We start from the raw sequence: 1,153,433 nt of genomic DNA on the forward strand, positions 1-1,153,433 counted from the left end.
GGTCGCTCTTCTTTGAACCTTTTCTAGTGCCACTATATCATTCTTGAGATAAGGAGACCAGAATTGAAATGCAATACTCCAGATGAGGTTGCACCATGGAGCGATATAGGAGCATTATAACATTCTTAGTCTTGTTAACCATCCCTATTTTAATAATTCCTAGCATCTTGTTTGCTTTCTTGGCTACTGCTGCACATTGAATGGAAGGTTTCATCATATTGTCTACCATGACACTCAGATTCTTTTCTTGAGAGCTAACCCTCAAGGGCACCCTAGAATACAGTAACTGTGATTTGGATTATTCTTCCCAATTTTCATCACTTTGCATTTTTACACATTAAATTTCATCTGCCACTTGAATGCCCAGCCTTTCAATTTCCTAAGGTCTGCCTGCAATTTTTCACATTCTGCATTCGTTTTAACAACTTTGAACAGTTTGGAGTCATCTGCAAATTTAATCATCTCAGTCATCATTCCAATTTTGATATAATTTATAAATAAGTTAAATAACACTGGTCCCAGTACAGATCTTTGCGACATTCCACTGTTTACTCTCTTCCATTGAAAAAAATTACCATTTAACCCTACCCTCTGTTTTCTAGCCTACTAGCTGATGCCCCGGCATTGCACGGGTATTAAATTATAGCAATAACACTGTAAATGGATTCAAATAAAGATACTTTATAGTGGTGAATGAAATTATTTGTTTACAGCTTTATAAAAAGTACAATATTCAAATTATAATGTGAAATATTTGACAAAATGAATATAATACAACTAACACAAAACTTGATTATAAACAACATTTTTAGTTTCACCTCCAGGAGCAAGAACATATAAATTCTTGGGTGAAGAGATCCCCAGAACATATCACCCCAGGTAGTGAGGGATCTGCATACCAAGTTTCGTTCAAATCGGTCAAGCCGTTTTTGAATTACTGTGAGAATGGCAGCTTTTTACATTTTTTCCATTGACATGAATGGGTGAAATCTGATTTTATGTTTGTAGCTCCGCCCACGTGTGCAGGTGGGCTGCGAGACCCCCAGAACATATCATCCCAGGTAGTGAGGGATCTGCATACCAAGTTTCGTTCAAATCGGTCAAGCCGTTTTTGCGTGATCGCGGCACATACACACATACACACACACATACATACACACATACATACCTCCGATTTTATATATATAGATAACCAATTCCTAATCCACAACTGAACTTTGCCACCTATTTCATGCCTCTTTAATTTTCTCAGGAGCCTCTCATAAGGAACTTTGTCAATAGCTTTCTGAAAATCTAGATACACTACATCAACTGGTTCACCTTTATCCATATGTTTATTTATAAGAACATAAGAATTGCCGCTGTTGGGTCAGACCAGTGGTCCATCATGCCCAGCAATCCGCTCACGCGGCGGCCCTTGGTCAAAGACCAGTGCCCTAACTGAGACTAGCCCTTCCTGCGTACGTTCTGGTTCAGCAGGAACTTGTCTAACTTTGTCTTGAATGCCTGGAGGATGTTTTCCCCTACGACAGACTCCAGAAGAGGGTTCCAGTTTTCTACCACTCTCTGAGTGAAGAAGAACTTCCTTATGTTTATACGGAATCTATCCCATTTCAATTTTAGAGAGTGCCCTCTCGTTCTCCCTACCTTGGAGAGGGTGAACAACCTGTCCTTATCTACTAAGTCTACTCCATTCAGTACCTTGAATGTTTCGATCATGTCTCCTCTCAATCTCCTCTGTTCGAGAGAGAAAAGGCCCAGTTTTTCTAATCTTTCACTGTACAGCAACTCCTCTAGCCCCTTAACCATCTTAGTCGCTCTTCTCTGGACCCTTTTGAGTAGTACCTTGTCCTTCTTCATGTACGGTGACCAGTGCTGGACACAGTGCTCCAGGTGAGGGCGCACCATGGCCTAGTACAGCGGCATGATAACCTTCTCCGATCTGTTTGTGATCCCCTTCTTTATCATTCTTCTGTTTGCCCTTTTCGCCGCTGCCGCACATTGCGTGGACGGCTTCATCGATTTGTCGATCAGAACTCCCAAGTCTCTTTCCTGGGAGGTCTCTCCAAGTACCGTCCCGGACATCCTGTATTCGTGCATGAGATTTTTATTACCTACATGCTTCACTTTACACTTATCCATGTTGAACTTCATTTGCTATGTTGATGCCTATTTCTCGAGCCTGATTATGTCATGTTGCAGATCTTTGCAATCCCCCTGTGTCATCACAACTCTGAATAACTTTGTATCGTCCGCAAATTTGATCACCTCACTCGTTCTACCAATATCTAGATCATTTATAATGATGTTGAAGAGCACGGGTCCAAGCACCTAGCCCTGCGGCACCAAACTGGTGACGCTTTTCCAGTCTGAGTATTGTCCATTTACCCCATTCTCTGTTTCCTATGATCCAGCCATTTTTTAATCCATGTGAGTATTTCACCCTCGATTCCATGGCTCACAATTTTTCGAAGTAGTCATTCATGCGGAACCTTGTCAAACACCTTCTGAAAATCCAGATATACAATAATGACCAGGTTGCCATTGTCTATCTGTCTGTATACTCCCTCAAAGAAGTGCAGCAAGTTCAAACAAATTGGTGAGGCAAGATCTCCGGCTGAACCCATGCTGACTGTCTCATTAAATCATGTTTCTCTATGTGTTCCACAATTTTATTTTTTATAATGGTTTCCACCATGTTGCCTGGCACTGAAATCAGGCTTACCGGTCTGTACTTTCCCGGATCTCCCATGGAACTATTTTAAAAAATCGGCGTAACATTGGCTACCCTCCAATCTTCATGTACTACAGACAATTTTAGTGACAGGTTACAAATCACTAACAGAAGGTCAGAAATTTCATGTCTGAGTTTTTTTTAACACTCTGTGATATATGCCATCCGGTCCAGGTGATTTATCACTTTTTAATTTGTAGATTGCAATTTAATTGGCAGCTTATTCCACAAGTTAGGTTCAGCATAACAGAATGCTCTTTTCTGTGTTTCAGTCAATCTCACTTCATCCAATGATGGTAATTGAAGCAAATTCTTATTTATTTATTTATTTCATTTTCTATCCCATTGTCTCCAATGAGCTCAGAATGGCTACAGGTTAAACATACATATTATATAGTTGACAGGTTACAGTGTGACATAATTACAAAACAAGTTAACTATATAAAGTTGCATCCTAACTAGGGATATAGTACAAACAGCTAGAGTTTCCAGGTTACAATTTGTATAGTTATCCTTGCCAGTGCATGTTTTTTCAATACAAGTTTTTATCCTAATGTGTCCAATAAACATTTCTTTGGAATCCATTTGTCATGTGCAGGTAAAGACTGTTACTCCTTTGTGTAATCAGGAGCCCGCTAAAATGTGATAGCCTAAGAAACATGTACCTGGTGTAACTATCATTGGGCTAGATTCACTTACCTCGTTTCCATGCCCGATCCCAGCAGGCCCGACCAATTCACAACATCCATAAATTCAAATGAGGGCAGTTGGAGGAACACCCCCTTCCAACTGCACAGATCGCTAGTGTGCGATCCTGATGCATGCGCAGACCATCTGCTTTCCCTGCAGATGGCCTGCGCATACGTTTTGTGTCCGTTTTTTTGCTTTTTTTTAATGGGCCCCGACTCTCTTGCTTTCCCGATGGCAACTTTAATTTAAAAGGCTGGCTATTAGGCAAAGAGATGGGTCAAAGGGCTCATCGCCCTAATTTTTTGCCCCGCAGAGTAAAACCAGCTAGAGTGAAGAGAGGGAAGGTGGCAGAGCTGTTTGTTTGGCTTTTCTCAGCACCATATCCCCGGCGGCAGCAGCCTCTTAAAAGCAGGCAATTTTTGACTCTCCTGCTCTCTGCTGCCCTTCTCTGCAGTGCAGTCCCGCTTTAAAACCATGGGCTCGCACTGCGGGGAAGGGCGGCAGAGAGCAGGAGAGTTGGGGCGGCAAGAGCAGGGCTCGGCAGAGATGGGCTGCAGGGCTGGGATTTCAGGCCTGAGGACAGTCAGAAAGGATGTTTGCAACTAGTTCCCAGCAGTCGCTTCCTGTGTTGATCGGCCAGCCCAGTCGGTTTCAAAAATTTCTTTGGTGAATCGCGTCCCTGCCTACTTTGCATGACATTCCCCTCATTTCCATGCACAGAGCGGAATTGGATCAGCACAGAGATAAGTGACTCGGGCCAGAGTAAAATCGGGTCGAAAAGGGGTCGCAAATCGATTGGTGCACGATCGGTTTGCTTAGTGAAGCCAACCCATTGTCTTTAAACCAGGTTGTAGTAGATGAAGGCTGAATACATGTTGGAGCATATTTACTCAATTTATCTAACAAATATTCTGGGACATTCCACTTCAAAGCTTTAAACACCAAACATAAAATTTTAAGTAATTTGTCCTATAAATAGACAACCAATACAAATTAACTAATATAGGTGTAACATGATATGATTTCTCTCTTTTTTTTTTTTTTGCATTTATCAATTTAATAGCAGTATTTTGCACTAGTTGTAAACTTGCCAAACAATTCTTACTTAATCCATTGTACAAGGAATTGCAATAAACTAATTGATTAGTTATTAAAATGGTCTTAGTTATTTAATAAACTATAAATGAAAAAAGCAACCCTTGACCACCATACCTACTGCCTTTTGTGTGATTGCTCTTTTCTTTTTCATCAATACTTTAGAATCCCTTTCTAATTTTCAGTTGATTTTATTGTAAATCGCTATGATCTGTTCCCAGCAACTGGCAGAATATCAGAATTTTAATAAACATGAACATTAACAATAACATACAGTATATCGATTCATTTTAAAGGGTAAGTATATTCAAAGTCATTTATGATCTTGATTTTTTTTATCTTTGTAATCCATTCTGTACTTATTTTAAGATAAAAATAGCAAGCTATAAATACAGGTATTAAAAATAAAAATTATATGTTCCATTCCACTCAGAATTTTGTAGATTGCTATAATATCTTCCCTTAGCCATCCCTTCTCCAAGATGAAGAGTCCTGACATCTGTAGCCTCTCTTCATATGAAAAAGGTTTCATCCCCTTTATAATGTTGGTCACACTTCTCTGTACCTTTTCTAATTCAACTATAGGGCTTATTTTTAAAAGATAAAAACATTCAAAATAAGGCATAAAGTGGCATTTTGAATATTTGCTAAAACATCCAGATTGCAATTTTTGAAACACATTTTTTTAGACAATTTTCTATGCTGTTTGTATATAGTAAATCTAAATCTCAAACGGGCATGTCAGGGACATGGTTTGGGTGGGATTAGGACAAACATGATTTGGACATTTTCTTGCAATAATGGAATATTGCAGAAAATATCCAGGGTAAAACTTGGACATTATAAGCTAGACCTGTTTCAATAATGAATACGTGCCAAAAAGGTGGCCAAACTGACCAGATAGCCACTGGATGCATGGTGGCATGGCTTCCCTTGCTTCCCCTTTGGACACTGACCCTCTTCCATTCCCTAAATATGTAAATAAAACAGTATGCACTAGCCTGTATGACAACTTCAGATGGTATGGCCAGTCTTCTTACAGCACCAAACAGATCTCTGGAGTAGGCTAGTGGTTGGTGCACTGAACTGCAGAGAAGGGGACCCAGACCAATATCCCACTCTAAGTAGAATATTTGTGGGTGGAAAGTGTGAGTTCTCCAAAACCCTATTGTACTGACATATTGGTGACACCAGCAGGCATAAGGGCTATTGGACCGGTATATAGATGGGTACAATAGGTTGTGGGTAGGTTTTGGAGGGTTTACCATACAATGTAAGGGGGTTATGGCGAGATGTGTACCTGGGACCTTGTATGTGAAGTTTACTGCAGTGTCTCCTAGGGTGTCCCACTGCTCTGCTGGGAGGTCTATGTGGTCAGTCTACTAAGAATGCTGGCCCCTTCTACATCTCAATGGCTATTTTTTATGAGCTTTTAATTTGAACTTTTTTTTTTTTTTTTCCAAAAATGGTTCAGAAAGATAGATGCACTGAGAACAAACACATCTAGGAAATGGCCAATTTCAAAATAAAAAGTTGAACGTGTTTCTGATTTGAAAATGGTAAATTTTTCTACTGGATTTTGGACATTTTTTTTCCAAAACACCCAAACTCAGATTTAGACATCATATTGAAAATACCCCTCCACATCTTTTTTGAAATATGGCAACTAGAATTGCACAAAGTACTCAAGGTATGGTTGCACCATGGAGAGATACAGAGGCATTGTGATATATATATATATTTTTTTGTTTTATTCTCTATTCCTTTCTTAATAATTCCTAAGATGCTGTGCTCTTTTGGTTGCTTCTACATGTTGAGCAGATGATTTCAATGCTTTGTTGGTGCTGACTTTGTCCCAGGTAGCATAGAAGTTTAGCAGGTTTGATAATTCTTCAGTCTTTGAATTTGGACCAGAAGGAAGGAGCTTCAATATGACTTCTGGTTGTATAGATTTTTATTGGCTTGGGAGCACGTTGTTTGCCTTCCTGCCAAAGTAAGTTAAACCAGAATATGAAGTGGTCTGACCAAAGTGAGGGAGACAATCCCCGTCTTGCAGAGCTATATTGGGGTATATTGTGTCAACTTCGAGGGTAGTAACTAGGTCTAGATGGTGGCCTTTCTATTAAGTGGGTGAAGGTGAGGGAATGGAGTACCCAAGTTGAAGAGGTCCATGACAATCTGGATGTGAGTTCTAGGTGTAAATTAATGTCTCCTAGTAGAAGACAGTAGAGGGAGGAGAGTATGTTCTTAAGTACAAAGTCTAAGAAGTTTTGTTGGGCCTTAGTCTACTTACCGGGGGGAACATAGAAGAGAATGCATGTGATGGGGTCTTTCAGTGTGTTGTTGTTGATTTGGTATGATAGAATTTCCAGGTTGACCATTTGCTTGCAATTGAGGATTGTGAATTTAAAAGAGTCATTTATCACAATGGCCAGCCCTCTTCCTCTTTTGAGTTGCCTATATAAGGAGACCGTTCTGTATCCTGGGTGGCAAAATTCTCAGATTAGAGGGTCATCTGGGGATGAAGCCAAGTTTGTCAGGAATAGGATGATGTGAGCAGTCTTTCACCAAGTTTGATTTTTTTGCTTATGGATCAGATATTAATATAGGCACAGAGAACAGGGACAGTGTTGTGGTGTGTGTCTGCAGGAATAAGCGGAATTTGTCTGAGCAGCCTACTGTTTCTATGTGGTTTCATGAGTCTGATTGTTTTAGGGATGGAGCGAAGGTCTATATTATGGCAGTGAATCAGGTCTGGGTGGTGAGATGAGAGATGAGAATGGGTGGTGAATATACATGGTGTGCAACTTGCTGGGATAGGCCATATGTCATTGTTCTTAAAGAGGCCTGAAGATGGGTGAGAGGGTCCAAGAACAGCTGAGTGGCCAGCGGCTCCGGTGGGGAAAGGAGGGTAAGTTCAGCCCTTCCTCTTTTCCCTGCTGGGGTTTGGGAGCACTGGTGCCAAGGCCTTCCTCCCTACCTGCTGGAAGGGCTAACTGAAGAGGTCTGAAGATGGGTGGGAGGGTGACCAATGGTGTTTTTCTATTTTATAGAGACAATATATGCATACTGTATATGTGCTTTATAATATTATCTTCTTGAAGGTTATTGGAGAAATCTACACATGATCAGAGGCAGGAATAAGTTTCTGTGTATAAATACCAGAAAGAAACAACACTTATGGATATATTGTATAAGATATTTGTGTAAGTGTTGATTCAGCCCCATCCACTCTCAAGAAAACTTATGCAGACAGAGCATAAAAGTTTCATTTCTGATATTATACATGTTAAAGTGGCATATGAAATTATCCTTGTCATTAATGAAAATGTGTTCTCATATATAAAGATGGAATCCAGAGCAACCTGGCTCATTGTTAAAATAAGTCTGTAAAATCATTGATATGATTTTGCAGAATAAGTTAAACAATTTCTTGCAGAACTAATATCCATTGACCTGACTGGCGTCACTTCAGGTAGATAACCATCATTTTATATTATAACAATAATTCTATCTGCACTTGAAAAAACCTAGTGCAGGCCCAACTGTGAAACTAATTTTGAGAAAGTAATTGGCACAGACAGTAACACTGAGATATCTATATAGAATACAAGAAAAATATGGTCAGATTGAAAATGTACTTAAAAGCATTTATAGTAAGTTATCCAGGTTGTAGCACTTGCTACCCAAATAGGCAGTGATCACAGGGAACAGTCAGTGATTTTCAGTGGCATAAGAACATAAGTTTCCATACTAGGACAGACAAAGGTCCTTCAAGCCCAGTATCCTATTTCCAACAGTGGCCAATCCAGGTCCCAAGCACCCAGATAGATCCCAAGTAGCAAAACAGATTCTATGCTGCTTATCCTAGGAATAAGCAGTGGATTTCTCCAAGCCATCTCAATAATGGCCTATGGACTTCTCTTTTAAGAAATTATCCAAACCTTTTTTAAACCCTGCTAAGCTAACAGATTTAACCTTTAACTACTGAGCCACATCAGATGCCTTTTAGGGCAGGGGTTCCTGCTATGTAAGATGATTCCTTAGGAGATCATAGTCTGAGTGTAAAAATGAATTTCCCTCTGTACCCTGGAAATGACAGAGTGCAAATGTAAATGCCAAAGTCCTCTCTTATGAGACCAAAGAAAGTCTTTAAAGGTACGAGGGGGGGTTTGCTGTGGATTGGAACCCACTACCTTGGCAAGTTGGAAGTAGTGTCTTTAACCACTGAGTCATATCAGTTGCATTTTTAAGCAGGGTTTCTGCCATATGAGGAGATCATAGCCATCTGTGTAAAAATGAATTTCCCTCTGGACCCTGGAAATGACAGAGTGCAAATGTAAATGCCAAAGTCCTCTCTTATGAGACCAAAAAGAGTTTTGAAAGTACCAGGAGGGGTTCCAGTGGATTTTAAACCACCAAGGCTTTTAATGAACATTTATTTTTATTGTGGTTTTGGATGGCATATAGGTGGTGGGATAATGTAGCTTCAGACACATGTGCTACCTGGTCCCTGGATCAGGTTTTCAGGAGACTCACAGATATGTGTTGTTTGGTTTCCTAAGGAGTGCAGCATAACAAAAAAAAATGGGGAGACCCAATGATCCACAGTGAAAACAATCCTCCAATGAAAACAAAAAAAAAAAAAAACTGTGGATACAAATGTTCTGGAGATAATTTATTATATACTGACATATAAAAACATGAAAATTCAATGAAAAAAGTACAATGATAAAAAATACAGTGGTAAAAATCCAACCGGTTCCTACATGGTCCGTGTTTCTTCCTTAGGAGTCCAATTGTTTGCAAACTCACATATAAAGAACTGAACTGAAAACAGTCTATTGTCTTTAAACATGTGAGTAAAGAACACCGCAGACAAGCTGAAGTAGCAAAAATACACTATATAGCGTTTTTTTGCTACTTCAGCTTGTCTGCGGTGTTCTTTGCTATATAGCGTTTGCTATCTTTGCTATTTAGCGTTCTTTGCTATATAGCATTTTTGCTACTTCAGCTTGTCTGCGGTGTTCTTTGCTCACATGTTTAAAGACAATAGACTGTTTTCAGTCCAATTCTTTATATTTGAGTTTGCAAACATTTGGACTACTGAGGAAGGTATGTTTGCCGAAACACGGACCGTGTAGGGTCTGGTTGGATTTTTACCACTGTATTTTTTATCACTGTACATTTCTCCATTGAATTTTCATGTTTTTATATGTCAGTATATAATAAATTATCTCTAGAACACCTGTATCCACAGTTTTTTGTTTTTGGTCTCCTAAGGAATCATCTCACAAGACAGGAACTATAGGCCTGAAAAGCAGCTGATGTGGCTCCGTAGTTAAAGGTACTTCTTCCATCTTCCCAAGGTTGTGGGTTCAAAGCCTCAGGAAACTGATAGTCAGGTACCCCAACACATATTCCTATTTTTTTAGTGATAATCTGCCATATAGGTGCATATTGATGTCAGAATGAATGTCAGGAATATAAGGCATCAAACCCTATTATTGAAATGAGAAAAGAACAATAGCTGGAAATCTTTGTATACCAACGCCCTTAGTATGGGAAACAAAATTCCAGATCTAGTGGCTGTAATGATAGAAGCTGAATTTGATTTAGTGGCAATTATGGAGAACCATGATTGGGATGTAGTTATACCTGGCTATAATCTATTCTGGAGGGATAGAGTAGATAAAAAGGGTGGAGGATTAAGAAAAAGAGTAATGAAATGACAGAATGTTTTAATATAACTTCCTGATTTTACACGAGCACTTTTGTAAAAATGAAAAATTGTGAACTGCTGATCCTCATAGCACAACATCACCATGGAACATCTATGCTAAAGATAAGTAGCAATTTAAAGTCAGCGATCGGGGGTGTCGGGTAGGTGGCGTTCTGGCAGGAGGGGTTGGGCACCCTCCTGCTGGTGATTGGGGGGAGGACAGGCGGCCGCAGCCGCTATACTTATCGCAGCAGGGAGATCCCTTGCCTCAATAAATAAAGCGGCCATGTCTACTTACAATGTAGCTCAAAATATAAATAAATTGGAGAAATAAATAATAATAAACAATTCACCGATTAAATAATATATCAAATAAAGTAAATTGGATCTAGTAATATTTGACTAAATAAAATACAATAAAGTTTATATTGAGTGCTCAGTGTGATATCTCATTCAAAACCAGCAGGTTTATAGAATTAAGATGTATTGTAGCTGCATCATTGCACTCACCTGCCTACCAACCCTTCAAAAACTCATTAAATCTGAACTGATCAAGTTGACTTATATAGCATTGAAAAAAGTACTTAGCTTGATCCAGATGAAAATAATCAACAGATTGAGTCCATTATCTTAGGATACGTCTTCTCAAGATGAAAATAAAGGTATGTATTATCTTCAATTGTAAGCAGGAGCTGACATTCGTACAATGAGCTATTACATTTTCATATGGCTGGTCTTCAAACTAAAAGAAAGTAAGTCCCCAAAACAAGACAAAATAAACCAAAAAAACTGCTCGAACTCATTCAACAAAAATCACCATGTGATCAAAGTTCCTCATCGTGAAAGGATAAAATGTCCAACATTTCCTCAACACCGATCGTGTTTCACCAAAAATTGCGTCATCAGGAGGAAAGAAAGATAACTTCGGGTCTCCTAATGGAAGGAACACGTCGCCAAAGAATCTCAAAGTGTATTGTATTTTATTTAGTCAAATATTACTAGATCCAATTTACTTACAATGTAGGCCAGCATTTTTCTGGCCTACATTGTAAGCATCTCTCCCTCTATTAGGGAGACGCGTAGGGCCGCCTAGGTTCACCTTCAATATAAGCGGCCTGCTTGGGGAGCATTTTTTTAAAAAACATGTATCCCGATTGGCTGATTAGACAGCTGTAGAACGCCTACAGCTGCCTACAATAGGGATGCACTTTGCAGAATCAGGGCCAAAGTGACCAACTGGATTAAAAGCTAGTTAAGTGGAAAGAGACAAAGGGTAGTCATAAATTGAGTTTGCACGGAGGATAAGGATGTTGTTAGTGGAGTGATGCAGGGATCTGTCCTTGGGTTGGCTCTATTTAACATCTTTGTGAGTGATATTATGGAACGAGTGTCTCTCAAAGTTTTTCTTTTTGCAGATGATACCAAGCTGTGTAATAAGGTAGACACTCCAGAGGGTGTGGATAATATGAGGCAAGATCTGGCAAAGCCTGAAGATTAGTCTGGTAATTGACAAGTAAGATTTAATGTTAAAAAAATGCATGGTCATGCACTTGGACTGCTAAAATCCAGGAGAGCAGTATAGTACAGGAGGAAAGTACTTCTGGGTGTGGAAGAAGACCGGGACTTGGGAGTGATTGTGTCTGATGATCTCAGGGTGACAAAATAGGTAGAAAAGGTGATGGACAAAACCAGGAGGATGCTTGGGTGCATAAGGAGAGGAATGGCCAGTAGGAAAATGGAGGTGATAATGCCATTTGGAATATTATGTGCAATTTTGGATACCCCACTTTCAAAAAGATATAAATAGGATGGAATCAGTCCAGAGGGCTGCTACAAAATTGGTTAGTGGTCTTTGTCATAAATTATAAGGGGGACAGAGACCTTAATATGTATACTCTGGAGGAAAGACAGGAGACAGGGGATATGATAGAAACATTTAAATATCTCCATGGCATTAATGTACAGGAGGTGAGTCTTTTTCAAATGATGGAAAACTCCAGAAGGAGAGGTGATAGGCTCAGAAGTAATGTAAGAAAAAACTTCTTTATAGAAAGGGAGATAGATGCATGTAATAGTCTCCCGATGGAGGTGGTGGAAATGAAGACTGTAACTGAATTCAAGATAGCATGGAACAGGCATGTGGGATCTCTTAGGGGCATGAGGAGATAGCAGATGTTGTGGATGGACAGACTGGATGAGCCATTCAGCCTTTATCTGCTGTCATGTTTCTATGTTTCTAAATCTGTATTACTGTGAATGGATGATTCACTAAGGGCTTAACGTGAAAGATAAAAGGAGTTATATATATCTTCTCGATAAAGTGTTGTAGAACATAAATTAATTCTGTAAGAGTGTTCAGGAAGTGTCATGCAGTGAATAGATTGACATCAATTAGCAGAAGCTTTGTTATTAGAAGTGTCAGAAGTATTGAGAACAGGGGAAGGAATTAAAGTAGCACCTCATCAGAACTGTGAACAGACGTTGCTAAAGGTAACTATAATAAATCTTTAATGCAATGCTTTTGCACACTTCATTATTTTTAGACTGATATATATATATATTAGAGCTGCATATTGATTAATCGCTATTAAAATTTTTAATCACATAAAGTGTCTCCCCCCCCCATATTTCCTTCTATGCTCACACAGCATAATATAGAAAGAATATAGAAATATAGAAAGAATTAAAGCTAGAAAAGGACACCAGAAACTTGAAGAAAGGGATAAAAACTATTCTTTTTTTCAGACTACTTCAAATGAAACTGTGAGCAGATGGAGGGAAGAAGCAACATAGAGGAAAATAACAGGTTTCCCCCCTCCCACTGGAACACTATAGAGGACAGGAGATAAAATGGTGTACATAATAGATTTTGTTCCCAGAAACATTTAAGGTGTGAGGAATATAGTAAATGGATACTTAGTATAATTGTAAACTGTAATCCTGTGTAATAATAGTTTAATAATACATATGCATTACATGGCACCCCAGCCAAGCAGCTGGGAAGCCAACAACAATCACAGTGGAATCCATCTGAATCTATATTTAAAATCCATTGCAGATGCCTGTGAAAACCACTCTGAATTGACTCCCCCATTATTAGTAACAGTAAAGAAGCTTTCAATAAAGATAAAGTATTAGTAGAGGTTCTGAGAACCATGGATTTGTTTTCTTTTTTGGTTTAATGGTTGTTATTGGTGAGATACTGTTGAAGACAGTTGTGCTAGGTTTTTGCCGCGTGAGTATGGGCTTATCTGCATTTGTGTCAATGAGTGTCAGCTGGGCTAAGATCTGCTTCCAGAAGTTCTCTGGTGGAATCTTGCCTCTAAATTGTACAAGTGGAGTTAGAAACTGTACACCTCAACCAGGGATAGGTCAAATGAGTAAATATTTATTAAGATATTAATGTAACAGTGTTTATCATATATTCACTATGTATCAAGGACCTAACACGGTCCGTGTTTCGGCTTAGGAGCCTGCCTCAGGGAAATAATCAATATCCAGCAGATGACACTCGCGTGACATCAAAAATAACTGACAGTGAATAGGGTACCATTCAGAAACAAAAAAGTATATCCCACTGATTGAATAACCAGCAATATAAGCTCTGTCAATAAAGCTTCTCATCAGTTGGGTATTGATGTTGGTTTAATAGTGTTATTTTTAGGTAGGTTTAGCTGGAAGGTACGAAGGTAGTGATTGGACCAGATGGCAAGTTCCCACCTGAAGACTCCACACAACAAACCAATTTTCTGCATATTGTATATATTTATTAGTAATCAATAATAGTCAGCTTACAAAGGATAAGTCACAGCCAATTGAGTTAATGGATTGTATATAGAATGCCGGCCTTCCGTATACCTGGTGGCAGTTTTGCCTATACATTGGTAAACTGACCTTGTTTATACATTCTTAACAACCTAGGACCATGTTAGTACAATCTACATTCTTAATTTCTATTGGATATTCATAATTATCATTTCATTAATTGGTCAACACATATACTTTCTGAGTCATATTGAAGCATGATGTTCTATTGCTAAATCTGGCTTTCCTAATTTCCCTGACATATGCTCTTTTAACACCAAGGTCAATAATTTCCGAACATGGCCCTTCCTGAGCTTGATTGCACAGTTTTCAGTTCTTACACTTGTGGTTGATATAGTTTCTGGTAAGTTAGCTTGACTTGGAGTTATGTGTTAATTTCCTTCTTATAGTGTGTTAATTTCCTTTTTCACAAACTAAATGTTTGTCATTGTTAGCAGATGTTTACCAGTTTCTAGGTTGAAGTTGAACTTCTCATGGAAACTGCTTATGCTGACAGAGAGAAAGATATAGAGAAAAATATGATTTTCTAGTAGTTTGTTTAGGGTGTTTTGACTTAATGTATCATTATCATGTCATTGTCAATTTGAGGGTTCACAGGGATTTATCTTCACCTCCATTTTCATGGAGGTCTTAGGATCTTCACCTGTACACCTGCACAGGTCTTTTGTCCATCTTTTCCCTTCAGTTCTTCCTCACACCTTACTAAGCCTATCAGGGGGTATGATAAGACTCCTATGTTGAACGAGATAAAGTCTAGGCAGTGTCCTCCTACATGAGTCTTTTTGTAAGGAAAGGTTAATAAGTTCAGATGTAGTTGCAGATTGTGGAAGGAGCTGACCTTGGGGTCTGCATGGTTTTCTAGGTGCAGGTTTAAGTCTCTGAGCTGTATTAGATTGGTGAATGTAGTTGTGACATGTGTGATTAGGTTGGGCAATTTTCCTTCTGGTATGTTCCAGTTGTCCGGTTGTCTATAATACACCTAGATTCTTTCCACCTTCAGGGTTAGGTATGCTGCAAATTACTTTTGTTTTTCCCTCCCCCTTCATTTTTTATTTTATGATATGATATAACCATGCTGTCTTCCTTTTGTATCCTTTGTAGACTCCTTCATTATTTGAATGAAAAACAGTCTCCTACATTATTTTAACTGTTTATGTAAAGCCTCCCTGTTTTAAATTATGTTTTAGTTGCTTTATGTAAACTGCTTAGGATGTATTTTAAGAAGTATATGAAACCGAAATAAACTTGAAACTTGAATATATTCTAGACTCTGGTCTGTTTCATTATCAATAAGACTTAAAGAGAGGGGGACCTTTATAAAATGAGTAGTCCTCCTTTAATAAATGAAATTTTGATAGTGACAGCAGTGTATTTTGAAGCATCCTATAAAACACATGAGACACATAGATTGTGCAGAGACTTCCTGTGTAAACATATAAAAGGTATGGGAACTGGATCATACTGTGTTACAAATCCTTATAGTATCAAGGATTCATATCACCAGGAGGAATTACTGTAGGTTATAGAGAAAAACAGTTTGCTATCTCCACAAGGTAGAGCTCTTTAAATCAAAGTTCAATGACTCACCAGGACCTCCTAGCTCCAAAGGGAGATTCTTGGATGGGCACAGGAAGTATCAAAAAGAATGTCACCGAGTGGTTCGAAAAGCCAAAAGAGAGTATGAAGAGAGGCTAGCCAGGGAAGCACAAAATTTCAAACCGTTCTTTAGATATTTTAAAGGGAAGCAACCGGCTAGGGAGGAGGTGGGACTGCTGGACGACCAAGATAGGAAGGGAGTAGTGAAGGAGGAGAAAGAAGTGGCAGAAAGACTTAACATGTTCTTTTCGTCTGTATTTACAAACGAAGACACATCCAACATACCGGAACCTGAGCAATTCTTCAATGGAAATCAAGCAGAAAAATTAACATCCATGGAAGTGAGCCTTGAAGATGTATGCAGGCAGATAGAAAAACTAAAAACTGACAAATCCACGGGTCTGGACGGAATCCATCCAAGAGTTCTGAAGGAATTAAAGGAGGAGATAGCGGAACTACTGCAGCAAATTTGCAATCTGTTCCTGAAAACAGGTATGATCCTGGAGGACTGGAAGATAGCCAATGTTACGCCCATCTTTAAAAAGGGATCAAGAGGTGACCCAGGAAACTACAGACTGGTGAGTCTGACCTCAGTTCCGGGGAAAATGGCGGAAGCACTGATAAAAGAAAACATCGATGAACATTGTGAAAGAAACAAACTTCTGATAACCAGCCAAAATGGTTTCTGCAAGGGGAGATCATGCCTAACGAACTTATTGCACTTCTTCGAAGGAATTAACAAACAAATGGACAAAGGAGACCCCATAGACATCATATATCTAGATTTCCAAAAAGCCTTTGACAAGGTGCCCCATGAACGCCTACTCCGGAAACTGAAGAACCATGGGGTGGAAGGAGACGTACATAGATGGATCAGAAACTGGTTGGCGGGTAGGAAACAGAGGGTAGGAGTGAAGGGCCACTACTCGGACTGGAGGAGGGTCACGAGTGGGGTCCCGCAGGGCTCGGTGCTCGGGCCGCTGCTATTTAATATATTCATAAATGATCTAGAAACAGGGACAAAGTGTAAGATAATAAAATTTGCGGACGACACCAAACTATTTAGTGGAGCTCGGACTAAAGAGGACTGCGTAGAATTGCAAAGGGACTTGAACAAACTAGGGGAATGGGCGACATAGCAGATGAAGTTCAACATTGAGAAATGTAAAGTATTACATGTGGGAAACAGAAACCCGAGATACAACTATATGATGGGAGGGATGTTAATGAATGAGAGTATCCAAGAAAGGACTTGGGGTAATGGTGGACATGACAATGAAGCCGACGGCACAGTGCACAGCGGCCGCTAAGAAGGCAAACAGAATGCTAGGCATAATCAAGAAGGATATTACAACCAGAATGAAAGAAGTTATCCTGCTGTTGTATCGGGCGATGGTGCGTCCGCATCTGGAGTACTGCGTCCAATATTGGTCGCCGTACCTTAAGAAGGATATGGCGATACTTGAGAGGGTTCAGAGGAGAGCAACACGTCTGATAAAAGGTTTGGAAAACCTTTCATATGCTGAGAGATTGGGAAAACTGGGACTCTTTTCCCTGGAGAAGAGGAGACTTAGAGGGGATTTGATAGAGACTTACAAGATCATGAAGGGCATAGAGAGTAGAGAGGGACAGATTTTTCAAACTTTCAAAAAATAAAAGAGCAAGAGGGTATTCGGAAAAGTTGAAAGGGGACAGATTCAAACAAATGCTAGGAAGTTCTTCTTTACCCAACGTGTGGTGGACACCTAGAATGCACTCACAGAAGGCGTAATAGGGCAGAGTACAGTACTGGGGTTCAAGAAAGGATTGGACAATTTACTGCTGGAAAAGGGGATAGAGAGGTATAGATAGAGGATTACTGCACAGGTCCTGGACCTGTTGGGCCGCCGCGTGAGCAGACTGCTGGGCACGATGGACCTCAGGTCGGACCCAGCAGAGGCATTGCTTATGTTCTTATGTCAGTGAAACTTGCCCCTTTAAGCACTAACCCCCAAATTCTGTATATAGTGTCATAAGATGTGCGTGCAAATTGGCGCACACAACTGATTTGCATGCACAACTTAATTAATTATTAGCAAGGCCAAACGGCACCAATAATTAGCAAATAACACCTCATAATTGATGCTAACTGGCACTAATTAGAAGTTACGCTCAGAAACTGGTAGGCACGTTCTATAAAGTGCTGCATGTCAGTTCTAATGTGTAAATCTCAAAAGGGGATAGACCAGGTTAGGAGCATGGATGGATCTTGGGCTTTCTAAAAGTTATACACACTTATACAGGATACGCCCAATCCATGCAGAACTTAGGCACATATATTTAGGTCAGGTTTTCCTTGGTCTATATGGTTATGCCTAGAGGTTATGATATGCACTGACACTAAGGCCCATATTCTACAAATGCCGCCTTAGGTGCTGGTAGGTGCCCTACCGGTGCTTAAGTTAAGTATAAAATGATGTTTAAAACGGCTTTAAAATAATTAATTAAGGTGCCTACAAAAATGGCACCTGTATGTAGCCTACGGAGGTGCTTTACAACGCTTAATGCCACTGTAGGCATGGCTAACACTGTATGCCTGGAATAAATTGCCTGAGTTTGTCCGCCTCACTCCTTCCCTTACCTTGTTTAAAAGTAGACTGAAAACCCACCTTTTTGATATAGCCTTCAATCCATAACCCTACTCCCCACTGCCCACCATCCCAGCCAGCAGATTAACCATTCCCTAAACTATCGGGTCAAAGAGAGGTAAAGACTGGTGTTCCACAGGGGTTGGCACTTTCAGCGATACTGTTTAATATATATATATACATTCTCTGTTTCTTATTACAACATCTGGATGCCATCTACAGATTGAAGGCGGATGACATGCAACTGTTTTTTTCCGATTGAAGAAATGGTATCAAAATCTATTGGGAAGTCAGAATCAGTGATTCTTCAGGTGAAAAGATGGATGGATAGAAATAAGCTTATGTTAAATGTTTCTAAAGCAAAAGTGATGATATGGCCAGGTCCATGAATATAAATATTCCGTGGGAACAACTATCCACTTTTCAGCTGAGGTGAAATACTTAGGTGTCATATTAGATCCACATTTGTCCTTTCAATCTCACATTCTTGCTACAGTCAAGAAGATCTATTTTAAATTACAATTGCTGAATAATCTTAAATCTTATTTGACGGGTGCCAATTTTAAGCAAATTCTACATTCAGTAGTATCCAGTCTAGACCAGTGTTTTTCAACTTTTTTACACCTATGGATCGGTGGAAATAAAAGAATTATTTTGTGGACTGGCACTGGTCCGCTGACCGGCGGTTGAAGAACACCTGGCCAAGTCGTGGGCCAGACCCCGCCCCATAATAGTACTAATTATAACATAATTTTTCCATTTATTTTTCATATATACACACACAAAATAATCTTATTAACACATAATGGTTAACCACAAAATTAAACTACACAAAGCTATATTCCTAAATTTGCCATTGGTGATTATATTTGTTTTCTGCATCAATAAAAAAAAATTGTTTGATCATAAACTACACAAAGCACACTGTATGCTTCTCAACATTCATTCCTACCGGAAAACAGATAACCTCTTTGCAAATATGGAGCAAAAACTAAAAGTAGTAATATATACAAACAAAACCCTAAGATGCAAGACTCTGCATGCAGTACAACCCCAGAGAAAAAGAAAGTTTCAAGTTTCAAGTTTATTAGCATTTGATGAATCGCTTATAAAAACATATCTAAGCGATGTACAGTTTAAAAGCCACCAGGTGGTGGTTTCACGTACAATTTAGACGAATTGGACATAAGACAAACAATATAAAACAGTATAACAATTGGGAAAAATAAAAAAAATAATAAAAAAAAAACCCACAGCCAGTATAAATCCATTATCCTTAATACAATTAAGATAGAGACTAACATGAATGGGCAGGAAAGGAGGGAAAAGTTACAATATCTGTAATAAAAGGGAAAATATGATAAGGAACAAAGGGAATTGGTAAATTTGATGGTCATAATAAGACGTAAGAAGTATAAGAGTGTCATGTCACGTATCAAATGCGTCTTGAAATAGAAAAGTTTTTTAAATTTTCTTAAACGATAAGTCTTTTTCATTTCTTATATAGTTTGGTAGGGAATTCCATAATGTAGGGGCCATAACGGAAAATATGTCATTTCTTCTAGAAACATAGAAACATAGAAATAGACGGCAGATGTGTAGAGTTGTATGGAATAATCATTTTTGAGATAAATTGTGGTTCGTTGAAGATCAATGTTTTATATACCAGTAGTATAATTTTGAAAGTAATTCGGTGGGAAATGGGTAGCCAGTGTGATTTAATCAATAATGGAGTGCAAAATATAGACAGCATATGCACATGCTGGCCATGTGGACTGGCAGCAAATTTCTGTGGACCGGTGGTTGAAGAACACTGGTCTAGACTACTGCAATCTGGTGCTACTTAGTGTTCCCATGAATGCAATCCATGTCTTACATGTTAAACAAAATTTCATAATTCAGCTTTTGTTTGGGATTGGGAAATTTGACCATGTGTCCAATTTTTATGTGAAACTTTATTGGTTGAAGGATGATTTTAGGATACAGTATAAACTGCTGCTATTAACTTACCTTTGTCTTCAAGGAATGGCACCAAAATATTTAATCAACTGTATATCTGGTATATGCCACCATGCAGTTTACGTTCTGCTCAACCAGGGAGTTACACGTCCCTCCTTTAAGGCAGGCAAGGTTGCAAGTTACAAGAATGGGAGCTTTTTCTTGCGCTGATCCGGAAGCATGGAATTTGATTCCATTGTACATTAGAAAGCAAAAGGATGTGACTGTTTTTAAGAAGCTTTTGAAGAGACATCTGTTTTGCGACATGAAGTATTGGCGCTGAGCACTTTATTTGCTATATTTGTATGATATGTTGATGAAATTTATATATGTCTGTTTTATGTCTGTTTTGTAATATTTTATTGTGAATGTGGTATTGTTAAAGGGGGGGTTATAACCAAATAAACCATAAACCATATCCTTGACATCTTGTTTGTCTGTCTTGTCTGTTTAGTTTGTAAGCTCCTTCGAGCAGGGACCATCTTCTTTCTGCCTCTGTACAGTGCTGCTTACGTCTGGTAGTGCTATAGAAATAATTAATAGTAGTAGTAGTAGATTCATGTGAAAGGTAGGCACCGGAAATGTAGGCCTTGAAAACTCTGCCTGCATTTTGGGAGCCTACCTTTCCCCGTGGTATCCTTTCTATACTGCTCACTTTCCAGTTTACCCTTGCATTGGCAGCACTCGGCTCTCACATAAACAGTATTCTGAATGCTTTTCTGCATATCCTAACCTGTGGCGGTATCATATTAGACTCCAGAAGAAGGTTTTTTTGACTGAAACATGGACTATGTTGGGTTCATGCCACAATACCTTTACTGTTAATTGTCTGGATTTACCGACTGTACAGCGTTTTTAAACTGTGAAGACCTTTGGATCTGTCTATTGACCTGCATAAACTTTTGCATCAAGATCATTGACTCCACAGTTCTTGTTCTTTGCGATTCTATACATGGCACCATTGCGTGACTGACATGTGATCGACCATTTTAAGGTGGCCGATGATGATGATGCCATTTTTAGAATCCAGGCCTAAGCGTTATTCTATAAGGTGTGTGTACCTTTTATAGAATTGCATTAAACACCTTTCTAGTCGGCACCAATATTTTGACACTATATATACATAGGATCAGGCTCCAACTGATTCACATGACTTGTAGTGACATGCTGAAAAACAGTGTTGGTTAAAACAACAGTGAACTGCTTCAGAAAACAAACGTGAAAATATATCAAAATGTATTTTAAAAAGTAAAACGCATTTAAACAGTTGAGGAATCTCTAAAAAGTGAGTGACTTTTGTAGGGTTTTGCATTAAGTCATAATATGCCAGAATCAGACTTTTTTTATATGATGGATTCTACTAGGATAGTGTCCCGCAAACATTTTTGAGCCGCGACATACTAAACATAATGGCCAAGACTCAAGGCATCTGGACATGCATGGACATTGCGTGATGAGGTCACATGCATGCATGATGTCATCACATCAATGTCCGGGCATGTCCGGGATTGCCCCCTCGATGTCTGTGCATGCCCCAGATGGGCCCTGAGATGCCGGTGCGGGTGCCAGCAGGGAAGAGGGCTGGAGAGAAGGATAGGCATTGGCGCCGGCTAATTCCCTACAGGACGTGACTCTCGGACATCCCGTAGGCTGTCAGCCAGCACCAGTGCTTCTCCTCCTCCCCAGTGTTCCACAGCACACCTGAAATCTCAGGAGGCATACTAGTTTATGTTTATTTAAGATCTGATATACCGCTCCTGAATTTTACTGACCTAAGCAGTATCAAACTAAAATGAAATTAGGTACTTGAGAAAAATTACCCTATCTGTCCCGATGGCGGAAATGCTCTAGTTCTTCTCCATACTTATTAGTATGTGAGTAAGGCTTCTACGATTGCCAACTATATATTTTTGCTTTTAACACCATGACAGTGATGGGTTGGGGGTTATTATTTTATTTATAAGAGTTCCAGGCTAAGCAATTTAACTGAAACATTTTTTGTTCAGTAAAACCAACGTTGGCAAAGTTTTCATTTTTATTTCCTATTGCATAGCCTGCAATATTTTTGTTTGGTTTTGTTTTCTTTCTTTTTTTTTTTCCATGGGGGCAACCAAGTCTGACCAGTGTTTTAAATGGTTTGTTGAAGCATTCTCTGTCTTGCAGGCATTGTCAGCGGCTGCAATGAACTGTTTATTTGTGCTTTGCTACTCACAAATTCAGATTTTTTTTTAACATCTTGATCTCACTGAAGAATATTAATATGTATTGCTGTCTTCTGAAATGCATTATGTCAATCACAGTTATGGTTCAGCTCTGATTCCCTAAATGGATGTAGCAGGCAATTCCTGCTGTATCCTTCAACTCTCCATTTCATGTTTAAAATTAGTTTGAAAACAAAAAGAGGGGATTTTCAGCGCTAGATAAATAGCAGTTTACTAGGCTAAATTGACATGACTGAAAAGCGTCCTTTCTGCTTGACTAAATTTGCACATATGCTTACATAGCACATATGCTTTTAGCCAGAATGAGCGTATCATTTCCTGGAGATGGAAAGAAGGCAGAGTTTGGAAACAGTACACATATGAACTGATATTCAAAACCAATTAGGCATTTACTGGCAGCCGGCAAATGCATAATTGGCCTATCCATAGACTTTAGAAAAAATAAACAGATAATATCAAGGCCATTTAACTCTATAAACAGCCAAATATTATCTGAGTTAAAGGAGGCATGAGTCCAAAATAGCAAGCCTAAACTGAATGCATAATGTCAACATGGTGACTATACTATTGAGTACTGCTATCTTTACAGACACTGATTCTGAAGATATGTATTTTGCAATAAATTGAGTGCTAACGCCAGCTCTTAGCTTAGCACAATCACTACACTGTGCCAGTTGAATATAGATCATATAGATTTTTCATTTCAAATTCATGCACATTTTTTCCATTAAATTTTTGCATTGAAGTACAAACCTTCACTAACCACATTCAGCCATGAAATCTACAAAGGAGTGGATTCATTAAACTTCACGCTAAGATGTTTTAGGTATACAATTTCAAATATTTTAAGGCCTGATTTTATAACAAGAGAGTGAATAATTTATGAAGGTCACAAAAATTTCTAAAATACTCTTCACGTAATAGTTTTTAAAAAACCTGTTATTCACAAAAACACAAACAAAAAAAAAGCTTTATAATAATGATCATTTTTATTATGGCGGGCCATCAAAAGGGGCAGTGAACTAAAGCAGTAAATGAGAGTGCTGTGTTCAGCACTAAGAAATTTTTCTACTAAATTGTGGTACAAAGTAGCCGTAGCATGTCCTTATGCAATTCTTTCCTGTGCATCAAGACAATTTTTATTGCAGGCCATAAAATTGTCGATTTTCTACTTTTTTGCATTCATGACCAAGAACTGATTTTGTCATTAAAAATATTAGTGCATGAGCACTGACCAACATCCTAAAGGCCCTGTTACTAAAAGTATAGCATGGACTAAATGATGAGAAGTCCATAAGTATAAAAAGGACTTCTCAGCATTGTTGCCAGCCGTGGCCCACAAAGTCAACACTGGCAACACCCCACTAGGCAGTACTATACTGATCTTGGTGTGCTTCCCAAATGGAGGGCAACCCTACAGTGGGTGCTGGCACTAACAGAGGCGCTTCCCAGACAAACCCAGCACACAGTATAAAACACAGTCAATTGGCTTTGATTTATGCAAGGCTTTTTATTGCTCAAGCCTACAAAAGATAAGTAGCAGTTTCCAAAAACATAAAGTAAAAGCATGTGTAAAAAAACAAACAAACAAAAACCCCCCATACAATAAACAAGTATTCTAGCACACAAAAAGTATAATCAGGGTAGGTTTGGAAATCTAGTAGCAGTGTACTTGTTCTTAAATGGCTTCTATAGCTTTTCCTGAGGGAGGCAGATGCCATGCTTTAGCCCAAGCAACAGCCTCAGCTTTCCAGTAAACTCTTTCAAAAAGAGGAAAAACAAAAGTGCAGTCGAGCACAGTCCAAAAAAGGCAATAATTTCACACGGTTCTTTAGGTGTTGCTCTGTAATCCAATACAGTATTTTTCCCAGTTTCCAAAAATAAACCAAAAACAAGAAAACTCCTGAGTAAAAAACAAAATAAAACACTTGCAATCAGTCCTTTCAACCAAAGCCCTATGGTTCTTTCACCACTTGTATGAAAAGTTTACGAGCCAGCCTTTGTCTCAGAGGGAACAACAAAAAGGAAAATTCAAAAACAAACTTAGGCAAAAATTCTGTGTGACTTTTCAGTTTACAGCCGTACTGAAGCACAGTACCTTTCTTGTCTCATTCTTTCAATACAGGTAAGTCTTTTTTAGCATAAAGCAAAACTTCTGGCAAACACACAAAAAGCCTTTCTCCCATGAACAGGTTTCCATGAGTTCCAACAGCTCACCTGCAGTTGTCAGTTCCTCTGACACTTCCATGCATTCTCCTGGGCTTAAGAGTTCTGCATCTGGCCACTGAGCAGACTCCTCCAGGTCCAACATTTCAATGTCAGGCTTTGGCTCAGGCTGGATTTTCTTCCATGGCAAGCCTTCCTGCTCTGCTGGGCTCTTCTCAGCTGGATGATCTCTCTGCCTCCTCTTTCCTTGTTCTGTGTGAAACTCATCTTTATACAGTGGTACCTTGGATTACGAGCATAATCCGTTCCAGGAGCATGCTCGTAATCCAAAATGCTCGTTTATCAAAGTGAGTTTCCCCTTAGGAAATAATGGAAACTCGCTTTGATACGTTCCCCCCCCCCCAAGGCCAGGGCGCTGCTGACGTCATGACGTTTAAAAACGAGTCCTTGAGCAAAAATGGCAAAGGTAGCAAAATCCTTCCACTGCTCTAAATGTAAACTACTAAGATGTAGATGAGGGCTGAAAAAAACACAACTAAAAATGTGTGTAATGAATGTATGTTGAATGTATTGTACCTACAGAAAAGCTATCCACTCTATTTCATGATTAAGTCCATGAGGGCTCAGTGTATGTAGATTATAAATCCACTTCTGTTCTTTCCTCCACAATATTTTAGCGACATCACCCCCTCTTGTGACTGAGACTACATCCAAGATAGAGAATTGTAAATCTGACAATTTATGCTGTGAATCTATCCAATGAGATAATAAAGGGGCTTCTTTAACCCCTGATCTAATTCTGCTCAGATGTTCTCCTATTCTTACTTTGATGCTGCGGATAGTGCAGCCTACATAGTGGAGGTGATAGGGGCACTGTATAATATATACAACCTGTTCTGTGTTGCAATTGGTGGCTAAACAACGGGATCTAGGTTGAACCCTGAAAGTCATATCTGATAGTTTAACACTGTGCGCACACATTCTGCAGTGGCCACACGGGCTGTGTACGCCAGCCGCCTGCCTTTGGGGTGAGCTAAGCGTCATGACGTCATCACGTTTTTCAGCGTCTGCATGAGATTCAGTATTTAACATGCCAGGATAATCGGTTTTGGCCTGGCGGTTTGAAGATTTAGAAGTCACTACGTTTCAGCAGCGGTATGTACGCTTCTTTTGAGATTAATGCATCTTGTGTCCAGTGTATGCCTTAAAATGCATCACCCTCTTGTCGGTGTGGGTTTATTATAGGAATTCACTCACACGTGACATGTTTATATGTTTGTTTTAGAATCTTCAGCTGCATGTCACGACAGAAAACTTTTCCAGCATGAAATTGACTATAGGAACCTGTTTAGAGAATCTATAATCAGGTCCCCTGAAGCAGGGATCGAAACGGGGCCGTGTTGAGACCCCCTCAATCCTGCTTATAAGCTAAGTAAACCTTTTAGAATTTGCCACAGGTGCAGTGACATTTGCAATTTTAAAGGCAGTACCTTGTTTGGACAATATTTTTAAGCTTTTAGTAATGGTTTTTCGTATATACCTTTGAGGGAAGTGATCAAAGATTTTTCATAAAAGGACAATGACTGGAAGGTAAACTCTCTCTCCAAGGGAGGTCTCAGAACCTTCCCTTCAGAGTTTTGAATCTCTGAGCTTTTTTATAAACTTGTTTGATCACCCTTCATAGGTTAGCCATTTACACAGGCCAGTTCCTTTTTGGTGGACTAATAAAGAGCCAGGAACACAAAATATTTGAATGTACAGACTTATGACTTATTTACATTATATTTACAATAGCTGTAAATGATATCGGTAAATAATACAAAACTTTGCTAAAATAATTACGATTGGAACCAGCGTAACATAAAATTTATTATGATAGGAAAAGGTTAAACATAGCTTCCTCTTCATGTTATAGAGCAGGGGTGCCCAACGCGTCGATCGCGATCGACCAGTAGCTCAGGAAGGCAACTCGAGTCGATCGCACTCGTGTTGCCGTCCTGATCTACGGGCCGAACAGCCTGCCGCTGCTGAACATTAAAAAAAAAACCCAAAAAAACCGGCTTGGAGATTCAGCCCCTAGCAAACTTATGCTCCGGGCTCTAACGTGTGCGTGCAGGCTTCTCTTCTCTTCCCTCCGAAACCGGAAGTTATACCCTGGGAGGGGGAGGGGGGGGAGAAGGGAAGCCTGCACGCACATGTTGAGAGCCCTGAAGCAAGCGTTCGCTACGGGCTAAGGCGGGAGACAGGTTAGTGAAGGATTTCCTCTTCTTGCTGCCTGGTCCTGCCTACTTTCTGTTTCCGCGAAGGCAGGACCCGGCAGCATTTCCCCCAACAGTTCCTCGCGATGCTGGTCGGCCGAAGCAGGGAGAGGTTGGGGCGGCGGCGGCTTTTGGGCGTGTTATTGGCGTCGGCTTTCGGGCCTGTTATTGGTGGCGGTTTGGGTCCTGGTCCCCGATGGCAGTGTCTTGGGGGAGGGCAGGGAGAAAGAAAGAAAGAAAAAGGGCAGGCAGGGAGACAGAAGGAAAGAAGAGAAACAGAAAAAAAGGAAAGGGAGGCAGAGAGAAAGAAAGGGCAGGGAAGAGGAAGGAAAAGTTGGGGGAAGGAATGAGGTTTGGAGGAGAGGAAGCATACAGGTTGAAAGAAAGATTGGATGCACAGTCAGAAGAAGAAAGTGCAACCAGAGACTCATGAAATCACCAGTCAAGGTAGGAAAAATGATTTTATTTTAAATTTAGTGATCGAAATGTGTCTCAATTTATATCTGCTGTCTATATTTTACACTAAGGTCCCTTTTTACTAAACCGCAATAGAGTTTTTTAGCGCAGGGAGCCTATGAGCGTCGAGAGCAGCGCTGGGCATTCAGCGCAGCTCCCTGCGCTCTAAAAACTGCTATCGTGGTTTAGTAAAAAGGGAGGGGGGTATATTTTTGTCTATTTTTGTATGGTTGTTACTGAGGTGATAGTGCATAGAGTCATCTGCTTTGACCTCTTTGAAAAACCCTGGAATAGGAATGATGATTAACATTTTCTATGCGTACAGTGTGCGTTGTGTTTTTTTAAAATTTTATTGTTGATAGATCATTTTGACTTGGTCATTTTAAAAGTAGCTCGCAAGCCCAAAAAGTGTGGGCACCCCTGTTATAGAGTGATTGGTTCCAGATAGGCAGCCTCACCTGTTTGAGAGCTAGAGTCAAGTTCCTGGTGAGTTTTTCTTACTACTGAAATATATATTTTTTTCTCCTTTTAACTGGTGACAAGCCAGCAGCGGCACTGAAATTGTCACAACATTTAGGGTGCACTAAGCTTTAGTAAAAGAATCCCCTATTTTGTAGACAGTAAGGGCCTGATTCTATATAGGATGCTTGATTTCAGCAGCCGCCTTAGCGGCTTTTGAAAATCGCACACAGGCGCCCTATACAAAATTGTGTCTGTCCTAATGGACAGATGCCTAACCCTGCCTAACCACCCCAATTCTCTAACCGGCATCCATGTCACAGATGCTGTTTAGAGAATCATGTTGCCGCTGAGCTGATCACAGCGAGGAAATCTCCCTGCCACAATCAGCTGAGTTCTTTATAATGTCACTGGGGTACTAATAGTTAAATATTAGTGGAAGTCAGAAAAATATTAGAGTTCAAATAAAAGAACTGTCTTCTCATTCAAATTGGTAACCAAACTTCAGGATTGCAACCGTCACGTTTGAAAGTCACTCAGAGGTATAGAGTTCTTCAAGAAGAGAGTTGCGCCCTCTAGTGATGAACCAAAGTATATTTTTCAGTCGTTGCAACTTTATTAGTTCTGGTTACGCTCCAAGTTTGATTACAAAAGTAAATAAATAAATAAATGTCTTTACAGTCTTTCAAACACTTGTATGAAAATACTTTGTTTTTTCTTATCTTTACAAATCTTTTCATTGGAAGAAGATGCCTTTTACTGTACCCATGGTGTGGCGTGAACCAACAAATCATCACTCAGACTGTTATTTTTGCATGACAAAAATTGCTGGAGTCACAAAGAGGAATAATCAAAAAAAATGTGTACCCTGATTATCCGTCAGCAATTAAACCCATTCCTCATGGCTCAGAGAATCCAGTTCCAATTCCTCCTTCCACATCTGCAACACAATGGGTTCTTTTTATGAAGGTGCGTTAGGGCCTTAACATGCGGAATAGCATGCGCTAAAATGCCATGCACGCTAGCCACTACCGCCTCCTCTTGAGCAGGTAGTAGTTTTTTGGCTAGCGCACGTTAATCCGGTGCATGCACTAAAAACGTTAGCTGAATGTGCTGAAAGTTCAGATGAAGAATGTGCCTCTGCTGCTGTGGAGGAGTTGAATGAATCTGAAGTGGATGAAAAACAACCTCACCTGTTAACTCAAAAAGATCTTAATGATCTGGTTAGAGACTTGTCACTATCAAAGGAGAAAGCAGATTTGTTGGGTTCAAGGCTGAAGCAATAGAATCTTTTAAAGCAGGACACCAAAATATTTTTTTTTTCCATGATCGTCACACTATCTTGGCTTCCTTTTACCAAATTGAAGGAAACATTTATTTCTGTACTGATATTAATGGTCTTATAGAAACATAGAAACATAGAAGATGATGGCAGAAAAGGGCTACAGCCCATCAAGTCTGCCCACTCTGCTTACCCACCCCCTGCCTATGCCCTAATGACCCAATTTCCTTATCTTGACCCTCGTAGGGATCCCACATGGGTATCCCATTTATTCTTAAAGTCTGGCACGCTGTCTGCCTCGATCACCTGCACTGGAAGCTTGTTCCAATGATCAACCACTCTCTCTGTGAAGAAATACTTTTCTGGTGTCGCCATGAAATTTTCCGCCCCTGAGTTTGAGCGGGTGCCCTCTTATGGCCAAGGGTCCCTTGAGAAAGAAAATATCATCTTCCACTTCGACACGTCCCGTGAGGTACTTAAATGTTTCAATCATGTCTCTCTTCTCCCTATGTTCCTCGAGAGTGTAGAGCTGCAATTTGTTCAGTCTCTCTTCGTACGAGACCCGAGATCATCCTGGTGGCCATCCGCTGAACCAATTCAATTCTGCACACATCTTTACTGTAATGTGGCCTCCAGAATTGCACACAGTAATCCAGATGAGGTCTCACCATGGCCCTGTACAACGGCATTATGACTTCAGGCTTTCGGCTGACGAAACTTCTATTGTTACAACCCAATATCTGCCTTGCCTTAGATGAAGCTTTCTCCACTTGATTGGCAGTTTTCATGTCTGCACTGATGATTACTCCTAAATCTTGTTCTGCTGAAGTCCTAGTTAAACTTTTTCCATTTAAGAAGTACGTCCTGCATGGATTTCCGCTTCCGAAGTGCATGACCTTATATTTCTTAGCATTGAAGCCTAGCTGCCAGGTTGAGGACCAACTTTCCAATGTAAGCAGGTCCTGCGCAATATAATTCTATAAACTGCATCACTTACTATATTACATAGTTTGGCGTCATCGACGAATAGTGTTATTTTACCTTGAAGCCCTTGAGTCAGATCCCCTATGAATATGTTGAAAAAGAGTGGACCCAGGACCGAGCCCTGCGGCACTTCACTGGTCACCTCCGATGTTTTAGAGAGGGTACCATTAACCACCACCCTCTGAAGTCTGCCACTCAGCCAGCAGTTAGTGTCTCTCCTAACCCCATCGATTCCATCTTGCTTAGCAGCCTGCGGTGTGGGACACTGTCAAAAGCTTTACTGAAGTCCAGTTACACAACGTCCAAATACTCTCCCAAGTCCAACTTTCTTGTTACCCAGTCAAAGAAGCTGATGAGATTGGATTGGCAGGACCTACCCTTGGTGAATCCATGCTGACTGGGATCCCGAAGATTCCCTTCATTCAAGATCGTGTCCAATTTGCTTTTAATTAGTGTTTCCATGAGTTTGCACACTATTGTTGTGAGACTCACCGGTCTATAATTTGCAGCCTCTGCCCTGCAACCCTTTTTATGCAGAGGAACGACATTAGCTAATTTCCAGTCCAGGGGAACTTTCCACTTACTTAGGGAGAGATTGAATAGCTCAGCCAACGGTTTCGCCAGGGCATCGCTCAATTCTCTGAGCACTCTTGGGTGCAAATTGTCTGGTCCCATGGCTTTGTTCACCTTGAGTCTTGCCAGTTCACTGTAAACTTCACCTGTTGTGAACTCAAAATTCTGAAACGGGTCTTCTGTGCTTTGTGTTGCCTTCAACTGTGGACCGTGTCCCGGTGCCTCACAGGTGAAGACTGAGCAGAAGTATTCATTCAGTAGTTCGGCTTTATCGGAATCTGCTTCCACGTAACTTCCGTCTGGTCTTCTAAGGTGTACTATCCCGCCTGTGTTCCTTTTTCTGTCACTAATATACCTGAAGAAGGATTTGTCCCCCTTTTTAATGTTTTTTGCCAGAATTTCTTCCACTCAAAGTTTTGCCTCCCTAACTGCCATTTTGACCGCTTAGATGTGAACTGGGATATGAACATGTTTCTGATGAATGGAGATAATTTATTGATTCAAGCAAAGCAATTCTTAAAGCGGTACTTTTACACAATGGAAACTGGAAGCCATTTGTTCCTGTTGGTCATGCAATTGGGTTGTAAACATACGAGTCGGATGGAGACCCTTTTAAAACTCACAAGCTATGCAAATCACCAGTGGAACCTTTGTGGTGATCTCAAAATTGTGTCACTCCTTCTGGGTCTGCAACTGGGGTACACCAAATACATGTGCTTCTTGTGCCTTTGGAACAGTCGTGATGATGCCAACTAGAACAGGCGGAAACAATGGCCAAACTGAGATGAATCCGTACTTGGCAGATACAATGTGAAGCACCTGCCTTTAGTACATCATGAGAAAATCTATCTTCCAGCACTTCACATAAAACTGGGTCTGCTGAAAAATTTTGTCAAGGTAATGGACAGAAATGGTGATGTGTTTCCGTACCTAAGTATGTTTGTTTTCGAGAAAAGTGAATCAAAATCAAAGAAGGTGTTTTTGTTGGACCCAAAATCCGTGAACTGATCCTTGATAATGCATTCAAAGAGAAACTGAACCCAGCTGAATCAGCAGCATGATAAGCATTTATGCTGGTTGTTCAGAATTTTCTTGGTAATCACAGATCAGAGAATTATGCTGAGCTTGTGGAGAACATTCGGACAGCATATCAGCTAATGGGTGCCAGAATGTCACTTAAAATGCACTTCTTACATTCTTACCTCTTCTTCCCACCCAATCTTGGTGATGTCAGCGATGAGCATGGGGAAAGATTTCATCAAAATATCAAGGTGATGGAAAGCAGATATCAGGGAAAGTTCAATCTCAGTATGATGGGAGACCATTGTTGGTTCTTGCAAAGAGAGACAAATGTACAGCACAAGCATAAAAGCAAGTGTCTAAAACATTTCTGAAATGCTGACATCACTTTTGTGAGTTAAGAGAGGCATAAATATACGCTGTAACATGTCTCCTTATTGTCTTTGTGTTTGTTTTCAGGGTAAACTTCTTAACACAAGTTTGGTGGGACACAGTTCATACTCGCAATATTATGCCGATAAGGCAAACTGTCTAAAAAATCAGTAACATGTACCTCAGAAACCTGACGTGCTAGCTGAATTTCAATTACAGATCTGAAATCAGCATCCTTAAATTAACTAAGAACACTTTTTAAGTTCTCAGTAGCAAAGAAAAACATTTTTTTTTGTTGACCAGTGTTATAGAACAGAAATATTTCAACAATTGTCTCACCCTCATACTTTTGAGATACTTGATAATGATCCAACCAGAGCATTGCAACAATTAGAGACTGGACTGGCAGTAATGACAGCTAAGATTACAGGCCAATTATCTAAAACGGAAGCAAAATATTTGACACTTGAGCATCCTAATATACCTATTTCTTATACACTGCCTAAGGCACATAAATCTTTAAATTCCCCTCTAGGGTTATTCACCTGGAAACATGAAATAATGTATTCCTAATCAGTTGATAGCTTTGTACTAATTCCAGCTAGTAATGTTAGAGATCTTACATTTCTCAAGATTAATCACTGTATAACAAAAATTAGTCCCTGGGCTAATTCCTTTTGTTTGAAACTTAATATACTTTAGATAAAAGTAAGGTTCTCTGGTTTTTAGCCTGAATATTGACACTATTCTAGTTCATGATATTTGTCATGATACAACTCAAATTCTTATTGAAAGTTTTTCTATGGTACTTGGACTTATGTTAGGTTTGGCCTGATGATGAAATTTTAGGTTAAGAGGAGAATATATCAAGCAGTGTTAGGGCTTTAAGTCACAGTAAATTGCCCTTACCGTGACTTAAAGAGCCCTAAACTGCTGTTTCAAAAATAGTGCACCCAAAAGCCAAGACCAAAATAATAAATAATAGAAGAGGTTATAACAATAACTCCTAAAGAAAAACCTGCCCTATGTCTCCTGTGTTTACCGCTTCACTTGCATTATGTGAATAAAATCATTTTTCGGGGAATCTTGTGAAATAATCAATAAGAATCCACCAGGGTTTTTCACACAAATTATGTGCCCTATATAGATGCACAGTAGGTTTACCCCTCATATCATATATATCCACAATATATGTGCATATGTGTACCCTGATAAAATGACAATATTTTAAAACATGGAAACTTAAGTGATAATAATCATTGTTGAAATCACTATTTAAGTTGCAGTGTATTACATAGTAATGAGATGCAAAATATGCAAATGCATGTTTTCCATCTTATTATTATGGAAATCCCCTAGTATGACTTGTGATGATATACTGCAATTCACTTTAGAGCCCCAAAACCATGGTAAAGTAACCCCAGCCTTTTGCTGGGGTTATTTTATGGTCTAAGACAGGGCTGCCCAAGTCCGGTCCTCAAGATCTATTGGCAGGCCAGGTTTTTAGGATATCCGCAATGAATATGCATGAGAGAGATTTGCATACCAAGAAGGCAGTGCAGGCAGATCTCTCTCATGCATGTTCATTGTGGATATCCTGAAAACCTGGCCTGCTAGTAGATCTCGAGGAACGGACTGGGGCAGCCCTGGTCTAGGAGCATCGGGCTATGCAAAGCCGTGTACTGATGCTCAAGGGCTGCAGCAGTGAGTTCATCATCAGACTCAACCCCCCAACCTCCCTAGCAGCTACCTGCAAAATCATTACTGGTCGTCATCCAGTGGGGTTCACAGGGTGGGTGGGTGGGGGTCCAGTGGGGTACATGGGGGTTCTGGTGGGGGTGCATGAGGGTCTGACTGGAATGATGTCCTATTACTCTTGGCCATTCTGGTGCTGACATAAAAATGGTGCCCCTAGCAGCAGTCTTACATGACTACCGTTAGGGGTCATATTTTCTGTTTATGGAAATATGACCACCTTAGCAGTAGTCATGCAAGACTATCACCAGGGGGTGGGGGGTGCAACTGGGAGAAGCCACTACCTGGGATTAGTAGCATGGAATGTTGCTACTATTTATTTTTTGCCAGGTAATTGTGAACTGGATTAGCCACTTTGGAAACAGGATGCTCAAAAGTTGGAATACATTACCAGTGAATATTCAGATGTGTTGAAATTATTTTCAGTTTTGCAAGACATTGAAACATTATTTATTTGTTAACTTTTTATTATGAATCTTATATATGATAGATTGTTAAAAAAATTTTTATGATCTTTTGGTAAATGTTTAATATTGTTCAATTTCCTGATTACTGAATCAGTTTCTTGATAAGTTAACCCACCTCAAACCTTATTTGGAGATTTGGTGGGCTATAAATACTCATCATCCTATTGTACCTCATCCTACTTCAATTTTAGAAAACTGGTAAAAACGAGTTTGTTCAATCAATTTGTAAACTAAGAATCTATACAGCTCTGCTTATTCAACCAGTAACCCTAAGAACTATATAGCTTTCCAATTCTTTCATTATGTAAGATTGTATTGTTGACTTTGATTGTAACCTCTTCGCTGATTGTCCAGCGCTTCTTGCTGTAAACCGCCTCAAATTTCCATGGCTTTGGTGGTATATAAGGATAAAATTATTATTATTATTATTAAGAGTTACAATTCTGGAGACTTTATCCCAATTTTTGGATTTATTTTTACAACCACTGGTGGTTAGATCTAGATCTTATATAAAAGACATGTCTCACTCTTTGAAGAATTTATGAGATTGCAAAAGTGGCTCCAGAATTACAAGGGTCCTTCAAAAAGTTTCTGCACTTTATTATTTTCGCAGGAAATGGTTGGGGCTGGAGAAGTGGTAAGGGCATGTCGTAGAATGTTATGTGACTAGTCAGTCAGGCAAGCCGTCTCACCTTATGTGGAAAAGTGATATAATTTGGTTTAGAGATATTTAATAAATAATGTTAAAAAAAAATAAAAGTGCGGACACTTTTTGAAGGTCCCTCGTATTATTAGTGACCCTGGATGTGTAGTTTTTGGGACTCATTTTCAAAACAGAACGATGTACAAATAAGTAGCATAAAGTAGTACTTGGACATTCTAACCGGCAAAACATCCAAGTGCTAATTTTTGAAACTGACTTATTAAACATCTTTCAGGTTATTTTCCTTCCAGTAAATTTTAAGAGGGCATGTTAGAAGCATGTTTTAGATGGGTAGAACTTGGACATCTTGTATGGATAATGTGACATTTTTGAAGATGTCCAGGGATTAGACCTGTTTTAAAAGTGCATAAAGGCCCAAAAGGTACCCAAACTGACAGATGACCACTGAATGTATGATGGCATGACCCTATCCACACTTCCACAGTGTTCATTGATCCCTTCCCAACCCCCCCAAGATGTGAAAGAAACAGTATGTACCAGCCTCTATGACAGCTGCAGATATTATGGGAAATCCTAGTAGAGCAGTAAGCAGATGTCTGCAGTATTGTGGTGGGTGGTATATTGAACCACAGTCCCATATCCCACCCTACCCATTACATTTATGGTAGAAAATGTGAGCTCACCAAAAGTCATCCAAAAGCTAAGGTAATGCTATATAGGAGATACCTGCAGCCTTAAGGGCTATTGGGGTGGTAGATAGATGAGCCTAGTATGTTTTAGGGGAGTTTTGGAGGTATCGCAATACACTTTAAGGAGGTTATGGTGAAATGTGTACTTAGCACTCTTTATGTGAAGTTCATAGCAGTGCTTCCTAGGGTGCTCCACTGCTCTTTTGGCATGTCTGTGTGGCCAGTCCATTAAAATGCTGGCCTCTTCCAAATCCAAATGAGCTTGTTTTAGATGTTTTACGTTTGGACATTTTGATTTTTGAAAATGGCCAAAAAAAGGTAGACATCCTAAGGGCCAAAACATCTAGACAAGTCATTTTTGAAAAAAATACATCTTGTGGTTTTGAAAAAGGTCATTTTCCCAACCCAACTTTTAGACATCATAAGAACATAAGCATTGCATCTTCCGGGTCAGACCATGGGTCCATCATGCCCAGCAGTCCGCTCCCACGGCGCCCCCCCCCCCCCCCAGGTCCATGACCTGTAAGTGATCTTTTACTTAAAACATGTTATTCCCTAACCATTAAATATCCTGTAAAGTAACCCTCTAACTATACCCTTCAATCCCCTTTTCCTTCAGGAAATCATATAATCCCATTTTGAAACCCATAATCGTACTCTGCCCTACCACCTCCTCTGGAAGCGCATCATAAAAGAAATGCCCAAAGTCGGACTTAGATGTCCTACCAAAAATGTATCTCTTTGTATTAAAATATTCCTTCCAAAGAACACTGTTCAACAGTTGGAACAATTTTCACTATAGCTTAGTTTTATGTACTATAATTACCAGAGGATTTCTTTATTGGATACCATAGTGTATAAAGAGGGAGTAGTATTTAATACTATCATTTTTAGAAAACCTACTGGACAGAATAGCTTATTAAATCTTGATAGTCATCCTTACAAATTATAGAGTTCTTTACTGATTGATCACTTTCTCTGATTACATCACATATGTATTCTGACATAGAGTTTAAGAATCAATCAAAAAATGCTGACAGGGATATCCATACAGAATTGAACAAAGGTTTACAAGAGAGCTTGGTTTGCTCAGCATCAGCTATTGTTATTGGATAAATGTCTTGCGAATATGGATTGTTTTGTTAGTGCTTTGAATGATTCTATCTTGGCATCACAAATTACTCAAATAATATAACAACATTGGCATATTTTGTTGTTTTGTGCTGTTTATCAGCATTTGCCATGTATTGCTTATACCTGGGGTTATAATCTTCATGACAAGATAATCGATATGTTTGAAGATCTCCAGATGAGTGATTTATGTGATGCACCTGGCCATTGGGCATATGGTCATTGCAGTTTTTGTCAACAGACTATAGAGTGTACATTGTAGACAAATCCTTATACTAATATACCAGCAGCGTACATCCACTATTTGTAAATCTACATTTGTAGTATATGTTATACAGTCTCCATTTGACAAATGGTACATAGGTATGAGAACAACCAAACAAATAAAGGTTTGGTTGGTGGAACATAAGAGTAGACTACATACCTCTACAATGATTGCACCTTTAGTCCACCATTGTAAGGATATGAATCATAGGGACTGATATTCAGACCATAGCAAGCAGTCTGACTAACTCTCACGGTTGGCAGTGAGCCTGAATATTCAATGCTGGGCCATTTCTGGTTACTGGTACTGAATATCGGTGTGTGTGTGTGTGGGGGGGGGGGGGGGGGGAAGGGAATTGGCCGCTGACCTAACTGGCTTAGTAAGCGGGTATTCTGCACTGGCCAGTTAAGTTAATTCCAACCAAAGATAGGCCTGCTATTTACACGGCCTAATTTGACCACTTAACTTAGCCAATCAGCATATAAATATTCATGACTAGCCTACTAAGTTGCACAATATAGCCAGCTAGCTGTGAATATTCAGCAGAGATAGCTGACTATGTCCCACTGAATATTGACTTGGAGATTGAAATGTACAGCGTCAGCATCTATGAGACAAACATGGTTATTTTTGTTACATAGGATTATCTGGACCCCAGTTCGATTAAATAAAATAGATAATTCTAAGTCTAATAGATGCTGGCATTGTCATACTGGTATAGGGATTTTGGATCATCTGTTGATTTTTGTCCGTTTATATTAATATATTGGAAGTCAACTTGGGGACAAATAAATTTAGTACTAGATTCAAATGTTCCAATGTCATATGAGCCTATAATTTGGGGAACAATTTTACATGTGAAACCAACTCTAGATAAATATAAGAGTCATCTATTTATGATCCTAACAGGTATTGCCATTCAATTTATTACAAGTAATTGGAAAAACCATGATAGAATTAATTATACATTTTGGTGGGTGAATCTGTGTACTACATACAGATACAAATTAATTAATGCAGAGTGTAGAGGTTTTAGTGAGATATTTAATAAAATTTGGAGCCCATAGACTAAATTTGTAAAAACATAATAATGTATTTTCATCATATCTCTTCTTTTGTTTGGTTTATTTATCTTTACACATCCAGGGGGATGGGGGGGTTGGAGGGAGGGGAATAAATATTGATAGTGATATTTGGGTAACTTTATTCTTTATTTGTATTGTATATTAGGATATATTATGATATTATTATATGCAGAAAATGAAATTATTGAATGATATTTATGTTACCTGTATAGATAATTGTGTAATATGTGGAATATTTTTTGTTCTTTCATTTGTATGACACTGTTTTTGATTAAAAATCAATAAAGAATTAAAAAAAAACAAACGGTTAACCAGCCAAATGCTATTTAACTATCCAACTGTTCCTGGCCATTTAAATAGAACAGAATATCAGGGGGGATAGTTTTCAAGATCTTACTTGGTTCATCATAGATCAAGTAGTTCCAACAGTGTGGAGTGGAGATTTAGAGGGTGTTTTAACAAGATATGAGCAATACTGGATTTTTGAAATAGGCTAAATGAAATGATAGAATGGAACTTGATTTTATGATATCATTCATTCAATGTGTGTCTCCTGATCTATAATATATTCAACTTTAAGATATATAAGTATTGTATTGTGAACATCAAACAGTGGATGCGCGCAAATAAATTGATGCTAAATGTACAGAAAACAAAAATAATACACTTAGCTTGACTCAGTGATTCTGTGGTCCTCGGGATTTCAGTATTTGGGGATAATCTGTGATCCTCAGTTGTCTTTTAGGCAACATGTGTTGAACCTCATCAGGAAAGTGTATTTTAAGTTATATCTTTTGAATAGACTACATCGCTATTTGTCATGGAACAATTACAAGAATGTACTTCAAGCAATAGTATTGTCGACAATGGGCTACTGTAACATAGTATTGTTGGGTATGCCCCAGACTGTGCTAAGCTCTCTTCAGGTAGCCCACAATTTGATTATTAGAACTCTGTTTAGGCTGAAAAAAACATGATCCCGTGTCTGAGTTTTATTATAAGCTATACTGGCTGAAAACTGAGTTTTGGATTTGATATAAGCTCTTACTTTTGACCTATCTGTGCATATAGGGTCGTCCTTCTAGCTACCTGGTGCAGTGTGTAACCTCATATATCTCCCTACCACAGTTACACTCTTCAACACAATGTGATACTGGCAAGGAGAGAGGTCAGGGCGGGTTTTCTTCTGTGCTGCTCCTGAAGAGTGGAATAAACTTCCATCCTATATTAGGCAACATGGAAGAGTGAGGGGGATTTAGAAGAACACCAGATTCATCTGGTGTGATATAACATTAGCTGAGCTGATGTCACCGGCTGGTAATATTTATTGAATGATGGTGTGGGTAAAATGGGAGGGGGGACAGATAGTGAGGGGAATATATGAGGTGTTATCAAGGGTCTGTAGAATAAGGATTGACAATTTTATAAGAGGAGGTAAGAAAGGGTTAATAGATAGAGCTTGTAAGAAAGAAAAATGATTAGGGAGGTTGCTAAGGTGATGGGGTGGAGCAATCACGTGATTGGTTGGATGTTGTGGCACTCTGGAGTGAATTCTGTGAGGAAAGGGGAACAGTAGAGTAGTCTCTTCAGGAAAAGATTATTCTCTTCAGAGTATATTAATTCTTACTAAAAATATTCTTTTTCATTGTGATTTTAATGTTAGGAAGTTTGGTTTATTTTGAGTAAGATAATTTTTTGCCTTGTTAACCTTCTCTGTGTCTGTGTTTTAGTCAGGACAGGCTATTTGTCTGTCAGGTGCTGGATTTGTTGCCTGATTAAGCAGAGACTGCAATGGAGAGGAGCAGTTTGGGCTCTTCTGTGGAGGTTTAACAGCCTGGCAGCACAACAGTCCCCTGTGTGGAGCAGTAGTTAGCGCTGGGCTGCCATTTGGTGAGTTGTCTGCACGACCGTGGGCAGAGTGGGTTGGCTGTGAGGGAGATGGGATGTATAAGGTGTTTGCTCGCTAATGTACAGTGTGTCAGAGAGGGACTTACCTGTTGGGGTTATTTCGTGTGACACAGAGAGGTCTTTCTGTTGAGGTGTAATTTTGCCAGGTTGTTTCTTAGTAGGCTAGTTTGGAGGAACTGGCAGGTGGTTGGTCTTTAGTTCACGAGGGTAGTGACTGGCTGGTCTGTGTGCCACATGGTAGGGCACTTCTAGATAGGTTTGAGGCTTTGATTCTAAATTCTGGTGTTAGAAGGAGGGAGTTGGGAAGTGCCAATGCTGCATTCAGGTGTTTGTTTTTACAGCTAGGCAGAGTTGTGGATTTGCGGCCTTCGCGGATTTGGTGTTCCCGTGTCTGGGAGCTTAGGAGCACTGGCAGCTGCCATTGCAATAGTTATGTGCTCAGCGGCTGCATGACTGTATGGCATCAGCATTCACGGTATTGTGATTTAAAAATTTTGTTTGGAGTGTCAATAGGGGCCATCTTCCTAATTTTCCTTTTGTGCTATGGCCTTTCTGGGTCTCTTGGATCTTCCTGTGTCTGCCATTCTTTCTGTGGTGATTCAGCATGGTGTCAGCTGTCCTGATTTGTTAGCTCAGCTGGAGATGACCTGTTCTTGGTGTTTAAGGTACATTCATATTATGTACTTGTGGTGTTTTTCTGGGTGTGTGGTGTGTGTGTTAGGGGGAAATAGATTTCTTGGTGTCTGTCTCTGTGGAAAGGGAGAGGGTTCATTGTAGTAAAGTTGAGGGTTTGGTTTATTTGTGCTGGAGAAATTAAAGGGTAAAAGTTTTTATGGTGTTAGTGGGGAATCATCTAGGTAAGTGGTGAGCAAACCTAAACAAAGTTATTGTAAGGGTAACAACCTATTGTGTATGTCATGTATAGGAAACACTGAGTGGAGTGCAGTGAAAAGGGCTGATGTGAATCGCTGGTTCACTCTTTCCAAAAATACTAGGACTAGGGGGTGTGCAATGAATCTATTAAGTAGTAGATTTATAACAAACCAGATAAATATGTCTTCACACAACATGTGATTAATCAATGGAATTCATTGCTGGAGAATGAGGTGAAATCACTTAGCTTAGCGGGGTTTAAAAAAGGTTTGGGTACTTTTCTAACCGAGAAGGCCTTATTAAGATGGCTTGGGGAAATCCTCTGCTTATTCCTATGATAGGCAGCATAATTTCTGTTTTATTACTAGGGCATAGAATTTGGATTATAGGATCTCACTAGGTTCTTGGGTCCTGGGTTGGCCACTGTTGGAAACAGGATACTGTTCTTGATGGACTTTTGGTCTGTCCCAGTATCACAATTCTTCTGTTCTTCTGTTCTTATAAGGTGCAAGGCATCAGAAGCACTATTGGATAGAGTTAAGAGGGTTGGTCAAGTAGTCTGGAAAGTAAAGATGGAGATGGAAGGATAAATAGCTGCCACGATAATGATGGGGGACAAGACATTTTTGGATTTATTAGGGATAGGAAGACATGCAAAAGTGGCATTGTGGAACCCAAGGGTACAAGAGGCCAATAAGTAGCAGATGGTAAAGAGATAGATGACTTCTTCACTAATATTTTCTGTTCTGGGTTCACAGCTGAAGTGTTTGGGGGGGAGGGTATACAAACACCTCATGTGACTGGGGCAGGAGGTGTAAAAAACCCTGATTGATTTTCAGTGGCTTGGGTTTGTGAGGGTTCGTTAGAACTACGGGTGGATACCACGAGGGGAATGGCTGGTACATCCAAGGGTACTGCAAGAATTTGGGGGTAGTTCTGGTGACTCTGCTGACTACCTTCTCACTGCTTCTGTAGAGTAGGGAGTGGGTAATGCATGAATAGAGCAGGGAGAATATGGTTTCCCTCCACAACAAATGGAGAAAAGGCAGCACTAGGGATATACAGACCGGTAAGTTTGACTTATTGGTGAGTATCTCAATAGAAACACTTTTACAACAGAGCTTGGGGATTCACTAGAGACAGATTTGGATCGACAAATCTGTTTACTTTCTTTGGGTGATCTTGACATTAGATAAGGGGAGTGTGGTGAATATGGTGTATTTTGATTTTAGTCATTTTACCATTTTCATAGGCATATCGTATTCAGTGTTCTCGGTATGGAGGGCTCCACTGGTGGTCTGGGGCAGGAACTAGTTGGTCAGTAAGGTGTCAGTGGGTTGTGGTCCCAGGAGATGGTTATGCCAAGGGAGGATCTTATCGGTAGTGTGTTTGAAGGTTTGTTATTGGGCTTGTTCTTTTCACAATTATGTAAGTGGGATTGTTGTAGGAGGCCAAAGCACTAATGGACCAGACAGTCCTGATGGTGTGCCTAACGAGGATGGGCTTAAGTTGTAGAATGGCTTCATATTGTGCAGCTCAGATTTCATGTTTAGAAATGCCAGGTCATGCATTTGCATTGCTAAACCACAAGGGAATGGTGCGATTAAAGGGTGAAGACCTTGGTGTACGAATGAGGAGTGCGGGTTTGGTGTGATTGTATGTGATGAGCTTCAGGAGGCAACCAGGTTGTAACAGTGCTAGCAAAAGCTAGACAGATGTTTGGATGCATGGGAATCAGTATGGCCAGCAGGACAATGGAAGTTTGCTGCCCCTCAACAAATTTTGGTGAGACCTCCTTGTGAATTTTGTGTACATTTAAGTTCAGTTCAAAGGAAGGCTACTACAAGGATTGATGGTCTATGTCCTATAGGCATATGGGAACTGAGTTCATGATCTCCATCTGTATACTTTGAGGAGGAGCATGAGAAGGGAGATAATAGTGATGTTTAAATACCTATGTGGCCTAACTATACATGAGATGACTCCCCTTTTATTTGACAGCAAATCCAAAGTAAGAGGGCAGGGGATGCAGTGCAGCAGTGCTGGGCTCTGCAGTACGGTATGGCGCTACATTGTTACAGAAGGTGAGGTAGATGCATGAAATAGTTTTGGAATTCCAGTAGGTGTAGGAGTAGTAGATGCATGAAATAGTTTCTGAATTCAGGACGGCTTTGGATAGGCACATGGACTCTCTGGGAGAGAGGAGTTAATTGTTACTGTGGAGGGGTATACTGGCTGGGCATTTTGGTCTTTATCTGTCCTTATGTTTTTTCTAAGTGGCTTTGTTTGTGTCCTCAGACTGGAGGAACTGCAAGGCGCTGGATAGGTGCTGAGAGCCAAACTGCTTTGTTTGACTCATTTTCTGCAATTTTGGGTGCCAGAGGTGCATTGCTCCTTTCTCATATGGAGCAGCCGCATGTTCTATTAGTACTGTATTGTTTGTTTGTTGGATGATTTTAGAAGATGGTTCACTTGACATTTGCTGGTGTGGGGATTTTATGGAAGTTATGAAATTGGTTGTGGGTGCGTGTGATCTGGTGTCCATGTGCAGGGTTTACTTGTTTGTTTGTTTTTTGTATGAGGGTTTAGTGACATTTGTTTGCAGTATTGCCTAATGTGTGCACTTCATGATTTGTAGTGGTGCTCTGGCGATTAGCCTTTTTGCAGCACTAGGCAGATTATCGAGTGGGTAAACTGGCACCTTCTCGACCTGCTATTGTGTTCATGGAGTAGCTGTCTGGAGATGTTGGGTTGACTGCAGGTTAAATGCAATTGCCTATTCCCTGGTCACCTTCTTGGAAGGATCAGGAATTTGGATTCTTATATACGTGTGTGTGTGGAGTAACGGGAATGTGCAATATCTTGTTTACCATTCTATTGGGCTGGTGAGGATTTTCTTAGCTGTTTCTGAGTCCAGTGGGGCATGGACTATAGATTTTATGGTTAGGTATATGGAGCATTTGTTGGGAGTGACCCTTGCTAATCCTTTTCCAGCAAAGACAGTTTCCTAATCTTCTATTCTGCTTCCCTTATGATTCTTTTGATGGGTTGTGACATTTGTTCAGCAAAGGGAGAGGATTTCATACTGCCCCTGAGGCAGGATCTGTTGTCTGCTGTCTGTGTTTTCCCTAATGCCCCCACCCCTTTTTGTTTTGTTTGGTCCTCTATTGAGTGTGTAAGGAGGATTGGGACATGGTTGCTATTGAGTGGGTTTAATACTAAGCTTTTGGAGTTATGGATAGCATGTGGGGGTTTAGAGTGGTTTCTCATGAGTTTGTTGCAGCTATTTTCCATGGACATTATTGTCCTGATGCTGTCAACCTTTCAGGCATAGGTTTGGCCTACTTTATTGGAGACTTGTTTTAAAGCTGTTGGCCGCAGCTTATGTGGTGGGGGGAGCGGTGACAAGCTCGAGGCTGTCACCGCTTGTGGCGGAAAATGGGGTTTGGCCCAGTTGGATCTGGGAGATGAGCAGTTAATAAATAAATAAATGTGACACTCGTATGCGATACCGCTGCGAGGGGAAGCATGACCTTGCGTCACCGTGGATCATGTTTGGGGGGAGGGGAAGCATGACCTTGCGTCACCGTGGGTCATGTTTGGGGGGAGGGGAGGGGAAGCATGGCCTTGCGTCACCGTGGGCCGTTTGGGGGAATGTTATAAATTTAAAGACTTAACTGGAGCTAGTTTCGACACCGAATAGCTCCCTTGGGGTGTGTGAAATATGCATTGGGGGTTTGTTGGTTTTTGTACACAGATTGCATTGTAAGTGAAGATAATATTCAGATAGATAATAAAGCTGCGGCCAAATATTTATTCCAATAAAACTGAGTTGTGTGATTATTGATTGATGGTGATTAGCTTTCAGTTGCAGGTGACGGGAATGCGAATGCTAATGTTAAGAAGAACACCAGATTCATCTGGTGTGATATAACATTAGCTGAGCTGATGTCACCGGCTGGTAATATTTATTGAATGATGGTGTGGGTAAAATGGGAGGGGGGACAGATAGTGAGGGGAATATATGAGGTGTTATCAAGGGTCTGTAGAATAAGGATTGACAATTTTATAAGAGGAGGTAAGAAAGGGTTAATAGATAGAGCTTGTAAGAAAGAAAAATGATTAGGGAGGTTGCTAAGGTGATGGGGTGGAGCAATCACGTGATTGGTTGGATGTTGTGGCACTCTGGAGTGAATTCTGTGAGGAAAGGGGAACAGTAGAGTAGTCTCTTCAGGAAAAGATTATCCCTCCCTCCCTCCCATTTGTGCTGATGTTAAGTTTTGTGTCAGTGTTGTGGGGTGGGGTGGGGGGTTTACATGTTATATGTCGACTTGAGTGGGTTTGGTGGAGCTTATGGGGTTGGGGGGGAGGTGGTCGCAGCTTTGGGTGGGGCGGAAAATGGGGTTTGGCCCAGTTGGATCTGGGAGATGAGCAGTTAATAAATAAATAAATGTGACACTCGTATGCGATACCGCTGCGAGGGGAAGCATGACCTTGCGTCACCGTGGATCATGTTTGGGGGGAGGGGAAGCATGACCTTGCGTCACCGTGGGTCATGTTTGGGGGGAGGGGAGGGGAAGCATGGCCTTGCGTCACCGTGGGCCGTTTGGGGGAATGTTATAAATTTAAAGACTTAACTGGAGCTAGTTTCGACACCGAATAGCTCCCTTGGGGTGTGTGAAATATGCATTGGGGGTTTGTTGGTTTTTGTACACAGATTGCATTGTAAGTGAAGATAATATTCAGATAGATAATAAAGCTGCGGCCAAATATTTATTCCAATAAAACTGAGTTGTGTGATTATTGATTGATGGTGATTAGCTTTCAGTTGCAGGTGACGGGAATGCGAATGCTAATGTTATTAAAAATTGTTGAAACAATACTCGTTTTGCCTCATGAAGTATGCAATTTGAGCCTGTATTATTTTTTTAAAATCATGCTGTAGTTAGTTTAACGGTGCTTAGTGTGGAAAAGATGTGTAATAATCCAGTTCTGTGGATATCATGGATTTTGGTTTATGCATTGTAAAATTGTTAAGTTTTAAGATGCTTGTATGCAGCCTCGGTAGATCGAGTACAATATTCTGTTGCCTTTGAATTTCTGATGCAGCGGGAGTACATTTAGTTCAGGCTGCACATTTAGAGCATCGGCATGAGTAAATGAAACAGCAGCGGTGGTAAAAATTTTGGCAGCATTAAAAAAGAAAATAGAAAAGTGAAACGGCTAAAAGATAAGTATAGCCTATATCACTACAAAATGAAATTATTGTAAAAGAGTTTTGGAAATTGGTTCCGATTCTGTGCAAACCAGTTTGTGAGTTAATCACATCACCTGTGAATTTCCTGGCATATTGATTGGGGAGTCTTTTAAGCAAAGGAATAATTTATAAGAAAAATAATTTAAATAAATGAAATAAAAGCATTTTATAAGTCAAAATGAAGATATAATAGGTGGCAGGGTGGAGCTTGAGCCGATGAGGTGAACATGAGCATGTGAACGTTTGTTCAAAAAATAACCCGAAATGGATAAATTAGTTCTATATTCTGAGGCTCTTGTTCTGTAAAAGGAATCAAGTTGAGTTTAGAAAGATTTCATTGCTGTTTTGTGTTCAGTGGGATCTTTTTGGTCCTTATAATGTACTCATATGCACTTATATGTACTCATACGTTGGCAGCACCATTGAGCACTTTACGTTTGGTGTGGGGTAATTGGCAGCCCAATGAAAGAAAAAAATAAAGAAAAATCTATTTTTAGTATTCCTAGATGTTAACACTGAGGGTTTCCATTCACCTTTAAATATTGCATTTATGTTTATGTTTATTTATGCATTTTACTGACCTAGGCGGTTTACAATGTATCAAACTAAAATGAAATTAGGTACTTGAGAAAAACTACCCTATCTGTCCCGAAGGCTCACAATTTAGCTAAAGTACCTGATAAACTAAAAATATGTAATAGCAACATATAATACATTTCCAAGATCAAAAAAATCAAAGAAATTGAAACTAGAAATAATGAAAGAAGATAAAAAATAAAAAATAAAATAAAACAAATTTAAGAGATAGAAAAGTCTCGAAGCGTCCTGATAGCAAACAGTCATATTTTAGTGCAGGTCTTAATACAACTCCCGGCACAGCACACTTCACAGATCTGCCACTGGCAGAGCTTGAGAACATTGAAGAAATTAACATTTCTAAAGCATATCCACTAAAACTGTTATATGAAATAATTAAATCCAAATCAACATGAATCAGTACAAATTAATGCAGATTGTGGTCCCCATTCCATTATTCAATTCGGGAAAGCCATTTGAAAAAAAAAGTGTCTTTAGATGTCTCTTAAAATGTTGAAATGATTCTTCCTTCTTTAACTCTACTTGTAAATTGTTCCACAATATTAGAACTAAGTAGAAAAATCCACTATTTCTGCTTGAGGCAAGGTGAGCCTTTGAGATATGGGGAACAGCTGCTCTATTGTCATTTAAAGATCTCAACGAGCGACTAGGTGTGTAAAATAACACTAGATTAGAGAGATATAATGGTTGTAACTAAAATAATGCCCTATGTGCCAGCATCAGGATTTTAAATTTAATTCTAAATTCCATTTAGATATCATTTTTAGCATTAGTGTTTACACTGGTCTTTAATGTGTATGATATTTATTTAGTCCAGTAGTAACAGGATTTATTATAGATCAGCTTTTATAGAGGACATTCTGCATGCTTGGTTACTGGTTCCGCCCAGTACATGTCCATTTTTTGCTCCAAACATGTCTTCTTTCATGGCACTTACATGTACACAAAAAAATAATAACAAATATTCAGAATAGAACTGCTAATAGTGGAAGGTAACAGGATGAAAAGCAAGCATCTAACATGGAGAAAAAGATAGGTGTTTCAAGGTTGTTAGATGCTTGCTTTTCAACCTGTTACCTTCCACTATTAGCAGTTCTATTCTGAATATTTGTTATTATTTTATTGATTTTTTTTTTTGGATATTCAGCTTGTATACTTCATTGATAACTTACATGTACACAACATGCTGCACATGTGTGACCCTATTTTCATATTATGGACTACCTTTGAGTATGTTCCTGGCTTTTGGGTGGCCTGATGTTGATTTTGTGTACTCAAAGGGCACATAACACTTATAGAATTGGCATCCTACTGACTTAAATGGCCAAAGTTTTCAATATAACTGTCTCAGAGACAAAAAGTTTTCTTGCATTTGAAGGATAAAGCAAACCCCCAACGTATTATTCTGCCAGAAGAAGGTACAAGGAGAAAAGAAGTGAGGGAGAGAAAGAAGAACCCAACCGAACATCCAGAGTGAAAAAGTAGTCCTGAGAACAAAGGAAGCCAGTGTTCAAATCCCACATCTACTCATTACAGTTTTGGGGGAGGTAAAATAGAACCAATACACTAAAATGTGCAAAGCTTTATGCATAGGTTAGATCAGCTTTTATGCACAATCTTGAATGTACCTTATATAGAAATGAGTTTTGTACACAAGGTCTTGGATAGACATTAACGCACAGCACATTTAAATCCATGCTAACGAAGCCATTAGCTATTCTGCACAGAGCTAGAGATGTGGACAGAAGACACAATGATTGAGCGCAAGGATGGGGCATTAAGACAAGGTCTGAAAGAGTAAAAGATTAACTATATATTTTTTGGTTTACAGTAGAGTTAGTGAGCTCATATTTGTATCTTCCAAAGTTCCAGCAACTTTATTCTGTCTTCCGTGACGAGAATGAGATAAAAAGAAAGAGCGAGCTGAAGAGTTATGGATTGGGCAAAGAGTAAAATGCTGAACGGTTGACAAATGGATATTAGCACTCATGCGATTGTATATGCATACACATTGATATTTTTTGCATAAAATAGAATTCCAGTATATGTGTCGATGTAAGCACATGCAATTCAATAAATGCCAATACAGTTTTTTTAGTGCAAGACTGTTGCCACTAGTGTAAACCTGTGTGTAGTAGCGTAGTAAAGGGTGGGCGAGGGGGTGGTCCTCTCCGGGTGCATCTTTCTAAGGGCACGACCCCCCTCCTCCTCTCTGCTCCCCGCTCCTCTCCTTGCCACATGCCCCTTGCCTTCCCCCATACCTTTTTTTTACTTCCCTGGCACGAGGCTTGCTTCTGCGTCAGCATCAGCGCTCTCTCTGACGTCTCTTCCGGGACCTGCGCCTAGGGAGTGACATCAAAGGGCGAGCCAACACTGACGTGGGCATGCTGCTCATGCCGGAGAAGTTAAAAAGGAATGGGGAAAGGGAAGGTGCAGCGGGGGTGGGGTGGGGAAAAGGGCAGTGGAGGGGCACTACCGCCCCGGACGCCGCTTACCCTTACTACGACACTGTCTGTGTGTGCATGTATCCAGTGCCATGTCCCCTGTCAGTGCATAGTTTTTATGCTTAGCCTATTTGCTAACAGCATTTGGGATCAAAAAGCTGAGTCACTGTTCTTTAGCTCATGGTTCTAGTGCAGGGGTGGGCAACTCCGGTCCTCGAGGGCCGGAATCCTGTCAGGTTTTCAGGATTTCCCCAATGAATATGCACGAGATCTGTTTGCATGCACTGCTTTCAATGCATATTCATTGGGGAAATCCAAAAAACCCGACTGGATTCCGGCCCTCGAGGACCAGAGTTGCCCACCCTTGTTTAGTGCAAAGTAACAATATCGACTGCAAAGTTAGATTGTAAGCTCACTGGTGGTGATGTAGCGGGGTTGAGCGGCGCCAGGGGCGGTGGTGCCCCTCTCCCACCCACCCTCACCACGCGCACCTGCCCCCTTCCCTGTACCTTTTTTATCTTCTGTGCGAGCTGACACAAACTGGCTGCTCGCGTCAGCTTCGGTGCTCTCTCTGACATCACTTCCTAGGTGCGGGTCCCGGAAGTGATGCCAGAAAGAGCGCTGAAGCTGATGCAAGCAGCATGTCAGTGGCCGCTTGCGCAGAAGTTTTAAAAAAGTACCCAGGGAAGGGAAGGATCACAGGAGCAGCAGGGGGAGGAATGGGAAGCGGGGTCGGAGAGCAGGAGGGGAAGACCGAACCTGGGGTGGACCACCTCTCCCGCATCCCTCTTACTACGCCACTACTCACTGGGAACAGGAATATACAAGCTATACCAGGGGTAGGCAATTCCGGTCCTCGAGAGCCGGAGCCATGTCAGGTTTTCAGGATATCCACAATGAATGTGTATGAGATGGATTTGCATGCACTGCCTCCTTCAGATGCAAATCTATCTCATGCATATTTATTGTGGAGATCCTGAAAACCTGACCTGGCTCCAGCTCTCGAGGACCGGAATTGCCTACCCCTGGGCTATACCTACAGTATATATAGCAGGTGTCTCCAAAGTCCCTCCTCGAGGGCCGAATCCAGTCAGGTTTTCGGGATTTCCCCAATGAATATGCATTGAAAGCAATACATGCACATAGATCTCTTGCATATTCATTGGGGAAATCCAGAAAACCTGACTGGATTCGGCCCTCGAGGAGGGACTTTGGAGACCCCTGATATACAGGCTATACCTTCAGTAACTGTAACTCATCTTGAGCTACAGGAAAAGGCATGAGCTAAAGCTGAAATCATTTCCCATTCCTTATTCATAGAAGATAGAAATGAGCAGGCAAAACTTGAGAGAGCAATGCACATCTGCTTTCGTGCAAGGCAGTACTTTATCTACTGTTTTGTCCGACAAGGCACAGCATGTATTACTAGAACTTCTTTCAGGCTTCAAGGCTGTTTCAGAGAAGAAAATGGTCAGTCCACATCTGAAACATTAATAGTAACTTAAATTGTTGAGACTTCAGCCTTAGCTGAGGAATGATTCACTCATCTTCATAAAAATTCATAATTTTTCTGTTCATAAATTTTGTTCTTGTTATATGTTCCTATATCTCATTCACAGTACAAGAAAGAATTGGATCTCTGGAGAGCAATCAGAAAGTACAAGTTCTAGGCTATCAGAGGTACTAGCAGAATTGTAAAATTAAGGACCCCTCCCCCCAAGCAAAATATCAGAAATGACATCCAGCGCCTGGCGATCCATCTCAGAAGACACATAAAGAGCTATAAGTGGGTCCGCTTGTTCTATGGGACCCCTGCACTTTACATAGGTCTTGAGTGGAATTTACATTACTGATTGGAAGCAACATTTTAAGAAAAGGAGGTTGGAGGAGGAATTGATAGTTCTGGACATGCTGAAAAATATATATTGAAAAGAGAAGCATGATAAATTAAAAAAAAACATCTCCTTGCTAGTTAACGCTAGGGCCTTAACGTGCGCAGTCGCGTGTGTTAAATTCCCGAGCGCGTTATCCGCTACCGCCTCCTTTTCAGCAGGCAGTAGACTTTTGGCTACCGCACGCTATAGCGCGCAGTAATTTTGTGTGTGCGCTAAAAACCCTAGCGCACCTTCGTAAAAGGAGCCCTAGGTTTTATTAATGGGCACTAGAGGTTTTTAGCGTGGGCTGGCGAGGTAAATCCTCCGATACTCATACGAATTCAATGAGCATTGGAACATTTATCTCACTGGCCTGCGCTAAAAAACCTGTAGCACCATTTAGAAAAACGAGACCTAAGAGATAAAGACTGAGCTAGGATTTCAGTATGTATATTGAATTATATAGATTTATATTCAGACAGAAAAATCTAACAAGGCATCAGAGAATATGGCTGGAAAGCACAAAATGAAAGGATTCAAAGCTTTCATCTGAATATATTTTTCATCTGGAAAATGCTTTTTTTCAGAACATTTAACTGGAGTTTTCCTGAGCAACTCTAGGACATACTTGTACTATGAGAACAATTTTTGAAAGCTAATCTCCTATATAAATTGGTCTGGATGATAATTTGTTCTCTCAGGGTGACAATTGTCCTATTTTAACCAGCTAAAGTAATGCATGAGCTCTCACGACACATACTTTAACACATATTTTTAACTGGATTATAGAGTTTTTACAGGAGTGTGTTAAGCCAGGGAAAGAATTGCCTTGAAGCAACATTACCACTCGGGACTTTCAAAAATTTGGATGATATGTTGTTACTCTCCTTCTGCCACCCATGCAAGGAAACTTCTTAGTGCGGTCGGAAGAAAAGGCAAAAATCCAACAAACAGTCCACAGGTTAAAAACAGAATTGCATAGCATCCAAAACAACAGCATAATAATAATGTTCTTTATTGCAATAAAACACATTTGTTACATATAAGAATCACCAGTCTGGCGTTGCCACATGTCGGCTTGCACCTGCTTCAAGGGCAAATGGTGTTATTTCACAAACTCTGATTTACAAATTACAAACCATGCAGAATTGTGCAATTTGCCTATTTTGTCACGTAAGCAGGTTTACTTATTTCTCTGGAGACAGGCAGGGGATATGCAGCCCCACTTGATGGTGAAGTCTCTGACTGAGCCTAATGACGTCGGTACTCTCCCCTAGCTATATTAAGCTTTTGAACTTACTGAGCATGTGCAGGATTGCCCTGCTACTCGAGCCCCTCCCCTCTGCCTGTCATTTTTTTTTCTGACCCGTTCCTGTACACTCACGGCTCTCCCCTTTCTCAGATCCCCTTACAAGACCATTCCTCTCTTCTTTTTCAGCAGAACATCATTTCTTACATTCCAATCTCTGCATTCTGTTAAACATACTGACAAGTCCTCTCAGTTTACATGGGTACATTTATTCCATCTGGGTTCAAGTTCACCAATGGTTTTTCCTCTTCATTGTCCACTTGACTTCATTCTCTTATGCCTTCTGCATCTCTCAGATACTGGTCTCTAATCACACTCTCATTTTATGAACAGTCGTACCATCTTTGGTCTCCAATAAGAGACCCTCCTCCAGTGTGGGACCTACCGTTAGGGGTAGATCTCTTAGTCCAATTCCTGTCTGAACCATTGGAATCTGCTTCCATTATGTTCTTTTCTGGGACATTAGTTTTGTCTCACAGTTTTCGACTTCACTTGAGGATGTAGTGAACTTCAAGCATGCTTTACTTATCCTACTTATCTTATACATTTTTTTCTACTAGAGTGTTTTTTTCCGAACTCATCCCAGATTCTTTCCTACACTTTGTACGGATTTAATCTACACCAATCTATTACTTTACCATCATTGTTTCTTCCTTTGCTTTCCTCTCCAGCAGACCAAAGTCTCCATGCTGTCCACTGCAGAGGAACATTATGTTTTTACCTCTAGGCAACTACTCAGTTCCCCAACCAAATCAGGTCTTTGTTTCCTCTACATCTGCTACTGAGGAGCACAAGAAAACCAAAATAAACAATAAAATACAATATAATAGAACAGAGAAAGAACTCTCTCTCTTTTCTGATAGCACATTGTATTAATTCGTGCTACCCCGGAGCACACCTGATCCCTACTGTGTCAATTGTGGATCATAGAGAGCGACCTACAGCTTCTTCATGGCAAATTTTCATCTTAATTCCTATTCAGGATGTTTCTGAAGCTGCATTTTGGTCCGCAGTGCATCCATTTTTGCTGCGCAAGAGCTCATAGTCAACCCCCTGGCGGGGCATCAACTATGAGCTAGAGCGGCTCCAATAGCCAACTTGAAATCCGCCCCAATCTAGAGTATTTCCAAACCAGCAACCTAGTCTTCTGTGCATACTTTTACAATGCAGTGCTGCTTGGACTATGCTTTAGCTCTAGATATTCGCTTTTGACAATCAGTTTTATGTAATCTCTTTCAATTATAGACTGTTTTCCACCTCTCATATGCTTTTTCAGCTTGGGACTCACCATCAAGTGGGGCTGCATATCCCCTGCCTGTCTCTGGAGAAAGCAAAGTTGCTTACCTGTAACAGATTTCTCTGTAGTCAGCAGGGGAATGCAGCCACACTTGCTCGCTCTCCATCCCCTCATCTCCTCTTCTATTGCTAGGAACAAAACTGACAGACATAGGGGAGGGGCTCGAGTAGTAGGGCAATTCCTGCACATGCTCAGTAAGCTCAAAAGCTTATTATAGCTAGGGGAGAGTACCGACATCATTAGGCTCCGTCAGAGACTTCACCATCAAGTGTGGCTGCATTCCCCTGCTGTCTACGGAGAACACCTGTTACAGGTAAGCAATTTTGCTATCTCACCCCTTATGAAAGATTTCTATTGGCTCTTGATTGAATAACGAATCAAATTTAAAATCATTTTTCTAGCATTCAAAGCTTTTCATTATGGTTTACCCGAATATCTCCATTGGCTAACTATCCTATATACTCCTCTCCGTACGCTTCAGTCTATCAATGATCACCAGCTAGTTTTTATATCATCCCGATATGTACACTTGGATTCCACATGACAGTGCTTTCTTTTTCATAATCTTTGGCAACCTGTTGTGAGCCTTTCTTTGAAAAAGTAAAACATGGCTATTTGTGTATGTTTTTAGGGACAGATGGAGGGGCCTCTTGGGGTCTGACTACTGTGCTTTCTGGAATCTCTGTGTTAATTCCATTTTCCCTTTTTGGTTTGTATATGAAGGGCCGCTGAAAAGTTCTCAGCCAAACTAACAAAGCTGGAACAGTCTTCTTCGAAGGCTATACACTTAGTCGAGTGATTTGCCACTTTTTTCATTCCATTGGAAAAATGTGGAACAAAAAAAGTGGAAATTCGCTGGACTGAGTGTATAGCCCTTGATGGAGACTGCCCCAACTTTGTTGGTTGGGCTGAGAACTTTTCAGTGGCCCCTCATATTATGTTTGTATGTGTGTATCCTAAGTATGACTGATTCTATCCCATCCCTTTTCCCATCCCATCCCTTTTCCTAATGAATATGCATTGAAAGCAGTGCATGCAAATAGATCTCATGCATATTCATTGGGGAAATCCTGAAAACCCGACTGGATTCCAGCCCTTGAGGACTGGAGTTACCCAGCCCTGTTGTAGATTGTACACCGCCTTGATCTACTACCATAGTTAAAGGCGGCATAGTAAGTTTGAAATAAATAAATAATACAAATCAAACAGATGAATAACATTATTGAAATCATAATCAGATAAGGATTACCATACTACATAGGCAACATATTTTTTTAAAATTAATAAAAATTACCATACTTCATAGACAACATTATTTTGCAAATAAGTCAATTAAAAGCCTAACAAATGAAATATATTAGACCACTAAATGCAGGGCCAGATTAAAATTATATTGAGCCTCAGGCAAACATGCATTTTGGTTTCCTCTACTATAGAACCCAATTTTTTAAAATTTACTCACCCTTCCTCCAGTCATATTCCAGCATGTATGCAAACTTACCTCTATCTTGGAGCATCTATGTACTATCCCTGTTTAGATACTGTTATAAGATTATCCTCCCAGTTGAGTATGAAGCAAAGGTAGAAATAGAACATTGCAAGGTTTGGTTGGTAGCCATGGTTAAGACAAATATTTTCTGCTCTCTCTCTCCCCACACACACACACTCCCTCAAATATTCATTCATGGCCTTCTCCTTAACATTTCACCTCTCTAGAAGTAACAGAAAAATTCAGAGTTGTGGGTATATCAGTGCTAATAGTTTATTAATGAGCATTGGGACTAGGCAAGCTCTTTTTTCAATGGAGTGGCTTTATGATTAAAGCTGGAGTGCTGGTTTTTTTTATTTGAATATTAAATAAGGTATATAGGAATAGGGTTTATGGTAGGTTTTCTTGAATTTAAAGAATGTTATTGATTAGGGGGGGAGGAGGATAAATTCTGATATGGATTTTAGCAGAATATTAAGTGTTGTATTTGAGTTTAAAATGTTATAAATTATGTTGCACTTAATATAAATTTTTTAAAAATGAATAAAGAATTGGAAAAAAAAAAAAAGCTGGAGTGCTCCTGAGTTACCAATTCTTAGGATGGACATTTTAGGTCAGTTCTGTGCTTCTGTTAACTTTATCATGATAGGTAGCACTGATATCAATGGGTAAAATCAAAGACTACAAATAGCATACTGAATTAGCATGTAAATAGTACTGACCAAAAAGTCTCCCTCCTGAAGCTTAATAACTTGGCAGTTCTGGAACAGTGGGCTGAGAACTAGGTAAGTTGGTTAAGTCAGGCTTACCCTCCACTACTTCTATTGTCAAAGGTAGACTAAGATTTTCAAGCAATGGGACTGATATTCAATATTATTTAGTTGGTCAGGAATTGTCATGGCAGCCTCATAGTACTAATGAAAAACCATGAGGGGAATGGTAAAGAAGAAACTTAGGAACACTTCCAAAAAATGGCAATCGGTAGAACATGCCTGGTCTTTTTTCAAGGACACAGTGTGCGAGGCACAAAATCTGTATATCCCCAGTTTCAGAAAAGGGTGCAACAAGAGTCGAACAAAAGACCCGGCGTGGATAACTAAAATAGTGAAGGAAGCGATAGGCAATAAGAGAAATTCATTCAGAAAATGGAAAAAAGACAAAACTGAGGAAAACTGGAAAGTGCACAGGAGGTATCAAAAAGAATGTCACCTTGTGGTTCGAAAAGCCAAGAAAGAATATGAAGAGAGACTAGCCAGGGAAGCATGAAATTTCAAACCATTCTTTAGATATGTTAAAGGAAAGCAGCCGGCCAGGGAGGAGGTGGGGCCGCTAGACGACGGAGACAGGAAGGGAGTGGTGAAGGAGGAAAAAGAGGTCACAGAAAGACTTAACATGTTCTTTTCATCTGTATTTACAAACGAGGACACAACAAACATACCGGAACCAGAGCAAATCTTCAGTGGAAATCAAGCACAAAAGTTAACATCCATGGAAGTGTGCCTTGACGATGTGCGCAAGCAGATAGAAAAACTAAAAATTGACAAATCCCTGGGTCCGGATGGAATCCATCCAAGGGTTCTGAAGGAACTAAAGGAGGAAATAGCGGAACTACTGCAGCAAATTTGCAATCTATCCCTGAAAACAGGCGAGATCCCAGAGGATTGGAAGATAGCCAACGTTATGCCCATCTTTAAAAAGGGATCAAGAGGTGATCCGGGAAACTACAGACCGGTGAGTCTGACCTCGGTTCCAGGCAAAATGGCAGAAGCACTGATAAAAGAACAAATCGATGAACATTTTGAAAAAAATAAACTTCTGATAACCAGCCAACATGGATTCTGCAAGGGGAGATCATGCCTTACTAACTTATTGCACTTCTTCGAGGGAATTAACAAACAAATGGACAGAGGAGACCCCATAGACATCATATACCTAGATTTCCAGAAAGCCTTCGATAAGGTGCCTCATGAACGTCTACTCCGGAAACTGAAGAACCATGGGGTGGATGGAGACGTGTATAGATGGATCAGAAACTGGTTAGAGGGTAGGAAACAGAGGGTAGGGGTGAAGGGCCACTACTCGGACTGGAGGAAGATTACGAGTGGTGTTCCGCAGGGCTCGGTGCTCGGGCCGATGCTATTTAATATATTTATAAATGATCTAGAAACAGGGACAAAGTGTGAGATAATAAAATTTGCAGATGACACTAAACTATTTAATGGAGCTCGGACAAAGGAGGACTGTGAAGAATTGCAAAGGGACTTGGATAAACTAGGGGAATGGGCGACGAGATGGCAGATGAAGTTCAACGTTGAGAAGTGTAAAGTATTGCATGTAGGAAGTAGAAACCCGAGGTTCAATTACACGATGGGAGGGATGTTATTGAATGAGAGTACCCAAGAAAGGGACTTGGGGGTAATGGTGGACATGACAATGAAGGCGATGGCACAGTGCGCAGCGGCTGCTAAGAGGGCGAATAGAATGCTAGGTATAATCAAGAAGGGTATTACAACCAGGACGAAAGAAGTCATCCTGCCGTTGTATCGGGCGATGGTGCGTCCGCATTTGGAGTACTGCGTCCAATATTGGTCGCCGTACCTTAAGAAGGACATGGCGTTACTCGAGAGAGTTCAGAGGAGAGCGACACGTCTGATTAAAGGGATGGAAAACCTTTCATACCCTGAGAGATTGGAGAAACTGGGTCTCTTTTCCCTGGAGAAGAGGAGACTTAGAGGGGATATGATAGAGACTTACAAGATCATCAAGGGCATAGAGAGAGTAGAGAGGGACAGATTCTTCAAACTTTCAAATAATAAAAGTACAAGAGGGCATTCAGAAAAATTGAAAGGTGACAGATTCAAAACAAATGCTAGGAAGTTCTTCTTTACCCAACTTTGGACATCTGGAATGCGCTTCCAGAAGATGTAATAGGACAGAGTACGGTAGCGGGGTTTAAGAAAGGATTAGACAATTTCCTGCTGAAAAAGGGGATAGAGGATTACTACACAGGTCCTGGACCTGTTGGGCCACCGCGTGAGCGGGCTGCTGGGCACGATGGACCTCAGGTCTGACCCAGCGGAGGCATTGCTTATGTTCTTATGTTCTTAAGTAGTAGCAGCCATTTGAAGAGGCAGCCATGCCAAGCATGTGTGGATGGGCATCACTCCTGACATTGACCTAATACCGCCAGGAAGCTTTAAAGTAGGTCTGAGAGATCTACAGGGGTTGGTGGGTAGGGATTGGCTTGGGACTAGTGATTGCTTTGGGATAAAGAGAGGGGATATGAGGGTCTAAGGCATACCTCTTTCTAGTTAAGGTCCTAGCTGCTATTCAGCCAGGGCTCACATATCTGTCCTCCAAAATGATGGACTGGGACAGTAACTGGTTGAATGGAAGGCAATCAATGGAAATCTCTCTGAGGAAAACAATGTTAATAGTGGTGTGCCTCAAGTTTTAGTTCTTGGTTCAGCTCTTTTTAACATTTTTATGAGCGATATTGCTGAAGGGCTGTCAGATAAGATTTGCCTCTTTTTTATTGAAATTTATTAATGTATCCAAATAGGTATACAGGATATGGGAATTTACACAAAAAATATAGAAATATTATTTCTTAATACAACTTAAATCAGTCATAGAAAATCAGAAATCCCATCAAGCCCACATCATTGAGGAGAAAGAATTACATTATATAAAAACATAAAATTTAGTACTCAATAAGGGATAACACCCTTCATTTTATAGAGGCATTTAACTATTTAAATTCCTATTTTCATTGAAATTATCATAACCAAGAAAGGAAATAAGATTTGCCTCTTTAAGGATGATACCAAAATCTGCAATAGAGTAGACACCCTTGAAAGTGTGAATAACATAAGGAAGGACCTAGCAAAGCTTGAAGAATGGTAAAAAAAAATTGGCAGCTAAGATTTAATGCTAAGAAATGCAAGGCCATGCATTTGGATTGCAAAAACCCGAGGGAACGGTACAATTTATGGGGTGAAGAACTTTTGTGCATGAAAGAGAAGCAGGACTTGGGTGTAATAGTATTATGATGTAAAGGTAGCCAAACAGGTTAAAAAAGCAATGGTGAAAACTAGAAGGATGCTAGGGTACATAGTCAAGAATGACACAGTGAAGGATTCCTACAATGAAATGTGGCAACCCTCAGTTAGCTCGCAAAAATGGGAAACAATGTAGCCAATTTACAGCAGGAACAGGAACAAGCTCCTCCTTGATGTAACTTCTGGTTTCTCGAAACTGATAGTTTTATCAAGGAGGGACTCATCGGCTGAAGGAAAGCCTGGAGCAGGCCTCTGAAGATTTTTTAGCATGGTGACGATTTTACCTGAAGGAGGCATCACATTGATGATGAAAAATCATGAGAGGCCTATTCTGAGGCCTTCCTTCTGCTAACAAGTCCCTCCTTGATGTATCTTCCGGTTTCACAAACCAGAAGTTACTTCAAGGAAAGGCTCTTCGGCTTAAGGAAGGCCTCAGAGCAGGCTTCTCAAGATTTTTCAATGTGGCTTGGTTGGCTCATTTGAGGGGAGCTGGGGAGGAGATGCTGCCCCGTGGTGGATGATGTCGCCTACTGCTATCGAAAGGGGAGGGGGTGTTAGCTGTTTTCAGAGCTGGAGCTGAAGGATGGTGCTGGATTTGGGCTGGGGGGAAGAGGTGTTGGACCAATGGGGGGAGGGGGCTGGAGAGAAGGGAGAGAGGTACTGATGTGGAGGGGGACTGGAACTGAAGGGAAAACGGAAGTGCTAGGTCTAAAGCTGGGAGTTGGAAGGAAGAGAGAGATACTGGATTTGAGGCTCAGAGATGGAGCAAGAGGGAAGAGAGAGAGAGATGTTGGACCCATGGGAGGAGGGGCTAGAGGGAAGAGAGAGAGGTGCTGGATCCTTGGGAAGTGTTGAAAGACAGAAAACAGATAGTGGATTTAAATGGTCAATATTCTCAATGGAGAAGGGTAAATAGTGGGGTTCTATAAAAAAAATGCAAGGAGAGTAGGTTCCTTTCGATACAATTCCACAATATATACCTGCTCTTTTCTTTTATCACTATGTAATGACTCTCTCTGAACAGGGGGTAGTTGCCCTAGTTGTACTCCCCTAACACTATTCCTGCCATGTGTGACTGAAGTATTCTGTTAGCTTGATTTTTCTATGTAGCATTCTGTAGTACCAATTTGATTTCAGTTTTCTCAATAGTGGAGGGGATATTTGTGAGGGGGATGAGAGGGGAGACAGGGGTTTTGTTGAAACTTGTTCTATATTAATTGTGATTTACAAAATTACAATTGTACAGAAAATTTTCTTCTTATATTTTAATAAAATAAATTCAGTATAAAACCATAACTATTTGTGGCTTGTGCAGATGGGATCATATGGTTTGCAGAGATGGGGCGGGGATAGGGACTAAGCTTGTGGGCACAGGGACCGAGCTTGCGTAGACGGGGCAGGGATGGGGCCGAGCTTGCGGGACGGGGACAATTTTTTTCCCCCCGACATTCTCTAGTGCATAGGAAGAGGTATGGCCAGTAGGAAAAAGGAGGTATTAATGCCCCGGTATAAGACTCTGGTGAGACCTCATTTAGAATATTGTGTACTATTCTGGAGACCGCATCTTCAAAAAGATATAAATAGGATGGAATTGGTCCAGAGAATGGCTACTAAAATGGTCGGTTGTCTTCGTCATATGGGGACAGGCTTAAAGATCTCAATATATATATTTTGGAGGAAAGATGGGAGAGGGGAGATATGATAGAGACGTTTATAGTCCTACATGACATAAATGTGCATGAGGCAAATTTTCTTTCATTTGAAAGGAATCTCCATAATGAGAGGGCAAAGGATGGTTAAGAGGTGATAGGCTCAGGACTAATCTAAGGAAATACTTTTTTTTTACAGAAAGGGTGGTAGATGTGTGGAGACAAAGACTGTGTATGAGTTCAAGAAAGCATGGGACAGGCTTAGGGAGAGGAGGAGATAGTGGATGCTGAAGATGGGCAGTCTGGATGAGCCATTTGGTCTTTATCTGCCATCAGGTTTCTATGCAGGCTCCAGCTGAATATTTTCAGTGACCTCTATAAACTCCAGGGGCCAGTCCTGTTTCAATTAGCTCTAGTCTAGACGTTCAATGCTGGTGCCTTGATATGGCCAGGCATTGAATATCTAGGGCTGGTGTTGCCTGCAGCAATAAACATTTAAAAATTGCTAACAATCATTTATTTAATTTTCTATACCATTCTCCCAGGAGAGCTCAGAACAGCTTACATTGAATTTATTCAGGTACTCAAGCATTTTTCCCTGTCTGACTCATCAGGCTCACACTCTATCTAATGTACCTGGGGCAATAGGGGGGATTATGTGGCTTGCCCTGGGTTACAAGGAGCAGCCTGGGTTTGAACCCACAACCTCAGGATGCTGAGACAGTAGCTTTCATCACTGCACCACACTGTTGTCTGGAGCTGTTTTAAAAATTTTTTTACTGCTTATATGAATATGACAGTTCATACATGTACATCAGTTTTATAAATGATGTCTAACCTTTCTAAAATTATTTCCTAATACCTTACGTACCACAGATTTATAAATGCTGAGAAAACAGAACTACTGATGAGTTGAAATTAAAGTGTTTCATATTCTGAACACTCATCTGATTGACATATTTGGATGTATGTCTATGGTTTGAATGCATCAATGCACAGTCATGGGGATCAATTTAGGATTGATTATTTCTGGTTGACTAACATCTAATTTACTATTCTAAAAAGGTTATACATTCTAGATAAAACTTTGCTTTGATTGAAAATCTGCAGAAAAGTCTATTTTGTTACAAACTCATTAATTTAGATATACCAGAGTATGTTGTACAAATCAAGTATTCATCTGAGGTCAGCAGTTACTGAGTGAATGATATGTGTTTGTGTGTTGGGGGGAGGGAGGTAGTTATCAGGTTTCCAAATTTATTTATCATTTAAAATATCGCACCATTGGCAAGGCAGTGTACAAATCGTATAGCAATACATGTAGAAATGAAAACAGAAATTATAATATGTTGATAGAAAAAGATGTTTTTTCATTCATGCCCTACATTTCCTCTTGTCCTACCACCAGGGTAACTGTGTGTGGCTCAATCTCCAACAGATTTGTTGAAAAATATATTTTAGTGCACTTTTGAATCCATGATAGGATAGCTCGGCACATAAGCCGAGTGACAAGTTATTCCACAGGGAAATCCCTACCACAATAAATTTAGATGAGCAAATATTGTTAGAGCAGATTTGGCAGAAAAAAGGAATGACAATAATTGTTGGTGTAGAGATCTTACAGATTAGTTAATCACATATGGTATAAAAAAAAAGACAAGAACAATGACAGTTCCGAATTTTGTATTTTATGCACTAGAGCAGGGGGGTAGGCAATTCCGGTTCTCGAGAGCCGGAGCCAGGATTTGCATGGATTTGCATGCACTGATGGATTTGCATGCACTGTCTCCTTGAGATGCAAATCTATCTCATGTATATTTATTTTGGATATCCTAAAAACCCGACCTGGCTCCGGCTCTCAAGGACTAGAATTGCTTACCCCTGCACTAGAGTCAGAATCTTATAAGAAACCTTTGCTGAAGGTGGCAATGTTGTTGCTTGAGCAGGGAAGGGGCAATAATGTCCCACAGTCTAGCTTCCTTTCTCATCTTCACTTTGGTATTTTGGATGAACAGTAGATATATTATAACATCCACAACATGAAGGCGTAAGAAGAGGGCATTGCAGTAGTCTAACTGCTCTAGCACCAGGGAATATAATAATTTATGTAAACTGTCTCATCAAAGTAAGATTTGACTGAACAAATGCCAAAATTTATAGAATCATTTGAACCAGAGATGAAGTATGTTCCTGAAAGTATATTAATAGATTTTGCTTGCTAAGTTTCACTAAGATGTCTTCCTCTCCCCCTGAGATAGGCAAGATCTGTACTCAGCCGATTCTTGCTCTTGATCCATCCTTGCCATTTTCAGGGATCAGTCCATTAAAAAGTAAACATTTAGACCCTGATTCTGCAAAATGTGTCTAAAGTTAGGTGCCTAAGTTAGGCGTCCTTTGTAGAATCACGTTCAGCACAATTTCGACGTCTAACTTTTTAGGCCTCCTTTAGAGAATCAGGTTTTAGGTGAGATTTAGCCGTCCAAACAATGCCCCTAATGTTATAATATTTTATTATTATGTTACCAGAATGGCGATTTTATGCTGTTTTTCATTATAATTGTAATAGTAGGAGTTGGATCTGTTTAATGGTTTTATTTATTTTTCTTCCATCAGACAGAGTGACTGGGATTCGAACCAGCAACATTAGGATAGAAGGGTATAGGTTTAACCACTGTGCTATAGAGTGATTTAGCAAACTGCATAGCAATTGTAAAACTGAGTCATTGCCCAAACCATGCCCATTCCACGCCCATGCCTATTGAGTTAGGCACTAGTTTTAAACATGGGCATCCATAAAATTGTTGCTGCATCTATGGTGGTGTTTACGTCCTTTGGACGCCTAAAACCCTTAATTGGCTTATTAACTACTTAGATTGGACGCCTAAAGCACGCCTAACTTTAGGCAAGACAGAATCAGGGCCTTAATATCTTTACAAAATTCACTGCAATTTGTATAGCCTCAGTTTAGAAGGGTATCAGTATTCTTGAAAAGACTAAGGGCCTCTTCTATCAAACTGTGCTAGCAGTTTGTAGCACGGTGAGCCGTGCTGAATGGCCCGCACTGCTCCTGACGCTCATAGAGTTCCTATGAGTGTCAGGAGCAGCGCGAGCCATTCAGCGCGGCTCTCTGCGCTAAAAACTGCTAGCGCAGTTTGATAGAATAGGCCCTTAGATTTTTGTCTACAGTCATTACAAAATTTATTTACCTTTTAATGTGCATTAAACTGCAATTACATTCATTATTTTACTATAACATGTGTTACTTTAAGCTACCGTGGGATACATAATAAGATTTACTATGTAAATTTAAAAACAGGTTGTGGTTCACATCACAAGCTGCATTATTCCTGGTAAAATAACACCAGCAAAAAGCTGACATTATTTTTCTTACTGAGACTATTGGGCTGCTAAGCCTTGCATGCCTCTTGATCCTTCACCTAATGTAGCCCCACTGAACAATCTCCCCTCTTATGCTTCCCTGAACATTTACCACCAAAACAGCTCACCAGAGCAGACCCTCCCACAGAGCTTTCCCCAGAGAAACGATCCTCAAAAGACTCCCCCCTCCGTAACCCTTCACCTTTCTATAGGACCCCTAGGCCTACCTACAGGAATCCCTGGTAGTCTAAAGTTGGGTAGGAAGAACGAACCTCTGTGGCTCCTGTCCATGCCAGCTCTGGGTACAAAATGTCTGCTCACTAGTACTGCAAAGAGATAAGGTACAAAAATATATTATATCAGAATTTTTCCTCATTTAGCTGCTACATAGTATGCTTGCTTTCCATTACGTGTTGAGTTATACTGCTTTTTTAAGGAAGGCTTTTAAAACAATGAAAATATTGTTACAAGAATAGCAGGTAAACATATCAAAATCCAATCCATGTATCAATATAATAAGAGAAATGTGAGGGGCCTTAAACAACATGGGCCAATCAGAGCCCCAGGCCCTTCTCTGGTACATCCCAGGATGCACCGGGGAGGGGAAGGCTCATTTTGGAAGAGGCGGGCCAGCTGGCCTAAGGGAGTAGGCATTCCTCCGGTCAGCCATCTAATTAAAGGTACAGGGGATAGGGGTCAGAAGTGGAGGGTGGGGTGGGGTTTGTGATGCAGCAGAAGAGAATGTGCATCTCTTCCACTGCTGGGGGGGTTTTGCTTGTCAGCGGGAGAGTGTGGGCATCTCTCCCACTGCAAGGGGGAGGGGTCACTTGGCAGTGGGAGAGAGTTTCCCCTAGTCTTTGTAATTTTTGACGGAGCAAAAAATTGATCCACTTGTACCCGTTCTACTCTACTCAGGATTTTATAGACTTCAATCATATCTCCCCTCAGCAATCTCTTTTCTAAGCTGAAGAGCCCTAACCTTTTAGTCTGTCCTCATATGAGAGGAGTTCCATCCCCTTTATCATCTTGGTCACTCTTCTTTGAACCTGATGGTGATAATTGTATTGTGCATAATATAAGGGGGGGACCATAACTAATATGGCCCCTATAACCAATATATATATTAAATACACTTTTAGTTAGGGCTTTAAAATACACTAATATTACAGCTGAACTAGTATTTTAGCCAGTTACATTAACGGGTGCTAGAATATATGTCTGTCTTTATTTCCGTCTCTCTCTCTCTCTGTCCTGCTGTCTTTCTTTCTGTTTGTCTCTGTCCCTGGCCCCCTTTGTCTGTCTGTCTTTCTATGTCTCTCCCTGTCCCTGTGTCTTTCTTCTTTTCTTTCTGTCTCCCTTTCTCCCCCTGGTGGTAGAATATATGTCTGTCTTTCTTTCTGTTTCTCTCCATACCCCTGTCTTTTTCTTTCTGTCTCTCTTCCTCCCGCTGTCTTTCTTTCTGTCTCTCTCCCTCCCTGGCCCCCTTTGTCTGTCTGTCTTTCTGTCTCTCTCCCTGCCCTTGTCCCTGTGTCTTTCTTCCTATCTCCTTCCCTACTTCCCTGTCCAGCAGCCGCAGCATTCCCTCTCCCTCTATTTACCGCGAGAGGAGCCTGCATGGACCTAACAGCCCGAGCCTCCAGCAGTGTAACTTCCCAGCGGCTCCTCTCACGATCGCCGCCTTCTCCGACGCAGGAGTGGCTCGTGAGAGGAGCGTCTTTGAGAAGTTGAAAAAAACTTCGGCCCGTCTCCGTGCGGTAATTTTTTTTTTAGTTGAAAGACGCGGCGGTGGCTCCTCTCATGATCCCCCACCTGCGTCAAAAGTCCGATGCAGGCGGGGATCGTGAGAGTAGCCACCACTGCGTCTTTCAAAGAACCGTAAGCCGCGCATGCGCACTTCCTATGGGTTGCTACAGCTCACGGAAAATGGACCCACATGATGGGAGTGCGCATGCGCGGCCTAGTGTTTTATTATATTAGATAATAGAAATCCTTCAGTAACCTGTGACACACAGCAAAGTATAAACAGCAACTAGCAGAGTACATATTTAGTCCTTCATAGAGCAAAATATTATGGTTTAATGTCTGAAACAAGATGCTGGAGCCATAACATAGCAGGCCCCTGCAAATAAGCTAAAAGTCACACTGACATATTTGTTTCTCGAGTTAGGAGAAATCATGTGACTATACCATGTGGTTGCAGAAATGTATTGTTTAGCAAATGAAAGAGTTTCTGGAAAACATATTTTTCTTCCAGTAGTTGTTTAGATGGTTTAGAGAGAAAAACACATCTGTTTATAAGAACATAGTTTTCTTATACTTACATAGTTAGGGCAAATATTGATGAGCTGGTAGTTATAGAAAATCATGTGATTGTTTCTGTAAACGAGATATTTGCAATAGAGAGCAAGGGTCAGCGTGACCTCAGTCCACTTCCTTCTATGGCTGACAGAGATGAGACAATAGCATTTGATGAGTTAAGTCATTGTTGCTAAGGAACAAAGTAACCAATAGAATATTGCAATTTGTAAAAGGATTCTGATTGGACGATGCACCAACTATGTATGTTTATTAATGAATTAATTCCTGTCATTATCTACTATAATAAAATGCTAAGCGCGCATGTGCACTCCTACCTGTGTGTTCCGTGATCCGTATGTCCGTGGCAGGCAGGAGAGTGCATGCGCGCTTACAACGGGACCACACTCGAGCACTGTGGCCGACTCTTTTACACTGCACGCCCGAACTCTGCAGCTCTTCTCAAGAGCCTCACCAGCACTCGAGCACTGTAGCCGAAGAACTCATAGCCATACCTAAGCGGCAGCTCCTCTCAAGAGCCGCATGCAGACGGGGGTCGCGGTTTACACTGCACACCCGAACTCGGCCGAAATCACAGCCAGATCTAAGCGGCAGCTCCTCTCAAGAGCCGCATGCAGACGGGGGTCGTGGGAGGAGGCACCGTGGCAAGTGCTGCACAGGGACTGCAGGAGGAGGGAAATACCGCTTCTCCTGCACATACCAGCACACACAATGCAGAGAGCCTCTTGGCTGGGGAGAAATACTCTGTTCTGATAAGAGACAGGCAGACAGCTTTGTGATGTTCACAGAACAAATGTGGAAGCTGAACCCAACTTGAATCGAACTAAATAGGTATGTACATTCTTCTTTTGACCCGAACAAAGCGCCGGCAAGTTTTCAGATACACCTCCCGTCGGGCTAATAGCATGCGCATTCGACGGTTGTCAAAACAAATTTCCGTGTGCGCACGTTCACATACCAATGAGTGTTGAGTGCCGGTTTAACTTACACAAGTCACTCTGTGCCAATTTACTACTTTAAACAATTTACTCTGTTCGAATTTACTTCTTACTACTTTTTCTATGCCAATTTCGAGTTACTGTCTGCAAGTTTCCAGATAAGAAAAAAAAGGTAGGTGGGAGAATGGGCATATTCCCCCAACAGCCCCCTGACTTCTCCACACACACATAAGGACAGGGGGCTAGGGAGAGACAGTGCAAGAAAAAAAGAGGAGACATTGACAGACTGATAGAAATATGTCACACATACTGAAACAGAGTTAGGTGGCAGTGAAAGACACTCACAGAAGGACAGGGGACTAAAGATACAGATTGAAACCCCCCCCCCAAAAAAAACCAGTGGACAAGGAGAGAGAGACACACAGGAAAAAAAGACAAACAGACATACAGCAGCCAAGGAGACAGACAACAAAAAAAATACAAACATACTTATATATAGCGGCCAAGTAGACAAACAGAGAGGCCCAGACTAATTTATATACAGCGGCCAAGTAAACAGGCAGAGAGACAGTGGGCAAGGAGACAGCAAAAAAAAAAATAAAATACAAACAGCCAAACAACAGCCAAGGAGACAAACGGAAAAAAAAAAAAAAAATACAGTGCCCAAGGATAAATACAGGAAAAAAAGACATACAGACATACAGTGGCCAAGGAGTTAGACAGCAAAAAAGACATACAGATATACAGCAGCCGATGAGACAGACAGACAGACAGCCAGCGACCAAGTAGACAAACAGCAAAAAAACACAAACACAGCGACCAAGGAGATAGACAGACAGACAATGGCTAAGGAGACAGACAGCAAAAAAAAAGAGACAGACAGCGGGCACATCTATTCTAGCACCCGTTAATCTAACGAGCTTAAACACTAGTTTCCAATAAAATGACCTGTCACCTGTATTGGGTAAGTCTTTCTGACGTTCCATTATTTTAGGGATGCAGAAACGCTTCTCAAAGCTTTGACTATTTTTTAATCACTCTTTTGTGGATTTCTCTCTCTGATCTTCCCAGAAATAGAATAAAGAACTGTGGAATATATGGAAGTTTAGGAGGCAGGTAGATAGCCTGTCTATATGGTTATTCCAACCATAGGGCTGCTATATCTTTCTTGAGATAAGGAGACCATTATTGAATACAGTACCCCAGATGAGGTTGCACCATGGAGTGATATAGGTATTAGAACATTCTTAGACTTAACCATCCTTTTTAAAATAATTCCTAGTACAATACCGGCACCCCTGAACCAGTTGATGATTTTTGTCGCCAAAAGCTAATGACGCTCTTGGTGAATAGCTCAGTGATTTTAAAGAATCCACTGGCGTGCTCATTTTAATGTTGAAGAGCCCATTTGCATGTCAGTGTCAGAGACTGCTAGAAATCTTGCTAAAAACAGAGATAAGCCGTTTTGATAATCCACCGCTAAAATGCATGCAGGCCAAACCATCGGAAAACAGTTTAGCGATGGTGTTAAACTTTTGAGAATCTGGGCCTATGACTTTGAGACTTTTCCCTCACGTTCTATCATTCCCTACTTTCAATTAAAAATTGTAGTTCATTTGAGGTTCAGTCCATCAGGTTCCTCCGTACTCATACAGTAAATCCATTGTTCCTTTTTGTTTTCTATTGCCTCCTCTGGTCATTGGTGGCACATGATCTATGATGCAACATTTCAAGGTATTCAGAGGCACCCATTAAAAAAAAAAGTTTAAAAAATAGCATAAAGACAGATACTCTAAGCTTTCTAGCTATATTTTTGCAACAATACATACTCATATAACCTATGAATTCATAGGTGTACTCATACGAACATCCTATAGACTAGACAAATAGCTGAGCCTGTGATGTTACAGATTCTGACATTATTGGGTTTTTAAATTGAGGCTACGTAGCCTGCATGACCATCTTTGCCGCTGAATTGAGCACTAAAGTTTGTGCCGATCTTCAGTAAGTAATGTCCGTACCACAGTTTGCTTTAGAGTTTGGCAGTCACTTGGCTTATTAAAACTATATTATAGAAGAATATGTCCTACCACCCTGACACAGTCAATAGTGAAACGCTGGTTTACCAATGTCAGAGGAAGGCATTCAGGATGCCTTACACAGTTCTTGTACAGGCAGCTTGACTTCTGAACTAGAGAGAACTCCCGTGTTCAGCTTGAAAGATTAGTAGCTGCTGCCTAAGTTGTTCATTACAGGTGAATTACTAAATATAGAACTGTGTGTTATTTAAAGCTTGTGTCTAACCATCATCAGTATTGAGATTTAAAGCATATAATAAGCACAAGAAGGTTTTTTAGAAGCCGGTGAGGTATCTACCATTTCTAGTCCTTCAACAAGATTCACTCTGACTGAGGACGGGGATCTGAGGCTTTTTCCTCCTTGTTTAAACTTTAAATGTTAGGTATTGGACTTGAAATGATCAATTACATAGAGTGATCCATCAAAAGCGCGCAGGACATTGGCGTGCTGACAATCCTGCCGCTTTCAGGCCTTTGTGTTCTGATGGGATATGTGGGGGGAACCCCCCCACTACACTAACAATTCTTCATGCTTCTGCTGGGGGTGGTGTGTGTGTGTGTGTGTGAACTCCCCCCTCCCACTACACTGAAAACTCCCAAACAGCGAAAACAGGAAGGAGAATGGGAGTTTTCAGTGTACTGGAGGGGTCCCCCAATGGGAACGTGAGGAGTTGTAAGTGTAGTGGGAGGTTCCCCACATACTCCCTCAGAATGCTAATGGGAAGGCCAAAAACCAGCGGAAGCAGCACCGCACTTTTGTCCTATGCACAATTGTCGGAACGGGATTGTCGGCGTGCCAAGAGCAGGTATATATTGTGGAATTGTTTCGAAAGGAACCTGCTCTCCTTGCATTTTTTTTAATAGAACCCCACTATTTATCCTTCTCCATTGAGAATAGTGGCCATTTAAACCCACTCTCCGTTTTCTGTCTTTCATCCTGTTCTCAGTCCATTAAAGCAGTGTTCATCAACCACCGGTCCATGGACCAGTGCCGGTCCACAGAAATTTCCTGCCGGTCCACAAGGCTGGCATGTGCATCAGGCCCAAAACTGTGTTCTTCAACTTCCGGTCTGCGGTGCGATCGATGCATTATTAATAAGATTATATTGTGTGTATATATGAAAAATGAATGGAAAATATAGTGTTACAATTAGGACTATGGGGGCAGGGTCTGGGGTGGAGATTGGGTAGTGATGGGCAGGGTCTGGCCCATGACTTAGCCCAGTGTTCTTCAACCGCCAGTCTGCAGACCGATGCCGGTCCACAAAATAATTCTTTTATTTCTGCCGGTCCATAGGTGTAAAAAGGTTGAAGAACACTGCATTATAGGACATTACCTCCTATCCCATGACTTTCTAATTTCTTCACAACTGACTGACATAACTGACTGAGGCAGGGGGAATCCCCAATTAAGTATAGTGGCAGGACTCCCTGAAGCCACAGATCATCGACTTTGGGAAGTTCTGCCAGTCCAACTGATCGAGGATTCCCTTGCCCTGACCAGCTGAACCAGCTCTTTTTTAATGGGCTCTGCTAATGCACACAACAGCTACACCCATTAAAAAAAATAACCCCTCCCCCCACACCCAGTACTTTTTTTCAAGATGAACATGAGGGATGGAAACTCCCACTTGCCACTGATTGGGAACCCCCCCTGCTGATGCTCCTCCGACAACCTCCTGACCCCACTCTGTACCTTTATTTCAGAAGATCGACAGGAGGGATGCCCACTCCCTCTTATCTCTGAGTCTGTCTATACAAAATGGTGGCCCTGCCTCTCCTGGTGCATCAAGGGATGCTCCAGGAGTGGCCATAAGGTCCTGATTGGCTCAGGCACCTAAGGCCCTACCCAGAGAGAGGAGGGAGTAGACATTCCTCCTGCTGATGATCTTCCAAAAATAGTTACAAGATCAGGGGATGATCATGGGGGTGCCAACATGGGGGGGGGGGGTCCCACCTTAAGGCATGAGGGAGTGAGTATCCCTTCTGGTAATCTTGAAAAAAAGTATGGTGTGTGTGGGGGGGGCAGGGGTGGCAATTGGGGGGGCTTGGTAAGACGGCACAAACTTTTAAATTTTTTAAATGGGTGCAGCTGTTGTGCATGGGTAACATATGAATGACAGCTGTTGTGCCCATTTAAAAAAAAAAGCTGGTTCAGCTAATTGGGAATTCCCTTGCTCCTGATCAGCTGAATCACCAGGCAGGGAGAGCAGGGCCTACTTTTTTTTTTTTTTTTTGAAAGGCAAGCAGTCGGAGGAGCTGAGCTAGTGATTGCTCTTCTGCGCAAGCACCAGGCACAGTTATTCCACCTTTTACTGGTAATGTTCTGCACAAGTAGCATGCATATAATTTGCATGCTATTGTGCCGGGCATCGCTAGTAAAAGAAAAATCGCTCCCACCACTGTATTTTTTACCGTGGTATCAGAGCTTTGCGCATCTGGGCCTAGGGCCTAGATTCACTAACCTTACCATTTGTGTCTCGACCACATTGCGACCCCAATCCGATTCACTAACCTTCCTCCCGATCCGATCTGCGCATGCAAATGAGAGGAAATGGCATGCAAAAGTAGGAAGGCAGCGATTCACTAAAAAAAAATCAGGAACTCCGACTGGGCTGGCCGATCAAAAAAGAAGCGACTGCTGGGGGCCAGTCGCTCACATCCTTTCTGAGTGTCTTGCTCTCTGCCACCCTGTTTTCTGCCTCTCTGCCACTCTTCGAGCCCATATAATACATTCACTAATGACTATTCAATGGAGAATAGGTAAGAGAAAGATAACGAGAAATCTCTACCACCAACAACCCAAAGCAAGCAAAATCAGCCTGGAAAAAACGATAAGGAAAAGCCCTTCGAGCCCGTGGTTTTAACCCACGATTTTAACCCGTGGGTTAAAAGAGTATTAAGGGAAACATTTATATCCTTCATTTTACTTTCTTCACCTGTGAGGGCAACCAGAGGACAGATAATAAAAAGGTGTGTTTTCACGGGTGGGAACCAGGCACGGCTGATTGGGTCTCAGAAGGGGCTCACGCAGAGAAAGGGCATGAGACCAAGTCTGTTCCAAAGCCCCCTCCCTTCCTTCGTCGCTTGTGCAGCCTCTGGACATTGCAGAGAGCAAGCGCTTTCGCAGACCATCTACAGGAAAAGAAGATGGTCTGTGCATGCATCTGGATCACTCTGCGGTGATCCATGCAGTCGCTGTGAGGCGTGCCTCCGATTGCATTAATTTGCATGACGAGGCTTGGTGAATCGGTCACCCGGGAAGACTCGGCCATGGTTTGGCCACAGATCGGATCGCTAAGATAAGTTTAGTGAATTTAGGCCTAAGTCCTTTAAAGAATACTGCCTAGCAGCACCTATATCGTTCTCTGCCCCTAAACACACCTATGTTGGAGTTAGGTGCTTCAAGGTGCCATGCAATAGATGCCTATTGTTTTGTAGAATCATGACTAAGAAGATAGATACTTATCACCCAATTATTACTTTTTCAATTATAATCTAGTTAAAGCTGATAATTGAAGCCAGTTTACTAATAAGTTAGGTATCTAACTTTAGGTACTTCTTGTAGAATTTCCCCCTTGTTTAATTCCACCCTTAGTATATCCTTTATAGCAGGCATGTCCAACAGGTAGATTGTTCTGGAAAAAGTAGATCACGACCTGTTCGAACTTGGAAATGCCTGCTTTATAGAATAGCTCTTAGTGTTGATCTTTTCTGGCACACAATTTTGAGACACATTTGGGATTTTAAGAAACCACAAAACATCTTTAAAACAGCTCAGATAAGTGACTGGCATGCCCGCATAACTGGTGTCTGTCTGATCTCTGTGTTGCATTGGAAACATTAAGGGCTCCTTTTACTAAGGTGCACTAGCGTTTCTATCGTACGCAAAAAATTACCGCGCACTAAACCGCGCGGTACGCTTCTAGAATAACACCAGCTCAATGCTGGCGTTAAGGTCTAGCACACGTGGCAATTTAGCACGCGTTATTCCATGCGTTAAGGCCCTAGCGCACCTTTGTAAAAGGAGCCCTAAAAGTCAAATGTGAAGCTTTTTGCCCATGATAAGAATTTGGCAGCTATATCTTACTATATGTAAATCGCTGCAATTAATGCTTTTGAGGCTTTTTCTCCACTTTCACTACTGATTTCAAAACCCACAAGTAAGCAGGCTTGCCGTGTGATCAATTCCAACATTATTTAGTGTGACTGTGAAGTTTATCTCAATGCTTGGTTTTTTTTTTTGTGTATGTGCAACACATTTTTGAGCACCATTTATAGAATTCCTCCCTCCCTTCCATCTACGAAGACTGACTGAAAAGTAATGAGGCTGCCTCTGTTTTTCTTTCCAAGAAGTAGAAATGGTAATGCTGTGCTGGTTCTTGTGATGCTCATACATCGATGTTTCTGAACCTGCAGGTGGACTGCCATACTCTTCATCGTTGGGTCACAGCGAGAGGAAGAACTTTGCATGTTTCATCATTGCAGAAGAGGAAGATGTGTCTGTGAAAGTACACCAGAGGTGTGTTATTGAATTTTGGGTTAAACTTGGAAAGAGCAGTAATGAAACTCTTGAATTCTTTTTTTTTTTAAATTCTTTATTGATTTTTAATCAAAAACAGTGTCATACAAATGAAAAAACAAAAGATATTCCACATATTACAATATTATCTATACAGGTAACAAATATTATTCAATAATTTCATTTTCCTGCATATAATAATATCATAATATATCCTAATATACAATACAAATAAAGAATAAAGTTACCCAAATATCACTATCAATATTTATTCCCCTCCCTCTAATCCCCACCCCCCCTGGATGTGTAAAGATAAATAAACCAAAGAAAAGAAGAGATATAATGAAAATACATTATTATGTTTTTACAAATTTAGTCATTGGGCTCCAAATTTTATGAATTACCTCACTAAAACCCCTACATTCTGCGTTAATTCGTTCGTATCTATATGTAGTACACACATTCACCCACCAAAATGTATAATTAATTCTATCATGGTTTTCCAAATTACCTGTAATCAATTGAATGGCTATACCTGTTAGGATCATAAATAGACGACTCTTATATTTATCTAGAGTGGGTTTCACTCTTGAAATGTTATGGCGAGCATATGGCGGTGAAACAAACAGCCAATCTCTTCAGATGAAGTGAAAAACACCACAGTGACAGCGCTAAAAGTGAAGCTGCGAAACAGTCTTAGTGAACGTCTTTGAATTGTTTATGAAACACTGTAAAAATGTATTGAATGTGAAGGACACTACTTTGAAAATGAGAAATGTTCAGATCTTGTGCAGTCATTTGATTGTGAATTTAAAAAAAGACTAGTCTCATTACTTTTCAATCAACCCTCATACATATATTCAAGAAACAAAGAAGACAAAGTAAGGATCTGTAAGGGAGGCAAATGGCTTGCAGAATAAGAGGTTGGAGTGAACTGGCAGACTGGTTAGGTATTATATTTGCCCTCATTTTCTGTGTTTCACCTGTCATCATCAGTAATACTAGTTCATCATATGAGGAAATTGTTATAGTGATACTCACATCTGACAAGAGAACGAATGAGACTGAAATTGGTTTTCATTTGGAAGGATCTTACTATTCTAATGGTGCAACCTCAGTAGATCTCTGAATGTTTTGTTTCGGGGTTTTGTTGTTTTTTTTTTGGTCAGATTCTGATGTATTTGGTTCAAGTGGAATGAGGTTACTTTGAAACAGGCAGAGAAGTGCCAATAGAAAAGGTTACAACCATTTTCTTTTTCAGTCAGAATCATTGCAAGTGCTAGACCACATTATTTGTCATTAAAGCTTTGAAAACTCCTGTTGACATTTACAGAATTGCTAGAAATATTTTAGGGGAAACACATAATTGTTAAAAACCTTGAAAGACCCTGTTGACATTTAGAGAACTCAGAGAATTATTTTAAGGAAACACATGAGAATTAGAAACCTTGGCTTATAAAGGAATTCAAATTGACACGATTTATGTCGTAAATAATGCAAATTGCTAGAGTTACAAATCACCTGAAAGCACCATCACTACATATCTAAAAGAAAGTAGTCCACACCAATTATGTTTCATCAGAATATTGTTTGAAAAATAATATAAACACTGAATAATCCATTAATAAAAAAAATAACATATAAAATGGAAATCAGGAACCATGTGCTATCCATAAATCATCTGATTTATTTCATTGCCCAGTTTCTACAGGAAGCTGGGCTGTAATATTTGCTTGTTCTTTAAGTCTTTTTCAGTTATTGCTAGCATTTTTCTAGATCATGTTCTTTTCTCCTCGAGTCATACAATAAATAATTTAAAAAGAAAAGTTATGGTAACGGTATCAGCTTAGATAGCTGAAGCCGTGCCAGCAGCCAGTTTTCTTTGTTTCTCTGCTTTTATCTCTGTTGTAAATTTTGCATTTTAGTTTTGTATTGGTTATATTTGTATACTGCTTCCAGCAATCAACTGTCAGATGGGGCAATGATAAATAAATCTTTTAAATAATAAATAAATCTTTTTAAAAAAACAAGTTGAAAGGAAACAGCTAGCTACATTATTTTTTTTTAACTATTTAAGAAACAGTTGTGCTGTTTCTGTAGGATTCATTTGCTGTTAATTTCTTATTCTGATCTCCGCACAGAGCTCAGAACAGTTTACATGAATTTATTCAGCTACTTGAACATTTTCCCTGTCTGTCCTGGTGGGCTCACAATCTATCTAATGTACCTGGGGCAATGGGGGGGGATTAAGTGACTTTCCCAGGGTCACAAGGAACAGCATGGTTTTGAACCCACAAACTCAGGGTGCTGAGGCTGTAGCTTTAACCACTGTGCCACACACTCCCCCGGAGATACTGTCATAGTATTAAGGCAGGTGTCTTCCAAAACTTCAGAATCTATTCTGTGCAGTTAGTCCCAATATTCCATTTGTTCTGTCTACTGTGACTTGCCTGACCAATGCTGATTCAGATGGCAACATCAGGAAAGGTCCAAGGTGGCCATTTCTAATGCATAGTAACAAATGATGGCCGATAAAGACCTGAATTGGCCATCTAGTCTGCCCAACAGCCACACTCATTATTAATTCATGATTAAATTGTCTTTCTTTGGCGGTTTGGGGACATCGGCCCAGCACTGCCCTTAGGTTCCAACCACTAGAGTTGCCATCAAAGCCCACTCCAGCCCATCCTAAATTGAATTGCCATATACGGGATAAAGACTATACAAGTTTGCCTTAGTTCTTCATAGCTGGAATCACCATCTAAGCACCATTCGACACATCAAACATACATGTAACCATTTAATTTTTATTGTTTATACCGTTGATTTTCTAATGATATGCTAAAATATATGCATCATTAAAGATGGATGTTTGGGGCATTTGATGACAGTGATGTCTCCAGGGCAGTTGAGATAAGAAGTCACTTATGTCGGACAGACGCCAGAGGGTGGTGGTTAATGGAAGTCGCTCGTAGGAAGGAAAGGTGAGCAGTGGAGTCCCTAAGGGTTCTGTGCTGGGGCCAATCAATATATTTGTGAGTGACATTGCTGAAGGGTTAGAAGGAAAAGTGTGCCTTTTTGCAGATGATAACAAGATTTGTAACAGAGTAGACACTGAAGAGGGAGTGGAAAATATGAAAAAGGATCTGCAAAAGTTAGAGGAATGGTCTAATGCCTGGCAACTAAAATTCAATGCAAAGAAATGCAGAGTAATGCATTTGGGGATTCATAATCGGAAGGAACTGTATATGCTGGGAGGTGAGAAGCAGATATGCACGGACAGGGAGAAGGACTTTGGGGTGATAGTGTCTGAAGATCTAAAGGCGAAAAAACAGTGTGACAAGGTGGTGGCTGCTGCCAGAAGGATGCTGGGCTATATACAGAGAGGCGTTGCCAGTAGAAGAGAGAAGGTGTTGATGCCCCTGTACAGGTCATTGGTGAGGCCCCACTTGGAGTATTGTGTTCAGTTTTTGAAAACCGTATCTGGCGAAGGATGTAAGAAGATTTGAAGTGGTCCAGAGGAGGGCTACAAAAATGATAAGAGGCTTGCGTCAGAAGACATATGAGGAGAGGCTGGTAGCCCTGAATATGTATACCCTAGAGGAAAGGAGGGACAGGGGAGATATGATTCTGACGTTCAAATACTTGAAGGGTATTAACGTGGAACAAAATCTTTTCCAGAGAAAGGAAAATGGTAAAACCAGAGGACATAATTTGAGGTTGAGGGGTGGTAGATTCTACTTTACGGAGAGGGTGGTAGATGCCTGGAATGTGCTCCTGAGAGAGGTGGTGGAGAGGAAAATGGTGACTGAGTTCAAAGAAGTGTGGGATGAACACAGAGGATCTAGAATCAGCAAATAATATTAAATATTGAACTAAGGCCTGTACTGGGCAAACTTGCACGGTCTGTGTCTTTATATGACCGTTTGGGGGAGGATTGGCTGGAGAGGGCTTCAGTGGCTGGGAGGGTGTAGATGAGCTGGAGTAGGTTTTGACGGAGATTTCGGCAGTTGGAACCCAAGCACAGTATCGGGTAGAGCTTTGGATTCTTGCCCAGAAATAGCTACGAAGAAAAAATTAAAAAAATTAAAATTGAATCAGGTTGGGCAGACTGGATGGACCATTCGGGTCTTTATCTGCCGCCATCTACTATGTTACTATGCATAGTTGAAAGATTCAGGCTAGGGAAAAGAAGCCAGGGACGCCTGTCTCAGCCCAATACAGGGAAAGAAAGAAATCCAGCCAGTGCTCATAGGGCAGACAGGATGATGTATTTGGCTAGGGAGGCAACAGGGAGGATTCTAGCATCTGGGTAGGAGAGCTATGGGATTAATGAACAGTCACCTCTTAGATGTGCACTAGTCTCCCAATGCCAGATATGGTCTCCAGTATGGTTCTGAGATCCAATAAAATCAGGGTCTTTCACAGAAAACTACATGCATAAATCAATTCCCAACTGTTCCCTTCCTTGATTCCCAGTGGCATACCTAGCATATGTGACACCCAGGGCCCATCATTTTTTGGCACCCCCCCCCCCACATCTGTACGAAAAACATGATTTTTAGTAACAAGCCACACGTCACACATGAGTACCTAGGAAAAGACAGCATCTTACATATTGCATCAGTATACCCATTGTAAAACTAAACAAGCCAGACTAGTACAGATCAATCCTACACCGTCAATCCTAACAGAAAACCATGTCTTTCGAACACACAGAACACAGAAAACACCTTCGCCTAGTATGGAATATGTCATCATAAACTAACCCATCCCCCTTTTACAAAACTGTAATGTGGATTTTAGCCACGGTAGTAACAGCTCTGATGCTCATAGAATTCTGACCATCAGAGCTGCTACCACCACGGCTGGTGCTAAAAAATGCTCCACAGTTTTGTAAAAGGGGGGATAAAATAGAAATACATAGACAAAGGTTAAATTGAACCAGCAAGAAGCTGGACTCTGCATAAAATGCAACACCACAGAAACAGTGACACATGTCTCCTAAAGCAATAAATAAATAGAAAATTTTTGTTCTACTTTTGTCTTCTCTGGTTTCTGCTTTCCTCATCTTCTTGTTAATGTCTTCCTTCCATCCACTGTCTGCCATCTCTCTGTCCCTCACTACATGGCCTCTTTTCTCCTTCTATGCCCCTTCCAGAAACTGTATGCCTCCCCCTTCCATCTCTCCTTTCACCTCCATTAGTCTGGTATCTCTCTCCTCTCCTTCACTCTCCCACTCTTCTCTTCTGCAATCCCTTTCTTCCCTCATTTTCCTTTTCAATTTATTTTCTGCATCCATCTAGATTACGTTCTTACTACCCTCTTATCAAATTCCTTTTTTACTGTCTACCTACAGCTCGCCACCTCTTTCCCTCAACCCTCAAGTATTTCCCTAACTCAATCCTTTTCCCCCATCATCTGCCCTCTTCTCTCTCCCCACTTCCAACATCTGCCCCCTTCTCTTAATCTCTCCATCCACCACAGGCCCATCTTTCTCCCTTCTTCACCTTTCCATTCATTGCCCCGTCATCATCCCTGCAGCATCCATACAAGTCTCAGTACTGCAATATTTAGCTTATTCCTTCTGTATAAATCAAAGTTCTGGCTGCTGAACTGGAGAAAGAGATGTTCAGCTGGCAGGGCTTTGTTTATAAATTTTTATCAACACAACTAATATACTACTTTATCCTGAAGCAGAAAAAAAAAAAGAAATATAATTTTTTTTCTACCTTTGTTGCCTGGTTTCTGCTTTCCTCATGTTCTCATTCAATTCCTTCTATCCACTGTCTCTCTTCTCTCTGCATCTTCCATCTGCTCTGTTACTGTGCCTCTCCCTTTCTCCTTCCCCACCTTCCAAATTGTTCTTGCACCCATATTCTTCCCTCCGCTCCCCCCATAGTCTGGCATCTCTGTCTTCTTCCCTGCCAGCGTCTTCCCCCCACTCTCTCTTTCCCATTTCCCTTCAGCGTCTTCTCCCCACTCTCTCTTTCCCATTTCCCTTCAGCATTTTCTCCCCACTCTCTCTTCCCCATTTCCTTTCAGCGTCCTTCTCCCCCCTCTGTCTTCCCCATGTGCTTTCAGCGTCCTTCTCCCCTCTCTGTTTTACCCATTTCCCTTAAGCATCTTTTCCTCTCCACTCCACCTTTCTTCCCTTTCTCACTCCCCCCTGACCGACCGACAACAGGCCCGGTCCAACAAACCTCATTGCCCTGTGGCCGTGAGTCTAAATTACCTTCTTGCAGCAGCCGGAGCATTGTAGTTGCATATGGCTGCCGTAAAGGTCGTCTCTGATGCAACTTCCGGTTGCGTCAGAGATAACCTTTATGGCAGCCACACGCAGCTTCAATGTTTCAGCTGCTGTAAGAAGGTAATTTAGACTCGTGGCCACAGGGCAGGGAGGTTTGTCGGACCGGGCCTGTTTTCGGTTGGTCTGGCGGTCGGTCGGTCGGTCGGGCGGGGAGGGAAGCGCCACGAAGGTAAGAGGACCTGGCCGGCTGTTCATCCCCCCTAAGGCTGCACCCAACCCGGCCCATGTGCCTAAGGCCACGCCCACAGAAGGGGCCTAAGGCTCCCGGGCTTATTCTGATTGGCCCAGGTGCCTCAGGCCCCACCTGTGGGCGGGGTTTCTTCAGCTTGGGCCAATCTGGCCCCATTCTGGACCCGGCTGGCCTGCCAGACAGGCGGGCTTGGCAACGTTAAAGGTACGGGGAAGGGGTGGGGGTGAGGGTGGTGGGGTGGTGGGGTCGGCTGGGGGGCTCGCGGGTCAGCGGGGGGGTCCAATCGGGGTTCTGGGGGGGTGGTCGTTGGGGGGAGGAGGTTGTGTCGAGGGCAGGAGGGTCTGGGATCCCTCCTGCCCATATTGTAGTGGGGGGTGGGGATTAGGGGTTCAAAAGGGCGAGGAGGGCTTGGGCTCCCTCCTGGCCCAATCCAATCAGGTGGGGGTCGCCAGGGCCAGGAGAGCTTGGGCTCTCTCCTGGCCCGTTGTGTCAGAGGGGGGTTGCTGGGGCCAGGAGGGCTTGGGTTCCCTCCTGGCCATATCGAGTTGGGGGGGGTGATGTACCGCGGCAGGAGAGATTGGCCATCTCCCCTGCCGCGAGTCGCGGCAGTTTGGGTAGAGGGGGTGATCACATTGCGGTAGGGGAGATGAGGCATCTCTCCTGCCGTGATGGTTGCAGTGGGTAGGTTGCCAGGCCGCTGAACTGATCGCGCCAGCAGCCATCAGCTCAGCGGCCCCTTTTTCGGCACTTAGATCTGGTTTGACTTTGTCTAAGTCAAAAAGGTCTAAGTGCCGACTAGGCAACCTGTCAACTGTTTTGGTTATATGTGTTGTACGCTTAGGTGTAGGTCGGCCCACCTCCAGTCCACTGCCCTCCCTTTCCCCCTCCTCTAAACACGCCTCTTTTCTCTCTGTGCATCTAGAGGCAGGGGAAAGGCCTAAGCTGGTTTTAGATACGTCTAAAATCCAGCTTTGGTTATGGGTACTTGGACGATCAGGCTTTTTGATTGTCCAAGTAGCCATTTAGGACACATTTTAGATGGGTTTTTTTTTTTTATTATTATAAACTCCATAGTAAATGACAACAGTCTATCCAAACATACACTCTCTACAATTTAATGATTTAATTTAAATTGTTGTTTTTCTTAGATATTTATGGGCCAGAAACCCATAGCTCTGCCTGGTACTGTGAATTAAAGCTCACTCCAGCTCATCTAAACTATCCCAGCCCATCCGCAACTGAATGTCCATATAGGTGACACAGACCATGCAAGTCTGCCCAGTACTGGCCTTAGTTCTTCAATATATAGTATACCATTATTTTCTGATTAGAGATCCTCTGTGTTCATCCCACGCTTTTTTTAAAACTCTGTCACCGTTTTCCTCTCTACCACCTCCCTCAGAAGTGCATTCCAGGCATCAACCACCCTCTCCGTAAAGAAAAATTTTCTTACATTACTTTGAGTCTACCACCCCTCAACCTCATTTTATGCCATTTGGGTTTTACCATTTTCCTTTCACTGGAAAAGATTTTGTTCTATGTTAATACCTTTCAAATATTTGAACATCTGAATCATATCTCCCCTGTCCCTCATTTCCTCTAGGGCAGTGGTCTCAAACTCGTGGCCCGCCAGGTACTATTATGAGGTCCTCGGTATGTTTATAGTTTATAAATCTTTCCTTTTGGCTAAGACTTAATAATAATATTGTAATTTATAGCTAAAGAGACATATGATCAAGAAACTGTTTAATTTTACTTTTGTGATTATGATAAACAGTTTTACCTCATGCAAAATTGTCATTTCTGTAATAAGACATTAACTATTTTTTTCTGATGCCCTCCAAGTACCTTCAAATCCAAAATGTGGCCCTGCAAAGGGTTTGAGTTTGAGACCACTGCTCTAGGGTATACATATTTAGAACTTCCAGTCTGTCATCATATGTATTTTGGCACAGACCTCCTACCATTTTCGTCACCTTCCTCTGGACCGCTTCAGGTCTTCTTATATCTTTTGCCAGATACGGTCTCCAAAATTGAACATAATACTCCAAGTGGGGCCTCACCAATGACCTGTACAGGGGCATCAACACCTTTTTTCTTCTACTGACTACACCTCTTTCTATACAGTCCAGCATCCTTCTGGCAACAGCCACCACCCTGTCACACTGTCTCTTTGCCTTTAGAACTTCAGACACTATCACCCCAAGGTTCCTCTCTCCATCTGTGCATATCAGACTCTCACCTCCCAGCATATACTGTAACCAGACAGACTTCGTGCCTGCCCTGGTTCCGGATAGAGTTCCTATTGAGACTCCCAGTAAAACCCAGAAAGGAGTGCCCAAAGGTTGTCCTTGGAAGAATCGGGCTGATTCTCACCCTGACCTCCAGAGGGAGTTGGAATATCCTGAAAGTCCCCTAGACCAGCAATATTCAGGTCACCAAAGGAGGAGCTCTAGAGCTGCTTTGAGGACTGCTGAATCAGCCAGGTTAGGGTGTGGCCCAATCAGTATAAAACCAGCAGCTCAGTCCAAGGGAGGAAGCAGGTTAGGGAGAAGGTTGGGACCTTTGCTCCCTGCAAGTCTCCTTGGGCCAGGCAGAGGCGAACCTGTCTCACCCATGGAGGTACAAGAAGCTGGAGATATTTTGGAAGAAACTGTGCCTGAGCTGGAACTCCCAATGGAAACTGAACTCTTGCCAGAGGAAATAAGCTTGGCTGAGGAAGCCATGGAAGTTGGTTTGTCTACCAGCTGTACCTGCTAAAGGAAGCTAACAGTGAAGAATCAGTGAGTGCATTTTTTCCTTTTTCATGTTTGTTCAGCTTGCTGTGTGTAAAAGACTGGCTTGAATGAAGCTGAACCTTGAAGGACTTTGTGGTTTCTTTTCTGCTCTGTTTTTTTTTCTTTTTGTTAAGAAGCTGGTGGTGCCTGGATTGAGGGAGAGGTTTGCTATAATCTGGCAGGGAAATTTGAAGCTATTATAAGCTAAAAAGTAAAGCAAACCTGAGGCACTCTCCTTATCCTGACAGTGCAAGGCTTGGCTGTCAGAGGCTTCTTTTGAAACACTAGCAATAGGGCAGCCAGTGCCTTAAACCCTATTGTGTTATTCAGTGTTTGGAAAGAACTAAAATGCCCTGTTTAGGAGCATGGTTAATTGAGAGCTAAGGAAAACATAAAACCCAGTGGGGTGAAGAAAAAAAAAGAAAGTATTCTTTTTGTTTTGATTTATGTTTGGACTGTTCATTACTCTGCTTGATGAACTTGGACTGAAGATATTTCACTTACCTGTTTGGAGTAGGACTTCTAATAAGCCTGCCCTTATTACTTTGAAGATAATAAATCCTGAATTTTTTTTTTACTTCTCATTCTGAGGAATTGTGGTTTATTTTTGCTTTTGGTTCTTGGTGTCATTCTTTGACTGCAGGGTGACTCCAGTCTGGGTCACACGCAGGTGTCATTTTTGTGTATGTGCTGTGGAGTCTTACCCAGGCCCCAGACCCGGTTACAATACGGCTCCTTTTGATTTCTAACCCCCAAATGCATTACTCTTCACTTTTTTCCGTTGAATTTTAGTTGCCAGATATTAAACCATTCCTCTAACTTTTGCAAATCCTTTTTCATATTTTTCACTCCCTCCTCAGTGTCTGTTATAAATATTGGTATCATCTGCAAAGAGGCAAGCCTTTCCTTCTATGAATAACAATTTTTATTGAAAGAATCAAATAATCAGTACAATAGGATAATACAATAATATATTCAATACAAAAAGAAATACAATAATATTTCATACAAATTTAAACCATTCTTTCAAATTTAATTTCCATATGAATTCATTCAATCTTATCTACACCCCCCTTAATTCCATCCCCTACCCACTATCTTCCCCTAAATGAAATCCCTCACCCTGGATGAAAGTTGACAAAAATAAAGAATTAAAATAAATAACTGGAATGTAATTAGTAAACCTAATTTTCATAATAAATCATTGATAACCAAACTTTGTATTTTTGGTGAAAGATTCTGAATATAAGGATCCCAAACCTCCATAAAAAGATGAGTTTTTTTAAGCGAACCTCGAACCTCCCAACTCTCAAATAAAAATAAGCAATGTAATTGATTCCTCCAATGCCAAAAACTTGGAGATTCTTTCTGCAACCAAACTTGCTTAATACATTTATGCCCAATCATACAGGCTTTCTGAAATAAAAGACATTTTAGTTGGCCAAAAACCCCACAAGCTGATGCTTTACTAAAAATTATTCCCCTAGGACAACCCACTATCGAATTACCCCATAAAGAACCCAAAAATAATAGGATGGCAGACCAAAATGAGTTGATCAGAGTACACAACCAAAAAGCATGAGATAATGTGCCAGGATCTTTATTACATTTAATACAAATTGGGGTATCTATTATATTTGCACGAAAGCTTGAATTTGGGAAAAATAAGCCCTATGCAAAATTCTATAAGTACATTCTTGCCAAACATACCCTTTTATAATCTTTGGTAGTCTATTAATAGATTGAGTAAAATCAAGAAGAGAAATCTGAATTCCCAGCTCCTCATTCCAATTTTGTAGAATTTTATCATCCACCACTTGTGTAATAAAGAAACTGAAATAGGCACATCATCACATTGATTAAAAAAAGAAATAATTTTGGCATGAACTCCACAAGAAAAATTCAGTCTCTTCAATTTATTAATATAATTTAGCAGTTGCATATACGCATATAATGATCCAGGACCCCCTCCCACTACAATAGAAAGGTCAGAAAAACTCTTAATCTTCCCAGTTTCATCCAATACTTGTGATAAATAATAAATACCTTTAAACCCCCAAATTCTAAAAATCCTAGATGTCATACCAGGTTGAAAATCTCCATTACCCTGAATAGGTAGCAAATCTGTTATACATGGGTTATATCTCCATAATTTAATTAAATTTCCCCAAACTGACCTTTTCAACCTCTTCATAGCATCCCTAGGCACGACCCTAGACGCCCTAAACATTACATCCTTCAGCTACGCGGATGATATAACCATCCTCCTCCCCTTCGACATTCAAGACCCCACCTCCAACGGACGCCTGAAAACAACATTGGAAACTGTAGAAAAATGGATGACGAACCACAAGTTAAAACTGAATGCGGAGAAAACCAAATTCCTACTACTAGAGAAGGAACAAAAACCATCCCTAACAGAACTAGATGTAAACACAATCAAATATCCAATACAGAATACTCTCAAAATTCTGGGAACACACCTAGACAGAGGCTGCACAATGCAAACACAAATACACAAAACCATAAAAAAAGCATTCTTCACCATGCGAAACCTAAGAAAAATAAGAAAATTCTTTTCCAAAGAACACTTCAAGATCATTGTACAATCCCTTATACTCAGCTCCTTAGATTACTGCAACAGCCTCTACCTACCTTGCCCAAATACTATGATAAAACAACTACAGACCGTTCAGAACACAGCTATCAGACTCATCTACTCGCTCAGCAAATTCGACCACGTCACACCCGCCTATGTAGACTCTCACTGGCTTCCGATAAAAGCAAGAACTCAATTCAAACTCTACTGCTTACTTTTCAAAGTAACCCATGGTATGGCCCCCAATTACCTGAACAACCGTCTTTGCCGCTACCGACTACCCAGATCAAGAAGAACTCAGAATCTTTTCACCTTCCCCCCTCATAATGGTACCCGACGTAAGAAACTTTACGACAGCCTTCTAGCAACTCAGGCAGCGAAAATTGACCCCACCATCACCAAACTGATGATCAAAACAACAGACATCAAAGTGTTTCGGAAAGAAATCAAAACATTTCTTTTCAAAAAACACGTCCTTACTTAATATTCCCCTCCCCAATCACACATGCACTCTCCCCAGCAAATAACACACTAGTCATCCCCTTGAACCTCATTTACCAAAAATATCCAAACTCCTAAATAAGCATCTCCCTTAGGTATCCATTTAACCCTCTCCTAAATAAGCATCTCCCTTAGGTATCCACTTAACTGATTCCTTCAAAGTTAGGTATCTTTCTTCAGTTGCCTATATTGTTTTCCCCACTGAACCTTGTAACTACTTGAACCCTGTCAAGTTATTCTATCGATAAATCCAGATATCTTATACTTGTATTTCTATACCACAACATGTAATTTACTTAAATCTTTGTAATGTAATTCTCTCGGTAATGTCCTGATCTCTTTTAACTGTAATCCGCTTAGAACCACAAGGCACAGGCGGAATAGAAATCACAAATGTAATGTAAAATAGGATTACCTTTAAAATGGATCGGTAATTTAGATGGATGTATCTGAAAAAGATATAATAAATGAAAAGGGTAATAGAAGGCTTTTTCATATAATATAGGAGAAAATAAAACATCATCAAATACCCAATCTCTAATATGTCGTAGTAAGCAAGCCTTCCCATAAATCCGAAGATCAGGAAGACCCATGCCACCCCATGTTCCTGAACCTAGTAAAAAATCAAAAGATAATTTTGGCTTTTTCCCATCCCAACAAAATTTAGTAATAACTGTTCTTAATTTCCGCCAATCTTTATTTGTCAATTCTAGGGGAAGCATTTGTAATGTATATAACCATTTAGGAAAAATAACCATTTTAAAAAGAGTAATACGCCCACCTAAGGATAAAGGCAAAGACTGCCATTTTAATAACTTTTGTTTTGTGTAACTCATCAAATCGGGAATATTAGAACTATATAAAAATTTAGAATCTATAGGAATATAAATTCCTAAATATTTAAATTTATCTAAGAGGAAAATTAGGACCCCACTGTAATCTTAAACTATCATTAGTAGCCAAAGCTTCAGATTTATCCATATTTAATTTGAATCCTGAAAAATCACTATACTCAGCAAAACTTTCCAATAGAGATTGTAAGGAAATCTTAGGATTAATTAAATGTACTAAAATATCGTCTGCAAAAGCAGCTATTTTAAAAGTAGAAAATCTAATATCAACACCGCGAATATCTGGATTAGCCAGAATCTCACGAATCAACGGATCCAGGGTCAACACAAACAGTAACGGAGACAAAGGACATCCTTGTCTCGTGCCTTGTTCTACCTTAAAAAATTTTGAAAGGCATCCATTAACAAAAACTCTAGCCTGAATATCTGAATAAAGGGTTTTAATAGCATCTTGAAAATAACCCGTGATACCATATATAGTTAAAACAGCAAACAAAAACTCCCATCTAACGCTATCAAAGGCTTTCTCAGCATCAAAACTAATCAACAAAGATGGTATATTCTTATAACGTACCCACTCTAATGAATATAATATAGATCTAATATTTTTAACCGCTGTACGTCCTTTTACAAATCCAACTTGAGGCTCAGCAATCAAATTAGGCAACAGCTTTGCTAGTCTATTAGCCAAAATCTTAGCCAATAGTTTAGCTTCATAGCAAATCAAAGAAATCAGCCTATATGATTCTACCTTAGAAGGATCTTTACCCTGCTTTGGAAATACTATTATTTGAGCCTGACGAAGAGTTTTAGGTAAAATTTGTTTGTCAATCTGATTATTAAGCCTTTCCTTCTAACCCTTCAGCAATGTCACTCACAAACATATTGAAAAGGATCGGCCCCAGCACCGATTCCTGAGGGACTCCACTGCACACCTTTTCTTCCTCTGAGTGAATTTAATTAACTACTACCCTCTGGCGTCTGTCCGTCAACCAGTTTTAATCCAGTTCACCACTTTGGGTCCTAACTTAAGCCTATCAGGTTTGTTCAAGAGCCTCCTATGAGGAACTGTGTCAAAGGTTTTGCTGAAATCTAAATAAATTACATCTAGCATATGTCCTTGGTTCAATTCTCTGGTCACCCAATCAAAAAATTCAATCAGATTCATTTGGCACAATTTACCTTTAGTAAAGCCATGTTGCCTCGGATCCTGTAACCCATTAGATTCTAGAAATTTCACTATTCTTTTTTTCAGCAATGCTTCCATTATTTTTCCAATAACTGAAGTGAGGCTTACCGTTCTTTAGTTTCCCACTTCATCTCTGCAATTACTTTTGTGTAGGGGAAGTAGAGGTTTTGGGATGGCAGCATTCCTCTTGTTAACTGAACTCTTTAAGAATAAAAAAAGACAATCAAAGACAATTCAACAAATTTTCATACACTTAAGCACAAAAACTAAGACCCAACAGTGAATATGGTACAACCAAAAGCAAAAAGAGACTGTGAAAGTGATGTTCGTGGTGCAGGCATTTATTCAGTCAATAAAATGGTGTAGAATTATACTACTACAGCAGAAACCACATATGTTTTATAAGGTGAGGACTCAACATGGTCTATGTTTCAATTAAACCATATTCCTCAGGGTTGTAAAAATTACATGAACAAAAATGTGAAAATTGACAAATGATTGAACAAGAAATGGATGTGAGGATGCAAAAAGTGATGTGTTAAGATGAATGGGGAGTACTGAAAAACAATGAATATTCACTATATGCAAGAAAGTGTCAGTAAATCATGAATGAGTGTTGCCTATTAGAGAATGACACGGTGGCGGTTTACCCGCGGCCACCGCATTTTAGCCGCGGGTCACCCGCCGAAAACGAGGAAGAAAACTAGCAGTCGCTGCGGCGACGGGGACAAGGCCATTCACCGCCCACGGGGCGGTGAATGGTCTTGTCCCCCGCAGTGAGGCATGAAAGATCACGCGGTCCCCGCAGCTCACACCCGCCCGCCCAATCGATTCCAGTGTCCAGCCAGCTCTCTCCCCTCTCCTCACCCCAGTCCACAGATCCTCCTCCTCGGCGACCCGCACGCTACCAGAGAACCGCGCACACCCGCCGCTGCTCAGCCTCGATCTTCTGCTCTGACGCAACCGGAAACAGGAAGTTGCAGCAGAGCAGAAGATCGAACACTGAGCAGCCGCGCGTGTGCGGCTCCCTGGGAAAGCGCGCAGGTTGCCGAAAAAGAAAACCCACAAACCAAGGTGAGGAGAAGGGAGAGAGCCAGCCAAACACCAGGATCGACCGGGCAGGCAGGTAGTGGCCGCGGGGACCGTGCGATCGCTAGTGTTCCCGGCTCAAATTGGAAGGAGGGAGTGAAAGGAAAAAGGCTTATATGGATGCAGCGGGGACGGTGACGGGGCGGTGAATGGGATGGCAGTGGCGGTGACGGGGCGGTGAAAGGGATGGCGGTGACGGTGACGGGGCGGTGAAGGGATCGGCGGTGACGGGGCGGTGCAGAGGATGGTGGGCCGGTGACGGGGCGGTGACGGGGACAGATTTTTTCCCCGTGTCATTCTCTATTGCTTATATTGAAGATCAATCTACATGAGAAGTGAAAAAATGAACTTGCCTAGTGAAAATTCGAGAGCTAAAAGATGAACATGCTTGGTGCAAATGTATCTACGTACCGGTGGGAATGAAAGTGATCAAAAGCAAAAAGGTGATACATGGGAAATGGAACCATAGAAAATATGAATGAGATGTACTGTATATATGATGAAAACATTAATATGTACCTAGGTTTGGGAAAAGAACAAAAGCCAATGTGGAAACAACAAAGTCTACAGGAAAATCCTTAAGGATAAAAAATAAAAATAATTTTTATATCAATTAAAATCTGATTTGAAAGCTAAAGAAAGGAACAAATAAAGCAACAAATAAAAATGTGCTAATAAAAGAATATTAGGGTGCATCTGGATTATGACAAATGAATAATAAGCATAAAAATATATAAAAATGATGATGGAACACCATAGGAGAATTAGATAAAAGTCCTAGTAGACAGAAGAGGCATTAAGAGCAAATTATAAAAGTTAAGCAGATCTAAAAGTACAATCTAAATCTGAGAAAGAAATATCTTTAGAAAACCCATTCACGTACTGTACAGAATGTAAAAAATAAATAAAAGGTAAATGAGGTCGAGTACCTTACTTGACGAGTTAAGCTGCTAAATAGTGATCAGAATTAGAAGTTTGATTAAATGAGCATGTACTAAGAGGATGATAATGACAGCAGTGAGGACATAAAACTAATCAGAATTTCAGAATAGTAGTGACCTTTCAGAAAAGAATGTTAGCCAGAGGACAGTCTGCCATATCAAATAACCAACTCGTTTAAAACTATAAATTTAAAGGAAACCCACATAAAATACTGAGGTTAAAACGTTTAAACCATTTGAATGTATGTACAAATGATTCTGAGGACTGCTGTGCCGAAGAAGGCCACTGACAATACAATAATGGAAGTCTATTATAGTCAAACTACTAAAGTAAAGCTACAGTAAGGAAAATCCACAGTTATAAAATGAAAGAAATCTAACCCGTAAAAACTTACTTGGACCTATAGGTATAAAATCAAACAATCTCTGGAAGCTGCCATGGTGAAGGAGAAATGCCCTGAGCAATTCATTAGACATAATGAAAAGAAATGCCGTGGGAAACTTGAATAAAAAGACGCCAGAGGATGATGTCGTGTGAGCGACAAAACAGGAATTTCTAGTAAGGCTATTCTTATGTTCTTAAACTAGAACTGAATTTGATGGAAACCCCTTATTAACAGAACGCTCGAGAGCCCGTCTCAATGGGCGACTTTAACATGGAGCTGGGAGGTCTGCGAGGTCGCCTGTTTGGGGGAGGGGTTGGGGGGGTTGGTAGAGGTTAGGGTCAGAAGGGTAAGAGTGGGTTTTTCCCGCCATGAGAAAGACTTGGGATTGAGAGAAGCCATTGCCGAAGGGGCCGATGGGAGGGGATAAGAGTTGGAACTCGGAAGGCCCAAACGGTTACTGGGTTCTCCGAGGCAGCTTTCCCGCCTACCTGCCCGCGATAAAGCTCAGGGGGTTGGATAACTTGGGGGAGGGAGTGGTATCTCGAGCTACTGGATGCTGGGTTCATCAAAGGATGAATGGTGGGCTGGCGGGCAGGTGCCTTGTTGCCTAGTGGGTCAGATGATCCTGGACAATGGGGCATGTGGAGACATGTCACCCCTCGGACCCTTGCTAGCACGGCGGGGTTGGGGGTCATTTAATTGTTATAGTAGCTCGGGATCAAGATGTGTTTTGTTATACAATGATTGTTAAATAAGGTTAATAATATATTCAAGTTATATGTTTATTTCAATAAACAGGGCTGCGGCCAGGTTTCACCAACAACTAAGTTCAGTGTTTTATTGAGGTATGGGAAGGGGTACGGGTGAGAGGAAGTTTTGGGAGGAATAGTTCATTCCAGGTTCCACTGTTAAAGGGCCAAAACTTTTAAATGGTGAAATGTATAATGAGAGCAAAAATAAACAAACAATATGGGGCTTATAATCAAAACAAAAATACATCCAAAATCCGACCTAAGTCGGCACTTGGACAACTTAAAATACAGGTTATCCAAGTGCTGATAATCGAAACCAGTTTTTGGATGTATTCAGAGACTTTTTAGGCTTCTGAATCTTACTGTGCACCCAGAGTTCAAAGGGCCGGTTTTGGTGGAGTGGTTAGGGCGGGAGGAGGGCTGACCTAGGCTTAGTCATCTTGCAGCGATAATCAAAAATTATACCTATTATATATATTGCCTGGAGTGAACTTATACCTTGTGACTTAAACAAAGTCAAAACAGGTATAATTGCTGCATCGGGTTGCCGCTGAGCTGATTGTGGCAAGGGATCTCAAAATGCAATATAGTATAAAAAAATGCATAAAAACATAAATGATAATAAGAACAACAAAGCATCATGTGAGTAGCAAATAAAAGCAAGTTAAAAGGCAGGAAAACAAAAACAGGAAGCATGCTCAGAATTTTCTAACTCTACTGTACAACAAACGTATTCCCCATACCTCATTTGAACAACTCTTGGGATCATAAGAACATAATATTTGCCACTGCTGGGTCAGACCAGTGGTCCATCGTGCCCAGAAGTCCACTCTAACTGAGACTAGCCTTGCCTGCGTACATTCTGGTTCAGCAGGAACTTGTCTAACTTTGTCTATAACAGCCTCCAGAAGAGCATTCCAGTTTTCTACCACTCTCTGGGTGAAGACGAACTTCCTCACATTTGTATGGAATCTATCCCCTTTTAACTTTAGAGAGTGCCCTCTCGTTCTCTCTACCTTGAAGAAGGTGAACAACCTGTCTTTATCTATTAGGTCTATTCCCTTCATTATCTTGAATGTTTCAATCATGTCCCCTCTCAGTTTCTTCTTTTCAAGGGAGAAGAGGCCCAGTTTCTCTAATCTCTCACTGTACGGCAACTCCTCCAGCCCCTTAACCATTTTAGTCGCTCTTCTCTGGACCCTTTTCAGTAGTACTGTGTCCTTCTTCATGTACGGCGACCAGTGCTGGACGCAGTATTCCAGGTGAGGGTGTACCATGGTCCGGTACAGCGGCATGATAACCTTCTCCGATCTTATCGTGATCCCCTTCTTAATCATTCCTAGCATTCTGTTCACCCTTTTTGCCACCACCACACATTGCGCAGATGGCTTCATCGACTTGTCGATCAGTACTCCCAAGTCTCTTTCCTGGGAGGTCTCTCCGAGTACTGCACCGGACATCCTGTATTTGTGTATAAGATTTTTGTTACCGACATGCATCACCTTACACTTATCCACGTTAAATCTCATTTGCCATGTCGTGGCCCATTTCTTGAGCGTGTTTATGTCACGTTGCAGGTCTTCGCAATCCTCCTGTGTCTTCACTACTCTGAATAACTTCATATTGTCTGTAAATTTAGTCACATCACTCGTCGTACCAATTTCCAGGTCATTTATTAATATGCTGAAGAGCACGGGTCCAAGTACCGAACCCTGTGGCACTCCACTTGGGACATTTTTCCAGTCTGAGTATTGTCCATTTACCCCCACTCTCTGTTTCCTATCTGCCAACCAGTTTTAATTCACGTGAGTATATCACCCTCGATTCCATGGCTCGCAGTTTTTCAAAGTAGATGTTAATGCGGAACTTTGTCGAATGCCTTCTGAAAATCTAGATATACGATGTCGACCGGATTACCCTTGTCTATCTGCTCATTTACTTCTTCGAAGAAATGCAGTAAGTTTGTCAAGCAAGATCTTTCTTTGCTGAAGCTGTGCTGGCTGGTCTTCATCAGTTTGTATCCATCAAGGTGATCGATGATGCGGTCCTTTATCAGCGCTTCTATCATCTTTCCCGGTACCAAGGTCAGACTCACTGGTCTGTTTCCCGGATCTCCCTTCGAACCTTTCTTGAAGATCGGCGTAACATTTGCCACTTTCAAGTCTTCTGGAATCTTTCCTGATTTGCTTAGTTGGAGCAGTTCAGCTATAACCCCTTTCAGTTCCTTTATTACCCTAAGGTGGATTCATTCGGTCCGGGGATTTATCGTTTTTAAGCCTATCAATTTGTCTGTATACCTCCTCTAGACTGACGGTTGTCCCTGTCAGTTTCCCGTCTTCATTTTCTGTGTATAGCCTTTAGGCTTCAAGTATGTTGTGTATATCCTCTTCGGTAAATACAGATGCCAAAAATGTGTTCAGTTTGTCGCCAATGGCTTTGTCCTTCTTTACCACTCCCTTTATTCCATGGTCATCCAGTGGTCCTACCACTTCCTTCGTGGGTTGTTTCCCCTTAATATATCGAAAGAACGGCTGGAATTTTTTTGTCTCCTTGGCTATTTTTTCCTCGTAGTCTCTTTTGGCCCCTCTTACCACCTTATGGCACCTGCTTTGATGTTGTTTGTGCTTTTTCCAGTTTTCATCTGTTTTTGACCTTTTCCATTCCTTAAACAAAGTCTTCTTGTCTCTGACCACTTCCTTCACCACTACAGTGAGCCACGCCAGTTCCTTGTTCTTTTTCCTCTTGGTTCCCTTGTTGATACATGGTATATATAGATTTTGTGCCTCAGTGACTGTGTCCTGAAAAAGTGACCATGCTTGCTCTAGTGTTTTTACAGTGCTTATCCTCTTCTTAATCTTCTTCCCCACCATGAGTCTCATCCCTTCATAATTCCATTTTTGGAAGTTCAGTGCCGTAATCGTCGTTCTGGATCGATGTTTTGCTCCTTTGTCCAGGTTGAAGCAGATCATATTGTGATCACTGCTTCCCAGTGTCCCTTCTACTTCTACACCATGCGCCGGTCTTCTTAGTCCATTTAGAATTAAGCCCAGAATTGCATTTCCTCTCATATTTTCCTTGACAAGTTGTTCCAGGAAGCAATCACCTACAGCATCTAGGAACTTGGTCTCCCTACTACAGCTGGAGGAGCCTAGGTTCTAGCCTGTCCCCAGAGAATTGATGTCATCCATGATAACTGTGTTGCCTCCCTTGCAGTTGCGTTTAATCTCGTCTGTCATTTCTCCATCAATTTCTTCAGACGGCCCTGGTGATCAATGATGCAGCATTGATAGGGCACGTTTTCCAATGAAATTTGCCCAATCTCACTTACTCAAAATACATTAGTTTTACCAGTGTAATATTGTTTACTTCCCATTAGCTTAGCACAATGTAGACAAAATTTCTTTCCAACAAAATTTGTTTTGCTTACAATAGGCTACAAAAATTATCTCAACTAACATGAACTACTTTTATGATGGGTTACCACAGGATGGCATAAATGTACATGAGGCAAGTCTCTTTCATTTGAAAGGAAGCTCTGGAATGAGAGTACATTAAGTTAAGAGGTGAGAGGCTCAGGCATAATCTAAGGAAATACTTTTTTACAGAAAGGGTGGTAGATGTGTGGAATAGTCTTGTAATAGAGGTGGTGGAGACAAAGTCTGTATCTGAATTCAAGAAAGCATGGGACAGGCACATGGGATCTCTTAGGGAGAAGAAGAGATAGTGGATACTGCAAATGGACAAACTGGATGAGTCATTTGTTCCTTATCTCTCCTAACTGCTGCTCTTCCTAGGGATTCTATCAGCTGGTTCAACATAGCATCATGGAGGGGCCCCTTTAAGACCCACCCACTGGTGCAGAGTCACTTGTGACAAGGAGAAAAAGCATGTCAGGTTATGAAGGAATTGTTTTCTTTTATCTCTCCTAACTGCTGCTCTTCCTGGGGATTCTATCAGCTAGTTTAACACAGTAGCACGGAGGGACTCAGATATGTGATCTACAATCCAAAAAGTGGTCATCTAACAAACCATCTAAAATGAACTAGCATTTATGGCTGGTGCTGCAGCAGTGTTGCCCTAATGGCATGAAGAATGCCTTTTACACCCATCTTTCATCCCAGAGCCTCCGCTTGCATTCAGTTCCCAGCCCATACCGTCTTCTGGAGTCTCATGGGAAGTTGGTCCACCTCTCTTTGTTCTGCCATCTCAGAGTGGGCTGGCAAAGCTGCAGCGTTTGGTTCAAGCCTTTCAGGAGCAGGGAAATTGAAGCGGAGGTGGTTGTCATCTATCCAAGTTTTCACTCTTGTCATTGCAAGTTCTAAGTCAGATAGGTCTAAGGATAGGGGGCAAACCTTAGCCAAAATTAAAATATCATTAACATGACAGTAAGCAGTGTGTCATAAAGAGTATATGAGATGAATCAGAGGACTGATATAAATATTGAACAAGAGTAGAGAAAGTTCAGAGACTTGTGAGACCCCACAATTTAAAGGGAAAACACAGCTACTGTAGACACCTTCCCCCTTAACAATGAAACTTCTATTAGAAAAAAAAAAAGAAGAAGATAGCCAATTAGGTGCCATATTTCTGATGCCAATATCAAGTAACCTACTTAGAAGGACATTGTCGTTGACTAGGTCGAAGGCAGCAGTAAGATCCAGAGAGACTGCTAAACATATGGATCCAGAATCTAAAAATCTCCGTAAGTCACTTATCACAGCTGTCAAGATTGTTTCTGTACTATGCCCTCTTCAGAATCCTGATTGATTAGGATGGAGCACATTTGCTTCTTCTATGTAGTTTTCTAACTGCTTTAATATTACCCTTTCCATTAACTTTGTGGGGAGACTCAGGTTGGAAATAGGTTTATAATTTTCTGGTAAAAGTGGAGGGGCGTAATCAAAAGAAATATCTAAGTCCGTTTTGGGCCTATGTCACTAGTCACCCAAAGTCGCCAGTGCCTAAAGTTCATTCTCGAAAAATACGTCCAAAATATATTTTTTTTGAGAATTGTCTAACTGTACATCCAGCTGTTTGATCGCCCAGACTGCTAAGCCGCCTATCTTTATACCCCATTTTCAACCAAAAATTTGTCCAAGTCAGAAATGGCTAGAACGTGACCTTTTGGATGTGGGAGGGGCCAGTAAAGTGATGGACTGGACATCCAGACATGGCAACACAGTAATGGGGGACCTTACAGGGCACTGCTGCAAACTTCACAAAAAGGGTACCATATGCACATCTCACCACAACTCCCTTATAGGTCAAGGTAAGCCCCCCAAAACACCTCCAAAACCTACTTGACCCAACTGTCTACAATCCCAATAGTCCTCACGGCTGCAGGTGGCACCTATATGGCAGCACAATAGGGTTTGGGGAGGTTTTGGGTGGTGTATATGTTCCACCATAAAAGCAGTGGTTAGAGTGGCTTATGGGCCTGGGTCCTCCTCTCTCTGGTTCACTAGCCCACCCTTCACACTACTTAAGCTACCTCTGTGCTACTTTACTAGGCTTTGCTATGTCAGGTGCTGATGTTCTGGAGGCAGGTATGTATATTTTTTTATTCCAATTTTTATGGTGTTGGGGGGGCAGTATGTGGAAGTCTGTACCTTGTGTCTGCAGTGCTTATCTGGTCACTTTGGATAGCTTATTGCCCCTTAGACCTGGTTTTACATGGCCTAAGTCACAATGTTCAACTTTCGGTTATACTTGCAGTACGACTAAGTTTAGATCAGCCAATGTCCTGCCCAAATACCACCCTCACCACTCCTCCTAAAATGCCCCTTTTAGCTCTGCTCATTCAGCAGCACTGATAAGGCCTAAGTCGTTTTCAGGTACATCTAAAACCCGTTTCTATTATTGGCACTTGGACGACTTGTCTTTTAGATCGTCCAAGTAGCGATTTAGGCTGGTTTTTAGATGTATTTTTTTTTTATTATGAGCCCCTTAGAGTCTAGTTTAAGATTTTTTTAAGACAGGTGTTAAGCTAGCACATTTCCAGCTCTTAGAGACTAAGGGCTAGATTCACTAAGGACACCGATCGTGTCCCGACCAGTTTGCGACCCCGACCCGATTCACTAACCTTATCCAATCTGTGCCCGATCTGATCAACGCATGCAAATGAGGGGAAATGGCATGCAAATGTAGGAAGGCAGCGATTCACTAACTAAAATCAGGAACACTGACTGGGCTGGCCGATCAATAAAATAAAGTGACTGCTGGGGACCAGTCACTCACGTCCTTTCTGACTGCCCTGCTCTCTGTTGCCCTGCTCTCAGGCCCGACTCTCCTGTTTGCCGTCCTGCTACAGACAAAGAAGATAGTCTGCGCATGCATCAGGATCGCTCTCCAGCGATCCATGCGGTCAGTTGAGAGTGTGACTCTGATTGCCCCCATTTGTATGAGGACACGTCATGAATCAGAGGCCCAGCAACCTCACGGATCGGATCTCTAACAGATCGGATCGGATCCGTTAGGTTAGTGAATCTAGCCCTAAGCCTTCTAAAATACTATAATTCACCATAGAGAGGAATAGAGGAGAGATAGCTAAATGCTCAATTTAATTGTTTTGTAAACCACTTCAAATCCTTTGGGAGATTTAGCAGTATATAAGACACCACATTAAATTAAATGAAATCATTTTTCTAGGATCTCATTGCATAAAGTAGGACCTGTGCTAAAATATTACAACTTGCAATTAATAACCCATTTTAATAATAACCCACTTGATAACTTTCCCCCTTAAGGCCTCTTCTATCAAACTGTGCTAGCAGTTTTTAGTGCGTCGGGAGCAGTGTGGGCCATTCAGCGCAGCTCACCGCACTACAAACTGCTAGTGCAGTTTGATAGAAGAGACCCTTAGGGCTCCTTTTACTAAGGTGCCTTAGGGCCTTAACGCGCAGAATAATGCGCGCTAAATTGCCACGCATTGAGCTGGCGTTATTTTAGAAGCGTACCATGCGGTTTAGCGCATGATAATTTCGTGCGTGCGCTAAAAACGCTAGCGCACCTTAGTAAAAGGAGCCCTTAGTATATCTATCTTTTAAAAAACTGTTTGGGGAGAAATCTCATGGGAACCATTTCAAATAAAAGGAAGAAATAACATTTTGAGATGCTGTTAAAAGAAGAAAAATTATAGACATTTTTAAAGTGAACAGTACCTTTTTAAAGATTATCACACTGAAATATATAAAGTGCTAACATTTTTCAAAAAATCCTTAAGGAATTGTAATTCTAGATTATGTCAAAACTGGTTAAATATATTTCAAAGATTAGTTCAGAAAGGATGCTCACTTTAAAAGACTTAAAACGTAGTAGTCTGTGAATTATGCTTTTTAAGTTTATCAATAAATTATTCCTGAGAAATGTTTTATCCCTCAGGAATATCATATTCTTGAAAAAGTAGTACATTTATATTTGGCCTTTCAATTACTTCCAGAACATTTACAGCATAGCAGCAGCAGTCAGCAATTTCTCTTTTCCAGTAAACAATGCTTCCTACGGTATATTGTAACAGGTTTTTGGTATACTTTTGTTATAAATTGCTATTTTTCTAATGAGTTTTGGGATAAATTTTCATATAATTTCAATGATAGCTAAACAAAGAAACAATGAAAGTTATGACATACAAAGGCCATATATTGTAGACCATCATTTGGACTTGATAAGATGTATTAAGTTTGCCCATTCATACTGGCCATACTGTCCACTGCCCTCTCTCAGAGATCCTACATGTTTAGCACAGGTTTTCTTGATTTCAGACTCAAGAATAAATAATCAAAGGAAATACTTCATTACGGAAATGATGGTTTATTAGGACACTAGAGCCCAAATTCTGTATACGGCACTGTTATCGGTGTCCGCCTTAAAAATGACCACCGAAAGAATGTCAATCACACAACTGTGCCATTTACAGAATCATGGCTACGTAAAAGGTAGGTGCCGGAAATGTAGGCCAGGGTTTTTAAGACCTACATTTCCGGCACCTATCTTTCACAAGAAATTTCATCTACGAAGGCGCCACTGGGAGCTGTTCAATGCATCTACTGTACCATCATTTCCATAAAGAAGTATTTCCTTAGATTATTCTTCAGTCTAACCCCTTCACCTTCATCCTATGCCCCCTCATTCCAAAGCATCCTTTCAATTGAAAGAGGCTTACTTCTCGTACGTTTTTATCATGGAGGTATTTAAATGCCTCTATCATTTCTCCCCTCTCCACCTTTATCTCAAAGTATACACATTTTTCCAAGTAAAACTGGTGGCTGAAAAAAATGCACTACCCCTCATAAGGTAACACAATAACATAGTAAATGATAGCAGAAAAAGACCAAAAAGCCCATCTAATCTGCCCAATAAAGATGGTCATGATTATAAATGTTGCTGTGCACAGGTCATCTCCTTGTCTTTGTTTAAGGTTGTAATTGCCATTCTTTGCACGTCATGCTTTGTCTTCTTAGAAGTGCAAAACATTATTTCACTGCCAGGGCAGAATTAACTCTGGTTAGTCCTAGGTAAATATGCATATTTGTTCCTGTCATAATATAACTGCATTTTACAAATGTGTCCTTGTTGGTTCTGACTATAAGGGTAAACTGGCATAGAAAGAAGCAGCAGATAAACTCTGCTCACTGATAGAGAGTTGCACGGGGACAGAAATCCCACCCGTCCCTACCCGTCCCTGCCAAAATCCCACCTGTCCCCACCGGAATCTCCTCCGTCCCCACCCGTCCCCGTGAGGATTACCACCCATCCTTGCATAAAAGTTATCTGCCCCCATAAAAAGCACAAATTACTTCAGAAAGCTTTTTTTAAAAAAAAAAAAAAAAAAGTCTTAGTTTATTTAAACCAACAATAAAATACTATATAAACAAGTAATTGAATAGAAATAAGAGATTCATACATCACCGGAAAGACACTTTAAACTTTAAAGTAGAATGGTTGTATAAGAAAAATGTGCAGTAAGTTAAACTTTAAATGATTTTGAATATTGACCCATATTGCCTCAAAAAACAATAATGTTGACTGTACTAAAAACCTGGCTCTTCTCTAACATGTAATTTCTTTTTTCCCTTACTTTTCCACTCAACTTATAAACTTATGTAAACCTTTCCCTACCCTTTCTCATTTTTAAGTTCTTGTAAACCGTGCCGAGCTCTACTTCCGTGGAGATGATGCGGTATATAAACTTAAGGTTTAGTTTAGTTTACATATATTCTAATTGTAATAATATTTTGAAATTACATGTATACCTTTTAAAAAATTGGTAACACTTAAGCAAGTCAGGGATAATTATTTCTTAAGTGCATGCAGGAACAAAAGTCCATCAACAGTATGTGGTCCAAGCTGTGATCGTCTATCCTCCAGAACACGCCCAACCGATGAAAAAGACCGCTCAGATGATGTGCTGACTGCAGGCACTCCAAGGACTTGTCTGGCCACTTCAAAAAGTTTTCTCCACTTTGTAGATTTGGCCTTCCAATAATACAAGATATCATCTGTGATTTTGCCAGTAGACGTCAAGTATGCATCCACCTGAGAAAAGCAGATTACATAGTTTAACTTTAGAAGGTGTATCTAGCTTGTAATATTGTCATAAGTTAAAATATTGAACTATGTAAAGAAAATATATATATACCTCAGACATATTTGAAGAAGTTGAAGAATATAGGTCTTCAAAGAAACCTTCATCTAGTTTTATTTTCTTATTATGATGCTGCAAGACAGATGAATCATCTTGAGTGTCTGCTGCTGGCAGCCTATCTACCATCTCTTTCAAGCTGGACAGTGCCCGTGCATATTCTGCTGGTGCTAACGCTCCAAAATCACCTTTAAACCGTGGATCCAGCAAAGCAGCAATACAATGTAACTGATGAACTGGGAAGTATTTATCCAAAATGTTAAGCAGATAGGTTTTCAGCTGTATGATGATGCAACTGTCAGAAGGCTTTGCAGTGAAGTGCTTTTGCAGCTTTATTTTTGTAGGTAATGCAAGATGCAATGAGGGGCTCTTGTCAGTTGAGAGGCATTTTGTGGCCACATCAATAGGTTCCAAAACCTGAATGACATCAGCCAACAAGTCTTCATTGATATCAGCCAGCAGACGCAAAACATTTCTATTAAAATTTGGCTCTGTGCTCAGTGCATGAAGATCTAAAAAATTGGATGATACTGATTTCAATATCAACAGCACACTGTTCCATCGCGTTGATACACATTGCTTAAGTGTTGTTAGCAGCTGATTGTTAATTTTTGTGCATTTGGCCAATGTCACCAGTTCTTTCGAAGTGTCAATAAGTTTGGTGACTTCATGTGGCAAACCAGTGCCCTGCAAATTAGTTTGCTGCAGTCCATGTGACAAAACAAGATTCAGATTATAACATGAATATCCAATCCACGTGTATTCTTGAAAGGCAGCGTTCATATTACTGGCATTGTCTGTGGTGAACACATTGTCTTGACAATGCGCCCTAAACTCATCCAGAATTGACTTTACTGTCCATTTTATGTTTTCAGATGTATGATGCTCATCCAGTAATCGAGTAGCCAAGATACATGATTCAGTTAGCCAGTTATTAATATACTGTACAGTCACAGTTATGTAGCTGTGGTTGCTTTGCTTGTGTGTCCAGAGATCAGTTGTTACCCCAAACTGAGGCACTGAGGCTAACTTGTCAATGAGTGTGATCTTCTGTTTCTCCACAACACCATCAAGATGACGAGAGATAGTTGTCCCACAGGGCAGGAATTGGTCTAGGTCAACATTCATATATTTAGCACTAATGGAGACGAGCTTCGTTGCCAAGTTCCTAAATCCTTCCCCTTCAAGGAAAGAAAAAGGCCTGACATCTGTTGCACACATAGCAACCAAAACATCAGCTACCTCAGATTTTAGGTTAACAGGTACTTTATTGGTATTACTTGACAGAGAAAAACCTGGTAGTGCTGTAATCTTTGTTGCTGGCATCCAGTTTGCACAATAGTCCTTGTGAGCCCATAAGCCATTGGTTCCATCAAGTGATCTCCAAGAGAGAATTGTCTTGCATCTTGAACAAAGTACAAATGGCACTTCTTTGCCATCAACCATTACAACTTTAAAAAAGTTTCATACTTCACTCTTGCCCTTATTAGCTGCATATGAAATACGGTCGCTGTTTGAATCTACAAATTTCTGAACTCCAGTTTTCTTCTCCATCACAGCAAACAGAAATCAGTCTCTGTAACCAATATAAATGGAAAAATTAAAATTTAAAATGTATTTCAGAGTAAGACTGTACTGAGCAAAATGTGGTCTCTAGGCTCTGGATGGCATCTCCCTCCATTTAAAACAAAGGTAACCATATAAATGATTTTGAATATTGACTCATATTGCCTCAAAAATAATCATGTTTATTGTACTTATATTCTAATTGTAATGATTTTTGGAAATTGCTTGTATATCTTTAAAAAACAAAACCGTTACCCAATAAAACCTTTATGAAAGCTTTGAAATTATTTATACTCTGATCTGATTCACATAATAGTAACTTCCTGATAACAGATCACACAATCTTTATGATCACCTTTGAGAGAAATAGACCATCCCCTCAGTGCTAATACTTTAAGGGTTCCTTTTACTAAGCTGTGGTAGTGTTTTTAGCGAGCGCTAACCCCCGCGCTATGTGGAAAAATTAACGCCAGCTCATTGGAGGCATTAGTGTCTAGTGCATGCGGCATTGTACACAGCTTAGTAAAAGGAGCCCTGTCATTACAAACAGACCAGTATTTAGCCGCCCTGAGCCTCTGATATCACACTGGACAAACCCATTGCAGTGCAAACAAATGAAATGAGATTATTCTTGAAGATATGAAATTCACACCAATAAATTAATATTTGATTCTAATGATTACAATTTATAAAACTCTGTATAGAAATTGAGACATTTTCATTCACTTGGATTCCCAGGAGGAATTGGAAAACAGGCAGTAAAGTTCTGTTAACTACTGTTGTAAGTGATATTTGCTGGAAATTGGCCAAACAATATTGAACACCTACTGTAGAAGGGGATAATAAAAATGGGTTGCCATTATAAAACAGGCACATTTTAGACTTCTCATATAGGTGACCTGTTATGAAAGGAACTCTAATTCTAAATACCTGTTCATATAGAATAGATGCATAAGTAAATGCTGAGATTTTGGCAAGTAATTATGTTGTTAATCAGGCTTTTTATTCCACCTTTATCTATTCAGATCAAGGTCAGATGACATTACAAGAGGTTGGAACAGTTTAGTTACCCAGGAACTTACAATGGACAGTTCGACATGGACATTCAATCCAGTTTCTAGTACAGGTAGATCAGTACAGTTATTAATACAGTTAGGGACTGATTCTATAAAGGGCACCTAGTTAGGCACAACCACAACAGAGCAATCCTCACTCGACAGGACTAAGTATAGGATGGCAAATGGGCTTGCCTCAAAGTCATTTACATCAATACAGAAATCCAGTGTAGATGTTTTAACTTGGCTCCTATCATTGCCTCCTCTATGAAATGCAATGAGCCAAGTTAAAACATCTACACTGGATTTCTGTATTGATGTAAATGACTTTGAGGCAAGTCCATTTGCCATCCTATACTTAATCCTGTTGAGTGAGGATTGCTCCGTTGTGGTTGTTTCCATTTAGCCTCACTTTTTCATCTTCTATTTGTAGCTCCTAAAGTTAGGCACCTCACTGCCCCCTCCTTTACAAAGCCGTGCTAGCGTTTTTAGCACCAGTGGCCGCAGTAACAGTTCTGACACTCATGAGCTATTACCGTCATGGCCAGCACTAAAAACACCTAGCAAGGCTTTGTAAAAGAGACGCTATTATAATAATAATCACAGAAGGCTCCAGTTACAACATAAGTCCACACGTGCTCACACACAAAACATGAATATTGCCCCAAGTATGTATTTTTCTATTTATGTAATAGACTAGTATTTTATTATTAAAACATATTTTATTGAAACTGGCATGGATTAAATTTGCTCAATATAATTTAAAAGTATAATATCCTATTCAACTTTTGTTAATGACACATCTCTATGGTACTCATTGGCAGTAACCTCTTTCTTTTTATTAATATAAAAAGAAAGAGGTTACTGCCTATGAGTACCATAGTGGAAGGGTGATGTGATAATAAAAATAGACCATAAATAATCTAAAGAAACAAATAAATTTAAACCATCCCATCATATAAAAGTGAATAAAACGTATAATCAAATAAAGGACATCCAAGTATAAAAATATACAAACATATAAAAATATGTATAGTATATAAATGTAATGCAAACACTGAGACATAAAAATAATGAATAATAATATATAATAAAAACATTTAGGCAAATGTATTTCACGTGTTTTGATAAAAATAGCAAATAATAATTTCTTACCTAATCTCTCGGCCTCCTCTTCGACTCGTGGCTCTGGTCAGGTCAGATCAGGTCCTCCTGCTCTCGGTGCTCTATATGCTCCTCCGGTCCTCAAGCCTCTGTCGGGGCCTAAAGTTTAACTTTGGGCTCAGTCAGGTGACAGACGGTCCTCCTTCATCTTGGCTTAGGGGCAGGGCTCAGGTCGGCTCCTCCGGTCTGTTCTCTGTTGGTCTCCTCGTCGGGTGGATGACTGGGTCTCCATTTGGAGGGATCGGCTGCTCAGTCGGGTGGTCCTCTTCGGCTGGGGGCTCAGGTCAGGACCTGGAGGCTGGTCTGGCCTGGGGCTCTTCGGTCGGGTCCGCTTGGCTGGAGCACGTGCTCTTCGGGTCTGGTCCTCTTGGCCAGCACATGCTCTTCGGTCTGGTGGTCCTGGCCTGGGCTCTTCAGGTCTGGTCCTGGCCTGGGGCTCTGGTTACTGGTGAGGGCCTCCTCATCGGGTCACTCGGGACGGAGCCGGGCGGGACCTCCTCGGTCCTCCTCCTCGATCGGTTCGAGTCGGGTGGCTGGGTGGTTCTCCTCGGCTCAAGTCCAGTGGGTTCTTCTCGGCTTTGCTTGGGTCCAGTAGTGGGTCCTCCTCAGTCCGGTGTGGGTCTCTATTGGGCATTTGGTTGGAGATATCAGGTGACTCACCTCATTAAGTACTTGCATGTGAAATCTCTCAGCCAATCAGCAGTAAGCCTCCCTGCCTGTGGACATGTGCGTACGTGCTGAGCTCACTGATCTGCATGGCTCCAGTCCGCTGCAGCGCCAGTCTCTTATTTAGAAGATTTCAACATTTTAATCCATGGAGGTCACGGAGAATAAGGTAGGCTTTGAAATCCTGATTCCTCCCCTGTGGGAGTCCTGTGTGTTTGGGGGCCCCATGGGAGTCCCGTTGATTAGGGCGGGATCCCCGTGGGAGTCCCGTTGAACAGGGTGGGATCCCTGTGGGAGTCCCGTGTAGCAGGAGGGAAGCCCGTGGGATTCCCGCGATCCCTGTTCCCATGCAGACCTCTACTCACTGAACCCTCATGATGACTAGAGATCAATGGGTATTGAATTGGCAGACTAGATTGACCTCTGTAGTTGGCTCCACCCTTTCCTCCTCCACCCGTCCCCATTCTTCTTTCAGTCAGTCACTGACTTACTAAAAATCAGCCTTGGGAGTCACTAAGGCCCCTTTAATCAAGCCACATTAGAGTTTTTTAATCTCCAGCTGCTGTGATAAAAGCTCCGACGCTCTTAGGAATTCTAGGAGTGTCAGAGTTTTTACCTCAGCAGCCTGCGATTAAAAACCCTAACGTGGTTTGATAAAAAGGAGCCTAAATTAGCACATCTGAAAGAGCCTTTCCTAAATGTCTGGGCACTGATCATATGCCAACTTTGCCTGTACCTTAATCCTGTTCTTTTCATTGCTGGTTTTGAATTGAAACATTCTGTGTTAGTTTCCATTCTTTTTGTATTTCTATTTAAGAATATAAGAACATAATAATAGCCATACTGGGTCAAACCAATGATCCATCTAGCCCAGTATCCTGTTTCCACAGTGGCCAATCCAGGTCACAAACACCTGGCAGAAACCCAAGTAGTAGCAAAAATCCACACTGCCAATCCCAGGCCAAGCAGTGGCTTCCCCGTGCCTATCTTAATAGCAGACTGTGAACTTTTCCTCTAAGAACTTGTCCAAACCTTTTTTAAACCCAGTTACCCTAACTACTATTACCATATCTTACAGCAAAAAATATTTCTTCCTATTTGTTTTAAAGGTACTTTCATGTAACTTCATTGAATGCCACCTATTCTTCACAATTTTTGAAAGAGTAAACATTAATTCACTTTTACCTATTCTACACCACTCAGGATTTTGTAAACTTCAATCATATCTCCCCTCAGCCATCTCTTTCCCAAGCTAAAGAGCCCCAACCAGTTTAGCCTTTCCTCATACAAGAGGAGTCCCATCCCTTTTATCATTGTGGTCTCTCTTTGAACTTTTTCCAATTCCTCTATATCTTTTATGAGATATGGTGGCCAGAACTGAATGCAATACTCAAGGTGAGGTTACATCATGTAGCTATAAGATGTTATTTGGATTAGCTCTGTTATATCTCTTCTCTCATTTTGAATTGTACTGTTCGACTAGGTCTACTCGGCGTACTGGTTTATTCACTTTTCCTAATCCCAAAATTTGCCGTTATAAAAAGTATTTTGATCAATCTTTGGCTTATCAAGCAGGTAAAGTTCAAGTATGGTTAGATGATCTGATTCAACAATCTGCATCTTATTGCACCTTTAGAAAAATGGTTAAGACCTATTTGTTCAAAAAATGTGTTACTTGATTGATGACTATGTCATAGTTTCTTACTGTATGTTTCATTATTGAAATATTATACTGCCTTTCTGTGTGCTTTGTATCATCACTAGGATGTCCAGTCCTTTTTATTCTGTGGACCGCCTAGAACTTTTTTGGGTGTTGGTGGTATAGAAAAATAAAGTTATTATTAAACGGTAATATTCTTGGTTTTATTTTCCATCCCTTTCCTAATAATTTTTAGCATCCTGTTTCTTTTGTTGGCTGCCACTGCATATTGGGCAGATGGTTTCTGCGTATTGTCAATTATGACACCTACATTTTTGAATTCCATCACCTTTTCTGTCTTTACTACATTCACAAAAAAAATATAGAGCCTTACTCTAAACGAGAGGGGTCAAAGAAATCTTAAGACTACAAATAAAGACGTGCTCTCTTATTCTTCGAACGCCACATGAGTTATGGGTCTGTTTAGCTTATAGTAGCAAATAAAGCCCAGCTATAAAGGGTGTCAATCACTAGGTGGGAACTCGCTAAGTGTAACTTTTTAAGCAAGTTTACCCGGGTTCAATACCACCAGTAGCACAGAAGTGCCCGGCAGACGTTACCCACATACATCACTTTATACACCCAATGGGCCGATTTCCTATAGCTACTATAATTTAATATACTAAAAAATATTTTTCTTTTTATTTCTTTATAGTAAATATTATAACAAAGAACCTAACTAGCAGCCCAAATACCCTAGTGTCTTGTATAAATCAATCTGAAGAATTTAAGATCACAAATTGAAATCACATCTAATTTGGTATCGTTTGAACATAAGAACATAAGAACTGCTATCTCCGGATCAGACCCTCGGTCCATCAAGTCCGGCGATCTGCACAAGCGGAGGCCCAGCCAGGTGTACACCTGGCATAATTCTAGTCACCCATATCCCTCTATGCCTCTCGTAAGGAGATGTGCATCTAGTTTGCTTTTGAATCCCAGAACGGTGGATTCTGCAACAACCTCCTCCGGGAGAGCATTCCAGGTGTCCACCACCCACTGCATGAAGAAGAACTTCCTGATATTTATCCTGGACTTGTCCCCCCTTAGCTTCAGTCCATGTCCTCTTGTCCATATCACATTGGACATTGTAAATAATTTTTTTCCTGCTCTATTTTGTCGATTCCTGTGTAAATCAATCTTATCGGTTTTACTATAGGTCAAAAAAATACTCAAGGAACTTATCTTAATCTGCTGATCGCTGTAATTTTTACAGGGTGCTAGCTGATCGCCCTGCAGAGCCCCGTTTCATAGCCTTCGTCAGGGGCAACCTTGGGGCATCTCCCGGTACAGTGTGAATCCAAGTGCTGATTCTCCGCGGTGCAGTGCAATTTTCCCTGTCTTCTCAGCAGCCTTTCTTCAGGTCGGTTACTTCATTGAAAGCACCCAGTCACTTCTAGCAGTGTAAGCTACATTCACAACACTTCCCATGATGAAATATTTGCAACATCATACAAGTCTAGTTCTATAGCTTTCCCTGATTTGGAAAATATTTGTTTGTTCATTGAAAATGCACCTGCTTTGAAACAGTACAGATTATTTTACCTGTGCTGTGTGAGGACAGGCAGAAGGGGAGACTTGGCTATCAATTAACACACAGGGAAATAATTTTGAAAGCCCTGTGCTTGTAGTGCAGTACTAACTTTGTACTTGGAAAGACTCCGCAGCATTGGTTGGTTCCAGAATTTTCAAAATGGGCACATAGTGCAAGCACCATGAAATTTTAAGTTGTAACAAGGATTCAAAAAGTTTGAAGTAGAATTATTAGTGAATAAAATGTATGAGGAAAGATGCTGCAGTTTAAGGATTAGTATGTGATTTAATGTAAATTTATTTTTGGGGGGTGGGGGTGGGGTGGGAGGACATTCTATTCTACTTTTACAGATCTATGGCAAAACAAGATAGTTTGTAACACCTTTTAATAGGATATAAAATATTATACATTGTAATTAACATATAAGTATATGGGGAACAATTTTAGTGCCCTCATCTTTCTTGTACCTTGTGTGGCTGCATAGTTTGAGCCCTCAATTTGGCCCTGACTTTTGGAACTCACATAAGCATCTTATTTCAAAATCAAACATGAAATGGGATGGAATTTGATATACCACTTTTTTGTGGTTATAATAAAAAAAAATTACATATTATATACATGTACCTGGGGCAATGAAGGGTTAAGTGACTTCCCCAGAGTCACAAGGAACTGCGAAATGAATTGGCCTCACTGCCTCTGGTTCTCTTTGTTTGAACATAGACCTGATCCAGAATGTGTTCTGATACTCAGATGTCCATGCTGTGTAGATACATTACATGTTTCTAGAGGACCTTGTGGGACTGGGAGATTGGGTGTCAAAATGACAGACGACGTGTAATATGAGGAAATGCTAATTGATGCATGTGGGAAAGAGGACCCCGAACTATAAACAAGGCAAGATTAACCAGTAGGCCAAGTAGGCATGTGCCTAGGGCCCAAAATGATCAGGGGGGCCCGATGAAGGAGGGCATCAACAATGTTTTTTCCAAAGGGCAATGGCCCCCCCCAAATCGGCAACGCGGGCCCCACCCTAATCGACAACGCAGCCCCCCCCATCAACGGAAAGAAAGACAAGCAAGCAACGTGGGTAAGAAAGGCAACAGGAACTGTAATTGTGCAAGCGGTGCTGCTTGCCCAAAGCTTTCCTCTGACGCAGCTTCCTGTTTCTGCCTGGGTGCAAGGTGGGGTGGGGCGGGGCAGGAGGGCCCAGTGTAGGGGCCCTCAACTAATTAATCCTGCCCTGACTATAACTATGTGATACAGGGTTCCACGTTAAGAGTCACTGCCCAGGAAAAGGATCTAGGTGTCTTCATTGAGGACACGTTGAAATCTTCATCTCAATGTTTAGCAGGAGCTAAGAAAGCAAATAGAATGCTAGGAATTATCAGGAAAGGAATGGAAAATAAAGATGAACATCAGAACATAAGAATTACCACTGCTAGGTCAGACCAGTGGTCCATCATGCCCAGCAGTCCGCTCCCGCGGTGGCCCTTAGGTCAAAGACCAGTGCCCTAACTTAATCTAGCCTTACCTGCGTACATTAAGGAGGATACCTGAGTGATTAAGGAGGATAAAGAGGTAGCTGAGAGGTTGAACACGTTCTTCTCGTCGGTTTTCACGAGCGAAGACACATCTAATATACCGGACTCAGAGGAGCTCATGAGTGGGGAACAGGCCGAAAAATTGGAGCAAATAGAGGTAAGTAAGGAGGATGTCCTCAAACAGATAGACAGGTTAAAATGCGGTAAATCACCGGGCTCGGACGGGATCCACCCAAGGGTTCTGAAGGAACTAAGACAAGAAATAGCGGGCACAATCCAGCATGTTTGTAACCTATCCTTGAAAACTGGTGAGGTACCAGAGGACTGGAAATTGGCGAATGTCACACCTATCTTCAAGAAGGGATCGAGGGGTGACCCCGGGAACTACAGCCTGACTTCAATTATCAAGGACGGCAATTATCAAGGATCAAGGACGGCATTTGCGAGCACATCGAGAGGAATGGCCTACTGAGAACAAGCCAGCACGGATTCTGTAAGGGAAGGTCGTGCCTAACGAACCTTCTGTACTTCTTTGAGTGAATAAGCAGTTGGGTGGACAATGGGGAACCCATAGACATCATTTACCTCGATTTTCAAAAGGCTTTCGACAAGGTGCCACATGAAAGGCTGCTTAGGAAGCTGTGGAACCACGGGGTGGGAGGGGATGTGCACAGATGGATCAAGCACTGGTTGTCGGATAGACTGCAGAGGGTCGGAGTGAAGGGCCAATATTCTGACTGGCTTGGAGTCACGAGCGGTGTGCCACAGGGATCGGTGCTGGGGCCGTTACTCTTCAACATATTTATCAATGACCTGGAAAAGGAGGCAAAGTGCGAGGTTATAAAATTTGCAGACGATACCAAACTGTGCGGTAGAGTTAGGTCCAGGGAGGAGTGTGAGGATCTGCAAAGGGACCTGGACAAGCTGGAAGACTGGGCAAACAAATGGCAAATGCGCTTTAACGTGGAAAAATGCAAGGTCATGCATATAGGGAAAAAGAACCCGTTGTTCAACTACAAATTGGGGGGGGGCATTGTTGGGAGACAGCAGACTTGAGAGAGACTTGGGTGTGCTGGTGGATGCAACACTGAAGCCATCTGCACAGTGCGCAGCAGCCTCGAAAAAAGCCAACAGGATGCTGGGCATCATAAAGAGGGGCATAACAACCAGGACGCGGGAAGTCATCATGCCATTGTATCGAGCGATGGTGCGTCCACATCTGGAATACTGCGTTCAGTATTGGTCGCCACACCTCAAGAAGGACATGGTGGTACTTGAGAAAGTCCAAAGGAGAGCAACGAAACTGGTAAAAGGGCTGGAACACTGCCCATACGCCGAGAGGTTGGATAGGCTGGGGCTCTTCTCTCTGGAAAAAAGGAGGCTCAGGGGAGATATGATAGAGACCTTCAAGATCATGAGGGGCATAGAGAGGGTGGATAGGGACAGATTCTTCAGACTGAAGGGGACAACAAGTACGAGGGGGCATTCGGAGAAACTGAAGGGAGATAGGTTCAAAACAAATGCAAGGAAGTTTTTTTTCACCCAAAGGGTCGTGGACACTTGGAATGCGCTACCGGAGGAAGTGATCAGGCAGAGTACGGTACAGGGTTTAAACAGGGATTGGACGGATTCCTGAGGGATAAAGGGATCGTGGGATACTGAGGGAGGAGCTGGGATGTAACACAAGTATAGAAAGCTAACCAGGTAATAAGTATAGAAACCCAACAGGTCGTGCATGTGCAAGACCGGAGGGTTAGGACTACGATGGGAAGATAGGACTTCAATGAGAAACCAAGGTGGCAAGGGAGCCCCTTCTGGTGATTCAGACAGGTCGTGACCTGTTTGGGCCACCGCGGGAGCGGACTGCCGGGCAGGATGGACCTATGGTCTGACCCGGCGGAGGCACTGCTTATGTTCTTATGTTCTTATGTTCTCATTCTGGTTCAGCGGAATCTTGTCTAGCTTTGTCTTGAATCCATGGAGGGTGTTTTCCCTTATAATAGCCTCCGGAAGAGCGTTCCAGTTTTCTACCACTCTCTGGGTGAAGAAGAACTTCCTTCCATTTGTACGAAATCTATCCCCTTTTAACTTTAGAGAGTGCCCTCTTGTTCTCTCTACCTTGGAGAGGGTGAACAACTTGTCTTTATCTACGAAGTCTATTCCCTTCATTATCTTGAATGTTTCAATCATGACCCCTCTCAGTCTCCTCTTTTCAAGGGAGAAGAGGCCCAGTTTCTCTAATCTCTCACTGTACGGAAACTCCTCCAGCCCCTTAACCATTTTAGTCGCTCTTCTCTGGACCCTTTCGAATAGTATGTGTTCTTTTCATGATATAAAGCCCTTGTATCATTCTGTGGTTCTGCCACACCTTGAATACTGTACACATTTCTGGTCACCATATCTCAAATAAAATGTAGCAGAATTAGAAAAGGGACAGAGAAAGGGAGAGGCTAAAATGTCTAGGGCTCTTCAGCTTGGAGAAGAGATGGCTCAGGGGTGATATGATAGAGGACTATAAAATACTGAGTGGAATGGAAAGGGTAGATGTGAATCACTTGTTTACTCTTTCCAAAAATATTAGGACTAGGGGACATGTGTTGAAGCTACTAAGTAGTAGATTTAAAACAGACCAGAGAAAATATTTCGTCATACAATGTGTAATTAAACTCTGGAATTCATTGCTGGAGAATGTGGTGAAATCAGTTAACTTAGCAGGGTTTAAAAAAGGTTTGTATAATTTCCTTAAAGAGAAGTCCATAGGCCATTATTGAGATGATTTGGGTAAATCCACTGCTTATTCCTAGGATAAGCAGCATAAAATCTGTTTTACTACTTGGGATCTTGCTAGGTACTTGGTCAGTGTTGGAAACAGGATGCTGGACTTGATGGACCTTCAGTCTGCCCCAGTATGGTAATTCTTATGTTAAGATTCAGAGATATGCTTACTATACTATTTGAATTCCATTCATCTATGTTGCATCTTTATTGTAGAAAACTTGATAACCCAACTGGGCTGTGAACCTTGGTTGCTCACTGTTGGTCCCCTTACATAAACTGGGACCTGAAGCAAATAACAGATGTTAATGCCTGATTGTATAGTTATGCAGAAGGATCGATTAGTAAATCTAGTCCTCAATTTGGAAATAACTTTGGGTTTCTACCTTGAGTTTCAATATCAAAGACTGGCTATAATAATTTGTACAAGTTGAAAGCATACCTATCTAGTTCTAGATATAAAGGGGGGCTTTTAAAACAGCCTATAAAAAATGTGGCTCATGCTCTTGATGTGGAGGAGCAGCCTAGTGGGTAGAGAAGCTGCCTCAACGCACTGAGGTTCAATTCCCACTGCAGCTCCTTGTGACTCTGGGCAATTCACTTAACACTTCATTGCCTCAGCTATACAATAATTACCTATCTAAAATATGTAAACTGCTTTGATTGAAACCACAAAAAAAAGTCAGTATATCAAATCATTTATTCTTAAGATTATCTATCTATATAAACTTTCTATTTAACAATGATAAGGAGCAATGAGTTCATACTCTATGTAGCTCATAATAAAAACAAAAATATGTATAAAAACCCATCCAAGATGGCACTTGGATGATCTAAAAGACAGGTCGTCCAAGTGCCAATAATCGAAACAGGTTTTTAGATTGCAAGAAAAAATTACTATGGGGTTCAGATAATCAAAGTAATACCTTTTTTAAGCTCTGGCGCTCATTAATCTTAGTGAACACAAATTCAAAACAAAACTGTATTCCAACTGCAGAGGAGTTAGCAAAATTTTTTAATAGTAAAATTACACTCATTAGAGATACACTGACAACTTCCTTTTAAGCCCCAATAGGCCAACGGTAATTCCAGTGGATCGTTTCAAAATTATGTGAAAAGTTGAAAAAATGCAGTTGTAAATTGGACCCATTTCCTTCTTATCTTTTCGGGGATACTCCTTTTCAAGCTATTATATGGCTGACTTCATTATTAAATCATTTTCTTGAAAATGGTTATTTTTCATTGAGTATGGGGAACATAACTTTGACACCGTTATTGAAAAGCGCCGATCTGGACCCTACAGTTCCCTCTCATTATCGTCCGATCGCAAGTATACCCCTTTTGATGGAGTCAATTTTTTCTAGCCAACTTTCCAACTACTTGGAGAAATTTTCTATTTTGTTACCATTTCAACATGGGTTTAGTAGACCAAACTTTAGGACGGAGACTATCCTATTATTGTTAATCTCAAAGATTCATAATTGACGATACAAAATAAATGTGTGGTATTGTTGCAATTTGATCTGTCAGCTGCGTTTGATGTCGTTCATCATGACATCCTGATTCGTATGTTATCAGATATTGGTTTAAACCAAGATGTACTGAATTGGTTTAGTAAATTCCTCTCACTGAGATCTTATGAGGTATATTTGGAGGGTGAGACTTCCTCCACTTGGAAATCCAGCTGTGGGGTGCCACAGGGCTCTCCGCTGTCGCCAATCTTGTTTAATGTATATATGACTTCTTTGAAAAATTTTTGCCTTTCATCAGCAGAGACTATATATACCTATGCAGACAATATTTTTATTTTATTAGAAGTTGATCCTGATCTTAACAACCTGGTCCCTAATATAGACTGCTGCATTTCTAAACTTCAACTGTGGGCTTTGTCTATTTAAATGAAACTGAACGCTGTCAAAACCAAATTGCTTTGGATTGGGCCAAAACTAGAAAACCTCCCTTCCTCCGTTACATTAAAAACAGGTATTGCATTAGATTTTTTTCATCTAGAGACCTGGGTGTCATCTTGGACTCATCACTTACATTTCATGAACAGATAAATTCCTTGACACAAAAGTGTTTTTTTAGTCTGCGCATGTTGAGGAAGATCAGATCACACTATTCCATCAAGAACATTTCTCAGTATCGGTACAATCCGCTGTCCTTTCTCAGCTAGATTATTGTAACTCAGTTTATCTGGGCATTAAGCAGAGCAGTCTAAAATGACTTCAGTTAATACAGAATACTGCAGCTAAGCTCATTTTGGGGAAACAAAAGTATGATCATGTTTCCTCTTTGTTTATAAAGCTTCACTGGCTCCCAGTTCGCTTAAGGATCCAGTTTAAATGCACATGCATAATCTTCATGCTTCTCTATGGAATATTTGATCTTTTTGTCCCCTTATGTTGGAATACTCTTAGACTTTGTCATTTGAGAAACATACAAAGATATAAGTTAGCCTTCCCTTCCTTTAAGGGAACTAAATCTGCTGGGAAGCTCAGTCGATCTTTTGTTTTCAAGTTTATAGAGATCTGGAATGGACTTCCTGACTCCATTAGGCTTTTAGGCCAGCTGCAATTATGTCGTAAATTCCAAATAGTTTAACTACAGCCTCAACGAATTGATAATATTATAGTTATTTTTCTTATGCTTTTCTTATGTACTTCCGTTTTTAATTAGTTCTTCCTTCTCCTATGTTTTCTGCTATGTACTCTAGTCTTAATTATATGTGAACTGAGTCGAGCTCCACTGGGAGATGACCTTAGATTAGATTATCCAGAGACTTTTTAGACCTCTGAATCCCGCTGTCGCCCAGAGCTGAAAGGGACATTTTTGAAGGAGTGGTGAGGGTAGGATGTGGGTGCTCAACCCCTTCCTGCCGGCGATCGTGGGTTCTGTGGACAGGAGGGGTTGGGCACCCTCCTGCTGCAACGATCGCTGCTACCCACCCGATTCACTAAACGGCTCGCCGTGTATTTTCCGATCCTATCTGATTCAACCCATGCAAAATGATTAAAACCCCATGCAAAATAGCCAAGTGAATGATTCACTAACATTTGATTGGCTATTTTGCATCAGGTTTTCCGATCCTAGAACCCGACTGCTATAGACCTGTCAGTAACTGCCGAGGACCTTACCAGACTAGAACATGATTTGATGGCACCTAACTAACTAACTTTAAAATTAAACCACTCATCTGCATTATGCTTTTATGCATCTGAAAATATGTGAATTTAATTATGAAAATTATTTTGCCTTGTACAGCGTTTTGCATTTTTCAATCTCTAGAGAGGAGGCTAGCTTCCATTCCATGTGAAAAATATTTAAAATATTTAGTGAAAATAAATGCATCCAAAAAGAAACAACTGTTTGTTCTGCAGGTAAACATTTTGGGTCCCTTTTACAAAGCCGTGGTAGTGATTACCATTTGGCGAATGCAACATAGCCCATTCAATTCCTATGGGCTGCGTCACATTTGCCGAACTGGAACTTGCTACTGCAGCTTTGTAAAAGGGGCCCTTCTTTATGTAGTTTTAATGAAGTCACTTTTGGTTTACTTTGTAAGGCATTTCTGCATATGAGACAATCCCCCTCTTCTATTAAACTGTGCTAGCAGTTTTTGGCGCAGTGAGCCGCGCTGAATGGCCCACGCTGCTCCTGATGCTCATAGAGTTCCTATGAGCGTCGGGAGCAGCGCAGGCCATTCAGCGTGACCCTCCGCGCTACAAACTGCTAGCGCAGTTTAATAGAAGAGGGGAAATGTTTTACATGCTGACAGGGTGGATTATTAAATTGCATGTTGTTTATACTTCTAAATTTATATGTATGGGGATAGATCTTCAAAGGGATTCAAGCAAGTAGATAAGGCTTACATACCTAACTGGACAGATGGGCAAAAATAGGAATTTTTGTGTGATTCTATTTAGTTATGCAAGTACTGGCACAGAAAATTGGCGGGTATCTGCATAATTTCTGGATCTGCTGAGGACCTGGATATTTGATGCTGGTGCCCGGAAAGGGCCCAGCATTGAATATCTGAGTCTAATTCAGCCCATGGCCGTCAGCAACTGATGATTGCCCAGAATACGATTATCCACCTTTCATAGCAAATATCAAAGTGGAAGGCTTGAGGGATTTCTTTTGCAAATGCAGTCGTGACACATCATTAAACACAGGCTCACACAATCCTGTGATATTTGCTATGTACGGTGAAGGCACATAACCTCAGATTGGCTGGTGGCTTTCATTTTGTTGTAGTAAAACAATATTGCAGTTGATGATGTTCTGCAGTTCTTTTTTTTTTTTTTTTTTTGACACTCCTGAATTATATAAACCTGCCTGGAAATCCCATTAAAAATACGAGGGGCAGGGGTTGGAACCATTGTTATTCTGTTTCTGTACTCTTACAAAAAGAAAACAGTCAGCAGTAAATCACTAATGCATTTTTCATCACATAGTCCAATATTCAGATTTATTTTCTTGATGTCCTTTGGTCAAAGTAACAGTCTTCAGGTATTGTTTCTGAGGTTGATTAATCCTTTCAAACATGCAAAAAAACCCAAACAAACTCAATAACATCAAAAAGAAACACATTATTAGATTTTCTTTTGGGTTATAAAACATGAATGCTTCTTTATTCCCCAAACTGTCATTCCGTATGATTTAAAAAAAAAAAAATTGATATGGCATATACTTTAGAATTAACTGCAGGTAGATATATAATGAGGAATGGCTTAATGAAGAAAGCATAACCAGTTACTGCAGCATTTTCATACACCACTGTAAAATAACTGGTTTTCCAAGGGAGGAGTGGAGTGAAGAGCAAGTTGACATGAGGACTACAATTACTATTATTTATTCTTTTGATAGTGCAGAAAGGCGTACACATTTGACATAAAATAGACGGTCCCTGCTCTGAAGAGCTTACAATCTAATTTGGACAGGCAGACAGGACATACAGTATAGAGGTTGGGGAGTTTTTTTGCAGAGAGAATGGTAGGATGGACATAGGTAATTTTAGGGATCCTTTTACGAAGCTGCGTTAGCAGTTTAATGTGTGTAATAGTGTGCTGTAATTTGCCAGCTGCACTAGCCACTACTGCCTCCTCTTGAGCAGGCGATAGTTTTTCAGCTAGCGCGGGAGTTAGCACACACTAAAAAGTTGCGTGCGATGAAAGCCGCTAAAGCGGCTTCGTAAAAGGAGCCCTTACAGTGAGTGGGAGTTAGGAGTTGAAAGCAAAACAGTTTAAAAAGGGGCTGCTATTTTATGGTGCCAAGAAGTAATTTATCTTGATTCTATAAAAGAAATTAGGTTCCTATTTTTCTTTATAGAATACTAGTATAGCAGCACAAATATGGTCATATAATAGTTTAATAATAGTTGAATCATTTAAAATACTTGATATAACACCCATTGACTGTTGTCAGAGTGGTTTACATGTACTAATTACATAAAACATATTATAAATAAAGCATCATCATAATAATAAAAAAATTAGTCATCATAAATACAAAAACATTACCAAGCAAACAGATAATATAAAAAAAATTAATAAAGATCAGACAGACAAAACCGGCAGATGCCTCTCCCTTGATAATCTCTGACCCACTTACATCAATCGTACCCCAGAAATCATTTTCCTTTCCTAGTATATGGCTCCATTACACCTTCTTTTCTTGATACCTCACCCATTCTGCCCTTTCCATTGCTTTCTAGGAAGTTCACACAGAGACCTTTGGTCAGCGATTATTTCCAGAATATACAGGCTTTTGTTATGCATTTTTGTTTGTGGTTTAATTTGACACCTTACAAATTTGGGACCCCTGATGAAGGCATGTTGACCAAAACATGTCAGGTCCCCTGGTTTGTTTATAGGCGGTGACACTTACCGCAATCAATAATTGTTTTAATAAACATAGCCTGCATCTTGTACGTTTGTCTGCAGTCTCTTTTGTTTTCTTTTGTGCGGTCTTTACTTCACTGCAGATTGTGTTGGATTGTCTTTTTGTTCTTCGTTTGATCTTCCACCTCAAACCACTACAATTCTCAGGCCCACATTGCCCACTTTTTGAATTCACCACCTTGTCATGACTTCTATCACCCACCTTCTTCACAGCTTTAAGACTTCAACAGTTTCTCCTCCTCAATCAACCCTTCCCCATCCTGTCTAACCACATCTTGCCTGCATCACCATTGTCGTACCTCTCCTGTTCTGCTCCATACTCTTATACTCCTCCTTTTCCTCACTGTTGGGGACATCAACCCCAATCCTCCTAGTCAAATCTCACCCTACTCAGGCAGATCACACTGCAACTTCTCCATCTTTATTCCTGTCCCCTTCCTCTTCCCTTCTGCTCTACCTTTCTCATGCACCCTGTGGAATGCCCATTCTATCTCCAACAAGATCGCTTACAGCCATGACCTCTTCATCTCTCATTCTTTCTATCTGCTTGCACTAACTGAAACCTGGCTCTGACCTGAAGATTCTGTAGCAGTTGCTGCCCTATGTCACAGAGGTTACCATTTCTTCCATATTCCTCGCCTGGTAGGTTGCAGAGGAGGGGTTGGCCTATTACTCTCACCCTCCTGTAGATTTGTCTCACTGTTTATTCTCCTTCGAAGTCCACCCCATCTGTCTATTTGCTCCCTTTCCTCTCTGAATAGTGGTCATTTATTGACGGTCTGACAAATCCCTGCCTTCCTTTTTCACTGATCTTGACTCCACGCTCTCCATCTTTCTGAAACCTTCATCTCCTTCCCTTATCCTTGGTGATTTCAACATTCATGCCTAGGACATGTCTGACTCCTACATCTCAAATTTCTTGCTCTAATATCATCATTAAATCTTCAGCTGTGTTTATTACCCCCACATATTTGAACGACCATTGTCCTTTTCCCTAAACCCTCAATTGCACATAGCCACAACTTTGGACCACGCTGACCAAGGAGAATTACACTTTTAGGAGATCTCCATACTAAATGCTAACATTATCACTGAAGTTAGTTGTCAGTGTTTATTTAGGAAGTAATCCAAGAGAACTGTTCATACTCACAGAGACATGGTTCACAGATTGGCTTATGATCAATGGCCATTTCAAGGCTTTATAAAAAGCGCTGAAAGAGTCACAAACATTAAACCCTATCAAGCACTTCAAATACAAACTTGTTCCAAACATTGTCTTTAGTCCCACACAGTCTTTCTTAACCAAAAATGTCTAACATGCATCATCTTCTGTCTGTATTCAGCTATCTGACCATGGTATAGAAACAGTGGCAGTCTTTTTAGACTTCCACCAGTGTCATCTGTCTAATTAACAAAGGTTTCTGTTTTAGTAGTCTCTCTTTGATCAAGTACACTGCCATGATCTCATCTCACTGACAAATGCAAGTTGTTCCATGCCAGCAATTAACTGGCCACACATTTTCACCAGATCATCTATAAGGATTTTTTTCTCTGGTGTCACAAGGTCTTCATCATCACTACTATCCTCAGGCTTTTCATTGTTTAACACCATTTTAACAATCTCACTGAAGGAATCACTGAAGGAATGCATCTTTGTCAATATTCAGCACTTCATTAGCATCAGCTGCCTGTAACTTATTAACATTTTCAGATGATCGACTTCTGGCATAAGCAGCGAGGTTTGATATCATTACCGTTTCAACACTTACTTGGAAACCTTCAAAGTCTTTCTCGTCAGGTGCATTTTCAGCAAACATTGTTAATGGCCAAAGTTTATGCCAAGCATGTTTTTAATGCTGATCTAGTTGCATATCTCCAAGCATTGGCAAGTAAATAAATGGCATCCTTAAGACTGAACTCCTTGAGAAAGTCTTGAATTCTTTTGCCACTGTTAACTGCATCAAACATGCTATTTAGAAAACAGTCTTTATACTTGATCTTCATGGAATGAAAAAATTTCTTGGTCACAAGGCTTTAGTAAAGATGTCACATTGGGTGGGAGGTAAATGGCAGAAACCTTATTTTTCACAAGAATTTCTTATGGATGTGCACAGCAATTGTCTAGAACAGGGGTGTCAAAGTCCCTCCTCAATGTTCAGTTCTTGGTGGTATTTTTTTTTACTTACTTTATTACCATCAAACCAGTCAATGGCATGCATTCACACCTTCTTTGCTATATCTATCTATATCGGCACCTTTGAGCTGTAGTGCTGGAAAAGACTTCTACGAATTCCATGGACAGCTAAGACCACCAACAAAGATGTTCTTGATCATATAAACCCAGAGTTGTTCCTGGAAGGCAAGATTACCAGGCAGAAACTGACCTATTTTGAACATGTAATGAGGGCTAGATAAGGAGGTGCTACTCAGAATGGTCAGTGGTAAAAGGAAGCAGGTGAGACCAAAGGCTTGTTGGCTGGATACCATCAAGAATGACACAGGAATTAACATCAAACAATTGAAAGAAGCTGTGGAAACCAGGGAAGCATGGCATGGACTGACTTACAAAGTATCCGAGGGTTGGATACTACTGAATGGATAGTAGTAGTAGTATATGGTTGTTGTTCCCACACCATATTCTTTAGTCAGCCATCGTACAGACACACATTTCTCAAGCTTCTTCAATACTTCAACTTTCTGTGCTATTGACAAAGAAAAACACTTCCTTATCTGCTTCTCACTGGCACCCTGAGTGAAATCTGCATCTTTCTTTGCCATTTTCCAGCCCTCTGACCTTTTCTGCTTCTCACTGCCACCATGAATAGAATCTGCAGCTCTCTTTGCCACTTTCCAGGCCTCCAAACTTAACTGTGCAGAGATCAGAAGAAAAGTATGCACCTGTATTGGTTTCAGGGTGTGTCACATCAGGGAATTTGGTACAGAACACCGCGGCTAGTTTTGATAACAGGAACATCAAGATATGAGCACATTGCACCATATCTTCAACAACTTCACTGGTTTCCAGTTGTATTTAGAATCCAATACAAAGCAATTATGATCTGTCACCAGTTTTATATGGCTTGATTCCAGAATTCTTTAAGAATAAGAACTCTAGTTAACAACCAACAAGATCACTGTGTTCAGAAAATTCTGCATTGTTGAAAACAAATGTCAACCCAAGATATGTGGAAACCAATGCAATGACCTTTTCAAGTGCAGGGGTAAAACTATGAAATGCCCTTGTTAGCCAAATTCAGAAATGCAATGATAGGAGCTCATTTAGAAAACTGTTAAAACCACAATTATTTGTCGATGCATTTTTCTGAGTACTGATTTTTTGTTAAAATTAATGCTGTCTATTTCTACTTGTCCCGATTTGTTTTACCATTTTATGTATGTAATCATTTTGTAAACCATTTTGATATATAATGGTATAGAAATTTTTTAAATAAATAAATACTTCCAGTTCATGTCATATTTTGTTTTTCGGAGCTTTTCAGTTTTTAGAATTTTGGATAAAGGATCTTGTACCTGTACTATTAATAAGTGATTTTAATATGCCAGACATTGATTTGGGCATCCCTGCTCTGGGATCATCTAGAAGCAAGAAGGTCTTGCATTTGCTACAGGAATAATTGTTCCAGCAGATAGCAATAGAACCCACATGGGATAGAATTATTCTGGGTCTGGAGCTTACAAATGGAGGTGTTTCTGATGTTATGGTGAGCGATCATTTGGCATCTAGTGAGTGGATTTTTATCAATGAATTGGTCCTAAATATTGAGAAATCTTCTGTATGTGGATTTCAAGAAAATCTCATTTTCTTTTAATGGTTCCATCAATCAATGGCAAACCTTTAATGTTAGAGGATAGCGTTACTTCTCTGGATTTTCTTTTTGAAATTGAGAGAAATGGTGTGGCAGCGATATTAGTCTGATCTGAAAAAGAAGTTTTGAAAGCTAATCCAACCATGCTTTATTAGTTAGTCCATTATAAAAAGTATCACTTAGATTCTTTTTATTCTTTCTTGAATTGTGAAAACTTGGAACAAGTATGTTGGATATCTAAGGTAAAGTAGAGGATAGTAGATGGCATGGTTAGGCAGACTAGATAAGCCATATAGTCTTTATCTGCCTTCATTTTTCTATGCTGCTATGTTTCTGCCTGGTTGGGATGGGTCAAAAGGAAAGCTTCAGTCCAGGCTGTAGGCAGCATATGTGCAACACTGCTGCTCTCAAGTATCAATGAAAGATTATTTTTAGGGTAGACTGGCATGGGGGGTTGTTGAATCGTGTATGGGAGGAAAGATGTTGGATTGTGCCGAGGACAGAACTTGGAATGGAAGAGAGCAGAAGAGATATTTGGAGGAGACAGGATACACTGCAGTGTGATTAATTTTTTTAATTGTGATTAATAATTAATGCATTAATCGCAGTTAACTGTAATTAAAATGAAACGCTAGTTAATTTTAAAACAGTAGCCCACATTCATAACTTCCCTCCCTTATTTTCAGTGATTAAACAGTGTATTTTGGCATTTCATTGAGTGGTAATATTGTCTGAAGGTCAGAGATTTAGAGTTTCTCATAAGTGGAAGAGCAATTGCTCTTAAAGTTTTACGAGGCCAAAAAAGTCCAAAGCTGAAGTGAAAGAATTCTATTCTGTTTGCAAAAGGAAGGTTAGGAAACCAAACAGCAGTTTATACCAACATAAATTCACATAACAATCAATCAATAAAGAAATAAATATAGTGCAAACAATCCTCTCTGGGAAAGAAAATAAAATTACAGAATTTACTGACCCCATGTTTCCTTGGAGAATTTCAGATTTTCAGGAAGCTCCGTCTAAACAAGACAACAGGACAGAGCCCTGACATGGACTATTTACATAATTAATACTTCACTGATAATAGTTGATGGTGCTTATGTATATTAGATTCCTGGTATATCAGCTTTTGGCAACCAGTAAAGGAGTTTACAATGTAGTACAGATGAATAAGATACAATACAGTAGTTGAAATTATAAAATAAAATAATATTTTTGGAACATGCTAATGCATAGACATTGGAACGGTGGAGGCCACAAGGACTCCCCCAAAATTTTCAGTTGCTGGTTTTAGGCATCCCACCCACCCTTCTCCCAGTGTTATGCTTTAAATTTTCTGGCAGCCACCATACAGCATCAAACAGCAGGCCTGCCTCGGAACCCTTCATTCTACTTCCGGGCACAGGCCTGCTCGTGGATGCTGCATGGCGGCTGCTGAAGATTTAAAATTAAAGCACTGGGATGAGGTGGGTGGGAGATTTAGGAGCTGCTGAGAGATCATGCACTAGGTTGGAGCTCCTGGGCCCTCCAAACAAAGCAGCGCTCCACTGCCTATGTGCTAATGAATTGATTGCAGACCAAAAATTGGACATCCTTATAAGAAATCAGATGTTTGCTCTCTCCAAGATATTTCCTGAGAAGTGGTTCATATGATACTGGAATCTCCAAATGTTATATGGCCATTATTTTATAAATACGAGTACAGTGGAACCTTGGTTTGGGAACATAATTTGTTCCAAAAGCATGCTCGTAAACCAAAGTGCTCGTATATCAAAGCACATTTCCCCATAGAAAACAATGGAAATGCAGGCGATTTGTTCCATATCCCCAAAAAGACCCCCCACCCCCACCCCAAAGCCACTGGCGTGCTTCCACCCCACCCCCGGGAACAGGCTTTGCCTACCCCACCCCCAAGAACCAGCATCACCCCCCCTACACCCAAACCCTTACCGCAATCGGACACTGGCATGCAGCACCAACCCACAGGATGTGCCGGTGCCCAAAGAGCCTGCCTCTTGCCGCTGATTCTGCTGGGCCTTGAGCATCTACGCATGCTCAAGGCCTTCTGGCTTCTATTCTCTCTGAGATTCTAATGAGATTCTCGGTGTCTCCCGAGAGAGCGGGAGTGTCTCGGAGAGAGTGGGAGCCAGAAGGCCTTGAGCAAGTGTAGATGTTCAAGGCCCAGCAGAATCAGCGGCAAGCGGCAGGCTCTTTGAGCACCGGCACGTCCTGTGGGTTGGTGCTGCATGCCGGTTTGGGCGGGTGAGGGGAGGGACGTTGCCGGTTCACGGCATAGTTATCAATGTGGGTTACCATTAAAATGTTAGTTTACTGTTAACCTCAGTTATTAATAACTAGGTTTCATTGTATAAAATAGCATGTTAGAAGTAAAATAAAACACTTAACAGTAATCCACATTAATAACTACACCCCTTACATGGGGACACAGCTGAATATCAACCGGTACCTGATAAAGGAATTTCCAGCCCCGAGCACTGCTTCTACCTGACCCCACCAAAGGCACCTCTTAGTGCCCCCTCACCAATAGTGCCCCTCCTGAAGTATCTCCCTCCATTACCTATTGGCGGCTGCCTAGAAAATGGCCATCGATCGCATGTCAAGGAATTCCCCCTTAGGTCAACAGACTCATGCTTCCCACGTTAAGCATGAGTCTGTTGACCTAAGGGGGAATTCCTTGATAAAGCCCTTGCGGGCGAAACATAGTTCTATGTCAGAATGCCTACCCCCACCCGTGTAGATAAAGATGAGTATTTTTCTATTTAAAACTATTTAAAATATATATGCAATCTGCTGGGTTATCTCATAGCTACGTGGTCACTGTCTGTTATATTCTGTAACAAAAATATTAATAAAAATGATTGAACTAAAAATATTTAAAGTATTTATTGAGACTCTGGTGCCGGATATTTGTATGATAAGTTTGAATTCATACAGGTCTGTAAGACTCTTTCGGTTATATGATCTAAGTTGAAAAATTTGAGTCTTAAAATAACTATAAAAGTTTAGAGCCTGGTTCTGATTTGTACTTCCAGCATTAGCCATGCTGTGGCATTAGGTGTCATAAAACACCTCCATAGCTGCGATGCAGGTGCCTTATTTTTAGATGCCAGTAGGTGCCTGCATTTTCCTCTTAAACTCTATTTTTTTTTTTTTTTTTATTATAAATGGGATTTTTCACTTAAGTTAGGCACTGGTAGGGCTCCTTCTGATACCTAATTTAAGGCATCGTTTAAAGAATATAGGCTTCAGTGCCTGTACAACTGAGCTGTCAAATACAAAACGCTTGTAATAGATACAGTTTTATAAAACACAATTAATTTTAATAAAAAAGAAGCAATTTCTTAGTCAAATCTATAACTACATGTATATATTATGGAAATGTCATGGTTTATTTTATATGTATTTCTAGTGATTAAGCTACAGTATAGGATCAATATGCAGCAGGGATCTTGTTTGCTAACAAGTGTTAAATTTTAGACTAGTATTTTTAGCTACACATGCTGATTGTTATTTATTACAGAGGCAAAGTTTGTCAGAAGCTTTTAGAGCATGAAATATTAAATACCTTTGACAATGTGTAATTTATGAAGAATGAACAAATATAAAAGGGATCTTTAGAACAGCGGTAATGCTTTAGCTGTAAAAAGACAAATTTCAAAATTATTGGCTCTCTCTGCAATCATTTTGTCTAAGTTATGTGGACCTCATTTAAAATAGTAGGCCTAACTCCCACAGTAATTTTTGAAAAAGGTTATACTTGTGTAAATTTTTTCATACCATTAGATGAAAGCAAACCAAGGCCAACAGGTCCATTCAGTCTGCCCAGTTATTATTCACTGCTAAAGTGATATTCACTGCTAAAGTGAGACACCAAATCAAACCACACAAAATCAAACTGAAGGAAAAAAGAACAGACTACTACTCCAAACTCATTGGCACCGATAAACCGGACACAAAAAAACTTTTCAACCTTGTCAGAAATCTCACTGATACCAAACCCCACCTCGCCACCCTAGGAAACCAAACTCCACCAGCCTCCCAACTAGCGGACCATTTCAAACACAAAATCATCACAATCAGATCCACATTCAACAACTCTCGAAACATCTTAGAAGAGATACTAACAAAACCCACTTCAGCAGATAGGATCTGGACCGACTTCCCAACGACACAATGGTCAGACCTAGACCGGCTATACAAAAAATACAGCAAATCTTCATGTGATTTGAACAATTGTCCTCCTTATCTACTAGCTACAGCGTCCACTAAATTCATAGCTGGTCTCACGCTATGGCTGCAAACCACCCTAAGGGAAGGTCAGTTCCCCCCGGAACTTGGCGAAATCATAATTACTCCCATACTAAAAGACCCCAAAGGCCCAATAGACAGCCCAACAAATTATAGACCAATCGCTTCTATACCTCTATACGTCAAACTCATAGAGGGTCTAGTAGCACAATATCTCGCCAATTACCTAGAAGACCACCACATCCTACACCCTACTCAATCCGGATCCAGAACCAATCACAGTACTGAAACACTTCTGGTTTCCCTACTAGACATAGCCCGTCAGCACCTCAGCAAAGGAAATAAGTTACTAATCATCAAACTCGATCTTTCAGCAGCATTCGACTTAGTTGACCATTCCATACTACTCCAGATACTAGATGCCATAGGAATATCAGGTAATGTTCTCAACTGGTTCCAAGGATTCCTCAAAACAAGATCATACAGAGTCAAGTCAAATGATCTTCTATCCGACTCATGGTCAAATCCCTGCGGAGTTCCACAAGGATCCCCTCTATCGCCCATACTTTTCAACCTCTTCATAGCATCCCTAGGCACGGCCCTAGACGCCCTAAACATTACATCCTTCAGCTACGCGGATGATATAACCATCCTCCTCCCCTTCGACATTCAAGACCCCACCTCCAACGGACGCCTGAAAACAACATTGGAAACTGTAGAAAAATGGATGACGAACCACAAGTTAAAACTGAATGCGGAGAAAACCAAATTCCTACTACTAGAGAAGGAACAAAAACCATCCCTAACAGAACTAGATGTAAACACAATCAAATATCCAATACAGAATACTCTCAAAATTCTGGGAACACACCTAGACAGAGGCTACACAATGCAAACACAAATACACAAAACCATAAAAAAAAGCATTCTTCACCATGCGAAACCTAAGAAAAATAAGAAAATTATTTTCCAAAGAACACTTCAAGATCATTGTACAATTCCTCATACTCAGCTCCTTAGATTACTGCAACAGCCTCTACCTACCTTGCCCAAATACTATGATAAAACAACTACAGACCGTTCAGAACACAGCTATCAGACTCATCTACTCGCTCAGCAAATTCGACCACGTCACACCCGCCTATGTAGACTCTCACTGGCTTCCGATAAAAGCAAGAACTCAATTCAAACTCTACTGCTTACTTTTCAAAGTAACCCATGGTATGGCCCCCAATTACCTGAACAACCGTCTTTGCCGCTACCGACTACCCAGATCAAGAAGAACTCAGAATCTTTTCACCTTCCCCCCTCATAATGGTACCCGACGTAAGAAACTTTACGACAGCCTTCTAGCAACTCAGGCAGCGAAAATTGACCCCACCATCACCAAACTGATGATCAAAACAACAGACATCAAAGTGTTTCGGAAAGAAATCAAAACATTTCTTTTCAAAAAACACGTCCTTACTTAATATTCCCCTCCCCAATCACACATGCACTCTCCCCAGCAAATAACACACTAGTCATCCCCTTGAACCTCATTTACCAAAAATATCCAAACTCCTAAATAAGCATCTCCCTTAGGTATCCATTTAACCTTCTCCTAAATAAGCATCTCCCTTAGGTATCCACTCAACTGATTCCTTCAAAGTTAGGTATCTTTCTTCAGTTGCCTATATTGTTTTCCCCACTGAACCTTGTAACTACTTGAACCCTGTCAAGCTATTCTATCGATAAATCCAGATATCTTATACTTGTATTTCTATACCACAACATGTAATTTACTTAAATCATTGTAATGTAATTCTCTCGGTAATGTCCTGATCTCTTTTAACTGTAATCCGCTTAGAACCGCAAGGCACAGGCGGAATAGAAATCACAAATGTAATGTAATGTAATGTAATGTAATGATATTCTAGCAGCCTGCCATAGACCAACATGGGTAGGGACATGAATCAACAAAAGGTTTTTAAGTGAGTAAAAAGGTTTAAAGCGAGAAGAACAGGTATAACCGACAAAAGTTGTCTGGTCACCCATCAACATCATGCATACAAGAGCACATTGACAGGGTGGATGCCTTGATTAGAGAAGACCAACGGAAAACAGTGTCTCAATTGGCTGCAAATTTGGATATCGGTTATGGATCTGCATTTGCCATAATGCATGACGACTTGGGATGCAGGGAAGGCTGCACATGATGAGTTCCCAGTTTATTGATCTGCACAAGTAACTGTGTGGAGATTGTGACACAGTTCCTGAGACAGTTTGAAGAAGATCCAAGTATTATGGCGAGAACTGTCACTGGAAACGAATCATGAATGAATCATGATGACCCGAAGAATAAAAAACAAAGCATGGAGTGAAGTCATCTGCTTTTTTCAATGAAGAAGAAATTCAAATGGCAGCCCTCCTCCAATAAAATCATGTTAAACTTCTTTTGGGACATTAAGGAGCCTATTTTGGCACATTTCCAAGTACATAGGCAAACAGTGAAAATTACTGTGCATTGCTGTGAATTTAACTTAAACCTGTAATTCATGGGGGGCGCCAGAGAGCTCCGTAAGGTATGGCTGTGTTTTAGTGGAGCTCCGTTGCCCGAATTAATAAGAATTAGCTAATATTCTCCCTATAGCTTGGAAGTGGGTACCCTGGTAAGCGATCGTCTTCCTGAAGACATGGCCTCTAGCAAATCCGGTAAACGGAAGAATTCTGAGCCTATCTCGCCGCAGAAAACTTCTCCGACTAAAGCGGAAGGCGACCACGAGGCCCTGCAAGCTGTCATGGCTGAACTTCGCGCCATGCGTGAACTTTTACAAACCACGGTACAAAACACTGAGGATCTTAAATCCGACTTGCAATCGCTCACTACTGAGATGGCTGTTTTCAGATCCAGAATGGATATAAATGAACAGCGTGCTGAAACGAATGCACTAAATATTACTACCTTGCAAAGACAGATGAAAAAAATGGCGATCCTGGAGCGGGAACTTGAAGACTCGCAGAACCGCTCGCGACGGAATAACTTCCGTATACTGGGGATTCCTGAAGCAAAAGAAGGTAGAGCTATGATACCATTCATACAATCGTTGCTCCCTAGTCTTTTAGACATGACCTTTCAACGAGATCTGGAAATCGACAGAGCTCACCGAATACCATCTCATGCACCTATTCCTGGTGCGAAATACCCCAGACCCATTGTGATCCGTCTCCTTCGTTTTAGCCAAGTGATGGAGATTATGCAGCAAGCTAAAATGAAGAAACCGCTGAAATATGAGGGCCACTCTATTTTGATTGTGCCAGACCTGGCAAAGCAAACTGCAAAGCGCCGGAAGCTGCTCATGGATTATCGACCACGGCTTAAGTCCATTGGAGCAAAATTTGGTATGTTCTACCCGGCCACCCTGCGTGTCACCTACAATAACACTACTAAGAACTTTGAGAGCCCTACTGAACTTGCAGATTACCTGGAGGGCCTGGCTCCTAGCACTATTGATAACACCTGATTTCTATATACTGAGTGCTTGTGGCTCAATAGAGTTTTCATACTTCTAGGGCCACGATGCGGGGTTCCTGCTTATGCTACTTATGATTAATACTGCCAGAACTAATGTTCTCAATTGCTTTATGGTACAGGTCATTGATAATCATTCAGATTGTCTGTGACAAAGTGTTATTTCTCCTGAATGCCTACTGAGTTGTGTTAAGTTATATGCATTGTTGCTCATTCCACCAGTGACATTTGATACCTCTATACACTGATCGTATTATTCTGATAACACTGTGTGGCTTGTTTTTGTTCATGCATTTTGCTTTTATTGCTATGGGACATATCCTACTACTATGGGCGTGGATTCCTGGTCAACTCTCCACTAATGCAGCCCTTATGTTCTCTCTGACCCGACTGTTTTTCTTGATTTCGCCTGTGTCATTATTGTGCTTATACATTCTTTGGATTTCTTATGTATTCTTTGCTCTATTTGGGCTGTCAAACTTGATGCTGAAGTGCACTTGTCTCTTTATGCTATTGTTGATTGTTTATGCTATACTTGATCTTATACATGCTACAGGCAATTTACAGTGTGAATATGCTATGACTTTAATGCTAGTTATGTTATGAGCTTAAATTTTTGTTCTCTCAATGTGAAAGGGCTTAACAATCCCACTAAAAAACAAAAAATATGGAACTATATCCAAAATCTGCAACCGGACATTCTATTCCTACAAGAGACTCATTTGTCATCCTCAGACTCTGCAAAGTTTTCATTCCCATGGGCCATTCCTGGCTTATTTTCCCCCGCTATAGATAAACATAATGGGGTTATAACTATTATTAGAAATAGACCTGACATTAAGCTCACATCTCATATAACAGATTTGGATGGCAGATGGGTATGTGCTACAATTGATTTTAATGGAGTAATTATTGATTGTCTAAACATATATGGACCAAATATGGATGACCCTGGTTTTTTCGACTCTATATCAGAGCAGATGATGACTGCCTTAAATCGTCCAATAATAATAGGTGGAGATTTCAACCTGATATTAGACCCGAAAAAAGATAGGAAATCTAGTTCAGCTTATAAACCTACTAGAAATTGGCATAAATTACGGGATTTGCTGACCCAATTTGATCTGGTGGATCCTTGGAGATTGCAACATCAGAATGAGAGTGAATACACCTTCTTCTCTGCTCCTCATTCCTCTTATACCCGAATAGATTTCTTTTTGATGAGCGCCTCACTAACTAATTTTCTTCATTCTTCTACCATCAAAGGAATAGTGGTCTCTGACCATGCTGCGATTCTTCTCCATCTTAAAGGAATTGTTTCCACCCGACCTCAGAAGAATTGGAGACTTAATACTGCTTTATTGAATGAACCGGACTTTGTATCGTTCATTGAAAAAGAGATTTCGGATTTCTTCACGATAAATAAGACAAATGATGTTACTTGGACTACCATTTGGGACTCATTTAAAGCGTACCTCAGGGGTGCTATTATTTCATTTGCGTCTCATAAGAAATCCCAGCGACTATTGGAACTGCAAACTCTGGAGGCTTCCATCAAACAACTGGAACAAGAACATATTAGTTCTGCGAATGACTTCTCCATATTGACTAAACTCCGATCCTTACGTCTGAAGCATAATTTGTTGTCCAGTCAAGTTGCTCACAATCAAGTGCTGATGAAGAATGCCTCCTACTATATGGAAAACAATACATGTGGGCATCGTCTTGCCCAATATTTAAAGGGACGTTCCTCCAAAAAATATATTCCAGCCATCAAAAACGAATCTGATACCCTACTTACGACTGCTCCGGAAATTGTTACAGCCTTTCAACAATTTTATACTACCTTATATACTTCTGAGGTTGACAGCTCTATGTCTACTATGGACTTCTTACATGACTTACCGTGTACCTCCTTGACATCTGAGCAAGTAGTGAACTTGGAAGTAGATCTGAGTCCAGATGAGATTGTGAAGGCGGTACGATCTCTGGCCAAAGCTAAGGCCCCTGGGCCGGATGGCTTCCCTTCGGAGTTCTACCAAATCTTTCTTCCTCACATATTGCCTTACTTGCTTGAGTTCTTCCGGGCTCTCCTCGCAGATGGATATGGTCATGGGACATTTACAGAGGCAACTATTATTGTCCTCCCTAAAGACGGGAAAGATCTCACAGATGTTACCAACTATCGGCCTCTTTCGCTCATTAATACTGACGCGAAGATATTTGCTAAAATTATTGCAGAAAGATTACAACCTGTCTTAACCACTATTATTAACCCAGAACAAACGGGGTTCTTACCTGGAAGATTTTCTTCTGATAATTCTAGAATTTTTGCAAATATAATTCAGTATTTTTCTCAACTACAGTCACCTTTACTAGCGATTGCGCTTGACGCTGAAAAAGCGTTCGATCGTATCGAATGGGCTTTTATATTCCAAGTACTCCAATGGTACGGATTTCCACCTTATTTCTTGTCCCTCATACGTATCCTTTATACCAACCCTACAGCGAGACTCTACATAAATGATACTTTCTCATCTCCGTTCCAATTGACACGCGGCACAAGACAAGGATGTCCTTTGTCTCCCCTCCTGTTTAACATCGCATTAGAACCACTGTTGATCGCTATACGCATGCATAAGAATATTTCTGGAGTTAAACTGGGAGACTTTGAAATCAAGATGACTGCTTATGCAGATGATGTCCTTATCTATGCATCGCCCTCATCTCTGCCCTATATTAAAAATTTAATTCAACGTTATGCTTTGTTTTCTGGATATAAATTGAACTTATCTAAATCTGAAATAATGCCTATCAACTGTCCTGAAATTTATGAGGAGGTGAAGAATCTGGGATTTCATTGGTCTCCAAATAAGATCAAATACTTAGGTGTATACTTTGGACCAACATTGGATGAAACCCTGGACTATAATATGGATTACATTTTAAACAAAGTTAGGCGATCCCTGACTCTATGGACACCTCTTAATCTTTCGTGGTGGGGACGTCTCGACACCATTAAAATGATGATAGTCCCTGTGGTAAATTATATACTTTCCATGATTCCAGTTTTATTTCAGCGTTCCTTCTATAAGAAAGTAGAATCTTTGCTGGTTGATTTTCTATGGATCCATAAAGTTCCACGAATTAGTCTTCAAAAGCTTAAGAGCTCGAGACAGAATGGGGGGGTTTCCTTTCCTAGTTTTTTTGACTATCATGTCTCATTTATTCTCAAACAGAGCGCCCGCTGGTATTATACTGTAGATACTGCTGATATCACTCCATGCCATAAGTTGGAATTACACATTACCAATCTTCCGCTAAAATATGTCCCGGTTATGTCACTCACAACTGAGTCCTTGACTAATCCCATCCTGCGTTCTGCTTTGTTATCCTTTAATGAAGTGGAAAATCACTCGGACTCAAAGTGGAATGATTCATTGCAGACGACCATATGGTTGAATCCCAACATTAAGATTCAAAACAATCCAATCTCTTGGAAATCTTGGCAACAGAGTGGAATATGGACTGTTAATCAACTTTATGATGGAGTTCATTGGGTCACGTTTGCCTCCATATGTCGAACATATGACCTCCCACCGTCACAGTTTTTCAGGTGGCTACAATTAACTCATGCCATCAAAAAGGACTTTTTGCCGAACCATCCTTCTTCTGATCGCCCTTCGTTTCTTACTCTCTGCACCTTAATTGGTGCACAGGGTAAAGAGGCGTCGCGATGGTACAAGATTCTTCAAACATCTAAGTATCCTCTGGATCCTACCATAATACAAGCTTGGCATAATACACTGGAAATTAACCTAGATACTAAAGAATGGGGAGATGTTTGCCTTATGAATGGGAAATCTCTTCACTCGTCATCGATGAGACAAACTGCATTTTTTCTATTTCATAGGGCCTATTGGACCCCTCAGCGTTTGGCTAAGGTTAACACTCAAGGATCCAAATATTGCTGGTCCTGCCATACGACTGAGGGTTCCTTGCAACATATGATGCTTGATTGTCCTCTCTTAGCTGATTTTTGGTCATCAGTATGGAGGACAATCTCTTCTGCATTGAATATTACTCACCCTCTGTCTTATGCTATGATTGTTGTGGGTGACAGAGAGACTCTGATGCCTATCTCTGACCATAATCGCATTCTTATTAGAGCACTACTGCTAATAGCCATAAAAGAAATATTATCTAATTGGAAGAATTTATCCGCTGTGTCATACATGGCATGGTGGAATAATGTGATTGCTATTGTGAAATATGAACGCATTTATGCTGAGAAATTTGGTTCTTTATCTAAATTTTATGACATCTGGGACCCTATTTTGGTACTATGATTTAGCTTGCTCTTTCTTACATTGGGACATTATATTACTAGAATATTATTTGTTCTAACTGTGATAATTTGATTTTCTTGCCTGACATGACTTTTGTGCGACACTTCTGCATGGATATACGTTCTTGAAAGCTGACACAGGTGAATACTTGTACATATTAATTGTTATTTCTCTTTGTACTCTGACTTTCTTTTGTCATTGTTATTTGTGTTCTAAAACAATAAAAAACTATTGAACACTAAACCTGTAATTCATTACATTAGATTAGTGATTTCTATTCCGCCATTATCTTGCGTTTCAAGGCGGATTACAAATGAATTGTCAGGACATTAGAAATGTATAAGGTGTTGTTTGTACATTTTTTTAAGTTGCTAAGGATTACATCTGAATTGTCATGACATTAGAGGTACATAAGGAGTAGTTGCAGGTGATGCTTGGGACCGTTCTGACTGTGTTAGTTCGGTTTTATGTGTTTTTTGATTAGAAGGGTTTTTATTTCTTTTTTGAAGGTTTTGTAGTCTGTGGTCGAGGTCAATAGATTGTAGAGTTGGAGGTAGAATGTTGCAGCTCGAGTGGCTAGGAGGTTGTCGTACAGTTTTTTTCTTTTGACATTTTTGGTTGGAGGGTGTATGAATGGTACTGCACTATGATAATGGACATCCTCATACAGCAGCAGTGACAGAAGAGACAGTGCAATAGTTTGGGTTTGAATGCCTTCCACTCCCTTCTTGTAGCTTGGATTTGGTGTGTTTATCACATCTTTGATCCACTAAAGGAGATGTGAAGTTGCAGATTCACCTCTGATGATGAAGTAAAGGAAACAGGCTTTGGGCTCAGCCGAAAAACTTCTCTGCAGGAATACAGAAGTTAGTTGAACAATACAACAAATATGTTATCTTGCATGGTGATGATGTGGAAAAGTGATTTGTTCAATTGCTCACAGTTACTTCTATTAAAGCTGTTAAATATATTTTGCCTTTATATTTCTGAAAACATTATTTTTCAACAGGACGTGGCCTCAGCATATCAAGCTCACAAAGCAGTGAGTCAGCAGCTCAGTTGTATTGAAGAATCCATGAATGTGTCAAGGTTGAAGGAGGGTGCTTTGAACACAAATTATGAATTAATTAATAAAATAAAAACATTATACCAAAGTAATTTCAAAGGTCACATTAAATGCTTAAACTTATTGCACAATATTGTCCTCCCGATATTCAGTTGATGTTGGTCAGAGGGTTTTGTTTGTTTTTTTTAAACACTGATTGTTGTTGGCTAAATTATGCCCCAATATTTAACACTGGCCACCATGACCTCTCACAGCAGCTCATAGTATTTCCTGCAGTGCTGTCAGTTGCTGCAAGAGGCAGGAGAAGCAAAGAGGCTGCACTCCTGCCCCTACTCTCCCCACCAGGGACAAAGGGTAGGCCTGGGTGGTCTTACCTAGACAATTGGGGGGGTGTTCAGGGTGCTTTCCCAGCCTGGGAGGATCCAAAAAAAACAAACAGGCAACTGCAAAATCTGTAAGATCCAGTTTGAATAAAAACACAGAAGATCTCAGTGATAAAAATATAAACAATATAAAACACTCCTATTAGCCTGACATGGCCATGTTTCGCCCCTCTTAGGGCTGCATCAGGGGTTAAATCACACTATAAAATAATTAAATAAATAAATAATTCCTAACATTTATTTGCTTTCTTAGCCTCAGGGTGCCTTGCATAATGCATGTTTAAAATGTGGAAAGCCAATGTTTGTGCTTAATGCAGCTTGGTAAAAGGGCCACTATGCCCATAGCAAAGAAGACTAATCAATGCAATAGCCTCCCCCACTACTATCAAACACCTGAACAAACTCTTACAGGACTACAGGCTTGCAGTTTTTAAAAAGAGAGTTTAGAACAAACCTTCTTTCATTAAGGCTTGTTTTTCAGTCCTGTTCTTCAATGTCGTGAGCTGACACTTCCTATTTCTGGGAGCATCCATTAGATATTCAATGTCAAGCTGGAAATTCTCTTTGGACTTCTCTCCCTGCCCCAGATGCTGGGTAGCCTTCCTGAATTAGGCTGGCGTTGCTTCTTGCATATCGGACGAGTTACTCGAGTATGTTACTTCTTTCTCCTCCCCCTTGTCTCAAATATGAGGCACTGAGCCTCAATGCTTGGAAGAATGTAGAGTTGCTTTTTCTCTACAGCCTGTTTCAGGACTTTTTTTTCCTTTCTGTCAGGGGTATTGCCTGTCATTCCTCACAAAGGCCCCAATTCTGTAAACTGTGCCTAACTTTGTACGTGGTTTAGGTGTCGGATTTAAGTGGTTAATGTGCGATTTAAGGGTCTTAACAAGCATTAATTGGGATTTAGACGGAGATAGGTTTCACGTAGCTCTCGTCAGAATATAAATACTAGGTAAACGCTAGTTCTTGGAAAAGTCGCATCCAAGTATGTAGACGTAGATGTAATGAGGGCGTAATGTGGGTGTGGTTAAGGATAGGAACCAGATAGACGCTATTTCGACGACAGACTACGTCTAAACATCATGGAAATTGTAGGTGAATGAAAAGCTGGTCTAAGTGTGGTTTCTGCTTGGTTTCTGCTTGGGCTGAACTCGGGTTTCTATGGGCGTTCCGAAATGATATATTCTACATAGATTTCAGGAATCGTTTTTTCCTCTTTTTCCCCTCCTAATAGGTTTAATAAGCCACCATAGCAATAGAGTAAGCATAGCATAAACATATTGCATGAAAAACAGTACTTTTCTGCCCAAACAGTAATATGATTTACTCATTACACCACCTTTTGCTTTCCTGCTTAAAAAGAACCCCCTTTTTCTCACCAAACAGTGCTTCAATCAGCTCTTTCTTGAGAGCAAAGAAAGAACATGAAAAAGATATCAATATTGCACACATTACTTCCTTTCTCAGAGCTTAAAAATAGAAAAACCAAATACAGACCTTAACATGCATTTTCCCTCATTGCAAAATGGAGATATTCAGCTGCACAAAGCTGACTTCATTGTGAGATCATCAAGATGCACCTGCAAGGTAGAATGCCACAATTAAAAGATGTGCTGGGTGTTGAACTCATAACCTCTGAATGATCAGCACATGATTTTAACACATTGAGTTACATCAGCTTCTACTCAAGTGGATCTCACTGCCCTGTCATATCATAGTTGACTGACCTGCCTATGTATCATATGCTTAGGAATATCACAGTCACCACAAAGAAAGCATTTGTGGCTTACCAAGTTAATGCGCCTTGCCCATTTTCTCAAACTCACCGTTCAAATCTCACCTTCACTAATTTTAACAGCTTCCTATTAGCTGTCATAAGATGGTCTTCTAGATGGTGGACTTTGCTGTTTTTATCAGCACATTTCCCTTTTCAGGCAACTTATTTTCACCTTCCCATGGCATGGACATCCTAAGCTGTCAAGGGAGGAAACTTCTCCTTTGACAGAACAAAGCCATTTGTTGCTTACCAAGTTAATGCAACTTGTTGTACCTTATCCATCTTCTCAAGCTCACTGGCTCAAATCCCACACTCATCCTAACAGCTATCATAAGTGGTGAACTTTGCTGTTTTTCATCAGCATTCTGCAGTTTGCAGGCACAGGTGCATTAGATACATTCATCTGCTCTCAGCTACAAGCCATTGTGGTAATAATGTATTTCTTTTTATGCAATATCCGCACAGGGCAACAGGTATAAGAGTTTACTAAAACTTCAGAGGGCTTGGACAGGTATTGAAGGAAGGTACATGTTTTTTAGATGTATCCTGGTTGTGGTTTCATGCCTAAGGAGTGTGTCTTGGGGTGAGGGAGGTGATTCAGGATGAGAGAGAACAGGCTGCTGAGAATTGCAGCAGATAATTTTAAAGATCAACTCAAATATGTTTAAGCAAAAGAATGGCTAAAGAGTTTGCTAACCACACTCAAGACTTGAACCCCTGACGTATGGAAGATAAAAGCAGTGTCTTAAGGCATAGAGCTATAGAGGGAATTTTGTTTGGAATGTGGTAACAGAGCCTCTATAGACTAAGCAGATGACAAATGGCTTCTTGTCAAAGCTTTGAGAAGTGAAGGAAATGATTAAAAGTCAGTGCAGCTGTGTTTGGCCAAACCACACCCAAAGCACACCCAATCAGATTTAAAAGTTTTCTGGTGGGAAGTCCTAATGGTGCCTATGATGTCAGACGATACTTAGGTGTGCTTAGTATAAGAAGGTCCATCAGAGCAACGTTTTCTCTTTTAATAATAATAATAATAACTATTTTTTCTATACCGCCATAATCTTGTGACTTCTAGGCAGTTCACAGTGAAGAGAGCTGTGCATTCAGCGAATTACAGTGTACAAATAGAACAGATGTCACTGAGCAGTCAGTGATTATAGTGTACAATTTAACAAGAAAAAGATATTAATGGGTTACAGTATAATCTTAACATGTTACATTAAAAGGGGCTGGCTGGCCAGCGAATTACAGAATACAAATGGTGAAGAAGACACTGAATAGACAGTGAAAACAGAATACCTTTAGTGAAGATGCGCAGTATCAGCATGAAGAGTAATAGCTTTAAAAAAAGGGGGGAGTTTTCTGACTAGGAATTAAATCTATTGAACAGAGCGGTCTTGATTTCTTTCCAAAAGGACTCCTATTCTGTGTTATTGCTTATGCTGATTTCTGAGACCTTACTTTTCTTGATTATCTTTTAACCTTTTCTATTCTATATCTGCCACATTCTACAGGACTTATATCTGCCACATTCTATATTCTACAGGACCATTAGCAGCTATAGTAATTTGCAATTTTGATGTCTTTCTAACTTTTTTCATCTTTCCAGGTGACTATGCTGCACCTATGCAAGGAACTCCTTGCTAGCAGCTCAGATACCAAATCCAGGTGAGAATGATATATTGCTAGCTACTTAGGTGTCTTTATTAGATAAAAGCTCAGGCAGAACTGATTTCATCTATTGGACTCCCATTCTGTGTTATTGCTTATGGTGATTCTCCATTTACTTTTTGTCCCCCTGATATCTGCCACAACTCTCTCCATTACACAGGGCCATTAGCAGGTCTGAGGATCAGTGATGATAAAAATTGATTCCAGGAGTGTTGGCTGAAAAAAACCTATGCTGTTTGAAACTTTGGTGCCAGCAAAATGGATATGCAAGTTACATGAATATGTGGAACCTATAGCAGTGCTTTTCCTCATAGAGCTAAAGGTAAATCTTTTTTTCTGAGACTGTGCTGTGACATATTCTCCCAATAATTCTGATTTTTATTTTTGCCACAGATGTCTAACATTTTCCTCCTTTTCTCCTGATTTCAGGTTCCCAGAGTAGCTAATGACTCCCCTTGTGTTTCCCAGAGGCCAGAGCAGGTCTTTTCAAACTGGTTTCAGCATACCAGCTTGTAACTGACCAAAGCTCAAATACCAAAACAAAAATAATAGGTGAGAATGATGTACTGCAAACTTTGTTTGCCCTTGTGATGAATTATATACATTTTCACAATACTAACGTTTCACACTTTTTTTCTTCATACGGGTGTAGTTATTGATGATTTTCTGAGAGAACAGTAAATTGGTAAGTTTTAGGCTTTCTTTTACAAAGGTGCGCTAAATCAACACATGCGTTAACATTTACCACGCGCTTAAAACAGTGCTGTGTAGCACACCGTTAGCATGTGCTAAATGTTAACGCTTGCATATTGTCCTATGGATGCGTTAGCAGTTAGTGCATGCTTTGATTTAGTGCACCTTTGTAAAAGAGAGCCTAAAACTCACCAATAAACTCTTAATTTGTCTCAGTCCATCTTCCTTTTTCTACAGCTTGCCTTCTCCTACCAGGAGCAGATTATGGGACCTTAATAATTCTACCACAGTAACAACTTGGACCTAGGAGTGGCTTAATCTGCATACCTGTCATCCATCTCATCAAACTGCAGTTGCCTGATATTACACTTGCATGCTGCTTTCCTAGACTGTGCAATAAAAAATCTTAAAACATTTTTCATCTTGTGCTTATTTACATTGAGTAGCAGCCGGGCATTAGTTTTTCCTTAATAAGCACCACTTCAGCTACTTCGTCACATTGACCTTTGTCTTATCTAGGGTTCCATGAGACCCAGACTGCAAAGGGAGAGAAGTGTATCTGGCATCTCTCCTGTCTCACAGCCTGCAATCAGCATAATATTTGAGAAAATGAGATTATAGGAGAGTTGGAGAGGATGAAAAGGTGCGAGGTACCTTAACTTGGTGAGCCAGAAATGGCTTCTTTCAGTTAGGGGAGAGGTTTCCTACGCTGACAGCTTGAAATATGCTTAACTGCAGCCGATTGGGCGTGCTTCCAGTGCTCCGCTACGGAGCCGCAAGCACACCCTAGCTACTGCCGTAACGACGCCTAAACGGAACAATATAATCAAACCTAAATTGCTATACTTTTATGGCTTATTGTATAGTACAGTGGTTAGAATGAAGGTTGGAGTGTGAGTCTGGTTTGGGTTCGATTCCCTCATGCACTTCAGCTGATATAATAATCATTTTAATAAAAATTACAAGCTACAGACCAATCAAATCTCATTTTCATCTCCAACAGCACAACATTATCAATACTAGAAGCAATCTATTCCAAAAATGAAGTTTGTATTTGATAAAAGCAGCAATGTTTGACTCCATGTCACATTTATTGAACCATACTTGAGATTCTGGCTTTTGGGACAATGAAAGCAGTGCTTTTAGCCATTGAGCTACCAGTCTTTTGTTTCAGTTAACTGTGATATGATAGCTAAGCAGATGATACATAGGCAGGTCAGTAAGCTATGATATGACAGGGGAATCAGAGAACCAGGAATGGAAGGTGGTGTAGCTCAATGAGTAAAAGCTCTGTGCTTATCTTGCAGAGGTTGAGAGTTCAACTCCCAGCCTATCTTTTACTTGTGGCATTCTTCCTTTCAGGTGCACCTTGATGATCTCACAATGAGGTCGCCATTGTGCAGCTGCACACCTCCCTTTGCAATGAACTAGAAGCCACATTCAGGTCTGTTCTGTGTGTTATTCTGTTTTTAAGCTTGGCCAAATGAAGTTATGGGCTTTCTCTTTGCTTTGAAGAATGAGCTGATTATAGCAATGTTTAATGAGATAGAGAGTGTTATTTAGTGTAAGGAACCTAAAGCTGTAATTTTCATGTGCTGCAATTAGCTAATAACATTGCTTTTTTAGGCAATTTTAAATTCAATATGCTTGTATGGATGTGTCCTGTTTATGTGGTGCCTGAATAACAAAATAAAAATCCCTGAACTGTATTTAAAAGATCACTTTGGAAACGTCTAAAAACATCTCTCAAATAACATCTTTTGGATGCCCAGAGAAAGCTCATTAGATGACCTACGCTGCCTAAATAGCACGTATCCTGCTAAAGCCTTTCTGAAGCTTAAACCACATCTATCTAAAGCCTATATGATGCTCAAACTCTTATGCTTTACACTTCTTATAGGAGCTAATCTTACCATTGCTATACAAATTTCTGTGTAGCACAGGAGTGAAGTTCCCACCCTTCTACACTGATATTTCCAGCTCAACTCCCAATCAGTACTTCTCAGTCAAAAAGTAATCTTATACTTATCCTTTTAAACATGGCATATTTTGTTACTTTCTTTTGTTTTTATACTGTTAAAGTATACAATTCTGAAATAATGAAGAAAAAGGATATAACAGGTCAGTGAGATCTACCTTGTTCTGTCTCCTATCAGAATTAACTGTGGCAAGTGGTGGTGTTTTTTACAGCGTGATTCATGTGGATTTGTATTGAACATTGAATGCAAACTTTTGACCTTTATACAGATCTGTGAGACTCCTGATGCAGGCTTTTTTTGGCCGAAACATGCGCATGTCAAGTTGATATATGGTGTATTGAAGAAATAAAGGATTGTGTATGAAATCTTGAGTTCACCAGTCTTTTCTGGACCTTTCCACTACTCTGAGTCTTAATGTTACTGTCATACATATGTGCGGAGCTTCTTAGTGATGCTACTCTTTCTGCTCAAGTAGGTCTTTGGGATCAGTGCTGCTGCAATATGTGCTGGCAAACATGTATTTGCCAGCATTATTATAGGTATTTTACAAAAGGCTTCACATTCAGTAGAAGGGTTTTTTTTTTGTAGTTGTTACTACTCAGGTGCTATGAATATTCTGACCTGGATTTACCAATTCCTGCTTGAATGGCTCATTCAAAATGGGGCTTCTTATGTAGAATGGGTTATAATTGACATTCACAAAAAATTACAGGACAAAGGCATTCCTAGAAGAGACAGGAGAGTGAGAAAAGGAGAGAAAGGAGGGGGAGCATGAGAAGGCAAGGAATTGGAGGCGGGAAGGAGCAGGAGGAGGAGAGTAGGCATTGATAATTGGCACTGTTCAGGTGCCACACCTTCCATCCCAGAGAGCCACACCTTTCAATATCCATTTGGCAAAGTCCCTGACACCAGTGCTTCTCAACCCAGTGCTCAGGACATAACTCACCAAGTCAGGATTTCATGATATCCACAATGAATATGCATGAGATAGATTTTCATGCACTCTCTTCTTGGTATGCAAATCTCACACATATTGTGACCAGTCAGGCTCTGTGCCTGATGTGTTCCCAGCTAGAAACCCCAGGAGAGGCAGAGATAGGACTAGGAAAGCTGTCCCCAAGCCCCGTAGAGCCCAGCAGCCTAGATTCCCTGAGTACATTAGGGAGGACTCCACTGAAGATGAGCTTCTTTCTGACCATTCAGAAGCTGAGGAGATGGAAACTCAGCCCAGCTCTGCAAGGTTTGTCTCCAAATCTGTGAATATTAGGCTTTCTTTTCCGGCGACCCGCACGCTATCAAAGAGCCGCGGCTGCTCAGTGTTCAATCTTCTGCTCTGACGCAACCGGAAACAGGAAGTTGCAGCAGAGCAGAAGATTAAAAACTGAGCAGCCGCGCGTGCGCAGTTCTTTGGGAAAGCGTGCAGGTCGCTGAAAACGAAAGCCTGCAAACTAAGATGAGGAGAAGGGAGAGAGCTGGCTAAACACTAGGATCGATTGGACAGATGGGTGGGGGTGTTCCCGGCTCAAACTGGAAGGAGAGAGTGAAAGGGAAAAGGATTCTGGGCCAAGGGGATGAAGATGGAAAGAAAAACCCACAGCAGGAAAGAAAGGGAAGGACAGGCAGGTGAGCCAGATGCTAGAAGCAGGGTGGGGCGGGGGTGGGGAAGAAAGAGGGGAAAAAGCTAGATGGGGTTGAAAAGAAGAGACACACTGGTATGGAAGAGGAAGATAGGGGAAATCTGGACACAGAAAGGTAACAGAAAGAGGGGAAATTATGTGCATGGGGCATAGGGACAGAGACATAAAGGGGACATGCCATGGGGATGGTATATGGACACGGGGGGGGGGGGAAATGGCAGATACATAGGGGAGATATTAGAAATGGGGAAAATAGGAGCACAGAAGCGAGATGGTTTGTGGGGATGGGACAGGGACCGAGCTCGCAAGCTCCAGTGGCTTGAACAAATTACATTGTAACGTGCCACGAAAATAAGAGGGAGGAAGGTAGATAGATAGGCCACGCGAGAGGAGCTGAAGGGTGGTAGAAAAGAACAGATGGTAAAGGAGGAAGGCAAGGGTGGTGGTGGAAAGGAATAGAACAGACATTGAAGGAGGGTGGAGAGGAACAGACCCTGAAGGGAAATGTGGAAGACAGAGTGGGGAGAAGACAGATGCCAGACTATGGGGGAGCGGAGGGAAGAAGATGGGTGCTAGACCAATTGGGGGGGGGTAAAGGGAGAGGTACAGTAACAGCAAATGGAAGACGCAGAGAGAAGACACACAGTGGATGGAAGGAATTGAATGAGAAGATGTGGAAAGCAGAAACCAGACAACAAAGGTAGAAAAAAAATTATATTTATTTATTTATTTTTTTGCTTTAGGATAAAGTAGTATATTAGTTGTGTTGATAAAAATTTATAAACAAAGCCCTGCCAGCTGAACATCTCTTTCTCTAGTTCAGCAGCAGGAACTTTGATTTATAAGAAAGGAATAAGCTAAATATTACAGTACTAAGGCTTATATGGATGCAGCGGGGATGGTGACGGGGCGGTGAATGGGATGGCAGTGGCGGGGCGGTGAAGGGAACGGCGGTGGCGGGGTGGGGCGGTGCTGAGGATGGTGGGCCGGGGACGGGGCGGTGACGGGGACAGATTTTTTTCCCCGTGTCATTCTCTAATTTGAATATTGCATGATATTTGAAGACAAACTTGGCACTTCTCCTGCCCCAGCTCAGGAGCAGAGAGCTGAGGGCCTCATGAACCTTTCCTGTTTTGAATTTGTGTGCATGGTGGAAATTATTACACCGTGCTTGGTGAGCTTAACTCTCTCCAGGGTAAGGCCTAGGCCCAGGTGAGTTCTAACTGCAAGAAGCTGTGCTGCACTTGCTATAGCACAGGGACTTTGTATATCCTGATTTGTTGACCAGGATTTTTGATTTGAGTTTTTACTTTTTGTTTCTTGTTTGCCATTCTGATTTTGTTTTGGAGAAATAAAGAACCCTGGACAGGATTTTGAGTAATTACCTGGTTTCCACTTGACTGTTTTATTTCATATTTTGCCTGTGGGGCCTGGTGGCCACAATATTCACTGTAGATAGCCTAAAAATTTGAGTGGCTGGGTGTACCTCGAGAATTGGGTTGGGAAACAGTGCCTTAGAATCCTGAGAAAATGTAAAACTCATGAAATAGAATACAATGCTCTGGGAACTGATTAAATAGAGAATAGGACTAAATAGTCAATTTTTCCCAGTGGGTAAATGTAAATAATCAAGTGCTCCAGAGAGCTGCAGTGATGTGATTGCTTTTTAACATATTTACAAATAATCTGAAAAAAAGTAGCAGTGAAATAATTGATTACATTTAAAGATGACGCAAATTATTCAGAGTTAAATTATAAGCATTCTGTGAGGAATCACAGAGGGACTTGGTGAGACTGGGGAACTTGGCAGCTAAATGACAGATGAAATTTGATGTGCACAAGGGCAAAGCGATGCCTATAGGGAAAAAATAGCTCAAGTTCCCTGTAGACAACATATAGAAACTCTCAGCTCAGTGTGTGGAGACAGTCAAAAAAAGCAAATAGAAATGTTAGGAATTACATTACATTGGTGTCTTATTAGAAAGGGATGGAAAATAAAACAAATACTATTTTAATACCTCTCTTTAGATGCATTATCTGGCTGCAGTTTGACTATTGTATGCAGTTTTGGTCATCCCATCTTGAAAAAGGTAGCAGAACCAGAAAAGGTGCAAAAAGGGCAATCAAATCATTAACAAAAAAATGGAATGGCTTCCCTATCAACAATAGGTTTTTCTGGGGGAGGAGTCAAGATGGCGGCAGCATGAAGCTTGCGATTATACCAGTGGTCCGGGACAGCTTCTTTACTCACGCCATGATGTCTCATTCTAAACGGAAGGGTAGTGTCCGAGCCGAGCCCTCTGTGGCCTGGACGTCTACCCCCACTCAGCGTTCTATCCTGGACTTTGCTGCAGCTTCGTTTGGCCCCGTAACTCCAGGAGGTAGTCTCGGGCTCTCTCCGGCCGGAAGAGCGGCTGGGGACTTCGGGCAGGAGGTTTCTCTCTCCCCTCCGGAGCCTGCTCCGCCCCTGCACCCTGCTCAACTCGCGGCCCGAATGGAGGCTTCCTCTGCGGAAGTGAACGCTGGGGAGACCCCGTTTCAGGGGCTCGGAGTCGCAAGAGTAGGAGGAGAGCAGGGGGAAGTGAGAGCCAGCATTGTTACTGGCACTGGAACAGCAAAAGCGGAGGCGATTACTCTCGAGAAGATCTGGGATTCTCTCGAGAGACTAAACATCCAGGTAGCCAGATCTTCACGTGACCTGACAACTCTTGTAAGTACTGTGGACGCTTTGGGGAAATCCCTGAAGAAAACTAAAGATGAATTTTCAATGGAGATAAAAGAGGTTAAGGACAATGTGGTAAATATTCAAGCTATAACTAATAATTTGATAAAGGAAAGAATAAGTTTGAGTAAAAAAATTGAACAAATAGAAAATTACAACCGAAGACTGAATTTGCGTCTTTTGAACTTTCCAAAGGCTCTGGAGGTTACACCTATAGATATGTGGAAAAGGTATTTAATTGAAGTATTAAAGTTTTCCCCTGAACATATACCTCCACTTAACAGAATTTACTATTTGCCGAAAAAGAAAATTGAAGGAACCGATCCAGGTGTAGAGGAACGTTTGACAATAGACGCTATAAATGTTACTGAATTATTAGAAACTACACTTTCCGAAACTACAGAGAGAGCCACAATGTTCATATCTTTTGTTTTCGAACAAGATATGAATGCAATTATGCGTTTATATTTCCGAAATCCTCAACAAATGTTTCTAGGTATGGATTTTTCCAGACGTCACGAGAACAACGCAGGAGCGAAGAAAATTATTCTTAGCAATGAGAGTAGAGACTTTGACCCTTGGAGCGACATTCTTATTAGCATATCCATGCAAATGTTTAATTAAATACCAAGGTGTTAAATATGTCTACTATGCACCAGAACAGCTACGCACCTTTTTAGATTTAAAGAATCTTGCTGCCCGGAATGTTTAAGAGTAGGAAGAAAAGAGGGGGTTAAAGACTGTTAAGCCTTTCAAGAATACAATTATTACTTATGTTTGTTATCTCTTCAATATATTCATCTCCTCTCCCTTCAGTGGTCTAAGAAAGAATGAAATTTTCCTGATAGTAGAAATTGTGACCTTATTTAATTTGTTTCTTTTCTGTTTTACTTGTACAAGAGGAATATTCTTGTGAATTATGTAAAATTTCAATAAATAAATAATAATAAAAAAAAAAAGAAAATAAAACAAATACTATTTTAATACCTCTCTTTAGATGCATTATCTGGCTGCAGTTTGACTATTGTATGCAGTTTTGATCATCCCATCTTGAAAAAGGTAGCAGAACCAGAAAAGGTGCAAAAAGGGCAATCAAATCATTAACAAAAAAATGGAATGGCTTCCCTATCAACAATAGGTTTTTCTACTCGGAGGAAAAACAGCTGAGACAAGATATGATAAAGTCTATAAAATCATAAGTGGGATGGAATGGTTAAATAAGAAAATGTTATTCATTTTAGTATTTATATACCACTTATAGCGTAAGTGGTTTACATTCAGGTACTTAAGCATTTTTCTCTATCTGTCCTGGTGGGCTTACACTCTACCTAATGTACCTAGGAAAATGGGGGGATTAAGTGACTTGCCCAGGGTCACAAGAAGCAACATGGGAACAACCACTTGGTGTTGAGATCATGGCTCTAACCATTGTGCCACACACTCTCACATTGAAAATACATCAGAAACATTATGTTTTCACTCAACATATAATTAAGCTGTGGAATGTTTTGCCAGAAGTTGTGGTATATAAAGTTCCTGAGGTGTTCTGGAACATAAAAAGTATATTTTGTCCCTAAATATTTTATAAGACATTTACAGGGATAGCCAATTAGAAAATGGTTCCGAGATCTTTCGCTTCTTGTCTCTTTATTAACATCAGGATGAATCCAAATACGCTGTCCCATGAACGGAGCCTGAGTTTTCTGAAAATAGAGCTTCAATACCAATTTCAGGTCTTGTTGGAATACAAATTAAATGAGTAAGGTATCTCGTTCCTCAATTTTTGTTATAGAAGTTTCCAGAATCTCTGATATATTCCCCACTTCAGGTAATTGGGGTAAAACCACTTGATTTGCTCCTGGTATTTCGCTCCCTGACTTCTTTATAGCTGCTCTTTTCTCTGGAGAAGCAGAGACTTAGAGGGAACATGATAGAGACTTACAAGATCATGAAGGGCATGGAGAAAGTGGAGAGAGACAGATTCTTCAAACTTTCAAAAACTACAAGAACGAGAGGGCATTCAGAAAAATTAAGAGGGGACAGATTCAGAACCAATGCTAAGAAGTTCTTCTTCACCCAAAGGGTGGTGGACACCTAGAATGTGCTTCCAGAGGGTGTGATAGGACAGAGTACAGTTTTGGGGTTCAAGAAGGGATTAGATAATTTCCTGAAGGAAAAGGGGATAGAAGGGTATAGATAGAGGATTACTATACAGGCCCTGGACCTGATGGGCCTCCGCGTGAGCAGACTGCTGGGTGTGATGGACCTCTGGTCTAACCTAGCAGAGGGACTGCTTATGTTCTTATTTGTACCAAATAGGTCTTAAATAATTCAACAGATGAAATTTCTGACATTTATGGAAAGTTCAATAATCTCAGGTTTAAGCATCTATTGAAGTTCTCCAGTTATTCTATCTTCCTATGCACCACTAACTTATCTTTTATTAACCCGGCATTTACAGTTTTTAAGGCAGTAATTTTTTCATTTACAAGTCAGATTTTCGATTCATTTTGGGGTCTAAGAAGAAGATGTCTCTGTATTTAACACTTCTTTATGAAATTATATTATTATTGTATAATTTTCTTCATGTTTCCTAACCAAGAGGTCATTTTATCAAGCTGTGGTAGGGGTTTAACTTGCGTAATACCGTGCGTTAAACTGCCTGCTGCGTTAGTTTTTTAGCCGGCTGCAGGGGTTAGCTTGTGATGAAATGTCCGATGCGCTAAACCCGCTAGTGTGGCTTGATAAAAGGAGTCCCAAGTGTAAATTGCTTGATATTATTTTCAAAATGAATTAAAATAAAAAAATATATAAAAAAGAAGTTGTGGTATATTTTACCAGAAGATGTAGTTAAGATAGCTTGTACAACTAGTTATACAAATGATTTAGACTGGAAGAACATTAGAATAACCATACTGGGCCAGACCAATGGTTCATCTATGAACCCAGTAGCCCAGTACTAATATCATATTATTATTATTATTATTACTATGATTTGGATTATTCTTTCCAGTGTGCATCATTTTGCATTTTTTCACATTACATTTCATCTGTTGTTTGGGTACCTAAATTTTCAATTTCCTAAGGTCATGCTGAAATATTTCACAATCTGCATGTATTTTAACACCTTTTAATAATGTTTTGTCATCTGTAAAATTAATCACCTTACTTGTTCCAATTCTGAGATAATTTATAAATACAGTATATTAAATAACACCAGTCCAATCCAGTTCCTTGTGGCACTCCACTATCCACCCTCCTCCATTGAGAAAAAAATGGCAATTTAACCCTACCCACTATCCAACAGTCAATTCCTAGTCCACAACTGAATACTGCCTGCTCTCCTATGACTCGTTATTTTTTTCAGGAGTCCCTCATGAAGAACTATTCTTTATAATAGTCTCCATTACCTTGCCTGGTATTGAAGTCAGGCTTTCAAGTCTGTAATTTCCCAGATCTTCCCTGGAACCCTTTTTAAAAATTGGTGTTATATTGGCCACTCTCCAATCTTCAGGTACTATGAATGATTTTTAATGACAGGTTGCTAACAGCAAATCTGCAATTTAATGTTTGAGTTCTCTCAGTACTCTGGAGTATATACCATCCAGTCTAGGTGATTTATTACTCTTTAACTTGTTGATTTGGCTCAGTACATTTTCCATAAATCATTTAGCCATGTATGCTTGGGAAAGCTATTGCTTACCTCTTGATATGAGCTATAAGGAGTGGAATATCTTTCTGAAAAATCAATGGCACTTGTGATGTACATTGCTACTGTTGGAGAGAAGTTGCTGAGATTTTAAAACATCCATAAAAAGGTGGGCTTTTAGCTGGGATTTCATAAGACCAGAGACATACCATGATCAATAGGTATAAAAATGGGTTTCTTACCATTTAGCATGCACATTTTAGTAAAAGGACCTCTATATGTGTAAGAAGTTACAGGCACATCTCCCTGATCAAGAGGTGAGCATATGTATCACCTGTATAATTAGAAGTGCTTGTACATGGGGGTGCTAGAGGGCACGATAAGGAATGGCGGCGTAGTCAGTGAGCTCCGACAATATAGAATAAGAATCTATACATAATCGGTGATATCCTTAACGGATTTTCAAAATACTTAGCCCTCTGTTTTCGTTATACCTGATGGCTTCATCTAAGGTAGGCAAACACCACAAGCCAGAGCCCACTTCACCACAAAAAGCAGTGGTAGACAAATTCGAGCCGGAATCTAATCAGGCGCTCTTGGCCGAGCTGCGGGCTATAAGAGAGGTTGTCAACGAAACAAAAGAGGACACCTCGGAAATCAAACAGGACTTAACCGAGTTGAAACAAGATATTGCGCAGTTAACTTCCAGGTTAGATGGTGTTGAAGCCGCACAATCATCTGCACAAGCTACCATTAAAAGCATGCAGGGTCAGTTGAAAAAAGTACCGCAGCTGGAAAAAGATCTAGAGGATCATCAGCTTCGCTCACGTCGGAATAACCTACGCGTCCTTGGGATTCCGGAGGGTAAAGAGGGAGCTGACATACTATCCTTCATGGAAAAACTAATTCCTGACATCCTCGACTTACACTTTACGAGAGAGTTCGAGTTGGAGCGAGCCCACAGGGTGCCCTCATTTCGACCAGCGAATGCCAGATATCCCAGGGCCATCATTGTTCGTTTCCTGCGCTATACGCAGTTATCAGAGGTCATGCAACGTGCAAAGTTGAAGTCGCCGATCAAGCTGGATACTCATACTATCCTCTTCGTTCCGGATCTTACAAAAAACGCGGCGCAAAGGAGAAAGCAGCTGCTTACTTACCGACCGAGGCTCAGAGAGCTCAAAGCCCAATTCGGCATGCTTTTTCCTGCCACGATGCGGGTCACGATTAATAATCAAACTAAAAATTTCACTGACTCTCAGCTCTTGTCAGATTTCCTGGAGGAACTTCAACCGACTAACATTGACAGAGTTTAAAATCTCTCATCATTTCGGGTGGATCATCTGAGTCCTTTGAATATGCTGATTAATAATGCATGCGGCATGGCGGCCATATTCTTGCAGCCACGTGGAAGCTGGTTCTTTATTCTCTTAACATTACTTTGGCGGGATTTTCACTGATGCTTATTTGCACTTGCCCTTTCTTGCTAAAATGTTTGTGTTCTCAACTGTTGTCTCATTTAGTTATTTCCGTGATTCATCAATTACATATTTTCACAGTTCATACACTTAGAGTTATTAATTATTCTTTCCTTAACTGATTGGATCATTTTAATGTATCATATGTGTATATATTTATGAACTAATATTTTAAATTCCTCTATCCCTTAGCGCTCCGCTGCACTTTTATTGTCCTCTATGTTGCATTTATTTTTATCTCTTTAGTCATTATTACTCGCTATTTCAAATCATTCTTTGTTAATGTGGCTTTGTTCGTTCCATTGATTTAACGAGATTACCACAACATGATATATTCTCTTTGCTTCATATGAATTATTAACGTTTTTCTGTCTCTCACATTAATTCTCAGGGACTGTATAAATTTTCTTCTCATGTGAATCAATCATCTCTAAAGTTTTGTCGTTCTTAGTACTACGCATATTTCTTTATAATTGTTGCCTGTACACTGTATACTATGTCGTCCTGTTATCTCCTTCCCCTCTGGTGCATGTTTATGATTTTCTTCTCTCACTCCTTTTATGTTGTGTCGTTTCCACTGAACCTATTAACTTGTTTTGTTTCTTGTATATCAGTAGTTCTATGTTTTATGTTCAGCTTTATAATTTCTTCTTTGTTAGGCATGCTGCTAAGTATACCTTAACCCTCCTATGAACTCTGCTTTCTCTAAATTGCATGTAATGATTCTTTAATGATTAATTATATTGTTTCCCTACATGAGTTGATCACCTTATGCAATTTTTATTTATTTGCTATCATTAATTTGTTTCCATCGACATAATATGAGTACCACAACATGATGTATTCTCTTTGCTTCATATGAATTGTTAACGTTTTTCGGTTTGTCACATTAATTCCCAGGAGCTGTATAAATTTTCCTCTCACGTGATTCAATCAACTCTAAAGTTTTGTCGTTCGTAATATTATGCATATTTCCTTATAATTGTTGCCTGCACACTGTTTACTATGTCGCCCTGTTGTCTCCTTTCCCTATGGTGCATGTTTATGAATTTCTTCTCTCTCTCCTTTTATGTTGGGTCGTTTCCATCAATTCTATTGATTTGCTTTGTTTCCTGTATGTCAGTAGCTCTATGTTTTATGCTCATCTTTATAAATTTTTCTTTGTTCAACTTGCTGCTAGTATATCGTATCCCTTCTATGAACTTTGCTTCCTATGGTTTACATGAAATGCTTCGTTAATGATTAATTATGATGTTTCCCTACATGAGCTGATCACCTTATGCAATTTTTCTTTATTTACTATCATTAATTTGCTGTTTAATCCCGCATTGTCAGACTCTTGATTGTAGAATACCTAACTAATTATTATGCCTGCTTGCGCCACATTAAATGCACTATTGGCCTTGTATGTACATTACTTGCCTATAATTCACCTGCTCTTTATCTGAGCAGCCTTATTTGCAAGTAAAGGGCTATCTGCGTCTAGGTTAAGATATGTCTTCCTTAATATTAGATGTCCAAGTGTCAATCAATTGCTTAATATGTGCTGTCATGCTGGATTTGATTGTGTCATTATCATTTCAGTCATGCTTCTCATTGATATAATGAATTTGTGGGGTCTCTCTTATTCCTCTCATTCGGCTGGTTCTGTTGTTTGATACTATCTTGATATCATTCTATTATACCATGCAGGTAATTAAGTGTTGGCAATTAGTAAGTATGTGCTAGTTTACTGTTCTTAAAGCACAACATTTTTGATGTTTTTCAATTGTTATTATATGAAAGGTTGCTCAATCATCACTATAGTTATCCTTTTAAATATTAAGGATTATACCTTGTTTGCACTGGGCACCTTGGTTATGTTTTAAGAGGATATCATACTTATATTGTCGGTGCGCTGACTGTACTACCCTTATGCTCTCTCTTCCCATGGGGTCTTGCTGTATAATGTCCTTCTCAGGACATAGCAGCTTTTGTGTGCTTCTGTATATCACATTGTTGTCCATCCGATATGTCTGTTACTACATACCACATTACTTTCATGATGACATTTTCATCAGAATTGTCACTTCCTTTGCTAATCATTTCTATATTTCTGAATGGTAAAAATTATGTCATTAAATGTCAAGGGGTTTAATAATCCCATCAAACGGAAAAAGATCTTAGATTATGTCACTAAGAAATCACCAGATATTGTATGTTTTCAAGAAACTCACTTAACCATGCTAGAATCAGCTAAACTGAAGACCTCTCCTGCAGCTCCTGCAGCTCAAAAAAAGAATGGCACGGCCATGTTGGTTAGAAAGTGTGACCATATCAAACTCCTATCACACTCCACAGATACTGAAGGACGTTGGATATCTGCTAAACTTCTCATTCACCAGAAAGAGTTGTCATTGCTAAATATATACGCACCTAACCAGGACAAACCCAAATTTTTTGACAACCTCTTGGCTTCTGTGCTTGAAGATAAATCACAATCTCATATATTAACTGGTGACTTTAATTTAACTCTTGATCCAGTGGTTGACAGGAAGTCAGCGGTTACTCACAAACCAACCAGGTCTTGGCAAAGCCTTCATAATCTGATCACACAACTGAAACTTGTCGACTTATGGCGACTCATGAATGGAGATGATAGACAATACACCTTTTATTCTGCACCTCATAATTCATATTTGAGACTTGACTATTTTTTACTCAGTAACAACCTCTTGAACACCGTCTCTCATTCTACTATCCATGAGATATCAGTCTCGGATCATGCTGCCATTGAACTCTCTTTTGATGGTAATTCGCTTTTGAAAAAAGGGAAGATTTGGCGGTTCAACAATACTTTACTACTTGATACTGAATTCGTAGAACTTATTAGATCGGCGATTGCTGAGTATTTTTCATTTAACACTACGGAAGATGTTGGATGGCCAATCCTATGGGATGCACTCAAAGCCACCCTCAGAGGTTCCATAATATCTTATCAGGCCCGTCAATCTAAATTGTTATCCAAACAACTCTCTGCTCATGAAACAGCTATTAAAGATTTGGAAAAGCGTCATCAAGCTAACTCTGCAGATATGAAAACTCTGAAGCTACTACATCAAGAGAGACTGAGTTATAATTTGTTACTTAGCAAAAGGGCAGGGAATGCTATATTTATGCAAAAAGCAAACTATCACTGCAAACTATCACAGTGCTGGAAGCGCACTGGCACAATACTTGAAAATACAAGATGAACGCCTAAACATATCTGCCATCAATAAAGAGGACGGATCGCTTACTACTGATCCTTATATAATTTCGCAAACATTCAGTCAATTCTACGAAAAACTATACACATCGGAAATCTTCAATCCAGATTCTTCTAAGATATTGACGGACACTCCGCATCCTACCCTCACGCCTGAGGATAACATCATCTTATCATCAAATATTTCTGAATCAGACATCTGCTCTGTATTGCATCATATGGCAAAAAGGAAAGCCCCAGGTCCGGATGGCTTTACATCTGAATTTTATGCAGCATTTCAAAAGGAACTATCGCCATATCTAGTTAAACTTTTTGATTACTTTGTACGATCTGGCGATGTAAGAGGCACATTCACAGAAGCAAGTATAATTATTTTACCCAAACCGGGTAAGGATCATCTTCACGTGGCCAACTATCGTCCACTAGCTTTAATTAATGTTGATGCAAAAATTTACGCGAAAATACTGGCAACTCGTTTACAGAATTTGCTTCCTAAACTGATTGGAGCTGATCAAAATGGTTTCATGTTGAATAGACTCTCGAGTGATAACTCACGAATGTTTGCGAATGTTATCCTTCATGCTAATCTTCAAAAGTCTCCGCTGCTTGCCTTGGCACTGGACGCAGAAAAGGCGTTCGACAGGGTGGAATGGGATTATCTTTTTATGGCTCTACAGTGGTTCGGCTTTGATGACTCATCCATACAAATGATTAAAGTTCTTTACTCAGCTCCCACAACGAATGTACGTATCAATGGTCTTACATCTGCTCAATTTAAACCCACTAGAGGTACGAGGCAAGGGTGCCCACTTTCACCACTACTTTTCAACTTAGCACTAGAGCCCTTCCTACATTCCATAAGGGCCAATGACCATATTCGTGGAGTGCGATATGGTGAATCTGAAGTGAAGTTCTCTGCATATGCAGATGATGTTCTGCTGTATCTCTCTCCTGATTCCATTCCTAGCCTGCTCTCTCTTATAGATGAATACGCCGCTGTTTCAGGATATAAACTCAACAATAGCAAAACGGAACTTATGCCTTTGAATTCCCATGTGCTTCAACACTCACTTACTCAGTATGGCTTTCGTTGGACTGACTCCTCGTTGAAATATCTGGGCATCCCATTTGGCAAGACTCTAGACTCCACCCTTGAGAATTGCTCATCTCATTTACTGGAGACTATCAAGGTGCAAATTTCTAAATGGAATCCTCTGAATCTCTCGTGGTGGGGGAGATTAGAATCGATCAAGATGGTGCTGACACCTAAAATATTATACACCTTGAGCATGTTACCTGCATTCCTACCTTTGTCAGTTTATAAAAAACTGGAATCCTTATTAGCCAAATATTTATGGAATAATAGCACGCCCAGAATTGCCCTGTATAAACTGAAACAATGTAGAAAATGTGGGGGTGTGAACTTCCCTGATTTATTAGACTATCATCATGCTTTTTTGTCTCGTCAAGGTGTTCGATGGATGCTCTCCGATTTTACACCAACACAAAACAACCGCTGGCTGGCTTTCGAACAAGCTAGATACTCTCCGTACAGTTTACAACATCTCCCTTTTATGTCGCCACCTGCATCTCCTGTCATCCGTGATCACCTACTATTATCCATGATTCAGGTTTTTAAACAATTGGAATCATCGCTTGCTACTTCCTGGCTGGACACGACTTATACTCCCATTTGGCGTAACAATTCAATTCGAATACAAAACAATGTTGTTGATTGGAAAATGTGGCAAATTGCTGGAGTGCACCAGATCAATCAGTTGTATAACGGTTGTGAGTGGAAGACGTTTGACTAGTTGTGTGCTGCAAGTGGCTTACCGAATACTCAGTACTACCGCTGGTTACAACTTAAACACGCTTTGACATCACAGCTTAAGCACAAGCCGCTCCTCACAGTTGCTCCCGACTTATTGTCGCTTTGTGTTTCAATGTCTAGTCACAGAAAAGAAGCATCTAAATGGTATAAATATACTCGTTTACAAAAACTGCTGCGCCCTCTTGAAACTGAACATAAGTGGTCCCTTGAATTTCAAATGGACTTGGATGAGGAAAAATGGGAATATCTGTGGTCACGTACCCACATTATCTGCAAATCGGCGTCCTTCCTCCAAACTTCTTTATTTCTCACACACAGAGCTTATTGGACTCCTAGCCGTCTGGCTCGATTTCAGCATGGAGCGTCGGATAAATGTTGGTCTTGTGACTCCTCGCAGGGTACACTTAGACATATGCTATTTGAATGCCCGTTGCTCCAACCCTTCTGGTCTAAAGTCGTAGCAGACATTAATAACTTACTATAATCGTCCATATCGCTAACATATAGCTCCATCATTTTGGCTAGCGTTAACTCCTCTGAACTTTTCACCAAAGATGAAGATTGTCTTATTCATATACTTCTCCTCATAGCGGTCAAGATCATTCTCTCTAACTGGAAGAATCTCGAAGCTGTGAGTTATGATAACTGGTGGAATTCCATTTGCTTGACAGTTAAATATGAGAAAATTGCTGCGGAGAGATCAGGTGCATTACATAAATTTGATAGGCTTTGGGGGTCCTCTACTTCAGTATGCTGATTCACCATTTGCTAGTAGATCTGAGAACTCATAATTTGTGATGGTGATACAATAACACCCTTTTGACATTGTCATATAATGTTTATCGATAGGTTTTATCCATCATTGTTTTACTCTTTTGGTGGTTATGGTACATATCTGTGGTATGTTTTCCTCATTCGATTGTATACAGATGTCACATCATTATTTCTTTATAATGTATCATGATCTGTTTATTTCTCCCTTCTTCTTTTCTCCCTCTTCCCTTTTGATATGGAATTTTGAATTATCATTGTCCCGTCTTGGGGTGTTGTCTCATGCAATCACTATTCCCCTATACATGTATTATTGCAAAGATCACATGTTATTCATATGTATTCTTTTGTTCTGTAAAAAATTTTTCAATAAAACTTACTGAACTTAAAAAAAGAAGTGCTTGTACATATATCTGCTGATGCAGTATTCTACAAGGGAAAATGGATGCTTACTTTGTCCTATAGAATAGGTTCCAAATTAGTGTCTTTTTATGATTATCCTAAAGAAAAATTGAATTATTATGCACCATTTTTAAAATCATTTTTACTATTTGCAATATTATGTAGCTGAAATATAAAGTGTTAAAATGTCTGTATTAACTAATATTACAGGTCTACAGAGAAATATGAAAGAATAAAGTTCTATCACTTTCTGTTGCCATGACAATAACCTAGATTTTTCTCCACTGTTTGCTATTGAACTGATAGTAATCTGAGCAATCTTGCTTTCTCTTACTTTGGATAGCTAACATTAAGGTCAGATAAAAATATTAGATTTAATTCAGAGTTCAGCATAATTATAACATGAATCTAATTTATTTTTCAATGTATTACATAACAAATAGGAGAAAATCAGTGAAGAAACAGATATTTTTATTTTAGAAAAAAATGTATCTTTTTGTAACATATCAGTGACACCCCCTTTATTTTATAAACCTACGCCTCTTGTTTGTTTTATTTGTTTTTTATTTGAGGGGTCATTTTACATAGAATACAGAGATCAGATTAGAGACGTCCAAGTCAGAATGTGTTCAATTCTAGTGGTGTTTTAGAAAAATCTCTGTTGACATAGAACCGTTTCCAAAATACCTGCAGGAGTATATGAGTATTTGCTGGCATGCACACTGGTAGCAGCCATTTTAGAAATATGCACATAGGTAAAATAAATAGGGGGAAGGGAAAAGGGACTTGTATACTGCCTTTTGTGGCTTTGACAATCACAGAGGTGGGCACCAGAGGACTCAATGACTTGGCCAGGATTGCACTGCGATTTGATCTCACAACCTCTGGGTGCAGAGGCAGTAGCTTTACCAGTAAGCCACATCTTCCACCATATGTGAGATCTGGTACAGTTGCTGCCTCTCCACCAAGATGTTATGAGATCAAATCCAAGTGCTGCTACTTATGAACCTGGGCAAGTCACTCAATCCTCCAGTGCCCACCGCATTAAACCTAGTGACTTAGGATTGCAGTAATTCCACATAGAATTGACAACTGTGCATCTTCCATGTGTAAGTGGCTTTCTCACATGCATAGTTACTCCATTTTTCAAAACAATCTGGAGAAGAGGAGACTTAGAGGGGATATGATAGAGACTTACAAGATCATGATGGGCATAGAGAGAGAAGAGAGGGACAGATTCTTCAAACTTTCAAAAAATAAAAGAACAAGAGGGCATTCGGAAAAGTTGAAAGGGGACAGTTTCAAAACAAATGCTAGGAAGTTCTTTACCCATCGTGTGGTGGACACCTGGAATACGCTTCCAGAGTACGTAATAGGGCAGAGTACAGTACTGGGATTTAAGAAAGGATTGGACAATTTCCTGCTGGAAAAGAGGATAGAAGGGTATAGATAGAGGATTACTGCACAGGTCCTGGACCTGTTGGGCCGCCGCATGAGCGGACTGCTGGAAACGATGGACCTGAGGTCTGACCCAGCGGAGGCATTGCTTATGTTCTTATGTTCTTAACTAATTAAGTAGTGAGTCCACAATTATAAGGGCCATTTTACTAAAAGTTAGTATATGTGAATGGGATTCACATACACTAAATGCTAAGTCCATTTTATACCTATGGGCTTCTTTAAAAATATATATATTCAATTTTTATTAGAACTCTGCAATCAGAACATATCCCAGAAAAACAAATATTTCAAAGGTCAACCACCTTACATCAAAAGCAATTCTGTGCAAAGTACAATTTAACATATGGGGAGAATTCATCAGCAGGCACTGAGGGGCAGATTCTGAAAACGGTGCCATAATTGGTGGCTGTCTCTAAAAGGGCGTGTTCACGTGTCAATTACGCTATGGCACTGTCTGCAGAATCACTTATGCCTAACAGCACCTAAAGCCAATTCCAGCTCAAAATATGTCTACTTTGACCTTAGACGCCATTAGTTGTCGCTGTGGATAATAATAATAAAAACAGTTTATATACTGCAGGACCGTGAAGTTCTATGCGGTTTACAATGATTAAAAGATGCTACAAATTGAGTAGAACTAACAAAGTTGAAAACTAGTGACTAACAGCTCTAGAGATCAGTTATTGTGGGAAAGATTGTACAAATCAGCTACCTAAGTGGATGTGATTTGAGTGCCCTTTCTGTAGGCATCTATGGGTGCCTATATTTTTTTAAATGAGATTTTAATTGGTGCAGTCAATTAGTACACTGCTCAAACCAATTAAAACAATTAAGTTAGGCGGCAGTGGGGCCATATGTAGCATCTGCCCCTGAGTGATAAAGCATATATTAACCATGTTAGCGTGTGCTAGCAATTATTAATGTGTACTAAATGCCAAAACACCCGTAGGAATATAATGGACATCTTAGCATTTAGCCAGCACCAATTGTTAGCTTAGCACCTGTTGATCTCCTTCTCCATCCCCTCTTCCCTTCTTATCTTCCCTTTCCTAAGGAAGCAAGATCAAAATATACTAACACAACATTAAATGCATGCTAATCCCATGAATGATGTTAAGCATTAGTAAAAGGGCCCTATAAATAAATTTCATTTGGGAGGTAAAAATAAACAATGGAGGGTTAAGGAGTGATTCTCTTAAATCTTTGTGTAAAGCCCTGACCAAAATGATAACCTTTTTAAAAAAAAATTGTGTATGGCTATGAGCTGGTGGGAATCCCAATGGAGACATCATTTCCCAGGATGTGTATTTACTTTGAGCACATGAATTGGTGGCCCAATATTCCCAGACAGTGAAATAATCCCAACAAAAAGCTGGAATTATTTTTACTATGATTTTAAGGTCCTAATGGATCTTGCGATGTATCACCACAATTCATGTTAGGGTATTTGCACAGTAATGACATGCAAACCTTGCATTTGCATGTTTGCATCTTATTACAACTTAACCTAACTTAGCTTAAGCTATTACTCATCATGACAACGGTTGCTATACAACATGAGAAATTGAAAAATAAGATAGACTGAATTATAGCTTTTGGTCGAACTCCCTATGTCATATATTTAAATGGAAAGAGTAATTGCCATGCAACAGGGGAATTTTAGGAAATTTCAGGATATTTGGGAACCATTAACAAAATATTGTAATGAATGAATATCATTTTTCCCATTAAATATTCACATCCAAAGTGGGGGGGGAGAAGGGGGGAGGGGGTATTTTGGTTTTCTTATAAGTGTAAATAATGTGGAGAGGGGAGGGTTATTATATGTCTTCTTATGTTTGATGAAAGTCATTGTATATGGGGGAGGGAGGGTTATGGGATCTGAATTAAATTTTAATAGGATATTAAGTTATATATTTAAATATAAATTGATGTTATATGCTGTTGCACTTTATTGTAAGTTTTAAAAATGAATAAAGAATATTAAAAAAAACCAAACCCTTAACCTTTGGAGACATCACCATGGTAATTTTAGTCAGGCGGCATTAAGACTACCTAAATCGTGTTAAGGTCTAAATAATGGCTCCCTTTTATGAAGCAGCATTGGGGGGGAGGGGGTTATTGCTGACCACCATGGTAAAAGCTCAGACACTCGTAGGAATTCTATGAGCATCAGAGCTTTTACCACCGTGGCCAGAATTAGAAAACTCTACAGCTTCATAAAAGGGGGTCAGTGTGACTTAAAGCCCTAACACTTCTTGATAAATTCTCCCCTTATGGTCGCTTTATTTAGTGAGAGTACTTCGTGAGCCCTAGACTCTTCAAACTCTGTTTAGCTGATGGAACAATAAGCATATATCTTTCTACAATCAATCTTTGAATGCGTTTAGAGACATAAAACTGAGCAGTTGGTTCCATCAAAATTCAAATGGGATTTAGCTCTGCTTTGACTGACCTAAAGGAAATTATAGTGCATGTCAAGGCCAACAGTTTTATGTTCAGGGTTTGTGACCTAAAATTAATATCATGGAGCCTGTTTTCTATAAAATGCAAATAATTGTTCTTGAATTTATGCCTTTTCTCAGTGTTGACATCAGTGCCTGAGAAAAACAGGAACTCACAAATCCATAGAAAATAATGCCAACAAAACAGATATAAGCTCAAAATACATTTAAAAGAAAATTAGGTTATTGAAAGGTTGTAAAGACTGCTATCCCCAGGGTGGTTCATAGTGCATGCTCTATTCTTTACTTTGAATAGGCAGAAGGATACTAAGGGCTCCTTTTACAAAGGTGCGCTAGCGTCTTTAACGCACCAACGGATTAGCACGCGCTATAGTGTGCGCTAGCCAAAAATCTATCCCCTGCTCAAAAGGAGGCAGTAGCGGCTAGCACGCGTGGCAATTTAGCGCACGCTATTCTGTGTGTTAAGGCCCTAGCGTGGCTTTGTAAAAGGAGCCCTAAGTATATACACCTATGGTACCAAACCATACTGATAATATATTACATGAAATTTATTATATTATAGCATAAGCAGTGGATTGCTATTTGGTTGGTGGGGGGGTGGGGGGTTCCAGGAGCTCTGCCCTAGCCCCAGCGGAATCCTGCAGTACAACCTATCACCAGCTCCTGACTCCATTTCCTACCTCCTCCTGATGTTGTACTTTAAATCTTTGGGGCAGTTGCCATGCAGCGTCAATGAGCAGGTCTGCCCCCAGAAGTAGAATGATGGGTTCTGGGGCAGGCCTGCTCGTTGACGCTGCGTGGTGGCTGCCCCGAAGATAAAAAGTATACCACCAGAAAATGGGTGAGAAAGCGGGAATCAACCATCGACCACCAATTTTTGGGGAGACTATGGCCTCAGTGGCCTCCCCCGTTCTGACACCTTTACATTATAGAGCTCATTTTCAAAAAAAGAAAAACATCCAAAATAGGTTTTCTCACCAGACCTTTCCCATTCGCTATTTTTGAACCCTATTTTCTAGAAGGATTTCTATGCTGTTCATCTACAGTTCGTCTAAATCTGAAGGGGATGTTTTAGAGGCATTGTGTGAAACTCATCCTAGAATTACATAAACAAGTTTCTTATTTCTTTTTGTTTTTGTTCTATTATTACAACTTTAAAGATTTAAAGATTTAAAGATTATTACAACTAAAAGATTTATTTTAGGAAAATAGGTGAAAGTTTCCCTTAATGTGGGCTTGTTGGAGTTTCCTAGGATTAATATTAATCTGAATGTTGTTTTTTTCTGAAAATTTGTTATTGTCTCCATTTTTTTAAACTTTTAGTTTTTAATGCCAACAAAAAGTGCAATACAATTTATATACAAATAACGATAATCAACCAATGTTATTTTTTTTCTATGTTGTAATTCGCTTAGTAAAAATTAAATTAAGCGACTCATCAAATTTAAAAATTAAATTAAATTAAAAATTAAATTAAATTTAAAAACTATCTATACAATAGATAAAAATTCCCTCCCCCATCCATCATTACCATAAGGAATAATATCAAAATAAAAGATATACCCCCTACCACTCCCACCCCCCACCCCTGGATGTGTGGGTGAAAAAATAATGGAAAATAAAGATAAAAGTCAACTATAGCAAATCTACAAAAGACGTCAATGAACCCCAAACTAATTTGAATATCTTATTATGCCCCAGCATGTCAGCATTCATTTTCTCATATTTATAAGTTAAACATAAGCTTGACCACCAAAAAGGAAAACTAAGGCGAGCTCCATTTTCTTGTGATTCTGTAAATAAAAGGCTTATGACTTGGATTTTTTGCCATAACTGAACATTTAAGAATATGTTCAGGGCATAATTTGGATGTCTGGGGCTAGACCTGTTTTGACAACAAATAAGTGCCTAAAGATGCCCAAATTGACTAGATAACCACTGGAGGGATGCAATCATGACCCTCCCCCCCCCCCCACACACACACATACAGTACACACACATACTTCCCCAGCGATCACTGATCCAGTCCCCCCAAATTTGAATGAAACAATACATACTTGCCTGTATGATAGCTTCAGATGTTATGGACAGTCCTAGTAGAGCAGAAAGCAGGTTTCTAGAGCAGCCTGATGTGCGGTGTAGTCAACCATAGAGATGGAGACTCAGTGCCACATTCCACTCAAACCACTACACTTACATGTGAGCCTTCCAAACCCCATCTTAATCCCACTGTACCCACACATAGGTGTCACTGCAGGCATAAGGGCTATTGTGGTGGTGTATAGTTGGGTATAGTAGATTATGGAGAGCTCATCATACAATGTAAGGAAGCTATGGTGAGATGTGTTTCTGGGATGTTTTAGGTTGGGTTCACTGCAGTGCCCCCCAGGATTCCCCACTGCTCTGCTGGGATGTCAGTGTGGCCAGCCTACTAAGAATGCTGGAACTTCCTACTTACAAATGATTTGTTCTGTGTGGTTTTTGTTTTGCACATTTTTTCCCCCAAAATGGTTCATCAAGATAGATGCACTGAGCACAAACATCCATTTTTGAAAAAAAACAAACCAAAAAATCCAAAATAGATGTTTTGCAGTCTTGAAAATGGTGAAGCTTGAAGAATGGTATGAAATTTGGCAGCTAAAATTTAATGCTAAGAAATGCAAGGTCATGCATTTGGGCTACAAAAACCCAAGGGAACGGTACAGATTAGGGAGTGAACAGCTTATGTGCACGACAGACGAGCAAGACTTGGGTGTGATTGTATATGATGATCTTAAGGTGGCCAAACAGGTTGAAAAGGTGACGGCAAAAGCTAGTAGGATGCTAGATTGCATAGGGAGAGGTATGGCTAGTAAGAAAAAGTAGGTATTGATGCCCCTGTATAAGACTTTGGTGAGACCTCATTTAGAATATTGTGTACAAATATGGAGGCCACACCTTCAAAAAGATATAAAAAAGATGGAGTCGGTCCAGAGGAAGGCTACTAAAATGGTATGTGGTCTTCGTCATAAGGTGTATGGGGACAGACTTAAAGATCTCAATCTGTATATTTTGGAGGAAAGGCAGGAGAGGGGAGATATGATAGAGACGTTTAAATACCTACGTAGTATAAATGCGCATGAGTCGAGTCTCTTTAATTTGAAAGGAAACTCTGCAATGAGAGGGCATAGGATGAAGTTAAGAGGTTATATGCTCCGGAGTAATCTAAGGAAATACTTTTTTACAGAAAGGGTGGTAGATGCATGGAACAGTCTCCCAGAAGCGGTGGTGGAGACAGAGACTGTGTCTGAATTCAAAAGGGCCTGGGATAGGCACGTGGGATCTCTCGGAGAGAGCAAGAGATAATGGTTACTGCGGATGGGCAGACTAGATGGGCCATTTGGCCTTTAACTGCCATCATGTTTCTATTTTTCTATGTTAGGCAGTGGATGTTTATGCATGTACTGTAAAATATCTAAACGCAGATTTAGATGTCATATCAAAAATTGCCCTCCTCATGATTTTCAGTGATCTTTGTTTTCTGTGTTCATCGTAAAACTCTTCTTAACAAAGAACTTCCAAGATGCACAGTTTCTTGCCAGCATCTTTTAGAATGTATAATCAAAACTGTTCTATTGGTTATATAAAGCATAAGTTCAGGTGAATGAAGCCCAAAATTGGGAATAGTTCACTAAGAACATTTTTCTAAATAAGCAGAGGGCAATTTTAAAGTCCATTTGTATGAGTAAATTTACCAATATAAATTGACTAAAAATATACACCTTGCTCCACAAGAAACATTTTCAATTAAGTTAAATAATGCATGTAATCTCAACTCTATGTGTTATTTTCATTCACAAAATGCCATCAGAAAAAGCAAGTCCAAATATAAAGAACCTGCTGCAAGATTTGGAGTGAAGGCTTAACTGAGTATGCTTTCACTTTTTCATAGGATGGTGATCATTTTTGAACAGCCATCATAATAGGGTTTTGGTGAGTTTTGATGGCCTCACACTTTCCACCATAAATGTAATGGTCAGAATGTCTAATGGGCCTGGGTCCTCTTCTCTATGGTTCACTAGCCCACACACCAGGTTATTTAAGAAACATGTGTGCTGCTCCACTAGGCTTTCCCTTATCAGGTGCTGCTGCTCTAGAGATAGGTAGGAACTGTTTCATCTAAATCTTTGTGGGGTGGCCCCTGGGGAAGAGTGTGTGTGTGTGGGGTTCATTTCTTAAACACTTCAGTGATCATCTGTTTAGTTTGGGTTCCATTTTGGCATGTAGATGCTTTTAAAACAGGTGTAACTCTGGATGTCTAAGCTCCAACCTGGACGTCTTGAAAAAATGTTTATCTCTGCAAGATGTCCAAGTGCTAAACCTGCCCAAAGTCTGTCCATAACACACGTCCAACACCCCCACCCCCTCAAACTCTGGATGCACAGCAGCTAAAACAGCCTAGCAAAATGTCGAGAAAGTTGGCTTTGAAAACTGGCACTTAGGCATTTTGGTGAGAAAAACATGCAAATTCCAATTTATGATATTTTTTGGACATTGTAGTGTTTTGAAAATGCTCCTATTTGTGTTCTTTTTTAAACTATATTTAATACATTTCTTGAAGATCAGCGTAACATTCGCCACTTTCCAGTCTTCTGGAATCTTTCCTTATTTGATAGACAGATTTGCTATTAGTTGAAGCAGTTCAGCTATAACCCCTTTCAGTTCCTTGATTACTCTTGGGTGGATGCCGTCCAATCCCGGGGATTTATAATTTTTAAACCTATCAATCTATATGCATACCTTCTCTAGACTGACAATTGTCCCTGTTAGTTTCCCGTCTTCATTTCCTGTGTATAGCCTGTCAGCTTCTGGTATATTGGATATATCCTCTTCGGTAAATACAGACGCAAAAAACGTGTTCAGTTTATTGTCAATGGCTTTGTCCTTCTTTAGTACTCCCTTTATTCTCTGGTCATCTAATGGCCCCACCACTTCCTTTCCGGGTCATTTCCCGTTAATATATCGAAAGAACGGCTTAAAAATTTTGGCCTTCTTGGCAATTTTTTCTTTGTAGTCTCTTTTGGCCCCTCTTAAGGCCTTATGGCACTTGCTTTGATGTTGTTTGTACTTTTTCCAGTTTTCTTCTGTTTTTGTCCTTTTCCATTCCTTAAATTAAATCTTCTTGTCTCTGATCGCTTCCTTCACCGCTACAGTGAGCCATGCAGGTTCCTTGTTCTTCTTCCTCTTGGAACCCTTGTTGATACGCGGTATATATAAATTATGTGCCTCTGTGACTGTGTCCTTAAAAATGGACCATGTTTGCTTTAGCGTATTTACAGTGCTTATCCTCTTCTTAATGTTCCTCACCATGACTCTCATCCCTTCGTAGTTCCCTTTATGGAAATTCAGTGCCATGGCCGTCATTCTGGACCGATATTTTGTTCCTGTGTCTAGGTTGAAGTGCATAAATGTGCATGAGGCAAGTCTATTTAATTTGAAAGGAAGCTCTAGAAGGAGAGGGTATAAAATTAAGTTAAAAGGTAATAGGCTCAGGAATAATCTAAGGAAATATTTTTTTTCAGAAAGGGTAACAGATCCCTGTAATAGTCTCCAGGTAGAGGTGGTGGAGATAGACTGTCTGAATTCAAGAAAGTGTAGGACAGGCATGTGGGATCTCTTAGGGAGAGTAGGAAATAGTGGATGCTGTGGATGGGCAGACCGGATAGGCCATTTTGCCTTTATCTGCTGCTATGTGTCTGTGTTTCTAATAAAGTGATGAAGACCATCCTGTGCTAGGATACTTTCTGATATAGCATACATTCTAAACAAGGGCAAGGTAAATTATGAAGGTAGTCGCGAGATGTGCTCAGCAAAGTCAGTTTTACAAATAAAAAAATGATTCTATAGGTTTTATTACTTAATAGAATTGAAATAATTAAATGTTAATATTATGTTTATAAAATAATATAGTTTTATTTTTAATTGCTCTTAGAAAACAATTGATATGATATAATTCATATCTACTCAACATAGAGATGTTTTTACAAATCACCATTACAAAATGGAAGCATGATGTGGAAATAATGGTATTTACAAATCACCATACATTACCATTCACATTATGCAGATTATTTTTTTTTTCAATTCCTCCAATAATATCATACTGAAACCCAGAGAAGCATTCCTCTTTTACTAAATTTAAATAGCACAATATCAATTTCCTTAATAAATGTTTTACATATAAGAATTTGATATTTTGTCCCAAATGTTGTTAAGGGGCCTATGAATTTTCATCTTCAGCCAGCTTCGGTTCCTGTATTGGGAGCAGTGGAAGCTAATTTGCCAATGGATGTCTCTTCCCTGGAGGCCCTGCTCCACTTCCTCAGCCTGTTCATTTAACAGAGGGACTGATGACTACCAAAAAGATGATTCCGGAAACAAAATCTTGTTAAACTTAGTAAGTTTACTGCAGAGACAGTAACAAAACTCAAGGATCAGGACTTATGGTTAGCTCAGTTGGGTAAAGAAATGGAAAACATTTGAAGAGAAGGGGGTTAAGATTGCCTATTATATTTCCAGAAAAATGAGATCTCAGAAAACTGAAGGTGAATTTGATATATTAAGTTCTCCAGATAGTTTGGGTTTATCCAATTCTCTGGAATCTTCACAGAATAACATTGGGAAAAGAGTGACATTACTGGTTTCTTTTAATTTCCTCTGAAAAAAAAGTAACTTTTGAAGACTTTTTTTTTCTAAGAAAGTGATGTTTTTGTGGATATTATCTACTGTATATTCCCAGATCTTTCCAGACCTACTTAATTATAACATAAGGATTGCAATTTACCTGATTGATTCTCTATAATGTGGGCTAAAATGCTTATCCCCCTTTTATGTAGGCTAACGTTCTTACCCCCCCCCCCCTTTATTAAGCTGTGCTGCCAAGCAGTATGAGATAAATGCCAAACTGCCCATAGGATTAGAATGGGCAGCTTGGCATTTAGCTCATGCTGCTTGGCAATGGGGGGGAAGGGATTAATGTGTTAAGATAATTATTAATAATGGAAAAAGGTTCCTTGCAAATTGCTTTATATGTTATTTGGAAACATTATAAGAATTTCAAGAAAAAAAAAATAATTTCATATTTTGTGTTTGTTTTTCAGATGCACCAGACTTTAATATTCCTTGCTGGTAACCAGGTAATTATGTTTCTAAAATAAAAATGCAGCTGTACCTAAATAACCCCAAACTCAATTTTAAGATCTTAAAAGTAGGGCTACATATTAATTGAGTTAATGCTGAGAATAAAGTGTTATAATTCATATTAAAAAAAAATTGAGTCTAGTAAAATTAAACTGAGCTGCAGCACCGCTTCAATGAATTCTCTGTGTTCTCCCAGGATTAGGGCAGGATTAACCAATAGGCCAAGTAGGCACTTGCCTAGGGCTCGAAATGGTCAGGGGAGCCCGATGAAGAGAGTATCAACATTGTTTTTTCAAAACGGCGATGGGTCCTTCCAGCATTGATCGGCAATGCGCTCCCCCCCCCCATCAACAGAAAGTAAGACAAGCAAGCAACGCGGGTAAGAAAGGCAACAGGTACTGTAATTGTGCAAGCGGTGCTGCTTGCCCAAAGCTTCTCTCTGACGCAGCTTCCTGTTTCTGCCTGGGCGCATGGTGGGGTGGGGCGGGGTAGGGGGCCCAGTGTACTAGTGTGCCTAGGGGCCCTCAATGAATTAATCCTGCCCTGCCCAGGATCACTCCTCTTTTCCATTCTCATCCCCCTAACCCATCCCCAGTCCTTCCCACCAGTAATCTGCTATCTCTCCTTCCACTTCCCTCTATCTACTCATGTGATCCAGTGTTTTCCCCTCTTCTAAATCCTCCCCATCTACCTTAAACCTGGTTTCTAGTGGCAGCAGAAGCAGCAATACATATACGAGGGGCTGATGAAAAGTTCTCAGTCTAACCAACAAAGATGGGGCAGTCTCCATCGAGGGGCTGATTCTATAAATGGCACTTAAAGTTAGATGCCTCTTATGTTTATTTGTTTTTATAGACCACTCGTCAGTACAGCATCATAATAGTTTACTTAATATAAAACAGGAAGAAAGAAACTCCATCATCAAAAGAAGAGTAAAACAGTAAAAATTAAAATTAGAAAATAAGTAACAAATTTAAAATACAAACTAAAATAGATATCATAAAATTTTAATAATATAAAAATACAAAAGCTGCAACTGCAAATCTCTCCTTCAGTGTTCACACCAGTACCTAACTTAATTGGCAAAATGTCTTAATAGCCTCAATAGCTGGCAAAAAAACCCCTCTAATTTGGCGATAGGCGCCTATCTGGTACTATAAAAGATAGCTTAGAGGTGCCTAATGCCTAGTTGGACATTTCTATGGGCAGAGTGTGACTTAGGCACCACTGAGCGTGATTCTTCATAAATTTAGGCACCTGAAATGTAGGCCTTTAAAACCCTGGCTTGCATTTCAAGTGCCTAAGTTTTTGCATAGGTGCTGCTATCTGCGACTCTGGAAACTTAGGTCCATTAAGGCGTACTTCCACACTTCAGCCTTCAGAATTCTAGTACAATCCCTAATACTAAGCCACCTAGATTATTGCAACATCACCCATCTGACAATCCCCCAGAAGCAAATGCAAAGACTACAACTGATACAAAACGCAGCAGTCAGGATGATTCTCGGGTTGAAGAAGTCCGACCATATAACCCCTTCCTACAGACTCCTACACTGGCTGCCGATGAAGGCACGCACGAAGTTCAAGCTAGGATGTCTCTGCTTCAAGGTATTAAACGGTCTAGCCCCTAAATATATTACAGACCTCTTCTCATTCCCAACCAACAGACATAAAAGAAAAACACACCTGAAATAATATTAAATATTGAACTAGGCCAGTTACTGGGCAGACTTGCACAGTCTGTGTCTGTATATGGCCGTTTGGTGGAGGATGGGCTGGGGAGGGCTTCAATGGCTGGGAGGGTGTAGATGGGCTGGAGTAAGTCTTAACAGAGATTTTGGCAGTTGGAACTCAAGCACAGTACCGGGTAAAGCTTTGGATTCTCGCCCAGAAATAGCTAAGAAGAAAAAAAAAAAAAAAAAAAAATTTAAATTGAATCAGGTTGGGCAGACTGGATGGACCATTCGGGTCTTTATCTGCCGTCATCTACTATGTTACTATGTTACTATGTTACTATGTTACTATGTCTCCCCTCCGGCTAGAGGGTGTAAATATAAGAGATACCATCAACAACTGCTATCGTACCAGGCAGCCACATGGGGTAAAGACTTAGAAAAACTAATTGCACACACAAACAACTATGGCGAATTCAGGAAACACCTATAAACCTACCTGTTCTTGAAATACCTAGGTAACGAACCAGAACATCAGCCCCCCTCATAATACCACCACATACCCGACCCTGTAAATTGTAATCCCCAACCCTAATCACTAACCATGAACACACCATTCAATTCATGGAATATTTCTAAATTTTGTGTTAGCAGCATGGCACTTCCTGGTCTTGCAGCACACAAACTGTTGTTAATATTATTAATGTTGGAATTACCAGATGTACAATGCTATACCCTTTAATTCGCTGTATGTACAGTTTCTCTTTATTGTATTTACAGTTTCTCTTTATTGTAAACCACTTCTCTTTATTGTAAACCGCCTAGAAGTCGCAAGATTGTTGGCGGTATATAAGAATAAAGTTATTATTATTATTATTATTAAATGGTGCCTACGCGTGATTGACACACAGCTGGTGCCTTTTTTTAAGGCACCGACTGATTTAAGCACTGTTTATAGAATCATCCCTTTAGTCTAGCAATTTTCCACTTTTTGTTTCGTATTTTTCTAACTAAGACCTTCTTTTATCAAACTGCAATAACAGTTTTTAGTGCAGAGAGCCGTACTGAAGGGCCTATGCTGCTACTGACGCTTGAATGAACTCTATGAACACCAGGAGCTGCGTGGGCCATTCAGCACAGTTTGATACAAGAGGCCCTAAGGCCCGGATTCTGTATAGGACGGCCCAGGAGAAGCATCCTATACAGAATCGGGCCTACACTAAACCCCAATTGTGTAACCGGCGTCCATGTTACAGACACCGGTTACAGAATCGGGTTAGAGTAGACGCGACCACTACACTTATCGCGGCAAGGGATCTCCCTGCCGCGATAAGTATAGTGGCCGCCTGTCCGATTGCCGGCAGGAAGGTGCCCAAACCCTTCTGCTGGAAGATGCCCCCCCCCCAACACTACCGATCACCAGCAGGAGGGTGCCCAAACCCTCCTGCTGGAAGATGTCCCCCCCGACACTACCGATCAACGGCAGTGCCCAATTCCTCCTGCCGCCACCACCCCAAGACATCCCCTGACAGGAGGGATGCCCAGTACCTCCTGCTGGAACCCCCCACCCCCTGAGATATTAAAACAAAAACAGCCCTCAAGACATCCCCCAGCAGGAGGGATGCAAATCCCTCCTGCCGGAACTCCCAAGCCCACCTGGACCCCCCCCCCAAGTACTGTATTGAGTTGGCTGACTGGAGGGATGCTTATTCCCTCCGGTTGGCAAGCTTGCTTCCACTAAATGGCGGGCCTTCCCCTTTCTGGTGCATCATGGGATGCAATGGGGAGGAGCTTAATGCCTTGATTGGCCCAGGCGCTTAAATCCCCTCCCATAGGAGAGAAGGTCCGCCATTCAGAGGAGGCAGGCCTGCTGGCCAGAGTAAGCATCCCTTCAACTGGCCAACTCAATAAGGTACTGGGGGGGGTGTGGGTAGGCTGGAAGGGGGTTTCCAGCAGGAGGGGCTGGGCATCCCTCCTGCTGGGGGATGTGTTGGAGGAGGGGAGATTATAGTAGGAGGGACTGGGCATCCCTCCTGCTGGGGGATGTTTTGGGAAGTGGGGGGTTAGGGCAAGAGGGACTGGGCTTAGGCGACTTCTGTGACCAGGCATCCTATACAGAATCCGGCCCACAAAGTACCATAGATTACTATGGTAATTTTTGATAATGAACCTCAATATTGTATACATATAGCTAGGATGTAAAATGGTATCAAGCATAACTCTTTGGTGATGCTTAGCTAAAGTTTCTTACTGAATGATTTTGGGCTTGTTTCTTCAGGCCCATCTCCTCCAGTTTTCTTTTGTTCTTCTCTAATTGTACACCGTCTTCTTCTAACCTAATATAAAATAAATTAATAAGAAAATCTCTAACTTATTCTGATCCTTTGCCTTATCTTACATTTAATTGGGCTCTTTTATCTACACCTGATACAAAGCTAATCAAAAACAAAAGCATAATTAATTTCCCCGTCTAACAGAAATCTAGGTTTCATACAGTGAGTGTGGCGCAACCCTCTCATTCTCTCAGCAAGTTCAGTTCCCCGGTCTTAACCTCTATATATCACAGCTCTGAATCTCAAATTATATAAGTTTCAAATCTTGCTCTTTTTATTAGCTTACATTAGGGATAGAGGCAGCTTCTTATTAATTAGAAGCATCTATGACCAACATTGTTTCACAGCTCCTACCCAGTTCTTGCATGCCCCATGCCTAGACAGCCTCTCTCGACACTCTTCTTACCTTCCCAGGCCTCTTAACTCGTGTTTCTGAAAGAACATAAATGATGGTGTTTGACCCCTTTAAATTCATAGCCTAGTGCTGGCACAACATTGGGCCTCTCAGTACTGCTTTGCGGCTATGAGTGCCACAGTACCTCTCTTCCCACAGGCTGCAGCAGATTGTATCCTGCTGATTTGGGCTAGTTTTCTCCATTCTGAGTTAGCCCTGCATATGATGAACTGTAAAATTTATTTATTCATTCATTTATTCGGATTTATTTACTGCCATTAAAAACAAAAATCACCCAGGGCATTATACATCAAGAACAATCTGGACAAAGATAACAGAAAATGTCTGCAGAAAAAAATACTAAGCAACAGTACACATTATGGCATACCGTATTTTCGCGGATATAACGCGCACCATTGTAAAACGCGCACAGGGGTATAGCGCGCAGAAATCACGATGATATGTACAAAAACTTTTCTATACCGCGCTCAGGCATATAACGCGCATGCTGCCCGACTCTCCTCTGGCCACCCCGACTCTCCTTTCGCCCTCCCCGACTCTCATCTGGTTGCCCCGACTCACCCTGACTTTCGGTGCACTGCCCCGACTCTCCTCTGGTTGCCCCGACTCACCCTGACTTTCGGTGCACTGCCCCGACTCTCCTCTGGTTGCCCCGACTCACCGTTCACCCGCCCTGACTTTCGGTGCACTGCCCTGCCTCTCCGTGCCTGTCCCCCTTGAAGTCCTGTCCCCCCTTGAAGGTCTGCCTGTCCCCCCTTGAAGGTCTGCCTGTCCCCCCTTGAAGTCCTGTCCCCCTTGAAGGTCTGCCTGTCCCCCTTGAAGATCTGCCTGTCCCCCCTTGAAGTCCTGTCCCCATCCTGAAAGCCTGATGCCCCCCCTCGACGTCCGATTCTTCTCCCCCCTCGGCAGGACCACTCGCACCCCCACCCCGAAGGACCGCCGACTCCCCGACAATATTGGGCCAGGAGGGAGCCCAAATCCTCCTGGCCACGGCGACCCCCTAACCCCACCCCGCACTACATTACGGGCAGGAGGGATCCCAGGCCCTCCTGCCCTCGACGCAAACCCCCTCCCCCCAACGACCGCCCCCCCCAAGAACCTCCGCCCGTCCCCCAGCCGACCCGCGACCCCCCTGGCCGACCCCCACGACACCCCCACCCGCCTTCCCCGTACTTTGTGTAGTTGGGCCAGAAGGGAGCCCAAACCCTCCTGGCCACGGCGACCCCCTAACCCCACCCCGCACTACATTACGGGCAGGAGGGATCCCAGGCCCTCCTGCCCTCGACGCAAACCCCCCTCCCTCCAACGACCGCCCCCCCCAAGAACCTCCGACCGACCCGCGACCCCCCTGGCCGACCCCCCCACCCCCCTTCCCCGTACCTTTGGAAGTTGGCCGGACAGACGGGAGCCAAACCCGCCTGTCCGGCAGGCAGCCAACGAAGGAATGAGGCCGGATTGGCCCATCCGTCCTAAAGCTCCGCCTATTGGTGGGGCCTAAGGCGCGTGGGCCAATCAGAATAGGCCCTGGAGCCTTAGGTCCCACCTGGGGGCGCGGCCTGAGACACATGGTCGGGTTTGGCCCATGTGCCTCAGGCCGCGCCCCCAGGTGGGACCTAAGGCTCCAGGGCCTATTCTGATTGGCCCACGCGCCTTAGGCCCCACCAGTAGGCGGAGCTTTAGGACGGATGGGCCAATCCGGCCTCATTCCTTCGTTGGCTGCCTGCCGGACAGGCGGGTTTGGCTCCCGTCTGTCCGGCCAACTTCCAAAGGTACGGGGAAGGGGGGTGGGGGGGTCGGCCAGGGGGGTCGCGGGTCGGTCGGAGGTTCTTGGGGGGGGACGGTCGTTGGAGGGAGGGGGGTTTGCGTCGAGGGCAGGAGGGTTTGGGCTCCCTCCTGGCCCGATATTGTTGGGGAGTCGGCGGTCCTTCGGGGTGAGGGTGCGAGTGGTCCTGCCGGGGGGGGGATGTATCGGACGTCGGGGAGTCGGCCGGGCAAGAGGGCTTGGGCTCCCTCTTGCTCCGATCGTGGATGCGGGTGCGGGTGGGAGCGCGTGCGAGCGGTCGTTCGGGGTGGGGGTGCGAGCGGTCCTGCTGGGGGGGTGAATCGGGCGTCGGGCGGGGTGGGAACTATGTTTAAAAACTTTTGTATACCGCGCTCAGGCATATAACGCGCGAGGGGTATGCGCGGTACGTAAAATCACGTATAACGCGCGCGTTATATCCGCGAAAATACGGTAGTATGCCACTATTGAAACCAGGCTATTAAAATAACATTTGTTACAAAAGTTCTCAGTTTGAGCTATCTTTTATTCATAAGAATAATTGCCAGCAATGACAGTCTCGTATGCTAGACCTATGGTCAGTTCTCACTCATGAGCTACTTACTGGACTGGTAGGAAGGCACAAATTATATAGGCTGAAAACTGCTTACATTAGCAGGTTAGCTAAACAAGAAACAATCAGTCAAGTTTATACAAGATTAAAACATGTTTGTAAAAAGAACTTGATCTAAGCAAATATAGGAAGGAACCGAAAACTAATTTATTTATACATGCATTTAATTAATGTGGAATACTTTTCTAGATAAGATGTATATAATTAGATATTTTGATAGTAGAAGATAGACATGGCTGACATGTTGCTTTCTTTATTTTTTTTTATATATCATTTTTATTAAAGAGGCAACCAGAGAAACAGACATTATACAGGATACAATGTGCTTACAGAAAAAAACCCAGAAATAAATAATCAATCAAACATACGTTATAAGTAAGAGTTTACGTATGAGCTTTTTAATGTAATACACATGCATAATAAGAAAAAAAGTCTAAGTCCCTTTTTGGCCTAAGGCTTTAAGCGCCCAAAGTAGGCAGCAGGGAAATGTCCATTCTCGAAAAAAATGTCCAAAATATGGAGGAAAAAAATCTCAAAACTTATCTGTGGCTTTGTGCAGGCTATATGCCGTGAAGACTCTTCTGCATCTCTAAGCAGGCTTCAATTCCCACCCCGTCCGAGATTGGCCAAATAGAGTTTCGCCAGAAGGCTGCTTCAGGGTTTGGGAGGGACAATCTGTAAAATAAAGCCATCAATTCAGCACTCTGAAAATTAAAACAGCCACAAAACTAGAACAAAGAAAGCAACATTGCATAATATAGGCTTTTGATTCAACTTACTTTAAAGCGGCACCTATGATGCTCAGTGCCAACGCCACAAGAGGCTTGCTAGCATCAGACGTAATCATTTAAACTTGCCGAATGTTAACTATTGGTTTGTGAGAAAGATTAGAGTTAGCCAGCAAAAACTGAAAACAGACATGCGCGTGCACGAAAACTCAGATGGCACCTTCCCCAGTAAAAATCAAAGTAGGGACAGGAAGTGTGCACATGAAACCGCTTCATAATTTCACTTCAGTGGCCTAACATCCTTGTCATGTTGCCATTGTTTAAATCACCACAAAGATTTTGCCGCCACTTAAATACAGACAGGAGTGCACTTCCAAAATTTTGCACAGAAAACCGTGTTCCAATACATGCAGGCATAAACTGGTGACTAAGTAATCAGGTGGATACAAGTCGGACAGTGGCGATGGAAGGGCTGCGCTGAAGTGACTCTTAAAGGGCCACGATGAATTGTCCTAGACCCTGCGGTGAATGACTATTGTTCAATACAAAATCAAGCTCGGAAAAATTATTCTATTCCTATCAAACATTATTCATCAATAGAACTACTTGTTCATATGCCTTAGCTCTTCTCTCTTACATGTCCTAATTTTAAATCTTCTGGAATAATGACTTATTCAAATATTTACTTATGTTTGCCAGTGTACAATAAACCTGCTACGAGTATGATATGAAAATATACTGTCACTGTAGCCTTGAATGCTTGTTAGAGCTGTTATCACAATGCTATTTAATTCTGTTTTTCAGTTACTTACTGTCCCTGAATCAGAGAGAAAAATAAAGCAACCAATTCATACCTATGTGATTGATGTTTATCTTCCTATTAGCAGATTCAACCTTTTTGACACAGAAATCCACTCAGTGGGGAACTTTAGAGCAAACCAGATGTGAATCAGACACAGAAAAATACAAGCAAAATAGAGATATTTATAAACAATACCCAAATGCTTCATCTCAGGACTCCATAGAAAGTCACTAATAAAAGTAAAAAAGCAACACGGGTCAAGGTTTTTCAAGTGAGGGTCTCCAAAGTAGTTTGATTTTTTTGCAAGCACAAACATTATGACAGATACTATAAATACTGGGTTTTTATTAAGCATCAGAGAATGGCAAGAAGAAGCTGAATAACTGCTTAATTCCAGTTATCAGACAGAACATAGGATAAATTTGCTTTCACTCAACCTGGAGCAAAACTAGATTGTAAGTACAATGACAGCAGAATGAGGTTTGCCATTTGGGCCAAAGCCTAATATTTTGCACAACACAGCATCAGCAGCTAGAGAGTTTGGAGAAAGGCTAAAGATTGGTTTGTTTGGCCCTTTCAGATAATAGGTGTTCCTCTGCTCCTAGCAAGCCCTTCAGAGACAGGGAAAGGCTTACCATGCTTGAATGTGCAAACAGGTACAATCTAAATATGCATAACTGAATAAATATTATTTGGAGTTTAATGTTTACATGGCAAAACTAGACTGCAAATGAAACCATTAATGGAGAATATTGTCTCTGGGATAAAGACAAGTGCTTGGGGAATTATATGATGCCTAAAACCAAAGAGGTAATGCTATATTTATATAATAATTTTGTATAAAATAATTTAGAAACAGTACATGATTATTTTCCAGATTGTGGCACTCTCAATGTCTTAATTATTTATTCCCCAGTTAGAAACTGGGACAATAACTCACTATGGGATAATAATTCACTATGGAACACATTGATTAAAGGTCACTAATAGTTATCATCCATGCTCAACTAGATTAACATGCATGATAAATGGCATCCTATTCACTACGGGGCTTATAATCAAAACAAAAAAACATCTAAAAGGTGGCCTAAATGGATACTTAGACGATCAAAAAGCCTGATCGTCCAAGTACCCATAACCAAAGCTGGTTTTAGACGTATCTAAAACCAGCTTAGGCCTTTCCCCTGTCTCTAAACGCATAGAGCGAAAAGAGGCGTTTTTAGAGGAGGGGAAAGGGCGGGAGGTGGGCCGACCTAGACATAGGTGTACAGCAGGTATAACCAAAACTTTAGGCAGGTTGCCTAGTCGGCACTTATACGTTTTGACTTAGACCAAGTCAAAACAGGTATAAGTGCCGAAAAGGGGCCGCTGAGCTGATCGCAGCAGCTCAACGGCCCCAGCAACTTGCCTACCCCCTACTGCAATGATCACGGCAGAAGAGATGGCTCATCTATCCTGCTGCGATCCACCCCTTTCCCCCTGATCAAATCAGGCAGGAGGGAGCCCAAGATGGCCCAAGCTGGCCTGTAAACCTCTCTTTCCAATGACACTTCCCCTTAGTTAAGTTAATTCCTTAGCAATATGACCCCCAACTTCTACCACAGGTCCTTCCTAAAGAAGTGACTGGCCCAAGCCTGGAACACAGAGCTCCCACTCTAAGGGCTCCTTTTACTAAACTGCAGTAGCGTTTTTAGCGTGCGCTGCAGATTAGCGTGCGCTAACCCCTGCGCTAGGCGGAAAAACTAATGCCAGCTCAATGGAGGCATTAGCGTCTAGCGCGCATGGCATTGTAGTACATGCTAAAACCGTTAGTGCAGCATAGTAAAAGGAGCCCTAAGTTATTTACTCTCACTTTGTTATTGATTATTATAGTTACACATCAAATATTTCTAATTTTCTTTTTAAACCACTCAGAAGGCTTCTCAAAGGGATGGATAACAAATTCCAAATAAACTCGGAAACTAGATTGAAATGACTGATGATCTCATGGTAATGAAACAGAGAACAGGAGGGATGCTAGAATGCACAGGGCCAGGAAAGCAAAGGATTTCATTTCATTTATTAAAGTTTGCATGCCTTAATTTTCTACTGAAGTGTACTATATAAGTGTACATACGAGAAAGCCCTTCAGTTATATTGCTTTAAGTTCTGTTCACAGTTCACGTATTTAAGAACACAAATATAGAACTCATAATTTATATATCTCACCATACAGACATAAAACAAACATAAGTACAGCCAACTAAAATACGGTAAAATAAAAATAATGACAATGATCACATCAAAAAGAAATATAATAATAACCAGAGGGTTAAAATGACTATAGAAAACATTGGTGAGAATTCACCTAGAACAGGGGTAGGCAATTCCAGTCCTCAAGAGCCACAGGCAAGTCAGGTTTTTAGGATATCCACAAAAAATATGCATGAGATAGATTTGTATCTCAATGAGGCAGTGCATGCAAATCCATCTCATATATATTCATTATAGATATCCTGAAAACCTGCCCTGCCCGTGGCTCTCGAGCACCGGAATTGCCTACCCCTGACCTAGAATAGTGTGTTTGGCTCTGAAGTCCTGGTTACCAAAACAATAGAGGTAGACTAAAAGAGGCCCAGAAAAAGACTGCCTAAATGATGCAGCATCTAGATCAAACTACAACAGGGCCGCCATCAGGGCAGTACCACCAGTCCTGCATTCAGGGGCCCGGAGCTGACAGGGGGCCCGGGCTCCCCCAGGGTCCTAGGCCACAGTCTAGGGGGAGGGGCGGTCCGCCCCACGTGGACAGGAGAGAGCTGGACGGGGGACCCGCGGAGTTCAATACATCTCGAGCCGCGAGGCTCGTCTTCTGTTCCTGCCTGCCCTGCCGCTCACATATAGCAGATCGCAAGTGTTCCCTGATGTCAACGCTGACGTTGGAAGGAGGGCTTAAGCAAAGCCTGCCCTCCGACGTCAGCGCTGACATCGGAGAATACTTCCGGTCGGCTATTTGTGCGCGGCAGGGCAGGCAGGAACAGAAGACGAGCCTCGTGGCTCGAGATGTATTGAACTCCGTGGGTCCCCCATCCAGCTCTCTCCTGTCCAGGTGGGGCGGACCTCCCCTCCTCCTAGACTGTGGCCTAGGACCCTGGGGGAGCCCGGGCCCTCTGTCAGCTCCGGGCAGGAAACAGAAGACAAGCCTCGCGGCTTGAGCTTCGTTTTGCTGAGAAAGTTGCAAAGATGGGCTGGGAGGCAAACGCGGAACACAAAAGGGGGGAGGGAGTGCGTTTTGGACACAAGGCATGAACTTGGAAGAGAGGAAGGGAGGGAAAGAGATGCTGAGGTGGGGGAGAGAATGGGTTTTTGGACACAGAAGGCATGAACTTGGGAGAGAGGAAGGGAGGGAAAGAGATACTGAGGTGGGGGAGGGAATGAGTTTTTGGACACAGAAGGCATGGACTTGGGAGAGAGGAAGGGAGGGAAAGAGATGGTTGTGTACACGGGGAATAGAAGAAAGGAGAATTTTTGGTCATAGGGAGGGAGTGAGGTACAGAAAGTGGCATACCAGGGTGGGGGGGGGGCGGTCCACCCCGCCCCGGGTTTACGTCCCAAGGGGGTGCACAGCTGGCCACCCTCCAGTGTTCTCCCTAGGCTGGCAAACTGCGGCTCTTTAGTCACTTGAGTGCCACCACCGCCATCGGGAACAGGCCAGCGCCAAGTTCTCCCTGCTTTTCCCTGTGGGGCCGGCCAACTCTCGCCACTCGCGTCAATTCTGATGTCAAAGAGGATGTTCTGGGCCAGCCAATCGCTGCCTGGCTGGCCTAGAACGTCCTCTCCGACGTTAGAATTGACGTCGGGTGGCGAGAGTTGGTTGGCCCCGCGGGGAAGAGAAGCAGGGCGAACTCGGCACTGGCCTGTTCCCGATGGCGGCAGTGGCAGCCTATTCCCCAGTGACGGTGGCAGCATTTTCCCAATGGTGGTGGCATAGGGGAGGGCAGGGAGAAAGAAAGAAAGAAAGGGGGGACAGGAAGCCAGAAAGAAAGAAAGGGGGCAGGGTGAAACAAAGAAAAATGGGGCACGGAAAAAGAGAGAGAGAAAGACAGACATACAGAACGAAAGAGGGTTTGGAGAGAGAAAGAAGGGGGCAGGGTGAGAGAGAGAAAAACAGACATACAGAAAGAAAGGGGGTATGGAGAGAGAGAAAAAGAAAGAAGGGGCAGGGTGAAACAAAGAAAAAGTTTGGGGAGGGAATGAGGTCTGGAGGAGAGGAAGCATACAGGAGGCTGAAAGAAGGGAAGAAATATTGGATGCACAGTCAGAAGAATAAAGTGCAACCAGAGACTGATGAAATTACCAAAGATAGGAAAAATGGTTTTATTTTCAATTTAGTGATCAAAATGTGTCTGCTTTGAGAATTTATGTATGCTGTCTATATTTTGCATTATGGCCCACTTTTACTAAACCGCAATAGCGTTTTTTAGCGCAGGGAGCCTATGAGCGTTGAGAGCAGCGTGGGGCATTCAACGCAGCTCCCTACGCTAAAAAACGCTATCGCGTTTTAGTAAAAAGGGAGGGGGAATATTTGTCTATTTTTGTATAGTTGTTACTAAGGTGACATTGCATAAAGTCATCTGCCTTGACCTCTTTGAAAACCCGCGGAATATAAATGATAATTAACATTTTCTCTGCGTACAGCGTGCTTTGTGTTTTTAAAATTTTATTGTTGGTAGATCATTTTGACTTGGCCACAAAGGTAAGGGGGAGGGAGGGAGGGGAACTGCTGAAAGACATCTAATAATCCTTGAAGGCTTGACTGTGCAGGGAATTTAATCATGTTTTGTTATGTGACTGGCATTATTTAGACTTTAATTTCTATGAATGAATAGAATGAAAATGATATAAATTACTTGCTTGTTTTTATGTGCGTGTGCTGAAGGAAAGTGGAGAGAGAGTGGGCTGAGGACGCTGAAGGGAAATGGGGAAGAGAGAATGGGGAGAAGACGCTGATTTATAAATTGACAATTGTACAGAATATTGTTTCTTTTTTATATTCATCCATAGCTGCATGTTAATGATGTGCTCATATGCACTTATTTATCATCATAACATATACATCATCATTAACATGCAGCTGTGAATGTGTAAGGACAGGCTGAGGAGGATGGATGGGAAGGAAGGAAGGTGCACATATCAACATATCGTAAATTTTTAACATGCATGATGCAGCTATAGGCAAGCAGAGGAGGATGGGATCATACAGATGTGTATGTTCAGATATGCGCTCAGATGTATAGTTTTTTCTGATATATTTATTAAGCTTACAGTATTTATAAAAAAACATTTAATACTTGTTACAAAAAATATTGTGCAATTGTGATCTACTTCTGGCCTACAAAGGTCAAAAGAAATCCTTAACTGAGATTTTACATTCAAAAGTGAATTATAGCTACTAGCACTATTATTTATTAGTTATTTATTATGCAGATGTTTGTTAGTTTGTTATTAGTTCAGTATTAGACATATGTTAGTTTAGAATAGATAGGTATAGATTAGTTTAGTTTAGGTTAAGTTAGGGCCCTGCTTAAAGAGTCTACCTTGACGTGGTTGCAGGCTTACAAATCTTTTGGTCAAAGAGTGCGGCGACAGAGAAAAAAGTATGTGTGTATTCGGCCCATGGAAGAAGGGGGGGTCGGGGAGGAAGGGGTGCGTGGGGGGCCCAATAGGATTGCTCAGTAAGGGGCCCAGAAATTTCTGATGGCGGCCCTGAACTACAATATTGCAAAAGGTGAAGTGGGGAAATATAAATAAAGTAGTGCAAAAAAACTCCACTTAAAGGTAGCTGAGAGTCTGCTCAAATGGAAGAAAAAGCCTCAGATTTTATTGTCAGAGCTCAAGCTCAAACCACCACCTCCACATCATTGGCTAAAAAACTTCCATAGAGTGACAACTTGCTGTTGAGATTTTGAGCACAACACTGTCACTCTGTGAAGATTCAAGCAAGATCATATTAGCCCTGAAAAAACGGCTTAGTGCTGTGAAACGTTGGCATTTTAACAGACTGCTTTAAATACTCACAGTGGTTTCAGTTGCAAAATATCTCAGTCCTCAATTATTTTAAACCTCAACAGCGAGTTGTCACTCTATGGAACTTTTTTAGCCAATGATGTGGAGGTGGTGGTTTGAGCTTGAGCTCTGCCAATAAAACCTGAGACTTTTTCTTCCATTTGAGCAGACTCTCAGCTACCTTTAAGTGGAGTTTTTTTGCACTACTGCATCTAGATCAAAGCCATATGAGATTAGATTTACAATAAGAACCACAGAGGAGAGATAATGAGAAAAGGTAGAAACATTCATGTCACAAAGGCATAAATCAGGCACAAAAGCAAACCTTTTTAAGAAAAAAGAAATGTCTACAATATAGTTACAATGATGGAGGTTGTTATGGTTTTGTTAGAGGGGGAGGGGGAGGAATTAATTTCAAGAGAAACATCAGAAAGCATTTCCTTACTGAAAAAAATGTCAGATAGGTGAAATGAAGCTTCCAGTAGAAGTCATGCAGTAGAAACAAAAACAGTAAGGAAATTCAGAAAATGTGCAGACCAAATAGATCTGATAAACTTTTCTGCTGTTACCAAAAACTGGTAAATGTCAACAGATAAAGACTATGAGCCCCATTTTACACAGAATGTAGAGCTTAGAAAGCACATGTCCAGGTGGAGACAGGTTTAGGTCTGGTGGAATTTTGGAACAAGATCTGCTGATGCAGAGACTTTTAAATATACCTGTGGGTGTAGTGTGTGTGTGTCTTTTTGCTGGCACATGCAGCAGGAGCATCCATTCTATAAATATTTATTTGAAAATAATTAGGGCTGCATTTTGATTAAAATTTTAATCACAATTAATCACAAAATTAAAGGTGTGTTATTTATTTATTTTTATTCTCACTACAACTTCTTGTGACTCTGGGCAAAGGAGGGTTAAATGATATGCCCAGAACTGCATTGGGAACAAAAAATGTTAATTAATTAATTAATTAACTATAATTGCACAATTAATCACAATTAAAATTTGTAGTCAAAATGCAGCCCTAAAAGTTTAAGAATAAAGATAAAAAATACAAAATATAAACTGAAGATGTAAATTAACGTATCTAAAACTAGAGTTACCAGGTTACCAGGTGTCCAGACAGATTTTTTTTTTTAAAAAAACCCCTGCAGTTTGTCTGGGTTTTGGAAGACCCCCAGGTCTGACAGGTTCCCATGTAGATGCCCTCCAACATACACAGATATAATGCGATGACATCATGTGCATACGTGAATGTGTATGACATCATAGCATCACATCCATGCATGCTCAGAAGCCTTCTAGACGTAGCCCTGAGGTCAGGGAAGGAGAAGAGATGAGGTTTGTGTGGGGGCGGGGCTGGGATAGAAAGGGGTGGCACTGTGGGCTAGGTGGGGAGGGGCCACATGTCCTCTTTTTTGCTTCAATAAATCTGGTAACCCTATCTAAAAACAGCATGCAGAATAGCTACATATATACAGCTTTATAGTTTTAAACCCACTTTAGAAAAGCAAGCCTTGAAAAAAATGAAAGGCATAAAACAGGGGCATATACAAGGTGGACCTCTGGGGCCTGGGCTTCCCTCCCACTTCAGAATTAGGCCCCCAGATGCTTAACTGAAAGTAAAGCTCAAGCCCTACCACCCAAAGAGATTCTGTGCCCAAACTCCTGCCTTTGCTGCTTGAGCAGCAGGAAATCGGTGGGTGGCTCTAGCTTCCCTATGTTCCTTCAGTACCCTTGGTCGTACAGTAGATTTTAGTCCGATGTAAGTCATGCCTAAAGCACACCCTTCATATCTTTGTGTGCTATAGATCTCCATGTATAAATGGTGGCATTCTGAAATCAATTTACTCATGTAGATAGGCTCATGGGTTCGACCATAAGCACAATTAACTTGGCCGAGCACGCTTGAGAATTTGAGGGATAAGAGGATAGGAAGGAAAGGGTTAAAAGAGTTAGAGAGTTGGTGATGGGGAAAATTTTGTGGAAGGTGATTGGGTGGATGAAATGTGGGAGGAGAGTGGAAAGAATGTTGTGGAATGGTGAATTAGGGTGGGTTTTGTTTGCAAGGGAAGGTGTGGGAGGAAGGATGTTTGAAAAGGGGTTGAAAAGGCCCGCCCATGCCTCCTTGCAGGAATGGGTTGATGGCAAGGAAGGTAGCCTGGATGGTTCTGTCACATCTTTGGCGTAAAATAGGAGTAGTTTGTAGGTAGAGGGTAAGTCATTTTAATGATGAAAGAATACGGTTTGCTGGAGTGCGTCACTACCTCCAGTGATTTGGGTTTTGGGCTCGGAGGTACCGAGGGCCTGTGGGGAGTAGATGACCCTAACAGCTAGTATTTCACACCAATACAAATTGTCCCGGAGGGTAATAAGCAGTAGCAATAATAGATTTCCCTTTATTCTAATTAGGAATGGTGGGTTACAAGATTGTAAAAACTCTATAGGGCAAATAGCCAAATTTAAAACTTTTTAGAAATTTTTGATGCAACCACAGAGCATGAGGCTTATACGAATATGATAAGGGCTATTTCTCAAGCCACTTTAGCACAATCAAAGGCATACATCTAGTGCTTTTAAACGATAATAAATCCACTAATAAGTGTTTCATTGTTAAATATAAGACTGTGTAATGCAAAATTGAAATCCACCAAACCAAACAGGTGCTCAAACTAGCGAGGCATTCCTCAATTGCTTAACGGTTCTCCAGTTTGTAATTCTCCCTGTAATTGTTCCTAACACGAATTTGCTATCAGAATTCAAGACAAAGTTAGACAAGTTCCTGCTGAACCGAAACATATGCAGGTAGGGCTGGTCTCAGTTAGGGACTGGTCTTTGACCTAGGGGCTGCTGCGGGAGCGGACTGCTGGGCACGATGGACCACTGGTCTGACCCAGCAGCAGAAATTCTTATATTCTTAAGGCTCAACTGTGCCCAGTTTCAGGTGTATTCCCTTCTTCAGGAGCCAATTCTTCAGGGCCTATGAAAACAATGTCCATACATGACAAGAGAGGAAGAAATGCCTAAGAGAAAAAATCTCTGGCATCACTAGTCCATCGTTTGTTATTGAGAAAGACATGGGGGAAGCTACTGCTTGCCCTGGATCGGTAGCATGGAATATTGCTACTCCTTGGGTTTTGGCAAGGTACTGGTGACCTGGATTGGCCACCATGCGAACGGGCTACTGGTCTTGATGGACCATTGGTCTGACCCAGTAATGCTATTCTTATGTTCTTATGTTCTGAATATGGCTAAAAAAACATACATTGTACAATACTAGGCACAATTTTACAATAGGACCATCAAATTTAGATTTATTTGCAATAGTATTAAAATTTCTCTTTCTTGAATATTATATAAAAATTGCCATACTGGGACAGATCAAAGTTCCATTAAGCCCAATATTCTGTTTCCAACAGTGGCCAACCTAGGTCACAAGTACCTAGCAAGATACCAAGAAGTAAAACAGATCATATGCTGCTTATCTTTCGAATAAGCAGTAGATTTCCCCAAGCAATCTCAATAATGGCCTATGGATTTCTCGTTTAGGAAATTATCCAAACCATTTTAAAATCCTGCTAAGCTAACTGATTTCACCATTCTCCATTCACATTCTCCAATAATGAATTCCAGAGTCTAATTACACATTGTGCGGCTGATTCTACAAATGGTGTCCTAATTGTAGGAGGTAGGAGTTGTCCTACAGCCATTTCACCAGCCAATCGGGATACATGTTAAAAAAAGAAAATCCATGCGGTGAAGGATGCCTACGATATAGGTATCTGACTCACACCTACAGAGGCATCTAGGCACGCCTACTACTACTGACACCCTAGACTGATGTGGGAGTTGTTTCCACTGGAAGTGGCCGTGGTCATCCATAAGCATCCCTATACATCTCAAAAGTGCAAGATAGATGCCCTAAATGTAGACTTGTAAGGTGCTGGCTTACATTTAAGGCATCTGTTAGAAAAAATAAGCGATTCTTTAAAGGAAACTGATGCATGATTGACACTCTATCAGTGGCCACTCCTTAGGCAGCCACCGAGATTGGCGCCCTTTAGAAAATCAGGCCCTATGTGAAGAAATATTTTCTCAGGTTTGTTTTAAATCTACTATTTAGTAGTTTCATTGCATGACTCCTTGTCCTAGTATTTTTGGAAAAAGTAAACAAGCAATTCACATTTACCCTTTCCTCTCCACTTGGAATTTTATAGACCTCTATCATATCATCCCTAAGCTGTCTGTTCTCCAAGCTGAAAAGCCCCAGCCACTAGTTTTTCCTCATAGAGAAGTCATCACATCCCTTTTATCATTTTTGGCACCCTTTTCTGTCATATATTTTTTGAGATACGGTGACCAGAACTGTACACAGCATTTGAGATGTGGCTGTACCATAGAACGATACAAGGACATTATAATATTTTTGTCTTTGTTTCCCATTCCTTTCCTGATAACATTCTATTTGCTTTTTGGCCACTGCCGCACATTGAGCTGAGGATTTCAACTTATGCTCAACGATGACACCTAGATTCTTTTCCTGGGCAGTGACTCCTAATGTGAAACTCTATATTACATAGCTATAGTTCGGGTTCATCTCTCCCACATGCATCACTTTGCACATTAAACATCATCTGCTATTTTGATGACCAGTCTCACAAAGTCCTCTTGCAAGTTTTCACAACTTTGAACAACTTTGTGTCATCAGCAAATTTAATTATGTTGCTAGTTATTTCCATTTATAGATCATTAATAAATATGTTTAAAAAAACTGTTATCCCAGTACTGACCCCTGGGGAACCTCACTATTTACTCTTCTCCATTCAGAATATTTACCATTTAAACCTACTATGTTTTCTCTCTTTCAACCAGTTTTTAATCCATAATAGGACATTACCTTCTATCGCATGACTTTTTTATTTCCTCGTTAGAGATATACTCAATATCCAAATATTTTGTGGCCCTCAAAGGCCAGAGTTTGAGACTCTTCCTTTAGGGGGAGAACAATTTTCAGACAACTAGTTTATATGATTAAATCATTACTTGCCCATTTAAATGATTTCAAAAGCTGTCCTAATGTTCAGCACTACATGATTTTATAATGTTTAGCTCTATTTAAATGTTTCATTTCATTGTGTTTCCCATTTAGATCTAGTTATGCTTTTACTCATTCTGTGCACTTCAGTACTTCACAGAATCAGGGGATCGATTGTGTGGCACATAGGGTGCTTTATATTATGACACTAGCAGCTGTTGGAGAGACTGGGAGTGCAGAAATGTTGAGGATGGTTCCCATGGTAACCTCTGCAGACCCAGCAGTGCTGCTATCATTGTCAGCCCTAGGAAACAGAGGGACTGAGGATGGAGCACAAGACAAGGTATTTAAACACGTTTTATATAGTTGCTGGTTACCCTGATGAAAATTCCTATAGGAAACCGAAAAATGGGTCATTGCTTTGGCATATTGCAGCGTCTTTAACTACATTTTATTTATGAAACCTAATGTGCCTGGTCCTTCATGTGTAGTTATAAAGCTTCACTGTATCTCTGTCTGCAGTTTCCGGCATGGGAGCTGAATTCAGAAAAATCCAGAAGAAATCCTGTAAAAAGAAGGCAGCATGCGCATATGAGTGATATTAAGTGCCTCATAAAACAAGTGATACGGGAGAAAGAACAATATTATGAAGTCCAGCAACAACGTTATCGAAGTATTGTTGAAAACTATACACAGTTAGCAGAGAAAAATGTGAAGGTAAATTATGCCTTTAAAATAAAGGTGAGTGTCATTGATGCAAGGTAGAATAGATATGGATCAGGTGTGCTTGCTTGTGTCCCTTTATTGCAAGAGTTCTCAACCCAGACCCAAGGACACACAAAAAAAGTCTTGGTTTCAAGATATCCACAATGAAAATGCATGACACATTTGAATGTGTTGCCTCTATTGTATGCAAATCTATCTCATGGATATTCATTGTGGGTATCTTGAAAACCTGACTGATTTGATCAGCGGCATAGCGAGGGTAGGAGGTGCCCAGAACAGTGGCACCACCCATGGCCTCCTCTCTGCCCCTGCTCCTTGTTCCTTTCACACCAACCCCCCTGTGCCCTCCTCTCCTCCTCCCCGCTCCTTCTATGCCCCCAAGCCACACTCGCATCCTCCCTGCCCACCCGCATACTCCTTTAAATCTTCACCAATGTGAGCAGCTTCTCCAGCCTACTGCTTGCACTGGCTTGCCCTCTGATATCACTTCCTGGCCCCACGACCCACAAGTGATTTCAGAGGGAGCCAGGATGGCGTGAGCAGCAGGCTAGAATAGCTGCTTGCACTGGCAAAGATTTTAAAGAGGTACGGGGGCGGGTAAGGGAGGGCGCAAACATGACATCAGGGGCAGAGAGGTGACGGCACCCCCACCAAGATGGTACAAAAGGCAGTCCCCCCTCCCTGCCCTCCCCATTACTATGCTACTGTGTTTGATGTATCTTGAGGACTGGGATGAAAACCCCTGATTTACTGGGAAACCCTTGCAACCTTTAATTAGGAGAGAGGTTTTTCATCTACCATAGTGGTTCTCAACCCTGTCCCGGGGACCCCCCAGCCGGTCGGGTTTTCAAGATATCCCTAATGAATATGCATGAGAGAGATTTGCATATATGTCCCTTCCATTATATGCAAATCTCTCCCATGCATATTCATTAGGGATATCTTGGAAACCCAACTAGCTGGGGGTCCCCAGGACAGGGTTGAGAACCACTATGGTAGATGAAAAACCTCTCTCCTAATTAAAGGTTGCAAGGGTTTCCCAGTAAATCAGGGGTTCTCATCCCAGTCCTCAAGATACATCAAACACAGTAGCATAGTGCTTTAATGGGGGGTAATAGATTATTTAGTTCTGATGATTACCAAACTCATAATGAATTGGATTGGCAAGGGATAGATAAACTGAATAAATACCTAATTCGAACGGAATTGCATTCCTTGAGTACTGCCATCTTATGAGAGTCCCGCGGGGACTCAGAATTAATAAAGAACCCTGGTTTCTTGATGAAACTGATTATGTACAATGCTGGAATCAGGTGTTAACTCGGTGTTACTTAGATTTAATATTATTACAATAGATGTATTGGATAAAAAATTAATGAAGCACAGATTGAATTGAATGGGAAATAAGAACAAATGAAGAGTGCTGATGAATTAGATCAATTCACTAACCAATTAATTGAGTTCAATTCAAATATGGATAAATATAAAATGGATTAAAAAAGCAAAAAATTCAAAAATTTAAACGAGATGAATTTGACTACTCCGAAGGTTATGTGTATAGGTGGAACAAGAAAAATTATAAATCACGCAGATCTCCACGTGGTGGTAAAACAGTGTCATATATAAATTCATCTAGTGCTTCTTCAACAGAAGAATTACACACGAGTGAAAATGTTAGTAACAGCAAGGAAGAAGGTAGTACATTATCTGCAGATTTTTTAAGGGTACAATCAAAGCCAGGAAACAAGATAATACAAGGAGTGAAAACACATCGTTAATCCAAGACTTAATTAATGTTATTAATTTATCCTCTAGGAGTCTATCTGGGTCTGAATTATCTGTCCTTCAGTATGGTCAATCATTTGTGCCATATTCATCATATGATGCTTTTACCACTAGGGTTAATTTATATAGATTCTTTAGGAAATTGCGGTTGAAAGTATATTTCTCCCAGCATAATCAGGAACAAGTGGATGATAGTGATATCAATCAAGATGATCTTACTTTCATGCAGAAATATAAATCTAAATCCTATTGGATGCCCCCAGGACAGAATGATCCTATAATTGAAACATTTCAACAGTTAGTTCTACAGGGCTTAGATCAGATTGAGAATGAACAAATGGATGTTTATCATAATTTATCTAAGAAACAAATGGAAGTTCTTCGGAGTTTAAGGGAGGATAACTCCATTGTGATCATTAGAACTGATAAGAGTGGTGCGGTAGTTGTATTAGATATTAATCGGTACAACAATGAAGCTGCTAGACAGTTGAACACAGAATATTATAAAAATCTAGGCAATAACAACCCGACTACTGAATATCTTAATATAGCAAGTGAATGTTTGTACGAAGCTAAAGTGAAGCAAATCATTTCCATGAAAGAATCTCGTTACCTTTTAGTAAAATATCCCAAAGTACCGTCCATTTACTTTATACCCAAAATACATAAAAGTTTACATTCTCCTCCAGAAAGACCTATTGTGGCAAGCACAGGTTCTCTGTTCCAGCCCTTATCTCAATATTTGGATTTTCATCTAAATGATCTGGTTCGTAAGATTCCATCTTTTGTTGAGGATTCCAGGCATTTGATTGAAGATCTGGACAGTATGACTCTTACTGGACCTGTTATATTGGTAATGTTGGATGTAAATGCTTTATTCACTAATATTCCTCAACAACAAGCTATAACATTGTTGGATCATCTAATAGATTCCATGGGTTTATCTCAAGTACATAAAAATTTGTTGAAAAAATTTGCTAGACTGATTATACAGTGCAATTATTTCAGGTTTTCTTTTTTTTTTTAATTCTTTATTTGGTTATTTGTTACAATACATTAATAACAAATATTCATGAATGACCACAACAAACTCAATATAGAGAACATAAAAAATTTAGGCAATTATCAACCGTGTCTTAGTCCACATTATCATGGTCGCCAGTACCTTTTTTTTTAAAAAAAGGAAAGGAAAGAAAAAAGAATCAAATCCATCAATCTAGCATCTAAAGACAGGCAAAATGGCATTTATATTTATATACATCGTCCTCCAAAAATAAAATCAGTAATAGTAACTAAACTTTCAACAAAGGTTTCTGTTTAACAAAGTCTTCTAACTGGACTGGATCATAAAACACATATTTATCACTTCCATACGATATGAGGCATTTGCATGGAAATTTCAAAAAGAAAGTAGCTCCAACTGCCAAAACCTTAGGTTTTAGCTGAAGGAACTGCTTCCTTTTAAACTGAGTTTGTCTAGCGACGTCAGGAAAAATTATCACCCGTTGGCCACAAAACATTTCCTGTTTTTTCGCAAAATACAATTTTAAAATAGCATGTTTTTCCAACTCTGTCTTAAAAGTCACAAGAAGAGTTGCACGTTTATCTATTATATCTTTAGATGATTCTAGAAACTGCGAAACATTCAAACTATCAGGTGACACCATTTTATCCATTTCACCTTCATTTGCCATAACCTTGGAATCTCTCGAGATGTAGTACAAATTATCAACTTCAAAAGCTTCCACATTATTATATTGTAATATCTCTTTCAAATACATTCTCAAGAGTTCCATCGGAGACAGATAATGTGTGATTGGAAAATTTAAAATACGAAGATTTTTAACCTTGATAGAATTTTCCATTTTTTCTAATTTAGAATGCATCACCATACTATCCTTAATATTAGAAACAGCACTAGCTTGTAAAGTACTTACTACTTGATCCAATTTTTCAAACTTAACAGCTGTTTCACCAATTTTACCTTCTTGCTCTTTAATTTTCATTGTTATATCAGTTGAAAATTGACACAAATCCGAAACAGTTTTTTGCAATGATGTCTCTATTCTATTAATGCTAAGCCAAATATCATTTAGAGTGATCACTTTATCCTTAGGGATAACAACTGAGCCTAGCCCAGTACTCATCTGTACTGGAATTAGTTCTTTAGCTTGCCCCAAGGATTGTCCTGAAACCTCCAGTTCAGATAATAAAGATAATTGTGGGGAAGAAGTTACTCCCTCTTTAAAAGGGAGAGGAGATACTTCTAACCCTAAGGAATAAGATGGTTGAGGAGGTGGTGATGGTTCCCCTGAGGATAGGGAGACAGCTTGAGTATCTAATGTTACCTGCTCTTCAACATGTGACAAACCAGGAAGCATAAGATGACGATCCATCGGGCCCGTCATTGTAGCAGATTGATTTGCTTTAACCTTCCTCTTGCCCATATTAAGGAATTAGATACCTCTGCTCCCTGGTCCTCTGGACTCCGAAGGGGCTCAAAAGGGGCAAGCCCCTTTAGCCACGCCCCTTCGGCTCGCGACCCGAGGCTCGCGACCACGGGCCGCGTACCGCGGCTGAACCTACAATTAAGGCTCCTCCGAAGGACCCCCTCAGCTGGCTGGAGCGGACAGCAGCGGGACTGCCTGTCCCGATGTTGAAGGAGTGCTGGCTGCACTGACGACAGGCTCCCTCCCGGCTGAACCGGCAATTAAGGCTCCTCCGAAGGACCCCCTCAGCTGGCTGGAGCGGACAGCAGCGGGACTGCCTGTCCCGATGTTGAAGGAGTGCTGGCTGCACTGACGACAGGCTCCCTCCCGGCTGAACCGGCAATTAAGGCTCCTCCGAAGGACCCCCTCAGCTGGCTGGAGCGGACAGCAGCGGGACTGCCTGTCCCGATGTTGAAGGAGTGCTGGCTGCACTGACGACAGGCTCCCTCCCGGCTGAACTGGCAATTAAGGCTCCTCCGAAGGACCCCCTCAGCTGGCTGGAGCGGACAGCAGCGGGACTGCCTGTCCCGATGTTGAAGGAGTGCTGGCTGCACTGACGACAGGCTCCCTCCCGGCTGAACCGGCAATTAAGGCTCCTCCGAAGGACCCCCTCAGCTGGCTGGAGCGGACAGCAGCGGGACTGCCTGTCCCGATGTTGAAGGAGTGCTGGCTGCACTGACGACCTATTTCAGGTTTTCTGATCAATATTATTTACAGGTCAAAGGAGTGGCCATGGGGGCTTACGATAACGCTATCGGTTGCCTGTTTATATATGGCAAGATTTGAACAATTATTTGTATAAATGAGTCAGTATTGGGACAATGTTATAGCTTGAAGAAGGTTTATAGATGGCGTTTTGCTAGTGTGGTCAGCTGATATGGAATCATTAAATAAGTTTTTAGAATATCTGGATAGCTGTGATCCCAATATCACGTTTCAGGTTGGAAAGCCTGGCATATCTGTCCAGTTCCTCGATATTCAAATTACTCAGTCGGGCAATAAATTTATAACTTCTATGTTTAGAAAGCTGACCGACCGAAACATTGTCCTTCATTATGACAGTTTTCATCCTAAATCGCTGAGGGACAGTGTTCCGGTCGGTCAGTTTTTACGAGTAAAGCGGCTGTGCAGTGAACCTGTGAAGTTTCAAAATCAGGCATGGAGTATGATGGATCGGTTTGAACAGAGAGGGTACCCACAAAAAGTTATCAAACGGGCATATAAGAAAGCTAAATATTCTGATAGGAGATGGCTAATGTTAAAGAGAATGAAGGGTAATGAGAATGATAGAGTAACTTGCATTCTCCCTTACTCTGCGCAAGCGGGTCGTTTAAGACATTATATGACAACATTGGCATATTCTTGGTCTCCATGCAGTGCTGTGTGAAACCCCGAGGTTTGCTTACACCTGGGGCCGGAATCTTTCAGAACTGTTATTCAATCACAGTGGGAGACAAGAATCTTATCAGGGATTCCATGGGAGATGTCGGGGGGAGGGGAGGATGTTTATTGCCAGTATTCCCTGGAAACTGATTATATCAACATTCCAAATAGTGAGAGAACATTTTATATGAGAGATAAAACTGATTGTGATTCTCAACAAGTTGTTTATGGCATTACATGCCCTTGTGGATTATGGTATCTTGGGCAAACAAGGAGAAAGATTAAACAAAGAATAGCCCAGCATGTGAACAACTTGCGGTTGGAAAAATTAGATCTCCCATTAGTGGCCCATTGGGTACAGCAGAAACATGAGGTGAAGGATTTGAAATTAATAGTACTAATTGTATTGTATTTAAATCGGGGGAGGGGGTAATGTGTCTGATATCTTACTCAGGAAGAAACAAAAATCGATTTACTTATGGGATACTGTGGAACCCCATGGTTTAAACAAAGAAGTAGAATGGCATTTATTGTAATTAGTATCAGCTGTAATTAAGGGATAAAATGGGAATGAGGCTGAGAGATTTGGAATGCTGTCAGTTCCTGTTCAGCTTGTGAAGTGAGAGGTCCTGGTCTGAATTTTTTTCACTCGTGTGTGGCACACAAATATATTGCATAATGAATAACAAGGTAGGAATATTATGGGGCTCATAATCGAAAGAGAAAAATGTCCAAAAAACGGCCTAAGTCAGCACTTGGATGAACATTTTTCAAAAATGTCCAAGTGCCGATAATAAAAACGGGTTTTGGACGTATTTCTAAAGACCTAGGCCTTCATTGTGCCGCTCAATGTCCAAAGCTTAATGGGGCGTTTCGGGAGGCATGTCGAGGGTGGGAGTTGGGCGGGACGTGGGCCGGCTTAGACTTAGTCGTTGTGACAAATCTAGCTCTCTTCCTAGCTTTGACACAGAATTAGGGAAGAAGAGCAGGAAACCCCAATGCAGGAGAGCTGACCAGGTTGGCCCTGCGGATTTTGAAAGCGCTGACTTCACTTGGATTAACCCAGGAGTTAAGAAACTACAGCTCCCAGAAGGCCAGAGTCAGAATAGGAAGGTGTCACAGAGACAGGCTCAGCTGCAGAGAGATTTCTCTCTCTTCCCCCTCTTCAGAGCAGGGAGGGGCGAGTTGAAGGGAGTTAAAGCAGTGCAGCTGAGACACAGAGAGGAGGAGGAGCCGAGGAGGCTTCAGAGTGAGCTCGAGAGGCAGCACACTCCTTCTCAACTAAATCCTGAAGAATTAAGCCACGATTGGGACATGGTGGACATGTCAGAGGGGCTGGAGACTGAAGCTGAGAGACAGCTACAAAGCTGTGAACCAATGGATATTGGTGTATCTACTCTGCCTAGCGAGGGTTTTGAGGCAATGGACACAAACTGAGCAAAGGTGGGAAGTGTGTGGCTATTTTTGTTGCTTACCTTATTTTTTTTTTGCTTAATAGTTTTGAGTCTAAAGTTGCTTGTTTGCTTAAACTTGGTGGGCTTATCAGAGCTACTCTCTGAAGCACTGCCATACCCGAACTGTGACATTTGACTATATCACTGAGCGTTTGGCTTTTCCCTTTCAGCCCAGCTGGAGGCTAATGAGGGAAAGATAAGACTCTGATAGAACGGCAAACACAGGGAAGCTCCTTCTAAGAGGAGTTCCTTATCTTCAGGCACTCCATAGCAGAGCTACAGCATTAACAGTTTTTGTTTGCTGATTTTTTTTTTTTTTATAAAACTTTATCTTTGCCTTGACTGCAGGGGTGTAGCTTGTTTCTCCCTTCTGTTTTTTTCTGGGGAGGGAATGTTTTCTACGGCTATCCTTAACACACAAAAAGGCTGGTGAGGAGGAGTTTGATAAAAAAAAGTCTAGAGTCCAGCCTAAAGTGTTTATTTTGAGTTGGTATTTTGGATGTTTTTCTACAACTTGTATGGAAAATGCTGCAATGTGCTATGAATACCTGGACAAAGTAAACCAGGAGTATAAAAATAAAATATATCTTTATTTTTCTATCATTCCTGGAGGTGTGTGACTTTCCTTTTTCCTTGCCTGGGTTTTCTGAGGACATTGAACTTAATGGTTTTACCTTAGGCAGGTGCCTAAGAAGGCCTGAAGGATTCCCTTGTTAAAGGGTTCATGTTGGGAACAGTTAAAGTCACGTGGACCACAGCTCGCTGCAGTGATCAGGAGCTCATGGGTTGTGACATCGTACAACATGTAAAACCAAAAGTTTTACAACAGAGCTTTGACGGAACTTGGACGTTGTAACTTAGGCCATGTAAAACATGGTCTAAGTCTCAAAAACCCACCTAAACTCACCAGATAAGCACTTCAAACACATAACACAGACCCCCCTACACTACCCCAGTGATCACCAACCCCCCCACCCCCATAAAAATTTTATTCACAACTTTAAATTTCAGCCTCCAGACCATCATCACCTGGCCGCCTGGCATAGGAAAGCCTAGTCGTCCAGCCCAGAGGCAGCTTAAGTCATCTTGGGGGTGGGTTAGGGACCCATAGAGAGGAGGACCCATGCCCATAAGCCCCTGTAATCACTGCATTGACACTTAAACATGTGCACTCCCCTATATACCCCCAAAACCCTTTTTTACTGGCATATAAGTGGCTCCTGAAGCCATAAGGGCTATTGATGTGGTAGATAAGTGGGTCTAGGGGATTCAGGAGGTGGTTTGGGGAGCTCACTGTGACCTATAAGGGAGCTGTAGGGAGGAGAAGCCATGGCACTCTTTTTGTGAAGTTCACAGCAGTGCCCTGTAAGGTACCCCACTATTTAGGTGGCATGTCTGGGTGTTCAATCCATAACTTTGCAGACCCCTCCCACGTCCCACAGGGCTTGTTCTAGGCATTTTGGAATTGGACGGAAAGTTGGACGGAAATGTGGTATAAAGATGGATGATTTAGCGGCTTGGACGATCAGATCGGCAGGACGTATAATTAGACGATTTTTGAAAGTAAAAAAAAGTTGGACGTCTCTTTCGAAAATGTGTCTTAGGCTCTTTTTAACTTTGGACGACTTGTGAGATGGACGTAAACGGACTTAGATGTCCCTTTCGATTATGCCCCTCTATGTGGTTTTCATGAATGATTTTGATGTTTAATTATGAAGATTATAATTTAGTATGTTTTAAACAGGATTATAAGGAGTGTGTGTTATGTATTATAGAACTAAGATTCATTACTGAAGCTGAGATCAGCCTGTAGCCCCTGACAATGGCAACAGGCGAAACACAGATTTGTGTTGGGCAATTGTGCTCAGTTTATGGTGAACAGTGATACAAGGAATATGAAGAGAACATACTCATGAGGTGATAAGTTTGTACAATATCAAGAACTTTTTTGGCCAGTATATGGACAGTACTGCAATAGAGTAGTTTTGAAATGAACTTTTAGTGGGTTGGTTAGGTAGGTTGTGAAGGTTTTAGTAAGTTATTTATATGATATGAATTATTAACACGTGTGGGTTAAAAAAAATCATTTTTTAAAAAGTATAAAATAAATAGAAGTGATTCATGAATGTGTAGAATTTTAGTTTATAAATTTGTAACAAATATAGCTCTTTGTGTTTAGAAAATGCATATTCATTAGGGATATCTTGAAAACCCAACTGGCTGGGTCCCCAGAACAGGGTTAAGAACTACTGATCTACAAGAACTGATATTAGATAGTTAGATAGATAGTTTCCTGGTGTGATTTTTATTGGTTCGTTTGGGTATTCTCTAGTACACATATCACTGATGACACTACAAAAAAAAAAAAAAGATTCATTTTTCTCTATTATTTCTTTGTAATAACAGGAAATGTAGGATATATATTACTAGTCTCAACAAAAAGATCACCCAATAATTCACTTTCATACTTTTCTACCATGTAGCCATAATTGCTCAGAAGTATTATGGTAGAGAGACCACAACCAGGGACACACCTCAAAATGTGCCTCTCTTGATCAATCACAGCACTTAAAGGATTTATGTTATCTGCAAAATCATATATATTCTAAACTTTACTGTCCAATATGTTTTCAATAACTAGTGCACTTAACTGAGAAAATTTTTCAAATAACTTTCGGGTCCTGATGCATTTCGCCAGACCGGCTTCCTCAGAGAACCCACTTTTCTCTTCGACAACTGGAATGACTAAGTGGTCTGCTCTTTCACCTGTAGAGAGAACACCACAAATCTACTAAGTATTTCTCTTAATACACTCTCAAACTCTATTCTCAGCACTGCTGAAGGGTACCTCACATTCTTCTCATCTTATTTCATTTCCTGTTTATTGCTAAAAACCCTCTCTGTTTATCCCTACAATAACCGGATGTGATGTCATAATTCAATGGAGAAACGCCCACTACTTGACCTCACGATTGAGGCCGAATGGGGATGCCATATGCCAATAGTAACTCCAAGATTGCTCTCTTTTCCACAAATGTGCCTGCAGATTACCACCCCACAAAATAAAACCAGGCCTCTAACACAAGGAACTTTAAGTCATCCTTGGTATGCAACTTATTTTGCCAATGCTCTGTTAAAGGGGCCGTAATCTCACCCCGATGGATCTTGCTCAGATGTTCAGTGATCCTGATATGAATGCTTCTGCTGGTATGTTCTATATAAAATAACTGATATGGACATATGATCAAATACACTATCCCCACAGACTCACAACTGGTTTTGTACCGCAAAATGTGTGTTCGCTCCAACTGTGGGCATGTGACCATATCTGTAACAATAGCATGCTTACATATAGTACAATGTCCACATGGGTCATGCCCTCCTGTTTGAAATGATCTTAAAATTATGAGTGGTGAAGTGGGTGTGGGTCACAAACTCACACAAATGTTTCCCTCTAGAGTAGGCAAACCGAGGTAAGTTGTTAAATACCTCATCAAATTGCAATATAAACCAATATTTCTGAATGATTTTTTTTTTTTAAATTTAAAATGCCCTATATGAGAAGGGCAAAATACACACCAGGGCTGACTCACTGGTCGTATCATGCTTCTGCAGTAAATGTTCCATTTGCGCATACAGAACACGTTTATATGTCCTCTTTATAATACCCCTAGGTTATCCGTGCTCTGTGAACCTCTTCCACATATCTACCACTCGTATCTTGTATTCATCAACAGTGGAACATAGACGTCACAGTCTGAGAAACTGCCCAATTGGTAAATTACTGCTCAGATGCTTTGGATGGTAGCTGTCAAAACACAGAAAATTATTTCGATCGGTGTCCTTCCGATATGAAGTCATAATGAACACACCTTTTTCCAAGTTAAAAGATATGTCCAAGAAAGAAATATTGTGTGAATTTACTGTAGCTGTAAATGACAAATTGGGATCACACATATTCAGCCATTGGACAAACATGTGAAATTGCTTTTCCGTGTCAATCCATACCCAAAATATGTCTATAAAACGCTGCCAGACCCTGATGTTCTCATAAGACTGTGAATTATACACAAACTTCTCCTTAAAATCACTTACATACAAGCATGCCACTGTGGCTGCCATGGTAGCTCTCATAGCAGTCCCCTTTACCTGCATAGAGAAGATATCATCAAACATGAAACAGTTTTTTCCCAATGCTATATTCGTTATGGCAAGCAAAAAGTCAACCCTAGGTGCTGATAATGAAAGGGTAAGTAGATGTTTCCAGATAATTCTGACAGCAGCCTGCTGCTGGTGAATATTTGTGTATAATGCTGTTATATCAAGGGTAGCCATGAAAGCCCCTGCAGATACACTCTTCTGGGATTGCAATGAATTCGACATATCGGTAGTATCTTGAATGTAAGAGCTTGCTTTAGAAACCTCACTTTTAAGGTGAAAGTCCATGAAGTCAGACAGAGGCTCAAAAGTGAGCAAATGCCTGACACTAAGGGCTCCTATTACTAAGCTGCGATAGCGGTTTTAGCGCACGCTAAGCACGCTAAATTGCCACACGTGCTAGACGCTAATGCCAGCATTGAGCTGGCATTAGTTCTAGCTGCGTAGCGTGGGTTCAGCGCACGCTAAAAATGCTATTGCAGCTTAGTAAAAGGAGCCCTAAGGGTCACCCAGGAGGAGCTGTAAGACTTTTGTGAATCTTTGGCACAAAATATGACAGGAATTACAAGAAAATCCTGTCTCATGAATTTATATTCTTTTTCAGTGATTACAGCGCCTTCCAAAGCCTGAAGGAGAACATGGTGAATAATCTCAGATAACTCCCTGGTCGGATCAAATGCCAATTTCACATAATACTGAGAGCTCCTTTTACTAAGGTGCGCTAGGGCTTTAATGCACGGAATTGCGTGCGTTACATTGCTGTGTGCGCTAGACCTTAATGCCAGCATTGAGCTGGTGTTAGTTCTAGAAGCATAGCACGCGGTAATTTCCTGTGTGCGCTAAAAACACTAGCGCACCTTAGTAAAAGGAGCCCTGAGTGTCACTTAATTGGTGCATAGCCTCTGCAACATATACTTCTGTTTTCAAAATTACAATTCCCTCACCATTATCGGTGGAGCGAATAACAATTGAAGAGTCCCTAGCAAGAGTCTTAGTGACCTTCTGTTGTTCTGCATTCATGATGCGTTTAATCCTACTGGGACCCCCCTTGATCTTTGTAATTTCTTGCTCAACCAGATTTTGAAACACCTATAAATGGTAATCCATATTCCTGGGGGGGAGGGGGTTTCCAGGTAGATCATTTCTATAAACACTGTTGTTCCCAGGGTGCATCAGACTGATCTTTAAAAAACAAAATCAAATTGCATTTTCTGATAAATGTATACATGTTGATGCGTGTGTGTAATGAATTGTAATTAGAATAGGGAACAAAGGATAATCCTTTCGATAGTATCAAAATCTCAGTAGATGTTAGAACTCGACAAGACAAATGAAAAATGTTAGATGTACTTATGGCTGTTGCCTCAGGGGTCATTTATCTCGGCCGCATCCCTCTCCTCCTCCTCTTCCCAAGGCTAGTGCTGAAAAATTTCTCATTTTGACTCAAAGTATGGTGGGTTTATTTATTGAAACTATGGATCCACTAGATTTCCCTGAACTGTGCTGATCATCTCCAGAATAATGGAGGTTTGCGCATATGTAATTTTCTTTCTACAGTTATATGAACCCTTTGATATAATCATTCTCGTCCCTTCTGAATTTCCCAATCTTAACTGATCTTACTTCATTTTTTACGTCCTCCATATGTTTTTAAACTTTGCTAATTTGTCTAAAAATGAATCCAGAGTTTCCAATTGTTGAAACTTGCTCACTTTTGTCTGAAATTTGGGCCTATAAGAATTGAGCTCACCTTTAGTTGTTTCTATAATAAGTAACATCAGATCAAGTGAACACTTATTTAAAATTGCATTCCATTTTTCCAGGAACAAACTTGGTTCAGTTCTCATCAGTAACCCCCTCGATATTCATTTGGCTCGGCAGTATTCTGCTAGTGTAGCTGTGAGCAATTCAGCACAGATGATTCATTTCTCTAAAGATGTCAAATGGTCCTAGTCCACTGAAGATATTTGGTGAAAGAGCAGACCACTTGGTCATTCCAGTTGTCGAAGAGATGAGTGGCTTCTCTAAAGAAAGCTGGTCTGGTGAAATGCGTCAGGACTCACAAGTTATTTGAAAATTTAGAGTATATATGATTGTGCAGATAACATAACTCTTATGATTTACCTCCTCTCGGGGAGGCAGTCTTATGTATGCAGTCGATGACAGGAGCTGAAAAGCTTGAAGAAGGAAGTTAGTCGACTGAAGTACAGGATTCAGGAACTGGAAGGACTTTACGTCGCAGAAGACCCATTCAGGACAGCTGAAAGCCCTTTGAGAGAGAGGCACATCGAGGAACAAGTCAGGGAGCTCGAGGAGTTCATTGAGGAAGCCTACAGGAGGGTGGAAGAACAAGAACATGAACATCGTAGGAAGGACAAAGATACACCCACATGGAATGGAGGACAAGAGCAATCTGACTCCGAGGAAGAAGAAGCCTATAGAGCAGTGGTCTCAAACTCAAACCCTTTGCAGGGCCACATTTTGGATTTGTAGGTACTTGGAGGGCCGCAGAAAAAAATAGTTAATGTCTTATTAAAGAAATTACAATTTTGCATGAGGTAAAACTCTATATTTATAAATCTTTCCTTTTGACTAAGTCTTAATAATAATATTGTAATTTATAGCTAAAAAGACATATGATCAAGAAACTGTTTTATTTTACTTTTGTGATTATGATAAACATACTGAGGGACTCAAAATAGTACCTGGCGGGCCGCATGTGGCACCCAGGCCGCAAGTTTGAGACCACTGCTATAGAGAAATCCCACAGGAAGGGGAGGCAAGGTCTTGCCAGTGCCTAGAAGAGGGAGCAGTAAAGCACACCGAGGACACGGACCTGCGACCGGAGCGAAAACTGAAAAAGGGAAAGTCTGCAATCCTAGTGGGAGACTCAGTTCTAAGGCAAGTAGATAGCCACATAGCAGGAGGGAGAAACAATCGGCTAGTGACCTGCCTTCCAGGAGCAAGAACAAAAGACATTGTCAACAAAGTTGAAAGGATCCTAGAAGGAGCAGAGACGGAAGAGACTGCAGTGATGATCCACATTTGGACAAATTATGTCAGCAGGAGAGACTACAGCAGGAACGCACTGATCGAACAGTTCAAGATTCTGGGAAGGAAGTTGAAGATGAGGTCTCAGAAGATAGCGTTTTCAGAGATCCTACCAGTACCAAGGGCAGATGTGAAGAGGCAGACGGAACTACAATCAATAAATGCATGGATGAGGAGATGGTGTGTAGAAGAAGGGTTCCACTTCGTGAGAAACTGGACAATGTTTTAGGGCAAGAACAAACTCTTCAGGAGAGATGGACTACACCTGAGTGCGGCGGGAACTAGACTACTAGCAAACAATGTCAGGAGAGGAATAGAGCAGGCTTTAAACTAAGAAGAAGGGAAAAGCCGACACTTGACCAGGTGTTGATGATTCGGAAGAAGGTATCCCGAGAAGATACCGAGTGGGAAAATGCTGGGAAAACACAACGGGCAAGCAACAAGAGTTGACGGAACAAGAGGATGATAAGAAAAACATAGTACGGGGGAAGACAAAATGGGCATAAAAACAAGAGTTGATAGGACAAGAAGAGGATGATAAAAAGAAGGTAACACAGGAAAAGAAAATGAAGACAAGAAAATACCAGGACTTAAATTGCATGTATACTAATGCAAGGAGCCTAAGGAACAAAATGGGAGAATTAGAAGTCATGGCCAAAAAAGAGAACCTAGACATCATTGGGGTCTCTGAAATATGGTGGAATGAAGAAAATAAGTGGGACATAGTACTGCAGGGATATAAACTCTATCGCAAGGACAGGTCAGATCAGAAAGGAGGAGGAATAGCCCTATACATAAAGGATAACATTCACTCGACCAGAGTGGACATAGCGGTGACGACCGACAAATTGGAATCACTATGGGTTAAAATACCAGGAAGGAATGGGCCAGAGATAAAGATGGGACTGTACTATCATCCACCAGGGCAAACCGAAGTAAAAGATGAAGAAATGGAAGCCGAGATGAGGAAGGAATGCAAAAACGGTAACACCATTGTTATGGGAGACTTCAACTACCCCGGGATAGACTGGAGTCTTGGAAACTCAAAATGTGCTAGGGAAACCGGATTCCTGGAGGCTATAGAGGACTGCTTCATGGAGCAGCTTGTCAGAGAACCGACGAGAGGGAATGCCACTCTGGAGCTGCAAAGGAAGTGGAAGTAGTGGAACCATTAGGAAACAGCGATCAAAATAGGATCCAGTTCAAAGTCGAAGTAGGAATATCGAAGGGGAAGAGAACCACAGTGACAACTTTTAATTTCAAGAAAGGAAACTATGAAGTGATGAGAGTAATAGTAAGAAAGAAACTTAGGAACAGCTCAAAGAAATCGCAGACTGTGGAGCAAGCCTGGTCTTTATTCAAGGACACGGTGAACGAAGAACAAAACCTGTATATCCCCAGATTTAGAAAAGAATGCAAAAAGAACCGAACGTGGATAACTAAAGAAGTGGATAACTAAAGAAGTGAAGAAAGCGATAGGAGATAAGAAAAAATCATTCCGGATGTGGAAAAAGGACAAAACCGGGGAAAACTGGAAAGAGCACAGGAAGCATCAAAAAGAATGTCACCGCATGGTTAGAAGAGCGAAAAGAGAATACGAAGAGAGGCTAGCCAGGGAAGCACAAAATTTCAAACTGTTCTTCAGATATGTTAAAGGGAAGCAGCCGGCAAGAGAGGAGGTAGGACTGCTGGATGAAGGAGCTAGGAAGAGAATAGTGAAGAAGGAAAAAGAAGTGGCAGATAGACTAAACATGTTCTTTTCGTCAGTATTTACAAGAGAGGACACATCCAACGTGCCGGAACCTGAAAAAATCTTCAAAGGAGATCAAGCAGAAAAATTAACATCCATGGAGGTAAGCTTCGAAGATGTACTCAAGCAGATAGATAGATTAAAAACTGACAAATCTCCGGGCCCGGACGGAATCCACCCTAGGGTATTGAAAGAACTAAAAGAGGAAATAGCGGAATTACTACAGCAGGTTTGTAATCTATCCCTGAATACAGGGGTGATCCTGGAGGATTGGAAGATGGCAAATGTTACGCCAATCTTTAAAAAAGGATTGAGAGGTGACCCGGGGAACTACAGACCGGTAAGTCTGACTTCTGTTCCGGGGAAGATGGTGGAAGCGCTGATAAAAGACAGCATCGATGAGTATCTAGAAAGGAATAAACTGATGAAAACAAGCTAATATGGCTACTGCAAGGGAAGATAGTGCCTAAGAAACTTATTGCACTTCTTTGAAGGAATGAACAAACAAATGGACAAAGGGGACTCCATAGACATCGTATACTTGGATTTACAAAAAGCCTTCGACAAGGTACCCCATGAACGCCTACTATGGAAACTGAAGAACCATGGGGTGGAAGGAGATGTACATAGATGGATCAAAAGTTGGTTGGTGGGTAGGAAGCAAAGGGAAATTGGAACGAAGAGTGAGGTGGTTAAATTTGCAGATGACATTAAACTGTTCAAAGTTGTTAAAACGCATGCGGATTGTGAAACATTGCAGGCAGACCTTAGGAAATTGGAAGACTGGGCATCCAAGTGGTAGATGAAATTTAATGTGGACAAATGCAAAATGATGCATATTGGGAAGAATAACCCAAATCTGGGTGTCATTGTAGACAATATGATGAAACCTTCCACCCAATGTGCGACAGTTTCCAAAAAAGCAAACAAGATTGGAGGGTATCCAATGTTATGCCGATTTTTTTAAAAGGGTTCTGGGGGAGATCCGGGAAATTACAGACCGGTAAGCCTCACTTTAGTGCCAGGCAAAATGGTTGAAGCAATTATAAAAAAATAGAATTGTGGAACACGTAGACAAACATGATTTAATGAGACAGAGTCAGAATGGGTTCAGCCGAGGGAGATCTTGCCTCATAAATTTGCTTGACTTCTTTAAAGGTATGAATAAATGCGTGGATAAAGGTGAGCCGGTTGATATAGTGTATCTAGATTTTCAGAAATCTTTTGATAAAGTTCCTCATGAGAGGCTCCTGAGAAAATTAAAGTATCATGGGATAGGTGGCAAAGTTCATTTGTAGATTAGGAATTGGTTATTGGATAGAAAACAGTAGGGTTAAATGGTCATTTTTCTCAATAGAGGAGAGTAAACAGTGTTGTGCCGCAGGGGTCTGTACTAGGACCGGTGCTATTTAACTTATTTATAAATGATCTGGAAATTGGAACGACAAGTGAGGTGATTAAATTTGCAGATGATACTAAACTGTTCAAAGTTGTTAAAACGCATACTGATTGTGAAAAATTGCAGGCGAAACTTAGGAAATTGGAAGACTGGGCATCTAAATGGCAGATAAAATTGAATGTGGACAAATGCAAAGTGATGCACATTGGGAAGAATAACCTGTATCACAGTTACCGGAAGCCAGGGTCCACCTTGGGGATTAGTGCCCAAGAAAATGATCTGGGTATCATTGTAGACAATACGATGAAACCTTCCGCCCAATGTGCGGTGGCGGCCAAAAAAGCAAACAGGATGCTAGGAATTATTTAAAAAGGGATGGTTAACAAGACTAAGAATATTATAATGCCCCTGTATTGCTCCATGGTGCAACCTCATCTGGAGTATTGCGTTCAATTCTAGTTTCCTTATCTCAAGAAAGATATAGTGGAGCTAGAAAAGGTTCAAAGAAGAGCGACCAAGATGGTAAAGGGGATGGAACTCCTCACATGTGAGGAAAAACTAAAACAGTTAGATATGATTGAAGTCTACAAAATCCTGAATGGAGTAGAACGAGTACAAGTGGATCGATTTTTCACTCTGTCAAAAATTACAAAGACTAGGGGACACTCAATGAAGTTACAAGGAAATACTTTTAAAACCAATAGGATGAATTTTTTTTTTCACTCAGAGAATAGTTAAGCTCTGGAACGTGTTTCCAGAGGGTGTGGTAAGAGAGGATAGCATAGCTGGTTTTAAGAAAGGTTTGGACAAGTTCCTGGAGGAAAAGTCCATAGTCTGTTATTGAGAAAGACATGGGGGTAAGCTACTGCTTACCCTGTATCAGTAGCATGGAATATTGCTACTCCTTGGGTTTTGGCCAGATACTAGTGACCTGGATTGGCCACTGTGAAAATGAGCTACTGGGCTTGATGGACCATTGGTTCTTATGTTCTTATGCTAGGAATTATTTTAAAATGGATGATTAACAAGGCTAAAGATAATATAATGCCTCTATATCGCTTCATGGTGTGACCTCACCTGGAGTATTGTGTTAAGTTCTGGTCTCCTTTTCTCAAGAAAGATATAGCAGTACTGTACTAGAAAAGGTTCAAAGAAGAGTAACCAAGATGATAAAGGAACTTACCTTGCCTTCAGAAAACTACTATTCAGCAAACACGACCCTTAATATTCCATTCACCCCACATAACACTTGCCCCACCCCTGCCCCCTTCCTCCTTCACCAGACCCTCCCTTCCCCACTCTCTACTTCCCTTATATAGTTCGATCAAACCTGCAATTTCTGTTATATTGTTGTAAATCTTCCCCTCATTGCACCCTTTGCACTTGTACCCCTCAATGGGTACAAGTGGATCTATTTTTCACTCTGTCAGAAATTACAAAGACTAAGGGACACTCGATGGATGTCATTTACTATGTTACTATATGTGAATTTAATCATGTATATTGTTTATTGAAAGCTTCTATACTGCCACTAATGACTGGGAAGTCAATTCAGAGTGGTTTATATGAGCTTCTGTAATGGTGTTACAATACAGAGTTAGCATTTTTCTGAGATGGTTTTCAATGTAGATAAATTTATACCATAATCAAGCATTCTACATATATACAATACCCATATATTACTAGAACTGTGTACTATGTTCACACTAAATTCTACTTATTTACACACATAATCTCTGCATCGTGTTCTATGTTCATCTTAGATTTACATACATCCTGATAATTCTAGTTATCTATACTTTGTTTATCATAACCTCAGCAATTCTGCGTATTTCTACTGTGTTCACCCTATCGTGTTCCTAGAGGGGACTAGCCAGCTATCTCCTCTATACTGCATTATTAGTTAGTTTGTGAATAGGATGACCTTTGTCCCTTTCTAACAGGTAACCCAAGTGCTATTCTGCAAATACCAATATTATTTACAGAGTGCATATTTGCAAAAGGGAGGGGGCTATGTCCTGAAGTAGAACATGGGCAGGAGATTGGCAGGGCTCCCACTTACACATGCAACTTTCAGAATATTGTAAATTACATACGTCCCTGCTGCATTTAGGCATCCATACTTATGCCAGATCTATGGCTGGCATAACTGCGGGTATCTACATTTTTGTCACACTGAGTTACTCTAGTGTTCTGCAACTGAGTCTGGGCAGCCAGACACCCTTATTGAATATGCTTGAATTGTGTGGCCTTGGGGTACCTAAATGGAGGCACTTACTTATAGAAGTGCCTCCTTATTGCCTACTGAAGGCATGATAGTACACAGGAAAATAGCCAAAACCCTTATAATTATCTTGTTTTCTTGAGATATTTATTTATTTTCTACATTTCTATTCCACATTATCCACAGTTATAAGTGGATTACAACAAATATATACAGCATTAAATGAAACAATAGACAATGAACAGTTAATGATAATTAAAAATATTGAACCAAGACGGACAGTGAGTACACTCATGAAGACCCCATAGGCATGAAGTAAAAGAATAATCTTGAGCTTTTTCTTAAAAGATCCAATGTACAGATAGTTGAAGATTCAATGTACAGACAATGTACAGATAGTTGAAGGCATATTTCTATCTGGTCTTAATCTTTCATATTGCGTCATTGTTGTGCTTGAGCTATTTCAGGGAATGCAATATGCACCTATCATAATATTCATATCTATAGGCTGCAAATCTCTGTTCTGCCTGCCTGTGAAAATATTGTTATGTACTGGAAGGTATTATAAACATCCACCTACTTTAGTGAAATATAATGCTAAATCTTATTAATTCCTTTTCACTGATTCTTAAGACTCATGCAAAATATGACTCTTTATGGGATTTTTTCCAATTGTGGGATAAAATTGTGAATTAGAGCTCTTTTTGAAGTTTAAGTTGCGCTATTTTCTTGCTGTATCCTTTTTTATTTGTTTCTTGGCATTCTGTTAAAGATGACCTTCCTACAGTAGCACTTGAATCTCTGTGTGATAAAGCTGCCACCCAGGCCATGATTTCATATAGTTCTAGCATGTTTCGATTGATGAACTCCCACATCTTGAGGTCATTGCTTCCAGATGGTCTTTTTTTTATTTTTTATTCATGGTCTGGTGTCTTGGCACAGCTCTTTCAGCATCCAGTTTTATCATGGATATATTCAAGTGGCAAAATGGTTGTAATCTGATGTTTTGAAATTTTGTATATTATTTAGAAGTTAGAGAAAATGAAATGATGTGAGTAGTTTCAGGGGAAAGGTATTTTCAGTTTTACTGAGATGTAGACTACATGTATGATTCTACAGTTGTTTATTATTTTGTAAACCACATTTAGGATCCTTCCAGATTACAGGCAGTATATCAACTACATAAATAAATAATAATTGGCCACAATCCTTGTGTGATGAATGGTTCTTATGACTGCCACTAGAACTATATGAGCCTGGCTTGAGTTAGGTCACCTGGGGAGTAGAGTTCTTTTTTTTTTTTAATCTTTATTCATTTTCAAATCTTATAACAAGTGTACAATATTTAATCAGAGAATTCTTACAAATCACTTGATATTCTTATATTCTAAGCATAAAAAAGAAACCCTCCCTCACCATCCCTTCTATTAGGAATCAACCAATTAAAACATATATCATACATCCCAATCCCACACTAATCATATTCCTATATAATAAAAAGGTGTTTACAGTGTCTAGTCATTAGAATATGTCATCAATGGCCCCCAAATCTTTTTAAAAGTGTTATAATTTCCTTGCTGTATAAATATGACAGACTGAATTCCACCAAAAGGTATAATTAAGTTTAGTATAATCCTTCCAATTTCCAATAATATGTTGAATGGCAACCCCCGTCAGTATTAGCAAAAGTTGAGTAGAGGTCTTAATGGAAGATAGGTAAACACATAAAATTATGGCAACGAAACACCATATACCACGAAGAGTTCAGTTCTAGGCTCACAGCTCAAATCAGGGGTTGTGCAGCGTGGAGTTTTTTGCAAAAGAACTTGCACTTCCCATTCCTTTTTTTTTAAAGTTCCAAATTTTTATTAGAGTTTGAAATTTACATAAATAGTTCCAAACAGGAGAGAATACATGTTTAGAAAAATATATTCATAAATACAAACATCTCAATTGCTTAGGGTATGAAATTACACAAGAACCATACCTCTAAACATACTACTACCCCACCTACCCATCCCTAAGCCCCATTGCAGAGAATGAATCATATACCAACATCCATACCACATGAATTCCTTCAACATACACTCACAGAGTTTTATCCACATATTCTTGTATGGATGACCATATTCTTTGAAATTTGGCCTTCTGACCTCTCTTTTCCATAATTGCAGCCTCATTCTCATTCCTAATCAGGTACTCCTTTTTGAAAAGGACAATTACTTTTCATGAATTGGTAAAAATATTTTCTTAGGTTCTTTTTAGTTTGGTTTTCATCTACCAGGACTCTTAACTATTGATATGTGAGAGGGACAGCCATATATAGCATCATGCATTTGGGATGAAGAATGATTGAATATTAAGTACAAGTGTTTAAGCCTGTTACATTAATGGGTGCTAAGGTAGATGTGTCTGTCTGTCTTTCTTTCTCTCTCCCTCCTTTTCCGCTGTCTGTCTGTCTTTCTTTCTTTCTGTCTCTCTCCTTGACCACTTTCTACACTCAGGCCCAAATATTGTCCCTTTCTATTCCCTCCCTCCTTCCTTCCTATGTCCTTAGTGCCCCCAGTGCCTACTTCCTATGTCCTTAGTGCCCCCTCCCATGTCCTTAGTGCCCCCAGTGCTTCCTTCCCATGTCCTTAGTGAACCCAATGCCCTTTCTCATGTCCTTAGTGCCCCCTGTGCTCCTTCCTATGCCCCCTCACTGCCTTCCAACATTTGTCCCACCCCCCTCCCCCGAAGCTAGCCAGCCTACCCCCCTATCTGCCACGTTAAAGCCAGCCTGCCTGCCTACCTCCCTCCAGCGCTGAAGCCAAAGCCTGCCCCCCTGTGCCAGCCCCCACTGCTGCTACCTATTGTCTGGCCTACCGCTGCTTCAAACCCCCCCCCCCCCGGTCCACCACCGCTGCCACATGCCGTAACTAAAGCAAAGGGAAAAGGGTCTGCCGCACACAAACCGCCGCAGGCTCCAGCTGAATGCGTTGAATACTGTCACAGAGCTACAGATCATGGAGGCATCACAAAGTTGTAAATGCGCATGCGCGCTTAAGATTTTATTATGATAGATACTGTATATTGACAGCTGAAAAAAAATGCAATTTTCCTCCTACTGAATTGGTATGTGTAAGAGGGTGGGGGTGGGTTAGCAGCAGAGAATAGAGAAAGAGTGAAGAGGATTCAAATAAGAAAGGTGTGAGGAGAGAGACAAAGAGAGATTAATGTAAAGGGCCATTACTCGGATTGGAAATGGGTCACGAGCGGAATTCCGCAGGGGTCGGTGCTGGGACCGCTTCTGTTCAATATATTTATTAACGACCTGGAGGCGGGAACAAAATGTGAGGTTATTAAATTTGCGGATGACACTAAACTATACAGCAGGGTCAAAACCACGGAGGACTGCGAAGACCTCCAAAAAGATCTGACAACGCTGGAAGAGTGGGCCAAAAAGTGGCAAAAGAGCTTCGACATAGGGAAATGCAAGGTCATGCATGTTGGGAAGAAGAACCCGATGTTCACTTACAAGATGGGGGGATCACCGCTAGGGGTGAGCAACCTTGAAAGAGACCTGGGAGTGATGGTGGACACAACATTGAAGGCGTCAGCGCAGTGCGCTCAAGGAAAGCGAACAGAATGTTGGGTATCATTAAGAAAGGTATCACGACCAGGACGAAGGAAGTCATCCTGCCACTGTATCGTGCAATGGTGCGCCCGCACCTGGAGTACTGTGTCCAGTACTGGTCGCCGTACCTCAAGAAGGATATGGCGGTACTTGAGAAAGTCCAGAGAAGAGCAACTAAGCTAATAAAGGGTATGGGGGACCTCTCATATACTGACAGACTGAAAAAGCTGGGGCTTTTCTCGCTGGAAAAGCGACGACTTAGAGGAGACATGATAGAAACCTTAAAGATCATGAAGGGCATAGAAAAAGTGGACAGGGACATATTTTTCAAACTATGGGGAACCACAAGTACAAGGGGGCACTCGGAGAAATTGAGAGGGGAAAGGTTTAGAACAAATGCCAGGAAGTTCTTTTTCACCCAGAGGGTGGTGGATACATGGAACGCGCTACCGGAGGATGTGATAAGCAGAAGCACGCTACAGGGCTTCAAAGAAGGTCTGGACAGGTACCTGGAGGACAAAGGGATTGAGGGGTACAGATAAGAGTAGAGATAAGGTTATAGGGATAGGATTAGAGGTAATTTGTAAAATTAGTCAGAGACCACTGTTCAGACAGTGGGCCTAATGGGCCGCCGCGAGAGCAGACCGCAGGGCAAGATGGACCTCTGGTCTGACTCAGCGGAGGCAACTTCTTATGTTCTTATGACCCTTTTCTGTAAATACAACCAAATCTGGCACACACAAAAGAAAAAAAAGATTGCTAATTGTTATTCTAAAAATGGTACTTCAGGTTGGGTGTCGTTTATAGAATAGTGCTTAGCACCAGGATCCACACCCAATTTTAGGTGGGAGGATTTACACCAGGGGTGCTCAAAATGTCGATCGAGATCTACCAGTCGATCACAAAGGCAACACCGGTAGATCGCAGAGCCAGTGTTTTCCCTAACAACTTTTAGCTGGGGACCCTGCCCAGCTAATTTAGATGAGCACCCAGCTGTCTTGCTCAGATGACATACTTCCCCCTCAGGGTCCTCTGTTCTTCCCTCAGGGTCTAACCACCACAGTTGAAAGTTAATTACTCAGCCTGCAAAGCGAATGTAGCAGGCTGCCATCGGCCTCTGTAGCATGTTCACTCTGCCCCAGACGTCAGAGGAGGAGCGGGACCGTGGCAGAGGGAATGTGCTACAGAAGCAGATGGTAGCCTGCTATGTTCGCTCTGCAGGCTGAGTAATTAACTTTCAACTGTGGTAGTTAGGCCCAGAGGAAAGAACGGAGGCAAGGACAGTTGCAATCAAGATGTCTGAGGTCCTGATAGTCACTGTGTGCGGGAAGCAGCGGAGGTAAGGCCCCGCACGTCGGGGTAAGGCTGTGCCTGTCGCGAGGGCCCCAGCAGGATAGGGGTTACCATAAAGACATTGGAACAGGGGGGGAGACAAAAGGACCTTAAAGAGGGGTGGGAAACCAGATGAATTGAAAGGGAGGGGGAAGACAGGGCAGATCCTGGACTATTACAGGGGTTAGAGAGGGGAAACACCCTGCACCAAAGAGAGAGAGAGATGCCAGGCCCTGGGGAGGGGGAAGACAAAGAGAGTGAGAGAGATAAAGACCTGGACCAAAAGTGGGAGGACTCAAAATGTTAGCAGAAGGAAGACAGAGAGAGGGAGAAACCTGAAACAAAGGGGAGGCAGAAGAGAGGGGGGGCAGATGTTGGACTATGGGAGGTACAGACAGAAGAGACAGAGGGGGAGAGACCCTGAGGAAGAACAAAGAGATGTAAGATCATAATAGACGAGGGAGAGAGAATGAGACATGTTGCCAATGGGGATGGATGAGACAGGAAGAAAAGTTGGACTCCTGGAGGGACAGAGAGTGTTGGGGAATGGAACGAGAACAGAAGAGGTGCACTCAGTATATATATAAATAAATATGAAGGTCTTTTACTAAGGCGCGCTAGCCGATTTAGCACACACTAATGCATCCATAGAATATAATGGGCGCATTAGCACTTAGCGCGTGCTAAATCGGCTAGCTCACTGTAGTAAAAGAGGGGGTATAAGTTTAGTATTTTTAATGATCTTTCTCTTCTGACGGTGTGACCAAAATAAGACAGTGGTAACTTTATCATTTGGACTTCGAGTGACATAGCTGGTTTGATATCTTCCAAAATCAATTTGTTAGTTCTTCTGGCAGTCCATGGTACATTCACAAGCATTCAGCAGACCCTAAAAAGTAAATCAAAGCTTATTTCCAGAGATAAGCAATGACTTTTCCAAATCCATTCACTGAATCACTGTTAAACTTCTATACTGTATTCAGTGAAATGCTTTGATCATGTTACTCTTTGGCTGAGAAAGCAGCATTGGCTTCCACTATCTAACCAAATTACCTTCAGATTGCTGACTTTAGTCTATAAGTCCCTCAATCCCTCAGCACCTTCTTACTTGAGTAGACTTATCATTCCTTATCTGAATTGGCTTCTGTATTCTTCATACACCACCTTACTTACCCTCTTCTCGATCTTCAGAGTTTCAATACATTGGCCTCAAACTATGGAACAAGTTGCTCCATTGCTTTATAAATTCATCCACTCTATTGGAATTAAGAAGCTGCCTAAAACACACCTCTTTGAAAAAATCCTTTGGACCGTGACTTTCAAACTCCATAAATTTATCCTTTTCTACACTTCATACTGGCCCAGATTCTCAAAAATAAAACTGGCATTTAACGCAGTCGCTAATGTGGTTTCCGACAGTTTAGCATGCATTCCTTTTTAGCGGTGGATTATCAAAATGGCTTATGGCAGTCTTTTGTAAGCTTTCTGGCAGTCTTCGACAGTGCTATACAAATGGGCTCTTCAGTATTCAAATGAGCACTCCAGTGGATTCTTAAACACAGTTGAGCCATTCTCCAAGAGCGGCATCAGCTTTTGGCGACAAAAGTCTGCGACTAGTCCAGGAGTGCCGGTACAGTAACAGCATTGTGAAAAACACATCTCTGGTGTGTGGTTTTTTTTAAAAGTCCCAAATTGAAATTCAGCAGGAGAGATGTCTTTTCCCTCCTGCTGCATTGAAAATATAGGCCTCTGTGTTATTTTAGTGCTTTAAGGGACTCATAATCAAAACTTAAACATGTCTAAAAACCCACTCAAGTTGGCACTTGAATGACCTAAAAGACAGGTCGTCCAAGTGCTGATAATCAAACTGACTTTCTGGATGTATTGCAGGACATTTTATGCCTCTGAATGCCTCTGTGCACCTAGAGCTGAAAGGGGCGTATCTGGAGGAGTGGTTAGGGCAGTAGGCAGGTGGGATGGGGGCCGACCTAGACTTAGTTGTCCTGGAGGGATAATTGAATGTTTTACTAGATATCTTGGATGAAACTTAAACATTAGATCAGTGGTTCCCAACCCTGTCCTGGAGGAACACCAGGCCAATTGGGTTTTCAGGCTAGCCCTAATGAATATGCATGAAGCAAATTTGCATGCCTATCACTTCCATCATATGCAAATCTCTCTCATGCATATTCATTAGGGCTAGCCTGAAAACTCGATTGGCCTGGTGTTCCTCCAGGACAGGGTTGGGAATCACTGCATTAGATGATGTATAAACAGGTATAAGTGCCAAAAAGGTATCCAAAGTGACCAGATAACCACTGCAGAGACAAAGTAAAGACCACATACACACACACTCCCCCAGTGTTCACTGACCCCCTTCACACCCCACAAAGATCAGAATAGAAAAGTACATACCTGGGAATCCAAGATGGCCGAACTCACCTGACTCGTAGCTGGTGTTCTTTTGATTTTCCTCTGTCTGGTGTGGTCCTGGGGCTTCAGGAATCCATTCTTCAATGCTAAAAGTGGCGGGGAAGGAATGCTGCTGGTGCTTCACAGTGCCCCAAGCCTGTGGCTTCGGGTTTGCTGGAAAACCTTTTGAGAAGGCTACAAACCAAGATGATGTCAGAGGGAGGCATGCAGGAAAGCCAGAATGGAACAGAAGTATGGCAGATCTCCCTGGGCTGGATACAATGCTAAGCCCCCACTGTAGAGTTCCTCCCCATCAGCCGCAGAATGCCAGTCCCCTCAGGGGGTTCAGGGTACACTGATGTTGGTGGCGGTTCCTGACCTGGAGGCTTGTGTGGAAAAATCAGCGGGCTTGGATTTTTCTCAATTGCAGGAAGGATCATCAAAGGATTCTGCGAGTATACAAATTTATGAGCGGGAGTTGGATTCCAGCAAAGGTAATTGGGAGGAAATACAGACTGGTGAGCAGTCTAAAACTACAATTGCAAAAGTTTTATTTCATTAAACTTCCTGAAGTTACTCTTGATTCTTTATGGGACAGTTACTAATCTGGGGAAATCTTTATGTCAACTATTCAAGAAAACTCAGGAAAAGGACATATATAATCACAGTAACTCAAATCTATGCCCTATATGGAACAAACAAGGGTCCCTGAGACACTGCAAAGCCTCACCACCACACACATAAACACATGCTCCACTCACTCACTCAAAGACAAGAAAAAAGGAAAAGAAGTGAAGAAAAAGACTCAGGCCCTCTTTTACAAAGGCGTGCTAATCATTTTAGCATGGATTTAGTGCACGCTAAATCAACGCGTGCACTAACTGCTAACGCATCCATAGGATAATATGCATGCATTAGCGTTTAGCCAAAAACACTCATAGATCAATTGTGTGGGAAAATCTGCATCTGAACAAAAAAGTTGTCAATAATAGTCATATTGCTAAATGAGCAGAAAAAAGCAGAAAACTTAGCTGCCAATAAAGTCCAGGCTATCTCACATAGAAACATAGAAACATAGAAAGATGACGGCAGAAAAGGGCTATAGCCCATCAAGTCTGCCCACTCTACTGTCCCACCCCATTAAGTCAGAGTGCTGCTCGACCCACAGAGAGATCCCACGTGGATGTCCCATTTATTCTTAAAGTCGAGCACGTTAGTGGCCTTGATCACCTGCACCGGTAGTTTGTTCCAGTGATCCACCACCCTTTCTGTAAAGAAATACTTCCTGGTGTCACCACCAAATCTCCCTCCTCTGAGTTTGAGCGGGTGCCTCCTTGTGACTGAAGGTCCCTTAGGAAAGAATATATCGTTTTCCACCTCGACATGACCTGTGACGTACTTAAATGTCTCAATCATGTCACCCCTCTCCCTGCGCTCCTCTAGAGAGTAGAGCTGCAACTTGCCCAGTCTTTCCTCGTATGAGAGACCCTTGAGTCCGGAGACCATCCTAGTGGCCATTCGCTTGACTGACTCAACTCGAAGTACATCTTTACGGTAATGTGGTCTCCAGAATTGCACACAGTACTCCAGATGAGGTCTCACCATGGTTCTGTACAGTGGCATTATGACTTCAGGTTTACGGCTGACGAAGCTTCTATTGATACATCCCATCATCCGCCTTGCCTTAGATGAGACCTTCTCTACTTGTTTGGCAGCCTTCATGTCTGCACTGATGATTACTCCCAAGTCCCGTTCTTCTGAGGTCGTAGCTAGTGTTTCTCCATTCAAGGTGTATGTTCTGCATGGATTTATGCTGCCGAGATGCATCATCTTACACTTCTTTGCGTTGAAGCCCAGCTGCCATGTTGAGGACCAGTTTTCCAACTTGATCAGATCCTGCGCCATACCATCCATGAGATCGCTTTCACCTACTATATTACACAGTTTGGCGTCGTCGGCAAACAGCGCTACTTTTCCCTGAAGCCCTCGGGTCAAGTCCCTTATGGATATGTTAAAAAGGGATGGTCCCAGGACTGAGCCCTGCGGCACTCCACTAGTCACCTCCAATGTCTTGGAGAGGATGCCATTGACCACTACCCTCTGAAGTCTTCCACTCAGCCAATCATTGACCCATGCCGTTAGTTTCTCATCTAACCCCATCGATTTCATCTTGTTTAATAGTCTACGGTGTGGGACACTATCAAACGCTTTACTGAAATCCAAGTACACTATGTCCAGAGACTCTCCCGAGTCTAGCTTTCCTGTCACCCAGTCAAAGAAGCTGATAAGATTGGATTGGCATGATCTGCCCCTAGTGAATCCATGTTGACAGGGATCCCTCAGATTCCCCTCATCCAATATCGTGTCTAATTTCCCTTTGAGTAGAGTTTCCATGAGTTTACACACTATTGATGTGAGATTTACTGGTCTGTAATTCGCAGCCTAAGCTCTGCAACCCTTTTTGTGCAGAGGAACAACATTGGCAGTTTTCCAGTCCAGGGGGACTCTCCCCGTACTTAGGGAGAGATTGAAGAGCATGGCTAACGGTTCCGCCAAAACATCGCATAGCTCTCTGAGCACTCTTGGGTGCAGATTGGCTTTGTTCACCTTGAGTCTTGACAGTTCTTTGTAAACATCAGCTGGTGTGAACTCAAACTTCTGAAATGGGTCATCCATGCTTTGCTTTGCATCCAGCCGAGGCTCGTGCCCTGGTGCCTCGCAGGTAAAGACTGAACAGAAGTAATCATTCAGTAGTTTGGCTTTATCGGAGTCAGTTTCCACATAATTCCCGTCTGGCGTTCTAAGGCGTACTATCCCGTTTGTGTTCTTTTTCCTGTCGCTAATGTATCTGAAGAAGGATTTGTCCCCTTTCTTGATGTTCTTCGCTAGAGTTTCTTCCATACGAAGTTTGGCCTCCCTGACTGCTGTTTTGACCGCTGCAGACTTTGTCCTGTATTCAATGTTTGCTTCTTTTCCCCCCATGCGTTTGTATGATAGAAATGCTCTCTTCTTCTCCTTGACGAGGTATGATACCTCATCTGTGAACCATTGGGGTTTCCTTTTTCTTTGTTGTTTGGTTACCGATTTTATGTAGCGGATAGTTGCCTCATGAAGGATCGATTTCAAGGTTGTCCACATAGCTTCCACATTATCAGTTACTTCTTGAACCTGCAGCGTCTGGTAGACAAAATCTTCCATGCGTGCGAAGTCAGTGCCCCTGAAATTGAGTACCCTTGTTTTTGTTTGTGATCTAGGGAAGCCTTTCTTAAGGTTAAACCATACCATGTTATGGTCACTGGTGGCTAGCGTCTCTCCCACCGAGACGTCTGAGACTCTTTCCCCATTCGTAAGTACCAGGTCCAGGATGGCCTGGGCCCTAGTGGGCTCTAGTACCATTTGTTTGAGCCGCACTCCCTTCATGGACGTTAATATCCTCCTGCTATCACAAGTTGTCGCTGATGGTGTTCCAGTCTACATCAGGCATGTTGAAGTCTCCTAATAGAATAGCCTCCCCCCGTAAGGTGATATTCTCAATGTCTTCAATTAATTCTGCGTCCTTTTCCTCCGATTGTCTCGGAGGTCTGTATACCATACCAAGGTACAGGCATTTTTCTCCACCTCTGGCCAAGTTTACCCAGATGGATTCCCCAGTATACTTGACATCTGTGATCCTGGTTGTCTTAATGTTCTCTTTGATATAAAGTGCCACCCCACCACCTAACTTACCCTCTCTATCTTGTCTAATCAGGTTGTATCCTGGTATGGTTATATCCCACCCATGAGAGTCTGTGAACCATGTTTCGGATATTGATGCTATGTCTATGTCTGCATTAACTATTTCTGTTTCTAGTTCTAGAAATTTATTCCCTAGGCTGTGTGCGTTAACATACATAGCTCTCCACTCTTTCTGTTTGCTAAGCTCCTGTTGTGAGCCACCCATTTGAGTCAAATTGTCTCCTAGCGATTCGTTTGCAGTAAAGGTACTTACCTCAGAACTAGAAGCGTAATGTTGGTTCGCTACATCAGGATTGTTACTTACTGCTCCGGTGTAAAAGTGGATACCCACCCCCGACTTACCTAGTTTAAAGCCCTTTGAAGTAGGCGGGCTAGTCTGTGTCCGAAGACATTCTTACCTCTGTTGGTCAGGTGGAGTCCGTCTGGTCCCTGTAGTCTCTCCGTGATTCAGGAATCCGAAGTTCATCTCCTGGCACCATTGTTGTAGCCACTCATTAGTCTTCAGGATGCGTTCGTCCCTGTCTCTTCCTCTGCCCCTAACAGGAAGAATGGAAGAGAATACTACCTGTGCTCCTATCTGCTTCATCCTCTTTCCCAGAGCTCCGAAGTCTCTCGCTATGTCCTCCAGGGTGTTCTTGGCAGTGTCATTCGTTCCGACGTGGATGAGCAGCATGGGGAAGTGGTCCTGGGGCCTGAGAAGTCTATCGAGACAAGTGGTCACGTCTCTTATTCTGGCTCCGGGCAGACAGCAGACTTCCTTCGACTGCATATCCGGTCTGCATATTGGTCCCTCGGTGCCCCTCAACATGGAGTTCCCAATGGCTATTACTCTACGCTTCTTTTGGGGGTGTCGATCCATCGTCCCCGGAGATGGAGAAGTGTGTTAATCCTGGTCCACGTCGGTAGTCTCTTCCTGCAAGACATGGAATCTGTTTTTCAGGCTCAGCGGTGGAGTCGATGTGGAGCTGCCCTGGCGAGAGAGTGAGAAGGTGAGGAGATTGTAAATGGGGGGGGTCTCCTACGTTTACCTGTGGAGGAGGTCACTAACTGCCAGGAGTCAGTGTCTCCATCCATCTCCTGAACTGCAACAGTTGGTTTCTTTGTCGGCGGCCCTGGAGTCATCATGCGTGATCCGTCACGGGCCCGTTCTGTGATTTGGGATAGTTCCTGCACTATCCCATCGATGTAGGCCTCATCCTCTCTAATGCCTCTCAGACGTTTCACCTCCTCCCTAAGGCTTCTTAGTTCCTGCATGATGTCTTCATCCCGCTGACCGACCTCCTCTGTCTGTGTAGAGGCCGTGATGTACTGCTGTGGGATGGCCTCGGTCTGCGCGGAGACGTCCTTTCCCGGGGCTGTGTTCTCCTCCGTCTGTGTTTACGCCGAGTTCATCTCCCGGATCACCTCAGTGCAGGGGATGTCAACCTTGCTTGTAGTTTTCACACTCCTCGTCCGCCCTGCCATAACAAAAGGGAGAGAGTAAATGTAAGAGTATGAGAGATAGTATGAGAGTATAAGAGAAGAATGAGAAGAGGAGAAAAGTACTTTTTTTTTTTTTTTAAAGTTAGGTTTAAAAAAAAAAAAATTAGAAAATTAGGTTTGCTGCTGGGCTGCCTGGTCTCCTTCTCAAGGCTCCGAACGGCTGGGCGCCGTTGGCTCCCTTCCTCTTAAAGGGGAGCCTGGGCCGATGCGACCTGTGACGCGATGGGGGTGGGTGGAGCTAACTCTCGCCGCGACCCCGGTCTGCCTGCCTGCTTAGTCCTCCTCCCTTCTGTGCCCCCGGCTCACCTCTCCTCTGCCTCCCCGCCTGGGAACTAAAAGAAAAATAAAAGCAAAAAAAAAAGCAAGAAAGAAGCGCCGCTGCAGTATGCCTCGTGTCCCGGCTCCCTTCCTCTTAAAGGGGAGCCCGGGCCGATGCAACCTGTGACGCGGTGGGGGTGGGCGGAGCTAACTCTCGCCGCAACCCCGGTCTGCCTGCCTGCTTAGTCCTCCTCCCTTCTGTGCCCCCGGCTCACCTCTCCTCTGCCTCCCCGCCTGGGAACTAAAAGAAAAATAAAAGCAAAAAAAAGCAAGAAAGAAGCGCCGCTGCAGTTCACATGCACCCTCGATCAGTGCTTCTTCACCCAGACACCGCAATTAATCGCGGATAGCAGCAGACCCTGTTCACTTGAGCTGCAGTCAGCAGTATATGTTAGTTCACCAAGGAGAAGAATGTGTTGAACAGTCTGTGGATATTGTACGGTTTATTTACAAGAAGACTCCTGAGGCAGGCCCCTGTGGGCCGAAACATGATCGTATCAAGTCCATCATAATAAAAAAGAGACTGAACACCAATTGGTCACCTTTGTTGTTTTGTTTGCTGTGTATGGATGGCCAGTCCATTATAAGATTGGCCCCACCCACGCCCAAATGGTCTTCTTCTGGGCGTTTGGGACTTAGTCAAAATTTTGGTTGAAAATGTGGTATACAGATAGACATCCTGGCAGTCTGGACAAACAATAGTCTGGATATTTAGATAGATAATTTTTGAGAAAAAAAAAAATGCTAGACATATTTTTCAAAAATAGCCATTTTTCTACTGCTGACTTAGGTGTCTAGCACCTTACACTCAAATCGGACTTAGACATATGTTTTGATTATGCCCCTCCACATATTTAATTTAACTATGTATTTATTTTCTCCTTAACTGTATGTTATTTTTAATTGTAAACCACTCATTTTATTTTTTTTATTGAACACCCCCTTTTACAAAAAATGTAGTGTGGTTTTTAGCACCGGCCGTGGCGGTAATAGCTCCGATGCTCATAGAATTCCGTTGAGCATCGGAGCTGTTATCGCCATGGCTGGTGCTAAAAACCATACTATAGTTTTGTAAAAAATAGGCGGGGGTGTCGTAAGTTATTTATATACAATCTATCAATGGAAGTTGTCTATGCGGTTTACATTCAGCTACTCAAGCATTTTCCCTATCTGTCCCGCCTGGCTCACAATCTCTCTAGCATACCTGGGGCAATAATGGATTAAGTGACTTGCTCAGGCCACAAGGAGCAGTACAGGGCTTGAACCCACAACCTCAGGATGCTGAGGCTGTAGCTCTAACCGCTAGTGTACTTATTCCTTATAGGCTAATTTAACAATATATCAAATGCTAATAAATAATTTTTTTCCCCAGAACTCTGCTATATTATTAGTTGCCTTGACCATAGCTCCTGGTATGAAATTCTATACTTTAAAAATGTGTTGTGTGAAAAAAAATGCATGATTAGTTTTTAATCTGCTGGTGGTTAATTTCATGCAATATTCTCTTTTTTAAAAATGTTGTTTGAAAGGTTAAACAGCCATCACCTTACCCATTCCACTTTAATCATGATTTTTTAAAATTCTGTTCTAGCTCCTGCCAATTATCTCTTTTTCAAGCTGAAAAGCCTTAAGATGTTTAGCCATTCTTTATAAGGGAGGTTACATCCTCTTCATTTTTATTGCTTTTTTCTGAACCTTCTCTAGATCTGCTATATCCTTTCTGAGAAAGGTAGACCAGAATTGTACATAATAATCAAGGTGCGATTGCACAAGGATCCTCTATCCAGAGCCATAATGATATTCACAGTTTTGTTTTCCATCCTAATATTCTATTTGTATTTTAGCATCCCCGGGCACTCTGGGATGATATTTTTATTGTACTATTCTAAGTGATTCCAAAATCTTTTTCTTGGATAGTGACTCCTAACTCAGATTATTTTTCCAATGCGCATCATTTTGTCTTTCTTCATACCAAATTTCATCTGCCATTTAGGTGACATTTAGTTTGCAAAAGAACCTAAACTCACTAGGGCTCTGTAAGTGAGCCTTGATGATATTAATAAGGATTTTGCAGAGAAAGCCAAAAATATTCCCCAAAACAAATTGTAAAAATAAGGGTCAATCAAACCAGTACACAATGCTAACACTCTAAAGTGGGGGTGGGCAACTATAGTCCTCTAGGGCCACAACTTAGTTGAGTTTTCAAGATTGCCACAATGAATATGCATGAGATGGATTTGCATATACCGCTTCCAGTGTATGTAAATAGAGCTCATGTTGAAATCCTGAAAACCCAACTAGGTTGTAGCCCTCGAGAAGTATGAGAATGACACGGTGACAGAACTTGTCACCATTGCCGTGTCATTCTTTAAGGAGAGATGGAAGAATCACAGTATGAATGGGCACAACCACTGACCCTCAAGCCTTGCATTGATGAATGCTGGTGTAGAAGGACTGAGGTTGAGATAGACACTAAAGAACGATACGGGATAATTTCACTCAGTTATCTGTGGGGACGGCGACAAATGCTGTCACCATGTCATTCTCTTGTTGCCTAATTCTGCTCTAAAGGAAATTCAAGTTCTACCAACATAACTAAGAAATATGATCCTCACCTCACCCACCAAGCCTGCCCAGGTATGATCTTGAGTTGTCCACATTGGATACAGCATTACCACATTTATTGATTAGCTCTTTGAAGCAGACTGGTCATTTAGGATCAAATATTTTCTTTTAAATAATGACAGATAATGCTGTATCTTTTTTTAGAATAAACTGCAACTCTAGATATACTGTGCTGAGAGAGCTTGAAAATTGTTACTATCATTGTGAAGCAGATTTTATATAATAGGCTCAAGGCTCTGTTTCTATAAAAGATGCCTTCAATTAGGTGCCTAGAGTCAAAACTTGGAATGGCCTTACAGAAAGGACCAGAACTGAACCTTGTCACATCATCTTCCGGAGAAAACTGAAAACCCATCTGTTCGATACTTAATCTCCTTTACCCTTTCCTTTCTCCCTTTCCCCTTCCTCCCGTCCTCCTCTCTCCCCTCTTTTTCTCTCCCTCCTACCTATCCACCCTCTCTTTCTCCCTCCTCTTTCTCTCCCCTCTTACCTCTCTTTACATTCACCTTGAGCCTGTATAGGTATGAGCGACGCACAAATAGAAGATTAGATTAGATCGGCACACCAAGCCGATCTAGGCATCTAATTTACCCCCTCCCGTACAAAGCCACGCAAGCGTTTTTAGCACCAGCCACCATGGTAACAGCTCCAACGCTCATAGAATTCCTATGAATGTATGAGCTGTTACCGCCGTGGCTGGCACTAAAAACACTAGCATAGCTTTGTGAAGGAGGGGGGTTAATTTTTATAATTGGTTTAATCAGTGCTGATAGTTGACAGCGCCATTAAGAACCAATTAAAAAATAAAAAATAATAATTTGCTGGTAGGTGCCTACCACTTTGGATTTGGGGTAGGGTGTGTGCATAGATTGAGTTAGGTGCCGCTAGGTGCATACCTTAGGGGCATTCATTTAGGCCAAGAAAACCCTGGCCCAAATGAAGTGTGCCTACGGATTTTAATGCCTAAGGCACTGCTAGGTATGATTCTATAAACGATGCCTAGCAGCTGATTAACAGCACCGAACGTCACCTAGGAGATAGACACTATTTATAGACTCAGGCCCCAAATCCTTCCCTTTTAAGATTTTTTTTTATACAAATATGCTTTGAGACCTAGTGTGTGTAAATTGATCTAATGCAGTGTCTCGCAAACTTTGCGAGCCAAGGCACACTAAACCGGTGGCCGCGGATCAAGGTCACCCGGAAGTGTGCAGACGTCAATGTGATGTCATCATGTGCCTGTGTGATGTCATCACATCAATGTCGGCGCATGGACGGAGGCCCTCCAGATAAGGCCCTGAGCCACCAGTGGGGGGTGCTGCAAAGAAAGATAAGAGAAGAGGAGGAGATACACCAGGGAGGAGGAAAGGTGCTGGCAGCGGCTGACTGCCTACAGGATGTGCCTCTCGCCATGTGAGGCACATCCAGTAGGCAGTCAGCCAGCGCTGCCACCTCTGCTCTTCCCCAGTGGCACACTTGAAATCTCAAGCAGCACACTAGTGTGCCGTGGCACACATTTGTAGGAATTCTGAAAATGTGGCTGACTATGGATTATACTAGCTGGTACATCGGCCTCAATGATGCTTATAATATTGAAGTAGGATGACAATATATTATGGTTCTCAGAACAGGATAGTGTCTAAAAAACATAAGGAACTTTTGCAAGGCTTAACTTAAACCAGATGTAATCTGTAATGGAATGGAAGTTATCTAATTGAAATTAAATCCTAAATATGGATAAATCAGTTCTCATATATCTGTCTCCCAAATGGACCATTTACCTAGCCAATATTTTCTTGAAATGAAGCCAACAGACTTACATGGCTAACAGGGGAAGTACAAACCCTATTGAAGATGATACAGAAAACTCAGTGAATGCAGTTTAATAGCTTCCTGTAGTGGAAATTATTCCAGCTGTTCCATTTAGAAGAATATTACAGCTTAAAATAGAAGTTGGCTAAAACTTATTTTCCTCCCCTCATATGCATCTGTTACAGCAAGACCCAAATCAATAATTTAAAATAGTCAGAACAATTATGATAAATTAAAACTGGCAGGCAGCACTTTATTTCCATATTAATTTAAACTGGGCTTCATAGAACTAAGTTTTAAAAATAAATAAAGGCCAAACATTCTATTAAAGTTTACGATTAAAAAAAAAAAGAATGTTCTTTTACTACTTTTCCCAATAAAATAATATGCATGTATGCATATCAACACTGCCAGAAAAAAATATAACCTTCAATGTCTGAAATATGAAGTGGTCCAATTTTGAAAAAAGCCAAACCATCTGCTATAGTTTATTTATATCCCAGTCTTTTGTAACTGAAATAAAATTTTTTAAAAAAAACTATCAATCTTCAGAATTCTATTAACAAGAATCACACATTTATTTCATGCCTACTATTTTGATCATTTAGAGAAAAATTCACTCATAGTTTATTTCTCAAAGATTAGAAATGTCTCCATGCTTCAAAAATGGATAGTGGCCTTTGTCATAAACCATAAGGGGACAGACTTATAGACCTCGATAGGTATACTCTGGAAGAAAGGCATTTCCAGGTTTACAAGTTTATTTAGGGTTTCCAACCCACATAATGGACAAGTCCTTCTAAGTGGTATACAATCTAGGCAAAATAGGGGGTATTGATTACATTTATAGATAGATGTGAAAAGTGAAGTAAAGGAAGGATAGAATAGAGGGGGGAGGTGTGAGGTGTGTAAGGGTAACCTGAGTCCTTGCATGCTCATCTCTGAAGTTGTAATAAAAGAGACAAGAAAGGGGGGTGGGGTGGGGTTATGTATATTAATGTACAGGAGGTAAGCCTTTTCTAAATGAGAGGGTATAGGATGAAGTTAAAAGGTGATAGTCTCAGGAGGTTTTCACCACTTTGGATCCTGTTTGGTAACTTGTTCCCATGATTATGTATTTTGATTATTTGGGTCTGTTTAAATGACCTATTTTATTCATTACAATCGTAATGTGTTATTATAATGTTTTTATGTTCATTTTAAGATTCCACATTCTTAATGTAGTTTGGCATCATTAGTTTATTTATATTACCTTTATTCATTATAATTGTAATTTCTTATTATTATACTTTCTATGTTCATATCATTTTTATATTTTATATTTTTTTGTTCTTACATTGATGTTTTTTGATATTATTGCTTTTTTGATGGTATATTATTGATGTTTTTAAATTCTATCTTCAGTTTACTTATCTTTCTTTTTCTTTTGTGTATTTGATTACTGTACCATTTTAGGACCCCTGAGGAAGGCTAAATTTGCTGAAACATGGCTCGTGTTGGATCTAGGCTCCAGTGTTTGGTGGCATTTTAAAATTTGAAATAAAGCATTTGAACTTTATACTCCTGTGTCCAGGAACTGGGTCCACATGGTGTGCTTTGGGGCCAGTGTTTAAGAACATAAGAGAAGCCATAATGGGTGTAGTCCCATGGTCCATCTAGCCCAGTTTCCTGGCAGAAACCAAATAGTAGCAAGGAGTTAAGGGAGTAAGTCTGTCACTTATTTTCACTTGTTAAATGAAAAACTTAAAAAAGTGATGGTTTTTATATTTAATACTTGTAGCATGCAAAGGATATGTTGGCAAGTATTTATTTGTAAGTGTAATCTAGACTAGTAATAACATATGTCAACCGAAAAAATATATATATGTCTAGAATGTATTTCTATTAGAAAACCTGACGCCTCAGCCCCACCACTCCACCGCTAAAGTTCAATTCAAAAACAGCGGGAGATTTAGTGTGAGAACTTCATCATAGGCTGTCGGGTTTGTTGTAATTTTTTCGTTATTTATTTTTTATGTATATAAATATTTTTCCATTATATCTTAATTCTAAGAATAAATAATGTGCTAGTGTAAGACTCTTCAATCTCTAAGCGTCTTAATATGAAGCTCTAAAAGTAATTTTTATACTCATCTTCAGCAACCCGGCTTAAACCCAGGGAGTCAGACCCGACATGTTTCACAAAATGTGTTTTATCAAGGGTCTCCCTATAGAACATAAAAAGACAAGAAAAGATCGTCATGTACATTTGCATAACTACTCCCCTCGAATAATAATTAGTTTTCAGTTATGATATCGCTTAAACAATGAACTCACCAGGGGTGCCGCTGTCATCCGACTCCACATAATTCATGAGGAAAAAGATGGCGGCGGCGTCCCTGGCGCGAAATTTAAATCCCCCTGTGTTTGCGTCCAAGGCTCCACCCCCCACCACTCATTGGCTCGAACCTGATCATACCGTCCCCCATTCAATCTCCATGTTTAATCCTTGGGGTTGAACTGTATCCAAGGAAAAAATGAACCTCTGTTCTAATTCGTTAAGTTTTTTAGGGTCCCCCTCTCCATCCCACCCGATTACTTTTCTGATGACCCGCCAACGTAACTCTGCCACTGTGTGGTTCAATCTTGTCCAATGCTCCACCAAAGGAGCTTGCATGTTCCGATTTATGATTCGTGATTTGTGCTCCGTTAATCTAGTTTTTATTTTCCTACTCGTGCGACCTACATAAATGAGATCGCATGGACATGTTATCGCATAAATGACACCCTGGGAGTCACAATTTGTAATATCTCGAGTTTTTAAGATAATTTGGCGCCCCGGAACCTGCCAGGATTGACCCTGGATGGTTAAAGGGCACCACTGGCATTTCCCACATATACCATGGTATCCATCCCCTCCTCCCATTTGTTCTTGTGGGCGGATACCATATTTTTGGAAGTTACACTGTTGACCCAATGTGCTCCCTCGAGTGTATGCTATTCTAGGAAAAGCACTGAGTGTTACATGTGGTTGTACTATAAACCAATATTTTTTGAAAATTTTTTCAACCATTTGTACTATTCTAGAAAACGGAAGAACACAAGTCATCCTATCCTCCTCATCCTGAATAATGGGTTGTGTCTGCAACAGGAGTTCTCTCTGAGCATACTTTCCCCTATAAAAGGCCTGTTTAATGGAACGCGGTGGATATCCCCTATCAAGAAGGCGCTTTTTCAATTCGGTAGCTTGTTTTTTGTATTCTTCCATAGTGGAAGAGACCCTACGTAATCGTAGGAACTGTCCCACTGGCAAGTTAAACCGAAGTTTAAAAAGATGAAAGCTGGTAAAATGCAAGATTGTATTCCGGGTGACCGGTTTCCGATATAGGGACGTATAAATTTTGTCCCCACATATTTGAATTGTAATATCAAGGAAATCAATTTTTGTTTTGTGGTAGGCCATCGTGAATTTTATGTTTGGGTCAACTGAATTTAGAAATTCTAAAAATAGATGTAAATCTTGTATAGTGCTACGCCATATGAAAAAAATGTCATCTAGAAATCGACCCCAAGCCTCTATATATTGCATCCATGATGATGTATAGACCCAAGTCTCTTCAAATCGAGCCATATATAGGGCCGCCACCGAGGGGGCTAGGGTTGCCCCCATCGCCACCCCCTGTGTTTGTTGGTAAAACAGGTGTTGGTGTTGAAAATAGTTATTCCTGATAACCCACGTAGCTAGTTGCATCAAAAATTCATTTGAAATCCGGTGGGAGTCCCGTTTCTGGAGGGACTCATTTATAACAGTCAGAGCTTCCTCCTGGGGGATCTGTGTGTATAATGACACAACATCGAGAGTCACCAGCCATACATCAGATACTTTAATATTTTGAAGACTATCCAGATTCCTCAAAAAATGGGAAGAATCCTTTATATAGGACTTGATCTTGGGTACTTCATCCCTCAGGAAAAAGTCCACTATTTTTGAAAGAGGTTCTAAAATCGAGGACCGGGTATTTACAATGGGTCTCCCCGGTGGGTTTTCAAGAGTCTTATGAATTTTTGGTACAAATGAGATCATCGGAATCCTCGGTTTTCTTTCAAACAAAAAGGAATATTCTTTTCTAGTAATAGTACCTCGTTCCCGATGTATATTCAAAAATTCCAGTATTTGTTCCCCTAACAACGTAGTAGGATCGTTTTGTAGCAGTTTGTAAGCTCGTATATCTGCTAGTTGGCGTGCTGCTTCTTGTTCATAATTCGCCCTATCGAGGATAACAGTGGCTCCCCCTTTGTCAGCCTTTATAATGACAATGTCCCTATTGTTCAATAGTTCTTGAAAGCCCTCATTTTGGGCTTTTGTAGTATTATAAGGTCCCATATTTTGCCAGTTCTTTTGAAGATCTTTAAGTTCAGTGTTAACCAGCTCACGAAAGGTGTGAATCAAAGGATCCATAGGACCAGGGGGAACCCAATAAGATTTGGTTTTACAAATTGAAATAGAGTAATTGTCCGATATTATTTGATCTTCAATTGGTGCATCATCCAAAGGTTGATGTGTTTGTTCATGTCTTTCTCCAAAAAAGACCCTCAATTGCATCTTTCTAATAAATGCATGGAATGCCACGTGTAATCTAAAGAAATCTGGGGATTGGGTCCTAACAAATCCCAGTCCTTTCTCTAGGATTTCTCTTTGTGGATTTGTAAGATTTATAGATGAGAGGTTTATTACTGTCGAGAGGGCATTATCCGAACTTTCCCTCTCCCCCGTTGTCGTCTCGTCCGTCCTCGTGTTTGGGGGTCTATGTTGGTAGACTCCCCCACTTTTTCCACACTCGTCTCAACCGAGCTCTCGCTTGACATATCGGACTCCCCCGAGGTACTCTCAAATGTAACCTTCTTTTTATAGGTAGTTGTTGGAATTTTCCTTTGCCATGAGTAAACCCGGTCCTGTACGTAGTCCCTCTGGTCTCTCTTCCATTTTTTAATTTTGTTGGTCCTAATTTCGTCCCTGAAAATCTTCATAGAGGCTTTTATTTCTTTAAGTTTATTATCAAATTCACTAGTATCTAATGTTAGTTGTAATTCGCTTTCAATAGTACTCACTTTGTTGCATAATTCTTTTTCTGTAATCTCCGTGGTTTCCACCAGGAGAATCATAAGGTCCCGTGAGCATTTATTTAGAATTGCAGTCCAGCGCTCGGCAAATGACTTGTCGGTTGTAATCATTTTGGGTTCCTTTAAAATGCGCAAACCTCTCGGAATCATCGCATTTTTCAAATACTGGACTAGTGTGCTACCGTGCAATTCCGCTCTGATGGCTCTCTTCATGGTATTTTCTAGTTCGAACCACGAGGATTCTGCGGGGGGCGCCTCTTCATTGTCCAAAAGAGCAGGTCTTAAAAGTGTTCTTTTGAACTGCTCTTCATTGTATCCATCAAACTGTGTTTGTTCTAATGCCATATCGATTATAACTTGTAGCATGCAAAGGATATGTTGGCAAGTATTTATTTGTAAGTGTAATCTAGACTAGTAATAACATATGTCAACCGAAAAAATATATATATGTCTAGAATGTATTTCTATTAGAAAACCTGACGCCTCAGCCCCACCACTCCACCGCTAAAGTTCAATTCAAAAACAGCGGGAGATTTAGTGTGAGAACTTCATCATAGGCTGTCGGGTTTGTTGTAATTTTTTCGTTATTTATTTTTTATGTATATAAATATTTTTCCATTATATCTTAATTCTAAGAATAAATAATGTGCTAGTGTAAGACTCTTCAATCTCTAAGCGTCTTAATATGAAGCTCTAAAAGTAATTTTTATACTCATCTTCAGCAACCCGGCTTAAACCCAGGGAGTCAGACCCGACATGTTTCACAAAATGTGTTTTATCAAGGGTCTCCCTATAGAACATAAAAAGACAAGAAAAGATCGTCATGTACATTTGCATAACTACTCCCCTCGAATAATAATTAGTTTTCAGTTATGATATCGCTTAAACAATGAACTCACCAGGGGTGCCGCTGTCATCCGACTCCACATAATTCATGAGGAAAAAGATGGCGGCGGCGTCCCTTATAATACTACAAAAGCCCAAAATGAGGGCTTTCAAGAACTATTGAACAATAGGGACATTGTCATTATAAAGGCTGACAAAGGGGGAGCCACTGTTATCCTCGATAGGGCGAATTATGAACAAGAAGCAGCACGCCAACTAGCAGATATACGAGCTTACAAACTGCTACAAAACGATCCTACTACGTTGTTAGGGGAACAAATACTGGAATTTTTGAATATACATCGGGAACGAGGTACTATTACTAGAAAAGAATATTCCTTTTTGTTTGAAAGAAACCCGAGGATTCCGAGGATCTCATTTGTACCAAAAATTCATAAGACTCTTGAAAACCCACCGGGGAGACCCATTGTAAATACCTGGTCCTCGATTTTAGAACCTCTTTCAAAAATAGTGGACTTTTTCCTGAGGGATGAAGTACCCAAGATCAAGTCCTATATAAAGGATTCTTCCCATTTTTTGAGGAATCTGGATAGTCTTCAAAATATTAAAGTATCTGATGTATGGCTGGTGACTCTCGATGTTGTGTCATTATACACACAGATCCCCCAGGAGGAAGCTCTGACTGTTATAAATGAGTCCCTCCAGAAACGGGACTCCCACCGGATTTCAAATGAATTTTTGATGCAACTAGCTACGTGGGTTATCAGGAATAACTATTTTCAACACCAACACCTGTTTTACCAACAAACACAGGGGGTGGCGATGGGGGCAACCCTAGCCCCCTCGGTGGCGGCCCTATATATGGCTCGATTTGAAGAGACTTGGGTCTATACATCATCATGGATGCAATATATAGAGGCTTGGGGTCGATTTCTAGATGACATTTTTTTCATATGGCGTAGCACTATACAAGATTTACATCTATTTTTAGAATTTCTAAATTCAGTTGACCCAAACATAAAATTCACGATGGCCTACCACAAAACAAAAATTGATTTCCTTGATATTACAATTCAAATATGTGGGGACAAAATTTATACGTCCCTATATCGGAAACCGGTCACCCGGAATACAATCTTGCATTTTACCAGCTTTCATCCTTTTAAACTTCGGTTTAACTTGCCAGTGGGACAGTTCCTACGATTACGTAGGGTCTCTTCCACTATGGAAGAATACAAAAAACAAGCTACCGAATTGAAAAAGCGCCTTCTTGATAGGGGATATCCACCGTGTTCCATTAAACAGGCCTTTTATAGGGGAAAGTATGCTCAGAGAGAACTCCTGTTGCAGACACAACCCATTATTCAGGATGAGGAGGATAGGATGACTTGTGTTCTTCCGTTTTCTAGAATAGTACAAATGGTTGAAAAAATTTTCAAAAAATATTGGTTTATAGTACAACCACATGTAACACTCAGTGCTTTTCCTAGAATAGCATACACTCGAGGGAGCACATTGGGTCAACAGTGTAACTTCCAAAAATATGGTATCCGCCCACAAGAACAAATGGGAGGAGGGGATGGATACCATGGTATATGTGGGAAATGCCAGTGGTGCCCTTTAACCATCCAGGGTCAATCCTGGCAGGTTCCGGGGCGCCAAATTATCTTAAAAACTCGAGATATTACAAATTGTGACTCCCAGGGTGTCATTTATGCGATAACATGTCCATGCGATCTCATTTATGTAGGTCGCACGAGTAGGAAAATAAAAACTAGATTAACGGAGCACAAATCACGAATCATAAATCGGAACATGCAAGCTCCTTTGGTGGAGCATTGGACAAGATTGAACCACACAGTGGCAGAGTTACGTTGGCGGGTCATCAGAAAAGTAATCGGGTGGGATGGAGAGGGGGACCCTAAAAAACTTAACGAATTAGAACAGAGGTTCATTTTTTCCTTGGATACAGTTCAACCCCAAGGATTAAACATGGAGATTGAATGGGGGACGGTATGATCAGGTTCGAGCCAATGAGTGGTGGGGGGTGGAGCCTTGGACGCAAACACAGGGGGATTTAAATTTCGCGCCAGGGACGCCGCCGCCATCTTTTTCCTCATGAATTATGTGGAGTCGGATGACAGCGGCACCCCTGGTGAGTTCATTGTTTAAGCGATATCATAACTGAAAACTAATTATTATTCGAGGGGAGTAGTTATGCAAATGTACATGACGATCTTTTCTTGTCTTTTTATGTTCTATAGGGAGACCCTTGATAAAACACATTTTGTGAAACATGTCGGGTCTGACTCCCTGGGTTTAAGCCGGGTTGCTGAAGATGAGTATAAAAATTACTTTTAGAGCTTCATATTAAGACGCTTAGAGATTGAAGAGTCTTACACTAGCACATTATTTATTGGTTTTTATATTTAATAGGCATCATTTATATATGTATTTGTAAAATGGGCAGGTTTCTTGTAGAGGCTGTGACACTTACATGTGGAAGGATCAAAAGTGTTGCTTCATGTGGAAATCCCTGCACTTCAATGTGAAAGCTTCCAAGTTTACATATGCTGCTTATTTTTCAGCAGGTAGGTTTGTGAAATGGCTCCTACGTATCCTTAAAAAATCACAAACAACCACACTCTCAAAATATTTGCAGCACAGTAAACACACACACCACGTGAATGCTAAGGAGTAATCCACGAATAGTTTCTCAAGAGTCTGAATAAAAACAAAATAGGGATTGGCAAGCAATAACCAAACGGCTTAATATTGTGAAAATTATCACGAGGTTGAACATTTTTGAGAGAACAAAACAAAATCATAACCATCCCTTCCACACACACCCTCCACCCCCACCCTCAGAGAGACAGCTCAGAGACCCCCTCCCCTATACCTTACCCAACCACCTAGAAAACCAAGTAGAGCCCCCCCACTCCCTATATCCAAACCACAGCCCAACCACCCAGGGATCCAATCACCGCCCCCCCCATCAACCCTCAGTTTCAGCACAATCCATTCCCTCCACTGCGAGAAATCGACCCCACACATCCTCAAATTGCTGCCAGCGCCGAGTTAGTAAAGCAGATAGTCTATAACGCTCACAGACCCAGCCCAATTTCTCTTTCATCATCGGCAGGGTAGGCACCGTCAAACTCTTCCAATGGAGGGCTATCACCATCCGGGCAGTCGTGAAGGCCAAATGGGCCAACCTGTCCTGTGTGTCCTCCACCCCCCCCCCCCCCAGGCAGTACCCCCAGGGTCACATATTTAATATGATCCTTATAGTCCGCCAACTTCCATGTTTAGGCTCAAAGCCTATTACAAATTCAATTAAAAAAGGAACTGAAGAACAACTTAAAAAAAAAATCAAATATTACAAAAATGTTCTGTCAAATAAGTCTTCAGTGCTTTGTGAAATGACAAGCACATAGGTAATGTTCTAAGTCTGGGAAAGAGTACCAAAATTGAATGGCTTGATAAAGAAAAGATAATTACAGGGCTTTTTATATTCAATACCTGCAAAAGATGGAAAATAAATGAGGTGAGAGTTTCCAGCCCGAGACAGAGATGGTGATAAAAGAAAGGAAAATAATTTTACAAAGCACTCCGGGCTAGAGCGTTCATATATCTTATAAATCAAACAAGGAGTAGCATGATCGAATTTTCAATCCCTAAACACCATTTTAGCTGCAGTGTGCCACAGAACCTGCAATCTGGCAAGTGATTGCACTGTGAGATGACAATATAATTCATTGCAATAATCAAGGTATGATAAAATTATAGACTGAAATAAGATAGAAAAATGTTTTTCAGTTAGTAGTGCACACATATTTCTAAGTTGATGAAGTTAAAAAAAACAAACTGATTTAACCGCTGCATTTACCTGAGGAATTAATGATAAAATATCCAAAAAAACTCCAAATATCTTGGAAACTTTGTCTACTTTAAAAGTTAATCTGTCGGAGAATAATCATTCTGTAGGAACAGAGGATTCAATATGATTTAGCCAAAGAAGTTTAGTATTTTTTTTTGTTAAATCCATGAACAGAATGTAGTCTCTATCTTTTACATGTATGACAGAACACAAGGTAGAATGGAGAATAGACCATCTTGAATATAGAAATATATTGGCTCCATAGTGGAAACTCACACTAAACTTACTTGAACTTTTGAGGATTAGGATCTGGTATGCCTTCCTTTAAGGTTAACTTTTCTGTATGATATATGATAGTTGATGATTTTTGTTGAACTGAATGGTATTATCCGTTTTATTTCTTGGTTGTGAAGAAAAGTATGCATGTTTATGATTTCTATGATGGACACAATTGAATCATATAACATTTAGGTCAATATCTATTTAAATAGGTCCGATGGCTTGATTTGCCTTGCCCTTTAAAATCTAAGTGTATAGAACAGAGCGTTCCGCCTGAATATTGGCGAAACCGGATATGACGTCAGACGCATTCATATTTAAACTTAAACTTTCGGGCGGCCATTTAAGCCTACAATAAATCTGAGAGGCAGAAGCTTTCGGTACTTTCTGAGTTCCAAGTTATTCTTGGAAACTGTGCCTGTTTGATAGTACCAGCATTCAAGAGGTATGTTAAAAAGCGTAACCCGTTAGAAAAAAAGTGTAACCCGTTAGTAAAAAGTGTAACCCGTTAGTTAAAAGTGTAATCCGTTAGCATTAAGAGGTTTATTTCAGTATATGTTGGACCAGCGATTTTTTGATTAATAGGCTGAGTTTCAAGTTCTCTTCTTTATAGTACTTATAGAACAGCTATATATATATTTGTGCTGATTTGAGGTAGTTTTAATATGAGCAGTTACCAATTAATATGTGGTCTCTAAATATTGGGACCCGTAGTATCTCCATAGTGTTTTCATACTTGAGTGCAAGCAAGGTTAAATAAATATAGTTTTAAAAATATTTATTAGATTCTTAAAGTATGTTTTGTCTTCTTACAGTATGATTGCTGATAGTTTCCTGATGAAGCTCTTATAAATACACGAGCGAAACGGAGATCTTCCGTCGTATGAAGCTAAGTTGTGAAGCTAAGTACTCTGTATTTATGCAGCTAAAATCTTCAATGAGTTTATTCTCAAAAGGGAATACTGTTAAACAAATTAATGAAGACTAGGATAAAAGTTCTATAAAAAATATATATATAAATTATTTAAAAAAGATAAAAATTGAGTAAAAGAGAATACATAAGGTCAATGATAGCTCACTGTAGGGTTATTAGTTTGAAACATACATCAGACATCTAACCTGTGAGCACTTGAGATCGTTCGTAGTTCTCTTTTGAATAAATAACTTGTACTTTAGCCAAAAGTTCAAGTAAGTTTAGTATCCATAGTGGAAAAACAGACAAAATTTTCCACTGTAGGTGAAAAGAGTTTTATCTTATTTTATTGGATGCCAATCTGCAGAAACAAAATTCTATTTTTTGACATTGTTTAAAATCATTGATTGAACCATATCAACATCATTTTCCTCTTGGTTGGGCTGAGAACTTTTAAGCACCCCCTCATATATACAGTATATTAAATAATGCCAGAGATCCGTTGAAACTCAGTGTGAGTTACATAGAAACATAATGGCAGATAAAGACCAAATGGCCCATCCAATCTGCCCATCTATGGTAACCATTGTCTTATTCCTCTCTTTAAGAGATCTCATGTGCCTATCCCACGCTTTCTTGAATTTAGACATAGTCTTTGTCTCAACCACCTCTTCCAGGAGACAGTTTCATGCATCTACCACTCTATCTGTAAAAAAGTATTTCCTTAGATTATTCCTGAGCTTATCACCTCTTAACTTCATTTTATGCCCTCTCATTTCAGAGTTTCCTTTCAAATGAAAGAGACTCAACTCATGCACATTTACACCATGTAGGTATTTAAATGTCTATCATATCTCCCCTCTCCCGTCTTTCCTTAAATAACTTATCTCAAAGTTGATACACTGAATGGGGCTCCGACATGAATTCAGCATTTCACAGAGAAGCTGTTTCAAGGAGCGTCCCCTAAAGACATTAAACACATTTTCAGTGCACCCTGAAGCCTACACAGAAATATCCAACATAGAACATATACTACAACATATACTGAAACCACTCACTCATCATTTACAGACTATATACCATTATCGTTAGTGGATCACTGGTTAGAATATCAGCATAGTGTAGAGGCTCTGAGATGGCAAGTTATTGATAGTATTAAAGTTGTGTGATAGGGTGGTAACCTGGAGAGATTTCTTAACTTTAGAGAACAGAAATGGATTTTTGAATTAAATACCGTTATTCCCTTTGGGTTGAATGCAGAACTTGAGTGGATGACGTTGCTGTGAAAGTGGGTGGGCTTTGTGGATGAGACTCTGTGATTGGTAGAATGTGAGAGTGTGTATAAAGAGAGGGCTCTAAGACGCCATGGACATTTTAGACTTGCATGGAGATAATGATGGTGAGTGAGTGGTTTCAGTATATGTTGTAGCATATGTTCTATGTTAGATATTTCTGCGTAGGCTTCAGGGTGCACTGAAAATGTGTTTAATGTCTTTAGGGGACGCTCCTTGAAACAGATTCTCTGTGAAACGCTGAATTCACATCAGAGCCCCATTCAGTGTATCAATTTTGAGATAAGTTATTTAAAGTTTCTATACCATAAATTATTTAAATCAACTGAAGAATTTGAATGTAAGATAAGATAAAAGAGTGACCGATGAGGAGGCTGGCTATGGTACAGCTTGGGTTTTACTTAAATATGAAATCCAAGTGTAGCCGCTGAGGTCACATTAGAATCATATATCAAAATGATTAATTAATGATGGATTAATTGGGAGTTTCATGGAAGAATCTACAGAAAAATAAGAAGCAAGCAGTGAAAGAATATATAACATAATGAGAGTGTGATATTTGTTTTTGAATTGATGCTCTTTTTCTGTACTTATAAGTTTGTAAAATGAATCATCTAGCTGTACATGCTGGCAAATCCCCTGTAACACTTCCATATCCTTATATCAGTGTTTCTCAACCTTTCTTATGCTGTGACACACCTGATAGACAATGTTCACGTACAGTAGACTCCGCTTAATTGCACGGCCTTCGGCCCGGATCGCCTCGTGCGCTTAAACGGAGTGTGCACTTAATAGGAGTACGACTTGTCAGTCATGAAATTACAGTACATTGTAGTCAAATGCAATACAACTTTTATTCAACCAAAAACACACAAATGTGTGCGAGGGCGGGTGTGATTGGCTTGTCTGAACATGTGAATGCAATTAACCGGAGTGAATGTGACATGAGAGAATGGCGGTTGGACCTATAACATATGTGCGTGTAAGCGGATTATGTGCTTATCAGAAGTGCAATTATCCAGAGTTTATGTCCATTTACTTTATTGTAAAAAAAAAAACGGGACTGTGCAAGTCACGTGTGGATAACCGAAGCGTATGCTTAACTGATGTACACTTAGGTGGAGTCGACTGTATGTGACACACTGACACTAAAATTCACAGTTAAAGCATGCCTAAATATTCTATTATAAGTTTAGAATGAATTTGCCTATCCCACATTAACAAGCCATATGTAACACATCAATTCCAGATTTCTCATTTATCATGCAACAAAATAAATATATTCAAATTCTGATGCCACCTTAGCAACAGTGACACAAAATTCATCCACCATCATTTACTGTGAAGCAGCAGAAAAACCTGTACATATGCTACTCAGAAACTATATAGCAAACATCAGACCTACAACATGTTCAGTTAGGACTGGAAATAGCAGTTATTATTGGGTGTAGTGGGGAAGTTATGGGGATTTCAAAAACCAGACTCTCAAGATTACTGCTCTTCCCAGCTTGCAAGTACCGTATTTTTCGAACCATAGGATGCACCGGACCATAAGACGCACCAACCTGTAGAGGAGGAAAAACCAAGAAAAAAAAAATTTGGTTCAGAATTTTTTTCGTCTTGGTTTTTCCTCTTCTACACATAAGTGTGTCTGGTGGGCTGGTGCATCTGGTGCTGAGAAGCCCACAGCACAAAGCCACACAAAGCCTGCAGCCCAAAGCCCAAAGCTGCCCAAAGCCGCCCAAAGCCCGAAGCTGCCCAAAGCCACCTGCAGCTGCCCACAGCCCCCCAGTACCATTTTTAGAGGCGGTGATCCAGTGCGGTCTCCTGGATGGCTGCCTGTGTCTTAGAAGAGTGATGCACAATGCAGGAATGCAACCTTTGTGCTTCCTGCCTGGTTTCGCGCCCCTCTGTGATTGGCTGCAATCAGTAACTGACTGCAGCCAATCACAGAGCGGCGCGACAAGGCATGAAGCACAAAGATTTCGCTCCTGCATTGTGCATCGCTCTTCTAAGATATAAGCGGCCGTCCAGGAGACTGCGCTGGACCACCGTACTGTGTATTCGGTCCATAAGACCCTTTTTGGGGGTGGAAAAGGGAGTGCGTCTTATGGTCTGAAAAATATGGTAGTAATAGTTATAAAGGAAACACAGGTTTGCTGTCTACACCAACCCCCTTTTTTACTAAGGTGCGCTAATCAAATTAGTGCACACTAAACGCTAATGCATCCATAGCCTAACATGCATGTATTAGCGTTTAGCGCATGCTAAATCGATTAGCCTGCGCTAATCGGTTAGCGCACCTTAGTAAAAGAGGGCCCAAATTGTTTGTGACATATTTCCCTTGTCTTGAGAACACACCAGTGTGTCCCGACATATAGGTTGAGAATCATTGCCTTAAGCATGTTTTACAATAGGCTTTGAATGTGGCAGAGATTTTTTTTTTAAAATAAAATACTAGGACAAACATGAGTGTTCCAGACTGGATTGTCCATTTCTAACACCTTTATGTATGCTAAAAGTAAAAAATAGGATTATAAAATTCAACATATCCATTTTGCTTTGGAGATATTGCAAAATGTATCTGGCCAACACAGAAAGAGTTAAAACATTTTTTTTTCCAATTTTGTTATAATGTACTTGCAAAAATGCTATCTGAATATCTCCTTTGAGAAATCTAGATTCTTGATTTAATGTTAATTACTTAGAAATGAAGAAAAGAAGCAGATGTTTATTTGTTTGTACCATGTAATCATGCATCTTGATTGAAATGGGAGTTTGTAGGAAAAGGGATACTAATTTATGATCTGCTACAGCAAAAACATGTAATGTGAGATGAAGATTATGGCATACATTACATTTGAAAGTAACACTTCTTCAATTTTGAGCATCCTAAGTCTTAAGTGATATTTAATAAGCTTTCCTAAAACACAATTTCATTTTGGTAGTCTCTAACATCTTGAGACATTCATATCGTTTCTAACATTATTTTACTACAAGTCAAAAGCATGGATAATTCCCTGTACTACATCTGACTGTCTGCTCTGAAAGAGAGCAAGTTTTGGAGATGACTGTGAGATCACTCCTCTCTGTGCAACCATATGTCATCTCTGTACTTCAACAATATTCACAAAAACAATCAGATTTGCTGAATTTAAATACCACCAAGACATTTGTCAGCCATTCTATATCCTTTACCACCTAAATGTAAGTACCAAGGACCAGATTCAGTAAATGGCACCAAAAAGTAAGTGCTGGCTACTATAAGGAATCCCTAGTGGTCTAGGGGAGGACACGATAGAAGGATAAGATTTGTTGCAGGAATTAGGTTTAGATTTAGGGGAAGGGGGAGGTGCAGCTGCTGCTTTATTCATGCTCCTGCCCTTTTAAGATATGTTCCCAGGGAGCTGAATAAAGCAGCCAGAAAAGTTTGTTGCAGCACTGTACATTAAACATGTTTGTTTTTGTTTATGTTTTATTAAACAGGTCCAAGCGGTTTAGAAATGCAAAATATGTAAAAGAAAATAACTCCATTTTAAGATAGGTCAGACCTATATAAATTCAAAACAAAGAACCTCTTCTATCAAACTGTGCTAGCGTGGTGAGCCACACTGAATGGGGTCCGCACTGCTCCCGACACTCATAGAGTTCCTATGAGCATCGGGAGCAGCGTGTGCCATTCAGCGTGGCTCTCTGCACTAAAAACTGCTAGCGCAGTTTGATAGAAGGGGCTCAAAATATATACAAATTCATTCATATGGGCCAATAATTAACAATACTTCTTGTATCAATTTAATATCTAATCTAATCTAATCCTTAGGTTTGTATACCGCATCATCTCCACGTTCGTAGAGCTCAACGCGGTTTACAGTAGGAAAAATAGGAAGGAACTACAACAGAGGGTTAGAGGTAGAAGTCACAGAATACTGACTGAAAGACCCATTTCCACTAATATATATGAACTATTTCTGACAAAACAGAATCTTCCCCAAATGCTTTACAAAATTAGAAAGTTTTCAACATAGTTTTGAATGCCTTAATATTTACCTCAAGCCTCAGTTCCCATGGTAAATGATTCCACAATTGTGGAGCTATAAAATAAAATACTGTATTTCTCGCCTCCACAGCCCCAGGGAGCCAGCTCACCGCGGGACGACAGTCTATCCGAAGAGGTGAACTCTCTATTCGGGAGGCTATACTGAGCTTGGCCCCGGAAGAACTCAATCCTGGGGCAGAAACAGCGATAGAGCAGCCAGAAGAACAAGGCAAAAGAGAGAGAAGCCCTGTGACTGGGGGAACTCAATCAATACAACCAGGTACATTTGCTTCTTTAAAACCTACTAATGTTACCCTGGATTCAATTTGGGACCTAGTTGCAAACTTGGGACAGACATTATTCCCACAAATACTAGAACTGGAAAAAAAAGTTTTGGAACAAAAGGAAGAATTTAAAGTTGTTAAAGAAGATACCTCTTCACTGAAAACTAAAGTGGACACAATTGAAAAGGAATTATTAGAAGTAAAACAGGTACAGGGTACTTTTAGAGATAACACCATTTAAGAAGGAAAGTTGAAAGTTTAGAAAATATTTCTCGTTTAAATAATCTTAGAATTTTGAACTTTCTTAAAACTTCAACGATATCTGCAAAAGAAATGTTGAAAAAATACCTAATTGAAATATTAAATATTCCTGAAGATATGCTTCCTCCTTTCCTACAAGTATTCTATCTTCCGACTAAAATAAAAGAAGAATCTTCTCTGTTAGTACAAAACCAGAATTCTCAAATGGATGTGACAACAATTTTGGAAACATCCCTTAGAAATAGTAAAACCCGCTACTCTTTTACTCACGGTGGTATTAACACCTGATAAAAATTGGTTACTGAAATTGTTTTTAAAAAATAGAGACAAAGAATTCCTTGGACATAAGATACAGATGTTCCCAGATGTGACGAAGGAAACCCAAAAACGTAGACGTCAGTTTCTGTTCCTTAAACCAGGGATAGCAGCAGTGGGGGGAATTTTCTTTCTGCGATACCCATGTAAATGTATTGTAAAATATAGATCCAATACATATATATTTTTTGAACCATTTCAGCTAACAGGATTTCTCGCTATGAAACGCCTTGAAGAGGATCCAATAACATCAAGTTAATATTTAAAGATTTGCGAGATCCTGAGCGGTAGATCGATTAGTATTTGGGGTTGGTTTTTTAGCATATGGGGAGAGGGACCAGACAATGGAGTAGAGTGCTAAAGAATTACAGCCTGTGGCAATGTATTTGCCGTAGAATTGTTTCTTGGCTGTCTGTATTATATTTTTGCAATGGGTTGCTTAGTCTTTGTATTTACGCAGTATGGAGGTAGAACGCTCCATAGGCATTCGGTCTCCATAGGCATTCGGTGGAACGTAACTGAAGTCGGAGGAGGGATAATTCGGTAGTGTACCAGGGTTTCTTTTTTGGATTGTGAGTTTTAGTATGGGTCGTTAGGGAGGCCAGTTTGTCCATCAAGGTATGAGTTTTATTGGACCAGGTGTCGGATTGCTGTTCTAGAGCTAGTGCAGAAAATTGTTCAACTTGAAGGTTAAGGTTATTGATAATTGAGGTCGGAGTAATGTTGCTATAGTCACGAGTGTTGTAGGTGTGTGCAGTAGTTTGGGTATTATCGTTTGAATATGACAGAAATAGACTGATAAGAGAATGATCTGTCCAAGGCAGGGGGTGAATTTGCTGATTTGTAAACTTAGATGAATGTGATTCTTGATCAAAAACAATGTCAAATGTATGGCCCACTTGGTGAGTGGGGTTGGCGACAATTGGCACCAGCGAGATATCTGAAATTAGGGTTAAAGTTTCAGAGGCAAAATAATTGAGTGGATCATCAAAGTGGATGTTAAAGTCTCTCAGTATGACTGGGTTACTGTGAGATATGCAAAATTTGAGAATGGTAGATTTAAGAGTTAAGAATGTTTTGCTAGAGATGGGTAGGGACAGATAGTAAAGTTGAAAATGAAATGGGAGGGGGTGAGGTATGGAATATTGGAGAATCTCAGTGAAAGAGCAAGAGGAGCTAGAAGAATCAAAGCGGAGTGGGAAGGATGAATGATAGATAATAGTAACACCACCCCCTATCTTATTTGAGCGATAAACAGTTTTAAATGTGTAGTTGGTGGTGCAGGCTTGCGTCATGTATGCATCCTCCCCATCAGAGAGCCAAATTTTGGTCAGACAGAGAATGTGTATTCCATGCTATAAGATGAGGTCATGTACAAGGTGATGCTTATTTCTAATAGGAGGTCAAACTTAGTTTGGGATAGAGGTGGGGATGGTAGAGGTGGGGGTGGAGTGGCAGGCATTGAAGGTACAGGGCAAGAGAAATTGGAGATAGGCACCTAAGACGTGGAAAGGGAAATCGTGGTTGAGGTCGATGACCTAAGAGTACTGGAATCTGGATGGGTATGCTGTGGCTAGCAGAGAGAGTGTATGTAGAACAGGGGAGGCCACAAAGATGGGCAGGGAGTGGGTAGGAGAAGATGGAAGAATTGCAGCTATGGAAAAGGGCCGTGGAAGAATAAAAGGAAGGGCCACAGAGATGAGCAGAAGGTGAGTGGGAAGAAGTAGAAAGGGCTCTAATGTAAACAATGGGCATGGGAGTGGAGAAAGAAGGGCTGCAGAGGTAGGGAAAAAGGAGGAAAAGAAGAGTACAAAGTAGCATTTTAGTGGAGAGACTACCGATGACGTTTGTAGGGGCAGAGTCCTTGAGTTATTGAGCCCTTGAGTTACTGCTATAAGGCCTTCTCTAATTGGTATTAGAGCAGGTTAAATTGGATCTATTTTTGGTAACAGCAAGTATATTGTCTTATAACAATACACTCAAGATACAAATTCCTGAATTATTGTAATTAGCAGAGCAATGAAAATAGGAAATAGTACTGACGAAAGTGTAGAACCCTGTGGCACTCTACATAAAAATTGAAACATTTTCACTTTAACTGAATAAATTCTATTTTGCAAAAAAGATCTGAACCAATCTAATACTGTAGAGGATAATCCAATAGATCCCAGTCTATTTATCAGTAGTTCATGGCCTACTAAGTCAAATGTAGCTGTTAAATCAAGTGAAACTGCCAATGTCAAATAACCATTATCTAATGTTTCGTAAGGAAACAACATACCAAAGTCTCTATACTAGGACCAGAATGAAATCCCACCTGTCTTGGATGAAGCACATTTGCTTTTTCTATAAATTCTAAAACTTTGCAGAAGTGTTGGATCCAATTTTATTGACTTGCAATCTAATTATTCCTTTACAAGTGTTTAAGCCCATTACATTAATGGGTGCTAGAATAGATATGTTTGTCTGTCTTTCTTTCTTTCTCTCTCTTTCCTTTTCTGCTGTCTGTCTTTCTTTCTGTCTATCTCTCTCTCTCTCCTTGGTCCCTTTCTACACTCAGGCCTAACTATTATCCCTTTCTGTTCCCTCCCTCCTTCCTTCCTATGTCCTTAGTGCCCCCAGTGCCTCCTTCCCATGTCCTTAGTGCCCCTTCCCTTGTCTTTAGTGCCCCCAGTGCTCCTTCCTATGTCCCCCTCACTGCCTTCCAGCCTTTGTCCCCCCCCCGAAGCTAGACAGCCTACCTCCCTGCCTATCTGCCGTGCTAAAGCCAGCCTGCCTGTCTGCTTCCCTCCAATGCCGAAGCCTTCCCCCCCCGTACCAGCCCCCACTGCTGCTACCTACTGTCTGGCCAACCGCTGCTTCAAACACCCTCCCCCCGGTCCGCCGCCTCTGCCGCACGCCGCAACTAAAGCAAAGGGAAAAGGATCCACCGCACACAAACCGCCGCAGGCTCCAGCTGAATGTGTCGAACACTGCCACAGAGCTACAGATCACAGAGGTAGGGATCACGAAGTTGTAAGTGCACATGTGCGCTGTAATGAGATACTGCAGGTCAACAATTTTTACTGCACCTTATGAACTATCCCCCCCCTAAATTTCTGCAGTAAATATTATATGCCATACAAATCTAGGGGCTCTTTTAACCCATAGTAAAATGGTGTGCTTCTGTGTCTGTGTGAATTACATGCAAGTTAAATCTAATGTGGATTTGCTAAACTGTGGTATGTGAGTACAGGAATTTAATGAATCCTATGATGGCCCTTACAACATTTTTTGCACTAGCTGAAGAAATGGGATTACATAAACCCCTATTATCAAAAACTCCATTGGCTGCCCCTGGAGGCGCAAATTCTATTTAAGTTCTCTTGTTTGTATTATAAATCAATACTTGGTCTGGTCCCCACTTACCTAGTTTCCCAATTTAATCTGGCAAGCTCTATTAGGCCCACACGAAGAATACATCTGTTCACCTACCCAACCATAAAGGCCTGCCACTATAAAAGATTCCTGCCCAGAAACCTTGCCTTCCAGGCAAGCAAATGGAACGATTGGCTGAGTAACGTTATCATGCACTCCTCAACCTACCTCAATTTTAGAAAATTGATAAAAACGAGTTTGTTCAATCGATTTGTAAACTAAGAATTTTATAGCACTGCAAATTCAACCATTAACCTTAAGAACTATATAGCTTTCTACTTCTTCCATTATATAAGATTGTATAGATGTCGTTGACTTGTTGACCTCTTCGCTGATTGTCCAGCGCTTCTTGTTGTAAACTGCCTCGAACTTTTCATGGCTTTGGCGGTATATAAAAATAAAATTATTATTATTATTAGCTAGGAAGTTGTGTGCTCTTAACTGTGCCAATGTGCAATTATAACTTGAGGTAATGCATAATCATGGTATCTTGGCCTTAGGTTGACCAACTAGCATAGATTCACATGGCAGTGTTGATTGAGTACTTGTCTTACCCCATTTCATGCAGGGACTTGCAATTCTTATTTTCCAATTGTATTCTGTAAGCAAAACAGCCCTGCCAGATATATCCTTGTTATTATTGGCTGTTAGTTTGCCAGTGTCTTTTTAGTTTGTCGCCATTTTGAAACTTTAATTGGCAATCTGAAAGTTGTTTTCTTAAATATGTAAGCTTTTTTCTATAACTTGTACGAGTATGCTTTGTTTTGCTTGTGTTTTGTGTGCTACTAGAAAGGAAAATTTGTCTGAGTTCACTGACATTATTTTTGTTTTCACAGATGATTTTGCTGTAAATTGGAAACATGTTCTCAATTAAGTTTATATGAAATGAGATGAGCAGCTCTGTTACCATGAGATAAACTCCCTGCTTTTTTCAAATTGAGCATATTACAGTTGCGTAGGTGGAAATTATATATAAGGTGCAATACAGATCCACAAAATTATGTATGGAAGTGTTATAGAGGTTTTTTGACCAATGAACTTAATAAGAACATAAGAATTGCCACTGCTGGGTCAGACCAGTGGTTCATCATGCTCAGCAGTCTGCTCACTTGATGGCCCCCAGGTCAAAGACCAGTGCTCTAAAATGAGTCCAGCCTCACCTGTGTTTACCAGGTTACCCAGTTTACCAGGAACTTGTCTAGCTTAGTCTTGAAACCCTGGAGGGTGTTTTCCTCTACAACAGAATCTGGAAGAGCGTTTTGTGAATTTAAAATAGGGGTCTTCAAATTTTAAAACAGGGAGCCAGTTCACGGTCCCTCAGACTGTTGGGGACTGGACTATAGTTTGAAAAAAAAAAAAAGATCAAATTCCTATGCATGCTGCACATATCTTATTTGTAGTGCAAAAAAATAAACAAACCATGAACGAAAAATACAATATTTAAAATGAAGAACAATTTTAACCAACATAAACTTATCGGTACTGGAGCACCAACATGAGGCTTGAAATATACTGAGAAAAGCTATTGGAGTGCCAGAATGAGGTTTGGAATGAACCGAAACAGCATATTGAAGTTTGGAACATTCAGTGAAGTACTACCAAGCCCCTACAATAAAGTAGCCCAAATATCTGGCAGCTCAATGCCAAAAGTGTCCTGCCAGCCGTACCAAACTTCCAAGAAACCCTTCCAGCAGCAATAGGACTGTGCACCTCAGCCCACACGCTCAGCGGATAGGTCACGTGGTATAGAAGTGCGACATCGGTGCTGTGTGTCTGGCCATCCAGGTCATGTGAAGGGATTACTGGCAGCGTGCAGTGAGGGGCAGTGAGAACTGCAGAACGCCATAGTGAGAAAGCCATAATGGAACAGGCCAGCAAAGGTTAGGAACATGAGCAGTAAACTCTCGAGCGGGGGCCAGGTAAATGACCTTGGAGGGCCTTAGTTTGAGGATCCCTGATTTAAAATATTCAGGTAAATAACTGTTGGTGATCTCTGGCTGGAATCACGGCATTAAAATACAACTATAGCAACTACTAAAGGTCAGGTCAGACATAGGGTGTCCAGGATGGCACCGGATATTGCCAGAGAACATGGATCTGAAAATACCTCTCTGTCAACCTGTTCTGTACATTGAAGCTGGGGCTCATCAATAGGATTTAGCTTGGGCTCCCTGAAAATAGTTCCACTGAAATGATTCACACTTTTGTTGATCAGGGAATTGTGCTCAAAAAACTATTTGATGAACACATTACAGATCATTTAGAATAGAATACACTGGAAAGATCCATCACTAACATTATTAAAAATCTGCCAATACTTTCATTAGTTTGGGGTTGAAAATCAGTGTGCTCTCTTGAAAGGAAATACTAGGAAAATTGCTACCTTAGACCAACAGCCAGCATAAGAAAAGCAAATAAATAAATCTATATTCTGAACCCTAGAAGGGGAAACAGTTATGCAGTACATCTTGTTGCTGGGTATGATGTGCTGTTGTACAGGAACACATGGCAAGATAGCAATGCTGATTTACTGGAAATTAACAATATAATATCACTATACAAAAAAACAACAACAACAAACAAACCACAATGGGGAAAGAAACGATGATCACCTGAAAAATAACACATTTGCCCCTTAATTCTATAAAAAGTGCCAAAAATTGCCTGCAGAATTTTAATCATGCACCCAAATTGTATGCACAATTTAATTGCCTAAGCAGCCAATTACCATTGATATTTGGCATTTTAACAAGCAGTATTGGTGTTAATTAGAATCAATTAAGGATTACACCCATAATGGGGAGAGTGTGGCGCAGTGGTTAAAGCTACATAGAACCAGAAACATGACGGTAGATAAAGGCCAAATGGCCCATCTAGTCTGCCCATCCACAGTAACTCCTTTTGACCGTTCGCAAGTCACTTAATCCCTCCTTGCCCCAAGTACATAGATTGTGAGCCCGTTGGGACAGATTGGGGAAAATGCTCAAGTACCTAAATAAATTCATATAAACCATTCTGAGCTCCCTTGGGAGAACAGTCTAGAAAACTGAAAAAATAAAATAAATTTAGGTGTGAGATCCATAGCTAAAATGAATGCATTTCAAAAAAGGGAACATGGAGAATGGGTGGATCAGGTGCATTCATTTATATTATGCACATAATTACAGAATTATGTGCATAATATAAATGCACATAACCACGGCACATAACCACGGCCACCAGCCCCATTCCCATTTCTCCTATTACCCCTCTCCAACACCATGCCACATCTCTCCCTCCATCACTATGTCCAACATTCCTCCCCCTTGCATCCCCTTCAATCTGTCTCTCTGGTCCCTTTCTACCACCATATCCAACATTTCTCCCTGCCACACCTAAGTTTAGATACAGGCATTTGCACCATGTTTTCACTGGTGCAAATGGTCATGCCTAAATTTAGTTGCATTTCCTGAGCATAAACGGTATTCGATAAATCATGCCTAACTTAAAGCATGGTTTATACGTAGAATATTGCTTATTTTGGTGTCAAATTTTTGAGCACTATATAGAATTTAACCTTCGGAGGGCAATTCAGTGAACTAAATGCTAATGTTTACATGTTCATTACATGCACAAATGTTTAGAATATTTGCATATGCATGTATGTGCGTAGATGTATATGCTAGCATGCGACCTAATTTATCCAACCCCCTCTTTTACTAAGTCACGGTAGAGGGCTCTTAACACTCTGCCACTCATAGGGATTCTTTGAACATTGGAGCAACATCAGAGCATTTAGCATTTCGGGCCCCGGTAGGAGCCTCTGGGGGGGGGGGGGGCAGTTTTTATAAGTGGTATGCAGAGTTTTCAGAGAAGCACATGTCCCCATGCTGCACTCCTATGTATGCCCCTTTCAAATATGTTACAAAGATCCCTGAGATATTAGGCATTTACACTTGGACACCAACTCAATGATGACATATGTGCAAGCACCTAAATGTCAGCTGCATATATACTAGGCTATGCTAGTATTCTATAGTGGAGTCTAGGCACCTAGATTACATCATAGAATAGGCTCCTACTGCATTGCACACCCTTGGGTTGCCTCAATAGAAGATCCCAGTTATAGAATGGACTCCTTGATGCTAGAAAAACATTGCTAATAGAAGGGTCAGTAACAAGCAACTGTTCTGTACTATGTAAGGAGAGCTACAATTTCATCAAATACCAAGAGATGTAATCAGAGATCAGGAAAATGTAGCAGAAAGATCCAAAAATAGTTTCAATTGTTTTGGGAGCAACTGGCTTGACGAAAGATATTTTCCAAGTGTACCTTAATGTACTGCCAGCACATATTACACCTCATGTGCTCCAGACAAAAAGCTTTTTTTCCACATAATGTAAGTATTAAAAAGGAGCAGTAGCAGTAAATTTGAGAAACTGAGATCATACCAATTTTGACCTGGCTAACACTCCTGTCATGGTATTTGCAAAAACAAATCTATTATTTGGACCATTATTTAAGGTATATATTTTAAATATTCATAGAAAATGAATGACATTTGAAAATCAAACAAAATATTTCAACATTAGGTGTCTCAGTTTTCCAAGTTCTCTTACCATATTTTTTATTAAGGGGTCCTTTTATTAGGGTGCGCTAGCTGATTTAGGGCGTGCTAAAGATTAGTGCACGCTAAATGCTAAGGTGCCCATAGAACATAATGGATGCCTTAGCATTTAGCGCATGCTAAATCGGTTAGCGCACCTTAATAAAAGGACCCCTAAATGCCATCGGGTAGTTGTCAACTCATGGTGACTCTGTATATAGTTGCCCTGATAATCTTCAGTCAGGAAGTTAATTATTACTGTTAGAATGGCATCCATAGCTGCTATCATTGCATTGCTCATCTTCCACTTTTGCATTGACATAGTAACATACATAGTAACATAGTAGATGACAGCAGATAAGTACCCAAATGGTCCATCCAGTCTGCTCAACCTGATTCAATTTTAATTATTTTTAAATTTTTTCTTCTTAGCTATTTCTGGGCAAGAATCCAAAGCTCTACCCGGTACTGTGCTTGGGTTCCAACTGCTGAAATCTCTGTCAAAACCTACTCCAGCCCATCTACACCCTCCCAGCCATTGAAGCCCTCTCCAGCCCATCCTCCCCCAAACGGCCATATACAGACTCAAACCATGCATGTCTGCCCAGTACTGACCTTAGTTCAATATTTAATATTATTTTCTGATTCTAGATCCTCTGTGTTCATCCCACGCTTCTTTGAACTCAGTCACTGTTTTCCTCTCCGCCACCTCTCTCGGGAGCACATTTCAGGCATTGCTAAGCATGATGTCTTGTTCTATCAATCGTTCTCTTTGCTGCTTTCTGATATTATTGTTTCGAAAAAAATTAACAGCAAGGTTACATTTAAGTTTAATTATTTATTCTACCAAACATATATAGTATGTGCCTCTATGAATATTTGATTTGAATTTGCATGGCTTTTGAGATAAAAGCTATCAAAATTCACTTCAAAAGAGTTATTTACACATCACAGAGGCCATTGTTACCAGAACTGAAAAATGGCTGGATTTTTCATCTTCCTTATTAAAGGTCATATAGTAATGTTGCCATTTTTTTAAAAATAGCATGTAAGTACTTATGACACCTATTTTGTAGGTTTTAAGGGCTCATATGTTAACAATGCGCTAATCAGTTAGGCCCATAGTCTATAAACAGTGCTATTGTTTTATGCACCGGTGGGTGCCAGAATCATGCCTCTATTGGCGTAGCTAATGCCATAAATGGTCTTAGGTCCTATAAAGTGGCTATGGAGGTGTGATTCACATCAAAGGTAGGTGTCAGAAATGTAGGCCTTGAAAACCCTGGCCTATATTTTAGCACCATTGAAAAGAGGAATGTTGTTTTTTGTTTTTTTTCTTCTGGGAGCATAGGGCTTTATATCCAAAAACAAGCATTGAAATCCTTGATGTCTGGTGTTTGCACATATTTTACAATAAGCAAAATAATTATTGCCAAACAAAAGAAAGATGGGATGCCAATTTTTCTTTCTTGTTGTAAGTGAGTGGGATGAATCGACTCAGCAGAATAATAATGCCAGTCCATATGGAGCTGGATGCTAGTTATAAAGCCTTGATGTTGATGTGAATCAAGCAAGCTGTTTGATGAGACTGATCACCCTAAATATGATCCTAATTGTCTTATCTGTTTCTTTATATTTTATAGAATAAATATTTAACAATGCTATTGAGTGTACAGCATACTACAGTACAATGCCAACCAGTATTACTCCATTGTTTTGATGTCATAGCCTTTTCGCAATTGTAAAACACATTCATTACTTTAGCGATGGATCTGTTGCACAGTACAAGAATTTTAAGAACATAAGCCAGCGCTACCATAAAATGGATTATGGTCTCACCAATTTCTTTGGCACCAGCCAAGGAAAATCACTGTGTGATAGAATAGTTGGCACTACAGAACAATTGTCTCCACATGCCTGTCTTCAGTGATCTACAGAATATCAAATATATCCTTTTTGTGATCAGAATGTAGGTAAAATCAAATAATCCCTTGTCTCAAAGGGAGAAATGTAAAAAAACAAAACCAACTCAGGAAGAAAGATTCATTAGTGGGAAAACTAACTGGCACCAGAAAAATCCATTAGGTCAAGCAATTTGATAAAAACAGTTAGAAGGTTTTCAAATCATTTATGGTCAATGTTTTCCAACAAACAGCTGGGACATATATTCAAAAACACAGTTAACCAGTCTTCAGCTTGGGCAGTATGGTGCTTGCTTATATGAAAATCAATGATTGGAAATGTGTGTGAAATTTCCATAAGAGAATGTGATGCCTTTATCAGTTTTATGCATCCACAGGGTTTTGCACATTTCTTGTATGGACCAAGTTGGAAATATGTTGAGTTCCTGAACGGCACATTAGTGGAATTCTTCCTGATCATATATCAACTACACTTGGAAGATGATACAGTTAGGCAGAGACTGTTTTGTCTACTGTGAATGAAATAGTCAAGTCACTGTATCTGCAAAAAGACTATTGTTTTTGCCAAATTTGATGATATAGGGCTCCTTTTATGAAACCATAGTAGAGCTTTTTACTGTGGGCCGGGCTTTTTACTGTGGGAGGTAAATGCTCCAATGCTCATTCAATTCCTATGAGCATCAGAACATTTATCTTACCAGCTCACAGTATAAAGCTCTGCTATGGTTTGATAAAAGGAGTCCATATTTTGTCTCAAATACATTTTGTTGTGTCTCTTCAATGTTTCATTTATCATTTATTGTTTAGTAGGACTTTCTAGACTGCTCTATCTGATGCATAGGATTAGGAGGTGTACAAATTAAAAAAATATTTAAAAAAAATAAAAATAATTTTAGAAAAAGAAAGGAACACTATAAAATAGGAAAGATATTCACAAATATACAACAGTGCCAAGAAACAAATATCTATGCAAGAAAACAATTTACAAGCCCCCCTTAAACCAGTCAGGTTAGTCAGAATGGCTAAATTGACTAGATTGGCTGGGATTGCTTACAAGGTGGCAACTTTCAGTGCCTAACCCACAGAAAATTTGATTAAAAAGTATGACAAATAGGCCAGATTTTGAAGGAAGACAGCACCATGATGCCAGGGAAAGCAAAAAATCTACTATGATATTAGAGACTTACTGAGTGAAGGAAAGTTAGGAGTTAATGAGCACTCACAAATATCAAAGGGATCCTTTTATTAAGCTTCGGTACAGAGTTGCCTTAACACATCCTTAAATAGATTTTTACTCTGCTATGGCCATTTTACTGCAGCTGTAAAATGACCAATTATTTATTTTTTGTGTTAATGGACATATTGTAAAAATGTTGTATTCTAATTTATTTAGACAAATTATCTGGTGCTAGTCACCAATGAGTTGTCTGCCTGGGGTAAAAAATTGAAAAACAATGTTTAGTTTACCCATACTGAAGTCTTTATATCAACATTGGTTGGATATAGACACTGGTGTTTGTTCTGAGTGGGATTGAAATTTTGTAGCTAATTGTTTTGGGGTATTGTAATGTTGCTATTAATGCATGATATTAAAAAAAAAAAATTACTGGATGAATACTTACTACCATCCATTTTGTAGGCAGTAAGACCCTGATTCTATATAGTTAGGCACCGAGGCCCAGATTCTCAAAACTTTAATGTGGTCGCTAAACTGGTTTCTGTCAGTTTAGCCTCCATGCATTTTAGCGGTGGATTATCAAAATGGCTTATCTCTGTCTTTAGTGAGCTTTCTAGCAGTCACCGACACTGCCATGCAAATCGGCTCTTCAACATTAAAATGAGAACTCTGGTGGATTCTTTAAAATCACTGAGACAGGATGGCGTCAGGCTAGATGTGCTGAGGAGCCGTTCTGAAGTTTGTCTCTTCAATTACTCTTTTCTTTTTCTTGGCACAACCTACCTTCTTACTCGATGCCTAAACGGAGGGGCCGAAGCGCCGCTGGTGCCTCGCAGCACACCGTCACCCCCTTAGCTGGCAATATTGAGGAGCTTCTCAGACAGATGCAGGGAGCTTTTTCAGCGTCGGAAAGCCCGAAGAGGATTAGCGGAATGAGCGAGGCCGCGGTAACTCCTCTGGGACTGGAAACATCTCTGAGTCCCGACGTCAGGGCGCCGGCCCCACAGCCTCAGACAAGTAGCTCTCCAAGGGGCACGGAAACCCCAGAAGATGGTGTTTTACCTTCCCCTAAGGCAAACAGTCCAGCGCAGAGCCTGCTATTAGGAGCTCATATTGATATGAGCCCCGCTAAAGAAGCTGAGAGAAATACAACTAAAGAGAGGCGAGTAAGTCTCCAGGGACAGCGACAAGGAATCCAACTGGATAGTGAGCACTATGATACTACTTTTTCCTTAATTTCTTTAGAAAAACCCTCAGAAGTAACTCTGGACTCATTGTGGGATCTTATGGCCGGCCTAGTGAAGACCTTAAGCCCAAAACTTCAGTTAATTGAAGGGAAATTGTTTCAACATTCTACTGAACTTAAAGAATTGAAAAATGAAATTACTGCCTCTAGTTCCTCTGTTCAGAAGCTTGAACAAGAAATAAAATCATCTAGACAACTACAGGAAACTCTAATGAAAGATAACATTAATCTTAGGAGAAAGATGGAAAACTTGGAAAATAACTCTAGATATAATAATTTAAGGTTAATTAATTTTCCTAGGTTATCGTTGGTAACACCTAGAGAAAAGTTTAAAAGATATTTTCTTGAAGTTTTGGGGGCTTCAGAAGACTCGATACCTCCTTTATCACGAGCTTATTATTTACCTAACAAGAATCAATCGTTAAAGAGGTCTTTGGACCAAGGAACATTGGATGTATCGGAGTTACTGGAGAAATCTGATAAAGAGGCAGCAGAACCAAGTACTTTGATTATATCAGTGGCTCTCTCTATTGATAAAATTTGGTTATTGAAATTATTCTTTAAAAATAGGCAGAAAGAGTTTATGGGTTTTAAAGTGCAGATATTTCCTGATTTATCACAGGAGACTCAAAAGCGTCACCGTGAATTTCTAATGTTGAAGCCTGGTGTTACATCTTTAGGTGCTACTTTCTATCTACGACATCCTTGTAAATGTATAGTGCATCACCGCACAGTTAAATATATTTTCTTTGAGCCTAATCAGTTGACTTCATTTTTAACGCTCTCCCGTTTGGAGGCAGAAAAACCATAAGCCCTAGATTATTAATTAACCCTGCTCAGCCCTATAGCCAATTCTAAGTATAAGAATGTACTTTTGTTCAATTCTTTTTCTTTTGTTCTCGCTAAAGAATCTTGGATCCTATAATTTGAGGACTTGAGCATATTAGTCATTAATGATTTTATTGTTATAGAATTATTTTTTGCTTTATGTAGAATTACTAATCTTGCTTTCTGTATAAGTTATTCTTGATTGTATGATTTAAAAATCAATAAATATAATTCATAATAAAATCACTGAGACATTTTCTGAGAGTGGCGTCGGCTTTTGGTGGTGGAGATAGAGACTGTCTGAATTCAAAAGGGACTGGGATAGGCACATGGGATCTCTCAGAGAGAGAAAAAGAGATGATGGTTACTACAGCTAGGCAGACTAGATGGGCCATTTGGCCTTTATCTGCCATCATGTTTCTATATTACTTCTATAAATTGTACAGAATAGCCAGCATTTCCAGAAACTTCTTAGGGTATCATTTCCACATATGCTGCTTTTCTGGTATCTCTTGATTCTGAAATGGAAATGATTACTTTACGATGAAGTAAAAACTTTGTTGGGGGGTCAGAGGAAATATACCTTCTCAGATATGGCTAAAGTCACTCAGTTGAATAGGAAGACCTTTTTGCCTGTTGAATTTAGGCAACAGGGGCCTCTTTCTCCCTCAGAGTTCTTTCTAAATATTTGGTTCTAGTTATCCAATTTGGGCATAGGTATATTTGGCTGATCCTGTTCATTTGGAAAATTTGTTCCTTTGGTTGGGTAGGGTGGAATGAATGAAAGTTAATAGAAATTATAATTTGCAGGTTAAGCATTTTCCTCTCATGATATAAACTCGATGTAAAGGGTTTGATTTTTTTTTTTTTTTGCTTTCTTTCTGTTTTAATTGCCTTAATTGTCATTGGGTAGATATTCAGCTGACAGCACTCAGAATTGTCTGACCACTGCTGGCGTTATCACTGGAAGTTCAGTGCAGGGCCATGTCAAGGCTCTGGCTTTGAATCTCTGGGTTTATATATCTAGCAAAAACATAGCTGGTAAAGTGCAATAACCTGCTATTGTAAACTGCATAAAAATATTTACGAGCATGGTTCTATTTATGCAGTTACCTTGGCTAATTATATGCTAAAATATATCACTTAGCCAGCCAAATGCTGATTCCACCCCTGGAATGCCTCCAAAATAGCCAGTTTTGATTTGAGTGCTAATCAGTCATTTTCAGCAACATTAACTGGTTTACTGCTGCTGAAAAGGACCGGTTAGACCCAAGCAAGCAAATTTACTAGCCTTGAGCTGTTTATGGCTGGTTAAATCATTATATATTTATATTGTTTTGTAAATCAATTAAAAAAATACTTAAAATGACTAATACATTCATATAAATGCTTATCTATTAGCCACAAAAAACAAAACAAATAAGAGGAGTTAAAAATAGGTGTAAATAAAATAAGGATACTAATTGAAAAGTACTACTGATAAATATATAGAATGTGCTTGTCTCTCTTTTAGAAAGAGCCTGACCCAAAAAATTGGAGATAAAAATATGAGCAGATGGCTAGTAGGGAATTCTGAAGATCAATTTTCTTTTCCATCATTTTTTCCAATCTGCCCAGAAATATGTTTACTCTACAGGCAGCCAGAAAGCAATGGAGTGTTCAAACTTTGGAAACTGAAAACAGAATACTTCCATGGATTTTTTCCAGCCCTAAAGATAGAAAATCCTCATAAATTGAAAGGAAGAAGTTATTTGAAAGTTATCAAGGCACCCATTCATTTGAGCTCAAGAAATGATATAAGACAGACCAAGGAGCTCTTTTATTTAGAAGTGTGTGGTGCAGTGGGAGTGTGTGGTGTAGTGGTTAGAGCTACAGCCTTGGTACCCTGAGGTTGTGGGTTCAAATTCTGCACTGCTCCTTGTGACCCTGGGCAAGTCACTTAATCCCCATTGCCCCAGGTACATTAGATAGAGTAGGAGCCTGTTGAGACAGGTGGAGGAGCATAATAAAAAAAAAGTCTAAGTTCCCTTTTGGCCTAAGGCCTTAAACGTTGAAAGTAGAAGCAGGGAAAATGTCCAAAAGGAGGATTTTTTGATAATGGCCTGCCTCTATGTTCAGCTGTTTAAATGCCCAGACCATCACTACGTCTAAATTTAAACCATATATTCAACCCCCCAAAAGCCTAGGTCCCAAACGTCCAAAACAAGGGCTTTTAGGCAAAGGAGGAGCCAGTCCTTTGCCTAAAAACTGTAACCGGTATCTGTCAAAAACAACACCGGTTACAGAATCCACCCCCCCACACACACACCTACAACGATTGGGCCAGGAGAGAGCCCAAGCCCTCCTGGCCCCCACCAAGTATGATCAGGGCAAGAGGGAGCCCAAGCCCTCTTGCCCCGCAGCACCCCGACCTTCCCCGACTCGATGGGGCAAGAGGGAGCCCAAGCCCTCTTGTCTCGCGGCACCCCGACCTTCCCTGACTACGATCGGGGCAAGAGGGAACCCAAGCTGTCTTGCCCTGGCGATCCTGAAACCCTCCCCTGCCGATAATAATCGGGCCAGGAGGGAGCCCAAGCCCTCCTGGCCATGCGACCGCCCACTAGAAAATCAGGCAGGAGGGAACCCAACCCCTCCTGTCCAGGCGAACCCCCTACCCCCCACCCCCACTAAAATATGGACAGGAGGGATCTCAGGCCCTCCGGCCCTCGATGCAACCCTCCTACACTCGCCCCCCCGAACCCCTAATCGCCCCCCCCCCCGCCAACCCGCAAGACCCCTGCCGACCCCTCGATCTTTTAAGTGACCCCTCGTACAATACTTTGAGGCAGCTGAGCTCTTTCATGATTTTGGACACTAAAAATGTCAGATGCAAGACAATGTTGAATTTTAGATAAGCTCTTGGAAAATGGCTATTTCTTTTGATCATACTAAAGTCAAAATATACTAATTTTGCTTGTGCATTCCTTTGACTTCATTTTAACATGTAGAACAAAATTTTATAATATACTAGAAAACAAATCACTCCATTAGGTCAGTACACACCAATGCAAGCAGGAGTTTTACTCTGTGAATCGATAGTCTGGAGCATTGGTGTCACGGTCCTGAAGCAGTGGCTTAAAAGCCACAAAACAATCATCGGCCAGGTTCTTTTCTAACTAGCCTGTTTTTTCTACTTAGTTCTGACAATTTTCAGGCTCCCACCTGCCAGTAATAAGTTATATGCGAAAGTGTTTGTCAGTGATGCTTTGGTGCAAGAGACTGGGAACATCTCTCTGTGACTGAGCCTTTTCTTTTGCCTTAAAATATTTTTCTGGCATTGGTGTGTACTGACCTAATGGGGTGATTTGTTTTCTAGTATATTGTATATTTTCCCTCATTCCTCCTTTTTATTTGTGAACAAAATTTTATTGCATATTATGCTTTTTTCCCATATACAAAATAGTCTAAACTTTGTTGCTTAGGCCCTTTTATCAAGAGGAAAGGGGAAAATACTACATTATGATATTATAAAATTCAGTATTACATTCTTTGCTTTCCATGAAATACTTCAGAAAAAGAAAACGAAAATCTTTGAACATTTAGAACAAGAACATCATGGTACTGCTAGAAGGCTCTATTTAGCTGAAAATTATTCATGCTCAATAGATATGACATTTTAGTTTCAGGCTGCCAAAGTGAGCTTTATTAGTCTGTCATTAATCAGTGTCTTGGTGGTGACACCTGCTGAAAATGATTTAGTGACAATTAGAGCTCTTGAATAAAATAGAGAAAATATCAAATGTATTTCCTACATGACTCAATCAGGGCAATACATTCCAGCAGGGAAATTACATTTATGTACATTTAGATCTGCTTGTCAAGTTTGTCGTTCACAAACATCTTATTTGGTGATGTTTTGCCTTAGAATGTGTTTTGTCTAGTTCAATAAAATAAAATATGAAAATCCAGATTTCCAGTAGTACATTTAAAATCTGCATAAGTGAAAAGAAGAAGATGTGATCAATTTCAGATAAATATATTTCAAGGATTTGTTGACATTCTTGTTTCATGTACTGTTTGATTTGTATCTGCAAATGCACGCAGGGCTTGTCAACAGAGATTTTAATGTTATTCTTATACAGAATGGAATCACTGTTTGTAGATGTAAAATGTTATTAAAGGAGGAAGTCAAAATCAATTATATTTATTTGCGTTTGAACATTTTAGCCCAAATTGATGAAATTAAGAAAAAAAAAACCTCAAGTATAGTCCTTAAAAAAGTAGTGCATACCAACAGATTTAATCAATATACATATTGCTCTATTTCAGTGTTTCACAAACTTTGTCAAGCCATGGCCCACTAAACGTGGTGGCTGCGGCTTGAGGCATCTGGAAGTGTGTGGACATTGATGCGATGATGTCACGTGCTGGCGCCAACGCCTGATCCCTCTCGTGGCACACCTGAAATCTTGGGCGACACATTAGTGTGCTTCGGCACACAGTTTGCGATACACTGCTCTATTTAATGAGGACTCCATCATATCCTTAATAGGATTATAGGTCTAAACATTAAAAAAAAAAAAAAATGCACATGAGAATGGATGCTTGTGATGCTCAGTGTTATTAATTTTAAGCTACTGTTTGGATGCCACATTAATTTTTGGGGGAGACTGAGGATGCTATTGATACCTTGACAATTGTTAATATTGTTCACATATTGCAATTGGGTGTTAATTCAACTTTTTTTCTAATTTGCTACCTTTTGTATAGAATATACTCATTTTTGTGTGTGCGTGTGATTAGTTATGAAAATTTTACATTCTTATAGAGAATATACTCTTTATAGATCCAAAAAAATTGATCCTCTGAATGGCTTGTGATCATTGATTGGCAATGACAGTGCTGGGATTAATTGTAATTATATTAGACAATCCAAAATTCTAAATAGAATTAAGGGGTCCTTTTACTAAGGCGCGCTAACTGATTTAGTGCATGCTAATCGAGTTAGTGCATGCTAACGATTAGCACGCACTAAATGCTAATGTTCCCATAGAATATAATGGGCGCCTTAGCATTTAGCGCAAGCTAATCATTAGCACGCCAAATCGATTACCGTGTGCTAAATCAGTTAGAGCGCCTTAGTAAAAGGACCCCTTAACAAGCTTCGGAATTTATAAAGAGGAGGATTAGCAAAGTGGCAATTTTTAAAGTTCCTCCATCCTAAGGCAAAACTTCATTATGGTCTTAGATGCCTATACTATAACCAACTTGCAGACTAATTTATTTATAGAGGTATCTGATAAACCACCCTTCATTATGAAAACATCAAGGCAGTGTTACAAAACCAATCAATTGATGAAAATGACAACCAACAAGGGTAGTTAGGACAGCACATGGGGGAAAATTAGGGCTTTAAGTCACAATATTTAGATCATCATATGTTACATGATAATGAGGTACAAAACATGTAAATGCATATAAATCAGCTCATTGTTATTTTAAAGAACATATAGTTGACTTGCGGTGAACACCAGGTACACATTACGGACGTGATTGTCAATCAACTGCTAGGCACCATTTAAAGAATCAGACCTAGAGGCACCTAAGTAGCCTTAGTTGTCACTAGGCATCCATAAGGTAGTCGCTGCTACATTAGGCAAAGTTTTCACTGGCCTAATTTAATGGCACTCTCTCGGACATCTAGTGATGCCTTACTCAAACATACCTATTCTCTTCCCTTAATCATGCCTACTTTTCAGGTAGACATCAGAAGGTGCTTATGCTTAAGCATTGCTAGCTGAAACACAAAAATTTGTGCCTGTATTTTAATTTAATTTTTTAAAATGAATTATTCAATTAACTTAAATGATGTGATCAATTACCACACCACTTAAGCTAATTCATTAAATTTAGGTTGGGTGCAGATTTTAGTTAGGCGTTGCAATGCGGCCTCAATTACAACAACTAGCGGTGCCGGTGCTGTTTATAGAATCTGGCCCTACATGTCGTGCAATGACCATAAAAAGAAATCCCAGCTTAAAGGAACTGCAGTGCTGATTTCAGACCTCCTCCATCCAATTCCCAACCCTCCAACTCCCAACCCTTAATCCAACCTCAACCTCTCAACCCAACTCTCAACCCTCTGATCCAGACTCCCCTTAACACCCCAGTGTGAACCTGCTGGCCCTGTACCTGGTGGTAGAGTGGTCCAAAGCAGACGCAAACCCCAGTTGCTCCTCCCTAGCAGTATGTTTATGTTTATTCAACTTGATATACCACTAGGCTTGGACAGGTCATAGCACTATTACCTCTAGGGTCATGTTTATATGGGGATCTGGATCGAGGAGGTTGGGATTTGGATTAGGGAGGTGAGTATTTGATTTGGGGAGTTGGATTGGGAGGGCCAGAATCCGTACCCAGCACCTTTAATCTCTGGTCCAGAAGTATGGGTCAGGGGATTTGAGGCCTAATGCTCATGGGATGTTGAAATAACACTGCTTGTAAGCAGCTCACAAGTCAGATTATTTATTTACCATAGGAATTATCAAGCTACGGTGCTGAGAAATCAGTGATGATAGGTACAAGATATATATAGCTTTATCTGTGTAGAATGCTGAAAAAGTTAAAACAAGGACTTTAAATATGATCCTTGTCTAAACAGGCAACCAATCTAATTGCATGAATAACAGAGTAAAATGATCTGATCTCTTAGAGTTGAAGAGTAATTTGTACTAATTGCAAATGCTTGGACTGATATAGGGAGAGACTACATAATGAACTACTCATACAGTAATCTATCTGATTAAGGATCAAGAGGTGTACAAGGAAATGAATCATAATCTAACAAGTAATACCCTTCTATGGATTGCAAACTAACAAAAAGAAAGGAAACAGACAGTAGAATTATATGGTCAACATGGAAAAGGGTCTGTACTGGGACCAGTGCTGTTTAAGACGGATCTGGAGATAGGAGTGGCAAGTAAAGTGATCATATTTACAGGGGGCACAAAATTATCCCAAGCCATTAAAATGACAGAAATTCTGAAGGTTTGCAGCAGGATCTTGTGAAACTAGGAAACTGGCAAACTAAATGTCAGATGGAATGTAAAGCAGACAAGTGCAAAATAATGAACATAAAGAAAATCAATCCCATTTATAAGTAAAAAATGCTAGATTCTGAGCCATTAATCACCACCCATGAAAACATTCTTAGAGTCACTGTGCATAAAAAAACTTTCAAACTAGTATATCATATGGGGCTCATAATCGAAAGAGAAAAACGTCCAAAAACTGGCCTAAATCGGCACTTGGACGAACATTTCTCAAAAACGTCCAAATGCCGATAATAAAAACAGGTCTTGGATGTATTTCTAAACGACCTAGGCCTTCATAGTGCCGCTCAACATCCAAAGCTAAACGGGGCGTTTTGGGAGGCGGGTCGAGGGCTGGAGTTGGGCGGGACGTGGGCCGGCTTAGACTTAGTCGTACAGCATGTATAACCGAAAGTTTTACAACAGAGCCTAGATGGAACTTGGATGTTGTGACTTAGACCATGTAAAACATGGTCTAAGTCACAAAAACCCACCTAAAGTCACCAGATAAACACTGAAAACACATAAAACAGACCGCCACACACTACCCCAGTGATCATCGACCCCCCCACCCCCATAAAAATTTTATTCACAACTTTAAAAGTCAGCCTCCAGACCATCATCACCTGGCCGCCTGGCATAGGAAAGCTTAGTCGTCCAGCACAGAAGAAGCTTAAGTCATCTTGGGGGTGGGTTAGGGACCCATAGAGAGGAGGACCCATGCCCATAAGCCCCTGTAATCACTGCATTAATACTTAAACATGTGCACTGCCCTATACACGCCCAAAACCCTTTTTTACTGGAATATAAGTGGCTCCTGCAGCCATAAGGGCTATTGGGGTGGTAGATAAGTGGGTCTAGGGGATTCTGAAGGTGGTTTGGGGGGCTCACTGTAACCTATAAGAGAGCTGTAGGGAGGAGAAGACATGGCACCCTTTTTGTGAAGTTCATAGCAGTGCCCTGTAAGGTACCCCACTATTTAGGTGGCATGTCTGGGTGTGCAGTCCATCACTTTGTAGACCCCTCCCACATCCAAAAGGGCTTGTTCTAGGCGTTTTGGACTTGGACGGAAAGTTGGACGAAAATGTGGTATAAAGATGGACGATTTAGTGGCTTGGATGATCAGATCGGCAGGACGTATAATTAGACGATTTTTGAAACTAAAAAAAAGTTGGACGTATCTTTCGAAAATGTGTCTTAAGCTGTTTTTTTTATTTTCGGACGACTTGCGAGATGGACATAAACGGACTTAGATGTCCCTTTTGATTATGCCCCTCCACCTGTTTAAAAAGCAAATACCTCCTCTCCCATTTCACTAAGCCAGTGGTTCCCAACCCTGTCCTGGAGGAACACCAGGCCAATTGGGTTTTCAGGCTAGCCCTAATGAATATGCATGAAGCAAATTTGCATGCCTATCACTTCCATCATATGCAAATCTCTCTCATGCATATTCATTAGGGCTAGCCTGAAAACCTGATTGGCCTGGTGTTCCTCCAGGACAGGGTTGGGAATCACTGCACTAAGCTACAGTTGAAGTTTCTATTGTGGCCCAGAGAGCTAAATACTCAAACTCTGCTCCGACACTTATAGAATTCCTATGAGATTCAAAGCAGCATCAAAGCATTTAGTGATCCAGGCTGCAATAGAAACTTCTACTTTGGCTTAATAAAAGAGGAGGGCAATGTTAGGGATTCTTCAAAAAGGAATAGATAATAAAATAGAGAACTACATTATGCCACTCATTTTCAAAATGCCTAAAAAAAAAATCCATCTGTTATACATGTTGAGGTGTGGCATTGTCTAACGGGAACTTATGGCACTTGCATCATTTTATTTGGTTCAGCAATCACCTCACCTTTAAAATAATAACATTAAAAACACACTATTATTTAGAACAAATTGCTTGGCTGCAGCTTTATTTAACAACTCTCAAAATAACAATGCAACAAAGCTTCACAAACTTAAACCACTTTCCAGACTGGCCTTACAATCCATAATCATTTCCAGTTAGTCGGTAATGACATAGCTGCACTGTAAAAACCATGAATGCATTCAATATTCATATAACACAGAATTTCTCCCTCCTTCATGAGACCTGCGGTGTCACCCAGCCTCACCTATCTGCGGCGGTATCGCACACAAGTATTCTAAACTCCGCAGTTCCTTAAAACACCTTTATCCCAACTGCCGTCATTTTTTTTAAATTTCAGTTATTATTATATACATATCAAGTATGCATATACAAGAAAGGAAAAATAAATATGGTACAAAATCATTTTTAAAAAATGCAATAACCAAAACCAAAATTATTTCTAAAATTCACATCATGGAGAGATTCCGAGAGAACATCTAAAGAAATTAATTCTATTAGAAATTATCTGGTTAACCACCTAACGAACAAACCAGCCTTTTTACAAAGCTGCGCTAGTGGCTGCTGTGTAGCAACAGCCCCAAAGACCTTTAAATTCCTATGGGCTTCGGGGCACTTACCGCAGTGGTCCGCACTAAATAGCTTCATAACAGAGGCCTAAAATCATTAGAAAATAAAGATTTTTGAATGGAAGATGATGATCACCTTCTTTAAAAAGAAAAGCTAAACAGGCACTGATAGGGGCCACTTACTGTTCAACTCTTTGCATTGGCTTCAAGATCCTGGTTCCCTGCTCTCTGCCCTCTGTGGTCTGAGATCCCTCAACCTTATTTTCCCTGGGAGATCTGCATCTCCAAATGCCTGTTACTTGGCACTGTTGCTCTCGTTCAACATCAAGTTATGTAAAGCAACTGTTCACCATCTGCCAATTAAAGGGTTAAACAAACATAAATAAGGTACTGTCTTCTTGTCCCTTTAGCTTCTCCCTTTACACATCCTCCTCCAGCACTCAGTAACCATATCACTAGAGATTGATTAACTCCCACTCCATGTGTGATAAGCATTTTCTTTTACATTACCTAATTACCTCTCATAAACTTGATATCCATTGACAAACATAAACTTGGCTCTGATTCTGCTGCCTCCAACACAGTGGCGTACCTAGTATATGTGACACCCGGGGCCCATCATTTTTTGGCACCCTCCCCATCTGTATGAAAAACATGATTTTTAGTAACAAGTCACACGTCACACATGAGTACCTAGGAAAAGGCAGCCAGACTAGTACAGATCAATCCTAACAGAAAACCAAGTCTTTCGAACACACAGAACACAGAAAACACCTTCGCCTAGTATGAAATATGTCATCACAAACTAACCCCTCCCCCTTTTACAAAACTGTAGTGTGGATTTTAGCCACGGTGGTAACAGCTCTGATGCTCATAGAATTCTGAGCATCAGAGCTGCTACCACCACGGCTGGTGCTAAAATACGCTCCACAGTTTTGTAAAAGGGGGAATAAAACAGAAATACATAGACAAAGGTTAAATTGAACCAGCAAGAAGCTGGACTCTGCATAAAATGCAACACCACAGAAAAAGTGACACATGTCTCCTAAAGCAATAAATAAATAGAAAAATTTTGTTCTACCTTTGTCTTCTCTGGTTTCGGCTTTCCTTATCTTCTTATTACTGTCATCCTTCCATCCACTGTCTGCCATCTCTCTGTCCCTCCCTATATGGCATCTTCTCTCCTATGCCCCTTCCAGAAACTGTATGCCTCCCCCTTCCATCTCTCCTTTCACCCCCATTGGTCTGTAATCTCTCTTCTCTCCTTCTATCTCACACACCTCTTTTCTGCAATCCCTTTCTTCCCTCATTTTCCTTGTCAATTTATTTTCTGCATCCATCTAGATTCCGTTCTTACTACCCTCTCATCAATTTCCTTTTTTACTATCTACCTATAGCTCGCCACCTCTTTCCCTCACCCCCTCCAGTATTTCCCTAACTCAATCCTTTTCCCCATCATCTGCCCTCTTCTCTCTCCCCACTTCCATCATCTGCCCCTTCTCCCTACTTCCATCATCTGCCCTCTCTCTCCTTTCTCCCCACTTCCATCATCTGCCCCCTTCTCTCAATCTCTCCATCCACCACAGGCCCATCTTTCCGATTTTGGCAACAAGATCTTCAACCCCCCTCCCTGCCAGCGTCTTCTCCCCACTCTCTCTTCCCCATTTCCCTTCAGCGTCTTCTCCCCACTCTCTCTTCCCCATTTCCCTTCAGCATCTTTCTCCCCCTCTGTCTTCCCCATGTGCTTTCAGCGTCCTTCTCCCCCCTCTGTTTTACCCATTTCCTTTAAGCGTCTTTTCCTCTCCACTCCACCTTTCCTCCCTTTCTCTCTCCCTGCCCCTTACCTTCGTGGCACTTCCCTACCCCCCCCCCCCGCCCGACTGACAACAGACTCGATCTGACAAACCTCCCTGCCCTGTGGCCGTGAGTCTAAATTACCTTCTTACAGCAGCCGGAGCATTGTAGTTGCATATGGCTGCCGTAAATGTCGTCTCTGATGCAACTTCCGGTTGCATCAGAGATGACCTTTACGGCAGCTACACACATCTTCAATGCTCCAGCTGCTGTAAGAAGGTAATTTCGACTCGCGGCCACAGGGCAGGGAGATTTGTCGGACCGGGCCTGTTGTCGGTTGGTCGGACGGGTGGTGGGAGGGGGAAGCGCCACGAAGGTAAAGGGACCTGGCCGGCTGTGCACCCCCCCAAGGTTGTACCCAGGGAGGACCCCTCCTCCCGGCCCCCCCTTGGTATGCCACTGCTCCAACATCAATAAAGCAGTGCCCTCTGGCCTGAAATACTATGTTTGCAATTGAAACACTTGTTGGGGTGAAGGAGCCATCATAATTTTTTCTTCACCTATAAATCAAGTATTAGCTAGTCACTTTGAACACTCAAACTCACCGCTCAAACTCACCGCTCAAACTCAGAGGAGGGAAATTTAAGGGTGACACCAGGAAGTATTTCTTCACGGAAAAAGTGGTGGATCACTGGAACAAGCTCCCAGTGCAGGTGGCCAAGGCCACCAGCGTGCTTGACTTTAAGAATAAATGGGATATCTACGTGGGATCCCTACAAAGGTCTAGTTAAGGCACTCAGACTTAATGGGGTGGGTAAGTAGAGTGGGCAGACTTGATGGGCTATAGCCCTTTTCTGCCATCATCTTTCTATGTTTCTATGTTTCTAATTTCATCTGCTTCTTCAGCTATTGAAATCCTACTGTGCAACTCCCTATGCAACATTCACCATCTCTTACAGAGCTTAGTAAGACTATTAAATGTATGAAGTGGATGTCAGCTACACATGATCCAATTCCCTCTTGTCTTATCATACATCGTTTATACATAACATAACATAAAAGCCTTCTTCTATACCGCATAACAGTAAAGATCCATGCGGTTTACAAAAATAAGGAGACATTCAAGATGAATACATTCAGTTACCCCAAAAATTAGTTAACAAATAGGTTTATGCATGTTGATCCTTTATATTCATTCCATGATCTCCCTAAACCTCTCAGTGGGTATGTTCCTAACAACTGGAAAGTTGCTACTACTCAACCAAAAATTAAAGACATCACCCAACCCACTTGTGATCACAAACTTTACAAACCTTCCATTCTTTGCCAAAGTTACAGAATCTATTATTCATTCTCAGCTTCTGCATTTCATCAGAATCAATCAGACTTTCAGCAACATCACAAAGCTAAAACAACCCTACTATCACTACTTATATTTACTATCATTTTGATCAAATGAAATCTGTCCTCCTCCTGTCCCTGGATCTCTCAGCGGTATTTTATCTAATTTGTTATCCCATCTGTCTCCACCAGATGGAAACCAGATGGGATTCACAGATACTGTTCTTGATTGGTTCCTATCCTATTTAAAAGACCATAATTATATACTCCAGTTTCATAATTCCTCCTCTCACCCATTTTTACCTGTCTCTGGGGTCTTCCAGAGATCAATGTTAGCCCTGATGCTATTTAACATATTTCTTGCTCTTCATTTTACTGAAAGATGCAATAATTCACTAATCACACATATCCTTCTTTGCAACACTCCAATCCCATTTGTTCATGCTTCAAGAATTCTCAGGGTGATCTTTATGTTTGGACCACATGTCTCAGGTAGTATAGTGCCTTTTCTATAAGCTATGACTAATTTGTTCCAAACAATCCATACTCCACCCCTCAATGCAGAACTTTTTAACTCATTCTCCAGATCACATTTATTCTTCCAAGCTTTTGGAATGACACGATTTTGTGGTTGTTGTTGGTTATTCTGGGATTCAGAGGATTTCTTTTCTTCTATCTTTAACTTAGTTTGAATTGCAAACTACTCTGATAATCCTATTGATCCAAGGGTGATACATACATTTTTAAATGAATAAATACAGTTATAATAAATATTGGTAAGTAGTCTGATGTGCATTGTTGACTGAGAGGGGAGATGATAGAAATTATTGAAATTTATAATATCACAAGTAAGGTATAATGGTTAAATACAAGATGGCTGTTTGACTTCAAACACAAAATCAAGAGAACACGAAACTAATGACTAGCAGATTGAAAACAAATTGTCTAATTAGTTTTATCATGTAGCATATAATTTGTGAGAATCTTTTGCTGGAGGATGTCTTAAGGTGACTAATATAACAGGGTTCAGAAGAGGTTTGGACAAGTTCTTAGAAGGGAAAAGTCTGTAAAAAAAATAATTGTCGTGTAGATCTGGAAGAGCCATTATTCATCCCTGGAAATGAACAATGAGAAATAGATCTGCTTTAGAAGTAGGCTAATGTCTGAGACAGGATTCTGGGCTCAGTGAACTTGGCATGACTCAACATAGCTTTTCTTATATTCTTATGGTTCTTAACAGGGTTAATCCCCTGCTTTAGAAGATGCTAAGACAGTCTGTCAAGGCATGTGAAATAGGGAGTCTGCCAAAACAGATGATACAAGCCTAAAGCAGTTATGGTTCTGCAAGTTTATGGCAGAGTGCCACTTTTGAATACTGTGAGCTGAGAAATGTATTGAATAAAGCTGTGTGAATTGTCTCAGAGCACAAAGGTCAAGAACACTACTCTGAATGTGTCTGTGAGCGGAGCTTTGTTTATGACTATCAACCTGTAAATGAGCAGACTTTTTTGGAACCACTACTGACTCTTTTGGAACCACAACCACTGCCCTACTGTTTGAGTTCTTCTGAGTTTGGGTTTGCAAAGACAAGGAAGCAATATCACAACAATAAAATTTCAGTCTTACAGAAAGAGAAATCTTCACCATTCACAAAAAGGTCTAGACTGTTTGGTTGGTTGCACAAATACAACAGACTATAGGACTCTGAAAATTGTCCTCAACTTTAAGTCAGTCCTGCATAGAAACAGGCTTCCCTCTCTCCCCCCCCCCCCACCCCCCCTTATACGGTAGTGAATGAAGGATCATCTACCTAATGAGGCAATAATTTTTCTCAAGGACATTAGTATTAATCCTGCATGTAAAAGGATATCATTAATTCTGCAAGCGGAACAATACTATCATTATTCCTGCATGCAGAGCAATCTACTTAGCAAGGTAGTGATTTTAGTCTGAGAGATATTGGCTTCAAAATTATGATTCACACAATGTTATGAAAGCTACATTTTGCAAGACTTTTAAAATCAGATATAAACAGTAAAAAATTTCTGGTTTACTAAAGCATGTAACTAAAACTAATATTAAAGCAGGTTAACATGCATGTTATTTGTCACATATCCTATTACCTATGGTATATACCAGTGAATCCCAACCCTGTCCTGGAGGACCACCAGCCAGTTGGGTTTTTGGAATAGCCCTAATGAATATGCATGAAACAGATTTGCATGCCTGTTACCTCCATTATATGCAAATCTGACCATTGCAGATTCATTAGGGCTATTCCAAAAACCCAACTGGCTGGTGGTCCTCCAGTACAGGGTTGGGAACCACTGGTATATACTGAATTTACTATTCCACCTTTCCTAATGTGACAAACCCAAGTCCATTTCGGGTTTTGTCTGTAATAAACCCGAATCTGTCCCGGATTTTGCCTCAGAAATAAAGAGAAAACACATTGAGCCCAGATGCAAGAGAGCTGATCAGGTGGCATGCCAATTAACAGAGCTAACTGACTACTGCTCAGATAGTGAGATGGAGTCAGAGGAGACATGGCAGGAAAAGGATAGGCAGAAAGCTGTGCCCAGTTTAAACCTGTTCCTGCCACTGCTAGAAGTTTGCTACCTTTTGAGCAGCCTGTGCCTATGAGAACTAGGGACAGAAAGAATCCTGCCTGTAATCATAGGGAGCATGCTAGTATGTGGAAGGCCCTTCCCCCATCTAGTCTGAGGGGGAGTGGCTCTTCACAGGATAAAACATGGCTCATCAGAACAGGAAGAGGAAGGAGGCACACTGAAGAGAAGCAGCCAAGAGAGAGACAACCATCAGGGAAGGATAAGTTCCTCTCTACCCTACCAGCAGTGGATGGAGATACGGATTGGAAGATGAATGAAGCAGAGGAGCTTAGTTCTCCTGAGCTTTAGAAGCAGGATCTTGAGGAAGCCATGGACACTCAAGAAAGCCGGGTAGGAATTGAGACTTACCCCATAGCAATGGAAGTGCAGTGAAACACAGGAGTTTTGGTTTTGCCTACAGTTTTGAATCTTAGTGAATCTGTATTTTTGTTGTGAAAGAGTTTAGGGTCTCTCTTTAGCATGAACTTTGCATCTTACCTTAAAACCTTGGGGTTTGCTGTTTTAAAAGTGTGTATGTTTTTCCAGCTACTTGCCAAGCTAGGAAATTATGTTTCTCCTTCTCAGCTGTGTGTGGTTGCTACAGCAACTCTCTTGTCTGGTCTTATTCAGTAACAGACCAAGTTTAAGCAATGGTTTTTGTTTGGTATGAACTGTGAGTAAAACCTGCAAGGTTAAAATATAATTGCTCTGGTGAAGAGGACTGAGTTATTACCTTGATAAAGCCCAGAAGCAGGGGACTACACTTAGTCTAGCGCTGCCAAACTGAAACACCTGGATTGTGATGTTTTGAATCTTTTTATGATTTCATGAACTATATGTTTTCTTGCAACTACCAGGCTGAAGCCTGTATTTTGATTTATTGGGCCAGTGGCCAGAATAAAGTGTTTTGTTTTGCCATATCTGACTGGAACTCATTACAGTAAAGATCTATTAGGCAGTTACCTTGCCAGAATAAAGTCCTGAAGGATCCCTTAGTAGCAAGGGACACACTGGGTCAGAGGTTTTGTCACATTCCTATGGGCTCGCTGCACATTTCAGGAACGCGGGTGTGACACTAAGCAGCTGCACAATGTTGACCTCATTGTGAGATCATCAAGGTGCACCTGCAAGGTAGAATGCCACAATTAAAAGATATGCTGGGATTTGTACCCATGATCTCTGGAAGATGGAAACGGGGCTTTTACCCATTGAGCCACAGCAGCTTCCACTAATGTCTTTCTTCCTCACATCTGATATGATAGCTTAGGGATCTGGAAAGCTATGTTCTCCTCAGGTATTTTCACTTTCACATGGCTAGGATCACTAAGCTCTCATGGTAGGAGCCCCCATAACTAAAATGAAGCAGTTGTTACTCAGTGGGTAAAATCCCTATGATCTTCTTCCAGAGGTCATGGGTTCAAATCCTAGCACATATTTTAATTGTGGCATTCTACCTTGCAGGTAGACTTTGATGATCTTGCAATGAAGTCAGCATTGTGCAGCTGCACGCCTCCATTTGCAATGAAGTAGAAGCCATTGCTAAGGTCTGTATCTGTTTTTTTCAGTTTTTAAGCTTTTGCAAATAAAGTTATGTATGCAATCTATATTTTTTTTTCTTGTGCTTTCCTTGATTTCATTAAAGAGCTGATTGGAGCACTGTTTAGTCAGAAAAACGGGTAGTTGGGGGTTTTTTTTAGGAAGAAACTGAAAGCTGTGTTTTTCATGTGCTGTGCTTCAGTTAATGGATCTTTTCCTCTAATTAGCAAATAGCATTGCTGTTTGTCCACAAAAATAGAAGGTTTTGCATGCAATATATCTGTTTTGATGTGCCCTGTTTATGTGGTACTTTATTAAATGTATTTCAAGCTTAATAAAGCAAAAATAAAAACTCAGAGAGCTATTTAGCAGATCGCATTAAGGACATCCAAACTGTACCTAACTTCCGTCCATAGAACTCATGTCTATCTGAAGTCCAAACTATGCTCAAAAGTAGACCTCCTTTACAATGCCTATAGGACCTAGTTTTACAATTGCTATGCAACTTGCTAGCTCATTGTGTAGCACACTGGTTAAACCTACAGACTTCTATCCTAATGTTGCTGGCTCGAATCTCAGTCACTCTGTCTGATGGAAGAGAAATTAATAAAAGCATTAAACAGATCTAATTCCCAGTATCACAATTATAATGAAAAATACCATAAAATCACCATTCTAATAACATCATAATAATAAAATATTATAACATTAAGGACATTGTTTGGACGTCTAACTCTTACCTAAAACCCGATTCTCTAAAGGACGTCTCAAATTTTGGATGTCTAAAACAGTGCTGAGCATCACTGAGCGCGATTATACAAAGGACACCCAAACTGCACCTAACTTTATATGCGCTTTGCAGAATCAGGGACTTAGTGTTCCGGATCCTGGTAGAAACCTCTACCATGGCTTAGTAAAAGGGGGAGGGGATAAAATAGAGCAGAAAAGATTATGATGTATTTAACAAGAAAGAAGAAACTTGAAAAACGCAAGAAGGACCAATCATTCCATAAATCTGTTACAATACATCTAGATAACAAAAACAAAGGAAAGTGCAAATGGGAGCCACCATGCCATGGGAATCTAAAATGCTTCTAAATGGAATTAAAAGCCTCATAACTGCATTACATGGAATTGCATTCTATAGAAGAAAAATGCAAAGAATAGCCCCTCTCCCAAACTACCTTACAATCCCTTGCAGTCTAGCAGTGTAGTCAGGGCAGAAGTGATCTCCAGTTTATTTTTATTTATTTAAAATAAAAATTCCCATCTAACACCTAGGCGGGTTACAACTACACATACGAGGGAGTGCTGAAAATTTCTCAGCCCAACCAACCAACTTCCTAAATAGCTGAAAAGAGTGCTATTTCATTAAGTGCCAATTTGCAGAAACAAAATTCTGTGCTTTGATAGGTTCAGATCATTGATTGAACCATATCCACGTCATTCTGTTCATTTACAGGAAATACAACAATTACAACTACACACATTAGTACATAGTACCCTTTCTTTTTTTATGTTGAGATCAGTAACAAAACATCTTTCCCAAATGAGTCTTGAGCAGTTGTCTAAATTGCTCAACATTTTTACATAAATTCCACAGTCTGGCTCCTCCTATTGAGAAAAATGGATGACTTGTTGACATATATTGTACTGAATCCACCAACAATTACATTGCTGCTTCTGATCTTAATGATCTTTTGGCATATACACTGCTAATGCTTTTTTGTAGATACTGTGTTGTCTGACCTGGTGAATTATCATCAAGACCTTATACTGAAACCTATATCTCACTTGTAACCAATATAGTTGCTTCAAGATTGATGTTATATGCATTGAATGATTTCCACTTACTAAAACTCAAGCTGCTGCATTTTGACTTAACTGTAATACTTTGATTTTATATTTTGCTATTCCTAAATATAGTGCATTACAGTAATCCACTTTACAGAGTACAAGACTATAAAATTGTATAAAAATCCAATTGTGAAACCAAGTGTTTAAATCTCAACAAGTGTAATTTAAAATATGATGTCTTTACCACTTGTACTATTTGTGCACTCATAGTCAACTTGGAGTCTAACATAACTCCTAACAAATGTATTTCGCTCTTTATAGCTGCCACTGAATCTCCTATTTTCACCTATTCTTTTTCCCCTGCAAACATGACTTGACTTTTGGCCACGTTCAAAATTAACTTATTCTCACCCATCTATTCACTAACCATATTCATGTATTCATTTAACAAAATCTTCTTCCCAACCATATACAGGGAAGAAGAACTATATCTCATCAGCATAAAGTTGATATTAGAAATTTTACCTATAGACACCATTCGTACATTAAAAGAAGAACAGATAAGGTAAATCTTTGAGGAACACTTCACCCTACTTTCACCACTTCATAAATTTCACCTTCACACAGAACTTGCATTGTACAATCCATTAAGATGAAACCACTCAAGGACTGTCCCATTCACACCCATAGATTTAAATCAATAGAATCAAATGCCCATGAAGCATGGTCTTGCCCATGTCAGCTCTACTCTCAAATATAAAACAAAAGAAAGGGAGCAGAAACCCCATGTAAAGTCAAATAGGAAAAGAATAAGTGGGGATTGGGATATATCACATCAATTTTGGGATAGATAATCTTTATTTATATTCATAAACCTAAAACTATCAATGATTGATTGCAATACTCCAACACATGACCTTCTGTACATTGGACTTTTTCATATGGTTTTATATGTATTATGGTTTTAAGTTGATGTGATCTATCCCACTCCCCACTTGTTCTTTTCCAGCTCTACTCTCAAAACAGCTGCTGTGACTTCTTGCAGAAGTCTTACGAGATTGCCACTAGAGGTAATATCAGCCATGCTGAGAGCAGAGCCAGCATGAGCAAGATCTACAGGGAATCCCTACTGCCCTGACTACACCCCCAGACCACCAGGGATTGTAAAATAAGTCTGGATAGGGCACCTACTGGTGGGCAGGAATGAGAGGCAAAGCCTTTTCAAAGGGGTGGGGGGAGGAGGGATATGGGATAAAGCACACATTTTCAGCTTCCACTGAAAACACTTGGTATGTTTTGGCCAAAACCAAAATTATGACCATATCCTTTTGATCGATTAATATGGTTATATTAAAATGCCTTGAAGTATAACTTTCATGAATAATGAATGATCACAATCTTATCATTATGTTATGATTCTTTTACACTTTTCAAGGGCAGTTTACTAAACATTTATGAGGGGAGTTACATGTTTATAAAATTGTATAGAATTCTGAAGACTGCACCTTTAAAATATATAAATAGGATGGAGTTAGTCCAGAGGGCAGCTACTAATATGGTCAGTGTATACTTTGGAAGAAATGTGAGAGAGGGGAAATATGATACAGACATTTAGGGCTCCTTTTATCAAACATGGTAGGTAAATGTTCTGATGCTCAATTCCTATGAGCGTCGGAGCATTTACCTCACCCGCCCATGGTAAATAGCTCTGCTGCAGTTTGATAAAAGGAGCCCTTAAATACCTATGTGGCATAAGTGCACAGGAGGTGAGTCTCTTTCAATTGAAATGAAACTCTGAAATGAGGGGGCATAGGATGAAGGTGAAAGGGGACATACTCAGGAATAACTTGAGGGAATACATCTTCACAGAAAAGGTGGTGAATTCATGGAATGGCCTCCTGGTGGAGGTGGTGGAGACAAAAACTTAGTTGTTGGGTTTTTTTTTTTTTAGCCCGTGCTCCTCAGGAGCCCAGAATGGGTTACATAAGTACATCCACAGAAGGCATTGGACAATACATTCTACCATTAGCTAGAAGACGTTGGAAAATACAGAAGAACTAAACTGTATCTGAATCTAAGAAAGCTTGGGAAAAGTATATAGGATCTCTAAGGGAGAGTAGATGTCATGGATAGCCAAACTGGATAGGCCATATGGACTTTATCTGCCTCCTTTTTTAATGTTTCTATATTTTGAATGTATCTATGGATGAAGGCAGAATGATGGGCCCAGGAGTGAGATGGGCAGGGATTGCAACAATATGTGTAATATTCCATGCTTTCTTCTTTCCACTCCAAAAAATGCATGCAGTATAAACAGGAGATGCAAATATGTCTGTGATACTTTTTTTCATAAACAGTTTTCAAAAAGAGAAGTGCTTTCACTTTGAGAAAAGATGCAAACTGTCAGTAAAATGTACCTGAGGATTTTCCAGAAATATAGGCAATATGAAAATTGCCTTCATTTTGTATGTGAAGAGCACTTAGAAAACAAAAAAGACGCCATCAATGCACTAAAATGGTTTATGCACACAATAATTATTTTGTAGCATTAAGAAATTCTACATATATATCTAAGTGTTTGAGTTTCCCCTTGAAAAGTTATTGAAATTCAATTTATGAAGTACTGTATAATTTAGCATTCTGGGGGAAAAACATAAGATAATTTCTCATATGAAAACATTATTAGGATTAAATTATACCTTATTCAATCTACATAATATACTGGGTTACTCGTCTGAGATCCTAGCAGTGTAATGAAATGGAATGAAAGATATTCCAGCCCAGCATAGAAACTTTCTTCGTTTCTGAGGCAGCAGAGATAATCTATGACTATAATACTTCAGTGGTACTGCCACACATAATAAATGAAGTGATCTAGAAACACTGAAACTATATTTCTTGATAGCATCTTCTATCACCAGCTAAAATTTATTTTTTATGACAGGTATCTGGGGAAAAGATTTAGCAGCATTAGACAAAAAGAACAAAAAACGACAATTGCAATAAAGAAAAGAGTTTTTTTTCCCCTACCAATATTTTGTCTTTTGCATTGTAGAAAATAAGGGTGTGAAAGGGATTGCCTAAGAAAATCCATACTGTATATAGGAAGTTCTAGAAAATCCATACTGTATATAGGAAGTTCTGGAAATCAGGGATCCTTTTACTAAGCTGCTGTAAGCACTAATTTGTACTTACTGTAGCTAAAAGTGCCTTATTGTGGGGTGCATTCAGGCATTCTGCAAGAATTTTGGGATCAGCACATTACCCACATGCTAAAAAAATATTATTATTTTTTTTTGCACTGCGGAGCAGATCTGGGGGGTAGAAAGTGTGTATGCTCTGAGCTAATTGGTTAATACAGCTATTTTGCCATGTGGTAACCAATTAGCGCATGGTTAGTGTGTGAGCCCTTACTGCCTACAAGATAGGTGGTAGTAGGGACTCATGCAAATGAGAAAATTAGCATGTGGCCCACTGGAATGATTCATATAAGGATACTCTAAGGCCATGTTTTACCACTCTTTGAATAAAGGGTCCCTTAATTTAATTCAACCATATGATTCGCAGGAAGCTCACCATTTCATTAGGACACATTAGAAAAATTGAAATATTACAGCAGATAAGGGCCAACTTATCCAGTCTGCACATCAGTAGCATCCACTATCTCTGACTCTCCCCAAGAGATTTCATGTGCCTATCCCACTCTTTCTTGAATTCATACACAGTCTTTTGTCTCTACCACCTCTACCGGGAGACTATTCCATGCATCTACCACCCTTTCTGTATAAAAGTATTTCTTTAGATTACAGAAAGAATTAAAAGATTCCATTCGGAAGAGGCTAAGATGGCGTCAGGGATGGACGCACGGCAGGAGCTCTCTCCCTGCGACGAGTTTTTGGAATGATGTCGCTTACCTGAGCCGTTTTTGGAACGCCAGCAGCCACTAAAACCCGCTCTATGCATTCGTAAAAGAAGGGGTTAGTTCTTAGAACTTATTTCAGACATATAATTAACCAATTTATGGGTTCATCAATACATATTTTTCTTGATATAGATCCATGATTTACTAAAGCCTGCCTGCTAAGACAACTGTGTCCCATCAAGTCTTTTTACCTGTTACTATTGTACCCCAACACCTTAGTATCTAGCAGAATCCCTTCCTTTATTGTAAATTACAGCATCACCTCCAGTGAGTGCTGAACTTAATCTCCCATCCCCCTAACCCCCAGTGGATTCTGTTAACAGGAGCTACAATTCTTTACAAGCAACTAAACTGTAAGTTCTCCTTGTTTTGAGTTTTACATTAAAGAAGATTTTCTTAAGAATTGATAGTCTATTCTGGTGATGTTATATGCTACAGTACTGAGGTTTAAACTACAGGCCTGATGAGAGACTTACTGGAAACATTAGTAAGATATGTGCATATTTAAGAGACAGCATGCAATTTTGTTGTTTAAGTCTATGTCATTATTCTATATATGGAGCTTTGAGCTACACATGCAAATTTGGGTGCGCAACTTAATTGTATAATGAACCAATTAGCACTGATAATTGGCATTTTAAAAAGCAATTAGCACTAATTGGATCTGATTGAAATTTACACATGCAAATTTTACATGCCGTTCTAAAGAGGGGGTGCAGCCAGGGGAGGGTCATAGGCAGATCAGAGGCATTCCTAAAATTTACACATGCAGTTATAGATTAAGGGGGGGGGGGGATCCACACCTAATTTAAACATGAGACTTTACACCATGCTTCCGTTGATATAAACGGACATGCCTAAATTTAGACCTGTGCCCTGGACATAAGCGCAATTCTATAAACCACTCCTAAATTTAAAGTGCCATTTATAGAATAGTGCAAAGCATTTTCTTTTGTCTCTGAGGCTTGGATTCTGCAACCGGTGCTGGTATTGGTCATAATTTTCTTATCCCGTCTCTCAGATATACTATTTCAGGCTGCTTTCATTAAGAAGCTCAGGCATATGTTATTTATTTAGTTATTTATTTAAAAAATGTATATACCGACTGGAGTCTCAGCGGTTTCCAAAATAAACATACATAAAAATAACACATACATGACATTATACAATAATTCAAAGCAACTCAAGAAGTGGAACCTAAAATCTCCTTGGTTTCACTATCAATACAGTTAGATGAAGAACAGAATCCTAGGGAGCAATTCACAGATATGCAACGACAAAAAGCTTAGTTGCCACCCTCTTATTGTACGCTGCTATAATAACTGTAAATCATAAACTATACTGTTATAGATGTCATATGATTTAGCTTTGTGACTGGTTTGTGGTGCTAAAACACATTCCTCATCACCACAAAAAAACAGAAGTGAACAGATGATTCTTGCCCCAGGTTTGTTCATCCTTTGTTAACAAGACATTGTTAAATTGCTTTATTACAGCTCTTAAAGGCAGTCGAAAAAAAGTGTACAGCTCTAGACACGAAAGGTTATCGATTGACTTGATCTGAACAGTGAGCTGGCAAGTGACCCTGTGAATGAAATGCCGCAGTATATAGTTCACATGCATAGTACTCATATATATAAAACAGTCTCTCAAGTGTTTATAGTTTCTGAATTATCTGATGCCGGCTAGCTTTTCAATTTTTGTTATGCAAGCTGTCAAATTTTATTATTTTCCATTCAGAAGAAACTCTAACACTCCAGATCAGAAGTTTGCTCCCAAAGCTTCACATTGACTTCTGCATTTTGGGGCCTGGAACACACTCAAGAGTTGTTTTGAAGCTGTTTATTGTTAGAAGCAGGTGGACTAGGCATTGATAGAACACAATTCAAATTAATTAACTCAAAATGAATTACACGTCATTTCTGCAAACCACAATTGATCTTAAAGGGTTCTATTAAGCCAGCTGAACTTTGTCATTTGTCCAATCTGCCACAGCAGATGCGTTATTTCAATATGAACGTTCAAGGCATTTTGAAGGCAATCTACATAATTGTAAGAAATAGTCAAAAAAAGATGATATTTTAGAATGGGAGCATTTTCATTGCACAGTATAGAAATATTGAAAATTAGATTGTTTAGCTGCAAATGTAATTTACTGCAATGCCTTGATTAATCCCTTTGACAGACTGCTATTTTCAATTTTTAAGTCAACAGTGCTGTGCCTTACTCCTGTTTAGTTACAAGTGCCTTGTATTTCTTATTTTCTGGCTTTGCTCTGCACCTTCTAGTCATTCTGATAATTGCGAGGGCAAGTGTTGACGTGATTTCCATCAGCAAAATGTTTTTTATTCATGGAAATAGGTTGTCTGAAAAGTGCTGCCCTTCAGTACTGCAAGTAGTTCATGCATTGTTACACAGTAATGTATATATAGGAACCTGTGGAATTCTGCATAGAAAAATACCTCAGACTTCACCAATGGCATTATCTTTTGGGAAATGTCATGATGTCAATGCACAGGAGGTAATTCACTTTCAATTGAAAACAAGCTATGGAACGAGACAACAGAATGAAGGTGAAAGGGGACAAACTTAGGAATAACCCAAGAAAATACTGCATGGATAGGGTAGTGAATGCATAGAACAGCCTCTTGGTGGAGATGGTGGAGACGAAGACTGTATCCAAATTAAAGAAAGCTTGGGATAAGTGCATAGGATCTCTAAGAACATAAGAATTGCCGCTGCTGGGTCCGACCAGTGGTCCATCATGCCCAGCAGTTCGCTCACATGGCGGCCCTCTGATCAAAGACCAGCACCCTGACTGAGACTAGCCTTATCAGCATACGTCCCTGTTCAGCAGGAACTTGTCCAACTTTGTCTTGAATCCCTGGAGGGTGATTTCCTCTATGACAGACTCCGGAAGAGCGTTCCAGTTCTCTACCACTCTCTGGGTGAAATAGAACTTCCTTATGTTCATACGGAATCTATCCCCTTTTAACTTTAGAGAGTGCCCTCTCATTCTCTCTACCTTGGAGAGGGTGAACAACCTGTCTCTGCCAACTAAGTCTATTCCCTTCATTATCTTGAATGTTTCAATCAAGGGAGAAGAGGCCCAGTTTCTCTAATCTCTCACTGTACGGCAGCTCCTCCAGCTCTTTAAACATTTTAGTCGCTCGTCTCTGGACCCTTTCGAGTAGTACTGTGTCCTTCTTCATGTACGGTGACAGTGCTGGATGCAGTACTCCCGGTGAGGGCGCACTATGGCCCGGTACAGCAGCATGATAACCTTCTCCAATCTATTCATGATCGCCTTCTTTATCATTCCTAGCATTCTGTTCTAAGGGAGAGGAAGGGGTAGTAGTTGGCTTGGATGTCAAACTTCATAGACTATATGGTCTGTCTACCTTCATGTTTTTCTAGTTTTATCATTGGTAACTAAGGACAGAGTGAGACATCTGGATTTTCATTCTATTGCTTTTCAAAAATGCTAATTCACAACTCATATTCCACAAGCTCCTCCATGTTCACATTACTCCTCTCCTTAAGTCACTTCATTGGCTCCCCATCCATTTCCAAATATAGGTCAAACTAATCTTTACTGACTTACAAATACATTCACTCCATAGCCCCTCAATATCTCTCTTCACTTATCTACCCCATATGCTCACCCTATGAACTCCATTCATTGGGTAAGTCCCTCTTAGCTATACCGTTCTCCTTTATCACCAACTCCACACTCCAGCCTTTCTTTCTTGCCACACTGCATGCCTTGCATGCTCCACCTCTAGCAGAATTCAAATACAAGCTAAAAGCCCACTTTTGTGAAGATGCTTTCAACTCTTAATTCCCACTCACTGACAGATACCTATACACATTGTATCATTTCTCCTACCTGAAACTCCCCAACCCTGAGATGTCAAATCTGTCTGTCGAAATTAGATTGTAAGCTCTTCTGAGAAAGAACCATCTATTGAGTGTTAAATGTGCAGCGCTGCATAAGCCTTTCAGCTCATTTTTTGGGAAACAAAAGTATGATCATGTTTCCCCTTTGTTGAGAAAGCTTCACTGACTCCCAGTTCACTTTAGGATCCAGTTTAAATGTGCATGCATAATCTTCAAGCTTCTCTATAGAATATTTGATCCTTTTGTCTCCTTATGTTGAAATGACCATGGAGGGGCATAATCGAAAGGAACGTCTAAGTCCGTTTTCGTCTAAGTCGCAAGTCGTCCAAAGTAAAAATCAGTCTAGGACACATTTCGAAAAATATGATCAAAATTGTTTTTGATCATCGTTTTTGAAAATCGTCTAACTATATGTCCTGCCGATCTGATCTTCCAAGTCGCTAAATTGTCCATCTTTATACCACATTTTCATCCAACTTTTCATCCAAGACAAAAATGCCTAGAACAATCCCTGTTGGACGTGGGAGGGGTCTGAAAAGTGATAGACTGAACACCCAGACATGGCACCTAAATAGTGGGGTACATTACAGGGCACTGCTGTGAACTTCACAAAAAGGGTGCCATGTCTTCTCCTCACTACAGCTCCCTTATAGGTCATGGTGAGCCCCCCAAACCACCTCCAGAATCCCCTAGACCCACTTATCTACCACCCTAATAGCCCTTATGGCTGCAGGAGCCACTTATATGCCAGTAAAAAAGGTTTTGGGGGTGTATAGGGGAGTGCACATGTTTTTAGTGTCAATGCAGTGATTACAGGGGCTTATGGGCATGCGTCTTCCTCTCCATGAGTTCCTAAACCACCCTCAAGATAGCTTAAGCTGCCTCTGTGCTGGACGACTAGGCTTTCCTATGCCAGGCGGCCAGGTGATGATGGTCTGGAGGCTGAATTTTAAATGTGTGATTAATATTTTATTGGGGTGGGGGGTGATCACTGGGGAAGTGTGTGGGGGTCTGTTTTATGTGTTTGCAGTGCTTATCTGTTGACTTTAGGTGGGTTTTTGTGAATTAGACCATGTTTTATATGGTCTATGTCACAACTTCCAAGTTCCGTCGATCCTGGGCTGTATAACTTTCGGTTATACATGCTGTACGACTAAGTCTAAGCTGGCCCATGTCCCGTCAAACTCCCGCCCTCGACACTCCTCCTGAAACGCCCTGTTTAGCTTTGGTCATTCAGCGGCCCTATGAAGGCCTAGGTCGTTTAGAAATACGTCCAAAACCCATTTTTATTATCGGCACTTGGACGTATTTGGACAATGTTTGTCCAAGTGCCGACTTAGGCTGGTTTTTGGATGTTTTTCTCTTTCGATTATGAGCTCCTTAGGCTTTGCCATTTGAGAAACACACAAAAATACGTTAGCCTTCCCTTCCTATAAGGGAATTAAATCTGCTGGGAAGCTCAGTCGATCTTTTATTTTCAAGTTTGTAGAGATCTGGAATGAACTTCCTGACTCCATTAGGCTTTCAGCTGCAATTATTTCATAAATTCCTGAAAACTTTGCTGTTCTCGCAATTTTTAAATGGTTTAACTACAGCCTCAATGAAATGATAATATTATAGCATAACATAACATAACATGACACAGGACCAGTATCCCAGTCTCTTTTTCAAGCTCTGAGCAGCAGTATCTTTCTCTATGACCTGCCTTGGGGAAGCTTCAGTCAGTGCTGACAGCAGTGTAAGGGAGTGATGATGCAAGGATGCCTGCTCTGGAAGCTTTGCCAATCTCTTCAAAAATACCAACATTAAGCAGGCTTTAACTGTGAAGTTGTTGAGAGTGCAGTTGTCAGGACTTTGATCCAACAAGATACATAAATAGAACATTAAGATCCACTGAAATGCATTTATTAACGATTCCATCTCTTAAAATAATAAATACGCGTCGTCAATTTATTTTTTCAGTTACTGCACCCCAAACCTGGAATTCTTTACCTAGTCACTTAAGGGAAGAAATTAACATAGAAAAATTTAAAAGTAAACTAAAAACTTTCCTTTTTAACAATGCCTTCATTAACTAACTAGCTACAATGTAACCTTCTTAACAATCATGAGAATCTCTTAAACTCCTTCTTTTAAGTCTCACTTTCAATTTTTATCCTTCTTTTACATTTAATTATTATCATTTCCCTCTCCTCATGTGCCTTCCCTATACGTATGTTTCTTTAACTTAAAATGTAACTTTTTCCCTATACTTCCCTTTTGTTTCCGGTTCTGTCAAATTGGTCATTAACCTTGTTTGTTTTATCTACTATGATACTGTATTAATATTGTAATTTTATTTTTATGTACATCGCTTTGAATTTAGATAAAGCGATTAATCAAATTTGTATTCAACTTGAAACTTGAAACTTGATAAACTGTTTGTAATTTCTAAGCTTTATTTTAACACACAATTCAGTTTGTTTTTAACTATCTCAATAAATTTGAATTTATGTTTTAAGACATATAATCTCAGGTTGATGTGCACAGTCCCCCACATATTTCCGTCTTTGTTTGTTTATTGTGGGGTAGTGTTTCCTTGTTTGTGCTTTGGATTTGTTGTTGAGGATGATTCAGAATTTTCAATCAGCCGATGAAGCAGACCGACCTATTGAGGTTCCAAGATGTCCTGAAGCTGCCTCTACCTATTATGAGTTAACACTGATACGTCGAAATGTATTTTCTTCAGAAGCTAAATGGAAGGCAATGTGAGAACTAGGTTAGACCCTTGTGCCTCAAATTAAATTACTTTCTGCAACAATCTAGGAAGATGATTTGAAGTTTAAAAAAATAGAGGAGAGTAGTAGACAGATCTAATCTCTGTAAATTTTTGAAGTTAAAATTTGATCATCTCAGGACAAGAGTACAGCCTTTAGTAAGGATATGGTTAACATAGGAAGTAACATTGGGGCACTGGAAAATGTTACTAGGAACTGAATCTTCAGATAATGAATTTCCCTTGGGTGCCTATGACATCTGCTTGAGGAATGTTCAAAAACGTATTTGATAAAAGTACTCAGAGCCTGAGGCATTTTTTCTTCCAATCTCTAGAATCTATTATTTGCCTTCCAAAAAGTGTTTGATAAGACTCATCAAGATGTGGATCAGATTATGGACATATTAGATCAAACTGCATTAGAAAATTCTGGACTGGATTTCACTGTTCCAGCTACATTAAAAATGACATTAACCTCGAGTAACTGGCTATTAATTTTATTTTTCAAAACCTGTGATTCCTTTTAAGAATAATGTGGTTAGAATTTTTCCTGATGCAACCAGGGAAATTCAAGAGAAGGAGATAGTTTTTGTTGTTATGTCCTCGAGTGCTTCAACTAGATACATTTCTTTTCTTAAACACCCCTGCAAATGTATTGCTAAATATTGTTCAATGTAATATACATTTTTGGAGTGACTAAGGGCAGTGGCGTACCAATGGCGGGGCAAAGGGGTGCGGACTGCCCCAGGTGCCAGCCCTAGGGGGGTTGCATAGCCAGCTGGATCTGGAACCTCCCACACTGCTCTAAATGGCACCTGCACCTCAGCATGGCTGCCGTTCTTATTCCGAAGTAGAGTTGGAAGCCGCGCTTAAATGCAGGAAGGTCCCACGATGACTGCATCTGCTGCCTCTGCTCTGGAAGATATAAGTGATGTCGGAGGGGGTGGACCGGCATCTGCAGTCATCGCTGGACCTTGCCGCAACTACCTGCGTCTGCCAACTCACCCCCTACAACGCCACTTATATCTTCGAGAGCAGAGGCAGCAGAAGCAGTGATCATGGGAGGGAAAGAGGAGCATAGGAGGGTGGTGGAGGGAGTAAAGGGGGCAGGGTGGTGTGGAAGGGTGGTGGAAGGAGAGAAAGGGGGCAGATGCTGATAGAATTGGTGTGCAGGGAGAGGAGAGAGAGACATAAGGGTGAGGATACTGGATGGAATTGGGTTGGAGGGAAAGAAAGGAGGCAGATGCTAATGGAATTGATGTGCGGGGAAAGGATTCTGGATGGGATTGGGTTGGAGGGAAAGAAAGGGGGCAGATGCTGATGGAATTGGTGTGCAGGGAAAGGGGACAGAGACATAAGGGGGAAGGATATTGGATGGAATTGAGTTGGAGGAAAAGAAAGGAGGCAGATACTGATGGAATTGATGTGCGGGGAAAGGATACTGGATGGGATTGGGTTGGAGGGAAAGAAAGGGGGCAGATGCTGATGGAAGTGGGGGGGGGAAGGGAGAGGAGAGAGTGAAATGCCTGGTTGTAACAGCTCTGATGCTCAGAATTCTATGAGTCTGAAAGAGTGGTTGATCGCTGGAATAGTCTTCCACTACAGGTGATTGAGGCCAGCAGCGTGCCTGATTTTAAGGCCAAATGGGATCGGCACATGGGATCTATTCACAGGGCAAAGGTAGGGGAGGGACATTAAGGTGGGCAGACTAGATGGGCCGTGGGCCCTTATCTGCCGTCTATTTCTATGTTTCTATGTTACCTCCATGGCTAAAAACCACAATACAGTTTTGTAAAAGGGGGAAAGGTTAGTTTGTGATGACATATTCCTTACTAGGCGAAGGTGTTTTCTGTGTTCTGTGTGTTCGAAAGACATGGTTTTCTGTTAAGACTGACTGTGTAGGATTGATCTGTACTAGTCTGGCTTGTTTAGTTTTAAAATGGGTGTATTGATGTTGTACTGCTCACTGCAGTATGTAAGATGCTGCCTTTTCCTAGGTACTCATGTGCAAAATGTGGATTGTTACTAAAAATCATTTTTTTCATACAGATAGGGGGGTGAGGTCAAAAATTGATGGGCCCTGAGTGTCACATATGCTAGATACACCACTGACTAAGTGTCTCTTTTATCAAACTGCGCAGGCAATTTGTAGCATGGTGAGCCGCGCTTCTCCCGATGCTCATAGAGTTCCTATGAGCATCGGGAGCAGTGTGGGCCATTCAGCATGGCTCTCTGCGTTAAAAACTGCTAGTGCAGTTTGATAGAAGATGCCCTTAGGGGTCATTTTGCTAAGGCTCGCTAGCCGTTTTAGCGCACGCTAATATTTAATGTGCTAAAATGGATAGTGCACCTTAGTAAAAGGACCCCTTAGTTAGTGATCTTTATTACAGTAGTAATAAGAAGAACTTAGTCATTCTGGATACTGACCCCATTTAAGATCTTTGTAATTGTTGCTTTATCACATAACGATGCATGATGAAAAGTGAATCAAATGCTATTTAATGGATAGTCTCCATTGAGCTTAATTTCTTGCATGTAGTGGTTCTTCACATATCTTTGTAGTGGGCTTGATATGCATCAGATTTTTTTTTTCTTTAAAGTATATATTGTCATTCATTTTTGAATTATGTATCATAAGGGGCTCATTTAAAAAAAAAGATATCCAAAAGTTATTATGGGCTCCTTTTACTAAGATGTGCTAGCGCTTTAAGCGCACACAGGATATTACCACGCGCTATACCGCATGCTACACAGCTAGAACTAACGCCAGCTCAATGCTGACATTAGCGTCTAACGCATGTGGCATAAGCAGCGCATACTATTCCACACATTAATGCCTTAACACAGCTAAGTAAAAGGAGCCCTATAAACTGGCACTTGAACAGATTACTAGTCAAAATGTCCAAGTGGCCATTTTCAAAACTGACTTTCTAGATGTCTTTCTGGTCATTGTGTCTCCATCTTAAAGGGGCATATTAGAGGCACATGGGCAGACTTAGGACTTGGACGTTCTGCAAGGATAATCAAACATTTGACAAACTGTTCAGGGCACCGTTTAGATGTCTGGGGCTAGACCTGTTTTAAAAATTAATAAAGGTCAAAAAGGTGTCCAAACTGACCAGATGGCCACTGGAGGGATTAAAGCATGACCCAACCTTATTCCGCCAGTGGTCACTGATCCCCTCCCACCACCTACAGATGTAAAAACAAACAGTACAATCTAGCCTGTATTACAGCTTCAGATAGCCACACAGACAGCTGAGCACAGCAGAGCAGAAGGGCACTGTAGTGAATGTTACATAAAAAGTCCAAGTTACACATCATTATAACCTGCTTATATTGTATGGTGAGCTCTTCAAAACACACCCAAAACCTATTGTACCTACATACATATGATACCTGCAGGCATAAGGGCTACTGTACAAGTGAGTACAGTAAGTTTTGGGTGGGTTTTGGAGGACTTACCATACAATATAAGAGGATTTAGTGACATGTGTACCCTGGACTTTTTAAAGTGACATTCACTGTAGTATCCCCTAGAGTGCCCCTCTGCTCTGCTGTGCTCAGCTGTTTGTAGTCAGTTTGCTAAGATTGCTGGCTGCTTAGATGTCAAAATAGCTTGTTTTTGTGCATTTTTCATTTGAATGTCTTTGTATTCAAAAAATGGTCAAAAACGATATGATGTGCTAAGAGTCAAAATGTCTAGATAGGTCATTAAAAAAAAAAAAAAAAAAGAAAGATAGCAGTGACCCTGCCCCCCTCAGTAGTGGGAGAGATGTCCACTCTCTCCTGCTTCCAAACAACCTCCCCCCCCAAGCAGGGGAAGAGATGCCCATTCTCTCTTGCTGCCACACAACACCCCTCCTACCTCCGACCCCTATCACCCTTACCTCAAATTTACTGGCTGACCGGAGGGATGCCTACTCCCTGTGGCAAGCTAGCCCTCCTCTTCAAAATGGGCCTATGGCTTATAAGTAAAGCACATCCCTGGATAGAGAAAGGGATATAAAGTTGAGAAGCCAGACCTATTTGAAGCACTTGCTGAGGGGATTTGGAGGGGATAAGAACTAATTGGGAGGATTGTCTCCTGCACCCTGACCAGGGTCTAAAGTAGGTCAGAGATGCTATAGCCTAAAGAGGTCACAAGTGCTACTAGGAAATTATAGTGAGCAGTGCTCGCCCTCCTCATATCCAACTGGAAAACAGCAGGCTACCATACTTACTCCATCCCAATCATTACAACAGACCTCAGGCAAACTCCACCAGCCAGGAAACTCCACTCCTTCAGAACTCTGACACCATGTCCTAACTCCAGCCTAGAAAGCATCCCAACATTCTGGGGTAAACGACCCCCGCCAAAACCCAAGACAAACAGCCATAAACACTTGACACCCCCAAGAATCTTCCTCAACTCAATCAGTTCACAATTCTCCTTCACAAATTTCACACCAATAAAATGTGCTTACATGAACATAAGATCAATCAATCCAAAGGTGGAATTAATCAAAGATTGGCTAATCAAAGATCATCTAGGATGCCTATTCCTAGCTGAAACCTGGATCACTTCAGACTCCGACCCAAGCATAATAGATCTCTGCCCAAAAGGATATAAATTAGAGCTTGTCTGTCGAGAAAACAAACGAGGGGGAGGGTTAGCCATCATAGTAAAAAACAACTTTAACTTAAAAGTCCTAGCCAAGAACTCATCCCCTCACCTGGACCTTCTAGCCTGTCAACTCTCCGATAACACTCTCTCCGGAAACCTGACCTGCATTCTATGCTATGTCACACCAGGGAAATGGTCCACATCAAAACAAGAACTCGAAGAATTCATTCTCCAGAATTCACTAACTTCCACCCACAACTTACTCCTCGGAGACTTAAATCTCCATCTAGAAGACCACTCCTCCAAACAAGTAGAGGGAATACTCTCATATCTCGATACCCTATCCTATCAGATACTTAACCCCGAACCCACACACGAAAAAGGCCACCAACTGGACATTGCAGCATTCACGTCCCATAACCTTGACACTCAAAACATACACACATCCAACGGTATATGGCACCCCTCCCTCTGGTCAGACCACTACAAATACACTTTCACTATAAATTGGGCTCAAAACAACCACAAACCCGCACCCCAAAAAATCCACATCAACACACGACAGAAAATCAATCCTACTACATTTTGGGAGAAGGTAGATCCAGCATTCGACCACATCAACCCCAAAGAATTTGTAACTCACTGGCGTACCCTTAGCGAAGCTACTTTGAACGAGCTAGCACCAATAAAAACAAAAAACAAAATCTGTAGACCTTCAGACAAATGGTTCGACGCTGAACTTCTCCATTTAAAAAGACAATGCAGACACCTCGAAAGAATATGGAAAAAACAGAAACAAGACCAAACAAAAGTAGCATGGAGAATCCAAATCAAACAATATAACATCAAACTAAAGGAAAAAAGGAAAGCATACTACTCCAAACTAATAGGCACTGAAAACCCAGACTCAAAAATACTCTTCAATATTGTAAGAAAACTCACGGACACCAAACCTTTCCTAGCTACTCAAGGAAACCAATCTCCTTCAGCCCACCAATTAGCAGACTACTTCAAGCACAAAATCACCAATATCAGATCCACATTCAACAATTCATTAACCCTCCTCGATGAGATTATAACAACACCAACAATAGATGAAGCCTTAGTAGCTGACAGAACGTGGACTAACTTCCCCAAAGTACAATGGAACGACATGACTCGACTATACAACAAATATAGTAAAACTTCTTGTGACCTAAACAGCTGCCCATCGTACCTGCTAACAACCGCATCCATCAAGTTCAAAGCTAACCTCATGAACTGGCTACAAACCACGCTCACAGATGGTCACTTCCCACCAGAACTAGGCGAGATTATTATCACCCCCATACCGAAAGATCCCAAAGCTCCAAACAATAATCCAGCCAACCACAGACCCATCGCTTCAATCCCATTATATATCAAACTACAAGAAGGTCTTGTAGCACAATACCTCACCAACTACTTAGAAGACCACAACATACTACACCCATCACAATCAGGATTCAGAAAAAACCACAGCACAGAGACACTACTTGTATCTCTAATGGATATAGCCCACCAACACCTCAGCAAAGGGAACAGGATACTACTTATCCAACTAGATCTTTCAGCAGCTTTCGACCTAGTGGATCACAACATACTACTCCAGATACTAGACGCCATAGGGATCACAGGTTTGGTACTCAACTGGTTCCAAGGCTTCCTTAAAACTAGAACTTATAAAGTAAAGACAAAAGACCACATATCTGACCCTTGGTCAAACCCCTGTGGAGTACCACAAGGATCTCCATTATCACCCATACTTTTCAACCTCTACGTATCCTCACTGGGCACCACTCTAGACTCCCTAAATATAGTCTCATTCAGCTACGCAGACGACATAACAATCCTTCTCCCCTTCAATACCCAAGACCCCAACTCATCAGGACGACTGAATAAAACTCTGGAAACGGTAGAAACATGGATGACCAACCACAAACTGAAACTGAACACGGATAAAACCAAATTCCTGCTGCTAGAAAAAGACAAAGAACCTACCTTAACTGATCTGATGACAAATGCAATCACATACCCAATACAGCCAGCACTCAAAATCCTGGGAGTAACAATAGACAGGAGATGCACAATGCAGACTCATACTAACAAAACCATCCAAAAAGCCTTCTACACCATGCGCAACCTGCGAAAAATAAGAAAATTCTTTGACAAAATACAATACAGGATCTTAGTCCAATCACTTGTACTAGGACTTGTAGACTACTGCAACAGCCTTTATCTACCCTGCCCCGCTTACATGACCACACAATTACAGACAGTACAGAACACAGCACTCAGACTTATCTACTCGCTAGGAAAATACGATCACATCACTAATGCCTATCTCGACTCACACTGGCTACCGATACAAGCAAGAACTCAATTCAAACTATACTGTCTATTATTCAAAGCACTAAACGGAACAGCACCTCTCTACCTAAACAGCCGCCTAACCCGAAACCTCTCAACTAGAGTAAGGAGAACCCAGACCCCATTCACCTACCCCTCACTCAAAGGCACAAAACGCAAAAAGCTATATGACAACCTACTTGCTACACAGGCCGCGAAAATTGACCCCATCATATCCAAGCTGCTGACCACAACTACGGACTACAAAGCGTTTCGAAAAGATATAAAAACCATACTATTCAAAAAACACATCCCAATATTATAATCTACCATCATCTTCTCTCCCTTCATAACCTCCTGCAACTCACAACCAACTGCAATTTCGTCCCCATAGGCAACATCTAATCTAGCTGCATCGGGAGAAAAGCCAATTCATATCTAGAAACACAGTTTCCCCAAATACCGAAAAATCAGATATAACAACCTAGGAACAGACGATTTTTTGGTAACATAAGATTATGCTTTGTAATATTATGTAATGTAACATAAGGTTATGCGTTGTAATATAACTTAAGGTTATGCTTTGTAATATCATGTAATGTAAGTTATGCAATGTACTGGAATAATAAGGTAAAATAACATAAAATAACTCTACGTAAAGTCTTGTAAAGTTATGTAAGATAAATTATGTAAGATAAATTATGTAAACTTAATGCAAGTTATGCAAGCACGGTAAGGATAATGTAAAGTAACACAAAGTAACTCCACGTAAAGTTATGTAAAGTTATGTACGAAAAGTTATGTAAAGTTAGGTATGCAAAGTTTGTAAAGTTATACAAATAATTGTATTGTCATCGCCTGGAAATGACCAGCCATCTTCTAATGTAATCCGCTTAGAACCGCAAGGCACAAGCGGAATAGAAATCACTAATGTAATGTAATGTAATGTAATGTAAAAAAAGAAAAAAGGTTGAAAGTGACTCAAGTGTTGGGTGGCCCTGCAGCCAGCCCAGAAGTCAGGGCATGGAGCTCAGCAATGGTGCTGCCAGAACTGAGGTGATTGGGGCAGCCCCACCTTAGTTACAGGTCATGATGTCAAACGACTTAAGAACATAAGAACATAAGAAGTTGCCTCTGCTGAGGCAGACCATAGGTCCATCTTGCCCAGCGGTCCGCTCCCGCGGCGGCCCATCAGGCCCATTGCCTGAGTAATGGTCTATACCTATCTATACCCCTCAATCCCTTTTTCTTCTAGGAATCTATCCAAACCTTCTTTGAAACCATTTAATGTTTTTTTGTCTACAACAGCCTCTGGAAGTGCGTTCCATGTATCCACCTTAAATCATGTTATGACGTGCAAACATTCAACACAGCCGTGCTTTGGCAAAACATATTCCAGTGTCAGAGTCCTAATGAACACCAGTAATAAAATTCAGTTTAATTGTAATCCAACAATGCACCACACATATAAGAGGAATAAATATCTATTGGAGCTTTTAAACCTATGGTTGATAAGAAAATAAAGCTTGTGGCCAAGTTTTAGCCAAGCAGTACATTTGTGATGCCTGATATGAATGTACAGTATTGTTAAAATGTAGTGCTGTCATGTTTATGAATGGAAGCAATGCAAGTGCAAATGCTATGCCACTGAAAATCAGTTGGTGGTCCCAGTGAGCAGCGAGTGGTTAAGAGCCCCAATTTTGGCATGTTTACCCAACAATTGTTATTCAAAATGATTTTTGCAGCTGCTTCTAGCTAAAACATGCAATAATTTTGTTATATATTTTTATTATTTCACAATGAGTAAAATGGTGTGGTGGCCATGCTAGTCCACTCTTCAAGGTAATATGTAGAAATAAAACAAAAACAAAGTAAAAAAATACCTTTTTTATTTGACTAACAGGGGGTCTTTTACTAAGGCTCCTAGCCGATTTGGCGCGCGCTAAATGCTAACGCATCCATAGCCCCCGCCCCCTTCCATTGATAGAGATGCATCAACTTTTTATTCTTAATTTCTTTCCCGTGTGGATAGCAGAAGAGATCAGTCTTATGTGGCTTAAGTTGCATCATTATGTAGGGTTGCCAGATTCTACTATTGTAAAATCTGAACCCATGGCCACACCCCCAGGCCCGCCCTGTTCTACCCAGCCCCGCCCAAGTCATGCCCCATTCTGTCCCCCTCATCCCCAGCCTCACTCCCAGCCCCACCCCCTCAACCTGTTCTCGTACACAGAGCCGCATCGGGGAGGATATCTGTGCATGCGCAGGTGTGACACGATTTTGTCACATGTATGAGCACATGCAGGTGACATCACAGCATTACATCCGCGCATGCGCAGATGCACTCCCGATGTTGTTCCGAGCTGGAAGCTATTCAAAACCCAGACATTGGGCTCCTTTTACAAAGGTGCGCTAAGCGTTTTAGCGCATGCTAAATATTAGTGAGCGCTAACCATGCACATTTTAGTCTATGGATGCGTTAGCAGTTTGTGCACATTAGAGAATGACACGGTGACAAAATTCATCACCATTCCTGTCTCTGCGGATAACCGTGGGAAACCATCTTCATGTCATTCTTTAAGGAGAGAGGGAAGAATCAGAGTATGAATGGCCACAACCACTGACCCGCAAGCTTTGCTTTGAAGAATGCTGGTGTAGAAGGACTGAGGTTGAGATAGACACTAAAGAATGACAGTCTCTGGTATCCAGATATTGTGATGTCATAATGCCTCATTCCACCAATGCCTAAGAGCCAAACTCATCAGTAATGTCACAATTGCTTGATTATCCTATACTTGGCTCCCGTAAGAATCAGAGTATGAATGGCCACAACCACTGACCCACAAGCTTTGCTTTGAAGAATGCTGGTGTAGAAGGACTGAGGTTGAAATAGACACTAGAAAATGACATGGGATTATTTCCCGCGGTTATCCGCGGGGACGGGAACGGTGATGAATTTTGTCACCGTGTCATTCTCTAGTGCACATGTATATTTAGCGCACAGTAAAACACATAGCGCACTTTTGTAAAACAGGGGGAGAGTGCTAGGTTTTGAAAAGCCGTCCAGACGTCTGGACATGTCCGGGTAAATCCAGATGTCTGGTCACCCTATCATTGTGTATCGTAAGGTTTTGTGTCCTTTTGTTCTATTTGTGATTCTATTTGGAGTTTTGTTCTCAGTGAACGCGCTTGAGCAGAGGAGTTGTCTAATGGATATATCAGTAGGCTGTAAACCAAAGAAACTGCTGCTTATTGTGATCTTGGGTAAGTCACTTAAATTTTCATTGCTTCAGGGACCAGATTAGATTGTTAGCCCTCTGAGGCAGAAAAATATCTAATATAACTGAATAATTTGCCTTCAGTTACTACTGAAAAATGTATGAGCAAAATCTCTCTCTCTTATCTCTGTAACAGAAGACAGGCAATGGATCGGATGCTTATTCTGAAGTAAAACTATATTTTAATTGACAAAAGGTCAAGGAGTCTAATTTAACCCTTCATGAATTGTTTTGTTTTTCACTGAACAGATTATAGTAGTTCAACTTTTTCCGTTTATATTTCATGACATTGTGAAAGATCTTTTTGCAGGTCAATGTGCTGTTTTATTGTGCATATCATAGATCGGGTTTATTAAGCATTTTTTTTTTCTGTAGATGCAGAATTGTGGAAAACCGTTAATAAAATCAGCTATCACTGTTAATATGCTGAATGTGTAATAGTTGGGTTTGATTTTATTGGTTGGAACCTGCACATATAACATTAGCATTCGCATTCCCGTCACCTGCAACTGAAAGCTAATCACCATCAATCAATAATCACACAATTCAGTTTTATTGGAATAAATATTTGGCCGCAGCTTTATTATCTATCTGAATATTATCTTCACTTACAATACAATCTGTGTCCAAAAACCAACAAACCCCCAATGCATATTTCACACATCCCCAGGCAGGGCTGCCATCAGAAATTTCTGGGCCCCTTACTGAGCAATCCTATTGGGCCCCCCACGCACCCCTTCCCCCCCCCCCCCCCGATGCCCCCCCTTCTTCCATGGGCCGAATACACACATACTTTTCTGCTAATGCTCCATCTAAGCCAGTCCCGTAAAATCTTCTCACGTCCATTGGGTGATTTGGCATAGAGGAGATATTCATAAAAAGAACGTCCGTCAAGATCTTTACTCATAGACTGTGCCATTTGCTTTAAATCATCTTCCATCATTAATCCAAATTGCACAATTCTTTCTCTGTCTTTGTCCTGAATGGCATCTGGCCACATTGCTGGATCCTTCCAGTCAACAAATTTATGAGCAGGCGCGGAGAACGCATTTTTAAACAAATGTAGTTTATCCTTGTACTCCTTATGTAATTTTAATCATCTATGGATATGTTTGTATGTTTATTGTTCAAATGGTTTTATTTATTTCCCCAAAGTTATTTTTGTTATACGTATTGAAAATATTTGATATTGCGTTTAAATCAAAATCTCAATAAACTTGAAACTTGAAACGAGTGCCCGTGAGATTGTGGGAGGGTTAAATACTCAAAACTTAGAAGAATAACAATTTACTTAAAGTTTTTGCTTTGCCAGCTTTCTGGTATCTTTACATACAGTGGCGTACGTAGCATATGTAACACCCAGGGCCCATCATTTTTTGGCACCCCCCCCCCCCCATCTGTAAGAAAAACATGATTTTTAGTAACAAACCACACGTCACACATGAGTACCTAGGAAAAGGCAGCATCTTACATATTGCAGTGAGCAGTACATCAATACACCCATTGTAAAACTAAACAAGCCAGACCAATCAATCCTACACCGTCAATCCTAACAGAAAACCATGTCTTTCGAACACACAGAAAACACCTTCGCTTAGTATGGAATATGTCATCACAAACTAACCCCTCACTCTTTTACAAAACTGTAGTGTGGATTTTAGCCACAGTGGTAACAGCCCTGACGCTCATAGAATTCTGAGCATCAGAGCTGCTACCACCACGGCTGGCGCTAAAAAACGCTCCACAGTTTTGTAAAAGGGGGGATAAAATAGAAATACACAGTTTCAACGCTCTAGCTCAGAGGTGCCCAAACTTTTTGAGCTTGTGAGCTACTTTAAAATGACCAAGTCAAAATGATCTACCAACAATAAAATAAAAAAACACAAAGCACACTATACGCTGAGAAAATGTTAATTATCATTCCTATTCTGGGTTTTTTTCAAAGAGGTCAAGGCAGATGACTCTATGCACTGTCACCTCAGTAACAACCATACAAAAATAGACAAATATACCCTCCATCCTTTTTATTAAACCACAATAGCAGTTTTTAGCGCAGGGAGCTGCGCTGAATGCCCAGCGCTGCTCTTGACGCTCATAGGCTCCCTGCGCTAAAAAACACTATTGCGTTTTAGTAAAAGGGGACCATATTGTAAAATATAGACAGCAGATATAAATTCAGAACTGTGCATAGTAAGTGAAGGGAAGTTTTCATCTCTGGGAATTTACCCAGTTAACCATTAAGTTATTTGGGCAAATTCCTTTGAAAACTGTGGTAATACTGCCTCCACTTTGCTAAATTTAAAATAAAATCATTTTTCCTACCTAGTCTGGTGATTTCATGAGTCTCTGGTTGCACTTTCTTCTTCTGACTGTGCATCCAATCTTTCTTCCTTTCTATCAGCCTGTATGCTTTCTCTCCTCCACACCTCATTCCCTCCCCCAACTTTTTCTTCCTCTCTCCCTGACCTTTCTTTCTTTTTTTCTGTTTCTCTTCTTTCCTTCTGTTTCCCTGCCTGCCCCCTTTCTTTCTTTCTCCCTGCCATTCCCCAAGCCACTGCCACTGCCGCTGCCATCGGGGAACAGGACCCACCAATGGATAACAGGCCCCAAAGCCGACGCCGACGCCAACGCATGCTCTCACTGCTTCGGGCCGATCAGTCTTCCTCTCCCCGACGTCAATTCTGCCGTCGGAGAGGAAGTTACGCCCAGCCAGGCAGCGATTGGCTGGCCTGAACTTCGTCTCCGACTGCAGAATTGACGTCGGGGAGAGGAAGACTGATCGGCCTGATAGATTAAATCGCCAAGACATAGTGAGTCCTGGGTGATCGACTCACTTTGCCTTGGCGAGCTACTGGCGCCCCTGCCTTAGAACACTGCCTAGGACCCTGGGGGAGCACGGGCTCCCTGTCAGCTCCGGGCCCCTGAATGCAGGACTGGTAGTACTGCCCTGATGGTGGCCCTGTCCCCAGGGAGCTATTCGGTGTCGAAACTAGCTCCCGTTAAGTCTTTAAATTTATAACATTCCCCCAAACATGGCCCACGGTGACGCAAGGTCATGCTTCCCCTCACCCCAAACATGAGCCACGGTGACACAAGGCCATGCTTCCCCTCGCAGCGGTATCGCATATGAGTGTTACATTTATTTATTTATTAATTGCTCATCTCCCAGATCCAACTGGGCCAAACCCCATTCTCTGCCACAAGCGGTGACAGCCTCGAGCTTGTCACCGCTCCCCCACCCAAAAGCTTAGTATTAAACCCATTTATGCAACCACTCTATAGCAACCATGTCCCAGTATAATCTTTTCCTGAAGAGAATACTCTACTGTTCCCCTTTCCTCACAGAGTTCACTCCAGCCTGCCACAACATCCAACCAATCAAGTGACTGCTCCACCACATCACCCTAGAAACCTCCCTAATCATTTTTCTTTCTTACAAGCTCTATCTATTAACCCTTTCTTACTTCCTCTTATAAAATTGTCAATCCTTATTCTACAGACCCTTGATAACACCTCATATATTCCCCTTACCCTCTTTCCCCCCTCCCATTTTACCCACATCATCATTCAATAAATATTACCAGCTGGTGGCATCAGCTCAGCTAATGTTATATCACACCAGATGAATCTGGTGTTCTTCTTAATTAACACAACCTTTACATGGAGTGTACACAGCAAAATGGTAATATTGACAAATTGTACTAAGCTTTAGTACAATGGTACAGGCTAGATAGAAGGGTGACCCGGTTGACATTGTATATCTGGATTTTCAGAAGGTAATCAACAAGGTCCCGCATGAATGACTGCTTTAAAAAATTGCGAGCCATGGAATCGAGGGTGAAATACTCACGTGGATTAAAAACTGGTTGGTGGATAGGAAACAGAGAGTGGGATAAATGGACAATACTCAGACTGGAAAAGCATCATGAATGGAGTGCTGCAGGATTTGGTGCTTTGACCTGTGCTCTTCAACATATTTATAAACGACGAGCGAGGTGATTAAATTTGCAGACAATATAAAGTTATTCAGAGTAGTGAAGACACAGAAGGATTGCGAAGACCTGCAACGTGATATAAACACACTTGCGAAATGGGCCGCAACATGACAAATGAGGTTTAATGTGAATAAGTGTAAGGTGATGCATGTCGGTAACAAAAATCTTATATACGAATTCAGGATGTCTGGTGCAGTACTCTAAGAGACCCCCCCAGGAAAGAGACTTGAGAGTACTGGTTGACAAGTCGATGAAGCTGTCCACGCAATGTGTGGCGGTGGCAAAAAGGGCAAACAGAATGCTAGGAATGATTAAGAAGGGGATCATGAACAGATTGGAGAAGGTTATCATGCCGCTGTACTGGGCTATGGTACGCCCCCAGCTGAAATACTTCTTCTAGCACTGGTTGCTGTACTTAAAGAAGGACATGGTACTACTCGAAAGGGTCCAGAGAAGAGTGACTAAAATGGTTAAGGGACTGGAGGAGTTGCCGTACAGTGAGAGATTCGAGAAACTGGGCCTCTTCTCCCTTGAAAAGAGGAGACTGAGAGAGGACATGATCAAAACATTCAAGATAATGAAGGGAATAGACTTAGTTGACAGAGACAGGTTGTTCACTCTCTCCAAGATAGGGAGAACGAGAGGGCACTTTCTAAAGTTGAAATGGGATAGATTCTGTACAAATGAGAGTGGTGAACAACCGGAACACTCTTCTGGAGGCTGTTATAGGGGAAAACACCCTCCAGGGATTCAAGACAAAATTAGACAAGTTCCTGCTGAACCAGAAAGTACACAGATAAGGCTAGACTCAGCCAGGTTACTGGTCTTTGACCTATGGGCCACCGAGAAGGAACTATGGGCTGATCTACGGTTTCATTGGTACTCAAAGTTTTCACCACCCTAAACAACTCTCGTGGTTTATTCAACACCACTTTTAGTTGTTCCTTATAATATTGAGTTTGCAACTTTCCTACATAGATTTCTTTCAAGTTCTATCCTTGTGCCACCACCGTTCACTCTTTCTCAACTTCCTACACTTTAACAAGAGATCACTATTCATTCATTTCTTATTTTCCCCTCCTCATTTCACAATAACATCCTGATTTGGGGCAACATGATCTAATGTTGCACTTAATGACACTTGCCATCCTACAACTGCTGTCTCTACTTACCTAAAATCAATAGTTTCTAAATGCGGACCCCATTCTTTCCAGAGACTGGCTGGATCAACTTTTGGGTGCAACAATTTCAATTCCTTCCTCCTCTTAGTATGGATTCCACGTCCTCCCACCTTCATTTTCCTAACAACCAATGTATGATCGATCCATGGTTGCATTTCTACAACTTTCAAGGAACAATATAAAATAAAATTATATTCTTCTCACACCCATTATAAAATAACATTGAGTCTCAATTTTGGCGCCCAAATTTGGGCACCTGCTTAAACGAGATGTAACTCCTGGCAATAGAACAGTGGGGCACCTTAGATGGCATTGCTGTGAACTTCACATAAAGGATGTCAGAAGTATATCTTACCATAACCCCCTTCTAATGTATGATGAACACTCCAAAACATGACCAAAACCTATTATACCTACCTCTCTACCACCCTACTAGCCCTTATGACTGCAGTTGGCAGTATAGTAGGATTTTGATAGGTTTTGGTGGACTTGCAATCTCCATCATAAATATAGTGGTTAGCATGGGTTATGGCCCTGGGTCTTCCTCTCTATTGCTCACTATCCCACTCAACAAGCTACTTAAGACACAAACTAAGTACTTCTTCTTATATCCAACCATCTCTGACAACGTATCCTTGCACACTATGGACTTTGATACATTTAAACTTAATGAAGACAACTAAGAGAGTCTGTTGACATATTTTTGAAACTTTTTGAAACTATTTATTGAATCATTAGATACATTGTTCCATCAAGTCTCAGAGAGTGATCTAATATATATATAAATCGCAATGACTGGAAGGTGAACTCATTGCAAAGGTGGCTTCTCAGCCTTCTTTTTGAGTTTCATATCTCTGAGCGGAGTATACATGTATTGATCACTCTCTGTGGACATATATTTTTTCACTGAAGTCAGCCTGTTTGAATATATAGTACACATTTTTCTGACTTCCTTCTTATAATATTTGATCCCTGGGTTTCTAAGGAAACTTTAAATTAGATGTGGCTCAATCCAGTTCTATGTAGGACATCTTAGGAAAGGTTCAATTATACCGCAAAATGTCCAAGTCTAAGCCCAGCCATAACACACCTCCAATATGTTCCCTTTTAGTCTTAGATGCACAGTGCCTAGGAAGCCTTGCAAGAGGTCCAGAAAGATGGTTTCAAAAATCAACATTTGGACGTCCTGGCATTTAGGACATCCAAGTGCCGATTTTTGCCATTTTTGGACATTTTAATGTTTTGAAAATGCCCTTAATAGAGTTTTGTACATTCTGAAAACTCTCTTGAGTTGAATGAAGTTACACTAAACACCTCTTTTGGAATTCTATAATTGTCCAAATGTTGTTTTTTTTCAGGCAATATATGATGTATTTGAACCTCTACCTATCCAGGTGATCAGTTTCAAAGAAATTGTTTATGTAGTCTACTACTAAGACGTTGTGGGCCTAATAAGCACTGGGTAAGAGTGTAGGAGTGTCTGACTATATCTTAGCACTTTTCTTTCATATTTGCCTGTTTATAATATCTTTCTACTCCATGCTTTATCTCTTTTGGTGTCCCCCAGGTCTCAGTTCTGGCCCCATTACAAATTAACATTTTCCTGAGCCTACTTAATACGCTTATGCAGTATCATAGTATCAAAGCATTTTATTATGCGGATGATATTCTGTTAATTGATTATTTAAATCCTTTGCACATAGATCTTACTAGATTTCAACAGTTGGATGCAACAAAGAAATGCTTGCAGTTTACAATTTATTTATAACTTGATATACTGCTTCTTGGTATTCTGTCAAAGTGGTTTACAAAATATAAATTGCATTTGTTTAAACAAGAAGAGAAATTGCAACACTGTCTAAAGGAAAGGAAAACAGAAAAAGTGTTACTGCACATCACAGGTCATGCTTCATTTAAACTAACCATCAGTCCTCTTACTCATCAAAACAGGTAATTTTCAAATTACAACAAAGGCATCAAAGAAAAGATAAGTCTTGATGTTCTATTTTAAAATTTGACAAGACGGTTCTAATGTAAACATGTTCAGGAGCTTGTTTCAAATTGTAGGGCTAAGTACACTAAAGAAGCCATGCCTAATCTTATAAACTAAGTCAGAACGAAGAGACCACCAAGAGAATTTGCTGAGGATTTCAGAGTTCCCTTGCTGATGAATAAGGTATTGAGTTATGATAAAAATAGGGATAATCCTGCAAGCTGGATCCTGAAAACCACAATTAATAGTTTACTCATTTATAGCTTACTTTTAACAAAGTGGTCAGAAAATTACACACATAATACAAATAACAAACATATATATACAGACAATTTCATAACCTCCACCCTCTTGATTGCAATGTCCAGTGCTAAACCACAAAAATAGGTGTTCAAAACAAGGCATTGTTCAGATTTTAATAGTGGGGTCACATGATCTCAATTCTTTGCTCCTTTGATAAATCTCAAAACAGTGTTTTGAATGATTTGAAGATGATGGATATTTACCTGGGAAACTCCATATAGTAAAGTGTTGCAATAGTCGATGCTGTTGATATCTAATGAGAGCATAAAGTATTCTTATCAAACTTTCAGAAAACAATGATTTGATTAAGCAAATCATACATGACTCATAGTAGCATTTTTTTAGAGACATTGGATACTGTATTGGTGACTTGAAAGATATAAACATAGAAACATGATAGCAGATAAAGGCCAAATAACCCATCTAGTCTGCCCATCTGCAGTAACCATTATCTCTTCCTCTCTCTAAGAGATCCCATGTGCCTATCCCACACCTTCTTGAATTCAGACACAGTCAACCACTTCTTCTGGGAGACTGTTCCACGCATCTACCACCCTTTTTTGTAAAAAAGTATTTCCTTAGATTACTCCTGAGCCTATCACCTCTTAACGTCAACCTAGGCCCTCTCATTTCAAAGCTTCCTATCAAATGAAAGACTCGACTCGTTCATTTATGCCACATAAATAAACATTTCTATCATATCTCCCCTCTCCCGACTTTCCTCTAAAGTATGCATATTGAGATCTTTAAGTCTGTCCCCATACACCTTATAATGAAAATCACACACCATTTTAGTAGCCTTCCTCTGGACCAACTCCATCCTTTTTATATCTTTTTGAAGGTTTGGATCCAAAATTGTATACAATATTTTAAATGAGGTCTCACCAGAGTCTTATACAGGGGCATCAATACCTCCTTTTTACTACTGACCATACCTCTTCCTTTGCACCCTAGCATCCTAGCTTTTTCCATCACCTTTGGCCATCTTAAGATCATTACATAGAATCACACCCAAGTCCTGCTCTTCTGTTGTGCACATAAGTTCTTCACCTCCTAAACTGTACTGTTCCTTTGGGTTTTTGCAGCCCAAATGCATGATCTTGCATTTTTTAGCATTAAATTTTAGCTGCCAAATTTCAGACCATTCTTCAAGCTTTGTTATGTTTTTTTTAATGTTATTCACACCATCTGGAGTGTCTGCTCTATTGCAGATTTTGGTATCATCTGCAAAGAATCATATCTTATCTGACAGCTCTACAGCAATATTGCTTATAAAAATGTTAAAAAGAACAGGCCCAAGAACAGAATCTTGAGGCACACATTGGTAACATCCCTTTCTTCAGAGCGTTCTCCATTGACCACTACCCTCTGCTGTCTTTCTCTTAACTAGTTCCTGACCCAGCCTGTCACTTCGGGGCCCATTCCAAGAGCATTCAGAACACTCCCTCTACCCAATTCTCTGGTCATCCAGTCAAAGATATTGATCAGATTTGTCTGACAAGACCTACTTCTAGTGAATCCATGTTGCCTCTGGTCCAGTAATCCACCAGATTCCAGAAACTTCACCATTCTCTGTTTTAAAAGCGCTTCCATTAATTTGCTTACCACAGAAGTCAAACTTACTGGCCTGTAATTCCCTACTTCTTCCTTATTTCCACTTTTGTGGAGAGGGACCACATCTGCCCTTCTCTAGTCCTCCGGTACCACTCCTGACTAGAGAAGCATTGAAAAGGTCAGTCAGTGGAGCCACCAGAACTTCCCTAAGTTCCTTCAGCACCCTCGGATGTACACCATCAGGCCCCATCACTTTGTCTACCTTTAATTTAGCTAGCTCCTCACAAACACAACTCTCTGAAAATTGATTAGGGTCTACCACTCCACCATCCCTATTCACATTTGTCTTCTGGATCTTCAGCCGTGAACACAGAACAGAAATATTTGTTAAGCAATTCAGCTTTTTCTTTATCAGCTTCTACATATTCTTCCCCTTCACTTTTGAGTCTCACAGTGCCACTTTTGCACTTCTTCCTATCACTGATATAGCTAAAAAAAAATGTCTTGTCTCCCCGTTTCCCCATGTCAGCTATTTTTTCTTCCATTTGTATCTTTGCTTTCCTGACTACTCAAGCAGCTCTCTTAAGTTTTCCAGATATTTTTGTCTATCTTCCTCTTTCTGCAATCTTTTGTAGTTTATGAAGCTAACTTTGTATTCCTTACCTTCTCAGCTACTACTTTTGAGACCCAAAGCGGCCTTCTTTTCATCATACTGATACTTACTTGCCTCACAAAAAGATTTGTCCCCCCTTACAATAACTCCTTTCAGTTTTGCCCACTGCATTCTACTCCTTCCAGACATTCCCATCCAGACAACAATTCTTTTTTTAATTTTTAATTTATCAATTTTGCAAATTTTACAAGAAAATATGCATTCTTTCTAGAGAAATACAGCAAAAAAAAAAGGAAGCAACATCATATTCAATAACAATTTTCTACGCTTCCTTAGACCACAAAAAGAGTCATAAAGGGGAGTTTGCAAGCAACAAATAAGAAATTTAAACAAGTAGGCAAAAGAAAATACAATGAAAGGCTATAACATAGTCTGCATACATTTCCTTTTTAAACACCGTTAACCTATAGCAATTTTCTTTAGCTCCAAAAATGATCTTAGCTGCTCCAGCTGAAAAAAGACATATTTAACTTGAGCATACTTAACTATACATCTACAGGGGTACACTAATAAAAAGGATGCCCCCCAGAGCCCTGGTTTCCTATCTCAGACAAAAAAAGTTTCCTTTTTTCCTGAGTAACCTTAGTTACCTCTTGATAAACCCATATCTTTTTTCCATAAAACAATTCTTTTGACAAGCTGGAAAATGAAAGAGATCAGAGTGTCATTCTTATTGAAGAGTCCAAAATATACTCTTCCAAAATTACTGATATGTTATTTAGATCCAATTGCGGAGTTTGCATTTTTTTTTCTTTGGCCATTGTAACCTGTTTTTTAGTGGAAAGTATTAGATAATATATTTTATTAAAAGGAGGAATAAGTTCTGAAGAAGCTTTAACACTTCCACTAAATATTTCTTAAACATCTCATAAGCGGATATCCCAGGTACTTTGGGGAAGTTCAAAATCTGAAGATTAAGTCTGCGGTTGAAATTTTCTATATTTTCAATTTTTCAATGGAAGATTGTGGATTCCTTAATCGCTGCTGCTCTATAGTCCTGGAGTGATTTAATTTCTAACTGCATTTCTTTCATAGTATTGTTTACCTCGGTATTCGACTGTTCCAGGGCTTTGGAAATGTCGTCGATCTTATTAGCCAAAGATTTTATCTCCTCTGATGTCTTTGAAGCAGCCTTGTCCAGCTTTTGAAGCATACACCAAATTGCTGTTAGGGTCACCTCACTGGAGGGGGTTATCTCCCCATTGCTGGCCTCCATCGGCAGAAGCTCATCTGCCTGGGCGCTTCCTCCTTAAGAACTCCCGGTGCAACTTTGGCAACTCTGTCTGTTCCCACTCCCAAGGCAGATGTTCTGCCGGACAAGGAAGTGGTTCGGTGCTTGAAGGCGAGAGCGAGATTTCATGACCTTGTGAGGTGAGGCCTTCTTCACCCTCTCCCACTGCAGGGCTAGCTCCGCCAAGTTTGATGCAGATTCCAGGCAGTAACTGCTCAATCGTCTGCTGCCGTATTTAGGATGTAGGCATCGAGGAAAAAGGCACCTTAACACTCCCTTTCCTTTTATGTGGCATATTCTTTAGCGTCCAAACCTTAGCAGAGACCTCCAGACAATAATTCTTTGAGGTAATCCCCCATCCCAAAGTTAGTTTTTTTTAAGTCTAGAACCTTTACTTTTGAATGAGCCCTCTCTATACCAGCTCATCATCTACTGTAAGTAAACAGCTAGAATTTTTAAGGTAGAGACTTGATTCTTAACCAGAGCCAGATTAAAGCAAAGGCAAACTAAGCATGTGTCTCGGGTTCAAATGTTTAGGGGACCCTGTGAGATGTGCTCCATATTCAGATGGCTAGGATTGCCAACTCTTTGCATTTTGGGGGGATTCTAAAAAGTTGTTCATCACCTGTCTCAAAAACAGAAGGATGGCTAAGTGAATGGATATTTTGGGGAGATTAGCCCATTCCACCATGCTTCCCCCTTCTACTGCAGAGGCTATGGTAGGCTCCAACCAATGGGAAGGCTGTTCTATTCACAGAATGGAGGTGCTGAACTGCAAGGGCTGTGTGGGAAGCAGATCTCTACACAAGGTATTTGAAGAGAATCAGTGGAATTAGTGAGCTGGGGTGTTGGTGTTGAATAGGATTAGGACTAGAGAATGGGAAGAAATATGAAGGGTTTGCTGTCAGCTGAGGACAGGAACTGACAGCAAATGCCAGAATTTACATGATGGTGAGCAGATCTGATGGGAACGGGGGAAATGCCTGAAGGAGCATATGAGCACAAGGACAGCACCAGAAAGGAGAGCTAAAGAGTTTATGTTCTTGTGTATGTTTATGTGCCTCTGGAAAGGACAGTCTCATATAAATAAAATTTTTCTTTGAAAATCTGGGCTAGAATGGAGAGGTTGGTACTGGTGCACTACTAAGAGAAGGAAAGTTTTCAGCCCAAGAAATTAACCCTAACTAAATTACTTGGGCAAATGTCTTGAACACTGCCTCCACTCTGTCTATAGTCTTTCAGAAGCATTAAAATAATAATATTTTTTTAAAAATACACATTCATATTTTATTTTCCTTTTTTACATTTGTGAAACTTTTTTACTTGTAAAACTTTGTAAAGAAACATAAACATAAAATTCACTTTTATACCACAATTACTGCTAAGTTCTATGCAGTTCACAAAAAGTTATGAGTACAAAAGATGAGAAGAGAGGCAGAGCATGCCTAATTTTCAAGTAAGCTGTTTAATTGTGCTCTGTAATTCAGGAGTAGGATCCATTGAAAACTTTCTGTAAAAGAGAAACATCTGCCAGCAGTGGGTCTGGATATTTGTGTTGGACATTCTAATTATATTTGAAGACCCGAAGATTGTTTATTTATTTAAAACATTTACAGACTGCTTAATATCTAAGCAGTTTCCAAAAGCTCAGCTTATAGGGATTCCTCCTGCCAGGATCAGATGAACTGGCAGGAGCTTCCTTGCTCCCTCCCTCCCTCCCAGTCACAGATCCCCCAGCCCCCTCCACAAAGCCCCCACAATAAACCCTTCCCCATTAACATCTCCAACACTCCCTCGACATTCCCAAACACTCCTGACATCCCCCTACATACCCCTGTACTTTTGATACAAAAATTGACAGGAGGGATGTCAACTGGGCTCCATCGAACCTCAACATCCCACCTCAAATCCATGATAACTCCCAAACCTGTGGCACCCCACCCTAACACACCCCTTACATCCTCATACCTTCAAAGACAATCCGGCGGGAGGGATGCCCACTCCTTCCCATTGTCAGGCCTGTCTTTTCATAATGGCGAGCCTTCCCTTTCCCGGTGCATTCTGGGATGCACTGGGAGGGGCTTATGGCTATGATTGGCCCATATGGGCAAAGTGTGAGGGGCCTTAGGCTTTAACTTTTACCTCGATAGCAACTGGCAGACATTGTAAAGATGTATGGAGTGACTGGACAATAAGGTCTACTTCTAAGCTCAACTGTCCATCCAATCTACCATATCCAGTGAAGAGATCTGGAAACTGGTCACATTCTTCGCTGCTTATCCACTTTTAAGTGCTGATCATCGCTGTTTACATTATGCACTGATATTCAGTGATGGGCCATGACTGGGCACCTGCACTCAATAGCAGTGCATAGGGTCTGGCGATATTCTGTCAGGGTTGCATAGGAGTTATATGGCCCTGATTGAATATAAGACTGACCATGTAACTTTTTTTTAAAAAAAGCAAAAACAAAGCCCTGGAGCTCTGATCCCCCTCCCAACCCCTCACTCAACCTTCCCAAATCTGCCGGAAAATACATCCTTCCATCCTCCATAACCTGAAAGCCCACTCCCCTGAGCTCCTGATCCCCTCTCAACCCCATTAATCACACAATCTCTTTCATTCCCCCCTCCCACAGCCCATGGAAAAATCCCTCCCTCCATCCCTATCTCCCTCCCCTTATTGATGGCTTCCATCCCCCAGCTGTCCAAGTATGCTTAGACACCCCCCACCCCTTCAGCATCCCTAGTAGTCCAGCAGTTTCAATGGGGGCAGAAGCACAGCCCCCTCACTCCTGCTCTTTGTGCCACCTTTGGAAAATGACTGCTGTGAATTTTCACTGCGCTCCTGCCCCCATCAAAGTTACTGAACCACCATGAATAAAGGTAGTTTTGGGTGTTTGGGTCTACCTGCACAGCTGGAAGTTCTCAAGAGGGGGAGGGATGGAGGGATGGATGGACTGGCCTAGTGGTTAGAACTAGTGCTTCAGTACCCCTGAGCTTGCAAGTTCAATCCTACACCACTCCTAAGCCCTGGGCAAGTCTCTTAACCCTCCATTGCCTAGGTACCATAGTTAGACTGTGAGCCTGCCAGGACAGTTATGAAAAATACTTAGAATATCTGATTAAACCCTTGTGAATTGCTTAGATAGCTGTGTCAATGGGCAGTATATCAAAATTAATAATAATAATAAACAAACTTGGATGGATTTTTCCATGGGCTAGGGGATGAGGAGGGGGAAGAGAGTTTGTGATCGGGAGGGGGGGGATGTTGGGAGAGGGATTGGGAGTCCTGGGCATGGCTTTCCAGTCAGGGGATGGAAGGATGCATTTTACTGTGGATAGGTGAAAGAGACGCCATGATTGGAAGGTTTAGGAGGGGGGGATCATGGCTCCAGGCCTCTATTTTTTTTACTTTTAAAAAAGTTATGCAGCTGTCAGCTTGATATTCAGAGCCGGCAGCCACTTAGCTGAGCAGCCATCAAGCCACGCAACTATTTGAGTGCCGATGCCAAATACAGCCTAAATACTGCTGCACCTGCACAACCTGGGGCTCCGCTGCAATGCCGCATCCAGTGCTGCCTCTGACCTGCCTACTTTTTACTTAGGCAGTCTGAGGGGGTATTCAGCGGCACTCTTTGGTTAAGTGCCTCTGAATATCCCCACTTAGGTGGCAGCAAGCGATTTAAGTGTGCAGGAGAGCTTCCTGCCCTTTAAATGATTTCCTCTTCCGTAATCTCCCCAACCCTGAGATGTCCTGTCTGTCAAATTAGATTGTTAGCTCTTCTGAGCAGGGACTGCCTATTGTATGTTAAATGTACAGCGCTGCGTACGCCTTTCAGCACTATAAAAATGATAAATAGTAGTAGTAGTAGTAGTAAATCGCTCCGAACATCTGCCCCTTAATGTTTATTTCAGCAGTGCCAAGGACAAACATATGGTGGGTGTTTAGAGATAGAAGCTGTAATCGCTGACAGGGTTCAGCACCTAACAGGGGCCATCTGTGTTCACTTGTGATGTAGAAATTTACTTTGCAACTCTGATTGTCCCTGGGATTCATCATATTGGTTCAAGTCATCTTTGTGCTGTAGCTCCGTATTGCTAAACATGTAGAAATTAACTTCAGGAGACCAAGAAGCATGTCCTGATCCAAGTGGTTGTCTGACTGTCTCTTCCGGTCAGAAATTTCTCTTAGCTCCTTTATCCAACTGGAACTTGACTCGCTTGTGCCCAACTTGAAAATGTGTGCATGACTTTCACAGGGTTTAGTTTTTACCTCATCTTAAGGCTAAAAGGCTTTCTCTATCATCATTGTCATCGGCCAGGGAGTGTACCTTAATTTGGCTTCTGCATGCACTGGCAAAGCAATACTATTTATGCAGAGCTTACAGAGTTTCCCATATGCAGGGCATGCATCCTTTGATTTATGGTTGTCCTTACAATAGTAGCATATGTTCTTCTGGCTGGCTTCTAGCTGCCTGAAGTCCCAGTGCGCTTGTGGCCACCTGTGCTCTGACTTGGGCTGGGGTAGCTGCTGAGCTTTTTCCTCACTGATCATGTGTTTCATGTGCTTGGAGGCAAGGTTGTTCACACAGCATATTACAATGGAATCATTCAGGGTTAAGTTTTTTTTTTATTATCTGAAGAAACTTCTGCCATATAGCATCATTATTATGACTTTTTTTGGTTGGTTTTTAACTCATTTTTATAACTAATTGTAAATCGCTTTGGATTGGGATTTTGCGATCAAATCAAATATTTTAATAAACTTGAAACTTGATCATCCCTTTTATTCAGGACATATCTTTCGTAAGTCACGTTTGTTTATCTGACACAGTAATTTTCCAAAAGCATCTGGGATTTTGACAACAGCCTTTTTGTCTGCTTCACTCTTAAAGACCAGGGTCTCATACAGCTCATATGCTTACATGCCAATGCATGCCAGGAGAATGGCAAAACATTTTTCATTGGCTGTTCCTCCAGGTCAGTTGCTAATTATATAATTATGCCAATGGCTCTTGAAACACTTAAAATTTGTAGCACAATCACCTGCCAAACGCAATGGTAGTGGAAGCGGAATTGATTTGCAACTTTTCATGGCTGATTTACTTCTGACACCATGCAACATATTCAGACACTCTCATGCCAGATAAACAGTTTCAACTACATACCTTATTGTAACTCAAAGCAATAAGAATGGATGCATTATACTCAGGTGCACCCTCCACTTTCTAGAGCAGTGGTTCCCAAACCTGTCCTGGAGGACCCCCAGGCCAGTCGGGTTTTCAAGATAGCCCTAATGAATATGCATGGAGCAGATCTGCATTCCTGGTATCTCCATTATACGCAAATCTCTGTCATGCATATTCATTAGGGCTATCTTGAAAGCCCGACTGGCCTGGGGGTCCTCCAGGACAGGTTTGGGAACCACTGCTCTAGAGCGATATAGAGGCTTATACAACAACATCCAGCATGACTTTTCAAAGGCCATACGTATGTTTTCATTAGCTTCCTGTGCTATCAGTCTCTTTATTGTTAATTCTTTAATCATTATCCTTTCCTTTTACTAAGCCACGGTAGAGGTATCTACCCCGGCCCGGAGCGCTAAATTCTCCAGTGCTGCATCCATGCTCATAGAATTCCTATATGTGTTAGAGCAGCGTGGGAGCATTTAGCATTCCAGGCCGCAGTAGAAACCTCTACCGTGGCTTAGTAAAAAGGGTAGGGGGTATGTTAGGGTGATGGACCTGGAGGAACCTTCTTCTTTAGTGGCTATGGGATGTGATTTAGAACAGGGAGAATTGTGCCAGAGATGCTGCTAGATAGTAGGCAAGGGTGAGACTGTGGTTCCAATATTTCCTGGATCAATTTGTTTATTTGGAATCTACAACCTAATTGTACCCCTAATATAGCCTGAGGACCAAACATGACTGTCAGCCTTACATTGTTATATGCTAGCCGTCAGCATTTATGTTGGCCAAACCAGAGTGTCAGCAAAGGCCTATGGGAGATTATATTAAACAAATCTGATCCTGATCCTGTGATTGTCAGTGCAGATAGACTGAATGGTTCCTGACCATTCAGTCTAACAAAAGACATTAAAATGCTACTAAATGACTTCTAAAATACCTGTACTTGCAATTAACAAAGAACCCTTGGCATGGTACTGGAAGCATTCACCATAGCCTTGGAATTTCAACAGGTCTGATGCTTAAGTAAGTCAGACAGAGAATGGCTTCAGCTGCCTGTTCTTAAAGACAGGTACTTACTGTCAATTGAGAGCTATTGTTTCAAACAGATACCAAATTATGAACAGAAGAAAGATACTAGAATATATGTTAAGATCAGTACTTAACAACAATAGATACTATTTTTAGAACACGATTAAAATTTACAAAAACAAGTTGCAACACCTTGATCCCTCTCTTGCTTATCTCCCTCTCTGCTTCTCTTCTTCCCCCTTTCTGCCTCTTCACACACCCACTATTCAGAAAATACTTATACACTCACCTGCTACCTTGAAAGAAACTGTTTTCTGGTTGTTGTTTTTTAGGCTGTAGCAGTTTGCTTTTCTTTTGCTGGATTGTGGGTCCGTTGGGGAGGGACCACAATCAGCTATCGCTGTGGGAGGAGGTTCCTTTCTGCCCATGGCCAATCCAGTAAAATAGTTTTTGCCTTAAAGAAATGTTTGAAAGTAGAAGGTGCAGCTATAAGCTAAATTAATTCCCTGTTTTGGACAGACGTCTGTGGGAGCTGAGCTGCAGTGAAGACCTGCCTTGGGGTGGGCATAGGCCCTCAGAGAGGCCTCACTGAGAATTATTTTGGAAAATGTGGTGGGTTTTTTTTTTTTAACCTTTATTTTGATTGAAATCTCAAGTTAAGCACTGATGTACTATAGAAACTTAGTGATAAAGTGAGGCATGTGTTTATTGCCTTTGACTATGAGGAAATAAAACTGTTTAGATTTTTTAATTAAGCCACTACCAGGTGTATCTATCATTTGATCCACCACCAGAGGGAACTAATATTACATCTTAGTCAGCACCTTGTGCTCCAGGATCTCTCGGCTACACCCGTTTGGGCCTGGCCCGACCTGGCCTGGTGACGCACGGTGACATAACTCTGCTGGAAACACCTATACACCCACTATTCAAAAACACACACACATCATTCATTTAGACAGGACATAGAAATAAACACACAGAAGAAGCTCTAAATCTAACTGTATACTCTATATTTGTAATATTAACCTTATTCCTATAAAATATACTTTTTATGCAACCACTCCTGGCTATTATTTTCATTAATTTCACTTCCTGCTTCCTCTTTGAGGGTAAACCCAGGACCTAGAATAGAGAAGAATATACAGTACATAAAAACACAAAAGATTACATTTGACATCCTAGACTGATCTTTGGAAGCTCAACATCTGACAATGGCTACATTGGGTTTTTAATAAAGTGATTTGTTTGAATCTGTGATAATAAGTGACATTTTTTTTGCTTCTATTATGTTGCAGCCAGTCTCCTTAAATTTGCTGTGGCTGAAATAAGAAAAAGAAAATTTCCTTTACAACATACCAATGCAAACTGCCCCCCTTTCAGCTCTTGTCATCCTTACCTTGCTATTGATTGTTGACTTTCAGATTATGACATGTTATACAACTAATATCAGTCTAGACTGCTTCCAAAAGTATCAATTCTATTTTAGATGGAATAGTCGCTTGCAGTCATATGACTTCATAATAGTGGTTCAGTGCTTGATTTTATCAAGACTAGGGGCCTGTTTTATAAAGCCGCACTATCGGCTGCTGCGCGGTAATGGCTCCGAAGCCCATAGCGATTTAAAGGGCTACGGGGCTGTTGCCGTGCGGCTTTGTAAAACAGGCTCTAGATTACTGTAACTCTCTCTTCTTGGGATTAATTAAAGCCAAGTTGAAAGCTTTGCAGGTTCTTATGAACTCTGCGGCTAGATTGATATCAGATTATATATCAATCAGCTCCTTTCTGGTTTCAGTCTCTCTGGAAGGTCTACAGACCAGAGCTTTGCGATCAGAATGTGGCATGAGATTATTAGTGAATACTAAAGAAAGTGTGAGATATGTTGCTATGAAATCTAAGATGTTTTCATTGGCTGAAGTTGTTGGGACATCTAAGATTATGCATTGACCGCTTTAGTTTTAAGAAACTGTTGAAAACTAAGCTGTGTGTGAACGCTTATTTGTAGAGCCATACCAGCCTATACTGTAATATGCTTCATGGAGTAGGTAGTTTCTGCTATGGTTCTGGTCATTCAAGTCTTCAAGTAGACCATTTACTAGTTGCCTCTGCTATAAATGGATTGTTTGGGGGATATTCCAAACTGGGTATTGATTGTTTGCTGGGAGGGAGCTGTATTTTGTTATTTTAGATATGGATGAATAGAATTGTAAATTTCTGTTTTGTATTCTGTTTATTTTATGGAAACCGCTTTGTTTATAGGCGGTATATACATTTTTTAAAATAAATAAATAAATAAATTTATGGTTTATTTTGATATACTGCCTTTCCTTACAATAAAACAAAGCAGTTTACAATATTATCCAGAAGGAAATGGAAAAGAACATAATTTCAATATAGGACATAGAATAAATAAATAAATATACAAACAAGGAGGGGGCGGGGGGGGGGGCGCAGTATATATACCCATACCTGCAGCAAAGTGGTGGAACTCTCTTCCAATACAACTAAGAATCACCCCCTCCTATGACGGTTTCTATAAAGGCCTGAAGACCTATTTGCAAGATATCTCATTCACACTTACATGATTTTAAAACCTATTTGTCCGCAAGATATCCCTTTCTCCTTCACTCTAACAAATGAGCAGATCTAATATGTTTCTGTGTTTTGATCTTAATGTTAAATTTAATGTTGTAATTCTAAAGTATAATTATAATTTTGATTTGAATGTAAGAATTGTAATTCCTGGAGATGGCCAGCCTCTTACAAATTTGGAAATCACATTGAACTTCTATTGGGGTATATTAGTGATTCATAAATGCTTATCTAATATAATAAAGAGCTAGCCGCGCATGCGCACTCCTATTTGCGTGTTCCGTGCATGTAGGTCTGTGGCCGAAGGAGTGCGCATGCGCGAGTCCCCAGCCTTGACCGCGGTTGAGGCGTATGCGCCAGTTAGCTGCATCGGGCGATAGGAGCGGCTCTGGCAGCGGATGGCTGGAGGAGGGCTCATGGTCCTGCCGCCACTGCCGCTCCTGTTCACAGCGGCCTGCACGTCGCCGACTCCCCCCCTCCCGCAACAACCGCTACCGCTCCTGTTCTTCCCCTCCCTCCAGTCACTGCTGCCATTCCTATTTAAAACGGCCTGCTGAGGTTCGCGGCCGGCTGTAGGGAACCTCGCAGGCTGCTCTCAACATGGTATCACGTTCTATCTGACGCGATCGCGTCAGAGGGAACATGCTACTGAGGTGAACAGCGGCCTGAGAGGTTCCCTACAGCCAGCCGCGAACCTCAGCAGGCCATTTTAAATAGGAATGGCAGCAGTGATTGGAGGGAGGGGAAGAGGAAAAAGAAGGGCCATAGGGAGAGTTGGGCCAACCTCTCCTTCCTCACCAACGCCAAAGAAGCTGCAGGCCCCGCTCCCTGTCGCGCTCTGAGCACTCACGATTGGCTGAAGGGTGTCATGCCAGTGCTGCAGGTACAGAGGGATGCTTTTGTTGCAGAGGTGTGCTGGGGGGTAGACAGCTTTGCTCGGGGGGGGGAGGGGCAAGACACAAGGGGGTCAGGGAGAGGGAAAGGGGTATGCTGGGGGCAGACAGCTTTGCTCTGGGGGGGGGCGGGAGAATGACACAAGGACACAGACACAAAGAATGACACACAGGGGGCCAGTGAGACAGACAGAAAGGAAGACATTCAGGCAGCGTCCAAGGAGAGACAGCCAGCGTCTAAGGAGAGACAGCCAGTGTCCAAGGAGAAAAAAACAAATAAACAGACAGACAGACAGGGGCCAAGGGGAGAGAGAGAAAGAAAGAAAGAGAGAAAGAAAGAAAGACAGACACACACATCTATTCTAGCACCCGTTAATGTAACGGGCTTAAAGACTAGTGTAATATAATGTAATAATACGTTTAGCAGGGGTACACAATCATGTAGCAATGATAGTCTCATTACTTATTACTTTTTGCTTTCCGGTGAACTACTGTTGGCAACTAGTTTAAGGTACATAGTATACCTAGGTACTTTAACTTTACCTAGGTCCCCTTTTATGAAGCCAATTACCAAGCAGCCCACGTTAATCATGCCAAAGCCCATTGGGAATTGATGGGCTTTGATGCTGTTGTCACACGACGGTCACTAGCATGATTTTGTAAAAAGTGGGATCTAGTTTTAGTTTTATCATATAAAACTAGATAGAAATACATGGTAAAATTAGATTGGAAATTCAGAGAATGAACAAGAATTGGAGAGCTGTTTGCTGACGACTGCTGTGCATCTGTGAATACTTAGCATCTGCTCCTTTTTGCGATTTTTCTGCTTCAGCTGTCCAGCACTGCAAAAGACTATTTTACAGATAAGTTTGGTTTTTCACCATATACATATAAATTTTATATTGACTTTTGCATTGTTTTTGAGAATTATGCACTTGAAGTGGTGAATTAACAATAGTTTGATGGAGTTTTTCTGTCCAAGGATGTGTCTTCTTGTTTCAACGTGGTATGCCATACAGAATCTCTTCAGGGCACACCACTGTGCCATGGCACACAGTTTGAGAAACATCGGTATAGATTAATTTAGGCCATGCATTACCACATCAGCTGTGATGTCATGATTTATCAGTGAGTCAGGGTAGGCCTATTCCATAGCTATATATTTAGATTAGTCAGTACCAGTGGTGTAGCTAGCAGAGGCGTTGGGAGTCTGGGCCCACCCACTTTGGACAAAATGCTGGCCTACATTTCAAAAAGACACAGCCACAGAGTTGATCGTGGCAAGGGATTCCTCCTGACGCGATCAGCTGAGGGGCCATGGAGGGAACCTCCCTGCAACATCAGCTGGCAGGAGGGATGACCACTCCCTCCTGCCCCTGAAACCCCAAACTCCTCCCACAACAGTGGGGCAGGAAGGATGCCCACTCCCTCCTGCCACCACTCCTGTACCTTTTCCGAAGACCATACGGCTGGAATTATCTATGCATCCTCCAGCCAGCAGGCCCGCCACTCCAAAATGGCAGGCCTTCCCCTTCCTGGTTCATTTTAGGATGCATTGGGGAGAGGCCTAAGCCCTGATTGACTCTGATGACTAAGGCCCTTCCCATAAAGCTCTGACTCCAAAGAATCGAAGCAGAGAAAGAAGCATAATATAAAATGCATGTTTGCTAATTCCCCATGTTAACTGTAAGATGAAGTTTCTGCTGGTGGCCTTAGTCCTGACCTGGTGAGGGAATGCTCAAGGGTCAGTTTCAAAAATATTGCACTAGATAATAAGTAACAGGAAATCAACAAAAATGAAACCAATATATATTTTGATTCATACAATACCTTGGCAATGTAAGAATAGCTCCAGAGGAGAACAGATGGGAGAATAGTTAGCATGGAGTAAACCCCAGCAGCTAACTCTGTGCAAAGCCTTATGTTAGACATCAGCATACAGTATATTAAAATCAATGATAATAAGGCTGTTAGATATTCAATACATATGTAGAGAAGTTTGTAGAATATGTAAAAGGCTGAGCACGCTAGCAACATAGATGGATTGGGCTAGCTTGTTCTTCTTCTGACATACCCAAGTGGCTCTGACTTTGTCCCAGGGATTAGGGAGAGGAAAGCATGGTCCCTGGTCAGAAGAGCTGACCAAGTAAATAGTAAGAACATAAAAATTTCCACTGCTGGGTCAGACCATTGGTCCATCATGCCCAGCAGTCTGCTCACGCGGCGGCCCTTAGGTCAAAGACCAGTGCTCTGAGTCTATCCTTACCTGCATACGTTCTGGTTCAGCAGGAACTTTTCTAACTTTGTCTTGAATCCCTGGAGGGTGTTTTTCCCTATAACAGCCTCCGGAAGAGCGTTCCAGTTTTCTACCACTCTCTGGGTGAAGAAGAACTTCCTTACATTTGTACGGAATCTATCCCCTTTTAACTTTAGAGAGTGCCCTTTCTTTCTCTCTACCCTAGACAGGGTGAACTCCCTGTCTTTATCTACTAAGTCTATTCCCTTCATTATCTTGAATGTTTCAATCATAGTCTCCTCTTTTCAAGGGAGAAGAGGCCCAGTTTCTCTAATCTTTCACTGTACGGCAACTCCTCCAGTCCCTTAACCATTTTAGTCGCTCTTCTCTGGACCCTCTCGAATGGTACGGTGTCTTTCTTCATGTACAGTGAGCAGTGCTGGATGCAGTATTCCAGGTGGGGGTGTACCATGGCGCAGTACAGTGGCATGATAACCTTCTCCGATCTGTTTGAGATCACCTTCTTAATCATTCCTAGCATTCTGTTCACCCTTTTTGCCGCTGCTGTGCATTGTGCAGACGGCTTCATTGACTTGTCGACCAGTACTCCCAGGTCTCTTTCCTGGGGGGGTCTCTCAAAGTATTGCACTTGACATCCTGTATTCATGTATAAGATTTTTCTTACCGACATGCATCACCTTACACTTATCCAAGTTAAACCTCATTTGACAATTCGCGGCCCATTTCTTGAGCATGTTTATGTCACATTGCAGGTCTTCGCAATCCTTCTGCATCCTCACTACTCTGAATAACTTTGTATCATCTGCAAATTTAATTACCTCGCTCATCGTAACAATTTTCAGGTCATTTATAAATATGTTGACGAGCACGGGTCCAAGCACCGAACCCTGTAGTACTGCACTCGTGACGCTTTTCCAGTCTGAGTATTGCCATTTACCCCCACTCTCTGTTTCCTATCCATCATCCAGTTTTTAATCCACATGAGTATTTCACCCTTGATTTCATGGTTCGCAAATTTTTGAAGTAGTCATTCATATGGGACCTTGTCAAATGACTTCTGAAAACCCAGATATACAATGTTGACCAGGAGTTAGAGTGGGCTGACTATCCCTCAAATCCTGAATAAGCTAATGAAAGGCAGCAGTATAAGGTTTCTCAGCAGTTAAAAGAAGTAGAAAACCTGGTATGGTTCATGAGGGCAGGAAATGGAGACATGTTCCTTTAAGGAAAGCTCAGCCCTGGTTAACCATTAGGGGTAATCAGGCTCACTAGCTGGATGAGCTGGAGTCAAGCCTCTTTCCCAGGAGAGAAGGGTAGGGGTTAGCTCCATTTAAGTTCAGTGTTCTGAGAGCAAAGGGAGGGAGAACTGGCAACACAGACAGCAGGAGAACAGACCTGAGGAAAGGGCAGAAGCCAAGCCAGAGGTGGAAGGGAGGAGTCATTCCCCTCACACAGGCAGTAGCTATGATGTGGAAATGGCTGTGGAATTGCCAGATGTGAGCTCAGACCCTGTGCCTATTTCCATAGAAGAATTAATGGATACCTCTAACCCTTTGGGGGAAATGCATACTAGCCCATAAGGTATGGATACCAGTCTTTAATAGTGTCTGTAAGATGTCCAGGGAAGCATTGCCTTGCTACATTATGTGTGTTTTCTTGCACGAAGGGAAGTGTGTATAGCTGATGCTAATCAAGAAGCAATAGAGATAAAAGTTTCTCCGTTAGAACGGAGCTCCAGAAAAGTGCCTAGCTGAACCTTAAAGCTAATCTCCAGACTCCCTGCTGGGTTGTTTATTTAAAAATCTGAGATAAAGCCCTTGAACAAACACTGGGCTGAGTGTGTCATGGAGCTCTCAAGTTCTGAAGTTGGGGCTTAAGTTTTGTACTCTTTCCATGTTTCAAGTAAGAGCTGAGCTAATTTCTTTTGCCAGTGAACTTTTTCATATTGGAAGAAAGTTATGAAGTAATAACTTTCATAAAATACCGTATTTTTCACTCCATAAGATGCACCTGACCATAAGACGCACCCTAGATTTATAGTAGGAAAACAAGAAAAAAAATTCTGAACCAAATTGTGTACCTAGACCCCCTCACTCCCTGCCTAGCTCTGCTCCCAACCCCACACTCCCTGCCAGGCTCTGTACCCTGTTCTCCCCTTCCCTGCCAGGCTTTGTACCCTGTTTGAAGTTCAAGTTCAAGTTTATTAATATTTGATTAATCGCTTAATCGATTTGCTAAGCGATGTACAAAATCATAAATTAAAAATAGAAATACAAATAAGGAAAGATCAAATGACACATATTTAATAAAAAAATCAAATGATAAATATGTAACAACAAGACAAACTTGAGTTGGGAGGAGAGGGGGGGAAAGTTACAAGTTTTTCATATTGAAGAGAAAACAAAAAAGGAAAAAACAAAAGGGGACGGGGGAATTGTAAAAATCTAAGTATAAAAAACAATTCTAAAATTTAAATGTTAAAAGCGCCTTTAAAAAGATGGGTTTTTAGATATTTTTTAAAAGAGGTGGGGTCTTTTTCATTTTTAATATATTGTGGTAGGGAGTTCCACCATTGGGGGCCAATTACTGAAAACATATTGGATCTCCTTGTACCAATTATTTTTAGGGATGATATAGTTAAAAGATTCTGGGAGGAAGATCTAAGAGGTCGCGTGGAGATGTGAGGTGTTAACATACTGGCTATAAATTGAGGTTCGTTGCAAGTTAAAGTTTTGAATGTTAAGAACATGACCTTAAAGGAGATGCGGTGACTAATGGGAAGCCAGTGTGAGTCAATCAGGAGTGGTGTGACGTGATCATATTTTCTGGCGTTATGGATTAGTTTTATGGCTTTATTCTGAATAATTTGAAGTCTTCTTTTTTCTTTTACAGAGATGTTAAGAAGTAAAGAATTGCAATAATCCATTCTAGCTAAGATCCCCTTCCCTGCTAGGCTCTGTACCCTGTCCCCTCTTCCCTGCCAGGCTCTGTACCCTGTCCCACTGCCCTGACCTGTAAGCTGCCCCCTCCCCTCAACTCTGGTGGTCTAGTGGTAGGCTGGGACGGGAGCAATCCTTCCCAGCTCACTAACAATATTTTCTTCCTACCCTCCCCTCCTGGTACCTCTTTTAATCTCCCTGATTCCTTTTAAAATACCGAGAATGCTGATATAAAAGCATGGCTAATGCATCCATTAGCCTTGATTTTGGTGAAGGAGGGGGGAAGCTGCACATTCTCTTCCCCAACTCCCTACACAAACCCCTCAAGGAATGCTGGTCACCTGACCTAGATTCAGCTGTTAACAAAGCGGGATGATTTAATAGTCTGCCTTTGCTTTACATTGAGCATGGGGAAGGGCAGCCATATAAGAACATAAGAAATTGCCACTGCTGGGTCAGACCAGTGGTCCATCATGCCCAGCAGTCTGCTTCCACAGCGGCGGCCCCTAGGTCAAAGACCAATGCCCTGAGACCAGCCCTACCTGCATACATTCCGGTTCAGCAGTTACTTGCCTAACTTTGTCTTGAATCCCTGCAGGGTGTTTTCCCCTATAACAGCCTCCGGAAGAGAGTTCCAGTTTTCCACCACTCTCTGGGTGAAGAAGAACTTCCTTACGTTTGTATGGAATCTGTCCCCTTTTAACTTTAGAGAGTGCCCTCTCATTTTCCCTACCTTGGAGAGGGTGAACAACCTGTCTTTATCTATTAAGTCTATTCCCTTCAGTATCTTGAATGTTTCTATCATGTCCCCTTTCAGTCTTTTCAAGGGAGAAGAGGCCCAGTTTCTTTAATCTCTCACTGTACGGCAACTCCTCTTCTCTGGACCCTTTCGAGTAGAAACATAGAAAATGATGGCAGAAAAGGGCCACAGCCCACTTAGTCTGCCCACTCTGATGACCCACCCCCTAACTTCCTCCATGAAGAGATCCCACATGCCTATCCCATGTTTTCTTAAAATCTGGCATGCTGCTGGCCTCAATTACCTGTAGTGGAAGATTATTCCAGCGATCAACCACCCTATCGGTGAAGAAATATTTTCTGGTGTCACCATGAAATTTCCCCCCCCACCCTGATTTTCAATGGATGCCCTCTTGTTACCATGGGCCCTTTAAGAAAAAAGATATCTTCTTCCACCTCGATATGGCCCGTGACATATTTGAACGTCTCGATCATGTCTCCCCTCTCTCTGTGTTCCTCGAGTGAGTATAGCTGCAACTTACCCAACCGTTCCTCATATGAGAGATCCTTGAGTCCCGAGACCATCCTGGTGGCCATTCGCTGAACCAACTCAACTCTCAGCACATCTTTTTGGTAATGTGGCCTCCAGAATTGTACACAGTATTCTATGATGGGGGTCTTACCATGGATCTGTACAACGGCATTATGACCTCGGGTTTACGGCTGACGAAGCTTCTACGGATACAACCCATGATTTGTCTAGCCTTGGATAAAGCTTTCTCCACTTGGTTGGCAGTCTTCATGTCTTCACTAATGATCACTCCCAAGTCTCGTTCTGCTGCAGTCCTTGCTAGGGTCTTACCATTTAGGGTGTAAATCCTGCATGGATTTTTGCTGCCAAGGTGCATGACCTTACATTTCTTGGCATTGAAACTTAGTTGCCAAGTCTTTGACCAATTCTCCAGTAGGAGTTGGTCCTGCGTCATACTGTCGGGCACTGTGCTTTTGCCTACTATGTTGCATAGTTTGGCGTCATCAGTGAATAATGTAATTTTACCTCAAAGCCCCTCTGCCAAGTCTTGTACTGTGTCTTTCTTCATATATGGCAACCAGTTCTGGATGCAGTATTTTAGGTGAGGGCGTACCATGCCCTGATACAGCGGCATGATAACCTTCTCCAATGATCCCCTTCTTAATCATTCCTAGTATTCTGTTCACCCTTTTCACCGCCACCGCGCATTGCGTGAACGGCTTCATCGATATATCGACCAGTATTCCCATGTCTCTTTCCTGGGGGGTCTCTCCAAGTACCGCCCCGGACATCCTGTATTCGTGTATAAGATTTTTGTTACCGACATGCATTACCTTATACTTATTTGGACCAATGGGAAGGCGGAGAGGGTTACGAGTATGATTGGATACCTGGAGCTGGGAGGCGTGCCTGGGCTGAGATTGATGTTTGGCGCTGCAGATGCCGGGGAGAGCAAGAGGTAGGAGGCATGCACGTGGATCAGTCACTCTGCGCTGGGCTCGCACTCGCCCATGCTGGGGAGGAACTCCGGTGTCTCGCATCTCCCTCACGGCCGATGAGTACAATTGGATACTTGGAGCTGGGAGGCGTACCAGGGCTGAGACTGACGGTCAGCGCTGCGGAGGCCATGGAGGGCGAGAAGTAGGAGGTACGTGTGCATGTGTCAGTCACTCTGTGCTGGGCTTGCACACGCTCGTGCTGGGAGAGAACTCCGGTGCCTTTGCATCTCCTTCTCAGGGGGTGTTTTAGATGGAAGGAAGGGTAGAAGGTTGGAAGGCCAAAGTGTTTTAAAAGGGCAGGCGGTGTTTTAAAAAGGTACTGGGGGGGGGGGGTCATCTTTGTTGCATAAGATGCACTGACATTTCCATCCACTTTTGGGTGGAAAAAAGTGCATCTTATGGTGCGAAAAATACGGTATATTTTAAAAACCCAAAACAAACTGTTTCTTGAGGGGTTTATCAAATGAAGAAATCAAAGGCTGGACAAAAATATTAAGAAAAGAACCTGAAGAGTTTCAATAAGGTCAAATCTAGTCAAAGATCCCATGCACAGCCTGGAGCTCTAATGGCATGGGTTAAGGCATTTTGGAAAGTATCCTAGAAGGACTGAATGCAGTGCTTTTATCCCGTGCAACTGATTTTTTTTTTTTGTAATAAAGAAGCAAGTTAGGAACACATACATAATGTGATCTGCATTTTTAGAAGATAATAACAGGATAGAGTACATTGTTGCCCTGAGGATTTTACAATTTGTTCTTGTTTGACGCCTGTGATCCACTACACCAGCTGCATGACCAAATGTACTGTGAATTTACATAGTCCTTTTAAGTACTCAAAAAAAATGCACTTGTAAGTTTTTATACCAAGAGCTGAGAAGATTTGGAACTGCTTTCCATATTTCTAAACCCAATGCAGTGGCTCAGTAAGGGGGTACAGGGGGTGCGGACTACCCCGGACACCATCTTCGCAGGGGGTGGGATGTGGGGGGGGCTGGCACCTCTACTCCTCTCCACCCCACTATATACCTCTTTAAATGTCTAATAGTGTGAGCAGCATTTTCCATTTGCTGATCTCACCGACCTCAGCTCCCTTCTGACATCACTTCCTGGTCACGACACCAGGATGTGTTGTCAGAAGAATGCCGAGGTTGGTGTGTGCAACAGGTAGAAGATGATTCTCGTGCCACCAAACATTTCAAGAGGTAGTAAGGGGGTGGGGGTGCTCAAACAGCAGGGAAGAGTGTGGGGGGTACTCAAGCAGTGTGAAAGAGTAGAAGGGGCATACTTATTTATTTATTCAATTTTTTTTATACCATTCTCCCAGGGGAGCTCAGAATGGTTTACATTAATTTATTCATGTACTAAAGCATTTTTCCTTGTCTGTCCCAGTGGGCTCACAATCTATCTAATGCACCTGGACAATGGGTTACCAAGTGGCTTTTGTTTAGGGTCGCAGGGGATAATGTAGGCCTGAACCCACAATCACAAAGTGCTGAGGCTGTAGTTATAATCTCTGCATCACACTTTCAGATATTGTATAGTATAAAATAGCAAGGCAACTATTATCTGATAGAGATGACAACCATAGTTAACAAAGTATGGTGATAAATAAAATGACAAAACCTGGTATAGTAAGACATAGCATGGTGAGCGTAGAATGACAGAACATGGCATGGCAGGCACAGTATTACAAGCATGGCCGACAAAGTGAAACATGACATGGCAAAAATGGTAAGACAAGCGTGCATAGAAAGAAAGATATGGTATAGTAAACACTGAGTGGCAAACATGGTATGAGAGATTGTAGCATGGTAGATATAGGGCTAGATGCACAAAAGTCAGCAATCATTGCTAAACAGCTTTAGCAATGACCGCTGCTGGGTCAGACCAGTGGTCCATCATGCCCAGCAGTCCACTCACGCGGCGGCCCTCTGGTCAAAGACCAGTGCCCTAACTGACACCAGCCCTACCAGCACATGTTCATGTTCAGCAGGAACTTGTCTAACTTTGTCTTGAATCCCTGGAGGATGTTTTCTCCTATGACAGACTCCAGAAGATCGTTTCAATTTTCTACCACTCTCTGGGTGAAGAAGAACTTCCTTACATTTGTACGGAATCTATCCCCTTTCAACTTTAGAGAGTGCCCTCTCATTCTCCCTACCTTGGAGAGCGTGAACAACCTGTCCTTATTTACTAAGTCTATCCCCTTCAGTACCTTGAATGTTTCGATCATGTCCCCTCTCAATCTCCTCTGTTCGAGGGAGAAGAGGCCCAGTTTCTCTAATCTTTCGCTGTACGGCAGCTCCTCGAACCCCTTAACCATCTTAGTCGCTCTTCTCTGGACCCTTTCGAGTAGTACCATGTCCTTCGTCATGTACGGTGACCAGTGCTGTATGCAGTACTCCAGGTAAGGGCGCACCATGGCCTGGTACAGTGGCATGATAACTTTCTCCAATCTGTTCATGATCCCCTTCTTATCATTTCTAGCATTCTGTTCGCCATTTTCGCCGCCGCCACACATTTCAAGGATAGCTTCATTGACTTGTCAAATAGAACTTCCAAGGCCCTTGACCGCTGTCTGTATTTCTTTCTTTCTCTCTCTTTCCTCGGCTGTCAAGCAGTAGGCCTTCTCCCTTCTTTTTACTTCCCCACTTTCCAGCAGCACTTCTTACTTGATCCCCCTGTCCAGCAGTAGGCCTTCTCCTTTTCCTGCTCCCCCTGTCCAGCATCCGCTAGCCCGAGCAGCCTCAGGGCTTTTGCTAGGCCGGCTCACCTCGCATTATCGAAGTGGGCTGGCCTAGCAAATGCCCTGCGGCTGCTGCATTTGCTGGTCCGGGGGTGAGAAGAGGTATCCCTTCAGCGGCAGCACAGGAGTGAAACCGCCACCGCCGCTCAAGCCGCCTCACATGCTGCAAGCCGTCGCAAGCTGCCCCATGCACCGCAAGCCGCCCCACATGCCTCCAATCGAATTCGGCATGGAGGCAGACATCACAACGGCAGGGATCACAACCTCCTATGTGCGCATGCACGCTTAAGGTTTTATTATCGAGGATAGTGCAAACATTTTTAAAACATTCTGTTTAATACTGGTTTCCTTTGGTGTAATTAGTGTGACTTGCCGTATGAATGAGTAGGTGATGTTTTCATCCTATCACATCATGTTTGGAGAGGAAAATTCAGAAATAATGACATAAGAAAAGGATTCATTGCTCAACAAAGTTGGAATTACAGATGATAGTAAAAGTCAGTGATCCCTCTTCTAGCCGTATCATTTTGTAGTGATTTGCATCGGTGGTGTCAGTGGCACTGGCATTTGTACTCACCATCTCAGGAAGCAGAGTCAAGAGTTCAATTGCTGGACAAATTAATACTGTTGCTTAGGGAGAGAACACTTTAGATGGAGAACCATATTTCTGGAAATGATGCTTAAGTATGTTACAAGACTGACTGCCACTGGCAGTATGTTATCTCTCTCACTGCACAGCAGCAAACAGCTATTCATCAGTTTTAGTGAATCTGCTATAAATTCTCAAACCTGCTTATCGTCTAAATGCTGCTCTTGGTTGTGGAAAAGATGAGACAGGAATTGAAATTTTGTCCTCAAATTATTCTTCGATGCCATCTCTTGCATCTCAATGTGATGCTCTCATATCATTAGGAAATGGCTTTGATTTTTGATTATTCTGCTTGACATACTCCACACTTTCAGTTACTGTAATGTTTGGATTTCTGATCTACCTTTTCATTGCATGTCTATTCTAGACGCAGACTATGGAAAACACAGAGATACATTTTCAGCAGGATGATCAATGTTTAATGTTACATGAGCATTTTATTCATATAACTTCACGAGGACTTTCAGCCAAGTTATATATTCAAGTCCAAACATTGATAAAACCAGCATAACTTTATATCATCCATACAAAGTTATTCCTGCTCTTTCTGCATTCAGAGTTGAATACATAAGTTGCATGGAGAGTGGATGATTACTGGTTCAGTTCATGTGAAGAAGCATTTTAGAATGGATATTCAATCAGAACTTAAACATCCAGGTCAAGACATTTGAAGTTCTACTAGTGTCTAAAATGTCACAGGATAGGTGGACAAAGAGTCTGTTCTAAAATGCGTATGGGTGAAATGGACATTCATGTTCTGGGAAGGTACATCATGAGCAATCTATTCTAGAAAAATAGATGTCTAAAATTTCAAAGGGGCAACAAAGGAACCTAAACATAGCAACACAGTAAATGACAGCAGATAAAGACCTAAACAAATCCATATAGTCTGTCCAATAGTTAACCTTATTATAAATTCATGATTAAATTGAATCCTCTTTTCTCTTTGATATTTCTGGGTCAAAGAACGTAGAAGTCTATCCGGTACTGTCCTTAGCTTTCAACTACTGGAGTTGCTGCCTAAGCTCAGTACCTTAGGTTCCAGCTACTGACGTTGCTGTTGAAGCTCACTCCAACCTATCTTAACCTCTTGTCATTTGCTGAAGTTCCTTTCAAAGCCTTCCCCAGCCCATCCTAAACCAAATTGCCATATACGGGACACAGACCATGCAAGTTTGCCCAGTACTGGCCATCGTTCTTCAATTTATACCATTTATATTCTAATTAGAGATCCACTGTGTTCATCCCACAATTTTTTGAATTCTGTCACCATTTTCATCTCCTCCACCTCTTGGGAAGGCATTCCAGGCATCAACCACTCCCTCCGTGAAAAAATAATTTCCTAACATTGCTCCTAAGTCTACCAACCACAACTTCAATTTATTCCCTCTAGTTTTATCATTTTCCCTTCTCTGGAAAAGATTTGGTTCTATATTAATACCATTCAAGTATGTAAATATCTGTATCATATCTCCCATATCCTTCCTCTCCTTTAGAGTATATACTGTATATTCAGGTCTTCCAATTTCTTCTCATGTGTCTTTTGGTGCAAACCCCATACCATTTTCATTGTCTTCTTCTGGACTGCTTCAAATCTTTTTATATCCTTAGCCAGATATGGCTTCAAAACTGAGCACAGAAATCCAAGTGGGGCCTCACCAATGAACTTGTACAGGGGCATCAACACCTCCTTTCTTCTGCTGGTTATACCTCTCTATATACAACTTAATCCTTCTGGCTACAGCCACCAACTCATCACACTGTTTCGTCGCCTTCAGATCCTCATACACTATCACTCCAAAGTCCCTCTCCCCATGTGTGCATATCAGCCTCTCATCACCCAGCACATATGACTCCCTTGGATTTTTACTCTTCAAATGCAAGACTCTGTACTTCTTTGCACTGAATTTTAGTTGCAAAACATTAGACCATTTTTCCAACTTTTGTAGATCCTTTTTCATATTTTATACTCAGTCCAAGGTATCTGCTCTGTTTCAAATCTTGGTATCATCTTCAAAAAGGCAAACCTTACCTTCTAACCTTTCGGCAATATTGCTCACAAATATATTGAACAGAATCAGCCCCAGCTTCGAACCCTATGGCATTCCATTACTCACCTTTCATTCCTCTGAGTGAATTCCATTAACCACCACCCTCTGGCATCTGTTTCTCAACCAGCTTCTAATCCATTTCACCACTTTGGGTCCTAACTTTAGTCCATTAAATTTAATCAAGAGCCTCCTTTGAGGAACTGTGTCAAAGGCTTTGCTGAATCTAAGTAAATTACAAATAGCACATGTTCTCAATCCAATTCTCTGGTCATTCAGTCAAGGAATTCAATCAGTTTCATTGGACATGATTTTCTTTCAGTAAAACCAGGTTGCCTCAGATCTTGTAACCCATTAGATTCTAGGAAATTCATTATCTTTTCCTTTATTAATGCTTCCATTATTTTTCCAATAACCAGTGAGGCTTACGAGCCTGTAGTTTCTTGCTTCATCTCTGTGACCACTTTTGTGAATAGAAACCACATCTGATCTTCTCCAATCCCACAAAACCTCTCTCAACTCCAAGGAGTTATTGAACAAATCTTTAAAAGAACTGCCAGAACCTCTCTGAGCTACCCTCCATATCCATCTTCAATTTTTCAAGTTGCTCATAAACGCTTTCTTCTGTGAATGAAGCAGTACCAACTGCATTCTCATATGTAACTTTGCCAGCCAATAGTGGTCCTCTAAACTGTTCTACCATGAACATTCTAGCAGCATTTGAATGTCCACATTATGAAATAACAATATAATTCTTAAACATAACATAATTCTTTATTTATATACCGCAATATGCTTTTCGATTCAATGCGGTTACAGAAAAATAGGTACAACAAGGAAGAAGAAAATATTAACATTGAAAATTAACAGACCCATTTGTATGTAGGGATCACAATATAAGCTAAAGTGCCTGAGAAGCGAATGGTATGAACTATATATAAAAAAGAAGAAGATAAATGAAACAGGAAGGAAGCATTTCAGATCTCAGCCTGCACCAGAAAAGGCAGGAGAGAAAATACCTGAAAGAAAAAGTGTAATGTTATACAATATATAATGTAGTACACTGGACAATATAGATACAGTTATGAATCAAAATTTACACATGAAAAGAATAATACATGGTATAGCACAACTTAGCAAATTAGAATGAAATCAGAAAAAAATCAAAATATAACATAGTTCCAGTCAGTGAGGGGGGAAAAAACAACAACCTTTAGTCCAGAGCAAATAGGGCCAATTCCACTCCTTGCAAACATCTAGGGACAGGATCCTCACGATGAGGCAAGACCTCAGCATCAGCACTGAAACAGGCCACCAGGATGCCACCGAAGCAGACCCCGCCTAACATGCAAGGGCAGAGCCCAACGCCATGGCCAGTGTCAGGGAAGAGCATCAATCTCCCACTCCGAAGAAGCATCCAAAGGAAGCAGCAATCCCCTGCCATCGCACGTTTGGCCACAGAATGCAAACTAGGCACCAGCAGATAAGAGGCTTGGCGGGCCAAGGAAGACATTGCCCCAACAGCAAGGCAGAGGCCAGAAGGAGCTCCAGACACACCACACCTCCACATTGCCAGGTAGAGATGGAAGCACCAAAGAAGGCCAACACACAGCACAGCAGTTGAGCAAAGTCAAAGAATTTTGCCGTTAACGGTCAAACACGGTTCAGTTAGATAAAAAAGATGTGAATATAAAGTCGAACCAAATTAAAGGGAATGAAATAACCTAAAATAGTAAAAATAAAGTAAAAGAAAGCAAATAAAACAAATGAAAACAAAAAAGGTGGGAGACACTGCAATCGCAGCCTAACCAAGCGCCAACTACTGAAACATAAACATAAGCAGAAAAGTTCATAAAAGTCAGTTTATCTCTTGACTCAGGGCTTCATCAAAAAAGCAAAAAAAAAAGAAAAAAGCACACATCCTGGTTTAACCCCACTCTCACTGCTGTGGCGTGCAATAAAGTGCAAACAGTTTCTGCCTTTTCCCTCATTGGGTTATTCTGAAGCATTACTTCTATCTAGTATACGATTGAGAACAGTGTCATCAGCCCTACCTCCCTCACTCCAAGTACTTTCACTGACCTGAAAACCACCCACCAGGGTTCTGGCTGAATATCAGTCATGACCTGCATAAGTCAGTAGTCAATATTTGCCTGCTTAATCCTAGATATACAATGTTAGTTTTCAGACATGGCCTGTCATTGGATATTTGGGGCTAATGTAAATACAAATGTTCAGTGCTTTAAAAAAAAAAAAAAAACTGCTGACCATCACTGACCTAATATTGACAGGATAATGTTTTAGCTCGCCCTCACCCCACCCCAACACTATTCCCTGTCTCATTCAGATATTTAATCTATTACTACTATCTATATAAGTTCTGAAAATACACAAACAGTTAAGTCATGCATTCACAGACCACTGGTGAACTTAGCATTTCATTTCAACACTGGCTGAATAATTTGCATGCTCAGCAGCTGAAATAAATTAACTTTATTTTCAAACATCCGGGCTCTAGCTCCAACGACTATAGTGTGGGTTAAAACAGAAAAGATGGGTTGATTCCTGCCTAAGAGCTAATAGAATGGATATTTATACATCTTGTTCTTATATATATTTTTAAAGCACTTAAGCAGCTGGCACTGTTGCCAACTATATAAGGCCATTTAAATATGACTTTGAAAAAACACCTTAAAATTTTATTTAAAAAACAACATTTATTTAAAAGATTGGCATTTAATTTACAGGTTGAGGAGGAGTGAAAAGTATAATAGCATATCTGGGATTACAGAACAATTGAAATGTAAGAGGACTTTTTGGGCCTGATTCTATAAAAAGCGCCTAAATCTGTAGGTACCTACTGAAATGGAACCTACTGCATATCATTTAAATTTAGGCACCATTTATAGAATCATGCCTAGTGGCGTCTAAATTAAATTGGGCACCGGTAGGCATCATGATGTTAGGCACTAGTATTTTAATCCAGGGCTTTCTTGGCCTACTGGCATTTTATCTATGCCCAAACTCTGCCCCAACAAGCCTATTTTGGGGGTAGGCACCTTGGTGTAAATAACTATATGGCACCTACAGAGTTAGGACCTACACAAAAATTATTATTTTTTTAAATTGTCTTAATTGGCCTTCCCTGATAACCCCTGACAAACACACGCTCCCCCTTAAGCCAGGTACCCCCGAGCCACTTTCCTTCCCCCCCCTCAAATTAAAAACAAAAGACAGGAGGGATACCCATTCCCTCCTAACATCCTGATGACACCCCTGTGGCAAAACTGTAGGAGGGATGCCCACTCCCTCCTGCCATGAAGGACCACAGTGCCAATCACCCCATGCCAATCATCCCCTATCCTTCCACCCCCCAAAAAAGGCAGGAGGAATGCCTACTTCCTCCTGCCACTGGAGGCTCCCCTCAACCCCCCAACCCTCCTCCCCCATATATCTTTTAAGTTGGGAGCAGGAGGGGTGCTCAGTCCATCCTTTTCCGAGGCCCCCCAGGTCTACAATGCTGGCTCTTTCCCTACCCAGTGCATCTTGTGATGCATGGGGAGGGGTTTGAGCCAACAGAGACTTTCTTAGGCTCCTTCCTCTGTATCTGAAACTTGATCACTGCTGGAGAATCGTCCAGAGAATTGGCCAAAAGTGATGGAGTTGTTATCTTTAGTGCATCAAGCCCTATGTATTTTGAAGTACGATGAATATGGTTGGGAGGTCATCAGAGAATTCAAAATGATGGGATTCCTAAATGGGTCTCCAAGGTGGTTTTAGCAAGTTTGGGACAGCAGCGACACAAAGGTGCACTACCGAAGAAAGGACTCACCATAGTGGTCTGAGTTCTCTTTGGAGAGAAACATCAAATGGGAACCACTGGTGGATCCCCAGAAGGTGCCGATACTACCATTGTACATTAAATTTGGCCTAATTAAATAATTTCTCAGAGCTCTAGATAAGAAGTTGGCAGCTTTCAAGTACCTTCAAGACATGTTCCCTAATCTTTCTGAGGCAAAGGTCAAAGCTGGTGTCTTCGTTGGACCATAGATAAAGAAGATCCTGGAGTGCAAGAATTTTCCAAGAAGCTAATTAGGAAGGACAAAGCAGCTTGGAACAGCTTTGTTACAGTGGTTTGAGGCTTCCTAGGCAATCACAAGGCTGAAAACTATGGTTGAGAATTTGGTGAGGAATTACAGTAAAATGGGCTATAGGATGTCTCTCAAAGTCCATGTCCTTGATGTTTATCTTGAGACATTCAAGGAGAACATAGGAGCAAGGTGAGCACTTTCAACAGGATGGACTGGATTTTGAATGCTGCTACCAAGAACAATATAATTAGAACATGATGGGAGACTACATCTGGGGGCTGATTTGTGAAAGTGACTTACAATATAATCGCAAATCTCAAAAATCTACTCACTTCTAAATCGTCTGTGGTCATCTTTGTATAAATTCAATATAAATACATATTAATTGTAATTTCTATATTGCTTTTATGACTTTATAAGAATGAAAAGATGAAAATGTGGCATTTTCACATATTAAATAGGTAAATTACAAAATTTGACTATCCTAGTCACAAAAGCAAAGTTTTATGGAAATAACAGACATTGTTAGGCATGAGCAATTAGGTAATTACACTTACTGCCCAGGAACAAAAAATTTGTTATGAGTTATGGGGGTTCAGGAAAGTGATAAAAACTGTGTTGTTTTGTTAAGGTATTTTGCATACAATTATGAAGCAAATTCACTGAACAGATCAATCCTATTTATTGTAAACAATTAATACCAAGATCAATATCATCATTCTAATACATAGCACTACAATCTAATAATAAAGTGCACAAAGTCCTGAAGTTACCTCCCCAAAATCATAGGGAAATTTTAAAGTGCAGTAGAATCTTAAAAATCACAAAGCAGAAATCACAAATCTCTGTTACTTGTTCTTTAGAACCTCACAATCGATTCAATAAGAAGAAGGCTTTGCCACAGTTCTCTTAACTCATGGATTATTCACACGCAGCAGAAGTTCAAAGCGTTTACATGCAGTGATATGTCAAAGCAGCCTTGCTCTACACCTGACGGTGTTTCGCCAGTAGCGTCTTCAGGTGACACGACTTCAGAGGAGTGAACAACAGGACTATGCCCGAGTATGGTTTACTATTAATTATTTCTTTAGCGCTACCAGAGTAAGAAAACAGCCCTGCTCAAAAGAGCTTACAATCTAAACAGGCAAGACAGACAAACAAGATGTCATGGATACAGTTAAGGGGAATGGTTAATCAGCGGGCTGGGTTGGAGGGCAGAGGAGTAGGGTTAACGATTGAAAGCTATATCAAAAAAGTGGGTTTTCAGTCTGCTTTTAAACAAGGGAAGGGGCAACGAGATAAGGAACGAGATAAGGAAATCCATTCTTTTCTGACCTGCCACTTTCTTTGTGCGAAGTAAAATCAGTATCAGCATTATTTATATTGTTAATTTATTTTCTGTTTTTTATTACCATTGCCTGATTTATTTATCAATTATGTTTGTTTTATCATTTTATTTTGATTTATCTGTCAACCTGATTAGGTATACTTTGATGCAACCTACTCTGGGTTTTATTTGGAGAGCAGGCTAAATTAAAAAAAAAAAAAATCCCCTCCTTTATAAAGCTGCGCTAATGGCTGTCATACGGCAAAAGCCCCAAAGCCCTTTAAATCCCTATGAACATCCTTTTATAGCACCTTAGTAACTTCCCTCCTACATGGCCAAATTTTATCCATATAAATGCTAAAAGCACATGCTGTATATGAGTGAGTTATGCATTTGCTACCTGCTGGCAAATTCAGAACCCACTTTGAATATGAGGCTTTGTATTTATATAGTGGCCAGTGTAGAATCCATGGCAACATAGTCTTTAATATTGAATTTCTACAATACTTTCCAAAGAGAAAACTACCTTTGGCTTCAAAAACAGTGACATGTGCCAGGATTACTTTCAATTAAATTGGACAATCTAAAAGCATAAAGATAATTAAACAAGCTGTGAAATGTAAATAGAATGAGAACAGTAGCCAGTTTAGTGCCAACATAGATTCTTGCTGTATGTTTTTGTGATTTGACTTTCAGTTCCATGGAGAACATGCCGGCTACTTTAAAAAGAGTGCTTGGCTCCTCCCCTCCTTTCATCTGCTTCACCTTTCAATCAGGATCACCTATAAACCTGCTTTTCCTTTGGTGTTTAAATTTACCTTCCCCCCCTCAAAAATAAAACTTCCTTAATAATTTGCAGCTGGAATGTCAAGCCATTTCTCTCCTAAGCATGAGGTAAGTAAATATGAATTATGTTACAGAGAGAGAACATAAGAATAGCCTTACTGGGTCAGACCAATGGTCCATCAAGCCCAGTAGCTTGTTCTCTGGTGGCCAATACAGGTCACTAGTACCTGGCCAAAACCTAAGGAGTAGCAACAGTCCATGCTACCAGTGGCGTACCAAGGAGGGGCGGTCCGCCCTGGGTGGAAGCCCTGAGGGGGTGCTCCCGGCCTTGGTGTCCAGTTCCCCCCCACGTCCGGATTTTCCCCCCGCCCCCCCCCCTCCCGCACCGTTTGCGGTGAAGAAGCAGCCTGCAGCGGGATCGCGATGCCAGCGATCCCTGCACTGCTTCCTCCGCCGCGGTCCCGCCCCTCCTCTGACGTCAGAAGAGGGGCAGAACCACGGTGGAGGAAGCAGCGCCGAAGCAGCGCAGGGATTGCTGGTGTTGCGATCCCGCTGCAGGCTGCTTCTCTACCGTAGTGGTGCGGGGAGGCCAGGGGGGCGAGCGGTCCTCAGGGTGGGTCGGGTGTGCAGGCAGGCCTTCAAGGGGGGAGGTCAGGCAGGCAGGCAGCCTTCAAGGGGGGGGGGACAGGCAGGCAGGCCTTCAAGTGGGTGACAGGCAGGCAGGCCTTCAAGGAGGGGGACAGGCAGGCAGGCAGGCAGGCCAGGGGTACAGGCAGGCAGGCCTTCAAGCAGGTGACAGGCAGGCAGGCCTTCAAGGGGGGTGACAGGCAGGCAGGCAGGCCAGGGGTACAGGCAGGCAGGCCTTCAAGGGGGGGACAGGCAGGCAGGCCTCGGGGGGGGGGGGGACAGGCAGGCAAGCTTTCAAGGGAGGGACAGGCCTTCAAGGGTGGGGACAGGCCTTCAAGGGGGAGACAGGCAAGCCTTCAAGGGGGTACAGGCCTTCAAGGGGGGGGGACAGGCCTTCAAGGGGGCCAGGCAGGCCTTCAAGGGGAGGGGACAGGCCTTTGGGGGGGTGCAGGCCTTCAATGGGGGGGGGACAGGCCTTCAGGGGTGGGATGCAGACCTTTAAGGGGGGGACAGGCCTTCAGGGAGGGGGGGCCTTGGTGTAGAAGTACACGGAGGGAAGGGGGGGTTCAAAGAGACGCGCATATGCCGGACTTTGGGTGGAAAGAAATAATGGGTCTGAAAATAGAGGAGAGGGAGAGAGATGATGGACCATGGTTTTTAGGGAGGGAAGGAACAGAAAGGGATCGAAAGAAAAAAAACAGACCTTTGCACATTTTTGCACTATATGGTGGGTGTATGCGGAGATTCACATTTCCTGCACAGCTAAGTCCTTGTGAAGTTACCTTGTTCTTTCTGTATTTGACATCTAGCAAGGTCTCTGTTTGGAAGGAAAGATCTAAGCTTAAAAATGAAGTGGCCAGAAGTTATGGTAAAAGCAGATAGTGTTGCTGGTTTTAAGAAAGGTTTGGACAAATTCCTGGAGGAAAAGTCCATAGTCTGTTATTAAGACATGGGGGAAGTGTCTGCTTGCCCTGGATCGGTAGCATGGAATGTTGCTACTTTTTGGGTTTTGTCCAGGTACTAGTGACCTGGATTGGTTACAATGAGGATGGGCTACTGGGCATGATGGACCATTGGTCTGACCCAGTTAGGCTATTCTTATGTTATGTTCTCATCTGTAGGGGCCTTTGTTTTCACTTCTTATTTTGATGTATTTTTTTTTCTGGGAACTTATCAGTGTTTTTTATAATGGGAACAAAAATGGAAGAGAATTAATGTGTGTGGAATGGGGGGGGGGGGGGTTTACTAATTTCTTCAGCTAAATAATTAAATCCACTTCAACCAGACATAGGAGAACTCACGCACCATTCACACACCCTCCAAACAAAATTGTCAAAAAAAAAAAAAAAAACTGTTCGACAACCTCCTAACACTCGACCCCCAACTCTACAACCTATTGACCTCGACCACAGACTACAAACTTTCAAAAAAGAAATAAAAACCCTTCTATTCAAAAAACACATAAAACCGAACTAACACAATCAGAACTGTCCCAAGCATCACCTGCAACTACTCCATATGTACTTCTGATATCATGACCATTCAAATATAATTTATGTTATGTTTGGAATAATGGTTACATATATAAGGTTCAATAAAAGATAATTTTCACTGCCTGTTTCTATTATGACTATTTATTCTGTTTCATGGTTATTACAAAAAATATTTTTTTACATGGGGGGGTGTCAAAAAATGATGGGCCCCGGGTGCCACATAACCTAGGTACGCCACTGCATGCTATCAATCCAGATCTGCTTAAGAACAAGATATGTGGAGGTTAGTATTAAAACAAATCAAGTACATGTCTATTTCCAGCCTATTTTATAAGGACACATAAGTGGCAATCAATGGCGTGCACAGGGGATTCAGTAGATGAGCTAAACTAAGGGTGACCAACCTCAGCGCTCGACAAGTCAGGTTTTCAGGATTTCCACAATGATTATGCATAAATCTATTTGCATACAATGGAGGCAGTGCATGCAAATAATCTCATGTTTATTCATTGGAGAAATCCTGAGAACTGAACTACCGGTACATTGAGGACCGAGGTTGGACACTCCTGTGCTAAACATTAGTGCAATACGTACCCTTAACCAAGGCTAATGAGCTCACTGTTTGTTGTGAATGATGTCACGTCTTGGTCTCTTTCTGAGAGTCACCTATAACATTTCCTACATCTCCTTCTGATTTCTGTATTGATGTGAAGAAACTTAAGTTTTATATCACTACTATCCAGAATCTATCCTTCAAAGACATACACAGACTGACATTAAGTGGTGTAGAACTGTAGATTTTATTAACAAAAAACAAAAACCAAAAAAACTCATATTTGAGCAAAGCAGACTTTGTGATATTTTGAGGCTGAAGCTGCAAGTTATTGAGAACCCACAAGGGGAGAGTGTGGCACAGTGATTATAGCTACAGCCTCAGTACTCTGGGGTTGTGGGTTCAAGCCCTCACTGCTCCTTGTGACCCTAGGCAAATCACTTAATCCCCCCACCCCCCACCGTTGCCCCAGGTACCTTAGATGGATTGTGAGCCCACCAGGACAGACTGGAAAAAATGCTTGAGTACCTGAATAAACTCATATAAACCATTCTGAGCTCCCCTGGGAGAACAATATAGAAAATGGAATAATTAAAACAAGTGGCAAAAGCAGAGAGCAGCAGACTCATGACCTCTAGGGTGCATGCAACAAAATAAAATAAGCTTTGCCTTGTCACCCATTTCTTCTCCAGATCAATCTCAAGTAGGAGTGACAGCATACAATGCAAATCAGAAGATAAACAGGAGACACTCCCTTCACAACAGTGAAGGGCACGAACACAACAACGAAGGAGACCAGATGGTGCTCAAGCCTTTTATTATAAAACTGACTCAACAAATCGTGTTTTGGCCCAAGAGGGCCTGCCTCAGGAGTCTTGATATTAAATGATAAAACCATGGATGTGTAAATCCATATGTCCAAGAATTGCAATAAAAGCTCTGTAAAAACACCAAAATAATGGCTGGCAGTGAAACATCCATGGTTTTATCATTTAATATCAAGACTCCTGAGGCAGGCCCTCTTGAGCCAAAACACGATCGTGTTGAGTCAGTTTTATAATAAAAGGCTTGAGCACCATCTGGTCTCCTTCGTTGTTGTGTTCGTGCCAGTATACAATGCAAAGTCATGTCACTATGAGACAAACTGATGGTAAAGTTCCCTGAAACATCCATGAACACTTCCTTAACACGTGACAATAGAACCAGTTAACAAAATCTCAACATATAACACCCCCAAAGAAGCATAATATTCGGACTAAGGAAAAGTGACCACATTAGTCCATACTACAAATTGCTGCACTGGTTGCCAATCGAGGCACGGATTCTATTCAAGTTTTCCTGCTTTTGCTATAAACTGGTGTGGGGAATGGCCCCAATTTACCTATTACCTCACTTCGAATTTTACACCTCCATAAGGACAACCAGAAATCGCAACCTCTTTGCCTACCTGAAGGTCATAGGTTGCAAATACAGAACCTTCCTGGATAGAACTTTCAAGTTCCAAGCTGGCAGACAGCAAACCTGGTTAGGCAACTTCACTGACAAAGCCAGGCACACCTATGGCGCCTTTCGGAAAGAAATCAAGACCGCCCTATTCAATAGATTTATTTCCTAGCCAGACAAAGCCCCCCCCCCCATCCTAATACTTTTCTCTTTATGCTGATACTACGCTTCTTCACAAATGTATTCTGTTCTTCTCTTGACTATTCAGTGTCTTCCTCACCTTCTGTATTCTGTAATTCGCTGACCAGCCAGCCCCTTTGATGTAAAATGTTCAAGTTTATACTGTAACCTATTTGTAACCTGTGACTTCCTACCTGTTCTCACATTGTAATTCGCTGACTGTACAGCTCTCTTTCACTGTAAACCGCCTAGAAGTCGCAAGATTATGGCAGTATAGAAAAAATAAAGTTATTATTATTATTATTATTAAAAAGGGTTCAGTGGCCCCAAAGGGGAAGCTATTGTTTTTCACTGGGGGAGGGGAAGAAGGAAGGTGGGCAGGAGACATGTGGTCGCCATGTACCTTTTGAAAGTTGTTCACATACCATGTGTTGGGAACCTCTGTTCTGTAGCACAATCTAGCCACCCAGATGCCATTAAGGAATATGCTCTGATTGGACACCAGGGTGTCTAAATGGAGGTGTCCATTTATAGACATCCACAAAGAACTTTGTGCTTATCTGCTTGAGGTAGGGTCAAATATGAAGTCATGGAAAGGGGCGAGACGTTGTAGAATTCAGTCTTGGCAGGGCAGGGCTGTAATATTCAGTTTGAGGCAGGGCTGGGTAAAGAACTCTGTACTGATCTTCTTAAAGTAAGGCCAGGTATGTAGCCTGATGATGAAGTGAATTGGGGTAATACTCAGTGATGGGCTGCTTTTGAAGTGGGGGCAGGTATGGAAACCCAGGGGGTGAATGCCAGGCAGGGGTAGTACCCAGAGATGGGTTGCTTCAGAGCTGAGAATGAAGCTCCAGGTTAGAAGCAGTGCTAGCCTGCTTGAGAAAGGGCCAGGTATAGCCAAGAGGTGCTTGATACAGGAATGGATTTGAAACCCCAGTCATTACATTACATTAGTGACTTCTATTCCGCTTATACCTTGCAGTTCTAAACGGATCACAGAGAAAGATAACTGGACATTTCCAGGAAAAGTTACAAAAAGGGTCCTAATTACATGGATGAGACTTTGCTTGGAAAATTTCAAGATAGGGGATGGTTAAGGAGGTGAATTCATTTTCCTTGATAAATTTTCTGAATAGCAAGGTTTAATTTCCCTTCGGAATGTTTTGTAGTCTGTCGTAGTTGTCAGTATGTTTGAGAGGTGGTGGTCTAGTTTTGCTGCTTGCAGTGCTAGGAGGTTGTCGTACATCGTCTTGCATTCAGTGTTGGGCTGCTTGAGGCAGGACTAGAGTTGTTGTGTGTCAGGGTGAGGGGTGTAGCATTCCGTGCTGATGTGTATAGATCTGAGACTACATGGGGGGTCATACTTGATGGTGGGCTGCATGAGGTAGGGATGGGTAGAGAGTTTTGTGTTAGGATGAGGGGTGAAGTACTCTGTGCTGTTATGCTATAAGCATATTTGGGTATAGAACTCTGTGTGTACAGTATGTGGGAGGGAGAAGGTGTACTCTGTGCTGGACTGGGCTACAAAAGTAAAGGCTTGATATGTATTTATTTATTCTCTTATGCATCACTTCTCTTAAGCCAGAAAGTGTGACCATATGGCTCCAGAAAAAAGGGGACGGATTGAGACATCCGGGTTTTACTTCCATTGAAAGCAACCAAGATGTCTCAATCTGTTCTCCTTACTTCCATTGCTTTCAATGGAAGTAAAACCCGGATGTCTCAATCCGTCCCCTTTTTTCTGGAGCCATATGGTCACACTAGACTTACAGCACAAAATACCCTCCTTGCTCATTATATTCACCAAAAAAGAGGCATTTTAACTAATAATCGTACACTTTTAACTAGTCCAGGATAGCAATCCCAATCCGTCAGCTCACACCTGTTACAAATGAATTTCCCTTAACATCCCCCCCCCCAGTGACCCCAGGTTTTCAGGCCAATGCACTAACCACTAAACAATCCGTCAGCTCACACCTGTTACAAATGAATTTCCCTTAACATCCCCCCCCCCAGTGACCCCAGGTTTTCAGGGATATCCTTCACTCTCACCCATCCCTCATCTGCGATGCATTGAGCTGGCGCCGCCAGCAATTATACAGGTACGTTTTACCTAACACACCCTTATTTTTGCAGTTAATGCATTTTAGAGTGACAACACGTCCATCATAGTAAATAGAGCCTTCTAATAACACATTCGTAAATAGGCTCCTTATCCTTTGCACACATTTAATTGCCTAGGTAACTTACTAGAGCAGCTATGAAGTTCTTCTTCTATTTGTCTTCACTTTCTGATTATTCAATTGCTGCATGAGAATGTTTTCATTGAATAACTTCAACATTGGTCCAGTTCTCTGTGTACAGTAGGGGGGGGGGGGGGGCCCCATTATATGAAAAAAACCAAAAACCAAACCATGATATGTCAGTCAGTCCAACAGTTAATTGCCTCAGCTCCTCTGGTGCCTTAGAATAGGTTCAGCTGCAATTTTCTTCTTAATTTTAAAACCATGTCAGGCTATCTAAGCAGTGACACAAATAACAGCATCCAGAACACAATTAGTTCATTCATCATGTCATTCTGACATTTTAAATGAATCAAAATTGTGATTGAAATAGTACAACACAGGGTCACCTGACTGGTACATGATGTGTCAGCCAATAATTACTAATGAAAAATATCTACTATTTATTTATTGAAACACTGAGAATATTACAGTGGATATCATTTTCAAACTGACCACCTACTGTAGATGCAGAGACCACGGGCAATTTTTACCCATGGACATTGTGACTGGCATTAGTAGAAAATATTAGAGGGGAACATATTTGCTAAAATGCATTCTGTTAATTAGTTGCCTTAAAAATATGTGGTGGGGGGAATGGAGGTTATTAATGCACATTAAGTGAATAACAAAATTTTTGCCCTCTATTTGCCATTAAAGGGCAAAAGTGTAAATGTAAATCACCTCAGGCTGTATAATAATGAGATGGAAAGTAAGCAAATGTATGGATACCACCTCATTATTATGCAAAGCAATAACACAGCTTGTGTTGAATTCCACAAACAGTGTTCTTTATGGAAAAATAATGCCAGCTCAAAAATGCTGTTACAGTATTTTTCCTGCCCAGGAACATCAGACTGCTAACATGTAGCCTCATGTTCCGGGACACCACCTTAAAGGAGCTATGGTTATATAAAGCTGAACAGTACTCTTACCTTTCCATCAAAAATATCCCATCTGATATGACCCTTTGAACTCCTCAAAGGCCTTTCATTGGTTCCCCCTGGACCTGATGATCTAAGGAGCAGAAGCAATCCTCAGTCATTCTTCCTTTTGCTGGTACATGGTTCAAAATAACACCACCAATCCTTAGCAGTAGTCTTGTGGAACTTATATATTTACATACCACTTATAGCCTATAGGGCTCATAATCGAAAGAGAAAAACATCCAAAAACTGGCCTGTTGGCACTTGGACAAACATTGTCCAAATACGTCCAAGTGCCAATAATAAAAACGGGTTTTAGATGTATTTCTAAACGACCTAGGCCTTCATAGAGCCGCTAAACAGGGCATTTCAGGAGGAGTGTCGGCTTAGACTTAGTCGTACAGCATGTATAACCAAAAGTTATATAGCCCAGCATAGACGAAACTTAGACGTTGTGACTTAGACCATTTAAAACATGGTCTTAGTCGTACAGCATGTATAACCAAAAGTTATACAGCCCAGCAAAGACGAAACTTAGACGTTGTGACTTAGACCATTTAAATCATGGTCTAAGTCACAAAAACCTACTTAAAGTCACCAGATAAGCACTGCAAACACATAATACAGACCCCCACACACTATCCCAGTGATCACTGACCCTCCCCCGCCCCATAAAAATTGTAATCACACCTTTAAAATTCAGCCTCCAGACCATCATCACCTGGCAGCCTGGCATAGGAAAGCCTAGTCATCCAGCACAGAGACGGCTTAAGCCGTCTTGGGGGTGGGTTAGGAACCCATAGAGAGGAGGAACCATGCCCATAAGCCCCTGTAATCACTGCATTGATACTTAAACATGTGCACTCCCCTCCACACCCCCAAACCCTTTTGTACTGCCATATAAGTGGCTCCTGCAGGCATAAGGGCTATTGGGGTGGTAGATAAGTGGGTCTATGGGATTTTGGTGGTGGTTTGGGGGGCTCACCGTGACCTATAAGGGAGCTGTAGTGAGATGATGTCATGGCCCTATTTTTGTGAAGTTCACAGCAGTGCCCTGTAAGGTACCCCACTATTTAGGTACCATGTCTGGGTGTTCAGTCCATCACTTTGCAGACCCCTCCCACGTCCAACAGGGCTTGTTCTAGATGTTTTTGACTTGGACGAAAAGTTGGACGAAAATGTGGTATAAAGATGGACGATTTAGCTACTTGGACAATCAGATCGTCAGGACGTATAGTTAGATGATTTTCAAAATAAAAATAAATTTTGGACGTATTTTTCGAAAATATGTTCTAAGCTGTTTTTTACTTTGGATGACTTTTGACTTAGAAAATGGACTTAGAAAATGGAAAATGGACTTAGACATTCCTTTTGATTATGCCCCTCCACGTGGTTTACATGCAGGTACTCAAGTATGTTTCCCTTTTGATCCCGGTGGGTTCATACTCTATCTATCTGGGGCAATGGGGGATTAATTGACTTGTCTAGGGTCACAGGGTGTAGTGTGGGATTTGAACCCACAACTGCAGGGTGCTGAGGCTGTAGCTCTAACCACTGCACCACATATTCCCCAGCGTGATCCCTACTTGTAGTACCACAAAACTACTGCTGGGGATTGCTGGTGTTATTTTGAACCTGTTAAAACCATAAAAACTCTGTGGAGTGTTCCTAAATGGACTTTATTTGAAAGTATCAAAGTTCCAAAGGTACACTAAAATCATCCACATAAAATAATTCCATCCACATAAAAGTAAATCATCCACATAAGAGCCTTAAAGGACCTAGTCCGCTAGGGATACAGGACCCAACACGGTCCGCGTTTCGACAAAAAGTCTTCTTCAGGGGTCCCTGGGGGGTCCTATAAAGGTGAGTATGTGGGAAACAATTGTGTGGTGAGCCGGAAGTGAGACACTGCTTCTATTGCAAATGCAAGCAGTGTCTCACTTCCGGCTCACCACACAATTGTTTCCCATATACTCACCTTTATAGGACCCCCAGGGACCCCTGAAGAAGACTTTTTGTCGAAACGCGGACCGTGTTGGGTCCTGTATCCCTAGCGGACTAAGTCCTTTAAGGCTCTTATGTGGATGATTTACTTTTATGTGGATGATTTTAGTGTACCTTTGGAACTTTGATACTTTCAAATAAAGTCCATTTAGGAACATCGTCACTCCACAGAGTTTTTTTGGTTTTCTCTGGATTTTCTTCTTTGTGGATATTTTGGGGTCAATTCCTTTTGTTTTTATTTTGAACCTGTTGCCAGATGGGGAAAGAATGACTACAGATCGTTCCTGCTCTTTGGAGTGTATTTTCAAACAATCTCATTGGAAAGAGCAGATGGGAATCATTGTTCAGCTTTGTGTTCAAGTTCAATTTATTTGATATACCACAAATATAAAATAAAAGTTAATATCTAAGCGGTTTACAATATAATAAATATATAAAAAGGGGAGGAAAGACAGAACAAATCAATGAATCAATACCTATATTATATACAGATTCAAAATATAAGGAAAAGAAATAAAGGTTGATTACAATAAAAATTAAATTTCAAGGGCGGGAAAAGGATAAAACATAGGATTGGGGGGGGGGGGGGGAAGCTGTGTAGTTATGAGCCCAGTCTGTTCTATGAACAGAATGCCTGAGAAAAATGGTAGGTCTTTCATTGAACCTTAAATGTCTGAAATGAACTTTCTGAACAAAGGTAGAGAGGCAAAGAGTTCTAGAGGGGCCATGACTGAAAAAGAAGAATTCCTATGAACAGAACAAATCATTTCTATATCGCATAACCGGTAAGTTCGATGCAGTTTACAAAATTTAACAAATAACACAAACTAGAGAGAACTGATTAATTTGCGAACAAACGTGTCTTCAGTTGCTTTTGAAAATGATTGTAAGACATGGAACTCAATAACAAAGGTTCCAGTTCCTTGTTCCAGAAAGCCGCCTATGAACATCAAGAAACAATTGCCTAAATGAGGGAACTGTCAACAACTGTTGATGTAATGATTGAAGAGTTCTCTGAGGAGGATATGGAACCAAGGATCATTGGACCATGCATTAGCAGCCCCATGCTCCCAGAGAGCTGAATAAAACAGCTTGAGAGATTAATCGCAGGCTGCGTTATTCATTTTACCACAGAAATCACTAATCTGTGAAACAGAGTTACTGCAGTCTTCTGATTCCTGAGGTAAACATTGGAAAGATGACATATTTTCCTTCAGTTAACTAACGTTCCCCCTAAGTAAGCACTAAACTGGTATGAATTAAAGGGGAAAGATTCATGGATTTGATATACCACCTTTATGTGAAATAACAAAACAGTTTACATTCATTATATGCAAGTATTTTGTGTGGTTCTAGTGGGCTCACAATCTAACACCGCCCCCCCCCCCCCCTTTTACAAAACCTTAGCATGATTTTTAGCACCAGCCACGGCGGTAACAGTTCCGATGCTCACTACAGTTTTGTAAAAGGGGGGTAAGTTAATTAGCCATAGTTTTAAAGGTAATAAATAGAAATAAAACAAAACAAAGAAAATATGATAGCCCAATAAAAAAGGTCACAACATATTTTTTTCAATTAGTTTTCAAAGGAAATACCTTCTTCAGATCAGAAATGAGCAAATAATGACCTATTGACATAAAAGCATTCCGATGACAGTCCCATGGGGAAAAGTAGAAGTGGGTGGGGGAGGGAAGGTCATGAGAAAAGGGAGAGATGGATGAGTGATCAGAGGGTGACAAAGCAGTATAATATATGGTTTAAATGTGATGAGAAACACAGATCTTTGTTAAGTCCTGTCTGTTGGGAATCAAACTATTTCATTATTTTAATTTCATGGGTTTTACATAAAAGTGGACTAACAAGGCTACCATACTGCTCTATTCAACAGTTTTAAAAATGATAACATATATGTATTTTAAAACAAACCAAATGTATAAAACAATGCAATTGAAAGTCCAAAACACAGGACAAAGCGCAAACAATAAATGAACCAAAACCGTTTTCCGCAGCCATTTAATAATAATAATAATAATAACTTTATTTTGTATACCGCCATACCCAGAGAGTTCTAGGCGGTTCACAGCAATTAATAGTGTTACAAAAGAAGATACCATTGGGAATTAACATTTTTTGGAATGTACCCAAACATTTTTAAAACTGTTGAATTTAAAGTACCCAAACATTTCTGCATCTGCCCTTTGTTCAGGTAACACTTCTAGTGAAAATAACATGTATGGATTGAAATGACAAGCTCTAAATGTTATGTCCCAGTCCTGCTTGATACACACCCTAAAAGTGCATGCATTATAACACCCTGCATATTCCTTTGATCCAACTAAGTGGACAATTTTCACAGCATTAGTTCACCCACCAGGGCCAGATTCTCAACATGGTGCTTTAAGTTATCAGTAGCTGCTCTAACTAAATTGGATTTAAGTGGCATAATAATTGATCGCCCCCATTAAAACTCAATTAAAAACTCCTTAAAAAAATCCCTGCTATATGGCCTATCTGACCAGCCTTAGCGATGCCGAAGGCCTGCAGTGGGCATGGTTCGAGGTGGTGCTGGCCTTCAGTGTCACTAGGTGATGCTCAATGCGATTCATGAAAGATCCTAGGCACTGGAATTGTAGGCCTGTGAAACCATGGCTTATATTTCAGGCACTTCAGGTCTTTGCTAGGCACTGGTATGCCCAATTCTGTACACAGTGCCTGTCGGTGATTGGCACGTGGCAGGATCCCATTTGCTGGGCACCTGCTGTGTCAGGCGAAACATATACTGTAGAATCAGCCCCCAAAAGCCTTGAAAATTGATATCCTGTTGAATATGAAAAAATGGGCTAAATAGTGTTTAATCTAAAAATGCTCTCAGATTAAAGTCACCAGCACAAGAAGAGATGAATGCCCTACAGCAGTGTCTCACAAACTTTGCAAAGCCGCAATACACTAAACTGGTGGCTGCGGCTCGAGGGCACACAGAAGTGCGCAGATGTCAACGCGATAATGTTATGCACATGTGTGACATCATCATGTCGACATTCACGCATGCCTGAAGGCCCTCCAAATGGGGCCCAGAGCTGCCAGTGGGAGGCGCTAGAAGGGAAGAGGCGAGGAGAGACGCCGGGAAGGAGGAAAGGTGCTGGCACTGGCTGACTGCCTACAGGATGTGGCCCTCGCCGTGAGAGGCACATCCTGTAGGCAGTCAGGTGTCGCCATTGCCTCTCCTCCTCCCCAGCATCTTATGGCACACCTGGAATCTCAGGTGGCACACAGTTTGCGATACACTACCCTACAGCAAAGAAAATGTGCCCCTAAAATAGCAGTGGGTAGACCAGTAAACATTATTTATTGGGATTTATTAATCAGGTGCAGCCTGATAAAGCGAAATGATCAAATATAAGCATAAATACATTCAATGAGGTAAACTTGGAAATGACAAATTGAATCCTAGAAATAGGCGTAACATGATATAGTATCAGAAATATGTATATTACTAGTCTTATAGCCCGTTACATTAACGTGTGCTAGAATATATGTGTGTGTGTCTGTCTTTATTTCTTTCTCTCTCTCTCCTTAGCTGCTTTCTGTATTTCTGTCTTTCTTTTTCCTTGGCTGTCCACTACCATCCCGCACTGCTCCTGACGCGACTCCCGCTATCTTTCTTTCTGTCTGTCTCTGTCCCTGGCCCTCTTTGTCTGTTTGTCTTTCTGTATATCTCCCTAGCCCTGTGTCTTTCTTCTTGTCTTTCTGTCTCCCTTCCTCCCTCTGTCTGTGTGTCCAAAGCAGCATTCCCTCCCCCTCCATTTCCCTCCCCCCACACCAGTTCCCTGTGCACCTGCCCCTGTGTCTTTCTTCTTGTCTTTCTGTCTCCCTTCCTCCCTCTGTCTGTGTGTCCAAAGCAGCATTCCCTTCCCCTCCATTTCCCTCCCCCCACACCAGTTCCCTGTACAGCAGCATTAGCATTTCCTCTACCCTCTTTCCCTTCCCACAGTGGAGACTACAAACGCGGGTCCGAGTCATTTGCCGGCCCCCCCTTCCGTTCCCGCGGGCCCGACTGGCGATTTAAGCAGCGTGTGCATCAGTGTTCACACGCTGCTTCGGGTCCTTCTACTGCCCTGATTTACTCAGGCACGTCCGGAGCAAATCAGGGCAGTAGAAGGGCCCGAAGCAGCGTGTGAAGACTGATGCATACGCTGCTTAAATCGCCAGTCGTGCCCGCGGGGACGGAAGGGGGGGCGGTGGCAAATGACTCGGGTCCCGGGCAGCGGAAAGTTGCTGGTCTCCGCAGGCCTCCCCACCCCACCATCCTAACGTCAAACTGATACCTGACGGCCACCACCACCACCACCTCCGCAGCTCGCTCGCGCTTCGGCCGGTAGGTGGAGAGCAGGGAAGCTTTTGTGATGCGCGAACATGCAGGAGCAGGACGGACCAGAAGCCGCGCATGCGCACTTCCCATGTGTCACTACAGCTCACGGAAAAGCGGCACACACTTAAGAAGTGCGCATGCGCGGCCTAGCATTTTATTATATTAGATAACAGAGTCCTTAAATCTGCTAATCAGTGAGCAAAATGTTAGCAGCAAACCTCAGTGGTACCACCCAGGATTACCTAAATTAGCAGTCACTAGGAATTTATGTACCATGATCTCCACTGGTCACATAGAATATTTTTTGGGCTTATGACAAGTAATAGACCTCCCCTTTTACAAAACCGTAGTGTGTTTTTTAGCACCGGCCGCGATGAGCTTATGAGCATTGGAGCTGTTACTGCCACGGCCAGTGCTAAAAACTGCGCTACAGTTATTTGACATCTTTTACTCACATACACCATTACTTTCCACTACCTCATTTGATATGAAATACATACCAGAACTATTTCATGCTTCCAGCTTGCACAAGTTTAGCAAGACAAGATGGCAACGGCATTCATTAATCAAGTTTAAAGGGCTCGCTCTCATCTGACTCAAATGTGCTGACCAATCACCAACCTGAACTCAGATCAGAGACGCCCACTCAGGCTCATTGTTTAAACCCCTCGGCTCTACTGTGTTTAGCATATAAATATACCTTTGTTCCTTCCAATTCAATAGAATTTCAGAATTGCCATCCTCCCTGCCTTTTATCTGATCTATAACTTGCCAGCATAAGTCCTCTATTCAATGTTTGTTTTGCAACTAATGTTATAGCATAGGTGTCTGAAGAACTCCAGTAGAAATTCTCGATTTATGCTCATTTAACCGGAGCTTCACAGGATGATTTGTTCGCCCTATATATACTAAATTATAGGGGCATAATATTGCATAAACCACTGATTTGCTATTGCAGTCAGTGGTAATATGTGATTCTAATATGCGTCTTCTCCCTGGAGCTCTCCATTCCCGCTCCATTATACTGGCTGAGCACCACTGACACTTGTCACACGTATGTTCCCATTGATGAATATTTTTTTTCTTTAACTCCACATTTTTGGAAGTTTAACTTTTGGCTAATGGTTTTACCTCTAGCACAGGAGTAGGGAACTCCGGTCCTCGAGAGCTGTATTCCAGTCGGGTTTTCAGGATTTCCTCAATGAATATGCATTGAAAGCAGTGCATGCAAATAGATCTCATGCATATTCATTGGGGAAATCCTGAAAACCCGACTGGACTACGGCTCTCGAGGACCGGAATTCCCTACCCCTGCTCTAGCATATGCTATCGTCGGAAAATCACTTAGGGCTCCTTTTACTAAGGTGCGTTAAGGCATTAACGTGAGGAATAGCGCACTAGACCCTAACACCAGCATTGAGCTGGCGTTAGTTCTAGCCGCGTAGCGTGCAGTGTAGTCCACGGTAATATCCTGCGTGTGCTAAAAATGGTTGCGCACCTTAGTAAAAGGAGCCCTTAAATTTGGATGTAAATGTAATATTGGCCATTGAGTTCTCATACAATGTACCAACTGCTCAGCTGCCCTAGAAAATGGCAGCACACAAGTCATTAACTGTCTGTCTTTCTCTTTTGGTTTACATGTTAATACTAAATCCTGTTGGGCAAACCTGGCTCTCAAGTAAGCTTGTTTTATGGATTTTGGGGGGTACCCTCTTTCCAAAAAGTGGTGCTTTAGCAGGTGGGCTTGGAATTTATACTCCTCTACTATTGAACGTATTCTCACTTGCAGGAACTGTCTGATAGGGAGGTTAAAACATAGTTTGGATGGGTGAAAACTCCTAAAGTGTAAAATAGTGTTTCGAGTAACTTTCTACCTAAACAAAGTAGTAGCGATCTGGGAGTGTTCCTTCAAAATTTCAACATCAAGGAATTCAATTCATTTTTGATGGCATTGCATGGTAAACTGAAGATGTGGATCCAAGCTATTTATCCAATTCACAAAAACATCCAGTTCAGCTTTAGAATCTCTCCAAAAGAAAAAAAAATCTGAAATGCTTTTGAATTAGAAGGAACAAAGGTATATTTATATGGTAAACACAGTAGAGCCAGGGTTTTTACATTACATTAGTGATTTTTATTCTGCCATTACCTTGCGGTTCAAGGCGGATTACAGAAGAGGATTTCTGGACATGTCCAGAGGTGTTACAGAGTAGAGCAGTTTGCTTCAGAGGATTGAAATGTTTTATACGGTGTTAGTTAGTCTTCATGGATTTCTTGAATAGCAAGGTTTTTATTTCTTTTCTGAAAGTTTTGTAGTCTGGGGTCGCAATTAGTAGATTGGAGAGTTGGTGGTCTAGTTTTTTTGCCTGTGTGGCTAGAAGGTCATCGTACAGTTTTTTTTCAGTTTGATGTCTCTGATTGGAGGGTTTGTGAATGGTGTCTGGGTTCTCCTGTGTCTGGTTGTGGTAGTTTGGATTAGGCGGTTGTTCAAGTAAGGTGGGCTGTCACCATTTATGGATTTAAATAATAGACAGTAAAATTTAAATAGTATTCTTGTTTGAATTGGGAGCCAGTGTGAGTCGAGGCATGCCTCGGTGATTTGGTTGTGTTTTCATAGTGAATAGATTAGTCTCAGGGCTGTATTTTGTACTGTTTGTGGTTATTTTATCATTGTTGCGGGGCAGGGGAGATATAGGATGTTGCAGTAGTCAAGGAGACCTAGGACTAGGGACTGGACCATGAGCTGGAATTGTTTTCTTTTGAAGAATTTTTGAACTTGCATTAGGTTTCTCATGACCGCAAATGATTTCTGTATTATTTTGTTGATTTGTGGTTGCATGGTGCAGAATCTGTCTATCGTTATTCCCAGAAGTTTTAGAGTGGGTTGAATGGGGTATATGATTGAGTTTATTACTAGGTTTGTTATAGTTGGGGTTTTATTTTTTTTTTTGAGAAGTATGAATTTTGTTTTGTCTGGGTTCAGTTATAGTTTGTGGTCTTTTATCCATGTTGCCACTGTTTCTAGAGCTCTATGTAGTGTGTCTGTCATGGTGGACATTGGCTGATCAAAAGGAAGGAGAATGGTGATGTTGTCTGCATAGCTATAGGAGGTTAAACCTATTTTGTCTAGGCAGGTGCCGAGGGATGCAATGTAGAGATTGAAGAGTGTTGGGGATAATGGCAAACCTTGGGGTACGCCAAAGGGGTCGGACCATGGTTCTGATTTTTATTTGTTTGTCTTTACTCTGTAGGTCCTGGATTGTAGGAATCCTTGAAACCATGTGTGTACTTTGCCTGTGATTCCTATTGTATCTAGTATTTGTAGCAGGATGTCGTGGTCTATCAGGTCAAATGCTGCAATGAGATCTAGTTGAATAATCAGAATTTTTTTTGCATGTGCTGAGGTGTTGTCTAGCTGTGTCCAGAAGGGAGCCTAGTAGTCTCTCAGTGCTGAAGTTGGTTCTGAATCCAGACTATGTAGAGTGGAGTAAATTGTGGTTTTCTAGGTAGTTGGTGAGGAGTTTAGCTACGAGGCCTTCCATTAGCTTGACATATACACTTCTCCCTCGTCATTCGTGGGGGATACGGGCAGAGCCGAACCACGAATGGCGAAAAACCGTGATTATCTGGCTCTGACCCACCCCCACCTCTCTGCCCCCTTCCCGGCCTTACCTGGTGGTCTAGAGGGCTTTCGGGGCAGGAGCGATCTTCCTACGCTCCTGCCCCGTGCAGATCGCCATGAGGAAATGGCTGTAGGGAGTTCCCGACATAGTCTCGAGAGACTTCTAGATCACCAGGTAAGGCCGGGAAGGCGGCAGGGAGGAAAAAAATATGGGTTATTTTAAAATTAAGACTGCTTTTTTTAATTTCCCCCTCCCCAGAAAAAATCGCAATTATATGAAACCGCAAATGGAGAAACCGCGATTGGGGAGGGGGAAGTGTAGTGGAATTGAGGCTACGGGGTTCATAATAATTTAAAAAAAAAGTCTAAAAAGTGTCCTAAATGGCTTCTTGGACGATCAAAAAGCCTGATCGTCCAAGTACCCATAACCAAAGCTAGTTTTTAGACGTATCTAAAAACAGCTTAGGCCTTTCCCCTGCCTCTAAACGCCAGGCTCCCTCCTGGCCAGATAGAGTCGGAGGGGGGGTTGCCGGGGTCAGGAGGGCTTGGACTCCCTCCTGGCCAGATAGAGTCGGAGGGGGTTCGCTGGGGCCAGGATGGCTTGGGCTCCCTCCTGGCCAGATTGTACTCGGCGGGGGGGGGGGGGGGAACATGATTGCTGGGGCAAGAGAGCTTGGGCTTCCTCTTGCCCCGATATCGGTGGGAGTGCCATGGCTGCCATGGGGCAGGAGGGCTTGGACTCCCTCTTGCCCCGATGTCGTCGGGGGGTGCCGCGTGTGCCCAGGGCAGGGGGGCTTGGGTTCCCTCCTGCCCCGATGTTGTGTGTGTGTGTGGGGGGGGGGGTTGTGGGGGATTCTGTAACCTGTGTTGTTTTTGATAGACACCGGTTACAAAATCCAGCTTTTAGGCGAAGGACTGGCTCCTCCTTTGCCTAAAAGTCCTTGTGTTGGACGTTTTGGGCTTATGCGTTTTTTTGGTTCATTATGGGGTATAAGTGTAGACGTTGTGGGGGTGTACTTGTAGACGTAGTTGTTGGCTGGGCGTTTAAACAGCTGAAGGTAGAGGCAGGCCATAATCAAAACAAGGACGTTTGTTTTGGTTATGGACACTTTCCCTGCTTCTGCTTTCCACGTTTAAGGCCTTAGGCCAAAAAGGGACTTAGATGGATTTTTTGATTATGCCCCTCCACGGGTCTGGGGTTGGATGGTTGATCTGTTGCTTCTTTTGGGTCTTTTAAGATCAGGATGATGATGATTTCAGAGAGGTCTTGTGGGAAAAGGCCATCTGTGAGCATGGTTTGTATCCATTGCATGAAGCGAACGTGGAATTTTAGGCTGGAGGTTTTTAATAGTTATGGAGGGCAGTGGTTGAGGTCACAAGCTGCGTGGTTGTGATCTCTTCTAGGTGGGTTAGGGTTCCTGCAAAGTTTGTCCTGGCAGTTGTAATTTTGTTTTTAAAGTATTCAGTTAAAAGGGTGCTTGAGGGGGGAGGGTTGTCGTTTTTGACTAGGTAGGGTTTGGTGTCTGTGAGTTCTTTTAGTAAATGGAATAATTTTTTTGTGTCTTGGGCTTCTATGCCTATTTGGTTTGTGTAGTATGTCTTTCTTTTTCCTTTTAGTTTTAGTTTGTATTGTTGGTTTAGTTTTTTCCATGCTGCTCTTGTGTGTTCTTGGTTACTTTTTCTCCATTTTCTTTCTAGTCGTCTGCATTATCTTTTGAGTAGGAATAGTTCATTGTCGAACCATTTGTCTGATCGTCTGCTGATTTTGGTTTTTGTTTGTATTGGGGCTAGCTCGTCTAGGGTAGTTGTACTTATATTGCACCATTGTGAGATGAAGTCTTTGGGGTCACATTCATGGATTGTAGCGTCTGTTTTATTCCAGAATTTAGAGGGGTCGATATATGTATGAGCTTGAGTGGGCATCTCTGTTCTGAGTTCAGGTTGGTGATTGGTCAGCACATTTGAGTTAGCTGAGAGTGAGCTCTTTAAACTTGATTAATGAACAGCGTTGCCATCTTGTCTTGCTACACTTGTGCGAGCTAGAAGGCATGAAACGATTCTGGTATGTATTTCATATCAAATGGGCTAGTAGGGAGTAATGATGTATGTCAGTAAAAGTTGTTTTATCATTTAATATGAACAAATAATTATTGGGCTATTTTTTTCTAGGGAAGACCCTTGATACAGCTATGTCAGTGAAACATGTTGGGTTCAGCCTCCCCAGATCACACAACAGAACAGCTTTAAGATAAGTACAGCCGGTTCTTCAGAACTATGACAAAATTGTGTGGGAAAGTTAAAAATAGAGTTTATTAATGGAAGTATAAATAACATAATGTGAATATTATTAAAATCATTAAAATAATTCCATGACCAGTGAAGAAATATCCATGTAAATCTACCCGCTTTCAAAAACAATTAGACGGTGAGTGGTGGCACTGAGGTCCTGGTAATTAAATGCTGAAGACTTTATGAGCATATATTGTGAGCATATTTTTTTGCGCACTTGGGTGACAGAAGGATTGATTCTTTTCAAAGAGGGCACAATGGACCAGATTCAGTATAGTGCAACAAAAGGTGTGCATGCAAATCAGCATGCATTGCTGATTTGCACTCACAACTTAATTGTTTGATAAGCCAATCAGTGCTGATAACTGACAATTAAGAAGTAATCACTGCCACAAATCCACAATAAGTAGAATTTTTATGCACAACTTGCTAAGCATATTCTATACACGAATACAGGATGTCCGGTGCAGTACTTGGAGAGACACCCCATGAAAGAGACTTGGGAGTACTGGTCGACAACTCAATGAAGCCATCCGCGCAATGTGTGGCGGCGGCAAAAAGGGTAAACAGAATGCTAGGAATGATTAAGAAGGGGATTATGAACAGATTGGAGAAGGTTATCGTGCCGCTGTACCAGGCCACGGTACGCCTTCACCTGGATTACTGCATCCAGCACTGGTTGCCGTACATGAAGAAGGACACAGTACTACTCGAAAGGGTCCAGAGAAGAGCAACTAAAATGGTTAAGGGGCTGGAAGAGTTGTAGTACAGTGAGAGATTAGAGAAACTGGGCCTCTTCTCCCTTGAAAAGAGGAGACTGAGAGGGGACATGATCGAAACATTCAAGATACTGAAGGGAATAGACTTAGTAGATAAAGACAGGTTGTTCAGCCTCTCCAAGTTAGAGAGAACGAGAGAGCACTCTAAAGTTAAAAGGGGATAGATTCCGTACCAACGTAAGGAAGTTTTTCTTCACCCAGAGAGTGGTAGAAAACTGGAACGCTCTTCTGGAGTTTGTCATAGGGGAAAACACCCTCCAGGGATTCAAGACAAAAGTTAGACAAGTTCCTGCTGAACCAGAGCGTACGCAGGTAAGGCTAGTCTCAGTTAGGGCACTGGTCTTTGACCTAAGGGTTGCCACGTGAGCGGACTGCTGGGCACAATGGACCACTGGTCTGACCCAGCAGCGGCAATTCTTATGTTCTTATAAAGTTGTACACGTAAATTCTAGTGTGTGGATCTCAAAAGGGGGTATGGCCAGGGGAGGAGCATAGGCGCATTGTGGGCATTGTTAAAAGTTAGGTGCACTTTTAGCATATGTCTGATCTGTGCACAATTGAAGCACAGCTATTCATTCACAGTTTTCACTGGTATAAATGGTTGTGCCTACATGTTAATCAATTGGACTAGTGCTATGACTGATTCTATAAACCACACCTAACTTCAGAGGTGTTTTGTAGAATTGTGCTAAGCACTATCCTTTTCTCTGTCATTTTTTTTAAGATGTCATAGAGAATATGGCCCAAAATGTGCAAAGAGGGCACGATCTTTCTGAGAATGTACAATGTACATGCATGTGCAGTGGTTCACACGTGTGATATTTCATGCGTGCACAATGGGTATCCTCTTTGCAAATAGTACACACTCTTGAAAAACTGCAAACTAGTATCAACAAACATTAAAACCCAAATTTTCATGTTTTTACTGCTCTTTTTTCATTTGATATTCACATGCAACATGTATGATAGTAACATTTTCCTTATCATTGAAAACAAATGCTTATCCTTGATTAATAACTAACAGGCACCAATCAGCCTTCAATCTTTGAACCTTCAGGTTGTAAAACAGCTATCTTTCAGGAAGAAATGTTCTACCTTGAGAGTCTGTGATAGCCAAACCATGTCTGTATCTTATGCTTTTCTTCTTCTCTTGTTTCCTGATTGACTCTTTGCTTTCCTTAATCCTTGTGTACCTTTGTGTGCTTTGTGCACTTCTCAGAGATGCAATGATATTAAAACATACCTTGACCAATCTGAGTTGTCTTGTTCTAGCCAAGTATTCATGCTTCGGGAGTCACGGCTAGGGCCTCTGAGAGTGAACTAGGCAAAATAAAGGTACTGAAAGGCTGACTCAGTCATCTAGATAAAAAAAGCTGATAGAACTCAGCAAAATTTGAGTTGAACCTGGAAGGACAGGAATAAAAGTAAAATAAAATGTCAGATTTCTTTTCAGTACCATTAAATGATAGCACTTTTATCCATTATTGATTTCTATCATGTACAAGCAAGCCATGAACCTGTGACTTACGAATTGGAAGACAGCCATCGTCCATGAGCTATTCTGTCTCTCAGGAGTTCACCGTAGCCAGCTTATTCCAAACAATTTCTTGTGTTTTTTATGAACTTTATGCCTGTTTTCTAATTGACACAGAAGAAACTATCCTAGGGCAGACTTCAGTATTTCTGTTCTACCTCTGGTCTTGTTTCCCTTGGCTTCAGTTTTGTTCCTATCCCATTGTGCCCTTAAAAGCAATAAAAACCAAATATTAAAGCCTGCAAACAGCACAGGAAACTAAACAAAATGATATGTGGGGGGGGGGGGGGGAGGAGGGGTTGCATTCACATCCCAAATGAATACAGCAAAGAAAGGGAAAGCTGCGGCCAATATCATATATTTGATGTAAAAATACAGACTTTAGAAAAGCAAAACACTAAAGAGAGCCTTGGATGATAGGTGCTAAAATGGCAAACTAAGGAGAAAAATGAAAAGAATAAAGAAGTAAAACTGAAAATTAAGAATTACTGTTTGAAGAGGAACCTCCTGTGCAGCCATTGCAGTCTTAGAGACATTCAATTAGAGAAAGGTGAGGCAAAGTCATGAGCTAACTTGCTCAAGGCTCAGTTGATATATGAAGTGCAAGATCACTACTGGAATCCAAAGAACAGCTGAAAGTCATTAACATATAAATGTTAACTGAGAATTAAGGATACAATGATTTATTGTTGGGCAGCAGATAGCGAAAAGTGCTCAATTGAAGTCAGAACCTTATGAAGGGCACCGAGTAGAGATGCATGTGTGGAAGATGTTCCAGCAGGATATTACAAGTAACTAGTAAGTTGTAGAAGAGAAATTAATGGTTAAATGCCTAGCCTGAGGATTTTACCATAAGGAAGATGTGGAGGTATATCTATATATATAAAATCGGAGGTATGTATGTGTGTATGTATGTATGTGTGTGTGTATGTGCCGCGATCACGCAAAAACGGCTTGACCGATTTGAACGAAACTTGGTATGCAGATCCCTCACTACCTGGGATGATATGTTCTGGGTCTTGCGGCCCACCTGCACACGTGGGCGGAGCTACAAACAGAAAATCAGATTTCACCCATTCATGTCAATGGAAAAAATGTAAAAAGCTGCCAACGCAAAAACGGCTTGCCCGATTTGAACGAAACTTGGTATGAAGATCCCTCACTACCTGGGGTGATATGTTCTGGGGGTCTCGCGGCCCACCTGCACACATGGGCGGAGCTACAACCTGAAAATCAGATTTCACCCATTCATGTCAATGGCAAAAATGTAAAAAGCTGCCAACGAAAAAACGGCTTGCCCGATTTGAACGAAACTTGGTATGCAGATCCCTCACTACCTGGGATGATATGTTCTGGGGGTCTCGCGGCCCACCTGCACATGTGGGCGGAGCTAGAAACAGAAAATCTGATTTCACCCATTCATGTCAATGGAAAAATTGTAAAAAGCTGCCAACGCAAAAACGGCTTGCTCAATTTGAACAAAACTTGCAACACATCTTCCTTTTCTGTTTAAGAGCTTGCAAATTCCAGTGAGACTGCATTCTCTATCACAATCAACAAATCACAGGGACAGACTATTACATACTGTGGAGTGGATTTAAGATCCCCCTGTTTTTCCTATGGACAACTCTATGTTGCTTGCTCAAGGGTGGGTTCACCCAAGAATTTATATGTTCTTGCTCCTGGAGTTGAAACTAAAAATGTTGTTTATAATCAAGTTTTGTGTTAGTTGTATTGTATTCATTTTGTCAAATATTTCACATTATAATTTGAATATTGTACTTTTTATAAAGCTGTAAAAAAATAATTTCATTCACCACTATAAAGTATCTTTATTTGAATCCATTTACAGTGTTATTGCTATAATTAAATAACCGTGCAACGCCGGGGCATCAGCTAGTTTTACATAAAATGTAGAAATCAAAATTGAGATGTCCAGGTTGGGATGTACTTAATTCCTGCAGTGTTTTAAAAAAGAGTTACACAGTTCCAATACCTGCAGGAATGTACATGTATTGCCAGCATGCACAAAAGAAGCAGCTTTTTAAAAATATTCATGACTAAAATGGATAACATGATCCCGACAGCTTCCATATGGAAATGCTGACTTTCCTCATGGAAGAAGTGAGTTTAGAGCTTCCACCTGTTAAACACTTCAACATAGGTGTTCCATTTTACAAAATGGAGAAGCAAAGTAGAGAGTGAGACCAACATAATGATAGAGTTTGGATGTTGGGTTTCCTGAAGAAGCTTTTTGCGAAATGCATCAGAACCCATTAACAACTGATCACGTTCTAGAAAGATAAGTTGACACATTTTTTGATTCATTTTCAAATATTGAATGCATTGCATACCTAAAAAAACACTAAGGGCTCCTTTTACTAAGCTGCGATAGCGGTTTTAGCACGCGCTTAGCGCACGCAGAATTGCCACGGGCACTAGACCTTAATGCCAGCATTGAGCTGGCGTTGGCTCTAGCCGCATAGCATGGGTTTAGTATGCTCCTTTGGGACCATTTTTGCACACATCTTTCTCTTGCCAAGATATAAGTTAAGATTTTCCTGTTTCTCTATCGATGTTTACTTGGTCTGCTATGCTTCTCACAGTCAGCCCGAGAAGAAAAACTCCAAAAACACTGCCACTAAACTATTCTAGAAACTACAAAAAGGCAGGAATAGTCAAATGTTCAGAGAGTGGTCGCTCAAGGTAGAATACCTGTACACATAACGTACATAAATTCAGTAAAGATGAGGTATAGGGTTCCCTCAGTGTGGGGAGGCAGCGACGGGAGACAAGGCTCCAACACTTAACAGAGTCAGGTGAAGATAATATACCTACACCCGCACACCATCATAGGGCACCCGAGGTGTGCAATAAATCAAAAGTGCTGAACCATAACTCAATAAGTAATAAAGTCAATTAAAGTGTATATCAAGTGAAAAACCACTGAGCGACCAACTCCCCAACAGAAATGAAACGCAGACTTAACTGAAGGATAGAAACATTCCTGGGGTTCAAAGGACAAAACCTCACAGGATACCAGGTTCAACCAGCCTGGTTTCGGGACCAAACCCTTCTTCAGGAACCCATGATCACACAGTGGGAGTTCGAGTCAGTTCTTCTCGTTACTTGGTGCCCTGACCTTTCCTCATCAGTGACACTTTCTCTCTCAAGTGTGCGCTAAAAACGCTATCGCAGCTTAGTAAAAGGAGCCCTAAATGGCTTTTTAGTGCTATGATTGAAAAAGGAGAGATTGCACTTGGAGCATGACTCTAGCTTTTGGCCTCTCAAACACCTTTCTTTCTGAGTGCTTTATAATGCCAAAAATTATATAGTATAATTTTTTTTTGTAATCATTTTTATTAGAAAGGGTACAACAACAGGGCAACAGACATAACAGAGAAGCCAACGGCTCAAATACAAATAAGCAGAAATAATACAATAAAATCGCACACGCTGCTGCTATATACCAGAGCAAGAGTAGTAGCACGGAGCTGCATAGCAACAAAAGAAACCAACACAATTTTAAATGAACTGGGTTATTTTTTTCATAAGTATTGTTGGATATTCCATTCCCGGTTATTTTGTATATATTAGTGTTGCCCTATTTTTTGTTGGGTTTCCTGCCATTTTATAAACCTACATATACCTGGAGCAGAGGAGGTAGTTTAGTGGTTAAAGCTGCTGCCTCAGCACCCTGAGGCTGGGAGCTCAATCCCCATTTGCTCCTGGTGACTGGGCAAGTTATCTAACACCTCAAGTACCACTTGGATTGTGAGGCTGCTGGAACAGGTAGAGAAAATGCTTAGGAGTACCATTACCTATTCAATGAATTGTAAAACTGCTTTGGGTGAATCTCTTCATGAAAAAGGTGGTTAATAAATCTGAAACAATAAATATGTAGGTGCTGCCAATTAAGTAATTTCTGTTTTTTTGCTGTGCTTCATTCTGGAGGCAAAAATAAACAATGGTGGATTTAGAGGAATGATTTCCTATCTTCTACCGCACTTCGTTCTACACAACCCCACACGGTCAGCCAGAAACAGTAACATATTTACATACCCTAGGATCACCGGCTGCAAATACAAATCCTTTCTGGACAGGTCTTTCATGTTTCAAGCAAGCAAACAGCAATCCTGGCTGGGTAATTACATCAAAGGAGCCAGTGTCGATTAAGCCAATTAAGAAAATTAAGTTTGGCACCTAAATCAACTAGATGTACCAATCTATTTGTCTTTAGGCATCTTTTATAGAATCAGAGTCTTAGTGCCTCCTAAATAGAAGGAGGTAAGTGCTCTTGTGTTTATTTTATTTCATTTTATTTTTTGCAGGTGCTACACGTTAATGGGAACATTAACACACAACTGGCAAAAAAAAAACAAAAGAAGAAATTAAAATATACAACTTTAATGTTGCAATAGATCTGGGCATATGATACGGGAATGTCCCACATTAGAACCTTAGGGCTCCTTTTACAAAAGTGCGCTAGCATTTTTAGCGCTCGCTGCATTGCCATGCATGCTAACGCCGCACTATGTGCCAAGAACTAACGCCAGCTCAATGCTGGCGTTGGCATCTAGCACGCACGGCAATGCAGCACGCGCTAAGCGTGCACTAAAACTGCTAGCACAGCTTAGTAAAAGGAGCCCTTAGTAAATGCGCTCCTAAAATCACTATTTACACATCTATGCATTCTACATGTATAAATGTTTTTCAAATAGATGCCTTAATATTCCATGGATAAAGTAGCAGAAAACAACAAAAAAACTGCAGATTATGTGCAAGATGCAGGCGTTATTGGCGTGTGTTTATTATCTTTTATGCAGTTTGCTTTATACCTTAACAACCATGGACCCCTGAGGAAGGCATGTTATCCGAAACACGGACCGTGTCGGGTCCCTTGGTTGGCCATAAGATTGTATATGTTACTGCATTTATTAATAAACTACGCCTGCATCTTTTACATAATCTGCAGGGTTTTTTTTGTTGTTTTCTGCTTGCTGTTGTTCACTGCAGACCACATTGGATCTTTTCTTCCCCATGGATAAAGTAGCCCCATCACATATATGACTTTTGCTTGAGATGTTGGGTCTATTCTTGAGCTAGGGAAGTTAAAATCCACGGTCTTGGGATGGGTCCGCAGTCCTGTAGCCATGCAACTGTAATATCCATCCTGAAGATGCATCTTTTTTGTGAAACTCAAGTAGAGGGAATGCAATGGTTATAGAGATGCACAAGTGGTAACAGAATATTTGTTGGAACCGGGAAGCAGGGAGTTGCAAATGAAGGAACACCCACTCCAGTGTACAGCTAAGTGAAATTGTTTTCAACTTCTTTGTCATTATTAAGAACAGTAGGAGTGGTCAGGGACTGATAAGAAGCTATGGTGGTCCCTTCTACAACCTCTGCTTAATATCACTATTAGAGCACTTAGGTTGTGGGTCTGAGCACTTATCACTATAATTTATGCATTTTTAATTGTTTATGTGAGGAAGGTGGCTATGAGATCAGACACTGAATAAGGGTATCCTGTGTTGGTTGAGCACTTAAGCATTATCACAGGAAAGTTTATTAGTTTGCTCCAAGATTTATTAAGAACTTGGGATTTTCTTAACATGAAATTGTAGAATTACTCTTCTCTCTCAAGTGATGCTTCAAAAAATAACTACACAAAATAAACTTTCTTCAGTATCTAAAGAGGGGTATATTTACCTGGGGTTGATTCTGTTATATCCATTTTCATTCAGAAGCAGTATTCTCTCAGGATCACCTTACTTTGTACTTATAGGATTTTCTAATGCATAGGCCCTAGAGATATCATTACCTTCTGGACATGTCTTGGGAGCTGAATTTCAAATGTGCTGCTCTGCAGTACTACATGAGTTTTGTCTAGTTACTTCTACTTGGAATGAATACCTTGTTAATTCTCTTATCTCCCATGTAGTGTGGTACCAAGTCATAAATATTTGGTTCTATAGAAAGGGATATGGAAACCTGAAGGTACCCACTGTCATTTTGGTGACAATTTTTTTCTCTAACTTTTCTAGTTAGTATATAAAGACGCATATTTTCAAAGCATTTAGATTGTAGATTAGATTAAAAAATAAGCCCCAGAGTAAAGGATAGTTAATTCAGTGGGTTGAAAACCAGGGGAACTTGACTTGATTCCCACTGCAATTCCTTGAGTCCCTTTGAGTCACCTTCCCTCTCATCTTAGATTAGAAACCTCTTTAGAAAATTCAGAGCTCAGCTGAAAACCTCTCTCTTCAGTGATACCTTCAACCAGTGTTCATCCTTTACTCACTGATTCTTCACAATTAAGGTATATCAGTTAACCACTTTTCCCTTTTTCCCCACCCCCACCCTACTATCCTATTATATGAGATTTGATAATTAAGTTTATGAATTCATCTTCGAAAAAGTGCTACATACCTAGTTGCTGAATATCACTAGGGTCACCTTCAAAGTACTCCCCTTAGGAAGCTATGCATTGATGCCAACACCTAGACAACGCTTCAAAGCAATTTTGAAACTCTTTTTCTGGAATGTCCATCAGAGCAGTCGTCGTATCAGTGGCGTACCTAGGGTATGTGGCACCCGGGGCCCATCATTTTTTGACACACCCCCCATGTAAAAAAATATTTTTTGTAATGACCATGAAACGGAATAAATGGTCAGAATAGAAACAGGCAGTGAAAATTTTCTTATATTCCAAACATAACATAACATAAATTATGTCTGAATTGTCATGACATCAGAAGTACATATGGAGTAGTTGCAGGTGATGCTTGGGACAGTTCTGATTGTGTTAGTTCGGTTTTATGTGTTTTTTGAATAGAAGGGTTTTTATTTCTTTTTGAAGGTTTTGCAGTATGTGGTCGATGTCAATTGGTTGTAGGGTTGGGGGTCGAGTGTTGCAGCTCGAATGGCTAGGAGGTTGTCGAACAGTTTTTTTCTTTTGACGTTTTTGGTTGGAGGGTGTGTGAATGGTGCGTGAGTTCTCCTATGTCTGGTTGAGGTGGATTGAATTATTTAGCTGAAGAAATTAGTTACCCCCTCATCCCACACACATTAATTCTCTTCCATTTTTGTTCCCATTATATAAAAAACACTGATAAGTTCCCAGAAAAAAAATACATTAAAATAAGAAGTGAAAACAAAGGCCCCTACAGATGAGAACATAACATAAGAATAGCCTAACTGGGTCAGACCAATGGTCCATCATGCCCAGTAGCCCATTCTCATGGTAGCCAATCCAGGACACTAATACCTGGTCAAAACCCAAAGAGTAGCAACATTCCATGCTACCGATCCAGGGCAAGAAGACACTTCCCCCATGTCTTAATAACAGATTATGGACTTTTCCTCCAGGAATTTGTCCAAATCTTTCTTAAAACCAGCTACACTATCTGCTTTTACCATAACTTCTGGCCACTTCATTTTTAAGTTTAGATCTTTCCTTTCAAACAGAGACCTTGCTAGATGTCAAATACAGCACAAGGTAACTTCACATGGACTTAGCTGTGCAGGAAATGTGAATCTCCTCATACACCCACCATATAGTGCAAAAATGTGCAAAGGTCTGTTTTTTTCTTTCGATCACTACATAGCCTAATGCCACACAAGCAGCGCTGTTACAAACATATTCTGTAGGTCAATGCTAAGGATAACAAAGTTTCCTTCCTTGGACCAGAAGGAGATACTGATAAACCACTGGAAGAGATCCCAACACAACACCCAATGACCCACTCAGTGTGTGAACCAGTTGAGTGGAGTGGACTAACTGGGGGGTGGAAATGGGCCCAGAGTTTGCTCAGCAGAATTTCCCAGACCACCTCTTCCTCTCAACACATTGACACGCTGCCACCACCACCACTAGAAACACCTCACTGGGTAGGCCAGCTATGCTATAAACTTTATAAAACACATTATTATATTTTCTTATAAAGCACATATTTTAACTGAACTCTCTGACATCCTCAGCCTTTCCATTCACAAAAATAGAAGGAAGAAAAGTTCCCATTTCCTGCTGTTTCATGTCCCCGGCCTACACAATATTTTTTTTCTGCAGACCCTTCAAAAGTCTGACCAAATCCTCGTTTCACTTGCATTATAAAGTACTGAGGATGCCATCTCTCCCCAATCCCAGGTCCTAAAGTCTAAGACAGTAGCGCAAACTAATGCTGCCAGATTCAGGAAAAAAAATTTCGATTCGATTCAGCCTATTGAATTGGTTTTTCAATTCGATTTTCCTGCCCAGTTGGGTGATTTTTTTCAAAACTCCTGGTGGGTTTTATAGCTTTTTCACCCCCTTTGGCTTCTCCTAACCACACTGGCGCTGTGGTGTAAATAAAATAAAGAAACAAAAAGGACTTTTCCTCTCTCTGTTAAATCCTAGCTCACGTTTGCAGTCCAACACCAGCTCTGTCAGGATATACATTTCAAATCTGACATATTATAATCACAAAACAGAAAATAAAATTAATTTTTCTACCTTTTGTTGTCTGGTTATATTTCAAATCTTGTTGGTCCAAGGCTCTGATAACTTGCTTGCCAGGGTCTCCTTCTTTCTTCGTGCTAACCATCCATCTGCCAACTCTGTCCTCCCTTTCCATTTCTCTTCCCTCCCCAGGAAGTCTGGTATCTTTCCTTTTTTTCATCTCCCTCCAGATCCACCTTTTCTTAACTACCCTTTCATCCGGCATCTCTCCCTCCTTCCCCACCACCTCAAAGTCCACCATCTCTCCCTTTCTTTTCCCAATTACCCTCCTATCCAGTATCTCTATCCCTCCTCCACACCATCCCTTGTGTCCAATTTCTCTCCCTTTCAGTTCCTTCCCTCCCTAAATCCCATGGTCCATCATTTCTCTCCCTCTCCTCTATTTTCAGACCCATTATTTCTTCATCCCCCCCCCCAAAGTTTGGCATATGCACGTCTCTTTGAACACCCCCTTCCATCTGTGTACTTCTAAACCAGGGTCCCCCCCAAAGGCCTGTCCCCCCTTAAAGGTCTGCCTGTCCCCCCTTGAAGGCCTGCACCCCCCTTGAAGGCATGTCCCACCCCCTTGTAGGCCTGTCCCCCCCCTTGAAGGCCTGTCCCTCCCCCTTGTAGGCCTGTCCCCCCACCTTGAAGACCTGCCTGCCTGTCCCCCCCTTGAAGGCCTTTCCCCCCCCTTGAAGGTCTGCACCCCCCCGAAGGCCTGCACCCCCCCTGAACGCCTGTCCCCCCCTTGAAGGCCTGTCCCCCCCCCTTGAAGGCCTGACCCTCCCCCTTGTAGGCCTGTCCCCCCACCTTGAAGACCTGCCTGCCTGTCCCCCCCTTGAAGGCCTGTCCCCCCCCTTGAAGGTCTGCACCCCCCTGAAGGCCTGCACCCCCCTGAAGGCCTGTCCCCCCCTTGAAGGCCTGTCCCACCCCCTTGTAGGCCTGTCCCCCCCTTGAAGGCCTGCCTGCCTGTCCCCCCCTTGAAGGCCTGTCCCCCCTTGAAGGCCTGTCCCCCCCTTGAAGGCCTGCACCCCCCCAAAGTCCTGCACCCCCCCTGAAGGCCTGCACCCCCCCTGAAGGCCTGTCCCACCCCCTTGTAGGCCTGCCCACCCCCTTGTAGGCCTGTCCCCCCTTGTAGACCTGTCCCCTCTTGAAGGCCTGCCTGCCCCCCCCTTGAAGGCCTGTCCCTCCCCCTTGAAGGTCTGCACACCCCCCCGAAGGCCTGTCCCCCCCTTGAAGGCCTGCCTGCCTGTCACCCCCCTCCCCCTTGAATGCCTGCCTGCCTGCCCACCCGCCCCACCCCGAAGGACCGCTCGCCCCCCCGCACCACCTATGAAGCAGCACTACCTTTGCTCCCGGCCTTGCCGTTCAGTCCCCACCACCACCACCACCACCCCCGAAGGACCGCTCGCCCCACTGACCTTCCTGCACCACCTATGAAGCAGCCGCAGCAGGATCGCGACGTCAGCTATCCCTGCGCTGCTTCCTGCGCCGCGTTCCCGCCCCTCCTCTGACGTCAGAGGAGGGGCGGGACCGCGGCGCAGGAAGCAGCGGCCAAGCAGCTTAGGGATAGCTGACCTCGCGATCCTGCTGCTTGCTGCTTCACAGGTGGTGCAGGAAGGTCAGTGGGGCGAGCGGTCCTTCGGGGGTGTGGGGGGACTGAACGGCAAGGTCGGGAGCACCCCTTCAGGGCTGGCACCCGGGGCGGACCGCCCCTCCCGCTCCCCCCTTGGTACGCCACTGCATCGTATAACCCATTTATGCTCTGGATGTCATCAAAACATCTTCCATTCAATATTTCCTTTATCTTCAGGTAAAGAAAAAAAGTAATTGGGAACCAGATCAAATGAATAGGAAAGGTGTTCCAATACAGTTATTTCTTTTCTGGCTAAAAATTCCCTCACAGACAGTGCTGTGTGAGCTGGTGTATTGTGGTGATGAAAGAGCCATGAGTTGGTGAAAATTTCAGGTCATTTTCATCTAACTTTTTCACACAGCCTTTTCAACACTTCCAGATAGTAAACCTAGTTAACTGTTTGTCCAGTTGGTACAAATTCATAATGAACAATCCCTCTGATAGCAAAAAAGGTTAGCAATGTTGTTTTAACTCTTGATTTGGACTGGTGGAACTTTTTTGGTCATGGAGAATTGGCTGACTTCCATTGTGCACTTTGATTCTTTGTCTCAGGGTCGTATTGGTACACCCATGTTTCATCACCAGTGATAACATGACCCCAAACATCGTATTACCTCTCTAAAAGGTTTTGGAAAACTTTGACTCTCCTTTGCTTTTGTTCATCTGTGAGCTCCTTTGGGACCATTTTTGCACACATCTTTCTCATGCCAAGATATAAGTTAAGATTTTCCTGTTTCTCTATCGATGTTTACTTGGTCTGCTATGCTTCTCACAGTCCGCCGACAATTTTGACATACAATTCAACAACTATTTGCAATGCTTTCATCAGTTCTTCTCGTTACTTGTTGCCCTGACCTTTCCTCATCAGTGACACTTTCTCTCCCCTCAGGAAAATGTTTAACCCGTTTGTACACTGACATTTTCTTCATGGCATTGTCCCCATAAACTTGGACTAACATCCATGATTTTACTGCCACTCTTGCCAAGTTTAACAATAAATATAATCCAAGCTCACACAAAAACACACAACAACAATAATGAACACCATTCAGAAAGACACCACCACACATCGACACCAACACAGCTGTGAGACACTGATATACCAAGGTTGTGAAACCTTGCTGAGTTGTTTGTACAGTGCTGCCAATGTAAGCGCACGGAGACAAGTTTGCAAACTTAATTGTCAGACCTCGTATAATGGATTTCTTCCTTTAACCTACTTTAGGTTTCCCTTTTCCACCCGTCTTTAATCTCTTTCTCACTATTATATATATGCTCAGAACTTCTGCAATGGGTGCTATATCAAGACTGAATAAAACTTGGAAACCTGGACAAGTCACGTAACCCTCCATTGCCCCAGGTCCCCACTTCCACTTTTAGAGATACTTTGTGTTCAGTGGTGAGCCCAATGTTATAATACAGGGGTGTCAAAGTCCCTCCTCAAGGGCCGTAATCCAGTCGGGTTTTCAGGATTTCCCCAATGAATATGCATTGAAAGCAGTGCATGCACATAGATCTCATGCATATTCATTGGGGAAATCCTGAAAACCCAACTGGATTCCGGCCCTCGAGGACCGACTTTGACACCTGTGTTATAATATGATATGGTGATTAGCATCTTTCCATTGTCTATGTTTTATAGCCCATTTAAAAGCTTATTTATTTTGGAAAGCTTTTCCGGTCTTGGTTATTAATTGATTATTCTGAGTGGTGGGGTATCTGTGAACTGGGGACCTGGGAACTGTTCAGGAGACACAAATATTTTAATGTGGAGTTCTTTTCTATCTTTTAATTTTGAATTGCACTCTGGTTGTATGAACTCGTAACCTTTAAGTTGTTAAGCAAATTTAATAAAAACCTGAAACCTGAACTGATTGTGAGTCTACTAGGGACAGAGAAAACACCTATATACTGTATCATGGTTGGTGCTAATGTTTCTGGCACCTCCACTTACCTATAAATTATCACCCTTACCAGTGTAGCATCTCTCATATTTCTCTTCCATTACATTACATTTCTAGATTTCAAATCCTCGTGGACATTCCCAGTGAACTACAAAGTAGACATCAATCAATTCAAGTCTAAAAATTTTACAAACAAGACTGATTTCAATAACTTTCTGTAATGCATAAAAGAACAGGACCTACCAAATAAATAATGTATCTCCTTGTCCCATCTAGCTGCCTGAAAAGCAATTAGCCGTTGCTGGAACTTCTTATACACACAACCTCGAACCGGGGGTAAAACAAATAACACAATATTATGCAGTGGACGGTTTGTGTAAATAAAGTAAATAATTCTAACAGGTACTCAGGTGCATGACCATATAAGGTTTTATAAAAGAGTGTTCCCAGTTTAAACTTCACATGAGCCTCAAATGGGAGCCAATGAAATTTTTTTGTCTTATCTTCCTTATCCTCCCCTACCAGCATTGCTCCTTATCTCCCCTTCCTCCTATCCACCCATCCAGCATCAACCACTCTCTCTCCCCTCCCCACTTTCTCACATTTCTTTTGTCAGTCTTCCCTTATATTCTTTTCCAGGTTTGCTTTTCCATTTCTTCTCTCTCCTCTCCATTTTTTTTCCTTTTCAACATCTGTCTGCCACTTTCTCTTTATGTTTCTTTTTCTGCTTTTCTCTACATTTATATCTATCCATTTGTTTTTACCCTCATTCTTTCTTTCTCTCACCTTTTAGTCCTTAGTCTCCTTTTTACCTCTCATCTACCTTTTCCCATCTCCCTATCATCCACTCTCACTCACTCACATGACTCCCGTCTCTCTCTCTCTCTCTTGCTCTCTCTCTCACCTCATCTTTACCCCATTCCCTAGTCCCCCATTTCCATCCTTAGACTCACTATCTCAGCTTTCATTTTCTATCTATTGCCCCCCATTTTCTCACCATCCCTAGCCCAATTCCTATCTCTCTTTCTTTCTCTTGTTTCCAGGCCATTCTTCTGTGTCTTATCCTCTAACCCAGGGGTGTCAAAGTCCCTCCTCGAGGGCCGGAATCCAGTCGGGTTTTCTGGATTTCCCCAATGAATATGCATTGAAAGCAGTGCATGCAAATAGATCTCATGCAGATTCATTGGGGAAATCCTGAAAACCCGACTGGATTCCGGCCCTCGAGGACCGACTTCGACACCTGTGCTCTAACCCATCTCCTATTGCCTTTATTCCACTATCTTTTTAACACTATTTCCATCCTCACTCAACCCTTTCATAGACCCATTCTCTTCCTCTTATACCACTCCCTTGTACCTCCATCCATTTTCAATGCCTCTCATCTTCTTTCCAGTCTTCCAGGTCATTTTCACCATATATCAAATTTTCCCTTTCCCTCACCCTCACCCTCATCCCCTTCTTTTACCTCCCCCCCTCCACTTCACAACTCTCATTTTCCTGATCTACCATACTCATAACTACTGTTCCCAAATCCTCACTATACTTTTGAATTTCCCACTCCATCTGCCCCATTCATAATTATTTGTTTTGTCCCCCAACATTTTCCCATTCATCCATGTCCTAGTCTTCTTCTGCTCTGTTCTCCTTCTCCCTTCCCCCATCTCCAGTCCCATCTTTAGCTCTGTTCCCTTTCTCCACACCAAGTGCCATCTACCTGTTCTGTCTCCCCTCCCCCAGTGCCATTCACCTGCTCTTTCTAGTATCTCCTGTTCAATTGACTTTTTTCTCGCTCTGTGTCCACTTTGATTGCTTCTCTGGCCCTTTTTCTATAAAGCATCTCCCTTCTTTATCACTGTCCCCCTCAGCATGTTCATCATCCCTCTTGCCCATGTACTTATGTACAGCGTATTTCCTTCTCTTTCCTTTATCTTGTACCCCACCCTAGGACCAGCATATCTATCTCTCTCTCTCTCTCTCTCTCTCTCCATGGGTGACTGCATCTCTCCCCTCATGTGATCTCTCTTTTCCTTCTTCTCCCTCTCCAGCATTATCTTCCCTCCATGGTCTGCCAACTCTCTCCTTCCCTTTCTTTGCACATGGTCTGTCATCTCTTTTACCTTTCTTTCCTCACTCCCATGGTCTGCCATCTCTGTTCCTCTCCCCCTTACATGCTTTCTGGCATCTCTCTCCCTCCCTTCCCTTACACACTGCCATTGTTTACCTCTTCCCTCCATGCCTGGTATTGCTCGTCTTTTACTCCTGTTCTTTGGCAATCCTGCAACATGCCAAAAGACTCCTGGCAGCCTCATTAAGAAAAGCAAGCTGCCATCAGCTGGCCTCAGAAATGTTCCCTTTGAAGTGTTCCATCTATGTGGACACAGGAAGTTGTGACAGAGGAGGAAGGACATAGCAGAAGGAACACTTCCAGGGCCAGCCGGAAACAGATTTCTCTCCTTAATGATGCTGCCAGCAACCTGCAGAAATGCTGGATAACCACCAAAGGAGAGGAGGGAAGGATGCAAGTGATACTGGACTGTGCAGGCCAGAGGGAAGAGGGAGAAATGCCAGATCACATCCATTGAAACTGGGGTGACAAAGAGGTAGCAAGCCATTTGTTTGGGGTGGCACTGCCACCCCGTGCTACTCCAAAGTGACGCCTGTGCAGCACTAACCCCCTCCCAGGTCTAGTATCTCTCCCTCTTTCCCTTCATAGCTCCAGTGTATCTCCATTCCTCTTTTTTTCTCCACTCAGCCCCTACATCCAGCATCTCTCTCCCTCCTTCTATAGGTCCAGTATCTCCATCATCTTCCTCATCCCCCCTCATTGGATCTCTCTCTTTCTTTGCTCCTCCCCCAACCAGCACCTCTTTCCCTCCTTGCCCTCTTGAGTCTAGCACTTTTCTCCCTCTTTGCCCCTCCAAAGTCTATCAGTATCTCCCTCCTTGCCTCCCTGTAGAGCACCTCTCTTTCTCCTTCCCACTGAGTCCATCATCTTTCTCCCTCCTTGTCCCCAAGTTTATGAACTCTGTCCCTCATTGCCCCCAGTGCCAGCATTTCTCTCCCTTTTTGCCCCCTGATGAAAGAACCACTCTGTCTCTCTCCATCCTTGTCCTCCCCACCCCACAGTCTGTTCTCTCTCTCTCTCCCTGTCTGTCTTCTCTTTTCTGCTTCTGGCAGTCTAAGCTTCCTTCTGGCTCATGGCAGTGATAGCAATGGCAGCAACAGCAATGTAAATAAACTGTTTTGGCGAACCCCAGGAGCCTTCACTGTCATGTCATGCCTCTTTTGAAACAACTTCCTGTTTCCTTGAAGGAAGTCTCTAGGGGTTGGCTGAAGCAGTGCACTTACATTATTGCCAAGCCACAATGCAGAGGAAGCTTAGATCATTGGAAGCAGTGAAGGGAGGAGAGAGAGGTGTTAGACTGCGACAATACAGAGAGGGAAATAAGCTTGAACTCTTGAGAGGGAGAGTAGAGTGAAAAAGAGACACTGGATTCATGGGGAGGGGACAATAAGGGAGAGAAATGCTAGATTCATGGGTAGTGCAGGGAGGAAGAGATCGATGTTAGACTGTATGAGGAGGATTGCAGGGAGAGCAACCAGAGAGATGCCGGACCTGCAAATGCTGGAGAAGGAAAATGGCTTCCAGTGACTTTTGTTTTGTCCCCCCTCCCCCCGTCAAAAAAGATTGAAGTCTCTTGTCACTCTTATCATGTTTTATCAAATTGTGCCAGCCTTTCTGTATATAATATGAAAACCACTTTGGCTATATCACAGAAAGTGGTATATCAAATGCATTACCCTTACCTCTATTTCATAAACTAGCTAGAGAAGTTAAAGACAAACTCATCACAAAAATGACAGGGGGTCCCTGCAGGTTTCTATATCCCTTTCTACAGTACCAAACATAAACAACTAGAAAAATTCTTATACTAAAAACTATCTTCTACTGCTATTTATCTTTTCTACAGCTCTACTAGATTTATGCAATACTGTACAGATTATGTGAATACATTTTCTCTGTCCCTAGTGGGCTCATAGTCTAAGGATTTTTTTTTTTTGTAAGCTACTACTCTTTCTCTGGTCTAGATAAGAAAGCTTCAGGTGCTTTTTCCTTGTTATTCTCCAAGAAAACAGTAAGAAACTAATATGCTCTTTCTTTAAGGCTAATGGTTTATATCCCATGAGGCAAGTCTTGATTCCTAGATTTTAATTCTTCTAGAAAATTCTAAGGTTTGTCATGCTGTCCTTAGCAAGTTCATTCTGACAACCTCTGAAAGATGTATAATTTATTACCATTTTTAAAAGTTATCTTTTGTAAAAGGGGTATTTAAAATTAGTAGGGAATCTTAGGCGGTCATTACATAAAAAAGAAACATTAGGATGGAACGTTAAAAGAAAATAAATAAGGGTATTTTAGCCTAAGTATATCTTAATTTGCAAAATGCATTTCCAGTATCTGACTTAATGTGCATTTATGTATGTATGAATATTCAGATCATGCGGTGGGCCATAATCAAAATAAATGTCTAAGTCCAATATAGACGTAGGGCATTAGTCACCCATAGTTGGCAGGGCACAAATGTCCATTCTCAAAAAATATGTCTAAAGTATACTTTTTTCCAAAAATCGTCCATCTGTACATCCAGGCATTTGATCGTCCACACCACCACTACGTCTATCTTTATACCACATTCTTGTCCAAATATTTGCCAATTTCCAAACGCCTCAAACAAGACCTTTTGGACGTGGGAAGAATGGACTGGCCACCAGATATGACAACAGAGCAGTGGATCACCTTACAAGGCACTGCTGTGAACTTTACAAAAAGGGTGCCAGATAAACAACATCTCACCAGAACTCCCATATAAGTAATTTTGAGCTCCCAACACTCCCCATAAAATCCACTATACCCACCTGTCTACAACTCCAATAGCTTTTGTGGCTGCAGGTGTCACCTATATGGAAGTACAATAGGGTTTGAGTTTTTTTGGTGGGCTCACATTTTCCACCATGAATGTAGTGGTTAGAGTGGCCTATGGGCCCGAATTCTCCTCTCTATGGTTCACTAGCCCACCTTCCAGGCTACTTAAGAGACCTCTGTCCAGCTCAACTAGGCTTTCCTAGGTACTGATGCTTCAGAGACAGGTATGTACATTTTTATTCCGATTTTTATGGTGGTGTGAGGGGGTCAGTGATCACTGGGGGGGAATGTGGGGGGGGGGGTCTGTACTTTGTGTCTGCAGTAGTTATCTGGTCATTTTGGATACATTCTGGGCACTTATACCTGGTTTTAGATCGCCTAAGTCACAACATATAAGTTCTGTCCAGGCAGCCTCATGAAATTTTTGTTTATCCCTGCAGTACGACTAAGTCTAGGTCAACCCACTTCCCGCCTTCACCATTCCTCTAAAATCACCCCTTTCAGCTCTGGGTGCACAGTGGCATTCAGAGGTCTAAAATGTCCTTTGATAAGTCTAAAAGGCCATTTTGATTATCGGCACTTGGACAACCTGTCTTTTAGGTCGTCCAAGTGCTAACTTGAGTGGGTTTTTAGACGTATTTCCATTTCGATTATGAGCCTCATAGTTTCTGCATTAAGAGTTAAAGATTGCAAACTAATTGTGTTTTTCTTCTTGTAGTTTTTAAAACTAATTTGATCTGGAAACATTGTATGTTCAGGAAAATTTCAGCCATATTTACCTTCTGGCCACCTGGATTCATCACAGAGGATTTATAGGGACATTTTTAAAAATATATCCACATGTATGACTACACATATAAATGGGTGCCCTGAAATGTCCACATGTACTCTAGAAAGGGTAAGTAAGCAGGGGCACACTTTGCAGAATACGCATGTATATGTATCAAATGTATACATACATATCTCCGAGTCAAGATGGCATTGGGGACAGATGCACACGAAGAGCTCTCTGCCAAGGTTGAGTTGGGTAAACATCGCCGCCTAGCTGGGAAAGAGAAAAGGATCGGCATGGGCTGTTCCTCCAGCATCCGCGCTCCTCAGCAGTTAGTCCAGATGACTCTACAAGGCCTTATTCATCACGGTGCACAGGAGATACAACCAGCTTTAAGAGTGGCGGCCAGGTCTTCTGGAAAGGAAATAGAAATGCCAAGCCCTGTAGGAGCATCTGGGGGACCCCGTGTGGTTGAAAACCTGGATGGAGACATAACAACGATCTCCAGTTTGGAGAATGAAGAAAGAAGGGAATTTTGAGAAAAGAACTTATAGTATGGAGAGTTGACGAAACCTGCCATTGTTAGTATGGAAGCTATTTGGAGGGCAATAGAATTTATGGATTACAACCTGAAAAAAGCTATAGCAGTGATGAGGAATGATACTGGTAAGATCAATTCTAAGGTGATTCTCCACGGTGAAATCCTGAAAGAGCATGGTGAGACTATTCAAAAGCATGAGCAACAGAACAGTCAAGTTAAAGATTTTCAACTAGATATTTGTTATTCAGGAAAAATAACTTGAGAATTTTAAATTTTCCTAGATCTCCAGTAATCTCAGCTATTGAGATGGTTCGTAGGCATTTGTGTGAAGTTTTATTGTTTTCTGCTGAATATTTGCCAACCATATTAAGAGCACAATACCTTACCATTAAATCTAAACCAATTAGCTCTACACCAACTGGTAAAACTGAGATTGCTGAAGGTGAAATGGACTTTACAAATTTCTTGGAAAATTCTCTGGCAGTGATTGTTGAAAGGACAACACTCGTGGTGACTTTTGCTCTTCACTTTGATAGCGATTTGATTCTAAAAACATATTTCACCAACATTGGATCTTTATTTGGCTTTGATCAATGTAGATGGAAAACTGTTGGCTAAGTTATTGGCTTTGCGCTTGGCTAAGGCTCTCCCTTATGTTATCGGTATGCACCAAATGGGTTTCATGGCTCAAAGACATTCTTCAAATAACACCAGATTGGCTTTTCACATGCTAAATTTAACAAAAAAACATGGAAGATCCAGCCTTCTCTGTGTCCTTGGATGCAGAGAAGGCCTTTGATCGTGTGGAATGGACCTTTATGTATCAAGCAATGGATTGGTTTGGTATAGGATCCGGGTTTATTCAAATGATCCAAACCTTGTATAGTTCCCCTTCTGCCAGATTATATATTAATAATACTTTTTCAGAGTGTTTTCATTTGGAGAGGGGAGTTAGACAAGGGTTTGCTGTTTTATATTGTTCTGGAACTCTTGCTATTGGCTATCCAACAGGCAAAGGAGATTCAAGGTATTCCTTATACAGGTTGGGAATATAAGGTCTCTGGGTATGCAGATGATATTTTGTTTCATTTGAGAAATCCTGAAACTACCATTTCACATTTACTGGATTTGATTGACAGATTTGGGAAATTTTCTGGGTATAAAATAAATTGGAGTAAATCGGAGGTTCTTCCGCTAAATGTACATTGTCCAAAAGGATTATTTGATTCATTCCCCTTCCTTTGGAAGGAAGAGGGTATAAAATATTTAGGTATTTGGATTCATAAAATGTTGGAAGAGACTAGGAAAGTAAATGAAAGAGCTTTATTGCTGAAGGTCACAGAAATGTGTGAGCAATGGAGCCCTTTACATCTGTCTTGGTGGGGGAAAGTACAAATGGTTAAGATGATGATTTTGCCTATGGTTTGCTACCAAATGGCAATGTTGCCAGTTTATTTTCAGGGCTCCTTTTACAAGAAATTAAATAGTATTCTTACTAAATTTATTTAGCTGGCTAAAACTACAAGAATTGCCTTACTATCTTTACAAAAACCAATTGAAGAGGGTGGGGTAAATTTTCCCAATTTTTATAGGTACCATCAGGCCTATATACTGTGTCGGGGTATGTATTGGATCCTTCCTGAGCTCATGGAACATCTCCCTGATTGGTTATATTTAGAGTGGCAACTTATGTCCCCATTACGATTGTTTCATGTGTTGAGTATCAAGTTACTTAGATATGTTAAGGACAATAGTATTATATGTGACACCTGGAAAACCTTGAAATTTATTGATAAATTAACAGATATTCTAATAGAGAAATCTACTTATCAATCCTTGTGGCTAAACTCCAAGATTCAAATTGGCGAGTCTGGGATCTTTTGGAAGCATTGGATGAAGGCAGGTATATGCATATTAGATGATGCTTTATCAAATGGGAAAATGCTTGATTTTTCACAACTTCAACAATCATTCAGTATTTTAAAGTCTCAAAATTATAAGTGGTTGCAGTTGAAACAGGCCATTCAGAAGGGGTTCCCTGATTGGCAAAATCTAAAAAATCATTATAGCTTGCAGGTCCTATACTTCCAGATAGATATGCTAGGACATCAGGCGGTATAAATTAAAATCTGAATTCTTGAATAAAAACCCCAAAATCTAGTCTTAGAGACATTTGGAGCATTGAGATAAAGCAGTATATTTCTGTGTCTTGGCCACGAATTTGGACTTGGAGGATGAGATGTACAGCATCAGTATCTATGAGACAAACATGGTTTTTCTTGTTAGATAGATTTTTTTGGACCCTGGTTAGGTTACAAAAGTTGGACAGTTCTAAATCTAATAAATGCTAGCACTGTCATCTAGACATTGGGACACTGGATCATCTGTTGTTCTATTGTCCTTTGATAGTCAACTTTTGGAAGCCAATATGGGGACAGATTAATAACATACTGGAATCATCAATTCCATTGACATATGAGGTAGTCATATTTGGAACATTATTAAATATTAAGCCCCCTATGGACCATTATAAATGCCGACTTTTCCTAATTATGACTGGGATAGCTATGCAGATGGTAATTCGTAACAGGAAAAATTATGATCGCCTCAATTTTCCTTTTTGGTGGGCGAATCTATGCTCCAGCTATAGGTACAAAAAAAATGAATGCTGACATGTTGGGGCATAGTAATTTATTTAAACTGGTTTGGGGCTCGTTGACATTTTTATTACTTCACTATAGTTGTCCTTTGTTTATAATGTAATTTTTGTTTATTTTCATACACATCCAGGGAAGGGTGGGAGGGGGGAGGCTATTTCTATTTCTATCCTAATTTTAGCCCTTTGAGTATATACATCCAGGGTAGGATGACATTACTATTTTAAATAGGGAAAGGTTAGGGAAAGGTTGTTGAAAGAACCTATGTTTTTGTGTTTTTATTGATTTGTCATTGGATGGGTGTGTGGGTGGGGGGAAAATGGTTGTTCATGTATATTTGTATGATGAATGTGCTTTTATTGACTTAAATGTTCACCAGTGCAAGCAGCATCTTCCACTTGCTGCTTGCACCGGTGTCGTCTCCCTTCTGCTATCACTTCCAGTTCGTGGGACCAGGACATGATGTCAGAAGGGAACCAATGCCAGTGCAAGGAGCGAGTGGAAGACAATGCTTGCTTTGGCAAATATTTCAAGAGGTACGCGGAAGCGGGGGGGGGGGATGGGTGCCCAAGCAGCGGGGAAGAATGAGGGGTGCATGGCATGTCAATGTCAGGCGCCACTACCCCAGGCACCAACCTTACTTGCTTCGACACTGCACTCCATTGGTTCTTCAGCCACATGCATCAAATGTCTGAATCTGCGGATCCTCTCATACTGAGCAGAATTACTATCACACCACATCATCATTAGGGTAAAACTAACCTGACTCATGACAGCATTAATTTTTAAAATGAATTACATTATAAGGATAAAATGATCATTAAATTTATGAATTCCAACCATTTGTTAACAACCATATGCAAACTTGCTAATGGTGTATATTTTGGTGCTCTGTTAACAACATAAACCTACCAGAAGAGAAGGAAGATCAAATAATGCAACCTGAAGAAGCATCATAACCAAACAGGCAGATGTAAAAATATTTTTATGTTGCATCCCTATTAGTAAAAACCTTATTTGTAAAATAAAAAATTGACCAGTTGCTTATGCTATTGAAAGAGAGAAATACATTCTACAATAATATGTTTGTTAATAAAAACATAAACAACCTCATCCTATATCCTAATGAATTCAATTTCTCTGCTGGTGGAAATTAGCAGTGTCATATCATAAAGTCTTCTAAAGGCTGGTAGCAATTAATGAATTTCAAGTCGCTAATTGGCCATGTGCTCTTAGATAGCGTACTAATGAGCTATCATTAGCTTTCTCATCATCACAGAATAGAAAGCAGAGCTGATTGTATTCTGCAAGTGAGAGAAGCAGTCCTTATCAGAAAGCCAGAGGACATATATATTCTATTGGTGGTTTTTTTTCCCATCATTAAAGCAGGAATTTGAGTTCCTGCTAACACAGGAAGAAAACAAGTTGTTTATGTTTTCATTTATTTAGAGCTCCTTTTACAAAGCCACGGTAGAGGTTTCTACTGCAGGATGGAGAGGTAAATGCATTTTTCCACATTAAGGGCCTCTTCTATCAAACTGCGCTAGCAGTTTTTTAGCACAGAGAGCCGCGCTGAATGGCCTGTGCTGCTCCTGATGCTCCCGAGTGTCGGGAGTAGCGCGGACCATTCAGCGCGGCTCTCTGTGCTAAAAAACTGCTAGCGCAGTTTGATAGAAGAGGCCCTAAATTTCATCTGCCATTTGGACGTCTGCTTTTCTAATTTCCAGGTCTGCCTGCAAATTTTCACAATCTGCATGTGTTTTAACAACTTTGAACAGATTAGTGTCATCTGTATATTTAATCGCTGAGAAAAATGGTCACTCAGGAATTCAATGAGAGTCGGAGCATTTACTGCAGTTCCTCGCGGTAGAAACCTCTATAAAAGTCAATTTTTTCTTTAGTGGTTAGTTAGAATTCTTAATTAGAACTAGAATATATTAATAATATTGTTGGTGTATGTTTTCTTGATATATATTTATTATTATTATTATTATTATATATATATTTTTTTTTTTGGGGGGGAGGGAGGGTAATAGTGCATAAGAGTATAAGAATTACCATACTGGGACAGTCCAAAGGTCCATCAAGCCCAGTATCCTGTTTCCAACAGTGGCCAACCCATGTCTCAAGTAGTACATCCCAAGTAGTAAAACAGATTTTATGCTGCTTATCCTAGGAATATGCAGTGGATTTCCCCAAGTCATCTCAATAATGGCCTATGGACTTCTCTTTCAGGAAATTGTCCAAGCCTTTTCCAAACCCCACTAAGATAACTGATTTAACCACTTTACTGGCAACAAATTCCAGAGTTTAATTACATGTTGTATGCAAATATTTTTTTAAACACAGTTATACATCACATGAGTGTTTTTTACTAGCTGTGGTAAGTGCTAGCACATGCATACTGCAACTTAAAATGACTTAGCACAGGACATGCTCAGTAAGGCTTGCTAGCTGGTTACCATAAGATTAATATGTGAGCCCTTACCCTCCCAAATTCTATATATGGCACATAAAGTTATTTATTTATGTATTTATTTATTTTTCTATACCGCTTAAAATTAAACAATTCACACTAGTTAAAGCTGATGGGGATAATTGTATTATGCATAATATAAGGGGGGGGGCATACTCAATATGTATTAGATACACTTTTAGTTAAAACTTTAAAGACTAATATTATATGAAAGATGTAGTTGAATAATAGAAACTCTTCGCAATTAAAAACATAATTTTGACAAACTAAAATCTTAAAACCAACAGAGGAGAACTATCTTTTCTTTTCCAAAGAACTGTTAAGTCATAAGAATGCAGTGACAAACAACTGGGTTTTTAGCTGTTTTCGAATTGATACCAATCAATACATTGTCGCAACTGACCCACCAAAGCATTCCACATCTTAACACCAACTATGCAGAATCCAAGTTTTCAAGTTGACCAAGTTTATTTAAAATTTGTTATTCCGCTTATTCAAACTTCTAAGTGGAGCACAATAAAAACAAGGGCAATACATAAAACATATTTCATATATACAAGATATAGTTCGCAATGGTGTTGAAAATGCCACGGTGTTTGATGATAAACAGTTTGATAGATCACAAAAATAACCCTGTGTAGTACTCAAAATAAAACTGGTAACCAGTGTAATTTCTTCAAAATTGTGGTCATATATGTCATCCTATCTACACCCAAAATTAACCTGGCTGCAGCATATTGTACCAATTGTAACGCTCTTCCTCTTGTCTTGGAAATTCCAAGATAGAGTGTGTTGCAATAGTCCAACCTGGAAAAAACCATCTCTTGTACAACTGTTCTAAAATCATAGGTCGAGATCAATGGTTTTAGGCGATGAGACATATGAAGTTGACCAAAATATGCCTTTACAATTTTAACAATCTGTAATTTCATGGTTAAACCTGGGTCCAAAACAACTGCTAAAACTGTCATTTCCTTCTAAACAGGTAATGTCACCCCTAACATCACCTCTGTTTTTCCTATATTTAGACACAAGCCATGACCACGCATACATTAGTGTGCTTAGTTGATGTATGCAGTTGATATATGCGCATAACTTAATTGAATAAGTGACCTAATCAGCACTGATAATTGGCAATTATGAGAATTAATTGATGTTAATTGAATGTTATGTACATATCAGTCTGTGGGCATTCTATAAAAGTGTGCCTAATACAAGGAGTCGCATAATGATAAAGTAAGTGCCATGAGATATAGGCAGAGATGTAACGTTGTTACAGAATCAGGCCAGATATGCACCAACCAATATTTAGGCCTGCCAAAAACTGGCATAATTCCAAGGCACATAATCAGTGAACAGCGCTAAGCACGATTCTATACAATGCCCCCATCACCGCTTGCTTTCTAGAGTGAATAATACTTAGATGAGTCTGAATAGTGTAGAAATGAGGAACATTGTTACAGTGTACACACTGGAGGATCTAGGGGCCTGTTTGCTGTCAGGGTGATTAAGCCATACTATAAACATGTTGAGGGGACCTCATTGATTGTGTCTGCAGGCTGGAGTTTCTGTTCCTCAGAGGGCAATGTCCTTTCACATTCAGAGATGGGCATGCTTTCCTACTAAGCAGAAGAGTTGGCCCAGTGGTTAAGAACTCATACCCTATAATTCACAGGTGGAGGGGTAGATTCTCCATGAAACAAAGATGTACTTATTTGCAAGATGATGGCATATAAAGGATCCCCTGTCTTTTCCCAACCTCTCCTTTGCCACATAGAAGGTTGTGTTGTGGACTGTTGTTCGAGTATGACAGACACCAAGAGGACCTCACTGATTTTGTCCTCAGACTGGAGTTCCTGTTCCCCAGGGGTCAGTGCCCTTTTATACTCAAGGATCTCTCCTTAGGCATCTGTACAAATATCAGAGAGCTATTGCTATGAAGCAAATGAGATAGCCTAGAGGTTAAGTACACTTTTTCTAACATTCATAGGTGGTGAGTTCAAATATCCAGGTAACAAAAATGTGCTCTGAAACTACTGAATAAAGGCTCCAAAAAGCCTTTTTTGCTCAGCATGAATCTAGCACCTGGGTGCATTTTGATTATGCCTGAGTTGTGCATCAAAATTTGTCTTCCTCTAATGAGTGATGTCTCATTTTGGGGGATTCACACTGTGTTACCATTGTTTTAATGCTATTTGGCAATCAGGTCTACTGTTGAGCATATTGTTTTAATGCTTTTTGGTGTCTTCAGTGTACTGTTAAAAATATTTATGTACATTCAGTTCTTGCTAATCTACCATACTCTCTTCTGCCCCACCTCTGTCTATTTCTCAGTTCTCACACCCCTCCTGTCCCTTTGCTCCACTGCCTCCTTCCATTCCTTGATTCTCCATATTATCCATGTGGAAAAGTATGTGGGTGTCTCAATGTGGGCAGTCACAATTGTTTACAGTCTGTGTGGGTCCTGGAGAAGCCATTGTACAACCTGAACATCTGCATGAAGAGAAAAATGTGGCATCAGCATGGACAGATAAGACAGGCTGGAGAAATATGGTTCACATAGCTGCTGTCTGATAGGGAAACAGTTTCCTTTATGACTTGTTACCATAACCTTACATATGGACATCCCTGGGGCCTGAGTCATTAGCATAATGGGTCCTAAGTCACATAGGGGAAGGGAGAAAATGGCATGCAATGAAGGGCCCCCTATGCAGGCAGCAGGTAAAATGGTGTTTATGGCTGTCCTCAAATAGGGGAATACCTGAGTAGCCACAGAAAAGATCGACATTAGCTGGCTTGGAGTGCTAGCATTATTTAGTCTGCCTTCCACACCTATCCTCTACACCCCAAGACAATGAGGAAAAGGATTGGTTCTACATATTACTAATTTTCAATGGTGAACCGGGCAGTGTTGAACCTTTAGTTCATGACCATGAAAGTCAGTGGAAATTGACCCTGACTACCCTGTACTAGATAATGACATGGGGACAAAATTTGTCCCCGTTACCCACCTGTCCCCGTGACCAGCATCCCTGTCACCACCCCGTCACTGCGACCACTGTCCCAGTCCCGTCCCTGTCCCCGTGACCACTGTTCCCATCCCCATGACCACTGCCCCCGCAACATCCATAAAAGCCTCAGTACTGCAATATTTAGCTTATTCCTTCCTTATAAATCAAAATTTTGATCAAGTTCTTAAATTAGGGTGGGAGAGAGGGAGGGGGGAAATATTTTGTAGTATTCTTTGATCGACTGTAAGAGTTGTCTGTGATATCAATTGTATGTATAATTTAATGCACTGTTCTCGACTTGAAAATTAATAAAGAATTATTAAAAAAAAAAAAATCAAAGTTCTGGCTGCTGAACTAGATAATGAGATGTTCAGCTGGCAGGGCTTTGTTTATAAATTTTTATCAACACAACTAATATACTACTTTATTCTAAAGCAAAAAAAAAAAAAAAATGAGAGAGAGAAAAGAAATAATTTTTTTCTACCTTTGTTGTCTGTTTCTGCTTTCCTCATCTTCTCTTCATTCAATTTCTTCCATCCACTGTCTGCCTTCTCTCTGCATCTTCTATTTGCTCTGTTACTGTGCCTCTCCTTTCCATCTCTCCCTCCATCCCCCCATCCCCAATTAGTCTGGCATCCATCTTCTTCCCTCTACTCCCCCATAGTCTGGCATCTCTGTCTTCTTCCCTTCCAGTGTCTTCTCCCCACTCTCTGTTCTCCATTTCCCTTCACCGTCTTCTCCCCACTCTCTCTTCCCCATTTCACTTCAGCGTCTTCTCCCCACTCTCTCTTCCCCATTTCCCTTCAGCGTCTGTTCCTTTCCACCACCACCCTTCCCTCTTTTCACCCCCTTCAGCATCTGTTCCTCTCCAACCCCCTTCAGCATCTGTTCCTTTCCACAGCACTTCAGCACCCCTCACGTGGTCCAAGCATCTCCTCCCCCCTTATCTTCATTGCGCATTTAATTTGTTCAATGCTGAAGGGGGGTGGAAAGAGGGAAGGGTGGTGGTAGAAAGGAACAGATGCCGAAGGGGGTAGTCCTGAGGTAAAAGTGGGTGGGCCTGGGTCTACTCAGGCCCACCCATGGCTACATCATTGGTATTTTCTGAACCTACTCCATTTCCTTCTCCTTGACCTATTGTCCTTATTGCTTCTATATACTCCCTTCTTACCTATACCACCTGAACTTCTATCTATTCATCCATCATTACCCTCCTGCCTCTGTTCCCCTCCCATTTTTCCCCTAACCCTGTATATTAATCCCGTGTAGAAGTTGCTGCCAGCCTTTGTTCCCAATATTCTCCTCATTGGCCTCCACTAACAGAAGGTTGGCATCCTCTGTTGCTGCTGCACCCTGCATGCCTGGAATGTAGGGCTGGGGTGTATGCTGTGCCAAGTTTGGGGGTAATAATATAGACTACACACAGTCTGTGGAATAAATCAGGAAAACATTTTCTTCTTTTACTTCACTTTACTATTTATATCTTCAATAAGGAGGGAAAAAGACCTCAGTGAGTGAGACAGACTGCGCCGAAGACTTTCATTCTGCAGTGCTGTATAGCCCAACCTTAGTGTAATCACTGGTCAAAAACCTCCGCTGACTCAATCCAATATAAATCATCAATCATGTCACAAGCCCAACTCCCGTACCAGCCTTATGCTAGTTAGGAGACCCAGAAACCACCCTGTTAAGCTGGTTAGGGCTGATCAGTGTGTCCTTGCAGCCCAGGATCAAGAATATAGAGATCAGGCTGAGTTCCAACAGAACTCAAGTCACAGTCAGGGAAAACAGGGTTATGCCCCTTTAAGTGCATCCATTTTGAAATTGCTGGCTAAACTGGCTGCAAGGCAGTCAGAGCTGAGCAGAGACTATCCCCCGCGCAGGGCTGGACATGGCTCTGCAGCACTTGGATCAGTGGTTCCCAACCTGTCCTGGAGGACCACCAAGCCAATCGGGTTTTCAGGCTAGCCCTAATGAATATGCATGAGAGAGATTTGCATATAATGGATGTGACAGGCATGCAAATCTGCTCCATGCATATTCATTAGGGCTAGCTTGAAAACCCAATTGGCCTGGTGGTCCTCCAGGACAGGGTTGGGAACCACTGATTTAGATGACTGGGAACCACAGTCAAGGAGGCAGCCCAGGGAAGCTCCTATGTTGAAGGAGCCTCCACAACCCCAGCAACCCCAGGATGTTGAAATGCAGTCACCTGAAGCAATAGAGGATTATCAAGAGGACAATTTACCTGAAGCCATGGATTGGATTGCCCTGCCTGAGCTTCCACGTTCTGAAGCAATGGAAGTGAGTTGAACTGACTGTTTTTGGCCAAGGTTTTTGTTTTTTTCTCTGCAAGAGATTTTGGTTTTTGCTTGGGTAACTACTTGTTGCTAAGGAAAGGTTCACTAGGATTGTGTGAACTTGTTGGGACTTTTGGTAGGGAAAAGTTTATCCCTGGAAACCTGGCAGTGAATTGTTTTTTTTCCTGAAGGTTTTTTTTTTTGTTTCAAGATGGCTGCCGCTGCATGCAGGAGTTCTGCTATCATTAGGCGGAGGTAAGACTAATGTTACTTGGACAGTTTGTTTGGTCTTCATTGGAGCTTTAGAGACCTTAAGGTTGGGGCAGGATTTGCCCATCATCTCTGTGGAGGGATTTGTGGGTTATTGCATTTTGTTTTGGCAAAGTGCCGATTTGGTAAATCCACCAACCTTACGCTCCTTGGAGCACTGAGAGAAGTGGAAATCCTCAATGCCAGAGATGGAATGTTTTTTTTTTTCTTTTGGCTAAAGAACTGAATGATGATATTGTGATTCATGCTTTTGCTGTTTGCTGGAAAATTAGCTGGACCTACCTGGGACATGAACTGAGCATTCAGGGTGTTTACCAGACCAGGCTGGTGAGAGAACCTTTGTTTTTGTTGATTGTACTTCAGAATCCATTTTGTTTTGAATTCTCATTCAAACCTGAATGCCAAATAAATTCTGTTTGATTTTGAAAGCTTACCTGTGGTGTGCCATTCTGGCTGCTATAGCCTAGGTAAGCCCACCACTACAGGGACTTCCTCCTACTTGGGGAAGCACGCCGTGGCTATATTGTGGCCATGAGCCAGTCCCTGCTGTACCCTAAGAGATGGTCACACTACAATCTTTAATATCTGTTATTTAATCAAGCAATGTATCCGCACATCTTTTGTATCATAGAAATACAGCACTGTAAAAATGGTCATAGCTATATATTTATTATTATTATTATATATATTTTTTTTTGGGGGGGGGGGAGGGAGGGTAAGGCCACTTTTTACCGCAACTTAGTAAAAGGATACCATTATCACCACTGTGGTATTTTCTTCATTCTATTATCCAAATCATCAAGACATTTTCTTTGTCATCGCACCTTACCTTTGGAATACTCTACTAACTCACCTAAGGGAAGAGAAAACCTTTGATCGGTTAGAGGCAAATTGAAAAGCCTCTTATTCAAGGATGCTTCAATTTATAACAACCTGTTATCATGCTTTTAATTTATCATCCTGCTTTCTTTTCCAATGCCCTTTGTTTTTACCTTAAATCAGGGGTGTCCAACCTTTTGGCTTCCCTGGGCCACATTGGACGAAAAAACACTTTCTGAGGCACAAACACTAACAGTAGCTGATGAACAAAAAAAAAAGTTGAGCAGGTCCCAAATTTGCAATCACTAATATAGAAGATGTACGTATCTAATAATAAACCTTCATTAAAAGGACACTGTGGAGAGGAACCCAAAAAAGCAGTAATACTTACCCTGAATGAGTGATCTCTCCACGTGCACCGCTGACAGTGGGAGCAGCCACAGGCTTCCGCATCCCCACTCTAATGAGCAGGGATGCGCGCTCCTGGTTCTCCCATTCACTTCTATTACAGCTACGGTGAGCCTCTTCAGAGGCGAGACCCATCAGAGCGGGGATGCTGCATCAGCTGTCAGCGGCGCACGTGGAGGATTCTTCAGACAGGGTAAATATTTCTGCTTTTTTGGACCTCCCACTTTGAGCTTAGGCTCCCTCAAAATGAATATCTCCCCTGCTATAGCTAGTAGGCATCCCCAAGCCTCACCAACTGATGGCCACCTCTTCCCCCTCCAACTTCCCAAGTTCTACAGCTGGCAGCAATATTGCAGAGCTGCTACCTTCCCTCCTCCCTGCCCCCTCCCCCCTCCCCACTCCGCTTTCATGCATGTATGAAAGCAGTGGCAGCTTGAGCATATTGCCATTGGCTGCAAAACTTGGTGATTTTGAGGTTGCCAGACTGGAGGAAGATGTCTTCCGTTAAAAGCTACAGCCTCAGCACCCTGAGGTTGTGGGTTCAAACCCATGCTGCTCCTTGTGACCCTGGGCAAGTCACTTAATCGCTCCATTGTCCCAGGTACATTAGATAGATTGTGAGCCCGCCGAGACAGACAGGGAAAAAAGCTTGAGTACCTGAATAAATTAATGTAAACCGTTCTGAGCTCACCTGGGAGAACGGTATAGAAAATTCAATAAATAAAAAATAAAGTAAACACCCAGGGGCAGCAGAAGAAAATGCCACATCAACCTGGAGCTGAGCCACATAAAATACCTCGCTTGGCCGCAGAGAGGGAAAATGCTTGAGTACCTGATTGTAAAACCGCTTAGATAACCTTGATAGGCGGTATATAAAAACCTAATAAACTTGAAACTTGAACACCCCTGCCTTAAATGTTCTTCTATCCTATCATAAATGTATTTCTCCCCTTATTTCCCTTTTGTCTCAATCTGTCTGTCCATATTTCTATAGTAATTAATCAGTATGTCTGTATGTTATTATTTTTGTACTCATTTTAATTTTTGTAATTAACTTAGAAATTAGATAAGCAATTAAATCAAATTTTAATTTAAAAAATTATATATCAGATTATTTTAACATAGAAAGCATTTCAATTGTACTATACTGACCATAATTTTTTTCCAGCTTCTTGCATACACATAGAGAGTTTTGGAAGGCCAGGATATGTATGTCTAAATTGTGAATGCCTTCATCTGTGTATATGTTGGCATTTGCTTTTTAGCAGACATTAATTCCCCCCCCCCCCCCCTATTTTATAAAACCGTAAAGCCAGCTGCAGCGGTAACAGCTCCAGCACTTTAATTTGTGGATTCAAGGAGTTTCCCCAATTTAACAATTAATTCCCAGAGAGACTCCATTGTAATTTCAGTGGGATTTCCAACCATGAAAGAAGAAATCTCACCTCCCGAGATTGTAGTTTGTTGGTCTTGTTGAGCCTCCCTTTCCAGGCTCAGTCTTTCGGTGTATCTGTCACAGAGCTTCCAGATGAACAAGCCTCCCGGGTTACAGGCACTATCTCGTTGGATGCGCCTGATTCCCGCGGTGAGCTGGTACGCTGCGGTTGGGGGGGAGTGTCTCTTGCTTCATGGCTCAGCGTAACCTCTAACCCAGGGATTCTTGCTGCATCACTCTGTGCCGCCAAGTCCTGCGGGCAAATTCCCTGAAGTTATCGACTCCCTCTGAAGACGATTCAGGAGCTGCTCGATAGTAAGCAGAGGAGGATTTTCAGAGTGCCACGAGGCTCCAGCGGCACTTCTCCCTCTCCTCTTAGGCATGGGGAAACACTAAGTTGAGAAAATATGGTAAGGTAAAAAAATCCAATTTCTACTGAATGCTCGAGAGACGCTTCCCAACATTCAGCCACTTGCGGCCATCTTGGATCTCTGGTAACAGCTCCAATGATCATAGGAATTCTATGAGTGTCGGAGCTATTACTGCCATGGCCGATGCTAAAAGCTGCGTTATAACAAGTCCTGGCGTGGCAAATGCGACACAGCCCATAGGAACTGAATGGACCACATTGCATTTGCTGCACAGGAATCACTACTGCGTCTTTGTAAAAAGGGCCCTAATTTTCCATCTTGTGTATAACACATGTTTTATATAGTAAAATAACTTTGTACATTGTATCACAAATTTCCCAGGATGATTTACATACTAACAATAACAAAAAACATTTTGTGGACTATCAGGTGAAACAAAAAAAAAAAGCGAACATCACCATAAAACCTGATTGCTCCTAATTCTCCCCCCCCCCCCCTCTCCACACACACGCACACATTTTTTTTACCAAGCTGTTTCAAGGTTTTTATCGTAGACTGCAGCGGTTAAAGCTCTGACGCTCATAGAATTCCGATGAGTATCAGAGCTTTTACCACAGCAACCCGCAATTAAAAAAACCCTAACACAGCTTGATAAAAGGGGTCTTTATTCATATGTGAATTTCTTCTTAAGTTCTAATTTTAACATGTATGGATTTTATACTGCATGTATTCAGTCTACAAATATCCATTTCTCCTGTATTTTAGAACAGGCTATGTGTCAGTAGATTTTTTGGCTAAAATGCTGGTGAAACATGAGATGCACTGAATGGCCAGCTGCTTAGCCCTCCACATAATAACCTCGGCACCAGCACAGTTGCTGTTTCATATAATTATTTAAATGTAATGAATAATAAAGCAAAAAAGGCAGCTTACATGATATGTATCAGTAGAAAGGATATACAGCAATTGTGCAAGCAAAGGAGAAAAGCATATGCTAGCAATCTGCAAGTCTCAGTTTGCTCTAACCCTAATAGCTTGGTCATAGCTAGTATGATTGGTGGATACATAGTCATTCTGATTGGTTCTTACATTTGATAATTACTAATTGGTTGTCTTACAGGTAACTTTGGGTCATAATAAGGCTTCTTGGTATCAAAAATGACTTCCCTATTTCCCTTGACAGTGTATTCTTGGTGCTGAGGTCAAGACACATTGGACATGTGCCTCTCCCTCTCACAGTAGCCTCTCCTTCTTCTGCTTCTTGAGGATTGCGGTTATCAATGCTGTGTGTCTTAGGACATTTGAGTTATTTTTAGCCACCGCCCTACAGGACATTTCATGTTGACCTGTTACAGTGGCTTGTGACCCATTGCTTCTTCTTGGAAATTTCCTCAGTAGTTAGTTGGCAGATGTCAGCATTTATCTGGGTCAGAGATGAAGTGTTCTTTGCAGAAGGTATTTGTATGCTTTGCAGAATTCATTTGTATGCTTGGCCTGTTTTCATTGCAGGCCTTGTCCTGTTAGCATTGTGTCTGTGGGGTCTCATGAGGGGTCTTCTCTCAGTACTAATTGTCTCAATTCCTACTTCTTCTCCACCTGTCTAAAATGGGACTGTAACTTTTGAAAGTTTGGGGTCTGAATATTGAATTTTGTCTATAAATGCTGGGACTTTCATATGTGATCTTTGTTTCTAATTTTGATTCTTTAACGTATTTACAATCTCCTTTATAACTCTTGAATCTCCTTCATACTAAGGATTTTAAATTAGTCCAATTGTTGTTGGGTTTTTTTTTGTATTTTAGTTGGGAATAGTCTTTCCATTTTTTCCTCTTTATGTATCTCATGGAGATGTTGCGGTATATAAACTTAAGGTTTAGATTAGATTAGATTAGATTAGATGCAGTGTTTATTATTTTTTTCTATAGGAGCTCTAGTTTTGTACAAGTTCCTGCTTACATGATTAAGTTGTGAACATTTTGCATAAAAAAATAGCTCTTGATCAAAAGAATTGTGGGAAGATCCTGGGGAAATAATAGCGAATGGCTAGTCCTCCAGTGGCAGAACAAATCTATTTTAAGGATTTCTAAAATGAATAGTCATAATTGATAATTGCATATTATTGATAAAAGATTCAAGTTAATTTCTCTGTCCTTTAAAACAGGCCTGCTTGCAGCACTCAAGGTCAACAGTCACAACATATGCCCTTCATCATTCGCTTTCACAGTATTTCAATGCAGGTGTTGAGTTCAGAATGTTTGAATGGTTTGTTGAAAGCTACTTTGAACTGTTGAAAAGAGAGCAATATGGAACAAGCACAATAAGAGCCTCTTGACTTAAGTCACTAGTTAGAAAATATGGTGTAGATCAGGGGTAGGGAACTCTGGTCCTCGAGAGACGTATTCCAGTCGGGTTTTCAGGATTTCCCCAATGAATATGCATGAGATCTATTTGCAAGCATATTCATTGGGGAAATCCTGAAAACCCGACTAGAATACGGCTCTTGAGGACCGGAGCTCTCTACCCCTGGTGTAGATAATTGCTAAGAAAACATGTTGCGAGTGCATACTACATTAGATTTTAACCCGACTTATTTTAAACAGAAAATCAAAGAATATGAGTCGCAGCCTGTCTCTACTAATTATCATCGTTTTCCCAAAGTTACTGTGCATCTTTGTTCATCCTTCTTTTCCTGTAAACATTCTGCCCCTCAATGATAAATGATACCTTGGAAATGCCAACTAAGCAAATTATGGTTTTTTATTTCTTTAGGAAACATGAATTAATATCTTTAGAGCTTTTTCAATATTTGAAAATGCATACACTCTAAGGCACATGGCCATGCACATTTACTGTAAATCACACTATAATAATTGCTACTCTTAAAATGTGGCAGTGAAGCCCAAAAATATGATTTCTGTTGATTAGCACGTTATGTTAATAGGCATCATCAGATGCAGAGGGCAGTAAAAGGTCTTGGTTTTAGCAGGACTTATTTCATTCTGATGACTGAAAAATAGCAAATTTAAATTATGAGACTGCAGTGATTTATAGAGGCCTGAGGCCTGAGGCCTTGGTGAGCTCAGAAAGATTCCACTTTAATCACCAGAACGAAGATTGCTGAGAGAGCAATGAAGCACATGAGGCATTATGGTACTATTAAGGAACCAGAGAGATGATTAACCTGAAATTCCAACTTGTATCTCTTCCATTGGAGAAATGATAAATGGTCTGTTCAGGTTACAAAGGTTTATGACTGCAGCCTAGAATATGCCTATCCTTCACCCATTGAACTTCAGTGGCTCCAAGCTCTTCTTAAAACACCCCTGTGACCTATGAGTATTTGATTTGAATACTCATCTTTCTAAATCCAGGCACAAGGTAAGTTATATAAAGGCTTAATTATAATATTGTAATCACATCATATGTCATATTGTATTAATAATTGGGAGGAGGTGGGAGAAAATGATTGTTTTATGTATTATTTGTGTAGTTAATAGTGCGTTTTATAAAGTACTAGCTGATGCCCCGGCGTTGCACGGGTATTTAATTATAGCAATAACACTGTAAATGGATTCAAATAAAGATACTTTATAGTGTTGAATGAATACAAGTCTCACTGGAATTAGCAATCTCTTAAACTGAAAAGGAAGATCTGTTGGAATAAGTGGCATCCAAAAGTTTCAGTATTGATTTAAACAACTCAATATGTGGAAACTCAGGTTGAAAAGAAACTCCATGGAGTTTTTTCCCGGTTCAGAATGGAACCTGTGTGCCTAGTTCAGCATATGTGAGTACTCATGTAATGTAATAACATTATGAACTGGGGTGCATGAAGGAAACAGTTACAAACACAGTTAGAACATACAAACTCTATATGTATGGTGTCCGTGGTAGAATAGAAAAGATGTCCCTAGTGGTTATAGTGTCATATAAAGTGTTTTATAGTTGGAATTACTGTGAGAATGGCAGCTTTTTACATCCTTTCCATTGACATGAATGGGTGAAATAAGATTTTCTGTTTGTAGCTCCGCCCATGTGTGCAGGTGGGCCGCGAGACCCCCAGAACATATCACCCCAGGTAGTGAGAGATCTGCATACCAAGTTTCGTTCAAATCGGTCAAGCCGTTTTTGATTTACTGTGAGAATGGCAGCTGTTTACATTTTTTCCATTGACATGAATGGGTGAAATCTGATTTTCTCTTTGTAGCTCCGCTCACGTGTGCAGGTGGGCCGCGAGACCCCCAGAACATATCACCCCAGGTAGTGAGAGATCTGCATACCAAGTTTCGTTCAAATCGGTCAAGCCGTTTTTGATTTACTGTGAGAATGGCAGCTGTTTACATTTTTTCCATTGACATGAATGGGTGAAATCTGATTTTCTCTTTGTAGCTCCGCCCACGTGTGCAGGTGGGCCGCGAGACCCCCAGAACATATCACCCCAGGTAGTGAGGGATCTGCATACCAAGTTTCGTTCAAATCGGTCAAGCCGTTTTTGATTTACTGTGAGAATGGCAGCTGTTTACTTTTTTCCATTGATATGAATGGGTGAAATCTGATTTTCTGTTTGTAGCTCCGCCCATGTGTGCAGGTGGGCCGCGAGACCCCCAGAACATATCACCCCAGGTAGTGAGGGATCTGCATACCAAGTTTCGTTCAAATCGGTCAAGCCGTTTTTGAATTACTGTGAGAATGGCAGCTTTTTACATTTTTTTCCATTGACATGAATGGGTGAAATCTGATTTTCTGTTTGTAGCTCCGCCCACGTGTGCAGGTGGGCCGCGAGACCCCCAGAACATATCACCCCAGGTAGTTGGAATTACTGTGAGAATGGCAGCTTTTTACATTTTTTCCATTGACATGAATGGGTGAAATCTGATTTTCTGTTTGTAGCTCCGCCCACGTGTGCATGTGGGCAGCGAGACCCCCAGAACTTATCACACCAGTTAGTGAGGGATCTGCATACCAAGTTTCGTTCAAATCGGTCAAGCCGTTTTTGAATTACTGTGAGAATGGCAGCTTTTTACATTTTTTCCATTGACATGAAAGGGTGAAATCTGAGTTTCTGTTTGTAGCTCCGCCCACGTGTGCAGGTGGGCTGCAAGACCCCCAGAACATATCATCCCAGGTAGTGAGGGATCTGCATACCAAGTTTCGTTCAAAACGGTCAAGCCGTTTTTGCGTGATCGCGGCACATACACACATACATACCTCCGATTTTATATATATAGATTTTATGTTCAATTAATTCTATTGCACTGTCAAAGTTTGAAAATCAATACAGATTAAAAAAAAAAAAAGGCTTACTAGATATTTCCTTGACAAAGGGGTCTTACAATTATGTTGCTACAGTTTCATATTTTTATTTCTTAATTTTTATATTTTTCATTGTATCAGTTTGTATTCATTTGAATGTTGTTGCAGTTGATTCTGTTTTGCAGTTATAAACTCAATGCATGGTTCTTAACTGGGTCAGACAGGTGCTAAGTCAACATACAAATTAGATTATTAGCTAAGGCTTCTAATAGCTAACCCAAAAATCAACAACACTAGATGATGAGGCCTGAGGATCTCCATCAGCTACACCAAAAGTGCATCACTGCTGAGTGGGCCTGAGCTGAAAGTGAATGGGCCTAGGCCTTCCTAGACCCACCCATGGTTACACACCTTATTTGTACAGTTCAATAGGAAGTTTATTTATTGTATTTTTTTGCAAGTTTCCTTGTGTAGCAATCTGCTAAAATGTCTTGCCATTACAGTTTTAGAACATAACAATTCAAACATATAAATAATATAAATTTTGTTTCTTCTTTTAGATTGATGTTTTTTCTTCTTTTATACGAGTGATGTCATTTTCAGCGATGTTCAGTGTACAAGTGTGTTTATGGTATCCTTTTCATTTGTCTCTTTGATATATATTTTTTCATATTATTTCTGTGTTTTAATTGATTTTTATCTTATTATATTAGTGACCCCTGATGCAGGCGTATTGATATGCCAAAACACAGTGCTGTGTTGGGAATTCACTACTGTATATCTTGGACTGAAATAAACATCCTTGCCTTCATCCTGCTGGCTCTTGTGGAAAGCTTTTTGTCAAGTCCCACAGTTTTTCCTGTTTGAATCATACAATGACACCATTTTTAGAATCACGGCTACATGAAAGGTATGTGCCAGAAATGTAGACCAGGTTTTAAAGGCCTACATTTCTGGCTTCTATCTTTCATGAGGATAAGGTCTATGGGGGTGCCTAATTGCACCTAAGGCCATTTCGGGTGTTAATCACTCCCATAGTGGCCTTAAGCATCACAAGGCGGCTCCTTAGATAGGAAAACAGCACCAGTTTTGGAGGTGCCCTTAGGCACCCCCATTTTTTTAACAGCATTACCACTCTTGTGATCCGCTTCAAATCCGTGCATGTAAATGAAGTGAAATGCATGCACATTGGACAGCAACCCAATTCACTACACCAAATTTCCAATCCGACTGGGCTGGCTGATCACCTGAAGAAGCGACTGCTGGGGACCAATCGAAAACATTTCCGACTGAAAGCCCTGCTCGCTGCCCTGCAATCTCTCCTTCCTGCTCACCCAGAATGCTGCCCTGTTCTGCCCTGCTTCTTATCTCTGCTGCTCGCCCTCATGCCACCCTGCTCTGCCTCGATCTTCCCTGAATCTCTCCTGCCACATCGCCGTTCTCCTGCCCTTCCCCGCCCAGCGAGCCCGTGGTTTTAAGTTAAAAAAGTTTTAAGTTAAAAAAAAGGGTCGCGTCTCAGACGGGCATGCGCAGACCATCTACAGATGGTCTCTGCATGCTGTGGCCGGGCCCGTCCCCGAGTAGGTGGGAAACTCCGGCCCGGACCACAAGTAAGAATTTTAGTACGCCTTTTATATGGTGGTGAAAGGAAGACCCGGATACTGGATTCCTTGAAAAACAGTACCAGGTTTATTAGTGTCCCAAAGTACAAAGAAAAGAAAACAGAAGCAAAAAGAAAACATTCACCTTGGTTGGTTACAGTCCTTTGGGTGCATCCTGCACACTATTATATTACAGTCCAGGTGAGTCTCAGGTGTTTTACTGAGGAGCTGGATTGCACCTCCTTATCAAAACAAAAATACTATAACATCAAAATATTATATCAGTTCAATGCCTTCCTTGGCTTGTATCCCCACTGGGATTTATTGATCTCTCTGGACCTTAACACCTTCTGGCTTTACTAGCTGAGCACGGCTTGCTTCAAGCCTTTTCCCCTCTCAGCTCTCTTTATCTTCTTAACACGTTTTTATCACCTCATTAGCTTTGCCAGCCCTGCTCTGGCTTTCGGGTGAAACAAATAAACAATGGGAGAACGTTCTTCTTGAGATTAGCTGAGGACTTTCAAATACTGTATTCCCCCAGGTCCATGTCCTCTTCACTTATATTATCACTCAGGACACTGCACATTTCCCATTCACCCTCATGGGAACTCTGGCTTAACGTTTCCTCATTTCTCCCAGGCTGTGCTTCCCATCCCCCTCTCTGCAAGTCTGCCAAAATACCTGCAGCCTTTCCCTGGGGATAATTTCCCAGCCTTTCTCTCTGGGGTTTAAGCTGCCAGTCACTGTACCTCCCAAGTGCTGTACCACCTTTCCTTAGGTGCTGGCTTCCTGCCATACGCTCATGCTGGGTCTTAGGCACCCTCTGTGACCTGGAAACTCCTTGAGTGATTTGGCTTCTCTCATCAGAGACAGCTGTGTCCTCCTTCTCTCGCTCTCTCCTTCTCCCTCCTCTCTCTTCAGTCTGCCAACTTACTTTGCCTATAAGGCAAACTCCCGGGTCTGACTCCACCCCTCTCTAAATTGGTCTCAGGTTTCTCCCTGACCTCTGGAAAGGAGTGATAGGGGTAATTAGTGGTTTTCAGAGCCTTCCCTAATTGGCTCTTCAACTGTGCTGGGACCTACCCTAGATTGTATTCTTTTGGCTGAGCCAGCTGTCCTGGTTCCATGCCAGGTTTTACAGAGCCCTGTGCTGCATTCTGGGGAGTTTTGGCAGTAGTTTTCACTGTGACAGGAGCTTCCCTGTCACAATGCGCAGGGATCACTATAGAGCGATCCATGCAGGCAGATGGGGCGTTCCTCTGATCGCCCCCATCTGTATATTTTTCATTCCTGAATTCATCGGACCTGCCCGAATCGGGCCCGATCGGGCAGGTTAGCGAATCCAGGCCTTAGTTTATAGTGATCAAAAATGAACCAGATATTCATAGCCAATCACTGGATATGACTCAGCACTGAATATTCGGTCTCAACATTACATTAGAGACTTCTATTCCGCCTGTACCTTGCAGTTCTCAACATCAACCACGGGAATCGACCCAGCTAACTCCCACAGTCTGAATATTGGAACCTTTGTCTTTTGTTTGGAAGGTAGCAGTTTCAGGTTGGATCGTTGTAAAATATTCAGGATCATAGTAACATAGTAGATGACGGCAGATAAAGACCCGAATGGTCCATCCAGTCTGCCCAACCTGATTCAATTTAAATTTTTTTTTATTTTTTTTCTTCTTAGCTATTTCTGGGCTAGAATCCAAAGCTTTACCCGGTACTATGCTTGGGTTCCAACTGCCGAAATCTCTGTTAAGACTTACTCCAGCCCATCTACACCCTCCCAGCCATTGAAGCCCTCCCCTGCCCATCCTCCACCAAACGGCCATACACATACACAGACCGTACAAGTCTGCCCAGTAACTGGCCTAGTTCAATATTTAATATTATTTTCTGATTCTAAATCTTCTGTGTTCATCCCACGCTTCTTTGAACTCAGTCACAGTTTTACTCTCCACCACCTCTCTCGGGAGCGCATTCCAGGCATCCACCACCCTCTCCGTAAAGTAGAATTTCCTAACATTGCCCCTGAATCTACCGCCCCTCAACCTCAAATTATGTCCTCTGGTTTTACCATTTTCCTTTCTCTGGAAAAGATTTTGTTCTACATTAATACCCTTTAAGTATTTGAACGTCTGAATCATATCTCCTCTGTCTCTCCTTTCCTCTAGGTATACAAATTCAGGGCTTCCAGTCTCTCCTCATACATCTTCTGGCGCAAGCCTCCTATCATTTTCGTCGCCCTCCTCTGGACCGCCTCAAGTCTTCTTACGTCTTTCGCCAGATACGGTCTCCAAAACTGAACACAATACTCCAAGTGGGGCCTCACCAATGACCTGTACAGGGGCATCAACACCTTCTTCCTTCTACTGACTACGCCTCTCTTTATACAGCCCAGAATCCTTCTGGCAGCAGCCACTGCCTTGTCACACTGTTTTTTCACCTTTAGATCTTCGGACACTATCACCCCAAGGTCCCTCTCCCCGTCCGTGCATATCAGCTTCTCTCCTCCCAGCATATACGGATCCTTCCTATTATTAATCCCCAAATGCATTACTCTGCATTTCTTTGCATTGAATTTTAGTTGCCAGGCATTAGACCATTCCTCTAACTTTTGCAGATCCTTTTTCATATTTTCCACTCCCTCTTCGGTGTCTACTCTGTTACAAATCTTGGTATCATCTGCAAAAAGGCACACTTTTCCTTCTAACCCTTCAGCAATTTCACTTACATACATATTGAACAGGATTGGCCCCAGCACCGAACCCTGAGGGACTCCACTAGTCACCTTTTCTTCCTTCGAGCGACTTCCATTAACCACCACCCTCTGGCGTCTGTCCGACAGCCAGTTTCTGACCCAGTTCACCACTTTGGGTCCTAACTTCAGCCCTTCAAGTTTGTTCAACAGCCTCCTATGAGGAACTGTATCAAAGGCTTTGCTGAAATCCAAGTAAATTACATCTAGCATATGTCCTCGATCCAGCTCTCTGGTCACCCAATCAAAAAATTCAATCAGGTTCGTTTGGCACGATTTACCTTTTGTAAAGCCATGTTGCCTCGGATCCTGTAACCCATTAGATTCAAGGAAATACACTATCCTTTCTTTCAGCAACACTTCCATTATTTTTCCAACAACTGAAGTGAGGCTCACCGGCCTGTAGTTTCCTGCTTCATCCCTGTGACCACTTTTATGAATAGGGACCACATCCGCTCTCCTCCAATCCCCAGGAATCACTCCCGTCTCCAGAGATTTGTTGAACAAGTCTTTAATAGGACTCGCCAGAACCTCTCTGAGCTCCCTTAGTATCCTGGGATGGATCCCGTCTGGTCCCATCGCTTTGTCCACCTTCAGTTTTTCAAGTTGCTCATAAACACCCTCCTCCGTGAACGGCGCAGAATCTACTCCATTTTCTCGTGTAACTTTGCCAGACAATCTCGGTCCTTCTCCAGGATTTTCTTCTGTGAACACAGAACAGAAGTATTTGTTTAGCACATTTGCTTTCTCCTCATCACTCTCCACATATTTGTTCCCAGCATCTTTCAGCCTAGCAATTCCATTTTTTATCTTCCTCCTTTCACTAATATATCTGAAAAAAAATTTATCTCCCTTTTTTACATTTTTAGCCATTTGTTCTTCCGCCTGTGCCTTCGCCAAACATATCTCTCTCTTGGCTTCTTTCAGTTTCACCCTGTAGTCCTTTCTGCTCTCCTCTTCTTGGGTTTTTTTATATTTCATGAACGCCAACTCTTTCGCCTTTATTTTCTCAGCCACTAGGTTGGAGAACCATATCGGCTTCCTTTTTCTCTTGTTTTTATTGATTTTCTTCACATAAAGGTCCATAGCCATTTTTATCGCTCCTTTTAGCTTAAACCACTGTCTTTCCACTTCTCTTATGTCCTCCCATCCTAACAGCTCTTTCTTCAGGTACTTTCCCATTGCATTAAAGTCCGTACGTTTGAAATCTAGGACTTTAAGTATCGTGCGGCCGCTCTCCACTTTAGCCGTTATATCAAACCAAACCGTTTGATGATCGCTACTACCCAGATGAGCACCCACTCGAACATTAGAGATACTCTCTCCATTTGTGAGGACCAGATCCAATATCGCTTTTTCCCTTATGGGTTCCGTCACCATTTGTCTGAGCAGAGCCTCTTGAAAGGCATCCACAATCTCCCTACTTCTTTCCGATTCCGCAGACGGAACATTCCAGTCTGCATCCAGCAGGTTGAAATCTCCCAACAGCAGAACCTCCTCTTTCCTTCCAAACTTTTGGATATCCACTATCAGATCCTTATCAATTTGCTGCGATTGAGTCGGAGGTCTGTAGACTACACCCACGTAGATAGAAGTTCCATCTTCTCTTTTCAGAGCAATCCAAAGTAGCAGGAGTAGCAATCCAAAGTAGCAGGAGTTTATTTGTGTGTGCGAGGAGGGGGGGGGGGAGTTATATAGAAAGTAAAAAGATAGATGTCTTGTGTTAGCTACAGTAAATCTTTTGAGCTTTTAACTAACAAGTATGGTTCACTTTTTGTAGTAAGTGCTTTCCTGCTCACTCCAACTTACAATTCCCCCAGAGCAGGAGCTGTCTCTCCCATGTTTATGTACAGTATTGTATCTGTCTAGTAGGGCTTTAGAAATGATAAGTAGCAACTGTAGTAGAATTCCTTTTGTTTTTCTTTATTACAAGACTTAATAGCTGTCTAAAACCTGTGGGGCAGTCTATACTTGACTCTTTGCCAAGGCAGGCTTCCTATAATATGGCCATGTCACAGTTTATCTCCCTTTCAATGAAAGCAGAGTCTCTGCTTTTATCTCCAAAGGTTGAGGCTTTGAGCCCCTGCAAGTTCCAACTACCAGAGCAGAAAGATTTATTTGTACAGGTTCTAGTTCTATATTATACAGTATGGTTACAAGGTAGCAGAGTAAAATACACTGCAATTTCTATTTCCAGGCTATGAAATACATGCATCTTTTATTCATGTATTGGTTAAGAGATGCAAAAGATATGGTGATGTTTAGAAATAAATTTGATACAGACCAATTCACAAAGGGTGTGAGAATTTCCCACACAGAATATCTAGTATTGCTTTTATGCCATTTACTTCTCGGTCTCTGTGGCTAATTCACAATCTCCTGTTTTCTTGGCGTCCTTTATAGTAGGTGCTATCAGATCTCTGGTATATAATTTGCTGAGCTTGCATCAGTGGAGGTTATACTGTGGCTCTGTGGCTTTCATTTTTGTTTGTTATTTATTCATTCAATTTGCAGTGGAACCTTGGTTTACGAGCATAACTTGTTCCAGAAGCATGCTCGTAAACCATAGGAAATAATGGAAACTTGCTTGATCTGTTCCCCCCCCCCCCCCCCCCCGGCTTATCTAATGGGGCAGCTTATTTAACAAGTTTAAAACGAAAATCAGTATTTTCTGCGGCTTGTATAATAGGGCAGCCTATCATGTGGGGCAGCCTATATATGGGGAAATACGGTATATGGCCTGCATGACATCTAACGTAGATGTCCCATTAAATGTCCCAGAAAACGTACCCAATGATGTCAAAACATCACTGTGATAGTAATAGGACGTTCATAACATCCTGCATGCCTATATATAGTCCTGCATGTGGAACAACATTTTTGTGAGTGTAGTGATGAGTTTGGTGTAGAGAGAGAAGAGTTACTCTAGAGGAAGAAGAAAAAAAAGAGAGTGAAAGATAGAGAGACTAAGAGAGTGCTAGTGTGTGAGAGAGAAAGAGTGACAGCTAGAGAGAGTATGAGAGAAATACAAAGTGAGAGATAGAGACGAGAAAGGATGTTTGAGAGAGAGAGTGACCCTCAGAGTGTGTGAGCAAGACAGTGAGAATGTGTGTGAGTGAGTGACTGTATGAGTCAAAGACAGTGTGATGGGGAAAGGCGGGAATCAAACTACTCCCTAAGGCAGATAGAGACTCTTGTGGAGCTGTGCCTCTTTGAGTACCAAGCATGCAGGCCCCCCGCAGTGTCTCCTTGAGGGTCTTGCGAATTATCAGGAGCACCCTCAAGAGGTGTCAGCCAGTGGCCTCCACTATATAAGCCCTAGACACAGGCAGACTGTGGTCCTTAGGGCCTCAGGAGCTTTCAGGGGGCCCATATAACATCTATGTATGGCCTACTAATATGAGGGTCACCACTGATGTTAGCCCCCACTAGGTCTTTCAACCCTCCCTGCAAGCAGCCTCTCACTATTTATTTAAGACCTAGTCAAAAGCCAAAATTCAGGTAAACTAATTCAAATAAGACACATGAAAAAATAAACAATATACTGATCATACCATGTGTTCATAGTATTTTGATAAAAACTATCAAATACAAAAAACTGATTTCAGTCTCACAAATGCTCAGAAAAATGTAATACTCCCAGGGACAAGCCCTATAGGAGAACCCACCACTTAATCACTGCATACGTATTGCTGATTGAAAATGAATTTCAATATATATTTAAGATACTTATGATTTATAGATTCAAAGCTTATTGTCTGACTTACGCTACATAAATACTTAGCTCGAAGAAATCCTAAAGGTATTCCAGGCCTCAATGCGGACCCCGTTTTGCTGTCTTCATCAGGAGACCTATGAAAAAGAATTTCAACCTTGAAGCAGTCAGAAATTTCATTCAAAAACTGCAAAACACAAGAACAGTGAATGGGTGTTATGTTTTAAACTATTACGATATTCTTAAAACATAACAAATACTAAATGTTTTCTTAGTTCACACTAACATGGTGAATGTTAAAGGGCAGAAATTGAGATAGGTACCTGTCACGTTTATGCTGTGCCATCCAAGTTTTCTGTTTGACGTTGCTGTAAGATTCTTAATTGTGCTAAGCTATTGCCCACTCATGGTTCTCAAAAACCCGGCGTCTCGTGTGCGTAACAACATGACGTCAAAAATACTGAATGAAAATACGTAAAAAAACATATTAAAAAGTTGACAATGTATATGTCCGTGTGAAGTGAGAAACTTAAATATACAGCAGGAGGTAACTCAAGTCAAGTTTCAAGTTTATTGTGTATTTGATTAATCGCTTACTCAAATTTCTAAGCGATGAACATATCTTTAAAATTACAGATAATACAGGGGATAGCAAAACAAATAGACACTAAACAAACATAACAAATTATTGACTAACAATATAAACAGTAAAAATAAAGGGAAAGAATGGGTAAAGAAATACATAATTGTTAATAAAAAAGAAGACAGTTATGGTAAAAAACGATAGGGAGGGAATAAACAGTAGCCTTATAAGAGGTTATAGAGATAAGTTGGAACTCCTATCAAAAGTATCAAAAACATCTTTGAAAAGAAAGCTTTTTAGTTTGCTTTTAAATGCTGTTTTCTTCTCTAAGATAAATAGGGAGGGAGTTCCATGTTTGAGGAGCTGTAACAGAAAAAATAAAATGCCGCCGTGTGTTAATAACTTTGAGTGAGGGCGTAACTAATAAATGTTGATCGATAGACCTCAGTGATCTGGTTGGGGTATAAATGAAAGCTGGAGTTTTATATAACAGGGACTTGAAGGTAAGCAGACTTAATTTATACTGTATTCGATGCGCGACTGGGAGCCAGTGCGCTTTCTTAAGAAGAGGGGTGACGTGATCAAATTTCTTTGCTTTCATTATAAGTTTAATTGAGGCATTTTGAATGATCTGCAAACGTCTAATTTCTTTTTGAGCTATTCGGACATAGAAATTTAGATAGTAAACGGATATGACGAAGTCTGTAAAAGGTAAATTTGACAATATTACTAATGTGATTGTGGTAAGTTAGTTTATCATCAAAAACAACCCTAAGATTTTGATATTACTTATTAATTGTAAAGTAGTACCCTTAATGGAAATTGGAAAAGAAACTTTGGAACTGTCTTTCCAAGGAAAAAACATGACGTTTGATTTATTAACATTAAGGGCTAATCTGTTTGCATCGAGCCACTGGTGAATCTCCTCAAGTTTCCTATTAATTGCTATTGTTTCCGAGGGGTTGGTAGGGTCAAGTGGATGTTAAAGTTCAATGTAATCTGCATAAGCGAAGGCGGTAAAGCCAATGGCTTGGCAGAGGGTCATAAGCGGTGTAAGAAAAATATTAAACATAAGTGGTGAAAGAATGGACCCCTGTGATACACCATATGTTACTGAAAAACTTTCGGAAGTTGTATTGTTGAAAGATACAATTGAAGTGCGATTTTCGAAATAATTTTAAACCAAAGGAGAACCTGATCTGTAATACGTATCGACTGTAATCTATCTATAAGAAGGTTGTGGTCGATCGTATCAAACACAGATGAGAGATCAAGGGAGATCAAAAGGACGGATGTATGATTTATCTAGAAAGTAAAGTATGGAAGTGGACAGGCCAATCAGCAAATGTTTAGTAGAATGATACTGTCTAAAGCCCGTTTGGTTTGGATGTAAAATGTTCTTTTTTTCTATGAACTCAGATACTTGATTAAATATCACCTTCTCAGTCAAGAAGGGGATATTTGCAATTGGTCTGTAATTGGATTTTTCCTCAGAACTAATTTTTTGGTCCTTGATGATGGGACGAATGACTGTTTCCTTCCATGCTTTAGGCATTACACTTTTTTGAAGACTTTCATGAATTAGTGTAAGGATGAAAGGACCGAAAATGGTAAAATAACGCTTGAGAATGAAAGGGGGGGTTGAATCAACTTGAGAGCCCTTGGTATTAATGGTTTTGATAAGGGATTCAATCTCCAGTAGATTTGGTAGATTAAATTGAAAGCATTTTGATGATAATGAGAATTTTGAATCAGTTTGATCCTGATCTGATATGGCTTGCAGATTCATAGTAAGATTTTTCCTAATATTGTTGCCCTTCTCTATGAAGTAGGTAGCAAGTTCCTGGGCAGTAGGCCTGAGTATTAGTTATTTGATTTTGTTTTTTGGTAATTGATTTTAGAATAGAGTAGAGTGCAGTCGACTGAGGGACAGATCCTGTTCCCAACAGTTGCTAATCAACCTCACAAGTAGCTAGCAACATCCCAATGACTGAAAAAGACATTGTGAGTTCTAGCACTAAAATCGTTTGTAGTACTGAAGATTGGAGGGTAGCTAATGTTATGGCAATTTTTAAAAAGGGTTCAAGGGGAGATCTGAGAAATTATAGACCGCAGTGGCTCAAGGCAATCTTCTGCCTGAGGCAAGGGATGAGCTGGCACCCCACCCTCATTCCCACTGAGCATCCAAAATGGGAGTGGATCAAGGGCTGCCCCAACTATTAGGCAAGACTGGCTAGCTGCCTATGGCATCAGCTTCTTAGAGAGTAGTAGCTTCAGTAATAAAGCCTCACGCATCACTCCTTTTAGGCCCAGGTCACCCATGTTTAAAGAAAAACAACAGATCCTGCCAGACAAACTCAACCATGTTTTGTTTCAAGTGTTGTTTATTGTTTTTAATTATGTATGTATTTTGTAACTCACATAGAATTGAAGGATATAGCAAGTAAGAAATATTTTAAATAAAAATAAATAAATACAATAAATACATGTATGTGGTGGGGCATTATCAGCCTACTTGACGTTACTGACTGCTACTCTAAATGCTGTCACTACATTCTCTGTAAGAGTTGATGCATTATGTTGAACAGCTAATTACAAGGTGATGCTTAAGGTAAGGTTTGCAATTGTGTTTTTGAAAATGTGTGTGTCCCCAATCCTGTGACTACAGGAGGGAGATATGGATTTGCTGGGCCTCTGTTCCCTGCAAATGAAAGGTTCCCTCCCCTGAGTTATGAAATAGTGCTTAATAGGCTATTGCAGATCTGAAAAGTCCCAGAAATGATAAAGGCTATTTGGTGGCTCCTAGAATGGAATGTGATGATGAGTGAGTCATTGATGACACTTTGAGAAAATGCTGACCATTTTCACTGAATAGAGCCTGTCTAAGAGAAAAAAAAACTATTTAAGGGTCAGAAAGGAAATTCTTCTTTGAACAGGTCAGACACTGTTAAACATGTTAGTTTAATTGGGCTGACCTGACTTGCTCCACTTAGATTTATTTAATACTACTACTATTTATCATTTCTATAGTGCTGAAAGCTGTATGCAACAGTGTACATTAACATACAATAGACAGTCCTTGCTCAGAAGAGCTAACAATCTAATTTAACAGACAGGACAGGGCAGGGCAGGGCAGGTTGGGGAGATTATGGTAGAGGAAATGATATAGGTATAGGTATCTGATAGCAGTGAGTGGGCGTTAAGTGTTGAAAGCAGTTTAAAAAATGTGGGCTTTTAGCTTGGATTTGAATCCTGCTAGGGATGGAGCATGACATTCAGGCATACGGTGCAACAAGAAAGAAGGGACGGAGTCTGGAGTTGGCAGTGAAAGAGAAGCGTACAGATAAGAGGGGCTTTAAGAAGCCTTGGACTCTTCCAGCATTCCCATCACTCAGTTGTCTTATCCTGCACACATGCACTGAGGGCTCTCCCAGCCCCTCAGCCTTCTTATCTCAGACTCACGCCCTGAGGACTCTCCTGTTGCTCAGTCATCTTATGCTGCATGTACACACTGAGGGCTCTCCCATCCTCTCAGCCATCTGATTGCAGACTCATGCCCTGAGGACTCTCTTTCCTGGATTCATCTTCATTGGTCCTTGACTTTAGGCTTTACTGGGTCCTCCACCACAAGGCTTCCATTCTCTGCTGCACCATATCCCCTATCAGGACTGGTCAGCCTGGCCACTCTACTCTGCTGTACTGGATCCTCTATCAGTACCAGTCAGCAGTGACCTTCAGGGCTTACCAGGAGTCAGGCAGAAGCCATCATTCCTCCTCCGGAAGGTCACCAGGCTCCCAAAGAAGTTTCTCATTTCTGAACTCTCGGTGCTGGAAGTTGTTCTTTTCAGCACTGTAATCCACTCAGGGTGAGTGGACAACTCCCAGCAGCAGCTCTATGCAGATTACCTCTTCTCTCAGGCTCAATGAGCTCCACTGTTCTGGTTTCCTACCCTGGCCAGTGTCAGGTACTCCATCCTGTCACAGTAGGACATTGCTACTTCCCCTTCCAGAGCCACTCTAAAACCCATAGGTCTTCCCAAGTGGGATGTGACGAGAGGGGTGGCGCCAGAAGGGCCTGGTCCAGGAAGTCTAAAAGCCCAGAGCACAGCTAGGTTACGAAGAACATTGCACCTTTGGATGTTTGACTCATGGAACTGCTAGATACTACATTAATAACTTTGTGGAACTAGGCCAGAGAGAAGTATAGCATGCCTGGGGTCAGCAAAGTATGCTGTGTCTGCAGGATCAGGCCACCCAATAATATTTTTAAGGTTACAGACTAGTTTTGTATTTGACTTTTCTTCCACTGATAAATGGAGCAGGACCCCTACTCAATACTTAGAATAAACTGTTTTCCTTTACCTGCACCCATTATTGGTTCCAGTTGATCCTGGTTTTAGGCCTGCCCTCGCTCACATTAGTGCAGTAACCCTTGAAAGAAGTACTCTCCAGATGCATGATAAAACGCTGCTATGAACCCAACAGCATTTTCTGTTGTTGTTTTGGAGGCCAAACAACACAAAACAAATGCAAATTTTCAGTTGATTAAAAATAACATGATAGGGATATCATGTCATATCTGCGTCTGTCAGTATGGGCTGCAAGTTTGGCATTTTATTTGGTACTTAAGTTTTCTCTTCATCTTCTCCCCATGTCAGATCTATGTTGTTTAATAAATATTCTGTATATATATGTTTTTTATGAGAATGATAATCAAATTTAATCTCCTTCTGTCAATAAAACCTTTTATCGGATTTAACTCTTCCTAATGAAATAGATCAATCGCTCATGTAGGATCTTAGTTCTCATTTCAGAAAGTGCATATCATTTCTGAGCTACAGTCTCTAGCCTTTCCGTTATCACCCCAGCCTTCAATAATGTCAAAACTGACCTTTATACCAATTCCTCAGTCGCGTATTGGGGCTAACCTTCATCTGAAAATACAATTATCCTCACCTACTGTTTATAACCGTTTTACTCAGTGGATTAATATATCAGCTTCACCTTCACGTCTATCTTTTCTGGCAGAGCAAAGATTGTGGGTTTATATCTCAGCTAGCAAAGGATCCCACTCAACATATCTAGCCTGTCCATTACCCAACCTTCTGTTTCTCTGATGTTTGAATCTCTAACCATAAATAGTTTTCTTATCTTTTGAGATATTCTGACACTAAAATTGCAATATCTTTTTGAGAAGATCTCATTCTTAAACTCATTCTCAACCTCAAATGATTTTATAAGGCTATATTTTATCTGCCAAAGCTGGGAAGACAATCTGAAGTGGTATAATGTGGTGATATATCTCTATCAGCTAAATTATCTATGATCCCCTAAATGACAGGTCATTATTAAAATTTTAATATTGCAGTTTTTGATATTTCCATCAATCTAAATTGATTTACAATTAGTCATCCATAACATAACATTAGCAAATGACAACACAATAAAACATTCCGTACATAAATTACATAAAACCATTTTTACTGCTCATAAATCTTTCCCCAGCTCCTCACAAATATTCCCAACCCTGGTATCAAGATCTAGATAAAATTATATCCACACTTGACCTCATCATTAACCTTTTTCTCTTTACTATTTTATGGAATTTCTTATAACCTGTTTCTGTTATGGTTTCCTCCGGTAACTTATTTCACCATAAATGGGCTATCACTGAGAATATTCTATCTCTTAACAATGAACTCATTAATTCCTTTACTTTGGTATGTTCAACAATAAGGGCTCTTTTTACTAAGCTGCGCTAGCGGTTTTAACGTACGCTTAGCACATGCTAAATTGCCGACACTAATGCCACCATTGAGCTGTCGTTAGTTTTTGGCGCATAGCACAGGGTTAGTGCACGCTAAAAATGCTAGCGCAGCTTAGTAAAAGGAGCCCTAAGGCTCTGCCAGTCCCTCTCCTACAGCAGAAGGAAGTGTGCATCAAACAGGGCAGGACTGAAGAGGCTCTGTGCAGGCTGCCTTTTTGTTTACAGGCAGTCCCCGGTTGATGAATGAGTTCTGTTTTTGAAACCATTATTAAGTTGAATTTGTATATAACTCGGATCATGTGTGTATTTATGTTCTCCTGTACAACACACAGTCTATAAAAACATTAAACATTAAACAAACAGTTCTCAAATTAAAGTACTATAGCTTAAATAGAAAGAAAAGATAGGAGATTTCACTTACCCCAGTCCTAAGCTCTGCCTTTTTCATCTCGGCAGTTGTGTGCCTCCAGATCAGGCCTTTCTTCTACTCTGTTTCCCTATGCTCTTCACCAGAACCAGGCATTTTATCTCCTCTTCTACTGTTCCCCTGTGCCTCCACACCTCCCCTCCCACAATGACCAGGTATCTCTCCCTCCCCCTGGTCTGGTATCTCCTATCCTTCCGTCCTTCCTTTCCCTCCCTCTAGTCTGGTATCTCCTTTCCTTCCTTTCCCTCCCTCCCTTTCTTCCTTCCCTATGGTCTGGCACCTCTCTTTCTTCTCCCCTCCCATCCCTGGTCTTTGTTCTCCCTTCCTCCCTCTCTCTCTCTTCCTAATTGAGTGCAGCATTTTACTCCTCTTCCCCCCTCCCCTTTCCTAGCAGGACATGACAGAAAGAAAGGTCCAATACCAGTAGAGCAGTGAATTGTGAACACTGCCACTGCCAAAGAAGTTTATGATGCTGGCTGCACCCGGGTGAACTGCTACCCCTGCCCCCACCCCCTTTGGTAATGCACTGCTGTTCTGACTGGCTCCTTCCTTCCAGACACACTTCTATTCACAAAGCCTTGGCTGTGGTTCCTACAAGTGGTCCATGGCTAACCTGGAAGCCTTCCTTCTGACATCAGAGGGAAGGCTTCCAGGGCAGCCCCTCCATCCACTCAACTTTCACCCTTCTGCTTCCTTTTACTTTCAGCTACCAACTTTCCATCTCCCTTCCTCATGTTCCAGCTCTCCTATTTCCCATCTTACTCTTTTCCACCTCTTATTCTCTTCTATCTTTCAACTCACTATCCTCCTCTCTATGCCTAATTACCACATTTCTAACTTAATACTTACTATCCTCCTCTCATTCATCTCCTTCCTCCCCCAGACTCCCTCATGGTTCCACAGTTTCATGTACATCACAGCTCAGCATCTCTTCTCCCTTTGTTCCTCATTGCCTGACATCTCCTTATCCTTTTTTTTCTACCATCTTCTGTCCCATCTCTCTTCCCTCTTGTCCCTTCCCCCACAGTCCATCATTTACCTCCTTCTCACTCTCTCTTCCGCCTCATGGTCCAACATTATTCACATTTTATTTCCACATGTTTTCCCCTCCTCTCACCCAATGATCCAGCATCTATCCCTCTCTTCCTCCCACCTGCAGGTCCAACATTTCTCATTTTCTCCTTCCTTCCTACCCTCTCATCCCCTGATCCAACATATTTATTTTTTCTTTCAGACTGCCTTTCTCCTGGGCCCAACATCTGTGCCATGTTCTTCCCTCCCTTCATCCTATTGCCACTATCTATATATCTATCTATCTCTCTCCCCCTTCCCCTCCCCTTTGTTTCTGGACCTATAATTTATTTTTCTAGTCCTCTCCCCCACCTCTGGTCATGTTTCCCTTTCTTTCTTATCCCTCGCTGCTCCTATCCCTGGGTTAACTTAAAACAGTTCTAGGGGAACGGTAAAATTATGTCTTTACCTGATAATTTTCTTTCCTTTAGTCATAGGCGATGAATCCAGAGACTAGTAGGATTATGTCTATCAACCAGCAGGTGGAGATAGAGAACAATGAGTTGCCCTCAGGTATATCTTGGATGCACAGCCTCCTGGTCGATCAGTATAGGTCTTAAAACAGTTGAAATAAGGCACATAAAAGGCATGAAACATATGAGACATATGAAACTTTCCCTCACATGCACTACCTCACATGAACAACTGATGCTTTAAAATCAAGAATGCAATTCCAGCTGAAAAGCATGCCCAAACCGTGCCCAAGAGTGACAAACCCCGCAACAAGGTGGGGCTCTGGATTCATCTGCTGTGATTAAAGGAAAGAAAATTAAAAGGTAAAGACATAATTTTACCTTCCTTGTCATCAAGAGCAGATGAATCCAGAGACTAGTGATATGTACCAAAGCAGTTCCAAACGTAGGGAGGGAAATAAAGGGAAATTGAAATCTCCTGTCCCCAAATCCTGCCCTCCAAGGAGATACGAAATTCCAGAGAGTATGTATCCCATGATCATACAGAGGCTTAACCCCATAGCACATGTGAACAGGAGTAATCCTCGCCTGATAGCACCATGCTGCAGAATTCACAGCTACAGTACCCCTCCATGAATAGAATGAGTGCAAAGCAGCCTCCTATCATGACCACCAGGCCCCAAATAACCTCCTGTGGAATGAAACCATCATGCCTACAAAATGGTCCTTAGCTGATGGCAAAACCCATGAGCACAGCCGCAGACCAGACCCTCTCCCCTCGCAAGGTTCTAGAGCATCAAAGTCTGGAAATATGACAAGTGAATACTCTTCTCTAACTGCATCCCTCTCAAAGCACAAAGTCCATAGGGCTCCCACAGGAAGCAAACTGTTGCACAAAGTCAAGAAGAATGCCAAGAAGTGACGTGTCTTCCCCAGAGTTCCAAGGAGATACTGTGGCAATCTCAGGCACTGAGGTAGCTGATCCAACTTCCAGTCTACTCTTCCACATGTATGAACCAAGAAGGAGTGGAAAGAATAAACTCCAAAACACAAACACTCCCCCCCACCTGCCCAAAGACAGGGAGGGAGGGAGGGAATGGAGCAACCAAATATGATTGTGCGCGACTAAGGCAAAAGCCTCCGCTTCTCTATATGGGAAAGGAGTAAAAAACTCCTCCTACCGGTGTCTCTCCAAAGTGAACAGCGATCTTAGTAGCTCCACACCCACAGGACGAGTGAGCTTATGGGGTTCTTCAGGGAGGGAGGGGGAGGGGGGAAGGGACCTGGGAGAGCCCAGGTGTTACCCCCCACAGTTGGTACCATACAGCCAACATCCAGCAGCTCAACTGAGGCCTAAGCCACAGGAAAATTTCTCAACCAAGGCCTAAGCCACAGGCATATTCCTCATCCAAGGCCCAAGCCACGGGCATATCTCTCAACCGAGGCCCAAGCCACCTGAATATTTCTCTGCTGAGGCCTAAGCCACAAGAATATCTCTCAACCGAGGCCCAAGACACAGGAATATCTCTCAACTGAGGACCAAACCACAGGAATATTTCTCATCTGAGGCCTTTTCAGAAGAGCCCAGGTGCGGCAGCTGCAGGGAACTTGAACAAATGGATTCCACAAAGTTTTCCCTCTGCTGCGACCTGCCCCACCCCCCTCTAATGCAACTTCCTGTTTATGGGGCAGGTTGCAGCAGAGGGAAAGCTTTGTGGTATCCATTCGCTCAAGTTCCCTGCAGCTGCCACAACAGGGACCCTCCAAAAAAGAAAATCAATTTTTAAAGAAGACAGGGAAGGTGAGGGGAATGGAGGTAGATGGACCATGGAAGGGAGAACATAATAAGAACATAAGAATTGCTGATGCTGGGTCAGACCAGCATTAGCATCAGCATCACTGAGTTAGGTGGGGAAGGGTCATTGCGGTGGGCAGACTGGATGGGCCGTGGCCCTTATCTGCCGTCTATTTCTATGTTTCTATGTTTCTATGACCAGTAGTCCATTGTGCCCAGCAGTCTGCTCACGTGGGGCCTCTGGTCAAAGACTAGCGCCCTAACTGAGACTAGTCCTACCTGTGTACGTTCTGGTTCAGCAGGAACTTATCTAACTTTGTCTTGAATCCCTGGAGGGTGTTTTCCCCTATGACAGACTCCAGAAGAGCATTCCAGTTTTCTACCACTCTCTGGGTGAAGAAGAACTTCCTTATGTTCGTACGGAATCTATTCCCTTTCAATTTTAGAGAGTGCCTTCTCGTTCTTCCTACCTTGGAGAGGGTGAACAACCTGTCCTTATCTACTAAGTCTATTCCATTCAGTACCTTGAATGTTTCGATCATGTCCCCTCTCAATCTCCTCTGTTCATGGGAGAAGAGGCCCAGTTTCGCTAATCTTTCGCTGTATGGCAACTCCTCCAGCCCCTTAACCATCTTAGTCGCTCTTCTCTGGACCCATTCAAGTAGTACCGTGTCCTTCTTCATGTATGGCAACCAGTGCTGGATGCAGTACTCTAGGTGAGAGTGCACCATGGCCCGGTACAGTGCATGATAACCTTCTCAGATCTGTTTGCGATCCCATTCTTTATCATTCCTAGCATTCTGTTTGCCCTTTTCGCTGCCGCCACACATTGCATGGACGGCTTCATCAACTTGTCGATCAGAACTCCCATGTCTCTTTCCTGGGAGGTCTCTCCAAAGTACCGCCCTGGACATTCTGTATTCATGTATGAGAAGGGGAAGGGATGCCAGGACCTCAGAACCCCCTGGAGCTATGGGGCCCAGGGCAGCTGCCCTGTTTGCCCCCCTTAACATTGGCCCTGGCTTTTAGTGCACATTTTTCCCAACATCTAAATTCGGGTGCCATTCACTGAATCTGGCCCATAATGTACACATAAATATGAGCATCTATATAATAGAAATGCCCAACAAATGTGCAATCTATGGTGTTTATAAGCATGCTAGGGGACAATTTTCAAAGGGATTTCAATGGATAAGGAAAAAATGTTTTTAGTAATCCAGCCGCCAGCAGGAAAAGCACTCACATAAGTACTTTTCCTCTTGGGGAAAAGGGTAGAGTTAAAAAGAGGTCAATGAACTACATACTGAGGTTTAATTTTGCATTGAAACAGAAGGTAAAGATTCTACAAGTCACCAACCACCATAGGATTTCTAAAAGAAAACTCTTTAAAAGAGTGCCCCTTTCTAATTCAACTTCAAATCGCATAGGTTTACAAACTGGCCTCCCCCTGAAAAGACAGTAATCTATAGAGTTGAAGATTATATTAATGAACACAATGAGATACAAATGAAATATAATAATATTCAACAAATTATCAGTACTTACTTATACAATATTATCATATGCATTAACTCACTTTAGTAAACAGACCCCACAGGTAATATATTATTTGCTGAATTCTAGATAAACTCTGCTTTAAACTCCTTCCCAGTTAGACCTTCTGTCTCACTTTTATTTTGCCTCCTTAAAGTCTTAGGAAGACTCACCATTTTCCAATTATCTGTTTCTCTAACCTCCTATTTTCTCTGAACTCTCTCCCAGTTGGGCTGCTACCCTTTGCATTCCACAGAAAATGTGCTCTTTTCAATGTTCAACTGTCTAACCTTGGCTACACTTTTGTGTCTGAAACTCAAATTGAATGTATTTTAAGCATTTTAAAGAAAAAGATGAGGATTGCACTGTGTGTGCCCTTTGTGAGAAGACAATGAGTTGTACTCACCATTATATAGATTCATGTTCTTAAATCTATATTTTCAACTGCTTTGCAAGAGAAATACCAATTCATAGGCAACCCAGAGTAATTACTTTTACAAAACAGAGAGTCATCCTGAAGCCTGCTGAACCGTTAAACCAAAGTTTCATAAATTGAAGTACTTCTGTATTAATATCTAATAAATCCATGTTTCTCGTTGATATGAAATGAGTGATAACTTTTTAAAAGATAGGAACTTTAGAGCATACTAAGTGGGTATAATGTTCTTTTTTATATATCCCACATCTCTGTGTATTTTTAAACAACTGTACTGATTGGTTTATGCCTATACTTCATCTGTTTCCTTAAAAATACATATTGATATGAGAGATACAATGCAGCTCTCAAATAAATTATGGGAACAAGTACTGTGCTAAGCTATGCTGATTGATTCATGCAAATAGTTTCCAAATATACTTCCAAGGCATTAGAGAACAAGAAATGTTCTAGTTTATTATGAATTAATGGCATCCACAGATAGGTGCTAGAAGATCTGCTCTATGATAGCATTCTATAAAGGGCGGTCTTTATAGAATAATAACTAAGAAGCTGGTTCTCTAAACGGGTGTCCCGACTGTAGGCAGTGGTAGGTGCCTTACCACTATCTGGCAGCCAATCAGAATGCACATTAAAAAAAAAAAAAAAAAATGGAGGCAGGGCGCCTACACTGCAGACATTTGTCAAGGGTGCAGGGAGACGCCTAGGGACACTTAAGCACAAGGCTGGGTGTGGACATGGTTTTTGTCAGGAAGTGGATTTAGGACAGCTTAAGTGGCCCTAGGTGTCTCCCCAGGGCTGTGACAGATGTTGGGCTACATTTCTAAAGTTAAAAGTAGACATGACTGGCTGAGCTAATCGCGGCAAGGGAATCCCTGATCAGCTGAGCTGGCAGGCCTCCCCAACTTCGGCAGGAGGGATTCCCACTCCCTCCTGCCACCACCACCCCCTCCCGGAAAGTAGCTCAGCAAGAGAGATGTGACAACCACAAAGGACATGCCCCCTGACCCTCCCCCCAAACCTCCAGACCCCTCAAATCTCTAACCTCCATCCCACAGATTGGGCCAATTGGAGTCTTAGGCCATGCCCATTTCATCCCAGGATGCACTGGGAAGGAGGCCTGAGGCCCTTATTGGCCCCAGGTGCCTAAGACTCATCCATATGAGCCAATCAGGGTGAAGGCAAGCCATTTTGCAGAGGCAGACATGCCAGTCACAGGGAGTAATCATCCCTCTGACCAGCCTTTCTTCATTAAAATTATGAGAGGTTGGGGGTGTCAGGGTGGTCTTACGGGTGAAGGGTGGGGTTATAGAGGTTTGGGGTATGGGGGGTCTAGAGACTTGGGAGTATCACTAGTTGGGGGTGTTGGGGGTTACAGAGGTAGTGACAGGAAGGAGTGGGCATCCCTCCTGATGGGCTACTTTCTGAGAGGTGGCATCAGGAGGGAGTGGGCATCCCTCCTGCTGATTTCAGGGGTTCTTTCAGGGGGGTCCCTTTCCGCAGCCACTCATCTGATTGTAGCGGGTTTATTCCCCCCCTCCCCCCCCACCGATCAGCTGAGCTGGCAGGACTCGCCATATCCAGGGAGGCCTGCTAGCTCAGCTAATCAGGGATTCCCTTGCCATGATTAGCTGATGACAAGGGATCCCTAGATCAGGAAGGTGCAATTCTGTAACCACCATCGGTGACATGGGCGTGGGTTACATAATCAAGGGGTAAAGCATCTGTTTTTACAGAGAGATGCAATTCCATATAGGATTCCGGTGTGCAAATGCTGGTGTGGATTCTCAGCCGCTTCTCAGGCGACTGCTGAGTTGGGTGTCCTATACAGAATCTGCCCCAAAGTGCACATTTAACACCTAACTCTCGATGCATGCAAGTATTTATGTTTACACCCAACTAATACAAATTATATGCACAAATGCAAGTATTTATAGTTTTATACCTCTATTCTGGTAAACATAGAAAAATGATGGCAGATAAAGGCCAAATGGCCCCCATCCAGTCTGCCCATCTGCAGCATCCACTATCTCTTCCTCTCCCTAAGAGATCTCACATGTATCTATCTGTATGAGCTCAAGGCAGGCAGCTCACAGCAAGCAGCTGAGGGCACATATGCAAAAGTCCCAGATGATGGCAGGCACCTTATTGTAAATTAGTAACTAAGGATTCATATTTGAAACAACATTTCCTGTGTCATTGGAAATTAACAACAATGGAAAAATATATAAAATGTCCTGCATTATCAATAAAGTACACTCTTCTGAAAGAGTGCACATTCATTTGATACTGAGGAAAAAGTGTACATACTTCTGAAAGATTGTACACTTTTTGCCAACAGTATGCATTCTATCAAAAAAGTGCACTCTCTTTATGAAAGGGAATGTGATCTTTTCAGAGTGTTCTTTTTCCAAAAGAATACATACTCTTAATGACATTGCTTCAGTGATCTTCAATATTTAAGTCCTGAATATAAAGCTCTACATTATATTCTTACTTGGGTTATTAAGAAAGACTCAGCCCCACCACTCCACCGCTAGAATTAGTTTTGACAGCGGGAAGAATTACGTGGTTCTCATCACCAGCTTCCGGTCCTATGAGTTTAATTTATATTTAAATACTCTATTTTATTCATAAGTTCTATTAAAACTGGTATAACCATTATATATAGTTTAAGCCACTTATCTTTATGCTAACATGACTCGAGAGAGACGACCCGTCATGTTTCGCACTCCCGTGCTTTATCAAGGGTCTTTCAAGAGTGTTACTGTCATCCGACTATGTAATGTATGCGACGCCCTAGAGAGACCCTTGATAAAGCACGGGAGTGCGAAACATGTCGGGTCGTCTCTCCCGAGTCATGTTAGCATAAAGATAAGTGGCTTAAACTATATATAATGGTTATACCAGTTTTAATAGAACTTATGAATAAATTAAAGAGTATTTAAATATAAATTAAACTCATAGGACTGGAAGCCGGTGATGAGAACCACGCAATTCTTCCTGCTGTCAAAACCAATTCTAGCTATGGAGTTGTGGGGCTGAGGTTTTCTTACTAACCCAAGTAAGGATATAATGTAGAGCTTTATATTCGGGATTTAAATATTGAAGTTTATTGAAAACTGTTCCGCATTAAATAGTTATAAAATTGCTGCATCAATACAAGATTGCTTCAGTGATGGCATCATCAACTCCCCTCTTCAATAAAAGAACATTCCCAGACATGACACAGGAACCAGAATAAAAATTTTCTTCCTGCATACCTCTATTACATACGAACATAAGTATTGCTTTACTGGGGCATACCCAAGGTCCATCAGGCCCAGAATCCTGTTTCCAACAGTGGCCAATTCAGGTCATAATTACTTGGCCAGATCCCAAGAGAGTAAAGCAGATTTTATGCTGCTTATCCTAAATGATCCACTAAGATACTCAGATGTACCAAATAGCCCACTTTGAACTACTACGTAGGGAACAAATTTTGAGTCAAATTAAGTGTGTGTGGTTGGGGGGGAGGTGGCGCACACATGTGCACATCATTTTTCCTAACATACCAGGAAATTCACATGAAAGATTCCTTGTCTATACGAAAAGAGATCAACCCAACTATAACTAGTGTTAACAAAAGGTTGTGCCTGGTTTCTGCAAACTATCCAAGCCAAAGATGCAACCTTCTAAAAACACTTAAAACATAATAACATAAGTAAAGCCCATCCATATTAGTAACTACTCTGCTTTAGGAAATTATATGTGAGAATTTAAATAAATTATAATTTGAGAAACTCATTAACTTTATTGTTTTTGCTTTTGACAGAAAATGTATTTTCTTAGTTTAAAAGCATCAGAATAATCTGAGATTCATTTCTATATTAATTTATAATGCATTAAAATAGAGATGAGTTGAAAGAAAATAATGTTTAACATATGAAGACTACATTTTTTGTCTTTAACTGTTTTTTAAAGGTTGCTTGCAGCTATTTCTCTGTACTATTTTTCTTTCCACTAATTAGTCTAGTGTTGATTTTGCACAGCACAATTTAAAAGCAGTTTTTAACTAAACATTCAAAGCCATCTGTTTCTTACTGAGCTAAATTGCTATTTAACTTGGGGAGCATTGTGGAGACTATGCAATGAACAAATACTATTTTTAGTATGTGGGAAAAATGTACAATCTGATCCTCTATGATATACGAGGGTGGTTTGAAAAGTTTGGTTAAAAAAACAAACAGTCTAGCAAGTTTCCAGTTTTTCATAAGCTATTTTTCCTATGCTATAAGAAAACTGGAAACTCGCAGGACTACATGTATAGCTCTCAATGGAGACTACATTGTTTAACTTGCTTTTATCCTCTCTGAATCCTTTCCCTATATCCCTATTCGGTACTTACACTATTTTTTGTTCTTGTGATTTGCTTTTGGAATCCTTACCCCTTTAATTAGTCTGGAAATGAATTATCTTCTTTTTTGGAAAAAAAATAAAGACTTTATTTGGTAGAGATTGATAAGTTGTCTGATTTTTTTATATTGTTCTTTTGTGAACCACATTGAACCCTAGAATTGAGAAATAGCAGTAAGTATATTGATGTTGATGGAATCTGTTCTAGTGTTATATTTTGTAAATTCTTGAGAATGTTCCACAATGGTTTGAGAAACAATCCTAATTTCCTCATGTTCCTTTACCAAAAGCAAAAAAAAAAAACAGTAACCCATTTTATTCCACAGTAAGGAAAGGGGTCAGCAACAAGAGTAGAACAGTTAATTTGGATGGAGAGCTCTTTATTAGATGACTAAGTGCAATTCCAAATCTTCATAATGTATAACATAGTCCATCAAATGAATGGATACAGCATGATATAGGACCCAATGCAGTCTGTGTTTTGGTCTGAAGAGGTCTTCCTCAGGGGTCCTGGGAATATGCCAATGAAAACTGCAAGGAGTAATAATCCCAAGTGTAAAACATTGGATATAATGTCAAAAGAACAGCATGGGGTATTGCGATGCATGCAGACACCATCATATGTTCTTTTGACATTACACTGCCCCATCCATATTCATGGGAGTTAGGGACAAAGCTTGACCGTGAATAAGAAAAATTTTGTCAATAACTTTAGTGCCGACTGTGAACCACCCCTGCCTCCTGGACCTCTCCATACCTTACTTTTAAAGCCTGGTGGTCTAGCGGTGAAGCGGAGCAGGAACAATCTTCCTACACACCTTCCTTGTGCAGAGCCATTATAAAAAATGACTACCGTGAGTTCTTGCTGCTCTCACAAGACTGTGAGAACTCAAAGCAGCCATTTTCGATTGGGGATCTGCATGGGGCAGGAGCGTAGGAAGATTGGTCCTGACCCACTTCACCACCAGACCATCAGACTTTAAAAGTAAGGTGTAGAGAGATCCAGGAGGTATGAGGGAGGTGGGGTGATTTAGAGACTTGCAAATAACCAAATTTGTGAATCATAAACCTGCAAATTTAGAGGGGGGGAGTGTAAATTCAATTTTGTACACTTGAGATTTTTGTTCCTTTCACTTTTCATTGATATATTCCTAGGACACTTGAGGAAGGCCTCTTCAGGTTGAAACATAGACCATGTTGGGACCTGTGTCATGTTGTACTCACACTTTTGATGGACTATTTTTTTTTTTTTCAGATTTATTTACCTTTATTTAACATCAAATGAAAATTCTTTGATAAAGAAACATAACAATATCCAATTGGAAATAAAACATTAATTGCATATACAATACCATGATAGTAGCCCACAACTAAGGAGAGAGAGAATCAAGCACAAATCAAGGGTAGTTGATTTTCAAGAAAATATATCAATACTAGTGTTTTAGCCCGTTACATTTGTTACAGTAACGGGTGCTAGAATAGCCTCACCTATACCCTGACCCCACCCATGGCCCTTCATCTGGCCTCCTGGACCCCCATTACTTACCCGAGGCGGCAGCAGCGGTCCTGACGTACCAACCTCTCCTCCCTCAGTGCCCCAAAGCAGCAGTGGTCCTACCATTTCCATCTCTCCCTTTCACACCCTCTCTGACCCTGTTGCACCCCTTTTGCCATCTTTCCCTTTCCTGTCTCCTCCGTCCTTCCCCAAGGCCATCTCTCTCTCTCCTGCTCCCGCTGTACAGACAGGCAGCCTTGAATGTTTGCAGGGTCTGCTGGAGTATATTAGGGGGGGGGAAAGATTTAGTCTGCAAACTTTCTTTTGCAACCCCATCTCTATCCCCTTCCTGAGTGGGTGTGACTTTGTTGGAGTTTTGATTATAGTATGCTGCTTGCCCTAGGGTAGAGTCCCATGGTTCTCATGGTTACAGTTGACCATGAGCTCTCTGCTCCAATGAGCTTTGACAGGCTCAAACACTGCTCTATTTGTAAGTGCAAGGGTGTTGGAACAGCGGGGAATTGTACAATTTGTGTAGGCCGCAGAGGCCCTAATATGTCCGATTCCACAGCAGAGGAAGGAGGCTCAGATCTTGCTATAAGGGCGGCAGCACTGGTTCTTTTGTGAAGTTTATTTTTTAAGTTCAAAGCCGCGGTGGCGGCTTCTCTCTCGATCCCTGCCTGCATCAGAAGCCTTCTCCAACGCAGGTGCAGCTCGAGAGAGGAGTTGCCGCCGTTGCAGAAATGAACTGCATGAAAATGAGAAACATAAATCATTCCCTTGGGGACATATATGCAAAGATCACGTTGTAAGGTTTTCCTTCCATATAAATTTGTCCTTCTCTGATTAAAACTTTGTAGCATCCAAAAGCAAACTCCTGTTCGCCAGATTTAAACTATTTTTGCCTAGAGCAAAAAATGTTCACCCAGCACGTCGTTTTATTTACGTTTTAGTTCTGCGTCGCAGGGGAGGACTCTTTAGTTCCCAGCAAACAGGGCGCCGGTGCTTGCTGTTGATGAAATCCAGGTCCCTGTAATGGTGTATGAAGGCCACTGCAGCCTCTCTCCCTCCCTGTAGCTTTTCCGATTGGGGAGAGCTCTTCTTTGCTGGCTCCGGCACGAAGCTGAGTCACGAGTGTGGGGCCGTTACTGCAGCGGCATGAAGTGGAGAGCAGGAAGGCTGTGGTGACGTAGTATGCGCGCATGCGCACTCTTGCCGGCACAGCACGATAGATCAGGGAACACGCGGCGAGAGTGCGTATGCCCGCGTAGCGTTTTATTATTATAGATATCACTAATATAGAGCACATTGGGTGTATTACTATACAGTCTGGACGGTGACTTCAGTGGGCATCTGAGGAGTTACGGAAGCCGCTTTACACTCCAGAAAAAATTGTAATTGATCGGGTTCATAAAAAACATATCTATGTGCTTGATAATTGATACAACATTTACATGGAAAGCGCAGCTGAAAGGTAGCTCCTAAACTCAATACAGATTGACGTAACATTAAAAAATTTTTACGACGCAATTGCATACATTTAGAAACATCAGGAAATATTGCTATTTTTGAACCATAAAATTCAACATTCTCAGTCCTAAAGAATAGACGAAGAACTGCCTCTTTGTCTTGTAAAAAAACAAAGGTCACTAGCAAAGTAGCCCTTACAGAAGTTTCAGGTTGTGAGGACTCAAGGATATCTGTTATATCTAATTCAGTCAATTAATTTTCCAAGTCCTGATTCGTCGCCTTGGGAATATTTAAATAATATAATTTCTGTAAAGGAGGTATTGATGTCTCTGGATACTTTAAGACCGTAGTTAGAAACTGGTGAAAAAGTTCCTTGGGTGATTGTAATCTGGTGACTGGAAAATTAATTAAATTTAAATTCCTATTTGCATTCTCCAGATTTTCAATCTTCCTAGACAACATTACTTTATCTTTAGCTTGAAGATTAGAAGAATTCTGTAAATCAGAGACCTGTTTTCCAATTTTGTCTAATCTCTGGTCTTGATGTTGAATTTTCCCTTCAATATTTTTAAACTGTAATGAGGAAGTTTGCAAAGCTGAAATAGAATAGGAGCATACCTTATGAAGGCTTTCAATAGCCTTCCAGAGTGCTTCCAAGTCAATCACCGGTGTTTTTTGATGGACTATTTTATATATGGGAAGATATGAAATTGCACTTAGACGTCTAATTAAGATCTCTTCATTTGGATCAACTGTTCCTCTCTTCTGTTGTTGACCCCTTTACCAAAAGTTTCTGCATTGAAGAGTTCAATTCATAGAAAGAGTCCCAGAGTACCTTTAAGGTTATAGACACAGTTCACTATTCTCTTCAGCATTTATCCTGAAGGATCTTCTACCCATCTTGGTCCAATGTTTCCTTCAAGACTGGTTTTTCACCTGATTAGAACTCTTTACATTCTTGGGAATGACCCCTTTTCCACAAGTAGAAACATAGAAAGATGACGGCAGATAAGGGCTACAGCCCATCAAGTCTGCCCATACCATTGACCCCCTTTTAAGTCTACTGGCCCCCTTAACTCTACTGACCTGCTCTATTAAGTCTATATCCTAGCGACCCTATTTATTGGTATGACTCCCGCAGTGATCCCACATAGGTATCCCATTTGTTCTTGAAGTCTGGGATACTGCGGGCCTCGATCACCTGTACTGGAAGCTTGTTCCAATGCTCTATCACTCGTTCCGTGAAGAAGTACTTCCTGACGTCTCCACGAAACTTCCCTCCCCTGAGTTTGAGCGGATGTCCTCTTGTGTTCGAGGGCCCTTTGAGAAGAAAGATATCATCTTCCACCTCGACCCGTCCCGTGATGTACTTAAATGTCTCAATCATGTCTCCCCAGCAAGGATGTCAGCACCATTTCAGGTCCAGGTCATAGTTCTGAGTGCATGATTTCACTTCCAGGCAAAAGAGGTGCAGTCTGCTGAGTACATCAGTTCAGGGTGGGTAGAAAAAGTTGCAGGCTGGGGCTCAGTGCGAGTCTGAAAATGCCCCAATTTCATCTGATGGGAGTGATGGTGTAAATCCTTGCTTATTGGGAGCTACCTTTCCGCCTTCCCATGAAAGGAAATCCAAAACATGCTACTGACAACAGAGGAGCATCTGATGGTAAAAAAAACAACAACAACAATACAAAAGCCCCCCCCCCCCACACACACACACACTTAGAATCCATCTTGGAACCGCTGCCAGTCCAATTTTTTATGGTCTATCTTGTCTGCCCAGCAAGATAAACTCATAGCATATGGTATGATATAATAAACAAATACTTGTTCTTGATCCATTCTTACTATTTTCACAGCGATTTTGGATTCAGCGTCCTAGTCATTTCCTGGTTCCAAGGCTTCCTAACCACTCAGTACTATGCAGTCCATAAGGATAAAGAATGTTCTGATAGCTGGCACCCTCTAAGCAGGGTCCCCCAAGGATCTCCATTCTCACCATCTGTGTTCATCCTCTTAATGCAATCCTTGAAAGCTGACCTAGATCTCACACAATAAAAAAACAATTTCACCTATGCAGATGACATAACAATCATACTACCTGTAATGGCTGCATTAGTCAATACTCTCACTACTGTCAAAAAATGTGTCCATATCATAGAAAACTGGACCTCAACCCACTGCCTCAAACTAAAAAGAACAAAAACAAATTATTTTAGCTAGGATCCTTGACTGACCCATGCTACACTTCAAGGATCACAATAGACAACACAAACTTTCCATTAGAACTACAATCCTGAATCTTAGGAGTAGAAATAGATAAATCACCTGTGCATGAAAAACCATGTACAATTGATAATAAAATAATCTTTCTTCGTGATGAGAAAGCTAAGATCCATCAGAAAATACTTTGAAACAGACTTTCCAAATTTTAGTGCAATCCCTAATCCTATCTTGACTTGATTACTGTAATATAATACTAGTTCTTTGCTCTAAAATTTTACTATCACATCTACAACTAGCTCACCATGCAGTGGTAAGTCTCGTATACAGAGAATGGAAATCGGAACACCTGCAGCCCTACTATATGAAACTACATTGTCTGCCAATAACCACAAGGATCAAGTTTAAATTGAGCATCACTGCCTTTAATATCCTAAGAGGCATGTCCTATCTACCTAACAGAGTTGGCTGTCCTACTCCAGGATGCCTGCAACAGATATTCCACCAAAAATCTTTTTCAATTAAAATTCCCAGCATGCAACAATATAAAGTCTACCAGCCAAATTACCCTATCCATTCAATATCAATTAGCAAAATGCTGAAACCAGCTACCATTTACACTATGATCTTGTGACCACTACCTCAGGTTCAGAAAACTTCTAAAACCATTTCTGTACCAAGACAGGGAGCCAACCCTGAAGTAACAGAAACAATAATTGTAAAAGCACATTCCTGAACTGTCTAATGCAACTCCCAGGACAAAACAAAGAATCAACAATGACCTACTTGTACTTGTAACTATATAGTTGACACTATGACTTAACTTTATTAATAGTTATACTGATCTACCTGTACTAGCAACTCTATTGAATGTCCATGTCAATCTGCCCATTGTAACTTCCTGGGTAACTGACCCAACCTCTTGTAATGTAATCCAACTTTGAACTGAATAGGTAAAGATGGAATAGAAAACCAGATTAGCATAACATAATGTACTACCACCTGTTTCTTTATTCAACAGAGGTATTTAAATGTCTTTATTATATTCCAATCTTCTTCCAAAGTATATATACTGTGAACTGAAAAAAAACTATACTACAATTACATTACATTACATTAGTGACTTCTATTCCGCCTATTCTTTGCAGTTCAAGGCGGATTACAAAAGAGCTAACTGAACATTTCCAGTGATGTTACAATTGTTTTTCTTGTTACAGAAGAGGTGAGATAACTGGATATTTCCAGGAGAACTTGCAAATGAGAAAGTAAGATGACTGGCCAATTCTAGGTAATATAAGGTTCCAAATAAGATTACAATTAAGAATGCTGGACATTTCGAGGGAGCATTACATATTAGGGATCTGTATTCTTGGTTGATATTTTAAGGAGAAAGACATTACTAAAGTGGAGGCTTTGGGAGGGGAATTTATCAGAGAGGAGAGGGAAGAGGGGGAGGGTTAAGGTATCTGGATACATTTTTTGAATAGTAGGGTTTTGATTTCTTTTTGAAATGTTTTGAGGTCGTCCGTTGCCGTCAGCAGATTGGAGATGGAGTGGTCAAGTTTTGTTGCTAGCGTAAGGTTGTCAAACATCTTCTTGCGCTGAGTGCCTTTGAGCGGAGGGTAGGCAAATGGGTTCAGGGTTCTTCTTCGTTTTGTGATGAGGGACTGATTTAGGCGGTTGTTTAGGTAGGAGGGGGCAGAGCCGTTTAATGCTTTGAATAATAGACAGTAGAATTTGAATTGAATTTGTGCTTGTATTGGTAGCCAGTGAGAGTCAAGGAAGGCAGTGGTGATGTGGTCATATTTTCTCAGAGAGTAGATCAGTCTGAGAGCGGTGTTTTGCATGGACTGTAGTTGTTTTAGCATGTTGGCAGGGCAAGTAGATAGAGGGAGTTGCAATAGTCCAGTAGACCTAAGACTAGGAATAGGACAATTAGCCTGAATTGCTCTGGATCGATGATTTTGTCATATCTTCCACAGAACTTGGCTGAGTCTTAGGAATTTTAGTGTGGCATATCCTTAATGAAGTTGATGCAAAATGTTGTAAATATATATTTCCACCACACCATAACACTACCTTGTGAAAATGAATTGAGAACTGAATATAAACACATCAAAAAATTTTATGGCATATCTTGCAGAAACATGTAAAGTCAAAAAGTAGTGTTTTAGTTAAGCAAATGTTTGAAGTGTGCTCCCTTTACACAAAGGCATGTCCTCGGCTTTGGTTGCTACTGATCTATGGACTTGTTGTGATGCTCTGCTTCAGCTCAGCCAAAATAGAGACGAGGCACTGTTTAAGGTCTTTAATGTCAGATATTACAGTTTTGTAGATATGTTCCTGAATCAGCCCCCAGATCCTGTAGTCAACTGGTTTTAGGTCTGGTGAAATCACAGCTCTAGACTAATGAAGTCTGGGGGTCTCCCAATGTAGCAGTTCTACGGTGTCCTTTGCCAGATGTACTGGAGCATTGTCCTGTCGGAAGATAAAATAGTCTCCATACATGTGATGGATCACTGGCAACAACTTCTGCATCAAGAGGACATCTTAGTTGTATGCACTATTCCACAGTTCTTCAACCGCCGGCCCGCGGACCGGTGACGGTCCGCAGGAAATTTTTGCCAGTCCGCACAGGGCCGGCAAGACTGACTGACTTCAACTTCCTGCCGGTCCGCGCAGGGCCGGCAAGATCAACATCCGAAGTCTGCGCTGGGACGGAGAGATCTTGGGGAGTCTCCGACAGTGGCTTTCTCCCCTCTCTACAGCTCTCCTTTACTTCCCAGCGCAGCGATTCACGAAGGCAGCCTCGGGGCTTTTGCTGAGTCGCGGCTGCCTCTGATGATGCAACTTCCTCTTTCCTCAGAGGCGGCACGACCCAACAAAGGATCCGAGGCTGCCTTCATGAATCGCTACGCTGGGAAGTAAGAAGAGCTGCTGAGAGGGGAGAAAACCACTATCAGAGTCTGGGAAGCTGCTGGGCAAGGGGAAAAAGGGGCAGCTGCTACTGGAGAGGGAGAAGGAGAGATGCTTCTGGGAGGGGAGGAGGGAAAGGAATCTAGGAAGCTGCTGGGCAAGGAAAAAAAGGGACAGCTGCTACTGGAGAGGGAGAAGGAGAAGGAGAGATGCTTCTGGGAGGGGGAAGAGGGAAAGGAATCTAGGAAGCTGCTGGGCAAGGAAAAAAAGGGACAGCTGCTACTGGAGAGGGAGAAGGAGAAGGAGAGATGCTTCTGGGAAGGGAGGAGGGAAAGGGATCTGGGAAGATGCTGGGCAAGGAAAAAAAGGGACAGCTGCTACTGGAGAGGGAGAAGGAGAGATGCTTCTGGGAGGGGAGGAGGGAAAGGAATCTGGGAAGCTGCTGGGCAAGGAAAAAAGGGACAGCTGCTACTAGAGAGGGAGAAGGAGAAGGAGAGATGCTTCTAGGAAGGGAGGAGGGAAAGGGATCTGGGAAGCTGCTGGGCAAGGAAAAAAAGGGACAGCTGCTACTGCAGAGGGAGAAGGAGAGATGCTTCTGGGAGGGGAGGAGGGAAAGGAATCTGGGAAGCTGCTAGGCAAGGAAAAAAAGGGATAGCTGCTACTTGAGAGAGAGAAGGAGAGATGCTTCTGGGAGGGGAGGAGGGAAAGGAATCTGGGAAGCTGCTGGGCAAGGAAAAAAAGGGACAGCTGCTACTGGAGAGGGAGAAGGAGAAGGAGAGATGCTTCTAGGAAGGGAGGAGGGAAAGGGATCTGGGAAGCTGCTGGGCAAGGAAAAAAAGGGACAGCTGCTACTGCAGAGGGAGAAGGAGAAGGAGAGATGCTTCTGGGAGGGGAGGAGGGAAAGGAATCTGGGAAGCTCCTGGGCAAGGGAAAAAAAGGGACAGCTCCTACTGGAGAGGCAGAAGGAGAGATACTGCTGGGAGGGGAGGAAGGGAACAGAGTTACTGCTGGACAGGAGGAGGAGGGAAGGGAGAAGGAAAAAAGGAAGGAAACAGCTGGCAGAGAGATTAGAGGAGGGGAAGGGGAGACACAGGCATGAGAAAGTAGAGAGATTGATGATAGGAAGGGGTCAGCAGAAAAATAAGCAGAGAGAGACAACGATGATAGATCTGGTGTAGGAGAGATAAAAATGAAGAGCAGTGAAGCTGGAATGAATCATGTAAAAAGGAGAGAGGGGGCACAAGCTGGATGGAAAGGGGAGAGGGGCATAGAAAGAAGACAGATACCATATGGAAGGGGGAGAGGACAGACAGTGGATGGAAGGGGCAGATGCTGGATTGAAGAGACAGAGAGGGCAGACGCTGGAAGGAAGAGAGTGAAAAGAAGATTGAAAGCAGAAACCAGAGACGACAAAAGGTAGAAAAAAATAATTTTATTTCTATTTTGTGATTAGAATATATCAGATTTGAAATATATATCCTGCTAGAGCTGGTGTTAGACATAACTGGGGACTGCAAAACCCAGGCAGTGCTTCTTTAGCTTCCAGCTGGCTTAGGGCGCTCTCTGACCAGGGGGCAGTTGCCCTAGTTGCACGCCCCTAAAACTATTCCTGTCATGTGTGACTGCAGTATTCTGTTAGCATGATATTTCTGTGTAGCATTCTGTAATAATTTGGCTTGTTCAGTTTTCTTGATAGTAGAGGGGATATATGTGAAGAGGAGGGGAGACAGGGGTTTTGTTGATCCTGCTCTGAATTATTTGTATTTATAAAATGACAATTGTACAGAATATTGTTTCTTTTTATACTTTAATAAAATACATTCAATATAAAATCATAACTGAGGCTTGTGTGGATGGGATCAGATGATTTATGGGGACCGAGCTCGCGGAGATGGGGCGGAAATGGGGTTTTTAAATTTTAGTCCTAGTAGTTTGCCGGTCCACAAAATAATTCTTTTTTTTCTGCCGGTCCACGGGTGTAAAAAGGTTGAAGAACACTGCACTATTGATCTTAACCCCAGGATCAATGAAGAACAGATCTGTGAATCCGAGTTTCAAGATTGCAACTGAGATTATGACTGACTGGCTGAAGGTCAGGTAGGTCTGTAGTAGGAGTTTGGCATTAACCTCATCTTTCAGTGTTGTTGAAGGCACATATAGGCGATCTTTCTGTGTGTTAATCGGTGGAGCTACTGTAAATATCTTTTCATCTGTAATTGATATAAAGCTAATGCTGTGCTCTGGGTACTTGGTCAAAAGTTCACATTTCAGGCATGTGCCTTTGTTGTAAAAAGACAATTCTTGGGCATGACACTTTTTAAGACACTTTCATTTCAGATTGTCATGAATTATCCTAACTATAGTTGTTTGACTTATTCCTGTTTCTCTTGCTATTTGGTAATTTGTTCGGTATGTTTGCAATGTGGCCTCCTAGCTCAGGGGTAGACAATTCCGGTCCTCGAGAGCCAGAGCCAGGTCAGGTTTTTAGGATATCCACAATAAATATGCATGAGATAGATTTGCATCTCAAGGAGGCAGTGCATGCAAATCCATCTCATACATATTCATTGTGGATATCCTGAAAACCTGACCTGGCTCCAGCTCTCGAGGACCGGAACTGCCTAGCCCTGTCCTAGCTCAATACAAGATGAAGTGCTCTTATGTGCGAATCGAGTGAGGTAGTCCGCTGCCTGGCTTACAATCCACAGTGCCCGTTGCTCCTATCTTCTAGAATCTGTTTAATGCTAGTAAGGTCAAAAGTGTAATTCTCCTTCCCAGCAACTACTGATGTCATTGCAAAGTCCAAATTATACTGCTTTTGGCAGAGCCTTGTGGATTTCACTGTAGACACCCATACTATAGGATTCTCAAGATCTCTGTGTGTACATAGGCACTATCATCTCCAATCTACTAGACCAATGGTTCCTAAACCTGGTCCTAGAGCACTCCATCCTGACAGGTTTTCAGGATATCCACAATGAATATTTATGAGAGAGATTTGCATGTAGTAGAGGCAGTACATGCAAATATATCTCATAAATATCCATTGCAGATATCCTAAAAATCTGACTGGATGGGGTGTCTCCAGGACCAAGTTTGGGAACCATTGTACTAGATGTTCATCTCCCTATGCACTCAAGCACCCTTCTGGCTTATGCCATAACCTGTTCTACTTGTTTGACTACCTAAAGATAATCAGATATCATGCTCAGATCCTGCACTTTATTTCCTGAATGTTTTGTACTCTTTTGCAAAGAACTAAGTAGCATAAATTCTCATTAATAATTTGGTGACTGCAAAGCTGTCTTCTTCTTCTTTTTGTATTAGAAATGGTCTTTTTCTATTCCTAGACACAGTTTACTCTTGTAATGAAATTGCTGCCTGCTGTGCATTTTGCTTCTTGAAGTCAAGTTTCCCACTGCTTAACAACTCATCTCAACAATAAACTGTTTCCAACAGCCTTTTTTTTTCATTCTGGAATATACAGAACAATGGATTTTGAAGATAAGGCTATCATGGTGCAGTATATCTCTACACCTTGCTTATAAAATGCTTTGATTACTTAGGCATCCTAGAAGCTGAACATCGCATTCTCTCAGTTGGTGAAAGCTGGTGTATGCATTTTTAGCTGTGGCCAGAGGCCAAGAACAGTAGGAGCAAGGATGTAGTGAGGGAAGTTTGCATCCGGGGTGGAGGCACCTGGCATTGTCACACCAAGTGCTTCCTCAGCTCCCCCCTAGCATCACCGCACTATGCTCTACACACCCCTCTTGATGCACCCTTCCCATGGCCCTCCACTTGTACTTATTCAAATCTTCGCCAACTACATTTAGCATTGCTTACCTGCTGCTAACACCAGCCTCATCCTTTCCTCTGATGCCACTTCCTGATACCTACAAACAGGAAGTGATGTCAGAGGGAAGGACGAGGACAGAGTGAGCAGTGGGTAAAAGATGCTGCTCATGCTTAGTGAAGATTTGTGGACGTTTAAGGGAGGGCTATGGAGAGAGGTACATCAAGGAGGGCCGCATGGCAGGCGATACCAGGGAGGAGCCCGGAGATGCATGGCACAATGCTGCCAGGGGGAATCCCAGGTATGCCCATTGTGGTGAGCTGCCAGTGCCACTGCTAGGGAAGCGCCCAGGGCAGTCCACCCCTCACCTCCCTTTTACTAGGCCAGTGGGTAAGAGGTTTCATTTTCAAAGCCAAACAGGTATTTTGCTCCTGCTGTAAAGAAGGTAAATGTAAAATATACATGTAAATAACTTTTAGTCTAGGCATAGGGTCAATAAATAAAGCAAATTAAGGGACCCTTTTATAAAGCTGCAGCATGTACTAACATAAGCTTGCCACAGCACAAAATGGTGGGACACCTCACAGCGTGCTGAGGTGTCCCACGGTAATTTTATATATATATCAAAGTGTAAACTTTTTTGCCAGCAGTTGTGCAAACTTGTTAATTTACAACCTCGGGGTCTTCAGAATGCCAGCTGGGTCAACAGACTCAAGCTGGCTGGACTCCTCATTAGAACCATTAGTTTGTTTTATATTATTGTATGTGCTTGAAATAATTTATTCAATCTTCTTTATAGTTAATAATTCATAATTTTTCTTTTATAACTCTGTGTTATTCAATTCATCAGTAAAACAGCTAAATGCACTTAATTTAACCACTGAGTACTTAGCTTGCTTAGCAGCAACAACTCTCCGATGGAGTCCATCTACCGGGAGCCCATCGACCCGATCATACCAGGCATGTGAGCTCCTCCCCCTGCAGTCCGCTAGGAAGAACAACTGCCTGCTTTTGAATCTAAATAAAGTCACTGCTGAATCATCAAGAAATGTAATTTATATATTCAAAAGACTTATTTTATACTTAGAACTCTGCTCAGAGACATGAAGACTGATTGCTCCGCCTCACCATCCAATCATTGTAGTGTTCAAAAAAGGCTCTAAGAAACTTTCAATAAATAAAGTGCTAGCCTTAACAGCTATGCTAACACTGTAAATGCTTCCATAAGATTTATATTTGTAGGAGATGACTTAACTTAAAACTGGTTCCGACGTGTCACGTTTCGTTGCTGCGTCAGGGAACCGACAAGACAGCTAGATTTAAAGCTGGAGGTGAAGTCACATAAGATTGAAAAACTGGTGAGCTCCTCCCCCTGCAGTCCGCTAGGAAGAACAACTGCCTGCTTTTGAATCTAAGCAGCAGCGGGACCAACCGCCACTACCGGGAGCCCATCGACCTGATCCTGCCAGAAGTGTGAGCTCCACCCCCCCTCCACACACACATTCCGCTAGGAAGAACAACTGCCTGCTTTTGAATCTAAGCAGCAGCGGAACCAGCCGCCACTACCGGGAGCCCATCGACCTGATCCTGCCAGGTGTGTGAGCTCCTCCCCCTGCAGTCCGCTGGGGAGAACAACTACCTGCTTTTAAATCTCAGCAGCAGCGGGACCAGCTGCCACTACCAAGAACCCATAGACCCGATCCTGCCGGGAGTGTGAGTTCTGCGCCCTCCCCCTCCCCCCGCTGTCCGCTGGGAGAAAGAACTGCCTGCCTGCTTATGTAACTGTTAGGCTTATGTTAACATCAGAGACATATAATTGCTAGATGGAGGTGTAACTGTTAGATGCATGTGTAATTGTTGGAGACTTGAATTAGGACTGCTTAGGAACTATAGAGGCATGTGTTACCATCAAAGACACATATAGTTGTTAAATGCATGAGTAATTGGTAGATGCATGCGTAATTACTAGAGATTTGCAATAGAACTGCTTAATGAACTATATCCACTTGGGCCACCTTCAAAAACTACACCAATCCAATTAACAACCATATAAACGATAACTCAAGAATTTACAGGGATACCATTACACTTTTTGTGCTAAGAAAAATACTTTACCCTGCAAACATGAATCTCCTACTGATTTTACTGATCTGTCTGTTAATTGGCAACATCAAAGATGTTAACTCACTCCACCCACAATTACAATCAATCAACTACCCGGATCTATCAATTTTACACATCACTAATTTACAAGAAAACATAACAAATCACATTACTGCTATCTCAAATAAAAGAAGACATCAACGAACACTTGAAAAAAGAATAATGCAAGTAAAACCCATCAAAACCACTACAGTTACCAAACCTATCCCACCCACATCTGTCCCCTGTGCATACCTTAATACTAGATCTGTCAGGAATAAAGCCTTCCTAATTAATGATTGGATCATCAACAACAAATAGCCTGCCTTTTACTAGCTGAAACATGGCTACTATCAGAAGATGATCCAATAATAATTGATCTCCTACCAGACAATTTCAAAATCCTTACGCTAAACCGTATGGGAAAAAAAGGAGGAAGATTAGCAATTATTCTTAAAGAAGGATTTGACTTCGAACTAATGGATTCCAAAATGACCGACGAACTAGAAATTTTAGCCTGTAAAATTAGCTACTGTCAACTAGAAGAATCCCTATCCTGCATATTATTCTATGTCCCACCAAAAAGCTGGCCAAAAGCCAAAGAAGACTTCTGTGCATTTGTCCTAAACAATTCAATCGGTCCTTCTTACAATATCATCGCAGGAGACATAAACATACACCTAGATGAAGTGGACAACACAAACATGAAAGAGTTTAAAAACTTTCTATCCCTACTCAATTACAACCTCCCTCTACCCACACAAACACATGAAAAAGGTCATCAATTGGATGTGGTAGCCATGTCTACAAAGGATATCCCAGACCCTGCCATCTCTCTACTTAAAGGCACCTGGTGTCATGATATCTGGTCTGACCATTTTACTTATTATTTCAAGCTATTCTGGTTTTATCATAAATCTAAAACTCGCCCAATGATAAAAAGAGAACATTACACAAGAGGCTATATTAATCCAAAAGAATTCTGGTCACAATACGAATTGCAAACAGAGATAGAAGAAGGAATCGATTTCTGGGATCATTGGATGACAACCAGCACATTTATTTTAGATAAAATCGCCCCTATACGTAATAGCAAAAGCAATGCAAATAAATATAACAAATGGTTTGACACCGAACTTCTAAAAATGAAACAACTAGCTAGACGACTGGAAAGAACTTGGAAAAAATCAGGTGAACTAGCAGACCGTAACAACTGGAGAGCTAACATAAAAATCTACAAACAAATGATAAAAGACAAAAGTAAAGCATTCTACTCCACTAAAATCAACTCATCTTGCAATGGTTCACAAGGAATCAATACAAAAGAGCTATTCAACCTGATCACAAATGTATTTGACACCACTCGCTACACCTCACCCACACACAACATTAAGCTACCCTCTGCAAATGACTTAGCTCTGTACTTTGATTCTAAAATTAAAAACCTTAGAATCCATTGCTCAACAAACGACTCTAGTGATCATCAAATAGCTAACACCCAAGGAAATGATATACCGGCAGACATGATCTGGAGCTCCTTTCAAGATTTAGAGTGGAATGATTACATCAGACTATATAACAAATACTCTAGATCCTATTGCATTCTAGACTCATGCCCCCCAGAAATCATGAAAGCGGCACCTTTAGAATTTAAACTATCGCTGATGCAATACTTGGCTCACAACCTAAAAAATGGAAAGTTCCTCTCTAATAATGGTCACATTATAATAACCCCAATTCTAAAAAATCGTAAAGTATCCTCAGCCCTAATATCCAACTACAGACCGGTAGCATCCATTCCGTTTATTGTAAAAATTATGGAGGGATTGGTACACACCCACCTGATGGGTTATCTTGATCAATTCTCTCTCCTAATTGAAACTCAATCCGGTTTTAGACTGTTATTCAGTACAGAGACAGTAATTGCGGCTATTTTAGACAATTTGCACCTACTGTTTAGTAGGGGCCTTAATTCCCTGGTTGTGCAATTCAATATGAGTTCTGTCTTTGATCTAGTAGACCACATAAAACTGCTGCAATGCCTAGATGCCATTGGTATTAGGGATAAGGTGCTGAACTGGTTCCGTGGCTTCCTTATATCCCGCACCTATCAGGTATGTTTTAATTATGAGCTTTCCGACACCTGGAGCAATCCATCCGGTGTGCCACAAGGGTCTCCACTATCCCCATTGCTCTTCAACGTCTACATGTCCTCACTGGGCACACAGCTAACCCAGCTGGGGATAAAACTATTTAGTTATGCAGATGACTTTACGATTATCATCCCATTCACTAATTCTGTCTCTGAAACTATTCCCAAAGCTTCAAAAGCCATAAACGTGATGGAGCAATGGATGACAAACTTTAGGCTCAAACTCAATTCAGAAAAAATGACTTTCTTCGTTGCTTCACCACATCCGCTTGACACCAAATTACCACTATGTATCAATAACCTTAGTTGCCCTATCCAGCCTACCATAAAGATACTAGGTGTAACTCTGGATCAATGTCTAACCATGAAAGACCAGGTAGACTCCATAATCAGAAAGGGATTCTTTACTCTCTGGAAACTCAGATCCATTAAAGCTTATTTCGATACATCGGCTTTCAGAACCCTAGTCCAGTCCCTCGTATTGAGTCTACTTTACTGTAACATCGCCTATTTAGCAATTTCCCAAAATAATATGTGACGCCTACAACTGATGCAAAATGCAGCAGTTAGACTGATCTTTGGACTAAAGAAATTTGACCACGTGACACCTTACTACCAGCAGCTGCATTGGCTGCCGATGGAGGCATGCGTAAAGTTCAAATTTGCCTGTTTTTGCTTTAAAGCATTATACGGACTTGCCTCTAAATACATTACTGACCTTTTCTCCTTCTCAGCCAACAGACACAAGAGAAGCTCACATTCCAACTTCGTTTCCCCCCCCCAGTGAGAGGTTGCAAACTGAAAAAAACACCATGAACACCTTCTCTCACACCAAGCAGCATCATGGGGTAAAGACCTAGAATGATTACTTTCGCCCACTACTTATGAGGAATTTAGGAAACATCTAAAAACACACTTGTTCCTAAAGCATCTAGACAACTGATCCACTCATCTCTCTCCCCCCAATAGCGATTAACTTGTCCTATTGATCACTTTTTCCTCAACAATGAATTTCCTGTCATATTAATTCTCTTTCTTCTACCCCTCTTGAAGTCAATCAATTTGTACCTTTGCTTAATCTTTTGTAAACCGCATAGAACTTCACGGTACTGCGGTATATAAGCTGTTATTATTATTATATTATTATCCGTTTCAACCCCTTCTTCAGGGAGCAGGTGAGATTTTTAAAGCAAAATGCTGCGAAGCCAAAATAAAAATCATATTAGTACATATTACTGACAATTTACAAACAATTATTATTGTTCAACTTTTTCATCTAGACAACCCCCTTCCTTTTAGATTATATATATATATATATATATATGTAATACTACAGTTGTGCAAACTTGCAAACATACTGAGTCACTCACCTGAAACATATTGCTGCGAGTCTGAATAAACATAGCCGCGGCATCTCTTCTTCTTATCAGGAAAAACACCCGCCCTCTTTGTATGTGATCACATGTTCAACATCGGATTGACGTTCACTTGTACTTCGTTAATCTGTCACTGTTAACCAGTCTGAGTCCTCGTCACTGTCAGGGATGCTGGCATCCGTGCCTTTGGATATATATTTTAAAATACTAATAAAGATGATTGAACTTAAAAAAAAAAACCTGCAGGGGCTATAGTATTTACTTCAAATATCTACTTTAATTCTCTGCATGCAAGCAGTCTGTCTATATCACCTCCCTCCCACCCTATATTGATTACATCAGTGACTCTCCATCGTAAGTCCTGTAAAGTGTGCTGACTCAATTACCAATGTCTGACTAGAGGAGCATTTTCATTCAGTGTATGTACTCTAGATTTGTGTTCTGTGAGTCTAATTTTGATGGATCTTCTTGTGCGCCCAATATAGATTTTGGTACAGTGGCAGTGTATCATGTAGATGACTCCAGCACTGGTGTAGGTGGAGTTGTGACTGGCATAATATATTTTGCCTGTGGCTGGATGAGTCCAACTGTTGCCTGTCATAGCATATGGGCACCATTGACACGTACCACATATTGTATGGCTGCCTGAATATGATCTTGGATTTTATTCTGACAGTGGATGTTTGATCATTTCGCCAATGTTTTTGGTACGTCGGTAACATAGAAACATAGAAACATAAAATATGACGACAGAAAAGGGCCACTGGCCCAGCAAGTCTGCCCACTCTAAGGACCCTCCCTCCTAAGCATGCTTATCCCACATGCTTATCCCATTTTTTCTTAAAATCGAGCACGTTGCTTGCCTCAATTACCTGAAGTGGAAGATCATTCTAACGATCAACCACCCTGTCAGTGAAGAAATACTTCCTAGTGTTGCTATGAAATCTCCCACCCCTGAGTTTCAACAGATACCTATCTCAATACGGTCAGTTACATATTTGAACGTCTCTATCGTATCTCCCCTCTCTCTGCGTACGACATCAAAGGTTTATTATCAAATGTATCCATTCCTAACTTGTCCACATGCCAGTGCTTCAATACAATTTGATTAATTTGATGAGAGAGAGGAGAAAATTTTTGTACAAAAACTATTGCTTCATTCTCAATAGATTCTGGTTGATATTAAAGTAATAGATGTCATTGAGCATACTTTGCCCTTCTATAAGCCTGGCTAATCACATCTTTAGGGTATCCTCGATTTGAAAATCTTCTTTCCATCTCCTTTGCTTTACAACGGTATTCCTCTAAAGAGTGACAAATTCTTCGCAGCCTCAAAAATTGACTGAGCGTCAATGGTCCCAGGTGTGGCACTGTTGTAATCAACTCTTGCATTCGGCCTCCATTCGTCAATCTCTGTACTTTGTTCTTCATAAATCTATGTGGACCCCAGTCAAGCAGCAGCGGGTATCACCGAAATCGTCTGCCAGCTGTTGGAGATGCTTGGCAGCTACTGGCACCTTTCAATACCTGCTATTTGACTGTTTCTTCATCTCTGCTTTTTGGTTGTAAGTGTGGGATATTCTGGGTCACATTCTCCCTTTTCCTGCTATTTTGTGATATCGTATGGTGGTGCTGCGATCCGCCATTCTGGAACCATCACTTCCTCAGCATAAATCTGCTCTGTTTGACATCCTGGTCAGCTTGGCCATTAAGACCATGCTGCTCCACTAGAAACAACAGTCATCCGAATCTACTTCTCACTGATGGCACATGGTTCTCAATGCCTATCAATATGAATTTCGAGTGGCTGAACGACAGAGGTTGCACTATGCCTTTCATCAGATTTGGTCTCCTTTGCAAGTGTACTGTAATAGTTGATTGACTGTACAATGTTCTTTTAACCTGTGCACCTGTTCTTGTCACTGTTTTCAGTTCATTTGGACTTTGATATCTCGTGCTATTGGTTGTTCTCTGCCTTTACCTCTTGGTGATACTGCCTGTACCATGTTGTTTTGTTTTGTTTGTCTCTTGCTCTGTTTTCCAATAAAAATGATTGACTTGAATAAACAGTTCTGCTTTATAAAGAGATATTCTAATCTTTGTATAAGATAGACTGATTGTTTTCTTTTTTGGCCAATCCAATAAGGTAAGTAGTTTCTTATCTATTCTTCTGCTCCATCGAGGTGCCTAATTTATGTCTCCTTCCTTTGTCGGCCTTTATCTTCCTGAAAAAAAGAGAGCTCAACTGACCATTTTGGCTCTGAAGTGTTTATTACATGTTAATTGGCAGCCTTCAACAACATCTATGAGGGTGCCAGAACTAAATATTGATACCCATGTAGCAGGTCTTCTAACTTCCTCTCTTTAACATTCTCCCAAGTGCAATCCCTCCCTCCTGCCCTACCCCTCTTCTAATTCCATCTCCCCCCTTACAATTATCCTATTCTACCTATTCCCAGTCAATTCTCCTCCACCTCACCTGGATCCCCCCACCCCTAGGACTTACCTAGAGGTGACCCATGTTGGTTTAGTGGGATAGGGCAGGTGCAGTCCCCTACTGCTTATAAGAACATAAGAATACCTTACTGGGTCAGACCAATGGTCCATCAGTCTCAGTAGCGCATTCTCATGGTGGCCAATCCAGGTAACTAGTACCTGGCAAAAGCCCAAAGACTATCAACATTCCATGCTACCCTCCAGGGCAAGCAGTGGCTTCTCCTATGTCATTCTCAATAACACATTATGGTCTTTTCCTCCAGGAAATTGTCCAAACCTTTCTTAAAACCAGTTTTCTGTTTGTTTGTCTTTTGCCTTACAGATTTATTAAGGAGCCACTTGACAGAGCCACTAATTAATCAATATCCACACTCATCACCTTGTATGCTTCTTTAGACTGTTCAGAAGTGGCCATTTGTTAGCAAATTTTTCATGCTAGCAACAGTAGCCAATTAACACCTGCTCATACGTGCACAAGCAATTTTTCCAAAACTTCATAACACTCAAAAACATGAAACTTCTTCGAAAAAACAAACCCATCCTGTGAGCTGTGCAGGAAAGCCAAGGGCAATCGACTCCTGATAATACTGCAAAATCAAAGTAAATCATCCATATTCACTCATATACAATTCAAAAGACTCTTCAAATATATTGCAAATCAACTTTGAAGGACCTGAGTGGCAATACCCATCTACCTAGGCCAGTGGAAACGCGTACAATGTAGGCTAGACGCAGCTGTTGTGCTTATCATGGCAAGGAATCTCCCTGCCACAATAAGTTTAGCGGCCGCAATTGTGGCCTCCTGTTCCCCCTGAATGATCACAGCAGGAGGGATGCCAGAACCCCCACCCCCCATAGATCATGCAGCAGGAGGGATGCCCAATCCCTCCTCCCAGAAATCCCCAAAGGTTCAACTGACCCCCCCCAGGCACCCCCCTAACACCCCCACCAGGACTTCCCCTCTAACCTTTGTTGTTGGCCAGATGGATGGCTTGTGTCTGCGTCCGGATGGCAAGCCCACCTTTGCTGCAATGGCGGGCCTGCCCCTTCCTGGTGCATCATGGGATGTACCGGGGAGAGGGCTGATTCTGGGATACACTGGGTGTGGCTAAGATTCTGATTGGTCAGATCCCCTAGGCCACCCCCACCCCTACCATACATACATGCTGCTTCCCTTCCCCCTTACCTCTGTAATGTTCCTGGCATAAGCAGCAACCCCCAACCTGCTTTTGCACCAACATTGGCTCTTCCTCTGACATCACTTCCTGGTCCTGCACATAGGCCTATCCCAATCACAAGTACCTGGTAAAAAAACTAAATAGTAGCAGAATTTCATGCCACCAATCCAGGGCAAGCAGTGGCTTTTCCCATGTCTGTCTCAACAGGAGACTATGGACTTTTCCTCCAGGAATTTGTCGAAACCTTATTAAAAAACAGCTACATTAACTGTTCTTACCACATCCTCTGATAATGCATTCCAGAGCTTAACTATTCTCTGAGTGAAAAAATATTTCCTTCTATTGGTTTTAAAAGTATTTCCCTGTAACTTCATCAAGTGTCCCCTAGTCTTTGTAAATTGTGATAGAGTAAAAAAAAAAAAAAGGAAATTGATCAACTTGTACCTGTTCTACACCACTCAGGATTTTCTAGACTTTAATTATATCTCCCCTTTACTAAGCTGAAGATCCCTAACCTCTCTAGTCTTTCCTCATACGAGAGGAGTTCCACCCTTTTATCATCTTGATTGCTCTTCTTTGAACCTTTTCTGAGATAAGGAGATCAGAACTGAATGTGATACTTGTTTACTATTTCCAAAAATACTAGGACTAGGGGCATGCGATTAAGCTACTAAGTAGTAGATTTAAAAGAAACCTGAGAAAGTATTTCTTCACGCTACATGTAATTAAATTCTGGAATTTGTTGCTAGGAATGTGGTGAAATCAGTTAGCTTAGCAGGGTTTAAAAAAGGTTTGGATAAATTCCTAAAAGAAAAGTCCATAGGCCATTGAGAGGCTTGGAGAAATCCACTGCTTTTTCCAAGGATAAACAGCATAAATCTGTTTTACTACTTGGGTCTTAGCTAGGTACTTGGGACCTGGGTTGGCCATTGTTGGAAACAATATACTGGGCCCAATGGACTGTCGATCTTTCCTAGTATGACAATTCTTATGTTCTTATGATAGATAGATACCATAGCTCTATTACTCAGTAAGATGTCATCCTGGAATACTTCTACACTGGATCAATAAAAATGTGTTTATTTTAGCTTAGCCACACTTTTTACTCCATAGTTCTTATGTTCTTTCTTTGATTTAGACTTTGCTATCTCAGCTGCCAGGCACAGTTCTATTCAAAGGGCTGGATTCTGTAAACCTACAAAAAAGGCTCCGGCTGCATGTCAATCATGGCTAATGGTGCCTATCACAAAACTTAGGTGTCTGTAATGTAGGCCAGGGTTTTACTGGCCTACATGGCAGATTCCTAAGCTCTTTTGAGAATCGTGCCTAACAGTGCTTAAGACAGGGGTGTCAAAGTCCCTCCTCGAGGGCCGCAATCCAGTCGCGTTTTCAGGATTTCTCCAATGAATATGCATGAGATCTATTTGCATGCACTGCTTTCATTGTATGCTAATAGATCTCATGCATATTCATTGGGGAAATCCTGAAAACCCGACTGAATTGCGGCTCTCGAGGAGGGACTTTGACACTCCTGGCTTAAGGCCATCTCTGCCCCTAACCATTCCTACTTTTACCTTCAGCACCACTAGGCGCTTTGCTGTAGATGAGTTTTTAATTGGTTTTTAATGGTGCCTTCAATTACTGCTCCATTTAATGCCAATTAAATCAAGTTAGGTGGCGGCAGGGCAGAACTTATGGCACCATTTACAGAATCAGGCCCAAAGTGTCTATTAAATAAAATTATAGCACATGGGCAGACTAGATGGGTCATTTGGCCTTTATCTGCCATCGTGTTTCTATATCTCTTTCAACCTTTTGGCCCTGCATCACGCAAGAGCACTAACGGTTACTCACTGCTGTCTCCAGTTTTTATTCAATTGTTATCCATCAGGTCATTTTGTTCTGACCCCTGAGGAAGGAGTGTTTCTTCGAAACAAGGACCATGTTGGGTCTGGTCTTATCAGTCCTTTTAGAAACAAACTATTTTATGTGTTTTATGATTGCTTAATAAAGTCTTGGCGTCCTGTACATCATCACTGCAGTCTCTGCTCTTTTTGTTCTTCGTTTTGATATTTGACTGCAGTTAAGTTGGATTTTTTTGTTTGATGTTGCTCTATGTTTCTAGATGCCATCTCTGAGTCCTTGATTCAAATTTTCTCACCATGGCCCAAGGAATTTCCAGACTGCTGTCCTTTTGAGTAGATTCCATCTCTCCATGGCACATCTCAGACCCTTATCTTAACATAAGAACATAAGAACATAAGCATTGCCTCTGCCGGGTCAGACCAGGGGTCCATCGTGCCCGGCAGTCCGCTCCCGCTGTGGCCCTCCAGGTCCATGACCTGAAAGTGTTCCCTATCTAACCTAAAATGTCCATACCCTATTCGCTCAATGTCCTGTAAGGTAAACCTCTATCTGTACCCTGTTATCCCCTTCACTTCCAGGAAGTCATCCAGTCCCTTTTTGAACCCCAGAATTGTACTCTGTCTTATCACCTCTCCGGGAAGCGCGTTCCAGGTGTCTACCACCCGCTGAGTGAAGAAGAACTTCCTTGCATTCGTTATGAATCTGTCTCCTCTCAGTTTTTCTGAGTGACCTCTTGTTTTAGTTGCCCTGCTAGTCTAAAGAATCTGCCCCTCTCCACCTTCTCTATGCCCTTCATGATTTTATAAGTCTGTATCATGTCCCCTCTCAGTCTCCGCTTTTCCAGGGTAAAGAGCCCCAGCCTGTCTAACCGTTCGGCATATGAAAGGTTCTCCATACCCTTTATCATCCTTGTTGCTCTCCTCTGGACCCTCTCGAGAATTGCCATGTCCTTCTTGAGGTATGGCGACCAGTATTGGACGCAGTATTCCAGATGTGGGCGCACCATTGCTCGATACAGTGGCAGGATAACTTCCTTCATTCTGGTAGTGATACCTTTTTTGATAATGCCCAACATTCTGCTCGCTTTTTTTGAGGCCGCTGCACATTGCGCCGCCGGCTTCATTATGTTATCCACCAATACCCCCAGATCTTTTTCTTGGCTGCCTTCCCCGAGTACCCTCCCTCCCATCGTATAGCTGTACTTGGAGTTCCCCTTCCCTATGTGCAAGACCTTACATTTCTCCACATTGAAGCTCATCTGCCATTTTTTTGCCCACTCACTCAGTTTGTTCAGGTCGCTCTGCAGTTCTTTGCATTCTGTTGTGGCTCGTGGCTCGTGGCTAGCGCTGTTTATGGGACGATATTGGAATGGATGTCAGAAGCATGATAGTGCAGTATTTTTGTAGCGCCAGTTTTTCGTATGATTCTGGGTAATTCTAGTTAGACAAACATCTGTGTTAGTTAAGGACCGCGCCCAAATAGAAGTGTACGAAAAACAGGTGGATAAAACATTTAAATATAATGTAGCTAAGGCCAGAAGAAAAAACACACTAAAGATTAATATAAGGAAAAGAATGGTGTTTTCTTGTGTACTTTGCTGTTGAGCTAAATCATGGTGGAAATCATGATTACATGATTACATGGAGTCCAGTTTAGGTTCTTTTGTGTGTACTATAACTGTCCTGTCTTCGGCCACCATCTTGTGCCAGTGAATAGTTTCTGTTCTTTGTTCAGCTTCCCGCCTTTAGCCTCGTGGTTCTAATTGATAACAGATGTGCTTAGGCCAGTTAGGAAAAGCATATTAGACTCCATATTCCAAACTGAGATATAAAATGTATGAAGTATGAATGGCCAAGATATGAATGAAATTATGAATGTTTGGGGTCCCTGAATGTGATATGTGGTGATATAAATGGTTTATAAGAAGAAACATTAAGGAAAATCCTAAAGTAACATCTGGAAGTAGTTAAGTTAGAATTTGAGATGCTGTATCAGTCTCCAGCAGAGGGTAGGGGGATTTAACCCCCCCTTCCTCCAGAGTAAGATTTCTGTGTAAGGCCATGCAATTTGAATCTGTCAGCTTAGGAAGAGTTTTTTCCTTTACGGCTGAGAATTTCTCAGCACCATGTTAATAATTATAGATTCTCTTGAATGTTATAATGTTAATTCAGAAATCAAAAGTAATTTTCTGAAAACTTTGTATAACTTTTAAACATGGAGGAATGTTTCTTTGTCTAAACTTTAAGACCACCCATAGAAATGTTATTGGTCGTCAAACTTGATGATGTCACTAAACCAAAAGTTATATAATAGAATGTAATGAGATAGAAAGACGAGACCATTGTGAGAAGGCCAGCCTTTGGCCACGATGATGATCTCCCATGAGCGCAACGTAAGCAATTATGCTGTTCTTTTGATCTAATAATGGGAAAATAGAACCGATAATTCAATAAATCCTGGTTATAATTTTAAAACCTTGCGCTGGTGTCATTTTGCATGTAGAATTAATTTCAAACCTGAAGCTTTCACAAATGGCGTCAATGCCCCATGCTCAAATGGTGCCGAAACCCGGGAACTAATTTGACGCCTTGAAAAAGCTTATAGGTTATTCATAGAAACTCTAGGAACTCTAGAGATTTCGCTTGGTTGTGCAACAAAAGGTAGTCACAGGTTGACTGGCTGCGCAGGAATATGGCGGAAATTAGAGATAAAACGGGACCGGAAAACTGGAAAATTGTGAGTATTACGCCTGTTTAACGAAAAAAAATTAAAAATAATTAAAAATAAATAAATAAATAAATAATAAAAAAAAAAAAAATTATTTAACAATAAGGAGCATGCTGCTTGTATATATCTGTACATAATTGTATAAATTTGTGGGTAGAGGGATATGAAGTTAGTGGAAATTACTTGTTAATGGAAAAAGAAAAAGAAAAAATTAGAAATAAAAGTAACACAGAAAGAATGTAACAGCCCAGTGGAACAGCAAAGGTGGCTTGTAGCATTTTTAGCTAATGGCCCGGTTCCTCTGTGAAAAGAAAGAAAAAATCCCTTGCAGTGCTGGCATTTTTCCATATGGCTTTTAAACTGAGCAGTGCCTGTCTGAAAGAAAAAAAAAATTAAGGTAGAAGTGCCCAGTAGAGAGCAGGTCTCCTCTGTGAACGTAAGTTTTTGCTTGTCTGATAACAGAAGTTACTGAGTTTGAAGAGAAAAAATATATATTTTCCTGCTGTGTGTCTAAGCTTTGTCTCTGAACTAACTCATTCTCTCTGTGAAAAAGAAAACTGTCTGTTTAATCTGACTTTGAAAAGTTTCCCTCACTGTCCCGTCTCTTTGTTTGAAAAAATGGGCTGAGGGCACCCCCTCCTTCTTCTTCTCCCTCAGTGCATTTTCAGTGCTGTCTGAAGTAAAGTGTATTGCTACTTTGAAAAGAAAAAAGAAATTGTGTTTCTCAGCTTTGTCTTTCTAAACTCCATTTTCTGTCTCTCTCTGTCTTTTTTGCTCTGCCCTAACTTTTTCTCTTGTCTCTGGAAAAAGAAAAAGAAAGTTAATGGCTTCCCGTTCCCTTGCTAGTCAGTCTTCTTTGTGTGAAAGAAAGAGCGAGCTGCAAATGAGGGATTTTCACCCCCACCTTTTTCCTCCCTCTATGCCTTCCACAGAGCTATCACGTGAGCTGGAAGGCGGGCTTTTTTGAGTTTCTCCTTTGTTCACTACCAGGCAGAGGGGAAGGGGGAGGAAAGAGGAGGAGGGAAATTCAGCAGTATGGAGGTGCTTTGTCTGCAATTCTACGATTTTTTAAAAACCAGGTATCGATTTAAAATTCTGTTTTAACTATTAGCTAGCATAGGAATTTATAATTAAGGATGTGTGAATAACAGGATCCAGAGGGGGATTCAATGTGGTCTCTCTCTGATCAAACTGTACCAGCCTATAACAGGGAAATGAATGCTGTTTGGAGTTCCGATCAGCCGATATGTTGATAAAAAGTTTTGATCTAATTTAAGAAAAAAAGGGCTTCTGTACGCTGAGATCAGCGTAGTGGGAGATCAGAGTTTGCATAGCTAAGTGATTCTTGCTGTGTTGAGAACAATAGAGATACCTTTGCTGAACTTTTTTAGTGTTTAGAAGACCATGTGGGTTTGCATCCCAGTAAGAATAAAGAGTGAATGCCACGTATTTTTAAAAGTTGTAAGAGCGTTGAAAGAAAAAGAAATGTAGAGTCAGAAGGCATCAGAAAGTGATATTTAAACGAGATGGTTAAGTGAAAAGGAAAAGAAAGTTAAATGTCTGGCGGTTTCAAAGCAGGGAGATAGACTGTAGAACGAATGTACAGGAATGTGGAAAGAAAGCTTGTGAAATGTGTTAATTCCCTGATTGTAAGGGATCTGCTATGGAGGAGTTCGATAGGGAAGATGGGAGAAAAGAAAGAATTCTGCTGGACTTGGGAATGTATTCAACAGTGAAAGGATAATTTTGTGGAAAAGAAAAAGATTTATTCCAAAAAACAGATACCATGCTTACAAGAAAGATTGTTTTTGTGAGCAAGCAAAGCAGTGCATGAGAAAAAAAAAGTTTCCTTGCCTTTGTAGTTTTTATCTCAGTGTTTCAAATTAGTTTTGAATATGAATTTTTGTGCCCCTGCATGGTTTATAAAGTATTTTTAAACTTGTGCATTGCCCGAAATGTATGATTAGGGAGTAATTAAATTTAAATGCATTTTAAAATTAAATTGGGAAGTTTAAAATAAAAAGATTAAGAAAAATAGAGGTTAAGTACCTATATTTTTTTTTGAAAATCGAAATAAATGTGAAACAAAGGGCTTGCTAACTTGGTTAATGGAAAAGAACAATTATAATAAACTTTTATGTAAGTGGATGAATCGGAATTGAAATTTTGCTTAATTTTTACAAGTAAGCTCTTCAGGATAGGAACCTAATAAAGAATATGGATTGAGAATAATTCCCTGATGTTAGAAAAAAAGAAAGTCTAATTTTACCATGTAGAGAATGTGTCTGCATGTTTAAATTTTCCTGTGGCCATATTTTGGTACTACAGGACCCTGAAAAAAGTCTATTTAATCTGTATGTTTTGTGTTTCAGTTAAGAACCTTCTTTGAATCTTTTCAACAATTCAACACAGAGACTGTGACTCTGCAATACAAGAATTAGTACTGTTTGCAGAGGGGATAACGTGCCATGTGTTTCTTTTTTCTTTATTCTTTTGTTAATGAACATGTGCTTTCCTTCCAGGATTTACACTGATCAGCAGTACCACATTCCACCACTAGAGCTGTGGAGAACACAGAGAAAAAAAATTCCGATGCTGAATTTTCGGCGGGAATTTCAGTGTTCCTTTGTCTTCAACTAATGAGCTGTGCTTACCTTTCAGTTGTACCAGTACGGGTGTAAAGAAACAGCAATTCCGTAGTTACAGAAAAGCCGAGCTTGAATTCTGAAAACGTTGCAGCATGAACATTTTAAAGCCATGATTTAAATTTCACTGAAATTAATTTAGAGACTCCAATCTTACAAGTTGCTAAAACTATTTGCAAAAGACATTTCTGGACTCATAAAAATTTTTTGAAAGAAAAAACAGACTTTATCTTAAACCATGTTACTTTAAATCACTTCATTTGAATTAGATTTCTGAACTTTAATTATGCTTTTGCATAATTAAATAGGCTTATTATGATATTGTATGAACAACTGTATTTTCTTTATCATTGTCTTCATGCATTGTTCTCAGAAAATATTTTGTTTATCCTGTATTTTAAATTTTATTTCATATGACTGTATTTCCATATACAGTGGCAGCTTCTAAGCTGTTACACAGTGCCACAATATTGTTTAAGTTGGGTTTAATAGCTGATATCATCAGTCCTTTTAATGATTTTAATTTAAATTTGAGAAATGAGTTCCTGCAACACACACAGAAAAAGAAAACTTACATCTGATGTGCATGCATTATCTGCACATGAGTTACATTTCCATATTAAGCATATATTTGGGTTTTCTTAACACTGTGCATTATTTTACACTTTATTGATTTAATTCCAGGGTTCTATAACATAACACTTTTGAGCATAGGGACTAATTAAGTTAGATAATACTGAGGTTCTCTTTATCTTAGGGAAATCTAGGGTTCTATTTTTCTTTAGCTATACTTTCTCTAAATTTCTGACTTTTAAACTTTAAAAGTACTGGAGTTTCATGAATACCTCTATGAATAAAACAACAGACGTCTCTGCTCTAGGACTGTACTTGCACCTAGAACAGACACAGACTGTCTAACTACCACTGGAATGGTAAGTTTCCTGTATGATATGGCTTAGACAGCAACTTACATAAATGTACACTTGAATGGGTTTTATCTAGAATAGGGGATGGGATTTGCTTGCATTCTCACTAGAGAATTCAAGTAAGCTTTGGGTAAGATCTTCTAGGCACCTGCCTTTGCAGGCCTAGGTAGTACATTTTCTGGCTTTTGCTATCTATTTGGCATTACAAGAATATACTTGCACAGACACACACTGATCCATAAGAAGAACCGTACCCTGAGTAAACCCCAGTGCCACAGATAAGACCACGAGCTCAATTATGAATATTACTTCATAAATTCAGTAATATCCAAGAGGGGATTGTTGTGGCTCGTGGCTCGTGGCTAGCGCTGTTTATGGGACGATATTGGAATGGATGTCAGAAGCATGATAGTGCAGTATTTTTGTAGCGCCAGTTTTTCGTATGATTCTGGGTAATTCTAGTTAGACAAACATCTGTGTTAGTTAAGGACCGTGCCCAAATAGAAGTGTACGAAAAACAGGTGGATAAAACATTTAAATATAATGTAGCTAAGGCCAGAAGAAAAAACACACTAAAGATTAATATAAGGAAAAGAATGGTGTTTTCTTGTGTACTTTGCTGTTGAGCTAAATCATGGTGGAAATCATGATTACATGATTACATGGAGTCCAGTTTAGGTTCTTTTGTGTGTACTATAACTGTCCTGTCTTCGGCCACCATCTTGTGCCAGTGAATAGTTTCTGTTCTTTGTTCAGCTTCCCGCCTTTAGCCTCGTGGTTCTAATTGATAACAGATGTGCTTAGGCCAGTTAGGAAAAGCATATTAGACTCCATATTCCAAACTGAGATATAAAATGTATGAAGTATGAATGGCCAAAATATGAATGAAATTATGAATGTTTGGGGCCCCTGAATGTGATATGTGGTGATATAAATGGTTTATAAGAAGAAACATTAAGGAAAATCCTAAAGTAACATCTGGAAGTAGTTAAGTTAGAATTTGAGATGCTGTATCAGTCTCCAGCAGAGGGTAGGGGGATTTAACCCCCCCTTCCTCCAGAGTAAGATTTCTGTGTAAGGCCATGCAATTTGAATCTGTCAGCTTAGGAAGAGTTTTTTCCTTTACGGCTGAGAATTTCTCAGCACCATGTTAATAATTATAGATTCTCTTGAATGTTATAATGTTAATTCAGAAATCAAAAGTAATTTTCTGAAAACTTTGTATAACTTTTAAACATGGAGGAATGTTTCTTTGTCTAAACTTTAAGACCACCCATAGAAATGTTATTGGTCGTCAAACTTGATGATGTCACTAAACCAAAAGTTATATAATAGAATGTAATGAGATAGAAAGACGAGACCATTGTGAGAAGGCCAGCCTTTGGCCACGATGATGATCTCCCATGAGCGCAACGTAAGCAATTATGCTGTTCTTTTGATCTAATAATGGGAAAATAGAACCGATAATTCAATAAATCCTGGTTATAATTTTAAAACCTTGCGCTGGTGTCATTTTGCATGTAGAATTAATTTCAAACCTGAAGCTTTCACAAATGGCGTCAATGCCCCATGCTCAATTCCTCAACAGTTCTGACCCTGCTGGAGAGTTTTGTGTCATCCGCGAACTTGATAACTTCGCACTTCGTCCCCGTTTCTAGATCATTAATAAAAATATTGAACAGCAGTGGTCCCAGCACTGACCCTTGTGGAACACCACTTGTGACCCCTATCCAGTCAGAGTAGTGCCCCTTTACTCCTACCCTCTGCTTCCTGTCCGCCAGCCAATTTTTGATCCATCTGTGCACATCCCCTTCCACCCCGTGACTCCACAGTTTCTTTAGTAGGCGTTCATGGGGCACCTTGTCGAAGGCTTTTTGGAAATCTAGATATACAATGTCAATGGGGTCACCTTGGTCCAATTGTTTACTTATCCCCTCAAAGAAATGCAGTAGATTCGTCTGGCATGATCGGCCTTTACAGAAACCATGCTGGCTTGATCTCATCAGATTATTTTTTTCTATATGCTCATTGATACCTTCCCTGATCAGTGATTCGGCCATCTTCCCCGGAACAGAGGTTAAGCTCACCGGTCTGTAGTTTCCCGGGTCGCCTCTCGATCCTTTTTTGAAGATCGGTGTAACATTCACTATCTTCCAGTCCTCCGGGATTACCCCTGTTCTCAAGGACAGGTTGCAAATATGCCGCAGTAACTCTGCTGTTTCATCTCTGAGCTCTTTCAGTATTCTCGGGTGGATCCCGTCTGGGCCCGGAGCTTTGTCAGTTTTTAATCTATCTATCTGCCTGAGAACATCTTCGACGCTTACCTCCATGCATGATAATTTCCCCTCTTGATCTCCCCTGAAGATTTTTTCCGGTTCTGGTACACTGGATGTGTCTTCTAATGTAAAGACCGACGAGAAGAAATTGTTTAGCCTACCAGCCACCTCTTTTTCCTCTTTCACCACTCCCTTCCGGTCACCCTCATCCAGGGGTCCCACCTCCTCCCTCTTGGGCTAGAAACTTACTTCTTCTACTAACTAGTGTCCATACATAGGATTTGTATCCATAATCTAAAATTCTATCCCTGTCATTGGCTTAGACAGGTTAAAGTGGGTGAATTACATGTCTAACATTTCATGATTGGTCCATTTAAATGAGGGCCTAGTTAGCTTAAGCATTCACAACCAATCACTTTAATATGTCCATTAAATGTTTGTCTTCGTAGGCCCACTCTCTGTCTACTCCAGTAGGTGAGCATATTGGGTTACTGTGACTTCAAGTTATACTCAGGTAATCTTGTATATCATGATTCTTGCATGGCCCTTGACATAGAGTAAGCATTCAAATACATATAGACATGTTCTGGTATATCACAAATCAATAATGCTTGAACCAAGCATAATAATTCTTTCTAAAAAACAAAAATAATAATAAATAAAACATATAATTTAACCTGCTTTGAAGCAGCTACAAAGCAAATAATAACCATAAGAACATAAGAATAGCCTTACTGGGTCAGACCAATGGTCCATCAAGCCCAGGAGCCCGTTCTCACAGTGGCCAATCCAGGTCCCTAGTACCTGGCCAAAACCCAAATAGTAATATTCCATGCAACCGATCCAAGGCAAGCAGAGGCTTCCCCCATGTCTTAATAACAGACTATGGACTTTTCCTCCAGGAAATTGTCCAGACCTTTATGCTATCTGCTCTTACAACAACCTCTAGAGCTTAACTATTCTTTGAGTGAAAAAAAAAAAAAATTCCTCCTATTGGTTGTAAAAGTATTTCCCTGTAACTTCGAGTGTTCCCTAGTCTTTGTAATTTTTGACAGAGTAAAAAATCGATCTACTTGTACCTGTTCTATTCCACTCAGGATTTTGTATCTCCCCCCTCAGCTTTTCCTATAATTAACATTAACAAACTTACTTTTCTTGATATCTCCTTTTCCCAATTATGGCATGTTTAAATTTCCCGTGATAAACTTTTATATATACAGTTTTACAAACCTGTAACTAGCACATACTTTTTATTCCAAATACCCATGGTCATTTTCCTCTTCCTCCTGGCTATAACATTTTAAATTTTACTGATGCAACTAAGAAAAAGAGATAGAGCTCAATGCTGATGAACTCATCAGTATCAGATGCTTATTGCTTCTGCTTTGAATCTCTAGGAATATCAAGATGGTGTCACAAAGGGGATCATGGACAAGGTATGTTTCATGCTAGACCCTAGTGAGCATGAAGAAATATAAGGGGAAGAATCAAGACTTTTCCTCTAAGTCTCATATAGCTTCCCCCTACCCTCAAGTAATAATACCAGGATTATTTAACCAAGATAATTTGCTGAATCCCCATTCTGGTTTAATGGAAACTGTGACTCAGGTGGAAGCTGATACCACCTAGAGCCTGGATCAGCATCAAGCCCCACCTCCTCTCAAGTCAGCATCTCCTACTTTAGAGGACCTGTATTTAAATTTACATGTATTATGTTTCCCCTAAATATCCTTTTTATCAGCAGGGGGCTTTTCAAAAAATATTTGGAGGAAGTTTTGCTGTTGCGACTTTGTGCTTGTCTTTTAAATGTCTTGGTCTCATATAGCATACTGTCCCAGTCCCAGACTCTTAGGCAGACCTATACTATCCAGGAAGTATAAGCTGAGCACACCGACACACACTGATGTACTCACACTTTGTAGATTTTCTCAGAAGTTCACTGCCCCAAGGCAAGAGAATCCATAATTCTGAATGTTGTAAAAGAAGATAAAAATTGAAGTTTGAGAGGAAAAAGGATTTGGGAAAAAGATGAGGGAGAATTTAGGTAGATTAAAATATTCCAAGTTCCAGAGTTGAGAGGCTGAATCATTCATATGTGTGGCCAGATATCTTCATTACATTACATTTATTGATTTCTATTCCACTTTAACTTTGCAGTTCTGGGTGGATTACAACAAGAGAGACAACAGTCATCCAGCGAAGTCACAATTTAGTATATCTTATAGGGTAGCATTAACTTATTCTGACATATTTCCTAAATAACATGTGGGGTTTTTTTTAATTTCTTTCTGAAAGTTCTGACACTACAAATAGACTAGTTCTGTTTGGGGGATGGGGGCGGGAGAGCCCCATGTACTTCTGATAGAAGAGAAAGCATGACTGACCCTGAGACAAATGGTCCAAAGGGAACACCCATAAGGCTAGGAGGGTGAAGAGAAGAGACCAATAGGGACTGAGCTTGATAACAGGTTACAGAGAGAGGTCATATCCTTGCTGACCCATCAGGGCAAAGGTTATAGAAACGACTACAAAGTACAGCAGGGATCAAGCTTAGCCAAAAGAGAGAAAAGAAAAGTTCTTAACAAGAACTAGTAGTAAAGCTTAAACAGGTAAGCAAGAGTGGCTGCAGCATGCATGAGACTATATTACACACAATGCATTGTTAATACATCATGGCAGGAAATTAATGCAGCAGAATAGCATTAATACATCTTAGAGCCTTGTCAAAAAACTAGTAGAAGGCTGCCCAAGGCAGAATAGAGGACAATTCCACCTAAAGCCTAGATCAACATCAAGTCCCACCTACTCTCATATCAACATCTCCCACTTTAGAGGAGTCGTATTTAAATTTGCATTTATTAAGTTTTCCTTAAATATCCTTTATTATCAGCAGAAGACCTTTTCAAAAATACTTGGAGGAAGTTTTGCAGATTTCTGTACATAGCATAAGAACTGCCATCTCCGGATCAGACCCTAGGTCCATCAAGTCCAGTGATCCGCTCACGTGGAGGCCCAACCAGGTGTAACCTGGCAAAAACTTAGTCACCCATATCCTTCTATGCATTTTTCAAGGAGATGTGCATCTAACTTGCCCTTAAATCCTAGAATGGTGGGTTCCGTAGCAATCTCCACCGGGAGAGCATTCCAGATGTCCACCACTCGCTATGTGAAGCAGAACTTCCTGGCATTTGTCCTGGGCTTGTCCCCCCTTGGCTTCAGTCCATGACCTCTTGTCCAAGTCATATTTGACATCGTAAATAACTTTTTATCCCACTCTATCTTGTCGATTCCTTTTATTATTTTAAAAGTCTCAATCAGATCCCCTCACAGTCTCCTCTTCTCAAGGGAGAACAGTCCCAGTTTTCTAAGTCGTTCTTTGTAGTTCAAGTTCTCCATACCTTTTACCAGCTTCGTTGCTCACCTCTGCACCCTCTCCAGCAGTTTTATATCCTTCTTTAGCTAGGGAGACCAGTGTTGGACACAGTATTCCAAGTGTGGTCTGACCATTGCTCTATAAAGCGGCATTATGACCCTCTGCGATCTACCCTTCTTTATTATGCCCAACATTCTATTTGCTTTCTTTGCCACCACCGCACATTGTGCTGACGGTTTCAGGGTCCTATCTACCAGTACCCCCAGGTCTTTTCCTTGTTCGCTCATACCCAGAGTTGCACCTGACATGCTAAACTCGTGCTCCTTGTTCTTTCTGCCCAAATGCATTACCTTGCATTTTTCCACATTAAACTTCATCTGCCATTTCTCTGCCCATCTCTCTAACTGGCTCAAATCTCTCACTGTCCTTTTGTGATCTGATTGCCCGACAGCTTCGTGTCGTCTGCAAACTTGATGATTTCACTGGACGTTCCTTCTTCTAGGTCATTGATGAAAATATTAAATAAGATAAGCCCAAGAACTGAGCCCTGGGGCACACCACTAGTCACTTTCTCCCAGTCTGAGAGCTTCCCATTTATGCCCACCCTCTGCATTCTGTTTTCCAGCCATTTGCCTATCCACCTTAGTATGTCTCCCTCCATTCCGTGGCTTTATAATTTCTTATAGATGCCATACTTATTTTTTCCAAAGCATATGTCCTCAAAATCTGGTAGGAATTCTACGGATGGTGAACCTCAAAAGACAGATGTTTCTGTAATTTGGATATCTTTCTTGACCATACTGGATATTTGGAACAGATTCAGCAATTTCTGATCAAGCAATCCCTTTTATGACTTTTGCCTATCTTCAAGATAGGGCCTGTGCTTTTAGATTGTTTTTTCTGATGCATATCATTGTTAATGGGTCATAAGATTTTTCTAAAGTTAAAGAGGAATAGAGGAAAAGAAATTTCTTCTTATAAAACAGCAGGTTCTAGCCTTAGGAGATAGCTTTTTGCTGCATTTTCACAGAAAATATGCTGTAACTCTTTCTTTTTTAAGCATGTATTTTATGATCCAGAGCAGTTAAAGTTTTGTTAGATGCAAAGAGAATGAAGCTTTCCGTGCCATCTCGGAGTGAAATAAATTAAGGGGTTTAAGCTCGGGTAATTTGATCTCCCTTCAATTGTATTTTTCTTTTTTTTAAATGTTGCCTTCCTTTCTTGAATGTGTAACCTTGTGCATTCCTTTAGCTTTCAGGGGTGTATTTTCTTTGGTTCTCCATTTTGTTTTTTGAGGACTGTGTACCACTTTCTAAAATGTCTTATTCTATTCTTTTTCTTGCACATCTCTTTTATACTATATGTGCCTTCCTTCAGCAAGTGTGATAATTGTAACTATCTTTGAAAGCAGTAAAAAAAATATATATTTTAATTGTCACTAATGCAGCTAAGAGATAGAGAGAAAGAGAGCTTAACTTTGCTGAGCTCATCTGTATGGGATGTCTAATAGCTCTTAGTTTAAGGACACAATTTATCCAAAAAAGGAACAATGAATGCATGAAATAGCTTTCCAGTGAAGATGATGAAGGTAAAAAATTGTAACATAATTCAAAACCCCGAGATAACTGTAGGGTATCCCTAGTGACCAAGAAGTGAAGGGAAGCGAGAGAGAAGCTGTTTTGTTTGGCTCTGTAGAAGGATGCAAATAGAACAGACTACCTTGGTCTTACTCATATTTCTCTGTTTCTATATTTCAAGTAAGATAAACAGTTAAAATGATGGAAGTCCACTGTTCTAATTAAAAACAAAAAGAAAAGCAAGTATGCAAATTAATTTCAGCAGAGTCCCTAGAGAACAGAAAGAAGCCTGTGTGGTGCTGAAATGTTATTATATTTGGAAAGCAGCTTTAGCAGGGACCGAGGCAGCTTATAAATAAAACCAGCAAAATGAGTTAAATCTTAAATAACAATCATGTATCATTAAATTAAATAGTAAATCAGTGGTACGGAGAAATGTGCTCTTGTGCTATAATATAATGTGGATGACTTAAGTAGAATTAAATGCAGTGGAATTAGATAACCTCTGGCATTTCTTAATGCAGTTATCTGATACATTGAAATTATTATCAGATGGAATGCTGTGGAAGAAAATAATTACAGTTCTCTAAGATAATAACTATCATTTACTGTAGTATGTGCTATGGATTTTAATCATGTGTGATTATAATCTACTGTAAATTACATGTGTAATTTAAATAGTTCCTATAATCAAAAAGTGTACAATAATTTATATGCATCAGTACTTAGCTAATCATGATAGCATTTATGAAACTCTATAATGAGACAAAAAAGAGAGGCAAAGGAATATGTAAGTCATTCATATCATTTGGGTGGGGTGGTGGGTGGGGCCATGGGCAGGGTCGGACCAGGGGGCCCAGTGTACTTGTGTCCCTAGGGTCCATAGAAGGATTAGTCCTGCCATGACCAGCACCTGGGTCTATGGTAGGTTTGTGGTGCCTAGTGATGTTGAAACCCAGAAGTGGGAATGTTTAGGGATGGCGCTGGACTTCAGCATCACTAGGCACCATTGTCCACGATTTTACAAGGACCCTAGGTGCTGGAAATGTAGGCCTGGAAAACCCTGGTCTACTTTTCTGGCACCTAGGGTTCTTGTTAGTCACGATTCTGTAAGTGGTGCCTGTCTGTGATTGACACGTGGTAGTCACCCATTTTCCAGGCACCTGCCACATCAGATGCTACTTACAGAATCAGGCCCTTAGGCCCGGATTCTGTATAGGGTGCCTGTCCCAGGAGAGATCCTTTGCCGCGATTAAGTATAGCGGCTGCGTCTAAAGTAACCCGATTCTTTAACCGGTGTCTGCAACATGGACGTCGGTTTTCCTAGCCTACATTGTAAGCGTCTCCCGCTCTACTAGGGAGATGCATAGGGCCGCCTAGGTTCGCCTAAGGCTACGAGCTGCTTACAATCGGGACAAACTTTGCAGAATCGGGCCCTTAGAGGCTAAGGTCATCTTGCCTTCATTATAGGCCTAGTCAAGAAGTATATGATGCAATGCTGGTTTGAAGTTGCATCAGTTGAGTGATTTTGAGCAATTCTTGTTAAAGAGCAGATAAAGGCCAGAGTTCACTTCTGCTTCATGCCTAGTCCTTGAAGTCATGTAGGAGGTTATGGAGCTCTGTATAAAATCTATATGCAGGGCTTTATGCTTATACCACCATCTCTTAAATTTATTATGCTCCAGGGATGACAAATTGGTCTCTTGTTAAAAAAAAAAAAAAAATCTATATGAGCCTTATGTTGATTCAAAGTTTCTAAAATCTTCTACCTTTTAATTGGAGAAGTGACTCCATTAATATTCCAAGATAAAATAAGAACATATGAATAGCCTTATTGGGTCAGACCAATGGTCCATCAAGCCCAGTAGCCCATTCTCACAGTGGCCAATCCAGGTCACTAGTACCAGGCAAAACCCAAGGAGTAGCAACATTTCATGATACTGATCCAGGACAAGCAGTAGCTTCCCCCATATATTTCTCAATAACAGTCTATGGACTTTTCCTTCAGGAAATTGTTCAAACCTTTCTTAAAACCAGTTACGCTATCCGCTCTTACCACAATTTCTGGCAATACATTCCAGAGCTTAACTATTCTCTGAGTGAAAAAATATTTCCTCCTATTGGTTTTAAAAGTATTTCCCTGTAACTTCATCGAGTGTCCCCTAGTCTTTGTAATTTTTGATGGAGTGAAAAATCGATCATGTATCTATTCTACCGCACTCAGGATTTTGTAGACTTCAGTCATATCTCCCCTCAGCTGTCTCTTTTCCAAGCTGAAGAGCCCTAACCTTTTTAGTCTTTCCTCAAATGAGAGGAGTTCCATCCCTTTCATCATCTTGGTCGCTCTTCTTTGAACCTTTTCTATTGCCGCTATATCTGTCTTGAGATAAGGGGACCAGAACTGAATGCAAAACTCCAGGTGAGGTCTCATCATGGAGCGATACAGGGGCATTATAATATTCTTAGTCTTGTTAATCATCCCTTTTTAAATCCTAACATCCAAACTTGAACTTCACACGCGCCTTCATTGTCAGCCAGGTAGAAGTCGGTAGGAAGGTGTTACATGATTGAACTTCTTCAACCCACAAAGTAGCCTGACCGTCGCATTTTGTACCAGTTGCAATCACTGCATATTCTTCTGGTGAATTGCCAAATAGACGATGTTACAGTAATCAAGTTGGCTAAGTATAAGGGATTGTACCAGAATTCTAAATGATGAAACATCAAAGTATTATTATTATCCCCCTTTTAGGAAGTTATGCTAGGCTTTTTTTTTTATCGCCGGCCGTGACAGTATTTGCTCTGACACTCATAGGAATTCTATGAGTGTTGGAGCTAATACCGCTATGGCCAGCAATAAAAAAGCCTTACGTGGCTTTGTAAAAGGAGCTCTTAAGTGTCAAAAGTGCTATTGAAATTGTATATTAAGGAGAAAGCTGCCCTATCCACCAGCCCCTCCCAACTGCATAAATGCCATGAAACAGGACCCCTGCCCCCATTACCATAGAAAAGAAAAAAGGAAAATCAATAAAACAACTAACAAAAAGAATCTATGGGCAAATTCTCCTTTGCTAATTTTAATATCTTGTTAAGTAGACTGAAATACTTACATGTTATAGAATAAAATTTAATAGATCAGATACAATGGGCTTTTTGAAATGATCAAATATTTGATTGGATGCATTTGCATAGCAGAATCTCAAAGGGCTCCTTAAATGTATATTTGTTATGAGTTTTTTTAAGTACCATGTTTATGCAGATGAAATTTTAGGTCTCCTTTTATCAAGCCGCACACTAGCGGGGTTAGCGCGTGACTTTTAATCATGCGCTAACCCCCGCGCTGGACAAAAAACTACCGCTTGCTCAAGGCAGGTGTTAGCGGCTAGCGCGGCCGGTGGTTTAACGCACGCTATTACGAGCGTTAAACTGCTAGCGCGCCTTGATAAAAGGAGCCCTTAGTCTACCTATTTACTCATTTACTTTCTACTTAAGATTCCAGTGGAGACATTGATTCAAGAATTTGCAAGGATTGCCTTCTTGGGGATAAGAACATAAGAATTGCCATATTGGGACAGAACAAGGGTCCATCAAGCCCAGTATCCCATTTCCAACAGTGACCAACTCAAGTCTCAAGTACCTAGCTAGATCCCAAGTAGCAAAACAGATTTTATGCTGTTTATGCAGTGGATTTGCCCAAGCCATCTCAATAATGTAATGTAATGTAATTTATTTCTTATATACCGCTACATCCGTTAGGTTCTAAGCGGTTTACAGAAAATATACATTAAGATTAGAAATAAGAAAGGTACTTGAAAAATTCCCTTACTGTCCCGAAGGCTCACAATCTAACTAAAGTACCTGGAGAGTAATAGAGAAGTGAAAAGTAGAGTTAGAGGAAAAATAAAAATAAAATAAACATTTTAACAAGACAGCAATGGCCTATGGATTTCTCTTCCCTTTCCAAAACAGGTATAAGTGCTTGTTTTACATGATCAAATGATTGCTGCAAAAAAATAAAAAATAAAAATCAATGGCTATCTGCATAGAGGACGTTGCCCAGCTCAGCGTGCAAGTTTTGCTTTGCTGAAAATTCTACTTTAAAATCAAGTTATTGTTCAAGAAACAATTTGGAAGTTCCTGATGAAGGGTAGAGCGTGGTGGGCAGCTATGTAATGACACACTACTTAGGTTTAACGTGGTCCCCCTGGAACTAGGGGAGCCCTTCAGGACTTTTAACCATAGGCAACAGCCTAGAACTGATCTTTCAGTAAACCTTTCAATAAATACATCACAGTCAGGATGGCAAAAAAAAAAAAAAATGTAGACTTTATTTGGCCACCGGCCTCAAAATTAAAATTCATAACAAGCTTCAATGAAAGTATGAAAATATAATCCAAAAGAAAAGGTTCATCAAATCAAGCTTTTTAACTCAGTCCCAGACTCTGGGCTTTAGTAGGTAAACCCTACACAGTCCTCTTCACCAGAGTTTAATTTTAGGAATGCTTGAAGTTGTGCAAGGAAAAAAAAAAAAAATCACTTCAATTAACTGCTTCACTATTTACAGTGGCAAAGGAAGCAACCCTCTGTCCTGAGGATATAGTGACTCCCAAACTAGCAATACTGGGCTACAGGCACAGGTAGCCGTGAGAGAGAGACAGCACGTTTTATACTTCTGTGAAAAGGTTCTTATCAAAGCACACAGACAGCTTTAAGACTTTCATGCTGTAGACAGCAGATGCTGGTTCTTAAAGATGAACTTAATCAAAACTAGGATAGTGGTTAACAGAGAAAACATACAAGCTTTTAACCTCTGAGATTTTCAGTACGTTTCTGAGAAGCATGCAGGCTCAGTGCAATCAAAGGAGCTGCGTGGCAACAGCTAACAGCTAGTGCCTGCACATGGAGCTCTGCTATCAGTGAATCATAGGAACAAAGCAAGCTGAGTTTCCTGCCCAGCATTTGATTCAGTTTAAACCACTGCTCTGCTTGCTCCTCAGTCATTTCCCAATCAGTGCTGTGTATCTCAGGTGGCTGGTCTCTGTGAAACTCCGTCCTACTCTGAGCTTCTTCCTGTCTTTCTTCCTGCTCTCTACTCAAGTTAAGGAAAACCACACCCCCTTGGCTTGTGTGGGAAGGGCTTTCCTTCCTCAGCCTGGGACATTTCTCTGAGAGAAAACTTTCTTTCTGGTTTCTGCTTTACAGGAACAGGGTAATAGCAGGGTAGAGATTTCCTGCTCTGCTTTGACACTGCCTCAGGTAAGGCATACCTTTCCTGTTCTTGCCTGTCCTGATATTATGTGTCAGTCTCCTCTTTACTGCTCATAGGGTAGTCAGCTATTTTACTGTCATGAGCTCTGACCTCATCTGCACAAGCCTCAACACTTTAACTTCATAAGTGTTCGAGACTTGTGTGGTTAATGAATGGGGCAGGGACAGGGACAGGGAACAAATTGAGTTCCTGTGGGGGCAGGGAAAAATATGTCCCCTTGTCATTTTTGAATTCATTCCAATCTAAATCCCACCTCCAGGATAAAATCACTAAAACAACTACTGACAATGGCTTCAATTTCTGTGAAGCTTTTCAACAATTTTCCAAATCTCAACAACATGCTGATCAAATTACATGAAATGACAATTATGAAGATGTGATGGAATTTCATAACTTGCATGGTATCTTATAATCATCAGCTGGTGTTTTTCATTTGCTACCACATCAGCATTGTGCTTGTCACTCTTTAAATCTGGTTGCTACACGTGAGGCTACTGAAACAGAATATCTGCACAGATCATTGAACATGCATTTGGTCTCAATTTTTTTAACTCTCAACCAGATTTTTGACTGCATGGATCTCAATAAACTATGGAGAACTCTAATGCAAATGGGAATACCCAAACACATCTCAGCCGATAGAGAGACTATATGAAAATCAAGAAGCTGCAGTGAGAACTGAATATGGCAACACTGATTGATTTCCAATAAAACTTGGCATCAGGAAGGATGCATCCTGTCACCTTACCTGTTCAACCTGTACAGTGAAACCATCTTCAGAAAAACAAACTTGGAAGAAGAGAGTGTTGGTTTCAAAGTTGGTGGCCGAAATATTACTTGTAAACAACCTGCGCTATGCAGATAATACAACGATCATCACCAGCAGCAAAGAAGACATGCTGTATCAACTGAGAAAAGTCAAAGCCAAAAGTCATAACATGGGATTAGAATTGAACATAAACAAGACGAAGATCATGAACACAGAAAATGATGAAGATTTTGAGCTTGAAGGTGATAGAATAGAAGTTGTAAAGAATTTCAATCTCCTGGGATCTTTTATAAACAAAGAAGCAATTAGCAGGGAGGAAATACTCTGCAGAGTAGCACTTGGTTGCTCTTCAATGAAGACTCTTGACAAAGTATTCAAAGGCAAGGAGGCAACATTCCAAACGAAGATCATACCTGGCCACGCACTAATTTTCTCAGTGGTCAGTTACGGATGCGAAAGCTGAACACTACAGAAACAAGACAGAAAGAAGATTGACTTATTTGAGCTTTGGTGCTGAAGAAGGATTTTAGGCATGCTGTGGACTGCCAAAAGAACTAACAAATCGATTCTGGAAGAGATCTAACCGGCTATATCACTTGGAGTCCAAATAATTATGTTACGATTGTCTTACCATCAGAAGAGAGAGATCACTGGAGAAGGACATCATGATTGGGAAAACTGAAGGAACCAGGTGAAGAGGGCAACCTGCAATCAGATGGCTGGACACGTTGAAAACAACCATCTGGAGGACATTTCCGGACGAGCGTAAAACCGATTTCTTTTTAGATCCTCAATTCATCAAGTCGCTAGGACTCGAGAACAAGTCAATGACACCTAAAAACAACAGCAACCATACTCACTGGAACTCCATCTATAACTCACTGGAATGACTTAATAGTCTAATTGCAGAAAAAGGCATTTACATCATGAATTCAGTCAGCAAACAGATGTTGCTGAGTTTCATCATTCTGAAATCAAGTTTATTGCAGAATATGCCTGCAATGAAATGCTTGATGCATACTTTGGACATTCTTCAATGTGAAACTAAAGCGTTTGTGGCCTACCTTGTACCCACTCTGGTATTGTTGAGAAACTACAAGAATTTGAGAAAAATAACATACTTTAGATATATCAGCCTTTAGTAAATGGATTACTAAGTGGCATACAGAAGCACTTTGAAGAACAGCTAATGGATGAGAAACTTATATCAGCTGCAATATTACATCCAAAGTTCATGACTACATGATCCAGGAATGCTAGAAATGGATTTGCTACTGAAAAAAACCCCAAGCCATGATTTCAGTCACAGTCGACACTAGTGCAAATGCCACATCAGCTTAGACACAGCTGGACACGGATAATGATTTATTCATTGTCAACACTTCAGACACAATCACCACAGGTGGTGAAGCTATTCTGTCTGCTTGCATGAATAGTGCAAATTCTATGACAGAACTTATTGGATATCTTGTTCTCAAAGACATCTTTTCAAAACTAAACACTGGAGGAGAGGAGGGACAGTGGAGATATGATACAGACATTTACATTTTTGAAAGGTATTAGTATAGGACCAAATATTTTCCAGAGAAGGGAAACTGGTATGGTAAAACTAGAGGACATAAATTGAAGTTGAGGGATGGTAGACTTAGGAGTAATGTTAGGAAATTATTTTTCACAGAGAGGGTGGTGGATGCCTGGAATGCCCTCCTGAGGAGAGGAAACGGAGGAGAGGAAACGGTGGTGGAGAGGAAACGTGATGAAATTTTAAAAAGCATAGGATGAACACAGAGGATCGCTAATTAGAATGTGAATGGACTAACTTTCATGGTCTGGATCCTGCAAATGAATGGAATGTTTCTACTATTTGAGTATCTGCCAGGTACTATGACCTGGATTGACCATTATTAGAAACAGGAAACTGGGCTAAATGGACCATTGATCTGACCCAGTATGAATACTCTTATGTTCTTATCAATGTTCTTAATACTGTCTCTGTACTATAGCCTTTTCTAAAACCTGATTGGGAAGCATTACCTAACCTTCTGCAATTTTAGATAAAAAGGGAATAGACCGTATGTATTTACAATATGTTGTGTAAAATCATTGGAAATGGATCACTGACTGTTATATTTTCAAAATGCTAATAAAGATGATTGAACTGAAAAAAGGGAATAGAGTTTACATGTCTATAATTTGAAGTATCTAAAGGATTGCCATTCTTATTTTTTTCATAATAGAACTATTTGACCTTTCATCTTGGGGAAATTTCCATTATTAAAATGTTCAGTAATCCATTCTGACAAAGCATATAAAAATATGAGGTGATATTCTTTATTAAATAAATAAGACATGGACATAGATTATGCATATTTCAAAATGAAATACTTAACCGCAGGAGACAAAATCTCAAAGTACATCCAATAACGATCAGTCAGATAACCCTGTGAGGTATTTGGGTCTTCAGGAACATATTCAGAGGATTGTGGTAACTAAGAGATTCCACCTTATGTATAAAATAATTTGAAAGATCAGATGAAGTTGGAGTGAGTATTAGTCAAGTATTAATGAGTATTAGTCAAATTTTCTAGAAAATTACTTGTAAAGTTTATTATGATCTAAGCATCCTGTACCTATCAATTTTGAATAATAATTCCTTTTAACCTCGCTCAGTTTCAATTTGTAGTCAGAGAGGGCTCTCCTCTATGAAACTCTATTATGTTTGGACTTTAGCCAGTGTCTTTCCAGTTTTCTACATAGATGTAGTGGAATTAGAAAAGGTACAGAGAAGGGGAACAAAAATGATAAACGGGATGGAATGACCTTCCTGTGAGGAAAACCTAAAGTGGCTAGAGCTTTTCAGCTTGGAGAAAAGACAGTTCAGGGGTGATATGAAAGATTACATTAGAAAGATTGTGAGCCTGCCAGTTTCAAAGAGAGTAGATAAAGATGATAAAGGGGATGGAACTCCTCTCATATGAGGAAAGACTAAAAAGGTTAGAGCTCTTCAGCTTGGAAAAGAGACCACTGAGGGGAGATATGATTGAAGTCTACAAAATCCTGAGTGGTGTAGAATGGGTACAAGTGGATTGTTTTTTTTTTTTTTTACTCCATCAAAAATTAGAAAGACTAGGGAACACTCAATGAAGTTACAGGGAAATACATTTAAAAATACAGTAATAGGAGGAAATATTTTTTCACTCACAGAATAGTTAAGCTCTGGAACTCATTGCCTGGTACTAGTGACCTGGATTGGTCACTGTGAGGACGGGCTTCTGGGCTTGATGGACCATTGGCCTGACCCAGTAAGATGTGTTCTTATATTCTTTGTATTTTTTTTTGTTCTTCAATTTTTATTTTATTCCTTTATTTTTATTTCTTGATTACTCTAATTTTTTTCCTTTTTTAGGTTTCCAGTTTTCAATTCTCTAGCCTTTACTTACTTTCCTTCTTCCTTTTTGATTTCTAAGAGGCCTTTTAACTAAAGCATAGCACATGCTAACAGACATTAAACATGTGCTAGATACCATGTGGGTCAGTCCAATGCCATACCGGGTCAGACCAAGGGTTCATCTAGCCTAGTATCCCGATATACAGCTTTTAATCCACACTAAACATTTGTACAAGGGCCTCTAAGTTTCCTTTTTTCTACTATCAATTCTATGCTTTCATCCTTTTCACTGGATTTTTATGACTTTCTGGTATTGCTCACTTTTATTTTATCTTTCCAAGCACTCACTTTTCCCTACTTCTGACATATAGCCTTCTGCTGTCTGCAAGTCTGGTGTGATAAAAGATCTGACTAGTGTTGTCTAAAATTGTGGACTAACCTCTAATCTTCCTCCTCTGATCGGGGGTGATGGGGTAATAGGATGAGGTGTGCAGAAACTCTCTGCTTGGCCTGTCTATATACAGTACATGAATCTGGTTTTGCCAAGGCTAATATTCTTTCAATTATAGCCCTGATCTGCCTATGGACCTCAACCTTCCTCTGCTCCTCTAGCAATGGAGTTCATCAGACAAGTTTTCCAGGGGTAGTTTCTATCACTTTTGTGAGAGAAGGAGGAAAAAATGATAAAGACAGGTTGTAGGCATTGCTTGGAAATCCCTGCTTGTTCTGGTTTAAGAGTGAAAGTCTTCTATGGAAACAAAATAGCTATGATGGAGTATACTGTAAGATATAGTAACTTACCATATTTATCACTCCATAAGATGCACTACCCCCTCAAAAAAAAAAGTGAGTGGAAAAAAAGGGTGCATCCAATAGAGCGAATACCCAAATTCCCCCCGGTTACCTATTTTTAAAACGCTGCCTGCCGCCGCTAATGCTACTGGTCACTCAGGAAAGTAGAAGAAGGAAAAGGCCAGATGGATGCAGTGATTGCTGGCCCAGAAGCTTTACCCCCGACATCAATTCTGACGTCGGCAAGAAGATTCTTCAGGCCAGCCATTGCACTATATTTGTCTATTTTTCTATAGTTGTTACTGAGGTGACATTGTTTGTTTTAAAAATTCATCTGCCTTGATATCTGTGCTCTGTCCCTGCCTGCCCTATGCCCTGACTCTGCCTGCTTTGTCCCAGCCTGCCACTAGACCACCAGAGGGGGGACAGGCTACAGAGCCTGGCAAGGAAGGGGGACAGGGTACAGAGCCTGTGAAGAGCCGGCTATTATGGCCTCCACTGACAGGCCACTCAACTCTCTTTATGCTGATACAAATAATGAGTTTAATAATCAAATAGCAATAGCTTACAGGAACAAATCACACAGCATACAGAGTAATAGAGCATACACCAGACTGGCCAGACTGATGGAGAACTTCCGATGAGTTCTGACTCCTTGGTTCAAAGAGCTCTCTTTTATATGATTCTGACAGCTCTGGCCCACCCTGGTGCAGGTTACATTTCATACTTTCATTGGTTAATCATATTCATTATCTCATTTATTAATTTACGAATTGGTTAAAATAATTGAGTGATACTGCGTCACGCCTCTTTCCATCTAATTTTACCCTCATTTCCCCATAAGTATTCTCTTAATATATCAAGAACCTCCCTCGAGCACAAGGGCCCAACGGCTTTTCAGTTCTGTGGTTAGCCTTCTTGTACACTCATATTCGTAGTTCGTCTTTCTTCTTGTGAAACTTCCATAAAGTTATCATGCTACTTATATTTTTTACCAGAATTGTTTTTTTTTCCTAACTATGCCTTCTGGTTTCCTCTGCTTCTAAGAAAAAGCAGAAGTGCCTTTCAGAGTTGACAGTGTCTTTCAGAGTTGACAGTTTCTAGTCAGAGAGCACATTTTGCTTTTTCAGCAACCATTTTAGGTCTTAGCTGTATTGGCCTTGCTTTGGCCTGCTACTGCTGTAACAGGGAAATTCTCGGGGGTCTTCACCTGAGATCACAGGACTTTTCCTCCCCTCACTCACCTGGCAGGGAGAATTTGGTTCAGAATGTTTTTTTTCTTGTTTTCCTCCTCTAAATCTAGGTTGTGTCTTATGGTCAGGTGTGTCTTATGGAGCGAAAAATACGGTATCTAAAAGACAGTGATCTAATCACTTAAAAATTAATTATACTATCCAGACTGGTAGAGAATATAGGCATCACAAGAAGAGCAGCTGAAGCTGGGAAAACATTAGAGATAAGACCTTTGGCAATTGCAGACATCTACTATACATGCTAAGTGAGTAAAATTTCTGTCCGTCTCAGTAACTGCTCTTACTTCCTCAAGGAGTATGTTTGCAACTTGTGGACAATCAGTTGCCTCAACACTGATGAGAAATGAGTCATCATCTTAGATCTAGGTTAGTTTGCTGCTGCTGTAGCACATCTTGAAAGAAGATAGTATATTCAGTAATTTTGCTTTTAAAAAAAAGGTCCTCAGAAACTGATTTATTTAGTGAGGTACTAGATCAGGGCTGCCCAAGTCTGGTCCTCAAGATCTACTGGCAGGCCAGGTTTTCAGGATATCCACAATGAACATCCATGAGAGAGATTTGCATACCAAGAAGGCAGTGCAGGCAAATATCTCTCATGCATATTCGTTATGGCTATCCTGAAAACCTGGCCTGCCAGTAGATCTCGAGGACTGGACTTGGGCAGTCCTGTACTAGATGATGCTGGCTATGTATGCCAGAATGAGCCAGTAGCTCCCATTAGTGAAAAAGGCAGGTCCTGCTTTCTTTATGTATCTGGAAACAACAGTCACTTTAAAGGTTGTCAGAGCTGGAGAATGGTCTACGTCGTTCCTCTGCACAAAAAGGGTTGCAGAGCAGAGGCAGCGAACTACAGACCTGTGAGTCTCACATCAATAGTGTGTAAACTCATGGAAACTCTACTCAAAGGTAAATTAGACTCGATATTGGATGAAGGGAATCTAAGGGATCCCTGTCAACATGGATTCACAAGAGGCAGGTCATGCCAATCTAATCTTATAAGCTTCTTTGATTGGGTGACAGGAAAACTAGACTCAGGAGAGGCTCTGGACATAGTATACTTGGATTTCAGTAAAGCTTTCGACAGTGTCCCACACCGTAGACTATTAAACAAGATGAAATCAATGGGGTTGGGTGAGAAACTAACTGCATGGGTCAATGATTGGCTGAGTGGAAGACTTCAGAGGGTGGTGGTCAACGGCACCCTCTCTGAGACTTCGGAGGTGACTAGCGGAGTGCCGCAGGGCTCAGTCCTGGGACCATCCCTTTTTAACATATTCATAAGAGACCTAACCCGGGGGCTTCAGGGTAAAGTATCACTGTTTGCCGATGATGCCAAACTGTGTAACATAGTAAGTGAAAGCAACCTCAAGGACAGTATGACGCAGGATCTGATCACGCTGGAAAACTGGTCCTCGACATGGCAGCTGGGCTTCAACGCTAATAAATGTAAGGTCATGCATCTCGGCAGCGGAAATCCATGCAGAACATACTCCTTGAATGGAGAAACGCTAGCTAGGACGTCAGAGGAACGGGACTTGGGGGTAATCATCAGTGCAGACATGAAAGCTGCTAAACAAGTAGAGAAGGCCTCATCTAAGGCAAGGCAAATGATGGGATGTATCAATCGAAGCTTTGTCAGCCGCAAACCTGAAGTCATAATGCCACTCTACAGAACCATGGTGAGACCTCATCTGGAATACTGTGTGCAATTCTGGAGGCCACATTACCGGAAAGACGTGCTTCGAGCTGAATCGGTCCAGCGGATGGCCACCAGGATGGTCGCCGGACTCAAGGGTCTCTCATACGAAGAAAGACTGGGCAAACTGCAGCTCTATACCCTGGAGGAGCGCAGAGAACGGGGCGACATGATTGAGACATTTAAGTACGTCACTGGTCGCGTCGAGATGGAAAACGATATATTCTTTCCCAAGGGACCCTCGGTCACAAGGGGGCACCCCCTCAAACTCAGAGGGGGGAAATTTAGTGGTGACACAAGGAAGTATTTCTTCACGGAAAGGGTGGTAGATCACTGGAACAAACTTCCGGTGCAGGTGATCAAGGCCACCAGCGTGCTTGATTTTAAGAATAAATGGGACATACACGTGGGATCCCTACGAGGGTCAAGTTAAGGAACTGGGTCACTAGCACTCAATGGGGTGGGTCAATAGAGTGGGCAGACTTGATGGGCTGTGGCCCTTTTCTGCCGTCATCTTTCTATGTTTCTATGTTTCTACTTGTCAAAGTGGAACCTATATGTGCATTATCCCTCTGAGTAATCCAGGAACTGGGTACTAGGCCTGCATATATTCAGCTAAGGATGCCTACTCCTCTTCCTCTATGGTCTCTGATTCCTGAGGTAATCTCTCTAAAACTTTACTCCATACTGTATAGAATCTCTTCAAATTAACTGGGTCAACAAAAATAAAGGTTTTTCCCTGAGCCTTAATCATTTACATATCAGAATTTTAACAGGAAGGACATTAAGTTCCTGGGCCAATCAGAGCCTTAAGCCCCTCCCCAGAGCATCCCAGGATGCACCAGGAGAGGGCAGGCCCGCCATTTTGTAATAGGCAGGCTTGTCAGCCAGAGCGGGTAGGCATCCCTTCTGCTAGACTTCGTCAATAAGGAAGGGAGTGGTGAGGGGTCATCTGGGGCATGGGTGGAGTTGGCAGGGGGTGGTGAAGGATGACAGGATGGAGTGGGTATCCCTCTCATTGTGGGTGGGGGGGTAATAGTGTTGAGGGATTGTGTGATGTGGCGGGAGGGAGTGGGCATCACTTCCGCTACCAAGGGTAGGTGTTCAGAGGTTCTGCGAGCGCAGCAGGGGAGAGTGGAAATCTCTCCTGCCTATCTTTGATTTTTTTTTTTTTAATTTGTTGAGGGGGGATCTGAACTGTTAAACCTTACTTTTCTGTCAATGCCTGAGCCAATCAGTGCTCAAGCACTGATCATAATGCAAGGCTACAACATCTCAGACCTGTCTGAAAATTTTGGCTGCAAATGTGGCACAAAGCAATTAGGGAATCATAAGAACATAATAATAGTCTTACTGGGTCAGACCAATGGTCCATCAATCCCAGTAGCCCGTTCTCAGGGTGGCCAATCCAGGTCACTAGTACCTGGCAAAAACCCAAAGAGTAGCAAAATTCCATGCTACCTATCCAGGTCAAGCAGTGGCTTCTCCCATGTCATTCTCAATAACACATTATGGTCTTTTCCTCCAGGAAATTGTCCAAACCTTTCTTAAAACCAGTTTTCTGTTTGTTTGTTTTTGATTAAGGAGCCACTTGACAGAGGAACACTAATTAATCAATACCCACACTCATCACCTTGTATGCTGCTTTGGACTGTTCAGAAGTGGCCATTTGTCAGCAAACTTTTTATGCTAGCAACAATGGCCAATTAACACCTGCATATGTCCACAAGCAATTTTCCCAAAACTTCATAACACTCAAAAACACACAACTTCTTCTGAGAAAACTATTCTCCAAAAAAACAAACCCATCTCGTGAGCTGTGCAAGAGAGCCAAGGGCAAACGGACTCCTGAAAAACACTGCAAAATCAAATTAAATCATCCGTATTCATTCATATACAGTTCAAAAGACTCTTCAAATATATTGCAAATCAACTTTGAAGGACCTGAGTGGCAAGATTCTCGGTCAGCTAGGATTTTTTCAGCAAGAGCTATGACTACTTGTGATTCTCATGATGTAAGCTACTATATTATATGTCCTTGTGGGTTGACATATAGAGGTAAAACATCTTGTCTGGTTAAAAAAAGATTGAATGAACATAAATTGAGAATACAACCAGTTTTCTTAAAATTCAGTGATGATAGAGAATCATTTGGAGTGCTCGTTTTAATATTAGTGACCTCGATGTACTACATTTGCATGGCTGAACGGAGAGTGCTAGGAAACTTAGAAAAGACCACGGTAAGCCATTTTGATAATCCACCGCTAAAATACATGGACGTTAAATTGGCTGGAGCCAGTTTAGCAAGACTCTTCCCTTAAATCATTCAGATTAACCCTGGATTATTCATCTTCAATAAAAGACTATACTTTCCACTTCATATTCTATAGAATATATTGGCAGGTATGGTGTACCAGATTACTTGTATAGCTAGCATGATTTCTTGTAGATTAATTATTCAGTATCGCCTCATTAGTAAATTCTGATCCTGTTTTAAATTTCCTCAGAGTTCATTGCTACTAATGTTGCACTCCATTTAGCACTATGATGGAATTAGTAATTCTTTGCAAATTAGGTCCATCCTTTTAGAACTGGCATGAGTTTATCATTGATTAATTATATTCAGGAGGGAAGCCATATATTTTGTATTTGCTCATTATGAAAGGGCACCTCTAATAATTATAAGAAATAAAATGAGTGTCAAATGGCCTAGTGCCAAGGACTGCAATCCTGCTACTAGATCTTCCTGGGCCCAACAGGCAACACAAAATTAAGGTATACTGTAGAAATAAAAGAAATCAGTAAGGTTTCCTTAAGAGAAGGCATAGCCTAGTGCAGGGCTGCCCAAATCTGGTCCTCGAGATCTACTGGCAGGTCAGGTTTTCTGGATATCCACAAGGAACATGCATGAGAGAGATTTGCATACCAAGAAGGCAGTGCAGGCAAATTTCTCTCATGCTTATTCATTGCGGATATCCAGAAAACCTGGCCTGCCAGTAGATCTCGAGGACCGGACTTGGGCAGCCCTGGCCTAGTGTATAGAGCAATAGCATTAGAACTCAGGATACCAGAGTTCTAATGCAATTTTTTCTACTGGTATTCTTTGGCAAGTTACTTCAATCTCTGTTACTTCAGGTATAACTTGGACTTTTATTTACTGGCCCACAGTTAATAGCATGTTGTTGTGCTCTTGTACATCAGCACTACAGGTTCATGATAGAGGAGGGGGCAAGATGACGGCTGCATGATCGTTTGCTGCAGAGCCTCTTACCTGAACTCTTGTTTTGCTTATTCTTTGATATGGGAAAGTGCAGGGAAAAAGAATTAGGTCAGCATTTTCAGCCTCCAATTGTCCTGGTGCAAGGGTGCTGGGAATGTATACTTTGTAGAGAATCTGTATACTTTGGAGGAAAGGCGAGAGAGGGGAGATATGATAGAGTCATTTAAATACCTACATAATATAAATGTGCATGAGTCGAGTCTTTTTCATAAATGTCTGAATTTCTTTCTCTTAGGCAGAGAGTCACTCGAGGTATCTTACAGGTCTAATTATTGAAAGAAAAAGTTTACATATAGAACATCTGTGAGCAGATCTGAGCTTCCCCGGACCTTATCACAGACTAACTAATTAATTAATTAGCCGTCTTTCTTGTATCTCATCAGATGACCTCCCGGACCAATCCAGAAACAGACTTGGATGAATAGCCTTTCTGTAGAAAAGTATCATATAGGCTGGAAGACCCAGGGCCGTTAGACAGATAAGAACAGGATAATTTCTTCAAGATTCACACTGTCCCATTATTAAAGCACAGATGAACGTCCTTGTATAGTATAACATTCTGGTACATACCCATAATGCATCAGGCAGAAACAGCAAAGCTGTGTACTTCTTTCTTCTTGCAAAATTCATGATGGAAAGTTGCTTGCAGAGATATTTCTTGAGACAATGGTTCAGGCTTGGTGACATCATAGAGGCCTAACCCAAGGTGTGAATACGGAACTATCCCTACAGTCCCCCCTTTTGGAGGAGAAATAACTTCAATGGAGTCTATTTCACCTTCAACCTAACTAAGTAGGAAAGGATCGCCAAGACCCAAGGTGATACAAAATGCATAAACATAAACAATACCATATAAATCAGCAATAAATCAAAGATATCAATAATCAATGGATAATAATCATAAAGGCAAGGGCAAAATATGTGAACCCAGCCAAATAAATGATAATAAAATCACTGAATAATGGCAATATATGATAAAATCAAAAATCATAACTACTTAGCAAGGCACAAAAGGTATGCCAAAGCAAAAGTTAAGACAGATAGATCATAATCAAAAATACGGCTAGCAAAATCACTCCTTCATAGCCGCAATGTAATCATGCATTCTTAAGTCTGTATGTGATGGTTTCTGACGAATAAGACGTCGAATACGGATGGTCTCATAGAGTGCAAAAACAGAGAACCCAAATAAGAGAACCCACAGGATGGCAAAAATTGGAATAACAACAGTGATAAAAAGATCAATACTGCGGGTATCAACAACTTCATGTACATTGGAGGAGCCAATATGAAAGTCCTCAACATGAAGCTTATCATTATCAACTTTCAGTTCAATAGTGTGGGAAGGCTTTGTCAACAAATATTGTTCCACTTCAAGAGTAAAGTTGATGGAATGTCCATAGAAAACATCCAGGATTTACAATTCAGTTTCAGTAGGGGTAGAGTCCAAATGGAAAAGAGAAACATCGAAAGAAGATGTTCTGGAGCAAGATCTGGAACGGGAAGAACAAGAAACCAGGAGAATCTTGAAGGACAACACGGGACTGCGGACCAGGATCGATTACTTTGATACCAACGCCAATCAGCAGGACAACCAGGAACAGCATCGTCAGAACTCATTTCGCCATCTGAAAAACAGAAAAGAGAGAGAACAGCCTAGGCTGTTGCTAGGTTAATGTCTTCATCACAACAATGGTTTCATCCTGGGCAAATTTACTGGGATGACATGGTCTCAGTTGATTAATGTGGACCCATTTAAGGACATCTGCACCTGGAGAATTTGATTTGATGCGAATTTGATAGGCCACAGGTGAAGCTTTTTCCACTATAGGGAATGGACCATGCCCACTTGGCAAAAATTTACTTTCTTTGGTCTTGGTTTTGCCAAAATTGTAATAGAATACCTTGTCGCCAATTTGGTATTCCTTTGTGGTAGTCCTATGATCATAATAGGCTTTTCTACCTTTAGCAGCAGTTTCCAGATTTTTCTGGGCAAAGGAAAATGCACCCTGTAAATGTTTACGTAAATGGGTGACATATTCATGAGCAGTAGTAGCACTAGAAAGATTTACATCATTAGTTCTATACAACAAATGAATTGGTAATGTCATTTCTCTACCTGTCATCATTTCAAAAGGTGTTACCCCCGTAGAACGGTGAGGCGTGGCATGAATAGCCATCAGTACCAAAGGTAACTTCATGTCCCAATCCTTACCAGAGGTAGACACGTACTTCTTCAGGATTGTGATGAAGGTACGATTCGCTCTTTCCACTTGTCCCGATGATTGAGGGTGGTAAGCTATGTGCAATTTACTTTTCACTCCGAGCATCTTCCACATGTGTCGCATCACATCTGCAGTGAAATGTGATCCTTGGTCTGAGTCCACTCTCATGGGCAAACCCCATCTACTGAACACATGATTCAGTAACAAGGTAGCGGTAGTCTGTGCCGTACAATTGGGTGCAGGCAAGCACTCAATCCACTTGGTAAACAAACAAGTGACAGTCAACATATATTTATTACCTCGGGAGGAACGGACCACTGGGCCGATCCAGTCAATCTGGATGTCGGACCAGGGCATGACCAAACCCTTCTTTCTCAAGGGTGCTCGGTGAAGTGGTGTAGAGGGTTGAAATTGACAACGTCAAGCAACCTCTCGTATATAACTGCACATCTTGCCGCATATGAGGCCAGTAGGCCACTTGCTTCAGTGTCTCATAGGTAACTTCTTCACCTCTATGTCCAGCACAAGGTTCATCATGGGCATGTTGCAACATGATTCCTCGATATGCACGGGGTACAACCCACTGCACGATACCATGCTTACTCGTCCGAGTGAGCAGGTCCTGGTGAATCGAAAATTTCTCTCTGGAGGTGTAGAGTATCCTCAGTTCTTCATCCTTCTGGTCGTCTTCAGACAATGGATGATCCTGTGGATTCTGTATGAAGTTATAGAACTTTCCCAGGATAAGATCTGTCTTCTGAGCGGTTACAAGATCAAAGGAAGGGACATCATTACCCCATTGCACTACAGGTGTTTCAGCTACCTGTTTCGCTTGGCGTCGAGTAATAGCATGTACCATCGAAAACAACTCTTCAGAGCATTGCCATAGTTCACCTGACAAAGCACCTTCTTTGGCCAGTTGATCCGCAAGGTCATTTCCGATCTTGTCAGAACTATTAACCTTGGCGTGACCTTTCACTTTCTTCCAGTAGATGGTCATGTCATTGTCTCGTACCAATTGATCTAAGGCTAGAATCAAGTTGACATGATGGACAGGCTTTCCTTTGGAATTTAACATGTCCTTCTTTTTCCACACGGGTAAGTGAGATACAAAGTTCTGAGCAGGCAGGCGAACGCAGAGGCTTCAGGGCTCGCGGCCGATTCCAGCGGCAGCGAGCAGGAAAGCGGAGAGGCGAGGGGGACGCGGTGAGCCAGGGACGGGCGAGAGTTAGCTCCGCCCACCCGCATCGCGTCAGCGGCTTCAGCCAGCGGGCTCCCCCTTAAAAGGCAGGGAGCCGCGCCAGGACAAGAGAGCAGGCAGGCGAACGCAGAGGCTTCAGGGCTCGCGGCCGATTCCAGCGGCAGCGAGCAGGAAAGCGGAGAGGCGAGGGGGACGCGGTGAGCCAGGGATGGGCGAGAGTTAGCTCCGCCCACCCGCATCGCGTCAGCGGCTTCAGCCAGCGGGCTCCCCCTTAAAAGGCAGGGAGCCGCGCCAGGACAAGAGAGCAGGCAGGCGAACGCAGAGGCTTCAGGGCTCGCGGCCGATTCCAGCGGCAGCGAGCAGGAAAGCGGAGAGGCGAGGGGGACGCGGTGAGCCAGGGACGGGCGAGAGTTAGCTCCGCCCACCCGCATCGCGTCAGCGGCTTCAGCCAGCGGGCTCCCCCTTAAAAGGCAGGGAGCCAACGGCGCGCAGCCGTTCGGCGCGCGGCGAAGGCGAGCGGCAAAGGCGCTCGCCTTAGCGGGAGCGCCTTTGCGGAGGAGCCTTAAGGAGGAACCAGGAGCACAGGCAGCCCAGTAGAGAAATTCCTGAGGTACATTTTCTCTAAATTTATTCTCTACTCATTCTCATTCTCTTTCCCTCTCTTCTCTTACAGAACACAGGAAAGAAAACAGAGAAATGGAGGCTGCAGGAATCCAGCAGGGCTACCCAGTATACTGCATCGCATGTCATATGTATGACTACCTCCCCTCTGGGAGGCAGGCATACATATGCAATCGATGCCAGGAACTGGATAGCCTGAAGAGGGAGGTCGGAAGACTGCAGGTTAGAGTTCAGGAACTGGAGGGACTCTGCTCAATAGAGGAACAGTGTGGGGAAATTGAGGATACTACCAGAGAGAGCCACATCACAGAACAAGTCAGAGAGCTCGAGAAGTTCATAGAGGAGGCCTGGCAGATGGCAGAGGCCCAGGACCACCAGCATATCAGACGGGAACCGGCAGCCGGAGGTCAGGAACCACCAAACACCATGGGAGAAGGACCTTGCGTAAGGTCTGAAAATGCGGATGATGACACCCAACAGGACCTGGCGGAAGGACCAGCGGAGATCCAGCAGAGCCCGGAGGACACGGACCTGAGACCAGAGAGACATCTGAAGAAAGGGAAATCTGCTGTTGTAGTGGGAGACTCAATCCTGAGAGAAGTGGACAGTCACATTGCCGGAGGGAGGGAGGACCGACTTGTGACATGTCTCCCGGGGGCAAGAACAACGGACGTCATCAGCAGAATTGATAGAATCCTGGAGGGAGATGAGACGGAGGAGAAGGCAGTTGTAATCCACATTGGAACCAATGACGTCAGCAGGAAAAATTTCAACCGGACTACACTGACAGAGCAGTTCAGGATCCTGGGGCGGAAACTGAAGCTGAGATCAAAGAGGATAGCCTTCTCGGAGATCCTGCCAGTACCGAGAGCAGACGCAAGAAGACAGAGCGAACTACAAGAAATGAACGGATGGCTGAGGAGATGGTGCGAGGAGGAGGGATTCCACTTTGTTCGAAACTGGACGACCTTCTTGGGGAAGAACAAGCTCTACAGGAGAGATGGACTGCACCTGAGCACAGCTGGGACGAGGCAGCTGGCAAGAAACATCCAAAACGCCATAGACCTAGCTTTAAACTGAGGAGAAGGGGAAAGCCGGAAGTCGATCTGGCCTCGACACACCGGACATTGGTATCAAAAAATGATACTGAGCAAGGACATTGCAAAAGAGAGCTTGGGACCGAGTGGGATCTGATGGACAAAGGGACTGAGAGAAAATTCTTGGACAAAGGGACTATGAGGGGCTTCTTGGACAAAGGGACTGAGGGGACACTTTTTGGTAAAAGGACCGATTGGGAACTCTGGGACAAAGGGGCTGAGAGGGACTTTTTGGACAAAGGGACTGGGAGGGAACTTTTGGACAAAAGGGCTAAGTGGAAATCTTCAGAAAAAGGGCCCGCAGATGCAACAGGAGAGCCAGGGGACCATCCAAAAAAGGGGATACTGGCTGGGGGTAGAACAGACACGCCACGGGAGGTGGAGGACCGAGTAAAGGCAAGCCAGGTGGGAGCACCGAGCCAAGGAAAGAAAACAGCAGGGCGGGCGACAAATCAGGACCTATATTGCCTCTACACAAATGCGAGGAGCCTCAGGGCCAAAATGGGAGAGCTGGAAATTATAGCCAGTCAAAAAGCCCTGGATATAATTGGAATCACAGAAACATGGTGGGCTGATGACAATAAATGGGATGTGGTCATACCAGGGTACAAACTTTACAGGAGAGACAGAACACACAAGAAGGGTGGAGGAATAGCGCTATACATAAAGGACTCCATACCCTCAACCAAAATGGAAACAACAGTAAGGTCGGAAGGCTTGGAATCAATATGGGTTAAACTACCAGGAGGATCTGGAGCAGACATCAAATTGGGCCTATACTATCGTCCGCCTGGCCAATCGGAAGAAATCGACCGGGACCTGGAGACGGAACTGCGGCAGGTATGCAAAACTGGAAGTGTGGTGGTGATGGGGGACTTCAACTACCCTGGGATAGACTGGAGTATCGGGCACTCAAGTTGCGAGAGAGAGACCAAATTCCTGGAAGCCACGAGGGACTGCTTCCTAGAACAGCTGGTCACGGAACCTACACGAGGAGTAGCCACTCTTGATCTAATCTTCGGTGGACTGGGGGGACCTGCAAAGGAAGTAGCAGTATTAGACCCACTGGGGAACAGCGATCACAATATGATCCAGTGCAAACTAGAACTGGGATCAACCAAGGTGAAAAGAACCACAATGACAGCGCTCAACTTCAGAAAAGGGAATTATGATGCAATGAGGAAAATGGTGGGGAAGAAACTCAACGGCAGCACAAGGGAGATAGAGTCCGTAGAAAGAGCCTGGTCCCTGCTCAAATGTACGGTGCACGAAGCACAGAACCTGTACGTCCCCAGGTTCAGAAAAGAGTGCAAGAAAAATCGAATTAAGAACCCAGCATGGATAACGGCTGCGGTAAAAAAAGCGATCAGTGACAAGAAAGCATCGTACAAAAAATGGAAACAGGACCAAACGCAGGCCAACCAAAAGGAACACAAGGAAAGCCAAAAGGAGTGCCACCGAGTGGTTAGGAGAGCAAAGAGGGAATATGAAGAGAGACTAGCGGGAGAGGCAAAAAATTTCAAATCATTCTTCAGGTACGTAAAGGGAAAGCAACCAGCGAGGGAGGAAGTGGGGCCCTTGGATGATGGGGATAGAAAGGGAGTATTGAGGGAGGAAAAAGAAATAGCGGACAAGTTAAACGACTTCTTTACGTCGGTCTTCACGAGGGAGGACACATCCAACATTCCGGAACCAGAGGAAATAGAAAATGGAGATCAAGATAGCAAGCTGGTCCAATTAGAGGTGAGCCAGGAGGAGGTCCTCAGGCAGATAGACAAGCTAAAGAGCGACAAGTCGCCAGGCCCGGACGGCATTCACCCAAGGGTGCTCAAGGAATTAAGGAATGAAATAGCAGAGACACTTCAGCAAATATGCAACCTATCCCTAAAAACTGGAGAGATCCCGGAGGACTGGAAAATAGCAAATGTCACGCCCATCTTCAAGAAGGGTTCAAGGGGCGACCCGGGAAACTATAGGCCGGTAAGCCTCACATCGGTCCCGGGAAAGATGATGGAGGCGCTGATCAAGGACAGCATCTGTGACCATATCGAAAAAAATGGACAGCTAAGGTCGAGCCAGCATGGGTTCTGCAAGGGTAGGTCGTGCCTCACAAACTTATTGTACTTCTTTGAGGGGGTAAATAACCAGGTGGACAAAGGTGAACCCATAGACATAATCTACCTAGACTTCCAAAAAGCCTTCGATAAGGTACCACATGATCGGTTGCTCAAGAAGCTATGGAATCACGGGGTGCGAGGGGAGGTCCACCGATGGATCAAAAACTGGCTGGCAGACAGGAAGCAGAGGGTTGGTGTAAAGGGCCACTACTCGGACTGGCAAGGGGTCACGAGCGGGGTTCCTCAAGGGTCAGTGCTGGGACCGCTCCTGTTTAACATATTCATTGACGACCTGGAGGCGGGAACAAAATGCGAGGTCATCAAATTCGCAGATGACACCAAACTATTCAGCAAGGTTGAAACCACGGTAGACTGCGAGAATCTCCAAAGGGATCTTACGACATTGGAAGAATGGGCGAAAAAGTGGCAAATGAGCTTCAATGTAGGGAAATGCAAGGTCATGCATATAGGGAGAAGGAACCCGATGTTCACTTACAAAATGGGGGGATCAATGCTAGGTGTCAGTAACCTTGAAAGAGACCTGGGAGTGATGGTAGACACAACACTGAAGGCGTCGGCACAATGCGCCACAGCCTCGAGGAAAGCAAATCAAATGTTAGGTATCATTAAGAAGGGTATCTCGACCAGAACGAAGGAAGTCATCCTGCCACTGTACCGGGCTATGGTGCGCCCGCACCTGGAATACTGTGTACAGTACTGGTCACCGTACCTCAAAAAGGACATGGCAATGCTTGAGAGAGTCCAGAGAAGAGCAACTAAACTGATTAAGGGTATGGAAAACCTTACATACACTGACAGACTGAAGAAGCTGGGGTTGTTCTCCCTGGAAAAGCGGAGACTCAGAGGAGATATGATAGAGACCTTCAAGATCCTGAGGGGCATCGAAAAGGTTGACAAGGATAGATTTTTCAATTTGAAAGAAACCACAAGAACAAGGGGTCACTCGATGAAATTGAAGGGGGACAGGTTTAAAACAAACGCAAGGAAATTCTTCTTCACACAGAGGGTGGTGGACACATGGAACACCCTTCCGGAGGCCGTGATAAGAAATAGCACAGTACAGGGTTTCAAGGATGACCTGGATAGGTTCCTGGAGGACAAAGGGATTGAGGGGTACAGATAAGAGCAGTGGAAAGTTTAGAGATAAGTGTTGAGGTAGGCATAAAATTAGTCAAGGACCGCAGATCAGGCAATATGCCTGATGGGCCACCGCGTGAGCGGACCGCCGGGCTAGATGGACCTCTGGTCTGCCCCGGCGGAGGCGACTACTTATGTACTTATGTACTTATGTACATAGTCAGAATCTGTACAGATAATCAGTTCTGGGATCCCCTTCTGTACCGCAGACTGTACAGCGACCAGAGCTGCTACAATCTCTGCATATTGGTTGGTTTTAGCATCCAATCTATACTTCAAGGTTTCCATAGGTGTATCGACATTCCACACTACACCTACTCCTGCGACCAGAGTATGGGTCGAGGTCTGGTGGAAGGCACAGCCATCTACGTAGACTTGAGGTATATTGGCACATAGCTGTTCATCATAAAAATGATGACGATGGGGTTCCTCCTCTTCTGGTGGAACATCAGGTTCTGGTATACCTGTAAGAGAATCTTGTTCTGTACAATTATGCAATTCTGCTATCCCTTGGGCTACTGTGTTACGATGTTTCAGGGCATACTTTACCTGTAAAGGCCATCCTTGGAGAGCCAAAGTCCATGAGACTATTCGGCTATTGGAGACATGACCAGTTTTGATCTTGTCACTACCCAAGAAACTAATGGGTTGATGACAAGTCTCTACAATGAGTTTTTCTCCTTGGATGTAACTCCGAAAATGTTGAAGAGCCCAAACAGTTGACAGTAGAGCTTTCTCACATTCAGAATACTTCTTCTCTACATCGGTGAAGCCTTTGCTTGCATAGGCCACCATACGCTTGTCAGAGTCGTATTTCTGGTACAGGACAGCACTCATAGAGTGTTTGGAGAATCCTAAGTCGATGAAGAATTCACGACCACTCTCGGGGTAGGCCAAGCAAGGAAAGCGACTAAGCTGCTCTTTCATCTCTTGCATAGCATCTTCCTGTTCAGGACCCCACGTCCAAGGTACATCCTTCTTCAGTAAGGCGACCAATGGTCTAGAGATCTCTGCATACTGATCTATGAACTGTCGAGAATAGTTGCATATACCCAAAAATGAACGAAGTTCCGTCAAATTGGTAGGTCTCCTCAACTGTTGTAGGGCCTGTATCCTTTTCTTCTGTGGTCGAAGACCTTCAGAGGAAATGTCATACCCTAAGTAATTCAGAGATGTTCGGCACCATTGACCTTTGGCAAGGGTCAATTTAGCTCCTGCATTTTGCAGTTGTTGGAACACATGTTCTACCTCTTCCAGGTGTTTCTGAAAGGTGGGACTCTTGATCAGGATGTCATCCACATAAACTAGAGTTCCTCGAGCTTCCGCATCTGGAAGGGCTTTATGGAGAAATATGTTGAACTCAGCTGGAGAGTTTAGAAAACCAAAAGGTGTTCTATTCCACGTGTACTGTTTCTTCCCAAAGGTAAATGCTAGTTTGTATTGATCCGGTGGATGTACAGGAACTGTCCAAAATCCAGACGCTAAATCCAAGCTGGTAAAATACTTAGCTCCTTTGATGGTAGTCAAGCTCTGGTCAAGATGGGCCATAGGCCACCTAGACAAGGGTACCCGCTTGTTTAGCTGTCGGTAGTCCAAGGCAATTCTCCAACTGTTATTCTTCTTCAGGATTGGCCACAAGGGTGAGTTGTATGTACTGTTACAAGGCCTAATGATACCCCTAGTTTCCAGGGTATCAAGTATCTCTTGCACGGACTCATACGAGGCCAAAGGAATCTTATACTGACGCACAAAGACGGGCTTACTATGGAGATCCGTAGGAATCTTGGTCACATGTAGATCGGTCAGGCCAGTGTCATAAGAATCCACTGCAAACAGGTCTCGATACTTGTACAACAACTGTGTTAACTGAGCCTTTTCTTCATCAGAAGAGCATGCATCAGCTAGATCCACTTGTTCCTTTACCATGGCATCAAACTTAGAAAAAGGTTGGTTGGAGGAAATTTCCACTTGGTCTTCAATCTGCTCTTGCAACGATGAAGATTCAATGGCATTCACCGCAATGGATTGGTCAGACAGAGCTAACTTCCTGGATAAAAGCAAAAAATCATTCTCCACTGTTACATGGGAAGTCGATGCATCATATGGCCAGAGGAAGTCCAGTGAAATGAGTCCTTTAGGTGAGGTAAAAATACGGTCTGGTATATCCCCCCCTTGGCAGGGGTCAACAATGGAAGACAAGCTGCCAATGATAGGCAATGTTACCTCAACATCAGGAAAAGATTTACCCACTAGAAAACCCAAAGGTTCTCCAGCAGAGAGAAAGACCTCCGTAGGTTGAGCATTGACAATCAATACAAGGAAAGAAGAGGTAGGTACTTCAAGACAGGGTAAAGCACCTAGAGAAAGACCATGCTCAAGAAAAGAGGAATTTGGGTTGAAAAAGCCAATATCATCGAGCATGCGTTGACCATGGGTCAAACGAAGAGGCAGAGCAAAATCCTGCACAAGGCCAGGAATCTTGACGTCTTCAGCACAAACCACTTCACAAACTTGAGGAAGAGGTTGTCCAGCCTTTAGACCATCCATCAGGTCCACATCTTCTACCGGGGTGCCTTGCAATCTGCTCCAAAGCACACCATTCACCAAATCAACGTAGACTCCTAGACGAACAAGACATTCGGATCCCAAACACAAGGATGTGTGTAGGCCTTTCACCACAGAAAAGTGATGAGTGAAAGTCTTAGAACCCAGGGTCAATGGAAGGCTACAAACCCCAACAAGAGGCTTGACCCCCTGACCTGGTATAGGTAGGTGAGTAGAGTGGCGCCGAACAAATGGAACTGATGTGGTTCGCTGAAGTTGACAGTAAAAAGATTCACTAATCATGGAGATATCACTCTGGAGTAGCAGTTGAGCTTGAACTGGGACAGAACCGTGCAGGTGAACATCAACAGACAAGTCAGTATCATCCTGGTGAAGTACAGCCAGTAGACGAGGATGAGAAGTCAGAGAGCTGGAAACAGATGAGGTGGTGTCTTGAACAGTCTCTTGAGGTGGATCCGACACGGGGAACGTAGACTTCAGAACAATTTCCAAATGGTCAGCCTGGAGAACAATGTCAGATATTTGTTCCTTTAGAACGCTGACAATCTCGCGGTCTGTGGGACCCCCCTCTGGAACATTGGCATTCCGTAGCTCCAAAATGTATGGATCCGCTGAACGCAGAAAATTGATTCGAATTGAAGTATCGTTTCGTTCCACAGTACTGGCAACCTGGGGCAGACGTGTAGTCGATACCTTTCCAAAAGGAAGGGGACGAGTCACCTGAGCCCAGACCACTTCTTGGACGTAATCCAAAATAGGCCGCAATCTCTTTAAAAGATCGTTTCCAATCAAAAACTCCTCTCCTGGACTAGTGGTAATAATCACTGGGTGTTTGACATTCATTTTGCCTAACTGCAGGGTAAGCCAAGTTTGACCAACTGTCTCAATGTTCTGATGTCCATATGCAACCAAAGACAAATCACAAGGAACAATTGACAGTGGATTCTGGGTACCCAGGGTAGTCTGCAAACGTTGGAATAGTCCCTGGGTGATCAAAGTCACTTCGAAAGCCGTATCAAGTAAACCGGGACAAGACAAAACCTGTAGGAGAAACAAAGGTAAAGTGTACCGTTGACCCATAGGCGTTAACCTACCCAAGAAATACTTGTGTGACTTAATGGAATCCCACGAAGGAAGCCACCCTGTGTCCTCAGATAATTCACTGGATTGTACCGGATCTATGTCTTGTGTAGCATCAGGAGATGTTGTTTGGACAGAAGATACAATAGTGGGTGGAGAAATTGTTTCTCGGACTAGTCATGCGTTAATGTCCTCTAACAATTCGGGTGTGTCATCCAGGTCGTCTACTGATGAAGCCTGGGTGTCAGTTGCTACAGACTTGACCACTCGAGTGCCGGAAGGCCTGTAACCGACATTGTTATCCTTTCTCCTTGGGGTCTGTTCCCTTCTCGCTGGGACAGTTACTGCCAATTGTTTGGAAGTCAATTCCAGGGCAGAAATACGATCTATCACCTGAGCCAATTGTTCCATTACCATGCTGAGGTCACTCTGCTTCTGTTGCTTATTGGGCAGTCTCTTCTTCTGTGTCTTGGGTCCATCCCTATTGGGTGGTGCATCAGAAGAGGAAGGCAGGTCCGCTGGACGATGTGATACAGGTCCTGGAGTGGAAACTACAGGGCTACTAGGTTCTAAAGCAAGTGAAGTCTGAACAGCGCATACACTCAGCTTCGGTTCCTTAGATCATGCTTTGGGCACTGGTTTCTCAGGTTGGCCTGCAGGAACCCTGACTTTATGATCATAGAAATCCTCGGCTATGGCTAAGATCGATGAGTAAGAGGCCTTTTTCATACCAGCCACAACTACACTCATATATTCAGGCAAGGCTTTTGCAAAGAGAGATCGGAATTCTCCATACTCCAGTTCGTCCTCAGAAGGAGTCCTGTCTGGAAAGAAATGTCGTTTCAGACGGAAAGCAAATTCACGGGGATTTTCTTGGAGACCACAATGCAAATGGAATGCAGCTTTGCGAGATTCGATGGAATCAGCATATGTACCATAACATCTTTTGAGTTGTTGTTCCACCTCTAACACATCCGAAGTACCAGTGATGATGGACCGCAATGTCTCAGAACACTCAGAAGCAAAGGACCAACGGAGTAAACGGAGCTTATCACTGTCCTCTGTCACTGCATAAGTTTCAAAGAACTCATGTATTGAGGCCAGATGTGCTTCAATAGTTAGCTTAGTTCCCTCTCTAAAAGGTTCTATCATTTGTTTAAACATCTTCATTAACTGGACATGATAGGGTGGTATAGTATAACCACCTCCTCGCTTTTGAGTTTCTTTCCCTGTTTCAGTGTTATGCTGTGACCTTTGTGAAGCATGTTGTGAAATGTCTGGTGCTTTGGTGCCATCTGGTGGTTGTTTAGGCTCACTGTAAACTGACCTTACCGGGTGAGGTTTAGAGTCAGAAGGTTCAGTGATGTCACAGGAATTTGAGATAGACCTTACAGGGCGTGGTTGTTGCACTGGGCGGTCAGCTAGTGACACTAATTTCTCAGGGCAGGGTTTGTTACTAGGTAACAAGTCCTCTGCAGTAGAATCAGAACACTCCTGCGAATTCCTGTACCCACCTCCCCCCCTAGAACTGTAAAAAGAACGAAAGACTGTTCTAGGAGCTGGCGTAGGAGAATGAGGAGGCGACACAGGGGGAGAGACAGTTTTAATATCCCTCTCACTACAAATAGCAGCAACTTTGTCTTGTAAAACTTTCACATCAGTAACTAACGCAGTTCTCTGGGAGGATATATATTGAACATTCTGGCGCAGAGCCAAATTATCGGCATCTGCTTGATATAGGGAGTCAGTGAGCTGTGAGACACGTGACTTACTCTCTGAAAGTCTAGTCTGAGATTCAATAAAGTCCGCTTGTAAAGCACATAATTGCCTATTAGCACGGGCTGCCTTATCATTAGACAGACGTTCGATAGCGTCTAACTTTTCACCCAGACAAACATAAGCAGTAGTTACATCCGCTCGTTCCATCTGCAACCTGGACAAAATCTCAGTATGATTTTTCTCACTCTTATCATGATCTTTCTGACAAGTAGATAAAGAGACTTGTAACTCATCCTTCTGAGCTCTCAAATTAGTAAGTTGAGTCACTAAAGAGGTACACTTCGCACAAGAAATATTCACTGTTCTTTTTTTATAACTTTCAAGTTCAGCATTCAACTCAGAACATTGATGTCGTAACTCAGACATCACCTGATCAAAGTCGGAATGTTGATCTTCACTATTAGAAGCTAACAGTTCAAGGGAATCATTACGAGTCCGTTCTGCCTGCAAATAATTTTTACAATCCTCTAATTGCTCATATAAATCACTCTGAAGCTGACATTGTTGAGATAAACTAGCAGAGACAGAAGTTTTAAAAGCAAACAACGCACAAATGAGCTCTGAATAATTTTCTCCTGTAGGCTTCGTCCTATCCTGTAGGAGACGCTGCAATACAGAACAGTACGCCTGATTAGAGTCCTCTATATCTGCATGTAATAAACGAATCAGGTCAGAAAAATATACATCAGAATCTGGCTGCTTTAACACTTGCACAGCTAATTTGTGAAACACGTCTTTTTCAAGAGCATGCCACGAAATTTGAGTCTCAGTGTCAACAGACATGGCTACGGTCGTAAATTAGAAACCTAGATATCCCGGACGAGCCCCCAAAATCTGTAGAAGGATTTATGGTTCACTTAGCAGTATTATAAACACGTTACATCTCTGTTAAGTTGTCTAGGGAAAACCATAACCTCTTATTCAAGTCCAAATATCATGGTCTAATTATACGACACAAAACCCAGGCTAATGAGAAATATCTTTATTATGAAAATAGAAAAATATAATTCACAAGCCAGCTGCAGAATCTAAATATTGTTCAAAATATCTGATTACACAAATGAAACTCAGTACATAATTATCACAATCTAATTGTTAGACAATTGAGTAATTTTACTTGTTAAACACACACTACACAATTCCTTATAATAATAATCCCTGATTAGCAAATGATTATATTATCACCAATGAATCTTTTCAACCCTTATCCTTTATCACAAGTGATCCTTATCTAACCCCGCTGATAAGAGTGTAAATTCCGTAATCTCACCTTAAGATTAGCCTCTCAGACGAAATTAGGTGAAAGGAAAAACTTCTTGGCAGCTTTGGAAGATATCAGGAATCTGGTTGTTAAAGGCACAGGTGTTGACAATCCTTGATGAGGCTATAAATCATCTGCAAATAAGTCCCATTCCGTGCCGAGTTCAGAGCCGTTTTTAAATGTCTGAATTTCTTTCTCTTAGGCAGACAGTCACACGAGGTATCTTACAGGTCTAATTATTGAAAGAAAAAGCTTACATATAGAACATCTGTGAGCAGATCTGAGCTTCCCCGGACCTTATCACAGACTAACTAATTAATTAATTAGCCGTCTTTCTTGTATCTCATCAGATGACCTCCCGGACCAATCCAGAAACAGACTTGGATGAATAGCCTTTCTGTAGAAAAGTATCATATAGGCTGGAAGACCCAGGGCCGTTAGACAGATAAGAACAGGATAATTTCTTCAAGATTCACACTGTCCCATTATTAAAGCACAGATGAACGTCCTTGTATAGTATAACATTCTGGTACATACCCATAATGCATCAGGCAGAAACAGCAAAGCTGTGTACTTCTTTCTTCTTGCAAAATTCATGATGGAAAGTTGCTTGCAGAGATATTTCTTGAGACAATGGTTCAGGCTTGGTGACATCATAGAGGCCTAACCCACAGGTGTGAATACGAAACTATCCCTACAGGGCATAGGATGAAGTTAAGAGGTGATAGGCTCCGGAGTAATCTGAGGAAATACTTTTTTATAGAAAGGGTGGTAGATGCGTGGAACAGTCTCCCGGAAGAGGTGGTGGAATCAGAGACTGTGTCTGAATTTAAGAGGGCCCGGGATAGGCACGTGGGATCTCCGAGAGAGAAAGAGATAATGGTTACTGTGGATGGGCAGGCTAGAAGGGCCATTTGGCCTTTATCTGTTGTCATGTTTCTATGCAGTCATGTTACCAGTTCTCCCAGTATGAAGAGACCAGGTCAACAAAAATAGATTTCACCCAAATAATTGCTAAACTGGTTGAAATAAAGCTTAAAAAAAGATTTTGATAAGACTTGGGAATTTAATGATTCAAACTTGTTAGTTTTTAAGAATTCAGATACAACTTAAGTGCAGATAAATTTATTGCACTTTAAAAATAAATTAAAAACTGGTTCTGAATAAACATAGTTTAACACACTAAGGGCTCCTTTTACGAAGCCGCATTAGCGGTTTAACGCGTGTAATAGCGCGTGCTAATTTGCCGGCCGCACTAGCCTCCTCTTGAGCAGGCGTTAGTTTTTCGGCTAGCGCGGGGGTTAGCGCGCGCTAAAAAGGTGCATGCGATAAAGCCGCTAAAGCGGCTTCGTAAAAGGAGCCCTCAAAGATTTGGCAGCAAAAAGTTTTGAAACTTAAGATTCCTGCTGGCCAGCCCATACAAACTTACTATAGAATTTTGAATGTTGCTATTCCCAGAAATTATAACAACTAAGCTTATAAAGTTTTCTCTAATAAAAAGAAATGCTCGAAGCAGCGAGAAGCTTATTTTTTTTTTTTCAATGTTTTAGTCAGTGCTGACTAGCACTTTGCTGTATTCAATCTAATCTAAATTTACCTTTGATGTCTTTCAGTATACGATTCGCAAAAAACTTTAATCCTGAAGTCTTGCCGCTTGCTTGAATTTCTTCAGTTCTTCTCCTTGCCTGACCCTTTTCTTCTCTTGATCTTCACCCTACACCTTATCTTAATTAAAATTTTAAAAAAAGCTGAAAAGAAGACTGTGGGCTCCTTTTACTAAGATGCGTTAGCGTTTTTAGCGTGCGCTGCAGATTAGCGTGCGCTAATCCCCCCCCCTCCGCGCTATGCAGAAAAGCTAACGCCAGCTCAATGGAGGCGTTAGTGTCTAAAACCGCTAGCGGAGCTTAATAAACTAAACTAAACTAAACTAAATCTTAGGCTTGTATACCGCATCATCTCTACATTCGCAAAGCTCGACACGATTAACAGGAGTTAGGGTAGAAAGGAACTCCAGAGGAGGGAAGGATGAAGAGGAAGTTTAGAGGACTAGAATAATCAGAGAGGGAGGAAGAGTTACATTTTTGAGAATAACCAGGAGCCCTGTGTGTCTCTCTCTGTGTATGCTGTGTAAGGAGCCTGCCAGTCAGGAAACCTAAACCATGCAATTCTTACTTAGGGCCCCTTATATCAAGCTGCGCATGGGAAATGTTCCTAAACTCATAAAGTCTATTGGCTCATTTACCTCACCAGCCCATACTAAAAACCTCTAGCACAACTTGATAAAAGAGGAGGTTAAAAAATAAAAGTAATTTTTCTCATTCTTTTTGCACTATTTTTTTTCTATACTATTCTCCTAGGGGGGAGATCATAATAGTTTATATGAATTTATTCAGATGCTGAAGCATTTTTCCCTGTCTGTCCTGGTGAGCTTAAGCATCCCTAGGTGCTTCCCTGCACCCACAACAGTGTAGGCGGATTGCCTAAGGTTGTAGCCAGGGATGTTGGGGAGGGTTCCAGCAGGAGGGAGTGGGCATCCCTCCTGCTGGCCAACTTGGGGGGAGGGGGTTGTAATTAGAGAATGACACGGTGATAAAATTCATCACCGTTCCCGTCCCAACGGATAATCGCGGGAAATAATCCCATGTCATTTTCTAGTGTCTATTTCAACCTCAGTCCTTCTACACCAGCATTCTTCAAAGCAAAGCTTGTGGGTCAATGGTTGTGGCCATTCATACTCTGATTCTTCCCTCTCTCCTTAAAGAATGACATGAAGATGGTTTCCCGCGGTTATCCGCGGGGACGGGAACGGTGATGAATTTTGTCACCGTGTCATTCTCTAGTTGTAATATTAAACTCTTGAATAAATGATGTTAGCAGACTTCAAATATGCTAAACAGCAGTAGAGCTAGCACTGATCTTTGAAGTACACCACAATGTAAATTGCAGAAAGCTCACCCAAGGCTACTTCCGGGTGAAACCATGCTCAAGCCCAGACTTGGGTGAGCTTAAGTGTCCTTAAGTATTTCCCTAGACCCGTGGCAAATGCCTACAGTGTAGGGGTCCTTCCTCATTTTTTTTTTAAATGTGCATCCCGATTAGCTGCAAGACGATGGAAGAATACCTACCGATGTCTACAATCGGAACACCTATTTATAGAATCTGCCCCTAAGGGCCCATTTGGTAATCCTAAATAATTAGCATGTGCTAATATAGAAACACTAACCTGATTAGTGCAGAAATGCCCAAATCTCTGCCCCTAAAATGCCCCCTAAACAAAGGGAAATATATATATATATATTTTAGTATCTGAACAGCACATGCATATTTGAAACATACCACAGGATGCCCGAGCATGTCCTGTGGTAATCCCTTTTAAGCTGCTGTAAGCACATGCTAGTACTTATTGCAGCTTAGTAAAAAGACCTTCAAATGTATTACAATGCATTTGCTTATTCAAGTTACACTAACTTTAAACATAATTCTCTTTAAAAAAATAATGATTGCACTTGCGTATCTATTTTATTCAGAAAAGAATGTTGGAAGAATTATTATGTTTGTCACCCTTAAAAGTCCTATCTATTTTTTGCTTAAAATAACTCTAAATGACTAGGCAAAAATTATTTTCAGAAAGATGACTTTATGGCCCATGGGTACATAGTATCTCTGCTCTTTAATGAATAGACCTTTTAACTATGCAATGGTTTCTTAGAATTCGACACACAGCAGGAAAGAATTTAATAGGATTTTGAATTGATTATGGGTTTACTAATGTATGACATGTGTTAGACAAAGAAAAAGAAAAATGGCTCATAATATTGCTATGAATCAGAAATCTGTAGCTGGGAATACACCAGTCTCCAGAGTTCTGAAATAATCTACATTTAAAATTGATCATGTTTCACACACAGTGCTTTATGGGTTTGATTTACTCACTGCTTGGAACTTGGAAAACATTCTGATAAAAAGTGGAATTTGCTGAATAAGTTTATTTATTTTGCCTTTGGAAAAATGCTACTGATAAAGAAAACAAAATACCCCCATCTTGGTGTGTTACTTTTCTAAGACTGCTTCTGTTCCTTACCATCCCAATCTGTTGGAGACTTATCATTCTTCTTTAGATACATGAAACTCAATCTTGTATTGGTCATTCATGCTTAAATGTGGCCAACCAACTCTGGGTTTCAAAACATGCAATGTAGTTGACTGGACCAGAACCTTTTGTAAAATATGTGTATTCACAACCCCAAAATAAGGTGGTTTTCTTTTTAACATATCGGAACTTACAGTATAATTATAAGAGGCATGGAAGAAACACTATTTTCTTGTGTGTTACCAGCATGATTTGTTTTATGTGTGTTGGCAATTTTGAGATACTATATTGGACTAGTCTTTAAGCCCATTACATTAATGGGTGCTAGAATAGATGTGTGTGTCTGTCTTTCTTTCTCTCTCTCTCCTTGGCCGCTTTAGTGTATAAATTTTTATCAACACAACTAATATACTACTTTATACTGAAGCAAAAAAAAAAAAAAAAAGAAATATAATTTTTTTTTTCTACCTTTGTTGTCTGGTTTCTGCTTTCCTCATCTTCTCATTCAATTCCTTCCATCCTCTGTCTGTCTTCTCTCTGAATCTTCCATTTGCTCTGTTACTGTGCCTCTCCCTTTCTACCCCCCTCCAAATTGATCTGGCACCCATCTTCTTCCCTCCACTTCCCCCATAGTCTGGCTTCTCTGTCTTCTTCCCTGCCAGCATCTTCTCCCCACTCACTCTTCCCCATTTCCCTTCAGCGTCTTCTCCCAATCTCTCTTCCCCATTTCCCTTCAGCGTCTTCTCCCAATCTCTCTTCCCCATTTCCCTTCAGCGTCTTCTCCCAATCTCTCTTCCCCATTTCCCTTCAGCATCTTCTCCCACTCTCTCTTCCCCATTTCTCTTCAGCATCTTCTCCCCATTCTCTCTTCCCCATTTCCCTTCAGCGTCCTTTTCCCCACTCTGTCTTCCCCTTGTCCTTTCAGTGTCCTTCTCCCCACTCTGTCTTCCCCATGTCCTTTCAGCGTGTTTCTCCCCACTCTGTCTTCCCCGTGTCCTTTCAGCGTCTTCTCCCCACTCTGTTTTACCCATTTCCCATCAGCGTCTGTTCCTTTCCACCACACCTTTCCTCCCTTTCTCCCTCCCTGATCCTTACCTTTGTGGAACTTTCACCCCCTCCCCCCTGCAGTGAGAAAACCTCTTAGCCACTTCCGCCATGCACCCACGCACCCCCCTCCCCCCGGACAACAGGCCCTGTCCAACATATGTGTGCCGACAAAGCTTCCTGCCCTTTACCTTCATGGCCGGCGATGTCTAAACTGCCTTCTTAAAGCAGCTGGAACGTTGAAGTTGCATATGGCTGCCGAAAAGGTTGTCTCTGATGCAACTTCCGGTTACATCAGAGATGACCTTTACGGCAGCCACACGCAGCTTCAATGCTCCGGCTGCGGTAAGAAGGCAGTTTAGACATCGCCAGCCATGAAGGTAAAGGGCAGGGAGGGAGTAGGGAGATTTTTAAACTCGGCTGCGGTGGTGGCAGCAGTAAAGAGGGAGGGAGCGCGATAGGTGACCGCGCGCGTTCCCTCCCTTAACTGCGGGGACAAGGCCATTCACCGCTCCACGGGACGGTGAATGGCCTTGTCCCCGTAGCCACGGTGAACACAGGTTTTCCTCACTGTTTTGATGGGCCACCGTATCATTCTCTAAATGCTGATCTATAACTTTATACCATACCACTGAAAATCACTGCTTGATAAATGACATTCATCATCTTCTATGGCAGATGTACACTGTATACTAGCAATAGTGTACTGCAGATGATCAGGTTTGGTTCACCCATGTATTGGTATGCCTTTAGCGAGGAGAGCAGGCAGTTTGATGATGTTTATGAGGGTATGTATGAATGTGTGGATGTAGGGAAACGTGTGACTGTAAAGTAGAGGTATATTATATAAGAGTTCATGTGTGTCATGTGTATGGGGAATGACTTTTGTAATGCATGATCATAGCAGTAGTAGAATGGGGATCTAAGGTGCATTGATTGATAGACAGGTCATTTATTTATTAATTTTTTAATACCATTTTAGAGCATCACACCATCTTGTACAGTTTTGTACAAAATAAAAGACATGCACTGTAAGTTTTCTGCAGAAGTCTTGCTATTCAGCCCTAATAAAAGCATATCTTTCTATAAAACAAATCACCTACATTTGCATTTGCATTTGATCGGACAGGAATGCTTCCCAATAGATTCCAAATAATGGAAGACAAGTATTAATGTTTAAGATATGCCTTAATGCTGACTCTTGTTTCTGTGTTATTAGGAAAATAATAGCAGCATAATAATGATTTCAAAATATATTTTATTTTATAAGCCTGACAGAAAAATGCCACTGAGCAATAATAATTCAGGAATAATTCCAATTTTATTTTATTCTATAGGAGCAAAGACATCATCAAAAGTTTTCTCTCTGAAATGTCCAAATAACGTGCAGACAAGCAGTTTTAGAGAAGCTATAATTCTGTCCAGAGAAACTGTAAATCAAATTATTAAAACACCAGGGGGCATCCTGCCAATCGAATTACTCATTTGGCTGGCGTGCCCCATCTAAATCACAGACACTGTCTGCATGCACAGTGGAACTTTTCTTTATGAGATATTTTAACTTCATCTTCCAGACCCCACAACTGTGTTAAATTTTATGTTGTGACAATATTATCACTAAAGATGAAGACAGCCTAGCTATTTACAGTAAGGTGGCTGCAAAGCATGGCCAGCTTCCCTGAAGGTGAGCGAACTGAGAGAGAAGTCAAGGGGTAATAGTTACAGGGAATTTACCATGAATCATGGTCAGAAAGTCATAGAAGCAATTATGTGACAGAAGCAGTTCATCAGGTCCAATGAATAGAGCAGAAAGAAGATACAGAGCCACTCAATAGAGAAGCATTTTTTAAATTTTATTTATTAATTTTAATTATTTGGTCTGGCATCTCTCTCTCCTTCCCCTTCTAGTTGTCTGACATCTCTTTCTCCTTCCATTACCCTTCCACGGAATCTGACATCTCTCCCTTCCTTGAATATCTCTCCTCCTTCCTCATTTCCTTCCTCCTTTCTGCTCTCTACAGTCCATCTCCCCTCCCTTCATCCTTTCTGCCCCTTCTCTCAAACAAACATTTCTCCCTCCTTTCCCTCCACCCTTTCTGCCTCCTGCATACTTTTTCCCTCTCTCATCACCCTTCCATCAAGTATGACATTTCTTCCTCCTTCCCACCCCCAGTCCATCTCTTCCTCTCTGTCTCCTTGCATGCTCTCTCTGCCCCAGCTATTCTCTACCCTGCTCCATGATCTACCTTCATTTGTGGCCCAAATGATGTCACCAGTGGCAGCCAATCACATATGCAACCCTGCTGCTGGCACTGGCATCTCTTCTCTACTGTGGGCCCACCTCTAATGAAACAGAAGTTAGATCCGAGAGAACAGGGTAGCATATGTGACTAGCTGATGCCAGCAATGTCTTTTGGGCTGCAAATGAAGGTAGGACCATCCCTGCTCTTTGGATGATGATTACACTAATTTAGGGTGGGCATTTCCCCCATATCCCCCCCATTCTGATGCCTATGACTGTAACCAATGTCTATGTTTCTCACCTTTGTAGATCACATAGAAACATAGAAAGATGACGGCAGATAAGGGCCATAGCCCATCAAGTCTGCCCACACTATTTACCCACCCTCTTAAGTCTACTGACCCCCTAAAGTATAATTGTGATTATACTGTCACTCTACTGACCCGCTCATTCAGTCCTAGTGACCCTATCCCTTGGCATGACCTCGCAGGGATCCCACATAGGTATCCCATTTGTTCTTGAAGTCTGGGATGCTGCGTGCCTCGACCACCTGCACTGGAAGTTTGTTCCAGTGCTCAATCACTCTCTCCGTGAGGAAGTACTTCCTGGCATCTCCACGAAACTTCCCTCCCCTGAGCTTGAGCGGATGTCCTCTTGTGGTCGAGGGTCCCTTGAGAAGAAAGATATCATCTTCCACCTCGACCCGTCCCGTGATGTACTTAAATGTCTCAATCATGTCTCCCCTCTCCCTACGCTCCTCGAGAGTGTAGAGCTGCAATTTACTCAGTCTTTCCTCGTACGGGAGACCCTTTAGCCCCGAGACCATCCTGGTGGCCATCCGCTGAACCAATTCAACTCTGAGCACATCCTTACGGTAATGTAGCCTCCAGAATTGCACACAGTATTCCAGATGCGGTCTCACCATGGCTCTGTACAATGGCATCATGACTTCAGGTTTCCTGTTGACGAAGCTTCTCTTGATACAACCTATCATTTGCCGTGCTTTAGATGAAGCCTTCTCCACTTGAGTGCCTGCTTTCATGTCAGCACTGATGATTACTCCTAAGTCTCGTTCTGCCGTAGTCCTGGCTAAAGTTTCTCCATTCAGGATGTAAGTTCTGCAAGGATTTCCGTTACTGAGATGCATCACCTTACATTTCTTGGCGTTGAAGCCCAGCTGCCAGATCAAGGACCAACTTTCTAAAGTACGCAGGTCTTGCTCCATAGCATCCTGAAGATTATAGCCGTTTACTATATTGCATAGTTTGGCGTCATCAGCGAATAAGGTTACCTTGCCTTGAAGCCCTTGAGTTAGATCTCCAATGAATATGTTGAAGAGGAGTGGGCCCAGGACCGAACCCTGTGGCACTCCGCTGGTCACCTCCGACATTTTAGAGAGGGTACCGTTGACCACCACCCTCTGAAGTCTGCCACTAAGCCAATCTTTAACCCATGCAGTTAGAGTCTCTCCTAATCCCATCGATTTCATCTTGTTCAGCAGCCTGCGGTGTGGGACACTGTCAAACGCTTTGCTGAAGTCCAGGTACACGACGTCCAAGGACTCTCCTGAGTCCAGTCTTCTTGTTACCCAGTCAAAGAAGCTGATTAGATTGGACTGACATGACCTACCCTTGGTGAATCCATGTTGGCTGGGATCCCGGAGATTTCCCTCGTTCAGGATCGTATCTAATTTATACTTAATTTGTGTTTCCATGAGTTTACACCCTATTGAGGTGAGGCTTACCGGTCTATAGTTCGCAGCCTCAGCCTTGCAACCCTTTTTATGTAGAGAAACAATGTTGGCTGTTTTCCAGTCCAATGGAACTTTCCCTGTACTTAGTGAGAGATTGAAGAGCACTGCCAACGGTTCCGCCAAGACATCTCTCAATTCTCTGAGCACTCTTGGGTGTAAATTGTCCGGTCCCATGGCCTTGTTTACCTTTAGCCTTGCCAGTTCGTTGTAGACGTCCCCAGGTGTGAACTCAAAATTCTGAAACGGGTCAACTGCGGACCGTGTCCCGGTGCTTCGTAGGTGAAGACTGAGCAGAAATATTCATTTAGTAGTTCTGCTTTTTCTGAATCTGCCACCGCGTAGTTTCCGTCCGGTTGTCTAAGGCGTACTATACCGTCTGTGTTCCTTTTCCTATCGCTGATATACCTAAAGAAGGATTTGTCCCCTTTTTTAATGTTTTTTGCCAGAGTTTCTTCCACTCGACGTTTGGCCTCCCTAACTGCTGTTTTGACTGCTGCAGATCTGGTCTTATATTCTACTTTAGTTTCTCCTGCACCAACCCTTTGACCTGCTGTCACAGGGCTGGGCCCAGTAGTCCCAATATGAGACAAAGATTGTTTTAATGTTCAATATGTTCTAAAATAATTAATTTTAAATAAAAGTTTGATTTTGACATGGGTGTCCTGTGTTTTTATGTTAGTGCCCACTGACCAAAACCTGAGAACAACCTGCTCAGGACCTGCCATATAACTTCCCTACAAATGATAGAGTGGATATTGTTGAACAAAAAATGACACCTTTATTGGAATAGCATAAGTACACTGAACAGAAAGTTACATTACATTAGTGACTTCTATTCCGCCTTTACCTTGCAGTTCAAGTTCATGTGTACATTAATAGTTCTTCCAAATTGTGCTACTGAAGGTTCTCACAGAGTCATGCCACAGAAGCAGCTCCCACAGAGGCACCATGAATATATGCTTTAAGGGATGATCTCTGGAACTAAGAAAAATATTTAGTAATATCAGTTTATACAGCAGCTTGTAGTGGGACTTGATCCTAGTTCTAGAGTATTTTAGGCTACTGTGCTAACTTGTAGGCTATAGTGTAAGCTCAATACCAAGCTATTCACTGAAACCCCCCCCCCACACACACACACACCCCCCACACACACACACACACAAGAGCAGTGCATTGTAAGGTATAACACATTCCTAGCAGTGACTCCATTCTCTGTCAACGTATCACCAAGATTGGTGATGTGAAGCACTAAAGAGGTACTGTGTCCGAGAGCAGGATTCTACTGTAAAGCATGCCAGCTATAAAGTGGTATATAAATACTAAAAATAAATAAATAAATCTTTGAGTCCCAAATGACAAATGAGGACAAACCTGAGCATTGTTTATAGCAGGTGCAGGAATTGCTGCCAAGTGCTATTCTAAACAGCACTCTGAGTTGGACGCCATTTATAGAATAGCCAGGATCCACACCCAGTTTTGGATGCAAGGATTTATACCAACTGAAACCTGGTGTAAATCCTCATGCCCAAATTAGGCACGGATCTGTCCTACTATGTAATACTGCGTACTAATTCTTAGATTGCCCCTGACCCATTCATGTTCCTCCCATGGCCATACCCCCGTTTTGGATCTGCATGTGAGAATTTGTGGCTGCAATTGCACATCTGTATAGAATATCGACTAGGAAGATTGAAACGTAAATTTAAATTGTTGCCAATTAGCATAAATGAAGTTCAATGTAGAAAAATGTAAAGTCCTACACGTAGGAAAGAGAAACCCGAGGTAGAGCTACACGATGGGAGGGCTGTTATTGAGTGAGAGTACCCAAGAAAGGGACTTGGGGGTAATAGTTGACATGACAACGAAGCCGTCGGCACAATGCACAGCAGCCGCTAAGAAAGCAAATAGAATGCGAGGAATAATTAAGAAGGGTATTACAAGCAGAACGAAAGAAGTTATTCTGCCATTGTATCAGACAATGGTGCGCCCGCATCTGGAGTACTGCATCCAATATTGGTCGCCGTACCTAAAGAAGGATATGGTGATACTCGAGAGGGTTCAGAAAAGAGTAACACGTTTGATAAAAGGTATGGAAAACCTTTCATACGCTGAAAGATTAGAGAGACTGGGGCTTTTTTCAATGGAGAAGCGGAGACTTAGAGGGGATATGATAGAGACTTACAAGATCACGAAGGGCATAGAGAAAGTGGACAGGGACAGATTCTTCAAACTTTCAACAACTACAAGAATGAGAGGGCATTTAGAAAAATTAAAAGGGGACAGATTCAGAACCAATGCTAGGAAGTTCTTCTTCACCCAACGAGTGGTGGACACCTGGAATGCGCTTCCAGAGGGAGTGATAGGACAGGTACGGTATTGGATTTCAAGAAGGGATTGGACAATTTTCTGAAGGAAAAGAGGATAGAAGGGTATAGATAGAGGGCTACTATGCAGGTCCTGGACCTGATGGGCCACCGCGTGAACGGACTGCTGGGCATGATGGACCTCTGGTCTGACCCAGCAGAGGCAAGGCTTATGTTCATATGCTTATAATAAATGCTTTTGTTTCTCTTCATCTAATATTTTATTATAATATTATATTTGTTTCCCCTCCTAATGTTTTTACCTTAAATACATTGAATTTAACATTGATTGTAATCCCTTAATAATTTTCCCTTCTGTTTTGATGTCGTACGTATAAATTATTTAATTTAAATTATTTAAACTTTGTATAGGAATGTTTGTATTTGTCATTTTAATTTGCTTAGACTTATGTTTGTATGATTTATTACCTATATTTGGTTATTTTAACAATTGTACATCGCCTAGAACTTGGAATAGGCGATTAATCAAATTATATAATAAACTTGGAAACTTAGTGTTAGCTCCCAAGTGTTGCCAATTAACTCTCATGTCAATTAAGTTGTGTGCACAATTATGGAATGCTCCTGATGCCAAATTCCGACATCAATGTTGAGCACCATATATACGTAGAATTCAGGGAGTTCTATACATATTAAGGCACATTTTAAGTAGAACGTGGAGAGAGGAATTTGCATGACCCAGTTAGAATGTGGGAGTACCCAAACTATTTAACAGATGCTCTACCAAACATAGAACTTCTTACCAAAAGATACAAGACTACACAACAAACTTCTACGTATAGAGGAAGAAGTGATTTTAGAAAGCTTCACATGGAGGAAAAATAAAAAAAAACCCACATAGATGTCAGAGAAGCTTTCTAAAATTGCTGCTCCCCCTGCAAAGGGCACAGATCTCAGCAATGGAAGGCCCCCTAGTTGGTAGGCCTCACTGATGCCAGCTGTCATCCCCTTGATTAAAGTTCATTCTTGTTGCACAGACACCCTGATCAAGACCCCCACACATAGCATCTCCTAAAAACCCCTTGGTATGTATCTAATTAATAAAATGCTAAGCTGCGCAAGCGCATACCCATCTGCATGCATCCGTTTTCCGTGAGATGTAGGGCACCTTAGGTAGGAGTGTGTATGCGCGCTTACGTCATCAGCCGCCGATGCCTCCACAAGCCGGGACCGCAGCCAGCCGCTGATCTCCGTTCCTCCAGCGGGCCAGCGGCCAGGCGGGGGGGTGTCTCGGAGGAGAGGGATCGCGGCCGCTCAGCGCCCCCACCAAGGAGCCCAGCAACTTTCTGCCCCGGATCGGGACCCGAGTCCTTTGCCGCCCCCCCTTCCCTTCCCGCGGATCCGACTACCTTGGCAATTCAAGCAGCGTGTGCAGTAGTCTTCACACGCTGCTTTGGGCCCTTCTACTGCCCTGATTTGCTCTGCCGCATCTCTGATGATGTCTTCAGTGACATGCCAGAGTAAATCAGGCCAGTAGAAGGACCCAAAGCAGCGTGTGAAGACTGCTGCACACGCTGGAATCGCTAGGTTCGTAGTCTGTACCGCGGGAAGGGAAAGGGGGGTAGAGGAAACGCTAATGCTGCTGCAGGGAACTGGTGTGGGGGGAAGGAAATGGAGGGGGAGGGAATGCTGCTTTGGACTGACAGACAGAGGGAGGAAGGGAGACAGAAAGAAAAGAAGAAAGACACAGGGGCAGGGAGATACACAGAAAGACAAAGGGGGCCAGGGACAGAGACAGATAGAAAGAAAGATAGCGGGAGTCACGTCAGGAGGGGTGCGGTATGTGGCAGAGTGAACTTTTCCAATGGGTGCAACTGGGCGGCTGTCGGGAACCTCTGATCAGGGGCAGAGCAAGGTAAGTGTATCATAGGGATAAGAAGGAGGGGGGAGAAAAAGGAAGGGACGCCTACTGCTGGACAGGGGGAGAAGGAAAGAGGTGCTGATGGACAGGGGGGGAAGAAAAAGGAACGGAGGCCTAATGTTGGACAGGGGGAGAAGGAAAGAGGTGCTGCTGGACAGGGGGGAGGTAAAACAAAGGGAGAAGGGCTGCTGCTGCATAAGGAGAGCAGTGAAGGGATGGTGGTGGACACAGTGGAGGTAAAAGGAAGGGAGAATGGACAAGGGGAGCAGGCAAGGGGTGGTGATGGACAGCCAAGCAAAAAGAAAGACAGAAAGAAAGAAAGTGGCTAAGGAGAGAGAGAGAAAGAAATAAAGACAGACACACACACATACATATATTCTAGCACCCGTTAATGTAACGGGCTATAAGACTAGTGTTCTTATAAATATCTCCCTGCAGCACACCCCCATCAAGACCCATACCTCTTGTTTGAGGTATCTTATTGCATAGGCAGCGGAACACTTTTTTTGTTTGGGGCAGCCTGAAAGCTCCGCCTCTGACCCCGCCTAATCTCTACCCAAACCCACCCAATCTTCGCCCCAGACCCCGCCCCTATAATAGTACTAATTGTAATACAATTTTTTCCATTTATTTTCATATATACATACAATATAATCTTATTAACAACACATAATGGTTAACTACAAAATTAAACTACACAAAGGACACTGTATGCTTCTAAACATTCATTCCTACCAGAACACAGATAACCCCTAAGCAAATATGGGACCAAAAACTAAAAGTACTAATATATAAAAATGAAACCCTAAGACAGGGCTGCCCAAGTCCAGTCCTCCAGATCTACTGGCAGGCCAGGTTTTCTGGCTATCCACAATGAATATGCATGTGAGAGATTTGCATACCAAGAAGGCAGTGCAGGCAAATCTCTCTCATGCATATTCATTGTGGATATCCTGAAAACCTGGCCTGCCTGTAGATCTCAAGGACCGGACTTGGGTAGCCCTGGTTTAGCAGAAGGCCAATGAGAAGCAGGTTGCAGTAGTCTAGGAGGTGTTGGTTTAGCACAGGGGTGTCAAAGTCCCTCCTCGAGGGCCACAATCCAGTTGGGTTTTCAGGATTTCCTTAATGAATATGCATGAGATCAATTAGCATACAATGAAAGCAGTGCATGCAAATAGATCTCATGCATATTCATTGTGAATATCCTGAAAACCTGGCCTGCCAGTAGATCTCGAGGACCGGACTTGGGTAGCCCTGGTTTAGCGGAAGGCCAATGAGAAGCAGGTCGCATTAGTCTAGGAGGTGTTGGTTTAGGGCAGGGGTGTCAAAGTCCCTCCTCGAGGGCTGCAATCCAGTCGGGTTTTCAGGATTTCCTTAATGAATATGCATGAGATCTATTAGCATACAATGAAAGCAGTGCATGCAAATAGATCTCATGCATATTCATTGTGGATATCCTGAAAACCTGGCCTGCCTGTAGATCTCGAGGACCGGACTTGGGCAGCCCTGCCCTAAGATGTAAGACTCTGCATACAATGCCACACCACAGAAACAGTGACACATGTCCCCTAATACTGTGCAAAATATGAAGACAGTAGATGTAAATACTAGTAGACATAGTAAATTTGAAAAAAAATGATACAAAACAATCACCACTTTACAAATTAACAAATAGAAATGAAACAAATAATGAGAAATAAGAAAATACCATTTTATTGGACTAATCCATTTTCAATTAGCTTTCAGAGGCCAAATCTTTCTTCTGGACAGTACAGTATACTGCTGTTATGGTATCCTGTCCTGACCTGACCTGAGGAAAGGGATTTAGTCCCCAAAAATTGCCTTATTTTCATTTCCTATTTATAAATTTTTAGCAATACAGTTACAATACTACTTGATTCTACAAAAAACAACAAAAAATTTTCTTTATACCTTTTGTCATTGCTGTTTAATCATCTTCTCTTCGCTCTTCTTTCTATGCAGTGTTTGTCCCCTCTCCCTTCCATGCAACATCAGCCCTCTCTCTCTTCCCAATTGGGTACAACAGCAGCATTTTATTTCCCCCCCCTTCCTGGTCTTCCTTCTCCCTCTTTCTCTCTCTCTTCCCAATTGGATGCAGCATCAGCATTTCTCCCCCCTACCCCCCTGGGTCTTCCTTCTACCTCTTTCCCTCTCTCTCCCCCCAATTGAGTGCACCAGCAGCATTTCTCTTCCCTCCCCCGCTCCTCCTCTGACGTCAGGGGCAGGATCACAGTAGAGGGAACATGCTGCTGAGGATGCTGGCAGCATGCAAGGATCGCTACAGCGCTGGCAATCCTCTCTGTAGGCTGCGGTAATTATCTGAAGGTAAGAGCGGGAGGCCAGGGGGAAGCCAGAAGATGCTGCAAAGAAGGGGCAGCACTAAGACAGACCGTGGGCCACAAAATAGTACCTTGCGGGCTGCATGTGGCCCCCAGGCCACGAGTTTGAGACCTCTGATCTAATCCAATATCCTGCCTCCAACAGTAGCCAATCCAGGTCTCAAGTAACTGGAAGAATCTCAAATAGTAGCAACATTAGAAAAGGTACAGAGAAAGGTGACAAAAATGATAAAAGGTTTGGGACTCCTTCCCTATCAAGAAAGGCTAAAGGGGCTAGGGCTCTTCAACTTGGAGAAGAGATGGCTGAGAGGTGATAGGATAGAGGTCTATAAAATGCTGAGTGGAGTGGAAAGGGTAGATGTGAATCACTTGTTTACACTTTCCACAAATACTAGGACTAGCGGGCATGCGTTAAAATGAATAAGTAGAAGATTTTCCCACTGATAAAACCAAATTTTTCTCGCAACTCCCAATGAAAGGATAAAAGAAGATTTGATTCAAATAAGCGGACGAGAATACAAAATTGAACAATCTATAAAAATACTAAAGTGTAGGATCCAAGATGGCTGCTGGTATCTGATTGCCGATGGTACGCCTGAGAGTGCCTTCCTTACCTTTTAAAGAATGCCAAAAAGAAGAGGCAAGAGCGTTGGTGGTACCTCCCAGCGCTCGGGACCTACGATTATTACAGTTGAAGACATATTCAAACGCCTCCAAAGTGAGCAGGCCAGTTCGGGGAATCGCCCGTTGGGAGCGTCAGCAGAAAGGAGTGCTTCGGCAGATACCCCCGGGCTGGATGTCACGCTGAGCCCCGACGTCAGAACGCCTCCCCTTCAGCCGTTGCTGCTGGGAGCCAGCTCTTCGCGAGAGGAGAGTATGTCCGACGAGACAGTGTTCTCCCCCCGAGAGGCCAGAGTATTGGAGGGCTCGCTACAGGGAACAACTCCAAAGGATTTTTTTCCTTTTGGAAGAACCAGCGACCGGGACAACCTTAACTAAGAAGGAACAAGGCACTGGGGAGGTAAACAGTTCAACTGAGCAATCTAGTGTTGCACTAATAACTTTATTTGCTCCTGTTAAACCCCCAGAAGTCACTCTAGATTCGCTTTGGGATCTAGTTTCTCTTTTGGGAAATTCCCATAATCCCCAAATAAAGATCTTAAAGAAGGAATTAAAAATACAGAAAGAAGAAATTAATACTTTGAAACAAAATATTGTATTAGTGAAGACTGAAATTCAGGAAGAAAAGAAGGATTTAAAAATGACTAAAAGTAACCAAGACCTATTTGTAAAAGATAATCTAATTATGAGGAGAAAATTGGAAACACTTGAAAATAACAGTCAGATTAACAATTTGCATTTAATTAATTTTCCAAAGGTTTCATCAATTTCTCCAAGAGACATGATAAAGCGTTACTTTCTAGAAATTCTTAAAATACCTGAGAACTCTTTACCACCATTGTCAAGAGTGTATTATTTACCTGCAAAGAATCAGGATTCTCAAAAGAAAAATGATGACGGGATACCACAGGAAAGTTCTCTGGATGTTAAAGCCTTATTGGAACAATCAGATAGAGAAGTGGCTAGCTCAGCCACTCTCTTATTGACTATAGCTTTGGCTCCAGACAAAGATTGGATCCTTAAACTTTTCTTTAAAAATAGATCTAGAGACTTTCTTGGTTTCCATATTCAAATTTTCCCTGATGTCTCGAGAGAGTCTCAAAAGAGAAGAAGGGAATTTTTATTATTGAAATCTGGTGTGACTCAGATTGGGGGTTTCTTTTTCCTTAGATACCCTTGTAAATGTGTAATTAGGTATCGTAGTTTAAAATATATTTTTTTGAACCGGCTCAGTTGAAAGCTTTCCTTTCTATGAAGCGCCTTGAAAAAGAAGAAATATCTGCATCCAAGTAATAATTTAAGCTCTCTTTCACAACAGATAATGTGATTTGATTTGATTGTTATATTGTATTATTATATCACTCCTAATTCTTAAGTCTTAGATCCATTTTTGAGGACTAGTGTGCGATTAAGTTGAGGAATATATTTCTTTGAAGTTTGGGTGTATTTTCAGGATTTAAAGTAATTAATATTATGTTTTCTTAATTGCACTTTCTGTACAAGATGATATGCTTGTTAAATAATGTGAAAATTTATAAATAAATAAATTTTAAAAAAAATACTAGGCGTAACTCTTGATAAACATTTGACTCTGGAAAAACACACTGATTTATTATTAAAGAAATGTATCTGTCTTATGGAAGCTTTGTACCATCAAGAAATTTTTTGACGAACCTTCTTTTCGTCTATTGGTACAAACATCCATTCTGAGTATTTTGGATTATTGTAATATTATATATTTATGGGCTTATAAAAAAATATGCAAAAAAACTAAGACTAATCCAGAACACTGCGGTTTGCCTCATTTTTGGTCTAAAAAATGGGAACACATTACCCCTTACTATGAAAAACTTCATTGGTTGCCAGTGGAGTCTAGAATTCTGTTCACGTTTTCCTGCATTAGTTACAAAGCAGTTTTTGGGATGCTACCTAATTATCTTGCCTTCCAGTTTTCCATGAATAGTGCCAACAGGAGTACTCATAGAATAAACCTATTTAATTATCCTTCTTTTAAATCATGTCAATACAAGAAGTTCTTTGACAGAGTTTTATCATTCCAGGCTGCCAAACTGAATACATGGCTTGGAAGATTAATACTTGATGCTACTTCCTATCTTGACTTTAGAAAATCACTAAAAACATGCCTGTTTGATATGTTTTCCTCTTAGTCATGTTACTATCAAATCTATTATGATTTTTAACATCTTTTTACTTGCTAATTGAGCTGTCTTAACTTTTATTGATTTTATATGATGTATCCTTTTTACAGATTGTTTTTATTTTGTACTAGCTGATGCCCCGGCGTTGCACGGGTATTTAATTATAGCAATAACACTGTAAATGGATTCAAATAAAGATACTTTATAGTGCTGAATGAAATTATTTTTTAACAGCTTTATAAAAAGTACAATATTCAAATTATAATGTGAAATATTTGACAAAATGAATACAATACAACTAACACAAAACTTGATTATAAACAACATTTTTAGTTTCACCTCCAGGAGCAAGAACATATAAATTCTTGGGTGAACCCACCCTTGAGCAAGCAACATAGAGTTGTCCATGGGAAAAACAGGGGGATCTTAAATCCACTCCACAGTATGTAATAGTCTGTCCCTGTGATTTGTTGATTGTGATAGAGAATGCAAGTCTCACTGGAATTTGCAATCTCTTAAACTGAAAAGGAAGATATGTTGGAATAAGTGGCATCCAAAAGTTTCAGTATTGATTTAAACAACTCAATATGTGGAAACTCAGGTTGAAAAGAAACTCCATGCAGTTTTTTCCCGGTTCAGAATGGAACCTGTGTTCCTAGTTCAGCATATGTGAGTACTCATGTAATGTAATAACATTATGAACTGGGGTGCATGAAGGAAACAGTTACAAACACAGTTAGAACATACAAACTCTATATGTATGGTGTCCGTGGTAGAATAGAAACGATGTCCCTAGTGGTTATAGTGTCATAGTTGGAATTTTATAGTTGGAATTACTGTGAGAATGGCAGCTTTTTACATCCTTTCCATTGACATGAATGGGTGAAATCTCATTTTCTGTTTGTAGCTCCGCCCATGTGTGCAGGTGGGCCGCGAGACCCCCAGAACATATCACCCCAGGTAGTGAGGGATCTGCATACCAAGTTTCGTTCAATTCGGTCAAGCCGTATTTGAAGTACTGTGAGAATGGCAGCTTTTTACATTTTTACCATCGACATGAATGGGTGAAATCTGATTTTATGTTTGTAGCTCCGCCCACGTGAGCAGGTGGGCCGCGAGACCCCCAGAACATATCACCCCAGGTAGGTGGAATTACTGTGAGAATGGCAGCTTTTTACATTTTTTCCATTGACATGAATGGGTGAAATCTGATTTTCTGTTTGTAGCTCCGCCCATGTGTGCAGGTGGGCCGCGAGACCCCCAGAACATATCACCCCAGGTAGTGAGGGATCAGCATACCAAGTTTCGTTCTAATAGGTCAAGCCGTTTTTGAATAACTGTGAGAATGGCAGCTTTTTACATTTTTACCATCGACATGAATGGGTGAAATCTGATTTTATGTTTGTAGCTCCGCCCACGTGTGCAGGTGGGCCGTGAGACCCCCAGAACATATCACCCCAGGTAGTGAGGGATCGGCATACCAAGTTTTGTTCAAAGCGGTCAAGCCGGTTTTGCGTGATCGCAGCACATACATACATACACACATACATACCTCCGATTTTATATATATAGATTAGATACCAGTTGTTTATTCTGTATTTTAAATATTGGCTGTATGTATCTTTTGTTGTGAACCGCTTCGAACTTTTGGTATAGCGGTATACAAGAAATAAATTATTATTATTATTATTAAATGTCATACACAGTGACGTATCAGTTTGAACACGCTGAATCAATCCACTGATTGGAAGGCTTGAGCTACTACTGGTTAAAGATCCACGCTGCTATCCCCTGTTGGTTTGTGAGTGATAATACGGTTTCAAAAGTTTTCCTTGATCTTGCAAAATATGATGGATTTCAAATCACAGGGGATAGCCCTCAATGTAGAAAAGCCCACCATTCTACTTCCCGGTTCAGACCAGTGGAGCCACTGTTTCCCAGCAATATATCCATTCTTATTCCCTTTCCCACTCATGCTCTGCCCACATGTACAACCCCTTGCAAATACATGCTAAGTAAATGTAGTGCATAATTTATAGAATAACGCCTAGCATTTACACATATAAATTCCAATTACTAGTGCCAATGACACACAATGAACAATAGACTTCATATTATAGAATTGTTCTTTTTGATAGTTTTATCTTATTTTAGCAATATCCTAACTCCCTCTTCTATTAAAGTGCGCTAACAGTTTTTAGCACAGAGAGCCACGCTGAATGGCCCGCCTGCTCCCGACGCTCATAGGAACTCTACATATAAGACAGATTGCAAATTATAGTTTTCTATTCTAATAGTTTCTGATGAAGCACAGCAAAGTAAATAATTAAAAATCAATAAACTCTATATTTAAATGGCTCAGATCCCTTAAGCAAAATCAATCTAAACAATTCTAAGACCCCAAATATATCACTGTAGACATGTAGGGCCCTGAAAGATAAATGTTGTTTCTAATAGTTACTGAGGGGCCAGTATACTAGCCTGTAAAAATGACCATAGATTAATAGTTCAGTTTATTTGTCATTTGTATATGTCACTTTTCATTTTTAAATTAAAGCAGTGTACAATATAAAAAATACAGAAAATAGAAAGGAGGAGGAAAAGGCATAAAAAGAAAGGAGGAAAGAGGAACCCGTCCCCTTTTTTGTGGAAGGTAGCTACTAATGGGTTTGAGGTCTGTAGAATAAGAGGGGCATAATAAAAAAAAACATCTCAGTCCCCTTTTGGCCTAAGTCCTTAAACGTTGAAAGTAGAAGCAGGGAAAATGTCCATTATCAAAAAAAAAAAACGTCCAAAAGGAGGTTTTTTTTTATAATGACCTGCCTCTACGTTCAGCTGTTTAAATGCCCAGACCACCACTACGTCTAAACTTACACCATATAATCAACCTAAAAAAAGCCTAAGCCTCAAACGTCCAAAACAAGAGCTTTTAGGCGAAGGAGGAGCCAGTCCTTCGCCTAAAAGCTGGATTCTGTAACCGGTGTCTGTCAAAAACAACACCGGTTACAGAATCCACCCCCTCCCCACGACATCGGGGCAAGAGGGAGTCCAAGCTTCGTGATCCCCAACCCCCCTTCCCGACGATATCGGGGAAAAAGGGAGCCCAAGCCCTCTTGCCCCGTGATCCCCAACCCCCCCCCCCCGATTACATCGGGGCAAGAGGGAGCCCAAGCCCTCTTGCCCCGCGGCACCCCCGACCTCCCCGACACTATCGGGCAGGAGGGAGCCCAAGCACTCCTGGCCACTCGACCCCCACCCCCTACAAGATCCGGCAGGAGGGATCCCAGGCCCTCCTGCCCTTGACTCACCTCCCCCCACAACCACCCCCTGAACCCCTGATCAGCCCCCCTGCTGACTCCATGACCCCCCACCCCCAATCCCACCCCCCACCTCTACCTGGACATCGTTGGCTGGATGGACGGGTGCCACCGTCCGGCAGGCCAGCCAGCACAGGAATGGGGCCGGATTAGCCCAGGCGGCTCAAACCCCACCCACAGGTGGGGCCCGAGGTGGCTGGGCCAACCAGAATAGGCCCAGGAGCCTTAGGCCCCTCCTGTGGGCGGGGCCTTAAGCACATGGGCCGGGTTGGGTCTGTCCCCATACACCTTATGACAAAGCCCACACACCATTTTAGTAGCATTCCTCTGGACTGACTCCATCCATTATATATCTTTTTGAAGATGCAGCCTCCAGAATTGTACAGAATCCATGTTGCCTCCAGTCCTGTAATCCACAGGATTTCAGAAACTTCACCATTCTCTGCTTTAAAAGCATTTCCATTAACTTGCTTACCACAGAAGTCAGACTTAGGCCTGTAATTCCCTACTTCTTCCTTACTTCCACTTTAGTGGAGAGGACCACATCCGCTCTTCTCCAGTCTTCTGGTACCACTCCCGATTCTAGAGACTCATAAAAAAGGTCAGTCAACGAAGCTACCAGAACTTCCCTAAGTTCCTTCAGCACCCTCGGATGTACACCACCTGGCCCCATCACTTTGTCTACTTTTATTTTAGCTAGCGCCTCACAAACACAACCCTCTGAAAATCGATCAGGGTTTACCACTCCTCCATCCCTATTCATGTTTGTCTTCTGTAGTCTCGCTCCCAGCGCTTCAGCCGTGAACACAGAACAGAAATATTTGTTAAGCAAATCAGCCTTTTCTTTATCAGTTTCTACATATTTCTCCCCTTCACTTTTGAGTCTCACAATGCCACTTTTACACTTCTTCCTATCATTAGTATATCTAAAAAATGTCTTGTCTCCTAAAGGCATGCATATATATTTATTAAAGCGTATGTACTTTTAGTATAATTTCCAGAATATACTATGTAGATATCATGGTTGTTTGTGTATAAACAGATGTAATTATTGAAGTTCTGATGATTTCAATGGTATTGTTAATGCACCTAACAATGAGATGCTAACAATTAAATCATTAATGTAATTGTGGGAACAAGAAAGGAAATGAAATCTGTGCATTTACTTTGATTTTCTAACATTTATCAGCATTCAATGTAACCACCCTCCCCCTTTCAAATTTGATCCTAACAATGTACATTAGTACTATCTAAATTGACAGATTGATACTAAACACGCCTTTAAGTGATTTTAACATGCTTTGACAAGCACTAAAAAGATAAATGGAGACATGGAAAATGTAAGTCTCAAAAGCAAGACAAGTGAAAGAAAAATAAGATTGAAACAGAGGACAGAGGAACATAGATAGAATAATGAGCACAAAACCTATATTCTGCTCTATACTCCATTGCAGAGGTATATCACATAGGCAATATGGACCTTACATAGAAGCATCTCTATGTGTAATAGCCAGCTTTCCCGCAAGTGTAGGTGATCTACATTTGTAAAAGCTACTGTTTACACATAGAAATCCAAAGCAACTATAAAATTAGAGGGGAACATAATGTGGGTGTGAATAAGGTGTAATAAGGTTAGGCTGAAATTCTATATGTTTATTCCTATGTATAGACCAAAAGTTTTCAGCACTGGGCTTTTATTCCTGACCCGAGGTGAGTACAATTGACAGGTTGAAGACGCAAGATCCAGGTTGCCTCTCGCCTGACCCATTCCTAAAACATTTAAGTTCCCCTCCCCAAATCAGCCACAAGCAGTCAAGATCCCCCCCCAACCCACATCAGACTCAGGCAGGCACCCCGTACCAACATTGAAGACCCCATCCATTTTTTTTGCCTGCTTGATTGCTAGAGGGAGTAGCATAAGACTACTGCTAGGGGTTATACGTGTCATTTTGAACCTAGTTACACTGGATGAAGTAGGAGTGACCGAGGATTTCTTTTGCTCCGCACTTGAAAGCTTGTTACCGTATTTGCCGGCGTATAAGACGACTTATCAGTACCATAAAATCTTCCCCAAAGTCGGGGGTCGTCTTATACGCCGGGTACTGTTTACGTGCCGGTCCGCAGAAAATTCCTGCCGGTCCACACAGGACCGGCGAGATGGACCCGTTAAATTTTCTGCCCCGATGGGGTTTGCAGAAATCTTCTGTTCCTCCCAGCCTCGGGCGATCAAGACAGGCGGTCATTCCCTCTGTGAGTCTCGCCTATGCGGAAACAGGAAGTTGAAACAAAATAGGCGGGACTCAGAGAGGGAAGGTTGCAGCCTGTCTTGATCGCTGCCCCTGCTGAGTCGCCAAAGAGGGCCGCGGGGAAAGTGCAGGCAGAGAGAAGATGGTCAGCGTGCGCGGGGAGGTCAGCGTGTCGATTGGGGCCATCAGCAGCGTTTGTGGTGAGTCTGCTCACGTGCAGGATGCGGCGGGTAGGGGCCTCCGACTCGTCTTGGGCGGCTGGGCCTGCGGTGCAAAGCTGTTTTTGCCGGCTTGGGGGGGGTGGTCGCGAATCGGAAGAAGGGGTAGTCTTATACGGCGAGTATATAACAAACTCTATATTTTAACTGTAAAAGTTGGGGGGTCGTCTTATACGCCCAGTCGTCTTATACGCCGGCAAATACGGTACTTAAAAATGGCATTTGAACCTAGTTCCTAATAGTTTGTCACTTCGCAACTTTTTGCCATGACTTGTGTCTAGGGTGTCATTATCTTTGCAACGTTTTCTCAAAGATTTCGAGTAGGTAGTTAAGTTCCTTGCAACTTTTTCACACTACTTGTGACCAGGTAGTCACTATCTTTGTTAATCTTTACTTTTCTTTCTTTTTATTTCTTCCGCACCTTGCCCTCTTGTTCCTATCCTGCATGTTTTCCCCTTAAGATATTGTAAACGAATAATTGGAAAAATTGGGATAGGCTGAATTATAGCTTTTGGTAGTACTCTTTCTGTCACATATTTAAAATGGAAAGGATAATTGCCATGCAGCAGGGAAATTTTAAGAAATTTCAGATTATTTGGGAGCCGTTAACAAGATACTGTAAAGATTGAAATCACTGCATAGAATAAATATTATTTTTTTCCCTTTTGTTCATACACGTCCAGGGTAGGATGGGGGGGGATATTTTAGGATTTCTTTTGCTTAGGAATAATTGTTGGTTATAAGGGAAGGGGGATATTTGATGTGAATTAGAATTTGATGATGTTAAAGTATAAAATGATTGTAATATAGGTTACACTTATTGTGAGTTTTAAAAATGAATAAAGATTAATAATAATAATAATAAAAAAGATATTGTAAATCTTTCCTGCCCTTTTCGTCCTCTTGCGTTTAGTTTGGTTACTTTGTCTGTGTACATTCCCCTTGTTTTGTTTTTATTTTAAATATGGCCCACCATTTTTATTTATTGTACACTGCTTTAATTTGACTTTTTTTGTTAAAAATGACTGAATATCAAATAAAATAACTGTAACTGTGGTCCACCATGGATGTCTTCACAGCTGATGTAGAGATTTCTTCAATGCTAGGTTGGGGATCCATACTTCAGTCTGAAGTGGGCTTAGGGGGTGGTAGCATGCTGGATCTGGGTTCTGAAAGGGTACCTACTTGAGCTTGGTATGGGTTGGGAAAATGGGATCTCGACTGCTTGGGACTATACCGAAAGGGCTGGAGCTTCTGCAGAGAGCTGGGGAAGTTGAGATTAGCACAGGAGAGGATTGAGGATATGTGGATTTGGAAAGCATCAGTTTAAAAAAGAGAGAGATTTGGGGAGAGCAGGATAAGAATATAAAAATAGTCTTACAGGGTCACACCAATGGTCCATCTAGCCCTGTAGCCTGTCTTCACGGATGTTCTTTTCTTCCATGTGCAGCTGGGGGAGGTTATTGATAGAATCTATAGTTTGTTATTTGGGTGGGAGGATGGGAGAGATAAAAATTATTGCTTATGGTTTATTGAAAGTTGAAAGTGTTTTATCTGGATTTATTATATGTCTGAGTAATTGTAAATGCACTGTTGATAGTTTGGAAAAGCAATAAAGATATATTAAAAAAAAACAAAAACTGATGCTTCCATTAGATGTGCTGGCAAAAATACACTTCCACGCCTGTAATATTTTACAAGAGATTCTCTGTGTTTAAGCATTGATTGGCATCTGAAAACATCAGTTTGAAGTATATCCAGCAGTATCAGTTCAAGCATCATCTAGCTCAAGTCACTGATGCATTAACTGATAGATTTGTTCTTACCGATGTCATGGGCACACTTCGCAATACATATATTTTATTTATCACCTGGCTGATTTAGTTGAATTGTATGCTTGAAAACATCCTCAGATAAGATAATAAAATATCTGGTAAATTAAGTAGTATTTCTTATACTTTGTTATGGTGAGTGTTCCATTTCTGAATTCTGTAAGAAAAAATATTTGACTTCTACATTATATTACTGTACACTATTACTTACTAAGGAATACCCATATTTGTTTGCTGAAAAAAAAAAAAAGCAGACAGGCTTCTTCTTAAACTGCTGTGTTTGTATGCTCACAGTTTTGACTTGCTGAGCCAGTTGTAAAGGAAGAAAGAGTTAAGGGTTAAAGTTTAGCGGGCTATGGGAGGAGGGAAGGGAGGAATAGGGAGGTAGGGAATGGATCGGAATGAAAGGATTAGCGGGATTGGAGGGGTAGTGGGAGGGAATTGTTGAGGAATGGTGAGCCGGGATTGGTGGGAGGTGCTATGAGGAGAGGGGAATTTATAGAGTAGTTTTTGGCGGTTCGCGGTATTTTTTGGTTGGGAGAGAGGTTGGTAGGGTGAGGGTTATTGTAGGGACAAAGTTCCCGCCCTTCCCCCCTCTTTTTTCCTGTTTTTTCAGGGTTTGGGAAGGAGGTCCTGGGATCTTTGGGGTGGGTGGTTGGGTTGGTCGCAGTTTGATTGGTGAAAAAATTGAGGTTTTAGGGAAAAATGTGGACCAGTGTGACTAAGAAAATTATGAGGGATTTTGTTTTTGAGCGGCTCATGTGTGACACCGCCATGGATGGCGGAAGGATTCTGCGGCACCTCGAGTCCTGCTGGGGGTGGGTTATGGGGATTGTGGGGACATTTTTGTATATGGAGCTAGTTCGGCACCGACTAGCTCCTGGGGTTGTGATTGTTATGTTACACTGGTGTGCTACACTGTTTTTTGATGGATGGTTATCACTTATGGATTTGTTGTAATTTGGGAGTTAATAAAGCTGCTGCCCAAATTTTGCCATTAATTTGTTTGGTGTTGTTAATATTGTTGTTAAGGGAAACATTAGCAGAGAGGTGCGAATGACTGTTATTTAACTAACAGTTGAATAAATTCATAAGATATTAAAAAGTAGAGTCTATATCAAATATATGAAGTGCAGTACAGAAGGTTGGTATATGTATGGATAAGGAATAACCTCCCCCTTTTACTAAACTGCGATAGCGGTTATTAGCGCAGGGAGTTGCGCTGCTCCCGACACTCATAGGAACTCTTTGAGCATTGGGAGCAGCATGGAGCATTCAGCGTGGCTCCCTGTGCTAATAACTGCTATTACAGATTAGTAAAAGGGGGATGACATTTACACATCTATTCCATGCCTTCTTCCTGTCCAATGCTATTCTGTGTGTTTGGAAGAGGGCTCACACATGGATGGATCACAACCTGAACCCTTACAACAATCTATATCCCTCGAACTTTAACTGGTCAGAACAACAATCTATTTCTTGAACTTTAACTGGTCAGAACAGGTTCTCAGGATGCCAGGGAGGTGGTTCCACAATTTCACTTCCGCCACGGACATCATTGCTGTTCTAAATTTAACATACCGAACAGCATTTTCCTTCATAGAGATCAGTCTCATAGTACCTTCTGACTTCAACGCCCTCCTCGGCTGATACACTTCCCACAGATTCTGATAATTCACTGGCACAAAGACCAAAACCCCAAAAGCCCTAGCATAAATTAATCTACCTAATAGTTAAGATGCCTAGCAATGCCTAAGGCTGCTTAGATGGTACTAGGGGCTCCTTTTACTAAGGTGTGCTAGCGGTTTTAGCGCGTGCTAAGCTTGCTACAATGCCACATGCGCTAAACGCTAACTCTTTCATGGAGCTTGCATTAGTATTTTTTTGTTTCGCGCATGGTTAGCGCGCACTAATCTTTAGGGCGTGCTAAAAACGCTACCGCACCTTAGTAAAAGGAGCCCTAAGTGTGATTCTATACAGTGCGCCTAACTTTTATAGCTCTGCACTATTCCGCATCAATCTTTTAAGCATCATATATAGAACTGGGGCTTACCTGCTAATGCAGAGTTAGTGCAGGACCACATAGGGCCTGATTCTCTAAAGGACGCTGATCTCAGCGGCCGCCTATGAAGCGACAGCTGATCACGTGTCAATCACACATCAGCGTCCTTTAGAGAATCATGTCTTTGTTTTCTAACAGACGCCTTAAATGTAGGCCATCATTTTACAGGCCTATATTGAAGGCATCTGTCTCTTGCCTTTTTGCAGATGATACCAAGATTTGTAACAGAGTAGACACCGAAGAGGGAGTGGAAAATATGAAAAAGGATCTGCAAAAGTTAGAGGAATGGTCTAATGCCTGGCAACTAAAATTCAATGCAAAGAAATGCAGAGTAATGCATTTGGGGATTAATAATAGGAAGGAACCGTATATGCTGGGAGGAGAGAAGCTGATATGCACGGACGGGGAGAGGGACCTTGGGGTGATAGTGTCCGAAGATCTAAAGGCGAAAAAACAGTGTGACAAGGCAGTGGCTGCTGCCAGAAGGATTCTGGGCTGTATAAGAGAGGCGTAGTCAGTAGAAGGAAGAAGGTGTTGATGCCCCTGTACAGGTCATTGGTGAGGCCCCACTTGGAGTATTGTGTTCAGTTTTGGAGACCGTATCTGGCGAAAGACGTAAAAAGACTTGAGGCGGTCCAGAGGAGGGCGACGAAAATGATAGGAGGCTTGCGCCAGAAGACGTATGAGGAGAGACTGGAAGCCCTGAATATGTATACCCTAGAGGAAAGGAGAGACAGGGGAGATATGATTCAGACGTTCAAATACTTAAAGGGTATTAACGTAGAACAAAATCTTTTCCAGAGAAAGGAAAATGGTAAAACCAGAGGACATAATTTGAGGTTGAGGGGTGGTAGATTCAGGGGCAATGTTAGGAAATTCTACTTTACGGAGAGGGTGGTGGATGCCTGGAATGCGCTCCCGAGAGAGGTGGTGGAGAGTAAAACTGTGACTGAGTTCAAAGAAGCCTGGGATGAACACAGAAGATTTAGAATCAGAAAATAATATTAAAGATTGAACTAGGCCAGTTACTGGGCAGACTTGTACGGTCTGTGTCTGTGCATGGCCGTTTGGAGGAGGATGGGCAGGGGAGGGCTTCAATGGCTGGGAGGGTGTAGATGGGCTGGAGTAAGTCTTAACAGAGATTTCGGCAGTTGGAACCCAAGCATAGTACCGGGTAAAGCATTTGGATTCTCGCCCAGAAATAGCTAAGAAGAAAAAAAAAAAAAAAAAAATTTAAATTGAATCAGGTTGGGCAGACTGGATGGACCATTCGGGTCTTTATCTGCCGTCATCTACTATGTTACTATATATGTTACATATAGGGATGTGAGTGAAAAATCGATCCACTTGTACTCGTTCTACTCTACTCAAGATTTTGTAGACATCAATCATATCTCCTCTCAGCTGTTTCTTTTCCAAGCTGAAGAGCCCTAACCGTTTTAGTCTTTCCTCATACGAGAGGAGTTCCAGTGGCGTACCTAGCATGTGTGACACCCGGGGCCCATCATTTTTTGCCACCTCCCCCCCCATCTGTACGAAAAACATGATTTTTAGTAACAAGCCACACGTCACACATGAGTACCTAGGAAAAGGCAGCATCTTACATACTGCAGTGAGAAATACAACAGCAATACACCCATTGTAAAACTAAACAAGCCAGACTAGTACAGATCAATCCTGCAGTCAATCCTAACAGAAAACCATGTCTTTCGAACAAACAGAACACAGAAAACACCTTCGTCTAGTATGGAATGTCATCACAAACTTACCCCTTCCCCAAAACTGTAATGTGGATTTTAGCCATGGTGGTAACAGCTCTGACGCTCATAGAATTCTGAGCATCAGAGCTGCTACCACCACAGCTGGCGCTAAAAAACGCTCCACAGTTTTGTAAAAGGGGGGATAAAATAGAAATACATAAACAAAGGTTTAAATTGAACCAGCAAGAAGCTGGACTCTGCATACAATGCAATACCACAGAAACAGTGACACATGTCTCCTAAAGCAATAAAAAAATTTTGTTCTACCTTTGTCTTCTCTGGTTACTGCTTTCCTCATCTTCTTGTTACTCTCTTCCTTCCATCCACTGTCTGCCATCTCTCTGCCCCTCCCTATATGGCATCTTCTCTCCTTCTATGCCCCTTCCAGAAACTGTATGCCTCCCCCTTCCATCTCTCCTTTTACCCCCATTGGTCTGGTATCTGTCTCCTCTCCTTCCCCCTGCTCTGGCATCTCTCTCTCTGCTCCCTTCCTCCTGTTCTTCCCTGGTCTTCCTTCTCAATTTATTTTCTGACTCTGTCTAAATTCTTTTTTACTATTCAGTCCTCAATTTCCCTCTTTCACTGTGTCTACCTATAGCTTGCCACCTCTTTCCCTCACCCCTTCCAGTAACTAACTCTATCCTCTTCCCTCAATCCTGCATGTGCCCTTTTTTTCTTTCTCCTCCCCACTTCCTTCCAGCATCTGCTCCCCCCTTTCCCTCACACTTCCATTCAGCAGCTGTCCTTCCTCTCCCCCACACTTCCATTCAATGTCTGTTTCCCTCTCTCTACCCCTTCCATCTACTGTTCACCCTCTATCTCGCCCCTTCCATTCACTGCCTTCTGTGCTCTTTCTATCCAGTGTGAACCCTCTCTTTCTCTCTTCCATATGGCATCTTCCCTCTTTCTATGCTCCTTCCATAAACTATCTATCCCGTGCCCCTTCTCTCCTTTGTACATGATTGATTTCAACTCTGTCATGCCTCCGTTTTTCTCTCTCTGTCACCACTCCCTCCCCTATGCTCTGGCATCTCTCTCTTCTCCTTTCTTTCCTTCCCACCTCACGGTCAGGCATCATCCCTTCCCTGATTCCCGGTATTTCTCTCCTTTCCTTTTCTTCCATCTCTCCCTCCCGCTCTATGCTCTGACATCTCCTCTTTCCTTTCCCCCTTCCTTTTCCATTGATCTGGCATACCTTCCTCCTTCCCTCCATGCCCTGGCATCTCTTCTTCCCTCCAAGCCCTGGCATCTCCTTTCATTCCCTCCAGTTGGGTACAACAACACTCTCCCCAATTCTCTCCCCCTCTGCTCCCTTTCCTCCTTCTATCACCCAAGGTCTGGTATCCTGAACTTCATCGGGCAGCAGCAGCATTCACAATTCACTGCTGTTGCCCGCTTCAGGCCTTACTCTCTGTCGGGTTCTGTCTTTATGAAAACAGGAAGTAGGCAGGACCCGGCAGAGAGGAAGGCCTGAAGCCGGCAACAGCAGCAAATTGTAAAAGCTGCTGCTGCCCGAAGAAGGTAATGGCGCCAGGCCTTGGAGCGCCGAGGCAGACCGCTTCTTCCCCCTCCTCATCAGTGATGCGGCAGAGGAAGGAGAAAGCCGCGAAGCAGCTAACGCTTCTGGAGGAAGATTTGCTGCTCTCGCTGGGAGGGTGGGAGCGCGATAGGGACTGGGCCGGCTGTGCACCCCCCTAAGGCTGCAACCAGGGCGGATCCCCCCCCCGTTCCCCCCTTGGTACGCCACTGAAGAGTTCCATCCCTTTTACTATCTTGGTCGCTCTTCTTTGAACTTTTTCTAGTGCCACTATATCTTTCTGGAAATCACACCTGCACTAGCCTTAGGCATCAGTAGCCATGCCTAGATGCTTCAGTAGGCATGAGTCAGATGCCTATATTGTAGGTGTCCTTCAAGGCATGGATTTTTTTTTTTTTAATGTGTATCCTGATTAAGATGGCGGTATGTCGTCTACCACCGCCTACAATTGGGACACCATTTGAAGAATCAGCTCCTTAATGCCTCCTAAATAGGGGACCCTAACTCCCAAATTCTATAAAGTTCACATAAAGTTGGACGCCTACCTTGGCACACTTAGTTAATGTAGGCAACTAACAATTGAGTAATAGGGTAAATTGGTGCTGGTAATCTGTACTTAGCACTTCTTAACTGGTAAAGAAACAATCAAGGTTTCAAAAATATGCACCCTGAAAAACTCATACGACCATAGGTTTAGAACATGATTTTTTAACCATATACTGATCACGTTGAAATCAAACAACCTTTTCAATCAGTTTAGCCAATGACAAAATATTTGAAACTGGTAGAAATTGGAGACAGGTCATTTAAAACCAGCATCTGTTTTGTTATTTTAATTGTGTAGATTTGGTTGTAATCCACCTTGTTTAAAGGTGGAATATAAATAATAAACTATAAATGTATAAATTATCCCCTTCTTTAGAAATGGCCATACTGTCTTCTGGGAGAGCATTCCAGGTGTCCACCACTCATTGCGTGAAGCAGAACTTCCTGATATTTGTCCTGAACTTGTCCCCCCTTAGCTTCTGTCCATGTCCTCTTGTCCGTGTCACATTAGACATTGTAAATAATTTTTTTTCCTGCTCTATTTTGTCGATTCCTTTCAGTATTTTGAAAGTCTCGATCATATCCCCTCGCAGTCTCCTCTTCTCGAGGGAGGACAATCTCAGTCTCTTGTGGACTTCTTATGGAAACATCATTATGCAATGGGTGTGCACTATGAAATAATATTAACATACACACAAACCCCCAAAGTCTATATATAGTGCCATAAATTAATTGCATGAATAAATTTGGGTGCATGCCCAATTTGTGTGCTCAATTTAATTGAAGGACAAGCCAATTTGCACTGATAATTGGGTCTTAACAACATTACTGGTGCTAATTAACTTCAATATATAAATTTAGGTGATGCGATCTATGTGTACATTTTACATGTGGTTCCAAAAAGGGTGCAGAGCCAGAGAAGGGTCACAGGTGGATCAGGAGCATGCTTCCAATGAACACGTGCAGTTATAGAATAACAGGAATCTGTGCCTAATTTAGGTGCAAGGATTTATGCCGGGTTTCAATTGGTGTAAATGTTTGCAGCTAAAGTTAGTCCCAGGTCCCAGTATAAGTGCTATTATCCCAGGACAAGCAGACAGCATATTCCCACACATGGGTGACGTCACCGACGGAGCCCCGCAGCGGACAGCCTCGAAAGCAAACTTGCTTGAAGATCTCGATCTTTCGAGCACTGTACCGCGCATGCGCGCGTGCCTTCCCGCCCGAACTAGGGGGCGCATCTCCTGAGAGGATCCTCAGTTCGTTTAATTCCGCGGAGACAAGAAGACACGTTTTTCTAAATCTCTGCAGCATTGCCTTCTCTTCACCGCGGCTGTTTCTTTTCTTTCAGTAAAGTTCAGTCGCTGTGCTCTCCTATTTCTTTTTCGTTTTCTTTTCTTAAAAAAAAAAAAAAAAAGTTTCAATTGTTTCTTTGATTTCGTGTCCGGCCGGTGAGCCTTGGGCCTAGGCCCATTTGCTCCTTTCGTTCGACACGGACTTTATTTTTTCCATGTCCCGGCCTCTTACCGGGTTCAAATGTTGTCGCCAGTGTAATCGTGTGATTTCGGTCACCGATCCCCACTGCCGCTGTCTACAGTGCCTGGGTCCCACTCATTCCTTTCCAAGTTTCGTTTTTTTTTATCTCCCCTGGTTATCTAAGCGGTTTTTCAATCGGTACTCAGAAAATTTGTCACCAGTTGTTTCACTCTTACTTTTCACGGGCTTTCGACGCCGGTGCGCTCAATTTTTTCAACTTTTCGAGACATGGAGCAACCTTCGGATTCTGCTTCGACCTCGGCGGCTGCCCCGGTCTCGAAGGCTTCGACTCCGACGACATCGATGACTACGGTCTCGAAGGCTTCGACCCAGGCTCCGGCTGGAGCTTCGGTCTCGAAGGCCTCGACCTTGCCTGCTTCGGTTCCCTCGAAGACGGTGCCATCTGCGAAGTCTTCTATGGGGGGTAAGTCTCCGGGTTCTCTTTCAGGTACCGTACCCAAGAAGCCACCAGACTCCTCTGTACGTCCATCTTCCAAGCGTACCTCCAAGATAAGGGAATACTCACCTTCGAGGTCGCCATCTTCGGAGCGTACTGCTGCACCTACGAGGTCAGAATCTTCTGTCTCGGTGCCGATGCTGGAGGACATGCTGAAATCTATATTCACCACTCAGATTTCCTCCTTAGTGGCTCAATTGGTCCTGTCCTCGACCTTGCCTCGGACTGATCAGCCTGTCACACAACCAGAGCTTCCAGTATCTCGAGGTCGATCCAGGACACCGAAGAAAATTTCTTCGTCTGATTCTTCTCCAGACTCGCCTCCTCCGAAGCACCGGTCGAAGCATTCGAGACCTATTGCTCCCAAGCTTCGGAGGGAGTCTTCGGCATTGGATACCGAGACTTCTCTGCCTCATTCTTCGAAGCAGAAGCACAGATCTCGACACCATCGCGCATCGACTCGAAGTCCTTCTCGACTGAAGACTCCACCATCGAAGCCACCCCGTCGAGACAGTTCACCACAGACCTCGACTCATTCTGTACCACGTACACCTGGTACTTCTCCATCCAGGAGCCTGAAGAGAAAACATTCTCTTACTCCACCTCACAGTGCAGCTTCTTCTGTGACTCTACGTCTAGACTCAGAACCACTTTCACCATATTCTAGAGAGGCTTCTCCCTCATACTCAGCTCTTCCTAAATCTCGCAGTGTATCTCCTGAGGAAGCGTCTGATTCCAAATCCATTTCTTTTGCCAAATTTATTTTTGATATGGGACAAGCTCTCAAACTGGATCTTCATTCAGATTCTAAATATACTCCTGAATATTTAGCAGATATGGAGCTTCCTCATCCACCGAAAGAGTCCCTCAGATTACCTATGACTCCTGTTCTGAAACAAACCTTTGTTCGTAATATGGAGACTCCTTATTCCATCACTGCCATTCCATCTAAATTGGAATGCCGTTATCGAACAGTTCCATGTAAAGGTTATGAAAAGTCTCAACTATCTCATCAATCCCTGGTAGTAGAATCCTCTTTAAAGAAAGCACATACTTCTAAAATCTATGCTTCAGTTCCTCCAGGTAGAGAAGGTCGTACCATGGATAAGTTTGGTCGCCGTTTATACCAGAACTCTATGATGGCAAATAGAGTTCTTAATTACAGCTACATCTTTACGTCCTACTTCAACCATTTTCTGAAGATTTTACCATCTTTTTACCCGGATATCTCTACCACTCGTCTTTCAGAATTTAAACTCATCCTTAAGACTCTTTCTCAATTACGACTCTTCATGTTACAAGCCTCATATGATGCATTTGAACTCTCGTCTCGAGTATCGGCCTTTGCTGTAGCCATGCGTCATTTAGCATGGTTACGTATTGTGGACATGGATCCCAACCTTCAAGATAGATTGGCAAATCTACCTTGTCAGGGAAATGAGTTATTTGATGACTCTATTGAGGCAGCTACCAAGCGTCTTTCAGAACATGAACGCTCTTTTGCTTCCCTCATTCAACCAAAACCTAAACCTGCACCAACTAGAGGTTTCAAACAGACTTCACGTCGTTATCCTCAGAAAACGACTCCTGCTTTTTCAAGACCTCCTCCTCGTCGTCCTCCTCAACAACAGCGACAACAAAAATCTCAGACTCCTGCTGCCACCAAGCCTGCTCAGTCTTTTTGACAATCTCAACATGAGCATTCAAATTTCTCTGTTTCCAAATTCTTCCCTCCCCATAGGGGGTCGCCTTTCCACATTTTATCACCAGTGGGAGCTCATTACATCATATCTCTGGGTGCTTACCATCCTACGAGAGGGATACTCTCTTCGGCTCCTTCAGGTGCCTCCAGATCGCCATCCAAGAGAGTGTCCTTCCAATCAGTCGCATCTTCCCCTTCTTCTTCAAGAAGCTCGAGCTCTGCTTCTCCTACGAGCTGTGGAGGAAGTTCCTCTTTCCCAAAGGAACTTGGGATTCTACTCCCGTTATTTTCTAGTTCCCAAAAAGACGGGGGATTTGCGACCGATCCTGGATCTCAGAGCTCTCAACAAATATCTATTCAAAGAGAAATTTCGAATGCTCATACTGCCAACTTTATATTCCTTAATGGACCTAGGGGATTGGATGTGTTCCCTCGATCTCAAAGAGGCGTATACTCATATCCCTATTCATCCAGCATTTCGCAAGTACCTCAGATTCCACGTAGGAAGCCTTCATCTGCAGTACCAAGTTCTCCCCTTCGGATTGGCTTCTTCTCCCAGGGTTTTCACAAAATGTCTCGTGGTCGTGGCTGCAGCTCTTCGCAACCAGGGTCTCCAAGTATTTCCATACCTAGATGACTGGCTCATCAAGGCTCCCTCTTTTTCAGGGGTTATTGCAGCGACCCAACAGACTATTCTTTTTCTACAAAGTTTGGGATTTCACATCAACTTTCCCAAATCTCAGTTGACTCCTTCTCAGTCTCTCCGGTTCATAGGAGGAACTCTGGACACTATCAATCTGAGAGCATACCTTCCACAACCACGTCAGGCCGCCCTGCTTCAGATTTCTCAACAACTCTTCCAACTTTCAACTGTTCCAGCACGAAAGATGATGGTTCTGCTCGGTCACATGGCTTCTACAGTTCATGTGATTCCTTTTGCCATACTTCACCTTCGTATTCCTCAATGGACACTGGCATCCCAATGGCAGCAATCAGTGGATCCACCAACTCGACTGATTTCCATAACTCCTTCATTGCGGAAGTCTCTCCGTTGGTGAATGCTCTCTTTGAATCTTTCCAGAGGCTTGCTGTTCCACCCTCTTCCTCATCAGAAAGTCCTCACAACCGACTCATCAATGTACGCATGGGGAGCTCATGTGGACGGTCTTCGCACTCAGGGTCTCTGGACTCAAGCAGACCGTCGGTGTCATATCAATCTGTTGGAACTCAGAGCGATATTCTATGCTCTCAAAGCTTTTCAACATCTCCTTCACGGCATGGTGATTCTTGTACGTACCGACAACCAGGTAGCCATGTATTATGTCAACAAAAAGGGAGGGACGGGCTCTCACTCCCTCTGTTAAGAAGCTCTGAAATTGTGGCATTGGGCAATTCTTCACAACATCTTCCTCAGAGCTGTTTATATTCAGGGTCAACACAATTATTTGGTGGACAAATTGAGTCGTCTTCTACAGCCTCACGAATGGACACTCAATTCTCCTACTCTTCGCCAAATCTTTGCCCGTTGGGGAATTCCGCAGATAGATCTGTTTGCGTCACCTCTCAACTTCAAACTGCCTCAATTTTGCTCCCGCATCTATGCCCCTCAACGTCTCGAAGCGGATGCGTTTCTACTGGACTGGAGGAATCAGTTCCTTTATGCTTTTCCTCCGTTTCCTCTGATTCTCAAGACTCTAGTCAAACTGAGGTCAGAACATGCCACCATGATTCTGATAGCTCCTCGGTGGCCCAGACAACCTTGGTTCTTCAACCTTCTACTTCAACTCAGCACCAGGGAGCCTCTTCTTCTACCAGTATTTCCTTCTCTACTCACGCAGAGTCACAGATCCTTGCTTCATCCCAATCTGCAGTCTCTACATTTAACAGCTTGGTACCTTTCTGCATAACAGACTTTTCTCAATTCTCTCCGTTTGTTCAAGATATCTTACTTGCTTCCAGAAAACCATCAACTAGACAATGTTATGGCCAGAAGTGGACTAGATTCTCTGCTTGGTGTTCTACACGTCACTTGCCACCCAGATCTTCCTCCTTGACATCCGTTCTGGACAACTTACTTCATTTATCACAATCTGGACTTCAAACTACATCTATTCGAGTCCATCTTAGTGCTATAGCTGCTTTTCATCAGCCTTTGGATGGAAAACCCCTTTCTGCACATCCTATCATTTCTCGCTTTATGAAAGGACTTCTCAATCTCCATCCACCGCTTAAACCACCTCCAGTGGTTTGGGATCTCAATGTTGTTTTAGCTCAACTTATGAAACCTCCTTTTGAACCGCTTGACAAAGCCCACCTCAAGTATCTCACTTGGAAAGCTGTGTTTTTGATTGCTCTCACTTCTGCTCGAAGAGTCAGTGAGCTACAAGCTTTAGTTGTAGATCCACCCTTCACAGTTTTTCACAATGACAAGGTGGTCCTCCGTACTCATCCTAAATTCTTACCTAAAGTTGTTTCAGAATTTCACATCAATCAGTCTATTGTTCTACCTGTGTTTTTTCCAAAGCCTCATTCTCATCCTGGAGAAGCTGCTCTTCATACCTTGGACTGTAAACGTGCTTTGGCTTTCTACCTCCAATGCACTCAACTTCACAGAACATCTCCTCAACTTTTCATCTCATTTGATCCAAACAAGTTGGGACGTCCTATATCAAAACGCACAATCTCCAACTGGATGGCTGCTTGTATTTCTTTCTGCTACACTCAGGCTGGTCTTCCTCTGCAAGGTCGAGTGACGGGCCACAAAGTTAGAGCTATGGCGGCATCTGTAGCTTTCCTTCGATCAACTCCTATTGAGGAAATCTGCAAAGCTGCCACTTGGTCCTCGGTTCATACTTTCACCTCTCATTATTGTCTGGATTCCTTATCCAGGAGGGATGGCCACTTTGGCCAATCTGTTTTGCAAATTTTTTTTTCGTAAATTGCCAACTTCCCTCCATCCCTTTTTACTTAGCTTGGAGGTCACCCATGTGTGGGAATATGCTGCCTGCTTGTCCTGGGATAAAGCACAGTTACTTACCGTAACAGTTGTTATCCAGGGACAGCAGGCAGATATTCCCACAACCTTCCCACCTCCCCTGGTTGGCTTCTTGGCTAGGTATCTGAACTGAGGATCTCTCAGGAGATGCGCCCCCTAGTTCGGGCGGGAAAGCACGCGCGCATGCGCGGTACAGTGCTCGAAAGATTGAGATCTTCAAGCAAGTTTGCTTTCGAGGCTGTCCGCTGCGGGGCTCCGTCGGTGACGTCACCCATGTGTGGGAATATCTGCCTGCTGTCCCTGGATAACAACTGTTATGGTAAGTAACTGTGCTTTCTATACACAGAGCACAATTAGAACAGTCATACTGGGTCAGACCAATAGCCCAGTCTCCTTTGCCAATAGCGACCAATCCAGGCCACGGTACCTGGCAGAATCCCGAATAGTAGCAACCAGTGGTGAGCAGTCAGGGCTTTCAGCAGATTCAGTGAATACCCAACCCTACAGCCCTGCTTTTTTATTTATTTTACTTTTTGCTTGACGCAGTTTGATAGGTTGAGTAGGCAGCCTGCTCAACCAGTCAGACTGCATCTAACAAAAAGTAAAAGAAACAATAAAGCAGGACTCTTGGGCTGGGGGTTCTTTGAAGGTCCTGATAGTGCTGATCTGAATTTGATTGGCTGAGCAGCAGCTGCCTGTTGCCTGTTCAACCAATAAAATTCATAGCAGTGCCCTCAAGGGTGGGGCAAATCCCCTGACCGTAACATTCCATGATACTGGTCCAGGGTGAGCAGTAGCTTCCACCATGTCTATCACAATTGTAGACTAATGCAAACAAGCCACTGGAACCAGCAGCACCAACAATAACATGCCATTTGGCAGTGGTGGGATTTGAACCCACACCTCCAAAGAGACTGGAGCATTAATCCAGCACTTTAGATCTCCTCAGCCACACTACCAAGTGCTATTTTTATTTGTACTGATTTTTTAGGCCCCATTTAAAGACTGCTCCAAAATATCTGTGAAGTATACTTCTTCAGCTATAAAGCTGCTGAAGAAGCCAAAGGAAGGCCTCAACGACAAGGAAAGTGCACACAACAATGGGGTCATGAGGATAAGATGTCAGGTAATCGGCCACGGGTATATTGCTCTGGAGTCATTTTATTAATAAATATGCTACAAAAGTTCATAGACTCGACACCAGCAGTGTTTCGGCATCTGTGCCTTTATCAAGAGTCTTGAAAGTGTAGCACAGTGCACACAGACACTATAGATGAAGCGCTGGCGAAACGTCTGTAGGAGAAGCGAAAGAACAAGTGTCTAACAGATGCTGGCGCTGTCATCTTGATATAGGGACATTGGATCATTTGCTCTATCATTGTGCCTTGAGACTCAAATTCTGGAAATCCATTTGGGGTCAAATTATCATAATATTGGACGTTCCACTAGCATTATCATATAATATAGTATTATTTGGAATGATTTTATTACCCAAAAAAACAATTAATGCAAATCAAAACAAATTGCTCTTTATCATGACAGGAGTAGCCATGCAATTGATAATGAAAAACTGGAAAAGTTGGGATAACTTAAATTATAGTTTCTGGTGGGAATCCCTATGCCAGATTTATAAGTTTGAAAATATTAATTCTTTACAGTTGAGACATCATAGTAAATTTAAGGAAATTTGGGGCCCATTAACAAAATATTGTAAGGTATGAATAAGAACTATTATCATTATTATTATTACTATTATTTCCCTTTGTTTCATGAATGAACATTATACATATCCAGGTGGGATGGGGGTGGGAAGGGGGAGATAAAACAGTTTTATATTTTATTGTTGGAATAGAGTGCAATATGGTACATAAGAACATAAGAAATGCCTTCACCGGATCAGACCGAGGTCCATCTAGTCCGGCGATCCGCACACGCGGCGGCCCATTTTGGTACTCCTTTATGGAGACCCGAAATTGCCGTATCCCTCAATATGATTTGCAAGAAGGTTTGCATCCAACTTGCGCTTGAAACCCAGAACCGTAGTCTCCGCCACAACATCCACCGGCAGAGAATTCCAAGCGCCCACAACTCGCTGTGTGAAATAAAACTTTCTGACATTTATCCTGAACCTGCTACCACTCAGTTTCAGGCTGTGACCTCTTGTCCGTGTCACATCAGACAAAGTTAGTAATGCTGCTTCCTGGTCTATTTTATCAAATCCTTTTAATATTTTAAAAGTCTCTATCAAATCCCCTCTCAGTCTTCTCTTCTCAAGTGTAAATAGTCCCAGTTTCCTGAGGCGTTCTTTGTAGCTCAAAGTTTCCATTCCTTTGACAAGTTTCGTGGCTCGCCTCTGCACCCTCTCCATCAGAATTATGTCCTTCTTGAGGTAATGAGACCAGTGTTGTACACAGTATTCTAAATGTGGTCTAACCATTGCTCTATAAAGTGGCATTATGACATCTTCCGATCTACTCCTAATCCCCTTCTTAATCATGCCCAGCATCCTGTTTGCTTTCTTCGCCGCCGCCGCACATTGTGCCGATGGCTTTAGGGTTCTGTCAATCAGTACTCCCAAATCCCTTTCCTGATCACATTTTGCTAATATCACCCCCAACAATCTATACTCGTGTTCTTTGTTCTTCTTTCCTAGATGCATCACTTTGCATTTGTTTATGTTAAAATTCATTTGCCACTTAGTCGCCCACGCTTCCAGCTGTCTCAGATCCTTCTGGAGATCCTCGCAGTCCCTTAGAGAGCCAACCGCCCGACATAGTTTTGTATCATCGGCGAACTTTATTATATTGCATGTTATTTCCTCCTCCAGGTCGTTTATAAAAATATTGAACAAGATAGGCCCAAGAACCAAGCCCTGGGGCACGCCACTAGTCACTTTCACCCAGTCCGAGAATTTCCCATTTATGCTAACCCTCTGCATTCTGTTCTCCAGCCATTTACCGATCCATCTGTGCACTTCTCCTCCTATACCATGTATTAGTAGTTTCTTCATAAGCCTTGCATGTGGGACCTTGTCAAACGCTTTCTGGAAGTCCAAGTAAACTATGTCCACTGGATCTCCACTATCCATATGTTTGTTCAATTTCTCAAAGAATTGTAGTAAATTTGTCAAACAAGACTTCCCTTTCCTGAATCCGTGTTGACTATCCCTTATTAGGTTGTGGTCCTCCAAGTGCTGTACAATGCTGTCTTTAATTAGTGTTACTTGAATGTTCATGTGCTTGCACTTTGTATTTGATATCAAAAATGAATAAAGAATTTAAAAAAATAAAAAAAGAAAGAAAGAACAAGTGTCCGAAGCGAAGCTAAGAGTCACGAGCAAGGGCCTACATTTCACCAGCGCTTCATCTATAGTGTCTGTGCCACACTTTCAAGACTCTTGATAAAGACACAGATGCCAAAACACTGCCGGTGTCGAGTCTATGAACTTTTGTAGCATATTTATCAATAAAGTGACTCCAGAACAATATACCCTAGGCCGATTACTTGACATCTTATCCTCACGACTCCATTGTTATGTGCAGTTTATGTAAAAGCATCTAATGTAGAATAGTAGCACTAATAAAAAAAAAATTTGCTCTGAAGTTATTATGCAAAGGGAAAAAAGAAAGATGAAAGACTGTGAATGTGCTGGCAACTGGAACATTATTATATGCAGAAAGAGGTTTATCTTTGATGCCCATTTCCATGTGCAGCATTTAAATAGCTCACTGCCAGAACAAAGCTTGAAGATCTTCAGTCAGATGTACGTAGAGCAGTAAGAATTCTGTCTGTTGAATTTTGTATATTTTGCCTGATACTTGAAACAAGGGTGCTTAAACAACCCAACTGGGGGAACACAACAAAAGGGAGAATTTCAATACCCATATTTACTGCTTGACTGATCGTGACATATTGCTTTGCCATTAGGTGTGAATAAAAAAGTAACTTGCAACTAAGAGGTTTTCTACTAATACAGCTTTATTCTGTTAAAAAAAAAAAAGTATTTTCAACTTGTATAGTGAAATAAGACTTTGAGCAATTGTAATGCAAATTTTCAGGAAGCCAGAAGAAAATTGAATGAAATTCACACAAGTAGACAATAGAGTTTCCTTATTGTTTAAAGTAATTTTTTGGGTTAAATTCCTTAGAAAAATAGCTTTATGAAAAATACCATACTTCAGATATTTAAAAATGAACAGCTTTAAAACTGAAACAGGTCTTCAAGGCAATACTACTAATGTCATATACATGGGTATGTTGAGATTTAAGCACTGCAAGAGCAATTCAATAAGAGTGAATCAGTATTTAGACACCTAAATGATGTCTAAAGTTAGGCACCTAGATCACCTAACTTACCCCCCCTCCCCTTTTCATAAAAGCGTGGAAGAGGTTTATAGCATTGGCTGGTGTGCTGAATATTCTGCGCTGCTCCGACAGTTATCGAGTTTGTCGGAGCAGCACAGAGCATTAGGTGTGCCAGCTGACAGAACCCACCAGCTGCCTTCCCTATATCTTGCTCCTTAACATCCCATATCCTGCCTGATCCTACCCTACCTCCCCAGTTGAGTAGTTGAGTGCTTCAAGATGGAAGGGACCCTTTTCCACTGCTGTCCAGGTAGGTGCCTAAATTTGAAATGGTACCAACGACTCTTAGCAGTAGTCTTGCAGTACAACTGCTAAGGGTCACTCAGTATATGAAGGAAAATTAGTTTCTCTTCAGAGCTATTGTTAATAATTTGTAATTTTTCTTTAAAATCCAGCATAGTACTAGAAGACTGGAGGGTTGCCAACATGATGCCGATTTTTAAAAATGGTTCCAGAGGTGATCCGGGAAGTTATAGACCAGTTAGTATGACATTGGTGTTGGGCAAAATGATTGAGACTATTATAAAGAACAAAATGACAGAACATATACATAAGCATGGATTAATGAGAGAAAGCCATCATGGATTTACTCAAGGGAAATCTTGCTTCACCAAACTACTGCATTTCTTTGAAGGTGTGAATGAACATGTGGATAAAGGTAAGTCAGTTGATATTGTGTATTCGGATTTTCAAAAGGCATTTGATAAAGTACCTCATGAAAGACTTCTGAGGAAATTAGAAAGTCATGGGTTAGAAGGTAATGTCCTGACTCAGAACTGGTTGAAAGACAAAAAACAGAGAGTGGGTTTAAATGGTCAATATTCTGTCTAACCAGCCAACTGGGGTGCATGCTTAAAAAAAAAAAAAAACACCCCGAAGCAGTTGTCTTCACGAGCCATGGGAGGCAGTAGGGCCACTTAAGCTCGCCCAAGGTTAGGCAAGGGCATGGTTTCACCCGGAAGTTGCCTTAGGCAAGTTTAGGCCGACCTAGGCATCTCTCTAGGGCCGCAATAGATGCCTGAAATGTAGGCCAGCAAAATGCTGGCCTATATTTCAAATAAACGCAGCCACTGAACTGATCACAGAAAGGGAATCTCTCTGCCGCAATCAGTTTAGCAGCCGCAGCAGAGCCCCCTCCCCCCCCCCCGTGAATTTGGCTGGCAGGAGGGGATGCCCAGTCCCTCCTGACAGAACCCCCAAAGGCCCCCCCCCCACCTGAATGTCCACAGCAAGAGGAGTGACCAATTCCTCCTGCCGTGACCCCCCCAAAAATCATTGGTAGGAAAGATGCCCAGTCACTCCTTCCGGAAACTCCCCCTGAAGACCAACAGAAGGAGGGATGCCCAGTCCTTCCTGCCAGAACACACCCTGACACCCCCAAGTCCACCCGGATCCCCTGTACCTTTTTCATGTAGACCACCTGGAGGAATGCCTACTTCCTCTGGCCCAAATAAATATTCAGGAAATTATCAGTCACCCCAGGTGCATTAAACTGAAAACAGATATAACTTTATTCACACTTCGGTATATATAACACTTTGAACTTTACAGTACTGCTTAGTGCTCAGAGAACCGTTGTTGCTTTTGAGACCACTGGGTAAGCAAAATTTGGCCACTGGGTCATTAAAGTTTGGTACAGTGATTCAGAATTTGAGCTGTGTTAGTAGTGGGCAAATTTTGCTTACTCAGCGGTCTCATAAGCAACAATGGTTCTCTGAGCACTAACCCTTAGGTACCTGAGTCAACCAGAATCTTAGACCTCCTTTCCAGTGCATTCTGGGATGCACTGAGAGACGCCTAAGACTCCGATTGGCCAGATCCCTTAGGCTACCCTCTATTTTAGTAAATGTAGGCAGCACCTATTTGTTCAATATCACTGGAATGGTGTTTATTGTTGTTGAACATTATTGTTTCTCCAGTCCTTCAGTGCTGTGTTGATTCTGTCAGGATTTACACCAGTTTTCAGTTGGTGTAAATCCTTATGCTCAACATTTGGTGCAGAAATGAGCTTTAAGCTCTGCTCTCTAAATGACATACAAATGAGAGTACCATTTATAGAATAGTGCACAGGTTCTTTTTCAGCACCCAAATTTGGATGTCATTTACTGAATCTAGTCCTTTGTACATTTCTCTCATGTTTGCAAAGTTATTTTTATATGAACTTTCTTTTACCATGCACTCCTAGTTAATAAACTGCTTTGCATAATGTTTCATCCAAGTAATTCATTACAAATTTACTTGAAGTTTTTCAAGCATAAAATTATGTGTACAATATAGCTACTTGCAAAGGAAAAATTGCACAAGCTTGGAGGATACTGTATATCCATTACTTACATCCATTTTCAAAAATAAAATATGCATATTTTTCCCCCTTTGAAGGTATTCCCTGAAAAGCACTGTCACACACTTGCCCCTGCTAGTTAGTGTGCATTACTTTCAGGGCTGGTACACGGTTTTCTAGATGAACATTCCATTTTGCACATACCTCCTCCCGCCCTAGTTTCACGTTTCCAAATTTATTTACTCTTTGATGATATACCATTTATCAAACAGGTACCTAAATGGTTTACGATAAAATATATCTTACAAAAAATGAAAAGTGAGAAAATAATAAAAGAGGAGTGCATGACAGACGAGCATGCTAGAAACAAAAAGAGAGAAGGGACTTTGTAAGTTAAATAAATACATTGAGATTAAAAATAATAAAGGGAGGTAAGAGGGGGAAAGGGTAAATCCAAAATGGTGGGGCTCATTTCAAAAGAAGTGTTTGTTTGCAGTCCATTAAGGCTGCTAAATTCTTCACTAAGGGCTCCTTTTACTAAGGTGAGCTAGCGTTTTTAACGCACGCACAAAATTACCGCACGCTATACCACACAGTACGCTTCTAGAATAATGCCAGCTCAATGCTGGCATTAAGGCCTAGCGCGCGAAGCAATTTAGTGCGCACTATTTCTCGCATTAAGGCCCTAACTCACCTTAGTAAAAGGAGCCCTAAAAGTGTGATAATTAAATTGAACATTCATCATGATCTCATCATACCCCACAGAAGTATCCTATAGAAATTCATAACTATGCATCATACTCATAAATATTAAACTTTTTTTTGTCAATGCATGATTGTAATGAAATTCAGCAACAAAAGCATTAAGACCTTTCATCTATATGCAACAGATGGCTTTGTAACAACTAGAAACATTTTTAACTTCTGAAATGTTATCATTATCCTTAACTGAGGTTTAACTTCACTTTTATTAAAAGTTTTGGATTTAGAAAGTAGACATTAGTATGGATTTAGAAAGTAGACATTAGTATGATTAAGCATTTATATCTATTATCAAATATTTACACAACCTATGAAACCAGGATTTTCATCAGAATGCTTGTAAGACTTCCATAATATATGCAATCATGCGTCATCTTTCTAAGCACCAGGCTCAGTGAACAGAATGATTTTTGATCAACATTAACCCTGCACTGCTCTATTAACATTTCCTGCTTTGCTGTTCCAAATATATGATCATCTTCAGCAGAAAAATTTAACTCACTCATTGACAATTGTTACCAGGTACCATGAGTTTCATCACAAATGAGTCTAGGCAGAAAATAAATGATGTTGCCCCAAAATGTGCAACAACACCATTTATTTTTTTTTTTTTTTGCATCTTGGGTACTTTTCTAAGCCTCATTTGAGAAAATAAATATGCAAATTTTACTCTTTCCAAGTAGTAAAAGTTCATGGGTAGCCCGTTACACGCAAGTTTATTGTAATTCTGAATTAATGGGCTATAGTGATTCAATAGCATGCAGAACAATTCATTAATTCAGCATTTAGTGAAAATTTGCATGCAAAAGTGTGTTTGCTGAACTTTATAGCTCAATTTCAGGCATTTGATACAGAAGAAACTTTCACTGGAAATAAGCCACTAAATTCAACTGCAATACTGCAGGTTAGTATCTTAGCACCTACATTATTTCTATGTCATTCTGCTTGCTATTTATTCAAGCATTTGAGCTACATATTCACCCATGGAGTCAATTCTCTTATACTGAAATAGCCTTTTGAAACAGCAGCTCTTGTTCATTTTGATGCGGTGATGACTAACCTTTTTCTATAATTTTCCCAAAATTCATCATTGCATCAACATGTCGTCTTTTAACTTTTCAACTCAGCTTAATTTCAGAGTTCAGTTTCCACAAAATGTCATTATAAAATCTGTTTTACTCTTTTAGGATTCTGCCAGGTACTTGTGACCTGGATCGTCTACTGTCTGAAACAGGATACTGGGTTTGATGAACTTTTGGTCTGTCTTGATATGGTAATGCAGTCCACCTAAATTTAGGCGCTAACATTAGTGTATCTATCCAGTGTAAGGGCTTGATTCACAAACCTGCCCGATCATGCCCGATCCTGGCAGGTCCGATGAATTCCCTAAACTCTAATATGTAGATGGGGGTGATCGGAGGAACACCTCTATCTGCCGGCACAGATCGCATGTGTGATCCCGACGCATCTGTAGATTGTCTGCGCATGCATCTAGACCCGTCCAGCCGCAACTTTAAAAAAAAAAAATTTTTCTTGACGTGCGCTGACTCTCCTGCTCTCCCGTTCCAAGCCCTGCTCTTGCCACCCTGACTCTCCTGCTTTCTGCTGCCTTCCCTGTAGTGTGAGCCTGCCGGTTTTTATACTGTTGCCTAAACTGGGAAAGCCCAACCTCAGCTCTGGGGTTCCTGTTACTGGTTTAGTTTAACTGCTACAGCTTCCAGCCCTGCTCCGTTCAGAGCTACGTTTGTTCAAAGGGCTTATCAATAGCAGCTGAGCTTTTCCACTGACATAGCACAGCAGGGTGCTTCAGGCAAGATAGGGCTAGATTCACATAGCAAACCGATCATGTACCGGAGGAGGAGGGTGGAGCCCGAGGCCCCTCAGCCAATCAGGGCCTTAGACCCCTCACCGTGCATCAGATGATGTGCTGGGGCATTGCCTAAGGCCGCTATTGTATAGTAGCCGGCAGCAGCAGGAGCAGGAGGACTTTGCGCTTCCTCCTGCTCCCGAAGAGAATCGAGGCCTAAGGAGCAGGAGGGACCGGGCGCCCCTCCTGCTCCCAAAGATAGATCCTGGGGGCCTAAGGAGCAGGAGGGACCGGGCGCCCCTCCTGCTCCCAACATTCGTAAGGTACGCGGGGCAGGTGGACAGGGCCTGATCTGGGGTGGGTTGATCGTGCGTCCCATGGGGTCAGTCGGGGGTGCGGCGGTTGAGCTTGTGGGGCTGATGGCAGGAGGGAGGCCAATGGAGCAGGAGGGACTTAGCACCCCTCCTGCTCCCAACTTGTATGTACTTGTCAGGCCAGGCCAGTGGTTGGGCTATTCTCTCGGGCTCCCCCGACTCTCCTGCTCTCTGCCACCATTCCCTGCAGTGCAGCCCCCGCTTTAAAACCACGGGCTCGCACTGCGGGGAAGGGCGGCTGAGAGCAGGAGAGTCGGGGGAGCCAGCGTTGGGGCGAGCAGGCAGGAGAGATCTGGGGAGAGCCTTGACAACAGTGACAGGAGGCTGCTTCTCCTGTCACTGCAGTTAGGGTCTGCGCATGAGCGGGAATCACCCATTTGCAATCCCTGCTCGCAAATGGGGGCATTCCTCTGATCATCCCCATTTGAATATGGCTGATTTGTGAATCAGTTGGACCTGCCCAAATCGGAAACAGATTGTTCTGATTCGGGCAGGTTAGTGAATCTAGCCCATAGAGTCTTGCTGCAGAGGCTTTTATCAAAGGTACTTAACAGGTTTAAATCCAGAGCTTCTTAGCAAACAAAACAACAGAAAAGTCACTGAGAAAAACAGAGGTTTTTCCTTCTCTACTTGATTAGGGTCACCTGATCTCTGATTACAGAGAGTCAGCCAACACAAACACAGTTCACCCAGACAGGTTCTTTTCTTCCCTTTAACGTAGGAACTAACTTCCATCCACTCTGGGTTAAAGCTGGTATCTAGACTAACTTCAATCCACTCTGGGTTAAAGCCTGCATCTAGAGGCAATTCAACAGTGTCCATAGCCTCGACTCCTCCCAAGCTCTCAGCAGTTGGTCTCAGGCTAAGCAAGTCCTCAGCCATTTCCACGTCCTCACTGCTGTGAGGTGGAAGGGAAAGACTCCTCCCCTCACCTTCCTGGTTGCACTCCTGTTGGTGCCTCTGCCTTTCTTCCCCGTCTCTCCCCTACTGTGATTCAGGGCTCTGTTTTTAAATGTATTATAGTCCCACCCCTCTCTCTGGGAGGGGGGTTGAGCAGAGATTCCCTAGGAAAGGGAACCTAGTTTTTCCTAGGCTAAGGATAATGTGAATACCTTAAAGGGCCATGTCTCCACTTCTCAATAAAAGTCCTAACATGCTTTCTTGTATATTTACTCTGGTATAGCACTTTCCGCTGAATATCCTTAGGCTCATACCCTTCCTGCTCTACCTCATTGTCTGAGGGGTAGTCAGCCATTTCTATTTCATTACTCCTAACCTGGTCAGCTCTCCTGATCAGGGACTGTGTTCTGTTCTTATTAACCACAGGGACAAAGCTGGCCATGGGTTTGTCAGAATGCCTAGCGATACCTAACTTCAGAATCAGCACTCAACTTTTTTTTAAATTGGCTTAATTGGCATGATAATTGATCATGCCAGTTTTCAACCAATCAAAAAAAAAATTAAATTAAAATAAGCAATTAAGAGTTCAACACTGAACTCTTAGGATGTCTAGTGATGCCTAAGTAGATGCACCTTCCAATGTCTAATGATGCCTACCTGAAAAATAGGTATGTTTAGAAGTGGAGAAGAGGCATGGTTGACTTTGTGTCACTAGGTGTCTGAGTTAGGTACTGGTAAATTAGGCCAAGTAAAAACCTGGCCTAATATATCAACACTTACCACTAGGATGAATAGCTTTGCTTAAGCATGCCTAGACACCACTAGATGGGACTCTATAAGTATCACCTAGTGATTGATTAACAACTGCACTGAGTGGCACCTACATTGTAGGCACACTTAGACACTGTTTATAGAATCTGGTCCTCTGTGTTCAACTCAGTGATTGGCTAGAAGAGAGAAACTGACTAGATTTATGTCAATCTGGGTTGAGACACGGTTATGGAACAGAAATGGTCCTTGTATCCCTACTAGATGATCTTCACAGAAACTGAGATTTGCCTTGGTGTTAGATTTCTCAGCAGTTTTTGACACCGTGGATCACAATATTATGCTAGCACAACTGGCAGAACAAGTATCAGTAGAACAGTACTTGTGTAGTTCAGGTACTATCTATCAAATAAACAACAGTCCTCATCAGTGCCATGGGCACTTATCTGAGGGGTACCACAAGGTTCAGTTCTGTTACCTATTTTCTGTTTAATATCTACCTCAAGCCACTTGCCTGCTGATTTGGTCAATAGATAATCAACTCTACATCTATACAGATGGCATGCAGCTTCTCATACCCATTGAAACTGAGCTTTTATGAGTTCCTAATATAAGTGGGCACACACCTGACATCAAAATCTCTTTTAAGTAATGCAAACTCCCCCTCAAATCACGTCAAGAACCTTAGAATACAGCTAGATTCAACACTTACTTTGATCCCCCAAATCAAAGCAATCTTAAAGAGCTGCTTCTATCATTTGGGACAACTACAAAGCCTTTCTTCTTACATTGGGATTATTGTAATGCACTCTACACTGATCTGACTATAAACGGTCTACATCAGCTCCAGTTAATTCAAAATGCTGCAGCAAGACTAATAGAAGGGCATGAGAGACATGACTACATCACATCATTTGTCCACATTTGTCACGATGTGATATCCTCCAGCGAGCCTTCTCCAGAGTAGCCCCCACACTCTGGAATGCACTCCCTGAAAGACTTCAGGAATCAGGTGAAAGCATGGATCTTCACCCAGGCCTTTAATGGAAGAAGTAACTAACTTGCTAGTCACACACACTTGTCTGCACTTATAACAGCAGGACGTTTATCCACTCCTACCCTAGATGAGATTTTCAAGCACCAGTCTGATCTCATGTGCAACTTTCTTCAAATTAATCCCTTACTTTCTCACCTAATAAACCAAAATGAAAATAACTCAGAATGTACATGATCATAACAAAAAATATATAACATACCAACGACAGTGTACTTAATTACATAAACACATAAGAATGGTGTAAACAATTGAGCTAAAAACAAGAAAAAAAAACTTAAAAACAGACATCCAGTAAAATGAATAACAGAAAGTGTGAAATGAATGATAAAAAAATAGAGACAGGACCAACCAAAAGTGGAAGTGGTGTCAGAGAATAGTATTTATGACTATTCATATCTTTTTAATGGTATATTCATTCTTTAGTAGTATTATTATTAACTTAGTTTTATTTTTACAGTTTTTTATTTGCGGTTTAAATTGATCCCTTATCAACCTGGGTAGGTCACATTGTTTTACGTTCTGTTCTCTCTGGTATGCATTCACGATTTGCATCTTGTATGTTTATTTTGTTGAAATAAATACTATTCTCTGATACCACTTCCACTATATTAATCTGTTATTTCTGCTTTGAATGTTTGTTTTTAAGTTTTTTTCTTGTTTTTAGCTCAATTTTATACACCATTCATATGTGTTTATGTAATTAAGATGAATCCAAAAAAGGAAAAAACTCCACTTAAATCTAAAAGCACTATTCCAACGGAAGAAAAAGGCCTCAAGTATTCATCGTGGCAGAGCTGAAAGCTCAAACCTCCTCCACCCACATCATTGGCCAAAAAACTTCCGGAGAGAATGTGCTATAACCACTATTTTAGCGGGACTGAAACTAATAGCAGCTTTGCATATAATGTAGGTAACAGTGATATAATCGCCAATGTTTCATGGTATACAACAGTTTCTTCAGGGCTTAACACACTTTCACTTCTCCACAATTGCCGATCTACTGTTAATGATCTGTAATCTGCAAACAACAACAACAACAAAGGTAACCAATGGTGTTCAGTCTCTTTTTATTGTGATTGACTCTTTTCCATATATACCCGCTCTCTTGGTATACTGATCTCCTCTCAAGGTTTTCAATATCACCTCTATGCTGATGACTCCCAGATCTACCTCTCCACACCAGATATCTCTACAAGAGTTCAGGCCCAAATTTCAACCTGCTTGTCCGACATTGCCACTTAGATGTCTCACCTAAAACTGAATTCCTTATCTTTCCACCTAAACTCAGCTCTCCCCTTTCGCCGTTCTCTATTTCTGTGGATAACACAATCCTCCTCCCTGTCTCGTCAGCATGCAACCATGACGTGATCTTCAACTCCTCTCTCTCCTTTTCTGCTCAGATCCAACAAACCGCAAAATCCTGTCGCTTCCTCCTCTATAATATTACCAAAATCTTTTGGTCACCTTTGTTGTTGTTTTTTGCTATTCACAGTTGTGAAGGCAGATTCTCCTGTTCGTATTCCAATGATCTGTAATCTGTCATTAACATCATCCATAGTACCTGAATTAACTATGTTTTATACTTTTTGATTTACAAAATTTGTATGTTGCTATACTATTGTACACCGTTTAATACTACTGCTAATAGTGGTTAATCAAAAATAATAAATCCAATCTAATCCAAAATTAGAAGGCGGCCAATATAATATTGATTTTTTTTTTAAAGTGGGTTCAAGGGGTAATCTGGGAAGTTACAAACCAGTAAGACTAACATCAGTATTGGGCAAAATAGTTACTGAACACAAACATAAACATGGGTTAATGGGACAGAGTGAACATGGATTCAACCAAGAACAGTATTTAGTGCCACTTTGTGTTTTGAATTCTAAAATTTCATTGGTCACGTAATTCAGCGGAATTAAAATAGAGATATCATCAGCATATATGTAGTATTTTAGGTTTAACTTTTGTAATAGATGACCTAAAGATGAAATGTAGATATTAAATAAGGTTGAGATAGTGGGGAACCTTGGGGCCCCCCGAAGGATTTTTCCAAGAACTGGAGTATTTCCCATCGCAGACTACTTGATATGATCTTTTGGACAAAAAACCCTGAAACCAATTCCAAACTCTTCCCGAGAGCCCCACTTGCAGCGGGAAACAAAATCTTTATTAACTACCCTCCTCCCCCTTTTACAAAGCTGTGTTAGGCTTTTTTATTGCTGGCTATGGTAGTGTTAGCTCTGATGTTTATAGGAATTCTATGAGCGTTGAAGCTAATATCGCCGTGGCTGGCAATAAAAAAAAGCCTACTGCAGCTTCATAAAAGGGGGGCCTAAATCCCTTTGGGTCAATTTTTTAAACTGTTCCCCTTTTGGCCACTCTGAATGCTATTTTTTTCATCCTTTTTTTTTAAGAAGCTGAATAACAAGAAGCTCTACCTAGTGGCAGTGTAACTTAAAAATACATCTTGGTTTGCATAATGAGCAGCAGTAATAGATTCCTTAGTTGAAATATGAGAGACGGGCCTGTGCTCATCTTTTATTAAGCTTCTTCTCCTCAAGCCCAGGCTGGTGAGTGAGAAGAATGGATTTCATTAGATTATTTGATAGCTCACCTATCACTCTTTCTGACCCACAGTCATTTCCATTTGCAGTGAGTGATTTCAGATATACAGTCTAGTTACGGTTGAGCTCTTCTGCCAGACTAGCATGTTTGGTAACAGCAAATGATATGGAACAAAATATATGTGCAGGGAAAGACCGAGTTAGTAAGAAAGAACATTTTTCCTTTGTGGGTTCTGTGATATATAAAAGTTGTCAGTTGGGCATATGCTGCCAATCATTAAGAATCGCCTTTCTTCCCGTATTTTCAGATCACCATTCAATAATGTGTTTCATGCAAATTAAGGTGAGTAGGGGCAACTTCATTTTACTTTCTATTACTAGAAATTGGATAAACTGAAATAGTTTAATATATTAAAAAAACTGAACATATTCAAGAATCCTTAGGATTTAACATCATTATTTACCCTGACAACTGGCTCTTCAACATGATTGTTTCATATTGCTCCCTTACACTCTTTTATATACTGTGAGGGGGCAATTTGATAAGCGGCCACCGCTTTTATAGAAGCCCCAGTGCTGCACAGTGAAAACCTATTTATAACCACATCTGATTGTCCATTAGGGGAGGGGAGGGTGTGGCACAGTGGTTAAAGCTACAGCCTCAGCACCCTGAGGATGTGGGTTCAAGCCCATGTTGCTCCTTATGACCCTGGGCAAGTCACTTAATCACCCCATTGCCCCAAGTGCATTAGATAAATTGTGAACCTGCCAGTACAGACAGGAAGAATGCTTGAGTACCTGAATAAATTCATGTAAACTGTTCTGAGCTCCCCTGGGAGAACAGTTTAGAAAACTGAATAAATAAATAGGATTGAATTCTACATATTGCACCTATAAAATCAGCACTTAAAAAAGCCCCATTATATAAGTTAGGCATGGGAAGCACAACTCAATCCAGGCATTGGTCATTTGAACCAATATTCAATATACCATAACCCAGCATTCGCATGCAGAACATTTAAGCGCTCAGTTCTATGAGCTTTAGATCTGGTACAACTGTGGTCACATAAATGTGATAAGGGCACACATAACTGCCAATATTTTGTAAAATACGTGCTAAGTGCAGCACCACACATTCCCTCCATTCTATGCCCCTGTGAACGCCCCCTTGCATTTACACATGATTCCCCAAATTCTATATATGGCGCTGTGAGATATGTATGCAAAGTTGGATGTATGCCCAATTTGCGTGCACAACGTCCGGAGTCTGTTGTAGGGGAAAACACCCTCCAGGGTTTCAAGACCTAAACTGGACAAGATCCTGCTAAACTGGGACGTACAGAGATGAAGCTGGACTCATTTTAGAGCACTGGTCTTTGACCCGGGGGCTGCACCCCCCCCCGAAGGCCTGCACCTCCTTGAAGGCCTGTCCCCCCCTTGAAGGCCTGTCCCACCCCCTGTCCCCTCCTTGAAGGCCTGTCCCACCCCTGTCCCCCCCTTGAAGGCCTGCCTGCCTGTCCCCCCCTGAAAGCCTGTCTCCCCCCATGAAGGCATGTCCCCCCCTTGAAGGCAGCACCCCCCTGAAGGCTGCACCCCCCCAGAAGGCCTGCACCCCCCGAAGGCTGCACCCCCCAGAAGGCCTGCACCCCCCGAAGGCCTGCACCTTCTTGAAGGCCTGTCCCCCTTGAAGGCCTGTCCCACCCTCTGTCCCCCCCTTAAAGGCCTGCCTGCCTGTCCCCCCCTTGAAGGCCTGCCTGCCTGTCCCCCCCTGAAAGCCTGTCTCCCCCCATGAAGGCATGTCCCCCCCTTGAAGGCCTGCACACCCTGAAGGCTGCACCCCCCCAGAAGGCCTGCACCCCCCGAAGGCTGCACCCCCCCAGAAGGCCTGCACCCCCCCGAAGGCCTGCACCTCCTTGAAGGCCTGTCCCCCCCTTGAAGGCATGTCCCACCCTCTGTCCCCCCCCCCTTTAAAGGTCTGCCTGTCTGCCCCCCCAAAAAAAAAAGCCTGTCTCCCACATGAAGGCTTGTCCCCTCCCTGCTACAGAGGGGGAAAGGAAAGCTTGGCCAGCCAGCTCTTCTATGTACCCTGAAGGGGGAGGGGAATGGGAAAATGTAAATGCTGAAAGCATAGAAATAGCTGATTATGATTGTGATGCCAGTAATATGGGCTGGGAGAGCCATCTTAATATCCCAGAAGAATATAATTTGCCAGAAGGCAGCACAAAGTTGTAATGCAAATGCTCAACAGCACTGCTCTTTGCAAACATTTCTCCAGCCAGAATATTAAATGACCTAGGAATGTGTATGTGCTGGGGGAGGGCTACAGAGTGCTGACAAGAAACAAGGACCAAGCACAAGTGCTAGGGGAATTAGCCATTCCCTGAAGAAACTTCTAAACTGCATGAAGTAGAAAGGGGTGCTTGGAAACTTGGGTGTGGCATACAACAACTGTATGCACAGGAAGGGTTGTTTGTTTCCACCTCCATTGCTTGGGCAGAATGGGAGAGTTCCCAAGAAAGGAAAGCAGTGAAAGCTGAGAAGTTAAAAGCCAATGAAAACTGTTTTGCTTTATTGTTGGAACTGGCTATATTATAATATAGCAGGCATTGGCTTGAGAGAGGGGAGTAAACTGGCAGAGCGCTCCCTAAGAGGGAACCTAACTACCTGCGGGTAGGGGTCCCAACAGAGACTATAATATTATTTTGACATTAGTATTAAAGGCAAATGAAGCCTAGTGGCAATGAACTTTGAAATGAAAAACAATATTGGATGTTCTACCCAGGTGGCAGTGAAGAATGAACTGCATTGAAATTATCACTGGATTTAAGTCTGATTTTTTTTTTTTTTTTTGGGGGGGGGTTCTTGTGGACAAATAAAGGGTAAACCTTATTTTGAACTGAATCCAGAAAAATTCTGTGTTTTTCTTTTCACCAACAAAATCAAAAGCGCAAAAAATCTTGCCTGTGGTCCGAGCCGGGGTCTTTCTCTAGCCAAGAGCCTAGCCCAGCGACAATATGTACAGGTACAAGTGGTAGACAGATATTGCCACTGACAATTGAAAAATATCTTGTATCTGCAAACATGCTTCATCTAATTATCTATCTTGTAATTTCACTGCTGTATGAAGAAAGGTGTGGTTTTTATGACATACAACTGCCATACAGGTATAGCTCCAGCGCAGAGAATGGTGTAACTGCGAAAAGATTCAGGAGGAATGCACATGCAGGCTATACCAGTGGTCTTCACTAATTTTTAAGTTGGGGCTATTTTGAGTCCAAAAAAGCTGAAAGAGAGCCAACAAATATCTTTCTCCTTGGGGCCATGACACCAACCAAAGGTTTAGGACTTCCATCCCCACCAGAACACCTGGCCTCAGTCACACATGCAGAAATCAGGAAAAAAAAAAGCCCAACCTTTTTAAATACAAACCCACAAACTAATGCTGGCTTTTACATAGTCACAATAGAGGTTTCTACTTCTGGGCTGGTGAGGTATATGCTCCAACGCTCATAGAATTGCTCTTTTTTCCCTGGACCTTTCAGCGGCTTTTGATACTATAGATCACGCTATCCTAATTAATCGTCTGGAATCTATAGGTGTCGGAGGGCAGGTACTGGACTGGTTTAAATCTTTTCTCTCTAATCGACTCTCAACTGTTATAATGAAAGACGATCATTCTACTTCTTACACTTTGCCTTTTGGTATACCTCAGGGCTCTATTCTGTCTCCACTTTTATTCAATATCTTTCTCTCACCTTTACTTACTATCTGTCAATCACTGGGCTTTACTTCATTCTCCTATGCTGATGACATTCAACTCCTTCACCCAATTGACCCAGAGAACAATAATGAAATTACAGAAATTAATACTAAACTTGATATAATAAAAAACTGGCTCTACAACAATAAACTTTCATTAAATATTAAAAAAACACAAACTATGTTATTTACATGGAAAAATGATATTACATCTATATCACCATTTATGTTTGAAAAAAATCCAATAGAATCTGTATCATCTATAAAAATTTTAGGTGTAATCATTGACATGAATCTATCCTTTCACGATCATATAAGTCAAATGGTAAAATCCTGTTTCTACAAATTACGCCTAATACGATCTATTTCATCTTTTCTAGAACCAAAATCTACTAATATTCTGGTTCACTCTATGATAATTTCCAAATTAGATTATTGTAATTCTTTACTGTATAACATATCTCAAAAAGAAAAGAAAAGACTTCAAATAATCCAAAATACTGCCATAAAACTCATACATAAAGGAAAAAAATACGATCATGTTACTCCTCTTCTTATCAAGTCGCATTGGTTACCCATCAATCACCGGATAACATTTAAAATAGCTTTCTTAGTTTTCAAGGTACGGTTGTTCAATACGCCACTATTCATATCTAGAATGATAACTCCTTATTGCACAACTCGACTCCTTCGATCTTCCCAGCAAGACTTATTATTGGTCCCTTCATTAAAAATTGTTGGAACAAGGAGAAATGATATGTTCTCTGTACTAGCCCCCCAACTCTGGAACACCCTGCCTCTTTTTATTAGAAAGGAAAAAGATCTTATTTCTTTTAAAAAATTGTTGAAAACCTTTTTATTTAATGATGCTTTTAATGATTAACTTCCTTTCGTTTCTCCCTCCTTTATATTGTCTTTCCCTTCCATATGTTCTTTCCCTTTATTAAGAGAAATATTGTAACCCTTTCCCTCCTTTCCTCCTGTTTTGTTTTGTTAATTTTTAGGTAAAGAGAAATCTTCTCTATTTTTTTTAATTAATTAATAATTATTTGTGATGATGTTTTGGATGTTTTGTAATACTAATATGATATTATGTTTTTATAACTTGTATTTTATTGTACATCGCCTAGAAAGTTTTATATAGGCGATTAATCAAAATAAAACTGAACTTGAACTTGAACTTGAGCATTTACCTTGCTAAAAGTATAGGATACTTGCTGAAAATTAATGAATCATTTGCATTCGAAGTTATGGTACTGGGGCATTTTGGACTTAGACAACCAATATCTGAAGATTTATTAAAATTATTAAGGATATTGCTTAATTTAGCTATTAAAATTATCTTAAAATACTGGAAGGATGTATCGAGGGTGGAATATATAACCTAGTGGAACACTGTGTGCATAACTGCTAAATTTGAGTGTGTTGCTGCTGAAAGATTGAATGCGTGAAAAAAGTTTAATAAAGTTTGGGAGCCTTTGGATTATTATAGTTTTGCACCTGCTAAAATATGAGGGTTTGTTTTGCGAGATGCACATCCACACGGTCTTTACTGTAGTATTTATGATAGTATTAATGAGTATTATTTGTATTATATTGTTTCTTTATTATCTTTTTGTATTTACATAAGAAATTCAAGTTTTGATGTATTTTATTGTATTTTATGGAAATCTTAATAAAAATTATTGAACTAATAAATAAATAAAGAACTGCCATGGTATTTAAACATTGTATTGGCCATGGTATTTAAACATTGACTCCTTAATGTGGATTGAGTTTCTACTTTATGTTTGATTATTTTATAAATTTATATTATGCTTTAGAAATAGTAAATACCATGATGCCCAAATGCATCAAAATCAACATCTGAAACTCAGGTATGGATAACCATCAAGAAAACACTGTTACTCTGTATAGTAACACCATTACTAAAGCTCATATATCGTAGCTCATGTATTGTAACACCATTACTGAAGTTCATGCAAATTGTTCTGGACTGACTCCCTAGTCATTTGTAACAGCATAGAAGCTTCCATTAAACAATAAATAATCCCAAGTCTTACACAAAAAATAATATTCAACAATATAGACATTACCTACTATGAAATCCACTCTGATTTCTATGAATGGGATCAGAATTCACTAGTTCCATCTTGAAATATATTTTAAAGAAACCAGCAAACTCAACTGCTGAAAAGAAGAAAGTAAATTGTACTCCATGTAATATTTCTATTATGATTGCTGTCATATCCATATACAGAAATAGAAATCCTGTTGCCTGCCATGTCTGCTTTGTCTGACATTATCATACTGTTTAATCTCAAAAAGTAAAAGCAAAGCTTTCATAAAATACACAAAGTGACATAAAAACATGGATTAAAGTGTAATCCCATAATAGACATTGCAAGTATTTATCTGATAATGAAGGCTTATAGGAGATTTATCCTGTTTCTAAGAATCTGTTAAGTGTACAGTTTCATTCTATTATAACTTTTAATACATAAAACTGTTTTAGTAACTGTTCTATGCAGAAAGTAAACTGTAAGGTTCACTAATCCTAATATACAGAAGGATTTTGCTTTATTGGAAGGATACTGTGGAGCAGAGGTAGAAGGGTTTCAGTGAAGAAAAGTACAGTATAAAGCAGTGCTCCTAGTGTACTTGAATATTCAGTATACATTGAATAAAATTATTTACCAACCTCTCCCTCCCAAAGAAAAAAAACAAAAAATTAAATAAAAGAAAGAAAAAAAATGAAGACATTCCTGATTCATACTACATGATACAAATCTGACATTGAACAAAAAAAGCAAGCAACAGTCATCATATCCAGAATCAAACTGGTATTCACAGAGTGAAAGTGTAAAACAAACATATCACTATCCCTGTGTATGTAGCATGAATAAATAAATTCCATCTTCCACAGCCCCACTACCACCACTTACCTACATTTCTTTGCAGCAGAAAAAAATGACCCTGTGAAGGGGTGCTGTAAAGTTCTCAGCCCAGTGAAGAAGAGAATGATGTGGATATGGTTCAATCAATGATCTGAAACAATGTCAAAACATAGAATTATGTTTCTGCAAATGGGACTTAGGGCTCCTTTTACAAAGGTGCGCTAGCGGTTTTAGCGCACACTAGAATGCCACGCACACTAGCAGCTACCGCCTCCTTTTCAGCTAGCGCGCGTTAATCGTGTGCATGTGCTAAAAACGCTAGCGCACCTTTGTAAAAGGAGCCCTTAATGAAATAGGATAACACTCTTTTCAGCTAGTGACAAAATAATAATCAGAATTTAGGAAGTTGGTTGGTTGGGCTGAGAACTTTTCATATCCCATCATATATAAGAAACAGTTACATTCACACTGCAGATCAAAAAGAAGTAAGAAGACCCGCATCCTCCCCCCTCCATGCAAATTTCCAGCTGATCTCCTTCCCCTCTTCTATTATTTCCTCAATGACTCTATCATGTAACCAGCCTCTAAACTGCAACTTCCCTACATGTAATCCTCAAATCTCCACCCTTCCTTCAATTTCTCCTCAAAGCCTCTGCTATGTATCCAACCCCTAAATTGTAACTTCCTGGAAATGTCTAGCTATCTTCTAATGTAATCTGCTTAGAACTGCAAGGTACAGGCGGAATAAAAGTCACTAATGTAATGTAACTATGAATGGACTTCAAAGGATTTTGCTCATATATAGTGTGATGGAGCCCATGAAGGAAGATTGATAAGTATTCATAAATAGAGATGTCTTGAGAACCAGGCTGTGATTAGATGTCACAATTTGATATAAAAGCTAAAGCAGAGTGAGTATTTTAATAAATATAATAATAACAACTTTATTTTTATATACCACAGTACCACAAACAGTTCAGAGCGGTTTACAGTGTAAGAGACTGTACATTTACAGCGAAGATACAATGCGAACTGTACATATTCAGTAAAGGTATTTATACAGCAAAGAAACAGTGTAGATAAAAGTGTATAGTTCCAAAATTCAAAAATATTGATTTTGTAAAATAGTGAGCTATTGTAAGGAAGATCTGGAAAAGTAGGAAGATATAGGTGAAATAGAAAGACAGTGAGCTAAACTAAATGGAGATTTAATAATACCTATACATCTGTATGTGATGAAAGTAAATAAAAGCAAGATGAAAAGGAAAATGATATGGTTCACTAGAGGTGATTGCAAAAACAAAAAAAACAAGCAGATTGTTATTTAAAAAAGTAGGCAACATTTTGAAAAGATGAAGAAAAATTTTCTGATAAATATGAATGAGATCAGGGAATAAATCAAGATGCAAAAAAGAGAGAATGGGAAAAAAATTGCCAAACTACAGGTAGTAAAGAGAAGTGAATATTTTCTTTTTCAGGTATTTCAAGGAAAGGAGGAATGCCAGAGGATGAACTTTAACACTGAAAGGTACTAAGAAGTAATGTGTGCAGGATGACAATGAAAAGCAGAATTTCTTAAATACTTCTGGTCAATGTTCATAGAAGAAAACCTCAGAAAGCTACTGTGGATCTTTGGAAAGAGTGCATATGGGAGAAGGGGACTTACCACCACTCTATTAAATGACTGCAGCACTAGAAATGGGCTGTCATTTGCAGCACTATAACTACCCAAAATAAGATAAAGAGATCCAAGCATTTGAAATAAATCAAGAAAAAATGATCTCTATCAAAAGTCAACTATCTTCCATGAGAGAGGAAAAGGATCTCAGCAACCCTACAGACAATCCAACTGGACAATAAAGTCTATGTTTAATAGGGTTCCATTGTCTTTCATCGATACTAAAAAAAAACTCTCACATAAGGCCAAATTTAGTTGTTTGTATCTATTTTTTTCATTTTTAATATCTATTTTTTTCATTTTATCTTACAACTGTGGCCAAATTGTAAATTGTGCAAAATATGCTATACTAAATGATTTAAAGATGCCACTTAGAGGCTCATAATAAAAAATAAATACATCTAAAAACCCACCTAAATCAGTACTTGGACGATCTAAAAGACAACTTGTCCAAGTGCCGATAATTGAAATGGGTTTTAGACATACCTAAAAATGACTTAGATCTTGTCAGTGCTGCTGTACAACCAGAGATAAAAAGGGGCATTTTAGGAGGAGGAGTGAGGGCGGGATTTGGGTGGGACGTGGACTGATCTAAACTTAGTCATATTGCAAATATAACCAAAACTTTTATGAGGCTGCCTGGACAGAAGTTGTACATTGTGACTTAGGCCTTGTAAAAACAGGTCTAAGTGGCAAAAAGGTATCCAAAGTGACCAGATAAGCACCACAGACACAAAGTACAGACCCACACACACTGCCCCCATGATCAATGACCCCCACCCCTTCACAATACCATAAAAATCGTAATAAAAACATACACATCTGCCTCCAGAACATCAGCACCTAGCAGCCTGGCATAGGAAAGCCCAGTAGAGCTACACAGAGGTGGCTTAAGTGGTCTTGGGGGTGGGTTAGTGAACCATGGAGAGGAGGACCCAGGTCCATAAGCCACTCTAATCACTGCATTCATGGTGAAACATGTGTACCCCTCAACCCCCCCCCCATCCCTTTTGTACTGCCATATAAGTAGCACCTGTAGCCATAAGGGCTATTGAGGTAGGTCCAGTAGGTTTTGGAAGTGACCCATAAGGGAGTTGTGGTGAGATGTTTATGTGGCATCCTTTTTGTGACGTTCACAGCAGTGCCCTGTAAGGTACCCTAATACTCTGCTGCAATGTTTGAGTGGCCAGTCCATCACTTTGCTGACCCCGCCCATGTCCAAAAGGTCTTGTTCTGGGCGTTTTTGACTTGGATTAATTTTTGGACGAGAATGGGGTATAACGATAGACAACTTAGTGGTCTAGATGATCAAATGGCTGGTCGTCCAACTAGATGATTTTTTGGGGGGGAAATATTTTGAACGTATTTTTTGAGAATGAACATTTTATTTAGCCAACTTTGGGCGACTAGTGACTTAGGCCAAAAACGGACTTAGCTGTTCTTTTGATTATGCCCCTCCACGCTTTTAATGGAGATTCCCCCATTGTTGGATGAACCAAAAGTTCCTCCGTATCCCCAACAGGACCCATTTCACCACTCATGGTGGCTTTCTCAAGGGTCAGTTACAACAGGGGAAATATAAATGGGAAAACACATCTAGAGTTCTTCAGCATTCCAGCTCTTACTGTATCAAATGCAACCATTACTGGTTAGGACATTCACCTTTATTCCCCAAGAAGACTGAGGGGACATGATCGAAATTCGCTAAATATTTTGAAAAAAGATGAGTTTTCAATTGAGTTCTAAAGTGCTTGTAAGAGCAAGCATTAAGCAAAAGTGGTCTAAATTCCCTGCCATAGAACGCAGCCTGAAATGCTAGTGTATGTTCCAAGGATTTCTTGCTCTTACAATCTTGAGCAGACTGAAAATTAAACAGTGCATGTGATTCTCTCCTATGTTTATGGAATTCTATGAGTAATCTATCGGTCATATATATTGGAGCAATACCATACGCAACTTTGTAACAAAGACAAACCAGCTTAAACAAAATGCGTGCCCCCACTAGAAGCCAATGCAACTCACGATAGAAAGGAGTCACGTGATCATATTTATTTAGACCATAAATTAATTTGACCCCCATATTCTGAATCAGTCTAAACTCTAAACCTAGACATCTCTTTCTTGGTACATGTCAAGTAGACAATGTTACAATAGCCGAAAAGACTTAGAAGTAACGACTGAACTAAAAGTTTAAAGGCCAGAAACTCAAAATATGATTTTATGGTACGCAGCTTCCACAATGTGTAATAACCCTTTTGCACCACAGCATCTACTTGCTTTTTCATGGTCAAGTATTGGTCTATAACAACTCTCAATATTTTAATCATTGGATTGATCTTATAGAGTGTTGAGTCTATAGTAATAGATAGTTCATGTAAAATTCTAGGTGGAGACACAACAAAGAGTTTGGTCTTATCATGGTTTAATTTAAATTCTTGCATCCATGATTCTATCAGTTTCAATATAGACTCAATTATTTGGGTAATATGAGATAGAGCTGTATTACAAGGAATGATGATCGTAATGTCATTGGCATAACTAAACAGTCTAGAGCCCAGTTTGTTCAAATGAAACCCCAGAGAAAATAAATACACATTTGGACATTGTATTATTGTTATGCTGTTAAAACAATTGTAAGTTGTTTTATGTCAAGCACTGTCTGCAGTACACTGCCTTAGGTAAATAGAGGTCAGTAATGCATCTCAATAAAACAACATTTTTTTGTCATGGTTATCTCTAGTAGATATTTATCATTTCTACCTGAGCTCCCTTTGGCATATGACAATCCTTGGATATGAAGATTCTTATTCCATACCAAGTTTTGTCATATAATGTGTTATCATGCTTTGTTAACTGTTTTGCCATCTCTGTCAGACAATGTTTGCCATGCAATCTTCTACCATACTATGTCTAAGAGTGTGGCACAGAAGTTAGAATTATAGACTTAGTACCCTCAGGTTGATGGTTCAAACCTATGCTGCTCATTATGACCCTGGGCAAGTCACTTGGTCCCCCATTGCTCCAGGTATATTAGATAGATTGTGAACTCACCAAGACAGACAGGGAAAATGCTTGAATACCTGAATAAATCCAGGTGTCCCATTTTGAGTCCATGGGGAAATCATAGTTACATAAGGCCAATTCCTTTAAATAAAATGTGTGAATATAGTTCGTAAAACAAAAGATTTTTGTTCCTGAACTTTTCTGGTGACCCTCAAACTTACAATTACATTTAGATTTTCTACTCGTCTCATGCACACAGGCTGTATCACTTTCTTTAGCCATATCGTTGGTTTACAGGATAGAAGTAAAAGAATCAAGTGTTTTGCTATTTCATAAGTGAAAATAACAGTCTGACAGCTTTTAGGATTCTGATAATATCTTAGTATTTTATTCACTTGCTTGACCACTGTAATAAATTAGCACTTTGATGACATCCTTCCTTTCAGTTTTTCATGGCTACAAAATTATGCCTTCGAGATCACGCAGAGATCAAATCTTCACAGACCTGTTGCCATTCTTTGGAGCAAGAAATATCATTGTATATCTATCCATCCATTTAAGTGCACACATTTTCACTAAGAATTATATTCTATCAAATGCTGAGCATGCAAAAAATTAGATACAGAACTAAATCTGTATGGCAGATGTATGAATATCTCCTTTGCCAAATATTTTTTGCTGTGGGGATAAAAACAAACTCATCATATCTGTACCCCAGAAGTTTGGAAATCATAAGCTAAACAGCATGCTTTCTCTTTCTGTGCAAATATTAGAGTGTATCACATTTTTTCTGCAACGGTAGCCCTCTGTATATGAGTATCATGTCACAAACAATTTATCGGGGCCTCCACTTGTGCGGTGGCTTCTAGGCAGACAATTAGCAGGGTGGTTTGCAGTTGCCTTTTCCAGTAATCTTTACCCTCAGGCTAAGGCAAGGTACATACTTGCCCATTGAAAATTGATGCACGGCTGAGTTGCTAGAGGCCAGATACCTGCATGAAATATGGGATCTTAAATTAGGTTGTGGGTCCAGTAGATAAGTGACCTACCAAATGCACCTCAATGCCTTGTACTAGAGAATGACACAGGGACAAATTTTTCCCTGTCCCCCCAGGAGCTCAATTTCTCCATCCCCATGAGTTTTGTTGCTGTCCCTGTCTTTGTCGCATTCCTGTAAGTTCTGGCTTAACCACACAAACCTCAAACACTTATGATTTTAAAGTGTTTGAGACTTATGCAGATGAGGACAGAGCTTGCAGGAATGGGGCAGGGAGAGGAAAAGAACTCTATGGGATGGGAAAATCAGTTCCTGTGGGGACAGGGAAAAATTTGTTCCCGTGTCATTCTCTACCTTGTACATGTTTTCTGTACCAACAACTTATTTAACCTATCAGCAAGTTAATATTACAAATTAGAATTATAGAGCAGAGCCCTCAAATAATTTTGTGCTCTAAAACTGCCATTTATTAATACCATTGACAGACATCTGTTATAACAATATTGAGGGAGCTCAGAGAGGTTCTGGTGCTCCTCTATAAGGACCCTTCCCCTTAGAGAAGGGTCCTCCCCTTAAGAGACGGGAGAGGTTATGCATGATTAGAAAAGAGTGGATGTAGTCTCTCATCACAAAAGTGGTCACAAAGATGAAGTGTGAAACTACAGGCCAGTAAGACTCACTTCGGTTGTTGGAAAAATAATGGAGGCGTTGCTGAAGGAAATGATAGTGAATTTCCTAAAATCCAATGGGTTACAAGATCTGAGACAACACGGCTTTACTAAATCTATATCATATCAAACAAACCTGATTGAATTCTTTGACTGGGTAACCAGAGAATTGGATTGAGGTTATGCACTAGATGTAATTTACTTAAATTTGAGCAAAGCCTTTGACATGGTTCCTCATAGGAAGCTCTTGAATAAACTTGATGAGCAGAATTTAGGACCCAAAGTGGTGAACTAGATTAGAAACTGATTGACAGGCAAAAGCCAGAGGGTGGTGGTTAATAGAATTCCCTCGGAGGAAGAAAAGGTGAGTAGTGAAGTTCCACAGGATTGGTATTGGGTCCAATTCTGTTCAATATATTTGTGAGTGACATTGCTGAAGGGTTAAATGGTAAGGTTTGCCTTTTTGGAAATGATACTAAGATTTTTAACAGAGTGAACACCCCGGAGGGAGTGGAAAACATGAAAAAGGATCTGCAAAAGTTAGAAGAATGGTCTAATGCTTGGCAACTAAAATTCAATGCGATGAAGTGCAGAGTGATGCACTTGGGGAGTAGAATTCCGATGGAACCGAATATGCTGAGAGGTGAGAGATTGATATGCATGGACGGGGACAGGGACCTTGGGTCGACAGTGTCTGAATATCTGAAGGCAACAAAACAGCACAACAAAGCGGTATAGCCAGAAAGATGCTGGGCTCTATAGAAAGAGGCATAACCAGCAGAAGAAAGGAGGTGTTGATGCTCCTATACAAGTCATTGATGAGGCCCCACCTGGAATATTGTGTTCAGTTTTGGATGCCTTATCTGGCTAAGCATGTAAAAAGACTTGAAGTGGTCTAGAGAAAAGCGATGAAAATGGTATAGGTCATGCGCCAAATAGACATACAAAAAGAGATTGGAAGACCTGAATATGTATACTCTAGAGGACAGGAGGAAAAGGGGAGATATGATACAGACATTTAAATACTTGAAAGGTATTAATAAAGAAACAAATATTTTCCAAAGAAAGGAAAATGGTAAAATTAGAGGGAATGAATTGAGGTTGGAGGGTGGCAGACTTAGGAGTAACGTTAGGAAATCATTTTTCATGGAGAAGGTGGTGGATGCCTGCAATGCCCTTCCAAGGGAGGTGGTGAAGATGAAAACGGTGACAGAACAAAAAAAAAAAAAAGTGGGACGAACACAGAGGATCTCTAATTAGAAAATGATTGATATAAAACAAACTAAGGCTGGTACAGGGCGCCCCGTATATGGTGATTTGGTTTTGGATAAGCTGGGGAGGGCTTTGATAGAAGCTCTAGTGACAGAATGGTTAGGATAGGCTAGAGCAGTGGCTCCCAACCCTGTCCTGGAGGACCACCAGGCCAGTCGGGTTTTCAGGATTGCCCTAATGAACATGCATGAGAGAGATCATCATGTAATGAAGGTGCCAGGCATGCAAATCTGCTCCATGCAAATTCATTAGGGCTATCCTGAAAACCCGACTGGCCTGGTGGTCCTCCAGGACAGGGTTGGGAACCACTGGGCTAGAGTAGACTTCAACAGCAAATCCAGAAGTGGGAACCTAAAGATAGTGCCTGGCGGACTTCTATGATCTATTGCCTAGAAATATTAAAGAAAAGACAATTTAAACATGAATGTATAATGAGTGTGACTGCTGGGCAGCCTGGATGGACCATTCAAATCTTTATTTGCTGTCATTTACTATGTTACTATATTAATACATTGTATTGAAATATGTCAAATGTAGAGAATGATATTGCCAGTTTGATGGTGATGCGCATGGTAATTTCATAATCATTGAAATATGTATATCAGCGAAGGAAGTAGCACATGAGAAGTATGTATTTAAGTACAGAAAAAGTCTAGATATATTGTGAGATATAAGCTATAGTATAACTGTGTTATGCAACCCAGCAAGTACATATAGATTCTGTAATATACGAACTGGTGTCATTGTTATCTTTATAAAATGACCCTGAAAGAAACTGTCAGGCTTTAGAAAATGCAAAGTAATTTCAAATCTCGTAAATGGGGGAAATCTATTATGTGTATAAAACCTGGATAAACTGGTTCCTGGGATATTGCATTACTGCACTCCAAGTCTCTATCAATATAATTATGCTGCCTGATCTCTTCTTTTTTTTTTTTTTTTCTAATACAATTCAATGTAATGTTTTCAAAGCTTATGGATAACCGTACCAACTCTTAAAATGTCTTTGTGGTCTGCCCTTGAAGTTTTTCTGCAGTAAGCAAAGAAGTCTTTTTCTTCTGTTAGGTTTGGACTATATACAGTAGGATCTGTGGTGCAGAACAGCTGATCAGCTTGCTATTAAGGCTTATCTCAGTTTTGCAGCAGTGTAAAAAGTGATTTTACTTAGACTTGGGGATGGGTTTTTACTTTCAGTTTATAAATTTGTAATGTAAAATTGTATGAAAGTAAATATTTTTTTAGTAGACATAGAAAAGTTGATTTTTTTTTAAAATTTGAAATATATTGTGCTCATTTTCAAAAAAGATAGATGTCCAAAAGACAGCATAAACTGGCACTTAGATGTCTTACTAGTCAAAACGTCCAAGTGGCCATTTTCGAAACTGACTTTCTAGATGCCTTTCTGGTCATTTTGGGTCAGATTCTGTATAGGACACCTAGTCTCAACAGACACCTAAGCGGCTTTCGAGAATCGCACATGGATGTCCTATACAGACTCTTGTCTGTTCTGATGGACAGATGCCTAACCACCGCGATTTTCTAACTGATGTCTATGTCACAGCCACAAGTTAGAGAATCGTGTTGCCCCTGAGCTGATCGTAGCAAGAAAATCTCCCTGCTGCGATTAGTTAGCGGCCACAGCAGGGAACCCATCCATCCCCCCCCACAAAGATAATTGTCAGGAGGGATGCCCACTCCCTCCTACCAGTACCCCAAAGTCCCCCACCACTGAATGTTCATGGCAGAAGGAGTACCAAATTCTTCCTGCTGCCACCCCTCTGATACATCCCCAGCAGGAGGGTTGCCCAATCCATCCTGCTTCAATCCCACAGACATCCCCAGCAGGAGGCATACCCAGTCCCTCCTGCCAGAAATCCACCCACCCCTGTAGATCACCAGCAGGAGGGATGCCCAGTCCCTCCTGCATGAATCCCCCCAAGATCATCGGAAGGAGGGATGCCCAGTCCCTCCTTCCAAACCCCCCAAGGCCACCCTGATCCCATCAGTACCTATTTTTTGTTGGCAAGCTGGGGGGATGCTTACTTTCTCCAGCCAACAGGCCTGCCTCCACAGAATGGTTGGCATTCCCATTTCCAGTGTATTGTGGGATGCTCCAGGGAGGGGCTTAAGGCCCTGATTGGCTCAGGCACTTAAGGCCCCTCCCAAAGGAGGAGCCTTGGGTTTCTGGGCAAACTGGAATCTTAAGCCTTTCTCCCAGTGTATTCTGGGATACACTGGGAGTGAGCTAAGACTCGGACTGGCCAGATACCTTAGACCACTCCCATAGGGGTGGCCTAAGGGATCTGACCAATTGTAATATTAGGTCACTCCCAGTGCATCACCAAAATCTAATGGGAGAGAGGCCTAATGTTTTGTTTGACCCTGGTGCCTAAGGCCCCCTCCTATGGGAGGGGCCTTAGGCACCTGGGCCAATCAGGGCCTTAGGCCCCTCCCTAGTGCATCCCAGGATACTCAGGGAAAGGGAAGGCTAACCATTCTGTGGAGGTGGGCCTGCCCACCGGAGGGTATAAGCATTCCTCCGGCCGGCCTATGAAAAAAAGGTACTGGTGGGGTCCAGGTGGGCTTTGGGGGATTCGGGTGGGAGCATATCTTCAGGGGGGTTCTGGCAGAATGGACTTGGCATCTCTTCTGCCAGTGATCTTCGGGGTGGGGTAGCGGCAGGAGGGAGTGGACATCCCTCCTTCTAGGGGATGTCTCATGGGGCTGCTGGCAGGAGGAATTGGGCATTCCTCCTGCTGCAGACATTCAGGGGTCGGGGGGCTTTGGGAGTTCCAGCGGGAGGGAGTGGGCACCCCTCCTTCTGGTCATCTTTGTGGGGAGAGAGCGATGGGTTCCCTGCTGTGGTTACTAAACTGATTGCAGCAGGGAGATTCCCTTGCCATGATCAACTCAGTGGCAATGCGGTTCTCTCACCGGTGCCTGTGAAATGGATGCTGGTTAGAGATTTGGGGTGGTTAGGTGTCTGTCCATCAGGACAGACATGATTGTATATAGGACGCCCATGTGCAATTCTCAAAAGCCATTTAGGGGGCTGCTGAGACCTGGCGTCCTATACAGAATCCAGCCCTTTGTGCACATATATCACTTACACACATGAATGTAATGACATTCACACTCGTAAATGCTAGCATTTTATATTTATAGCATGCAAATGACAGTTACATTATATAATTAGGAGGGTTAGCATGCAAGCTACACTGCTGCTGTTGACACGAGGTTTATGTTTATGAGATTCTTCATATATCTTCTGTAATACAATGGGGTGCTGAAAAGTTCTCAGCCCGACCAACCAACTTCTTAAATTCTGAGTATTATTTTGCCACTGTAGCTGAAAAGAATGCTATCTTATTTTAAGTACTAATTTGCAGACACAAAATTCTCTATTTCCACATTGTTTCAGATCATTGATTGAGCCAGATCCACATCCAATGTGGTGGAACTCCCTACCAAAGGAATCAAAACTAGAAAAAGATACCAAAAAGTTCAAGAAAGGAATGAAGACCTTCCTTTTCTCAGACTACTTTAATTGATATAAGATTCATCCGGGAGTGGGGGTGGATTAGCTCACTACGTCACAGTTCATACATGATAGGATGAAGCAGGATATACAAAGGAAGTTTAAATTATGATACATTTGAATGGCAACTAAAAGTTTAAGGGCCTCTTCTATCAAACTGTGCTAGCAGTTTTTAGCGTAGAGAGCCGCACAGAATGGACCGCGTTGCTCCCAATGCTGATAGGAACTCTATGGGCTCCTCTTACTAAGCTGCAAAAGCGTTTTTAGCACGCGCGGAATTTTAGCACGCGCTAAACCAGCGCTATGTGGCTAGAACTAATGCCAGCTCAATGTGCGTACTAAAACCGCTATCGCAGCTTAGTAAAAGGAGCCTCATGAGCGTCGGGAACAGTGTGGGCCACTCAGCACTGCTCACCGCGCTACAAATTGCTAGCGCAGTGTGATAGAAGAGGCCCTAAATATGTATATTTATAGAGGTCAATTATATAAATAAGTATTTTATCATAATTCCAGCAGGGTTGTGTTACTCCTATATATTGTAGTTCATGTATTGTGCCATCATTACTGAAGTTAATAGAAACATAGAACATAGAAAGATGACGGCAGAAAAGGGCCACAGCCCATCAAGTCTGCCCACTCTATTGACCCACCCCATTGAGTGCTAGTGACCCTGTTCCTTAACTTGGCCCTTGTAGGGATCCCACGTGTATGTCCCATTTATTCTTAAAATCAAGCACGCTGGTGGCCTTGATCACCTGCACCGGAAGTTTGTTCCAGTGATCTACCACCCTTTCCGTGAAGAAATACTTCCTTGTGTCACCACTAAATTTCCCCCCTCTGAGTTTGAGGGGGTGCCCCCTTGTGACCGAGGGTCCCTTGGGAAAGAATATATCGTTTTCCATCTCGACGCGACCAGTGACGTACTTAAATGTCTCAATCATGTCGCCCCGTTCTCTGCGCTCCTCCAGGGTATAGAGCTGCAGTTTGCCCAGTCTTTCTTCGTATGAGAGACCCTTGAGTCCGGCGACCATCCTGGTGGCCATCCGCTGGACCGATTCAGCTCGAAGCACGTCTTTCCGGTAATGTGGCCTCCAGAATTGCACACAGTATTCCAGATGAGGTCTCACCATGGTTCTGTAGAGTGGCATTATGACTTCAGGTTTGCGGCTGACAAAGCTTCGATTGATACATCCAATCATTTGCCTTGCCTTAGATGAGGCCTTCTCTACTTGTTTAGCAGCTTTCATGTCTGCACTGATGATTACCCCCAAGTCCCGTTCCTCTGACGTTCTAGCTAGCGTTTCTCCATTCAAGGAGTATGTTCTACATGGATTTCCGCTGCCGAGATGCATGACCTTACATTTATTAGCGTTGAAGCCCAGCTGCCATGTCGAGGACCAGTTTTCCAGCGTGATCAAATCCTGCGTCATACTGTCCTTGAGGTTGCTTTCACTTACTATGTTACACAGTTTGGCATCATCGGCAAACAGTGATACTTTACCCTGAAGCCCCCGGGTTAGGTCTCTTATGAATATGTTAAAAAGGGATGGTCCCAGGACTGAGCCCTGCGGCACTCCGCTAGTCACCTCCGAAGTCTCAGAGAGGGTGCCGTTGACCACCACCCTCTGAAGTCTTCCACTCAGCCAATCATTGACCCATGCAGTTAGTTTCTCACCCAACCCCATTGATTTCATCTTGTTTAATAGTCTACGGTGTGGGACACTGTCGAAAGCTTTACTGAAATCCAAGTATACTATGTCCAGAGCCTCTCCTGAGTCTAGTTTTCCTGTCACCCAATCAAAGAAGCTTATAAGATTAGATTGGCATGACCTGCCTCTTGTGAATCCATGTTGACAGGGATCCCTTAGATTCCCTTCATCCAATATCGAGTCTAATTTACCTTTGAGTAGAGTTTCCATGAGTTTACACACTATTGATGTGAGACTCACAGGTCTGTAGTTCGCTGCCTCTGCTCTGCAACCCTTTTTGTGCAGAGGAACGACGTTTGCTGTTTTCCAGTCCAGGGGTACTCTCCCTGTACTTAGGGAGAGATTGAAGAGCATGGCTAACGGTTTTGCCAGAACATCGCCTAGTTCCCTGAGCACTCTTGGATGCAACTCGTCCGGTCCCATGGCTTTGTTCACCTTGAGTCCTGACAGTTCTCTGTAAACATCAGCTGGTGTGAACTCAAAATTCTGAAATGGGTCTTCCTTGTTTTGCATTGCTTCCAGCTGTGGCCCGTGTCCTGGTGCCTCGCAGGTAAAGACCGAGCAGAAGTAATCATTCAGTAGTTTGGCTTTTTCAGAATCTGTTTCCACATAATTCCCGTCTGACGTTCTAAGGCGTACTATCCCGTTTGCGTTCTTTTTCCTGTCACTAATGTACCTGAAGAATGATTTGTCCCCTTTCTTGATGTTCTTCGCTAGAGTTTCTTCCCTTCGAAGTTTGGCCTCCCTAACTGCCGTTTTGACTGCTGCAGACTTTGTCCTGTATTCAATGTTTGCTTCTTTTTCCCCGGTGCGTTTGTATGAGAGAAATGCTCTTTTCTTCTCCTTGACGAGGCGCGAGACCCTATCAGTGAACCATTGGGGTTTCTTTCTTCTTTGTTGTTTAGTTACTGATTTTATGTAGCGGATAGTTGCCTCCTGAAGGGTCGATTTCAAGGTTGACCACATAACCTCCACATTATCCGTTCTTTCTTGAACCTGAAGCGTCTGATGGACGAAGTCTGCCATTTGTGCGAAGTCAGCACCCCGGAAGTTGAGTACCCTTGTTTTTGTTTGTGATCTAGGAAAGCCTTTCCTAAGGTTAATCCAAACCATGTTATGGTCACTGGTGGCTAGCGGTTCTCCCACCGAGATCTCTGAGACACTTTCCCCGTTCGTAAGTACCAGGTCCAGGATGGCCTGGGCTCTAGTGGGCTCTAGTACCAATTGTTTGAGCCGTACTCCCCTTATGGACGTCAATATCCTCCTGCTATCACAAGTTGTCGCTGAGAGTGTGTTCCAGTCTACATCAGGCATGTTGAAGTCCCCCAATAGAACAACGTCCCCCCGTAAGGTGATATTTTCAATGTCATCAATTAAATCAGCGTCCTTGAGCTCCGATTGTCTTGGAGGTCTGTACACTACACCAAGGTACAGGCATTTTTCTCCGCCTCTGGCCAGGTTTACCCAGATGGATTCCCCAGTATACTTGACATCCGTGATCCTGGTTGTTTTGATATTTTCTTTGAGGTAAAGTGCTACCCCTCCTCCTAACTTACCCTCTCTGTCTTGCCGAATCAGGTTGTATCCTGGTATAGTTATATCCCACCCGTGAGAGTCTGTGAACCATGTTTCGGAAATCGCTACTATGTCTAGGTCTGCATTAACTATTTCTGTTTCCAGTTCTAGAAATTTGTTCCCCAGGCTGCGTGCATTAACATACATAGCTCTCCACTCTTTTTGTTTATTTAGCTCGTGTAGAGAGCAACCCATTTGAGTTAAAGTGTCCCCTAGCGATTCTTTTGCAGTAAGGGTACTTACCTTATACTTTGAATCGAAGTTTTGGTTTGCCACATCAGGATTGTTACTTACTGCTCCGGTGTAAAAGTGGGTACCCACCCCCGACTTACCTAGTTTAAAGCCCTTCGAAGTAGGTGGGCTAGTCGGTGTCCAAAGACGTTCTTGCCTCTGTTGGTCAGGTGGAGTCCGTCTGGTCCTTGTAGTCCCTGTAGTGCCTCTCCGTGATTCAGGAATCCGAAGTTCATTTCCCGGCACCATCGCTGTAGCCACTCATTCGTCTTCAGGATACGTTCTTCCCTGTCCCTTCCTCTGCCCCTAACAGGAAGAATTGAAGAGAATACTACCTGTGCTCCTGTCTGCTTCAGCCTCTTTCCCAGAGCTCTGAAGTCACTGGTTATGTCCTCCAGGGTGTTCTTTGCAGTGTCATTCGTTCCAATGTGGATGAGCAGCATGGGGAAATGGTCCTGGGGCCTGAGAAGTCTATCAAGACAGGTGGTCACATCTCGTATTCTGGCTCCAGGAAGACAGCAGACCTCCCTCGACTGCATATCCGGTCTGCATATTGGTCCCTCGGTGCCCCTCAACATGGAGTCCCCAATGGCTATGACTCTACGCTTTTTTTGGGTGTGTCGATCCATTGTTCCCAGGGATGGAGATATGTGTTGGACCTGGTCTTGCTCCTCGTCGGTAGTCTCCTCCTGCAAGACTTGGAATCTGTTCTTCAGGTTCAGATGTGGAGTCGATGTGGAGCTGCCCTGGTGAGAGAAAGAGTAAGAAGGTGAAGAGATTGTAAATGGGGGGGGTGGTCTCCTACGCTTACCTGTTCATATTTCCATTAAAGCTGCTCATGTAATCCGCTCTGAATTGACTTCATAGTCATTAATTAGCAGTATACAAGCTTTAAATAAACAATACCCCCTAACAAACAAGAAACACTGTGGGGTGGTTTATGCCACAAAGACGGTCCTACCTTCCACAGCAATGGACCTAGGTACCACAAAAGTCAATGGATATGAAACAAAACAGTGGAACCAGGTCCTGGTTGCCAGGAGTTAAAATGTCATAATTTATTGGTGTTCGAAACAAATCAATAACACAATTCTTTGCCGAAACACGGACCGTGTAGGGTCTGTTTACCTCAAACGCAGTACAATTTTGATGTTTTGATGTTTTTATCTTGCTGGCATCTGTCGGATTTTGATTTTATCGTGTTATTGATTTGTTTTGAGCACCAATAAATTGTGACATCTTAACTCCTGGCGACCAGGACCTGGTTTCATTGTTTTGTTTCATATTAAATAAACAATAAACATCATTCTCTTCTTGGCTGGGCTGAGAATTTTTCAGCACCCCCTTGTACAACCAAAGCAGTTTACATATTGCATACAAGTACCTTCTCTGTCCCTATAGTGGTCTCACAATATATATTTTCTACCTGGGGCAATGGAAGTTTAAGAGACTTGTCCAGGAAAACAAGGAAATGCAGTGAGAATCAAACCTAGTTCTCCCTCATTTTTCAGTCCACTTCAATAACCATTAGGCTGGATTCTTCTTTGCCCACGAAAGAAATAATGTTTGGAAATGTTATTTCATCAGATTGCTGGGGCTCACAAGTTTTTTTAATGTATTTATTTTTTTGGAGCCATATAGTGAACTGCTTCTTTATTCTACTCCCTTTGCTCCTCCATTCTTTTCCATTTACAATATGAGACTAATTCTACCTCCAAGGGAAAGCTGAAATGCTCACTACTTGTGATACCACAATCAATTAATCCTTTTTAGCCTTCCCATACAGCTTCCTTTCGGGTCATCTATATTCATAGTCACAGGCATTCGAAGAGTGCCCCTGTGTGCTTATCCAGTAGTTTGTTCATCAGTATATCAAGGCAATTCCCCAAAGGCCACTTCCAATCAGCAGACTTGTTGACAGAGATTAGAGACTCCCTATCATGATAAAGGCAACCTTTCTGCAATCAGTCCTACTGCACACCTGCAATCAGCTCCAAGCATGCTCTTCATGCCTAGCACATAGCAACAGTGATAAAGAGACTGCAGTCACATCGGGGTTTTGGCATCTGATTATGGTTGTTAGTAAATGTCCAGTCTACTGACACTGCCATCATTCACAGAGTAAATATTTGACATCTAGTAATGGTCCCTAATGAGAAAATCAAATAGGTTTCAGATTTTCAGCTATGTTGTGCTATCCATGTGATTTGATTATTGACTGTAATTTGCCTGAAGAATTTAAAAAACAGGCTTTTTTTTTTTTCCTTATTGGTTAAACTGACTGCTAATACATAAAAATTCTAATTTTACTTCCTTTCCTCATTTTCTGTGATTAATAAATCTAATCTAATCTTCCATTTGTGAGTCGCACAAACCTGTACAAGCTCAAGGCGACAGTAATGCTTAACTCATTTGTTAATCTACAGTAGAATATATGAAGTTATACAGTATGGTAGAATGATATTCTCACTCTCCTTCCAGTGTATATAAATTCTGATGAGAAATAAAATTTCATACATGAGTGATCATAGGGTGACCCAGAGGAGGTTAATTAGGAGGTGACCTAAGAACATAAGAATAGCCCCACTGGATGTGAACAACAGTCAATCAAGCCCAGTAGCCCGATTTCACAGTGGCCAATCCAAGTCACCAGTACCTAGCCAAAACCTGAGGAGTAGCAACATTCCATGCTACCAATACAGGGCAAGCAGGGGCTTCCCCCGTGTGTCTCTCAATAACAGACTATGGACTTTTCCTCCAGGAACTTGTCCAAACCTTTCTTAAAATCAGCTACGCTATCCACTCTTACCACATCCTCTGGCAATCAGTATGAATGATGTTGTGCGGAATAGTTGAGAATAAGAACGCTGGAAGCAGCACAGCCCCTGATGAAACTGAACAGTGAAACGGTTGGGTAACCGTTGGGCAGAAGTTAAGTGTTCTTCTTGTATATTTTATCACACACAGTCGTGCATATTACAGCCTAGAATCATAAAATTAGCACCAGATAAGCAATTGCCTAAAGAACAATGATGAATGCACCACCCCAGCAAAGGCACAAAAAAAACCTCAAGTAGTGCCCTGGGTGCACGAGGCCCTGTGAAGAAATCACTCACATTTGTAAGTTTGTTTTCTCCATATAATTAGTGCCTTTTATAGAATAGCACTGAGGCTCTGATTCTACAAAGTGCGTCCCGATTTTAGGCAGCTGTAGGCGTCCTACAGCTGTCTAATCAGCCAATCGGGATGCACATTTTTTTAAAAAAATGCTCTCCAGGCAGGCCACCTATATTGAAGGCGCCTCCAGGAGCCTAGGGAGGCCCGCAAGAAACCTAAGCTCGCCTAAGGGCCTTAGGCGAATCTAAACATAGAAACATAGAAGATGACGGCAGAAAAGGGCTACAGCCCATCAAGTCTGCCCACTCTGCTTACCCACCCCCTGTCTATGCCCTAATGACCCAATTTCCTTATCTTGACCTTCGTAGGGATCCCACATGGGTATCCCATTTATTCTTAAAGTCCTGCACTGGAAGCTTGTTCCAATGATCAACCACTCTCTCTGTGAAGAAATACTTTCTGGTGTCGCCATGAAATTTTCCGCCCCTGAGTTTGAGTGGGTGCCCTCTTGTGGCCGAGGGTCCCTTGAGAAAGAAAATATCATCTTCCACTTCGACACGTCCCGTGAGGTACTTAAATGTTTCGATCATGTCTCCCCTCTCCCTACGTTCCTCAAGAATGTAGAGCTGCAATTTGTTCAGTCTCTCTTCGTACGAGAGACCCTTGAGCCCCGAGATCATCCTGGTGGCCGTCCGTTGAACCGATTCAATTCTGCGCACATCTTTACTGTAATGTGGCCTCCAGAATTGCACACAGTACTCCAGATGAGGTCTCACCATGGCCCTGTACAATGGCATTATGACTTCAGGCTTTCGGCTGACGAAACTTCTATTGATACAACCCAATATCTGCCTTGCCTTAGATGAAGCCTTCTCCACTTGATTGGCAGTTTTCATGTCTGCACTGATGATTACTCCTAAATCTCGTTCTGCTGAAGTCCTAGTTAAAGTTTCTCCGTTCAAGAAGTACGTCCTGCATGGATTTCCGCTTCCGAGGTGCATGACCTTACATTTCTTAGCATTGAAGCCTAGCTGCCAGGTTGAGGACCAACTTTCCAATGTAAGCAGGTCCTGCGCCATATAATTCTGTAAACTGCATTCACTTACTATATTACATAGTTTGACGTCATCGCCGAATAGTGTTATTTGACCTTGAAGCCCTTGAGTCAGATCCCCTATGAATATGTTGAAAAGGAGTGGACCCAGGACCGAGCCCTGCGGCACTCCACTGGTCACCTCCGATGTTTTAGAGAGGATACCATTAACCACCACCCTCTGAAGTCTGCCACTCAGCCAATCATTGACCCATGCAGTTAGTGTCTCTCCTAACTCCATCGATTCCATCTTGCTTAGCAGCCTGCAGTGTGGGACACTGTCAAAAGCTTTACTGAAGTCCAGGTACACGACGTCCAAAGACTCTCCCAAGTCCAACTTTCTTGTTACCCAGTCAAAGAAGCTGATGAGATTGGATTGTCAGGACCTACCCTTGGTGAATCCATACTGACTGGGATCCCGAAGATTCCCTTCATTCAAAGTCGTGTCCAATTTGCTTTTAATTAGTGTTTCCATGAGTTTGCACACTATTGATGTGAGACTCACCAGTCTATAATTCGCAGCCTCTGCCCTGCAACCCTTTTTATGCAGAGGAACGACATTAGCTAATTTCCAGTCCAGGGGAACTTTCCCCTTACTTAGGGAGAGATTGAATAGCTCAGCCAACGGTTTCACCAGGACATCGCTCAATTCTCTGAGCACTCTTGGGTGCAAATTGTCTGGTCCCATGGCTTTGTTCACCTTGAGTCTTGCCAGTTCACTGTAAACTTCACCTGGTGTGAACTCAAAATTCTGAACCGGGTCTTCTGTGTTTTGTGTTGCCTTCAACTGTGGACCATGTCCCGGTGCCTCACAGGTGAAGACTGAGCAGAAGTATTCATTCAGTAGTTCGGCTTTATCGGAATCTGCTTCCACATAACTTCCGTCCGGTCTTCTAAGGCGTACTATCCCGCCTGTGTTCCTTTTTCTGTCACTAATATACCTGAAGAAGGATTTGTCCCCCTTTTTAATGTTTTTTGCCAGAATTTCTTCCACTCGAAGTTTTGCCTCCCTAACTGCCATTTTGACCGCTGTAGACCTGGTCCTATATTCTAATTTTGCCTCTCTTTTCTCCGTGCGCTTGTAGGAGAGAAACGCTTTTTTCTTCTCCTTAATGAGGTGCGAGTTCTCCGCGGTGAACCATTGGGGTTTATTGTTTCTTTGTCATTTATTTACTGATTTTATGAAGCAGCTAGTTGCTTCATGTATGGTTGATTTCAGTGTTAACCACTTAGCTTCTACATCATCGGTCTCCGCTTGGTCCTGCAGCATCTGATGGACGAAATCTCCCATGCATCTGTGCCCCGGAAATTGAGTACCTTTGTTTTCGTGTTTGATCTAGGGAAGCCTTTCCTAAGGTTGAACCATACTATGTTGTGGTCGCTGGAGGCTAGCGTATCTCCTACTGAGACCTCTGAGACGCTTTCCCCGTTGGTGAGTACCAGGTCGAGGATCACCTGGGCCCTAGTGGGCTCCGTTACCATTTGTTTGAGACGTGCTCCCTTTATGGAGGTTAAGAGCCTCCTGCTACCGCTGGTTGTCGCTGAAAATTAGTTCCAGTCTGCATCAGGCATATTGAAGTCCCCTAGCAGTACAGCTTCTCCTCGTAGAGTGATATTCTCTATGTCTTCAATTAATTCTGCGTCCATGTCTTCCAGTTGTCTTGGGGGTCTGTATACCACACCTAGATACAGGTATTTTTCTCTGCCTCTTGCCAGGTTTATCCAGAGGGACTCCCCGGTGTACTTGACATCTGTGATCTTGGTGGTTTTGATGTCCTCTTTAATGTATAGAGCTACCCCCCCTCCTAACCTGCCCTCTCTGTCCTGACGAAGTAGATTGTAGCCTGGTATAGCCATATCCCCCCATGTGAGTCCGTGAACCAAGTTTCAGATATTGCCACCACATCTAGGTCGGCATTCCTTATTTCAGCCTCCAATTCTAGAATTTTGTTACCTAAACTGTGTGCATTGACATACATGTCCCTCCATATTTTCTGTTTGCTAAGTTCCTGTGAGGCGTATCCTACCTGAGTCGGTGTGACTCCCAAAGAACTGTTTGCAATGTGGGTACTTACCTTGGACATGGAAGCGGACTTTCGACTTACCTCATCAGGATAATTCCTTTCTGCACTAATATGTGAATGGGTACCCTCCCCCGACTTACCTAGTTTAAAGCCCTGTGAAGCAGGCGGGCTAGTCGGTGTCCGAAGACGTTCTTACCCCTACTGGTCAGATGGAGTCCGTCTGGTCCCTGAAGTCCTTGTAGCGCTTCCCCATGGTTTAGGAATCCGAAGTTCATATCCCGGCACCATCCCTGTAGCCACTCGTTCGTCCTCAGGATACGTTCATCTCTGGCTCTTCCCTTGCCTCTAAATGGGAGGATCGATGAGAAAACCACCTGCGCTCCTGTCCGCTTCAGCCTCTCACCCAGTGCTCCAAAGTCTCTGGTGATGGTCTCCGGTGTGTTCCTGGCAGTGTCGTTGGTTCCTATGTGGACAAGAAGCATAGGAAAGTGGTCTCGGGGCGTGAGTAGTCTATCCAGACTGACGGTGACATCTCGTATCCTGGCTCCAGGCAGACAGCAGACCTCCCTAGATTGCATATCCGGTCTGCAAATTGGTCCCTCGGTGCCCCTCAGCATGGAATCCCCGATGACTATTACTCTGCGCTTCTTTGGGGGGAGCCGGTCAGTTGTCTCTGGAGATGGAGCTGTGTGTTGGGCCTGCTCCTGTTCCTGCTCCTGTTCCTCATCGGCAGTTCCTTCCTGAAGAATCTGGAATCTGTTCCGCAGGGCGAGTTGAGGGGTTGATGTATAGCTGCCCTGTTTGTAAGAAGAAGGAGAAGATGAAGAGATTGAAAAAGGGGGGGGGGTCTCCTATGTTTGCTCGTTGAGGAGGTCACCAGCTGCCAGGAGTCAGTGCCGCTAGCCATTTCCTGTATCCCAATTGTTGGTTTCAAAGCTGATGATTTGGGTGTCTCGAGGATGGACTTGTCATGGGCCTGCTCGGTGATTTGGGTCAGCTCCTGGACGATGTAGGCTCGTTCTCTCGGATGCTTCTCAGGCGTATCACCTCCTCCCTGAGGCTCCTTAGTTCCTGCATGAGATCGCCATCCAGCTGCGCAGCCTCCTCTGTCTGTGTTGAGACTGTAGTGTAGCGCTGGGGGATGGTCTCGGTCTGCACAGAGACCTCTGTCCACCGTCCTGTGTCTTCCTCCTCCTGCACGCAGTCTGTGGTCGCTTCCTGGATCCCCATAGCGACTGGAATACTGGTCTTGATTGTAGACTTCGCGCTTCTTGTCCTCCCTGCCATTGCTGAGTTGTAATTGAGGTCTGCCTGTCAGTAAGGAAGAGAATTAGGAAAATTAGAAAAATCTGTCTGTGAGCAGGTGTGAGATTTTGAAAGTTAGGGTGTCTGAGAGTTGGAAGATTGGGGTATCTAGTGCTTGAAAGATAAGGGTGTCTGAGAGACTGAGAGTTTGAGATGTCTGAGAGGGTTGCTGTCTGTGAGTTAGTATGAGAGCCTGTACGATTAGGGTGAAGGGATAGTGTGTTTGAGCCTTTGCCGCTCGCCTTCGCCGCATGCCGAACGGCTGCACGCCGTTGGCTCGTCCCCTTTTATGGGGGGAGTTTGGCTGGTGATGTCAGGGGTGGGCGGAGTTAGCTCTCGCCTCTTCCCCTGCTAGCACCGCCTTCTCTGCTCCTCTCTCTGCTTCTTCCTGCTAGCACACTCTCCGCTCACTGTTCTGCCATGTGCTCAGAACTCTGCTACCATGTGCTCAGGACTAGGCACAGCTCCTACAGTCTCCCTTCGGCTGGCCTTGCACTGTAAACTCTCTGCTGTTGGCTCGTCCCCTTTTATGGGGGGAGTTTGGCTGGTGATGTCAGGGGTGGGCGGAGTTAGCTCTCGCCTCTTCCCCTGCTAGCACTGCCTTCTCTGCTCCTCTCTCTGCTTCTTCCTGCTAGCACACTCTCCGCTCACTGTTCTGCCATGTGCTCAGAATTCTGCTACCATGTGCTCAGGACTAGGCACAGCTCCTACAGTCTCCCTTCGGCTGGCCTTGCACTGTGAACTCTCTGCTGTTGGCTCGTCCCCTTTTATGGGGGGAGTTTGGCTGGTGATATCAGGGGTGGGCGGAGTTAGCTCTCGCCTCTTCCCCTGCTAGCACCGCCTTCTCTGCTCCTCTCTCTGCTTCTTCCTGCTAGCACACTCTCCGCTCACTGTTCTGCCATGTGCTCAGAACTCTGCTACCATGTGCTCAGGACTAGGCACAGCTCCTACAGTCTCCCTTCGGCTGGCCCTATGCGTCTCCCTAGTAGAGGAAGAAACACTTACAATGTAGGCCAGCAAAATGCTGGTCTACATTGTAAGTAGACGCGGCCGCTATACTTTTCGCGGCAAGGGATCTCTCTGCCGCTATAAGTATAGCGGCCACGGTCACCTGTCCGATTGCTGGCAGGAGGGTGCCCAACCCCTCTTGCCGGAAGATGCCCCCACTCCCCCCGACACTACCGATCACCGGCAGGAGGGTGCCCAAACATTCCTGCTGGAAGATGCCCCGGAAGATGCCCCCCCTCCCTGACACTACCGATCACCGGCAGGAGGGTGCCCAATCCCTCCTGCCGGAAGACGCCCTCCCTCCGCACCCCCTCCAGCGCTAACAGCCCCCAAACCTCCCCCCCACCAAACTAATCTTTAATTGTTGGCTGGATGGGTCTTGCCCGTCCAGCCGGCAGGCCCACCTCATCGAAATGAGGCGGGCCCGCCCCTTCCCGGCCCCTTCCCGCGAAGCCTAAGGCCTGATTGGCCCAGGCTCTAGAAGCCTTAGGCTTAGTGGAGATGGGCGGACCCGCTATGCCTAAGGCCTGATTGGTCCAGGCTTCTAGAGCCTGGGCCAATCAGGCCTTAGGCTTCGCGAGATGGGCTGGGATGTGGCGGGCCCACCTCATTTCGACTAGGCGGGTCTGCCGGCTGGACGGGCAAGACCCATCTGGCCAACAATTAAAGGTTAGTTTGGTGGGGGGAGGTTTGGGGGCTGTTAGCGCAGAGGGGGGGGCATCTTCCGGCAGGAGGGATTGGGCACCCTCCTGCTGGCAATCGGACAGGCGGCCACTATACTTATCGTGGAAGGGAGATCCCTTGCCGCGATAAGTGTAGCGGCCGCGTCTACTCTAACCCGATTCTGTAACCGGCATCTGTAACATGGACGCCGGTTACAGAATCGGGGTTTAGTGTAGGCCCAATTCTGTATAAGACGCCTCTCCAGGTCCGTCCTATACAGAATCCGGGCCTTAGTGCTCATTTTTTGGGCTCTCAAATTTGGGTACAATTTACTGAATTCAGTCCTTTATGCTTACAATATACAGTATATTCTCACAGAATTTTATTATAGCTATTTCCTTAACTAAAGCATGCTTTACGAGGGGGTACTGAAAAGTTCTCTGCCCAACCAACCAACTTCCTAAACTCTGAGTGTTATTTTTCCACTGTATCTGAAAAGAGTGTTATCTTATTTCATTAAGTGACAATTTGCAGAAATGAAATTTGACATTGTTTCAGATCATTGAACCATATCCAAGTCATTCTCTTCTTGGTTGAGCTGAGAACCTTTCAACACCCCTTCGTATATGTACAAAGTACTTTATAAAATCCTCCCCTTCCTTAGCTGACCACAATAATGCAGTTCTAGGGGTTCATTTTCAGCTCATCTCTCAATGCAACTCAAGAGTCAAAACTCATTGGCAATCTTTTCATTTATGGCATCTTGCTGGTTGTTTCCTATTCAGTGTTTCTCCTAAACAAAGCAAAATCAACTTCTTTCCCATATGCTGCCAGTTTGCTGTCATGACTCACTCATACACTGAATTTTACATTTTCAAAGTGTAAATGAAAAATATGATTCATATGAAAAGTTCACATCTAATGAGATTTCACATTACTAACGAAGGTAATGGAAAAATGGATGATTTATTTAACAACACATGATGACACATTTTTGAAACCTAGCAAACAATAATTATCCTAAAGTAACAGTCAATGAACTTACTTTAAACAAGGCAGAAGGTAACAACTCTGAAGATTTAACTACTGCCAAGAATGCCGGAGCTCAGGCCTCAAGTGCTGTAAACAGGCCATGTTTTCAGGATTTTTTAAATGAATATACATGAAATAGATTTACAGAATATGGAGGTGGTGTCTATGCAAATCTATCGCATGCATACTCATTTGGGATATCCTGAAAACGTGGCCTGTTTGCAGCACTCGAGGCCCAAACTCCTGCATCCGTGGCCCATGAAATTTTATCTATTTAAAACATTTCTAGTCCGCCTTTATCCAAGGTGGCTCACAAATTTCCATACATAATAAAATAAACATTTTAAAAGACATACATCAATTTGAGGAAAATACAAAGGGCTCCTTTTACGAAGCCGCGTCAGCGGTTTAACGCGCGTAATAGCGCGTACTCATTTCCAAGCCATGCTAGCCGCTACCGCCTCCTCTTGAGCGGGCGGTAGTTTTTCGGCTAGCGCGGGGGGTTAGTGCACGCTAAACAGTTGCGTGCGATAAAGCCGTTAACGTGGCTTCGTAAAAGGAGCCCAAAGTCACAGTATTATGTCATCATGTCCTCGACAAGACTGCATCCAAACTAATTATCAAGTAACACCATTCTTCAAATTAGTACACTGTTTTTCAATAAAAACATAACTCAAAAGATGTTTTATATTCACTTAAAGAAGGCTTGAACAAATAGATGAGTTTTAAGCAACTTCCTGAATTGCAGGAGATTTCTACAAAGACGTAACATTCTGGACAAGGAATTCCACATCAATGGTCCGGCTATATGAAACAATAATTCTTCGTTCATACATAGCGAGTATTAGTCACAGAGCTTTGTCTGGGCTACCTCTGAGGGCCTGTAAAAGGTAAATGCAAACTAATATAAGATTATCCTGAGATGAGCTAAATTGATGGCACTGCCATGCAGGAGACCTGGGTTCTATTTCTAATTCAGATCTTCTGCTTCCCAGGTGCAGAATCAACATTCACAGCCTCTAGGGCAGTGTTTTTCAACCTTTTTACACCTGTGGGCCGGCAGAAATAAAAGAATTATTTTGTGGACCAGCAAACTACTAGGACTAAAATTTAAAAACCCCGTTTCCGCCCCATCTCTGCTAGCTCGGTCACCTCAGTAACTCTAGAAAAATAGACAAATATACGTTTTGATCACTAAATTGAAAATAAAATCATTTTTCCTACCTTTGCTGTCTGGTGATTTCATGAGTCTCTGGTTGCGTTTCCTTCTGTCTGAGTATCCTTTCTTTCATTTATTTCTTTCTGCACTCAGGCCCAAGAATTGTCCCTTTCTATTCCCTCCCTCTTTCCTTCCTATGTCCTGAGTGCCCCCAGTACCTCCTTCCCATGTCTTTAGTGCCCTCAGTGCCTACTTCCCATGTCTTTAGTGCCCCCAGTGCCTCATTCCCATGTCCTTAGTACCCCCAGTGCTTCCTTCCCATGTCTTTAGTGCCCCCAGTGCCTCCTTCCCATGTCTTTAGTGCCCCCAGTGCCTCCTTCCCATGTACTTAGTGCCCCTTCCTTCCTGTTTGAGACCACTGCTCTAGGGGGAAGGATTTCTGGTCATGCAAATGGCTGCTCGAAGTGGTCAGATTTAGGGGGCACAATTAAATGAGTCTAGGAAGAAGCGTTGGAATTTATTGCAGTAGTAGGGGTTATAAAGTTTAGAGATGTCATAATAAAAAACCCACTAATGGGTTGACTCTCCACTGCTGGTACTTTTACACCTGAAGTCAGGCATCCCTGCAGCCACCAACCCGGCTTTGCCAGCATCGGGAGGGGAGGTCCTCTCTCCCGAGATGTAAACCTTAGTGCCGCAGTCTAAAGAGGGTTGACTCTCCACTGCTGGTACTTTTACACCTGAAGTCAGGCATCCCTGCAGCCAACAACCCGGCTTTGCTGGCATCGGGAGGGGAGGTCCTCTTTCCTGAGATTTAAACCTTGGTGAGCCGCATAACGCAACCCGCGGAAGCGTGCCCAAGGCCATGTGTCCAAAGGGGAATGGCCAAAGGGGCAGGACATGCCCATTTTGAACCCCTTCAGAGCCAAAGAGGAGCGAGGAGGAAGGGGAAGAGGAAGGCGAAGATAGTTTCTACTTCTGTACTGATAGGGCTGATTGATCAACATCGCTTCCCATCTTCTGGTTTACCTTTTGAAGGTGAGATCAATTCATCAACTCAATCAGCCTCTCTCTCCTCAGGGAAACCCACGCCTCCACCTCAACCTGTGTTGAATTCACCAGAGAAAGAAATTTCTATCCCCGAAGTAGGAACGGACTCAATTTCTCTATCATTATTAGAGCTGGACCCAAAAATATCCTCAATGGGAAAACAAATAGTACAGATTTTGCCTGTTTCAATGCTTCCAGAGTCTAATGTTAGGCCCGAGTTTGGTGATAAACCTATTACACTTCAAGACGTCTGAATGCTTGTGAATAGAATAGAGAATTCACTACAGAGTACTGTTGTAAATTTATGCCAATTTTAAACAGAAATTACTAAAAAGGTAACTGAACAAGAATCCTAACTGTCTGTGATTGAAAAAAAAAGTGGATAAATTGGAGGCATCTATTTCTGTAATGCAGTCTTATGCAGTATCTAATGTGAAGGATAATACTTTATTACACTTGCAGATGAAAAAAATGGAAAATGCTATGAGATCTAGGAACATTAGGTTTTTGAATTTTCCATTATCTCATTACCTATCTCCTTTTGAACTACTTAAATTATACTTGAAAGATATTCTTGGTTATACTTAGAAAGTTTTTCACTAGATAATTTGTACTATATACCAAGTAGTTCTAAAGTTGTTTCTGAAGAAGGGGAAATAGATCAACTAGTATCACTCAATAGTTTAAATATTTCCCAGTTAAGAACATAAGAACATAAGAAGTTGCCCCCGCTGAGTCAGACCAGAGGTCCATCTTGCTCAGCGGTCCGCTCCCACGGCGGCCCATTAGGCCTAGTGCCTGAACAGTGGTCCCTGATTAATTTTGTAACTTACCTCTAATCCCATCCCTATAATCTACCTTTACTCTTATCTGTACCCTTCAATCCCTTTGTCTTCCAAGTACCTATCCAAAGCTTCTTTGAACCCCTGTAGCGTGCTCCTGTTTATCACGTTCCTGTTTATCACGTTCCATGTATCCACCACCCTCAGTTTTTAGAGTCATCTAAAGACTATGGGCTCCTTTTATCAAGGTGCGCTACGGGGGTTAGCGCGTCGGACATTTCATCACGCGCTAACCCCTGCGGCAAGCCAAAAACCTAACGCCTCGTCAATGGAGGCATTAGCGACTAGCGTGGCAGGCAGTTGAACGCATGGTATTCCGCGCGTTAACCACCTACCGCACCTTGATAAAAAGAGCCCTATATAACTAGGAGAGGAACACTGTTGGTTACCTTTAGGACAGAAATAGAAAACCAAGCTATTCTTAAATTATATTTTGCAAATAAGAATGCCTTGTTTTGTGGACAACATGTTTTCCCAGACGTCTCTAAGCAGACACAATACAAGACAAGGCAGTTCCTTCAACTTAAGACTCAGGTCTTAGCGATAGGAGCTTTATTTTTCCTTAAGTTCCCGTGTAAGTGTATTGTGACTTATCAGAGCAACAAGTATATTTTTGTTGATCCAGCTCAATTGGAATTATTTTTTTCAAGATGAACCAAAAGTAGATATACATGTATTACCTGTAACTGATTCAGAGGTTGAGAAAGTGTGAAGTAAGATTGAATAGAGTAAAAAAAAAATTCTGCCTGACATCAGGGTATAAAGGGTTTGTTTCTCCCTTTTTAATTATGTGACTCCTTCAATTGATATTCAGCCCAAATAATGTGGACTTGGAAGATATTGTTTAGATATATTTGATTTTCCTAGAGCTTTGGGGTTCCTTTTACTAAGGTGTGCTAGGGCTTTAACATGCGGAATATCATGCGCTACATTTCCCCACGCGCTAGACATTAACGCCAGCATTGAGCTGGCGTTAGTTCTAGAAGCATAGTGCATGGTAATTTCCTGTGTGCGCTAAAAACGCTAGCGCACCTTAGTAAAAGGAGTCCTTAGTGTAATTGCTTGAAGTTGTATGTTGTAACAAATTAATAAATTTATTTTATTTTTTATTTTTTGAAAATATGTTTATTAAAGAAGCATTGCACAGAAGAAATGTACAACATTCAAGCATTAATCAACAAAAGGCGGTAACCAATAATAACAATAAACAGTACAACTGGGCAGATGAGCTAACTTAAGCATGTAATATAATAATAATAATAATATAACAGTTTATATACTGCAGGACCGTGAAGTTCTATACGGTTTACAATAATTAAAAGATGTTACAGATTGAATAGATTTAACAATGTTCTGCCGGTTAACATTGATTGAAAGATGCTACAAATTGAGTGGATTTAGCAAAGTTAAAAGCTAATAGCTCTAGGGATCAGTTATTGTGGAATGAGATTGTGCAGGTTAGTTGCCTAAGTACTTTAGGAACAGATATGTTTTTAGGCATTTCCTAAATTCTCCATAAGTAGTAGATGCAAGCAATTGTTCTAGATCTTTACCCCATAATGCTGTCTGATGTGAGAGGAGATGTTGATGATGTCTTTTAAATTTACATCGGAGGGGAAACAAAATTCAAGTGTGAGCTTCTCTTGTGTCTGTTGGCTGAGAAAGAGAAAAGGTCAGTTATGTATCCAAATAGTACCTTAAAACAGAAACAACCAAACTTGAACTTCACACGTGCCTCCATCGGTAGCCAATGCAGAAGTCGGTAGGAAGGTGTAACATAGTCAAACTTCTTCAACCCGAAGATCAGTCTGATCGCTGTATTTTTCACTAGTTGTAGTCGCTGTATATTCTTCAGGGAAATTGCCAAGTATGTGATGTTACAGTAATCAAGTTGACTCAGTATGAGGGATTGTACCAGAATTCTGAATGATGACAAATCAAAATATGCTCTAATGGACCAAAGCTTCCAGAGAGTGAAGAAACCCTTTCTGATTATGGAGTCCACCTGGTCTTTCATGGTTAGGCTCTGGTCCAGTGTTACACCCAGTACCTTCATAGTAGATTGAATAGGATAACAGAGTTTATTGATGCATAGTGATGTTTTGATATCAAGCGAGTGTGGCGAAGCATCTCCCATGCAAAGTCCAATTTCTAATACAGAACCCCCCCTATACACACACGCACACTCCCCCCAACACCCCTCCTTACCCTCTTACCCCTGCGTCCTAGGACTCCAACCTGCTCTAGAAAGAGCTCCAACAATCCAAGTAAGCCACCAACTTCCAACTAGTGGCACCCTTTCTACGCTGTCTCTCCCAAGTCGCCATTTGGGACATACTGGTCCGCAATATCACTAGTGAAAAAAAGGTACAATTTCATGTGGAAAATCAACAACTACGAGTAACTTTAAATTTTGTATATTATTTTTTTCCTGAAATTTCTAGGAAATTATGCAAAAGTATACAAATTATTGAAATATGTTTAAGTGCTTTATTAATTGTTTTTATGCATTTGCATTGCATATTAATGCCTTTTGTGCCTCAATTATCAGTTTATCTTACTTATGTACCCATATTGACACTAATACATTAGTTTCATTTCCTCATTCACAGATTTTCAAAATAGCATCGTCATAGCAATAATCTAATATGGAAAATGTTCAAAAGAAAAATAAGACTGCACATTTGGACTCATTTGCATCATTTGGTGGGATCGAGCCAGCAAAGCTTCTATAGGCAGAGCAAAACTGGAGAAGAAAGACAGATTTATGGAGACGTTTGGCACAGTGATAGACATGAAATAAAGAGTTGTACGTATGTAGGATGCAATTCTGCCTCTATCAGTGGAATATACATACTTTATGACCGCAACAGAAAGAAGAAGATTCTCTGTGATTGAGAGTAAAATTTCAGAGAGAACATTGGGAGTGTTGAACCTTATCAGATTGGACCAGTCAACCTTTCTGAGACCAGAAAACAAGAACCACACAAGGAAAAGCAGGCAAAAAGAAACATGGAGAATGAAGAGTGAAAAAAGAACAGCAAGAGAAGATGGAGAGATCTGTGCTTGAAATTGAACAGGATACTGGATGTTTAGTGCAGCTTAAAAAGAATATCCACCTATATGAGAACCACTCTTAAAAGAAAAAGGACAGAACTTCTATTGCTGATGGTATTATGCACACTGTATGTACTCCAGAGAATTATGTACCCCCAAAAAATCAAAATAATATAAAGAAAAACAACATATTGAACAGAATAATTCAGGTACTTTAACACTTGGCTCTCAGTCAGCTCTAGCTCCCCAGTCCAGTGTCTTCCTGTTGACCACATGAACAGTAATGTTCATAAGTACTGTAACAGAAATAGAGGTTACTAACAACCATAAAATAATTTACCTAGCAATGTTTTTGGTAGGTTCCAAAGGGCCATAAGGCTTCAGCTTCACTAGCCTTTAATTTGCTGATGGGTTACCAAATATGGTTCAAGAACCAGGGAAGCCAGGCTCAAATTCCCACTGATATTGCTTGAGATCTTGGACAAGTCACTTTACCCTCCATTGCCTCAGATAATAAAACCTAAAAATTGTAAGCCTTCCAGGGACATGAAAATGCCTATGGTACTTGAACATAATTTGCCTTGAGCCTTTCCTAAAAAAGGTGTGATTTAAATCAAAATCCAAAATCCAATACCAGTGATATAGTGTGAAGCAATACAAAATACTACAAATGTTACTTGTCCTGTAACTTCCACAAGTCACACAAGAAGCACCTACGGTACCTAGGAAAACACAGTGCCACAAACACTGTAGTGAACACTAGAGCATCATTAAACCTATTGACTCCTGAGGTCTCTGATCTCTGTATTTCCTCTGAATATCTACTTATTGTATTTCGCTGAATGTCCAGCACTCTTGATTGTAAATCGCCTAGAAGTCGCAAGATTGTGGCGGTATAGAAGAATAAAGTTATTATTATTATTATTATTGAAAAGCTAAACAAACCAGATTAGAACACATCAATCATGCAGTGCTAACAGAAAACCATATCTCTTTCAAACACGCAGACCACAGACCTTCACCAAGTATAAAATAAGTAAGCACAAAATAAAAATTAAACTGAACACTCAAGAAGCCAGACTTTTCATATAGTGCAACACCAGAGAAAGAAAAGATAATCCATGCCCCCTGTATTATGCAAAATATAAAGATAGCAGACATAAATCTCCCAATAATTGGCATATTCCAACTACTAAATAAATTAGAAAATGCAAATAAAATAAAAAATGGAAAATGATAGCATTTTATTAGATTAATTATATTTTCCAATTAGCTTTCACAGGCTAAAACTTTCTTCCTCAGGTCAGGACAGTTTACTGCTGTTATAGTATCCTGTCCTAACCTGAGGAAAGAGGTCTTGGTCTCTAAAGTTAGTCAAAATTGTATTAAAATTAATCCAATAAAAACACTTTTATTTCCATTTTTATTTATTAATATTTATTAATAAAGCTACTATTAAAACTAAAATATTTATTACCACTAAAACTAAAATATTTATTAATACAGCTACAGATAAAACTAAAATTATTTTTTCTACCTTTGTTGTCTGGCAATTTACTTTATTCAGTTGTGTTGGTACCAGTCTCAGGTTTCTGCTTTCTTCATCTTGCCATGACTTTCTGTCCATTTGACAATTTTCTCTCCTCCTATTCCTTTCAGCTTTCTTCACTTTATTTTCTGCCTCTGTCCAGATTTATTTATTTTTTATTACTATCCAATCCTCAGTTTACCTCTACCTACAGCTTGCCACCTCTTTTACTCACACTGGCTCTCCTATTTTACTTCCTTATTCTCACTAACTGTATCCTCTTCTCCCCATTCAGCATCTTCCTTCTCTTTTTCCTCTTCCATCCATCTGCCCCTTCTCTCCCCACTTACATTCAACATCTGCTCCTTCTTTCTTCCCCATTTCCATTCAGATTATGCCCCTTCTCTCCTCACTTCTATCCAGCATCTGGACCCTTTTTCCTCCCCACCCATCCCTTGTTTACCCCTCTCCTCCCTGCTTCTATTCAGCACTTGCCCTCTCTACTCCCCACTTCTATCCATCTGCCCCTCTCCTCCCCACTACCATTCAGCATGTGCCTTCTCTCCCCTTCTCATGTTTATCAAGTATCTACCCTTCTCTTCTCCCTGCTTCCATTCAACAGTAGCCCTCTTTCCTTCCCATGTCCATCCTGCATGTGCCCACTCTCCTTCTCATGTCCATTCTGCATGTTCCCCCTCTACTTCAAATGTCCATCCTGCATGTTCCCCCCTCTACTCCCCATGTCTCTCCTGCATGTGTCCCCACCACCTCTTCCCCATTTTTCCCAAAAGCCAGTAGTGGTAAAACAAAAGAGAAACTAGAGGGCCACATTGTACTTACCAAGGCTGCCAACTCTGCCCTGGAACAAGAAGTGATGTTGAGGGAAAAGAGACGGAAGCCACGGGTAAGTACAATACAGCCCTCTAGTTTCTCTTTTGTTTTGGGAAAGCAGCAGTTGTGGCAACAGTGGTGATAATGATTCAACTCCCCACTGCCATGGGAATGCCATGGCAATTGTTCCCATTCCCACAGTACTATCGCAGAATGGTCCTGTGGCATTCCCAGGGGGTTTTCTGCAGCTCTCCTCATTACCATGGTAATTACAGGAGTAATGGCTCCCACGTCACTCTTTAATTCAGACTGGCCATCATATACCCAGTCCCTATAAAAGTGTGTAAAAATTACAACTGAGGCTGCTGGTCATGTGTACAATCAGGAGAGGAGGGAACATTGCATTAGCGGTCTGATGGTCAACAGGGAGCTCATGAGTCTAAACAGAAGCAAACAAGATATGTCCTCTTTGCTGAATTTTGTTAAGTAACATTAAATTAACTGCATAAATGACTTTTAAAAACAATTATGTGGCTACAGATGTAGTTTAGACTATTTGTACTTTCAAATAAATATTACTTAATTTCTATATATTTCAACTGTGATATAGGGGCTTATTTTGAAAGCACTTAGGCCTAGATTAACTAAACCTCCAAACCGTGTGCGATCCGTTTCCGTTTGCATGCCGGCCGACGAATTCACTAAAGGCCTGCATGCAAATCGGGACGATTGTTAACACGCCCATACCCACGGCCAGGATCATTAGAGAGCGATCCCCGCTCATGCGCACACCCTGACAGTAGTGACAGGAGAAGCAGCCTCCTGTCACTGCTGTCAGGGCTCAGCCCAGCCCAGATCTATCTTGCCTGCTCCCGGACTCTCCTGCTCTCTGCCGCCGTTCCCTGCAGTGCAAGCCCGTGGTTTTAAAGCAGGACTGCACTGTGGGGAATGGCGGCAGAGAGCAGGAGAGTCTGGCGAGTAGGCAAGAGAGATCAGGGCAGAGCAGGGCAGGCAGGAGAGCCTACACTAGCCCCACCCACCAGCCCAACACACCAGCCCTACTGGACACCACTCCCCCAGGCCCTGATCTCTCTTACCTCTGCCCCGATCTCTCCCTCGCCCCCCTCCCGGCACGGCCCACCCCTCCACCAAAAGTTGGGAGCAGGAGAGGTGCTTAGTCCCTCCTGCTCCTAGGCCTCCCACCCCCGGCCCATCCCTGGTCAGCCCAGGTAGTCAGGCCTGGCCCACCCATCCCGGCACCTTTAAAATATTTGGGAGCAGGAGGGGTGCCCGGTCCCTCCTATTCCTTCCGACAAGGCTGAACTTTCATTTTCCAAATTTAAATCATTGTTAAAGGCCCATTCCTTTCAGCTTGCTTTCAACATTCCACTCTATTCAATCTTCTATACTGTTCTCCCAGGGGAGCTCAGAAAGGTTTATATGAATTTATTGAGGTACTCAAGCATTTTTCCCTGTCTGTCCTGGCAGGACTCACAATCTAATGTACCTGGGCAAGGGGGAGGGGATTAAGTGACTTGCTCAAGGTCTCAAGGAGCAGTGTGGATTTGAACCCACAACCTCAAGGGCCTGAGGCTGTAGCTTAACCACTGTGCCACACTCCCCCTTGGCCTAATTTATTGGTACCTAACGAGGATGCCTAGCGATAATTAAGTCAACCACGCCTATTATCTGCCTCTAACCACGCCTATTTTTCAGATAGGCATTGTTAGACATCAGAGAGAACCTCGACAAAGGTATTGCTAAGCATCCTGAATTCCCCATGGAACTCTTAATTGGTGATTAAATTTTTTTTTAATTGACTGAAAACTGGCGCAGTCAATGACCATGCCAATTAAGCCAATAAAAAATGAATTGTGCACAGATTCCAAACTTAGGCGTTGCTAGGCATCCTCAATTAGGGTGCCTAGCAGCACCTAATATAGGCATCCTATACAGAATCTGGCCTTAATTGCTCATTTTCAGTGATGATAACTAGTTAAATTGCTGAAAATTGCTAGTTGCTAGTTAATTGCTAGTTAAGTGCTGAAAATTAGTTAAAAGCCAATATCAATCGATGCCTGGTTTCAGAATTATGCTAACATAAAAGATAAGCACTGGAAATATAGGCCTCGGTTTTTTGGGCCTACATTTCTAGCACCTATCTTCATATGGTTCGAGAATCTGGGCCTAAATGACAATTTTTTTCAATGGAGGAGGGAGTGCTGCAAGGATCTGTACTAGGACCAGTGCTATTTAACATATTTATAAATGATCAAATTTAGATTAAAACTTAATTCAGAAAAAAACACATTTTTTCTATTAAAAAAAGTCTATCCAATTCATTTGGCTATTAAAATTCTAGGAGTAATTCTGGATTGGAGTCTAACTATGAAGGACCAAGTAGATGTTCTGGTATGGAAAGTATTTCATATATTATGAAAGCATACGTTGACACTTCAGCATTCAGACCATTGGTACAGTACCTGGTTCTGAGTCAATTGGACTATTGCAATATTGTTTATTTGGCGGGTACTCAGAAAAATTTGCATAGATTGCTTATTATTCAGAACTCAGCGGTTTGACTTATTTTTAAGTTGAAAAGTTTGATCATATTACGCACTTTTTTCATGAATTGCATTGGTTGCTGAAAGAGGCTCAGGTACAGTTCAAGTTTGGCTGCATTTGTTATAAAACCTTGTTCGGGCTTTCACCAAATTATCTTGTGAATTTATTTTCATTCGTCAATAGTAAACACATTAGGCATTCACATGCAACATTTACCTTTCCATCTGTCAGAGAGTATAAATTCAAAAGATACCATCATCACCTCTTGTCCTATCAGGCAGCATCTTGGCATAAAGACCTAAATCTCTTAATCACGATCTCTAGCACCTATCAAGTATTTTGGAGACACTTGAAAACTTATTTATCAACAAATATTTGGGTAATTAAGGTATTTCATCCTATTGTAACTACTTTGCTTTTGTAAACCGCATAGAGCTTCACGATACTGCGGTATAGAAGCAGAAAGTTATGTTATGTTATGTTAAATTTTATTTTTTATTTATTCAATTTTCTTTACCGTTCTCCCAGGAGAGCTCAGAACGGTTTACATGAGTTTATTCAGGTACTCAAGCATGTTTCTCTGTCTGTCCCAGTGGGCTCACAATCTATCTAATGTACCTGGGGCAATGGGGGGATTAAATTGGAATGACAAGTGAGGTGATTAAATTTGCAGAAGACACTAAGGACTGTGAAAAATTGCAGAAAGATCTTAGAAAATTGAAAGACTGGGCATCTAAATGGCAGATAAAATTTGATGTGGACAGATTCAAAGTGATGCACACTGGTAAGAAGGATCCAAATCATAGTTACCTGATGCTAGGGACTACCTTAGAGGTCAGAATACAAGAAAAAAGAAGATCTAGTTGCCATTATAGATAATACGCTTTAAGCATCTACCCAAAGTCCAAGGTGGTCAAAAATCCAAACAAGATGCTAGGATTTATTTAAAAAGTGACAGTAAATAAGACCAAAAATATTTTAATACCTCGGTAAAGCTCCATGGTGTGATCTTACCTTGAGTATTGCACACAGTTCTAGTTACAACTCAAAAAAAGATATAACGGAATAAGAAAAGTTCAAAGAAGAGTGATCAAAATGATAAAGGGATGAAATTCCTCTCATATGAGGAAAGGCTAAAGATGTTAGAACTCTTCAGCTTGGAAAAGAGACAGCTGAAGGGAGATATGACTGAGTTCTCCAAAATCCTGAATGGGTAAAAGTGAATCGATTTTTCACTCTTTCAAAAATTACAAAAACTAGGGGACACTCAATGAAATTACATGCAAATACCTTTAAAACAAATAGATGGAAATATTTTTTTACTCAAAAAAAAAGGTAAGCTCTAGAACTCATCGAATGAAGATGTGGGAACAATGGTTAGTGTAGCTGGGTTTAAAAAATGTTTGGACAAGTTCCTGGAAGAAATGTCCATAGTCTGCTATTGAGACACATTTGGTGGAAGCCGTTGCTTGCCCTGGGATCGCTAACATGGAATGTTGCTACTATTTAAATTTCTGCCAAGATAGTGGGCTAGACAGACCATAGGTTGTTTTGTATTTTTACTTTGTTTATTATAAATTGCTTTGGGAATGAGGCATAGGGGATTTTTGGCTGGCATAGTGATTACATTCATTTAAGGGCCTGTACCTAATTTACAAATGGTATCTGAATACAGGCTGATTATTAGCACTATCTGGATAATTTTTTTGGCCCACCCTGGTTCTGCCTCAAGCTATCGCTCTATTTTATGAATAATATGAGGCCATTCAGTCAGATTTTTTGGCCTGATACCATGCATATACAAAGATAATGAAGTTATAGATTTACTAGCTACAGGTGTATGTATAATTTATTTTAAAAATCAGGTTAAAATGTTTTATGTTCTGAAAATATGATGTATGCTTGTGTTTTCCAGCACCCTTGAATTACTTTTTTTATGTGTGTTGACTTAGCCATCAAACTGAAATGTGGGTGTTGTTTATAGAATTTGAAATATTGTAATGGGTGAATTGGCTGCATACCATAGCCTTTGAAAACTTCTCCCATAATGTACAACATTATGGTCAACTATGATGAAAAAACTGTTTCAATAGACCTAATGTGGAATATAAAATTGATAGAGTGAACAACTTTGTTATTATAATAAAAAAAGACATTTATTTTTTTCTTGATGAGGTCAAATCAATAACTTGAAAGGTCAGCATAAAACTTTTTATGACAGCTACAGCTAAAATCATTGAGGGATTAAAAATCTATGGAAGAATCAGAAAACAAATGACACACTTGGTTACAGAGAGAGTGCTGAAATAATAAGGCTTGAAAAAAAATCATTATTTAATTAAAGTGTATGAAATGGGAAATACATTATTTGGATCCATAAATATAACATCAGTAGTCTAATAACTACTGTTATGTCTAGTTCAAAATGTACAAAAGAAGAAAACAGACCTTAATAATTTTATGGCAGATAACTGTGAGCCTGATTAGTAGTTGGGAGAGGGCGTGATAAAGTAAAACACTAATGGGGGTGTTAAATTTTATTAATATATTCTGTGCTGCTGGCCATATGAAGAAGCTACACTAAGTATAGTTTATACAGCCACTGCATCCCTCCTTCTTCACTTTTTTTTTAAATAATTAATTAAATGTATTTATTCACCACTTACTATACCACTTAAACTGACTTGCAGGCCAAACTTTTTACAATCTATAACAACAATGAGAAAAATAACTCCATTACTGGACAGGAAAAAAGGCCACATTCATGCATAGAGAACAAACATGCCCACAAGGGAGAAAGGAGTCTCGCTCGATGATAGTTCTAGGCCTGCCTCCTATTGTCTCTTTTTCTTTAAAACGTTCATCTGTCTTTTTGATGGATCTTTCATCAATGCCTCTCCCATAGAGAGATCATCCCTTTCTCCATTTTTTTTGTTCTACTATATAGTAGATTAAATTAAAAATGCTTCTACTCATTATGACAGGGGTTGCCATACAACAGATTATGAATAATTGGAAAGATTGGGATAGGCTGAATTATAGCTTTTGGTGGAACTCTTTGTGTCACATATTCAAAATGGAAAGGAAAATTGCAATGTAGCAGGGAAATTTTAAGAAATTTCAGGTTATTTGGGAGCCAGATTGAAATTACTGCATAGAATAAATCTTAATTTTTTCCCTTTTGTTCATACACGTCCAGGGTGGGGTGGGGGTGGGGGGGAATATTTCATTATTTATTTTGCTTAGGAATAATTGTTGGGTATAAGGGAGGGGGAATATTTGATGAGAGTTTGAATTTGATAATATATTAAGTGATGTTAAAGTATAAAATGATTGTATTTTATGTTACACTTATTGTGAGTTTTAAAAATGAATAAAGATTTTTTTTTTTTTTTTTTTTAAAGCCTTTTTTCTTTATTTCTGGCCCATTGACCATAGAAGTCCCCACAGTACTGTCCTTAGGTACCAACTACTGGAGTTGCTGTAGAAGCTCACTCCAGCCTAACCAAACCATGTCCTTTGAAGGATTCTGCAGTGAAAATCTGCCCATTCATATTCTAATTTGAGATCATCTGTGTTTATGCCACCATTTTTAAAATTCCATCCCCATTTTCCTCTCCAGCACCTCCCTTGGGAGGACATTCCAGGCATCCAACACCCTCTCCATGAAAAAGAATTTCCTAACATTACTCTTGTAAGTCTACCATCCCTCAACCTCAATTTTCTATGTATTCTCTATGGGGGTGGTGGCATGTCTTTGGGGGTGGGTGTTCCATCAGGAGGGAGTGGGAATCCAGTGATCTTTGGGGAGGGTGTGGAGGGGAGGGATCTGCCAGTGATCTTCAGGGAGGGTGAGGTGTCTTTGGCAGGAGGGAGTGAGCATCCCTCCTGCCGGGGGATGCCTTGGGCACTCCTGCTGTGGACTGTGTCAGGAGGGTTCGTCGTTGTGGCAGGAGCAATTGGACACTCCACCTGCTGTGGGCATTTGGAGGGAGTGCTCATCTCTCCTGCTCGAGGTGTGGGGGAGGAGAAATTGGGTACTCCTCTTGTCACAGACTGTGGCAGGAGGGATATCCATTGTGGCAGGATGAATTGGGCACTCCTCCTGCCATGGACATTTGGAGGGGGAGTTCCGGCAGAAGGGAGTGAGCATCCCTCTGCCAGCCAAGTTCACAGGGAGGTACAGGTTCCCTGCTGCAGCCGCTAAACTGATCGCGGCAAGGATATTCCCTTGCTGCGATTGGCTCAATGGCCATGTCTATTTGAAATGTAGACCAGCATTTTGCTGGCCTACATTTCAGGTGCCTATTGCAGCCCTAGGAAGATGCCTAGGGCCACCTAAGCTCGCCTAAGGCCACTTCAGAGTGAAGCCATGCCCACACCTAGCCTTGGGTGAGCTTAAGCGGTCCTACTTGTCTCCCTAGGCTTGCAAAAATACTTACAGTGCATGTGACCATGTGACCTGCTTTGGGGTGGGGTTTTTTTTTTAACATGCATCTTGAATCAGTGGTAGGACACCTATCGCCACCTACAACCGGGGCGCTGTTTATAGACTTTAGCCCTAAGTGCGAATTGAAATATGAGTACTATGAACATAGTACGCAATACTAAATAGGACGCATATTTATATAAGAAGGTATAATATGAAAAAATATATGATATTTTATTTAGGTATGTACAAGTAGGTATGTATAAACAGGTAGATTGATTATATATTATAGGCGGAAATAATAAAAAAGATTATGATTTAAGAGGGCTGTTTTGAGAACCAACTCATAAAATGCTAACTCTGTGTAACACCTTCATTAAGGTTTAATAATGTTATGGCTTAATAATATCTGCATTGAAATCATTCCAGGAAACACAAACTCTGTATTGTATTACCTTTACAAAAGCTCATGTATTGAAACACCATTGCAAAGCTCATATAAACCACTAGGAATTGACTCCCCCAGTTATTAGCAGTGGTATAGAAGCTTTAAATAAACAATAATGAAAAAAGTATGGTTTTGTAGTCTAAAAATGCTGTGACCCAATCAGTCATAGACTGCAGTGAGTCGGACCGAACTGTTCTTCTCACTTATTCTTAGTTCAATTTTTTTTTCTTGGAAATAAATGAAAAAAGAGCTGTGCAGCATCTGTTTGTATTCATTTGATTGACACATCATGCCAAATAATCAGAATATTTGAGGTACATAATGAGCAATTTATCTCAGTACCTTATGGAAGCAACAGGCGCCCTGACAGAATCAGTATTGTTTAGAGATGCTGTACCTTATGTTAAATTCTATAGCAAGATGTTCACAGACAGATTGTAAGTGTCCCCCTGGGCTTCATAGCACCTGTGTTGAAGTCCATTTGGACCCAGCAGTTGATTTGTTGACAAAGAAGCCGTTTTCAAGGAAGACTTTTGGCTTCTGCATGCTGATGATTATCAATTATTAACCCCCTTAGGAGAGAAAATTATTGTTCAGTGAATTAAGGCTCAGAATCCAGAATATATTTGGATCAGTTTATTAGACTGGTTTCAGATAAAATCTAAGAAAAAAAAATGAAGAGTATAGGTATTCCTATGAAAAATAGTAGCAATATTCCATGCTTCTGATCGAGGGCAAGCAGTGGCTTCCTCCATGTCTGTTTCAATAGCAAACTCTGGACTTTAACTCCAGGAACTTGTCCAAACCTTTCTTAAACCTTGTGCTAACCGCTGTTACCACCTCCTCTAATGAGTTCCAGAGCTCAACTATTCTTTAAGTTTTAAAAAAAATCCTTCTATTTGTTTTAAAATTCAGGGAGGAAAGTGTCCTAGTTGTGAGTTCAATTCCAGTCTTTTCCTTGTGACTCTAGGCAAGTCACCTTATCCACCATTAACCCAGGTACCACTGTTAGATTGTGAGCCTGCTAAGACATTTGGAAAATACTTAAGAACATCTGATTTCTATTCAATATATTGGAAACTGTTTGAATCTCATCATGAAAAAGCAGTTAATAAATCCCAATAAATAAATTACATTGGGGATCTAGCAATATGATAGGACCCAATATGCAAAGTGATTTAACTGAGTAGGAGAGGATATTATGAAGGGTAGAATATCAAATTGTTTTAAACTATTGAATGGTCCGGCCACAGATATTCAACATCAGCTAATTGGGCTGTGCCACTGAATATTCTATTCTCAGCATTTCTTAGTGGCCCACTCCCCATTTAGGCAACACACATAAGGGAAGTTTTATTAAGCTTAATACAAGCTTAATATGTATTTCATTAGCATATGCTAAGTGCTAAGAAGTCTATTGTAATCCTATGGGCTTCTTATAATTTAGCATGTGCTAATTCTGTTAGCGCATGTTATGCTTAAGTAAAAGAGCCCCATAAAAAAATAAGCAGGCAAATTATCCAGGAATATATGAGGAAATATATGATTTATTTATTTTTTTACTTTTTTTTTTATTTTGACTTGTTTAAGTTTGATTTGTTTTTCCTGAGATGTTCAAATGGAAATATACTGTATAAACAACATTAATCAAATCAGAGAAAACTACATTTATAATAACTTCTGAAATAAATAAGTTTTCAAAAATAGTCAAAAAGATTATAGGAAGGTTGTAGTCCAGTCTGAGCCAGTAAATTATTCCAAAATTTCACTGCCTGAAAATGAAACGTTGAATCTAAAATCAATTTGTACGATACTCCTTTCACTGAGGGAAAGCTGAGTTTATGGCAAGACAATCCTCTAGATCAGGGATGTCCAACCTCAGCCTTCGCTAGGTTTTTCAGGATTTACCAATGGAAGCAGTGCATGCAAATAGATCTCATGCTAATTCGTTGTGGAAATCCTGAAAATCCGAATGGGTTGTAGCCCTTGAGGACTAACGTTGTACAACCCTACTCTAGATGCTCCTCTTGAAACCGGGAAAGATAAAAAATGAGAAAAGCATACAGGAGCAGATCCATGTTAAATTTTAAATATAATACAAGCTATTAAAAACATTGGACCTGAACAAGTACCCACAGGAGTATCAGAAGTAATGAGAAGACCCAATCTTATTTGTGTAAATTATGTATTAATTTGGTTGCAGTATTTGCTGAAGGTTTTTAAGTAACTTCAGATGCCAGTCTAAAGAATTGTAATAGTCAAGCTGAGGTAGAGTCAATCACTGAACTAGAAGTCTAAAATGATACTCATCAAAACTACATAGATCTACCATATTGCAGGTCTCTAAATTTTAAAAAAATCCAAAATAGCCTATTTACTTGTTGCTTCAAAAGGCATGTCATGCCCCCCACTAAAAAGCACTGAATAGCACCAAAAAATATTTAAAATATACCCCACCCCTTTTATGAAGCAAAGTTAGGCTTTTTTTTTTTTCACTAGCCATAGGAGCATCAGAGCTAATACTGCCACACCGGCGATAAAAAAGCCTAACATGCTTTTGTAAAAGGGGGGATAATAAGATGGAATTTAATGACCACCCCAGACTATAAGACATTCAGAAAAGAAATAAAAACTATACTTTTCAAGAAATTCCTGAAGCAGCCCTAACTTCTCGTACTCTTAATAACTCTAAAATTGACAAATAATCTACTCTTTTCTTCTCTAGTAATGACAACTGTGCTCCCATTGTTACCCCCGTTTAAATCTTGTGTAAGCCGTCTTACTCTTAACAACCCGAGAAATGTCTAAAGATCTACTCTTAACCTCTCTAGCAAATCAATCGTTCTCCCATTGTAACCCCCGTTTATAAATCTTTTGTAAGCCGCCTTGAACCGCAAGGTAATGGCGGAATAGAAATCCCTAATGTAATGTAATGTAATATAATGAGACTGTAAGTATATGGTGTGCTATATATGGGAAAGAAAAGAAAGGGGAAGTTGAGGGCCACTGACTTCTTATCTACCTTTATTGATGCAATGGATAAACATGTTATTATTTGTTCCTCCATACAACCTATGCCATCAGATTATCTGGCCTATGGAGCATCAGTAAACACAGCAGATAGAACTCCTTCTTCCCCATGATTCCTCAACTGATTACACCAGATGCTTTAATATTATCTCCCCTAACTGAAGAAGATACCAGTGTGCCTAGGAAAGTTGAGTTTTCTTTTCAAGATTTGAAAGTTTCTAAGACACTTCCTTCAGAGATTTCTTTAAAAGATATTTGGATTCCTGTTACTCATATTGAATAATTTCTTAAATCTACCACATCTGAGATGGTTGTTAAATTTTAGGCTCTTGAGTTCAATATCTCATCTATGAAATTTTAACTGCATTCTCTGAAGACAAAATTACTTCTTTACAATATACTTCAGTTTCTTCAATAAGAGATTCTCAGGTGTTACATTATAAAAATGATTCACTGGAGAATTCTAATATAATTTTCTTATTACAAATTTTCTCTGGAAATTCATTTGAGAAAATAACTTAGGGATCCTTTTACTAAACCGTGGAGCTTTCACCTCACTACCCCACAGTAAGTAAAACTCAGCATTAAAGTTTCAGTTTTGTAAGCATACGTTAAGAAAAAACGATAAGAACATAAGAATTGCCACTGCTGGATCAGACCAGTGGTCCATCGTGCCCAGCAGTCCGCTCCTGAATATCCCTTAGGTCAAAGACCAGTGCCCTAACTGAGACTAGCCTTACCTGCATACGTTCCGGTTCAGCAGGAACTTGTCTTAGTCTTGAATCCCTGGAGGGTATTTTCCCATATAACAGCCTTCGGAAGAGTGTTCCAGTTTTCTACCACTCTCTGGATGAAGAAGAACTTCCTTATGTCTGTACGGAATCTATCCCCTTTTAACTTTAGAGAGTGCCCTCTCTTTCTCTCTTCCTTGGAGAGGGTGAACAACCTGTCTTTATCTACTAAGTCTATTCCCTTCATTATCTTGAATGTTTCGATCATGTCTCCTCTTTTCAAGGGAAGAAGAGGCCCAGTTTCTCTAATCTCTCACTGTACGGCAACTTCTCCAGCCCCTTAACCATTTTAGTTGCTCTTCTCTGGATCCTTTTGAGTAGTACTGTGTCCTTCTTCATGTATAGCAACCAGTGCTGGACGCAGTATTCCAGGTGAGGGTGTACCATGGTCCAGTACAGCGGCATGATAACCTTCTCCAATCTGTTCGTGATCCCCTTCTTAATCATTCCTAGCATTCTGTTCGCCATTATCACCACCGTCACACATTGTGCGGACGGCTTCGTTGAATTGTTGACCAGTACTCCCAAGTCTCTTTCCTGGGGGGTCTCTCTAAGTACTGCACAGGACATGTGTTTATTTAAAAGATTTGCTATACCACCTTTCTGTAGGTCAAGACAGTGTACAGATTAAAATAAAAGGAGAAAGGGATGCCATAAAATCAATAAAAAGAAAAACAACATTCACACAGGCAAAAAGATTCATAACATTGGGGTCCTTTTACTAAGGCGCATTAGCTGTTTTAGTGCGCACTAAACTTTAATGTGTCCATAGAATATAATGGGCGAGTTAGCATTTAGCGCATGCTAATATTTAGTGTGCGCTAAACTGGCTAGCGTGCCTTAGTAAAAGAGGGACATTCTGTGTTCAAAGGTCTCAGGGTGGCCAATTCAGGTCCCTAGTACCTGGCCAAAACCCAAGGAGTAGCAACATTCCACACTACCGATCCAGGGCTTCCCCCATGTCTCTCAATAACAGGCTATTGACTTTTCCTCCAGGAAATTGTCCAAACCCTTCTTAAAACCAGCTATACTATCCGTTCTTACCACAACCTCTAGCAATGCATTCCAGAGCTTAACTATTCTCTGAGTGAAAAAATATGTCCTTCTATTGGTTTTAAAAGTATTTCCCTGTAACTTCATCAAATGTCCCCTAGTCTTTGTCATTTTTGACAGAGTGAAAAATCGATCCAATTCTGCCTACTCTACTCCACTCAGAATTTAGACTTCAATCATATGTCGCCTCAGCTATCTCTTTTCCAAGCTGAAGAGCCCTAACCTTTTTAGTCTTTCCTTATATGAGAGGAGTTCTATCACCTTTATCATTATGGTCGCTTTTCTTTGAACCTTTTCTAGTGCCGCTGTATATTTCTTCAGATAAGGAGACCAGAATTGAATGCAATACTCCAGATGAAGTCACACCATGGAGCAGTACAGGGGCATTATAACATTCTTAGTCTTGTTAACCATCCCTTTTTTAATAATTCCTAGCATCCTGTTTGCTTTTTTGACCACTATTGCACATTGGGTAGAAGGTTTCATCATATTATCTACGATGACACCCTGATCCTTTGTCTGGGTGCTAATCCCCAAGGTGGACCCTAGCATCTGGTATCTGTGATTCAGGTTATTCTTCCCAATGTGCATCACTTTGGATTTGTCCACATTAAATTTCATCTGCCACTTGGATGCTCAGTCTTCCAATTTCTTAAGATCTATCTACAATTTTTCACAATCCACATGCATTTTAACAATTTTAAACAGTTTAGTGTCATTTGCAAATTTAATTACCTCACTCGTCGTTCCAATTTCAAAATAATTTATAAATAAGTTAAATAGCACTGTCCCAGTACAGATCCCTGTGGCACTCCACTGTTTACTCTCCTCCATTGAGAAAAATGACCATTTAACCCTACCTTCTGTTTTCTATCCGATAACCAATTCCTAATCAACAACTGAACTTTAATTTTCTCAGGAGCCTCTCATGAGGAACTTTATCCAAAATTTTCTGAAAATCTATATACATTACATCAATCAGCTCACCTTTATCCACATGTCAAGCAAATTGGTGAGGCAATATCTTCTTCGGCTGAATCCATGCTGACTCTCTCATTAAATCATGTTTGTCTACGTGTTCCACAATTTTATTTTTTATAATTGTTTCCACCATTTTGCCCAGCACTGAAGTTTCTGTAATTTCCCGGATCTGTCCTGGAACCCTTTTTAAAAATCGGTGTAACATTGGCCAACCTCCAATCTTCAGGTACTACAGACAATTTTAGAGATAGGTTACAGATCACTAACAGCAGGTCAGCAATTTCATGTTTGGCCTTAGCATGACCTAACTCAGGCCATTTTACCATATCTATTAAAAAAAGTATTCTATTAATGGCTGTGCACAAATTTATTTATTCAGTTTTCTATACTGTTCTCCCAAATAAATTTGGAACAGTTTACATGAATGTATTCAGGCACTGAAGCATTTTTTTCCCATTTGTCACAATGGACTCTTAATCTTTCTAATGTACCTGGGACAAAAGGGGGATTAAGTGACTTGCCTAGGGTCACATGGACCACCATGGGTTTGAACCTACAACCTCAGGGTGCTGAGGTTGTAGCTTTAACCACTGTACTACACTTTCCACTAGTGTGTAGCTGTTTAAAAAAATTTCCACCAACACTTTCTGCCACCTATCTAGGAGGCAGTAAGAGCTCCGATTTAAGCATGGATAATATAGATGTCTTCCAGGTAGCTAAACATTGTGTTTTCAAGGGCCTGATGCTAGCGTTCAAATTCTTGCATAACATGGCACCGGTTTATGTGATGGCTAAACTTCCTCCGTATGTGTCAAACTGGTCCCTCCTCTCCCAGGATGAAATATGCCTCAAAACGCCCACTGGTTGTGCCAAACAACAGTCCTACTCCCACTTCATAGTGAATCACTGGAATCGACTGTCATCACAGTTCAGATCTCTTGAAGGTCTCCTCAACTTCAGAAAAGTTATAAAAACTTACCTCTTCATCTGACCCCCCCTCCCCCCACTGCCCTTGATCCATGGACTACAAAGAATTGTATATTGGTAACTGAACCAGTCTGAGTCACGAAAGGATAACTACACCTAATATGTGCCAACTAGGACGAAAACTTGCATTGTAATCTTCTACTGCGCTCTTTGGGGACAACGGGAAAGAAAACAAATTAAATAAATAAATAAATTGACTGGCTCAAAATTGTCCCTGATATGCATCTCATACATAACTGTGAAAAATGAATTACCACACAGTTAGCTCATGCAAGACTAATACAGAACGCTTTACTGTGTCCCCATTGGGCTATTTTTGTTAGTTCTTAACACAGCTTGGTAAAAGAGCTCCTTTATTCATTCTTTAGCTCTCACATTAGCCCTGTATTTTCTCTTTTACGTACTTCAGATTATCATTCTGTTTTTTCCTTCTCTCTTCCCACAAGTGAAGGATAATCCTCAGATTATTCTTATCTGGCAGCCAGATTATTTCCTACATCTTTCAAAAAAATACACTTAACCCCACTGCAATGTTAAAAATGTCTATAGCTTAGACAGGATCAGCCTGTACTTTCTCACCTGCATTTTCAGATCTCTTTTATGCTTTGGAGATCAATGATAAGAGTCACATATTTCAAAGCAATTCCCTTTCTCAAGTTGAAGTTCTATTGCAACTACATCAGTGAAAAGTTGTGAGCTGAATTTTGGTTTTTTAAAAAAAAATCCTATTAAAAGGGATTATCTCTGCTACAAATATATATTTTTGTGAAACGAATGAAGAAGCTATAAATCCATAATGTTGAAGTTGTGTTTGTGTGTACGAAGGGGTGCTGGAAAATTCTTAGCCCAACCATGAGAATAATGTGGATTTGGTTCAATCAATCATCTGAAACAATGTCAAAACATAGAATTTCATTTCTGCAAATTGGCACTTAGGGGTCCTTTTACTAAGGCCCGCTAGCCGTTTTAGTGCGCTAAATGCTAACGCATCCATAGAATATAATGGACGCGTTAGCGTATGTTAAAATGGCTAGCATGCCTTAGTAAAAGAGCCCCTTAATGAAATAAGAAAATAAATGCTCTTTACAGCTCAGAGGCAAACTAGCGCTCAGAATTTAGGAAGATGGTTGTTTTGGCTGAAAACATTTCAACACCCCCTCAATTGATTTCTGTGATATATGTCTATCACTCTTCAGCTTTGTATCAATATGCACATTTTGAATTACTATATGTATTTTATAGCAAATTTGAACAAACTGCTATATCTTGCTTATTCATTACGGTGAAATATCTTGAAACCATAATCTGAGAACTATTAAAATCTGTATTAAGGTATTATAACCATCAAGCAAAATTAAACATAAATTTTTAGATGGAAAAACTGAATAACATAGAAACATAGAAATAGACTTCAGATAAGGGCCACGGTCCATCTAGTCTGCCCACCCCAATGACCCTCCCCTACCTGTCACTGTGAATAGATCCCACATGCCTATCCCATTTGGCCTTAAAATCAGGCACGCTGCTGGCCTCAATGACCTGAAGTGGAAGACTATTCCAGCGATCAACCACCCTTTCAGTGAAAAAGAATTTCCTGGTGTCACCGTGCAGTTTCCTGCCCCTGATTTTCCACGGATGCCCCCTTGTTGCTGTGGGACCCTTGAAAAAGAAGATATCTTCTTCGACCTCGATGCGGCCTGTGAGATACTTGAACGTCTCGATCATGTCTCCCCTCTCTCTGCGTTCCTCAAGTGAGTAGAGCTGTAACTTCTCTAGCCGCTCCTCGTATAGGAGGTCCTTGAGTCCTGAGACCATCCTGGTGGCCATTCTCTGAACTGACTCTAGCCTTAGCACATCCTCCAGAATTGCACACAGTGCTCTAGGTGAGGTCTCACCATGGATCTATACAATGGCATAATGACTTCAGGTTTACGGCTGACGAAACTCCTGCGTATTGTAACAACCCCAGCCCTAGAGCTAGGCTTGTTCCAGGTAGGAATCCCCAAACTACTAGACTGCAGCTAAAAAGGGCAGATCAGTGCAGTAGTTCTGTTAGCCCCAAAGTTGCTAAGCATAAAAAGTCTGACTTTGTGCAGGGACTCAGGGGGGAGGGGGAATGTCATAGGAACAGCCTCAAGGAACCTGAGATAGTCGGTAGGAAGGAACAGCCCAGAAGTCAGCCTAATGCTGGAATTGCTCAGCTGCTGAAACTAATTAGGGCTCAGGAGAAAGCCCAGCAATCCAGGAAGCTTAAATTAGTAGCTCCTGAGCCAAGGGAGGGGGAGGTCTTCAGAGCCAGTTCTCCTCCCTCTCACCTGGAGAATGAGATTGAGATGGAAGAACTAGAAACCCGTCCTGAAGCAAGCCAATTATCCAGCCTTCATTCTACAGAAGATATGGACACTTCTATGGAACCTGCTGAGGAACTTATGGACGAGAGTTAAGTGTTTTTTTTTTCTCTCTTGCCTGTTTGGAATTGCCGCTGACAATTGGTGAGCAGTGCTGGGCTTGTTGCTGAAGCTCAGCGTTTTTGTTTTTGAAACTTTTTGGGAACAGTTGTGTTTCTCTCTCTTTGCTACTGCTCACAGGGGACTTGAAAACTAACTGGGGGTAGTGTGGGGTGAGTCCCCGAAGATCTTTGGGTTGGATTTGTGGGGCCAGTTTGGCAAATGTTAATTGTTGTGGACTCAGCTGCACCCCTCCCCCACCTGCTTATAGAGCTGGTGTGGAAAGCCTGTTGCAGGCCAGGCGAGTCCAGGGTTCTGGACTGAAATAGAGGAACTCTTTGACAAGCTGAATTTAAAGACTGTGAAAGATTGATTCTCAACATTGCTATAGTTTTGTTTTGAACTGTGAAGCAAGGACTGTGGATTTATTAATGAACCGGGTCTTTGCACTTACCTGTGGAAAGGCAGAGGCCTGCCTTTTGCAAGGCCTCACATTTTGGGTTTGTTAGCAAGCCTGTTTTGAGAAGCAGTATCTGTTCTGGTAGCACTGCTAATTCAATGACACTGCCTTATTAAAGCTTGCTCTCATTCAGAACACTTGGTTTGGTTTTGGTGTTTTGGTGAATGTTCATTGCACTGTTATTAATGCCAGCAGGACCCTTCTACATTAAGAAGGCACGCTCGGGACTATTATTTTGCACACCGCCCGTTAGCCATTCTGACAACCCGGTACCGGGGGTGTGACAGTATGCAACCTATGATTTGCCTTGCTTTGGAGGAAGCTTGCTCCACTTGATTGGCAGTCTTCATGTCTTCACTGACGATCACCCCTAAATCTCGTTCTGCTTCAGTTCTTGTTAGGATCTCACCATTAAGGGTGTAAGTCCTGCATGGATTTTGACAGTCCAGGTGCATGACTTTGCATTTTTTGGCATTGAAGCTGAGTTGCCAGGACCTAGACCAGCGCTCCAGTAGAAGTAGGTCGTGCATCATGTTGTCGGGCATTGAATTTCTGTCTGATGTGCTTTTGCCACTATATTGCTTAGTTTGGCGTCATCGGCGAATAATGTTATTTTACCTCAGAGCCCTTCCGCCAAGCCTCTTATATAGATGTTGAATAGGATCAGGCCCAGGACAGAGCCCTGAGGTACTCCACTGATCATCTCCATCATTTCGGAGGGGGTGCCGTTTACCACTACCCTCTGAAGCCTATCTCCAAGCCAGTTCCCAATCAATTTCATCAATGTGTCGCCCAATCCCATAGAACTCATCTTGCTCAGCAACCTGCGGTGTGGTATGCTATCGAATGCTTTGCTGAAGTCCAGGTAAATGATGTCCAGGAACTCCCCAACATCCAGCTTCCTCGTCACCCAGTCAAAGAAGCTGATCAGGTTGGATTGGCAGGATCTCCCCTTAGTAAATTCATGTTGTCGGGGATCCCGTAGATTCTCCTCGTTCATGATCGTATCCAATTGACGTTTGATTAGAGTTTCCATTAGTTTGCTCACTATTGATGTGAGACTCACTGGTCTGTAGTTTGCTGTCTCCATCTTGGAGCCTTTCTTGTGGAGTGGAATGACGTTAGCTGTCTTCCAGTCCATCAGTACGTTACCTATACTAAGGGAGAGATTGAAGAGCACGGATAGCGGTCCCGCCAAGACATCACACAACTCCCTGAGCACCCTGGGGTGTAGGTTGTCAGGCCCCATTGCCTTGTTAACCTTGAGCTTTGACAGCTCGCAGTAGATACTACTGGGTGTAAACTTGAAATTACTAAACGGGTCAACTGATTCAACCATTGTTTGTAGCTGAGGGCTGAGTCCCAGTGCCTCGCAGGTGAAGACTGAGCAGAAGTATTCATTTAACAGCTGGGCTTTTTCCGAGTCCGTTTCTACATAGTCACCGTCTGGTTTTCTGAGACTTACTATCCCGCCTGAGTTCTTATTTCTATCACTGATATACCTGAAGAAGGATTTATCTCCTTTCTGGGTGTTCTTTGCTAGAGACTCCTCCATGCGGAATTTGGCCTCCCTAACTGCTGTTTTGATGGCTTTTGACTTGGCCAGATAGTCTACTCTAGAGTCCTGTTTCCCTGATTGTTTGTAAGAGATGAATGCTTTTTTCTTCTCCTTGATGAGGTCCGAGATTTCCGCAGAGAACCACTGTGGCTTATTGTTCCTACTCCGTTTACTTACTGATTTAACATAGCGGTTTGTTGCTTCCTGAATGGTGGCTTTCAAAGTCGACCACATTTCTTCCACGTTATCGGTTTCTACTTGGCTTTGTAGCACCTGATGAACGAAGTCTCCCATGTCTTGGAAATTTGTGTCCTTGAATTTGAGGACCTTGGTCAGTGTGGTAGATTTAGTGAAACCTTTCCTGAGATTGAACCATACCATGTTTGGTCACTGGAGGCCAATGTTTTGCCCAGCGAGACCTCTGTGACACTTTCTCTATTGGTAAGTATCAGGTCCAGTATTGCCTGATCCCTTGTTGGTTCCAACACTAGTTGCCTGAGTCTTGCTCCTTTCAAGGAGTTTAATAGCTTCCTGCTGCTGACGGAAGCAGAGGAAAGTGTAACCCAATCCACATCAGGCATGTTGAAGTCACCTAACAATACTGTGTCCCCACTCTGATTAATTCCATATCTAGGTCATCCTGTTGTCTTGGGGGTCTGTATACTACGCCAAGATACAGGAATTTGTCCTTCCCTCTGGCCAAATTTATCCAAAGGGATTCCCCAGTGTACTGTACATCTGTGATTCTGGTGACCTTAATGTCATCTTTAGTATATAATGCTACACTTCTCCCATTTTGCCCTTCCTGTCCCAGCGAAGCAAGTTGTAACCCGGTATGACCATGTCCCACCCGTGGGAGTCTGTGAGCCAGGTCTCAGATATCGCCACCACATCCAGGTCGGCATTTCTCATTTCTGTTTCCAATTCCAGGATCTTGTTTCCCAGATTGTGGGCGTTGACATACATAGCCCTCCATGTTGTGTGTATGTTACGTCTCAGTGGGGACCTTCCTGCTTTAGCAACTAGGACACCTTTAGCATTATTTGCATGTCTTTCACTCTCCCTAAACTCAGAGCTACAGCGTGTACCTATCCAGGACTCCCCAGACTCAGAACTACAGTGTGCTCCTATCCCAGACTCGGAAATGTGTGTACCCTGTGGGGGTATTCCCGCTTGGGCTACTTGAACTCCTTTAGTACAATTTGCAATGTGTGTACTCTCGCTGGACCCAGAATTACAATGTGTACACCCCCTAGACCTAGAATTGCAATGTGTACTCCCCCTAGACCCAGAATTACAATGTGACTCAGAATTATGATGTGACCCAGAATTAAAGTGTTTACTTACCTCAGTCTCAAAAAAGTATTGACAACTTAGCTCGTCAGGTATGTTGTTTGTGCCCGTACCCTCCCCCGATTTACCTAGTTTAAAGCCCTGTGAAGTAGGTGGGCTAGGCGGTGTCCAATGATGTTCTTTCCTCTTCTGGTCAGGTGTAACCCATCTGGTCCCTACAGTCCTTGCAGTGCCTCTCCATGGTGCAGGAACCCAAAGTTCATCTCCTTGCACCATCCCTGCAGCCAGTTGTTCACCCTCCAGACACGATCCTCCCTGGCACTGGGAGGATCGAGGAGAAGACCACCTGCGCATCCATCCTCTTTAGCTTCTCACCCAGAAATCTGAAGTCTTCGGGTATGCTCTCCGGGGTGCTCCTAGCAGTGTCATTGGTTCCGACGTGGATGAGAATCATGGGGAAGTGGTCTCGGGGCTTGATGAGTCTGTCCAGGCAAACGGTTACATCCCAGATCCTGGCCCCTGGCAAACAGCAGACCTCTCTTAATTTCAGGTCTGGTCTACAAATTGGTCCCTCGATGCCCTTTAGCAGCGAATCCCCGATGACCACCACTCTGTGCTTCTTGGGGGTGGGCCGACCTGTTGACTCCGGAACTGGGACCGTCTGCTGTACAACTTCCTGTACCTCGTTGTCAAGACCCTCCTGTAGCAGCTGGTATCTGTTCCTAAGGGTGATTTGTAGTGTCGATGTAGAGCTGCCCTGTATGTGAGAGAAAGAAACAGAATAAGGTCTTCTGCGTTTTCCTGTGGAGGAAGTCACCAGCTGCCAGAAATCAGTGCCTCCAGTAACTTCCTGAATTCCGACGGTTGGATTCAAGTTTGCAGGTTTGGAAGCTTTGGGTGTCTCTAGGATGGTTTTGTCATGTTCCTGTTTGGCGATCTGAGACAGCTCCTGGATGACCCCATCGATGAAGGTCTCGTCGTCAAGGATGCTTCTTAAGCGTTGAACCTCCTCTCTCAGGCTCCTCAGCTCTAGCAGAAGGCTTTCATCTGGCTGATCCATCGGTTCTGTCTGTGTGTAGACTGAAGACATCTTTGAGGGGATGGCCTCAGTCTGTACAGAGACCTCTGTCCTCCGTCCTGGCTTCCCTTCCATCTACAAGAAGACTGTAGCCATCCCCTGGGTGCTTTCGGTGTCTGAACTGTCTGTCTTGATTGAAGTCTTGCTGCTTCTAGTTCTGCCTGCTATTTACAACAAGTTTTGGGGGGTTTTTAAGAAAATTTTTTTTTAAAGATATTTGTTAGGATGGGGGCTGGTAGGTGTTGGTCAGAAGGTGTTGAGGTTGGAGGGGTAAGGTTATTTAGTTAGCTCTTGGTCAGAGGGATAGAGTAGTTAGTTGATTGTCAGTTAAGGTTGCCTGCTTGTTAGTGTGCTAGAGAGGACAGTCTGATTTAAATGTTAGAGGATAGTGTGGTCTGCCTGTTAAAATGGTTTGAGGATAGAGTGATTTGTGTGGTCCGCCTGTTAAGTGTGAAAGGGTTTAGTTGCTTGTTGGTTAAGTAGAAGTAGAGAGTTGAAAGACTTGGAAGAAAGAAAGATTGAAGAAAGACTGAAGTTAAATGTTTAATTAGATAGTTGTAGAGGTTAAGAGACCGACTAAAGTTGATAGCCCTTCCTTGATGCCCTTCTTGAGGCCCTTCGCAAAGGCGCTCTCGCTAAGGCAAGCGCCTTTGCCGCTCGCCGAACGGCCGTGCGCCGTTGGCTCGACCCCTTTTATGGGGGGAGATCGGCTGTGACATTGGGGGGTGGGCGGAGTTACCACTGCGTCCCGTCCGCCTCCTCCTCTGCCCCTGGCGAGTTCAGTGCTCCTCTCCGCTCCCCTGCTCTACCTCCTCCATCTCCCGTGTGTTCTCCGCTGCTTTACGCTCCCTTTCTCCGCCTCTCCGCCTCTCCGTATGCACTCTGCTCCTCTCCGCTCCCTTTCTCCGCCTCCTCCGCCTCATTGTATGCTCTCCGTCCTTTACTCCACCTCTCTGCACGCTCTCCGCCCCTTCCTCCGCCTCTCTGTATGCTCTCCGCATCTCTCGCCGCTGCTATGTACCTCCAGCGTCTCTCAATGTTAAGTCAGCCTCTCTGCTCTCTCACCCTGCAAGCACCCTCTCGCTGCTCCCACAATCTCAAATAAACCACTGAGAGTATCTTAGTAGTATTCAACTTTGAACCCAGAAAAAATCTTCAAAAATAACCAACCCCCTCTTCAATTAAACTGCGCTAGCAGTTTTTAGCACAGAGACATGCTGAATGGTCCACGCTACTCCTAACGCTCATATTAACTCTATGAGCGTCGGGAGCAGCGCGGGCCATTCAATGCGGTGCCTGGCGCTAGAAACTGCTAGCGTGGTTTAATAGAAGAGGCCCTAAGTTTCTCAAAACAGTTTTGAAATTTTATTATGAAAAATACCCCTATACTTATCTGAAAACATCCATCAATAGCTTCACTATACTTAGGCCCGGATTCTGTATAGGATGCCTATACCCACCCAAACTATACCCGATTCTGTAACCGACGTCCATGTTGCAGACGCCGGTTACAGAATCGGGTTTGTTTAGATGTGGCCGCTATACTTAATCACAGCTGATTCTTTAATTAAATTTTTAAATTTTAAATTAAAGTAAATTTAATTTAAGTTATTTAAAATAGATTATGTTATATGTTGATTCTCTACTAAATTAATTAAAATTAGATCAAAAGTTATGTTATTTAATTAATTAAAGTAATAAAATAAATATTTTGGTAGGGAAGTGGGGAATTAGCCTGTGATGTTATAAGGAGGCAAGAGATTAATTAATTCTTCTCTTGAATAGTTCCAGTTGGAAAGATTTACTCCTAAGTCTGAGGCATTTCCCCATAATAATTAATTAATAATTGAAATATTTTAAATAATTAGATTTAAGATTTACAGTAAATTTTAACAAATTACTTTGGAATCGGTGTCTCTTTTTTGAGTTTTGTGAATGGTTTTTGTTATTTGTTTATTATAACAAGGTTATGCACATTTCTCGTTGCTAGGATACACCATAAACCCCTTTCCGGATTCAGCAATCTTTGCCTACTTACACAACACAGAGACCAAGGCTATATGAAATACTTTATTATAGAAATATAAAAATATAATTCATAAGCCAGCTGTAAATAATAACTAATTATTGTTCACCAAAATATCCGAATATATATATGAAAATCAGTACATAATTATCACACAACACTTGCTAGAAAAATGAGTAGATACTAATTACTTCTTACACACTAATTAATTCCTTATATTAATAATATCTGATTAGCAGCAAACTAAAAATAGCTTATCACCCCAGGAACTTCACTTCCTCATCCAATACAACAATAGTATTCTTTTATCTAACCCCAGCTGATAAGATAGATAATTTCCTTATCCTTACCATCAGATTAGGCCTTAGCAATCTCAGGGAGATGGAAGTCGTCTTCTACTCAGCTCGGAAGATATGAATTCTCTGATCAGGAACAAAGTCCGGTAGTCACTGGAACAGCTGTAAATTAGGTTAACAGCAACGGTTTCCTTTAAGTAATAGAATCCAGATCTGTATAAAAGTCCGGTTTCTTCTCTCTCAGGCAGAGAGTCACAAGAGGTAACTTTTCAGGTCTTAATTATTATAGAAGATGTGCAGAGAAACCTATGTTAATATGCAAGTTCAATCACACCTCAGCATAGACTAATCTTAATTTGCACCCTCTCGTTAGGTTTCGTCAGATGACCTCTCAGGACCAATCCAGAAACAGAACTTAGATGAATAGTCTTTCTATATAGAGTCTCGCACAGGCTGTGTAACAGAGGCGCCTTCGGAGAGATAAGAACAGCACCGGAGCAATGCCTCCCCCAAGATTCATACAGGCTGAGCATGTAGGCACAGTCGAATGTCCTTGACTAGAATACAGTTCTGGTAAATACCCAGAATGCATCAGGCATCAGGCAGGCATAAACAGCAAAGATGTTTTCTTCTTTCTCTTCTTGCAGACAATGGTTCATGCTGGAAATAGTTCAGGCTTAGTGACATCATAGAGGCCTAACCTTCAGGTGTGAAGAAGGAAACACCCCTACAAACTCCAGGAACCTGCCTGTCCCTAATCACTGAAAACGCAGCACCCCTCTACTAGTAGCAATGCAGTTGGAGGATACCTGTTCATCTTAGAGAAAATGTTGTGTTGTCAGGTGCCATCGACTTGTGCCTAGCAACTTGATGAATTGCAGAGCTAAAAAGAAATTGGGTTTGTGCTAGTCCAGAAAGGTCTTCCAGTGTCATCCCCATGGTTGTTTTCAACGTGTCCAGCCATCTGATTGCAGGTCACTCTCTTTGCCTGGTTCCTTCGATCTTCCCAAACATGATGTCCTTCTCCAGTGATCTATCTCTTCTGACGGTATAACCAAAATAAGACAGTTGTAATTTCAGTGCTTCGAGTGATATAGCTAGTTTGATCTCTTCCAGAATCGATTTTTAAGTTCTTCTGATGGTCCACTACATGCCTAAAATCCTTCTCCAGCACAATAGCTCAAATGAGTCACTTTTTTCTGTCTTGTTTCCACAGTTTCCAGCTTTCTCATCCATAACTGACTACTGAGAAAATGAGTGTGTGGGCAAGTCTGATCTTCATTTGGAGTGTTACCTCCTTGCCTTTGAATACTTTGTCGAGAGCCTTCATTGAAGAGGAAAATGTAGTGGTAAAGGCTCATGTGCTAATGTTTGGTATTGGCCATGTTAATAGTAAAATTAGTACATGGCCATCAATTCAGAAAATGAAAAATCATCTGTTTTCTGGCAGAGATAAAAATGGCCTGAGCATGTGGAAAAGAGCCCACAAGGGCATGCTAAGGCCACTTTATACCATAGCATGGTAAACAGGCCTCTTAATATATGACTCTGTAGACACTAACATCTGATAGCATGCGAAGGAACTGTGCAATGTTGCTGCCATGTAATCATAGCAAGGTAAAAAGAAAAAAATGTGTTTTGATTTCAGCACAAGTAGACAAAGTAAACATTATAGATATCCAGGGTATGATTTTTGTTAGTCATTTACTGAAGTACAATATTCTCAGGGATTATTTTTAATGCTTGTGAATATACTAGGTTTCAAAAGACAGTATATTTTCCTAAATATCATATTTAATAATCATAAGTAAACTCATATTCCAATCATAGGCATTTTGTGTTATGTGCTGCACAAAATTATAAATCCCTTATAGGCTGCTGAAAATCATTCTATGAAACAGATTTAATCTTACCAATGCAAAGGCATTACCATTGAAATAACATTTTTGCATGCACACAGTATTTTTCTCTGAGATCTTTTGACCACATTCTGAATGCATGAGCAGCCAGGACTATCCGACCTGTCTCCCACACACATTGTACTTCACAAAATCATGCATCAATGAGATTGCTTTTGAGAAATTAATACAGCTACTACTCATAAGAGGGAATTCCATAAGTGGATCTCAAAAGTCAGTGCCGGAAAAAAATGGCACTAAGCATGATTCTATTCTAGGAATATATTAATTTACTTAAGTATTTATTGTTGAAACTTAGGCCCTCTTTTACAAAGCCGATTAGTGGGCTTCGGTGAATTTGCCGCACAATGGCCACTAGCATGGCTTTTAAATGGGGGGGAGGGGAGTTAATGATGAAGAAAATGAAATGACTCTTATATGAGGAAAGGCTAAAGATGTTAGGGCTCTTCAACTTGAAGAAGAGAATGGCTGAGGGGAAGGATATATTAGAGGTCTATAAAATCCTGAATGGAATGGAACAGGTAAATGTGAATTGATTGAGTACCTTTCAAAAAGTTCAAAGACTAGGGAGAATTCCATGAAATTACAAAATAGTGCATTTAAAACAAATTATTGAAAATATACGAAGTCTGTTCAAAAAGTATCAGACCTGTATTCATAAAAAGTACTCGTATTCAGATACAACAATCTTATACTAATCTCCTTCAAATTAATCCCCTTGGGCTGCCACACACTTCTTCCAATGGTTCTGCCAGCAGCGCTGGAATGCCTCTTTTGAGATTAATTGCAACTGGTCAGTTGCATTCTGCATGATGTCTTCTCTTGACTGAAATCTGCTCTTTTTTAGGGTCGTACCCATAAACCCAGTGATCACTGTGCTGAGGAAGCTGGGATCACTGTTCACAGTCTCCAGCAGGTCCTGTGTGATCTCCAAATGGATTTGCTTCTGCTCGATCATTAGCTGCTTTGGCATAAATTTCACTGAAATTCTCCTGGAGCCTAAAACCTCTGTCAAAATGGAATGAATGGATCCAACGCTGATGCTCGCCTCGTCTGCCAGTTCTCTGATCGTGATTCGATGATCCTGCTACACCAGGGTCCTCACCTGGTCAATGACGATCTCATTTCTGGATGTTGAGGGCCTACCAGAACGTGCTTCACTCTCCACTGATGTGCGGCCATCTCTGAAGCGGTTGTACCACTCCTTTATCTGTGTTGTGCTCATTATTAAGGTTGACCTGGGTAAAACCGCAGTTTATTTCTGGGGTTATACATGAAATTATGCAATTTATGGTACTCTACCAGGTACTTGTGATCCCAATTGCTCACTGTTAGAAACATATTACTGGGTTAGATGGATTCTTGGTCTGACCCAGTAGGCAGTGGCGTAGTAAGGGTAGGTACGGACCGCCCCAGGTGACATGTCAGTGGGGACGCCAAAACCTCTCCATCCCACCCTGCCACTCTCACGCCATCCCTCCCCCCACCCCGTACCTCTCTAGATCTTCACTAGCGTGAGCAATTTCTCCTGCCTGTTGCTTGCACCAGCCTGGTTTCACTTTCATTTCTGGGTCAAGGAGTCAGGAAGTGACCTCAGAGGGAAATCCAAAGCTGGTACGAGGAGCATGCTGGAGAAAAGCCACTCACCATTGGCGAAGATTAAGAGGTACAGCCAGTGGGGAAGGGTGAGCATGTGTGGAGCAGGGGACAGGGAGGAGTGGGAGGGGCATGGAGAGGAGTTTGTGGGGGGGCATGGGGGGCACCACCGCCCCAGGCATCTCCTACCCTTACTATGCCACTGCCACTAGGGCAACTTTTACATTTTTAAATATGTTTCAATTTTTTGATTTAAACTATTTTGATCCATTAGTCTCACTGTGTTCTCTTCTTATAGACTTGTAGGGCACTTCAGATCAGAAAACAGTTGACCTTTGCTACCCCACAAAACTCTCCTGTTTCTAAGGGAGCAATAGAAGAATATAAGGCACCCTGCTGGAGTGCTATTGGTTAGCTTTTTAGACAGAAAGAAATATATTATGAATGATTCATATGAAGCCATCTGAAGGCTTTCTATATTAAAGCTGACAATGTAAATCTAATGGGGTATATGATAACTCACCAGAGAGTGCTTTGCTTTTTTATGTGTGACCTAAAAATCCATGTCATGCTTAACATTTTTATTTTCTACATCACAATAATGACCAAGAGAGAGACCCTAACTGGGGTTTTCCACAACAGCTTGTGGTACATAGTATGCAGTCTACCACTTCTTTAAGTATGAATAGTATGACATGCAAGGGAGGAGTTTTGGACGTATAAAATCTTGCAGACAACATGAAAGTGACAAACCCATCATATTATACATACTGGATATGATGCTGTACATTTCATAACTAACAAGAATTGACAAAACTTGAGACCTTTTGTTTTTCATACCATAAAATAACCATGAAGTAAAACATTACAATTACTATTTGAACAAAATAGAGATGAAGTTAAAAGGGTTAAACAATCCTGAGAAATAAAAATGTTGACAATGCTAGGATTAAATGTATTTGGGAATAATAACTGTGAGAAGCAAGTAAAACGTGGAGGGGCATATTAAAAAAAAAGTTTAAGTCCCCTTTTGACCTAAGGCCCTAAACGTTGAAAGTAGAAGCAGGGAAAATGTCCATTCTCAAAAAAAACATCCAAAATGAGGGTTTTTTTTGAGAATGGCCTACCTCTACTTTCAGCAGTTTAAATGGCCATACCACCATTACATCTACACTTGCAACACATTATCAAACAAAAAAAGGCCTAAGTCCCAAACGCCCAGAACCAGATCTTTTAGGCGAAGAGGGGCCAGTCCTTCACCTAAAACTAGATTCTGTAATCGGTGTCTGTCAAAAAGAACACTGGTTACAGAATCCACCCCCCCCATCAACGATCGTTGCAGGAGAGATAGCCAATCTCTCCTGCCGCGATCCACCCCCCTGATCGGATCGGGTAGGAGGGAGCCCAAGCCCTCCTGCCCCGGTGAACCGTGACCCTCCCGACATGATAGGGGGAAGGAGTGAGCCCAAGCCATCCTGCCCTGGCGAAACCGTGACCCTCCCAACACTATTGGGGCAGGAGGGCTTGGGCTCCCCCCCTACCCCCACCCCCTCTAAGACACGGGCATGAGGGATACCAGGCCCTCCAGCCTCAATGCACTTTCCCCTCCGATTTCCCCTGAACCCCCGCTCAGCACCCCTGAAGCCCAAGACCTCCCAACCTGCCGACCCCACTTGCCCAACACCCCCCCTGGTACCTTAACAACATTGGCCAGCCGGCGGGTCCCAAGCCTGTCCATCTGGCAGGCCCACCATCCTCAGAATGGTGGGCCTTAGGGCCTGATTGGCCCAGACGCATAAAGCCCCTTGCATAGGTGGGGCCTGAGGCGCCTGAGCCAACCGGAATTGGCCCAATTACCTTAGGCCTCTCCTATGGGTGGAGCCTTAGGCACATGGGCTGGGTTGGGCCCATGTGCCTAAGGCCCTGCCCACAGGAGGGGGCCTAAGGCAATTGGGCCAATTCCAGTTAGCCCAGGCGCCTCAGGCCCCACCTGAGATGACTGGGACAATCAGGCCCTAAGGCCAGCCATTCTGAGGCTGGCGGGCCTGCCAAACGGACGGACTTGGAATGGGGGGATGTGTCGGGCGTGGGGAATGGGGGAGTCGGCAGTGGGGGGTCTCGGGCTTCGGGGGGATGAGTGGGGGTTTGGGGGCGATTGGAGGGGTGCATCAAGGGCAGTAGGGCCTGGGATCCCTCCTGCCCATATCTTAGAGGGGGTGAGGGTGAGGGGGTTTCACAAGGGCAGGAGGGCTTTGGCTCCCTCCTGCCCCGATCGTGTTAGGAGGGTTGCGGCTCACCGGAACAGGAAGGCTTGGGCTCCCTCCTGCCCCGATAGTGTTGGGAGGGTCGCGGTTTCGCCAGGGCAGGAGGGTTTGGGCTCCCTCTTGCCCTGAACGTTGCTGGGGGGGATGGATCATGGCAGGAGAGATGGCTCATCTCTTCTGCTGCGATGGTGATAGCCCATATCTCCGAACCGCAGCACTTCGGGGTGAGTATTGCAGCAGGGGAGATCCCTGCCGCGATCCTCACCTCGAAGTTCCACGGTTCGTGGAGGTGGACGATCACAATCGCAGCAGGAGAGATTAGCCATCTCTCCTTCCGCGATCGTTGTGGTAGGGGGTAGGCAGGTTGCTGGGGCCGCTGCGCTGATCGTGGCAACTGCGATCAGTTCAGTGGCCCCTTTTCCGGCACTTATACCTGTTTTGACTTGGTCTAAGTCAAAATGTATAAGTGCCAACTAGGCAACCTGCCTAAACCTTTGGTTATACCTTCTGTACGGCTATGTCTAGGTCGGCCCACCTCCTGCCCCCCTCCCGCCCTTTCCCCACCTTTAAAAGCGTCTCTTTTCGCTCTTTACATTTAGAGGCAGGGGAAAGGCCTAAGCTGGTTTTAAATACGTCTAAAACCAGCTTTGGTTATGGGTACTTGGACAATCAGGGTTTTCGATCATCCAAATACCCATTTAGGCCACTTTTTAGATGTTTTTTTGTTTTGATTATGAGCCCCACATAGTTTTTGAGTTACCTTAATTGGATATTGTTCTTGTGTGTGTATATAGAGTGGAGAGTGTAACAAAGTTTCTATGATTGCTGGATCTGCACAAGTCAAAAATTTTCTTAGTGTTATATTTGTTATTAAGAAAATTTATGTAACTGGACATTCTTTTTTCTAGCTTGCTTTCAAAATGTGAACTGAGAATGTTATATTATTTTTATAATACATAAAAATAGCTTTACTATATGGTTTAATTAAAATGGAAATTGAATCCAGCCTTTTTTAACATGTATGTGAATTGTTTCATTATTTGAAATCTGAGATCTATTAAATAGCAGCAGAGCCCTTAATTACTTTTAAACAAAACCTGAACAGCTTTCTATCACATAGGCAGAAAACCTATAACACATTATCAATGAGAAGGTCACTATGAGCTTCTGGGATTCAGTGCAATCCAGGTTCTTTCTTAATATGGAGGGTAGTTACTCTCCCATGCCCTTATGCTGTGAACTTGGCATTGAATCAGTATTAGTGTTCCAACAAAGAAATAAACTTGCTGAAAACAACCATATTCAATAGTAAAATCCTATGGTTCTGTTACATTTTAGTAATCACTGAGACACAAGTACAGCCCATTGAGGATTTAATGGAAATGACTTGCCTGATCAAATGATTCTAGGGTTCCCCCACTCCATTCATTAGGTAAGTCCCTCTTAACCGTACCCTACTCCTCCTCTGCCGTCTCCAGACTCCCTTACTTCTATCTTGTTGTGCCGTATGCCTGGAACAGACTGCCTGAGTCAATATGCCAAGCTCTGTCTCTACTATTATTCAAATCCAAGCTAAAAGCCCATCTTTTCAAGGTCTATTTCAACTTCAAACTCCCACTCACCATAAAATTCTTTATCCATCTTATCTTATCATTCTCTCTACAAATAACTCCCCAACCCCTATATTGTATGTCCTATCTATTTGTCCAAATTAGATTGTAAGCTCTTCTGAGCAGGAAACGTCTATTACATGTTAAATAATAGTAGTAGTAGTAGCCTTAACAAAAATAAAACTATAATGGGTACCTTTGAGATGGCAAAAACAATTAAATAGGATTTGGAATGGCTAATAAAGCATTTCATGCAGATTCTGAATCAAGCCAATGAAGCTGGTGAAAATCAGTACTTTAGAAGCATTGACCCATAAGAATGCTAAAAGACATTGGCTTACTACACAAAGATATTAAAAAAATGTGTCACAGTAGAAGCAGACAGAACAACATAAGATTGATTACATTACATTACCATTTATATTCCGCCATAGCCATTATGAGTTCATGGCGGATCACAATAAATTCAACTACTGGAAAAAGTCCCAGTTAAACATAGTATAATACCAAATTCCTTAAAATACAATAAACACAAGTCATAATCAATATCAAAATAGAAATTTCTTAAATAAAAATGTTTTTAAGAGCTTCCTAAAAACTGTATAACAAACTTCTGATCTAATTAAAAACAGTAAATCATTCCAGATTAGAGATGCCTGGTTATAAAAAGATGCATTCCATTGCATATGTGACCTAAAGCATATTCTGATCTATCACTAACAGAAAGACTAATTCCAGCAGATATGATGGTCCTTGACCATATAAAATGTTGAAGACCGTCAAACAAAACTTAAAATTTATCCTTGCATACTGTATATTGGCAATTTAGAATTAGCAGCATAAAATCTGTTTTTCTAATTGGCCTCTGTTGAAAATAGGATACTGAGCATGATGGACCTTTGGTCAGTCCCTGTATGACAATTGTAAATAAATAAATTTATTTATTTTAAATAATTTTTTATAAATGGAATTTAATATTAAAAGGGGTCCTTTTATCAAGCCACGCTAGCGGGGTTAGCGTGTCGGACATTTCATCATGCGCTAACCCCCGCGGCCGGCTAAAAAACTAAGGCCTGCTCAATGCAGGCGTTAGCGGCTAGCATTGCAGGCGGTTTAACGTGTGGTATTACGCGCATTAAACACCTACCCCAGCTTGATAAAAGGACCCCTATATGATATAATTCTGTCATTTTTAGGGATCTAGATCACCCTAACTACATTATTCTGAACTGTCTGTAGTCTCTACAATAGCCCCTTTGCACATCATAGGCATATTATATCACAATAATCCATCAAAACTTGTATCTGGAGTATTGTGTTAAATTCTGGTCTCCTTACCTCAAGAAAGATATAGTGGTGCTAGAAAAGGTTCAAGAAGAGCGATCAAGATGATAAAGGTGATGGAATTCCTCTCATATGAGGAAAGACTAAAATTGTTACAGCTCTTCAGCTTGGAAAAGAGACGGCTGAGGGGAGATATGATTGAAGTCTAGAACGAGTACAAGTGGATCAATTTTTCACTCTGTCAAAAATTACAAAAACTAGGAGACACTCGATGAAGTTACAGGGAAATACTTTTAAAACCAATAGGAGGAAATTTTTTTCACTCAGAGAACAGTTAAGCTCTGGAACATGTTGCCAGAGATTGTGGTAAGAGCAGATAGAGTAGCTGGTTTTAAGAAAGATTTGGACAAGTTCCTGGAGGAAAAATCCATAGTCTGTTATTGAGAAAGACATGGGGGAAGCTATGTTGCTATTCCTTGGGTTTTGGCCAGGTACTAGTGACCTGGGCTGGCCACTGTGAGAACTCTGATCCAATAAGACTATTCTTATGTTCTTAAATGATTGAATTATAATTACAAACACTGCTGTATCAAAATATTTGCTTACTGCCCACAATTTCTTTAAAAGACTAAAAGCTTTCCTACTATCAAATTAATCTAATGTTCCAAGTCAATAAGGGGTCCTTTTACTAAGGCATGCTAACCGATTTACTGCGTGCTAAAGGTTAGCGCACGCTAAATGCTAAGGCATCCATTATATTCTATGGGCGCCTTAACATTTAGTGCACACTAATCTTTAGTGGGAAAAATCGGTTAGCATGCCTTAATAAAAGAATCCCTAAGTTTTTTTTTCAAAGAGGTCAAGGCAGATGACTTTAAAATATGCAATGTCACCTCAGTAACAACTACACAAAAATAGACAAATATACCTCCTCCCATTTTACTAAACCGTGAGAGTAGTTTGTAGCGCAGGGAGCTGCGCTGAATGCCCCATGCTGCTCTCAACGCTCATAGGCTCCCTGCGCTAAAATCTGCTACTGCGGTTTAGTAAAAGGGGGCCATAGTGCAAAATATAGACAGCAGATATAAATTATCAAAATGGACACATTTTGATCACTAAATTTAAAATAAAATCATTTTTCCTACCTTTGTTGTCTGGCGATTTCATGAGTCTCTGGTTGCACTTTCTTCTTCTGACTGTGCATCCAATATTTCTTCCCTCCTTTTTGCCTCCTCCTGCTTCGTCTCCTCCAGACCTCATTCCATTCCCCAGCCAACATCTCTATCCTTCCATGAGTCCAAATTTTTCTTCCTCTCTCCCTGCCTACCCTTTGCCACCCGACACACTCCATTCCCTCCCCCTTATCCTTCCTCTCTCCCTGCCCCCTCCTCTTTCTTTCTTTCTGTCTCCCTGCTCCCCCTTTCTTTCTTGTTCTCTCTGTCTCCCTGTCCCATTTATTTATTTCTGCTGTCTTTCTTTCTGTCTCTCTGCCCCTTTTTTTTTTCTGTCTCCATGCCCCCCTTTCTTTCTGTCTCCCTACTCCCCTTTCATTCTGTCTCCTTGTCTGTCTTTCTGTCTCCCCGTTCTGCCTTCCTGTCTTTCTGTTTCCCCTTTCTCCCCAAGCTACCCCAGGCTGTTGTATGGAAACATGCCCCTAAGCCACCGCCAACATCTGGGAACAAGCCACCGCCGACATCTGGGAACAGGCCTCCAAACAACCACTGCCGCTATTGCCACTGAGTTCTTCCAGTTTCCCGATGCCGCAACAGGCCAGCAGCCTCCCCCCCCCCCCCCCCGACGTCAATTTTGACATTGGAGAGGAAGTTCCGGGCCTGGAACTTCCTCTCTGATGTCAGAATTGACATCGGGGGGGGGGAAGGGGGGGAGGTTGGCTTGCCCTGCGCTTCTGAAGTCACTGCTGGCCTGCTGTGACATTGGAGAACAGGGAGAATACAAAGGCAACGCGAGTCACGATCGACTTGTGTTGCCTTTGCGATCGACTGGTCGATCGCGATCGACCTTTTGGGCACCCCTGTTGTAGACCTTGACACTAAACAGAAAGTGCTTGCAACATTGTTCCCAACTTGGGCAGAAGAAGGTAAGCTTAGGGGAAAAGATACCCCAGGTAGGAGGAGTGAGAGTGGGAGTGTCTCCCTTCTAATATTCATTTTACAGTAGACAACCCCTGTTCTAGGATGGGATAGAAACTTTGAAGAATTTGTATCAAGAAGACTCTGGATTGTAGGAGAATGGGATGGAGATTATCATATGCTTTTCTTGATACAGTACTGAGACTAAACAGGAATGAAAATTTTTGTGCTTTGAACTATCCATTGGGAAAGTTTGAATGTACAAATCAAGTTACAAGTTATAAACCATGTTCAACAAGTTATTGTTTAGTACAGCAAGTTGAAGTTAACTGCTAAGACTGCTGTTTATTTACTAAGAGGAAGCAAAATGTGCCCCAGAAAGAGTATCCTTCATCTTGCCAGGATTTAGCCTGGCCCCAGTATGTGTCCAGCTCAAATAATAGAACTCTGTTTTATAGATCCTGGTCAGGGTATCCTATCTGAAGAGCTTAGCTGGTACTCAAGACAATTGGTAAGAGACCAGGGTTGCATCTTTAATGTGTGCCAATGAACCAAATATCCATTATCAAATGCACATTCCTACAAGAGTCCACTCAAGGAGAAGCTTTGCTGGGGGTTGGTATTGTCAAATATTAACTGTTATTAACAACTAAGTAGAAAAAGGTAAGCTAGTTAATATAGTATGTTTGGATTTTCAGAGGGCATTTGACAAATATAGACTTCATAGGCATGGTACCAGAGGTTGCTGTAGAATTTGTTGCCTTAGAAACAGAGGGAAAATCTGAAAGAAAAAACAAACCCAGGGAGTCAGACTGGATGAATGAATGAAGTAATTGATGGAGCAATAAAAGTGTTCCTTATGATGAGGGGTGGAGGAAGAAAATCCCTGGCAGAGGGTAGGAGGAGGGTCTAAACCATCTAAGCTTAGGCAGTTCCAGTTACTTGGAGAAGAAGCTTCATGCGAGTTGTAAGTCTCACATTACTTGGGCTGATCATCTCAGCCTAGCTAGGCAGTCTAGCTACAGGAGAATGCCAAATTGATCATAATCATAAAATCATACACAGGTGCTAGGCATTAGCTAAACCACCAGAGGTAGACAAATGCTCTGATCTTAGAAGCAAATCGACTCCTTGCAAAGAATCCCTCTATGGTAAGGAAAAACACAAATGGCCAGTTTGTTGGTGTTAGGCAGATAGAGAGAGAGAGAGGACTCAGCCTAGCAAATAGGCTTCTGATTGAAGAGTTGTTGTTTTTTAAGTTCAAAACTTTATTAGATTTTAACAAACCATAAGCATATAATTCTGTATACAAGCAGAATTCAGGTTAGCAAGAAATCCACCCCTCCCATCCCAAGACCCCAGGAGAGAATTAGCCTAGTATTAGATGGACTGTTGGAGATAATTTTTCAGAGCAGACTATCTAGCAATAAATCATTTAAAACAACCAAAAGGTTCCGCTACTGTAGCCTCATATTTATAAATCAAACATAGAGAATTCCACCAAAAGTATGCATTAAGATTGCCAGCTTCTTTCCAAATTTTCAAGATATCTTGAATTAGAGAATGTGATGGGGACAATTTTTGCCCCATCCCTGCAGAAACTCAATTTCTCCGTCCCATCCCCGTGAGTTTTGTTGCTGTCCCTGTCCCTGCCCCTGCCCCATTCCTGTAAGCTCTGCCTTAATCACACAAGCATCAGACACTTATGATTTTAAAATGTTTGAGGTTTGTACAGATGAGGACAGAGCTTGCAGGAATGGGGCAGGGACAGGAAAAGAACTTGCCGGGATGGGAAGGGGAAAAATTTGTCCCCATGTCATTCTCTATCTTGAATCGCTATGGCAATCTTAATATTATACAAAACTCTATCTTTATCTAATATTTATGTTTGGGTAGAAGTACACACAAGAAAAAAAATATTAGGATAAGACTGGGAAGCAGTGAGTTGCAAAATTGTGCAAATCTTGGACCAAAAATTGTTTCCAGAAAACTTGGACCAGAGGACAAAAGAAAATCATATGGTTCAACATACCTACAGCTATCTAGCAAGACCAACAAGAGTTAGACGTAGAAAGGTTCATCCTTTGTAATTACACTGGAGACCTGTGATAAACCCACTGCTAAATCTGGTTTTGTCCCAAAGAAAGCTTGGAAAAACACCAGTTCCCTGATCAGATCAGAGACCCAAAGACCCAGAGATAGCTACCTACTAGTGCTGCCCGATTCAGGAAAAAGAAATTTGATTCGATTCGATTCAGCCTATTGAATCAATTTTTCGATTCGATTCAATTTTCCTGCCCAATTGGGTGTTTTTTAAAGCTTTGCAGTTATGGCACATTAATTGCCAAAATTAATGGGCTGTAACTGTAAAATCATGGTAGTCTGATTGCCATAAATTGTGCATGTCATCTCAGGACTCCTACAATCCTTTTAAAAACCAAATCAGATTTTCCCCATGGCAAAATTATAGCTCTGCTCATGACAGATTAGGCAAAACTCATTTTGTACACCGGACATGATCAAGGCATGCCAAACAGGGATTAATGCTTACCAGTAACTAGTCTACTATATTTGTGTAAATAATATCATGGCTTAAATGCATCTGGCTACCTACACAAAGCTAGACATTTCAGATAAATAAGCTTACTGACTTCCAAGGAATGCTTATTATTCATTTTATGCTTCTAATTCTATTTCTAATGTTTGTGTTCCTATAGCAGACAAACCAGTTCAACTATAACAAGGCAAATGGAAAGCACAACTCTCGAATTCTGGTAACAGGGGATCGAATTACGTTTGGCCTTGGGCTATGTCACATTTTCCAGTACAAATAACAAGAAAACAATTATTAATAATAATAATAATAATAACAGCTTATATACCGCAATAATAGGTATAGTAAAAGTTTAAGATAAGCAGGTCAAGATTCCAGGTCTAAATAAATCATAAAAATCAAGCCTGTGCCAAACCAGAAAATCCCTAACTTGTGTCTAAACCTGAAATGGATAAAATTTCAAACTCCCAAATGCCAAAAGCTCACTGAAAACATTGTCAATAGACAATATAAATGTTAACTACCCCCCCCCCCCCCCGAACCATCCTGCTCCTTTCCCTTACTCTCCCTCGCATTCCATCAGGGACATCAGCGAGTCCTCTCTCAAACTTTCATCCTTTGAACTCTTAACGCCGTTGCTCAGCTTACTCATTATTTTTTTTAAAAAAACCCTACAAATCCCACCATCCCTAGCGCCAGGCTCTGAGCATTCCCGGCCAGATTAGCAGTCGCCAATAGAAGGGAGTTGGTTGGGAGACCCGCAGGTAAGAGACACTGGGAGAAACCTGAAAAGAAGGCTGCAGAGGCTGACAAGCTGAGGCACAGACCCTCCCTTTGCCTGATAAACCCTGAACCGAGTAAACACGGTGCCCGAATGCATATGAAGGAATGCAAATGAAGGAGGGCTGCCCGCCCCTCTCGGGCTTACCTAGGGCCACCTTACAAGCTTTGCGCAACTGGGAGTGCTTAGAGTACTTCACTTCCTTGTCGGCCAGGATCTTCTCCAGGGCCCGTGACAGGAACATGCTTTTGGTCTGGCTCTCTGCTGCATGACTGACCCAGCTCTTTAACTCGACTTGCTCTACGCACCCGGCAGGGAGGCGGCCCCGAACCCCATCAGGAAGTGGCAGCACTACCCCAGGCCTGCACCTTCCCCCCTCGCCCTCTAAAGGAGGAGCGGCAGCGGCCGGCCAGCAAGAGGCAGCGCTGCCGATCCTGCTTTAGGGGGCGGTTCAGACAATGAATCGGGAGGCCGATTTTTTTGTTTTTGAATCGATTCGAATTGATTCACCCGAAATGAATCAGTGAATCGATTTGAATCGTGAATCGGGCAGCACCACTACCTACGCCTCAGATAGTGAGATGGAGCAGGATAGAGACTGGCACAGTGGTAACAGCTGTGAAGCTATATCTCAAAATAAAGTTGTTGTAAAGCCCAGCAAGTTTTCAGTTTGTCCCTTTAAGGCAGCCCCAGTGCAGGGAGTATAGGAGAAGCCACACACTGCTCCAAAGAGAGCTCAGTCCCATCCCTCTGCTCAGGAGGTGTGGCTATGAAAAACATAAGGAGAGAGCTCAGAATGAGGAAGGAAGGGAAGCAGGCATGTGATGAGTGGAACAGATCTCCTGAGCAATGGCGGGGCAGGGAGATAGAGATGTCTGAGGAAGAAGAACAAGCCTCTGAGAGCCCAGAAATTTGTGAAGCAATGGACACAGCAGAATGGCCAGTGGAACCAGCAGTGCCACAAGAGCTCATGGAGGTGAATCATTTACCTTAATTGTTTGTATAACATAACATAAAAGCCTTCTTCTATACTGCATAACAGTAAAGATCCATGGAGTTTACAAAAGTAAGGAGACATTCAAGATGGATTCAGTCAGTTTCCTAAAAATTTGGTGAACAAATAGGTTTTAAGTTTTTCCTGAAATATTGTTACGACCCAGCAATAGAGATCAAGGAATTCAAATCTTTTTCTCAAGAGGCTGCTTGTTAAGCTAAAAGACATTGATGGTATTTCTTATATTTATATCCTTTGACAGAAGGGAATGAGAAAAATGTAACTGATCGTCTTGGACGCTTTACATTAACAAAAGTGAAATAATCTACTAAATAACTGGGAATAAGACTGAATAGTAATTTATAGCAGATGCAACTGAATTTAAACATCACCCGAGCTTCTACCAGCAGCTAATGCAGCTCATGAATAAATGGAGTAATGTGATCATATGAAGAAGTTTTATTTTTTACTGTGCTGGAAAGGACAGTTGGCTTAATTAGAAACTGACCTTGCCACATAGGAAAGTCAGAAACACAAATGGGTGGGGGCCTGGCACTTAGCTAGGGATAGAGTTTTAAGGCAGGGGGGAGGAGGAAGGGAAGCAGTAGGAAAGAAGGGGTTGGTTAGGTCTAAGACAGTGGTCTCAAACTCAAACCCTTTGCAGGGCCACATTTTGGATTTGTAGGTACTTGGAGGGCCTCAGAAAAAATCATTTAATATCTTTTTAAAGAAATTACAATTTTGCATGAGGTAAAACTCTTTATAGTTTATAAATCTTTCCTTTTGGATAAGTCTTAATAATAATATTGTAATTTATAGCTAAAGAAATTGTTTTATTTTACTTTTGTGATTATGATAAACATACCGAGGGCCTCGAAAATAGTACCTGGTGGGCCGCATGTGGCACCTGGGCCATGAGTTTGAGACCACTGGTCTAAGAGATTAAAACAGGAATAAGAAAATGGGAGGTAGCTAAGGATGTTAGAGGGGGTTAGGTAGCTGCAGTAAGGAATGAGGGGAAGTCTAAGAGGCAGTGTCAAGGGTGGAGACTAGGAGCATGATCTCCATTTTGCCTGCATCTGTAACTGCTCTCCTCGGTCTGTGGTGGGGTTTCCTAGCCTGATAGATCTCACAGCAGTATATTTTGCCCAAACCAAGCTTAACAGTGGTAAAAATGTGAAGTTGTTTTGTTTCGTGCTAGCAGTGACATGGATGTTGTAAAAGATCCGGGGAAGTCCCCCTCTTCTACAGAGGGGGGCCAGTGCCAGAAAAACAGCGGTGCCTACCCCAGACTTTGACGGAATTGGGGGGCTGAAGGCATCAAGAAAAGGAGTCAACGGTTAAGGAAGGGAATGTGCTTTTATGGCAACCCCTGATGAGAGAAGTGATGGTAGTGCATTGGCAGGGGATGTGCTTATACGGCATTGGCATTTATGTAGTGTATGCCCAGTCAGGGCGGAAATTGTGCTTCATCTGGTAAGGCAGAAAATAGTGGGAGCTCTGTGACTCGAAAGGCTAGGCACCCTGCCCTGAAGTGAACTAGATAGAATCTTTACAGGGATTCATATATGTAATTGCATTATACTGTAAGTTGCACTCATGGATGTAACTGCAAGATACTGTAAACTGTGTTTAACATATGTAAGTAGTATAATGCTGTGGCCATAATAAATCTACACTTCTTCTTAGATATTTTGTTGTGTGTTGATATTGTATGTGGGATGAAAGAGTGCCAAGGTGCCGCCTGCCCGGTTTGAAGACAGAGTGAGAAGATTATTTTTGTTTTTTCCTCTGAAGGACTACATTGCTTTTCTGAACTATGGTCCAGTTTAATTAACAACTCCATAAGGAAGGAATGAACAGTGTTTGGATATCATTTTTATTTTTGCCTATTGTTTTTTATTATCCAACAGTGCTGGGAACTGGTCAGCAAGGAATTGCCCAGAAGGGCTATGTTGGAAAGGACTGTGGAACTGTAAAATAAAGTTTTGCTGTTATTGGCAGCATTTGGGATATTGCTTTAATGCAGTTTTGGTTTACTGAGACTGAACTGTTTGGTTTTTAAAAAAAAATATTATTCATGGCTGTGAAAGTATTATGAATGCTTTAGTTTGGAGTTTTCCTTTTGGAGAAAGATCATGCATTTTTGACAACCAGGGTGGGAGTTAGAACTTTATGGGTTTTGCTTTCTAAACAAAAAATATTGAACAGGTTCTGGGGATTTCTCCAACCTGGAGCTCACAACTATCTGCATTGCAGGCTGCACTTGAAACAAGTGCCCAAAGCAGGAAGAGTTGCCTTTTTGGAGTTTATTTTGTGAATAGTTTTTGTTCATGGATTAAGTGACACATGAGACTGAGCCCCGGTAAAGAAGATTTACCGTATTTTTTGCTCCATAAGATGCACTTTTTTCTACCCAAAAGTGGGTGGAAATGTCGGTGTGTCTTATGAACTGAAGATACAAATTTTGACCACCCCCATACCTTTTTTAAATTGCCCCCCCCCCCCTTGGTCGTACCTTTTTAAAATGGATCCATGGATTCCCTCTCCACCACCCCCCAGTACCTTTTTAAACCACTTTTTAAATGCCCCCCCCCCCCCCCGGCCAGCCCATCCACCCGTCATGTGGTCTCTCTGGTGGATTGCCCGCTGTACCTTTTAAAATGCAGCTTATAGCCTGGTGGTCCAGCGGTATATCAGCCATCAGGAGTGAGCTTTCCATACTCCTGCCTGGGCCACACTGCTTTCTGAATGGCTGCCATCAATTCTCGCAGGACTCTTATGGAGCAACAAATATGGTACCTTATTGAGCCTAAAAGTCCAGGCGCTGTTAAAAGCAGGTGTTGGGGAATATCCCATGATGCCACCCCCACCCAAAATCCCAGACCCTCCCTGACATTCCCCCCACATACCCCAACATTTCTAGACCCCCAACATCCCTGGACCCCCCCCCCTCCACACACACACACACACACACCTGACATCCCTAGACTTTTTCCGACATCCCCCAACATTTCTGGATTCCCTCTCCCACATCCCTGGACCCCCTACCTTCCAAAGACAAATCGGCAGGAGGGAAGCCCACTCCCTCCTGCCTACAAGGCTGCATGCTGAGAATGATGGGTCCTACCCCTCCCAATGCATCTTGAGAAACAGTGGGAAGGGCCTAAGGTCCTGATTGGCTCAATATGGTATAACATTATATGTTAAGGAGGACCTGAATCAAATAGACTAAAATTTCTACAGGAATCAAAACATATCTTGCAATACTTATGGATAGAAATTCCATGTGTATAGGTAAAAAAGGATAGTGATAGGAGTACACTATCGTCTACCTGACAAGGATGAATAGACAGATGCCGAAATGTTATAAAAAAGTAGGGAGGCTAACAAACAGCATGGTACTGGAAGATTGGAGAACTAAGTTATTTTCAAATCTTCCATAAACATTTAAAATCTTGGTTATTCACCAAATTGTAAATTTTTTCTCTATATTGTCTCTTCCTTTACATCTCATACTATAAACGGAGTTGAGCTTTATTCCCATAAAGATGACATGGTTTATAAATTCAAGCTTTAGTTTAGTTTGGAGAGTTGTCAATGTAATGCCAATTTTTTTAAAAAGGTTCCAGAAAATTATAGACCGGTGAGTCTGACATTGGTGCTGGCCAAAATGGTAGAGTCTATTATAAAGAAAAAAATTATAGAGCATATACATAAACATGGATTAATGAGACATGGATTTAGTCAAAGGAAATCTTTCTTCCAATCTACTTCTTCCAATCTTCAAGTTTAAAGGATAAAGTTAATCTGGTTGCTATTGCATATCTAGATTTTCAAAACACATTTGACAAAGTACCTGAATAAAAACTACTGAGGAAATCAGAAAGTCATGGGATACAAGATAATGTCTAGGTTGGTCTGTAAAGGTTGTTGAGGTTTAAAATAATTTTTGGTAGTTCTGTGTAGATTGTAAAGTTCTGTTGTATCTTAATAGTATGAGGAAAAAAAGGTTCTTCAAGTTGGTTAATTATTCTGTGATGGTATTTTATTCATAGTTCGGTGATAGAATAAAGAATTTTGTGAAAAGTATTCTCTTTCTGTATTGAAGATCTGTGGCTTTCCTGATCTTCTGTGTCAGCTGTTTGTATCTGCGAGCAGACTACTGTATTTTTGGTGATAGCTGTTTTGTATTTGTGAGCTGTGTTCTCTGTGTGGAGATATTTTGGCTTAAGATGATTGAAGTGTATATCAGGAGGTTGGCATAAGAAAAGCCCTTTTGGGGGTATTTATTTAAAAGGAAAGTGAAAAGTATTTCTGGATTTGTCAGTAGCCACTGACAAGAAATAATTTTTCTATTTTTGGTATTGCTGACATTTTCTTCTTTAGCCTTGGTTAATGTACTTGAGCACTGGCTGTGCGAATCTTTGATGCTGAAAAGACTATTCTAATGAAGAGTTTATAAGAAATTTCTGCTGCTGTTATTATCTCACATTCTCAAGAGACTACTTTAGGACTGAGGAGTCAAAAAGAATTTTGTGGCTATCTACTACTAATGCTTAAGAATTTATTCTCTTATATCAGAATTTAGGTATGATATAACTAGCTAACTGCTATTTAGGGCTCCTTTTACAAAGCTGCGCTAGCGGTTTTAGCGCACACTAGACGCATTGAGCTGGCGTTAGTTCTAGCTGCGTAGCACGGGTTTAGCACGCGCTAAAATTCTGCGCAGCTTAGTAAAAGGAGCCCTTAGTCTGCACACATTTTGTACTGTTAAGAGAAATTTGTCTTTTCTTTTTTCCCGTCAGACCTTTATTTGAAGTTTGCTGTGGATAATTTTAAATTTTAACTAAGGTCATTTCTCACTATTCTCTCACCCATCATCCAAAAATGTCAAATGAAAAAAACTTTATGACAACCTTATAGCCTCCAAAGCAGCTAAACTGGACAGACAAATCACCACTCTCTTATCTTCAACTACAAACTACAAAACCTTCAAGAGAGATATTAAAACCATACTCTTCAAAAAACACATAAAACCTATCCAGCATGACCAATCCCAACCCAACATCCAACACTCTCTATACCTTTAGTACTCTCTAATATTCTATTTACCAAACGTTATCTAAAACCCCATAATTCACCCTATTCTTACCTCCTAAAGACCTCTACTTCCTGTTGGTAACTCTTTACCCAACGTTTTATTACCTTACAAATTTTATATCATCGCTTATTCTATTCCTTCAAATTTTGATTGTAATTCTTGTTTTAGTTTGGATGTAATCCGCCTTGAACCGCAAGGTAATGGTGGAATAGAAATCACTAATGTAATGTAATGTAATGTAATTTCTATTGTTGTTTGATTTAATTATGAAGGAGGGATTCGATTTGGGAAATAAAAATTATCCTTTCCTTTGAAGTAGATTAATTAGGGAATCATTTTTAGTTAGAATTTGGTTTCTCTCCTTTGAGTTTTAAAAAGGTAGGGAGAAGGCATCTGAGAACTTCAAGCAACTGCACGCTAGAAGGAGAAAAGGTACCAAACAAAAAGACAAAAAGAGAAAGACAGAAAATAAAGAAGTAAAACTTAAAGAATACTTACCACAATTCTCCATGGAAGGTGCACCTGAAAGATAAGAAGTTTAACACAAAGAATCAATTCTGAAACCTGAGAGATGAGTGATAAACTGAATTAGTCACTATCTAGACAAAGAAAATTAAAAAGATACTTATCTGATAGTTTGCACAGGAAATAATTCTTGAATTTCTATATTAATGAAACTTCCTAGAAAAGAATAAAAGGTTGAGAATAAAAGATTATTATAGTAACATAGTAGATGACGGCAGATAAAGACCCGAATGGTCCATCCAGTCTGCCCAACCTGATTCAATTAAAATTTTTTTTTTTTTTTTTTTTTTTGTAATTTTTCTTCTTAGCTATTTCTGGGCAAGAATCCAAAGCTCCACCCGGCACCGTGCCTGGGTTCCAACTGCCAAAATCTCTGCCAAGACCCACTCCAGCCCATCCACACCCTCCCAGCCATTGAAGCCCTCCCCTGCCCATCCTCCACCAAACGGCCATACACAGACACAGACCGTGCAAGTCTGCCCAGTAACTGGCCTAGTTCAATATTTAATATTATTTTCTGATTCTAAATCTTCTGTGTTCATTCCACGCTTCTTTGAACTCAGTCACAGTTTTACTCTCCACCACCTCTCTCGGGAGCGCATTCCAGGCATTCACTACCCTCTCCGTAAAATAGAATTTCCTAACATTGCCCCTGAATCTACCACCCCTCAACCTCAAATTATGTCCTCTGGTTTTACCATTTTCCTTTCTCTGGAAAAGATTTTGTTCTACGTTAATACCCTTCAAGTATTTGAACATCTGAATCATATCTCCCCTGTCTCTCCTTTCCTCTAGGGTATACATATTCAGGGCTTCCAGTCTCTCCTCATACGTCTTCTGGCGCAAGCCTCCTATCATTTTCGTCGCCCTCCTCTGGACCGCCTCAAGTCTTCTTATGTCTTTCGCCAGATACGGTCTCCAAAACTGAACACAATATTCCAAGTGGGGCCTCACCAATGACCTGTACAGGGGCATCAACACCTTCTTCCTTCTACTGACTACGCCTCTCTTTATACAGCCCAGCATCCTTCTGGCAGCAGCCACTGCCTTGTCACACTGTTTTTTCGCCTTTAGATCTTCGGACACTATCACTATCAGGTTATTCAAGTATTGATTCATGGTTTTATTAAATGTATGTAATGTATTAATGTTATTAGAGTTCTATTTATTATTCATATAGAGAAGTGCAGAAAATTATAAAATCATTTTATGTGTATAAGAAAATGTTTATTTCTTTACTTACCTGTTCAGAGTTTGTTTACTTCTGTAAGTCACTCTGATGTCCCAAAGGTTTTTGGACAAAGGTAAATTTTCTTTTATATGTTGATCTCTTCTTCTGGGGAAAAGTCTCTATACTGGAGAAAATATCTCTTCACTCAATGTGTAATTAAACTGTGGAATTTATAGTGAAAGCAATTAGCTTAGAAGGTTTTAAAAAGGTTTAGATAATTTCCTAAAACAAAAGGCCATGAGCCATTATTAAGAAGGTCTTGGAGAAATCCACTGCCTATTCTTAGGGTAAACAACATAAAATCTGTTTACTCTTTGGAATCTTTCCAGGACCTGGGTTGGCCACTGTTGGTTTGTCCAAGAATGGCAACTCATGTGTTCTTATATTCTTATGTTCTAGCACATCCCTATTTTTCCTTCAGCAAGAACATTTTTTGTATTTTAGCCTTTTTTACAGCATTGTTTTTCAGGTCTCTATATCATTTAAAAAAACCTTCTGTGAAATTATTTGCTTGTCTCGTTGTCTTTTCAAGCAAACAAATGACATCCAGAACTTAATGCAGTACTCAAGGTATTGTCTCACTAGTGACTTATTCAGGGGAAATATTATCTCATTTACCCAGCTCATGATAAATCATCTAATGCAAACTAGCATTCTGTTAACGTTTCCTGTTGGGGAATGAATACATGCATTCATACTAACACCCAAATTTTATAAAGTCCACCTAAAGTTGAGTGGCTTTATTGACACACACAGTAAATGTAGGTGTCTTACTTAAGGCTCTTTTTACAAAGCCGTGGTAGTGATTATCCCATGGCAAATGCACCAAAGCTCATAGGAATTGAATGAGCTTTGGTGCATTTGCCGTGTGGGAATCACTTTGTAAAAGGGGCCCTTAATTGATTAATAGACTTAATCAGTGGATTAATGAGTACCAATAATTGATCATTTAAAACTCAAAATTGGCATTCATTGGACTTAATTAAAAATTAGATGCACAACTTGGTGGGCACATAGCTAAGTGCCCACCTAAACATGGGCTCAGTTTGGGGCAGAATGTGGGCATGTTTTCAGGTTATGCAACTGTTTTTGACTTACAGTACATAAGAACATAAGACTGGCCTTATTGGGACAGACTAATGGTCTATCTAGCCCAATAGCCCTTCTTCACAGCGGCCAATCCAGGTCACTAGTACCTGGCAAGACCCCAAAAAGTAGCATCACTCCACGCTACTTAGGTACCATTGTGCTCAGAACTTAGGAGCAGGCATTTAAGCCAAGAAAACCCTGGCATAAATAAGTTATGCCTAAACATTGGGATGAATAGTGATGCCTAGCACCATTAGACGGCACTAAGCATGGTTCTACATAGCATGCCTAACATCTAGAATTGTGCTTTGCACTGCACTAGTGTCAATTTTTTAGACAACATATATAAAATCAGGCCTTATATGTGCAATGTATATGTAATGTAATGTAATTTATTTCTTATATACCGCTACATCCGTTAAGTTCTAAGCGGTTTACAGAAAATATACATTAAAATTAAAAATATGAAAATAATAAAGGTACTTAAAAAAATTCCCTTTCTGTCCCGAAGGCTCACAATCTAACTAAAGTACCTGGAGATTAATAAATTAATTAAAATAAAGATAGAAGAGGGAATAGAAATAAACATTTTAACAAGACAGCATTGAATTAAATTCTTTGGTAGATAGAAGAGAGAAGATCAAAGAGTAAATGCATAAGAGGAAACCGTTAAACAATAGAATTCTGGCGAAGTTTAAAATGACATAAATGTTATAAAACGAAGAAAAAAGGCATAACAATAAGTAAGATTAAAGATAATTCATAAACAAGTAGGGAAAGAAAATAAAATAACACATTGTCTTTAAAAAAGAGCTTTAGTATATATATATATATAGTATATCTGAACTTTAGTACTGTGTAGCAATATTTGATGAGGTTATTAGACATTTAGCAATAGATATCCTATTAAAACTCCAAAAGGATATCTTAGTGGCCTTCTTTTACTCTGGATGCACAGTGCATTTCTGGCTCTAATGCCAATGCGTCATTTTGTCCCAGACAGCTCATTCTGCCTCCTGTTATGTGTTCTTGCGTTATGGCAACAACTGCCAGCATATCTGCCAAATATATTAAAGACAAAAGACAGAGATTGTAAGACAATTTTCAGAACAGAGAGCAAATCTCATCTGAAATGTTAGCAAATTTATGAGACTATCTGAACATGTGAAAAAAAAAAGGATGCCAGCTCTTAATTTTCACATTAGTACATGCTGTAGACTTCATCATTACTCCATATATATTCATAGTGCAATGTTGACAGCTAGGAGGTAATGAAGTGCAGGAAAGTGCAGGCATATAATTATATCTGCACTCATTGATTATAACATGATACATTTTTCTGTAAACTGACAGTAACTTTGAAATGACAGTTAAAAATGACATTTCTAATTTATTAGAGTCAATGGACAGAATGTAAGTTAAGGTCTGTTGGAAAAAATAAAGATACTGTAACTTGTATTTGGTTTTACTCTGTATCCATTTAAATTCAACATATACTGCATTTACAGTATATGCATATTTTTCTCTGATTTCTATTATCGTTCCATGGAAGTTTGGCCAAGTCTCATTAATGTTATTATTATTATTGCTACTGTTGGTTTATATTGTATTTTTGATGTTGTTAAACTCAATAAAGATATATAGCAAAAATTATGCAGGAAAAGAGAGAAATAATATTCAACATTTCACAATGTTCATATTCTATATGCTTACCTAACATGTAGAGGTTGATGTTCAATTAAAAGTTTAGAACCCCTAGGCATCATTCACTTGTATCAAATTTGGATTTGTATGTGCAAATTGAATTATATATATTTCTTCTGTTATAAACTTTGTGAATCTCACTACCCAATAATGTAATTGCGCTGTCGCACAAATCTTATGCACTAACACAGGTTGGTTTAGAGATTAACAGGGGTCTCAAGTGCCCACACCAGAAGCCTGAGTCATTTGTCAAAGCCACTGGCTGATACCGTGAGCTATCATCGGTCCCGTATCTTATCTCTATGCCTATGATTTGTGCATTTAAGATATATTAATATTGACTTATTTTCTTTATAAATTAATCCTAAAATCTATATTATTTAATGCTTCACCATTCCAAATACTTCAGAATTACTTAGCTTTTTTTGTATCGTTTTCTTGCTGTTATATTCCCATTCCATGCAATTCAGGATTTCTCAACTTATTTTCATAATGTTAATCCTGTTATAATCCTGAATAACAGGATTAACATTATGAAAATAAGTTGAGAAATCCTGAATTGCATGGAATGGGAATATAACAGCAAAAGAAAACGATACAAAAAAAGCTAAGTAATTCTGAAGTATTTGGAATGGTGAAGCATTAAATAATATAGATTTTAGGATTAATTTATAAAGAAAATAAGTCAATATTAATATATCTTAAATGCACAAATCATAGGCATAGAGATAAGATACGGGACCGATGATAGCTCACGGTATCAGCCAGTGGCTTTGACAAATGACTCAGGCTTCTGGCGCGGGCACTTGAGACCCTTGTTAATCTCTAAACCAACCTGTGTTAGTGCATAAGATTTGTGCGACAGCGCAATTACGTTATTGGGTAGTTATATATATTTCTACCAATTTTAGAAAATGAGCTTTTTATATGTGTAGATGGTAGCACACCCACATTTAAGGGGGCATGCTCTGGTGTTTAGGATGGTCCATCAACGAAGACATCTGGAGGGGCGCTATGCTTGTTAAACTAAACTAAACTAAACCTTAGGTTTGTATACCGCGCCATCTCCGCAAGCGCAGAGCTCGGCCCGGTTTACAGAGTTAAGAGGAAAGGAACTACAATGAAAGGATATAGGAGAGGGACTGAGAAGATAAAGAGGGACAGGATACTAGAGAATGGGAGGTGATTAGATTTTTGAAAAGAGCCAAGTTTTCAAGTGTTTGTGGAAGGATTGGAAGGAGCTTGAATTTCTGAGTGGGGGATGAGAGGTTGTTCCAGAGTTCTGTGGTTCTAAAGGGGAGGGATGTTCCAAGTTTACCTGCGCGGGATATACCTTTTATAGCACGCACTAAACGCTAACGCATGCATGTTATCCTACGGATGCATTAGAGGTTAGTGCATGCATTGATTCAGCGCACGCTAAATCCACGCTAAAATGCTTAGTGTGCCTTTGTAAAAGATGACCTAAGTCTGACTTTGGATGCTTCTCGCAAAGATATCCAAAAGTTGGGGCGTGAACCATCCATTTACAAAACCGCTAGAAGTCCAAATGGTTTTTGGGAAAATGAATTATTAGGATGTTTTGGTCCTTAGGACATCCAACTTTTTTGGCCATTTTCAAATAAAATTAAAAAAATGTCCAAATCAAGCCCATTTGGATGTGGGAGGGACCAGCGTTTTAATGGACTGGCCACACAGACATCTCAACAGGGCATAAAGAGTGTCAGGTACATATTTCACTAGAACCCCCCTTTTAGTGTATGGTGAACCCATCAAAACTCTCCCCCCCCCCCCAAACTAACAGTATCCACCTGTCTACCACCCCAATAGCCCTTATGACTGCTGGTGTCACCTATATGGGTGTTTTTTGGTGGGCTTATTCTTTCTTCCATAAATGTAGTGGTTAGAGTGACTTATAGGACTTGCTACTCATTTCTAGGTTCACTAGCCCACCCACCAGGCTACCTAAGACACCCGTGTGTAGGTCTACTAGGCTTTCCTATACCAGGCACTGCTATTCTGGAGACAGGTATGTATTTTTGTATTCTGATCTTTGTGTGGTTAGTGAGCTCTGTGGAAGTGTGTGGGTCTTTACTGTATCTCTATAATGGTTAACTGGTCACTTTCAACTAAACTAAACCTTAAGCTTATATACTGCATCTTCTCTATAAGAAAAGAGCTCGGCACTGTTTACAAGAGTTTTAAAGAAAGGAAACTATAATAAGAATTAGTGATTATATAGAGAGCAGCAGAATTTACATTTTTGAAAATAGCCACATTTTCAGATGTTTTTAAAATAATTGGAAAGAGCCCAAGTTAAGCAGCTGGACAGGAAAATTATTCCAAAGCTCGGTGATTTTAAAGTAAAGAGATTTCCCTAATTTTCCAATATCCATAGCGCCTTTTAATGAGGGAAAAGATAATTTAAGCTTTTGGATAGATCTGGTAATATCAGGTCTCACAGAATTCCAAGATAGAGGAATTAAAGGAGGAAGAGTGCCACGCAAGATCTTAAATGTTAGGCAGGCACATTTAAAGTAAACCCTAGAGATTACTTATACCCTAGATAACACTTATACCCTTTAAAAACAGGTCTAGCTCAAAGCATACAAGTTCCATCCTATGGGAGGAGCTTTAGGAGCCTGAGTCAATTAGGGCCTTAGGCCCCTCCCAGTGCATCCTGGGATGCACCGGGAAGGGGAATGCCCACCTTTTTGAAGAGGTGGGCCTGCTGGCAAGAGGGAAGGCAATAATGACTATCCCTCTATTCCAATTAAGAATGGTGGGTAACAAGATTGTAAAACCACTAAGGGCCAAAAAGCCTCCGTGTTTAAACTATAATATTCAAAAAAATTTTTAGATGTAACTTCAGTGCAAGAGTAAAAGCTATCGGCACTCAGAGAACCTGAGTTACAGGCTTATACCAGTATGTAAATGGCTGTTTCTCAAACCACTTTAGCACCATCACAGGCATATATCTAGTGCTTTTAAATAATAGTGAACCCACTAATCAGTGTTTCTGTGATAAATATAACAATATAATACAAAATTGAAATCCACCAAATCAAATAGGCGCTCAAACTAGCAATTTCATAGTACTTATCTCAGGCACTCCTCAAGTTCATAGCGTTTCTCCAGTTGGTAATTCTCCCTGTAATTGTTCCTAGCACGTATTCACCGCCAGGAAAAAAAGGCCCAGTTTCAGGTATATTCCCTTCTTCAGGAGCCGATTTTTCAGGGCCTAAATAAATAGATGTTACATATAACTGTTTAGAATGAGAAGATCTTAAAGTTCTAGTGGAAACAAAGGGGATTAAATGATGGGAGGTAGGGTTACCTGAGTGGAGAATCTTATGAACTAGCAAGAGTATCTTGAAAGTAGTTCAGTGTGAGATGGGAAGCCTCCTATCCTACGGCTTCTTAATTTTTTTTTTTCCAGGAATCTCTCAGGAGGGACTGTCAAAAGCTTTCTGAAAATCTAGATACACAAACTTTACCCAAATTGATGAGGTTGAATCCATGATGACAGTCCCATTAAAACATGTTTGTGTTTTCAGTGATTGGATTTTGAATCATTATAAATTGAAATAATGTATAATAACATGATCTATGTTCACATAGGCTTATGTCTCATTCCTTCTTATAGTTTTGTCTTGACAATACTGGCAGTAAAAAATATTTGAACTCTACATATCTCCTCTTTTACTCCTACATTAAGGTTCAAATCTAAAAGATATGTACATCATGAAGCAGGGGTGTCAAACCAGTATTTCAGTTCAACTTTAACAATGTTGTTTTTCATTCACTTTATTTCTTAACTTTTCAATTCTATTTTTAACATGTTTAGTTTTTCATTATTTTCTTGACATCTATTATTTATGTACATTCCTACTGGAATCTGCAGAGAGCTTTTGTTTAATTATGTCTTGTGTAATATAAGTCTGTTAAATAATAACAAATAATTATCTGTTCTTCAAGCCTACTCTCCTGAGATAATTTTCTCAACTATCCAAGTCTTAACAAGTTTACAAAATCGTAGATAACAATTTTCCTGCTATAATGGAATCCCACAGTTAAGGGCCTAAACAGGCAAAGGCCCTTTGCTTATTGTGAGAGTTTATTTTAATTTGCTGATACATAAACAGATACCATCTTTGACAGGTAACCTTATTATATCTGCCAAATGGCCTTAAAAAGCAGAGAACTTTAAAATATATATGAAATTCAACTGGAAGCATGGAAATCTTTGAGCACATGATGAAAAGTCTTCTAGTCTTCCTCAGCTATGTCATTTTACTCAAAAAGTTTTCCCTGTCTGTCCCGGTGGGCTCACAATCTATTTAATGCACCTGGGGTAACGGGGGGATTAAGTGACTTGCCCAGGGTCACAAGGAGCAGCGTGGGTTTGAACCCACTTCCTCAGGGTGCTTTAACCACTGCCCACTTTCTTGCAACACAACAAATATCAAACGTTTACAACAGTTTTTTGTGGATCTATCCCCAGGAGCTATCCAGTATCAAAATTAGCTCCGTTATGCCCCAACCTTTCCTCTTCTAACCTTCAATGACTTACGGTGTTGTCAAGCCACCTCAACTCATGACAGTGTTGCCCACAAGGATATATATCAAAATTCACCAACCATTTATCTTAAACTTCAGTCTGCTTTCTGATAACTACTCTTTAGAAGGCCCCATCCCCAATCAGCTGCGACCACCCCCCTCCCAACTCCCAACTCTCCCACTCCCCCTCACACTCCACCAACTCCCCCAAGCATCCCATAAACTTTCCCCAAATTATAATTGGGATGGGAGGGAGGGAAGCACCAAATTCTCCTTCCCATCACTCTATCACTTTCCCCCAGAATCTCTTTTGCCCGCAAGTTTCCCACTTTTGATCTGTTCCTTCCCATACTCCTCCCACTCTCCTCTTTCAACCAATCCCCCGTTTGTGACACAACCTATCCCTCCCCACATTCCTGTTACTATCCAATTCCTTCTCCTTTTTCTCACTTAACCTTCCACCCTCCCCCCAATTAGTTTAATTTCCCTGGCTTCAACCTGCCCAATGTTATTAGCCACCCAGTTAAGGCTGGGTGGCCCTTTTAACCCAGATTTAGAACTCTCCTAAATACCTACCTCTTTAAAAAGGCATACAATTTACAGTTGGACTCTAGTGATCTTTTGAGGATCTGCTAATTTGTACAGTCATGACAGATACTACCTTTCTAAATTTTATATTTCTTTTCTATCAAATAATTGATGTTCCTTTCTCTCTCTGGTTTGTTTAATCATTGAATATTGTTCACTGCCTTGTTATCCCATGAGTAAAGGTGATATATTAAATAAAATATATTATAAGGGGTTTAGGACAACTTCCCTGTGAGGAAAGGCTAGCAGGGCTAGGGCTCTTAGGCTTCGAGAAGAGATGGCTCAGTGGCGATATGATAGAGGTCTATAAAATACTAAGTGGAGTAGAAAGGGTAGATATGAATCTCTTGTTCACTCTTTCCAAAAATACTAGAACTAGGATGCATGCAATGAAGCTACTAAATAGTAGATTTAAAACAAACCGGAGAAAATATTTCTTCACACAATGTGTAATTAAATTCTGCAATTCGTTGCCAGGGAATGTAGTTAAATCAGTTAGCTTTGCGTTGTTTATAATAGGCTTGGACAATTTCCTAAATGGGAAGTCCATAGGCCATTATTGATATGGCTTGGGGAAATCCACTGCTTATTCCCAGGATAAGCAGCATGAAATCTGTTTTACTACTAAATCTAGCTAAGTACTTGAGACCTGTGTTGGCCACTGTTGGCAACAGGATCCTAGACTTGATGAACCTTCGGTCTGTCCCAGTATGGCAATTCTTATGTTCATAAACCATACATGAATAACTGCTAGTCAGTGGCGTACCTAGGGTATGTGGCACCCGGGGCCCATCATTTTTTGACACCCCCCCATGTAAAAAAATATTTTTTGTAATGACCATGAAACGGAATAAATGGTCAGAATAGAAACAGGCAGTGAAAATTTTCTTATATTCCAAACATAACATAACATAAATCATGTCTGAATTGTCATGACATCAGAAGTACATATGGAGTAGTTGCAGGTGATGCTTGGGACAGTTCTGATTGTGTTAGTTCGGTTTTATGTGTTTTTTGAATAGAAGGGTTTTTATTTCTTTTTGAAGGTTTTGTAGTCTGTGGTCGAGGTCAATAGGTTGTAGAGTTGGGGGTCGAGTGTTGCAGCTCGAATGGCTAGGAGGTTGTCGAACAGTTTTTTACTTTTCACGTTTTGGTTGGAGGGTGTGTGAATGGTGCGTGAGTTCTCCTATGTCTGTTTGAAGTGGATTGAATTATTTAGCTGAAGAAATTAGTTACCCTCTCATCCCACACACATTAATTCTCTTCCATTTTTGTTCCCATTATAAAAAACACTGATAAGTTCCCAGAAAAAAAATACATTAAAATAAGAAGTGAAAACAAAGGCCCCTACAGATGAGAACATAACATAAGAATAGCCTAACTGGGTCAGACCATTGGTCCATCATGCCCAGTAGCCCATTCTCATGGTAGCCAATCCAGGACACTAATACCTGGTCAAAACCCAAAGAGTAGCAACATTCCATGCTACCGATCCAGGGCAAGCAGACACTTCCCCCATGTCTTAATAACAGATTATGGACTTTTCCTCCAGGAATTTATCCAAATCTTTCTTAAAACCAGCTACACTATCTGCTTTTACCATAACTTCTGGCCACTTCATTTTTAAGTTTAGATCTTTCCTTTCAAACAGAGACCTTGCTAGATGTCAAATACAGCACAAGGTAAGTTCACATGGACTTAGCTGTGCAGGAAATGTGAATCTCCTCATACACCCACCATATAGTGCAAAAATGTGCAAAGGTCTGTTTTTTTCTTTTTTTTTTTTTTCTTTTTTTTTTTTTTTTTTGAAATTTAAGATTTTATTGAACAAAATGAAAACAGTACACAGGCAGCATGCCAACAGCAAAAGTACATCGCCCATATGATACAACATAACCCCCCCCACCCCCCCCACCGAGTGATACAATATAGGCCTAATACAAAGGAAGATGAAAAAGAATATAAGAAAAAATAAGAAAAATTTCAAAGTAAACCTCGCCAGGAGCTATAACGAGACCACTGACGATGAAACGTTCCACAGGAATCATTATTTAAAGCAGTCAATTTGGACATCAAGTAAATTTGGTCAATCTTATGTAACAGTTCAGTACGAGAAGGCAAAGAGTCACGCTTCCAATATGTAGCCACTAAAATTCTGGCTGCCGTAGCAACCAGGGCCACAAAATGATTCTGATCCACATCCAAACTCCCCAAAGGATAGTTAAGTAAAAATATTTCCATACGCAATAGAATGGGTAAGTGTAACACATCAATCAGCAGTCGTTGAACCATCTTCCAAAAAGGTACAATCTTAACACAATCCCACCATACATGCCCAAAGGAGCCCAGGCACCCACAATTACGCCAGCAGTGCCCATCCCCACAATGATAAAAACGGTGCACCTTTTCTGGCGTAAGGTACCACTGAAATAGCATCTTATACCCCTGCTCCACTAAGGGAGATGCTAAGGAGACTCTCAGCAGTGTACCATAAAGACAGTCCCATTGTCGATAATCCAAGGCCCTCCCCAGCAAGAGTTCCCAACGATGTTCATATGTGTGGGCCTGTGGCCTAGTGTATAAAAGAGCTCTATAGAGACGTGAAATAAGGCCCACCCCAGATCCCATCCTAAAAACTTGTAGAAAAGCAGAGTCTGCCCCTTCCCACTCAGGGATCACCCTCTTCACCATAAAATCTCGAAGTTGGACATAGGCGAAAAAATCAGTCGAGGGGAGGTCATATATAGATTGCAAGGCAGCAAAGGGTACCAGTTGACCACCCACTACCAGCTGACCTAGGACCCTAAGACCCTCCATTTCCCAACGCCGAAAAATCCCAGTATCTTTAGCAGGCAGAAAATCAGGGGCAAATCTAATGGGAGTAGCATAAAAATAGCGCTGACGTGGGAACCAAGCTCGTCGAACCCGGCTCCATGCATGCAAAGTACATTTCATCCCATAAGATGTCCCAATCTGCAGATCCCGAAGGATATCAAAAGACAGCCAGGGCACTGCTGCCAAAGGGTAGGTAGGTTGTAAGGCCTGTTCTAGAAAGACCCAGCGCTGTGAGGGATATGCCCAATGGAACAGTCCTTGCAGTTGGGATGCATAGTAATATGTAGAAAAATCAGGAACACCCATTCCCCCGTGTAACCTGTCCCAGTACATACGTTCCCTCCGCACCCTAGGGGGTTTACGTGTCCAGATATAAGCAAAGGCCCGCCGTTGTAGCCTAAGCAAAAACCGTTTAGGAATTGAGAGAGGTAGGCAGGAGAACAGATACAAAAAACGAGGCAGCACATTCATACGCAAAGCACTAATCCTACCCATCCAAGACAATCTCAATCCTTCCCATCGATCCAGATCAGCAAATACAGTTCGTAGCAATGGAGGGTAATTCAATTCAAAAAGGTCAGAAAGTCTTCGAGATATACGCACACCAAGGTATTTAATGGATTTAGCCGCCCATCGAAACGAAAACATAGCACGTAAGTCCGTTACCAACGAGTCCGGAAGGGAAACGTTGAGCAATTCAGATTTTTCAATATTAATTTTAAAGCCAGCCACCACACCAAACATAGTCAAAACACGAAGCACCGCCGTCAAAGAATGACGTGGGTGGGTCAAGGTAAACAAAATATCATCAGCATACAATAAAATCTTATGCTCTTCACCACCCACCACAATTCCTTGAATATCAGCATTCGCACGTATAGTAGCTGCTAAAGGTTCCATAACCAACGCGAAAATCAGGGGTGACAAAGGGCACCCTTGCCTAGTTCCTCTACGAATCATAAAATTAGCAGTATATCTTCCATTAACTCTTAAACAAGCCTCCGGGGCAGCATATAATAAAGTCACCCAATGTAGAAAAGCACCCGAAATGCCCATCTTCTTCAAAGCTGCTAACATAAACGGCCAATAAACCCTATCAAAGGCTTTTTCAGCGTCAACTGATAACAGGACAGCTGGAACAGAATCCTGATGGGCCACTCCAATAAGATCTAACACTCTTCGGATATTATCACCAGGTTGCCTCCCTGAGATAAAGCCACATTGATCTCCATGAACTAGGTAAGGCAGAAAACGTTGCAACCGGACTGCCAAAATACGGGTAAACAGCTTATAATCAACTCCTAACAATGAGATAGGGCGGTAAGACCCACCAAGGAGGGGATCTCTCCCAGGTTTAAGAAGAAGAGAGACCGCTGCCTGACGAAACGAATACGGCAAACAATCCCCCTCCAAAAAAGAATTAAACAATCTAGTCAGAGGATTGACTATATGGGCCTCCATTTTCTTATAAAACAGGGGCGAAAAGCCATCTACACCCGGTGCCTTGGATGCGGCCAGATGACGTATAGCTGCCACTACCTCAGCGGGTTGAATAGGGGAAGAAAGCCACTCCGCATCAACTTCCGCCAAACAAGGCAAGGTGACGTTAGATAGAAAAGCATCTATCTCCCCCTCCGAGGCTTCAATTTCCGGAGTGTACAGAGTCCGGTAGAAGGATAAAAAAGCCTGATGGATGTCCCCATCATCTGCACAAAGCTGACCCGAATCATTACGAATCCGAGTTATGGAATGTTGTGCTTGAGTTTGCTTGATCTGTGCAGCTAACAAGCGACCTGCCCTACCACCCCATTCAAAAAACCGTTGTTTCCGCCTCTGCAGGGCCCAAGCCATGCCCTCTAAATCAAGTTCTTGTAAATCCCTCCGGCACTCCGTCAGCGCTACCCCCCCAGCCACCGACGGGGCTCTCTTGTGAGCATTCTCTAGACGTCGAAGGCGGGACACTAGTTCTAATCTGCGAGCCACTCGACATTGATTTCTGTACGACCCCCTCGAGATACAACAACCCCGAAGGGTAGCTTTAAAACTTTCCCATAGAATTGCAACATTAACGCCAGCTATGTCGTTGAAAACAAAAAATTCCTTGACATCAGTCTCTAATAGAGTCAAGGTATTGGGATCTTTCAACAAAGAGTCATTCATACGCCACAAGCGACGGCCGCCTCTAACCTGTCCAACCTGTAACTCCAGAGTCAAGGGAGCATGATCTGACCACACCCGGGGCTCAATACTGGAGGCCAGGGCTCGAGGCAGAGCAATACGAGGCAGCATCCACATATCAATTCTAGTATATGAATCATGTTTCGATGAATAAAATGTGTAATCTCGCGTGCCTGGATGTAAGTAACGCCACACATCTATCAAATCATGCCTACGCAGGAAGCGCAGCAAAGCTCTTCTGTCGCTTCTGGCGTAGCGGATGGAAGAATTTGAATTATCCTCCTGAGGATAGCAAGTAAGGTTAAAATCTCCACCCACAAGGAGTGTACCTTCTACATGATCTAACAGCACACGTTCTAACAACGTAAAGAAGGCCCCCTGACCAGCGTTTGGGGCATAGACATTCAGCAAACTATACAAGGTGCCATCCAACTCAGCCTTGACCAATATGTAGCGGCCCTCAACATCCCGCACCACCTCTCTCAATACCACCTGGACACGTTTATGAATTAAGATGCCCACCCCCTGGGTCTTTTTCCGGACTTTATTAGAAGAAAGGAAAACGTGTGGGTAGCTATGGTGTGTAAGCAATTTCTCATAGTGAGATTGAAAATGGGTCTCCTGAATAAATCCAACCGCACTATTCAGGCGGCTCATTTCTTTAAATAACAAGCGTCGTTTTTGTGGAGAATTCAGACCATGTACATTATAAGATAGCAAAGTAAGTTTATCCATTTGTACCAGAGAAGAAAAAGCACTTCATTACCAAATCAACAATTTGTTCCAAAGCAGCCAAATCAACCAACCCCTGCAATCGTAACCTTAAGAGAAACATTATACAAACACACTTCCATACAATCATACAAGAAAGCACTCGGTCACTACTTTTCCCAGCACCAACACCCCCCCCTCCCCCCAACCCCCCAACAATACCCCACATGGTCCAGCCACCAAAGCACCTGGAAACCACGGTACAGGAAGTGTAGAGAAACAGTTCACAAAGGGACCCCCAGAACAAGCCCTATAAACAATCTTCGCGACAGAAGCCGCTCAGCAAAGAGAAGAAAAACAGACACAGCACAAAATTTCAAAAGCACATTGCACAAAGACAAATGTTCAAGTGGATGAGGATGTGGCTGCTTCCAAAGGGCGACGAGCTGCAGCCGACCTAGCCACTCTCTGCCATCCCAACCCTCTTCCTGATTTGGGCACAGGTGACCTCTGAGGAAGTGGAGCCATTTCTGAAGCTGTCATCAAACCTGCTTCCACCATTCGAGCCTGAACATCCGCCACAGTTATTGCAGTGTAGGTCTTGCTTGCATGTGTAAAAGCCAGTCTGATAGGGTAAATCCATCTATATCGAACACTGTGCTCCTGCAGTATACGGGTACAGTCTCTATACGTGCGACGGCGGGCCAGGGTTGCTGGAGCTATATCAGGATAGACATCAATGTCCGCTTCTTCCCATTTAACAGTTCCCCCAGAGCGCCGCACCGCCCTAAGCACATGTTCTTTATCCATATAGCGATGGAAACAGGCCACAACATCACGAGGACGGTTCACATCACGAGGGCCAGGGATGCGATGAGCCCTATCCAGCAATGGTTTCCCCACCTCCACAGGTAAACCAGCGGATTCCAGTGCCTGTAAGCATATATGATCAATCACCTCCATGCAGCGAGAGTCAGAAACAGTGTCAGGCACACCCCGAAAGCGAAGGTTGCACCGTCTGGAGCGATTCTCCAGATCTTCCATCTTTAGGGTGCTCGCATCAGCCTTTTCCTCTAGCGCTGCAATCCTGCCTCTCAAGTGTGTTAATTCGGAGCCATGTGCCTCCACAGCAGTCTCCGTCTCTCCCACTCGATTCCCGATTTCACCCACCTCACGTTTTAGCTCAGCAACAACAGCGTGGATATCAGCTCGAACTGCAGAGATTTCAGATTTTAATTCCTGGAACCAGCCACGCATCTCCAGCTGTAAAGTTGGCAACGTTGCATCGACATGTGAGCCCTCCGCAGCCGCGGTCGGATCGGGCGCCATTTTTGAGCTAGGCTTAGGAGGCCCATTCGGGATCGGTGAAGAAAATGCTTTTATGTCGGTCTGTTTTTTCTGCGTCGTCATCGAGACTCAGCAAAGCAGCTATACAATCGAATTGAAGGTAATAAACAGAGCAAGCACGCGAAATCGCGCGAAGATAGCCAGAATTAGCACGGGGGTCCGCGGAGCTATCTCTCTAGGCTGCCATCAGCCACGATGACGTCACTTCCTCCAAGGTCTGTTTTTTTCTTTCGATCACTACATAGCCTAATGCCACACAAGCAGCACTGTTACAAACATATTCTGTATGTCAATGCTTAGGATAACAAAGTTTCCTTCCTTGGACCAGAAGGAGATACTGATAAACCACTGGAAGAGATCCCAAAACAACACCCAAAGACCCACTCAGTGTGTGAACCAGTTGAGTGGAGTGGACTAACTGGGGGGTGGAAATGGGCCCGGAGTTTGCTCAGCAGAATTTCCCAGACCACTTCTTCCTCTCAACACATTGACACGCTGCCACCATCACCACTAAGAACACCTCACTGGGTAGGCCAGCTATGCTATAAACTTTATAAAACACATTATTATATTTTCTTATAAAGCACATATTTTAACTTAACTCTCTGACATCCTCAGCCTTTCCATTCACAAAAATAGAAAGAAGAAAAGTTCCCATTTCCTGCTGTCTCATGTCCCCGGCCTATACAATATTTTTTTTCTGCAGACCCTTCAAAAATCTGACCAAATCCTCGTTTCACTTGCATTATAAAGTACTGAGGATGCCATCTCTCCCCAATCCCAGGTCCTAAAGTCTAAGACAGTAGCGCAAACTAATGCTGCCAGATTCAGGAAAAAAATTTCGATTCGATTCAGCCTATTGAATTGGTTTTTCAATTCGATTTTCCTGCCCAGTTGGGTGATTTTTTTCAAAACTCCTGGTGGGTTTTATAGCTTTTTCACCCTCTTTGGCTTCTCCTAATCACACTGGCGCTGTGGTGTAAATAAAATAAAGAAACAAAAAGGACTTTTCCTCTCTCTGTTAAATCCTAGCTCATGTTTGCAGTCCAACACCAGCTCTGGCAGGATACACATTTCAAATCTGACATATTATAATCACAAAACAGAAAATAAAATTAATTTTTCTACCTTTTGTTGTCTGGTTATATTTCAAATCTTGTTGGTCCAAGGCTCTGGTTTTCTTCTGATAACTTGCTTGCCAGGGTCTCTTTCTTTCTGCATGCTAACCATCCATCTGCCAACACTGTCCTCCCTTTCCATTTCCCTTCCCTTCCCAGGAAGTCTGGTATCTTTCCTTTTTTTCATCTCCCTCCACAGATCCACCTTTTCTTAACTACCCTTTCATCCGGCATCTCTCCCTCCTTCCCCACCACCCCAGAGTCCACCATCTCTCCCTTTCTTTTCCTAATTACCCTCCTATCCAGTATCTCTATCCCTCCTCCATACCATCCCTTGTGTCCAATTTCTCTCCCTTTCTGTTCTTTCCCTCCCTAAATCCCATGGTCCATCATCTCTCTCCCTCTCCTCTATTTTCAGACCCATTATTTATTCCCCCCCCCCCCAAAGTTTGGCATATGCACGTCTCTTTGAACACCCCCTTCCCTCCGTGTACTTCTAAACCAGGGTCCCCCCCCAAAGGCCTGTCCCCCCTTAAAGGTCTGCCTGTCCCCCCTTGAAGGCCTGCACCCCACTTGAAGGCCTGTCCCACCCCCTTGTAGGCTTGTCCCCCCCTTGAAGGCCTACCCCCCCTTGAAGGCCTGCCTGCCTGTCCCCCCTTGAAGGCCTGCACCCCCCCGAAGGCCTGCACCCCCCCTTAAAGGCCTGTCCCACCCCCTTGTAGCTTGTCCCCCCCTTGTAGGCCTGTCCCCCCTTGAAGGCCTGCCTGTCCCCCCCTTGAAGGCCTGAACTCCCTTGAAGGTCTGCACTCCCCCTGAAGGCCTGCATCCCCCTTGAAGGCCTGCACCCCCTTGAAGGTCTGCACCCCCCGAAGGCCTGCACCCCCCCGAAGGCCTGTCCCCCCCTTGAAGGCCTTTCCCAACCCCTTGTAGGCCTGTCCCCCCCTTGTAGGCCTGTCCCCCCCTTGAAGGCCTGCCTGCCTTTCCCCCCTTGAAGGCCTATCCCCCCCTTTGAAGGCCTGCACCCCCTTGAAGGTCTGCACCCCCCAAAGGCCTACACCCCTCCTAAGGCCTGCACCCCCCGAAGGCCTGAACCCCCCCGAAAGCCTGTCCCATCCCCTTGTAGGCCTGTCCCCCCTTGAAGGCCTGCCTGCCCCCCCTTGAAGGCCTGCCTGCCCCCCCTTGAAGGCCTGTCCCTCCCCCTTGAAGACCTGCACCCCTTGAAGGTCTGCACACCCCCCGAAGGCCTGCCTGCCTGTCACCCCCCTCCTCCTTGAAAGCCTGCCTGCCCGCCCACCCCACCCTGAAGGCCTGATGCCCCGACCCACCCCGAAGGACCGCTCGCCCCTCTGGCCTCCCCGCACCACCTATGAAGCAGCCGCAGCAGGATCGCGATGTCAGCGATCCCTGCTCTGCTTCCTACGCCGCGGTCCTGCCCCTCCTCTGAGGTCAGTGGGGCGAGCGGTCCTTCGGGGGTGGGAGGGACTGAACGGCAAGGCTGGGAGCACCCCCTCAGGTCTGGCACCCTGGGGCGCACAGCCCCCCCGCCCCCCCTTGGTACGCCACTGCTGCTAGTTAAGGAAAATTATTAATTGTTATTGCCAATTAAGCACAAATCAAGGGCTAATTAAATAAGTTACACAGATAAGTGGTACTATTCTATAACTACACATATACAAATGCATGCATAACCACCATTTATGTAATTAAGAGGAGAGGGTTAGGCCTTGGAACTTGACATTAGGCAGTTTCTTGATGGCTTTCACTCTTTCCTCATCATCAAAAAGATGAAACAGGAATGACTTCTGATTCTGAGAAACCATGAGAATTCTAAATACCTTTCAATCATTAATATATATAGACATAAGTGCTGCCTTTGACACTATTGACCACCAACTCCTACTGCACAGGCTCACCGACCAAGGAATCAAGGACTCTGAACTAGAGAATGACACGGTGGTAATTACCCGTGGCTAGCTGCTGGTAGCCATGGGTAACCAGCCGAAAATGGTGAGGGGAAAAGTGCTCACTGTAGGCACGGGGACAAGGCCATCTACTGCCCCGTGGAGCGGTGAATGGCCTTGTCCCCGCAGTTAAGGGAGGGAAGGCGCGTGATCACCAATCACACGCGGCCCCCTCCCTACCTCTGGCGAAATCTATTTCCCTCCCTCCCCCTTACCTTTGCGGCACTTTAGAAAATAAACTGAAGCCGGCGAAGCCTGCATGTGCCGCCCTGCAGTCGTGTTTGTGTGGGTGGAAGCTTCTCCTCTGATGTAACTTCCGGTTGCATCAGAGGAGAAGCTTCCGCCCACACACACACAGAGGCAGGCTTCGCCGGCATCAGTATATTTTCTAAAGTGCCGCAAAGGTAAGGGGGAGGGAAGGGGCCGCGCATGTGATCGGTGACTGCGTGCCTTCCCTCCCTTAAGTTTCTTTATGCCATGAAGGTAAGGGGGAGGGAGATTCTTGGGCCGCTAAAGGGTGGTGAGGTGGTGAGAGGGAAGGGTAGATGCTGCAGGGATGGGGATGGAGCGGTGAAAGGGACGGCATGTTCAGGGATGGGGCAGTGAAGGGGACAGTGGGAATAGGGCGGTGAAGGGGACGGTGGTCCGGTGATGGGACAGTGACTGGGACAGATTTTTTTCCCATGTCATTCTCTACTCTGCACTTCACTGGTTCACTTCCTTCCTTCAACAGAGAACTCAATTAGTACTACTAGGCCCAAACAAATCAGAACCCAAACCCATTAAATATGGAGTTCCCCAGGGTGCCCGGCTGTCCCTGCTTCTCTTCAATCTATACATCAGACCAGTGATCAACATCGCCCAAAAATACAAAATCAAAATCCACTCCTATGTAGATGACATTCAGCTTCTCCTCCCGCTAGGTAAAGACTGAGCAACCCAAATCACCAACTTTCAACACTGCCTCACCGACATGAAGAATTGGATGACAGATAAGCTCCAGCTAAATTCTGCCAAAACTGAACTACTATGAATCAGAAAGAACACTAGTTTCACCTGCCCAACACTATCTTGGAACTCCACACTCTTGTCAGCAAAAGACCAAGTGCATAGTCTAGGGTGATACTAGATGGCCACCTGTCTCTTTCAGCCCATATCTCTCAAGTGGTTTCTGTCTCCTTCTATTACCTGCACCAGCTAAAAAGGATCAAACTGTATATCACTAAACCTGACCTAGCTCAACTCCTCTACGCCTATGTTCTCTCCAGAATGGACTGTTGTAACTCTATCTTCAATGGAATCACCGCCAAAGAACTCAAACGCCTACAGCGTGTCCAGAACTCTGCGATCCACCTCCTACATGACCTGGATTACCACTACTCCATCTCCCCAGCTCTCCATGCAGAACACTGGCTACCAGTTAACAAATGCTATGTTATCAAAGTCCTCGTGATGGCCTACAGGAGATTCCACCACATTACCCCTGCCTACATCACATCAAAACTACCTCAATACACTCCTGCTCGCCCACTCCACTCTGAGGCTGAGAAACGACTATGCATCCCTGCAGGAAGATCCCTTCAAATGGAAACAGCACGCAGACACTCATACAGTCTCTTTGTCCCTCGTCTTTGGAACCAATTGCCTGCCCAGATAAGATCACAAGACTCGCTGATGACCTTCTAGAAAACACTGAAGACTCACCTCTTCAAGTGAACAGCCCCCTCGGACTGCCTTCTCCTTGCTCCTAGCTCCCCTTCCTAACTCCCTCACCCCTGCTCTCCTTCCTCCCCCTCCCTCTATGCGCCCCCTCCCCCTCCTCCTCTACACCTCCCCTCCTGGCTTTCTAAGACCACCTATAACTTTAGCTTATAATTTTATTGTGAATGTCAATTATAACCCATTCTGAGCTCCCAGGGAACGGGATAGAAATCTAGATAAATAAATAAAATGAATCAGTAATGTATACATTTTAATGAAATTAAACATAACAACTATCTTCTAAGGTCTCAAACAAGATATTACATTTAGAAAATCTTAACCTATAAATCTAATATTCCTGCTGTTTGCACTTAGCAGCCCTCAACAAAAACTAATTAATTTTGACCTCCTGCTCATAATAATATTATCTGATGCACTATATTAAAAATATTACAACACATATACTGTAAACCTTAAAATATTTTACAGGAAAAGAGGAAGAGAATGTAAATAGTCTGAAATGGCACAACCCTTCCCCCCAAACAAACAAATCAACAATAAAAAAAAATTGTCAAAGAAGATCAAAGAAGGAACAAAAATTAGCTGGAAATAGGATTGGAACAAAAAGATATAGGACAAATATACTCCACATGTTTAAGCAAAAAGTTTCATTTTGGTTTCTTTTCATGAACCTTTAATATTCAAATGTATATCAAAAACTTCATCACACTGCTAGCCCTCTTTTTTAATTATATGCTTAGGCAGCTTCCTAGTGTAAGCCTGGAATAGTGGGAAGAAAGGGCACACAAATATATATATATATTTTTTTATTTTTTTGCGGGGGGTATAACCTGGCAAGCTGATGTAAGCACACCACCAGACTTTATGCTTTATGAATAACTTAGTCCACAGTTGTCAACTTGAACCAATAAAGCTTTAAGAACATAAGAATTGCCGCTGCTGGGTCAGACCAGTGGTCCATTGTGCCCAGCAGTCTGCTCACGCGGTGGCCCTTAGGTCAAAGACCAGTGTCCAATTTAAGTCTATCCTTACCTGCGTATGTTCTGTTCCAGTAGTAACTTATCCAACCTTGTCTTGAATCCCTGAAGGGTGTTTCCCCCTATAACAGTCTCCGGAAGAGCATTCCAGGTTTCTACCTGGCTAACATATTTACATTGATCTCTCCTCTCCAGTATATAAATATTTTAGCAATATTATTTACTGTTCTCAAAACAAAAGATGTTAAAGTTCTAAGGTCAGTACCTTGGAGGAAAAAAAAAAGATACAACAGGCTTGTTGACACTTCCCTGCAGTTAGGTTTTAAGGCTCTGTAGCCTTCACAGGATCTGTTGTCAAATGTTTACTGATACCCCTTTCTGCTTGAGATGTAAACAGTTCCTTATAGATCGGTGGTCTCAAACTCAAACCATTTGCAGGGCCACATTTTGGATTTATAGGTACTTGGAGGGCCTAAGAAAAAAATAGTTAATGTCATTAAAAAAATGACAATTTTGCATGAGATAAAACTCTTTATAGTTTATAAATCTTTCCTTTTGGCTAAGTCTTAATAATAATATTGTAATTTATAGCTATTTTATTTTACTTTTGTTATTATGATAAACATACTGAAGGCCTCAAAATAGTACCTGGCGGGCCGCATATGGTCCCCGGGCTGCGAGTTTGAGACCATTGTTATAGATGATACATGAGTGCCTGAATGGTATGGTTCTAAAATATTTCCCCATTCTTCAACTTAATTTTTTATAGTGGTTCCCCATACCACCATGCAATTCCAGGCAGTTCTGGTTTCTTGACTCAGAAATTCTGAATCCTTGCCTGAAACAAATATCTGTTATGCCTTTCTGTGGGGATATAGGTAGCTGACTATCATTTCAGGCTTGGCAGAAGAAATAGGGGCACGCTCTCATGCAATGAATGGTCAAAGGTGGGAGATGAACACAGAAAAATTTGCAAAAGCAGCAGCTTAAATTACATTGCAAGGAGTTCACTGCTGCGATCAGGAACATCCCTTAAAATTCAAGCCCCCTTTCACTTCTGTCCCTTTTCAGAAACTTCTTCAAATCTCAGGTAGGCTCTGGTGCCAGAAGGTCTAAGTTTTAGAGCAGTTGCAGAAATTTATGCTGGAATAAAATGCTACAGAAATTTGCAGGCAGCCTGCTTTCATTGGCTGGAACTCAAAAACAGATTGAGGAAGGAAGAGGTTTACAAACAGGTACTTTAGTTCTCTTTTCCAATGTGAACATTTACAGTACTTTTAGAAACAAGTTTGGGAGTCCATTTGTTTGTTTATTAACATTCAAGAACAACTAATCATAAATGCTATTCTGTTGGGCAGAATAGGTCTAAAGGCCCCAATCACAGATGAGCTAGCTAAATTATTGCAAATACTACTAAATTTAGCAATAAAAACAATTCTTAGTCATTGGAAAGATTTTACGAGGATAGAGTATATTACTTGGTGGAATTCTGTATGTCTCATAGCGAAATTCGAAAGGGCTTTTGCTGAAAAAAAGAGGTAGTTTGCACACATATCATAAGATATGGAAACCTCTCGTAAAATATAGTGACGTAGCAGATTTATTTTGTTGAAATGTATTAATGCACATCCATGCTGTTAATTATATGTTGATTATTGTTATTATCTATTGGTAGTTGCTAGTGAGCTACCTTTATTGTGCTTTGCTTTAATTGTGTTAATTAATACTCTTTTTTCTGATGTATTATATAACTGTTATTGTATAGGATGAATGTTGGTTCCTATGTATAATGTAAATCTGTTATGACTTAGTTGTATCTATAAGTATTTATAATAAAATTTATTGAACTTAAAAAAAATAGAAAAGACTGTATAGGCACACAGGCACAAAACTGATATGGGAACAGCAGGGATAAATTCAAACTGTTAATCTGTTTAATTTCTCTCCATATTACATACCTTTGGGTGGATATCTTTAGGAGGCTATTTTTCAGCCTGCTAACTAAAGACAAGGTGCTATCTGTAACCAAATAGATTAAGGAATATTTTTTGTCCCTGTCCCATTCCTGCAAGCTCTGTCCTCATCTGTACAAGCCTCAAACACTTTAAAGTCATAATTGTTTGAGGCTTGTGTGGTTAAGACAGAGCTTACAGGAAAGGGACAGGGGCAAAACTTGTGGAGATGGCACAACTCCCGTTCTAAGGCTGAGCTAAGTGCTTTATATTAATATTTACACATATAAGTATATTTTCTCATACTTTTTATACTATTTAAATGATTTAATCAACAAAGCTATATTTACATGTTGAGACCAATGATGAAAGGCACCACAGGATTCTTCCCGCTTTTGAATGGTTTATAGCGGTGGAGTGGTGGGGCTGAGGTCTCCTCATAGTGAGATATCGAATACTAGTGGTGATAAATCACATTTGGAACTTGGAGTTAGTGACGAATGTGGAGAAGGTGAGGCATTCAATGCAATTTAGTGTTCATTTAGTGTGATGGTGTCTATCAGTCTTTGAATGATGTTTGATTTTATAATGGCTGCTACTTCTCCTCTCTTTTTATGTGTCCGGGAGCATGCTAAAGCTTGATAGCCTGGGCGGGGCATATCCTACCTAGTGTGACTACATCATTGTCTTTCATCCAGGTTTCAGTAATCAGGAATATGTCCCAGTTTTTATTTATGAGGAGGTCATTTAATATGATGTTTTTTGTTATTTACTGATCTGCATTTATGAGGTCATAGAAACATAGAAAAAAGCAGCAGAAAAGGGCTATAGCCCACCAAGTCTGCCCATTCCAAGTATCCCCTCCCCTGAATTTACTCCCTTAAAGATCCCACGTAAGTATCCCATTTTCTCTTAAAATCCGTCACGCTGTTGGCCTTTATCACCTGGAGTGGGAGTCTGTTCCAATGATCCACTACTCTTTTGGTGAAGAAGTACTTCCTGGAGTCGCCATGAAACTTCCCTCCCCTGATCTTCAGCGGATGCCCTCTGGTGGTCGAGGGTCCCATGAGCCAGAAGATATCATCTTCTGACTCGATGCGTCCCGTGATGTACTTATATGTTTCAATCATATCTCCCCGTTCTCTTCTTTCCTCAAGTGAGTACAGCCGCAATTTTTTAAATCTTTCTTCATACGTGAGATCCTTGAGCCCCAAGACCATCCTGGTGGCCGTTCGCTGAACCGAGTCGATCCTCAGCACGTCCTTTCGGTAGTGTGGTCTCCAAAACTGAACACAGTACTTCAAGTGAGGCCTCACCATGGCTCTGTACAATGGCATCATAACTTCAGGTCTCCTGCTGACGAAACCTCTGCGGATACACCCCATCATTTGTCTTGCCCTGGAGGAAGCCTTCTCCACTTGATTGGCAACCTTCATGTCCTCACTAATGATCACCCCTAGGTCGCGTTCCGCCGTGGTCCTAACCAAGGTCTCACCATTTAGTACATAAGTTCTACGTGGGTTTCTCTTACCCAGGTGCATTAACTTTCATTTTTTAGCATTGAAGCCTAGCTGCCAAGTAGTTGACCATTGTTCCAGCAACAGTAGGTCGTGTGTCATATTATCAGGTAATAAGCTTTTTCCTACTATGTTGCAAAGTTTGGCATCGTCGGCGAACAGTGATACCCTTCCTCTAAGTCCTTGCGTCATATCTCTTATGATATGGTCGATAGATAAGCATATAGTTGTAGAGGTGTTTGGGGAAGTGGAGATTGATATTAGGTTGTGGGGACTGCAATGGAGGAGGGGTTTCTGGTGGCAGTTCCTTAGGTTGCCATATCTACCCTGGCCGATGACTGGGATGGCAAAGCACATTATGGTTGAATGTTGTATAAGTTTAAGGAGGTAAAGAATTTGAGGTTGTGAATTACATTTGTAATTTTGTTGCCTTTAGTCTGTTTAGGCTGGATTTGCTTGAAGAACAGTTGGGGGGGTGTGAGGGTGACTGGTAGATGGGATTTTATAAGTAATGCAAACCTAGGGATAAGAACATAAGATTTGCTGCTGCTGGGTTAGATCGGTGGTCCATCGTGCCCAGCAGTCCGCTCACGCGGTGGCCCTTAGGTCAAAGACCAGTGCCCTATTTGAGTTTAGCTTTACTTGTGTATGTCCTGTTCCAGTAGGAACTTATCCAACCTTGTCTTGAATCCTTGAAGGGTGCTTTCTCCTATAACAGCCTCCGGAAGAGCGTTCCAGATTTTTACCACTCTTTGGGGTAAGGGGATGGTGGGAGAACCTAGGTTCACAGTGTGGGTGTGGAGACTATCTTGAAGTGTCTCCTAGAAGTTATTATTTATTTATTTAAACTTATTTATAACTTGCCTATCCACAAATCTAAGCGGGGAACAATAATTACATACAAAACCACACTAAATAATACAAACAAATACAAAACAGCAAAAGAGAAACAGCATAAAAAAAGAACTGCCCTAACTCAAACTGTCACATGGCTCACAGCAAAACAGCGCTCAAATAACAGTTTTCACCCCCTTTCTAAAATGCTCGAGCATGTTTGATTGGCGCAAAGACAGAGGTATGGCATTCCAAATCGTCGGGCCCTGCACAGAGAGCATGGACTTACGGTTCCCCGTAAGCCTCACACCTGCTAATGACGGAACTTCTAAACTTGAACTATCTGAAGACCGTAGCACACGTGAAGGACAATACCACTGCAGAAAAGAGCTGAAGCACCTTAAACATCACACAAAGAACCTTAAATTTGACCCGTATGCCAATTGGCAGCCAATGAAGCTCTCAAAGTATCGGTGTCATGTAACTGAATTTCGAGGCACGAACAATAAGGCGTGCAGCAGCATTTTGTGCCAACTGCAGTGCCTGCAGGACACATTTAGGCAATCCTAAATATAGTATTCCCCCGGAATTCATGGGGGTTCCATTCTAGGAACCCCCGTGAATTTTGAAAAACCGTGAATACGTTTTTTAGGCAGGGGAGACAGGAGAGGGCAGCTGGAGAGGCAGGAGAGAGCAGTCGGAGAGCCGGCGAGTGAAGGAAATCACTCGCTGTATACTCCGACCGCCTCTTCCTGTACTAAAGTTGGGCCTTACCAATCAGGAGCTGCGTGTCATCTTGTGATGTTTCAACAGGAATGAGAAATTGAATGTCATCAGCATAAAGATGAAACTAACACCCAATGAACGCAAATCCTTACACAGCGGGGGCAGGTAGATAGCAGCATATACTTTGTCAAAGATCCATTTCCCCAAAAAGCAGTCTTAGGTATAAGAGTTTTCTTTTCTTTTTTAAATTCCTTATTCATTTTACATCTTACATCAAGTGTATAAATAATTGACATATTAAAATTGCATACATCACTTGAATTTCTTATCCAATTAACCTTTAATACATAAAATTTAATCCCTTCCCTCCCATCCCTTTCCTTCTATATGCCATCAAATAAAACGTATAAGAATTCTTATCTAATGAACTAAATATTTAATCATATTCAGAACCCCCCACCCCCACCCTTCATTTGTATTAGTATTCATATTGGAAAAATGTCATTCACTCATTGCAATATTTTGTTAATGGCCCCCAGATTTCTTTAAATTTATTATAATTTCCTTTTTGTATCGCAATTGTTCTTTCCATTTTGTAAATGTGACACAAGTTCCACCAGAAACAATAATTGAGTCTACTCCAATTCTTCCAATTAGATGTAATATGTTGTATGGCAACTCCTTTCATAATCAATAAAAGTTTATTATTATTTGATGAAATTTGGCTCTGTGTTCTCATTGACATACCAAATAGAATTGTATCATACGATAATGCCACATGATTCTCCAATAAACAATTTATTTGGCTCCAAATTGATTTCCAAAAGGCTAAAATAAAGAGACAATAGAATAACATATGATCTAGAGTCCCTACTTCGAGAGTACAATGCCAGCATCTATTAGACTTAGAACTATTCAACTTTTGTAATCTAACTGGGGTCCAAAAAGCTCTATGTAGGAGAAAAAAAAACAAGTTTGTCTCATAGATACAGACACTGTAGATCTCATCCTCCAAGACCAAATTCATGGCCATTGAGACGCAGTAATTTGGTGCTTAATCTCATTGCTGCAAATATCTCTAAGACCAGATTTAGGCTTCTTTTGAACTAATCCATTTATCAATTTATACCACTGCGCGGCTTACTGTCCCAGAAAGTCCACCTGAAAACATAAGAACTCCATGCTATAATTATTATTAAGAGTATTTCATTCAGGGAACCCCACCTGAATGGCCTGCTTCAGTTGCAACCATCTAGAGCTTGTATGAGAGTTTTCAAAGCAAGAGTACAATTGCAGAAAGAAGCTTTAAGATGTAGCCAGCTGGTCTTTCAGGTGTGGCTGTCTGGATGTGTGTATATGTGTTTGGAGCAGGAAGGCTTGGAGTTTAATCATGAATTTGTAATGCATGTACCTATTGGGCAGACTGGATGGACCATTCAGGCCTTTATCTGCTGTCATTTACTATGCTACTATGTAGTAACCTGTTTCAGCACATTAACCATGTATTATGTTTTTAATGCCATTTATTTATTTGAAGCCTTAAAGTATTAGCTGTGCAATGTAACTTATTCTTATAATGGATTAAATAAATGTAATTTAAATAAATATTTATATACTCAAATTTTAACTCTACAATAATAAATTGCAACCAATGTATACAACCATCTCTTCCATTTATATAATTACAAGACATTGCTAGGAACATCTCGGATTTTTTTTTTTTTTTTAATCTTTTTGTGAACATCTATTCTTAAAGGAGCAGATTGTAATAATTAAATTGGTGTAAATTGGTGCATTTGAGTAAGATGGCATTTTCTGGAAAAAACTGTCCTCCTATTTTACAAAGGCACGTTAGCCATTTTAGCATGTGCTAAATCTACTAGCACGCTAAACGCTAACACGTCCATAAACTAACATACACGTTTTAGCGGTTAGCGTATAGTTAGCATGCGCTAATATTTAGCTCGCATTAAAACACTTAGCGCGCCTTTGTAAAAGGACCCCTGTGTATTTATAATACCTTTCTGCTAGTAAGTTTTCATTCTTCAATTTTTGGAAAGGGATTCTATTGCTATTTATTAAACCCGACTCACAAGAACAGATCCCTACCATACTCTGTTGAATCTTAACAAGGTATATGATTTTTCAGTGAAAACAAATGCCTTGAAAATAAAACAAAACAAAAGTTGTTTTCTTTTTACTCCCCTCTTGAACATACTCATCTCAAACCTCTTTTTAAAGAGATTTTCTGCATTTTGTTGGGAGGAGGGTAAGCTTAAATCCTGTTTTCTATATTCACTTTATCTGTAATAGTGTTTCCTTTCTGAGCTTCTTAAATCACTTTGAAATAGTCAGTAATAGTCTTTAGATGGATGCACAGACACAGAAGCACCTTGGAAAATGAAATTCAGAGTGAAACCTGCTTGGAATGACAGAATGTATTATAAATAAAAAGTACAGATAATGGCCTTAGGTATGTCTGAAAAATAATTTACAATATTCGGGTAAGATAGCCTGATTGAGTTTGTAAGAATATGAAATAGGCCTCTTCAAGGTTTACTTATACTGCTGATATGGTAACCTACAGCAAATATAAGTACTAGTAAACCTATAAGGCTATATGAAATATAAATATCACTTTAATATATATATGAGGGGGATAGAGAAAGAGAGAGAGAGCCCTTTCAACTGACCAAAAAAACTAAGAGACACACATGGAATAGGGTGTAACGGTCCCTAGGCTACTTTGTTAATGGGGGAAAATCAATCTTTTGGGCTCTGGGCTTCTGGGGTCCTCATTACAAGTTCCAGTTTGAAGAAAAGCATAAAACACTCCATGCTGAGCTTGTCATAAATCTTTTACCAGAAATGTGATGCTAGTAGAAACAATCAGAACAAGCAGTGCCCTTGGTTGTCTTACATTTCCAGCACAAATAAATAGAAGATACACTGCCCAGAATTCCAAATGGGTACTTCAGTAGTTACAATCCAGGGAGTGGAAGAGTAACTTAATGATTAGTAAAGTGGGCTGAGAACCCACAGAAATGGTCAATCCCCACTCCAACTCCATGTGATTTTGGGCAAGTCACTTCTCTTTCTTTTACCCAAAGTGCCAAACGTAGATTATGAGACCACTGAGGACAGAGAAAGTACCTGTCTGTAATAAATGAAAACTACTTTGGTTCTATCAAAGAAAGACAGTATATCAAATCTATGACCCTTTCATTTTTGAAGTAAATCTATCAGTAACAGCCCACGACCTGCACAGTAACCAGAATCTGCAAAAACCATGGGCTGGTAATTTCTTTCTTCACCACCCTCTTTCATATGAGATATACTTTTGGGAAACAGAAGCTCCCTTGTCCTTTTGCTAGAACCTGACATTTCTGGATACACAGCAATGGTAACAGACACTTTCCTCCATACATTTTGAAAACCTACATTTTGAAGAAGTCTTTTGTACTATGGCTCCCAACAGAAACTACCCTGCAAAGATACTACATGAATTTCTCAGTGATTCCTGGGAATATGGTGCTAACTTTTAGCACCACATTCCTTTTCCTCACAAACACTTTAAGGTACTTCTTAAGGGTTTTGATATCTCTGTCTTGTGCTTCTATCATATTCCTATAACTCATGTCCTGATCTTGGAAAATGGTAGAGGCCCAAAGGAACTAGGAATACAAAGAACACTGCAACTACTCTGAGACACAACTAACATAACTGCAAAGGACCAAGCACACAACCTAGGAATACTCCTTGACTCTAACCCAGGGGTAGGCAATTCCGGTCCTCGAGAGCCGGAGTCAGATCAGGTTTTCAGGACATCCACAATGAATATGTATGAGATGGATTTGCATGCACTGCCTCCTTGAGATGCAAATCTATCTCATGCATATTTATTGTGGATATCCTGAAAACCTGACCTGGCTCCGGCTCTCGAGGACCGGAATTGCCTACCCCTGCTCTAACCTATTGCTTTGCAACCATATCTCTCAGGTGGTATCTTCCTCATTTTACTACCTGTGACAACTGTGAAAAATAAGGAACTAATTTTGAATATTATAGTTTAAACACGGAGGCTTTTTGGCCCGTAGTGCACAGGTGTCAAAGTCGGTCCTCGAGGGCCAGAATCCAGTTGGGTTTTCAGGATTTCCCCAATGAATCTGCATGAGATCTATTTGCATGCACTGCTTTCAATGCATATTCATTGGGGAAATCCAGAAAACCCGACTGGATTCCGGCCCTTGAGGAGGGACTTTGACACCCCTGCCGTAGTGGTTTTACAATCTTGTTACCCACCATTCTTAATTGGAATAGAGGGATAGTCATTATTGCACTCCCTCTAAGTATGACTTCATGCAACTACTCTATACTTCAATGGTCTCACAGCGAAGAATGTACAGCATGTACAAAACATGGCAATTACTTCTAAAAAACCTCAATACCCATGACCCTGTCTGCCAGGCTCTATCATCGGCTCACTGGCTGCCCTTAGCCAAACGTTGTGTCTTCAAGGGCCTGATGTTAGCATTCAGATCCTTGCATGACATTGCGCCTGGGCACATGACAACCAAGTTTTTTCTGTACGTACCAAACATGTCCCTCAGCTCCCAGGATGAAATATGCCTCAAAAAGACCCCCGGTCATGCCCTTCAACTGCAAACCGGCAAACAACATTCCTACACCCACTTCATGCCAAGCCACTGGAATCAACTGTCCCCACAGATCAGATCCCTTGAAGGTTTCCTCAACTTTAGGAAAGCAATAAAAACATACCTCTTCACCTAATTCCCTCGCCCCCGCCCAATAGATTACAAAGAAATGTATATTGATACAAGTTCCTCGGTAAGTGTCACATTTGGATATAAACTTGAATCAAAATAACTTGTACTATAACTATGGCAAATTGTAACCTGTTAACTCTAGATTATGTATGCTAATCTGTAACCCATTCTGAGCTCTTTGGGGAGAACGGGATAGAAAAGGAATTAAATAAATATTTTTTAAAAAAATAAAGAATCAGGAGTGTTATTCATACCTTACTTATGCAACCATTCCCAATTAAGGAAATGTCAATTTACTTCTAACACCCTATGTTTTTCCTTCTTCACACATGGTCTGAAGAGAGCTCTGATGCCCCTAGTGTATATGTGTTTGTGACAGAGATATACTTGTGTGTGGTGTGTATTTGTGTGTGTGCAGTTAATCTGTATCTCACCATGACAACTTGGCCAAGGGTTTCTATCAGCAATCCTCTGTGCACATATCTTTGAACTATTCTCATCAGTTGTTTCCAATTGCAGAGCCTTTCCTAGGTGCCATAATCAGTCTCCTGACTTTGATATTTCTAAAGAGTATTGTAATGAGTATGTGCTTTTTCTCTAAAATGATTGGGATTCTCAGTGAAGAATTATTAATGATCTGTAAATTTGTCAAGGGAAATTATGGATTTCTCCTCTGCTGAATCTGATTTACAATCACTAAAAACAGCAGGGAATAGATTTTATCTCAGTGTTGTTGTTCCTTTCATCAATTTATAGTACTGAGGAAAAGTTTGTGAACCCCGTAGGATGGTCTGTATTTTAGAACAATTAATGTTCACAACACGATTAGATCCTCTTCTAAGTCCTGATAAAAGAGAAAGATAACACCACTGAATGAATAAGATAAAGAGGTATTATTTTCTCAACAAAAAGATTCAATGATTAGTTCCTTGTGTGAAACAGTATGAAAACCCTTTATTTAATAACTGGTGGCACTTCCATGAGCAACAAAAGCTTCATCTAAATTTTCCTGCAATTGTTGATCAGTATCTTACATTGTTCTGGAGGAATTTTGGCCCATTTTTCCTCCATGAAAAACTCTTTCAGCTCTGGCATTTGAAGGCTTCATTGTATGAATAGCTTGCTTTTTTAAATTTCTTTATTCATTTTAAAGCCATAAGTAAGTGCAAAATAAAATGAAATCATATAATTCTATAAAAGCGCTTAAATACAATTACAATTATAATCTATGAAAAAAAAAAGATTATCACCCCCTCCCCCATAATTATATCTAAGAACTACTTAAATTGAGAATTGAAAAATACATTCCAACCCGCCCTTCCACCCTTCTAATTCTACAGCTCCTCTTAAAAAAAAAAAAAAAGACAATATATGGATGGTATCCCCAAACATTTAGAAATGGTTTTGCAACTCTGTTCAGTCACTCGAGCACCAACTACCTTTTTCATATGTCCTGACCTGAAACAAACTGGCAAAACATGAACCAAGCAGTCCATGCATGGAACCCCTCAAATGTCACAAAGCTGAAACAGTTCCATATGGCAGAATGGGTCAGAATTCTTCAAGGGCCCATCAGAGACTCATCAGAAGGTACAGGAAATATTAAGTTGTAGTTATTTCTGCTCATGAAAATGTCATCAGTTACTGAATGAAGAATTTCCATAATTTTTTTTACAAGAGAATATGATTAACTTGAATATTTTTCTGTTTCTGTTACAAGTCTCTTTGTGGTACAGCTCCTCTTTACTTGGTTAACAGATTTTCTTTAGCTTCTTATAGACATAGTAGAAAAACTCATCTCTTGTTTAACTCTTCTTCTGTTCAGGGCTGCAAAAATAAGAAATTTCTAAACCACAAGTTAGCGTCCCAAGCAGCTCTTCATGATAAAGAATTTTGAACATTTCTGCTTACAGCTTATTCTTACAAACAGTTTAGAACACAACTGAAGACCTATCTTTTTACAAAATATCTGACTACCTAATTTATTCTATTTCTCGCATTGTGATCATTGTTAGTAATCTTTTGTAAACCGCGTTGAACTAATGGCTATGCGGTCTATAAGTACAATGTAATGTAATATGTACTGTTGAATAATTTTATAGCATGACAGATATTTCAAAAGCTCTGTTCTTGTTTTGGACATCTGAAAACTGCCATTTAGCTGTCCATATTGCATGGAGGTCCAAAGATGGATGTTGTTATTTAGAAGTTGTATTGATCCCATTTTATCTATCACCTGACCCTTCCCCCCCCCAACCTAGTTATCCATGAGGGCCTAGGGAGCCATCCATAACAGCCTACACAGATGAATGTGAAACTGTGCCACCGAGGATTACAGCAACACTCATAAGCAAGCACCAGACACAACCATGATATGACTCCAAGATATATTGTATAACTGTTCATGTCCTAAAAATAGGAAAACACCAATACTGTGCAAAGCACAATCTATAGAATAAGTCATGAAGTGCTCATATGGTCTCCCCCCTCCCCCCACATACCCCACATGTTCCCTGCTAACATGAGGGCCCCACAGATGTAAGAATCCTTTCTCTCCCCCACCCCTCCTGTCCCATGCCTACATAGTTATAACAATGTTGGGGGGCAGCTCATTAAAGTACAGTGAGCCATTCTAAACTTCACCTGCCTTTCCCCAGTGATCATCCTCTCCTACCAACAGCTGTGCAAATGATCCACACAAAGGCAACCATGCCACCCTTAGGCCCCAGGCTTACCCCAGCTCACAACCCACCTGGGCCGTGTTAGCTATGTTCCTGCTCCAGATGCCTGTGCAAGCAGCCCATTGACATCTGTCCTAGGCCATGGTAGAAGCATTCCACAGGTCCCAACAATCATGTATATGAAGCCAAGAAGGTTCATCACATGACTCTATTCTCCATCCCCTTGTGTTTTGCAGGCACTTTGTGGTACACAGAGACCTGGAGTAACTATGGTGTAACTACAGGCATGTGTGCTAGGAGGATTCCAACCTCATCAACTGCATGAGTCCGAGCCTCAGGGTTGAATGTAAGTACCAAACACACAGCACCCCTGAAATCTCTGGAACAAGTGTAATTAAAGTCCACAGGCAGATGAAATAGTGTACAAAACTTCGGAAACCACATTTGCTGTACCAAATGTTACTAGATGGAATTTATTCTATTATGCTGTTGGCAAAGTGTATTCTATTGTGGAGAAGAAGTCTGAAACTGTGCTCAATGACATCTGTGAGAAGCTTTCTCTAACAGCTTTCTGCTCAAATGAAATTGCTTTCATGGCAGAGTATATTAAGGTAATGAAACCGATTGCTATGGCACTGGACATACTGCAGGCTGAAAGTGTTTCAGGGGAGTTCTTCTTCTAATGATTTCTTCCCTACATGCACATCTTACCTTCATCAGGCATTCACTCAAATTTGCCAGCCCACTTGATGTTCTAATGAATGGAATCATTAAGCGCTTTGATCCATGGAATCATTATGCGCTTTGGTCTAATGAATGGAATCATTAAGCGCTAAGAATGATTTGATAGTAGCAAGTGTTTCACATCTACAATTGAAGCTGTGCTGGATCCAGTCAGATTCTGCCAGAGCTTGTGTCAAATACTTGCTGATGCAAACAATGCAGGCTCAGGCTGATGCTGCAAACACAACTCCTAATGCAGCATCAACTTCCAATGAAGACATCAGCTTCTTCTGCTTCTATGAGTCAAATAAAAGTGACAACACTTTGCAGACAGAACTAGGCCTCTTCTTGAATGATGCTGCATGTGACATATCCAGTCTCCAGCACTATCCACTATGAAATAAATGTTTATTCTGAAGAATACGAGCCTTCCATCCAGCACACCATTGGTGAGATTCTTCAGCATTGGTGGACAGATTCTTACATCATGTAGGAACAGTTTAACTGATGAGCATTTTGAAAATTTTTTTTTTTATGCTCAGAGTCAATAAGAAACTCATTTGAAAATAAAGTACTCAATATTGTAATGTTCATGTAGTTCATACAGTTCTAATTAACAAAGTAACTATTAACTACCTAGTTAATTTTTTTTAGTAACTAGTAAAGTAACTATTTACATTTAGTGCAGAGTAACTGAAATCAGTGACTAGTTACTTTTTATCTCAGGTAACTAGTAATGGTAACTAGTTACTTTTTTACAGTAACTAGTACAGCACTGCAATATATTATCATTCACAGGTATGTATTATATTGCCATGACTTGCACTGTCATATTCCTATCAAAAAATCAGAGGGACTGTTGTCTCACTGTTGGATTCAAATTTTCCTGTGAATTTTGAGACCTGTTTCTTTAATACTTGTGACTGAGTCATTGAATACAGCCACTATTAGAAGTGGATACTAGTTTCAGTTTTTGATGTACTGTCATATTCCTGCCATGCTCCTATATGTATTGTCTGCCATACCATGTACTGTCATACAACCTAATACACTGCCATGCTCTGTTATGTACTGCCTTACCTCACTTCATACTGTCAGGTAATATAATGTACTGTCAAGCTCTATTAGTTACCACAAAGTTAAATCAAACTCATAACATCACCACTCCATGCTGTTTAAGGTCTTGTCCTGTCTTATCCTATTAAATATTGCCATGCTTTTTGACTACAGTCATGCTCCCCTATGTATTGTCCTATCATGTCATCACCAAAAATGTACTATCATGTTTATTATCTAAACCCTGTTATACCTTATTATGTATACTCTGTTATGATTTATTATGTATACCCTGATTTGTTTTATTATGTATGTAAATGTGTAACCTGTTCTGAGCTCTTCTGAGAGGACGAGGTGTATATCCAAATAAATAAAATTAAACAGAGAATAGTGAAGTTTCTGGAATCCAATGGATTATAGGACCTGAGGCAACATGGATTCACTAGAGGTAGGTCCTGACAGACAAATCTGATCAATTTCTTTGACTTGGTGACCAGAGAACTGAATAGAGGGAGTGCACTAAATGTGGTATAATTAGATTTTAGCAAAGCCTTTGACAATATATCACACAGGCATCTAATAAATAAACTGAGTGCCCTTAGTATGGGCCCCAAAGTGACGGACTGCAACAGGAACTGGTTGAATGGATTGAGTGGAAGGCAATAGAGGGCAGTAGTCAATGGAGATCCTCTGAGGAAGGGGATGTTACCAGTGCCTCAAGGTTCAGTTCTTGGGCCTGTTCTTTTTCATATTTATGTAAGTGATATTGCTTAAGGGCTGTCATATAAGATTTGCCTCTTTGCAAATGATAAAAAAATCTGCAATAGAGTAGATACTCCAGATAGTAAGGACAGCATGAGGAAGGACCTAATGAAGGTTGAGGAATGGTGTGAAATTTGGCAGCTAAAATTTAATGCTAAAAAATGCAAGGAGATGCATTTAAGCTGCAAAAATACAAGGGAATGGTATAGTTTAGGAGATGGAGAACTGTGTATGAAAGAGGAGTGGGGCTTGGGTGTGATTGTATGTGATGATCTTAATGTCCTAATACACCCAAAAAGTTCTGTGACACACACAAGACTTACTTGAACTTATGGCTAAAGTACAAGTTCATATGTCCTATAGAGAACTACAACCGATCTCAAGTGCTCACAGGCTAAAAGTCCGATGTATATTTCAGACTGATAACCCAGTCGTGAGCTATCATTGATCTTATTTGTTCTCTTTTTCTGAGCTCTTTTCCTCAAGTTTTTTTGTTTTTAGATTTTTAAATATATTAAGTTTTTATCAGTCAGTTTTAACTTTTTATTTCTTATAAACCAGTTTCAAGTACTGGTCTTCCGTCGTATGTGAAGCTATGCTATGAAGCTAAGTACCCTATTTTCATGAAGTTAAAATTCTTCATAGAGTTTATTCTTAAAAGGGATACATTGGTATATTACTTAAAGGAAGACCGAAGACCAGTACTTGAAACTGGTTTATAAGAAATAAAAAGTTAAAACTGACTGATAAAAACTTAATATATTTAAAAATCTAAAAACAAAAAAACTTGAGGAAAAGAGCTCAGAAAAAGAGAACAAATAAGATCAATGATAGCTCATGACTGGGTTATCAGTCTGAAATATACATCGGACTTTTAGCCTGTGAGCACTTGAGATCGGTTGTAGTTCTCTATAGGACATATGAACTTGTACTTTAGCCATATGATCTTAATGTCGTCAAACAGGTTGAAAAGGTGATGGCAAAAGCTAGAATGATGCTTGGGTGGATAGGGAGAGATATGGCCAGTAGGAAAAGGAGGTATTGATGCTCTTGTATATGATTCTTGTGAGACCTCATTTAAAATATTGTGTACAATTCTGGAGACCACACTTTCAAAAAGATATAACCAAGATGGAATCAGTCCAGAGGAAGGCAACTAAAATGATTGGTAGTCTACTACGAGTTAGAGTTACTTTTCCTGTACTACTTCTAACAATTAAATACAGCTATTTTTTATGCATAAAGGAAGAATGTTGTTCATATTTAAATCCATCTGTACCTTCATTTTTTGAGAAACCTTGTGGAAACAAAATCATAAATCTGTGCAAAAAGACAAGTAGAGCTTAAAGATTCCATAATATTAGACTAAGGGGCTGAGTAATTAATCTTTCTTTATTCCTAGTGGCACCTGGAAAACAATTAGTCATCTGTGGTAAAGCAGAAAACACATGAACACCAGCTGCTAATATGCCATTCTATATCTAGCTATTATCCCATGCAGTTTTCAAAACTATTAAGAATATTTTTTTAATTCATATTATTGAAACTATCACATAAAAGCTTTCCTTGCTAAATTAAGGTTTTGTTTTAGTGCTTTTAGAAAAGAGTTCATCTCATATGCCAAAAACACACTAATTGTTTTGCATCATTAACTTTTCAAAGAACTATAAAATCTGCTATCTTGTTATCCATTGTTCCTACAATATCACCTTCATTAAGAAAATTATTGACTATTCATCTTCAAGATATCTTAATGAGATTGTTTAGAGACCTCTATAAATTAAAACTAAATTTACAGAAAGATCTCAGATTGTTTTTTCACATCGCCCTGGTTAGAAATTAAAAAGTAAACCTTCCCCTCCCCCCCCCATACACATGAACACATAGCATTTAGAGAATTTAGATCCGTTTTAAGATATTTAAGAGTTTTCACAGTTGCAACATAAATATGGCCTCAATAAATCAAAAAGTTTTAGATGGTTGCAACTGAAGCAGGCCATTCAGGCGGGGTTCCCTGAGTGGAAAAACCTTAATAATCAATATAGTATGGAGTTCTTATGCTTTCAGGCGGATTTCCTGGGTCACCAGACTGCCCAGTAGTATAAAAATGCTGACTGGATTTATTAAAAAGAAACCAAACACTGGTCTGAGAGACAATCGGAGCATTGAGATCAAGCATCAAATTTCTGTGTCTCAATGGCCACAAATTGGATTTGGAAGATGAGATGTACAATGTCAGCATCTATGAGACAAACATGTTTTTTTCTGTTACATAGAGCATTATGGACCCCTGTTTGCTTACAAAAATTGGATAGCTCTAAGTCTAATAGATGTTGGCACTGTCATCTTGAAGCAGGGACTTTGGATCATTTATTATTCTATTGTTCATTTATTATGAATTTTTGGAAATCAATTTGGGACCAAATTAATTGTTTATTAGACAACCCAGTGGCATTATCATATGATACTGTGCTGTTTGGTATGGCAATGAGAGCAAAAGGTCAGATTTCTTCAAATAATAACAAATTACTACTTATAATGATTGGGGTTTCCATTCAACAAATTACGTTTAATTGGAAAAACTGGAGTAGATTAAATTATAATTTCTGGTGGAATTCTTTATGTCATATTTATAAAATGGAAAGATTTATTGCAATACAGCGAGGATGTTTTAGGAAATTTCAAGATGTGTGGGAGCCATTAACAAAATATTGTACTTATTAGATAATATTTTTCCCTTAAATTTACAGGTTCAATTATGAGGGGGGAGGGGGTAATTTTATTATTACATATTGTACAAGGTATTTGATTATATAATAGGGAAGGGTGGGAGATGAGGGCATATCATTTGTCTATTGATGATTATTAAGTAATATATTTATTGTTAATCTGTTTTAACATATTGACACACTTATTGTAAGTTTAAAAATGAATAAAGATTTGTATAAAAAGAAATGCAATGGGCCGCTGAAAGTTCTCAGCCCAATCAACAAAGTTGGGGCTGTCTCCATCTTAAAATCCAGCAATTTTTCACTTTTTTCATTCCGTAATTTACGACAGAACAAAAAAAGTAGAAAATCACTGGACTTAAGTGTATAGCACTCGATGGAGACTGCCCCAACTTTGTTGGTTGGACTAAAAACTTTTCAGCCGCCCCTTGTACACTCTCACAAGGGAGCCATTTTACTAAAGTGCATTAAGCACTTATGACTAAGGACTTCTTTTACAAAGCCATGGTAGTGAGTCCCTTGTGGCAAATGCACCAAAGCCCATTCAGTTCCTATGGACTTCAGTGCATTTGTTGTAGAAGCTATCGTGGTTTTATAAAAGGGGCCCTTACATTATTTATTATGGTTAAAAAAAATAAATGGTGCTGTGATTTTCGTAGTAAAGCAAAAACAGGAGTCGTGAGAGAGAGATTGATTCACGCTTGAGCTGGCAACATTTCTCCCTCAAAACTCCTGTGTTTGCTTTGCTGCTTTCATTGTAGGTCTATTGGGCTTCTCCAGTGCTGTGAGTTGGGTGCCATTTACAGAATAGCATTTGGCAACAGGATCAGTGCCCAATTTTGGGCATAAGGATTTTCATAATTTAAAACCAGGTATAAATTCTCATGCCTAAATTAGGGATGGATCTGGCTAATTCTAAAATACTGTGCACAAATTCCAGGAATGCCCTCACCCACCTTTACCCCTACTGTGGCCATACCTCTTTTTGGATCCACACGTAAAAATGTATGCAAGGTGGGCAGGAGGCATGCCCATTCCCTCCTGCCAGCTTGTGCCTGAACCCCCCCACCCTGGCACCCCAACCTCTCTGACCCCCCCCCCCATACTATTTTTAGTATGGTGGGCAAGAGGGATGCCTGCTCCCTCCAGCCGCCATACTAAAATACTTTACAATGACACATCCTGGTGCATCCTAGGTGCCTCCAGGGATGCATCGGGGATGGGGCCTAAGGCCCTGATTGGTCCAGACATTTAAGGCCCCTCCCATAGACTAGATAGGCCATTTGGTCTTTATCTGCCATCATGTTTCTATGTATCCCAGTTTGTGGACCGATTCACTCATTACCCTGAATTGCACTTGTACACCATTTACAATGACCGCATACAGTATGTATGGCCAAAGTATTATATGTATCAATCCTAGATCTATTTTTCAATATCTCTCAAATATTTCTACCTTGCTGGTATGCTGTCACTGGGAGGTCAGTAAATACTGAATGCTTTGTGTGATCTCTTTGTGTGAAAATGATCTCTTTTTGCAAATTTCTGGTGTAGCCATGGGGTGACTTTTGCTCCGTCAATTGCCAACTTGTACATGATTAATTTTGAATTGGAATGGATCAACAACTCACCCTTCGCAGACAATATTTTTAGTTGGTATAGATATTTAGATGACGTCTTTATGCTTTGGAAATGCAATATGAATGGTCTTGCCTCTTTTCTGACATAGCTCAATTCTTGTGACATCCAAATAAAATTTTCTATGACATCATCAGCAACATCGATTCAGTTTTAGATGTTAATATCTGTCAAACAGAGACTAGTTTAATTACGAAGGTTTTCACTAAAAATAGTGATAAGAACAGTCTTTTGAAATATGATAGCTGTCATCCGAGAAAACTCAAAGAAAGCATGCCTTTTTCACAGTTGGTAAGAATCAGACGAAATTGTTCAAATGTTCATGAATATAAATCATAATCCTCTAAACTTCAGTTGAGATTTTTGTCTAGAGGATATCCCAAATCGGTAACAGATAGAGCACAACTCAGGCAAAATATATTAACAGAGAACTTTTGCTTTATGAATAGAGAAACCCCAATCTTGAGGAAGAAGTTGAAACATTCGTATTGTGATACTGCTCTTTTGCTGTACAAATTTCATAACGTAAATTTGAAAGAAATTTTATATCTATCAATGATCAAATCAAGAGGAAAATTCCATAATGACAGCAGTATAGTCAGGGGTCATTTTAAATGCAGTACATGATAATATTTGCCAAATTACATTAAAAACTAAGGTTTTCATTAATCCCACTAACAGTGCTAGACATGATCTGACATTTTTCACGAACTGTAAATCTACCTTTATTATCTATTTGATTATTTGTCCCTGTAAATTGATTTATCCCTATAAGTTGATTATTTGTCCCTGTAAGTTGATTTATGTGGGCATGACCACCATGGATTTAAAAACTAGAATGTGCGATCACAAGTCCAATTTGAAACATAATCGTGGCTCAGAAGTGATCGTAGACACTGCACAAAATTCAAACATCATTTTCAAGATCTGGCTATTGACCATGAACCCAAATCAATAAGGGGAGGTGACAGGGTCAAAAGATTAAAACAAAGAGAATTACAATGGATTTACAATTTACATAGTACGCATCCACATGGACTGAATACAATTTTGGATTGGTCAGTGTTCGTCTGATGTCTGTTTTTCCATTGACAAAATGTTTGTTGCAAAGCAAGTGGGAGTTTAAAGCACACCAATCAAATATTGAAACGTCATTTAGCTCTTGAGTTTAAAGTGCCGTCTTTGAATGCTTTTTCTGTGTTACTATGGCTGTTGCTTGAATGCTGAATGTGAGTAGAGTCTGTTTTCATGTTTATGAAAAGCATGTTTTGAGGTTCTTATCATATGTATTTTGTCTATCTCCAGCTATAGCCTGACTTATTTACCCTGAAGAAACCAACAATGTGAGGCAAAACGTGTCCTGCCAGTCTTTTAATTTTGGGCCTGGAAGATATGATCCATACAGCTTTAACAACATAGAAAACTACATTAAGCATGAGATAAATGCTTTTTTTTATTTACAGCCCTTAATGTTGGTTGAGATTTTCATACTACAGAATGGTGTTAAGATGTGAATATTGAATAATTCAGAAATTATAAAAATTATAAAACAAAAAATTGAGCAGTACTAAAAAGAATAAGACTTGGTATAGAATGTCAAATAATTATGAAGGTTTTGGTCTATGAAAGATACCCTTGCCATAGAATAACCAAAGGAGAACATTACTATGATCCATGGAGTGATAATCTGAGATCTTTTCCTTCATTTAGGCATCTAAACTTATAGGTTAACCTTGTGGGGATCTGTCGTTTCTCATCAGCCAGTCATTCAAACATTTGAGCACCCCTTGACTGACAGCTTCTGCATACTGTCACAAACCCTCCGCAGCGTCGGGCTGTCGTGTGACAAACACAAGGATTCTGGCGTGTCCCCTCTAACCAGGGGTACCTTCAGGACTTTTCAGGTGGCTCTAGGCGACCGCCTAGGCCTATGAGAGACAAAACAAGCAAAGAGTTTCCAAATATCACCAGTGAAACCAAGTTCTTCAAATAGGAATATGATGTTTATTCTGACCCAGAGGTCAAAAAGGTGCAGCATAAAACAAAAATCACTTTTGCATTTCATTCAAAAATAAAGTCAATTGTAAAATAAAGATATCACAAAACAGCAATCTCCTGTAGTTGATTATTCCTGAGGTCATGTGCTCTGACTCAGGATTGCTTTACACTGGTGTTCACTCATAATTCAAACTTTCTCTCAGCATTAATATCAAAGGCATGTAACAGCAGATTTCAGCAGCCAAATAAAGTTTGAAATAAACCTTTGCTGTAAATCCAAATTAAACCAAAACTCTTTAGGCAATATAGCTCTTGCAAACGGATCAGCTTTTCCCTCAGCTCCCTGTGCAGGCAAAACAAACAGCTAAGGGAGATAAGCTAATTAGCTCTTCAGGAACGGGAGCCACAGCAGGATTTCTAAAGTTCAAAACACAAACTTAAAATGTTCTATCTTGAGCTTCTTGTTTCCAAACTTGACTTTAAATCACTTCCATAGTTTAGGATTCAGGTAAGTGTTATTCTTAACCCAAAAATACTCATAAAGCCCAAACCTATCTCACATTCTTCAGGCTTGTTTGCACAGCAGAAAAACATAGGCAAAAGGGAAAAAAAAAATCCACAAACCACTAATGGTTTCCCAGTTACTCACTTTCTTCATTCAGTTTCCATACATTCTGTCTGGCTCTCTAGCATAGGGCCAGCTACTTGTACCTCCATGCTTTCCACACGGTCTGGAATCTGGAAGTTTGAAGTGGGAAGGATTTCTTCCAAATCCTGCATGGGCCAATCTGGCACGGTTGTCTCTCCTGCTCTGCTCCACAGCTCCTCACCTGCCTTAGGCTGTGGGAGTGACTCACCCTGGTCACTCGCTCCTCCTCCTCCTCCTGCTGCTTGTCTCAGCCTGCTTTTAAACAGCTCAGAGCCAATCCCCTTCAGCCTGTAGCGGGGGATGGGCTTTGGCTCTAAAGCAGCTTTTCTCTGCCTGGGTTTATCTAATGCAGCTATATTCCTTGTGGCTTCTCTAACTGCCCTAAAGCCCGGAGGCTGCTGTTGCCAGTCTGCCTGCCTCTGCTCCAGATCACTACTGCTCTGATCATAGGGGCAAGGGAGGTCAGCCTCAAGTTGAGCGCCAGAATCAATCTGATCAGCTCTTCTGCACCCGATCCTATTAGGGACCGAACTAGTGCTGGTGCTGGGTTTGTCACAATACCCAGCTGCTCATAGATTATAGACACAACAAGCTCACTGGATATCTGTAGTGTCTCATCAATTGTTTTAGCTGATAGTCACTGATCTGCTAAAATGAGGTCATGGATATGGCCAACAATTTCAGGAGCTGACACCGTTTGAAGCCTCCCAGACCTTGTTGCATCTTTGATCTCAAAATCTCCATGTTGAAAATTTGCACACCACTTCTTCACTGTGGAGTATGATGGGCATTTGTCACTCACCCCTCTTCTATTAAACTGTGCTAGCAGTTTGTAGCGCAGAGAACCGCGCTGAATTGCCCGAGCTGCTCCTGACACTCATAGGAACTCTATGAGTTTCAGGAGCAGCGCAGGCCATTCAGCGCGGCTCACCGTGCTAAAAACTGCTATCGCATTTTCATAGAAGAGGGGGGGGGTCAATGTTTGCATCATACATTCATGGATTTCCTTTGGAGTTTTCTTTTTGCAGGAATTGGAACTTCATGACAGCTCAGAGTTCTATACTTGAAAAATCCACACTTTTCATTTACATGGTTCAATCAATGATCTGAAACATTGTCAAAACATAGCATTACAATTCTGCATATTTGTTACTTTGCAAAATAAAATGACACTCTTTTCAGCTACAGCGGCAAAATAATGTTCAGAATTTAGGAAGTTGGTTGGGCTGAGAATTTTTCAGTACCCTCTCGTACATGAAGACAGAAAAAAAAAACAAAAAAAACAACAACAGCTAGAAAACTAAGAAGTTCAGCCCACAAAATTCAGGCTCTTTACTACTACTCTCCTGTATAAATTCTATTAAAATAATATAATAAAGACTGAGCAATACAAATCTTTAACATTATATATGATTAAATCATCAAAGTCAGACTAGGATGACTTCACAATACAACAGTCAGAATCTAACATGTTAATGAAACATATTAAAACATTGGATATATCTTGTAAATTAGATCTATGTTTATTGTTCACTTGATACCTCGCAAGTGTAATAGGTCATAGCGGTTTACAGAATTGAAATTTCATAAAAAAGAATGCCGGTATTAACAGGAAAAGTAATACAATCTAACAGGTTAATCAATCATACAAAAAACAATAAAATAATTAAAATACACATATCTAGATGGTCATAACAATAGGAGTAAAAGTACCTGCTATTCTATCTAGTCCACTCCAAAGAAGGAAAAGAACTACCCCAGAGAACCATTAAAAGCTTTCCTGAAGAAAAGCTTTCAGGGGTGATTTAAACATTAAAAGAGATTGTTCAGCTCAATAAAAGGTGGAAGGTTGTTCCAAAAGAATGGAGAAATAAAGAAATAAGCTGCCGATCATGGGAATTATTAGTGTGCTAGTCTTGGTGATGGGAGAACAAGTCTATTAGAGTTGAGAAGTGCAATGAACGAGAAGGAGTATACAGATGCTAAGTAAGGAGGTTTATAAAAAATGAAGTGCCTTAAATGTTAAATGTTAGGCATAACATTTTAAACTGGCATCTGAACTGAACTGGTAGCCAGTGCAGATGTATCAATAATGGAATGACAAACAGATGAGCAAAAGTAGAGTAAGATAGATACAGTCACCATTCCTTGCATTTGGAATTGATTTAAAAAGTGTTGGAATTGATCTGGTGAGTCAAATGACCTAGTGGAATTATTCAAAGTCGCAACACTCTTGGCCAAGTAGTACAAACCAAATTGAGCACCAAGCGATTTAAATCTAAGATGGTCATAATTTTTTTTCCATTGAATTGTAAAGTAGAAGAAGCATGCACTGTCATTACAATTTGCATCACCTGGAGAAAATGAAGAAGTTTTGCCATGATGGACCTAGGATATATTAGGCCAAACTTGAGTTGGGAAGGAGTTCTGTGAGCAACAGGATATCTGCAGTGAGTTTCAGCAGGTTAGGAAGATAGGTATTTAAAAATTGAATTATGTTGGCTCCCTCTGCATCTTTTTTTAGACCTATCCTTCTTTTAGACCTAGTCCCCTATAATCCTGATGTAACTGTGTTTGTTCCGATTGGATATATCTTCAAGCTCTTGTTCTAATTTTTTATGTGTTTATTGGTTTGTTTTTGATACTACACCTCATGCAAGGCTGTTTGATCGGAATGAGATTCCAGTGCATCGAGTCTCATTTGAAATGCTGATAGAGTGGCAGTAAGCTCAGGGAGCTTATTTTTCAGGTCGCATGACATTTCATATTTAAATGACAGATCTCACATTGCTAGAAATTTTTCCATCATGAGCTCCAAAGTTGGCATAGTAGATTTATTGGATACTGACTTTTTTTTGGTGAAGATAGGTCATGTTTTGTGTTCTTTGTTCCAGCTGGCAATATATTTTGAGCATTTATTTTAACTATTTTAGATAAAGACATTGTTTATGTAGTCTTTATGATCTTTAACAATCTATTTTCAATTTGACGTCACTTTGCTCAGATCGATGTTATCTTAATGAAGGAGGGTGTCCATCTCGTTCAATGGCTCAACAGGTCCCCCTGAATCCTACATTTAAAATAAACAACAAAAAGTGATCACTTGGATCTTGCAGCAGCTCCAGGGACTTTGGACTATGGAACAGCTTTTGGCAACATGATATTTGTTCCCATTTTGGCATTCATAGCAACCATTAGGCACAACTGGTTCACTGTATTATAAAATGTTATCTGGATTATGCAGCTCTGAGTGATGAATCTGAATTACAGAATCTATTCGTAAATATGGATATTTTTAGACCATTGAGCAGCACAATCTTATAAAATGTTTAAGGAAAATCATTCAGTAAATTATGGATCTAGAGACAGTGTGGGAGAAAGATGTTAAGATATTGGAGAGTGTTATAAAATGGCTGCACCACTAGAAGCCATAAATGGGGATTAGAACTCTGTACTAGCATTAGTGAATGACTATTCCTGCATAGCCTCTGTTGTCCTGCTGGACACAGAGAGGATTTCACTACATTTCTCCCAGAAATGTTGCTTTTCTGTTATGCTCTCTCCACAGGTTCAGAGCAGAATGCACTGTCCATATATGCACTAATTCTATAAAAAGTGCTGAAAAATGTGTGCACAAATTTGGGTACGTACCAGAATTGCACAATGGTTAGTGCAGTGGCCTAAGATCCTGGGGAACTGGGTTCAATTCTCACTGCAGCTCCTTGTGACACTAGTCAGTTCATTTAAATCATCATTGACCCGGTACAAAAGTTAGATTATGACCCCACTAGGAACAGAGAAGAACCTGCATAGAATACATACTAACTAAACTAAACTAAACCTACATACAGAACTACATATGTCTAGTAGCGCTATAGAAATGATTAATAGCAGTATGTGAAATATAATTGAACAACAAGCTAACTAGCACCAATAATTGGTGTTTTAACAAGCATGGGTCAAAAAAGGGGCACAGAAATGGGCAGATCAGGGATTTTTAGAATAAGGGCATCCTTTTTCATTGGTGCAAATGGCCATGCCTAAAGTTATACACAATAAGCAAAAACCCTAGGGGAAATATTATTCAATGATTGTACAATATATGAAATCCCTTGATGCAATCTTGGAAAAGTTGATAGTTTTTATATATTCCTATTGTGAACACATCAGTGCTATCAACTTTTAACAGGGGATTTCATATATCGTACTATTATGCCTAAAGTTAGGTAGGATTCCTGGGCATAAACACTATTCTATAAACCATGCCTAACTTGAAACACAGTTTAAAGAATAATGTTTTTTCAATGCTGATTTATTTTTTTTTTTAGCACTATATATAGAATTTACCCCATAGTATTCTTCCTTCTCTGGACTGCAGATATCATTCAGGCTAACATTTGTAAGGTTGTCTTATCTTGTTCTTGTATATTTGGGCTAGTTAATAAAGTAACTTCTCTAGAAATTAAGCCAAAGCTGGGACACAAAAGTTGCCATGCATTCTACTAATTATACTCTAGGATTTTGTCATTTTCTTTCTGGGAAATATTTCTTTCTGGGAAACTCTGCTGATTGCTTATCTGATCATGACAACAATAAAACTTACATTTCTGCAGTTTTCTTAGAAAACATATACAGCCATTTCTTATTACCAACAAACATGCACTCCCTTTTATCATGTGCGCTAGCAGTTTCTAGCATGGGCCAGGGCAGTAAATACTCCAATTCTCATTGAATTTCTATGAGCGTCGGAACACTTACCTCACCGGCCCATGCTAAAAACCTCTAGCTTAGCTCAATAAAAGAGGGGGTTAGTGACTAGAATCACTAGGCATAGTGAGAAGGTGAACTTCCCTAAAAGTGCACTCTTCTCATTCCCTTCTGTCAAAGGATGTAAATATAAGAAGTACCATCAATATCTTTTAGCGTTTCAGGCAGCCTCATGGGATAAAGATTTAAACTCCTTGATCTCTAATTCTGGGTTGTATCAACATTTCAGGAAAAACTTAAAAACCCTATTTGTTTACTAAATTCTTAGGTAACTGATCTTATCAATCTTAAATGTCTCCTTACTTTTGTGAACCGCATAGATCTTTACTGTTATGCGGTATACATAAGAACATAAGAATTGCCATCTCCGGATCAGAACCTGGGTCCATCAAGTCCGGTGATCCACATACGCGGAGGCCCCGCCAGGTGTACCCTGGCATAGTTTTAGTCCCCATATCACTGTATGCTTCTCAAGGGAGATGAGCATCTAATTTACCCTTACCCGTATCACTCTATGCCACTCTTAAGGAGATGCACATCTAGTTTACCCTTAAATCCTAGAACGGTGGATTCTGCAATTATTTCCTCTGGGAGAGCATTCCAGGTGTCCACCACTCGCTGCGTGAAACAGAACTTCCTGATATTCGTCCTGGACCTGTCCCCCCTCAGCTTCAGTCTATGTCCTCTTGTTCATGTCACACTGGACATTGTAAATAACTGCTTTCCCTGCTCCATTTTGTCGAATCCTTTCAGTATTTTGAAAGTCTTGATCAGATCCCCTCACAGTCTCCTCTTCTCAAGGAAGAACAACCCCAGTCTCCTAAGTCATTCCTCGTAGTCCAGGTTCTCCATACCTTTCACTAGTTTCGTTGCTTGTCTCTGCACCCTCTCTAGCAGTTTTATATCCTTTTTTAGATATGGAGACTAATGCTGGACGCAGTATTCCAGGTGCGGTCTGACCATGGCTCTGTAGAGCGGTATTATAACTTTCTCTGATCTACTCGTAATTCCCTTCTTTATCATGCCTAGCATTCTATTTGTGTTCTTCGCTGCAGCTGACGGTTTCAGGGTCCTATCTATCATGCTTGTTTTATTTATTTATTTATTTTTAAACACCTATGATCCTAGCTGGTATAAGACAAAGGAATGTGGTCAATAAGACAAGGACTAAGTTAAAGCAACCCCAGGATGTCTGGAGTGATAAAAGCATCTAGCGTGATATCAAAAGATATTCTTGTGTTTTTTCAAGCCTTAACATAAAGGGTACAACCAATAACCTCCTGTGATGCTATCAGATAATTCAAAGCATCGCTGATATCAAAATGATATGAAAAGACATCTACCAAGACATGACATTAACATCTAACAACTTTCAACCTTATATCATCTGAACTTATCTAAATTAATATTAATGATTCATCTGCTGGAAAGCTGGACCTGGACAAAATCACCTGCTGTTCTTAGCCATCTTGAAGAGGAAGAAACTTGTATCAAATGTAGCTTGTATAAGTCAAGATTTGGATTATCTTTCCTCTAGACCAACAGGTAGCAGTGATTTACAGTATGTGTCTCAGGGATTGGGTGTTTATGTCAGTATTTGATTAGTGTTCATTCAAACATGTAAAGTACTGATATTCTATGGCTACTCTGTTTCCTTCTAAGCATTTATATGTTACTTTAATATTCTGGTTATTTTTGTCCTCATTTGTGTGAATGTTTCTTATTCTTCATGTAAATAAATTATTAGTTATATGAAGGCATGATACCCAGAGTACTAGAAGCTGCCAGGAAGTATAAAAGACTGCACCAGAGCTGGGTTAAGGAAGCCCAGGGAGCAAAGCAGTAATCCCCAATATGCCTTAGAAACATAGAAACATAGAAATAGACGGCAGATAAGGGCCACGGCCCATCAAGTCTGCCCACTCCAATGACCCTCCCTATCTATCTTTGCGGATAGATCCCACATGTTTGTCCCATTTGGCCTTAAAATCTGGCACGCTTCTGGCCTCAATAACCTGAAGTGGAAGACTATTCCAGCGATTAACCACCCTTTCGGTGAAGAAGAACTTCCTAGTGTCACCGTGCAGTTTCCCGCCCCTGATTTTCTACTGATGTCCCCTTGTTGCCGCAGGACCCTTGAAAAAGAAGATATCCTCTTCCACTTCGATGCGACCCGTGAGGTACTTGAATGTCTCGATCATATCTCCCCTCTCTCTACGTTCCTCGAGTGAGTAGAGTTGCAACTTCCCTAACCACTCCTCGTACGGGAGCTCCTTGAGTCCCGAGACCATCCTGGTGGCCATTCTCTGGACCGATTCCAGTCTCAGTACATCCTTGCGGTAATGTGGCCTCCAAAATTGCACACAGTACTCCAGGTGCGGTCTCACCATGGATCTATACAGTGGCATAATGACTTCAGGTCTACGGCTGACGAAACTTCTGCGTATGCAACCTATGATTTGCCTTGCTTTGGATGAAGCTTGCTCAACTTGATTTGCAGACTTCATGTCTTCCCTGACAATCACCCCTAAGTCTCTTTCTGCTTCAGTTTTTGTCAAGATCTCGCCATTTAGGGTGTAAAGCTTGCATGGATTTCGGCTTCCCAGGTGCATGACTTTGCATTTTTTGGCATTGAAACTGAGTTGCCAGGACCTAGACCAGTGCTCCAGTAGAAGTAGGTCATGCATCATATCATCTGCCATTGAATTATTGTCTGTTGTGCTCTTGTTCACTACATTGCTTAGCTTGGCATCATCGGCGAATAATGTTATTCTTCCTCGGAGCCCTTCTGTCAAGTCTCTTATGTAGATGTTGAACAAGATCGGGCCCAGGACGGAGCCCTGTGGCTCTCCACTTATCACCTCTGACATTTCGGAGGGGGTGCCATTCACCACTACCCTCTGAAGCCTACCTCCAAGCCAGTTCCCAACCCAATTTGTCAATGTGTCGCCCAAACCTAAAGAACTCATCTTGCTTAGCAACCTGCGGTGTGGTACGTTATCAAATGCTTTGCTGAAATCTAGGTAGACAATGTCCAGGGACTCACCAGCATCCAGCTTCCTCGTCACCCAGTCAAAGAAGCTGATCAGGTTGGATTGGCAGGATCTCCCCTTAGTAAATCCATGTTGGCGGGGATCCCTTAGTTTCTCCTCGTCCATGATTCTATCCAATTGGTGTTTGATTAGGGTTTCCATTAGTTTGCTCACTATCGATGTGAGACTCACTGGTCTGTAATTTGCCATCTCCATCTTGGAGCCTTTCTTGTGGAGTGGGATGACGTTAGCTGTCTTCCAGTCCATCGGGATGTTACCTGTACTAAGGAAGAGATTGAAGAGCGCGATAGCCTTGACTACGTGTGTCTAGCAACTTTGCTTGGCTGAGGTAAGCCAACCTTTTCTAGAGCCCTGGTATAAGGTCTGGCTGGGGTCAGAACTTGCAACCCAGAGATACTTTTGCAGACTGTTTGGGCATTGCAATCACAGGCCTTAGTGTATTATGCCCTATCAGCCAAAATGACTGTCTCAAGACTTTTTCCTTTGTATTAAGAGTCTGTCTCCTTTTGTTCCTGACCCTATTAAGTAACATGCTTCAGGAGTTTTGAGATAATACTTTAACCCTTTTACAGCCTTGTCCAGTTGTATCTTTGAAGGCCCAATTTCAACCTTCGCTTGTGGTTCCATATATTCCTAAAATAGTTGATGGTTCTAATGCAATCTTGCTTTACATTTGACTTGTTTCCTATTTTCTTAAGTTGGATCCTTCTTCCATTTTTTGATGGATGTTCCTATAGCTCTAATAGCCTCCATCACCTCACTTTTTAACCATGCCAGCTTCATTTGGCCTTCCTTCCACCTTTTTTACTATGTGGAATATATCTGGGCTGAGATTTTAGGGGGGTATCTTTGAATAGCATCCATGCCTGATGAACATTTCTGGTCTTTGCAGCTGTTTCTCTTTCTTTCTTTCTTTTTTTACCTTTCTCCTCATTTTATCTTAATTTCCTTTTTGAATATTAAATGCTAACATATTGGATTTTCTGCCTGTACTTGCTCAAGATATTATATCAAATCTGATTGATCACTGTTACCAAATGGTTCCAGCACCATTACCGCCTGTACCAGATCATGTGCTCCACTAAGAATTAGACTCGTTCTTCCTCTTGTCAGTTCCTAAACCAGATGCTCAATACAGCAGTCATTGATTTCTTCTAGAAACTTTACCTCTGTAGAATGCCCTGAAGTTACATTTATCTAGTCAATATCAGGGTAATTGAAATCACCCATTATTAGTGTGTTATACAGTCTGTTAGTCTGCCTAATTTCTGGTTAACATTTCTGCATCTGACTGTTCATCCTGGCCAGGCAGATGGTAGTACACTCCTATTACTATCCTTTTTTCAATCACACAACTAATTTTTATATTCTGTATACAGATTCCAAGGTGCAGTCTGTATTTTGGAATGTCCATGCCCCACCCATGCCCCTTTCTGAGTTGCATGCTATGGGATTTAGGCACTCCCCATTAGAGAATAGGGTATGGTCAGATTCAGGCACAAATCCTAATTGCCACCCATTAATATCAATAAATAGATGTTATCATCCTGTTATTGATGGCTATCATCTGTTTGGTCAATTAACATGCACACACATCTTGGCAGCGCACCTAAATTTGGTTGCAATATAAAGAATCCATGGGAAAGGGCCTTCTCAGTTGCAAAATCTTTTCTGAATTTAGTATGAGGTAAAAGCTTCTCCATAAAACTTGCCGGATCGGTTCCTTTTCTCCTTTCATGAATACCTATTTGTTAGATCCTCTGTGTCTCTTGTGAGCACCGTAATTAGTTTTGTTTTAGTTTGTTAACTGCATCATCTTATATTACAGCTCCCCAGTACATTCGCTTAGCTTTTCCATTTGTTTATGACTGAGTTGTAGCTGAACAGTCTGTGCTGCAATTATGTCCCATTGTATCATTTATTGCCTTATGATTATCTTTAATATGCCTTTCATGCCCCAGTTTAGGCTTTGATGCGTTCTCCTCTGTTGCTTTGCAAGAGAGAGGTAAATCTGACTTCACCTTCTGTATTCCCCATGAGGCTGCAAAAGTCCCTTCAGGTTTATTGCCTTTAGCTGCAGCTATCTGTTATTCAGTATCTCAGATGGCCAAGAATTTACATTTGAAGTAAAAATTAGCACTCTAGTGGAAAAATAAAAGTGTAATTTGTGCAGGTATAACCAGAGAAATCTAGTTCTATGCTTCTATTCAACTAAACAGCTCATTAGCACTTCCCATGATCAGGATGTCTTAATAACCTGCTTTGTGGTTATTCCGTTTTTATTTTTGCAAGAATGATATTTTTGCATAGAAACAGAAATATAGAAAAATGTGGATATTCAACCCATTATGGTCAGCATCTTTTATAACACTGAGGGCTCATTTTACTAAGCTGCTATAGCGTTATTAGTACACGCAGAATTTTAGCGCGCACTAAACCCGGGCTATGCGGCTAGAACTAACGCCAGCTCAATGCTGGCATTAGTGTCTAGCGCGTGCGGCAACTCAGTGTGCGCTAAGCGCACGCTAAAACCGCTATCACAGCTTAGTAAAAGGAGCCCTGAATGCCACAGGTAGAATTAGCCCAATATATTCAATGCCAGGCTTTGTTTGTGCACCAGCATCGAATATCCAGGGCTAATTTGTTATTGCTAGCCACTTGAGTTTACGCAGGTCCCTGTTACTACTACTTATCATTTCCATTGCGCTGCTAGATGTATGCAGCGCTGTACATTAAACATATAAGAGACAATCCCTGCCAATAGATTTTATAATCTAATTAAAACAAACAGGACAAATAGGAGTTAGAGGGAATGATAAAACAGACATGGGTATTTTACAAGTGAATGAGAGTTAGGAGTTTAAAACAGCCTCAAAAAAGTAGGCTTTTAGCCTAGATTTTAATACTGTCAGAGATGGAGCTTGACTTACTAACTCAGGCAGTCTGTTCCAGGCAAACGGTATAGCAAAACAGAGGGATATAGTCTGGCATTGGTAGCAAAGGAGAAGGGTACAGGTAAGAGAGACTTACCCTGTTGATATTCTGCCAAGACCTACATAAGACACTTGCGCAGATCCAAGCTGAATATTGGCCAGAAACCATGTAAGTACTGGCCACTCCTCACTCCCATCCCCGCAATTCTGATCCCCCATAACATACCCCCTTCCCACCCCTGAAATCACATCATTTCTCCTGCAGGATCCCCCTTTCCTTCCATCCCCAGGAAGAACTTGATGATCCGCCATAGGATCCCTATCCCTCCTTGGAAGAAATTGTTGATCCTATGTGGGATCGCCCTCCCTCTCTTCCCCTCCCAGAACATAAGATACCCCACATCAAGCCCTCCCCTTCCTAATTCTTGGTGGTTTAGTGGTAAAACGGGCAAAAACAATGTTTACTAGGTCCTGCCCAGTATGGTTACCCCCTTAAAATAGCTACTTCAACCTCTAGTGATAGCCTTGAAGTACTTCAAAGTCCTTTTCTTCCTCTTCTCCATTGGATGTTCCATATATCCACCATTCTTTCTGTAAAGAAATATTTCATAGAATATTCCTAGGCCTCCTTTCAAAGAAACAGGCCATGCTCTTGTGCATTTATGAGGTATATAAATGTCTGTATAATATCTTCTCTGTCCTGTCTTCCTTCCAAAGAGTGTGTAACCCCTTGCTAGTAAACAATGTTGTCCCATGGTTAACTAACTCAGCATTAACAACTCTCAGTTATTAAGGCTTGGATGCATTGCCAAAGACCCAAGCTTGCCCATATTTCAAACCAGAGCAGACATTGAGGGGCATTTTTAAAAGGACATCTAAGTCTAATTTGGGTGCTTTAGAAAAAATGTCCAGAATTCCAGTAGAGAAAATGCCCATTTTCAAAATAGCCAGACATCTATCCTTTTTTTTACAAAACCTATATAGATGTTTTGGTCTTGTACGTCTATCTTTTTTGGTCATTTTCAAAAATAAAAACGTCCACATGAAAAACGCACAAAAGCAAGTTTCACAGGTGTACCCAACTACCTTGTCTGATTGTGATAGGGGAATCCCCATCAATTGAGACAGTTTAGGTTAATCCTACGGCTCAGCTGATGGGGATTTCCCCCTGCCAGGATCAACACAAGCGGATCAACTTCTAATTTATCCAACCCACAAAGAAATATCTACAATTACAACAAAAGGGGGGTATAATGGATAATTTATACAATGCTTGCTTTAAATATTAAATATTTGCATATCAGGGTCTGTTTTCTTTTGTAATCAATGTAATTAATATATCACTTCTATTGACTCATTGTTAATATTAAAATGATACCCTACTTTAGCAATGAACTCACCCCCCAGTGAATTAAACAAGAGGTTGAAGTATCATAAAGAATGCACCATTCTCAGTAAAGAGACCTCTTAAAACATGGATGTTATTTCAAGTCTTCATCCTGAATGCATGTGATATAATCATCTACTTCAAAACCTCCTTCCTATCCTTAATTTTACTTGTTTATTTATTTATTAATTTTTAGTAAATTAATATTTGTTTAATATAAAAACTAAAAACTAACTGAGGGTTCAACTCTATTACTGATTTTTGAATATTGCTTTTTTAGTTTTTTAATTTAATCTAATTGTAATATCAAAACCTAAAATCAATTCATCAATTATATTATTCAAATGTATGCTTCAAATATATAACATAGAAACATAGAGTATGACGGCAGGAAAGGGCCAGCGGCCCAACAAGTCTGCCCACTCAAGAACCCTCCCTCCCTTGAGAATCTATCTTTTAAATCTAACTCTGTAGCAACCTCATCTTTTTGTCCCATCGTCTCTTTAAAGGAGAACAGCAACACTTATCTTAGTAGCTTTCCAGCCAGAGCCAACGTTGGAGGGCCATGAACTACCTGACGCTCAACCTGATTTAGAGCGTTTCAGTTATCAATCAGCCTTCATCGGGGAACAGTAAGGCTCATAGATTCGGAAGTGACACAGCAGCAATACTGTCCCCCGATGAAGGCTGATTGATAGCTGAAACGCTCTAAATCAGGTTGAGCGTCTGATAGCTGAAACGCTCTAAATCAGCAGAAGGAAAGCCCACTCCCTCCTCTCCATGGGTCCCTAACCCACCCCCAAAATGACTTAAACCACCTCTGTGCAGCTCTACTAGGCTTTCCTATGACAGGCTGCCAGGTGCTGATGTTCTGGAGGCAGATATTTAAAGTTGTGATTATGATTTTTATGGGGGGGGTCGGTGATCACTGGGGTAGTGTGTGTGGGTCTGTACTATGTGTTTGCAGTGCTTATCTGGTCACTTTATATAGGTTTTTGTGACTTAGACCCTGTTTTAAATGGCCTAAGTCACAACATCCAAGTTCCGTCTAGGCTGTGTTGTAAAACTTTTGGTTATACATTCAGTACAACTAAGTCTAGCATGGCCCATGGCCCACCCAAATACCGCCCTCGACACTCCTCCTGAAATGCCCCGTTTAGCTCTGGTCATTCAGCGGCACTGGGAAGGCCTAGGTCATTTGTAAACACGTCCAAAACCTGTTTTGATTCTTGGCACTTGGACGTCTTTCGTTTATGATCGTCCAAGTGCCGACAGGTCGGTTTTTGGATGTTTTTCTCTTTTGATTATGAGCCCCTTAATGTTTCAATCAAAAAGCAAAGCACCAACAGTCCATAGGCATGCATTTCTCAAAGTAGTACTAGTACTAATTCCCCAAAGAAGAAACCCAAAAGATGGAAGAAGTTGAGATTAATAAGTAAAATACAGAAAGCTGACTCAGTGTCAGCCTTAGCTAGAAATGTGCCCTTTCATGCCTAAAGCACTATCTGAATTGCTATGTATTGCACATTACATAAACTGGAAGAATTATAGTCATTGACTGATTGTCCCAGGGAAAAGGAGAGATTCTGTATTAGATGGAATTCCCCAGGTTCCTTCTTGGGTACAACTGCCACTGTGATGTAACCCATTCTGAGCTCCTTGGAGACATGGGAAAGAAACTGAATTAAATAAATAAACTCATGTAGGTAAATAGCCTTCTAAAAATGGGCTACCCATATACCCCAGTGCCAATTCTTTTCTCAGCTTCTCTTGTAAAGCTAAATCTAAGATAGCCCTGAACCTAGGGACTGGTGGGGTAGGGCTAAAGCAGGGACCATAATATGGAATGGGAAAACCCTCTGCAAAACTATTCTGAGACAGTAGAGGCATAATGTTGTGACAACATGTGAGCCTGACAACCTCTTATGCAGTTTGCTGACCTTTCGCAGGCTGTACACTGTTGTTGATTTGCCATAGCTCAAGGGTGTCAAAGTCCCTCCTCGAGGGCCACAATCCAGTCGGGTTTTCAGGATTCCCCCAATGAATATGCATGAGATCTATTTGCTTTCATTGTATGCTAATAGATCTCGTGCATATTCATTGGGGAAATCCTGAAAACCCGACTGGATTGCGACCCTCGAGGAGGGACTTTGACACTCCTGCCTTAGCTAGAAGGGAAGGGAGACAGCTCAGAGTACAGGCCATTTGAGAGAAGCTGCTGCTCAGAAACAATATGGAACAGCATCTTGAATGCCATACTGTATTATGGTTATTTTTCTCTGGAAAGAAGTGACTACACATTGCATGACAGTTCTGAGAAAGGGATACTGAATGCAAGATTCATGGCAAACACTTTTCAGAGGGAATAGGAATTCTCATGATAATGTGTTGGTCTTGCAAAATCAAAATAGCATGCAGTATTGATTTTTACTGCATGATAAGAACATAAGAATAGCCTTACTGGGTCAGACCAAAGGCCTATTATTACTGTGTGATAGTCATATAATCATAGTTTCAAGTTTATTAAAAATTTCTTATACCACCTAATCAGGCTTTTTCTAGGCGGTGTACAATACTAACAATAAGGAGAATAGATACATTACAAACAAATTATAAAATTAACAAAAATGGACAATACTAGGGAATGTTAGTACAACATATTACTTGACCTACGGACATACATCAAACATAAGGAGGTGGGCAAGAACTACAATATTTGCAAAAAGAACATAAAAGGGAAGAACGACAGGGAGGGTAAAATCAGAAGAGGATTGTTTTGTCATTAAAAGGGCAGTTTTTATCCAAAAGCATCCTGGAACAAAAAAGATTTTAGACTAGATTTGTGCATCTCCTTATATAAGAATGCAATATTAATTTATGTATTTTAAAATTTTCTATACTGTTTAAAACTAAACAGTTTACATGAATTACATACGTGAATTATAAAAGAACATAATAAAACAAACAAACAATCCCAAAAGCATATCTGCAAAATAAAACATAGTAACATAGTAGATGACGGCAGATAAAGACCCGAATGGTCCATCCAGTCTGCCCAACCTGATTCAATTAAAATTTTTTTTTTGTTTGTTTTGTTTTTTTTTTTTTCTTCTTAGCTATTTCTGGGCGAGAATCCAAAGCTTTACCCGGTACTGTGCTTGAGTTCCAACTGCCAAAATCTCTGTTAAGACTTACTCCAGCCCATCTACACCCTCCCAGCCATTGAAGCCCTCCCCAGCCCATCCTCCACCAAACGGCCATATACAGACACAGACACAGACCGTGCAAGTCTGCCCAGTAACTGGCCTAGTTCAATATTTAATATTATTTTCTGATTCTAAATCTTCTGTGTTCATCCCACGCTTCTTTGAACTCAGTCACAGTTTTACTCTCCACCACCTCTCTCGGGAGCGCATTCCAGGCATCCACCACCCTCTCCGTAAAGTAGAATTTCCTAACATTGCCCCTGAATCTACCACCCCTCAACCTCAAATTATGTCCTCTGGTTTTACCATTTTCCTTTCTCTGGAAAAGATTTTGTTCTACGTTAATACCCTTTAAGTATTTGAACGTCTGAATCATATCTCCCCTGTCTCTCCTTTCCTCTAGGGTATACATATTCAGGTCTTCCAGTCTCTCCTCATACGTCTTCTGGCGCAAGCCTCCTATCATTTTCGTCGCCCTCCTCTGGACCGCCTCAAGTCTTCTTATGTCTTTCGCCAGATACGGTCTCCAAAACTGAACACAATACTCCAAGCAGCAAAAAATAGCAGCAAAAGCTTAAATAAAAAGATCATTAATAATTCTTCAGCTAAACCAGAGAAAATTACTGACTAGGAAAAAGCATCTACAAATAATTGTGTCTTTATCAATTTTCTAAACAGGCCCCTTTCACGACAATTTTGTATCTGGCCCACAAGGGAGTGCCATATTTTAACTCCTGCACAACAGAAAGTCATTTTACCAGTTTCGACCAACCTCGGGTTACCATTCGTTTTCAGTAAAGCTAAATTAGATGGCCTTAGTACAGTGTTTTTCAGCTCAGTGCTGGAGTATCCCCATTGTCAGGTTTTCAGGATATCCACAATGAATATGCATAAATTTGATTTGCATACACTGCCGCCATTATATGCAAATTTCTTTCCTGCATATTCATTGTGGATATCCTGAAAATCTGACTGGCAAGGGAGAACTCTAGGGCCAAGGACTAAACACTGCCTTAGTATATCTAGTATTAAAAAGGTAAATCAGCCCTTATTTGTCAATAATATCCTGTGAATAAGGGATTTAAGCTGCAGGTAAGACTGAAGCTGTTAGTTTCACAGAAGTTGGCTTTTCTCATGCATTCATTTTGCAGGCACTCAAGGGAAAGTGGACACATTCTTTTTGAGAATTATCTAAAGAAAAATACCTATAGAGATCTGTGTCTGCTTTTTTTCTAAAGTTATTTCCCCCCCCCACCCCCTTTATACAAAATCATGATAGCAGTTTTTAGCACAGGCAGATGTACTGCTCCCAACACTCATAGAGGAGCAGCAAAGAGCATTCAGCGCACCAAACTGCGCTACAAAACACTATTGCGGTTTTATAAAAGGGGGGTATAGTTTTGAAAATAAAGAACTATAAACGTTGTTACTTTCTTCATCCTAATCCCTTTTTAGAGCCTACCTATTTTGTCTAGAAATCAAAATATGAATGTTGATCTCCAGGTATACTAGTACGAGGTGTAAGGGCAACATAATATAACAATATGCCTGTATACCACAGCTACCTCTCAGTTCTGTGCAGTTTACAGAGTAAAGATACTGGATATTCACAGTGAATTACAAACCATTAGTTAAAAAATTTACCAAACAAATATATTTTTAACAATTTTCTAAATGCCAGATAGGTGTTGGAACTTAATATAAATTACCAAGATGTTTATCCCATATATCGGCCTGATAAGATAGAATTCTGTCAAAGAATCATTTGTAAACACATTCCTTAATAGATGGAAAGTCAAATATCCATGTTTTCTTTGATCAAATTCAAATTGGTCAAGAAAATAACTAGATAAAAGACCATGTAAAGACTTAAAACATATACAACCAAACTTTAACAATATTCTTGCCGCAATTGGCAGCCAGTGCAATATTTGCTAATATTTTGTCACATGGTTGAATATTTGCAGACTGAATATCAAACGAACAGCGGTATATTGAACAACTTGTAACCTCTTGATGTTTTTCATACAGATTGACAAATAAAAGATGTTACAGTAATCTAAAGTGCTTAGCATAAGTGACTGTACCAACTCATCCCATGTGCTTAAGGCCCCGCCCACAGGAGGAGCCTAAGGCTCCTGGACCTATTCTGGTTGGCCCAGGTGCCTCAGGCCCCACCTGTGGGCGGGGTTTGAGCCGCCTGGGCCAATCCGGCCCCATTCCTGCGCTGGCTGGCCTTCCAGACGGGCGGGCTTGGCACCCATCTGTCCGGCCAACATTTTTTGAGGTACGGGGAAGGGGGGTGGGGATGGGGGGTTGTTGGGTCGGCAGGGGGGTCACGGGTCAGGGGGACCGATCGGGGGTTCGGGGGGCGGTCGTTGGTGAGGGTTGCGTTGAGGGCAGGAGGGCCTGGGATCCCTCCTGCCCGTATTTTAGTGTGGGGGGTGTTAGAGGGGGTCGTGGGCCAGGAGGGCTTGGGCTCCCTCCTGGCTGGATCATGTGGTGGGGGAGGAGGGAGATCGCCAGGCCAGGAGGGCTTGGGCTCCCTCCTGGCCGGATTGTGGGGGGGAGGGGGGGAGATCATCAGGCCAGGAGGGCTTGTGCTTCCTCCTGGCCCCAATGTTCAGCCCAGGGGGGGGGTGGTTGGGGATCACGGGGCAGGAGGGCTTGGGCTCCCTCCTGCCCCGATACTGTTGGGGAGGTTGGGGGTGCCGCAGGGCAAGAGGGCTTGGGCTCCCTCTTGCCCCGATGTCGTCAGGGGGGGTGTGGATTCTATAACCGGTGTTGTTTTTGACAGACACCGGTTACAGAATCCAGCTTTTAGGCGAAGGACTGGCTCCTCCTTCGCCTAAAAGCCCTTGTTTTGGACATTTGAGGCTTAGGCTTATTTTAGGTTGATTATATGGTATAAGTTTAGACGTAGTGGTGGTCTGGGCATTTAAACAGCTGAACGTAGAGGCAGGCCATTATCCAAAAAAACTTCCTTTTGGATGTTTTTTTTGATAATGGACATTTTCCCTGCTTCTACTTTCAACGTTTAAGGCCTTAGGCCAAAAAGGGACTTTTTTATTATGCCCCTCCACGTGTTTTAGCGCGCACTAAATATACACGCATGCTAACCGCTAATGCGTCCTTGGACTAACATGCATGCATTAGCGTGTAACGCATGGTTAGCGCACACTAATATTTAGCGCGCACTAAAACGCTTAGCGTACCTTTGTAAAAGGAGCCCTAGGTTTCAGTCTGAAATCTTTCATCCATGTTTCTATAGCTTCTAAAATAATGAGTATGAATTGTTATTGTAATGTCGTCTGCATAACTGTAGACCTTAACTCCAAGGGAGGAAAGCTTAATTCCCAAGAGGGCTAGATACAGGTTGAAAAGAGCGGAAGATAATGGGGAACCCTGGGGCATCCCACATAGATTTTTCCATTTAGGAGAAAAAGAATAGTCAGAATGAACCTGGTAAGTATGACTATCCAGGAAATCCCTAAACCAATTAAGAAGATGGCCAGATATTCTAATTGCATCCCAACATCTCACCAGGATTTGATGATCTACTAAATCAATTGCACTGCTGAGATCAAACTGCATAATCAAGGCACTCATGCCTACGCTGAATTGTTGGTGAAGATAATCAAGAAGAGATGCCAACTCTGTTTCAGTACTTTGAAGTGGACACAAACCTGATTGGGAAGGGTGTAAATTAGAAAATCGATCAAGATAGTTGTTGAGTTTGATGCTCACTAATCCTTCCATAAGTTTAATCAGAAAAAGTATTCCTGCAATGGGTCTGTAATTGCTAACAGTAGATATTGGATATTTTGGATCCTTAATTATTGAAGTGATTATTATATGACCTAATTTTATAGGAACATTGCCATGTTGTAATAATGAACTAATCCAGGTTAGCACGTCTACCTTAAAGTGTATCGGTGCACTTCTAAATATTAATGAAGGACAAATGTGAAAATTTTCAGCCAGCTAATTTACCCCCTGTTTAGTGGTCTTTGAATATTGTCATCCTAATACAGTGGCTCTGACTCTACAAAACAAATTAGAAAAAAAAAATCATTATGTTTATTTTAGATCACAAAGAGGATTTATTGCATGCGAGGTATGTTGGGAGGAATATTTTGACTGAAAACTTAAATGAATGCTAATGCTAATATTATCAAAAAGTTACACGCATCTCAAAAAAGGAAAACATACTCAAAATTATAAGATTTAGAACTGAGTCAAATGAAGTAACATCCAGGCAGTCTGCCAACAGCCTATCAACATAATAGATTCAGAGACAGATCAAAATCTGTTCTATAACTGCCTGAGGGTTTGCTGTGGAACCAGCTGTTATTGTTCCAGTGCAGTAGCAAATGTATTTCTTCTCACCCAACGTATTCCTCAGCTTTAGAAATTGCATGCAAAATGTATCCACTGTTTCAAAAAATCATTTTAATTTACATTTTGATGTTCTTTATTTCTGTTAAAAAAAACAACAACAACCATATTTCAATGCTATATCTACAGAATTTACAGTAGTATTGCTGCTCTTTGTAATGGGCTGAAGGAATAACTTGGCCTGAAGGAATAACTTTCACCCCAGAACCTGGCTTACAGAGGGAAGTTTCTGTCTGTCTCCCAAATTGTAAAGCTAGGAGAAGTTTTCGATGTGATAGCAGAGTTAATAGGGGCGATTTGGAGGGAAATTCCCCCACCCATACTGAGCTAGTGGTGGTCAGTGTTTCCACAGATGCTGACTGTCACTGGTTGAATTTGACCTGATTTATCAATGCCAGGATTAATCCGAGTACCCAGGCAAATAATAGGATTATGCCTTTTTGCTGTCCTAACTTTATCTTGACACTTTCCTGGTTTGAGGACTGAATATCTCCGCTCAGCAGGTAAATTTATTTATTTGGATTTATGCTTTGTCCTCCCAGAGAAGCTCTGCATGGGTTACAAGTTTACATACATAATAAGGCATAACAGTGTTTGCATAATAAAGTAGAACAGTGTATTGTAATGTAGAGCATGACAGTACATTTTAGGTCATGACATGATAGGACAATACATAGGGGAGCATGACAGGGCTCAAAAGCATGGCTTTACTTAATAGGATATGACAGGACAAGACCTCATACAGAATGGGGTGGTGATGTTATGAATTTGGTTTGATATTGTAGAAACTAATAGAGCTTGACAGTACGGAGTGTGGTAAGGCAGTGCTAAACAGAGCATGGCAGCGCATTGGGATGCATGACAGCACATGGTATGGCAAACAATACATACAGGAGCATGGCGGGAATGTGACAGTGCATGGCATGGCAGTACAATATATACTTGTGAATGAAAATATATGCTAGGTGTGGTATAGCATGGAATATCCAACAAAATGTGGAAGTATTGGCAATGACAGCACCTGGCATGGCAAAATAGTACATAACAGTATATGATGTGTTATGTATGTCACGGTATGGAATGCATGGCAGGGCACGGTAGTATCAATGATGATTGATGTTGTTGCGTACACAGTGGTATTTAGATTGGAGCTATCTTATAGAAGGTTAGAGGAAGAGGTGAATTTTTATTGCCTTTATAGCCCTTCTAGTTCCAGCACTGCTCCAAATGCCCTGGCACTACCCAGATCGGACAGTTATAGTTAATTCTAGCTGATATGCAAAGCTAATTAACCAGCTGAGAATGGCCACCAACTGGTTAAATCAATTATATGCATCTATCCAGTCATTTTTTCAAGATACGTTTAACCGACTAGTAGTGCTGGAAGTGACCGGTTGGCACCAAAGTGGAAGCTAAGCTGGAGACATTTCAGGGATGGAGTCTGGTTAGCTCCCATTTTTCAGAGCTAACCAGTCATGTTTACCGTATAAATAAGACTGCATAAATAGCTGTCCTATCTTTTTGCACTAGCCCATGACCAGTTAAGTCTGAATATGCGCTAGCTGGCTTTAAAAAAACAACTACAATGATAAAGATGCCAGAAAACCTATGCGAATGTATATTCAACACCAAAAACAGGTTTCTATCCCACAACTTAAATATTGTATGTGATGTGTGTTGAGAGGAAAGGGTCTCAGAAATCCTGCTTAAATCAATGACTGAACATTGAGATAACAGTGCAGGGTAGGATTCTCGTTCATCGACCCAAAAACCTCTCACTCATAACTTTAATACTTAATATTTATAATGTTATTGTGTTATTCAATAAATGGATAAATATAAAGTGCCCTTAACTTAAAACTTCTTCAAAAGTGCCTTAGTGTAAAGTGCGTAATGCAGTTAAATGTTCACCCGACGGGGCCCATTTCGCCATTGACTTATGGCTTCCTCGGGGGTCTTTTGTGGTAACTGAAACATAAAAATTTTCTATATGATCTAAATACATTTTAAATTGTGAATAACTTTAAAAATGTAGTGCTCACTGTTAGCAGCTATAGCATTGATTTCCACAAAATGGCGCCGGCAATTGAAGACATCGAGCATGTGTGTTAAATATCCTATAGGCTATATATATATGTCACCTCCTATTGGGGATGACATCCCACTGATTAAAAGTTGTTCAATGAATGAAACACACTCTATTCAAAAGTCTGATAGGTCAAACAGTGTAACGCAAAGCCATGACAGCATGAATACTGAACAGTCTATGTGTCAGAGGAAACTTTTCCACCCAATGTTAATGTTTAACCCATTCGGTGTCAAAGTTTGTAATATTGGATTTTCAGTTAAATTGTGTAATTAGGTGCAGCTAAAAATCTAGGGATGACCCACTTACCACAACTTAACCAGGCAGGAGCCTCTTCTGCCCCATTAATTCATCATTAATATCTAACCCAGTGGTTCCCAAACAGATCCTGAGGGAATCCTAGCCAGACAGGTTTTCTGGATATCCACACTGAATATGCAAGAGAGAAAATTGCATGCAGTGGAAGCAGTGCATGCAAATCAATCTCATTAATATTCGATACACATATCCAGAAAGCCTAATTGACTGGGTTTCCCCCAGGACAGTTTTGAGAACCCTTTATCTGTTGCCTCCTGAGTTATGATTTGGGTCCCAGACAAAACAGGATTTGAAAGGTTTGTCTATCATTTCACCCAAAAAGAAGTTTAGAGTATAAGTACACAGAGCCTTTGACCAATTGAAAGTACACAGAGGACAAGCAGCCAGCAGTGTGGTACTGAAGCTTTATGGCTAGCTGGAAGATAGCCAGGGGAGAAGACTTGAAGCTAAAAGTGTTTTGCTGATAAGTCTATGAAATACAGATTTTGGTGGAGAGGACAGCTAACAAGAGGTTATTGAAAGTAGCAAGTGGGTTAAAATTGGGCTCTTCCATTTTAGATCTCTGTTCAGTGATGTTGCTGTGTGGGGCTGTAGAAAATCTGTGTCCTTTGCTTGCAGCTATTATAAATGCCTTCCTCTTGGGAGGAGTCAAGATGGCAGTATGAAGTGAGACCAGGGCCTGTTTTAGACATTCTGGGGCCCAGGGCAGAAATTAAGGAGGGGGCCCCTCTCCCAATTTCCATACCCACCGTTACTACCATATACGTATAAAACAATTTTAAATGACTTCTTCCCACATATGTGACACCTGGGGCCCATCATTTTTTGACCTTCCCCCCAATCTGTATGAAAAACAGGATTTTTAGTAACAATCCACATGTCGAACAAGAGTGTACCTAGGAAAAGGCAGCATCTTACATAATGCAGTGAGCAGTACATTAATACACCCATTGTAAAACTAAACAAGCCAGACTAGTACAGATCAATCCTGCACAGTCAATCCTAACAGAAAACCATGTCTTTCAAACACACAGAACACAGAAAACACCTTTGCCTAGTATAGAATATGTAATCACAAACTAAGCCCTCCCCCTTTTACAAAACTGTAGTGTGTTTTTTAGCCTCATAGAATTCTGAGCATCAGAGCTGTTACCATCATGACTAATAAACGCTCTACAGTTTTGTAAAAAAGAGGATAAAATAAAAATATATAGACAAAGGTTAAATTGAACCACCAAGAAGCTGGACTCTGCATATATGCAATACCACAGAAACAGTGATGCATGTCTCCTAAAGCAAAAAAAAAATAGAAAATGTTGTTCTACCTTTGTCTTCTCTAGTTTCTGCTTTCTTCATCTTCTTGTCACTCTCTTCCTTTCATCCACTGTCTGCCCCTTCTATATGACATCTTCAATCCTTCTATGCCACTTCCAGAAACTATATGCCTCCTCCTTCTATCTCTCTCTTCACCCCCATTGGTCTGACATCCATCTTCTTCCCTTCCCTCCTCCAATGATGTGGCATCCCTCTCCTCTCCTTCGTTCTCCCATACCCCCATGGTCTGGTATTTCACTCTCTCCTCTCCCCTACCCCCACTTCCATTTCTTTCCCTCCAACCCAATTTCATCCAGTATCCTTCCCCCTTATGTCTCTCTCCCCTTTACCTGCACACTAATTCCATCAGGATCCACCCCCTTTCTCTCCCTCTATCATCCTTCCATACTACCCTGTCCCCTTTCTCTCCTTCCACCACCTTTCCATGCTCCTTTCTCTCTCCCTCCAAACCAATGCTATGCAAGATCCCGTGATGACTACGTCTGCCGGCTCTGCTGGAAAGAAGTAACTGACATCAGAGTGGAGTGAATCGACAGACATAGTCATTGTGGGACATTCCTGTACCTCAGCACAGCTGCTGGTCCACCCCTTCTGACGTCGCTTGTTCATGAGCAGAGCTGGCAGACGCAGACATCGCGGAACCTTGCTGAACCAGAACAAGTACTTCGGATGGGATGGACTGGCAGCTGCCCTCAGGTGCAGGTCCCATTGGAGTAGGCTGGGAGGTTCCGGACCTAGCCGACTGTGCACCCCCTAAGGCATGCACCCGGGGCAGTCCCCCATGCCCCGCCCTACCCCACCCTTGCTATGCCACTGTGCCTGAGTGCTTGTGAGTGATTGATGTATGTTTTCAAGTTAAGAACGAAATGATGCTGGGTGTGACACTTGTTTCTGAACTTACTATGAAATGTCAGGTGGTTAAGAATATTTAATCAACTTTTACCTATCTTCATCTTTTGTATAAATTGAAACCAATGAAGTACATAATGATTAAAAAAAAGTCTAAAAACCTGCCTAAATCAGCATTTGGATGATCAAAAAGACAGGTTATCCAAGTATCAATAATCGAACAAGGTTTTAGACGTATCTAAACCAGCTTAGGCCTTTTCACTGTCTCTGTGCACCCAGAGTGAAAAGGGACATTTTTGGAGGAGTGAGCAGGGTGAGAGGTTAGCGGGAGGTGGGCCAACCTAGACTTAGTCGTTCGGCAGCCATAATCGAAAAGTTTGACAGGTTGACTGGATGGAACTTATAAATTTTGAATTAGACTAAGTCAAAACAGGTATATGTTCTGGATCGGGCCACTGAACTGATTGTAGCTGTTGTGATCAGCTGAGCATCCCAAGCAACCTGACCCCCTATCCCTGTAATGAATGTTGCAGGAGGGATACCCAGTCCCTCCTGCCCAAAGCCACTGTGACCCCCTGAATGATCGCCAGCAGGAGAGTGGCCCAATCTCTCTTGCCAACACTTGTGATCCCCCCCCCCCAATCTTCCCCAGCAGGAATGATGCCCAATCCTTCCTACCACAATCCCCTGAATCCTCCCGCAATCTTCCCTGGCAGGAGGGATGCCCTGACATAGAAGAAAAGGTTCCAGGACAGCTACATGCAGCATGTGAACCGCTGCCTGCTACACATCCCCCCAACAAACTGCTGAAGGCAGAATGAATGAGAAGACTTTCCTCTGACATCAGAGGAAAGTCCTATAGGTCAGCTTCAGGAGGGAGGAGCAGGGAACCTCTGACAACAGGTGGGGCGGGCAGCAAGGAGAGATTCCCAGTGGCTTCGATGGATGGTTGGGTAGCGAGGGAGGGCAGACAGAGATCTCTGGCAGCAGCTTCAGCTTCAGCGGGTGGGGCGGGCAGCAAGAAGTGATTCCTGGTGGTGGTTGTGGCTTTGATGGGTGGGCAGGGAATATCCTCTGCGGCGGCCAGGCTGTGTACCCCCAACAAGTGGCCCATGTACTAATACTTTGCCTTTGTTGGAGTCAATCATCTAAGAAATGGGAATGAACAGTTATGCTTTTCATATTAGATCAGAACACATACATATTCTACTTCTGTTCAGGGGTTAGAATGAGATACCCGTTCTGTTGGATGCAGAAGGCCCATGGAGGAGTCTCTAGCAAAGAACATCCAGAAGGGAGATAAATCCTTCTTCAGGTATATCAGTGATAGAAGAAAAAACTTAGGCTGGATTGTACGTCTTAGGAAACCAGACGGAGACTATGTGGAAAAGGATTCGGAAAAAGCCCAACTATTAAATGAATACTTCTGCTCAGTCTTCACCCGAGAAGCGCCAGGGCTCGGCCCTCAGCTACAGACAAGGGTTGGCTCAGTTGACCCGTTTAGTAACTTTGAGTTTACGCCCAGCAGTGTCTACGGTGAGCTGTCAAAGCTCAAGGTTAACAAAGCAATGGGGCCGGACAACCTGCACCCCAGGGTGCTTAGGGAGCTGAGTGATGTCTTGGCGGAGCTACTTTCCGCGCTCTTCAACCTCTCCCTTAGTACAGGCAGCGTCCCGTTAGACTGGAGGACGGCTAACGTCATTCCACTCCACAAGAAAGGCTCAAAGATGGAGACAGCAAACTACAGACCAGTGAGTCTAACATCGATAGTGAGCAAACTAATGGAAACTCTAATCAAACACCAATTAGATAAGATCCTTGATGAAGAGAATCTACGGGATCCCCGACAACATGGATTTACTAAGGGGAGATCCTGCCAATCCAACTTGATCAGCTTCTTTGACTGGGTAACGGGGAAGCTGGATATTGGGGAGTCCCTAGACATCGTGTACCTGGACTTTAGCAAAGCATTCGATAGCGTACCACACCGCAGGTTACTGAGCAAGATGAGTTCTATAGGATTAGGTAACACATTGACGAAATGGGTTGGGAGCTGGCTTGGAGGTAGGCTCCAAAGGGTGGTGGTGAACGGCACCCCCTCCGAAATGACGGAGGTGATTAGTGGAGTACCACAGGGCTCAGTTTTGGGCCCAATTCTATTCAACATCTTTATAAGAGACTTGGCAGAAGGGCTTCGAGGTAAAATAACATTATTCGCCGATGACGCCAAACTGAGTAATGTAGTGGGCAAATGCACAACAGACGAAGATTCAGTGCCCGACAACATGATGCACGACCTACTCCTACTGGAGCGATGGTCTAGGACATGGCAACTCAACTTCAATGCCAAAAAATGCAAAGTTATGCACCTGGGCAGCCAGAATCCATGCAAGTCTTATACCCTTAATGGCGAGATCCTAGTAAAAACGGTAGCAGAACGAGACTTGGGGGTAATCGTCAGTGAGGACATGAAGTCTGCCAATCAAGTGGAGCAGGCTTCATCCAAGGCAAGACAAATCATGGGCTGCATACGAAGGGGTTTCGTCAGTCGTAAGGCGGAAGTCATTATGCCATTGTATAGATCCATGGTGAGGCCCCACCTGGAATATTGTGTGCAATTCTGGAGGCCGCATTATCGCAAGGATGTGCTGAGACTGGAGTCGGTGCAAAGAATGGCCACCCGGATGGTCTCGGGACTCAAGGATCTACCATACGAAAAACGGCTTGACAAATTACAGCTATACTCGCTCGAGGAGCGCAGAGAGAGGGGGGACATGATCGAGACGTTCAAGTATCTTACGGGCCGCATCGAGGCGGAGGAAGATATCTTCTTTTTCAAGGATCCCACGACAACAAGAGGGCATCCGTTGAAAATCAGGGGCGGGAAACTACGAGGTGACACCAGGAAATTCTTTTTCACTGAAAGAGTGGTTGATCGCTGGAATAGTCTTCCACTACAGGTGATTGAGGCCAGCAGCGTGCCTGATTTTAAGGCCAAATGGGATCGGCACATGGGATCTCTTCACAGGGCAAAGGTAAGGGAGGGACATTAAGGTGGGCAGACTAGATGGGCCGTGGGCCCTTATCTGCCGTCTATTTCTATGTTTCTATGTTAATAGATTATGATACAGGAAGGAAGTCAGTAAATGGCCCCTAATTATGTGCTGGCAATATCTGTACTAAATAGTGTTATGTAAAGGGCGCTTTTACATGGATCTCAAGCTTATCTCAACTTGACTACTACAATGCATTCTACACTGGCCTGTGCTCCACCCAATTACATAGACTACAAATGATCCAAAACATAGCAGACTCATCTTTAGACCAAAAAAGATATGATTCCCTCTCAGAACACTACCACAAACTCCACTGGCTATCCATAAATGCACAAATTACATTCAAACTATCCTGCGTTATGTTCCATACCCTACATGCTAACCCTGCAAAGCAAAGAATTCTTCTCTTCACCAAATCATTCTTCTTATCTCCTAGGATCCAAGATACATACAAATTATTGCTTCCCTCATTCACAGGAGTCAAATATAAACAAATTTTTAACTCCTTTTCTACCTATACAGCTACTAAAATCTGTAATGACCTCCCATTAAATATAAGAACTCAATGGAATTACCTCATATTTAGAAAAAAAACCTGAAGGCTTACCTCTACAATAGCCCTCTACATCGAGCAACATAATCTCCCTTATGATCTCTAGAATACCACCCAACTCATGGATTGATGATCAAATACTAATATTATGTCTCTACTTTTGAATATACACTGTGTATAAATCAAGATTGCAAATTGTATGATATTCCCCATAATGTTATATGGATCTCTTCTTTTGTAAATCACCTTAAACCTGTGTTGGTAAAGTGTTGTTCAGAAATTCAGATACGATTAGATTAACTATGGGAACAATCACTTACACCTGGTGTAAATACTGGCACTCAACTAATGACATTATTCTATAACATCATTCTGGAACTACTCCTGACATGTTTATACCTCTCCCATGGCCACACCACCTTTTGAGTAGCGTACCATAAAATTGTTATAGAATAGGATGCAGGGCAGATATGCATGTAACTCAAAATGAGTGCCAATTAACACCAATTATTGATTGTTAATGTCTGCTTAACTAATTAGTTTGCACACTAATCTGAGAGCCATGCCCAAACTTGTGTACCTATCCCAACTTTGGATGACCTATTTAGAATCTGGGGAAAAATATTTAAAATGAAAATCCACCTCTCCCAGAATATTTAATAAAAATAATAATGAATCTTTTTTTTATTGTTTTATATCCCGTCCTCCCCAGAGAGCTCAGAATGAGTGACAAGGGGACATACACAACACAGGTCAACACATGATTTTCATCAGAGTTAATATTGGGTGGGTTTTGTAGTATTTTTCAAGATTTTTATGATAAGGATCTTTGTCCACTGCTATTGACATCTTATTCATATGAACATTTCAGAAAACAATTTAAGTCCTTTCTTTTCTCTAAATATCTGGTCGACTGGTTGTTCTTCGATTCTTCCCTTGTCAATTATGTAACTTTTGTAAACCGCATTGAACTTATGGCTATGTTGTATAGAAACATGATGTTATGTTATGTTATCTGTGTTTAGTTTTTCACTAGCACATCACATTTTTGTAATGAGGCTCATTATATATAATTATAAACATTAATTGGGTGATATATCATGCGTTTATAGGATAAACATATAAGGAGGGTTACGTCTGTGGTTCATTTACAACAAAAGCACAGCATCGCCCAGTTACCATAGATCTGAAGAAGGTATGCAAATTGTACTTTGGCTGTCCACTGGGTGACCAGAATAAAAGTCTTGGGCTCCACATATCATCTGTACCAGTTGTTCCAACGGACTTTGTGACTGGCTCAATCAATGAAAGGCAGCGATTTCATTTGCAATCCCAATGATATGGAGGGAACCGCAAGACCATATTAAAGATTTCTACTTTTGCCTTGTGAACACAAGTGGATTCTCAGCTAAATCTAAGCACAAAATTATACAGTATTTCCTACTCTGGATTGTGCTATTAGATCTGTTCCTCATGATGATTCACTGCCTGTCCCTGTACCTCCACAAGATGGACTTGCTTCTGTGGAACTTGATGAGGAATGTGATGATGATGCAGCAGCTGGTCACAATCCAGAATTATCTGATCCTGATGTGAATGATGAAGATTCAGAACCAGAGATGTTACACAAGCTGAGCTCAATGATCTTATTTGCGATCTAAATCTTTCAAAAGAAAAAGCAGAACTTCTTGCTTCAAGGTTTAAGCAAAAGCACTTGTTTGCAAAAGATGCTAATATTACTTATTACAGAAAAAGGAATCATAATTTAACAACATTCTTCACTATAAATGGCTCATTGTGCTTTTGGCTTGACATCAACGGGCTCTTCAACAGTTTGTCACAAGTGCATTGTCCAGATGAATGGTGACTTTTCATTGATTCTTCACAGAAAAGCTTGAAGGCAGTGTTAATGCACAACGTAAATTCCAAACCAAGTTTACTAATTGCCCGTTTTGCTCATCTAAAAGAGTCTCATGAGAAAATGAAGAATTTACTAAAAGCAATCAGTTACAAAAACGATCTGAAGGTCATTGGCATGCTAATGGGAATACAAGGAGGATTCACTAAATACTGCTGTTTCCTGTGTTTATGGGATAACAGATCTATAGCTGAACATTATGTCAAGCATGTCTGGAAGCTGAGGGATACCTATAACCCAGGAACAAGCAGTGTGAAATTTATGCCATTGGTGGATCCTCATAAAATATTTCTTCCACCTCTTTATATCAAGCTGGAGTTGATGAGGTAAAGGCCATGGGTAAAGCAAACTCACCAGGTTTTCAATATCTTGTTAAGAAATTTCCAAAAATCAGCACTATAAAACTGAAAGAAGTGATATTTAAAGGACCACAGATCAAGTCCGTTATGCAGGATGAAGATTTTAAGCAATCACTCTCAGCAGCTGAGCTTGAAGCTTGGGAGGCATTCAAGTGGTTAGTGGAAAACTTTCTGGGCAACCATAAGTTTACTTCATATAAGAAAGGAGTTCAGAATCTCCTTGACTCATATCAGAAACTTGGCTGTCACATGTCATTGAAAATACACTATTTGCACTCACATCTTGACTTTTTTTCCGGAAAATCTTGGTATGTTGAGCGACAAGTCACAAAAAAAAAATCATACTCTAAGCATTTTTGAAGAAATATTGGCTGCTAAGTGACACGGTCCAGTATAATTATGTTATGTTGTGTGCTTATTTGACTTTGGACTGAAGATACTGCAACATTTCTTTAAGTTGATGCTGCAATTCTTAAAACCCTATATGCTAAAATGCTATAAACTGACATTAGTCATAACTTTAAAAGTTTATATGACTGAAAACAACTAATAACAGATCTGAAATCATCGTGAAAAACTGATTTAGAAAAATGTGCTGTGTTGTCAGATGATTCTGAAAAAAAGTTTTATTCCCGTGTGTAATTAGTTCATCCTAAATTAATATTCACAGAGAAATTAGTTCAACATGCATGTGGTATATACATTTGCTTAAAAATTACAGTCTAGATGGAAATTTAGTCTGTGTTTTGTTTTTTCCTTGGATTAACAGATATGAAGAAAGTGTTATTAGTATTGCATAAACTTCTAAGAGTGACCTTGAAAAACATAATTGATTCAAGATGGAAGGAAACATATGAGTATAGTATGTTGTGATGTTTTATACCAGAGAACTTGAGCTACATTTGTTTCTTTTGAAAGCTTTCATGCTAAAAAAAGGAAATTTTCTTAATTACCAGAGCATTGGCTATATGAGGGGGGTGCTGAAAGTTCTCAGCCCAACCAAGAATGATGTGGATATGGTTTAATCGATGATCTGAAACAATGTCAAAACACAGAATTTCATTTCTGAAAACTGGCACTTAACAAATTAAGATCACACACTTTTCAGCTAAAGGGGCAAAAAAAGTTCAAAATTTAGGAAGTTGGTTGGTTAGGCTAAGAACTTTTCAGCAACCCTTCGTATCTGTGAATGTTTCTCCTCTGTTTTTGATTTTTTTTTTTTAAAGCTGCCATAGCAGTTTATTCGGGGAAAATAATTATCATCCAGTCTTAAATATGAAAGTTTCGCTAAAACATCCAATAGAAATAAGTATTATTCAAATATCATTTTTGCATTTGAAGTTGGCAGTCAGTTGTTGCATAGACACAATCTGGTGTTTGTTTCCCCCTTTTATTTGCAATCACGGAAGCTGAACAGTAGTGCATGAAACTAAACAGAATGAAAACTTCAGCCACGGATGATAATTTTCTGCATTAGATTTTGGTATGCTTCTTGATCCAAGGCATTATCACAGAAGAGATATTGATTAAACCATGCTGGAGGTCAATGGGGATTCTACATGTAGCCAGTCTCTATAGAAAATGTTTACTGCCCTTGAAAATTGCCACTTTATTTCAGTGTATGAAATACACTCTGAGTTGAGACCAAATTATTTTATTGCCACCATTTTCGGAGGAAAAAGGAGAAAGCTGACCCCCAAGCTACTTCAGATTCATGAATGCTTGGAATCTATTGCCTTTTTGCACTTCTGAAAACAGTGACCAGGGAATCCTGACAAAAATAATGCATTCTGACTGAAAATTAAGTCAGGGGATAGGGAGTGGGAGCTCATAACAAGGTACATTAAGGGAATAACAAATATTTGCCTCTGTTCATTAAACAACAATATCATGCATGGTATTACCATATCTTGCATGCAAAACACCTCATTATTACGTAAATTGAATTATGCAGCTTGCATTGAACTTAGCAAGCTGTGTTATTCCTGGAAAAAAAACAGCTAGATCAAAGTTAGCATTATTTATTCTGCCTGGAAGCATAGGGTCTCTAACATGTGGCCAGATGCACCTGGGGAGCCTTTCTTAAAAGGGGCTGCCATGCTATAAGAAGAATCATAGTCTGAATGCCTCTCCTTTCCTTCCCTTCCATCCTGCAAATATTCTCCCTTGATGTTACTCCCATCACACAGATGTCTCAACCCCCAAACACATATTATAGCCTCATTTTAAGGTAGGCCTCCTATAGGCCTCTGGGCCTAGCTCAAACATTTCTTAAATCCTGTGGTAGTAGGATATAATTTTAAACCTGGAACCGACAGGGGCACTAAAGGCTAGGGATCACTCCTGACTGATACCCCTAAATTACTAGAGAATAGTTGAGCTAGACTCAGGGGACCAATGGATGTGGGGGTCTTTAGGAGTTAAAAGTAAGGAAATCCCTGAACTGCACTTCTTTCTCTGTCAGCCCCTTTAAGAAAGGCTTGAGAAGCATTGGGCCATACACTAGTGGCATAATGTTCCTGTAAATCTGATATGACTTTCAATTGTAAGTTCCCCTTGCTCTAACAAAGGTACTCTTACCTATAAATCACTTTGAACCTATGCAGGTTCAACCTATGTGATTCATAAAAATCACAGATTTGATTAGATAAGAATAATACAGTTTATGAGGTTGATCAAAAGTTGTGTTGTTCCTTTAGGGTGGGAGTCATTACCCTGTAGTACTCAAGTACCATACATAAGAACATAAGAATAGCCTTACTGGGTCAGACCAATGGTTCATCAAGCCCAGTAGCCCATTCTCACAGTGGCCAATCCAGGTCACTAGTACCTGGCCAATACCCAAAACGTAGCAACATTCCATGCTACTGATCCAGGGTAAGCAGTGACTACCCCCATGTCTTTCTCAATAACAGACTGGCTTTTCCTCCAGGAATTTTCCAAACCTTTCTTAAAACGAGCTATGCTATCTGCTCTTACCACAACCTCTGGCAACCATAGATTAGTGACTGCCATAGAAAACAATTTTAATTTAAGCCAATTATTAAACCAATTAAGCTTGTTATTGGTGCTGATTAAGCTTATTAAATAATTAAGATAGACACCTAACTGTGGGTGTTTTTTTTTAATAGAATCTTATAGGTAATTCTCTAAGGAGCTGTTTAAAATTGGGTTGCATGTATACATGTAAATGCTGTTATTCTAGTAATTTACATATGTATGTGGACACATACATGCTTAATTTATACTAATCGGTTTTACACTGTTCAAGGGATTGGCAACCTCAGTCCGCAAGGTAGCAACCCTGATAGGATTTTCAGCATTTCCCCAATGAATATGAACAAAATCTATTTGCATGAACTGCCACCATTATATGTAAATTGATCTCATGCATAATCATTGGGGAAATCCTGAAAACCTAACTGGGTTGTGGCCCTCGAGGACTGAGGCTGCCCACCCCTGGGTCATTCTATAAGTACATATAAATGACCTTTAAAGGTGCCATTCAAATGGGCAGAGCTTGTGCAGAATATGGCCAATGGTCCATCAAGAAAGCTGACACTTACATGTGTATCTCCCACGTGCATTATAGTTTATCGTTTATTTGTGACTTTATATACCGCCTTTCACACCTAAATACATATGCAAGTACATACCTAGTTATTCTAGAAAGGAAAGCAGGTGCTTATTTCCTTTTATAGAATAGGCTTCATATAGGTGCCGCTTAGGTGCCTAAATATTGTGCTCCAATAAAGAATTGCTTTCTTAAGAAGTCATTTTATAAAATCGTTTTCCCATATATGGAGCCCAGATACATAAGCAAATGGCCTTTTAAGCAAATTCAAGCAAAGAAAATATATGTGCAATGACATGGTAACTGTTTACTCTACTTTATTTCAATTTTGTTTATTAACACACACACACCCTCCCCATTTTATGAAGCCACACTAGGCTTTTTATTACCGACCACAGCAGTAAAAGCTTTGACGATCATAGAATTCCTATGAGCATCAGAGCTAATACTGCCATGGCCTGTGATTAAAAAAGCCTAACTGAGGAGTAGTGGCTCGTGGCCAGTAGGGGGTGATGTTTATGGGATGGTAGTGGAATGTTTATCAGAACATGATAGTGCAGTATTAAGTGCCTGTTTTTCGTATGATTCTGGGTAACTCTAGTTAAATACAAGCATATGCGTCAGTTAAGGCCACGCCCAATAGAAGCATACGACAAACTGGTGAATAAAAATCTGAATATGAATGAAGCTAAAGCCAGAAAAACACACTACAAATTAATATAAGGGAAAGTATAATAATATTATTTTTATGTACTTTGCTATAAGGCTAGATCATGAAGGAAATCACATGGACTCCATTTTGGGTTCTTGTGTCTTTGGAATCCATTTTATGGTCAGTTTTTCCAAGTCTTTGTTTAGGCTCTCAGCATCGTAGTGTTAATTGATACCAGATGTGCTTTAGGCTGGCTAGGAAAAACATATTGGATAACGTGTCCTAAACTAGGATATAACATGCATTGAATATGAATGGCCGAAATATGAATGAAATACGAGTTATGAATCAAGTTATGAATGAAGGGGCCCCGAAAGTGTGTGATTATGTGTATTGTGTGACTGTATTGAACAAAAGAATGGGTTTTGAAAAAACATATTATATATATTTGCAACCTAAAGAAATCCTAAAACATTTGGAAATAATTAACAGTCTCTAGCATAGAGAGGGGGAAACCAACCCCTCCTCCTCCAGGCTAAGGCTTCTGTGTGCAGATCCATGAAATTTGAAACTGTCAGCTTAGGGGGAACAGCCCCTCCTTCTCGTCCTCCTTCTCCTTTATTGTAATGACAAGCAGGCTGACCAATTTTCAGCACTGCATGTAGATGAAACTTAGCTGACAAGCAGGCTGACTAATTTTCAGCACCCTGTTAATAATTGTAGATTCTCTTGAATATTGGAAATGTTATAAAATGTAAATGTATATTCAGAAATGAATGTAAGCAAACAAATATAATTTTCTGAAACTTTTTTCTTTGTCTAACTTTTAAGACCACCCATGTTATTTTATTGGCTGTCAAACTGATGATGTCATACTGAGCCAAACGTATATAATAGAGTGTCTTGAGATATTAAGCTGAGTTCGTTATAAGAAGACCAGCATTTTGGCACTATAGCGACCTCCCACTAGCGCAACTGTTAATGCAAGCAATTATGCTTTATTCTTTTGAGTCTCGTAATGGAAAAATATAAACAATAACTCAATAAATCATAATTATAATTATTATATTTTTTAAAAACCTTGCGTTGGTGTCATTTTTCATGTTTTTTATTATTTTTCACACCTTGAGCTTCATGAGTGCGCGGCATCAAATTTGCATGTTTATAACGCAGCTTCATAAAAGGGGGCCTAAGTAAGCTCAAGGGTATGATATCTGCACCAGACTTTAGAACAGTTGTTCAAAGCCTTGTTTTGGTGAAAACTGATTATTGCATTTGGAAATGTCATCTACAAAGTTTAAGGCATTGCGTGTAATTCAGAATGTGGCAGCATGCCTGATTATGTGAGTACTTAGATCTGCAAACACAGTCACAGGACAGTGAATAATTCAAACATCAAAAACAACAATTCATCCAAAAAACTAACTTAAAAAATTGGAGGAGTTAAACAACCTCAGTACAAAGCAGTGCTTTTCATAATTCATTGCTCATTAAAAAAACCCGCAACCAATCTCAGTGTCTTATTATTCACAAAATAAGGTCCAAAGCAAGATTCAAAGAAATACTCAAGGGCTGATTCTATAAAGGATGCCTAACTTAACTGGCAAAATACCCTTAACAGCCTCAATAATTGGTAAAAAAAAAATTAATTGGGCAATAGGCACCTATCCGATTCTCTAAAAGATAGGTGCCTATTGCCTAGCTCTTAATGACACCTAACACCTAAGTGGACATTTCTATGGGTGGAGAGTGAGTTAAGTGTGATTCTCCAAAAACTTAGGCACCTGAAATGTAGGCCTTTAAAGCCCTCAACTTTAGGGGCCTACGTTTTTACATAGGTGCAACTAGCCACGATTCTGTAAATGGTGCCTAAACGTGATTGTCATATGGCAGGCACCTTTTTTTAGGTGATGGCCAATTTTGGCACCATTTATAGAATTGGCCGCTTACTCCCCTCTTTCACTAAGGTGCGCTAACCAATTAGCACGTGCTAATTGAATTAGCACACACTAAATGCTAATGTGTCCATAGACTAATATGCATGTGTTAGCGTTTAGCGCGCGCTAAATCGATTAGTGTGCGCTAATCGGTTAGCATACCTTAGTAAAAGAGGGCCTTAGAGCTCCTTTTACAAAGGTACGCTATGGATTTTACCGCATGCAACGGATTAGTTCACGCTATAGTGCACGCTAGCCAAAAATCTACCGCCTGCTCAAAAGGAAGCAGTAGCGGCTAGTGCGCACGGCATTTTAGCGTGTGCTATTCCATGCGTTAAGGCCCTAGTGCGCCTTTGTAAAAGGAGCCCTGAGTATCCTAGCTGTCAAAAGACAAAATAAGAGGAAAAAAGTACTCAGCTTGCAGAGCAACACTCAGTCTATCCATCTCATAGTTATCTGTACTCTACCTCATTCATAAACTCTCAAAAAAACTTCAAAACTCTGACAGGATGCCTGTCTCACGAAAATAAAACAAAAAAACTTGCTGCATTAAAGAGGACAACAAGCAGACTTCATACAATTCCAGACTTGCAAGATGGCCGGCACACTTCCGGCCACCAGACTTTTGAAATTGAAACTAATACATCAAATTAAAAAAAGCCTTCTATTCAATATCCACGTTAAGACAAATTGGTTCCATAGTTTCCAATAATATCCATCTTTGTTTATATTGTGTTAACCTATGCTTTAAGTCACTCTGCTGAGGGGAAGATTGCAATTGCTCCAATAATATACAGTTGGCCCATGAAATTCACAGGGGTTATGTTCTTAGAGTGTCCACAAATTTTTAAAAACTGCGAATATTGGATGTGGTAAAAAAAAAAAAAGATTTAGCAGACGTGGGCTGTCTCTCCTGGCCATGCACTGGCTTCATGTAAAACCAGTGGGGGAGGTGTTCTGCAAGCCTCCAGAGCCGGTTGCTTCTTTTTCGTGCTAACTGCAGATGCCGTTTTCTTTTTCTCTGACGGCAGCAGCAGCAAAGAATTCTCTTCCCTGGGGGTACCTGACTCGGGCTCTGAGGGGGAGGAACCTTTGGCAAAGAATGCGGCATCAGGGATTTCCCTGCACCAGATGTGCGAAGAGAAGTCTTCACGGTCCTAGCGACCACCTGGTTAAAGAGGCTGCTGGTTGCTGCAAAAAATAAAAATCTCGGCAGTGTTGTCTCTAGTCAGGGACTTTGGCACTTATGTAGCTTTTTTAAAAAAAAAAAAAAAAAAAAAGAAGAGAACAGTGAAAAACCGCGAATGACTGAGGCTGCGAACTCTGAACCGCAAATTCATGGGGGTATACTGTCATCAAAGAGATGTAAATTCATTACCATATCTTTCACAGTGAGGAACCAAAGGCTCTGAAATTTATCAATCTTTCACAGTGAGGAGCCAAAGGCTTTGAAATTTATCAATGCGAACACAAAGACTGTGCTCAATCAATCGTATTTTTAAAGCTCTTCATGTTTCCCCCACATAGCACAGTCTACACGGACACTGAATAAGATAAATCACATTTTGAGAGGAGCATGTGGTATTAAACTTCAAGCAGAACTGACAACCAGAACATGGGTCTATAAATGTGTCTGACTCAATCATAATTTCACATATTTGGTCATAGAGGATGAGATGTACAGTGTCAGCATCTATGAGACAAACATGTTTTTTTGTTGTTGTTACATAGAAGTTTTTGGACCCCTGTTAGATTACAAAAGTTAAATAGTTCAACATCTAATAGATGCTGGCACTATAATCTTGATATAGGGACACTGGATCATTTAATATTCTATTGTCCTTTGATGCTCAATTTCTGGAGATCTATATGGGGACATATTAATTTGATTCTGGAGACTGTGGTTCCGCTGTCATATGAAGCGGTAATCTGTGGGACATAGTTATCTCCTGCTCCTCCAGTAGATAGACATAAAAAGAGATTACTGTGTATAATGACTGGGATAATCATCCAAATGAATACAAAAAATTGGAAGAATTTTGACCGATTAAATTTCACTTTTTGGTGGAATTCATTATTCTTGTGTAATAGATACGAGAAAATGATTTCTGAGCAAAGGGGTAATAAATAGTTGAAACTGACGTGGGGTCCATTCACCAATTTTATTGCTTCTAATTGAATGGGTTTTCCCTTTACTTTTGGTTATAATTTACACATCCAGGGAAGGGGTGGGTGGGAGGGAGAAGGATAGTGCATAGGGACTGGTTTAGTAATGATCTGTAAGTACTCTTGTATGGTCATCTTGAATACATTGAAATCAGGGAGGAGGGGAGTAAAAATGATTCTTATGTATTTTATGTATTTTATTCATAGATGTAAGTGCTGTTTTTTCAAATAACTTGTATGAATTCTTGTATGCACTGTTTTTAGATTGAAAATCAATAAAGATATACAAAAAAAAATTCATGACAGATTTAATTACAAATTCTGGTGGACAAGTGTGTGTAACACATACAAATATGAAAGAATGAACGCGGAATGTTTGGGTTTTAGTAATGCATTTAATAAAATATGGAGCCCGTTGACTGCATTTGTTAATACGCAATAATAGTAATGTATTTTTCTTTCTTAGATTTCCTCACACATCCAGGGTGGGGGGAGGGGAGGGAAGCATATTTTGAGGAGTTAATTATTTGAGTATAATGCTATATAAATAATATGATTTAATATATTCATAATTGAGAGGGGGTGGGGGAAATGGTTGTTTTTGCTATTTTATTTGTGTATTGTGGTGCATTTTATGTAATCTTCTAATGTTATATTATTTGTAATGCACTGTTAAAGTTTGAAAAACAATAAAGAATTTATAAATTTTTAAAAAAATTTCACATAGAGAACAATTAACCCATTTTTAGTAAGGTCCAATCATATCCCTCCCACCCATAGATTGACTCCAAACTTCAGTTGGACATAATAAATCATTTAGATTTTTATTCCTCGAATGTGAAAAAAAAAACCCTCCCAGATTCTAAAAAGAGAGATGAATCTGCCAGCATGTGTAAGTAACATTTAACGGTTTTCACTATAAAAGTAGTATGAGCCATATATTTCATAACACAAGCTAAAATGTCTTCTGATGTGCTTTTCTTATTGTAAGTTAGTAAAGTCTCCCTGGGATTAAATAAGGCCCTCTTTGCAACTTTCTTCATCACATCCACAGGATACTATTGAGATGGCTTGAGGAAATCCACTGCTTATTCTTAGGATGAACAGCATACAATCTGTTTTACTACTTGAGATCTAGCTAGGTACTTGGGACCTCAGTTGCTGAAGGAGAATTCCTGAGGACCCTTGGGATATGACTACAGGACTTTTAAAAAAGACAGGCCAAGTTTGTTTTTGGTATAATTTCATCTTTACAAGAATTCTGGAATAGAAGCTGTTTTCTTATGTGGCAATTTTCCCCTGCCTCTGTTGTTCGAGATAAGGAACAAACAGCACACAGTGCAGGTGTTACAACACAGCACAGATGAGACCAGTGCTTGCTGTATGGAAAGAAAATTATAATACTGGTGCTTAGCTGGGAGACAGAGACAGGCCTGCAGGTGTAAAGCAGTCAGCAATGATTCCTGTTTTTCCTATACAGGTATTTTCTGACCAGAGGTGAAACAATGGACAGCAGGCCAGACCAGGTATTAGCCCTATGCATTATATGCACAAAACTGCAAGTGATAAGGTTATTATTCCGACAGCCACTGTAAGATGAAGTAACAGCCTTTTTGGAACATCAGATAAAAACAGAACTCCAATTGCCCTGGTCCAAGGAACCACGAAAGGACGAGTTGACCTATATGGATGCAAAAACACAGCACCTAGAGAACAGAGAGGGGGCCCTCCTTGGAATTTGGTGGAGGTCATGCATAGATAACTTCTGAAAAAGGCCCAAGCAGAAGGGTGTCCAAGGTAGATAATCTTAGGTGATTTTTTTTTTTTTAATGGTTTTTGGACATATGTAAAAGGAAAATTGCTTTAAGGACATACGCAGATGTTAATGGCCTTTACGTCAATTAGAGATATAGCCAATTACATGCATCTGTAACCACTTAATTAATTCTGTTAGTGATGCTAACAAATCAGATTAGCACCTGATTACTTGTGATAATGCTAATAACCAATCAGAAACTTTCTAATAGATTGTAATGCATGGCTAATAATATATCAACTCATGTAAGATGAGAAAATGACACAGAGAGGGTATTTTTCCGCATACCTGCAGGGTGTGGAACTTTATCTGATCTGTGACACTTCTGAATGCTGGTAATCTGTTCTCTTTTTTTCATGTGCTGCCTTTTACTTTATAATAAATCTGTACTTTTATGCAACAGCATTCCTGGTGTGGTCTAGCAGCCTCCTTTTTCCATTGCCCACTGTTAGAAACAGGATATTGGCCTTGATGGACCTTCGGTCTGTCCCAGTATGGCAATTCTTATGTTTTTAATTCCACCTCCCTTACGATTTGCTCCATTTAAAGTTGTATGAATCAAAAAAAAATCCTTCATTCCTTCCATTTGCCATTGCTTTAAACCCAAATGCACATCACTAGTACATGGGTTAATAATAAGTATCCATTTAGTCTCAACTCCAAAATCTTAGATGCATCCATTGTCTGCTAAATATTTTAAAAGTTTTCCAAAATGAATCTTGAACACCTGATAAAACAATGCATACTCTAAATGAAACTGAAAAGGTTTGCATTATTATCCACCTACAAGCCCTGTCTATGTTTGCTGCTGAAGATACTTCTCAACTCATGTCATTTCTAGGCCATTGAATATTTTAGAGAGATTTATGGCAGCAACTAAAGGAATTTCAGCAATGATCAGCATTATTTTAGGTATGTTATCTGTCTACTATTGCACTTAGTACCTTTCGTTTTCTTCCAAACGGGTTATTGTGATCCAGCCTCATTAATCATTTCAACAGTTTTGTGTTTCTATGTTCATCTTTTTTTTTTTTCTGTTCGGTGTTTATCTTCTAAAATAAATATGTGCAATTAGAGCAAGAAGACCACTGCTGCATTGCTTGGTAAGCCACTAATTACCTCTAAATTGGAAAGGGGGGGCTGCCTTTAAGGAAATTTTAAAACTTTTATCTTTGCAGCTGGGCATTCATATTTTATCTATATACCTAACAAATTTGAATAGAAGATATACATGAGAAGCCTTTTGTTGCAAAAGGGAAGGTATGAATTTGTGTCTAATTAAGATTATAGGAGTCATTATTCAGCAGTCAGCAATCTGCTTAATACTAATAGGATTATTTATCCTGTAATCTCTAAGCAGATTTTAAGGTCTTAAACTAAAATATCAGCACACTAGCTAATTAACATGGAGTTTTGCCACCAAAAGTTATATTTTAGACAAAATTTTCAAAGTCAAAGTTTTGTATAGTTAAGTTGAAAGTTAAAGGCTCTTTTACGAAGGCGCACTAGGGCCTTAACGCGCAGAATAGCGCACGCTAAAATGCTACACACGCTAGGCGCAACCGCCTCCTCTTGAGCAGGCAATATTTTTTCGGCTAGCGCGTGCTATAGCGCACGCTAATCCGGGACGTGCGCTAAAAACGCTAGCGCACCTTCATAAAAGGAGCCCTAAATGTCATAAATGAGGGGAGGGTGTAGCCCAGCAGTTATAGCTACAGTGTCAACACCCTGAGGTTGTGGGTTCAAATCCCTCACTGCTCCTTGTGATCCTGGACAGGTCACTTACTCCATAGCTAACAATAGAATCCCACTGATCTGCTTACAATGAATGTTTATACAGAGAGGAAAAAGTGTTATACAGAGAGGAAAAAGGATCTCAGAAATCTAATACCCCTAATTCTACCAACTTGTCACTTGATTACACTCTTAAACTTCAGTATTCTAAATTTTTACCATTTATTAATTTCTCTACGTATATTCTAAATGCAGCTGCCGACATCAATTAATAAATGGTAAAAATTTAGGTCCTCTTTTACTAAGGTGCGCTAACCGATTAGCACGTGCTAATTGATTTAGCGCACGCTAAACGCTAATGCGTGCATATTAGTCTATGGGCGCGTTAGCGTTTAGCATGTGCTAAATCGATTAGCGTGTGCTAATTGGTTAGCGCACTTTAGAAAAAGAGGGCCTAAATTTTTACCATTTATTAATTGATGTCCACAGCTGCACTTAGAATGTACGTAGAGAAATTAATAAATGGTAAAAATTTAGAATACTGAAGTTTAAGAGTGTAATCAAGTGACAAGTTGAACCGCTGTACTCAGTGATGAGAGTTACAGCATTGAATAAGATGGCAGAATGAGGGGTATGCCACAAAGCAGTTCTCTGTGAAGGGGTCAGAAGTTCTACCACCTGTGTTGGTTTGGGTGATTTGAATGGATTTATAACAGTCTTGTATGTATTTATTTGAGAATATTTGAGAAGCCTTGTGTGAACCCTTCACGAAACCGTTGATTGATGGCAAAATGGGTCCCGCTGGGCAAGGGCTGCCTGCAATTCATATCATACGTCTAGGCTGTTTAGTTAAGCGCTTCCAGCCCCATGTGCTTTTGAAAGAGTATTGATTAAGGGCTCCTTTTACTAAGGTGCGCTAGGGCTTTAACGCGTGGAATAGCGCGCACTACGTTGCCCCGCGCGCTAGACTTTAATGCCAGCATTGAGTTGGCGTTAGTTCTAGAAGAGTAGCACGTGGCGGAGCATGCGATAATTTCTGCGTGCGCTAAAAACGCTAGCGCACCTTAGTAAAAGGAGCCCTAAGTTATTTAATGTCACATATAAAAATATAAAAAAGAAATACCAGAGAGATTTCTTAAGGATCAATGATAGAAACATGGAACCTTGTAAATCTGAGTAAAGGTTTATTCCTGATAATCAAGCAAGTTTCTGAGATCCTTTTTCTTCTCTGTATAACACTTTTTCCTCTCTATATAACACTTTTTGTAAGCAGATCAGTGGGATTCTGTTGTTAGTTTTGAAGGTTTCATTTTAATCCCATGGACCATCTGTTCTGACTAGTAGTGTTCCATCAAGTCACTTACTCCTCCATTGCCCCAGGTACATTAGATAAGAGTGTGAGCCCACCAGGACAGATAGGGAAAATGCTTGCATACTTGAATGTAAATCACTTGGGCTATAAGTGGTATATATATAAATAAATAAATTATGTCAGAGATTGACCTCGTGTTTTGTAAGGGAATATTTCCCATTGCTATTCAGTATCTTAAAAGGGTTCTTTCTCACCTAGATTATAATTTGGGCCTTTAGGGTTTATTTTTACTAAGGCACGCTAACTGATTTAGCATGCGCTAATCAATTTATCACACACTAATCAATTTAGTGCACGCTAAAGATTAGCACACGCTAAATGCTAAGGCGCCCATAGAATATAATGGGCCCCTTAACATTTAGCACGTGCTAATCTTTAGCACGCGCTAAATCGATTAGTGCACCTTAGTAAAAGGATCCCTTAGTGCTTTTCAAACTTTTCATTGTAATTTCATTAGTTCAGAGAACATTCTGATCTTTCAAACAAGGAGTTCTTTGCATTTTGCACAAAGTACACATTTTGTTGAATCTATACAATGCTAAGATATTTTGACCAAATTGTATTTCACATGCTACCTAGGCAGAGAAGAGGGCTTCTCTGGTTCTCAAATCTATGATTTTGTACACAACCAGCAATTAATTGATCCACTAGACAACTAGGAAATGAATGAAATCTTTAAAACAAATAGAAGGAAATACTTTTCACTCAAAGAATAATTAGGCTCTAGAACTCGCTGCCAGAGGATGTGGGAATAGCAGTTAGCTTAGATGAGTTTACAAAACTGAATGGGAACAAAAGGTTTGGTCAAGTTCCTGGAGGAAAAGTCCATAGTCTTCTGTTGAGACAGATATGGGGGAAGTCACTGCTTGCCCTGGGATTGGTAGCATGGAATGTTACTACTATTTGCCAGCTACTTGTTACCTAGAATTGGCACTGTGGAAACAGAATACTGGACTGACCTTACCAGAGTGATTATTGGGACCAAGGATGTGGTGGATTCAGTACCACTGGTTGGAGTTATTTGGTTGGAATTGATTGGAGTTGGAGGAAAGGGAGGAATGGGAATATAATATTGGTAAGGCAGATATGTAGGGAACGAAGGTAGGAGTTGAAGTAGGATTGATTTATTGTATAAATAATGATGTCTATATTTGTTACTGTTTTTCATCCAATGGTTATTTTTTATTTTTAATATATACTCCGGGAAATTAGCAAAATTTCAAATCTTATACCCTGAGTCTACAAAGCCTTCAATACATAATATTTATACATGGCCTCTCAAAAGCTTTCAGTTAAAAGCATTACATGACATATCATCATTGGTCCATATCTTTTAACATTCATATCATTTTTTTTTAAACATTAACAGAAACCTTTTTCTTAACTTACCTTGGTTTTATTAAACTATGGAAGAGCTTCTCACCACGGGCTGGTGAGGTAAATGCTGCAGTGGTCATAGGAATAGAAAGAGCAATGGAGCATTTACCTCACTGGCTCATGGTAAGAAGCTCTTCTGTGGTTTAGTAAAAGGAACCCTTAATTATTTATGGCTTTACTGGTCCACCTGTTCTAGTTGGAAGTATAAATTGGAAGCAAAAAATGCTGCCGCCATCTTGACTTGATAATTTATTGGAGTTGGATGGAATGGATGGTTCTGGCATGAATTGTTTTTAATTTTATTGTGTCTATCTTTGGGCAAAACATGTTGGATACAAACAAACTTCCCAGAGAGGCGGTAAAAGCTCCAACGCTCATAGAATTCCTATGAGCGTCATAGTTTTTACTGCAGCGGCTGGCAATAAAAAAATTCTAACATGATTTGATAAAAGGGGGCCTAAGTAAAAAGGTTTCTCTTATAGTTTAGAAATAATTTTTGATATGAATGTTTAAAGATAAGGATCAATGATGATATGACACGTAAAGCTTTTGGCTGTGAAAGCTTTCGAGACTTGAGTGATGTCACTGAGGCCCTGTATAAATATTATGGATATACTGTATACTGAAGGCTGGTATAAGATTTTATATTATTATATATGTGTTACTGTGCATCCAACTGTTTTGAGTCTGGTAATGGAGGCAATAAATAAAATAAAGTAATACAGTCTTGAGATGACTCCTAGGGACATGTTTACTAAAATGTGCTAAGCAGTTTGTATGGAATTTGGTATGGGCTAACTGATACCATGGGTCCACATTAATATCTTCCGTGTGCTAAAAACAGCAATCACAGTAAAATCCTGTGCTAAATGTTAATGCATTATGGGTAAGATCTGAGCATATTATGAGTGAACTGCACAGTCAGCATGAGGAACTTTATCACATGCAGTCAAGGCCAACTACTCTCTCAGCAGGTGTTAACTTACTATTAGAAATCCTAGTAGGCCTGTCAGCAACCCCATGCCCATGAGCAACATCCCTAATCCCTCCCATTGTTAAAATCTGAACCTACCCCATGCGCATCAGGACTTTCCCCACCACATCGCCAAACCCCAAACAGCATCTCTCACCCCCCCAAATTCTCCTAACACTTCCTGGGAGGTCTCTCTGGTGGGTTACTATATGATCCTGCCCCATTGAACTCTAGGTTCTAAACAATGACTCTTGATCCTTAGTAGTCTTGGAGTACTACCGCAAGGGGTCAAGGTACCAAATAAAGAGCTCTCTCTCTCTCTCTTTTTTCCCCTCTCCAGTGGAACCCTGTCTCCCTCCATTCCCCCCTCCCCCCCCCCCCCACATGTCTGTCTCATACTCTCTCTCTCTCTCTCAGCCTCATTTTCTTTCTCTGTATCGCTCAGGTTCTTTCTTTATCCTTCTCTCTCACTTCAATCTCCCCAAGAAATTGTCTTCCTCCCCTCCCCATGGCACTCTCTTCTCTCTGTTCCTCCCACTCAAAGCATTCTATTTTTTCTCCCTTCCCTTTTCCCTCTAGTATAGCTTTTCCCTTCCTTTCTCTGAGTTTTGTGACCCCTGCAGTTCCCCTACTCCAGCAGCTCTGTGGCTCTTTGGATCCCTCATGTTGTTCCCACATATGTGTCCCTCTCTGGCATGCTTGTCACATCCAGAAGAAACAGAAAGACACCGTTTCTGGCTCCCAGGTGCATTTTATATATATATATATATATAAAATGCACCTGGGAGCCAGAAACGGTGTTATATATATAGTATAGATTATTTTTATTTTGTTCTTTGCTCTCAAGGCTTTGAAGTTTCACTTATGGAACTTGTGGACTTCTTTGTTCTTTGATTTGAAAAAAAAAAATCAATAAACTGTTTTAAAGATGTGTTAAAAAAGCCACTTGCTGTCTTTCAACTGTACAATACGAAGAGAATGTTATCTGTGGGATGTTTCAGATGTGATAGAATCTCTGCATGATGTATTCTCAGACATTCTAACATTAGAGCATGGTCTTTTAAAAGGAATTACAGCCTGCAAAGATTTCAGTTTTCTTGAATATCTCTATAGCTGCTAGAACTGCACATTCTTTTTACTAATGTGTGATAAGAAGTTAATGTAGGAATTCGTGTACACTAACTGTTATCATGGCAGCTTGACAACATATGCGTACTCTTGCCTGTATGGCAATTTGCAGAATGGGGCAGAGAATGGACTGAGCTATACAGTTAGGGCTACGTTCAGTAAATGGGGCTCAAATTTGGGTACCAGGAAAAATCAGTGGTCAATGCTGTTCTATAAAGGGTACTCTGGGATGAGTGCCCTATATAAAGCAGCACATAGGCCTGGATTCTCTAAACGATGCCGTTATTGGCGGCCATCTTAAAAGCAGCTACCAATTGTATATTTTTCATGTGACAGCACCATTTAGAGAGATACACCTCTGGCAAAGGAAGACACTGGAAATGAAGGCCTGGTTTTCCAAGGCCTACATTTCCAGCGCCTACCTTTAATGTGAATTGTGCCTATGTAGGTGCTTTATGGTGCCTTATGTTACTTCTGGCATTAGCCACACCTAAAGTGGCATTAGCCATCATAAAGCACTTACATAGGTGCAATTTCACCACTGTTTTTTTAGGTAGCAGTAGGCACCTTGAAAATCATTTTAAACAGCATTTTTTGCATAACTTAGGCACCTACTGGCACCTAAATTAAGGCAATGGAAGAACAAGTGGAAAGTGGGATAGACCACATCAACCTTGGGATAGACAATCTTTCTTTGTATCAATAAATTCACTCCAAAGTTCACATTAAAAAAGTCAAAATGTATTAAAGTCCTGGGTCACATCAGTTTATACCAGGACTTTAATACATTTGGACATTTTTATGTGAACTTTGGAATGAATTTATATGTATTATCATTGTGAATTTATTGCTACAAATAAAGATTGTCTATCCCAAGATTGATGTGATCTAACCCACTCCCCACTTGTTCTTCCGTTGTTTGATTTTACGTGGGTTTTCTGTTCCTTTTTTTTGTTCTGCACCTAAATTAAGGCACTATTTATCGAATATGGGCCATAGTGCCTATCCCCTGAATAAAATAAGGTGCCAGGACTTATGCCTGCTGAATCCAGGTGTAAATTTCCCAGTGAGAATGCCCAAGACCAGCAAATGTCCCTCCCATGGTCACTCCCATTTTGGGTTCAAGAGAGAGAATTTAGGCACAATGCTTTATACAATCAAACATGGGTAGTTGTGTGTGTGAATCCTAATTGGTGCCAATTAACATCAATTAAGTTGTGCATACATCTCAGGATCACGTCCAAAGTTTGGTACATAAATTTATAGAAACTGGGGGTTAATGAAGAGGTAGTTACAGCATCTTAACTGTTAACATGGCAACAGCATGGATAGAGTTAGCACCATCTCAGTTAGTGGTGCTATATGCATCAGTGCTATCTGCAGTGCAGTTAGGCCCAGTGTCTATAAAAGATGTTTACCTAATCTAGGCACCTAACTTACCCCCCTCCCCCCACCCTTTTACAAAAGTGTGGAAGAGGTTTTAAGTGCTGGTCGGCATGTTGAATGCTCTGTGCTGCTCCAACACTCATAGGAACTCTATGACTGTCGGAGCAACACAGAGTATTTAGCGCTCCAGCCGGCGCTAAAATCCTTTTCTGCGCTTTTGTAAAAGGGAGAGTTAATTATTTAAAATGTTTGATTGGTGCCGATGAGTGATTGACACCTCATAATTGGCTTAAATTGCAATTAATTGGAAAGTAGGCGCCTAATTTGGTATCTCTGCCCAGTTACAACATATTGCTAAAACCTGTTGCTTCTTCTTCTATAATATCACCAAACTTCAACCCTTTTTCTCTGAGCACATTACCAAAACCCTTATCAATGCCCTCATCACATCATGCTTAGATTACTGCAAAGCGCTACCCTCAGGTCTTCTGCTCAGCCATCTTTCCCCCCTCTGCAATCTGTCCAGAATTTTGCTGAATGACTCATATTCCATGAAAGCCACTATACTCACATTACCCCTCTCCTAAAGACACTTCTCTGGCTTCCCATCTGTTTCAGAATACAATTCAAACTCCTCTTACAGACCTACAAATGCATTCACTTGGCTGCCCTCCCCCCCCCCCCCCCCCCCCACCACCACCACCACTATCTCTCCTCACTTATCTCCCCTTATGTCCAAACTCTTGTGAACTGTCCCTTGCATGCAGATCCCCTGTGTCTTTCCAGTATACTAATGATGTACCCTTCCTGTCTAGTTGTAGATTGATCTCTGTCTGTTTGATGAAACTATGTACTGTATGTCTTCATGTAACCTGTCCTATGATTTCTTGGAGGATGGGAAATAAATTGAAATAAATAACTGATATATAGGCACCTACTTTGGACTTAAACTCCAGTAGGTGCTTAACTTAGGAACCGATATGTAGGCCAAGAAAATCCTGGCATTAATAGGGTGTGCCCAAGGTTAGGATGCTTTCCGCTGCCTAAGTCTATTTTAAGCCCTCAGTACCTCTCCTACCTCTCCCTATACCCCACCTCAGGAACTCCATTCATTGAGTAAGTCTCTCTTGTCTGTACATATCTCCTCTATTGCCAACTCCTGACTCTGTCCCTTCTACTCTGCTGCCTGGAACAAACTGCCTGCCTCAGTACGTCAGGCGCTCTCTCTGGCAGTATTTAAATCCATGCTGATAATCCACTTTTTTGAAGTTGTATTAAAGTCTTAACCTCAACTCACTTGTAAAGCATCCATATCTATTTGTCATTCCCTCCACAGTCCCCTACCCTACCCTTTTATCCAGTTTTTCTGTCATAAGAGCATAAGAATTGCCATACTGGGACAGACCAAAGGTCCATCAAGCTCAGCATCCTGTTTATAACAGTGGCCAACTCAAGTCCCATGTACCTAGTTAGATCTCAAGTAATAAAACATATTTTATGCTGCTTATCCTAACAATAAGCAGAAAGATAGTTAACAAGACTATAAATGTTATAATGCCCCTATATTGCTCCATGGTACGATCTCATCTGGAGTATTGTATTCAATTCTGGTCTCCTTTTCTCAAGAAAGATATAGTGGTACAAGAAAAGGTTCAAATAAGAATGACCAAGATGATAAAGGGGATGGAACTCCTCTTGTATGAGGAAAGACTAAAATGGTTAGGGCTCTTCAGCTTGGAAAAGAATGGCTGAGGGGAGATATGATTGAAGTCTACAAAATCCTGGGTGGAATAGAACAAGTTCAAGTGGAAAAATTTTTCACGCCATCAAAAATTAAAAAGACTAGGGGACACGCGAAGTTACAGGGAAATACTTTTAAAACCAATAAGAGGAAAAATAAATTTCACTCAGAGAATAGTTAAGCTCTGGAACGCATTGCCAGAGGTGGTGGTAAGAGCAGATATCGTAGCTGGTTTTAAGAAAGGTTTGGACAATTTCCTGGAGGAAAAGTCCATAGTCTGTTATTGAGAAAGACATGGGGGAAGCCACTGCTTGCCCTGGAACAGTAGCATGGAATGTTGCTACTCCTTGGGTTTTGGCCAGGTACTAGGGACCTGGAATGACCACCGTGAGAACGGGCTACTAGGCTTGATGGACTATTGGTCTGACCCAGTAAGGCTAGTCTTTAATTCTAAGTTCTTACAAGCAGGGACTATCTCTTGTATGTTTAAAATACAATGTTGTATGAGTCTGGTAGTATTATAGAAATAATAAATGGTAGTAGTAGGGATAGTCTCTAAACGGCACCTACCTTATGACTGACACACGTTTTGCACCACTCTCCTCAGTGCCTATGTTTTGGTCACCATTTATAGAATCGGGGCTTTAATGCACAGTCAGCATTCTGTTTCTGTGTTGATGCGCAAAGATACTGGACACATTTCCAATGTGGAGGCTTTGCAATTGCTATGCTTTAATTTTAGCGGTTAACACACAGCGGTGGTAAAACTTTGATGCACTTCAGCAAATAGGGCCCTTTATAATCTTCCATTCAAAAACATCTATAGGTACGGAAAAAGATTATTTTGTTTGAACCCTGAATACTCAAAGCATGTTATGGTCAGTATTAAATGCCTTTGTTTTCTCTCTTTTTAGAATAGTGTGAGTGAATATGTTGCATTCAAATCAGTCAAATGCTAAGAGCAAAATCTTTATGAATGCATTTGCTTTCTAGATAACTAAATTATTGTTTGTTTTTCAATATAGCTGCCTGCTATAGTGATCCTAGATCTTTTGAGTGTAGGTGAAAGCAAAATTTTATTATAGGAAGCACTATGATTGCACAAGGTAATATGGAAGAATGCATGCAATTCCTAGGTCAATACAGAAAAGCAAATAATAGAATAATATAAACTTGGGGTTTTAGGCATCACAATTTTGTGCTCCATCTGTTGAAGGTTTGATTGTATCTAGTGTAATAGCATTTCCATTAGAAAGTTGCTTATTGATTTTTGCGAAATTAAAGAAAAAAATCCTTTCTATACTTAATAAACACAGTCTAGAGTCTGCACATCTCAGAAATCATGAGTCAAATATGTGACATTTTAGGAAGGCCTGCCTTAAAAACAGGTCACTGGCTCCATTTTACAATGTGTAGCTACCACCCATTTCTTGAAGCATGTGTCACTCTGATGAGGTTCTGCACATTTGGAACAGAAGAAGATGATTCAAAATGAGCATGCTCAGAGGCTGTCAGCAAGAAAATCACTCATGAAACCATAAAAACTTACCCGTACCCCAGACCTTAAACAGAGCTTGTTTTCACGTTCTAAAATCTGGGTTTAATTATATAAATCAAAGGATTCAATAGGAAAATAAATTTAAATATAAGGAACCAAATTAGAAAATCTTAGGTTGGCCCATGTGCCTAAGACCCTGCCATAGGAGGGGCCTTAAGCACCTGAGCCTATTAAGGTTAGAGGGGGGGTCGGGGGGGGGTTGAGGGGGTTAGGGGAGGCCTGGGGATATGTGGAAGGGGTCCAGGGGGGTGGGTGTACGGTCGGGGGAGGAGGAAAGGGGGGAAAGGGGTTCAGGGGGTTGTCTGGCAGAAGGGACTGGACACCCTCCTGATAATGATCACAGTGAGGGGTTGTGTCCGGTAGGAGAGATTGGGCATCTCTCCTGATGTGATCATTACCGGTGTGGGGGGCCGGGTTGCCTGGGCTGCTGAGCTGATCACACCTGATTCAGAACTTATAACTGTTTTGTCTTGGTCTAAGTCAAAATGTATAAATTCCATCTAGCAACCTGTCAAACCTTTTTGGTTAGGGCTGCCGGATAGAGAATGACACGGGGAAAAAATCTGTCACCGTCACTGCACCGTCCCCGGCCCACCATCCTCTGCACCGCCCCGTCACCGCCGTTCCCTTCACCGCCCCGTCACCGTCACCGCCATCCCTTTCACCGCCCCGTCACCGCCACTGCCATCCCATTCACCGCCCCGTCACCGTCACCGTCTAGCACCCATCTTCTTCCCTCCGCTCCCCCATAGTCTGGCATCTGTCTTCTTCACTTCCAGTGTCTTCTCCCCACTCTGCCTTCCACATTTCCTTTCAGGGTCTGTTCTTCTCTACCCTCTTTCAATGTCTGTTCTATTCCTTTCCACCACCACCCTTCCCTCCCTCCTTTACCATCTGTTCCTTTCTACCACCCTTCTTTCATATCTTCTATCAGTCCCCCCACCATCACTAGCAGTCTCTCTTCTCCCTTACCATGAGCAAATAGAACTTCTGAAAATTGTATTGCTGAGGCATTATTTCTAGTACGCCTTTTTTTTCCAGATGGATAATGACATCAATTTTATAATTCTTACTGTCTGCTCTGATTTCATTCACAATTTGGTTTGTGTTTTGTACCTGAGGATTCCATGAGGCATTTAACCTTTTCGTGTCTCTTCTGTGATTTCAAGTTGATTCCTTCAATAATGGAGTCTCAAGGCAGTAGCAGTTTTCTATTTTGGGCTCTTTTGACATTGTTTAAGGGATTTCTTTTACATTTGGTGCTGGTCTTCTTTGATGAGGTCACTTCAGAATCTATTTCCAAGGAAGAGAAACTTTTTTCCTTTCACCCCCTCCTTCCTTGTGTGAGCCAGAACACGCGGTCCCCGCAAGCAAGTAATTTTATATCATTTTCATTCTATTCATTCATAGAAATTAAAGTCTAGATAATGCCAGTCACATAACAAAACATGATTTTACAAAAATAATTCCCTGCACAGTCAATCCTGCAAGGATTACTAGATGTCTTTCAGCAGCTCCCCTCCCTCCCTCCCCCTTACCTTTGTAGCCAAGTCAAAATGATCTACCAACAATAAAATTTTAAAAACACAAAGCACGCTGTACGCAGAGAAAATGTTAATTATCATTTATATTCCGCGGGTTTTCAAAGAGGTCAAGGCAGATGACTTTATGCAATGTCACCTCAGTAACAACTATACAAAAATAGACAAATATTCCCCCTCCCTTTTTACTAAACTGCGATAGCGGTTTATAGCGCAGGGAGCTGCGCTGAATGCCCCACGCTGCTCTCGACGCTCATAGGCTCCCTGCACTAAAAACCGCTATTGCGTTTTAGTAAAAGGGGGCCATAGTGCAAAATATAGACAGCAGATATAAATTTTCAAAACGGACACATTTGATCACTAAGTTGAAAATAAAATCATTTTTCCTACCTTTATGTCTGGTGATTTCATGAGTCTCTGGTCCTTATTCTGGTCCTTCTTCTTTCTTCTCCTGCCCCCCCCCTCTTTCTTTCTCCCTCCCCCTGGCTCCCCTCTTTATTTCTGCCTTTCTTTCTCTCTCCCCCTGGCCTCCCTCTTTCTTTCTCTCTCCCCCCTGGCTCCCCTCTTTATTTCTGCCTTTCTTTCTCTCTCCCCCTGGCCTCCCTCTTTCTTTCTCTCTCCCCCTGGCTCCCCTCTTTATTTCTGCCTTTCTTTCTCTCTCCCCCTGGCCTCCCTCTTTATTTCTCTCTCCCCCTGGCCCTCCTCTTTCTTTCTGCCTTTCTTTCTCTCCCCCTTGACCCCCCTCTTTATTTCTGCCTTTCTTTCTCTCTTCCCCTGGCCTCCCTCTTTATTTCTCTCTCCCCCTGGCCCTCCTCTTTCTTTCTGCCTTTCTTTCTCTCCCTCTTGACCCCCTCTTTATTTCTGCCTTTCTTTCTCTCTCCCCCTGACCCCTCTTTATTTCTGGCTTTCTTTCTCTCTCCCCCTGGCCCCCCCCTCTTTATTTTTTCCTTTCTTTCTCTCTCCCCCTAGCCCCCACAAAGCCATCGTGCCAATTTCTCCACTTCCACGATTCTTTCCCTACCCTCACCCTCAAGCCAGCAGCCGATTTCTCCCTGCTCCTTCCCCGATGTCCTGAACTTCATCGGGCAGCAGCAGCATTCACAATTCACTGCTGTTGCCCGCTTCAGGCCTTCCTCTCTGTCGGGTCCTGTCTTCATGAAAACAGGAAGTAGGCAGGACCCGACAGAGAACAAGGCCTGAAGCCGGCAACAGCAGCGAATTGTAAATGCTGCTGCTGCCCGAAGAAGGTAATGGAGCATGAGGCAGACCGCTTCTCCCCCCTCCCAGCCGAACCCCCGCTGACCCTCCTATCTCCCCCCTCCGTGAACCTTTCCGACCCTCCCAGCGAGAGCAGCAAACCTCCTTCGCGGCTTTCTCCTCCCTCTGCCGCGTCACTGATGATGTCATCAGTGATGCGGCAGAGGGAGGAGAAAGCCGACGCTACTGGAGGGAGGTTTGCTGCTTTCGCTGGGAGGGTCGGAAAGGTTCACTTGGGGGGGAGAGATAGGAGAGTCAGCAGGTGTTCGACTGGGAGGGGGGAGAAGCGGTCTGCCTCGGTGCTCCAAGGCCTGGCGCCATCACCTTTTTCGCCCCTCCCACCCCACCCCCCCCCCCTTGGTACACTACTGCTCTCCAGCTCTCCTTAGTTTGCTGGTTTTCTTTTTCGGCGACCGGCACGCTTTCAAAGAGCCGCGCACGCACGGCTGCTCAAAGTTCAATCTTCTGTTCTGCTGCAACTTCCTGTTTCCGGTTGGGTCAGAGCAGAAGATTGAATACTGAGCAGCCGCGTGTGCGCGGCTCTTTTGAAAGCGTTCCGGTCGCCGAAAAAGAAAGCCGGCAAACTAAGGTGAGGTGGAGAGAGGAAGCTGGTTAAACGATCGAGCCGGTGGGCCGGTGGGCGGGTGGGGGCTGCGGGAACCGCACGATCCTTTAGGCCTCACTGCGGTGACAAGACCATTCACCGCTCCACGGGGCGGTGATGGCCTTGTCCCCGTCCCCGCAGAGGCTGCTAATTTTTATTCCCCATTTTTGGCGGATTACCCGCGGCTAAACGCAGTAACCGCGGGTAAACTGCCACCGTGTCATTCTCTACTACCAGACGACTAAGTCTAGGTCGAACCAGTGTTCCCTCTAAGCGGGCGGGTGTTGTGAGCAAACTTTTTTCACTGTGAGCTAAAAATATCGGGCGCCAGCAAGTTATGAGCCAAATAAATATGTTGCTTTCTACCACAGAACTTCCTTACGTTTGTATGGAATCTATCCCCTTTCAACTTTAGAGAGTGCCCTCTCGTTCTCCCTGCCTTAGCTACTAAGTCTATTCCCTTCAGTACCTTGAATGTTTCTATCATGTCCCCTCTCAATCTCCTCTGCTCAAGGGAGAAGAGGCCCAGTTTCTCTAATCTTTCGCTGTACGGCAACTCCTCCAGCCCCTTAACCATTTTAGTTGCTCTTCTCTGGATCCTTTCGAGTAGTACCGTGTCCTTCTTAAAGTACCAGTGCTGGACGCAGTACTCCAGGTGAGGGCGTACCATGGCCCGGTACAGCAGCATGATAACCTTCTCTGTCTCTTCAGTCCAGCATCTGCCCCTTCCATTCACTGTCTGTCTTTCCCTGCCATCTCTCCTCCTGCCCCCCCCCCCCCCCCCAATTTGGTCTAGCATCCATCATCTTCCTTCTGTTCCCCTCATGGTCTGGCATCTCTATCCTTCCCTCCCCCCTGTGGTTTTTAGCATATCTCTCTTCTCATTTCCTCCACTCAGATCTGATCATTCTCTGCTCTCTCTTCCCTTTTCTTCTCTGGTCTTCCTTCTCTATTTTCTGCCTCCATCTAAATTAAATTCTTTCTTACTATTTAGTCCCGTTTCCCTCTTTTCACTGTGTCTACACACAGCTTGTCACCCCTTTCCCTCACCCCTCCATTATCTTACTATTTTCTTCCCCCTTTATTTATCTCCTCCTTCCATCCAGTATGTGTTCTTTCCCCACTTCCATTCAGCATCTGCTCTCCCTTCTCAACTGACATCCATCTGCCTTCTGCTCTCTCTCCCTTCTTCTCACTTCCATCATCTGTCCCCTTCTCTCTCTCTCTCATCTCCTCCATTCCATCATCTGCCCCTTCTCTCTCTCTCTCTCTCTCCCCCCCCCACAACTTCCATCATCTGCCCCCCTTCCCCTCACCTTTGTGGGTCACTTTCTTTCCCCTGAGGGTGGCTCATGTCACAGGGGAAGCTTTGGCCGAGCAGAACCGCTTGATTGACAGTGGAACTTACTTGATTGATGTCGATGCTGGGGCCCGTTGCCGTTTGAAGGAAAAAAAAAAAAGGTGGAAAAAAGGAACCTGTAAAGGCGAGAGGAAGGGAAACCTCCAGGACAGCTGCTTTTTGCCCTCCTTCAGCGGCCCAAGAGTTCAGACCAGCAGCGGCAGCTCTGTATGCTTTTAACTTCGGCACAGAGCTGCCCCTAATCAATAGTTTAGCGCGGTTTCATGAGGCAGCCTCGGGGCCTTTGATAGCCGGCCCGCTTCGATGATGCGATGTGGGCCGGCCTAGCAAAGGCCCCGAGGCTGCCTTATGAAACCGCGCTAAACTATTGATTAGGGGCAGCTCTGTGCCGAAGTTAAAAGCATACACAGCTGCCGCTGCTGGTCTGGAGGTGCGGAGACAAGGCAGGAGGCAAACGCGGTGGAAGGCAGGAGTCCCGGCGAAGGCAGGAGTCCCGGCACAGCGACTGCAACAGGAAGTTGCAAGTCAGCTGACGCCGGCCTTTCGTTGCGGCGGGGACCGAATCCTTCGCGGACCGGCAAGATTTTGTTTGCGGACCGGCGGTTGAAGAACTGTGCTCTACACTGTGTGCGCTGTGACGAGAAACTTGTGCGCTGCGAGGTAATATTTTGTGCGCCAGCGCACCCCAGCGCAGCTTAGCGGGAACACTGTCACATCCCGCCCACCTCCCGCCCTATCCACTCCTCCAAAAATGCCCCTTTTTGCTTTAGGCGTACAAAGGCAGGGTAAAAGTCTAAGCTGGTTTTAGATATGTCTAAAACCAGTTTTGATTATCGGTACTTGGACGATTTGTCTTTTTGATCATCCAAGTACCGACTTAGGCCGCTTTTGGGGCATTCGGTTTTTTGTTTTTTTTATTATGCGCCCCATAATATATTTTTGCAGTTTAACTTTTACAAGAAGTTTCTGAAAATTTCTCAGCCCAACCAACAAAGTTAGAGCAGAACAAAAAAGAAAAAAAGTGGAAAATCGCTGGACTAAGGGGCTAATTCAGGAAGTGGTGCATACCACAGTGGGTATGCACAAAATGTGTGCCTGCCTTGTGTCAATCACCTACAGGTGCTGCTTCTAGAATTGCAGCTTGACAGGACCCTAGATACCAGAAATGTAGGCTAGAGTTTCACAGGCATACATTTTCGGCACCTAGGGTCACATCAAAATCACGGCCGGTGATGCATAGTGTTGCCAAAGTCCAGCACTGCTCCTAACCATGCCCACTTCCAGGCTTTGGCTTCTCTATGTGCTGCTAGCCACCAGAGAGATAGGCGCCGGATGAGGAGGCTGCTTAGCAGCAGCTATTTTATAAAAAATTACCTTTTAATGGTTTTATATTCAAATGATTAAGTTAGATGGTGGAAGGATGCCTATTGCTGCCTAACTTTTGACGGTCCGACAAGAATCAGCCTCTAAAGGGCTCATAATCGAAACAGAAATACGTCTAAAAACCCACCCAAGTTGGCTCTTGGACAATCAAAAAGACAGGTTTGTTTATTCTGTTTATGTTTATGTTTATTCAGGTTTTTGATTGAACGCTTTTTCGAGACTGCAAAGCGTTTTACAAAATATAAAAAATAACATTTAAAACAAAAATTTTTGACAAATAGGACATAATTTACCATGATAACGTATCTATTATTAATTAAATTAATAAAACTAAATGACTGACAACAAATACGTACTGGGTAAGGGGGACTGTAAAGTCCCTAGACACAAATAGGAACGGGGGGAGAAATACAATTGTTATAGAAAGTGTAAGAAACAATTAAGGTAAACACAAAAGGGAATTGGGAAATTAAATGTAAGGAACAAAATTAAGTAAATTACTAAGAGACAGGTAATCAACTAAAGGCATCTTTAAAAAGAAAGTGCCGATAATCCTGTATTTTTTAGCATTGAATTTTAGTTGCCAATTTCTGGGCCATTCTTCAAGCTTTGCTAGATATTTCCTCATGCTATCCACACCCTCTGAGATATCTAACCTATTACAGAGTCTAGTGTTGTTCACAGTAGAAAACCCTTATCAGACAGTCTTTATACAATATTTATTTATTTTAGATATTTATATACTGCCTATCAAAGTTATATAAGCGGTTTACAATCAGGTACTCAAGCATTTTCCCTATCTGTTCTGGTGGGCTCATAATCTACCTAACATACCTGGGGCAATAGAGGATTGAGTTACTTGCCCAGGGTCACAAGGAGCATCATGGGATTTGAACATACAACCTCAGGGTGCTGAGGCTGTTGCTCTAACCACTAGGCTACTCCTTCCTCAAATTGTTCACATAGATGTTAGAAAGAGCTGGCCCATGTGATGGGGCCTATATTCAGGGAGGTTGTCCATAGGGGGACATGATCAGGGGAGGGGTTGATGCTTTGGATGGGTAGCCTACTAGGGGTAGGAAAGGCATTGGGGGAGGGTGCAGGGATAGAGGGATCCAATGCTGGGAGATGACTTTGAGGGATACAGACATCAGAGTGTAGGATTGGGTGGGGGGGGGGAGTTCATATCTCAAGACTTACAGCTGCCTCTACAATAGGCACTTATTTGTGCCTTGAGGGCAGGCATAAATTTTGACATCTATTTATTCGGATACAGATGTGGATTCATTATGTGAAATGTGAAATCCACATATTTATTGAAAAATACCCAGACATTTCCTGTTCCAAGCCTCTTTTACATCTAAACATATCAGCATCCCCACATGTGAATGGCTGCATTTCTGAGAAGACATTTAAACATCTGAGCAACCATGGTCCTCAGGGACCACAACCCAGTCAGGTTTTCAAGATTTTCACAATGTATATGCATAAGATTGATTTGCATCTACTGTTGTTTCCATTGTATGTAAATCAATCTCATGCATATTCATTTTGGAAATCTTGAAAACCTGACTGGCTTGTGGTCCTTGAGGACTGTGGTTGCCCACATCAGTTTTGAAATAAACCACGTAAGGGGGAAGTTATCAAGGTGTAATAAAAGGCATGCTTTTACTGCACCTTGATATACTACAGGAGTCAGGAACTTGCAGTATCTCAGTATCAAAGGTTTTAACTCCCACGGTAAAAGAGGAAAACTCTGCTTCTGAGCCATCTCACAAGCAACATTGTTATCCCAGTGGCCCAGGAGAACCAGGCCTGAAAGCCATGGCTCGATGTTCCATGCTCCTGGGCTGGAGCTTAAAGGGGCTGCGGTGACATCTGCCCCCTCCCAGCCACACACCACAACCCCCTATCACACTTTTTCTCCAATTATAAACTCCACCCCTAATCATACTCCCCCTTCCAATCACAGAGCAATGATGGTATTCTGCATGAAAGGTTTAATTCCAAGAGGAAAAAACTGGTGTTTGTGAAAGCTCAGGTTGCTCAGCCTTATATCTCATGCTCAGCCTTATATCTCAGGTTGCTCAGCCTTATATAAATGACAGAGAGTTTGGAGGGACAGGTTCCAATGGGCTGGAGGACTGGAAATGTGATCACAAAAGTTACATCTTTTTGAAAATAGTGTGGCTTGGCACCCACAATCATAGGTAGCGGAACACTTTTTTGTTTGGGAGGGGGGCTCAAAAGTTCTGCCCTAGACCCGCCCAAACTCTGCCCCTGACTCCACCCTATAATAATACTACTAATTGTAATGCAATTTCTTCTATTCATTTTTTATATACACACAATATAATCTTATTAATACATAATGGTAACCACAAAATTTAAAAAAAACACAAAGCACACTGTATGCAAAGAAAATGTTAATTATAATTTATATTCTTGTTTTTTTCAAATATGTCAAGGCAGATGACTTTAAAATATGCAATGTCACCTCAGCAACAACTATAGAAAAATAGATAAATATAGTGCAAAATTTAGACAACAGATATAAATTTTCAAAACTGACACATTTTGATCACTAAATTGAAAATAAAATAATCTTTCCTGCCTTTGTTTGGTGATTTCATGAGTCTATGGTTGCACTTCCTTCTGACTGTGTATCCAATATTTCTTTCTTTCTATCTTATCCAACATTTCTTTTGCAATCTAGCTCCATCCCCTTTGGGTCCAGGTCTCTCTCTCTTTTCCCTCTGCTTACCCTCCCAAGATCCAGTGTCAGTTCTCCTTTGTACCTTCCACTACCTTTTTTCCAGGTCTCCCTCCTCTGCTATGATCTTCCATCTCTCTGTTCTTCCTCAGAGTCTCTCCCCCTCTGTCTCTTCTGTCTGAACCTCCCATAGTCCAGCATCTGCTCCCTGTCTTTCTACTTTGATCTAGGCCTTTCTCTCTCTCTGTCTTTCTTCTGCTTACAACCCCCCCCCCCCCCCCCCCCGGTCTTTATCTGCCTCTCTCTCTCCTTCTTCCAAGTCCCCTTCACTGCCTTCCAGCCTTTGTACCACCCCTCCCCCAAAGCCAGCCTGCCTGGCCTACCCGTTGTCGATTCTTCCTTCCCCCCAGTCTGCCACCGAAGCCAGTCTGCCTCCCTCACTCCCTCCCTGCCACGCCAAAGCCTGGCCTATCCGCTACTGATTCTTCTTCCTCTCTCATGGTCCACTGCCACTCGCTGGCCGCTGTTGCAGCAAATCCAAGAAGGGAAGAGCCAGGCACATGCAGCGGCGCAGGCCCACAAGCCTTCACCCGACATCAATTCTGACATCGGAGAGATGGTACGGAGGCTTGTGAGCTGGCGGCATGCATTGGCTGGCTGCACACGCCTGGTCCTTCCCATCCCTTCCTGCAGTTACGGTGGTGAGCAGCAGTTGCGGGCAAGGAAAAGCAGCGGCGGCAGGCGGCAGTCAGCCTGCATACCCCCTGACCTATAGGATGGGTAATTTTTTGGGAGGCCATGATCCATGTGCCCCCCCTTGTTCCGACACCTATGCCAAAAATAGTACTGGTGATTAAAGGAAAAGTACGTAGATATTGAATGCATGGTAGTGCCTTAGATATGATTTTCAAACTGAAACAAAGAGGTTATCTATTTTAAAAATAAGGACATCTGTAAAATCTTATCAAGGATGTGTTAGATTGAAACACTCAACCGAATCTATCATAAACAATAATGTACATTCACCACTTTATAAAATTGCAGTTTTTCAGCATAAGTTGGAGCATAAGTTGAAGGTAAAATATTTATGCCAGAAATAATTGTGCTTGGAATAACATGCCCCTTATCTCTTGAAAGAAAGAACAGACATTTTAAAAAACCTGAAATGACATTGCCTGGGTTGTTTGTGATTTCTTACATGAATTTATTTATTGCTTTAATTCCTCATGGCAAACTCTGTTTTTCTCCTTTATCCAATTAAGAGACCTGCACTCTGTTATTGCAGAATTAGATATGGACAAAACCTGCTGCTTTCATTCTCATATTACCTAATGAAAAAGTTTTGTATTTTGTTTTGTATTTTCCTTTTATGAGGGGCTGTTGAAAAGTTCTCAGCCCAAGCAACAAAGCTGGGGTAGTCTCCATTGAAGGCTACACATGTGGAAGGGCATAATAAAAACAAACATCTAAGTCCATTTTGGGCCTAGGGTGCTCGTCGCCCAAAGTCAGCAGCATCCAAAATTTTTTTTCTTTCAAAAATCATCTATATCTATGTGCAGCCGTTTCATCGTCCAGACCATTAGTATGTCTGTCTTTATACTACAGTCTCATCCAAAAAATCGTCCAAGTCCCAAATGCCCAGAACAAGACCTTTTAGATGTAGGAAGGACCAGCAAAGTGATGGACTAGCACCTTACAGGGCACTGCTGTGAACTTCACAAAAATGGTGCCTCATAAATATCTCACCACAACTCCCTTGCTATGCTCACCTGTCTACAACTCAATAGCCCTTATGGCTATAGGTACCACCTATATGGCAGTACAGTAGGGTTTGGTTTTTTTTTTATGGTCTCACATTTTCCATCATGAATGTAGTGGTTAGGGTGGCTTATGGGCCTGGGTCCTCCTCTCTATGGTTCAATAGCCCACCCCACAGACTACTTAAACCACCTCTGTGCAGCTCTACTAGGCTATCCTATGCCAGGTGCTGATGTTCTGGAGGCAGGTATGTACGTTTTTATGGAGGTGGCGGGGGGGGAGTCAGTGATCACTAGGGGAGTGTGTGGGGGATCTGTACTTTGTGTCTGCAGTGGTTATCTGGTCATTTTGGATACCTTCTGTACACTTAGACCTGTTTTTAGATCGCCTAAGTCACAATGCAAAAGTTCCATCCAGACAGCTTCATAAAAGTTTTGATTATCTCTGCAGTACGACTAAGTCTAGGTCAGCCCACATCCCGCCCTAACCACTCCTTCAAAAATGCCCCATTCAGTTCTGGGCACATAGCAGGATTTAGAGGCCTAAAAAGTCTCTAGATACGTCTTAAAACCTGTTTCAATTATCGGCACTTTCTTTTTAACGATGCCTTTAGTTGATTACCTGTCTCTTAGTAATTTACTTAATTTTGTTCCTTACATTTAATTTCCCAATTCCCTTTTGTGTTTACCTTAATTGTTTCTTACACTTTCTATAACAATTGTATTTCTCCCCCCGTTCCTATTTGTGTCTAGGGACTTTACAGTCCCCCTTACCCAGTACGTATTTGTTGTCAGTCATTTAGTTTTATTAATTTAATTAATAATAGATACGTTATCATGGTAAATTATGTCCTATTTGTCAAAAATTTTTGTTTTAAATGTTATTTTTTATATTTTGTAAAACGCTTTGCAGTCTCGAAAAAGCGTTCAATCAAAAACCTGAATAAACATAAACAGAATAAACAAACCTGTCTTTTTGATTGTCCAAGAGCCAACTTGGGTGGGTTTTTAGACGTATTTCTGTTTCGATTATGAGCCCTTTAGAGGGCTCATAATTGAAACAGAAATAAATCTAAAAACCCTCCAAATTGGCACTTGGATGTCCTAAAACATAGGTTGTCTAAGTGCCGATAATCAAAACGGGTTTTTAGATGTATCCAGAGACTTTTTAGTCCTCTGTATCCTGCTGTGCATCCAGAACAGAAAGGGGCATTTTTGAAGGAGTGGTTAGGGTAGGATGTGTAGTAGGATGTGGGTCGTCCTAGACTTAGTTGTACTGTAGGGATAATCAAAAGTTTACGAGGTTGCCTGGATCGAACTTATACGTTGTGACTTAGGCGATCTAAAAACAGGTCTAAGTGCCCAGAAGGTATCCAAAGTGACCAGATAACCACTGGAGACACAAAGTACAGACCCCCCAAACACTTCTCCAGTGATCACTGACTTCCCACTACCACCACCATAAAAATCAGAATACAAACATACATACCTGTCTCCATAACATCAGCACCTGCACAGAGGTGGCTTAAGAAGTCTGGGGAGTGGGCTAGTGAACCATAGAGAGGAGGACCCAGGCCCATAAGCCACTGTAACCACTGCATTCATGATGAAAAATGTGAGTCCACCAAAAAACCCAAACCACACTGCACTGCCATATAGGTGGTACCTGTATCCATAAGGTCTATTGGGGTTGTAGGCAGGTGGGTATAGTAGGTTTTGGGGGTATTTTGGGGGGCTCAACATTATTTATATGGGAGTTCTGGTGAGATGTTTATGTGGCACACTTTTTGTGAAGTTTACAGCAGTGCCCTGTAAGCACTGCTGTAAATTTCATAAAAAGTTGCCAAGTCTGGGTGACCAGTCCATCACTTTTGCTGTCTCCTCCCACGTCCAAAAGGTCTTGTTCTAGTTGTTTGGAACTTGGACAATTATTTGGTCGAGAATGTGCTATAAAGATAGATATACTAGCGCTCCGGACAATCAAACGGCTGGGCATAGAACTAATGCCTGGGGAGAGGAAGAAGCGATATGGATTGCTCTGAAAAGAGAAAATGGAACTTCTATCTACGTGGGTGTAGTCTACAGACCTCCGACTCAATCGCAGCAAATTGATAAGGATCTGATTGTGGATATCCAAAAGTTTGGAAGGAAAGAGGAGGTTCTGCTGTTGGGAGATTTCAACCTGCCGGATGCGGACTGGAATGTTCCGTCTGCGGAATCGGAAAGAAGTAGGGAGATTGTGGATGCCTTTCAAGAGGCTCTGCTCAGACAAATGGTGACGGAACCCACAAGGGAAAAAGCGATATTGGATCTGGTCCTCACAAATGGAGAGAGTATCTCTAATGTTCGAGTGGGTGCTCACCTGGGTAGTAGCGATCATCAAACGGTTTGGTTTGATATAACGGCTAAAGTGGAGAGCGGCCGCACGATACTTAAAGTCCTAGATTTCAAACGTACGGACTTTAATGCAATGGGAAAGTACCTGAAGAAAGAGCTGTTAGGATGGGAGGACATAAGAGAAGTGGAAAGACAGTGGTCTAAGCTGAAAGGAGTGATAAAAATGGCTACGGACCTTTATGTGAAGAAAATCAATAAAAACAAAAGAAAAAGGAAGCCGATATGGTTCTCCAACCTAGTGGCTGAGAAAATAAAGGCGAAAGAGTTGGCGTTCATGAAATATAAAAAAAACCAAGAAGAGGAGAGCAGAAAAGACTACAGGGTGAAACTGAAAGAAGCCAAGAGAGAGATACGTTTGGCGAAGGCACAGGCGGAAGAACAAATGGCTAAAAATGTAAAAAAGGGAGATAAAAATTTTTTCAGATATATTAGTGAAAGGAGGAAGATAAAAAATGGAATTGCTAGGCTAAAAGATGCTGGGAACAAATATGTGGAGAGTGATGAGGAGAAAGCAAATGTGCTAAACAAATACTTCTGTTCTGTGTTCACAGAAGAAAATCCTGGAGAAGGACCGAGATTGTCCGGCAAAGTTACACGAGAAAATGGAGTAGATTCTGCGCCGTTCACGGAGGAGGGTGTTTATGAGCAACTTGAAAAACTGAAGGTGGACAAAGCGATGGGACCAGACGGGATCCATCCCAGGATACTAAGGGAACTCAGAGAGGTTCTGGCGAGTCCTATTAAAGACTTGTTCAACAAATCTCTGGAGACGGGAGTGATTCCTGGGGATTGGAGGAGAGCGGATGTGGTCCCTATTCATAAAAGTGGTCACAGGGATGAAGCAGGAAACTACAGGCCGGTGAGCCTCACTTCAGTTGTTGGAAAAATAATGGAAGTGTTGCTGAAAGAAAGGATAGTGTATTTCCTTGAATCTAATGGGTTACAGGATCCGAGGCAACATGGCTTTACAAAAGGTAAATCGTGCCAAACGAACCTGATTGAATTTTTTGATTGGGTGACCAGAGAGCTGGATCGAGGACATATGCTAGATGTAATTTATTTGGATTTCAGCAAAGCCTTTGATACAGTTCCTCATAGGAGGCTGTTGAACAAACTTGAAGGGCTGAAGTTAGGACCCAAAGTGGTGAACTGGGTCAGAAACTGGCTGTCAGACAGACGCCAGAGGGTGGTGGTTAATGGAAGTCGCTCGAAGGAAGGAAAGGTGACTAGTGGAGTCCCTCAGGGTTCGGTGCTGGGGCCAATCCTGTTCAATATGTATGTAAGTGACATTGCTGAAGGGTTAGAAGGAAAAGTGTGCCTTTTTGCAGATGATACCAAGATTTGTAACAGAGTAGACACCGAAGAGGGAGTGGAAAATATGAAAAAGGATCTGCAAAAGTTAGAGGAATGGTCTAATGCCTGGCAACTAAAATTCAATGCAAAGAAATGCAGAGTAATGCATTTGGGGATTAATAATAGGAAGGAACCGTATATGCTGGGAGGAGAGAAGCTGATATGCACGGACGGGGAGAGGGACCTTGGGGTGATAGTGTCCGAAGATCTAAAGGCGAAAAAACAGTGTGACAAGGCAGTGGCTGCTGCCAGAAGGATTCTGGGCTGTATAAAGAGAGGCGTAGTCAGTAGAAGAAAGAAGGTGTTGATGCCGTTGTACAGGTCATTGGTGAGGCCCCACTTGGAGTATTGTGTTCAGTTTTGGAGACCGTATCTGGCGAAAGACGTAAGAAGACTTGAGGCGGTCCAGAGGAGGGCGACGAAAATGATAGGAGGCTTGCACCAGAAGACATATGAGGAGAGACTGGAAGCCCTGAATATGTATACCCTAGAGGAAAGGAGAGACAGGGGAGATATGATTCAGACGTTCAAATACTTAAAGGGTATTAACGTAGAACAAAATCTTTTCCAGAGAAAGGAAAATGGTAAAACCAGAGGACATAATTTGAGGTTGAGGGGTTGTAGATTCAGGGGCAATGTTAGGAAATTCTACTTTACGGAGAGGGTGGTGGATGCCTGGAATGCGCTCCCGAGAGAGGTGGTGGAGAGTAAAACTGTGACTGAGTTCAAAGAAGCGTGGGATGAACACAGAAGATTTAGAATCAGAAAATAATATTAAAGGTTGAACTAGGCCAGTTACTGGGCAGACTTGTACGGTCTGTGTCTGTGTATGGCCGTTTGGAGGAGGATGGGCAGGGGAGGGCTTCAATGGCTGGGAGGGTGTAGATGGGCTGGAGTAAGTCTTAACAGAGATTTCGGCAGTTGGAACCCAAGCACAGTACCGGGTAAAGCTTTGGATTCTCGCCCAGAAATAGCTAAGAAGAAAAAAAAAAAAAAAAAATTTAAATTGAATCAGGTTGGGCAGACTGGATGGACCATTCGGGTCTTTATCTGCCGTCATCTACTATGTTACTATGTTACTATGTAATGGTGCTGTCTCGTTTTGAGTATTACCCCTAGATTTATGCTCGGTTAATTTTGTTTCAGTTGGGCGAGTTGTACACCCCACATATAGTTTTGGGCAGGAGCATTCAATCAAATAGATGACAAATGCAGAATTGCAATCAGTTCAACTTCTTGACTGGTAGATTTTTCCCGTGGTGGGGTAAACCCATGTTTCTCCAGCTAATGTGAAGGGAAACCACTGACATTGTCCACACTCAATGTGACAACCTTGAATTTTAGGGACAGTTTCCCTAATAATGCTATGATTAATAGTTTTCCTGATGTTTCTGTCACGTCTATAGGAAAATATTAGCTTATCCCCTACAACAAGAATAGCCAATCTGACAATATACCAGTGGCTCAAAATAATTTGGTTGATTTTAGGGGCTAGGGTGAAATGCCCCTAGACAAAAGTGATGGATTCTATTGTATCTTGTCGTCCATATTGTATCAATAATTCAAGCTGAGTATATTTAGCTCTCAGATAAGCCTGATGTACCACCTCTCTGGGATAGCCCTGCTGATAAAACCATTGCTTCATACTTCTTGCTTGAATACGGTATTCTAAGGAGTAGCAGATTCTTCTAAGGTGCAGAAACTGACTGATGGGTAGACTCTTCTTCAACCTATACGGATGGAAACTGTGGAATCTCAACAGGCTGTTCCTGTCTGTGGACTTACGGTGTATACTTGTCAGCAGTTGATTCCGCTGCTTCATAATCTTTATATCCAAAAATGCTATCTCTTCAGATTGATTTGTCACCATAAATTTAATGCTAACATCAATATGGTTTAGCCATGTCAAAAAAAATTTCCAGCTCTTCCTCAATGCAAAAAAAGTTATCTAAAAACTGCTTCCAAATGATGACATATTGAAATTCCTCAGTCTTATATACACATTTCTTCAAGAACTGCCATGTACAATGTGGCTAATAAGGGGGCTAATGATGCCCCAATAGCTATGCTGATAAAACTGGCCATGAAACCAGAAATAATTCCTTGTAAATACTAGCGATGCTAACTCCATTTGAAATGAGGCAGAGATCCTGGGGCACAATGTTTGCCTCTCAAAAATTTCTTGTAGCATTCTGAGCACTCCGTCAACCGGGAACATTGTGCATAGAGCCGTCACATCAAGGGTAACTAATATCCAATGAGCTGCCACATTTTGAACCTTAGTGCGTAGTGTCCTTGACATGAGACTTGATGTTAACAATTTCTTTCTGTAAAAACACATCCAGTGGCTCCAATGTAGAGTTTCTCATTGATACTATGGGGTGGCTGGGGGGACTCTTCAAATTTTTATGGATTTTTGGAAGGAAGTAGATCCTCGGGGTTTATATGAAATCTAGGTCTGAGATAGGCCGCTTCCTTCAATATAAGCATCTTTGCTTTATATGCCCTTGATACCAAATTTGAAATTAGTTGATTTAATTCAAGGACTGGATCAGTTGATAGTAACTTATAAAATTGTCTGTCATCCAACTGTTTATGAGCCTCTTGCAAATAAGATTGTTTAAATTGAATTACAGTGGCACCTCCCTTATCAGCCCGAATTATAACCAAAGAGGTGTCAGTTCTTAATTCCTTTAACGCTGTCCATTCCTCATAAATTAGATTATTCTCAGGGCTGTGATGACCAATGGAGCTCTGTAGCTCCGCTATCTCATACAACACCAAGGGCTCCTTTTACAAAGACGCACTAGCGATTTTATTGCACACACCGGATTAGCAAGTGCTATAGCACATGCTAGCCGGAAATCTACTGCCTGCTCAAAAGGAGGCGGTAGCAGCTAGCACGTGTGGCAATTTAGCATGCGCTATTCCAAGTGTTAAGGCCTTAGCACTGCTTTGTAAAAGGACCCCCAGGTCTCTAAATGTACTTAGATTTGGATGAAGGGGTACATTGAGGCACCAATTAGATTTTTTTTATATAACTGTGCCCTCTTCAATGGGTTGGTGCTCTATTCTCAAATGTAATTTACGCAACAGACTGAAAATAGCTAATCTTGTTTCAAAGGCATCATAAGAACATAAGAATTGCTGCTGCTGGGACAGACCAGTGGCCCATCGTGCCAAGCAGTCCACTTCCACGGCGGCCCTTAGGTCAAGGACTTGAGTCCTAACTGAGTCTAGACTTACCTGCATACGTTCTAGTCTAGCAGGAACTTGTCTAACTTTGTCTTGAATCCCTGGAGAGTGTTTTCCCCTACGATAGCCTCCAGAAGAGTGTTCCAGTTTTCCACCACTCTCTGGGTGTAAAAGAACTTCCTTACGTTTGTACATAAGAACATAAGAACATAAGAACTGCCTTCTCCGGATCAGACCTTCGGTCCATCAAGTCCGGCGATCCGCACACGCGGAGGCCCTGCCAGGTGTACACCTGGCGTAATTTATAGTCCATCAAATCCTTATATGCCTCTCTTAAGGAGATATGCATCTAGTTTGCTCTTGAAGCCTAGGATGGTCGATTCTGTCATAATCTCCTCTGGGAGAGCATTCCAGGTGTCAACCACTCTCTGAGTAAAGCAGAACTTCCTGACATTAGTCCTGAACCTGTCCCCCCTCAGCTTCATTACATGTCCTCTAGTCCGTGTCAAATTGGACAATGTAAATAATCTTCTCTGCTCTATTTTGTCGATTCCTTTCAGTATTTTGAAGGTCTCGATCATATCCCCACGCAGTCTCCTTTTCTCAAGGGAGAACAATCCTAGTGTTATAAGTCTGTCCTCGTATTCCAGTTTCTCCATACCCTTCACCAGTTTTGTTGCTCGTCTCTGCACCCTCTCCAGCAGCTTTATATCCTTCTTTAGGTAGGGGGACCAATGTTGGACACAGTATTCCAAGTGTGGTCTGACCATTGCCCTATAAAGCGGCATTATAACTTTCTCTGATCTACTCGAGATTCCTTTCTTTATCATGCCCAACATTCTATTTGCCTTCTTTGCCGCTGCCGCGCATTGTGCCGACGGCTTCAGGGTCCTATCTATCAGTACACCCAGGTCCTTTTCTTGTTCACTCTTCCCCAGAGTTGCACCTGACATTGTATACTCGTATTCCTTATTTTTATTGCCTAAATGCATTACCTTGCATTTCTCCACATTGAACTTCATCTGCCATTTCTCCGCCCATGTTTCTAACCGACACAAGTCGCTCTGGAGTTTCTCTCGATCCTCCTTTTAACTTTAGAGAGTGCCCTCTCGTTCTCCCTACCTTGGAGAGGGTGAACAACCTGTCTTTATCTACTAAGGCTATTCCCTTCATTTATCTTGAACATTTCAATCATGTCCCCTCTCAGTCTTCTCTTTTCAAGGAAGAAGAGGCCCAGTTTCTCTAATCTCTCACTGTACGACAACTCCTCCAGCCCCTTAACCATTTTAGTCGCTCTTCTCTGGACCCTTTATTGTAGGAACAAATCTCAGACCCAGATTCAAAAGGGATTCCTGGGCTGATGAGAACGCCTTCCCTGATATATTTACTATGGCTTTTTGCTCCTCTGTTGTGATCTGATTTTAGGGCCCTGTGAATACCCTGTCTGAGCTTGAGCCTGAAATCTGACTCATCTGGAGATGCGAGATCTCTCTCTCTCTCTCTCTCTCTCGTAGTCCTCGGGGTAAAAAAAAAAACCTGCCCCCAATATCATCTCATGCTAAATCGGCTACCACTCTGATCACTAATGGAGCCTGAGTCGACCAATAACTGATCATTATCAAACGGTTGTTTGCTCATAACTGCAAGGTTGCCTTTAAAAAGCCACATATATTACATTACATTACATTAGTGACTTCTATTCCGCCAATACCTTGCAGTTCTAGGCGGATTACAAAAGATGATAGCTAGACATTTCCAGGAAAATTACAAATTAGGGTGCTGTTTACATGGTTGACACTTTGATGGGAAATGTACAAGAGTGGGGATAGTCATGGAGAGGTGTTATGATTTCTTGATAAATTTTTTGAATAACAGGGTTTTGATTTCTTTTTGAAATGATTTGAAGTGAGTCGTTGTTGTCAGCATGTTGGAGAAGAGGTGATCAAGTTTCGCTGCTAGGGTTGCTAGTAGGTTGTCATATGTCTTCTTGCGCTGTGTACCTTTGATTGGGGGGTGGGTAAATGGGGTATGAGTTCTCCTTTGTCAGCTTGAATTGTTCCGGTTTAGGTGATTGATTAGATATGTGGGGGCAGTGCCATTCATTACTTTGAATAATAGTCAGTAGAATTTGAATAGTATTCGCTCTTGTATAGGTAGCCAGTGTTAGTCTAGGTATGCGGTAGTGATGTGGCCATATTTTCTTAGTGAATAGATCAGTCTGAGGGTTGTGTTTTGTACTATCTGTAATTGTTTTATCATGTTTGCAGGACATGGCAGGTAGAATATGTTGCAGTAGTCATGTGGAGGGGCATAATCAAAAAAAACATCTAAGTCCCCTTTTGGCCTAAGTCCTTAAACGTTCAAAGCAAAAGCAGGGAAAGTGTCCATAACCAAAACAAACGTCCTTGTTTTGATTATGGCCTGCCTCTACTAAACGGCCAGATCACCACTACATCTACAAGTGTACCCCCATGACGTCTACACTTTTTGGCCATAATGAACCAAAAAAATGCCTAAGCCCCAAACGTCCAACAGAAGGGCTTTTAGGCGAAGAAGGAGCCAGTTCTTCGCTTAAAAGCTGAATTCTGTAACCGGTGTCTGTCAAAAACAACACCGGTTACAGAATCTACCCCAACCCCCCCCCCCACCACCCCCCCGACAACATTGGGGGAAAAGGGAGCCCAAGCCCTCCTGCCCTGCGATCGCTACCCCTCCCTCCCCCCCCCCCCCGATTACAGTCGGGCAGGAGGGAACCCAAGCCCTCCTGCCCCGGACACCCGCAGCACCCCCCCTCCCCCTGACAACATCGGGGCAAGAGGGAGCCCAAGCTCTCCCGGCCCCGGCGACCCACCCCCACCTACACGAACGGGCCAGGAGGGAGCCCAAGCCCTCCTGGTACTGCGACCCCCCCACCTACATGAACGGGCCAGGAGAGAGCCCACAGGAGGGGCCTAAGGCTCCCGGGCCTATTCTGATTGGCCCATGCACCTCAGGCCCCACCTGTGAGCGGGGTTTCTGTCGCCTGGGCCAATCCGGCCCCATTCTGGACCTGGCTGGCCTGCCAGATGGGTGGGCTTGGCACTCATCCGTCTGGCCAACATTAAAGGTACGGGGAAGGGGGGTGGGGGTGGAGGAGTCATGAGGTCAGCCAGGGGGATCACGGGTCGGCGTGGGGGGCCGATCGGGGGTTCCAGGGGGCGGTCATTGGAGGGAGGGGGGTTGTGTCGAGGGCAGGAGGGCCTTGGATCCCTCCTGCCCGTATTGTAGTGGGGGGTGAGGGGTAGGGGGTCGCCAGGGCCAGGAGGGCTTGGGTTCCCTCCTGGCCCATTCGTGTAGGTGGGGGGGGGGGTCGCAGGGGCCAGGAGAGCTTGGGCTCTCTTCTGGGCCATTCGTGTAAGTGGGGGGATCGCCGGGGCAAGAGGGCTTGGGCTCCCTCTTGCCCCAATGTTGTCGGGGGGTGCCGCGAGTGTCCGGGGCAGGAGGGCTTGGGTTCCCTCCTGCCCGACCATAATCGAGGGGGTAAGCGATCGCGGGGCAGGAGGGCTTGGGCTCCCTCCTGCCCAACTGTAATGGGGGGGGGGGGGGTTAGCGATCGCAGGGCAGAAGGGCTTGGGCTCCCTCCGGGCCTGCTCGTACTCGGCGGGGGGGGGGGGGTAAGATCGCTGGGGCAAGAGGGCTTGGGCTCCCTCTTGCCTCAATATCATCGGGGGGGGGGGGTGGTGATGTATCACGGCAGGAGAGATTGGGCATCTCTCCTGCCACGATGGTTGCAGTGGGTAGGTTGCCAGGCCGCTGAACTGATCGCACCAGCGGCCATCAGCTCAGCTGCCCCTTTTTTGGCACTTAGACCTGGTTTGACTTTGTCTAAGTCAAAAAGGTCTAAATGCCGACTAGGCAACCTGTGAAATGTTTTGGTTATACCTGTTGCAAGCCTAGGTGTAGGTCGGCCCACCTCCCACCCACTGCCCACCCTTTCCCCTCCTCTAAACACACCTCTTTTCTCTCTGTGCATCTAGAGGCAGTGGAAAGGCCTAAGCTGTTTTTAGATACGTCTAAAAACCAGCTTTGGTTATGGGTACTTGGACGATCAGGCTTTTTGATCATCCAAGTAGCCATTTAGGACACTTTTTAGATGTTTGTTTGTTTTTTATTATGAACCCCATAGTCTTTCGCTTGAATTTTTTGATTTTGGTTTGTTTAATAGAATCTCTATATGTCTCCATTCTTTGGCCTTGATCATTATCCAGGTTACTGAACTCAGTCTCATTCTTACAGGCTTGTTTAATGGTTTCTTTCAAACCTTCAATATTCTTCTTCAATTCCTTTTAATTTGGTTATCTTTTCTATGATGAGTCACATCAAATCCATACTGCACTTGATCAGGATTGCACACCATTTTTTCTTTAAACTGAACATCATATGCAAACAACGTAGGGCCTTTCTGAATACGAAGCCCTCGTGGAATCATTGAAGTTGCAACATATTGGGTTAAAGTATTTGCATGTAATTCTGCCTAAACCAGTCTTTTACGTTGATTCTCTAATTCAAGCCAAGAGGGCAAGCCCGCTAGAAGTGGGTTATTATCATATAGAGTAGGTCTATTCAGTAACAGTGTCCTCTGCTCCTCCAAAAATGCTAAAAATTTCTTTATTAGTTTGCAACTGGGCCATCCTATCAATTGAATTTTGTAGTGGCAACATTATTTAAAATATCATTATGTCCACATTGAAATGTTGTGAATGAACATTGAGTGAAGATTGAACAGTGACCGACTTAAATTCGAAGAGTTAGTGAAAATTATTATGTTCTATTGTTACATAGAATTCTGTATAGAGTTAAACATTTTATAAAGAATTGTACATGCTATAAAAAAATTATATATGCTAAATAAAGTTATCAAATTAAGCATACAATCTGAAGTAATATATCAAAGATAGCAGCTGACCATTAACACTATCTTTATTTCTAGTGATTCATATTATTAGTCTGAGCCTCTTTGGATCGATCGCCAGTAGGGATTTCTTTAAAAAAAAATTGGTTTTAGATTTTTGTGAAACAGTGTATATTCTGTGGTTGTGCAAATTACGGTGGGAAGCGAGTTCCACATTTTTGCTATTTGGTAGTTGAATGATTTGCTTTGAGATGCCTTGTATTTTATATCTTTCAGAGTTGGGAATGATAGATCAGGCTGCTAGAGTTTTGTTGCTCAGGAGATCTACCCAATAGTTCAGTAAATCTGTGGAATCTATTAGGGGCATCACCAAACAGCATTTTAAATGCTAAGCAGCACTGTGTGAATTCTGTTCTTTTTTTTTCTTTTTCTATCATTTATACTGTTCTGAATATTACCATCTTGTATGCATAAAAACTAGCAAAGCATGTTACGCATTCATATGTTATAAATACGAGCTGCCAAGGCTTATGTTGAAAACTATTGACATGCTTAGGAAACTGTAAAGCATGTCATTAATAAAGATTTACTGCAACCTTGGAACACAAACTATAAGAAAGGCTTTTGCATGTACAACAACCTGATTGAAAATGTCCATCCCCCTTCTCATGCTTTATTCAAATATGAATTTAAGGCTTAACAAATCTTTTGCCTGACAGACCATGTTAGAATTCAGGAGGGATATTTAGGAAGATTCAGTATGGCTCCATGCAAGTCAATAATTTTCATGTCTGGATTGCTTACTTGAAGGATTGCTCAGTCTTCCTGATGACCTTACTGAGTAATGGAACTGATGTGTATCCAGTCTGTGCAATGCTTACCTTCAAGCCTAACTGGCTTATGCCCTCTCCTTCAGTGCTTTGCTGCATCATCCTTTTGTGTATTGCAGCATTAAGTCTGTTCCTCACATACCTATTTCAGCTGATATTATCACTGTCACACAACTTTTAACTTCAATCAATAAAAGCTGTCAGAGACGGTGCACTTAAGATGCAGATCGTAAATGTGCCAACAGCACACAGGCAGAGACAGGGTTCCACAAAATGATATTTGATGTGTTTTTTTCCATGTTAGGCAAATAGAAATTATCCTCTTACCTAGTAAAGACATTATTTTATTTATTTTTAGATGTTATTGCTAAATCAGGCTTAAAGCCAGATCTCAGAACTAGGAGGACCGGCATGAATACCTAGAAATGCTGAGAGAAGTGGGGTATATATAGTCAAAACTGCAAAGACGTAAGTGGAGGAAAAATAACAACAGTGAGTTGAGCAGACTATGGCACATCATCCCCCCCCCCTCCCCCTCATCCATTAGATCATTAAAAAGTCTATGGAACTTCAGGAAGGCCGTGAAAACCTTCCTCTTTACAAACCCAGCTCCTTAATAACCTGCATCCCTGACTGATGGATCTCAAACGCACCGCCTAATACACCAAACGGACTCTCACTACAACTTGTATGCCACCACAAGTATAACTCAAACTACTACCAAACATAGAAATCACTCCAAACAAAATCAAATGATACTATATTTTAAAAATCAATCTGACCTGTGACACCCACCGGATCAAAAACCGCCATACTTCAATGATCCACACACCTGCAAGCAAAGTTATTTTACCTCTATATTAGGCTATATCTAAAAGGAAAATGCTGCAATTTAAACCGCCCTATGTCCACTAAGTCTGTATTTTCAAGTCTGTATATTATGACTATGCTGTAAAGCTGAAATTCAATCCTCCCTATGTCCTCCAAGTCTGTATTTTCCCACCAAAGTCTGTCCTGCTTATTCTGTGAATGTACTCTTGTGACCCATTCTGGGCTCTTTTGGGAGGATGAGCTAAATATATGAATAAATAAAAAAAGAGACAGTATAAAGTCCAATTCTGCATAGATTGTCTAGGTAGGAAAAGAGATGCCCAAGTTGGGACTCAAACTATGCCATGTACAGTAAATAGCGGTGGTTTGACAGCTGTGTTGCTTAGAGGCCCTTAGATGTAAAGTTCTTTTCCACAATGGGGAAATACAAAGGGAAATTGTAGGTTTATCCCTCAGAAACCCTGGATGCATTTCTGGAATGCCATTAGCCTCATGAGAGAATGAGCACGGAATGAGGCCCTGATGGAGACAGGTAGATCAGTGAACTGCTCTGGTCTGACAGGTAACAACTAGAAGAGCGGACTCCCCCTGAGATGCTATGAACATCCTTTCTTGGTGTTCCTGATGCTTCGCAGGCACACAACAAATTTGTTGGCATCCTACAAGTCTGAGAAGAAGAAAATGAAACAGGTCCCCTAAAGCAAGAGAGGCCACAATCAGTGACAAGGAGTGCTGGTGAGATATGTGCTTTGGAGCAGATTCAAGATTCAGATTATGGGAGGACCACCTAATTTGGAGGCTGGAGGTGTTTGCTTGGCTGACTCCACATTAGAAACCACTAGACTCTCTTTAGAGACTGCCTCAAGTCAGCATTTCCAATTTCTCTTGCTCCTTGTCATCCTGAGAAAGATATTTGGCAAGGGTAAATGGTTTTTAACCATGTAATTAGATGAATGCATGACCTTAGCTGTGGCTTGCAAAGCAGATTGCCAGTTTGAAACAATCCACGAATACTTGTGAACCTAATATAAAATCTAATCAGACTATAGATACTGTACATCTTCTATCAAAGATAATATGATTCTCAGATTGAAAGTAGAAGTTTTGGAAAATGAGGCAAGATCATCTAATTTGCATTTAATAAAAACTTTTCCTTGTCTTCCATTACGGTGTCCTTGAGCACTTTTCAGGCATTACCTAATAATCATGAAGTTAACTCAAGATGCTCTCTCTCAATATCTATGATATTTTATCTTCTTACTGAGAAAATCTAGCACAAGTTGTATTATTTCCAAGTTTATTAAAATCTTGCTGTCATGCATTATAGTACCACCTCCTAAGCGTCTTACAATCTAAAAACTTAAGAGAGAAGGGCAAGGGTACATGATTATAACAACGGCATGAAAGTGGCAGCTGGAAGTAGAATTGCAATTTCAAATCTAAAAAGGGGGGTAGGACCAGGGCCAGCATTAAGGGATGACAAACAGGGCAGCTGCCCTGGGCCCCACAACTCCAGGGAGCCCCACAGTTGGAGCATCTCTTCCCCTTTTCTGGACATCTCCCTCCCTACCTTCCCCTCACCTTTGCGGTGCTTTTCCAAACCAAAGTTTTCTCTCTTAGATGAGCCCTGACAGGGCAGCCATTCTCACTAGTTCCTTGTGACTGCCCCAAAGCTTCTCCTCTGACACAATTTCCTGTTTCTGCCGGATCACATTAGAGGAGAAGCTTAGGAGCAGCCGCATGCAACTAGTGAGAATAGCTGCCGTATCAGGGCTCCTCTGAGAAGGAAAACTTTGGAAAAGTATCTGTGAAGATGAGGGGAAGGGAGGGAGACGGCCTGACAAGGGGAAGAGGTTGGGTGGCACATTAGGTTTATTGTGTGGAGAAAGATGGGCCATTTGGCCTTTATCTGCCATCATGTTTCTATGTTTCTATTCTCACCCTGTGCCCCCAAAGAGTGTGGCGGGCAGTCAGGTTGTGACTCACTGCTTGACTCTGGCGTGGTCCCCCTGGATCTAGGGGAGCCTTTCAGGATGGTTATTCCTAGGCAACCGCCTAGAATTGCTCTTTCAAAGAACACCATCAAGAATGGCCGTAAGGGAAAACTTTATTTGGCCAAAAGGCCTCAACATCATAGTCCATAACAGGTTTCAATGCAAACATGAAAAGAAATCCAACAGAAAAGATTCCTCAAAACAAACTTTCACTCTGTTGCCCACTCTGGTCTTTAATAGATAAATTATATACATTCCTCGTCACCAGAACCTAATGTTAGGCATGTTTATGCAGACAAAAAAATACTTTTATTTCATTCAAATGCCTCACTGTCCTACAACAGCTCAAATAGGCAGCTCTCTATTCCTGAGCTGCAGGAGGGGAGTTTATGGCAGTGCATAATAAGGCAGTAATACTGGGCGGCTGGTACAGGTAGCCATGAGAGACAGACAAAATCATTTACACTTCTGTGAAGCAGGTTCTTAACACAGACAGCTTTAAAGCATTTAGGCAGTAGGCAACAAACACTGATTCTTAAAGATGAGCTCCATCCCAACTAAGATGATATATAACAGGGAAAACATAGCAGTTTTAAACTCAGAGATTTTCACTATGTTTCTGAGAAGCAGGCAGGCTCAATGCAATCAAAGGCTGCTATGATTACAGCTAACAGCTGGTATTCCCACACGGAGTTCTGTTATTAGTGAATCAGAGAAACAAACAGGCTGAGTTTCCTGCCCAGCATTTGACTTAATTTCATCACTGTTTTATACAGTAAAGGATACTGTCCCTTTGCTTAAAATAAAGAGTAAAAATGCAGCTAATTTTACAGTTCAAAAATCCCTTCTCTGGCAGCACACACTGTCTGCCTATCAGGAAAAAAAACACAGCCAAGGGAAACATCCAATAAACTCACATTTGTTTCAAGCTACTTCCATTTGCTCTGGCCACACCTCAGCTGCAGCACTGTTGTCCTCCACTATCATAGCCTCACCCTGCTCTGAGGAAAAGAATCCTGAAGGTAGGTTCCCTTCAGCCTGCTCCTCTCTCATTTCCCAATCAGGGCTGTGTAGCTGCACTGCCTAGTCTGGGGTGAGCTCAGTCCTGTTCTGAGCTTCCTGCCTCTCCTCCCTCTGCTCTCTACAGAACCTTGCTTTAATCCGAGGAAAACCACACTCCCTTGGCTTCAATGGGGGGAAGGCTTTCCTTCCTCAGCTTGGGATGTTTCTCGGAGGAAAAAACTGTCTTTCTGCTTTACAGGATCTGGGCAATAATAGGGCAGAGATTTACTGTTTTGCTTTGGCACTGCCTCAGGTAAGGCTAAACTTTCCTGTTCTGTCTCAGTCTCATCCTCACTGCTCATAGGGTAGTCAGCTAAATTACTGTCATGGGCTCTGACCTGGTTTGCCCTTCTGCACTGGGTTTTGTATGATTTTCCTGTGATAAACCTCAGGATTGCAGTAGGTTTGTCACACTATGTAAGTTTTATGTTGAATTATACCTGCTGTACACCACCTTGGGTGAATCTCTTCATAAAGGTGGTTAATAAATTCCAATAAATTCAACATTATTGAATTGATTGCCGTAACAGGGATCAGGAAGAACATGTTATTCACTTTTCCAGAATTAGCTTCAGATGGTTTATGGTTTTTTACTTATATCCCGCCTTTAACAAGCATTACAAAACAGCCATAAGACACACATGTATAAGTTTCATCAACATGTTATACAATTTACCCAGTGAAAATGCTCAGCACCCATGCTTCATTTTGCAAAAAAGATGTCTCTTCAAAAGCCTCTTAAAAACAGTCATATCTTTTTGCTTTCTAATATACAATGGAATAGCATTCCACACATCTGGACCAGCACAAGAAAAAGCTCCCATTCTTGTGACTTTCAATTTTGCCTGCTCTACTGTATAGTAGGAGCATATAACTCTCCAGCTTGAGCACAGCGTAAACTACATGATGGTACATATGTGATGGTACAATAAAAACAACTGCAAATAGTGCAAAATAATAGTAATCCTATGAATATGTCAGTTTATGTAGAAATCACAGTCATGTGTACTTAAAGTGATGGCTTTTGGATATTGGTTCCAGTTTCAGAAAATCAAAATGGCTGACAAATGATATGGCAATTAGAGAATGACACGGTAGTTGTTACCCGCAGCTAGCCATGGGTAACCCACCAAAATAGTGACAAAAAAGGTCACCGCGAGATCAGGGATAAGGCCATTTACCGCCCCATGGAGTGGTGAATTGTGAGCAAGTGCGGTGAATGAGCGTGTGGTCCAGCAGCCCCCTCTCTCCTGCCAGCCAGCCGTGCATCTTCCTCCCTCTCTTTCCCTTACCTTCTCTTTGTGGCAAAACTGGCAATTTCTATAAGGCTATGCGCTGTATTATAGCTGGAGCCTTGAAGTCGCGTCGCATTGCCTGCTGGAAAAGTCTCCTCCGACGCAACTTCCTGTTTTCGGTTGCATCTGAGGAGAATTTTCCAGCAGGCAATGCGACGTGACTTCAAGGCTCCGGCTGTGATACAGTGCATAGCCTTATAGAAATCACCAGTTTCACCACAAAGAGAAGGTAAGGGAAAGGGAGGGAGGGAGAGAGGGAGATGCATGGCTGGCTGGCGGGAGGATGCTGCTGGACCGCACAAAGGGTGCTGGGGGTGGGGTGATGGAGAGGAGAAGACGCTGAAGCAGCCTGAAGGGAGATGGGGAAGAGAGAGTGGGGAGAAGACGCTGAAGGGAAATGGGAAAGAGAGAGTGGGGAGAAGATGCTGAAGGGAAATGGGGAAGAGAGAGTGGGGAGAAGATGCTGAAGGGAAATGGGGAAGAGAGAGTGGGGAGAAGATGCTGAAGGGAAATGGGGAAGAGAGAGTGGGAAGAAAATGCTGGAAGGGAAATGGGGAAGAGAGAGTGGGAAGAAGATGCTAGAAGGGAAGAAGACAGAGATGACAGACTATGGGGTAGCGGAGGGAAGAAGATGGGTGCCAGATCAATGGGGGGGGGTGAAGGGAGAGGCACAGTAACAGAGCAAATAGAAGATGCAGAGACAGTAGATGGAAGGAATTAAATGAGAAGATGAGGGAAGCAGAAACCAGACAAAGGTTAAAAAAATTTCTATTTATTTATTATGCTTTAGGATAAAGTAGTATATTAATTGTGTTTATAAAAAATTATAAACAAAGCCCTGCCAGCTGAACATCTCTTTCTCTAGTTCAGCAGCCAGAACTTTGATTTATAAGGAAGGAATAAGCTAAATATTGCAGTACTGAGGCTTGTATGGATGCTGCGTGGACGGGGACGGGGCAGTAAAGGGGTTGGCGGAGATGGGGACAGGGCGGTGAAGGGGACAGCGGGGATGGGGTGGTGAAGAGGATGGTGGTCCGGGAACGGGGCAGTGTCGGTGACAGAATTTTTCCCCGTGTCATTCTCTAATGGCAATAGAATGGACATCAATTGATGAATAGAATCGTATTTCTACATAAATTGATACATTCATAGGATTACTGTTATTTTTTTTAGTTTGCACTATTTGCAATTGTTATTATTGTTTATAATTTACACATTATTTGTGTGTGTTTAATAAAATCTGTGACTTTCCAGTATATCGACTCCACTTTGCCATATTTTGATTGTCTATTGGGAAAGACAGGATTGGGGCAAAAACTTTCTATATCTGCAAACACTGAATACCACAGTAATTGAAAAATAATATTAGAAAATATTAATGGTGAACATAGGGGCACTCCGTGTGAGTTAATAAGCTCAGAAGAAGGGGTACATAGACCCGCTCAATTGCTTACAAAAGCCTTAGGAAAGAAAACTCCATGTTTTTAGCCTCATACCATCATTGGGTGCCCCAATTGTGTGTTCATACAGTGAATAAATCTAATACCAAAATAGTGATGAATAATAATCAATCAATCAATAAGAAATAAAGTTTTACCCCGTCCCATAAGCCAAATGGAAAACACTCACAATGGCTATATTCATGTATGAATGTGGCTGCTGTGTCTGTTTCAAGTTTATTAGGTTTTTACATACTGCCTATCAAGATTATCTAAGTGGTTTTTACTATCAGGTACTCAAGCATTTTCCCTATCTGTCCTAGTGAGCTCACAATCTATCTCAGGGGTGCCCACACTTTTTCTGCTTGCAAGCTACTTTTAAAATGCCCAAGTCAAAATGATCTACCAACAATAAAATTAAAAAAAAACCCCACAATGCACACTGTACGCAGAGAAAATGTTAATTATCATTTATATTCTGGGTTTTTTTAAAAAGAGGTCAAGGCAGATGACTTTATGCAAAGTCACCTCAGTAACAACTATACAAATATAGACAAATATACCCCCTCCCTTTTTACTAAATTGTGATAGCAGTTTTTAGCGCAGTGAGCTGCACTGAATGCCCCGTGCTGCTCTCGACACTCATAGGCTCCCTGCAGTAAAAACTACAAAATATAGACAGCAGATATAAATTCTCAAAACGGACACATTTTAATCACTAAATTGAAAATAAAATAATTTTTCCTACCTTTGTTGTCTGGTGATTTCATGAGGTTCTGGTTGCACTTTCTTCTTTTGACTATGCATCCAATATTTCTTCCCTCCTCCAGACCTCATTCCCTCCCCCAATTTTTTCTTCCTCTCTCCCTGCCCCCTCTCCTTTCTGTCTCCCTGCCCCATTTCTTTCTTTCTCTCTCTATACCCCCTTCTTTCTGTCTCCCTGCCCCCCTTCTTTCTTTCTCTCTCCATACCCCCTTTCTTTCTGTCTCCCTGCCCCTTCTTTCTGTCTCCCTGCCTGCCCCCCTTTCTATCTTTCTCCCTGCTCTCCCCCAAGCCAATGCCACCGCCATCGTGGAACAGGCCCCCAAGCCACCGCCACTCCAAGCTCTTCCTGCTTCCAGAAGCATCGGGCTGACCAGCATTCATCTCCTTGATGTCAATTCTGAAGTCGGAGAGGAAGTTCCAGGCCAGCCAGGCAGTAATTGGCTGGCCCATAACTTCCTCTCCGACATCAGAATTGACGTCAGGGAGAGGAAGGCTGATCAGCCTGGAGCTTCTGCATCAGGATGCAGGCAGAACGCGAAGGTAACGCGAGTCTATCACGGAGCCCGGGATCGATTTGCATTGCCTTCGCTATCTACTGGTCAATAGTGATCTACTGGTCGATCACGATCTACCTTTTGGGCACCCTTGATCTATCTAATCTACCTGATGCTATGGAAGACTAAGTGACTTACCCAGGGTCACAAGGAGAAGTGGGGTTTGAACCCACAACCTAGGGTGCTGAAGATGTAGCTCCAACCACTGCACCACACACTCCTCCTTGTTTTCTTTGAAGTACCATTGTGCTTGTGTTGGGGGGGAGGGGGTTCCGTGGTCTTTTGATTGTCTGCACTGTTTTGCTGCTCTCCTTGTATCAAATGAAGATGGAGGTATTTTTGCTTGTTGTTTTTCTAAAATATAACATACTAACATTCTATAACTCAAATCCTGCTGACCACTTTTCTAAAATGTAATGCCATCTATATTTTCTGGGACATTTAGCTAAAATTACCTGACTGTTTCACACAAATGAGCGAAGTTGATGTATTGCTTGGTACACTAGTTCTTTAATGCCATAGGCTGATTGATGAAAGAGCAGACTGAGCAAACATGCATCTGTAAAGTAAAAATACAGATTGTATAGCAGTGTGATATCCTTAAAAGTAGCTGAAGAATTTATTATTACCATAAAACAATTTACAATATATCTGGGCTTTTGGTTTACATTTTGCTAACCCAAAAAAATGTCTACAAGGGGGTGCTAAAATGTTCTCAGCCCAACAATGATCTGAGACAATAGCAAAATACAGAATTTTGTTTCTCCAAATTGTCACTTAATAAAATAAAATGACACTCTTTTCAGCTATAGTGGCAAAATAAAGCTCAGAATTTAAGAAGTTGTCTTCAATTTGGTGTTAGGTGGAGGGGAATTTTCAGTATGGCATCTAAATGCAAGTCTGAACGTTTTGTAGAAGACACAATTCCTGTAATCTAGTGATACTTTCTCTGATTAATACTTACTAGGTCTTCATCAAAAGTCCAGTAGAAGAGGAAGAAAACATATTTCTAACCCTGGCTACATTATATTAAAAATAGTGCTAGCTAACCTGATACTGCACTATGCCATGCACATTTGAAACATTTGGGACATAATTTCTCCCTTATCATCATCCTTTGGAGAGATACTTGCTAAGAAGAGATGGTTCTTGGCGTAAAGGGATGCTAGACCCCCATTGATTATGAATTAAGAGGTGAGTAACACTTGCAAGTTATCATCATGGTGCTGATTGATGAAAGCAAAAGAAACTGTATTTTCTCGCATATAACGCGCGCGTTATACGTGGTTTTTACATACCGCGCATACCCTTGCACGTTATACGCATGAGGGCGTTGTACAAAATTTTTTTTTACATAGTTCCCCCCGACGTCCGATTCCCCCCCCCCCCCCCCGCAGGACCGCTCGCACCCCCACACCGAAGGACCGCTCGCACGCACCCGCACCCCGAAGGACCGCTCGCATGTACTCCCACCCGCACCCCCAGCCTGAAGGACCGCTCGCACCCCCACAGCCTCCGGACCCCCCCATCATGTAGAAGCTCCTACCGGTGTCCTGCTGCTTCCTCTTGGCGGTCCCGCCCTTTCTCTGACGTCAAGCCCTCTTGCCCCGCCGACTCCCCGAATCCCCAACACGATTGGGGCAAAAGGGAGCCCAAGCCCTCTTGCTCCGCCGACTCCCCAACTCCCCGACAATATTGGGCCAGGAGGGGCGACCCCCCCCCCCGCTAGTTGTTCGAGCCAGGAGGGAGCCCAAACCCTCCTGGCCACGGTGACCCCCTACCCCCACCCCGCACTACATTACGGGCAGGAGGGATCCCAGGCCCTCCTGACCTCGATGCAAACCCCCCTCCCCCAACGACCGCCCCCCCCCAAGAACCTCCGACCGCCCCCCCAGCCGACCCGCGACCCCCCTGGCCGATCCCCACGACACCCCCACTCCCCTTCCCCGTACCTTTGTGTAGTTGGCCGGACAGACGGGAGCCAAACCCGCCTGTCCGGCAGGCAGCCAACGACGGAATGAGGCCGGATTGGCCCATCCATCCCAATGCTCCACCTACTGGTGGGGCCTAAGGCGCCTGGGTCAATCAGAATAGGCCCGGGAGCCTTAGGTCCCTCCTGGGGGCGGGGCCTTGGGCACATGGTCGGGTTGGGCTCATGTGCCCATGTGTCGTGTCGGGGAGTCGGCGGGGCAAGAGGGCTTGATGTCAGAGAAAGGGCGGGACCGCCAAGAGGAAGCAGCAGGACACCGGTAGGAGCTTCTACATGATGGGGGGGTTGGGAGGCTGTGGGGATACGAGCGGTCCTTCAGGGTGGGGGTGCAGGTGCGTGCGAGCGGTCCTTCGGGGTGGGGGTGCGAGCGGTCCTGCGGGGGGGGTGAATCGGACGTCGGGGGGGCATCAGGCTTTCAGGGTGGGGACAGGACTTCAAGGGGGAAAGGAGAGTCGGGGCGGGCGAAAGGAGAGTCGGGGTGGCCAGAGGAGAGTCGGGGCGGGTGAAAGGAGAGTCGGGCGGTGACGGGAGAGTCGGGCAGCATGCGCGGTATACGGGTGTGTGCGGTATATAAAAATTTCTGTACATAAATTTGTGTTTTCCGCGCGCTATACCCGTGTGCGCGTTTTACACAGGTGCGCGTTATCTATGTGAAAATACGGTAATGATGTTTCTTAAAAGGACTTTATTTGTAAATGTCAAAGTTCCAAAAGTACACTAAAATCATCCACATAAAATAAAATCAACCACATAAAAATAAAGTAACCCACTTTGAATGCAAGCAGTGTCTTTCTCACTGCTCACCACATATTAGATTCTCCACTTATTCACCATTATAGGACCCTCAGGGACCCCATGAAGAAGACTTTCCTGTAACTGGACTCAGTTACCGACAGGTCTGCAGCAGTCGGGTTTGCCAATAATAAAACCCGACTCAAAATAGCAAAGCAATTGTTAGTGAATCAATCGTTTGGCTATTTTGCGTGGGATTTTACTAATTGGCATGGGACGATTGGGATCGGATTGCTACAGGCGTTAGTGAATCGGGTCGGAGGGAAATCTGGTCGCTAAGGGGTTGCAAACCGATCGGTACACGATCAGTTTCCTTTATGAATTTGGGCCAAAGACGGGGCAGTTACATGCATGACTGCTAATTAGAGCTGATTAGCACCAATTATAGCCAATAATTTGTTAATTCCAATTAGCAGCTAATTATTATATTAACTTACGTGTGTAACTGATAGTATTGTATTATTTACATGCACAATGTTGTACGCTAAGGAGTTTATTTTTCAAAGCAGATAAACATCTCAAAACGGCCCAAAAAAAACATTCATCTGACGAAAAAGTCTAAATCATTATTTTCAAAAAGGCAGAACGATATAATGGCCCTAGAAAAAGGTCCAAAGAAGAGCGACCAAGATGATAAAGGGGATGGAACTCCTCTCGTATGATGAAAGACTAAAAAGATTATAGCTCTTCAGCTTGGAAAAGAGACTGCTGAGGGGAGATATGATTGAAGTCTTCAAAATCCTGAGTGGAGTAAAACGGGTACAAGTGGATCAATTTGTCACTCCATCAAAAATTCCAAAGAATAGGGGACGATCAATGTAGTTACAGGGAAATACTTTTAAAACCAATAGGAGTAAATAAAAGATCTGAAGCTTGAGATAAGTGAGAGAGAAAAGAATGATGAGCAGAATAATAGATATTACTAAAATAAATAAGGAATTTTCTTAGTTAATTTTCAAAGAAAAAGTAAGCTTGTATTTTCACTTGGAAAAGAGATTCAGAGCCAGCAGATAAAAAGTTCTCATGGATTTAATGGGTATGTGAATAGTATGAATAATGCTCCCAATAAGTTCTTATGTTCTTTGGGTTTCTGCCAAAAAAATATACATACTGGGCCAAATTCTGTAAAGGACATCTGAAAATTAGGCATCATTTAGACGTCCAGCAGGAAAATGCTGAGCGCAATTCTATAATGCATAGACGTACTATAGAGAATCGTGCTCAGCATCGTTCAGCGAGTCTAGATTCGTCTAAATACGGTAGTTAGACAGCCTTTACAGAATCACCTTTTAGGTGTCACATAGATGTCTATGCAACGTCTATAACATTAGTGTATCTCATTATTATGATGTCATTAAAATAGTGATTTTATGATGTTTTTCATTAAAATTGTATGCAGCTAAATGCTGGCACCACTATTATTTTTTATTTATCTTCAAACCAACAATGTCAGGATTCTAAGGTTCTAACCATTACACCACACACACTCATATAGTAAACCGCATGTCAATTCCAAATCCAAGCTTGTATCCTTTTGATTTACAAGCAGTCATTTCTCTAAGATAAATATCAAGCATATACCTTCAACACTTGGGGCTCCTTTTACTAAGCTGCGCTAGCGGTTTTAGCGCACGCTTAGCGCGCTACAATGCCGTACACACTAGATGCTAAAGCCTTCATTGAGCTGGCGTTAGTTTTTCTGTGGAGCGTGGTGGTTAGCGCATGGTGGTGCAGCATGTGCTAAAAACACCACCAAAGCTTAGTAAAAGGAACACTTGATCTTTTCCTCTTCTGGCCTTTATGTTCCTCAAAGTACATTGAAAAAATATATATACTGTACATATATTGCATACTAAATCCTCTATTTTTTAGTACTTTCAAAAGCAGGTCGACTATTGAGCTTGAGTTGGGCGCTAAATAGGCTTCCGTTAGGTGGATGTGACTTTGGCATCACTTAGGCATGATTTTTTTATGTTTAATAATGCATTACTTAAGCAAAGCACATGAAAAATATATATACATATTGCATACTAAACTTTTATTTGGGGGGTAAAGAGGACTCCTGTTTGATAATTATAGAAAAAGATGTTTAATAATTCCTGTTACTTATCCTCCTATTGTAAACCACTTGGATATCACTGTTGTAAACCACTTGGATATCACTGTTTGATTTGCAGTACAGGCAATCTCTGAATTAAGAATGTGGCTTATGTTGGACACATAGTTATGAAAGGGAGTCCTGCTTGTCCTTTCCATGTTCCAATGCATCCTTCTCCCTCCCTCCCTCCATTCTGTGTCCCAAGTTCATGCCCCACTCCCATGGGTATGCACCAGTGATCTGGCCGACTCCCTCCTCCTGCTGCCTTCTAGCTGCACTTGTTTGTTTTGACCCCTGACGCAGGCGGACACACCGAAACATGGACCATGCCGGGTCCTTCAATAAATTGAAGTTTGACTGCTCAGAACTTGAAGGCCTCTTGTGCTTCTTTTTTGTGCTTTTTGTAACCTGGATGTGCCAGGTACCAGGTCTAAATATAGATGTCTATCCTTTTGGACATAGTCATCCTTTTCCCTTCTGAAATCATAGTTGTAGATCCACAGTTTGGTCTCTATGACCCAAAATACACTCAAGACTACATTCCCTTGCTGTATGGATATGCTACAGTTTTAGACTTCCATATCCTGACTTAAGATTTGGATATCCATACAAGCACAAATAGAGCTTCTAAAATAATAGCCTTAGTCACAAGTTTCTGACTTCATCTATGTGAAAATACAAAAGACAAAGAACCTAGCAATATGCTGCTAACAATCATAAAAACAAGGAAAATGACCTCAAAATGCCCCAGTGCCAAAAGAACTTTAATACTGCTAACAGGCTTTAGGTATTCTTATTGATCAATAAAACCTTGTATGAATATTTTAAATATTTTTATTGTACTTTTCCACTAAATAAATATGTGCATCCACAAAAAAAATGTTATAAGCACCTAAGTTATATGTATCTTTAAAAAAAAGCACTTATCTCAGCCCGACTGTGGCCAGTCCTTTAAACTTAGACAGCCTAATCAGGGTTGTGATTTTAACCCCACAACTGATGCTAATAGTGCTTCTCAAATTACCTTCAAAACAAAAACATAACTGTAAGCAAAATCACAGACGGCTCAAAATTGCACTTTATGAAATATGTAAATACTGCTGACAATTTCAGACTCATCATTCAAGATACACTTTATTGATTGTAGCACTGTGAAGACTCAACACTGACAGTGTTTTGGCGTCTATGCCTCAAACACTCATTACTCTATCACATGAATAGAGCATTCAACGGGGATGAAGATGGTGTCGAGAATGGACGTTTGAATGGGCTGTGCTGCTCACCTTGTCTACCCCAGCATTTGTGGTGACTTTTCCCCGGCTGTACTATGGTTTAAAGCAGTGGTCTCAAACTCGCGGCCCGGGAGCCACATGCGGCCTGCCAGGTACTATTTTGAGGCCCTCGGTATGTTTATCATAATCACAAAAGTAAAATAAAACAGTTTCTTGATCATATCTCTTTAGCTATAAATGACAATATTATTATTAAGACTTAGCCAAAAGGAAAGATTTATAAACTATAAAGAGTTTTACCTCATGCAAAATTGTCATTTCTTTAATAAGACATTATTAAATATTATTAAATAATATTTAATAAGACATTAACTATTTTTTTCTGCGGCCCTCCAAGTACCAACAAATCCAAAATGTGGCCCTGCAAAGGGTTTGAGTTTGAGACCACTGGTTTAAAGGAAGGGAACCTCTCGCCCTAACCCTCCAGCAATTGGAGCCTCCCAGCATCTGGTACAGACGTTGATTCAGAGTGCTTTTGCCCACTCGGGTGAAGATTACCAACCTACTTTGGGGGAGAGCCCAGATTTTTCGGGCGATCTCAACGCAGGAATGAGCCGTGTGTCGCTGAGCCTGGAGCAAAGCTTAATTCCTCCCCAACCTGGAAGTAAATTGATGCAGGGGGCAGATGGAGTCCTGCCGCTCCGGGAAGGAAGGTCAGATTCCACTATGGGAGGGACGCCTGCACTGGACTCTCTGGAAGAAGGAGCAAGCGAGCAAGATCATCAAACTCCCTACACCATAGGAGAAGAGGTGAGAGGAGCTTTGTGAGGGAAAGTTGCTATATTTGGGGAGTTGAAAAAACCTGAAAAGATTGGAGGCGCTTTGGCAGTCATGGACTCCAACTTGAAATTGAGCCTTTCAGTTTTGAAAATAGACTATGGATCTGTATTTTCCAAGGTAGAGCAACAAGCGGCACTATTAACTAATTTCAATGAAAAATTGGAGAAACAAGAAGAAAAGATATATGAAATGAAAAGAGTGAATTGGAAAAGGTTAAAGAAAGCTCCTATATTTCTCGTAAAATGGAGAACTTTAAAAATCAGCTAAGCTTGCTATCTGAATATCAAAAAACCACAAGGGGAGTCTATCCCTATAGAAATGCCAGCAGATAAGATGGTGGACATAAATTTGTCAACTTATATGGAAAGCTCCCTTGAGGTCGTAACAGATAGAACCACTATTTTGCTAACATTAGCCTTGGAGAGTGACAGGGAATTTCTTATGTTTGTATTTCCGTCATATTAATAAGTTTTTAGGCTCTAATGTGCGTATTTTTCCTGATTTACCTCAGAAAACTCAGAGACATAGGAAAGAATTCTTGGCCTTGAAGCCAAGAGTCCTCGCTCTGGGGGCTACATTTCTTGTCAAATTTCCTGCAAAATGCCACATATCCTACCAAAATAAGAATGTCTTATTTTTTGAGACTAAACAGCTTTTAGAATTTATTGGACCATTTGGTAACCATGACTAATAAAATATGACCTACCAACCGGCTGTGGGATGGGATACCTAATGCCGTACTCTAATATAATGTATTAATTACTGATTGGAAGTTTATTTCTTTTCTTGATTCTTTATATTGTGAGATAAATAAGAGTAATTATTACTTGTTTATATTTTTCAGATTTTTATTTTCCTGTTTGTTTCTGGTCTGTATCAAGTGATGATTGTCATGCTTGTTGTAACAATGAAAATTTAATAAAGAAAAGAACAGAGCATTCAACACAGGTCAATATAAGGAGCGAACAGAGCAGTAACTGGTGTCCAAAGCAAAGCTGTCAGTGTTGAGTCTTCACAGTGCTACAATCAATAAAGTGGATCTTGAATTTTACACCTCTGTTATACTCTGGATCTTCATGCCACTCCAGATATCTTGGGGTGGTCTTGCCTCTCTGTCAAATGCCTGCCAGCAAATTTTAAGCAGGTTCCATTGAAAATGGACGGGAAACCTCACTGTTAAAGTGTGCAAAAGTCTTCAGCCTTTTGACTTTTATTCATTTCAATTAAACAAATCATCCAGAATCTGAATCAAATGGGTGACTGATTCAAAAATGGAACTTTAACCAAAAATTTCTCCCATGCATAGCCACAGTATTTTACAACATGTGCCTATACATTGCAACTTTGCCCCTGTAATATTGTGCCTACTTTTATGCATGTATATACCCCAGGCCAATTTTATGAGATATTTTCCATCTGTCAAAATGCCTTACATTCAAGAAATGTATTATAAATTGCCCCAGTGTGTCTATGTATTATATCCTTTACATGAGTAAGTTTAGTATCAAGTTTGAAAAAATATGTTGGAAGAGTGGCATAAAATAGTCTAAAAAGTCATTTTTGCTCTTTTCTGGTTTGTTCTTCTGAATGAAGATGAAGTCACAAGTAATTGTTAGTGAAACAAAAGAGTAATACCATTTTATTATGAAAGAAAATGTCATGACCATCCATTGCTGAGAAGGTCATGTTCACTTATAACACAAAAAATCTTTGCACTACTCATATGTTCTGGAAATACTGTATTTTCTATTCAGATAAGAAGCCAGACGATGGATGGTGTCTGAATAACAATATTGTAGCATCTTTCTTCAGGTCCATCAATTGTCCCATTTGATAGTAACCCGCCAAGCAGTAAGGTGAGGTATGGAGGGTAGCTGGGTATGCAAATGAAAATAAGACACAATGAGAAATCTGTCCACTGTGAAATTTATTTTCTTACTCTATATCACAGTGCACATTTTCCTTGAAGTGGTGACCAAACCCTTCAGTATATGTCAGAATGCCAAGAACCAAAACACTTCTTAATTCCACACAGCTTGTTGAATCACAGTGCTTAGCATTATTATGGCTCAAAACAATATTGCCTCTGAAGTAGCTCCTCAAGGTGAAACTGCAATTCATACCCAAGGTATTAGATTCTTCCTAACCTTTTTAGATCCAGATTTTACAGATCCCCTGCCCAACAATCAGAAACTAGTTGACAGCATGACAAAAAAGAAAAAAAAAAAAATCTTCAGAAGACAAATTCACCAGGTCTGTGCTCTGAAAGCTTCCAATCCAAAAATAGCATTTCATTTTAAACACAAAAACTTGCAGCCTGCCTGCACTGCTTGGCCAGGCTGAATACAGTTCCTCAGTGACTGTTCAAATTTGTAGCATTAACTTTAACTTTTCCACTTCCAAAAGCTTGTGAGGCATTACCACTTTACTAGAAACAATACTTTGTTATCACAGGATTCAATTTCCTTTTCTTCATTATATAGTTCCTCTGGCATTTCCACTTCATTAGAATTAGCCTCAAAAGAACTATTAGAAGCCTCACTCCTGAGATTTTCTACCTGATCCTCCTGTGAAGTAACTGTTTCCTGCCTTTTGATCCTTAGGTGCTGAGGTCTGCTCCCTTCAGAGGTTTGAGTTACTCTGAGGGTTTGTGGCTGCCTCCATTGCCTGGAAGACACACCCTTTTCAGTTGCTCTAGGCTGATTGCCTCCATGTCCAGCTGAGATACTAGATCAGGGGTAGGGAACTCCGGTCCTCGAGAGCCGTATTCCAGTCGGTTTTTCAGGATTTCCCCAATGAATATGCATTAAAGCAGTGCATGCAAATAGATCTCATGCATATTCATTGGGGAAATCCTGAAAACCCGACTGGAATACGGCTCTTGAGGACCGGAGTTAACCAACCCCTGCACTAGATCTTTCTCTTGAGCTCTGGAAGTTACCATGCTGATTAGCCCTGATTACAGCTGGGCTAACTGCAGGAACTAATTCAGCCCTGAATTTGTCCTCTAACTGCCTGGTGCCTGCTGGTACTTGTAGTTTCTTTTCCCTGGCTGTTCCTAGGCTATTATTAGGCAAGGATAACCAGGTCACAAAAGTTCTACCCTTCTTTTGGAGTTCACTAAGCAAAGGCATTTTGCTTCCCTGCCTGGTTTAGCAGTAACAACTAGTGACATTTGCTCAAAATCCCTTGCTTTATTTTTAGACTCTGGGCAGTGCAGGATTTCTGCAGTCATCACAGGGCTCTCCCTGTGACAATATGTATATTTATTTTATTATATAAATGCTGGCATGTTTAAATAAACTTGATACACTTACATTTACTGGCATCCAAATACACTTGTATTTGCTAGTGTCCTTATGTACATTTTACCTTTGGAATGTAAATGAACTGTCTTGATCATCCCATTTCCCATGTTAAGCCTGAATGGTTTCACATGTGGCACTCACTGAAGCTTTTAGTAAATATTGTGGTTAAACATAGTGCAAGAGAAGCTAAGTACAGCATTTTGAGTTAAATTGAACCATTATTGGTATGGGTTAATGACCAGTTGATTTGATTGGTGCAGATGTGCTATGATGGTGGACTTTGCCTCCATGTGTGGTTTTAAACTATGCAATATAGGCATGCAAATTTCACTAAGCACATTACATTATTATATAACTACTTAGGTTTTGAATGTTAATATTTTCAAATGCATATGAGATTTGTCATAATCATATGAACCTGCCCAATTGTATTTATGGTTGACATTGTTTAGGGCTAGGTTAATATAATTGCACTCCCTGTCATTAAGATTGATACATTAAAAATAATAAATAAAATATTTTTTTATTTTTGCCAAGCTTTTCTGTTTATTTTTTTCCTGTGGATCAGTTCTGCTCCACCACAGGAAATAACTTTATAATGTTGCTGTAATTCTGAATCCATCTTTTGTGGTCTTCTTGCACGCTGTGCTTCACTGACTTTACCACTGGTATGATGGGAGAAGAAATTGCAGACACATATACAGGTGTAAAGCTAAGGTCAGTTAACTGTGTTTTTCATTTTCACCAGGGATTACTTCATCTCTTTTTATTGCTTTGACTTCAAGATTCAAGATTGAAACAGTCATATTCAGGCACTTTATGAGATAATAAAAATTGTGATTTTATTTATATACTGTGTGATTAGACATGCTGAGATTATTTTATCATATTGAAAACAGTTTGTTAAATGTGCCTTAGGGTCCAATTTATCTGTACAGTAAGGTCTCGGCGGCTGAGTGGGATGAAATGAGAATTGGCAGACTAAAGTATTTGTTTAGTAGTTGATCAATTACTTTCTACCGGCCTATAAGAAGCATTGTTTAGGTGGGGGCATCAATCTCATATTTGGGCTGGGATTTAGTATTATTGATGTTCAAAGACAATTAATTTTTCATATGGGAGGATGGGAGGAGGTTTAGAGTTATGGTATCAGTTGCAGTTTCAACTTGATATGACTCTCAGGTGACTAAATAACACCTTCTCTCTCTCTCTTTCTGTGTATAGATAGATAAAATTACTACTACTACTTATCATTTCTATAGCATTACTAGACATACTTAGCACTGTACATCAAAACATAGAATAGACAGTCCCTGCTCAAAAGAGCTTACAATCTAGTCAAGACACAAATTGGACAAGAAGGTGCATCTATACGTACACAGTGCTCAGGTGGTGGAATTACAGATGGAATGTGACAGATTCAGGGGTTTTCCCTCTTCCAGATTGTAGTTATGCTACTAAGCAGCAGAGGGCGTTAAAAGTAGTAAGGAATTACAGGTCCCAGAATGCCCTGATATTTGCATATCAATGCTGAGTCAGAGGGGCAGGACTCAGGTAGGGAGGAGTACTTCTGCCCAGACAAGAATCAGTCAGGGAGATCCCTGAGAGAAAGAGGAACTCCTGGGTTCCCTAGATATAGGCTAAAGCTGAGCCTTGGTAACCAGAAGGGTGCCTATGAGTGAAGCAGCTTGGCTGAGGTAAGCCAACACCTTTTGTATTTTTGTGTGAGATAAACATGATAAAAAGAAAGATTTTTGTTCCTGTGAAACTGTGTCCTGAATACATTTACTAATCTCTCCTGGAAGTCCGGGCCAGCCTGCCACACCATGCTAGTCTGTTACAGGGAATGATAAGACAGATATTGCTGGTTGGCAGGTGGGTTGGAGTTTGGAATTGAAAGCAATTTCTAAGAAGTGTACTTTGAGTCTAGATTTGAATACTGCTAGAGATGGAGCTTGATGTACAAGAGGGTACTCAGTGGTCACCTTTACTATTGCTTTACAGAATTTATTCATAATCCCAAAATAATAATGAAAAAACCCAGTCTCTGAACATACTAAACCCACATATAGAGTGACACTCTAGCCCCATAATTTTTTTCTTTTTTTTTATTTTATTTTAAAGTTGCATCAAGCATACATAGCATTTAACCATATATCAACATACTAATTATTACCCCTCCCTAACTCCCAGCCCTGCCAACTCAATCCATAGGATGCAGCAGTATCTATACTTCAGATGTTTTCTACAATGGACAGACACCCAAAATATAAAGCAACAAAGCAACAGAAATGCAATAACATACATTATTCCAAGGGCCTCCAAGTTTCATATATACTCCATACTTCATAAAAACTAGCAATATGTTCATGCCTTAGTGCCATTAATTTTGACATCTGGAAAATAAAATCAATTTTTTGTAGCGCATAAGACATCGCTGGCAAAGAAGGTTGTTTCCAAGCCTGTGCCAAGTCTAGCATGCTGGCCATAAACAAGCAAGCTACTAATTTATGGCATTCCACTTTAATCTCATCTGATTTTAATATTCTGTGTTTTTAGGATATGGTAGCTTTATGACCTGCTGTAAAATGTTCAAGATGGTCTTCTAATATGTCGGAACTTCTGTACAGGTCCATCAAATATGATAAAATTCTCCTTGGCCCCCACAGTCTCTCCAACAAAGGGGAGATGCCATAGAGACCATTTTTATCAAATGCATAGGGATGTAATACCAGCAAAAGAAAATCTGAAAGCTATTTTCAACCAGATTAGTAACAATAGACATTTAAAAAAAGATATTTATATCCTTTTTGCTCAGGTTGTCAAAGAATAAATTGAATCTGCATTTGCTTCCCAGAGTGATATATTTTTTTTAATTTAAAAATGTATTACTCGCAATCACCCAATTCTGAATGAGTTACAATAAAACATACATAATCATCAACACTCACAACATAACATAAAATATTTTCCTAAAAAAAAACTATAAAAGCAGCATAAAAGCATTTTTTTTAAACCCATAAAAAGTCATCCATTAAAAAAAAACATTTTGTAAATAGAATTGTTTTAACCAGTTTCCTAAATTGCAGTAGACTAGATGCATGTTTTATTTCTTCAGGCAGGGAATTCCACAAAAGAGCCCCCTAAACAGTTAACATCAAATGACGATTACTCATCAATTTCATAGATTTCACAAGAGACAATCAAAAGACCCTTATTTTCAGATCTTAAAACTCGTGAAGGATGATACACATCCCCTGTAAAGGGGTACAATACAATAACAAAGCCAAATAAAAACAGAATATACTCCCCTTACCACCCCCACCTCTCATGGCCTCCTCCAATAGGATCTCCTCTAGGCCCACTTCTACCTTAGCTTTATATTGAATAATGTCCCTATCTTGTCTGTACTGGACATTATCCTTTATCAGTAGACCATATTCCTCTTGTAACTCTAAAAAAGGCAAAAATGCTTCATCTTCTGTGTCACTTGGCCCAAGTGACACAGGCCATTAGCTGCCCATCTCTTGTACACCAGGTCAGAAAACTACAGAGCGAAAACAGGTGCATATTGTACAACTGTTTGAAGATAATAATGTTGGTTAGGGAAATATTGGGCACAAATCATATACCAAGTAGAGAGGGGATGACTAATCCTTATTGGTATTCTAATTATTGTCAGGAGATCCTTTTTAGGCAACCACAGAACTGCCTATAGTGGGGTTTATCCTGCCCATGGTCGTTACCAATGAAGTTATAAAGAGGAATCTATATAATAAAATGCTAAGTGCGCATGCACACTCTTACCACATGTTTCCCTGATCCCTAATCTGTCAGGCTGTGGCAGGTAAGAGTATGCATGCGCGCGTCTAAGGACCGGCGGCAGGTAACATGCCGTGACTCTCCACCCCCCCCCCCCCCCCGCCGACCCTCCCACCGCTAGACGGCCGACAATCCTCACTGCTCCAGCTGCGTCCCAGGCACAGTAAACATGCTGCTTTACGGTCTTCTACTGGCCTAATTTCCTCTGCTGCTACCTGAAAAACTACCACCTGCTCAAGAGGAGGTGGTAGCGGCTAGCATGAGCGGCATTTTAGCTATTCCGTGCATTAAGGCCCTAATGCACCTTTGTAAAAGGAGCCCTTAATCTTACAAAACAAATACTTTACAGTAATTTCTTAAAATTGCACACATTTCCCTGCTCATTCCATTCCTATAGGCCTCTACACAAAAACATACCTACCCTCGACACCTTCAAATGCAGGTGTTTAACAGGCGGGACAAACAATTTTACCACATTCCAAAGAACGGAGATTTGGAAGGGGAACATATGGCAGAATACTTGGTGCTAGCCCATGTACACACATGAAGATATACAAATTTATTTGGAGAGAATGAAAGCAGCTTTATGATACAGGAGTTATGCATTAACATTAGTGTCACATGCACTGCAACTGTCAAGTAGCAAAAATTGTGTCTGGTTTAGGTCAAAGGAATTGCTTCTTCAGTCTGGTACATTAGATTCACTGAAACCATCTGCCTGTACAGCTTAATAAATGTTCACTTACTATTCTGTATGCCTTCTTCTTTTGATTGTGTGCAATAGCTCAAAGAATATTCATTTCTGCTTAATGCTTCTATGGATACTGAAGCTGCTCTGGTTACCTTGCCTAGTAGCAGGCATGAAATTACAGGCTATGAAATGCAGCAAAAAATGTGATATATGGCTCCAAGGACATTCAGTCACATCTGTGCCCAATCACATCGTTGTCTAAATCTGATGAACTGGCAGTTTAAAGCTAGAAATATATTTTATTAATTATAGATCAGAATTGATAGGAGATTAACCTGCTTGGTAATCAAAATCCTGTTAGCAGGGTAGCAATAATAAAATTGTTGTAACAATAACTCTGACCAGTAGTTTTTATTAGGCGGAAGAGATTTAAAAATACATTATGGTATTGAAGAACATACAATGTGGGGTTGATTTTATAACAGGACACCTACGTGGAATATCCCAAAAGGCACCTATTTAGTGTTTATTTCAGCCCTGCATAACATAAGACCTGTGGGCCGCATGTGGCCCAAAATGGCTCTCACTGCAGCCTGCTCCCGATATGGCTCTCCCTAATGGCTGTCTTCCTCGACTTTTCACTCAGCGCCCTACGGATTCCCCCCTTTAAAGCTAATTATGGCAGCCTGCAGAACGAAACTAGCAGGCTGTCATTAGTCTCCCCACCCCCCGGTGTCAAGATCCAGCGTCCCGCCAGGGCCCTCGTAACGAGCGGGGCCTTATCTCTGTTGCATCCTGCATCCAGTTCACCGCTAAGCTAATTACGGCAGCCTGCAGTCTTTGGGTTTGCAGTAAATAAGAAATATTAAATAAAATATATTAAATATAAATATAATAAAAATGTAAATATTTGCTATGTAATTTAGTTGGTATTTACCGGATAGTATGTAGGCAGAAATTTTGCATTTATGCTCATACATGCACATACAATTGTATTTATATTATTTTTCTAACATTTATTACACATTCAGATACCTGGAGCAATCCATCCGGTGTGCCACAAGGGTCTCCGCTATCTCCATTGCTCTTCAACGTCTACATGTCCTCACTAGGCACGCAGCTAACCCAGTTAGGGATAAAACTATTTAGTTATGCAGATGATTTTACGATCATCATCCCATTCGTTAATTCTATCTCTGAAACTATTCCTAAAGCTTCAGAAGCCATAAACGTGATGGAGCACTGGATGACAACCTTTAGGCTTCGCCACATCCGCTTGACACCAAATCACCACTATGTATCAATAATCTTAATTACTCTATCCAACCTACCATAAAGATACTAGGTGTAACTTTGGATCAGTGCCTAACCATGAGAGACCAGGTGGACTCCTTGATCAGAAAGGGATTTTTCACTCTCTGGAAACTCAGATCCATTAAAGCTTATTTCGATACAGCGGCATTCAGAAGCCTAGTCCAATCCCTCGTACTGAGTCTACTTGACTACTGTAACATCGCCTATTTAGCAATTTCCCAAAAGAACATGCAGTGTTTACAATTGATGCAAAATGCAGCGGTCAAACTGATCTTTGGGCTGAGGAAGTTTGACCACGTGACACCCTACTACCGGCAGCTGCATTGGCTGCCAATGGAGGCGCGCGTAAAGTTTAAATTTGCCTGCTTCTGCTTCAAAGCACTACACGGACTTGCCCCTAAATATATAACTGACCTTTTCATCTTCTCAGCCAACAGACACAAGAGAAGTTCACATTCCAACTTCGTTTCACCCCCAGTGAGAGGTTGTAAACTGGAAAAACACCATGAACATCTTCTCTTGCACCAAGCAGCATCATGGGGTAAAGACCTAGAACAATTGCTTTCGCCCACTACTTATGAGGAATTTAGGAAACGTCTGAAAACACACCTGTTCCTAAAGTATCTAGACAACTGATCCTCTCTTCTCTCTCCCCTCTATAGCGATTAACTTGTTCTATTGATCACTCTCTCCTCAAAAATGGATTTCCTGTCCTATTAACCCTCTTTCTTCCTCCCCTCTTAAAGTCAATCAATTTGTACCTTTGCTTAATCTTTGTAATACTTCACGGTATTGCGGTATATAAGCTGTTATTATTATTATTATTATTATTATTACACATGTGACACGTGCATGAATGTGGGTGCCTTATAGGCGCTTACTTCTCTGCAGTCAGCTGATTTTTAAAAAATTTAATTCTTTTTATTAAAATTTAAATTACAAGCAGTGAATATTAAAAGACACTATAATAATTTCTTATTAAATAACAGATTTATAGCATGTAAATACATATCAAATCACATATGTGACAAATTAGCAAATGTATAGGATTGCAGTGCAATTGACTATAGTAAATGATACAGAGTGCATATGCGGCACAAGGTTGCATGATGAGCTAAATTGTAGTTAGGAACTGTGATTTAGGAATTATGAGTGTTGAGAATTCTTTCAGTATTTATTTAGTGGAGTCCACATTTTCTTGATGTGAGAAGCATTTATAGATATAGCGCCATAGCAGCTTCATCTTTCCTGATTGGTTTCACCATTGAAAGAAGTTTAATTTTGTGTTATCATAAGAACATAAGAGTTGCCATACTGGGACAGACCGAAGATCCATCAAGCCCAGCATCCTGTTTCCAACAGTGGCCAACCCAGGTTACAAGTACCTGGCATGATCTTAAGGAGAAAAACAGATTTTATGCTGCTTGTCCTGGGAATAAGCAATAGATTTACCCAAGCCATTTTAATAATGGCTTATGGCTTTTAGGAAATTATCCAAATATTTTTATTTTTTTAACTCTTTATTAATTTTCCATTCAAAAACAGTGCATTAAAATATACATACAATTGACTTCAAGACAGCACTTACAATTGATCAAAGACATACTACAAAATATTCCCCCCCCCCATTCAAGAACAAAAAACAAAGTGGATACATACAGTAAAAATCATAAACATCACTTTTATTTGGTCAATGAATACAAGAAAATATAATACCCCCACCCTCCCTGAATGTGTAAATGAAATAGGAAATAAGGGGATAATCCAGCTAATCAGTGTTAACAAAATTTATCAATGGACCCCACGTTAATTTAAATAGCTTATTATTACACATAATTTCTGAATTCATTTTCTCATATTTGTAACCTAAACATAAAGAACCCCACCAAAAGTAGAGATTACGTCTATCCCAATTTTTTCAGATTTTAGTAACCATTTGCATGACTATCCCGCCATCCAGGGGGCTCCAAGAAGAGAATGATGTGGAGCTATGAAATTTACAAGTTATTCCACACTTTTCTTGACACTTTTCATTTCATTTCATATAATTGAAATGAAAGATGTCAAGAAAAGTGTGTACCGGTAATTGGTATTAGGTCTGTAATTTATTATGTAATTTATTATGGAGTTTCTTTCTTTTTCCTGATTTTATATGTGTAAACTGCTTTGCTCTGTTGCAAGCTTTGGCAGTAAATCAAATTTTGCAAGCTTTGGCAGTAAATCAAATTTTAATAAACATAAAAATTAAACTTACCACAGGACACTTGACCACATCCCACCGTAAACTCTTAAACTGTGGTAAGCACACATTAGCGCTTATCGCAACTTTATAAAAGGGGCCCTATGTATGGTTTCAATGTTTGCATTCAGAGCAGAGAAGCACCTCACAGCGTTTTTCAGTGATTTTTAAACTACATTTCCATAAGTATAAATTGCAATGTTTGGTTCTATGATGCTCATAGTATGTGAAAGGAGAACATTATACTAATGAACCAGTTGTTGAGGTGATAATTATGGCATTTGGTAGGTACTTAAATATTAGCAAAATATTCAAATTAAATTTTATATTGAAGTAGCTAGTTCATATATTTAGAGATGGTTTTAGTATTTTTAATGAAATGAGCAATATAGAATAGTGTTACTCAGCCTTCTAGTTTTAATCTTGATCGCATACAATTAGCAAAGGGAGAGGGCGGATGTCCTTGCAAAAGTTTAGTTTTACTGTGATAGATACTGTGATAGATTTTGTTGATGTCCCAATGCACAAATCTTAGGCATGTCCGAAACTGCACGTGTACTGTACATTTATATACATGTATTGCTGGCCAGGATGTACATATTTTGGGCAATAGAGGTACCTGCATGTTATAAGCTGTGTGGCTTTTTTCACAGAGTTTATAAAATACCGATGTACATTTAAAAAGAACAATTTTCTGGCATGCATCTCTTATTGCCCAACCTATATAAAATTATCATTCATACATATACCAACATATATTTCTTTACAGGAAAAGACAGAATTCTCTCTCTCTCTCTCTTTTTTTCTTTTCATTTCCTGGTAACATTCCAGTCTGACAAAACCTTCTTTTACTGATCAGGCTTCCCCTAGGAGCTCGAGGCTAATGTGGTTTTAGATCTCCCCCTCACTTCCACCCTTGTGCTTCTAATCTTCAGTCTAGATGGAAAGTCATAAATCAGATCTATCTCTGTAGTCTTTCTTTTCTGCTCTTATCTCAGGATTTGTGAACATGGTGATATATTTTATAGATTTATTTTCTCAATCTCTACCATATTTGTTTTTTGTCACCCTGTTTTCAGTTCTCTATGTCTGTGCTTTTCTTTCTGTGCCACAAAACAGGGTAGAAGTGGTAAAGGTTAGGCTACAGCAGGCAACCAACATAACTTGCTGCATGTTCTAAAATCAGCCAATATCAGGTTATGCACTAAGGCCCCGATTCTACTTATATCACCTAAAATATGAGTGCCAACTAGTGTGACACTAAGCACGATTCTACAGAAGTTGGGTGCACTATATAGCATTAGGGTTACCATATTTTACATCAGTAAAATCTGGCACCCCTAGACCCGCCCCCCAGAGCGGCCCAGTTCTACCCATCCCTTCCCTGTTATGCCCCAGCTCCACCCCCATCCTGCCCCCCATTATCGATTCTACTTATATCACCTAAAATATGAGTGCCAACTAGTGTGACACTAAGCACGATTCTACAGAAGTTGGGTGCACTATATAGCATTAGGGTTATCATATTTTACATCAGTAAAATCCGACACCCCTAGACCCGCCCCCCCCCCCCAGAGCGGCCCAGTTCTACCCATCCTTTCCCTGTTATGCCCCAGCTCCACCCCCATCCTGCCCCCCATTGCCTATTCATCGGGCAGGAAGTCATACCCCCTCCCGACGCAATTTATTTTCAAAACCTGAACAAAGTGCCAGGATTTGAAAAGCCGTCCGGACCCCCAGATATGTCCTCAAAAGAAGGACATGTTCAGAGAAATCCAGACACCCTATATAGCATCACACTTTGCTGCCTAAGCAGTGTTAAGTTTTGCTATACATCCTAACATTTAGGCACAGTTTTCTTGGCCTAAATGCCTGCACCTAAGGGCTCCTTTTACAAAACAGCGCTAGATGTCTGCATGTTTTTATAAAACACTAGTGTAAGCAGCAGAAATATGCTTACCTTGCAGGCAAGGACATTTATTCCTGCTCTTAAGCTGCTGGAAATGGTCATACCTAAATCATTCAAGTACACAGGCTGATATTGTATTGTATAGTGTACTTGCTACTTCCACCCAGATTCTGCCACTTTGCCTATCAGCACAGTTCACGCCATCATGTCAGCATTCAATTTCTCATACTTGTAATATACACATAAATTCACCCAACAAAAGGTAAAACTTAGGCGATCCCAAGTTTTCCAATTGCGAGTAACCATTTTCATGGCAATCCTGGTCATTATAAGGAAAAGCAGGCATTTATACCTATCCAACGGTGGTTTAATATGCAATATCGTCCCATAGATGACTACATCGTAGGTTAATGGAATCGATGATTCCAGTATGTTATTAATATGTCTCCATATCGACTTCCAAAAATTGAGTATCAAAGGACAATAGAACAACAGATTATCCTGTGTCCCTATTTCAAGAGGACATTACCAGCATTAGATTTGGAACTACACTTCTCCCCCCGTATTTGCGGTGGATGTGGGCTGCCAATAGGGGCGAATATGGAAAAACCACAAATAACTTTTTTATATGTTATTCGCGGTTTTGGGAAAGCGCCATCGCTTTTACTGTTGAAACCATGAATAACTTTTCAACTGTTATTTGTGGTTTTTGAAATAAGCTGCCACTATTACTACTATTGAAATTCTCAAATTTTTATTACTGTATACAACAATACCTGTACAGTCATATTTCCAGGGCAAACAAAAAGTTCAATACAGTACTGATAGTTAAAAAAAGTTCAATAAAGTATTCTCAAATTTTTATTACTGTATACAACAATACGTGTGACATTTTCTTCCAAAAGAGAGCAGTTTCATCGGCATTGAATGCCTGCTCAGGTTCATATCCCTTCTCTTCAATAATTGCCTTAAAGGTAGTAGGGAGCTTTCTAGCTGCCTCTTGGTTGGCAGATGCTGCTTCTCCTGTCGCTCTCACATTTTGCAGGCCATACCTGTGATGGAATCTATCAAACCACCCTTTACTGGCCAGAAAGTTGGTGGATTGCGACATTTCACCTTCTCTGTTCTTCAAGTTTTCATATAAAGACTTAGGAGCTCAAAATCAAAAGAAAAAACATCTAAAAAGTGGCCTAAATGGCTACTTGGACGATCAAAAAGCCTGATCGTCCAAGTACCCATAATCAAAGCTGGTTTTAGATGTATCTAAAACCAGCTTAGGCCTTTCCCCTGCCTCTAAATGCACAGAGAGAAAAGAGGCGTTTTTAGAGGAGGGGAAAGGGCGAGCAGTGGGCGGGAGGTGGGCCGACCTAGACCTAGGCATGCAGCAGGTATAACCAAAACTTTAGGCAGGTTGCCTAGTCGGCACTTATATGTTTTGACTTAGAACAAGTCAAAACAGGTATAAATGTCGAAAAGGGGCCGCTGAGCTGATTGTGGCTGGCGCGATCAGTTCAGCGGCCCAGCAACCTACCCACCCCCCCACCCCCACCGCAACCATCGTGGCAGGAGAGATGCCTCATCTCCCATACCGCGATACGATCAACCCTTTACCCGAACTGCTGCAACCCGTGGCAGAAGAGATGCCCAATCTCGCCTGCCGCGGGTTGTGGCAGTTCGGGTAGAGGAGTGATCGCATCGCAGCAGGGGAGATGGCCAATCTCTCCTACCACAATACATCACCCCACATACACACACACTATTGGGGCATGAGGGAGCCCAAGCCCTCCTGCCCCGCGATCTCTAATCCCTCCCCCCCAAGTCCGATGGGGACTAGAATCAGAAAATAATATTAAATATTGAACTAAGGCCAGTACTGGGCAGACTTGCACGGTCTGTGTCTGTGTATGGCCGTTTGGTGAGGAATTGGCTGGGGAGGGCTTCAGTGGCTGGGAGGGTGTAGATGGGCTGGAGTAGGTTTTAACGGAGATTTCGGCAGTTGGAACCCAATCACAGTACTTTGAAGTCTTGCCCAGAAATAGCTAAGAAAAATAATTAAAAATTTAAATTGAATCAGGTTGGGCAGACTGGATGGACCATTCGGGTCTTTATCTGCTGTCATCTACTATGTTACTATGATGCTCTGGGGCGGGGCCTATGGCCGCTATTGGGTGGCGGCTGGCAGCAGAGTGGGAGCAGGAGGAGTTTCCTCCTGCTCCTGAAGATTTTGGAGCAGCGTAGGAGCAGGAGGAGTGTCCAGGCACCCCTCCTGTTCCCAAAGATGTTCGGAGCATCCAAGGAGCAGGAGGCACCGGGTGGGTGGGTGGGCCGAGCCCGACTGCCTGGGACGACCAGGAGCGGGCCAGAGGATGGGAGGCCTAGGAGCAGGAGGGACTAAGCACCCCTCTTTCTCACAACATTTTATTGCCGGGGGTGGGCCGTGCCGGTCGGCCGGGGGGGGGGGGGTTGAGGGCCATGCCGGTCGGGGGAGGGGGCGAGGACTGTGCTGCATGCAATCAGCATTTTTTTTTTTAACACTGATGGCAGGAGGGAGTTGGTATCCCTCCTGCTTTTTTCACCTGGGGGAAGGGGCACAGCAGAGCAGAGCAGGGCAGGCAGGAGAGATCGGGGCCTTGGTGGGGGGGTGTTGGGCAGATCTCTGTTGCCTGCTCACAGACTCTCCTACTCTCTGCCGCTGTTCTACGCAGTGCAGGCCTGCTTTAAAACCACGGGCTTGGACTGCAGGGAACGGCGATAGAGAGCAGGAGAGTCCGGGAGCAGGAAAGAGAGATCTGGGCAGGCAGAAGAGATCAGGGTCTGCGGGGGGTGTCAGGCAGGGCCGGTATATTGGCCGGTGCCCGATCTCTCTTCCCTACTCGCCGGACTCTCCTACTCTCTGCCATCATTCCCTGCAGTGCAGGCCCGCTTTAAACCACGGGCTTGCACTGCAGGGAATGGCGGCAGAGAGCAGGAGAGTCCGGGAGCAGGCAAGAGAGATCTGGGCTAGGCTGAGCCCTGACAGCAGTGACAAGAGGCTGCTTCTCCTGTCACTACTGTCAGGATGTGCGCATGAGCGGGGATCGCTCTGGCCATGGGTAGGGGGGGGCGTGTTAATGATTGTCCCCATTTGTATGCAGGCCTTTACTGAATTGGTCGTCCACCATGCAAACAGAATTGGATCGCATACGGTTTGGAGGTTTAGTGAATCCCGCCCTATAGCCCTAGTGACACAGGGTGGGGGTGGTGCAGTGAGGCTGAAGCAGAATTAAGTGTGCCAGAGGAATGGATGGAAACCTGATTTATAAGTTAAATGCTGTGTCATTCCTCCTTCTAAAGTAAGGACTGCACAGAGAAGCCTATGCTTAATTAATGCCATAGAAGAAGAGGGCAGTAGAGTCTGTCCATTTGAACCAGGCTTAAAAGCTATATTAGCAAGTAAGGTTCCTAGGTAACAGAAGCTCTAGGACTGTGGTAGCATTTGGGAGGGCCTGAACAAAAGGGCGGCTTACAGAGCATGGCTGTGAAAGTCCTAGGAGGGACAAAAGTGTTAACAATAAAAGCTGAGAAAATAAGTTGGGGTTTTTTTGTACACTATTGCTTGGAGAAGTGCTGGCCTCAGCAGTGCCTGAGCAGTGCTGGCAAGGACTGTGGCTTGTAGTAGCAAGCAGCCCTAAGAAGGGCAATCTGGGATTCTGAGAGATTGAGGAGTCCTATTTTTTATTTTCCTTTTGCTTAGAAAGTAATGACAAGGACTGTCCACTCCCTGGGCTAGATTTCATACAACAGACACTGGAATTATGTAAAGTGAACTGTGTGACTAGAGACTGTGAAAGGGAATTCTTTTGAGTTGGATAATTTTTAATTTGCCTTATAATAAACCCGGTGAAGTTTGGTTTGAAAGACATCCAGTGTCCGGGTTTTCCTTACACCAGCCATATAAAAGGCACACTGAAAATCTTACCTGCGGTCCGAGCCAGGGTTTCTCACTTACCTGAGGCCTGGTCCGGCCACAATGTATAATTTATAAGCAGTGATCTAAATTAAATGGCTAAGCAAGCTGCATAAATAATCCAGCCAATATTTAACCAGCGGCAGACAGCATTTTTTGGCCACCACTGGCTCTATTACTGGATATTCAATGTCAGGCCATGTCTGAGCATTGACCAAGTTTCCAAGTTATTAAAATTTGTTATCCCGCTTATCAAATTTCTGAGCAGTTTACAGTAATAAAATAATAAAAAATAGGGGATATACAAACATTAGTCATAAACAAAACATCATAAATGTACATGTATACGTTATGGACTAACAACGGTTATAAGAGGTAAAAGGAAAGAAATACAATTTTAAATAGGATAGGAAGACATAGAAGGTTAACACATGTAGGAAGGGTGAATTACATTTCTGGTAGAAGATAAGATCTGGCTGTCAAGAGTTATAAGTCAAATGCATCTTTGAACAAGGTCTTTAGGCTTGATTTGAATCTTTTGCGGTTGATTTCCTCCCGGAGGTGATTAGGCATCGAATTCCATAATTGAGGGGCTGTAATGGAGAATATTGAAATTGAATATCTTGGCATACAGAGCTGGCTAACACTTTTGTGGTTAAGTGCAGTAGTCAGCACTTAACTGCATAAAGCAGTGGCGTACCAAGGGGGGGGCGGGTGAGGTGGTCCGCCCCGGGTGTCAGCCCTGAGGGGGTGCTCCCGGCCTTGCCGTTCAGTCCCCCCCTACCCTCGAAGGACCGCTCGCCCCACTGACCTTCCTGCACCACCTGTGAAGCAGCCCGCAGCAGGTTCGCGATGTCAGCGATCCCTGAGCTGCTTGGGTGCTGCTTCCTGCGCCACGGTCCCACCCCTCCTCTGATGTCAGAGGAGGGGCGGGACCGCGGCGCAGGAAGCAGCGCCTAAGCAGCGCAGGGATAGCTGACGTCGTGATCCTGCTGCGGCTACTTCATAGGTGGTACTGGAAGGTCAGTGGGGCGAGCGGTCCTTCGGGGGGGGTGGGGGGGGACTGAACGGCAAGGCCAGGAGCATAGGTAGTGCTGCTTCATAGGTGGTACGGGGAGGCCAGGGGGGCGAGCGGTCCTTCGGGGTGGGGCGGGCGGGCAGGCAGGCAGGCTTTCAAGGGGGAGGGGGGTGACAGGCAGGCCTTCAAGGGGGGACAGGCCTTCAAGGGGGGGACAGGCCTTCGGGGGGGTGTGCAGACCTTCAAGGGGGAGGGACAGGCCTTCAAGGGGGGGGGAAGGCAGGCCTTCAAGGGGGGCAGGCAGGCCTTCATGGGGGGGGACAGGTCTACAAGGGGGTGGGACAGGCCTTCAAGGGGCTGCAGGACTTCAGGGGGGGTGCAGGCCTTCGGGGGGTGTGCAGGACTTTGGGGGGGGTGCAGACCTTCAAGGGGGTGAAGGCCTTCAAGGGGGGGACAGGCCTTCAAGGGGGTGACAGGCAGGCAGGCCTTCAAGGGGGGGCAGGCCTACAAGGGGGTGGACAGGCCTACAAGGGGGTGGGACAGGCCTTCGGGGGGTGCAGGCCTTCGGGGGGGTGCAGACCTTCAAGGGGGTGCAGGCCTTCGGGGGGGGTGCAGACCTTCAAGGGGGGACACAGGCCTTCAAGGGGGGACAGGCAGGCAGGCCTTCAAGAGGGAGGGACAGGCCTTCAAGGGGGGGACAGGCCTACAAGGGGGTGGGACAGGCCTTCAAGGGGGGTGCAGGCCTTCAAGGGGGGACAGGCTGACCTTTAAGGGGGGACAGGCCTTTGGGGGGACCCTGGTTTAGTATACGGAGGGAAGAGGGTGTTCAAAGAGACGTGCATATGCCAAACTTTGGGGGGGGGAGGAAGAAATAATGGGTCAGAAAATAGAGGAGAGGGAGAGAGATGATGGACCATGGGATTTAGGGAGGGAAGGAACAGAAAGGGAGAGAAATTGGACACAAGGGATGGTGTGGAGGAGGGATAGAGATACTGGATAGGAGGGTAATTGGGAAAAGAAAGGGAAAGATGGTGGACTCTGGGGTGGTAGGGAAGGAGGAAGAGATGCTGGATGAAAGGGTAGTTAAGAAAAGGTGGATCTGTGGAGGGAGATGAAAAAAAGGAAAGATACCAGACTTCCTGGGGAGGGAAATGGAAAGGGAGGACAGAGTTGGCAGATGGATGGTTAGCACGCAGAAAGAAGAAAGAAGGAGACCCTGGCATGCAAGTTATCAGAAGAAAACCAGAGCCTTGGACCAACAAGATTTGAAATATAACCAGACAACAAAAGGTAGAAAAATTAATTTTATTTTCTGTTTTGTGATTATAATATGTCAGATTTGAAATGTGTATCCTGCCAGAGTTGGTGTTGGACTGCAAACGTGAGCTAGGATTTAACAGAGAGAGGAAAAGTCCTTTTTGTTTCTTTATTTTATTTACACCACAGCGCCAGTGTGGTTAGGAGAAGCCAAAGAGGGTGAAAAAGCTATAAAACCCACCAGGAGTTTTGAAAAAAATCACCCAACTGGGCAGGAAAATCGAATTGAAAAACCAATTCAATAGGCTGAATTGAATAGAAATTTTTTTTCCTGAATCTGGCAGCATTAGTTTGCGCTACTGTCTTAGACTTTAGGACCTGGGATTGGGGAGAGATGGCATCCTCAGTACTTTATAATGCAAGTGAAACGAGGATTTGGTCAGACTTTTGAAGGGTCTGCAGAAAAAAAATATTGTATAGGCCGGGGACATGAGACAGCAGGAAATGGGAACTTTTCTTCCTTCTATTTTTGTGAATGGAAAGGCTGAGGATGTCAGAGAGTTCAGTTAAAATATGTGCTTTATAAGAAAATATAATAATGTGTTTTATAAAGTTTATAGCATAGCTGGCCTACCCAGTGAGGTGTTCCTAGTGGTGGTGGTGGCAGCATGTCAATGTGTTGAGAGGAAGAGGTGGTCTGGGAAATTCTGCTGAGCAAACTCCGGGCCCATTTCCACCCCCCAGTTAGTCCACTCCACTCAACTGGTTCACACACTGAGTGGGTCTTTGGGTGTTGTTTTGGGATCTCTTCCAGTGGTTTATCAGTATCTCCTTCTGGTCCAAGGAAGGAAACTTTGTTATCCTTAGCATTGACCTACAGAATATGTTTGTAACAGCGCTGCTTGTGTGGCATTAGGCTATGTAGTGATCGAAAGAAAAAAACAGACCTTTGCACATTTTTGCACTATATGGTGGGTGTATGAGGAGGTTCACATTTCCTGCACAGCTAAGTCCATGTGAACTTACCTTGTGCTGTATTTGACATCTAGCAAGGTCTCTGTTTGAAAGGAAAGATCTAAACTTAAAAATGAAGTGGCCAGAAGTTATGGTAAAAGCAGATAGTGTAGGTGGTTTTAAGAAAGATTTGGACAAATTCCTGGAGGAAAAGTCCATAATCTGTTATTAAGACATGGGGGAAGTGTCTGCTTGCCCTGGATCGGTAGCATGGAATGTTGCTACTCTTTGGGTTTTGACCAGGTATTAGTGTCCTGGATTGGCTACCATGAGAATGGGCTACTGGGCATGATGGACCATTGGTCTGACCCAGTTAGGCTAGTCTTATGTTATGTTCTCATCTGTAGGGGCCTTTGTTTTCACTTCTTATTTTAATGTATTTTTTTTCTGGGAACTTATCAGTGTTTTTTATAATGGGAACAAAAATGGAAGAGAATTAATGTGTGTGGGATGAGGGGGTAACTAATTTCTTCAGCTAAATAATTCAATCCATTTCAAACAGACATAGGAGAACTCACGCACCATTCACACACCCTCCAACCAAAAACGTCAAAAGAAAAAAACTGTTCGACAACCTCCTAGCCATTCGAGCTGCAACACTCGACCCCCAACTCTACAACCAATTGACATCGACCATAGACTGCAAAACCTTCAAAAAGAAATAAAAACCCTTCTATTCAAAAAACACATAAAACCGAACTAACACAATCAGAACTGTCCCAAGCATCACCTGCAACTACTCCATATGTACTTCTGATGTCATGACAATTCAGACATAATTTATGTTATGTTATGTTTGGAATATAAGAAAATTTTCACTGCCTATTTCTATTCTGACCATTTATTCCGTTTCATGGTCATTACAAAAAATATTTTTTTACATGGGGGGGGTGTCAAAAAATGATGGGCCCCGGGTGCCACATACCCTAGGTACGCCACTGGCATAAAGTGAACTGTATAAAGGCGGAACAGCTTTTTATATGGTTCAATTTATGCAGTTATCTTGTACGGCTGTGTGCCAGTTCTGATCCAGACGATCCACACATTAGCTGGTTTTGGCTTCGGCACTAACCACAGATATTTAGAGGTACTGTCCAGTTAAGTGACACTGAATATCCCGGGTTAATCCTGAACAAGCAATTTAAACGGCCAGGAACCTCTCCTGGCCATTTAAAATGCTTTGAATATCGGGCAGAGTATGTATAACCTAAAACATCTAGTTTAGATTATCACACTGTAGTAGTATATTCAGCAGCACCAGCTAAATAGATTATTAAACCCATTAAGAATGGTCCCAAGGAGACTGAATAATGCAGTACTGTGATATTGGAGGTTAGTGGCTCCCATGGCAATAGCGTGGCCAGCAGTCCATTTTTGGAGGGGCCCAGAAGTAGACGGGGGGATCCATGCATTTTCCCTCTCTCTGCTAGTCTCCCCCCCCCCCCCTCCCATCACCACCACATTAAAATTCATGCCTTTGCTGGTAGGGAAGCCCAAGTCCCACCAGCTATTGAGGTCCCCTGTCTGAGACCCCCCTACCTCTACCCCCCCACCTCATGCTCCCTTAGCAGCAAGGAAGTCAATGGGGTGCTTCCAGCTGCTGACACTATGTGCTCTAGTGCATGCTAGCAAAAAAAAAACTACCACCTGCTCAAGAGGAGGCGGTAGCGGCTAGCGCGCGCGGCATTTTAGCCGCGTGTTAAGGCCCTAACTTGCCTTCGTAAAAGGAGCCCTAAGACTACCATTTCTAGTGGCTGAAGGACACTGCCGTCTTCCTCGCTGATCAGGCAGACTGCGGACCTCTTTGGCTGTTGGGGCTTGGGCCTCCTTGCCAGCTTTCAAAGAGTGTCACAATGTGGGGGATCCTGAGCCCAAAGTGTAGGGCTCTATCACTACACCATTGTTGTACTGCACCCCAGTAACTAGCCCCCTTAGGGCTCCTTTTACGAAGGCGTGTTAGGGCCTTAACGCGCATTAAAGCGCCTCTTGAGCAAGCGGTAGTTTTTCACCCAGCGCGCACTAATCCGATGCGTGCGCTAAAAACGCTAGCACACCTTCGTAAAAGGAGCCCTTAGTGTGAATCCTATATTTAAAAATACTCTGCAACAAGCTGAGACGCGAAAAGAGCTAACGCAAAGAGGTGTATTATTCATGCTTATTTGTATTTGAGCCTTTGGCTTTTCTGTTTTGCCTGTTGCCCTGTTGTTGTACCCTTTCTAATAAAAATGATTGAAGAAAAAAAAAAAAAATACTCTGGAAGGGTCTGGTTTAAAATTCAGATATCGAAAACGATGAGATAGCTTAGAGAACTATAGCTAAAGATTTCCACAGATGTCATTATGCTGTTGATTTACAAGCCTCCCTTTAAATATGATAGATAATAGCACGGACAATGTTGTCATGTTAGTAGCTTTAGACTCGCTTCACTTTAATTATTTTAGAAGAACTGAGCTGATATTTTGAGAATTGATTTATTTTATTCCATTTTTTTTCTATCCCGTTTTCCCCAAAGAGCTCAGAATGGGTTACAGGTTTAATATACAGTCAACAGGTTATGATTTGCACTGGATTTGCCATAATTTCAGTACAAGTTTATGATACAAGTTTTTATCCTAACTTGACACACACTAGGGGGGTCTAATACTAATATGCATAACATACAATTTACAGGTTATAATTTGCCATAATTATCCTTACAGTGCAAGTTTTCCAGTACAAGTTTTACCCTATCTTGATGTACACAGATAGTTTATAGGTTAAATTTAACACAGTTTTAGTGCAAGATTTTTCAATGCAAGTTTTCCTGACATGACACTAAACTAAACTAAACTAAACCTTAGGTTTGTATACCGCACCATCTCCGCATGCGCAGAGCTCGGCGCGGTTTACAGAGGTTAGGAGGAAAGGAAATTACAAAGAAGGGATATAGGAGAGGGACTGAGAAGATAGAGAGGGGCAGGGTACTAGAGAACGGGAGGAGATTAGATCATGTTAGGATCCGGTATCAATATACATTTCTTTGTAATCCATCGGTCAAGGGCAGGGAAGTTAGGTGAAATGGTATTTTTTTTATTGATTTCCTAAAGTTGAGGAGTTCTTCAAGGGATCTGATCGGTGGGGGGCAGTCGATTCCAGTGGCTCGTTATAAGTTGGAGTAGCACAACCAGGAGGCGTTTCGAGGTGTATTTGACCCTGGGATCGGAGGAACCTGTTCTGCATGTACGCAGAAAGGTTAGTCACATCCTTTCCCCATCACGGATTAGTGACTTCCCAATTTGTTTCACATGCTTTCTCTGTTCCTTTTATCTTCAGTACATCGGGAGCTATGGGACAGGAAAGCGAAGGGCCACTATTTCTGCTATTGCTGCTTAACTATGGGGTCCTTTTACTAAGGTGCGCTAGTGCGTCTTACCCCCCCTGTTTTACTAAGGCGCACTATGTATTTTAGCGCACATTTAGCGCATGCTAAATATACGCGTGCGCTAACCGCTAACGTGTCCATAGACTAACATGCATGTGTTAGCATTTAGCGAGTGGTTAGTGCATGCTATTTAGCATGCGCTAAAATGCTTAGAGCACCTTTGTAAAAGGAGCCCTAAGTGCTAATGTGCACCAACGCATTCATAGGATATAATGAATGCATTCACACGCGTTAGCATTTAGTGCACTCTAATTTTTAGCACGTGCTAAGTCGGCTACCGCACCTTAGTAAAAGGACCCATATGTGTTTCATCTGGTGTGCATCCTGCTCCATGAATACCTAGGAGCAGAGGATTTAAGGAGGGAAGATGCAGAGATCTTGGCCCAATGTTATCAGTAGATACAGCTTCAGGGACAGAGCTACAGAATTTTTTTTTCTAACACTGGTGGCAGGACAAACTTAGCAAACCATTAAGAAAGGAGTAAGTTGTTCTATTGTCAGTCTAAATAAGATGGATGTTATCTGTTCAGAACATACTCTAAAAATGCTTTTAGTGCTCAAATTGAGAAAAAATGAAAATATGGAGAAAGAAATGAAAGTAACATTGATGTGGAAATATTGAGGTGATGTTATTGATAGATAGAACTGGTAAATTCTTAATGGGTGATGGTGGTTTGCAAACGTGCATTTGAAAACTTAGGAGTGAAAAGATCTAGATGAGCATGTGACAAGTTGGAATAGGGCTTTATCAGGGCTTAATTTGTGGGAGAATGGCCTGGAATGCAGTTCCACCACTTACCTTCAGACACCCGTGCAGCAGGAGCATTCTGCTTTATCACTTCCCTTCCAAGCAACCTGCAGGGAAGAGAAGGGGAAGTGGAGAGCCTGGAGCAACAGTCCCTACTCCCTAATCCAGTCCCTCTTCTTCCTGTTGCCCCTCACCCACCCAAGCTGTTCTATGGTTCGACTTCCTTTCTAACTACACAATAAGACCTGGACTTTACAGAGCTGTTTGATCCCTCAATAGTTGCTCTACAAATGGCAAGTGCTAGAAAGCTTCAATGATACAGATGGTGGTAGAGGCAGAGTTTTGCCAGGTGAACTGAGGGAAACCCTAGAGTGGAGAAGGAGAACATACCTTCCTCTCTAGCAGCACCTGATGGAACAAACAAGGGCATATTCAGTAGTCCTTGACCCACAGGACCCTGCTGAGGCTTTCTTGATTTTTCTTACACCTATAGTGGAATTCAACAAGGAAGAAAGACAACCCAAACAATAACTCACTCACTATAAGTTAACTTCTTCCTCGGCATCTTAGCTATCTGCATACTCTCCTTAGTTGTCACAAAAATTAATCTAGAAGAGCGTTTTCTGTTGGACACATTCCCATGGCTGTGCGCCTACATGTTATAATGCAGAGATCTCAAAGTCCCTCCTTTAGGGCTGCAATCCAGTCGGGTTTTCAGGATTTCCTCAATGAATATGCATTGAAAGCAGTGCAAGCACATAGATCTCATGCATATTCATTGGGGAAATCCTGAAAACCCAACTAGATTGCGGCCCTCAAGGAGGGACTTTGAGACCCCTGTTATAATGTGTATTTCTTTTATTAGAGTTACAGACCTGCTGCCCCCACACTCACAATCAGGAACAATGCCTTTGATAAGTAGCTTTCCTCCAATTCCACCCCATGACATTTCCAGGGGTTCAATAAGTTCTTTCTTGCTATCCACTGATTTAGAGGTCTTCATAGGTGACAACCACCGTTTAATTTCTAATTTTACCTATCATCGTGAAAGTGACAGAGCTCATAGTTGCTAAACAATCATAGGAATATCCATTTCACTTATGATAACTCAACAACCAAGTTTTCAAACTTTTAAGTAATTAGTTTTGAATCTGTCTTTGGTTGCCATCACTCCAAGTATCAGATTATGAGGGTTATTGACATTTGTGCTCCCAGTCTAACAGGTAGCTTGCCTTCCCTTATCTTTCTTTTTATATGTTTATAGATAGATAGATAGATAGATATAGATGTATAGAGATATATAATAATAATAATAATAGCAGCTTATATACCGCAGGACTGTGAAGTTCTATGCGGTTTACAAAGATTAAAAGCTTGTACAAAGATTAAAAGATGGTACAGGTTGAATGAACTTGACAAAGGAGAGAGATCGAGTTTATAGTGTGTGGTGCAGTGATTAGAGCTACAGCCTTGGTACCCTGAGATTGTGGGTTCAAATCCCACACTGTTCCTTGTGACCCTGGGCAAGTCACTTAATCCCCATTGCCTCAAGTACATTACATAGAATGGGAGCCCGCCATGACAGTTAGCTTGAGTACCTGAATAATTTGTAATCCACATAGAATTGTAGGATATGCAAATTATATTTGTATATATTTGCTAAGCATAAGCAATATTAATGAGAAAAGTCCTGTGCAATGTTATGGAACCCTATCAGTCATAGAGAAGACTCCAGGAACATTTTAATAGCTCAGAATAAAGCACTACTGAAGGATACGTCTGCAATATATTTATGTTCACATTTCATACTAAGCCAAAATAATGAAGCATTGTATAATTTGGGATCAACAACGTACATCTGAGATTTTTTTTATCAAAGCTGTCTTTTAATATGTATGCCAAACTCAGTCCTTGGTATTATCAAACTCATTTTTCAGCCCCTGCCAAATGTTATTGCTCATTCAAATGCTTGAGCCTGAGAGCATCTAGTTATACATATTTTATCATTGAAAGTAAATAAATGTTGTCATTATGTTTCTTTATTATCCTTCTAATTTCTTTGTGGCAAGTCAAAAAAAAAAAAAGAGAGAGAAGTAATTTTATTTTATTAAATGCATTTGAATGTAGTGCACTTATCCAGCTTGTGTCCAATTTTCACTTAAGAGCTGATTTAAAATTGTTTTCCCTTCAGCATCTCCTAGTATTCATGAATAAAGTATTAGGGCAGAACATCAATACAATAATTTCTTCCTTCTACCTACTGTGCCTCTCTAGGTTTTCCTGCTTTGATCTTATTATGTTTTGACAATTGCTTTTTCATTTCCCACAGTAGCTAAGTTTAAATCTACTAAGCTATAAAATAAAACAAAATTGATGATAGATTATAAAAACTAATATTTCAAGTCAACAGATTTATCGAAGTATGTTGCCACGTTAGCATGTACTAATGCTGTTAGCATATGTTATAAGTAAATAGAATGCTCAACACTATTTTAATATGCCCACAATAATCTGTAAGTAGTGGTAGGGATCGTACAATGAAGTTATCAACAAAGGCCTCATAGTCCATAAGGAGCGTTCACTCTATACTGGGGACATTGTCTCCCTTAATGAGTTTAAATTATTCTCATTGGCCCAACTAGCGGAAAAAAACATGAGAAGGAAAAAACCTCCAAATTTGAAAAAAACCCTTCTCAGGTTAAAAAACTGCTAAGTTTAACTACTATGAAATCCTAACCACTATAAGATATCAGAAATTTAATTTAATTTAATTCTTATTTACCGCTAATAACCGTGAGGTTTCTAAGCGGTTTACAAAAATGATGCATTAAAGATACAATAAATAAAAACTAAATAAATAAGATAGGTACTTGGAAATTCCCTAACTGTCCCAAAGGCTCACAAAAAAGTAACAGAGAATTAGGCATAATTCTCTGTTACTTTTTTGTGAGCCTTTGGGACAGTTAGGGAATTTCCAAGTACCTATCTTATTTATTTAGTTTTTATTTATTGTATCTTTAATGCATCATTTTTGTAAACCACTTAGAAACCTCACGGTTATTAGCGGTATATAAGAATTAAATTAAATTAAATTTCTGATATAAGTAAACAGAACCCATTGCATAAAAAGTGAACTGAGGTAACTAGCATGCATTAATGCTTCATGCAATTAGCTTAGATATATTTTGAAAAGTTTTGGATGTGTTCTTAAAAGTCCATACACCAATATTAAGATGGACTTAGCGTTGCCAACTGGCTCCATATTTGCCCAACAGGGTTGATCTAGTCCTGTGTTTGCCCCATTGCATAGAAGGATTATAGTTCTAATTCCCATATTGCATGCCCTAAGAAAAGCAAAACTACAAGTCTCTGAATGCAATGGGGTAAAGCCAGGACTGGATCAGCCCTGTCGGGCAAATCTGGAGCCAGTTTGCAACCCTAGATGGATTTGAGAAAATCCACTGCTTATTCTAGGATAAGCAGCATAAAATATATTTTACTCTTCTGCTATCTTGCCAAGAATTTGTGACCTGAATTAGTCAATGTTGGACCTTCAGTCTGTCGCGGTATTGCAATGCTTATGTACTCCTTTCCACTGAATGTGATCTGCTGCTATATACCTTGGAGATATAGTAAAACATTGTTTTGCGAGCATAATTTGTTCCAAAAACATGCTTGTAATCCAAAACACTCGTACACCAAAGCAAATTTCCCCATAAGAAATAATGGAAACAGACAATTCATTCCATAACCCAAAAACTTTAATACAATATACTGTACATACTTGTATTGCAAGACCTCGCTTGTTTATCAAATTAAAATTTAATAAAATGTTTTGCTTGTCTTGCAAAACACTTGCTTACCAAGTCACTTGCAATCCAAGGTTTTACTGTACAGTGGTACCTTGGTTTACGAGCATAATTCGTTCCAGAAGCATGCTCGTAAACCAAAATACTCGTATATCAAAGCGAGTTTCCCCATAGGAACTAAGGGAAAGTCGCTTGATACGTTCCCCCCCCCCCCCCCAGGCCAGCGGCTACTCTACCCCCCCGAGAACCAGCTATGCTCCCCCTGTTCACGAAGGCCCCCCCCCCGCATGATCCACCATCCCCCCACTCACGTTGCACCCCCTCCCCCGCCGCGATCTGGAATCCCCCAGCTCCCACCCAAACACACTGCTTACCCCCATCAAGCACTGGCACCAGCACCAATGCACAGGAAATGCCGGTGCTGGTGTACAAAGAACTGCGTCTTCTTGTTTGCTGGGCCTTGAGCATCTGCGCATGCTCAAGGCCTTCGAGTTCACGCTCTCTCCGAGCACCCTTACTATCTGGATGAATGACGGTATAAAACAGCCAAATTCTGCCTTTTGAAATCATGATTTGGACATTTTTGACAGATGTACCTCTTCTGGCCATTCTGAAACATCCATCTGCTTAAAAAATGATTACCATAGAGCAGGGGTGCCCAAGTCCGGTCCTCGAGGTCTACTGGCATGCCAGGTTTTCAGGATATCCACAATAAATATGCATGAGAGAGATTTACCTGCACTGCCTTCTTGGTATGCAAATCTCTCTCGTGCATGTTCATTGTGGATATCCTGAAAACCTTGTCTGCCAGTAGATTTCAAGGACCAGACTTGTGCAGCCCTGCTATAGAGTAACAGGAAATAAGGGTAACTAACTTGAGGAAAAATTGCTTCTGAAATTAGAAAAGGTAAATAAATCTGATCTTAGCTAAATTACCTTATTTACTCAAATATAGGATGATATTTTGGGGCCAAAAAATGGCCTCAACATGGGGGCTTCATCCAATATTTGGATCATTACCCAGTGACCACCCGACACCTTCCTGGACATGCTGCAGGCTTGCTGTTAAGCCGGGACAGGAGGGATCTTCCCACCTCCCATCCCGGCTAATACTAACAATTTTTTTACTCCCCCCCTCCCCCCAGCATAACTTTTTTTGTATCCTTGGTGGTCCAGTGGTGTATGAACAGGAGCGAGCTTTACGAACTCCTGCCCCATGCTGAGCCCCTCTTTCCAATCTTGTGGCCAGCAGTCAGCGGTGCACCCGGCACACAGGAACGAGCTTTCCGATTTCCCACCCGGCCCTGCAAATCCCACGAGAAATGACGGCAGCCATTTAGGGAGCAGCATAGGGCTGGGCGGGAGCTCGAAAAGCTCGCTCCTGCATGTCGGCCCGGGTGCGCTGCTGGCTGCTGGACACGAGATCAGAAGAAAGGGCACAGTGCAGGGCAGGTGCGCGGAAAGATTGGTCCAGCCCATACACCGCTGGACCACCAGGGATGCAAAAAAAGGTACATGAGGAGGGGGGTAAAAAATTGGTAGTATCGGCCGGGATGGGAGACGGGAGTGATCCCTCCTGTCCCGGCCTACCACTAGACAACCAGAGGGGGAACAGGGTATAGGAAATAAAACCAGGGCAGTGTAGTTTGGTGCAAGGGAGGCGTGGTTTGGTGCAAGTATGTAGGCGACCCTAATGCACTTGCTTGAATTTGTTCCCGCCTACAGAAGCTGCCAGTCACTGGCAGGCCGCCAATGATTTTCATTTTTTACAAAATGACAGAAAAAGCTGAACAACGCTACTGCATTAAACTTTGTGTAAAGCTTGGCAATTCCCAAATGGAAATAATCTGCAAGATTCAACAGGCCTTCGGGGACAAAGCAATGGGCACCACACATATAAAGGAGTGGTACAACTGCTTCAGAGATGCAAACAGCCAGACCTGTGGGCAGCGGGTAATTGGCAGCTCCATCACAATAACGCACCTGCCCATTCTTCACTTTAAAAAAATCTTTATTCAATTTTCAAACTTCAATTGTGCACACCGATAAATACATGTACATATGATATTAAAAGTAAACCACATTAAACTTACATGCATTAATGAAAAAGTATTTTCCCCCACCCTCCCACCTAGTAATCAATAAATTAGGTACCTACAAGAACTATTTAAACATAATCCCTGAATCAATTCCAAAGCAGACCTTCCCTCCCCACCCTCCCACCCTGGATGTGTATGTTTAAAAGATCATCAAAAGAGGTCATTTATCACTTCACATTTGATACGGAGTTTCCTGACCAAACACAACACACCTGTGATTCCTCAGGCTCCCTACTCTCCCAACATGGCTCCGTGTAACTTCTGACTTTTCCCCAAGCTGAAAATGCCCCTGAAAGGGACCAGATTTCAGTTAATAGAAGACATCTTGCAGAATGCGACCAGAATGTTATGGACCAGTTGCGAGCAATCTCAAAAGAGGCATTCCAGCGCTGCTTCCGACAATTGGAAGAAGTGTGTGGTAGCCCAAGGGGACTACTTTGAAGGAGATTAGTATAAGATTGTTGCATCTGAATACAAGTATTTTTATGATTAAAGGTCTGATACTTTTTGAACAGCCCTCGTATTGATCTCTCTGTGCCTACCTTGCCATTTTTATGCATTTTGGGTACCCTTTCTGGCCAGGAAGAAAATAAATTTGTACTTTACCATACACATTCTAGAGTTCGTAGTCAGCGATGTTTTTGCTGAAATAATAGTATGCAAACATATCACTTGTACCTATCAATAGTGTTGTGGCATTCTGAATCAATTGGGGTTGGTACAGATCCTTTGTAAGTAGATCAATGTAGTGTATTACAGTAATCTGGTCTTGATGTTATTTATTTATTCAGTTTTTTACCCTGTTCTCCCAGGGGAGCTCAGAATGGTTTACATGAATTTATTCAAGTACTCAAGCATTTTTCCCTATCTGTTCCAGTGGTTTCACAATCTATCAGTAATGCCTGTGAGGTTAAAAACATTTTTTCTGAGGCTGAGAGAGGGCTCTGGTCTCATGAAGAGATTAATTGCAGAATTAGCATAGGCATGCATGTTTCTGCTGATTGCCCTGGTAAACAGGGAAAGCATTCTGGGGGTTGCTGTTGGTTGTGCAGTTCAGTTGGATGGTTTTTCTTTGAGAGTATAGAACCTGTGTGTTGTAGCTGCAGCTTTTTCTGAATTTTAAGAGAGTTATTATAAAAAGTTTGGATCTTAGACGTTCTTTCTGAGTGAATTTGATAGTATTTAGTTGGTGAAGCCTGTGGAAATTTATCTGGCTTCGAGGTTTAATGACTGAATACCATAGTGGTTGAATGCTAGTTCAATTTGCGAGTTTTTTGCTTAACTTTAAATTACAGGGTGTCTTTGAATTGATTGAGCACTGTTATAATTTAAATATTAGAAAGCTTTTTCTTTGACTAGTTAGTGAGGATACTGAACTGGGACTGTCTCATTCTGCTTAAAAGTTTTAGATATTGTTTGAAAATGAGACTGTTCTAAACTTGGTAATAGAATTGTGTATCTGTTTTGAATAGTGTAAAATCTAATTACTAGTCTTTATAAGAACATAAGAATAGCCTTACTGAGTCAGATCATTGGTCCATCAAGCCAAGTAGCCCATTCTCACGAAGGCCAATCCAGGTCCCTAGTACCTGGCCAAAACCCAGAGTAGCAACATTCCATGCTACCGATCCAGGGCAAGCAGTGGCTTCCCCCATATTTTTTCTCATTAATAGACTATGGACTTTTCTTCCAGGAAATTGTCCAAACCTTTCTTAAAACCAGTTACACTATCTGCTCTTACCACAACTTCTGATAATGCGTTCCAGAGCTTAATTATTCTCTAGTGAAGAAATATTTCCTTCTATTGGTTTTAAAAATATTTCCCTGTAACTTCATCAAGTGTCCCCTAGTCTTTGTAAGTTTTGATGGAGTGAAAAACTGATCCACTTGTACCTGTTCTACTCCACTCAGGCTTTTGAAGACTTCAGTCATATCTCCCATCAGCCTTCTCTTTTCCAAGCTGAAGAGCTCTAACCTTTTTAGTCTTTCCTCATACAAGAGGAGTTCCAGACCCTTTACCATCTTGGTTGCTCTTCTTTGAACCTTTTCTAGTGCCACTATATCTTTCTTGAGACAAGGAGCCCAGAATTGAACACAATATTCCAGATGAGGTCATACCATGGAGCGATACATGGGCATTATAACATTCTTAATCTTGTTAACCTTCTTTTTAAATAATTCCTAGCATCTTGTTTGCTTTTTAGGCCATGGCCGCACATTGGGTGGAAGGTTTCATTGTATTGTCTACAAAGACACCCAGATCCTTTTCTTGGATGCTGACACCCAAGGTGGACCCTAGCATCTGGTAACTGTGATTTGGGTTATTCTTCCCAATGTGCATCACTTTGCATTTGTCCACATTAAATTTCATTTGCTACTTGGACGCCCAGTCTTCTAATTTCCTAAGATCTGCCTAGTGTTAGTGCTGGGAAATAGAGCACTGGTCAGAAGTAAATTGTTGATTTTGTTGTGCTTAATTTGATAGAGTTACTTGTTTTGATACTTGAATAAGTAACAAAAAGAAAATCTTATTTTTATGGGAGGATAAAAAATAGAAGAGACTCTAATTACATTGGCCAACACTCATTTTAGTGCCTCAAATGTTAGACTTGTTTCTGGGTGTATCTGAGCTGCTTATTCCAAAAATGGCACCAGTTTTCTCCTATCAGCTCTAGTTTCTGAGATACAGAACATGTGCCATATAGCACTCTTCACTCTGCTTGCCCATTAAAAATTCAGGATATTTTAATGTAGTATTTAATATCTTTTAAGCATGAAAGAAACATATTAAAAATTAAATGAAAAGTGTGCAACATGAAAATCTACTTATTTCATACCAAAAGCACAAGTTTATGATACAAACTTTCCAGTTATTCGACACACAAGAAGCTCCTTTTGTAAGACTTCTGAGAGTGGGATCTGCCATGATAATCCCACATAAGATTCCAATAATAGTCTGCCATCATGTGTGCATCCCATCTTCCGTGGTATCTGGCTTCCATTGTTTTTTTTGTCTTGGTGAAATCTTTTACCTTGCTCTCCACAAGCCACAGCTACTCCGCGACGAATCACGACTCGACAAATTTAAGACAGATTTAAAAACTTTTTTATTTCGTGATGCTTTCGCTAACACTTAGAGCCATCATTCCTTTTTTTTTTCTTTTTTTTTTATTCTATTTATCAATAATAACCGCTTTCTTTAAAGCGTCCCTCTCCATTATGTTTTATCCTAACCCTACTATCTCCATTTTTCTTCTCAAATATGTAACTTCACCCTCCCTTCCCTTCTATCCTCACTGACTAGTTCGTCTGGTAATGTTATTTGTATATACACAATACCTTTTTTTTTTGTTTCTTTTAGCTTCTCTTTCTTTTAAATATATTGTTAACCGGCCAGATATTAACTTGATGGTTGGTATATCAAAATTAATAAAACTTGAAACTTGAAACTTGAAACTCCACTTAAGTCACCAAGGCTCTCTGGAAAGTGATCTAAGTGACTGTGCTGATTATAGACTTTAACGCTCATGTTACAGCCAAGCCTGTTGAAATGAAAGAGCATATCCTCTACTAATTGTGTGTAGTTGTCTGCCTTCTTGTTACAAAGAAAGTTTTTCAAACAAGAACATATGAAAACCAGGCACATGATTCGATTTCATTCATTGTTACTATGAAATGTAGGTCATTTATAAGTTGTCTGATCTGTGGACCATCAAATTCCTGCCTTCAGTTTTCCCATGGTACACTTCTCCCTCATCATTCGTGGGGGATACAGGCAGAGCCGGACCGCGAATGCCAAAAAAAACACGATTATCCGGCTCTGACCTATCCCCACCTCCCTGCCGCCTTCCCGGCCTTACCTGGTGGTCTAGAGGGCTTTCGGGGCAGGAGCGATCTTCCTACGCTCCTGCCCCGTGCAGATCGCCATCAGGAAATGGCTGTAGGGAATTCCCGACGTAGTCTCGCGAGATTATGGGAACTCCCAGCAGCCATTTCCTCATGGCGATCTGCACAGAGCAGGAGCGTAGGAAGATCGCTCCTGCCCCGAAAGCCTCTAGACCACCAGGTAAGTCCGGGAAGGCGGCAGGGAGGATGGATTTTTTTTACATTAAGACTGGTTTTTTTTTTCCCCCTCCCCAGAAAAAATTGCGATTATATGAAACCGCGAGTGCAGGAACCGCGAATGGGGAGGGGGAAGTGTAAGTCCAGGTAACATATTGTATTCAATGCACAAACCATCTTTATTCAAAGCCTTTACAAATTGTTTCATTGGGTCTAGCTTTATATGTAGTGGTGGCAGTATGATTCTATCACATGCTACCAAAGGTTCATTGATTACATTTTGGCCTCCAACCAACATATATTCCCTCGGAGGCCAATCTTTTTTTGCTTAATGTTTATGTTTGGCTCTATAATCCCAAAAGAATAAAAAGCAACCATATCTAAGAAACTAGAGCTAATGTGGTCTATCTAATGCAATTTTCTGAATCAGCGCCCCAAATAATCCTAGAATCAGGTTAAAAAAAAAAAAAAGCATCAAGAAAAAAATTGTATTTTTTTTGTTGGCATGTGTTATCCTTTCTTTTATGTAGTTAGATTTTCAGCATGGGGCAGTTGATATAAATCATCATGCTTAAAATTTAGGCACAGATCCCAGCGTAAAGCGCTACTGTATAAATGGTGCCCAACTCAGAGCGCTATTTATAGGATAGTGCTTAGCACTCATATTTTTGGCACTGAATTTTCGGTGCCATTTATAGAATTTGGTCCCGTGTAAATGTAGAATTGAATAGTCCTTGACCAAGTCAGCTTGGCTAGTAGCCTAAGGTAAATATTAAACAAAATAAGTGATAGAATAGAAACATTGAATAGAATGTTTCTATTCTATCACTTATTTTGTTTAATATTTACTTGGAAAAATCCATAGTCTGTTATTGAGAAAGACATGGGGGAAGCCACTGCTTGCCCTGGATCGGTAGCATGGAATATTGCTACTCCTTGGGTTTTGGCCAGGCACTAGTAACCTGGATTGTCCACCCTGAGAATGGGCTAGTGGGCTTGATGGACCACTTGATGGATGGAGCTTGATGGAGCCACTAAGGCTATTCTCTTGTTCTTATGGTGCATAATACTCAGCATGCACTAATATAGATATGTTGCCTGATATGTAGGATTTCAACTAAGCATGTTCTGTGCCACTGATATCTGTTTTCTACCAAGTATGTTAGCGTGCCATTCATGATATTGTGATCCAGCAGAACTTAAAGTGAAATGAATCCCCCCATCTCTGTGTCTGTGAATATTGTGTATGGGAAACAAGGATCATCTCCATTAAAATCCAGGTCTGAATTCAGATTGACATAAATCTAGCCATTTTCTGTCTTCTAACCAATCCCTGAGTTAAATGTAGACTGTCTGGAATGTTAAATACTGGCTGGTAATTTTCAAGTTTGCCCCAGTCAAGGTTGTTCTTGTCTAGTAGAGGATGTACCACTGCCCTTTTTAATGCTAGATAAAATTTAAGATTGTGTGTTTAGTTTTTTAAATCGTTGTATGGACTAAGTTCCAACAAGCATGTGTATTGTTTGAACATTGCAAATGTGTTCCTTACTGCTCATAATTCAATTACCCCCTCTTTTACGAACAGATAGCGTGGGTTGTAGTGCCAGCAGTGACGGTAACTGCTCCGATGCTCATAAGAATTCTATGAGCGACGGAGCAGTTACCGTCGCTGTCGGCACTAAAACCCATGCTACACGTTAGTAAAAGAGGGATTTGTTTGAAATTGAATTATCTATCTCAAAAGAATATTAACATAAGAACATAACACAAGCAGTGCCTCTGCTGGGTCAGACCAGAGGTCCATCATGCCCAGCAGTCTGCTCACGCGGTGGCCCATACAGGTCCAGGCCCTGTATAGTAATCCTCTATCTATACCCTTCTATTCCCTTTCCCTTCAGGAAATCATCTAATCCCTTCTTGAACCCCAATACCGTACTCTGTCCTATCACACCCTCTGGAAGCGCATTCCAGGTGTCCACCACAATTTGGGTGAAGAAGAACTTCCTAGCATTGGTTCTGAATCTGTCCCATCTTAATTTTTCTGAATGCCCTCTCATTCTTGTAGTTTTCAAAAGTTTGAAGAATCTGTCCCTCTCCACTTTTTCTATGCTCTTCATGATCTTGTAAGTCTCTATCATGTCCCTCTAAGCCTCCGCTTTTCCAGGGAAAAGAGCCCCAGTTTCTCGAATCTTTCAGTATATGAAAGGTTTTCCATACTTTTTATCAATCGCGTTGCTCTTTTCTGAACCCTCTCGAGTATCGCCATATCCTTCTTAAGGTACGGCGACCAATATTGGAGGCAGTACACCAGATGCGGGTGCACCATCGCCCAATACAACGGCAGGATAACTTCTTTCATTCTGGTTGTAATACCTTTCTTGATAATACCTAGCATTCTATTTGCCTTCTTAGAGGCCGCTGCGCACTGTGCCGACGGCTTCATTGTCTTGTCCACTATTACCCCCAAGTCCTTTTCTAGGGTACTTCACCCATTACCAGCCCTCCCATCATATAACTGTACTTGGGGTTTCTGTTTCCTACATGCAATACTTTACATTTCTCTACATTAAACTTCATCTGCCATCTCGTCGCCCACTCTTCTAGTTTGTTCAGGTCTCTTAGTAAATCCTCACAGCCCCCTTTAGTACCAACTCCACTAAATAGTTTGGTGTCATCTGCGAATTTTATTACTTCTCACTTCGTCCCTGTTTCTAGATCATTTATAAATACATTGAACAGCAGCGGTCCGAGTACCGACCCCTGCGGAACACCACTCCTGACCCTCCTCCAGTCAGAGTAGTGGCCCTTCACTCCTACCTTTTGCTTTCTATCCGCCAACCAATTTTTGATCCATCTATGTACGTCTCCTTCCACCCCATGGTTTTTCCGTAGTAGGCGTTCATGGGGTACCTTGTCAAAAGCATCTAAAAAATCAGTATAGCTTGCTGGTCCTATGCTTCCAGACAGATTTGCTGGGGCATCAGGCAGCTAAGTGGTATAAATTAATATCTGAATTCTTGAATAAAAACCCAAAAACTGGTCTTTGAGACATTTGGAGCATTGAGATTAAGCAGCAGATTTCTGCATCTAAATTGCCACGAATTTGGACTTGGAAGATGAGATGTACAGCGTCAGCATCTATGATTTTTTTTGTTGCATCGAAATTTTTGGACCCCTGTCAGACTACAAAAATTAAATAGTTCTAAGCCAAATAGATGCTGACACTGTCATCTTGATATAGAGACACTGGATCATCTGCTCTTCTTTTGTCCCTTTGGATTTGTTGAAGTCAAATCAATAGAATACTGGAAGTTCCAATGGCATTGACATATGATACAGTGCTGTTTGGCATGTTATTGAGGGCCAAGAGCCCAATAACTTCATGTAATAATAGACTACTTTTCATCATACAGCTTATTTTTAAAAATTAGAAAAAATGGGACTGGTTAAACTACAGTTTTTGGTGGGAATCCTTGTGCCAAACTTATAAATTTGAACGTATGAGTGCAATACTGTTGGGACATTATAAGAAATTCAAGGAGGTTTGGGACCCATTGACAAAATTTTGTAAAGATTGATTATTGGTTTTAGCTCTTTGATTATATACATCCAGGAAGGGGGAAGGAGGGATATGCCTTTAATTTATTATTTGATTGTAATTTGTTGGTCTTGATAATTTGTATTATTCTTGATTGTATTTATGCTATATGAAAGGGAGGGTGTGTGGGAAGGGATATGTTTTTATTAGATCTTTATATCATTTGATGGAATTAAGTGCTGTTTATTTGTACCTTGCTTGATAATATATTGCACTTGTTAGTTTTTAAAATGAATAAAGATTTATATTTTTAAAAAAAGCATCTATTACAATTTTCCTTTGCCTATCAGGAGACTTATGTATGGAATCAGCTTCTCCAGATAAGGCAAATCTATTCTTATTTTCCCTTTCAAAAGGCTCTAAAAATGTATTTGTTTCAAGTTAGGAATTAATGGTTGTTGTGTTTAAAATAGTGGGCATCTGTAATCTTTTTGATCTGTATTCCATACTGAATTCAAGTAGAAAACTGTAGAATATGATACTGAATAGAATAGAATAGAATAGTTGATGGTTACCTATTAGAAAGAGAGGAGTTTACAATTTTTGTGGCCCCTTCTGTGAGACCTCTTCTTGCCTACTCTACTGTCTTTGATGGGCTGATGCAAGGTGGCTGTTTGAAGGCCTCTCAGAATTGTGTCAAGACTATCCATGTTATTTAGTTTAAACAATGCCATATGTCTGAGTTAGGAGAGGACATATTTGTAGGCTCCTGGCAAACTAACAAGAGACTAGGTGAGGCTGCCTATGAATCCTGGCAGAGATTTAATTTCGTTGGCAAAATATGCAATAAAATAATTTCAGCTAATTTCTAAACGGGCAGGCTGGTTCAGTTATGGGGGTTACAGCAGGCATTTACTATGCTAAATAGCTGCTTGGTTGACTTGGCAGCCTAACACATTGAGCAAAATATAGATTTTTGCCATGTGTTTCCTACAGTTTAGCCTGCCCTCATCCAGGTGAGATATACACCATCTCCTATCCAGCTTTTTCCCACAATGCTTACGGTTCTAGAGAGAACCAAAGTAAGCATTTGTGAGTGGGCATATGAAGATTTTTATGGCACCATTTTCTCTGTGGTTTTAGCACAATATATATTCTAAATATCAATCTGCTATGACACTGTAGTTGTCTTTTCATCCACATAGGATAATCCAAAATCTCTATGAAATTCTCAGCAGGCAGATTTTCCTTGTCTCTAATCTCCTTCCAGGACACTAGAGACTTTATTTTGTTGTCTAAAAGGAAGATTAGATGTTGATCTGGCTCAGATTACAAGACAAGAAAGAGAAGGTGTTTGTAATGTGCAGGGAAGGCAGAGGTTGCTTTTCCTCAAGATAGGTTACCACATAGCTCCAAAAAAAGGAGAATTTATTGAGATGCCTGGGTTTTACTTTCATTGAAATCAATAGAAGAAAAACCTAGATCTCTCCTGTTTATCACGATTGGGGAGGGGAGTTCTTTTGGGGGTTTCAGCAGGAAGGAGTGGGCATTCCTCCTACTAGGGGACTTTGAAGGGGAGATCGTGGGTGGCATCCCTCCTGCTGTGGACAATGTCAGGTGGGGGTTCGAGGGTGGTGGCAGGAGGGAGTGGGCATGCTGCTAGCTGACATAATGGGGGGGGGGGGGTTTCCTTGCTGCGGCCGCTCAGCTGATCGAAGCAGGGAGATTTGCTTGCAGTAATAAGCTCAGTGGCTGCATCTATTTAAAATGTAGAGCAGCTTTTTGTTGGCCTATATTTCAAGCGTGTTTTACAGCTCTAGTGAGATGCCTAGGGATGCTTAAGCTCGCCCAAGGCCACTTCTAGGCAAAACCATGCCCACGCCCAGCCTTGGGTGAGCTTAAGTGTCCCAAAGTGTCTCCCTAGACCTGTGAAAATACTTACAGTGTAGGATGCCTGCCTTGGGTAGGTTTTTTTCTAAAAAAACGTGTATTGGCTGGTTAGCCAGCGGTAGGATGCCTATTGCTGCCTAAAATTGGGATACTGTTTATAGAATTTGCCCCTTATTGCCTACAAAATAGGTGGTAGTAAGGGATCATGCACTAATCTTTTTTAATGGTCACATGCTAATTACAACAGCAAATGGCCATTAATGGAAACTGGATATCTGCCATTTTCCGACTGCAGGAAGAAACGGCTTTAGAGCATAGGAAGCATAACATGACATAAATATTTATTTATATACTGCGAAAACCTTTTGGTCCGAGGCAGTTTACAGGAAAAAATAGCTGAGGAGAATCAGTGAGCTACAGCAATGGAGAGAGGACTAAAAATTGTATAGATTGAATAGAGGGAGTATAAGCAGGATTTTATAAGGAGGGAGATAAATAAATAGGTAGGAATGTTCATAGTCTTAAATCAACAACGTGGAATAGAGTCAGTGGGTTGGGAGTCTTTTCATGGAAAATTTAAGGTAGGTCATCCTGTTTGGGGAAGAGGAACGTTTATAGGAGCTTTCTGAAATGCATGTAAGAGGTTGATATTCTGAACAGTTGGTTCCATTCTGGATCTTTGGAGACTTCTTGGTAGGCTAGGAGTCTGTTGATGAATCTCTTAAGGGTGCATCCTTTAATTGAGGGGAAGTTTAAGAATGATTGAGGTCAAGTAGATCATCCGGGTCTGGTGAATGTGAACTGATTGGTGAGGTAGTTGGACAGTAGACTGTACAGAGCTTTGTAGAAGAGACATCCAAATTTGAAAAGTATTTGGCTCTCAATTTTCAGCCAATGAAGTTTTTAGTAGAAAGGTATGATGTGACTGAATATTTTTAGGTTTAATATAAGTCTCACTGTGATGTTTTGGATAACACTTAGTTTCCAGAAGTGTTTGCGTAGTCCTGCTAAGTAGATGATGTTGCCTAGGACTAATGTTTGGACTAGGAGTTTGAAAGGCGCCTGGTCAAAGTATTTTCTGATGGATCTGAGTTTTTAGAGTATGTTGAATCCTTTATGTGTATAGCAAAAACAACACGGATGTGTGAAAATCAATAATATTAGAATGTACACTTTCACAAAACAATATGATAGATGTCGCAAAAAAGTGAACAGTGCTGCTACAGTTTCAATAAAGGGAGTTTCAAATAAATGGAGGAAAAAGCCTCAGACTGGAACCCTTCCACCACCACAATGGTGGTCCAAGGTGGTTGGGCGAACACCTCACTGGCAAAAAAACCTCCAATCTTGCTCCCATAATATGTAAACTTAAAGCAGGGCTGTTTCGTGCAAAAAGATAGAGGAAATGTCCACTTATCTTCTCAGTTGATCGGTACACCGACGGTGGCCAGCGTTTCACATATCTGCTGCCTCAGGGTGTAAAGCGATCCGATGAAACTAAAACCAGAATACAGTAAAACTTTTATCAATAGACTGGATAAATGCACAGCTTCAGAAAGTATAAAAATGTAAAAAGAAGCCACTGGGACATACCTTTAAACAGGACGCTGAACCGCATCTCATGATCAAAAGATGGCTGCGCCACGACTGTACTGGGTTTAATATAACTCTCCCGGGTGACAAATCCGGAAGTGAATACGCGGCAAAAGCGCTGCTGAAGGAAAATGAATGCTGACTCGTGTAGAAAAACTTGACTAGATGACATTGAAGAATGAAAAATGCAAAACACTGGAAGACTCACAAACGAGCAGAGTGTATAAATACAAATCTAAGTGAAAGATCCCTACCATCTTTTTTTGTCATTTTACATATATTTTGTAGATTTTTATATAACTATGTTCTTATTTTTGTTTCTTATTTTATTTTATTTTTCATTTTTTCAATTTTTCAAACTGACTTAAATCTAAATGAGCTGATGTAAAAATCAATAGAATAAACTCTACTCAAGTCTTGAATTCAGTCCATCTGGTTCTTCACTGTTTAATCTATGAATCCACTGTTGTTCTGCCCGCAAGAGCCTCTGTTGTCTGTTAATAATAATAATAATAACTTTATTTTTGTATACCGCAATACCATGGAAGTTCAATGCGGTTAACAATAGAAGAGACTGTACATTTACAGCGATGATACATATTATAGTGTTGTTACATTTACAGAGATGTTACATAAATAGCAGTAATAAAAAGGCATATACTAAAGAAGAGACTGTACGTATACAGCGATGTTACATGTTATAGCGGTGATACATTTACAGTGATGTTAAATGTGAGGCAATGATAAGGCAGGGCAATTGGATAAAACAGAGATTGAGTAAGAGAGGCCATAGTGGCTTGGGAGGGGGGCGTAGTCAGAGGGAATGGAGGCATATCGAGGTCAGGAGGGTGCAGGGAAGGAGGGAAGGCAGCGTTAGCGGAATTTGTTGAAGAGGTAGGTTTTTAGTGACTTCCTGAACAGGTGGTAGGGCGGGGAGTTGGAGATGAGGGCGGTAAGGCAATTGTTCCATTTGCCCGCTTGGAATGCTAGGGTTCTATCAATGAATCTCTTGTAGAGGCAGCCTTTTAGGGAGGGAAAGGTGAATAGGTGGGCGTTTCATGTGCGAGAGGGGCCTGCTATTTCAAGGTGCTCAGACAAGTAGATTGGGGAAGATCCTGTTAGAGTTTTGAAACAGAGGCAGGCGAACTTAAAGATGATCCTTGCCTCTACTGGAAGCCAATGGAGTTTGGTGTAGTAGGGGCTAACATGGTCGTATTTTTTGAGATCATAGATGAGGCGGACGGCCGCATTTTGGACTGTTCTAAGACGTTTGATGGTATTTTTATAGGATCCCAGGTAAATAATGTTGCAGTAGTAGACAGAAGTCTTGGTGGTCGAAGTAACGTTTGATGGTGCGCAGTTTCCAGAGGGTCCAGAAACATTTTTTCACCTGGGCACTGGTATGGTCATCGAAGGTTAGTACAATCTTCACTAATATGGTCAATCACACAACATTGTAAATCTATAAACTGGTGATTACATTCCAAGCAATGTGTAACCATAGGTGCTTGTAATCTGTTGTTGCGTATGCAGCTTTTATGCTCCGTCACCCGTGTTTTAAAAGGGCGAATGGTTTGGCCAACATAAATCTTCGGGCAAGGGCAGATGAAAACATAGACTACAAAGAGGGTCTTTGGAAGAGGTAGCAATGAGGTCTAGGTGGTGACCTTTTATATGTGTGGAACAGAGAGGTGGCCAGGAGTAGTTTACCTCTTACAGAAAGGTGACCATATTGTTGTTTTTTAATTCTAGGTGGAGGTTTAAGTCCCCTAGTAGTAAGCAATTAGGAGAGATTAGAGAGTGTTGGAAAGAGCCACTTAAGGGTGCACTAAGGCCAAATGTTCTGTTGTAAAAGGCCCTGTAAAGTATATAACCTCATTTTCCATGCTCTGAATTTTGGATAGAGAATCCACTGTTGAATCTTCATGGGTCTTAACAATATCTTCATTTTAGAAACTAAAGCAGATAATTTATATCAGAAGAAAAGCTTCTGGGCCAGCCACCAGCAGTGTGTAGGAACCACTGTCCATGACCTTTCAAGACAGATGCTGGTTAGAAAGGAAAATGTTTGGCCATAGTGGGATTGAGAAAAACTGCATGGAAGGGGTAGAAAGGAAAGAGGAAAACTGTTGGGATTTAGAGAGGAAGAAGAAAAAGAGACATGGTGCACATGGGGAAAGGAAGACATGGAAAATTGTTGAACATGGGGGTGGGAGGGAAGGAAGAGAGAGAAAGAGATATTGTACAGTGGGGTAAGGGAGAATTGTTAGACATGATGGTGGAGAGGAGGGATGTAGAGATGCATAGGAAGAGATAAGAGAAGGAAGAATTTTGGACATAATGGTGAAGGGAAAGTGGGAGAATGCAGCATAAGGCTGGAGAAGAATGATGGAGTAATATTGGGTATGGGGCTGGTGGGGAGGGGTGGAGACAGATAAATGTTGGATGCAGCAGTAGAGAATCTCAGAAAGATGTGCTTTCTCTTTCCTATTCCTTATGCAGCAAGGGATGGACTAAGAAAGAGATGGTAGACAATGAGAGAAAGGGAGACATGTTGGAGATGGAGGTAGAGGAGAGAGAGGAAGAAATGCTGTGCAGGAGGAGTAGGGGGAGAAAGCTGGAAATTTTGGATCCAAGGGTAGAAGGGCATGAGAATGCTGTACAATGGGAGGGAGGGAAGAGAGAAGCAGAAATGGGGGATCACAGTAGGATGGACAGGAAGAAACAAAAAGGGACAGGAGGATGCTGGGGGGGGGTGGAGTGAAAGAGACAGGGAGATTTCAGACTCCAAGGATGGGGAGGGGAGAAAGACAGTAAACGAAAGGAGAAACTTGGAATGGTGGCACCTTATTAGAGAGGTAGGAGGTGAAGGGTTGGCATGGAAATGAATGAACATAGGATAGTGACTAGAGTGGGTAAAAATATGGTAATGGGGAAAGATTGAATATGGAGGAGAATGGAAGAATGGATGAGAGAACAAGATGGAAAATTATAGGTAGCTGAAAAGTAGACAGGAGAAGGAAGAAATAGGGTAAAATTTAAATGGACTGAGGTAGAAAAGAGCTCAATGGAAGATCAGTATGTCATACCAAGCTCAGCAGCATCCTTGAGTCACTGAAGTGCCAGCATTTGTGGCTCAGGGACATTGCTGCTGCATTCCAAGCTTATTAAAAGGGAGTTTTGCCCCCTTCGGAGGAACTCTTCAGCTCACAGATCTTGGGGATCTTCATCAACTAAAGGGGTACACGAGCCACTTGGGGGTATGCGGCACTGGCTGCCACCACTGAGGATATTGCCTGCCTGCCCACCCCCGTCCACTGAAGCTGCCACCGGGGATACCACCTTCTTTCCCACTATCCCTCCGCCAAAGCCGCTGCCAGAGATCCCTCCTTCCTGCCCAGCCCCTCCACTGAAGCCAACCCAAAAGGCTTCCCTCCGATGTCAGAGCTGATGTCAGAGGGAAGGTTTGTGGGTCAGCCACGTGCAACGTGTGAACTGTTGCCCGTGCATCCCTTCAACAACCACCACTGAAGGCAGAAGGAGCAGTCCAGCTAGAGGGCCCTGAAGGAAGCGAGCATGGCTTGACCAAGTAAGGGAGAGAGGGGACATGATATGGGACAAAGGGAGAAAGGAGGGGGGAAGAAGTGGGCTTGGCACGATTTTGTGACAAATAATAATAATAATAATAATAACTTTATTCTTGTATACCGCCATACCCAGGGAGTTCTAGGCGGTTCACAGCGATTTATCAAATTATCAACATATCAGAGTTTACAGATAACAACAATAAAGAACAGTTGACATAGAATGATGTCGTTAAGGTTAGCTGGAGAAGGGAAGAAAAGGTTGAGGGTAGGGGGGAGGGATATTACAGTAAGAAGGAGAGAGAGGGGATTTCAGTGCATAGTAGAGAGGAGAGATTCAGTGCATTGTAGAGGATGGGGTGTCAGGGGTTGTGTCCGTGGAAAAGGTGAGTTTTGAGTAGCTTTCTGAAGTTGAGGTAGGTGGAGGCCTCGAGCACCATTTGGGCTAGCCATGGGTTCAGTTTAGCCGCTTGAAAGGCGAAGGTTTTGTCGAAGAACCTTTTGAGGTGACAGAGTTTTAGAGGGGGGAAGGCGAACAGATGAATTCTGCGGGAGTTCTTAGTGTTGCAACTCAGGTAGAAGTGAGGGTTGAGGTAGGTTGGGGATAGACCGAGTACTGTTTTGTAGCAGAAGCAGGCAAACTTGAATGCTGGAAGGCAGGGGGGCACAAACTTGGGACACATAAGGAAGGGAGGGGGCATAAACATGAGTCACAAAAGGGAGGGAGGGAGAAAGGGAGCACTAACTTGGGACATAGAAGGGAGGGAATAGAAAGGGAGAATTGTAGGGCATGAGTGTGTGAGTGAGAGGGAAAGAGATAGTGCTCATGGGGAAAGGAAGAAAGAGAAAAATTGAGCAGAGAGAGAGAGGAGTGAGGTAGAGATGCATGGGGAATAGAAGGAAGGGAGGGAGAAATGTTGGACATGGTGGTGGAGAAGGGAACAGAGGGACAGGTTGAAGGGTATGCAAGGGAGAGGAATGTTGGACATAGTGATGGAGAGAGAGATATGGCATTGTGCTGGTGAGGGGTGATAAAATGAAAAATAAGCATGAGCCTGGTGGGAAGTGGTGAAAAATGTTGCACATGATCCAGGGGATGAGAGAGGAAGAAATGTTGGATGTGGCAATAGAGGGAGTGGGAAAGATACACCCTGGATCTCTCTCTCTCTCTCTCTCTCACTTTCCCCACTCCCTTAGCAACAAGGGAATGAATGATAGAACAGTGAGAGAGAGAGGGAGACATGTTGCCAATAGGGGTGGAGGAGAGAGGTAGAAAAATTGGACTCATGGAGGGACAGAGAGAGGTGTTGGTTGGATGAAGGGAATGAGGTCCAGAGGAGAGGAAGCATCCAGGAGGTAGAAAGAAATAAATATTGGATGTACACTTCCCCCTCCGCATTCGCGGTGATAGGGGAACAGCATGGCAGCGAATACAGAAAACCACAAATAACTTTTTATGTTATTTGCAGTTTTTCTGTTTAAAAAAACCTTTAAAAAAGGCACAAAACTGTGAATAACCTGACCTGCAAGTGTAGCGATTTGCTCCGTACAACCCTGGGAGCATTGATTTGCACTGTGAAACGCTGGGAGCAGCAATTTACTCTGTGTAGCGCTGGGAGCAGCGATTTCCTGTGATGTAAATTTAAGGGTGGAGCCTGGGAACGAAAAACCACGAATAACCAAAGCCACGGTTAACGAAACCGTGAATACGGAGGGGGGAAGTGTACAGTCAAAAGGCAGTGTAACCAGAAACTCATGAAATCACCAGACAACAAAGGAAGTAAAAATTATTTTATTTTCAATTTAGTGATCGAAATATGTCTGTTTTGAGAATTTATAGCTGCTGTCTATATTTTGCACTATATTTGGCAATTTTTTCTATAGTTGTTACTGAGGTGACATTGCATATTTAAAAAAGAATATAAATGATAATTAACATTTTCTCTGCTTACAGTACCAAATTTCTCATCTCTCGGACAATGTCATAGAAATATAACAAATACCTGAACCTGTAATTCTCTTGGAAATGTCCAGCACACCTTTTTTGTAATCCACTTAGAACTGCGAGGTTAAGGCGAAATAAAAGTCACGTAATGTAATGTACAGTGTGCTTTGTGGGTTTTTTAAAAAATTTTATGGTTACTATTATGTATTAATAAGATTATATTGTGTAAATGAAAAATGGATGGAAGAAACTGCATAACTTACTAATTACCAAATCCTTAGACCTTAATCAATCCTACGAGTAGGTCGCTAAATTATCCTTTTAATTTTTTTTCTACTTTTCCTTTTTTTTTTTTTTAATGTGTTCCCACCATATGTGTTTTTCCCTAAGGGGGTAATAATTTAAAAAAACGTCTAAAAAGTGTCCTAAATGGCTACTTGGACGATCAAAAAGCCTGATCGTCCAAGTACCCATAACCAAAGCTGGTTTTTAAACTTATCTAAAACAACTTAGGCCTTTCCCCTGCCTCTAAACGCACAGAGAGAAAAGAGGTGTGTTTTAGAGGAGGGGAAAGGGCGGGCAGTGGGCGGGAGGTGGGCCGACCTACACCTAGACGTACAACAGGTATAACCAATACAGTTTAGTCGGCACTTAGACCTTTTTCACTTAGACGAAATAAAACCAGGTCTAAGTGCCGAAAAAGGGGCCGCTGAGCTGATGGCCGCTGGCGCCATCAGTTCAGTGGCCCGACAACCTAACCATCGCGGCAGGAGAGATGCCTCATCTCCCCTACCATGATGCCATCACTCTTCTACCCGAACTATCTCTCCTGCCGCGATGCATCACTCCCCCCCACACACACACACAACATCAGGGCAAGAGGGAACTCAAGCCCTCTTGCCCCGCCAACTCCCCAACTCCCCGACAATATCGGGCCAGGAGGGAGCCCAAGCCCTCCTGGACCTGGCGACCCCCCCCCCCCCCCGCTAGTTGTTTGGGCCAGGAGGGAGCTCCCTCTTGCCCCAATGTTGTCGGGAGGGGGGGTCGCGGTTTGACATGGCAGGAGGGCTTGGGCACCCTCCTGCCTGGATCGTTGTGGGGAAGGAGGATTCTGTAACCGGTGTTGTTTTTGATAGATACCGGTTACAGAATCCAGCTTTTAGGCGAAGGACTGGCTCCTCCTTCGCCTAAAAGCCCTTTTGTTGGACGTTTGTGGCCTAGGCGTGTTTTTGTTTCATTATGTCTAAAAAGTGTAGACGTGCTGTGGGGGTACTTGTAGACGTAGTGGAGATTGGGCGTTTAGGCAGAGGAAGGCCATAATCAAAACATGGACGTTTTTTTTGGTTTTGGACACTTTCCCTACTTCTGGGTTGAATGTTTAGGGACTTAGACGCTTTTTTTGATTATGCCCCTCCACGGGTATGGGCAGGGATAGAAGAGATTACTTGGGGGGGGGGGGGGGGGGTCGTGAAATGGATCTTAGTTGGGATGGGTTTGATTCCAGTGGGGACAGGTAAGGACAAATTTGATTTCTTTTCCCGTGCAACTGTCTAGTATTAAGTCAGTTTTCTTTTTTTCATTTTCTTTATTTGTTTATTTGTTACAATTATAAGTCAATTTTCAAATAACCATGAGCTATCTTTATACAACCTCTAGCATGTAAACAGCAGCACAGGAGCATTTTGAGAATATGGCCAAAATATATTGTATATGTACAGTATAATGCAGTATACATCTAGACTGCCCTAGCAAATGACTTTACTTCCATCTTCTTCCTTCAAAGGACATACAGTATTGAAGAAAAATTGAGTTTCAAATTATGGATGCCTCATATATCAGCACAGCTAGCCCTGAGCCGACAATACCTTGTATGCTTCAGGGGAGTTACAGTCGCAGCTTAATGAAATTTTCTCTGACCGTCTGGTAGATTATAGAAAAATAGGCAGGTGGGAATATTCACTTGCAGAGCAATTTAGGTAACTCCAATTCCAGGAAAGTACAAATGTGACCATAATCTACTTAAAAACAAGTGAGAAAATAGCTACTAAATTTGTCAGCTACAAATACTTGCACCTTGTTAGCTTATTTTTTTTCAGTTTTGCTGAAGTATTGATCTGCGTTTGATCAGATTGAAAGTAATTGTTAATTTTACTGTACTGAGAATACACAGAAACCAAATCTGATTTTTATCTTGTGCCTCCCGGTATTTTCTGCTAGTTTGGTTTTGATGTTTCCTTTACATATATTTTCTCTTGTGCAGAGTTCTGGTAGTCATCTTGGTCCACAGAAAGTCAGGGCCAATATTCAAAAGGATTGCCACTGCATAAAGGTCAATAGATCATTTTTCCATTTAACTTTATTCCCAATGTACACTGGATCTATTGATTCATGTAGGCCACTTGAATACGCAGGCCTAAACGTAAACTAATCATTTATCTGGTTAAAATGTGGACTTCTATTTGTACAGTTCCCCTAAAGCAGGGCTGTACAAAGTATGGCCTCCATGTCCATATTAGCCGCAGGCACTTTTTGATCTTGCCCACATAACCAAGCTTAACACTCCTTTTGCTCCAGGCCATCATGCCTGCCAGAAGCTGTAGGAGTTGAGAGTTTGGTGGCACAGCAGTAGCAGCTACCTTCCAAAGCTGGAGTTTTACTGCACAGCAATGCCCTCAAATATAGGAGGTCGGCCAGAGCAATCAACTTGCATCTGCACATCACACAGCCTATGAATGTGGTTTACTGGGAGCTCCACAAGCCACTAAGTGATTATAGTACAGCATCCTTATGATCCTTTAGCAGTCCAATTGTGGCATATAAAAGTGGCCTACAACATAAGAACATAAGAAAAGCTTTACTGAGTGAGATTAATGGTCCATCAAGCCCAGTAGCCCATTCTCACGGTGGCCAATCCAGGTCACTAGAACTTGGCCAAAACCCAAGGAGTAGCAACATTCCAACATCTCAAAGAATAGCAAGATTCTGGAACCCCAATGAAAGCAACATTCCAGAGCTGAGATTGTGATGTCACAATGCCTCATTCCACAGTGCCTCAGAGCCAACCTCAGCAGTGATGTTACAAGGGCTTGATTGTCCTATAAGTAGCATACATAAGAATATAAGAATAGCCTTACTGGGTCAGACTAATGGTCCATCAAGCCCAGTAGCCCGTTTTCATGGTGGCCAATCCAGGTCACTAGTACCTGGCCAAAACCCAAGGAGTAGCAATATTCTATGCTACCGGTACAAGTTAAGCTGTGGCTTCCCCCATGTCTTTCTCAATAACAGACTATGGACTTTTTCTCCAGGACTTTTTCTTAAAACCAGCTACGCTATCCACTCTTACCACATCCTCTGGCAACGCGTTCCAGAGTTTAACTATTCCATGAGTGCATAAATTTTTTTCCTCCTATTGGTTTTAAAAGTATTTCCCTGTAACTTCATCGAGTGGCCCCTCGTCTTTGTAATTTTTGACGGAGCGAAAAATCGATCCACTTGTACCCATTCTACTCTACTCAGGATTTTGTAGACTTCAATCATATCTCCTCTCAGCTGTCTCTTTTCCAAGCTGAAAAGCCCTAACCATTTTAGTCTTTCCTCCTATGAGAGCAGTTCCATCCCCTTTACCAAGTGGTCAAAGAATGAAGAAGGGGTAGGAGAGAGAGAGAGAGATTGGGGAAAGAAATGATCTGGCTGTGAGAATGCTAAAGATAAGGCTGGTATTCTTTCAGCCAGATTCCAGACACCAGACCACTACCAAGTCATGCATTCCTAGTTTGGATTTTGGACCAAAACAACAGGAAAAGAAGACCACTTTGGTTCTCAAAAGTAGTAGCTGAGAAGGTAAGAAATAAGAGGTTAACTTTCATAAACTACAAAAGATCATAGTACAGTATTTGATGAACCATAGACAGTACTTTGAAATGAATTCTGAACTTTACAGGCAACCAATGCAAAGCTTTTAACACCGGAGTACTATGTGCATTTCTAGCAGTACCTGTTACTTTTCTTTTTTTTTTTAGTTCAATTATTTTATTTTTCATTTTTCAATGACATATCAAGTATCCACTTGTACAGAAAGGTAAAGTTAAGCCGAAAATAAAATATAAACAAAATACAACACAAAACAGATTTTATCTGCTATCTTAACAGGAGAATATATAAATAGCTTAACTTTAACTCAAGTCCTCTAAATAAAGAAACCAAGATGTAGAATCAGCGAGAATATATAATATAGTATTACAAAATAAGAAAAAACTAAAGACTAAAGATTGTATAGGCTGAGAAAGGAGATCAAACAATCAAAGAGTACTCAAATTCCCCCTCCTTTTTTCAGGGAAGCTATTGACAAGAAGGTTGTAAGTTGGCTAGGATCAAAGAATACACATTTTTGCATTTGGTGCAATATCACACATTTACATGAGTGACGAAGAAAAAAGGTCGCCCCCAAGAGCAATAACTCCTGGCTTTAACAACAAAAATTCACGTCGGCGTTTTTGTGTATCTCGTGACAGATCTAGAAACATTTGTATCTTGTACCCAAGAAATTCTTTCTGTTTATTTTTAAAGAAAAGTCTCAATAACCAATTCTTATCAGGTGCTAAAGCAACTGTAAGCAAAAATGTTGCTGGCATTGCTACTTCCCGATCCAAAAGCTCCAAGACCGTAGAGATAAGCGATTGTTGACCATCTTCCTTTAATTTTTCTTCCCTTTTAATAGGTAAATAATACACTCAAGTGAATGGCGGTAATAGTTCCTCAGTAATTTCTAAGACTTCCTTTAAGTAACGTTTTAACATGTCTCTAGGAGTTACCTCCGCAACCCTGGGAAAATTAATTAATCTAAGATTATTATTACGGGAAAAGTTTTCTAGAGGCTCCAATTTTCTCCTTAAATTGATATTATCTCTCACCAGTATTTCAGTAATTTGTTTAGAAACTTTCATTTCCTGGGAATAATTCAGTGTTGAAGTTTTTAAATCTTGCAAGTCAACTTTAATATTCTTAATTTCATTTTCTTGGATATATATCTTATGCTCCAACTGCAACAGTTGGGGCTTAATCGATTTAGCTAGATCCACTACGAGGTCCCAAAAAGCGTCAAGAGTTACCTCTTGGGGTTTCTTTAGTGTAAAAAGAGGTTATTTTGGAGAAAAACTCTCACCAACCAGTGTATCCTCCTGACTATGGCTCTCCTGCTCACGGGCAGACCGCGGTGATGATAGATCCTCAGGTTCCACTGGAATCCCCTGTGATAGCCGGGGATCCACTTCCATGCTCCCCTCTTTGCTCCCAACGATCTCTGGGGAGAGTCCCTCACCGCCTACCGATGGTTCCTCCACCCACGGGGAGCTGGCGGTCCAAGGAGGAGGCACTCTGGCGTCGGGACTCAAGGTGGTATCCGGGTCCATGGAGAACGCCTCCATCTCGCCATGGTACATCTCTTGCGGGCATGCCGACACCCCCGTGACTTTCTGCATTTGGCGCAGAAGTTCATTCATTGAGCCGAAACCGGCCGGGCCCGAACGCCGTGAGGCTCCAAAGGGGCTACGACCCCTCCGCTTCGGCATACTGTAGGTCAGTTGCTATAAAGGAAAAAGGACAATAATGGAAGAGCTCTCTGCAGCAAAGCTCTCAGCCCAACAGTCCTTCCGCCATCTTGGAATGCTCTGTCCACAGTACCTGTTACTAATCTCAAAGCTGCATTTTGGATCAATTGCAAGGCCCTGCACCTAGAAGCAGAAATGCCAAAGTACAGAGCATTGTAATAATCCAAATGTATGATGATTAACATTAGTACTATTCTAAAATCACATTGCAAAAGTCTTAGTTGAAAAAGGCACTTAGAATTTGGAAAAAGGGAATGGTGAATATATTTACATTAATGTGATATACAGGACTCCTTCACAGATGGAAGAAGTGGACAGAGATTTAATAGTAGACATTCAGAATATATCTAAAAAGGAGAAGTTTTACTAATAGGTGATTTTAGCATGCCGGATGTTGATTGGGGTATCCCTATTGCGGGGTCTTCTAGAAGTAGGGAGATCCTGGATTCTCTACAAGGAGAACTGTTCCAGAAGTTAGCAATGGAACCCACACAGGAAGGGGTCATACTGAACCTAGTGCTTACAAACAGGGAAAGTGTTTCTGATGTTACAGTGGGTGATCATCTGGCATCCAGTGATCACTGCATGGTACGTTTTAATATTAAGATGAGCATAGAGAGGGCTCATTCAAAAGCAAAGGTTCTAGACTTTTTAAAAAATGAACTTTGTTTGGATGTAGGATTATGTAAAGGAATTTTTGTTTGGATAGGAACGTCTGGAAGGAGTAGAAATGCAGTATGCAAAACTGAAAGGAGTTATTGTAATGGCGATAAACTTTTTTGTGAGGCAAGTAAGTAAAAGTAAGAGATAAAGAAGGCAGCTTTGGTTCTCAAAAATAGTAACTTGATAAGGTAAGGAATAAGAGGTTAGCTTTCATAAACTATAAAACATTGCAGACAAAAATATCTGTAAAAGTTGAGGCTGGTCGTGTAGCCAGAAAAGCAAAGATGCAAATGGAAGAAAATAAAATAGCTGACACAGTAAAACGAGGAGACAAGACATTTTTAGATATATTGTATTAGTGATAGGAAGAAGTGCAAAGTGGCATTGTGAGACTCAAAAATGAAGGGGAGAAATATGTAGAAGCTGATAAAGAAAAGGCTGATTTGTTTACCAAATATTTCTGTTCTGTGTTCATGGCTGAAGCACTGGGAGCGGGACTGTAGAAGACAAACATGAATAGGGATGGAGGAGTGGTAGACCCTGATCGATTTTGTGACCAGACAGGCTCTGCGTCTCTCAGCATCCCAGTTAAGTCTGAAGGTAAAATAAAGGGCAAACCCAGGAAGGGAGTTTACAAGATCCGTCCTTGCCCTGATGATGATAATTTCCCTGGCAACTACCAGGGGGAGCCTGAGCTGGCTGAGAAGGTAGTAGGTAGTGAGTATCTGGGTCACCACCGGAGGAGCCCAAGAGCTACCTTGTTCCCTGCTGACTCAGCCAGGTTAGGGCGTGTCCCTAGGATAGAAAAGCCAGCAGTTGGGAACAAACAGGCAGGCAAGCTAAGGAGAAGGTTTATGCATTTTCTCCCTGAGGATCTCCCTGGGCCAAACAGGAGCAACCAAGCCACACCTGTGGAGGTAGAGGAAGCTGGAGATGCCCTGAATGTATCTTTGTCTGACATAGAGCTTCCTATGGAGATACAGGAATCTTTGCCTGAAGAAGTGGAGCCTTCTGCTGAAGCCATGGAGGTTGGTTTATCCACCAGCCACAAGCGGTAAACTACAAATGTTTTGGAACTGTTTGATTTTGGGACTGTTTGTTGGAGCTTACTATTTTGGTTTTTCCTGTGTGGAGCTGGAAGTGTCTCTGAGGAGAGGTTTGCTGTCACCCAGGGAGGGAATTTTGAAAGCCTTTGAAAAGCTTTTTTTCTTGCAAACCTAAGACACTCTCTTAATCCTAAGAACTGCAAATTGCTGCTAGAGGCTTTACCTGTGAAAGGGTGAACTGTTTGAAAGTGTTACACAGGACTGGAATTTGATTCTGAACCTGATTTGGAATACAGACTGTGCTGGCTCTGGGGAGAGCCTTGGCTCAAATATACCTGACTGTGTTTAAAGACAAGGAAGTTGGGATTTTGTTTTTGTCTATATTGTTTCTTATTTTGGAGTTTTGTTTGAAGCATTATTATCTTTATTTGAGGCATCCTGACATATTTTTACTTACCAAGTAAAAGTGAAGTATTTTCCATTTATCCTTTCTTGGTGTTTGATTTTTGATTATTTTGAGTTCCACTGGTATGTCAGTCCGTTCCTGCAGGGTGACTCCAGGCCGGTCACACGCTGCTGTACTTACTAGGTTTAGCCACTAGAAGTGCCGTTGAGTTCCAGTCTGGGACAGCGGCTTGGCTACAATTTTCAGAGGGTTGTGTTTGTGAGGAGATAGCTATAATAAAGTTAGACAAAGCAATGGGGTTGGATAGTGTACATCCGAGGATGCTAAAGGATCTTAGGGAAGTTCTGGTGGCTCCGCTGACTGATCTTTTCAATGAGTCTCTAGAATCGGGAGTGGTACCGGAGGACTGGAGAAGGACAGATGTGGTCCCTCTCCACAAAAGTGGAAGTAAGAAAGAAGTAGAGAATTACAGACCGGTAAGTCTGACTTCTGTGGTAAGCAAACTAATGGAAACGCTTTTAAAAAAGAGAATGGTGAAGTTTCAGGAATCCTGTGGATTACAGGATTGGAGGCATCATGGATTCACGAGAGGTAGATCTTCTCAGACAAATCTCATCAATTTCTTTGACTGGTTGGCCAGAGAATTTGATAGAGGGAATGTGCTAGATGTGGTGTATTTAGATTTTAGCAAAGCCTTTGACAGTGTTCCACACAGACATCTAATAAATAAACTGAGTGCCCTCGGGATAGGTCCCAAAGTGATGGGCTGGGTCAAGAATTGGTTGAGTGGAAGGTGACAGCAGATAGTGATCAACGGAGGTCGCTCTGAGGAAAGGGATGTTACCAGTGGTGTGCCTCAAGGTTCTGTTCTAGGGCCTATTCTTTTTAACATTTTTATAAATTATATTGCTACAGGGCTATCGAGTAAGATTTGCCTCTTTGCGGATGATACCAAAATCTGCAATAGAGTAGACATCCAGGATGGTGTGACTAACATGAAGAAAGACCTGGTGAAGCTTGAAGAAATGTCTGAAATTTGACAGCTAAAATTTAATGATAAGAAATGCAAGGTCATGCATTTGGGCTACAAAAATCCGAGGGAATGGTAGTTTAGGGATAAAGAACTTATGTGCACAACAGAAGAGTAGGACTTGGGTGTGATTGTATGTGATGATCTTAAGGTGGCCAAACGGGTTGAAAAGGTGATGGCAAAAGCTAGAAGAATGCTAGAGTGCATAGGGAGAGGTATGGCCAATAGGAAAAATGAGGTGTTGATGCTCCTATATAAGACTCTGGTGAGACCTCATTTAGAACATTGTGTACAGCCCTGGAGGCCGCACCTTCAAAATGATATAAAAAGGATGGAGTCGATCCAGAGGAAGGCTACTAAAATGGTATATAGTCTTTATCATAAGTTGTATGGGGACAGACTTAAAGATCTCAATCTGTACACTTTGGAGGAAAGGGGAGATATGATAGAGATGTTTAAATTCCAAAACTCCAAATGTTACTCAGCAGAGGTGGGGAAGCCCCTAAAGATCTACATTTAACTTCAAAAAAAGGGGAGGAGAAAAAGTTTCAAATCAACCTTTCACGCAGCAAACAACAAGTGATTTCAAGCTGCTATTTACTCCTCTCATCAGCATAAAAAACTCCAACGCCCACAAAAATATAAAGATCAACAAAGGGGTCACTGCCAACCACTGTGCACTCTCCAATGAGAGGAATAACAGTAGCTTGAAATCAGTTGTTGATTGCTGTGTGAAAGGTTAATTTGAGGATTTTAGATTGGTGTGAATTCCTGAAGTGGGCTGCAAGCTGAGGATACTGTTTCCAAACAATGGGCTAGATTCACTAAGCAACCCGATTGTGTACCGATTGGTTTGCGACCCCTTTGCGCCCCGATTTCCCTTTGACACGATTCACTAACCTCTGTCCTGATCATCCTCCGATCCGCGCATGCAAATGAAGGGGAATGGCATTCAAATGTAGGCAGGCAGCGATTCACTAAAATTCTACTTTACGGAGAGGGTGGTGGATGCCTGGAATGCGCTCCCGAGAGAGGTGGTGGAGAGTAAAACTGTGACTGAGTTCAAAGAAGCGTGGGATGAACACAGAGGATCTAGAATCAGAAAATAATATTAAAAATTGAACTAAGGCCAATACTGGGCAGACTTGCACGGTCCATGTCTGTATATGGCCATTTGGTGGAGGATGGGCTGGGGAGGGCTTCAATGGCTGGGAGGGTGTAGATGGGCTGGAGTAGGTTTTAACAGAGATTTCGGCAGTAGGAACCCAAGCACTATACCAGGTAGAGCTTTGGATTCTTGCCCAGAAATAGCTAAGAAGAAAAAATTAAACAATTTAAATTGAATCATGTTGGGCAGACTGGAAAGACCATTCGGGTCTTTATCTGCCGTCATCTACTATGTTACTATGTAAAATGAGGGACTCCGACTGGGCTGACTGATCCAAAAATAAGCGACTGCTGAGGACCAGTCGCTCAGGTCCTTTCGAACTGCCCTACCTTCTGCAGCCCTGCTCTCTGCCCCGATCTCCTGCTCTCAGCCCACGACTTTCCAGCACTCTGTTCCGATCGCCTTCCCCGCAGTGTGAGTCCATGGTTTTAGCAGGCCATGGGCTCGCAAAAGTTAGAAAAGTTAAGAGAAAAAAAAAGTAGCTGTTGCTTTAAGCATGCACAGACCCCAATGGCCTGCGCATGCGTCGGGATCGCCATACAGCGATCCGGGCGCTCGGTTGGGGGCGTGATTCCAATTGCCCTCATTTGCATGAGGGCGATTCGTGAATCATCCCCACCGGATGCAGATCAGTTCGGATCCCTCACGGATCGAATCCGATCCATGCCCTTAGTGAATCTAGACCAATGCCTTGAGGTAGTACTCTGTCAAGAAGGCAGTGTGAAAAACAGATAAAAGATGTTTATCTTGAAGGGCAAGCACAGCAGGAAGGAGGAAGATTGGGGGGGGGGGGTTGTTTTCTCTGAACCATGTTGAATTTGAAAAAGAGGGATTTTTGCAGGAGATAATAGACTCATAAGCAACTTTACTACAGGTGCCAGAAGAGGAGGACCCTTTAGAAAATTTAGAAAGACATTCAGCAGCCACCAAGGAGGGGGAGGGGCTGCAGCATAAAGGGCTAGATTCACTAAACTCACCGATCGTGTCCCGATCTGATCCGCGTCCGGGGGGGCTGATTCACAAATTTGGAATTTGCGAGCATTCCCCGACCCCGACCCGATTCACTTACCTTCTGGCCGATCAATCTCCCACCCGATCTGCCCATGCAAATGAGGGGAAATGGCATGCATAAGTAGGAAGCCATCGATTCACTAAACAGAAGAAGAAGCACCGATTGAATTTGCCGATCCAAAATGAAGCGACTGCTGAGGACCAGTCGCTTATTGTCCTTGCCGACTCTCTTGCTCTCTGCCGCCCTGAAATCCCAGTATGAAAATAAAAATATAAAACCATCAAAATAAAAAATAAAACTGTACATATGCATCTCCCTTTTTATATATTGTGCAAAAAGTGCAGTGTGAAGCGAGCCCGTGGTTTTAACCCATGGGTTTAAAGCGGGGCTGCACAGGGTGTGTTCTGTTCCCTAGTCTGGCTGCAAAGCGTGTTCTGTTCCATTCTGGCTGCACTAGTTGAAATGATTCCTGAAAATATCCACTCGTGGGGCGAGTGCGCAGCCACCCCTCCCCCTTTGTTTTGACCTCGCTTGTGCGCAGAGCAAGCGCATGCGCAGGTTGCATCTACAGCCAACGAGGATGGTCTGCGCATGTGTCCGGATCGCTCTGCAGGGATCCGTGGAGTAGCGCGTATGATCAGATAATTTACATGAGGACTCTGTGGTGAATCGGTGGCTCGGCAGGACTCAGCCACGGATCGCCCAACAACGATCCAGATCGGTGACTTTAGTGAATCTAGGCCAAAGTACGCTGTCTAAGACTCTGGGCAGACTTTGGAGACTTTTACACAGACTATATGTAGCCTTGCGTTTTACTCCTGAGCCAGTGACCCTTTTCCTTTTGAACTTTGATATTGTTTTGTGTCTGACCAGAAGTATCGGATTGGAATCTGGATTTTTTTTTTGTTGTTGTTAATTGTAAAGTATTCAACCTCAGGTTCAGGTGACTGGACCATGTGATCTGGATCGTGTCACGCCCGTGGATCCCCATGACATGTACATTTCATGGTATGTATTTTCACAGAATGGAATTGGGGCAAAGTATGGATGGAGTCTGCAATGACATGCATAGATTACACTCGCTGTAGAGCATCTTACCGGGAGCCAGTGAGGTAAATGCTCCAACGCTCATAGAAATTGAATATTTACCTCACCAAGATAAAAAGTTCTACCACGATTTAGTAAAAGGAGCACACAATTCCACATGTGCATAAAATACATGTTTTGATCTGGTATAAGTGTAATTGATCTGATATAAGTGCTGAAACCTAAATATACTGTACACATTCTTTTGCACCTACACTAATGCTTTAAAAGTCAAGTACTTGACTTTAACAAATAGGCATAAAAAAGCTGTGTGAATATGCATGTTAACTAGGCACAACTTTATAAATGACCCTTCACAAGTTTCAAGCATTAGGCCTTTTTCTCCATCTGAAATGTCTACAGTTGATTGCTACTGTAGTGTATGGTTATTTTTCCAGTGTATAAATGATGAGTTTTTCAAAATAAACAATAAATCAAGTTTGCAAATATAAATTTCTCTAACAAAATCAGGTAGAAATACTTATCAAAAAGATGTCTAGTGAGTAAGTTTAAATTATGGTGTAAGAAAATTAATAAGAAACATGAATTAATACATAAGCATCCAAATTCATCAAAACTGTAATTAGTGCACTGGGCATAAATAAGTTCATTAACATTCACAAAACATCCAATTTAGTCAAATAAAGACAGCTAGTATCCAAATCAATCAAAACAGTAATTAGTTGAAATGAGCAGATAAGAGGCAAAGATTCATTTGTAGGCATCACAATACATCCAATTATTCAAGACAGAGAAAGATGGGAAACAGAAGAGTCACCTCATTAGTTCATAAATGTGATGCTTGATATCAAAGTTCATTCAATTAGTTAAATGACCAGAAAGTTGAGGTTGTGAAATAGAGTCATTTGATGGTGCAGGAAGTGTTCAGTCGATGCAAAGGCTTTGAAAAAGTTGCTCAGTGAATTGCCTGACAGATATCACTTCCACCATGGAATGTTTCAAGGGATATATTTTGAAGAAATAGGCCCGAAAGCTAATTTGGTAGTTTCATGTAGACAGTCAGGTTAATATTTGAAAGGACTTAGCCATATTAAGTGCAATTTTATAATTTAGGTGCCTGCATTGATGCATCCTTCATGCACATAAATGTCTATAATACTACCATTTATCTAATATAATAAAATGCTAGCCGCGCATGCGCACTCATACCTGCGTGATCTGTTATCCCTGATCCATGATCTGTAGGTCCGTGGCTAACGCTCCCTCTCTCGCAGACTGCGGTCTTGCCTGCTCTGGCTCCCTTTCCCGATCGTGTGCATCCATTGTCCAAACGTCAGAAATTTTTTAACAAGCCATAAATCCTGTAACAAACCCAGACTTAAACTGCTGTTGTGAGACATGTCAGGCAGGGAACGACAGAGGAGCCACGGCACCTTTTCAAACCCTCCCAAGCACTGCCGCCATCGTTGCTAAGTTTTTAAAGTCCTGAAAAGCCATCGGCCGTGAAGTATGCAGGTGGCATACTTCACGGCTGATGGCTTATCAAACCCCCCCCCAGCACCGCCACCATCATTGGTAAGTTTTGGGTTTTTTTTTTTTAACCTGGTGGTCCAGCGGTATCCCTACCTTGCTTTCATGGCTGCCAACGCTGGAGGGAGCTTTGTTGTTAAGGCCTGGCTTCTTCTGGCAGCAGCAGCATTTAAAATTTACTGCTGTTGCCAGCTTCAGGCCTTCCTCTCTGGCGGGTCCTGCCTACTTCTTGTTTTCATGAAGACAGGACCCGCCAGAGAGGAAGACCTGAAGCCGGCAACAGCAATGAATTGTGAATGCTGCTGCTGCCCGATGAAGTTCGATTAGCTGAGCGGCCATGGCAGGGAACCCCCCAACTCCCATGAATGTCCGTGCCGCAGGAGGCATGCCCACTCTTGCCACAACCCCCTGGAACTTCTCCCCACCTGTCCTTCTCCCCCCCACCTAACCTTCCCTCCTGCCTGTAGACTGCCCAGCACCCCCCCAATGGGTAGACCCCCCCCCGCCCCCCGGCACTTCCCAACCCCCATCGCACACGCCCGTATCTATTAGGATGAAAGTCCAGCCAGAGGGATGCAGACACCGTCCAGCTGGTAGGCCCGCAACTCCAAAGCTGTAGAGGTTTCTACTGCAGCCCAGGGTGCTAAATGCATTGACGCTGCTCCGACACTCATAGGAGCATCAGAACATTTAGTGCTCCAGCTCACCTCATGGCCTCCGCTGACTGCCTGAAGATTTAAAATTACAGCAGCCAGGGAAGAGGAAGGTGGAGGAGTCGAGAAAGCCTTAACTCACTCTTGTGGTTTCCAATTTATGGGGTGGCCATGGCACCAGTGCCACCCCCACCCCCTCATTCCGATGCCTATGGCTGCAATGCAATACTGCGGGGCATTCCACAGTACATGATCAGGCAGATTCAAATGGTACAAAATGCAGCAGCAAGATTTTGAAACAGACAAGGGCCATCCCACTACTAAAAAAGTTACACTGGCTCCCAGTTGAAAGCATGGTGAAATTCAAGATCATGTTGCTGACAAACAAAATCATTCGTCTTTCAAAACTGCAATACCTAGCAACCAGACTATACAAGTTTCAAGTTTATAAAAAATTTGTTATCCCGCCTTTTCAAAATTACAAAGCGGCTTTACAATAATAAGCAAAATAGGGTAATACTGACACATTAAAATTAAAGGCTAATTAATATCACATATAAACAGGTACAAAAACTCACAAACCAACTGACGCAAAAGGGAAAAAAGGTAGAACTACAATCATTTGAAAGAAAAGGACATTTAAGGTAAAAACAAAAATGTTTTCCCTTTTTTCTGTGCTGCTATAATTGCCACAGGGATAGTGGTGCTAATGATCAGTTAAATTGTCCTTAAAAGGTCATTCATACAGTAAAGGCATCTTTAACAAGCATTGTTTTTAAGCTGGCCTTAAATTTATCTAACGAGTGGATTTCTCGCAGGTAAGCCGGTGTTGAATTCCAGAGCGAAGGGGCGGTAACAGAGAAAATATTATTGCGCATAGTATTAGTAATTTTTAGTGATGGAATTGTTAGCAGATTTTGAGTAGTTGACCAAAAAGCACTGTTGAGAAGTAAAAGGTATTAGAAATCTTTTAATAAATTCCAGCAACCAACATGCACCCTGCGATCGAGCCAGGGATACTTACTTGAAATACCGTCCTTCAGAGACATCAAATACAAAAGTGTCAGGACACGAATGTTCTCAGTAAAGGCTCCAATGTGTTGGAACTCTCTTCCAAAGGAATTAAAATTAGAAAAGGGCACAAAAAAGGAATAAAGACCATCCTTTTCGCAGGTCACTTTAACTAATAAAGAAACACTCAGGGGGAGTAGCAACAAAGAGGAAATAGCGGGCAAATCCCCATTGGAACACAACAGGGTGAACACAGGAAAACACACAGAGGGCTCCTTTGACTAAGATGCGCCAGTGGTTTTAGCGCACGCTACACACTAACACCGCCATAGAGCTTGCATTAGTATTTTTCGTGTAGCGCGGGGTTAGCATGCGCTAATCTTTAGTGCATGCTAAAACCGCTAGCGCACCTTAGAGCTCCTTTTACTAAGTTGCGCTAGCATTTTTAGCGCACACAGCAGATTAGCATGCGCTAACCCCGCACTATGTGGCTAGAACTAACGCCAGCCCAATGCTGGCGTTAGCATCTAGCGTGCGCTATTCCGCGCGCTAATGCCCTAACGCAGCTTAGTAAAAGAAGCCCTTAGTAAAAGGAGCTCGTAATGTTGAGTATATGATAAATAAAACATAGAAACTAGAATTATAAAGTATGTATTATGGTATAAATATGTAGGATGAATGTACATATAGGGTAAATATTGAAATACTGTATACTCAGTAAAGGATATGCGAAAGCGCTATACCATGATGTCCAAAAGCACCAAAACCATCAAAGATCACTATCTGATACTCATTTATCGATAACCACCACAGAAACACTCTAACTCTGTAAAACACCATTCACTTCTCCATTCTTAACCTGTACTTAAGTTGCTTTATAGTCTTTGTAGAGTTTTATGTTGGATCTGTCAGACTGAAACAACTGGAGATCCAACATAAAACTCTATAAACAACAAATAAAAGAAACACATACAATGTTCTACTCATCCAAAAATAACTCATCTAATACGAATTCAAAAGGAACCAACACAAAAGAACTGTTCAACAGTTTCAAATTTATTTGACACCATACACTACATTCAACCCATGCATAATACCAAGCTACCCTCAGCAAATGATCTAGCACAACATTTTGATTCAAAAATCAAAAACCTAAGAAATAACTACTCAACAATTGTTGCATATGAACATCAGTCAATTTATATGCACAGAAATGAAATACCAGCGGATATGATCTGGAGCTCCTTCCATAAGTTAGAATGGAATAACTACATCAAGCTAAATAACAAATACTCAAAATCATACTGTGTCCTGAACTCATGCCCCCCAGAAATTATGAAAGCAGCTCCATTAGACTTTAAATTATCTCTACTGAATTATTTAACCAATAACTTTAACAATGGAAAATTCCTCATTAACAATGGACATATTATAATAACCCCAATCCCCAAAAATCGTAAAGAATCATCAACAACAGTAACCAACTATAGACCAGTAGCATCTATTCCATTCATGGTAAAAATCATGGAAGGATTGGTACACACCCAGCTAATGGAACATTGGTACACACCCAGCTAATGGAACATTCTGCACGAAACTCAATCTGGTTTTAGGCCTATGTTTAGCACTGAGACAGTAATTGCGGCTATCCTGGACAATTTGCGCTACTTATTCAGTAAGGGCCTCACGCCCTAATCATGCAATTTGACATGAGCTCTGCCTTCGACCTGGTGGACCATGGTAAACTGTTACAATGCCTAGACACCATCGGAATCAGAGGAGATGTACTGAACTGGTTTCGAAGTTTCCTTATATCACGCATCTACCAAGTCCGCTTTAATCACAATCTCTCTGACTCATGGAGCAATCCATCTGGCGTGCCACAGGGATCACCACTATCCCCTTTGCTCTTTACATGTCCTCACTGGGTGCGCAATTGTCCCAGCTGGGGATAAAACTTTCTCACCCTCTGGAAGCTTCAGTCCATCAGAGTTTACTTCGATGTCTCATCATTTCAAATTCTGGTACAATCCCTTTTACTGAGTCAACTCGATTATTGTAACATCGCCTACTTGGCACTTCCCCAGAAGAATATGCGGCGATTGCAACTGGTACAAAATGCAGCGGTCAGACTACTTTGTGGACTGAAGAAGTTCAATCACATAACACCTTCCTATCGACTTCTACACTGGCTACCGATGGAGGAACGTGTGAAATTCAAGTTTGGTTGTTTTTGCTTCAAGGTACTTTATGGCTTAGCCCCTAAATATATAACAGACTTTTTCTCTTTCTCAACCAACAAACATAGGCGAAGCTCACACCCGAACTTTGTTTCCCCACTGGTCAGAGGCTGTAAATTTAAAAGTCATCACCAACATCTTTTCTCACATCAAGCAGCTCTGTGGGGTAAACACCTAGAACAATTACCGTACTCACGCCTACTACCTATAGGGAATTCAGAAAACGTCTAAAAACACATCTGTTCCTGAAATACTTAGGAAACTAACCTATACAATCCTAGCCCTCAACAAATGATCTCCAGAACTGTCAACTCTGTTGATTCCACTCTATCTGTAACTTCTTTAATCATTGTAAACCGCATAGAACTTCACGGTCCTGTAGTATATAAAAAAACTGTTGTTATTATTATTATTATTATTATTTGTACTGTCCAAATGTATTCCACTCTAAATGTTTTCTTATAACCCGTTCTGAGCTACCTGGAGGACGGGATAGAAATCGAATTAAAGAAAGAAAGAAAGAAAGATCATATATCATAGTTCATGTTTTATATTATACTGTAACACCATTACTAAACTCATATATCGAAACACCATAGCTCATGTATTATAACACCATTTTAGAAGCTCATGTAAACCTCTCTGAATTGACTCCCCAGTCATTAGTAGCGGTATAAAAGCTTTTGATAAACATACTGTATAGTGCTGGGTTGATGCGAATGAGGAAGCAAGTGCCACAACCCAGTCAGGTTTTCAGGATTTCTCCAATGAGTATGCATGAGATCTATTTGCATGCACTGCTTTCATTGTGTGCATATTCATAGGGGGAAATTCTAAAAATCTGACTGGGTTGCGATCTTCAAGGACCAAGGTTGCCCACCCCCTGGGCTATAGGTAGTGGCAATATATTCAGTCAATATTCATGTGGCTTTGCAGTTCAAGTCACCACCAAAAATAGATGTCCTAAACCATTGAGCTATACACATGGTAGCTTAGTATGGCGCCAAAACAAAACGCTGAGTGCTAGTCTATAAATGCCACTTATGGTTAGATGCAGTTTATAGAAAAGTGCTTGCATCCAGGAATCACGCCTAACTTTAGGTGCATCCATTTCCACCAACCAAGACCTGGTGCAAACCTCACACCTCAAGTTAGGTGCATATCCCTCTTATTGTATAATTATGTGCATAACCCATAGGAACCTCCTGATCTGCCTGTGATTTCCTTGTCCCCTTTTTTTGGGTCATGCATAAAATTGAGGCATAGATCCTGTGCCTAAATTTATACATGCATCTTTTAATTAAAATTAATTACACCAATAATTGCTCATTAAGATTCCAATTATTTATGCTTATTGGCTTGTTTTTCAATTAAATTGTGTACACAAATTGTGCAAATAATTTTTAGCATTTTTTATAGAATTTGGTGGATGGGGCAATTTTAAATTTTGTCACCTCCATTTAGGTATATTGAAGTTACACAGTTGCAGCCTATTCCATGAAGGAATCTAGGTGCCTAGATTCTGTTGTAGAATACTAGCGTTACCTGGCACATACGTATCTAACATTTAGGACCAGGATTTATACCAGCTATAGAGATATAAATGTAAGTGCCTAGGGGCTCCTTTTACTAAGGTACGCTAGTGATTTTAGCTACAATGCCATATGCGCTAGATGCTAAGGCCTCCATAGAGCTTGTGTTAGTATTTTTCATTTAGCGCAGGGTTTGCGCGCGCTATTCTTCAGTGCACGCTAAGAACACTAGCGCACCTTAGTAAAAGGAGCCCTAAGTGTACTAGAGATGTACAATAACTTCTATAAGTTACACTCAGAAGTGGGAGCCCCACCTGTGTCATATCCAAGCTCCTCCTCTGTGTAAGCCTCCATTGCAAATATGTGCTATGGAAGTTTAGCGAATATTTGCAAAATAGCATGCGTCTGGTAGCATTTTAACCATTTACACACTTAAGGCCAGATTCTATAAATCACATTCAAATATGTGTGCTAGAAAACAGCACTAAATGCAATTCTAAAAACACGGCGGTAAGCCTGATCTTCGGTCTAAAAAAATCTGACCACATCTCCCCATACTTCAAAAAACTGCTACCAATCAAAGCCACTGGCTACCAATCGAAGCCAGAATTATCTTCAAATTCGGCTGCCTGTGCTACAAGACACTATTCAGCACCTCACCCACTTACCTCAAGAAACACTTCGCTCTACAGGACATTTCCTACCCCTCCCAAAAAAACACTTCTATTCTCATTCCCCACTCCCAAGGGATGTCGATACAAAAAATTCCTTGACAGGACACTTTCAGGCAGGCATCTGGAACAACACCCTAAGCCCCCTTCTCCTGAATTCTCCATCATACCAATCCTTCAGAAAAACTCTGAAAACTCACTTATTCGACAAGTTTATCTGATCCTTCAAAGCCTATCTAACCATACACCTTCTCCCATCTGTGAAACCCACCCTCACCTCACCCTCTCCCACTAAACCAATGCTGTATTCCCCCTGTTCTCTCCTCCTGCGGTATCCACATTGTATTTCTACTTTACTGTTTACTCATTAGAATCTCGGAGCAAGCAAGAGCCAGAAGACCTTGAGCATGCGCAGATGCTCAAGGCCCAGCAGAGATCACCGGCAGGCGGCAGACTCCAGCACCGGCACGCCCTGTGGGTTGGTGCTGCATGCCGGTGTCCAATTGTGGTAAGGGTTTGGGCAGGTGGGTGGGCGGGCAGGGGGCAATGACAGTTCTCGGGCGTGGGGTGGAAGTACGCCAGTGGCCTCGGAGGGAGGGGTCTTTTGGGGATATGGTGAGGTGGGATGTAAGTGCGCCAGTGGCCTGGGGGGGTCTGTTTTGGATGTGGTGGGGTGGGATGTAAGCGTGCTAGTGGCCTCGGGGGGGGGGGGGGGAGGTGTCTTTTTGGGATGTGAAATGAATCGTCCGAGCTTCTATTGTTTTCTATGGGAAAATGTGCTTTAATATACAAGTACTTTGGTTTACGAGCATGCTTCTGGAACAAATTATGCTCGCAAACCAAGGTTCCACTGTACTCGGAAATAGAAAATTTTAATCCCTTCACTGTGTAAGACCACTGATTCAACTCAGATTGCCTAATATTATTGGTTTTTAAAACAAATGTTTTATATTTAATTTAGTATTCAGCTGTTTTTTTTCTGCTGTAGTGTTGAAATGTATTCCTGCAGTCTTTTCTGATTAGTAATCTACTGAATCCTTAGCCAGTATACACAGTTGTGTGAAGCTTGGAGAATCTGAAACTATTTTTGAAAGCTAATTGTTCTTTTGAGAACTGAAGTGTTCTCTTGTCTTAGTATTCTAAGAAGTTTTGTGGTGTGCAGATCTGTGTCCAGTCAGTATTCCTGATACTGTACAATATATAATAGCAGGCTCTGTGTGAGGAGACTGAGATAATTACTCAGGAGTTTCATTATTTCTGAATCAAAGATACTTTTTATTATTTATTTATGTATATGCTTTTACAAATTGTTAAACAACAATTTAGTGGTAATAAATAATTGAACAGGAAACAAAACAAGCAAATTATAAAATAATTCCACAATAATGACTAAATTCAAAGTCCACAAACTAAAGAGAGAAGATCCTTCACCTCCAAGGGAAGTTGGTTTTCAGGAAAAGTTCAATCACATTAAAGAGAGCAGTTGGATTAAAATAATTAAGTTTCTTCCTGGTTAAGAAGTTCCATGGGGGGATCTGAAGCTTTCCCAACTGCTTTACCGTCAAGGAAAAAATTCAACTGATCAGGATCATAAAATATATATCTAGTGTTCTGATAGGTAATGCAGCATTTACAGGGAAAACGTAACTGAAAAGTTGCTCCCAGAATCAAAGATACTTAGATATACAAATTAGAGAATGACAGTAGGACAAATTTGTCTCCATCCCCGCAAAAACTCAATTTCTCAATCCTGCTCCATTCCTGTAACCTCTGCCTTATCTTCACAAGCCTAGAATACTTATGATTTTAAAGTGTTTGAGGCTTGTAGATGAGGACAGATCTTGCAGGAATGGAGCAGGGACCAGAAGCAAACTCTTCGGGATGTGAAAATGAGTTCCCGCAGGGACAGGGAAAAATTTGTCCCCATGTCATACTCTAATAGAGATACAGCAGCGGCAAATGGACAACTAGAGTCATTGTGGGTTAAAATACCAGGAAAAAACGGATCCGAGATAAAGATGGGACTGATCTACCGTCCACCTGGGCAATTTGAAGCAGTGGATACAGAAATGGTAGCCGAACTGAGGAGGGAATGCAAGAACGCCAACACTATAGTTATGGGAGATTTCAACTATCCCGGGATAGACTGGCATCTTGGAAATTCAAAATGTACGAAGGAAACGGAGTTCCTGGAAGCCGTCCAGGATTGTTTCATGGAACAACTTGTACAGACTCCAACGAGAGGGGCAGCGATCCTGGACCTGATCCTCAACGGGCTTAAAGGACCTGCAAAGGGAGTGGAAGTAATGGGACCGCTAGGAAACAGTGACCACAACATGATTCTGTTCCAAGTGGAAGTAGGATTACCAAAGGGGAAGAGAACAAAGGGAACAGCGTTTAACTTCAGAAAAGGGAACTATGATGCCATGAGACAAATGGTGAAGAAGAAACTCAGAAACAGCTACAAGAAAGCTCTGTCTGTGGAGCAAGCCTGGTCCCTACTCAAGGACACGGTAAGCGAGGCACAACACCTATATGTACCCAGATTTAGGAAAGGAGGCAAAAAGAATCAGACTAAAGACCCAGCATGGATAAACAATGAAGTAAAGACAGTGATAGGAGACAAGAAAACATCATTTCGGAAGTGGAAGAAGGACAAAACGGAAGAAAACTGGAAAGAGCACAGGGAGCATCAGAAAGAATGTCACCGAGTGGTCAGAAAAGCCAAGAAAGAATACGAGGAGAGACTAGCCAAGGAAGCAAGAAACTTTAAACCATTTTTCAGATATGTAAAAGGGAAACAGCCAGCAAGGGAGGAGGTGGGACCCCTGGATGAGGAAGACAAGAAAGGAGTGGTGAAGGAGGAAAAAGAGGTGGCTGATAGACTAAACAAGTTCTTCACGTCGGTCTTTACAAAAGAAGACACATCCAGCGTGCCGGAACCAGAAAAAATCTTCAAGGAGGATCAGGAGGGTATATTATCATGCATTGAGGTAAGCCTCGAAGCCGTTCTAAGGCAGATAAATAGATTAAAAATCGACAAATCTCCTGGCCCAGATGGGATCCACCCGAGGATATTGAAAGAGCTCAGAGACGAAATAGCGGAGTTACTCAGGCATATTTGCAACCTATCCTTAAGATCAGGGATAATCCCGGAAGATTGGAGGATAGCAAATGTTACACCAATCTTCAAAAAAGGATCGAGAGGCGACCCGGGGAACTATAGACCGGTGAGCTTGACCTCAGTTCCAGGGAAGATGGTCGAATCACTGATCAGGGAAGGTATCAATGAGCATATAGAAAAAAATAAACTGATGAGATCAAGCCAGCACGGTTTCTATAAAGGACGATCGTGCCAAACAAATCTACTACATTTCTTTGAGGGGATAAGCAAACATTTGGACCAAGGTAGCCCCATTGACATAGTTTATCTGGATTTCCAAAAAGCCTTTGACAAGGTACCCCACGAGCGCCTGCTGAAGAAACTGTGGAACCACGGGGTGGAAGGGGACGTCCACAGATGGATCCAAAATTGGCTGATGGATAGGAAGCAGAGGGTAGTAGTAAAAGGACACTACTCTGACTGGAAAGAGGTCACGAGTGGTGTCCCCCAGGGGTCAGTGTTGGGACCGCTGCTGTTCAATATATTCATTAACGATCTGGAAACGGGCACAAAATGTGAAGTTATCAAGTTCGCGGACGATACAAAACTCTCCAACAGGGTCAAAACTGTTGAGGAATGCAAAGAACTACAGAGCGACCTGAACAAACTGTGCGAGTGGGCAAAAAGATGGCAGATGAGCTTCAATGTGGAGAAATGTAAGGTCTTGCACATCGGGAAAGGGAACCCCATGTACAGCTATACGATGGGAGGAAGGGAGATGGGGAAAGGCACCCTAGAAAAAGACCTGGGGGTATTGGTGGATACAACAATGAAGCCAGCGGCGCAATGTGCAGCGGCCTCAAAGAAAGCGAACAGAATGCTGGGCATTATCAAAAAAGGTATCACTACCAGAACGAAGGAGGTCATCCTGCCATTGTATCGAGCAATGGTGCGACCACATCTGGAATACTGTGTCCAATACTGGTCGCCGTACCTTAGGAAAGACATGGCGATACTTGAGAGGGTCCAGAGGAGAGCAACTAGGATGATAAAGGGAATGGAGAACCTTTCATATGCCGAAAGGTTGGACAAACTGGGGCTCTTTACCCTGGAAAAGCGGAGACTGAGAGGAGACATGATACAGACATATAAAATCATGAAAGGCATAGAGAGGGTGGATAGGGACAGATTCTTCAGACTAGCGGGGACAACAAAAACAAGAGGTCACTCAGAAAAACTGAGAGGGGACAGATTCAAAACGAATGCAAGGAAGTTTTTCTTCACTCAGAGGGTGGTGGACACCTGGAACACGCTTCCAAAGGAGGTAATAGGACAGAGTACAATACTGGGTTTCAAAAAGGGACTGGATGACTTCCTGAAAGAGAAGGGGATTACAGGGTATAGATAGAAGGTTACACTACAGGACAAAAGCGAAAAGCATAAGTGAGTTTTAGGGTAGGAGTACTATCAGGTCCTGGACCTGAGGGGCCGCCGCGTGAGCGGACTGCCGGGCACGATGGACCTCCGGTCTGACCCGACAGAGGCAAGTCTTATGTTCTTATGTTCTTAAAGCTGAGGTTGCTCAGATATTGTGTTAATGTGTGTTTTGAAACCCTGTGAGCTGATTCATATCAGAAACTTTTTTTTTTTTGCTTTCATGGAAGGGTCAGCTTAGGGATAAAATAGTTATCTGTTGTTTTACACATTAACCCCCTTCCCTCCCCCCCCCCACACACACTTTTTACAAAACCGTAGCACAGTTTTTACCACCAGCCACAGCGGTAATAGTTCTGATGCTCATAAAATTCCTATGAGCATCAGAGTTGTTACCGTTGTAGCCGGTACTAAAAACCACACTACAATTTTATTAAATGGGGGGGGGGATTAGTTAGAAAAATATGGACTTAGCCTAAGAAGACACTGACTTTAGCCGGCATTCTTCCAAGGAGGTTAAGGTTTTGCTTCCTTTCATTTGTTTAAAGATAGGATAGTAGCAAACATCTGGATCTTCAGAGAAGCTGCTGGTTCCAGACTGGTGGCAGGAGAACAACTCAACAGTACCCAAAACAAGATAGTGGCGATACCGGTGAAAACAGTTTTGGTTTTTTAAAATATTTTATTTTTGCTTGCACACACAAATACACTTTTTGTATTTGATTAAACTCATGTGGAACTGAGAAACACCTTCTGGTTTTAAGTCAAATACTTACCTGCGATTCTAGAAATCCTAGAACAAAGTTGGTATTAAGTTGAAAGGCATGACATGTTTGTTCGAGATTTGAATATTATCACTAACTCTAATGGTGTAATCAATGCAAATTTGATCACATGTGAATGGTAAACTAGCTTTGCTATTCATTTATATTTAAATTTAATTTATCTTTTTTAAACAACAACTGATAACAATTGTTAGACATACCTATTTAGTTTTCTTTTAACCTCAAATTTTTTTTTTTTGTTGCAACAAATAAATGCAAATATTTAAATGTTTAACCTCTGTATTGGTGTGAATTGAAGGGGAAACCTATTGAAATATCTGACCATGATTAAAACATCTCAGACATTTAATTGTAATAAATTGTTTCTTTGATTTTTTTTTATATCTTTATTAAATTTTCCAAGTACAATTGAGCAAACAAATAATTTATGTACATATAATAAATTGTAATGTAATTGTATTTCACATCATCACTAGGGGCTTTTACAAAAGCTACAGCATGATGGCTGAAACATCAGTTCTACCTGACTAGGTGTGGCAAGACCGGGTAAACTGCAACATATAACCCAGCTTCATGGGGTGAATAAATTAATCAGAGAATTTTCCATTCTATGGGTAAAAGAGACAGATTTTCCCACCAAAATTCTAATATATGAAAAGCAGACTTTCTCACCAAAATTCAAATTCAAACTTTCCTGCCTCATTTACCTCAAGCCCCAACCCATCGGGTTTGAGGACCCACTATATATAAAGACAAAATGCAGACCTCACGGCATACCCTAAAAAAAGCCACAGCACGATGGTTGAAACATTGGTTCTACCTGACCAGATGTAGTGAGACCCGGAAAACTGCAGCAAGCTTGATGTCAGCTGCAGAAGCTTAAGAGAATATATGACAACTGCTGTTTATGTATATTCAGTAGCATTGCTTATCTAGATAGTGGTGCTAAATATACATGATTATTTTAAATACAGCCATGGTATTTTTAAATAAAACCTTATTAACTCATTCATGTCTGCAAGGGAAACAACATAATCCATGATGATGTCCAAATGCATCCATTTCTGGAATCCAGTGGATTACAGGACCCAAGGCAACATGGATTCACTAGTAGATCTTGTCAGATAAATCTGATCAATTTCTTTGACTGGGTGACAAGAGAATTGGATAGAAAGAGAGTGCACTAGATGTGGTGCATTTAGATTTTAACAAAGCCATTGACAATGTTCCACACAGACATCTAATAAATAAACAGAGTACCTTTGGGATGGGCCCCAAAGTGACAGGCTGGGTCAGGAACTGGTTGAGTGGAAGACAGAGGGTAGTGGTCAATGGAGATTGCTCTGAGGAAAGGGATGTTACAAGTAGTGTGCCTCAAGGTTCAATTCTTGGGCCTATTCTTTTTAACATTTTTGTAACCAATATTGATGATGAAGGGCTGTCAGATAGGATTTACCTCTTTGCGGATGATACCAAAATCTGCAATAAAGTAGACGCCACTGATGGTGTGAATCACATGAGGAAGGACCTAGCAAAGATTGAAGAATGGTCTGAAATTTGGCAGCTAAAATTTAATGTTAAGAAATGTAAGGTCATGCATTTGGGCTGCAACAACCAAAGGGAACGGTACAGTTTAGGGGGTGAAGAACTTCTGTGCACAAAAGAGGAGCGGGGCTTGAGTGTGATATTAAGGGCTCTTTTTCCAAAGGTGCGTTACGGGTTTTACCGCACACACCGGATTGGTGCTCGCTATAGCGCGTGGTAGCCAAAAATCTACCGCCTGCTCAAAAGGAGGTGGTAGTGGCTAGCGCACGCAGCATTTTAGTATGCGCTATTCCGTGCGTTAAGGCCTTTGTAAAAGGAGCTCTAAGTGATGTTCTTAAGGTGGCCAAACAGATTGAAAAGATGACAATAAAAACTAGAAGGATGCTAGGGTGCAAAGGGAGAGGTATGGCCATTAGGAAAAAGGATAGAATATTGTGTATAATTCTGAAGACCGTGCCTTCAAAAAGATATAAATAAGATGGATTTGTTTCAGAGGAAGGCTCCTAAAATGGTTGGTGGTCTTCGTCATAAGGAGTATGGGGACAGACTTAAAGGAGAGAAATATTTCAATACCTACATGGCATAAATGTGCATGAGGCGAGTCTCTTTCATTTGAAAGGAAGCTTCAGAATGAGAGAGCATAGAATGAAATTAAGATGTGATAGGTTAAGGAGTAATTTAAGGAAATATTTTTTTATACAGAAAGGGTGGCTCAGGAGTAATTTAAGGAAATACCTTTTTTAAGAAAGGGTGGTAGATGTATGGAATAGTCTCCCAGTAGTGATGGTGGAGACAAGGACTGTGTCTGAATTCAAGAAAGCATGGGACAGACATGTGGGATCTCTTAGGGAGAAGAGGAGATAGTGGATGCTGTGAATAGGCAGACTGGATGGGCCATTTAGTCTTTATCTGCTGTCATGTTTCAATGTTTCTACCTCAAGCCTATTTGAACTTGCTCCTCTCCTGCATTGCAGCTGGAATAGAAGGTGGAGCCTACTGCTGACATGACCTGGTACCTTTTTCTTAGACAACTGCTACCAGTATTAGTTGTTATGTTTAAGAATTTTTGAAGCTTAAATGAACAAAAAACTGTTAGAGATGCTATTGATGAGAAGTGCAGTAGAAATAGAGTCTAGAAAAAGAGAAATGTTGTTATTTAGAGCTGAAAAGCTGATATTTTCAGAATACTAAACAGAGCTGAAATATGATTTGAGAGCTGCAGGGAATGCATATCAGTTGACAAACACAGCTGTCAATCCTCGTAGACATAAAGTCGAATTTAGTCATTCTTCTTTAAAACAGGTATCAGCAGAGCATGCTATGTTGTATATTGTGTAATTTATTTTCAACATACTGTACAGTAATTCTATTTTACTCAATTCTCTTCCATTTTACTCCACAACTTGAAGCAGTATATAAAGACTTTTAATAAACATACAAAGCGGTGGTAAGCACTAATGTGTTCTTACTGCAGGAAAAAATAATGGCTTACCACAGGGCATGCCGAGGCACCCCATGATAATTTGGGGATGTATTCACACTGCCCATATACCACACCCCTCTTTTACAAACGCATAGTGCGGGTTTTAGCGCCGGCAGCGGCAGTAACTGCTCCGACACTCACAGAATTCCTAAAACCCATGCTATGTGGTCGTAAAAGAGGGGGTAAAATATTTAGCTGGGGCCTAGTCTCACACTTATATCAGTTCTAAGGCTGGTGTAAATGAGGGTGCTTAGATGTTAGGCATACTGATACTGGGTTGCACTTGTATTTCATAACAGAACCTAGACACCTTGGTTCCATAACAAAATAGGCTCCTACTGCACAGCCTCTTGGTGCTGAAATAGAGAGGCCCAGTTATAGAATTAAACTACTGCTTGCTTCTTGGTTGATGTGTTGATCCATATAAACCTCTGCTGCTAAAAATGCACCATTGTAATAATGGAGTTGCAATAATGGCCCCTGCCATGTTCTCATTTATTTTAAGGGAGATTTTGCCCTTTGCATAAGAAATTGGGGCCTAAAACCTTGGACCTCACAACAATAGTTTGTGACCCCCTAAAAAACAGACAGTAACTCACAAAAATTTTTCAAATGCTCTGTCCCCCTTTGGGATTCCTTCAAAAGACAGTTTCTTGGCAACATACAATAGTGAATGGAAGCAATTCTCTCCTCTGGTTTTTAAATTATTAGTATTGTTTATTTAATTTATATATTGATATTTAATATTAAAATAAAAACTTTGGAGCTGGCCTGAGTAACTAAATGCCGGACCTCACCACGTCACCATCCTGTTTCTGCAGGAGAATCAAACAAATGCTGGAGCTGCTGACATGCGGAGCAAAGAGCAGAAGAGAAAACATCACTGGTCACCACCAGTTCAAAGAAAGTTCCTGCAGGTAGAGATTAGGTTGGGAGAACTTTGAATGCTGTACTGCAATACACAAAAGCAGCATGAAGAGAGAACAGGAGCAAGCCTGATTTCTGCTCAAGTTGGGTGATAAAGCCGTGCCTCCTGCAGCCCTGATTTGCTGCTGTTATTTGGCAGTGGGAAATCTATGCCACCATAAAAGATGTTGGACTGAAAACCTCAAGTGCCAGATCCTTCTCAACCAAAATCTTCTTCATGGAACCACACTCAGTCGCTCTAGGTTTATGTATATCTGGGTCCCTTCCACTAGCAGCATATGTGTGCATGCTTTAGAACAGACTAAGTTTTGTCCTTCCTCAATCAGGTATGGGCCAGTTTCTCTACTGAGACACGAAACAGGGGAAAACAAAACCACAGATACAAATATGCAAAAGACAGAATGGAATTGTCCAAATCAGAATGATGTGCACTAATAAAAGTGTCCTCCAACTCATTTGGTGGTGTCAAAGCCTTTATTCATCCAATAACATGAAAGTTCATCCAACGACTAAATGACTCAATGACTTGACATGTACATGTTTCGGTCAACGGGCCTGCATCAGGAGTCTTAAGAGCCTCCAACACCAAAAAAATGGTGTGGTGTCAACTCGCAAAAGTGATGCCAAACTTTAATAAAGACAAATAGGGAAAAACAAGCAGAAAATCCTTGTGACAATTGTTTGGACAATTCCATTCTGTCTTTTGCCAGTTTCTCTATTACCAAAAACCTTATACTTAAACATTTTCTCCAGTTATAGAAAGATTATAGTACGAGTAAACGTGACAACAGAGCCAAACAATGTTGTATCAGAAGGAAGCAGTATATAGCTTGTCTAAGGCCAGATAACGAAGACACACATTATTATGGTTTGCACATTTTATTGGACAAAGAACTCCCACAAAATTCCTGTCATAATAGCGAAAGCAGACATCTTGGCAGTGAAAAGGGTTAAAATTATGAGGCAAGATATTTGCCATAGAAATGCTTAAAATATGCTGGACATATTTTTTTATGACTAATGGGTTCAGGGATATATGCAATATAAAATCAATCAACAATTGATTTCTAATTTACCAAGTTAAAAAAAAGTGGATTATATTGGGCAATATTTATTCATACTAAAGCTATGTAACCAGGCAACAAAGTAATTGCAATGTACAGTAGCTGTTTCAGTAAGATGCTAAAGTGGGTCTAATTTCAAATTCTCAGTAAAGAAAAAGGCTAGTTTAAATAGTGCTTTACACTTTTGTTCTCTTAGATTGGCATGTAGGTGTTATTTTGCAGCTCTTTAACTGCTGCTATTGTAAAAGAAATGACTATAAAATTGGAGTCTTGCTAAAGGCTTTTTTTTTTTTTTTTTCTTGAGAAGGAGGCAATATCTATCACAAAGATGAGGGATGATAGGGAATTTCAGGGGGCTTAGATGAATTATGCACGTTTCAGCTCTGTTCTAACACCTCACTTAGGCATTTTTCTAAAACATAAGAACAAGTAGAAAATGGGCATATTTCTAAGTAAATCTTCAGCTGCTTCAAAATCAATTTCAGCACATAATGTCTTCATGGGAGAAATGAGTCCTTTTGCACATTCAATTGTTCTTGTTATACAGTATATTTAGGTATAGGTACTTCTACAATAACATTAAGGACCCAATTCGCACCACTTCATTGCCACATGTCAACTGCATATCAGCACTTTAAATTCTGTAGGACCAGTGTTTCCCAAACCAGTCGCTAGGCTGATTTTTTTTTTTGAACAGCCACAATAGATATAACACAAAATGAATCTGCATGCTGTACCTTCAATGAATACAAATGTGTTTTATGTATATTTATTGCAATAAGATTGAGACTCGTAATTCAGTCATTCACTAACATACTTCCCTTACTACTATTAAATAATTCCATGACAACATTTAAATGGGCAAAAGTTGGCTGCAGCTTTATTTATCATAAACATCTTGCATATTAACTTTATAACTTTTATGAACATGCAACAAAGATCCAATATTTTCAACCTATTTTAGCGGATGTATCTCCCGGAGCTATCCGGTATCGAAACTAGCTCCATTATCCCCTTCCCCCCCCAAACCTTTTCTCTCATAACCTTCAGTGACTTATGGTGTAGTCAAGCCACCTCAACTTTTGGCGGTGCTGCCTACGAGGATCTTTAAAATTCACCCATTATATATCTTAAACTTCAATCCGCTTTCTGATAAATGCTCTTTTCATGGCCACCCCCACATCAGCTGCAACTGCCCCCCAGTACTCACATACTAACCCGATATTTTGAATGGGCTGGGAGGGAGGGAATCGCTGAACTCCCCAGTGTTTCCTCCACCTCCTTTCTTCAAATAACTTCTTTCCCCACCAATTCTCCTCAATCTTCTTTTCAGAATAAACTCCTCCCACTCCCCTCTCTCAACCAATCCTCACTTACTTCTTTCTCCTATCCTTCTCAATCTCCTTGTTGCTACCTAATTTCTTACTCTACCTCCTCCCCCCCTACCCATTTTCTTATATATCAAATGGCTTCTACTTCATCCAATGTTACTGGCCACCCAGTTAAACTTGTGTGGCTTTTTATATCTGGAAAACCCAGGGCAGGTTTGGGAACCACAGCTACAGTCCATTGATAGACACAGAACTTCATCAGAATATCTAACCAACAAAAATCCCAACATTCATTTAAAAAACTCCCTAAATAGAGTTTTAATTAATAAATGTTGAATATTATTTTCGATATTGCACGATATCCTGCATTTCTATATGCTACAAAAGTTCGAATGTAGCTCATACCTTTCTCAGTGGTAGCTCAACACAAGTTACATTCAGGTGCAATATGTATTTTTGATCTTCAATGTGAATGTATCTAAGTAGTTAAAGATTTTTGCTCTCCTAAATTAAACCACATAGCTGTACCAACCATCATGAAAATTAAGAAGAACACTCATGCTCTGCTCTTATTTTGCTCCTGAACTATCTGAATATGCTGCGGTGATTTACAAGAATATTCAGTGGCACTAAGCTGCGTTAGTGAGTGCCGTGTAGCAACTGCACCAAAGCCCACAGGGATTTAAAGGGCTTTGGTGTGATTACCTCGCTGGGCCACACTAATTGCCTTAGTAAAAGGGGGCCATATGGTTGGATTCAGTAAATGGCACTTAAAAATCAGCATGTAATGCTATTCTATTCTTATAAATCAACAGTAGTAACCTCTTCAAACTGGTCAACGATCTTTACAATCTCGAGACAGTTACCGACAACCGGGACGAAGAACCCACACTAACCGCCAACTCCCTAGCCGACTTCTTCAACTCTAAAATACTGAAACTAAGATCTTCGATAACTGCCCCTGCCAATCCCCATGGGGACTTTCCAACCCTCCAAGACAACAACAGTTCCAAACCAGACCTGGGGTCCAGAGCAGACCTAAACTGGGATCAATTCACTACTATCGATTGGCAATCCTTCAACAAATTCTATAACAAATATACCAACTCCTTCTGTAGACTAGACACCTGCCCCCCTAACGTTATGAAAACGGCTCCAATCCACTTCAAAGCAAATATGCTGGCATGGGTTAACCTCCTACTATCTACCGGAAGCTTCCCAGCAGAACAAGGCCACATCTTGATCACCCCAATCATAAAAAACACAAAAGAACCACCCAATATCCCGTCCAACTACAGACCGATCACAAGCATCCCACTATTCACCAAAATGGCAGAAGGGCTGGTTAATGCCGAACTTACCACATACCTTGATAAATTCAATATCCTAAATGACAATCAATCAGGCTTTCGCTCCAACCACAGCACCGAAACCATTATAGCCTCTCTCCTAGACCACCTTCACACACTCTTCAGCCAAGGCTCCAGCGCCTTGATTGTACAACTCGACCTGAGCAGTGCATTCGACCTGGTCGACCACAACATTCTCCTTGACTGCCTCACCTACATAGGCATCTCGGGCCAGGTCCTTAACTGGTTCCATGGGTTCTTACGGAACAGATCATACAGGGTATTCAAAAACGACGCCTTCTCATATAGCTGGGAGAACTCCTGTGGCGTGCCACAGGGCTCCCCCCCTGTCTCCCATCCTGTTCAACGTCTACCTCGCCTCCCTAGGAAACCTTCTGCAAAACCTCAAGCTCAAATTTTTTATCTACGCAGATGACATCACTATAATCATCCCGCTAACCAGTTTCACATCAGAGCTCCTTACCTTCCTTTCAAGCATACTCAATCGGATAGAACACTGTATGTTATCATACAGACTAAAACTAAACCCGGATAAAACAAAATTCTTCCTAGCAACCCCCAAAGATAAAATCAAAGACACCACAATTCAAGTAAAAGGATCCGTTTTCCCCCTTGAACAAAACCTAAAAATACTGGGCGTCACACTAGACAAACATCTATCCCTTGACAAACACACGGACAATACCGTCAGAAAAAGTATCTCGGTGCTTTGGAAACTCCGCACCATAAAAAAATACTTTGACGACACTTCATTCCGCCTGCTAGTACAATCCTCCATCCTTAGCATATTGGACTACTGCAATATCATTTACTTAAGCTCCACAAAAAAAAACCATCAGGAGACTCAAAATGATCCAGAACACTGCTGTCCGCCTCATATTCGGCCTGAAAAAATGGGAACACATCACCCCTTTCTACCACAAACTCCATTGGCTGCCATTAGAATCCAGAGTCCTATTCAAATTTGCCTGCTTCTGCTATAAAACAGTATTTGGTTTATCCCCAAGCTACATCATCCCTCACTTCGCCCTGAATCACAGCATCAAGGACTCCCGCAGAATCCAACTATTCACCTACCCCTCCCTTAAATTTTGCCACTCTAAAAAATTCCTCGACAAAACCCTCGCCTTCCAAGCCACTAAGCTAAACCCATGGTTATCCCAAATGGCCCTCAAGGCCCCCAACTACCTCGGCTTTAGAAAACTACTCAAAACCCGCCTCTTCCAAGACCAGGATCCCAACGCCCCTTCTATCTAACAACCCCTCTCCCCTCTACATCCTTCCCTCACCCCCCCCTGGCAACTTTGATCAATTTGTTATTGAACCACACTGACCAAGATCCTCAAATTCAAGGACACAAACTTCAAAGAAATGGGAGACTTCGTTCACCAGGCGCTACAAGAACAAGCAGAAACCGATAGCGTGGAAGAAATGTGGTCAACTTTGAAAACCACCATACAGGAAGCGACAAACCGCTATGTTAAATTAGTAAGTAAACAACGAAGGAACAATAAGCCGAAGTGGTTCACTACAGAGATCTCGGCCCTTATCAAGGAGAAGAAAAAAGCATTCATCTCTTACAAACAATCAGGGAAACAGGTCTCTAGAGCAGACTACTTGACCAAATCAAAAGCCGTCAAAACGGCAGTCAGGGAGGCTAAGTTTCACATGGAGGAGTCTCTGGCAAAAAACATCAAGAAGGGAGATAAATCCTTCTTTAGGTATATCAGTGACAGAAGTAAAAACTCAGGCGGGATTGTACGTCTTAGGAAACCAGACGGAGACTATGTGGAAAAGGATTCGGAAAAAGCCCAACTATTAAATGAATACTTCAGCTCAGTCTTCACCCGAGAAGCGCCGGGGCTTGGCCCTCAGCTACAGACAAGGGTTGACTCAGTTGATCCGTTCAGTAACTTCGAGTTTACGCCAAGCAGTGTCTACAGTGAGCTATCAAGGCTCAAGGTTAACAAGGCAATGGGGCCTGACAACCTACACCCCAGGGTGCTAAGGGAGCTGTGTGATGTCCTGGCGGAGCCACTGTCCAAGCTCTTCAACCTCTCCCTTAGCAAAGGCAGCGTTCCGTCGGACTGGAGGACGGCTAACGTCATTCCACTCCACAAGAAAGGCTCCAAGATGGAGACAGCAAACTACAGACCAGTGAGTCTAACATCGATAGTAAGCAAACTAATGGAAACTCTGATAAAACACCAATTGGATAAGATCCTAGATGAGGAGAATCTACGGGATCCCCGTCAACATGGATTTACAAAAGGGAGATCGTGCCAATCCAACTTGATCAGCTTCTTTGACTGGGTGACGGGGAAGCTAGATATTGGGGAGTCCCTGGACATCGTGTACCTGGACTTTAGCAAAGCATTTGATAGCGTACCACACCGCAGGTTGCTGAACAAGATGAGTTCTATAGGATTAGGTGACACATTGACGAAATGGGTTGGGAACTGGCTTGGAGGTAGGCTTCAAAGGGTGGTGGTGAACGGCACACCCTCTGAAATGACGGAGGTGATCAGTGGAGTGCCACAGGGCTCGGTCTTGGGCCCAATCCTATTCAACATCTTTATAAGGGACTTGGCAGAAGGGCTTAGGGGTAAAATAACATTATTCGCCGATGACGCCAAACTAAGTAATGTAGTGGGCAAATGCACAATAGATGATGTTTCAATGCCCGACAACATGATGCACGACCTACTCCTACTGGAGCGCTGGTCTAGGTCCTGGCAACTCAGCTTCAATGCCAAAAAATGCAAAGTTATGCACCTGGGCAGCCAAAATCCATGCAAGACTTACACCCTAAATGGCGAGATCCTTACAAGAACTGAAGCAGAACGTGACCTAGGGGTGATCGTCAGTGAGGACATGAAGGCTGCCAATCAAGTGGAGCAAGCTTCATCCAAAGCAAGACAAGTCATGGGTTGCATATGCAGAGGCTTCGTCAGCCGAAAGCCGGAAGTCATTATGCCATTGTATAGATCCATGGTGAGGCCCCACCTGGAATACTGTGTGCAATTCTGGAGACCGCATTATCGCAAGGATGTGCTGAGACTGGAGTCGGTTCAGAGAATGGCCACTCGGATGGTCTCAGGACTCAAGGATCTCCCATACGAGGAACGGTTAAACAAATTGCAGCTATACTCACTCGAGGAGCGCAGAGAGAGGGGGGACATGATCGAGACGTTCAAGTATCTCTCGGGCCGCATAGAGACGGAGGAAGATATCTTCCTCTTCAAGGGTCCCACGACAACAAGAGGGCATCCGTGGAAAATTAGGGGAGGGAAACTACGAGCTGACACCAGGAAATTCTTTTTCACAGAAAGGGTGGTTGATCGCTGGAATAGTCTTCCACTACATGTGATCGAGGCCAGCAGCGTGCCTGATTTTAAGGCCAGATGGGATCGTCACGTGGGATCTATTCACAGGGCAATGGTAGGGGAGGGACATTAGGGTGGGCAGACTGGATGGGCCTTGGCCCTTATCTGCCGTCTATTTCTATGTTTCTATGTTTCTATGATGTAAACCACTTGTAACCTTGTTTAATTGATGTGAACCGCCTAGAACTCTTCCGGGTATGGCGGGATACAAAAATAAAGTTATTATTATTATTATTATTATTCTATAATGGGCACTCAAGATAACACACACACACACTGTAGAATGTAGCATTGTGTGCCTATTTGGGCTCATGATTTATGCCTGCTGAAGCCAGGTGTAATTCCCTGCCCACTGTCATTCCAAGCAGCAAAACTAGATAAAGATGTCATCAGAATCTTAGGTGCCATATCGGATTATAGAATATTCCAGAAAGAAATCAAAATGATGTTATTTAGGAAATATGTCTTACAATGCTAATCCAATGTCTGTCTAATGATAAGCTTTGAAATGTAATTCCCTGGAAATGTCCAGATACCTCTTGTTGTAATCTGTCTAGAACTGAAAGGTTAAGGTGGAATAAAAGTCAATAAATATAATGTAAAATATAATATCCCTGGTATTCTATAACACTGCAAGCAAATTTTAGAAATGCCTCTAACCTGACAATGCTCCTCTCATTGCCCTCCGCCCCCCCCCATTTTGGGTTGTGTGCCATGGGATTTGGGTGCACATTGTTATAGAATTCATAAATATCTGAAAATCCTAGTACCTCTTCCGCGAACAGGGTTTTTAATCCCCCTTGCCCCCTGCTTCTCCCCTTTTCCACTCTCCCCCGTTCCTTCTGCTCCCTCTCCTCCCCCCCCCTCTCCACACTTGGTCTCACTCTCGTTATCGCTTACCATCTCTACCTTTTGGCTTACCCTACCTCTGCTAAATCTCAGTTATAGAGTTCCTCACGCCCCCCCCCCCCTTCATTGCCTGTAATTTTGTTAAAATTTTGTAAATCCGTGTGTCACCGCAGACCTTAATTAATGAATGTGAACCGCCTAGAACTTTTTGGGTATGGCGGTATACAAGAATAAAATTATTATTATTATTATTAAATTATTATTAATAATCATTTTTAATTTTTCACATATGATCTTCAAAAGTGCCTCTCATAGACTCTTACGGCCTCTTTTACAAAGCCACGCTAGCAACAGCCCCGAAGCCCTTTAAATCTATATGGGCTTCGGGGCCGTTAGCACAGCACAGCTGCTAGCGTGGCTTTGTAAAAGAGGCTCACGCGGCAGCTCAACAGGTCCAGGACCTGTGCAGTAATCCTCTATCTATACCCCCTCTATCCCCTTTTCCAGCAGGAAATTGTCCAATCCTTTCTTGAACCCCAGTATCGTACTCTGCCCTACTACACTCTCTGGAAGCGCATTCCAGGTGTCCACCACACTTTGGGTAAAGAAGAACTTCCTAGCATTCGTTTTGAATCTTTCCCCTTTCAACTTTTCTGAATGCCCTCTTGTTCTTTTATTATTCGAAAGTTTGAAGAATCTGTCCCTCTCAACTCTCTCTATGCCCTTCATGATCTTGTAAGTCTCTATCATATCCCCTCTAAGTCCCCTCTTCTCCAGGGAAAAGAGACCCAGTTTCTCCAATCTCTCAGCATATGAAAGATTTTACATCCCCTTTATCAGACACGTCGCTCTCCTCTGAACCCTCTTTAGTAATGCCATGACCTTCTTAAGGTATGGCGACCAATATTGGACGCAGTACTCCAGATGCGGACACACCATCGCCCGATACAATGGCAGGATAACTTCTTTCGTTCTGGTTGTAATACCCTTCTTGATTATGCCTAGCATTCTGTTTGCCTTCTTAGCGGCCACTGCGCACTGTGCCGTCGGCTTCATTGTCATGTCCACCATTACCCCCAAGTCCCTTTCTTGAGTACTCTCATTTAATAACATCCCTCCCATCGTATAGCTGTACCTTGGGTTTCTGTTTCCCACATGTAATCCTTTACATTTCTCAACGTTGAACTTCATCTGCCATCTCGTCGCCCATTCCCCTAGTTTGTTCAAGTCCCTTTGCAATTCTTCGCAGTCCTCTTTAGTCTGAGCTCCACTAAATAGTTTGGTGTCGTCCGCAAATTTTATTATCTCATACTTCGTCCCTGTTTCTAGATCATTTATGAATATATTAAATAGCAGCGGCCTGAGCACCGAGCCCTGCGGGACCCCACTCATGACCCTCCTCCAGTCCGAGTAGTGGCCCTTCATTCCTACCCTCTGTTTCCTACCCACCAACCAGTTTCTGATCCATCTATGTATGTCTCCTTCCACCCCATGGTTCTTCAGTTTCCGGAGTAGGCGTTCATGGGGCACCTTGTCAAAGACTTTTTGGAAATCTAGATATATGATGTCTATGGGGTCTCCTTTGTCCATCCGTTTGTTAATTCCTTCGAAGAAGTGCAATAAGTTCGTTAGGCACGATCTCCCCTTGCAGAAACCATATTGGCTGGTTATCAGAAGTTTGTTTTTTTCAAAATGTTCATCGATGTTTTCTTTTATCAGTGCTTCCACCATTTTCTCTGGAACCGAGGTCAGACTCACCAGTCTGTAGTTTCCTGGGTCACCTCTTGATCCCTTTTTAAAGATGGGCGTAACGTTGGCTATCTTCCAGTCTTCCGGGATCACGCCTGTTTTCAGGGATAGATTGCAAATTTGCTGCAGTAGTTCCGCTATCTCCTCCTTTAATTCTTTCAGAATCCTTGGATGGATTCCGTCCGGACCCGGGGATTTGTCAGTTTTTAGTTTTTCTATCTGCCTGCGTACATCTTCAAGGCTCACTTCCATGGATGTTAATTTTTCTGCTTGATTTCCATTGAAGAATTGCTCAGGTTCCAGTATGTTGGATGTGTCTTCATTTGTAAATACAGACGAAAAGAACATGTTAAGTCTTTCTGCCACTTCTTTCTCTTCCTTCACCACTTCCTTCCTGTCTCCGTCATCCAGCGGCCCCACCTCCTCCCTAGCCGGTTGCTTCCCTTTAACATATCTAAAGAATGGTTTGAAATTTTGTGCTTCCTTGGCTATCTTCTCTTCATACTCTCTTTTGGATTTTCGAACCACACGGTTACATTCTTTTTGATACTTCCTGTGCTCTTTCCAGTTCCCCTCAGTTTTGTCCTTTTTCCATTTCCTGAATGAATTTTTCTTATTGCCTATCGCTTCCTTCACTATTTTAGTTATCCACGCTGGGTCTTTTGTTTGACTCTTTTTGCACCCCTTTCTGAATCTGGGGATATACAGATTTTGCGCCTCGCTCACCGTTTTCTTGAGAAAAGACCAGGCATGTTCTACCATTTGCCATTTTTTGGAAGTGTTTCTTCCTTACCATTTTTCTCATTGATTCGTAGTTTCCTTTCCTGAAGTTGAAAGTTGTCGCTATGGTTCTCTTTCCTTTCGGTATTCCTACCTCAACCTTGAACTTGATCATGTTATGATTGCTGTTTCCCAACGGCCCCACTACCTCTACTTCCTTTGCAGGTCCCCTTAACCCATTTAGGATTAGATCCAGAGTGGCATTTCCTCTCGTTGGTTCTCTAACAAGCTGCTCCATGAAACAATCTTGTATAGCCTCCAGGAATTCTGTCTTCTTAGCGCATTCTGAGCTTCCAAGACTCCAGTCTCTCCCGGGGTAGTTGAAGTCTCCCAAAATAACCGTGTTACCGCTTTTGCATTCTCGTTTCATCTCGGCTTCCATTTCTTCATCGATATCTCCAGTTTGCCCGGGTGGACGATAGTATAGGCTCATCTTTATTTCAGGCCCTTTCCTTCCCGGTATTTTAACCCATAGCGATTCCAGCTTGTTGGTCATCTCTGCTGTGTCCATTTTTGTTGATTGTATGCTTTCTTTTATGTATAGGGCTATTCCACCTCCTTTCTGTCCTGACCTGTCCTGGCGACAGAGCTTGTACCCCGGCAGTGCTGTATCTCATTTGTTTTCTTCATTCCACCACGTTTCAGAGACTCCAATGATGTCTATATCCTCTGCATTGGCCATGGCTTCTAATTCCCCCATTTTGTTTCTTAGGCTCCTTGCATTATTATATATGCAATTTAGATCCTGGTATTTTCTTGTCTTCATTTCCTTTCCCAGTGCTTCGGTCTTTAGTTTCTTTTCTTTTGTTACAATCCTTCTAACCTCCTCTTCTGGGTTAGTCGACTCCTGTAATTTGTCCATTGTTTCTTCCCAGCCTTTTTTCTCCTCGGTATCTTCACAGGATACTTTCTTCTGAATCATCGATACTTGGTCGACTGTCGGCTTTCCCCTTCTTCTTAGTTTAAAGCCTGTTCTATTCCTCTCCTGTTCTATTCCTCTCCTGCCGACTTGAAAGAATTAGAAACAATTCATAAATGACGTAACTCTTTTGCTCAGCATCGAATGGTGACACAATTCTCTGACATGTTTCACCTCACAGATTTATCAAGGAAGTTCCCTAAAAAGGAAAACCATGAGCAGCACTAGTTTGCTCTAGATGTTAACCCAACCACAATATTAAATAATGTAGAAACATTTAATTTCTATTACCCCTTTTCATCCCATCTTGTGTTTCTTACAGAGATGGCAGTGGTTTCCATTTCTTCCGTTTTATCCTCACAGGCTATGATTATTAGCTGATCGACCCCAGCCAATCACACACCATATCAGAGACATCCATTCTATTTCCTGGTTTAAACCATAAGGAGTTACTGTGTTCAATATGTATATCCATTTCTGTTCTTTAAAATTTAATCGTCTTTCATAATGGCCAGCCACACTACCCTCACTAAGTCCATCGATAATTCTCAAACGTATTTCTTCTATGTTATGAGTTGAAGCTTTCCAATGTTGGATCAAAGGAGCTTGTGTAACTTCATTTAAAATTTGAGATTTATGCTCGTTCAACTTAATGTGTATTGGTATGTTGCTCTGTCCACATAAACTAATTGGCATGGACAAATAATGATATATACTACATTATGACTCTTACAATATGTGTTACTTCTCACTTTTATTGTGATCTTGCCACCTGATGTGACACACTCACTACCTTCCATTGTTTTGTTGCACCATTGACAATTCCCACATTCTACATGTTGCTTATCTGTAACAACTTCAATATATAAATCATATCCATACCTTGCTAAAAGGTTTTGCCCCTTTGAAATGCCACTATAGAAAAATCTTTAAAGATTCCAGGGGTTAGCTGTAGAACATGCAAATGATTTCTCATAATTTGTGTCAACTTCTTAGATCATGGGTAATAAGACATCACACAGCCCAATTTCTCTTCTGTTTCATGTTCTTGAAGAAGTAGATCCCCATTTGCAAATTTATCCCTCAGATATACTCTCCATATGGCTGGTTGTAGATAACCTCTTTGCTAAATTCTTATCCCCAATATTCTTGATTGTTCTAAAAATTCTTCCTCATCTGTACATATTCTATGGAGTCTCAACTGACACATCTATGATGTTTGATAATTGGCAAATCTAAAAATTATATCTTCTCTTTACTGAAATATATAAAGTAACACTACTATTCATTAAAATCATCTGCATTCACATAGGCCCTGATTCTGCAAAGCACGCCTAAAGTTAGGCACTGTTTGTTCATCCAAGATAGGCGTCCTTTGTAGAATCGCGCTCAGCGATGCTCAGCACTGTTTAGACATCCAATTTTTGAGACGTCCTTTAGAGAATCAGGTTTTAGGTTAGAGTTAGACGTCCAAACAATGTCCTTCATGTTATAATATTTTATTATTATGATGTTATTAGAATGGTGGTTTTATGGTGATTTTCATTATAATTGTGATAGTGGGAGTTGGAATTGTTTTTTTATTTTTATTTATTTTTTATATATTCTTTATTGATTTTAAAACTACAACAGTGCAATACAACAAATTCTAAGTATAATGATACAATAAAAGCACATTTAACTTTCATATGTTCATAATCAACCATTTTCCCCCACCTATCCAATAATCATTCAATAAAACACAAAAACAGTTGGAATTGTAATAATGGGAGTTGGATCTGTTAAATGCTTTTATTTATTTCTCTTCCATCAGAGAGAGTGACTAGAATTCAAACCAGGAACATTAGGATAGAAGGCTGTAGGTCTAACCAGTGTGCTACATAGTGAGCTGCAAAGCAATTGTAAAACTAGGTCCTATAGGCATTTTAAAGGAAGTCTACTTTTCAGCATAGTTTGGGCTTCTATGGACAGAACTTAGGCACAGTTTGGACGTCCTTAATGTGATCTGCTAAATAGCTCTATGGGTTTTTATTTTTGCTTTATTAAGCTCAAAATACATTTAATAAGGCGCCACATAAACAGGGCACACCAAAACAGATATATTGCAAATTTTTTGTGGACATACAGCAATGCTATTTGCTTATTAGAGGAAAAGATCCATTAACTGAACCACAGCACTTGAAAAACACAGTTTTATGTTTCTTGCTAAAAAGCTACCCTTTTTTCTGACTCCAATCAGCTTATTACTGAAAGCAAGGAAAGCACATGAAAAAAATATATAGATTGCATACATAACTTCATTTGCAAAAGCTTAAAAACAGATACAGACTTTAGCATGGTTTCTACTGCATTGTAAATGGAGGTGTGCAGCTGCACAATGCTGACCTCATTGTGAGATCATCAAGGTGCACCTGCAAGGTAGAATTTGAATCTATGACCTCTGGAAGATGGGAACAGGGCTTTTACCCATTGAGCCACAGCAGCTTCCACTAATGTCTTTCTTCCTCACATCTGATATGATAGTTTATGGATCTGCTAAGCTATGATCTTGTCAGGCATTTTCACCTTCACATGGCTAGGATCACTAAGCTCTCATGGTAGGAACCCCCACAACTAAAAGGAAGCAGCTGTGGCTCATGGGTTCAAATCCCAGTACATATTGTCTTTTTTAATGATCTTCCTCTCAAATCTTCCCTACAAGAGATTTCTGTCTTCTAAACCCCACCCCCAAATATACGAGTTTCCCCCATGGACTTCTCCCTCCTAAAATCCTCCATTTTAAAGTTAGAGCCAGCATGGGTAGGAGCAGTGGGAATTGCTCCTGCCCTCCCTACACATGACAACCAGGGACCTTTAAGGTAGGTCCAGGAGGCCTACAGACAGGTAAAGGAGTTTGGGAGGGGAACACGCTTGTGAGGAGGGGTGTGGAGGAGCTCCTGTGGAGATTTTGTGAAAAAGAAAAACAATATTCAGCCTACTACCGAATTAGCTAACCAGGTAGCAGGCTGAATGTGGCTATTACTTCATTAATTTAAGGGAGGTGGCCAGAGACCGGATATTTAGGGCTGGGCCTGGATAGGTGCCAACACTGAATATTCATCAATAAATCAGCCCAATAGCCACTACTGGCTGAATATTAGGGGAAGGATGTCTAGCTGGAATAATCTTTTGTTTTACTTTTATCAGAAAATGCTACAAAACATTAAGATCCTTTCCTTTTTTTCAGAGACAGGTTATACTTTCTCTTGATATTTTGTTAGATATAGATTGTGTGCCTTAATCAGTTTTCTTTAAAAAAAAATGTGGCCCTACACAGAAATATATGGGCTATAGTTGGTTCTAGAAAATTTTAATCTGTGATAAGGAAACAACAAAGTATCTGGTCAACTAGATCGATCCAATGTGGAAAGACGACATGTGTAGACCATATGAAGAAAATTTGTTTTTAAGCAATGCTCCCAGGAAATGGTGCCTGATGTGGCCATATTTCACCAACTAAGCTGTGTCAGGGGCATATAACCAGTTAGTGACACAACTGCTTCCACCAATGATAAAAGAAATAATCATAAATTATCAGTTATAATGGACCCAAGATTATTTCTTTCAACATAGTTCCCACTGCAAGAGCCCATGACTTTTATAGAGGAAGAAACAACTTCCTCTATAATTGTGTGGCCTTAGCCTCATCATGAAATACTTGATTTTATTTTTCCACAAAATAAAACATCTTTTTTCTTAAAATATATTTTCAATATAGCTGGTTTATTATATTCATGGCACAAGATGAAATACTTTGCTGTTATTTCAAAAAACTTTGTTAAAGGATCCATTAAAAGACAATCTTTTGCACTCCTCCCCCCCCCCTCATTTATTCGCATTCATAATATCTGAAAGCAAATAATAATAATTAAAATTACAACATTATCTGAACTAGATTATAATAACACTTCCTTGAATACTTCCTTGGATGACAACAAAAGACAAATAGGAAAATTTCCCAGGATTCAGAGACCTCAGAGGCCTAGTATCTCAGAAGTACATGTTTTTCTATAGGACCTATGGCTCACTTCTAACTTATGCCTTTTGCTTCCCCATCCCCATCAACAAGCTTAAATTATTAGAGACTGCAGGTGACCATAATGAAAAAGCTTTTGGCTCCTCCTGGGATCTGAAGGAAATCCAAAAGGGTCTGGTGAGTCCCTTCAGGTTTACCCCTGTGCAGTGGCGTACCTAGGGTATGTGGCACCCGGGGCCCATCATTTTTTGACACCCCCCCCCATCTATATGAAAAATATGATTTTTAGTACCAATCTACATATCGCACCACAAGAGTGTACCTAGGAAAAGGCTGCATCTTAAACATTGCAGTGAGCACTAGAACACCAACACATACATTGTAAAACTAAACAAGCCAGATCCCGCACAGTCAATTGGTCCTGTAGTCAATGCCAACTGAAAACTATGTCTTTTTCAGAACACACAGAACAGAGATACACCCTCGCCCAAAATGGAATAATCACAAACTAAAAATAGAAATATGTAGACAAAAGTTAAACTGATCCGCCAAGAAACCAGACCCTGGATACAATGCAACACCACAAAAAACAGTAACACATGTCCTCTAATACAGTGCAAAATATAAAGACAGTAGATGTAAATTTGAAAAACCTGATACATAACAATCACCACTTTATAAATTAACAAATAAAAATAAAACAAATAATGAGAAATAAAAAAATACCATTTTATTGGACTAATCCCCGTAAGCTCGGTCCCCATCCCCGCAAACCACCTGATTCCATCCACACAAGCCTTGAATTGTTTATATTAAAGTATAAAAAGAAACAATATTCTGTACAATTGTCAATTTATAAATCAGCGTCTTCTCCCCACTCTCTTCCCCATTTCCCTTCAGCATCCTCAGCCCACTCTCTCTCCACTTTCCTTCAGCGCACGCACATAAAAACAAGCAAGTAATTTTATATCATTTTCATTCTATTCATTCATAGAAATTAAAGTCTAGATAATGCCAGTCACATAACAAAACATGATTTTACAAAAATAATTCCCTGCAGTCAAGCCTACAAGGATTACTAGATGTCTTTCAGCAGTTCCCCTCCCTCCCTCCCCCTTACCTTTGTGGCCAAGTCAAAATGATCTACCAACAATAAAATTTTAAAAACACAAAGCACGCTGTACGCAGAGAAAATGTTAATTATCATTTATATTCCGCGGGTTTTCAAAGAGGTCAAGGCAGATGACTTTATGCAATGTCACCTCAGTAACAACTATACAAAAATAGACAAATATTCCCCCTCCCTTTTTACTAAACTGCGATAGCGGTTTTTAGCGTAGGGAGCTGCGCTGAATGCCCCACGCTGCTCTCGACGCTCATAGGCTCCCTGTGCTAAAAAAACTCTATTGCGGTTTAGTAAAAGGGGGCCATAGTGCAAAATATAGACAGCAGATATAAATTTTCAAAACGGACACATTTTGATCACTAAGTTGAAAATAAAATCATTTTTCCTACTTTTTTGTCTGGTGATTTCATGAGTCTCTGGTCCTTCTTCTTTCTCTCTCCCCCTGGCTCCCCTCTTTATTTCTGCCTTTCTTTCTCTCTCCTCCTGGCCCCCCTCTTTATTTCTGCCTTTCTTTCTCTCCCCTTGGTCCCCCTCTTTCTTTCTGCCTTTCTTTCTCTCTCCCCCTGGCCCTCCTCTTTCTTTCTGCCTTTCTTTCTCTCCCCCTTGACCCCCTCTTTATTTCTGCCTTTCTTTCTCTCCCCTTAGTCCCCCTCTTTCTTTCTGCCTTTCTTTCTCTCTCCCCCTGGCCCCCCCCCTCTTTATTTTTTCCTTTCTTTCTCTCTCCCCCTAGCCCGCACAAAGCCAGCAGCCGATTTCTTCCTGCTCCTTCCCCGATGTCCTGATGTCCTGAACTTCATCGGGCAGCAGCAGCATTCACAATTCACTGCTGTTGCCCGCTTCAGGCCTTCCTCTCTGTCGGGTCCTGTCTTCATGAAAACTGGAAGTAGGCAGGACCAGGCAGAGAACAAGGCCTGAAGCCGGCAACAGCAGCGAATTGTAAACGCTGCTGCTGCCCGAAGAAGGTAATGGAGCACCGAGGCAGTCCGCTTCTCCCCCCTCCCAGCCGAACCCCCGCTGACCCTCCTATCTCCCCCCCCCCCCCCCTCCGTGAACCTTTCCGACCTTCCCAGCGAGAGCAGCAAACCTCCTTCGCGGCTTTCTCCTCCCTCTGCCGCGTTACTGATGACGTCATCAGTGATGCGGCAGAGGGAGGATAAAGCCGACGCTACTGGAGGGAGGTTTGCTGCTTTCGCTGGGAGGGTCGGAAAGGTTCACTTGGGGGAGGAGAGATAGGATGGTCAGCGGGGTTTCGGCTGGGAGGGGGGAGAAGCGGTCTGCCTTGGTGCTCCAAGGCCTGGCGCCATTACCTTTTTCGATAATGGCGCCGATGCTGCTTTCGCTGGGAGGGTAGGAGCGCGATAGGGACCGGGCCAGCTGTGCACCCCCCCCCTAAGGCGGCACCCGGGATGGACCTCCCCCTCGCCCCCCTTGGTACGCTACTGCCCTGGGGAAACAGCCTGCAACAAGATCGCGCGATGCCAGAGATCTTTGCCTGCTTCGGCTGTTTCCTCCGCCGCGGTCCCGCCCCTCCTCTGACATCAGAGGAGGGGCAGGACCGTGGCGGAGGAAACAGTCGAAGCAGGCAAAGATCTCTGGCATCGCGATCTTGCTGCAGGCTGTTTCCAGACGCGACACCCGGCGCAGGGGGGGGGAACTGGACCGGACCGGGAGCACCCCCTCAGGGCTTGGTACCCGGGGCGGACCTCCCCTCCCGCCCCCCCCCCCCCCCCTTGGTACGCCACTGCCCCTGTGGCCATATACTGCAGACTGGATCCACTCATATCTCGGCATTGAGACCCAAATATGACATCAGTCAGACTGTGCCTCCAAGCCACCAGGCCTCCTCCTCTTTTATCTAGGTACAGATTACCTCGTCTCCCAAAACAGATCAGCTCACCAGGTTTGCTCTTGTCTCCCAGCATCAGCCCTAAAAATGATATCAGAAGAGCTGGCAGGAGCTGGTGTAAACTATCTCAGGTCTGACTCTGCCTCCAGGTTGACAGGGCTCCTCCTCTCCCATCCAGGTACAGAGTACCTCTTCTCTCAAAATACCTCTCAAAGTTGCCCCCTAAAGATGATGTCATGAGGGTTGACAGGCACTGGTGCAAACTGCCTCAAGTCGGGTTCTGCTTTCAAACTGCCATGTCCCCTCCTTTCTTCTCCAGGTATAGAACATCTCTTCTCCCAAAAGGACCAGCGGACTGGGCTCATTCTTATCTCCCATGATCAGCTCCTAAAGATGACATGAACTGGGCTGATGAGTGATGGTGCAAACTGCCTCAATTAAGATGCCACCTCCAAGACACCGGGCCTCTTCCTCTCTCATCCAGATACAGAACACTTCTTCTCCTGGCAGCTATATTAATTTAAACACCACAGTGGTGCTGAATATAAGTATAATACATTTACCGTTTGGAACTTTTCCTGAATGAATCCAAGAGTCAGGCCTTAACCAATAAGTCAGGCCTTAACCAATCAGGAGCTGCTTTGACATGCAGCTCCTGATTGGATAAGGCCCGACTTAGTGCAGAAAGAGGCGGTCGGAGCATACAGAGAGTGATTTCCTGCACTCGCTGGCACTCCGGCTGCTCTCCCGCTGCCCTCTCCAGTCTCCCCCATGAAAAACCATATTCGTGGTTTTCAAGATTCGCGGGGGTTCCTGGAACGGAACCCCCGCGAATATTGGGGGAGTACTATAACTTCATTTGGAAATTGGACAGAAATCTTCCAAAGGAAAGCAAGCTGTGGAGTTGGGTGACATAAGAAACTAGAAGCTTCACTAGGAATAGCATAAGGAAACATTTATTACAAAAGAGACAGTGAATATTGTAATGAAATCTCAGAATAAATAGTGGAGAGAAAAATAGAAATGGAATTTTAGAAAGACTTGGAAAAGTAAACTAAACTAAACTAAATCTTAAGTTTGTATACCGCATCATCTCCATAAAGATAGAGCTCGGCACGGTTTACAGGTAATTCAATAAATGAGGGAAGGACATAATAAGAAATTAGAGCTTTACATTTTAAGTAGATAGCTTTACGTTTTGAAGAAAAGCCAGGTTTTCAAATGCTTTCGGAATAATTAGAATAAGCGGGGCAGGGAGGTTATTCCAAAGCTCAGTGATTTTGAAGAAAAGGGATTTCTCTAATTTACCTGCATATATGACGCCTTTTAACGAGGGGAAAGTTAGTTTGAGTATGTGGGCGGATATTAAAGTACTGATTCTTTAGCAGGAAAGGGATGAAAACAAAGCATTTGGGTAAGCAGCACAGAGTAATGCTTTGGCTCAAACAACAGTGAAAGGCATAGGGGGTAGCCGAAATGAAGGCACGGGGTAACCTCTATTGAATGGCAGTTACCACCTTACTGGCAAATACATGGAATATGCTTGCCTTTCGAAAATCTGGCTCATGAAAGATGAGCAGATCCAGTGGATCTGTAGATGAGGGATTAAATACTCGGTGTTTAAGATATACTATCCCAGTATGGAAAGAAGCTCTCTTTAGCATGATGTGAGTACTGCAGTCAGCACTAGCATTAAGTTTGAGATATTGGAATAATACTCCAGATGCCCTGGCTTAGGTGCCTCAAATTATATTTGAGTCCTTGATTAACTACAAAGAACAGAGGTGGATTTTCGATCTCCACACTTTGGAACCTAACGGACTCAATGCAGAATTATAGACTGGATGTCTTTAACATAAGACGTCGGTCTGCTGAACGGTTGTTAGGGAGAGCCAGTTCCTGCCTATCACATTCATCCCTTGTCTTTATGATGTGGGATGGGCGGAGCATTGTCTCAATCTTGCTCGCTGGATCAGCATTGATGCCTGCCATGTTTTAAAGAGTTTTCAACTAAAAATTAATAAGTTTAACTGTTTTGTATACTCTGTAAAGTTATTACTAGTTGGTATTTCATGTCTTAATAATACTTTATTGTTTTTACCGTAGCTTTGCCATGCCCTGAAGCTGTACCATTGCACGAAACATGCATGTCAGCATCGGCAGCATGCTGTTCCTGGTATCAGCTAACTTTGAACCAGGACTTTAAAAGATAAGTTTCTATGAAATCTTCAAATTATATATATAAGAACAATAGCTTGATACTTATAAATTATAAACATAACACAGTGATTTAGTGGTTATAAACTATAAAACAATATATTGGTGTATCAGCCTATGAGGAAGCATCAGTGGCAAAAAAGCCCCCTAAAACTGACTAGCAGGGGCAGCAAAAACTAGAGGGCACTCAAAAAAATTGAAGGGAGATAGGTTCAGAACAAATGCTAGGAAGTTCTTCACGCAGAGGGTAGTGAATGCCTGGAATACGCTTCCAGAGGAGGTGGTAGAGCAGAGTACGACTTTGGGGTTGAAAAGGGGATTGGATGAGTTCATGAAGGAAAAGGGGATCCATGGGTACAATTAGAGGGTTACTATACAGTACAGAAGGCAGTAAATTAATAGAGTAGTAGAGAAATAGATCACTACAGGTCATTGATCTGGGGGGCCGCCGCGGGAGCGGACTGCTGGGCATGATGGACCTATGGTCTGACTCAGCAGAGGCAATGCTTATGTGCTTATGTGCTTATGATATCTTGTATATCTGGGGTACCGCTTCTGATGGCTCTATGAACACCACTTGAGAATCTTTTGGAAGCTAACACAGGTTTTTGCTTGCAAAACTTGATGAAGAACTTTTTCGATATAAAAGGGAATGATTTGCACAATCTGGTGAACTTTGTTATAATTGCAAATCATAAAAAACTCACAGCTGGTTTAATTGATCAAATTATTATATGGCAGATAGTTCTCATGTCACAATTTGAGCCTTCTGCCTATAATGTTCTCATATAAAAATAAGGGATAGCAAATGTAGAACTACCCAGGGTTTTCCACTGATATTCAGCAGCACTATCTGGATAGCACTGCTGGATATCATACAGAATAATAATAATAACATTCCAAATATCAGCGATGCAATATCACACTTGGTGGTCACATTAGAGCAGGATCTTCAGAACGCCACCCAAGCTGAATAGCTCAGTGTAGCAGCACTCCTCATTGATCCTTGTGCTAATGTGTGACCCCACAACTTCCAATAAATTATCTTAATATTGTGCTTTATATCATTTTATAAAGTCAGTAGACCAAGGAATAAAGGGAGTGCTAAAGGAGGACAAAGCAATTGCCAACAGACTGAACACATTTTTTGCGTCTGTATTTACCGAAGAGAATATACACGGCATACCAGAACCCATCAGGCTATATGCTGGAAGTGAAAATGGGAAACTGACAGGGTTAACGGTCAGTCTAGAAGAGATATGCAGGCAGATTGATAGGCTTAAGAGCGATAAATCCCCAGGATCATATGGCATCCATCCGAAGGTCATCAAGGAACTGAAAGGGACTATAGCTGAACTACTTCAGCTAATAGCCAATCTGTCGATTAAATCGGGAAAGATTCCGGAGGACTGGAAGGTGACGAATGTTATGTCGATCTTCAAAAAAGGTTTGAGGGGAGACCCAGGAAACTATAGACCGGTGAGTCTGACATTGGTACTGGGAAATATGGTAGAGGCGCTGATAAAGGACCGCATCATTGATCACCTTGATGGACACAGTCTGCTGAGGAATAGCCAGCACGGTTTCTGCAAAGGCAAATCTTGTTTGACAAATTTGCTGAACTTCTTTGAGGGATTAAACAAGCAGATAGGCAAGGGCGACCCCGTCAACATTGTATATCTGGATTTTCAGAAAGTGTTTGACAAGGTTCAGCATGAACGACTACTTCAGAAAATTGCGAGCCATGGAATCGAGAGTGAAATACTCACGTGGATTAAAAACTGCTGGAGCATAGGAAACAAAGAGTGGAGGTAAATGGACAATATTCGGACTGGAAGAGCGTCATCAGTGAGGTGCTGCAGGGCTCGGTGCTTGGACTCGTGCTCTTCAACATTTTTATAAACGATCTGGACAAAGGTACGATGAGTGAGGTGATGAATTTGCGGACGATACAAAGTTATTCAGATTAGTGAAGACACAGGGGGATTGCGAAGATCTGCAAAGTGACATAATCAGGCTCGAGGAATGGGCATCGACATGGCAGATGAGGTTCAACATGGATAAGTGTAAGGTGATGCATGTCGGTAACAAAAATCTCATGCACGAATACAGGATGTCTGGGGTGGTACTTGGAGAGACCTCCCAGGAAAAATACTTGGGAGTTCTGATCTATAAGTCGCAATGTGCGGCAGCGGCGAAAAGGGTGAACAAAATGCTAGGAATAATAAAGAAGGGGATCATAAACAGATCAGAGAAGGTTATCATGCCACTGTATCAGGCCATGGTGCGCACCCACCTGGAGTACTGCATCCAGCACTGGTCACCGTACATGAAGAAGGACATGATACCACTTGAGAGGATCCAGAGAAGAGCGACTAAGATGGTTAAGGGGCTGGAGGTGTTGCCGTATAGCGAAAGATTAGAGAAACTAGGCCTCTTCTCCCTTGAGCAGAGGAGATTGAGAGGGGATATGATCGAAACATTCAAGGTACTGAAGGGACTTAGTAGATAAGGACTTAGTAGATAAGGACAGGTTGTTCACTCTCTCCAAGGTAGGGAGAACGAGAGGGCACTCTCTAAAATTGAAAGGGGATAGATTCCGTACAAACGTAAGGAAGTTCTTCTTCACCCAGAGAGTGGAAGAAAACTGGAACGCTCTTCCGGAGACATCATAGGGGAAAACACCCTCCAGGGATTCAAGACAAAGTTAGACAAGTTCCTGCTGAACTGGAACTTACACAGGTAGGACTAGTCTCAGGGCGCTGGTTTTTGACCAGAGGGCTGCCGCGTGAGCGGACTGCTGGGCACGATGGACTACTGGTCTGACCCAGCAGCAACAATTCTTATGTTCTTATGATTTAGCTTTTGATTACTGTTGCTGCACCAGCACCCACTGACGCGTTTCAAACCTTCATCAGGGTTGAAGATAATGGCAGAGCTGAAAAAAAAATCAAAAGCTAGCACTGTAATATACCCGTAAGAATTCAAACCTATTTGTTTTAAAAAAACTTTTGTATAAATAAGGTGGTTATCTTACCCAGCCTATGAAAAGTTGTAAACTTAGGGCTCCTTTTACTAAGCTGTACTAGCGGTTTTAGCGCACGCTAGATGCTAATGCCTCCATTGAGCTGGCGTTTGTTTTTCCACATAGCGCAGAGGTTAGGGCGCACTAATCTACAGTGCACGCTAAAAACGCTACCGCAGCTTAGTAAAAGGAGCCCTTAGCCTTCTCAAAACTGCTGCGCCGCATTCTAAGCAGCACTGAAATAAGGAAACTCCCAAAGACATCATAACTTTAAAGGCCAATCAAAAAACCAGAATTTTCAGCCACAGAAACCCCACGACCTGGAGACGGGGACGAAATGTGAGGTTATTAAATTTGCAGATGACACCAAACTCTGCAGCAGGGTTAGAACCACGGAAGACTGTGAAGACCTGCAAAAGGACCTAACGAGACTGGAAGAGTGGGCAATAAAGTGGCAAATGAGCTTTAATATAGAAAAATACAAAGTCATGCATCTAGGGAAAAAGAACCCGATGTTCAGCTACAAAATGGGGGGATTATTGCTAGGGGTGAGTAACCTTGAAAAAGACTTGGGTGTGTTGGTGGATACAACAATGAAAGCATCGGCGCAATGTGCAACAGCCTCAAAGAAAGCAAACAGAATGTTGGGTATCATCAAAAAGGGTATCACGACCAGGACAAAGGAAGTCATCATGCCTCTGTATCGTGCAATGGTGCGCCCGCATCTGGAGTACTGCGTCCAGTACTGGTCGCCATATCTCAAAAAGGATATGGCGATACTTGAGGGAGTCCAGCGAAGAGTGACTAAATTGGTAAGAGGTATGGAAAACTTTTCATATGCTGACAGGTTGGAAAAGCTGGGGCTATTCTCCCTGGAAAAGCGGAGACTTAGAGGAGACATATAGAAACCTTTAAAATCCTGAAAGGCATAGAGAAGGTAGACAGGGACAGATTCTTCAGACTTTGGGGAACCATAAGTACAAGGGGGCATTCAGAGAAATTGAAAGGGGACAGGTTTAGAACAAATGCTAGGAAGTTCTTCTTTACTCAGAGGGTGGTGGACACATGGAACGCGCTCCCGGAGGTTGTGATGGGGCAGAGCACGCTACGGGGTTCAAGGAAGGTTTAGATAAATTCCTGAAGGATAAGGGGATTGAGGGGTACAGATAGAAGTAGAGATGGGTTATAGGAAAAGTCAGGGATCACCTAACAGGTCATGGACCTGATGGGCCGCCGCGGGTGCGGACTGCTGGGCGCGATGGACCTCTGGTCTGACCCAGCGGAGGCAACTTCTTATGTTCTTAAAAACAAATTACTCCGCTAATGTCATCCAATCGCTGGATTCATTCATCCCTTCCGGATGCATTGTATTTAGTTCAAACATCCAGGATAGCTCCCTTAGACTCAATAAACGTTCTATATTACCTCCCTCCCACCCAACTACAGCGCTGATATTTGGAAAGTTGTTATTGTTATTATTTTGATTTTGCCATAAAAACCTTTGGTTTGGATTTGGATATCATACAGACCATCTTGGCCCTATCTGAATAGTGCTAGGACTGCCCAGATCTGGAGCAGCAAATTAACTGAATTACTTAGGACAGTGCTGGATATTGGCAAAAAATATCCAGATTCTTTGAACAGTTGTGCCTGGTTCTCTGTTTAGAGCATGGCAGAAGGGAAATGCTGGCAAGCATAATCATAGTTTGGAATGATGCCCCAATCCCAAATGTTGCAGGTACTATGCTGAAATGGTCCTCCACTGCCAGTATGACCTCCTTATCCTTTGCACCAACTACATTTATATTGGCAAGACTTGGATATTGTATCTTCTGAGCCTCAACATATGTGATAAATGTTACAGGTTTTATTTGAAGTCAGCTTAAAGATTTGGCCACCCATCCACATTTTCAATTATAGGGCTAATCCTTTTTTTTTTTTGTTTGTTACTTAGGAGGAAGTATACCAGGTCATTTTTTACAGATCTCCACATCTTACTGTCAAAAGTTTCTGCAGTCTCTGGCCATAAAAATCAATACTGTTTCCAGCTTTGCTGACTGCTTGAATTATACAGTATTTATTCTTCAATATATTTACAGCAACATGACAGAGGTTCCTTCACTGTATGCTTTTATAATTAAAAATAGATTATCATTTTGATTCATTCTCTGCAAAGTATATTCTATGCTATGTTCACAATGCAATTATTCACTGAAAATAATAATACAAATTAATGCTAGTCATGTCTTATACCTTTTCCTAGGAGACAGAAGCAAACTACTCTATTCAAGGTAACTTTTATACAGTACATATCCTGGAGCAACAATTTCCTACTTAGCAGAAAACACCAGAATATATAAGTAGGAAAGAGCAAGTAATTTTCAGTAGCCTGCCTAGTTGCAAATTCTGCACATACTTTAGAAAGAAATTTTTCACTACTTTTTATGTGGATAAATAACTCTTTACCCATGTTTCCACATTAAAAGGGCAGCTGGAAAAAGTGTCTTCATGCCTCTCCTCCAAATGTCAGTAAACATATCTCTGTGGTTCACAGTATGTATGCATAAATACATAAGTGATACCATAATAAGACAGGCCAAAGGTTCATCAAGCCTAGTATCCTGTTTCCAACAGTAGCCAATTCAGGTCAAAAGTACCTAGAAGAATCCCAAAAGAGTACCTAGATTTCATGCTACTTTTCACAAGAATAAGCAGTGGATTTTCTCAAATCCAACATAATGGTCTGTGGGCTTTTCTTTCAGAAACTTGCCCAGACCTGTTTTAAACCCTGCTATGCTAATTGCTTTTACAGCATCCAATGGCAACAAATTCTAATGGCTCCTTTTACTAAGCTGCGATAGTGTTTTTAGCGCACGCTAAACCCGCGCTATGAGTCTAGAACTAACGCCAGATTCACACGTCCAAGAGAAGACTGGGCCTTGCTAAAAGTTATATACAATCTTATAGAATATGACTGATCAGCATACAGCTTAGGCAGGCCTAAATGGGTGTGCCTATGTTGCTTGATGCACTCAGGTGCTAAGTGTGATTCTATAAAATGTACAGTACATGCAACTTCTAGAATCACACTAACCCCCTCTTTTACTATATTCCCAGTTTGTCAACTAGGCCATATCACCTCAATCAATCCACCTTCCCTACTTTCAGACCAGAGTTATAAATACAGTTCTAAAGCTGAAAATAAAGCAATCACCTTTCCAGAAAACCAGAGTGAACTGAACAGAGTTAATTGCCTCATTCCAGGATCAAACCTTACATCATTTTTCACGACCTTCATCATTAATCGTTAGGACAGACAGGTAATAGCAGCTGCTTACAAGTGAGAAAGCTGGAGAAAGAGCTGGTTTGTTAGTTTGATACAAAATGATAAAAAGTTAAAAATTGCATGTACATTGTGCAGTGTTATGCCCCTAATCCCAGAGAATGTTTCTAAATTAGTTATAGAACATACCTGCACTCATTTGTAGCCTAGAAGAGGAAAGCTATTTTCAGTCAGGCTATTTTACCTGAGTAAATATAAGTTATTTTCATAGGTAGATGGCCTTGAAATTCGCTATCCACATCAATTTACTTCTGTAATTGGATTAATACTCTGTAAATCATATCAACTCATAAGGCCATAGGAGCCAACTTTTGAAAATGATTAGGGGTGCTCAACTCATAACTCACAACAAATTCTCCCTCATCCAGAAGAGTAAAAAAGAAAAACAAAGAACATCTGATAGTGACTGACCAACCTGTATCTAAATGTCATGAGCAGAGCAAGTAACTGAAGGAGCAGCCCGGCTGTCTCCCTTAGTTAGCGGCAATCCCAGATATTAAATGCCAGGGTTGTATCCAGCCACTATATTGAATATCTGTCCAACTACGGCCAATGGCAAAAGATAGACCTGCCTTTTAGGCGGGTCTTTATGGCCGCATACCTTAGCCAGCCAGCCGATGAAAATTGTTGGCGACTTGCTATGGCCCCTTTTACAAAGCCATGAGAGCAGGTCGCCTGCGGCAAATGCACTGTAGCCCTTTCAATTCCTATGGGCTTCAATGTATTTGCCATGGGAGAATTGCTACCATGGCTTTGTAAAAGGGGCCCATACTTATATAAGAAGTTTGTATTAGATAATGTTAACTGATATATAAATGTGATTTTTTTTTTTTTTTAGGGATGGTCTAATGTTTAATTATAAGATCCATAGAAAACTGAGTAGGTAATTGTAGACTATAAGTATTTTAATGCAATGCAAAAAGTTTTAACAAGTTAAAAAAAAAAAAGTACAGTCTAACCTTTGCCAAATTTTCTTTGCCTGCAATAGGCACATTGCTGAAAATTAATGCAAATGGATCTAACAATATCACTAATTAAAATAAAATACTCCATAACCTCTATTAAAACATCATCACTGCATAATCCATTTCACCGCAATTAACCTGAAACAAATGTAATCTAAAGTAAGAAGAAATTATTCCACTGGCAAATCTAATATAGAATCATCAGAGCAATTTATTAAAGATGTTTTAATTTTTTTTTTTTCTTTTTTTTTAATGATATACAGAACAGGGAAAAAATAAGGCCTTACTAAAATATGCTATGCAGTCAGCACATGCTTACTGTTCATGCAAAACATGTTAATTGTTACTTCATGCACAACCCCCCCCCCCCACTCCCCCCCCCCGATTCTATAAAGTTGTGTACTCAAAATTCTGACTTGTCTGCAAATTTGGACATATAAATTATAGAATAGTGCCAATTGTGCTCCTAACTTGATTGTCAAATTGTTGTTGTTAAGTGCCATCGACTCATGTTCCGAGTCTTAGCGACTTGATGAACATCATCAAGTTTTTATGGCAAAATACAGAAGTAGATTGTCGAGCCTTTCTTCTGCACAGTATAAATTTGATGTTGACACCGTTGTCGCATCAAACGCAATCATCCGCCTCCAAAACTGCCCATCTGCTGCTGCCAAGATGAGTGGTACATTGTTAATCTGACATCTCTGCTGAAACCTGTCCACCTTGGGAGGCCCTGCTAGTAGTGAAACCACCAATGGCATAGCTTTCAGCTTCTCAGATTCATGGGAACCCCAGAGGCACGACAAGCCCATGAACAATGCCGGGAGAATTGTTAAATTAGGCACCCCTAAGTTCCAATAATAGCCTTTAAGTGGAATTAATTGGTGCTGACACTAGCTTATAAATTTAGGACTAAATTCTGTATAGTGCAACCAAAGTTGCATGTGCAAATTTGTGCTCATTGCTGATTTGTGGGTGCGCATTAATTATTTAATAAGCCAATCAGTGCAAATAATTTGCAATTATCAAGTTATAATTGAAACTGATCAGAATTTACACATACAACTTTCTAATCCCCTGCCCCCCCCCCCCCCCCCCATTTTATAAAACTGTAATGTAGTTTATAGCGCAAGACCTTGACGGTAACAGCTCCAACACTCCTATAAGCATCAGAACTGTTACTGCCATGGCCAATCAGACCTTAGACTTAGTGGGGATGGGCGGATCCGCTATGCCTAAGGCCTGATTGGTCCAGGCTTCTAGAGCCTGGGCCAATCAGGCCTTAGGCTTCGGCGGGATGGGCCGGGAAGGGGCGGGCCCGCTTCATTTCGACGAGGCGTGCCTGCCGGCTCAAGATGTGCAAGACCCTTCTAAGAACAGGTTTGGTGGAGTGGAGGTTTGGGGGGGGTTAGTGCCGGGGGGGTGCATCTTCGGGCAGGAGGGATTGGGCACCCTCCTGCCAGCTATCGATATTGTCGGGGGGAGGGGGGATCGGTAATGTCGGGGGGGGCGGTCAGTAGTGTCGGGGGGGTGCGTCTTCGGGCAGAGGGTTTGGGCACCCTCCTGGTCAGGGGGCCGCGGCCCGCTATACTTATAGCGGCAGAGAGATCCCTTGCCGCGATAAGTGTAGCGGGCTGTTTCTAATCTAACCCGTTTCTCTAACCCGCATCTGTAACATGGACGCCGGTTACAGAATCGGGGTTTAGTTTAGGCCGATTCTGAATAGGACGCCTCTCCCGGGCGTCCTATTCAGAATCAGGGCCTAGGTGTCTTGCGGGCCTCGCCTTCAATATAGGCGGCCTGCCTGGGGAGCATTTTTTTAAAAAAACGTGCATCCCGATTGGCTGATTAGACAGCTGTAGGACGCCTACAGCTGCCTAAAATCGGGACGCACTTTTAGAGAATCAGGCCCTTTGTGTGGTATCCAATATGCCCTGTGGTATAAAAAGAGGACTAATTGTTTATTAGACGTCGCTTGAAGTGATCTAAATGAGTTAAGCCATATGGTCTCCCAAGTAGATGCAGGTAAAGAAAGAGCTGTATAATGCCAGGGGAGGAGAAAATTTATGTTTCATGAGCACTTTATACCTGACAGAAGCTTCTCCATTCTTCAATCTAAATAGTACACACCATAATAGAATTGTGGGGGTTTCATGAGAAATGGAAGAAACGGCACTAATTGCTTTGATGGAATGTTGCAACTGTATCCATTGGTAGATGTTTTGAGGTGGAATATGGTATTTCGCCGACAAGTCCGCAAAAGTGAGTAACTTATTGTCGTTATATAGCTGAGATATAGACCATATACCAGCCTTAATCCACAACTTTCATTCTATATGTTTCCCTTGGATCAGTACTTGAGGGTTGAGCCAAATGGGAGATGAAGTGATCATATTCCAACTAAGATCCGCAATATTATCCAAGGCTTTGATGGCTGAGGCTGTTGATGACAACACCGGATTGGATTGTACCGCAGCAGTTGGAGAGAAAAAAGACAGGAACTGCAGGGATTCCTTGTCATGTAATTTATATTCCAATTTCAACCAGGTAGGTATATTTGTAGGATTGGGAGCTAATATCCATTGAGAACCCTGATTACCCAAAAAATGTGATGTAATAGTCGTACATACTGGGAAAATTCACTCCCCCATTGTTTTTAGCACATTTCAATTTCTTTAGCGCAATTCTCGGAAACTTGTGATTCCATAGAAAGGCGTTCATTAAAGATTATATTTTGGAGTATGCCATAGGAAGTAAGAAGGTTAACATTGATAATATATAAGTAATCTTTGGAGCTAACACCATCTTGATAGAGTCTAATCGTCCATATCATGAAAGTTTTAATGGGGACCATTGTGTAGTAGTAGTCTTGATTATTTGCAAAATGTGATCTACTGCATAAGAGCTGGTGTCTTCTATTGTGGGAGCAAAATAGATACCCAAGTATCCAGTGTGTATCTCAGTCCTAATTTTGTTATGATATAGCCACAAGGAATAGAATTTAGGGGCATAGCCTCCGTCTTCGTAGTGTTAAGCTTGTAACCAGAGATCAATGAGTATTGGTTAATGGTATTTAGAATATGAGGAATGGAATCCAGAGATGAGTAAAGAAGGACGTCATCTGCATAAGCTGATAATTTAATTGACAGATCATCACATTGTATACCAAAGATGTTGGGATTTGAACAAATGGCTATCAGTAAAGGTTCCAATGCGATATTATACAGTAGTGGTGATAGGGGACAACCTTGTCTCGTGCCCCTCAATGGACTGAAAGAGGATGAGAAAGAGCCATTGATTCTAAGTTTAGTGGAAGGGTTGGAATATAGTACACCAATCATTTTAATGAAGGCTTCAGGAAAACCAAACCATCTCATCACTTGGAAAAGAAAGGACCATTCTACACGGTCAAACGCCTTTTCCGCATCTAGAGCTATTGCAACCAACGGATACTGTAAATCTTGAGCTCTGAGCAAAACATGTGTAAACAGTCTGGTATTGTCGCTTGATAGCCGCTACCTTTCATAAATACATTTTGATCAGTGTGGATAATTTGAGGTAGAACATCATTCAATCTGGTTGCTAACAGTTTGGCGAATATTTTGGCATCGACGTTAATTAAAGATAAATGCCTGTAATTTTGTACTAGTAACGGATCTTTATTTGGTTTGAGCAAAACAATGGTCAGAGCTTCCGTGAATGTGCCTTGGGCCTCTCCCATTTCAATGAGATAGGAAAAGAACTGTGTCAGTTTGGGTAGCAGAGCTGCTAGGAACAGAACATAGAATTCCACTGTCAATCCGTCTGGGCCCGGAGATTTATGCTTAGCCATAGCAGTGATCTCTTGTGAGGAAGTTATAAGATCCGTCAGCTTACCAGCTGTTCCATGATCAATCACCGGATATGATAGACATTGTAAAAAGGTATCACAGAGAGATTGATTCGGATTTTCAATAGTGTATAAATCTTTATAAAAAGAGTGAAAATATGAGCATATGTCCATGGTATTTGTTACTATATGCCCAGACTTACCTTTTATAGAGGGTATCGTTGTTTTTTCTGATTTGAATTTTAAGTAGTTGGCTAGTTGATGGCTGCATTTATTCATAGTAGAGTAATAAGAGGCAGGTTTCATAAATATCTCTTTAGCCGCTTTCGTACTTAAGGCAAGGTTGTATTCATTCTGAGCTTGTGGAGAGTGGACTGTAATATTTATGTGTTTTAAGCAGGGCAGGATTAACCAATAGGCCAAGCAGGCACGTGCCTAGGGCCTGAAATGGTCAGGGGAACCCGATGGAGGGCATCAACATTGTTTTTTCCAAAGGGCGATGGGCCCCTCCAGCATCGATCGGCAACGTGGGCCCCACCCCGATTGGCAATGCGGCCCCCCCCCATCGATGGAAAGTAAGACAAGCAAGCAACGCGGGTAAGAAAGGCAACGGGAACTGTAATTGTGCAAGCGGTGCTGCTTGCCCAAAGCTTCCCTCTGACACAGCTTCCTGTTTCCGCCTAGGCGCATGGTGGGATGGGCTGGGGCAGGGGGCCCAGTGTACTTGGGTGCCTAGGGGCCCTCGACGAATTAATCCTGCCCTGGTTTTAAGTTGTTTTATGTAATCTCTTTTTAGACGCCTGATAGAGACTGGTGGGCTGAAACACATATTTGTCCAGTCTCATTTGATGAAATAGGGTATCTGAACACCTTAGGTTGCCTTCACTGTTTGTTTTTCACATTTAGGCGCAACCATTTATGCCAATGAAAGCCAGGTGTAACAGTGTGTCTAACTTTTAGGAACTCCTACAACTCGCCCATGTACCTCCCCTGGCTATGCCCTCTTTTGATATCTGCACACTAGAATTTACACTCAACACTATATAGAATACACTTAGCGCCAGCCATGGCAGTAACAGTTCTGATGCTTATAGGAGTGTTGGAGCTGTTACCGTCAAGGTCTTGCATTACAGTTTTATAAAATGGGAGGGCGGGGGGCAGGGGATTAGAAAGTTGTATGTGTAAATTCTGATCAGTTTCAATTATAACTTGATAATTGCAAATTATTTGCACTGATTGGCTTATTAAACAATTAATGCGCACCCACAAATCAGCAATGAGCACAAATTTGCACATGCAACTTTGGTTGCACTATACAGAATTTAGTCCTAAATTTATAAGCTAGTGTCAGCACCAATTAATTCCACTTAAAGGCTATTATTGGAACTTAGGGTTGCCTAATTTAACAATTCTCCCGTCATTGTTCATCGGTAATGTCGGGGGGGGGGGGGCGGTCAGTAGTGTTGGGGGGGGGCGGTCGGTAGTGTCGGGGGGGTGCGTCTTCGGGCAGAGGGTTTGGGCACCCTCCTGGTCAGGGGGCCGCGGCCCGCTATACTTATTGCGACAGAGAGATCCCTTGCCGCGATAAGTATAGCGGCCGCGTCTACTTACAATGTAGGCCAGCATTTTGCTGGCCTACATTTTAAGCTTCTCCTCTACTAGGGAGACGCTTAGGGCTGCCTAGGTTCAGCCTAAGGCCCGCCTAAGGCCCTTAGACGAGCTTAGGCATCTTGTGGGTCTCCCTAGGCTCCCGGAGGTGCCTTCAGGCTTGCCTGGGGAGCATTTTTTTTTTTAAAACATGCATCCCGATTGGCTGATTAGACAGCTGTAGGACGCCTAAAATCGGGATGCACTTTAGAGAATCAGGGCCAAAATGTCCAAACTTTCTTCGGATACTTCTAATTTATGTTGGTCATGCTCTGCCCAATCTGGTACATTAGACCATGATCTCTTCTATTGTAAACTCCTACAGCCTTACTGGTTTGAAATATGGAACACAATACGCAATATATTACAAATTACTGTTCCCCTTACAAATTCTATTGTAATATTTGGGCTCCGGCAATACCTTCAATATTAGATAAACATGACGATAAGCTACTCAGATGCCTTATATTGATTGCAATCAAAATTATACTTTCTCATTGGAAAGACTTCACTTTACTAAACTATAATTAATGGTGGAATACTGTTTGTCTTTATGCAAAATATGAAAAAACTGTAGCCATTAATACAAATAATATCTTATCTTTTACTAAAACCTGGCAGAGAGTATTGGATTATTGTACCCGCACTTCCAACTAGATTCTTCCCCTTACATATGATGCTCTCCATTACTGCTTATCTCACCTTTTTTTTTATCCTATACCTTTTCTGTATCTATATATATAAAATCGGAGGTATGTATGTGTGTATGTGTGTGTGTATGTGTGTATGTGCCGCGATCACGCAAAAACGGCTTGCCCGATTTGAACGAAACTTGGTATGCAGATCCCTCACTACCTGGGGTGATATGTTCTGGGGGTCTCGAGGCCCACCTGCACACGTGGGCGGAGCTACAAACAGAAAATCAGATTTCACCCATTCATGTCAATGGAAAAAATGTAAAAAGCTGCCAACGCAAAAACGGCTTGCCCGATTTGAATGAAACTTGCTATGCTGATCCCTCACTACCTGGGGTGATATGTTCTGGGGGTATCGTGGCCCACCTGCACACGTGGGTGGAGCTACAAACAGAAAATCATATTTCACCCATTCAAGTCAATGGAAAAAATGTAAAAAGCTGTGGGACCGATTTGAACGCAAATTGGTATGCAGATCCCTCACTACCTGGGGTGATATGTTCTGGGGGTCTCGCGGCCCACCTGCACACATGGGCGGAGCTACTAACAGAAAATCAGATTTCACCCATTCACGTCAATGGAAAAAATGTAAAAAGCTGTGGGACCGATTTGAACGAAACTTGGTATGCAGATCCCTCACTACCTGGGGTGATATGTTCTGGGGGTCTCGCGGCCCACCTGCACACGTGGGTAGAGCTACAAACAGAAAATCAGATTTCACTCATTCATGTCAATGGAAAAAATGTAAAGGGCTGCCATTCTCACAGTAATTCAAAAACAGCTTGACCGATTTGACCGAAACTTGGTATGCAGATCCCTCACTACCTGAGGTGATATGTTCTGGGGGTCTCGTGGCCCACCTGCACACGTGGGCGGAGCTACAAACAGAAAATCAGATTTCACCCATTCATGTCAATGGAAAAAATGTAAACAGCTGCCATTCTCACAGTAAATCTAAAACGGCTTGACCGATTTGAACGAAACTTGGTATGCAGATCCCTCACTAACTCGGGTGATATGTTCTGGGGGTCTCTTCACCCAAGAATTTATATGTTCTTGCTCCTGGAGGTGAAACTAAAAATGTTGTTTATAATCAAGTTTTGTGTTAGTTGTATTGTATTCATTTTGTCAAATATTTCACATTATAATTTGAATATTGTACTTTTTATAAAGTTGTAAAAAAATAATTTCATTCACCACTATAAAGTATCTTTATTTGAATCCATTTACAGTGTTATTGCTATAATTAAATACCCGTGCAACGCCGGGGCATCAACTAGTATCTTATATATACCCTCACAAATTTATTGTTCAATCCTGCAAGACTGTAAAATGCTACTCATGTTATTCACTGTTTGTTTTGTTTTTCTGTATTTTGTCATGAAAACTGTAATAAAAATTATTGAACAAAAAAACCCAAAATGCATAGATATATCTAAAATCAGGAAAATAAGATCATAAATAAATATGCCTATCCATCACCGGATCATCTATAAAATCACCCTTCTTACTTTCAAGACCCAACAGACTAACACTCCAACATTTATAGATAGAATTCTTATCCCATATGATCCCCCCAGAATCCTAAAGTCTGCATCTCAACATACTCTTAATGTCCCTTCACTAAAAATAATTGGCACTCTTCGTGCATACATCTTTTCAGTAACGGCACCTTCAATTTGGAAATCATTTCTTTTATACTTAAGAACAGAACAAAGTCTGGATAAATTTAAGAGTAGTTTAAAATGCTTTCTTTTTAAAGATGCATATGATTGACTTATTCCATGCCTTTTTAATTTATTTCTACCCTTTTAATTTTTATTTCTAACATTAAAATATTTCCCTATCCTACCCTTTTGTTTTTTTCCTTATGTTCTTATTTTTTTTAAGAATTGGAATTTTTCCCTTCTATCCTTTTGTTATTACTCTCTTTCTCCCTAAGTCAGTCTGTCCTGTATGGTATATGTTTATTTTCATTGTTTTTTTCCAATTTTAGATTTTATTCTACAATGCTTTGAAATGTTATGTTAAGCGTTTAATCAAATTTTAATAAACTACAAAAACTATAATAATAATAAAAACAATGACTAAAAAAATAAGTAAACAAAACATTAAAATAATAATAAAGTACTCAAGTTTAAATGTAACACCTAACAATTTTTTTTATATAGCATGTAACCATAAAGAGTGACAAACCTGTGGTATTAAATTATATAAACATACGTAAACATCTGCCTTCTACGTAAACATATTACAAGATATGAATGTCCATAAAATGTACACCATGTAAACATTAAAAAAAAACATATGGAGGAGTAACATATTAACTCAAAAAAATATAAAAGCTAAAAGATATATAAAATAACATAAGTTTTTATTTATATATCGCATAAGCCTTGTGGTTCTATGCAGTTTACAAAAGAGGAAACACTGATTAGTGTCAGTGAGCTACAGTAAGACTTAGGAAGGAGATAGCAGCGGAGTTATAAAGGTGGTTGACAGTTTGTATTTACAAAGAAGTATTTAATGACAAGAAACTGCCAGATAACTTCGCAACAGTGGTAAACTATAAGATTTAGAGGTAGGCAGGTGAGCCTTACAAAGCAGGTGTAGCAGATCAGTATCAGTGAGCTATGTCATAAGCGACAAGCTAGGTTAGTGTTTGAGGTAGCTTCTGAGAGTATTTAAGAAGGTCTGCTTCCTAAAGTGTACAGGTATGTAGGAGGTAGATGTTTTGGCCAGTTGGCTCAGTTCTGGGTCTTTGGTGGCAGCTTGGTAAAATATCAGTCTGCTGAGGAATCTTTTTTGAGTGCAGCCTTTGAGTGAAGGGAAGGTGAAGAATGATTGATGACGTGTGCATTGACCAGCTACAGCAAATATGAATTGATTGGTGAGGTAGTTAGGCAGTAGATCATATAGTACTTTGTTAAAGAGGCATCCAAATTTGAAAAGCACTCGTCCTTCAATCGTCGGCCAATGCAGCTTTTGATAGGATGGAGTTATGTGATCAATTTTTTTTTTAGGTTGAAGATTAGCCTGACGGCAGTGTTTTGGCTGGCACTTAGTTTCCGGAAATGTCTGCATAGTCCTGCTAGGTAAACAATGTTGCAATAATCAAGAATGCTTAGAACTAATGCCTGGACTAGAGGTTGGAATGGTGCCAGTTCAAAGTATTTCCTTATGGACCTGAGTTTCTATAATGTGCTTTAGTCTTTATGTATCAGTCAAATATAACCGGGTCTGGATCTGTTAGTGTTATTATCTCAATCCTACTTGATTTTAGAGGAAGCCTCAGCCCCACCACTCCACCGCTGTATTATCTTCAACTGCTTGAAGAATTATGTGGTGCCTCATCATTGGCTGTCCCTTCTAATATTTATAAAGTGTCGTTGTGCCAGTTTTTGTAATAAATAATGAATAAATATCATATTATAAACGTTTATATAAGTAAAGTGCTTAAATACTTAGCTCCATCTCAGCCAAAAACCTGGGAGTCTGACCCGACATGTTTCACTCACAGAGAGCTGTATCAAGGGTCTCCCAAGGTCGCTGCCATCATCTGACTCCACTCATCTATAGTTTTCTATTTAAGCACTTTACTTATATAAACGTTTATAATATGATATTTATTCATTATTTATTACAAAAACTGGCACAACGACACTTTATAAATATTAGAAGGGACAGCCAATGATGAGGCACCACATAATACAGCTGAGTGGTGGAGTGGTGGGGCTGAGGCTTCCTCTAAAATCAAGTAGGATTGAGATAATAACACTAACAGATCCAGACTCAATTATATTTGACTGTTATATCAACATACGGTGCCTGGAAGATCTTATTTTCATAGCCATACAGTGATATGCATTAGTCTTTATGTATGACATTATCTACTTAGGCTGACATGGATAGTTGTCTGTCTAGGTGGACACCCAGGATTGTTGGGGAGATTGGAAAGTTGGTTCTCCTCAAGGTGAGGGAGTCCATTGTGAAGTTGGTGAATGAGACTATGAAGAATTTTGTTTTCTCAGTATTTAATTTTAGTTTGGATTGAGCCATCCAGTCTTCTATGTGTGTCAGACAGGAAACAGGGAGGATGATAGTGATGTCATCAGCTGTATTGTAGCTGTATTGGACAATGTTTAGGCTGCTCAAGTGGTCATCTAGAGAGTCAAGGTACACATTAAAGAGGAGGGGTGACAGTGGGTAACCTTGTGGTACACTACAGCTTCTGGTCCATTTGTCAGATAGTGTGTCTTCAGATTGAACTTGGTAGCTGCAAGTTTTGAGGAAGCCTCAGAACCAGTTGAGGACCTGTCCTGATATTCCTAAGGCATTTAGGCGGAGTAGTAGCAAGTCATGGTCCACTAAGTCAAAGGCTTAGCTGAGGTCCAGTTGGAGTATGAGTGTATTTAGTCCCTTGCTTAATATATGGTACAGGGCATTGAGGATGGAGGTTAGTGTTTCAGTACTGAATGACGGTCTGAAGCCTGTTTGGGAATCATGGAACAGATTAAATTGATTTAGGTGGTTCATTAGTTGCATTTGGACTATCCCCTCCATGAGTTTTATGAATAGTGGAATTAGGTTTTTTCTTGTCTTTTACAATGGGTTTGATTATGACATAGCCTCTTCCTTTGGGAAATTCCCCTATGCTTAGTGTATCTGCTAACCAAGTATAAAGTTCGGATAGGAACTTGTCTGGGGTTTTAGCTATTAGTGCAGAGGGACAGAAGTCTATGGGGGAGTATTTTTGAGCATATTTCTTAAATAGATGATTGAAATGTTTTCCAGGGCAGTAAAGAGAATGAGTTCCAGCACATGTTGACTCAGTGTGCATGTATCTAGCGTTTGGGATTATGCAGGTGGTCAATTTCATCTCTTGCTGTTTGTATTTTGGGGTGGAAGTAGTGGGCAAGGGCATCTGCAGTGGGAACAAAGTCATTGGTGATGCATGTAAGAGAGGTGGTATCTGTCAGGTTAGTGACTAGTCAGAATAGTTCTTTTGTGTCAAGTCCGTGCTGGTTTATTAAGGTGGAATAGTAGTTTTCGCATTTCTCTTTCAGTTTGAATTTGTATTCTCGTGATTTCTCCTGCCATTTCATTTTGGCATTGTCACCTTTATTCTTGTTCCAGGCACGCTCTAGGCATCTTACTTGTCACTTCAGTATTTGCAGTTCTTTCTCAAACCATATGTCTGATATCCTTTGATGTTTGGCTTTCAGTCATTTTGGGGTGATACAGTTTATGGTGTTTTCACCGAAGGTGTCCCAGTGAGTATAGATATCTTTTTTGGAATGTTCAGTGAAGTTAGATTCATAACTGGACCAGAATATTGCCTCAATAGGACCTCTGGTTACGATTGTTGATGGGGGATTAACCTTGTTGTATCATGTTAGTTGCCAGTTTAACTTGTATATGTGATAGTCTGACCAGAGAGATTGTTGCCCAAACCCCTGCCCCCCGTGAAGTTGGATGGCAGGAAGAAAATCCCAAGCAACTCCTAGCAGGAGGAATGCTAGAACCCCCCAAGCCCCCCCCCATCCTGGTTACTGACTGACCACCCCTCCAACTACTAATCCCCCATCCACTGGGAGGGGCCTAAGACTCAGATTGACCGGGAGCCTAAGGCCCCTCCTATGGGAGGGGCCTTAGGCTCCTACCTTGTACATCCCAGAATGCACTGGGAAGGCCCACCATTTTACAATAGCGGGCCAGGGTGTATGCCTCCCTCTGGCCAGACCTTATGTTTATAAGGTATGGGGGGAGTTGGGGTGTGGTGATCTCCCCTTTAGGGGAATTGCCGGGTGGGTGGAGGGGTCAGTCAGTCACCGGGTGGGGGAGTGTTCTGGCTGGAGGAAGTGGGCATCCCTCCTATCTATCGCAGTTGGGTAGGGGGGTGTTTTGGGAGGTGGGGTTCCAGCATGAGGAATTGGGCATGCCTCCTGCCAGGGAGTTCTGGGGGTTCTGGCAGGAGCAATTGGCTACTCCGCCTGCTGGGTGATGCTTCGGGGGGTGGCAGGAGAGAGTGGGAATTCCTCCTGCTGCCTGACTTCATGGGGGGGGGACAAGTTTTCTGCCGCATCCACTCAGCTGATCATGGCAGTGAGTTTATTTGCCATTATCAGCATAGCAGCTGTGTCTATTTGAAATGTAGACCAGCTTTTTGTTGGATCATCACGGCTCCTACAACGGTTGTTTGAACTAAGTGCCTCAGGTTCCCGGCTGCTAGAGGACCAGACCGAGTGTTACACTTTCTTTTCCCCATGGATTCTGTCAGAGGAAAGAAAGAACTTCTAAGAAAAGAAGATAAATTTTGGCTCTAGTTCAAAGTTCAAATAGGGAGTCATGCACCCGCATCTGTTCTTGACACCATCTTGGATCAGAAATTTCCCTGTGGTTTTTTCAGTTTGACTGAGAAAAAAACAAGGCAAACGGAAGAAAGAAGAGAAGCAGACTGAATGGAAAAAAACAGTCTTTATTACTACTTCTAGCTCCCATGTTTACACAAGTTTGGCTGATACATATGTTTTAACAAGGTTGTCCGACTCACTGCTTGCAATACTCAGGTTAGAGAAATGGTTTTTACCAGTTTAGTGAGGCTTGGATATTTACACCATCTGGTATCTATTTGCTCGGAGTTAGAAGTGGTAATAAAGACCGTTTCTTCATGTGATCTGCTTCTCTTCTTTCATCCTTATTGGTATTTTGTCATGCTAAGAAAACATTGTTTGCTCATTTCTCCCCATAAAGTCTAGCTTGATATTCGGTCTTAAGAAATATGATCATGTTAGTCCTTTTTATGCCAGACTGCACTGGCTGCCATTTGGGGCCAGAGTGCTTTTTAAGTTTGGGTGTATTTGTTATAAGGCACTTTTTAGATTATTACCCTCTTATTTGGTATCTTACATAAAACTGTCATATTCAATAAAATGTACCAGAAATTCAGGTATGTTTATCTTCCCTACCCCAAGGGCCTGTCGTTATAAGCCTTTTTTGACAGGACATTGGAGTATCAGGCAGGGAAGATGAATTCCTGGATGAGCCCATTGATAGAAACATAGAGTATGCCGGCCCAACAAGTCTGCCCACTCAAAGAACTCTCCCTTAACAAGAACCTTCTCTCTAAGAATTTCCCGGAGCGAACCCACTCCAAGAACACTTCCTCAACAAGAACCCTCTTTTTAAGCATTTCCCCAGAGCGAACCTACATATTTATCCCATCATCCCTTGAAGTCGAGTGCGTTACTGGCCTCAACTACCTGGCGTGGAAGACCATTCCATCGATCAACCACTCTTTCGGTGAAGAAGTATTTCCTGATGTCATCATGAAATCTCCCACCCTTGAGTTTGAGCGGATGCCCTCTGGTTGCTGTGGGACCCATAAGGAAGAAGATGTCTTCCTCCACCTCAATACGGCCCAAAAGATATTTGAATGTCTCCATCATGTCACCCCTTTCTCTGCGTTCTTTGAGAGAATATAACTGCAGCCTGCTTAGACGTTCTTCATATGGGAGATCCTTAAGTCCTGAGACCATCTTAGTGGCTGTACGCTGAACCGACTCTATTCTCTTCACATCCTTTTGATAATGTGGCCTCCAAAACTGAACACAGTACTCCAGATGAGGTCTCACCATCGACATGTACAACGGCATTATGATTTCAGACTTACGGTTGATAAAACTTCTCCGGATGCAACCTAGCATTTGTCCAGCCTTGGCTGAAGCTTTCTCCACCTGATTGGCAGTTTTCATATCTTCACTAATGATTACACCCAGGTCTCGTTCTGCAATGGTTCTTGTTGATTGCTCAAGCCTACTCTTATTTTACATTTAGGAAATTATTAAAAACTTACTTATTTGATAAACAAGAATGTTGATTTTTAAAATTTATGATGGTGTTTTTATATTTCAATTATTTTTAACTTGTGTTTTAATTGATAGAAATGTATTGAAATTGTATTTTAACCAATGCTGTTGTTTATAGTAGTGTATTTTTGAAATTGTATGTTCTGCTGAAATGTCTCAGTTTTCTGTTGTGAACCGCCTAGAACTGTCGGTGGGGCGGTATACAAGAAAATAAATTATTATTATTATTATTCGCTCTTTAATATTTCCTCTGTTTGAAACTGCTTTATTGGGTTGTACTGTGAAAGTTTACAAGAGTGTTGCCAATATTGCATGATTTTTTGATTTTTTTGTATTTTTATGTAAAGGGCAGTACACAAAAAGATATAGAGAATGAACATAGTCATATCAAGGTGCTCATTGGGAACTAGAGTTACATTCTTTAATAATGTTATTTACTCGTATCTCTTATCTACATTCTAGGAATCTTTTGAAAACTTACCTGTTTAGGAAGTTTTTAGAATAATGATACTGATAATGTTATTAATGGCTAAGGCACCTTTTTACTAAGCCATGGTACAGGTTTCTACTACATCCTGGAGCACTGAATGCTCCAAAGCTGCTCCAGCTCTCAAAGGAATTAGCGTCAGAACATTTAGCGCTCTAGCCATGATAGAAACCCCTACCATAGCTTAGTAAAAAGAGGAGGGAGAGCAGTCTGGTTTGTAATTTATTGTAATTTACTTTATATGTACAGTTCTTTGCTCACTGTATATATACAGTTCTTTTTCCTATGTTACCCGTATTGAACTGAAAGGTAAAGCGGGATAAAAAAACGAAAAAACAATTAATCTTGAATGTTGCTGCTTTATATCACAGTTTAGTAAACAAAGGCCTTCAGTCAATGGCGGTCCAAGTGCATTAATTTTTGCACACTTCCAATCCCAGTCTAAACTACATGTACAACTGGTACTACTGAGTCATATAGCAGCACTTTTTGAAATCTGTGACCTTGGGCTGACAATGAACCATTTCTTTCTTTCTCTCTTCAAATTAAAAATCAGCAGTGCATTTCAGCAAAGATAAATATACTATTTCAATTATACATGGAAAGTCTATGAAACATTGTGATATAAGCTTTGCAGTCTCAGGTTATTAATTTTAAAAAACCCTTTAATTAGATTTTTATGTTCACTAGCATGTCTGTTAAGAAAATTGTGCATAGTATTAAAAAAAGTAATTAAATTGACAAGGAAGAGCAAACACTCGGTAAATAAACTATGCTATGTATGTTTACCACAAAACACTCCATAAGTCAACATTCTGCATGTGCTTACATTATGATGTCACTTCTGAGCAATATTCAGCCACTTGGGGTTTCATCCAAAATGTGCTAGTTCTTTTGCTACAACTCAACATTGTGACAAATACCACTGTCAGCAGCATAACTACCACTGGATGAGCCCGGCAAAATGGCCTGGGTCACCCAATGTAAGGGGCCACCTGCAGCTAAACCATCTTTTTTGCAGACCCTGAATAGGAGGATCAAGATGGGGCCTCCCCTACATTCCACTCCCGGTCTGGCACCTCTTTTTCCCCCTGAGTCTGGCACCTCTCCCCCTCCCCCCCCCCCCGCGCCCAGCTGCTTAACTGCTCACCAGGTCCTCCAGACATGACAATGGCAGAGATAGCACTAAAGGCTGCCTCTTTGGCCAGTGGGACCTTTCCTTTGCCACATCCCACCTCTCTGATGCAACTTCCTATGGGTGGGTCGTATCAGAGGAAAGCCCCCATCGGCCAGAGAAGCAGCCTTTAGCACTGTCTCTGCTTCTGTAATAGCAGAAGGTCCTGGCAGGTGGGTAAGCAGCTGGGTGCAGGGGGGAGAAGTGCCAGACCCAGGAGGGGGCACAGGGGACCCCATCTTGGTCCTCCTACTCATGGCCCATTGTGTCCCAGCTACACCACTGACCACTGGGTTAGTAGGTAAGTATGTTGGGCTAAAGTAACAGGTCAAATATTTAGAAGCAGATTAGAGGCAAATAACTGGCTATGCAGCCCCACAAAGTTGTAAGAGGTTGAAGAAATTGTTGTTGGACTCAATCAGCCCTTTGTAGACATATTCTGATAAAGAATTGCAAGCTTCTTGAACAGCCTTAGGGGTTCCAACTGAATGGCTCCCATTGACCCGCAATGCAACTTTTGATATATTAAGTCAACTGCACTATTTAAATACATATTCCCCACTACACTGTGGTTTATGTGTATGAGACCCTGAATTAGTAGCATATGTTTCAGAGGGCAAGTTCTGCTAACTTGATTGTTTAAATTGAGTTTTGAATTATGTAATTTGGTTTTCAGGCTTAAATGTAGTACCATAAGTGTTCAAACTGACAGTTATTCTAGTCAGGTCTTCCTTTGATGTCTGTTCAGATATTATTTATTTATTAATTATCACACTAATTAATTGCATCACTCAACACCAGACATGATGTATATAAATAAAAGAAATCAATACAAACCTCACAAACCTCTTATGTACCAAAGGCGCAATGTTCAGCTGCAGTGGCATTTTTTTAAAATGACATATATTCAGTGCTGCTATCTAAATAGGTCAAAAAAATCACGTCGGAACCAAAAACCAGTTCAAGCTAAGTTTCAGTCACTTTATATAATCTTATGTGATTAAAAGATGTTTCCTGGAGCTTGAATAGCTAGTATCAAATAATGAACTATCAGGAATAGTGGTGTGTATTACCATTGAACACTGCGTTGATTGGGTGGTGAGGTGGCACACACAGCCTTCATGTCTCTGAGCAGAGTTCTACCAGATATACAAATAAATTAAATTTGGTTGAATTTAGTTTGACCTGGAGGAAGTGACGTCACCGATGCGAACGGGAGCTTGATCTGAGAGCTCCGTTCGGGCCCGGCGCTTAATTATCAAATTTGCTGAGTAAACCGCGCTAAAATATTTTTTCGGGCAGCGGTGTGGAGGGAGCGGGACGCAGGGACCCCATGGCAACGCGCAAAAAACTGCCGCTGGAGAAAACTGGGCAGCGCACGTTGGAGCAGGCGCTGAGCCGGACGGCACGTGGCGGCGCGGGCCTGGAAACCAGCAGAGGTGAGGCGGCGCAATTAAGTGGGGCTATCGCGGCGGTTGCCGACATACTGACCGAGCCGGTCCCGGAATGCTCCTCCGCGGAACCGCTCACGAAGGTAGACATGCAACGTTGGATCTCTGAAGTTAAAGCCGAGATTTCGGCCTTGGCGGTGCAGGTCCAGGAGGCGGTGCAGGAGTTGCGCACGGACCTGGTGGAAGTTTGCACACGAGTGGAAGTTATGGAAATGCGTATGGATAGTTGTGAGGAGACTGTGACCGGAGTGCAGCGCTCCTTGGAAAGTGCTACTGCGGACCATCAGCTTCTCTTAGACAAGGTGGAAGACCTGGAGAACCGCACCCGGCGTAATAACCTGCGGGTGCGGGGTTTACCTGATCTACCAGAATATAAAGATGTCCGAGCTACCACTACTACCTTGCTTCGCTGGTTGTTACAGAATGACACCCTGGAGCCGGGTCTTGAGCGTGCTCATCGGGCGCTGGGGCCCCGCACCTCTGACCAACCTAAAGATATCGTGCTGTGCCTTCAGAGCTTCGTGCTTAAAGAACAGATCTTCCGTAGAGCCAGAGAGTTGGGCACTGTGACCTGGGAAGGCCATCGGTTGGAGTTTTATCAGGACTTGGCGGCAGGCACGCTCCAGAAGCGCCGGGCGTTCCGTGAAGTGACTAAGGCTCTGCAGCGTAGCAACTTGCGCTACCGTTGGACTTATCCGTTTGGAGTGGTCATCACTATTAATGGAGTACATACTAGAGTTGCCACGGTTCGCGAAGCCCGGACCTTGTTGCAGCAAGCAGGTATTGAGGTTCCTGAAGAACCTGCTCCCCCTGTGAATGCGGTGTCTAATCGAGGGAGACTTTCTACTACCTCCAGATGGCAGCGAGTGGATCGTGGATCCCGGAGTGGGAGGGGAGGCCGTGGAGGGGGACCCTCACTTCAGGCTGCTGCTTCTTCCTCGAGTGGCCTCCCTTGATGGCGGACTGCCACCTTCTGCTTTGATGTACATTCCTTCCTCTACTATCGTGGTGGATATTCCTCCTGGGGGGGGTGTTACTCACCCCTGGTGACTGTGATCCTGAGTTCTTGTTCTGGTTTGGAGCTTAAGGGGGACACTTGTGGACTGGGCAGGATGTGGGGGAGTGGGGTGGTGTGGAGGAGTTGGGGGGAGGCCTGATGGAGCAGTGGGTGGGAGGGAGGAGGGGATTTTGATGTTGTGCTGTGGTGAGCAGTTGGGCAGGTGTGTCTGAGTCTGAGATGGTTCTGTCTGTTATTTGATAGTTCATGTTTGGTTGTGGGGTTATGTGACAGGGGCTTCGGGGATTGTTATTTTCCTTGTATGTTGGTGAGAGATCTGTGGACTCTCACATGGGAAAATGGGGGGTGGAGGGGAGGGGGGGAAGGGGTATGCAGGGATGTCAATGTTTGGGTAGGGTCTTCATCTATTTGGTGGCTTTTAAAATATGGGTGGGTTTAGGTTGGTCTCTTATAATGTCCGGGGTCTTAATTCTCCCAATAAGAGAAGGGCTTTCCATAGGGAATTGATTCGATTGAAAGCGGATGTCTGTTTTGTACAGGAAACTCATCTGCTCTCAACCCATGAATATCTAGTTCGGGATTCCCGCTTCCCCCAGTCCTTTTGGGCTTCTAAGGTGGGTACGTCCAAGAGGGGTGGGGTGGGGATTCTCCTTCGTAAGGGGCTTCGGAGCGAAGTACAACAGGTGGTTAGGGATCCTCAGGGGAGGTATATTATGCTGGAGATTCTCATTGAGAGGTGTTTATATTCCATGGTTAATGTCTATGCCCCCAATGAAGGCCAGGGGGCCTTCTTTCGTGATCTGGTGCCTCGCATTCTTAGGTTCAAGGGGGGTGCCTTTGTTTTGGGCGGGGATTTTAATCTTACTGTTACTCCACGTTTGGATAATTCGGGGAGGGCGGGTCAATATGGGAGGAGGGAGCGTAAGATGCTGAGGGAGGCGCTGGCCGCCCTGAATGTGGTTGATGGTTGGCGCTGGCTGCATCCTTTAGACAGGGACTACACGTATTTTTCTGGATTGCACTTACTCAAGAATTGATATTGTATTTGTGGAAAGGGGATTGCTCAGTCGGGTAGAGTCGGCGGGGATAGAATCGATTACGTGGTCGGATCATGCACCTGTTTGGACCAGGTTCCGCGGGGAGGGGGGTAGCACGGGACGGAAATTTTGGCGTCTTAATGACAGTCTCCTTAATGACCCGGAGGTTGTAATACAGATTGAGGGGTGGTTACGGGAGTATTTGGAGATGAACTTGGAGTGTGGGGCCTCGCAGGAGGTGATTTGGGAGGGTTTGAAGGCTACCCTATGGGGCAGATTGATTGCTTTGGCCTCTGCTCGGCAGCGTACACGTAGGGAGGCTGCGGCGACCTTGTTACATACTATTGGGAGTTTGGAGAGTCTACATAAGCGCCGACCTTGGGATACGACGCTGCGTGGACGTTTGTTCCAGGCTCGCCGTGATCTCCAGGCGTTGGATCTGGAGCGCCTGCGCTTCAATCTGCAGTTACTGCAACAGAGATATTTTGAGTTTTCTAATAAGGCTAGCCGACGCAGACGCGCAATCAAATTTTGTCTGTTCGGGCGGCTTCAGGAGAGTTATTGCGTAAAGATGATGATATTAGAGCCCATTTTGTAGAGTTTTACTCGCACCTCTATTCTCCGGAAGTGGCTGGGTCCTCGCATGATATCGATAGCTATTTAACTTTGGCGGTGCTACCTAGGATAGCACTGGCAGATGCGGCCCGGTTGGATCGTCCCCTTACGTTGATTGAGGCTCGGGGGGCTTTGCACTCCATGAAACTTGGCAAGTCCCCTGGGATGGATGGCTTTACAGTTTGCTATTATAAGCGGTTTCAGGATTTGTTGTTGCCTCCCCTGCTCAACTTTCTTAATTCTTTGGAGGGTGACAGTGCACTTCCGTTTTTCATGCGCTTGGCGGGGGTTACAGTTTTAGCTAAGGAGGGGAAGGATCCCCTTCAATGTGCATCCTATCGACCGATCTCTTTGTTGGGGGTGGATACGAAGATTTTTACACGGATTCTAGTGGATAGATTGATGAGCTGGATTCCTCGATTGATACATCCTGATCAATCGGGCTTTGTGGTGGGGAGGCAGGAGGGGGATAATACTCGTCGGGTTTATAACCTGTTCGAGAGGGCTAGGGGTGGTGGTCGGGAAGCGGTCTTCTTGTCGATTGACGCCGAAAAGGCTTTTGATAGGGTCTCCTGGCCTTTTTTGTTTCGGGTTTTAGATTCTGTTGGTTTGGGACCTCGTATGCAGGAATGGATTCGTATCCTCTACACTAGTCCTGTTGGTTGTATCAAAGTGAATGGGGGTTATTCTGATATTTTTTCTTTGGGCAGGGGGACGAGGCAGGGATGCCCTCTTTCCCCGCTCCTCTTTGCATTGACAGTGGAACCTTTAGCACAAAGGGTGCGGATGAGTAGGGATATCAGGGGGATTACGGTTCCGGGCAGTGACTATAAGTTGTCTCTGTTTGCGGATGATCTTCTTTTCACGGTGGAGGATCCCGAGAACTCCTTGTCGGCTATCTTGAGGGAGCTAGAGGAGTTTGGAAGGGTGTCGGGGTTTCGTGTTAATGTTGGGAAATCTGAGCTGCTTAATGTTAATTTACCCCCGGACAGAGTGACTTTTCTTCGGGCACGATTTCCGTTTCGTTGGGTTCAGCAGTCTATGCGCTATCTTGGGGTTTATTTTGGCCCGCCGGGAACGGAGATCTATGATCTTAATTTTCCCCCTCTTTTTCGTAGGATCCAGCGAGATTTGGCAAGTTGGAAGGATCACTTTTTTTCATGGTTAGGTAGGGTGGAAATAGTGAAGATGATGATTTTGCCTCATCTTCTGTTCTTATTCCAGGTGTTGCCTCTTTGGGTGCATCGGCGTACGTTGGAGGGGGTACAGCGGCACATTTTTTATTTTATTTGGGCCGGTCGGAGGCCTCGAGTGAGTAGGTCGGTTATGTGCTTGGGTCGGAGTGAGGGGGGTTGGCCGTTCCCAATGTGGTGAAATATTATCAGGCTGCTCAGTTGCGAGCCCTGTTGGAATGGCAAGCGCAAGACCCGAAGCCGTGGGTAGAGCTTGAACAACGCTTATCCGCTGGTGTGCCCCTGTTGCATCTGCCCTGGGTGCCTGGGAGGATACGGCCTGAGCGAGTATTATCATCAGTAGACACAGCCTTACGGGTCTGGAACATGACCCGGAGCAGTTTGTTGCTGGGTAGGCGCCATTCTTGGTATACGCCGCTGCGCCGTAATGTGGCCTTCGAGCCTGGTCGGGGAGAGGGTGTGTTTGCTAGGTGGGAGTCTCATGGATTGGTGTGTGTGGGTCAACTGTGGGATCCGCTCTTGGGCAGTATTAGGTCTTTTGCTGAGCTTCAGGGCCGTTATGATCTTCTGGCTCGGGATTTGTTTCCCTACTTGCAGGCTGTTCACTACTTGCGGGCCTCAGGGGCCCTACGGGACTTACGAGCGGGAAAGACCCCCTTTGAGTTGTTGTTGGGCCCGACTCTCCGGAAGGGTGCTTTATCTGCTATATATCGGTGCCTTAATGGTCGGGGGGTTCGGCCCTTGCCTTACATGTTAGCTTGGGAAGGGGATTGGGAATCTGCTATCTCTCTGGATACTTGGGGCGACATTTGGAGAGAAGTTGCTTCGGCGGGCATTGCAGCATTGTTGGTTGAAAATGGGTATAAAGTTCTATTCCGGTGGTACTATACTCCTCAGGTTCTGGCTCGTTGGCGCGGGGGGGGGCGAGTGCTCTTTGTTGGAGGGGATGTGGGGAGGTGGGCACCTATTTGCATATGTGGTGGTATTGTGGGCGGGTGCGTGGTTTCTGGATTGAGGTGTTCTCTCGAGTTTCCCGGATTCTCACTGTGCAGATTCCGGTGGACTGGAGTCATGCCCTGTTGTTTTGGCACCAATTGGATCTTGATTGGGGAGACTCTCTATTCTGCAAGTTAACTTTCACTGCTGCCCGGCTGGCCCTAGCATCTTTGTGGAATCAGGGGCGACCCCCCCACTTGGCATATGGTGGAACAGCGCTTAATTAACTGGCAGCTTCTTTATCAGTTAACGGCTTTAAGACATGGCAAACACCATGGCTATGCTCATATTTGGCATAGATTTCGGGCTTCTATAGGGATTAGTGGGAGGGGGGAGGGGGGGGTTGGATTGGATGTTTAATTGGTAGTATGGGACTGGAAGAGACCCTATCATAACTGTTTTTATATGGGGTTAGGAGATCCTTTACCCAAAGGGGTGGTGTGGGCATTGTGCTTTATCCCTGGGGGGGGGTGGAAGGGGGGATTTTGCTGTGGTTTTGCTGGATTTATGGTTGGTTTTTGACATGTTGGGGTTATAACTACTGTTTAATTTGCTGACAGCACTGTTGATCTTTTCCTTTGCGCTTTGCTGTTGCTGTGTGTCATTGCTGTATACTTATGTATATTTTTCAATAAAAGCTTTCATTTGAAAAAAAAGAATTTAGTTTGACCTTTATGGAGTGACTTTTCTATGATTTGTTATCTAAATAGATGGCAGCACTGAATATACGTGGAGAGTATTTGCCATTTGTATAGTGGTGATATTCACTTTCTATTCAATTTCTTCTTTAGTACAAACTGGGGAAGGAGAAAGGGTTTTTTTTATATACCACTTGGACAAGGTGTATTAAGTGGTTTATACTCAGGTACTCTATGAATAATGGATGACTAGTAGATAGTAACATGGAGCACAATGTTAGAAAGGACATCCAGTTCAAAATATAGACGTTCAAGGTTGGACATCAGATGTGGATGTCCATTTCTCATGTATTTTAAAACAGGAACTGCTGACTTGCAGCATGCTCTAAAATACATGAGAACTGAGAACTGGACATCCATAAGAACATAAGAATAGCCTTATGTTCTTATGGACCAATGGACCATATGGACCAATGGTCCATCAAGCCCAGTAGCCCATTCTCACGGTGACCAATCCAGGTCACTAGTACCTGGCAAAAACCCAATCCAAATGCTATCCAGAATATAAATTGAAATGTCCAGACTAGAAATAGGGCAATACAAGGGACATGGACTTTTTTGGTTTTGGCAGTAGAGGAAAACCCATATTATAAAATGACTGTCAGCTAGCAGAGTAGCCAAATGGTTAGAGCGGCCATATGACAACCAGAGCAGAAGTAACTGTGAGCCCTCCAGAGAAAAGAAAAATATCTACTGTGACTTCCTGTAGTCCATCTAGAAGAGAACTGCGTAATCAGAACACCTTTCTATAACCTGGATGTGCCAAGTACATGGCCCACAGTACTTTTTAGTCCTACCCAAAACACACCAAGGTGAGGCTCCACAATATGGATGTACTGCAGTTTTAGATGTCCATAACATTAGGATTTGGATGTCCATCCAATATGAACATCTAAATGCCAGTTTTCAGACATCCAAAACAAGAACATAACTTCTAGAATAACCACTATATTAATAGAGAAAATGATAGCAGATAGAGACCATCATGGACCATCCATTTTAACCAGAAAGATGACCAGAGTTGCACCTTCCGCTTCATGCAGATTTCCCCACTCTCTCTTGTATGTTTTGAGTGGAAATACTTTTATTCTATCCTCTCCCCATATAATCTCTGTTCATATACCATGCCTTTAATTCCTTCATTGTTTTGATTCCCACCACCTCCTGTAGAAGAGCAATCCCGCCTTCCAACATCCTCTCTGTGAAGAAGTAATTCCTGATGCTGTTTTTTGCTTTCTCCCCTTGCAGCTCCATTTCACATCCTCTAGTTCTATAATTTCTCTGCTTTTGAAAAGGCTTGCTTGTTCATTTATATTGTTCAAGTATGTAAATATCTGTACCATATTCCTCTTCTCTAAGCTCTCTGTGGTTATAAATTATTCCACTGTCATTACTGCAGCCTCAACTTGAAGTTGAATAATTTAATAAAGTTTTATAATTTAAGGATTTACACTTTGAGCCTATATACTAGAACAGGGGTGCCCACACTTTTTTGGCTTGCGAGCTACTTTTAAAATGACCAAGTCAAAATGATCTACCAACAATAAAATTTAAAAAAACACAAAGCACACTGTACACAGAGAAAATTTTAATTATTATTTATATTGGGGGAGGGGGGGTTCAAAGAGGTCAAGGCACATGACTTTAAAATATGCAATATCACCTCAGTAACAACTATACAAAAATTGGCAAATATACCCCCTCCCCTTTTACTAAACCATGATAGTGTTTTTTAGCACAGGGAGCTGCGCTGCTCCCGATGCTCATAGACTTCCTACGCTAAAAACTGCTATCGCGGTTTAGTAAAAGGGGGCCATAGTGCAAAATATAGACAGCAGATATAAATTCGGACACATTTTGATCACTAAATTTAAAATAAAATCATTTTCCTATCTTTGCTGTCTGGTGATTTCATGAGTCTCTGGTTGCACTTCCTTCTTCTCACTGTAAATCTAATATTTCTTTCTTTCTGCCTCCTGCATGCTTCCTCTCAACTTCATCACGTTCCCCAACCAACATCTTTCCCTGCCCCGCTTTCTTTCTGTATGTCTTTCTCTCTCCCTGCCCCCCCCCCCCAAGCTACCGCCAATGATTTTTCCCTGCTTCCCCGACACCAGGCCAGGCGCGTACAAGCGCCGGGCCCATAAGCCTTCTCCCCGATGTCAATTCTGACATCAGAGAGGAAATTCCATGCCATCCAGACAGCAATTGGCTGGCCCGGAACTTCTTCTATGACATCAGAGTTAACGTCAGAGGGGGGAGGAGGGAGAAGGCTGTGGGCTGGCACTTGTACGCGCCTGGCCTGGTGTCGGGGAAGCAGGGAGAACATAACGCAAAGGGAACATGAGTCTATCGCGGAGTCCGGGATGGGCTCCACGATCAGCTCATGTTGCCTTTGCAATTTACTGGTCGATCGTGATCGACCTTTTGGACACCCCTGTACTAGAATATATCATAGTATATATTTATTTATATACCTCTTATATCTTAAGTGGTTTTACATTCAGGTACTTTTTCACATTTCCCTATCTTTCCTAGTGGGCTCAAACTCTATCTAATGTACCTGTGGCAATGGGAGGGATTAAGTGACTTGGGTCACAAGGAGCAGCAAGGATTTGAACCCACAACCTCAGGGTGCAAAGGCTGTAGCTCTAACCACTGCACAACACACTCCCTAACTACTCCCCATGAGTGCTCTTGCGAGGTGTTTCTTTTGGAAAATTTTTGGTCTGTTGGACCTTTTTGAGTTTTTTTTGTTTATTGCATTTTATTCCTAAGGCATACCTTTACTTCTTTCCCATCAGAAATATTATTCACAACAATCAAATACAGAATCAGATACAGGACAAATCCCTGACGTTTTCTATTACTCACCTTTCTTTCTTTTGAGAGATTTCAGTTTACCCCCATCTTCTGTTGCCTGACAGTCAACCAATCTCTTATCCAGCTCAATTAATTCATGAGCCTCCTATGAGGAACTATATCAAAGGCTTTGATGAAATCTAAGTAGACTACATCCAGGGCATGTCCTCATTGCAGTTCTTTTCCCATCCAGCCAAAAAAAAAAAAATCAGATTTGTTTGACATGACCTACCTTTGGTGAAGCCATGTTGCCTTGGATCATGCATCTCATTGGATTGTAGAAAGTTCACCATTTTTAACTTCAGCAGCATATTTGTTTGTTTCCAACACCTAGACTTACTAGACTGTAGCTTCTTTCTCTGCTCCAGCATCATATCTGTATTATTTGAATGTCTCATAATGTGTGCCTATTGAAGAGTTTCATTTGTATTTTGATGGCATTGGAGGAACAATCATAAAACATAGATTTGATTTCAATCTCCCTCTTATGGTATTCATATTCTGATTAAATTTATTATATCTTTGTTATATACTCGTAATTGTTTTACAGCGCTGTTAAATATTTATATTCCTGATACTGTTTCATGTTAGTCTTATTACTAGGATTCAATATGCAATGTCCAAGTTTACCTCATTGATTATATTTTGATTCATTTTACTATTATTTATACTAAAATTGTTTTATGTCAAGCTGCAACTACTGTACACAGCCTTGGGTGAATCTTTTCATAAAGGTAGTTAATAAATCCAAAGAAAGAAGAATGAATGAGAGTGCTGGAGCAGTCAGAGGAGACATTCAGTGGCACTATTCATATATCCTTGGATTCTGTGTAGGTCGCTCAAACCCCTGCTTTTATAATAATAATAATAGCTTTATTTATATCCCGTCATACCTTTTCAGTTTAAGACAGTATACAGTAAAGTAGAAATACAGTGTGGATACCGCAGGTATCAATACAAAAAAAGAGAACAGGGAGATTACAGCATAGGTTTAGGGTGGCGGGAGGAGGGGGAACTGCACAGGTAGGGGAGGTGCATGTTGGGATTGTAGGTAGGATGGATGGGTTTCTTAGGGTCCAATAAACTTGTCGAATAGGTGGGTCTTCAGAGATTTTCTGAAGGATTGGTATGATGGGGAGTTCAGGAGGAGTGCACTTAGGGTGTTGTTCCAGATGCCAGCCTGAAAGGATAGTGTCCTATTAAGAAATTATTTGTAACGGCATCCCTTGGGAGTGGGGAATGCAAATAGAAGTGTTCTGTGGGAGGGGCAGGATAGTCCTGTAGAACGAAGTGCTTCATGAGGTAGGTGGGTGAAGTGCCGAACAGTGCCTTTTAGCAAAGGCAGACGAATTTGAAGATGATTCTGGCTTCGAGTGGTAGCCAGTGCAGTTTTTTGAAGTTATGGGGAGATGTGGTCAGATTTTTTCAGACCGAAGATCAATCTTACTGCCATGTTTTGGATCGCTCTTAGTCTCCTAATGTTTTTTTTGTGGGATCCTAGGTAAATTATGTTGCAGTAGTCCAATGAGCTTAGAACTAGAGATTGGATTAGCAATCTAAACGTGGTGAAGTCAAAGTAAGGTTTTAGCGTATGTAATTTCCATAATAGGCAAAAGCATTTTTTGATTAGGATGTTGGTATGGGCATCAAGGGTAAGTTGTTGGTCAATGGTGACCCCTAGAATTTTTATGGTTGGGTTGATTGGGAAGATGGTTTTGTTTGATGGGGTTGCCATGAAGAATTTGGTTTTGTCTGGGTATAGTTTAAGATTGAAGTTTTTTGTCCATTGTGATACCTGGCGATGACTGAAGAGATAAAGGATCTGGTTTTGGTCGAGAGAGTGGAGATGGGGATGATGATTGTGATGTCGTTTGCGTATATGTAAGATTGGCTGTTCAGCTTTGATAGCGTTTGGCCTAGAGAGGACATATATATGTTGAAAAAGGTGGGAGAGAGAGGGGAACCTTATGGAATGCCACTGGGGTGACCCAGGGTTGATTCTGTGTAGGTCGCTCAAACCCCTGCTTTTATGAAACCATGTTAGGCTTTTTTATTGCCAGCCAAAGCGGTATTAGCTCCGATGCTCATAGGAATTATATGTGCGTCGGAGGTAATACCACCATGGCCAGTGATAAAAAAGCCTAATGTGGTTTCATAAAAGGGGGGGGAATTAAGCACCTAAATTTGGGCACACATGGTCAGATTCTATAAATGGTGCCTAAGATAAGTTCTTTCGACATTCTTCAAGTTATTCATTGTTTAGACTGCTTATGCAGTGAAGATAAAAGTGTTTTTTTTTACAAAGGAGTCTAATGATATGCATTGATTGGGGAGTGAGGCGTTTTAGCTTGGGGTTCGCCACTTGCTTCAGCCTTCATGTCTCTGAGCATATTTTGTGACTTATTTATAAATATACATTCATTATTTAAAGAAGTTTAAATGTTGTATAGGAGAGATATTTTGAGATTTTCATCATATAGGTGACATCTGCAGGTTTGGGGGGAATTTTGGAGAGCATACCATACTGTATACTAAAAGGGGGTTCTGGTAAAATATGTACCTGGCACTCTTTATGTGAAGTTCACAGCAGTACCCTCAAAGGTGCCTCACTGCCCTGTTGGGATGCCTGCATGGCCACTCCATTAAGATAAGTTCTTTCAACATTCATCAAGTTATTAATTCTTTAGACTGCTTATGCAGCGAAGAGAAAAGGGTTTTTTTTTACAAAGGAGTCTAACGATATGCAATGATTGGGTGGTGAGGCGTTTTAGCTTGGGGTTCGCCACTTGCTTCAGCCTTCATGTCTCTGAGCATATTTTGTGACTAATTTATAAATATACATTCATTATTTAAAGAAGTTTAAATGTTGTATAGAAGAGTGATTTTTTTTATTTTAACCGGCAAGATGGTTGAAGCACTGATCAAGGATAGCATAGTCCGGCACTTGGACGCACACGACTTGATGAAACCCAGTCAACATGGATTCAGGAAAGGGAAATCATGTTTGACGAATTTACTCCAATTTTTTGATACCGTAAACGAGCAAATTGATAGTGGGAAGCCTGTGGACATAATATACTTGGACTTCCAGAAAGCGTTCGACAAAGTTCCACACGAAAGACTTCTCAGGAAACTACAAAGCCATGGCATAGAGGGAGATATACAAAGATGGATAGGCAAATGGCTGGAAAACCGAAAGCAGAGAGTGGGCATAAATGGGAAGTTCTCCGACTGGGAGAAAGTGACTAGTGGTGTACCCCAGGGCTCGGTACTTGGGCCGATCCTTTTTAATATTTATATCAATGACCTGGAGGAAGGAACATCCAGTGAGATCATCAAGTTTGCAGACGATACAAAACTATGCCGGGCAATCAGATCGCAGGAGGATAGAGAGAAACTCCAGAGCGACTTGTGTCGGTTAGAAACATGGGCGGAGAAATGGCAGATGAAGTTCAATGTGGAGAAATGCAAGGTAATGCATTTAGGCAATAAGAATAAGGAATACGAGTATACAATGTCAGGTGCAACTCTGGGGAAGAGTGAACAAGAAAGGGACCTGGGTGTACTGATAGATAAGACCCTGAAGCCGTCGGCACAATGCGCGGCAGCGGCAAAGAAGGCAAATAGAATGTTGGGCATGATAAAGAAAGGAATCTCGAGTAGATCGGAGAAAGTTATAATGCCGCTTTATAGGGCAATGGTCAGACCACACTTGGAATACTGCGTCCAACATTGGTCTCCCTACCTAAAGAAGGATATAAAACTGCTGGAGAGGGTGCAGAGACGAGCAACAAAACTGGTGAAGGGTATGGAGAGACTGGAATATGAGGATAGACTTATAACACTGGGATTGTTCTCCCTTGAGAAAAGGAGAATGCGTGGGGATATGATCGAGACCTTCAAAATACTGAAAGGAATCGACAAAATAGAGCAGAGAAGATTATTTACACTGTCCAATTTGACACGGACTAGAGGACATGGAATGAAGCTGAGGGGGGACAGGTTCAGGACTAATATCAGGAAGTTCTGCTTCACTCAGAGAGTGGTTGACACCTGGAATGCCCTCCCAGAGGAGATTATTGCGGAATCGACCGTCCTAGGCTTCAAGAGCAAACTAGATGCATATCTCCTTAAGAGAGGCATATAAAGATATGGTGGACTATAAATTACGCCAGGTGTACACCTGGCGGGGCCTCCGCGTGTGCGGATCGCCGGACTTGATGGACCGAAGGTCTGATCCGGTGATGGCAGTTCTTATGTTCTTATGTTCTTATGTTCTTATACTATCCTCCTTCTTTCACTCCCTGTGATATTTTTACCAAGATTTTTTGGTTTCTCCATTTTTGTTTTGACTGGTGTCACCTATATGACAGTACAGTAGGTTTTGGATAGGTTTTGATGGACTCACACTTTCCACCATAAATATACTGGTTAGAGTGGTTTATGGGCCTGGGTCCTCCTCTCTATGGTTCTCTAGCATACCTACTAGGCTACTTAAGACACCAGGCTTTCCCATACCAGGAGCTGCTTTTTCTAGAGACAGGAATGTACTGTTTCATTTACATCTTTTTGTAGTGGTAGCAGATCAGTGACCACTGGGGGAGTGTGGAGGGCTATTCTTTCATCTCTCCAATGATCATTGGGTCAGTTTGGGCACCTTTTTGGTCCTTATTTGCTTCTAAAACAAGTCTAACTCTGAACGTCTAAATGACACCCTAAACGTCTTAAAAAAGGTTGATTGTCCCTGCAAGACATCCAAGTGTTAAGCCTGCCCAAATCTCACCCAAAACACCCCTCTTACATGCTCCCTTAACATTTAAAAATACAACAGTATTGATTACAAATTTATAAAAATAGAAGGAGGAGGAGGGTCAGTGATGGAAATTGTGAACCGTTGAAACTCGGTATTGGATTTAATTCCTGAGCCAGGTTGGTTCCTGCGACCCATTATCCTCTATTCTCTGGATAATTCCCTGTAGTGGGATTTTTATGTATATTTGAGTTTGTCTCTGAACAATCCCATGAACTATCTTCTTAGTCTTCTTCAGTGGTTTACTATGTCAGATGATCACCCACTATAATATCAGAAACACTCTTCCCTTTCTTAAGCACTAAGTCGAGAATGGCTTCATCCTTTGTGGGTTCTGTTACCAACTGCTAGAGATTAGTTCTTCCTGCAGATAATTTACTACTTAGTAGCTTCATTGTGTGTCCCCCTAGTCCTTGTATTCTTGGAAAGCATAAACAAGCAGTTCATATCTATCCATTCCACTCTATACATGTCCCCTCAGCCATCTCTTCTCCAAGTTAAAGAGCCCTAGCCTCAGCCTTTCCTGATAGGAAAGTCATCCCATCCCCTTTATCATTTTCATCACCCTTTTTTGTACCTTTTCTAATTCTGCTAATTTGGCATCTCTGTATATAACACATGGCTGGTGGCAAGGGCATGGCTACTATAGGGGGGCTATGCATAGTTACCCCACCCCCTAAGGTTGACTATTGGAAAAAAAAGCACCTTTCTGTCTTGTTAGTCTAGGCACCCTATTATAAAATTACCCCTAAACTGTTAAAAACTATAAGGTATCGGTCTCAACAATAGACAATTACAGACCTATAGCTAATATTCCATTCTTCACTAAACTTATGGAGGGCCTGGTGAATGCTGTTTTGATGGAGTACATGGAAAAATTTGATATCTTACATGAATCTCAATCAGGCTTTTGATTAAATTATAGCACTGAAACTGCCCTAGCTTCTGTGGTAGACTATACCTTTCAATTATTCACTGTAGGAAAGAATTCACTGATTTTATAATTTGATCTTAGAAGTGCATTCGATTTGGTTGATCATGACATCTTGCTTGAATGCATAGACACCATAGGAATTTCTGGTCAGGTTCTGAACTGGTTTAAGAGCTTCTTATAAAAACGCACATATCAAGTTTTTAGTGAGGAAGTATATTCCAAAAAGTGGACTAACTGTTGTGGCGTTCCACAGGGATCGCCACTGTCTCCTTCCCTCTTTAACCTATATATAGCCTCTCTGGGAAGAGAGCTATCTAAATTGAAATTACAAACATACATTTACGTTGACAACATCACAATTGTTCCTTTTATCACACTCTCATTAGAAACAAAGAATTATATAACATCTATATTCAATCTCATTGAAAAATGGGCTAAAGACTTCAAACTTAAATTGAATTCAGAAAAAACAAATATTTTCCTTGCATGTCCATCCAACAAAATCACGGAATCCTCTCGTCTGATAAATGGAAAGAACTATACTATCAGTCCCACAATAAAAATTCTAGGCATTACATTAGACCAATCTTTAACTTTCAAAACCCATACTGACATCCTGATTTTAAAATGTTACTACACTTCCCCCTCCCGATTCGTGGTTTTAGGACTCACAATTTTGATTATTCGTGATTTCTTAAAACCGGAATCACCTCCCTCCCGCCTCCTGGATCTTACTCGGTGGTCTAGCGGTCTTATGGTGCAGGAGCGATCTTCCTAAGCTCCTGCCCCGTGCAGATCACGCCTATAAAATGGCTGCCATGAGTTCCCGTCGTAGTCTCGAGAAACTGTGGGAATTCACAGTAGCCATTTTGTATGAGTGATCTGCATGGGGCAGGAGCGTAGGAAGATTGCTCCTGGCCCCGAAAGACCTCTAGACCACCAGGTAAAGTTTGGGATGGGAGGCGGGAGTGGGTCAGAGCTGGCCCAAAAGTTATTCGTAAATTTTCAATATTCGCGAGCAGGCTTTGCCCCTAACCCCCGCGAATACTGAGGGAGGAGTATATACTCTTTGGAAATTACATACATTAAAACCTTATTTTGATTTCTCATCCTTCATATTGTTGGTGCAATCTCTGGTACTAAGCACATTGGACTTCTGTAACATCATCTATTTAGGATCATTCAAAAAACACTATCAGGAGATTGAGACTCATTCAAAATACTGCAGTACGTTTGATATTTGGGCTGAAAAAAATCAGATCATGTTATCCCATACTATAGGAAATTACGCTGGCTGCCAGTGGAGGCCAGATTCATTTTCAAACTTGCATGTTTGTGCTACAAAACACTGGCATTTATCTTGCATGTTTGTGCTACAAAACACTCCCATTTATCTTGTCAACCACTTTGTATTCTCTACAAACCTTCGACCCACATGGAGAATTTCTCTGTTCTCTTTTCCTACGCTAAAAGGATGCAGTGTAAAAATATTCCTGGACAAAATCGTAGCTTACCAGGCTAGTGTCTGGAGCAAAACCTTAAGTGCCCTATTCATGAACTCGTTGTCCTACCAAAAGTTTATGAAATCTGTGAAATCTTATTTGTATGACAAATTTACTTGAGAAACCTCTTCTGTGAATTTTTCCCCTTACCAAATGTTTAAGGAAACCTGTGAAATCTCTTTTGTATGACAATTTTGGCTACAGAAATCCAACCATGCTAATTATATAATTCCATTTGTATTTCATCTGCGTCTGGCAGCTCTTTGTTGTAAACCGCTCTGACCTGTTAAGGTATAGCAGGTTATAAATAAATTATTATTATTATAAATGGTCAATACTTGTTTTAATTTTGGGCTTAATATGAGGCAGATTGAAATCTTGTAGTTTTCAAGCAGCTGCTATCCATATAAATTATCCAATAAATGACACAAAGAAATAACATATTGTCACCAACAAGCCCTAAAAGCAGGCGTCCAGGTGTTGGCTGGTGGCAAGATTTACAGTTTGTTAAAGCTCTTTTGTAATGAAGGAGCTGCTGGTGGTCAGAAGGAAAAGAAAAGTTAGGTTTAAACCAAACCACACACTGATATACCGGACACCTTCAGTGTTTTTAAAGTATGCATGTCTTTATTACTAGATACTTCAAACTTCAACAAAAATTGTCAGAATGTTCTCATTCATTAAACAAGTCTTGAGCAGTCATTCCCTTTCTCCAGTAGCAATATGGTAGCTGCACACACCGCCTGCATGGCATTGTCTTTGAGCCAGCAGCTCTAAAAAGAGCACACACACACACAATGGCCACAAAACAAAAAGACTCCACAACCAGAATGTTCAGAATCACAGTTCAAAAGAGTCCTTAAACAAGCATGCTGCTTCTGTCAACTTTAAACTTCAGTTTTCGTGCTTTAACACACAACCTGCTGATATGGTATCAAACAGTGACCTGTAGCCTTTGTATTTGGATGAAAACTGTCCCTCAAACACCCACCCGGTTTCCACAGACTCTACCCAAAACAACTCTTATTGTAGGCTGCAGAACCAAAGCATGCAAAATAAACAGTTGGGAAAAAAAAATTCTGAATGGCTTTTCCTTTAAAGTAGCCTCAACCAGTCCCTTTGACTTTTCCAAGTCTCTGATAACTACAGACGTTTAGCATAGCACTAAATTCCCATATAAAAAAAGCACTTGCCTTTCTTTAGCAGACACCCATTGCCTCTGGTTGCTCATTATCTGTATCAACTTCCAAGCTCCATTCCATGGTTTGTGCAGGGCTTGTCTTAAGGCTCTGGCTTCCCTTCTCTAAGGCAGTGTTCTTCAACCTTTTTACACTTATGGACCGGCAGAAATAAAATAATTATTTTGTGGACTGGCAAACTACTAAGACTGAAATTTTAAAAAACCATTTCCGCCACGTCTCCGCAAAACATCTGATCCTATCCGCACAAGCCTGTTATGATTTTATATTGAACGTATATTATTAAAGTATAAAAAGAAACACTATTCTGTACAATTGTCATTTTATAAATACAAATATACAGAGCAAGGACCAACAAAACCCCTGTCTCCCCTCCCCTTCACATATATCCCCTCTATCAAGAAAACTGAACAAGCCAAATTATTACAGAATGCTACACAGAAATATCATGCTAACAGAATACTGCAGTCACACATACTAGGGCAACTGCCACCTGGTCAGAGAGAGCCCTAAGCCAGCTGGAAGCTGAAGTAGCACTGCCTGGGCTTTGCAGTCCCCAGTTATGTCTCTAGCAGGATATATAGTTCAAATCTGATATATTCTAATGACAAAAAAGAAATAAAATTATTTTTTTCTACCTTTATTGTCTGCCCATTTTGTTCATGTTTATCCCAGTTTCTGCTTTCTTCTGTCTTTTCTTAATTTTCTTTTCAAGGTCTTCAGTCTATCTGCCACTTCTGTCCCTTCCTGTGTTCTACCTATTACTCAAATATCTAGAATCTCCTTTTTCTTGTTACTGCATCTACCCCGTGTCCAGCATCTCCCACCTACTCAGTCAAGTCTGCTTTTTACCTTCACCCTACAACCTCCATGTCCAGCATCTTCCTGTATTCTTTTTTTCTTCCCATTGCTGAGCCAGCCAGCCAACCCACCATCTTCCCCATCCCATTCCAGTACCTCCCCTCTTTTCCCCGTCTTAATCCAACAGATACCTTCCATCATCCTACTCTCTCCATTCCTTATTCAGCATCTTCTCCTTATCTCCCTATTCCCCCTTCACCATGTCCAGCATATCCCCTCTGTCTCCCTACTCCCTCTACCCATGTTCAACATCTTACTTGTCTTCATACTCCACCCTCGTGTTCAGCATTTTCTGTCTTTGTGTCTCTATTCTTCCAACTCCCACCTAGTTCCAATAACTATCCTCCCTCCCCCCCCCCCCCCCCCGGTCTACCATCCCCTTCCCACAACATGTATATCACATTTTTCCCTCTCCTCATAATCCAGCATCTCTTATTCCCTCCCTTGGCTTCTGGCCCCGATCCACTCTTCGAGCATTTGATTGCTATCAGCCTGCCTTCGATCTTGGTCCTGCTAAACTGGGCAGGACCCTCCATGCCCTGGCATCTCTTCCTCCTTCCTTCTCTCTCCTCCATGCCCTTGTATCACTAGAGCATATTCAATTCCTGTAGCACTAGACTCTGAAACCAATTGAACATGAAGTTACTCTAATGCTGCGTCCTCATCCATCAGGTTTCCAGGTACTATCAAGGAGTAGTGGAATGACCAGGTAGGTAGGCCTGCTGCCCCATACGCAAGCTCTTTACCTGCTGCTGGCAAGGATCTGGCTGTATTTGTCAGAGGGGGATCTGCCCAAAGTTTTCTTTGATCTGCACATATGTAATGAGCCATTGCATTAACAAAAAAAAGTGAGGGCACAGATTAAGCTCCCCGAGGGTTAAAAACAAATCCGAGAAGCTGAAAAGATCAGTGAAACAAATGGTTGTTTATGCATCTGCACTGGTAGCAAAGAATGTGCCTGCTGGCCCTCCCAAAGTCAAGTCATAAGAGTTTTTCGAAGGGTCTCCTTCTGCCGCTCTGCTGTTGTTTTCTCTCTAGCGTGCATCTTTTTGTTGAGATATCAGCTGTTAAATTTCAGTTCAGAATCTTGTCTTGCTGGGCACAGCGGGGCCACGACACGGCAGCCATTCTCATAAGCTGCCGGTGGCTGCCCCGAAGTTTTCTCTCTGCCGCAACTTCTGGTTTCCAAGTGGGCAGATCTCCACAGAGGGTAAGCTTTCAGGGCGTGTGAGAACCCCGCTGAAAAGTAACAGATCAGGAAGCGAGGGAGATAGAGAGAAGGGGAAGAGAAATTCAGACTGCGGGGCCCAGGGCAGCTGCCCTGTTTGCTCCCCCCTAATGCCGGCTCTGGGGCCCCCCTTAATGATTTCAGGCCCTGCCCTTTAATCCGGCCCTGGCAGCAATAACAAAGACCAAACCTATCCTACCTTCAATTGTGCTCCCGCTACGGGACCTTTCCTCTTGCCTGCATTGCTATTCGCTATAAGCTCTGCTGGTCTCAATCCTGCCCCTCAAAAACAGGAAGTCACTTCAGAGGGGGGCGGAATCAAGATCGGCAAAGCCTATAGCGATGCAGGCAAGAGGAAAAGTCCTGGGGCTATTGTCTTTCTTTTTGCCCTTTAATCCGGCCCTTCCAACACCATCTCTGCTATACACCTGGCCTCGTCTGTCTCGCCGGCCCTGCAAGGACCGGCAGGAATTTTCTGTGGACTGACACCGGTCCACGGACCGGCGGTTGAAGAACATTGCTCTAAGGCACTGCTATCAATGTCCATTCCTTCAGCAGGTTCTGGCTGTGTCCTTCTCAGCCATGTGTGTTCCTGTGCATGCTGCCTCTCTCCCTGCTTCTCCCTCTCTAACCAAGTTCGCAACCTATGTGTGCGCCATGCCCCAAACTTCAAGCATGAGGAAATGAGTTCTGTGCTCTTTGGCTCCCTCTCTGGCCCTGATATTAAATACTCTTGTTCACACTGGGTTTTCCCTTTTCTGGGTTTGGAGTCTTCCCCTCCCCCCATATGTGTCCTTGCAACCCAGTGCTGGGCTTTACAGTCTTGGCTCGGGCTGTCTCAGCTTCAGGGTTTGAGCAGTCAGGAGTGCCTGGGACAGTCAGTGGTTGATAATATATAACTTTATATAAATAAGACAGTCATATCAAGTTACTGTATGTATATATATTCAACAGTAGGGGATTCACTTTTATTATCCCTGATACTTCTAAAATCAGCCTCCCCATTCCTATCCCTCCATGAATCTTACAAACCTTTTATGGCCATATGGACTTATATCGAGTGCTATTGAAATAATACTGGGATCATGAAAAAATTCCAAATATTTAAATGGCAAATTTTGTTGCCATACTATTTGCCAAACACATAAATTTGAACTACATATTTCAGAAAAAAACAAACTCACATAAGAAAATGGAATGACTTTGGTTCTCTCTCGAAACCTTTCTGTCGAGCAAATACTTGTTCTCATTGAGTAACAGCAGATTCCATCACACAGGTGTTTGTCTTATCTGTAATGACGTATGTTGAAGTTTATTTGTATGAGGGGGCTGCTGAAAGTTCTCAGCCCAACCAACCAACTAACTTCTTAAATTCTGAGCATTATTTTGCTACTGTAGCTGATGAAAAGATGTTATCTTATTTCGTTAAGTGCCAATTTTCAGAAATTAAATTCTATGTTTTGCCATTGTTTCAGATCATTGATTGAACCATATCATTGTCTTCTTGGTTGGGCTGAAAACTTTTCAGCACCCCTTGTATTATTATTTTGTATTTATACTTTATAAAGTTCTCTTTTCTCCAATAAAAGCTGTTCTTTGAACTCACCTATTCTCAAAGGCAATTAATCCTCCTTGAAGAATACTGGGGAATGATGGTCACTATTGCGCATGTGGTGAGGATTTTCTCTCCGAGTGATGCTCTTACCTATTGTAATTGGAGTTTTTATTATTGAGTCTTTAATTATATATATTTTTGTTTATTTATATTCTGCCTTTATCATGGCGGAACACAAAAATAACATACACAATAAAATTATGTATATCATTTAGACATGGATAGTCTAAAGTTTGGCAATTCATCAAATATTGTAACTAAAGAAACATAAAGGCCCTAAATCTATAAATGGCCTAGAACAGGGCATTCGGAGAAATTGAAAGGGGACAGATTCAGAAGTTCTTCTTCACCCAACGGGTGGTAGACACCTGGAATACGCTTCTAGAGGGTGTGATAGGGCAGAGTACGGTAGTGGGGTTCAAGAAGGGATTGGACAATTTTCTGAAGGAAAAGGGGATAGAAGGGTATGGATAGAGGTTTACTACACAGGTCCTGGACCTGATGGGCCGCCGCATGAGCAGACTGCTGGGCATGATGGACCTCTGGTCTGACCCAGCGGGGGCAATGCTTATGTTCTTATGTTCTTATGATGTAGGTGCCTATCCCCCCTCCCTCCCCTTTTATAAAGCTGCATTAGGCTTTTTTATCACGGTCCATGATGGTATTAGCTCCGATGCTCATAGAATTCATACGAGCGTCAGCGCTAATACTGCCTAATACGGCTTAAGAAAAGAGAAGGTTATTTTTCTTTTAAATTGGTTATATTTGAAAGTGACACTAAAAACTGATTTAAAAAACCTACAACTTGGATGTAGGCATCTACACTGAGGTGCCTACACAAAAAAAATAGGCATGGTTAAGGGTGGAATATGGGCATGGATTGAGTTAGGTGTTGGTAAATTAGGCCAGGGTATTCTTGGCCTAAAATAACAGTGCCTAAGTTGTAAAAGTCTACTACCATCTAACTTGATATAGGTGCCATTAAGCACGATTCTAAAAATGGTGCCTAACTTTGAATGATATAAAGTAAGTGCAATTTTCCTAGGTGCTTACCAAGTTAGCTACCGTTTATAGAATCAAGCCGAAAATGATATTTATTTATTGTCACAGGGAAACTTCTGTGAGCCACATTTCAAACCCCAAAGTGGCAAATGCTGACAATAATAAGACCACTGCTAAGCCCGGACTCACAGGAAAGGAGGCAAGAACAGGCTAATGCCTTTTTTTATTTCTAGGCAAGCAGCAAGGTTCAGGAATGGCCAAAAAAGCTAAACAGGAAATTCCTGACCTTAAAACTAGCCTGAAAGGTGGGTTAATCCCCAGAAGTCTCCACCAATATGCATAAAGCCCTCACCTGAAGCTGGTCTTAATTACCTTAGCAAAGTAAGCCAGAGAGACACAGTGCAAGCAAGGAGCTGGAATGAACAGCACCCACAAGCCAAGCCTTACTGGATGAATGCCAAGGATAAAGCTGAGAAGATCAGGCAATCCAGGTATCTCATAGAGCCTAAAATAGACTATCCAAAAGCAGAATATGAGGACCACATGTTGGTGTGTTCTGAGAATGATATAATTGAAGATGAAGATGAACCAATGGATTGCAATGGAAGTTATCCTATATAATAAAACGCTAGCCGCGCATGCGCACTCCTGCCTGCGTGTTCCGTGATCCGTAAGTCCGTGGCAGGCAGGAGAGCGGATACACAGTTAGGGCCCACACTCGAGCGCTGTGGCCGACTGAGGATCGTGGGAGGATGCGCCGCGCAAAGTGCTGCACAGGTACTGGAGCGGGAGGGACATACCGCTTCTGCACATACCGGCACAAACCTCCCTCCAGCATTGGCAGCCGCAGCACGCTAAACAGGCTGCTTCGCGGCTTTCTCCTGCAGTTGAGTCCCTCTGCCGCGTCATTGATGACATCATCAATGATGTGACAGAGGGAATCAACGGCAGAAGAAAGCCGCGAAGCAGCCTGTTTAGCGTGCTGCGGCTGCCAACACTGGAGAGAGGTTTGTTATTAGTCCTCTTGCTGGGAGGGTCGCAGAATCAGGGGGGGTTGGGCTGGGAGGGAAGAGAAGCGTCTGCCTCGGGTGCTTCAGGCAGCAGCAGCGTTTACAATTCGCTGCTGTTGCCGGCTTCAGGCCTTAATCTCTGGCCGGTCCTGCCTACTTCCTGTTTCCATGAAGACAGGACCCGCCAAAGAGGAAGACCTGAAGGCAGCAACAGCAATGAATTGTGAATACTGCTGCTGCCCGATGAAGTAGTTCAAGGAGGAAAGTGAGCATAGGGGGAGAGAATGGCTTGGAGGGAAGAAGAGATGACAGGGCATGGAGGGAAGGAGGAAGGTATGCCAGACCAAGGGAAAAGGAAGGAGGAGATGAAGAGAGGCCATATGGAACAGAAAGAGAGAGGGCGGACACTGGGTAGAAAGAGAAGAGAGGGCAGTGAATGGAAGGGGCAAGACAGAGGGTGAACAGTAGATGGAAGGGGTAGAGAGAGGGAGACAGACACTGAATGGAAGTGTGGAGAACAGGGGGAGCAGACGTTGGAAGGAAGTGGGGAGGAGAAAGAAAAAAGGGCACATGCAGGATTGAGGGAAGAGGATAGAGTTAGAAATAAAGATAGACAGACAGGGGGCCAGGGAAAGACACAGACAGAAAGAATGACAGCGTCCAAGGAGAGAGAGAGAGACAAATAAAAAAAAACAAAAAACAGACAGACAGACAGACATCTACTCTAGCACCTGTTAATGTAGCGGGCTAAAACACTAGTACTGAATATATTCCTATGGAGAGCTGATTTAAAGCAGGAAAGTTGAAATAGATGTGTTTTGCCAGAAGGAATATTTGTAAAACATAAAGCACTGATTCTGGGGTGGAAACTGTAAACTGTTGGAGAAATTGCAGCCTGTGCAGTGATGTGCTCAGTAGCTAATGTTGCAGCTGTGTTTTACCAACACTTGGTTTAAAGAAGCCCCTAAAGTAAAAGGCTTTGAATAGGGCTGGCTGGGTGCTGTATAAAGGCCAAAGACTTACTCAAGTTTCAAGTTTCAGGTTTAATAAATTTTGATTTTTACGCAATATCCAACATTTCAATGCGTATTACATATTTCTAATATATAGAAAAAAGGCAGGGATGACAAATACACATGGCAGTATTGAATTAGGACTTTGCTAGCTAACAGCTGTGGAGTGAAGCTAAAGAAAACCACAAATTCCTTCAACTAAAAAGCTACTTAATGATGATGTACAGCAGACCCTCAATATTCGCGGGAGTTAGGGGCAGAGCTTGCCCGCGAATAGGGAAAATCGCAAATAATTTTTTGGGCTGGCTCGGACCCACCGCTGCTTCCCTCCTGCGTCCCTGACCTTACCTGGTGGTCTAGCGGTGACAGGGGGCAGGAGTGATCTTCCTACACTCTTGCCCGTGCAGAGCCATCATCAAAATGGCTGCTGTGAGTTCCCATTGTAATCTCAACACTACAATAGGAACTCACAGCAGCCATTTTGATGACAGCTCTGCACAGGGCAGGAGCATAAGAAGATCGATCCTGCCCCGCATCACCGCTAAACCACTAGGTAAGGTCTGGGGGATGTCCAAGGCAGCGTTTCTGCATTAAAAAACAAGGGGGCAAAAAAATCACAAATAACCAAATTCGCGAGTGGGGAAACTGCGGATCAGGAGGGGGAGCTGTAATAGCATGAAGTTTTCTCACATTATAACCTGAAGGAGTTGGGTGGGTTCACTACATCTAAGAATTTTGAGTGGCAGAATCCCCATCCTTGAGCTTACTTTCAAAAGGGCTCAGGGGTGTTTCCAGGTTTGCTTAGTAAAGCAGATGAATGAGAGAGGCTGGTGGTGGTAGTTGTAGAGAATCGGCCCGCCTCGGCTTGAGGAAGCATACTGGACTGGCTGAAGCCATTCCAAAGTTGGCTGTAAGGTTAAGAAAGAAAAGTGTTATGAACTGTAAGTGCAAAGTGATGACAGAAGCATAGCTAAGCCAGTGGCCTGCCATTCCTTGTAAGTAGTCCAGAACTGATTTAAGGCCAGGCCACTGACTCCTAAAGCCTAGCTAAAGTGCTAAGTTGACAGTATGAAAGACAGTGTGTGTGTGGAGGGGGGAGGAGGGGAGGGAGGTTCTTCTTTTTTGGTTTCAAGGCAATAAGAAAGTAAAAAGCGAAAGGGGCTGATTGAAGCTCAGAGACTTTGAGTACTATTACTTGAAGAAGGACAACTTTGAGTACAATCTTTCAATCATATATTTTGTTTTGCCTTTAATAAAAAAAACAATTTGCTGCAGAAAGAACATTAGTAGTGTTGGAAATTTTGAATGGGCTTTACCCTTACTTTCTAGCAGCCTCTATAATCTATTCACTTGGTTGAATGTACAGCTTCCAAATTGCTTAAATTCGCAGTCACAATATCTATCTATCTATATTGTGTGTGTATATATTTATATATATACATATATATATTGTGTGTGTATACATATATACATATATACACACACAACAGCATTAATAAGAGTGCCACCACTGAATGTATATATAACTTTATATGGTTATCTTATCTGTACAAAGTTACACTGATAATGATGTCTTTTAGAATTCATATGTGTAGCTCTTTTTGCAATAATCTTTCTGTCTAAGAAAAAAATACCATTTAATCATTATCCTTATATTTATATTATTAAGTTGTATCGTACTCTCAAATTAAATACTATTACATACTGAATCTTTTGACTAAATTCAAGGTTTTCTTCTAATTGTATTATAATTAAACATGACTCATCAGATAAAAATAAAGATGAAACCAGTAATCAGCGATCACTCCCCCATTTAGCATTAACAGCAGTGAAAGTGCATCTAGTAATTAGTTTACCTATATTTTCTCTAAAAGATGTGGAATAAAATTGCAATCATTTTTTCTCATCATTTGACAGTACAGTTCAGAATTAATTTGCATAGTATTACATGAAATAAGATGTAATTGCACTGCTGTCATTCAATAAGTATTTTTCCATTAATTTATACTCTAGAACAGTGTTCATCAACCACCAGTCCATGGACCAGTGCCGGTCCACAGAAATTTCCTGCCGGTCCACAGGGCCAGCAAGTGCATCAGGCCCAAAACAGTGTTCAACAACCGCCGGTCCACAGTGCGATCGATGCGGCGTTATCTTCAAGCCAGCTCCCTCTTCCTCACTGATTCAGTGCACAAAGCCACAGGCAGTGGCTCCTACGGGAATACTGCACCTGAACCAGAAGCCTTCTCTCTGACATTACAACGTCAGAGGGAAGGCTTCCAGATGAGGCACGGGACGTGCAAGGTGCAATTAGTACTATTATGGGGGCGGGGTCTGGGGTGGAGATTGGGTAGAGATGGACGGGGTCTGGCCCACGACTTAGCCCAGTGTTCTTTAACCACCGGTCCACAGACTGATGCCGGTCCACAGAATAATTATTTTATTTCTGTCGGTCCATAGGTGTAAAAAGGTTGAAAAACACTGCTCTAGAAGATTTTATAGCACAGGGTCTTAGGTCTGTGGACTACGGTAACGAGTCACAAGAACATAAAAATTGCCAAACTGGGACAGAGCGAAGGTCCATTAAGCCCAGTATCCTGTTTCCAACGATGGCCAACCCAGAACCCAAGCACTAGAGAATGACACGGGGAAAAAATTTGTCCCCGTCACCGCCCTGTCCCTGCGACCACCATTCCTGTCACCACCCCGTCACTGCGACCACTGTGCCCGCCCCGTCCCTGTCAACACGACCACTGTGCTCGCCCCATCCCCGCGACTACTGTCCACTCCTTCCTAGTGTGAAGGAACATGTGTGATCACGGATCACACAGTCCAGAAGCCCCCTCCCGCCCAATCACCATGTCCTGCCATCTTCCTCCCTCCACCTCACCTTAGGTGCCTGCCGAGTCCAAATTTAATTCAGTGTGTGGCTGGGAGAAGAATTAAAGTCGGGCTCGGCAGGCACCTAATCCACCCTATACATCCGGAGACGGAGCAGTGCTTGATAGGCAGATGAAGCTGCTCATATGTCCAGAGAAGGAACAGTGCCCAACAGGGGGCGAAAGCCAAACTATAGGTCCAGAGATGGAGCAGTAGCAGACAGGCAGCAAAGCCACTCTGTACTTCAATGACGGAGCAGTGCCATACCGGCAGCCCAAGTTGCTGTGCACCTAAGGTGAGGCGGAGGGAGGGAGATGGCAAGACGTAGGATGCGGCGATCGGGTGGGGATGCTGGACCGCGCGATCCGTGCTGGCTTCACTGTGGAGTCAAGACCATTCACTGCTCCATGGGGTGGTGAATGGCCTTGTTCCTGTCTCCGCAGCAACCAATAATTTTTCTCGCCCCATTTCGGTGGGTTATCCGCGGCTACCCGCGGGTAACAACCACCGTGTCATTCTCTACCAAGCACCTAGCTAGATCCCAAATAAGTAATGGAATAAGTAATGGATTTCCCCAAGCCATCTCAATAATAGCCTATGGGCTTCTCTTTTTAGAAAATATCCAAACCTTTTTTTAACCCTACTAAGCTAACTGACTTCACCACATTCTCCAACAATAAATTCCAGAATAAATCTACTACTGAATCTACTACTCAGTAGTAGATTTAAAGCAAAGTGGAGAAAATATTTCTTCAGACAGACATTGGGCTCCTTTTACTAAGGTGCGCTAACGGTTTTAGCACGCGCTAAACGCTAACGCCTCCATAGAGCTTGCGTTAGTATTTTTCATTTAGCGTGTGGTTAGCACACGCTAATCTTTAACACGCGCTAAAAACGCTTGCCCATTGTCTGTCTGAAGAAATATTTTCTCCACTTTGCTTTAAATCTACTACTGAGTAGCTTCATTCCATGCCTCCCAGTCATAGTATTTTTGGAAAGAGTAAACCAATGATTCATAGCTACCCTTTCCACTCCACTCTGAATTTTATACTCCATTATCATATCACTCCTGAGCCATCTCTTCTCCAAGCTGAAGAGCCACAGCTGCTGTAGCCTTTCCTTATAGGGAAGTCCCATCCCTTTTATCATTTTTGTCGCCCTTCTCTGTATCTTTTCTAATTCCGCTATATCTTTTTTGAGATATGGCAACCAGAAATGGATACATTATTTGAGGTGCAGCTGTACCATATACAAGGACATTATAACATTTTCATCTTTGTTTTTCATTCCTTTCCATACAAATTCCTAACATTCTATTTGTTTTCTTCGTCACCGCCGCACATTAAGATGAGATTTTCAATGTATCCTCAATGATGATACATAGATCCTTTTTCCTGTGCAGTGACTCCTAACGTGGAACCCTGCATCACGTAGCTATAGTTCAGGTTTTTCTCTCCCAAATGTATCACTTTGCACTTGCTCACATTAAACGTTATCTGCCATTTTGATCTCAGTTTTCCAGTCTCACAAGGTCCTCTTGCAATTTGTCACAATCCTCTTGTGATTTAACAATTTTGAATAACTTTGTGTCATCAGTACATTTAATTATCTCACTAGTTATTCTCATTTCTACAGTCAAATTAATATGACCAAAAAAAAATAGTTGAAGAGGAAGTGGAGGAAAGGATATGTACATAAAGGAAGATAGGTGAATGAGAGAGGGATGGAAGTAAAGGGAGGAAAGAAGGGGAACAATTAGGTAGTAGTAATTGCTTTAAGAAGAGCAGAGAAATCTAGAGCAGATTGTAAGGTATTATCCCAAATTCTGATCTGGTCAGACAGATCGAGATTTTAGTAGTTATCAGAAAATGTTGTATAGTTGTAGAAGAAGTTATCCTTGGTTAGAGATTGGAAACTTCTGGTGTATTTTATTATGAAAGGACTGGAAATAGAGGTTACAATGGCTGATTGGAGAGTAAAGTGATCTGACAAAGGCAGAGTAGAAAGAGATGAAAAGTTAGAGCATAGTGAAAATTCAGCAATGACCACTTCAAGCAGGTGACCGGCAGCATGAGTAGGACCAGAGACCAGCTGTGAGAGAGAGCAATCTTTGAAGAAAGTCAAAAATTCCCTAGAAAGATAGTTGGAGGAGTCATCAAGGTGGATGTTCAAGTCTCCAACAATGAGAAGTGGAGTAGAAGAAAGAGAATGAGAAGAGATAAGATCAAAGAGCTGCGAGAGCGGGAGGGGCATAAAACAGGAGGAGTTGCAGTTCTGTAGGTAGCGTGCACATTTTCATTTATTGAGATTGTATGATCCAAAAATTAACACATCCCTTCTAGCGATCTATTTTAAATCTGGTTAAGGGGATGCCTATAATGAACAAACAATATACCCTCATCTGAATCATTCATTCAGGAATCTTTTTTCCATTTCTTCCATAAAAAGATTTGCATACTATGTGCCATGTCATGCTAGTGCCAGTAACTATTAATATGAACTGTAAACGTACTCCCCCCTCCCCTCTTTTATAAAACCGTGCAAGAGGTTTTTTGCCCTGACTTAATGCTCTGAGCTGCTCCAACAGTCACAGAGTTCCTATAAGCATTGGAGCAGCACAGAGCATTCAGCGTGCCAGCCTGCGATAAAAACCTCTTTTGGGGGGATAATTATTGAAACTGAAGTAGCCATGGGTGAGGATAGATTAATTTAGTAGTCTTTTGTGTCCTGTGATCTAAAGTGGGTGTGTTTGAATAGTTGTAAAATGCTCCTATGTCATCTGCACAGGGAATAAGATACTGCATTTATTGTGACGACTAGAGTGTCAAGCAACATCTGCTGAATAAGAAAGGCATTAAGTCTAAGATAAGCCTTAGCTATTTAATGAAATGGGTTCATCTCATCTGTATTCTTCTTCAAGTGTACACCTCGGAGAATAGCTTCTTCAGCTTTTATCAAATCCTGACTGATTTCTAGCAAGAATGAACATCACCCTGAGAATTCTATATATACTTGGAATAACATTTACATTAAAACCAGAATGCATGGATGTGTTTGGTGAGTATTATGTTGAATGTACTCTCAAAGGATTCCCATTGTAATACAGAGTTATATTATCTGAAGTTAATGGGCTATTAACATACTGCACAAAGCTTATTATTCTAAGCCACAGGAGTCTACTTATGAATATTTTTATAAATTATTGGGTATAAATATACAGTCCCAGAATACATGATATTACCAGACTTAGGGTTTCTTAATCACATATTTAATTTGGTCTGATCATTTTGATATCACACTTTCCTTTTAATACTGCACCTATTATACAATACCCTACCATGCTATCAAATATGCAAGGATAGGGGAAAAGGACCATCAGAAATTGCAGCAGCAATTTGTAATCTACCATGTAGACCGTATTTTTTCATTCAGTCTTCAGTCCATTACAATCAGTCCCAATGTTTTCTGTAATGTACCAGACATAAGACATCAGCTCTTTGGGGACGAGGAGAGGCAAAAAGAATACCCGGAAATCATTTGAATAGTCAGGCCCTTTGGAGGCAGGAAAACCCCTTCTGGGCCCTTTGGAGGCATGCCCTTCTGTGCTAGGAAAACCCCAATATTCACCCACAGAAAGAGTGGTTGTACAGGAGGGGTTTCAAGTTCAAGTTCAAGTTTTATTTCACATTTGATGAATCGCCTATTTCGAAATTCTAGGCGATGTACATAATAATATAATATAGAAACTTTAACATAGTTACAATAAAATCAATTATGACTCACATGAAAGATAGGGAAGGAGGGTAAAGTTACAATGGGGTAGAAGAAAAAAAACAAAAACCAGGAGAGAACGAAGGGTAGGGTAAAATTTACAAAGCTTTTCGTGCATAAAAATTGATTAAAGGCGTCCTTTAGTTAATTTATAAATCGAAGGCATCCTTTTGGTAGGGGCGAGGTGCCACAGAATATTAAGGTGGGGGACAGAGAGAGGTAGGTGGAGCTTAGAGAGAATGCTCAGAGAATCAAAGCAACACCTAGCCAAACAAGGCTGCATGGGGAGCTCTGGGTTTCCTCGGTAACCAGAGGACACGGCATAGCTGACATTCACCCTTCCTGGGAGACAGACCAGATTATGTTATATCCTAAGAGAGAGGAGGAGAGAACAGCTGAGCAATTCCTGACTCTACCAGCATTTCCAGTCAATTTAGAGGTAGAAGAGAGAGAGATTTGTCCAAAGGACACTACAGACTCAACCACTGTGCACAATTGTAACCAGCAGGTTAAAATAATTTTGTTGATCAGTTGAGAGAAAAATGAAGGGGGTCTTTAAAGCGCATTCAGTTTTTGCACTTATTGCACTTTAATGACAAAAATTAAAACATGCTAAGTGCCCATGTCCTGTTCAATTACAACACTTCATTATTGTATCTAAACTTGCCTGCAATTAGTATGGAGGCACTTATCCCTGGATTTTAAGTAGGTCACCCAAAGTTGGACTCCCAAATTTAGGTGCACAGGGAGATGCACACGTAAATTAATGAGTTAACGGGATGTTAACAATTTTTGATGTTAATTGTCACTAATCTGGATTAACGTGTGCACCTGTCTGTGTGCTATTCTGGTGTAAACGGCTTGAGTCCTGACAGTAGGTGATATTCCTATTCTCGCAAGTTGATTGCAGAAGGATTAGGATTACCAGATATCCAGAAAAACCCAGACATTTCCTCTTTTTAGAGGACTGTCCAAAACTCAGTAGTTTCTCTGGGTTTTGTAAAACCCAAGCTCCAACTATGTCTGGAGGGCCTCCATGTATGTGCAGATGTCACACACATCCGTTCATGATCTGAGACCCTCCATACATTACCCTGAGTTTGGGGAAGCAGACATGAGGTTTTATGGGGGCAGGGCTGGGGGCATAAAGAGATGGGGTTGGGGCAGAATAGGGTGGGGCTGGAGGCATAATGGGGAGGGGCTGGTGTAGAATAGGGCGGGGCCCTTTGGCTGGGTTTTTATGTCGCTAAATATGGTAACCCTAAGAAGGATGGAATTTGCATTCTTCAGCTCTGCCTCCTTCTCCTGTGCTGTAGAGCCCCCTTCAATTTTTTTCCTTGTGTAAGTGAGTTGAGAATATATGATATATTTTTATTATTTTTTAGGATTTTTATTCCAGTTTGAGGCTTTCGGTGCTAGAGAGGTCCCCAGTGACCCTGGAGCAGTTATGCCTGGGAGAGGATGTAGTCTCTGTGAAAGTACTCTTCAGATGGCAAAGCAACCCTTGGAGTTCCTGTCCGGCTGGCCTGCATTGGACTTGTGGAGCTCAGGGTTCATTCCCCTTGAAGCTAGCTTACATCCTTATTTATCAGGTGCTTGAGCACAGGCTCGCCCCAGTATTGGTCCAGCAGGGCTTAACAGATGCCGGCTGCGTAAATGCCTCTCCCACTTGCACGTGGGTCTGCGGAGGTTGAGGCCTCAGTCGAGCTTTAAGTGACTGGCAACCCGAAGATCCCAGCAAATGGGCTTGGTTTGCTAATGGAAGCAATGTCTTCTCCATTTTCAGTTGATTTTGCTGCTTTTAAGTATTTCTGAGGATGTAGCTAGGGTCTCCCACCTCCAAAAACCCTTCTTAGAATTTTTTGACCCTTTAGGGGGTTTTCCAAGGCTGTTTTTAGTGCAACAATGCTGCCATGGTGGCCATCTTAGATTTTCCCAATTATGATTAAAAGCCTCCATCTGGCTCAAAAATGCCTTGATTTCTCTCAAAATCACTTGGATTAAACTCCTCTAGTGAAGATATGCCTTCACTTGGAATGAACTCCTCTAGTGTAGATACCCCTATATCATGCCAGATTTGTGATGGATGGATGTGTACCATGTGATGGATGGATGTGTACCATGTGTACCACGTGCTGTGGGGCACATGAGAGAGGAGCAGAAGCCTCAAACATAGCCCCTTCTGGTACCCTGAAGGCTGGGGGATTGCAGAGGATTTCTTGTTCAGTCAAAAGAATGCCTCCAGATACTTAGCATTAGAGAACGTGGCCCAAATAGTGCCTAAAAGATAGATAAAGGAATGTGGCACATACCGCTTGTCAATCTTTATTTAGGTACTCTGTTATAGAATAGTGCCTAGCGGTGGCTAAATTGAATGTAGGCATCAAAAATTAAGATGTCCCCTATTTATAGCAGGGTTTTCTTGGCCTAAATACCGGTGCCTAAGTCCAGTTTAGGCTGCTAGAAGCAAAACATGCCCAAGATCCACCCATGATCTGCCCCAACCATACCTACTTTTGGGTAGGTGCGTTGGGCTAGGCATCCACCAAGTTGGATGTTTTGATCACAGTAGAGACTGCCAGCAAACGCTGAAACTGGGATCCTTGTTGGGTCCTTTTTGTTTCAAATAAAGACTTCTTTATTGGTTAGAAAGACATCCCCCTTGCCTTTTCTTGTTTCTTTGTTTGGGGATCAAGACAAACCTTTAACATGCAAGCACTGCCATAAAACTATGGAAGGTTAGACAATTTTGTTTCTCACTAGGATGCTAGAATTTTATGCTCTCAAATTTCTTAGAATGTTAATTTTTTAAAATATTTAATTTTTAATATATGAACTATGTTGTGAGAATTTCATACACGTTAGTCATAGTGAAATAAATTTATTGTTTTCATTACCACAATTTCACTTTGTCCTTCTACAGGACAGGACAGAGGGAAAAAGAGAGCCATGAAGTTTGCTATCCCAAGAATTTGGTGGGAACCCACTGACCAGTCAAGCAACTGCTACTTCTGCATAGTGGACCTTTCCAAACATCGAACTGGCAAGCATGCATCTGCAATCACATATCCAGATATTCCTTCATCTATTGCTACAGTGCCATATTGTCATGAGCTCCCATACCCATTTCCTCAGAGAGAGAGAGAGAGAGAGTAGTTGACTTTAGAAGATAGCAGCAAATTAGAGAGTGAGGGAGACATTGTAGATCCAGTTTACAATATCAGTTATGCAGCTGATAAGAGAAGGACGCACTATCCAAACAAAAAAGCCCTCAACGACCTATCTGAGAACTTGGTCTCACCAAGTCCAATGCCGAGCTTTTGACATCTAGGCTCAAGTGGTGGAACTTGCTGGATGAAAGTGTGCAAGTCACAGATAAGAGGAAGTAACACGAAGCTTTTTCCACCTTCACTGCTTCTACCACAATGTGGCCAGTCTGTTTGAGACAATTGAAATCGCCTATATCCTAAAAGAGTGGTGTCTCTTCATTGACAGCTCATCCAGGAACATCAAAGCTATGCTACTCCATAACAGGAGCAAGTACCTGTCTCATACACTGGTTCATTCTGTGCACCTCAGGGATGATTACAACAGCATCAAGACCTTACCTGGCACCTTGAAGTGCTGGAAGGTCATTGGAGACTTCAAAATGGTGGCATTCGTAATGGGTCTCCAGGGCGGTTATACCAAGTTTCCCTGCTATCTCTGCCTTTGGAACAGCAGGGACACAAAAGCACACTACCAAAGGCAGGACAGGCCACAGCAAACAGAGTTCTCTGTGGGGATAAACAGCATCAAATGGGAATCACTGGTAGATCCCCAAAAGGTGCTGATGCTACCACTGCACATCAAATTAGGCCTAATGAAACAATTTGTCATACCTCTAGATAAGAAATTAGAAACCTTCAGGTATCTTCATGTTCTTAAACTCAAACCCTTTCCAGGGCCACATTTTGGATTTGTAGGTACTTGGAGAGCCTTAGAAAAATATAGTTAATGTCTTATTAAAGAAATGACAATTTTGCATGAGATAAAACTCTTTATAGTTTATAAATCTTTCCTTTTGGCTAAGTCTTAATAATAATATTGTAATTTATAGCTAAAGAGACATATAATCAAGAAACTGTTTTATTTTACTTTTGTGATTATGATAAACATACTGAGAATCTCAAAATAGAACCTGGCAGGCCCCTGGGGCCGCAATTTTGAGACCAAGCTCAAGACATGTCTAATCTGTCTGAGACAAAGGTCAAAGCTGGTAGCAGGTGTTATCCAAAGACAGCAGGCAGATATTCTCACATATGAGTGATGTTACCCATGGAACCCAGCACGGAGAGTCAAAAAGTATACTGGTGCCTTCCTGCTTGATGACAGTTCCCAGGACCATCAGTTTTCAGCTTTCTGCTATTAATCATTTGTAAATGGTTTTTTCCACTTGTTAGGCGCCGGTAGGGCACCTATCAGTGCTTAACCTCAGATGCCATTTTATAGAACATGGGTCACAATGTCTTAAAGTTTCTGATCCCTCCATTCCTCCCTCCAATATTCCCCTTTTGAAGGACTGCTTGTACTTATGTTGAAAAGCAAATTGATCTTTGATATTTTTGGCGGACAACTTCATTTTACGAGGAAGCCGATAAGATTGAAGTCCAGCATGAAATAACCTCCTGTGTATTTTCCTGTTGTTTGGTTTCTTCAGTGGACTGCCTGCAATTCTGGCTCTGATGACACTTGATGATCTTTGTTTAGCTGCATTTATGTTCACATTGTCCAGCTCTTGGTCAACCTGAGCGTACCAGAGTCTGAAAACTGTTTAGCTCTTGATTTCATCTGATTGTTGTTATGACATTTGAATGAGCAACTTTCAGCTTCTTTGCAAATGCTCTTATTGGTATCTTTTTTTTATACAGAATAACAATTGTGCTTGTTTCTCTGGGGATAAGCTCATGTACCACACAGCTGTAAACAAGCAAAAACCTGAAATAAATCAAACCAAAGACATCAATATTTGTAATATTTTATAAGCAGACAGTACATAGATGCCTTACATTTTCATTTTGTTGCACCTTGTAAACAAAATGATGTATATTCAGTTTGGTCCAGATTCTCTAACTGGCACTGATTTAAAAACACCATTCAAATGACATTTTAAACAAAGGGCTCCTCTTACTAAGCTGCGCTAGCGGTTTTAGCACGCGCTACAATGCCCCGCACGCTAGACGCTAACGCCTCCATAGAGCTGGCGTTAGTTTTTCCGCATAGCACGGGGATTATCGCGCACTAATCTTCAGCACGCGCTAAAAACGGTACCGCAGCTTAATAAAAGGAGCCCTAAGTTTCAAGGTGCCAACCGGCGCCTAAAAACTTGGCGTTGGAATCATGTCTCTGTAAGCACTTTAGGCTGACTAACACCACTGTGGTTGTGGCTATTGCCAGAAGTGGCATTAGGCAGCCTAAAGCACCTACGTAGGTGTTTCTGTTTTTACTTCACTCCATTTCCATTAATATTTGATAATTAAAGGAAAGAGGTCACTTCATTCACTATACTTTGGCATATCCAAGAATAATTGAATTTTGTTGAATCATGACAATAATAAAAGTGGTTATTCATAAGCTTTTTGATCTGGTTGATTAAAAGAAACATTGGTATGATTCAAAAAAGATACTCCACATGTAAGTTTTTTTTCACATTTTTTTCTATGGGAGTTTTTGGAAACAGTCTAAGGCCTTTTTTCTCCACATTATAATTTTTGTAAACTCTGAAATGATATATATTTGTGGACTCTGCATACGAATATTGACATAAGAAACAGTTTTGCTATAGATTTTATGATATTTTGTTTCTTGGTCTTGAAATATTACCCTCCCCCCTACATATGAGCCCACAATGGTCAGCAAATTTAAAAGCTCTGGATGTTGTGGGCTGAATCTAACCCAGATATTCAATTCTGTGCCTTATCCAGGAGCCAACACTGAATATCCAGTAGGTGATTGCTAGAAGTTATCTGGGTTTTGGCCGATATTCAGACCAGCATCCGGATAATAGCCTTTGTAAAATTAAGACACAACTTTATCTGGACACTTACCCGGTTAATAAACTGAAAATTCCCAATTAGGAGTATATTCTGGCCTCTGCTCTGACTCCACCACTTGACAAACCTGGCACTAACTGGATAGTGCTAAAGAATCAGTTAAACCCCCATTTTAAAAAACTGTAGTGCAGTTTTTAGCACCGGCTGCAGCGGTAACAGCTCCGCCGCTAAAAACCATGCTACGGTTTTATAAAGGGAGGGGGAAGTGTTGCTAAATATGTAGTTAAATCCTTTTGAATATCTACACACTTGGTAAATACAGGCCTAAATAGGACAGAATTAACCCCACACTGTTGTAAATTATTTTTATGATATTACAACATAACTCCAAGGACACATTTCTATTATTAATTACTAGTTAGATCTCAGCATAGACAATAATATGACATTTATTTATTGTCCTTAACTATCATCCTGAACTGAACATCATATTGCAAAACTGTCCTGAAATTACAAGGTCATTGTAACAGTTCCTCATAATTAGAAAAAATGTTTCTTAAAAGATAAAAGTCAGTATAGTAATTTAATTAGGGTCATAAAAATAATGCTGATATAGATACAGACCTTAATTAGTCGTGTAAAATCTTATTAATCATCCCATGAGCATAAGAGATTTGGTTTGTGAGATTGTTGTCTGCAAATGGGCATTAAAAATTAGAGATGGCAAGATCATAGGGCTTTATTACAGCGATTGAATAAATCAAAATGCTGGCCATTAAAGTCCTTTTTAAAAGGCACTGTAACCCAGTAGAGTGCTATATGATTTTTTTTTTAACTGGCCCATCCATTCTTTCCATTTTTTTTCTGTTCTCTTTGCCAAGATTATATCCCAGCTGCCAATTATAGAATGTGACCTCTTATAATCTAACCTAATACACAATTTATTAATTGCACTATACTAAAATGGTTCAAGGTGATTTATAACCAAAGAAACCATAAAATCTACAGGAAAATGCAAAAGCAATCAATTAAAATATCATCATACCATGAATATTACAACAAATAACATAAAAATGTTTTCAAATGGTTGCGAAACCTTAAGTAGTTAATATCAGGCCTAATGTGAACAGGTAGATTATTCTAAATTGTAATAGCAGCGTAAGCAAAAGAGTTGAGTTGTCATTTATACTGTACTTCTCTAATCTGTGGAAAAATAGTAATAAAGTATGACCATAATCTGGTGGAAGAATAATGGGATAGCGGATAGGGTTTGGGACTTGTATACTGCCTTTTTGTAGTTTTACAACCACACTCCAAGTGGTTTACGTACAGCTACTTCAAGCTTTATTCCTATCTGTCCTATCGGGTTCACAGTTTATCTAGTATACCTGGGGCAGTGGAGGATTAAGTGACTTGCCCAGGGTCACAAGGAGCAGCGTGGAGTTTGAACCCACAACCTTAGGGTGCTGAGGTTGTAGCTCAAAACCACTGCACAAATGAGAAAGGCAAAATCTGATTATCTGAAGAGCCAGTCTGTAATACATGATAAACTACGCAAGCTGATTTTAAACTTAATTGCCTCTCAATCGATAACCAGACTCTTGTAAGCTAATGTAGCACTTTCATATCTTTTTTGACCAAAAATTAATCTAACCTCAGTATTCCTGAGCAGCTGCAATTTCTTTTATCAGTTTTGATCAAAATTCAAATTTAAAGAATTACAGTAATCAAGCTGAGGTAACACATCTAAACCAACCTTATCCAAGATGGGTTTTTTCAGCTTCCTCCTTGTTATCCTCTTTGGGAGGATATCTATGCAAGAGCCTATATATAGTTCATAATCAATTCCCCTTCCTTGTGTTTAACCACAAGGTATATTAATCTAACTACACTTCTCCCTCCGTATTCGCTGTGATAGGGAATTAACAGAACTGCAAATACAGAAAAACCGCAAATAACTTTTTTATATGTTATTCGCTGTTTTCTATTACAAAACCATCGTGAATATGGTGAAACCGCGAATAACATGGTGGGAGACCTGGCCTGTTCCTGAAGGAGAGGCAAAACACGGTCAAAAAAGTGCTGGGAATCAGCAATTTTCTCTGTAAATGCTGGGAATTAGCGATTTCTCTATGCAAGCTGATGTAATTTTGGGGAGGAGGAGCCAGCAAGCTAAAAACCATGAATAATCAAAACTACAATTACTGAAACCGTGAATACAGAAGGAGAAGTGTAGTCGGTTCATAGACAACCCCGCGAAAGACAAAGGTGCGCGCCGACAACTGAGCGCAAGACGGAGGCGCACGCCGAAGAAAATTACAGTTTTTAGGGGATCCGACGGGGGGTTTTGTTGGGGAGCCCGCCCAGTTTACTTAATAGAGATCGCGCCGGCGTTATGGGGGGTTTGGGGGTTTGTAACCATCCACATTTTACTGTAAACTTAACTTTTTCCTAAAAACAGGGAAAAAGTGAAGTTTTCAGTAAAATGTGGGGGGTTACAACCCCCCAAACCCCCCACAACGCTCCCACAACGCGGCGTGATCTCTATTAAGTAAAGTGGGAGGGTTTCCCCACACACACCCCCCGTCGGAGCCCTAAAAAGAGTAATTTTGTGCGGCGCGCACCCCCACACTGCACTTAATTGTCTGGGCGCGCCTTTGTCCCGGCGCGCTTTTGACCTGACACCAGTGTAGTCACAATACTTATAATAATGCGGTCCAAATATCCTTCTTCCTACGTCCTTGTGACCTCTCTCATACCACAGATAATACCTGATCAGCATCAACTTGCTATTTGAAGTTAGTGCATGAAGCTTACCAAACAGACCCTCCTTTGTGATTTTATGCTACTGTATTGGAATTGTATCTATGTTTATAAAAATTGCATACTGCTGTGGGAGATTCTAGAGAGCATTAGGAAAGTGATGTATAAATGTTTTCAATAAATAAAGAAACGTGTCAGACAGACCCATCTGTTAGTTAATTCTATCATTACAGAAAAAGAAGTTTAGAAAATTTCTACAAATAATCTGTTTAATAATAGAGTACCCGAAGGTAAGAACATAAGAATAGCCTTACTGGGTCAGACCAATGGTCCATCAAGCCCAGTAGCCCATCCTCATGATGGCCAATCCAGGTCACAAGTACCTGGCAAAAAACCAAAAAGTAGCAACATTCCATACTACTGATCCAGGGCAAGCAGTGGCTTCCCCCATGTCTGTCTCAATAACAGAATATGGATTATTCCTTCAGGAAATTGTCCAAACTTTTCTTAAAACCAGCTATGTAATCACTCTTACCACAATCTCTGGCAACGCATTTCAGAGCTTAACTATTCTCTGAATGAAAAAATATTTCCTCCTATTAGTTTTAAAAGTATTTCCTGTAATTTTGAATATCCCCTAGTCTTTGTAATTTTTTATGGAGTAAAAAAGTTTGATCCACTTGTACCCATTCTATACCACTCAAGATTTTGTAGACTTCAATCATATCTCATCTTAACTGTCTCTTTTCCAAGCTGAAGAGCCCTAACGTTTTTAGTCTTTCCTCATTCAAGAGGAGTTCTATCCCCTTCATCATCGTCATTCTTCTTTGAAACTTTCCTAGTTTCACTATATCTTTCTTCAGATAAGGTGACCAGAATCGAACGCAGTACTCAAGTGAGGCACAGTCTAGTTTTGAATAAGCCAAATATTGCCTAGGAATGTAAGCCCAAAGTAAAATTTGCCTTAGTTATACAGCAAGATGTCCAAACATGTCCTGGGGTTCCAGAGCCAGCTGGGGTTTCAGGACATCCATAAGGAATTTGCAAGAGATAACCTATACTGTACTGGGTTTCCAAAGTACATAAATGTAACTCATGCATTTTCATTTTGGATATCCTGAAATACTGAATAGCTATAATGCTCTTAAAAGAGAGTGAGGAGCTCTGTTACATAGAGAAATTGTATTTGTCATCGAACTGTAAATATAGTAATGATTGAAAACACAGCTTCTATTTTTCTCAAGTATATTAGAGAATTATTTTTTTTTCCATTATTCTGTCCACAGAGCATTTGTGCTCTTGAGATGTAATTTGCATTAATAGACTTGCCCTAGAATATCTGAGACCATTAGGTCTAAAATTGAAGAAAAATTGGAGTACGTAAAGAAAGAAGATTCAAACTTTGAACTCATAATACAGGATGTTGACAACAAAATGACAGATTATAAAAAAGATATCAAATCAAATAAAATGGATAAATTAAAACGTGACACTTTGGATTACCAGAATGGTAATATTTACCCATGGGGTAAATCTAGAATATATCAAAGGAAAAGATCACAAAACAGATCTCGTTCATACAACTCCAGATCACAATCCAGATTTAATAGATTTAATAAATCTCGTTCTAATGTTTTGCAACCAACACTACAACTTGTAGACCGTGGTAGAAAGAGAGTTAGAAACAGTTCAGAAGAAGAATACACATCAACAGTAACCAGTCCTATTAATGCCAACATACCTATAATTTCTAGTCCACCCCAAGATCTTCCATCACACAGATCCTCACAAAATAATAGTAATCATTTTTTAGAGCTCCTATGGGGTCCCACAAATCAGAATTTACAACAACAAAAGACTTTGGGCAATGTACAAAAGTACGGAAGTCGAAACAGAGGATATCAGATAGACACAGACCAATACAGGACAGCATACAGGGGCAGATACCGAGGCCCCTACAGAGGAAGGGGACAGTTCAACCATCAATACAGGGACCAATAGAAGAGATACCTGTACTTAATCTATCCACTTATCCTCTATCAGCTACACAAATTAATGTTCTACGTAAAGGCCTGTCCTTTGTCCCTACCACCCGTTATGATGCTTTCCAGACACGTATTGATTTATATACGTTTAGGAGGAAGTTACAAATTCATCATTTTTTCAACAAGGATCAATTAATCAATACATACACAGATAATTCCATTCTCAGAAAGAAATCCAAATGGATCCCTCAGGGTACGTGTGATCCAGTAATCACCACTTTTTACGAGTGTGTCCTTAGAGACATAACCAAGTTAGAAGAAGATCACAAATTTACAAAATATAAACCAAATATGGATCCTTTGGAACTCAGAGCTATTAATGAACTTAGAAAAAATATAGACATAGTCATCAAACCAGCAGATAAGGGTGGCGGAATAGTTATTATGGATAGGGATAAATATGTGAATGAAATTCAAAAACAAATTACTGATATCACTTATTACACACCCCTGGACCAAGATCCTATGCCTCAACTTATGGAAGAGATTAAAGAATTGGTAGAAACAGCTTATAGTGTAGGTTATATTACCTCTAAAGAGAAGCATTTTTTAATCAATGAACATCCTGTTATACCCACCATATATATATTGCCAAAAATTCACAAAACCCTTGTAGATCCCCCTGGTAGGCCGATAATCTCAGCTATTGGATCGGTTTTGGAACCTCTGTCAGACTTCACAGATTTTTTCCTTCGACCACATGTACCAAAAATACCTTCATATATCCGAGATTCAGCACACATGATCAATATTTTAGACAATTTCGATGGAGATCTTGAAGGTGTTATCCTTGTCACACTGGACATTGAATCCCTCTACACAAATATTCCTCAATTAGAGGCAATAAGTATCATTAATAAAACATTAAGCAATAGGAATACCCTGGAACGCATACCCAACAGATTCATTATAACTGTAGCCACAATAGCACTCTCACAAAACTATTTCTGCTTTTTAGGCAAATTTTATTGTCAAACCAAAGGAACAGCCATGGGTGCCTCGATGGCCCCTGATATTGCCAATCTGTATGTGGCTGACTTTGAAGACAAATTTCTTACAGAACATGAATACCATAACGAGGTTAGACTTTATAAAAGATACATAGATGATATCTTCATTCTATGGAAAGGTAGCATTCTAAAGCTTCATTCATTCCTAGAATGGTTAAACAATTGTGATCGAAATTTAAAGTTTAAAATGACATTTCATGAAGACCGTATCGCATTTTTAGATATCATGATTTCAAAAACACGTTATGGATTTCGTACTTCTATCTATAAGAAACCTACGGATAAGAATAATTATCTACACTACTCAAGTTTTCATCAGCATACTTTAAAAAAGAATTTACCATACAGCCAATTCCTCAGACTCAAACGATTATGCACTACCCAAAATGAGTTTGAAAGACAAGCACCGTATATGGCACAAAGATTTGTCCAAAGAGGCTATCCTACTACTGAGGTCCTCCATTGTTATCAACGATCACAATTACAACACCGTGACAATTTACTCCAGACAGGTAAGAAAATACGGAAGCCACCAGATTTTACCTGCATCTTGAAACACTCACATCTCTCTGGGAAAGTATCACGCATCATCAAAGACCATTGGCATATTTTGGATTTACATCCGTGCTTTAGAGGGAAGATACCTATGATCGCCTTAGCACGTAATACAAACCTTCGAGACAGATTAGTGCCTTCGGCACTTCCGACAGCTCTACATACCCAACATCATCACACAGGACATCAACCGTGCACGTCATGTTCAGTTTGCAAGCACTCCTTGAGCATTTCAACTTTCATACATCCACGCACAAGAAAGACATATAATTTAAATTTTAGCAGTAACTGCAATACTGAGCATGTTGTTTATATTATTATTTGCCCTTGTGATCTGATTTACGTTGGTAAAACGAAGAGAAAAATAAAAACAAGAATAATCGAACATAGGAGTTGCATTCTAAGAGAAGTCTGCTCAGCACCCTTGGTCCAACACTGGAAGGATTTAGCCCATACGATTGATGAATTACGTTTTTTTGTTTTTAAAACTTTTAGAAATAATTGGAGAGGTGGCAACCTGGACAATACATTATTGAGGGCTGAACAAAGAATTATATTTGAACTGAATACTATTACGCCAGCAGGTTTAAATTTAGATATAGATTTTCTTCCTTTTTTATAATTTTATATTATTTTTATGTTTATTTTTACAGCGTGCTAACTGTATTTGTACATTATTATACATCTGTTTATCTATATATCTAAAAGCGTTTTAATATTACCTTATTCACTATTGTTAATTTCCATATTACATGTTCTTTCCTGTCTGTTTTCTGTCTTTATCTACAATTATAATTATATATTTTCATATATATTTATTTTAATATATTTTTTATACTTTTCTCTCCCTCTTTCTTTTTCTTTCACATGTTACTATTTGTAATATTTAGGTTTATAAATTATTCATTTTTTCTTTTACATCATACCATCATTTTCATCCTCAGCTTCATATTAAGTCTATATTTAGGTTTATATACATCAGCTCTTTTTTTACTACACACCATCATCTACATTTCTAGCTCCATATTAGGTCTTTTACATTTGAACACGCCCACTCTGGAAGCTTATTGGATGTTTCTCCTCTCTATCATTTTGCCTCTTGTTATCTTTTTATGGCATTTTACGACCTTTTTACGTATTTAAGTTTAGATTTTTCATAGCATTGCCTATCTCGTTTTGACGGCTTTTTACAGTGACGGATCGAGACGTTGTTTTATTTTTGGTAAGTTTTATCTCTTTTTTCACTCTCTGTGAAGCTGGGGCGGTATTTTGTTTAGCGCGTTCAGGTGCGGGTGCGTCCTGTACTTTTTTCGACGGTTTCTCTAATGTTAGGGTGGGTAGATGGTAGCCGACATGCCGGCCTAAGCGGGTTGTCGCATACGCGGTTTTGTACAACATGACTTCATGTGCATGCTTCACTTTTTACCACTTTTTTGTTATAATTTTATGTTACACTCCCTATCGTTTTCCTTCACTTTATAGCCATTATTTCATTTCTTTATTTATCTTTTAATAGATTTATTCATTTGTACTGTTTCTAATTTTCAATTCAAAATCCTTTCCTCTTTGTATGCTAGCTCCATATCTGACTCATTTGGCTTCTTGCATCATTTTTTTATGAAGGTGATTGTTTCTATTTGTATTTAAGGCTGGATGTTGTATTAATATATATTTATTATCTATTTTGTCTGTTCCTTATATAAGCTTTATAATAGGTTCATTGTTGTTATTATTTTTCCTATTGTTATCCATTTATATCCATTGTCATTTTAGTTACCTTTATTAATTCAAATCTATTTTTGTGTATAAGGCTTTTATGTATGATTTTTATATTTTTAATATGCTTTTGGCATTTTTAATTTTATCTTATGATATGTGTTTAATTAATTTTTTTAATTTGCAACTTGTATAATATTTCATATGCCTATGATCATTTTGCTCTTTTATTTTCTTCTATAGCTACCTTTATACAGTTTTTCTGTGATTTTTTTGTTTTCTCCCTCTACCTTTACCATGGTATGTATATTATTTTCTATAATATATTGACTCTCTTTCCAATTCCTTTTCTTTTTTCACATTGTGGTTTTCCTTTACGGGTCTTTTCTTTTGTGTGTTCATCTTTGCCTTTTTTCATATATGATAATATATATTTAAAAAAAAATTTTTTTTAGTTCAATTAATGTCACTTAATTTGCATGTTTTGTATTTTATCTTTGTTCTTTGCATTCTATTTCTTTCTTTCTTTACGGATGTGCGGCACCTTTTATGAAATCTGGTTAATATACCATTTTCTGTAATACCCTTCGATTGTTTTTAATTAATATTTTAATTTATCATATGTATTATTGTATTATTATTATTTTTTTAAATATTATTATATTTTATGTTACCCATTATTAATAATTAATTCTATGTTATATTTGTACTAATTAGGACCCCTGACGAAGGTGTGTCCGAAACACGGACCGTGTCGGGTCCCTTGATTGGTAATTGGTAAAAGGGTTTGCATATTATTTTTTGCATATCATTTTTTGTCATTAATAAAATTAGCCTACGTCTTGTACATATCTGCAGTTTTGTTTTGTTTGCTATTGATATAGACACCCAGGTTTCTATAGTTTGATTTTTGCTTTCTGTGAACTCAAACATGGTATATTGGAAAGGTTAGGCAAAATGTTCAGACCCTTTTAAATGTACCTCAGAGACCAGCAGAGAGAGACAGAGAGAGAGTGACTTCTATGAAAAATCAGTTTCATTAAAAAAATTTCCATTAATACTTCTAGTGAGTTGAAAGTCAGATCATTTTTGATAGTTGTTTTTATGGATTCTGTGTTGGGATCTGAGGAGTAGTGGCTCGTGGCCAGTAGGGGGTAATGTTTATGGGACGGTAATGGAATGGATATCAGAACATGATGGTGCAGTATTTTTGTGGAGTTTTTCTACAAAAGTGCCTGTTTTTCGTATGATTCTGGGTAATTCTAGTTAGATACAAGCATATGTGTCAGTTAAGGCCACACCCAATAGAAGTGTACGACAAACTGGTGAATAAAAATCTGAATATGAATGAAGCTAAAGCCATAAAAACACACTCCAAGATTAATATAAGGGAAAGTATAATAATATTCTTGTTATGTACTTTGCTATTAGGCCAGATCATGAAGGAAACCAGGGTATACATGGACTCCATTTTGGATTCTTTGTCTTTTCTATATCTTCTCTGTCTTTGGAATCCATTTTGTGTCAGTGACTTTCTGTCAAGTCTTTGTTCAGAGAAATTCCCGCTCTTAGCATCGTGGTGTTAATTGATACCAGATGTGCCTCAGGCTGGTTAGAAAAAGTATATCAGATTTCATTTCCCAAACTAAGATATAACAGGTATTAAATATGATTTAATCAAGTTATGAATGTATGGAATGCTTGGGCCTAAGCAAGTGCTGGAGTGATTGGGTGACTGTATTGAACAAAACAATGGGTTTTGAAAAGGCATATTATATATATTTGCAACCTAAAGAAATCCTAAAATAACATCTGGAAGTAATTAAGTCAGAGACTCCTTCTCTAACATAGGAAGGCTTCTGTGTAAAGATTGATGAAATTTGAAACTGTCAGCTCAGGGGGAGACAGCCCCTCCTTCTCTTTGATTGCCTTTTCCTGCACTTTCTCCTTTCCTCTAAGGCTGAGAACTTTTCAGCACCTTTGAAACTTTTTTCTTTGTCTAATTTTAAACACCTCCTTTGTTAATTTTTATTGGTTGTCAAACTGATGATGTCACACTGAGCCAAAAGTATATAATACAGTGACTTGAGATATTAAGCTGAGCTCGTTATCAGAATAGGCCAGCATTTTGGCAACTATAACGATCTCCCACTAATGTAATGGCTAATGCAATTTTGCTGTATTCTTTTGGTGTCATGATTGGAGATAAACACAATAAAATTACTGGTAACTTTACGTTAGTGAAATTTTGCATTTTTTTATTATTTTTCACACCTTGAGCTTATGAGTGCGCCAGCGTCAAATGTCCCTTGCTCAGATCAGCTTTATTTTGTGACTTTAAAAAAATGTTTACAATAAGAAACAATTGGAATAATAACACTAAAGGTGTTTTATAGATTTTCTATGTATCTTTTTCTACAAAAATTAAATCACTTTGAAATTAATTGCTATAAACTGGTATGTTATTTCAGTCTGGCTGGAAATATTAAAAATCACGATCTACATAAGCAGAGAGATGTACAAAGGAAGGAATCCCACCCAAGCTAATCTGAAAGTCTATGATGCTCATTTTCAAAACAAATGAATGTCTTAAAATGCCTAAAAAAAAATCCAAGTCCTGATTTTGAACAGTCAGAATTTGAACATTTCACACTGTTTTGGGTCAGACTAGAGAAGATCCAAAAGTGGCTGTCCAATTTTTGAATGTGAAGAAATATCTATATCTAAATAGAAAGGCATTCTTATCTAGACCTGTTTCAGTCATGTTCAGGTTAAAGAGGTGCTCTGATTGAGCAGATGATCACTGGAGGGATTAGGTATGATGCCTCTTTAATTCCCTAGTGGCTAATGTTCCCTTTTCTCTCCCCTCAAAATGAACCTGGGAATGAAAAACGCTTTATGTCAGCCTCAGGAATTATGGCCATTCTAAATGAAATAATAGGTCAGAGTAGCAGCCTAGTGCTTATTGCCGTGGGTTTTGAGCCAAGGGCTTTGGGTTCAAAACTATTTTTATTTTTTAATAATTCTTTTTTTTTCATTAAATAATTTATTGAAATTTAACAAAAAATTTATAAAGATACAACATATAAAATCAAATGAAAAATACAAACAGAAAAGCAGAAAGCAGAAAAAGTCATAGGGTGTCATAGCATAACATAACATATGAATCCAAATTAAGTATAATACATTAATCATTAAGTTTCAATAAACATTCCCATACGTGCCTAAATTTCTCTAAATTGCCACATTTAATTGCATAAATCTTCTCATATTTACTATACAGACATAACATATTCCACCATGTATTATATTCTAATTTAAAAAAATCCTTCCAATTAATAAAAATAGTTTTAAGCATTAGCATTAGTAAGATCTTTTTGTGATTCAAAAGTTGAGACATGTCACTTTTGAAAATGGTTATTCATTTTGGACCTTTACAGTGCAAACACATTCATCTCACAGCCATAATCAAACAGGAAATCTAGTGTAGCCTAGGGATAAACTCATGATATAAGGGGTGAGAGTGGGTTCATGATTCTACCCAGATCTGCATAAGTGTAGGAAATAGTTGCCCTTTCATAAAAGTGAAGGAGGGGCCTACTATAAAGAAAATTCATTGTGCAGCTGCCGTACCATAGCTGGATGATCCAGGGTATGTTACATAATTGGTACACCATGTTGGGCACCAATTATGTAATGTACCTTGAACCACTCAGCTAGGATAGGGCAGCTATACAATTAATTTTCTTTATAGTAGGGTCATAGGCCGGGACCAATACGTAACTGGCAGGCCATCCCAAGTTCTTCATGTCCCTTCTATATCTGGTTCGTGTAGATAATAAATCACTTCACGCCGCTGGATGCACTCAACCGGATGCACTCAACTTTATTATTCCAACTTCAACAACAGGAACATCATCACAATGAATTATAGGAGTACTCTAACTTATTTACATAGTGAGAAGGGTATACAGATGTAATTTTATTATCAGATTAGTCTCCTAGTGTAGGACCTGATTTTTTTCAGCTCCTGATCCCTTAGGGGAGACTGCCCAAAAGACAAAATGCTGCTTTTTTTTTTTTTTTACAATCGATGTAACCTCATATCAAATTCCTCCCCTTAGAATATTGAGAATGGGTTCCTGTAACACCAGTGCCACAAAAACCCGCCCACACTCATAGTTGTTAGGGCTTGAGTGTGATATAACTATTAACCCCCTCCTTCACTCCTCTGAGAGGATAACTATCTCCTACACTGATGTAGACCTCGGCAGAATCATGAATGCACCTTATATCATGACTTCAGCCCCAGGCTACACTAGACATTTTTCCTGCTTGATTACAGCTTGTAAGGGCCATTTCTTTCTTTTTTTTCTTTTGGTTGTTATGAGAAGGACATTTAAGGGTTTTTATTAAACTTAAGACTTTTTTTTTTTTTTTACAATGCCCTTCCACATCTACTAACACTCAAAATCTAAGTAATAAATCCATTCCTACAGATTTTAATGCAATACCAGGTTATATTCTATTACCAAGCACAAAGGAGCACCTCTTGGGGTCATTAGAACATTGTTTCAATAAATAAAACCAGAAATGCTTTGAATGTTCAGGTGTTTTTAAAATGCTAAATGCTGCTGCTGACATTATGCTTGGATATTCTTTGCTGGGCTGTATTTGTATATCCACATTAAATATTTGGGTGTGTGCAAACTGCTAAAAACAAAAGCAGAACAATAATCCTATACTGAAATTCACAACAGAATCCTTCAGAGTAAGGATGGACCAAAAGCTTTCCACAAGCAAAAGAGGCACTAGAGATTGCAATACAAAGCCATTTGACAATTAAAACCATTTAAAAAAACTGCTTAAGACTAAGGGATCCTTTTACTAAGCTACGATAGCGGTTTTAGTGCATGCTTAGTGTGCGCTGAATTGCTGTGTGCGCTAGACCTTAACGCCAGCATTGAGCTGGCATTAGTTCTAGCCGCATAGCGCGGGTTTAGCACATGCTAAAATCCTGCGTGCGCTAAAAACGCTATCGCAGCTTAGTAAAAGGAGCCCTATGTTAGAATATAAGAACATAAGAATTGCCGCTGCTGGGTCAGACCAGTGGCCCATCATGCCTAGCAGTCCGCTCACGCGGCGGCCATCTTGTCAAAGACCAGCGCCCTAACTGAGACTAGTCCTACCTGCGAACGTTCTTGTTCACCAGGAACTTGTCTAACTTTGTCTTGAATCCCTGGAGGGTGTTTTCCCCTATGACAGATTCCAGAAGAGCGTTCCAATTTTCTACCACTCTCTGGGTGAAGAAGAACTTCTTCACGTTTTTATGGAATCTATCCCCTTTCAACTTTAGAGAGTGCCCTCACATTCTCCCTACCTTGGAGAGAGTGAATAATCTGTCCTTATCTACTAAGTCTATCCCCTTCAGTACCTTGAATGTTTTGATCATGTCCCCTCTCAATCTCCTCTGTTCGAGGGAGAAGAGGCCCAGTTTCTCTAATCTTTTGCTGTACGGTAGCTCCTCCAACCCCTTAACCATCTTAGTCGCTCTTCGAGTAGTACCGTGTCCTTCTTCATGTACAGCGAGCAGTGCTGTACACAGTACTCCAGGTGAGGGCGCACCATGGCCTGGTACAGCGGCATGATAACCTTTTCCGATCTGTTTGTGATCCCCTTCTTTATCATTCCTAGCATTCTGTTCGCCCTTTTCACTGCCGCCGCACATTGTGTGGATGGCTTCATCGACTTGTCGATCAGAACTCCCAAGTCCCTTTCCTGGGAGGTCTCCAAATACCGCCCTGGACATTCTGTATTCGTGCATGAGATTTTTGTTACCGACATGCATCACTTTACACTTATCCATGTTGAACCTCATCTGCCATGTCGGCTAGCATGTGCGCGGCAATTTAGCATGTGCTATTTCGCGCGTTAGGGCCCTAATGCGCCTTCGTAAAAGGAGCCTTTAATCACATATGTGCAGGATAAGGAGGAAAGGAGCTAACTCCTGTTCTTAAACAAGGTGCAATAAAAGTTCAGCTTTTACCACAGCTTGATAAGGTTTCCCTTTAGTTGCTTAAATTACTCAATATTATTACAGATTTGTGTTGAAAGATCTTTTAAATAAAATGTTTAGTTTGAAATCAATTTCACTAAAAAGTTGGTGTGCTCGTGGGTTTAAATGGTCAGGAGCAGCGCTGACCATTCAGTATGGCTAGCACAGTTTCATAGAAGAGGGGGATAGTTAGAGTTTCTATAAATAAAAATACTCTCATTTATAAGTAAAGTTTGCATCTGACATATACAGTAAGCCATAATGCCAGCATGAGGTGCCCTTGACTACCATAACCTCAGTAGAGCCTGTAGCTATTAGATAAGTATTTTTATGTCACCCTTTCATCTAAGGCTCTTTTGCACACATGCACCACTGAAATAGATAAATAGCTTATTTGGTTAGCCTATAAATTCCCAAATAGAGCACAATTATCAGGGGATCAGAATACAGTGGTGAAAAAGCTTATTTTCAGTAGAACCTTCCTAGCGATAACTTTGAAAAAGGCAATAGCCATTTCACATTGAGAGGAAGTCTGAGTGATTATATAGGAAAACTAGCTGATGGCCCGGCGTTGCACGGGTATTTAATTATAGCAATAACACTGTAAATGGATTCAAATAAAGATACTTTATAGTGGTGAATGAAAATATTTTTTTACTTTATAAAAAGTACAATATTCAAATTATAATGTGAAATATTTGACAAAATGAATACAATACAACTAACACAAAACTTGATTATAAACAACATTTTTAGTTTCACCTCCAGGAGCAAGAACATATACATTATTGGGTGAACCCACCCTTCCCACGTGTGCAGGTGGGCCGCGAGACCTCCAGAACATATCACCCCAGGTAGTGAGGGATCTGCATACCAATTTTCGTTCAAATCGGTCCCACAGCTTTTTACATTTTTTCCATTGACTTGAATGGGTGAAATCTGATTTTCTGTTTGTAGCTCCGCCCATGTGTGCAGGTGGGCCGCGAGACCCCAAGAACATATCACCCCAGGTAGTGAGGGATCTGCATACCAAGTTTCGTTCAAATCGGTCCCACAGCTTATTACATTTTTTCCATTGACATGAATGGGTGAAATCCGATTTTCTGCTTGTAGCTCGGCCAACGTGTGCAGGTGGGCCAGAAGACCCCCAGAACATATCACCCCAGGTAGTGAGGGATCTGCATACCAAGTTTCGTTCAAATCGGTCAAGCCGTTTTTGAATTAATGTGAGAATGGCATCTTTTTACATTTTTTCCATTGACATGAATGGGTGAAATGTGATTTTCTGTTTGTAGCTCCGCCCACGTGTGCAGGTGGGCCGCGAGACCCCCAGAACATATCACCCCAGGTAGTGAGGGATCTGCATACCAAGTTTCGTTCAAATCGGTCCCACAGCTTTTTACAATTTTTCCATTGACTTGAATGGGTGAAATCTAATTTTCTGTTTGTAGCTCCGCCCACGTGTGCAGGTAGGCCGCGAGACCCCCAGAACATATCACCCCCGGTAGTGAGGGATCTGCATACCAATTTTCGTTCAAATCGGTCCCACAGCTTTTTACATTTTTTCCATTGACTTGAATGGGTGAAATCTGATTTTCTGTTTGTAGCTCCGCCCACGTGTGCAGGTGGGCCGCGAGACCCCAAGAACATATCACCCCAGGTAGTGAGGGATCTGCATACCAAGTTTTGTTCAAATCGGTCAAGCCGTTTTTGAATTACTGTGAGAATGGCATCTTTTTACATTTTTTCCATTGACATGAATGGGTGAAATCCGATTTTCTGCTTGTAGCTCGGCCAACGTGTGCAGGTGGGCCGCAAGACCCCCAGAACATATCACCCCAGGTAGTTAGGGATCTGCATACCAAGTTTCGTTCAAATCGGTCAAGCCGTTTTTGAATTACTGTGAGAATGGCATCTTTTTACATTTTTTCCATTGACATGAATGGGTGAAATCAGATTTTCTGCTTGTAGCTCGGCCAACGTGTGCAGGTGGGCCGCAAGACCCCCAGAACATATCACCCCAGGTAGTGAGGGATCTGCATACCAAGTTTCGTTCAAATCGGTCAAGCCGTTTTTGAATTACTGTGAGAATGGCATCTTTTTACATTTTTTCCATTGACATGAATGGGTGAAATCAGATTTTCTGCTTGTAGCTCGGCCAACGTGTGCAGGTGGGCCGCAAGACCCCCAGAACATATCACCCCAGGTAGTGAGGGATCTGCATACCAAGTTTCGTTCAAATCGGTCAAGCCGTTTTTGAATTACTGTGAGAATGGCATCTTTTTACATTTTTTCCATTGACATGAATGGGTGAAATGTGATTTTCTGTTTGTAGCTCCGTCCACGTGTTCAGGTGGGCCGTGAGACCCCCAGAACATATCACCCCAGGTAGTGAGGGATCTGCATACCAAGTTTCGTTCAAATCGGTCAAGCCGTTTTTGAATTACTGTGAGAATGGCAGCTTTTTACATTTTTTCCATTGACATGAATGGGTGAAATCTGATTTTCTGTTTGTAGCTCCGCCCACGTGTGCAGGTGGGCCGCGAGACCCCCAGAACATATCACCCCAGGTAGTTGGAATTACTGTGAGAATGGCAGTTTTTTACATTTTTTCCATTGACATGAATGGGTGAAATCTGATTTTCTGTTTGTAGCTCCGCCCATGTGTGCAGGTGGGCCGCGAGACCCCCAGAACATATCACCCCAGGTAGTCAGGGATCAGCATACCAAGTTTAGTTCAAATCGGTCCCACAGCTTTTTACATTTTTCCCATTGACTTGAATGGGTGAAATCTGAAGTTATGTTTGTAGCTCCGCCCACGTGTGCAGTTGGGCCGCGAGACCCCCAGAACATATCATCCCGGGTAATGAGGGATCCGCATACCAAGTTTCGTTCAAATCGGGCAAGCCGGTTTTGCGGAGGCAGTTTTTACATTTTTTCCATTGACATGAATGGGTGAAATCTGATTTTCTGTTTGTAGCTCCGCCCATGTGTGCAGGTGGGCCGTGATACCCCCAGAACATATCACCCCAGGTAGTGAGGGATCTGCATACCAAGTTTCGTTCAAATCGGGCAAGCCGTTTTTGCGTTGGCAGCTCTTTACATTTTTTCCATTGACATGAATGGGTGAAATCCGATTATCTCTTTGTAGCTCCGCCCACATGTGCAGGTGGGCCGCGAGACCCCCAGAACATATCACCCCAGGTAGTGAGGTATCTGCATACCAAGTTTCGTTCAAATCGGTCCCACAGCTTTTTACATTATTTCCATTGACTTGAATGGGTGAAATCAGATTTTCTGTTTGTAGCTCCGCCCACATGTGCAGGTGGGCCTCGAGACCCCCAGAACATATCACCCCAGGTAGTGAGGGATCTGCATAACAAGTTTCGTTCAAATCGGGCAAGCCGTTTTTGTGTTGGCAGCTTTTTACATTTTTTCCATTGACATGAATGGGTGAAATCTGATTTTCTGTTTGTAGCTCCGCCCACGTGTGCAGGTGGGCCGCGAGACCCCCAGAACATATCATCCCGGGTAGTGAGGGATCTGCATACCAAGTTTCGTTCAAATCGGTCAAGCCGTTTTTGCGTGATCGCGGCACATACACACACACATACATACACACATACATACATCCGATTTTATATATATAGATATAAAAGATTGCTTTCATTACTCTAGCAAACATACTGAACAGTAAAGAGCTCCAAAATGTTTTATGTTAAAGATGCAAATAGACTACCAGTGATTATATGCAAGTGAGGGTGACGGGACTAAAGTGCGCCAATTGCGCGTAGACTAAAGGAGCTCAGACAAATGCGCCCAGGATGTTAGCGCACCGAATTAAAAGTTAAATTTAATGTGCCCCCCCCACACACACACACACACACTTAGAAGTGTTGGCGCTGCTATTGGGGGGTGGGGGAACACCCCAAATAGAGAAGAAACTAATTTTTCCCTAAAGCATGGAAAAATTACACTTTCCTCTGTAATGGGGGGTTCACCCCAACCCCCCCCAACAGCAGCACCAACACTTCTAAGTAAACTGGGGGGTTCCCCACACACACATCCTATGCACATTTGTCTGAGCTCCTTTGTCCGTGCGCAATTGTCCCGCGCGCTGTCATCTATGTACCGCAAGTGAGGCATCTGATACAAATATCCAACATATCCTGGCTTATGAGTGGTTTTAATTCCTATCAGGGCTTGTGCAAAAACGAACCCATTTTGAAGTGTTAATAATAATAATCATTTATTTTTTTGTATACCACTATACCAAAAGTTCAAAGCGGTTCACAACAGAGTAAAAAAACACATACAATCAATATATATAAAATACATTAAAACAGTCAAAAAATGCATCAATTAAAAGTTAAAAAGCAGAAGTAAACAGTGCCACAACTAAGATGTAAACATGTCAAACAGGCGTGTCTTTAGTGATTTTCTAAACTCAGAATAAGAAGTAGCCTCTAATATAGGTTTTCCAAGCCATGTATTCAATGTAGCGGCCTGAAATGGTAACATTCTATCGAAAAACTTCTTATAGTGACATGATTTTAGAGAAGGATAATTAAATAAATTTATTCTACGAGTGCTTTTATTAGAATAGTTAAAAAAAACAACTGAGAAGCAAGATAATCTGGTAGCATCCCAAAAACTGCTTTGTAACAAATGCAGGAAAACTTGAACAGAACTCTGGACTCTACTGGCAACCAATGAAGTTTTTGATAACAAGGGGTAATGTACTCCCATTTTGTTTAATCCAAAAATGAGGCGAACCGCAGTGTTCTGAATCAGTCTCAGCAAAAGTGAACGACAAAATAAAACAAACAGAATTATATTTCCTTTTCCCTTTCTTTTAGAGAGGGTGGGACATTTGCCATTCTCAAGGTCAGGAGGGATATATCCTATGAGACAATCCCTTACCATATCTCTGTACGGGAGAAAGGCCACCAAACTAGCTATAACTGTCGTCTACCATCCGTTCCAGAATCAAGTCCATTGCCTCAGTAAAATTAGATTACTATTAGTTACTGTCCACCCCCTCCTCCTCAATATTCAATTGACTGTGGTCAGTTTTTTGGGGTTTTTTTTTACATTTATCATCGCCAGCTTGATTAGCCCTCAATATTCAGTTCCAAGCTATGTTTGGGTACCAGCACTGAATATCAGGGGGCTAAATTTGATGAAGATGACCACCAGAGCCTATGTGGATCCTGGCCAATAGCTGCAGCTTGCCCCCCAGCTGACTATTAGACAGGACATGTATAACTAGATTTTAGCTTTAAAGAAGCCCTGATCCCCTCCTGACCTCCAAAAAAGCCTCGCCCCCACCCTGCTACCTCTTTCCTACCCTCTTTCTCTAACCTGTGAGAATCAAAGTTTTCCCTCCCAAAATAAGCACTACCACCCCCAACCACCCACCCCCTCAAAGCCTAAATAGACCTCCTGGGTTTACCTATATCCCTAGTGATCCTAGTGCTCCTTCTCCCTTGTGACAGGTCTTTATAAATGGCTTTCTGAGACTTTTCTTGTTATCTGTTAGCTGGAGTTTTATATATTTTATGTTTTATTCATTTATTAGGGTTGTTTTTGTTTTGTTTTTTTAATCACCAGAGCTTTTACCACAGTGGCCAGATTGATAAAAGGAGGTTTCAGTTAGATACTACAGTATTTAAGACAAAAATTCTAATTGTTCCTTGTAATTTAACCAGTGATCATGGTCATTTCCCTCTCAATTCTTTTTCTTAGCAATAATGCCAAATAAGATTTTCAAGGATTTTATGTGGTTTACCTGTTTTCGATTGGCTACAAGATACTCAACTTTTGGAGATCTATATGGGGACAAATCAATTTGATTTTGGAATCTTCAATTCCGTTATCTTATGAGGTTGTTATTTGTGGTACATTGTTGTCACTGAAACCTGCTTTGGATTAATATAAAAGTAGATTATTTGCCATTATGACTGGGATAGCCATGCAACTGGTGACCAAAAATTGGGATTGGCTTAATTACTCCTTTTGGTGGGATTCTGTATGTTTATATTACAAATACGAGAAGACGAATTCAGAAATGTTGTGTAATGATAAGATATTCAAATTAACTTGGAGCCATTGACAAACTTTGTTAACGATGATTAGCTGGATTATTCCCTTGATTTTTTATTTTCACATCCAGATGGGTGGGAGGGTGGAGGGATAGCAGATTTTGATCTATATGTTCAATATGATTTTTATTACTTGTCTGAAGTAATGCATTTGGGGTTTTTTTTGTTCTGGTATTCGGGTGGGAGGGAGCAAAATGTCGTGAAGTATTGTGATGATTGATTCAAGTGCAATTTTGAAGTTATTTAATATGTATGTGTTTATTTAATGCACTATTTTTGAATAAAAAATCAATAAAGGACTCATGAAATTTCTTTTCAATCCTGCATGAGTGTTTTTACTCCATATTAAGGATATAAAACAAATCTATTCCTAACGAAAGTGTGTTTTAAAGAATTGAGACTCCTGACGCAGGCGGTGTAGGCCAAAACACTAAAGTGTCAAGTTTGATTTTTTAAATTAAAGAGTGCCAGCATTTCTGGTCATCTCACCTGTTTCCTGTGCTTATTTTACCTTAATGAATGTTGTTTTACTGCAACATCAGCCAAATCATAATGAGTCCAAAGTACTTCATTATAAAGCAAGAACATGTACCCCCAAAGATATCTCACCCAATACCTGAAAATACTCCCAGACCATGCCCCTAGACAGTCAGCATAAAAAGGCGATGGTTGGCCCCCACGCCCCCAGCAGTAATGTCAAGGTACTGCTTCTAAGGGTCACACAACTAAATAAGAGCATGCTTTATGTTGGGTTAAGGAAACTGAGGGTCCTTCATGTGGGGATGGTGGCCTAGGGGTATCCTTTGGGGGTATTGGTCTCTCCCAGGGTCATGGAGTCCATGGGGTTGTCATTATGGAGGGGGGGGTCATGGTGTAAGTTGCAGATTTATTTGTATTTATTGGGATTTATTAACTGACTTTTTCATGAAGAGATTCACCCAAAGTGGTTTACAATACACTGAACAGTAATCAGATACTCTTAAGTATTTAGATTACCTCCAGCCCCTTTAAGGTGGCCCCAAGATCATCAGGCCACGTATTGGCTGCCTGATGCTCCTAGGGAAGAAAAATAACAAAGTTTTTAGTAGAGCTCTATGAGTGAATTGTACTGCTCCTAGATCAATCTTTCCAATGGAATTAAGTCAAATAATTATCACTCATATTGTTAAAGATCCCAAAGAATCTATTAGAGAAGTGTCAAACTACCGACACATTCATTTTTGAGGCACTGTTAAACCAATGTTAAGATGGATTATTTTACCACAAGTCATACTATTTTAGCACAGGTCTCAAAGAATAAAATGTTATGTTATTTATGGTCTTATATCCTGTCAAATCCTCCAAAGTGGAGTTCAAGGTGGGTTACAATAATAATCAGTCTAACATGAAAACAATACCTTTAATACTTTAATACTTTTAATACCTTTGTTTACTAAACTGTTAGAGGGCTGGTCCATATTCAATTGTCAGACTCTTTTTAGATCATTTTATATTACTATCTAATTTTCAATCTAGTTTGATCACACCACAGTACAGAAACTGTACTCGTTTCTTTAATAAATCACTTATTTAGGCCCTCTTTTACTAAAGTGCGCTAACCGATTAGCGCACGCTAAATGCTAACGTGTGCATGTTAGTCTATGGATGCGTTCGCTTTTAGTGCACGCTAATTCGATTAACACACCTTAGTAAAAGAGGGGGTTAGTATTTTACCTTCGGGACAAAATGCCTTGATTTTACAATTAGATTTCAGTTGTGCTTTTGATTTACTTGCTCACAATATTTTATTGCATTGTCTAGATTTGTATTTGTATTTATTTATTTATACCCCGCCTTTCCCAAGGCGGGTCACAATAGAGTACGTACACAAACAGAATTGCATACAGTACAATGAATCGAACATGACTAAAACATAATAATGATAATGTAAAGCCTCCTAAAATTATAAAGAGGCTACTAGCGCCTCGCATCAAAAAACTATAAATCAAGTCCCATATTTCATCTTACAGAAGAGGTATTTCTTCAACATTTTCTTAAAACTACTCAAACTTGTTTGCTGTCGTAAATATCCCGGAAGCTTATTCTACTCCCGAGGACCCACACATGAAAATATGCTAGCTCTAGACACAGCTAGCAGCAGCTGTTTCACTGTAGGTCATCGTAATATGCTCTGTGGTTCATTTGACAGAATGCTATCCATCAAATGTTTTGGTGCTTTATTATGTATACCAGGGGTGTCCAACCTGCGGCCCAAGGGCCCCATGCGGCCCCGTGAAGTATTTTGTGTGGCCCCGGTCGAGGACGATGCAGTGTTTTCCTCTGCTGCCCCCGGGTGTTTACCATCTTGCCGGCTCCCTCCTCTGTCTTGGTGCAGCGTTTGCGCATTTGTGCGGCCCCAGAAACATTTTTTTCAGCCAATGCGGCCCAGGGAAGCCAAAAGGTTGGACACCCCTGATGTATACTGTGGCGGTGCCGGTGCCCGTGTATACGCTTGGCTCCCGACAGCGCTCGGAACAGCCTGCGGCCTACGTGCTTCCAGAGAAGGCTGGAAGTCCTGCTGGTCCCACAGTTCAAGGAAGAAGCAAAAAGATTCAAAACAGTCAATTTCAAATGAAAATAAAGTCCCACTTTATTGTGGAAATCAATCTTGAACAGGGTTCAGTTCATTCTTTTCCATAAACATAAGAAAACAGGAAAAAGTAAAATTGAGTTGAAAAAACAAACAACTCACACCTTTCTTGCCGGTGTCACAGGTAAGTAGCCGAGTGCAGTCTTAATCGTTCTGCCTTTGGCAAACAGGCAGTAACAAGCTATCACACTTCCTTTATAAATAAAGACAGTGTTGTGTCCAAGCCTAGATTGAAGCCGGCTTGGCCCCAACCAACTTAACAGTAGTTGGTGGGGGAGGGGAGTAGCCGAATCCACTAATTTTACTCTGTAAGAAACAGAATGCCACAAATGGCCCCACAATCCCAACCTAGGATATTAAGTGGATTCTTCCCGAACAACTACCTCCCAGGCACACAATCACCCTTGAAGCTTTTCTTGCTTTCAAAAACCAAAACATAAACTAAACAGTCCAGCACAATTAAACCTAACAAAAAGGTTTCCAGTTTCAGGCACCTTGCAAGGAGCTCAGCACTGCTCCCTTACTTCTCACAGGTGCAAACAGGTTCCCCAGAAAGAAGCACAAAAGATTGCTAGCTTAAGCACACCAAAAACCCAGCAATGGTACTTAGCTCTCTTCCATAGGGCAAGCTTCTGTATTCATGGCAGTTTCTATTCAGTCCATGGGCTCTGGTTCAGCTAGCTGGTTGGCTTCAGGGTCAGGGGCTGGATCCACCATTTCAATGTCCTGATAGTGGTGAGGCTCAGGAGAGCAGTCCTGTAAGCCTCCTTCCTGGGCTGGCCCAGGGCAGACTAACTGCTTCCTCCTCAGTGCAGCCTCAAGAGCATTGAGGCGGCCACGCCCTGTTCTATGAGGGGGAGGGGCAGCCTGCAGCTTCTGCCTATGTTTCCCAGTGCTCCTCATTAAGACCTGCAGCTGGGAGTTAGCTGAGTGAGTAGAATGTTTCTTAGGCTGTTCCCGGCTGTTATCCTCATAGTCCTCACCTCCCCAGGGTTCTGCAAGCTGGGAACTAAGAGGCAACTCAGAGCCTAACTTTCTATTATGGTTAGCCCTTTTAACAGCCAGGCTAGGTTTAGGCATAGCACTCCCCAGCACAAGCCGAGCTTTAGGGCTAGGGTTCTGACATACCCTCACCCTTAACACCCTAGTCTGTGGAGGGCTCACCTCATCCTCCTGAATCCTTGATAGAGTGTCCACGTTGGTGCTGAGTTTACCAGGCCGATGCACCACCCTAAATCTGAATGTCTGCAGGGCCAAATACCACCGGGTTAACCTAGCGTTATTGTTTCTCATGGTGTTTAGCCATTTTAATGCCGCATGGTCGGTAACCAGGGTGAATTCGCGCTCCTGCAGATAGTGCTCCAGGGTTTGCATGGCCCACTTGGCCGCCAAGCACTCCAATTCTACAGTTGCGTAGTTACGCTCATTGGGGTGCAGTTTACGGCTGAGGAACAGAATTGGGTGCTCAACTCCCTGAACCTCCTGGCTTAGTATTGCTCCCAATCCTGTTCCCGAGGCATCCGTCTGTAAAACCAAGGGCTTCTTAAAGTCTATAGCCGTGAGCACTGGGTTAGTACATAATGCCTCCTTTAGGTCCTCTACAGCCTGTTGGCCCTCCTCTTCCCACCGAAGGCTATCTGGCCTATTCTTTTTAAGCATGTCAGTGAGAACAGCGGCTCTTGTAGAGAACTCGGGAATGAACCGCCGATAGTAGCCCAGGAGCCCCAGAAACCCTCTTAACTGTTTCTTAGAGGTGGGTAAAGGAAACTCTTTTACACAGCGTACCTTGTCTACTAAGGGTCTGACCTGACCTCGGCCCACTATGTACCCCAAATACTTCACCTCACGTTGCCCCAAATAGCACTTCTTAGGGTTAACTGTGAAACCAGCCTTCCTAAGGGACTCCAACACGGCCCTTACGTGCTTCAGGTGCTGCGCCCAGTCAGAAGAGAAAATCACTACATCATCCAAATATGCTTCAGCATACTGATGATGCCCCCTTAACATCTCAGTGATTCCTCTTTGACAAGTCACGGCAGCACCGTGAAGTCCGAAGGGCATACGCATGAAATGATACAGCCCATGAGGCGTGCTAAAGGCTGTCTTTGGCCTAGCGCTCTGAGCAAGAGGAATTTGCCAATAACCCTTAGTTAAATCAAGTGTAGAGAGAAATTGGGCTTGTCCCACACGGTCTAATAGGTCATCTACCCGGGGCATAGGGAAGGCGTCAAACTGGGAAACTTCATTGAGCTGACGGAAATCAATACAGAATCTGGGCATGCCATCAGCTTTGGGAACGATGACTATGGGGCTGCACCAGGGGCTCTGTGAAGGTTCAATAACCCCTAGTGATAGCATCTCCTGCACCAGACTCTGTACTAATTCTTTTTTCCCTTCTGTTAACCTATAGGGTTTCACCCTGACCACCTTCTCCGGGGTAGTTAATATTTCATGTGTCACTACCTCCGTTCACCCGGGTATTGGGGAAAACACATCATTGAAAGCCTGTACTAGGGTCTCCAGTTGTCCCGCTTGGTCATCGGCTAACTCTGTCCCTATATTGACCCCTTCAACCTGACTCAACTCCGTTATTTGTGGGCCAAAGTCATCCTCCGGTTTTTGCTCCGTGATCATGGTAAGTATTTCACGATCCCGCCATAGTTTCAAGAGATTAACATGATACGTTTGAATCCTATTTTTTTCGTATGGTATATCTGGGTCTCCAATCAGGAGGACCTAAATGGGCCGCCACATGTGCGGATCACCGGACTGGATGGACCTCGGTCTGATCCGGTGAGGGCTTTTCTTATGTTCTTATGTTCTTATATTCTTTTAACTTTTATATCTCATGACTAGTACAGCAGCCTGTACACTTTAGGCAGTTAGCCATATCACATTCAGTCCAGCAACCTCAGCTTTTGATCAATTTCTTCAGTTCTCTCAGGTTTAAAGCACCATAAATCTGGTTCCTACTTCACTTGTTAAATAGTCCAAACATAAGTACATTTAGGACAAAAAGAAACCCCTTTTCTCCAACAACAGTCTCAACTTGCTTCAGCTCAGCTGCCACACCCCAAACACAGGACATTCACCTTTAAACAAGCAGGTTCAGTTTACAGAGGTCTTGGATTAGAAGCTTTCCTCTCTAGTGTCTTCTTGGATAGGTTCCCGGCTAGCTTTCTCACTCCTTTCCTCCCCAGGGCTTGAATACAGCCACAGCTAAAGAAGGTTTCTCTCCTTCAGGATCCTCACACTCTGGAACCCCTCCTAATGATTCTCCTCTGTAGCAGATAAACACCTCATGCTGAACCCCACCCCCTGACTCAGCAGGGTTACCTTGTTAAGGTAGCTCAGCACTGAGCTATAAAGCCCATTGCAATCTGGGACATGTAGTCCAGTCAGTCTTGGGCTAGCAACTAGAGAATGACACGGTGGCGTTTACCCGCCACCGCGTTTAGCCACGGGTAACCCATCGAAACGGGGAATGAAAACTAGCAGTTGCTGCGGGGACGGGGACAAGGCCATTCACCACCCCGTGGAGCGGGGTGAATGGTCTTGTCCCCGCAGTGAGGCATGAAGGATCGCGCGGTCCCCGCAGCCCACACCCACCTGCCCAATCGATCCTAATGATTAGCCAGCTATCTCCCTTCTCCTCACCTTAGTTTGTAGGTTTTCTTTTTCGGCGACCCGCACGCTATCAAAGAGCCGCGCACCCGCTGCTGCTCAGTTTCGATCTTCTGCTCTGACGCAACCAGAAACAGGAAGTTGCAGTAGAGCAGAAGATTGAACACTGAGCAGCCGCGCATGCGCGGCTCTTTGGGAAAGCATGCAGGTCGCCGAAAAAGAAAGCCTGCAAACTAAGGTGAGGAGAAGGGAGAGAGCTGGCTAAACACTAGGATTGATTGGGCAGGTGGGTGGGGGCTGCAGGGACCGTGCGATCGCCCGGGTTCCCGGCTCAAACTGGAAGGAGGGAGTGAAAGGGAAAAGGATTCTGGGCCAAGGGGATGAAGACGGAAAGAAAAACCCACAGCAGGAAAGAAAGGGAAGGACAGACAGGTGAGCCAGATGCTAGAAGCAGGGTGGGGGGAAGAAAGAGGGAAAAAAGCTAGATGGGGTTGAAAAGAAGAGACACACTGGTATGGAAGAGGAAGATAGGGGAAATCTGGACACAGGAAGGTAACAGAAAGAGGGGAAATTATGTGCATAGGGCATAGGGACAGAGACATAAAGGGGACATGCCATGGGGATGGTATATGGACACAGGGGGGGGCAATGGCAGATACATAGGGGAGATATTAGAAATGGGGAAAATAGGAGCATAGAAGCGAGATGGTTTGTGAGGATGGGACAGGGACCGAGCTCGCAGGCTCCAGTGGCTTGCACAAATTACATTGTAACGTGCCATGAAAATAAGAGGGAGGAAGGTAGATAGATAGGCCACGCGAGAGGAGCTGAAGGGTGGTAGAAAGGAACAGATGGTAAAGGAGGGAGGGAAGGGTGGTGGTGGAAAGGAATAGGACAGACATTGAAGGAGGGTGGAGAGGAACAGACCCTGAAGGGAAATGGGGAAGACAGAGTGGGAAGAAGACAGATGCCAGACTATGGGGGAGCGGAGGGAAGAAGACGGGTGCTAGACCAATGGGGGGGGGTGAAGGTAGAGGCACAGTAACAGCAAATGGAAGACGCAGAGAGAAGACACACAGTGGATGGAAGGAATTCAATGAGAAGATGTGGAAAGCAGAAAGCAGACAACAAAGGTAGAAAAAAAAATTCTATTTATTTTTTGCTTTAGGATAAAGTAGTATATTAGTTGTGTTGATAAAAATTTATAAACAAAGCCCTGCCAGCTGAACATCTCTTTCTCTAGTTCAGCAGCAGGAACTTTGATTTATAAGAAAGGAATAAGCTAAATATTACAGTACTAAGGCTTATATGGATGCAGCGGGGACGGTGACGGGGCGGTGAATGGGATGGCAGTGGCGGTGACAGAGCGGTGAAAGGGATGGCGGTGACGGTGACGGGGCGGTGAAGGAAACGGAAGTGACGGAGCAGTGCAGAGGATGGTGGGCCGGGGACGGGGCGGTGACGGGGACAGATTTTTTCCCCGTGTCATTCTCTACTAGCAACCCCTGCTGTATAGAGATGGAATATTGTAGCATTAGAGGAAGATATCCCCTTACTTTTTCATACCCTACTGCAGGGGTGCCCACACTTTTTGGGCTTGCGAGCTACTTTTAAAATGACCAAGTCAAAATGATCTACCAACAATAAAATTTTAAAAAAACACAACGCACACTGTATGCATAAAAAATGTTAATTATCATTCCTATTCAAGGGTTTTTCAAAGAGGTCAAAGCAGATGACTCTATGCACTATCAACTCAGTAACAACCATACAAAAATAGACAAATATACCCCCCTCCCTTTTTACTAAACCACGATAGCAGTTTTTAGAGCGCAGGGAGCTGCGCTGAATGCCCAGCGCTGCTCTCGACGCTCATAGGCTCCCTGCGCTAAAAAACTCTATTGCGGTTTAGTAAAAGGGGATCTTAGTGTAAAATATAGACAGCAGATATAAATTCAGACACATTTTGATCACTAAATTTAAAATAAAATCATTTTTCCTTCCTTGTCTGGTGATTTCATGAGTCTCTGGTTGCACTTTCTTCTTCTGACTGTGCATCCAATCTTTCTTCCCTTCTTTTAGCCTGTATGTTTCCTCTCCTCCAGACCTCGTTCCCTCCCCCAACTTTTCCTTCCTCTCTCCCTGCCCTTTCTTTCTCTCTGCCTCCCTTTCTTTTTTTTCTGTTTCTCTTCTTTCCTTCTGTCTCCCTGCCTGCCCTTTTTCTTTCTTTCTCCCTGCCCTCCCCCAAGCCACTGCCTTCGGGGACCAGGACTCAAACCGCCACCAATAACAGGCCCCAAACCGCCACCAATAACAGGCCCGAAAGCCGCCGCCGCCCCAAGCTCTCCCTGCTTCAGCCGACCAGCATTCCTCTCCCCGACGTCAATTCTGCCGTCAGGGAAAGGAAGGCTGATCGGCCCAAGATCACGATCGACCTATTGGCGGAAATGCTGCCGGGTCCTGCCTTCGCGGAAACAGAAAGTAGGCAGGACCCAGCAGCAAGAAGAGCAAATGCTTCACTAACCTGTCTCCCGCCTTAGCCCATAGCGAACGCTTGCTTCAGGGCTCTCAACATGTGCGTGCCGGCTTCCCTTCTCCTCCCCCCCCCCCCCACGCGGACATAACTTCCGTTTTCGGAGGGAAGAGAAGGGAAGCCGGCACGCACACGTTAGAGCCACGGAGTATAAGTTCGCTATGGGCTGAAATCTCCAAACCGGCTTTTTTGTTTTTTTTTAATATTCAGCAGCAGCGGCAGCAGCAGATGACAGCTGGGCGGACCGCCCAGCTAAAAGGCCCTAGAGAGAACACTGGAGAGGAAGGCTGATCGGCCCGGTAGATCAGGACGGCAACACGAGTCTTTCACGATCGACGTGTTGGGCACCCCTACCCTACTGGAACAGAAAAGAGGAAAAAGGCAAAGATCAACTGGAGCTGATGTAGTTCATGCTCAATCTTTGTCTTTAAGGTAGTTGGAATGAGGTGGTGTGAGGTTTGTTCTTTTTGCCTCCATCAGACTTAGGGCACTTTGGGAGGGGTAAAAACAGACTTGCGGTAGGAAAGGAAGGAGTCAGATTAACAATTAATCCTTTGGCCATTGTTGGGAGGATGATCATAGGGTTATCTTATGACTCCATAAAAAGGAGGACAGATTGAGACATTGCTTTCAATGAAAGTAAAACCCAGATGTCTCAATGCGTCCTCTTTACTTCTATTATGGAAGTAAAACCCGGATGTCTCAATCCTTTCTCTGGAGTCGTGTGGTAAACCTAGGTGATTAGAGGAGAGAAGATTCAAGCTGGCCATAAAGCCCTCAGCTAAACTCAGGGAGAGGATGAAAGACTTAAACGAAGGGGGTGGGATGTCCATTAAACCCTTCACTGTAGCCCTCTGTCTTTGTCCTAGTGGCAGGGATGGGGTTGAGGATGAAATAGAATGCAAATTGTACAAAATACTGCAGCCCCTCTGATTTTAAAATCAAATAGACTTGATCACGGGACCCTCTTATTGTTGATTTTACCCTAGTTGACATTTAAGACTCTCTAAATCTTCCTGTTTCATCTGCAAGATTTTATATGGTTTAACTTCTTTTCATATTGCTCAACTGATTCATATACTTTTCACTGTAAAATCTGTAAGGATAACAAATCAGCTAGGGATAAGCTTTCTTTCTTTCAAAGGAATCCTCTTTAAGAAAGACATAAAGGGTTCCTTTTTTATCCAGCAGTTTCTTTTTGGAATAATCTACCATTAGATATTAGACAACAATCCTCTTATCTTTCTTTACAAAAAATGACTAATATAATTATCCTTAGTACAACTCTTTTAGGCATATTAGCATTCTCGTACTATTTTATATTTAGGCTTGTTTTGTATGTGGCTTTGGACCTTATGAGGAATTAAGTGAGTTACAAGAGTCATGATTAGATTAAATACATACCTGTTAATGGGCCCTTTCATTGCAGTCCATTTTCCATAGGGAATTTCAGATAGCAGCTACTGTGGATGTTAAATGTTTCTGTGTTAAGTCCACATTTGTACTACTGCCAGGCTACTGAAGTCAAATTTTACTGTGCTTTTGATACAATCTTATGCATAACACTTTAAATACTATTTTCATATGAATGTTTAAATGTGTGGTGCAGTGGGTAAAGCTACAGCCTTGGCACCCTGAGGTTGTGGGTTTGAATCCCTCACTGCTCCTTGTGACCCTGGGCAAGTCACTTAATCCTCATTGTCCCAGGTACATTAGATAGAGTGGGAGCCCACCGGGACAGTTAGGGAAAAATGCTTGAATAATCCGTAGGATATGCGGAATATTTAAAAAAAAAAAAAAAAGCATAGTAAAACCTTTTTCGTAAAGCTTAAGCTCTCTTAATATATAAGTCCTTTTAATTTTCCAAAGGATCATATGTGTCTTGCAGATTCCTGCCGCTTTGGGCTGATGTACGTGTTAACAATAATTAAAACTATCATATGTAATATATAATGAAGCTAAAGCCAAATCGACTATGTTGCTACTATTTATGGTTCTGCCAGGGATTTGTGACCTGAATTGACCACTGTGAAGAAGGGCTATCAGGCTAGATGGACCATTGGTCTGACTCAATAAGGCTTTTCTTATGTTCTTAAGTACTGCTTTGTGATATCTTCTCAGGAAATTTCTGTAGTTTAACAAATACAGTATACTCCCCCCTTTTACAAAGCCATGCAGCAAAAGCCCTGAAGCCCTTTAAATCCCTTTGGGCTTTGGGGCAGTTACCGCAGCGGCAGCTGCTAACATAGCTTTGTAAAAATGGGGGGGGAGTATTTTGTAGTGGTATTTTGTAAATATTTATAGTATTACCAGATATATCTATATATTTTTTTCATGCAATCATTAATATATTTTTGAAACCTGCTTGCCATATTTCTAAGAATTTATATTATCTAATAAATAACATTGGCATTATTCTTCTAATAAGGAAGCCATAGTAGAATCACAGGGCTACAAGGCACTCATATTCCTAGTCACGAGTCCAGAATAATTACTGTCTGAGTGATTTTTGGTTTTAGATTTGCATCTACGGTGTTCAGGAGGCTAGAGTGGAGGGGAATAGAGTGGTCTGCTGCCAGCAACATAGGGAACGGGTGGGTGGCTGTGAACACCTCATTCAAGTCCACCATGACAACAGGGACATCATGGAGGGCCAGTGGAAACTGTGTATGCAGTAGCCCACCCCCAGTTATGTGTGGAAGGTCCTGGGATTGGGAGGAGAGTGCCCATGCTCTGTCTCTTCTGAATAGGAGAGAGAAAGACAAACAAAGCAAAAGGGAGGAGGCCCAGGACAAATAAAGTAGGAAGAAAGACTATGGCCCAGATTCACTAAAGATAGCGATTCAGTCGCTGTTGGCCGATTCTCTGGCCGATTTTGAAACAGCGATTGATTCACTATCTTTTTTGCATGCAAATGATTTGCATGGAGGTGAGCGATTGAGTCGTGGCAGAGCCCTGACAGTAGTGACAGGAGAAGCAGCCTCCTGTCACTGCTGTCAGGGCTCCTGTCAACCGCCTGCCGAACTTATGGCAGGTGGTATACATGGTCCCTCCGCCCGCTTGCCAAACCCCCCACTTAATGGCAGTAGGGATGCCCACCCACTCCCTCCTGCCACTGGACAGCAGTGAACGCCCCCCTCCCTGTACTTTTAAAAGTTGGGAGCAGGAGGGGTGCTCAATCCCTCCTGCTCCTCCGGCCTCCTGCTCCGCAATGCGGGCCTTAGGCCCCAGTGCATCATGTGATGTACAGGGAGGGGCCTAAGGCCTGATTGTCTCAGGTGCCTGGGGCTCCTCCTGCCAGTTCCAGACTTTGTTCCTTTCATCTAGCTGTCCCCTATGCCTGGAATAAACTTCCCAAGTTTGTCCACCTCGCCCCCTTCCCTTCCCTTGTTTAAAAGCAGACTGAAAACCTACCTTTTTGATATAGCCTTCAATCCATAACCCCATACAACACTGCCCACTAACCTAGCCAGCAAATTAAGTATATCCATTGGCATCATGTGTCTGTCTTTTCTGTTTAGATTGCAAGTTCCTTCAAGCAGGGACTTTATTCTTCGTGACTCTGTACAGCAATGCATATGTCTGTTAGCACTATAGAAAAAATTAATAGTAGTAGTAGTACTGTGCTTTAAGAATGGCATTTGACAAGCATGTTAAAATGAAAATTAAGCTATTAATGCATATTATTCATGTATATTCTCCAAACTGTATTAAAAATTAAAGCAGGCTTTGCTCAATAACGTAGCCTGCCTCAATTGTGGTGTATGTGTGGAAAGTCTTAGGGCACTAGAAGAATATTGGGATCCTGACAATTGGTCTAACCTCAGTTCATCTAATACTCAGTTGGTCTAAGCCCAATAGAGAATATTTCAGTGTGTAATATCCTATGTGTTAACAGGAGGCACTTAAGTGAAGGAATAGCTTAATGGTTAATGCAGTAGATGGAGATTCTGGAGAACTGGGTTTAATTCCCTCTGGATCTGCCTGTGATTCTAAGCAAGTCATTTTACCCTCTATTGCTCAATGTATTAAAAAAAAATCCAACTTAGCTTAGGAGCCTAGAAAAAGTACCTGCATACAATATTTATAGTACCGTATACATCTATCATGTTTATAACACTGCTAAGTAGTAACTTTGCAGTTATGGGAGGTCTCCACATAAACCAAAGTAGGAGAGGGAGATTCTATTCATTTCTCATTATACCAAGCAATTTATCAGGCACAAATCATGATTAAAATGGTTTGGCAAACTGTAGCAGTGCTTCAATTATCAAGTTTATTAGGTTTTAATATACCATAAGAACATAAGAATTGCCACTGCTGGGTCAGACCAGTGGTCCATCGTGTCCAGCAGTCCGCTCATGTGGTGGCCCTCTGGTCAAAGACCAGCGCCCTAACTGAGACTTGCCCTACCTGAGTACGTTCCGGTTCAGCATGAACTTGTCTAACTTTGTCTTAAATCCCTGGAGGGTGTTTTCCCCTATGACAGACTCCTGAAAAGTGTTCCAGTTTTCTACCACTCTCTGGGTGAAGAAGAACTTCCTTACTTTCGTACGGAATCTATACCCTTTCAATTTTAGAGAGTGCCCTCTCGTTCTCCCTACCTTGGAGAGGGTGAACAACCTGTCCTTATCTACTAAGTCTATTCCCTTCAGTATCTTGAATGTTTCAATCATGTTCCCTCTCAATCTCCTCTGTTCGAGGGAGAAAAGGCCCTGTTCTATCAAGATTATCTAAGTGGATTTTCCCTATCTGTCCCAGTGGGCTCACAATCTATCTAATGTACCTGGGACTATGGAGGACTGAGTGACGCCCAGGGTCGCATGGAACAGTGCGGGATTTGAACCCACAACCCCAGGGTGCTGAGGCTGTAGCTCCAACCACTTTGAATGGGGAAAAAAACTTATACCAGCAAAATTGTAATCTAAATTATAAAAGGAAATTTTTAAAAATTAATATTAGAAAAATTAAAATCACTATCATTTATTTATTTGGCGTACCAAGGGGGAGCGGGGGGGTGGTCCACCCCAAGTACAGCCTTAGGGGGGGTGCACAGCCGGAGAGGTCCGGAAAATTCCTGGGCTGCGACGGCACTCAGCGGCATCGGCGCCCCCCCTCCGCGACGGCACTCAGCGGCATCGGCCTCCTTCTCCCAGCATCAGCAGAACTTCAGATCGGCAACAGGTGCTCAGTCAAAAGCTTCCCCTGACTCAGCTTCCTGTTTCCGCCCAGGCAGTTGCCGATCTGAAGTTCTGCTGATGCCGGGGGAAGGAGGCCAAACTTGAATGCTGTCGCAGGGCAGGGGGGGCGCCGATGCCGCTCAGTGCCGTCGCAGAGGGAGGGGCACCGATGCCGCTCAGTGCCGTCGCGGAGGGGGCCTTGCTGAGCTTGTTGCCAAAATTGGAAAGGTGAGGGAGAAAGATGGGCCTGTGGTGGATGGAGAGATTGAGAGAAGGGGACAGATGATGGAAGTGGAGGAAAGAGAGAGAAGGGGCAGATGATGGAAGTGGAGAGAAGGGGGAGAGAGAAGAGGGCAGATAATGGAAGTGGGAGAAAGAGAGAGAAGGGGCAGATGATGGAAGTGGGGAGAAGGGGCAGATGATGGAAGTGGGGAGAGAGAAGAGGGCAGATGATGAAGGGAGGGGGAAAAGAGAGAGAAGGGGCAGATGATGGAAGTGGGGAGAAGGGACAGATGATGGAACTGGGGAGAGAGAAGAGGGCAGATGATGGAAGTGGAGAGAAGGGAGAGAAAGAAGAGGGTAGAGGATGGAAGGAGGGGATAAATAAAAGGATGGCACATGATGGGGGAAAGGATTGAGTTAGGGAAATACTGGAGGGGGTGAGAGAAACAGGTGGCGAGCTATAGGTAGACAGTAAAAAAGGAAATTGATGAGAGGGTAGTAAGAACGTAATCTAGATGGATGCAAAAAATAAATTGAAAAGGAAAATGAGGGAAGAAAGGGATTGCAGAAGAGAGGTGTGGGAGAGGAAAGGAGAGGGGAGAGATGCCAGACCAATGGGGAAAGGAGAGATGGAAGGAGGAGGCATACAGTTTCTGGAAGGGGCATAGAAGGAGAGAAAATGCCATATAGGGGCAGAGAGATGGCAAACAGTGGATGGAAGGAAGAGAGTAGCAAGAAGATGAGGAAAGCAGAAACCAGAGAAGACAAAGGTAGAACAAAAATTTTCTATTTATTTATTGCTTTAGGAGACGTGTCACTCTTTCTGTGGTGTTGCATTGTATGCAGAGTCCAGCTTCTTGCTGGTTCAATTTAACCTTTGTCTATGTATTTCTATTTCATCCCCCCTTTTACAAAACTGTGGAGCGTTTTTTAGCGCCAGCCGTGGTGGTAGCAGCTCTGATGTTCAGAATTCTATGAGTGTCAGAGCTGTTACCATCGTGGCTAAAATCCACACTACAGTTTTGTAAAAGGGGGAGGGGTTAGTTTGTGATGACATATTCCATACTAGGCGAAGGTATTTTCTGTGTTCTGTGTGTTCAAAAGACATGGTTTTCTGTTAGGATTGACAGTGTAGGATTGATCTGTACTAGTCTGGCTTGTTTAGTTTTACAATGGGTGTATTGATGTTATATTGCTCACTGCAGTATGTAAGATGCTGCCTTTTCCTAGGTACTCATGTGTGACGTGTGGCTTGTTACTAAAAATCATGTTTTTCGTACAGATGGGGGGGAGCCAAAAAATGATGGGCCACGGGTGTCACATATGCTTGGTACGCCACTGCGTCCCAGTTTGAAGGTTAAATAGAAGAATTATTTTCAAAGGGGATAAATTCATTGCAGGAAAAGTGGATTAAGTATATGGAGCTATCAGGGGACTATATTGAAAAATAAAACATTTTTTTAACTCTTTTATTTCCTACTTTGGAATTTAATAGGAGCATTCTCTAATACAATATCTTGGATAAAATTTTTTTTAAAAAATAGGAGCATTCAATAATTTTAAAAGCTAAACTGTCTAAAGTAAAAGTCCAGAACTCATAAAGTCCAGCCCAGTCTGTTAGATTTAATTTTAAGATTTCTCTTTTTACTTGTTTTTTTCATGTATCCAAATATGATACAGTATGATTAGTGATATCAGAATACATTGATATCATTCTGATTAATCAGAAGTTGTTACTAAGCTTACTCCCTTCTGAGGAATTCCCGTTTTGAGATAGTTCTGGGATATTTATTTTTCATTGTTCAGGTTTGACTTCAATTAAGATCCTGAGAACCCCATGGCCAACACTAGAAGCTTAGTTATTTTCTTTCTTCCTTTTATAGTGTTCTTATTGATAATAGATTCTACAATGCATTCACATCATTGTTGATGTAAATATCAAGCCAAAGTGCCCATATTTTAACCTTTAGTGTGATATACTCTCAGAAACAAAATAAATAATATATGGCCCCTGCAGATACATTCATTTTCAGCATAAAATAGGGTGGCATGAAGATCAGTGCTGGAATACTCAAAATCTGAAATTAATTGCCTTTTAATGGTTCTTGATCTCACGGACTCAGTGAGGTAGAACTAATGCAACAAAATTGTTGTCATAATAAAATTAAACAGAAAGGATGGAACCTATTTGGACTCAGCTTTATCCTTCACTTACTCTTCTCTAGTATTTCAATATAAAGAGTGCAATATTCTCTGGATGCAATCCAGATTAGCTGTGTGACCATAGAAGCCTCTAACCATAATGAAGGTTTACATCAATTTTAATCCATCAGTTTTTAATAGGACAATTCAGACCTTTTTAAATTACTGCATTTAGCCTATGTTGGGGGAACATCATGCTGGAAAATGCTGAATCAGCCAATTACATTAGCTAATTCAATTCTTCTTCTGCAACATCTTTCTAGACGGGCAAGTCATGCCCTCCGACAAAGTTTGAAATGGCCTCTAAGACATTACCTGGGGTCAATGATCAAATGTCTACATTTTGATGCAATTTTTATGCTAGAAGATTAACATCTGGGAGGTAAAGTACTGCTCGTTTAAGCACATTGAGAACTGCAGTCTTGCTTTGTAGGTCACATCTAAATTGTGTCTTACTAGAGACTACTTTGTCCAGTTGCAGTACGAGAGTGTCATACCTCTACAATCAGTATGAGTCAGACAAACACAGCATGCTGGTTTTATTCAAGGCAGCTTTTTCATTCTGTAATAGACAACAACTTTAAAATACACAAACATCCATAATAGCTATACAGCAAGCTGAGTTACTATAACATAATATATAAATCTACTGTTGTAACACTATGGAGATGATACATATTCTCTAATTTATTCCTAAATCAGCTAGTTATAAATACTAAATCCACTCAACATAATTTCCTCATATTTTCAATCATTTTTCCAAAGTATTGGCACAATGTGATATTCCTAGAGCCCCTTGCCACAACCACCTCTTCTGTCCGCTGCCTCCAAAGTCTTTTCCTGACCAATGCAGGTGATAATGATGCAGGTGATAATTTCTAATATTGCACACTTTGTCCAGAGTCAGGGTCAGAAAGCCTCCAGTATTGACCAAAGTCCCACAGAGCAAGTAAAATAACGTATTTTAGGTAATAATCAACAGAATTTAACTGGCTAGGTTTTCAGATGAGCATTCACTCTCATCTAGGTGATCAATATGATAGGTATAAGAACGCTTTCCACAGCCTACAATTGTTTATTGAAAGCTTCTATACCCTACTGCAGATTTTGGGATCATCTGCAACAGGGCAAATCTTACCAGCCAGCCCTTCAGCAATATCACTTACAAAAATGTTAAAAAGAAACAGGCCCAAGAAATAAACCTTGAGGCACACCCTTTCCTCAAAGCGACCACTTTTGACCACTACCCTCTGTTACCTTCCACTCAATCAGTTTCTTAATCAGTCTGTCACTTTGGGGCCCATCCTGGGGCGCTCAGTTTATTTATTAGATGTCTGTGTTGAACACTGTCAAAGGCTTTGCTAAAATCTAAATATACCACATCTAGCCTCTCCCTTTATCCAATTATCTGGTCACCCAGTCAAAGAATTGATCAGATTTGTCTGAAAATACCTGCCTCTAGTGAATCCATGTTGCCTTGGCTCCTGTAATCCACTGTATTCCAGAAGCTGCACTATTCTTTGTTCTCATACAATAAGAGCATTGTGTGGTTTTGTTATTGTTTCTGTTGAGTCTCATATTATGAATGGATATTTGATTTCCAATTACCCCAATATTGACCTGATAAATTTTTCATCACGAGCTGCTGATTGAAGGACTGACAAGAAGGGAAGCTATTTTATCTAGTGTTTAGTAGAATGCAGTGCTTGCTGAGAAACTTAACATTTGGGGGCTCTTAGCAATAGTGATCACAACATCACATTTATGATAATAACTAGAGTGAAGATACTAAAGAAATCTACTTATTCCAACAGCATTTCATTTTTTGAAAGGGTAACTATGATAAAATGAGGGAAATGGTGAAAAAAGAATCTAAAAGAAGCAGCTGCAAAGGTTAAGGCCCATATACTATACAGAGCATCCTAAGTTGTGCTTGCAAATCTGTGCACATAGCTGATTTGCACATGCAACTTAACTGTTGAACAAGACAATTGGCACCAATAATTGGCAATAGCACCTAATAATTGATACGAATTTGAACTAATTAGCTTAAAAACATAAATTTATAGTTGCATTCTATAAAATGGTGCACGTCACGTCCAGTGCGCAAATCTCAAAAAGGGGCATGGCAAGGGATGGATCATGGGTGGATCATAGGCATTCCTAAAAATTAGGTACACTGTTATAGAATATAACCAATCCACACACAACTTAGGTGCAGGTATTTAGGCCTGGTTTTCCATGGCCTAAATGGGTGCACCTAAATGTTATGCTACAAATGGCCAGAAAGTTCAATTCTATATATAGTGTGAGCCTTTTATTGAATTGCACTGTCATTCTAATTGGTGCTGATTTTTTAGGCACATTTACAGAATTGGGGGGTAAGAGTTTAAATTAGATATTGACATTGTATAAAAATACCATCTTGGAAGCCCAGACAAGATGTATTCTATATATCAAAAAAGGAGGAAGGAAGAACAAATGGCAGTTGGCATGATTAAAAAATTAGGTGATGCAGGCTATTAGAAGCAAAAAACACATATTTTATAAAATGGAAAAAAGACCTGGAAAAAAAACCCAGGAAGCAGCACAAGCATTGGCAAGTTAGATGTAGACATTGATAAAGAAGGAGTGGATGAAGAATCCTTCACCTCCTTCTTTCAAGAGAAGATAGAAAAGATCCGAAACAACCTCGACCTATCCACATCTTCTTACAGTTCCTCACTGAATTCTATGCCAATCCAACAAAACCCATCAACATCCCTCAATCACTTCAATGAAATCTCATTGGCAGAACTCGAATTAAATTTGGAATCAATTCACCCTACCACCTCAGTACCCATACCCACATTCCCTTCTATACTCATTGAAAGGTCCTTTCCTCAAATCAATCCTTCCCTTAATCAATGCCTCATTGCGTAAAGGGGAAGTTCCAATACCCTAGAAAGCTACAGTGATCAAACCATTGCTGAAGAAACCCTCCCTAGATCCAGACACACCAAGCAACTATAGGCCAGTTTCCAATCTTCCCTTCGCATCAAAACTCCTTGAAAAAACAGTGCTCCACCAAATAACTACATTCATCAAGAACTAGAATGCCCTCTCCACTCACCAATCTGAATTTAGGAGCATTCACAGCACTGAAACAGTACTCCTAGATTTAATAAATGACTGCTGGAGCTACATGGACAATGGCCAAGATGTACTTCTCATCCAACTGGACTTGAGTGCAGCCTTTGACATGCTTGACCAAGAGATCCTACTATCCAGATTATTTGAGATTGGGATCAAGAATACAGCACTTTCCTGGTTCTCATCCTTCTTGGACCAAAGACAACTATGCATCCTAGCAAACTCGGTATTCTCTAAACCAGTGGTTCCCAACCCTGTCCTGGAGGACCACCAGGCCCATTGGGTTTTCAGGCTAGCCCTAATGAATATGCATGAGGCAGATTTTCATGCCTGTCACTTCCATTATATGCAAATCTATCTCTTGCATATTTATTAGGACTAGCCTGAAAACCCGAATGGCCTAGTGGTCCTCCAGGACAGGGTTGGGAACCACTGCTCTAAACCAAGAATTGCAAAATGAGAAGTATCCCAAGGTGTACTTTTATTCCCACTTCTATTCAACATCTACATCAGACCAGTCCTTGATACACTCCTTCGCTGACAATATACGACTCTACACCCCTCTGGGCAAGGCACGGTCCTCACAACTAGAGACCCTACAAACCTGCCTCATGGAAATTAAAGCATGGATGACAACCAACAAACTTCAGCTGAACCCATCCAAGACTGAACTTTTATGGATTCACTGTGATTTGTACTCTGCCTCTCGTCCTTGCATCTCCTGGGACAACACGACTCTGGTACCCCATTACCAAGTGTCCAGCTTGGGTATTACACTGGACACTGGTCTGACTCTTTCAAAACAAATCTCCAAGGTAGTATCCTCCTCCTTCTACTACTTATGGCAACTAAAGCCCATCTACCATTACTTCACCGATTCTGACTTCACCCAATTGCTATATATGCCTTTGTTCTATCCCGCCTGGACTATTGCAATGGTCTTTACACCGGTCTACTGGCAAAAAAGCAGAACCATCTACAAAGATTCCAAAATGCTGCAGTGCGACTCCTAAAAAACCTTGGACCTTTCGACCATATCTTCCCAGCACTGATCCAGGCCCACTGGCTCCCAATACAACAATGCAAAATCTTCAAACAACTAGTATTAGCGTTTAAACTCTTCCACGACATGACACCTGACTATGTAGTGAAGAAACTCCCAATATACCACTCTTAGTGGTCCCTCCGTTTGCAACAGGAACTCAGACTTTCCAACCCTCCAGCAAACAGCCTCCACTGGGAGACAGCCCAAAAGCGATCATATTCCTATAGCATACCTAAATTATAAAATCAACTCCCTCCTACCATTAGGACAATTGATAACCTACTGACCTTCTGGAAAGCAGTAGACGCTCTTTTCATGGACCAGATCAATTCTGATCTCAAACTTTAACAGATCTTGCTTCAATGTACTGTACCTCAGAACACCTGTGCCTGCTAACCAGTTCTTCTACCATTCACTGCAGATATGTTAATACCCATTCGTGACTCTATGATTTATTTTCTTAGATTCTGCAAAGCATGCGTTCTTAGTCACATTCTCTATAAGTTGTAAGTTATTGATTCTTTAGCTTTGTGTTTTGATCCTCTAGCATGTTATTGACTCTGTAATGTAAGTATTTCTATTCCTGAAAACTTAGTGTATGTATCCTTGTAACCCGTTCTGGGCTCCTGGGGAGGATGGGCTATAAAATGAATAAAGAAAGAAGGTTAAAAGATAATATGAAAAGAAGCTTGCTAAAGAGACAAAAATTCATAGCAAAAACCTTTTTAGTTAACATTAGAAACATGAAGCTTGTGAGGGAATTAATTTGAGTTTTAAATCCTCAAGGAGTAAAAAGAGCATTCAAGGAGGATAAGGCCATAATAGAGTGACAAAATGAATTCTTTGCTTCAGTATTTACGAGGGTCGATTGAAAAGTAACAAAATTGTTTGTTTGTTTTTTATTCAGAATCAGATGACTCCACAGGATCTGAATATTTTTCTTTTTCAAAGTAGTATCCTTCACATTCAATACATTTTTTTGTAGCATTTCAAAATTTTTTAAAGAAGTACAGTAGACTTTTGTGTGTCATCACCGCTTTGCGGTGGATGGCAACCCAGAACATGTTTTGTCAGTCACTTGTGTGTTACCCTCTTTGAAGTGCTTCCACCATTGTATGCTTGCTGTAACGTTTCAAGAGTTTCATTACTGCTCTTTCCAAGTTTAACACAAAATTCAATTACACACCTCTGGTGTACTCTCATAGCCATGTCTTCCTCTTCTGTCATGACAAACATACAAAGTTCTTTCTCTCATTGTGACCAAACAATGAAGACTCTTTTCCAAGCTGAAGAGCCCTAACCCTAAGACTAAAAATTGGTGATTCTCCTGCCGCATCAGCTCAGCCACCAGTGAGAGCAATGGCGACCAGAAGAAAGCTTTTAAATTTTGACAGAAAGGATGAGGGAAGGAGCTGTACCTAGTACTTGCTTTTCTGAGTAGGCACTAGGCACAGTTCCTCCCTCTTTTACTGGGGTTGATCCACAATCAGGCACAATTCTCTAATCAGCACTGTTGCAGGTGTGTTTCTCTAACCGATGCTGTCACATGACTGGCATGCAATCGGCGGTCGCTTTTAAGGCGGATGCCAATATGGGCGCAGGTTAGCAAATCCGGGGCGTTACTGCCTCTTCTTTTGTAGGTAGTAAGGGCTATTCTTCCACTAACCTGCTAACATACAATAATGTAGATGCACTAACTGGATAGTGCTGAAGCACCCACGTCTACCCCTGAAAGGTCCCCTCAAAAAAATATTTAAAAATTCATTTAGCACATATTATCTCCTAACACAGTTTAGTAAAAAGGCCCCAAAACAACCTAAAGTAAATGTTAATCTCTTCAGCACAGCACAAAGTATCACTCCTAAACACATCTGATCTATCTATAAGGCTTATGAGATAATAATCAATGGAGCTCATATTTTTCAAAACACAACTTACTTGCCAAATTCACAATAAACTTTTGTGTTAAATGCATACCTTAAACATTGAGCTATGCTGTTCAAAGATCTTCAATTGACTTGCTATAGTAATTTTGTTAATTGGCAATTAAATTCCTAATTGTTCCATAGCTTTCACGGTGAGTGAAAGCAAATCACCCATTATGTATGAAAATTACCACAGAGGGAGTGTTCAGTGCTTTTTTCAAAACTCGCAAAGCATCATTTTCATTCTTGGAATGATTAGTGCTGGCCTTGTTTTCCTTTTAAATCAAACTTCAGACAGTTTAATAGAAAAGGTCAGGCTGGGAACTTACATTTATAATCTTTAGGAGTGCTAAGCGAAGATATGCAGATGTTCTCTTTATAGCCATGTTTTCAAGTTTAGCTGGATTGATTATACAAATGTATCTAAGACTGGTAAAGTTCATATTTTATTTAAAGGCTTTACTACTTTTCTTCAGTTTGTTCAGTTATTAAAGATGGCAGTAAACATGAATGATGGATTACACATGTACATTACAGCGTAGCATTTATGTAAGGCTTCCTTTGACTGGTCAATTTATAAATGGAGTCTATATGTTAAAAACATTGTACAGGATATGAATGGTCCTTTATTACACTCAGACTGAGGGAAAGGGAACAGGGTTTTTATATACTGCTTGGACAAGGTGTATTAAATGGTTTACAATCAGGTACTGAAGCATTTTCCCCCTAACTGTCCCAGTGGGCTCGCAGTCTATCTAATGTACCTGGGACAGTGGAGGATTAAGGGCTACTTTTACGAAGGTGTGCTAGGGTTTTTAGCGCACGCACAAAATTACCGCGCGCCATAGTGCGCGGTAGCCGAAAATCTATCGCCTGCTGAAAAGGAGGCAGTAGCGGCTAGCGCGCTCGGGAATTTAATGCGTGCTATTGCACGCATTAAGGCCCTAGCGCACCTTCATAAAAGGAGCCCTAAGTGACTTGCCCATGGTTGCAGGGAGTGGTGTGGGATTTGAGCCCACCACCTCAGGACGCTGAGGCTGTGCTCTAACCACTATGCCACATGCTCCTCCTCTATTACCTCTCTGAACTGTTCTTCCAGATTCAAACACTCAGTACCACAAATGAAAATTAACTTTAACTGTAGGAGTCATTAATAGCATTATAACACTGTAAATGGTGTGTTTAACCCTATCATTGATACCTTCTTATGAGCACTGTGCACTTTTTCAGTGCAAATGAGGTATAAAAAATGCACTCATTTAAGTAAGCCAATTAGCAGCAGGTTCCTGACAGTTCTGACAAGTAAAGCTTGTGATTTTTGTTAGAAAGTATGTAACAAAATAATTCTTCATTCCTTAGAGTGAGAGAGAACACCCCCCCCCCCCCCCCACCAAAGAAGCATATATGGACCAATGCAAGCCACACTGGATTTGGATTTAATTATTCGCTTTTTCCAAATTCCAACTCAAAGCAAGTTTCAATCAGATACACAGGTTACTTCCCTGTCCAAGTGGGCATGCAATCGAAGTTCCACATGAGATGATAGAGAAGCAAGACCTGTTTTCCCTGGGACTCAGTGCAGTGCTAATCCAATGATGAAATTAAATATGAAGCCAGATTTTAGAAAGAATGTATAAATTGGAGATGTCCAGCTTGGTATCACTAAAACCAGCTTTGGTTATGGGTACTTGGACGATCAGGCTTTTTGATCATCCAAGTACCCATTTAGGCCACTTTTTAGACTTTTTTATTATTATTATGAGCCCCATAGATTTTAAAGCTTGCAAATTATCCATGTCAACTACTGAATAAGTTGTAAATAGGAGTGACAAACATTGTTTGAAATGTCTGTATGCAAATTCCAGAAATCTAAGAAACAAGATGAGAGAATTAAAGGGTCCCACCAGTTTAGACTGGTGGGACAATAACATTAGATAAGCATAGTCATTTGAATGAGGTTAGGGATTAGGTGGGGGGGGGTGAGGGGAGGGGAAGAAGAGAGGATGAGGTATGAGTGTTGTAAGAAAAAGGAAAAAGAGGATTGGAGGGTTGATTGAAGCTGAAGGGACTGTGTAAGAAATATTATTGGATAAAGGGGAAGGGGAGTGATTGGTGGAGAGTGTGAGGAGTTTGGGCGGGAGTCTCATTTTCGGGAATTGAAGGGAGGTGGGAGGTTTGTTGGTGGTGGTGGGAAATAATTTTTGTGGGGTCCGGGGTAGGATATTTTCGATAGGAGGTCAACGGTGAGAAATTGTGAAAGTACCTGGTGGAGGCAGGTCCCGTGCTGAGCTGTTCTGGTCTGCGAGTTGGCGGTGGTGTCCGAGGTGTGGTGAGTAGGCTTTCGGCTGTGACAGCCTAATTTTTGCTTGCGATTCGTGGCGGCCGGCAGAGTGGACAGCGGGGGACCGTTTTACTTGTTTTTTGGTCGGCCCCGCGTTGTGGCTTCCGGGTAAGGGCGAGGCTGTAGCCGCGGTTGTAATAGCGGTTGCGGCTGCGTCGGTGCGTCGGCGCGCGTTGTGTTTATGAGCCGCTTCCCCTTCTAGGCAAACTTTCTTGGTTCCTGGTTCGCCGGTGAGCAGGAGGAGTGTGGGAGCGTTTGTGGTGGACCGACGGTTGGGCTGCCTCGTGGGAAGTGTCAGCAATTACTGCAGCTGTGATCTCAGTTCCCTGCACAGAGTAGGTGAGTTTGGGGGAGGCTTCGCTCTGTGCTGTCTCTGAGCTGCAGGGCTGTGTGGGCAGAGGAGCTTGTGAGGTTGGGATTAATAAAAACACAACTTACTGGCGGAGGCTTGTGCAGGGGATTTTTTGATAGGGATTGTTTAGTCTGTTGGGATTGGGGGGGGAAGAGAGTTCTGTATTTAGGGGGGGGCATTTTCTTTGGAGGAAGGCATTATGGCTCCTCGAAAGCAGCAGTCCCAAAATGTTAGTAGGGGAAGTGGTAGGGGTAGGAGTGCACGAAAGGGGGCTGCCCGGGGACGGGCTAGTGCTGGTGGCCAGAGCAAGGGGAGAACTCCTAAGCATGACAGAGGATGTCCGGCATCTCAGCCTGGAGGCGTCAGAGGACGTGGGACATCCAGAGCAACTTCAGCTTTTGGGGTTGGGGGACGAGGAATGTTCTTTCGAGGGTCCGGTGGTACCGGTGGGGGTTTGGTTCGATAAAGCTCCTTCCCCTATTCGGTTGGAGGCCCTGCAACTTTGGTTGCCGGTATATCCCAATCAAGGAGATGCTTATTTATTATGGGTAGGGTTTTCTGAGGGTTTCCCATTTCCATATGAGGGTCCTTGTTTGATGCACAAAGGGGTAAATGCAGCTTCGGTTGCTTGGTATCCTGAGGTGGTACGTGAGAAGCTGAGCAAAGAATTGAGTCTGGGTCGTATTGCGGGCCCATTTCCTTCGCCCCCGTTGTCTAATTTGATTTTGTCACCTTTGGGAGTTATTCCGAAAAAAGCGCCAGGCTCTTTTCGCTTAATTCATAATTTATCATTTCCAGAGGGCAACAGTGTGAATTCGTTCATAGATCCTGTATTCTGTACTGTACAGTATGCGTCTATTGATGATGCTGTTGCACTGTTGCAACGGTTAGGACCTGGGGCCTTAATGGGCAAAACGGATATTGAGTCAGCTTTTCGTTTGCTTCCTGTGCATCCTTCATCCTTTTATTTACTGGGTTTTCAGTTTGCGGAACAATTTTATTTTGATAAATGCATGCCAATGGGCTGTGCAATTTCTTACGCCTATTTTGAAGCATTTACTACTTTTATTCATTGGGTAGTGCAGACGGTTAGTGGGGTGGATTGTATTGTGCATTATTTAGATGATTTTTTTTTTTTGCTGGGCAGGGTGATTCTGATCACTGCAGGGTTTTAATGCATGCCTTTTCGGATGTTGCTGCTGAATTTGATATTCCCTTAGCAGCTGACAAAACTGAGGGTCCGACTACAACTTTAGTATTTTTAGGTATCGAGTTGGACTCTCTTCGGATGCAATCTCGCTTACCTGTGGAAAAAGTGGTGGCTTTGTGTGAGGTTATCATTGAAGGAAATTCAATCTCTTGTTGGCCATTTCAATTTTGCAGCTCGAGTGATCCCCATGGGGAGAGTTTTCTCTAGGCGGCTTGCTTTGTTGTCTACGGGTTTGAGACGTTCTCACTTTAAAGTGTGTTTGCCTAGAGCGGTAAAGGATGACTTAGCTATATGGTTATCTTTCCTTGAGTCCTTTAATGGGGTTTCTCTTTGGCAGCAGCCGGTAGTTACGGCAGGGGATCTGAAATTATATACGGATGCATCCGGAGGTTATGGATTTGGAGCTTATTTTGGGGGGCAATGGTGTGCTCAGCCATGGCCGGATTGGTGGCGAGACAGGGGCTGGTGTCAGAATATTGCATTGCTTGAGCTCTTTCCTGTGTGGGTAGCTTTATGGATATGGGGTCCTCGCTTGAGTAATAGGAAGGTCTTGTTATATTCTGATAATACTGTAGTAGTCCAGGCAATTAATAGTCAATCAGCTAAGTGTTTGCTCTTACTATCACTACTGCGGTTAATTGTATTGCGTTGTCTTCAATTAAATGTGTTTTTATCTGCTCGTCATGTGCCTGGCAGTATTAATGCATTAGCTGACGCGCTTTCTCGATTCCAGTGGGCTCGCTTTCGGGCATTGGATCCAGAAGCAGAGCGACTTCCTGTGGATATGCCAGTGATCTTATGGAGCATCTTCCGCGAAGCGGTGGAGCGCTGTTACAGCAGGCGTTAGCCACCAGTACTTGGAGAGCTTATAATTCTGGATGGCGTAGATTTTCTTCATTTCTGAATAGCACGGGCATGCAGTGTGCCTTTCCATTTTCTGAAGAGTGCATTGTGCGGTTTTTGTTTTATGCGGTGGAGCACAGTTGGTCTTATGGTATGGTGTCGCAATCTTTGGCGAGCCTAGGATTCATATCCAAACTTTGGGGATGGCCAGATAACTCATCTTCCTATTATGTGCGTAAGCTATTGGTAGGATACTCCAGGCAGGGCTTATGTAGTCGCCCACGTTTGGTGCGTCTGCCGTTGGACTATAACAAATTGATGGCCTTGTTTGGAGTGTTATCTGCGGTTTGTGCCTCCGCGTATGAAACTGTGCTGTTTAAAACCGCTTTTGCAGTAGCGTTTTTTGCTGCTTGTAGGATTAGTGAGTTGGTAGCACCATCACGTTTTGCTCATGGGACTACGGGACTCCTTTTGAATGATGTTGTATTGGAGCAGCGAAAGCTTTGTTTATGTATTCGCCGGTCCAAAACTGATCAGCTGGGAAAAGGTGTCTGGATAGCTTTACGCAAATGTTTGGATCTGGAAGCTTGTCCAGTCAGATGGGCACATGAATTTACAGCGATTCGTCCAGTGGGAGGTTTATTTTGGCTCATCCATGAAAATAAGGCACCATTAACGAGATATCAGTTTGCAGCTGTTTTTAAAAAAGTTTTGACAGCCGCTGGTTTGCCGCATAATGAATATGGGACTCATTCATTCCGTATTGGAGCAGCTACTGATGCTGCTCAGAGGGGGGGATCAGATGCTTTGATTTGTAAATTAGGACGTTGGCGATCTGCTTGTTTTAGAACTTATATTCGACACACTTGATTTGTCACTTTTCTGTTACTACTTTTCTTTTTCAGTTGTTCTGCTAGCTCAGAGTCCAGCTCCAACACCACCTGACATTTGTGTGTGGATATGTGGACATTCCTATGTCTTCTGGGCGCATAAGCATGCTGTTGAATCCAAGTGGGGAACTAACCTGGGCCTGGTCGACAATGGAATTCGCATCAGATGGTTGGGTATTCGGGGAATGTTGTGGGATCAGCTGTTGCCGACTTTGCATCAAGCAAGTCGTTTTTCTTCACCTGTACTTATTGTTATTCATTTTGGTGGGAATGATTTGTTGTCAGTTAAAGGGGTGGATTTAATTCAGCACATGAAGAGAGATTTATGTTCAGCTGTTTGTTTTTTCCCAAATGCCTATTTAATATGGTCAAAAATTATTCCCAGGAGAGTGTGGAAAGGAGCCAGGAAGGTGTCAGCAATTGAACGATTGCGGCGTAGAGTCAATGCTGAAGTGTCAAAGTTTGTGTGTATGCTTGGTGGTTTAGTACTGAAGCATGAATTGCTGACAGCTGATTGTGTGGGATTATATCGTCCTGATGGGATACATTTGTCTGCTATAGGTTTGGATATTTTTTTTGAGTGGGCTTCAGGATTTGTTGGATGACTGTTGGAAGAGTGGCTTGGCCGCAGTTAGGGGGGACTTGGAGGGGGGAGCGGTGACAAGCAGGTAGCTGTCACCGCTTGTGGCCGAATGGACAGAAAACAAATAGTATGAAATGCAGCTGGGGGATTGAATTAAGATATATTGAATGGATAACTCATGGGCGATACCGCCATGAGGTGGGGAATCAATGGGGAGCACTCATGGGAGCACCGCCATGAGATGGGTGGGTGCGGTGATCTGACGATACCGTAGGTCATCATAGGAGGGAAGTTGGAGGGGGTTGATAAGAGGGGGGAGCTACCTTCGTTACCGAATAGCTCATGGAAAACGGCGTTTGGGGGATTGCCGCATTGGGGAATTGATAAATGTTAAAAGTTTAAGTATTGAGTTTTTGAGCATTGTTTAAATTATTAAATAAAGCTGCGGCCAGTTATTTATGCCACAAAAAAGAGGTTGTATGTGTTTTATTGAATGTTATAGTCAAGGTGTAAAATGACTAATTGCGAATTCTAATGTTAGAATATATTGCACCAAGTGAAAGGATAGAAATAATAGGCATCTCTCAGACCTGGTGAAAAGACGATAACCAATAAGACACTGTCATACCAGGGTACAAATTATGGTACTTTGTGTGTCTCAGTGCTTTAAAAATGAGCCCTGTTATCACCAGAACAGGAATGATAGGGCATCCTTATAGTGAAGTTGTAATAGAGACCAGATGTCTATAAATACAGAGCGGATAGATTTTAAAGATTGCCAATTATCACTGTCAATTTCTGATCAAGCTGTAAATAAGAAAAACAAACACTGAAATGTTTGTATACAAATGCCAGAAGCCTAAGAAACAAGATGGGAGAGTTAGAATATATTGCATTAAATGAAAAGATAGATATAAAGGAATCTCTGAGACCTGGTGGAAAGGAGATAACCAATGGGACATTATCATACCACAGTACAAATTATATCGCAGGAATAGAGTGGATTGAATTGGTGAAGGTGTAGCATTATGTATTAAGAAGGGCCTGAATCCAATGAGAAATTTACAGGAACCAAAACACACCTTGGAATCCCTATAGATAGAAATTTTATGTGTAAAGAGGACAAGGATAGTGGTAGACATGTACTACCATCCATCTGGCCAGGATTAAAAGACAGATGCAGAAATGTTATCAGAATTAGAAAGGCTAACAAACTGAGTAACACAATAATAATGGATGATTTTAAGTACCCCAATACTGACTGGGTATATGAAACATCAGGGCATGCTAGGGAGGTAAAATTTCTTGATGAAATCAAGGACTGCTTTGTGGAGCAGCAAGTTCAGGAACCAAGAGAAGAAACAATTCTAGACCTAGTTCTTAATGGCACACGTGAATTGGTGCAGGAAGTAATGGTAATGGGACCACTTGGTAACAGTGATCATAACATGATCAGATTTGATATAATCTCTTAAGTACACACAAGAAATCCAATACAAAAGCATTTAACTTTAAAAAATAAGATTGAAAAAGGAAACTATGATAAAATAAGGAGAATGCTTTAAAAAAAAAACAAAAAAAAACTTAGAGGAGCAGCTGCAAAGGTCAAACATTTACATCCAACATGGATGTTCTATGCAACTCTCTCATGCATATTCAATGTCGATATCACAAAAACCTGACTAAGTGCATCCTGTGGATTGTATTGAGAATCTCTGATATGAAAGGTAATAATACATCCTGAGTTCTTTATTTATTTCTTTAAAAAATTTCTATACCATTTACAACTAAACGGTTTACATAATTTGCATACATAGTTTTAAAACAAAAACCTGATAAAATAAACATAGAAACAGACCTTAAAAATCATGGCTACAAAATAATACCATAACTTTGCATTATAACGATCGAGTAGTTCATCAGCTCTACCAGAGAAGAAAATTAGTTCTAGAGAAAGGCATCTACATATAACTGTGTCTTAAGTAATTTTCTAAACATTCCCCTTTCATGACAATTCCGTATCTGACCCACCAGAGAGTTCTATGTCTTAACTCCTGCGCAACAAAAAGTCATTTTACCAGTCTCAACAAGCCTTGGATTCATAGTCGTCTTCAATAAAGCCAAATTCTCAGAGCGCAATGATCTTTTTGGTGTATAACTAAATATATTATTTTTAAACAATTCTGAAATGTTTCCATACAAGAATTAATAACAAATCATTACTGCTTTATACTGTACTCTTAAGGTGACTGGTAACCAATGCAATTTTTGGAGATGTGGTGAAATCCCATTATTAATCTTGCTGCTGCATTTTGTATGACCTGCAATGCTCTACATCTTGCTTTTGTTATTCCAAGGTAAAGGGCATTGTAATAATCAAGTCTCGACAAAACCATAGCCTGGACTACAGTACGGAAATCATATGGCGTTAACATTGGTTTTAATCGGTGTAACAAATGCATTTGTGCAAAACAAACTTGTACGGTCTTTAAATCCAAGTGTTATGAATAAGGCAATAAATGTGGGCAAAGTTCTACATTACTAAAGCCAGTGTGGATGTCTATTGTTGCACTTGTTTTTGCTCTGCAGAGACCAGCGGGGTTGAAATCCATCTTGTCTCTGCCTTATCATCTCCCTCTTGTAATGAACTGCTGTACCGAGGAAGCAACGTCAAATGAAACTAATATATGATCAGTAAAAGATATCAAAGACCTTTGAACTACAAATTAGCAAGTCTTAAAACCTGAGCCAAGAAATGTGTCAAGAATAATCTTCTATGAAATAAATTGTTCTCTAATATGTTCAACTTTGAAACATCAAGGAGAGAACTAAAATTATTAGTGACAAGGTCAGGATGACAGCCAGCTCCTGCATGTTCTCCCTTTAACCTTCCTCATCAATTGAAAAGAAAATATGATAATAGGTACAAAGTGCATCTAAACCAAAGACATCAATCAGAATAAAAGGAAATAATAAAACAATAAAAGTAAAACGGGTAACTATATTAAAAAATACAAGCACATATGCAGGGTTCCTTGCTCTAATCAATTCCTTTTTTTCCTTTGTTTTTATCATTATTTCATATTAGATCAAATAATAGCAACAGGATTATATTCAGGAAACTTTATAATGCCCCCCCCCCCCAAATAATTATTTTTGCAAACCTATTAAGGGCAACAATTAAATCCTTATCAACAGAATACTAAAAGAACTAAACCAAGAGTGGATCCAAGAGGAGAAAAATGGAGGATAATAATCAGAAAAGAAGAAACTATTTAGAATATTATACCTGCATTTCCCCTTTCTAAATAAGACACTTTCTATTATAACTGTCATAACTTCAAATTCTATTAAACCTTTTCATTTCATTTAACTAGATTCAAAGATAAATCCTGAAATTCTCCAGCACTATGGGATGGCTTTTTACTCTGAAGAAATCTAGAAAATTGTAATGGTTCAAAAAAGACATATTTTTGGGATTGATAAATTACCTCACATTTACAAGGAAACCTAATCATAACTTGCATACCGATACTTGCATATGATAAACAGAATAAAATCTGTTTTACTCCTTGGGACCTTGCCAGGTACTTGGGACTTGGGTTGGCCATTGTTGGAAACAGGATGCAAGCTTGATAGAGCTTCGATCTATCCTAGCATGGCAACTCTTATGTTTTTATCTATGTGCATTCACACACGATTTACATAAAAATATAAGAATTGCTGCTGGGTAAGACCAGTGGTCCATCATGCCCAGCAGTCCGCTCATGCAGCAGCCCTTAGGTCAAAGACTAGTGCCCTAACTGAGACTAGCCTTACCTGCGTACGTTCTGGTTCAGCAAGAACTTGTCTAACTTTATCTTGAATCCCTGGAGCGTGTTTTCCCATATAACAGCCTCCAGAAGAGCGTTCCAGTTTTCCACCACTCTCTGGGTGAAGAAAAACTTCCTTACATTTGTACGGAATCTATCCCCTTTTAGCTTTAGAAAGTGCCCTCTCGTTCTCTTTACCTTGGAGAGGGTGAACAACCTGTCTTTATCTACTGAGTCTATTCCCTACACTGTTTTAGAAGAGGGTGTCCTCTTTCCCAATATTGTGCCCGTGTGTCCATTATTCAGGCAGGCACAATGGTTCATGCATGCACACACAGATTATGCACTGTTTCAGAAAAGCATGTACTCTTTCCCGACAGAGTGCACAGTGGTGAGTCATCATACGTGCATGCACTATCATAAAACAGTGTGAACTCTTCTGAAAGAATACACACTCTTTGCAAATAGTGAGCACTCTTTCCGGAAGAGTGTATGCTCTTAATGACATTGCTTCCGTGATGACATTAGGAAAAAGAAAGCCAAACAAAATGCATTCCTCCCCAAAAAAAAGAGTGCTACCTGTGAAGCTCAGTTTCTGATAGTTAAACAGAGTTTTTACTCCAAATATATAGAACAGGATTCCTTACATTTAAAGAGATTGTTTTAAATTATACAGGACCTGAACAATCCAGTTCATACTACTTTCAGTACAGGTGGTATCCCAAAAGCTGACGATATTGCATAAAAGAAATAAGATGTTAAGGCCATTTTCTTTGACTGATGGCTTTACTTTAAGTGAAGCTGAGGCAGCTACTCATAATTTGGGCACTATTTCAGACAGGTCATGGAATCATTTTCTGGCACTTACTATATCAGAAATTAGGATGATGCTAACGAAATACTCAGCATCATAATTGTCCAGTTCATCAGGAGAGTATTAAATCCCTTGTAATTTTGGTTAATGGATAATCTTAGCAAAGGCACATTACCAACATTACATATTAATATTATACTTACAAACATACCAAAAGCTGCAAATTTCAAAGTGAGTGAAGTGACAAACCATGATTTTTGCATGAGTTTTATAGCATGATTTTTGTTGCTGGCAGTATGTATAATTTTCTAATTGCTTATCCTAAAAAGTATAAAAAATGTCTATTATTTACATAAAACTTTGCTTTTGTGACCAGGATAATCAAATTTTGCAATTTACCTACTTAAAATGAGAAAACACCGAATTTTCATCTTTTAATTCTTATAAAGTCATAAAAAGAAACATACATATTTCTACAAAAATAAGATACTGTCTTATATTAATTTGGGGCCCAAAAAAGGCACTAGGTCTTATTTTCGGACATGTCATTTTTTTCATGATCAATAAATGTGAGACACTTCAGTACGGGCCTAAATCTGCAACATCGATAACCTTTCGTGGCCCCGGGTGTCCTCTGACTTTGGCTTTACCCCCCATTCTTTCTCAATTAAAGGCACCCATTCTTCTTGTGGTAGCTGTTCGGTTTGTGAGATATCTGTCACGGGCATTGAATGGATTCATCCTAACACTGGGAAGTCTTATCCTTTACATTCTAAGACATCCTGTACTTCCACGTTTGTGATTTATGTGATCTTGTGCCCCTGTAAGCTGACATATGTGGGGTGCACTTCCCATGCGATTAAAATGAGATTGATAGAACATCGTAGCTGCCTTAGGACAGCTAAAAACATGGCCCCCCCCCCCCATGGTTTCTCACAATGTCCAACAGCACCACATATTTGAGGATCTCAGGTGGTGCATTTTGGAACAGATTCCCCCTTTCTACAATGGTGATAAAAATTCTTCTCTTTTGAAGAGAGAAAACTTCTGGATTTTTCATTTGAAAGCCTATTTTCCTATTGGTCTAAATGAAAAAGTGGACAAATGTTTTTCTACTTAATGTTTTTTTGCTTATATGTAGATTTCCTTTCCCCTTCTATCCCTCCCTTCATGGCCTTCTATCTCCTGGGGCGTTCCTCTGCCACGTTGCTGATGACATCATCAGTGATGCGGCAGAGGAATGCCCAGGAGATAGAAGGCCACAAAACAGCCTGTGTAGATTGCTGCTGACGCAGTTATAAATGATTCCTCTGTCGTGGTTCAGATGGGAGTGAGAGATGGGTCAGCGGTGGGGGGGGGGGGGTAACGCGGCGGCAGGAGGAAGCGCTGTTGCTGGTGACAAGGGCTTATTTTCAGGGGTAGGGCTTATATTAAGACCTACCTCGAAAATCATGCTAGGACTTATTTTTAGGGTAGGTCTTATTTTCGAAGAAACACGGTATGAATCGCAATTAATATGTATTTATATTGAGGTTATACAAAGATGAACACAGAATATTTAGAAGATAGTAGTTTTTTGAGATTTGCAATTATATTGTAAGTCACTTTTACAAAACAGCCATCGGATGTCTCCCATCATGTTCTCATTATATTGTCCTTGGTAGCAGCATTTGAAGTCCAGTATATCCTGGTGGAAGCATTCACCTTGCTTCTCCGAGTATGCTCCCATGTTCTCCTTGAATGTCTCAAAATGAAAGAGAAATCCTACAGCCCATTTTACCTTAATTGTGTTCAGTTTTGGAGACCGTATCTGGCGAAAGACGTAAGAAGACTTGAGGCGGTCCAGAGGAGGGCGACGAAAATGATAGGAGGCTTGCGCCAGAAGACGTATGAGGAGAGACTGGAAGCCCTGAATATGTATACCCTAGAGGAAAGGAGAGACAGGGGAGATATGATTCAGACGTTCAAATACTTAAAGGGTATTAACGTAGAACAAAATCTTTTCCAGAGAAAGGAAAATGGTAAAACCAGAGGACATAATTTGAGGTTGAGGGGTGGTAGATTCAGGGGCAATGTTAGGAAATACTACTTTACGGAGAGGGTAGTGGATGCCTGGAATGCGCTCCCGAGAGAGGTGGTGGAGAGTAAAACTGTGACTGAGTTCAAAGAAGCGTGGGATGAACACAGAAGATTTAGAATCAGAAAATAATATTAAATATTGAACTAGGCCAGTTACTGGGCAGACTTGCACGGTCTGTGTCTGTGTATGGCCATTTGGTGGAGGATGGGCAGGGGAGGGCTTCAATGGCTGGGAGGGTGTAGATGGGCTGGAGTAAGTCTTAACAGAGATTTCGGCAGTTGGAACCCAAGCACAGTACCGGGTAAAGCTTTGGATTCTTGCCCAGAAATAGCAAAGAAGAAGAAGAAAAATTTTTTTTTTTAATTGAATCAGGTTGGGCAGACTGGATGGACCATTCGGGTCTTTATCTGCCGTCATCTACTATGTTACTATGTTAATTCTTCACTAGATTCTCAACCAGCTTCATGTAGCTTTTGGCCTTGTGATTTCTCAAGAAGCCCAGAATCACTGTGACAAATCTGTCCCATGCTGCATTCTTCTTCCTAGTTAGCTTCTTGCAAAATTCCTTGTACTCCAGGATTTTCTTTATCTGTGGTCCAACGAAGACACCAGCTTTGACCTTTACTTCAGACAGATTAGAAAAGATGTCTTAAAGGCACTTAAAGCTGCAAACTTCTTATCTAGAGCTCTGACAAATTGTTTTATTAGGCCCAAATTGATGTGCACTGGTGGTAGCAACACTTTTGGGGAATCCACCAGTGGTTCTCATTAGAAAATGATACAGGGCCAAATTTTTTCCCTTCCCCACAGGAACTCAATTTCCCCATCCCCACAAGTTTTGTCGCTGTCCCTGCCCCAGTCCCATTCCTGTAAGCTCTGCCTTAAACGCACAAGCCTCAGACACTTATCATTTTAAAGTGTTTTGAGGCTTGTGCAGATGAAGACAAAGCTTGTAGAAATGGGGCAGGGACAGGAGAAGACCTCACCAGGATGGGAAGAGAAAATGAATTCCCATGGGGACGGGGAAAATTTATCCATGTGTCATTCTCAAGTTCCCATTTGATGTTGTTAATTCACAATGTGGCTGGTCCCACCTTTGATAGTGCACCTATGTGTCCCTGATGTCCCAAAGGCAGAGATAACAGGGAAACTTGGTAAAACAACTTTGGAGGCCCATTAGAAATACAGTGGTACCTTGGATTACGAGCATAATCCGTTCCAGGAGCATGCTCGTAATCCAAAATGCTCGTTTATCAAAGCGAGTTTCTCCTTAGGAAATAATGGAAACTCGCTTTGATGCATCCCCCCCCCCCCGAGAACCGGCATTGCTCCCCCCGAAGGCCCCCCCCCTGCAATCCGGCACCCCCCCTGCGATTAGGCCCCCCCCCCCCCGCCACGATCCGGCACCCCCCACGTGATTGGGCACCCCCCCTGCCACGATCGGGCACCCCCCCCAATGCGATTGGGCACCCCTTCCCTGCCACGATCCGGCACCCCCCTCGCCATGATCCGGCATCCCCCCGATGCTTCTTACCCTCATCTGGGCACCGGCACCGGCATGTGCTGTGCTTGGTGCCGGTGCCCGAAGATCGGCCTCCTCTTCTGCTAGGCTTTGAGCATGCTCAAGGCCTGCGAGTTCACGTTCAGATGCAGTTGTAATCCTCTTTTGAGGTACACTGAGTGAGCCAGTAGAAGACATGGAACTTGTTCCCGTTATGGAGCAGCATGCCTTTGATGCTTCTTGATGAGTTGTCAATGAAGAGATGCCACTCTTTTGGATTACAGGCAATTCCAATTGCCTCAAATAGACTAGTCACATTGTGGCAGAAGCAGAGCCCTTCTTGATGGGTGAAGAAGGTGAAAAAAGCTTGATGATGCTTCCTCTAATCTGTGGATTTGCACTGCTTGGAATCTCTGATCAAGTCGTTGAGGTCTGGTTCAAAGGATTTTTAACCAAACGGTCTTACCAAGTAGTCCATGAAGGAACCTACTCTAAACCCTGGCAAAGCCCTTCGGGAGTCCCACAGGGCTCCCCCCTATCTCCCACCCTGTTCAATATATACATCTCCTCCCTAGGCAACCTATTGCAAAAGCTTAACCTAACCTACTACATATACGCAGACGACATCTCCATATTAATACCTATAACAAACGTGACCTCAGCAAATTTAAAACAAATCTCCTCCATCATGACCGCTATAGAAAAATGGACTCTAAACTTCAAACTGAAACTAAACTCAGAAAAAACAAAGTTTTTCCTTGCCAGCCCAAACGAAAAAATCTCCACAACTACAATACATGTAAATGGCCATGATTACCCAATACAAAAAACCATAAAAATACTGGGAGTCACCCTGGACACCCACTTGACTCTAACAGATCACATAAACTCAGTGACCAAAAAATGCTTCTTCATCCTTTGGAAACTGAAAACCATAAAAAAATACTTCGACCCGCTATCTTTCAGATTACTGGTTCAGTCACTGATTTTATCCACCCTGGACTACTGCAACATCGTCTATTTGGGGGTACATAAAAAAAATGTGAGAAAATTGAGAATAGTACAAAATACGGCCATCCGCTTAATATTCGGACTAAAGAAAAGCGATCACGTTAGTCCATTCTACAAACTCCTTCACTGATTACCAATTGAAGCACGAATTCAGTTCAAATTCTCCTGCCTCTGTTATAAACTAATCTGGGGATTGGCCCCCAGCTACCTCCTACCTCACTTTGAATTCCACTCCTCTAACAGGCCTACCAGAAACCATAACCTCTTCACATACCCAAACATTACAGGCTGTAGATATCAAACCTTCTTTGACAGAACATTCAAATTCCAAGCAGCCAGACTGTACACTTGGCTAGGTTACTTCACCGATGACGCCAGAGAATCATATAGTGCCTTTAGAAAAGAACTAAAAACCACCCTGTTTAAGAAATTCTTAACCTAACCAGACTCCCCTCTCATCCAAACAATCCCGTCCCCCCTCATCAGCCAAAACTCCATCTTTAACTTACCTACCAGCATGCTCATTGATGACCGTTCTCCGCTAACGTACCAAGAAATTAAAATAGTTCCTCACCAACACTCTTAAGCCATCACTATCATCTTTTAAGTCTTTCACCTTGCAACTCATTTACCGCGCAATCTACTTTCTCCTCTCCTACTTATGTTCTCAATTATTACTGATTGTACAAAGTTACTCATTATAAAACCATGTAATAAATTATTGCCGATTGTATAAAGTTACTCATTATAAAACCATGTAATATTCCGACCCTGAAATTTTCCTTGTATCATCATACGATGTTCATTTCAATACTTTGTAATTCGCTGTCTGTACAGTTTTTCTTCATTGTGAACCACCTAGAAGTCGAAAGATTGTGGCGGTATATAAGAATAAAGTTATTATTATTATTATTATTATTATTTTTGGTTTGAATAGCATGGGTTTCTCTCATCAGCTGCACCACTGATATTGTAAACTGAATCTACAATGTCTCCCTCACTCTTTGACTTGCTACTCTCTTCTGAAGACAGCTGCTCTCTCTCTGAAGAAGTGAGTATGGGTAGCTAAGGGCAATGTGGCACTGGGGCAATGGATGAAGGAATGTACGAATATGTGATTGCAGATGCATGTTTGCCAGTTTAATGTTTGGAAGGATCCACCATGCAGACATAGCAGTTGCTTGAGTGGTCAGTGAGTTCTGCTAAATAATTATTTTTATACATGGTTGTTTAGACTCCTGAGGCAGGCCCTCTTGGGCTGAAACACGATCGTGTTGAGTCTTGTGATATAATAAAAGGAACTGAACACCAAGAGTCTCCTTCACTGTTTGATTTTCACATAGTGCTATTAACCATTAACTAACCCCCTCTTTTATCAAGCTATGCTAGAGGTTTTTAGCGCGGGCTGGCGAGGTAAGTGTTCTGACACTTATAGGAATTCTATGCGTGTCAAAGCATTTACCATGCTGGCTCTCACTAAAAACATTTAGCGTAGCTTGATTAAAGGGGTCCTAAGGTAATGGAAGGAATATTTGTGAAAGAACTTACAGAGTAGCCAAATGTACCCTCCTGATGAAGCAGAAAAATCGGCTAGAAGGGACACATCTAATGGCTGAATCGAATCGAAAATTTTTTCCCTGAATCAGGCAGGTCTAAGTTGGAGAAGGTGTAAATGTCCACACCTCTTAATGTTTGAGTACACATGTACAATTGTGCATTTTGTAATCTACATGCGGGCATGTGCACTCTGCCTATGCTCTGTCCAAATTCTGCTCCTTGCACTCTAACAAAAATTCAGAAACCTCTTCACACAAAAATCTTTAAGACCATGCAGCAAGTGTTTGAAAGCAAAGTGAAGGAACAGTCTAGCACAGACAGACAGCCTACAGCCCCAGGGAAGCAGTAACTTATTTTCTTAACAATTCCCATGGCTTTATATGCAGATTAAATGTTTATTTACTCTGCAAAGGACAGCTTGGCTGTGGAAGGGATATGGGTGATGCCTTCTGTGCTATCATGTTGCTGGTGATTTAGGAGAAAACAACAAATGGCTATTAATAGTACTTAGTGCATTTTAGTATCACTGCTCAGAAATTTCACAAGCTATGGCATATGTTTTGTGAACTTGCTGAGTGAAGTACAACTGAGAAGACTAAGATGACCATTGAGACACTGCAGGCCCCTCCCCCCATGGATGCACATATGACAAAAGTTTTTAGTTCATTTTTAATTTGGGCATTTTTTCCCCCAAACTTTAGATTTTGTTGTTTGAAAAAAGCATGGGATGAACTCAGAGGATCTCTAATCAGAAAATGAAAGGTATAAATTGAAGAACTAAGGCTGGTACTGGACAGACTTGCACAATTTGTCCCACATAAGGCGATTCAGTTTAGGATGAGCTAAGAATAGCTTTGGCAGGAACTCCAGTAATTTGGAAAATGAGGACAGTGCTGGGCAGACTTTTATGGTTGTATCCCCCAAACAATGAGATGGTATGGATAGGCTGGAGTGAGCTTCGATGGCAACTCCAGAAGTTGGAACCTAAAGACAGTACTGGGAAGACTTTATGATCTATAGCCCACAAATATCAAAGGAGAAAGACAATTTAATTTAATCATGAATTTATAAAGCGTGTAACTATTGGGCAGACTGGATGGACTGTTCAGTTCTTTATCTGCTGTCATTTACTATGTTTCATACATTTGTTTTAATAAAACAATTTTACCACATATTAGAACTTTTAACAAGCACTAATTGACTTAACCCACATTAATGCATAAGTTAACATACATTAAAGTGATTTAGTATGCACTCAAGCTTTAATGAATCACTAACAAACTGAATGTGCATTAACGAGTACACATCCCTAGCCCTCAGCTTATTTTATCTCAATCTGTTCTTGTACTCCTGAGGTCCCAAAGTGGCTTGCAACAATTTAATTATTAATAGTGCTCATTTGTTACTGAAAGGTACACTTTCACTTTATTGATATCTATTTTGTAACTTAGGGGGGAAAATGATGTCTCCAATTACATTCTGTGCAGGTTTACTGAAAATTGAGTGCCTTCTTAACATATGACTTCGGAAACTTAGGCCCAAATTCTCTAACCGGCGCCTATGGTTAGGCACCTATTTTGGAGGCGTCCAATTAGATAGGCGCCTATCTAAATTGAATAACAAAGCTCAATTAAGCTTTTTAATCAGCAATAATTGAAACTTAGGCGCCTATCAAGAAACAGCGATTCTGTAACAAGGCGCCTCTAAAAATTTAGGCAGCCTTCAAAAAAAATAGACACCACGCATGTTAGGCGTAGGCGTGTCTATGTGTTAGGCGCCTTGTGACAGAATCAGTGTTCTTAAGTGTGCTTAAGCACTCCCATTGGAGCCTAATTTTTAGTTGTGCCCAGAGCTGGCCAATTTATTGGGGGCCTCCAAACTAGGTACCCAAATAGGTGCCGTTCAGCGCGATTCACTAAACAGCAGCCAACTGTACTTGAACAGTGCCTATATCGGTGCCTAACCATTGGGCTCTTCTTATAGAATTTGCCCCTGATTAAACAGAATTAGAGTAACATAATTGCTTAGGTGGATTTCATGATTTTGAGTAGCTCTTGGGCAAATTCTCCCTCCCACTCCCCCCTCCCCAATTTTATGAACCACATCTTTATGCTACAAGAATGTCATCCCATATTGTTCAAGGGAGAGGTATATAGATTGAAACCAGTGGCATAACAAGGGAGAGCAGCACCCAGGATGGTGGTGCCCTTTCCCGCAGCATGTATGCCCCCCCCCCCTTTCCCATACCTTTTTAACTTCAGTGTGAGCAGCCACCAATTTACAGCCTACATCAGCTTCGGTGCTCCCTCTGACATCACTTCCTAGGCACGGGTTCCAGAAGTGACATCAGAGAGAGCACCAAAGCCAATGCGGACGGCAAGTTGGCAGCTGCTCGTGCCGAAGTGTAAAAGGTACAGGGGAAGGGAAGGGGCACGTGTGTAGCTGGGGGGAGGAGTGGGAAGGGGGCACAGAAGGAGGGATGCCTGCACCCTGAGCAAGATGGTGCCCGGGGCAAACTGCCCCCCTCAGCCCCCTCCTTACTATGCCACTGATTGAAACTCAAAAACTTCCACCTTTTTAACTTTATATGATATTAGCCATGTTCTTTAACAGGAAAAGCAAATTCCAGTCCAGTACTACATAGAAACATAGAAATAGACGGCAGATAAGGGCCACGGCCCATCTAGTCTGCCCTCCCCAATGACCCTCCCCCACAAGCCATTGTGTTTTCAGGATATTTATTAAGAGTATTTATTCATCTACTGTATTTATTTTCAATAAACAACTCAGAATTGCAGAATATTAAAAGATTATTGAAAAAACTTATTTTCTGTAAAATAAAGTGTAGTGCCCAATCTTTGAATCTTGATTTGTGTAAGAGAATGCTGGTCACTTGATTAGTCATTTTATAATTTGTAATTAGGGTTTTTTTGTACGTGTGTTGTCATGGTGATAATTATGTATATATTTGTTCTTTCAATATATTAAGGGGAGACAACCCGTGAAGGAAGCGGTGGAGCTGTTGGATGATCATGGAATAAAGGGAGTACTAAAGGAGGACAAAACCATCAGCGACAAACTGAACACATTTTTTGTCTGTATTTACCGAAGAAGATATTTACCAGAAACTGACAGGGTATACACGGGAAACAAAGACGAGAAACTGACAGGGTTCACGTCAGTCTAGAAGAGGTATGAGGCAGATTGATAGGCTTAAAAATGATAAATCCCCAGGACCAGACGGTATCCATCCGAGGGTAATCAAGGAACTGAAAGGGGCTATAATTGAACTGCTGCAACTAATAGCCAATCTTCGATCAAATCAGGAAGGATTCCAGAAGAGTGGAAATTGACGAATGTTACGCCGATCTTCAAGAAAGGTTTAAGGGAAGATCTGGGAAAATACAGACCGGTGAGTCTGATCTCGGTACCAGGAAAGATGGTAGAGGCACTGATAAAGGACCGCATCATTGATCACTTTGACGGACACAATCTGATGAGGACCAGCCAGCACAGCTTCAGCAAAGGAAAATCTTGATTGACGAACTTACTGCACTTCTTTGAGAAAGTAAACAGGTACATAAACAAGGGTGACCCAGTTGACATTGTATATCTGGATTTTCAGAAGGTGTTCGACAAGGTCCCGCATGAATGACTACTTTGAAAAACCATGGAATCGAGGGATTAAAAACTGGTTGGCAGATAGGAAACAGAGAGTGGGGGTAAATGGACAATACTCAGACTGGAAAAGCATCATGAGTGGAGTGCCGCAGGGTTCGGTGCTTGGGCCTGTGCTCTTCAACATATTAATAAACGACCTCAAAATTGCTACGACGAGTGAGGTGATTAAATTTGCAGACAATACAAAGTTATTCAGAGTAGTGAAGACACAGAAGGATTGCGAAGACCTGCAACGTGACATAAGCATGCTCGAGAAATGGGCTGCGACATGGCAAATGAGGTTTAACATGGCTAAGTGCAAGGTGATGCATGTCAGTAACAAAAATCTTATACATGAATACAGGATGTCTGGTGCGGCACTCTGAGAGACCCCCCAGGAAAGAGACTTGGGAGTACTGGTAGACAAGTCAATGAAGCTGTCCACGCAATGCACGGCGGCAGTGAAAAGGGCAAACAGAATGCTAGGAATTATTAAGAAGAGGATCACAAACAGATCGGAGAAGGTTATCATGCCACTGTACCGGGCCATGGTACGCCCCCCACCTGGAATGCTGCATCCAGCACTGGTTGCCGTACATAAAGAAGGACATTGTACTACTCAAAAGGGTCCAGACAACATCGACTAAAATAGTTAAGGAGCTGGAGGAGTTGCTGTACAGTGAGAGATTAGAGAAACTGGGGCTCTTCTTCCTTGAAAAGAGGAGACTGAGAGGGAACATGATCGAAACATTCAAGATAATGAAGGGAATAGACTTAGTAGATAAAGACAGGTTGTTCACCCTCTCCAACGTAGAGAGAATGAGAGGGCACTCTCTAAAGTTAAAAGGGGATAGATTCCGCACAAACGTAAGGAAGTTCTTCTTCACCCAGAGAGTGGTAGAAATCTGGAATGCTCTTCCAGAGGCTGTTATAGGGGAAAACACCATCCAGGGATTCAAGACAAAGTTAGATAAGTTCCTGCTGAACCAGAACGTACGCAGGTATGGCTAGACTCAATTAGGGCACTGGTCTTTGATCTAAGGGCCGCCTCTGGAGCGGATTACTGGGCACGATTACTGGGCACTGGTCTGACCGAGCAGCGGCAATTCTTATGTTCTTATGTTGTGACCCGCTTTGGGAAATGCAGGATACAAATTTAGAAAACTATAAACTAAACTATAAACTCATCTAGAAAATAATTTTCATAACTGTTTTCAATCATACCCAATGAGGGGAGTGTGTGTGTGGTTTCATCTTGACATATTCAATGTGGGCATAATGAAAATGCAACTGAATTGCAGTACTGAAGTACTGCAGATGCCTAACTCTGTTTTAAATATCAGGAATTTTGTTTTTCAGAGAAAGGGTACTTGAAACCTTTCAAGATGGGTGGTAACGACTTAAAGCATAATGGATTTTTAACAGGCATGGAATAAGCATGGAAGATTCTTAATTGCGAAAAGTGAGAGAATAGAAAGCATGCCCTAGCAGCATATGTTTAAGTAATCAACAATGAGTGCTGAGGCTCATAAAATAAATGGCAAAGTGCTTAATAAAATTTTTTTAAAAATGTTAGTAATTCTATCAGATGCACAGGAAACCACATAGTATAGCAGAATGTGATGGCAAAATTGATCAACACTTGAGACTGGCTTGAAGGCTGAAAGTTCAATATTAATTAGAATTCCTAGTGGAAATGCAGCACTAGTATAGCTAGGTCTGACAATCTAAGTAGGGAACTTGGGAGGTTCGATTTAGATTTAATTATTTGATGCATCATCTTTTGGTTAATCAGCAAAGTAGTTGACAAAAAACAAAATAGCTAAAAAAAAAAAGATAAAAAGATAAATTCTAAAGTATTATAAAAATGAAACACTTAAAAATGACAAGAAATGAATAATACATTACAGATAACATAAGTGAAAGGAACCATATAAATTCTACTACTACCGGTACTACTCATCATTTCGATAGAGCTGCCATAGCGCTTGTTTACTCTTTCCATAAAGGCTAGGACTAAGGGACATGGAGTGAAGCTACTAAGCAGTAGATTTAAAACAAGCTGGAGAAAATATTTCTTCACACAACATGTAATTAAACTCTGGAATTTGTTGCCGGAGAATGTGGTCAAATCAGTTAGCTTAGCAGGGTTTAAAAAGGTTTCGATAATGTTTTTAAAACAGAAGTCCATAGGCCATTATTGAGATGGCTTGGAGAAATTCATTACTTATTCCTAGGATAAGTTTTACTACTTGGGATCTAGCTAGGTACTTAGGACCTCGTTTGGCTACTGTTGAAAACAGTTTATGGAATTGTTATATTTATTAATAAAGCCACAGCCCTGTTGATCCATTATTGTTGTGAATGTGTATTTTGTCAATGGGGATAAGGAAGGTGATGGGGCTGTGTATTACTCAGTATATTAAATATATTTTTGTCAGTCTTGCCAGTTTACAATCGTGCAGTTTACTAACGAGAGCAAATAATTCAATATACATTGTACAGGCGATTCAATGTACAATCTACAAATTCTCCTCCTGTTTTTAATGACTCTGATAAATGACGCTGGTTACAATCATAATTAACAGACTTAGGGCTCCTTTTATCAAGCCGCGCTAGCGGAGTTACCGCGCGTGACTTTTCTTCATGTGCTAACCCCTGCGTTGGCCTAAAAATTACCGCCTCCTCAAGAGGAGGCAGTAGTGGCTAGCGTGGCTGGCGGTTTAACGCATGCTATTACGCTATTATGCATGTTAAACCGCTAGCGCGGCTTGCTAAAAGGAGCCCCTAGACTTATATTTAAGTATTTTTATTGATTTCAATATTATATCAAGTAAACTTGTACAGAAAGCAAATTTAACCACAGCATATTTCAATCATATAAATCCATATTTAGCAATGTTAAGCAGATTACAAAAGAAACTATTATGGTAAAATTAGCTCAAGTCCTCATTGGATCCAAGAATTAATTGTGAGAAAACATAAAGAAAACAATCAAAGAAGAAATGCTGTTCCTATAGATCGGGAAAGAAGTTACTATTTTCTTTAGAGCTCAACCTTGAATTTTTCCTTGTCCAGATGGGACATTGCCAGAAAATTAGTCAGATGTTGGGGTTCACAGAATACATATTTAATTGAATGGTAACAGACAATGCACTTACAGGGGTGTCTCAAATAAAATGTAGCCCCTAATGAGATGACCCCCAGTTTCAAAAGAAGGAAATCACGTCTACGTTTTTGCATTTGCCCCTAGACTTAAACAGTGTAGCAAAAAAGGTAGCAAATCCAAACCTCTACCATGACTGACACAATGTTACAAAAAAAGAAACGCATCCAAATTTCCAACTCTGACCTGATACACTGTGCAGTTGAAATATTAACCCCCCCATTGTGGCGAAATGGGAAATTTTTGAGATACAGCAACCAGAATTGAATGCAATATTTAAGGTGAGGTCGCACCATGGAGCTATACAAAGCATTATAATATTCTTGGTCTTATTTTCCATCCCTCTCCTAATAATTCCTAGCATTCTGTTTGCTTTTATGGCTGCCACCACACATTGGGTGGAAGGTTTCAGTGCATTGTGTACGATGACACCTGGATCTTATTCTTGAGTACTGACTCTTAAGGTGGACCCTAGCATACAGTAACTATAATTTGGAAAAGCTTGACTAGTGAGGCCTTTCTCACCTTCCAAGGCCACAAGAGAAGGCTTGGGCTGCTAGACATATTCACGCAATATTAAGTTGCTGCCCCTAAGCAGGTCAAGTCAGGAAAGCAACATGATTGAACTCTGTTTTCATACACATGAACTATATTTTGCTTCTAGAAAGCCTCCCACAGAAATAACAAGTAGAACATAGAAACATAGAAACATGACGGACAAATGGCCCATCTAGTCTGTCCATCCACAGTAACCATTATCTCTTTCTCTCTCAGAGAGATCCCCACGTGCCTATCCCAGGCCCTTTTGAATTCAGACACAGTCTCTGCCTCCACCACCTCTTCTGGGAGACTGTTCCATGCATCTACCACCCTTTCTGTAAAAAAGTATTTTCTTAGATTACTCCGGAGCCTATCACCTCTTAACTTCATCCTATGCCCTCTCATTGCAGAGTTTCCTTTCAAATTAAAGAGACTCGATTCATGCACATTTACATTATGTAGGTATTTAAACGTCTCTATCATATCTCCTCTCTCCCAACTTTCTTACAAGTATACAGATTGAGATCTTTAAGTCTGTCCCCATACGCCTTATCACGAAGACCACACACCATTTTAGAAGGCAGATAGGTATTTTTATATTTGATGTACTGTACTCTATGCTAGCTTAGTCTCAAAGGCTTACATTAAGAATATGTGTATTTTTCAGCAATGTGGGTTCTGATATTTTTACTTTATATGCATTAACTTCAATCTGAAAAAAAAATAAAAATAATGCATTTGAACTCAGCAAGCCAGTTTTAGTCATTTTTGTTATGTTTAGACATAAAAAGATAAAGAACTTGTGGAAAGGGGAAATTCATACATCCAGTTTCAGTTGTGGACAATTCCCACAATATTTTACAAGAAGCTTAGAGGGGCATTTTTGATATAGGGCTCCTTTTACGAAGTCGCGTTAGTGGCTTTATTGTACACACATTTTTAGCACGCGCTAACCCCCACGCTAGCTGAAAAACTACCACCTGCTCAAGAGGAGGCGGTAGCGGCTAGCGCGGCTGGCAAATTAGCGCACGCTATTACGTGCGTTAAAACACTAACACGGCTTCGTAAAAGCCCATAATGTCTAAAACCAAGTTGGGATGTTTTGTAGCGATCATGACCATTTTCAAAACAGGAAAACGAAAGCCAAATGAAGAGCCCCTGGTATACTTCAGAATTACTTTCAAAATTTTCTAACTGATCATAATTAAGTATAACCCAATTAAGCTTTAAATTCATTCACAGTGTGGAATCTTTATTGAATATTTTCGTTTCAAATGCAAAACTTTCTCTGGCACACGGTGTTGATTTGATATCACCAAAGTACCCCCCAAAATTTGGCAATAACTGTAGAAAGGGCCTTAGCCCCACACTATATTCGCCAAAATGGGGGGAGCTCCTGAAAATTTAAATAAATGAGGGAAATGAAACAAATAAAGACCTCAGTACTGGGGAACTACAACCAATCAATCAACTGGCAGCATAACCTTGGGCAGACAACTCATATTAACCAATCTTGCAGCTATAACCTAAATGAGTTCACCGCATACTGTTACAACCCCAGCCCCCTAGAGCTAGGCTTGTTCCGGACAGAAAGCCACAAAGTCCCAGCATAAAGCTGAAAAGAGCAGATCAGTGTGTTAGCTCTGCTGCCCACAAATTCTCAGACTCTGAGCCTAGGAAGTCTGCCCAGGTGCAGGAGCTCAGAGAGGAGGGGGAACACTGTAGGAACAGCTTAGAAGAGCCTGGGACTGCCTGTAGGAAGGAACAGCCCAGAAGTCAGCCTAACTCTGGAAGTGCTCAGCTGCTGAAGCTAATTAAGGCTCAAGAGAAAGCCCAACAGAAGCAGCAGTTTGCCCTTCCCCCACACAGGTCAGGGTGTGTCCTGTTTAGATCCAAAGTATCAGAGCCCAGATGGTTTAAGTCAGTGAGCCCTGAGCTGGGAAAGAGAGAGGTCACCAGGGCCAGCCCTCCTGAAGAAAAGCTGGATAATGAGGTTGAGATGGAAGAAGTGGAAGCTTTTCCTGAGGCAAGCCAGCCAACCAATCTACAAACAGTAGAAGACATGGACACTTCCTTTGAACCGGCTGAAGAGTACATGGATGAGAGTTAAGTGGTTTTGTTTTTCTACTTTTTTATAGCATTTGCTGAATCCTTTTTGGATAACTGGATTGGAGTTTTTGCTGACAAGTATGTGCAGTGCATATCTCACTGCTGAATATCAGCACCTTTATTTTTGGGACTTTTCTGTGAGCTTGTGTTTTTCCTTTTTGGTTCCTGCTTATATGAGACTTCGAGGTTAATTAAGGGTGGTGTGGAGTGAGTCCCCTGAAGATCTTTTGGGTTGGGATCGTGGGGCCAGTTTTGGCAATTCTGAATATTGTGGACTTAGCTACACCCCTCCACCACCTGCTTATAGAGCTGATGTGGGAAGTCTATTATAAGCCAAGCAAATCCAGTGGAATGGACTGAAACCGAGGAACTCCTTGGAAGGATTAATATAAGGACTGTGAAGTGTTTGCACCCAGTAATGGGGTATTTTGTTTTGAACTGTGAAGCAAAGACTATTTAGCCATAATAGAAAGCAGAGTGCAACTGTTTCATACTTACCTGAGAGTAAGGTGAAGGTCTGCCCATTTGGCCAGACCATTTTTCTTTTGTTGTTTTGTGCACAAGTTTGTGTGAAATGAATTCCTGAGTTCTGGCAGTATTGCTCAGCCTGTGGTACTGCATAATTAAAAGTTTTGTTTTCATTATGAACACTTGGTTTTCCTGACTTTAACTGTGTCATTTGCATGATTGCAGCCAGCAGGACCTTTCAACTTTATGAAGGCACGACCGGGACTATTATTCTGCACACTGCCCGGTAGCCTAGGTGAGGAGCCGGTACCGGGAGTGTGACAATACATCATTATGTCTCCTCTATCATAAAATTAATAATATTGAACATTTAGAAAAAAAAATTCAATGTGATCTCCTCATTTAGCAAATTATAAATGCTTTTAAAACTGCTGTCCACAGCAGCCGATCGCGGCAGGGAAATGTTCCCCTCCCCCATCAGCGGAGCATCAGGGATTCCCAAAGCTGTGGTTCTGTAACCGGCACCCGTTTTGATGGGAGAGAGGGAATTCCCCTGCCATGATTATCTGAGAGCAGCTGCGGCAGGTAACCCCCAAACCCAACTGCAAATCAGCCAGCAGGAGAGATGTCTACTCCCTCCTGCCAGTACCCCCCTCCCCACTAACATCCCCGGCAGTAGGGATGCCTATTGCCTAATCTTTCCTGCTACAAGAATGAGAAAATAATCACTCAATATTAGATGATCAAGTACTTATAAGTGTATACAACTGATAGTGAATCAATTTGCTCAGAGAAATGGAGGTGATAACAGGGAGAACCCAACACTACCACCTCACCGCCCAATCATCGCATAATTCAAAGCACCAGCTGTAAAAAATTTTGTGTAATGCACCATTGTCATAAGTGTGCCAAGCTACTGTTTTAGTAAAATAACAAACATTAAATAGTTAATGTAAACTTATCTTCAACTTGCGGATTCCGACGTGACACAGACACGTTTTGTTCCTGCCTCAGGGAACCGAAAAAAAGTTTACAGAAATACTCAGAGTGTGTGGGCGAAGTTTGACTCTGAAAATACAAAAAGATAAAATAAGTATGCTTTATTCTTACTCAACCTTAAAAACTCTAATAATTTAAAGTATTGTACATAAATAGATTGCAGCTAAGAATGGGACTTACCATATATTTAAAGCGCTTATTCCAAATGCACAACTTCTATGATGTCGGTTATTAGTGAAACTGCCTCCTCACAGCGTGTCAGCTACTACACTGACACCTTGAAGAGATTTAAACAAATTTTACGTCCTTACGAGATGATGTAAGGATCGAATCAACCTATAGGAGATCCTGCAGAAATACTAACGCCAAAAAGGAAAAATGTGAAAAAAGAATTGCAACCTATATACATCAAAAAGATAGGATTATAAAAGGGCACGCCACTCGATCTCAATTAGGGTGCAACGTATCTAACTTAATCTTTCCTGCTGGCAGCCCCCCTAACATCCCCAGAAGGAGGGATTCCTACGCTTGCCAGTTTTGACCCCCAAGAAGCCAAACATATGTTGAACAACAATGGCGAAAGAGAGGATCCCTGTGGAACACCACAGGAATTCTCCCATGTTCCTGAATTAGTAAGAGATGTTTCAACTTTGCAACATTTGTTCGCGATTTCTAGAAGAATATATTTGATTGTTGGTGCAAGGTTTATTGTTTCATACCTTGACCATTGTAATTCCTTCTGGTATATCAGATTACGATCCTACACTTAAACCTGAAAAATATACCATTGAAACTGATCTTTGGAATGAAGAAATATGATAACACCTCACAGTTGTTGATCAAACTTCATTGGCTATCAGTTTCAAGCTAGAATTCTCTTTAAATAGAATTGTTTTATTGTTAAAATTTTTGAAAGGTTTAGTCCTGAATATTTAGTAGAGATCTCTTTTCCAAAATTGATTATACCACTTTGACATGAGGAGAATTTCTTACATAGTAACATAGTAGATGATGGCAGATAAAGATCTGAGTGGTCCATCCAGTCTGCCCAACCTGATTCAATTTAAATTTTTTCTTCTTAGCTATTTCTGGGCAAGAATCCAAAGCTCTACCCGGTACTGTGCTTGGGTTCCAACTGCTGAAATCTCTGTCAAAACCTACTCCAGCCCATCTACACCCTCCTAGCCATTGAAGCCCTCTCCAGCCCATCCTCCCCCAAACACAGACACAAAACCATGGTAGAGATTCCAATATGGCAAATGTGAAGCAGCCCATTCAGTTCCTATGGCTGTGTCGTATTTGTCTCACCGGTACTTGCTATTATTCTATTAGTGAATGACACGGGGACAAATTTTTTCCCGTCCCCGCAGGAACTCAATTTCCCTGTCCCATCCCTGCGAGTTTTGTCCCTGTCCCTGTCCCATTCATGTAAGCTCTGTCTTAACCGCACAAGCCTCAAACACATGATTTTAAAATGTTTGAGGCTTGTGCAGATGAGGACAGAGCTTGCAGGAATGGTGCAGGGACAGGAAAAGAACTCGCCGGGATGGGACGGGACAGGTAAATGAGTTCCTGTGGGGACGGGATGTCATTCTCTACTTGCTTCCATAGATTTATAAAAAGGGCCCTTATTTTCCTTCAGTCAAATGAGTATACTTTAAGAGAATCCTTGAGAGATCTTTGAATTTCCAAACAGTTAAAATATAGAATTCATTTCTCTGTGAACTAAAATTATAAACTGTTGTTCTTTATTTTATCATTCTCTCAATACTTTTTTATTTAATTATATTTTCGTTTAATTTTATATTTACTTCTCTTTTATATTTCATTTTTTGTAATTCCTAAGGTAATTTTGGAATTTCTGTAATTCCTAGGGTAATTTTGGAATTCCTAGGGTATGAACTTGCTCTATATTTAAATGTGATCCACTTTGAACCTCAAGGGGGAGTTGGTGGAATACAAGTGCTAAATTAGATTAGATTAGAAGAACCTCTTGTAAAACAGGTGCAATACTTCATGTTGATAGCTCCCCAGATCCAACAGGAGCAGTGATTTCAAAAAACTACACATGGAGAAAACAAACATGTAACACCTTCCCATATGTATGCGAGAACAATTTTTGAATTCACCTCTTCCATTCTCCATATTGCCACCAATCACCCCTACTCAAAAACTGATCATCTAATCAGCCTCCAATGCCCACCTCCACACCCAGCATTTAGACCCAGATTCACTACAGATAGCGACTCAATCACTGTTGGCCGATTCTCAGGCTGATTTTTAAACAGCGATTGATTCACTATCAAGTTTGCATGCAAATGATTTCCATGAAAATTCACCCACTCAATCGCTCAGTGAATGATTGAGTTGGTTCAGCGCCCTGACAGTAGTGACAGAAGATGTATACAAACTAGACAAATAGGGGTTTTTTTGAGGATAACTTGTGAATACCTATATTCAACAATTTTATTTTAGCACATGCTTCAGTTTTATTAAAGGTTTAATATAATGATTCATTTATATTGAACATGTGAACCATTACCTGATTCAACAAATAGAACTCATCCCTATGATTAATAATGAGGTAGAAGTATCATAAATATGCATAATTCTCAGTAAAGAGACCTCATATAACCTGGATGTTATTTCAAGTCTTCATTCTGAATGCATGTAATGTAATAATCTACTTCAGAACCTCCTTCCTACCCTAAGATTTTTATTGTTAATTTATTAATTAAAATAAAATGAAAAAAGCAAGCAGGTTCATCATAAAGGTTGAAGGCAAGTGACACAACAACAACATTGTCCCTGAAGAAGAAATGCTTTAAATTTGGTGAGAAGCGTCAGGCAGTTCATGGTCCCCCAACGTTGGCTCTGGCTGAGAAGCCATCAAGATAAGTTTTGTTGCTCTTGTACTAAATATAATATTTTTAGAATTGCACTTTATTAATGAGAAATTGTACTCCCCTAGTTAATTATATATATTTTTCATTTTATTTAATTAATAAATTAACAATAAAAATCTTAGGATAGGAAGGAGGTTCTGAAATAGATGATTACATCACATGCATTCAGAATGAAGACTTGAAATAACATCCAGGTTATAAGAGGTCTCTTTACTGAGAATTATGCATATTTATGATTCTTCTACCTCATTATTAATCATAGGAATGAGTTCTATTTGTTGAATCACATGTTCAATATAAATGAATCATTATATTAAACCTTTAATAAAATTGAAGCATGTGCTAAAATAAAATTGTTGAATATAGGTATTCACAAGTTATCCTCAAAAAAAACCCTATTTGTCTAGTTTGTATACATCTTAATGTGGGTTGAATAATCTATAAATTGATCCATGTATGTAATTTGAGTAGTGACAGAAGAAGCAGACTCCTGTCACTGCTGTCAGGGCTTCTGCCAGGTTGTTTTTTCTATTCATTTTGTTTTTTTAATGGCACAGATATTTTGTGTGGATTACACACACAAAATATCTGCCCAATAAAAAAAAAAAAAAAAAAGTTGTGTCCGCCCCAACAAAGCACCCCCTCCCTCTCCACCAGCACCGTCGATGCCAACAAATGCCAGGAGGGATTCCCACTCTTTCCTGCCACCATATGCCCCCTACCCCCGCTGCCGCATCTGACCTATTAAATATGGCAGGAGGGATGCCCACTTCCTCCTGCCACCAGACAACCACCGCCGATGCCAACAAATGGCAGGAGGGATGCCCATTCCCTCCTGCCAGCGGAGACCAGCCTCCCTCAGCCCTCCTAATCCCTGTTACCTTTAGTTGGGAGCAGGAGGAATCCCTCCTGCTCCTCTACCAGCCGCCACTGTCTGCAATGCAGGCCTAAGGCCCTGATTGGCTCAGATGCCTCAATTCCCTCCCCTTGGGTGAGGTCTTAAGCGTCTGAGCCAATCAGGGACTCCCTTAGGCTCCCTCTGTATCCTGTAGCCTTAGCCTTACTCTTCCCCTTGTATTTGGGATAAAGAGGGAGGCTAAGGGATTCCCTTATTGGCTCAGACGTCTAAGACCCCACCCAATGGGAGGGGCTTGAGGCATCTGAGCTAATCAGGGCCTTAGGCCCCTCCCTGTGCATCAGATGATGCTGCACTGAAAGGGGCCTAAGGTCTGCATTGTAGACAGCAGCAGCTGAGAGAGGGTGGTCACTGGTAGGAGGGTGTGGGCATCCTTCCTGCCATTCATTAGTGGTGGTGGTGGGTGTCTGGTGGCAGGAGGAAGTGGGCATCCCTCCTGCCATATTTAATAGTTTATTGGTGAGAGGGGAACATAAGGTGGCAGGAGGGAGTGGGCATCCCTCCTGCCATAAGTTTGACGGTGGCAGGTGCATTTTTGGGGGTTCGGGGAGAGAGGGGTTTTGTCGTGGGTCGTTAGGGAGGGCTTTTCATATTCTTTTATTGGGCTGATATTATGCATGTGTAATACACAAAAAATATCTGTGCCATTAAAAAAAATTTTTTTTAACTGGCAGACCTGTCGGTAACACAGTTACTGAGAGGTCTACAGCAGTCGTGTTTTAGGATCGTAAAACCCAATGCAAAATAGCGAAGCAAATGTTAGTGAATTAATCGCTTGGCTATTTTGCATGGGGTTTTACATATTTTCATGGCCGGATCAAAAAATGGCCAATCAAGGGGAAAAACACGTGGTGAATTGGGTCGGTTAGCAGCGATCATTTAGCAATGATTTAGTGATGATCGCTGACTTTAGTGAATCGGGGCCTTAATTCTATTCCTTCTCATAACATATCTAGTCCCTCAAATCTCTCCTAGTTTATTTAATCCCCCTAGCAACTCTCACAAAAAGATGAAACCCAGCCCAATTCCCCTAGCAACTGTAATCCATCTTGTCTCCCCCCCCCTCCCCCACCCTCCCGGCAGACCCCCACGCCACATGGTCCTCAAACTTGGCCTTACTAGAGTCCTTTGTGTTTAGCGGTAGCAAAAGTGATCCTTACTTGTTCCTATTCTTACAGTCCCAGGTTCAAAAATAGCTGTGATTAGTGGTAATCTAGTTTCTATTTATTTTAGGTATTTATATACTGCCTATCAAGGTTATCTAAGCAGTTTACATTCAGGTGCTCAAGCATTTTCCCTATCTGCCCTGACAAGCTCACAATCTATCTAATGTTAGTATTTTGCTTAATATTTTGGATAGGCGTTTAATCAAATAATCAAATAAACTTGAAACTTGAATGTACCTGGGGCAACGGAGAATTGAGTGACTTCTCCAAGGTCACAAGGCGCAACACATGATTTGAACCTACAACCTCAGGGTGATGAGGCAGTAGCTCTAACCACTAGACCACGCCTTCCTTCTAGTATTTATACCTAGAAATTCTATTCTGATTCTAAACAATAATGTATACCCTAGAACAGATAAAACCAGTGAAACAGATTCTGAACAAGAATTGTTTTTCTACAAGCCAGCTGTAACCAGAGCAAGAATACTCTAGGAAATAGAAAATTTGCAGCCTGAAATTTAAAAACCCTGCAAAGCTTTAGCTCCAGGTGTTTTTATGGAGGGGGAGGGGGAGCGAGAATGCTACAGTCCACCACAACAACTAGAATCAGAGATAATGTGGAACATTTTCAAAATCCTCGTATGCATCATTCTCTTGAAGACTGGAAACCTCTGTCACCAGACTCTGAAATGAAAAATGATCAGCCTGTTGACTCTTGGGGAGACCACTGAACTAATAGTCCCATTTTAAAAAGTACTGTATAAAATTATGTAATATATGTCATGTTATCAGCAACTGAAAGAAGTGATCCTATAATTTGAAAAGAACGTCTACCAATGGACAACACTTCTTTATAACTATGTCAAAAGTATCTGTAAACTGCATATTATGTATCCGAATCGCAGGTCTCTAAACTCTGCCTCAAATTAAAAACTTGCAACTGTACCTTGGACCCATTCCCCTCCTACCTATTTGAGAAAATTCCCACACAGGCCATCACATCTCTCACCAAACTTATAAACTCTGCTCTTTTGTCGGGCCTATTCTCTTCTGAAATGGGACACATCGCTTTGACCCCACTACTGAAAAAATCTGATCTTGACCCCTCCACTCCTTCCAGCTATCGTCCAATAGCAAATATCCCTCTCCTAACCAAGATGCTAGAGTATATCATATCTTCCCAACTCTCATCCTATTTAGAAAGATTCTCTATTCTCCTTCCTTACCAATATGGATTCAGACCCAATTTCAGTACCGAATCCCTATTGGCCTCACTAATCTCTAAGGTTCAACAACTTCATTCTTGTAATAAGTTCGCTGTTCTTCTACAATTTGACCTTTCTGCGGCTTTTGACGTTGTCCATCACGATATTCTAGTTTTCCAACTCTCCGAGATAGGCATCAACTCCACAGTTCTAGACTGGTTCTCAAAATTCTTATGTTCCCGTTCTTACACCGTTTACATGAACGGCACCTCGTCCTTCCCTTGGAAACCGACATGTGGAGTCCCACAAGGTTCACCTCTATCTCCTATTCTTTTCAATATCTATATGTCCTCTCTAAAACTCCTCCATCTATTCCCCCTTGAAACACTTTACACTTATGCTGATGACATCCTTGTCCTCCTCGAGACCGACTCTAACCTCACTAACCTCTCCGAGAACATATCCTCATGTATTTCGAACCTTCAAACCTGGGCCCTCACTGTTCAAATGAAATTAAACGAGTCCAAAGCAAAACTACTTTGGCTCGGTTCAATATTAGACCATTTACCCACCTCCATTCCACTGTCCTCCGGCCCCTCACTACAGCTTGAGTTCTCAAGCAAAGTTCTGGGCATCATCGTGGATTCCTCACTATCCTTCAATGACCACCTCCACTCCCTGGTAAAAAAAATGCTTCTTTAGCCTTCATATGCTGAGGAAAGTGAGATCCTGTTTCCATCAAAAACACTTTGCCGTCCTTGTACAATCCATCATCCTCTCCAGATTAGACTATTGTAACTCTATTTACTTAAGCCTAACTAAGAAAAGCCTCCTCAGACTCCAGCGGATTCAGAATGCTGCGGCTAAGCTTATTTTCACAAAAAGTAAATTTGATCACGTCTCACCACTTCTGTCCAAGCTTCACTGGCTTCCAATAATCTCCAGGGTCCACTTCAAATGTGCCTGCCTAACTTTCAGATCCTTCATGGCATTATTCCTCCCGTTATTCCACTATCTTGGAATTCCTCTCATCCTAATTCCACCAGATCCTCCTAAAAATTAAAACTATCCTTCCCTTCGACAAAAGGTATATCCCATGCTGGAAAACTAGGGACATCCCTCCCCTTTTGAATCACCGAGCTCTGGAACAACCTTACATCCCCTCTCCGAAATTCGAGCTCCTTACAACTTTTCCGAAAACATCTGAAAACTTGGCTTTTCTCAAAAATGTAACACCTCCCCCCTCTCTGTTACCCAAAACCCCCTTTTTTCTCCGTTACTCTTAACCCACAACCATCCTTTGGAGTTCCATTTTATCTTAGTCCTGTAAACCGTGCCGAGCTCTACGACCGTGGAGAAGATGCGGTATACAAACCTAAGGTTTAGTTTAGATCCCTAGTATGTATAATGTTAGGATAAGACTTGTGTTAAAAATCATTGCACTGTAACTATAGCAAATAGCAACCTGTAAACTGTATACTACATAAGAACATAAGAACTGCCATACTGAGACAGACCAAAGGTCCATCAAACCCAGTATCCTATTTCCTACGGTGGCCAACCCAGGTCCCATGTACCTGTCAGAAACACAAAGAGTGGCAACATTCCAGAGTTCAGATTGTGATGTCATAAAGCCTCATTCCACCAATGCCCAAGAGCCAGCTTCATCAATGATGTCGCAATGGCTTGATTATCCTATCCTATATCCCTACTATGTGTTGAATTAGGATAAAACTTGCATCAAAAAAACTGTATTATAACTATGGTAAAATGTAACCTGTTAACTTTATAATATGTACAGTATGTCAACCCAACTGTATATTAGGTATGTCAACCTGTAACCCATTGTAAGCTCTTTGGGGAGAATTGGATAAAAAACAAATTAACCCTCCTTTTACATAATCACAATAGCATTTATTAGCGCAGTTCAGCATGCTGAATGCTCTATGAGTGTTGGGAGCTGTGTAGAGGATTCAGCAAGCCGAACTCCGCTAAAAATTGCTATTGAGGTTTTGTAAAAGGAGGGGTTAATAAATAAATACATTTGGATGTGTAACTCTGTTACAAAAAAAGGGAATCAATGTCCCATTTGTAATCTTAATCTGCAAATACACTTCTCCCTCCTTATCTACGGGGGTTAGGGGCAGAGTTGGCCTGCGAATATTAAAAAACCGCGAATAATATTTGGGCCAACTCTGACCCACCCCCCGCTTCCCTCCGGCATTCCTTAAGCCTTATCTGGTGGTCTAGCGGGTTTTCGGGGCAGGAGCGATCTTCCTACACTCCTGCCCTATGCAGATCACTCATAGCAAATGGCTATGGGGAGTTCCTGCCCCGCCCATGCCCCGCCCCTTTTATCTGTTTCTTATTTACTTAATTTCCACTTGTATTTCTTTCTTTTTTAAATTCAAAACAAAGATTAGAATACCAGTGCACAGTTTTTCTTCTATGCAACCCCCAAACAGCTCTAAACATATCTCCCTTTCTTCCCTTCCCACCTACTTACCCAGGACTTTAACTCTGAACCCTTTCCATACGTATATAAAAGTGTTCAAATGCATTGTAAAGCAGTAATACTATCCAAAATATAAATCTATATTAATAACCAAGTTTATAATGTCTCTCAACTGCCTCACTCTATGTCAGGGGTGCCTAAAAGGTCGATTGCGATCGACCAGTAAATCACGAAGGCAACGCGAGTCGATCGCGGAGCCCATCTCGGGCTCCGTGATTGACTTGCGTTGCCTTCACATTCTACCTGCTTCCTAACGCGGTAAACAGAAGTGCTGAGCTGACCAGCTTCCTCACTTCCCCCTCCCCAACGTCAATTTTGATGTCGGAGAGGAAGTTCCAGGCCAGCCAATCACTGCCTGGCTGGCCCGGAACTTCCCTTCCAATGTCAGAATTAACGTCGGGGGAAAGGCTTGTCGGCACTTCTGTTTGCCGCATCAGGAAGCAGGGAGAGCTCACAACTCGCCGGCGGGCAACTTGGGGGCCTGTTCCCCGATTGTGGCAGCGGTGGCTTGGGGGAGGGCAGGAAGAAAGAAAGACAAAGAAAGAAAGGGAGGAAACAGAAAGAAAGAAAGGGGGGACAGGGAGACAGAAAGAAAGAAGAAAAACAAAGAAAGGGAAGACAGAAAGAAAGGGGGCATGGAGAGAGACAGATAGACAGAAACAAAAGGGGCAGGAGGACAGAAAGAAAGTCAGACAGACAGAAAGAAAGAAGGGGCAGGAAGGGAGAAAGAAAGGGGATGGGGCAGGGAAAGAGGAAGAAAAAGTTGGGGGATGGAATGAGGTCTGGATGAGAGGAAGCATACAGGAGGCTAAAAGAAGGGAAGAAACATTGAATGCACAGTCAGAAGAAGAAAGTGCAACCAGAAACTCATGAAATCACCAGACAACAAAGGTAGGAAAATGATTTTATTTTCAATTTAGTGATCAAAATGTATCCGTTTTGAGAATTTATATCTGCTGTCTATATTTTGCACTATGGCCCCCCTTTTACTAAACCACAATAGCGGTTTTTAGCTTAGCAAGCCTATGAGCATCAAGAGCGGGGCATTCAGCGCAGCTCCCTGCGTTAAAAACTGCTATCACGTTTTAATAAAAAAGGAGGGAGTATATTTGTCTATTTTTGTATAGTTGTTACTGAGGTGACATTGCATAAAGTCATCTGTCTTGACCTCTTTGAAAAAACCCGGAATGTAAATGATAATTAACATTTTCTCTGCGTACAGTCTGCTTTGTGTTTTTTTAAATTTTATTGTTGGTAGATCATTTTGACTTGGTCATTTTAAAAGTAGCTCGCAAGCCCAAAAAGTGTGGGCACTCCTGCTCTATGCTGACCAACTGTAATCCTTCCCACTCCACCCCATGGTCTGGCATCTCTATCTCCTTCCCTTCCCGCCCTCCATGCTCTGGCACCTCCTATCCCTCCTTTCCCTCTGGTCTGGCATTTGTTTCCATAGTTTCCCTTCCCATGCCCTGGCATCTCTCTCCTCTCCTTCCCTCCCCCTCCCCTCCATTATCTAGAATCTCCTCTCCTTACTTTCTCTCCCTCCCTCCTCCTTCTGTCATCTGTCTCCTTCCCTCCCCCCATGCCCTGGCATCCCTCTCTCTCCCTCCATGGTCTGGTATCTCCTTTCCTTCTTTCCATTCCCTCCCTTCCTTCCTCCCTCCCCCTCTCTCCCATGGACTTGGCATCTCTTGTTCCTCTCCCTTTTCCTTCTCCCTCCTTCCCTCTCTCTCCCTAATTGGGTGCTGCAGTAGCAGCATTTCTCTTCCACCCCCTTCCCTGTGCAGCAGCAGTATTTCTCCCCTTCCCCCCTCCTCTGTCCATCAGCAGTATTTCTCCCCCTTCTCACTCCCTAGTGCAGCAGCTTTTCTTCCCCTCCCTTGTGCAGCAGCAGCAGCATTTCTCCCCCTTCCCCATGCAGCAGCATTTCTCTCCCTCTCCCCCTTCCCTGTGAAGCAGCATTTCTTCTGTGCCTCCTTCCATTGAGTGTTTTGTTTCTGGCGGCTCCCTTGCTGCCTGTTCAAAGCTGTGGGCGTCAGCTCCTCGCATGATCCGCGGCTACATCAGAAGCCTTCTCTCTGACATTATGACGTTAGAGGGAACGCTTCTGACGCAGCAGCAGATAGCGCGAGGAGCCAACACCCGCGGCAACAAAGAAGCCGGCCAGAAATGAAGCACTCGCCGGAGAGAGGCACAGAAGGAAGGGAGAAGGTCATGTTAGGACTCGAGAGGGAGCACAAGCTAGCTATGGGTTGGACACTTCTGCTGGTTAAGGAAAGCAGCAGCAGCAGAATACAGAGGGTAGTTCTGGCGGCGGGCCCCCCTGACTATTTCGGGCCCTAGGCCAGTGCCTACTGGACCTACCCTGGTTGCACCATTTCTGCATAAGGGATTGTGTATAATTTCTCTCATGTTTTTATTATCTGATGTATTACTGTTCCACACTCTGATTGCTTGGATTGAGCATGCAATCAATTTAAATAGAAATAGACAATTCAAATTATATTATATCAGTCAAATTTATTAGAAATGATAAAGGTTATTTAACTTGTTCACAAACTATGTATGAAAGACTCACAAATGCATGCAATGGGATCATTTATATGCCATCAAGAATGCTGAAATGTTCTCTTACACCGGAGTATTCTGTAGAAAGTAATTGAGGAAAGAATAACATGATAGATGTATGCAGCTGGCTCCATTGCTCGGCCGGTAAAATTTACAGAGATATAACATGGGGAAACGCAAGGCTATGTAAAAAAAATCACCTCTCCTGCAGTTGGAGATGCATGGCAAACCACCTCAAATAGATTCGTTTTGGCTCTTTCCTGACCTGCAGTTTTTGTTTTCTGAAGAATGTCCCTTGAATCCTGTGTCCTTTATGTATGGAGAGGTTTACCCACCCCTCTGATGTCTCAAAGAAGCCATATGCAGTGAATATTGTGGCTTGATCTGCAAAAAGAATAGGGAAAGAGAGTGAGAGCCCTCAACCAGAGCTAAATATGGGAAGAGATTTTATTGATATTTTAATTTGTAAAAAAATATTGGTTAGTTGATCATTTGAGTGTACCCCTTTGGTCCGGATTCTATAAATGGCGTCCCGATTGTAGGCAGTGGTAGGCATCCTACCACTGTCTAACCAGCCAATTGGGATGCACATTTTTAGAAAAAAGCTCCCGACGCAGGCCGCCTACATTGGAGGCATCTCCAGGAGCCTAGGGTGGCCGTATGCATCTCCCTAGGCTAGCGGGAGATGCGTACAATGAAGGCCAGCAATATGCTGGCCTAAATTGTAAGTAGACGCAGCCGCTGAGCTTATCATGGCAAGGGATCTCCCTGCTGCAATGTTTAGCAGCTGCAACTGCGGCTGCCCATCCCTCCTAACAAACATGGCAGGAGGGATGCCTAATCCCTCTTGCCTAAAACACTCCCCCCTTCCAAGAAAGAATGGATGCCCAGTCCTTTCTTCCCAGAATACCCCCCCCCTTAGATCATGCTGCTGTCTCCACTCAGTTTAGCATTTGGGGCCAGTTCTGGAGTACCTGTCCCACAGGCAAGTTGCTCTTCCTGGCCACAACACTCATCTGAAGAGTAGCCTAATGGTTAGTGAAGTTAAGAGGTTAGTAAGGTTAAGCCATTAAATAGGCTTACCACAGGAGAATCCCTGGACCGAAGACCCTACGGACTTCTGCAAGGCTCCTTACTGCGAGGGAACACCTCTTCTGCCTCCATGCGCTTGTGTTTTGCACCCTTGTTGTGTGCAGCCTCTGGATGAGTTTTCATCCCCACAGGCCAGATGCTTTGGGCCTTTCTGGGAGTCTAATCCCCTGGAGTACTACAGAGAGGCTGAGCCCAAAGCTCCCGCCCCTTCCACATGGAACATGGCCACTCCTCAGCCAGCAAAACCATACAAAAAATACATGGATTGGGGTAAATTTACCTGGGGGACTCCCTCGAAGATTATCACAGGCTCTTTTTTTAGTTTACAAATTGTACTTAGCCCTTTATTTATTTTTTACCTTTTGTGTTTGGTTGGTCTATAGTTGTATTAACTATCTGGTTTGATTAATGTGTTTTGTTTTTTTTTTTTTTAATCTTACCCCAATTTTATCATTATTTGTAAATCGCATTGAATTACGATTTTGTGATCAAATTTTTATTAAAATCGAAACTTGATTTTGAGGCAGAAAAGAGCACTTTAAAAAAAGATTGCAAAAAATCCAAGATAGCCACTGCCATAAAATTTGCGCCAAAAACAGCCCATTGGAACTGAACTAAAAAACAGAAAAAATAGTGAAAAGGGGTTTTAGAGGTGGGGAACCTGACTCTAGCTTCAGAAACTCTTGAATCTGTTTTTTTCAGAAACAATCCCCCCTAAAAAAAAAAAAAAAGATTCCACCACAGGAAATAATGAGAGTACTCGCTCTGTTTTCTGGTGTCTGTCAGTTCTCAGCAGTCTCCATGTAGGGAAAGGATTCCTGCCTCAAAGATAGCCAGTATAAGTTCTCTGATGGATATCTTCAGGCTGCTGATTGAGCAAACCCTGACCATGGATTCCCACCCCCAGAAATCCACATGTTGCATTGGAGGGGAGAGGAGGAGAGAAACGTTGCAGTCCGCTCCCTGATACCCAGAGGGTTCTTACACAGGGGCCCCATAGCCTGCGCTCAAATCTCTGATAAATCAGAACGCGAGCAGCTCCCAGTTAAACAGACCCTGAGCTCCAGAAGGGACATGAACATAAGAACATAAGAAATGCCTGCACCAGATCAGACCTTGGGTCCATCTAGTCCAGGGATCCGTACATGCGGAGGCCCAGCCAGGCCTACCCTGGCGAATACCGTAGTTACTCGCATCCCTCAATGTGTCTTTCAAGAAGATGTGCATCCAACTTGCCCTTAAATCCTTGAATGGTGGTTTCCTCCACAACCTCTTCCGGGAGAGCGTTCCAGGCGTTCACTACTCGCTGTGTGAAGCAGAACTTTCTGACATTTGTCCTGGCCCTGTCCCCCCACAGGCTGTCTCCATAGGTACTCAGAGATTGGCCTGGAAGCAGCAGTCCACCCATGCAGGACTGCTTCTTTCCCCGGCGACAGACTTTCATGCATCACCTCTTTTAGAAGCAGATCTATTTCATTTGGCCTTTATCTGCCATCATGTTTCTATATTTAAATACCTACATAATATAAATGTGTATGAATCGAGTCTCTTTCATTTGAAAGGAAATTGCAATGAGAGGGCATAGGATGAAGTTAAGCAGTGATAGGCTCCGGAGTAATCTGAGGAAATACTTTTTTACGGAAAGGGTAGTAGATGCGAGGAACAGTCTCCCAGAAGAGGTGGTGGAAACAGAGACTGTGTCTGAATTCAAGAAGGCCTGGGATAGGCACATGGGATGTCTTGGAGAGAGAAAGAGATAATGGTTACTGTGGATGGGCAGACTAGATGGGCCATTTGGCCTTTATCTGCCGTCATGTTTCTATACATATTCCTTGTGGTTCTCCTGAAAACCTAAGTGACTGGGCTGAGAACCCAATCACAGTTTTCAAGAGCTATTTCTCCAACTTAGTCAGGCTTATAGTTGAACATCCAGGTAATATTGCTTTGCTCAAATAATCAGACATTCTCCTTTTCTAAATGTGCTTGACAAGTGCATAGCTCTTTCGAAAAATCTGTAAAGGCATCAGCAAGCATACTAGAAGAATGAATTACTGTACTTTACTCTTTCTGTTAATTTCTTTTATATGCTATCAGAATCTTATAATTTAACTGTCTTATGAGAAGTCCCTCAGTATTTTCAGGAAGGTGATAGACCTGTCTTCTTGTCAACTTCATAAAATACTCTTTCTCATGGAAATGATATTACTGTATTCAATCTAATCAGATTTCTTAATACATCTCCTGATTTGTTCCTCCTATGATTCATCCATACCATTTTAATATCTTTCTAGCTTTCTAGCTTTCTAACTTGTAAATTTCTCTGCTTCATTTTCCTGAGGACCGATTCAAATAATTCATACCTCAGGACTGCCTTACTAACATCCAGAGAATTGTGCTACGTACAAGGGAGCCCCTGAAAAGTTCTCAGCCCAACCAACAAAGTAGGGACTGTCTCCATCAATGACTATACATTTTCCACTGTTTTCATTCCACATTTTTCATACAGAATGAAGAAAGTTGGAAAATCACTGGACAAAATGTATAGCCCTCGATGGAGACTGCTCCAACTTTGTTGGTTGGACTGAGAACTTTTCAGCGGCCCCCCTCATATAAAACCTAGGATGTTCTTTCCCAAACAACACTCTGTGTGATGATATTCTAATAAACTCTCATTAATGGACTAGAATGTGTTCCTGTTTCTTTAGATTCCAAACCATGATGTCACAAATTCTAAAGGTCTAGAATAAGAATAAAATGTGTCTTTGGCCTATAGAGCAGTATATCGCAAACTGTGTGCCATGGTACACTAGTGTACCCAGGCAGATTCCAGGTGTGCCCTGAGATGTCGGTGAGGAAGAGAGACGCTGGCTGACTGCTTACAGGATGTGTCTCTCGCGGCGAGAGGCACATTCGGTAGTCAGTCAGCCGGCACCAGTGCCTCCCCTCCTCGCAGGTACCTCTTCTCCTTCTCCTCACCTCTCCTTCTGCAGCACCCCTCGCCGGCGGTAATAGGAGACTCAGGGCTGCGGCTGGAGGACGTCCTTGCATGCGTGAATGTCAAAGTGATGATTTATTATTTATTTATTTTAAAAATTTATATACCATCTAAAACTAAACGGTTTACATGGTTTACATACACATACACGTGCACACATTTCCATGCGCCCTCCAGCCGCAGCCCCAAAATTAGTTTGCCGCAGCTTAAAAGGTTTGCAACACACTGCTTTAGAGCATCAATCAGGAGACCAATTTATAAAGAAAATGGCACCTAAAACATAGGTACTGAGGAATGCATCGTATAGCGCATGCTAGTCTTAAGTTAGGTTTCTTTTAAAGAATCACACCTAGCGGCACATAAAGTGGATTTAGGCATTGGTAGGCATCCTAGCCTTAGGTGGGGGTTGGGCCTAAATACCAGCATCTAATTTAGGTGCCTAAGTCCAAAACAGGAGACTAAATGCAAAACATACCCATGAGCCACCCCTAACCTTACTATGCCTACTCCGAAGTTGTTGATTCTGTGATAAAAAGTTGTTGGTTCTGTGATGACGTTACCTGGGTGAATGTGGAAACAGAGTTGGCATCTGGCAGGGTCTAATCCCCGAGTGGGCGTTATTGTTTTGCAGTTTGTGGTTGCCAGTTAGTTTCTGTATGAGGTTAGGAGGCTGTCAGTACTACCCCCAAAAAATGACCCAAAAAGATTTTGCCTGTGCACCTGTCTATAACAAAATATCAGTTTGTTTAGCAGTTTTCAAACTGGTCATTAAAGAATAATTTAATGTTGCACATGTAGACAACTGAGATATTGCCAACTGTAAAAATTGCCCGGGGTTCCACAGTTAGATTGTGAGCTTGCCAGGATAGGGAAAATACTTAAGAGTGCCTGATTATTATTCAATGTATGGGTAAACCACTTTGGGTGAATCTTTTCATAAAAAGCGTAGTTAATAAATCCTAATACACTATGAGAGGCATGCAAGATCTTGCAACTGAAATTCCAATTAAGCTACACTACCCCATTGGTAGCAAAGTCCCATGCTCCAACAGGCAACATGGCAGGGAATAAATAATAGATAGGGAATAAATAATAGATAGGGCCCTAGTTGGGACTGTATATAGTATAGATACCAGCAGTGGCATAATAAGGGGGGGCGGACCATTCTGGGGCACAGTCTTTGTGGGAGCGCTGGCACTTCGCCTCTTTTTCACCCTCCTGCCCTCCCGCTCCTTCCTCCTGCATGTGCACCTTCCTTTCCCATTCGCCGCACCTCTAACTCCTCACTGGCATGAGCAGCGCTGGCCTCAGCTCTCCCTCTGATGTCACTTCCTGGTTAAGGGACCAGGATGCAATGTAAGACGAAGAGTCGAGGCCATCACGAGCAGCAAGTTGGAGATGCTGCTCTTGCCGGGGAAATTAAAGCGCTACGGGGGGAAGGGAAGGGAGGTGCATGTGTGGGGTGGGGGTACGGAAGTAGGCAAGGGGTGCCAAAGCTCTGGACACCTCTCACCCTCGCTATGCCACTGGGTGCCAGAATATTTCTGTGTCACCTTCTTATGATTTTTAAAAAAAAACCACCTGTAAAAAATATCAATTCAAAAAAGGCTCAGAAGGAAGGTTGTGTCAGAAAGAAAATAATCCATTTGTCATGTTCTGAATGTTTCAGAATGAAAACCAGTGCATTGGGGGAGTCACAGCATGAGGCAAGGTATATTACCAAACATTTCCCTGGCTGGTTGCCAGTATTGCATCAGAGAGACTGATATTCAGTGAAGAAAAAAAAAGATAATATTCAGTTTCTGGTTGATTATGTTTCCTATATAGCCTGTGTGACAACTGTCAACTTTGAGCTTTTGATTTAGTTTGATTTGTTTTTTTTTTGCTGTATTCAAATTGAGCAGCATGCTCCAAAATACAATCTTCCAAACATACAATGCAGCATTTATTAAATCTTTTGACTCGATGACATGAAGTCCTTTAAAGAGTATAATGCAAGCATTCTTTACCTGGGGAAGTGTATTCGGAATGAAAAAAGAAAATCCATTTACAGTTTCTTATCAACAACAAAGAAATGTAAACTTAATCTTGGCATTGTTTCTTTATCACAATATCTTTTAATTGACATTCTGCCTCAGTTAATGAAAAAAAACACCCAGTTTAGAAATCAGTGCCTCCGGTGCCCATGTTGGTCTTGTCATGACAGACTGACTGACAGACAAATAAGAACATAAGAATAGCCTTACTGGGTTAGATCAATGGTCCATCTAGTCCAGGGGTATGCAATTCCGGTCCTCGAGAGCCGGAGCCAGGTCAGGTTTTCAGGATATCCACAATGAATATCTATGAGATGGATTTGCATGCACTGCCTCTTTGAGATGCAAATCTATCTCATGCATATTTACTGTGGATAGCCTGAAAACCTGACCTGGCTCCGGCTCTCGAGGATCGGAATTGCCTACCCCTGGTCTAGTCCAATATCCCATCTTAATGGTGGCCAATACAGGTCACAAGTACCTGGAAAAAACCCAAATAGTAGCAACATTCCATGCTACTGATCCAGGGCAAGCAGTGGCTACTCCCATGTTTGTCTTGAAAGCAGACTAAGGACTTTTTCTCTAGGAACCTGGCCAAACCTTTTTTAAACCAGCTACATTAACTGCTCTTACCACATCCTCTGGTAATGCATTCTAGAGCTTAACTATTCTCTGAGTGAAAAAAAATTTCCTCCTATTGGTTGTAAAAGTATTTCCCTATAACTTCATTGACTGTTTCCTAGTCTTTGTACATTTTGGTGGAGTAAAAATTGATCCACTTGTACCCATTCTACAACATTCAGGATTTTGTAAACTTCAGTCATATCTCTTGTCAGTAGTCTCTTTTCCAAGGTGAAGAGCTCTAACCTCTTTAATTTTTCCTCATATAAACAAATTTCATCCCCTTTATCATCTTGGTCTCTCTTCTAAAGTTGAAAGGGGATAGATTCTGTACAAACGTAAGGACGTTCTTCTTCACCCAGAGAGTGGTAGAAAGCTGGAACGCTCTTCCAGAGGCTGTTATCGGGGAAAACACCTTCCAAGGATTCAAGGCAAAGTTAGACAAGTTTCTGCTGAACAAGAACGTGTGCTGGTAGGGCTAGTCTCAGTTAGGGTGCTGGTCTTAGACCAGAGGGCCTCTGCGTGAGCGGACTGCTGGGCATGATACCACTGGTCTGACTCAGCAGTGGCAATTCTTATGTTCTTATATTCTTTGAATCTTTTCTAGTTCCGTTATATCTTTTTTGAGATAAGGCAACCAGAATTGAATGCAATACTCAACATGAGGTTGCACCATTGAATGATACAGAGGCATTATAACATTCTTAGTCCTGTTTACCATCCCTTTTCTAATAATTCCTAGCATTTTGTTTGCATTTTGGCAGCCGCTGCACATTGGGCAGACGTTTCATCGTATTGTCTAAAATGACACCCAGATCTCTTTCTTGAGCGCTGACCCCCAAGGTGGAGTTCAGCATCTGCTATGATTTGGGTTATTCTTCCCAATGTGCATCACTTTGCATTTGTCCACATTAAGGGATCCTTTTACTAAGGTGCGCAGGCGTTTTTAGCACACGCAGGAAATTACCGTGCGCTACACTTCTAGAACTAACGCCAGCTTCAATGCTGGCATTAAGGTCTAGCGCATGTGGCAATGTAGCGTGCGCTATTCCGCTCGTTAAAGCCCTAACGCAGCTTAGTAAAAGGAGCCCTAAATTTCATGTTATCTGGTTGCCCAGACTTCCAATTTCCTAAGGTCTGCCTACAATTTTTCAGTCTACATGCATTTTAACAATTTTGAACAGTTTAATGTCATCTGCAAACTTAATCACCTCACTCGTCACTCCAATTTCCATATCATTTATAAATAAGTTAAATGGCACCAGTCCTAGTACATATCCCTGCGACACCCCACTATTTACCCTCCTCCATTGAGAAAAATGGTCATTTAACTCCATCTTCTGTTTTCTGTCTGATAACCAATTCCTAATCCATAACTTAATCAAACTGCAAGTTAAGACATTGGTGTCAAAAGTATTTTTTAAGCCTTATTACAAAGGTTGAGGGATTATGTCTCATGGAGAGGAGAGTATGGTGCAGTGGTTATAGCTACAGCCTAAGAATCCTGAGATTGTGGGTTCAAACCCCATGCTGCTTATTGTGTCCCTGGGCAAGTACCTTAATTCTCCACTGCCCTAGATAGATTATGAGCTCACCATCACAGATAGTGAAAATGCTTGAGTATCTGTTTATAAACTGCTTTGAATGGGGTTGTATAACTACGAAAAGGTGGTATATAAGTCATTTTTCATCATTTTCGTATCGTTATTAGTGCAGTGTTGACCTCTGTGCTTGACTATTGCAATTCGCTCTATCTTGGCTTACCTAAGTATGTTATTGAGGCCTAATAAATTGCACAAAATGCTGCAACACAGATTATCACGCGTGCATCTGTGTTTGATCACATTACGCCCATTTTGCGCGATTTGCATTGGCTTTCAATTGCTTTGTGTATTGAGTGTAAAACATTATATGTATGATCTTTAAGGTATTGAGTGATAAGGGTCTAATGGTGTTAAGGTCCTTATTTCACTCTTACCAGCCACCACGATCATGTTCAGAGAGTCAAATGCAGATGAATTGCCATCGGTAAAAGCTGTGAGGATTTCAAGCTTTTCTTGTTCCTTGATGACGGAGAAGGGTGTGTCTTTGTGGAATATATTACCTATTGAAGTAAAGAGAGCTTCTAGTCTGCTGCAGCTCAGGAAATTTATGAAAACCACGTTTTTTGAGAGAGTTTTCCTGAAAGTCTTTGCATTTTATGTTTGATTTTATTGTATTTGACTATGTTTTATTGTACTCATAAGAACATAAGAAGAACATAAGAAGTTGCCCCCGCTGAGTCAGACCAGAGGTCCATCTTGCTCAGCGGTCCGCTCCCGCGGCGGCCCATCAGGCCTAGTGCCTGAACAGTGGTCCCTGATTGATTTTGTAACTTACCTCTAATCCCATCCCTATAATCTACCTCTACTCTTATCTGTACCTCTCAATCCCTTTGTCTTCCAAGTACCTATCCAAAGCTTCTTTGAACCCCTGTAGCGTGCTCCTGTTTATCACATCCTCTGGTAGCGTGTTCCATGTATCCACCACCCTCTGTGTGAAAAAGAACTCCATGCAGAATTGTTGAATGCTACGGGTAATAAATTTTTAAATAAAAATAAACTGAACATTGCCTCCTATCCCATGACTCTAATTTTCTCCGAAGCCTCTCGTGAACGTTAATGCAGAAGTAATAGCTGAATTTTTCATAACATCAGATTTGCTTGTTTCTTGGATATGTTCTTTCCTTTTTTGTCATTTTTATTCCATATCATTTCAGTTGTTTTATTTGTTATTTTATTTTAACTCCTTTGGAAGAAAGAACATGTGCCTTTTATTTCAAACAATGCAGAGATACTGGATCCAGGTCGTGGTTGTTGTTTTTGCATAGGAGTGGGGCAGGGATAGGGGTTATATGGAATTTGGGGTTATATGGAATTGGTAGGGGGTGGAGGGTGGGGGTGAAATGGATAAATGTTACTATTGTTGAACTGTTTTTGGATGCTGTTCATGCTGGGGTGTTGTATGTTGTTTTGCACTGTTCCAAAATTTAAAAAAAATGATTTATGCTGAAAGGTCTTTTTTCAAAGAATTTCACCACCCAAGTTTTGGAGTTAGGACATTAAGGCCATTATTTTAGAAACATATCTGTCATATAAATAATGGCATTTTCTAGTCTATATCACATGCACACATAAATATCAATTTCAAAAAGCTGCTATTTACAAGTAAAGATCTACGCTATGCAGAGACTTCAAGGGAGTGTTGTTTGGATGTACAGTAAAACCTTGGATTGCAAGTAACTTGGTATGCAAGTGTTTTGCAAGATAAGCAACACATTTTATTAAATTTTAACTTGATATATAAGCAAGGTTTCAAGTTTATTTGGTTTTTATATCCCGTCTATCAAGGTTATCTAAGTGGTTTTTTTACACTCAGGTACTCAAGCATTTTTCCCTATCTGTCCCGGTGGGCTCACAATCTATCTAATGTACCTGGGGCTATGGAGGACTGAGTGACTTGCCCAGGATCACAAGGAACAGCGCGGGGTTTGAACCCACAATCCCAGGGTGCTGAGGCTGTTGCTCCAAACATTGCGCCACACACTCCTAAGAACATAAGAATTGCCGCCGATGGCTCAGACCAGTGGTCCATCGTGCCCACCAGTCTGCTCACGCAGCAGCCCTTAGGTCAAAGACCAGTGTCCTAACTGAGACTAGCCATACCAGCGCACATTCTTGTTCAGCAGGAACTTGTCTAATTTTGTCTTGAATCCCTGGAGCGTGTTTTCCCCTATGACAGACTCCGGAAGAGAATTCCAGTTTTCCACCATTCTCTGGGTGAAGAAGAACTTTCTTACGTTTGCACAGAATATATCTCCTTTCAATTCTAGAGGGTGCCCTTTCGTTCTCCCAACCTTGGAGAGGGTGAACAACCTGTTCTTATCTACTAAGTCTATCCCTTTCAGTACCTTAAATGTTTCGATCATGTCCCCTCTCAATCTCCTCTGTTCGAGGGAGAAGAGGCCCAGTTTCTCTAATCTTTCGCTGTATGGCAGCTCCTCCAACCCCTTAACCATCTTAGTCGCTCTTCTCTGGACCCTTTCGAGTAGTACCATGTCTTTCTTCATGAAAAATAAGCACATACAGTATACACATCACATCATCACAACTGAGCCGATGGTTCTCTCTCTCTCTGACACTGCAGGAGTGTAGTGACTGTTCTAACCAAGCGAGGTCTTGCAATACGAGTACATACAGTATTTTGTATTAAAGTTTTGGGGTTGTGGAGTTTCCATTATTTCTTATGGAGAAATTCACTTTGATATATGAGTGTTTTGGATTACAAGCATGTATTCAGAACGAATTATGCTCGCAAACCAAGGTTTTGCTGTAGTTTGGGATTGGCAGGGTAGTATTAAAATCAACCTGAGAGAGGCTCCTGACTGGATAAATCACTTCTAGCTACCTAAGCGTTGATATACTCCCCCTGTTCTGTCCAGCTGGTCTCTACTACTAGTGGTCACAGAGGCCATTTTGAGACCGGATCCATAACGAACAGGAGCAAAAAGGCATCAAGCCAAGCCTATTCTTCACTTCAGGGGAGCAGGGAGGAGGAATCATGGACCAGGACAGAAGGAAAGAGTATCAGAGGGGCTGAGGCACCTGTTTCCTGTTATGTAGGTCCTGGCTAATATTCAGCTAAGGCCCGCATTACAGTCTTATGGGGAACCCAGATGAATATTTGTTGATTTCACATAAGGCTTGGTGGTAAGCTCAGTTTGAATTAGCTCTAGATATCCAGTGCCAGTTCCTAGACATGACCCAGAGTCACTGTATTAAAAATTATTGTATATATGGCATTAAACGCATTCTTTTATGCGCTATATCCTGGAAGTACCTGTATGTACTTGCATCTTTTCACAGGACCAGAAAATAGGAATCAAAGTTGCAGGTGAATATTGATACCTAGGTCATTCATCATGGTAAGCTATATGAGAGACTAATGCTAGAGAGGGGGAGATATACACTCAGGGCTTTCCATAAGGGATTAAGGAAGTCATTTATTTGCACCTCAAATGAAACCAGGTAAAAAATGTGGCCTTTACCAAACTGATGGCACTTACACATGTAGCATTGTAAAATGGGACAGCTACACATGGATGTGGCATTATTTATACATGGAAGTTGTAAAACCATTTCCAGTTATAGGTGCTGACATCTTCACATGAAAGTTGCCAGGTTCATGCCATTCATTTTTTTCTGGTAATGTCAGGAAACCATTCCTATGTTTTCTTGGATCCCTCTCATTAAAAAAAAAAATCTAATAGGAAAAGAAACAGTAAAATGATTATTCTGTACTTGTTGCTTTTATTACTGCTGCATTATTATGTATTATGGTTTATAAACAATAAGGATAAGGGTTTAGTTCCCTTTGTTATATACAATGCCCTCAATAAGATTACTTACTTTTGGTAAATGGTGTATCAGTAGTACCATTTTGGTTCTCACTGATGTGGACTTTAATGCTGATTTTTATTAATCATATTCCTTTTTTCCCCCCAATTTTCCTAATACATTTTTCTTTTTTGTTATGTATGTCACAAAAAAATTGAAAAATTTGGTTAAAATAAAAAAGAAGAAGAAAATGTTCTGCATAAGCAAGGCCTTTACTAAAATACAACTAAAATTCAGCGCTTGGTAAGCTTACAAAGATGTTGTTCATAGAAACTTAGATTTAGCACAATAATTATATAGATGAATTAAATGAATGAGTGAGAGGTTTTTGGTCGATGAACGAGAATCCAACCTGCATTTATTACTCCAATGTTTATTCATTGAATGGAGCAGGATTTCTGAGACCTTTTCCTCTAAACACATACATAACTTTTAAGTTGTGTTTCAGAAACCTGGTTTCGTATTGAATTTTCATTCTTAGAGGTTTCTTGCATTTTCTGGTGTAACTAGTTTTAATTCCCGAAACAGAGTCTAAAACAGGCTTTAAGCAGAGTTCTTGGGGTGAGGGGAAGGCTTATGCAAAATCCTCAAAGGGCAGGCTCACAGCAAAGTTCTCAGACGAGCGGGGTGTGACTGCTTGGGGCTCACCTGGGCTGCTTCTCCTTTCTTCTCAGGGGTCTCACACCCGGCTCTCCTCCCTCTTCTAGCTGGGCTCTCTCTCTCTCTCTCCTGTAGTGTGGTGTCTCAGCAGCTGGGCTCTCTCCCTCTCTTTCTCTCATAAGAATATAACATAAGAACATAAGAGATGCCACTGCTGGGTCAGACCAGTGGTCCATCATGTCCAGCAGTCCACTCACGCGGTGGCCCTTTTGGTCAAAGACCAGCACCCAAACTGAGACTAGCCCTACCAGCGTACATTCTTGTTCAGTAGGAACTTGTTTAACTTTGTCTTGAATCCCTGGAGGGTGTTTTCCCCTATGACAGCCTCCAGGAGACCGTTCCAGTTTTCTACCACTCTCTGGGTGAAGAAAAACTTCCTTACGTTTGTACGGAATCTATCCCCTTTCAATTTTAGAGAGTGCCCTCTCGTTCTCCCTACTTTGGAGAGGGTGAACAGTCTGTCCTTATCTACTAAGTCTATTCCCCTTCATACCTTGAATGTTTCGATCATGTCCTCTCTCAATCTCCTCTGTTCGAGGGAGAAGAGGCCCAGTTTCTCTAATCTTTCACTGTACAGCAGCTCCTCCAACCTCTTAACCATCTTAGTCGCTCTTCTCTGGGCCCTCTCAAATAGTACCGTGTCTTTCTTCATGTACGGCGAACAGTGCTGTACGTAGTACTCCAGGTGAGGGCGCACCATGGCCCGGTACAGTGGCATGATAACCTTCTCCAATCTGTTTGTGATCCCCTTCTTTATCATTCCTAGCATTCTGTTCACCCTTTTCGCCACCGCCGCACATTGTGTAGACGGCTTCATCGACTTGTCTATCAGAACCACCAAGTCCCTTTCCTGGGAAGTCTCTCCAAGTACCGCCCCAGACATCCTGTACTCGTGCTTGAGATTTTTGATACCGACATGCATCACTTTACACTTATCCACGTTGAACCTCATCTGCTATGTCGATGCCCATTCCTCGAGCCTGATTATGTCACATTGTAGATCTTCACAATCTCCCTGCATCTTCACTACTCTGAATAACTTTGTGTCATCCGCAAATTTAATGACCTCGCTCGTCCTACCTATGTCCAGATCATTTATAAAGATGTTGAAGAGTACAGGTCCAAGTAATGAGCCCTGTGACACCCCACTGGTGATGCTCTTCCAGTCCGAGTATTGCCTATTTATCCCCACTCTCTGTTTCCTATGCTCCAGCCAGTTTTTAATCCACGTGAGTATTTCTCCCTCGATTCCATGGCTCACAATTTTCCGAAGTAGTCGTTCATATGGAACCTTATAGAATGCCTTCTGAAAGTCCAGATATAAAATGTCGACCGGGTCGTCCTTGTCTATCTGCTTGTTTACTCCCTCGAAGAAGTGCAGCAAGTTTGTCAAACAAGATCTGCCTTTGCTGAAACCGTGCTGGCTGGTCCTCATCAGACCGTGTCTGTCGAGGTGATCAATGATGCGGTCCTTTATCAGTGCCTCTACCATCTATCCCGGTACCAAGATCAGACTCACCGGTCTGTAGTTTCCTGGGTCTCCCCTCAAACCTTTTTTGAAGATCGGTGTAACATTTGTCACCTTCCAGTCCTCCGGAATCTTTCCTGTTTTGATTGACAGATTGGCTATTAGTTGAAGCAGTTCCCAACAGGTCCGCTCACTTCAGCCCCTCTGCCCTTTCAGCTTCTCCAAAGGCTCACCTGTTCCAATAGCAGCTCCTTTTTTTTTAAAGTCTGCAGCTTAAATGACAATTTGGGTTCTCTTCATTCCAACAGGTGGCTGTTCTGTTTCCAGCTTGACTGCTCCTCTCTCACTTGCCTGGGCTGGTCCTTCTTGTTCCATGCTGTTCTCTCAGGACCTGCCTGCTCCTTCACTCTCCAGCCGCATGGCTCCTCACTGCCCTGCTTACAGGTCCTTTCTTATTCCCAGTCTCCCTTGGGGTTCTTTTCCTCCTTGGTGTCCGATTGGTGCAGGTTTTTGTTGCTAGGCAGTGACTCCTTCTTCAATTTGCTCAAATTTTGCACCAGTCTGAGTGATTGGCTGTCTGCTGTTTCCTCTCCCATTGGCCCCTTCTTCTGGCAGGCCCATCTTGTCCCCTGATTGGCCAGCTCCTCTTTCAGCACTGTCTTTTTCTTCTGCTGGGCCCCTGATTGGCCCAGCATGCTCAACCCTCCCCTGTGCTCCTGTGATCCCTTATTTACACACACCCAAACCAAATCGTCTTGGTATCTGTTATCACACATAGACGTCCATTCTCTAAGCATGTCCATGTTATGCCAACATAACACCTATATCTTGAACATTTATCACTGGGTGTCCTGTGCTCCTTGATATCTTTCTAAAAACTTTTTGGTTATTTGATTTGGAAGTTTTTTGACTGTCTTGATGTCAAGACTGCTTTTATGACAATTTTTAGACATCTTTATGTTTTAAAAATGAGCTCCATAGTCTATCCCTTTCTATTTCTCGTGCATTACACATCATCCTGCTTTTTTTTCCCCTACTCTACCTGCTACTAAAGTATCAAATCATTTGTAGACTCTTTGCCATTACCTACAACTATATCCAAGTTTCACTTCTCTCTCTTCTTTACTGCCATCTCTGTCTCACATCCTTATGTATTCTATAGTATTTTTCTGTTGGGATCTACTAACTTGGCTTTGAGCTCAGACCTTCTCTCTGTCATACACTTTCCCTCTTTGCCCTTTTCTTATGGCACCATTCAAAAGGCCTCTTTATTAACTTTCTTCACAATTATGTCTACCTTGTACTATCCAAATGGTTAATCAAGGGCTTCCTAACTTGCTTTGGGGACCTCACAACTAGTTAGGTTTTCAAGTTATCCATATTCCATAATGGATATGCATAAGAAATTTGCGTACTTTGGAGACTCAATATATACAAATATATCTAATATGTTTTCATTGTATTTTCATATAAGAACTCAAGAAACTTCATTCCTTTCTGCTCTACTCAATTAATTAAATTTGCTTTCTACTATCATTACCACTGTAACATACCAGATTAGTATATCCAGCCATGACCCATATTCTGATAACTCAAAGCCTCTCGTTTCTTATCTGTGTGTTCTGTCTGTCTATCATAACAAATTAAGAGCAAAGAGCAAAGGGTTTATTTTATGTGTTGCTGTATGAGTGGCCTATACAGCTGGCAATACTATTCAAATAATAAAATAACTTCAAAACAAATCCATCTGGCTTTGGGGTCACCAGGGCAAGTTTAGGAAACCCTGAGCTAATCCTTCTGCAGTAGCCACTCGACACCTGCCTGTGTTATGCTGTTCATGCTTTATTGTTAGATGTCCTGGCCAAGCCACCATGCAAAATGCTACAAGTAAAGAAAAGAGCAGCAGTGGGAGAGACTAAGGGCTTGATTCATGAAGCTTTTTTTTCTCCACAGACATGGAATGGGAGGGAAGCTTTAGTGAATCAGGCACTAGGAGCGCAGACATGCTGGGGATGGTTCCCATGGTTACTGATGCAGAACCAGCAATGCGGGCTGCTGCTGATGTCACTGACAGCCCTGGGACATTGCAGAGAGCAGAAGCATTAGGGGCAATGTGGAGGGGGAAGAAGGAGCACAAATTAGTATTTAAAGAATTGTTATTTGTCAATTACCTATATGAAAGTCCCTGCAGGGAACCGAAACAGTATTATTATGAGACGTGATTGCTTCTTTCATAAAATATAGTTACTTTTATGAGGCTCAGAGTGCCTGGATGCTTATTTTAGATTTATATCTCTGCTTCTGGGGAGTTCAAAAGCTTCTGGAGCACCTGCTAACCTTTATCATTTATGTTGGAGCCATGCAGTTGTGCCATTGATTTTTTGGATATGGTATGCTATTCACTTCTCAGTCTTTTTCATATTTCTGTTACTGAAATATACAGAAGAGATATGATTGCCTTTCTTTAGGTGTTTGTACAATTTTTACAAGAATATGAAAGATTTTGCCATTAATTTCTGTGCAGCTAACGTGAGTAAGTGCATATGAAGAAATTCAAATGGGGTTGTGTAATGAGTGCCATAGCCAGACTTGATTTTTATAATGTTAAAATGAAGGGTGAAGAGGCACAAAAATCTGAACCATAGTAGTTATATTTTTTTTGTTTGTCTGCTTTCCTTATATCCATGTCTCAGCCTGCCTAGCACCCTCCCTTTTAGGCCACTGAATCTCTCATTCCCATTCCAAACTCTGTACCCCCCTCCCCCCATGCACACAATTTTCTTCTCCAGCTTTCCTTTACCCCCTGTGTTTCCTAGACCCATTCACTTTTTGCTGCTTACCTGTTCCTCATATCCAGAATTCCTCAGCCACTCTGCCCTAACAGGAGGCAAGCAACAGCAGCACTTGTCTGCATCTTGCTCAGACAACTCACTAAAATTTGACCCTCTGCAGACTCTAGTCTCATGGGACCTGCTGGACCTCTACAAATCAAGTTTATGTAGAAAATTGTTTTCCCTGTTTTACAATCCCTCCAACTTACAAAGTCCAGTTTTTACTATGACAGACCTTAGTTGGGGGCCAAAAATGAGGGCTCTTGACAGATCCTTGAAATTATGGCTCCTTGTAAATCTGACCTCTAACTGTTGCCTTTGCATTATGCCAAGAACTCTCTGCCATAGGAACCATGATTACTGCCTATGTTGCATCTCTGGCTTAAGAGCAGAAGATCTATACAAGAATTAATACTAATGTTTATACTTATATAAGGATTTATGTCACAATAACATATGAAACTCAGGTCTTTTGCATAGTAGTGTACAGGACCCCAACTGAGCCATGCAACCTGCCTGACTATGACTATTTTTATTCTCTTTAATCAATCAGCACTGTAATCAATAAGCACATTGACTAAAGGCAATAGTTATTCTTGCCCTTAACCAGGATAGTCACTAAGGGCTAAATGCTATACATGGCACCCAAAAACATCATTGCCGAAAAAGTGCTTAAAGTTAGGCATGGTTTATAGAATAGCACATGCACCCAGGAACCATGACTAAATTTAGGTGTGGCGATTTGCACTAACTATAATTAAGCACATATCTTGAAGTACTGCTCCCCCCCCCCCCCAATTTACCCATGACCCACCCATTTCCATGTCTACAAATTTAGGCTTTGTACCTATGTCCAAATTTATACATGTAACTTGCAATTGATTTTAATTAGCATCAATAATTGCTTGTAAAAAACGGTGCTAATTAGCTTGCTATTCAATTAAATTGCACATGCTGTTTGAGAATGTGACCAAAATTGCAGACAAAGGCCCGGATTCTGTATAGGACGCCAAGGACGCCCAGAATCGGGCCTATACCCGCCCAAAATAAGCCAGATTCTGAAACCGAAGTCCATGTTACAGACGCCGGTTACAGAACCAGGTTACTGTAAACGTGGCCACTACACTTATCACGGCAAGGGATCTCCCTGCCACAATAAGTATAGCGGCCGCCAGTTCCCCCCCCTCCCGAATGATCATGGCAGCCCAACCCCTTCTGCCCTTCTGCTATTGATCAGACGCTTCAAAGCTAATAAGAAACCTAAGACTTTTGAACACCATCTCACTGTGAGCTATAACATTCTACTGAATTTTTACCTCATCATCATCTGTCAGTGTGAAGGGGGGAAAAAGAAGAATATCACTGGAATACTTATTAGAAGAAAGGATAAGTGAATCATATCATCCTTGATTAATCATTTAGGCCTGACCTGAGGAAGGATGCATCAACTCCTGAAAGCTAGCCAAGAAATACATTATTCCTCGTTAAACCTTTATTAGTATGCTTTCATGTACATTATAAAAAGGTAATATGGTTTCCATGCTGGGCCTTTATCACAATTTTGGCAGCACTCCTCTGAACTACTTCTGCTATGTATCCCTAAAACCCAAGGTCACCAGAAGTAGTACTTCATTCGGGTAACCAACCCCTCCTGCTGGTAGGCCCTCCATCCTCACTAACACCCCTCCTACGGAACCCCCCAGTCCCAAATAACCTTAAAAAATTGGCCGGACGAATGGTTCTGCCCACCGTCTGGCCTGCAGGCCTGCCTCCGTCGAAATGAGGCAGGCCCGCCCCTCTCCGGCCCATCCCACAGAATCCTAAGGCCTGATTGGCCCAGGTGCCTAAGGCCCCTCCTATGGGCAGGGCCTTAAGTACATGAGCTGAGATGGACACCCTCCTGCTGGCAATCGACGGGGGCGGGTGGGGGGTATTTATCTCTGTTGAACCCTTTTTGATTGTATAATGCATAAATTAGCACATGGCCATTATTGAAAAAATAGAAAAATCTGCCTTTTCTAAAAGTTCAAAAAGTAGCCTCAGCACATAGGAAAGATCTGTGTTGGAGCTACTTTTGAGCACTGCTTGGTAAAAGGGCACCATACTTTTTATAATTTAGATTTTAGCATACACCTTTTTCAATAGTAGCTTAAGTTACATTCAAGCATAGTAAGTATTAAGATATAACATAGGGCTCCTTTTATGAAGGTGTGCTAACGTTTTTAACGCACGCACCATATTAGCGCATGTTATAGTGTGCACTAGCCAAAAAACTACCACCTGCTCAAGAGGAGGCGGTAGCGGCTAGCGCATTTAGCATTTTAGAGCACGCTATTCTACGCGTTAAGGCCTAATGCGCCTTCATAAAAGGAGCTTATAGTCTTACTACTTGTAAAGAATTTACCCCCACCCCCTTTTACAAAACCATAGTGTGGTTTTTAGCGCTACCATTGTGGGAACAACTCCGATGATCATAAGAATTCTATGAGCGTTGGAGCTGTAACCGACGTAGCCGGCGCTAAAATCCGTATTACGGTTTTGTAAAAGGGGGGTTAGTGTGACTCCAGCACCAGAACTAGGTTTATAGAAACATAGAAACATAGAAAGATGACGGCAGATAAGGGCTATAGCCCATGAAGTCTGCCCACTCTATTGACCTACCCCTTTAAGTCTACTGACCCCCTTAATCATACAGCCACTCCACTGACCCGCTCCTTCAAGTCTATACCCTAGTGAACCTATTCCTTGACTTGACCCTTGTAGGGAACCCACATAGGTATCCCATTTATTCTTAAAGTCTGGGATGCTGCTGACCTCAATCACCTGCACTGGAAGCTTGTTCCAATGCTCAATCACTCTTTCCGTGAAGAAGTACTTCCTGGCGTCTCCACGAAACTTCCGTCCCCTGAGTTTGAGCGGATGTCCCCTTGTGGTCGAGGGTCCTTTGAGAAGAAAGATATCATCTTCCACCTCGACACGTTCCGTGATGTACTTAAATGTCTCAATCATGTCTCCCCTTTCCCTACACTCTTCGAGAGTGTAGAGCTGCAGTTTGTTCAGTCTTTCTTCGTACGTGAGCCCCTTGAGCCCCGAGACCATCCTGGTGGCCATCCGCTGAACCGATTCAATTCTGAGCACATCTTTACGGTAGTGTGGCCTCCAGGTTTGTGGAGTCTGGGACCCTGTTTCACAAAATGGGGAAGATGGCCGAATCATTGATCAAGGAAAGTATCAATGAGCATTTAGAAAAAAATAATCTGATGAGATCATTCCAAACGAACCTACTTCATTTCTTTGAGGGGATAAGTGAACAATTGGACAAGGGTGACCCCATAGACATCGTATATCTGGATTTCCAAAAAGTCTTCGACAAGGTACCTCATGAGCGCCTACTAAGAAAACTGTGGAGCCACGGGGTGGTAGGGGACGTGCACAGATGGATCAGGAATTGGCTGGCAGACAGGAAACAGAGGGTAGGAATAAAGGGACACTACTCTGACTGGAAAGGGGTCACAAGTGGTGTCCCACAAGGGTCAGTATTGGGACCGCTGCTGTTCAATATATTCATAAATGACCTGGAAACAGGGACGAAGTGCGAAGTTATAAAATTTGCGGACGACACAAAACTCTCCAGTAGGGTCAGAACTGTTGAGGAATGCAAAGATCTACAAAGAGACCTGAACAAACTGAGCGAGTGGGCAGAAAGATGGCAGATGAGCTTCAATGTAGAGAAATGTAAAGTCTTGCATATAGGGAAAGGGAACCAGATGTACAGCTATACGATGGGAGGGAGGGTACTGGGGGAAGGCAACCTAGAAAAAGACTTGGGGGTATTGGTGGATAAAACAATGAAGCCAGCGGCGCAATGTGCAGCGGCCTCAAAGAAAGCGAACAGAATGTTGGGCATTATCAAAAAGGGTATCACTACCAGAATGAAGGAAGTTATCCTACCACTGTATCGAGCGATGGTGTGCCCGCATCTGGAGTACTGCGTCCAATACTGGTCGCCGTACCTTAAGAAGGATATGGCGATACTCGAGAGGGTCCAGAGAAGAGCGACTAGGATGATAAAGGGCATGGAAAACCTTTCGTATGCTGAAAGGCTGGAAAAGCTGGGGCTCTTTACCCTGGAAAAGCAGAGACTTAGAGGGGACTTGATAGAGACTTATAAAATCATGAAAGGCATAGAGAAGGTGGAGAGGGACAGATTCTTCAGACTAGCGGGGAAAACAAAAACAAGAGGGCATTCAGAAAAATTGAAAGGAGACAGTTTCAAAACAAATGCTAGGAAGTTCTTCTTCACTCAGAGGGTGGTGGACACCTGGAATGCGCTCGCAGAAGAGGTGATAGGACAGAGTACAATATTGGGTTCAAAAAGGGATTGGATGACTTCCTGAAGGTGAAGGGGATTGAAGGATACAGATAGAGGGTAATTATACAGGACACTAAATGAATACAGAATACACGATTTAGGTAAAGGATCACTTACAGGTCATGGACCTGGGGGGCCGCCGAGGGAGCGGACTGCTGGGCACGATGGACCCCTGGTCTGACCCGGCAGAGGCAATGCTTATGTTCTTATAGCTCCCTGGAAAAAAAAAAAATGCAGCCTCCAGGGCAACGCCCCAATCATCTCAGTTCCATCCCTATGACTGTCTGATAAAATCTCCAATGATGCATCCAATGATGCAAGAATATGGTTTATAGAGGCTGATATTTTGTTCCCAATACATTCTTCTATTTTTTAAAAAAACAGAGTGGGTAGAAAGTGGCAGCAGTACAGAAACACCTTTTTATAATTGAAATGGCACTGCATAGCACGTACTACTCAATAATTTAAAATTTGATTTTCAAATGTAGGAACTGCATTTCTACTAAAGAATATTTCATTTCTACTGTTTCCTGCTGAGAAGTCCGTTTAATAATAGATTAAGACACTGGTAAGTCAGTACTCCTCTCAGCTTCCCCATGTAAAATATGAGCGATTGCAATGAAAAGTTTATTATTTGGGAGAGAGGGGGGGGGGATAGCATTATATTCTTAATAAGAAATAATCACTAGGTGGGTAGCATAATCTGAGGAATAATGAGACGATTCCTGGAAGGGTAAAAGTATAAAATGCAAAATATAAAAATGTGCCAATCACCAAGAACTATGAATAATTAAACTAATGCCTTTTTTTTAACATTGTAAATGTGATGTATGGAGAAATATTACTTTGGGAAAATTTATGATTTCAGAAGGCAGTACACCTTGAGCCAAAATATGTGCACTGAATTGAAGTTAGAATAAAATTGTATTTATTCTTTGTGCATTAGGACACTACATAGTTTTTTGTAGTCATGATAAGCAGGAAGACTCTATTGCAGGGGTGTCAAAGTCCCTCCTCGAGGGCCGCAATCCAGTCGGGTTTTCAGGATTTCCCCAATGAATATGCATGAGATCTAACACAGCTTCATAAAAGGGGGTCTAAATGTTCATGTTTATTTCACATTTGTTATACTGCAATTGCTGTATCAGACAAATCTAAGTGATATACAGTCTAAAAAAAAATGATTTCAACAAAGTGAGAAAGGAACACTAATATGTAGGTAGGAAAGCAGAATATCAATTGTTCAGCACACAAAGTGAAGTAAAAGACAAGACTCTGGGGGATAATGATTCTGTGTGGGTGGCCTGGCTGTAATGGAAATCTATAACCCTATGCTATATAGGTAAAAAGGCAATGTGCGTCAGCAGTTAAAAAAGCAAATAAAATGTTAGGAATTATCAGGAAAGGAATGGGAAACATAGATGAAAATGTAATAATGCCCTTGTATCGCCCCATGGTAGGCCACACCTCGAATACTGTGTGCAATTCTGGTTGCCACATCTCAAAAAAGATAGAAATTAGGAATTAGAAAAGGTACAGAGAAGGGCAACGAAAATGATAAAAGGGATGGGACAACTTCCCTATGAGGAAAGGCTAAAGCAGCTAGGGCTCTTTAGCTTGGAGAAGAGATGGCTCAGGTTTGAAATGATAGAGGTCTACAAAATACTGCGTGGAGTGGAAAGGGTAGATGTGAATCACTTGTTTACTCTTTCCAAAAATACTAGGACTAAGGGGCATGCAGTGAAGCTACTAAGTAGTAGATTTAAAACAAACCAGAGAAAATATTTCTTCACACGACTTGTAATTAAACTCTGGAATCTGTTGCTGGAGAATGTGGTGAAATCAATTAGCTTAGCAGAGTTTTAAAAAGGTCTGGATAATTTCCTAAAAACAGTCTATAGACCATTATTGAGATGGCTTGGGGAAGTCCCCTGCTTATTTCTAGGATAAGCAGCATAAAATCTGTCTTACTACTTGGGATCTAGCTAGGTACTTGGGACCTGAGTTGGAGGGGTGCAAGTTGGAAACAGGTTCTTGGCAAATCTTATGGTCTTATGAACAGCCATGTATTAAGGGAAACTTTAAGCACCCTTTTACAAAGCTACATAGCTGAGTACCATGTGGCAAATGCTCCAACACCCATTCAATTTCTGTGGGCATCAGAGTATTTATCGTGATGGCCTATGCTATTGGGCTTAGTGAAAGAGGGGGTTAAATTTCTTAAGCGAAGGACTATTATGAATAGAGAGGGGAGGAGTATTCCATGCAAATGGATCTGTAAAGTAGAATGCTCAATTCAAGTTGTGTTTGTCATGGTCCAGTTAGGATTAGGTGAAAATCGTTCAAAGAGTATAGAGAATGGACTGGATTGTAAGGGATGGTGAGACAGCAAGATATTCTGGGGTCCCAAATTGGTAAGCTTTGTAAGTCAGCAGGAGAACTTTAAGTGATCCTCTGTTTAACCAGAAGCCAATGGTGAGATTTAAACCCATTAAAATGATATTGCATTAGAAGCTAAAGAGTTATCATACTAATTAGGTCCCTTTAAATGTTAGGGGGCAGTAAAAATTATTTTCATTCTATGCACTTGATCCATTAGCATGGAAAGAATTATTCCCACAATAAATACTAAAGTACTGTGAAGTACATATAACATTGAGAGAAATTCAGAATAATAAATGCATGAATTTATCCCTGCTGTTCCTAATATTCAGTGCCTGTGTGCAGTGACATAGGGAGGGAAGTTTGCACCTGGGGTGGAGGTACCTTATGTACCCACCCAATGCACTCTTCCCCGGCACATCCCCTGCTCTTTCCCACTGTCCCATCGCTGCACTGCATCTTCCCCCACTTCCATACCTTTTCACAGGTTGTACGCAGCCTATATACTCCCCTCCCCCGTCTGTTTCAAGTTTAAGTTTCAAGTTTATTATAAAATTTGATTAATCGCCTATTCCAGATTCTAGGCGATGTACATCAGCAATTACAAAATTATATATATTTATAACAGTTTAAAACACATTAAAATATCCGAAGTATACATAACATAACTAGACAAACTTGAAAACAATAGGTAAGATGAGGAGTAGAAATACATTTCAATATGATAGAAACATTTAAGGATAAAAACAATGGGGAAAGGTAGGAGATTTTAAAATGATTGAAGAAGTTATAATATAAAATATAAAAATTAATTAATCACTAAAAGCATTTTTAAAAAGAAATCCTTTAAGATTACTCTTAAATTTATCTAAAATTCTTTCTTCTCTCAAATAGATCGGCAAAGCGTTCCAGGCTAGAGGGGCTGTAACTGAGAAAATAGTCTGTCGTCGTGTGCCTATAACTTTTAACGATGGGACAACTAATAAATGTTGATCAGTTGATCGTAATACTCTTGAAGTTTTATAGGGAATTAAGAATTTATAAATAAAAGCTGGAGTCTTTGATGTTATTGATTTAAAGGTAAGTAGGTTTAATTTATATATTATTTGATATGCAACTGGAAACAATGAGCTTTCCGGAGTAACGGTGTAACATGATCAAATTTCTTAGCGTTTTCAATCAGTTTAATCGAGGTATTTTGAACAATCTGCAAGCACTTGATTTCTTTTTGTGTTATTCCGTTAAATAGGGCATTACAATAGTCTATCTTTGAAATTACTAAAGAATGTATCAAAATATTCAGAGATTTTGGACAAAGAAATTTTTTCATTGAACGTATTTGGCGGAGACTATAGAAAGTAGATTTCACGACTTCTGTGATGATGTTCTCAAAGTGGAGCAGTGTCTGCATGGTTATATGGAAACGACTGTGGAATGGATGGATAAGCATGATCTCATGGGATCAACATTATCTTCTTTTTATATTTTATGTACAAGATCCTCAGAGGTCTACAAAAGCCCAATTGGTTTTTGTGAACAAATCACAAATACCCAATCGTCATGGGATCAACATTATGTAGTATTCAATCTTTCTTAACTACATTTCGATTGTGATATTAATCTTATAGATACTTATCTTAATCAATGTATTAAACTGTTTGGAGCACCTCCACCAACACGCACATGTTTAACATGTGCGTGTTGGTGGACGCGCTCCAAACAGTTTAATACATTGATTAAGATAAGTATCTATAAGATTAATATCACAATCGAAATATAGTTAAGAAAGATTGAATACTACATAATGTTGATCCCATGACGATCGGGTATTTGTGATTTGTTCACAAAAATCAACTGGGCTTTTGTAGCCCTCTGAGGATCTTGTACATAAAATATAAAAAGAAGATAATATAATATATGACGAAGAAAATTTTGAAGACTGGATGTTAAATGCTGATGGTTATAAAGTTTATAAGCATTGCTGGCCTACCCGGTGAGGTGTTCCTAGTGGTGGTGGTGGTGGTGGCAGCATGTCAATGTGTTGAGAGGAAGAGGTGGTCTGGGAAATTCTGCTGAGCAAACTCCGGGCCCATTTCCACCCCCCAGTTAGTCCACTCCACTCAACTGGTTCACACACTGAGTGGGTCTTTGGGTGTTATGCCTGGGTAGTTGTTTTGGGATCTCTTCCAGTGGTTTGTCAGTATCTCCTTGTGGTCCAAGAAAGGAAACTTTGTTAACCTTAGCATTGACCTTCAGAATATGTTTGTAACAGCGCTGCTTGTGTGGCATTAGGCTATGTAGTGATCGAAAGAAAAAAACAGACCTTTGCACATTTTTGTACTATATGGTGGGTGTATGAGGAGATTCACATTTCCTGCACAGCTAAGTCCGTGTGAAGTTACCTTGTGCTGTATTTGACATCTAGCAAGGTCTCTGTTTGGAAGGAAAGATCTAAGCTTAAAAATGAAGTGGCCAGAAGTTATGGCAAATGCAGATAGCGTAGCTGGTTTTAAGAAAGATTTGGACAAATTCCTGGAGGAAAAGTCCATAGTCTGTTATTATGACATGGTGGAAGTGTCTGCTTGCCCAGGATCAGTAGCATGGAATGTTGCTACACTTTGGGTTTTGATGAGGTACTAGTGACCTGGATTGGCTACCATGAGAATGGGCTACTGGGCATGAGGGACCAGTTAGGCTATTCTTATGTTATGTTCTCATCTGTAAGGGCCTTTGTTTTCACTTCTTATTTTACTGTATTTTTTTCTGAGAACTTATCAGTGTTTTTTTATAATGGGAACAAAAATGGAAGAGAATTAATGTGTGTGGAATGAGGGGGGTAACTAATTTCTTCAGCTAAATAATTCAATCCACCTCAACCAGACATAGGAGAACTCACGCACCATTCACACACTCTCCAACCAAAAACGTCAAAAGAAAAAAACTATTTGACAACCTCCTAGCCATTCGAGCTGCAACACTTGACCCCCAACTCTACAACCTATTGATCTCGACCATAGACTACAAAACCTTCAAAAAAGAAATAAAAACCCTTCTATTCAAAAAACACATAAAACCGAACTAACACTATCAGAACTGTCCCAAGCATCACCTGCAACTACTCCATATGTACTTCTGATGTCATGACAATTCAGATATAATTTATGTTATGTTATGTTATGTTTGAATAATGGTTACATATATGAGGTTCAATAAAAGAACATTTTCACTGCCTGTTTCTATTCCGTTTCATGGTTATTACAAAAAATATTTTTTTACATGGGGGCTGGGGTGGGGTATCAAAAAATGATGGGCCCCGGGTGCCACATACCCTAGGTACGCCACTGTGTATCAAGCTAAGAAATCATTATAAACTTTGGAAAACTCTGAACTACCTGTTTCTCCCATTTGCCTCCTTGGACTTACTGTATTTATACTGTATGTTTGCTTTTCTTTTTCAAATCAATATGCACACCAGAAGTACAAGTTCATCCAGCCAGTGAAGTAAAAGCAAGACTGGGTCATCAAGTCCTGAGATTCTGCATGAATCTTGGCCCACATGAACATAGTCACTAATTCCATTTACAAGTTGTTGCTTCTTTTCTACAGATGATGCAAGAAATGGTTATATTCTTGTCTCCTCACTCCTGTGGGTTTCTCTAAAAACAGTGAATCTCAAACCGTGTGCTGGGGCACACTAATGTGCCTCCTGAGATCCCTAGTGTACCGTGGCACACTGAGGAAGAGAGGTGCCTGCTAGCTAACTTCCTTAAGCGGTATGGCACCATCGCTGCCCGATTTGCCGAAAGCCTGCATGTTTCCCCCTTCTCTCTAGCATCCTCCAGCTTCCCCCCTGGCCACCTGGTCTCACCTTTAAAGCTAATTACAGCAGCCTGCAGAGGATCGCCGGTAGGTAAAATGATTTTATTTTCAATATAGTAATTGAAATGTGTCAGTTTTGAGAATTTATATCTGTGTGTATATGAAAACTGAATGGAATGGAATGAATGGAAAAAATGGCATTACAATTAGCAAAGGGGATGAGATCTGAGGCAGAGCTTAGGTGGGCCTAGGGAGGTCTGTGGTTGGGGTACTCAGTTAATATTTGTTAGACTTAGGGGGTACTTAGCTTGAAGTAGTTGAGAAGCACTGCTGTAGGCAATCAGCTGGTGCCAGTGCCTCTCCTTATCTCTGGCCTTCTTCACTGCTGGCACCCCCCTACTGGCATCTCAGGGCCCATCTGGAGGGCCTCTGCACATGCACAGATGTCGACGTGATGATGTCACGCATACGCATGATGTCATCACGGTGACGTCTGTGCACTTCTGCTCTAAAACATGTACAGAAAGGAGGTACAATATATCAATCTATCTAGTCAAATTGTCAGCAGAATGTAATTTACATACTTCAACACCATTATATTTGTAAAAGCTATTTATTAGAACATGCAGTCCTTGATGATACCGGCAAAAGGAATGCTTCAGGGTTTTTTTTAATATATTATTCAAAACTGCAAAGTCCATGAGCAAGATTATAAGACTATAAGACTGTGGCATTCATGCCTACTTCACTGTACTCCAGGGTGGGGGGAGGGGTGGAATGCTTGGGTAGTTGCTTGAGATGGATGTTGTTTGCTTGTTGTCTGCTTGTTGTGCGGTCTGGGGTGTATGGTTGCTGACTGTATGAAGTTTGGTGGGGTTTCTAAAGGAAAAATACTTTGGCTGGTGGCCTGTTTGGATCAGTGCCAGCAGTGGGATTTTGTGGGCTCGGTATGGTATAGTAAGAACATAAGAAATGCCTTCACCGGATCAGACCGAAGTCCATCAAGTCCGGCGATCCGCTCACGCGGCGGCCCATTTAGGTTCTCTATTATGAAAACCTGAAATTACCGTATCCCTCAATATGATTTGCAAGAAAGTGAATATCCAACTTGTGCTTGAAACCCAGTAGAGTATTCTCCGCCACAACATCCTCCGGAAGAGAATTCCAAGCGCCCACCACTCATTGTGAGAAAGAGAACTTCCTGGCATTTATCCTGAACCTGCTGCCACCCAGTTTCAGGCTGTGACCTCTTGTCCGTGTCACATCTGAAAATGTTAGTGCTGCTTCTTGGTCTATTTTATCAATTCCTTTTAATATTTTAAAAGTCTCTATCAAATCGCCTCTCAGTCTTCTCCTCTCGAGTGTGAACAGTCCCAGTTTCCTGAGGCGTTCTTCGTAGCTCAAATTTTTCATTCCTCTGACTAGTTTTGTGGCTCGCCTTTGCACCTTCTCCAACAGAGTTATGTCCTTCTTGAGGTAAGGAGACCAGTGTTGGACACAGTATTCTAAGTGTGGTCTGACCATTGCTCTATAAAGTGGCATTATGACTTCTTCCGATCTACTCGTGATCCCGTTCTTAATCATGCCCAACATCCTGTTTGCTCTCTTCGCCGCCGCCGCACATTGCGCCGATGGCTTCAGGGTTCTGTCAATCAGTACCCCCAAATCCCTTTCATGTTCGCATTTTGCTAATGTTACCCCAAACATTCTATACTCGTGTTCTTTATTCTTCTTTCCTAGATGCATCACCTTGCATTTATTTATGTTAAAATTCATCTGCCACTTTGTTGCCCATGTGATTTTCTTTCTGCTGGGTTATGATCTGCTCATTGTTGGAATGCTTCAGTTTGATGTCAGTGCCCTGCAAGGGGGCTACCTTGTTCAAAGCTGAAAGTATTGTAGTATTCTATGCACGGACATATTCATTAACTGGTAGAACCTTAATATCAATAGGAAAAGGGTCACAGTAAAGGTGGGTTCCTTCTTCACCCAACCTCAGATAATATTAGTACTGAGGGCTGCCCTCAGTTACTTCCCCTTCTGAATTCCCTTTAAACTCAATTGTCTTTGGTTTGGTTTTGTTAAAAAAAATAATTTTCAAATTTACAATTCCTTACAGAATCAAGGAAATGGAGATAATAAAAATATTCCAGAAAAAAGGTCTAAATTAACATTAAACCAAAAAACTCCAACAAGCCCACATTACAGGGGAAATTCACCTTTTTTTTTAGATATGTCTTAAGTAAATAAAAGTCTGTAAATTTGTACAAAGAGAAAATAATATAAAAGGAAAAAGTAAATCTACCAATAATCACATTAGACAAATTCTCAGACTAATCCTTCTAGTGGCGTATTATTAATTTAAACTCCAAACTAAAGTCTGAGTCCATTGCTTTTAGTGTCTTTGGTTTATTATTGTCATATGCAATATTCCTCTCTTTTGTGTGTGTTTTTTCCTTTGCTGATGTTCTGTGTCCTTCTCCATGCTGGTCTCAATGCAGGAGTAGCCTAGTGATTTCTGCAGTTGGCTTTGATCCAGGTGAACTGGGTTAAATTCCCACTACAACTCCTTGTGACCTTGATCAAGTCACATTAACCTTAACCTTCCACTGCCCCAGTCACAAAACTTATATTATGAGCCCACAAGGAGCAGAGAAAGTATATGCATATAATGTGTACACAGTGGCATAAGGGGGTGGGGGGGAGTGGACCACCCTAGGTGCTGTCTTCATGGGGGGGGTGCTAGCACCTCTCTTCCTGCCTCCGCATGATTCTTTATATGTTCACCAGCATGAGCAGCATCTTCTGCTTGTTGCTCACACCAGCCTTGGCTCCCTTCTGACATCACTTCCTGGTTGCGGGACCAGAACAGGATATCAGAAGGGATCCAATGCCGGCACGAACAGTGGGTGGAAGATGTTGCTCACGCCAGCAAACATTTCAAGAGGTACATGGGGTCAGGTGTCCAAGCAGTGGGGAAGAGTGGGAGAATATGCAGTGCAGCAATGCCAGGCACCACTGCCCTGAGCATCAACTTCCCTCACTATACTTTCTCAAAGAATGTAGGGAGAGAGGAGACATGATTGAGACTTTTAGATATATCACCGGTCACATCGAGGTGGAAGATGATATCTTCTTTCTCAAAGGACCCTTGGCCACAAGAGGGCATCTGCTAAAACTTAGGGGCAGGAGATTTCATGGCGACACCAGGAAGTATTTCTTCACTGAAAGAGTGGTTGCTCATTGGAATGAACTTTCGGTGCAGGTAACCGAGGCCAGCGGCGTTCCTGATTTTAAGAGTAAATGGGATGCCCATGTGGGATCTCTAAGGGTTAAGGGGATGGGTCATTAGGGTAGGATGGGTTAGGGGATGGGTCATTAGGGCAGGGATCTCTAGGAAGGTAGAACTAGGAGGGTGGGTCAGTAGAGTGGGCAGACTTGATGGGCTATGGCCCTTTTCTGCCGTCATTTTTCTATGTTTCTATGCCACTGTATGTACAACACTGTGCATGTCTAATAGCACATAAGAGCATAAGAATAGCCTTACTGGGTCAAACCAATGGTCCATCAAGCCCAGTAGCCTGTTCTCACGGTGGCCAATCCAGGTCACTAGTACCTGGCCAAAACCCAAAGAGTAGCAACATTCCATGCTATAAATCTAGGGGCAAGTAGTTATTGTAAACTGTGAGCACTAGACCAAGAACTGAGGCTGTGGGTTCAGACCCACGCTGGTCCTTTTGACCCTGGGCAAGTCACTTAATTCAAAAAACTCAAATACCCTTAGTGCAAATCCTGTTCTCAAAAAAAAAAGAGATTTCACATTTTACTCCTTTACAATAGCACAATTTTAAACCTCTTCCTAAGGCTCAGCAACGCACTGTGGACATAAAACTCAAAAAGCCACTACTATGCTTCAGGAATCTTGTAAAGAGGGAGAAAAAGCCTCAGACTCACGCCTGCTGCTAATTTTATAAGCATTCAGGCTACTCTTAGAGTTACCTCATCGGCATAAAAACCCCCTCCTCCAAGTATCCCTACCTTCAGAAATAATTTTTTTTTTGGGGGGGGGGGGAGGGCAGCCAGGAGAATTCCAGTTTAAAAAGAAAAGTTGCTATGGAGGCAAGCGCATGCGCAGACCATCTATAAGCAAAGAAGATGGTCTGCACATGCATCAGGACCGCTCTTCTGCGATCCACGTGGTCGGTTGGGGCTATGCCTCTGATTGGCCTAATTAGCATGAGGATGCGTTGTGAATTGGGATCTCGGTCACGGATCAGACACAGACTAGAAAGGTAAGGTGGGCTTCGTGAATCTAGCCCTATGTCCAGCCCTGTATAGGTCTAGTAGCACTATAGAAATGATTATTAGTAGTAGTCCTTGACTACTTGGCACCTAGTGCCTCCACCTAGGGAAGAGTGCTATAGATGAGATTTGCCACCTTTCCTCCAGGACCCAAAGAATATACCAATGGTGCATTTAAATATAGCAGTTGCGGCATTAATCCAAATAAAACATGCCTCATCAAAACGTAGCGCCTTTTCTATCAAACTGCACTGGCAGTTTGTAGTGCGGTGAGCCGCGCTGAATGGCCCACTCTGCTCCCGACCTTCATAGAGCTCCTATGAGCGTCGGGAGCAGCGCGGCTCTCTGCGCTAAAAACTGCTAGCGCAGTTTGATAGAAGAGGCTTTTAGTGTTCTAGACAGGGTCAGCCTTAAGAAGGAAACAGGGGTAGCTGCATAGAGCACCCGAAAGATATGCAGGCACAGAAAGAATAATCAGTTCACCCAAAAAATACCTTTCAAGTGTCATAAAACTCAAAAAGTATATCTTAAATGTACTCCTGGTGTACATTGTTTACCGTTGTCTAGTTATATTGATCTTAACAAAGGAAGAAAAGCCTCTGATCCCCCTATGCTTACAAGCTGGTTGGTGTCCCGATGTCATATCAGTGCGAATACAGATTTGACACTAATCTTTAAAAAAACCCACATTTCATCAGGTGCTATGATCTTTTCAAATGATAAATTATTCATGAGAAGTTCTGTAAGTTTGTTCTGCACACGTGTGACTTTATCACTGGGATTTAAAATCAGTCTGCAGTCAGCAGTGATGTCTTGACGCCGTATTAAACGCTGCTCAGAACTTCAGCCATCTTTGCCTTACGAGTGAGCGTTAAATCGTAGCGCCGACAGTAAGTTTTGTTATCTTGGTGTAAGGAGTAAGTTTTTTTTTGCCTTGCATAAACACACTGGCTGACTGTTAACTATTGCTTTCTTTGAAGGTGAGAAGTCCCCCACCCTGTCGCAGCCCACCAGCGAAACGCCCAGCTAGCTATCGTCGGCAGTGGGGGACACATTACTAATAACACACAGTACCAACAGTACTAACAGCGCAGTGACTCGAGCAAAGATAAGAGACTGATTCTTTTTTGACCTCTCACAGAGTTTGAATGGACATTGAAGCATTGTTTGCATGACTGTGAGGTTGATAAGTTTTGCTCGAGGAGGAGGTTTTTCAGCCTATGAAGTTATCTCCCTATCTAGTATGCTTTTTTTCAGCTTTGCGCTTGTAAGCATACGGGAATCTGAGGCTTTTCCTTTGCTATGGTCAATATAACTAGACAACAGTAAATGATATACACCAGGAGTACATTTAAGTTATACCGTTTGAGTTTTATGACACAAGAAAGATATTTTTTGGTAGCTGCTTAGAGCCCCAGACTCCTAGAGATCTCACACTTGACTGAATCAGCTTTACAACCGACAGCTGACCAAAAGTTAATTCCATTTCTATCTCCATCTCTCTCCCTTCCCTCTCCCTCGGTAATCATGCTTCTCCAACATTGAGGCTCAATACTTTTCCTACCACACAGCCAGCCAGCCAGCCCTTACATCTCTTCCCCCACTTCTCCTAGCCCTAGTAATGCTTCTCAGTACTATTTTCACCTCCTCGCGTTCATCATGTGAATGGACCCTCCAGTAACACCAGCTTTTGCAAGCGTGAGTCAGCCTGCACCCCAAGAGGCAATCACTCTCACCTTCCCAGCCAGGCTCCAGCCAACCTTTGTCACAGTCATATCAGCAAAGCAGAGGTGGTTGGCAGGAATCACTGATTCAAGTTAATCCAGCATTGAGAACTAGCCTGCTACCCCACACAGATTGCCTCTAAGATAGTGCCACCTCAGTCTTCACTGACTCTGACTGTATCCTCTTCGCTGATTGTCCAGCGCTTCTTGCTGTAAACCGCCTCGAACTTCTATGGCTTTGGCGGTATATAAGAATAAAATTATTATTATTATTTGACATCCTAAGTGGAATGGGGGGGAGGCCTTCATACTAGTCAGCACAGGACCCTGCAATTGTTAAGGCTAGATCTGGTTCTGTGGACCTATATATGTAGGTAGCAGCTTTCTAAAATCACTATTTAAATGCAAAGAGCCTTAACATAAGCAGACATTGCTATTTAAACATGGAATACAAGCCTTCTAAAATTATCTAAGAAATATAATGAAATGTTCACACGTCTCTTTGTTTTAAAATTCCAACCATATTTGGATTGTGCCTTTAAAAATATCTGGGGTGAAAAAGTAGGTTCGCTAATGCTAGGTCTTTCACAGCTAGGGAAAAACATTTTTGCATCTAAATCCATTTGTAGATTTTTTTTAAAAACTCTATTATTGCCTTTTGATTAATGGATCTCTAAATAGGTTACACATTTTAATGTTTAGAAAATAACCTTTAGTTGGTTTCAATAACAAAGTAAAAGGGTATGAAGTAAATCAAAAAAACACCAGATGCTGTAGCATGCTTTGTTGGAAAGACTTCTAATCGAATAAAACATGTACAGAATATAATTAGATCCAACAAACTAAAGTCTATGATTGGGACTGGCTGCAGCAACCTACTGGTCTCCTATAATGTTGTTAGTGTTTCATAAATGTCACTTATAATTACTAACAAAACTGTTATATATGAGGAGATAAAGCTGAACAGAAAATAGAAAAACAAATTGAGCAACAAGGAAAGTATTTTGTTAGCCAAGTAAAAAGCAAAACAAACCCCCCAAAAAAATCTTTTAGGTTCACTAATGATGCATTTGTAGAAATTGAGAATATGAAAAATGAAGCCAACATCTATGTGGGAGCAAAAATAGAGGAATACAAAGACACTTAAGGAATTCATGTCTGAGATTGTGCAAACCAGCTGGAATGATCTGATAGTGCCTAGTGCCTGTTGCCCAGAATAGCCAGCCGGGGAGAAAGGCAGAAAAGACAGCTGCTCACCAGGACTCTTATGGACTCAGAATGCAAAGCGGTACAGGAACATTTCATGAAGGGAGAAAGCTCTGTGCTCTCACCCATGGCATCCTGGCCATGAGATGCCAGAGACTTCAGCAGCAAAATATGTCAGGAATAAAAGACACCAGGGGAAAGGCGATATTTTCCCTCTCAACTGTGAAGCAAGCATAGACAGCAAACAAACACAGTTTACAAGTTACACTTATGCAGGACAGGTTTCTGAGGGCATGCATACTTGAGACTGACACTGGTAAGATAAACTGGATATGCTAGAAGAAGCTGATTTCCACTTTCAGATGCTGTTTGTGTTGCAAGGGCTTCAGCTTGCTATGTACTGCCATCTACAGTAGCTTCAGGGAGTATGACAAAATGATGTTTTAGAAATTAGCTCTTCAGTTGCTTAAATAAGGGAAGGGGTAAAACGCGGACTTCACGGACCTGACAGACCTCGCGGATCTAAACCCGTACGGCCTTAAAAATCTGAGGTCCGTGTCGGTCCATGTCCGTGGCGCTTGTAGTTTCTGTCGCTGACAGACCTTGATGAGATTTGAGCGCTGACGGATTCGTCTCAGCATAGGGAGGAAAAAGTATTAGAATCCGTTAGCGCTAAAAATCTCTTCTAGGTCTGTCAGAGCCAGAGACTAGTGCTGGAGCGGCAGAGCAGAAGCCACGAGAGCGGGGACATAGGTTTTGGACGTGCGTTATGGAAAAGAAGTCTCCAAACTCCAGCACTAGTCTCTGGCTCTGACAGACCTCAAAGAGATTTTAGCGCTGACGGATCCTAACACTTTTCCCTCCCTATGCTGAAACGGATCCGTCAGTGCTAAAATCTCATCAAGGTCTGTCAGCGACAGAAACTACAAGCGGCAGGGACACGGACCGACACGGACCTCAGATTTTTAAGGCCGTACGGGTTTAGATCCGCGAGGTCCGTGAGGTCCGCGTTTTACCCCTTCCCCTTAAATAAGAAGACTATACTGTATATACACAGAGCTGGCAAGTTATCCATTTCTAGAAGGAAGGCTTTTTGGTCAATCCTGGTTTGTAATCACATTCCGAAGAAATGTTCTTCACCCAAACCAAACTGACTTTCGAAAACACCACTCCACAGAGCTCTCACTTATTGGACTAGTTACTAATCATATACTAAGTGGACCATAATAATTCTGTAGTTCTTATCTCTTTGGACCTATCCTCAGCCTTTGACACTATCGATCACCAACTATTGTTCAACCGTCTAAAAGAAATTGGTATATCAGATTAGGTGCTTGAATGGTTCATTTCATATTTGAAAGATTGTACGTCTAAAGTTTCGTTCAGTGTCTCTTCTTCTACGTTTCCCAATAGTTTCGGTATTCCCACAAGGTTCTATTCTTTCCCCTCTTCTTTTTAATATCTTCCTGGCACCTTTGATTATCCTAGGACAGTCCATTGGCTTTTCTGTCTTTGCGTATGCTGATGACATTCAGCTAACTCACCCAATTGATCTAAATAATCCCAATGACATCTCTATCATTAACGATAAATTGGGAAAAATTAACAATTGGCTTAGTTCTAATATGCTATCTCTTAATGTAAACAAAACAAAGTCTATGATTTTCCCTATTAAGAACAGTCTAACCTTACTTTTTCTTATTGAACTTAAGTCCACTCCACTCCAATCTGTTAGAACTATCAAGCTTCTGGGAATCACTCTTGACAAGAAACTCACCTTCGACAACCATATCAGTTCCATTGTATGTAAAAGCTTCTATCATCTGCGCATGATACGGTCTCTTGCTAAGTTGCTGGATCAAGCTTCCCTTAACATTCTCATCCATTCTTTAGTTATTTCCTGTTTGGACTATGGCAATGCCCTTTATAAAGAAATCACAAAGAAAGAATTAGATGTCTGCAAATAATTCAAAATATGGCCGTTAAAATTATTTTCAACGCAAAAAAATTCAATCACGTTACTCCCTTTCTGATCAGAGCGCACTGGATTCCGATTGAACACCGCATCATCTATAAAATCATGTTGTTGACATTCAAAACTAGATAAACAGGGCTCCCCGAATTCATCAATAGACTTCTTCTACCCCATTCCCTTAACCATACTTTCCGATCACCCAATCAAAACTTGCTTGCAATCCCTTCACTAAGACATGTTAACTTCATGAGAAATAAAATATTTTCAGTCATCACCCCATCACTCTGGAACTCAGCACCAAACTATTTACGAGAGATCACAACTTTAAATAAATTTAAGTCTAATTTAAAATCTAAGAACATAAGAATTGCCGCTGCTGGGTCAGGCCAGTGGTACATCATGCCCAGAAGTCCACTCCCGCGGCAGCCTCTAGGACCTGAGCCCTAATTGAGTCTAGCCTTACCTGCGTATGTTCTGATCCAGCAGGAACTTGTCTAATTTTGTCTTGAATCCCTGCAGGGTGTTTTCCCCTAAAACAGTCTCCGGAAGAGCGTTCCAGTTTTCCACCACTCTCTGAGTGAAAAAAACCTTCCTTACATTTGTATGGAATCTATCCCTTGACCCTAAAAATAATGTGTTACAGTAATCTAGTGGACTAGCAATAAAAGCATGAATTAGTTTTTGCTAAATTATGTGCAGTCAGCACAGGTTTTGATTGCTGCGGTAGTTGTAGGTGGTAGAAGCACATTTTTACCACGTGGCTTATTTGAGGTCTGAAGCTTAGCTCAGAGTTGCAGCGTACTCCTAGTATCAGGATTTCAGACTTAAGTTGGATGGGTTTGCCACCAAGTTAGAATCATAGAAACATGATGGCAGATAAAAGCCAAATGGCCCATCTAGTCAGCCCATTCACAATAACCATTATCTCTTTCTCTCTCCGAGAGATCCCATGTGCTTATCTCGGGCCCTCTTGAATTCAGACACAGTCTCTGTCTCCACCACCTCTTCCAGGAGACTGTTCCACACATCTATCACAGTTTCTGTAAAATAGTATTTCCTTAGATTACTCTGGAGTCTATCACCTCTTAACTTCATCCTATGCCCTCTCATTGCAGAGTTTCCTTTCAAATGAAAGAGACTCGACTCATGCACATTTATATTATGTAAATATTTAAACGTCTCTTATCATATCTCACCCTTTTTAAATATGCTTTTGCTGTATAACTGTCCTTTTAAGGATGTTTTTAAACTCCTCCTTCATCTTGTCTTCATGGCTAGCTCAGCCATTTAGGTTGAGCTCTCTGTTACCCCATCCTTCTGGGGTTTTTTTCCACTTTTTGTTCTTTCCTATCATTGATTGTAGTTCTTTCCCCTCCTCTCGTGCCAGTTCGTTTTGGTCAGCATTAGCTGAGCCATGAGAAACTTGCTCAGCTGATGAGGATTCCTTCTGCCACGATCAGCTGATGGGAAGCCTACGGGGGTTTTGGGGGGGGTTCGCTCTTTGGTTGGTAGGATGGGGTCATGATCACTCGGAGATTAAGAGTAGGTCATGCCTTAAATCCTCCAGTGGTCTTCTGGTCAGTTTGGGCACTTTTGTGGAACTTAGGTGCAACTCAAACAGGTCTAACTGCCGGCGTCCATGTTCCCTCTAGGAAAACTTTGATTATGGCTGGGGGTACGTCCAGGATGAAGTCCGTCCGATTCACGCCCATAACACACCTCCCAACATGTCCCTTTGCTATCTGGATGCACAGCAGCTTAGAAGTGCTGCCGCATGTCCAAAAAGTTGGTGCCATTATTGGAACTAGTATGACCCTGCTATTAGGACGTCCAAATGCTGACATAGGCTTGTTTTTGGACTTTTTAAAGTTTTGATTATGAGCCTCATAAAGTTTATATTTCTTTATTTTCTTTGTGAAAGTTCTTTATATTCTGGAACAAATAGTTTTTGCTTGCATAATAATATATAGTATTGCAAATTTTCTAAAAAGAAAAATAACAAGGTGCTAGGCATCAGAAACTCAGCAGGTGTTTTAGGTAGAGGTTATTATAACCTTGAGGCTAGAGAGAAGAATTATAGAGCTGTAGCTGAGGAAGACGGGATGGCTGTTTTGTCATCTATACATGTCATACCTTGTAATAAAGTATCTGAATGTGAGAGGCAGTCAATAGGAATACAGTTATCGGGAGGACAGGATATGCATGTAGTTGTCTCACTACAAAAGCATCCTATGTTTAGCTGCTTATCTTTTTACTCTGTGAGACAAAAAGAGTTCGAAAGCACTATTACCCAGCAGCTCTCCTGTGGATAAGCATCCCTGCTACATTAGTAAAAGAAACTGAGGAATTCTTGATTGGCCTGTTACTCTCTGTGATGAATGCTTCCCCACAGCAGAATTCTTTTTTTGTTCAGAGTTGAAAGAAAGTATTATTTGCCCTATTTTGAGCCACAATTCTTTGGATCAAACAGAGACAAGTAATTATATGTGTCATTTTTCTTTTGTAAATAAGTTGAAAGAACGAGTAGCTGGAATGCAATTGTCATAATTTCTAGAGATCAATCACTTACTGGCTGCATGGCATATCAGGATTCCTTAGGTATTGACTCAAATGGATGATCTAAGAAAAAAGCTAGATAGGGCTAGAAACTCAGTGGTAGCACTGCTAGACCTTACTGCAGCCTTTAATATCATAGGCTTTGACAGTCTGCTGTTTCACTTCAAAATCTAGACATCTCAGGCATTATACATAATTGGTTTGCTTCTTTTCTAAAGCACTGTACATTAAGGGTCTCTTGAAATAATGAAATTTCAGACCTTTGGAAGCTTATTTTATGGCAAACAATAAGATCCATATTAATGACTGTTGTCCTGTTAGGTGCCATTGACTCATGTTCGAGTCCTAGCGACTTGATGAATTGCGGATCTAAAAAAAAAATTTTGGTTTTGTGCTAGTCCAGAAAGGTCCTCCTGCGTCATCCCCATGGTTGTTTTCAACGTGTCCACCCATCTGGTTGCAGGTCAACCTCTTCGCCAGGTTTATTTGATCTTCCCAAACATGATGTCCTTCTCCAGTGATCCTTCTCCAGATAAGACAGTTGTAACTTCATCATTTGGGCTTGGAGTGACATAACCGGTTTGATCCAATGGCTACTGCATGCTAAAACCCGAGAGTGCATGACCCCTCCTGAAATAACAAAAAAATATATAAATAGCAAGCAATTAGCTAACGCTTGCAGGCAAATTACAACAAATTGCATTAGTGCTTGATGCAGTTTAGTAAAAGGGTCCCTATATTAGGGAGCATAGTTAAGTTCTTCCTGGTAAGAAGAATGTAGAAAACGTAATGCTATCAATTCAGACTTTTTTGTTTTGTTTTTCCTATGCCAATTTCAGTCAGCGGACAGGGAGCAACATCAGAAACTGGAACTATTCTGTTTTTTTTAATCAGGCAGCTATTTTGAATATGGAGCCAGCAAAGGTGGGATTGACTAGGGAACATTCATGCCCCAACTAGACCACTAGACCACCAGGGCTTTTAAGAAGAACTGGGGAGGGCATACGGATGGTGGGAGTGTGTTACTTTTGACTAGGGAGCAGCTTTCTGTCAGTGGGCTGGTGGGGGGCCCATGTCACCTGCTTTTCATTGGAGGCCCCTGTTTCAACCAAAATTGTGCAGCAAATTTTAACTGCAGATTCGAGTTTGGCCAAAACTGAAACACCTGGTTTTGGTAGCCTTCCATTCAGGATACAGACTGACAAACACTTGCTGCTCAATACACCTGATATCACTATAGTTGAACAAAAGCAGGTGTGGATCATGGATGTGGCAATATCAGGAGACAGCTGAAAGGAAGACAATCAGCTAGAGAAGATCACAAAATATCAAGACTTGAGAGTGAAGTTGAACATCTCTGTTTAAAAAAAAAAACAAAAAAACCTATAGTTGTGGTCCCTGTAGTAATTGGTGGCCTTGGAGCAATATTGAAATACCTGGAACATGTGAATACACTGGAAATTGATAAACTCACAGTCTGTCAACTAAATGCACTACTTGGAACTGCCCGCATCATGCACCAATAACCCTGAATATCATAGATTCTTAGGAATATATTTAGAGAGCCAAACCCAGCTAAGAGCATCTGGCAGGCCGTGCAAAGCCATAATAATAATAATAATAGCAATCTATGACTTCATCCCCCAAGCTCTCCAGTTAAATATGCTATGTTGGGCAAAATACTAGTAGAGCCATGGACCCAGTTGCCCAACCTAATCCATTGTCAAAGAAGCCAGCCCAAATAAGTTTCTTAGCACAGGATACTCTCCTCTACCTTGACAAAAAGTATGAGGAGGTCCCAGCTCCTAAAAGCTCCATAGACCAAAAATGCAAGATGGCTCATACAGTAACTTCCATTCCTTGTCCCAGACAGAAATATCAAAGGTACCATGTCTTGATAATCCCCCCTACCACCCTCAGAAAATAAATAAAGAACTTTCAGTGCTAGATTTCCCTCCCTATTTAAGGCAAAGTAAAGAGAAGCTGAGGCTAAATGACAGCTCCAATGTTCCATTTTTTTTTTCCCTCTTCCCAGAAGACAACTATATTGCCCCATTGGGAACCTTACTTGGTAGTATGGAAGTAATTCTATAAACGACAGGCTAACATTTATGTGTTGATTATGTACCTACATTTTTTGAATGGCATATGTGTGCATATATGTGCACATACAGTATGCATGCAAATGCCAATATTCTGCCTATGTGCTATTCTGTAAAACTATTGAATATTTTCAATAAGGCTTAGGGTTACCAGATGTCTGGATTTCCCCATACATATGCTCCTTTTCAAGGACATGTCCAGGATCTGGCACATTGTCCAGGTTTTGAAAAGCTTTCCAGGTAGCAGCGACGTCGGGATGGCATCTGCGCATGCGCGGATGCAACAGTGATGTCACGTGCATGTGTATGACATCATCGCGTTACAGCAGCGCATGTGCAGATGCTCTCCCGACAAGTGACCATGTTGAGGGCTAGGGCTGGAATAGGGTGGAACGGGACATGACTCGGGTGAAATGAGGTGGGCCTGGAGGCAGGGCCGGATTTTCATTCCCCAAAATCTGGTAAACCTAATGAGGCTTATTTTACAGCTAGGCATAAACATGGGTGAAAATCATTTGGGTAAGAATCACATTTTTGTGCATAACTTATAAAATACTGTGTTAGACACATATTTCTAGCACTTATGTGCAACCACTTATACCTGCTCAATGGCTGGTATAAGTACTCATTCCTAAATTATAAGCACATAGGGGTTGATATTCAAAGCAATTTAACTGGACAAAAATGGCTTTTGGCCGGTTTAAGCACTTAACTAATTAGTCCTGCTGAAAATATCTAATTGTGTCAGTGTGGTGTAGTGGTTAGAGCTACAGTTTCAGTACCCTGAGGTTGTAAGTTCAAACCCCACGCTGCTCCTTGTGACACTGGGCAAGTCATTTAATTCTCCACTGCCCCAGGTACATCAGATAGAGTGAGAGCCCACTGGGACAGATTGGGAAAATGTTTGAAGTACCTGTATGTAAACCACTTTGAGTGTGGAAGTCCCAATCCCTTTCTCCTATTTTGGGAATATTCTGGGAGCGGAGTCAGCACTCTTCAATCTCTCCCTTAGTACAGGTGACGTCCCGTTGGACTGGAAAATGGCTAACGTCATTCCACTTCATAAGAAAGACTCCAAGATGGAAACAGCAAACTACAGACCGGTGAGTCTCATATCAATAGAGAGCAAACTAATGGAAACTCTAATCAAACGCCAATTGGATACGATCATGAACGAGGAGAATCTACGTGATCCCCGTCAACATGGATTTACTAAGGGGAGATCCTGCCAATCCAACCTGATCGGCTTCTTTGACTGGGTGACGAGAAAGCTGGATGTTGGGGAGTCCCTGGACATCGTATACCTGGACTTCAGCAAAGCATTCGATAGCGTACCACACCGCAGGTTGCTGAGCAAAATGAGTTCTATAGGATTGGGCGACACGCTGACGAAATGGATTGGGAACTGGCTTGAGGGAAGGCTTCAAAGGGTAATGGTGAATGGCACCCCCTCCGAAACGACGGAGGTGATCAGTGGAGTGCCACAGGGCTCCGTCCTGGGCCCGTTCCTGTTCAACATCTACATAAGAGACTTGGCAGAAGGTCTCCGAGGTAAAATAACATTATTCGCTGATGACGCCAAACTAAGCAATGTAGTGGCCAAGAGTACAACAGACAAAAACTCAATGCCCGACAACATGATGCACGACCTACTACTACTGGAGCGCTGGTCTAGGTCCTGGCAACTCAGCTTCAATGCCAAAAAATGCAAAGTCATGCACCTGGGCAGCCATAATCCATGCAAGACTTACACCCTAAATGGCGAGATCCTAACAAGAACTGAAGCAGAGCGTGACCTAGGGGTGATCGTCAGTGAGGACATGAAGGCTGCCAATCAAGTGGAGCAAGCTTCCTCCAAAGCAAGGCAAATCATAGGTTGCATACGCAGGAGTTTCGTCAGCCGTAAGCCTGAAGTCATTATGCCATTGTATAGATCCATGGTGAGACCACACCTGGAGTACTGTGTGCAATTTTGGAGGCCGCATTACCGAAAAGATGTGCTGAGACTAGAGTCGGTGCAGAGAATGGCAACCCGGATGATCGCGGGTCTCAACGATCTCCCTTACGAGGAAAGGCTGGATAAGTTACAGCTCTACTCACTCGAGGAACGCAGAGAGAGGGGAGACATGATCGAGACGTTCAAGTATCTCACGGGTCGCATTGAAGTGGAAGAAGATATCTTCCTTCTCAAGGGTCCCACGGTAACCAGAGGGCACCCGTGGAAAATCAGGGGAGGGAAACTGCACAGTGACACCAGGAAATTCTTTTTCACTGAAAGAGTGGTTGACTGCTGGAACAATCTTCCACTTCAGGTCACTGAGGCCAGCAGCGTGCCTGATTTTAAGGCCAAATGGGATAGATACGTGGGATCTATTCACTGAGTTAGGTGGGGAAGGGTCATTGCGGTGGGCAGACTGGATGGGCCGTGGCCCTTATCTGCCGTCTATTTCTATGTTTCTATATTAATTAAGTACAAATATTCAGCACTTAAGCAGCCAGGTTAACTGTTAAATAGGACCACATAAAAGTCAATCCTGTATTTATGCAGTAACCAATAGCTGGTTAAGTGCTCAGTATCATATTTAACCAGCTATGTGTTATCCGGCTCCAGAAATCCAGAAATTCAATGCTGGTGCCCAGAGATGTCCCAGCACTGAATTTCTGGATTCAATGCTGATCACTGCCGGCTGAATATTGGGCTTTTATGAGGGGCCACTGAAAAATTCTCAGCCCAACCAACAAAGTTGGGGCAGTCTTCATCGAGGGCTATACACTGAGTCCAGCAATTTTCCACTTTATTCGTTCTGTATTTTTCTGAATGAATGAAAAAATTTGAAAATTACTGGACTAAGTATGCAGTCCTCAAAGGAGACTGCCCCAACTTTGTTGGTTGGGCTGAAAACTTTTCAGCAGCTCCTCGCAGTTTTGCTGTGGCACTACTTTCTCTTATTAGGGAAAATAGGTGCCTGTTTCCTTTATAGAATAGGCTCCTACCAAGTGCCCTTACATGCCTATTTATAGGTACACAGTTGTAGAATTACCTCCTGTGACTATAAAGAGATCATTTATAATGTAGGATAGAGAAATATACCATCTTTGCCACAGCATCTCTATTGGAGGTTGACACAATGATTTATGCCTGCTTTCATATCAGTGAGAACCCCTAATAACTGTGGATTTTGAGTTGGATTTTGAGCGATAAAGAGCTAATTTCTTTACTTATAGTCTTAATTTACACTCAGTTATTCTTATTAGGCCACCAGGAGAACTGTTTATTACATATTCTTATTACATTTCATTACTTGTCAAGAATCAAACACTAAAAAAAGCAAATAATATAATCCTAAGGCTCTCTATACTAGTCTAATATTTCTAGAACCTTAATAGGGTTTAATTAATCAGCTCAAAGATAAGATACAGACAGTGATCCAGCAGCAAGAGGGGTGCTATCCAGTCTTTTGCACTGAGTGTCACATGTATGATTATCTCCCACTTGGTAAGAAGTTATATGTGTGTGCTTGCTGCAAAGAGCTCCTAGCTCTCAAAGAATGAGTCCATTCCCTTGAGGTTAGAGTTGCAGGTGGAGGAGCTGAGGGAAACAGAGATGTACATATAGGAGATCTTCAGGGAAGTTGTAGAGAAGTTCCACCTCCAGTCTGGCAGCCCTTGTGCTGCCTTGGAGAAGGAAAGTCTCCTCAAAGTAGAGTATCACCTTGGTGAAGTAGGAAATAATCCTGTTTTAAGGACCTGCCCACCAAGGAATGTGGACACTGAGGATGTGTCTCCAGGGGCTTCTGCCTAGCAGGGAAGAGTTAGAACTGTTGTAGTTGGTGATTCAATGATTAGGCATGTAGATAGCTGATTGGCTAATGGACATAAGGATAGTCTAGTCACTTGCCTGCCTGGTATGAAGGTGGCGGATCTCATGCATCACTTAGATAGGATTTTAGATAGTCCTAGGGAGGAGTCGCCTGTCTTGGTACATGTAGGTACCAATGGCATAGGAAAATTTGGGAGGGAGGTCCTAGAAGCCATATTTAGGTTCTTAGGTAGAAAGCTGAAATCCAGATCCTCCAGGGTAGCATTTTCAGAAATGTTTCCTGTTCCATGCGCAGGACCCAAGAGGCAGGCAGAACTCGAAGTCTCAATGCGTAATTGAGATGATGGTGCAGGAATGAGGGATTTAGATTTGTTAGGAACTGGGTAACCTTCTGGGAAAGAGGTGCTTGTTCTGAAAAGATGGACTCCACCTTAACTGAAATACATAGAACCAGGCTGCTGGCACTAACATTTAAAAAGGAGATAAAGCAGCTTTTAAACTAAGATGGGGAAGAAAGCTGACACTCACCCAGGAGTGGATGGTTCAATGTGGAGCATCCTTGAAGGATACTATTGAAACAGGATATTTAGGGAATTCCGAAAGAGAGGTTTTGATAATGGTGAAAGAAAGTTAGGAGTGCTCAAGAGAAAGGCAGAGCAAAGGACTCAAATTATCCCTGTCATCTTCTCAACAGCCCGTAGATACTAGGAAAAAAACACAATTTGAAGTGTCTGTATACAAATGCTATATTAGAAGCCTAACAAATAAAATAGGAGAGCTAGAGTATAAAGCACTGAATGATGAAATAGATATAATAGGCATCTCAGAGACCTGGTGGAAGGAGGACAATCAATGGAACACTGTGTTATCAGGGTACAAATTATATCACAAGGATAGAGTAAATCAAATTGCTCTATCTATTAAATAGGGAATTGAATCAAACAAAACATTCAGTGTGACATAGATACTCCATGTGTGAAGGGATGGAATATACAGGTAGGGTTATACTATCATCCCTTGGAACAGAATGAGCAGGTAGAATGTTAGAGGGGAAAATTATGGATCTTGATGGCAGTACATGAGAAGAAGTGAGATGTGAGCATTATGAAGAGCCCATTATTTTCCTATTGTCTGAAGGAACTTGGATATGTTATTTTATAAAGTGAGTGGAAGATTTTCTAACCAATGAATGAGGGTAAGCCTGCTGTTTATTGATAGCTGATGCTTGTAATAGCAGTGCTTTGATATTCACTGAGGGGTTTTTTTCTCCACTTTTTTGAATTGATATACCGTATTTTCACGCATATAACGCGCGCGTTATATACGATTTTACAAACCGAGTATAACCATGCGCGTTATATTCGTGAGCGCGTTATCCCCTTTTTTTTTTACATAGTTCCCCCCCCGACGTCCAATTCACCCCCCCGCAGGACCGCTCGCACCCCCACCCCGAAGGACCGCTCGCGCTCGCACACGCACCCTCACCCCGAAGGACTGCTCGCACCCCCACCTCCCCACCCCCCCATCATGTAGAAGCTGCCTACCGTCGTCCTGCTGCTTCCTCTGCCGGCAGTCCTGCCCCTTCTCTTAGCCCTGCGTCTACGCTGCTTCCTCTTCTGGCAGTCCCGCCCTTTCTCTGACGTCAGAGAAAGGGCGGGACCGCCGGAAGAGGAAGCAGCGTAGACGCAGGGCTAAGAGAAGGGGCAGGACCGCCGGCAGAGGAAGCAGCAGGACGACGGTAGGCAGCTTCTACATGATGGGGGGGGAGGCTGTGGGGTTGCGAGCGGTCCTTTGGGGTGGGGGTGCGTGTGCGAGCGCGAGCGGTCCTGCGGGGGGGTGAATCTGATGTCGGGGGGGCATCAGGCTTTCAGGGTGGGGACAGGACTTCAAGGGGGAGAGGAGAGTCGGGGCGGGCTAAAGGAGAGTCGAGCTGGCCAGAGGAGAGTCGGGGCGGGCGAAAGGAGAGTTGGGCAGCGACGGGAGAGTCGGGGCGGCATGCGCGGTATAGGGGTCTGCGCGGTATATAAAAATTTATTTACATAAATTACAGTTTCCCGCGTGCTATACCCGTGTGCGCGTTTTACACGGGTGCGCGATATATAAGTGAAAATACGGTAGTTCCTTCTTTCAATATGTAGCCTGGGGTAAATTCATGCACCAGGAGAAGTGTGGTTTAGTGCATGAATCTCCCCAGCAGTTATTGGCAGTCCCTATCCTAGAGCTGCCTAATATAAGTAAGAATTAAGAGTGGGTTTGTATTAAAGTGTTTGGAGTGTTAGCATTGAAGTGTGCAGTGTGCAGCCTTCAGAGAGTTGATTGATATAGCTTTCAATCCTTAACACTACTCCTTTGACCTCTAACCCAGCCCACTGATTAACCGTTCCCCTTAACTGTATCCATGACATCCTGTTTGTCTTTCTTGCCTGTTTAGATTTTAAGCTCTTTCGAGCAGGGACTGTTTTCTTCTTCTTTATGATTGTGTGTCTTGTAATGCTATAGAAATATTTAATAGTAGTAGTAGTAGTAATATCATCACTGCAGTGTGCAGCATGCTTTAAGCTGTTTAATAGAGCTGCTATAGAGGTAAAACTTGATAAGCAATGTGTGTAATAGTAAACAACAGGCAGAAGGTAGTTGGATAACTCAGCCTTTGAGTTTCTAGCACCTTCTGGAAGGGTACAGTGCAAAACACTCCAGGCAGAGCTGGAAGCTCTCTGACTGGTGGATTCACAATATTTTGGTGTGACATCAGCAGAGGTTTTATAAGCTCTGGGTGGGAGATTGTCTTTTGGGCTATCTCCACAGATTCCTAAGAGCAAAGGGATCTCAGCAGAAAGATATAAAACAACATACCATCATTGAGAGTTGTAAAAGATATAAATACTTTGTTGGGGTTTTTTTTGCATTCCTTTCTTGTTAGCCATCTCTTTCTTTGCTTATAAGACTTATGTTTTGGGCCTAGATCTCGTTATCTTGTCTCCTTGGTTCTGCAATTCTGTTGTTTTTTTTTCCTTTGATAAGACATCATGTGATGAGGGTTGTAGACAGCTGGGAAAGAAACACTTGAAAGACATGAAAAGCACAAAACAAAGTTTGTTGCTTGAACTCTAGGTCATACAAGCTAATGAATATGCAGCAGAATACTATAAAGACAGTGCTCCAGCAAATTGTACTCTGTTCCCATTCTTGTTTCAGAGGGTGTTTTACCCGACCAAGAGGATAGACTCCTACATGTTCTCCCTGTCTGTCTTTTTGTTAATGTCCTTAAAGAAGTGTGTGTTATTTTGTGCTAGCTTTCCTTAGTGCTTTGTGTGGGAATTTGGGCTATAAGAATATTGTTATAGTGTGTAACCTTCTTTATTTCTAGGTTTCTATGAAAATATAAGAATAAACAGTGATAAAAAGAGAAGATAATGGTATATATGCACATATGTGGTCTATTTTTGTGATTGGAGGGGCTAAAAGCAATGTGAAGAGCTTTGGTGGAATATATAGTGTAAGGTGGGGGGGGGTGTCTCTGAGAATTGATCACCTACCACCACCATCACCTACCAATCTGAAAGTAAGAGCCCTAAATAGTCTAACATTACCCTCTTGGTCCGCCCTCATCCACTAATTTCTCCTTATTGGTATCTATTATTATTATTATTATTATGTTCTTGTATACCGCCATACCCAATGAGTTCTAGGCGGTTCACATCAATTAATTAAGATCCGATCTGAACACGGATTTACAACATTTTGTCGGAGTTACAAGCAACGAGGAAGGAAATGTTGGAACATTTTAACAGAAATTTATCAGAGTTACAAGCAGCGACAAGGTTGGATTGGAAGGAAAGAGGGAGGGAGAGAGAACCAAAGGAGGGGAGGGGGGAGGGGAAGAGAAAGGAGGGCGGAGGGCGGGAAGAGCAGGAGAAGCAGGAGAAGAGCAGGAGAAGATGGGGGCAAAAGAAAGCTAATGAAAATGAATCTGCCTGACCTTTGCCATGTGCATGCAAACAAATGATAAGTCTGTTTTGTGTGACTTTTTATAGGAGGTAAGCACATTACTGTTTGATCTAAGAATTTCCACAAAGAAGTATAAAGAGCCTTCAGGTTCCAGGCAATCAAAGTCATTTTTTGATGGACCCAACTAAAGGAATAATTGTTGAAATGAGAACACAATCAGACTGATTAGCACATTTTGATCCTGACTGATTACTTCAGCATTATTCTTTTGGATAACTTGAAGTTTGATTGCCAGGAACCTGAAGGTCCTTTGTGCTTCTTTTTTGCACTTTTTGTTTGACTTGTAGTTTGAGTCCTTCTGCACTTTGACTTACCTGGGAATTTAACATAATCCTGTATTAAGAAAGTTTTGAATTTGCTAAAATAATATATATCTTGTGTAACTATTACTGTGGTCTTCCAATTAGAATTGAATATTATTCAAGCATCTATAAAGCACTAATATTGAATGAAGAGATTGAGTATAAATTCTCACTAGACTAAATGTGGCATTTTGCCAAGTCACAAACTATTTGTTGGTAAATTAGTTTGTGCGCAGTTCGAACAAAATGTTATTTTTTTCCACCATTGTAAGTACGAAAGTGAGATAAATCCAAAGGCTTAGCAACTGCTCAGGAAATTACTTTAGACTAACTGAAATTGAAAAACTGATTCCCTAACACCACAGCGCATAATATTCTCACTTTCTACTAGTAATGAATTTAAACCATGTATCCGTGCCTGACATAGTAAGGTCAGCACAACTTTTAAAACCATAATATGGAATCAGGCTTCAGAGTGGCAATGCAAGGTGTCCATAAACATAACTTCTGATCCCACCAACTGATGGGATTGTGTGATGGAGTTAGGTGTATCTGGACCATCAGGGCTTGATATTCACTGCTGGAGAAAGGAACTGAAGTGGAGGGAAATAAAAGTACTTGAGAGTGAAGGTCAGTGGAAGAGTTGGGGAACAGGAAAAGAAGTTGGGCTATAGCAGAGAAGAAGGAGAGAGAGTGAAACTGGAAAGATAAGACAGGAATAGAAGAAACCTATGCATTGGAATGGACAAAAGTTGCAGAGAAGAAAGTCTATAGTACTGTATTTATATGTTTTCTTGCTTTCTCCCTCCTAGTTCTATCTCTCTCTTTCTTGAAATGGCTGTGTCTCTTTTTCTCTCTTCCAGCTGTGTTTTCATGCTGATTACATAATGATTCAGTCTCTTTCTCTGTGTGTCAGTTTCAATTCATATTCTTGAAACTTTTTTTCTGATAATTTGCTAGGGGTGAAGAACTTAATAAATTAAACCCAATGTGATAGAAAGAATTACCAAAGTGCTTAAAAAAAAAATTTAAAAAATTAACAAAAACAATTCCTGGATTCAGATGGCATTCAGTACAAACTCTGGTTATACATAGAGCACTTTTAAATAGTCCACAGTCTTGTAAGATATGCCTGCTTTAGTATATGTATATCTCAAAGTTAATTTTCACAAAGAAATTATCTCTTAAGTATAAGCTTCGGGAAACATACATTACATTACATTAATGATTTTTATTCCGTCATTACCTTGTGGTTCAAGGCGGATTACACAAGAGGTTATCTGGACATTTCCAGGAAAGTTTCAAAGTAGAGCAGGCTACTTCGGGGGAGATCTGGACATTATTTCAGGGTCATTAAAAGATAGATAATTTAGTTAGAAGGTTGTGGGATCTGGGGCAGATTGTTTGTTTATAAACCGAATTGAACTCTTTAAAAATGATTCGGTGTATAAGTTTAAGATTTAGATTAGATAAGAGGGAAAACTGGCTGGAAAACTGTGCTGAACTAGAGGGCTGGGAGCATTGGGCAATGTATGAACTACAGCTGACAGAACTACAGCTGATAAGAACATAAGAATAGCCTTACTGGGTCAGACCAAAGGTCCATCAAGCCCAGTAGCCCATTCTCACAGTGATTAATCCAGGTCACTAGTACCTGGCCAAAACCCAAAGAGTAACAACATTCCATGCTACTAATCCAGAATAAGCAGTGGCTTTCCCCATGTCTTTCTCAATAACAGACTATGGACTTTTCCTTCAGGAAATTGTCCAGACCCTTCTTAAAACCAGCTACGCTATCTGCTCCTACCACAACCTCTGGCAATGCATTTTAGAGCTTAACTATTTTCTGAGTGAAAAAATATTTCCTCCTATTGGTTTAAAAAGTATTTCCCTATAACTTCATCGAGAGTCCTTGTAATTTTTGCTGGAGTGAAAAATTGATCCACTTGTACCCATTCTACTCCACGCAGGATGTTGTAGACTCTGAGTGAAGTAGAATCTTGTTTGCTTTTCTGACCGCCACCGCACATTGGGCAGAAGGTTTCATTGTACTGTCCACAATGACACCCAGATCCTTTTCTTGAGTGCTAACCCCAAGATGAACCCTAGCATCCTGTAACTGTGATTTGGGTTATTCTTCTCAATGTGCATCACTTTGCATTTGTCCACATTAAATTTCATCTGCCACTTAGATTCTCATACTTCTAATTTCCTACGGTCTGCACTCAATTTATCACAATCTGCATGTGTTTTAACAACTTTGAACAGTTTAGTATCATCTGCAAATTTAATCACTTCACTTGCAAAGCAAGCAGGGGGGGGGTGCAGGCTAAATCTCACTATACGGCTACAGCTTTACTGTACAGTGTTTACCATGGATTTTCGCAGGTTTTGTACTGAAAGCAAGGACTCCTCTAAGTTATATTGGCAATTATAAGAGGATCTTATTCAGTTAACCCTTACTTCTGTAATCTCAGTGTTATTAGCCAGACTCTGTAATTCTTGAGCAACTTCCTTTAATAACATGAAGTAAAGAATAAACACTAACAATTGATGACTTCAAGGCAATTCTCACAGAACCTTCTCACAGCTTTCCATATTCAAAAAGGGAAGTGGGAGTGTGTCCACAACTTGTGAAAATAACACTGTTCTCCAGATTTAGATAAAAACTAAGCTATGTTAGATTGTTAGAAATAAAGGGTGAAAACCTTTTGGGAGTACAATGCTAACTCAAGTTCTCATAAAGCCATGTGGTCTTACAAAATATGGCAACTGTTCTCTCTCAGATTAAACAAGAAGGGAATGGACTTAAGCTCTGAGGTTGCAGCTAGCTCGCTGGGAGAAGCAAAGCCCTCTGAGTATTTAAGTCCACAGAGCATACTTCACTTATACATCATGAGGAAGGGAAGAGAAGTCCTGTGTAGGAAAAGCCCAGGTGAAGACCCCTGAGAATTCCCCAATATAGTAAAAACAGGCCAATACAGCCAGTGGCATACCAAGGGGGGGCAGTCTGCCCCAGGTGCAAGCCCTGAGGGGGTGCTCCCGGCCTGAAGTCATTGGCATCCGGTTCCCCCCCCACCCCCCGACGTCTGGTTCTCCTCCCTGGCATCTGGCGTCCAGATTTCCCCTCCCTGGCCTCCCTGCATCATTTACCGTAGTGAAGCAGCCTGCAGTAAGATCGCGATGACAGCAATCAGGCCTTCAAGGGGGGGAACAGGCCTTCGGGGGGTGCAGGCGTTCAAGGGGGGGACAGACCTTCAAGGATGGGATGCAGCCCTTTAAGGGGGGGACATGCCTTCAGGGGGGGGCCCTGGTGTAGAAGTACACGGATGGAAAGGGGGAGTTCAAAGAGACGTGCATATGCTGGACTTTGGGGGGGAAGAAATAATGGGTCTGAAAATAGAGGAGAGGGAGAGAGATGATGGACCATGGGATTTAGGGATGGAAGGAACAGAAAGGGAGAGAAGTTGGACACAAGGGATTGTGTGGAGGGGGGGATAGAGATACTGGATAGGAGGGTAGTTGGGAAAAGAAAGGGAGTGATGGTGGACCCTGGGGTAGTAGGTAAGGAGGGAGAGATGCTGGATGAAAGGATAGTTAAGAAAAGGTGGATCTTTGGAGGGAGATGAAAAAAAGGAAAGATGCCAGACCTCCTGGAGAGGGAAGTGAAATGGCAGATGGATGGTTAGCATGCAGAAAGAAGGAGACCCTGGCAAGCAAATTATCAGAAGACAACCAGAGCCTTGGACCAACAAGATTTGAAAAATAACCAGACAACAAAAGGTAGAAAACTAATTTTATTTTCTGTTTTGAGATTACAATATGTCAGATTTGAAATGTGTATCCTGCCAGAGCTGGTGTTAGTCTGCAAATGTGAGCTAGGATTTAACAGAGAGAGGAAAAGTCCTTTTTGTTTATTTTATTTACACCACAGTGCCAGTGTGGTTAGGAAAAGCCAAAGTGGGTGAAAAAGCTATAAAATAAACCCACCAGGATGTTTGAAAAAAACACCCAATTGGGCAGGAAAATCGAATCGAAAAACCAATTCAATAGGCTGAATCAAAATTTTTTTTCCTGAATCGGGCAGCACTAATTTGCGCTACTGTCTTAGACTTTAGGACCTGGGATTGGGGAGAGATGGCATCCTCAGTACTTTATAATGCAAGTGAAACGAGGATTTGGTCAGACATAAGAAGTTGCCTCTGCTGGGTCAGACCAGAGGTCCATCACTCCCAGAAGTCCGCACCCGCGGCAGCCCATCAGGTCCATGACCTGTCAAGTGGTCCCTGACTCACCCTATAACCTATCACTACCTCTATCCATACCCCTCAATCCCTGTATCCTTTAGGAATTTATCTAAACCTTCTTTGAATCCCTGCAGTGTGCTCTGCCCAATTACAACTTCCGGGAGCATGTTCCATGGGTCCACCACTCTCTTTTGAAGGGTCTGCAGAAGAAAAATATTGTATAGGCCGGGGACATGAGACAGCAGGAAATGGGAACTTTTCTTCCTTCTATATTTGTGAATGACAAGGCTGAGGATGTCAGAGAGTTCAGTTAAAATATGTGCTTTATAAGAAAATATAATAATGTGTTTTATAAAGTTTATATGCATTGCTGGCCTACCCGGTGAGGTGTTCCTAGTGGTGGTGGTGGTGGAAGCATGTCAATGTGTTGAGAGGAAGAGGTGGTCTGGGAAATTCTGCTGAGCAAACTCTGGGCCCATTTCCACCCCCAGTTAGTCCACTCCACTCAACTGGTTCACACACTGAGTGGGTCTTTGGGTGTTGTGCCTGGGTAGTTGTTTTGGGATCTCTTCCAGTGGTTTGTCAGTATCTCCTTGTGGTCCAAGGAAGGAAACTTTGTTAACCTTAGCACTGACCTTCAGAATATGTTTGTAACAGCGCTGCTTGTGTGGCATTAGGCTATGTAGTGATCGAAAGAAAAAACAGACCTTTGCACATTTTTGCACTATATGGTGGGTGTATGAAGAGATTCACATTTCCTGCACAGCTAAGTCCGTGTGAAGTTACCTTGTGCTGTATTTGACATCTAGCAAGGTCTCTGTTTGGAAGGAAAGATCTAAGCTTAAAAATGAAGTGGCCAGAAGTTATGGTAAAAGCAGATAGCGTAGCTGGTTTTAAGAAAGATTTAGACAAATTCCTGGAGGAAAAGTCCATAGTCTGTTATTAAGACATGGGGGAAGTGTCTGCTTACCCTGGATCAGTAGCATGGAATGTTGCTACTCTTTGGGTTTTGACCAGGTACTAGTGACCTGGATTGGCTACCATGAGAATGGGCTACTAGGCATGATGGACCATTGGTCTGACCCAGTTAGGCTATTCTTATGTTATGTTCTCATCTGTAGGGGCCTTTATTTTCACTTCTTATTTTAATGTATTTTTTTTCTGGGAACTTATCAGTGTTTTTTATAATGGGAACAAAAATGGAAGAGAATTAATGTGTGTGGAATGGGGGGGAGTAACTAATTTCTTCAGCTAAATAATTCAATCCACCTCAACCAGACATAGGAGAACTCACGCACTATTCACACACCCTCCAACCAAAAACATCAAAAGAAAAAAACTGTTCGACAACCTCCTAGCCATTCCAGCTGCAACACTCGACCCCCAACTCTACAACCTATTGACCTCGACCATAGACTACAAAACCTTCAAAAAAGAAATAAAAATCCTTCTATTCAAAAAACACATAAAACTGAACTAACACAATCAGAACTGTCCCAAGCATCACCTGCAACTACTCCATATATACTTCTGATGTCATGACAATTCAGACATAATTTATGTTATGTTATGTTATGTTTGGAATAATGGTTACATATATGAGGTTCAATAAAAGAAAATTTTCACTGCCTGTTTCTATTCTAACCATTTATTCCGTTTCATGGTTATTACAAAAAATATTTTTTTACTTGGGGGGTGGGGGGTGTCAAAAAATGATAGGCCCCTGGTGCAGTAAGATACATGAGTTGGATCAATGCACTAGTCATACTGTACAATTAACAAAAAAAAATTCTGGTGGTATGCAATGAGTATGCAAATAACTGCCGTGTTTTATGCAATTCGTTACCAAATGTCAACCTTCCTGTCAGTGCCTGAGGCTCAGGCATTGACAGGAAGGATAACATTTAGTTTTAAAAAGTCACCAGCAGTGTGTATCAGCCCTGATCTCATCCCAACCCTACTCTACCCAGGACCTAATACCATTGTCTAAATTTAAAACAAATCCTTGATAATTTAGTGAGCCACCTCCCCACTGACCCAACATCACTACCCCTAAATTTGAAAAAAAATCCTTAATAGTCTTGTGCTCCCCTTTCCCAACATCTGACCCAACCTCCTGGCATATATATATATATATATATATTTAATCTCTGTTGTCCAGCAGCTCCCCCACCCCTGAGTCTGCAGACATGTATCTCAAAATTGGAAAGAATGAATTTTCTTGCTTGTGCCTCTGCCTCCATCATCTTGAGAAATGGTGGTGCATAGCCCCACATGGTGCATCATGAGATGCAGTGGGTGGGGTCAAACTGCAATGTAGAGGAATTTTATCTTTATATGTAGAGGTGACTTATCCCTCACGTTGCATCCCAGGATACTCCATACTAGGCTAAGCATCACCGTTTTTCAAGATGGCAATGTCAGAGGCAGGAGTGAATGGACACCATGGATTTCTTAATTTGATATTAGAGCCAGGGAATTGGGTCAAGGGACAGGAAAGAGGGGCCATTAGACTACCAGAGATGGAGACAGTGGTACTGGGTCAAGTTGTGAAAAGAGAGGGGACCCACGCCTGTGGATTATTGTTTTAATTTGGGGGCAGTAGTGTTGGGTTGGGAGGAGTGTCATTCCAGGGCTGATGCAGAAAACTGGGTCAGGGTTATCATGGGAGTCCAAGAGGCTTGTTAGCTATCTTCCCTGTTGCAGAGGGCAAACTAACCAATTTATGCTGCCATAGATTTAACAGTAATTGTTTTCCATGCTGGTGTACTGCTTGCTTCAAAATTTTTTGCATCAGGGTGGAATAGCTAATACCTCTTTAACAATTAGCTGTGCCAAAATGCAGTTTTGCTTCAGTGATAAATCTTTTTTTTTCCATCACTTAAAATTGCAAGTTAATTACTTGCTGTGTGCTGCAACTGACAGTAGCTTTCTGTTTCAGCCCTTGAGAGAGTGATGCAAAAAAAAAAAAAAAAATCAATAAGAGGTTCAGTTTGGAAAGAGGCAACTGAACATAGAGCATCAATGGGGCTTGTCTGGTGTGACTAAGGGGCTCATTTTCAAAAAAAGAAAAACATCCAAAATGTGGCATAAACATGCAGATATGACATTTTTCATGCCAACCCCTCCTAATTCGCTATTTTTGAAACCTATTTTCTAGACAGATGGCAATAAAAACCCACCTCTTCCCTTGACCCTCTGAGAGTGCACCTACCCAAACCTAATAAAGAAGAGCACCAGCCCTCTCTCAAATGCTGATTCGCTTTGCCCACCGTACCAGGAACTGGCATACTTTATATTGCCCATCATATGATGCACCACCCTACCAAATCACCATTTCTTTTGTCATACAATTCTTTGTCACATTTTGTCATACGGTCATCTTTTTCTCCCACTCTACATTGTATCTTTCCTACTGTATATGCCATACCATGCCTACCATGCTACAAATTCATGTGCTATTTCCACTACACAATATTTGCTATTCCATGTCCACCAGGCTAGGTTCTGCCATGTTAATAATAATAATAATAGCAGCTTATATACCGCAGGACTGTGAAGTTCTATGCGGTTTAAGTGCCATACTGTCATAAGTGCCACACTGTCATATCATACTAGGTTAGCCACGTTTTGTATACTGTTTTGCCATTGCTATGTTTGACATGCTATATTTGTATATATAATACTATGTTTACCATCCTTTGTTTGCCAAGCTATGTTTATATATATATACACTGTATATATATATTATATATACAGTATATATATATATATATATAGTATGTACTGTATGTATATATATATATACTTATATATTATATATACTGTATATATAATATACTAATGTGGCAGAGTGAATTCATGGGCGGACAAGGCAGAAGCAGCCTATTTAGAGTGCTGCTGGCCTGAAGCTGCATAGGGAGGCTTGCGGCAGGGTTCCGATGGGAGGAAGCAATGGATGGGGGCTCAGCTGTGCGGCGGGGGCAGGTGCTGGTGGGGTGCTCGCTCAAGGTTCTGCTGCACAAGGGATGGGAGGGAAGAGAAGCTGGGCAAGGGTCTTGCTGCACGAGGGATGGGAGGGAGGGGAGGATAGAAGCTGGGTAAGGGTCCTGCTGCACGAGGGATGGGAGGGGGAGAGGGGAGGAAAGATGCTGCACATGTGGGGGAGAGAAAGGAAAGAGAAAGAATTGGGGTAAAGGAGAGGAAGGGAGAGATGATCATGTACATACCCTGAAAAGAAGACCTATTACATTTTTTGGGCCTAAAATTAATATAAGATACTGTCTTATTTTCAGGGAAACAAGGTATATATGGCTGTCTGCCATGCTAAGCTGCTTTTCTGTTTGTCGTGCAGTGCTTGTCATGCTATCTCACACTGTGCCATGTTTGTCATGTTATATTTTACCAGGCTTTGTAACCCATTCTGAACTCTTCTGGCAGGAGGGGATATAAAATCAAATAAATAAATAAATAACCACTGAACCACTTTTGTATTGTTACAAGTACAGTAATAATAATAAAAAAAAAAGTGTAACAAGAACATTTTAATTGAAACAATGTTTTGATTGTAACAGAGTTTGAAGTCAGAAGCTTGCTATCAATTAGAGCATATAGTACCAAATAAGTTATACAAATAAGCATATGTAACAAGAATGCTTTAATTTAAACAATGTTTTAATTGTAACAATTTTTCAAAAGAAAAACTTGTTATCAATTAGAGCACGTAGTTCCAAATGAATTATACAGGCAATATCACAGATGTTTCCAAAAGTCATACAATCTCTCTAATGCATGCACAGTGGGGCATTTTCGATAGGACGTGTAAGTCTATCTTTTATTTTTGAAAATGACCTAGGTATAGGTTTTGGTCCTTAGGATGACTACCTTTTTTGGCCATTTTCATAAATAAAAATATCCAGGTGAAAAACACACAAAAGCAAATTTTGTAGACATACCCAACTACCTTGTCTGATTGGGGCAGAGAAATCCCCATCAGCTGATCCAGTTATACGGATTCCTGCTAGCTCAGCTGAAGGGAATTCCCCCTGCAAGGATCAGCTGAAGCCCAACACCCCCCATATCACCCAACACCCCAGACTTCAGGCAACATCCCCCCCCCCCTCCACACACACACACATCAGCGGAAGGGAAAAGCCTTAGGCTCCTCCCACTGCATCCCAAGATGCAATGGGAAGGGGAAAGCCCGTCATTTGCAGCACACGGCCCTGTAGGCAGGAGGGTGTGTGCTTCCCTTCTGCCCATTTTGCAGCACATGGTAGAGGGGTGTCGTAGGACTCCCGTCATCCCTGTTCCTGTGCAGCTGTCTAACCAGAGAAGGAGGTGCTCTGACCTGGATTCCCACCTGGCCAGGTACACCACTGATACTAAGTACTAAATTGGGAAATAACTTAATAAAAGTTTATTTTTTTGCAAAAATATGACACAAATACTGGAAAGGTACACAAATAAAATGTGCTATTTTTCATAGAAAGTACACTTTTGTAAAATCACTTCACACAGGTATACTTCACAGAGGTAAACTTTTGCATACACTTCTCTCCAGACTAGAGGTCTGCATGGGAACGGGGATTGCGGGAATCCCAGGGGACTCCCACAGGACTCCCAAAGGGACCCCCCTCTGGCCCATGGGACTCCCACGGAGATGGAAGGCTTTGGGAGCAGGGTTCGTCCATATAATATAAAGGACACATCAACCTTAGTAAAAGAGGGGGTTTATAAGTTAATTACCTGAACAGAAAACCAAAAAAGGATTCCACCAAAGAGATTCCACAAGGAAAACAGCAGCCCAAACACAAAAGAAACTGTGGAATTGATGATCCTGTCAGAAGTAATTGCTGCTTTTTATGAGGACGGGTGGGGATGGAGGTAATTCTTTGCGGGGATGGGTGGGGACGGAGAGGATCCTGACAGGGAAGGGTGGGGACAGACAGGATCCTTGCGGGGACGTGCAGGGTTGCATGGGATTTCTGTCCCCGCGCTACTCCAGACCTGATGTAAGATTAATATGTTTTAATCTCGCTCACCCTCCCCCCTTCCAATACTGTACATTTCTATAGTAAATCTGAGCTTGCCCCAGTCCCCAATCTAACCACCCCAACATTCTCCCCTTGCTCTCCCAGAACCCTGATTCACAAGGGATCTAGGGATGATGGGAGACAGAGAATTCCACTGGCTTCTGGCCTGGTGAATGCCTCTGCAAAAATGACATTGGCCGACCCTTAGCAATGATCTTATGGTATTACAACTAGTACTACAACTAGAAATCAACTATCACCGTTTTTGAAAGGCAGCCCCTAGATCAGGAGATAGGGGAATTACTCCTGCCCATATCACGCTCAGACCCTTTGGGATGAGTCGGGGAGAAAAGTGCCTGGGGAATGGGGATGATCCGTCTTGGGAGCAGCTTAAAAGCTGACCCCAGGCTTCACTTTGGAAAGGAGTTAGTACTGGGGAGTCTTTTAGCCCCATGTGGAGCAGAAAACCCATTAGACCACAAGGGAATGGAGGTCCCTCCAGTTGGAAGAGTCATAGAGGAATCCGATTTGTGGCAGTGGACCCTTTCATTTTATTGCACTGCCTAATTCGGGAACAATTTCTCATACATTGCACTCATATATGCTGTGGCAAGTTGCTGGTTGTGAGAAACATTTTGCAGAAATGAGTTCTAACCTGCAAATATTTTTACATGTTAATGTAGGGCCCTAATTGAGTAATAAATATTTACATAAATACAGGATAAAGGCTGTCATTTTCTTAAGGATATAATGAATTTTAAAAGTAGTGATTCTCCCCCCTTCCCCCCCTTAAATTGGAAATGTTATATGTTAAAGAACTGAAACTCCTGGGATATGAAATTCCATAAATATCCATATCCTTTTAAGATGTCAATCATTTGCATCCTTTTAAATAAATTTTACTAAAATACTGCCATTACTGATACCCCTGCTAGATGAGCTAACCCCTTCAGGATAGAAATTTCTTATTTATTTTGTGTCAGGGTGTTTAATAATCTAAAATATTTTGATCAGTTGCCAGACTTTAATGTGCTTTAATGGTACAGAAAAACAAATTGCCCCCCACCCCCCACCACGCCTCATAATCTCATTTGACTGTTACTTAAATGAAGTGATTGTCCTGCCAAGAGCAACTACCTAAAATTGTCCCTTGACATGTTGTTCAGGAAACCAATTATAAATTAATTAAAAAGAGTCACTTACTAAAATCTATTGACTTTGAACCAGAACATTCAGGTTCTGGGATTTAAAGATAAATGCTATGACTCTACATATTTTGTAAATGCTGATTTTATTAAAAGTGACTTTATAAACTTAGGGGTCTATAGTCAGCAAGAACTGATCAGGTCATAGGGTTCCTACTTGCTGACCGACTTCTGGGCTGATATTCAGTGGCACTTAACTGAATATCAGTACAATATCTGGTTAGTACCCTGGTGGTCCTGAGCAGTGATGTAGTAAAGGCGGGTAGGGTGGCGGACCACCCCGAGGAACCATTTTGATGGGGGCACAGGCACCTCTCCTCTTCTCAGCACCCTATTCCTTCCCACCCCTCCCCCTGCCACACACAAGAATCCTTAGGTCTACTGATCAGCATTTACTTTCAGTTCCTTCTCTTAAGGTTATCAATACGCGCCGACAATACATCTTCTCTTTAACAGCTCCACAAATGTGGAACTCTCTTCCCATCTATGGGAAGAACGCATTCTAGACCGGTTCAAGAGTAAGTTGAAAGGTTTTCTTTTAAAAGATGCTTTCAACTGATAGTACTCTTGTCTTGATTCATTCCCTAGGGTCTGCCGTGCGACTTTATTTATTTATTGTTACCCTCCCTTTTGTCCATTCCCTTTTTGTCTTAGTTCTTTAAAATATTGTATTTCTTTCCCTCTTTCCTCATTATGCGTAAGTCTTGTTTATGGCTAAATGTGGTATATCTGTCCCCCCAAAAGTTGTAAGAATTTTAGCTATGTACATCGCTTTGAAATTTGATTAAGCGATTCATCAAATCTTAAATAAACTTTGAAACTTGTAACACACCTTCACTTCCCCGCCCGTACCGCTAGCTTTTCGCTGGCGTGAGCAGAAACTTCAATCTGCTGCTCACGCCAGCCTTGGCTCTCCCTCTGATGTCACTTCCTGGTCATGGGAGAGCCGAGGACGGTGCGGACAGCAAGTTAGAGATGCCGCTCATGCCGGGGAAGTTAAAGAGGTACAGGGGAAGGGATGGAGTGCACGCATGGCAAAAGGGGTGGGGATGGAGCGGGGACAGAGAAGAGGGCAGGGGGGACACCTCCCACCCTTGCTACACCACTGGTCCCGAGGCAGAGCAGAGTTTGAACTGGGAGTGACCCAAACACCACTGATATTCAGTGTCAATGCCCATATAACTATCCAACGAGGAAGACTGAAAATGCCCTTTATAGCAATAGACCAGATTATCTGTGTAAATTGCAAGATGGATGCTGATAATGACCAATTTTATTTTTCAATTGATGAAGAAGATATTTTGACTAGAATTGGGTAGTATATGAGTTAGGGTGGAAGACTGAATGAGGAAGCATAAGTTGAAATTGAATATCATGAAAACGGAGATATTGGTGGTTGATAGAAATGTGTCTCCATGGGGTCAGACTGTATGCAATGTTGATGGGGGCAGAGTTGTCAGTGAGCCAGGTGGTTAGGAATTTGGGTGTATTGATTGATTCTAGGTACAGAATGACAAGGGGACATATTTTTCCCTGTCCCCACAGGAACTCAATTTCCCTGTCCCATGAGTTTTGTCCCTGTCCCTGCCCCATTCTCTACCTTAACCGCACAAACCTCAAACACTTATGATTTTTAAATATTTGAGGCTTGTGCAGATGAAGATAAAGATTGCAGGAATGGGGTAGGGACAGGAAACAAACTCGCGGGGACGGGACAGGAAAATGAGTTCCTGCGGGGATGGGGAAAAATTTGTTCCCACGTCATTCTCTAATTCTAGGCTGTCCCTACAACAAGTCACACAGGTGACTTCTGAAGGAGAGCCAAGGATGGTACAAGCAGCCTGCTGCTCGTGCCAACAAAATGGTAGAGGCACTGGGTGGTAGGGAAGAGGGCTCATGGTGAGGGAGAGGCAGAGAGGGGAACAGGTGCAGGTGCCCCCACCAAGATGGCATCTGGGGCAGGGTGTACACATTAAAGGAGATGAGCAGGCGAGGGGCTTTGCTGTGGGCAGGGGGAGGATGCATTGTTGGGGGGACTGGAAAAAAGAGAGTGCTACTTATGCTGGTCCTGGCCCGATATTCAGCCATGCCCTGCATAACTCTTATGTGACCCCCAGCTGAATATCGGCTGGACCTAAATAAGGTCCGGGAGGTCAGGCTGCTTAGACTCGGTCCCCAGTCTTCAGTGTTGGTGCCTAGACATGGCCCTGCATTGAATATTGGGGGCTAAATCAGCTGGCTTCAGTAAGTATTTTCAAAAATGCTGACTGCCACCGGCTGAATATCAGGGGGAGGGGGTTGTGTTTGAAGCCATATCAAAATTTTTTTCAAAAAGAATAGCCATACTGGGTCAGACCAATTTTCCATCTAGCCCAAGTGACAGATCACTAACATAAGATGTGCTGCCATATTTACAGCTTCTTCCAGCTTGGACCACTGTCCATCCATTTCTCTAACACCTACTCATATTGACAACTCTTTCTTCAAATACTCCCCCATTTTACTGAAGTCAGTATGTCTGAAATCCAGAACTTTGAGGTTTGTTGTGTGTCTGCAGTCTACTGTGTAATTATCACTGTTGCCTAGGTGGGCACCACCCAGATGACGGAGACACTTTCTCCATTCGTGAGCACTACATCCAGGGTCACCCTTTCTCTTGTGGATTCCATTACCATTTGTCTGCACACTCTTGTTACTTGAGAGCAATAATTTATTTATTTTTGGAATACTGTTCAAACATAGGGAGATGGAGTAGTTGGCCTAAGCAATTGTTTAGATTATTTGAATTGAGCAGCATAGTCACCTGTCGGAGCTAACTTGGGACATGACGTTATGAAACGTTGCATATAGGGTATAAATAACGTGACCATTTATTTTTTTCCTCAAAAGGGGACATCTACTAATTTTCAGTCCCCGCCCCAATCCCACACTAGCCCCGCCCCCAATTTATTCCATTCATTTTTCATGTACACACAATGTCTTATTAATTCATAATGATAGCCATAAAATTTTTAAAAAGCACACTGTATGCAGAAAAAATGTTAATTATCATTTATATTTGCTTTTTTCACAGAGGTCAAGGTAGATGACTTTAAAATATGCAATGTCACCTCAGTAACAACTATAGAAAAATAGGCAAATTTAGTGCAAAATATAGACAGGAGATATAAGTTCTCAAAACTGTCCCCTCCCCCTCACTGCCTTCCAGCATTTGACCCCCTTGTTGAACTGCTCCTTTGTACCCAGCAGCACTACCCACATCACTATGTCCAATATCCCCCTCACCCTGCATCCCCTCTGTCCCCACCACCATATAAAAACTCATCTCAGCTTTCTCCCCCTCCCTGTCTCCAGCATTTGTCCCCAACAGCACTCCCCGCATCTCTATGTCCAATATTACCCCCACCTGCATCCCCTTTGTTCCCTCTCCACCACCATATAAAAACTCGTCTCAGCCTTCTCTCCAACAGCACTCCCTGCATCACTATGTCCAATCCCCTACCTTGCATCCCTTCTCGTCTTACTTGTGGAACTGCTTCTCTTAGTCTTTCCAACTCTTCAAATTGCTTCTTGCTCCAACACTCCTGGATGGTAGATGATGGCCCAACACTTCTGGACGGCCCAGCCCAAGCAGCTTCAAAACGCTGCATGTGGCTGACCCACAAGCCTCTCTCTGACGTGAACTCTGACGTCGGAGAGAAAGCTTCTGGGCCAGCCACTTACAAAGGAGAGTGCTGCTCTAAGGGGTGGGGCAAGGCAGCATGGTGAATCCAAGAGCCAGTGCAGGAACAGGAAGAGATTGGGGCAGGATCGTGAATTGTGGCAGCGGCAGTAGGTAAAGAAAGCTGTGTCCTCAGCTCTTCCAGGGTTTTGAATGGGACCATCCAATTATTAGATCGCCCTCACCACTGAAAACGGGACATTTCAGCATCCCGAAGTGGTGTGTGGGGACAACAGGACAGGCAATGTAATAACAGGATTGTCCCATTCAAAATGGGATGTATGGTCACCTTAGGACTCTGCATCCCTTTGAACCATTCTGATTTTTGTGCTGTCCAAAAGTGAGATCCCTTTTGGTGAGCAACCACATGAATTGAAACAATTATAGAAGTTTTACATAGTTGTTAAGTATAGTTTATATAATTGTAAGATTTTAGAAAAGTCTTTGAAACTGTTCCACACAGGCATCTAATAAACAAGTTGAGTGTCCTCAGTATGGGCCTCAAAATGATGGACTGGATCAGGATCTGGTTGTGGAAAACAACAGGGTTGTGGTAAATGGAGGAAAGGGATGTTGCCAGTGGTGTGCCACAAGGTGTGGTTCTTGGGCCTGTTCATTTTTTTACATTTTTATAAGCAATATTGCTGAAGGGCTGTTTAGTAATATTTGCCTCTTTGTGGATGATACCAAAATCTGCAATAGGGTAAAAACTACTGATGCTGTGGAGAACATAGAAAGGACCTAGCGAAGCTTGAAGAATGGTCCAGAATTTGGTAGCTAAGATTTAATGCTATGAAATGCAAGGTTATTCATTTAGACTGCACATGTCCAAAGGAATGGTACAGTATAGGGGGTGAAGAACTTTTGTCCATAAAAGAGGAGTGGAACTTGGGTCTGATAGTATGTGATGATCTTAAGGTGGTCAAACAGGTTGAAAAGGCAACTGTGAAAGTTAGAAAGATGTTTGGGTGCATAGGGAGAGGAATGGCCAGTAGGAAAAAGAAAGTAATGATGCCCCTGTATAAGACTCTGGTGAGACCAGATTTAGAATTTTGTGTATAGTAATGGAGACCTCATCTTCAAAAAGATATAAACAGGATGGAGTCGTCCAGATGACAGCTACTAAAATGGTTGGTGGTCTTTGTTATAAAGCATATGGGGACAGATTTAAAGATCTCAATATATATGCTTGGGAGGAAAAGCAGGAAATGGGAGATATATTATAGATGTTTAAATACCTATGTGGCATATATACACATGAGGCCTCTTTCAGTTAAAAAGAAACTCTGGAATGAGGGTACATAGGATGAAGGTAAAAGGGAATAAACTCAGAAGTAACCTCAAAAGATACATTTTATGGAAAGGGTTGTGAATACTTGGAATGGCCTCCTTGTGGAGGTGGTGGGACAAAAAGTGCATCTGAATCCAAGAAAGCTTGGGACAAGTATGTTGGATCTCTAAGGGAGAGGAAGGGAAAATATATGGCATGCTTAGGCAGACTAGATAGGCCATATGGTTTTTATCTGCCTTCATTTTCGCAATTTGTTTTTATGTTAAATTTCAATTAGATCTACGTATGTTGTTGTATATGTGGTATATATGTGCTTTTTTGATCATAGGGATTAGTTCAATCCTTCTGAAGAAGTAAATGCAAACCCCAGATCTGAGCTGAGAAAGAAAGGGAGAATTTAAGGGGTTTTGTTTTTATTAGTGACTTGCATTTGACTTGCCATTACTTGGGCTGTTTATACTGATTTTCATCACAAAAACACTTTCACCAAAAGGAATAAATGAAGGTATAATAAATAGTAAAACACAAGCAGAAACCAATCTTAACGGAGGAAAAAGCCTCAGACAGGGGCCCACCCACCTCCACAATGGTGGAATAGTGGTGTTCGGGCAGTCACTTCACTGGCACAAAACCTCCTATTTTGATGGTCCTAGCAATGTGTTTGAAAATTGCTTTCAGAGTTGAGTGATATAGGAGAAAGCTAAGTCTTTATCTTCTTCTATATCACTCAACTCTGAAAGCAATTTTCAAACACATTGCTAGGACCATCAAAATAGGAGGTTTTGTGCCAGTGAAGTGACCGCCCGAACACCGCTATTCCACCATTGTGGAGGTGGGTGGGCTCCTGTCTGAGGCTTTTTCCTCCGTTAAGATTGGTTTCTGCTTGTGTTTTACTATTTATTATACCTTCATTTATTCCTTTTGGTGAAAGTGTTTTTGTGATTATTAGTGGTGTTCACCATATCCGAGTTTTTTTGCTATACTGATTTTCATGTCATGATGTTCTTACATATTTTTTAGACATATTAGTTTATCTGTGTATTTTAATATCTTATATGTGTTTATTTCATGATTATTTATGTCCACATTATAGTTTGTCCCCTGAGGTGATTAAATTTGCAGACGATACGAAGTTATTCAGAGTAGTGAAAATGCAGGGTAATTGCGAAGATCTGCAACGTGACATAATCAGGCTCGAGGAATGGGCATCGACATGGCAGATTAGGTTCAACGTGGATAAGTGTAAAGTGATGCATGTTGGTAACAAAAATCGCATGCACGAATACAGGATGTCCAGGGAGGTACTTGGAGAGACCTCCCAGGAAAGGGACTTGGGAGTTCTGTTCGACAAGTCGATGAAGCCGTCCACACAATGTGTGGTGGCAGCAAAAAGGGCAAACAGAATGCTAGGAATGATAAAGAAGGGGATCACGAACAGATCATAGAAGGTTATCATGCTGCTGTACCGGGCCATGGTGTGCCCTCACCTGGAGTACTGCGTCCAGCACTGGTCGCTGTACATGAAGAATGACACGGTACTACTTGAAAGGGTCCAGAGAAGAGCGACTAAGATGGTTAAGGGGTTGGAAGGGCTGCTATACAGTGAAAGATTAGAGAAACTGGGCCTCTTCTCCCTCAAACAGAGGAGATTGAGAGGGGGCATGATCGAAACATTCAAGGTACTGAAGGGGATAGACTTAGTAGATAAGGACAGGTTGTTCACCCTCTCCAAGGTAGGGAGAACGAGAGGGCACTCTCTAAAGTTGAAAGGGGATAGATTCCATACAAATGTAAGGAAGTTCTTCTTCACCCAGAGAGTAGTAGAAAGCTGGAATGCTCTTCCGGAGGCTGTTATAGGGGAAAACACCGTCCAGGGATTCAAGACAAAGTTAGACAAGTTCCTGCTGAACAAGAACGTGCGCTGGTAGGGTTAGTCTCGGTTAGGGTGTGGTCTTTGACTAGAGGGCCACCGCATTAGCGGACTGCTGGGCATGATGGAGCACTGGTCTGACCCAGCAGTGGCAATTCTTATGTTCTTATGAGGAAGGCAAGTTTGTTTGCCGAAACCTGGATCCTGGTTGGGACTTTCCTAGGATTCCATTCATCTGGGACCTCATATGGTGTTTTTAAAGACCTAGGACTTTCAGATTTTATACTTGTTATTTCAATAAATTTGACTTAAGGTTGATTTAAGGTTGCCTCTTTGTTGTGTTTTGTGCTTTTTTTCTAGGCTTGTTTGCTTCTTTCTTTCTGCCCTACAATTATTTTCAGCCAGATCCTTCTTCCACATTTTGAAAGATTCTCTTTTGGCTCTAATAGCTTCCTTCAGCTCACTTGTTAACCATGTCTGCTGCTGTTTGTTCTTCCTTCCTCCTTTTTTAATACATGGAATATATCTAGTTTGGGCTTTCAGGATGGTAATTTTGAATAACATCCATGCCTAATGTAGATTTTTGACCTTTCAGCTGCTCCTCTAAGTTTCTTTTTTTACCATTCTCCTCATATTGTCATAATCTTCTTTTATAAAGTTAAATGTTGTTGTACGTATTGGATTTCCTGTGTGAATTTACTCATGAGATTATATCAAATTTGATCATGTTATGATCACTGTTATCAAGCGTAATACTAAATAACCAATTTAATGGACAAACCTCTAAATTTCAAAATGAAAAATGACAAATAGGTTTCATAACCCAACTTACATATCCATATCTATATAGAGAGGAAAAGATCTTAGAAGCCTGCACTGATTAATATCAATGATGACAGTCAGTTTTTTAGCAGGTCAAGCTCTCTTTCATTGATCAAAAACCTCTCAAGGTGAAAATTCTTAGTGCTGTTATGCAAAATTATAACTCATAGGTGATTATCAAACAAAATCTTGTAAAGTGCAATTGAGCAACCGCACTTATCTTAAAGTGGCTGACAGCCCGTAGCCCACAGCCCTTTCAATTTATGACTGATTTTGAAAGGTTTCTATGGAAACTTCAAATTAAAGTATTTTTTGCAGACAAGGAAGTAATGGCATATTGCACAAAAATTAATCCTTTATCAATATGGGTGCCTCCAGGTCCCTTATTCACTCAAAAACAAGCCGCACACGGACAATCACAGGGAGGCTTTAGTACAGTATCGGGATGAGGTTCCCACTCAAGATCTGGTTCCTTTCGTCTCTACTTACAACCAGTTGTCTAGATGTTCACAGCGAGTGATCCACCGACATCTTAACATTTTAAAGATACATTCTTGTTTTCAGCAGCTCAATATTTTGTTCTCTTATTTGCGTAATCGAAATTTGGGCGATGTTTTAAGCCCCAATGTTTTGAGAGTTCCATCTGACACATATGCAGCCATAACACCAGGACTTTGGATGTGTGGTCATTGTTCTGTTTGTTCTCTAATGATCAAATCTGATGTGTTTCAACATCCTAAGACTGGTTTTGTCTATAAGTTGAGGTGTTCCACTTCATGCTCCACTGAGGGGGTGATTTATGTGATTCTTTGCCCCTACTTGAAAATTTATGTTGGGCATACTTACCGTCAGTTCAAGACAAGACTTATTGAACATAGATCATGTTTGAATACTCGGCGTTTGGAGGAACCGCTGGTGATGCATTGTTTAGAAGCACATCATGATTTTGGAGCCCTGCGATGTATTGTGATTGAACATATTGCGCTCCCGGTTCGACGGGGGGATTGGAGATGGCTCCTGTGGCAAAAGGAGCAAAGACGGATTTATCAGCTACAATCAGTCCATCCTAAGGGTTTAAATGCCCCAATAGAATGGTCCTCCTTCTTTTGAGTTTGAGTGTTTTTTGATTGGTGACTGCATGTGGAGGGGCGAAGCTTTTGGCCTTTTTAAGAGCCAGGGTGAAGAGTCTCTCTGCACAAGTTTTGATCGATAAAGTGGTGAGGATGTTTGAGGAGTATGGTGGGTCTGGAATATCTGGATGTGAAGCAATGATATGAACACCCCTGACGCAGCGATTTGATGCGAAACGGAGAGTTCCCCGTTGGGTGTAAGGACTGCCTGGCCTGGATTTGGAGGACATTAGCAACTAAGTTATTTTTCTTGCTTTTGCTGTGGATGTTATGAGCTAGACTCTACTGCCTTTTGTTACATTCACCCACTGACTTTCATCTGTATTAGGCGTGCAGTTTGATACCACCTGGCAGGCTACTTTAGTTGCCTTGTTTTCTTGGACTATTTTTCAGCATTTACACATAAACAGCTTTTGTAGGAGTGGAGTTTTTTTGGTCAGATGAAGCTGAACTGAGGCCTTTTTCTCCACTTCTTTTCTTTTTCCTTTTTCCCTTTCTTTTTGGGGAGTGTGAATGTTGTTGGTTGTAAGTAAGGCCTTGTAGTGTTGCTGGGTGTGTGTATCGTTTGTCCATGTGGGGCTTGTTTTTGAGTGAATAAGGGATATATTCGGGCCCTAATCCTTGAGTATTTATTTCTAGTGCCTCCAGGTCCCCCATCTCCCATACTGTTAACCCTCCCATCTTCCATATCCTCAACTTAGCCATTTCCATTGCAATAGTCCCTGATGCCTTCAAACATGTGGTGGTTAAGCCACTTGTCAAAAACCCTTGCTGGACTCAACCTGCCCATATATATCTCACTTCTTCTGTTTTTATCCAAGTTACTCAAGTGTGACATCCTCCGTCACTGCCTTAACTTCCTTTCATCTTGACAGACTCTTGATCTTCTAAAGTCAAGCTTTCACCCCCTACACTTCACAGAGACTGCCTTTTCCAAAGTCTGCAGTGACCTGTTCCTGGACATATCTAAGGGCCTTTACTCGATCCTCATCCTTCTTGACCTGTCTGCTGTCTTTGATACTGTTAATCACTGTTTACTTCTTGATATGCCGTTGTCGCTTGGATTCCATGAATCTGTCCTCTCCTGGTTTGCCTTCTATCTCTCCCATCACATCTTTACTGTATTCATTGTTGGGTCCTCCTCTGCTGCTATCCCACTAATGGTTGGCATATCCCAGGGCTGTATCTTAGGACCTCCTCTCTCTATATACTTCTTCCCTTGGTGCCCTGATCTTCCACGGCTTCCAGTATCACATATAGGTTGATGACTCCTAGATCTACCTCTCTATACCTGAAATTTCACTTAAAGTCCAAGAAAAAGTCTTAGCCTGTTTGGCTGACATTACTGCCTGTCTTGCTTCCATCTGAAACTAAACATGTCCAAGACTGAGCTTCTTCTCTTTCCTCCTAAACCCTCTGCTCCTCTCCCTCCATTCTCCATCTTTATAAATAATACTATTATTGTTCCAGTCTCCTCTACTCGTAACCTTGGAGTCATCTTTGACTCTGACCTCTCATTTTCTATGCACATCCAACAGACTGCTAAAGCCTGTTGCTTCTATCTCTATAACATCACCAAAATTCACCACTTCCTCTCTGAGCACACTACCCGGACCCTTGTCCACATGCTTGTAACCTCACGCTTAGACTACTGCAATTCAAGTTTCAAGTTTATTTAACTCTTGATATATCGCCTATTTAGACATTCTAAGCGATGTACATAATATAATAAAACATAGAAACATTAATATACTTTAAAAACAGCAAATTTCAATAATGACTAACAAGAAAGCGAGGAAAAAGGGGACAAAGTTACAATAAGGGCATAGGAAAAAAAAGGGAAAAAACAAAAGGTTGGGTAAATAGTTACAAGGCACTCTTTATGAATATTAATTTAGATCAAGTAGATACATTAAAATTTTAGAGGTCATAGGCGTCCCTAAACAAATAAGATTTTAAAAGTTTTTTAAAGGCTGAGGTATCATGTTCCATTCTAATATACTGAGGAAGGGAGTTCCATGCTTGTGGGCCTGCTACAGTAAAGATGTCTGCTCTTCTCGTACCGATGATTTTTAGAGAGGGGATAGTTAGTAAATTTGATTCAGATGAGCGTAAAGAGCGTTGTGGTTTATAGGGGATTAAAGATTTTGATATGAATTGTGGCTCGCTAGATGATAGAGTCTTAAAGATTAGAAATATAATTTTATACAATATCCTATGGTTAATTGGTAACCAATGCGCGTCAATCATCAGTGGGGATACATGGTCAAATTTTTTTGCGTTGTAGATAAGTTTAATAGCCGTGTTCTGAATTATTTGGAGTCGCCTTCGTTCCTTCTGAGTGATGTTTAAGAAAAGTGCGTTGCAATAGTCGATTTTTGCAATGATAAATGAGTGTATTAAGATATTTATGGAGGAAGGATTTAGAAATTTGGAAATGGCTCTTATCTGACGTAATTTGAAGAAACAGTTTTTGACGATAGAAGAAATGTGATCGTGGTAAGATAAACTGTCATCAAGTATAACCCCAAGAATTTTAATTGATGCTTCAGAACTGATAGGAAAATTATTAAGAAAAAATGGTTTTGCAAGACATATATCTTTTTTCCAGTTGAATAAAATGGATTTGGTTTTATTAATATTTAATGATAATTTGTTTGAATTCAACCAATTATGTATTTGTTCTAATTTATGATTTATGGAGGCAATGTCTGTGACGTTTTCGGGATCTAAAGGATGGATTAGTTGAATATCGTCAGCGTATGCGTATGGAATAAAACCTATGGCCTGACAAGTTTCTAATAATGGGGATAAAAAAATGTTAAATAATAGGGGAGATAAAATGGATCCTTGAGGGATTCCAAATGTTGAAGTAAAAGTAGTAGAGTCTTCGTTGTTAAATTTCACAGATGAAGTACGATTGTTAAAATAAGACTTAAACCAGTCTAGAACTGTGCCGCTTAAACCTTTTTCTTCTAGTCTATTTAAAAGTAAGTCGTGATCGATGGTGTCGAAAGCAGCTGAGATGTCTAAGGAAAAAAAGAATTACTACTAATAGGTCTCCTGCTGAACCGCCTCTCCCAAACTTAACTGCATGACTTATCTACTGCCAACCTTGATACACTCACCTTACCCCTCTCCTAAAAATCACTTCAATGGCTCCCTATCCGCTTCCTCATACAATTCAAACTCCTATTACTAACCTATAAGCAGCCCCTCAGTATCTCTCCTCTCTTATCTCTACTTATAAACCTCCTCAAGAACTTTGTTCCTCAGATAAGCTGCTTTTATCCGTACCCTTCTCCTCCACTGCCAATTCCAGACCTCGTTCCTTTCATCTAGCTGTCCCGTATGCCTGGAATAAACTACTTGAGATCATCCATGTTGCCCCTTTCCTTACCTTGTTTAAAAGCAGACTGAAAACTCACCTTTTTGATATAGCCTTCAATCCATAACCCTACTCCCCATTGCCCATTGCTCACTACGTAGTCAGCAGATTAATCATCTCCCCTACCTGTATTCCTCACCCTGTCATCCTGTTTGTCTGTCTTGTATGCTTACTTTGTAAGTTCTTTTACATAGGGAATGTCTTCATCGTGACTCCAGTAGTGCTCTAGAAATAATTAAAAGACGAAAAGCAAAAAGCAACAACAAAAAACTCCTTTTCTAAGTGAGCAGAGTACTTTAAATAAAATAAGTCCCTGAACTTATCTCTTTAGCTTTAGGTTTCCCTTTTCCCAAGTTTGTAAGGAATTTCCAGGAGAGTTTTACCAGTGAAGATCTCTGTCGCTGGAAGTCCTCACAGCACCTCTTCTGGAAAAATCTTTCCAGGGTAGAATATATTATGTGGTGGAACCCTCGAAGCTTATTTGCTAAATATGAATGTGTAGCAGCTGAGAAAAACAGTTCTATGAAAACTTTCAGAAAAGTGTGAGCTCCTTTATAAGTTTATTCTTGCCTAACTTAACCACTATGATATCTTTCTTTTGCTTTAATACAAGTATAATACTTGTTTACAATTTATGGCCTCTTTTACAAAGCCGCTTTAGCAGCTGCTGCGCGGCAACAGCCCTGAAGCCCTTTATATAGGCTTCGGGGCCGTTAGCGCAGCACAGCCGCTAGCACGGCTTTGTAAAAGAGGCCGTTAATCTTCAGTGAGGTATCCATTTTGTTTGTTAATTGTTTATTTTCTTTTCCCAGTACTACCCAGCCTTGTTGTCTGTCTGGATTTCAGTGTTACTGTTTATTTTATTGTAAATTTTATGATACTGACTAAAGATATTGAACAACAATAAAAAAGAATGCAATCTGAGACCAAGAATATGAGGCAGAGGAATATAGAAATATTTCTCATCATTTTGGTTGTACAGGCCTCATTAAAAAAAAATTCCAAGCATACCTGGATAAATTGTCTATACATGTAACATTTTATGAGCTCAAGAAGGAAGTTCACTGTGGCACATTGCAAGTTCTATGATAAGTGTCAGCAGTAGAGAGACTGAGATCATCCTCCATATGCCCTGACTTAGGAGTGAGGTTCATTACTGTCAAGGTACACATGAAAATAACCTGTGTGGAGACATTGTTTCCGAGACTCTGGCATTTGAAGAAATTAGCCCCAAGGGATTCATTGATGGAGTTTGTGTTGCTATTACTGAGGTGAGATTGAAATTTAAATATTCTTTTTCTATGATCAGTAATAAATGGAAGCATCATGATTCTGCTCTGCATTTATTGTTTGTGGATGTAAAGTAATCTCTCTCCCTCTCCCTCTGTCTTGTCTTTCCATTGATTCTCAACTCTTTCCCTGCTGTGCTCGTTCCTGATAATCTGTCCCCTCTCTCCATGATGCCTCTTGCAGTACTGTCAATATCCAGCAGATTTCTCTGGCCAGTTAATGACTTCTTGAATATGACAAGCTGTCAAATGCTTTCTGTTTTATAATATGTATTTTTTGTTTTCCAAAGTGGCTCTTTCAAAATAAAATAGCTTTATTTATAACTATAGTACTCTAGAAATACATTTTGCAGTCAGAATACTACATACAGTTTGTCAGCTTTCAAGGCTGAAAGAGGCATACAGCAATTTAATAAGAGTTATGAAATGTAGTTGACCACAGTAAAATCCATTATAGAAAGAAAAAGTGCCTCTAATGACTAAACCCCATAGTTCCCCAGAAAGCTACATTTTGTGGTCTTTGAACTTCAATAATATACAAAAATAATGTTGGGGGGGAATGGTAAATATGCACAAGAAAACCAAAGCACAGTCTGTGTAATGGAGCCTGAAATAGAGAAAAATAACAGTTTCCATAGACCTCTATCCATAACAGGTCTATGGCAGAGAAAAGATCAATAAATAGAATAGTGCTTTGATAAAAATCTGTATGGCATGTGTATTACAGATTACATCTCCATCAATATTAAAAGGGCTCATTATGGCTTATGTCCAATTCATATTAAAAAATATTGTCATCACAAATTTTCAATGTCAAATGGAACTTTGTAATATGCCAAAAGGATTCATGCTGAGTGTTTCAAAGCTTGGTAAGATATTCAACACATTTATTATCCTGTTCTGCTTTGGAGATTAATATCATATACAATTAAATTCAGTCATTCAGCGCAGAAGAATGAAAATTTACCTTTTTCACAAGAAAAATAGCTGTCTTTTGTTGGATTGTAATAGTACCATTCAGGTTCATTTATATTCTACACTCTGTCGGGGTCATAGAGCTCAAACTGAAAATTAATCCCAGTGTGATTTATTATGATACCTAAATTCAAAAATACACACATACTTGATAACCTGCACAAAATAGGGTGATTGTCAAATAATGAATATTGAGTCTGAAAATGGTATTGCTATGTTGATAAACAAACATTCATTTTGTTAACATCTACACAGGAGTCCGTACATTAGGTGATCAATCCCCAGCCACGAACCAGCTTTGCAGAAGTGTGTCACTCACAGCTTTCTGTACCTCCCTCATTCCCAGTGAAGTGGAATGTCCCCTTCAGTATTTCCTTCTACATGTAAACTGTGTTTCTGATCTGCTTTGTTTAGTTTTTATTATTTTGGGTTGTAACTTTCATTTTTGAGGCTTTGGTGTCCTAAAACCCCTTATTTGGGGGCTCTCTGCCTGGGAAAGGATGCAGGTTTTACAGAGACACACTGCAGCTCACAGGGCAAACCCTCAGGTGGATCTGTGGAGCTGCCTGCTGTGTGCCACTTCAGGGCTTGGGGTCCATTTCCCTGGGAGCCTGCTCACCTTCTGAATTTTCCAGTGGCTTGAGCGCAGGTTGTGGCTCCCTGTGTAACAACCCTTGGGATATCAGGGAGCCGGATCCATATTTGCACCCCCAATCATACTATGAGTTCTATGGGGGTGGAGGTCTCAGTCAAGGTTGGTCCAATTGGCAGCCGGAAGATTTCCTGTTTTGGAGCCATCTCATTGAACATCTGAGACAGAATGTCCTTTCCATTCACTCAACCTGCAAAAAAGGTAACAGGCAGGCACCTTTACAGATCTGTAAGTATAGCCCCATTATTTCCTATGGGAAAATTGGGAAGAGGGTCACAAAACTCCATTTTTGAGGGTTTATGGGGTCAGTGTTCAGATCCCCCACCTCCAAACCTCTATTTCAGTGTTTTTTATTTTTCAAAATGTCCCCATGAGCTATTTTTGGTGTGATTTTTCTGGTGGCGGCCATTAGGGATTTTAAACGATCCTTTTTTTCTGAAACCTCTGTCTGCCTCAAAAACACTTGATTTTTACTAAAATTGACTGGGATAGACTCCTCTGGGTTTCTGGACACCATTTCATGTTAAGTTTGTGCCAGATGGCTAGCAGAAGAGCGTCCATTAACCATGTGCTGCAGCACATATGAGGGAGGGGTGGGAGCCTTGAGGTTAGCCCCATTCATGTCCTCCAGAGCTGGGGAACCTCTGTGGTTCCAGGAGATGGGAAGAAAGTCCTATCTGGAGCCTGAATTCAGCAAAGGCATGAAGCACAAATGCGTGGAGTCCATGGAACCCATGAAAACTCAGTCTAAGGTCCTGCAGGGCTCCTTTATCCTGCATGCACATGTCTTTTCCCCAAATCATGTGGAGAGTTTTTTTTTAATGGCCCAGGATATGTTGTGCAGTTGGAAAGTGCTCTTCCTGAGAACTCTCCACCAAAGAACAAGCCAGTTCACAGTCTCAGCGACAACTCAGAACCAGACTTGTGGGATAGGAGGTCAGACTCCATGCCTTTATTGTCCCGGGGCTCAGAGGCTCTCCTGGAGGAATCTGGTTCCCTTTTCAGGTCCGGCAGCCAAGATGCATTTGTGGCACAATACTCAGACCACCTTTTTGCCTGCATCTGAACATCTCTGCTTTAGTTAATGGACAGCAGGATGCCCCAGGGTGGCAAAGGCTATGTCCATGCTCTATCCAATGATGCTTGAGTTCCAGCAGCTGTTTAATCAGCTGGAAATATATTCTGCAGTGGCTCAGATCACCAAATGCATGACTTTCCCGAGTGAGGGAAGAGTTGTGTTAAAGAATGTTTAAGATCGCAAGGTGAACATGGCTCTAAAGAAATAATTTGAAGTGCTGGCTTTGGGAATCAAAGTGGCAGCAGCAGCAGCATCCTTTACAGCACAGGCCTGTCACACCAGAATGAGATGAAGCCCCTCTAAAGAAGAGGGTGTCTGCCCCAACTGGTGCTGAAAGGGGTGGATTATGTGGTAGATTCCCTTTATGAGACTATCAGGATCTTGAGTAGGGTGTTGGCGTATACAGTCTCTGCCTGCATAATGATTTGGATCAGGCAGTGGGCAGGTGATTCTGTCTCTAAAGCCACTTTAAGCAGACTTTCAAGGGGCAAATGCTTTTCTGTAAAGGCCTGGTTGACCTTATGGCCAGCGTGGCAGATCATCGCTCTAGGTCTCTGCCAGAGAGTTGACCTCACCGCCACCCTGAAAGGATTAGAGGTAATTTTCATTCCTCTCGCCATTCTCACCAGTATTACGCGAGTTCTTCCACTCTGAGATCTTTCCAGGGAACCAGTCAACAATTTGACAATTCCAGATGACACCAGGTTGACTACCATGCCTCCGCATTTTGGAGGGAATGGGAACAGATTTCCTCCGGCCGCTGAGTATTGGATATCATCTGAAAGGGTCACCGGATTGAATTTTATCATCTTACAGCAGATTTGTTTCTAGTTTCACCAGCAGAATGGCCATAAAAAGAGGCTAGAGTTGAAACAATAGTTCAGAGGCTCCTGGATATTCAAGCCATAGAACCAGTACCCACAGAAGAATCGGGCTCTGGCAGAGACTCCTCATGCTTCATTGTGCCCATGGAAGGCACACAAGACTGGAGGCCAATTTTGAATTTCAAGGCCATCAATGTGGGTCTAAGGATCCCGTGTTTCTCACCTCTCTAGATCTGACAGAAACATACCTGATATTCCCATTTTTCTAGGACACAGGAAATATCTGAGGTTTCATGTACCTCAGGAACATTTCCAGGCAGTGGTGTAGTAAGGGGGATGGACTGCCCTCGGCATTGTCTTCACAAGAACGCCAGCATCTCTCCTCCTCTCCACCCCCACATACATATTCTGCTTTCTGCTCATGTTGGTGTTGGTTCCCTTATGACATCACTTCCTCGTTGTGCCAACCTCGCTAACTATGCCACTGGATCCAGATGCACCCCTATCTGGACAATTAGCTTATCTGAGCTCCATGAAAGCCGGGGAGCAAGCAGGCAATATGGCAGTTAGTGGATCTACCATAGTGGTTGGGCTGGATAGTCAACTTTGGAAGAGCCATCTTTGGGGAAGAGCCTGCCCCAAAGTTTGCAATATCTGGGAATTCACATTGGCACAGCAAAGGGCTGTGTCTTTCTAACCCCGAGCCATGCAAACAGAACCTCAGGATACAAATATTAGAGCTCTTAGCAATGCCAATACCTTTAGATGTTGGGCTCGATGGCAGCCTCTCTGAAGGTTGTGTCCTGGGGCAGGGTGCATATGTGGCCTCTCTAGGATACTCTTCTGTCTCAGTTGTCCCCTCAGTGCCATTATTTCCAGATGCAGCTCACTTGAACAGGTACAGCGAGGAGCAACATATGCTGTGGCTCCAGGGAGACTCCTTGTCAATGGGAATGCTTCTTCGAATCACATCATGGGTGACTCTCATGACCGATGGCGATGGTGTAGCAGGGGTCTTTGGGGGCAGGAACATGGCCTTGTCACTCCTGCTCCCTTGTGGCTGCCTTCAAAAGTGGCTGCCAGAACCTCTCATGGCAGCTTACAACAGCTCTAATTTCGTACAATATCATTTTTAATATTTATGTGCCGATACAGATTCTATATATACTTTAAATTACTGATGTAAGATTTTTGCTAATGCCCTGAACTGCATAGCTTGGTTCAGATTGTTATACCTTAAAAAGAAACTAATTGTATGGAGTTTGGAAAACATGTTTCTATTGTTTCATTTCTAAAGAAAATTCAAATTGTGGATTTCTGTTGCTGCTGTGTCAAGTAGTACACTAAATTAGAGAATGACACGGTGACAAAATTCATCACCGTTCCCGTCCCCGCGGTTAACCACGGGAAATAATCCCATGTCATTTTCTAGTGTCTATCTCAACCTCAGTCCTTCTACACCAGCATTCTTCAAAGCAAAGCTTGTGGGTCAGTGGTTGTGGCCATTCATACTCTGATTCTTCCCTCTCTCTTTAAAGAATGACATGAAGATGGTTTCCCGCAGTTATCTGCGGGGACGGGAACGGTGATGAATTTTGTCACCGTGTCATTCTCTACACTAAATCTAAACAAGTTGAAGGTTTGTGCTTGGAGTATGTGAATTAGTAGATGAAACAATGAAGACCTGTAAGGGGAGTAACAAACGATGGAGAGATTAGTGGTGGTAGGGATCAACTGATTCAGTAGATGGCCATAGTTAAGACACTGATCGAGTAAATGAGAGGGCAGAGAGAATTGTCTGACAGGTTATGGTAGAAATAGTTTGAGTGTTGGGAAGTTTCAACCCATTAATTCACCCATCTTTGGACCTCCTCATCTTAATTGACAGGTGGGCCCTGGTTGCTCTCTGTTTTCAATTTATCTAATCAATTATTCCTGCAGGAATTTGACCCTTGAAAAAGCCGACATTAATGGCGAAACGGGTCCCGTCGGAGAGGGAATTTGTACACCACACACAAGATAAGTTTTTCAATTCAAGTTGTTCCACCTTTAAATTAATTAAAAAAGAAAAGGCAAAAAAAAATTTTTGAAAATAATTGATTAGACAGATTGAAAACAGAGAGGTTTTTGATCAGTGAAAGACAACGGAACCCATGCAGACTTATTTATCCTAATAGGATCGTTTGCAGGGTTGCTGAGATTTTTTCCTCTCTGATTAAAGTGATATTGATCTTGGACTGTTTTATGAGATCATTCATTTGTGTGGGTTATGACTTATAGTCAGATCTCTCCATCTCATTTTTTGTGAGTTATAGTGCTGTATTCAGTTTAACAGCCAGCACTATTTGAATGACTGTCACTACGTTCTGTATACTTAACATCGTTTTCTTGATACATTCACAAATAGAGCTATGCATATGGATGAACATACAGATGGAATGGCCCTTAACAACAGGCAGTTTCCAAGGGTGGCCCATTCCAAAGAATGAGGTTTATCATCCCCATGAGTGAGACCGAAGGCCTACCTTAACAATAATATACCTGAAAAACCTAAAGTAGAGGGTAAGTCCCAAAAGAAGATGTTAAACCCCCAGACCCTGACTGAAGCAAGTAGGCCCTAGCTTGGAGAAGGAAGACCCAGAGAATATGCCGACACTGATGGTGTGCTCTTTGAAGCATGCAAAGGCAATCCTGATGTTGTTTGTGTTTTCATGTTTTGAATAGTTTCTGTGTTTTCATAACATAACTTTATTCTTCTATACCACCTTAATCAAACAATTTCTAGGCGGTTTACACAGAAGAAGGCTGGGATAATCCGCAAAATACAGATAATTAAAATGCAGCACATTTCTGTTTACTATCTCAAGGTGCTTTACTGCAGGGCCAAAACCTCAGTTCATCTGCTCATGCCATCATAGGCTCTTTGTTCTAGAAATTCCTTACCACTGGGGGGGGGGAGCCCTTACTTTTCTGCATTATTCATATCTATCAGATACCAGAAGGTCTCCTCTAGGGTAATCAAACAAACCAAGATGTTAGCAGTGAAATATTTGCACCAACATAAATATAAATGAAAATATATTCTACTCTAGATTTGTTTCTCTTTCATTGTTCACAGGAGCTCAATAAATCACCTTACCAGATAAACATGCTCAATTAATCAACTGTTCTTACCGAAGGAGGAAAAGACTTCAGATCATGCCATGACAGAGCAGTGTCCACTCTAAAAGCTTTCTGATTAATCACCTCTTGGCAAAGTGTGTTCACTTATTCTCAAGATTATGTTAAAAATCCATTGAAAGAACCTCCATTATTTGACTCTGACTGCACAACAGTCATCCTTCTCTCAATGGTCAGATTTGCTACCATTACAGAAGCATTGTATCAGATTGGATTTACATAGAAGCACGCTAGAGGCTAAAGAATTTTAAAAGAACCTAAACTATCTAGTGATAAATGTGCATTTGTTGACAAATGGAATTCAGTCCTCGTCAAATGGTCGTAGGACTTGCTGATGTTCATGATTATAGATACAACCATAGAAACAATTAATTCATAAACAGAGGACCAGATTGCAGCACTAAAAGTTTATATGGGAACAGAACAATTTGATACTTATATTGAAAACTACTATTGGACCATTTAGAAGAGAATTTAGAAGTACAAAAATGCTAAAATGTATACATGATGGAACTGATTATAAGAAAGAATTTATAAACTCATGGATAAATAAAAAGGTTTGGGCCCAGTATTCAGCCAGCACTGGCCACTGGAACTAAACTCGGAAATTTAATGCCAGATCATGTCTGGTTACTGGTATTGAATTTCCAGATTTGCAGCCAGTCAAGACTTAATATCACAGTGATGTAGAGTGTGTAACTTGAGAATCAAACGTTGTTCTTTGATCCATAAGACCTGGGAAAGGTCGCCTCCTCTGGATAGCCTAGGCGGGATGACGTCACCCTGCACAGGTGGGATGACGTCTTCACACTTTATTTTAAATCTAAGTTCATAGCCGTTATATGAAAATAGAAGTCGAGGAGTCGTTGTAAATCAAGTATATATGGCAAGTACCCTCTACCTATGTAGCCTTTACAATGTTTTTTATTTAGCTATTTGTCTACATCATTAAAAGGAGTGTGTGGCGCAGTGGTTGAAGCTACAGCCTCAGCACCCTGGGGTTGTGGGTTCAAACCCCGCGCTGCTCCTTGTGACCCTGGGCAAGTCGCTTAATCCTCCATAGCCCCAGGTACGTTAGATAAATTGTGAGCCCACCGGGACAGATAGGGAAAATACTTGAGTACCTGATTGTAAAACCGCTTAGATAACCTTGATAGGCGGTATATAAAAAAAAATCCTAATAAACTTGAAACTAATAATAATTAAGAAGAACAAGCGATCATTGCTACAATTGCACTATCATTGATCTTTTTGGCATTTGAATCGCTAAGCCTTTTTTTGGGGTTCCTTGAAACAGAACTGCGAAACATGGTCCATGTCGGGACCTGTTAAGAACTTTTAAGAGATAAGCGGAAGAGTTCTTCTTTTTTGCCATTGTAAGATTATTTTTACCACTGAATTAACATATTAGCACTTTACTTAATACTTCCATACATAGTGATGGGGCGGTGCATTATATTCTGTGGACATGTTAGCATTTAGCATGCGCTAAATCGGCTAGCACACCTTAGAAAAAGACCCACATTGAAGGTCTGCATATTGTATATCACTTTATTATCATATGCTGTATATCTCAAAGGGAGGGGAAACATCTTAATGTTGAGAATGGCAAGTTAAATACTGTTAAAATTACTTTTGGTTATAAAATATTGTTCCAAGTCTGCATCATATTTATGTAACTATCTATATGTGGTTGGCATGATGGTAATTGCCAACCAGGGTTTAACCATGAATGGTTTTAACCTGCACAGGGTGGCAAATGCAACATTGTCTTTGCTGTGGGTCTTTATATGCCATCATGTACTGTGATTATAATCTGTTCCGATATTCAAAGAGACTCACTTTATCGAGATCAAGGGTAAAGAACAGAACAGCCTGAGGCCAGGATAAGGATTTACAGATACAACATTTTGTTTTGTTATTATATATTTTAAAATTATATATCTTTACAAGACAGAATCCTTAATGGATTCAATATAGAACTACAAATAGGGTGACAGCATTGAAATAATATTTTTAAAAATTGTATGTTCAAATTGGAAAACACTCATTATATAAAATCACTCTCTATAAAGCCCCTATCCCCCCCCCCCCCCCATGCATGCACAAACACACACACACACACGTGCACTCAAGGAGAGACTCCAACAGAAAAACCAGGGAAATTACTTAAGGAATTTGCTTTTTGGATCTGAAGAGCAGCTTAATGGTTACTGTGGTAGAATAAGAATCAAGAGTCTCAGGTTCAAATCCTACTTCAGTTCTTTGTGTTTCTAATCATGAAGAAGTAGAACCTGTGCAAAGTACCAGATTCAACTCTGGCCACCATTTTGAGCAGACTAGATGGAATGTTCATGTTTTTATCTGTCAACATTTCTGTGTTACTAAGTTACTATAAAGGATCTAGGTAGAGGTCTGCACGGGAACGGGGATCGCGGGTATCCCGCGGGTCCTGCAGGAATCCCCCCTAATCCACGGGACTCCCACGGGGACCCTCCTCTGGCACACGGGACTCCCACGGGGACTCCCCTCTAGCCAATGGGACTCCCACGGGGACGGAAGGCTTTGGAAGCAGGGTTCGTCCATATAATATAATGGACACGTCAGCCTTAGTAAAAGAGGAGGTTTATAAGTTAATTACCTGAACAGAAAACAAAAAAAGGATTCCACCAAAGAGATTCCACAAGGAAAACAGCAGCGCAAACACAAAAGAAACTGTGGATTTGATGATCCTGTCAGAAGTAATTGCTGCTTTTTATGGGGACGGGTGGGGATGGAGGTAATTCCTTGCGGGGATGGGTGGGGACGGAGAGGATCCTGGCGGGGACGGGTGGGGACGGAGAGGATCCTGATGGGGACGGGTGGGGATGGAGAGGATCCTGGCGGGGACGGGTGGGATTTCTGTCCCCGCGCAACTCTCTAGTCTAGGGCAGGGGTAGGGAACTCCGGTCCTCGAGAGCCGTATTCCAGTTGGGTTTTCAGGATTTCCCCAATGAATATGCATTGAAAGCAGTGCATGCAAATAGATCTCATGCATATTCATTGAGGAAATCCTGAAAACCCGACTGGAATACGGCTCATGAGGACCGGAGTTCCCTACTCCTGGTCTAGGGGTATGCTTCTTGCTTTGGGTGCGAGAGGTCCTGGGTTCAAATCCCAAACAAGTTCTGAACTTTCTAGGGCATACTCTAGGTGGGGGAAGGTCATGGCTCGGTACTAGTCAGATTTGGGGGGGTTTTGCCAGATATTTATGACTTGGATTGGCCTCCATGAAGATATGATACTGGGCTAGATGGACCCTTGGTCTGATCTAGTAAGGCTATTCTTATGAATTATCCATGACACTTGAAGTTTAGAGAATGGCCAAAATAATGCCAATTTTTCTAAAGGATTCCAGGGGTGATCTGGGAAATTATAGATTAGTAAATCTGTGCCAGACAAAATGATAGGCCCCCTTTTACAAAGCCGCACAGCCAACTGCTACACGGCAAATGCTCTAATGCCCATTCAATTCCTATGGACATTGGAGCATTTATCATGCTGGCCCACACTACCGGCTTTTGTAAAAAAGGTGATAGAAACTATTATAAGGAATAAAATTATCGATCACACAGACAAACATAATTTAATGGAATAGAGTCACCAATTTACTACATTTCTTTGAAGGAGTGAATAAATATATAGATAAGGAGAGCTGATGTAGTGTATCTAAATGTTCAGAACATTTTTGACAAAGTCCCTCATGAGAGACTCCTCAGAAAATTAAAATGCCATGGGATAGGAAGCCATGTTCTATGGTGGATTGGACACTGGTTGAAAGATAGAAAGCAAAGGGAGGGTTAAATGGTAATTTCCCTTAATGGAGGAAGGTAAATAATTGAGTGCCCCAGGGATCTGTACTAGGACAGATGCTAATTAACATATTTATAAATGATCAGGAACTGGGAACAAGAAGTGAAGAGAAAAAAATTGCAGATGACACAAAATTATTCTAAGTTGTTAAATCACATGTTGATCGTGAGAAATTACAGGAGGACCTTAGAAAATTGGAAAACTTGGCATGCAAATGGGAGATGAGCTTTAATATGTACAAATGCAAAGTGTTCTATACCATACTTGATATCGGATCTGAGAATGGTGGCAGTTGACCGTTTAATGCAGTTGATGCACCGAGATGATAGTGGCGGTTCTCTGGCTGTTGCAGAGGTCATCTGATCCAAATAACATGCCTGCATTTTAGCATTGCATTGACTCTGATCTAAATGACTAGCCTGTATTTTGGCACTCATTACTATTTCCTGGAAAACCTCATGGCTGAAATATTGTGTGTTGGCTTGGCTGCATACGTCAGGGCTCAAGGAGCATACCAGCTTTCGCTCCTTGGCATATCGTCTTTATGAACTTCTAACATCAGATCCTATTGTCTGACTGGAATTTACTTTATTTCATTTATTTTATTTTTATTTATTGTTTTCTCAGGTACTTTAGCTAGATTGTGAGCCTTCGGGACAGCTAGGGAAATCCAAAGTACCATTTTTATTTATTTTATTTTAATGTATCTTTAATCTATCTTCATTGTAAACCATTTTGAACCTCATGGTATAGCGGTATATAAGAAATAAAATCAAAATCAAATTGGGAAGAATAATCCAATAAGAATACAAACAACCAGGCTGCAAACTATAAAGAGTTTTTCTCCTTAAATGATGCTTAGGCTCTTTCTAGAGCATCCTAGGATGCACTGGGAAGGGGCAGGAGCACAGCATAGCCATTTTGAAGAGGCGGGCTCTGAGGTCGGAAGGAGTAGGCATCCCTCTTGCTGCTCTGACAGGTATGGGGGCAGGGGGAAGAATCGGTTCAGATCAGGCTGCTGTGTAGGGACCTGACCTGACCAGGCCTGGTGGAGATCAGAGTTGGGTCCAGTCAAGTCCACTGGAACACTAAAGATTTTTAATTTGTAGCTGGGGGGGGGGGGGATTGAGGGTCAGGTCATGGATTGGAGTAGGGTCCACTGGACCACTAGGGACTTTGGCTGAGAGGAGAATTTGATTGAGTTGGGGCCTGATCCAATCCAGAAGAGATCAGAGTCGAGCTGTGCAGAGGTCCACTGTACCACCAGAAATTTTTTTGAAAAGATAAGCTAGGGTTGGGGGTTCACTGGACATGCACACAAGAGCTGTGCCTACTGCACTGGTCTCATATGCATATCTCAGGGAGTTCCAACCCATTTGTGACACAAGCAGTGTACATATAATTTGCATGCTGTTACTGTTGAACATTGGTTGCTATTAAAAAAAAAAAAAGACTGGTGCTTCTCCGATGCTGTAGAAGAACAGGGCCAGAGTTTGTATATCTAGCCCTAGGTGTATTATCATTGGAGGGCAGCCAATGTTACGTTGATTTTTAAAAGGGGTTCTGGGGAAATCCAGGAAATTACAGACCAGCAAGCCTGACTTTATTTATTTATTTATTTAAGTTTCAAGTTTCAAGTTTATTAGGATTTTATATACCGCCTATCAAGGTTATCTAAGCGGTTTTACAATCAGGTACTCAAGCATTTTCCCTCTCTGTCCCGGTGGGCTCACAATCTAGCTAACGTACCTGGGGCTATGGAGGATTAAGTGACTTGCCCAGGGTCACAAGGAGCAGCGCGGGGTTTGAACCCACAACCCCAGGGTGCTGAGGCTGTAGATCCAACCACTGCGCCACACACATCCCATCCTCCCCAAAGAGCTCAGAATGGGTTAGTTTACATAAAGTGTGCTACAATATATCTACATATAGGATTACTTACTGATGCTGAGAAAGTAAGGATTAAGCTAGCATATAGTAGTACAATAAAAGATAAAGAGTTTTGCTAAGTATTGCATATTTTCAGAAGAAAATTGGGTAGAATCAGGAGAGCAGTCGGGTAAGTTGACGGAAGGGAATGCTTGATACAGCCTAACCACTTAAGTTTGATGGTAGCTTTAGGGTCTAGCAGGGATGTGACAATTGAGACATTATCATTCAGTGCATGGGTAAAGTTTATATATAAGAGGTTGGCATATTCGAGTGTCAATCCTTAAGTCACAGTCTATAGAGAATACTGCTGAGGCATAAGAGATCGGCATCTTCGAGTGTCAATCTCTAAGTTACAGTCCATAGAAAGTATTACTGAGATGATTTTGATGAGGCAATGCAGAGAGAAAAGATTAGAGGGGTGAAGGGTGTAGGGAGACACTAGGCATAAAGGTAAGTTTTTACAACTTTTCTGAAGTTACGAAGTCCTTTAAGGGCTCAGACTTGAGGAGGTAGGCTGTTCCAGAGGTTTGGTAGGAAATGAGAGTAGGATCATTTCCAGGCTGTCTGGGGTTGGAGGGAGTGTCCTGGTGGCGTATGTAGGCATATTTCATCTTGGAAGTGTAATGCTCTCTTTGGGGTATAGAGCGGAAGTTTGTCTGAAAAGTATTTGGGTGTCATGTTGTACAGGGATTTATAAACCAGCACTAGACCTTTGAAAATGCAGTGTGCGGCTAAAGGCAGCCAGTGTGCTGATATCTGTGCTGTAGAGACTTGGTCATGGGTTTTTCAGTAGTCTTATTGCTGCATTTTGAGCACGCTGAAGTTGTTTGGTGTTTTTTGCTGTAAGACCGTTGAATAAGGTTTTGCAATAATCCAGGCATGTAATGTTAAAGACATAGAGCAATTCAGAGAACTCTTGTTCCATGAAGTAGATTCATATCTTCCGAAGCTGGCAGAGGTAGTGAAGGAAGAAAAGACCACTTATGAGATGTTTTTGGAGAGTGATAGGTTTGAGTCAAGCATAATTCCAAGGCTTTTGCCATTAAGGTAGTTGATTCCCAGGTTAGGGAAGGGCTTGTGGGGCATTTTTCTTTCCTAATCCATAGTAGTTCATTCTTGGAGGTGTTTGGCTGGTTTGTTCAAGGTCATCCAATGTTTAATTTTGGATAAGCAATTGTGCAAAGGGTCTAGGTGTCGCAATTTGCTCCTAGTGGCAGGTATATAGTTGGATATCATCAGCAAAGGAGTGGATTTTGATTTGGTATTTTTGGACTATGTCTAGTACTGATTTGATGAAGAGATTGAAAAGAAGAGGGGACAGTAGGGCCCCCTTTGGTACTCCATATTTGATTTGTTTCAGTTTGGATAGATTAGTGCCGAGTAGTACTCTTTGGGATCATTGGCTCAGAAAGGAATGGAACTAGCATAAGAACATAAGAACATAAGCAATGCCTCTGCCGGGTCAGACCTGAGGTCCATCGTGCCCAGCAGTCCGCTCACGCGGCGGCCCAACAGGTCCAGGACCTGTACAGTAATCCTCTATCTATACCCCTCTATCCCCTTTTCCAACAGGAAATTGTCCAATCCTTTCTTAAACCCCAGTACCGTACTCTGCCCTATTACGTCCTCTGGAAGTGCATTCCAGGTGTCCACCACCCGCTGAGTAAAGAAAAACTTCCTAGCATTTGTTTTGAATCTATCCCCTTCCAATTTTTCCGAATGCCCTCTTGTTCTTTTATGTTTTGAAAATTTGAAGAATCTATCTCTCTCTACTTTCTCTATGCCCTTCATGATCTTGTAGGTCTCTATCATGTCTCCTCTGAGTCTCCGCTTTTCCAGGAAGAAGAGCTCCAGCCTCTCCAATCTTTCAGTGTATGAAAGGTTTTCCATGCCCTTAATCATTCATGTCGCTCTCCTCTGGACCCTCTCAAGTATTGCCATATCCTTCTTAAGGTACGGTGACCAATACTGAACACAGTACTCCAGGTGCGGGCGCACCATTGCCCGATACAACGGTAGGATGACTTCTTTTGTTCTGGTCGTAATACCATTTTTAATAATACCCAACATTCTGTTTGCCTTCTTCGCGGCTGTATCCCGGATACCGATTTCTATGAGGCAGGTAAGGAGGATAGAGTGATTGATGGTATCAAAGACTGCATTCAGGTCAAGCAGGACCAGTAGGATGTCATTTCCCTTATCAAGCAGTTGCCAGCAGCCATCTATGATGTTGAGTAAGACAGTTTCAGTGCTGTGGTGTTTTCTGAAGCCTGACTTGAATATTGAAAGGGCTTCCCATTTGTCAATGAATGTTTATAGCTGGGTTAGTGCTGCTTTTTCCAGTATCTTAGATATGTTGGGCAGGTTGGAAACAGGCCTGAAATTGTTTGGTGTGTTCGGATCAAGGGATGTTTTTTTTTTTTAGGATTGGCCTTATAATTGCTGATTTCTAACTTTCAGGCACTTGTTCTGTTTATAGCGAAGTGTTGATGAGTGGAAGGATAGAGTTTATAAAGGAGTTTTTGACTGACATTATAAGGTGTTGTGGTCAAGTGTCCAGGATGGAGTTTGAGGGCCGGATTGTGCCTGCAATTCCGCTGAGTTCTTTGTAGGAGATGGTATCAAAGCTGGTTAGAGTTTCTATTATTGCTAGTGGTGTTTTTGTGGGGAAGGGAGTCATTGTAGGGTTGAAGAGTATGTTGGGTAGAGGAGTCAAGGTTGGAGCATATTTTATTGATTTTGTCTGCGAAGAAGGTGGAGAGTTTCTTACTGTTCAGGTTGGTGTTTAGGAGTTGATCATTTCCTTGGGCAAAAGTAAAAAATCTATTTGTCAGTGTAAATAGGTTTCTTGATTGGTTTGGAGATTTTAGTATATGCTGGGAATAACAAGGATGGACTGTATTGTTTATGTAGTTTTTTCCACAGGGTGGAGGGTAATGTTCAATCACTCTGATTGTGGCTAGGTTGTCGCAAAGGGATTTGACTCCTGTGTGCCAGTTTGTAGTGGTAACATCGATGGAGATTGGGTTTAGTTTTTCAGGTTTTGCTAGTTGAGCAATGCCAGATGAGAAGGATTCTACAGTAGGTCTATAGAATTGTCTTTGTATATCTTCTTGAATTGGGGTTCTTATGTTTTTGTGGGTTGCTTCTCGTTGAAGGTTATAAAATGGTGGTCAGACCAGGGTATTGGGCTGCTGGTGCAATGTGAGGTGGTTTTTTTTTCTGAAGTTGGCTTGCTTGCAAGGGATGCAGGCGGTCAGGGCAGGCAGGAGTTCCGGGGCAGCGGGAGAGTCGGAGCTACAGGAGGCATTCGGGGCTGCAGGAGATTAGGGCTGACAGGGCAGAGAGCAGGGTGGCAGAAGGCAGGGTTTTCAGAAAGGGCTTGAGCGACTGGTCCATCTCCGCAATCCAGCAATTCTCTAATGATCACTCCCCCCATCCAATATTTCTATCCCCTCTCCTTCCACACCAAGGAAAATTATATACCTGAATATAACTCACCTCAGAAAAAGATATAAGCTAACCCCCAGATTCTTTATACTGCGACCAAAGTTGCATATGCAAAGCTGTACACATTGCCAATTTGTGAATGCAACCTAATTGTTTAACAAACCAATCAGCACTGATAGTTGCTGATTAACAAGCAATTATTGCCATTAATTATTTATTTTATTTTTTATTTATTTAGTTTTCTATACCATTCTCCCAGGGAAGCTCAGAACGGTTTACATGCATTTATTCAGGTACTCAAGCAGATTTTCACTCTCTGTCCCGGCGGGCTCACAATCTATCTAACGTACCTGGGGCAATGGGGGGATTAAGTGACTTGCCCAGGGCCACAAGGAGCAGCGTGGGTTTGAACCCACAACCTCAGGGTGCTGAGTAGAGAGTTGCGCGGAGACAGAAATCCCACCCGTCCCCGCCAAAGTCCCACCCATCCCCACCTGTCCCCGTGAGGACTCCCACCCGTCCCCAAGAGGAATCCCTCCGTCCCCACCCATACCCGCGAGAAATACCCTCCGTCCCCGCCCGTCCCCGCGAGGAATCCCCTAAGTCCCCGCGAGGAATCCCCTAGGTTCCCGCCCATCCCTATAAACTACAGAAATAGTTATTTCATTTAATTATGCTACTGAATTAAAGGCTCTGGTAGAAACCCATTTAAAAATAAGCAAAAAGACTTTATTAATTTGGAAATATTAATTGGGAAGAATACATACTTTGTAAATGGGTTTCTACCAGAGCCTCTAATGTTTATAAATTTTTATCAACACAACTAATATACTACTTTATTCTGAAGCAAAAAAAAGAATTTTTTTCCTACCTTCGTTGCCTGGTTTTTGCTTTCTTCATGTTCTCATTCAATTCCTTCCATCCACTGTCTCTCTTCTCTCTGTGTCTTCCATTTGCTCTGTTACTGTGCCTCTCCCTTTCTCCCCCCTCCCAAATTGGTCTGGCACCCATCTTCTTCCCTCCGCTCCCCCCATAGTCTGGCATCTCTGTCTTCTTTCCTGCCAGGGTCTTCTCCCCACTCTCTCTTCCCCATTTCCTTTCAGCGTCCTTCTCCCCCCCATCTTCCCCATGTCCTGTCAGGCAGCATCCTTCTCCCCCCTCTGCCTTCCCCATGTCCTTTCAGCATCCTTCTCCCCCCTCTGACTTCCCCATGTCCTTTCAGTGTCCTTCTCCCCCCCCCGTCTTCCCATGTCCTTTCAGCGTCCTTCTCCACCCCTTTGTCTTCCCCATGTCCTTTCAGCGTCCTTCTCCCCCCTCTGTCTTCCCCATGTCCTTTCAGCGTCCTTCTCCTCCCCTGTCTTCCCCATGTCTTTTCAGCGTCATTCTCCCCCCTTTGTCTTCCCCATGTCCTTTCAGTGTCCTCCCCCCTATCTTCCGCAGAGTTTGGTATCGTCCGCAAATTTTATAACCTCGCATTTTGCCTCCGTTTCCAGGTCATTGATAAATATGTTGAAGAGTAGCGGCCCTAGCACCGATCCCTGCGGCACACCGCTCGTGACTCCCCGCCAGTCTGAATATTGGCCCTTCACTCCGACCCTCTGCAGTCTACCTGACAGCCAGTGCTTGATCCATCTGTGTACATCCCCGCCCACCCCGTGGTTCCACAGCTTAAGCAGCCTTTCATGTGGCACCTTATCAAAAGCCTTTTACCTCGATTTTCAAAAGGCTTTTGATAAGGTGCCACATGAAAGGCTGCTTAAGAAGCTGTGGAACCACGGGGTGGGCGGGGATGTACACAGATGGAGTCACGAGCGGTGTGCCGCAGGGATTGGTGCTAGGGCCGCTACTCTTCAACATATTTATCAATGACCTGGAAACGGAGGCAAAATGCGAGGTTATAAAATTTGCGGACGATACCAAACTCTGCGGAAGAGTTAGAACCAGGGAGGAGTGTGAGGACCTGCAAAGGGACCTGGACAAGCTGGAAGACTGGGCAAACAAATGGCAAATGCGCTTTAACGTTGAGAAATGCAAGGTCATGCATATAGGAAATAAGAACCCGTTGTTCAACTACAAAATGGGGGGGACACTGCTGGGAGACAGCGGACTTGAGAGAGACTTGGGTGTGCTAGTGGATGCATCAATGAAGCCATCCGCACAGTGTGCAGCAGCGGTGAAAAAAGCCAACAGGATGCTGGGCATCATAAAGAAGGGTATCACAACCAGGACGCGGAAAGTCATCATTCCACTATATCGGGCGATGGTGCGCCCGCATACTGGAATACTGCGTTCAGTATTGGTCGCCACACCTCAAGAAGGACATGGCGGTACTTGAGAGAGTCCAAAGAAGAGCAACGAAGCTGGTAAGAGGGCTGGAAAACTGCCCATACGCTGAGAGGCTGGATAAGCTGGGTCTCTTCTCTCTGGAAAAGAGGAGGCTCAGGGGAGATATGATAGAGACCTTCAAAATCCTGAGAGGCATAGAGATGGTGGATAGGGACAGGTTCTTCAGACTGAGAGGGACAACAGGTACGAGGGGGCACTCGGAGAAACTGAAGGGGGATAGGTTCAAGACAAATGCAAGGAAGTTTTTCTTCACCCAAAGGGTCGTGGACACATGGAATGCGCTCCCGGAGGAAGTGATCAGGCAGAATACAGTACAGGGATTCAAACAGGGACTGGACAGATTCCTGAGGGACAAAGGGATCGTAGGGTACTGAAAGGGGTGCGGGGACAAAGGGTCAAGAATTTGATGGGAAGATAGGACTTCGATGAGAAACCAAGGGGTGATTCAGACAGGTCATGACCTGAACAACTCTATTCGCTTTTCCCTCACTGAAATCGTGTCACCTTAAAAGATTCCTCGAACGAACCTTCTCTTTCCAAGCGGCCAAACTAAACTCATGGCTCGCCCAAATCATACTTGACAGCTATTCATACCTCCCCTTCAGAAAAAAGCTCAAAACTCTACTTTTTAACGGACCAAATCCCTAACGCTCCCCTCTTCCGCCGTAACGTTACCCCCTCTCCACCTTAGAAAACTGATGAAACCCCTCCTTTGCAACAGACCTATCCCTTAGCCCCCCCTTCCCCCATCTAAACCCTCCTCTCCCCTCTCCCCCCCCTTACTTTCCCACCCCCCCCTCCAAGTTGGTTGCCCCCCCCCCTGTTTCCATCTAATATGCTCTTATCTAATTTCCTCTCTTAAACTCTATTGTATCCTACTGCAGCACACTGTATGTATCCCGTATTGTATCCTACTGCAGCACACTGTATGTATCCCGTATTTAGCCCTTCCCCCTCCTAAATCGTTTATGTAAACGAGTTCGTCCCCACGATTGCCTTGTTATGTTCTTCTTTTTTCGAATCACACTGTATGTAATTCATCTACCTGTTGTGAACCGCCTTGAACTCCCTGGGTATGGCGGTATACAAAATAAAATATTATTATTATTATTATTATTATTATTGGGCCGCCGCGGGAGCGGACTGCTGGGCGTGACGGACCTGTGGTCTGACCCAGCAGAGGCACTACTTATGTTCTTATGTTATGTTCTTATGTTCCCCATGTCCTTTCAGCGTCTTCTTCCCCCCCCCGTCTTCCCCATGTGCTTTCAGCGTCCTTCTCCCCCCTCTGTCTTCCCCATGTGCTTTCAGCGGCCTTCTCCCCCCTCAGTTTTACCCATTTCCCTTAAGCGTCTTTTCTCCACTCCACCTTTCCTCCCTTTCTCCCTCCCTGCCCCTTACCTTTGTGGCGCTTCCCCACCCGACCGACAACAGAACAGGCCCGGTCGGACAAATCTCCCTGTCCTGTAGCCGCGAATCTAAATTACCTTCTTACAGCAGCTGGAGTAGTGAAGCTGCTGTAAGAGGTAATTTAGATTCGCGGCTACAGGGCAGGGAGGTTTGTCAGAAGGGCCTGTTGTCGGTCGATCGGGGGACCTGACCGGCTGTGCACATTCCCCGGGGCGGACCGCCCCCCCCCCCTCTTTCGTACACCATTGCCTTCTCCCTACCTGCCCTGCCGCACACAGCCGACCGGAAGTCTTCCTGATGTCAGCGCTGACGTCGGAGGAAGGGAGGGCTTTGTTTAAGCCCTCCCTCTGACGTCAGCGCTGACATCGGGAAGACTTCCGTTCGACTGTGTGCTGTGACAGGGCAGGTAAGGAGGAGGAGACTACCCTCGCGGCTCGAGTGCACTGCGATCCAACCCCGCAACCCTCGGAGGCATCCCCACGGGATCCCCGTGACCCTAGGGGGCGTTCCCATGGGATCCCCGCGACCCTAGGAGGTATCCCCAAGGGATCCCCGTGACCCAAAGGAGGAACCCGCGGGATCCCTGCAGGTCCCGCGGGATTCCCGTCATCCCCGTTCCCGTGCAGCTCTCTAGTGCTGAGGCTGTAACTTTAACCACTGTGCCATACTCTCCCATTAGAGTTTATACATACAACTTTCTAAGGGCTAGATTCACAAAGCAAACCGATCGTGTACTGATCGGTTTGCGACCCCTTTGTGATCTGATTACCCTCCAGCCTGATTCACTTACCTCTCTGTCGACCATCCTTCGATCCGCGCATACACTTGAGGGCAATGGTATGCAAAGTAGGCAGGGACGTGATTCACTAACCAAAACCCTGCCTGCCCTGATCACCTGCATCCCCTAGCTAAGGAGCTGTCTTTTCTCCTGCAGCTCCGACTCTCCCGCTGCCCTGATCTCCTGCCTGCACAGATCGCCTGCCTGTCCCGACTCTCCCACCCTTCCCCGCGGGCTTAAGTGGGTTAAAACCATGGGCTCCAAAAAAGTTTAAAAAAAGAAAAAAAAAATCTCTGCTGGGCCCGGAGGTCCAGCACATGCGCAGACCATCTACAGATGGTCTGCACATGCACTGGGATCGCTATAGAGAGATCCAGGCAGGCAGATGGGGGCAGGCAGATGGAGAATCTTTCGGACCTGCCCGGATCGGACACGGATCAGTCACGATCGGGCAGGTTCGTGAATCTAGCCCTAAGTGTATTCTAGAAAGTAATGCATGTAAATTCTACTGTGTGGATCTCAAAAGGGGGCATGACCAGGGGAGGAGCATTGTTGGGTTGTGGGCATTCCTATAAGTTAGGTGCACTGTTATAGAATATGCTACTACTACTACTATTTATTATTTCTATAGCGCTGAAAAGGCGTACGCAGCGCTGTACATTTTAACATACAATAGAAAGCCCTGATTTGGAAGAGCTTACAATCTAATTTAGACAGGACATTACAGAGTTGGGGAGATTTTGGTAGAGGAAATGATACAGTGAGTATAGGTATCTGACAACAGTAAGTGGGAGTTAAGAGTTAAAAGCAATTTTAAAAAAGGGGGTCTTTAGCTTGGATTTGAACACTGCCAGGGATGGAGCATGACGTATTGATTCATGCAGCCTGTTCCAGGCATACAGTGCTGCAAGAAAGAAGGGACGGAGTCTGGAGTTGGCAGTGGAAGAGAAGGGTACAGATAAGAGGGGCTTGCCTGATGATCGGAGATCATGGGGGGGAGACAAGTGAGGAGATATATTGGGGGGCTTCAGAGTGAATGCACTTGTAAGTCAGTTTAAACTGTATTTGGAAATGGACGGGGAGCCAATGAAGTGACCTGAGGATAGGGGTAATGTGAGAATAGCAGCTCTCACGGAATATGAGTCGTGCAGCAGAATTTTGAACAAATTGAAGAGGTGAGAGACGGGTACGCAAGTGGCCCGAGAGAACTAAGTTGCAGTAGTCTAAGTGCGAGGTGATGAGAGCATGGATAAGGGTTTTGGTAGTGTGTTCAGAGAGAAGAGGACGGATTTTGGTAATATTATAGAGGAGGAAGCGACAGGATTTGGCGGTTTGTTGGATCTGAGCAAAGAAGGAGAGAGAGGAGTCAACGTTCACCCCAAGGTTGTGAGCTGACGAGACAGAGAGGAGGATAGTGTTATTCACGCACAATTTAGATGCAGATATTTATGAGTGGTTTTTATTGGCATAATTGGCTGTGCCTAAATGGTTTATAGCACTGTTTTTCAACCGCCGGTCCGGCTTTAGCAGCAGCAGCAGGGTGGTAAGAACAGAGGAAAGGAAGGAGGGAGGCTTTTTTTTTTTTGCGGGGCAGGGAGGGAAGGAGGTAGACAGGCAAGCAGGCTGGCTTTGGCCAGGAAGGGAGGGAGGGAAAGAGGTAGACAGGCAGGCAGGCTGGCTTGGGGGGTGGGGGTGGGACAAAGCGTGGAAGGCAGTGAGAGGGACATAGGAAGGAGGCACTGGGGGCACTAAAGAGATATGAAGGAGGCACTGGGGGCACTAAAGACAGAAAGGGGCATTAAGAACATGGGAAGGAGGCACTGGGGGCACTAAAGACAGGAAGGGGCACTAAGGACATGGGAAGGAGGCACTGTGGGCACTAAAGACAGGAAGGGGCACTAAGGACATGGGAAGGAGGCACTGGGGGTACTAAAGACATGGGAAGGAGGCACTGGGGACACTAAAGACAGGAAGGGGCATTAAGGACATGGGAAGGAGGCACTGGGGGCACTAAAGACAAGAAGGGGCACTGGGGACACTAAAGACAGGAAGGGGCACTAAGGACATGAGAAGAAGGCACTATGGGCACTAAAGACAAGAAGGGGCACTAAGGACATGGGAAGGAGGCACTGGGGGTACTAAAGAAATGGGAAGGAGGCACTGGGGACACTAAAGACAGGAAGGGGCATTAAGGACATGGGAAGGAGGCACTGGGGGCACTAAAGACAGGAAGGGGCACTGGGGACACTAAAGACAGGAAGGGGCACTAAGGACATGGGAAGAAGGCACTGTGGGCACTAAAGACAGGAAGGGGCACTAAAGACATGGGAAGGAGGCACTGGGGACACTAAGGTTATGGGAATGAAAGAGGGAGGGAATAGAAAGGGACAATTCTTGGGCCTGAGTGCAGAAAGAAAGAAATGAAAGAAAGGATACACAGACAGAAGGAAACGCAACCAGAGACTCATGAAATCACCAGACAGCAAAGGTAGGAAAAATGATTTTATTTTCAATTTAGTGATCAAAATGTGTCAGTTTTGAGAATTTATATCTGCTGTCTATATTTTGCACTATATTTGTCTATTTTTCTATAGTTACTGAGGTGACCGAGCTCACGGAGATGGGGCGGAAACGGGGTATTTAAATTTTAGTCCTAGTAGTTTGCTGGTCCACAAAATAATTCTTTTATTTCTGCCGGTCCACGGGTGTAAAAAGGTTGAAAAAAACACTGGTTTATAGAATAGCGCTAAACACGGATTTTTTTTTCAGCACTGACTTTTTAGGCAACCTATATAGAATTTGGTCCTAAATACATAAATATAGTAAAATAGCTCATACTACAATATTTCTGCATTTATCCTCCTAGTCCTACATACAGTCAGCCAAAATATATAGTCTCTTTGATTAGTTGTAATTATCCATTTCATCATGATCATAGAAAGTCATCAGTTGTTTTTCAGAAAAACTCTTAATAAATTAGTCTTACTTAACTTGTTTTACCCTGTGCTGCATCTGAGCTGCATAATAGCAGAAGCAGATTTACTAAATGCACTGTTCCGTATGAAATATGTCAAAAGAGTACTGGGGGGAGGGGAGACTATATTCTGTAACACTGAAAGATGATATCCCAGTCTTGCAATCAGTGAAGCCAGACACATTCATTATCCATTATGCTTCTGATTTGCTTTTGGAGAATGAGCACTAAATTATCCATAACAGTGACTCATTTCACCCAACACTGATGGTGCTGACCAAAATAATCATGAGGAAAAAATAGCCTAAGTCCAGGGAGATTTTGACAGTATAAATGTACAGTAGATATACAGTCTATTAATAAAGATTGATATCGCAGGCTAAGCGCAGCAAACAAAAGGACACAGAATTGTCAATATACCCTTGATGAAAATCAACATGCTTGGTGAATCTGCTCATATTTAATTTTTGTCTCCTGTTGGATAAGGAACATTTAATAGTTTTCAAAAGGCAAAGAATGTAAAAACCTATGTGACATCTAACTGTTCTATCCTGTAATTTTAAGGACTGCCTTTATCTTTCCTATGAAGTCTGAGTGTTTTACTATTTACAACTAAGTGCCAGCTAACCCTGGACCTAGAGCCATCCAGACAAAATTGATTTGTTTAGATTTAGAGGACACAGGGGCTTTGCAGGGTTGAGGCCAAAGTTTGTCCAGATAGTGACAATATTCAGCCACTGTCCAGATCAGTGTATCGCAAACTGTGTGCCACAGCACTCCAGTGTGCCTCCTGAGATTTCAGGTGTGCCGCGACACGCTGGCGAGGAGGAGAGTCATCCACGCCGGCTGACTGCCTACAGGATGTGCCTCTCATGGTGAAAAGGGTGAACAGAATGCTAGGAATGATTAAGAAGGGGATCACAAACAGATCAGAGAAGGTTATCGTGCCGCTGTAACGGGCCATGGTGCACCTCCACCTGGAATACTGCGTCCAACACTGGTCACCATACATGAAGAAGGACACAGTACTACTCGAAAGGGTCCAGAGAAGAGCAACAAAAATGGTTAAGGGACTGGAGGAGTTGCCATACAATGAGAGGCTAGAGAAACTGGGCCTCTTCTCCCTTGAAAAGAGGAGACTGAGAGGGGACATGATCAAAACATTCAAGATATTGAAGGGAATAGACTTAGTAGAGAAAGAGAGATTGTTCACACTCTCCAAGGTGGAGAGAACGAGAGGGCACTCACTAAAGTTAAAAGGGGATAGATTCCGTACAGTGCCTGTCGATAACTCAATGCCCAACAGTATGGTGCACGACCTACTCCTACTGGAGCGCTGGTCCAGGACCTGGCAACTAAGTTTCAATGCCAAAAAATGTAAAGTCATGCACCTTGGCAGCCAAAATCCATTAATGGTGAGATCATAGCGAGGACTGTAGCAGAACGAGACTTAGGGGTGATCATCTGTGAGGACATGAAGACTGCCAAGCAAGTGGAGAAAGCTTCATCTAAGGCTAGACAAATCATAGGTTGTATAGGAGTTTTGTCAGCCGTAAGCCCGAAGTCATTATGCCATTGTATAGATCCATAGTGAGACCCCCATCTGGAATACTGTGTACAATTCTGGAGGCCGCATTACCACAAAGATGTGCTGAGACTTGAGTCGGTCCAGCGAATGGCCACCCGGATGGTCTCGGGACTCAAGGATCTCCCGTATGAGGAACGGCTGGATAAATTGCAGCTTTACTCACTCGAGGAACACAGAGATAGAGGAGACATGATCGAGACATTCAAATATCTCACGGGCCGTATCGAGGTGGAAGAGGATATCATCTTTTTCAAAGGTCCCACGGCAACAAGAGGGCATCCGTGAAAAATCAGGGGCGGGAAAATGCACGGTGACACCAGGAAATACTTCTTCACCGAAAGGTTGATTGCTGGAACAGTCTTCCACTACAGGTAATTGAGGCCAACAGCGTGCCTGATTTTAAGACAAAATGGGATCATCACGTGGGATCTGTTCACAGAGAAAGGTAGGGGAGGGTTATTGGGGTGGCCAGACTGGATGGGCCATGGCCCTTATCTGCCGTCTGTTTCTGTTTCTGTAAGGAAGTTCTTCTTCACTCAGAGAGTGGTAGAAAACTGGAACGCTCTTCCGGAGGCTGTTATAGGGGAAAGCACCCTCCAGGGATTCAAGAAAAGGTTAGATAAGTTCCTGCTGAACCAGAACATAAGTAGTTAAGGCTAGACTCAAATAGGGCACTGGTCTTTGACCTAAGAGCAACCGCATGAGCGGACTGGTCTGACCCAGCAGCAGCAATTCTTATGTTCTTAAGTCAGCCGGCGCAGATGATTCTCTTCCTGGCCGGCATCTCTCCTCCTCTCCCTGTACCTCCCAGATCCTTCCACTGAAGTGGGTCACAGCTAGACGGGCCTCTGCACATGAGCGGACAGTGATGTGATAACGCCACGCATGCGTAAGATGTCATCACGTCAACATCTGCGCACTTCCGGGTGCCTTCCGGCCGGGACACTGAATTTAATTTGCCGCCAGCCAGAAAGTTTGCAAGACACTGGTCCTTTTACAAAGCTGCAGTAGAGGTTTCTACCATGGGCCAGTGAGGCAAATGCTCCGACCCTCTTACGGTAGAAACCTCTACTGCAACTTTGGAAAAGCCAGTGATAGCTGCTTATAGGAGCTGCATAAATAGCAGGTCCCATCTAAATTGATATGTTACTAATTTAAAGGGCCTGTTTACTAAGGTGAATCTAGAAGTGGGCTTAGGATGTTTTAACATGGGAATTTCCTGCACACTGAAGCCCATTTCTTGTGCGTCCCTAAAATAGGGCTTTTTTGTTCCTTAAATGGACTTTATTTGAAAAATGTCAAAGTTCCAAAGGTATAATAAATCATCCACATAAAATAAAATCATCCACATGAAAGCAAAATAATCCACATGAAAAACCTTAAAGGACCTAGTCCACTAGGGACACAGGACCCAACACGGTCCGCATTTTGACAAAGAGTCTTCTTCAGGGGTCCCTGAGGGTCCTATAATGGTGAATACGTGGAAATGCTAATATGTGGTGAGCCGCAACATATAATACCAACCAGGCATTACATGCAAGACATTAGAAAATGACAACAGTGCTGTATAGGGGAGGGGTACATAAAGCAAAGGGAAATATCACAAAATATTTACATCACAAAATATTACCTATGACAATCATACAAGATTATTGTACAGCAAGTCACACTCCTGTCTCTCTAAAAAAAATTGTTCCACTGAAGAAAGATTGTGGTGAGAAAAGACCATGCGCTTCATATCCAATCATGTGGCTTCCATAGTGACTGGACAATTCTCATCTAGAAAAGCCTTGCGTTCTCCAGGGTCCGAAAAATCTTGATGCAGTTGCTCAGAGTTACTCTCATCCATGCTGGATAAAACATGCCAAAGCAGGTGTTGGCTGTCTTACGACACAGCTGAAGTGCATAGTTTAAAGGTGAGGTGAAAGAGGCTGTTAGAACCAAATGAACCATTAGACCGTCAAGGAGCAAGAGGAGCACTCAGGGAGGACAAGGCCATAGTAGAGAGATTAAGGGGAGAAATTATCAACGTAGGCTACTTTGTCAAATCTAACTTGGCAGGGCGCACACATCACAATATTGACTAATCTTGCACTTAATACTACAAAAGGAGGAAAGAGCTTTTGGTGTCTTCATACCACCTCAAAAAACTTGGAGTACAGTATAGACTATTTTATCCAGCACAACTTCGAGTTACTCTTCATAACCAAACTCATAATTTTGAAAGTGGATGTGCTGTAAATGCTAAAACAGAGAAACAGATAAAGGCCACACGACCTGCCCATCCATACCCTCCTTTCTCTTCCTCCCCCTAAAAGATCTCACATGCCTGATCCCATGCTTCCTTCAATTCAGATACAGTCCTTGTCTCCACCACCTCCACCAGGAGGTCATTCCACACATCCATAACACTTTCCATAAAGAAGTAATTCCTTAGATTAGTTTTGAGTCTATCCTCTTTCAATTTCATCTTGTGCCCTCTAATTCCAGAGTTGAAAGGGACCAGCCTCCTTTGCATTTATGCCACAGAGATATTTAAATGTCTCAATCATATCTCCTCTCGCTCATCTTTCTTCCAAAGTATACATATTGAGGTCTGAGTCTATCTCTGTGTGCTTTAGGATGAAGACTACTGACCAACTCCATCCTAGTTATATCTTTATGAAGGTGTAGTCTCCAGAACTCTGTACACAGTGTTCTAAATGGGGGTCTCACCAGAGACTTATAGAGATATACTATCACCTCCTTTTTTTTCTTCTATTCCTCTTCCTATGCACCCAAGCATGCTTCTGGCTTTGGCCATCGCTCTTTCTACCTGTTTGGCTACCTTAAGATCATCAGTAATGATCACCAGCAAGTCTCTTTCTTCTTTCTCCTCCTAAATGGTACTGCTTCCTTGGATTTCGGTAGCTTAAGTAGAATACCCTGCATTCTTTAGCATTAAACCATGGTTGCCAATTTCTGGACCATTCTTCCAGCTTAGCTAGATCCTTCTTCATGCTATTCACACTATCAGGTGTGTCTACCCTATTACAGAGTTTTGTTTCATCGGCAAAAAATCAAACCCTTCTGCAATATCACTCACAAAATATGAGTATAGGTGGTAATGAACTTGACTTAGGATACACTGTTTCCTGTTATTAGTCAGCCATGAAACATGTTATGTACTTGTCTGTTACATGCTACTGTGTTCTGTTCAGTGTTTGGAATCTATTGCATAAGGTTCAGGATTAATTTGACTATTGATTTTGCAAGAAGAAATGGTGGGGTCAATATGGTATAAACAAAGAGGTTCCCTATATAATATTAAGATTGAATGTAAGTAAAAGTATTTCCACTGACACAGTAATACTTAACTTCCACACTTTAAAGAATTAATCCCTCTCCCCCCCATTACAAAACTGTGATAGCAATTATTAGCGGAGGCCATTGCACTGAAGGCTCCGCACTGCTCCCGATGCTCATAGAGTTCTTATGAGTATCAGGAGCAGCGTGGAGCATTCAGCACACCGGCCTGTGCTAAAAACCGCTATCACGGTTTTATAAAGGGGGGGTGAAAGAGAAAGAGAGGCAGGGTTATAGACTGCACTAGGCATCAGTTACAACCCTGAAGACAGAAGGAGGGAGTGGACATCTCTTCTGCTGCTGAGGGGTATGCTGGAGGATGTTGCATTGTGGCAGGAGGTAGTGGGCATCTCTCTCACTGCTGGGAGCATTGCTTTATGTCAGCAATGGGAGGAAGTAGGCATGCATCCCTCCTGCCAATCTTCGATTTGGGGTCTTTTTTTGCATGTTTATTCTGCACATGTACCAATCGCTATCACCAGCGATCAGCACATGTAAATTTAGTGACCCTCCGCAACTATCCACAAACCTCCTTTGCATGTGCGGTTTTTTAAGAATGACTCACCTTTTTGAAATCATTACAGTAGCAGCCACAACAGCTGCCTGTTGAATTTTACTATAAACATTTGAGAATCTTCCCCTTAACACATTCAGTGGTGGGAGGTTTCAGTTTCAGGAGAGTAACAGATGGTGCAAAAAAAAAAAAAAAAAGGGTCTGATTGCAGGTGGTAAGGGAATGAATGGGGAGGAAACGTGTGGAAGAATAAGTGTTGTGCTAGATATATTATGTTGATTTACAGTACATTTAACATTACTTTATGGGGTACATTAATATTTCAGCTTACTCTGCATTTTGGTGAAGGAATGGGAAGACTGTTTTGTTTCAGATTACATATGTTGTAAATGGGTGTGAGTTTAGTACAGAACAGTGTTTTGCAGTTGATGCTATAATTATTGGTTGATTTGGGATGGCTTAGTTGCGTGAATTGGTCCACGGGTGTTACGTAGATAGGTTTTTACTGCCTTCCTAAAGTTTACTAGTTATAGTTAAAATACACTGTTAAATGCCATGCTGGAGGATAGGGTGATATTATTAGCAATTCCAAGCTTCTCAATAGAGAGAGAAATTACTGCTCCCAAAACATCTTAAGAGAGGAGTTTACTCACCAAGGTCCTTCTTCAGCAAAATTCCGGAACCTTATTAATGGCTGAATACCTCCTGCCCGTTTCCTCTCTTGGGGGCTCTGATGCTCTGTCCAGTGGAAATTTACTAATAGGGATCATTTTGTGCACACATTTGTACATTTTGCAGAACAGAAAACAAATTGACTGGTGAGCATAAACAGTTTGCTTGGATCATTGTTTTGGACAATATAATCTGCCCCTTTGTGTCTAAAAGAAAACGCTTAGCACATCTAGTCCTGAATAATTTAAACAAGAAATACATCTTAGATAAATTCAAATAGTTTGCCAGATTATAGATGAAGATTTTTCAAGATTTTTTATTATTATTATTAATCACTATAAGCTGACTGTATTTTTGGCAAATGCGCTGACTTAGTTGGCTTTCATGACTATACACTCCATTAGATCAATGAAGGAAAATGGCACTAAGCATTATTGAAATGATTAGTTCATGATGGCCTCAATCATGCAAAATATGTCTCAGATTGAAAATGTGTTTGCCAAGATATTAGAGAAGACCGACTGATAACGGTGTCACAATTGGCTGCAGATTTGGATATCAGCTATTTATGTAATTTTAAAAATTTACTACTCGCTACATCCTACTATTCTGAGCAAGTCACACTGTAAAAACATACATACACTATAAATAAATAAATACACAAGACATACTTTTCAGTCATACAACAATATAGCATCATAAAACTTTTCCACAGATGAAACATAATATCTCAACTGTCAAACTATTTGACCATTCTTATGCTGCAAAGTCAAGGACTTAATAAAACATAATATCTCTGAAATAAGATCGTTTTCACCAACTTTCTAAACTGAAGCAGATTGTTGACTTTTCTTACATAAGCTGGAAGAGCATTCCATAATATCGCTCCTTGCACCGCTAGCATCGACTGACGAGAACCTACTAGCCCCACATTTTTCACAGATGGAACCTCCAGGCACAATGTGGTCTCAGAACATAATGACCTAGTTGCTTGATGTATTGGAAACAAAGAGCTGACCACTAGTGTGCCATCATCTTTGAGGGCCTTAACCTTTTCCTATCGTAATAAATTTTACATTACGCTGGTACCAATCGTAATTATTTTAGCAAAGTTTTGTATTATTCACCGTTATCATTTACAGCTATTGTAAACATAATGTAAATAAGTCATAAGTCTGTAAATTCAAATATTTTGTGTTCCTTGCTCTTTATTAGTCCATACAGACTGTTTATCCACAATGGCAATGACATTTTTGGAATGTCCCGTAATCCGTGACACACAATAGGAAAAGGTTAAAGATTACGCAAAGAATTTTAAATTCAATCCTACTAGCAATAGGTAGCTAAAGGAGATCATACAACATAGGCGTAACATGTTCAAATTTAGAAGCACGCATAATCATACGAGCTGCGGCATTCTGTGCCAGTTGAAAAGTCTGAATCACATATTTAGGTAGACCCAAATAGACCCCCCCCCCCTCCTTTACTAATGCTAGCGCAGGTTTTAGCACTGGCAGCGGCAGTAACTGCTCTCACACTCATAGAAATTCTATAAGCGTTGGAGCAGTTATCGCTGCTGCCGGAGCTAAAACCCGTGCTACACGTTATTAATAATAATAACTTTATTCTTCTATACCGCCACAATCTTGCGACTTCTAGGCGGTTTACAATCAAGAGAGCTGGACATTCAGCGAATTACAATATAAAGAAGGGGAGAGAGAATTGCAGTAGTCAAAATGAGGAGTCACTACAGCACTAAGAACAGTTCAAAAATTTGTCTTTGCGAGATAGTCTCGTAATCTACGAAATAAACAAAGTTTTAAAAACACTTTTGATACAGTTGCTTTGATTTGAGATTTAAAAGATAAAGTAGAATCCAAAGCGACTCTCAGATATTTACATTTTATTTATTTTTATTTATTTAAAAATTTCTTACCCGCCTAATCCTAGGAGATTTAAAATATACAATCATAATAGTAAAGTAGACAGATAAACATATTGCCTGGAGACTGGAATGACAGTATTATCCTAAGCAATTTCTGACGGAAAAATAGTAAGATGTTTTCATGTCCTATACAAAGAATTTCAGTTTTTCATATATTCAATTTTAACTGATTGTCATTCATCCATTTCTTAATCACTCAAAAACAGTTCTCTAGATTATCTAATTCCTGCACTGGTATTGAGAACTGAATATTGTCAGCATAGAGATGAAAATTCACCCCTAATAACTTTAACTACTGACAAAGTGGAAGCATATATATATTAAAAATGACATATATATATATATATATATATACTTGCTGATGCCCCGGCGTTGCACGGGTATTTAATTATAGCAATAACACTGTAAATGGATTCAAATAAAGATACTTTATAGTGGTGAATGAAATTATTTTTTTACAGCTTAATAAAAAGTACAATATTCAAATTATAATGTGAAATATTTGACAAAATGAATACAATACAACTAACGCAAAACGTGATTATAAACAACACTTTTAGTTTCACCTCCTGGAGCAAGAACATATAAATTCTTGGGTGAACCCACCCTTGAGCAAGCAACATAGAGTTGTGGGCCGCGAGACCCCCAGAACATATCACCCCAGGTAGTGAGGGATCAGCATACCAAGTTTAGTTCAAATCGGTCAAGCCGTTTTTGAATTACTGTGAGAATGGCAGCTTTTTACATATTTTCCATTGACATGAATGGGTGAAATCTGATTATCTGTTTGTAGCTCCGCCCACGTATGCAGGTGGGCCGTGAGACCCCCAGAACATATCACCCCAGGTAGTGAGGGATCTGCATACCAAGTTTCGTTCAAATCGGTCAAGCCGTTTTTGAATTACAGTGAGAATGGCAGCTTTTTACATTTTTTCCATTGACATGAATGGGTGAAATCTGATTTTCTGTTTGTAGCTCCGCCCACGTGTGCAGGTGGTCCGTGAGACCCCCAGAACATATCACCCCAGGTAGTGAGGGATCTGCATACCAAGTTTCGTTCAAATCGGTCAAGCCGTTTTTGAATTACAGTGAGAATGGCAGCTTTTTACATTATTTCCATTGACATGAATGGGTGAAATCTGATTTTGTTTGTAGCTCCGCCCACGTGTGCAGGTGGGCCGCGAGACCCCCAGAACATATCACCCCAGGTAGTGAGGGATCTGCATACCAAGTTTAGGTCAAATCGGTCAAGCCGTTTTTGAATTACTGTGAGAATGGCAGCTTTTTACATATTTTCCATTGACATGAATGGGTGAAATCTGATTATCTGTTTGTAGCTCCGCCCACGTGTGCAGGTGGGCCGCGAGACCCCCAGAACATATCACCCCAGGTAGTGAGGGATCTGCATACCAAGTTTCGTTCAAATCGGTCAAGCCGTTTTTGAATTACAGTGAGAATGGCAGCTTTTTACATTATTTCCATTGACATGAATGGGTGAAATCTGATTTTGTTTGTAGCTCCGCCCACGTGTGCAGGTGGGCCGCGAGACCCCCAGAACATATCACCCCAGGTAGTGAGGGATCTGCATACCAAGTTTCGTTCAAATCGGTCAAGCCGTTTTTGAATTACTGTGAGAATGGCAGCTTTTTACATTTTTTCCATTGACATGAATGGGTGAAATCTGATTTTATGTTTGTAGCTCCGCCCACGTGTGCAGGTGGGCCACGAGACCCCCAGAACATATCATCCCAGGTAGTGAGGGATCTGCATACCAAGTTTCGTTCAAATCGGTCAAGCCGTTTTTGCGTGATCGCGGCACATACACACACACATACATACATACACACATACATACCTCCGATTTTATATACTGTATATAGATATATAGATATATATATAAATTAAAAAGCTATGGATCTGCCTTTGCCATATTGCATGATGACTTGGGATACAGGAAAGTCTGTGTAGAATGGGCTCTCATACAGCTTACTGATCTGTACAAGCAATAGTGTGTGGAGGTTGCGAACCAGTTCCTGAGACTGTATGAAGAAGATCCAAGTATTTTGGAGAGAATTGTCACTGGCGGAAAGACAGAGGGTGCATCATTATGATCTGGAGATTGAAAATGTGTTGCCAAGATATTAGAGAAGACCAGCAGATAACGGTGTCTCGAATGGCTGCAGATTTGGATACCAGCTATGGTTCTGCATTTGCCATAATGTATGATGACTTGGGCTTACTTTGAATAAATCTATATCCATTCTAAATTCAAATGTAGAGCTGTGCCACTGTTATACATCCAGGCCTATCCACAGGTTTATTCAGCTTCTAAACCCTGTCTCTGTTTTCAGGGGCAATACATACAATAATAATACAGATGAGCTGTTAGCATCTGGAAAATCACACAATATCAACTCATACATATTGTATACAGTGTTCCTCCTTCCCAAATGCATCACTTTGCACTTGCTCACATTAAACATCTTCTGCCATTCTGACGCCCAGTCTCCCCAGGTCCTCTTGCAATTTTTCACAATCCTCTTGTAATTTAACAAATTTGTGTCATCAGCAAATTTAATTATCTCTCTAGTTATTCCTATTTCAAGATCATTGATAAATATGTTAAAAAAGCTGCAGTCTAAGCACAGACCCCTGGGGAACCCTACTATTTACCCTTCTCCATTGAGAATATTGACCATTTAGACCTATTTTCTGTTTTCTGTCTTTTAACCAGTTGTAATCCATAATAGGACATTATCGCCCATCCCATGATTCTATAATTTCCTCAGAAGTCTTTCATGAGGTATCCAAATATACAATATCAACTAGCTCACCTATATCCACATGTTCATTCATGCCTTCAAAGAAATGTAGTGGTTAGAGCGGCTTATGGGCCTGGGTCCTCCTTTCTATAGTTCACTAACCCATCCACCAGGTTACTTAAGACTCCTGTATGATGCTCTACTAAGCCTTCCCATACCAAGTACCAAGTGCTGCTGTTCTAGAGACAGGTATATAAGATTTTGGGGGATGGGAGAGGGTTAGTGAGCAGTGTGGAAGTGTGTGTGTGTGGGGGAGGAAGGGGTCATGCCTTAATGTATCCAGTGGTCATCTGGTTAGTTTGAGTTCCTTTGTGGCACTTAGAAGTTTCTAAAACAGGTCTAGCTCCGAATGTATAAGTTCCGTCCAGGATGTCTTATCACCGCTAGATGTCTAAGTTAAGCATGGCCAAAGCCCACCCAAAACACGCCCATAACAAGTCACCCAGCATGCCCCCTAGAACTCTAGACACACAGTGGGAGAAATGTCTTGCTAGATGTCCAGGAAAAGGGTTTTGATTATTGGTACGTGGACATTCAGACGATTAGGACATCCAAGTGCCAATTTAGGCAGTTTTTTGGTCGTTTTAGTTTCTTGATTATGATCCCCATAGGCTCAGTTTAAGTATGATAGAGAACCAGACTTTTTCTCGAAGAACAAAAGTTTACTTTCTTTTTCTTAGTTTGTAGCTCCTAATTTCCTTGTCTTAGATCTCCCTGCCTTTTGATTTCTGTGCTAAGAGAAATTGTTCTCTCTAATGATCTAATTTGCTGCTTATTATTTTTTCTATTTTCCTTGCTATTCAAATCGTTATGATTTGATGTAATTTGTGAAATTCTCAATAAACAAAATTTAAAAAAATTCAACAGCAGATAACAGGTACAGAGAGAAGAGATGCAGAAAGGAGAGACTGAAAAATGGAACGTTAAAGAGGGCAGAGAGAGAGGTTACAAATCACAATGAAACATTAGTAAATAACATGACCATAAGTTCAAAACAGTAATGTGCAAGAGTTATAAGTGGGTCTCATTTTCTATAAATACCTAGAATAATGAAATTGGAAAAGACGTTCTAAATTAGATAGGAGAAAATTAAAGTCATTTCTTTCATGCAATTGACTTGGGCCATTATGGCTGAAATACGCAGCAAGCAAGCTATCAGTGTCAATCCCTGTGTAATATTTTGTGAGGTTAAGTGTTTGAGTATATTACAGTGTGAAACAAGTTACACATGGGTGGCGGTTTTTAATACTGAACCTGTCAACGGAATTATAGCATGCAAAATTTACACAAAAGGTTAAAACAAAAAGTCATATCTATTAAATATTATTAGTATGGCAGTGTGCCTCAGTGAGTAGGAGTAGAATTCTGTCAATTTGAAAAATGAATAACAGTGCATATATACACACCATTCACAAATTATCAAATGCAATTTCAGTTCAATGGTCACAATTGGCACCACCCTAGCCTGCTATATAAAGGTGAGCTATATGTGATAGGATGAATGGATAATAAAAGGGAGAGGGATGGAGTGCAAAAAAATAGATTACAATGCCCCTGTATTGATTCATAACGTGACTGCATCATGAATACTATATACTGTATAGTTTGCTCACCCCATCTCAAAAAAAGATATAGAAAAACTAGAAATATCAAAGAAAAGTTACCAAAATGAGAAAGGGGGAGAGTAATTAAAACCTTCTCTATTAAAAAAGACTAAATAGGTTAGGGCTGATCAGCTTAAAGAGGAGATGGCTAAGAGGAGATATGATTGAAGTCTATAAAATTATGAGGCGGTTGGAAAAAGGTAAATAGGAAACAGTTGTTTACTCTTTCAAATAGTACTAAGACTGTTAAAAAGAACATAATTACAGAGCATATATATTAGCATAGATTAATAAGGCAAAGCCAACATGGATTTAGTCAAGGAAAATCTTGCCTCACCAATCTACTACATTTCTTTGAAGTGATGAATAAACATGTGGATAAAGGTGAGTCAGTCAAAACTCTGTATTTGGATTTTCAAAAGGCATTTGACAAAAATACCTCATGAAAAACAGGAGGTAATGTCCTATTATGAATTAAGAACTGGTTAAAAGATAGAAAACAGAGAGTACGGTTAAATGGTAATATTCTCAATAGAGAAGGGTAAATAGTGAGGTTCCCCAGGGGTCTGTGCTGGGGATAGGAATAATTAGTGAGATAATTAAATTTACTGATGAAAAAATGTTGTTCAAAGTTGTTAAATAGCAAGAAGATGGTGAAAGATTGCAAGAGGACCTTGTGACACTGGGAGACTGGGCATCAAAATGGCAGATGATGTTTAATGTGAGCAAGTGCAAAGTGACAGAAACATAGAAATATGATTGCAGATAAAGGCCAAATGGCCCATCCAGTCTGCCCATCCGCAGCATCCACTATCTCCTCCTCTCCCTTAGAGATCCCATGTACAATCTCCATGAAGAATGAATGCAAAGAGTGCTAACTAAAAGTGAAAAGCTTAATCATTATGCAGAAATAAAAACATTAAATGAATGACACTGAGAACAAAAAATAGATTTAAAGAGATAGCAGTGACAAGAATATAAAGGCTTGCTTACTTTGAAGATTTTAGAACAACTCAAAGTACTCGCAGAGAAATATATGGAAGAAGTATAAAAATGCTTTCCAAGAATTGACAGCCATGAGATCTTTGAAACGCGGAGGGCCGTTTTAGAAAAGTACTTCTAAGACTGATTTGGACATTTCCACAAAAGGGGAACTTATACAAGAGTGCCTAAACTTAGGAGCCTAAGTTAATTCAGAAATTCCATTTAAAATGGCAAAAAATGTTGAAGTTAAAATGCCTCCTGGTGCCTAAAAAAATCTGCGCTGGAATTAGGCCACTTAACGCCACTGTGGGCATGGCTAACAACAGAAGTGGCGTTAGGTGGCCTAAAACACATAATAGACAAGCGATATTGGCGCTGTATAAAGAATTAGGGCCTAAATATCTAAAGTTGGAAGCACGGAAACGTGCATTTTCAAAAGCTAGATGTCCAAAAATATTTTTTTGAAAATCATTTACCGTATTTTTCGGACCATAAGACACACCAGCCCATAAGATGCACCCACCTCTAGAGGAGGAAAAACCAAGAAAAAAAATTGGGTTCAGAATTTTTTTCTTCTTGGTTTTTCCTCCTCTACATGTAGGTGCATCTGGTGGTCTGGTGCTGGGAAATCCACAGCCGCCCGAAACCCAAAGCCCCCTGCAGCTGCCCAAAGCCCAAAGCCGCCAGAAGCCGCCTGCAACCCAAAGCTGCTCACAATCTGAAGCCGCCTACAGCTGCCCGAAGCCCCCCCATACCTTTTTTAGTGGTGGTGGTCCAGTACAGTCTCCTGGATGGCTGCCTTGGTCTTTAGAAGAGCGACGCACACTGCAGGAGCGCGACCTTTGCACTTCCTGCCTGGTCCCGCGCCACTCCTGCGTTGTGCGTCGCTCTTCTAAAGACCAAGGCAACTTTCCAGGAGATCGTGCTGGACCACGGCCATTAAAAAAGGTACCAGGGGGCGCGCAGTGTAGTCGGTCCATAATACACACCTCCTTTTCCATCCCCTTTTGGGGCTGGAAAAAGTATGTCTTATGGTCCGAAAAATACGGTACTTGGATGTGTAGATAAAATCATTATATCACAATCAAAGTAAAAACAAAATATACAGAGTAAAAACATAAATTCCCATAGACAAAAAAAAGATAAAACATAAATTACAGATATAAAACTACTACCCGTAGTTCAACAATTCAGAGTGCTATAGAAAATACCTATTTGTTCTACAAGAAAACATATGTCCAAGAACATACCTGATGATTATAGGGCTCATTTTCAAAAAAAGAAAAATGTCCAAAAAGTGGCCTATAGAGGTAGATGGACATTTTACTTGCCATACCCTTCCAGCTTGCTGTTTTCAAAATCTATTTTCTAGGCGGATATCTATGCTGTTCATTCTCAATTTGTCTAAATCTCAAGGGGAAGGGGGTGTTAGAGACATGGTATGGGTAGGAATAGGACGGACTTATGACTTGGAAGTTTTTCTGCCATAATCGAACATTTTAGAATACATCCAGGGCACAATTTGGAAATTTGGGCCTAGACCTAAGAATAAGTGCCAAAAAGGTGCCCAAACTGACCAGGTGGCCACTAAAGGGATTAAGATACACATACACTCTCCCAGTGGTCACTGACTCCTTCCCACCCTCCAAAGATATGAATGAAACAGTACATACCTACCTGCATGCCAGCTTCAGAAGTTATAGGCAGTACTAGTGTTGTAGCAAGCAGGTCTTTGGAATAATCTAGTGGTCAATGCAGTGGACTGCAGAGAAGGGGCCTCATACCCATATTCCACTTTAGCTACTACACTTGTGGTGGAAGGTATGAGCCCTCCAAGCCTCACTCAAAACCTTCTGTACCCACATATATGGGCCATATGCAGGCATAACTGCTATTGGTGTGGTGTACAGTTGGGTCCAGTATGTCCAGTAGGTTTTGAGTAGTGTTTGGAGGGCTCACTATTCAATATAAAGCGGTTATGGTGAGAAGCTTGCCTGGGACCTTTTATGTGAAGGTCACTGCAGTGCCCTCTAAGATGCCCCACTGCTCTGCTGGAATGTCTGTATGGCCAGTCTGCATCAGACTGTGTGGACCATCTTACATCCCAATGGTTTATTTTGTGTGCTTTTCTTTTAAACATGTTTCAAAAAGTTTCCAGGTTTATTTAGTATTTGATATACTTCATTGGCAAATGTATCAATGTGGTTATGAAAAATGTCCATTTTTGGAAAAAAAACAAGATAGACATTTTGCAATTTTGAATATGGTCATGTTCACTACTACTTCTGCAAAACGTCCAAACTTGGATTTGGACATCATATCAAAAATGCCTCTCCGGGCTTAGTAGTGAGCTTATAAAAGTAATGATTCAAATCAAAACAAACTGCAAGGTGAAGAAAATTGAATCATGCTGTAATATAAATCTGTTTAAAATCTAAATGGGTTCTTAGTAAGAAAGCAGATTAATATTTGCTCTTCCATTATATATGATACATTATCTATCGCTACAATGGAGAATTTAATACAGGTTATCATAACACTTTATATAGCACCTTTCTTGTGCTGAATATATTACACTATCACAAATGTCTTTCTAAAATAAAAATGTATGACATATTTATCTTCATCCTTTGATGAAATACAAGCGGTTTCAATATGCCCACGCTCTTAAGCAGTTCTATATGAATTTAGTTAATACAGAAGGGGAACAACTTTATATAAATGTAGGAAAAGATGGCACACATATTATTAGAAATGTGTGAAGATAAGGGATTGAGTCCACAGTTGAATTAAAATGGAATATCCTGCATACCAAGGAGCCCCTTTACTAAGCTAGTAAGCACCAACATATGCTTACCACAAGTTCCACAGTTCCCTGTAAGCTAAGCTGGAGTCCTCCAACTACACTGCTGCCAGTGGGGAATGGTGCTTCAATGTTGTGCTTTCAATTGCTAAGGGCAGATAGTCCTGTAGAGCTTGCCTGTCCCTCTCTATTGAAAATGTGATAATGAAACAGCACCCCCCACTGGCAGGGCTATAGGTGGAGGACTCCTGCTTAGCTTACAGGGGACCAGTGACTACAAATTCAAAACCACTACCATGGGTTGTGCTCAGGTGTCCTGAGGTAATTTTGGGATTATGATTTTGTACAGCGCCTAGAAGGTTGATTGGGCGGTATAAGAAATTTTAAATAAACTTGAAACTTTCCCACTCGCTAAAAATTAGATCTTATTTTTTATGGCTGGGGGCAGGGCTGAGGGTAGAGAGTAAGCTTGTTCTGTAATCAGTTAGTGCAGCTACAGCACTGTGCACTAATCAATTAGCTTGTAGTTAGCGCATGAGCCCTTACTGTCTAGAACAGACATGAGCAACTCCGGTCCTCGAGGGCCGGAATCCAATCGGGTTTTCCCCAATGAATATGCATTGAAAACAGTGCATGCAACTAGATCTCATGCATATTCATTGGGGAAATCCTGAAAACACAATTGGATTCCGGTCCTTGAGGACCGGAGTTGCCCATGTCTAGCCTAGAAACTAGGTGTTGGTAAGTGCTCATGCATTGATGGGAAAATTAGCATGTGGCCAATGATGGGAATTATGGGAAATCAGGGATAGCTCTGGCCACTTTTGGCACAGCTTATTAAAAGTGGACTCGTAAACTGTGTCATTTTTGTGCTTTGGCAACATAGAATCTTTTCAAATTCTCGTCAATAGATCCAAATCGATTCTAGGCTTTAACACGGTAAAGCCACCTACTTTATCCTTTCTTCATAGGTAAGCCATCCCATCACCTTTATCATTTTCATCACCCTTCTCTATACCTTTTCAAATTCTGCTATCTTTTTTGAGATGTGGGGACCAAAACTGCACACAATATTCAAGATGTGGTCGCACTATGGCAGTGATCTCAAACTCAAACCCTTTGCAGGCCACATTTTGGATTTGTAAGTACTTGGAGGGCTTCAGAAAAAATAGTTAATGTCTTATTAAAGAAATGACAATTTTGCATGAGGTAAAACTCTTTATAGTTTATAAATTTTTCCTTTTGGCTGTCTTAATAATAATATTGTAATTTATAGCTAAAGAGACATATGATCAAGAAACTATTTTATTTTACTTTTGTGATTATGATAAACACACTGAGGGCCTCAAAATAGTACCTGGCGGGCCACATGTAGCCCCCGGGCCACAAGTTTGAGACTACTGCACTATGGTGTGATACAAAGGCATTATAATAGTTTCATTTTTTTTTATTCCTTTTCTAATTATTCCTAATATTCTATTTGCTTTCTTAGCTATCACTGCACACTGAGCCGAAGGTTTTAATGTTTCATCAATGTCTTTTTCCTGGTCGGTGACTTCCAGTATAGAACCTTTCATTTTTTAGCTATAGCTTGGGCTTCTCTTTCCTACGTGTTTCATTTGCATTTGCTCACATTAAATATCATCTGTCATTTTCATCATGCTGAAACCTTCAGCCAATGTGCAGCGGCAGCCAAAAAAGCAAACAAGATGCTAGGAATTAGAAAAGGGATAGTAATTGAAGCCAAGAATATTGTAATGCCTCTACATTGCTCCATTGTTCGACCTCACCTTGAATATTGCATTCAATTCTAGTTGTCGTATCTCAAAAAAGATAGAGCGGAATTAGAAAAGGTTCAAAGAGTGATCAAGATGATAAAGGGGTATGGAACTCCTCTTATATGAGGAAAGGCTAAAGAGGTTATGGCTGTTCAGCTTGGAAAAACAAGACAGCTGAGTGGAGATATGATTGGTCTACAAAGTCCAGAGCGATGTAGAATAGTTACAAGTGGATTTATTTTTTAATGTAATCAAAAATTACAGAAAGACTAGGGGGACACTCAATGAAGTTACAGGGACATGCTTTTAAAACCAATAGAAGGAAATATTTTTCAGTCAGAGAATAGTTAAGCTCTGGAATGAATTGACAGGAGATTTAGTAACAGCGGTTAATGTAGCTAACTTGAAAAAAAGTTTGAACAAGTTCCTGGAGGAAAAGTCTGTTGTCCGCTATTGAGACAGACATGGGGAAAGCCAATGCCTGCCCTGTGGTCAGTAACATGGAATGTTGCTACTATCTGGGTTTTTTGCCAGGTACATGTGACCTGGATTGGCCACTGTAGAAGCAGAATCCTGGGCTAGAAGGACCATTGGTGTGACCCAGTATAGTTATTCATATGTTATTATTTGGCTTCCCAGTCTCATATGGTCTTCTTGCAATTTTTCACAATGCTCTTGTGGTCATCAGAAATTTTAATTACTTCATTAGTTATTCCCACCTCTAAATCATGTATAAATATGTTTAAAAAGCAGCAATCCCAGCACAGATTCCTGAGGAACCCCACTACCTATCCTTCTCCATTGAGAATACTGACCATTTAATCCTACTCTCTGTTTTCTATCTTTTAACAAGTTCCTAATCTACAATAGAACACTACCTCCTATCTCATGATTTTCTAATTTCCTCAGGAATCATTCATGAGGTACTTTGTCAAATGCATTCAGATTCACAATATTGATTAGCTCACCTTTATCTACATGTTTATTCACTTTTTCAAGGAAATGTAATAGATTAGTGAGGCAGGCTAACAATAATAATAATAACAGTTTATATACCGCAGTACCGTGAAGTTCTATGCGGTTTACAAAAGATTAAAAGAAGGTACAAATTGATTGAACTTAAAAGAGGTGAAGGAAAGTGGTTAATAGGTCAAGAGATCTGTATTGAGGAGAAAGAGATGTACGGGTCAGCTGTCTAGATATTTCAGGAACAGACATGTTTTTAGGCGCTTCCTGAATTCCTCATAAGTAGTAGGCGAAAGCAATTGTTCTAGATCTTTACCCCTGTTCATTATAATAGCCTCTACCATTTTGCCTGGCACTGATGTCAGGCTCACCGGTCTATAATTTGCTTGATCACCTCTGGAATCCTTTTTAAAAATTGGTGTTACATTGACCACCCTCCAATCTTCCAGTACCATGCTTGATTTTAAAGATAAATTGCATATTACAATAGCTCAACAAGTTTATTTTTCAGTTCTAACAATACTCTGGGATGTATACCATCCAGTCCAGGTGATATGCTACTCTATCAAATTGCTCCATTATATTACATTAGTGACCTTTATTCCACCTTAACCTCGCAGTACTAGGCAGATTACAAAAGAGGTAAGCTGAACATTATATCTTCCAGGTTTTTCAGCTTCTCTGACTCATCAGCACCAAATACCATTTCAGGCACTCGTATTTCCCCCATATCTTCCACAGTGAAGCCCAAAACTAAGAATTTATTTAGATTCTGATATGACCTTGTCTTCTCTGAGTGTTCCTTTTACCCCTCAGTCATCTAGTGGTCCAGCTGATTCTTTTACCAGCTTCTTGCTTCTAATATATCTAAACAAAAGTTATTATGTGTTTTTGCCTCCAAAGCAATCTTCTTTTCAAAGTTTCTCTTTGTCTTCCTTATCAGCACTTTGAATTTGACTAATATCTATTAGTATCTTCAGTTGGAATTTTCTTCTATTTTCTGAAGGATGTTCTTATGCTCTAATAGCTTCCTTTACCTTGTTTTTTAACCATGCCAGCAGTTGATACACAGAATTTATCTGGTCTGGGCTTCCAGTATGGGTTTTATTAAAATCTATCCCTGATATAAATTTTTGACCATTACAACTGTTCCTCTAAGTTGTTGTTTGTTCGATTTTTAATCATTCTGCTGATTTTATGAGAATCATAGTCTCTTCTTTGAAAGTTAATAGGTAATCTATAATAATAAAACATCTGGAATACTGTGTGCAATTCTGGAGGCCACACTACTGTAAAGATGTGCTCAGAATTGAATCAGTTCAGCGGATGGCTACCAGGATGGTCTCGGGGCTCAAGGGTCTCACGTACGAAGAAAGACTGAACAAACTGCAGCTCTACACTCTCGAAGAGCATAGGGAAAGGGGAGACATGATTGAGACATTTAAGTACATCACGGGACGTGTCGAGGTGGAAGATGATATCTTTCTTCTCAAAGGACCCTCGACCACAAGGGGACATCTGCTCAAACTCAGGGGAGGGAAGTTTCGTGGAGACGCCAGGAAGTACTTCTTCACGGAAAGAGTGATTGAGCATTGGAACAAGCTTCCAGTGCAGGTGATTGAGGCCAGCAGCATCCCAGACTTTAAGAATAAATGGGATACCTATGTGGGTTCCCTACAAGGGTCAAGTCAAGGAATAGGGTCGCTAGGGTATAGACTTGAAGGAGCGGGTCAGTAGAGTGGCTGTATGATTAAGGGGGTCAGTAGACTTAAAGGGGTGGGTCAATAGAGTGGGCAGACTTGATGGGCTAAAGCCCTTATCTGCCGTCATCTTTCTATGTTTCTATGTTATGCACGCATGCAAACTCTTAACACCGTGTTGTCTGATCTGCAGTTCCGTGGCCGGCAGAGGATGCATGCACACTTTCCACTCATCTCACATCGGTTCCTGGGAAGATAATTGAAGCACTAATTAAAGATACCATTGCATAACACTTGGAGGAACACAATCTGATAAGAGCTAGTCAACACGGCTTCAGGAAAGGGAAGTCATGTTTGACAAATTTACTACAATTCTTCGACAAGGTGAATAAACCAATGGATAGTGGAGAACCAGTAGACATAATTTACTTGGACTTCCAGAAAGCGTTTGACAAAGTCTCGCATGCAAGGCTTATGAGTAAATTACTAAGTCATGGAATAGGAGGAGAAGTGCACAGATGGATCGGAAAATGGTTAGAAAACAGAATGCAGTGGGTGACCATAAATGGGAAATTTTCGGACTGGGAGAAAGTGACTAGCGGCGTACCACAGGGCTCGGTTCTTGGGCCTATCTTGTTCAATATTTTTATAAATGACCTGGAGGAGGAAACAACTTGCAATATAATCAAGTTTGCAGATGATACGAAACTATGTCGGGCGGTTGGCACTTTAAAAGACTGCGAGGATCTTCAGAAGGATCTGAACCAGCTGGAATCATGGGCGATAAAGTGGCAGATGAATTTTAACTTGGACAAATGCAAGGTGATGCATCTGGGAAAGAAAAACAAAGAACATGAATATAGGATGTTGGGGGTGACTTTAGCCAAATGCGAACAAGAAAAGGATTTGGGGGTACTGATAGACAGAACCCTAAAGCCATCGGCTCAGTGCGCAGCAGCGGCGAAAAAAGCAAACAGGATGTTGGGCATGATTAAAAAGGGGATCACGAGTAGATCGGAAGACGTTATAATGCCACTTTACAGAGCAATGGTCAGACCACACCTGGAATACTGTGTCCAACATTGGTCTCCATACCTTAAGAAGGATATAACTCTGCTGGAAAGGGTGCAGAGGCGAGCAACGAAATTAGTTAGTGGAATGGAGAATTTGAGCTACAATGAACAACTCAGGAAACTGGGACTGTTCACCCTCGAAAAGAGAAGACTGCGAGGGGATATGATAGAGACTTTTAAATTATTAAAATGTTTTGACAAAATAGATCAGGATATATCATTACTAACATTTTCAGATGTGACACGGACAAGAGGACATAGCCTGAAACTGAGTGGAAGCAGGTTCAGAAGGACTAATGTTGGGAAGTTCTGTTTTGTACAGCGAGTGGTGGGTGCTTGGAATGCTCTCCCAGAGGAGGTTGTGATGGAGACTACCGTTCTGGGTTTCAAACGTAAGTTGGATGCATACCTTCATGCTAATCATATTGAGGGATACGGGAAATCCGGGTCTCCATAAAGGAGTACCTAAAGGGCCTCCGCGTGTGCGGATCACCGGAGTAGATGGACCTAGGTCTGATCCGGAGAAGGCGTTTCTTATGTTCTTATGTTCTTATCTCTCTGCCTCGCAGCGGGCTTGCCGGCTCCGGCCAAACAAATGTCATTTTTTTGTTCAAAGCCCCCGCCGCTGCTCCTCTATCAAACCTCACCAGAGTTGGAGAAGACTTCTGACTCTGGCGGGGATCGAGAGAGGAGACCCAGCGTCGGCTTTGAACTAAAAAATGAACTTTGTCTGGCCGGAGCCGGCAAGCCCGCTGCGAGACAGAGAGATGGCATCTGAATATTAACAGTGACTCAGCGACGGGGGAGGGGGAAGAAACCTAAAGTAAGCCATGCTAGGGGTGGCTGCACATTTTTGTTTTTTGGCAGAACGGATGATTTTCAACAGACAAAGCCGCGGTGGAGGCTCCTCTCTCGAGCGGCACCTGCGTCGGAGGCTTCCGACGAAACTTCTCAAAGTAACTAAGGGAGCCGTTAGCTTAAGGGTAGTCTAAAACAAAGTTGCCAAAATTCAGTCGTAGGAGTCAAGCTTACATCTGACTGGCTCCCTTACTGCCTCCCCCCCCCTTCCCTTCCCATGGTCGCGACTACAAACCTGCTGATTCCAGGTGCGTGTGCAGCACTGTACACATGCTGCTTCGGGGCCTTCTACTGCCCTGATTTGCTCTGCCGCGTCTCTGATGATGTCATCAGGGACATGCCAGAGTAAATCAGGGCAGTAGAAGGCTCCGAAGCAGCGTGTGTAGAGTGCTGCTGGAATCGGCAGGTTTGTCAGGACCACGGAAAAGGAAGGGGGGGCAGTAAGGGATCTGGCCAGACTGTGGGAAGAGAAAGGGGAGGTAGGGGAAACGCTGCTGCTGCACAGGGAAATGATGTGGGGGGAGGGAAATGGAGGGGGAGGGAATGCTGCTGCTGTGGCTGCTGCACAGGGAAATGGAGAGGGGGAATACTGCTGTGGCTGCTGCACAGGAAAGTGGGGGGAGAGAAATGCTGCTGCATAGGAGGCAGGGAGAGAGATAGATAGATAGAAAGAAAGACAGGCAGCGGGAGGAAGGGAGGGAGACAGAAAGAAAAGAAGAAAGACACAGGCAGGGAGAGACACAGAAAGACAGACAAAGGGGGCCAGGGAGAGAGACAGACAGAAAGAAAGACAGCAGGAGGGAAAGAGAGAGACAGAAATAAAGACAGACAGACATATATTCTAGCACCCGTTAATGTAACGGGCTAAAATACTAGTATATTAGATTTTCTGTGTGTATTTACTTCAGATATTATATCAAATCTGATCATGTTATGATCACTGTTATCAAGTAGCCCCAGCATTATTTTTACCTCAAGCACCAGATCAAGTGCTCCACTAAAGACTAGGTCTAGAATTGTTCCTCTTCTTGTTGGTTCCTGAACCAGCTGCTCCATAAGAACATAAGAAAGAACATAAGCAGTGCCTCCGCCGGGTCAGACCACAGGTCCATCCTGCCCAGCAGTCCGCTCCCGCGGCGGCCCAAACAGGTCACGACCTGTCTGTATCACCAGAAGGGGCTCCCTTGCCACCTTGGTTTCTCATTTAAGTCCTGTCTTCCTATCGAAGTCCTAACCCTCTGGTCTTGCACATGCACGACCTGGTTTGGTTTCTATACTCATTACCTGGTTAGCTTTCTATACTTGTGTTACATCCCAGCTCCTCCCTCAGTATCCCATGATCCCTTTATCATGGGATACTGAGGGAGGAGCTGGGATGTAACACATCCATAAAGCAGTCCTAGGTTCAGTTCTGATAAGCTGACCTTCAAACCCTCAGGAGTTGTCTCTCCGCATCTCTGCCACTTTCTGCTGCCACAGTCTTTCACAAGTCTGATCCCTCTGCTTTCTCCCTTCATTACATCCAGTACTGGAACCAGCAGCTCCTCTGGCACATGAACCACTGCCATCAATGTGCATGTACTCTTTTTCACCTGTCTACCACAATCATTCAATCTTTTACAACTCAAAATGCCTGTTACATGTTCTGTTAAACTTGTACTGAGCATTTGTGTTCACCTTCTTCTGAGCAGGCTCTTGAGGATGTTTCTGGGGTGATTACAACACTAAAATCGATGCATGTGATAAACTGTAAAAAGTCAATGCAACAGTTGTGGTGTTTTTGTTTCTGTCTGATACCAATTACTTTCTCTGGTTACCAGCATCTTGCATGTCTTAGAATTAAACCCACTGTTATTAGACTGAAAGCAACAATGGCAAAATTCCAATTTGACATGTTCTTGTACCTTATTAAGCCACCAGACTGTAAAGCTGAAACAAGTAGAGAAAAAATAAACTGTGAACTGAAGAAAAGAAACATGAGATACAAATTGTGTACAAACTGCTCCAACTGTTTAAGAATTAGTCCTAGGTGGGATATACCGCATCAGGAATTTTCACGTTTATTTCAATTTTCTATACCTCCCCTCCCCCCCTCCTCCCCCATTTTTGGGCTAGCCTTCTAGGTGGTTCAAAATCTAATTTAGATGAGAGACAAAGATGTGTTGTGACGGAACAAAGCATATACATGATAGTAGAGGTAAGGAGAGTAGAACTACAATTTGAAGACATGGTAATGGATAGGGTGAAGAACAAAGGGAAACCATAATGTCTACAGAAACTCACTTCTGAAATCCTGGATAAATATAAAAACAACTGAGAAGTTATTGTGAATAAGCATCATTAAAAAGACAAGTTTTAAGGTCTGATTTGAATCTTTACAAATACGTTTGAAGCTGTACAGTTCGGGGCCGTGAACTTAGAAAATGGAACATCTGATGTGTTCATGTACTGTTTCACAATATGTAGGTATCACTAACTGGCTCTGGTGTATGGATCTAAGAGTTCTCGCTGGCATAGAAGCATAGAAACATGATGGCAGATAAAGGCCAAATGGCCCATCCAATCTGCCAATCCACAGCATCCACTATCTTCTCCTCTCCCTAAGAGATACCACGTGCCTGGCTCACGCTATCTTGAATTCAGACACAGTTTTTGTCACCACCACCTCTACTGGGAGCTTGTTCCATGCATCTAACACCCTTTCTGTAAAAAAGTATTTCCTTAGATTACTCCTGAGTCTTTTACCTCTTAACTTCATCCTATGCCCTCTCATTCCAGAGCTTCCTTTCAAATGAAAGAGATTTGCCTTATGCATATTCATGCCACGTAGGTATTTAACACATCTCTATCATATCTCCCTTCTCCCACCTTTCCTCCAAAGTATACATATTGAGATCTTTAAGTCTGTGTCCCCATATACCTTATGACAAAGACCACCAACCATTTTAGTAGACTTCCTCTGGACCGACTCCATCCTGTTTGTATCTTTTTGAAGGAGGTGTGTTATTTGAGTTTTTGTTTGAACGTTAGTGGCAGTCCTTCCAATACTCACCAGTAGTGAGTTTTTCATATATTGAGTGGTTTTGCTTAGAGTTTTACCATTGCTCCCCTTTCTTTAGTTTTTGTTCATTACAGGTGTAAACCAGCTTTTTGCTCATACAAATATATGTATGCTATTTTCCTTTTCCAACAATACCTAGGGCTCCTTTTACGAAGGCGCGTTAGGGCCTTAACGTGCAGAATAGCGCGCGCTAAAATGCCATGCGCTAGCCGCTACCGCTTCCTCTTGAGCAGGCAGTAGTTTTTCGGTTAGTGCACACTATAGCACGCACTAATCCGGTGCGTGTGCTAAAAACGCTAGTGTACCTTCATAAAAGGAGCCCTAATGTTCTCGCACTATCCAGCCATTCTATTTTCAGATTATTATGTTTGCTATTTGCATGGATAAGCTAGCTGAGAAGTGCTTCACCATGCATATGCTAACATTTATTGCATCATCAGTAAAGTGATATTTTAGCATGTAAATCAATCTCTACTGTCACATGCACTAAAACGTTTTTCAAATTCTGTTGCATAGTCCCCTAGGTCTTATGGTACCTGATGGATTTATAATATATTGTAACTATAATTCAGGTCCATAGCCTATATAATGTATATAAAAATAGTGGACATTTTGGGCCTGATTCTATAAATGGTACCTAAGCAAACCTACACACAATTTGTGTGGTTGTCGAGCGCTAGGTGTCCCTTATAGAATCATGCCTAGTGATGCCTAGGCTTGCTTAGGCATCACTAGGGTTCACAGAGAACATAAGAATTGCCATACTAGGACAGACCGAAGGTCCATCAAGCCCAGTATCCTATTTCCAACAGTAGCCAACCCAGGTCCTAAGTACTTAGCTAGATTCCAAATAGTAAAACAAATTTTATGCTGCTTATCCCAGGAATAAGCAGTGGATTTCCAAAAGCCATCTCAATAATGGCTTGTGGACTTCTCTTTTAGGAAATTATCCAAACCTTTTTTAAACCCCACTAAGCTAACTGATTTCACCACATCCTGCAGCAATGAATTCCAGAGTTTAATTACACGTTGTGTGAAGAAATATTTTCTCTGGTTCATTTTTAAATCAACTACTTAGTAGCTTCATTGCATGTTCCCTAGACCTAGTATTTTTGAAAAGAGTGAACAACCGATTCACATCCACCCTTTCCACTGTATTTTATAACCCTCTATCGTATCACCATGAGCCATTTTTTTCTCCAAGCTGAAGAGCCCTAGCTGCTTTAGCCTTTCCTCATAGGGAAGTCATCCCATCCCTTTTATCATTTTTGTTGCCCTTCTCTGTGCCTTTTCTAATTCCGTTATATCTTTTTTGAGATACGGCAACCAGAATTGCACACAGTATTTGAGATGTGACCGTACATTTTCATCTTTGTTTTCCCTTCCTTTCCTGATAATTCCTATCATTCTATTTGCTTTCTTAAAGCCGCTGCACATTGAACTGAGGGTTTCAACGTAAACTCAACAATGACACCTAGATCCTTTTCCTAGGTAGGCGCCTGTATATTAGACCAGTGTTTTCTTGACCTAATTTACCAGCACCTAACTTTGATGCCTAGCAATGCCTAAGTCAACCACACCTACTCTCCACCCTAACTATGCCTACTTTTCAGATAAGCATCAGGTGCTGGTAAGTACCTTGCCTTAGGTGTCACTAGGTGCTGCTCCAAATTCCTCATAGAACTCTCTTAATTGATTCATTTATTTTTCTATTAATTAACTTCACTGGCGTGGTCAATTACTATGCCATTTCAAAACGAAGCCAAAGTGGGGCATTCCAAGAAGTGACCCCACACCCGTCTTACACTTAAGGCAGCTATCATCATCCTATAATCCCATCTGTTTACCCCGGCATCTACTGATATAAGCTAAATAAAACAATTTATGTTCCACATGGATTTGAACATAAGAACATAAAAATAGCCTTACTGGGTCAGACCAATAAGCCATCAAGTCCAGTAGTCCGTTCTCACGTTGGCCAGTCCAGGTCCCTAGTACCTGGCCAAAACCCAAGGAGTAGCAACATTCCATGCTACTGATTAGGGCAAGCAGTGGCTTTCCCCTAGTCTTTCTCAATAACAGACTATGGACTTTTCCCCAAACCAGCTACGCTATCTGCTCTTACCACAACCTCTGGCAACGCGTTCCAGAGCTTAACTATTCTCTGAGTGAAAAACTATTTCCTCCTATTGGTTTTAAAAGTATTTCCCTGTAACTTCATTGAGTGTAATTTTCGATGAAGTTACAGGGAAATACTTTTAAAACCAATAGGAGGAAATGATAAAGGGGATGGAACTCCTCAATATGAAGAAAGGCTACAAATGTTAGAATGGGTACAAGTGGATCGATTTTTCACTTCATTGAGTGTAATTTTCGATGAAGTGAAAAATCGATCCACTTATACCCATTCTAACATTTGTAGTCTTTCTTCATACTTGAGGAGTTCCATCCCCTTTATCATCTTGGTCACTCTTCTTTGAACCTTTTCTTGTGCTACTATATCTTTCCTGAGATAAGGAGACCAGAATTGAATGCAATACTCCAGGTGAGGTCGCAACATGGAGCAATACAGAGACATTATAACATTCTTAGTCTTGTTAACCATCCCTTTTTTAATAATTACAGTGCTGTTTGGCAAGATATTGAGGTCCAAGAGTCCAATAACTTCAAGTAATAATAGATTACTTTTCATCATGACAGGAATTGCCATACAACTTATTCTGAAAAATTGGGACAGGTTAAACTTTAGTTTTTGGTGGGTATCCTTGTGTCAAACTTATAAATTTGAATGTATGAGAGCAATACAATTGGGACATTATAAGAAATTTGGGGATGTTTTGGACCCATTGATAAAATTTTGTAAAGATTAATTATTAGTTTTAGCCCTGTGATTATACACATCCAGGAGGGGGGGAAGGGGATATGGCTTTAAATTATTATTTGATTGTAATTACCGTATTTTCTCACATATAACGTGCGCGTTATACGTGGTTTTTACAAACCACGCATAACCTTGCGCATTATACGCGTGAGCGCGTTGTACAAAATTTTTTTTACATAGTTCCCCCCCTGACGTCCGATTCACCCCCCCCCCCCCCCGCAGGACCGCTCGCACCCCCACCCCGAAGGACCGCTCGCATGCACCCGCACCCGCACCCCCACCCTAAAGGACCGCTCGCACCCCCACAGCCTCCCGACTCCCCCCCCCCATCATGTAGAAGCTCCTACCGGTGTCCTGCTGCTTCCTCTTGGCGGTCCCGGCCCTTCTGTGAGCCCTGCGCCTGCGCTGCTTCCTCTTCCGGCGGTTCGCCCTTTCTCTAACGTCAAGCCCTCTTGCCCCGCCGACTCCCCGACTCCCCGACTCCCCGACACGATCAGGGCAAGAGGGAGCTCAAGCCCTCTTGCCCCAGCCAACCGCGGCACCCCCGACACGATCGGGGCAAGAGGGAGCTCAAGCCCTCTTACCTCAGCCAACCGCGGCACCCCCGACACGATCGGGGCAAGAGGGAGCTCAAGCCCTCTTGCCCCCCCGACACGATCGGGGTAAAAGGGAGCCCAAGCCCTCTTGCCCCGCCGACTTCCCAACTCCCCGACAATATCGGGCCAGGAGGGAGCCCAAACCCTCCTGGCCACGGCGACCCCCTACCCCCACCCCGCACTACATTACGGGCAGGAGGGATCCAAGGCCCTCCTGCCCTCGACGCAAACCCCCCTCCCCCCAACGACCGCCCCCCCCAAGAACCTCCAACCGCCCCCCCAGCTGACCCGCGACCCCCCTGGCCGACCACCACGACACCCCCACCCCCATTCCCCGTACCTTTGTGTAGTTGGCCGGACAGACGAGAGCCAAATCCGCCTGTCCGGCAGGCAGCTAACGACGGAATGAGGCCGGATTGGCCCATCCGTCCCAAAGCTCCGCCTACTGGTGGGGCCTAAGGCACCTGGGCCAATCAGAATAGGCCCGGGAGCCTTAGGTCCCTCCTGGGGGCGGGGCCTTGGGCACATGGTCGGGTTGGGCCCATGTGCCTCAGGCCCCGCCCCCAGGAGGGACCTAAGGCTCCCGGGCCTATTCTGATTGGCCCAGGCGCCTTAGGCCCCACCAGTAGGAGGAGCTTTGGGACGGATGGGCCAATCCGGCCTCATTCCGTCGTTGGCTGCCTGCCGGACAGGCGGGTTTGACTCCTGTCTGTCCGGCCAACTACACAAAGGTACGGGGAAGGGGGGTGGGTGTGTCGTGGGGGTCGGCCAGAGGGGTCGCGGGTAGGCTGGGGGGCGGTCAGAGGTTCTTGGGGGGGCGGTCGTTGGGGGGAGGGGGGTTTGCGTCGAGGGCAGGAGGGCCTGGGATCCCTCCTGCCCGTAATGTAGTGCAGGATGGGGGTTGGGGGTTGCCGTGGCCAGGAGGGTTTGGGCTCCCTCCTGGCCCGATATTGTCAGGGAGTTGGGGAGTCGGCGGGGCAAGAGGGCTTGAGCTCCCTCTTGCCCCGATCGTGTCGGGGGTGCCGTGGTTGGTTGGGGCAAGAGGGCTTGACGTTAGAGAAAGGGCGAACCACTGGAAGAGGAAGCAGCGCAGGCGCAGGGTTCACGGAAGGGCCGGGACCGCCAAGAGAAAGCAGCAGGACACCGGTAGGAGCTTCTACATGATGGGAGGGGGGGTCGGGAGGCTGTGGGGGTGCGAGCGGTCCTTCAGGGTGGGGGTGCGGGTGGGAGTGCGTGCAAGCGGTCCTTCAGGGTGGGGGTGCGAGCGGTCCTGCGGGGGGGGTGAATCGGACGTCGGGGGGGGCATCAGGCTTTCAGGGTGGGGACAGGACTTCAAGGGGGAGAGGAGAGTAGGAGCGGGTGAAAGGAGAGTCGGGGTGGCCAGAGGAGAGTCGGGGCGGGCGAAAGGAGAGTCAGGCAGCATGCGCGGTATACGGGTGTGCGCGGTATATAAAAATTTCTGTACATAAATTTGTGTTTTCCGCGCGCTATACCCGTGTGCGCGTTATCTACGTGAAAATACGGTAATTGGTCTTGATCATTTGTATTACTCTTCTTATCTTTATACTGTATGAAAGGATGGGGGGTGGGGGAAGGTATATGTATTTATTATATCATTTGATGGAATTAAGTGCCGTTTATTTTGTACATTGTTTAATATGTTGCACTTGATGGTTTTTAAAATGAATAAAGATATGGAAAAAAAAAATAATAATAATTCCCAGGATCATGTTTGCTCTTTTGGCCACCGCCACACATTGAGCAGAAGGTTTCATCGTATTGTCTACAATGATACCCAGATCCTTTTCTTGGGCGCTAACCCCCAAGGTGGACCCTAGCATCTGGTAACTGTGATTTAGGTTATTCTTCCCAATGTGCATCACTTTGCATTTGTCCACATTAAATTTCATCTGCCATTTGGATGCCCAGTCATCCAATTTCTTAATGTCTGCCTGCAATTTATCACAATCCACATTTTAGTTATTATTTACTTACCACCTATGAATTGTCTAAGCAGTTTACATAGAACATGATGACAGATAAAGGCCAAATGGCCCATCTAGTCTGCCCATCCACAGTAACCATTATCTCTTTCTTTCTCCTGTTGAGTTCACAATCCATCTAACATACCTGGGACAATGGAAGATTGAGTGGCTTGCCCAGGGTCACAAGGAGCAGCACAGGGCTTGAACCCACAACCTCAGGATGCTGAGGCTGTAATTCTAACCACTATGCCACTCCTTCCTTAATGTAGGCACCTACCAGCACCTAACTTAGTCACTTTTTAAAGAATCTGGCTCTTTCTGATTGTGCTCATTCCTTTATGGCAAAATATTGAAAAATACTTGATTTAGAATACTTTCAAGAGCTGGGTATAAATGTGTATATTTTACCTAAGCTGGTAATAAACCTGCTATTATTCTATTATTGAGATGATCACAAAATTCTGCAGTTTGCTGACACACAAAAATAAATAAATTTAACTTACTTCAGTTTTAGCTGTCAAGATAAAAGACAGAAAAACATCAGCAGCTAACTGCAGTCAAATCTCTTCAGTATTAATGCAATTTTGATATAATCTGAGGTTAAGTGAAATGACAATAAACAGTAATGAAAAGGAATATGTTATGCTGCTCTTTTAATCTCAGGATGACTTATACTCACAAAAACAAAAAAAAACCTAGGCTTCATACCAAATGTATTTAAAATACCTACAATGACTACCTTGAATAGCTTGTTTGGAACAGATAAATATTAAAAAGAGTGAGTCCACATCCAAGTTACCAAGTTTATTTAATAGTTGATATACTGCCAAATGATAAATACCATCTAGCATTATACAACATAACAATTATAAAAGGAGCACCCCCACACACACACACACAAATTTAAAAGCAAAGTTTAAGAAAAGAGAATATACCTAGTTTACTTTAGGGCTCATTTTCAATAATGTAGTCAGGTCCAAGAAATGGCAAAAAGGAGCAGATAGATGTTTTTCTTGCCAAACCCTTCCAGTTTGCTATTTTCAGATCCTAGTTTCCTATTATAGAGGTCTATAAAATACTGAATGGAAAGGCAAAGGTAAATGTGAATAGCTTGTTTACCCTTTCCAAAAATACTAGGACCAGGGGGCACGCGATGAAGCTACTAAGTAGCAGGTATAAAACAAACCCGAGAAAATATTTCTTCATACAACATGTAATTAAACTCTGGAATTCGTTGCCGGAGAATGTGGTGAAATCGGTTAGCATAGTAGGGTTTAAAAACGGTTTGGATAAATTCCTAAAAGGAAAGGCCATAGGCTACTATTGAGATGGCTTGGGGAAATCCACTGCACACCTCAGTTATATCTAAACTAGTCTTTAAGCCCGTTACATTAAAGGGTGCTAGAGTAGATGTCTGTCTGTCTGAGGGGGTTTTTCTTTGTCTCTCTCTCATTGCACGCTGCCTGTCTGTCATTTTTTTCTGTCTGTGTCTCTCCCTATGTCCTTAGTGCCCCAGTGCCTCCTTCTTATGTCCCCATCATTATCTTCCAGACTTTGTCCCACCCCCACCCCCGATGCCAGCCTGCCTGCCTGCCTCCCATCCCCCTGAGCAGCATGTTTCCATTGAAACCCCCCCCCCCCCCCCTCCGATGCCTGCCTGCCATCCCCCTTCCATTGACCCCCCCCCCATGCCTGCCTCCCATCCTCCTGAGCAACATATTTCCATTTAACCCCCCCTGCCAACCTGCCTGCCTGCCTCCCATCCCCCTGAGCAGCATGTTTCCATGGAAACTACCCCACCCCCATCCGATGCCAGCCTGCCTGCCTGCCTCCCATTCCCTTCCATTGAACCCCCCCCCCCGATGCCAGTCAGCCTGCCTGCCTCCCATCCCCCTGAGCAGCATGCTTTTAACCCCCCCCCCCTCCTGCGCCAACCCTACCCGGCACCTCCAGAAACCCCCGTTGACCCTCCCAGCCTACCCTCCTACCGCTACACATCCGACAAACCTCGCAGCTCCAGCAGCGTCCCAGGCACAGTAAACACACTGCTTCGGGTCTTCTATTGGCCTAATTTCCTGTGCTGCGTCCCTCAGAGGAAATTAGGCCAGTAGAAGACCCGAAGCAGTGTGTTTACTGTGCCTGGGACGCTGCTGGAGCTGCGAGGTTTGTCGGACATGTAGTGGTGGGAGGGTTGGCTCGGAGGGTCAACGGGGGTTTCTGGTGTTCCGGGTAGGGTCTGCAGGGGTGGGGTATTCACGACGTGTTTGTGGTGTGCCGGGTAGGGTCGGCAGCGGGGGAGGAGTCGTGGCGTGTTACCTGGCCGGTCCTTAGACGCGCGCATGCGCACTCTTACTGCCACAGCCCGACAGATCAGGGATCAGAGAAGCACGCAGTAAGAGTGCGAATGCGCGCTTAGCATTTTATTATTATAGATACCATCAAAGTGCATGTAAGAAATATGTACTAAACTAAAGCATACTAGTACACCACTACTGGATATTCAGAATACCAGCAGAGTAGTATAACTCCTGCTGACTGAACTCCTCATTAATCCCGTTGAAGGTTTTCTAGTAGATAATATTATATTCCTTCTTCTTAATTTAAATCATTCAAACTACTTATTTTCCCTTTCTTTTTGTCTTGGAAGATTATCAAAATGCTAAATACATTCAAATTTTATATATTGCACTTAGCTTGCTTTGCAAAACACCTCTCCGACATGATATTCATTTCAAAAACTTTCATCAGGGACGAGGTGAGTTCAAAATAGAAAATATGACCGGCACTGCCCTATTATTCCATTGCTGCAAAGGTTATCAAAAGAATGCTATAAGGTCTCTGTATCACTCCATGGTGTGACCTCATCTTGAGTATTGCATTGAATTCTGGTCACTTTATCTCAAGAAAGATATAGTGGAACTTGAAGAGGTTCAAAGAAGAGCAACTAAAATGATGAAGTCTACAAAATCTTGAGTGGTGTAGAATGGGTACAAGTGGATCAATTTTTTATTCCATCAAAAATTATGAAGACTAGGGGACACTCGATGAAGCTACAAGGGAAACCTTTTAAAACCAATAGGAGGATTTTCACTCAGAGAATAGTTAAGCTCTGGAAAGTGTTGCCAGAGGTTGTAGTAAGAGCAGTTAACATAGCTGGTTTTAAGGAAGGTTTGGACAATTTTCTAAAGGAAAGTCACCTGTTATTGAGACAGACATGGGGAAGCCACTGCTTGCCCTGGATTAGTAGAATGGAATGTTGCTACTATTTGGGTTTTTGCCAGGTACTCCTGACCTGGCTTGGCCACCATGAAGACAGGCTACTGGGCTAGATGGACAATTGGCCTGACCTAGTAAGGCTATTCTTATGTTCTTATGTTCTGAAACAGAGTCTTCAGGGCAGAACCAAGTCTCAGTTAGTACAAGCAGATGGAGAGTTCTAGAGATAATGAGTTTGTGGATGTATGCAAGCTTGTTGGAGATGGAGTGAACACATGGCCAAATGAGAAAGGCAGAGAAGAGGTGAAAAACATAAATAAGATTGAATACATTGCAATGACCTGCATGAGTGGGTTGGTAGTTGATTAGGAGGACCAGGAAGTTGATAGGAGGACACTGGGCAAGATATCCCTAACAGAGAGCAAAAGAAGGAGTAAGCAATTACAGACAAGAGTAGCATAGGCATGATGACCACATTGCAGATGAGATGCACATAGACAGAGTGGGGATGGTTGAAAGAGAGGAAGAAATGTTGATATTTTAGAGCTAAGAAGAGGGTAGATGACAAAAGGAAAGGTGAAGTGGTAAATTCAAAAAGTGGATGACATGGTCTTGAGAAATTCAGTTTGGATTGGAGAAAGAGAATGAGAAGAGTCATTATCAAAAGGAGGAGGTGTACAGGAGTCATGGAGGTGGGAGAGGGGGAAGATGAAAGTAGAGGGCTTGAGTGGAACAGGATAAATGAGGGAGTCACCCAGAGAATGCTGGGAGGAATATGTAAGTGGCTGCAAGACCTCCTCAGTAGTCAATATGATTTATCCTAGTTATGGGAGTGACCTGAACCTACTGGCAAAGCCAGAAAAGTTTCTTATGAGCTAATAGTTCCAGAAATTTCTGTACAATTTGTTCTGAGCGAAACATCTGAAATCCTGTTCATTATGTTTGCTTGATTCCAGCCACTAGATTTGTGCATCCCCAGATTCCCAGTGCTCTAAAAAGAAAAAAAAAACCCAATAATGTTATTTCTGAACTGCTGCTAGCAGTTAGGAATCAACAAGGGAATCAACTAGGTGGGATGAACTGAATGAGAGGTCAAGCAATTTAAGTGGCGAAGCATAGTAGAAAACAATGAATTGAGGGCATTTATACAAAAGAGAACTACTGGGTTTGCAATTTTATCCCACTGCATCAAAATAAAACAACAAGGCAAATCTATTTCCCTGAAAGCCATGTACTGCTTCAAAGTATTGAAATGAAAACTTAATAGAAAATAAAGCAGCAACGATGGAAATGAACACAATAGTTTCCATTTCTAAATACCTAAATATTTTTCAAACCATCCCAGTTTCTTTAATTCCAACATGAATGAATAAAACAGAAATATATATTTATTTTATTCATATAATAATAATAATAACAGCTTATATACCGCAATACCGTGAAGTTCTATGCGATTTACAAAAGCCACGACTGCATTAGATTTGACACTCATAGGAATTCTATGAGCTTCGGAGCTAATACCACTGTAACCAGCGATAAAAAAAGCCTAACACGACTTCGTAAAAGAGGGGGAGCGGATAATTTTTTGAATGTAAGAGTTGTTCTACTAGGTCAGACCAAAGGTCCATCTAGCTCAGTGGTCTCAAACTCGCGGCCCGGGGGCCACATGCGGCCCGCCAGGTCCTATTTTGAGGCCCTCGGTATGTTCATCATAATTAGAAAAGTCAAATAAAAGAGTTTCTTATATTATATTCTCTTTAGCTATATGTCATATGTCTCTTTAGCTATAAATTGCAATATTATTTTTAAAGACTTAGCCAAAAGGAAAGATTTATAAACTATAAAGAGTTTTACCTCATGCAAAATTGTCATTTTTTTAATAAGACATGAACTATTTTTTTCTGAGGTCCTCCAAGTACCGACAAATCCAAAATGTGGCCCTGCAAAGGGTTTGAGTTTGAGACCAGTGATCTAGCTCAATATTCTGTTTTCAACAACAGCCAATCAGGTCAGAATTACCTGGCAGAATTCAAAAAACTAGCACAATTCCATGCTATCTACCCTCTGAATATGAGTGTTTATGCCAGTTTTGTTAATAATAACATAGTAAATGATGGCAGATAAATACCCAAATGATTCATCCAGTCTGCCCAACCATACCCTCTCTTTAAATTACTGATTTAATTTGAATTGTCCTTTTTTCTAGCTATTTCTGGGCCAGAGACCCAAAGCTCTGTCTGGTACTATGCTTAGGTTCCATCTACTGAAGTCTCCATCATGCTCAATCCAGCCCATCTAAACCATCTCAGCCATCGAAGCTGTCCACAGCCAATCCTCAACCAAATGGCCATATATGGACATAGACAATGAAAGTTCACCCAATACTGGCTTAGTTCTTCAATATATACCATTATTTTTCTGAATAGAGATCCTCTGTGTTCATACCATACTTTTTTAAACTCTATCACTGTTTTGCTCTCCACCACTTTACTTTGGGAGCGCATTCCAGGCCTCAACCACCCTCTCTATAAAGAAGAATTTCCTAACATTACTGGAGTCTACTACCCCTCAACCTCAAATTATGTCCTCTGGTTTTACCATTTTCTTCCTCTGGAAAAGATTTTGTTCTACGTTAATACTTTTTAAGTATTTGAATGTCTGAATCATATCTCCCCTGTCCCTCCTGTCCTCCATTTTCTCCTCATACATCTTTTGGTGCAAACCTCCTACCATTTTCGTGGCCTTCCTCTGGAGCGCTTCAAGTCTTCTTATGATCTTTGCCAGATGTGGTCTCCAAAACCTCAGCCCTCATCAGATCAGGCTTTCAGGATTTCCCAAATGAATATGCATGAGATCTGTTTGCATATAATGGAAGCAGTGCATGCAAATAGATCTCATGCAAATTCATTGGGAAAATCCTGAAAACCTGACTGGATTGCAGACCTCCAGGTCCAACATTGGACAACCCTGCACAAAATAGTCAGCTTCAGTTTAGAAGTTTCTAGTGCAGTGTCTCTCAAACTGTGTGCCACGGCACAGTAGTGTGCCTCAAAGAGATTCCAAGTATGCCAGGAGAAATTCCAGAATTTTACTTTAATTTAAAATATTCCCTTCATAAGTATACACTATAACACATGACATATACGTTGCATACACAAGAGTTTGTCAAAGTTATGAGCATCTGTGTACATAAGGATATAATCACCCAAACAAGCATCATTCTTTGACGTGATTGGTCCAACGGTCGGCTCGGGGGCCCGTTCCAGCGGGGCACCTGACACTGTCTCTACTCCTCCCCCATTCCAGCAGGGGAGAGCCGACGGAGGAGGGCTGCAGTCCAGCCATCGGACCAACGGTCGGCTCGGGGGCCCATTCCAGCAGGGCACCCGACACTGTCTCCGCTCCTCCCCCATTCCAGCAGGGGAGAGCCGACGGAGGAGGGCTGCAGTCCGGCCATCGGACCAACGGTCGGCTCGGGGGCCCGTTCCAGCGGGGCACCCAACACTGTCTCCGCTCCTCCCCCATTCCAGCAGGGGAGAGCCGACGGAGGAGGGCTGCAGTCCGGCCATCGTACCAACGGTCGGCTCGGGGGCCCATTCCAGCGGGGCACCCGACACTGTCTCCGCTCCTCCCCCATTCCAGCAGGGGAGAGCTGACGGAGGGCTGCAGTCCGGCCATCGGACCAACGGTTGGCTCGGGGCCCGTTCAAGCTGGACTTCAGTTTTGACTGTTTTGATTTTATTTTCACTTCTTTTTAGTTTATGATATATTTTTTTAATTTCACTCATTGTTTTGCCACTTGTTTTGTTTTATTTTATCATTCAAATTTCATTTAAATTTCCCCAGAATTCTATTGCTTCAATGGTTCTCCCTCTGCATCTATTCCTATCTCCCCTCTTTTTAACCTTTCAAATTCCTTTAGATCATTGTAATCTTATTAGAATGTTTATTTTCTTATTTTTCTCCTCTATCTCTATTTTTCTTTCTTTATTACTCTTCTAATTGTCATTTTTCCTGGTACTTTAGTTAGATTGTGAGCCTTCGGGACAGTATGGGAATTTCTAAGTACCTATCTTACTTATAATTTTAATGCACCAATATATTCATTGTAACCCGTTCTGGGCTCTTTTGGGAGGACGGGCTAAAAAATCAAATAAATAAATAAATAAATAAAAAAGTAACAGCAAGTTATCCTAACTTTAGCAACAAAGCAATCAAGGCTTTGTTACCATTTGGCTCTTCTTATATTTGTGAATTTGGATTTTCAGCTCTCACAGAAATTAACCCCCTCTTCTATGAAACCGCGCTAGCGTTTTTTAGTGCAGAGAGCCGTGCTAAATGGCCCGCACTGCTCCTGATGCTCATAGGAACTCTATGAGCATTGGGAGCAGCGCGGGCCATTCAGCGCAGCTCTCTGCGCTAAAAACCACTAGCGCGGTTTCATAGAAGAGGGGGCAAATCTAAATAAAGAAAACGACTGCAGATAGTGGATGATGAAATGCACGTTTGCTTGTTGACTATCGAGAAGCAGTTTGAGTTAATTTGCACTCAAAAACAAGCACATCCATCGCATTGATTAGCAATTCTATTCTATCTACTTTAGTTCCACCATTGTTACAATTACCTATACATAGCTTAAAGAACTTTAAATAAATAGCTCTCAAATTTAATTTTTTCTTGGTTTCGCAATTTTATTATTTCAATTATAATGTGCCATGAAAAACATTTGCTCCATTTAGTGTGCCAGAGCTAAAAAGGTTTGAGACACTGCTCTAGTGATATTCAGTGACACTAACCCCCTCTTCTATTAAACTGTGCTAGCAGTTTTTAGCGCAGAGAGCCACACTGAATGGCCCGCGCTACTCCTGACGCTCATAGGAACTCTATGAGTGTCGGGAGCAGCCTGGGCCATTCAGCGAGGTTCCCCGCACTAGAAACTGCTAGTGTAGTTTGATAGAAGAGGCCCAAAGCAGCTAAGTGCCACTGGATATCAGCCGATAGTTCACACAAGCGATTTAACCATCCAGGAGCCATTTCTGTCCAGTTAAATCACTTTGAAGATTGACCCGAGGTCTGTAAGGATGAGAAAGTACTGTATATTTCACTGAAAAGCATTCATTTTATTTATTTTTTATTTATTTATATACCACTTATATCCTAAGTGGTTTTATATCCAGATACTTTATCATATTTCCCTATCTGTCCTGGTGAGCTCAAACTCTGTCTAGTGTACATTCATTATTTGGATGCAGCAAAGCAACAGGCAGGCTGAATAATATAATAAACGGTTTCTGTTTGAATGGATGCAGAAAAAAATGAAATCTCAGATCATGTTAGGACTAAACTTTATGAAAACAGTCATCATTTTGTGCCTTTGCTTTTGGCAGCTACAAAAATTATCATATGCAGTGTATAAAATGCAATTACATTAAAAAAAAAAAAAGACATTTGTTTGCTTTGGAGTTTTAGAACGCATTTTCAACTTGGCTATTACGACAAATATTAGTGAACTAGATGCAGATTTAAGATTCCTCAGTGGTCTGGAAAATATCTAATATCATACTTATGTACTGTATCAAATGCATTTGAGACTCCTGAAATTACTATGAATAATAAAGGCAAGTTTTTCTTTGTGTACAATGAGAAATGTATGAAGGAGGATAGATTTTGTTTTTTGTAAATCACATATGACGAAGACTTAAGACTAAATATTTCATGCCCAAGACATTCAGTTCAGGGCCTCACGTATTCCTTATTGTTAGGTGCCATCGACTTGTGTTTGAGTCCTAGCGACTTGATGAACACCATCAAGTTTTTTTGGCAGAATACAGAAGTAGATTGCTGGGCCTTTCTTGTGCGCAGTATAAATTCAATGTTGTCGCCGTTGTCGCATCAAATGCAATCATCTGCCTCCACCACTGCCCACCTGCTGCTGCTGCCCGGATTGGTGGTACACTGTTAGTCTGACATCTCCACTGAAACCTGTCCACCTTGGGAGGCCCTGCTAGAAATTAAGCTACTGATGGCCTAGCTTTCAGCTTATCAGATGCACGCAAGCCACAGTGGCATGACAAGCCCATGTACCATTCCTTACTCACCAGCATTCTTCAATTTTGGCCCTTTCTCCAGTAGCTCTCTCTCAAATTTCTCCACCAAGACCATCATTTGACCCACATTTAACCAACCTCCCTCACAGTTTAATCCAATCACCACCAACACATTTAGGAATACACAGGCACTCTCTCCATCACTTTTTCATCTCTCTTATCATCTGATGAAGTGGACTCGGGTCCTCAAAAATGTATGCCTCAATAAATTAGTTAGTCTTTAAGGTGCCACCTGCCTTTTGTCATTTTTGCTATTCCAGACTAACACAGATACCCATCCAGTAGTGTTAGTGTGTTGATGAGACAATATCCTCTGCTTTGGACACTCTTGCATTTTCCCTATCCTATAAGGCATATCAAACCCTAGCCTTGGCTGAGCCCTAGTATTCACTCTCTTTGTTCCAGTGCCCACTTTGCAAAGCATCTGTGGCTAAAATCCTTTGCCATTGTTGACTTCATATGTTTCTAACTTACAATAATCACCTTTATTGCACTATGTCCATCTAACAAATTTTCTTGCTTCCAAGTCTTGTGGTCATTTTGTCACACTCAGCTCCCTCCTTAAAGTGCTTCCATCTCCAACCCTCCTTTTCCTATGTTAACTACTTCCATGGAAAGATTCATAAGGTTAATCTTGAGTTCTCCACCAGGTCACATCCATCTCCCCTTGCCCCACTTCATTCTCATATCCTTACTTTGACCCCCCTGCCACCCTTTCTTCCTTTTCTAAAATCTTTTCTCCTCCTCAAAACTCTCTATATGTTCCTTTATTCCCATTCCCACCCATCTACTTGGTTCTATCTTGCCTGCTATTATCCCTTCTATCTGTCACATCTTCACTCTATCACTTTCCAGTGCTACTGTCCAGCTCCCTTCAAATACGCTGTGATCATACCTCTAATCAAAAAAACTTTCAGTGGACCCTATTTATCCTGCAAACTATTATCCCATAACCATCTTCCCTTTCACAGTCAAGATACTTTCCATGCTTTCCATCTCTCCTGTCTTGACATCAGTTCATTTCAAAATGTTCCAATCTGACTTTTGCCCTCTACATTCAACAGAAATAGTCTTTGCCAAAGTTTCTAATGTCCTATTCTTGGACATATCCTTGACTTACCCTCTGCTTTTAACACTGTTAATCATAACATTCTCCTTGATAGTCCATCCTTTTGAAACCCCCTGGAGGTTAATATGGTGATGAGAGCGAGTAGAGATGTCTAGGTTGGGTGGAGCTGGGAGACTAATACAATTATGGATGTTATAAAAATATGATTGACAGTGTTCTTATGCTTGGGGGTGGGGTTTGGATAGGATAAAAGCATCTGCATTACTGAGTTCAAGGTCTTTGGTTACCCAAACTCCCTGCCAGGATCCATGGAGTATGGCATTATGAACATACTGAGAAGCTGCTGATTGAAGAACAGAGGAGCGCACCCTTCCTAAATTAGCAGAAGCTGCCGTGTGAAGACTTGGGGGGGGGAATAGAAAGCCCCACAAGTGAAACAGGAAAGTTGCCTATTGGTCTGGAGACAGGTAAAGAGAACTGAGACGTGGGGAAAGGATGGACAGAAAGCCCTGGTCTTCTGTTTAATTCAGCAGCTAGGGAAAAGCTTAGTGGGATGTCTGTCTAGAAAAGGTTAGGACAGACTGCAGCCCCATGTTGTGTTACCAGGTGAAATGAGTTATTAGTGTTACTGAACCCAGGAGTCCAGTAGCAGGAAACCGAAAGAAAGTCAAGAATTATGAACCTAAAAAGGTGATAGCAAATGCCCCAGCCTACTGGGCTTTAGACCAGGCCCAGCCTGCACCCATCTCAACAGACTTAACACTTTTTGTTAACCCTAGTCCAGGTGCTTGGTCTGGGTGCCTTAGTCCAGGTACCTGGTTCGGGTACCTCAGTATCCAGGACTGTGTGATTGAGACCAAGGTTACACTTTCATGGTTTTCAGGACTCTTTATTTTCATCTTCTCTGCCCCTTCATACTTTTACCACTTCTTTTATGAAACTGCGATAGCAATTTCTAGCGCAGAGAGCCATGCTGAATGGCCCGCGCTGCTCCCGATGCTCATAGGAACTCAATCCCACTCCAATGATATCCCATTCTCAATTAGTATACCTTAGCACTTTCTCTTTGAGCCTCTTCTCTTCTCTCTCTATACTTTATTTTCTTGATACTCTCATCTCCTCCCATAGCTCTCAGCACCTTATATATGATAATAATGCCAAGATCTACCACTCCACAGTAGAAATTTCACCGGGAATGCAGTTTCAAATCTCAGCCTGCATATCTGACATTGCTACCTGAATGTCCCATTGCCATCTGAAACTTAACATGGCTAAGACAGAGTTTCTTATATTTAATGAACCCACCTTCACCTAATGATTAGCGCAGTCAATGGAGAACTGAGGCCTGAATTCATCCCACTCAAATTCCTTGTGATCGTGGGCGAATCATTTAACCCTCCATTGCCTTACACACAGATTTAGAGGGCAGTCTGTCTTTCTAAACCACAATAGCCATCCTTATCAACTAGGTCCCAATCCATAAAATGCAAAATACTTAGCATCAAGACAGCAGAAATACTACTTCAATATCAAACTGGGTGTACTTTTTGAAAACATTCATGACTGGTCTTTCATAAGACATGGAGGGGCATTTTCGATAGGATGTCTAAATCCGACTTTGGATGTTTTGAGAAAAACGTCCAAAAATTGGGTGGAGAAAATGTCTAATTTCAAACCCGCAAGAAGTCTATGATTTTATTTTATTTTTTTTTTAAATGGTCCAGCAAGACCTCTAATTTTTCTTGCCTTTATCAAAAAAATGTCCAAATTTAAAACATCTAAAACAAGCCATTTGCAAGTAGGAGGGGGGCCAGCATTTTTAGTGTACTAGTCACACAGACATGCCAGCAGAGTAGTGGGGCACCCTAGGGGGCACTGCAATGAAACTTCACATTAAGGGTGCCAGATACACATCTCACCATAACCCCCTGAACATTATATGGTGAGCCCTCCAAAACTCCCCCAAAACCTACTATACCTACCTTTCTACCACCCCAATAGCCCTTATGTCTGAGGGTGTCACCTATATGGCAGTACAGTGAGTTTTTGGTGGGCTCACACTTTCCACCATGTGTACTAGTTAAGGTGGCATATGGGCCTGGTTCTTCTTCTCTGCAATCCACTGCACTGTCCATCAGGCTACTCCAGAGATCTGCTTGCAGCTGCATTTAGATGTACTGGAGACAAAATGACCAGAAAGACATCTAAAAAGTCAGTTTTGAAAATGCCCATTGGATGTTTTGACTAGTAAGATGTTCAAGTGTCTGTTTATTACATTACATTAGTGATTTTTATTCCGCCATTACCTTGCGGTTCAAGGAGGATTACAGAAGAGGATTTCTGAACACGTCCAGAGGTGTTACAGAGTAGAGCGGGTTGCGTCAGAGGATTGAAATGTTTCATACGGTGTTAGTTAATTTTCATGTATTTCTTAATAGAAGGGTTTTTATTTCTTTTCTGAAAGTTTTGTAGTCTGGGGTCGCGATTAATAGATTGGAGAGTTGGTGGTCTAGTTTTGCTGCCTATGTGTCATCTTTTTGACGTCTGTGCTTTTGGAAAATGAGTCCCATAACAATTAACAAAACATGCATTTGATTTTATTGTTAGCCAATATAAGGTAATTGCTCAGCTGTAAGTAAAATATAATATATGCATACATTAATAAATAAATACAGAACAAAACTCTCAAGAATACCCAGGAGATAATGTGAATTGAAATAGGTGCAGAGACAAGATTAAAGTTTATAGATGATGGGCTGGCATCATCCTGCATCTGTATGGCATGGGCCTCTACTTAAACACATGTTCATATATAAGCATAGGACCTAGAGCAGTGGTTCCCAACCCTATCCTGGAGGACCATCAGGCCAGTCGGGTTTTCAGGATCGCCCTAATGAATATGCATGGAGCAGATTTGCATGCCTGGCATCTCCATTATATGCTGATCTCTCTCATGCATATTCATTAGGCTGATCCTGAAAACCTGACAGGCCTGGTGGTCCTCCAGGACAGGGTTGGGCACCACTGACTTAGAGGACAAACCTAGATCAAGGAGAGAGGAGGCAGAAGACAAGGAAAAAGAACTGGTCTAAGGCTAAATCTTGCTCCTCTGCAACCCTTCTTGCTCCTGAGTCATCCTGCCTCTTAATAGATGGGAGTAGGCAAGCCATAGCATGACTCCACTGATACTGATTTCATAGCAAGCTCTTTATTTTAGCCATGTTTCATATCAAACAATACCACTGTCTGTCTGTTTGTCCATCTGTCAGAAAACACAGGTTTATTTGTGCATGCACAGACAAAGCTTTGAGTACCATTGGTGCTAGTTCTGTGGGTGCTTGAGCGCCCCTGTGGAACTGCGAGCAAGGGTTGAGGGTGGGTCTTCAATGACACCGCAGGAGAAGGTTGCAAATAGTCAGTGTAAGCACTTTATTATCTCCACTAGGATTTCCTATACCATGTGCTGCTGTTATAGAGGCAGGTATATACTGTTTCATTCAGATCTTTCGGGGGTGGGGGAGGACAATGACCACTGGGGAAGTGTGGGAGGGTCATGATTTAATCCCTCCAGTGGTCCTCTGGTCAGTTTGGATACCTTTTTGGCCTTTATTTACTTTTAAAACAGGTCTAACTCCGAATGTCAAAATGGTGTCCTGGACATCTTGGTAAATGTTTGATTATCACAACAAGATGTCCAAGCACTAAGCCCACCCTAAGCCCACCTATAGAATGCTTCCAACACTAGGATTACCAGATGTCCAGATTTCCCCTGACATGTCTTGCTTTTGAGGACATGTCCGGGGATCTGGACGGCTTTTCAAATCCTGGCACTTTGTCCGGGTTTTGAAAAGCTTCTGGCAATGATCGACAGGACAGCATTTGCAGATGCAAGGATGCAACCTGGTAATGTCATGCGCATGCATGTGATGTCATCACATCACACCAGCACATGTGCGAATGCCGTCCGACGTCGCTCGTTGCTTGTGCAGGTCGAGGGGGTGGGGTGGGCCTGGTGGCAGAACAGGGCATGGCTGGCTGGAACGGGGCGGGCCTGGGGGACGGAGCCATTGGTCCGTATTTCCCATTTGGAAAATCTGGTAACGCTATCCAGCATGCCCCCTTGAACTCTGGATAAGTCTAGCAGGACATCTAGAAAGTCGGTTTCAAAAATGACCACTTGGATGTTTTGGCCAGTAAGCTGTCCAAGTGCTACTGTATGCTGTTTTTTAGATGTCTTTCTTTTTTGGAAAATGAGCCCCTTATTCTCCCTAATTGCACACCTTCCTTATGTCTCCCATGATACCCACACTAAAGTTCCTCCAGCTACTCATTCACACACAACCCATCCAGTCACTCATTACATATGCAATGACACACTTGATGATACATAACACGACCCATGTAAATTATGCATTGTTACAATTGTAGTGGTCAAGCAAGGTTAATGTAGAAGAAATTACTATTCAAAATCGATATAGCCTTTTATTTTTCTCCCTCTTCAAGTAAAGCTGTGGGAATCCATATATCAAAATATTGCCCAGCTGAAAACAACCCCACTCCATGCGATCTGTTATTTATGTGTATGCACATGTTAAACATTCAAATTGTCAGACATTTCTAAATCTACTTGCTGAAAATAATTCATGCATAAGGTGAATTATTCATAAAGCAAACTTAAGAGCTTCTACTGCAGAAAATGTTAATTACATGAGGGGGGGGACTATCACCACTAATCTATGGGGAGAAGAACACATATTAATGAAATCTTAATTGATGTTCTTTCCACATACAGGCAGAGTGAATTAGTAAATTTGTTCTACAACCAAAGCAGTAACAAGTCTTCTTGCAGCTTTAATTTGCATTACATGTTATGTAAAAATCATTGTGGCCTTTTTTTTTTTGGCACCTCACTCGCGAAACAGAGACGCCGACACGATAAATATTGTCCCCTGAAGAAGGCGACGCTATCGTCGAAACTGGGTCCTAGTTGGGATTTTGTTTGTTTTTTTATATTTTTAATGACTCTCTTCCAATAAAAGACTTGTGTTCCCTCGCTGGTTGTGACTTCTCCGGTGCCTCTTCTTGCTCCGGTGCCCATTATTATAGACATCATGTTTGCTCCTAATGTTGGTCTAATGCCCTAAGAGGGGCATATTCAAAACATACGTCTTGGTCTGATTTGGTCATATGGCGCTAAACGCCCAAAGTCAGCAGCAGGAAAATGCCCATTCTCGAAAAATAAGTCTAGAATTTTTTTTTAATCGTCTTTCTGGGCACCAAGACTATTGTTCATTCAGACCACCAGTATGTCTATCTTTATACCACATTTTTGATCAAAATTTAGTCCAAGTCCCAAACACCCAGAACAAGACCATTTAGGCATGGGAGGGGCCAATCTTGTAATGGACTGACCACCCAGGCATGGTAACAGAGCAGTGGGGCACCTTACAGGGTACTGCTGTGAACGTCACAAAAAGGGTGCCAGATAAACATCTCATCAGAACTCCCTTATAGATTATGGTGAGCCCACCAAAACACCCCAAAACCCATTATACCCATCTGTCTACAATAGAACTCAGTTCTCGCGGGAAGCGGCACAGGACCAGGCATTCAGCCCTGTGTGCCGCTCTGCTGCAAGGAAAAAGAAGAGGACTCGAGCCACGTCGGGCATCACTGCTTGCAGGGACCAAGCAGGCTGCCGCATCTAGAAAGGGAGGGCGACGGAATGAAAAAAAAAGGTAACCGAGGGGGGGCTGGGGTCTGCACTGCTGAATTAGAAATAGGAAGGGAGCAGGGAGAGGCTGGCCTGCCTGCCTGCCTGCGGGGAGGCCTGGAGGGAAAAGGCCTGCCTGCCTGCCTGGAAGGGGGGGAGGCCTGCTTGCTTGCCTGGGGGGCTGCCAAGGAGGGGAAGGCCTGCCTGCTAGGCTAGGGGGGGCTGCCTTGGAGGGGGAGGACTGCCTGCCTGCCTGGGAGGTCTGCCTGGGAGGGGGAGTTCTGCCTGCTTGGAAGGTGGAGGCCTGCCTGGGAGGGGGAGGCCCATTTGCTTGCTTGCCTGGGGGGTGCCTGGGAGGGGGGAGGCCTGCCTGCATGCCTGCCTGGGGGAGGGGATGCCTGGGAGGGGGAGGCCTGCCTGCCTGGGGGGCTGCCTGGGAGGGGGAGGCCTGCCTGCCTGGAGGGAGGATGCCTGGGAAGGGGAAGCCTGCCTGTGTGCCCTGTCCCTACCTGCCTGACAGCCACTTGTCCTGTCTGCCCTGTCCCTCTCTGCCCTGTGTCCTGTCCCGGCCTACCATTAGACCACCAGAGCGGGGACAGGGTACAGAGCCTGGCAGGGAGGGGAGATAGGTTGCAAAGCTTGAAAAGAAGTGTGAGGTTGGGTGCAGAGCCTGGCAGGAAGAATTTGGTTCAGAATGTTTTTTTCTTATTTTCCTTCTCTAAATCTAGGGTGCGTCTTATGGCGCAAAAAATACAGTATTTATGTTTTTATTCAGATCTTTGTGGGGGTGTGAGGGGGTCATTGAACACTGGGGGAATATGTGGAGGTCTTTCCTTTGTTTCTGCAGTGGTTATCTGGATAAGTTTTTGGGACTTATACCTGTTTTTACATCATCTAACTCACAACATTTAAGTTTTGCCCAGGATGTCTAGTAAAACCTTTGATTATCATACCTGTTTATTTGGGGAAAGGCAGCATTTATTTAGATAGGGTTTTTAAATAACAACTGGTCAAGCCCAGAATTTTATACAATCCTTTTGTTTGGTGTTCTAGAATCACTGCTTTGTCTCTGATTCTTTTCCATTTTTATCATTTAATATTGGCTGTTTGGTTAAGCTCATTTGGTATTGATTATGAAAACAGATTTTAGTGTGTCACTTTTAAATTAATTGCCAATTATTCTGTCATCTAACATGCGCTGTTTAAATTGTTATTTATTGATGCCTCCTAAATGATGGATGATGAGAGGTAAGGTAGCAGTGATACGGGAAGAAAAGCAATTTCTAATTTTTAAGCAAAACATTGACGTAATACTGGAAAGAACTTTTTTAAAGAGAAGATGTCTTACATCAAACATGAAACCAATCTGTTGCAGATCCTATCCTATCCTAATGCTCTGCACACTACTCGGGAGAAAGAAAATGGGTTAGCGTTGGAAATACCATGAGAGAAATGAACCCTGTTCCTATGCCAGAGGATATGTATTATGATCTCAGTCTCCCAAATTTACCACTAATGCTCACTATAGTATTTGCATTATGACAAAGAGATCCTCCTCCTGGAGATCATAAGATTTAACATGGAGAGGCATCCCATTAAGGTGTGCCTGAAATTTATTTATTTTTTTGTAAATCTTTATTGACATTTCAAACTTTATAATGTATACAATTGAAAAAATCAGAAAAACTATATGAAAATACATTATTATCATCACAATTATTACTTTAAACAATTTTCCACCCCTTCTTATCCTTGTTATAAACAATAATATGATATTATATATTATACTATCTATATAATTATACTCTTCTAATAAATATTCAACCCCCCACCCTCCAACCCTCCCTGGATGTGTAAAGGAATCTAACAGAAACAAAAGAGAATCATAATTTAATTATAACGTAATAAAATTAGTTAATGGACCCCATACCCCATTAAAAGACTTACTAATACCTAAACGTTCTGCCATAATCTTTTCATATTTATATGTTGAACATACAGTTGCCCACCAAAAATTGAAATTAATCCTATCGTGGCATTTTCAATTAGATGCGAGCCAGCACGGCTTCTGCAAGGGTAGGTCGTGCCTCACGAACTTACTGTACTTCTTTGAGGGAATAAACAGCTAGATGGACAAGGGGGAAGCCATAGACATCATCTACCTCGACTTCCAAAAAGCCTTCGACAAGGTACCTCACGAAAGGCTGCTTAAGAAGCTGTGGAATCACGGGGTGCAAGGGGATGTACACAGATGGATCAGACACTGGCTGGCGGGCAGAAAACAGAGGGTTGGAGTAAAAGGGCATTACTCAGACTGGCAATGGGTCACGAGCGGAGTCCCTCAGGGATCGGTGTTGGGACAACTCCTGTTCAATATATTTATCAACGACCTGGAGACGGGGACGAAATGTGAGGTCATTAAATTTGCTGATGACACCAAACTCTGTAGCAGGGTCAAAACCAAGGAGGATTGTGAAGACCTGCAGAGGGACCTGACGAGACTAGAGGAGTGGGCAAAAAAATGGCAAATGAGTTTCAATGTGGACAAATGCAAGGTCATGCATGTAGGGAAAAAGAACCCGATGTTCAGCTATAAAATGGGGGGAATATTGCTAGGGGTGAGCGACCTTGAAAAAGACCTGGGGGTGATGGTGGACGCAACATTGAAGCCATCGGCGCAATGTGCGACAGCCTCAAAGAAAGCAAACAGAATGCTGGGCATCATCAAAAAGGGTATCACAACCAGGACGAAAGAAGTCATCATGCCACTGTATCGTGCAATGGTGCGCCCGCACCTGGAATACTGTGTCCAGTACTGGTCGCCGTACCTCAAGAAAGACATGGCAGTACTCGAGGGAGTCCAGAGAAGAGCGACAAAACTGATAAGAGGTATGGAAAATTTTTCATACGCTGACAGGTTAAAAATGCTGGGGCTGTTCTCCCTGGAGAAGAGGAGACTTAGAGGGGACATGATAGAAACCTTCAAAATCCTGAAGGGCATAGAGAAAGTGAATAAGGACAGATTCTTCAAACTGTGGGGAATCACAAGCACTAGGGGTCACTCGGAGAAATTGAAAGGGGACAGGTTCAGAACAAATGCTAGGAAGTTCTTTTTTACCCAGAGGGTGGTAGACGCATGGAACGCTCTTCCAGAGGTTGTGATAGGCCAGACCACAGTACAGGGGTTCAAGGAAGGTTTGGATAGGTTCCTAAAGGATAAAGGGATTGAGGGGTACAGATAGAAGCAGAGGTAGGATATAAAAATGGTCAAATCACTTCACAGGTCAAAGGACCTGGTGGGCCACCGCGGAAGCGGACCACTGGGCGGGATGGACCTCTGGTCTGACCCAGTGGAGGCAACTTCTTATGTTCTTATGTGATTATTTGAACCCCTATACCTGTCAAAATCATGAAAAGGTGACTTATTTTTATTTAAAGTGGGTTTAACATGAAGAATCGTTCCACATATTATCGCCTCATATGTCAAGGGGATAGATGTTTCAAGAATAAGATTAATTTGTTCCCAAATTGACTTCGAAAAACTAAGTATAAATGGACAAAAATATATCAGATGATCCAAAGTCCCTATATCAATATGACAATGCCAACATCTATTAGATTTAGAACTATCTAATTTATTTAATCGAATTGTGGTCCAGAAAATCCTATGTAATAAAAATAACCATGTTTGTCTCAAAGATGCTGACATTGTACATTTCAATCTCCAAGTCCAAATTCGTGGCCAACGAGATACAGAAATATACTGTTTTATCTCGATACTCCAAATGTCTCTAAGACTATTTTTTGGCTTTTTATTTAAAAATCCAGAAACCAATTTATACCACTGGGCAGCCTGATGTCCTATTAAATCTGTTTGGTAGCAAAGGATTTGCAAGCTGAAATAAGTTTTGTTTTGTTTTTTAATTTTTCCATTCAGGGAACCTACTCTGAATAGCCTGCTTCAATTGCAAGCACCTGTATTGTTGAGATTTTAAAATTCCAAATGAATGTTGCAGTTGTGTAAACTCAAGCAGTTTACCATTAGATATCACGTCATCTAATGTCCTAATATTTGCCTGCATCCAATTCTTCCAAGCGATCCTAGCACGGCCTATTTGAATCTTGGAGTTTAACCATAAGGACTGTAAAGTAGAATTCATTATTGGAACCTCTGTTAACTTATCAATAAATTTAATTGTTTTCCAAGTATCCAATAAAGTTATGTTGTCCTTAGCATATCTAGGTAACCTGATACTTAGTACATGTGATAGTCTCCTAGGGGACATAATTTTCCATTCCAGATAAAGCCAATCCAGTAGATGTTCCATAAGCTCAGGGAGGATCCAATACATACCTTGACACATTATATAGGCTTGATGGTACCTATAAAAGTTGGGAAAATTAACCCCACCCTCCACAATTGGTTTTTGTAACGATACTAGAGCAATTCTTGGTTTTTTCCCAAGCCAAACAAATTTTGACAGTATACTATTTAATTTTTGTAAAAGGACCCTTGAAAATAAACTGGCAACATACCCAATTGGTAGCAAACCACAGGCAAAATCATCATCTTTACTGTTTTAATTCTTCCCCACCAAGACAAATGTAAAGGATTCCATTGCTCACACAATTCTGAAACCTTCAACAATAAGGATTTTTCATTTACCTTCATTGTTTCTTCCAATGTACTTTTTATCCGAATACCTAAATATTTTATTCCATCTTCCTTCCAACAAAATTGAAACGAATCAAATAATCCTTTTACACAATGTACATTTAGTGGAAGAATTTCTGATTTATTCCAATTTATTTTATAACCCGAGAATTTTCCAGATCTGTCTATCAAATCCAGTAAATGTGGAATGGTCGATTCAGGATTTCTCAAATGAATCAAAATATCATCTGCATATGCAGAAATTTTATATTCCCAACCTGCATAAGGAATACCCCTTATCTCCTCTGCTTGTTGAATAGCTAAAAGTAAAGGTTCCGAGCGTCCGCATCTGGAATATTGCATTCAATATTGGTCGCCGTACCTCAAGAAGGACATGGCGGTACTCGAGAGAGTCCAAAGGAGAGCAACGAAACTGGTAAGAGGGCTGGAACACTGCCCATATGCCGAGAGGTTGGATAGGCTGGGGCTCTTCTCTCTGGAAAAAAGGAGGCTCAGGGGTGATATGATAGAGACCTTCAAGATCATGAGGGGCATAGAGAGGGTGGATAGGGACAGATTCTTCAGGCTGAAGGGGACAACAGGTACGAGGGGGCATTCGGAGAAACTGAAGGGAGATAGGTTAAAAACGAATGCAAGGAAGTTTTTTTTCACCCAAAGGGTCGTGGACACTTGGAATGCGCTACCGGAGGACGTGATTGGGCAGAGTACGGTACAAGGATTCAAACAGAGACTGGACGGATTCCTGAGGGATAAAGGGATCGTGGGATACTGAGAAAGCTAACCAGAAAATAAGTATAGAAACCCGACCAGGTCGTGCATGTGCAAGACCGGAGGGCTAGGACTTTGATGGGAAGATAGGACGCAATAGGAAACCAAGGTGGCATGGGGGCCCCTTCTGGTGATTTGGACAGGTCGTGACCTGTTTGGGCCGCCGTGGGAGCGGACTGCTGGGCAGGATGGACCTATGGTCTGACCCGGCGGAGGCACTGCTTATGTTCTTATGTTCTTAATATCAAATAACAAAGCTCTAGCCCCAAATGAGGAAGGACGCTGAAGGAGAGCTCCTTTATGACCCTTGATTAAAAACCCTTGTGGGCGAAACGGGTCCCGTCGGGGCATGCTAGAGACACTGCATTAAAAGGATAAGTAAAAAAAAGAATTGCTGTTGTGTAGTATTTGTTTTTGAAAAGGAATACAGCAACAGACAAGCAAGCTGCATTTAAAGAGGAGGCAATGAGATGAGCCAAAGCTGGATCATTGGCTTTGCTAGCTCTCTTGCCATCCTGTCATTGATCCAAATTAGTGAGGGTTGTGATTGCTGTGGTTGTTTCCATTTTGCCACACTTTTTCATCTTCTACATCCTTCCAGTGTATCTAATATACAGCTAGGGGGAGAACAAAAATGACAACACTGCTTCAAAAATATTTGAAGAGAATCCTAAATTAAGTATTCTGAAAGCACGGTGAACCATTACATGATCCCTAATAAACCTGTCTAACATTAAAACAACCTAAGTTGTATCAACTATCTTCATCAACAAAAAAAATTTTCATATGTAACTAGGCACTTACAAGGAATCTTTAAGAAAAATGTGCCTCTCACAGCCAAAACATGAGGTTGAAGCGGAAGAAAGGCTTTTTGATGGAGCTGAGTTGTCCTAGCCAAGTTGCAAAGCATCAAAACATTTTGCCCACAGAAAGGAACACTCTTCTTTTGAAAATAGCACATAGTTAATTTCTTTTCAGCTGAACCTAATACAATCAAAAGAGAATCTCTCTTAACTGTATTATCCTGTAATGTTTCTAGAAATGTCATCAGATCTAAGCTGTCTGGAGAGTTTAAATTATCAAACTCTCCTTCTTGATTGATCTACTTTATTCCCCTTGGTAAGTAGTACACACTTTCAAGATCATGAAGATCAATGATAAGCTGTAAGACATCTTTTACATACATTCTAAAAAGCTCTATAGGGGATAAATAATGGGTAACTGGAAAATTAAGCAAATGCAAATTACATGCTTTATTGGCATTCTCTAACTTCTCAATCTGTAGATTAGTCATCAAGCCATCCTTAGATGCTGCTGCTGCTGCTGCAGCATTTTGACATAAAATTACCATTAATTTCCTTTAAATTCTTTTCAGCTTCAAGCAATCTATTATCATGTCCAGTAAACGTTTCCACAACATCCTCATTAGATTTACTAAATAGAAGATTATCCTTTAAGTTTTTATCTATTTTAATAATTGCTTCATAACCATCCTTCAAGGATATTAGTTCTGAGGAACAAGTACTTAGTAGTGCAGTATATTAAAAGATATTTTAGCAGGTGCCTTTCTGGAGGTAGCTCCTACAGAATCTGGTAGGGTTACCAGACCACTGGATTTCCACGGACATGTCCTCCTTTTGAGGACAAAGCGTGATGTAGGCAGAACTGGGCGGGCCTGGGGGCGTGGCCATGGGGGGGTCCAGATTTTTCTTTGGGAAAATCTGGTAACCCTACTTGCAAGAAGAAATATGAGTACAAGTAATAGTGTTACTGGAAGACGTCTGACTATCCAAAGTGCTGCTCTCCTCTTTGGAAATGCTAACTGCCTCAATACTTGCTGCAGGTTTCAGCAGCAGGAATGACCCCCCCCCCCCAAAGAAAGGGAGGCTTCTAAGGAAAGAAGAGTTCTCAGTGAAGAAAGAGGTTCTGGCATCTTGAAGATGTAAACCTACAAATCCCTTAACCATGGTAACCACTTCAGTTTTCTTCTTCACAGTTCTCCATATGCGCAGGGCAGGATGCCGTGCTCCACAAAGGGCTCCAAAGCTGAAGTGGGAATTGAACCTGAGTTCCCTAATGTACAGTTCATTGCACTGGTCACCAGGCTACTCCTCGAACCTCTTTTCAGCTTTGCTCAGAATATCTATAAAACCTGTCATAGTGCCTGGTATTCCTTTCTGGTTTCACTTTCAGGGGAGAGGGACAGAGACAGCAACCATTGGGGGATTCATGAGGGGTCATGCCTTAATCCCTCCAGTGGTCATTAGCTCAATCAGAGCACCTTTTTGTACTCCGGATGTGTTTGAAACAGGTCTAATAAAGCTGTCCTTTTTAGACTTGGGCATTTCTTCCCATTTGATTATCGCTGCTGGATAATTGTGGGCCCTCCCTAATCCTGCCCACTATATGCTCCCTTGTTATTTGGATGTACTGCAGTGTAGAATATTCAAATTCTGCCATTCCAAAATCACAATTTGGATGTCTTGGGCAGATGGGTGGGGTCTTTTTACCATTACAAAGGGGTGTTGAAAAGTTCTCAGTCCAACCAATCAACTTCCCAAATTCTGAGTGTTATTTTGCCACTGTAGTTGAAATTTATTTTATTCTGTTAACTGCCAATTTGCAGAAATGAAATTCTATGTTTTGACATTGCTTCAGAACATTGATTTAACCATATCCACATTATTCTCTTCTTGGTTGGGCTGAGAACTTTTTAAGCACCCCCTCATATAAGACATACGTGTGCTTTGAACATGAGCATTATGGGTGCTTGTGTGTCTTTAAAAACAGTCATACAAAGCCTGAAGAAATCACAGCTAGACTGAAGGTAAAGACATCAGAAAACATATACTGTACACATACTGAAAGAGTTACACTGTCTCCCGATTGAAAGCAAGGTGAAATTCAAGATCATGTTGCTGACACATAAAATCATACATCTTTCAGAACCACAATACTTAGTAATCAGACTACACAACCATACATCAATTCGCGCCCAGCGATCGAGCCAAGAATGTCTACTGGAAATACCCTCCTT

The sequence above is a fragment of the Geotrypetes seraphini genome, chromosome 2, assembly GCF_902459505.1.
Source record: "Geotrypetes seraphini chromosome 2, aGeoSer1.1, whole genome shotgun sequence".
Classification (NCBI taxonomy): domain Eukaryota; kingdom Metazoa; phylum Chordata; class Amphibia; order Gymnophiona; family Dermophiidae; genus Geotrypetes; species Geotrypetes seraphini.